Raw genomic sequence first — 1147305 nt, 5'->3', positions numbered from 1 at the left:
TTTTAAGGCCCCCAGCCCCCTCCCCAACCGGCTGACTGAATGGACCCCCTCATGGCCAAAGGAATATCCTAAAACTAAATCGCCTGCCAGGAGGAGAGAGGTCAGACCTGCCCCATCATGCGCCCCCTCCTTCTTGGAGACATCTTTTGTAACCCATTAACAGGCCTAAGGGTATGCAAGACAAACCTGCAGGTCCTCAGTTTACACAGCAAATCTATGTTTGGTGGTTTATCTCTGATAAACAGCTGCTTATGTTAAAACATTCCAAGCCTTTAGACAAAGCTGCAAGTCTTTAACCAATTACAAGCCAAAGAATCTTTAAACCCACCTATAACCTGTAAGCCCCGCCCCCCCCTTTGAGATGGCCCACCTTTTCGGGCCAAACCGATGTATGTCTCCCATGTATTGACCTATGACTTTACCTGTAACCCTGTCTCCCTGAAATCTATAAAACCAAACTAACCCAACCATTGTGAGTCCACTTGCTCAAGGCTTCTTGGGCGTGGCTCTGGGTCATGATCCTCAAATTTGGCTCAGAGTAAATCTCTTTAAAATTATTTTGCAGAGTTTGGCTTTTTTTTCCGTTAACAGAGCAGATATTTATTTGGAGCTTACATGATTCTAAGCACTGTACATGGAATAAAAACAATAATAGCAAACATAGTATGTGCCAAGCTCTTGACAATATGAACTCATTTAATCTTCATAGCAACCTTTTCAGTAGGTACAAGTGTAAAAATCACCGTTTTGCAGAAGAGGAAACTGAGGCACAGAGAAGTTAAGTAACTTGCCATAGGTCACAGATCTGATAAGGAGTAGAGATGAGATTCAAATCCATGCTGTCCCTATCCCCAACTAAGCACTATTTTAAAATTTTTTTAACATTACTCATTGTTGAGTATATGATCATGAGAAAAGGTACAGTGTAACAGAAGTAGACAGCTATTGCTACTAGTTTCCTTCCTTTCCTCTTTTTTTTTGGAATTTTTTATTTTAATATAATTCCATATTTATAGAAAAGTTGCAACAGTATTACCCCAAAATGCCTAAATGTCCTTTATACAGATTCACCAATTATTTACATGTTGGCCCATTTTCCATTCTTGGTAGTTATATTGGTTTATAACCCCTTTCTAGTCAAAATTTTACCCACTAGATGTAACATCCACTGATAATTATTTCTTGAGTCAATTATTACTATGATGGTTGCAGAATAGTGATTGTCTAATTCCATCGTTGTACTATTAGTTTGTATTCTGCTCTGAAAAGAGCTTCACCTTTTCCTCATTTTTTAATTTTTATTTACTTTTTTATTTTTATTTTTTATTTTTTTAGAGACTGGATCTCACTCTCACCCAAGCTGGAGTGCAGTGGTGTAGTCACAGCTCATTGCAGCCTTGAACTCCTAGGCTCAAGCTATCCTCGCATCAGCCTCCTGAGTAGCTGGGACTACAGGCAAGCTTCACCACACCTGGCTAACCCATTTCTTTATCTATTATTTTATTCACTTGTGTCAGTTTGGATTCGTGCATCCTTTTTTATTTGGCGGCAAACCTATGCTGTTTCCTATTACCTACACTCTGTTGCCTCTGGATATAGGTCATTTAGTCTTCACAGGAAGCCTACAAAGGGGGTCCTGCTGTTGTTCCCATTTTGCCAGAGAGGGAACTGGGCCACAGAGTTCCACATGGCATTTACATGATTCAAAGGTCATGTAACTTGCCGAGGTCATGCAGCTTGGGATCAGATTCCCCAAAGCTGGAATCTAACCACTTTTTTCCACCCTCTCCTCTTGACAGGAGTGGATTTGATGAGATTGTCTTAGCCAAAGATGGGATTAATTGAAGCTCATGAGACCATCTTGGCCAAAGATGAGATTAATGGGAGGATTAATCAGAGGTCACAAGATTGTCTTACCTAAAGATGGAATTAATCAGAACCTTTAAAAGCTCTGTATTTCTGCTCAGAAGCAAGACATTGGTACTTTGAGACAGGAGTCTGCCAACTTCCTCATTTGCTGGCAAATTAATAAACTCCTCTTTCCTTCTCCTCAAAAGATAAAAAAGAAATGGATTTGAGTTTCCACCTTGTTCATCATTACCCCTACTGGGTCTGCCATCTAGCCAGGATAGAGCAGAGACTCTTGTTAATATTTGAGAGTGAATATGTAAAATTGGTGGGAGCTTTGAATGCGTTGCCAGAAGGAGGAAGACCATGTATAGAATTGATCAAAGGCTGTTTATTCAGACATTACTATGCTAAGGGAGTCAGCTACTATCACTTTCCTTCCAAAAGAGACTAGAAAGAGTTTGGAAAAGGTATTTGTTTTATAGAGATAAAGGAGACACTCTTAAGAAAGTCTTTGATTGATAAGTCTTCTTTTAGGATGGGATTTTTGGAAGTGGAGTGGGGAGAAGCTTTCTAATTGTTGTTCAGGTACATCTGGCAATCTTTGGTTGGTTCACTATCTACTGGTGCATAACTTGGGATGGATAGTGCCATATGAGTTTTACTGTCTCAATTGAAAGACTATCTGGTCCTCGGGTTTGGGGCCCAAATCTTTCATCAGCAATTCTTCAATGTTTCTACCTACATTCTCTCATTCTGCCTTCTCTAAAGCAAGGGAGTAGGGGAGAAGGAGCAGAAGGAGGAAGGAAATAACCATTTATATGGTATCTCCAGTGCCAAGCACCGGGCCTGAATTAGAGGAAGTAGTCAATAAACACATGTGTAATGAGTTGTACTTATTGAGTTCTTCCTAAGACATCTCCCTATTTCCTGCCCTTCCCACCCACCCACCCCCTAAATAGCGTAACTGGATTCTACCAGAGTTCTGCATTGTGCTTTCCTGGGACAAGCACTAAGTTTTCAGTCAAACCGGATTAGATTCTAATCCCACCTCTACCCCCTCATAAACCTGTGACTTGGGGCAATACCTACTTCATAGTGTGCTAGCAAGTAGCCAATGATCAGATGTATGTAAAGACTTTGCACATAATGAGAGCTTAATAAATGATATTTTCTTCCTCTAGTGGGTTCTTAATAAATATTTGTTTGATAGCAAATGTGAAACACCTGAGACGATCTGAGATGTGGGTTAGAAGGTCCCTGATGCTTTGTAACTTATCTCTATAGCACTGGAGAATTATGGAGATGTAAATGCCAGGTAAAAGTATTAAAAGAGTCTAAAATGGTTGCTTCCTAGAAGAGGGTAGTGGTCAGGGAACCATTATATTTTGTTTTAGAGCTTCAAAAATTCAGATTCCTGGTCTCCACCCTATACCTATTGTATCAGAATCACTTAAGATGGGGTCCAGATCTGTATTTTAAATAATCTTTTCAAGGGGTTCTTTAGTTTGAGAACTAAAAAAGCAAACAAACCAAATCATAGTGGTGAACTCTTTCAAAAACGTTCCTGCTGAATCCAAAGACAGGGGCAAGTTACTCTGCTGTCCCCCACTGGGTTCCTAAATGTAAGACAAAAAGCTGATAAAGCATCGATGGAGGTGATGATTAAATTCTGCTTTCAGAGATCCTTGACACACAGGTACAGACCCACTTTCTGTCAGCCGTCTAAATCAGCTGCAGCATGTAGAAGCATTGGCTAAGGGTGAATGAACAGCTGTTATTCTATGCTTTTTTTTGGTCAAAATTGCAGTTGTGAACTGCTTGAACAGTAACTGTGGCCATAGATGATAACTTTCTGTACTCTGTTGTACCAGATTGGAGCACAGAGGTAGGCATCAGAAAAACAGTCTTGACTCTGCTATTTCAAAGCTCCATGACCTTGGGCCAGTTACTTAACAGTCTCAATTCCTTTATCTGTGAAAAGGGGATTATGATAGTACCTATTTTGCCAGTGAGATGCCTTGTCAAGTACTTGAGATTCCAGTGACTTGTTCTCTACCATGACATCATTATTTGACTAAGAAATATTTTTGTGTATTTTTTTCTTTAGTATCTACCTCTGTGAACATCAGTTTCCCCATTAGTAAAATGAACACTAAGTATGACATTATCTTAGTTGAGCCGGGAGTTGACAATGTAGCACCTCTCAAAAACTTTGCATATATCTGAAGAATTATTAAATAAGTTCTAAAACTCTGTGATCAAGCTTTGCATTTAGAGCACCTTGCCTACACTGTTTCTTATTCAGTTTATACTTGCAGAAAGCAAAATAAAAACATCAGTAGGCCCACACGCCTTCTCTTTCATCTTAGCAGTGCATGTTAACAGTGAAATAATGTGCTCATTTTCATATCCACAGTGATTACTCCAGGGGCCCTGATTTGCCAAAGAGGCATGTCAAGAAACTGTGTAAAGGGACAGTGCATCTAGCGGTTCCGATGGTTGTTTATCATTACCTTTTCATTTAAGTATAAAACCATTTGACAAATACAAACTCGTTATAACCAGCAGAGCTGAATAGAATTTTTTTTAAGAAACAAACCCTAATATTCATGAATTACATATTTGAATTCATGTGGCTGCATGTCAGAAATGGAAATCACCATTACAGTGATGAAATAAAGGGCGTTTGTGAGTTTCATTGGTTATTTCTTTTTTAATGGATGACAGATTTCTGGAATTTACGTGGGAAGAAGTTTTGGCCTTTCATTGTATGCATAGGTAATACTTCTATTGCCATTTGTGACAGCCGTTTTAACCAATGCTTCAGTTGCGTTGTTTGCCAGTGGCACAGAAAGAACTTCCATTGTGCTAATGTTATTTTTCCCTCTTCAATAATGCATTAAAATGATTAAGTTTGATGGCATTTCTCCGCAGCTTATTTAAATGACAGTTGGTCCTTCATCTATGTGGGTTCTACATCTGAGGATTCAACCAATCGCAAATCAAAAATATTTAGGAGATTGTGAGGGTGATCTGGCTGTGACATCTATCACCCCATTGATCACCAGGGTTGATTCAGCTGATCTGGATGGCTAGGCAGGTGCCCCCTTCCTCCCTCATCACTGCATATGCATCCCTCCCAAAGCTGCATGCTGGGTCAAAGAGGACAACCTTCCCTGATAGAGAAGGATTGTTCTTCGGTCAAGGATATACAAGTAGCTACACTCCTCTGCTAGAACTTCCAAAACAAGCTCTCAAAAATATCTGGGGGGAAAAAACAATAAAAAATAACAATACAACAATAAAAAATAATACAAATAAAAACAATAGAGTATAACTACTATTTACATAGCATTTACCTTGCATTTGGTATGAGTAATCTATAGATGACTTAAAGTATACAGTAGGATGTGCACAGGTTATATGCAGACACTATGCCATTTTCTTTCTTTCTTTTTTTTTTTTTTTAAACAAGTCTATGAAGTTGACACCATTTTATGTCAAGGACTTAAGCTTCCAAGAATTTTGGTATCCACGGGGGGGTCCTGGAACCAGTTCTTCTGCAGATACCTAGGAACAACCATACAAGGTGCCCAGAAGAAAAGGGGTCGTAAAGTGTCTAAAAGTGTCACCTTTGCCAAAATTGCAGTGGGTTCAAGAGAAATTCTCACTACAGCCTAGAGAAAATTCAGGGGAGGCAAGTGTAGAGCAGGGTGACAGGTCAAAGTCAGGATGAGAAAGGGGAGAGTAAAGAACATCATTAACCCAGGGAAGGCACAGCTGGAGACGAGGTCAGTAAAAAAGACTGAAATCAAAGAACAAGATATAGTGGTAGAAACAAGGGCAATGGCATTCTATCAGCAGGAAGTTTGGAGCTAGATGATGAAGATGGTAAAAGCTGAGTGAAGAACATTTACCCAAAAGACTATGGAGGCACATGGACTGAAAGAGAAAAATGGCACCAGATGCACCATGGGAAGGAAGTTCCCTTCACTAAACAGAACCTAAATTTCCATTGCAGTCAGAACCCGTGGAGTTCAGCACCTTCAATATTATTAAGACAGCCTGTTTTAAACATTGAGATAAAAATTAAAGGAATGTTCTATCTCAAATGTCCTGCTTCATTAGAAAGTAAGGAAACGCAGCAGTGGTTTTTAGGTGTGCCACAGAATCCCTTTGGGCCATCCTTGCGAGAGGCTCTGATTCAGTAGTCCTATCTTGGGGCCCAGGGATCAGCATTTTTATAAGTAACTTCCCCATCCCACTGTCCTTGTTGTAGGTAGTTCATGGTCCTTGGTTAGAGAAGCACCAACCCAGAAGGTGGGACTGCGGCATGGCTCAAGGGAAGTACAACCACCACCCAATTCCCCTCTTTTTCATTTTCTCTTCCCCTACTTCTGTCATCTTCCCCCAGCCCCTCTAAAATCTATATGAGAACACAGAGTATCCAATGAAGCTCCAAAAGATGTCTCTACACTGAAGCACCGTTCCCTGTTGTTCACCAGGCTGAGGCTCTCTGATCCCTTGAGCTTCAATCACCCCCCTTCAGGAAACTCCCTGAAAGCCAGCCTGGGGGGTTATCTCAGTGGCTGCCATAACCCAGTTCCTGCATTTACTTCTTGTCTACTTCTTTCATTAGGAATTTAAGATGTGCTATGATAGGGACTGTGTCTTCTTCACCATTATTATCATACTCTCAATGCAGTGCCTGGAAGACAGGAGGTACTCAACCAATATTGGCCAAATGGATAAATAAATGAAGATGAAGCCAGTGCAAAAATCACCCTAATAAGAAAATGCAAAGATTCATGAATCTGCCAATAACCCCCAACAAGAATGGAAGTTGAGGCCAATGAAAGGAAATAACCTGCCTAGTGTGACAAACTATGCTCATGGTTTTTATACACTGCTCCTCAGAATCCTTGGAAAACTTAGAGCTCTACCCTCCCCCCTCTTTCTTCCATACATTTACTGAACACTTATTATGTACTTTCTAAATGCTTTACAGAAATTATCTCACTTAATCCTAACCACAGCCCTATTTTACAAATGTAATGTGCAAACTAAGTCTCAAAGCAGAGAGTAAGTTGCCTGAGGTTTTCAATAAGAGGAGGCCAATCCTAACTGATCTAGACCAACACTCTCCAATAGAATTCTCTGCAACGATGGAAATATTCTGTAGCTGTGTTGTCTAATCCCATTGTGACTAGCCATATGTGACTATTTGACCCTTAAAATATGACTAGTGTGACCGAGAAAATGAATTTTTTAATCTAATTTATTTAATTTATGCTTAAGTTTGAAGAGTCACTCCTGGCTAGTGGCTACCATGCTGGTTAGGGGCTAACCACACTGGCCAGCGCAGGTCTAGGCTGTCTAACTCTGATGAGCAAACTCTGCACCATCACATCATTTTCTTAATTGGATTCCTCCCAAAGCAGTGCCCAAGACATGGATTTGGGTAGAAAGAGCCTATTTAAGACGTGATCCTAGGCAGCAGGAGAAGGAATGAGGAAGTGAGATAGGGAAGGTGAAAAAGTAATGAAGTCTACATTGGCAGACCATAAGCAGTTGGGAAACACTTGAGACACTTATAGAAAATACTTTGTTATTGTTCCATTGAGGGGTAACTAAGTGATCCTGTTTATCCAGCTCTCATGCATCATTGGTTGAAGAATGCTCCTAGGGGCACTCATACACTGCCCCAAGCCCACCTCCCCCCCTGGATTTCCAGCCTGCCTCACCTATGGCACAGTCGTGCCCCTGTGCCTAGGTAAAGCCTTAGGGCAGAGAGAGATGCATGCGCCTGAGGCTAGGTCTGTCCTCCCATGCTGCGTATAACTTCCAGGGTAGATCAGGGAGGTGTGCAGTCAGGGTAAACTATATTGATTCTCACTATATTTTATTGACTGATTGATTGATTGACTGGTTGAGACAAGGTCTTGCTCTGTTGGCTGGGCTAGAGTGCAGTGGAGTCATCATACTTCACTGCAACCTCAAACTCTTGGGCTCAGTGATCCTCCTGCCTCCACCTCCCAAGTAACTGGGACTACAGGAGCACACCACCATGCCAGCTAATTTTTTTAAATTTACTGTAGAGATGAGGTCTCATTACATTGTTCAGGCTGGTCTCAAACTCCTGGACTAAAGCAATCCTCCCACTTTGGCCTCCCAAAGTGTTGGGGTTACAAGCATGAACCACCACCGCCGGCCTGCCTCTCACTTAAACCAACCAGATTAGTTCATATTAATGTTTTATCTGGGATGAGAGGAAGAGCACTTGAGACTGTGTTAGAAAGAAAGGTTCTGTTATTTTTTTAAAAAAAGTTTTGAAACTGTAGCTCTAAACTGTTCCTACCTGTTTTCCTGACCACAACAGTTACTGAATTGTATCATGTTCTGTATCATTTCTAGTGCAGCATGGATGCTCTAAACATCCCTGTGGTCTGGGGCCCAAAATGCAGCCATAAAGTATCTGCCTTGGGACTTTCCCAGTGGAAATATGAGGAGACTCAGCATTCCAGAAAGTGTATGTTCGGGTTGGTTTTTGTTGATATATATAAAAAGATAAGAGGCAGCAACAGAAGAAAATCAGAGAGAATTTACACTTGGTTTTTTAAAAAATAAAAAATGGATTTTACCGGTGAAGTAGACAGAAGTGGTACAAATAATGATTTCTCCTCTTCTGATATCAAGCTTTGTTAAATTCCTGGAAAAGCGAACATGTAATTATGATAGAAGTAAATTGCCTGAAAGCCAAGTCACAGAGGCACATCAGCTGCTGAAGGAGGTGCACTCGTTTCTGCAAAGAAAGCAGGGTAGAGTCCTAGCCTCTTGACCTGGATAGGCCACTGATCCCTACAACCCTGGGCTGAAATAATGTGGAGAACTCTTGATACTGTGGGTGGAAAGAATGTTACCAGAGTTCCATCGGAGACAATGGCTGGCCATGAGCTAAGGAGAACTTAGCTACCACAAAGAAGAGCCAGCCTATAGAGAGATCTTCAAGCTACAAACCTCTGTACATTTCCTTTCAAAAATTCTATTTGAACAAAAAGTTGGAATAACCTCAGATCACAGTTAGGGCAAGAGTTTCCAGAAAAGTGAAGACCGTAATGCCACAAGAGAAAAAGTAGAGGAGGACTAGAGTAAAATTTTTTCATGGAAATATTAAGTACCTAGAAGCTCTTACATATTATGTATAAGTTCATTATATATAAGGCTGTCCAGAAAGTATCCAGCCATTTTTAATGTAACAAGAATTGTTACATTGCTGGATACCTTCCCGAAAGCCCTTACATGTCTATGATGAAACAAAGGACGAGAATAAACAATTCAGAAAAAAAGAATTAGAAGTGGCTAATAAACAAGAAAAAGAATAACCAGCTAAATAAAACAAAAGATAATATTGCCTATGGAAGTTTTACATGTTTTTAAATAAATAGATAAAAATGTCCAGTATAGGTACAATTGTGGGGACAATTAACACTCTTGTTGTTGGTAGAAGTATAAATTGTTACATTCTTCTAGATGACAATTTGGCAATATATATACAGAGCCCAGAAAAGTTTAAGTCCTCTAGTCCAATAATTTAATTTATTGGGATTATCCTAAACAAATACTTAAATTTGCAAAGATTTTTGTTTAATAATATTAATTGCTGCAATGTAGTTAATACTGACAATTTAGAAACCAAATATCTGGTGAATAGTTAAGGAAAACTACACTACAATGTTGAGCAACCTCAAAACACATATGATAAATTTTGAATTTACTTAAAGAAGATATGGATGCATGCTGTAAATTTTTTAAACTCTCTGAAGGTAATAACTACTGTTAATAGTTTCTTATGTAGCCTCCCAGAAATTCTCTATCTATATATTTTCTATTCATAATGTTCTCTTTATATATATCTATGTTTATATCTATATCTACATGTATATCTGACCTACTGCCTTTGTAAATAAAGTTCTATTGGAACTCAGCCACACCCATTTGTTTACATACTGTCTATGGCTGCTTTCCAGCTATAATGGTAGAGTTTATTGGTTGTGACAGAGACTGTACAAGTAATAAAACAGGTAATATATGGCCCTTTACAGAAAAAAGTTTGCCAACTTCTGCATCAGAATATAAACTCATTAGAATGTAAGCTCAGTGAGTGCAAATACTTTTGTCTGCTTTGTTTCCTATTGTATTCCCAATGCCTAGAACAGTGCCTGGCACTTAGTAGGTACTCAGTAAGTATTTGTGAAGTTAATGAATGGGATCAGTTGCTCCTATTAATGTACATTTATGTTGTTCTTACATTTAGTGGGTTTTTGGTTTTATGAAGAATGCTTCAATGAATATAGATCTTTGCTTCTGCAATTTTATCAGACACAATACTTTTGGAAAACATTTAATGACCTGGGAAAATACTATTGATATATCAAAATTTAAAAACAGGCTAATTTTTAAAAAATTTAAATTGACACATAATTATATATATGGGGTATGTAGTGATGTTTCAATACATATAATAATGTATAGTGATCATCGGATCAGAGTAATTAGCATATCCATCATCTCAAACATTTGTCATTTCTTTATGTTGGAAACATTTAATGTCCTCCTTCTAGCTATTTGAAATTGTATAATATATTATTGTTAACTATGGTTATCCTATCATGCTATAGAACACTAGAATTTATTCCTTCTATCTAGCTGTAATTTTGTATGTTTTTCTTTTTTTTTTTTTGAGACAGAGTCTCATTCTGTTGCCTGGGCTAGAGTGCTGTGGCATTAGCCTAGCTCACAGCAACCTCAAACTCCTGGGCTCAAGCAATCCTTCTGCCTCAGCCTCCCGAGTAGCTGGGACAACAGGCATGCACCACCATGCCCAGCTAATTTTTTCTATATATATTCTTAGCTGTCCAGCTAATTTCTTTCTATTTTTAGTAGAGATGGGGTCTCACTCTTGCTCATGCTGGTCTCAAACTCCTGAGCTCAAAGGATCCTCCTGCCTTGGCCTCCCAGAGTGCTAGAAGTACACGCGTGAGCCACCATACCCAGCCTAATTTCTTTCTATTTTTAGTAGAGATGGGATCTCACTTTCGCTCAGGCTAGTCTTGAACTCCTGAGCTCAAACTATCCTCCCACCTCGGCCTCCCAGAATGCTAGGATTACAGGTGTGAGCCACCGCGCCTGGCCTAATTTTGTATCCTTTAACAACTCTCTTCTTATCCCTCCCTTCCCTCTACCCTTCCCAGCGTCTAGTATCCTTTGTTCTACTTTTTACTTCTGTAAGATCAACTTTTTCTTAGCTTCAGACTAAAAATTGTATCGGTGACTCTCATTTTGTTTTTAAAAGTGTGTATGTATGTGCACGCATGTGTGTAACCATAAATAATTTGAAGGCTAAAATGTGGGTGGGGTGATTTTTATTTTCTTTATCATTTTCTGTGTTTTCTAAACTTTCTACAATTAATCTACATTAAGAGAAAGGAAAAACATAAAATCTATTTTTTAAAGGAATCAAGAGATCCTTTTCTTCTTGTTACCTCCATGTCTTATTTTTAAAAATTTAATACTTCCCATTACTATAAGTTAAATTCAAATTCTTCCCCTGATGCTTAAGGGTATGGAGCCTCTGGCTTAAATACTTGTTTCTGATGGTCTCTGCAATGTCTCTCCTGCACGATGGTTTGCTCACCCAGCCTGTGATGCTCTTTGTCCTCAGAAAAGTCCTTATAAATTCCACCGTGGACACTTGTTCACAGCTTTTGTCTTGTCCAGAATGCCACCCTTTCCTCCACCTTCCTGAGTGTGCTGCTGCAGAGCCACACTCTTTCCAGTAGCTTCCTGAGTCCTCACACTCACGTCTTCCACCTCTATCCTCCTATAGCATCTAAACCTGGTTGCTTTCGGGAGACAAAGCAAGAAAACCTAAATGAATAAAGTAAGCCAAACAAGGGAATAAGGAGTCAATGGGACCATGGTAACAAGTATGTTTCCTATCTAAAGGCAATCAAATAAAAAAAAATTATTTTTAAGGCAGACCAAACAAAGGCAAGGCTACTGACAAAATTTGCCCTACAAACCTCCAGTTTATACTGTCTGGTGTGGAACTTTTCCTTAAAGCTGGTGGGGTTCAGAGATGCAGAGAGGGCTGGGAGAAGGTGTTGACTGAAGTCCCAGAATAGGATAGGGGAGTTTGAGAATGAGGAAGGGGCAAAAGGTTCTGGGGTTAAAGAGAAAGGAGAGGCTAGGACTTAAGAATGGAGCAAGTATGTCTGTAGTAGAAGTTATGCAGTAATTCTTTAAGTGAAATTCTAATGTTTTATTTTTTAAGCTCTAATAAAATACCCAGAGTGTTAAAATGGCCAAATCAAAACAGCCCAGACAAAATATCTTGCTTCATCTTATATACCTGAGCCAAAGTTCTACTCCTAGTAATAAAAACAGTAAATGGCTAAGTTGTGTTGGGTCTATATTATGTACAAGCACTGTGCTAAGCACTTTTCTTAGAAGTGTTTACCTCATTCGGTTCTCAGAATAGCCCTATGAATTAAGTGCTATTGCTCTTTTATAAGATTAGAAGAAAAACATACAGAAAGGCAAAGTGGTTTGCTTTAGATCATATGGCTAGGAGGCATCAGAACTGACATTTTAACTCAGAGTTCAGTCCAGAGCTGGTGTCCTTAACTTCTGCAGGATACAGCTGTGAAGTGATTAAATAAAGGGAACATTTGGTAGTAAGGATTTCAAACCCTCAGCACTCTTGTCATTTTGGGCTGGATAATTGTTTGTTGTGGGGGCTGTCCTGTGCATTGTAGGTTGTGTAGCAGCATCCCTGGCCTCTGTCCACTATATGCAGTAGCAAACGCCTTCCCTTATAGTTTCAACAATCTGAAGAGTTTCCAAGGCTGGGCTTAGTGGCTCAGCCTATAACCTTAGCACTCTGGGAGGATCACTTGAGGTCAGAAGTTCAAGACCAGACTGAGCAAGACTGAGACCCTGTCTCTACTAAAAGTAGAAAAACTTAGCCGGGCATGGTGGCACATGTCTGTAGTCCCAACTACTTGGGAGGCTGAGGCAGGAGGATCACTTGAGTACAGAAGTTTGAGGTTGCTGTGTGCTAGGCTGATGCCATGGCACTCACTCTAGCCCCAGGCAACGGAGCGAAACTCTGTCTCAAAAAAAAAGGAATTAAGAAAAGTTTCCACATACTGTAATACCAACTGTCCCCTAAGGGGAGGGTGGGGAAGAGGAGTAAAATCGCCCGTGTTTGAGGACCACTGGTATAAATATTGATTCTTAGAGCAGAAATCTTTTAACACTTAGTATTATCAATCCCCCTTTTTTTGACTTTAATAATCCCAGATATATCTCCTCCTTCCATCAAAAAAACAACTAGAAACAGCAGAGATCATTGCATAAAATGTTGTATTTTTATATATCTCATCTTTTAGTGGGCTGATTTCTTTAAAAAATTATAGTAAGAGGGAAGTAAAAAGTTTTAAGCCATCAAGCAATCATTAAATGAATTAAAATAGTAATTCTCATGTCATTAGTTTGATTTTAGCCAAGCCAAGGAAGTACAATTCTAATATTCAGCACAAAATAGCAAATTTCAATTTGAAAATTCTCCAAGCAGTTAATGGTCCTGCTCTCCATCTGATTTAGTAAGGGTTCAGAGCATTTGTGAGCTAAACTTTCTCAGGAAGTCATTTCTATACTATCAGCATTAGCCTGTGCCATTAAGATCATTTTTTTCCTCGATAAAATGAGTTTTTATGTTATTGTCTGTGTCTCAGGGAAAAGTATAATTTTTAATGAAAGAAACGTGAGATTAGCTTCAGATTCTCTCCTCTGTGATTTCATATCATCAGTCTGTGCAATGGGAGAGTTTGATTTTCTAAAGAAAATCGGTTCAAATTATTGAGAACAACTGACTAGAAGTATGGAAAATATGTTTAAAATATTTGATTATAATTCAAAATACAAGTTGTATTTATTGGCCAACATGAACAAGCTCCAGAAGGAAAAAGAGTGCTGTTCTCAAAGGTAACTGGCATCAGGGACCCAGACATCATCAGGAGTTTCTAGAACTCTCTTCATCTTTGGTGAGTTTCTCTCAGTTTTGAGTCTTCTTTCGAAACAGTTTTTTCTCAAGATGAGGAACCTGGGTACTAGGAGCTTCAATGTTACATCTGTACTTCCCCTTGACTATAGAGAAAGGATAGCCCTCACCCTCTAACTCAAGTTCTAAAAATATCGAAAAGACCCTCATGGGGCCAGCTGGGGCCCGGTTTCATTACTGGACAAATCTCGGTGGCTGCCATGCTGTTTTAGGTCAGATTCAAGTACAAGTGGTTTTATTCAGGAAGTTCTCCCAGTAGAAAATGGTAAGGGAACAGAGGAAACAGGCCGAGGAGGGGAAAACAGCTGATCAAAGTCACAATTTCAGATGAAGTGCCAGCTTCAATCTGATCCCACACGGAGCTTGGAGCATAAATTGCATGTCAGAATTTGTTCCCATCTCACAGCCAGGGAGCTGGGCTTTTGTAACGCTGCATCAATCATTGGTTACAGTTTACCCTAGGAGAATACAATCTCCTAGGCACTTTCAGTTCTGGCTATCTATAGGCAAGGTAGCCCTAGTAGCCCAAGGACAATCCTCTGAGGAAGGTTGCAGGTGCCAGCCTTTTACAGCAAAGGGAAGACGTATTTGGGGGCTGGGCACACAGCACTGGTAGAGTGGATCTGAGAGGGCCACATGGTGTCTGTTGCACATTTCCTTCCCTGAGTGGCCAAAGTGTAAGGTCTTTGTGATTCGCACCCCAACAAGAACCACGTCTTTGAGCCAGGGAGGAGCAGTTTACCAAAAGATCCTGTTGCATGAAGAAGGTAGAAGTGATGGGCACATGGAATAATGAATGCCAATTCTGTACAGCTTCATTTGATTTGGACCCACCAAATTTGCCCCCAAGCATGTTGAATTACAGTCAGATAAACACACATTTAGAAACAGAAAATTGCATTTACTGAGACTATATATGTTGCACTGTTTTTGTTAACAACTTTATTGAGATGTATGATTAGCATACAACAAATGGCACCTTTTATTTAAAGTATAGAATTTGATAAATTTTGACATGTGCATACACCCATGAAGCCATCATCACAGTCAAGTTAGTGAACATCTCCATCACCTCAGAAGTTTCCTGTGCCTTCGGTAATCTATCCCTCCCACCCCTCCACCCCTCCTTATTCAGGCAGTCACTTAGGCAATCACTCATGTACCTTCTTTCACTAGATTATTTTGTGTTTTCTAGAATTTTACATAAATGGAATCCTATATTTTCTATAAATAGAATGTACTCTTTTTTTTGTCTGAGATAATCATTTTGAGATTAATCCATGTTGATTTGTGCATCAATTGTTCATTCCTTTTTATTGCTGAGTTGCATTCCATTGTAAAGATATGCTGCATTTTATCTGCTCACTTGTTGATGGCTTCTAGCACTTTTATGTTATATAACATTTATCTGTCATATTCTGCCCAGAATACTGTGATATAGGTCTTATTAAGCCCATTTTGGAGAAGATGCATTTAGACTCAGAGGGATTAATTAAGTTATCTAATTACTCAGCTAATAAGGGGCGGAGCTTAGATCTCTGGTTTTTCCCTCAATAAAGCCTATGTGTTTCCTAATCTTACCTCCTGTCTAAGCACAGATCTACAAACAAATTAGACACTCACTAATTGATTGTTATCTATTATAATTTGTACAATTTACATATTTAGAAAAGGTTTTCCAATTTTATACTCTTACCTTTAACTTTGATGCTTTACTCATGTCACAATTGGGAAATAACCCATTTCCTTCTTTCTTTTTTCTTGAAAATAATAAAACAGAATCATTCGATAGCATGTTTCCTATCAAGTATCCAATCTTTGGTCATTTTTACTCTACCGTACCAAATAATGTGTCCATTTTACTGTTTTACCATTGAACCAAACAGCTGACAGCTTAAGAAATCAATATGCCCTATTAAGACGCCTTGAATTTTCAGAGTAAAATGGCAAATGATACTAAATAAAAGCATTAAGAATTTAAGCAGATTTTGCAATGAGACAACCTCACATCTCACCTCTGAGAAAACTCCACTGCACTTACTTTAGCACCTTAAACTTCTAAATTGCATTTGACTTATATTTTTCACTTGTGTATGTCCAATCACCCCAAACCAATTGTAAACTCTTCGAGAGGGTCTACTAAGTGAACGCTGTACAAAATCTAGATGTTCAGGCTCAAAGTTCTAAATCCACCTAACCCAGACAGTATACATTCTAATCTTGTCAGCCTAAAGTTTCAGGTGGAAAGATGCCTAAGAATACTATTGGAGAGATGTTGCCTGTATTGTAAAGGCCTCTTAAAGTAGTGAGAGCCGAAGTGCCCACCAGCCAGGGAGAGGTTAAATAACATCTTGGTTGTGAAAATCCTGCCTATATCCCCTAAGTCCTGACCTCTGTAATTCTGCTTTCTAAAAAGCCTTGGATTCTCTCTGAGGAAAGTCATTTCTCTGCCTTTGGGATCAGGCTTGGCCAGCATGCAGGGCAGGCTGGAAGTGCAGGAGCAATCCTTAACCAATAACGGAGAGTTGGTGGATAAATACCCCAGCTCCTTTGCCTCTTGAGAGGGATAATTATGAAGTTATTCTTTGTCTCTGAGAGTTCCTCAGTGGGTTGAACCCTATTGTTGTTATCCACAGCAATCATCTGCTCAATAAATCACCGTTTATCGTCTTTTTCTCTTCTCTGTCTCACTTCCCAACTCTTCTATCCCTGAGAGTCATGTTCCCCCCAGGTCTGTGTTTTATACACAATCAGAACTCTCAGGCCAGCCCCCTTGGAGTTGTGGCATGCACAATTAGCACAGCCTGACCTGTTGGCTCTGAGAAGTGTCAACATATTTTTCTTATATCTTTGAAAGTGCCGAGAAAAGAACTGGGTACTTTGTACCTCCCAGTAAAACCTAGTTAAATTGCAAGGATTTTGTCTTTATTTGTTGTGACTCTTGTGAAACCTTGACAGGCAGTTTAGAATGAGTATTGGCTCTGCTAGCTGTGTCTGCAGAAGTAATATCAAAATGATATGCTATTCATGTTTCTGCAAGAGTAATGCCTACCATTCATTCTGGCCTCCCTGATGGTGTGCTGATAAAATTACTATAAGTGAACATTCTCATTCTGTGCCTCTCATTATTGAAGAAGGAAACTCAAGGAGTTCCAAATATATTTTATTTTTTTAATATGATAACACATACACACCATTTTCCTCATTCTTGAATATATGCAATTTATCTATCAGAGCAGGTTACATTTATTATGCACTTGCTTTTATTCCTTTCCCATCCATATGCCAGAGAGAAGGGATTTTAATCACTGAAGGAGCATTTGTATAATAAAAGTGATCTCTGCAATTCCTTCAGCGAAGAGCATGAATAAATGATCTGTACATTCTTAATGCATTGCTCCAAATATGAGTTTCAATTTGCACAGAAGTTTCAATAAATTGTTTTGTGTCCCTAAATACCTACAGATGCCTCATGGGATATATTGCAAAGGATTCCATTTAGAAAGAATTTTGTTTATGAGTAATGTCTTCTCTGTACTTTTCTCCCCTCTGTTAATGGCTAATGGCATTGAATAATGTAATTACGCTTTTTTTCCTCTTATGAGCAGTACACCATGAACTTCAGTCTAAAATTTTCTGAGTTTTTCAGAATTCATTGCCAACTTTTAATTCAAGGATTTGAAAGCACAACACGTAACGAAAATTGAGATCCAATTGTAGCTTAAACTTGTATGATAATCAATGTTGTATTTAATCAGTAATACATACTACACTGTTTTATTTATTTTATCTTTATAATATCCCTACGATGCAGGTACAATAACTATACCCATTTTAGTGATAAGCAAACTGAGGCTTGGAAAGGGTACTTTGCTGAGGGTCACATATTTATTACAGCATTTAAACACTATCTGCAAGTTTTGTTATTTTAAACCTTTTTAATCAGCACTATTTAGACTTGCCGTATAGACAGTGCCCTGCAGTTTAGCCTAAAGGTTAAACAACCTGTCTCTAAAATTTGGCACTTGTTCTAAAGGCATTAAGTAGTTTATTCTTGACATTATATGGTTGAAACCTTTTTTTTTTTTTTTTTTTTTTTTTTTTGAGACAGAGTCTCACTTTGTTGCCCGGGCTAGAGTGAGTGCCGTGGCATCAGCCTAGCTCACAGCAACCTCAGACTCCTGGGCTTAAGCGATCCTACTGCCTCAGCCTCCCGAGTAGCTGGGACTACAGGCATGAGCCACCATGCCCGGCTAATTTTTTTGTATATATATTTTTAGTTGGCCAGATAATTTCTTTCTATTTTTAGTAGAGACGGGGTCTCGCTCTTGCTCAGGCTGGTCTCGAACTCCTGACCTCGAGCAATCCACCCGCCTCGGCCTCCCAGAGCTAGGATTACAGGCGTGAGACACCGCGCCCGGCCTGGTTGAAACCTTTTTAATATGGCCAGGCATGATGGCTCACGCCTGTAATCCTAGCACTCTGGGAGGCCGAGGCGGGTGGATTGTTTGAGCTCAGGAGTTCGAGACCAGCCTGAGCAAGAGCGAGACCCCGTCTCTACTAAAAAAATAGAAAGAAATTAGGTGGACAACTAAAAAATATATAGAAAAAATTAGCCAGGCATGGTGGCACTTTCCTGTAGTCCCAGCTACTTGGGAGGCTGAGGCAGGAAGATCACTTGAGCCCAGGAGTTTGAGGTTGCTGTGAGCTAGACTGATGCCACATCACTCTAGTCCAGGCAACAGAGTGAGACTCTGTCTCAAAACAAAAAAGAAAGAAAGAAACCTTTTAATAATACTTCACTTGAATTAAAAGGAGTGACATTTAACATTTTTGTGATATCTCAATCAATATTAACCTTGAATTCAACCTAGACAATAATGCCAAAATGTTCAACATGTTTTTATTGTTTTGGTGGTTTAGAAGAGCGCAGAAACTCTTTACATACATATGCTAATGATTCATTTCTGGATTCATTGTGCTCTGATTGTATGGATGAAAGACTGTTTTAAACATTAATTATCATGGCCAGAATAACTATTCTTCCCCTTAAATTTTAATTTAAATTAATTTAAATTTTTTAGCTTAAGGATGTTCTGAAGCTTCAAGTCTGATACCTAGAAACCTCATACATTCTAACATCATGTATTATTTCTGTAATTGTTTATAGAATTTCACGTGAAAAAGGGGAGAGAAGAGAGCCAACTTTTTAAAAAACTTACTGGACCTTTAACCTGTGCCAGGGATGTTCCAAGGTGTTAGTTACTTTCGTTGCATTGTGGTGGAGCTTGAGAAGTAGGTACTGATAGTCAACACCCAGTTTACCAAGGCTCTGCAAGGTCAAGGACTTTGCCCAGGCTGAAGCCACTGAGAAGTGGCAGGGTGGGATTTTAATCATGGACTGTCTAACTTCACAGTGTAGGCTTTTTCTGTTCCAGTGTATCTTAAAACATGCATGACACAAAACAGTAATTTCAGTGATGATAATAGGTGCTGTGTCAAAATAAGGTTTTCAAATGTGCCAAATTAATTTGGGTAAGGATATGTGCAACAGAGTTAATCAAATTCCTTTACCATAGGATTTCTAAGAGCCCATAACGTGCTAATTCACAAACTGAATCTATACTGTGGCAGGCCTCACGGTTCCAGCTCCCAGTGTACATGTCCTGTGTAATATCCCCCACTTGAGTGAGGGTGGGGTCTGTGAAACTGATGGGATATCACTCCTGTGATTGGGCTACATTGTATGGCACAAGTGAAGAGCACTAAATCAGTTAACTTTGTCCTAGCAGGGCCTGACTTAATTAGGCAAAAGCCCTTACTGGAGGAACTGGGCTCTTCCCACTGACCTTGAACAACTAACAGCCAAGTCTCCCTTGTCTATGGAAAGAGCCCACTTCTAGTTGCTGAGGGCCTTAGTTCAGTCTCTACAAGGAGCTGAATTCTGCCAACCACCATATGAGCTTAGCAAAGGACCCCAAGTTCCAGGAAAGAGCACAGTTCAGCCAATACCACGATTGCACCCCTGCGAGACTCTGAGCAGAGGACCCAGCTAAACCGAGCTTGGACTCCTGACCCACGGAACCTGAGAGATAGCAAATGGGTGTTGTTTTAAGCTGCTAAGGTTGTGGTAATATAGTATGCAGCAGCATAAAAATCTCATACAGGGATATAACACTTAAATTGTCAGGAAACATTTTTTTCTCTAGAGTATCTTAGGGGACTAATGTTCCATAGAGTCAACCTTTGGAAATGCTGTTTTTTTTTTGTTGTTGTTTGTTTTTGTTTTTTAAGTGACATTCTTCTCTCCTTCAGAGAAAGAGTAATGGTTAGACACAGCATCTGCTGCCAGGAATGGCAGATCTTGTTGTGATTAAGAGGAGAGGGGATGTGTGCTCCTTTGATGGACCTACACTCAGTGTGCCATGAGGGCTGAAGCTGGTAAATCAGCAAGGCTAGGCTGGTAAAGAGGAAAATGGCAATGTTTTGTTAGTGTGATGGATACTTTATGTGTCAACCTGACTGGGCCATGGGGTGTGCAGGTATTTGGTGAAACATTATTTCTTGGTGTGTCTGTGAGGGTATTTCTGGATGAGATTGCCATTGGAACGGGTGGATGGAGTAAGGCAGATTGCCCTTGCCAGCATGGGCAGGACTCATCCAATCTGTTGAAGGCCTGAATAGAATAAAAGGCTGAGGAAGATAACATTCTCTTTCTCTGTGTGTTTTCTTCTTTTTTCCATTTATTTTTTATTGGTATATATATTCATGGGGTACAAGTGCAATTTTGCCACATTGATACATGGCATTCTGGTGAAGCCAGGGCCTTCAGTGCGTCCATCACTGACACAACACACCTTGTACCCACCAGGCAACCTCCATCATCCACCCCCTTCCGTCCCCCTACCCCTCTGAGTCTCCATTGTCCATCATCCCACACTCTGCTTCCATGTGTATAGATAATTTAGCTCCCATTCATAAATGAGAATACGTGGTATTTGTCTTTCTGTGTCTGAGTTGTTTCACTTAAGATAATGGCCTCCAGTTCCATCAGTGTTGCTGCAAAAGACATGATTTCTTTCTTTTTTATGACCAAATTGTATTCCATTGTGTATATATACCACATTTTCGTTATCTAATCCTCCATTGATGGACACTTAGGTTGATTCAATATCTTTGCTATTTCTGTCTGACTGTTTTCAAACTGGGACATCAGTCTTCTCTCGCCTTTCGACTTGGATTTGAACTGGAACTGTATCATTGGCTCTCCTGAGTCTACAACTTGCCAACTTGGACTTTTTAGTCTCCATAATCATGTGAGCCAATTTCTTGTAGTAAATCTATATCTGATCTGTATTGGTTCTATGTCTCTGGATAACCTAGACTAATACAGCTGGGTTCACAGTGACGGAGAGAGTGATAGGGACCTGAAGTCATGGGTGGGCTATTCAGACAGGTCATCACACAGTAGCATTTATCCTGGGGAATCATTACAGCCCAAGGCACTTCCCTTCTCAGCCTGACTGATTCTGAAATTCAAACTCAATGCCCTGGAGTTGGTGAATGATGCCTTCCAAAAACACTGAAGAAGGAAACCAAAATGCCAATAGTTCACAATGGCCAGCATAAGAATGGGATGTACCATCTTTTGAGTGGGTCTGATTGGGCCAGCTCCCTCAGATAAAAAAAAAGTCACACTTGTTATGTTTTAGATATGCAGAGTAAGAGAGAGGGGCATATTCCAGATGACTTCTAAGTTTCTGGTATGTTAACAGAATAGATTGTTTGCAGTGGCTATCACTAAAAAAGGATCTCGGGTTTAATGGGGAAAGATCATTTGTTAAGCTATGTTGAACTTGAAATGTCTTTGAAATATTCAAAAAGGAATTGTCAAAAAGGCAATTATGTATGTGGTTGATACTGGGCCGGGCATATACCTATGTGATCCACCTGCATAAAAGTCATAATTGAACCTCTGTTCATGAACGAGATTATCCAGGGAGGGGGATCAAAGGAGAAGGCCCAGGATTCTTGAGGAATTCCTATAGGTAATGGGCCAGTAGAAGAGGATGAACATGAAAAGATGACAAGACCCTTTTGTAGAAGGATAAGAAGATACAATTTGAGTTCCTACCTGAGGGATAATTAAGCTTCTGATTGTAGAAATCAGTAGGAAGGACATTCAAGGATGGAAGGAAGGTAATGAGCTAAATCATTCAGGGCAAAGTGAGTGAGGTGGATGAAGGCAAGGGTGAATTACATAGTTTGATTTTGAGGCTGAGAGGGAGAAAGAACTGAAAAAAGAGATAGTTGCCTTATTATTATTTTATTATTATTATTATTATTTTATTTCAAAATATTAAGGGGGTACAGATGTTTTTGTTACATGGATACCTTGTATAAGACTTAAGTTTGGCCTTTTAGTGTGTCCATCACCAGAATCGTGTTCATTGCAACCCAACTGGTAAGTTTTTACCCCTCACCTCCTCCCCCTCCCCTATTCTTATTTGCCAATGTCCTTTACATCTCTTTGTGTGATAGTTGCCTTACGAGGATGAGGGAGCTCATGAAATTTCACCCCAAAATATGACTCCTTGATATAGAGAGTATTTTGATTTAAAGGCTCTTAGAAATCAGCTGTTGGAAGGGGTTTTCCCTCTGCTTAAATCAGATGGACCCATCAAAAGAACGATTGACTTCCCTTTCCTTCCCTTCCCTTCGTTATTATTTCACTATATTGCAGGAAAGAAGATCAACAATGTTAACCAGACCTGGCCCAAATCATTTTAAGTATGTTATAATACCTGTCTCTCAGGTTAACTTAATTTGCAAAGAGAATCATTTACAAGTCAGTCTGTTTCCCCTATCCATTCATCCTCCCTAGCAACCATTTATTGCCCATAAACGGAATTGCCTATATTCCTCATCTGCCCCTTCCTTCTAAAAGGAGGGTATAAATATTTCTGGACCTCATTGGGATATTGGGTAATCACTCCATGATTCTCCCCGTGTGCAAGGTAAATAAACCTCTTTCTCTTCTTAATCTGCTTTAATTGTGAGTTGATCTTTCAGCCAACCTTTGGTGGAAGGGGTTTTCCCTCACTCCTACAATGAGCAGTCTACAATAGTATTGTACACATTTGTATTCATTCAGAGGACTTGTGGTTTTCAAACTTGGGAGGCTGGGTGTCAGGTCTCTGCGCCTCCTGCCTGCACATCACTGCGGCACCTTTGCGGTTATCTTTTCATGTGTGGCTAACATAGTATTTTCAGATACGAATCTGTTATCTCTAGAGTCACAGATAGGAATCTATCATATTTTTCCTCTTCATATTTCCTTCAACTCAAATGGGGGTTTGCTGTATGCTCATGGCCTGTTTTTTTTTCCCCCATAGTAGGGGCCAGATATGGGAAACTCTAATTACCTGGAAGGAAAGGATCAGGAGGTAATGTAAACAGGTTAAGTGGATTGAGTGCAGGAGAACCAGGGAATAATGGTCTCTTTGGTAAAAATGGAGGGAATTTTTCTCTTTTAAAAAATTCAAATTTAACTTAAAAAAAACAAAACACTGTGTAAGCCGCACAAAGCTTATCTATGAGCTGTAGGCAGCCCTAGGGCTTCCTGTTTATGACCCCTAGACTGTTTTGGAGGAATTGGGTGAGGAAGATAGCAGAAAAGTAAAAGGTATGAAACTTACAGGTATGTCAAAATGTGCTTAAAAAAAAAGCAAGGGGGAGATTACAATTTCCCCTGCCCATCCCCCAAGATTAGGGGGATTCCTCCAGATTGAGGAGGAGGAGAGGAGAGACCAAAGGAAGGGCTTAGAAGGTGCCTGAATCCTGCCATCAGGGTCACCTGGGAGGTAGTAAGGCCTCAGAACAGTCGCTGTCCCTGGGCAGACCTGGTATGGAGGCAGCAGAGAGCTTTGCACTGGCAGAGAAGGGGGACAGGATAGTGGTAATTCACCAGCCACTTCCTGGGTCCGATGCATGACGGAAGACCAGGAAATCTGCTCTATCCTTCAGCCTTTGGGCTCAGCTTAGGATCCCAGCACTGTGGCTCAACCCTGGAAATGTGCAGGAGGCCACAGATTAAACTGAATTTTTCTTTTCTCCTAGAAAAATGAGAGACAGTCAGAAATTAAGCTGTTGTCTTTAATAGAAATAAAGAGATGTGACAAATTTGGCCCACGAGAGTCTAAGTCCCAAGATTGACATCTGTTATGTACATTCTAGAGTTATGTGGTAGAATTCTCTGGAAATAAACTGGATTCACTGCTGCAGGTGACCTACCACCCTGGTTTGCCAGGGCTCTCCCAGATTTTCAACACTAAAATGCTAAAACTTGGGAAGTCCCAAGCAAAATGGGACAGATTGGTGACTCTATCACTTCCAATGGAGCAGTAACAAATTACTTCCCAGAACAAGGGTAGGTTTTAAGAGGCGAGTGTTTATGATCAGAGCTGTGTTTTGAGGCAATCCATCTATTTACAATGTGTAGAATGAGTGGGAAGAGAAAAGAGGCTCTGAGACCAGTTCAAGTTGTACAATGGCTCTGATGAGAAATGGGCCAGTAATTAGGAAAGAGGCTATTGGAACACAGAGAGGGGCAAGATTCAGATTATGTTGTAGTGATAGGTGGTTACATCATTAACTTGGGGCATATGGAGTCAGGTTTTGGTGACTAAAGAAAACCTTAACTGTGCCGGCTGATTTTTAGGCAATAACTCCACCAGGCCGTGCCAGTGGTTCTCAGCCAAGGATGGTTTTGCCGCCAAGGGGACATTTGGCAACGTCTGGATGTTGTTGGTTGTCACAACCTAGAAATGTTCCTGAAATCTTGTGGGTAGAGGCCAGAGATGTGACTAAATGTTTTGCAGTACATGGGATAGCCCCCCACAACCCAGAATTATCCAGCCCTATGTCAACTGTGCTGAGGCTGAGAAACCCTGAGCTATGTGATACAGTATGAGAAAAACATGATGATTATGGTATAGAACATATATTCTAAGTCTGTGTAATGGTGCATGCTCTTTCTTATAGAAAATATTTGTTACATCAGACAGTAAACTTTTTCAAAGTCAGATGTTTTTTACGTCTGAATTTCCAGAACCTAGCATATAATGAATGCTCAATAATTGTTCAATGAATGAGGAGCAGCAGCTATCATTTTTTGAACTTTTACTATGTGTCAGGCACTTCTTTGATGCCTCACTCAATGTTCATAAGGACCCTCAGAATTAGGTACTATTATATCTTCTCATTTTACATGTGAAAAATAGCATAAGAGAGATAAGTCACTTTCTAGTAAGAAAAGGAGCCAGTGCTGGAACCCTCGCTCATCCGACTTGGGTGTTCATCATGTTAACTGCAACACTGAGCATCTCTGTTTTAACACGGACTTGAACTGTGTTGGCTGTAATCAAATTTCCAATTACCCAAATGCTGGAATAAAGACCTTTATAAGCTTCATAAACTATTCTCTCCTTTTTTTTTTTTTTTTTGTTTATTGCCACTCTCTAAACTTGCTATTGCCATATGCACGTTGAATTTATAAATGTACCATATTAGTCAGGAACATTCTATTTTTTATAGCAAAAACATTTCCAGATATATTTCTGGGATTTATGCATTAATATCACCAGTTGGATGGTGTGTTTGATATTATTTCAATAGATAAGAAATCCTTGAAGGGACACTTGATGATAACAGCGAGCAAAGATTGCCACTCCTCTCCCCATTTAAAAAAAAATCTCATTCTATTATTCTGGGGTGGAATGTAACCTGGTGCATTTTCATTTTATTCACTGATTACATTGTTCTTGTGGTATATTTATTTAAGAGGGGAAAAAAAAGTTAACTGAGATGGGGAAAATTCAATAGCAACGTACAGTAGGCTTTAAAGAATGTATACTGTTGTTTACCACCATTTGGCTGTCTGATGGTTGATTGCTTTCTGAAAGCTCTAAAAACAAGAGATCAATGTGCTACAAAAGTCTGTTTTAGCATTGCGGGAATTTTTGCCACACTGTTGTGCTATCAGCAGGTGGCTAGAATACACTAATCCTGCAAATAATTCATAAAAACCCCTCCATATTTCGCACCATCTGGCCCCAACCTCATTTTTCTATCTTATCTTCTGTCCCTACCTACACTCCTGCCTCATAAGATCAAATATCATCCACTGAATGTGCCCCAACTATCCACTCACTTGGGCATTCAGGTCTTTTGGTTTCAAGTATTCTACTCTCCTAGGTAAAGACCAGTTAGTTCTTCAAAACCAAATTCAAATACCATGTCAACGCAAGGCCTTTCCGCACCTGGTTCTGTCTAAACAGCACTCGCTGGCTCGCTCACTAACTCAACAAATATTTATTGGGCCCATCTCAGGGGCAAGTAAGATGGATATGGTTCCAGCTCTCATGGAGCTTATGGCCCAGAGCAATCTAGAAAAATTAATCTCTGCCTTTCCTGAGGTCCCACACTGTTGCTTTTTGTCTCTATTTATATTCTATTATGTCTTTATTTTTTTCTTATGGACCTATCCCTGGGCATCGTGAGCAATCCAGTGACTGTTCATCTTAGCATGGCCCCAGTCCCACCCAGCGCCTCCCACATGGGAGACAAGCAGTAGACTTGTGCGTAGTAGGGTTGGATTTCTATGTGATACCTTGGAAGAAGCCAGTAAATAAAGTAATCCTATGGCTCTATTTTTATTTTCTAATACTGATCTCTTCTTTCTCTTTAACCATTGCTCTGGATTTATAGCAGAAAAATAAGCAAACAGACTTGTCTATTCAAGGTCACATGGTTTCTTCTGGTTTAAAACGCCCCGACATTTAAATTCAGTTTATTCCAGATCTGTGCTATCCAGTACATGTGGCTATCGAGTGCTTGAAACGTGGTTAGTCTGAATTGAAATGTGCTGCAAGTGAAATATACACTGGATTTCAAAGATACAACATATCTGATTAATCTTTTATATTGATTATGTATTGAAATAGTAACAAATTAATTATGTTGAGTTAAATAAACTATGTCATTATATTTAAATTTACCTGTTTATGTTTCCTTTATTTTTGTGGCCACTGGAAAATTTTTAACTGCATGTGTGGCTTGGATTGTGTTTCTATCAGACAGAGCTGTTCTGAATTCTTGCCTTTCCCCCTTCTCTGGCCCTTTTTCCCAGGGCAATTCCTTTGGGAGAACCCCTATAGCATTGTGGTATTTCAGGTGAAAGTTCTTAATGCTGGCTTTGCCTGCATCTAGCTTTTGTTTCATCTGGTAGCTCAGTGTCCAAAGGTGGTATCTACTAGACATGTGGGAAGACAAAAGGGTCTAGATTCTTGATCTTTTTTCTTTTTTCCTTGTCTCTCCCAAGAATCCTTCTTCCTGTAGGGCTTTCCTCTTGGAAAAATCTGGTTTTACTTCATTCTGTCTCTTTCCCTGGAGCAATTGTCCTCAGCCTCTTGGCCTAATCTTCATAGCAGAAGGGCTGCTAATGGGGGAACCCAACTTCTTCCCAAGAAGTAAAATGCAGTTTGTATTTCAAACTATCATTCCATATTTATTGATAGATTGAATAAAAAATTCAAAACATTGAGCCATAACTGGAGTTCATCTCATGGAAAAGAAAACTGAACTTTGTTTTCCTTTTCAGGACCCAACAACATGGAAGGAAACCTATTCTGTGGCTGTCTTGTTCACTTTCAAGACTAGAGGATTTTTCAGAGAGGATGTTGCAATAAGCCTCACAAGAACATAGGCTTTCTTGTAAACCACTCAGTGGGTAAATATTAGTTTTGCAGACCCAGAATAGCTCACTGAGTAAACCCAGCCATTTATAATTTTCCCAGGACTTAAAATCTCAAGCTGTGAGAATTTGGAGTTTTCACCTGTGAAAGGACAGAATGGAAGGATTCCCTCTAGTTACTGTTTCCACATTTATCATGCCACTCTGGGCTCCAGATTATATGCTAATTTAACAATTCAACATTCAAAATTTCCTTCTTTTAATATGCCACCCATTATTAGGTTGTAGTTTTGAATAGGCTAACATTATCAAAGCTTCTTGGTGAATCCCTTTGAAAATATTGCTAAGCAAAGTTTCCATTCTATTTAATAAAATGTCAAGTGATTGTCCATGGTTGCCTATTCTGCCCTTTTAATGACTAATCTGTATAATCTGAAATAATATCAGTGAGCTGTTCCCACCTCCTGTGCCCCATTGTTGTTTATCCCGTCCCCCACCCCCACAAATGTGTCTATTGTTTTGTTATTTTCTTCAAATGAGTTTAAAGTGCAAATTGCAGCAGTTCATCACAGCCAAATAAAACCTCTTTCTAATTGCAAATCTCAAATGTCCCCCCTCTAAATTAAAATAAAATGCACTAAATGCTCCCAACTGTTTTTCCAATGCTCCCAAAATGGAGTATATCCAAAATGCTGCTGATGGATTGAGCCACATTAAGACACATAAACATTTAAAATCACTTCCTACTTTTTTACTGTTTTGGGGCAATGCTAACATTTTAGTCATGGAGGTTTCCTGTGAGGTTGAATGTATGTCTGTTGCTTGCCATTTGTGTCCCTTTGAAGTCAAGAAAGAGTTTTGCCAGTTTTCAATAGCCTGCCACTGAGATTTCTGTCAGTTTGTGATCAGATATCAGGGGCTATGTTGCCTCTGAGAAAGGACAGAGCCATAGGGATGTCTGTCCATTTTAATAGCTGTTTAACCTTGGGCTTGTCCTTTAACTTCTGTGTACTTCCTCATCCTCATTTGCAAACTACGATGGCAATAAATGTCTTGCAGAATTGGGGGAATAATTATAAATAATCAATGTAAAGTGCTTGATTCGTACAGGCACTCAACAATTAAGCTATTAAGAGGATCCACAAAGTCACAGCATCCAAGTGTCACATAATAAGTCAGACTCCTAATCTTTTGGATTTCATGAACTAAAATAACTTCAAATATTTTTTTATGGAACTGATAGAAAGTTGACAAATTTTAGTTTTATTTTGTTAAGTGAAGACAACAAAGAAGAAAGCAAACCCAACTATCATTAGCTGTCATCATCCCTGCAAAAGAAAGGAATTTTAGGAACAGTAACAAAAAAGGAAGGACATATTCTGAGAGAATAACACAATCCTTTACATTAAATAAATGTAGCTTTGTGACAAGAGTTTTTCATTTCACTATTCATGGTGAAAAAAATTCATCCAAAGTTGGTATTGTTGAACTGATTGAATACCCAGGAAAGACTGGAACCCTTTTCTTTGTTGACGTGTTTGTCCAAAGGCATGTTTCTCTCCTTTGGCTGGATTCCTCTTGTTTTCTGAATGATCAACATATCAGAGCCATACCTTATTAGGGAAATGGGGTGATAGTGAGTCTTTTTTTGCCATTGAGGCTGAGTTTAAATTCTGTTCTTTCAAATGCACACTGCTAGGATGTGTTGCTTTCTGATCTATTTTCAGTAGCTGTTCATCTGACCCAAAAACATGCATGGGTACTTGTTCGCTGATGTTCCCATCTGCACAGATCTGCTCGTATTCTCAGATTTAGCAAGCCTTATTTTATCAACTTTCATTTTCGCTTCCCATTTGCAGAATATCACAAGTGAACTCCCTGAAAAATTTTATCATCTTTGGTTTTATTTACAATTTCTTTGGAAGTGATGGTACCCATGGATATTTATTTCTCTTCCATAGTTTTCAGTGATCCTTTTCTTAATTTTGAAGGTCGTAAATCCTGCACAGTTGGACATTTGGTTCAACATAAGTATCAACATCAGCAGCATGTATTCTGTAAACATGGAAAATACACAAGATTATCTGCATAAGAGTGGAAAACTTGGAGGAAGAATGTCATATTGTTATAGAATTAGAATGTTGAATTCAAAGATAGTTTTTGTGATAATATATAGACCAAGACCTTTAGTTTTAGATGCGAAAAATTAACGTCTGAAGAGGGGAAAAACCTTTCAATGGCCCCAGAGAGTTAGACCCTGGACAGATGATTATAAAACTATGTTGTAAAGGATATTGTATAAGCAACTTAGCTGTTAAAAAATGTTTCCTATTCTAGAATTACTTAACTAGTATTGTGCTTAGGGTTTTGGGTTATGACCCATCTATAAGGTAAATATGATTGTCCTGAAACTTAAAGATATTAATTGCTTTTAAACTGAAATCATAGTTATAGGCAGAGTCAAGAAGAGAAATAGCCAATCAGGTATGAATATTGCATTTGCACCTGGAGCCCAGTTTTCATTTAGTTATCAACTATATACTAGCTATTCCGTGCATAGGGAGGCAGTACCCAGAAATGGCTAAAGCTTTGAGCTTCAGTGACAAAATAAAAACAAAACTACTAAAGTTTGAGCCCTGGCTCCAAAAGTTATTTTTTTGTATGAACTTCAACAATTGTTTAACCTCTTGAAGTCTTAGTTTCTAATTTTTAAAATAGTAATATTAATCTCAGGATATTTTTTGGTCACAGCATCCAGTACTGTGATTATAATCAAGTAGAGTGTATTCATTATATCTTGAAAATCACTTCTCTAAACCATTTTTGCATAGTTAGGATATTAACAGAGTTTTTGAAGGTCAAAGTTAGGTACTGCTGCTCTTGTGATCAATACCTATGGGAAAATGAAATAAGTAGCAATGGTCAGAGGAGAATTTCCAGAGGGGCCTGAGCTGTGAGCTGTTGGTAGCAACCCGCTCAAGCAGCTGTGGGGATGAGCACTGCAGTCCTGGGAGGGGAGAGGGCAGATCTGGGAGGCAGACTACAGCATCCACTACAGACCTAAATAATTTTTTTTCTAATTTTTTCCCGTGAATATTTCTATCTGTATCCCTAAAAGACAAAGACATTTAAAAAACATATCCCTAATGCCATTGTCATATCTAAATTTAGTTATCAATAATTTGTTAGTATCCAATCTGTGTTTAGCATTCAAGTTTCCAATTGTCTGATAAATATAGCTATAATTAATTAACTAACTTATAGTTTACTTGATTTGGAGTTCAAGTAAGGTCCATAAATTATAATCAGTTAATATCTCCTAAGTCTTTTTTAATCTGTAAGTTTTTGTTTCATTTCTTTTTTTCCTTACAATTTATTGATTGGGGAAACCTGGTAGAGTTCTGTTCTATAGAGTTTCTTACAGTGAATCTTTAACAATTCTTTTATTATTATGAAAGTAATAAATGTACATTACAGATAATTTAGAAAATACAAAAAAGTATTTAAAAAGAACGTTTTTTTAAAATCCCTCAAAACCTCCCCAGAAGATTAGCACTAAAAATATGTTGGTGTATTTCTTTACGGTAGTGTTTTCCAAAGTCTGTTGAATGGGACTTTACTCCCATGATCTGTCCTGCTAAAACAGGGTCAGTTATTGTGTTAGTTTTCTACTGCTGCTATAACAAATGACCACTAACTTAGTGGGTTAGAACAACACCTATTTATTATCTCACAGGCCTGTAGGTTGAAGTCCAGTAGGCTTGGCTGGGTTCTCTGCTTAGGGTCTCACAAGGTTGAAATCAAGGTATTGGCTGGCTTGGGCTCTTGGCTGGAGGTTTTTAGGGGAGAATCTACTTCCATGCTCATTCAAGTTGTTGGCAGAATTCATTTCTGTGTAGCTGTAGGGCAGAGAAACCATTTCCCTGTTGGCTGTGAGCGAGGACTATTCTCAGCTTTTAGAGGCCACCTGAATTCCCTGGTTTGTGGCCTCCTTCTCTTCAAAGTCAGTAATCCTTTCAAAAAATATAAAAAATATCCTGAGAAGTGTCAAATTCTTCACAGGCTTTGAATCTCTCTGACTTCTCTTTCTGCCTCAGCCCTTCTACCTGCAGCTAGAGAATGTTCTCTGTCTTTAAGGGCTCCTGAGATTAGACTGGACTCATTCAGATTATCCCAGATAATCTCCCGGTTTTAAGGAAAGAAATAATTCAGGAATGAAGCCTTAATTATATCTGTAAAGTCCCTTTTGCCAGGTGAAGAAACTATATTCACATGTTCCAGGCATTAGAACATTGACAACTTTTGGGGGTCATTCTACATACCACAGTGATTAAGTTCGAAGGATGTATGTTTTCTACCTCTCTTTTGGAAACTAAAAAGTCACTACATTATGTGACACTTTGTATCATTATTCAGTAAATATTTACTCCCCTCCACCTCCCACCATGGGCCTTAATCTTCCACGCCCATTGGTGTTGGGTTTGGCTGTGCAATTTGCTTTGGCCAATAAAATGTCTGCAGATATGAAAAAAAGTCATTACAGTCATCCCTTGGTGTCCTTAGGGAATTGATTCCAATACCTCCACAGATACCAAAATCTGCAGATGCTCAAGTCCCTGATATAAATGGTGTGTATTTGCATATAACCTCTGCACATCCTCTCATAAATTTTAAATCATCTTTAGATTACTTATAATACCTAATACAATGTAAATACTATGTAAATCATTGTTATACTATATTTTTTATTTGTATTATGTTCATTGTTATATTGTTTTTTTCTTTCCCCAAATATTTATGATCTGTTTGGTTGAATGGAACCCACAGATATGGAGGGCTGACTGTAATGTTTTTTGCAACTCTGGAGTCAGGAAACATTTTTATAACTTTTTTAAACCAGAAATCTTCAAGCTTGTTTGATCATGGAATCTTTTTTTTTTTTTTTACACATAGCACTTTTAAACATTCTGCAGAATGAGAATTCCTGAAGAACACATTTGAGGAATAGAATTTTCCCTATATAAGGATTATTTTATATCTGAGTACGTTTTATACACTTTTGGTCAAGTCATCTATTTACTGTTGTAATCTACTTTTTTGATTTATCACAATGCCATTAAATATTTTCCTAAACTAGGAGTGAGCAAGCTTTTCCTGAAAGGCACTGCAGAGTAAGTATCTTAGTGAATTTGTGGGCCACGTGGTCTCTGTTGCGTCTCCCCAGCTCTGCCACTGTAGCAGGAAAGCCCCCAAAGACAACAATATGTTATGAACAGGCACGGCTGTGCTCAAAGCTGGCATTGAGCCAGATTGCTTACTTTTTTTTTTTTTTTTTTTGAGACAGAGTCTCATTCTGTTGTCCAGGCTAGAGTGCCGTGGCATCAGCCTAGCTCACAGCAACCTCAAACTCCTGGGCTCAAGCGATCCTCCTGCCTCAGCCTCCCGAGTAGCTGGGACTACAGGCATGTACCACCATGCCCGGCTAATTTCTTTTATATATATATATATATATATGTGTGTGTGTGTGTGTGTGTGTGTGTGTGTGTGTGTGTGTGTGTGTTTAGCTGTCCGTATAATTTCTTTTCTATTTTTAGTAGAGACGGGGTCTCGCTCTTGCTCAGGCTGGTCTCGAACTTCTGAACTCAAACAATCTGCCCGCCTCGGCCTCCCAGAGTGCTAGGATTACAGGCGTGAGCCACCTCGCCCGGCCCAGATTGCTTACTGACCTCTCTTTTTAACCATGATTTTTAAATGATTGCATAGTATTCCGTTATGTGGACATCTGTACCATTATTGCCTTTTTATACATTTTATTGTAGTATAATATACATACAGAAAAGTGTACTTAGTGTCCATTACAGCTTGATGAGTTTTCTCAACTGGATATAACCATGTGACCAGTACCTAGCGAGTAATTGCCTCTGCATGGACATCTGAATTGTTTCTATTATAATCTGGGGCTTTCACTAATGATACTGTTGTGAGCATAGTGCCTAATCTACTTTATTACTAAATTTGCACATTGGCTGTATTAGTTTTCTATTGTTTCTGTAACAAATTACCACCCACTTGGTAGCTTAAACAATACAAATTTATTATCTTACAGTTTTGCATGTCTGACACAGTTCTCATTGGGCTATCAAGTCAAGGTATCTTTTCTGGGGGTTCTAGGGGAGAATCTGTTTCCTTGCCTTTTCCAGCTTCTAGAGTCCACCCACATTCGATGACTCATGACCACTTCTTCCATCTTCAAAGCCAACAACCTTGCATATCTCTGATCACTCTTCCATGGTCACATCTCTCTGAACCACAGGAAATATTCTTTGATTTTTAGGACTCATGTGATTAGCCTGAACCCACTGGAGAATACAAGATTCGCTACCTTCCTCAAGATTCTTAATTTAATCACACCTGCCTTTTGTCATGTAACTTATTCACAGATTCCGAAGATTAAATTGTGAACATTTTTTGGAGGGAGGGAGGAAGGTCTGCCTAGCACACTGGTTCTGTGATTCAATTGGCAAGAAACTCACTCTGACAATAGCTCCTTTATGTCCTCTCGTTTCACTTGACAAGCTCTTTTGCGCTCATTGCCTTCTCAATCACACATCACTTTTCATCTGATTGTTGGAGGCTCATATACAGATGTTCTGTCTGGTCTCCAATGGGGCAAAAACACAGAGGACAGAAACAGATTATTTTCTACTCTGAGATCACAAGCCTGAAGAACATGATGACATTCCAGCCTGTTTGAACTTCTTCCCAAGGGATGGTGCAAAGGAAAAAAGGGCAGAGTTCCTTATGTCTAAGAACTAATTTTCAAAAAGCTCTTCAGGGTCTTTAGAGAGCTGTTGGTTAGAGATTCACTGTCCAACCAAGGTCACTCTAAAAGGAAAGAGAGTGAATGGAAGTGCATTCAGAGGACACAGCCTGACCTCCTGGGGTAGGTAGTAAGTGGCCTCGTGGGAGGGATGGGTGTAGGAGCTTTAGCTGTTCAGTCTAAGACAAAGAAAAACTGAGGATGGTGAGAGGAAGGGAATAGAAGAGCTGTCTTTAGACATCCAGTGGTGGTAACATGGAAGAGGGCTTATAGTAGTTTTGGAGAATGCTAAGATAGCAATTTTCAAACTTCAATGTTCATTAGTATCACTTAGGAAGAATCTGAGTGCAGATTCCTGGGCTCCACCCACTGGAGGTTCTGATTCCATAGGTGGGAATGGAACATAAAGCTAAACCAAATTTAAAACGAAGTGCCACTATTGATTCTGATACAAGTATTTCAAGAACTTTATTCATATATTTTTTCATTTATTCAGAGATTTATTAAGTATTTTCGATATGCCAGGCACTGTTGTAAGGGTGAGGATATAGCTCTGAATAAAACATGCCAGCTTCCTGTCCTCAAGGGGATTCTAGAAGGAGAAGACAGACAATGATCCCCCCTATTGGAGAAAATGCTCTCTCCATTAGGAATTCTCTTCATGTGTTAGATAGTGATAAATGATATAGAGAAAATAAAAAGCAGGAAAGGAGTTAGGGAGTATTGGGGAGGGGAATGAGGTTGACTTTTATTTGTTTACTTATTTATTTTATTTTTTATTTATTTATTTTTTGAGACAGAATCTCTCTCTGTTGCCCAGGCTAGAGTGCCGTGGTGTCAGTCTAGCTCACAGCAACCTCAAACTCCTGGGCTCAAGTGATCCTCCTGCCTCAGCCTCCTGAGTAGTTGGGACTACAGGCATGAGCCACCATGCCCAGCTAATTTTTTCTGTATATTTTTAGCTGTCCAGATCATTTCTTTCTATTTTTTAGTAGAGACGAGGTCTTGCTTTTGCTCAGGCTGGTCTTGAACTCCTGACCTCCAGCGATCCACCCACCTCGGCTTCCCAGAGTGCTAGGATACAGGCATGAGCCACCATGCCCGGCCAAGGTTGACTTTTAAATGGGTGTTACTAAAGCAAAGAACTGAATGAAGGAAGGGAGAACGTAAGTCATGTGGCTTCTGGAGGAAGGGTGTTCCATGCAGAGGGAACAGCAAGTGCAAAAGGATTTAGGTAGATATGTGCCCACATGCCTAGTATGCTCAAGGAGTAGTAAAATGCCAGTGTGACCTTACAAATTGAACTGGGAGGAGAATAACTGATAGCATCTGTGAAGTGAGATACTTTGTTTATGCAATTGGGCCAGGAGGGAGGGCAGACCCCTTTGGAAACGCAATGGATATATTTACTCCAAGAAAAACTTTGGGCCATCTTGGGAAGGTTGCTTTCCCAACCTTGGGAACATGCCTGTTATAGGAAAAATTCAAATATCTGATTGGTGGTTGAACGAAGCCATTGGTTTTTAAACATGGCTGTGCCTCAGAATTGCCTGGGGAGGTATAAGTGGACATCTGCTTTAACAGCACTTTGTTTTTTTGTCTTTGATCAATTACCACTGCATTATTTTTGGTTTTGATGGGACTGACAATGAAATTTCTGTTCTTCTCTGGCCAAGAAGTAGGGATAATAGCCAAGTTAGGTTAGTCACATTCTTTCTCATTGGAATTTAATCTTGAGTAGAGTGACACATGCATGGATAACAGTAGGGGCTGATTCTTTCTGACTTTGTATGGCCTGTGGAGAAGCCATCCTGTAAGTTTTGTTCCCCAGACTCCCATAATTGTCCTAGTTCTTGTTCTTTTCAGGGCCTGAGTTTTCAGGTACTGCTGATTCAGTTCAGGTCCTCCAAAAGGCAGGTTGGAAACCCTGGACTCAACAGTGCTACAGACCAACCCCTGCTGTGAACCGCTGTGCCTCCCAGCTGATCTGGAGAGGAGCTGTCCGACTTTGATGCTAGTTTAATTTCTCTTCTTTCCTCCGCTAGCGATTCTCTTTCCCCCAGCTTCATTAACTAGTGAAAACTCAAGCCAGGTGAACAAACGGTCCAAGTCCCTGTGTTAAAACCATGTGTAGACAAGAGCCAGGGGAAAGGAATGCTTGCAGTAGTCCACATTCTGCCAGGGTCTGGCTTTGTGAGGTTGGGTAACTCCTTTCTGCACTGTGTTTACTTGTAGGAAAAGCATATTGTGCCCCAGGAAGCAGTAAATTTTCTAAGACAGGTATGACGAGGCTATTATGATATGTGTGTACATGCTTATTTACTTATTTATTTTTGATTCATTCTATGCATCTTGCCTCTCAGTGTAAGCCCCATGAGGTCGGTATCTTGGTCCATTTTCTGTTGCTGTAACAGAATACTACAGACTGGGTAGATTATAAACAATAGATGTTTGTTCAGCTCACAGTTCTGGAGGCTGGGAAGTCCAAGAACACAGTGCTGGCATTTGATGAGCATCATCCCAGGGCATAAGGCAGAAGTGTTCACACGAGACAGAGAGAGGCACCAGGGGCTGGACTCCCTTTATAACAATTCACTCTCAAGATAACTAAGTAGCTCCCATGATGACAGTGCTAATCCACTCATGAGGGCTCTGCCCTCAGGATCCAATCTCCTCTTATTAGGCCCCGTCTCTCAACAGTGTTTGTTGCATTGGGGATTAAATTTTCATGTGCTTTTGGGAGACACATTCAAACTGTAGCAAGCAGGGATCTTTTCAGTTTTGTTTTGTTCTGTATGCTCAGTGTTTGGAACAGTCTCTGGCTTTTAGGAGGCTCTCAGAAAGTATGTTTAGAATGAATGAATTTTTAAAACATATTGGACCTTTACAGAGGCTTTACCAAACATTCTTTCATTAAATATCAGCTTGAAACCTCTCAACTATAGTAGTATCATCTAAACCCAATCTTACAGACAAGCTACATCAGAATTACCTGAGGACGTTAAAGCAGATTCCCAAGATTATTCCCAAAGGTGTTGATTCAGTTATCCTGGAAATTTTTATGGTGTATTTATGATTGTTATTACTATTACGGTTATTGCAGTGGTGACTATCTTGAATTTGCATGGTTTAAAAGCATTGACTCGATGACTGCTAAAGACCTCCACTCTGACATCTCACCAAGATGGTTTTGATGAGAAAAATGATGCTGAGATCCCACCTAAGCAGCCCTGAGATTGCTTCCTTTCAAAATTTGGCTCTTTTCACAAGGAGTTGCTAACTCACCTGAGACGATTTTTCTTCCTTGCTTTAGGGCTGGGGAAAAAAAAATCCCCTGAAGTAATTTCACTGCTTTGTGATTACAAAAAAAAAAAAAAATGGCCAGCAAAAGGAGGAACTGCACATCTCTCTTGGGGCTCTGGGATTTTTCTGGGGTAGTAGAAGTCTTTCTTTATTGAAATACCTTAGGTGTGCTCTTCCCCTGTGGCGGGCTGTATGGATTAGACAGTGCAGAAGGTAGACAGATTTTCTGCTCCACAGAGCTTTTAGTTTAGTGGAGGAGACAGATATTAGATAAACAATCACACAAATAAGAGTTTAAATTACTATCAGGACCAGTTCCTTAGTTGGGATTATGGCAATTAAAAGGGGAGAATTAAGTATTTATACTTAGTGATTCTTGTATGAACTATATTTTAGGGTACCCCAAGAGCCCAGGCTGATCAGGAAAAGTTTTTTCTTTTTTTTATGAAAAAATTCTCATTAATAAAGGGGAAAGGAGTGAGAGAATCCACAAATCACTATTTTATTTCCTTTAAATAAATAATTAATGCAGGCCACAGTGATCAGTGAATGGAACCATTAAAAGGAGAGCTCGAGGGGAACTCAGCAATGAAGGTATTAGGCTGTTACATTCTTTCCATTACCTAAAATTTATTGTCTCAGAGTTCTGGAGACAAGAAGTTCAAAATCTGACAGGGCTGTGGTCCCTTTGGGGACTTGGGGAGAATCCATTCCTTGCCTCTTCCAGCTCCTTGGTTGCTGCCCTGGCATTTCTTGGCTTGTGGCCGTATGACTCCAATCTCTGCCTCTACCTTCACATAGCCTCTTTGCATCTTGTTCCAGGCTTTCTCTGCCTCTCCCATATAAGGATACGTGTGATTGCATGTAGAGTCTACCGGGATAATCTAGGATAAATTCCTCTTCTTGATATCCTTACATTAGTCACATCTTTTGACATATGCAGTAGTGATCATGGATCTGGGGATTACAATGTGGACATATCTTTTTGGGGTCACCATTTACTGCACTACCTGTGCTTCTGACGGGATACACTGTGAAGCACGTGGAATCACTATGATCTTTTCTTGCCATAAAAGTGTATCTGAGTTTAATCAAACCCTTAGAGCTTGTAATCATTTACAGAAAATACTGGGGATAGAGAAATAAGTGATATAACTCTCTAACCAAATGTGGAACATTCTACAGGACAACTGACATTTTTCTTTTTTAATAAATCAATGGCATGAAAAAAGGTGAAAGTGGACTGTTCTAGATTACAAAAGATTTAAAGACATAACAATCAAGTGTAATTTATAAACCTTGTTTAGATACTGATTAGACCAAACCAGCCCTAAAAAGACATCTGAGGCAATGGGGGATTTGATTTTGAACTGGGAATGAGATGATACCTAGGAATCGTAATGAATTTGCTTAGTGGTGACAATGGCATTGCAGTTATGGCAGGTACCTTTTGTGTCCTGTATCACATTCTCTTAGTCCACCTTTTCACTCCAGCTCTTGCTACTATACCTAGACTGTGCAGGTGGAACCTGATAGCACCTCCCCTAAACTGCACCACAGAGCTTTCTTCTCTGGATGTCTCTGTTGCTCCCTGTGGGACACCTGTGGGGACCTTTCCAGCCATTGCGCCTCATTCTGAACATTCCATTGCAAACAGGTAGTGCAAGGGAGTTAACACCCCATGGGGCCTGATGGGGGGGTATGGAAACCACGGGGTAAACACTTCCCATTGTGTTCACTCAATTATGATCTAAATAGCATTCTAGAGGTCCTCTGAGGGTCCTCAGCAGAATCCAGCTCCAGGTGCCCACAGGGCTAATGCTCTCACAGGCATCCTTGGATTGGCTTCCTCTCCTTCCCTGGTCCTCTCTTTTCAGCTCCACACTCCTTGTGATCACTTCTCAAAATAACAACTTACGTGCAAGCCCTCATTTCAGGCTCTGCTTCTGGCGGGAACCCACGCTGAGACAGTGGTTATGAAAGAAACTAATCATTTTTAAGACATACATATTGAAGTATTTGGACATGAAATGAGATAATGCATGGGATTTGCTTGAGGTATTTCACTGACATCAAAGAAGAAAAAGAAGGAAAGGGCTAGATGAAGCACGTGGAAAAATTACAATGACTGTTGATTCTGAGTGTTGAATACATGGGAGAATATTGTTGAGGACTTAAAATTTGTTATCACAAAATACTTAAAAGGTTAAAATTATTAACAAGGTCTCCAAAGTAGAGGAACAGAGTGCTCTGAGAGTAGAGACCTAGTCTAGCTGGGGGATCAAAAAAGACTTTCCTGATGAAATGTCTTTTAAGCTGTGGCTTAAAGGACAAAATGGATTTTTCAGACCCTTTTACCCAAGGCAATTAAGGAGCCTTCATGAACCTGGCCACCGTTCCAGGATCACTTCTGCACTTCTGCTTGGAACACGGGGTCCTAAGCCTGCCACCCAGGGCCTTCGAGGGCTGCTGCTGCTTATTCTTCTTATTCTCCTTCTTTTTTTTTTTTTTTTAATAGCACTTACTGCTTTCACATGGCTCATTTCCTCAGTATTGAATATCTGCTGTGGGTGGCAAATCATTTTGTGTGAAATGTATTCATTCACTTGTAGACATTTACTGTATCTCCCAGCAACTCTTTGAAATCTCACTATTTCTATTTTCTTGTGAGTGGTAGAGAGGAAATAGGAATGCTATTTTAGGGTGGTCCAAAGTCGGATGAACTACCTGGTAAATTTTCAACATCAGAATGCTTACATCTATTTGATGCCAGCGGATTGGAGCCAGGTCCCCTGTGCTGCCGTTTTGTGCTGTGAATGGAGCCACTCACGGGAGAAGCATTTCCCTCTGTTAGAGCACATTCATCCTCTGTGTTCCACAGACAAAGGAGGATTTTATAGCTGTGTAGCTGTCTGGGTTAGGAGAATGCATTTTGCCTATAATTTCGATAAATAACCAGTCAAGTCATTCTCTTTAATTTGCTTTGCTTTGAAATGCCTTATTCGCAGCAGTTTCCTCCACTGATACTGACATTTACACCCCAAGGCTTGCTGATAGATACCATTGCTATTACATAGTATCACCTTGCACGTTTAACTTGCTTTATGTATCACAAAGTGCTTTCATAACCGTATCTCGTTTAATCCTCACAGCAACCTTGTGATGTTTTCTCTCTTCCTTTCCTTCCTTTCTTTTCCTTTATGTTCTTTTTTCCCCCTCTTCCCTTCCTCCAATTCTTCCTTCCTGCCCCTCCACTCTTTCCTCCTTCTCTTCCCTTCCCCTTTCTTTTTGTTTTCTTTTCATTCCATCATTCATTATTTCTTCTCTCTCTCTCCTTCTTTTGCTTCAGCTGTTGCTCTTGTACCTAGAGTGTATCTGTTACAAAAGCATTTGCAACAAATACTTTTTAAAGGTTGGCTTGCAAGTTTGATAGCTTGAGTTCAAATCCCAGTTCAGCCACTTCCTATCTGTGTGACCTCAGGTAAGTTACTTGAGCTTTAAGCCTAAATTGCCCACTCATAAAATGGGCATAATAATAATGCACTTTAGCAATGAGGGTAAGTGCCTGTTTGCTTACTGGGCTCAGTCTCTGGCAGGCAGAACGCAATCAAAACTGTTCTCTATTATTTTTATTCTCATTACTTACTATCCTGTTTAGACATAGCAGTGACTATGACCAATGTGATTAATGTACCCATGAAGTTTATCATGGGGCTGTTGAGAAAACTGAGACATACAGCTAATAAGTGACAGAGCCAAGGTTTCAATTTAGACCGGGTTGTTTTCAAGGTAAGAACCTTCTTCACTACTTTGCTTAATGCTTAATGTCTAAATATAAAATTACCAATAAGTCAGGATTCTTTTCTTTTTGTTGTTAGAAAGTTGTCTCAGAATTCCTCATAATTGCATGTTGTTATTGTAGCTATAGCTCTGTCTGTTTAAAAAGAATTCCCTAATTACTCAATATGCATAAGTTGTTACTACACAGATCAAATTCTCGCCCTCCAGGAGCTTGACTCCTAAGAAAGAATAATTGAATCAGTTATATTTTGGTAATTGAATATAATTTAACACTTACGTTAGCTACCTGCCTATTGTCTGGAAAAGATTGACTCAAAATAATGTTTTTCCAAGTTTTTGCTTATTTAATATAAGATAATATTGGAGAAATCCATAATTTCACATGATTGACACTGGGCTGAATGATAGATGAATGCCTTCAACAAGAAAAGTGGATGAGACGACTTGGAAATACAGAATATCCTGATGATTTCAGAAATAATGGCAACCATTTAGCGTGATTCTAGCCCAAACCTCCAGTTCAGTGACATTGCGTCCACTGGCAGCATCCCATCATAACCTGTGGGTTGCAGGGTGTGTGTCCCATTGCCATGTTGGCACTGTGGTCACCTGTACAAATGAATATTTATACATGCCAGTCACAATTTGCTTAAACTTTTTATGCACTCACCTAGTATAACATAACAGTTAAGAACTGAGGAGCTTAGAGTTGCCAAAACCTCTGCTTTGCCCTTTGCTAGTTGTGTGAATTTTCTGAGCTTTAGTTTCTCATCTGTAGAATTAACAATGGCAATGATTGCATGGCATTATTGCAAAGAATTAATGAGAAATACATGTAAAACATTTTGCATACAGTTTGGTATATAGAAAAAAGTTATTATTCATCTATTTGTTAAACATTTTTTGAATGTTTATGTTATGTTAAACATTTTGAATGAATATATACTGGACATTGGCCAAGTACTGGAGTTGCCAAAGTAAAATCCTGTTTAATTTATATTCAAAGAGTTCACAAAAGATGGTAAAAATATTTCCAGATAGCAAGGCAGGATTACAGAAAAAGAATGATTAGTGCTCAAAATTTCCTAGTTCACACAGTGGCAGTGATATATATCAATTATATAGTCTGACAAGGCATTTAATTTTGCCGTGTGTATTCCAGTAACTGATTTCAAATCTGACAGTTTCCTTTTGGGTTCAATATCCGATGCTTCCGTTAATTCCAAAGAATTATCTTTCAAACAATACTCTGCAAAAATTATATGTTAGAACATTATCAAGTCATCTAATACCATTAGAGCCAAACATTGCTTATGTGATCAATTTTAAAAACTCTAGCCTTTGAATATAACACAGAATAATTTACAGTTAAACTCCACTGGATTTTTCAAATTAGATTCCATGTTATTTTAGCTGAGTAGGAACTTACAGAGCCTCAAGGCACTCTAGCAACTGAAAAAAGAAAAAGAACATGGACTGACAGCATTACCAAAAAGCAATTAAGTTTGAAATTTAATGGAAACTGAGCAGTCACATACTGTTATGATACCACTTAATATCAAATCAATACTGACCATAAACTGGGTTTGTTAATTATTACAACCTCTTACTCCTGTGCAGAGGTCAAACAGAAGAAAATAAAAAGGTGGTCATAAACCAAAGACTCAAAGGGGTAAATACCAGCTTCACTCAAAAATATTTGCTGGCTTCATGGCAAAGAAATGAAAGCCCCCAGACTAACAGCATCTTTACCTCATCTGCAATGTAGTAGGAGTCACATGGTTTTAGTTTCTTTGTTTGCAAACAAGAGAATATTGGAATATTATGCTATATATTATTAATAGATTTAAAAATCAAAACCAAACAGTGTTGGCCAATCTAGGTTTGATGCCTCAGTTTCTTTTCAGTGAAAACATAGTTTAATGAAATACCACATGAGAAATTTGAAGTCAATTTATCAGATAAACCAAGTAATTTATAGAAATGATCCATAAAGATAATGTGGGATAAAGAACAGAAGCCAAATTCTGCTGGAAATATTCTGCTTTCAGGGATAAATAATCAGTGGATCTTTCCCCGGTGCTGGTTTGCTTAAGTCTCCTTGCTTCCTAACATTACCTTGGTTGCCCAAATCTTTTCCTCCATCTTCAATGAATTGATCTATCTTTACCTGCTGTCCAGCTAATCTGAGCAGTCTAGTGCCAAAGTACATTTCCAGACTAAGTTTCCAGCTAGTCCCATTCCCCTCATTCTTCTTTCTGGCTTTCTAGGAATTTTTTTTGCTTCCCCTGACCACGTATTACTGTGATCACATTTTGACATTTATTATTCCCTTTCTGTTTTGTTTGTTTTTGCTATATAATAAAGTCCTACTTATTCTCCTCCAAGACCCATTTCTAATGTTCCCTCCTCTGTGAGGTCCTGACTGCCTTCTACGGGTTACTCTTGCCTTCACTGTTCACGTTAACCAACGATTATCCATTTGGTTTGTGTCTGCCCAAGTGGATTCTGGACTTCATGAGGGACAGGACCTTATCTCATTCATTTTTATACCTCTGGGGCCCAGCACAGGCCTGGCACATAGTAGTTACTTCACAGATGTTTGCTGGATACAGAGCTCTGTCTCTGGTGGTTAGCATCCTGTACAAAGACATCTAGCCAAGGGGCAGGGCAGTAAAATCTATCTGTTGACCATGTATATCCTGGTGTAGGCCTATATCAGCCCTACAGAGGGGCACTTGTTTTGTTACTTGCCTACCCAGGAGGGCTTCTTTTTGCAGTTTCCACAGGGGCATAGTATGTGCTAATAGCAGACCTTGTTGAATGGATATAAAAACAAACAAGTGAATGAAGGTTCCCTAGAGCTCTAATCCCTTAGAGCTATTGCAAAACAAAAAAAGATGCAAAAAAAAAATTTTCCCTAGACTAAAAACCATCTGGTCCGCTTGTCAAAACTGATCGCGTTCAACAGGTAATTGCCCATCTCTTTATGCTATGCAACTTTTGTTTGGCTACCTCTGTGAGGAATAAATATTGACATCTGCATCTTAGATTGGATGATTCTATTGGCAGTCGCATCTGAATAGTATTATTTTGAATGCAAGCATTTTTTATGACTATGATTTTGTGTATGAGTACTGTCCATCTCTTTTTTGTCCCATAGATTAGTGGCATCACTTGGGCATACTGTAGGAATACTAAAATGTGTCTAGAAATGGTTCATGGTCTGTTATGTAAACATCTCTTTGCTCTGTTTTAAAAAAGGATAGTGCTAAGGTCTTAGTTATATGAGAGTCATTACCATTTAAAAACAATCAAAATTTCTAGGTAAAAGTCAAGCTGTTTAGTTGATTTAAAAATATTTTTACTAGAGTGTATATGTTCCAGATTATTGAAAATGCTAAATCCTATATCGTAACACCTCATTAGATATATCAGTGGACCAGAAGGGAATCTTGAATATGATCTCATTCATTCTTCCATTCATTCACTCACTTATTAAAAAATTATTTGCATTTCTCCAGTGCTTAATGTAACGCTTAGCATGTAGTATTCACTCAATGAATATGTATTGACTTGAATTTAATTCATATATGTATTCTTTCATTCTTTTATCAGTATTTACAGGGCTGCTACCTCAGGCCAGACAATATTAAGTTCTAGGAATATATTGGTAATCAATGCAGATATAGTCTCTGCCCTCATGGCACTTAAAATAATTGATATATTTTTGCAGTTTCCTCTCCAAATAATAGTACACCTGTTTTTTTTTTTTTTTTTTACAGATAGGGTTTCACTCTGTCACCCAGGCTGAGTGCAGTGGCACAATCATAGCTCACTGCAGCCTCCAACTCCTGGGCTCAAGCGATCCTTCTGCCTCAGCCTCCCAAGTAGCTAGGACTACAGGCACATGTCACCATCCCTGACTAAATTTTTAATTTTTTTGTAGAGACTGGGGACGGGGGGGGGGTCTCCCTATGATGCCCAGGCTGGTCTCGAACTACTGGCCTCAAGCCATCCTCCCTCCTTGGCTTCCCAAAGTGCTGGGATTATAGGCATGAATTCCCCATGCCTGGCCAGACCCTATTATTAAGCCTTCTAGTGAATGAGGCATTTAATGAGTGATTCATAGTTCTGGCCACACTTCAGAACCACCTGAGATGCCTCTTAAAAATACCCATGCCTGAGCCCTAACCCAGGCCAATTAAATCAAAATCAATGAAAGTGGGACCCAGACATAGCTACTTCTTAAAGCTCCCCAGGGTATTGTGAGAGGTATAGCCAAGATTGAGAATTACTAAGTGATTCCCTGCAATTTTAGTATATTACTGTTCTGGGTTGCATTGTGTCCCTCCCAAATTCATATGTTGAAGTCCTAATCCCCAGTACCTCAGAATGTGACCTGATTTGGAGATAGGATCCTTGTAGAGGTAATCAAGTTAAAATGAGGTTATTAGGAGGGTTTCTAATCTGACCCTTATAAAAAGGAAATTTGGACACTGAGCCACACACAGGGTGAACACCATGTGAACATGAAGATAGAGGTTGGGGCGATGCTTCCACAGGCCAAGTTATGGCAAAGTTTGCCAGCAAACCACCAGGAGCTAGGAGAGAAGGATGGAACAGATTCTTCTCTCACAGCACTCAGAAGGAAGCAACCCTGCTGGTACCTTGATCTTGGACTTGTAGCCTCCAATAAATTTCTGTGTTTTAAGCCACCCAATCTGTGGTTATTGTTACAACAGCCCTATCGAAAAAATACAATCATTGCCTTTCTAAATGCATTTTTAAGGCTAACTAAAGTTTTCAGTCACCTTTTGTCCCCTTTTCCTACTGAAAATGGAGCAGCTCCAACCTCTCAGCCTAGGTCGGATGCCATCTCTCTACCCCTTCCAAGGTAGTCTTTCTTATCTTCATCAAGAGTCAAAGTGTTGAAATGTAAATGACCAGCCCACCTGGAGCCAGAGCCTTCCAGCCTGACTCCATGATGAATAATCAATGTGCGATAATTCCACTTGCCAAGCAAAGCTCCGACTTGACGGTGGCTGCCTCTGGCAGATCGATAAAGTACTTGAAGACATTTGTTTCAGTGGCTCTTTAAATTCCGCATCATCATTTGATTTGCTTGGATAACATTCTAGTTTTGCCTCTTTAAGTTATTGTTTTAGCAAATTCAATTTACAATTACTTTCAATATGAAGAGCTTAAGAGATTCGGTTTAATGCCTTATTAGCTGTAAAATCAACCCGCTGTTTCAACTGCATGGTGTGCGCAGCAGCGAAGAGGCTTCCCGTGCTTGGTGAAGCTTTCCCTCTGAGTTTCTGACCAGGGACAGCTTCTTCAACTGCGGGGCTGTCCTCACAATACCTGCTTTCTAAGCTCCTCATCAGTGGGCCCAAATTCAAATTACATTTCCCGGCAGTGTCAGGGATTCCTGTGGTAAAAATAAGCTACTTTGAAGACAGAGTACTCCCCACAGTGAAGTTTTGCTCATCAAATGTGGATCCATGTAACAGACACCTTCCAAAGCTCATCATGATGCAGATTTTATTTTTAAACTGAGGGACAAAATGGCCATTATAGCAGTTGACCTTATTGGGGGATGTGTGTGTGTGTGTGTGTGTGTGTGTGTGTGTGTGTGTGTATGTGTGTGGAGAATTTATTGCTTGTGTTATTTTTTTATTTAAAAAATTTTTTCAGAGATAGGATCTTGCTCTGTTGCCCAAGGTGGAGTGTAGTGGCACCATCATGGCTCACAGCAGCCTCGAACTCCTGGGTTCAAGCAATCTTCCTGCCTCAGCCTCCTGAGTAGCTGGGACTACAGGTGTGCACCACCATACCTGGCTAAATTTTAAAAATTTTTTGTAGAGCTAGGGTCTCACTATATTGCCCAGGCTGGTCTTGAACTGCTGGGCTCAAGTGATCCTCCAGCCTTGGCCTCCTGAAGCTCTGAGATATTGCTGTATTGTTTGAATCATTTACAATAATGTATTTTGTGTGTCTCTGGATAACTAGATGCTAAAAGTAAAGAAAATCCTCACTACATGAACTCTGACAGACCTTGCCATGGTGCACAAGGCCCTAATAAGATCTTTCCAGCACCTGCTTCTTGGACCTCATCTTTAGTCACCCACCTCCAGTTCATTGTCTTCCTGCCCTGTCCTTGCTACCCCTCAAGAATGGAAGCCTGATTCCACATCCTGGCCTTTACCTCTCTTGATAGTGAAGGAGCTCAGGAAAGTTCACCCCAAAATATGACTCCTTGGTATAAAGAGTATTTTGAATTAAAGGCCCTTAGAGATCAACAGGCTCTGGAAGGGGCTTTCCCCCTATCTGCACAAACTATATTGGATCCATCAAAAGAACAATCAACTTCCTTTCTCTTCCCTGTTATCTCACTATATTGCAGGAAGGAAGATCAACAATGTTAACCAGACCTGGCCCAAATCATTTTAAATATAATACCTGTCTCTCAGGTTAATTTAATTTGCAAAGAGAATCATTTACAAGTCAATCTGTTTTCCCCATCCATTCATCCTCTCTAGCAACCACTTATTGCCCCTAAAAAGAATTGCCTATATTCCTCATCCTTCTAAAAGGAGGGTATAAAAGTTTCTGGACCTCACTGGGATATTAGATGGTCACTCTGTGATTCTCCCCATGCAGAAGGTAAATAAACCTCTTTGTATTATTAAACGGCCTTAATTGTGAGTTGATCTTTCAGTGAACTGTTCAGGGGAAAGGGAAGTTTCCTCTCATCCCCACAATAGAATGCTATTCCCTCACATTTTTGCCTGGCTCATCTCTTCTCAACATTCAGATTTCTGAGTAAATGTCATCAAATCAGAGAAGGCTTCTTTGATCATCTTCTCCCTCCTTGCCCACCTTGGTCACCTTTCTGTCTCTTTATCTTTTTTTTTTTTTTTCTTTCTTTCTTTAAACAGCAGAAATTTATTTCCTCACATTCTGGAAGCTGGAAGTCTGAAATCAAGGCGTTGAGGTGTTGTGGGGGTGGAGGGGGGTGGCTGCTTTGAGGCCTCTCTCCCTGGTGTGTGGGTGGCCATCTCCTCCCAGTGTCCTCACATGGTCTTCCCTCCTGTCCCTTTATCTGTGTTTTGTTTTCATCACTGGACTCACCTCTTAGTATGTGAAATTATCATTTATTTGCCTGTTTTCTAATTGCCAGTCTTGCCCCTCCCTACCTCCGAATGAGAGAGTGTAAACTTTATGGAAGAAGGAAACTTTGCCAACGTTCACCTCTGTTTTTCCAGTGCTAATTGATGGGCACAGAGTTGGCACTGAATAAATAGTTACTGGGGAATAGATGACAGAATCAGTGCTTTACTTATTGCTGGGTAACAAACTACCTCTAAACTAAGTAGCCAAAAACAGGAGCCATTTATTCTTTGTCTAGATTCCCTGGATGGTCAGGCAGTTCTTTTGTTTTTTGGCTTGGGTGGCCTTGGCTGGGACAGGTAGGGTGCCTGGCCTCTCTCTCCAGGTATTCTTTCATGCTAGGCTTCTTTGGGCAGGGTGGTCTCAGGGTTTCAGAGGGTGAGAGCAGAAGTTGCCAGCCTCTTAAGAAGGCCTAGGCTTTGGGATATGCACAAAGTCACTTTGGGTTAAAGAAAGTCTTAAGGCCAGCCCAGATTCAAACAAGTAGAGAAATACATTTGTCCTCTTGATAGGAGTAGTGGCAATGGAGCATGGGCCCAGGGGACAGGATTCATTAGGGGATATTATTATAATGATCTGCCCCAACCCCCAAGTGATAAAGTACTGTGCAAACACTCCCTCTGACCTATATGTGAGTGTCAGGTTTTGGAACATAGGATTCATATCTTGTGCATTCATATCTCAGACAGTTGAATTTCTGCTGCTTGTCATAATACCCTGGACACTATAATAGACTCTCAATAAATGCTTAGTTGTTTTTGGTGCCACTGCTGTACTTACATTGCTATATTTAGGATAAAATTTTATTTTTACATTCACATCAACAGATGTTCAGGGATTCTCCAAAGGCCTTAGGTACGTCATTTCAAGAAAATGGGAGTAGATTCTGGAATAAATTATATTGATTTTAATTCAGACATTTAAATTTGTTTTGTTTATTGTTTTTGCAATTGAAGAATTGATCTCAACAAGGCAGACAGAGCAAAACTGGATTGCTTTTATTGAATTCACAGTGACCTGATTAAAAAACATAGTTGTTATGAGAAAAATAATCTTACTTCCTATTTTATTACAGATTTTTTTCCTTAAAAAATTTATTGGTTTAATAAAGCAAGTAAAGAAGACAACGAATATTACTTAGCATTGTGCGGAATGGTTTGGGGGCAGTTAGAAAACACATTTCTTAGAATATTTCTTTCTTATTCAGATGATTGCAAAGCTTATTTTGATCAGGAAGGTACTTCTCACGTTTTGATGCTCTTATTTATGTTGAATGAGCAATAATCCGATGGTCAGTCAGACAATTCACACTGGTATTGATTTAGATCTTTATTTCTGGAAAAACATGTTGACGTGAGTCACTACTTAAATTCTTTTCTTAAAACAAAATGAAACACTCAAATTTGATTTAGAAAATTTCTAGAATACAGAAGGGAATAGAGAAGCAAGTAGTAATTACCTTATGTCCTGAAACTTCATCTTGAGTGTTTATACTCAAGAAATAACATCCAATACCTAATTAAATTTTGAATTTCCCTATTTGAACTCAGGAGATGAACAGATTTGATACATTTTCTGATAATTTCTTCACTATCCAAACTGCTGCTACTTACTATCTGAAATCAGGAACCAAATAGATTTTGGATAACATAGAATTCTTTGTTATCTGGACTTGCCGTATAAACCCTCAATAACTGAGAAGCTTTGGATAGCAAGAGGTACTTGTATATAAAGAAATTTGTATCCTACTGATCCCATCATCCATACTGTTTGTAAGTTACTTTTTTCACTTGAAAGTGTGTTGTGAATGGAAGATTGCAGCTGGGGAGCATGGTTTGTCAATCTCTCTAAATCTCCACATAAAAACAGAACAACTAGACAGCAAAACCAAAACCTTTGCACAATATTTAGCACAAAACCAAGTCATAAGGTCTCTTCACAAACTCCATATCCAGTCCATGGGGAGAAATGTGTGTAAACAAGTAATAAACATGGTGTGATAATTGCTCTGTTCTGAGCTCGACTGAGGTGAGGTCAGGGTACAGGAGGTTTCTTAACAACTTCATAGAGCATCAGAAAATATTTACAATGAAAAATGGCATATCGGCTACTTACAGAGCAACCTTTACATATAGAATTCTTAATTCAGTATTACCTACATGCTTCTTCTTTTTTTTTTTTTTTATTTCACAGGTGTACAAATGCTTTGGTTACATAAATCTCCTTTGCACCAGCCTGAGTCAGAGCTACAAGTGTGCCTATCCCCCAGACAGAATGCACTGCATCCTTTAGGTATGAGTTTACCCATCCCCTCCTCTCCCTGTCCCTCCTGCCCAACATCCTATGAATGTTACTTTCCATAATGCACATTAGTGTTGATCGATTAGTACCAATTTAATGGTGAATACATATGGTGTTTGTTTTTCCATTCTTGTGATACTTCACTTAGAAGAATGGGCTCCAGTTCCGTCTAGGATAATACAATAGGTAGTTCACCCTTTTCTTTTTATGGCTGAGAATTACTCCATGGTGTGTATGTATGTGTTCATATATATATATATATACACACACACACACATATATATATATACACACACACACACACACACACACACACACACACCACATTTTATTAATCCACTCATATATTGGTTGGCACATGCTTCTTATGTTTATGAGTTTAGTTTACTCATTCAAACATCTTTTCATTTGAGTGGTCAGCATAGTGCTAGCTGTGCATATCTGATATTATGAAGTTCTGAAGGTTATTTTCTAATTTTGTAAGATCAGTTATGGGTCTTTCAAGAAAAAGGTGATCGCAGCAACATCAAGGTGTGTAGTAAAGACTATTGAATCTAATCTTTAGAGTTGGAGTCATTCTTTGTCTACTCAACTCTGACTTTTTTTTTTTTTTGACAGTCTTGCTCTATTGTCCTGACTACATGTGCATGGAATTATCATAGCTCACAGCAACCTCAAACTCCTGGATTCAAGCAATCCTCCTGCCTCAGCCTCCCAAGTAGCTGGGAATACAGGTATGCACCACCACAGCCAGCTAATTTTTCCATTTTTTGTAGAGACGAGGTCTTGGTCTTGCTCTTGCTCAGGCTGGTCTTGAACTCCTGAGTTATAAGGGATCCTCCTGCCTTGGCCTCCCAGAGTGCTAGGATAGCTTTAGTTTTAAACACTGTTTGTCAAACAAGGGCACCATATGCACAAATAATTGCAAGTTTTAGATATTATTAGATACTTAGATGCAAATGTAGAAGACGATTAAATCCATTAATCTTATCCTTTGTCCCTTTATATGGTACATCCTATGTCAGGCAGAGTTTAAGAGACAACTGAACAGTTACTAAACCTTGTATTATTTCTTTATAATACAAGTTGTGCGTGTTAATTTCAAAAAAAAAAAAAATTATAAAATACATATTAGGAATGGGATAAAAGATTACCCATGCTTCCAATTTTTGGCAATGATTGCTGTTTAATGTATACATACTCTGTCAGAATTTTTATTTTTATTTTTATTTATTTATTTTTTAATTTTTATTTATTTTATTTTATTTTATTTTTTTGAGACAGAGTCTCACTTTGTTGCCCGGGCTAGAGTGAGTGCCGTGGCGTCAGCCTAGCTCACAGCAACCTCAAACTCCTGGGCTTAAGCGATCCTACTGCCTCAGCCTCCCGAGTAGCTGGGACTACAGGCATGAGCCACCATGCCCGGCTAATTTTTTTTGTATATATATTTTTAGTTGACCAGATAATTTCTTTCTATTTTTGGTAGAGACAGGGTCTCACTCTTGCTCAGGCTGGTCTCGAGCTCCCGACCTCGAGTGATCCACCCGCCTCGGCCTCCCAGAGCTAGGATTACAGGCGTGAGCCACCGCGCCCGGCCTCTGTCAGAATTTTTAAATGCAAATATATTGTTTTCCCCAAATGAGATCATGATTTATATTGTTTTGTAACCTGACTTTTTCTTTTAACAATTTCAGTAAATAGTGTTCTGCAGCTTTGTTTTAAATTGCTTCACAGTATTTTATTGTATGGGTGTGCTATCATAAATTCACTGATTATTATTGTTAGATATTTTGATTGTTTCCAATTTTTTACTTTCATAAAAGTGCTGTAATAAAAAGCTGCACATTTATTTCAGCTAGCTTGTCCAATTGCTTAATTAGGAGTAACTCATAGATGTGGAATTTATGGAAGAAAATATATGCATTTGAATGTTTTCAATCATATTACCAAATTGCCCTTCAAAATGTACCATTTTATACCTTGCTAGCAATGTATGATGGTGCCTTTTCATCTTTGCAAGTAATGAATTTTTTTCTTATTTTCATTTTCATTTGTTTGATTGTTAATAGGGTTGAACATTTTTGTTATTTTATATTTATTGCATACTAATAGACTGAAGGAGAAGTTAAGAGTAAATAAAAAGAGCTTAATTAAATTAGGCAGAAAAATTTATTGACTGGTCCCCAACCCAGTGATTTAGTATATTAATAGGGGACTTTTAAATAAACTTTGGTTTATCTATGTTGGAATAATATACCGCTTTGGAAAAGAATTCAGTAGCCCCCCTGCCTATGTATTGAAAGGTAAAATCTTTATGACACGTTGTTAAGTGTCTTAACACAATAAAAACAAAGTCGCAAGTACAAATTAAAAAGTACTTTAAAAATTAAAATTTGTTTATTTGAAAAGTTAAACTTATTATATGTTTTATTTACTTATTTAAATTAAAAAGGTGTAAAAGATTATCTGCGACGAGATTCCCTCTCACCTCTACCCCAGTCACATGATTATCTTCCTTGGAAGGTTTTTGGTTTGTTTTGTGGTGTTATTGTTGTTGCGGAATTCTTTTAGAGATATACATTTTTTATAAAAATGAATTCATATAATATGAAGTATTCTTGTCCTTCCTTTTTTCATTTGACAGTATAACTTTGAGACCTTGCTATATCTATCTATACATAAAGATTTCCTGACTTGTCTCTTATGGCCTCAGAGAATTCTATTATGTGGGTGTGCTGTTGACTAGTCTCCTAGAAGAGGATATTAAAATTTTCCCCAATCTTTTACTAGTACTAAAAATTGCTGCAGTGAACATACATATGTATATATGTGTGTATGTATATGTGTGTGTGTATATGTAGTGTGTGTGTATATATATGTATATATACACACGCACATACATATAAAATTTGAAAATGGGTTAAAAATGCCTGAAAGCTTTAGCAGGTAACAAGGACTACCTCTGTGGAGCGGAAGTGGGGAAAAGGGTGTGCCAGGTATGATTTTACTGTTTATTTCATGCACTGTTTTAATTGCCTAAATTTTTTTCCTAAGATTTTACAACTTTGAATTTTTAAAAATGAATTAAAAGATTATGAATTAGTACAGCTCTTATGGAAAACAGTATGGAGTTTCTTCAAAGAATTAAAAATAGAACTACCAGACGATCCAGTAATCCCACTACTGAGTATATACCCCAAAGAAATGAAATCAGTATGTCAAAGGGACATCTGCACTCTCATGTTTGTTGAGCACTATTCACAATAGCTAAGATATGGAATCAACTCAAGTGTCCATCAACAGATGAATGGATTAAGAAAATGTGGTATACATATGCCATGAAATACTATTCAGCCCAAAAAAGAAGGAAATTCTGTCATTTACAACAACATGGGTAAATCTGCATTATGTTAGTGAAATAAGGCACAGAAATGCAAATATCCCATGATCTCACTTTTATGTGGAATCTAAACAGTTGAACTCACAGAAGCAGAGACTAGAATGGTGGTTACCAGGGCCTTGCTGGGGAGGGGAAATGTTGGTCAAAGGACACAAAATTTCAGTTAGACAGAAGGAATAATTTAAAGAGATCTATTGTACAACATGGAGACTATAATTAATAACAATATATTGTATTCTTAAATCACTAAAAGAGTAGATTTTAAGTGTTCTCTCTACAGAGAAAGATAGATATGTGAGGTAATACATGTACTATTTAGCTCAATTTAGCCATTCCACAATCTATACACATTTCAAAATATCATATTGTACATGATAAATATATACAATTTTAATTTATCAACTATAAAAATAAAAAAATTGATTAAAAATTGGTGATTTAGATTCAGAATTATGATTTGGACAGATAAATACCTTTGGGAAGTTGGTACTGGACAGAAATTTTAATGGAAAGTTGCTCACTTTCTAAAACCAATTTTCTCTGCTCTGGGGCTAGTGGTGGTGGTGGTGGTGGGGTGGTTATGCAGATAAATATTAGCTCATAGAGAAAAGAAGAGTTTTTGTCTTGTAGATCTTCAGTTCTGGAAAGGAATAAAGCTTAGAACTTGATTCTGTTCTTTTGATTGTCAAATTCTTCAGCTGGAAGCCAGAATGACTGAAAGCTGGTGGGCAAGGATTTTTGTAGCTGAAGGAATTCTACAAATGTAGACATTTAATGTCTATGAAATGCACTATCTAGAGGCATGTTTGTAAATCAACAAGTGATCTTTTTCTGTGAAAATAATGATTAATATGTTTAAAATAATTTGTCTCATTACATGTTGACATCAGACTTTTTACTGGATCTTAATATTTCACATTGCAATGCTTGATCAGATTGAACATTGAACATTTCAGAGAGTAAGAACATTTATGAAAAATGACATAATTTATTTTGTGAAACCAATTCCAAATACACGAAAACATGGAGTTTGAATTAATTCATCAAGAATATCAATAAGCTGATAAAGCAGAGGCATTTTCATTTCAATCATAATCTTCAAGCTATATTCACAGAAAAATTACTTATTAAAGCAGCCATACGTGTGATTAATGGTTTGGTAGTGGTACTAATTACTCATTTGAATGCAAGGACTAGCATACCCTAGGACTTGAAAAAATATTGTGATTTTTTATTCAAAGGGTTGGCTGGGTCCCAAAGTCTCAATAGGTTTGTATTTTCAGCTGTAAGAACATGGTTTTGATCTAAAAATTAAAGGGAAATTATCTTAGGAAGATAACAATAATGTCTTGAAACCCTTCTTTTTCATATGCTTATTTAATCAAAAGTCCTCACTTTAAGATCAATAACCAGGTTCCCATTTGCTTACATACATTTAAAAAATTAAACTTTTGGAATATGTACTTTTCCCTCTTTTTAATGCTTATTCATCTACAGATAAACATTTCTCTATTTCCCATGGCTAATTGTATGGGTGCTATTTTACAATGGTGGCCTATGTTGCTGTTTAAATAATAACCAAAGGCCGGGCGCGGTGGCTCACGCCTGTAATCCTAGCTCTGGGAGGCCGAGGCGAGTGGATTGCTCGAGGTCAGGAGTTCGAGACCAGCCTGAGCAAGAGTGAGACCCCGTCTCTACTAAAAATAGAAAGAAATTATCTGGACAACTAAAAATATATATACAAAAAATTAGCCGGGCATGGTGGCTCATGCCTGTAGTCCCAGCTACTCGGGAGGCTGAGGCAGTAGGATCGCTTAAGCCCAGGAGTCTGAGGTTGCTGTGAGCCAGGCTGATGCCACGGCACTCACTCTAGCCCGGGCAACAGAGCGAGACTCTGTCTCAAAAAAAATAAAAAAAAAAAAAAAATAAATAATAACCAAATTTTAAAATTCATAAATTCAATTGAGCATCAGATTAGCAGCATTAATCATCATTAGAAGATAAATAGTGCATGTATGGATGACTTTCTTACATATTAAAAATATTTTCTCCATCATTACCACTGAACACTGCAGCTTGGAGTGAGGATAGAGAGTAGGTAGAATAAAACCTGCTGCTAAGTATAGATGAATATTCTGAACAAAATCTAAAAAATAAAAGATTCAAAGTAAGTCAGATTATTTTGTATTTTGGATATCACAATCATGTTAAAATTCTAAGTATCAAGTAATTTTTACATGAGTAGCACCATTAATTTTCATAAATTGAATAATGACAACAAAAAGTCCCACCCCATAAAATACTTTCATTTTCATTAATCACCTAAGAGATAAATGCTATGAATCACAGTGGAGTTTGCTTTTGACACTGGATACAGAAAAGAGAGCTTGATGCTTTATTTTTCACCAAGAAATAAAAAAGTCAATAAGGATTCTAAATATGTCAAGGAATAGCTCAAACACATCGAAGCGCCAGGGTAACATTTTGAGATGTGAGAGAATACTATCTTGTGAATGATGGATCTGGGGAAGTTTTTGTCTGTGTAGGAAAAAGAGTGATTAGCAATTCTACACCTTTCCTGTTCATGGGGATGGTGGAGAAGGGTGGCAGAAGCACTATCCCCAGTAAACAAGTAAGAAATAGCAGAATGATATGAAGAAAATACAGGCATTAATTTAGATGTTTTGCTGTCTATAAATCTAATTAAATGTATACTTTTAAGAAAGATGATTTAGTATAACAGCTGAATATGTAGCAAGACACAGTTCATTCTCCCAAATAGATTAATTATAACTTCCTTTACCTTTTTATTTTATTTTTATATCAGGGCAGTTTGACTAAAATAATGTATCATGCTATAGTGACAGTGGGTCAAGATTTCATTGGTAATAGAAAACTGAAACAATCCTTTGTACACTGGAGATTGCCAACTGTTGAGCCCTCAAAAAAAACCATAGAAAAATCTATTGGTCACACAAAGCTAAGTTTATTCAACCTACTGCAATAATGGAGAACACACCTTGCCAAAGTCTTAGTACTGTATGAAAATGAGAAATTAGCTGAGGACATTTGTAGGTTTTTAGAGTATGGGCTGGGCAACTGTAAGGTGACTTTCAAGAGAGGAAACTGGTTGTGACTGGACAGAGTCTATGACATAGTAGGTCTGGATTGGTGGACACTGGGGGTCAAGGTCTGAAAGGAGCCTCAATGAGCAAGATGTTAGTCTTGCAAAATAAACAGTTTTAGTTTATGCTCTTATCGTCCACATGCGAGCCTCTAAGTTACTTTTGTTTTTTTCTTAGTATTGTTTGTTGTAGGGAAAGTATACTCCATCCCATAATTGTTTTAACATGGCATCGAAAGGAACTCTGGGGCTCGCTATTGTTTAACATGGAGAGAAGGAGTTATGTTGTGTGCCAGGGAGCCTGTAAGATGGGCCCCAACAATCCCTGCCTGTTAGTATTCACACCCTTATGGAACCTGTCCCTCTGAGTGTGGGCCAGGCTTACTGGCTTCTCATGAATAGAACAGGAAAAAAAAAAAAAGATGGGTTGTCACTGCTGAGATCAGATTACAAAAAAAACTGTGAATTCCATTTTGCTGCTCCTTCTTACTCCCTCTTGCAGTTCTTCCTCTGGGGGAAACAAGCTGTGATCAGCCCCATGGGAAGACCCATGTGGCAAAGAACTGATGTTTCCAGCCAATGGACAAAAAGCCATCAGGCCTGCCAACAGCCATGCTATGAGGCAATTATAGCAAGGCAAAGGACACTGAGACAGAGGCACCCGCTGAGCTGTGCCTGGATTGTTGACCCTTAGAAACTATGAGATAATAGAGAGTTGTTATTTTAATTTACGATGTTTCTGGATAATTTGTTATGCAGTGAGAGATAGCTAACATGTTGGTATCAGTTTTCAGGTTGTACAAATTTACTTTCTACTGAAATTTCTACTTATTTTAGAAGCAGATTTATTGCCCCAAATATTGTTAATTTACTAATTCTGCAGTGGAAGTGATATTGAGACTTGAGAGATAAGCGTCATACATTATATTCCCTATGAACATATCTTCATTCTGCTCTATAAAAACTGGCCATATTTAAAGGCCATAGTGACTAGCCCATGGAGGGACAGCTGAAGGGACTGATGTGGGGTTAATGCAGGGTGGGGAACCTGCAGCCTTAAGGCCACGTGTGGCCTTCTATGTCCTTAAGTGTGGCCTTTTGATGAATCCAAATTTTGCAGAACATATAATTTTATTTTTATTAGTACATTTTTGTTCATCTTTTTAATTTTTATTTTATTTTTAAAATGAATGCATTTAAAATACCAAAGAATAAAATAAGTATCAACAAAATAACTACCACATTGACTGGCACAATTAGAACATTAGGAAGCCATAAAGCCTAAATGGATGGCTGCTATGCTCATGATCGTGTTCTAACTTTTCCCACCTGACTGGTGCCTCTATGACACAAGGCTGGTTGGCGAGAGTTTATGGGGGTTGAGTATGCCAGTCGGTTATCAGCTTTTGACAATGGTGCGCTGTGTTTCTGATTGAAGTAGAATTTGTGATTAGTTGCACAGCTGGACAGTATCTTTTAATTCTGTCTGCTTAACAGCCCATCATGTCAAAGAAGACCAAGAGAACGCTGAAGGACAAAAACAGATTTTTTAATGGAGATTGGGACTTGCAATATTATCTTGTTTCTGCTAAAGATAAGATGATTTGTGATACTGCAATATCTACATTAAAGAAATTTAATACTCATCAGCATTATAACACTCATAAGGACCACAAATATTTTAAATTAGAGGGAGAGGCATGAAATTAAAAGATGAAATTAAAAGATGAAAAACAGAAGCAAAGACAATTGTTTCAAGCAGCAATAAGACCTGGAAATAATGCCACCGAGGCAAGTTATAAAGTAGATTATATACTCAGTAAAAAAGGGAAGCCATTCAGTGATGTAGAAATTGTGAAAGAATGCATTGTCAAAGTTGTAGAGTGCTTAGACACCAATAATGTTTCAAAGGACAAACAACTGCCTCTTTCAAGGAAAAGCATAACTGATTGGTGGCATGAATTAACCTTCAACTTTACAGAACAACTTCATGCAATACTTCAAAAGGAAATACATATTATTCAGTCGCTTTGGATGAATCAACTGATACTACTGACTCGGCGCAGGTTTTGTACTTATTCAGGTCATTACAGAAGATTTCCTTTGCTACAAAGAGTTACTTGCGGGGATACCCTTGTGAACAGAACACGGGAATACATATCTTCAACTAGCTTCAAGATACATGTCACGAAGTTGGACTGAATTTGGTAAATTCAGTGAGTACATACGTACAGACGGTGCATCTTCCATGACAGGAAAACACAAAGGGTTTATTGCACAGATACAAAAAATATTAACAGGTCCAGATACTCTCATTTCTTTTCATTGTATCTTGCATCATCAAAATCTCTGTGCTAAAGCTACTGTTAATATTTTAAGTGACACTTTGCAACAAGTTATAATTATTGTTAACTATATTTGTGCAAATGCAACATAGCATCATCCATTTCCTAACATACTAAAGTTGAAGGATGAGCTATTAATATTAAGTGTGGATTTGCCATGTCATTCTAAAGTGCACTGGCTATTGCAGAGACAGGTGTTAGTCAAAATTTTGTCTCTGTGAGAATAGTTAAATTTTATGAAGAACAGAATCAGCAATGTGAATTATTGAAAGAAAATTTCTGTATTTCTGTAGGAATGCAGTATTTCTGTGTGATATCATGTCAAATCAAAACAACTTGAATATTTCTTTGTAAGGTAAAACTAAGTCTAAGTATTATATGTGGTAAAAAACCCAAGGATTTTGAAAAAAGCTTTTTTCAAAACATTTCTTCTTCAAAAGGAAATTTTGGATGAACATTTTCCTCACTTATCAAAGGTCATTGATGAGCAGGATGATATATGCAAATCTTCTGAAGAATATGCAGCTGTTACAGACTGATTAATTGGAGAATACAATGAAAGGTTCACTGACTTTGAGAATCGTGACATCACACTCAAATTAGCATTTCAGCCTCACCTAGTTCATATCACCAAGGCACCTAAAGAACTACTGATGGAATTGATTGAGCTCTCAGTAGACGACATTTTAAAGTCATTGTTTGATGCTAAAAAAGACTCAATTGAAATACGGGAAAATGCAGTAGAATACCCACGCTTTCAGCAACATGCCACAAAAATGCTTTCTTAGTTTTTAACTACTTATTGCTGCGAATCTGCATTCTCCTACCTAACCCAAATCAAGATGCCCTTAAGATCAGAAATGACTGATACCCATGTAGAGGATCAACCGTAACTGTGGACCTCCATGCTGCAACCAAATACTCAAATGCTTTCCAAAAAACATCAGACACAACAAAGTCATTAAAAGATTAGTTAACTTTAAAATTAATAAATAGTTTTCATCTTTTGAAATTATTAAGTACATTGTAATTAGATTTTTACAAAATCATGTACATTTTTAAGTATCTCTAATTGAGATTTTTTGAATGTGGCCTTATTCAATTACAGCTAAACTAATGCGCCTTCCAGCGTGAAAAGAAAGGTTCCCCACCCCTGAGTGCTTCCTGGAGGAGTTCACTGGGTTAGTACCTTGTAAAGAGCTGCCCTCTGACCTAAGGAGCATTTCTCTGCAGCTCTTTGGCATGTATTGGGCTTTACATCTGCTTGAGAACAGATATGCACCCAGTGCTTGTGTCGGATGCAGGGTTTCCCAGCCTTGGCCACAGAGGAGGCTTGCTGGACTGTATTGCCATGAGTGCTGACTCCTCCCACTGCCTGTGATTCACTGCTGCTTAAAGGGGACAGTTTTCTTCTCTCACCAATAGCCCAGGGAAATTCAGTTCTTCGGAAACAAACTCCATTTCAAGACGTTAGATTGTTTAAATTTAAAAGAAAAACATATCAAGCATGTTAAAAAGGGACAAACGGTCACTAACTGGGGCGAGGAAACCTGGAGTGCATGCTCAGACAAGGTATGGCTACCTTGATTGTAGGTTAATTGCAGAGAAACAGTTGCCACCATTGTTCTGGAAAATTTCAAGATATAAAGTTTCTCTGAGCCACTGTTAACAAGTTAATGAATTCAACTGTTTCTAGTGGGGATGACAAACAGACAAGAGCAATCAGAATACTTTTGCATTCTGCGTGTTTCACAGTTGACTTTGGTCTCAAATTTGGATTTGGATAGAGTGCCAGCTAAATTCCACTTCCCAACTTATTTTGGACCATACGCATGTACTTTGTTTGCTTTTTAGTTTGTGTATTTTATAAGTTCTCTTCCATCCCTATTTTTCTTTTCTTGTTTACTAAATTTTGTGCCCATTAGTTACTTCCCCCCAATTTTGTGACATCTGTGAACATGTTGGATGAGGAAAAAGAAATTTGGTGACTATCCATGAATAAATATGCATACAATAGGTACTATGCAAATAACTTTGCCATGCAGTAGTCCATCTGTCCTCACAGTAGCCACATCCTTTGGGATAGAATCATCTCAGCGTCACCCCTTATGAGCTGTGTGATCTCATTTTCCTTATCTGCAGTTTCTTCTGCCAACTGGAAGAGCTTAACTGATACACAGTTCATACTAAGAGCCTTTCTAGGTCTTTGCTAAGGTGTTTATTTGTGAAAGCCAGTGGTCCCTCCCATTTCTGTTTTCTAGTTTGTAATATTCTTTGCTTACAAATGGGTCTCCCATCTACTCCGGTGCACTGTTGCTAAGTCTCCTATGAAATTGGCTTTGAGCCCTCATTAGCTAAACCCTGGTGTGGATGAGTCTCCCAGGTAATCCAGAAATTCTAACCAGTTTCTTAGGAAGCCAGATTCAGGATGAGGAGATTCAAGGTGGGTAGTGTACTGAGAACCTTGGACATGGAATAGACAGAGCTTTGTGAATGAAAGCTGGTAATGGAAGACACCTGGGTAGCCCCAGTTTTACTCAAAAGTTAAGACAATAGTGCAATGGTTCCCAAATGGGCTGCCCATGGAAACCACCTGGGAATCTTTTAAAAAACACTGAAGCTGGCTTCCACTGCAGACATTCTGATTTAACTGCCTAGAGTATGACCTGGCATCAGGATGTCTGAAACATCCAGCAGTCAATTCTAACTTGCAATAAAATTTGGGAACTACTGGAGTAACGGTTAAAGGCATGAGATTTGAATCTACTTAGTTCAAATCCCAGCTTTACCACTAAACTGTATGACTTTGGGCAAGTTATTTGATCTCTTTGAGCTTCAGGTCTTTGGTAAATTGGAGATATTGTTATAGTAGTATAGTACCTGGCACTTAGGGTTATTATTATTGAATATATGCCTAGCACACAGTAATCACTCAGAAGATAATTCCACTACCAGCGTTTCAGTGTTAGAGGGGGCTTGATGATAGTTAAAGGGAGGTGTACATAGTAATCAAGATAGCATGGGGTGGAGAGAAACATGGCTTCTCACTATGCCTGCTGCCAGGAATCAGGCAGTGAGAACAACTGAGAAAGCTTCTGTGTGTGTTACTCCCCAGGGATTCTGCCTTGTAGGGTCTCATCAATCAACCCATTGGAATTATTACCATTATGTGTAATTTTGAGGTTTCTGTCAAAGGAACAGGTTTGTCATGGTTGTTCTAATTATGGGGAAATCTTGTGTAATATATATAACACATGTATTTTATGTCAGGTCATTTAGGAAACAGACTTAGCTTCTAATAATTTAACAAAGGAAGAAAAGGGGTGGTCCAAGATTTAATTAAAACCATTTTAAGTGCATGTTGGACTAAAGACATATGAATCTAGACATTGCAAATCTATGTTGAAACCAGCTGAGAATATATTCAGAACTATCAGGATTTAATTCACACACACACACACACACACATATATTTATTTTAGATTCACGGTGTCCTTTATTTCATTTTTAACAAGAGCTAAGCATACATTTTGCAGCTATTCCTATTGTTAGCAGATGGCTGCATTCACACTAATAAATGGCATTTTTGAGATAATCATGATTATCTCAAAATAGGGATTCACAGGCAGTTGTAAGACATATCATGTACCTTTTATCTAGTTCCCCCAACAGTAACATATTGTAAGACTATAGTAGTATATCACAACTAGGATATTAGATACTGATACAGTCAAAAGCAACATTTTCATCTCTTCAAGTTTCTTCATGTTGTCCTTTTATAGCTACACCAACCTCCCCCCACCCCCCTCCCCGTCCCCTCCTTAACCACTGACAAACACCAATTTTTATTTTCTATTTCTATATTTTGTCATTTCCAAAATGTTCTATAAATGGAATCATATAGTATGTCATCTTTTGGGGTTAATTTTTTCACTAAGCATAATTTGGTATCTGGGTAACACTAGCTTCATAAAATGAATTGGGAAATATTCCCTCCTCTTCTATTTTCTGGAAGAGATTTTGTATAGAATCAGTATTAACTCTTTTTAAAACATGTGGTAGAATTCTCCAACAAAATGATCTATAGGCCTAAAGATTGTTTTAGGGGGGGAGTTCTAAAATTACATATTCAATTTTCTTAATGCTTTTAGGGCTATTCAAATGATCTAATTCATATTGGGTGAGTAGTGGGAGTTTGTGTTTTTTTGAGGCACTGGTACTTTTCATATAAATAGTGAAATGTGTGTGTAGAGTTGTTCCTAGCATTTTCTTATTATGCTTTTAATGTCTGCGTGGTCTGTAGTGATAGCCTCTGTTTCATTCCTGATATTGGTAATTTGTGTCTTCTCTCTTTTTCTTTGTCAGTCTTCATTAAAGTTTATCAATCACAAGATCTTTTCAAAGAAGCAACTCTTTGTTTCATTGATTTTCTCTGTTTTTGGTCTGTTTTCAATTTTACTGATTGATGCTCTCATTTTTATTATTTCCCTCCTTCTGCTTGTTTTAAGTTTGTTTTGCTCTTCTTTTTCTTGGTTGGTGAGACAGAAGCTTAGATTCTGAATTTGAACATTTCCTCTTTTCTAATGTCTACATTCAATGCTTCAAACTTCCCACCCAGGGAGAAGGGGGAAGAGCAAAATGGCCAAATAGAAACCTCCATCTACTTAATCTGTTCCAAAAAATCGAGGAGGTGGGAATACTTCCAGGCTCATTCTATGAGGCCTGTATCACCCTGATCCCATAACCAGACAAAGACACCACAATAAAAGAAAACTATAGGCCAACATCTCTGATGGATATAGATGAAAAATATCCCCAGAAAAATACTAGCAAACTACATTCAACAATACATTCAAAAGATTATTCATCATGATCAAGTGGGATTCATCCTAGGGATGTAAGTATGGTTCAACATATGCAAATCAATCAGTATGATACATCATATCAACAGTACAAATGACAAAAACCATATGATCATTTCAATTGATGCTGAAAAAGCATTTGATAAAACCAACATCCCTTCATGATAAAAACTCTCAAAAAACTGTGTATAGAAGAAACTTACCTCAACATGATAAAAGCCATATATGACAGACCCACAGCTAGTATCATACTGAATGGAGAAAAACTGAAAGCCTTTTCTCTAAGATCTGGAACACTGACAAGAATGCCCACTTCCACTGCTGTTATTTGATGTAGTACTAGAAGTTCTAGCTAGAGCAAACAGACAAGAGAAATAAAGGGCATCCAAATTGGAAAGGAAGAAGTCAAATTATCCTTGCTTAAAGATGATATAATGTTATATCTAGAGACACCTAAAGACTATACATGTGCACACACACCACCCCCCTCCATTAGAACAGATAAATAAATTCAGCAAAGTTGCAGGATACAAAATCAACATACAAAAATCAGTAGCATTTCTATATGCCAACAGTAAACAATTTGAAAAAGAAACCAAGAAAGTAATCCCATTTATAATAGCTAAAATACCTAGGAATAAACTTAACCAGAGAGGTGAAAGATCTCTACAATGAAAACTATAAAACATTGATGAAAGAAATTGAAGAAGACACAAGAAATCCATGTTGATGGATTGGAAAAATCAATATTACTAAAATGTCCACACTACTCAAAGCAATCTATAGATTCAGTGCAATCCCTGTCAAAATATTAATGACATTCTTCACAGAAATAGAAAAAAATAATCCTAAAACTTATATGGAACCACAAAAGACCCAGAATAGCCAAAGCCATCCTAAGCAAAAAGAACAAAACTTGAGGAATCACATTACTTGACTTCAAATTATAGTACAGAGCTGTAGTATCCAAAACAGCATAATACTGGCATAAAAAGAGACATGTATTGAGGTTCATCAAAAAACTAAAAATAGAACTACCATTTGACCCAGCAATCCCACTGCTAGGTATATACCCAAAAGAAGGGAATTCAGTATATTGGAAAGATATCTGTACTCCCATATTTATTGCAGCCCTCACAATAGCCAAGATTTGGAATCAACCTAAGTGTCCATTAACAGATGAATGGATAAAGAAATTGTGGCACACATACATGATGGATTATTATATAGCTGTAAAAAGAATGAAATCCTGCCATTTGCAGCAACATTCAACTAGATGGAACTGGAGAACATTATATTAAGTGAAGTAAGAAGCCAAGCACAGAAAGACAAATCTCACATGTTCTCACTCATATGTGGGAGCTAAATATTAAAAACAATTGATTTCATGGAGACACGATGGTTACTAGAGGCTGGGAAGGGTAGCAGAGAGTGGGGATAAAGTGGGGATGGCTAATGGATGCAAAAATATAGTTAGTAAGAATGAACAGTATTTGATAGTACAACAAAGTGACTGTAATCAACAAGTTAGGGTATACTTTAAAATAACTAAAAGAGTGCAATTGGAATAAATGCCTGAGGTGATGGAGACCCCAATTACCCTGATTCGATTAATTCACACTGTATGCCTGTATCAAAACACCACATGTACCTTATAAATATATACAACTATTATGTACCCATAATAATTACAAATTAAGGAAGAAAACCAAACTTCCCATTCAGTATGTCTTTAGCTCTGTCCCACACATTTTGATATGTTGTATTTTCATTTCATTCAGTTCAAGGTATTTATTTATTTTTATTTCCCGGAGACTTCCTCTTGACCCATGGATTATTCAGAAGTGTGTTGTTTAGCTTCAACTGCTTAGGGATTTTCCTGTTATCTTTCTGTTATTGACTTCTAGTTTGATTCCCTTGTGGCTGGAAAACATTCTCTATGATTTCAATTCTTTTAAATTTGTTGAAGTTTGTTTTATGGCTGAGGATATGGTCCATTTTTGTATATGTTTTTTAGCAGACCTTGAAAAGAATATGTATTCTGCTGTTTGGTGTTCTGTAAATGTTGATTAGATTTTGTTCACTGATGGTATTGTTGAACTCTTCTATATCCTGGGTGATTTTCTACCTAGTTGTTCTATCAACTGTTAAAGAGGGACGTTGAAGTCTCCAACACTGATTGTGGATTTATCTGTTTTTCCTTTCATTTGTATCAGTTTTTGCTTCTCACATTTGGCATCTGTGTTTGGTGCATACCCATTTAGGATTGCTGTCATTTTGGTGGGTTAACACTTGTAACATTATATAAAGTCTTTCTGTGTCTCTGGTAATTTTCTTTGTGCTGAAGTCTGTGTTATCTAATATAATACAGCAGTTTTTGCATTTTTTAAAGACTTGAGATATAATTCATATACCATAAAACTCCCCCTTTTAAAGTGTACAATTCAATAGGTTTAGTATATTCACAAAGCTATGCAATGGTCACCATGATCTAATTCCATGACTTTTTCATCACTTCTCTAAGTTATTAGTCATATCCCATTCCTCCTTTCCCTTGGCTCCTAGCAACCACTAACATATTTTCTATCTGTATGGTTTTGCTTATAATAGATATTTCATATAGATGTAATTATATAATATATGTCCTTTTGTGTCTGGTTTCTTCCACTTAGCACAATGTTTTCAAGGTTCATTCATGTTTTAGCATGAATCATTACTTTATTTTTTTTATGGCTGAGTAATATTCCATTCAATTGATATACATATTTTGCTTATACGTTCATAAGTTAAGCATTTGAATTGTTTCTACTTTTTAGCTCATATAAATAATGTTATTATTATATGAACATTCATGTATGGACATATGTTTTCAGTTCTCTTGGATATATACCTAGGTGTGGAATTTCTGGCTAACTCTATGTTTAGCTGCTTGAGAAAGTGTTGAACTTCTTTCTAAAGTGGCTACACCACTTTAGATTTCCAACAGCAGTGTATGAGGATTCTAATTTCTTCACATCATGCCAATACTTTTTATTGTCTGTCTTTTTGATTATAGCCTTTCTGGTGGGTATGAAGTGGTACCTGATTGTGGTTTTGACTTGCATTTTCCTAATGACCAATAGTGTTGAGCATCTTTTTATATACTTATTGGCTATTTGTATACAAGGTGCAATTAGCAATTAAATGATAAGAGTTCAGGGCATTTCCACATCAGGGAAGATGAAGTAGACATAATTTTTGCTATTCCTCCTACTAAGTATGACTATGAACCCTGGGCATTATATACAAAACAAACATAAGGAAACTCTGCAAGACAGAGAAGGTGGCAGATTTCAAATTTATTCTAATGTGGATTTTGGCTGTTCTAGATGAGGCCTAGAACAAACACAGATTTTCTTTTCATTCATACATCACCTGAGCCAAGAGAGCACCCTAGGCCCTGTGTCAAACAGCCTGTGGCAAGAAAGTTAACATTGCCAGTCTCTCAAACCAAACATATTGATAAATATATTATACATACAATTCAGGGCTGACTTCATATTTCTGCATTTGAATCTATACATATGAAATAGTTTTATATCCTAAGTAGCTTGTTAACATACTACCAGCAGCCCATTCCATTTGGAATTAAAATCTTTCTGGGGACATTAAATAGCTGTGGAAAAAGTAGAAATCAGCGCTATAAAATTGGTTTATTTTATAGCCAAATTTCAATTAATTACTTCAAGGTTGAAAATCTTTGTTCATTTTAACCACGGTTATGTTCATTTTCAGAAGAATAAACAGCCCTCTGTCATAAAATGTGCCCCCCTCCTTGTTATAAAAAAATTGAGTGTTTCCTCTTCTGGCTTATTGTAATAGTCTTATAAATGACCAGATTATCAAGCATAGATGTCTTGGCTGTATTCATGAAAGTGAAGACTGCAGCTTTCAGTCAATGGACAGCTCCTTATGAATTTGTGAATGCCTGATAGAAAAGTCCCTCTCTGGGGCACCTTGAGTGGACTCACACAGGGAGTCAGTGGACTCCGTGTCTTCCCAACCACTGTGCCTTTCCCTGCACTGGGCTTGTGTCCAGGACATGCTCAGTTTTTCTGTCTTTCACTATTCTCAGCCCAGCTAACTTCACCTTGTGAAGTCCCACTCTTACTGGTATCCATGCCTTTATTTTAACCCTGGTCCTTTCCCTTCCAAATGCTTCAGAAATCCCAGAATCGTAAGTCGCTTCTTTTACAAATATGAGAGCAAAGATCTGGACAGATTAAAGTGGTTTTGCTAAAATATGTGTGTGAATAGTGGAAACAGAGAATAAGATCTCTGGTTCTCTAAGCAAAAAAATTCTTCCTATCTTTGTTACATTTCTATAACTCCCACTTTCTCTCTTTGTTATATTTCTACAATCTCCCTGAGGGCAGGAGAGGGAGGAATAAAACATCACTGGCAGTGGGTGATTAATGATAGAAATAGACCCAAGTCAAGAAAAAAAAAAAACCCATACATAAATAAGTGAAATTTGATAAATAACCAGTGACCTATAATTTGAATCCTTTTGATATCTCTGGAATCCAGCCTGTCTGGGTCAGAATCTGAGGAGGGGTTCGGTGGGTTCTCCCTGGTATTCTCATAGAAGTAGCCAAAAATATATACTATTAGTTGACATTTGTGGTAAAATAAATGAACTCTTTTGTTTGAAAGTGACAAAAAGACAACTAAAATGCCTGAAACATAAAGGAAAAAAATCTTTGGCTCATGTATTGAAAGAATAGGCTTGAGGCACAGGTGGATCTATGTGTTTAAAAGTTGAAGATCTTGCTACATCCCTTGGCTTCACCTTCTTTTGTTGGTTTAATTTCCAAGTGGGCTCGGCTTTATATATATATATATAGAATGAGGTTTGCACCTTACAATATTAGAAATTCCAGGGAAATTCAGGTCTTTTCCCCAATAGTCCCATTAAAAGTCATGCACATTGGCTCAGAATGGAACTGCAGGGTTATGTGCTCATCTCTGGACCACTCAATGACCAAGGCCTGGAATCCTCTGATTAACTAACCCAGGGCTAAATTCTTAACCTCTGAGATGGAGTAAGTTCTATTTAAACTTCATGAACTGAGAGTAGGGTAGGAATTTTTTCCCCAAGGGAAAATTGAGACGCTATCACCAAAAGAAGGGGCAAGGTAATGAATGTAACAAAATTGCACTTGTACACCATAAATTTATATAAATAATAAAATAAAGAAGTGGCAAGGGATGTGGCAGATCAAAATATATCTACTGCCAGGAGTGGTGGCTCATGCCTATACTTCCAGAGACTCGGGAGGCTGAGGCGGGAGGATAGCTTGAGGCCAGGAGTTGGAGGCTGCAGTGACCTATGATGGTGCCACTGCACTCCAGCCCAGGCAACAGAGCAAGACTCTGTCTCTAAAAAAACATATATATAACAACAGTGAGGCTATCATTGCTATTGTTGATTTAGGTATCTCTTCTGAGTTAGGGATAAGACCCTAAAGGTTCAGATATCTCCTAAAATGAGTTTTAGAATCTTTCTAAAAGTCTTTATCTATCTCGTCCCTTTTAATTAAAAAGCATAAGCTTTCAAGACACATTTAAAAAAAGAAACATTATTCAATATTATTTCTTCTATTTTGTTTAACCTTGACCATCAAGGCAATATGAACCCCATTTGTGAATATACTTTATTCTAGCAAAGTTATAGGCTACATAAGTTTGGAGACCAGACTGGAAACTTAACAACATTTTATGACTAGTTTTTAATGGAAAAATAAATTTCATGTTCCATGCAACTTACTTACAAATGAACCATTGGAATATAATTCATTCGCAAGCACATACTTCTAAGAAATCTAGCCGATGCATCAATGAACTTTAATTTCATGGAATCATTTTGATTAATTTAATCTTCCTCCTCTACTCAAGGAACCAGGTATCATCCTGGAGCAAAGTCATAGCACAAGTGATCATGTATACAGAAGTTCTGTCAAACATGTTTATTTATATAAGACAACAAAGAGATGACCATGCCATTAACAGAAGGTGAGTATAGGGGAAGTTAGAAAGGTGCTCTCACCATCAGTGAATTTATCAGGAAATCTTGTTTTTATAAAGACAGAAACATTTTACTGACTCTTCATATAGGCAAAATCTTTTAGCCAATGACTTTGGCGAAACCCATTAAAGAATATAATTCTCAAAATAGAACTTTCCACAGCTGCCGAAAAGTAGCATTTGTACTGGTTACACTTGTCTGCTGCCTTTGGTTTTGTGACCTGCAAGATGATGGCAGTGATATTAAAACACAGTTTAATTTTTGAGGGGAAAATTCATTCATTCTTCCATCCATTCATCTATCCATCCATCCACCAATCCATCCATCCATCCATCCATTTATTCCTTGAATAGGCACAGATATAGGACTCTGAAAGGTGAGGCCAGCCAAGCCTTTGGGCCCCAAGCCTCAGGCTTAAAGGAATCTTGAATATTGACATGCTACAGTGTTCATGGGTGTAGCATAAAACCTCATCACAAATGTTGAACCTACCTGAAAATCAAGGGCTCCAAGTACAGCTAAATAAGAGAATAAAAGGACATCCTCAACCTGAATCTAAAAGCTACATGATTCCAAGGGAGATCTCAGAGAGTGGTCTAGACTTTGTGGTGGGGGGAATATAGAAACAAGGAAAGATCTCAAGAATGTACTGTCTAATGTGGGAAGTTGATGTGTGAAAATTCAATATAACACAAGTCAGGGAAAAACAGTTGCTATGCTGGAAGTATAAGCTCTGGGCCAAGGAAGACCCATGAAACCTGCATTCTGGACCTTGTTTGTAAGCGTGACAACCTTTGGGATCCTACCACTTCTGCCATTACCTGTCTGGTGAATATATTGTTCTTTATAATTCCACATTGCCCAGAGATTCACAAACTTTCTTGGTTCATGGTACCTCTAGGCCAAAAGAAATACCTTATAGTTTTGTTTATTAAATAGTTAGGTTCAAACAATTTAAAATGTATAATGTATTTACATCCAAACCAGTTGGTAAGCATTTGAAAAAATACACAAAAATTGAATACAAAGTATATTTTATTCTTAAACAACCTCAGTATTTACTTATGACATATGTGCCTGTTGGACACTGAACAACTTCCAAAAGCTTGGCATTATATTGGATACCACCACCCTTATTTCCTGTTCCACATTGATTTTTGCATAGTACAGGCTTTTTATCACAGCATTGGCTGAAAATCCAGCTTTGCAAAGGTCTGATGTCATCAGAAGGAGCTGGAACTCATCTTGAAGCTGAGAACTACCTCACATTAGTAATTCATGCAGTGTCAACAGATCTTGAGTATTGCTGTGTTTCTCTTATTCATTGAAAATAATGCTGTGGCACCACTCTGTTTTCTGTAGCCCCCCAGTGCAGTCTGAGAATGCTGATCTTAGCCATGTTTTCTGTAGGCACTCTGGAACAAGAGCCCAACGCCTAGTGATATCCATGGGCTCAACCTCCACATCTTGAATTCGGGTTTGGCCAGGGACTAGAGCATTCTGCTGAGTCAAAAACATGGACTCAGAGAGGCCAATAACTAAATCAACATCAGTTTTGTTGAACTGAAACTGTACCCATGGAGAGAAACTATTAAAATAATACACTCACTACTTAAATCTATAGTCAATGCAGCTTGATGTATTTTTATTTTTCGTGATTCAAAAACCCTTCTGAGTTTTTGAGATCCTCATTAGGAGCATTTATTAACATAGTTTTAGTGAGTTCAGTGAGATCTAGTTTATAGATTTATGTTACCAGAATGCTGGTTTTATGTTAGCTGTGCTAGACTACATATTGTTTCTGTAATTCCAGTAATGTTGCATTTGTCTAGAGAGGCAGATGACTTTGGAATAACCATGTTTGCTGACACTGGTGAAAGAAAATGAAGCACAGATTTATGGAAACAGGAAATCCTGGTGAAAATGAAAACACAATGGATGTGCCAAAGTTTATTTTAAGGATAAGGTACATATAAAAGGGTTAATGTTTTTGAAATATAAGGTGGATCTATTTTTTGTTTAAGAAAATCATGTTGCTCTGTGGTTCCCCACTCATGAAATTCACAGTGTTAGCTATTAGTTGGCTTAGGAATGGACAGACACCATCCAGAGCAAAGAGGTCACTGCTAGGCTCTGAGCCTCAGAGAGAATATTCTAGAGTCCGTACAGCAATGGTTCTCCAACTTTAATAAGCATAAGAATCACCTAGAGGGTTTGTTAAGAGGCAGATTACTGGGTTCCCTCCGTAGAGCTGGGTCTGGGGTGGGGCCGAGAATTTGCATTTCTCACAAGTTTCCAGGTGATATTGATGCTCCTCATCTTTAAACCACATTGCAAGAACCACTACTCTGGAGAGATAATAGTGTTAAAAAGTCAAGTTTATTGGGAAAGGAGATTTATAAATTTCAGAGCTTCCATTTCCATATCAATAGCAAAGTCTGGAGTTCTAAAACTAGAGTTTTACCATAAATAGATGTAAGTAGGCATCACCAGACAGGACAAGAAGTTCCTTCTGCTGCTGGAGAGAGGTGACAAAGGGGTGGGTAAGCAGACCAAATGACAATGAGGAGGTACAGTGTTCTTACTTCCTTTCCCCTAACACCATCTTAGTCTAATTTAAATGGGTGGAAGTAACAATCCCCAGTTAATTTGCAGGAATCAAAGACTGGCCAAAGCTGGTGCCCATATTCTTGCCTTGGTTGGTTCAGGTCTCTCATGAAGGTCTGTGCCATCATGGGACAGGTGTGGAATCTGGCTGTGGTGGCATGGCATCCAGGGGCAGGAAGGGGGTCTGAGACACTGCCCTTGTTTTTCTGTATGGCCTGTGCATGATGTGGAATAAATCCAGACATTCCTATGAGACCCTGGGTGACTGGGTGGGAGCAATGCAGAAGGTAGCCAAGAACAGAGTCAGGAGGCATTCTAGGGAGCAGCTGCAGAGCACAGTGCAGATAGCTCCTGTAGAGCTCAGTGTGGGGGAGACTGTCCATGGGCAAGAGGCTTTGGCATTGCCCACCTTGCAAAAACAAACCCGCCACAGACACTTGAGGAGCAGGTGCTCAGAGGACGGCACCCAGTGGGCAAAGGCCAGGAGAAAGCAGCAGCAGTGCACTGGGAGGTCCCTGGGAGCTTACAGAGAGCATCACCACCAGAAGCAGACAGCTCTGCACTCCTTGGGCTCAGAGGCACTCAGCGAGAGTGAGGAACACACTGGCAGGACGGAGCACCTACCCCTAAAGCACTCAGTTTACCTGCATGTGCTTGTGGTGAGCTGGAGACCAGCCACTTTTCACTGGCAAGTAGAAGTGTGTTTCTTCACAACAGCCAGTCAGAATGGGAGCTCTAAAAACAAAGGAGGGCAGATAAAGAAAACAACCGTATTCAGTATTTTATTTATTTATTTATTTATTTATTTGAGGTGAGAGTGGGGCCGTGCTAGAGATTACATAACTGGTTACGTTATAACCCTGTCACACGTTATTTCCAGGACTGATATAACCCAGAGGCACCTCAACATGCTATAAATAATGTGATTTTCAAATGTTTATTTGAAATGCAACACTCTAGTAATCTGCACCTTTTATTTAGTACCAAGATTGCAACAAAGGATCCTGAAAAACTCTCTACTAATACTTAGGACTAAGATCGTGACAGACACTGGACTCTTAGGTGGCTTCCACCATAGCTGCGATGTCAGCGGGGGCCCAGGCACTGCCGGCCTTCAGGCCTTGGGCATTTCTGGTGAACTTGTGGGGGGGGATTGAGGGAAATCTGAGGGGCTGAGGCAGCTCCTGAGGGGCAGCGCATCTTATAGAAGGGAAGCAGTCGCTATGTCAATGTCCCTTAACAAAGCCATTGGAGGAGCAGGGACGGTGTAGTGACTGATATTCTCATTTGTTCCTAGTCTAACCCTTAGCTATATCTCTTTACTTTTGGGTAAAAATCTCAAAAACTGTTTAAACTCCATTGTATATTGGGGCCCAAGCAGCACTGCTCGAGGGCCTTTGGACAGAGCTGAGGGACAGGTGTTCTTGCTTTGCCACCGAGTGCCAGGACCTGTGCTGTGTTGATGGGTGCGGTGGCTGTGGGGAACGGTGGCTCGCAGAGGAGAAATTCAGTAGCATCTGATGTCCCAACTGGCAGGGCAGTACAGCATCAGGGCCTGGTAGATCAGACTTATTTGGGACAACATTTGAGATACCTTCTAAGGACATCCCAAAAAAATATGACAGGCACTTTGTAGAGTACAAATGTTCCTAAATGAATAGCTGAGGGTAAAAGGGTAATTTCAGTCACCAGCCCAAGACTCACTAATTCAAATATTTTAATTTAGAAATATTCTTTTTTTTTTTTAAGAAAAAGGATTTTAAAACTTTAAATGCTGGAAAACTGCCTATTTATTAATCAAGGCTTGCCTTGTGCAGCCCAGTGCAAAATGAAAACACAGGGTCCTTGTTCAGAAGCAAAGAATTTAAAGGCGGCAACAGCAGAGCATTAAGTGAGGTGCAAAACGTGCCTCTGAGTGCGGGTCCTGTATGACTGCACAGGCTGCATGCATGTGAAGTTGGCCTGGTGGTCACCTGCCACTCAGAACAGAAAGACAAAACTAAAATGTCCTTTATCCATCTCTCACCTTTTCTCCATCTTTCTCCTCATGTTCCAGCCAAATTAGTTAGAATTCTTTGACAGGTCTGGGGTTGGGGTCTCCGAAAGGTGTATTCATTTGCAGCTGATTTATTGAGGAAGGGCTCCCAGGGAGGCCAGGAAGAGCCTGGAAGAAGCAGGACAGGCAGGGGGGAAACTAAGCAAGGGTGCTGTCTTAAAAAAAAATTATTTGTTTTTATTTTTAAGAGACACAGTTGCTATGTTGCACGGGCTGGACACTAACTACTGGGCTCAAGCGGTCCTTCAGCCTCAACCTCCTGTGTAGTTGGGACTACAGGCACACACCACCATGCCAGTCCATGAGTGTCGTCTTGACCTCAGGTGAAAGTCCTAAAGAGAAGGCTTCAGCCTGAGTCCTTAAGGAAACTCTGGAGGGCAATTCCACCTGAGTCTTCCCAACCTAAGATGCGGGAGCTGGCCTATCCCATCCAGGAGATGACTAGCATTAGTTACTGTCTGCCCAGTGCCTCTTGCTCCATAGCCCCAGGGCAATCCCTGAAGACCAGCAGCAAGTTCTGGCCATTGAAAGGCAGGGAGACATACCTCTCATTTGTCTTTCTGGTCACCCTTCAGCCATTGCATCTCTGAGAAGCCTTTCTTCTCTGATGCCTGGATGTCCCCAGACAATGCACACATCTGGAAGAAAATGTCCTCGCCGCCTTCCTTTTTGCACTTCTGAAACCTAGGAGGCACCTAATGAGTGTTGAATGGATGAACAATGGAGGTGTCTCACTGAGTGCAAGAGCATCAGCCCAGTGACTTTTTATTCTCTTTCAAACCATTTTAGGCGTGTCAGGGAAACACAAGACTTAAACTTCTCTGCCAGGGTGGTTCAGTACCCCACCTTATTAGTATTAGATTTTTTTCCCTATATATGAGAAAATTAATCTTACTTCAGAACCCAGGATATAGCCACACGAACAGCTTCACATACATGAGCAGTCAGTTCACCTGTGTCTTAAAATAAGATATCCCCATACTGCCAGTGAATCAGCATTTTACAAACCATTAAATATCTCCCTTTTTGGTGTACAAAAGGTGCATCTAGGGCTTTTAATTGTTAAGAATTTTCTTTTGTTCATAGCTTCTGAGGACAAAAGCTGTATTCTTTTTGCAATGGGCACAACCCTGTAATGGCATTGTTTCCTATTTGGATATGACAGATACCCTCTCAGGAGCTAAACTCATTTCTGCACAATGTACTTGAGACTTGGAGAAGTAAACCACAATTTATCTCCTCTAAATCGCACTCCCTGGTTCATAGCAGGAGGCAGATAACCTCAATGTGAACTTTGCCTATGGATGTTTATCTACAGGCTCCAAGTAATATGGATTTATTCCGGTAATATACAGACCATTTTGCAGATAATGTTGAGAGCAAACATTTTATTACTGATTTCTTGTAAATTACACATGGCTGTGTTTTAATGGATTTTCCTTCCAAACCTCAGACTCACAACATGAGTAGTTATACAGATTTTTATTATGATCTTGAATATTGACTTTTAATTATGCACTGGTTAACAAAACAAATAAGGCTGTCATTGCCATCAAGGGAGCATTAAGGATGGAGGGTATCTTTTGACATCTCTCCTACCTTCCCATTCCAGTGCTACTTTCTTTAACATCACCCATGCGAAGCATAAAAATGGAAAAATCTCACATTACTTTAAGAAGACCCTGGAGCAGTTTTTAATTATGTTGATCACAAAGGATATATAGCTTACAGTAATGATAGTTGAAGGGCACCTTAACAACCATATTCAAGTGTAAGAAGGGCTGTTCAAAGAGGCACACGAGGCATTATTTCCATCCCAGTAGAAGACAGACTGGACAGGATACATTTATATTGAAACCAAAGAAGGTAGACAATTGAATGAGCTTCCTGACCACAAGAATGTCAGGGGAAACAAGTCATTAAAAAATCCAAGAACTAAACTCTGCTCTTTCTGGGACATTTCAGTTCTTAACGTGGCCTTATGGAAGGCTCAGCGTCTGACAGCAATGGCCCAAGAGTTTTGCAGATCTGAGGCCAGCATCCAGCATTGGTGACCCTCTAACACCACTCCCATTCTAAGACTCAATGATCTCATCCTTGTAGATAATCAGAGGTGGAGAGAAATTTCTATCTGACCTGTGTATTTTTAGATTCTGTTTTTAAGTATGAAGAGGGTTAAAGGCTTTTGAATTTCTTTCCTGGCCATTCAGGTAAGAAAATAGGTCAAGAGCTCAGTAAGACCAAGGAGATCAGTGATTTATTTCTGTATGGCCGTTAGCATTCTTTTTAACCCTTTGTCCCAAGAACATCCTGAAATATATCCCATGAGGAAGTGTTAGTGGTAAAGACAGATGTAGGATATTGAGGTCTTGATGAATGTTGGTTGTTTAATAAATCTTGATAGGAGATATGAATATGCACGAATGATCCAATGAATTTTTGACAATGATAAAGTTGGGATCAAATCAGGTTAATACTATTTAGAACTATAGAAAATTTGAACGAGAAAGGACCTCAGAAATAAAGTACATTCCATTATTATTCATTTAATTTTTGCTGATGGAGCAACTGAATCATTTGCTTCCTGGATAATAGCATCAGAACTGGGAATTGAATCCAGTGCAATGGTGTTTCCATTCCATTATACTGTCTAGGATGCCAGTTCTCTCTGCAACTTGTCTTATGGAAAAGACTTGAAATTTTTTTTGTTTGTTTATTTGTTTTAGCACTGCAGCAAAAAATTAAAAAGATAGCTTTTGAGCTCAATCTGTGAAAAATGGCAGCTACTTTAATGTCTCATATGGTATTAAAATTTTTTCATTAATTCTGGTACCACCATGCCAAATCTCTAAACCAAGAAGCAGTGAAAAAGTGATGCTAATTATTTTTTTTAAATCGTCACTACAGGAAACAATAATTCTGTCATTACCATAAAACAACATCTTTACAGACCCCAGCCAAACGAAAAGAAAATTGTTATCAGAAAACATCAACTATATGGAAAGTGAATGGGCTCCTTCATGTTTCATTAATCAATTTCCCTGACATGTTGGTTGAAATGGAATTAAATCCTGACCATACTGAGGAAAAATAGGGAATCCATGGAAAATGGTCACTTTGAATGGAGCTCGTATGTATTTTGGAAACAAACATTAAAATGGGGCATTTTTCTAACACAGAAGAGGTTTAAGGTTGTCTCAACACTTTTGGAGAAAGACACACTTTTCTGGTAGAATTTCAACCACTCTGGCCAAGTATCAGGAATTCTTTCTACCCTGATAATGGAATCAACTCTCAATAAGGAAAAAAAAGAACACAGGCACATTTCAACTTGAGGAAGCTATGTGTGTTTTAGAATTTCAAGGAACAATGTGTTGTTAAAATATAAAATGTGCAATAAACTTTAGGCACAAAGGACTTTGTTGGCGATAAAATTTTATTTTACTGCTCTCCTCCTATGGCTAGACACATTTGAGATCAGTAAAGTATTAAAATATTCAAGATGACAGAACATGAAGCTTAATTCCAGAAGTAGCAGTGAGAACCGACGACAAGGGGCAGATGCAGAATGCCTGTGCTATCACCGGCATGAAGTCTGTCATTTCGGTGTGTACTTAATTTAAAAAGATACGGGAGGCAAAGCAAGCATCCTTCATTGATCATCTCCATTACTCTCCACGTAGAGACACTGGTTGAAACAGAGAGTGACAACTTGGTGTCAGAATCTCTGTTTTGCGGTGAGTCTGAGGCAGGCACTCTCATCTTACTTAAACACACAGTCGGGATGTTGGAGAATTTTCTGGAGGCCCAAATTATTGTATTCATAAGTCTGTGGGAGCTCAGAAAAATACACACTGTTTGAATTTTTCTCAATGTGCAGGGAGGCAAAGATTTTCATTTTGAAATAGAAATTCTTCTGTATACTGTCTAAAGAAAGTCTTTGTTACTGAAATAAGTCTGCCTGTGGAAAATTATAGTTTCCAGGGGAGCGATTCCTACTAATCAGACTCAAGGTTGACTTGGACATTACAAAATTATATGATAGTCCCTCAGGGTAAAAATTACTAGATGAAGAGAAGCAAAATCCCCAAAATGAGAAGACAATAGTGTTTTCTAGTGAACCACTTGCAAAGTAGAATTAGAAAATTCTTGGGATATTCTGCCAGGCTTAAAGGCACGATTAGGATGGCATGGCCAAAATGGGCCAGATTTGTTGCTTTTGGAGAATCATTTGAACTGGGTTGTTCACCTTCTAGCTTTTTGGTATGAACACTTGGTTTATTATGGTTTTGTTGCTTTTGTTATTGCTCTGTGTGTATATGTGTGTGTGGGGGCATGTGTGTGTGTGTGTGTGTGTGTGTGTGTGTGTGTGGAGGGGGGGGTCTCATTATTGTATTCTTAGTTTCTGGCACAGTGCCTGGCATATATTAGGATTGCAATCACTATATCTTAAAGGAAAACGTTTTAGAACATTTACTTTACTGTTGTTCCCTATTTATAAAAGTGATACTTATTCATTATACAAAAATATAAAGGGTAATAGAAAAATAGAAAAGAAAATTAAATTCACCCATAATCCAGTAATACTGGTCATAATATTTTGGTGTGAGTCCAGTGATCTAATTTATATATGTATACATTCACACACACAAGCATATCTCGAAACATAGACACACACACACAAATACATATATACCAGCCACTCACAATTGGTTTCAAACCAAATATTCTGTTATATATTCTTTTTGCAATTTAACTTTAATAAATTTGAAAATATTCCATCAAATGGAAAATTGTTTATAGAGTTCAAAGTGCCCACTTACTAAAAAACTCCACAAGTTGGGACTGAAGAAAGCTCCTCTATGTTTCCTGTACTGGCTAGTAGTAACATTTATTGAGCACTTACTAAGTGCCAGAAACTCTGCTAAGCACTTACTTATAGTGTCCTGTTTTAATCTTCATAACTTCTTGAAGTAGGTGTTATTAGGGTCTTCTTTTTAAGAACTAGAGTATGAGTGATTTGCCCAAGTTCACACAGTGGCAGATGGCAGAGCTGGGTTTTGAACTTAGGTTTGCTGAATCCAGACCCCGAGCTCCAGACCTCTGGGCACATTGCTGCCTTCCACGACTATAGTACACATCTGGACACATCTTTGACCCACACCCTGGGATTGCTTGGTCCTGTTTATCCTATTTCCAATATTTCGCCTGTTCTCCAATCTGCCATCAATACCTTAGCTTAACTCATTGATTCTCAGCGAAGGTCAGTTTGCTGTCCTGGGGACATTTGGAAATGTCTGCAGGCATTTTTGTTTGTCACAATTTGAAGGCAGATCCTACTAATATCTGTTGGGTAGAGGCTAAGGATGTTGTTAAACATCCTGCAATGCACAGGACAGCCCCCACAGCAAAGAATTACACAGCCCAAAATGTCAATAGCACCAAGGTTGAGAACTCTGCCTTGGTCTGTTTCCCCAACCTCTCATCTGAACATAAATAGCCTCCTAATTAGTTTCACTATCTTTAGTTTTATCCTCATCCACACTGCTGCTGTGGCTACCTCTCTAAACACAGATAAAATTATGCCACTCTCTTGCTTTGTTTAGCTCTGTAGCTCTGGAGGGCTGTGTGGGTCCAAATCCTAATTCAAGCAGTTCTAGACTATATGACTTTGGGCAAGTGGATCTAACCTCTCCACGCCTCAGTTTCATTGCCTATAACATAAAGGAATAATCACAGCACCTGCCTCAACAAGGTTCTTGTGAGGATTTTAACATTTGATGGTTACACAAGTTAAGTCCTCAATAAATGTTATCCATCAATTAAAAAAAGTCTTTGAAGGCTTTCTACTACCTGCAGAGGAAAGCCCAAACTTCTCAATATGACATTCCAGACCCTTCTTCATGCAGTTCTGCTCAGCAGCCTCTTCTCTGAGCTGGTGTCCTGGACGTTCTGTCCTGCAGTACTACTTGTCACCCTCTAGGTGCATAGAGACGTGGGTGTCAGGTGTCTTTGCTTGTGCTCCCCTGCCAGCCTGGGAAGTCTCCAGCTCCTCCACCTGCATACATGTGACTTCCTCAGGCCTCAGATCAAATGTCACCTCTTCTAGTCGGATTTACTTACTCCTTCCCCTACATTGTCACAGCATTTTGGTCATGCCATCTCTCTATCCATCTGTCTGTCCATCCATCCATCCATTGGCTGTAATACATAGTAATTAAAAGGACAAGCTCTGGAACTTGGTTTTCTTATTTTAAAAATCAAGTTCCAAAAGAAAATTTATATGATCTTGAACAAGTCACTCAGCTTCATGAAGCCTTAATTTCCTTGCCCCTAAAATAAGTATAATCATATCATGCAACTAATAATGTGATCATGAAGGTGGAATGTATGTCAAGCATTTACCATATTGTCTGCTATGTATAAGCCCTGCAGAAATGTTAGCTCTCACCCAACCTGTATTTGTTGAGTACCTACTCTGTGATGGGTCCTCTTTACACTGTATTATAACTTTTCATTATAGTATTACGTATATTCATATGTCATAAGTGTACAAGTTGGATTATAATGAGTTGTGCATGTGACCAACTCTCTTATTAGGTGGCCTGCTTGTTGAGGAAAACCCCTCCCCACTTTAAAAAAAAATCTCCTGTCCATACTGGCACTTGAAATATAGGTGACAAAAATATCATTTCCATCAACATCTGGCCTGTATTTCATAAAGTCTCTGCTGGCCGTTATTTCTCTCTTAAGAGGCTATGATCACATGTACTAATGTGAGAAGCACGGCCAGTAAGAAGGAGTCTGCTCTTGTCCTGCATTGGTAGCCACCCCTCACCGGCCCCTCCATATCCAATCCACCTTTTAAGTTGCCTCTCTGGGAATCATACAATGAAAAGAAAGCTCTTCATGATTATAATAATGGCCTTCAGCCTTCTCTGTTACCCTGCAGCTGAAAAGATGATGTCAGTGACATATTCCTGTAGGAAGAACACAGTGACTGCTTAATTTTCCATGTGGATTTTGAGTATGTTGTTTTTTGTTAAAATCCAAATTACATTCTTTTCACTAGGCAAGTGGTCCAATCTGATTAATATAATGCATTCTCCTCTGTTGCCAAACATTGCCAAAGGCAAGGTATTACTTAAGGAACCACCCCTCCCCCCACCTTACACACATATAAATGAAAAATAAGTAGATCTGTACAATCATTATGGAGCTAAAATGGCACTTAGAAATGTTTTTTTTTATTGTGAAAAATGGCCAAATAAGAGTTGCTGACTGTTTGTAGCCCTGTAATGTAAGTCAGATAAATTGGTGCCCAGAAGTCTGACATTTCAAAAGCCTGAGAATATGTTGCATTTTTTCTGATATGCCATTTTTGTAATTCTCCCAGCTATTTTCCTTTAGCAAGAAGCAATTCTTCTGTGCCCAGGCAGTTCAATTAGAGCATTGTAAATGTTGTCAGAATGACTTCAACATAAGTGCCCATGAGCAATAGGTATAATTTTGGAGGGCAACAAGTTCTGCCTTTACCACCCTGGTGGGGACAATGGTGTTAACTAACTCACAGAAGGAATGCACCATCTATACTTTCTCGACTCAGTTAACCTGCCCAGAGAATTAGAAACATGCTGTTCCACCTCAGAGTGCTTTGTCTGTTTTGGTCTGTTTAGCATCTTTGAGCCTTGTTTAGCCGACAAAACTCTCCTTTTCCTCTCAGCGTGTATACATTAGGTGACTCTACCTCTGCAGTGGCTTAGAACATATCCACAAATTCTTCTTGTCTTGAGTATGAGCTGGCCTTAGTGACTTATTTTTAATAAATAGAATGTGGCAGAAATGGTACTGCCTGACATTTGAGAGGAGGTTAGAGGTCAGCAAACTTTTTCTGTAAAGGGCCATATTGTAAATATTTTTGGCTTTGTAGGTCACACCCATAAGCCCTCTGTCACGACTATGCAGCTCTGTCATTGTACCATGTAGCAATCATAGATAATACACAAACGGGCTTTGCCATTTTCAGATGAAGCTTTGTTTATAAAATTAGGTTAAAGAGTCAGATTTGATCTACAGGTTGTAGTTTGCCAAACCATGAGCTAGGCTGTAAAAGGTGACATGGCTTCTGCTTGGCTCTTGGAGCCCACATGTCTAGCTACCCTGAAGTTACCATGCTAGAGAGGTCATGAGGAAGACTACATAAAAGATAGAAGGAGATGCCCAGGGAGCCCCAGCTGTCCAAGCTGTCTTCTCTCACAGATACATGTAGGGGAAGTCTTCAAGATGAGTCCAGCCTAGCCACCAACTGAATACAACTGCATTGTAAGACCCCCGGTGAGAACAGCTTAGCAGAGTGCAGTCAACCAACAGAACTGAGAGAGATCATGATGATGACAATGAAGATGATGATGATGATGATATAATGGCTCTGGGATGGGTACATGACCTCACCTGTCAGTACATTTTGACACCCTGCCAATACTACTTTGTACAGGAATAGACATGTGTCTCAGTTTGATCCACTGAGACTCAATTCCTTGAACTCGAGGAAGAATTAAACAGCATGTGAGCCTGGGGCTGCTAGTGAACATTTTAACATCATACAGGAAGAGCCTGTCCAAGGCAGTAACCAGTGACGAAGAAAGCAGGGCAGAGAAGCAGAGAGAGCGATTACTGAAGGCATCATTTGGGTACCAGTATAGAGCTCTTTCTGAGAACAAACCCTGTGCATTTCAGTTTTAAGAGTCAATTATTCAACTTTTTATTATAGTATTACATATATTCATAAGTGTACAGGCTGATGATTTTAACAAACTGAACACAACCATGTAGCCAGCGCCCAGGTTAAGAAATCAAAGTTTACAGCTCTCCCATCCCACTGACTCTTGCTTCCTTTTAGCTTTTCCCTGAAGATAACCGCTATCTTGAATTTTGACAGCATATATTAGTTTTTCCTCTTTTTGTGCTTTGTACCAATGTAACCACACAATATGTACTGTATTGCATCTGACTTCTTTTTTTCTCCCTTTTATTTTTAGTTGACATAATAACTGTACATCTTGTGGGATGCAGAGTAATATTTTATGAGTGTATGCAATGTGTAATGATCAAATCAGGGTAGTCAGCATATCCATCACCTCAAACATTTATCATTTCTTTGTGTTGTGAACATTCAAAATCCTCTCTTTTAGCTTTGTGAAAATATACAATAAATTATTGTTAACCATATTTACCCTACAGTACTATAGAACACCAGAACTTATTCCTCCCATCTAGCTGTAGTTTTGTATCTGTTAACCAACCTTTTCCTATTCTCCCCTTCCCCCTCCGCATCCTGTCCTCTAATAACCACAATTCTACTCCCTACTTCTATGAGCTCAATTTTTTTTTTAGCTCCCACATCAGTGAGAACACGTGGTATTTATCTTTCTGTTCCTGACTTATTTCACTTAAGTTAATGGCCTCCAGGATCATCCATGTTGACATGACTGACAGGACTTCATTCTTTTTTATGTTAGAATAGTATTCCATTGTGTGTGTGTGTGTGTATGTGTGTGTGTGTGTGTGTGTATCACATTTTCTTTATCCATTAATCTGTTGAGAAACATTTAAGTTGATTTCATATCTTGGCTATTGTGAATAATGCTGCAACAAACATGGGGGTGCAGGTATCTCTCATATGAGTTCCCTTTTCTCCACATCCTTTCCAATATTTGTTATTTTTTGTCCTTTTGATAATAGCCACTCCAACTGGAGTGGAGATGATATCTCATTGTGGTTTTGATTTGCACTTCTCTGATGGCCAGTGATATTGAGCATTTTTTCATATACTTTTTGGCCATTTGTAGGTCTTCTTTTGAGAAATACCTATTCAGATCCTTTCCCCATGTTTAAATCAGATTATGTGTTTTTTCATAGTTGAGTTGTCTCAGTTCCTTGTATATTCTAGATATTAGTTCCTTGTCATATTAATAGTTTGCAAATATTTTCTTCAGTTCTAGTGATTGTTTTTTCATTCTGTTGATTATTTCCTTTGCTGTCCAGAAGCTTTTTAGTTTGATATAGTCCTATTTGTCTATTTTTATTTTTGTCACCTGTGGTTTTAAAGTCTTAGCCATAAAAGCTTTGCCTAGACCAATGTCCTGAAGTGTTTCCCTTATATTTTCTTCTAGTAGTTTTATAGTTTTGGGTCTTACATTTAAGTCTTTAATCCATTTTGAGTTAATTTTTGTGTAGGGTGAGAGATAGGGGTCTAGTTTCTTTCTTCTGCATATGGATATCCATATTTTCACCAGTATTTATTAAAAAAGGCATTAGAGAGAATTCCCTCCTCTTTTATTTTTTGGAATATTTTGAAAAGAATTGGTATTGCTTCTTCTTTAGAATTTTGATGGAATTCAACAGTAAAGCCATTTAGACCTGGACTTTTCTTTGTTGGGAGACTTTTTATTAATGATTTAATCTCATTTCTCATTATTGGTCTGTTCCAATTTTCTATTTCTTTCTGGTCCAATATTGCTAGGTTATATGTGTCCAGGAATTTATCCATTTTCTTCTAGGTTTTCCAATTTCTTGTCATATAGTTGTTCATAATAGTCTCTAATCATCTTTTGTATTTGTGTGTGCCAGTTGTAATGTCTCCTTTTTGATTTCTGATTTAATTTATTTCAGCCTTCTCTCTTTTTCTTAGTTAGTCTAGTTAATGGTTTGTCAATTTTGTTTATCTTTTCAAAAAATCAGCTTTTCAATTTGTTAATCTTTTATTTTTTTGGACTCTACTTCTTTTAGTTGTGCTCTGATCTCTATTATTTCTTTCCTTTTGCTAATTTTGGGTTTGGTTTGTTGTTATTTTTGTAGTTCCTTGAGGTGAATCTTTATGTTGTTTTTTTTGAAATCTTTCTATGTTTTTGATGTAGGCATTTATTGTTAAAAACTTTTTTCTTACTACTGCTTTTGCTGTATCCAATATGACTTGGCATGTTGTGTTTCTATTTTTAGTTGTTTCAAGAAATATTTTTATTTCTTTCTTAATTTCTTCATTGATCCAATGGTCATTTAGGAGCATATTGTTTAATTTTCATATACACTTCTGTAAATGTCTCTTAGGTCCATTTTGTCTATAATTTAGTTTAAGTCTGATGTTTCTTTGTTGATTTTCCATCTACCTGATCTATCCAATGCTAAAAGAGGGTTATTGAAGTCTCCAACCATTATGGTATTGGGGTCTTTATCTTTAGCTCTAATAATATTTGCTTTATATATTTGGGTGTTCTGATGTTAGGTTTACATATAATTGTTATATACTCTTGTTGCATTTATCCCTTTATCATTATGTAATTACCTTCTTTGTTTCTTGTTATGTTTTTTGACTTAAAGTCTATTTTGTCTGATGTAAGTATAGCTACTCTTTATGCTTTTGGTTTCTGTTTTTGTGGAAATCCTTTTCCATTCCTTCACTTTCAGTTTATGTGTGTCTTTATAGATTAAGTGAGTTTCTTATAGGCAGTATATAGTTGGGGTTTTTTGTTGTTGTTGTTAACCCATTTAGCCAGTCTATATCTTTTAATTGGGAAATTTAAATAATTTACATTCAAAGTTGTTATTTGAGCACTTACTCCTGTCATTTTGATAATTGTTTTCTGATTATTTTGTTGTCCATTGTTCCTTTCTTCTTTTCTTGTTATTTATCTTTGTGATTTGGTAGTTTTCTGTAGTAACAAAGTTATCCAGATGTCAAGATGGCAGGTTCACTTTGGAACCTCAGTTCTCGGATGGGTCCAAGAAAAGTCATTGATTCCTCAGTTTTTTCAGCTTTTTGTTATTGTTGTAAGGGCAGGAGCAGTTGGAATGTGACTACCCAGAACTTCCCATGTTAGAGCTGAAACTACAAGTTCATACATTACATTTTTAGAGCACTCACTTTTTATTCTTTTTGAAATCACTTTTGTATATTTTTGATACTAATGCACAAAGTTCTTGATCTTTAGTAAGGCTTAGTGACTCTGAAATGATAGTCAGGTCCCTTTCAACTCCATTATTCCAAAATTAAACCATTCACAATAAGTCTATAAAAACTTATAACAAATGAGAATTCTGAAGTTCAATAAGCTGAGTATCTCACCATCAGTCACACGACTAGCTAACCCCAGAGAAGAGACTAAAATTTCTCTGCTCCTCTGGACTCATTGCCCAGTGGTCTTGCCTCTGCATCCTTCCAAGGTCTGGTTTCACTCTATAATTTCCTTTCAAAACAGTATAAGATGGTAGAACTGTGAACCTAGTACACTCTCTGGTAATACTTTATCTTGTCAGAAAAAATTGTAAATCTACAGGATCCAATATCATACACATTTATTTGGTTTCTTTCTTTGTAAACTCTAGACTCTATCAATTTAGAATTCATTAGAAAATCACTTTAAGGTGTTAAAAATTGCTTTTTGCTAGAGTGAAAAAGGAAGTGAATTAGCAATATAAAATCCCCCTGTTTTGTTGAAAGATATTCCCTTTGAATACTGAAGAAGTCTGACTGTGTTCCATTGGCTTTTAAATGTCAGGTACTTTTGTAAAATCCAACTGAGTATTTATTTATTTATTTATTTAATCTGTCACTAAAGAAAATTGCTGACCTGGTAAGAGCTCATGATATATATAAGTGCCCAGCCTGGAAATGTGTGCAGTGTTTAGAAAGAACATCAAAACAAGGTATGTAAAAGAATGTGAATGAAGCCAGCAGTGTCTCTTTGAAAAGGAGTGTGTTGATTTGGGGCCTCTGATCTGTGTGGTCCTCCATTGCCCTACGGACAGTAAAGGCACCTAAAAGTCTGAACTATTAAGAAGCTATACTCCCAAATCAATGTTAGTTTTGTCTCCCATCCCTTCACAGAGAGTCTTTCTTTGAAATCAATTTCTCTTTGGGGCTAATTGTTTAAAACCCATGACTTCATTTTCAGGTTAAATATATGTCTGTAGCATTCTGAGAATTAAAAGAGAAAAACAAAAACAGAAAGAAAAGAAGATCAGTCTTTGAGTATTATGTTCAATTTACTAAAATATGTCTAGAATACTAAAGTTATTTCCAAAGGCAAATCTTTGGTGTAACAGATGCATAATAGCATCCAGAGGCTGAAGGGTCTTTCTTAGAAAAGCATCCTGTAGCTGCTTTAACAAGAGTACTGGGTGTCATTTATAATTCATGCAAGTATATTGAAGCTTTCTGCTGCCATCCAAGAAAGATGGTTTTCAAAGCTACAGAGTGCAATAATCCAATATTCCATGTAGAGAGTCCCATACATCTCATATAGATTTTACACTGGAGATCATTTCCATGCTGATGACCTCAAGAACACAATGTGATATTTTCAGAAAATACAGATTTATGCTATGTGTTATTCCTGCAGGCTTGGAGGACAGCCATTAGATCATCAAGTTGAGTGTATATTTCTAGTCTGCCTTCCTCAACACTGCAGTGGTCACTACAAAAAGAATGAGTGCCTAAATGCATCAAGAACTTCATTTTTTTGTGTTGAATATATTTTACAGTGGAAAATAAGTTTGATGAGCAGAGTGTACTCCTGGTAGAAGTCAAAATGACCTAAATAATAATTTAATCATTTCTTCTAATGTATAGGACTTCGAATATGAGATCTACTTTTTCTGAGTTATGTTGCAGCCCAAAAGAGATGAACTTCCTAATGTGACCTAATTACTTGCCACTATCAGAAAATGGTAATGTCACAGTCAACCAATAACAGGTAGTTATCACAAGCTCTGAGTAACACCACAGAGCCTTTGAAGACCACGTAGTCAAAAAAATAAAACAATCAAAACCATTTTCAATAGACCAATCTGTACAATATAATCCATAATCAGAATCTAACTATGAGAAATTCTCCACTCACAATAATCTTTGAGTAGCTACCTCCCCTTCAATATTTCTCTCCTTTCTTTTCTGGATTCCACCAAATGGTACCAGTCTACTGCACTGTGCTAGAATTTTGAACCACCCAATACAGTATACAACATCTTCTCAGGGGTATGCCAGCCACCAGATAGAGAAGACACCCATTATTGAGCTATGGAGTCCTTATGATATAGTGCTATACTGCTACAAAGTAGACACAGAAGAATATTTTTTGAATAATTAAAGCTATCAATGAATGAACAAGTAAACTAATGAACTGATGTATTGATTACTTAGTAAATAAATAACTTCTTTCTGATTTGCTTTTCCAAACTAAAAAAATATTTGAAACTTTTTGGTCCAACACTGTAGAGTTGTTTTTTTTTTTTTTTTTAAACAGGCATTTTAATTTTAGAATACATTTAAATTAACAGGAAAGTTGCAAAGATAATTGAAATTTGCCATATACCTTATAACCTTCCCCTATTATTAACATCTTACATTAGTATTGTACATTTGTCACAATTAATAAATTGGTGTTGATGATATGATATTATTGACTAAATTCCATACTTTATTTGGATTTCCTTGTTTGTTTGTTTTTTTTTTTTACCTAATATCCTTTTTCTGTTCTGGGATCCCATCCTGGTTACCACATTACATGGAGTTGTCATATCTCCCAGGGCTCCTCTTAGCTGGGACAGTTTCTCAGCCAATGACTTGGAGTGTTTTGAGGTATACTTCTCAGGTGTTTTGTAGGATATCTTTCTATTGGGCTTTGTCTGATGAACTTCTTGTGATTGAACTGGGACTGTGGGTTTTTGAAAGGAAGTTCATATGGGTTTTTGAAAGGAAGTTCATAGATGTGAAGAGCCATTCTCATCATGTCAAATCCAGGGTACGTGCCATGAACCTGACTTATTACTGGTGCTGTGACATTGATCACTTGACTGAGGTAGTGTTTGTCAGATTTCTCCTGAAAAGGGAGGGCCATCAACTGTGTAGACATGATCAGATATCATAGTTGATGGGTTTTGCAATCTGATCATCTTGTTTCCCATTCACCAAGCAAGGCACTCTGCCACGGCTGACAGACTACAGACAGTATCAGTATCACCACATGAATGATGTTGATCTTCACAGGATGTGTCAAACTTCAAAAACATTTTAAGAGATTTATGTAATTGCTTACTAGTCTTATTGTTGTGCAGTATGTAAGGAAGGGTTTCTATCTCTAAATCCTTTGAGCCTCACTTCCTTCAAGATGGCAGTCGTATTCGTTGCAAAACTCACTCTAATTGATCTTAAGACTTAATGGCAACATGTTGAGAAGGAGAATTAAACTAAGTTCCCATGCTTAATGTATTAAAAGTCACCACTCTCTCACTGATTTACTTTTATGAATGGCAAATTCAAACTCAGCTATTTATATGCACCAATAAATGTTTTTATTATTGGTATAAGAGTTATTTGCAAGTCAGCAAAATGCTTAATACAGTATTTCCTGTGCATTATCTGATCTCTTAGCTTTTCTTTTTCCAAAAGCAATGTCTAGTCTAGGCAAAAGAGATGAAAATGGTTATTCCGTCTTCATTTATAATGGCCCAATATTACTTTATCCCATGCATATAACAGCTCATATCATTGTGAAACTATAGCAACAAATAAATGAGAAGTCTTATCATTTCTGTATATCTGACTTATAAAAAGCCAAATATGTTACTAATCCTAGATGGATGTGGTCTTAAGTATTCATGAATGTTTATTTTAGATTTGTCATTTTAACTGATTTTTCAATTTCCATTTTTTCCCAGTCTCCTAGCTACATTTAAAAAAAATTGATAATGGAATCTTCTACCAGCACGAACTGTAAGGGTTAATTAATGTCAAGACTGTATGGAGACAGAAAGGCTCAAAGATACATATTTACATGTTTTACCTGGAGATGGGAGTAGATTTCAGAAGAGAGTGGAAAATACATTTTCCCCCCACTGACTATAGTTATTGTGTTTGGTTTACAGCTTTCTGATAATAACATAAAAAAAGGAAGAATTTGAGAGTATTTGAGAAGATTAGGCTATTCCCTAAAGAATCTGAGAACTAGAAGCCCCACTGCCTGCTTTTCCACCATTGAAATTAGTGATGCATTGGTTTCTTTGTATGGGCTTTTTAAAGATCATTAGGAACCAACCTGAGGATCATCAGAGATTCTGGTGCACACAGGAGCAATGAGTGACAGCACAGTGCATTCTAGTGCAAAGTACTTTAAATGGCAAATAGAGAAGATAGACAATATGGAGAATTCAACAATGCAGCCAATTTCAAATTAAATATCCCTTCCTCTCTAACTTCCCTGTTTTAGCAGAGAAGGGGACATGAGCTGCCACTCTATGCTCCTGCCTGACAAAGTTGTAGTTAATAACAAAGGTCTACATTGGAGAGTCGGGAGAATTCTTTTAATCATCATTCAACCAAGACATACTGTGTGGGCCTTCCCCTTGGTGGTACATTGAGTGGACTACTGTCCTGGTGTCTAAACTGAATGTTTCACAAAACTATATTTTTTAAAAAGCCATAGTTTTAAATGACGAAGTCCCAATTCAAACACAAATTTAAAAGTATATCAGCATACCTATATTCCCTCCCAAATGATACACATTTGGAACATATAAAGAACTCTTAAAAATCAATAGGAAAAAGAGAGTTAGGCCAATAGAAAAATGGGCAAAAGACTTAGATACCTCACAAAAGATAAATTGAAATGGTCAATGAACTTAAATCAAAGGTGCTCAATTTCATGAGTCATCTGGGAAATGGAAATTAAAACCATGATGCAATATTGTACCACCCCTACCAGAGTTTACAGACAAACTAGGAGAAGAGGCTGGAATGACCCACGCGGTAATAGATTAGAGTTGGAGACATCAGTGAAAACTCGTGTTTAATTTAATATAGATACAGATGGTCACACATGGAAATATTCAAAGATACGTATACACACAAATTAATTATGACAAAGGTCCCATACTAATGTAAGATGTGAATAATAGTTGTAACTGTGTGAAAAGACTGAATAGGAAGGGTACACTGGAACTCTCTGTACTATCTGCCTAATTTTTCTGTAAATCCAAAACTGTTTTTTAAAATAAAATCTATTAGTAAAAAATGTAATGTATTAACATTGAGGAAGTTTGATACATACAGCTATTAACTCATTTACAGCTTAGAAAAGTAATTTGTATTTTAGTTGTTATTTTATAAAATTATTAATGTTAGAGCTCCTTTAAAGATGAACTGCCCTACCTGGCACATCCACAATGTACAAATATTTTACTTGCAAATATATAATTCTATGTATTATAACTGTTGGGTTAATTGGGACATTCCTGAATGGAAATCATTGACATATACAAAATTTTTCAGGAGAATCCAGCCAAGGTTATTTTCTTGTGTGTGTGTGATGCTTTAGAAGACACAAAGTTCATTCAAAGTCTAAGCATCTCTCCCAACTTTTCATCCTTGTAGGTTATCGTCATCCATGACAATTACGTGTACACTGAATTTCACACAATGTTGCAATCATAAGATATCTTGGGTGAATTCTGTTATGAAACAAATTATTATAAAGTAATGATATAAGTTTAAATCCTGACCTGTTAATGTACTAAAAATGAATTATGCAAATTACCTAATGGGTATATAGTTTCTTATCTTGAAAGTGGATTTCTAAGAATACTAACTTCTGTTTTTCTTTTACTATAAATTAAATCAGCATAAAGCTCTCAGTACTAAACTTAGCATAGTTTAACATTAGCTGTTGATACTATTATCTTGTAGTGCCTACAACATGTAAGGGATTAAAAACAGCATAAGAAATTAATAATACTTTACATTTGCACAGAACCCTGGGGCTTTTTAAATACATGATGCATGTGAAAGCACTTTAAAAACCTCTAATGTTCCTTACAAATGTAAGAAATTATATTTTCTTGGGCTGTTTTGAGCTCCCTTCAACCTCTCGATGATTCTGTGAGGTCTTTGGGGAAAATATTGGACTTAATTTTATAGATGAGGGAATTGAAATTCAGAGTAAGTACAAGTGAGGTCCATCACTTCCACTGAATATGCCATCTTGGACAAATTATTTAACCCCTCTGAGTGTCAGTTTCTTAATTTATAAAGCAGGGATACCGCCATTTACTTCTGGGATGGTTATTGACTGAGCCAATGTACATTAGGCACTTAGTTTCATGCCTGATTTTCTAAAAATGCTATAATGGTTATTATTGTGTTCTAATATTATTGCCTGTTTTTGTACAGCCTCATTCAGCCACTCAGGGGTAGTCACAGAGTTGGTGGATAATAAAGGCAAGAATCACCATTTAATTTGCATCATTTGAGACTGAGTTTCAGTAGAGAATCATGGCTCCAGATCACAGGTTTTATTTATTTGCTTAAGCATTTATTGAACACCTCTGATAGCCATGCCTGGATGAGGTACAATGGCCTATGAAGAGATGAATGCAACCTAAACTTTGTTCTCAAGGAGATAATACAACCGTATAAATAACTTATGTATTAGTATTATGTAGGGAGAAGATGTAAAAAGGTTGCAGGAGCAGACTTTAAAGCTTTAAGATCACCTTAAGCTTGTAACAGTAAAGAAAGCACGCAGGAAAAAAAAAGTGACAATTGAACGGGCCCTGAAATAAGGAATAGGAATTAATGTGGCATATATTTATGTGCTGGAAACCCATATTTTTCAACTAGGCAACAGATTGTGTTTTATCCTTTCAATCATTATCAATGAAATTATTATTTTTGTAACAAAGGTAAATGAGCTACAGAGTCTGTTCTGTTATTACATGTGCTTCTGTAACACTAATTAGTTTCCATGCAGTTGTAAATCAGGCATGATGTCCCTTGAACATGAAAGTAATGTTGGAATCACATGTGCTTTGTCTTAGGCAAGGGAAGATGGAATGATGGGAGTAGAAGGAGAACCTTTAGCAGGAAAGAAAAAGACTAGTTTATCTGCTGTGTATGCAGGAGACTTTTCAACTCCATTTTTAAGAAAATTAAAAATAAATGCCTGCAACCAACTTCCTCCCCAAAGAGGTGCACTCTAACCTGCAGAGCTCTTGTCTCATGGCTGGTTGCATGCCCTCCTGTGCCCAACTTAATAGCAGCCCCACTGGCTCACAATTTTTTTCCATATGCATTGTCTTGGTGCCCACAAGACAGCATTTTCATTTTATTGTTTCATGTTCATTTCTAATGCCTCTCCAGCAGTCACCCTGAGCTGCCTTGTGGAGCTATTCAAGTTCTCTTCCAAAGTACTAATTTCTGTTCTTGTTTTTTTTTTTAAGTCGAATTGGTTATAAAGTTGAATAGGTTTAGAGTATCCTTAACAATATTTTTTTCTCATAAGTGCTGTTACTTTTAATGTGCTATTTTGCAGAAGACAAAAGTTTTTTTCAGAACCCATATATCATGTTATATAATATTTAAGCCTTTTGCAAGAGGGGTCCCTGGGCCCCTTGCTTTAGAGGACCCACCTTTGGTGCTCCTCAGAGTGAGGAGTACATAGGGCCAGGAGGATGTGTCTATGTGGAGCTTATGCACCCTTCCTCTAGTACATGCTTTTTATGTATCTAGACCTACAATTCTCTGCCTCAATGGTCCTGATTCCACTTACAGAGTCTGTGTGGGCTCTTCCCTGAGTCTCTCCTTCTAAGGACAACCTGTGCTGCCAATATGGCAACCCCTAGACCTGAAGATTATTAAAAGATCAGTCATTTGTAGTGAAATGGAGCTGTGTCTGTGAAGGAAAGATGAGCAAGCCAGGTTCGAGGCTGAAGGATGACTCTCCCCATGCTACCATTTTTCTGCTTCAGGATTCCACAGACTCTGGGAATTCTAAATTCAAACCTGAGCTTCCAGATCTTTGGGAGGATATATTTGTCAATATAGGGAGAGAAAATATATTTATTTCACAGTTAGTGTGCTATGTGAGAGTTAAGTATCTAGATAACGTGATCTGTGGGCCTCTATTTGTAATCTTACTGTGGACCCTGCCAATTTTAGGGGCAGTCCTGGTTAACAACAAAAAAATGCTAAGGTGAAATGAATTTGGGAATTATTTTTTTCTTTCTGTAAAAAATGCCATTGGGATTTTCATAGGGATTGCTTTGAATCTGTAGATGACTTTGAGTGGTATGGGCATTTTAACAATATTAAATCTTCTAATCCATGAACACAGGATATCCTTCTATTTATTTGTGTCTTCTTTAGTTTAGTTCATCAATGCTTTGTAATTTTTAGTGTATGAGTCTTTCACCTCCTTAGTTAAGTTTATTCCTAAGTATTTTATCCTTTTTGATGCTTGTAAACGGGATTGTTTTCTTAATTTCTTTTTTGGATAGTTTGTTGTTAGTGTATAGAAATACACATGATTTTTGTATGTTAATTTTTTTATCCTGCAACTTTATTGAATTAATTTATTAGTTCTAAGTTTTTTGGTGAAGTCTTTCTACATATAAGATCACGCCATCTGCAAACAGAAATAATTTACTTCTTCCTTTCTGACTGATACCTTTTCTTTTCTTTGTTTCCTCTGCCTACTTGCTCTGCATAGGCATACAAATGGCCAATATGCATAGGAAAAGGTGTTCAAAATCACTAATCATCATCAAAATGAAAATCAAAATCATAATGTGGTCTTAGGAGGTATCAAAAAACCCCAAAAGATCATAAGTGTTGGTAAGGCTGTAGAGGAATTGGAACTTGTGTATGCAGTTGGTGGGAATATAAAATGCTAAAGTTGCTATGGAAAACAGTATGGAGTTTACTCAAAAAAATTAAAAATAGAACTACCATATGATCCCACAATCCCACTTCTGGGTATATATACAAAGGACATGAAATCAGCATGTCAAAGAGATATCTGCATTCTTATGCTTATTGCAGCATTATTCACAATAGCAAAGATATGGGAACAACCTTAATGTCCATCAACAGATGAATAAATAAAGCAAATGTGGTATATGCTTACAGTGGAATATTATTCAGCCTTAAAAAGAAGGAAATCCTGTCCTATGTGACAACATGGATGAAGCTTGAAGATACTATGCTAAGTGAAATAAGCCAGTCACAGAGGGACAAATAGTGCCTGATTCCATTTATATGAGTGATCTGAAATAGTCAAAAGCATAGAAGCAGAGGGTAGAATGGTGGTTGCCAGGAGCTGGGGGCCAGGGAACATGGGGAGTTGCTATTCAACAGGTATAAAGTTTCATTTATGCAAGATTAATAATAAGTTCTAGATACCTGCTGTACAACACTGCACCTATAGTTAACAATACTGTATTATATACTTAAAATTTTGTTAAGAAGGTAGATCTCATTTTAAATGTTCTTACCACAATAATAATAATAATAATAATAATAACAACAACCCACGCTAAGAAATCGAGCATGAACTTTCCATCTGGTTTGAATAAGCCTTGAACCTGAATAGTAATATATAATGGATTTAAAAGAAATGGTTATGCAAATTAGAATAGTTATTTTCAATGATTTGCGAAGCACTGTAGAGGACATTATTATCATCGTTGCCATTATTATGCTTCTGATGAGTACCAGGTCCTTAACCATTCTGTGACCTTGGGCAATTTATTTCACCATTTGGGGAAGAAGTTCCTACATAACATGAAGAGACTGAAAGAAATGAGTTTTAGGGTTTTCCCTCCAGCACTTATTGTATTTTATTATCTTTTGCAAAAAATGTGGTTTGTTTTTTCCTGTCTGCCCCCTTTTTATATCAGTAGAGTCTCCTTTACGAACGTTTATTCCCTAAAGTTTTTTTTACTGCCTTAGTACTTTTCTTAAAACTCAGTGCTATACAAACCAAATTTGCAATATACAAAGTTATCTCTAAGGACTCTACATAAAACAATATTCGAGAGCTTTAAACTCAGAGTGACATATGAGGATAGAAACAGTCAGATAAATAGATAAGTTTCCGATTTGCTCTAAAATGAATTCTCTGAATCTGCATTTCTGAAGTGGCAAAAGCCCCACGGCCAGGAGAATTTAATCCAAACCTTTCCTTGTTTCTGTGAGCTGCAAAACATTTTCTCTTTCCCTGATGATGAACTTTCCCTTGAAACCTCTTTCATTCGTGACTTACATATTCATGGTGGCAGCCCTTACCTACCAGGTTAACTAAAGGCAAGAACGAGGTGACAGATTCTACCACTGGGGGATGTTGTTAGCGGGGTAGGTGGGGAAAGGTTATATTCAATCACTTCAGTGGGAAACCTTGAGCAGCCAGATTGACATTCAATTACATTTGAAAAAGAGATATAATCATCATAAGATTAAAATATATTATACGAAATACATCAAAGTGAGAACAATATAGGAGGGATCATGAAATCTAAGAATGGAAATGATAAACTGTGCGTAGTTGCTCAGCCAGTAACTGTGTAGGATTAAAAAGGGCTAAAATAGGGCCCTTACTCTTGAGCCTCCAGTTTAGTTGAGAAGACAAGCCACACAGAGTAATTAGAACAAAAAATGAAGTAGTGGGTGATATGGAGAAGTTTATGAATTTGGTGAAGGAGTTGTACATTGTGGAGATTGTGGAATTGTACATTGTGGAAAGGAACAGAACACAAGGAGTCTGTGGCTTAGACTTGAAGGAGGAGAATTTCATCAAAATTTGTAACCAATGTTTTCATTAGGTCATTAAATCTGAAATGTCCGATTTTGAATCAAAAGTTTAGTTTATTCAATCTCAAACAAGAAGCAGTACAATTAAACAAAGTATGCGCCCAAACTGTCAACACAGTTTTGCCACCTTAAGTGTAGCTTGTTTATGCCAGCAGTGAAGAAGCCTGGAGAGCAAGTGGCGACGAAATCACGAAAGGTGTTTTCCACAGCTTGTTGAGAATTGAATATTTTTCCTTGCAATAAGTGGTCCAAAGCCTGGGAGAAGTGATAGTCAGTTGGTGCAAGGTCTGGTGAATACAGTGGATGATAGAGTTTCCAAGTCCAGCCTCTGTAGTTTGAGCAGCGTTGTTCTTGTGACATGTGGTCGAGCATTGTCTTCCAAGAGGATTGGCCTGTCTCTAGTGACCAATCTCGGCTGCTTAATCACAAGCATCCTCATCATTTCATCCAGTTGGTTGCAGTAGGCATCCCCTGCCATCCATTGACCAGGTTTCATGAAGCTGTAGTGGATAATGCCCACACTGGACCACCAAACAGACACCATTAGCGTTTTTTGATGAATATTCAGTTTTGGACTGTGTTTTGGTACTTCATCTTTATCCAATCATTGTGCCAAACGCTTGTGATTGTCAAAAAGAATCTAGTTTTCATCACATGTAACAATACAGTGTGGAAATGGTTCACTTTTATGTCGTGACAGCAAAGAAAGGCAAGCTTCGAGACAATTTCTCTTCTGATGCTTGTTTAATTCATGTGGAACCCATCTATCCAGCTTCTTTACCTTGCCCATTTGTTTCAAATGGTCCAGTGTTGTTGGAATAGTAACGTTAAACCTTGCTGCTAATTCACGTGTAGGTTGAGATGGATTCGCTTCCACTGTGCGTTCATTAGCCACATCCTTCCCAAACTCTTCGTTGATATTTGGAGCTGTCTGCACTGCATTGGTTCCACGATGGAATTCATATTTGAAAATAACTCGAATTTTTGACTTATCCATGGTTTCACAAAAATTGCTCTAAAAAAAATCTGAAAAACAATCACAAGCCAAAGCATGCTATCGAAAGACTGAGGGTGTACCTTCACAATAAAAATAAAACAAGAAATGTCAAAGTGAAATGTCAGAGATACCAACTGTAAAACTTAGTACTTAAGGAAATTGGACATTTCGTACTTAATAACCTAAATATTATGGAACTGCCTTATCCATTCATCTCAATTATTTATTCATTTAGTTTCTTTTAGTAAATAGTTATGGAGTGCCTTCTATGTGTTAGGCAATATTCTTGGTGCTCATGAAAAAAAAATTTAATGGTGAGACTAAAAAATAAGATAAATAATATGTGGATAGTGTTAAGTTTTACAGAAAAAAAATGAGCAGGAAGAGGGACAGGGAGCTTGTGGAAAGGTGACCTTCAAGCTAACACCTACAGGTGGTGTGGGAGTTAGTCATGTGGCCAACTTATGGAAAGGCAGCCAAGGTAGAGGAAGCAGCCAGTGCAAAGGCCCTGAGGCAGGGATTTGATGGGCATATTTGAATAATCCCAAAAAGACCAGTGAGGCTGGGGCTGAAGGATAAAGGGAGGAGAGAGTAAAAGACACAAGGTCATACAAGGTGAAGGGGAGTCAGATCATGCAGGACTTGGGAAGTGCTGGCAAGAATTGTTACTTCTACCATAATTATGTTCGTGCTTGGAAGCCATCAAAGGTTTCTTAAGAAAAGAATGTCATGATCTGATTTAGGTTTTACTCTGGCTGTTGTGTTGAAAATATACTGTAGACCGCTGCAGTCCCCAACCTGGTTCGTTAGGGACTGGGCCACAGAGCTCTGCTCTCCTCCACCCTGCCCCTCCCTGTTCCCACCATCCTTGGAAAAATTGTCTTCTATGGAACTTAGGAAACAGGGTGGGGTGGGGGAGGGTGGTAGATAGGGGAGTTCAAAGCAAGAGGTGAGTAGCGGTGAGTGAGGGAAGCTTCATCTGTATTTATAGCCATTCCCCATTGCCCTCATCACAACCTGAGCTCTGCCTCTCCCACCATGCCTCCATCCCATCCGTGGAAAAATTGTCTTCTGGTCCCTGGTGCCAAAAAGGTTGGGGACTGCTGCGGAGGAACATGGAGACTGTAGAAACCATTTATGAGGGTATTAGAATAATCCAGGTAAGAAATTGTGGTAGCAGTGAAATTGATGGAAAAATGGTTGGATTTTCAATATATTTTGAAGGCAGAGATAATAGAGCTTGCTGACAGATTGGGCATGGGGTGTAAAAGAAAGAAGAAAAAGAGGACTTTAAGGTTTCTGGAGTGTTTGGACGTAATTTTGGAGAGCCAAAATGAGGACAATGGAATTAATACATTTACATACTTCTCCCAATATTCAGATGCTGGAGTTCATCTACTGATTTTCCTTTGGTGTGCAATTAGGAGCCAAGGCACACACCACTTCAGCTGACTTACACACATCCAGCAGTGACCTAGCCAGAGCTGGAATATGGGGGTTTTGGGTTTGCTTTGCTCTGTTTTGTTTTATATTAGTAAGTCCTCAGCCTTTTGTGACAGCGTAGAAGGGGAGGCACGCTTGTCCACTCTGCCTCCCTGTCTCTCTGTCTTTCATCGTGATTAAAATTTTCTTTTTAGATAATTATAGGTTGACATGTAATTTTAAGAAATGATATAGGAATGGCCTTTACTCAGTTTCTCCAAATCATAACATCTTGCAAAATTATACTACATCATTGCAACCAAGATACTGACATTGATACGTTCAAGCTATAAAACAAGTCCACAACCACAAAGATCTTTAGTTTTTGGTGTCCCTTAATAGCTGTACCTACTTCCTTTCCCCTACTTCCTGTCCTTAACCCTTGGCAACCATTGCCTCTCTATGCTATTTATATCACACTTAGAACACTACAAACAGTTTAAGAAAAAATTAGTAACATTGATGTGTTTCGAGAACAACTGTGTAGGATGGGGGAAAAACACAAAAGCATTACATATGAAGAAAAATAACCAAGAGTACAGTATTTACTGTAATCAAAATCAAGCTCAGTGCAAACAATGCAGCTCTTTTTAAGATTCTGAAGGGCTACCATATGTCTGAGGGCTTTGAATTTTTCTGTAGGACAAATGGATGCAGCTTCTTTAAAAGAGAATCCATTTCAATTTTAGGAAGAACTTTTCAGATTGAAGAAAACTGTTACTAATTTCCTCAGGAGGTAAATTCTGTCTTGGTTCAAATGAAGAGAGGTTAAGTAATCACTAGGTAATAATTCAAGAATTTATTGGGGGTTTGAAGTTTATAATTTTTTCAACATTGACATGTACTTGCTTTTTTTAACCTTTTTATTTTCTTTCTTTTATAATTTTTTATAATTTTTTTTCCCTTTCCTTTCTTTCTTTTTTTTTTTTTGAGACAGTCTTGCTTTGTTGCCCAGGCTAGAGTGAGTGCTGTGGCGTCAGCGTAGCTCACAGCAACCTCAAACTCCTGGGCTTCAGCGATCCTACTGCCTCAGCCTCCCAGGTAGCTGGGACTACAGGCATATGCCACCATGCGCAGCTAATTTTTTTCTATATATATTTTAGTTGGCCAGATAATTTCTTTCTATTTTTTTAGTAGAGACGAGGTCTCACTCTTGCTCAGGCTGGTCTCGAACTCCTGACCTTGAGCGATCCATTCGCCTCGGCCTCCCAGAGTGCTAGGATTACAGGTGTGAGCCACCGCGCCCAGCCTTTTTTTTTTTTTTTTTTTTTTGAGATAGAGTCTTGTTCTGTTGCCTAGGCTAGAGAACAGTGGCATCGTCATAGCTCACAGCAACCTCAAACTCCTGGGCTCAAGTGATCCTCCTGCCTCAGCCTCCTGAATAGCTGGGATAATAGGCATGCACCACCACGCCGGGCTAATTTTTTCTGTTTTTAGTAGAGATGGGGTTTTGCTCTTGCTCAGGCTGGTCTGGGACTCCTGAGCTCAGGTGATCCTCCTACCTCAGCCTCCCAGAGTGCTAGGATTACAGGTCTGAGGCACCGCACCCGGCCTAACCTTTTTATTTTCTTAATTGCTTCATTTAGTTTATTTTTTGATTGAAAAAAATTTTTATGTGATATTGTAGAGTAGGATGGAATTACAAGACATAATACAGAAAGATCCTATGTATATTTTTCCCAGTTTCTCCCAGTGGTAACACTTTGCAGAATTATAATAACTAGGATATTGACCATGATAAAATTCAGCAATCTTATTTGGATTTTCCAAGTTTTATTTATACTCATTTGTGTGTGTATTTGTGTGCATTAAAGTCTGCACAATTTTATTACATGTAAAGGTTTTTGTATCCACAGCCACAGTCAAGATACTGAATGGTTGTAACACCACAAGGATCCCTATTGTGCCTTTTTATAACCACACCCACCTCCTTCTTGCCACCATCCCCCTCCGAGCCCCCACGCCCAAATTCCTAAGCCCTGGCAACCACTAATCTGTCCTCCATTTAAAAAATTTTGTCATTCATTTCAAAATGTTACATAAATGAAATCAACAGTATGTACCCTTTTGGAATTAGCTTTTTTTCACTTAACATAATTCCCTGAAATTCATCTAAATTGTTGCTTGTATCAATAATTTGTTTCTTTTATTGCTGAGTAGTAGTTCATGGCATGTATATATATATCATGGTTTGTTTAATCATTCATCTGTTAAACATCTGGGCTGATTTCACTTTTTAGCTATTACAAATAAAGCTGCTATGAATATTTGTGTACAGGATTTATGTGTGTGTGTGTGTGTGTGTGTGTGTGTGAACATAAATTTGTATTTCTCTGGGAAGTTTCTCTAGGAGTACAACTGCTGGGTCATATGATGGCTGCATGTTTCGCTTTTTTAAGAAACTGCCAAACTGTTTTTCAGAGTGGCTGTACCATTTTAACATTCCCAGTCTTTTAAAAATATCATCGTTTATCTTCTGTTCACGGAATTCTAATTGGGCTAAGTGAACCACAATGTGGGAAGATTTTAGAAACCTTGCTGAGGCACAAAAGAATAAAGTATGTTCTGTGCTAATTTGAAGAAGAGAAAATCCTGTTTCACTAAACCTGTCTATATAATAAGGTCATAAAAAAGGCTACATAATAACACAGAGAGTATAGTTCTTTTGGATTTTCAGAGAAGCCTTTGTTAAAATTCCACATCACCCAGTGCTACTTAAAACCGAAGCCATGAGGATTAAAGAGGAAATATAAAGAATCAAAGATCTAATTCACAGTGAGTCAAACAGCCCCACTTCATGCCTGCATTCTTGTGTCCTTGCAGCTGCTTATAGAATACTCCACCTAGAGTTGCTAGAAGCTCTCTTCGAGATTGTCAGCTGTCCCAGACCTGCTTTGATTTCCTAGAACTACCAATGTGGACAAGATGCCCTGGGCTGCAAGGGGAGGGGAGGGTGCTCAGGAAGAAAAGTATCACACCTTCATTTTATTCTGCCAGAGGACTCTTTGCAATTAAAAATAAATTTTAATCATTGTTTTCATCCTGGGAACAATAAGCACATATATTAATTATAATAATTATAGCTACCATTTTTGAGTGTCAACTCTGTGCCAGGAGCTGTGCTTAGATAAATTATATATATTATATGCAATCCTGAAAATAAGCCTATAAAAGAAGTATTTTTTAATCTCTAATTTGTAAATGAAGGACCTTAGTTCATCAGAGGTTAACTACATGCATTTATTAGACTAGTCCATGCAATGGATTCAAAAGATACTAATTTGTGTGCTTTCATTACCTAAAGGGACCCTTTGGTTCCCATCTTCAGCTGATTTTAATGACTTCTCCATCCACTAGGATCACTACAGACTGTTGGAAGAAGGGGCAAAGAGTTGGGGGATGGATGGTGGAGGTAGAGTGGCTTAGGGTACATAAATGTAATAATCATAATTATTATGATATTTTTATTATGTTACCACTTACCGAGTTTCTGCCAGTTGCCAGATTCTCTGCTAAGTTTGACATGTAAGGTCTTAATTCTAAACAGCAACCTGATAGGATATATGCTATTCTTGTGGCTGTTAAAACAGCCATGTAAATAGATAAGAAAACAGGTATGGGGAGGAGAAGTGATTTTCCATAAGGTCACACACCTAGAGAGGGACCTTTACAAGATTCAATCAATGATCTACCTGATTCCAAAATCCTTGCTCTATCTGTCTGTCTGTCTGTCACTCCATATAACTATATCAGTGTGAAAACATACACACACACTCACACATAGATTTGTGTACATGTTTACAAATATTCAAGACATTAAAGACTCTTGGTTTTTAGTTGTTTTAATGTTTTTGAAATATGGCTCAGATGATTATGCAAGTCTAACAAGCATGGTTACAATAAAAATTAATATATATGTTGATGTAAAGATTAGACTATGAACCCTTTTTTAAAAAAGCACAGTATAAAAATTTAACTTTTCTTGATGGTGCTACTATTGCTATTCCTATAACAATAGTAATAAAGTGATTTTGAGAATTTTTATGACTCTTAAGCCTGAAGCAAAATGTTGGGTAGTTGTCTTCAACAGTTAATGGAATATAGAAAAATAGTACCAGTATGTAATAGTGTTATGATCATTGCCCTGATTTGTTCATACTCATCAATTACCTCACAAGTCTCAACCATTCCCCTTTCTCCTGATTTATTACAAAGTTTCTTTGTAACTGGTGGCTAAAAACTCATTTGCTTGTGGCTGGTGGTACATAATTCCCCATATCTATCATGTAGGGGCTCCATACTCCCTCTCACTTTCTCTTTTCTTCATAATAGACACTTAATAAATATTTGAATGATGAATGAATGAATGATTGGCCTCTTTCCCTTCCACACTATTGACCTTCTTGGTATCAATTGCTTTTTCATGTTTTCACCATCTCCAACAGCAACTCCCAAGAATATCTGATTAAAAAGGTGATTCCCTGTGTTTGTAATTGATCATTCTGTTTACTTCAGTTTAACAACATTTAGGGAGTTTAGCATCTAAGCCAGGAACTCTGATAGGTGCTCAGGGCAAGGAGATGACTAACACATAACCTGATATTAAGGACTCCCCCATCTGTTAGAGGACACTATGGAGAATGATAAGGGCAGCTAGAGATAAACCTGTGCAAGAAATGAAGAAAATTCATCAGACATAGCAAATTGTCAGGGGAGATGGGCAAAGATGGCTTCCCACAAGGGATGATATCGGAACTGGGTTTTGAAGGATGAATAAGAGTTTTCTTTTCAGATAAATGAGCAAGGGCTTTATATTTTAAATAGAAAGCATTTTTCCCCCACTGACTTAGTTCTGGAAATTGTTGGAAATGTAATATGGATTTTGAGGATGTGGGTTCATAATCAGAACCTGCGATTTGATATATTGGGATTGGGAGTTTCACTTCTGCAGTATGCCAGGGTGAGAACTGGTCTATGCAAGCAACTCCTTTTATAAACAATGCCTGCCCCATCTTCTAGTTCCTTGATGAACCTGGAAAACAGAATGAACATAATGGGGAGCTCTGTGGAATATACAAATAAAGCTGTCTTAAAAAAATTATTGGTAATCGTGAGGTTAAATCCAAATGTTCTCAACTCAAGGCACTAAGTTGTGTGTGTGTTTTCTTTCTCTTTCTTTCTTTCTTTTTTTTTGTTACTATGGGTGGAATGTACATCTGAGATGCACAAGTTTAAGGAGTTGAAAGACTCAGCTTATCAAAAAGTTTAAAATGCCCCCCATCAGCTCTAAAGATTTTTTTATATCCTTGATAGATATAGTTGCAGGTGCTCACACCGATCGTGGAAGGCATTCACAGAAGTGCTGTGCTGAGAAAGATTCTGAGGCAGTGTCAACATGGGCAAGAGCGCTGTGATCTATTATCCGTATATGTTTGCATGGGGGTGGTGAGCCATGCGTTGCATTTCTGCTCTCCCTCAGTCAGTAAAACAGTGGGCCCTCACAATAACTTGGGAAGCTAGATCACCTTATTTTTTAATAATTATTCCCTCCTCTCCCCCATACCCACAAGGGATCAACATCGTGTTTTCAGCAGATTAATGGGAGATGATTTTCCAGTGTCCTTCCTTGTCATACTATTAACATTTTCACAAGTTCAACCATAAAATCAGTTGACATTTATCTTAATTTACATAAAATAATGGTGTTGGTTGGAGAGTGATTACCTGTGATGCTTAACACGCATTTATATTTTCCCTGGCTCTCTATTACCCATTCTTTATATCAGGAAAACAATTTAATTTGGCAAGCTAGCCATGGAGATGACCACTGTAGCTTGCATCTATAGCCTGACAATGCCCTATAGGGACTTCTGTACAAAGGAGAAAGCAGTCAATAAATATATGTTAAATGAAAGAATAATTCCAAGTCATATGACAGGGGCAATAAGAAGGAGGCTGAAAATGGGAAAGAATTAAGATAAAATTCTTGGGTTGAATTTATGTGGCATAAGTGAAATATGGGATGGCGAAGGATTCTCCACTGTTTTATTGCCACTTCTTGGAGAAGGCCTGTGTAATTCATTTGACACTTCCCTTCTCATGACTTATGCTGTCATCCCAGATTCACAGTAATGTGAGTTTACAGCACTCCGTATCCACATATATTCTCTCTCCACTGTGCTTGCAATCCCTCTCCACTCCTGCTGCTTTCCCAAGGGAGAGGGTTAATCCCAAAAGACACCACATAGGGGAATGTTATAAGTGGCATTGTTCCAGATAAACAATGTCAGTAATGCAGTCACCCCGATGTGCAGTGCCCAGTGAATTTGTGCATGTCGAGACTCCTCACGGGCATTTGGCTGGTGGCCTCCAGGAAAATACAGTGTGCCTAAGACTGGAACTATATGGCTCAAAACTTTGCAAAATGAACTATATTTATTTTCATCAAAGTACCCTCCTTATGCCCTATTTTAATCAGAAAAATATTTTATTGATTATAGATAAAATTTAGCAAGTATTCATTGTCAGATACCATGTAACTTGATCGCATTTAATCCTTCCTAAATCCTACCAGGTAGCTACTATTATTGTCTCCACTTTTCATTTGGGGGAACTGAGTCTTAAAGAACATCATTAGTTAGTCTGAGATTGCATAGCTAATCAGTGTCAGGACCTAGTTTAAATCAAAGACTGTCTGACACTAATGTTCGTTTCTAATCACTGTAGAGCGTGGCCTTCTGTATAGAAACTGTGGTCGACAGCTTCCTATTTACCTGGCTGATTTAATAGTCATTCCGAGCAGCCGCTGCCTGGGGAGCTGTGTCAACCCTATAGAGCAAACATTGGGGATTTAGTTTATAACTGGAACAAAATCTCTACATGTTGGGGAGAGTGTCAGAGGAATAAGACACGAGTTTATTCCCCCTACCCCCCTCTTTTTCACAATCTTTTATTCTGGTCTTAAAACTGGTTGGTTGTAACTAATAAATGCTGCTGGGTGAATAAATGTTCACCCAAAATACTGTTTTTGACATAAATAATGTGATGTCCAAACAATGCAGAAACTGCCTTAAATGAAACATGTGAATGCTGAGTCTTCCTTGTAATAATTTGAAAAATATCAATAATGTTGTCAGTTTAATAACAGAACATGTTACCTGCCCTTTTCATCTCCCTGGCTATATTAGAAAAGGAAAAATACACCTCTTCATCACATAAAAAGTGTACTTCCCACTGCCATTGTCTTAAGAGTTGTTCTAGGAATTAATTTTAGAAATGAACAAATGCATACCGATGTCATGTTTCTGCAGCCTTAAAGAAGGATGTGTGGATTAGTGGATAAGGACGTTTTGTGGCTTTAGAACCAGATTACTTGAACTTGAATCTCAGCTGGGAGACTTTGGGCAACATACTTACCTTCTCTGAAGCTCTGGTTTTGTTTGTTTGTTTGTTTTGTTTTTATAAAGTGAACATAATTACACCTACCTCAGAAAGTTGCTATGAGAATTAAATGAGATAATGAGTGAGTATCAATTTATTAACCAACCTAAATCTCATGGAGGTACAATCAGGAAAGAGCTTTATTCTTTTTTTCTACTCAAACAAAATCTTTAATTCCTAGCTCCTTAAGGCTATCTAGTTGGAGCCCATGGCTTTAGGTAATCTTCAGTGATAAGAATAATTCTGACAATTGTCTTAGTTTGGGTTTTCCAAAAAAATGATCCTAAGATTATGAGTGTGGTTAGTCCATTGGGGAAGTGGTTCCAGGTAGGACAAGTGAAGAAAAGTGGGAGAAAGACAGGAAAGAAAGAAAAACCAATACAAGCTATGCTATGGGCAGGTCATGTTGATGAGTAACTGGGGTTCAATCTCTCTGAAACACCAAGAGGCAGGTACCTCAGAACATTGTCTTTAGAGGAAGGGGGTGCAGTGGTTGCTGTTGGTTGATTCCTGCGGTGCACTCACACATCACTTAGCTCCTCTGATCATTGCATGGCTCGCTGCTGCCCCCTGTCCATCCTCCTGAAAATTGTCCTTGGTTCAGCCCATTGTCTCACTCCAGTAGCCAAGAGCCAGAGAATGACTAAAGAAGAGAAACAAAAGGCCAGCGCTTTGCCTCAACAGGGGATGATTCTGCTGGGTAGTTTATGCTACAGAGCCCTCTTCCACCCATGGATCAGGCCCAGGCTAGACCAACTGTGACCACGCCCCAGCGTGGCTCTTTCCCCTCCCCCTTCTGTTTCATTCCCTTCTTTACAGGTTTCTCCAGAGTAACCTCCATCAGGAAAACTCTTGCGTCTGAATCCCTGTCTCCATCTCTGCTTGACCTAAGACAGGGTGATTATTCAGCCATGCTCATCTCCCGCTGCTGGAGGGTTTGGAGGCAGCTGACCAGCTGCTGCCTGTGTGGCCCCCACACTAGTTTATTTCTGGGGCTCCCTGCATCCTTGGGGAGTGATTTGGGTGTGGCCCCGCCCCAGGGTGGTTTTGGCCAGGTAACAAAGCTACTTGGTGCATGAGAAATTTGTCATACTGGGTGTGCAGACTGTTCCCACTGTTGTCTTCTCTCCCTGTCATTGGGGTTGGCTCCAGCCGATCTGCCATTTTCAGAAAACTTAAGGCAGGAGGTGAATAGCAGCTTCCTGTTTCACATAAGCTCCCAAAGTTAAGAAATACTTGTAAAGCCCCTTCAAGAATTCTGTTGATGAGTTCTGTGCTGGTGGGGTAGGGGATGGGGTGGGGAACCTGCCAGCAGTTTGCAGTAATGAGAGCTTAGTCTCCCCATCTGATATGCAGCCTCCAATCACTTCTGGGAAATGCCCCCACTTGGCTTGTGGAAAAGCCACTGGGCCAACAATTATCCTGATTCAGCCAATCCCTCTGAACTCTGGTCTTCTGCTTACATGGGCTGGATGAGATGATGGGTTGTGGGTCAAAGGACCAGTTTGTTCACCTTCTGTTTTAAATAAGGGGTTATTACCTCTAGCGTCTTGGGACGTTGGGACTTCAGTTGGTTTCCTGAAGCCACAGAAAACATTTTGTTTCATATCCTTTCATATATCTAATAATACTTAGACACTCACCAAATAGCAGCTGTTATTTTAATTATAAAGTTAGTTCCTGGCATCTCTGAAAAGTCACTGTGTCTTAGTGTCTAATGACGTGACTCAGTATGTTTAATGAGAAGACTGCAGGCCTGAGAATCAGGAGACTGGGTCATCGTCCTCTCAGCCCTGTGACCTTTTTCGAATCATTTCACCTTCCAAGACTTGGTCACAGCCACCACCTAGGACGACAAAAGCTGCTCTACCTATCCTACAGATTGTTATAAGTCTGAAATGAAGGAAGACATGCAAAACATATTTGAAAGTGTAAGGTAATGAAATGGAAAATACTAATGAATAATGTAACCCATTTTTAAGGGAACCTACCAAAAGGCAGTTTCTCCTTTTGGAGACAAGCTGCTGTGGCTGAGACCTGACTCATTTTTGGCAAACAGATGCCACTCTAAATGATGACAAAGTGATAAACATATGTAAATATTTCACACGGAAGTGAAGTCAATATGGACAAATGCAAAAGACACAGTTCCAAGACTGGGAAAGTCGGGCTATGCATAGTCATATCGGAAAACGATGCGGGTGTTGGAGTGGATCATAAGCTGAAAACAAGCCCCATGTTGTTATTTAAGAGCTTACCAGAAACTCTTAAAAGCCATGGGCTACGCATAATATTGCCGTTCTTCTCTAAATTCGTGATGTAGTATGCTGTCAATTGGGTGAGATGTAGATAGAGGAAAATGCCTGGCATTGGAATGCCTGCTCCTCCTGACCTTGGACTCACCATTTTCCTTTCCAGGTTCTTTAATGGTCAAGGTGGCATGGTTATATGTATCCCTGTCACAGAATGGTTATAGATGGCATGACATTGTGTATGTGGAAGTGTCTTGGAAAATATGGTTATGCTGTAGAGGTACAAGGTAATATTAAACAAGTGATAAAGGATGGACAATTCTGGAAGAAAGTGAGAAAACAGCCTGGAGGGAAGGAAGCCAAGTGTCCCATTTTATTACACAACTGTAAACTGCCCAAAAGGAGAACATGTCTCTAAATCTGAGAGAGACAGAGAGAGAGAGAGAGAGAGAAAGAGAGAGATATTGAGGGCGCTCAATGAGACATAAACAAAAAAATAAAAATCAGGGTCTCAGTGTTGGATTGGATGATGCTGGAGGGCTGCACAAGTTGCAGCTTTGAAGACACATTTTTGTTTTTGTTTTTTTTGAAGACACTTTTTTTTTCTTTTAAGAAAGATGTGTGTCTTAGTGTGGTGTGAGCATTCACTTGCCCAGTGCCAAGGAGTTTGAAAACATCTCACATGTGGAGCCCTTCCAGATAGCCCATGGTCAACACATGAAATCAGCCACTTAAATGAAAACCAACAAAAAGTTAAACCATTTCTGAAAAACAAAACAGTTCTTTATTATGGAAAATTTCAAATGTATACAAAGGAAACAGAATAGAATAATGAACTTCCATATACCCATCATTTAGATTCAATATTGTCATCATTCTAGAAAGACTATTCCTTTAAAAAATATATTCTTTTTGATTTAAAAATTTTTTTCTGGAAATAATTTCAAATAAGAATGGTATAGATGGAATAATACACAAAACTGTAACGCAAATAGAATAATTTCAAGAACAAGAATAGTGTGAAGGACACCCATAGACCCTTTATCCAGTTATCAATTGTTAATATTTTACTTTTTCCTTTATCATTGGCATATATTTTCTCTCCCTGTTTCTCATGCTCGCTAACATTTTCTGCATTATTTGAAGGTAATTTATACCCATCATGGCCATTTTAAATATTTTACTGTGCATTTCCTAAGAATAGGGATATGCTATTACATGACCATAGCACACTTATCAACTTCATAAATTTATATGGATACAATTTTATCATATTCCAGCTTTATTAGTTGACCCAAAGATGTCTTTTATAGCATTTTTCCTCCTCCTTTATAGGATCCAGTCTTGAGTCAGGTATTGTATTTGGCTGTCATGTCTCTTTGCTGTCTATAATGTAGAATAGTCTTTCTCTGTTTCTTTACAACATTGACAATCTGGAAAAAATGCAATCCTCCTCAATATCCATGTGTGTTAATGGGACACTCCTCATTTGGGCTTTATCTAATGTTTCCTCATGATTAGATTCAGGTGATGCATGCTTGGCCAGAATATTGTGTGGGTGATGACATGTCTCCATCTCAGGGTGTCAAATCTGGAGTGAGGCCACTTGTCTGGCCCTAATTGGTGGCATTAATTTTGATCACTTGGTCAAGATGTTGTCTGATTTCCCCATCATATAATAAATATTTTTCACCTGCAATCTTCAATCTGTGGGAAGATACAGAAAGAGCCTGCACATTTTCTTCTCCCCATCAGATTTTCTCCCTAGGTTTTAGCATCCATTCATAATTTTTGCCTGAGCCAATCTTTATTACAATGGTTGCAAATTGCTGATTTTCTGACCCAGTACTACTTCTACATTTATTAGTCAGCACATGGCATTCTGTTGTAAGCAAGAGCCCTCTTTTCTCCCCTAATTATTTCTTTATCTATCTATTACTAATATGAAATAATGAATTCTTTTTTTTCCCCAAAATGGTTTTTACTAGATTACTACAGTTAATTATTATGGTGTTGAAATTGTTCCATATATGGTTGGTGGGAGCACCTTTAAGCTGGCTTCTGTATCCTTGGGCATGTCCCCATCAATTCTTTGAGCACTTACTTTATAGTATAACAAGATGTCCCAGGCTTATATCTATGCATCCAAGCCCTGGAATCAGCCATTTCTCCAAGGAGCTGGTTCCTTTAGGTGGGGAATGGTATTGATATTAGATACCAAGCTCTAGGTAATAGGTGTGCTCATTGCTACAGGTGTGTCATTTTGGCCTTTCCCATGCATAGAGCTAGCAAATACACACATGTATACAAATACACATTTATTTATACACACTTGCATATGCATGCATATATGCTTAAATTTGTATACATATACATGCACATGCACATATATTTACATATTTTTGAAATCATAAATTTATGCCAATACCCCCAATTTCCAAATCATCCCTACAGATCACTCTTTCTTGTCTTTCTGCACTTCATATTGTTTGTACTATTTTTGTCATTGAGAACCCTGGCTCCCAAACTGGTTCATTTGCTCGATCCTATAATACATCTAAAATAATTTCACAACTCTGCCTATGAAATTACAGAAAACAAGCTTAATAAAAATAGTTCAGGATTTGTTTGTAATTCTTGCTCTCACCCCCCTCCCTACCCCTAGTTGAAGTGTATGATCAATTACTTGTATTTTTCTATTTTCTTTTCCTTTTTTCTTCCTTTTTCTTTCTTCTTTCCCCACTTCCTTCCTTTCTGCCTGCCTTCCTGCCTTCCTCTTTCTTTCTCTCTTTCTTTTCCTTCCTTCCTTCTTTCATTTTCTCTTTCTCTCTTTCTTTCTTTCCCACTTAAGGGTGGTTATGGCATTCCTTTGAAATATAATTGAATTCATGTGGCTAAGTTTGCTTTTGTTTTTAGTCCCCTTCTCTTTCAATTTTTCTTGATTTACTTTTCAATATGTAGAAAACTAAAGGCTTCAGAAGGTCAAAACTATGTACAGAAAGGAATATTCAGAAGTGTCACTTCCTTCTATCTCCTCTTCACTCCTTCCCCAGCTCAAAACAAGAATACACATGAACAAAAACACTCCCATGAAACACAGTGCTATGGCTGCCTATAGGGAAAGGAGAAGAAAATAAAATTAAAGGGGAACTTACAACCTACCAGCAATCAATTTGTCAAAAAAATGTTGTGCCCCGGGATCACTGATGATAAGGTACCATGAATCAAGGGACATGACTGACTGTACTCTCAAGTACTTAAGGTTAATTTTTTCCCCAAGACATTAAGACAGGCAACAGCATTTCCCAGTGTTTTGAATATCAGTCTCATGAGAAGAGTGAGGGAAAAATGTGTTTCTGGTTAAATAAGTATGGGTAACATTATATATTTGATCTTCCTCTTGGAAGTCTTTCTGTCAAGAGACTAATTGTATTCCCTTACCCGACATGGAATTCTTTGAACATCATTCAGAACTAGTCTTCAGAGGGACACATTTTAGAAAATTTAGGTCCATTCTTTGATTCAAAAAATATTTATTGGCTGGGCGCGGGGGGCTCACGCCTGTAATCCTAGCACTCTGGGAGGCCGAGGCAGGAGGATTGCTCGAAATCAGGAGTTCGAGACCAGCCTGAGCAAGAGCGAGACCCCATCTCTACTAAAAATAGAAAGAAATGATCTGGAGAGCTAAAATTATATATATACAAAAAAATTAGCCGGGCATGGTGGCACATGTCTGTAGTTCCAGCTATTTGGGAGGCTGAGGCAGAAGGATTGCATAAGCCCAGGAGTTTGAGGTTGCTGTGAGCTTGACGCCATGACACTCTAGCCCGGGCAACAGAGCAAGACTCTGTCTCAAAAAAAAAAAAAAAAAAAAAAACCCAAAAAACATTTATTGAGCACACACTTTGTGCCGGGTACTGTTTTTGGTGCTGTGGATGAGCAGCCAACAAAACAAATACAGTGCCTGTCCCTGTAGGACATTGGGGTTGTGTCGGGGGGGATGAGACAGACAGAAATATCATGTCAGTAGTGCCATATGGTGTCCAGTATTATATCCACTCAGGAAAGATGAATAAAGCCTGACAATTTCCTTTCCTCCTTTGGGAAGACTTTAAAATGTTGACCCAAAAAGAAAGAAGAGATGGAGGAATAAATGCTCCAACCAACCTGGATGCTAAGCACCAGGTCAAGAGGGAACACAGGGAGGGGCTTTATCCTCCTACTTCATCTGTACACATTTGAGCACAAACCAAAAATTAGGGGGTATAAAATTAAAAAGTAAGGGAAAAACTCTTGAGTTTTTAATCACATCCCCATGTTGATAAAATATTTATGAGCTCTCCTTCAATTAATTAAAATAAACTATGTAACACTGCAAGAAACAAATTGAAAATTTAATAAAGTAAGTTCACTTCCAATTTCTTTTGAAGAAAGAAGCTAATTATATTTAGTTCTGTAATTATAACTTTAATTAAAATATAATGCAGAATATTCCATAAAGTGAAAACAGTGCTGAGTAATAAAATGGAGCCTTTAAGACAATTTGCTTTACAGATGAAAATTTGTAATTTCAAATAAAGCCTTTAGTGTACCCTTTTCCCCAAATTTTATCCTTTCAGTATAAATTTAATTTATAACCTTCTTACAAAGCCTAATTGATGTTTATTTACTGTTTTAAACCTATTTCCTTTTGTTTGTTGTCTGCTAAAATCTCCTTTTCATTTGTTTTAGCCAGCTTCCTTTTAGAGTTTGTTTAAAGAGACACTTCTATTTCCCCCTTGCATGTTATAATTTACAGCACATCCCTTTTGAGTTAGAATATGGCTCGAAACTTTCAGTAACTGAAAACTTGAAAGCTCAGATGCTCTTAGAAGTATGTTCACATATCAGTCCCCTTCACCTGGCTGGCACGGAGATGATTTGATTGCTCCAGGCAAACATCCAGGTAGAAGGAAATTTAGATCCTCTAAAATGAAATTAGGAAAGTGATAAAATGACCTTCTGGTGATGTTTTTAATAATCATTTGCACTCTCAAATACTTCTCAGAGGAATAGAGTTGACTAATAGTTTGCCCAGATCTTAGACTTAAATTCCAAAGTCTACTGGAATGTGAGGCCATTTGCCATGATGAAAGTCACATCCATTTCTAAAGGCCTTTTAGGCTGTTCTTTAATTTGCAAGCTACTCTGCTTTTACCCAAATCACAGAGGTTTGTGGAAGGAAAATGGCAGGCTTGAAAAACTCCTCACACTTTTTCAACTCAACATCTCTTTATATTTCAGCATTTAAGGAAAAATTCACTTGCTTTTCATCTAAATCAATTCAAAATGGCTAAAAAAATATTTATTGGATGCATGTTGTATAGAAGATGCTATACTTTCTGTGCAAAATATCTCTCTGAGTAGTTGTTAAAAATCAGATTTCTACACCATCACTGGTTCCACTCCCATATTCAGGTCCAGTATATCTGGTCTGGATCCAACATCAGTTTTTATTCAATTAGTTTGAGAAACATTGTACTACTGGGTGTTTAAAGGGTTCCAGGTTGAGTAATGTAGTCCTAAATTCAAAGAACTTACAGCCCTAGTGGCTGATGTTATTAACTGGGTAAACAGTCAATTCTTTTTCACTTTCCATTGGGGGAGAACTCATCCTGCTCTTGCAAGAGTGGAGAAGACAGGGAGTGGTTAGCTTTTTGGGTGTGAGGAACAAAAATCCTGTTGCCTATGATTTGGGCCCAGTAACTGGCAGGGTGGAGGTAGAAGGTGATCAGAAGAGATGTTGATTGGGGACTGCTAGGATGCAGGGCACTGATGTCCCCAGAATTAGTTTAGGTCCCACAACCTCGGATGCCCATTTCTAGAACAGTCGACTACTTGCTTAGATTTCAGACCTTCTGATCTCTGCAGAAAGGATCGATGGCTTCGGTAGGGACTTCACGTGCTTCATCTCGGTCTCCTTCACTATGTCCAGCTTAAAGTCTGCATCTACTGGATGCTCTAGTATGTACTGCATATTTAATTGTAATCAATAAAAATACTTGAGGAAGTAAACTTTGCTCATTTGAATAAGTTAAACCACAGCAGAAACACATACAGGAAAGGCTCACTGTCTTTTGTACTGCCACTCCAGCCGCACAGGTTGGTGTGAATATTTTCATATTTTTTGCTGTTGGTAGGTTTTAATGTTTTTTAAACCATGTGGTATCATACTAAACACATTACTCTGCATCTTCTCTTTAGGTTTATGTAAAAGCATGCACTTCCCTGCAGGGCCTGTCTGCTGTTAGAGAGCATAGAAACCTAGAGAGGGTGTCTCAGGGGAGGCTAAATGTGTATAGCTCTAGCCCTGGAGCAGGAAGACTCCCAACTCAGTGGTTCCCATTGGGTGAGAGGGGTGGCGTTTTCCCTCCAGGGAACATTGAGTAATACCTGAGGCATTTTGTTGTCATACCTGTGGGCGTTGCTTCTGGCATTTAGCTAGTAGAGGCCAGGGATTCTGCTCAACATCTTACATGCACAGGGCAGCCACTGCCACCCATTCCTCTTCTGCGGGAAAAAGTGCTCTAGCAGTTGGAAAAGCAAATCCAAAGGAGGCGCATGCCTGCTTGCTTGAGGAAAGCTAGGAAGCCAACGTGAACAGAGTGACGGGTGGTGGAAGAGAAGTCCAGAGAGGAAACAGGGATCTAGATCATGTGGTACTTTGTGGTTTATGGTGAAAATATTGGTCTTTTCTTTGAATGAAGGGAATAACTCTGCCTACTGGTGGAAAATAGACTGTAGGGAGCAAGGTGAGATCAGGAACACCCATGAGGATGTAGAGCAATTATCCAAGTGAGACATGATGGTGGCTTGGACCAGAATGGTAGTAGTGGTGGTATTAAATAGTTGGGTTTGAGGTATGTTTTAAAGGTAAAGCCAAGAGAAATGATGTACTGGAAAATTGGATACTTGGGTAAAAAAGAAGAAAGAGTCAGGAATGATTCCAAGAATTGGGTCCAGAGCAGTTCAGAAGAGATGGAGTTGTCATTTATTGAGATGAGGAAGCAGGTTGCAGGGAGAGAATCAGAAATTCTATTATGGTCTTATTCAGTTTAAGATGCCTGTGAGACATCCACATGGAAAGTGGGAATGTGGAGTAGCATGTAGAGGGTATTTAAACTCATAAAACTAAACACAGTCACTGAGGAAATGACTGCAGATAGGTTAGGTAAGAGGCAGTCTAAGCTCTGGGGCATGGCAACGTGTGCAGGCAGAGCAGAGAAAGGGGGGCTAACAGAACAGATCCCTTAGTAAATAGGAGAAAGTCAAGGGAAGGGAGTGTTTCAAGAAGGAAGGGAGGTCAATTGTGTCAAATGCTATGAATAACTCAAGTAAGATGAAGACTGAAATCTTTTGGATTTAACAATGTGAGGTCATTGGTGACTTTGGCATGAGCAATTTTGATACAATAGTATAGATGTAAACCTGACTGGATTAGAATTAAGAGAGATTGTAAAAAAAGAATTAGACTCTGAGGATTTTGTTGTAAAGAGGAGCAAAGAAATGGGCAGTTAAGGGATGTGTATGGGAAAGAGGTGTCTAGTCAAAAGAGGGTAGACTGAAAGAGGGCAGAGTCATGAAAACTTCAAGGTACAACAGTATATTAGACTCACCTGGAGAGGGCTTGTTCATGCAAGTGAGATTGCTGGGCCCACTCAAACGTCAAGAGTGCATCCTAATCAACTGGTGGGAGGGGATGTTGCTTGTTAAAAACAGACAGCTGGGCCCATCTGTAGAGTTTCTACTTCAGTAGGTCAGGGATGGGGCTCAAGAATTTGCATTTCCATCCTGATCTCAGGTGATGCAGATGCTGCTGGTCCCGAGAACACACTTTGAGAATCACTGTGCACAGAGATGGATTCCTTTGCTGATCCTTCTATCCCGAGTAGCACCCCATCCTCCTGTCCCTTCTTTAACTCTCTCACTATGTGATTCTGCCTTATGTATCCTTCGTTATTTCAATCCCCATTGGTACAGTTTTTGTAGGCAAGGAGACCTACCAGTCTTGTTTACCATTGTTCCCTCTGTGGGTAGCACAGTACTTAGCATACAGTTGAAACTAAAAAAATTTCTTTGGGGAAATGAATTAACAAATGAAGAAATGGATATGAATGAATGAATGAAAAGTTCCAACAATGATAAGCATTGCTCCGTACAAGCTTTGAGATGCCTAATGTATCTTTGGGACTGTTTCTAAAGAAAAAAAAAGTCCTGTTTTGCCAAATGGCGAGTCAAAATAGTAAGAGTTACATCTCAACTTCTGAGACACCTTGAGGGAGTTGAGCTGGTTATTTACATTTCAAAATCCACTGGAACCAGCCCAGAGATCCGAAATGTGGTTATTATGTCGTGTTTTAAATATGATTATATAACTTTCGAAGAAGAAATGCTGCTTGGAAAGCTGTGGATTGTTTTGTCATTAACTATTTACATCTAGGTACGCAACTGTCACCATTTTAGAAACCTCCCTAGTTGAAGAAACAACAGAAACACCACGCTTTGGTCTTCAACGCACTAATTAGCCTACAAGCCAATCCATTTGTAGCAGGCTTAGTCTAACACATCAAGGTTTTTACTTGGGGGATATTTAAGGTCCAATCAGTTGGAAGAATTTACCTATCAATTCAAGTCTCTTAAAAAACAAAACAAAACAGGGCTGCCAGGTTCCTTTTCAAGTTTTTTTTTTCAAGAGTGTTAAATGAAAACATCTCTGCTTGATATTCATCATTTGGCAATGACTGTTTCTTCACTTAGACAACATGAATAAAAGATATTACTCTTAGTCATTAGCAACTCATTCAGGGAAGAGAAAAAAGTTGGACATTTAAGAACATTTTACTTTTCTGTCATTTCAAACTAAATGACACTCTTAAATGATGGCTGGTCAAACCTACAGAATCTATTAGTAACTTGAAAATAAGTGTGAAGGGATGTCCAAACCCAAAGGAATCTTAAACTTGCATTTATCAGGCTTGTCACATCATTGCTACTGGTAATAAAAGCATTTTTATTTTATGGTGCAATGTCTACAGAGAATAATATTTTTTTTTGCAACAGTAAAAAGTGATATTGCAAAATTCATCACATTTTTTGATATAAAATAGCCTAAAAAGGTTGAATTGACATTCATTATCTTTGAGCTAATTTAAAAGCCTGGTGCACTTATAGAAGTTCTCCTCATTGCTGTTTATAAAGTCCCAGTGTTCAATAGTCATTCAATTTTCAGAAGCATTTTTTTACATGGATTTCATGGATTTTGCTGGGCTCTCAGAAGTAAATGCTCTGCTTTTAATGATGGTGGTAGTACCTGACCAATTTATCAGTGCATTTACCTTGTTATAATTTTTCAGCTGCTGGTCCTATTGCATCTCAATGACTAAAGAAACAAAGACCTGTCATTTTTCAAGTTCTATAAGATTTAATCAGAACCCAAACTTTCATTCCCTTCTAGTTTTTCCCCTCAAGGTCTCTAAAGCACTGATCCAATGAAAGAAAACTCAATCTAGAAGGTGAAAGAGCAACCAAGACTCCAAGACATGGTTGAAATGAATCGCCACACTTATATGTACATTGATTTTTACATGACCGCATTCAGAAACAAAACACCATCCTCTGTGATCAATTCATGCAGAGTGTCCCTCTCAGATAAATTAGAAACAAAGTGAATCCAAAGCAGCAGCTGTCTCCTTCAGCTAGGGCTCTGAAACATCCCTGAAGAAGCAAATGTGTATGTGTACCTCCCTCATCGGATGGACGGCTGGGACAACAGTTGACTTCACTGACACTCCTGGGAATGTGCACAGTAAAGTAGGTGCAATTTCTCCTGAAAATTTACATGTAAGACAAACTGCTACACTAGAGAGGTAAGAGATTCTAATTCTACCACTGATTCAGCTTCTGAATGTTACAGCAGGAAAGAGGAGGTCTAACATAACTTAAATTTTTGAGGGTGCTTGGAATCTATGCTCCTGTCTCCATGACTGTGACGGTCACTCTGGCTAGTGCAGTGTCTCCCACAGCACAGCACCTGTATCTGCTGCAGTGCAAGTTGATTAAAGTTGTACATGAAGCAATGCACTTTCTTTAGTGGTTGGGAATTCAGCTCTCTATATGTTAAAATATTGCTGAGCCTCGACTCTTTGTTTCGTGGATTAAATTCTTAGGGCAAAGTGAGAAAGAGTTAATTTAAAACAAAGTTAAAGACATTTTTAGAGAAAATAATAGAATGGGCTATGTAAAATATGCATGAAGAAAGTGGAGTACTGAAGTATGAGAAATACTTCTAGGGCATAGTTGTTTTTCTTCCTCTAAGACATTGGTGAGCCTCTAACTTTTCTAAGGTATTTGGAGAAAAGGATGGAGAACAGAGAGGGAGGGAGAGAAATGGGCCTGGCCCATTACTGTAGTTATCAGAAGCTCATCAGTATAAAAAAAGAGACACATTAAAAATGATATTTTGAAAAAACAAATGGAAACATTTAGAGAATAATGAACACAAATGTAGCCATCACCCAGATTCAGCAATGATCAAGTTATGACCAATCTCATTTCATCTGTATCCCCATCCATTTCTCTTCAGATTATTCTGAAGCAAATCTCAGATATCATATCATCTATATCTATAAATATCTCAGCATGCATCTTTAAAAGAGAAGGATTTTTTAAAAAACAAAGTAGATTTTCAGTCTTCCGTCTGCCAGGTAAGAAGCTTAGGAGTTGCTACTTCCTCCTAACAATAAGTAAAAAACTGAACAAACTGAAAAATCAACAAATCTTAGATTTATCAGAGAAATGAGATCACAGGGTAAGCTGCTATCCCCTAAAATTAAACATAGAGGTGGACACAGAAAGTCATAACTTACAGAAGCAGAAATCCACAAGCAGAAAGGTCTGTGGGAGAAATTGCTGGGGTAGGAAAATCTGAACTGTAATTGACAAATTGCTGGAGGCTCAGTGTGGACAACTCCAAGAGTTAAGAGCTCCAGGGAGCCCCAGTCATAGGGGGAGCCCCTCACCTTGATGAATTTTACCTCCAGGAGTTCTACCAGGTTCTCACAGTGAATACTGGAGAAAAATACCCTTGTGTTTCCAGTGAGTGGAGAGGAAAAGGAGCAATTTTGAAATACACCAGAGCACACCATTCTCCTTAACAAGGCCTTTCCTCGAAAGAAACTATTTTGCCAAACTATTTTACTATTTATCCTGCTGGAGTTTTGTTTCCCTATCTAGGGAAGGGTAAACGTGCAACACCCTGCTCCCTCTAGCCATTCTGTTCCATCTAAGGTGGGAAGGAGACTGAGGAGCACTGGTGAAGTTCATGGCCCAAGGACAATGGCCCACCAGGAGACTGACACTATAGAAGTTTTTCCTTCCCCCACACCTTATCACTACATCACTGAAAGCCTATTTACCACACTCCCTTTTACTCAGTATATTATGTCTACTTTCCAACAAAAAATTACAAGGCATACTAAAAGGTAAAAAACACAGGTTGAACAGACTGACAAAGAATCAGAGTCAGATAGGGCAGGAATGTTGGCATTATCAAACCATGATTTTTTTTTAAAAAAAAAACTATGATTCATATGCTAAAGCCTTTAGTGGAAAAAGTAGAAAAGAACGTATGAAAGAACAGATGGACAATGTAAGAAAAAGGATGAAAATTCTAAGAAAAAATTAAAAACAAATGCTAAAGATCAAAAACACTGTAACAGGAATAAAGCCTTTTACGGGCTCATTAGTATATAGTACATTGTTGAGGGAAAAAACTCTGAGCTTGAGGGTATGTCAATAGAAACTTCCCAAACTGAAGAGCAAAAAGAACAAAGACTTAAAAAAAAAGAACCTCAGAATATCCAAGCGCTGTGGAACAACTAAAAAGGTGTAAATTAAACATAATGAAAATATCAGAAAGGGAAGATAGAGAGAAAAGAGCAGAAGCTATATTTGAAGCTATAATGACTATTTCCCTAAATTAATGTCAGACACCAAATCACAGATCCAGAAGCTTAGAGAACACCAAGCAGAATAAATGCCAAAAAAACCCTACATCTATGCATATCATATTCAAACTTCAAAAAAATCAAAGATAAAGTAAAAAGTATTGAAAGAATGCAGAGGGGAAAAAACCACTTTACCTATAGAGGAGCAAAGATAAGAACTGTATCCAACTTCTCTTCAGAAGCCACACAAACAAAAAGACAGTAGAGTTAAATATTTAAGATGTTGAGAGAAAAAAACCACCAACCTAGAGTTCTGTACTATGCAAAATCATCCTTCAGAAGTGAAGGAGAAATAAATGCTTTCCAAGAAAGACAAAAATTGAATTTATTGCCAGTAGACCTGCCTTGCAAGAAATGTTAGAAGAAGGTCTTCAGGGACAAGGAAAATAATATAGATCAGAAACTCCTATCTGTCTACTTATAAAGGGAAGAGCATTGGAAAATGAATAAGAGAGGGTAAAATAAAAAAAATTTATAAATCTTTATTGATCTAACAGATAACAGTTTGTTCAAATTAATAATAGAACTATGTGTTTGATTATACATATATGTTTATATATGCTTATATATAAGGGAAATGAATGACAGCAATGATACAAGAGATGGGAGGGAAGAATTAAGAATATTTTAAGGCTAGGTGCAGTGGCTCATGCCTGTAATCCTACCATTTTAAGAGGCCAAGGCAGGAGGATCACTTGAGGCCAGAAATTCAAGACCAGCCTGAGCAAGAGTGAGACCTCATCTCTCCTAAAAATAGAAAAAATTACCTGAGTATGGTGGCACATGTCTGTAGTCCCAGCTACTCGGGAGGCTGAGGCAGAAGGATCACTTGAACCCTGGAATTTGAGGTTGCAGTGAGCTGTGATGATGCCACGGCACTCTAGCCCAGGCAAGAGAGAGAGACCTTGTCTCAAAAAAAAAAAAAAAAAAAGAGAGTATTTTATTATTATAAGGTATTTGCAATACCTATAGTGTTATTTGAAAGTGGACTTGGATTAGTTGCAAATGTATACTGAAAACTCTAGAGCAATCATTAGAAAAGTTAAAAAAGGAGTATAACTGATATCCTAAAAAAGAGAGAAAAAGGAATCATATAAAATGTTCAATTAAACCACAAATGATAGAAAAAGAGAAGACAAAAATAAGAATAAAGAATGATGACAAAGAAAAAAAAGTAACAAATATGGCATATATTCATCTAACTATATCAATAATCACTTTAAATGCAAATAGTCTGAATACACCAATAAAAAGATATTGAAAAAAAAGACAAATATTGTCAGAGTGGATCAAAAAACAAGACTGAACTCTATGTTGTCTATGAGAAATCCACTTTAAATGTAAAGACAAATATTGATTAAAAATAAAGGGATGGAGAAAGATATACCATGCTAACAGTAATCGAGGGAAGTGGAAGTAGCTATACTAATTTTAGACCACCACTAGACTGTAGGAATTTGTGTGGTAGGGGTGAGAGTATGGCCAGCTTTTCAAGAGAAGCTGGTAATCTGAATTTTCATATGATGTTGCCTGACTTATAAAGGTTGTCAAATAATGCAAAATTTTAAACACAAACATGCAGGTCAAACAAAACACATCTGCAAATGTAACCAGCTTATGGTCTGCCAGCGCACTACTTCTGCTACAGGTATCAAATGCATTGCTATAATTTCTGTTGCCTTCTATCTTTTTCTTTTGGAACCTCAGGGGGCACATGCTCCTCTCCTTATGTCCTCGTCTCCTTCTCGGTCCTAGATTGTGGCCAATACATTAAGAAGAGTTGATCTGGCCCAAATGCTTCACTTTACTGATAGGATATTGGGGCTCAGGGAGGACAAGTATCTTGCATAAAATCCACTGGCCTTGTGGTTTACCTAAACCTTGAAACCACATCTGATGCCAGTGCAGTACACCTTCCACTGTGTACTGCAGCCTCTTCTTAGTAAAGCAATAGTGCAGCACCATCATGCTACTGAATGCCTCTCTGCTCTAGAAGCACATACTTTCCCAGGCTTTGCATCCCATGACCTGGCCTATTGCTTAAAAGCAGGGAACTAACATTGACCTAGAAACTGCAATGCACTATCCTAGATGCATTATATTTGTTGCCTTAATAACTAATGATCACACAAATCACCAAGATGCGGACACTATTATCTTTTTGCACTGATGAAAAAACTGAGGCTCAGAGATTTAAGTCAGTTTCCCTGGGCCACACAGGTATTAAGTAACAGACCCAGGTTTGTGTAACCCTCAATCCTGTATTCTTTCCATAACTCTGTAACTTCATACTGCGTCCCATCTCCAAGCTCCCAATAACACCCAATGTCATTTTCTTAATTTCCGCAACACCATAACCTAAGCCAGATGGCTTAGGGAGTAGTGCTGTTTTCCTAGAGGACAGCCAAGGACCACAGCAGTGTGTTGTCTTGCAGGTTTCTCTGCCATTACCACCACTGCTCTTTCTTCCGCTTCCAATTGCCTTTCTGGAACTCATTTACCAGCCAGGACCAATTCACTGCCTAAATTAGGGTCCAGGCAGGAAACAGATCAAACATTCAAGTGGGATAATTGAGTTGAGTTTTATGAGAGGAACATTACATAAGTATGGGCAGTGTTAAGAGAAACCTGCAAATGATGGTGTAGCACCCCATGGCTAGCAACAGCAGGGAGCACTTACTGCCATCCAATAGCAACTGTGGCCCTGGAAGAGGAATACAACCACTGCTGCCTTGTAGCCTGGCAAGGAAGAGGCTGGGGAATAAAACTGTGATGTCTCCCCAGGCTATCAAGAATAAAAAAGGACAAAGGTAGAGCATAGAGTTGGAAGGGCAAAGAAAGCATATCCTAATTATACCCCTGCTTATCTATAAGCTGCTGCCACCTAAGCAGACATGAACCCTATTCTGAAGGGCACCCCTGTTAGGAAAGATCAGATGCCTCCCTCTCATTCACAGCCTCACTGCTGTCTCCCTGGCTGGAATCCCAGTCAGCTTGCATCCAGACACACCTTCAGCTCCATACTGGCAGACGCGAGAGTCTTCACCATCTGGGTCAGGCAACCAGCATTTTCAAGTTCATACTATAGGATCCTGAGTAGAAAATGTCTTCTTTCCCAAGCACATCTGCACTCTTAACATCTGTACATTTCTGCTTTTCCCAGAGACCTAACCTGTGTTTTAACTTCACTTTCTTGCTCTTTCTGGCCCTGCTCTTTTTCATGAACCCCTAGGAATATTTCTCTCTTCATCCCCTCTGTTTCCAGGCCCAGAGTGCCAGCAAATCAAGTTATTTTAATTTTATGAATATGCATATACAAAACCCAAGATCTTTTCTGAGTGAAATTGCAAATTTGGTCTGCAGGAAAAGTGCTGCTATTTCTGCCAATGGGAAGAAGCTTTGCTGAAGTACCTCAAGAGCTAGCTCGTTCTGTGCTCTTGGAAAGTATTTAGTCATTTTGGGGAGACAGAACTCGTTTTTCAGTGTGCTGGTGTTGCTTGGACAAATTATCTGTCATTTTTTAAAACATATAGAAAAAGTTGGGGTTTTGCCCTCCTTCAAAATGCTCAGAGAAGATGATGCACAGCCCTTGTTCATATGATGCGTATCTTAAGTCCTTTGCTTCAGAAATCTATTTCTTAGTCAACTACATCAGAACGAGCATTGCCCTCCTCATGTTAGGGCATCTCTCATGCAACCAACAAAAACATTGCAATTGATACAGTACATCACACTTGATAATGATAATAAACAACTATGTTACTGATTTAGGTATTTACTATACTACATTTTTATCATTACTTTAGAACATACTTCTACTTATAGAAAAAAGTAACTGTAAAATAGCCTGAGGCAGGTCCTTCAGGAGGCATTTCAGAAGAAGGCATTTTTGTCATAGGAGACGACAACTCCATGTGTGTTATTGTTCCTGAAGAACTTGCAGTGGGACAGGATAGATGTGGAAGTGGAAGATAGTGATATTGATCATCCTGACCCTATGTAGGCCTAGACTGAAGTGTGTGTTTGAGTCTTAGTTTTTAAGAAAAATTTTAAAAAGTAAAAAATTAAAAAAAATTAAAAATAGAGTAAATATATAAAAAAGAAAATATTTTTATACAGCTGTACAATGTGTTTGTGTTTTAAGCTTAGTGTAATTACTAAAGGGTCAAAAAATTAAAAAAAATTAAAAAGTTTATAAAGTAAGAAAGTTACAGTAAGCTAAGTTTACTTTATTATTGAAGAAAGAAACTTCTAGTTCTGTAAGTTCCATCTGTGTTAAGTGCCCTATACAGATGTACTATTTTTTTTATCCTGTATAACATATTTTTGCTGTGCCTGTTATATGTTTAGATAGGTTTAGACACACAAATACTTACCATTGTGCACAGTTGCCTACACTATTCAGTCCAATAACATGGTGTACACATTTGTAGCTTAGAAGCAATAGGCTATACCATATAGCCTATGAGTGTAGGAGGCTATACCTTCTTGGCTTGTGTAAGTACACACTATGATGTTTGCACAATGATGAAATTGCCTAATGACATATTTCTCAAAATGTATCCCTGTCATTAAGTGACATATGCCTGTAATTTTCTAAATGTTTCCTCTATACATTTTAGAACTATATCAAACAGTGTTATAATGTTTGCTTCAATCAACAGGCATAATTTAGCAAATGTAACAGGATAAAGAAAACCTATTGTAATCACCCATATTTTTGCTTGCCATCTTCCTCTTGATACTCCAGGTTTCCCTTATTTATCATTTTCTTTCTTTACAGCTTCTTTTATCCATTCTTTAAGAGTAGGTATGCTGTTTCCAAGTTACCACAGTTTTCTTTCATTTGAGAATGTCTTGATTTCTCCTTCATTCCTGAAAGATATTTTCACTGTATTCTAGGTTGACAATCTTTTTCTTTCAGTGCTTGAAAATGTGCCAATTTCTCCTCGCTTCCATGGTTTCTGATGAGAAGTATGCTGTCAGTCTAGTAGTTTTCTCCAACAGATTATGTGCCATTTTTCTCTAGTTACTTTTAATATTTCTTTCTTTCTTTTAAAAAAATGTTTAATATATTTGATTATGATGTGTTCTGGCATGGATTTCCCCCCTTTTTTTTAGTTTATCCTATGTAGGGTTTACTCAGCTTCTTTAATCTATGGTTTTGGCTCTTGCTAAATTTGGCAAGTTTCAGCCTTTATTCCTCAGAGTGCTTATTTATTCTTATGCTTTTTTCACCTTTCCTTCCAAAAAAATGAATGTTGGATTTTTGTTATAATCCTAGCAGTCTTTGTTCTTTTTGTTTTAGTCTATTTTCTCTATTTTATTCAGATTGGGTAATTTATATTGTTTTGCCTTCTCTAACTGATTTTTCCTCTTCCCCCTCCATTCTGATGTTGAATAAAGCCCATGCATTGAGTTTTTTTCTTATTGTATTTTTGAGTTCTAAAGTTTTCCTTTAGTTTTTCTTATATCTTTGATTTGACTTTTTATTTATTTTCTTAGAGCTCTATTTTTTGTTTGTTTCAAGCATGTTTGTAATTACTCACTGAGACTTTCTATTTCTTTCCTGAGAGCTCCATTTTTTCATTTATTTCAAGCACATTTGTAATTGTTTGCTGAAGCATCTTTATGATGATTGCCTTAAAATCTTTGTTAGTCTAGAGATGCTGCTTGACCTGTCTGCTGTGTGGTTTGCTGGCTGCATGAGGTTAATAAAAATTTTCACTTCACTAAAAAAAAAAAAAAACAAAAAACCCAAAACAAACAAACAAAAAACTTTGTCAGATAATTCTAATATCTCTGTAATCTTGGTGTTAACATCCATTGCTAATCCTTTTAATTCAATTTCAGATCTTGGTTTTTAGATGGTGAGTGAAATTTTTTTTTGAAATCTATGCAGTTTTGTTTATTTTATGAGACTCTGCATCTTGTTGAAAGCTTCTATTTGAGCTTGCTTTCTCCGATACTACTCTGACAGGGGAAAGTGGGGGCTGCCAGGTAGAGATAGAAGTCAAGGTTTTCCATTCAGCCTCTATTGACACTTGTGGTGGGTGTCCCTTATTCTTAATGGGTAGGGATAGAAGTCTTGACTCCCCATGTAGTGTTCACTGATACTTTGGTGGGATGACCTCATCACTGCTGGGTGATAAGAACATCCTGACTTTCCACAAGCCCTTCTCGGCTACCACCCCAGTGGGAAAGTAGAGAGGCATCTCATTATTGCTGGGTGGAGATGATTGTACAAGCTCCCTATTTGTATGTATGTGTATGTATACCACCCTGCCAGAGTTGTTGTAGCACCTTTTTATAGTCTTGAAAGAGTGAAAGTCTAGGCTCTCCATTTGACCTTTTATAGTGTGAGTGGGGTTATAGCCATAAGATTTTTTCCTGTGGTGTTTTGCTATTGTGGTGATGAAGTTGTCCAAAAGCTTTCAACTTGTTAGGCTGCTCCTTTCCTGGTGCTTTAGTGAGAGACAGCAGCTTTTTGGATGGCTTTTTCTTTGTTTTTTTGCTTGCTTCCATTGGCATTTTGGGATTATTAGATTCTTCAGCTCCAATTCTGGTATATATGAGGCAAAAAGTATACCCAGGGAACTTATCACTGTGTCATTGTTCAGGTCCGAGGTCCCAACTAGTCAGTTTGTCTTCTTTTTGCTACTGTTCAGAGTGAATATATGTATTCATTCTGAAATTCTGTAAATTACAGAATTCTAAATTGTAAATATATATAAAATTCTGTAAATACATATATTCATTCTAGGGTTTTAGTTGTTAGTACAACTACATCTACTCCATTTTCCCAGAAGTAAAAGTAGCCTAGTTCTTTTAACAAAATATTTACAAATAATATTGCTGTAAACAATTTCTTATTGATAGACGAGGACTGACTTTTGTCATTTTGTTAATTGACTTCTGATTATTTTGCATATCCTTTGTTCCTGTCTTCCTCTTTTACTGTTTATCTTTGTGTTTTGGTGGTTTTTTGTAATAATAATAATGCTTGAGTTCTTTCATTTTCTCATTTGTATATCTGTTCTATGAGTGAGTTTCATAGTTCTATGCATTTTCATGATCATAGATATCACTCTTTTCCTTCCAGATGTAGGACAAGCTTAAGCATTTTTTTGTAGGTCTGCTCTAGTGATGATAACTTCTCTTAGTTTTTGCTTGTTTGGGAAAGACTTATTTCTCCTTCATTGCTGAAAGATAGCTTTGCTGGGTATAGCATTCTCAGCCGTTAGGCTTTTTCTTTCATCATTTTGAGTATATTATCTCATTCTCTCCTGGCCTGTAATACTTCTGCTAAAAAATATGCTGTTAGTTTGATGGGATTCCTTTGTTTATGACTTGATGCTTTTCTCTTGGTGATTTTTCGAATTCTCTCTTTGTCTTTGACTTTTGACAGTTTGACTATAGTATGCCTAGAATAGGACTTTTTGGGTTGAATCTATTTAGGGACGTTTTTACCTTTCTGTATTTGGCTGTCTATTTATGTCCCAAGACTTTGGAAATTTTTAGCTATTATTTTATTATCTAGGTTTTCTAGGCCTTTTCCCATTTCTTCTTCTTCTGAAAAAGAAAGACAAATGGCTAATAAACATATGAAAAAATGCTCATCACTAATCATCAGGAAAATGCAAATTAAAACCTCAATGGGATATCACACTTACCCCAGTTAGAATTGCTTTTATTAATAAATACAAAAACAATAGATGCTGGTGTGGATATAGAGAGAAAGGAATGCTTATCCACTGTTGGTGAGACTGCAAATTAGTACAACCTTTATAGAAAACACTATGGAGATTCTTCAAGAGCTAGAAGTAGACCTACCATGTGATCCAGTAATCCCACTACTGGGTGGGAAAAGAAGACTTTTCATCAAAAAGACACCTGTACTCAAATGTTTATTGAAGCACAATTCACAATTGCAAAGATGTGAAATCAACCCAAGTGCCCATCAATTCATGAATGGATTAACAAAATGTGGTATATGTATACCATGGAGTACTGCTCAGCCATCAAAAAAGATGAATTAATACCTTTTGCAACAATCTGGATGGAACTGGAGACTATTATCCTAAGTGAAGTATCTCAAGAATGAAAAAACAAACACCATATATACTCACTATTAAATTGGAACTAACTGATCAACACATATGTGCACAGAGGGAAGTAAAATTCAGTGGAAATCAAATGGGGTTGGGGGGACAAAGGGGTGGGCAAAACCCTACCTAATGGGTAAAATGGACACTATTTGGGTGATGGGCATACCTATAGCCAGGACTCAAGCATTACAAAACCCATCCATGTAACCTAAAACATTTGTGCCCCTTTAATATTTTGAAATAAAAAAATGAAATTACCAAAACGCGAATATTTGTTCACTTAATAGTGTACCATATATAACATAGGATTTGATCATTCTTTTTTATTCCTTTTTTGTCTGACTGGGTTATTTAAAAAAATCTGCCTTTGAGTTCAGAAATTCTTTGGCTTGATCTAGTCTACTGTTAAAGCTCTCAATTGTATTTTTTATTTCATTTACTGAATTGGCCAGTTTCAGAATTTCTGTTTGGTTCTTTTTTATGACAGCTATCTCTTGTTGAATTTCTCATTAAGATCTTGAATTGTTTTCCTGATTTCTTTGTATTATGTTATCTGTATTCTTTTGTATCTTACTACATTTCTGTAAGGTCATTATTTTGAATTTCTTTTTAGTCATTTTATAGGTTTCTTTTTGGGAGGTCTATTACTGTAGAGTTACTGTGTTCCTTAGGAGGTGCCATGTTTCCTTGATTTTTGATGTTTCTTTTGTCTCTATATTGATATCTGTGCATCTGGTATAACAGTTGCTTCTTTCAATTTTATGGAGTAGCTTTTGTAGGGTAAGACTTTTTTGTGTAGATGCACCTATGGTGTTGGTTGGGTAGGCTGTTGCTTGGATTTGGTTCCAGGTGGGCATAGCAGTGTAGTCTCTGTATAATTCCTTCAGCTTTAATCAGCATCAGTGGTGTCTGCAAATTCCTCAGTGGCTTAAGCTGCAATTGTTTGTGGCACAGCTTTGTTGGAAATGGGGATTCCAGTGGGCCAGTCCTTGAGCCCCTGAAGGGTGTGTTTGTGTGTGAGTGTGTGTGTGTGTGTGTGTGTGTGTGTAGATACTGGTGGTGGTAGCAATGGGCCCTATGTGGGCCAGTTTCTGGGCTCCTGGGTGGCTCACAAAGATGCATGACAGCCCTCCCACTGGAAGGGGTGGGGTTGCCAAAAGGTAGCAGTGGCAGGTCTTAGATGGGGTGGTCCTCAGGCCCCTGGGTGTGCACACAGGCACTGGTGGTGGTGGTAGCAGGCCCAGGGAAGGTCAGTCCTTAGTTCTCTGAGTAGTGTATGTGGACACTAGTGGTGGCAGTGGTGGTCCCTGAGGGAGCCAGACCTTGGGCCCCCGGATGGTGCTTATGGGCTCTGGTGGTAACATGGTAGGCCCTGGGTGAGCCTATAAACAATCTCTTGATATACATGTATGTAAACTTTTTTAGGTCTTTTCTGTCCAATACAGTAGCCACTAGCACATGTGAATCTTTAAATTAAAATTAAAATGAACTAAAATAAAATATGTTCTTTGTCACACTGGCCATATTTCAAGTGCTCAATAGCCACATGTGGCAAATGGTTAACATGTTGGACAAGGTAATTATAAATGTGTTCACACCATCATAAAAAGTCCATTGGGCAGCACTGGCCTAGAGTATATACCTAGGAGCAGAGTTACTGGGCTGAAGAGTATGAGCTTCATTACCTTTCTCAGGCAATGCTAAGATGTTTTCCAAAGTAGTTGTACCGATTTATGCTTCCATTAGCAGTGGATAAGAATTCTTATTGTTCCACATTTGTGTTAACACTGGGTAGTATCGGATCTTAAAAAATTTTGCAATATTAGTGGGTATGAAAATGAAGAGGTATCATTTTTTCATTTATTAGAGAGAATCAGTATCTTTTTATGTGTTTATTGACCATTATGAAAGAGGCTGTTCAAATCATTTGCCCATTTTTCATTTGAGATGTTTATCCTTTTCTTATTAATTCATAGGCATTTTAAAAGTATATTAGATACTAATCTTTCGTCTATTATATGTACTGCAAATGTTTTCTCCACTTTGTATTTGTCATTTTTTCTATGGTGTTTATTAGTCAGAGTAAGATAGGCTAAATAGGGGTAACAAAAGAACCTCAAATCTGAGTGGAATAACAAACTATAATGTCAGTAGCTGTACCTTGTAAAACAAGGTTGCTGTGATAAGGGAAGCAGAGCTAGAGGACTGCACAGGTTATTTTTAAGTGCTAGGTCTGACTTACATCACTACTGTCTAAATCACAACTGGTCATGAGGCCCCAGTCTATTGCAAGGGAGGTTGGGAAGTGTAGGGAAGTACATGGATGTTTGGGAGGACCAATAGTCTCTGTCACATACTGTCATTTAGTGAATAGATGCTCTAATTTTAATCTAATTGAACTTAACTCTATTTCTTTATTGTTTCTACTTCTATCTTATTTAAAAAATCCTTTACCACTCCAAGGTCAATTCCAGAAAAAAAAAAAAGGAGGATTCCTTAAATGGAATGGTGAAGAGATTTTTCTATATTGCATCTAAAGTTTCTGTACCTTTGCTGTTCGCATTTAGGTCTTTCATTCATTTGGAATTGTCTTTTAGTTAGGGGCTCAATTTTATTGTTTCAGTATCATTTATAGAAAAATCCATATTTCCTACTAATCTGTCAATCAAATTTCCATATGCATGTGGATATGTTTCTCTGTTCTAGTTACTGTTTCATCACTCTATTCATCTATCCCTGGGCCCAATCCACCATATCTTAAATATTAATTTTTTATAATAACTCTTGATACCTGGTGAGACAAATATCTTACCATGTACTTCCTGTTACGTGCTGTCTTGGCTACTCTTGGTCATTGCCCTGCTATTTAAATTGTATAATATTCTTGTTAAGTTCCAAAGTAAAACCAGCGGGGATTGAATATACAGATTGATTTGGGAAGAAGTGATGTCTTTACAACACAGAGACTTCCTATTGATGAACAGTGGTGTATCTCTACATTTATTTAGAGCTTATGTAATAAATTTCAATAAAGTTTCGAAGCTTTTTCTTATTGTTAAGGTCTTGTATATCTTTAATTTTATTGATTTGTTGGTGCTATTGCAAATGTTATTTTTAAAATAATTACATATTTCAACTGTTTTTCATATGGAAATTCAAGGGTTTTTTTTAATGTATTGTATGTTCTTTCCTTTTTAATTTTTAGGTATTTTCCCCTGACTTTTATCCAACAACAAGGTATAGATACCTAATTTTATTTTTACTCCTACGAGGTGAAGTTTTATTTCTATTTGTCTGTTGAGGGTATAAATTTATTGGCCCCAGGTATATGTGTAGAATTTCCTATTAGACTTACTACTCAGAAAGATTTTTCTCTTGTCTTCACTCACTGTGAGTCCATGAAAAATGAAGCCCAAAGTCATCTGGACTCAGAAGATGCCCTCAGGGTAAAAGTGACCTTTGATGTTCTGTTTACCATGTTGGACTCTTGTTTGCCCTGTAGGCCTCTGGATAATCCTTATCTTCTTGCCAATTTGTCAGTTCATTAAAATGGATATTTATATTTATTCTTATTTGGTTTTAGTCAAGAGGATCAATTAGGTTATTTAGTCTGTCATGCTGTCAGAAACTGAAATTGAGATACATGCATTTATATATGTAAATGCCTTCAAAACATAATATTTATAACAATTCCAAAAAGATACTTCCACAGTTATTTTTAAAGGCTGAATCTAAATGACTTGGTTCAATTGAATTACAAATCTCAGTAGCAATATTATTGTCGTTCAAGTTTCTTTACCTGATTATTTTTTTCCTCTGCATTTTTCTTTCCTGTTTGGCAGTTAAGTCAATAAAGCACTCTAAGGCTTGTGATCAACAAAGTTCGCAGTTAGCTTATCCTTCTTGTTAAACAGATTGACATTTTAAAATTTCACTTAGTCTCCTAACACTATGGCCTTTATATTGTACATTCTGAAACAGTGAGAGTTAATGCTAACCCCGCTACATCTTACAAAGTCAAGTTGTCTCTGATACAAACTCTCCTCTTGTTTGCCAATTAATCAACAAGTGACTATTGAGTTTCTACCAAAAATCTGTTACTGTGATAATGGAAAACTTGCTCTGCTAAACAAAGAGCATTAAGCCAGATTTTCCCCAGGGTGAAAATCTGACTAAGCTGATTTTCTATGATTACCCTAATCCTGTCCCTTCTTTCATAGATTCCCACTAGGAATTTCTCAGAGAGACTAAAAGGTATAGTTAATTGCTTTTTGCAATTTCTCCCCTGTAAATGGTGGAGCCAACACATAAAATATAGAGATAATAATTTAAGTTCTGGAGAAAGCTGTGTCAATTGAGTTATGGAAAATTCAAAATTAACAGTATATTTGGTATTTTACTATTATAACTAATATAAAAATAGTTAAAGTAATATCCCAACTCATTAACTTCTTTCTTGATACATGGAACATGGGACCACAAAATATCACATGTGGTATATAATCCCACCACTACAGAGTTGTCCCGAAATTTGTTCTATAGTTTCAAAAAATCTGTTAAATATTTCTTATGAAATTAGTATTTTCCTAAATCATTGAAACACTTCTCTTTGAAGTGATTGATCAAATTAATTGATATGTTTTCCTGTTATTAAAAAATATTTCTGTTTTTACTCAATTGATCCTTGTTTGCTGTTGAAAAAGAAGAAAATGGAGATAAGGAGATAGAAAAATATTTTATTACTAAGGAATAATCACTTATAACATTTTCAAAAATGTTTTATTGTAAAATAATATCAAATTTACAGAAACACTGCAAGAATAATACAGAGAACTCCTGTATACCCCTCACTCAGATTCTGTATGTATATATTCTATATGCATATTTGTCTATTCCTTTTATATATGCATATATACACATATATACATATATATGTTTGCTATTTTTTTCTGAATCATTTGAGTGAAAGTTACATCTATCATAACCCTTTGAAGTGCTTTGGGCTGTATTTCCTAAGAACAAGAACATTCCCTTACATAACCACTATTGAGTGATCAAATTTGGAAAACTAAGCATTGATACAATACTCTTGTTTAAAATACAGTCTATATTCAAATCTTATCAATTGTTTCAATAATGTTCTTTACAATAATTTCCCCCCAATCCTGGGTTCAACCATCAATCACGCATGAAATTTAGTTGTCATGTCTCTTTGGTCTTTTTAAATCTGGAACATTTCAGCTTTTCTTTATCTTTCATAACATTGACATTTTTTTTGAGAACAGGCCAGTTGATTTCTAAAATGCCTCTCAAATTGTCTAATATTTCTTAATTTTGTAAAGGCTTTGAAAGGTTGTATAAACTCTCTGCCAGCCCTGCCTCCCTATTCTCTTGAGATCCTAATCTACTCTGACTTTTGTCCCTATCATTCTTCCAAGATTGCTTTTATTCAGGCCACTAGTGACTTTCATCTCACAAAATTTAATGGTCCATCCTCAGTCCTCCTCTTACTCAACCTCTCGGCAGAATTCGATAGTTTCTCTCTTCTGCCTCCTTGAGAGTACCACACTGTATATGCATTCCCAGTTCTAGCCCATGATTATGTATCCAATTAGTTGCAAAACCATGGAGATTCTATCTCTACTGTGGATTACTGTCCATTCATTCTCTTCCATCTGTTGCTATTATTTCTTCCCCAGTTTTAGACATCAATGAATCCTGTTAGAATATTTACCATCTGGTCTCCCTGCCTCCAGCCACCAATTTTTCCTTTGCAATCTAGCCCCCATTCCTCTGCTGAAGTTACCTTCTAAAACCTCATTTCAAGCAATATAATGGAGTGATTAAGAGCATGGGCTCTGGTATGTAGACAGGCTTGAGTTGGAGTCTTGGTTCTGTAGACGGGAAGATACTGAATGAGAGTGATGATCTACATCCAGGGTTGACGAATCTAGTAGCTCATTGCCTGTTTGTGTAATAAAGTTTTATAGGAACACAGCCACACCCATTCAGTTACATATTGTCTATGATTGCTTTCCCCCTCCCACTGCAAAATTAAACACAGTCACGCATCACTCAACAACAGGGATACATTCTAATAAACAAATCCTAATCTGTTTGACTCAACACCACTGCCTTTGACCACTCTGCTCTCCTGCCTTCTGTGGTTTGTAGAATACTTTCCCTCTTTTCACCACTCTGCATTCTCTCTCACTCTTTCCTTTGATTTTGTTTTTCTTTTGGAGTAACATATGCAATAGTCCCTTGCTTTTCATTTACCTTTTTATTTTTTGTTTGTTTTTTGTTTTCTTAAGAAAATACATTTGCATGCCTCTCTGATCCCTTCCTCCACCAACCTGTCCTACACACTTATCTAATTAATCCACTTCAATATCATTTTATTAATTTCTTTGCCATATTTTAAAATCTGCTAATTCTTCCTATTTCCTACAGTGACATTTCCGAAAACTTGTTCCTTGAGATATTAGTAGACATTCTATTTAAATGAAAGCAAAGAAAGAAGGAAAAAGACAAATAAAGGAAGGAAGAAGGAAAGGGAGGGAGGGAGGGAAAGAAAAGGAAAAAAGGAAAGAAAAAAAAAATAAAGCAAAATGGACTCATACTCAAATAAGTTTGGAAAGTACTTTCATTACAGACAGATTTATCAGACCATTTATTATGTGAATATCCACATGGCACTAAGAAAGAAATCATGTATTGGAGGCAAATATAGAATATAGCTGAAAAACTTGCTTTCTCTAAATCAGGGGTTTGGGTTTAAGTCTTACCTTTCCCAATGTTCTATGTTCTTTGTCAAATGGCTTTACCTTTCTGACCTCAATTCCCTTATCTGTAAAACAAGATAATGATCATGGCCTCTGAAATGACCTCCAACTATTCACACCCTTTGTATTCTCTTCCCCCATGGCAAAGGACTGACCTGTATAACAAATAAGATATTCCAGAATTGTTTTCCAAGGCTGAGTCATGAAAGACATTGTGTCTCCTCATTGTTCTCTCTTGGATTATTTGCTCTGGAGGAAGCCAACCACCAAGTCCTGAGAACACTCAGAGAGACCTTTGGAAAGACCATGGGGAGAGGAACGGAAGCATTGAGCCAATAACCAGCACCAATATGCCAACCATGTGAATGAGTCACCTTGGAAGTGGATCCTCAGGACTTAAGCCTTCAGAGGGCTTCAGCTCAGGCTGTCAGCTTGACTGCAGCTTAATGAAAGACATTGAGGCTGACTTACCCAGTCATGATGTTGCCAAATTCCTGACCCATAGAAAATGTGGGAGATAATAAACGTTCATTGTGGTTTTAAGCCAATTTTAGAGTAATTTGTTACATAGCAACAAATAACTAATGTTATGATGATAGTGATATAATGTCTACCTACCACAAACAACACATGGTAATGCAGGTAATATACTTAGCCATGGCTTAGAGCAAGATTAAGAATTAAATAAAATTTGGATATTAATGGTAGAGGTAATAGTTATATGCAATGTATTTTAAAAATATGATTTTCCCCTTTTTTATGGAGCAGCTTAAGGGAATTGTGTTCTCTGACATACACTTTGGAGAAGCCTTCTCTAGATATTCTAGGTGTTTATATGAGGCTACCCCCACCCATCTCCCCAACTTGTGTTTTGCATATTCTACCCCTAAACTTGTTACTCCATTCAGCATTATAAAACTTGCTTGTCATATTCACTTTCTTCCTGTAAGACACATTTCAAATCCCACCCTGCTGAAATTCCACATACAGATGACTTCCCTAGAGCCTAAGGCTATGAGTGAGGTTCTCAAAGGTAGAAGAAAGTATAAATTATGCAAATCATCTTGGTTTAAAAAATTAGAGGATGTTAGACAATGGTCAAGAACAGCCTAGAAGTAGAGAAGTGCAGGATATACATCATAACTTCATATAGCCAGCCAAAAGAAAAAAAAACAAACAAAAAAACAAACACCCTACAACTTTTGAACTGAAAACAAAGCAAAACAACCAGCCATCATAAACTTTAAGAAGTTAATACTGTGAATAATGAAAAAACTAACAGTATAAATAATTCATGTGTAGATATGACAAAGGAGTTCAAACTGTATCCAAATGGTATTTCCTTTAAACATCTAAACACTCACACACATAAACATACACACACAAAATTCCTCAGCAACATAATGAAAATGAACTAGCTATGTTTTTATTTTTATTTTTATTTATTTATTTATTTTTGAGACAGCGTCTCACTCTGTTGCCCGGACTAGAGTGCCATAGCATCAGCCTAGCTCACAGCAACCTCAAATTCCTGGGCTCAAGCGATCCTCCTGCCTCAGCCTCCCAAGTAGCTGGGACTACAGGCATGTGCCACCATGCCCGGCTAATTTTTTCTATATATATTTTTAGCTGTCCATATAATTTGTTTGTATTTTTAGTAGAGATGGGGTCTTGCTCTTGCTCAGGCTGGTCTCAAACTCCTGAGCTCAAACAATACGCCCGCCTTGGCCTCCCAGAGTGCTAGGATTACAGGCATGAGCCACCGTGCCTGGCCCTGAACTAGCTATGTTAATGAAGATGCCAAATTCCTAGTTCAGTTGTAATACAGTGATGATGCATCAAGTTCTCAAAAACATAGATTTTAAAATCGATTTTTTGATCTTAATGTACATGCATTGGTACAATTGAATACACAATGCATTAATACCATTTTATAGGAAAATAGAATGTAAGAGGTAAAAAGTGTTAAAAACTTAACATTTTATACAGAAAACATACAAAATTTGCCCACTAAAGTATTATCTTAGTTTTATATCCTTGACTTTATAATGTCTTATTAGATTAGAAAGACAGAAAGAAACATGGGCAGTATTGCATTGATGAAAGGAATTGAAGAAGACACAAATAAATGCAAAGATATCCTGTGTTCATGGACTAGACGAACTATTATTAGAATTTCCATACTACCCAAAGTGATATACAGATTCAATGCAATCCCTACCAAAATTCCCATGACATTTTTCACAGAAATAAAAAAAAAATATTTCTAAAATTCATACGGAATCACAAAAGAACACCAATAACCAAAGCAATCCTGAGAAAGAAAAACAAAGTTGGAGGCATCACACTCTCTGATTTCAACTTATATTACAAGTTTATAATAATCAAAACAATATGAAACAGGCATATAGATCAATGGAACAGATTAGAGAGCCCAGAAATAAACCCATGCATATATGGTCAACTAATTTTCAACAAGGGTACCAAGAAGACACCACAGGGAAACGACAGTCTTTTCAATAAATAGTGTTGGGAAAACTGAATATCCACAGGTAAAAGAATAAAATTGGACCATTATCTTACACCATATACAAAAATCAACTCAAAATAGATTAAAGACTTAGCTATAAGACCGAAAAAGTAAGACTCTTAAAAGAAAACAGGGAGAAATCTGCTTGACATTGATCTTGGCAATGATTTTTTTTTTTGATATTGCACCAAAAGCACAATCAACAGAGGCAAAAATCAACAAGTGGGACTCCATGAACAAAATGAAAGTCAGCCTACAAATTGGGAGAAAATATTTGAAAACCATATATTTGCCAAGGGGTTAGTACTCTTAGAACCAAAAAAAAAAAAAAAAAGAATAACCCCATTAAGAAATAGGAAAAGGATCTGAATAGACATTTCTCTGAAGAAGACATACAAATGGTCAACAGATCCATGAAAAAACGATCAACATTATTTAGTTATCAGAGAAATGCAAATCAAATCCACAATGACATACCATCTCACACTATTAGGATGGCTATTATCAAAAAGACAAGAGATAAATGTTGGTGAGGATATAGAGAAAAGGAAACCCTTGTACACTGTTGGTGCGAAAGTGAATTAGCATAGCCATTATGGAAAACAGTATGAAGTTTCCTCAGAAAATCCCTCAATAAATAAATTACCATATGACCCAGCAATTTGTCTTCCGGGTATATCCCAAAAGTAAATGAAATCAGCACCTCATAGAGCTCTCTGCATTCCCATGTTCATTGCAGCATTATTCATAATAAGCAAGATGAAGAAAAAAACCTAAGTGTCTGTCAGTGGATAACTGGATAGAGAAATATATACAGCAGCTTTAAAAAAGGAGATCCTGCCACCAGAGACAACATGGATGAAACTGGAGGACGTTGTGTTAAGCGAAATAAGTGAAATACAGAAAGAAAAATACTACATGATCTCTTTTAATAGATCATGTAATATTTTTCTTAGATTGCATATATAGTTCCAGATTACATGTGGAATCAAAAAAACAAACTTCAAATACATTAAAAAAAGACAGAGAGACAGAACAGTTACCAGAGAGGGGATGGGGAATGAATGGGGAGTTGTAGGTCAAAAGATACAAAGTTGCACTTACGTAGGATGAATTAGTCTTGAAATCAAATGTATAGCATGATAACTATAGTTATTAATATTGTATTATATGCTGGAAATTTGCTAAGTAGATTTTGGGGGCTCTTACTACACACAGAAATGTCATTATGTGAGATGATGCATATGTGAATTGACTTGTCTGTAGTAATCATTTCAGTGCGTATATCAAAACATCATGTTGTACACCTTGAATACACACAATAAAAAAAGAAATATGGACTGTTTTGTAGTAGGAAAAAATATAAGGCACTAAGTGCTGAGCCCTCTGCCCAGTTTCTTCTTTTTTGATGCCCTGAAATCTACTTAGTATTTTAGTTTCTTGTTCTTGGGGGAGAAAGATAAAAAAGAAGAATTTGGATATTAAAAACCATTAAAATTTTATAAAGTGATTTTTAAAGAAGATACTTTTTGAAAAAAAAATAACTTCTTCTGAAGCCAACAGACATCTTTGCTTTTATGGCTGAAGTTTTGTGAGCAACACATCGAGAATTGATGCACTAAAAAGTTATTACATTTGTTATTTTAAATACCTAAGTAATTAAGAAGCCTAAGATGTTACAGAATTCGAGGTAGATGACAATGTAAACACTTCCTTGCAATGTCATAATTTGGTATCAAAGAGAAAACAGATTCTTCCATTATTATCTGAGTCAAAGTCAAAGTCAGTCACTGGGTAGGAATAAGCAGAGAAAATCCTGCAAAGAACAAGCTCATTGTTAACATACAGGCAGTGATGTTACTCACTAAAACCAATTTCAAATAGTATTAATCTGAACCATGTGCTGAAGATGACGGAGCCACAGTGTGGCAGGGCCAGCACTTACCTTCCCCTACACACTCTTTAGACTGAGTTGAGCAAGAAAAAAACGTCTGATTAAAAAACTACTGAGATTTGGAGGTTGTTGCAGCAACTAGTGTTATTTACCCTCACAGAAACTGAGGTCCAGAAATGTCAGTGCCTGTCCACTGCTCTTTAGTGAAGAAAAGAATGTGGAGATTTCACCCTTTTCTTTCTTTTATTTTTAAAAACCAATTTGTAAAACGTCCCTGTGTGCCAGTACTCATTTGTTTCTTCTCAGAGCTTGTCTCAGGTGAATATAAAACATTCACTAAATGACCATGACATTAAAACAAGTTATTATATCATAAAATTACCGTGGCAACTATTCAAAAAGCATTTAAAGCAGCTTTATAACATAGCACATCCAGATCAATGAAGTCACATTGCTTAAACTTTCTACTTCTCCCCAGAAATAGGTGAGGACAGCCTGACATGACAGTCAAAGGACTCCACAGCCTCCCCAGTGAGAACTATATGTACTTCAGATGACTCTCTCTCCTCCCCCACACCAATTGTTCTGCTCTATATTTAATTATATGGGAATTTCTTACTTTAACAATCTCACAATGTAGGGCATAGTGTCTTTAAACAAAGTCTTAAATAGAAACCCTAATAAATCATTGTGTTTTGGACAAGAGCCATGTCTACAGTATAAATTGGAATGGAAGATAAATGATTCTGTAGAGGGGCCTTCACCTAAATAGGTTTATCCTCGGTAAAAATGATAGTCCCCTACCTGGGTTGTAGGAATGTAATGGAATCTCCAGGGAAGTTGGAAAGTCAAGATGGCAGTAAAGTGAAATCAGGTCCTTCCTATTGAATAGCCATGTCTGGACTAATCCTGACCAAGAGTCAAGGATACCAAAGCAAAAGGCTAAGCACTGAAGACATTCCGAGGCATATATATATATTTTAGGTGAGAATAAGACCAGGATAGAAACATAGAAATTTGTATCTGGGGAGGGAAAATCAGGAAACAAAGGGCAAGAGCAGGGACATGAGGTGAGACTGAAAAGGGACAAGGGAAAGTGCAGACTCTAGGTCCCAAAGAGTGATCAGATCAGAGGAGAGAGAAAATGCCAAGGAGAGTAGAGGAGGGAGAATGTGGGACTTTAAAAAAAAACACCTGGATTCAAAAATCTAATTCTGCTATGATCATATGACTACTGGGAAGTTACCTTCTCATTCAAAGCCTATTTCTTCATTTGTATTATGGGAATACAGAAATGCATCTGATGGGAATTTATCTTATTCAGATTCAAATATAAGTGCTCAGCAAAGAGAGAGAAAGAAATAATTTAATTAGGGCAAGAGTTCTGCTAGCCATTAATGTCAACAGCTGTGTGTTCCAGAGGGCTGGATTGTAGTTCCTGCATCCCACGTGCCTCCCATGATGTAGACGAGACTGTAAGCCCCCTGCAGTCAAGAATTTAGTCTCTCTGGTTCATCACTGTATATCCAGTGTCTACAATAGTGCTTAACATGTATGAGGCCAAAAACTATTTGTGGAAGGAAGGTGGGAAGGGAGAAGAAGAAGAAGAAAAAAAGGAATGAAGAAATAGTGAGCATCTTGCTGTACTGAGTACATCTCTATTTTCTCAAACAGCACGACCCCAAGGAAAACTCATCCACTTCACCAGGTATGAGTGGGAGAAGCAGCAATGAATCCTAATACTCGCCAGAAAATTAGTGGTGCTGGACTTTTTGATCAGGGGTAATTTTGACTATACACAATTTTCTCCTTATGCACTTTAGAACCCAACTGCCAAGTAAGATGCAACTCTACTATACTAATAATTGTAACACTTCCTGCATAACCTAACACACTAGGCTTGTGTAAGAACCCACTAAGATTAAAATATAGTATGTCACTCTGTCTAATAGAGTTGTAGCCTGCAAATGGTGAGTGAAAATAATTTGTATGATTATCTGACTCTGTCTACTAGTACACCCTCTTGTATTGAATTCTGTTATGTAACACAACGATCGCATATAGTTTCTTCAGTTACCTGACAAAAGGAATTTTTGCAGTTGAACTACTAGAGATGGTGATGCCCAAAGGACAGGAAAATTAGCCAATAAAGGAAATATCTGCTACTCATTCCATCAACCAGCTAGTCTTATAGCACTATTGACATCCTCCTCTGGTCTCTGTGGGGTTTGTCAATAGGGATGCTCACAAACAATGAAAAGCCATTGCTACAATTGCTAGGCTGATAAGCAGGCGCTCGTTACTACTGTACTTTCTTCATTAGGTTTCCTTCTCATGGCTCTGTGCTTTCTCCTCCTTCCTCAGTGATCCCTCCTTGTAAGTAACCTTTACTCAACTTTCCTCATCTTCCAGACCCCTAATTGATGGAAAGCCACAAGGCTCAGTCTCAGACCCCTTTGCTTCCTGCATTTATTTTCAAAGTCATCTCCCCAGCCTAGAAAGTGTATTTAAATACTATTTATATGTCATCCTAAATCTATAATACAGCTTATACTTCACTTTGAACTCTAGATCACATATCAAATTATCTACGTGCCACTTGAGGTCTGATAGATCTCTTAAACTTACTATGTCCCTTTCCAAACTCTTTATTATTTTTCTAAAACCTGCCAGTCCTCTTTGTCTACTCAGAATAAAAACTAAAGTCTCCTATAGGGCATCACATAATGTGATTTCACACTAATTTTCCGAACCCATCTTCTACCACATCTCCTTTCATGTATTCTAGATCACCACACCCAGGACATTTGTACCGCAGGACCTTTGCACTTGCTGTTCTCTCTGCCGGGAATCCTCTTCCCCTAGGTAACTACGTGGCTTATTTTCTTACTTCATTCAGGTTTCTGGGAAAAAATAATCCTTCATCAGAGAGGTGTTTTCTGACCACTTTATTTAATATATAAATGTTCCTTACATTAGTCCTATCACTTTTTATTAAATTTTCCTGCTTTATTTCTCCTTGTTGCACTTATTATTGTTTTACATATAGCATTTTTCTATTCTCTGTACTAGAATGCTAGCTCCATGTTCATGGAGACTTTGCTTAGTTTAATCCTATATGTGCAGCTTTTAGAGTAGTTCCTGATTCATGGTCGGCATTCAGTAAATATTTGTGAGGTGAATTAATTAATATCTTTTCGTATCTTTTCTACACATAAAAATGTCTATTCAAAAAAATTTTCAGCTAATGCTATCTTTGTGGTTCTGGCAGTTGCTTTCTTACTTAGTAATATGCCCTGAACCTCTTTCTACATCACCAAATATCGATCTAAATCATTTCTAATAGTCTCAGAGTATTCCACTGTATGGAGGTGCTGTAATTGATTTATTCAAACTCAACTGATGGACAGTTGGATTGTTTTCGTTTTTTTTGTTTTTTTTTTTGCTATTTCAAACAATGCTGTAATAAATAACCTTATATTGAAGTCTTTTGTAATTCAATTCGTCAAGAAAGCATTGAGTATCTGCTATATGCAATTCACTGGTCTGGACAATGGGATGGTACAGCAGGGACATATGTGACATGGTTCCTGCATTCAGGGAGCTCATGACCTACTCAAGGAGACAGATAATGATGAATAAGGATGATATATTTTAGAGAATTATGAGTATTGCAAGAGCAGTGGAGAGGTAGAATGTACTGGGAGGGTTTGGGGATGGGTAGTACCGGAAAATACAGGAAGATTCAGAAAAGCTTTTTGGGAGGTCCACATGGCTGAACTGGGCTTTGGTAATGGTTTCAACTAGCAGAGGGTCTGGGGTGGACAGAGATTGCTGCATATTAAGGGGATTGTGGGAACCACTCCTGGATGAGTTAGTTCTCCAGTTTGACTGGAGCAGAAGGTGGGTGAGTGATAACGCCAGAAATGTACCTGGGGCAAGAGCACCTGGCAGGTCCAAATCATTGTCCAGCCAAAGGATCCCAGAACATAGAATGATGTAGGAATAGATCCGCCTGATTTACCCATCAGACTTAGCCCTTTTTCAGAAGAAAGTTTGTCTGGGCTATCCTGGCCTATGGGAAGGCAGACTCATTTTTTCCCAAATGTTCTGGTATTTGAGCAGAAGCTGAAAATTTGAATTTTCAAAACATGAAACCTCCTGACTTTTTAACTGTTGGCCATTGACTCTCATTTTTTCCAAAACCTGATTTTGTGAGACGTAAAACGACAACAATCACAAAAGCCCCAGTCTACCCACTCCTAATAGGCTATATGTAGCCTGTGAGCACCAGTTTGCAAATTCTGCCCTGAAGAGATGCTGTCCCCTAAGATGGCAAATTTAATTCATTTTGGAATTTGAACCACAGCAAAAAAATTCCATTTTACATCATAGTCTAATACGTACATACATAAGCATACATAAATGAAACAAAACGGTTAGAAAACGGTACTTAATCCTAACAATTTGCTTAACTGAAAGGAAAGCACTCTGCTCTAGTATAGTTCAGTCTATTCTATTCTTTCTATCCTAAAAAGAAATCTTTCTCTTAACTTACTCAATTAACTTCAGCACTCACAGTGGTTACAAAACTCATTAATGTCCTGACTCTAATGCTTCTTTTGCCATCTAAACCTGCATTATTTGGTAATATCTCTTAGGCATTTCCTTCTTGGGTGTCTAGGAATCAGGGAGCCAGCTAGAAAACAAATAGCTTCTGGGTAGGATCTGCTCCTTTCTCCAAGACCCACATCTCAGCAAATGTAGCAGGGATTCAACTGTTGGATGTTGGGACTCTGGCCTCTGAGTGCTTCCCCAAGTCAGGTTTCATATTCTGAGTTCTCACTGCCTTGGGTCTGTAACCTTTTTCCCCAGCTTAGCTGGAAGAGGTGGTCAGTGGATGTCAGTGAGAAACCCATTTGTGACTAGTTTGCCCAGCTCCCCTCCAAAAACGTGTCCCTGAACCTCAGCCTGAAATTGAGGTCCTCTTGATTTTTGAGGCCAAATTGGCTTGAGTCTCCACTCCTCCAGCTCCTACCTCAACCCCAGTCTGGTCCTGGTTGGTGGATTGATTGTGCAGGACAAGTCATAAAGATCCCACAATTTTAAGCTTTGTGTGATCCGAACGCCTTCTGATTACTAAGAAACACAAATGATTTTTAGTTACCTTGAAGCTAAATGTAGCCTAGAACATTCAATATTTGTCAGGTCATGTTGCAAATGAGCTACTGTATTCATAATGGATGTGTGTCACCATCATAAATATGACAAAAGGACATTTTCAAAAAGACGATTATCTACACTGATGGAGAGAAATACAAGCTCAAGAAATTAATATTCTCATCATTGCCTGGACTCTCTGCTTTGCATTATTTAGGGATCTCTGGTGACTTGACTGAAGTCCTCCTTGCCCCCTAAAACCCCTAGTGTGCTGGGATTTTTGGAATGTGCCCCACCTTGATATCAAAGGAAGGACCCCCATTGGAGAAGCTGACATTTCCCCTCTCATCTCTAGGTTAATGAAAAGACCTGTATTCAAAGGCACCTCTGTCTCAGTGGGAGCACCTTAGGACATCTTTGGTTTTGATTTATATTGGTTTCAGATACATGCTGGATCAAAGCAGATGGAAGTGGGAGAAAGAAGCCAAATGCCGAGTAGATCCAAGGGAAGCACTGAAATGTATAACATCTAACTTCTTTGTTTAGCTAAGCTGTGTAATAACTGGCCAATATGTACTGAGCACTCGCCATACACAAGACTAGTGGTCCCCAACCCTCCTGCTCGTTCAAATCTCCTGGGAAGCTTTTTTTTTTTTTAAAAAAAAAAAAAAACTATCAGTGTCCTGGTCTCACCCCTAAAGTCTCTGATTCAAATGGTCATGAGTAGGTCCCAGGCAATGGAATTTTTAAACAGCTTCCCTGGAGATTTGAATGTACAGCTAGGGTTGGGAACCACTGTGTTAGATACTATTCATGAACTTTAAAATTATTAGCTCATTTAACCCATAGGTCTATAAGGTTGCTTTTTATCATCTCCCTCAATTTTCATTTAATAAAATAGAGGTAAAGAGAAGTTAAGCATCATGCCTATGTTCATACGGGCTAGGGAAGGGTAGAATCCAAGTTTGAACCCAGGTAGTTGGATTCCAGAACTCAAAGCAAGTTTAATGCAAAGATCAAAGGAAAGAGGAACATTTCCTGTCAGGCATTTGGAGCACAAGTAGCAAAGGGATGATGACATAGGTGACATAAGTGATAGCAACAGAGTCCCCTTCTATGTATTTTATATATATATCCACAGTAAAGGAATATGGGAAGGAGGGGTGCAGTATCAGCAGGACTGGCTTTAGGGGTACACAATCTGTTCATGTGCTCGGAGGTGTCCCATACTTGATTTAAGGCTCTGCAGTTGCTGTCTTGAAATTCTTAGTAGGTTTGGAATAAGAAGTTCCATATTTTCATTTTGCACTGGGCCCTGCAAATTATGTGGGCATTGATAGTTAGGCCAGTTCTGAATATCAGACTCATGGAAATGGAATCCTAGCCGTTTTCTCTAGTTTGAATCTGTGTGCATGATGAGGCAGTGATTGCTTTCCTGCAGGGGTTTCCGTGGAGCAGTGAACCCTGTGGTCCCCTTCCGAGTGCACAGCTCCTAATGCTGGAAAAGCAAAGATTAGTGTGGCGGGGCGGGGTAGGCAGGGGAAGCCAAAATAAAAACAACAGTGTTCCAAAAGGTCTACCATGCAATGCTGTATTGAATGTTTACAACCCTATGAGATAAAAACAATCATTTTTATACCGTTTGTATTGATGAAGGAAATGAGATGCAGAGAGGTTAAGTAACTTATTTAAGGTCACAGAGCCATGGAAGAGGACAGACTGAGGCTTTAACCAGACCTGTGTTCTTCCCTGCACATTGTGCTGATCTCAGAACACAGTGGATCAGTTCCTTATGGGTTTGGGTTCACCTGGGCTTTGGGACATTGCGCTCTCTAGAGATTATCTTTACAGATCTCTTTCACAATCAATTCCTTCATGAAGAGGGAGTTAGGTATCATAGGAAACATTCAAAAAAGATTGGGATTAGGATAGCTGAGTTCTTGTCCAGTCCCACCCGTTGCTGTTTTTTCTAGTTAAACTAGTATACAAGCAAATGATTTTATTAACTTTAGTTTTACTCCATCATCGCCTGTTCAACAGTTATTCACGGGGAACCTTTAATATGCCAGGCGCTGTGCTCCTTTCTTGAATTTCAGTAGTAAATACGATCAGGTTTCTTGCCTCCTGGAGCATAATATGTCATCATAAAAAGGATCGTGAAGTACATAACTACCGGAATCTCAGTTTCCCTGTTTGTTAAAAAGAAGTCATATGTGAAGCGGGTTGGAGAAGGGGCCGAGGGGAGATAATAGCTACTTAAACGATAAATAGAAGGATTTAGCAAGATTATCCTGTGCAAATACGATGTTATTACCTGGAGTCTTCACCTACCCCAGTTTCTGCTGTTTACTGAGTTCCCAAGTGTGACTTGTGGTTACCTGGTCAGCTCTCTCCTCTCCTTTTTACCTTTCTGTATCCTACACTTCCTATAAGACTGAAATCAAATTTGCAAAACTGAATCATAGTGAGGATGGTGATTCTAAGAGTAGCCAACCTTTCTGGAGTCCTTACAACGTGCCAGATGCAGTGACAGCAATTATTTGCAACAGCTCACTTAATCCAACCCTTGCAACAGCCAGTGAGATAGGTGCATTTTACAAGTGCAGAGATTAAAGCTAGGGAAAGATTAATAAAGTTTTCAATATCACTCATATACCAATACCAGAGCAAGGATTCACAAACCCTGTTTTGCATGATGCTAATGAACAGCCTTTTAAACACGGCTGTATTGAACCACTTATTTAGTATTTCTATTATTATTTAAAGAGATTCTGTATACATATTTATATTACACATAACCATTAGTATTTAACTTATTACCGAATGTTGATATTCATGAGTGTTTTTATGTGCTCTGATATGGTATATATATTATATGTTAATTTCCAAGCTCCTAGAAGGGCTATATTTTAGATTTGATGTCTCATGTAGCATTTTTAATTGTGTCTTTCATGGTTTAGATACTAAAACATATTGACTGACCAAAATCCAATTGGAAAATATATAATACATAATCTTAGGTCAAGTGAAAAATCTATAAAATAGTTTATATGAGACCATAATTTCTGTTGGTTCGATACCATTTTTTCTTTGCCAAAATTTCTAGCATTTTGTTTAAAAAAACAAAATTAGTAATTTTAGCCCCAAGAAAAGGGCAGTTAATGTTATTAAGTATTTTTCCTTATTGCAGGTATTGTTCGAGTGTTCTACCTGTCTTAAGCTATTTAATCTTCACAAATACACTGGATGTAGTTTGTTTCCTACTCAGAAAACATTCACTCCTTCCTGCCTGATTTATCCTTAGGTATTTACATTCCCCCTTCCAGCAACAAATGCTTCTGGGGAAGGGAGCCTGTTAGCTTCAGGATGGGTCTGATTTGCTTCCTGTCTCCTTGATAGTAACTGTTGTAGGAACTCAGGCCGAAGTCAACCAACCATTCCTGCACAAAAGAATTGGCTCAGGAAAGAGCATGTGACTCAGTGCAGATCAAGGAGACAGGAGCGAAAGGTTGTAGGGAGCTTTGGGAAAGGCAAAAGCCATTGGAAAAGATGGCTTCTCTTGGCCAAGGACATTGTCATGGCACAGCTATGGCAGCCTTCTCAGTACCAGCTCAAGGATAAAGCTAACAGAGAGGGGAAGAGAGCCAGGAGAATCACAAAGAAACAGAGTCTAGTCTTGATTAGTCTGACCTGTCTCTAGGATTTTCAGATATGTGAGCCAATAAATTTCCTTATTTTTTTTTTTTTTTTTTGAGACAAGAGTCTCACTCTGTTGCTCTGCCTAGAGTGCCGTGGCGTCAGCCTAGCTCACAGCAACCTCAAACTCCTGGGCTCAAGCAATCCTCCTGCCTCAGCCTCCCGAGTAGCTGGGACTACAGGCATGTGCCACCATGCCCGGCTAATTTTTTTCTATATATATATTTTTAGCTGTCCATATAATTTCTTTCTATTTTTAGTAGAGACAAGGTCTCACTCTTGCTCAGGCTGGTCTCGAACTCCTGAGCTCAAATGATCCACCTACCTCGGCCTCCCAGAGTGCTAGGATTACAGGCATGAGCCACCGCACCTGGCCTGCTTATTGTTTAAGTTGGGTAGAGGTGGGTTTTCTATGCCTTGCCTCCAAAACCATCTAACTCTCAAATGAATACTAATCATAATGTTACATACCAGGATTAGATATAAGTTCATCAGCAATCAAAATATGACAATGATAAAATACTTACCTATGACATTTGTATATCACTGCGCAATATAATGGTTTCCAAAGCATTATGTGTAACCCGCTCCTGATGTCTTATTTTTAAGCCGTAGCTACTAAAAAAGAGAGAACGCCACTGCACCAAGATGGGCCAGCCCTGCCTTTGTGAATCAAAAAGCTACTGAGCCCTAAGCATGAAGAAAAGACATGGGGTATGACCATGAGTATAAATCTCCTGAACCAACTCCCTGTCCTGCCAGAATCTCAACATTGTGTCAAGTACAGGTTCATCCTCCCTACTTGAACTAGCCCTGATCTTGCACTGGATCAGGGACATACTTGGGTAACTGTTCCCTGTAAATCTGTAACAAACTTGTGCCGTTCGTATAAACACTCTTGCAGCTACAGATTGCTTGCAGGGCTAAAAGCAATTTTTGCACGTTTTTTGGATTAGTGCTATGCTTTTTATGGCCTATTGCCTATCTTTGAGAGATGGTATGAAGTCTGTAAATGGCTAAAATGCTCAAGTTTTTCCTGATCCCCTCATTGGAAACAAATCCTTTTTTCCCCAGTATCCAGCGTTTTGTACTTGCATTATGGCATTAGCCAGAGCTCATCCTAAATCAGAGCTATGTATGCACATGATTGTCTTCTTAACTAGACTTTGAGCAAGCTGAGAGCCAATGACAGCATCTCATTTGCCCTTCTAGTCTTTGAATTAGCACCAAATGTGTCTGCTGGTTGAATCTAACATCAGATTAGAAAGGCCCCAGAAATCTCAGGGGGACAAGGAAGCTAAGGGACTATGAAGGTTCATAAACAGATTTTGAGGACCATACAGTAGGGATAAAGATGATGTTTAAATTTTTACAACATATTTACATGCCAGAGAAATACAAAGCTAGGTGTGCTTCTTTCTGTTGATAAAGGAAATACTGAGAAGCAGATATTTGTCCATTTTTTACTGTATATATTTAAAAACATTTCTACTGCCTGGGGAATATAGGAAATAAAGATAGTACAGAGACAAAGCTGATATAATTACTGTCACTATAAAATATGAAAATGCCAGCACTCACTTATCCTGGCAAGGCTGTCTTGGAGTCAGGACAAGGGCTAATGATAGGCTCGGCAAGTCAGGAGCATCCTCTTGGACTTTGTATGGTGTCTTAGATGGGATCTCCCCCAAGCAGACCTTGAGACAAGCTCTTTGACTCATTTATTTGGGAAGTAAACCAGGAAGCTCAAGTGAAAGAATGGGAAAGGTGAGAGAGGGGATGGGGCAAAGCCCATTAAAGGGAATGTCAATGAGTGGGTTACCACTATAGACAGGTGAGTCTCAATCCTCCTGAAAACAATCTGAAGAATCTTCTGGAAGGCACGTTAGAAGTGCCTCAAGTGAGAAGGTGGACTATTTATCCACCAACTTCCATCTGTCATTGGTTGAGGTTTTTCCCAGTGCATGGGCTGGTTGAGTTCCTAGGGCATCAAAGAAAGTCTTCAGGCAGCCAAGTAGAAAGACAGGAGGAGGAGATGGCTGGCTTGCTGGGCATTGTCCACTGTGGTGGCAGGTCCACTCAGAGCTCAGCAGAGGGGACTTGGGTGGGCAGGGCACCAACAGCAGCTGCTCCATGCTGGGAGCTAGATGCAAAGAGAATGAAAAAGTGGGAGAATCTCCTGTGGTGGTGGAGCCTTGGTGGAAACACTAGGAGTCTTGAATCAGCGTTGGTTCATATTGGTTCCTTTAGAGTGCTGAAGGTGTCGGCAATACACCCCAAGGCTGTTTCATGTAATCCTGACAAGTCCTCCATGTTAGGTGAGGAGGAAAGGGAGCCTTAGGAAGGAAAAATGAACTTGTTCAAGATTAAACAACTACTATCGCAGTGAAGACAAACCCACAGCCAACATCGTACCCAATGGGGAAAAGTTGAAAGCATTCCCACTCAGAACCGGAACAAGACAAGAATGCTCCCTGTCACCACTTTTATTCAACATGGTGCTGTGAGTCCTAGCCAGAGCCATCAGGCAAGCAAAGGAAATTAAGGGTATACAAATAGGGAAGGAGGAGGTCAAACTGTTGCTCTTTGCTGATGATATGGTCTTATATCTAGAAAACCCCAAAGATTCTGCCAAGGGACTCCTGGATTGATAAATAAATTCAGCAATGTCTCAGGCTACAAAATCAATGTACACAAATCAGTAGCATTCCTACACACCAACAACAGCCAAGCTGATAATCAAATCAAAGACTCAGTACCTTTCACAATATCTACAAAGAAATGAAAAACCTAGGAATATTTTTAACAAAGGAGGTGAAAGATCTCTACAAAGAGAACTATGAATCACTGAGGAAGGAAACTACAGATGATGTAAACAATTGGAGAAACATATCATGCTCATGGATTGGCAGAATCAACATTGTTAAAATGTCCATACTACCCATAATGGTTTATAGATTCAATGCAATTCCCATCAAAATACCAATGTCATCTTTCAAAGATCTAGAAAAAATAATTTTATGTTTTGTTTGGAACCAGAAAAGAGCCTGAATAGCCAAAGCAACCTTAAGCAAAAGGAACAAATCTGGAGGCATCACTTTACCAGACTTTAAGGTATAATACAAGGCTATAGTAACCAAAATAGCCTGGTACTGGCACAAAAATAGAGACATAGACCAATGAAACAGAACAGAGAATCCAGATGTAAAACCATCCACATATTGCAATCTGATCTTTGACAAAGTAGACAGAAATGTACTGGGGAAAAGAATCCATGTTGAATAAATGGTGCTGGAAAAATTGGATAACCACATGTAGAAGATTGAAATAGGATCCATATTTCTCACCACTCACAAAAATAAATTAAAGATGGAAAAAAGACTTAAATCTAAGACATGAAACCATAAGAATTCTAGAATAAAATGTTGGGAAAATTTTTTCTAGATATAGGCCTAGGCAAAGAATTTATGATTGCTCAAGGGCAATCACAGAAAAACCAAAAATAAATAAATGGGACTTGATTAAATTAAAAGCTTCCGCACAGCCAAGGAAATAATCAACAGAGCAAATAGACAACCTATAGCATGGGAGAAAATATTTGCCGGCTATACATCCAATAAAGGGCTAATAACCAGAATCTACAAAGAACTCAAGCAAATAAGCAAGAAAAAAATCAAACAACCCCATTAAAAAGTGGGCAAAAGAAATGAACAGAAGCTTCTCAAAAGAAGGTAGACTAATGGCCAATAAACATATGAAAAAATGCTCAGTGTCACTAATCATCAGAGAAAGGCAAATCAAAACCACAATGAGATAGCACTTAACTCCAGTGAGAATGGCTTTTTTCAAAAAGTCTCAAAACAACAAATGCTGGCATGGATGTGGAGAGATAGGAACACTCATACACTGTTGACTGCAAACTATTACAACCACTATGGAAAGGAATGTGGAGATACCTCAAAGAACTAAAAGTAGATCAATCATTTGACCTAGCAATCCCACTACTGGGTATTTACCCAAAGGAAAGAAAAAGTCATTTTAGGCTGGGCGTGGTGGCTCACGCCTGTAATCCGAGCACTCTGGGAGGCCGAGGCAGGTGGATCGCTCAAGGTCAGGAGTTTGAGACCAGCCTGAGCAAGAGCAAGACCCCATCTCTACTAAAAAAATAGAAAGAAATTATCTGGCCAACTAAAATATATATAGCAAAAATTAGCTGGGCATGGTGGCACATGCCTGTAGTCCCAGCTACCCGGGAGGCTGAGGCAGTAGGATCGCTGAAGCCCAGGAGTTTGAGGTTGCTGTGAGCTAGGCTGACACCATGGCACTCACTCTAGCCCGGGCAACAAAGCAAGACTCTGTCTCAAAAAAAAAAAAAAAAGAAAAAGTCATTTTATCAAAAAGACATCTGCACTAGAATGTTTATAGAAGCACAATTCACAATTGCAAAAGTGTGAAATCAACTCAAATGCCCATCAGTTCACACGTGGATTAATAAAATATGGTATATGTACACCACGGAGTACTACTCAGCCATAAAAAATGAATTAATACTTTTTACAACAATCTGGATGGAACTGGAGACCATCCCCCTAAGTGACGTATGGCAAGAATGGAAAAACAAATACCACATGTACCCACTATTAAATTGGAACTAACCAATCAGCACTCATGCACACAGATGGAAGTAAAACTCAATGGAAATCATGCAGGTGGGAGGGGGGAGGAGGGGATGTGTGAAATCATACCTAACAAGTACAATGTACACTATTTGGGTTATGGGCACACTTATAACTTTGGCTCAAGTAGTACCAAAGCAATCCATGTAACCAAAAACATTTGCACCCCTGTAATATTCTGAAATTAAAAAAATAAATCAAGTAATAATTATTCATCTAAAAAATTAAAGAGCACAAAACAGATAATCAACAATGGTAGTTGTTCTTAATATGTAGAGGCAATTAAGATTATAATAATAGCAATAATATCATTATGATAGCTCTTTGTCTTTGTAGAGTTTGTGTCAATGTACTTTCCCAAACCTTTCATTTATCTGGCTTCATTCATGGGGAGACATTTCTTTCTTTTTTTTTTTTTTTTTGAGACAGAGTCTCTCTCTGTTGCCCGGGCTAGAGTGAGTGCCGTGGCATCAGCCTAGCTCACAGCAACCTCAAACTCCTGGGCTTAAGCGATCCTACTGCTTCAGCCTCCCGAGTAGCTGGGACTACAGGCATGTGCCACCATGCCCGGCTAATTTTTTGTATATATATTTTTAGTTGGCCAGATAATTTCTTTCTATTTTTAGTAGAGACGGGGTCTCACTCTTGCTCAGGCTGGTCTTGAACTCCTGACCTCGAGTGATCCACCCGCCTTGGCTTCCCAGAGTGCTAGGATTACAGGCGTGAGCCACCGCGCCCGGCCATGGGGAGACATTTCTATTCTCTTTGCAGATGAGAAAACTGGGCTTCCAACAGGCAATTACCTGCCCAGGAAACCATGGAATTAACTGCAGTCCAAGCACAATTCTCTTCCCAGTGTGCTTGCCTCCCTGTCTCCCCATAGGCAGCAGAAGACAAATGTGCTATGGAAACAGTACAATTCATTTCCCCTGTGGGTATATGTCTCTCTGTGTTCAATTCCCATGAAACATTTCATGAGGTTAAAATACCTGTTTTCAGAAGTTTTGGAAAGCCCCATTGTTGCAAAAGTAAACACACAGCCTTAATGCATATTCTAGTCTCCCTGGTTTAGCAAACAATTGATGTAACCACCTGCCATTCTCCGGAGAGAAGATTTAGAGGGGATGTGAAATTTAAAGGAATGGTTCCATAGAGAATTAAAACTCCTTTAAAAGAAGTCTCTGGCTGTTACAACTGGGTATCTATGAATTTTTATTCAGGGTTTAAAATAGAAAAAAATTAAATCTTATGAAAGATTTATGTAGCAGCAATTTGATCATTGATATAATTGGACTTCGTGTGCATTCTTGCATTTTGGAAAGACCAGTGGTAAAAGCGAATGGCATGAATGTGAAAATCAGAAATGTTGACTGTGCATAGCCGTCCCCCTCACCTATAGAAATGTGTACCTCTGCCGAGGTAATGTGAGGCTGGAGGATGGAATGCATCACTTTGCAGTCAGCACCTTTTATCATCAGCCCCCAAATGCACTGAGGCACATGCAGATTTAAACACACATGAGACAATCTGGTCAATTACATCATCTCCTTTGTACATTTGATCACTTTTTTTTTTTCTGGTGCTCTTACAATAAAAATGAACATGAGAAGTAATTAAATGTCAGGCCTAGATTATCAGATTGTCAGAGTCAGGATCAAAAAAGAAAATTTCCTCTTGGGCTTCTTCCTTGATAGGAAAATCAAATCAAAAAGGTAGGAAGAAAACAGTAAAATAAAACTATTAGTAACTAGTATCAAATAACATACATGTAATTGCTTATTTGGAATCAATATGTTTTATAAAGCACTAGGAAGTCATTGCTGGCTAGTTAGGGCTGTATTAAGATTGCGCAGCATGTACATGCTGAATAGCACTGGGCTATGCTCTAAGTTAGCTCTTCCAGTTATCTGCTGCTGCTTCATGAAATTAAGCCACACCAAACTCAGCAGCTTGAAACAATACTATTTTATTTATTTGCTCCCAAATCACATCAGCTGTGGTAGCTTATCAGAACCTGGAGGATTCATTTCCAAAACAGCCTCAGCCACATGGCAGGAAAGTTGGTGCTGGCTGTGGGTTGGGGGTGTGACTGGGGCTCCTGCTTGGGGTTCAGTTTTTTCCCACCCGTGCCTGTCCACATGACTAGGTTGGACTTGGCACAGCCCGGCAGTTTTAGGATCATCAGATCTTACATGGTAGTTGGGTTCCCCCAGAGTGTAGAAGCAGAGGATGCTACATTTCCCGGAGACAGGCAGAAAATGGGCACATCATCATTTCTGCTCATTCCGTTGGTTTCAGGGCTGGACTAGATTCAACAGGAGTGGGCCACAAATGGGTATGAATACATAGAGGTATTTTTAGTTAGGGGCCACTAAAGTAAATCTACTATACTAGCACTGGGTATTATAATTTAGGACCAATTTACACACTTGCCTTCGGGAATTTGAGTTGTGCAGGTTGCTAAGATGCAAAACGGATGCCCTGCGATGGTGGTCTGGGAAGGAAAGCGCACTCATCCTTGTACACTGGGGAAGGATGGGAAGTGGGGAGAGGATGTGGGATTGGACGTTTGTGAGATGCCGAGCTGGCACTGTCTGACAAACTATTCTTTGAAAAATACGTAGCATTACCTGTCTATATTCATAAAGTGCTGGAGAAAACATAAGGTCCATTAACTACTTGAAATTAATGTTTAGCATAAGTTATTTAAATAATGCCTCCATTATGCCTTTGAAGGGGCAAGCAATGAAGATTTTAAGTGATTTGATTTAAACAGAGAATAAATCCTCCATTTCTCCAGAAGAATTGTGAAAATGCGGTTAAAAATTTCAACATACCATTATCACTCAGCACGTACTCAGCCTCCTTTGTTCTGGGTGGGCAACAAACGCAACCTAGGAATGGAGGAAAATCTCTTTCATTAAAATTCAGACTAAGTATTCCTGAATATACCTCCATCAAACATAGTTATCCTCACCAGCATCATTAAAATTTGATAATTTGTTACAGTACTTAACTCTCTGGGAATGTATCAAAGTTAGGGTCCCTACCCTTGCTAATGGGACTTTTAAAAGAAGTCTTGTGAGTTCATATCCTAAAGCAATATTCCCTGTTGATCAAAGTCTCAGGCCCTACAAGTTTCATGATCATTCCCATAATTAAGTTTTCTGCCGGATGGTAATTTCCCTAGGGACTGCCCAACTTCTTGGAGGAGATATTTCCTAATTTATGATACCTTGTTAGTGAGGGCTTCCATAGCATCTAGGAAGGTTGCTAAGCAGGTAGCCATAGTCATGACAAAATATGTGGGTAGCTAACAATTATTGAGGGCTTTCTATCTGCCACACACTGAGTACAATTATTATCCTAAGTGCCATCTTTTCCAAAGAAAAAATTTAAACACAAAAGAACCACTTACATAAATTATTACTGGTCACTTATGAGCCAGTAAGTGGCAGAGCCAGGATTAAAACCTGAGCAGCTTTAATTGCAGGGTCCGTGTGTCACCTCCTGCAGGGCCATCTCTGATGGCAGCTGCTCCAGGTGGATGGTTCTCCAAGTGTGTTCACGGACCAGAAGCGCTAGCATCACCCGGGGACTTTCGAGCATCGCACAACCTCAGCCACACTCCAGATCTGCTGAATCAGAAATTGTGGGGTGAATTCTGATGATTCGGATACATTCTCAAATTTGAGAATCACTTTTTACAAATTTTCACCTCAAGAAAAATGCTACAAATCACAGGGCTCCCTGACGACAGCTATCACACCATCGGCTTTTCTAGACGTCTCAACTCAGCGAAGCCCAGCGTCCTTCCCAGAAGTGATCCACATTCAGCGAACACACCAGCTACAACTTGACTTCATCATCACGTCTCTCGCAATTGGCTCGGAATGCAAATTTGCTCTATTTCCCTACTCTGCAGTTGGTTCTCTGCTTCAGTTTCCTCATATTAAAATATAGATAATGATGCTTGCTCTCTTCTCTCACAGAAATAGTCTAAGAATTAATGAGCTGTATTAAACTCTCAGTTCCTGGAAGAAAGGCAGTATATAAACACTATATTAATATTTTAAACAGGTTAACTTTTTCTGTGTGGATAAAATTCTTCTTTTCTTTTGGTGATCAAACATGTTGCCTTTTCCGGAAAGAATTTTTTTATTTTCAAAAAGTTTCTTTTTTTAAAGACGCCAACCAGATTTCTTTTTCAGCGCCAAAGGGAAGAGTATCAAGATGAGAACGCACTTTTATGACAAGAGCTGAAGTTTTAAAATTCCTGGTTTTACCAGGAATAGGAGGCAGAGTGGTGTCGTAGCAAGAACACTGGGTCAGAGATCCAGTAATGCCAAGTTTAAGTACCCCCACGCTACTTTCTAGCTGCATAAATTAGGATGGCCTTTTCCCCTTTCTTGGCCTTGGTTTACCAACCTGTAAAAGGTGGCAATACAGCGCAGAGTTAACGAGTCTAGGCACTGGCTCAAAGACCTGGTTGTGAATGCTGGCTTGGCCATTCACTAGTTGTGTGACCTTAGGTGATTACCTTCTCTGATCTTCCATCTTCTCATATGTGTAAGGAGGATAGTGATAGGATCCAATAAGGAAATGAGACCAAAGTGCTCAGTTTCCTGCCTGGCGCACAACAATAAGTGTGGCTTTTATTACCATTAATAAAAACTCAGGCGTAGACTAGATCACTCCCAAAAGACCTGGTTGCTTTGGAATTTTAGGACACCTTCTGAAGTGTCTCCCAGAATCTCCAGTTGCTTTCTTCCCTAAGGATTTAACATTCATCATGTATTTATTGAGTACCTACTGTGTGCCAGGACCACTGAAGCAATCTCTGTAGTGAACATAGATAAAAATCCCTGCCCTCGAGGATCTTACATGCAAATGAGAGCAGGGTTTTCTTGAACACAGTCATCTAGATGCATAGAAATACTCAATACATCTTGGTTCAATTGAATGGACTTCCTTTGTGCACTGAAAAATCTTCCACCTAGATAAGAACTATTTTTCTCATTCAAAGAGATAAAGATTTCCCTTTGATGAGTGCTTGAGAAATCTGCTCTTCTTTTATTTTTTTAAATTTTATTTTTACAGCGAAGACTTACCTCTCAGTGAATGGGTAAAGAATTGTGGGAAGGGGGTGGTGTCCTTATTTCATCTCACCTGGATTGAGGGAAGACTTGACAAATTAGGGTAGGCTGGGAGGGAGAGCATGACAACTTGATTAACAGGAAGCAGAAGATATTTTGAAATCCATCTGTTTAGTTGCCAATGCCTGTTTGCAGGTTAAGAAGAAAGAGGTTTTGAAATTTGAAATTGTCTGTGTAGGGGAGTACTAATCTATCTGGAGGTTTTGGGAAATTTGAAATGATGTTGCTTCAACCTACCTGTTTAGAGGAGTCAGACAGAAAATCTCCCTCCCAGTGCTTTGTCTCCATGGTACAGGAAAAACAGTGCCAGATCTCAGCTGATATAAACATTTTAAGCAGGAAGGAGTGCACTTCTTTTATTTCTTACAGCATAAATTAAACATCACAGTAGACATCAGCTGGAAAAAGTCACAGAAATCTAAGGTACTTGTAGTAGTCTATTAATGCAGCCTGGCCAGAGGGTTCAGAGAGGCAGTGAGATCACCAGCAGGTTTGGCGCCCTGGGTGATTTCTAGCCAGCTCCATAGACAGGCTGGGACTCAGAAGGGCAGTCATTCTGGCTCTACATGCTGTACTGCATGCAGCCCACTTAGATCTAGAGATGGCAGCTGGAAATGCACGCACAGAGAGACTGGATGAAGGGACGTTATCAGCACCTTGCAGTAGCACTGAGCCATGGTCAGGACAAGCTGGGAAGCGTCAAGACCAGAGGCCAGGCTGGGCTGGTGATGGAAGTGGCCAAAGCAGCCCCCAGGCTGGAGTAGGGGCTGTGCCAGGGTGCTTGTCCACATGGAAAAGCCGTGTGCAGCGACAATAAGGCCTGCTGGCAGGGGGAGGTCAAGTCCAGATTGTTGGGCCAAGTTAGAGATCAGTTTGGTGTCCAAGGAGACATCAGGGCCTAGAGATGTATTTGTTTGCTAGGGCTACCCTTGCAAACTTGACGGCTTTCAACAGAAATTTAGTCTCTCACAGTCGTGGAGGCTAGAAGTCCAAAATCAAGATGTGCGCAAGGTTGGTTCCTTCTGGAGGGTCCAGGGACAAATCCATTCCGTGTCTCTCTGCCAGCTTCTGGTGGCTGCCAGGCTGTCCTTGGTGGTCCTTAGCCTGTAGATGCATCACTCCGATCTCTGTCTCCCTCTCTACATGGTCTCCTCCTCTGTGTGCCTCTTGTCTTTTCTTCTGATAAGGACACCTGTCACTGGAAGTAGGTCTCATGCTAAATTCAAAATTATCTCATCCTGAGATTCTTCACTTAATTACATCTCCAAAGACTCTTTTACCAAATCAGTTCACTGTCACAGATTCTGGGGGTTAGCACTTGGACATATCTTTTATGGATACCACTCTTCAACCCACTACAGTAGGTATAAAGGTAAATGTCAGAAAACTTGGGTTTTAATTCTGATAGTACAATGATAGCTATCCCTTAAGAAGTTTGTATCATTTGTCAGACACTTATTTGTGATCAAAAAATATTTATTGAATAACTACTATATGCTAGGTACTATTCTAGGTTCTAGGACTTAAGAAATAAACAAAACTGGTAGAAATCTTTGTTCTTGTACTCTCTATTGGGTGTAGGTGCAGACAGACAAATATTAATAAATAATAAACTGAAGTATATGGAGTGTTTGATGATGATGAGCACAATAGAGAAAGTAAATTAGGGAGGGGGATGGAGAGTACTAGGGTTGCAATTTTAAATTAGATGGTACTGGGAAGCCTCAGTAAAAGCTACCACTTGAGCAAAGTCTTCAAAGAAAGGAGGCAATGGGACTGGCAGATGCCTGGAGTAAAAGCCTTCAGATATAGGGAACAGCAAGTGCAAAGGCCCTGAGGCTGGAGCAGGCCTGGCCCATCTGAAAAGAAGTAAGTAATCTAGTAAAGCAGAAGAAGAGTGAAAAAGGGGAAGGCTTGAAGGAGATGATGTGGAAGAGATAACAGGAAACCAGATTATGCAGAGGGGCCTGGCTATCCCCTGTTAGGACATTTACTCTGAGTAGAATGGGGAACCATGGGAGACTTTGAGAAGAAGTGTGACACAACCTGATTCCATGACTGTAGCATCACTTCTGCAGCTGTATTGAAAATAGACTCATCTTGAGGGCAGACTCTGCAAGAGCAGAGCAGGGAGAGCTTGGGACAACTGCCCTAACAAAGGAGAGGGATGACAGGGGCTTGGACCAGGGGAGGACTGCGAGAAGTCTTGGGGATTGTCAAGTATTCTGAAACTGGACCTACTAGAATATGCTGATGATTGAATGTGAGAGATGAAGGAAAGTAGTCAAGGATGCCTGAAAGGTTTTGGGTCCCTAAGCTGGAAACATTTACTAGGATGAAATAATGCTAACGACTTCGCATATGTTAGACAACCCACTGCTCAGCCCTATAAGGTTGGTAATATTATTATACTCATTTTATAGAAGAAGAAACTGAGCCTTCAAAATTTAAATAAACTGTCTAAGATTATGTAACTAGTAAGTACCTGAAATATAATTTAAACCCAAGTCTCTTTTATTTATAATCCTGGACTCCTAACTGCCAAAGCTCCAGTTTTTTCTTCTGTAAAAAGAATCTCCTTATCTACACCCACAGGATTGTAAAGGTTATATGAGAATGAAAGTAAAAATGCTTTATAAACTGTAACATACTATCCAAGTCTGTATCAGCTAACTATTGCTATGTAACAAGATACCCCAAACTTAGTTATGTAAAATCACAAATATTTATTATTATCTCTCATGGTTCTGGAGGTTGACTAGAATCAACTTGGTAGTTATTTATTGGATCTCTCAGGTAGTTGCAGTCAGATAGTGCTGTGGCCAGAGTCATCTCAAAGTCTTCCTCACTCATGTATCTGATGGTGCTGGCTACTGGTTAAGACCTCAGCTGGGACTATAGGCTGGAATATTGACACATGGCTTCTCTATGTGGTCTGGACTTCCTCACAGCATGGCGGATGAGTTCCAAGAGCAAGCATCCCCAAAGAGAAAGAATTAGGCAGAAGCTGTATCATCCTTTATAATCTAGCCTGGAAGGTTATATAGAATCACTTCTGCCATACTCTATTGACAGGAGCAATCACAGAGTTCCACCAGGTTCAAGGGTAAGGGATATAGACAGCACCTCTTGGTGGGGGAGTGGCAAAGTCACATATTAAGAGCATGTGGGATGGGCTATTGTTATGGCCATCTTTGGAAAATACAATCTACAACAAAGTTAGAAGATATTGTTACCAGGGAAATTCATCAAGGCAAGAAGCCTTGACAAAATTAGATATATTGGGCTCTCGGTTTAAGCCAGGCACAAGTAAACAGAGAGAGAAATTTAGAGCAGGTAACTAGAAACAGTCTCCCAGGATTGTAGCAGAGTAAGCAGACAGCATTACACAGCCAGATGATGATGGATGTCTGGGCTCAGATCAGGAAAGTTCTGCCCATTGTTGCATTTTTTTCCCATCTTTTTTTTATGATTTGTTCCTAAACTTATAAAAAGAGCTCCAGGTAATACATGTTATAGGGGAAAAAAAAAAGCTATATAGAAAAAAAAAGCTATAGGGAAACATAACAAAAAAACAATTCCCCGTCATCCCACCACACAATCAGAATCAATGTTAACATGCTGGTGTTTGGTCGTGTCATCTTCGTGGGTGAAGGCCAGTGCAGTGAATAAGAGCTTTGGGACAGAAAATCCCAAAAACCTGGGTTTGAATCCAAGCTCTATCTCATTTGCCTGTTTGATCTTAGGTAAGTTACTGTAACTTTTCTTTGCCTCAACTTCCAATCGAAAAAAATTTAGTGAAAAAATAATTCTATAATGTGGCCCAGGGGCTGAAAAATAGTAAATTCTCAATGACCATCAGATTATAAAAATCATAATTAAATAAATATATGATTCTTTTTACAAAAATGGTACCATTTACAAAAATAGCATGCATGCCATTATGTACCTGTTTTTTTCATGTAATAAATTTATCTTGATCACTTTTCTATACAACTCTGGAAATAAACACCTGTATCATCCTGTTTATGAGATGCATATTTCTACATTACATATGCAAACTACAATTTATTTAGCGTCTGATTGTTGGATGTTTAGCTTTTTTAAAAATGTTTTACCCATTATATATAACAGTGCAATAATTGACTTAAATACTTGCCTAAATATTTTCTTATTGTTTGGCACCTTGTCTCATTCAATTTTTTAAATTTAGTTTTTATTATAAAAAATTTCAAACCAATAGAAAATTAGAAGGGATAGTATAATAAACACCAATATATAGCAAGCATGTCCATTGAGCCTGTTAACATTTTGCCATATGTGCTTGGTCTATGTTTTTCTTGAGTATTGAAAAATAAAACATACCCATCATGACGTCTCACCATATTACGTAGGATGTATCTCATAAAAATGAGGACATTTCTTACATAACCAGCATACCATTGTCATACATAAAAAAATTAAAGTATAATTTCCTAATATCTAATACATGGTTCATTTAAAAGTTTTTTCCCCCAATTGTCCAAAATGGCCTTTTCTGTTTTTATAGCATTTTTTTCAGATTAGGACCCAATCAAGGACCAGCTATTACATTTGATGGTTGTGTCTCTTAAGTGTCTTTCAATAGAGGAGTGCTGTTCCTATCATCTTTGTTCTCTCCTTTAACATTGACTTGTAGAAGAGACCTGGCTGTCAACCTTCTCCCCTTCTGAGCACTAAAAACTCCTCTGTTTTAAAGAAAACTCTCAGATGTGCAATTGTTGGACCAAAAGGCCCATCCTGGTGGTTGGCCAGCCTCTTAGTGTGAGCCCTTAGCCTGCAGGTATGGTTTGCTCCCAAGTGAAGCTCTCCTTGGCAGACAGATGCCCTTAATTGTGAAGACTGGCTCCGACAGGCTGCTCAGGAGGCCACATCTTTCCAACAAGGATTCAGGGGTCCATGGTTCCTTCTACTGCATCTTCAGACACAGGTGAGCCTCTCCTGGGTAGATTTGTATTCCTGCTAGTGGGGTAGATGAGAACTTCACAGTCATAGATATGTGCTAAAATCCTGGTTCTAGCTGTTACTAGGGTAACTTGTTTGCTACCTTATTTAAACTTCCATTTGATTCAGCACTCTGGTATGTGGAAGGGCCTGAATCCTTTCTGATGGACCTACCTGTCTTACACATTACTTAGCAGCAAAGATATTGCCCCTGAGAACATTCACGACAGGGCTTCTCAAACATTCACATACACAAGAATCACTTGGGTCGGGGGTGAGAAGGGCGTGTAATAATAAGAGATCCCCTAAGATTCTGATTCCATAGATGAGATCCAGGAATGTACTTTTATTAACAGGCACCCTAAGGGATTCTGGCATAGATGGTCCAGTGACCATACTTGAAAAAAATCTTATCTGGGAACCTCAATTTACCTGTCAGTAAGAGGCAATACTTCATAGCAATTACTGTGTAGCAGGCACCCTTCCAACTGAACACATCAACTCTCTCAATCTTCACAACTACTCCATGTGCTAGATAGTATTTGTACCCACGTATTATACATGATGAAATTGAGGCTCAGAGAGGCTAAGTAACATGCCCAAGGTTGACATTATTAGTAGGAAGCTGAACCAAAATGTGATAATATACATGGAATATGGTGCTACAAAACTCAAATGAAAAAGTACCTCTAATTGATTTGTAAATTCAAAAATTCTTAAAGTAAGAGGTTGTTACAGCTATTTGACGATGTGCAAGGACTATATGTCATTACAGTCAAAGTAGTGCGTGTGAAATACTCTTTGTCATTGTATTGAAATTGAGGTCACCTCTTTAGTGAGTAGATGAATGCTCAGCAAATAAAAAACACTCAACGCATGCTTGTTGAATGAAGAAATATGTTTTGCTATTTTCCAATATTTTGCCAACATTAATCCTTGAGCCCTTACACCGATGACACACTTCCGTGTGTTCATTCTTGGTTTTTCTTCTTGGTGCAGTTCTGCTATGTCCACATGATATCACCAACCGGAGGTCTAGTTGATCAATCACGTCAAATGTGGATTGCCAAGTGACCTTCCTGCCTTTGTTGTCTCAATCTATCTGCCATATTGATATAGTAGAAAAATCTTTGAACTGGAGTTCTTCAATGTAGAGCCCAAGTACTGATTGAGTTATTAGTCACTGTGAGACCTGAGCCTGGTTCCTCAGCCACTTAAAACTTCCAATTTTCTTATATAAATGATGGTGTTTAAAAGCAGAGACTTGGGTTCAAACATCAGCTCTGACATCAGGAAAATGGCTTACATTCTTTGATTGTGAATTTTCTCCTCTATCAAGTGAGTTGGTAATGAGTAGCAAGGGCATTAGAGATGTTTTGTCTGGGTTTGAATCTTAGCTCAATTATTTATAAGCTCTGAAAACCTTGGCAAAATAACTTACCTTATCTGTACAATGGCACAGATGATAATATCTACCTTGGAGGATTGCTATAAGGATAGAATGAGTAAGTACAGTAAAGTACTTTAGCACAGTATCTGCACATAGTATGATAAGTAATGCCTAACACTAGCCATGCTACTGGTATGAATATGAGATCATTGTACCTATTTTTTTTGGGTGGGGATTTTTGGAAAAAAATGTTTGTAAATTGTTCTGGATGTTTAGTAACTGCCCTGTACATAGTAATTGTTAAGAATACTATTACTGTAAGATCAGGTTAAACTCAGAGATTTACAACAACATTTCCAGTGCCAACACTCTGATTTTTTTAAAGAAATAACAAAGTAAATGACCTGCCATTTTAACTTTGAGAGGTATGGTGCCATTATAAGAAATAACCATGTGATGTTTCCGAGGCTGTTTGGGTGATGAGGGGCTCTGAACTCAGGGCTGCCTTCCAGAAAACAAGCTGTCAGCTTTAAGGGTGAGGATTGATATAGATGTTTCCAGTAAGAAATCTCAGTACCTGAAGATGAGACAAGATCATCAAGATTTGCTATTCTTTCAACTAATGGAAATGTCAGTCCTTTCGAGTGTTGTTACATTATTCAATTTCGGAATAAGAAACACACAATCCTAAAGGATGCTTTTAGAAACTGAAGTTGAGTTTTGACTGTCTTGTTCTGATATCATTCTGGAAAACCATTCCAGTTTCCTCCTGCATGCTGGGAGAGGCTATTGTGTAAGGTTGCCTGATAAAATACAGGATGCCCAGGCACATTTGAATTTCAGATAAACAATGAATATTTTTAGTACGAATATGTCTACTTATGTATGTATGGATGAGTATGTTCCAAATATTGTAAATATTAATATTTGCTAAATATGGCAACCCTAGACTGCAGGGCAATGGTTCTCAAACTTTACCATGCATAGAAGTCACCTGGGAATTTTGTTAAAATGCAGACTGATTCAGCGGTTGTGAAGTTGGGGTTGCTCTTCTAAAGATCACATCTGAATGGAAAGGGTGAGGGGAAGAGTTTCTTGAACTTGCAGGAGTAGAAGAATCACCTGTGGTGCCTACTGAAAAAGATATTTTGTCATAAGATAGTACCAGAGATTGGGTGGCTTAAGTAATAGAAATGTATTTTCTCACCATTCTGAAGGCTGGAAGTTCAAGATCAAGGTGCCAGCAGCGTTGGTTTCTTCTGAAGCCTCTCTCCTTGACTTGGAGATGGCTGCCCTCTTGCCGCCTCTTCCGCGGTTGTGCTCCTGTACCTGTGCGCCCTGGTGAGTTTCTCTGTGTGTCCTGATCACCTCTCCCAGCAACAACACTGCTCAGATTGACCTTAGGGCACACCCTGATGGCCTCAGTTTACCTTAATTACCTCGTTAAAGCTCCTATTTCCAAATAAGGTCGTATCCTGAGCTTCTGTGGGTTAGGACTTCAACACAGGAATTTTGAGGACACACAATTCAGTCTATAACACCATCTGAGACCTGCTGAGACAGAATTTCTGGGGGAGGGACTTTCAGAGCTTATCCATTTGACCAGCTAGAAGCGCTGGTTGAAGAAGAATATCCCAGGTGAGCCTTATCAGGCAAATTTAAGAAATCTGGTGTACAGCAATGTTCTTAAACTTGACTATGAACGAGAATCACCTGTGGAACTTGTTAAAACCCCCAAATCTCTGATTGAAGGGGTTGGGGTGGAGCTCCAGATTCTGCTTTCTTGACAAACAGATGCTCTTAAGAACTATGACCTCAAACGAATCCCTAAACCACTCTGAAAAGCAGGGACAGTAGTAGCATGCTCCTCATCTGTCTGTGGTGTGGACCTCCTGAGATTAGGAGGCAAAGCTCTTGGGGACTCTAGAGCCCTGTATTAGATGAAAGTGAGTTACGGTGACAGTGATGGTGACAAATTTTCCACAAGTTCTAGAACTTAGAAACCAAAGTCAGTGTATTTTCATGAATAGAAAAACATTATTTTGTTTTTTAAATTTTCCTCTTATTCTATCTTGAAAGAGTCACCTAACTGTATTTCATTCATTCTTGCCACTGTGGTGGTCTTTATTAAAGAGCACATTGCTAGATCCCATGAAGCCAGGTTTTCAGACATGATGCGGTTGAAGATAAAATCTACCTACTTTGGGGACGGAAAGAGTTGAAAGGACCCCAAACCTGCAATCTCCTGAAAAACCATTAATGCTTTTTTGTTACAACTAGGATTCCTGAGATGCAAGTTACTTTGATGTCGATCATGTTAATAAACATGTAAATAAAGTCTTGCAGAGGGAGAAATCAATAACTTTGCTTACAGATCTCTAAAGCACTTATGAGACTTTCTAGTGTATTAGCACTCTATCTAGAACTATTCTAATCCCGGTAAATACTGAAGTCTTAAGAAAATGTACCTTTCTCTATGCAGTAATTTTATATGAGCCCCCCATTCAAAACCGATACTCTCTCATTTTCTCTTTTCTGAAATGGGATGTGATTGACTTGTAAGCAATTTTAAAGGTCTTGTTTATATTTAATAATAATGGGTCCATAAGTTGAGCTTAGTCTTCCCTTCAGCATAATGGTTTTAAGAAGACTACCTGTTACAACTTCAGTGAGAATGAAACGTATGCAAAGCTGCTACTGTACACTTGGCGAAGTATAATAGCGTCATAAATGGCAGGCATTTTATTTACATGGTTACACATTTGAATATGTTGTCATTATTTGTTCTGCTCATTTTAACTTCATCATTTTCTTTTTTCTTTTTCTTCCTTTCTTTGCTATTCCTGGCTAATCAAGTATGAGGTCTGTTTTGAAATAGGGCACTTTGACCAGAAACATTGCGTAGTGGGCTTTTTGTTGGTTTGTTTTGTTTTGTCTTTTTAATCTTTAAGTGGTAAGGAAACTGAGGCCCAGAGTTTAAACAGCTTTACGAAGCTCAACCATCTTGTCAAGATAGAGCCGAATTGGCACACAGGATTTTGAGCCCAGCTGTAGTAGAGGTCTTCTATTTTATCCCTCAGATGTGCACTCAGGTTTTTTTTTTCCCCACCACATTCAATCATCTCAGAAAACCGAGCATTTGGAATGGCTTGAAGGAGTCTCTTGCTTTTTGGCTTCCTGTTGGGATCAGCCAATGGGGGGCTCTGGTAGGACATGGGAATGGGGAGAGGAAGGAAAGGGGGGCTGGGGTATTTTATTACCTTGGCTCCCTCCTTAAAGGTATCACCTTGGACTGGCTGTCACCTGAAACAAAACCACAGCTCCCTGGAAGGTGGCCCTGTTTGTATGTCTCTTTTTTTCCGAGTTCTGGTAACTGTTCGCTCTCCTCGCCCTCTTCCAGCTAAGGAGTTGGTTGCTTCCAGCTGGTTGCTCCTCCAACCAGCAGAGCTGTTGCCAACACCAGGGCACTGTTACAGCTTTTATGGTTTCCTTACACTCCTTGTAAACAGTTGCTTTATTAAAACTCTCCTCATTATTCTACTTGACGATGCCATTTTTTCCTGCTAAGACCCTGCCTCATAGACTCTGCTTAACCCACTTCCTCAACCTTTCATTGGACTTAGAGGATCTTTAAGGGATCTCCTATTTCCAACATTCTGACTCAGTGCACAGTCAGATAAGCATAGACACCCCTTGTTTTCCAGGGAAAATTCCACTGTGGTTGACCTGTCCAAGGTACAAAGAGAGAGCTGGAAAACCAGCCAGAGTTCTTGCCTTTTAACATCTACCTACTTTGTGTGAAATCTTTGAAGGAAGACTTGCCAATCCCAGATGGCAAAGAGGATGGTCCTAGGGATGAAAACTTAAGTGGACTTTGTCATTTTTATCCAAATGATACAATCTGATTAAAATATAAAGGAGTTTGTTCTCAAGGAGATATACTTAAGAGAGGCCTTAACTAGGTCTCTGTTGGGCAGCAGAATTTTATGACTCTCAATATTTGCATGGTCAATTAATCCCTTAAAGTGATGACTAGTAGGCAATTTATTTGGATAGTACAAAGGGCTAATTGGTAATTTTGTTACACAAAATCTTGTGGGCGAAAATTATGCCTGTCTTTTAAAAAAATGTGCCGTTGGCATTTGAAGGCAGAGCTCTGGTACCTTGGGCCTCAGAGGAATTCAGCCCGCTGATGTCAGAATTAATGAAGAATATGGAAACATAAGTGTAGGATGGATGGAGGGGAAAATGCATTAAAGATTAACGACATTAGACTAGTGAGAGAGGCACATTTTCTGGTGATCAAAGACTCTGAGGCTTTCATCTGCAAGTGCCTGGAAGAATGTTGAACATCTTGGAATTTGTCATATCGCCTTTGGTTAAATTCAGCCTGCTATTCCGCAAGGTGCTCCAAGGAAAATCCCCCACCCTCTGGCTCAGAGCTGTTCATTCATTCAATAAATATTTTTCGAGTTCCTACTGTGTGCCAGGCATTGATGAAAAAACTGAGGACAGTGATGAGCCAAAACATTCACATTCTCTTCTCTCACAGAGATTACGATGTAGCGAAATGGACACGTTTTCTTAAATAATAGAATAAGAATACATTTATATTCTTAAGTAATTATGGTTTTTTGGGGGGGATGTTATGTACCAGGATAACAAAGAGGATTTCTCCAGTTTCAGTATACCCTAAACTGGATGAAATATCATAAGGAACATTTCAAAAGTGGAGCTGAGCCCCTCCAAAAATCAGAGAGTCTTTAGAGGTCAGGAAAAATAAAAAAGAAAAACTGAAAACCAAAGAGGGGAGTGCAGGCCAAAGTTCAGGTTACCTTTTCTGTGGAGCAAGGGGGAGAAATTCTCACAGGTAAAGCAAAAAAGGGGACAGTTGACTGTATGTAAGAGTTAGCACACACAGTGGACAGTTGAATTTAAGTCCTCAAACTAAGGAAATGTTTCAAAGGAAAGCACGATTGTGCTCTGAGGGCATCAGGCCAAATAATCTGGCCTAAAGTGGGTCAGGCATTCGCTTTGGAATCTTCACTGAAGACACCATGCTTGGAGTGGACTCTGAGGACCTGTCGGACTGGTGTAGTGGGGCTGGGGGTGGGCAGTGCCAGCAGAAGGTAGGGTCTGGGCTGGAGGGGCCAGGGGATGTTAGGAGAACTGAACTGCTCCTATATATTGGGCAAAGATGGGGAGAGGGGAAGGGAGAAAGAAGGAGGGAGAAGGAAAGGGAGAGGGGATACCATGCAATGTGAGACTTGAAAGCTAAGGTAATAAAGGCCCAATTTCAGTGGGGGTTAGGAATTTCACCTATATCTGGAAAGCAATGGGCAACTGTTATTAAGGGTTTTAAGCAGTGTGGCAACATCTGAATTGCTATTTTAATATCTCTCACTTGCTATTTTTTGTAGTAGGGACCACAGCAGGGTGAGAGTGGAAGATGGTCCCGGTGAGAGAATGCTGTGAACAGAACATCATGGAAAGCAAAGGAGGTAGACAGCCCCTAGGGAAGGATGCAGGACTGTGTTCAGTTTTTCAGTTATATTTCTGGTGTTGAAAAGGAGTGGATAAAATACTCCAACATGAGCCAAAAATCTGCACTGTACACGTGCTTCGATTTTCTGGATGAAGTATTTAAAAATAAGATGTGAAATCCAGAACACAAAAACAAACCATCACCACCACCACCACCACCAAAAATTTGATTTTAAGGAATTAAGAAGAAAAATCCCATTGCACTAGATTGTAGAGAAGTGGATACAGAATGTGGCTGTAAATCTATTTCAGGGTTATTGCATGGCCAGCTTCCTTCACTTCCTCCACCCTGCCGTGCTCTCTCATCATTGCACCTGCATGTACCATTTTTCCTCTGGCTTGGTCTCTTCCTCTAATAAACCCCTTCCCCGCCTTCCCTCTGTGTCTTCATTTGGCTATTTTTATTTCCTTTGAATGTTTATAATAATACAAAACCCAACATCATTTATTAATAAAAACTAAACAAAGCACAGTCTTGTGGGTGTGCCAAGCAATTCCAGGTAGACATATTTTAGTTTTTACAACAAACCTGTGAGGTAGGTGCTCACATCCTCATTTGCAAATAAGAAAAACTGAGATTCAAGTAAGCTGAATACGTTGGGTCAAAAGTCACACAGTTAATAATGGTGAAGCCATGATTTAAACCCAGGCAGCACATTAAAAAAATCAAAAATTAGTTCTTGCTATGAACACCCATGGACCTATATACCTGTGCACTTTAAACTTTGGATATGTATATTACCTAGAGATTTTGTTAAAATGCAGATTTTGATTTTGTAGGCCTGGAATGGGACCCAATTTTGCATTTTTAACAAGCTCCTGTGTTGAAGTTGCTGGTCCGTGGACCTCCCTTTGAGAATTAGTAGTGTATGACAGGCATTCAGTGAATATTTACTGAACATAATAATTTGAGGAAAGAAATGCTAATATATGTGTGTTAGTGATTTCTTTCTTTGGAGATCTTATTGTTGCTTTGCACTTATGGTTGTCTGAGTAGTAAATTTTCAGTTAAATATTGATTGAGCGAAATTCAACCGTGGAAGGTGCAGAGGTGAATTAGATATGATCTCTTTTCTGGGCTGGAAGCCGGAGGTGGCATTGTCAGGGGGGCAAGGCCTGTGGCTCGGCAGTGGGCTGCTTGCCCAACCACTAGTCACCATGGCAGGATTTACCGGTGCCAGTCTCTGTGCTGAGTGTTTTACATGCACCGTGTCATTTGTTCCCTTTAGGATCCCTATTGTCTAGATACTACTGCTTCTCCCTCATTTACTCCTGAGGAAATTATGGCAGACAGCAGTTAACTAGCTTGCCCCGATACACAGCAAGGCCGACATTTGAGTCAAAGTGTTTCTAATTCCAGAGCCCCTTTTCTTAACCATTATGCTCTTTTGCCAATCTGGAACTGTGAAGTGGTTAATGATGAGAAGGTAGAAATCAGAAGTAGCAAGCACAGAGAGTTGCTTTGTTTGTTTTTAATTTTGAGAAATACAGAAAATATAAAACAGAAAATTATGTAACAAACAGTGGGTTATTCACATTGATAAAGACTGACTTTTTGTCCATCTTGTTTCATATTTTTAATGTAAAAGAAACAAAACAGGTAATATTGACATTCCCTTTATCCCTCTTCATTCACATTTTCTCTCCCTCCCTTTCCTGAGTTGTGGTTGTGTACTTCCAGGTCATGCTTTTCTTTTTCTGGAAAATATTTCTTCTATATTCCAGAAAATTTTTTTCTATTTCATTATATTATATATTATATGTGTGCAATACAACATATATATTGTGTTTGAATGTTAAAAGTGTTTAGAAATTATGTGCTATATGTAACATTCTACAACAGACATTTTTCTCTTGGCATTATGTTTTTGATGTCTGTCTATGTTGAATCACATAGGTATAGCTTTTCATTTTAAATTCTACTATATTCCATCTTAATTATCTGTTCTACTATGGTTGGATGTGTAGCTTGTTTATAATACAATTTCATAGATGCTAATGTAAACAGTCTTCTGGGATACAAGTGCAAGAATTTCCTCATAGTACATATGTAGAAATGGAATTGTTGAATTATAGATTGTTCTTTAAAAAATTATTGATACATTGCCAAACCGTTTTCAAAAGTGGTTACAGCAACTCACTTCCTTCCAGAAGCATATACTATACTGTTATCAACACTTTGTGAAGTCAGACATTTTCCCCTCCAATTGGGGAGTATGAAATGGTATCCCATTGTTAATTCAATTTGCAATACTTTCATTGCTAGTTGAAATTGAGCTTTTAGGGGTGGGGGGCACTATTGGGCTTCTACTTTGCCTTTTGTGTCTTTGGCTTATTTTTTTCTAACTCATTTGTAGCAATTCTTCTGTTCTTAATACTGTACTTAATACTTAATCCTATTTGTGGTGCATTACAAATAGCTATTTGTATTCCGTTGGCTGTTTATACTACCTCACATTATCCATAGGTTGATACTTAACACTTGGGAAAATTATGTTTTTTTCTTTTGTGAGTTGTACTTTTCATTTATGAAGGGCTTCTTTGGAGAGAGGCAGCATGGAAGAATAGTTGGGAGCCTTGTCTCTATAGCTAGGCTGCCTGAGATGGGAGCTGAGCTGCATCCTATCCTATCCTATCCTATCCTATCCTATCCTATCCTATCCTATCCCATCCCATCCCCTCCTATTCTTTCCCATCCTATGTGTCTTATCACATCACACTGAATTGATGAAGACCTTCAGTAAAATGTTGAACAGTAGAGGTGGTGAATCATTTTGAGGGAGTAGTCATACTATATGTGTGGATAGTAGACTTAGGTCAGAAATACTGAAAACTATTTTAGGTTCACCCCTAATTTGCTATTATATTTGATTTCACATGTATTTAACTTGTTATTTTATTTGCTGATGTCCCTCACTAGACTCATGAGGATGATGCCTGTGTCAGTATAATTGACCGATGTAGTTCCAAAAGTCTAAAATAGTATCTGACATATTATAGATAGATATTTATTGAATGATTGGATTAATGATCTCACTTTCCCTCTTTGTTCAATGATATCTGTAAAATGGGGTCAGTGGAATTTGCTCCATCCCCCTCAATGAGTTGGGAAGATTAAATCAGATGCTGTGTTTTGAAAAGCCACCCACAGCTTATAATGACCACAGGTCATAGTGGACAGCAGTAAGAGAGCACAAGTAGGTGGTTGCATTTGTCTGTCTCCTCTGCAACAGAATGTAAATTCCACAAGAATAGGGATTTTTCTCTGACTTGTTTGTGGTTGTGACCCAAGTGCCTGGAATATTGCCCAGAATGCAGGTATTTGTTAGGTAAATGAAATACAGTAGAAGTTATTCAAGGTCTTTCTTTGACTCAGAGAAATAAAAGGACAAATTGAAGTTGAATTCAAGGATCTGAGATGAGAGCATAAATATGAGTGAGGGTGCATATGAGAAGAGTGGAGAAAAAAACAGAAGAAAAAATGAAAAACTGTAAGTGAAAACAAAGGAGACATTGTCTAAGATTTAAAAAAAATCCTAGACTGAAAAGGTCAATTTGAGGTTTGGGGTTGTCTTTATACTGAATAGGATCGATTCAATGGCCAATCTGATTGTCTAAAATTGGTCATTAAGATGGTATAAGGGAACCGCAATTTAACTGTAAATGCTTGATTTGGTATTTGTAAGTCTATGAAGAGAGATGAGAGACAAGAGTCTGCAGACCTCTGCCCTTTTGCATTCTATGGAAGTACTTTAAGAGTTGGACAGTTGCCTGTGCTCTGAAAACAAAAATAATGTATCCTGGAGAATTTTGAATTTATACTTGGGTTTTGTCCATCCTAATAGTGTCTGTGTTCTCATAAAGGTAGTTTAATAGGCATCTGTTGTTTTTGCTTGTCCTGCATTTATTCCCCACCCCCTTTTTTTTGTGCTGACAGCTTCCCAATTTGTTTTGAGGAACAGCTTCCTAGTCTCATCCATTTGATTTGTGTGAGGATGGATTGCTCTTCCATTTCTAAGAGTGGCCATGTGACCCAGGCCAGGGTAATCATCATAGACCTTTTCCTTGGTCAAAATACTTGGCTCAAGGATGAGAACAAGGTCCAACATAGGCAAGGACACTCAATCTTTGGACCTTTGGTCTAACTGTTGTGAAAGAGAAGTCACCCTTCAACTAGAGTTGCTGCATTGACTATTACCAAAGAAGAGAGCCTGCCCAAGAGAAGCCAACCCAAAGGAAATGAAGCTAACAAGGAAAAACTGAGTCCTGATGATCATATTTGAGTACCTGACTCCTTTCTTGCTGAAAGTTCTTTTACCCTACCCATTTAATTGGGTCAGCCAGTAAATTCTCTATTCCATTTAATTTGAATGGAAGTTCACTTGTAATCTGAAAGAGTCATGATTAATATACTTTGATTTTTTTTTTTTAACTTTTCAATGAAATTCATTCTTGAGAGCAAAGTTCTTAGACCTAGGCTGATGAAAGTCAGAAGTATATGTCACGCACCTTGCCTCTATGTAATTAGTTACTGAAAAAACGTCTTTGGAACCTTAAACTCTCATTGGTGTTTGCACATCTGTAGCTAGAGGTGGTTGAATTAGATGATCTCCAGTTTACTTCCAGGTCAAACGTGTAAAATTTTGAGACAGCGTTTTTTTTTTGGAATGACCTCATGATCTTTCTCGTATTTCCTAGCAGCTCCTGATGAGGAGACTAAGTCTTGCTAAGTTTCAGAGTATATCCTGCCATTCGTCCCACTTTCTTATTTCTGTTTATGTTTCCTCATCCCCCAATAGCACAAGGAGGCACTGCAGCTGTGATAATAATGAGGAAAATAGCTACTATTTTGAATTCGCACAATACAAAGTACCTCACATAAGTCATTTTACTTAATCTTCCTAAGAACCCAATGAAGCAAGAATTAATATGCAATATGTAATCACTGATTCAACATGACAGTCTTGGGTTTATTTACTTTAACCTCATCTCACCTATGCCCAAGCACAGATAGGGAAACTTCATCATCACCCTAATTAGTGTCTAGAGTTTCATTATTATTTGAGGTGCTTACAGGTCCCCTGAGAAGTTGTGTATTCATGGGCCAATGAAATGAGATCTACCAAGTGTTTTTCCATAAATAGGCACTACTCCTGCAGGGTGTTTATAGGGGATATGCTGTTCTTTTGGCTTTCCAATGAAGATCAACTGGAAAGTTCTTCCTTTAGTGGTGGCTAGGCAGTTAGTAATAAGGGTGATTACTTGCCTCCCACATGACCCACTGGTATATGTGAACAGTGCCAGCACAAGGGGTCCTTCCATGAGTTTGCCATCTGGCTCTTCCTGGGTAGGTTGGTCTTTCATCTTTTAGTTGTCTCTAGTATCAGATTCTAATATCCCAGAGCTTTTTTTTAAAAAAAGTCATTCTTCCACTTTCCTTTGACCTCTCTGCCCCTCCCTTTCCTCCTCCTCCTTTTTGCAAATTCTTTCCTTCTTTTCATTTGCAGTTGACAGGAAGGATTCATTAAACCCATAGCTTAAATGATTAACAACCAAAAACACTAAACTTGAAACCATGCTAGGAAGTGAAGGGAAATTCTGAGAATTAATTTTAGGAATTCATAAAAAGAAAAAGGAGTTAATTCTCTTCATTAAAATATTTTAAACGTCAATATTCTAAAACCATTTCAATCCTCATTTTATAGGTTAGGAAACTGAGGCTCAGAGAATTTAAGTAATGAGTCAAAGGTCACAGAGTTAAGAAGCTATAGAGCTTTGAGTCAAATCCAGATGGGACAGAGTTTAAAACCTTGTTATTACCCATTGAGCCAAAAGGATGTGGGCAGGATCTGGCCCATGATGCATTCCTAGGAAAATGATCCTAGAAAAATGTCATAGATAATGGCTTTTAAGGGGAAAAAAGCATAAAGCATAAGATATGTCAGATTCTTTTTTCTAAAGGTTATTATGAGAATAAGCCAAAAAAATTTAGAAGTCCATGTGAATTTCTAAGCATATAACCTATAATAGTCCTTGACAGTGAACACTTTTTTCTGAAATTCATAGTTTGTAGAAAAACTTCCAGTCATTTGTTTTGCTTTAAGTTTAAAAAGAATTTTGACATATTCTATATGTAACTTTACCTATTAAATTTTCACAACCATACTTATTTATAAGCCATTCATAGCTTTCTTTCTCAGTATCTAGTGAGTTATGGTCAAATATTTTAAATAATTGTGGTCCTTATATAATAGCTATGAACATAGTACTTTGTTATCCTACAGAAAATGGAAACTATGTTTTTCATATAAAGTTATTGGCTTTTTACAGTTCACAGGAAAATTTTTGATGTATAAAAAGTTTCTTCTCACCAGTTTTGATAAATCCTCTTGCTTCATTTCTTGTGTACAGGAAATGAAAAGGTGAGTAGTTAGTATCATAAGAGAATATGGCCACATTCAAAGTATAACAGGTAATTCTACAAGTTAATTTGTATAGGAATGACTTACAAACGTGACAGTGAAATGTTTTTTTGAATAGCAATTTGAAGCTTCAGAAACTGAATATCACTTTGCACAAAAAGTCAGACTTTCAAAAAAGTGAATGCCTGAAGTCAACTTGTTGCCATATAACTGCAAGTCTTCGCTAACTGTAGTAAATTTTCACTTATAAGTTTCTCGTATTTCTTCTGTTGTACCTTTTTGTTCATGGCCTGAGAATTAAACTACTGGATATACAGAGAAACAAATGTGTAATACTGCAGGGTGATGTAGACAATATGTCAATTGTTCTACATTGGATAATGTTGGACACGGTATGTCAATTGCGGGACTCCAGGTAATGTTAAAAATCCTTCTCCATATTCTTTACATAGTGAAGAGGCTTTTTGTGTTTGAGTTTCCTTTGGCTTTTTATTTTTTGGCCCATAATGAAAGACTCTCTACCGTATTGTGGTGATATCAAAGTTGAAAAGGGGAGCTGATGAGTGAAAAACACCAAAATCAGAATGAAAATTCAACAGGATAAGCTAGAACAGTGGAGAATTTCCTTAAGATTAGTTCTAACAGCAATAAAAGTTCAGAGGGCTTAAAAAATCCAAGACTGATATCAGTATGATATAGATTTGAACCTACTTATGGAGTCTTTAGGTTTTTCTAGATACAAGATCATATCAACAGCAAACAGGGACTCCTAGAATTGATATAAGTTCATCAAAGTCTCAGGTTACAAAATCAATGTACACAAATCAATAGCATTTCTATATACTAATAACAGTCAAGCTGAGAGTCAAATCAAGGACTCAATATCATTTATAATAGCTATAAAGAAAATAAAATACCTAGGAATATACTTAACCAAGGAGGTAAAAGATCTCTACAAGGAGAACTACAAAACACCAATGAAAGAAATCACTGATGACACAAACAAATGGAAAAACATCCCATGCTCACGGATTGGTAGACTAAACATTGTTAAAATGTCCATACTGCCCAAAGTGATTTACAAATTCAATGCAATCCCCATCAAAATACCAACATCATATTTCACTGATCTAGAAAAAATAATTCTAAGCTTCATTTGGAACCAAAAAAAAGATCAAATAGCCAAAGCAATCTTAAGCAAAAAGGACAAATCTGGAGGTATCAGATTACCTGAATTCAAGTTATACTATAAGGCTATAGTAACCAAAACAGCATAGTACTGGTATAAAAGGAGAGACACAGACCAATGGAACGGAATAGAGAACCCAGAAATAAAACCACATAGCTACAACCAACTGATCTTCAACAATGCAGACAACATACACTGGGAACAGGAAGCCCTATTCAATAAATGGTAGTAGGACAGTTGGATAGCCACATGTAGAATTAAACAGGACCCCTATCTCTTATTGTACATAAAAATTAATTCAAGACAGATAAAAGATTTAAATGTAAGGCATGAAACCATAAAAATCCTAGAAGAAAACAGGAAAAACTCTTCTATACATCAGCCTACACAAAGACCATAAATTCTTCTAGGCAAAGAATTTATGACTAAGACCCCAAAGACAAATACAACAGCAACCAAAATAAATAAATGGGACTTGATTAAATTAAAAGGCCTCTGCACAGCAAAGGAAATAATAGAGTAAATAGACAAGCTACAGAATAGGAGAAAATACTCACAAACTATACATCCAACAAACAGCTAACACCCAGAATGTATAAATAACTCAAACAAATCAACAAGAAAAACAACCTCATCAAAAAGTGGTCAAAAGACATGAACAGAAGTTCGTCTAAAGAGGATAGAAAGATGGCAAAAAATGTATGAAAAAATGCTCAACATCACTAATCATCAGAGAAATGCAAATTAAAACCACAATGAGATATTACCTTACCCCTGTCAGAATGACCATGACTAAAAAGTAAAAAACAATAGATGTTAGTGTAGATGAAGAGAAAAAGAAATGCTTACACACTGTTGGTGGGACTGCAAATTAGTCCGACCTCTACGGAAAACAGTATGGAGATTCCTCAAAAGAAATAAAGGTAAACTTGTCATTCAATCCAGCAATCCCGCTACTGAGTATCTACTCAAAGGAAAATAAGTCAATTTATAAAAAAGACACGTGCACTTGAATGTTTATCACAGCACAATTCACATTTGCAAATATATGGAATCAACCTAAGTGCCCATTAATTCATGAGTGGATTAAAAAATGTGGTATATATATACATATATATATATATATACACACACACACCATGGAGTACTACTGAGCCATAAAAAGGAATAGAATAATGTCTTTTGCAACAACTTGGATGTAAATGGAAATCATTATCCTAAGTGAAGTATCTCAGGAATAGAAAAATAAACACCACATGTTCTCACTAGTAAGTGGTAGCTAAACAATGTGTACACATGGGCACAAAGAGAAAGCAAGTGTAAGGAAGGGTGGAAGGGGGGTGAGTGATAGAAACTTACCTATCGGGTACAATGAACATTATTCTGATGACAGGCACACTGAAAGCCCTGACTTCAGCATTATACAATGTATCCATGAAACAAAAACATTTGTACCCCCTTAATATTTTGAAATATAAAAAGGAAAAAAATACTTGTGAGGGGAAAAGAATAGAGGTCTTAGGTGACAACAAGCACTGCTTATATTAATATTATATAATGTAGCTGTTTAAATAGATGATGTGACCTTAGGTACAGACCTTGAGCCATTCCATATATTATCAAGTTGTATCTAGAATATGGACCCTTTTATGACAGGAGAAGTCTAAAATTCTGGGATGGGTTTTTTTAAGGAGGACTTAAAGATGTTGTTCAGAGATATGAAGACCAGGTTTTCTCTTCATATGGTCTATTGATACTTCAAAGTCAACATTTCATAAATTGAATCAAACATCATTCTCTCTCCTATTTGCTTCTTCTTTGCTATGCTCTCTTTTGATACAGGGAAGTACCACTGTTAGGAATAAAAGAGATAATTTGCCACTTAGCTATGAGCTTGGCCCATAGTTAGCTCTCCATAAATGGTGGCTTAGAGTTATAATGATTACTGTATATCACTTCATTTAATACTTCCAAGAACTTTATGAGGTATTACTTGCATTTTTAGAGGAGAAAACTGGGGGTGACAGAAGTTAGGTGGTTGAATCAGGGCAACAGTTTGTAGGCTGCAGAGTAGGAGGCAAGCTGAAGTCTGACCTCAGAGGAAGCTTAGACTGTTAACCAATGATCTCTACTGCCTCTCCAGAAGGTCAAATATGATTGGATAATGACAATGAAGTGGGGAGAAGAGGTTATAATTTCCACAACCCTTTGAACTTGTCCTGAAAGGCTTGCTACTTTACTTTGGGTCTTTAAAGCTTCCAGCACCATTCCTTTGTACTTTAAATGTGTTCCCAGCTGCAGAGAGAGGGAACTGCATTAGCTATTAAATTGGATACATAGCCATATACTATTTTCTAACTGAACTTTTTAATGCTTTAAAGAGTTGAAGTACAGTTTAATGGTGTTTTAGCTGTCACTGGAATTAAAAGTCGAGTGCCATTGTGTGCTGGGTTTTGTCCCCCCTTCAGCTGATATTTAGAGAAGTAATTATTCTACTTAAGTCTTGCAGGATGTGTGTACCATGAAACAAACAATAGAGAAAGACCTCTTGAGGTGTTCCATGGATTATTTATTTCCCCTTAATAGTCCTCACTGAGAACAACTCACTGCCTGCATTTTTGATCCACTATAACTTTGTCCTTAACAGAAAGGTAAAGGGACCTCAGATCTACCTCTTCCAAATTTATATCATCAGTAAATCACACAGTAAACAACAACAATAAAAAATCTTCTCGTTCTTACAGTTGCTAACACAAGGGAGCAAAAACAGAGGTAGCTGTTGCCAGGTACTGATTAAACGCACTCAAAGTGGTTGTTCTTCAAAGAGACCCATGTATGGGCTGAGCAGACTCACAGTTTCCTAGTGAGAAACTCACAACCTTCCACATCTCCTCCTTTGACCACACGAAGCTTTAGACATGTTCCCTCTGCTTAAGTTTTGCAAGCATTTATCGCTTGTATGTTACCAAGTGAGGTTTGCTGGTTGCTGGCTTCATCTCCCAGTTAGGGCAGCATGTCTGCTTGCTTTCTTCCCTTCTCCCCGACATGTTGAGGCATCATTATGTGCGGGTCCCATGCAGGGCCGTGGGGATGAATGAGGCAAGCACGGCTCCTGGCCTTGGGATACAGATTGGTAAGTTTTCCATCTTCTGTACGATTCTCCTGGTTTGAGGCACTCAGGAGATGCTTAATAGATACTTACTAAGTTGACATGCCTAAGAATGAGCCAAGAAGGTGATGAAGCCCTGATTTTGTCTCAGTAATAACCGTGGGACGCTTTCTGAATTGACCTCATCTGTTGCGTATGGAACAGGAGTAGCAGCAGTTGTCATTTACTGTAGGGCAGGAACCTTTGCTGTGTGCTGGGAGCCCTGAGACAGACAGGTAAGAAATGGGTGAAGTGACCTGATTTTTAAAATAGGAAGAAGTTGTAGTGTTTAGGGGTACTGGAAACAGCACACTGCATCAAAAGGTACCCAAATTCAAATGGCTGGAAACAAACAGACACACACAAAAGGGTAGGCTGCCAGTTGATGGGCTCTGATTATAGAAAAACTGAGGCAGGTTCAGAACATCAAGGATGTCAGGGGTTCAATCATATCTATGAGCAATAGTTGGTGCTGGATACTTTATCCTAGAGTAATAGAGAAGTCAAATGGAAGATAATTTCTTTAGGAATCTGAAGGACTGACCAGAGGGGAATAAAACTTATTCAGTGTCTGAGGCCAGTATTTGGCATTCAGAGAGAGAGAGAGAGAGAGAGAGAGAGATTGATTTTACTTGAATACATTTGATTGAGAGTTTTTGAATGAGTTCTGACGAATAATGAGTTCCTGTCATTGAAGCTGTTCAGGCTTAGTTTAAGGAGCTTACAGCTGGCATGTTGGAGAGGGGTTGGATTTAAGGATGTTGATGGTCTTTTACCAGTTTTGTTATTTCATGATTTCTTGAAGATCAAGGTGCAGAGAGACATTCTGGGTGCCTGGATACATATGAGCATCTTTTCCCAAACAGTTCCTTACAGGTGGGGTAGACAGGCTATTTGTCCACTATGCCAGTGTGCCCTAGAACTGGATATGCACTGGATGGAGGTAGATTCCTTCATTCTCAGGAATCTGTCAAACCCCAAACTTGAAACACATAGGCCATTGACATAATATTACAGGCTTCTTCACTAACAGGAATAGGCATTGATGGATATTTAGAACAATAAACATTCCTTCTATTAACAAATAAATAATCACTCTGCAGTCTAGAGAATAGAGACAGTTGGGTCACCTGTCCAGTGAATTAATTATCTATCATTGCATAATCAATTACCCCCAAATATAGGGGCTTAAAACAATAATAATCATTTATTATCCAATGGCTTCTATAGATCTAGATTCCAAGACTGGCTTAGCTGGGCAGTTGTGACTCAGAGTGTCTCACGAGGTCGTAATCGAGATGTCGGCTAGGGCTGCAGCCATCGGTAGGCCTAATGGGGCCTGGAGGATCTGTGTCCAAAGTGGCTCACTCATGTGACTGGCAAGATGGTGCTGGCTGTAGGTGAGGAGCCCCAGTTCCTCCCCACTTGGCCTTCTCCAGAGGACTACTTGAGGTCCTCATAGCATGGCTTTCCCCAGAGTGACTGATCCACGAGAGAGTCAGAAGCCACAATGTCTTTTTCTTGACTTCAGGAGTCATACTTCTTAATTTTTGCAATATTCTATTGGTTTCACAGGCCAGCCCTATTCATTGTTGGAAGGGACTACACAAGGGCATAAACACCTGGAAGCCAGATTCATCAAGCACTGTCTTGGATTTTGGCCACCACATCTGATCAGCCCTACCCTTGTGGATTTATTTCTCAAATATTCCTCCAACTGTGAAATATCCCAATCCAAGAGGGCTTTGGTATAGTTCTATATTTTAGTGGGTTTTTCCCTTTTGGAATTTCTTATTTTGAAGTCACTCTTTATACAAGTGGTTTTGAAGGACAGCTTGATAACATTTCATTCTGGATTTCTTAGAAGGCAATTCCTCACAAAACCTTTTGTATCTAACTACCAAAGGGCATGTGGATTGGAAAAAAACTGTAAGACCAGATCTTGTGCAATCTAATATTGTGAGTCCATTGATATTTCTAACTAAGGGTTAAAAATTTTCAGTTCTCATAATTTCTGGTATGTAATGAATCCACAATATAATGCATGGAAATTCATGTTGTCCTTCATTGGGTACTAGTATTTAATCTACTGCTCAACTGCTGACCGAGTCTACTATTTTCTCAGCAAAAGAGCCATAAAAAGGTTTTACTGAGTCCATTCCATCAGTGTTTTGATGGGTTTACTAAACCTATCAGAGAATTGTGGTGTCAGCATATATCACTTTAAAAAAAAAGGGCACTTGGATGAGGTATTTTTGTTTTCCTAGTTACATTTTGCAGCACTGTCAGTTGCTGATTTTTTTCCCCCTTTCTACCACAGATTGTTATAGTATTTAACGTTTATGTGTTCTCTCTCAGTACCAACTGGGGCCATGGCCAAAATTCTGATTGGGAGTGGGTGGCGGGGTTGGAAACTATATATATGATGGCTGAACAGCTGGGATAATTTATGTTTTTTGAGGCAATAATCATGAATAATGCAAATCTAGCTATTAAAATAGAATGAAGGGATGACATCTTACTGTGTGGGAATTTTAAGGTGAAGTTATAGCTTTAGAGTTATAATAACATTACCTATGTCTAGGTGTCAACATTATTACTCACTGTGCACTCAGTTTGAGGATAAAAACCTAACATCTTTAATTTAGCCTCTGAAGAACAGATGACAGGGAATTCCTCTGGTGCTGTTCTTCTTCTCTAAGGAGTCTTCCTCTCCCTGGCCCCTTGCACTAGGCCAGGTAGCCCCCTGAGTGCTTCTATAGCCCCTCTGTGTCTCCACTGGTGGCAATTATTATGACTCATTGATTCCTTAGTATCTCTCACAAGAGGGCTAACTCCATGTGGAAGCGACCACATTTTCCTTGGTCACTATTGAATTCCCAGCACTGAGCACCTTGTAGGTATGTTGGTCATCAGGCTTTCAGCAGCACACGAGGGAAATGCAACTCAAATAGGCTTAATCATGAAAGATAATTTATTGTTCAATATAACTGAAAAGTCTCTTATGGATGTTTCCAGGCATGACTAGATCTAAATACTCAAAAGTATATGTCATCTCCATCTCTTGAACCATTTTTCCTCAGTGCTGGAATTAATTTCAGAAAATTTCTTCCTTTTGAGTGTCAATATGGCCACGAGAAAGCTCTAGGCTTAGTGGGAGGCGAATTTATATTCCTCAAGTGGTTTCAACAAAAGTCCCAGGTACTAAGATATTTTGCTTTGATGAGACTGTCCAGGGTCACACATGCTCCTGAGCCATTCACTGTCACTGGGGGGATGGAAATACAGTAGTTGACATGAGCTGTCTTCAAAGGCTTTGCCAAGGATGTGTAACTTGAAAAGATTTGACTAATAGCTTGCCTTGCCTATGGGAGTGCCTCTTCCCCCAAACACATCCACTAATAGGTGAGAGGAGAGGTGGGGAAGGCATTCCGGCCAGGTCAGGCAAGGGAGCAAAGGAAAAGGATCATGGCATATGGAGAAGCTAAAGATGCAAGTAACTGGTAGAAAGAAACTTCGAACCCAGCTTTCTGAACGTGAATTAACACTTAACCTCCCATCATGCCACATTGCTCTCTTATCAACACTATCTTGTAAATGCTATTTTATGCTATTCTTTATACCTTTATATACTTAAGGCAACTTCAGACACTGAGTAGGGTGAGACATCTCCACGCCGTCTGGAGAAAGCAGAAGGAGTTGATGTTTTTAGCACTCCACATATTGGTTGAGCAGATTTTACCCACCTGGGTGATAAAGTTAGGTACAACTCTAAAGTGGCTAAAGCAACAAAAAGAAGGATGCCAAGTGAAGCAGTGTGATTTCTGAATATAGAAAGAAGATATATTAATCTACAAAGACAATGATTTTCCTGAAATATATCTCAAAGCAGAAATTAACTGAGGGCCCTTACACAAAGAATACTGAGACAAAGTGGTATGCTATTGCTTAATCCATCGTTGTTCAAAGATTCAAATGTTATCGCTTCATTGGCTATACATAGTGTCCACAATAGAATAAGTGTCAGACACTTCACACTTTGCTTTCATTAATTGTACACCTTGAAACCCCTCACCTCCATAGTTGCTGATGTCCTATCTCTCTTCCCCAAAACACACCCACATAATGTTCATGTATGTTCAAAAGCAGAACACTTGACATCTCAGACATATAAAATATTACATGATGCCAATGTGTTTACAAAGAGCACTTTGGTGTCTCTGCACTGAGGTCATCTCTGTTGGAATTTTCAATGCATGCACAATATCACTAAATAGTTCACAATATGATTTATTATTCTTATTGCCACTAAGGTTTGCACAGGAAGCCTTACTATGTGTTGGGCCCTGGTGCCAAGCACTTTATAAGTGTAATTGAATTTAACTGACCAGTATTTGTATAGATTAATAGTGGTCTGGGAAGAGTAGAGGCAATTTATTTAGCTTCTCCCTTGGAATGATTCACATTAGGAGCAAGGTTATTACTTCCTTATCTCCCTCTTGAATTAAAATAAGTGGCCAGGACATTGTGATGTGTTTCCTTCCCCAGACCCATATCATTCAAGGTCTGTCTGCAACTATGAGCAAGGTGGCTGTGGGTTTCTGTCCCAGCCAGATGTTTCAGGCCACACTCAGAGGCAGACAAATGTGTCCAGTGGAGCAGTCACCATTTGTACCAGTGACTTTGTCTCTGGCAGATCAAAATAGCCTCCCTGAGGAGGTAGGAAATGCCCAGGCTGTTCTCCTAGAGGGTAGGGGCCTTCTCTTAACACAATGGTTTAAAAAACCAACAAATACATTCTGTTCACATTTTAGTTGCAAGATGAAAAACCAAATACTCGAAGCCTCTAAACCATAAATATTTAGGAAATAAGTGGTAAGTGAATTCCCTAATGAGACTAAAACCTGGCCAAACTTGGGACGTTGGGTTTCCTCTTAGTGAATAATTTCTTGTGCTAAAACACAAGTTCCCATTTTCCAACTGCCTATGAGACCTCAGAGCCATAACCATCCCTAAATTGTGTCTTGGTGCGTTAACTGCAGCAAGGTACTACGGTAGGAGTTTTGTCTTAATATTGTCATTGTAGCAGCAATTGAAATAATTTTCATCGTTCTATTTGGTCAGACGTATTTCTGGTTATGCTCTGTAAATGCTAGACCTCTGTGTATAGAGAGACGGTGTGCTAATGTTCATCAAACAAAAGAAGTTAAATAAAGCCCCTAGAATTACCAATCTGGGATTCTCACCTAGAAACATAATGATCCACTTCTATGACTTGGCTTGCTCCACGGGAAGGGAAAATCACTTCTGGCCAGCTGTTGTTCCTGCGGCATCTTGGCTGTCTCTGTCAGTAGGAAATGCTTTTCCTTCCCTCAGGCAGAAAAGGATTTGGAATTTGGGCAAGCACTGAGGAAAAGGTCAAGTCTGACTGGAAAGGGCATATGAAATAACTGGTGATGCTACTTCTGCTCTTAGGCACTGCTGGCTATTTTATTCTAGAAAGCAACTATAAAAAAATCTCCAAAGTTTACATAGAAGTCTTGATCTTTATTATTCAAAAACTCAGAGTTTAAGCTGGGCCGTGGCAACCTCGCAGGTCTGATGTGACTAAAAAGGAAGTAGTCAACCTGTATTCATCATCTCGAGCATTTGTGATGATCTCATTGTGTATTTCCTTCTCAATGTCAGGACACAAATGTCATCTAATTTGTGTGCTTTAGTAGGTGATGGTCTCATTATGTCTTTCTTTCTCAACATCAGGACACAAATGTCATTTAATGGGTGTGCGTTAGTAGATAGTTTTATTGTAGTGCAAATATCAACATGGTTAATGGAATAATTGCCATTTAGATGGGACAAAAATTATTTAAAAAAATGACTTACTCTCCAGTGATTCTCATCTTCTAAACACTCACCAAACCTGACACTGGAATCTTCACCCAACCCTGACACTTGGTATTTTCTGGGAGTAAATTAAGGAAGAGGAAAAAAGAGGCAAAGAAAGAGAAGAGTCAGCACAGTGCAGGCTGTAAGCCAACCCTGCTTTGAGAGATGAAGAAAGGAGGACAGCGGTGACAGCATTGAAAATGATGATGTAAGGACCTCTAAAAGTTCTCTCCTCCGTAAAAGCAATGAGAAAACTGGCAAAAAGTGTCAGAACCAACTTTCTCAGAACTTTGTAAATTAACCACACGCTTGTAGCAATCTGGGGAGCATTTATTCAAGAAAAACAGGTGAATCTTCATAAGAAGAGTGAGCGTTGTTGCATTTTAACTTGCTCTATTTCCAGCTTTCTCTCTCTCCAGCTCCATAGCAGCATTTAAAACCAACACACCAAGGTCATGGTGAAAACCAGCAACGTGGTAGCCACTGGAGGGGGCAGAATGTGGTTGGAGCTTCTTCAAAGCCTCATTTCGAGAGAATTGTTATTAATATTATTTGATCTATTTGGTGGTTACTGGGAAGACTCCACTTGCAAAAACTGTCTTTATTTGACCTGACATACATCTTACCAAGTGAAGACATCCTTATTCCTAGGGATGTTTTTCAAAAATATTTAGAGGCTAATGTTCAATTTTGTGGCTGCCTGAGGCAATTGACAAGAGTTAGGGCAAATAATAGGCTAACCAAAAGACTTAAAAGGAAAAGCTGAAGAATGATAATTCACAAAGGCATCGAAAAACTCCAACGTGTTTCTGCAAATCTAGAAGGTCATGCACATGTGTAGGGCTATGCACATGCCCAGGGCTGTGCTCATGCTCTGGAAAGAACTGCAAATGTCCTAAGCTCTCACCTTTGGCAGATATTGAGACTCTGTGTTAGCAAGAAGTAAAGACTAATGTGAAGTTGTCAATTGGCTGGCTGAGCATTGAAGACATGCCCAAACATGCATACAGAGCCACGCAGCAAAGAACAGGGCACCTACTGGTTTCAGTTGTTTAAGGACATATCTGTTCAATCATTAGCAAACACTTAGCTAAAAGAGCAGATATTTTATTGACCAAACAAGACCAAGAATACAGATTTTACAGAATTAGTTCAGAAAAGTCACTAAACAAACAATAACAATAATCAGCAACAACAACAAACCTTATGAAGGGGAAATTTTGATTTTCAGAATGTCCACACATTATTTAAAATGTCCAGTTTTCAACAAAAATTATGAGACATGCAAAAGAAGCAAGAAAGTGTAGCCTATATGTAGAAAAAAACGAATTGCTAGAAACTGTCCCTGAGGAAGCCCAAACATTGGACTAAGTAGATAACAATGTTAAGTCAGCTATTTCAAATAGTTTCAAAATACCTAAAGGAAATATGTTTATAAGACTAAAGGGAAGTATGAAAACAATTTCTCACTAAATAGAGGCCACAAATAAAGTTATAAAAATTACATATATATAAAAGAACTAAATAGCAATCCTGGAGGTGAAAAGTATAATAACTGAAATTTAAAAATTCAGGGCTTATCAGCCCCTTTGAGCAGGTGAAAGAAAGAATCATTGAACTTGAAGACAGGTGAATGGAGATTATCCAGTCTGAGGAACAGAAAGAAAAATGAAAAAAGAAAAATGAACAGAGCCTTAGAGATTTGTGGGACCCTCAACTCCATCAACAAACACATGATGGGAACCCCGATGGAGAGAAGAAAGAAAAAGGGGTAGAAAGAATATTTGAAGAAATGAAGGCTGAAACTTCTCAAATTTGATGAAAAACATTTATCTACACATCTAAGAAGCTCAATGAGCTCCAAGTATAATACAGTCAAAGAGATTCAAACCTAGACAAACCAGAATCAAATTGAAAGCCAAAACAAAGAGAGAATCTTGAAAGTAAAAAGAGAGAAGCGACTCATCACTTACAAGGGCTACTCAAACATATTAAGAGATTTCTCATCAGACACCATGGGAGTCAGAGGCAGTAGGATGATATATTCAATGTATTCAAAGAAAAATCCAACCCATAAATCCATCAAAACTCACTGCAAAAATGAAAGAGAAATTAAGACCCTCCAAGATAAGCAAAAACCAAGAGAATGCCATCTATTAATACAAAAATTAACCAAAATGGATCAAGGACTCAAATGCAAGCACTAGAACTATAAAATGCTTAGAAGAAAGCATAGCAACCAAAGGAAAAAATAGACCAAAGGACACCATCAAGAAAGTAAAATGACAACCCCTAAAATGGAAGAAAATATTTGCACGTGTGCATGCATACACGGACACACACACACAGGCACTGGATAATATACCCTTGTCAGGCATACAATGAGTTAATTTTTATATATGGTGTGAGATAGGGTCCAGCTACATTCTTTTACATGTGGATATTCAATTTCTCAGGACCATTTGTTAAAGAGACCCCTTTTCCACAATTGAATTGTCTTGGCACCCTGGTTGAAAATCAATTAATTACACATGTATGGGTTCATTTCTGGAATCTTACTTCTATCTCATTGATTTATATGTATATCCTGTGCCATTACCACACAGTCTTGATTACTATAGCTTTATGGTAAGTTTTGAAATTGAGCTTAGGAGGCATTTAAGATGTGGATTTGGAGTTAACAATCATCAGTTTAGCAGGTGGCTGACATGAAGACATATTACAGTCTTCACGCTCAGTGCCCCAACTAGGGAAGTTCCTAAACTGCATGTTGCAAATTGGATCCATGTCAAACACACAGCCAGGAATGCTAGTTTCTTTGACAGGATGAACAAAGAAATAACACATGGGAATTTGATATTTCTGAAACTTGAATCACCCACATATCATTGTAGCATTTTTGCTGTAGGCACTTACCAATTCTTTTCTCAACTTTTTCTATTAGTTATTTCACTTTAAATATCTAATTATTTTAAATGTCAGCTTTTCATTGAGTACATCATAAGTATTATATGCAAAATCATGGGTTTAAACTGCTTGTAATAGTTTTTCTAACATACATTTAAATAAATATGTAATTATTAAAGATAAAGATTGTCCACTGAATACCTACATGTTTTTAGGAGTCCTAAGGCATATAAGTATCCTACTTGGGGAGACATTGCTGTTTGGAGAAAGCCTTCCTTCTGTAAGGAGTTATTTGACCAAAATTCTAGTTTCCGATACATTGGTTTTGTGATCCTTGGTGAACAAAGCAAATTCAGTGCCCTTATCTGTAAAATGTGAGCAAAATATGTTACTCATATTGGTTATCATTTACTGAGGGCTTTCTGGAAGCCATGATCTTGGGATGACTTACCAGACATTACCTGGTCAGGTTGTTCATTACTTACTGTTGTGGGCTGAATTGTGTCCCCATCCAAAACAGTATTTTGAAGTGCTAATCCTTGGTATTTGTGAATGTGACCTTATTTGGAAATAGAGTCTTTTCAGATGTAGTCACATTGATACTGAATTAGGGTGTGCCCTAAATCCAATGACTGGAGTCCTTATAAGATGAGGGAAATTTGGACACACAGACACACTGGGAGAATATCACTAACTATGGAGGCAGAGATTGAGTGATGTGTCTACAAGCCAAGGAATGCTTGGGATTGCTGCCAACCCACCTGGAGCTAGAAGAGGCAAGGAAGTGTCCTTCCCCAGAGTCTTTGGAGGCAGCATGGCCCTGTTGACACCTTGATTTCACAATTCTAGCCACAAGAAGATAAATTGCTTTTGTTTTAAGCCACCCAATTTGTAGTAATTCATTACGTAGCCCTAGGGAAATAATACATCTACATTTTATTGTCTATATCAGCTAGATGAGGCAGGGATCTCTTATTTTGTTCATTGCTGATTCCCAGATCCTGGAACAGTTTCTCACACACAGTAAATGCTTAATTCATATTTTTGTGAGTGAATGAATTAATAAGATCTCTTAACAATTCTGAGTTATATGTTTATCACATTATAAAGAAACCAAGCCTGGAAGAGTTTCTGAAATATGTTCAAGGTTACATAGCCCATAAGTACTGAGCCAGGATTTAATCCTAGATACATCTAATTCTAAAATCTCTGCCATTTTTTTTTAAACCATACTCTGCCTTCTGCAAAATAGAGAGCTAGAATGAAATGGTTTCTTAAGTCCCTTGCAGCTGAGAGCAATGGTTCTGTGATAATATACAAGCTTTGTGGAGATGGTATATTGAGTCATCACTTGTAAAAATATTTGTTGAGGTTTTAGCAAAATTGGGATGCTCCCCGAAGACAGCAAAGTAATAATAACTGGTTTTTATTTTTATTCAATAAATATTGACTGGGCACTTACTATGTACCAGGCCCCATAAGCATTTTGATTGATAGATCCTTTCATATACTTTTCACAGTAGTCTTACCCAGTTGAAATTATTATCATTTCCATTTTACACATGAAGAAACTGAAGCAAAGAGAAGTCACACAACTTGCTGAATGTCCCATCTAGGAAGAAGCCAAACCTAGAATCAATCCAGACCTTGAGAGTGGAAATCTCAATTACCTGAAATGCTTGTACCCTTCTCTTACATGTTCCACCCTTTCTTCAAGTGCTAGTTCAGCATCTTGTAGCCCAGGGAGCCCTCATTTGATGCTACACACCTTGTGGTTTATTTCTCATGTGTACCACCCACCTGCACTTTTTTCTTAGCTTGGTGGATACCTGGTTCACCTCCTGAGCTACACCCTTAGCCTCTGAAGCTTACACACAGCAGGTACATAATCTATGTGCCTTAAGTTGGTAATATAAATAGTGCTAAAGAAGGTGCTTTATGGATACTGGAGGCAAATTTTCCAGGATGATCACATTCTGAACTGGTTGAAACTATCATGTTGCCATTGACCTTCTTGAAGTTTTTAATCACTTGCATTATAATTTCTTGGGGGTGCTTTCCAAAAATACATTTTCCTGGGCTTCACTTCAAACTTATTGAATCAAAATATCTCAGAGTGGAATCTTTCCAACCTTTGCATACATGGTGTTCCCATGCAGTGTCTGCTACCAGTTCAATGACTTCATTGGAAAGATTTCCTATTGTGTTTCAGGTTTTAACTTAGATGTCCCAGCCTTTAAGAATATTCTTTTTACCCAAGACTAAAGGTGAGATGTTCCTTTGTGCTCCCATTAAGCACTTTGGTATTTAGCCCCCTTATAGCACTTTGCATACACTAACACATCTTTATGTGATGCATAAAGTAATGCATCCTTACTTATAAGTCCCCCTTTCACATGTCTATGAGTGAATTCTTTGTGGTCAGAGTCTTTCACTGTCATATCCCAAGTGCTTATCATAGTCCCTGGCAGGTAGCAAGTGGTCAGTAATAAAATACAGGAATGCACAAATAAAAAGAGGTAGTGGAATTGATGAGCAATTAGGAGCACTTAATTTCTACTCAAATTTCTGCCAAGAGCACACAGGGGCAGAGTATGTCCTTTTTATTTAGCATTAGCATGAAGATCACATCTTTCCCCTCACACCTGGCCATTTTCTCAGTTGCAGCATCCTAGTTAGAATTTATAGTCACAGAAAAGCAGAAGAAAACCACAAATGTGGATGGAATTGTTTGTCCTGCTCATCTAGTTTGAGAAGGATGCAAATACAGTATATTTAGATGTTAATGGACAATAGCCCTAGCTTTCTAAACAGTTCCTGGATGAGCTTGGCATGGCTTCTGTTAGAATACATGAAGAAACCAGGAATGACAACCACATAATTTTGCAAATCACAGTATTTCAAACAAAACACACCCTTTTGGCAATCTAGGATAACTACAAATTAAGGGAGCCAGTATATCTTTTTCTTAAAATCTAGGATGTTTTCATTTTCTGATAGCATCTCACAGGTTCTGCATTCAGAATGTAGGTACTTAATAAGTGCCTATGTATTGGACTAACCTAGCTAACGGCCTTCTTACCAATGCATGTGAGAAGGGGAAAAAAATGCCTTTGAAATTTCTTTCCTTTATGGTCCACATGTTTACACAAACCTGCCCTATGTTTACGCAAACAATGAACTAGTGGTTTGCAGAAAGATTCTTAGATTAGGATAGAAAAGATTCTTTGGTTTTGGTCTTGGATTCATCTGGAACTAGCCAGGTGGCCTTAGATAAGACACTTAACTTCTTTCCTTTTTTGATGTCCTTATTTGCCAGAGGAGGATAATTCTAGCCCCTTTGTTAGCTCCTATTTTTGTTCTGAGGATTCAATAAGACAATGTGCTAATGAGGGTTTATCTTGTATATAATACAGAGTTACTTAATAAATACCAACAATGAGCAAATAAATAAATAAATGAACGATGTGTACAAAAGAGCTTTGGAGATGTAAAATTAGCCCAAAATATGAAGCCTACCAAAAGTCCAGAAATTTTCAATGAAAATCGTTTCAGAAAGATGGAGTCTTTATATCTGGCCGGAATCAGTTAATCTGATCATCTGAGTGAGCCCTGGTCTATGTCAAAAGTATGTCCTACTGGAAAAGGGCCACGATATGGAGAAGTTTTGATAGAAGAAAAAACAGTAAGGACTTAATAAAGGAAAGAGTGCTTGGAGCCCAGGTGGAATGTAAAAGTGTCAAAGATTGCCACATCTTGGGATTTGAGGCAACTTGAAAAAGGTGGCGCAGGAGAGGAAGAGTAGCAGAACCTGAGCTGAAAAGCCAGCTTCTTCTATCACTGTTGAGAAGGTTTTCCTGATTTTATATACATGTGTATGTATATATTAACATATATATATAGTTCTGTGCATTAGGTGTTGGGGTCATAAGCAGTGGTGTACTAATGTTCTTCAGAACATCTGTTCTTCAGAAAAAAACAATGCCCTGGTTTGTAGCATTAGCTGATTCACATGGCCCAGTGAATCAGGAAGTCATCAACACCACCATGGCTGATCTCAAGCTGCCAATGGTTTAATAATAGGCTTGTAAAATTTCTGAAAACTTAACAATCAGCTCTGTGAGCCAGCACGAGCCAACTCCAACAAAACGCTGAATAAGTTAACTATAAAGTTATAAAAACTTACTGTGGCAGATTTCAGAGAGTAGAGAGAATTGTCTAACAGACCTCATGTTCCCATTTCCTAGCTTCAGTAATTATCAAGCTGTGCAAAATTCTTGTTTTATCCGTACCCTACCTGTTCCTTCCATCCCCAGCTGGATTATTCTGGAACTCGCACTTCAATATGTGTCTCTAAAAGATAAGAACTCTAAACATACAACCACAATACTATTGCTATGTAAAAAAATTAAAAACAATCCCTTAAACCCATTCAAATTAGCCTCAATGCATATATATATTTTAAATATATTATTATATTAGTATTATATATAATATATTATATATTTAATATATCATTATACATTATTATATATATACACATATACATATATATATAATGTAAAATTTCCTGGGGGGGTATACAGTTGTTTTATTCAAATCAGGATCCAGACAAGATCTATGCACTGCATTATTTGATATATCTCTTAATTTTTTTTTTAATCTATAGGTTCCCCCTTCCTTCCCCACCCCTTTTAATTTCTTTGCAATTTATTTATAGAGGAAGCCAGGTTACTTATTTTGTAGTTTTCCACTGTCTGAAAGTTGCTGATAGAACTTTAACGGTGTTAGTGTGTTCTCCTTTCCCCATTTTTTTTGGAAAGTGAAGCGATAATTCAATCTACAGCCTTGATCTGATTTAGGTTCTGTGTGCATGCGTGTGTTTGTGTGTGTGTGTGTGTGTGCATGCGCATGCATGCTCGTGTACCTCCATGAGCAAGAGCATTTCATGGGGAAGGGTAAAACTTTCCCATTGCCTCATATTAGCAGAAACATCGTGTCTGGTTGTTCCTCTTTCAGTGATATTAAGATTGATCAGTGGGTTCAGCCTGAAACAGATGACATTCACATTGCCAAAAAAAACACCCAAAATCTGAGATAAATATTTTCTTTCTCAGTCTCAAAGATGCCTTTTAACCACAAACACATAAATCAATATATGAGTATAAACAGTTACTAAATCAACCCATCTATTTTATTCATGATCACTTCACATTTGAAAGCTCTTGCTGTGTTTATTTTCTTTGAACTGAATTTGGGGCTTTGACTAGGAAGCCATAAATCCAGTTTTTGATGAAATACGACTTCACCACCATGCCAGATTGGAGAGAGTTCCCTGCTAATTTTTCTTCTTTGCATTGCTTTGGTAAGCGGTGAGCATTCAGATTCGCTCTTTTTCAGGGCTAGCACACCACCAATTTAGCTTCAACCTTCTGGAAACTTTTTTCTTTAATGTTTAATTTGTGATGGACAGAGTATTACCAGGAATGTTCAACTCTGCCAGGCTGTACGGGCAGGATTTGAAGTGTGTCTAAGGTGTGGGCAAATGAACAAGTGCCATCACCCGGAGTGTGGCTGGTCCCCTAACTTTCCCTGGCCACTAGTTAGGCCTTAATACACTTAGAAGGTTGCTCGTCTAATTTGAACTGTGTGAGACTTTGGCTGGAGGGTAGTTCTGTGTCCCAATGATAAAAGAACACATAAAACAGCCCAGTGCCTGATCATTCTCCCTGGCTGTCAGTGAATCATGTCTAATGGCATCTCCATGCAGCTTGCGCCAATTTGCTTGCAATGGCATCCTTTTCCGTGGGCTTGCTGCTCAGCAGGCCCTGAAGCAATCTATGAATAACTTCCCAACAGATGCTGTTTATGAATTGAAGCAAATGGCTTCCCTGTTTCTCTTTTTTCTCACTTCAATAATTTTCAGTTACATTACGATGAATATTTATAGTCCTGTAGCAGTGCATAAAAATGGAGAACAAGCAGACCTGGGCATTGTTTCATACGTGAATGCTGTTCTAATGGGTTTTGGCTGACTGGTTTTAATAATGTTCTGTTGATGGACCGAAAAGAGGATGCAAATTGTAGATCAGTCATTTCCATTCACTGTTTTAGCGGGATGGGCGTTGATGGAGTGCTGGCTGCACGGATCATATGCCTGTGACGCCTTCACTCGCCAGCTCCGCTCGTCCTGGAGCATGTCTGCCTTCTCTTCCTACTTTCTTTGAGTAATTTCAAATTCTTGACTTTCACAGAGACTGACACTAATGTAAGAGCTCATTAGGTTTATTTTACTCTCTACAGGTATTACCATTTGTGATTCAAACGGCTAACTGCATTAGAAGCTGCAGCCCAACTAACATGACATTCCTAGGAATTAAAATGCGAAATTGCAAGGAGTACATTGGTTTTGATTTGCCAGCTTCTTTTATAGATAGGTATTGGGCCACATTTTACTCTAAATGGCTTTTTCAAATGTTTCATATTTCCACGTTCTTTTAAATGTTACAAAAATGAGAGGACTTATATCTAAACACAGCTCCTAAATTTGATTCTAAGGGAACTACTCTATCTTAAGTGGCTTATGTTTCCAATCGCTGATATACCTTACTTGCATTTTCTACTTTACAATAATGAGTTAGTTAACTAGGCTATATTTTCCAAACCATTGACTGTGTTATATTGGCCCACGTACAAATAATTGCCTGTTTGGCTATTTGCTTATAAATAAGAGTGTTGAAAATTATATGTAAATATGTATATGCATGCACAGTGAAGATATGCTGAAGCCTCCCAAAATATTTAAATTGCCCCATTTTCTACTCTTGTATTATGAAATACTCACCAACTACTCAAATGGAACCGTATTTATTATGCATGCAAACCCACAATATCTTTACTGCCTATCATTTGTATGCCACACACAGAAGGTTGTGCTGTAACACAACAGTAAAAAATAAAAAAGGCAATTTAGAGAGAAGTATGTTTCTTGCTCTAAACTGCAGTAGATGCAAAGAGTGATTTTCCTTTGAAAAGGAGAAGTATAACCCACAATCCTGAAATAGTCTAAAAATTAACAAAAAGCCCAAGAATTGAATATCTGATATAGAAATGTTATTTTTAAAGAAACTAATATACAGCATAATGTCTCAAAGTAATTATCATGCCCCACAAATAACCAAAATAAGAAACCCTGGGAAGATTTTCAGGCCTGTAGCAAAAGGTCTAAGAATAGACTGTGGTTGGTATTTTTGCAGAACAATTCACATAGCACTTTTCTATTTGTTTTAAATAATAGTAACACATTTTAAAAGTAATAAATGTAATAAACAGCATAGGAAATTAATGTGAACATTGTTTCCCTCACTATGATAACTACAGGTTAATAGCACTTTGTGTATAATTTTTAGATGGTTATATGCGTATGTAACATTCACACTTTCCACAGTAATACTTTTCTTCATATGCAGTATTTTGTCTTTCACCATTGGTAATTTTTGAATCTTTGTTTCCTTTCTGCCCCTTGGTTGTGTAATCAACAACTTTTCTGATTTCTAGATAGACAAGCTTTTTATTCAGTTTGCTTTCTTCCACAGTTATTCCTTCCCCCTAGAGTTACTTGGAGATTCACTTAGCTTTGGGGAAAATTGTCTCTTGCTGATGGGTTTTTCTATAGAGGACACAATTTCAGGGAATGAGGTCACTTCCTGGTGCAGGGCTGCTACAAAAACATTATTTGGGTATGGAGAGTTGTGTGTGACATTTAGGCATCAGGAAGCAGTTGTATTATAATAAACAGGTGGGTAAATAAGAGAATGAAGAGGGCGTGGGATACAAATGCTAAGCATAAGTTGGGGGATAAGATAGTGCCTATTGGAGACTACCAGTGATAGTAAATCACAACCATGCTTCAGGGCAGGAGGCACAGAGATGTATACTCTGGTCTGTACCTCCCTACCCTGAAGGTAAAACTGCCTAAAAAGTTAAGGAAGATCAACTAAGGCTAGTTCATAAATCAAGACAATTATCTCAAATAAACTTCTTAAAAGCCCCTTTATTAATTTCATTTTACAAATCAGGAAACTGAGGCCTAGAGTTTCCAGGGTGATGCTGGTCCTGCTGGGCTTTGAACCTAGGTCTGTGTGACACCAAAGGCCATGTTCTGATGGGTGTGCTCCATCAGCCTGTCACAGGAACCCCCTGGAGGCTGCAGCTGGAGGAGCTCATTGACAGGGAGGCTATCCCACATCCAGATATCAAGGCTGTCCCTTATCAAGATGCTCCAGATTAATGAGGCATTGTCAATCAAGTAAGTTCTCCCCTTTTGCTGACTGGAAGAGCTGCAAATCTCCCCAAGTCAAGCAGAAATTAGGGCAGCAGGGATTGCAAAAGTCATTTGCATAGTGCTTCTATCTATGGGTGTCAAAAAGTCTAGAAACATAGGCAAATATATCACTATTATTACATGTCATCAAAGAAATCTTTAATATATAGAAATTAAAATATTGTCTATGTTTCCAGACATTATGGACATCCTGTAGAGATGACATGAAGAAATGGATAATTTTTTCTCTTTAAAAGAGTGCTTTGATACATGGTAGTATGAAATATATTATTCTTTGATTCCTGTATCCAAGGTGACTAAGTTACTCTGTTATGTTTTTCACATCCATCCTTTCTTATTGGTCCTGTCATATTCCCTCCATCATTCATTTGCCCATCCATCTCTTTATTTATTTGACAAATAATATTTGTTGAGCTATTACTGGCAGGCAGTGTAGTGAGCACTGGAGATTCCCTAGTAAATAAGATAGAGCTTGAACCCATCCTAAGAGAATACTACCTCTAATGGGGTTTCTAGAAAAGCACAAAGCTTATCAAGACACCGTGAGATACATGCTAGAATAAGTAAGGGTAGTAATAGTAAATGTGCCTGGGTAGGTTGGTTGGGGAGGGGGAGGATTGTACATAAACAGAGACCTGCAGAATAGGTAAGAATTGGCAGGTGAATGCTGAGTTGCGGTGGCATGGGCCTACAGTCCCAGCTACTCAGGTGGATGAGGTGGGAGGATTGCTTTAGCCCAGGAGTTCAAGGCTATAGATGATCAGGCCTTGTGAATAGCCACTGTACTTGAGCTTGGGCAACATAGCAAGACCCTGTCTCTAAAAAAAGATAAAACAAAAAAACAATCGGCAGGAGAATGCATGGGAATGATATAAAAATGTTCCATGCAGAGGGACCAGCATATGTAAAGGCCAAGTAGAGGGGAATATCATGGCCTTGGGAAGAAAGGGAGGCAGTTCTATGTGGCTCGTGTCAGAGGGTAATGAGCGAGTGGGAAGCCTGTTGGAGACAGAGACAGAGGAAAGATGTCATCAGAGGGGAAGATGGGAGAGGTGACAAGGGACACTCAGGCCTCATTTCATGCAGCCATGGAAGCCATGGTAAGCATCTTGGATTCCATCATTCTGGTGGTAATAGGAGGTGAAGATGAACTTCAAGCAGAATAATGATGTGAGATTTCCATTTTGAAAAGATTGCTGTGAACACAGCATGACAAGACTGAAGGAGACAGCCTGCTCAGAATGCTATCATGGTCCAGCTGGGAGGTGGTGGTGGCCTGAACTGAGGGTGTTGAGAGACATGCAGAGACCAGCATCCCTAGTCAGAAACCACTACCGTGCTTACCAGCATTCTCCTGAACCTGATATTCAAGATGCTTCCTGATATGGGGCTTGCTATATCAGTGAAACCTTAAATCCCCACAGAAACCCAACCTTTCTGTTCCTCCAGTCTCTTCATGTTGTTTTCATCTCCTTTATTTCTCTTATCTATATTCGATGCAAATCTTTCATGCACATTTGTATAAATTTACAAATTTTATGTAAATTTGGCAAAATCTCGAAGCCCTTGGTTAAGTGCATAGGCTGTGATGTTGGATTCACATGTGTTTAAGTCCTGGCTCTGCTATTAAAAATCTAAGTAACCTCAATTTCCTAACCTAAGTCTCAGTTTCCTTACTTTTAAGATGGGAGTAAAAACAACAACTGCAATTATAATATGTACCTTTCAGCATTAAAATCAACCACTAATCCACTGTAATAATCTTTACATGGTTTGATTCATGAAGACTGGAGAGGAATCTAGGATTTATAACAAGCACCTCTAGGAGATTCCAAACCCTATGTGGAGAAGTGGTGTGTTCCTCTATGTTTTTTTTTTAAATTTGGTATAAGTATAAATTCAAACATTTTGAGATAACATAAACAAAAATTCCGTTACTGGGAAAATTGGTTAGACTTTGTAAAACATTACTGTGAACTGGCAACTACAGGTCCTAAATTATTTTAGATTACATGTAAACCTTATATTATTTTATTCTACAACCCAATAACTAGAGGTTAGATGTAGTTAAAAACAATTGTTGCCCCCATCACCGTAACAGCATGCATTTTTAAAAAGTATATTTTAAACAGCACAGAAAGTAACTAATGGCAATTTCTCATGGAAATTACTTTTTTTGTCCCTGGACAAAGAGTTCAGAGCCAATCAAAAACCAATCAATATAAACTCTAATGTAAACCATAATTAAGGATGACAAATAGGTTTTTGTAAGATGTTAAATAATGCATTTATAAAAATAGCAATCCAAAGTAACACTTAAAAAACCAAACCACCAATGTCTAGAGGATGTATGCTGGTGACATTCTTGCCATTCACTACAAATTTTTATAGTTATCAGCAAGAGACTGTAAATGCCTTATGGTGTTACAAATGCTGGAAGTGTGAGCCCTGTGATAGTTTAAAAGTTATTTTATGTTTTAATGTGCAGATGATTCATTTTAGCCAACTCTTCATACTCAGGCACTGAATGCATAGGGTCACCTGGTTCTGAGACTTCCCTGTGGGCTGGGCAGGAAGACTCCTAATGTGTATGGCTCTTAGAACTCAGAGGGCTCACGGATATCTCTCATGTGTTATCAAAAGTGCTAGAGTCAGTATCTGTAAGAAGGGATGCAACACAAGAACGTAGATGCTGTCCATTTCAGAGCAAGGGTTTATAGGAAAAAAACCCCACGCACTAAAAGCTTGCAATAATTTTGGGTAACGTGTCGAACAGGAAGCCACCATTTGGGAAGCAAACAGGGCTGTCATGCTGTACACCTGTAGGGGACACCACTTCCACTGGGCTCCAACAAACATTGCACTGGAAACCAATTATTCTCATAGTATATAAAATAGAAAATGAAGGTAAAACACCAGTGTATTCACACTATATAGAGCTGTCAGAAAGATCAATTTGTTTGTAAAGGAGCTGAGCATTTGGAATTTGGAAGGAAGGTATACATTTATTACATCTGTGTATCAGGCCGTTTATATTTAAATAGGAACCATGTACTGGAAGTGAAACAACCCTTCTGAGCTTTTGGCATTCCTAACGGTTAATTTTGTATACCTTTAATGTGCTGTCCGATTACTAAAGTATGGATAAAAGGCACTGTACAAAGTTATAGCTGATATTATTAAACAACACAAATTCGATGACTATAGTTTGTGCTACTTAACTTTTTATTTCCACTCACCAGCTGTTTATTTTGTATTTCCCCATTTGGAGGTAATTTTCAAAGGCCTTTCCATATCTCATGGAGGCACACACACACAGATAATTATTTTTAAACTTCAGTCCATATCATGTCTGCGTGTCTGGCTCTGAATTTGCTCATATAAATGACTTTTGAGGGATGGGCTCTTTGTTTTCAGCAGGTGTATAAGGAGATTGAGGACATTTGTGAATCAGGCCTTCTCAATACGAAGCCTGACTGTACGGAAACCAAAACCACCTGTAATAAGATTGACCTTGTCAGGAATAAGGATATAAATACCTGCTCCTCTCTACCATGTGGAGAGTTAAGTGGGAGGATCATCTGAATCTAGTTCTTTGCAGTCAATCCTTAGGTTAAGATGGCTTTGTTCTTTGCGTTAGTTGGATTGGCAAAAAGGTATGGTTGGAACTTGTGATTTAAATAGTGGACAGACGTAGGTATACTGGTATGCTTTTTGTGGGCTAGATAGATATACCTGGAAAAACTGACCAAATGCTTCAACATCTAGGAATCTTTGGCTTTCCTTCTTTCTTTTACTGTATATCCAGAAATAACTTGATGTAACAAACTGGCTACCTGGGTTTTATTTTTTTTTTCCAGCTCTAATCAAGCTGATAATAAAGCCTTTTATGAAGCATCTTTGATGAGCAGAGTTCTGTGCCCCAGCAGTTTAAATATATCATCTCATTTATTTAATGCAAGACCTTTACAAGACACAACTAACATTTTCTTCCCCTTTTAGAGAGAAACAAATTGAGGCTAAGAATGATTAGATAGTTTGCTCAAGGCCAAAAATTCAATATTTAATCCAGGTATGTTGGATGTAACCTGTGACTCCTACCTGCCATTACATACAACAGGAAATTTCATTTCTGTGGGTGCACTTTTATCATCTATATAGTGAGACATTAACAGTAAATTACTTCTAGGGCTTCTTGCAAAAGTACAAAATCTTGATTCCATTAATTTAATACTTTTCTGTAGGATAGTTCAGTGTGATAAGCTCATTTTGGTCTTATCCTTATCCAAGATGTGTAGTTAATAAGTTACTAGGCATTTCATTAGGAGCTACTACAGAGGTATTTTTGCCTAGAGTTAAGCTTTCTCATGGGAAGAACGTGGGAACCAGCATTATCAAACATTTCTGATGTGCTATCTTCCTCTCCAGAGGTAAAACAAAAAAGTCCTTTCAGAAATGCAAACGATAGAGGCAGATTCATTAATTACAAAACTTTGAGTGCTTACATTTTATTGCAGAAATTGTCAGGGCAGAATTTTATTGTAAAGTTGGTTGCAGGGCCTAATTTACACTTAATTTTAAGAATCAGCTAAAAATTTATTTTTAAATGATACTTGTTGCATTTCTAGGGGCCTACCGTGGGAAGATAAAAAGCAGAGCCCTTTCTTAACTCAATTAAAAACACCACAAGTGATGACTGCATTTTCCTGTGTTTTCTCCCAGCATGAGATGACTCAGCCAGAAATAGCATGATAATATCGCAGATGTTCCTTTGCTCGGATAGCTGGTTATTGCTTATCTCAATGATATTTTAATACAAACACACAACTGTTCACCCTGTTTTATGGCTGTCAGAATTTTGCTTCATGTTTAACAAATGGAAGTTTATGAGCAGATGTATCATTGACTCAGATTTACGTTTCCCCTCATTATGTTGCATGGAAAAGCTAAATGCTGAAGAGGTATTAGACACATCTGCACTGATAGACTGTTGGATTCAGGTCATTCATCCAGGCTGTCAGTGCCCACCAAGTCCGTAGCCCTGTGATGTAAAAGATTGCTGAGAAGAAAAGATCAAAATTCCATTCTAGGATTCTAAGCAAAATTCCCCTGCGTTCTTGCCAAAGATATTCGTTTAAGATCACTACTTTCTCCTAGAAATACTTAAAAAGTTTTCTGAACCATCATCATCTTCAGATGACTCCCCCCCCCCCCCCCCCCCCCCCCGATCTGGCTTTGTGCCCTGAGCAAGGTTTTGGAGCCAGGTACACATGGCTTTGAGTTTTAACTCCCTGTGGATTTAGCCATATGGCCTTGGTGGATTCACTTACATTTTGATCGGGTCCCTTTGTGCCCTCCAGCCTTATCTTGAGCTACCATTTAATCTTACTTCAGTCACACTGACCTTTCAGCCTCTTTATTGAAACAACTTGCAGGATTTGTCTTCGAGTGGGCCTGAAGCCTCAGAGTCCTTGGAGGTTGATACCCCTGGGAAATTCACCTTGAGTGGCGCACGGCAAGGTGCCGGGTTGTTAGCAGTTACTTCCACCTGGTGCAAAGTCAGGCTCCAAAACCATTGAGATGAGGCAGAAGGTTATTAAAAAATAAATAAATAAATAATTGAGACTGTCAGAGTCCCTTCCAGATGACCCGCTGCAGTTCTCGCTCCAATTGCAGTATGATCAGCAGCTGGGAAACTTCATGAGGACAATGTAAGCCAAAAAAAATTTACAGCTCTGTTTGAATATTGAGGAGTCTGGTTCCAGGCCAAAAATCCTGTGTGTGATCTTTCAGATCCAACCCTAGGCAGTTACATGCAAGCCTTTGCCTAGCAGGCCTTACGGGAGAGGGTGCTCCCCTGTACCGTACTGGGTGCACAAGCAGAACGTTGCTGTTCCCCGGAGGGAATTGCAGGCAAGGACTCAGGCCACACTGGGCCAGCCATGCTCTTATCACATGGGCATTCCCTGCCTCAGCACCTCCATTCAGACGCCTCTTGATCAGGGGCCCTGGCTGAGGCCCTTTTCTCCACTTGGCCTCGGTGCTTTTTCTCTCCTACTCCCTCTTCCCTCTCTCTCCTCCTCCCCAGCCCATGGGCCCATGGAGAGGCAGAAGCATTTTGTCAGGGGTTCCTTGGTAGTGAGATGACTCCCTCCATCTGCAACGCATCCACCTGACCCTGGCCCAGCCCTGTCTGTGGGGAAATGGAGCAGTGGGGAGCCCACACCCCTCTTTTGCCCCTTCCTTGCAGGGTCAGAGCAAGTGCACAAAGGCTGCATTATTCCTGGCAGTTTGGCTCATTGTCCTAACTGACCACCTTGACACCCGATTGCTCAGCAGATAGGCCCCTGGGTTTCCTGGTCTGCATACTTTAATAACAAGAAGAAAAGCTAAAATTTACTGAACACTAACCATGTACTAGGCAGTGTTTTAAGTGCTTTGCAAAAATTAGCTCATTTAACAAAATTCTAAGGTAGGTACCACTTCTATTCCCATTTTGTAATGGAGATAACTGAGACAACAGGAGGTTGAATAACTTGCTTAATATTGTACACATAGTAAGTGGGAAAACTAGGATTTGAACCTAGACACCACCCAGCCTACACAACTTCTCTTTTAACTTCCCTTAAGAACTTGTTTCCTCTGCTGTGACTTCAGACATATTCTCATCAATCATGTGACTGTGCTGCTGTGAACTCAGAAATGCAGCATTTCCCTTCTCTGGTCTTTTGCGCATAAAATCCCCCCCTGTGTTTCTATGTCCTGCAATCTTTTATTCATCAGTCAAATTTCAGCTTCAAGATCATTTTCTCAAAGAAAGTTTTCTTGACCACTCTCTGCATTTATTCTCACAGCATCTTACACCTCTTCTTTAAGCATGTATCACAATTGCAATCAAATAATATATATTAAATAGTCTCTCCTGCTAATGTCAGATTTCACACAAGTAAAGATCATGACTCTTCTGGTCATAATTGTACCTCTAGTGCAGTACTCACCACTCAGCTTAATGCAAGAATTGTAGTTCAATACATCAAACTTTTCTGTGTATAAACTTCCTCATTTATAGAGAAGGAACAAAAGCCTCTACCTTACAGGGATTTTTGTGAAGATGAGACAAAATATGTCTAATAGCATGTAGCATAAAGCTTCACATACAGTAGTTGCTCAATAAATAAGAGTTATGATTAGATATGGTACCAATAGTATTATTCTTCAAAATGTTTTCTTCCTTCTCCCACCATCTCTTGGGATGATTATGCATTTCTGACCCTTTGATGTTAGGCTAGGGTCATATGACTTGATTTGGCAAGGAAAATGCAAATAAAAGTGACCTGTGTTATTCTCAAGTGGAAACCTTAGAAGTCACTGAGTGATTACTCACTTCTCCTTTTTCCTCTGCCATGAGGCCAACAAAGTCCCAGGTCTGAGCTGCTCCTTCAGAGATAAAGCATGCATGAAGTGACATGTAGCCCACCTTCAGTTGTATTGACATAGACCCAGAAATGCAACTTTATTGTTGCAAATCGATGAGATTTTGAGGTTGTTTTGCACAATAGTAAGAATTGGACTAAGCTAACTGATATATTAGCCCAATAGGTTAGTGTGTATAGTGATTGTTTTGAAGGAGTAATTTTTGTTTTATTTCCCTTTTTATTTTATCTTATTATTGTAAGAACATGAGAGTCATTTTTTGAGGTTGTGTTTTTCAATATCAAGTGCTGTCTTAAAAATTTGAGACACACACCTGAATGTATGCACAAAATAAAAATAATAGCTAACATTTATTAAGCACTTACTATATGTTAAGGACTTTTATAAGTGCTTTGCAAATATTAACACATTTAATCCTCAAGAACCTTGTAAAGTTGGTTCTACTATGATATCCTTCTCACAGATGAGGAAAAGGAGTCACAAAGCAGCTAAATTAATTGCTCCAAGGCATACAGTAAGCAAGTGACAGAGCCAGAATTTGAGTCCACGTGTTCTGAGTTCAGAGCCTACGATTAACACCATGCTCCATTACATCACGTATAAAGTTGCACAGATGTGTAGACACAAGTTTAAACACAAACACCCATACGGTGCTAAGAAGAAGGTATACATAAGTGCAGATGACCTTGAACAACACAGGTTTGAACTGCTTGGGTCCACTTATACACAGATTTTTTCAATAATTATATTGAAAAATTTTTTGGATATTTGCGGCAATTTGAAAAAACTCGCAGATGAAGTGAGTAGGCTAGAAATACCAAAACAATTAACAAAATGGTATGTCATGAGTACATAAAGTATTTGTAGATACTAGTCTATTTTATCATTTACTACCATAAAATACATAAACCTATTATAAAAAGTCAAAAGGTATCAAGACTTACGCGCACACATAGCACATGGTGCCATTCATAGTCCAGAGGAATGTAAACAAATGTCAAAATGCAGTATTAAATCATAACTGCATAAAATTAACTGTAGTCCATACTGTATTACTGTTACAATTTCGTAGCCACCTCCTGTTGCTACTGCAGTGAGCGCAAGTGTTGTGAGCATCCAGTTAAAATGCTGTGTGACCCTCCTCATCTCCATGTGAGGAGTTTGTCTCTCCAGTAAATTGCATATCACAGTAAAAAGTGATTTCTTGCAGTTCCTGCATATTTTTCATCATGTTTAGTGCAATACTGTAAACCTTGAATAAGACCATGGGACCTGTACAAAGTGTCAGTAGTGATGCTGGAGGTAATTCCAAGAAGCAGAGAAAAGTCATGACATTACAAGAAAATGGTGGATTGCTTGATACGTACCATAGATTGAGGTCTGCAGCTGCGATTGTCCACCATTCAGATGGATGATTTATCTTGCAAACAGATGATGTAAACTCATGGTATCCATAAATACAGTACAGTACTGTTAATGTATTTTCTTTTCCTTATGATTTTCTTTGTAAAATTTTTTTTTTCTAGCTTACTTTATTGTAAGAATACAGTATGTAATACATGTAAAATATGTGTTAATCAACTGTTTATGTTATCAGTAAGGCTTCCAGTCAATAGTAGGATATGAGTAGCTAAGTTCCGGGGGAGTTAAAAGTTACACTCAGATTTTTGACTGCACAGGAAGTCAGCACCCCTAACCCCTACATTGTTCAAGGGTCAATTTTATTTAGTATCATCATATAGAAAATGAAGGGATGGACTGCACTGATATTCTTCCCAGATCTCAAGTTCTGCCATTTAATTTTATTTTTGTTCTCCCACAGTGTGATTTAGCCAAGAAAAGGATCAGTCCTGCTCATTGGAGTCTCCCACTTGCTGCCATACAAAAGAATGTGGGTGGACCGATGGTTCAAATTCACAGATGCTTGGAAAGCATACCTTCATGAGGGTTGTTCTTAAAGGGATTAGTCAGCACTCCCCTTCACTTACTGATTTAACAAAGGCTCTACAGCGCCCACAGTAAATACCCAAACAACCACTCTGAAATGGGATAGATGGTCCAATCTTAAGGGTCAGACCCCTACTGAGATTTCTCAGTTCTCCATTTTAACTCCTAGAAAAATTTGTGCTTTCATTTGGATGAAAGCATAAAAAAGAAATGTAAACAGTTTAACTTAATTAGGAGGTGAGTGGAAAGTTGAGGAAAAGCCAGTATGTTAGAGTGGTTGTTGGAAATGATGAGTTTTGACTCAGTCAGACCTGGTTTCAAGCCCTAGCTCTGCCTCTGTGCCTAAAGCATATTGTTTATAATCTCTGAGTTTCAGGTTCCTTATCTATAAATTGAGGGTGATAATTTCCTAAGTCATAGGGTTATAATAAGCCTTTACCTGGCATATAATAAATGACCAATAAATTAATAAAGTAGCTATTATTTATAATTAATTATTAATTAAGGAATGTCTTAAGGAATAATTCTACATTGGAATATACTGGCTGGGTACTTATTAACCCATATATTTCCCCAAGGACTCTCTCATAGATTGATAACATTATGAATGTTACCACATAGAAACTGGCTTCCGTTTAAAACTGTTAGTACTATTTGGCACCCTAACTATGATTCAACAGTTTCTAAGCAGGGCGTAGATAAATGGATATCCCAAAGAAAAAACTGTTTTAACATAACAACACAACAGGTAAAGCAGAGGCAATAAAACAGAGCAAAACAAATAGATTGTATAAATATAAAGTGAAAACCAAACCACTGTGGCAATTACAGCTTTTCATATGATTTATGTCTTTAATTTGTCTAAATCAGTGACCCATGGAGTATTGGCATAAAAATTTCAAATTCAGCAAAAACCTAAATCACTGTAAAGAAACACTGAATTTTTATTAGTTATCCTTCTTTCATTGACTTCTCCAAAACAAAATGACTTCTTCCCTGAGTGAGGCAACATGAAGTATTATATTTTACTAAGATATTATTGATCCATGATTGTTGCTATCCAATACGTCCCAGGAATAGAACTTGCCTGTGAAACCAGCAGTGCAGAATGACCATTCAAAGGCCCTTTCCCCCTTTGCTTCTGTTTAACAGCACATACCTGTTAGGATTATTTGGTAGAAAGCAACAGAAATGGACTCTGGTTAATTTTTATAAAAAACAAAAACAAACAAAAAACCAAAAAATCTTTTGGAAAGATAAGATACAGCTCACAGAGTGAAGACAGGCTTCAGAAAGGACAGAAATCAGGGCAAAGCCAGGGATGTAGGAGGCATGACAAATGATCAGTCATTTCAGGTCCCCCCAGATGTGATGAAATAACTGCAATAGATTCCAATCTTGAATTATTCCCTTAAACATTTAAATACTAGGTGAAAATGCTCTGATTGGCCTTCATTGACAAGAGGAGGGCAAGGTGCCTTGCTACAGCATATGCAATGGGGAGAATGTGTTCCCTATATTGGGGTCCCCTTCAGTCTCCAGAAATGATTGCCAGCCTGCCAACTAAAATTTTGATTTTAGCCCTGTTAGTCCATTTGGATTCCTAACATATAGAGCTGTAAGGTAATAAATTTGTATTGTTTTAAGCTACCACATTTGTAGTGATTTTTTTATGGCAACAATAGAAAACTAATACAACAATTTTTTTTTAGTATAAATATATCTCACGTATTACATGTGACATACTTATATTTAAAAACGTATTAGATCCTGAGTACCCTCATATCTTAAAGTGAAGAACTAAATCACCAAAGCAGTACATGCTAAGAGTTGGCAAAGCGGGTTGGCCAGGTTTTGATACTACCCACCTCTGGCTTATGTAGGCAGTTAAGGTTGGAGGAGAATATGAAGAAAGGTGTTGGTGTGTGGTACAGCTTTTCGTTTTCACACCATCTGCCATGGGGGAGGAGAGGGCTGTGTGTCCCACCTAAACCCAACTGAATGTGTTGCAAGGAAAACACCAGCGGAGGTAGATGTCTGTCCCTTCTGGTTTAGGCCTGTGGCAGTAGCACAAAGAGCAAGAGGCTGTACAGATGCCTCTCAACTTACGATGGGGTTAAGTCTCGATAGGCCCATTGGAAGTTGAAAGTACATTTAATATATCTAATCTACCGAACATCATAGCTGAGGCTAGCCTACCTTACGTGCTCAGAACACTTACATTAACCTGCAGTTGGACAAAATCATCTAACACAAAGCCTATTTTATAATAAAGTGTTGGATATCTCATGTAATTTATTGAATATTGTACCAAAAGTGAAAAACAGAACAGTTGTATGGGTGCTCAAATCACCTTCACACCATCATAAAGTTGAAAATCATAAGTCGAATCATGGTAAGTTGGGGGTCATCTGTACTTACCTGCATGTTAGAGAAAGATGATGGTTTCAGAGAGGCAGTGTGAGAGACTCCACCCAACAGAACTTCTGGGTAGAGCCACATGACCCAGGAGAGGGTTGGAGAGTAGGAATTCCAGGGATAGGATGAAAGGTGGGACGTGGAAGAGGGGCATTACAAGTGTCATGGGATCTATGGTCAGAAGCCCCCCAGTGTCCTAGGAGTCAGTGAAGAGCCTTCAAGGGCAGAAATCCACCTTTGTGCTAGAGGGCTGACTACTAAACCACAACTTCCTGGGTTAGAGTCTTCAAGTCTCAGAAACTCAGCTGGCCAAGCAGCTGTAGAAGGGTGGCCAAAGGAAGAAGAGAAACGACCACACCTCCTGTACTCACTAAAGACTTCCCTGCTTAAAGTGGATCTGACCTGGGCAAGGAGAACAATTTAAAATTGAGAATCATAATAGACTCTAGCCTGGACTTTTTAGTTATTGAAATGAGACTGTTCTTAAGACTTGAAAGGGACTAGAGAAGCTCTGGGACTCGTTCCACTTTTCATGTAAGAACAAGAAAGGATTAGCACAGAGTGCAGGTTGGAAGAGACAGTGGGAGGAAGTGTATCAACTTTTTTCATGAGTGCGTCCTGTTGCGTCCAGCATTTCTCATATATTAGTTGCTAAAACAACAGAGTGATTTGTAGCCCTAAGGAAACAGATCAATAAGTAGAAACAGTAAGTAAGAGAATCAACATTGAAAATTTAATTATTGACACGGAGAGAACACTATACATAATCATAGTAAATCCAGATGGGATTAAAACAGTAAGAACGCTAATAGATAAATAAGACTAAAACAACCAGCATCAGTGATCTCTCTGAGGTGCATATTCCTCCAAAAGCAATAAATAAATAAATAAATAAATAAATAAATAAATAAATGCATTCAAAGATATTACACAAAAGAATTTCCCTGAAATGAGGAAAGAACCACATCTGCAGGTCAACGGCACATACTGATTCAGAAGCATTTCCCACCCTTCAGGTTTCCAGGCAGAAAAAGAAAATCATGTACGTGGAGGAAGAAATCCAACTGGCCTCAGGCTTTTCCATGGTGGCTTCCAATGCCAGAAGACAGAAAGCAGTGTCTGCAGTGTTTCCAGGGAGAGAGAGGACCACCCAAAGGCACGTTACCCAGCAAAGTTGGTTTTATTGCTAATGATTGCAAAGAGGCATTGTCGAACATGGACTGAATCAGGAAAGGTAGAGCCTGTGAGCCCTTGTTGGGGGGAAAATATCTTGAACACTAATGACAGCCAATTGAGAGACCTATCGATTCAGAAATGACAAAGCCAGGAGTGGTAAACGGGCTAGTGGGAGCACTGACTGTGTTTAAATATAAATACGATATTGTGGTGGATAGAGGAAAGTCAGTCAGTGGCCATCCTGCTCTCCATTTATAGTGCAAGGTTGTGAAAGCAAAACTTCATTTTCCAGCATCCCTTAATTTGGATCACACACCAGATGCTCTAGACAAAGGTTCCAAATGCACGAGTAAAGCACAGGCCAGGCGCATTTTCCTCACCGCTTTCTCTGCTGCAGGCACCCGAGGGGAAGCCTCGAGTTTTCTTTCTACATTCTCCAGTCAGTCATCACGAACTGTGGGGTCCAGTTATGGGGAAGGGCATTCCAATTTTCTTTCCTACCAACATGGATCTAAGAAGCAGGTTGTAGCTCTGAAATCAATAGTTGTGATGGTGGTGGTTTTCTGGTACCTGTGTCAGTCCCCGGAGTGGACCATTCCATCGTAACTTCCCAAAGCCACATGTTCCTGATGGTGGCAGAGGTAGTAACTCTCATTTGGATCCATTCTTTCATATTCTAAAGCGGTGTCAAACAACCTCAGCATTGTTGACATTTTGGGTCAAATAATTCTGTCGTGGGGGCTGTCCTGTACATTGTAGGATATTGCATGCCTACTGGTGAGATGCTTGCAGCACCCGCCCTCTCCCTCCCCAGCTGTGACAACCAAAAAACATCTGGTCTTAAATCATAGAGTCATGTGACAACCCTTCCAATTCTCTTGTTTGGTTTTGCGTTGTGTAAGATTTGAATAAAGGGAAAAGGTTTAAAAGAGTTCCACAAAGCAAGAATTTGGAACAAGGATCAAAATGTGGCTTTCTGTCCTTGGAACTACCTAGTTCTGTTTAGGGAGACTGAATGACTTTCTGTCTGGGTAGTAGCATGAGCAGAGGCTGGGCATTTGTTGTCCCAAATCTTCATTCTGGGATTCTTTGAGGAGTCTCTTCCATCCCCACTGATACCGTACTGCAAGTCTTGGGATATTAGTAAACCCTATAGCAGAAGTATATTCAAGGCAGAGAATTTATTTTACCTCATCCTGATGTCCAGTACATTATTTTGATGTTGATGATGATGATGATGAGTAGCTTAGTCTTCCTTACCTATGGGAGACACATTTCCAAGATGCCCAGTGGATGCCTGAAACAGTGAATAGTACCGAACCCTATATATACTCTGTTTTGTTCTATAAATACATACCTATGATAAAGTTTAATTTATAAATTAAGCACAGTATGAGATTAAGAACAATAACTAATAATAAAATAGAACAATTATAACAATATGCTGTAATAAAAGTTATGTGAATGTGGTCTCTCTCTCTCTCTCAAAGTATCTTATTGCATTTTACTCACCTATTTTTGGACTGCAGTTGACCTTGGGTAATTGAAGCTACAGAAAATGAAACCACAGCTAAGGGGGGACTACTGTAGTTTTACTCTAATCTGTACAATCTTTACCCTGTATTTTGATAAATCATAAAACGACTATTTCTTATTCTACCTCCCTCTCCTCTTTCCTCTGTTCAATTTTGGGTGGACTTTTCAGCATCACTTTTTGAATTATAAATGACGATATGTATTCATTTAGAAAATCTGAAAAATACAAAGAATACAACAAAAATGACCTATAATCCCACCAGGCACAAATATCTATGATTTGCATTTTGCTGCATGTACTTGAAATGCTTTCCTTTACATATCTCTATACATGTGCATGTGTATATTTGTAATTATAGGCTTTCGAAAACAAAGCTGCCATGTTAGTATGCATATGGTTTCCATCCCGCTTATTCACGTGGATGTATGTCATGTAATGTTCCACATAACATTCTAATGGAAAAAATACAAATTTTCTTCCCGCTATTCCAAATTTGTGCTTTGTGTAGCCAACTTTTTCCACTTTGCCTTGTGCCATTCATTTTTCAGCAGCTATTTACTGAGTCCTTTCAATACGGAAGATTCTGGCTTAGACGCTGAGGATACAAAGCTAAGCAAGAAATTGTTCCTGCCCTTGAGGAGCCCTTTCAATTCAAGACACATGAGGAAACAAATCATTTCAATGCCATTTTCTTTTCTGCCACTGCTACCAGCAGCTTTTTGGTCATTATTTACAAATAGAAATTAAGCTCTTGATTGCACAAAGGACTGGCGCAGGCAGGAAGCGAGAAATCTCAGGCAGACGTGCCAATGCAGATGCACATCTCCAAGTCAGTGAGCTGTTCACGTCAATCGGAGGTTAAAGACAAGTGCATTTTGGCAGAAAGAGGCAAGGGTCAGTACCTAATTGGGAGGGGAGCTGGAAAAGTGATCACAGGCACAGCACAGTCAGTTATCGCCCAGCCAGGCCCTAGAGAGACTTGTTAGCAAAAAAAAAAAAAAAAGTTGTAACAGACAAGGACTGACTAGTGGCACCAGCTGGCAGAACATATTTTGTGCAGAATGCTACCTGTTGCTTTAGATTTCAATATCTGCAACATTTCTTAAAAATAGAAGAGTAGCAGAAGTCATTTGCATCCATCCCCTGCTTCCAAGCAGCCGTGCCTCTCTCTCAGCCACCACGAACAGAAATGCTTGACTTGGACTCATCGGATTTGCAGACGGAGTTCCGAGGGTCCCAAACCCTGAAAGTCAAGGAGACTGTTGAAATCTTACTGCCATTCTCCCTATCCAGGGTTTAAATTGGCTAAACAATAATGCATCTGGCCCTTGTTGCTTGCCATATGGTCATGACATTTTGTTGTTCAAAGATACCTTGCAAAATATCCTTGACCCATCTTCTGTCTCTGAGGAAGAACCATGTATTCTTTACATGGATCCATGCTAGGAGATTAGATCTGGTTATGTGCCACCTCTGCCTGCACTCTTTCCCTTTGGGCCTCAGTTGCTTACCCAGCTTCCTGTCTAAACGGGCCCAGGAGAGATCCTGTTCTTATGGTTCTAAAGCCATCATGGACATCCCTTTCCTGAGGACTAAAGGCTGGACTTTGTTGTTCTCACTGTGGCGCGAGCCACGGCAGTTCCTGCCTCTGGGTCCAGACTCACAAGGCTCTGACCTACCCCACAGCTGCCCAGAGGGGCCTCACTCCACGACCTGAAAGCGTGGGGAAAATGAGAGCCCACAGGGAGAACTTTGGCCAGGAAGTGACAGGAGAGGAGAAGGAGCGAGCAGATGAAGTGTTGCTACTGTTCGCCTTGATGGACTGTTCTTAGACATAACTGTCCCATGTGAGCCACCAAGTGACAGTGCTGTGCTCTGTGGGAGGCTGAGGCCAGCTTGGTAACACAGCACCCTGCCTTTGGTTTCCTTTCCTTCCCTGATTCGCTCCCCCCCTTTCCCTTACTCTTGCTTTCCTGGGATTAAACACGCCTTAATAAAGTGTGAAACCATTTTATCCAAGTGTGGCCTACCAATCAGGGTTGAATACTTACAGACAACTATTAATTTTGAATTTGAATTAATTTCAAAAACATAAATAAGACCTTTATAGGTCTTGGTCAGTTTGGGCTGTTATAACAAATTACTATAGACTGGGTGGCTTATAAACAAGGGAAATATATTGCTCCCAGTTCTGGAGGCTGGAAGTCCAAGGTCAGGGTGCCAGCATGGCCAGGTTCTAGCGAGGGCCCTCTGGGTTCTGTCCTCACCTGATCTTCCTTGGTGGGCATATGCAGAGAGAGAGATCTTGTGTTTCTTCTCCTTTTTATAAAGACATTGATCCCATTGTGGGGCTTCACCCTCAGGACCTCATCTTGACCCAATTAGCTTCCAAAGACCCCTCCTCCAAATGCCATGACATTGAGGACTGGGCTTCAACATATGACTTTGGAGTGGGGTGGGGAGGGCACAAACATTCAGTCCATAACAGGAACCATCTACTAGGACATTTTTGCAAAATCAACAGGTTTCATCTTAAACTAATAGAGATATTTTAACTAACAGAATGGTCAGTGACAACAATTTGTCTACAAGGTTGTAGTGCCAGTTTGGGGCCAGGGAAGACTGGAATTAAAAACGATGCATCTATGGTTGGAGTCCCTTAGACAACTGTGCTATAGGCTGCTAGCTTTAGGTCAGTGGGCATCAATGCGGGGGGGGGGGGGGGGGGGCGGGGAGGGGGCGGAACATAAATGTTTGTAATGAGAGAGCTCACTACACCAAAACATAAGTTCTCTGATGGAAGTGGGCTTTGTGTGTTCCCAATCCTTAACACATGTCCCTGCAAAATATGTCATTGAAAGAAATAAAAAGACCAATGCATCATACTGGAGCATTCCAAACTGTCAACTGGGTATTTCTATCAAGGTACAACATGTATCTGTTCGACAACATTTTCCAAAATGGGAATGGCACCAAGAGGGGAAACTCCTCAGGCATAAACTCATCATACGTGCTCAGTACTCCATGGGATGTTTTCAAATTAAAATAAGGCCCCTAAAGCAGAAACTAACATTCTACCAGATGAAGTAAATTGAGGATCTGGGCTGCTGAGAAATTTTCAAAGGACTTTCTGAGGTATGTAATATCGGTATAACCACATTGCCAGTTTTCGTTTCTGTTGAATAACTTAAAATGCCTTTCAGGAGCAGTAAGTTAAATCCTTAATTCTCATCCCCTGTGAATTTAGGAGCAAATCAGAGCTTTTACATCTAGTCCACTGCTCTATCTGTTGGGGGCAGGGTTTTCAGCACTAATAAAATATTTTCTTATTCGCTGATTTAGTCCTAAGCCCCAAGATTACTTTGCTGTAACTTTTCTTTGGCATCTCATTTCCTTCGAGGAGTTGTTTGTTATAAAAACCAATGGGAAATGAATAATATATAAATTTTAAAAAATACCCCTTTTCAACTCCCTCATTATGGCCCACTGTGTTTTTAGGAGCATATGTATTAGCAGAGTGTTTGCAGTATTCATGACTTGAACTTTTAATTTATGAGCTCTTAAAGGTACACTAATCATCAGCATGCTAATTATTAATATTGTACTCTGAGGAGTTCTCTCTCCAGCTCTTATTCCAGGGAAAAAGGATGCTCTTAAAAGTAATATTTCATGACTTCTAAGATAAGCATGTCCGGGTCAGGCTGGAACATGGGCCACTGGTATTGATGTGTGGATGGTAGTATCATAAGAAATTATTTACTACATGAAATGCCAACCTCGCCAATTTTTAAATGTTAATGGCCTTATGGTGAGGATGAAAGGTTTATGCTCTTCACCTAGAGATTTCAGAATTTTGTAATCTTGGCATGGGAATAGCTTGATTATCTCATAAGTAACTTTTAGTTCTCTTTTAATTATAGGTACTTATAAACTTTTATAAATTAAAAATCAAAACTTTCTGGAATATTATGTGATAATTGAGTCTAAATGACTGAGTTTAATGTGCAGGATTTACTGATTTTGGGGGAGGACAGTTTTCCTGTTGGTCCTGAGGGGAAAAAAAATGAACCAAAATAAATTTTAAATAGATTATATGGATTTGTCTAAGCCAATCCAGAATGTTCAGCTGCATTTATAGGAAATCCTAACTGACTCAATTATTTGAAAGTATCATCTTTGGCAAATTAGAGAGAGTTGCCCAGGGCCCAGCTTATCCTTAGAGACTTTGTCTAAATGTCCATACAAGTTTTAGTTCGTTAGTTTTTATTTATTGTATGTGAAACTTCTTTTTAAACTGTTCAACTCAAAATATACCCTCATATTCAGATAATATTCCTTTGGTGTATTTTCCATTAATTTATTGCATACTAATTTTAATATTTTAGGAGGCTAGCCTTAACATCCTCATTTTGGGATATGACCATAAGACTATAAAACTTGCTCAAATTATTCATGGGATGTTACTATAGTTAATAATATTTTATGTGCATGTTATTTATATGGATGATAACACCAAATCTAGTAGGAATCATTACCTAAACACTTGTTTAATATAAAAAAGCTATATGCTCTCCTTATTTGAAGTTACTTGTGATTTCAGGAGGTTTAGGGAAATGTATTACCTTATCAAATGTATTCCCTTATCAGGGAATCTATAAAAATTCCTGTGAGAAACATATTTTTAGCAATGATTAAGTTGTAACCTAATAAAAATGCTAAAATAATTTAGTAATTATAGAAGATAACTTTCTAAACAGCCACTAATACAAAGAAATGGAAAACAGACAAAAGTCACTTATGTTACCATTATTAAGGATAATCATAGTATCTTTTGGCATATTTATCTCTCGTCTTTTATCTGCATGTAGCAATATTCAAATATATCATGAAATTCCATTTTACATTATAATTATTCTACAAATATTTTTCTGTGTAATTTCAAAATCTTTTTTTACATAATAAAAATGACTATAGAAAGTTACAAGAGTGAGACATACAGTAATGGTGAGATGAAGTTGTCAGGCAATTCCTCTTGCAGAAACAGTTTAAAAAGACTCATATCTAGAATTTTCCACCATGTATCTTCTACAGTGAAATATCCCTCAATGTCTCTTGCCTATTTTATCATTGATTGTTAAGGTTGTTTTGAGAGTCCTTCATATATTCTAGATATGAGTCCACTAGGGTGATACAAATTAAAACCACAATGAGATATCACCTCATACCTATCAGAATGGCCAAAATAAAGAATAATAACAATGTCAAATGCTAGTGAGGAGTTGAAGAAATGATCACTCATGCTGGTGACAAAGAAATAGTATAGTATTTTGGAAAAAAGTTTGGTAGTTTCTTTTAAAACTAAACATACAATTACCATATGTTCATAGCAGCTTGATTCATAATAGCTAAAAACTGGAAGCATCTCAAATGTCCTTCAACAGCTGAATGGCTCAACAAACCGTGGTGTATTTATTCCATGATAGCATTCAACAATAAGAAGGAAATAACTATTGATAGATTCACAACTAGGATGAATCTCTGAAGAATTATGCTAAGTGAAAAAGTCAATCCCAGAAGGATATGAAACACACAGTTCCATTCATACAACATTTTGAAATGACAAAATTTGAGAAATGGAATACAGATTAGTGGTTGCCAGGGGTTAAGGAAGAATGGGAGTGGGAGGGCTGTAGATGAGGTCAGAAAAGGACAACAAAAGGGACCCTTGTGGTGAAGGAACTGTTGACTTTGGTGGTGGATACATGAATCTGCAAACATGACAGAATTTTATAGAACTAAATGCACACACAAACACACACACAAATACATGTAAATGGGGAAATGTGAGTAAGATCAGTGGATCAGTGTCAGTATTCTGGTACTACAGTACTATATTGTACTATAGTTTTCCAAAATGTCACCTTTGTGGGAAACTAAGTAAAGTCTATATGGAATCTCTCTTTATTATTCCTTACAACTTCATATAAGTTTACAATTATCTTAATAAAATTTTTTTAAAGATTAGACTACTGTGTTTGGTATGACTGGCAAAAACTGTATCTTTATGGCTTTTGTACATTATGGTTTCCCCAGTGAACTACCCCAACCTTCCTTCCCAGTTTAAAGGAGTAGATAACAGCATCAAGGAGCAGATGATAGCATGAAGCCCTTTAAAGAGAAAATTTTGGAAGTGAGAGAGCTACGGAAGTACTGAAGTCCAAAATCTGAGTATAAACTCCCCACAAATCCCTGGCTGACCAAAGGATTACACATGCTTGGAATAAGGGGCACCAGAAAAAAAAGAAGTAGAAACTAGAAAGTCAGATATCCTTAAAATTCAGAGCTCCAGCTGGTAAGGTTTGGGAGTTTGCTGCATTTTTGACTGTGTTCTCCAAATTAGACACAACTTAAGTGGCAAACCTTCCTGACTTGAAGTATCAGAGGTATGAAGTTGGGGACTGGAAAATAAATTGGCTATTTAGAGGAAGTTACCCAGAAACAAAAGAACCATAGAGAGAGTGGATCCTCTAATATAAAGTCTTCGCAAATCTTTGATTGACAGCTAAACTATGCAGGCACAGGGAGGTGCCTAGCAGGGGTCAGAAGCCAAACAAGCAGCATCTAGAAGCCAAAAGAATGTTGATCAAATATCAGTTGCTGCTCATAGTAGGGGAGACTATTTTTACAGTTTGATTCTAGACAAATTCAGTACAGACACAAATAAACTCTAGGTAAAAGGGTGAAGAATGATACATACTATTCAAATAGTAAGCTTAAGAAGAGGCACTAGAAGGAAGGATGTGGTGAGAGAACAGATTGGAAAGTGCAGGCATGTGGAAGAGTCTTCTGTCCATGAGGCGTAGTCCAAAGACAGAACCACTTGTGCCCAGCAGTCTTTGATCTCAGGATGCTTCTGGGGTAAGCCTGAGTCCTGCTAACATTTCTACTGTGTTCAAGCCTTGAGGGTCAAGAACACTCTTACACCCCCAACAGCATCCTCAGAGATCCTGCCGGACTTGCTGATGCAGAACGAGCAGAACCTGATCCTGAATGTATTGTGGATGTCAGCACCATCTTGCACGTCAAGCCTGAGCACCTGATGCTGTTTTATAAGGGTGGTACGCTGTTTTGCTGCTGCTTCATAGGGAACAAAGAAAGCTTTTTTATTTTTTATTCTCCAAGCTCAGGTCTATGACTCAGGGAAATATAAATGTACTGTGGTTCTGAACAACGAGGAGAAAACCACTGCAGAGTTCCAGGAGTTGGGGAAAGGAGTGCCCAGTCCCGGTGTGATGCTGGACAAGAAGGAGGTGATAGAAGGAGGGGTCAGGATGGTCAATTGTTCTGTAGTGGAGGAAAAGTCCCCAACACATTTCACAATTGGGAAATTTGAACTAGAAACAAAGAGTCAAGCAAAAAAGAGAGAAGACTTCTCAGGACCAGTATTTTGTGATATAGGAAATCCTCAATTGAGGAATAGGACCACATTTTAATATTTCAGTGTTAAACTGTGATCATTGCTGGGATCTGGGTGGAGACCTTGGAATCCACCACCGAGTGAACTGGTCACTGTGAGGGGTCGGAGTCCTGCTCTCTTTTTCATCATTCTTTGTGGTTTGATTTGCTGTTTTGTATGGGGAGAGAGAGCCCAGAATTGGAAAGGGGCTGGGGCTTTCTTCCTGGACTACTGTTCTCAGGACTTAAGACCTGTTCTTGATCAGTTTTACATTCTATGTCAGTATTTTTCAAACTTTGGACTATGACACAGTGAAAAAAATATATGTACCTACATATATGTATACCTCAAACAAAAGTTTTACAAACAATTCTTGCTCTTAATATATATGATGCATTTTGATATTTTCTATTCTCTTCTATTGCAGACTTTTAAAACACTGGCCACAACACAGTAAATCGATTCATTGTGTGACCTGCAGTTCGGAAATCACTGCTTTAAGCCAAGGAGGGTCGGACTCCAGGAAATAGGGTCTGCAGGGGATTGTGAGCAAAGGCAGGCAGGTCCTCAGCCTTTGCATCCTACATTTGGTGAGGATCTCTCCATTCTTCTACCTCCTTCCACCCCATTCTCCATGCATTTGGACAAATAAGAACCAAAGGAAGTGACCTGAGAAATGCTCTCAGGAGAGAAAGAGGTGACAGCAGAGGGAAGCCTGGAATGAGTGTCCGGGACAAACAAGGCTGGACAGGTAACCAGCAGCTCCCAGTGACCAGTGGGGGTGGGGTGGAACTGGTGAAGCCAGAAAGTGTTAGAGGAAGACACACTCGATCATAGCCTCAAATATTTTCAAAGCAGGGGCCCTAATTCATCATAAATGACCTCCTTTTTATGACACCTCTCTTTACCCCTGCCTGTTTATATATATATAAAATATATACTCTATTTTATTGATTATATGACATGTTCTGGGTGAAATTTTGAGAAAATGTGCTATGATAGAAAGCATAAAGTGACACTCAGTCATGTTAATAGTACCAGACATTTGCATACACAGTGTTTTTCTTTTCCTTTATTTTTACAAAAAATGGGTACATATTAAACATACTATTTTGTGACTTTTGAAAAAACTAAACAATATATTTTGGACTTTTGTCCATATCAAGAAATATGGATCTATATCATTTTAATTGCAGCTAGGAATTCTATTCAAGTGATGTGCTGTAATTGATTTACTTCATTGTCTTTTGATGGATATTTAGGTATTTTCCAAGTTTTTGCTATTAAAACAATCCTGCAATGCATATACCTGCACTTGTATCTTACATACTTTTTCAAGTGTTTTACTATTATTTACGGGGCTAATTCCTAGCAGTCAAGTTGTTGATTCAAATGTTTTGTGTGTTTTCAATATTGGTTGACATTGCTAAAGTGCTCTTCCAAATGGTTGAATACTTCCACGAAAAGTGATGAGTGTTTCTTTTCCCAAATCTTTACCAATACGGAGTATTATCAATATTTTATTACTTTTTCCAATCTAATTGAGGCACAATGATATATCATTCTTGTTGTTATTTGTTATTTTTTAGGTTTTAGTGAGGTTAAGTATATTCCTTATGGTTATTGATCTATTAAATTTTTCTCATAAACTCCCTGTTCACATACATTGCCCATTTTTACTATTTCAGTTGATTTGTTTGAGCCTTTTGTAAATTAAAGGAGTTAGCTCTTTGTTAGAGGTACTATGGGGAAAAAAATAAAGAAAAATAAAAAAGGAAACTGGATTTATTAATATATAAATTACACTTAAAGATAAGAAGTATTATTGGAAACATCTAATATACAACATGAAGACCGTAGTTAATAACAGTGTATTGTATTCAAGACTTTGGCTAAATGAGAAGATTAGAACTGCTCTTGCCACAGAGAGGAAAATGGGTAAGTAGTGAATAATGGATGTGTTAATGTTCCACTGTCGTAACCATTTTACTGTAATTATAACATCATGTTGGATACCTTAAATATATACAATAAAATTTATTTTAAAAACTATTATTTCTTTCAATTCATGAATAAAAAAGATAAGGAGTATTAGTAGAGACAAGAGGGACATTTGATCCAAAAAAAGATCAGTACAATAGGAAGATAAAACAATTATAGAAGTCTGTGTATCTAATAACAGAGCTCTGCAATGCATGAAGCAAAAACCATCAGAACTGAAAAGATAATAGATAATTTAACAATTATTGCAAGCATAGTTTGAAGTTTTAAAACTCCTCTCTCAGTATTTGATAGGACAAATAGGTAGAAAAACAGTAAGGATATAAAAAATTTGAACAACAATGTGAACCAACTTGACCAAACTGGCATTAGGTATGGCCACCCCCATACCTAAACAGCAGAATATATATTCTTTTCATGAACACATGGGACCTTCACCAAGACATGCAGAGTGCAGGGCCATAAAACAAGTGTCAAAAAATATGGAGATATTTAAATTATACAGAGTGTATTTTCGATAGCAGAATTAAATTAGAAATGAATAACTGAAAGATATCTGGAAAATCACCCAAATATCTGGAAAATAAACAATACATTTATAAATAATACAGAGTTTAAAAAGAAATTACCGATTTCACTTCTGGGTATATTCCCAAAAGAATTGAAAGCAAGGACTTGAAAAGATATTTGTACACCCATGTTCATAGCAGTATTATTCATGACAGCTAAATGGTAAATGCCCAAAGATGGATGAATGGATAAACAAAATGTGCTATGTACACACAATGAAACATTCAGGCTGAAATATGAGAGAAATTCTAACACTTGTTACAACGTGGATAAACCCTGAAGATATTATGCTAACTGAAATAACCCAGACAGAAAAGGACAAATACTGTATGATTCCATTTATGTAAGGTGCCTAGAGTAGTCAAATTTATAGAGATAGAAAGTAGAGTGGTGGTTGCCAGGGCCTGGTGGGAGGAGGGAATGGGGGGTTGTTGTTTAATGAGTGGAGTTTCAGTTTGGGAAAATGGAAAAGTTCTGGAGATGGATGGTAGTGATGATTGCACGACAGTGTGAATGCACTTAATGCTACTGAACCATACACTTAAAAATGCTTAATATGGTAAATTTTATGTTATGTATACTTTACCACAGTAAAAACAAAATCACAAGAAAAAATAGAAAATATTTTAATGGCATAAAAATGAAAATAGAACATATTAAATTCTGTGGATTGCAGCTAACACAGTGCTCAGCAGCACTTTACAGATTTAAACGCTTGTATTTAAAAGATGAAACATCTCAAATCAAGATCTAATCTTGCACCACAGGAAGCTAACAAGAAAAAGCAAACCAAACTTAGTAAGTAGAAGAAATGAAATAATAAAAAGAAGAGCAGAAATCAATGAAAGGGAATATTGTGAACAATTTTATGCCAATAAATTTGACAATTTAGATAAAATGGACACGTATCTTGAAAAACACAATTTACCGAAATAGCCTCAAAAAGAAATAGTGAACTCAACCCTATGTTGATTAAAGACATTGAATTTGTTATTTTAAAATGTTTCAAGGAAGAAAACTGTAGGACCATGTGGCTTCAGTAGTGAAGTCTGTCAAACCTTTAATAAAGAAAGTATACTAGTCTTACAAAAACTCTCAGAAAATAGAGGAAGATTTACTTCCCAATACGTTTCATGGGGCAAGTATTACACTGATACTAAAATCAGAGTAAGATATTCCAAGAACAGAAAACTGGAGACCAATATCTCTCATAAATATAGATGTAAAAATCCTCAACATAATATTAGCAAATCAAATTTAACATTCTATGAAAAGAATAGTGCATCACAAATGAAAAGGGTTTAATCCCAAGAATTCCAGATCTGCTTAATATTCAAATATTACTCAATGTGACTTGTCATATTAATAGAATAAAGGAGAAAAACTCTTTGGTCATCTCAAAAACAGGAGAAAAAAAGTTTTAAATTAACACCTGTTAATGATAAAAACTTCAGGAAATCAGCATTAGAAAAATACTTTCTCAGTTTGATAAAGGGTATCTGAAAAAAATTCACAATAAACATAATACTTCGCAAAAGACTAAATACGTTTTGCCTAAAATCTGAAATAAGTCAAGGATGTCTGCTTTCACCACTTCAATTCTGTGTTGGTCTGGAGGTCTAAGTGCAAGAAGGAAAGAAAAAGAAATAAGATGCGTCCAGATTGAAAAAGGAGGAGGAAAACTGTCTTTATTTGCAGATGACATTGTCACGCATATAGAACATCCTAAAGAATATATTTAAAAAGCTATTAGAAAAAGTGACTTTAGTAACTTCACAGGGCATGAGATCAATATACAAAAAAGAACTGTATTTCAAAGACCCCAGTAATGAACAATTAGAAAATGAAATTAAAAGTACAGGTACATTGATGGTGGCACCCAAAATAAGTAGAGCCCTTAGAAATAAATTTAACAAAGATGTGCAAGACCTGTATACTGATTATTACAAAACATTGTTGAGATAAATTAAAGAACAACTAAATAAATAAAGGGAAATACCACGTTCACAGATCTGAAGACTCAATATTGTTAACATGTCTATTCCTCAATTGATATACAGATTCAATGCAATTCCCATAAAAATCCCATCAGGATTTTTGTAGAAAATGAAAAATTAGTTTTAAAATTTATATGCAAATACAAAGGACTTAGAATTGCCAAAATAATTTTGAAAAAGGACAAAGTTGAAGGACTTACACTACCTGATTTCAAGATTTAGTATTAATCTACAGTTACCAAAACAGTTACAGTTACCAAAACAGTGTGGTCTTATTTAAAAGACAGACAAATAGATCAGAGGTACTGAATAGACTCTAGAAACAGATCTACATATACATGGTCTACTAATTTTCAACAAAGGTGCCAAATTAGTGCAATGGGAAAAGGAGAGTCTTTGTAACATACAGTCCTGGTACAGCTGATGTGGTGGGCAAAATAATGTCCCCACTCCTACCCCAAAGCAGTCCACATTTTAATCCCCAGAACCTGTGAATATGTTTGGTTATACAGCAAAGAGGAACTAAGGTTGCAGATGGAAGTAAGTTTGCTCATCAGCTGATTTTAATAAAGATGATATACTGGGTTATCCAGGTGGGCCCAATGTAATCACAAGCGTTAACAGGGGAAGAGGAAGGCAGAAGAGAATCAGAGATGGCGGAGTGAGAAAAACTGGGCTTAGCGTTGCTGGCTTTAAAGGAGGATGAAAGAGCCATGAGCCATGAAATGTGGGCAGCCCCTGGAAACTGGAAAGGGCAAGAAAATGGGTTCTCCCCGAGACGCCCCCACCAAAAAGAGATGCAGCCCTCCTGAGAGCTTGGACTTCTAACCTACAGAACAGTAAGGTAATACATTTGTGCCGTTTTAAAACAGTAAGTTTGTGTTAATTTGCTGTAGCAGTCATAGAAACGTAATATAACTGAATATCTGTATGGGGTAAAATACAGAAAAAATCTCAACACTTATTTTGTACCATTTATAAATTGAAATGAATCATAAGCCTAAATTTAAAACCTAAAACCATAAAACATCTGGACAAAACCGGGAGAAAACCTTTATGTTCTTGCTTTAATGAAAGATTTCTTAAGTATGATACAAAATATGTGAACCAGAAAAGAAAAAAAATTGGACTTTATTGAAATTTAAAAACAATTTATATTTGAAAGACTGTTAAGAAAAAGATAATTGACAGATTGGTAGAAAATATCTGCAAAATCATATATCTGACTAAGGATATCAAGAATTTTTTTTAAAAAAACTTACAATTTAATAAGAAAACATGCAACAATTAAGATTGGGCAAAAATTTTATTCTATGTAAATTATACTTCAATGAATATCTTAATAAAATGTAAAGTCTTACTAGTATTTGTCATATTTATGCTATGATGTAATTAACACTAATAATGACTAATATTTACTGAGTTACTACTAGTGGACTTGTATTTCCTGAGTTTACCTTTTTAAGTTATGAGATTCCGTGAACATCAGTTGCTATATGGGATTGGTTCTTTAAAATACATCAACTAGTACGGCATGGGAACGAATCAATTGAAAACAGCCTTTATAGAGTCCTGGTGTAACTAGCTGGAATAGGTGAATTGCATATCATTTCTGGAAATAACAACAATACTGTCTACCTCAATGTTGTCATAAGAATTAAATGAAATGAGGCACGTGAAATGCTTAGCACAGTGCTTGATGTATAATTAACACTTAGTACAAGGCAGTTGTTACCATGGATGAAAATCTGAGCTTTTTCCCTGGAAGAATGTGCATCAGGATAGTAGTAGTCAAGCGTTGTTTCTTCAGGTAACAAAACATTTTATTTTTCTTTTGGGTAACTGCCCTTTTCCTGGTCAATGAGGACCTGGTGGGCAGTTAGTCCCACACAGTCCCTTGGGTAGGGCCCCTCAGGATTTTGATCTCTAGGCTGCAGTGACTAGGTGAGGAAGGAGTCCTTGATCCCAGCTAGGCCAATTTAGAAACTTATCTGAGATTTAGAAGCTCAGTGATGATGGTGCACATTGGGGGTTACTGGTTGCTGTTTTCTGTGCCTTGAGGAAAGCCAGCTGGGAACAAAGCCTGCACACCAGGAGAAGAGGAATTAAAAGCTGAGCAGCAGAGCCCTAGGGACATTGTTTGTGTTGTGAAGGCAGCTGAACCTGTGACTTTCTGGTTTTGTGAGTGAATAAAATATCTCCTTCATACTCCCTTTACCTAAACTAGTTTGATTTGGATTTTGGCCATTTTAACCAAAAGAATTCAGTGTTTTAAACATTTCTTTTAGCAAGAAACTTCTTTTCACGCACACAATTGGTTTCATCTTTTATGGTTTATATTTTTTTATTTATTTGAAATGTGAACTTTCATGATTCATTAGTGATTGTAAATTTGAATATTACATGATGAAACCAGACTTAAAATATTATTAGGCCATTGTTTACGAGGCTATCTGGTATTTCTGACATTCAGGCCCATTGAGGCAGTTTGCATTTGAACTGGTGATATGCAATGCTTACACCCTTGGCCAGTCCCTTGGAACAAACCATGACAATTTTCGGAGAGTTCTAAATGTTTATTTAAACTTAGCCACACCATGTTGATAGTTCTAAGTCTAGAGTAACTGAGACTCATGACATAACATTTCGTTATGGATTCTTTAAAAATCCTTATCCATGAGCATGCTGATAATCCTCCTGCTTCCTCTAGGAAATTTTGGCTTTCGAATGCTGGTGTTACTACTTCCTAGATGTGAGACACTAAGCAAGTTTCCCAATCTGTCTTGGGTTCCTTATCTCTAAAACAAGGGTGATATTTTCCCTAGTTTGCAAAACATTGTAAGATGAAACTTAGCTAGTGCTAGAGAAGGGTTGCTGCTGTTGTCACAATCCATTTTCCTTGTGGAAGCTGTGTTTTGATAGGGTGTGGAGGAGTATGTAAGATATAGGTATAAAATATTTCTAAGAGCCATTGGCATTAATGATTGGATCAATGAATTAATTACATTGAATAGATTAGAAATTTAATATGTGTAATAAGGTTATTCATTCCAAATGCATCTTCCTTAGTAAGTGTCTTGGCTGGAGTAGGGGCTCGATATTGGTTGAATGAAATTGATTCCCAATAGTTCATAATCAAAGCACACATAGTAACCTTGTTTCCCTTTGACATTGGCCAGTTCATGTCCTCATAGATGACTTGCTTGGCTAATTATAGTTATCTCTACTGTGCGCAAAACCTTAATAACGATAGCAAAAAAAAAAACCTTAACCATAAAATGAAAGTCTTTCTACAGTGAATTATAGTGTTTTCTGCCATATTAAATGGTATTTTGAACAGAATGTCATGTCCTGTGTAAGATACCCAGGATTACCTTTTTTCCTGTTATTGAACCATGTGGACAACAAAGGTATCTTGAGGTGCCTTTACTGATCCCAGAGAGCTGTACTTTCTGAATACTTGTATCAGATGCTGTATCATTTTCTGTCCTTTGCTGAAATATTAGATACCACTTCCTGTGGAAAATGTGCCTTAACAACTTTCTTTCCATTTGCAATTCGTTTTTGTTTTTTTTGTTTTTTTTGAGACAGAGTCTCACTCTGTTGCCCGGGCTAGAGTGAGTGCCGTGATGTCAGTCTAGCTCACAGCAACCTCAAACTCCTGGGCTTAAGCGATCCTACTGCCTCAGCCTCCCGAGTAGCTGGGACTACAGGCATGCGCCACCATGCCCGGCTAATTTTTTCTATATATATTTTTAGTTGTCCAGATAATTTCTTTCTATTTTTAGTAGAGACGGGGTCTTGCTCAGGCTGGTCTCGAACTCCTGACCTCGAGTGATCCACCCGCCTCGGCCTCCCAGAGGGCTAGGATTACAGGTGTGAGCCACCGCGCCTGGCCTGCAATTCGTTTTTTTATAATAACTTATGTACAGGGAAATAAAATAACTAAGATTGTCAAAAGTATGTCTAAAATAAAAGTAAATAAGTCATTAGTGAGGACATTGTACTAAGAATAAAATACATAGGTGAACTTCATACATCAGTGTCTCAAGATTCTGTTTGGGGTCTTATTTAATGGAATCCTCACTCCAGTTGAATTCCAAATATGGATTTGCTTGAGAAAAGTTCTTCACCTGAATTAACTATTGTCATAGTGCTCTGACAATTTCATGAGTTCAACTGGTGGGTTGTATTTAATGTTAGTTTTTCTAACAGGTGATATAGGTAATATGACTTTTCTTTGATTATATAGAATATTAGCAGGAAAACATTAGGATTTAAGTGTAAAAAATTTTAAATAATACCTACCATATACTGCTTGGATATGCAGTAGATTTTTCAATAGTATACAAATTAAGTTTTTGATCAGAATTGTCTAAGTGTTATGTTCCTTGCCAAATATCTGATAGATGCCCAAATTTGGATTTACATATTATAAGGCCAAGTCAGAATTTGGAGTAAAAGTTTTACTAGGTGCTTCTATAAGCAGCAATAAGAGATAATGAGGGGAAAAAATGAATCTGTCACTTGCGGTCAACTAAAAAATGACAAACTGAATCTTTCTTACTGTGAAATACAACATGACATTATTTAAAGAGTAAGTTCAGTGACACTAAAAACTACAGACTTGGTACAGAGCTTCTATTTATTTTACTTTTTGTCACTATTTGGATTCTAGGCAACAGCTGTAGAGGTTACAATGGCATTTCCATAAATGCTGGTATGATTTCAGAGTAGACTTCTACAATACGAAGTCACACCTTTCACCATTAGTTTAAACTAAGGCGTCTGATCTTGCCTCCTCTAAGTCACATAATTCTCATTTTATGTTAATAGAAGTTATTCTAATTATCCAGGGGAGAGTAGATTTCTAAATTACAGTCTCTTCTTGAAGAGTTATGAGTGTAACCTCCGTTAACACTGGGGTGTGTTAAAAAGGCATCTCTTTGAATGTTGAGATAAAAATATGTCCCTCTAGTGGAGGGTTATATTTTACCCGCAACTGAGTAATTTTGACTCAAGTGACCTATATTGAGAAATAGATTTAATAGGCAAAGGCTGTGGATTGATGGATCCCTGCCAGGCAGAAACAGAAAGTTCAGAGCATTTGCAGTAGCTGGAGGAATATAGGACATGATGTTATTCCCAAAATTATCAGGAAGAGAAACTATAATAGAGGGGAAAAAATAGCATGAACTGTTTTCCACTCCCACCTCCCCGGATGTTCGAGCTAACATTTCCTTAGATGGAGTATTTACATCAGATTTCTCTTTTGAAAAAGTTCAGTCTTTTGCAGTCTCTCTCCCAGTGAGAAATAAACCAAAAGCTTTTGTTTATTTTTGTAGCAATCGTGTCCTCGCTCTGTAATTCTCTGAAGCCCACTTGTTGGTATTCTAAGAAAATTTGCTGCCTCATATGTGATAAAACCAGCATACACAGTAATCATCCAATTTAAAGTTCAGATAAGAATGTCTTTTAGTCCTCTAGCAAGCTGAGCATCTCTAATAGCATTACTTCTCCATGGAAACACTACTTTTGAGAGTAGGCTATCTCAGTTCTCTTCCTTTCCCCCTTCCTCCTTTTCCCTCTCTCCTTTCTGCTTCCTTCCTTCACTTCTTCCTTCTTCTCTTCATTTTCTTCCTTCTCCCCCTCCCCTTCTTCCTCCCACATTAGTTCCTGTAACATTGCTGAAAAAATCTGTCCCAGATTTTAAGCACTTTGAATTCTTAAGATAGGAAATGTACCCTGAATTTAATCTGATTATTAAAAAACCCTACAGATTCAATTTCTTATAATAACTGGCTACTATTTTATTGACTTTATCTTTGGGACTTAGGTAAAGTCACCTGAAGTAGGTGGTAAAATGAAAAAACAAAACAACAACAAAAAAACTCCAAAACCAAACCTAAGCTATATTTCTTCAATATATAATACAGAGTAGAAACTGTTTTCAGAAATTAGAAATTATATCACTGATTTCTTTTGGTTTTTTTTTGTACTGGGTGCTAAAAGGAATTTAGATGTGTTTATGGTACATTCCTCTATATTTAAGGGTGATTTTGAGAAGAGCAATTGTCAAGCCACAAATGTTCCTCTGAAAGATGCAGAACCCTTAGTTGAATAAACTTGGGTTCTGAGTAAGTATGGCCTTGATCTTTGAACATAAGACTGGCATCTACACGATCACCTCCTGTGTGATATGATTATTTCCAGGCTTTGGGTCTATAAATCAGACAGTCTCACACTTGGTAGCATAGCTGCTTTTCTTAGCATCTGATTTCTTTTAAGGATATAGATTTATCCCCCACATGAGACAACATTTTTAAAAAATATAAGACTTCTTATTAAATCATGGCTAATATTGTTAAGATAATAAAATACTTCCTTAAACAAATAATTAAACCCTTAAAAGACTTGGATCCAAACTGAAGGCCAATTCACTCTATTCTTTCAAGTTTGTGGGCTAATTTTTAAATTTAAATCAGTGATGACTGCAGGGCAAAGCACAAAGTATAGGTTCATCAAATGTTGGTTGAAAGAGAGGAGAGAAATAGTCTCTAATGATCCCCAACTTCCTGGCAATCACACCCTGTCTCTTTTTCTCTTCAGTGAAAGAAATAAAAAAATTTTTAAGTTGAAGTCTGAAGCTGTTAGCAGTCTTCTAGACACTGGAGGACTTGTCATCACAGTCACTCAAGAGCATTATCCTGTATACCTTGACTTGGGCTTGTCTCATTTCAGGTCTCTGCCTTAAAATCCATACATACTGATACAACATCATTTCCAAGATAAACTGTAAAATGCGAAGGAGGGGAGTAAGTATACATGCAAATACACCTAAATATGTGATATAAACATATACTAAATAGATGCAGTATCTCTAGAAGCATACGTAACGAACTGGCAATGACACTGCCTTTAGAATGGAACGGGGAAAGAATGTGATTTTAACTTTTTACTATATATTCATTTTTACCCATTTAAATTTAAAAAGAAGATTAAAAGTAGCTCCTCCTATGTAACTCTTCACAATTTTAAGCTGGTGTTTAAAGGTGATCTCTTCAACTGTCTCCCAATTATGTGACACATTTGAAAGAAGGTGGTTATCCATGAGCTTGGCCAGAATCTCTGATAAATGTGTTGGTTAGATAATTTATCTATAATGTTACAGATAGGAAATGAACAGATTACACTGGTATTTAGAGTCTAAGTATTGGCTTTGTTACTGCAGGTTCATAGGAGCTCTGCTATGAAAGAGATGTAGAAGGTTCTGATGTGAGTCAATGAGAGGCATTTTTAGGCAACCAACTATAGGTTTGTGCGTATCTGTGTCTCATTGGAATATTATAGAATATCTGAACATGTTAAATAACATATAGGAATACTACCATGTATGTGAACCTCAAATTGCAACTAATGCTCTGGAGTTACAAGAATATTTTGAATCGATGAGAAAATATACAGTCTCTATCAAGTAGGTACGGTTGAGTGAAAAAAACCACCCAAAATGTAATGACTTAAAACTAACAAGCATATGTTTGGCTCATGATTCTGCTGGGCAGTTCCAGTGTGGGCTAATCTTCCTCATGTGTCCATGGTCAGTTGTGAGTGACCACAGTAGAGCTATCAGTTGGCTCTGCTGATCAGTGTGGGGCTGGCACATATCTAAGACCTCAACTGGCACAATTGGGCTGACTGGCCTCTGGTCCATATTGTCTCTCTTCTTCCTGCAGGCTAGCCTGAGGATATTCTCATGACTGAGGCAGTTACCAGAGACAAAGTGAGTGCTCACATGGCCTCTAGAGGCCCAAGTCTGGAGTGGACACTCTGCCCACTTTGCTGCCTTCTGGTGTCCAAGCATGCCACAGCCAGGGCAGATCCAAAGGTCTGAGAAATAGACTCTACCTCTTGTGGGAGGGCTGTCAAAGCCATATTGCCAGAGAAATGGGTCCTGGAAAGGGAACCATTGTGGCCACCTGGTCTTGAGCTTTGGGAAAAGGACCCTGAGTAAGGTGAAATGTGTGTATTTTAAAATTTTATTTTTCCACACAGTTTGAACAAGAGTAATTAGTTTTAAACTATGTTTTGGGGATGTGTCATAATTTTACCTTTTATTTATTTTTATATTGTCCTACTATAACAGTAGCTGTTATTTACTGGGCACTCATAATATGACAGATACTCTACCACCCATGAGGTATTTTATATACATTTATTTCTCAGTTTAAAAATAATGGTGCAAGATAGGTATCATTCCCATTTTTGAGAAGAATAAACAAAATTTTTGTGAATTCAGTTATGGGTGCACCACACTGGGGTTGGGAAAGAATGAAAGAGAAAATAATTTAAATAATATGGGCAACCCATCCAGCCACGTATATGTCCCACAGGAACTCTGAGTTGAACACTGTGACTTTGCTGTTACCACAGTCAGTTACAGCTCCCAGGTGCTTCTGAATCTGATGTGATTCTGATATTTTTGTTTCTTTTTAATAATATAGCTCTAAATGCAAGCCAGCTCCTTTATTTCATGTTCAATCAGAGAAAAAGTGATCAAATTAGTATTAAATGGAAAACCATCTATCTTATATGGACTGTAAATTATAACGCAATCTCTTGTGTGCCATATTATTGGGAAAGTTTCAAGGATAATTTTGGCTCTGTATACTTTTTATTTTAAGAGCAAAATTCTGACCCTAAACATTAGTAGGATGCAACTTTAGTTAACTGTGTTGTATTATCTGGAGGAGTGGATTTTAATGTTTGGGTATAAAATGCCTTTCTAAGGTGGGGTATAAAATGTCTACTCTGCAATATTCAGGTATATTAATCAAGTTAAATCCATCGTAAAAACAAGTGACATTACTATGATAATACCTATTGCAATACCATTTTGCAGAAGAACCAGATTTTGCATTGTGTTTTATGAATGAATCACTAGTTAATTAATAAAAAATATTCTGCAAGGAAGCTGATAGTTTTTTATTAAGTACACTTAGCTGTTGATTACCATAAAGTTAATGTGAAAACAGTATATAAATTGAAGTGAGCAAATAAAATGATCACAGTCTGTTTTTATTTTTTACTGTTTAATTTTTATTTAAATATAATTTACATGGAGAAACATTCATGTGAAAGTGTACAGCTAAATATATTTTCAAAAACTGAACACAACTGTGTGAACAGCACTCATAAACACTTTAGAAGCCCCCTCATTCTTCTTTCTGAGCACAAATCCCCTTCTTTCCCAGAGTAACCATAATTTGGACTTTTGCTGTTATAGATTAATTTTGCCCACATTATATTTCATGTAATGGAATTCTATAATATGTACTTTTTTGTTTGTCTGATGTCTTTTATTCAGCATTAAGTTTGAAAGATTAATCCATGAACTGCATGTCATTGCAGATGGTTCATCCTCATTGCCAATGAGTGAATATACTACCATTAATCCATTCTACTGGGATGAGCATTTGGGTAGTTCCCAGTTTGGGGCTATCAAAAATAAAGCTCCTATGAGTACTCTAATACATCTTTTTTATGAACATATGTTACATTTCTGTTGTGAATGTATCTAGGAATGGAGTTTTGGGGTCGTGGGTTGTGCCTGTTTACATCTTTGGTAAAAAATGTCAGTTTTCAAAACTAGTTGCCAGTTCACTCCCATCAGTAGTATATGAAAGCTCTTAGTATTTGGTATTTTCCCTCTTTTTCATTTTAGCTAGTGTAGTTCCCCCTTACTAAAAACATTGTAATAATTAAAGTTTCCTGCAATAAATATATTAATATATAATCACAAGTTTCCAGGTTAACAACTCCAAGAAGATAACTATTAAAAGAAACCTGATAAGAGGGAAGATATTGTTCTTCTCAACGGCATTGCACTAAACTCACCTTTATATAAATAGAACATGAAATAATTAAAATTTAAATTAAAGGTGATGATAGCTGGCTTGTGTTTATTCTTTGGTCTTCTTCCTTACCTTTTTAAACCATTAGGAATTACTAATCCATGGTATACGTTCCTTTAAAAATATTTTTAACTCAAAGCAATCTTTTTTTCCCATTGTGTCCAGTGACTTTGGTTTTCTTTCCTAAATGTGACCAAGATCTCACATTAGAAAACAGTCCTTTCAAAGCAGTCTTGTCCATTATAATCCTCTGATACAATACTATGTAGAAGAAATACCTATGGTTTTATTATCTTAGCATATGCCTCAAAGAAGCCCATCTGTATGCAAGTTCCCCTTTTGCATCTGAAAAGATAAAGTATCTCTCAAAATATTAATAGTAAATCTCTAGAGAGCATGTGATTTTTGAAGAAATGAAGTTTTCATCAGTATTTGGTGTGGGAGCTGTGACTTATAAAGTCAGTAATAGCATTCTTGTGCATTGTTCAACTAAATTATGAATAGATAAGAAAAAGTTAAAGTAACAAATTATAGGAAGACAGTAACACTCTATAAAGTCAATGGTGGTAGGACTTTAAAGGTGTTTTTCAGCTGTAAGTATTGTGTTGCAATACAAAAGACTTTATCCATCAGGGATATGGTCATTTTCAGATAATTATTTTGACTTGATTATATGAGTTTGGGACCTTAATGGAAAGATCATAAAAAGTATTGGGCCATGTACAGTTTATTAATTATTTTAATTATTCATTTAAAATAAGCTATATGAAAAGACTTCATATTCATACACAGGTCATGACTCTTCTGAACAGTGTATTCTAATCTTATGGGTGACTAGCAACTAGTGTGAATAGAGCATCTTTTATTTTTTTTTATTTTTTTATTTTTTGAGACAGAGTCTCACTTTGTTACCCGGGCTAGAGTGAGTGCCGTGGCATCAGCCTAGCTCACAGCAACCTCAAACTCCTGGGCTTAAGCGATCCTACTGCCTCAGCCTCCCGAGTAGCTGGGACTACAGGCATGAGCCACCATGCCCGGCTAATTTTTTTGTATATATATTTTTAGTTGGCCAGATAATTTCTTTCTATTTTTAGTAGAGACGAGGTCTCACTCTTGCTCAGGCTGGTCTCGAACTCCTGACCTCGAGCGATCCACTCGCCTCGGCCTCCCAGAGCTAGGATTACAGGCGTGAGCCACCGCGCCCGGCCAAGAGCATCTTTTAAACATATAAGCCATCTCCAAGGGAAATAAAAAAACCACATTCATCAAACAATATGGAAACCTCTAACATCCAAAAAGAAAAGGAAAATTAATTGTAACTTTTACTACGCATTTACCATGTTAACATATTTAGCATCAAATCTGGCACATAATAAGTAATCAGTGAATGATAACCAAAGGAAAAAATAATGTTAAGTGTTGTAATTAGCTCTATTTTACAAATAAAGATGTGGAGACTCAAAGGGATTAGAATAAGTAATTTGTCCAAATCACACAACTAAGTTTCAGAGGTAGGCTTCAAACTTTTTAAACAATAGAAATACCATTTTTAACCTATCTAAATGATAAAGATTTAAAAACATTTTAATACAGTTAATCCTGTTTTGTATGGTACTGACATGTACAAATTTCAGTTAAATAACATCAGTTCTCCATAATACGGTTCAAATTTCAGTTGCCACAGAATATTATCTGTAATTGTATGAAGTCCAATCTTCTCTACTAGTTCTTCAATCTGTTAGGTAGATAAGATCTCCAGCTCTTCTTGGGACACGGGTTCCAATTGCTATTTGGAGCAATTGCTCCACCTGAGAAGAAGGATAAGGGCAGGCACTCCATTTTGGTGTTGTCCCGCCCTTAATCCTCTCCTGAGCAACTGCTACACCTGGGGAAGGAGGGAATGTTTCATCAATTTGAGAATTCCCCAGCCCAGGAATGATAGGATTTAGAAAGTGACCTAGAGTAACCTAAGGGTAATTATTATGCCATTAGCTTGAATCTGCATTGTGGTTCACCCCCCTTTTTCAGAGAGGGAGCTTGTATACACAGATAGAATTTTGAGGACAGCTGTTGATCATTTTATAACATCCCACACCTCCTGAGAGCCCTCCCCCAGACTGGGCTAATAAAAGGAAACAATCCAAGAATTTAGTGAGAGAGTGGGTCCATGAGTCAGTGAGTGAGTTGGTCTGTCTTTCTCCACTTGTGGAGATGGACCGTTTTTGTTCTACAATAAAGAGCTGCTCTTGTGAAACTGTTTCCTGCCTGAGGTTACTTTGTTGCATGGCCCTGCTGGTGATTTTTCCAAGAAAGGAGTCAGAGGACTGGGTTAATAGTCTGGACTTGACACTTTGGTATGTCTGGTCATTCTTCGGCCAAAAGCCCACAGGGAACCAAGGGCAGACTGCCACCCTGACAAGTCCACAAATCACTGCAAAAATAACAGATGCACATCATGATCAGTGGTCAACCATATCACTTCTTTCAAAGCCTGTTGGTGATTGGTCTTTGTGTACCTGTTATTCAGATTATGCACAGACAGCAATGCACATAGTTGTGTTGCCTCTTGTCTCCCACTGATAGAGCTAGGTGACATTTTATAAAGATGGATAACTGAAAGAAGAAATTGGCCAAGAAAGAGGAAGGTAGAGGCAGGAAGCCAAAAATGATAACACTGCAAGCAAAATTCAAAATGAATGTAAATGAATTTAGGTAAGAAAGAGCTGACTATGGGAGTGTTGACACTGTCACCGTTTGAGAGATTCTAGATGTGCAGCCAGGGGAACTTAGTGAAGATAAACTGCTCAGTGAGGACTGTGATTGAGATGAAAGAATGAAGATGTCCCAGAGAAAGTGATATCAGTAAAAGACTGAACATTGAAGGAACTCTTGGAGATATTTGATGACATTGAAATCTAAAAGAACAAAATGTTAGAAGTTGATTCAAATTTAGAAAGGAGTATGACAATTTGCCAAGGCATAGAAAAGATTTGGCTCAATATCATGAGTTCTGTGATAAGACGAGGAAAGCAATATTGTTTAGACTACTCTTGATCAATTTTTGTTTGTTTGTTTTCATTTTAACAAAGAATAAAATGCCTCATTTTAGATCAGGATGCCATAACAAAATACCATAGATTGGAAGGTTTAAACAGCAGAAATTTATGTCTCATAGTTCTGGAGCCTGTGAAGTCTAAGAAAAAGGTGCTGGTTAGGTAGGTTTCATTCTAAGACCTCTTCTCTTGACTTGTAGGGGCTGCTGTCTCACTGTGTTAACACGTATAAATGCCCCTTCTTAGAAAGCCACCAATTCTATTGGATAGGACCACCTATAATGACCTCATTTAAATTTAATTACCTCCTAAAATCCCTCATACAGTCACATTGGGGACTAGAGCTTCAACATATGATTTTTGTTTGGGGGCATGGGGTGGGGACACAATTCAGTCCATAGCATACCTTAATTTTCAATGTTTCTAATGTTTTACATTATATAGTGTTCTACTAAATATGTTAGTTTTACTAGTTCTTTCAATTCCCTGTACACATATAACTGATAGTATTTCAGTTTTTAATGATTGGGCAAAAAGTTTGAAAGGTCCGAGAATAATCATAAATTTTTCTATTGATTTTTTAAAGATCACAACGTATGATTTCAGCTTGTGTGGTCATTTTTACAGCTTCACATTACCTTGCAAAGCAAGGACTGCCTGTGCTGAGTGCTGGTGGTTCTGCAGCAAGGTGAGCATTCTCAAATGTGGCTAGCAAGAATGGAAGTTTGTAAATCAAACTCTTCATTTTGAACAATTTGACTGAATGTTACAAGGAACCTAAAAATGTTACCATCTCTGGCCTTGTAATTTTACTGCTTGGGTTGCTTCACCTGGAAACAGACATAGTCAGAGATTTATCTACCAGGACATTCATTTTTAACATCCAAGATTGCTAAAGGGGTAATATGGCTTCAGATAAAAACTAACAAAAGATATGTAATGGAATTTTCTTACATGCAAAACAAAGATTGCAAATTCAGAAAAAGTTCAAATTGTTCCTGATTATATAATTAAAAAAAATTGAACACCCATAGTTTCCAAGATCTGACTCTTGGAACTGCCTAACAGGTTTCTTGACCCTGTGGAAATCAAATAAGAATAAAACCCAAATTCTGTACTGTGGCTAATAAGGCCTTCTGTGAGTGGGTCCTGTTTCTTTAACCTCCTTTCCTACTGCACTGATTTTCTTCTGTTTCTTTTCACATCAGAGGTTTGTTACTTGTTCATTTGCTTAGAAGACTCAACACCCACATCCTCATAGGGGTGACTCCTTATATATTTCTGGGTTTCAGCTATTTTCTTTCTAATATTTTTCTGTCTTAGCCTAGATTAATCAAAAATAAGAGTATAAATCAGATATTTGAGTGTGGGAAGCTTGTTGGAGAAATGATCTGGGGAACCATAGAAATGGATAGGCTAAGTGGACAAGGAATAAAAGAAAAGTCAATATAAGGATGAATTATAGCGTTAACTACTGCTAAGGGACATTGGTGCTAGAGCCTTTGAAATACATTGCCGAGATATCCATATTAAGGATGGGGACACATTTATCCATCATTCCCAGCCCACATGGTCAGAAGTAGCCCCATGGGCCTTTCTAGGAATTTAGCAGCTTCTTGCAGGTACCCCATGCCTTTGTGTCTTAGATAGTTTTGGGCCAGGAAGCAAGATGTACATGCAGTGGGGCAAAATTTCACATTAAAGGAAGTCTTGAATATATTTCAGGACATAGAATGTGCAAAGTATAGAATGTTAGAAACTGATCCCAGCCGTAGAAAGGAATGAGTCACTATGAGATTGCACCAGCACAAAGCTGGTCAAAGCTTGGAAGAAACTGTCATTATCTTCATGGCTAGCATGAGAGATGGCACAAAGAAGTTATATAAAGTAGAAGAGGCATCTGATACACTAGCAGAGATTATGTATGTATATGCTTGAATACTGTCTATCTCTAGATTTCATGAGCCATGACTACCAAGGGTGATTTGATGAGCAGAACCTCAGATTCCTATATTAAGCATGTGGTTCCTAAACGGTCTAAATAAAGGTGTTCTAGTTCTAATAGTATCCCCTGGCTCTCAGCAAAAGCAAAAGCGAATCCTCCATGGTAGAGAGTATCCCCAGTGTAACACCCCAGGTTCTCCAATTCATTGAGGTCAACCAACACGAGCTCACAAACTACCACAGGTGAGAGTCAGCAAAAGCAAACAAACAAACAATTAGATCTAGATACCTAATTATTTGATACAGAAATATCACAGACAGAATATAAGGATTACTTTATGAAATATTTAAATAAAAGATGGAATAAAAATGAGCCATAAGGAAATTATTAAAAATAACCAGATATTTAACAAAAGTATTTTGGTAGCCAGTATGGCCAGCTCTTTGGTGCTAGAACTGTGCTAGAAAACACAAATGAATAACTTATGCATATAAATGTATACAGAAAAAATTAATGAATTAAAATTATTAGGGATAAAAAAATCCTTAACTAAAAGTAAGTCTCATCTTACCAGGAGGACATAATTCTAAACATATATGCACTTCACAAAATAGTATCAAAACATATAAAGCAAAGATTGCTAGAACTGCATAAACAAATCTAACATCATAGTAGGAGATTTATACATCTTAATCATTTATTGAAAGGGCTGGCAGGTATCCATCTCATTAGAAATTGTGCATTAATCTTTTTAATATTGCTGATTCTTTGAAAGGGGCTGAGTTTTGCTTTTTGATTTAGAGCATGGTAAAATTTTATAAAAGTTCCATGTTGGTTTAAGAAGAATGTGGCCCATCTAGTTATTAGGTACAAGGTTTAGTATGTATCTTCTACAGATTGGGCTTATTCATTATATCATTAAGCCTTATATAATTTTACTTTATAAATTTTTTTCTTCACACCAAGAAAGCACCCATCTCAGATGGCTTTATAGGAAATTGTACAAAACAAATCATTCCAATTTCATGAAAATTCTTTCACAGAATACAATAAGGGAATCTACTACACAATCCATTCTATGATCCAAAATCAGAACAAGAGGCAATTTCCTCATAAATATAAATGCAACTATATTAATCAAAATGTTAGAAAATGAAATTCAACAATCTATACAAAAAGTAGTGCATCAAAACTAAGTTGATTTTATTTTAGGAATTCAGAAGTGAGTTCATATTATTAAAAGAGTATTCATACAATTGTCCACGTTAATTAAAAATTGAAACAATATTTCAACAGATGTCAAATAAGCACTTAAGAAATACCACATTTATTTGTGATAAAAACTTTTAACAAACTATGAATAAAAGGGAATTCTACTGAAACTCTTTATTAAAGTGTGTCAAAATATCCTATAGCAAACATAATTCTTAATAGTAAAACATTAAAAGCATTACCTTTAAAGCTATAAACAAGACAAGGATGCCCATTTTTATTACTACTATACAACATTATACTGGAGGTCCCAGCAAGTGCAGCAAGGAAAGAGAGAAAAAAAATGTAACAAATGAAAAGGAAGAAGCCAAGCTCTCATCATTTTTTGGTATGTGATTGTCCATATAGAAAACTGAAAGGTTATCTATCTATCTATATAAAAGTCAAAGTAATAATAGAACTTAGAAAGGTGTGTGGTTGTAACATCACCAATCAAAATTTGCATTTATATACACCAACCAAAGTTTTATAAAACATCATTTTGAAAAGGTAATATTACATTTGCAACAAAGTGTATATATGGTACTTAGGAATAAATTCAACAGTAAATGTGTTAAGATTTATATAGAGAAGATGATAGCACTTTATTACTTTATTTAAAAATATAAAAAACCTAAATAAAAATAATGATTTTTATGACTACAAAGGCTTAATATTGTAAAAAATGTTAATTCTTCCATGTTGATCTATAGATTAAATGAAATTCCAATAAAAATCCCAACAGATATTTAAGAGGCAATTTATGAGCTGATTTTAAATTTTAATGGGCAAGTAAATATCCAAGAATAACCAAGAGACTCCTGAAGAGAAAAAACAAAAAGGAGGAAGAAGGTGAAAGGTCTAGCTTTACTGGATAAGAAGAGTTATAATAAAGTTAAAATAATTAGCTAATTAGCACAGAATAGTGTGATAGGCTAATTGACCATTGGAACAATCTGAGGACCCCAAAAAAGAAACCCACATTTATATGGTACTTTGATAAATGGTGGAAACTTTAAAAATTAATGAAGGCAAAATGGATGTTTCAATAAATGGTTTTGGAACAACTTATTATCCAAATAGGAAAAAAAAACACAAAACAATAAAAATGAGATCCCTACCTCACACTCATAAACAGTGTTTGCTGAATTAAAAACTTAAATATGAAGGCAAAAACTGAAAACTTTAGAAGGCAATATACGGAGTATCTTCATAGCTTTAATATTTATAAAATTTATGTAACACAAAAATTGTTAACCAGTGTATTAGTTTTGGCTGCTGTAAGAAATGACCACAAACTGGGTGGCTTACAACATAGGCATTTCTTCTCTCACAGTTCGGGAGCTAGAAGTCTGAGGTTACGGTGTCGGTAGATCCATGCTTCCTCTGAATTCTCTAGGCAAGAATCCTTCCTTGCCTCTTCCAACTTCTGGTGTTTGCTGGAAATCCTTAGCATTCCTTGGTTTGCCGCTGCACAATTTTTATGTCTGCTTTCTCTGTCACGTGGACTTCTGGTCTTTTCTGTTTCTGTGTCCTAATTTCCCCCTTTTTGTAAGAACAACAGTGATTAGCTTTGGGGTCCACCCTAATCCATTGTGACCTTAGCTTAACTTGATTATATCTACATAGACCCTATTTCCAAATAAGGTAACACTCACAGGTTCTGGGTGGATATGATTTTTTGAGGAACAGTATTAAAACTAGTATAACTATTAGGAAAAAGATGAACAAATCCTTTCACTATTTACCATAAAGAGAACAGAAAGAGAAAACCATAAACTGAGAGGAGATATTAATAATATATATAATGGACAATGTTTATGTAAATATACTACATAAATATATACATAACTGATATAAATCGATAAGGAAGATAAATGACCCAATAGGAAAATAGGCAAGAGTCATGAATAAGCAGTTCACAGAAGGGAAGACGTATATGATGAATTACCTTATGAAAATGTGCTAAGCCTTTGTAATAATCAGTGAAATGCAAATTAAGGTCACCATAAAAATATTCTTTTACTCCCCTTAAATTATGGACTCTGACAATACTAAGTGTGGCCAAGGATTTAGCATAAGAGGGCCTCTCATATGTTACTAGTGAGATTATTTATAGAAGCATTATTTATGATAGCAAAACATTAGAAGCAATCTAACAATCATTGGTAAAATAATTGATATATTGTAATTTGTTCACTTAATGCACTATTATACATCAATAACAAGTATATTAACTATAGATACATGTGACAGCACAGCTGAGGGTTCAACCAAGCAAAACTTTTTGATGTAGACATATATGATCAATCTATATTTAAAATAAGAGAATGATAAATATAAATGCAGGATAGGAGGCAGGAAGTTGAGCCAGAGAAGGATCATAAAAAGATATTGGTAATAGTCTAGTAGATTCATCTGTGTTTACTTTATTAGGCATCATAAGGTAGATAGGTGTACATTATGAACACTTGTGGATAGCAAATATTCCATAATATAAATAAAAAAATTTATATATATTTTAAATGTCATGATACGGGAGCCCAGATATATTCAACAGTCTGAAACTAACCCCATTTTAATTGCAGTGTTGATGGACTAGGATTTAACTAGTCAATAGAAACTGGCAAACCTTGTAGTCCATGGAGTACTACTACCTATGCTGAAATCCTGACTCGGTTGTTTACTAGTGGCAGGATGCTGGGAAAGTTTCTTAACTTCTCCTTGCCTTAGGTTTCTCATCTATAAAATGAGGATAAAAACAGGTCTTGCTTCATAGGGTTGTTGTAAAAATTGTATAAAAGAAAGGAGGTAAAGCCCTTGGTACACAGTTGCTTGAACACATGGTAAGCACCTAGTGAATGTGATTTAGGTAGATTAGATCAGAGGCCTGAAATGTACTTACACAAATGCTTTCTTGCACTTCCATCATTGCTTTGAAAGGCCTTGCCCCCAGGTAGCTGCTGCCCCTTTTGCCTGGGTTCCAGAATGAATGCATGAGCCCAGCCCACAAGGAGGATCCAAGTGCAAAAGGAGGATCCAAGCCCAAGAGGGCCTGCAGTTTGAAGCAGAGCTGTCTGTCTGAGCCCAGCCTCAAGTGACCAATCCACAGCTGACATGCTGTTGGAGAATTGAGAATAAATAATTGTTTTAAGCCTGTGAGTGTTAGACCATTTTTTTCACAAAAGTAGTTGACTAATACATGAGCTGCTTTTATTGTTATAATAATTATTATTTTCTAATATTAAAGACTGTAAAGATAGTTGCTCTTGAGTCTGCAAAATTTATCTCACACCCACTAGTTGTAACTAGACTGGTTATCTGATGCCTTAAGACATGGAGTGTTTTTATCTTGAGCATCTTACACGAGCATAAACACCTTACTCACGTTGGTCTTGTCCCTCTTTTATCTCCACATCATACTGGCTCAAATCAGATCTGCTTCGGTACGTACTGCCATTGTCAGAAGTCCTGAAAATAGTGAAGAGACACACCATCCCTAGTTCAGTAAAGAGTCAGTTTTGAAACTGGCTATTTGACATGGATACAAATGTCTGTTTTGTTTTTAGAACCTTTTACAGTCCATAAACCATTCATGCACATATTGTCTTATTGATGTGCACTACAACCTTCCTGGTAGGCAGGGTCAGGATTATGTTGCCTCTTGTGTAACAAAGAACCCTAACCTTAGAGCAGTGACAGTGACTTGCCCAAGGCCACAAAGCTTGTACAGTATAACAGGACTCAAATCTGCAACTTCTGATGCCAAGTCCTGGTTTTCTTTCGCTGCTTCGTGGAGACCTTTTCATACCACTAATTTTCTTGCTCAAAAATAGACACTTTTCAACAGACTGGGTCAATCTTTTATGTCACCCTGGTGCCATGGGAAGTGTGCTACCATGTACATAGCAGCATTGTGCCATCCCTATGTCAGAACCGGGAACTCAGACAAATACACAGATTCTGAAATACCGTCTGTGGCTCCTGGATCTCTAGTTCTTTTCTTTCTCACACTGTGTTGGGTTAGGAGATCTGGAGGTGCGGGTGTGGATGGGGTAGGTGCAAATCTTTACCTGAGGTACACTGGGAATATCTGAACCCCTTATCATTGTACTATGTGTTAATAAAAGATTACAGAATCAACACACCAAGTCCTCTTTTTATATACTCATTTGGAAATTCAGGTATCATATGGAATAAGTTGACAGATTACTGTGTTATCTTTTAACACTTCTGCACAAACAGTGAGAATGTAATGGAAGCTTTCCAAGGAATTGCTTCTGTTTAGAACATTATCAAACATTATTGTTTATAAAATTCTTTTAAACAATGTTGCATAATTTTAAATCATACAACTTCTTTTTATCAAACAAAACTTTGGGTTACTTAAAAAGTTCCTTATTGGAAGAGAATTGGATTCAGTGATTTAGTGTCAGGGGTGAAGACCTGGCCATGTGACTGCCTTAATTACAATCTCAGTTCCGCCACGTACTGGTCGTGTGACTTTGAATGAGATACTTATGATATCTAAACCTCAGATTTCTCATCTGTAGAATGCAACAACTAATAACACTTTCTCATAGGTTTTTATGAAGATTAAACTGGGCCATTTATATACAGTTCTTAGAAAAACAACTGGTACAACTAGTTGCTCAAATGCTAGTGACTTATTAAAGTGGTTCCCTCAAATTGTTAGGAATTAGCTGGGTATGACCTTTGGCAAGTGATTTCATCTTTGCCCTTGGGTCATCTGAGCAGTATAGTTATTGCTTAATGTGAGCATTATGTGGTGGTTAAGAAGCTGCACTTGAGTCAGTTCACTTGAGTTTCAGATTCCATGGGCAGGAAACATCTCTAGGTTCCAGTGCTCTATTTTTTTAAAAAATGCTGAAATTAAGAGAATCTACCTCATAGGATTGTTCAGAAGATTAAATGAGAAAATGGGTAGAAAGCACTTAGAAGGATGCCTTGCACATGCCAATTCTTAATAAATGGTAGCAATAAAACAATGAGAGCATTGGAATAAAGACCTTAAAGTCTATTATCCTTGTCTCCATTGGTCTGAAGGTGTTGATTCTGTCGACGTCTAATGAGAACATTTAGAAGTCAAGCCACTGACATCTTTGTGCCGTTAATTGCCAGTTCCTGGCTTGTCAGTCTCTGGCTCCTGTTGGGTAGCTTGTCCTGCCCTTGGCTTTGGGCCCTTTCTCCCTTTAGGGACATGTTTGGGGCTGAGCCAGAGTTCATACACACAGTGGGTACCACAACTCACACAGCTGCTGCCAATATGTCACCTAGAACACACTCTCCTTGAGAGAGCTCCTCTGAGCTGTCATCCCAGCAGTGATTGGAGTGGAAGATGTCCCTCAAAAGTCCCTTCTTCCAGCATTAGACTCTACATTTCTGACAATTGTGAAATCCATTTCTATATATTTCTTGTCTCAGCCCAGCCAGGATCCCTTATCTACACTGGAATACTTCTTTCACCCCAGGCTGTAAAAATCCAGGCCTATCCACATTTAAAGGTTTAGTTCGAAGCATTTCTTAGCTTACAGCTAATCAGAAATTCTTTCCCTCATCAAAACTTCTCATCACACTTAAAAATGAATAACTCCAAGCTCTCTATCATGGTCTAAAAGGCTTTTTCTGCCTCTCTGATCCCATTTCCTATTTTATTTGTGTGCTTCAGACACACAAATATTTGGTGTGTTCTTTGGGAGCTCCAAATTCATTATCAGCCTTAGCATTTGCTACTCTCTCTGCCTGGAAACCTTCTTCCAAAACCATTGCCTGGTTGGATTTTTTTTTTTTCCATTTTTATCAACAAATCCTTCCCTGACCATCAAACAGCAACATCCACAACAGCACAACTCATGTTCCAGTCACTCTTGCACAATGGTTCTCAACTGAAGGTGATTTTACTGCCCAAAGGGGACATTTGGCAATCTTTGGAGATAATCTTTAATTGTCAGAACTTCTGTTCAACATAGTACTGCAAGTACTATCAAGAGCAATTAGACAAGAAAAAGAAAAGGTATCCGCATTTGAAAGGCAGATGTCAAATTATCTCTATTTGGAGATGACATAATCCCATACGTAGAAAACCCCAAAGACTCAACCAAAAAACTGTTCTATCTAATAAATGAATTCAGCAAAGTTGCAGGATATAAAATCTAAATACAGAAATCTGTGGCATTTGTACACACAAATAATGACCTATCTGAAAAAGAAATCAAGAAACAACCCCATTTATGATAGCGTCAAAAAAATGCTTCAAAATAGTTTTAAGCAAGGAGATGAAAGACCTATATACTGAAAACTATAAAACATTGATGGTGGTGGTATTTGATATCAAGAGTATATATTCTCTGTTTTACCTTGACTACTAAATATAAGATTTTGAAAAAAAACTTTTTAAAAGTTAATTTAGATTTTCTCTCATGAATCTATGTCTGACATTTCTTTCACCAAAAATGAAAGCTAACTACAACTTATTTCTTTAACTGCATGCTTTTCCTAAAATTAGGTACTTGTTAGCATGTTTAACATAAAATTACATACTCTTACTTGGAAGGACACTTGATATTTGTGATAAACCTGTCTAAAATAAATGAATTTTTATCAATACAACTAATGACAGTAATTCTAATAATTCATCTATTTCTTCTTAAAATGTCTTGCTTTCTGATAATTTTCTAGTTTACCTGTTTATTGACACAAAATGTTGACATAATGACTTATTATGATAATATAGCCAAAATGACTTTTCCCTTGTCTGTAATATATTTCTATTTCATATAACTATTGGAAATGTAAATCAATGTTCTCCATGCTTACCTCCTTTATCTCTTGATAATTTTTTTTGAACTAAAGATCTGATTTTTGTGACTGAGTGAGATAAAGAGAAATTATTAAGCAAATTCAATAATTATGTAACTAATGGTGCTTCTACTTTTAATAACTTTATAACAATGGTTTAAGTAAAGCCATATTTTTCAGAAATATTTTCCTAGGAAGGGATTTTTATTTAGATTTTAGTTTAAGAAGAACAGCAATGCTGACAACATTTTCATCACCAACATAAACTCAACAATAATCACAGTTACCGCTCCTTATTTCACATTCTTCTCTAGAAGTTCATTTAAATTATTTCATTTAATCCTCAAAGCAATGCTGGGGAGTAGATAGAACAACTTGAAGATGAGGAGAATGAACTATATGCATTTTAAGTGACTTACCCAAACTAAGACTTGATTCTAGGCCTTCTGTCTCTGCCTAGTGTTCTTTACCTTCTTTGTGAAACCTCAATATTTGTAAAATCCAAACCTATCACCTGTAACAAGCAGCGATTCTATGAAAACTAGAGATACCTCATTAAAATGATTTTTGAATCTCAAAATAGAAGTACATGACTTTTATAGATTAACCGTGGTTGTGCCTTGGACATTACTCATAGTTTTGCTCTACCTGGACCTGTTATCCAACTTGATAGTCCCTAGTTACATGCAGCTGTTGAGCACTTGAAATGTAAGTAGTCTGAATTGAGATGTGCCATAAGTTTCAAACACATACTGGATTTCAAAAACTTAGTATAATAAGGAGAATGTACTGAAAAGCTTCTTCACAGCAAAGGAAACAATCAACAAGAGTGAAGTAACAACCCACAGAGTAAGAGAATATGTTTGTAAACTATACATATGATAACAGGCTAATTTCCAAAATACATAAGGAGCTCAAACAACTCAATAGCAAGAAATCAAATAACCTGATAAAAAAAATGGGCAAAGGACCTGAATAGACATTTCTCAAAAAGAGACAAACAAATGTCCAACAGGTATATGAAAAAATGCTCAACATCACTTAATCATCAGGGAAATGCACATTAAAACTACACTGAGATATCACCTCATAACTGTTAGGATGGCTGTTATCAAAAAGACAGGCAATGACAAGTGTTGGTAAGGATGTGGAGAAAAGGGAACACTTGTACACTATTATGGGAATGTAAATTAATACAGCCATTATGGAAAATAGTATGAAAGATACTAAGAAAATTAAAAATAGAACTACTATGGGATCCAGCAATCCCACTACTGGGTATATATCCAAAGAAGTGTATCAGTATGTCGAAGAGACACCTGTATTCCCATGTTCACTACAGCATTATTCACAATAGCCAACATATGGAATCAACATTAAGTATCTATTGATAAATGAATGGATAAAGAAAATGTGGTGTACATACATACACAATAAAATACTATTCAGCCATACAAAAGAAGGAAATCCTGTCATTTGTGATGACATAGATGAACCTAGAGTATATTTTGTTTAGTGAAATAACCCAGCACAGAAAGACAAATGTTACATGATCTCACTTATATGTGGAATTGAAAAAAGTTGAACTCATAGAAGCAGAGAGTAGAATGGTGGTTACCAGGGAATGGGGGCTGAAGGGTGAGATTGGGAGACGTTGGTTAAAGAATAAAAAATTTCAGTTAAATATGAGGAATAAGTTCAAGAAATATATTATACAGCATGACTATAGTTAATAACAATGTATTGTAATTTTAAAAATCACTAAGAGAGTATGTTTTAAGTGTTCTCACCACAAAAAATGCTAAGTATGTGAGGTAATACATGTTAATTAGGTCAATTTAGCTATTCTGCAATATACACATTTCAAAACATGTACATGATAAATATACACAACTTATTAAATATAAATCAGTTAATTTTAAAAAGAAAAATGTACAATATCTCAATAGTTTTTAATATTGATTATACTTTGAAATGAAAATATCTGTTTTTAAAAATTCTTTTAATGTGGTTATTAGAAAATATAAAATATATGTGGCTCACATGGAGGCCTCATATTTTTAGTAGACAGCTCTGCTCTAGAGTTTTCATCTTTCTTGGGCATAATTCCTGATTTTGCTCTTTTTAAATATGTTTTCCCTTTTAAAATGACTGAAACTTTTCTGCCAGTACTAAAGCCTCATTATATCATGTCATCTGTTTATCCCCTGTATTTGGCATTTGACAGTTTAGACCCTGTTATGCTAAACACATAACCTAAATGAATTTATGAACCCTTCTTAGATATTTAACATTATTTTCAAATTAGAATTTCAGTTGTGTTCTAATAAAAGAAAAGATATATAAAGGTCAAGAGAGAGGGTAGTGTCAGTTTTATCCTGCAAGGACAGAACTTGATGACAAAGTAAAATTTTATTGCATAATTACACTGGGAAGTTCTGCCTGAGTTTCCTCATCTGTGTGTGTGTGTGTGTGTATGTGTGTGTGTGTGTGTATTAGGGTCTTTCAAGGATAAGATGAGTTAATATACATAAAACACTTAGAACAATGCTTGCCATAGAATAAACAACAAATATTGGCTTTTATTTTATTAAATTTTGATTGAAGGTACCTCACTGGTCAATATATTCCTAAATGGTCTGTGGCACTGGCCCCCAACCTTTCTGGCACCAGGGACCAGTTTCATAGAACACAATTTCTCCATGGACTTGGGGGTTGGAGAGGATGGTTTCAGGATGATTCAAGCGCATTGCATTTATTGTGCACTTTATTTCTATTATGATTACATTGTAATATATAATGAAATAATTATACAACTCACCATAATGCAGAAACAATGGGATCCTTGAGCTTGTTTTTCTGCAACCAGATGGTCCCATATAGGGGTGATGGGAGACAGTGACTGATCTGACAGGAATGGAGCTTATGTGGTGATGCAAGCAATGGAGGGCGGCTGTAAATACAGATGAAGCTTTGCTTACTTGCCCGCTGCCCACCTCCTGCTGTCCAGCCTGGTTCCTAACAGGCCACGGACTGGTACCAGAGCCTGGGGTCTGTGGCACAATGGAACTTCATAGCTAATGATTATTGAAAAATAGTTATAACAGAAAACTGATATATACTTGAGGTGATGGATACCCTAAATACCCTGACTTGATCATTGCACATTCTATGCTTGTAACAAAATATCACCTATACCCTATAAATATGTACAAATATTATATGTCAGTAAAAAATAAAATAAAAATAAAACAATATTCTCTCCATCCCATCAATCACTCTTCCCTACCTTCTTTATCCATTTCCACAGCACTTACCACCACTTGATATATTTCCATACATTTGTTTCTTGTTGGTCCATCAGAATGTAAGCTCCCTGAGGGCAGGATCTTTGTTTTGTTTCCTGCTGAATCTCCTGGGCCTGGAATAACTCCTGATAGAGAGTAGGGATTCCATAGAGGCCTGTTAAATAAAGGAACTGTGGATAAATAAATGAACGAATGAGTGAGGGTTGTAGAAACATATCTCAGTGCAGTTCTGTCTTTCCATATTCTTTACCTAACTATCCCTTCACTTTTGCAACTCTGCACTTTTTATTTCTGTTCTTTTTGGAATTATAGACTTTCACCACTAAAGAGGAAATGATAGATTATTATCTGGTCAAACTCCCTTACTTAACAGATGAAGAAGATGCCAGTCAAGGAAGTTAAGTAACAGGTTTTGTACTGAAATAGTTACTTAAGAGATGAAAGAGTGATAGTAGCATTTTATTGAGCAACTGGTACCAACCAAGACTATGTAAAAGCTTTGAAGACAGTATTTCACTTAGTCCTTATAACAAGTGACTAAAATAAATACTGCTTCTTCTCACATGACATGGGTGAGAAAATGGGATCTGGAAGAGACTGAGTTAGTTGTCTAAGGTAGCACGTTGGATAGATTGAGAGCTGGGGTGCAGACTAGAGTTTGATCCAAAGCCATGGACTCCACACTGTAGTTTACTGCTTTCCTTATCAGTTTTGTTTTGTTTTTAATGCAAAGTGATAAGATAAGGGAATTGCAAACTAACCCTTTGGAGTCTCTTTTGATTAGTCTTGGATGAAGGTGAATTTTAAGGTGCTTGTCAGATCTACACTCTCATTGGTGGCAAATGCCAACAAGCAAAGGAGGCAGCCCAAGTTCATGGTTATGAAGCCCTGGGCAGAGACCCCAGGGAGGCCTTTGATGTATTCAGTCTCAGAGGAGTTAACTGGGTTACGATGGACAAAATATATAGACACACTTCCTTGAGGGACATATAAATTGATTTAAGGAGCAAACAGGGCCAGTATGTGAAATGAACTGTGAAAATGGCTCTGTTTCTTCTCTGTCTAGAGATGCCACAGCTTAACTTTTATTTCCCAACAGAATACTCAAATTATCAAACAAATCTCAGGGTCTTTATTCTCACAGACCCAGTGTTCATAAATTAAAATAACTTTAAAATAGGGTAAAGGAAAATTGAAATTATTTAATTGCTTGCTAATTAAATAGAAAAGCCCAACTTCTTTATTATCAAACTGTTTTAAAATTTGTCTTAAGTAATTTATCTAAAGTAGTATGATGTCTACTGGGCTTAATGATTTGAACAGCCAAATTTGATCTGGAGATGACATGAATTCTCTGGATCCTTCTAGCTGGGGAGGGGGGTGGAAACACCCACAAATATGTAAATCACTCAACCCTAAGTTGAGGAGATGGGTGGTAGAATGGAAGATGAATAAAGTTTATTCAAACCAAAAATGGTTTTAATTTATTGGATAAGATAGTTCTAGAAAATTCACATGAAAAGAGGCTACTCCTGGTAAAAGTGGGTATATTGGTTTCCTATTGCTATTGTAACAAATTACCACAAATTTAGTGGCTTTAAACAAAGATTTGTTCTCTGACAGTTTTGTACATAAGCAGTCTCACTGGGCTAAAAGCGAAGGGGTTATCGGGGCTGCAGTGCCTCTGGCAGCTTTGGAGGAGAACCCATTTCCTGTCTTTGCCATCTTCTAGGGTCTGCCCACATTCCATGGCTTGTGGCTCTGCTCCTCTGTTCTATCTTGCAGGCCAGCAGCATGGCATCTTCACCTCTCTCTCTTAACTTTCACACTCTCTTCTGCCTCCCTTCTCCACTTATCAGAACCTGACACAGCCCGCCTTCACCATGAAGACATAATCCCCTTGTGCTACCTCTGTCTTCTCTGTGTTCAACCTCTCCCCATCCTCTCTTCCTGCTTCCTCGGTCATCCAGTCTTGGTAACCCCAGGTCATGCTTTAGATTAGTGTTGTTCTTATTTATATAACTCACCATTTTATCGTACTTGATTATCACCCAAGAGGCATTATCCACCAGGGAATGCATTTATCAGAGATAAAGTAAGTTTGGTCACCTGTCCTCTTGAGACTTTGGCTACTTTATAATTGTGCATCAAGGCTGCTGGTCCCCTTCTTCCGCATGATGTCTGTCATCACTGGTAGTGTCCATGCCATCCTCTCCATGCAATGGCTCTTATTCAGTTACCTGACTTAATCCTACTTCTCCATTGCCATGGGTACAGATGCTCATAATAATACAAGGATATGTATATAGATACACATAAAACTATCTGTAATTTATTGGCATGAGTATTTGTCAAAAACACACTCAAGAAAAGAATAGTATCCAGTGCTTGTGCTATATATTTGGAAAGTTTTGAAGATGAATTATATGAAACCAGTTACGATGGAATTATGTAGATAGTTTTCTGAAAGACATTGGTGGATAGAGGACCATTCTCTCCATATAAATACCAACCTTGGCCTCTGGGACCCAGGCAAGTCTCACTGACAGAAGGTAAATCTTATCACAAAATCCTGAGAATGTTTAATCACCAGTGAGTCAGCCCACAGAACCACTGCAGTCTTACATTAAAATGAATCACTACTGGTGAATTAATGGTAGACACTAGATGTTATTTTACCTTGTATTTTATCACTTAATATAAACTGCATTGTGAAATAAATAAACCTATAAGCGTTATATTCAGACTCAATAAATGGTAATTTTTCCTGTTGAAGTTTGGTAAATAATTTAATAAATCTCCTACTAGAATCCCCTGGAATTTCAAATAAATCAGTAGATTTTCAGTTTGGCTGTTTAGTACTCGTAATGAATCCTTAATGTCTAACAGCATCTACTGTTTACATTTGCCTGGGGTCTCTAAAACATTATGAGATGAAATGATTTTTCTGTTCCGTGGTGTATGGCTGTCATAGAATTAAAGTGTTTCATGAATTTCATATTTGAGTGAATGACTTCCATCATTCAGTCTCTTGTGGGCAAGGAGAAATAGGTGGAGCTGCATTTAATGCTATACTGTCTTACCCAGATTGAATTTGTTATGAATTGCATGGTTCTCAATTGTACTCTCATGCATCCTTAAAACAAACCACAAATTCTATGGGACACATATTTTGTCCTTTGCGAACACTGAGAGTGTATAAATGATGATTTAAGGGCTATGAAACTGGAGTTGGTATAAGGCAACAAACAGTATGTTAATTTTCTTTAGAAATATAAAAGAAAGCTTGTTTTGAATATCCTTAAAAGTTTAATAAGAGTTCCTTTCAAGGCACTATAGAAAAGCAGCTCTACAGAAAAATAAATATGTCCCCATTAGCCTTTGCTAAAATGTACCCAGATTTCCAATTACAAAATTCTTGTAAAGCCAATGATTTCCTCCTCTTAGACTCACTTTAAACAAGTGGTAAGAATTATATTGTTATTTAAATAGGGACCATTCATGTATACAGAATGGATTTCTGTCTAAACTTATGAGATTGCAAAACTTAAACATGATTTTATTTGAACACTTTGGAAAATTTGTCAGGAGGAATCAAAACAGCACAGAGGCAGGAATTAATGTGGTGGGCTTTGCTGATCAATTGATCGCTAACCTTTTCTGTGAACTCAGATTACTAAATTCATTCAGCAAATCTCTACTGAGGTTCTATTTGGACTAGACTTTGTTCTAAGCACTAAAGATCCAATACTGGACACGTGAGATAATGTCACCACTCTGGTAGTGTTTACTTTCTGTTGGAATAAAAGACAAAATTCGTAAATAAATTGATCTGTCATATACTGTCAAGTAGTTAGCATTGAATGCTCCCAGGAAAAATAAAGCAAAATTGGGGTTGAAAATGATAGGAGTGTGACCTAATTGCCATCGGTTTAATTTCCCTCACATGGAGTTTTACTTCATGATTTCAATAGGCATGGGAATTTGAAGCAGCTTATAAAAATGCACGAGGCACAGAATAATAACATAAATATTTGAGGGAGTTGGGTATAGGTTAGAAAACATATCATATTCCAGGGTTAAATTAGATCACAGAAATATAGACTTTATAGCCTAGTACAGTTGCTAGATACAGGCCATAGACTTGGCAGTAAACGTCTTATTGGCCAAAGCAGAAAGGAATATCCAAGTATAAGACCGGCTATGTCTAAAACATGGATACTGACCAAGTGTTTATGAGAAGAACATTTTCTTAAATAGAGACCTAGAAGGATTTTCCTATATGGAGCAGATAACATGCAATAGGGTGGATGACTCTTTCATGCCCCTCAGTCACATGAAACCAGATCAACAAAAGCGAGTAAAGATCAAACTGTCTCTGCAGAATTGTTTATTTTCTCTTGGTGGATCTTACTTTTTTGTGTGTGCCATGGAGAGATGTCCCAGACTCCTTTGAGAATTTGATGAAAGCTATGGACCCCATTCCCAGAAAAATGCACTTATATACATCCACCCATAATTTGGCATGCAGTGTCAGGGGTACCAAGGAGGTTCTGAAGACCAAGCAAAAATCCTAAAATGTCCATTTCCCCCTTACTATACTGTCCTGAAAAATGGAGAAACATCTTGTTTCTCACATAATCCTCCATAAATATTCATGCAACTATCTTCAAGTATTGAGCAGCAAAGACTTCACTGTTATAGGCTGTGATTTAAAGAAAAAAAATTCATGTGTAAATATTCTTTGGCCAGTTATTAACAGTAACATATTCTTTGAAAATTAAAATGGTCTAAGAAAAATTGAGAAACCAAGAGAGACACTTGCATCTCTGACAGTATGTTAGCAGGTTGGACAAGCCAACTGTCATATCATACCTAAGTCCATTGCCACTTATGTCTACAATTTTTAGGTGTATACTTTTCTTTTCTATTTTTCTCACTTTTATATTTTTAAGCAACATAGAAAAGATTTCTGTGACAGTGTGTGTATCTGCTTCTCAGTATGATTTCATATCACAGAAAATTGAATTAGTTAGCTAACTAATAGAGTGGGATTGAAAACAGTTTAACAGAATCTCTCTAGTGCCATAACTGAAACTCCAATCACAGAGACATCTATCAAGAACATCGAAGAAAATAACACCAGGTGGATCAATGTCTTAATTTCCAGGTATCTGTTCTTTACAGTTTAGTTTGACATCATTAAGAGGATTTCAAGTTATTTCACCTAAAAGGACTCCTTTGACCACACCTGCAACATTCACCCACTCGACCTGACTAAACAAAATGAAATGAATTAGAATAAAATGGCTCATTGTGACGTGAGCATTTGCCCATTTAATCATTGACCCATTATTTTTCTAGCAGTTCCTTTTTCATTCTCTACTTGTTTTTCCACTCTCTTTACCTTAATATTCAAAACCTTTATTGGAAGCCAGGAGAGCAGAGGGTGGGGAGATTTATCAGTTAGCAAGAAAGAGAAGTAAGGTCTCTGCATGTGGCCTACTCATCTTTGGTACTCAAGTGGTGGTTCCAAGGTCATGAATTGCAAACACATGCTTCTGTTTTAGAGCCCCCCCCCCTCCCCCCACTCTCCACCACCACAATGGTGATACCCAGCAGGAGAGAAAAATTATTTTTTAGAAAACAGTTCCCTCTACTGTGATTTACCTTCAGGTACATGTGAATAAACACTTGTTTTTTATGAGCGGATCTTGTGATATACAGAAGGTAATGTTTCTTGAAAGTTCAATATCTGTGAGACATTTCTAACTTGAGTTCTGTTTACTCAGAGAATTTAATTAGATTTTCAGAACTTTTTATTTATGACTTGCTGGTGTACTCATCGTTGCTTAAGAGAATCATGCAGCCAATATATTGTGAAAGACTTATCTATGTATATGTTTAATATAAAATATTTCTGAAAAGTATAGTGTTATATCCAAATAGTTCTTTAGTTGGCAGCACTAAATGAGATAACCATATAGGTATTTCAGCTGAAAAAGCAAATTTTTTGTTCTTAACCTCTAGAATCCTGAAATAGTACACTTGTTTTTTCTCTTACTATCTTGCTACCTTGTGCTCCCTTTTTGTTGGAATTATGTTCTAAATAAATGAATGATAGAATTGGGAGGAAGAGGGCAGAGAGAATCATAAACCATAATTAAGTAAATATATCCTGTGACTACCGGTTCAGGAATATTCTCTAGGGTTGCCCACATGTGAAGCAGCTTATGGCAAATCAATGCCTGAGATTCAAGGTGTCTTGCCTATGACTTTTGCTTTGGACATGTATTTGAGACATAGCTGGTGTTTGTTCCCTTGATAGAGTAAAGTGTTGTGACTTAATCTCTGAAATCATTAGGTTGCATATCATAAGGTGTGATTAAAAATAGTAACTGTGGCATTGATTTGTGATAGGGAAGAATGAATGGATCCATGCAAAACACACGGGACAGTGTACACAATTGGCACCCAATGGTGCTGGCAGTCAGGATATAATGAAGATAGCTTTTCTCTCTCAATTGGCAATGCATAGATTTCTCTTTCCATATCAGTTCTAGCTACTCTGAGGAATGGCATCCTTTCACTTCGATGGGCTCCAATTTTGTATACATAATTTATCAGGTTTTTGTATGTTTTTTTTGGGAGGGTAATCTACCAAGATTGTAGCTGCTGATGTGGAGGACGGTTCCCATGGTACTGACACCATCCCACCTCAAATGCCCCCAGCATCTCTCTGCTCTTCTGCCTCAAGACTTCTTCCAAAGCCAAGAGCAGTTTTTATATGCAAGGACGTTTATACCCATGGCACATCTCAAGCGTTAGAGAATACAAGTCCGTGGATAAAGGTCTCAGCATCTCTGGCTTTTGGAGGAATTATTCTGAAACATTCTGCGTGGTTCTCAAGCATTCCCCAGTGGGAATGAGCCTAGTTGCTTACAGTCATCACCAGTTCGATAATGCAGCTCTATTGGCTTTTTTTCCTCCCATGCTTTCTGCCTCTCAGGAGCATCCCTCAAATAAATTACGCAAGACTTTCTCTCTGGATCTTTTGTGGAGGAATCCAACTTGAGATGCAGAACATAACCTGTTTTCACTCCGACCATCACAACTATACTCTTCAAAATTGGTAAAAATTCATCCAGATTTTTTTTTGTGTATGTGAGGTAGTAACAAGGAGATAAACTGACAGAAGTTAATTTTATTTATATAGAAAATCCATAAACCTCAGAAGCTTTTCTTGAAAATTTTTATGGGTCTCTATGTATATTCAATAAATTATTAGTTAAAAAAAACCACTTAGATATCCTAACAGTGCTTACTACTTAATCCTTTTAATTTTTTTTATGAAAGAATAAAATCATATTTATGGTGTTAATTATGTCCTCACTTGTCTAATTTCTAGCTTTGGGCATTGGGACAATTCTTATAATTTATGACCACTGCTGTTCACCATTTGGCCAATGGTACCAACCAGAAATGAAGAATATCTTGATTTAGGCCTGGACAGATCAGATCACAGTTGTTTAAGGCTTCTCAGGAAAACCACTTTGTGTTTTTCCATTAGCATTTTGACAGTATCCTGTGCCTGTTTTGCTGTTTATCTTGGTCTATTGTGAATGCCTTACTTAATTTCTTCCTTATAGGGACATGTGGGAGGTTAGTAGTTGTTTTTTAGAGAGAAAATTAATTAATATATAGACTTATGCAACCTGATCCTCCCCTTACGGAAACTTAGAGTGCAAACAATAAGCCCCAAGGGGGTAAATTTTAACCAATATGGCTTTTTATTGTACAAACTAATAGCTTGTAGGTTGGATTCTGCCTGAAGACATGTTGGTTTGGTCCGAACAGTAATAATAATGTTTTTAATTTGAATAACTTGTTATTTAAAGATCAAAGTGTTATAATCAGAAATGAGCATTTTGAGCTCCTGAAGTGTTGGACACTATAACAAACCTGGGTCTCTGTTTCTACATTGCACACATAGAATAATAGCCTGGATCTGCTTATAGCAGCACAATTCACAATTTCAGAGACACGCAATCAACCCAAGTGCCCACCAATTCATGAGTGGATTAACAAAATGTGGTATATGTATACCATGGAGTACTACTCAGCCATAAAAAAGAGTGAAATAATGCCTTTCGCAACAATTTGGACAGAACTGAAGACCATTATCCCAAGTGAAGTATCTAAAGAATGGAAAAACAAACACCACATGTACTTGCTATTAAATTGGAACTAACTAATGAGCACACATGTGCTTAGATGGAAGTAAAACTCAGTGGAAATCAAGCAGGGGCGAAGGCGGAGGAGGGGATGGGCGAAAACCTACCTAACAGGTACAATGAACACTATTTGGGTGACAGGCTCATTTACAGCCATAACTCAGGCATAACAAAAGCAACCCATGTAACTAAAAACATTTGTACCCCTTTAATATTTTGAAATTTAAAAAGTTAAAAAAAAAATAAGAATAGCCTGGATCTGGGTATCAGAGGCCTTCCAGTCGTAGGTTGACACTCCCCTCTCCTAGCTTGCCCCTGCTTGGTCCTTGGCTTCGTTCTCCTCATTCCTTACCTGCTTTGCTCATTTGAGCTACCAGCCTAGCTCCTACAGAGATTTGAATTTTGATCTCAGTTTTAATATTATAGAGGACACAAATTAATAAAATTTCCATCTCTTAAAGCCAAAATAAATGCAGGACATAATGGTATAATTTAAATCAGCTAATTCTAGAGCTTACTGGGGCCTTCATTACTTGATCCAAACTCGTTATATTCACCAATCTGGAAAACAAGGAACAAAGAAGTTATTTTTTTAAATTGATGCATAATATTTGTACCTATTTATGGGGTACATGTGGTATTTTGTTACATGCATAGAATGTATAATGATCAAGTCAGGATATTCAGGGTACTCAGCACTTCAAACATTTATCATTTCAAGTCCTCTCTTCCAGCTATTTTGAAACATACAATATATTGTTGTTAACTATAGTCACCCTACTCTGCTATCAAACATGGTGACTTATTCCTCCTAACTAACTGTATGTTTGTACCCATTAACCAAGCTCTCTTCATCACTCTCCTCCACCCCCCATCCCCTCCCCAGCCTCTGGCACCTGTTATTCCACCACTCTCTACCTCCGTGAGATTAACTTAGAGAAGTTAACATTTGCTTATAGTCACATGGCTAATAACACAGTATATCAGCACTTAAGTGGTCTAAATAAAATTTGGAAGATGCTTTACTCTTTTTGTTGGAGTAGAAAGGTCACAAGCTATGTTTTTCAGAAAGATTTTGGTTATTAAACAAAATACCCTTGTTTTTAAAACCAAGGTATTTGTATAACCCGAAGTATAAAATTCAGAATGGCTTTCAAACAGCCAAGACATAAAACCATTACGCTTTTGAAGTGATCTGGGTAGATGTCATGCACGTAATGTCAAGATGACAGATCCATGGGAAGGTGAGAGCACACCCAGAGTTAGAAAGGGAGTGCGGTAACAGAAATCAGAGGCTTTAAAAGGTTGAACTTGTTATTCTCTTCCAAAGATTATGCTTTCCATCGTTATTAATCCTAGTATTTTCCTTTGTTCTTCATATTTGGAAATTTCTTCCACTGCCAAATCTGGGATTTATGTAAAAAGATAATATATATATTCTATTTTAGGGCTTTTCTAAAAGTCACCCTGTGGAATGATTTGAGAACTTAACCAGGATGTGTTCACTACAGTCCTCATTAGCTACTCAAACAAAAGCTCTTAAAATTCACAGGATTCTGAGTTGGTGTGAGGGTGGAATGAAAGGACCCTTTTCTCCTTCAAAAGGCATCCAGAGAATCAACTCCATGGGATGCCTACAGGACCCATTAAAATTGTCAAGATGTGACATGCGCTTGATTGCTGAATTGGCTACAGTGGAGGTGAGTGGAGGGTGCCCCTTGAAAGCAACATAACTCCTATTAGATAAATGTTGTTCTGTAATAATGCCAAGCTTTCAAGGCCCCCGATCACTTAAATCTCTTATTTATAGACTTGTTTTCTGTGAATGAACCCAACTTCCCCAAAAATACTCTGGGCCATGTGCAATGCACACTAGCTCATGTCTACTTTTAAACAGATGCTTCATATAAGGCACTTTTTATTACAATCATCTCACAACTGGCCTCTCTGCTTCCACTCTTCACTCCTGACAGTCTGTTCTCAACCCAGTGTCCTGCCAAAACTGAAGTCCCATTGTGTTGCTCCTCTGCTCTATCCCTTAAAAAGATTTTAGCCAACTCAGAACAAAGGCCTAAGTCATTACGATGCCCTGCAGCCGTGGTCCTCCAAGGGTGATTCCTGGGTCAGCAACATCAGCACCGCCTGGGAACATGTTAGACACGCAGCTTCTCAGGCCCTGCCCCAGATCTACTGAATCAGGAACGCCGAGGGTGAGCCCACTTGTATTTTAACAAGTGCTCTGGGTAATTATGACACCTAGCTTAAGTTTGAGCACCACTGTGCTACGAGCCAGCAGAGCTCTGCTTCCTGTGATACTCTAGGTAGGATCCTTCCTTGCCTCCCTTCCTAGCTTCTGGTGGTGGCCAGGAATTGTTGGTGTCCCTTGGCTTGTCACTGTACCCCTCCAGTCTCTGCCTCTGCCATCACCTGCTGTCTTCATCTCCCTGTGTCTTCATCCTATCTCCTTAGGATACCAGTCAAATTGGGTGAAGAGCCCACTCCAATCCAGTATAACCTCATCTTAACTCATTGTATTTGCAACAACTCTGTTTCCAAATGAGATCCCATCTGATATACTGGGGAGGAGCAATTCAAGATAGTTTTTTTTTTTTGGTGGGGACACAATTCAAGCCCTAACACCCACCCTGTTTAAAATTGCATCTTGCCCTCCTCATGGGTTGTCCCACTTCTGTGCTTTGTTTTTCTTCTTGCAGGTTTTGATCTCCTAACACAACCTATATTTTACTTATCTATTTGGTTTACCATCTGGCTTCCTCCACTGGAATTTAGGTCCCATAAGGGCAAGGATTCTTGGCCTTTTGGTTTTCATCCCCCATAATATCCACAGCTTTTAGAACATACCTGGCACACAGTAGGGGCTCAAAATATATTTGTTGAATGAATGAAAATGATAGACCTTTAATAACATCATTTAGTTGTTAAGAAGTCTGATTACTTATTTTCAATTTAAAGCACAAAAATCAATCTCTATTTTAATTTTTATTCCCTGGAGGCTAAGTACAGGGAGAGTGGTATAAAAGTTCCACCTGAGAAAGGTTGAGTTCATTCTGAAACTAATGGTAAGCTTCTGGGATGACAGGGCTTTCTATCAGGGAAAGGCCCAGGGAAGCTTTGGAGCTGAGGATATTATTGGATTAATAACTAGACTGGCAGCCAGGAACCAGCAATGGACTGGTATCAGAAGCACAGCTGGTCAAAGCAAGATACAGAGTAAAAGGCATCCACACTGAGGTGTCTTGTCCCTGCATCATGACGTCTCTGTTCCTTCACTCATTCATTTGTTCATTCATTCACTCCACAAATACTTGAATATCTAAGTGTTGAGCTCTGGGCTACAAGCTGGGGATACCAGACTAGGTCTCTGAACTTTTGGAATTTGCACTATAGAAAGGGGTTAAATGTGAGTGAGTACATAGTTGCCCCAAAGCTACCCTTTTCATGCAGCTAGCCTTGCTTGAACTATCTTTGTGTCTACCCCAAAGAAAATCAACTACTTTTCACACAGTCCACGCAAAAAATAATACAGGTATTTAGTGGCCAAGTGGAAATTCACCAAAACAGAAGCCTGGATTGGAATTTCAAAGGATTTCAAAAGTAAGGCTGCTATTGATCAGACTTTGTTACTAATGTCAGTGCTCGAGTATTCCCCTGAGTAATGGAATTGAATAAAGGAGCTGTGAGGTGGGTTAGAATGTGGGGTTTAACCTGACACCCCAAGTTTGCATTTCTGCTCTGCCATTTATGAGCTGTGTGACATTGGAGAAGATACCCAACGTATCTGAGACTCTGTTTTCTCCTCTATAAAATGGCATTGATCTTTCAGTATTATGACAATAACACAGAGAAATAATATAAGTGTTTGGCACCATGGGAGGTCCACAATAAGCACTCAAAGAACTTATTAAAGGAAAATGCAAATCCAGATGTGGCATACTTAAGAGCTTGGTGGAACTTTGCTTCTTCATGGGACAAAAAAGATGGAGTCATGAAAACAATATGACCCAGAGTTCTGAAAATGGGAACACCTCCATAAATCAAGAGGCGGACAATTGTGTCAGGAATGCACAGAAAAATTATATGCTTCTCATGTATTTATTTTTAGGGAGTTTGTCTAAGTTTTATCAGTTTTTATCAGTTTTATCAGTCATGACTCTCAGATGGCAAATTTAAGGCAAGTTTCATAAAACACTGGAGGAAAGTGAACCATAATATCCAAGCATGAGGTTTAATCCCAGTATTGTTAAAATGAGGCAGAATGGCTTCGGAGAGGCCGTTCTCTTTAGCAGCTCGCTTAACCATGTTGCTTATAAAAGACAGCAGTGAATTGAAACAGAACAGCAAACTGTGCTCTCACCATCTGTCTGGAAAGAAGTATGATATAGGAGTGGCTGTCATTCAAGCTGTTTGGAAAGGCAAACCATTTATAAGTTTTTCCAGCCCTGGGTTGAGCACTCTGTACAGAGTTGGACCCAAACTATTCAAAATGCCTCCTAAGGTTATTTCCAGGGCTTACATTTCAATAGAAATGCCTCATCAATCCAGTTTAAGCTGCCCATTGATAAATTACTTAATGAGTCTGGATTAATTAAAACGTTGAAGATAAACTGTCCCCCTTCCATCTCCCTGTCCCATTTCTCCTGTTTCTCCTCCCCCTCTCCCACAGGGATCATCGAAATTTGGATAGCATGTTGGGAACTACACAAATAGTTGGTAAATAACAACCATGATCTTTGTTTTGCTAACCTGGTAGCCTTTAAAAAGCTGCAGATTTTACACTCTGAGAATAATTGCACATGTTTAAAAATTCGAGGCCTGAGACAAAGAGACCAAGTATCATTTTTTAGAGCAAAGATGTCACTGTGTTTTAGAGACTAAGGCAGGGAAGGAATGAAGTCCACATACCTGCCATCTCCCTTTGCTAGATTCTTTAGCACTCTGTCAAGGTAGTGGTGTGCTGGCCCACTTCCGACTAAACATAAAGATCTTTTCTTGTAGGTAAAGTATTTGATATACATTTTTCCACTCTGGAAACATGAGCAGTGGCCTTTTTAGGTCAGATATGTAGGTCTACATTGTGGATGGCACGCAGTCCCTGCTTTTATAAACTGATTGCTGGTCTGTCCTCGCTTACCCTGGAGCAGAGAAGGTGTTCGATACAAGCAGGCGTCTTTCTGCTAAATGACCTTTGCTTAGCATCACTCTTGGAACTTCACAATGTGTCTACAGAGCTGGATAAACTTGCGATTAGCAGCTAGTCAGTAACTCCTTGAACAGTGGATTTTTTAATTTAAAGCAATACAGAAGAACTCTGCTTTGTGGTCAGTATTAGGGGGACTGTTTTACAAGGAGACACAAATTGACTTAGACTGTTTCCATCTTCTTATAACAATGTGCTATATTTTAATAGAGTTCCCATATATTATGCACAGGGAATGTTTTATGGGTTTGCTGCAGACAGCAGTTGGAAGGGACTATTGGACAATCTCTCCATACTGCCCTCTTCTTAAAAATGATGAGCTTGGTTGGCTTACCTGTGATCCCTAAGTTCAGGAGCTGAAGCCGTAACATTAAGAAAGACTTTTAAAGAGTTACACGGGGTGGAAGAATAGAGCATTCTTTTTTTTTTTTTTTGAGACAGAGTCTCGCTCTGTTGCCCAGGCTAGAGTGCCGTGGCGTCAGCCTAGCTCACAGCAACCTCAAACTCCTGGGCTCAAGCAATCCTTCTGCCTCAGCCTCCCAAGTAGCTGGGACTACAGGCATGTACCACCATGCCCGGCTAATTTTTTTTTCTATATATATTTTTAGCTGTCCAAATCATTTCTTTCTATTTTTAGTAGAGATGGGGTCTTGCTCTTGCTCAGGCTGGTCTCGAACTCCTGACCTGGAGTGATCCTCCTGCCTCAGCCTCCCAGAGTGCTAGGATTACAGGCATGAGCCACCACGTGGCTGGAAGAATAGAGCATTCTTTAAAGAAGGACTAGGAGAAAATGTCTTCCAGTGTGGTACCTGACGGAGAACTTCAAGCCTCCATGAATAAGTATGATCATTATTACTTTTACTATATGTTAGGCCTGCTGCTGGATGGTACGTGGGAGAAGAGAAAGACAGATATATTTGAGAGCTTCGAGGGCTGTTTCTTTCCGATGGAATTGAGTACTCTTCTTTAGCAAAATTCTAGGTTGAATTTTCTCCTCCTGGTCTTCTCTTTTATGTCCTCTCTGACCAATTTTGGAGCACCCCCCACCTCCACCCCAAACCTCATGCTGCCTGGAACCCATTTTCTGCTCCAGGCGCCATTTACATCTCCCGGTGCCAGCAGCTCATGGCCATCTGACCTCTAGTTCTTGAAAGCAGAGCCTTTCCCCATTTGTATTTATCACTCCTGTTTCTAAATCTGGCCACCATTACATCTCCACATGGTTTATCTTATTTGTTGAATGAGCCATCCTTTGTTTTAGTGAACACAGTTTGACTGAAAGAATTCCAGATAAGCTGGTTCACTAGAAATGGGGCTTGTTGATAGGACACAGAGAAATTTCACAGAAATCAAAGCTAGGAAATACTGTAATGCCAGGGTCTCATGGGAGATCGAACTAGAAAGTGAGTGTGGATTTAAACAGCTCTGGAAGCCTCAGTGGGCATGAAGTCCACAGACTTCATTCGAATGCTCTGTCATCATGATGTTTTGGAGGCTTTTTTGTGCCCTTAATTTTTGGCCCTGCTACCAACCCATCCAATGTGTCATACTCCCCAATCTAAATTCCTTGGAGGCAAGACTGCTGGCCTGCCTCACCCTTTCCATGTTTCCCAGGTCATTGGAGCCTATGCTTGATCCTTCTGGTGTTTACTTCTGGTCCAATTGCATACAGTTGGATTGAGGTGGTTGAGAAGAGAATATGGAGGAAAAGTCACACGAGGTATCTGAGGCTGTGGCCAGTGACAGGCAGTTTGAGGAAAGAGTGTGGTGTATCCTCTAAGATAAGGTAGTCACATTTGTCCGCAGGGACCTTTACGGAATAGCTAGTGTGGTGTTTCAGCAAAGGCAGTTTTTGGAAGAGGCTAAGGCTAGGCAAGGTGGTTTTCACTTACACTCAAATCATATCGGATACACATTTCCTAGTTTGCCCAGGGCCCTGACAGCAGTTGCAAAGTAGAAGACTTAAGGCTCATGATCTGTGTGTGTGTGTGTGTGTGTGTGTGTGTGCAAAAGAGAGCATATGGATGTATACACGCACATGCAGTGGGAACAGGAGAGGCAATAGCATAAACTTTCAGTGCTAGAGGAGACTTTAGAGACCCACCGGCCCAATCCACACATTTCACATATGAGGACATCCAGATGCATAAAATTTACATGGCTGACTTAAGGGCAGACAGCTATTAAGTGGCAGAACAGAGACTCACGTCTCAGGCAGAAGGAAACTCAGATCCCCAATCCAGTGAGCTTTAGAACATAGCTCTATTATATTTTTGTCTCCAGAAAGGAAGTCTATATTAATTGAAACAGACCCAAATATCCACCATGCTTTGTCATTGCATGGTTAGCTCATTACCTTCCAGGTCCTGGCTCAAAAATCAGCACCCTAAAGGGCTCCTTAACCACTGCTTTAAGTCAGCCTCACTCCTTGTACCCCAGGTTTGCTATTACCTCTTTATTTTCATATTTTTTATCTCACATACCCCAATCTTTACTCACATGGTGCATGTTTCCTTATTTTGATGTTCTACTAAAACCTGAGGCTCCATGGAGGTAAAGATTGTTTCCCTTCTTCATGTGCTCATCCCCAGCTCCTGTAATCATGCCCAGCATATAGCACGGGCACATAAATACTTAGCCATGCCTATGTGCATTTGGTAAGTATGAATATTAAAAATATTAAAAATAAATATTGAGAGGAGCACACAAACTCTTTTTGGCCACATATACTTTCTAATTATTGAGGTTATACAAAGTTTAATATCTCTATGGTGTTACATTTCTCTAAAGATCCCTGCACATTTTTGTATACCGTGTCATAATTTCAAGCTAAAACTAAACCTGGGATTCATAGCAAAGGGAACCAGCAACATCTGATTCAGATGTGACTTTACCTGTGTGGGTGTATTCCACATAAACTGTGAGTGTGCTCATCACGGAGAGTAACTTGGCTTAGAGATGCTGCATCCCAAATATTCTCTTTGTTTGTGAATGTTCCTGTGACTCTCTGACGGTAAGAATTGTTCATTCTTATTTCTGGCTCTTGGCAGCCTACAGATGCTTCCTGTTAGTGCTCCTGGCAGGTTACTGATGGGGCCTGTTGTTTATTGCCCTATCTATCAAGTCCTATTTATTTTTAAAATAAACTTTAAGTATACTGTAAACTCCCTTCACAAACAGATTTTTCCTCCTTTTTTACACTTGACAAGCCCCTAAAAGGAATAGTAACTCTGTCTCATAAATATTTGAACCTGAACCTTTTAGAAAAGAATTATACTTAAGGTACTCAAGAACAGGAAAGGTCTCTGTCTAAAACCTCCTTCCCAACTACGCATTTCTCTCTCTCTCTTTCCCTCTCTCTTCCTTTCTCCTTCCCTCCTTTCTTTTCATTATCTCATTCTAACTATTATACTGTTCCCCCATCCCCCACCCCAAGCCCAATTCTGCCATCATGACTTTCTCAAGTACTGCTTATATAATGTAACTGTATTAATTAAAAAAGGTTAAAAGGCTTGCTATTTCCTAGCTCATCAGATCTCTTGCTTGGTCCTCCATCATGTAAACTTTCTATTCTATCCAACCATCCAACACAAAGCTGATGAGAAAAGACATGGACATGGTACAACCAAAAAGAGTTTGGGATTTAGATTCATACTGCCTTGAGTTCAAATCAAACACTACTACTTATTAGCTGATAGCCTTGAGGAAGTCTCCTAATTCCTCTTACTGTATTTTCTCATTGGAAGATGAAGATGAATAATACTTATTTGGGTAAACAGTCATGGTTGTGATGGTTAATTTTAGGTGTCAACATGACTAGATTAAAGAATACCTAGGGTATTGGTAAAGCATTACTTCTAGGTGTGTCTGATGTTCCAGAGGAACATCTGAATCAGTGGACTGAGTGGGGAAGATTTGCCCTTATTGTGGGCAGGCGACATCCAATTGGGTGGGGGCCCAGTTAGAATGAAAAAGGAGAGAAAAGAATTTCCTTTCTCTCTTTCCTGGAGCTGAGATTCTCTCTTCCTTCTTCCCTTGGACATCCTAACTTCAGGTTCGCTGACCTTTGGAGTCTAGGACTTATACCAGCACCCTACTGGGTTCTCAGGCCTTTGGACTTGGCCTGAAAATTATACCATCAGCTTCCCTGGTCCTAAGGCTTTTGGACTTGGATTGAGCCATGCCACTGTCATCCTGTGGTCTCCAGCTTGCAGACAGCTGGTCATGGGACTTCTCAGCTTCCATAATTATGTGAGTCAATTCCCCCAATAAATCCTCTGTCATATATTTCTATATCTATATATATCTGTATCTATATCCTATTGGATCTGTCTCTCTGGAGAATCCTGACTAATATTATACAATGGTATTCTCTAGATATTTCCAGCTCTTCTTCTAAGCACATGACAGTATTATAATATATTCCACCAGCACTTTTCAGTTTAGGCACAATTATATGACCTGTTTTGGCTAATGAAATGTGAGTGGAAGTGATGTGTTTCACATGTGGATACACATTTCTAGAGACAGAGACAGTGTGTGATTTGCCAAAGTCCTTTCCCCCAGTGAAGCATATGTGGAAATGTGTTGAGAAAAAGCCTCCATCACTCTGGGATCTTGGCTATGTATCAGAAGCAGAGCCTCCCACTGATCCACTCTGGATTTGTAGCAGAGAGATGGGGGTTGCTTGTTACTACAGCAAAACTTATCTTATCCTGACTGTAACATTTATTTTTTGGAGGATGAATGACAATATATCTACAGTGGCAACACAGCATCACTATCTGATCAATAAATTATAGCTGCCATCATCAGGAACATTATTATCATTATTGTTAGCATTGTTATTTTATTAGATTTGTATGTTCTTTCTGTTCTGCATTTTGTCTTTATTCCCATTCTCTTATTGTGCTACAAATATATATTTACATTTATGGCCCTTGACTAAATTATAAGATCTCTGAGAACAAGATACATCATGTGCCCTTATTCAGGCATACCCAATTAGGGATGGCATCTGTTCCAACCATTCTACCATTATAGCATGAAAGCAGTTATAGATAATACATGAACAAATGGGTATATTTGTGTTCCAATAAAACTTAATTTATAAAAACAGGAGGCAGACCATCTTTGCAACCCTGATTTAGTCTCTATTCTTACCCGTCTCCTTCTTCTCCCTCTCCATCTTTCAGCCCTAGTTTTTCTCTTTCTCCTGTGTGTGTGACTCTCTTCTCTGATGCCACAGGTAGACATTTTCCTCATAGATAGAAATAGCCACCAGTAACCCTAAGTCTATGTTACACTGGAAGTAAATCCCTTTCTCCCTAGTGTTCTTCCTTGGGTAATGTGCCCACACATGGACCAATCTCTGCTGACAGACATGGGAACTCCTGGTTGGTCAGGCCTGGGTCATGTGACTACCCCTGTGATCAGAGAAGGCATTGAGGCACTGTGATTGATGAGACTTTCAGAACCACCAGGGGTGTGGATGGGAAAAGTAGGATGTTTAGTAGACACGACAGGATGCTTATTACAAGCCTCCTTTCTCCTATACGTGCAGAGAAATATGGAAGAACCCAGTTCAGAGGACCATCCCTAGCAAACCCTCATTGAGTAGTGGGTTTGATGTATCATAGTCAGTGTCCCTGAACATTTCTCAGAGAACTCCTATGGGGTCTGGAAACAAAGCATTGGCTGGGATTTCTGATGGATTTGTTGTGAGAGGTGGGAAATGAAGCAACCAAGGAAGACTCTTCAGTTTCCGGCCTAAGCCCTTAAGTGAGTAAAAAGTACCATAGATTTAGATGATTAAAATTCATCTCCCAAACTGAGGGGAAAGAGGCAATATGGATAATCCCAAGTTGGCTTGTAAGTATTTTCCCAATGATCTGGGAAAACTCACGAAAGTTTACAAAAGCTAATAACCAAAGCAATATAATGCTATATGAGTCAGGACTCTGGAAATTATCCAAAAGCTTCTTGGTAATATGGGGAACACCTGAAAATTCCTAATATCAAATGTTAGAATAAAGGAAAAAATTCATTCTTGCTAGTCCTGGCCATATAAGGTCTGCCTAAAGGGCATTACTGGCTACCATGGATATGTATTGGGCACTCAAAAAGTCAATTTAATATACCAGTACTTCCTCTATTTTTACTTGGCTCAGAAAATTTGATGAAATTATACAAATCCCTGAAATCTAATATTTTTATGTGATAAGATTGTGTAAGAGAAGGGGGTGGAAGAGAAGTTTGGAAAATGTGGTAACAGATGGCAAGTGGGCTCAGGCACATAGCGTTCCTATATATAGGGGAGGGGACAATCTGGTTAATCAAGAGGGGGGAGCATTTTTAAATTTAGATTCAAGTATTTTATATATTCAGCAACATCATTTACTGAAGCAGCCTAGCTGGGTAGAATTTTTAATTTTTTTTCTTGGTTGGGGGTGCATTGTGTGATGTATATTTTCAACAGTTTTACATATTCTTTTATGATATCCACATTTAACAATCAAATGGTATCTATAGGTTTGGGGTATGTCTTTTGAGGGAGGGATGAGAATATCTGTTTCTAGAGAGAGTTCCTTCCAAGGAAATTTAATGACATTTCAAAAGTTAGGGTCATTACAACTAATTTAGCAACAGTGGAAAGTTAAAGTGAATGTTTACTATGAAGATGACGTTATAGTATGGTAGAAAGAGCAATGGGCTGGCAATGAGGACACTTGAGATCAAGGCCCAGCTGTAGGTAATACAGGTCCAGGTAGACTGTGTTAATTTGCATAAGACACTTCAGCTCTTTGGGTCTTAATTTTTTTAATGTATTTTTAAATTGAGAGATTGGATTAAATAATCTTTAGGATGTTCTTAGTTTTATATTTCCATTGTCATAGGCTGTCTCTTAATGCTCTGTTAATTAGGATGCTTTTGGTTGCAAGTAACAGAAAGCCCAACTCAAACTGTCTGAACCTATAATGGAAAAAGTCTAGTGTTGACTGGACTTTAGGGTTGGTTTGATTTAACCAAGGAACATTTCCCCAACTTGGTTACTCAGCTTTCCATGGTATCACCCTCATCCTAAGGTTGGTGCCTCTTCAGGATCTCACAACATTTATTAATGACTCCTAGTTAATGACATGCTCTCTTGTTCAACTCTGGATGAAAAGAGAAAATTAATTCCTGACATCTTAGACAAGTGAGGAAATTGTCTTTCCAAGATATCCCTGCAAACCTGTCCTTGTGTATCATTGGCCCAAATTGACTTTTGTTCTCCTATCTGATCATGGCCAGGGGATAGGGCTACCATGAACCACAGAAGAGACTCCTAGAACCGACAGTTAGCTCAGCAAGGGGATTGTGGGTATATAATTGAAAATCAAGAAGAAGGAATGTATGTAAGGGAGGCAACCATGAAATCTACTAAATGTTGTTTGGAACACTTAAATTTGATGTAACCTATACAGTTAAATATGAACTAGAAAAAAAAACCTCAAATTAATGAAATGGAGGTTTCATATGTTGCTGTTATCATACTAAGCACATAGTAGGCATTCAATAAAGATGCCTACATTGTGCTAACCTTAAATCTGTTAAACACAGAAAACATGCCTTTTAGTTGGTAACTAATTAACAAGAAGCTGCAGGTATTTCTGGGGTTGCCATAGTGACCAGAGGCCTACGCTGTAAGTTTTTGTTTTTGTACAGTGGTTTTCAAACTTGGCTGCAAATTGGAACCACCTAGTGAGCTTTAAAAAATACTATTGCCTGGGTCCCACCTCCAGAGATCCTGGTTTGATTGATCTCAAGTGGGATCCTAGGCATTTAGAGTTTTAAAAACTGCCCAGGTTATTGTAATTCACTGCCAAGATGGAGGTCGTCTGGTTTAGGGAATGTAAAATATGAGCACACTGAGGTGTGTTCTCTTCCCCTCTTGCACTCCCTTTTATCATTCTCTTTTCCTCTACTCCAAACTAGTAACTGCTAGATTCTTCTCACTTAGCTGGGACTCCTAGAGCTACCTCATGCTCTCCATCACAGTAGGAAAAAACTCGAGTGTGAGGGCGGAAACCCAGAGTGGGGAAGGCCTACTACCAATATGGCGCATTAGAAGAAAGGGACACAACGGTGGAGAAAACAAGAATCAATGCAAAAAGCATTTCTCCCTGGCACTGGGATGTGGTTGGAAATGCCTATTTAGGCACTCTCAGATTCCCACACAAACACCCATACACACACAGACACATCATCTGAAATCCTTCCCAGCCTCCGCCCTGCTCAGCCCACTGCCAACCACTTTGCAGCAGAATCTGGCTGCAAATTCATAAAACACCCAAATCATGAATAAGTGAGAAGTGACTATGCTTGTTAGTTCATTCACACATTCACTTATTCATAGGTTCTATAAATATTGATTGAGCACCTACTACGTGCCAGGTACCTTGCCAGATGATGAGCGAACAGCTGTGAATAAAACAAGAGCTTATAGCACATATAAAAACCCTGAGTACGGAAAGCTTTCGGAGTGTGTGAAACAGGGCAGCGGTTATCTTCTTCTCCATTTGTTGAGTTCTAGTCTCCGAACCTTGTTTGATTAATGAATATTTGCTGAATAAGTGAATACCCAAATGAATTAGTGCGAGGAGATCAGAGTGACTGGAGCAGGATGCATGTATGAGTGGGTGGGGAAAAGCAGAATGATAATAGGTTGGAAATATGAGTGGATGTCAGTTCATGCTGGGCCTTAGGGGTCTATTTTTTTTTTTTTTAAAGAAGTCAGACATTATATTCCGTGCATTGGGAAACCATTGCATGTTTTCATGCAGGGAATGATAAGGTCAGGAAAAGTCTCTCTGAATTCAGAGGGATAAAAAAGAGCCATTTGGGCAAAGAATAGGATGGAAGAATGTTTTAGAAAGAGAGAACAGAATGTGTAAAAGCTTTGGGTTAAGAAGGGTATAATATGTTCGAGGAACTGAAAGGGACTATGCTTTGTGTGAGAATATGGATATAAAAGATAATCTAATGGAGAGACGATAGATAAATAAGGCAAGAGCAGTAGGTGGTATAGCAAAGGCAGTGGGCACTGAATCTTATGGGAGTAGAGAGAAGGGGTTTCTAACCTAGACATAGGAGGCCAAGAGAAAGTCCATAGGGAATGACATAAAGGCACCAAATCTATAATAGTGAGTTGAGTTAGGAAAGGGAGGGAACTGGGAATGGTAGGTGGAAATAGAAGAGGAAGCAAAGATGTTTAAATAGAAAGAGTTGAATTTGCAAAAGCATGGAGAGGTGAGAGAGCACCTTAAAATTCTGAGCAAAATCTTAAATATATCATACAAATCAAATTTAATTTAAAAACTTTATAGAGATTTATGGTATTCCAGACACCCCAATTTGCATCTAACATTGATCCCTTGAATTAAGTATCAGTGAAAAAACTTAGGTGAAGTTACTTGCATAGAGTCCAACAGTTAGTAGGAGGTGGAGCTGACACAGAGAACCAAGTAGTCTGACTCCAGAATTCATTATCTCATCACTGTTATTATATTGCCTCACTGACCACATCAAAAAAATGAAGGAAAAAAAAAGAAGAAGGTTCAAGGAGGTATGGATTAAAATATATATTTTTCTATTTTTCTACTCCTTCTGGAAATTGCTTATTTCCCATAATTAGAAATTCAAACCAGATAAAAGGGAACAGCTAATCAAACACATTAATAATAAGACAAAGACCAGAAATTTACTTGAGGGCAAATCAGGTACAAACCTAGGGAGTCAGGCAAAGTTAATAGGATTTAAGCCCACACCAGGAAAAGGAGATTTATGGGGTTTTTGTTGTTGTAGTTAACCACTGATACTATGTAAGATCCTATAGAACAAGAAAAATGCTCTTGTTAATTTTTTATCTTGCATAGTAACAAATTTACTGCCAAGAAAGTAAGATGAACCACAATTTATAAGCAACAAAATGAATGTGGAATATTTAGAGAAACAAAAGTACAGTACTTTAGATTGGTGAAATGGATTCAGGGCACCATTAGATGAATAGTTACTGACATAAAAAGTGTGATATTTTGAGAAAAGAATCATAAAACATACCTTAAAGTACAATTTTTTAAAGCAACAGAACCAAATAGGTATGTTTGGAAAAGAGTTAGGAGTATGTATGTACACTTAAATATGAATATTGGTAACTTTTGTGTGATAGATTACAGAAGACTTTTGAAATGTTCAGTTTAGATCTTGAATTTCTACCTTTTAAAAATATGGATATATTGTTTTATAGGTAGGAAAAAATTATAGAAAGTATCAAGTACTTGAGTCATAAAAGTACATATGGAAACATTACTAGCTTTAGTCAACATTATGATTACGTCTTCAATATTTGTTCCCCTGTTCTCATTGTCATCCTAATTCTCCCTTACCACACCTCTCTCTTTTAGGGGGAGCTAGTTTCTCTCTTGATTTAGGGACAGGACATGCACTGAAGCTCTCAGCCTAGCAATGTGCTCTTTCCCCTGGTCAAGGTAATCGGCCCAAGGAGGGGCAAGTGACCCAAACCAAGCTAATGAGACATGACAAGTGGTTTCCTGGGGGAACTAGAAAAGAATAATCCATGCGCATGTGAGAGAGCTTCTTAAATAATCCATTCTCTTGTCATTATGTGGATGAGGAAGAACACAGCCCAGACAGCTATTGGCAGCCATATTTCATCCATGATGAGGAGCTTGCGTTAGAGTGAATAGACAACTGGAAGGCAGAGACAGAGTTGAAAATGAGCTAGGTCCTTGAAGGCTTAGTGGAATTGCTGAATCAAACCCACCTGGAAGTGAGCTCCACCTGTGAGCTGTCAACCTGTAAGAAACGATACATCTTCTTTTTCTTATTAAGTAAGCCTCTTCCCCTTTCTTAGGTCTTCTTATTTCCTCTAAAAGTAAGAGGCTAGCCTAGTAGACTTGAAGGATCTCTTCCAGGTTCAATATAATGAAATTCTAAGTGCCTTCTTTTCATTTTTAACATTTGTAGACTTTTTCATTCTTTAGGGCTCAGCTGTGAGCTCTCCCATCAGATCATATTTGGTATCAAATACTGAGAACCAAGGCTGAAAATTCAGGGCAGTTTCATTTTTTTTCTAGCAAAAAAAAATTCCAACACAAATTTATAGGCAGGTAGGCCAGATTTTAAACAATGTATGGACCAATTTCCTTTACTTAGTGTCATAGCAATAGGGTAACACAGGACAAGGCAGTCACCCTGAATACGTGTCACCACTTCATAAGTGAATGTATTGTCTACCAAAAGAACTACAAAGGCTATGGGGAAGGGTCACAAAATCTGTTTATTTCTATAAAAACAGTTCATTTTGTATGCTATTTTGATGGTGAATTAGTATTTTATTTTTGATTTATTCATTATTATTCATTTATTCATTCAAGTATTTCAGTGTCTATTATATGCCAGGCAGTATGTTTGATTCTGAAAATGCAGCAGGGAAGAAGATGCTTGTTCTCCTTGCTCTCATGGTGATTCTAGTAAGCAGATAGAGCAGATATTAAACAAATAATCCCAGAAATAGCTACTTACAATGCTAACAAAGATTCTAGAGGTGATATCCTAAGGGCTATAAGAGCACATAGCTCAGTGACCTCTTCTTGTCTGGAACACCAGAGAAGCCTTCCGAGGGAAAGTTTCCCTGTCCTGTCCTATTCAAGGACCCTTGAATAGAATGTAGTAGAAGCCAAGAGTGAGAGTGTTTGTAAGAGACAAGGCTAAAGAATGAGACAGGGGCCAGCTCACACACAGCCTTGTCAACCATGCTCATGAATGTGGATTTTACTTTAAGCTCAATGGGAAACCACTCAAAGGTTTTTAAATAACAGGAGTGACATGACCATTATGTGTCTAAACACGTTCTCTCAGGTTGCAGAGTTGGGGAGACATGGGTGAGATGTGCACACTCAAAGGCAGGTGGACTTGCCATGGTTCAGGTAAAAAATAATGGTAGCCTGGGATCAGGATGTTTGAATGGAGAGGGAGAGAATGGATTTGAGGCATAGATAATAGGTAGAATTAATAGGAAGTTGTGACTGATTGGATGTGGGAGTTCGTGGACAGAGAGGAAGCAGAATCTTCATTTCTGGCCCAAAGCATTGAGTAAGTGAAAGGTCATTTTTTTAGATTAGAGTAGATTTGGGGAATCTATCTCAGATCAGCTATGGATCTGAGAGTTTTATAAACTGAGGGAATCATGTTTTTGTTTTTATTGTTACCAAAGAAATCATTTTTTATGACCTTTATGTGCTTATAATATATTGTCATATCCTTATAATAAAGAGATCATTTGGTCTGTAATGTAACAGTATATTCATTAATTTGGCTAGACAGAAGAAGGTGAAGCTGTTGGGATTTCAACTTTCTGTCTTAAAAGGAGAATAAAGAAATGGGAAGTAGAAGAACAAAAGAAATGACCTTATTCCTTCTTTTTCTTCTGTCTGGAAGACAGACAAGATAAACAATGAGAAATTAGAGTTGATAAAGTAATTGTAGAGATAGTTACTGGAGGTAAAAAAACTGAGATTCCTACAGGAAGGTTATCTTTTCTTCAAGCCTGAGAAAAATCTTGTCTCCCATTTTCTTTTTCTTTTTTTTTAATAGTTACTGAAATTTCTGCTTTATGTGTCCAGATCCAAATTATAGCATTGAATATCACCAGTTTTACAGAAAATGATTTAGCCTCTTTCTCCAACTCTGCTCATTCTGTTACTATCAATGAATTTTATTCTTTCTTGAGCAGTAGTTGGTTTTTAGTTTTTCTCATTGTTGGTTTTTTTTTTGTTTGTTTTTACCTTGTGAATGCTCTGGATTTTTAAGAGATAATTGTTTCCCTTTTCACTATTACTACTAGGAAGCTTAGCATCAAAATAGTGCTTTCTCTGTATTGATGTTTACATTTCATGTTCTAATTTCATATCCATTCATCTTCACTAACTTGGACTTTTGTCTTATATTTATGATTTAAAATTTATTGTGTCTGGCTGATATTGTTTGCCTAAAATTTGGTGCTTAGAGCTTAGGCTTTGGGAATCAAAGATGACTCTGAATTGTCATTCTTCAACCTTACTAGAGGTATGCCATTGATTCAATTGCTCAATTTTTGAAATTTGTCTTTTCACCCATAAAGCAGAGAACATTGTAATATGGATCTATTAGCACTTTTGTGAATGTTAAATGAGACACTTGATATAAAGGCTCAGCCCAGTTCTTGGGACATAGAAAGACTCCTTTATCACCCAAGTAGGTGTTAATATCATAGCATCATCATCATTGTTATTACCAGCTCACATTCTTTTGCTATGCTTCATTTGCTTTCTTTTCAACATCCTTTTCCTCTTCTTAACTTAATGTACTTAATGTAAAATACTTAATGTATTTTAAAACAAGATGGAGTACAGAACAAAGAAGTAAATAAGCAAGCATATACATTTTATTTAGGTTCCAATCTAGGGATATAGCTTTATATCTGGTATGGGGCACATGCTAGGACTCCATAGTAGATAGGTCAACTTTAGGTGAGTGCTAGAAAAAAAAATGATATAACACAAATGAGTTAGGAAATTGGGCTGTAGGAGCAAGATAGGGTAACATTATTACTTAGCCAAGGGAAAAAGTCTATTGCCTTCACATGATTAGGGATTTAAAATAGACATTGTCAACTGACTGATATGTAGCCCCAGTGACTATAGAAAAGAGAAATTGGGCTTCAGTGCTGCAGGAGGCATATAGAGTAGAGATAAGGTGCCATGCCAATGATCCTTTTATCTATGTCTCTATTTTCATTAGCCAATTTGAAATGGAATAAGAAAAAATATCAGGGCTGTGAAATCACAACCAAAATGTGTTATTTCAAAAAATACTTAGAACTGATTTAAATGGTGTACATCTAAGCCACTTTAATTTGCATTAGACTGAAACTTGGCATATTTCTCAGTCCAGATGTAATTTATTTAAATTTCTTTAGTTGTTTTTCAATTTAGAAATATGCATAGACATAAAATTTTGCATGTCTCACATTTTTTTCTGCACATTTGTGAATTAAAATTAGCCAAATTATTAAGTGGCTTGTTCTTAAACTGAACTAAGGACAGCTTTCATTTCGAACGACAAGAAATAAACAGTGTGGTAATCAGGGGAACGAGGGATTTTCCATCCCTGAGGAAGTGCACAGTGGTGCTTGTGGCCTCGTGGCAGGATTCAGCCCCTTCAACGGATTTCCCAAGTAATTTGATCACATCCAGTATGTATGTGTGTGTGTGTGTGTGTGTGTGTGTGTGTGTGTGTGTGTGTGTGTGTAAGACTTTTATAATGATTTGGAGAGATGGAGTCATACTGCACAATTACAGGTGTTGTTTTCCACTAAAAAATCCACATTGGACGTTTCTGTTCTCCTTGGTCCTTCTCTTCCTCAGCCTCCAGTGTGTTTCTCTCTCTCTCTTTCTGCTCCACCATTGTTTTGTTCCTTCCAGGTTTCCACCCTATTACATCCTCTATCCTCCATTCCCCCCTTATGCCCTCCCCCCACCCTTGTATTATGCAGAGCAGTTTGCTGGAATAGTCTTGGTTATTTAAGCATTCTGAGTCTTTCAACTTTTACCTGCAGTTACCTTCAGGAGGCCTTTCTTCTGAATAAGTGTGGGTTTCTTCACGGGAGGAATTCTGGTGAATAGGATTTTCTCTCTTTTGTTACATACACAAATGTGCATATACATATGTGAGGTGTTTCCAGAAAGTATCCAGCCATTGTTAATATAACAAGAATGGTTACATGGCTGGATACTTTCTGGACAGACCTCATATACTGTATTTGAAATGTGCATCTTTAGGAGTTTGGCCTGGAGCATGATTTGAACACCCAAATGCTTGGGGCACCTTGAATTCATGATACTGGATGGGCTAAAACAATGATGCCATAGTCCTTTGCCTTTCAGGTACTGTGCTTGGCATGTCATAATGGCTGAATGGAGCACAACCATGGGCCACATGAGTGATCGGCTTATGACTCCTGGCTTATAAGAACCCTAAGACGCTCCAGCTATAATAATCAATGCTTTAGATTTATCACTGCCCTGATCAAAAGTCTTCAAGGAATTTCCATTTCAGTGTGCTCTGTGAAGGCATGAACTTTGTCTGATGTGCATGATGCAGTCTCCTCGTGGCTTAGGGAAGTGCATGGAACTTAAAAATGTGATTAATAAATGAATAATACAGGTTAAAATCTTCGTCAGTCAGGATAGACTAGGTTATGCTGCAATAACAACTCCCAAGACTCAGTTGCTTAAATAACAAACTATTTCTTATTCAGTATGTACATCCAGCAACGGTTGGCAGTGGAAGGGGAGGGCCTCTGCTCATTGTAGTCACGGAAGGATCGAGGCTCATAGTGCAGCTCATCCAGTTCTAAAGGCAAAGAGATTTGGAAGGTGTTAATTCAACAATTTAATGTTCTAGCTTATCGTTTTGAAGTGATACCATCAGTTTTATTGATATGTCATTGGCTAGATCCACCCAACCCTAAAGGGATCAGAAAGTGGAATCCTACCATGGTCTGAAGGTGGAAAGCCTCACCTTCTCTGAAAGGTATGACAGTATGGCTTTAAGATCAATATCTGTTGATTCTTACATTATTATTAATAGGACAAATGATCATTGGCTATAGTACAAAGAATTGCAAGGTATTTGGAAGGAAAAATGGAATTATGTTTATATTCTTGTTTCATTGCATACATACAGGATGTCATTTAAGGCAAGTCTTTCTTCATATATATATATACATATATATATATATGCGTATATATATATATATATATACACACACACACATATATATGTTTTAAATTTTCAACAATGCCCATCTGAGTGCCTTGAACATAATCCATTAGTTGGTGGATTAAATTGAATTAAATTGTAGAAGTAATTATCTTGACACTTCATTTCCCTAAAAATGAAAAACATAATGGTTATAGGTGTTCAAAATGGTAGCCTTTATTAGCAAATGAGAACTTCCTTTTAATTTTAATTCATTAGCACAGCGAAAACACAAATAAAAATAATCCAGGGGCAAAGACTATTTTACACACTTCTTTATTTCAAATGCCTGGCAAAATATATGCCTTTAGAATGAATGAGTAATAATTTTTAGAGACTATCTTAATATTAAACAAATAAGCAAACATAGTGGTTATTTCTTTAAAATTTTTTTTCATGAAAGTATTTTATCCAAGTGTTTAAGAAATGGGCTCTTGAGCCAGATCATTTAGGTTTGAAACCTGCTATATCATTTAGTAGCTATACAATGTTGTGCAAGTTCTTTAACCTTTCCATCTTTCCTCACATTCCCCATCTGTGAAATGGAGTAATAATATTGTAATACTACCTATTTGATAGAGTAAAAAGAATTAAATTATACTCTACAAGACATAGTATAGAATAGTGCTAGCACATGGCGAAGGTTTACTAAACATTAGCTGCTGTTATTATTTTTGTCTTGATACTGCACCGTCTGTATAAGCTTCCTGTGCACACTCACTAATACAACAATAAAAAAGCACAGAAGTGAAATATTTAATACCAACTGCAAAGAACTGTGGCATTCTGAATTTATTTTTATCTGTACAATTATTTATTATTATTTTGAAATTTGTTTAGTGGTAAGGTTTAATAAACATTTGTTATGCTGCACATATGCTATTATGTGTATTTTGTGCAATGCGGAAGACCAATGGGGAAGACTGATCAGTCCGAAGCATCCCTCATTCTCTCACTGTGTGTAACATGAGAAAACAGAATCACTTTCAAAGATGCACTGCAGCACTGAAACTTCTTTATAATGCCTCCAAAAGGCAAGAGAGTATTCTGAGGAATTTCAAAAGGTTTTCGAGGAAAGAGAATTATGAGAACTACCTCAGTTTTTGAAAAGAATATAAAATTCTAGACAGTATGATTGATGACAGTGGGGATCTCATCAGTCATGTTTTCTGCTTTGTCTCCAAGCACCCAACACACAGTAGGTGCTTTATAAGTGATTTGTAAAATAACTGAATGGGTATTTCAGAGAATTATTACTAGTGCAATCTATAAGTGAAAACTAGGTCACTTTACATGCATCACTGAAGTTTAGGTGCAATCATACTATATTTCTGAAGAAGAAAGGGTTCAAACCATATTACTACAAACAAGATGTTGAACTTCTGAGTGTTTTCCCTCCCCATTGCAGCCTGTTACTTGATGGAGAACAAATTTCTTTTTGGAAAAAAGAGCCTTGAACATATTTCTTCATCAAAACCCAGTCTTTGGTGCTGAAAATGACATATTTCTATTCACTAACCATGTTCCAAAAACTCAGAAGGTTTTTATTGTGCTCATGCATATAAACATCTATGCTCTATTCCAGACATAGAATATTCTGAGATTTAACTGCTGAAACAACCAACAGACTTAAATTGGTATGAATCTGACAATATTTTTGGTTAACTCACTGGTTAAAAGAACATTAAGAGGTAAGAAATGGCTTATATTTCATTTTCCCATTCACTGTTGAAAGTCTAACTTCCATTAACACTAACAAAATTTTGCAGAACGTTTTTGTTCTTTTGTTTCTCTTTCCCTCTTTACTCTTTTGGCAAATGGATGCTCTCAGTAAAGCCTCTAACACTATATATCAGGCAACAGAGTGTTAAAGCGCTGCTTGAGTTGTTGAAGAGTTAGTGGGCAGATATTACAATTCACTGTAGCTGTAATAGAGGGTAATGTCACTTTAAGACATGTGATACTTTAGAGAGGAGGGATGTATTGAAACAGACTACTGCTACTTACAGCACCGTACAGCAGCCCTGCTCCTACATTTTGCTGCCTTACTCTGCCCCAAATGCACCGGAATGGGAACGGTCCCTCGGCAACTATAAATTGATTCTCCTCAGGAAACTGCACGTTGTCTCCCCATCACTTCAAAGGTCTCGTCAGGCAGAGGTGACGCCAGGAGATGATTTAAAGGTGAAAATGACAAGGTTTCCACCCCTCAAACCTTGGCTCCTTTTCTGACACTACAATCTGAATGAACCCGTTGTCTTTACTGTGGAAATAGGATCGGAAGAGGAAAACATATTTTTTAAATCTTGATAAAGAAGATTGTTGGGAAGCTCTTTTTTTAAAAAAAAAAATCTCAAATTGTGGCACAGATGGATTTTAGAAAGTGTTAGATCTTTCCAATGAACACTAATAGAGTACTCTGCTCTTGGCTGGATTTTTCAGGTAAGACACCTCTTTAAGGATTTTAGATTGTGAAAGCAGATCTGGAACATATTCAGTCATATCTAAAGAACTATGCAGGCTGGATGCCTTTTTTGGGGAAACACTTATTAACATTGAGACAACCTCTCGGTAAAGGAGCAAGCAGTGAGAGCGATATGCAGGAGGCTTGGAAGTAATGCTGAGAATTTAAAAAAGTTTAAATAAAAATATATATATTGCAAATGTCAAGTTGCAGTGATCTTTTTGAGTGCTAAGATTTATATAGGTGAAGAAATGAGCAAGAGAAAGCAGTCACAGAAATACTGTTAAGTTTTGATTTGGGTAGGATTTTTTTCAAGTTTAGATTAATTCCTAGTGGATTTTAACTGCAACTCATAGCACAGTGAATTGACAAAACACAATCACCTCTGTTTTGTCTTTCTATAATTTAAAGGGTATTCTGAAAAAGTCCAAAAATGCATTCATTTTAGGATTTGCAGTAGGGGTATTGCTACTTATCTCCACTGAAGAGAATGCATCTATGTTATCCTGACAATTCTGAAACAATAAGACAAGGTATGTTGTGTACAAAAGTAGATAGTGGGCAGCGAGAAAGTATTAGAAAGTGAGTGTTCCGTCTGAATCACAGACTCGGGCATGAATAGCATCACGCTGTTGAAAATAATGTTTTCCTACTTTGCAGTTAATTATAGTTGTCACCATTTGTCTATTATAGTCCTAAAACTCTCTTCGAAGGGTACCTCTCTCTCTTAAAACACACAAATTATCCTGTATTATGTGCATATATGATGTATAATTTTGTTTTCTGAACATCACAGTTTTTAAAAAGAGTACCAATTTCCATGAATAAAGAAGCCATGCTGGGAGGTCACTAGCAGGTTTTCAATGTACAGTTAAAATTCTTCAAGGGTATGATTTGACAGTGGAAAGGAAAAGAAAGCAAGCAATCTTGCTTCCAAAGCCCTGTTAGCTGAGAGAAAAGCATATAGTTAACTGGATTCTTGTATAGAATATGCTTCCCTATCACTGGGTGAGTAAGGGTGATGTTTCAAGTTTGATTAATTTGGCAATATGAAATGCAGCATAAGGTGTTGTTTGAGAAATTGGACAATATGTAGCGCAGTTGAGCCTTTGTAGCTCCAAAGATCCTCGTAGGTGCAGATAAGACTGTCAAAGTTTCCGTGCCTGAGAAAAGGTATATGTTCATCCATAAATACATATACCACCTGTATATGCATATTCATCAACACTATACAACAAATGCCACAGTGGAATCTTAGGAGCAAGATTGTAAATGATGGCTTGCTCTAGGACAGATGCATGCATCTTGCATTTGAAACTTATTCTGGCTGAAGACAATTCCTTCTGATTTTAAGTCCAGCCAAAAAGATCAGTTCTATCAGGAGATTACAACATGCCTCTGAGAAATGATTACTTAGTTTAGAAGACAGCATTGCAATTAAAAATTCATGAGTATAGAATTAAAAAAAAAGAACCCACTCTTTCCTTCCAGGCTTATGTCAGACTTGCAATGAAGTTAGAATGAACAGGAGTCTGCAGCTTTTCAATAGCTGGGATAACTATAGTTTAAAGACCATTGTGTAAAATAGGATTTTAGTCAGCATACATCATTTCAAACTACCTAACTGGTAGTCAAAGTCTTTATTTTGTATTTTGGCAATCTTTGGAATTTTGTTTTGCAGAATTAAAAAAAAAGATGAATGTATGATCTTCTGGAAAGTGCTTCCCCTCAATCCTACTTTATGGCATGACCTCTGCTGGGTCATTAATTCTGGCCAGAGAAGTAGCAATGGAACATGACGTCTGAGACCTCCCTCCGCTCATGAGGGGCTGACTGAGCTAGGGGCTTGAAGCTGGGGGTAACCTTTCCTGTCGAATGTTCTCTTTAGAGAATGGCAATGGTCTCTGCGATGTCCTGGGTGCTGTATTTGTGGATAAGTGCTTGTGCAATGCTACTCTGCCATGGATCCCTTCAGCACACCTTCCAGCAGCACCACCTGCACAGACCAGGTAAGTTGGAGCTGGCTCTACTGCAGCCTCCTCCGGTCTCACCGCGGTCTCCTTAACAGATGGTTGAAGGCAAGTGACAGAAAGTGCTATAGTGTGGGCAGCTTGCCTTTGAATCTCAAGACTTAGCGTTGGCTGGATGCTTCCGGGGGGGGGAAGGGGAGTGTACCAAAATGTTTCTGAGGTATTTCTACTAATTTCTCAGAAAACGGGGGTTCCTCTCAATGTCATCCCACCCACTTCCACACACCTTGAAAAGTAGAAGGCATTTGCTTTTGGATGCTTTGGCCAATAGCAAGATATTCTGCAAAAGGTGGGATAACTTTCAAAACTTGAGGATTTTTTAGGGAGGCAAAATATCATCTTTGTGTGTCTATTCCTGGGATGCATTTTTACCTAGTATAAATACTGTAATTTTGGTGTGTATGTGGCTAAAGAGTGTGTGTGTGGGGGGGGGAGGAGGGGGTAGTCCCCAAACTAACTTTGAAAGTTAAGTTGTCAAGGAAAAAGAAATTAAAAAGTAACTTACTATTTCTTGTCTGATTTAATTTGCCTCCTTTCCTTTCTCCCTTCCTTCACTTTCTGTTCTTCCAGTGTGTTCTGTGGCTTTTTTTCCCTTTCTTTTGGCAGTTTCAGGGACACGTTCCCTCTCGTCTGATTACCCCCATATTGAATATTTAGTTCCGGACGCATTTCGCTTTCTTCGTCTTTCTGTTCAAAGTGTATTTCTCGCCCTTCCATGGCCTCAGTCTTCAGTCTGGATTTTTCTCTTCTTTTCCTCTCTCACCAGCTTCCTCATTGCCGTCTCGGCCCAGGCTCGATTGTCCTTACCTTCCCTTGTTCTCGAAAAGGTTTCCTCCCGTTTTCCGTTTAGCTTCAGCCTTTGCATCCTGTTACTACCTGCGCCTTCACCCCACCCTCCCCCCACCCTATCCTCGCCCTGCCCCGCCCCCACAACGGTCAAGTTCAGGCCCTGGGGACCAGTTGCGCATCCAAGTTTCCGATCCTCAGTTCGGAAGTGCTCCCAGCCCTCCATCCCCGCTCCAAATCCCTTCCATGGCCTCCTCCCATCCGCGGAGCTTCCTCCTGCTGCGCAGTCCGGCGTCTACGCCCTTGCCCTTCCCCGGCTCCGCAGCAGCCGGCCTGGACGCGGATCTTCGGTACAGTCCTCGGCAACACCTCGCGGGGCGCCGCTGGCTGCCTCCTGGGGCGCTGCTGCCGGGCTGGGGCAGGCTCGGCAGAGCGCGGGCGCAGCCCAGGGCCCCAGGGTCCTCCCGCGCACCCGCACGAGCCCGCTGGGTGCTGCAGCCCTGGCCACCCCGGGGGGAGGCGGAGGGGGCGGCCTGTGCTTGGAGCTGGAGCAAGGGACTGTCCCCGGGCCTCAGCCATCCTTCTTCCCCACGCCCTGGGTCAGGGAGGGAAGGCGAGGGGGCGCTGGTGCCCCTGCAGGTGGGCATGGAAACCGCTCTGCCTCTGCTGCGCGCGGGCACCGCTACACACGCGTGGATTGGGGGATCTACACCGTGACCTCCCATCACTTAATCACCAATCTGTTCTGGCCAAAAATGTCTTTGACTTGTTGCACAGTCATACAAATACTGTGGAAAATCTGCATTTGTAATACTCAAAAATAAGAATTTATCATTTAAAAAAACCCCAACTATTAATTTGTGATGTTTTAGGCACGACTCCCAGAGTGAATTCTCATTGTTTGGTATAATCCTTATGCAAGTGGGTGTCATTTCCCCTCTTTTGTCCAGGGAATGGAAGTTCCGAGGAGTTGGGGGACTTGTCTGAAGCCACACAGCGAAAAGCTGCCATTGGAAGTCAGGTCGGTTTGATTCTGCCACCAGAGCAGGTGTCCCCCAGCAGGGGGAAATGCCTCGGGGTGCACAGAGTGACCTGCCAGGTAGCTTCTTTGAGGAGGTTTGAGCCCTTTCAGATAATCTGTGAAAATTTTCATCATGTCCATTCATGGGCTCATCTGAATGCAAACCCATTCTGAGAGGTGGCCAGGGCAGAGCTGGTGAGTGGCTCCTGGTGAGGGGGAAAGCAGGGCTCAGGGCTGGCCACCATCTCTGTCTGTCACTTAAGATTAGTGACACCACCTTGGGAAAGTGACTTTTCTTGTCTGAGCCTGATTTCCCATCTGGGGATATGGTAGGGGGTGTAATGAAAATAAAAATAACTTCTGAGTTAAGTCTTTTTGTAAGTTGTAAAGTTCTTCATAAATATCAGGAATATTTCTGACATCCCCTCTTAATAGACTATGAGCCTGCAAATCAGGGACGTTGCATGAGTGAAGTTTTGCTGTTCATACAGCTAAGAATTCACATAGAGAGAATGAAAACTGTTTTTTCTCTTGCTGATTTTTTTTTAATTTTTTTTTATTGTGGTGGTACATGGCTAGAATATACCACCAAGTGCTGTGCGTCTTATTTTACTTTCTATGCATATAATTATGATACATACACAGTGCAATTTGCAATGAGCTTCCACATAGGTTGTCTCTATATGTAGATTTTTTTGGTGGGGGATTAAGTGTAATAAGTAAACTCATGTTTTTGTAGGGTTTCTTATTAAAACATAATATCTTAAACAGAGAAGCACATTATTAAGTTCTGACTGAAATTAAACTCAATATTTGTTTTCTCCATTGTCTTCCTTAGAATTTGCTTATTATCAACCAATGCGTGGTTGATCTGTACGTCAAGTACCCCGAGAAACTGCAGCACTGAAACCAATTTCAACCCCAAGTGCTTATACATTTGAGACCCATTCAGTTTCATTGTTGAAATGAAGAAACTATAAATACCCCTTTCTAAATGCAGAGAGATTAAAATGATATTAAACTTAAAGTCCAATGGTTCTATGTAATACGTTTATTCAACTTTCTTGGTTTTTCGACAATAGCTGCGAAGATTAAAGTGATAGATCTTGGCCATGGCAATATTCTAGATTATTCTAGTCAGACTTTTTAATACAATCTTCTATTTTGATTTTAAGAGTACAAATATGCTTTTTTCGATGAGAGTTGTGACATTTTCCTTTGTGGGTCTTAAATCTTCAGGGACACTAATGAAATGTGTATGAAAACAAGAGAGAAATCAGGGCCAGTTATCTGTGACAATCCACTCCTAAATGAGCAAATAAATAAATAAATAGCTGGATAAATGAGCAAAAAGGAAAAAACATAATCTCATTTTCTCCAATCGGTTAAAACAAGTGACATGATGAGAAAAAATGAGACACCAGCAGACCCTGAGCTTTGCCACATTTGCCTAAGCTTGAAAAATCACCTCTTTCATAAAGCAAGAGCAGGCAGACTCTGCGTGCATACCAAGTATACCAGGGCAATGTGGAAAATGACAAATCTTTCACTCAGAGCCTTGAGTGGAGGAAGAGTGAAGCCTTTCCGGCTACCTCCTCACCTGCTTAGGAATGGCTGCGCCCAGCCCTCCCCCCCCGCCCCCCGCCCCCCGCCCCGCAGCCCCTATCCTCTTATAGGCAACTTGGCTGTCCCTGCACAGTAAGATTGATGGTGTTCAGATTGCAAGCAGCCAATTTCAGTCTCTCAAGAAATAATCCACTACACTGACAGATTAGTGGAATTTGACGTGATGTTCCCCTCGTTCGGGCTGCCACACCTGGTTGGCACCAGCCCGCCAGGGTCCTGTAGGGGAAATAGTTAGAGATTTGGGCCAATTTCTGCTGTCATAACATGAAACGGAGACCATGTTTTTGTGAGACCGTGAATTTGTGATCTGTCTTCTCAATGCAGTGCGTTTGTACACAAACAGAATGAGAATATGTTAACTAGAAAACTGACTGATTTTAATGTATTCGCCTGCAGTCCCGGAGTCCTTCCTATTTTTCATATTTATAGTGTTAGGAATGCGCCATTTATTTTCAGTTACTCACTAGTTAAGGAAGATTAAAACAGTCAATCAAAGGCAAGTGAATTTTAAAATTACACAAGTAAAAATGTGCTATAGATTAACAGGTTTGTAATTTCAATAATTTAATATTTGGCTAGATCAAGTTTTTATTTTGGGAACTATGTCAGAAATTACCATAACAACTTGAAGAATACTGGTGTCTCTTTTTAATTTTTCACAGTAAAGCTATAGGGAGGGCATTTAATTTAAAAAAGACAGACTAAACAATGAAAATTCAAAAGTGTGGTGTTCAGTTGTTTCAGGTAATTAAAATAGACAGCTTCAACTCTTTATAATCTCCAGGGTTTTGTGTAACAGGTAAGAAAGGATGAATGGTTTTTGCTAAATGTAACTTTCTAATTTAAGTTTTTTTCCCCTTATGGATATATGAAGTATGACAGTAATTTTGATGGTTGCTTAATTTTGAGTGTGTGGGTGTTTGTGTCTGTGTGTGAGAGAGGGATGTCCTTGAAACTTAATAAAATATGGATCATCTCGAAATTCTTTAGCAAGAAAAGATCCTTGGACTTCTTTAGTAATTTAAAATTATGTAGACAAATTACGTGAGACAAGAAGTTTTAAGTGCCTAATGAATCATTTATTCTTGAGTCACTTCTATTTTATTGACAGGGTGTACAGAAATGATATAGAAAAAGATTACTGAACAGAATTGTCTATGTAATTTATACTTGACCTGATTTAAAGCTATATTAAGCAAACTATGTATGTTAGAGGTATTCATTTATGACTTGATTATTACATACTGAACATCGCCATCCATTTTAAATTGTGGTATTTTTGTTAAAATATTAAAAAGCATTCTTGTGTGCCTTGCACTGATTTTTACCTTAACATTCAATATTACTTTATTGAAAGCTGCTTAAAGAATATGCACTGGAATACCAAGGAACATTACAATAAAGAGTTGTTTTATAGCGGTAATATAGAAGAAATAGTGTGAACAACCATGGTTGCATATTGGCTTTTTAAGAATGCATACCAGTGCTAGGTTGCTAAGTGTAGTGAATTGGCCTAAGGATTGGAGCAGACAGGTTGTTATTTGGTGTAAGCTGGTGCTGGTGATAATCCATTGATCATCTGATTGATGGTATTGACCTCATCTTAGAGCCAGAGTACAGCTATAGACATTTGATAAGGCCCCATGATATCAAAACCAAGTAGAGATGCAAATAAATATTCCTGCTAACCCCATGAACTTATAAGAGAATTATTATAATGCTAAAAAATTGTTACTTATATGAGCTCAAGCCTATGGCTTCAATTCATAGCTAAGGAAAATAAATGTTATATCCTATTGCAAACAAAAATATTTAGAAATGGTATAGTGAACATTAACCTTTAATTATTAATGTTTTAAAGTTCATTTAAGATGACAATTTTAACTCTCTTTAGAACACTTTCAATTTTAAAGTCTGTAAAAATCTCTTAACTGTAGGGTATACCATTTTTGATAACAATTTGGCAATATCTCCCAAAATATAAAATTTGCAAGTCCTGACACAATAATTCCATTTCTAGGCATTTACGCTAAGAAAATTATTGGAAAAATCTGAAAAGATGCATGTTAAGGTATAGTTATCACAACGATGGTTTTAATAGCAAAAAAATTAGAGAGTAGTTTCATCTCCATCAAAAGGGGATTAGTAAAATAAATCATAGTACGTCCCCACAATGGGATTTAATGTAGCCATTACAAAGGAGGACATGTATGTACATACACTCATGTGGAAAAATGCCCATGAGACATTGCTGAGTGAAGAAAACATGAAAAGAATACTTCAAAAATAATTTTAGGGAAAAAAATTAGATTTGCATATGGATAAAAATGTCAAAAAGGATATAAACAATCTTTCTACAGTGAGAGCTAAATCTGGTGAAAGAACTGGAATGACTTAATCTATTTACTTCCTATAATTATGTATGTTTTGGATTTACTTTTGGTATGAGCATATATTGGTTTTTAATAAAAAGCATAAACTACTAGCTATAGAGAGTTTTAATGGTAAAATTAGAAATACATCAAACAATGTCTCAGTTGAAGAAAAAAGAAGGGAGAATAAGTAGGAAAATATCATGAGGCCCTTTTTCGTCTAAGGACCTTAATCTAGTAAAATGTCTAGAGCAGCATTTCTCAAATTATACTTAAAAAAGAAACACTATCCCTTCAAGATGCTTCTTGGAGAAAACCCATTGATGATGGCCTTTTTGGGAAGCGCTCAGTGTTTGCACTGTTTGGTATGTTCTCCTCTCAGAGATCTGCAGTTCATGTAAGTGTATGAAAATTCTGGAAAGAATTGCAAGTAAGAAATCTGATTTTGTTTAACTAAAAATTTTCAAACCCTTTTTTTTATTTGGGCAACATCTATAGTGCCTATTCATATCACATGTGCTGAGAAGGGTGAGCCAAGGTAATTCTGAAATACTGGCTATTCATCTTTCTATCTCTCACTTCTACTAATGTACTTGACAAATAGTAGGTGCTCAGAAAATACTTGTTAAATTATGAAGGAAAGACTGAATAAAGATTCTAGTGGAATCTTAAACTCTGTCTTAGTTGTTACTACTTGTGTATGAGTGTTTGTATATAAATATGGAGGCATATGCATTTGTGTGTTTTTATAATTTGGAGATATCTGAAAATGGAGAGTTCTATAAACATTAAATTGTTGGGATAACATATATGTGTGTGTATGTGTATATCTTTGTGTAGATATTTGACTCTATTCAATTTTTGACAGCTATTCCAGTAATGACAATAATTCAAAGAATATATTTACAAATGTAGTAAAAAATTAAATCCCTAAGGTTTTCAGTCACAGCATAAGGAGTTTTTTGTTGTGGTGGTGGTTTTGTTGTTTTTCCTGTAGGTTTAGAAAATATCATAGAAGTGGTCTTGAGGGACTAAAGAGGAAGCGTCACTTAGCAAATAAGAAAAGGAATTTTACTTTCCAATTCTTTTGATATCAGGAGAAAAAAGTCACTTCATCTTTGTAGCAGAGAGAAAATAATACCAGACAAGCAATTTTTCCTTTCTTTGGGGTAAAGGAAAGATGAATTATTTTGTTAACAATTTGTATAGACTAATTGAATTCCCCAAAGATAATGTTCCTAAAGCACTTAGGGAACTCTCTTGGCCACTATTTCTTTTTCTCCTTCTCTGAATTTATATAATAAAGGTCCAGAAAAAGAAAATGATATTATCACAGAGATTTTCTCTCAGAAGATGGATGGAAATGCTGGGTAATCTGCCTGCTCGTTAAGTGGATCCTTCCTCCATGCAGGGCGAGGGTCAAACCAAGTCTCCCTCTGAGTTGGATTAAAGACCTCCTACATCCTCAGATGTGCCCATTGTCCTCCTGATGCAATTACCTGCCTTTACCTTTACTACACCCTTTCTAGACCTTTTCTAGACATTTTTTCATGTCACTCAAGAATAAATCCAAGCTGAGTCTGCATACATCCAAAGGATTTTCTTATTTACCACTTTTGTGGATGAAAAATGGGCCAATCGAGTCATATACTTTAAAGTGTCAGCTCCCAGATTTAGATGAGCTGTCACACAGTGGGGGTGGAGAAGAAGAACTTCGATGCTCCTGAAATTAACAACAGGAAGCAGGCCAGCAGGTCATGCTTCCCATTGAATAAATATTGGGTAGGTATTCAATAAATATTTACTGATCAACTGGGCTTTTTAGCCAAGCAATAACTTTATATTCTTTAAAATTCAAATACTGATGGGAAAGGACCACATTAAGTCTTTTTTATATTGGGTTATGATGAGAAAAAAGCACCAGGGCAGGAGTCAGAGGCTGGGAGCTTTCAGGATTTCCCTTAAGTTGTCAAATTGCAAGGCTCCAGAGGAGAGGGCTGGAAGGAATCAACAATTTCCATATTGCGTCTTGTAGCTCCAAGGGGGTGATCCATGTGTTTCATAAACAATGAAGTATATTCTGCCAAATAATGAAGTTTTAAACTGCCTAAGGAACTGATTTATTAATTTTATCTATCTTATCTGATATGGCAAGACTCAGTACAAAATTACTTTTGTAGACGTGAAAAAGCATTCTGCTAAAACTATTTGAAAACTTTGTGGATGATTTCACAGGTAAGCAAGACAAATACCTCCATGGACCAGGCAGGTAACGGAAATTATACGCCAGACATCAGGAAATGCTGAAGGCTGTGGGAACCCAAGAGCATATGCACATCTAGAAGGCACAACCCATCCTTAGCTTCACCTGAGAGACAGGTCCTTTGTAAGACTGTCCGATCTTTCAAGGCAAGCTAGAAACCTAGAATTTTATGTGTAATTTCTTTACCTTTTAAATATCAGGTGGGCCAAACAAAACTTGACCTGAGGGTTATATCCTACCTGCAGTCTGTCAGTGTGTAACCTCAGACAAGACTATGCTATGCTCTAATATCTCATGATTGTTAATGAATTTATCCAATGTATTTATGCAGATAGGCGGGGGAGAGGTAAGAGGAGTAGGGCCAAAAGGAGATGTTCTGTGCACATGTGTCTTGGCCTGCTTGAAAACTATGCCCGTGGCTTAGCCCTTCCCTACTTATACCCAACAGGCTGAAACACTGGGTCTCTAAGCCTCTTGTCTGCAGCTAAATGATATCACTGGGGCTCTGGTCAACAGAAAGCCTCTGTACAATGCAGCCAATGGTCTAATCAGAAGTCTCACTCAAATCTTAGCTAAAAATCAATTAATTTTCTTGTAGATTCAGATTGGAAGAAATGATAACCAGTAAATGTAATAAAACAGAGGGAGGCAGCAGGCAGCATAATGATGCCTATATAAAACTCTTAATCTAATACTTTATTAAAGTTCTCAAAATGTAGTCTGCAGTCCAATAGTAAGTTATAAGTTTATCTTGAAATCCAAGGTTTGTCCTTTTTCTTTTTGTTCTTTTGAACAAACAATTTACATTTTCATGTGCATCATTTTGTGTATGAATAAAGGCAACTTTTTAGTAAGCCAACTGAGTTATCATTCTACTGGAAGTGACATGTAACTAAGGTTTACTGAGCTTCCTTAATTCAGTATTCTACTAAGAAAACTGGCTGCCAACTCTTGGAAACATTGCAAAGTTTCCGCATGTAAAGTATTAGAATTCATGCAATTTTGGGAAGGATAATTTGTTATCAGTGTATGATGATGAGTGTTGTCTTGAGTTGTTATCGATTTTCAATTGCTGTGGTCTTTGCTTTTTAATTATAAATTAGTGTTGGTTTAGTTTCATCATTACCAATTAAATTTGCTGTGGGCTGTTTGGTTAACCCTATAGTCCATAATGATGCATATTTGCATATTTTGGGTTTCAAATTTGCTGAAGATGACACTTTAAGACATTTCTGGATTGTGGTTCAGAAAAGATTTATCTATATTCTTATTGCTAAAACATGTATCGCCATGCATTGCATAATGATGTTTCAGTCAGCAACAAACTTCATATTCCACAGTGTTGCCATAAGATTACAATACTGTATTTTTACTATACCTTTTCTATGTTTTGATACACAAATACTTACTGTGGTGTTACAATTGCCTACAGTATTCAGGAAAGTAGCATGCAATACAGGTTTGAAGCCTAGGAGCAAGAGGCTATACCATTATAGCCTAGACGTGTAGTAGGCAAGACCATCTAGGTTTGTGTAAGTACCCTCTGTGTTGTTTTCATAACGATGAAATCACCTAACGATGCATTTCTCAAAACAGCCCTGTCCTTAAGTGATGCATGATGGTATATGTAATCACCCTAAAGTTTGCTTGTATGGTGACATATAGTGACATTGTTTAAACACTGCCTGTGAACCTCTGCAACATATTCTCATGACACATAACTTTTTTTTTCTTTTTCTTTTTTATTTTTGTCTAAGGACATTGCTTTATAAGAACATGATAATAAGTTCCTCTTATAAAAATAGTGATTCATAAAGTTTATTTCCAAGTATTTATCACTTGAGTCTTTTTCACTGGGAAGAGGAAATAGGTAGGAATTGAATGTTTTACCTCCTCTGGATGCTGTGATCAGCAAAGTTTGAGCACCACTGCTCTGCAAAAAAATTGTAACTGGAGACCAGCCCTTCATAAAACTGTGAATTTGAAAATAAAAGGCATAGCAAAAAATAAAAATAAATAAAGCCCTTATTCTGAAATAAACTGATAAGATATAAGACTTGAGAATGTGCCATTTGGAAGCTTCCCAGATGAGGTCTTTTTTTTTTTTTTTTTTTTGAGACAGAGTCTCGCTCTGTTGCCTGGGCTAGAGTGAGTGCCATGGCATCAGCCTAGCTCACAGCAACCTCAAACTCCTGGGCTCAAGCGATCCTCCTGCCTCAGCCTCCCGAGTAGCTGGGACTACAGGCATGCGCCACCATGCCTGGCTAATTTTTTCTATATATACATATATATTTTTTAGTTGGCCATATAATTTGTTTCTATTTTTAGTAGAGACGAGGTCTCGCTCAGGCTGGTCTCGAACTCCTGACCTCGAGCAATCCACCCGCCTTGGCCTCCCAGAGTGCTAGGATTTACAGGCATGAGCCACTGCGCCCGGCCTACAGATGAGGTCTTATTAAAATGAATTGGCTTTGTAGCTTCCTACATCTCTTGATCTGATGAAAATGCAAGATGCCAGGTACTGGACAGGTGCTGGAGAATCTAGGTCACTGGGTGAACATTTGTAGGGCAACATTTTTGACAGCTGCTCCTAGGATTGCTTAGAAGCAAGAGCAAATTTATGGTGTGCATGTTGCCAATCTGCATCCTTCAATCTATCACAGGCCTAGGTGAATCAATCACAGTGATTGTTCCCACAGAGCCTAGATGTGATTATGGAATCTTTCTCAATCCTCCTCCAGGCACTACCTGTCAATTGATTGCCACTGGCATGCAAAGTGAGAGTCTTTGACCATCCCTGATGTGGGTTAATTGGCTGTCTTCGGAACCTCTCTTCTATCCAAAAAAATGTGTGTCATGAGATTCTTTTCATTAAAAAAGAAAAAAAAACAAATTTTAATCAAATTTAAAGAGCCACATGGGTCCAGTAGCTACTGTTTAAAATAGTACAGCTTTAGACAACTCTGTCAAATTCTGAGAGTTGTGGAACTGTCTTTATATTACCTCCAGAAATTTTTGATTCCTAACTCTATGTCTAAGATGCAAAGCTGCTTGTATTCTGGGCTCTAACTGAACAGGGTGCTACATAATCACAAAGCCGGAAGCAATCCATTCTGAGCAGAGAAGATTTGGGAAGCCCTCGTGAAATGGGTATTTTGTATTGGGCTTTGAAGGTTGGGTAGGAAGTTAGCTGGTAGGAATAGGTCAAGGGTGTTCTATTCAACTCAAGGGAACAGAATGAGTAAAGACTTAGAGGCTGGCAAGGGTGATATTGTAAGTCAGTAAATCTGGATGGCTGGAGGCTCTGCATTAGTTAGAGAAACTTTTGTATTCATTCCAAGTAAAGCAAAAGCAAGACTTTTTTTCATAGTCACTGTTTCGCAATCTAAAGGCTGCCTTATCAGTGCACACTGGTGATCACAGATGGAGAGCTAGAGGTAAGATGGATAGAAAGATCCCTAGCATTACAGTGAGAGTCTCTGTGGAAAGCAAGTCAGCTAATTATCAATGACACAGCAACCGTATTCTGGCCAGCCTTTCTGGGCCCCACGAGGCCTTTCACATCTTTGAATTATTACCTTTGTGCAATAAAAGATAAAATATGTCATGACCATTGATTTTAAGTCTGGTTATTAAAGGAAGCTGCATATCTCTATCCATCTCAAAGCCTAAGGATGTTAATTTTTATTTTTAACATATAACACATTTAATATATGATATTCAACAAATGTCTATTGACCACCTACTAGGTGTGGAGAACTACACTTTCCTAGTAGTAACAGAAATGACACTGTATGATAATCACTGGTTGAACACTGATTTTCCCACCACATCGCGAGCTTGGTAAGGGTAAGGATCCCAGGGGTCTAGTAATGCCTGAAACAGTATCTGGTACATGGTGAGGGCCAAATAAATATTAATACTTGCCGAATGAGTGAAGGAATGAATGATCTTAAGCATTTGATATTTCAGTTACTCCTCACAATAACCTTGTGAGGGAGACCATCTTTCCATTTTACCAATAAATAAAATGTGAAAGAATAAGTTAATTGATTTGTTCAAGGTCATCTAACTGGGGAGTGCAGGCTGGGACTTCTGCCGGCCTCTGAATAATGGCTTGGTTTGCTGAGTGCCTGCTGTGTGCAGGCCCTAATATGGGATGTTTCTTGTGACAGGACATTTGGTCTGCACCACAATCCTATGTGGTCGGCACTGTTACTGCCCATTGTATAAAATACTGCAAAATGTGGGTAATCATCATAAAGGTAAGAGGAAAACTTAGGTTGTGCACTGACTCCGTTTCCATTACAACCTAGTACTGCTTTCAGGAATATCAGCAAGTTAGTCAATTGAAATTACAAAATAAATTTCTATGTTGAGGAGCATTGTGTTGCATTAGCCAGGCATATGTTCCTTGGGCTTGTAGCTTGGTCTATATCATGCAATACTTTTGAGTGCTGGGGCTGAATAATGTTTGAGTCTTAATTTCACTGCAAAAACAGGCCTGGCTGAAAGCATGCTTTCTTTCCTTTTTGAATTAACAGCACCTCATTTTCAAGTGTTGTTTACAGGGCTATTGTTTCCCAGTAAATTCTTTTAGACCCCTTTGTGCTCCAGGCAGAGAAGCAACAGCATAGGATAAATCTACATTTATTAGACTCGGTCTTAGTGTAGATTTTTTTGGTTTACTTAAAATGAAGTTATAAATCATTCACACTGGAAAAGAATTCTCTCCAACTGCAATTTGACTTTTTCATATGATTTCGTGGCATTTATCATGTTGATCCTTTATGAATTATCTAGAATATTGTAAAATGGGTTGACCTTTCTGGTAAGTGATTTGATCATTTTCAAGCAGCATCTTTTAGCTAAAATACAGAACTTGCTGTCTTTCAAATAAAACTTGCCAGGCCCATAGCCTGATAACATGTTAGGTAGTAATTGCTTATACAATCAGACCTGAAACTTCCCCTTCCAATTCCTTTAATTATCGAACAAACACATTCCTCTGTTTCAAAAGTATCCTCATGGCCAGTGTTGCCAAATTTCTGGCACACAGCCCATTCTTCCTATGATGACATCATTACAGACATTGCTAATCAATTGTGGCACACTTTATATTTGAACACAGATTCAACCTCTGCATCCTTCCAAGCACAGTGTTCTAGTCATTGAGTTAATAAATGAGGTAGGAATGATTTCAAAAACAGCCACATAAGCCCTCCTCAGAACAGTCATCCTCCAGCACCTACTATATGCCACATACTGTGCTGAGTGCCTTATGTGGACTTAGCTATTTAGTTTTGAGATGAAACACGTTGTCTACCCTGGTTTAGGCTATTCTTTTATGTAATTTAGTTGTTCTGTCAAGATGGGGTCATGTTATTCATTTGAAAATAATGATTTAAATGATTAAACAATTTAATACATGTAAAGTACTTAGAATGATTCCTGGAACAGGGTAAATAACCTATTAAGTATGGCATCTACCTACATCTTTGGGAATTGGACACAGAGCTGATTTGCTCACAGGTCTTCTACCTGACCTCATCCTCTTTGCCATCAGTGACTCTTGACCTGAGGAGTCTGTAGGGATAGGGCAGCTTGGTATACCGGCCAGACCAGGAGTTTACACCTTCACTCTATAATTATTATACTTGCTTGCTCTAAGTGTGGGCAAGTCATTGTGACTCTCCCTGCCTTACCCATAGAGTGTGGATTCCTGGGCATAAGATCCCTACCTTTTAGGCTTCAGTAAGAAATAGAGGTGATGTGTATTCTACACCTGCCATACAGTAGTTGTCCAGGAGATGAAATACTGTTATTATAATATATTGTTATGTAAATATATGAATGTCAGAGCAAAGATGGGATAAATAAACTGCTTGTTACTAACGCATACATTCATGGTATGTGTTATTGTATAAAAAAAGATTCACATAGAAATTTTACAACTTGGACTTATTCACTTATGATCACATCTGAGTCTTCTGATAACAAAATCCATATACTTAGTACAGGCAAAAGACAGGGATTTTATGGTTAATCTCTATAGTAGAATACATAATAGTTAGCCATGAGTTCTAAGTCAATATGAACAGGTCAATACTTACAGTATCCTTCCTTCCGAAAGCACATTGTATATGTAGTTACCGATGAAGGTGCTCTAATCAAGAAGTTTGGTGGTGTCTGTGTGATACCGACTAATAGGGAATTTTACTTAATTAATTTGAACATGTGACCAATAACTAATTAAAGAGAAACCATCCGAACGTTAACATGTGTGTTTTGTGACTCTCAGACTGGATTAAAACCCTATTGGAATGCTACTAAAAGAGCTCCGAGTCAGCTGAAATCTTATACCATTTATCCATACTTCTTGAGATTTTTTTTTTATTAATTATGTTGTCCTTACAATAATCCATCACCTTCTTATCATAGGACTCAATCACAAAAGGAAGAAATTCAGGTATATACTGACAAACACAGTGGTACCTAAATTTTTATTCCAGAGTACTATTTGTGTTTTTCAGCTATGCTGTTCTGTATACCCTATATTTTCTACTCTGAATAAAAAATAATATCTTTGTAGTAAGAATTCCTAAGTAACATGGTATTTAATATTTTAAGCCCTAGCAAGAAAAAAAAAAAGAAGAAAATAAAGAAGTGCCAATAGTCAGTTTTTTATGTTTTAAGATTCTAGGGAATTTGAGCTAGCTTGAGAGAATAGCCTATGTAGTTAAAACCCTGGATTAAAGATATTATCAGATAATGATAAATTTGCAATTAGTGTTTCAGGGTCTCCTAAGAACTGTACCCAACAGGCACTAGCTCTCCACTGAAGAGGTCAAAAACCTTCTAAAATGCCTTGCCAAGTTCTTTGATAAAACTTTATTATCTCTTTTTTAATGTCTTCATTAACATACTTCAAAAACGCTGTATTTCTGGCAAGCAGAGTATCAGATAATTTTACAATAGTGTAAAGGATTTATTAATTATAATCTTTTCATGAGTCTATTTATATTCAATTGTGACATTAATAGGTTGCCAAAACAAACTAGAGTTAATTGTATTTAATTAAATTGTTGAGAACCAGTGAGGGTAGTTTATTATTATTATAAGCAGAAAGCCCTATTGATGCACTTGTTTGTGTGAATAAAATCTGGTGTAAAGATCTTTCTACTGGCTATGGTATTATTCATCAACAGAAAGCAATATAAAAATGCTAATTCAAGAAAGTTGTCATCATAATAGAACATTTGGAGGTGGAAGCTTCAAATAGTATTTGTTACCTTATATCCAGTGTTAGGTAAATAAAGTGAGGTTCTTGACAGGACAGACATCCCTGTCTTCCAACTAAGGCCTCTGGGAAGTGCCAACATCATCTGTCTATCCTCTTTCCTTCCTTGAAGGGGTTATTGGTAGGGGGAAGGGTCCCAAATCTGAGTCAAGGTTTCCTTGAAAAACAATGCTTCAAATAAGACCTGAAGAACTAGGAACAGGCTATAGCAAAGGTAAGGGATACAGTTAATGTAGCAAAGAATTCTAGACAAAGATAATAGCATTATCTTTGGTCAAGAGTTGGAATGCAAGTTACATTAGAAAAATCAGGGATAAGGCACTGCTTTGTCATGGATTAATGCTTGCAAATGCTTTGAAGATAGCAGGAGGCAGAATGGAAGCTGACTTTGAAAGAAAAAATTTAGCAGTCTCCCTCAATTGTGTCTAAGTTTACATGTACATTAAATTGAGGTTTTTATTAAGTACTTACTCTGTGCCTGTCACTGTGCTAAGAATTTCATATTATTTCATTAATTCTTACACTTCCCACTGTAAAGTATAGTAGAGGCAGCTACTCTTATTCTCTTCTTTCTACCAATGAGGGAAATAAGGCTCAGAGAGGTTAAATAACTTGCCCAAACTGCACAGATAGTAAGTGGTGAAACCAGGATTTGAACTAGGGTAATCTAGTTTCAGATCTCATACTCTTAGTGACTCCAATACAGAAACTCCGTCCCTCTTAGTGCCTTTAGCATTAGTTATGACAGACAGTGTTAAGACAGAGGTAAATGTATATCAGGATAGGCTAGGTGATGCTGTGGTAACAATCACCCCCAAATATCTATGGTCTAACACAACAAAAGCTTATTTCTTGCTCATGTCACTGTCCACTGAGCTTGGCCAGGGGCTCTGCTCCACATTATCTTCAATCCAGAATTCAGAGCAGCATCTATTTGAAATAGTTCTGTTCACTATGGCAGAAAAAAAGAGTTTGGGGGTGTGTGTCTAATATCAAATAAATGTTTCAGCTTAGAAGGGATGCAAGTTGCTTCTGCTCACAATGCATTGGCCAGACCTGTTCATATGGCTCAACCCAATGGCAAGTGGCCATGAAGTGCAATTCTACCATGTTCCCAGAGGGCAGAGAAGGAGAGACGGTGCCCATGAAATGCCTTAATGGTTAATAAATGACACGTTCTTTGCTATAGTACTCTCATATTCTTACTTGTGCAACCTTAGATACCAGCTTATTTTAATATTTGGATAAGGCTCCAGAAACTTCAGTTGCTCAGTCTATAAAGAAGGCAAAAGTATAGATTAAAGAAAGGAATAATCCAGTTAGCGAATCTGATAAAGAAAAAAGGGTAACATAAGCTTGTTTGTTTTGTTTTCATGTAGTTGATTTTTGAATGAATGGGTGTCACACGGCCCAACTCTTCCTCACTTAAGTGAAAGTGAAGCAAACCTTTGAGGCTATGGGAATTCCTGTCCTTTTTTTCATTGTCTTTTCACCATAGTAAAACCTAATGATCTCTCACTTGGTCACTCTCTCTCCTTCCCTCCTTCCATGCTCTCATTTGTATGTGTCTGATCTGTGAACTTATTCCCAGTTTTAAGAAAAATTGCCACCTGGGAATTAAAGGTCAAAGCATTCAACACTACACTATCAGAGATGCTGCTGTTTGCTTCAGATGAAACTTTTATAGGGCATATTCAGTGTGTAGATGATATTTTTATATTATCCTAAGTATTTCTTATTTTTATTTCCAGAACTGTATCTGTCTTTAGTCGGCAGGCAAATAAATCAGTTAGGGATCAAATGTACCCATTTGTCATGGATTAATGCCTATAAATGCTTTGATGACTGTAGGAGACAAAATCTTATAAGGGTGGATGCTGACTTTGGAAGAAAAAAATTAATGAAGCTCAGAAAACAGTGATAGCAGAGAACATTGTAATTTTAGGTGCTAAATGACTTATTTTCAAACCCTAGGAGTATGGTAATATTATCCCTCTCCTCCTTCCTTTAATTAAGTATTCTCATAGTGACCTCCGCAGAAGAAAAGTTGTTTTAGGGAGAGTTAGGCTTCCTGAGAGCTGTTATTTAATGAACAGGGTTTTTCCTTATTAGCTAAAAAAAAAAAAAAATCTGTGTTGATGAGCAGAGTAGGAAAAGCTGTAATTCACCATGGTGAAACTTAAAGGAAGAGGAATAAAAATTGGAAGACTGGCTTTGTTCGCCAATACTTCTACGTGTCACAAATGCTATTACCAAGAGCTGTTTTCCCCTGGATGATTCAGGAAGACAACATTTACATATCAAATTTAGTTTTGTGAAACATGGGTTTAATATCCGACCTCCCATCTCTTAGGGGTGGAATAAAGCTGATTATTTAGCAAGATTTTAAAGGACTCTCTGGACTATCTCCTTGCTATACGCACACACCCACACACACACACACACACACACACACATATTATACCATACATTGTTAAGGTATTTTAAAATCATATTTCAGTAATAAAGAGTTGGAAATTACTTTAGCAATCATCTAGACTAAGCTTTCACAGACTACTTCAATTGCCTCAACACATCCCCTGCCTGCCAAGTGGTGGTTGATTCACTGGTTGGACTCTCTGCCATATTATTTTGGGCCATGCTAAAATTTGGGATGACTCCTTTCTCTGGCCTCGGCATAATATTTTCAGACATGAAACTGATCTTCCCCTGCCATCAAACCCCTTCCATCCAGTTTTCTTCATCATGGTGAATGGAAACTCCATCTTTCCCATTCCTCCCGTCAAAAACCTTGGAATCATCCTTAACTACCCTATCTATGACATTTCACATTAAATCTATCAGCAAAGCTATTTTTCCCCAACTTCACAATATATCCAGACTCTGACCACTTCTTACTACCTCCCCTGCTGTTGCCCTGGACAGAGCCCCTACTTTCTCTGAGGTGCCTTGTGATGGAAGCCTATGGCTTTTCCCTTCGCTACCTACAGTCTATTCTCCATGCAACAGGCAGAGGGTGAGGTTAAAATGTTAGATCTTGTCATTCACTTATCCAAAATGCTTGATGGTTTCCTATTTCTCTCAGCGTAGGAATCAAAGTCCTTACAATGGGCCCTACACAATGTGCCCCCAACTGTTACCCCCATTATCTCTGTGACATTTTCTCCTGCCACTGTCTTCTTCACTCACCCTCCTCTATCTGCACTGGCCTCCTTGCTGTGCCTTCAAAGACAGACACACCTCTGTGTTCATTGGCTCTTGCTCCGCCTGGAACACTCTTCCCTGTATACATCAACATGGTACACATTCTGCCCCCCTCCAGGTCCCTGCTCAGATATCATCCCTTCTCTGAGGTCTCCCCTGACCCGTTTATTTGTTTCAATTTCACCCTCCTCCCAGAACTCCACCCAGCCCCCCGCCCCCGCCATCCTGCTCTACTTTTTGCAGTAGCACGTGCTGCTTTTAAACTCACTATAATTCATTTACTTATTAAATCTGTTGTTTGTGTCCACCCATTAGAAAGTAAGTTCCACAAGGGCAGAAAATTTCATCAGTTTTGATCCCACATATATAAAAGGGCAAAGAGAAAGCTCTTAATAAATATTTGCTGGCTAAATGAGTGAAAAAATAAAAAATTTTAGGATCTCATGAGATAAAGATCATTCCCTCTGTTTCCTATCAAATGTGATCTAAGTTTTCACATATTCCCCCATAGCCTTCAGCTCTTTGCTGAAACGGAATTCCTTGCTAGCTTCAGTGGCCCTGGTCTCCTAAGCTGTCATGACTTTACTGGTCATGGCAGTGAGTGTAGGGGGTGGCCCACGGCCAAATCATCGGGAGGATGAGGTGACTGGTCTAGCACGTGGGAATGGGAGACCTTCTGCACGCAAAGCAGATATTATGGCCAATGGTGATGTTAAATTGTATCCCCACCCAGAGGGTCCACTTTCTCCCAGTTTTCTAACAGAAATCCAAATGGAAATTTACTGTGATTTTTACACAGGAATTTTAAAAAGAGAATTTTCAGACTTAAATGTACTTTCTTCTTAAATGTACACAATGTAATAATAATATTAAAAACTTATAGAGCCTTTATTATGTACTGGGCCTTACTTTAAGCTGTACACACACATACATGCACACACACACATACATGCACACGCGCACATCTATAAATACTATTTAAGCCTGAAAATAACCTGGGGAGGTAGGAACTTTCATTACCCCTATTTTCCAGATGAAGAAATAGAAGCTCAAAATAATTTTTCCAGCATCACACAACTGGTAAATGACAGAGCCGGGATTCAAACCCAGGCATTCTGAATCTAGGCCATGCTCCTGATCGCTGTCTTATATGTTCACTTCTGTGTCCCTTGTTTCTGAAAAGGGGTGCACAGTTATCTTGGGATGTCATTCATAAGGAAAGTAAAGAATATTCTCAGATCTCATGGTGGGCACTTTTCTAAGAGTCTCCTTTAAGACATGGGAAGTTTATTACCTTTTGGGGTAGACCGTTTCAGTACAGAAGAGCTGAAATTAGACTTTTTTCCCCCTTGACACTTAGCAGAATTTTGAGGAAATTGGGGCTAGGGGAGAAGAACATCTGGGTTGTTTTTAACTTTGTGGCAGGTTTCAAAGCCAGCTGTCTACCGTTGAAGAGCCATTCAGATGTAAAGACAGCCGCTGTGTTACTCCTGGATCATCCTTTTCCAGGCTAATTGATTGTCACATAAAATGGTTCAGCTGTGGACGAGGACAGGACTATCGCTTGTGGAACCCCGATTTTGATTTAAACAGCCCGAGGTCACAATAGCTATTCTGGCAGCTGTATCACCCTGCCAAGTCAAATCGCGTCTACCGTCAGTGAAAACCCTCGGGTCTCTTTCACACGTGCCACCGTGAAGTCACCTCCTCAAGTCTGTTTTCACAGCTGCCGATTTGGCCCCAAGTGTGGACTTTAAATTTCTCCCTATTACTTTCTATCTCATTAGATTTCAACCTTCATTTCCTCTTATCGGAAGCTTTAAAAATTTCAATTCTAATGTAATAATTAGAGTTCTTAGCTTAATATTTTTGTATGAAAAAAGAAACCTACAAATTAAAAAATTAATAAATTAATTCCTAAACATGAATGGAGCACTTCCATGTCCTGGGAATGGTGATAGCATGCTAACAATTTATTATTTTGTAAATTTATTTATTCATTTATTTTGAGAAAGAGTCTCACTCTGTTGCCCAGCTAGAGTCCTGTGGCGTCAGCCTAGCTCACAGCGATTCAAACTCCTGGGCTCAAGCGATCCTCCTGCCTCAGCCTCCCCAGTAGCTGGGACTACAGGCATGCACCACCATGCCCGGCCAATATTTTGTTTCTATTTTTAGTTGCCTGGCTAATTTTTTCCACTGTTAGTAGAGATGGGGTCTTGCTCTTGCTCAGGCTGGTCTGGAACTCCTGACTTCAAGTGATCCTCCTGCCTTAGCCTCCCAGAGTGCTAGGATTACAGGTGTGAGCCACCGTGCCCAGCCTGCATTTTGTAAATTTAAAACGTGGTTTTAAGCTTCTTTTTTATTTGGAAAGGCAGACAATCTCTGAGAGTTTGTTCTAGAGCAGTGTAGTGCAATAGAAATATAATGTAACCCACATATGTAATTTAAAATCTTCTTTTTTTTAATTTCAGCTTATTATGGGGGTACAAAAGCTCAGGTTATATATATTTCCCATGTCCCGCCCATCTCCCTGAGTCAGAGCCTCAAGCATGTCCATTCCCCAGACAGTGCGCCTGGCACTCACCATGTAGTCATACCTCCATCCCCTCCCCGCCCCCCCACCTCCCCGAGTCAGCACCTTCAAACATGGCCATTCCCCAGACAGTGCGCAACACACTCATCATGTAGGCATACACCCATCCCCTCCCCCCACCCCCCGCCTCAGTCTGATATCCAGTTGGTATCATTCCCCAATGTGCATTTAGGTGATGATCAGGGAAACCAATTTTCTGGTGAGTACATGTGATGCTTGTTTTTTCGTTCTTGGGATACTTCACTTAGTATAATGGGTTCCAACTCTCTCCAGGAGAATCAAAAACATATCGTATCACCATTATTTCTTATAGCTGAGTAATAGTCCATTGTATACATATACCACAATTTACTAATCCATTCATGAATTGACGGGCATTTGGGTTGTTTTCACATCTTTGCAATTGTGAATTGTGCTGCTATAAACATTCGGGTGCAGGTGTCTTTTCTATAGAATGACTTTTGTTCTTCTGGGTAGATGCTCAATAATGGGATTGCTGGATCGAATGATAGGTCTACTTTAATCTGTTTAAGGTATCTCCATATTGTTTTACATAGGGGTTGCACTAGTTTACAGTCCCACCAGCAGTGTATGAGTGTTCCTGTCTCTCCACATCCACACCAACATGTATTTTTTTGGGACTTTTTGATAAAGGCCATTCTCACTGGGATTAAGTGGTGTCTCATTGTGGTTTTGATTTGCATTTCCCTGATGATTAGAGATGTTGAACATTTTTTCATATGTTTGTTAGCCATTTTTATATCTTCTTTTGAAAAATTTCTATTCATGTCCTTTGCCCACTTTTTGATAGGGTTGTTTGATTTTCTCTTACTGATTTTCCTGAGTTCTAAATATATTCTTGTTATCAGTCCTTTATCTAATGTGTAGTATGTGAAAATTTTTTCCCATTCTGTAGGTTGTCTGTTTACTCTCATGACTGTTTCTTTGGCTGTGCAGAAGCTTTTTCATTTGATCAGGTCCCATTTATTTATTTTTGTTGTTGCTGTGATTGCCTCAGGGGTCTTCTTCATAAATTCTTTGCCTAGGCCAATGTCTGTAAGAGTCTTTCCTACATTTTCTTCTAGGATTCTAATAGTTTCCCACCTAAGGTTTAAGTCTGTTATCCACCATGATTTGATTTTTGTGAGAGGTGAAAGTTGTGGCTCCTGTTTTAGTCTTCTACATGTGGCTATGCAGTTTTCCCACCACCATTTGTTAAATAAGGAATCTTTTCCCCAGAGTATGTTTTTGTCTGCTTTGTCAAAGATTAGATGGCTATATGAGAATGGTTTTATATTTGGATTTTCTGTTCTGTTCCACTGGTCTGTGTCCCTGCACTTGTGCCAATACCAAGCAGTTTTAATAATCACAGCTTTGTAGTATAGTTTGAAGTCTGGCAAATTAATACTTCCCATTTTGTTTTTGTTGCTTAAAATTGCTTTTGCTAAACAGGGTCTTCTCTGGTTCCATACAAAGCGTAAAATTATTCTTTCTGTATCTGTGAAAAATGATGTTGGTAATTTAATAGGGATTGCATTGAATCTGTAGATAACTTTGGGCAGTATAGACATTTTAACAATGTTGATTGTTCTGATCCATGAGCATGGTATGGTTTTCCACCTATTTACGTGTTCTGTGATTTCCTTCCTCAGTGTTTCATAGTTCTCCCTATAGAGGTCCTTTACCTCCTTAGTTAAATATATTCCTAGGTATTTTATTTTCTTTGTTGTTATTTTGAAGGGTATTGAGGCCTTAATTTTGTTCTCCGTTTGATTGTTATTGGCATGTATGAATGCCTCTGATTTGTGTGTATTGATTTTGTATCCCGAGACTTTACTGAATTCATTGATCAATTCCAGGAGTCTCTTGGTTGGATCCTTGGGGTTTTCTAGATATGACACCATAGCATCAGCAAATAGTGAGAGTTTGATCTCTTCTTTCCCTATTTGGACTCCCTTGATTCTGCTCTCTTGCCTGATAGCACTCGCAAGGACTTCCAATACTATGTTGAAAAGTAATGGGGACAGTGGGCAGCCTTGTCTGGTTCCAGTTCGAAGTGGGAATGCTTTCAATTTTTCCCCATTCAGTATGATGTTGGCTGTGGGTTTGTCATATATGGCTTGTATCATTTTTAGATAGGCCCTGTCTATGCCTAATTTTGTTAAGTGTTCTTATCATAAAAGGGTGTTGAATTTTATCAAATGCTTTTTCTGCATCTATAGAGAGGATCATATGATCTTTATTTTTGCTTCTATTTATGTGGTGAATTACATTTATAGATTGCAAATGTTAAACCATCCCTGCATCTCTGGGATGAAGCCCACTTGGTCGTGATGGATTATTTTTTTGATAAGCACTTGGATTCGATTTGCTAGGATTTTATTGAGAATTTTTGCATCTATATTCATAAGGGATATTGGTCTGTAGTTTTCTTTTTTTGTTGCATCCTTTCCTGGTTTTGGTATCAAAATTATGTTGGCTTGGTAAAATGTGTCGGGGAGAATTCCATCCTTCTCGATATTGGAGAATAGTTTAAGTAGGATGGGCACCAGTTCTTCTTTGTAGGTATGGTAAAATTCAGATGTGAACCCATCTGGTCCAGGGCTCTTCTTTTTGGGAAGGTTTTCTATTGCTGTTTCGATTTCAGATCTAGATATTGGTCTATTCAGGAATTCTATTTCTTCCTGTTTGAGCCTGGGAAGGCTGTGTGTTTCTAAAAATTTGTCCATTTCCTCCACATTTTCCAATTTGTGTGCATAAAGATTTTTGTAGAATTCATAGATGATATCATGTATCTCTGTGGCATCGGTCGTGATTTCTCCTTTCATGTTCCTGATAGAGGTTATTCGAGTTTTTTCTTTTCTGTGCTTGGTTAGTCTAGCCAGAGGTGTGTCTATTTTGTTTATTTTTTCAAAGAACCAACTTTTTGTTTTATTAATCTCCCTTATGGTTTGTTTGTTGTCCTTTTCATTTAGTTCTGATTTGATCTTAATAATTTCTCTCCTTTTGCTGGATTTGGGGTCGGTCTGTTCTTCCTTCTCCAGCTCTTTGAGTCTATTCATTAGATTGTTTATTTGTATGTTTTCTGTCTTTTTGATATAGGCATTTATGGAAATAAATTTTCCTCTCAGGACTGCTTTAGCTGTGTCCCACAGATTTTGATAAGTTGTGTCTCCTTTGTCGTTTAATTCAAAGAATCTTTTGATTTCCATCTTGATTTCTTCATTTATAAAATAATCGTTCAAGAGAAGGTTGTTTAGCTTCCATGACTTTGAGTAGGAATGAGAATTTCTGTTAGGATTCATTATTACTTTTATTCTTCTGTGATCTGAGAAGATGCATGGTATAATTTCTATTTTTTTAAATTTTTTAAGACATGCTTTGTGTCCTAGGATATGGTCAATCTTGGAGAATGTCCCATGAGCTGATGAGAAGAAAGTATATTCAGTGGATTTTGGGTAGAATGTCCTGTAGATGTCAGTCAGGCCCATTTGTTCTAGCATTCTATTTAAGTCCATTATTTACTTGTTTATTTTTTGTTTGGAGGATCTGTCCTGTACTGTCAGTGGTTTGTTAAAGTCTCCGACTATTAAAGTGCTGTTGTCTATCATTTTGTTCAAATCAAGTAGGGTTTGCTTTATGAATCTGGGTGCACCTAAGTTGGGTACATATATATTAAGTATAGTTATGTCTTCTTGTTGAATTATACCCTTCACCAGTATATAGTAACCATCTTGGTCTTTCATTACTTTTGTTGATTTAAAAACTAAGTTATCGGAGGTTAAAACCTCCACGTCAGCTTTCTTTTGGCTTCCATTTGCTTGAAATATCGATTTCCATCCTTTTATTTTCAGTCTAAATGCATCTTTGTAGGTTAGATGAGTTTCCTGAAGACAGCAGATACTTGGCTTGTATTTTTTTAACCATTGGGCCAGTCTATGTCTCTTGAGTGGGGAATTCAATCCATTCACATTTAATGAGAGAATTGATAAGTGAGACTGATTTCTGTTTCTCATATTGGGTTGAATTTCATTATTCTGTTTTCTCACTTGAGCCATCGTGATAAGTGGGTTTTTATCTTCTCTTGAGTAGTTTTATATTCGTGGGTCTTTCTTGTGCTGGTTCGTGTGTAGCTCTGTTTTGAGTACTTCTTGGAGAGCTGGTCTTGTCTTGGTGAATTCTCTGAGTTTTTGTTTATCTGAGAATGTCTTAATTTCACCTTCATATATAAAACTGAGCTTAGCTGGGTATAAGATTCTAGGCTGGGCATTATTCTGTTTCAGAAGAGTGAGAATGGGGCCCCAGTCTCTTCTTGCTTGTAAGGTTTCAGTTGAGAAATCTGGCATAATTCGGATGGATTTTCCTTTGTATGTTACTTGTTTCTTTCTCCTTACAGCTCGAAGAAGGGCCTCTTTAGTGGATATTTTGGTCAGTCTGATATCTGCATGACGTGGTGTCTTCCTATTTGGTATGAATCTCCCAGGGGTTCTTTGAGCTTCTTGAACCTGTATATCTAGAGTTTTGGCAAGGCCTGGGGAATTTTCCTCAATTATGTCTTCAAATAGCTTATCCAACCCTTGCTTATTGTCTTCTTCACCCTCAGGAATGCCAATAACTCTCATGTTAGGCTTCTTCACATAATCCCACATTTCTTGTAGACTCTGGTCTTTTCTCTTGTTTCTTTGCTCCATCTCTGTGACTGACTTATTTAATTGGAAATTGTTATCTTCAATCTCTGAGATTCTTTCTTCTGTTTGATCTACCCTGCTTTTGAGACTTTCCACTGTGTTTTGTAGCTCCCTGAATAAATTCTTCATTTCCAGGAGTTCAGTTTGATTTTTCTTCAATATTTTGATTTCTTTAGTGAATTTTTCTTCCAAGTCCTGGATCTTTTTTGTGGTTTCTTTGTGTTAGTTATCCTTTTTTTCTTGCATAATATTCAGTTTATTTATGATTCATGTTTGAAATTCTTCCTGTGACATGTTGCTATTTTGAATCTGGTTTGTGTCAATTGGTAGAGAACTAGTAATCCTCTTTGAGGGCAAGGTTTCAGCTTGATTCTTTATACTCCCAGAGTTCTTTCGCTGAGCCCTTCCCATCTGTATCAATCGTTAGGTCCCTTCTTTCAGCTTTAGCCTGGATAGAGGGGCGCCATGCGCGCTGATCTTGGGCTGTGCAGCAGCCCAGGTAAGCTGCCTCCTCTGTCACTAGGGGGAGCCCTTCTCGTGTTGTTCAGGATTTTGCTACCTCAGCTGGGGGGCTGCTGCTGTTGGGTCCAGCCCCAGAGAATTAATTTGACCCAAACTGGTTTGAGAGTCCCGTCACTGGGCTGATCTAATTGCAGACAGAAAGTGCCTTTTTCCTTGCCTCTTCCTCTCCCGAGGTGGTTTCTGCCTCTCTCTGTGCGAAAGCCAGTGGCTGGGGGGAGGGGGGGTGCCCGCATTCGCCCAGCGCCCCGGATGCTGCAGCTCCTGGGGCAATGGTCTGCCCGCCCCAATGTCTGCAAGGTGCACGCTCTGCTCCCTCGTGACTGGGGAAGCCCTCAGTGTTCACACAAAGGTGGAGCTCCTAGTGGGGGGCCGCGGACCAGGGGAGGGATCTGCCCAGGGAGCCGCCCGTTTCCCAATCGCTCCGCAGCAGCTAGGCTGGGGACCCCGACAATGGCAGCTGCCCGCACGCCGGTCGCTGGTGCTGGGGGCGAATGTTCAGGGTCCGGCAGGGGCCGGAGGAGCCGGGATTGCGGGAGCCCAGCTGCCCGCGTAAAGGAGACAGTTCGGCGTCCCCCAGGTGTCTTTCGCTGCAGCCCAGCGTGAACTTTCTCCCGCCGGTTGCAGTCTGCCCACAGAGCTCCAGAGTCCAAAATGGCCCCCGCTATTGTCACCTCTCCACAGAGCCCCGTGTCTCCTTCGGTGATTCCGCACCGGCTTCAGGCAGATCCCTAATTGAGTGGGAGTGGAGGTCAGTGGGGAGACAGGCCGCTTTCCTGTGGGGCTGACCCCCCTCACTCGCTGGTGAGGCGGGTACAGCTGTCCCACGCTCCCCTCTCTATTGTCCCTCCCGCACTCTCCAGATTTTCACGATCTGATTCCCGTTCACCTCAGTCTTTTCTTGCTTTCTGTGTCCCACGTTGATTCTCTGTGGATTCACACCGCTGCTCTTGTGGGAAAGCGATCCTCTAGCGTTGTGGCAGACTGAGATCCATGCCTTCCTCTCCAGGTGCACGAATCCAGGAGGTCACCACCACTCCACCATCTTTCAGCCCCTCCCCCTAAATCTTCTAGTAGCCACATTTTACAATGTTTTAAAAAAGGCAAAATTAATTAAAATATTATTTTAGGTGAACCTATCCAAAAATATTATTTTATTAATTTTCTGTGGCTGCTGTCACAAGTTACCACAAACTGGGTGGCTTAAAACAACAGAAATTAGTTTCTCACAGTTCTGGAGAACAGAAGTCCCAACACCAAGGTGTGAGCAGGGCTGCACTCCCACTGGAGTCTCTGGGGGTGTTTCCCTCCTTTGCCAATTCCAACTTCTTGTGGCCTCTGGTCTCACATCCCCAGTCTCTGCCTCTGTGGCCACATGGCCAGTTCCTCTTCTGTCAAATCTCCCTTGGCCTCCTGCTTAAAAGGACACTTGTCATTGGCTTTAAGGTCACCTGGATAATCCTGGATAAGCTCCTTTTCTCAAGATTCTTAATCACATTTTTTTTTTTACCATGTAAAGTAATATTCACTCGTTTATCTTATTTATAAGGTAATATTCATGGGTTCTGGGGATTAGGACATGGGCATACCTTTCTTGGGGTCATCAGCTGATTCTAATTATGTCTACATGTAATCAATATAAAAAATTATTAATGAGCTATTTTTCTTTCTTTTTGAAGTCTTTGAGATCTGGTGTGTGTTTTGCACTGACGCTACATCTCAATTCAGACGCTCGATTTTCATCACAAATGCTTGATCTGCATTTAGGTTTTATAAAACTTGCAGTTGAAAAAATTGATTCCCATGCTTGAGTTGTTCCAACCCCAGTTAAAAGTTTTCTAGTAGGTAAATCAAACATCAATTTTAAAATTTAAATTGAATAGGTTAGTAAAAGTTAAAACGTCACTTTCTTGATCTCATTAGCCATAGTCAAGTGATTGACAGGCGCATGTGGCTAGTGGCTATTGTGTTCTACAGTATTGTAATGCAGCCCTAGCACTTACTCCAGTTATAAAATATTAATTATAAGGCATAATAGCTCGTGTACTATGTCATATAATGATGACTTAACTTTAAGCAGCATTAAGTTTGGTAATTTACTCCAAAAAATATTTTCAGTGCCAACAGTGTGCCAAGACCTGGAAATACTATAATAAATAAGATAGACATGGTTCCTTCCTCAAGGAATTGTATGTCTGAATGTACCTTAGTTTTCTTACCTTGCCTGTACCCCAGTTGTCAGAAGTTGGTAAGGAATGACATAGAAGGAAACCAGTGGACAAATACATATGCAAGTGTTTGCTGAGATCTATAATCACAACCTCAGTTCAACCTGGTCTTGTGCTTTCTATCAAGAAGGAGCTGAATGCCCTTCTAAGTCCCTCTTTTCTTCAGAATGTTAGCTTGATGTTTAATAAGGTGAAGAAATAAGGGAATATAGTTAAAATGTCAAGAGAATGAATATAAATAGAAATAAAATGAATAGCTTTATTAATAATGGCAAACAGGAATGTCACATTGGTAAAACAAGTTATAAAGATACAGCAAGTTCATGTTTTGTTTTGTTTTGTTTTGTTTTTTTATCTTTTCCTTTCTGACCAGAACACACTTAAAGGGGTTTTAAGCCATCTGTCTTTTATACAGTGCATTTTGCCTGAGAGGTCTCCCAAGTAAGATGTTAATTGTTTGCTCCTCCTAGCAATGTACCCTTCTTAGGAAGAGAAAGGATGTCCCCTTTTTTGTGGTTTTAGAGAAACCACAACTCAGCTCACATGTTACAAGAGTTTATATTCAGTACCAGAAAGAATTGTACCACCAACAAAATACTGTGGCTTTTGAGAGAGTCAAGCTTCTAAAATATGTTGCTACTCTTTGGCTGTTATACATCAATTCCCTACTTTGGGATTGTTACCTATGTCAACCTGGACATTCTTATGCAGAATCAATTCCCAGAACATTTTTAGGAAAAAAAAAATTTTTTTTAAATCAGAAACCTGGGATTATTTTAATATAATCATTATTGAAGAAGGATAAACATTCAGTATGGATTGGGGCCTAGAATTATGTGTACTGAGAGACTGATGTTGAAGTAATTTCCTTGTGGGATATCTGGTGGCCAGTGCTATGTCCCATTGGAGTCTCATTTCATCCCACGAAGATTCCTATGGGATGCTGTGTGAACACTGAGAGGTGCCAAAGGACAGGGTGAATCAAAGGGGAATTTATCACCAAGGCACTATGAAATAGGGGGTAATGCTTAAAAATGAAAAAATAATATAAGGCAAAGAGAAGTAAGTACTGAATAAAGGTGTGAGGAAGAGAAAAGAATAATGACTCTAACTGAGAAAAATTAGGCAAGACCTCATTTGTGGAAGAGATGGTGGAAGAACGGGCCTGGAAGAAAGATGAAAAGGGTCATTTTCATTTGTTGAGTTGTTCCTGTGTGGCAGGCTTGCCATAGATTCCGAGCATCGCATGTTGAGTAAATGAAACAAGCAATTTTAAAAGTTTTATTTAAAAATATTTTGGGCTTCATTGGATAAACATCCATCCCAAATAACCAAGAGCTGTACTATTGAAGTCAGAAGGTTAGATGGGATGACTTGGCTCTTCTATTATCTTTCCCGCGGCTTCTATTTTCTGTTCTAATCTAAGTACTGCTCGAGTCATATCCCAGTGTGATGAACCAAGCCAGAATCGAGGGGACGTGGTTTTTACACCTAATCTCTAAAGTACACCTATTTGAATCTTCTTATAGATTTTCCTTCTCTAAGCTATAGGGTTTATTTACTTATTGAACACACTGAAATCTGCACCTTGATATTTTTCTTTTCTCTGAGATCTCTTTGTGTTTTTAATCTTAAGCCTCGTGCGGGTATCTTCATGTCTTTTCAGGCTATTTTGCGTTTGGGCAAGCTCATCTTTGCAGAACAAGCCAGGAGCTTATCTGGTCTGTATGAGGTTCATTAGCAAAGTTCTCAGAATACTTTTTTTTTTTTAATGTGCCCTAAAATGTAGGCAACTATTCTCTCTTGCTGAGCAAATGCACTAGAATACAGAAAGGAAACATGCAAGAAGATGTGATAAGATTAACAAATACCAGCATATTTAGTCTACCCTTGTTTTGATCTCTTATTATTTCTCTCCCCTTTCCCTCTGTCTCTCATCCCATACAAATTCTAGGCGTCTAGCTCCTGCCCAAAAGCCCATTTCAACCCTCTAACACATCAAAAGAACCACCAATCCGATGGCAAAAATAATTTTACAAGAAAAGTAAGCTTTTGTCGACAGACCTGTGTAGAGGTAGCACAAAGGGAAGTGCACCTTGTAACGCCGAATGAGAATTCGCTAAAACCCTCCTGTCCATGGCTCAGCCTCAGTCCTCCTGGCAGCTGCCTGTGTCACCATCCTTGTCCTTCCAGACCCTAAACCACTCCTTTCCCTTTGCCTGGCTCCCCTTTCCTCCCTACGCCTCCTCCTCTAGAGCTCTGCTTCTTCCCTTCTAGCCTCCCCTGTTTCCTTCCATGAAACCTCAAGCCATTTCCTATGTACAGAAATCTCCTCATCTTGAACTTCACCCCCATTCCATCTTGCTCAATAAAACAAAAGGATCTTCCTTGGGACTCACAGACCCAAGAACTTGGGGTAATGTTAAAACTTACAAATTAATTATTTGTTCTTGTTGGCCTTCTTTCTCCTCCTCAACATTGTTCCTTCTCTCGTCCCCTCCCAAGTCTTCATTCCCTTCCTTTTCCTTCCTACGTATACTATCCTTCCATTCCTCTCAATATTAAGTCTGAGGAAAGAACATTTATATATAAATGGTTGATGGAAAATATATATACTCAACAGTCACTTAGGAAGGAAATGCCTAGTTGTGAAACACTTTTACAATAATGAAAAAGTGGTCAAATTGCCTTCAATTTTCAGCAAAAATAGGTGACATCTCTTGTAATTTTCCACATTTTTCCATTGACCTAGTTGCTATTTCGTTGTACAAAAGTGGGGACTCACATTTTTCTGTGTCTGAGCTTTCATACTCCCTTCCTTTTTTTCCAACTCTCTCAGCTGTTCCAATGCTCACCTTTTCTCTGTCCTCACAGTTGGGGACTACACTTTGACTTTCAACACCTGTCATATCTGGAACAATCTACCTCAAAGTCATTCATCTTTACATCTTCCTTTTAGGAGCGCTGGATTACTAGGGTTGTACTTTTTAGTTTTATTTTTTGCATTTTTTAAAGGCATTCACCGTGCAAGTATTTAGCTTCTGACATTGGTATTTAGTTAGCATTATATATTAGACATTTCTCTTTTAAACAAGAACATTCCCCACCCAATTTCAATACCCCTTCTGAAAGCATTGTACTTTTATATGCATGTAAGCCAACATTGACATATGATGAATATTGATTTATGATTTGCTGAATTAAATCTATACTGGATACTTCCTCATTAAGGAATGAATAGAAGGGAAAAATTAGCATATAAAGTATTCTTTTAAAGTAAGCAGTATTTAATTTTTTCTGTAGAACATGGAACTGGAATACGTGTGTTTCCTGCCAAAAAAATCTTTATTAGAGGATGTCTTTATCAGCTTATAAATGCTGGAAATACAGTTTACAACCTCCCTTAGGTTAAACACAATGAACAAACAGACATTATTCTTGGGTTTCCTATGTCACCTTTCAGTTTGGAGTTTGGTGTACTTTTCAGATCAGTCCATTTGGAAGAAGTATGGACAGGTGACAGTATCACAGGAAAATAAATGAGAACATGATCATACCAAAGAGGAGCAAAGCGATTAGTCAGGAGCAAAGATATTCATTGTGAAATAACTCTTCACTTTTGACCTACAAACTAGAGACAGTGGTGTCTTCTGTAGCTACAGGGTTGCCTACTTGCAAGCCCATAACTACCTCTAGTAGCCATGACCCGATTTAGATTGAGCCAAATAAATAGTATCTTGGGCTTATGAAAAAAATCAAGCCATGTGACTTTAGTGTGAACGAAAACCTAGATCCCACTGAATACCTCCTTCACTAGATGTATTATCATGTCAATTATTAATATAATGATAATAGCAAACTTAAACATAATAACAGCTAATGTGAAACACACATGTTTCAGGGACTCCTCTAATCTCCTTGCCTGGAGGAAATCATTTAATACTCACCATAAACATACGAAGGGCTACTATTACTGACCAATTTTACTCAAGAGGAAGCTGCAGCATAGTTCTTCATAACTTTCCCAGTAATGTCACACAACTTAGCAAGTAGGGGAGTGGAGTCTATTCCCCAGCAGTCTGATTCTAGACTCCATGTGCTTAAACATTACCTTATATGGACTCTGCTCCTACCAAGCCTATTGAAGGAAAGTCTGAAGTTCCACACTCCAAAGCAGGTGTGTTATCTAGTCATTATTGTTTACACAACCCTTCTGACAGTGATGCCCAGGTTGGAGGCATCCTAGGGCTTGCTCACAAATTCTTTTATTGCTGCCTGAAGATCATGCCTCTGAATCACTCATCCAACATTTGCATATCACGCTGCTGATGCAGTGGACTTTTACATTCCCCCTCTTTTACCACGACACTAGTATGGCTTTTGAAAAAAGTTATTAATTGTATTCCCTTTCCCAGATCTTGCCTCATCTCAGGTAAATTTATAAGAAACCAAGCATCCCTCTGATCTGTGGTCTATAATTAGACCTTTCTTCCCAGTGATTTGTGGCCCGGTTCAGCCTGTGGTCTGTCAGCCCAATGACCATTATTTCCTATATGCAATGTTGAGGCATTTCTCACTTAGCACCAGCCTTCTATTTCACCAATAACTATAACTCTGTCTTCTTAAACTCAAGACTGTATATATTCCCCCATACTTCTCCTTCTATTGATTACATATTTAATATATTTGGTGAAAAGAACACTCTCCATTTTTAGTATATCATTAATACTAACTTATTTTATCATATTATACATAGTTCTTATCTGCTTAAAATCCCTTCCTATACTTCCAAGTGTCTCATCTAAAAAAAAAAAATCCTCTGACTAGAGTGACAAAAATCCAAAAAATCCTGATAATACCAAGTGCAGGTGAGGATGTGAAGCAACTCTATGGGAAAAAAATGACACAATCCCTTAGGAAAACAGTTTTGCAATTTCTTATCCAACTGAACATATACTTACTATACAACTCAGCAATCCCACGTCTAGGTATTTGTCCAAGAGAAATAAATCTTGTCTTCACACAAAAACCATGTGTGAACATTTATAGAAGATCTCTGCACAATCGCTAAGAACTAAAAATGCTTCAGATGGCCTTTAATGGGTGAGTAGATAAATAAACTGTGGTACATCCACACTGTGGAATAGTGATAAAACAGAACAAACTACTGAAACATGCAGCAACATGGCTGAATGTCACCTGCATTATGCTGAGTGAAAGAAGCTAGACCCAAAGCTATATCCTGCATGATTCCATTTATATGACATTCTGGAAAAAGCAAAATTAAGGGACAGACAACTCATCAGTGGTGTCCAGGCACTAGGGTTGGGGGTAGAGGTTGACTACAAAGAGCAGCATAAGGATATATTGGGGGTTGATAGAAATACTCCATACATTGTGCTAGCGGTGGTGGTTACATGACTCTATGAATTTGCTGAAACTCAGAGACAGTTCATCAAAAAGAATGAATTTTACTGTAAGTAAATTTAAAAATAGTGAATAAAATATAAAACAAAATGATCCCCTGATATCATTTGTAAGTTGATTGCATGTTTTGCCTAAAGTCATGGAGGCGGCCACCTCTTTATTTTGACCTATCTTTTGAGTTGGGTAAAATTCTCCATGAGTGTACCAATTCCTGAGTGTGTCATCTTTGGCTATAGGTGACCTTCAGATAGGGCTTAGGAATCCCTTTGAGGTCAGGCTACTTGCACAATTACTGGTGAAGGTGGACCCCTCAATTCTCTTTTCCTCCTCATCTGTCTACCCTGCCCCCAAATCTTGCCCACTTCCTCTGTAGTAAATGTTAGAACATGAAGGCTGCTCTGTGGATCTCCAAAGAGATATTGACTTCAAGGGCAATTCCTTCCATTTTTTTTTTTTTTGCCATTCTGGTTGCCAGGAGCCCAGAAGATTTTATAAAGAAGCTTTTCTTTCAAATAAGGAGAACCTGGTCTGTGGCCATTCCAAGATCAACAAGATTTTGAATACTTTCTTAACCACATTGGTGTGTGTTTGTTTTTTTCATTTGTCCAGTCATTCATTTATTTGAACACTTATCTGACACCTACTCAGTAACATGTCCTGAGCCAGGAGCTAATGAATTAGAACTAAGTCCTGCCCTCTGAAGTTCATGATCTAGAGGAGTAGACAGATATGTGATGGTTAGATGCAGTGTGATAATTGCAGCAATTAAATAAAACTGTGGAGAGACAGTGATTAACTTTTTCCTGGGAGAGGTCAAGGAAGAATTAATAAAAATGATGGTAGCTGTGCTAAGTCTTGAAGAATGAGTATGTTTTTTTCTAGGCAGAGAAGGGTGGGAGAAGGGCATTGCAGACAGAAGCAAGACCAAGTAGAAAGGCACTGGGCATGAACAAGCTGTGTGTTCAGAGAAATTTGAAGAGTGTAGAATTGCTTGTGGGTGACATACAAAAGGGCTTGTGTCTGGCAATGATGCCAAAAAGTTGAGGACCAGATATGCAGGGCCTTGTGTATCATGCTGAGGAATTTGTACTTTTATCTTGTAAGCCTGTGATGAGGAACCCACAAGCCACAGGTCCTACGTGCCTCTCCCTGAGCCCACGCTCTCACTTCAGATTGAAAGATTAGAAAGCTACCCTCTTGTTGCTGCTTTCCAAAAATGTCTAGGTATTAATATTTTATACCTAAACTACAGTTTCAATTTTTCCCAATGACATTCTTTTACTCAGTAAAATAGGTAATCCATTTTGGAAGAAATACAGTATAGTGAAACTATTTTCAGGTTTAGTGGAAAAGAATTCAGCCCGTAAATATTTTAATCTTTTCCTTTAGTATGTGGAAGGGGTCCTTTTAAATGGTTTTCAGTAGGGAAGAGACACAGTAAGATTTGCATTTTAGAAAGATCACTCCAGAGGCGATGTGGAGAGAGAAGGTCTCTGGCAAGATGTATTATTGTACTGCCCTGGACGCTCAATTTAAGCAAATCCTTTTAAAGCATTTTTTGGCCAGACAGGACGAAAGAGGAAGAAGACTTATTTCCACTGTATGCCATTTTATGCAAGTGGGAATGCAATCCGATGAAAATTGTGTGGTTTCTTTCCCTCTCTCTGAGACAGAGAAATGACGAAAAGAAAGACAAAAAAACCACAAAACACCTTTCCATGTAATTACATAAAAGCCTGATGTTATTTGAATTATATTATACGTGATTCTCAGCTGACTGTACCATTAAAAGACCTCAGATAGAAGCATTAGGAAATTCCAGAGCAATGCTGAGTTCTGTCTACAGTGTATTCAGCCTAATGTACTCTTGTTTTGCCTTGTAGAATATTCATAATTTTACCATAATTTAATGAGCGTCATCGTCATATTTAAGAACAATAGATCACTGAGTCTGAAAAATATTCCTTTGTATTTATTGTTTAAGTTTATTTTTAAATTTCAGAATATTATGGGAATAAAAACATTTTGATTACATATATTGCCTTTGCACTGCCCAAGCCAAAGCTCAAGCATGCCCATCCCCCAGACAGTTTGCTCCGCACCCATTAGTTATAAATTTACCCATCCTCTCCACCCTTCTCCCATCTGCCTGGCACCTGATGAATGTTATTTCCATGTGTGCACATAAATGTTGGTCAGTAGTACCAATCTGATGGTGAGTACTTGTGGTGCTTGTTTTTCCATTCTTGTGATATTTCACTTGGAAGAATGGGCTCTAGCTCCATCCAGGATAGTACAAGAGGTATTAATTCACCATTGTTTTTTATGGCTGAGTAGTACTCCATGGTATACATATACCACATTTTATTAATCCACTCAAAACAATAAGAAAAAATCAAACAAAGTGGGCAAAGGACACGAACAGAAACTTTTCAAAAGAAGACAGACTGATGGCCAACAAACATATAAAAAATTGCTCAACATCTCTAATCATAGGGAAATGCAAAGCAAAACCACAATGAGATATCACTTAACTCCAGTGAGAATGGCATTTATCAAAAAGTCCCAAAACAACAAATGTTGGTGTGGATGCAGAGAGAAAGGAGCACTCTTATACTATTGGTGGGACTGCAAATTAGTACAACCTCTATCGGAAGTAATATGGAGATACCTCAAAGAACTAAAAGTAGAACTACCATTTGATCCAGGAATCCCACTACTGGGCGTATACCCAAAGGAAAAGAAGTCATTCTATAATAAAGACATCTGCACTCGAATGTTTATAACAGCACAGTTCACAATTGCAAAGATGTGGAAAATTCTTCCTTATGCTTTTTTAGTGAATCACTTTGGGAAGGTGATGAACAAAAAGAAATTTGGAAAAATTAAGACAAATCATCAAATTCTTTTGAAAGTCAAGGCTTTGTGTCACAGGAATCTTTAGTCAATGTTGGTGGGAAGCTCTAATTTCAGTGTAACTGACAGGGAATTCTATATTGAAGTCAGTGTAATTATTTGTCCCATGCTTTGCATAATCTGTCTTCTTTCCTGGAGTGTAAGCTCTCTGAGGCTGGGAGCCATGTCTCTCTTTGCTCACAGCTGAAACCCCAGCATGTGGCAAGAGCCGGGACTAGTAGGCTCTCAGTAAATGTCCATTGAATAAATGACACCTGGATGGCTTCAGTATAGCTCTGCAGTTGAGGGTAGTCACATTTTCTGAACTGCAAGTGGTTTAATATAGAGGCTATATTAAAAAACAATAACAACTCCAAAAACTTTAAAAACTACACAGAGGCCAATACTTGTAGGAAAAAAAAGTTACATTAAAAGTAGAAAAATAACCAATAGCCTTGGTTCCTAGGAGATGTTTAACCAAGATGCTTTTGAATAAATCTCACTACCAAGAGATCATTACTGTTGCCATCTCATTATACAATCTCTCATCTTCTTTACAGTGCATAAATATATGTATGCATTTATTTTCATAAAGATAGGATGCTATTGTACCTTCTCTTCATAGCCTCTTTTTCCTACTGAGCTATCACAGATATCTGTATTTTGACTTATATATATATAAGCTGCACTGCACATGATTCTGCTTCCAGTAGAAGTGTCTTCCTTCTCCAGTAGACCATAAACTCCAGGTGAGCAGGGGCTGTGTCTCTCTTGTCCTATGTCCTGTATCCAGGCCCTGCCATTTGTCAGTTCATACAGAAACATTGGTCGATTGATGGCTACTGTTTTATTTGTATTAATTGCATGTTTTCATATTCTCTGAATACAGCATAATTCATTTGCTTAATCTTCTATTCTTAGAATCTTAGAATTAAAAAATGTTCTTCACAGAAGTATCTATGAATCATTTCACTCATAGCAATATTAGGAATTCTATATACTTTAAATTATTTTAGTAATTACTAATTATAGAATGGTACATGAATATATTTACCATATAAAAGTGGAAACCTTTCAGGTAAAGGACAAGTAATCTTTACCAACCACTCTTCCTTGCAGGAAGGGTCATAATTATCAGTTTGATTTCAATCTTCAAGGGTTATTTTCTAGGCTTCTATGTAATATATATGCACTTAGGCAGGTATATACTATTGTATGTGTGTGTTTTACATAACTGACATGATGTCATCCTTACTCTGCAAATTTCTCCCCACTAAATTATTGTGTAGCATTTCATCTTATAGGTATATTATGAATTCAATTTTTTCCTTACTCTGTTAAACAATGCTTCAATGAACAGCTGAATTACCCCAGAAGCAGACCTTGAAATAAGGATTTGAGTGCAGGTAGTTACTTAGAGGTGATTTTTGATCTCAGGAGATGTAAGTGGGGAGATCGGACAGGAAAGGGGAGGCAGCCAATCTGTGTTGCTTCCATAAGCAGGTTTCTGATGCAGACAACTGGGATTCGGTCCCACTGGGGCCTTCTGGAGGACTGTGCAGAACACAGAGAAGTCCCATTTGAGGGATGAATAAAGCAGGGTATTAATCCACCACCTGCAGCTTGTCACTGGCTCTGGGCTGCTCGCAGGGGTATTAACATCACACACTTCTCACCTGCCCTGTGAGTGGGCCATGCACGTCCCTGCCTTCATGTTCATAGAAAGTCCTCAAGCAGTCACAGATGCTCACAGCAGGAAGCCACTGCTGTGCGGGAGGGATGACTTCTGAGGGAATGTGGACAGGACGCTGAGAACATCTGCTACAATACCCTTGTGTGTTTGTGGCCATATTTTAATAAGTACTTTTTGGATAATATTCAAATTATTCTTTTAACATTTGTAACTGGACCCTATCTTGGCTCAGTGTGTTTCTTGTGAAAAATGCCTTATTGCAAGGCAGTCTCCCCTACTCCCTTGCTCAGCTCCACTCGGAACTGCTCCTCTTCCTTTTCAGCCTACCTGCCTGCCCAGTCAGCCGATCACCCTCGGTGTCACGCAACACTCCCTGGCTCTCCCCATACACAGTCCAAGTCTGTCATGCTGTAACCTTCTCCCAGGGGAGGATCACTGGTCCTATAGGTGGGTTTCAACTAAGCAGAGTCAAGCAATGCAGTCACTAATTTAATGACTCTGACCCTGCAATGCAAACTGTGTATCCAGAAAGCATCTTCTTTGATGCTTAGCAGGATGTAATTTTTACTGGTGCTCTGACAGTGGATTAATGATGTACCTATAGCCACCAGAGCCTTATTTTGACAAAGGTGTTATGATTTCTTCTAGTCTAGTGGCTCACAAAACGTGGTCATCATGCTAGCTGTATCAGTGTCACCTAGATTATGTTAGAGGTGTGCATTCTTGGTCCCAGCCTCCCTGTCCCCTCCCCGCCCCCCTTACCTACCAAGTCAGATTCTCTGGCAGTGAGACCCATAAATCTGTTTTACAATAATAAGCCCTCCAGGAGATTTTCATGAGCACTAATGTTTGGGAATCACTGTTTTCTAGTTATTTACAATTTACATTTATCCCAGTTTTTTTGGTTCAATCTTTATAAAATAATTTTTTTGAGCAAAATAGCAAATTCCTTCCCATTTTGAAAACTTTTTTTCTTTACTAATGCACATAACACCAATGAAGATTCCAGTGCCCACAATCCCTGCACATTTATGAGTTATGCAACTCTGGGATAAAGGAACATTATTTTGAAAATCACATTAAGACAGTGCCTCTCTTCTGCCAATACATCAACAATTATTGCAACAGTATACATAAGTTATCTCATGAAATTGTTTTTATAGAATGACATGATAATATTTGCAAGTATTATGGCTAATAATTAGAAAGGTATGTGCTTCACTATAAAGAAATTTATAATCCAAAACCAAATCCCATTTGTTACAGTTGCTCTTTCTCCACCCTTTGTAATTGTTCACATTCCCAAAGGACTCTCTGTTGAGATTCTTTTACATAAAACATATCCTTCTTGTATGTAAAATGATTTGATTAAAAAATGATGGAACCAACTGATTTGGTTTACCAAAATTTAGTTTCTGAACTCTCCAAGAGTTTATGCCTGGATTAAAATGAGAGAACACACATATATGCTTTGGAATTGCCTGGAGACGTTCTTATTGAGAACACTATGCCGCTCAGATTATTTCATGCATCTTTGCTCCATCCCTGTGAAGGCTAGATTGTTTTTCTCCCATTTTCCTTATAGCAATAACTCAAAAGTGGAGAGGTTCAGAAAATGAACCTGGGTTGAAAAGATCTGTAGCCTAACTTTGCTCATTACACTTTTTAGTCATTAAAAAAAACAGATGGAGTGTCTACTATGTTAGCCGTTGTGCTAGGTGCTGGAGCTGTGTGGACAGCATACCAGAACTTCCACTCCAAAATGGACAAAACCCACATTCCCTAGTACATTTCCCACTACAAACCAGTGTTTTCCCTGCTTCTTATAACAGTGGAACCCTTTGATTAAAATGTATCTTATCTAGAAGTTCAATATATACAGGATAAAATTTGTGTTACTCTGGTGAAAGAAGGCCATAGAGGACCCAAGAGGGTATGGCTCGTTGAGCATGATTCCTTATCTCCTGTCCTAGCTCTTGGTCATTAACATAGCATAATTTGAAATCCATTGACAGAGATGGGAGATTGCAAACGTATAAAGAGCTTTTGCTGGATATCATCAGTGTTGTTCTCAAATTGTTGAAAATTTTTAAATTATTGCCAATATTTTAAAAATTTAATAAAATCCAGATTTTTGACTTTTCTAGAAAAATTGGCAGATCTGCCCACAATGAGTCTTTGTTTTCCTATGACTGGCCTCGATTCACAATAGATGCTGCCCCACACCAAGTTTTATAACATCTCTTTTCCTACCCTAATTTACATCACCTGCCTTGAGCCTGTACAGTACTGTGTTTATAGCCTTTACTTCATATTTGGGAAACTAAGCAATACACAATATCCCCAGTTATTTGAGACCATAATAATTCTTTATATTTGTCTAGTGATTACATTCCTGTGAATTATACATAGCAGATATTGTTTTCAACTTTGATTAATGAGAACATTGAACTTTATATATATTAATACTTAAATGGATTATAGCTGTGCATAGCCTATGAATGTATATACTCTCATGCTCATGACACATCTCTTAGAATGGTAGTATTTTCTGTTGCTGTTATGTGGATATATTGCATAGTGGTGAAGTTTGGGGTTTTTGTGTAAGCATCATTCAGTTAGTGGATGTAGTACCCATTAAGTAATTTCTTGTCCCACTCCCTCCTGTCACCCTCCTGAGTCTCTGATGTCTATTATTCCACTTTCTGTGTAGAATGGTTCTATTTTTGCTACTCTTTTACAGTTGAGAGGTGCAGAGGCTGGTGACTGGTTCAATTCCCCAAACTTTCAAGTGTCTATAAATTTTCATTTTAATCACCATTTATATTGTGCTGTTATGAATTTATATGTTAACAGGAGGAACGTATAGTATTTTATGTAAAAAACTAGCAGGCTCTGTCTTTTGCTTCACCCTTTGCTGTGTGACTCTGGTACTACTTAAAGTGGGAGGTGGTGATATTGGAGGAAGAAAAGGTAAAAATGGTCTTCATCTTTCTATGAAAAAGACATCTATACTCAAATGTTCATAGAAGCACAATTCATAATTGCAAAGATGTGGAAACAACTCAAGTGCCCATCAATATGTGAGTGGATTAATCAAATGTGGTATAACATGGAGTACTACTCAGCCATAAAAAAATGGGGAACTAATACCTCACGTATTATCCTGGATGGAGCTGGAGCCCATTCTTCTAAGTGAAGTATCACAAGAATGGAAAAACAAACACAGCATGTACTCACCATTAAATTGCTACTAATGTGCACATATGGGAAGTAATATTCACAGGGTGTCGGACAGGTGGGAGTGGGGAGGAGGGGATGGGTAAATCCACACCTAACAGATACAGTGCCTGCTATGTGGGGCACAGGCATGCTTGTAGCTCCTACTCGTATGGTGCAAAGGCAATTTATGTAATCAAAGCATTTGTACCCCTGTAATACTCTGAAATAAATAAATAATAATAATAAAAAATTATCTTTGCAACAATTTGTCATTTTTGTTCTTCTTAAATCCACCTAGGTCTCTTGAGACTGTTTGAGTTCTATTTGGGGTGGGAGAACAATTGTTTTTAAAAATTAACCGAAAGATTATCTTACCTAGAGAATTCCCTTCAAAAGTAAAGAACTATTTAAATAGAATAAGTGACAACCATTCAGTTTCAAAGAAATTACATACAAAATTTTATTTTGGGTAAAATATATGTATATTTATTTTAATGTGTGTTTTCAAGAAAGATGATTAAAAGATTAGCCAAACAAAAACTCACACACATTTAGTGTATTTTCAAAATTAAATTAATTTCCCTCAATAGGTATCAGAATTCTTCAAAGTAGGCTGATTTTGCTTTTGCTACTGAAGAAAAAGCTGAAGCCACATGAAAAATAAAAAAAGTGAGTTCATTATTCATAGAATTTTCTATGTGTTCTTTTTCTCTGGCATCTAAAAGTGAAGCTGGACTTCTGCCTTCTTTTTTCCTCTGAATTCTAAAAGCGGCTAAGGCTGCTTGTAGGATTTAAGCATTTTTTTTCTCTCCTAGATTTATTTCTTCCTAGGTCATTTCGTAGGCTCTTGGATGGTGCCTGCCCGAGTCAAAGCCTGCCTACATTATAGCCGATGGCATTTATTTTGAAGTAGGCTGTTTCTAAGGGGTGCATGCGGGATTCTTCAAGAAAAACTCATTCCTGTTTTCTGAGCTAGGACTCCCTCCCATTATCCCAGCCAACCTTTTCCACTCAGATATAAAGGCTAGAAAATTCACAGCTCTCAATTTTAGAATTCTACTCTTGGAAGACCCAAGTTTGGTACCATGTTTGGCAAACATATTGTGTACCCTTAGGTTTGGATGAGAATCTTTCCTATCACTTCATTCATTTGTTTGTTCATTCATTCAACTTCTTTCCTAGTTCAAGCTCTCAAAAGAATGATATACTTCTCCCTCCTGGTACTTACCATAATTTTCACCTTTAGTTTTGATTTTTCAATTAATACCTTGCTCGTATCCCCTGCATTTTCAAGTCAATCGCGGTAGAGAATTTTGTTCTTTTATGGCTCATTCATGGTAGCCCTAGTGTCGTACCACGTGCTTATTAAATACGTCTTGGATGAAAACATGGTGCACAGCTTCTGTGTTGCCCATTTCACGGTCTTCCATTTTGCTCAGAGAAAAATCTGAACTTTCTACTCTGACATAAGAGGCCCTGGATAATCCAGCCCTGGTCACTTCCCTGACTTCATCTCCTGCTCCTCCCCATTTTCAACACTTTGCTCCAGCCTTGACCTGGGTTCTCTCATGGTTGTTTTACACTGATATATTGATGTTGACAAATAGTCAATAAAAAGGGAGAGAGGAAAAACATGTGGTATTAAAGAAAGAACATGGAATTTTAGAGTTGGACCAGAGTTCAAATCACGGACCAGCCACTTACTAGGTGTTAGACCTTGGTTAAGTTTTAAAAATTTTCTGAGTTTCATCTCCTAGTCTTTAAAATGGGAATAAAAATACTGTTGTTCCTAAAGTTTGTGAGGATTAGACATAAAATGGCAAAATGCCTGGCATATAGAAGTTACTTGACAGCAATTATCAATCACCATGTTTATCATATTTATACCTGTTTTGGGAAAAGCCTGGGATGGTATAGGAAAAACACCCCCCAAACTGAGATGGTGCCAAGGGACCAAAGAATGCCTCAGAAAAATCCAGCTTGGCAAGATAGATGAGTTTATTAGAGGTTACTTACACAGGGCACTTACTCCTGGGTGTCACAGGAATTTTCCAGAGAGTAAAATCCACACTGCCTGCCAGTTGTGGTGCCTTAAATTGTTCCCTAGCAAATGATGTGGAGTCTTTCCCAACGTTATTGTATGAGTACCGGCTAAACATATTAAACATGCCCAGTACCATCATCATGTGCTGTCATACAACCCATGTTGTGCTAATGATATTGTAATTCTCCCTTAGGTGAGGATTTTAGTATTACAGTTAACTAAAGGGTACTTACAGGACAGCAAAAGCGGTTACAGGCAGTCTAAACTGGCTTAGGTTTATGGGCGCCTTCAAGGCCTTGCAGTTTTTCTCAGTGTTTCCTGTGTTTATCTTAAGCCACTGCTTTCTATTAACCATTAGGTGTCACTTTCCCAAGTGGGGAATGTTTCTCTTTTTCCTCAGTATCAATCAGTTACTGCTGTGTAAAAAATACCCACACAATCTCAGGGCATAGAAACTTAGCATGTTTTTTTTTCCTGCAGGCCTCTGTGGGTTGACTGGGGGCACCCTGGCTGATCTCAGCTGGCTCACTTATGCAACTGGGAATTGGGTGATCTTGGCTGGGAGGCTCTGCTCTGAGTTGTGGGACCAGTCAGCTCTCATCTGCTCCTTGTGACTCATTCTCTGGTCCAGGTTGAAGAGCATTAGCTGCCTGAAGGAGGCTCTTCTCATGGCAATAGCAGAGGAGCAAAAGGGCAACAAATAATACGAGAGACCTCTTAAGACCTAGGCTTGGAAGTGGTACCATGTCCCGTATGCCCACAATCCATTGGCCAAAAAAAGTCATATGCAAGACTCCAGTTGGAGCATTACACTCCTTTTGTTAGATAAACTACAAAGTTATCTGGCAAAAGATAAGAATACAGGAAGGGATGAAGAACTGGGGCCAAAAATTTAATCAACCACAGTGAGTATTATAGAAAATAATATAGTCAGGAAATCTGGGTTCTTGTCCTACCTTTAGCATAAATTGTGTGGTCTTGGGAAAATCCTTCTCCCTTTCCAGTCCTTAGTTTCAACATCTGTACAATGATGAGGTTCTGCTACTAGCCATACGGCCATTGGTTTGGCCTTGAGATTTGAGTCCTAGTGGGGATTAATTGGTAGTGGTCACCTTGCGTTCCTTAAGGAGAAGGACGGTGCTGTGCTCAATCGATTCGGTCTAGCGTGGGCACTGGGGAAAGTGGTGTTGGCACAGATGATGTCTACTTATTATTCTGCTACTAGATGATCTCTTAAGTCCTTTTCAGCTCTTTAATCATTCATTTCATTATTTTTCCAAGTTTTATTCCATTTGGAAAATGAAGTGCCAAAATTAACAGAGGGGACGATTTTTAGTGTGAGAACCCTTGCACTCTAGAAAAGATTTTATTCCTAAGTGACTATGAGCTATAAACAATCTGAAGTATAATAGCTTTCTAGTGATATTATCATAAACTAATTACTGAAGTTTGGGGAATTAGTTTTGTGATATGTTTTAATTAATTTGCCCCAATGGCAGCATCTTCCCCCTAATAGGTTTATAGATTTACAGTAATCCCTTCATTTTTCTTTTGTCTCCATTATTTATGTAAGCTATATTCCCATTGAGGGCACTGACTTTTGCAACCAAGGTGTTGGATGGAATATAGAGATTTTTGGCAGTGTTTTTTCAGAATTTGGAACAAATCCATATCTTTATTTAGTTTCTGTACTACATGAAAAATTGGAACACAGGTCTAGATCATTTTTTTCAATATTGTTGCCTATAATGATGAGGTTATATTTAGGTGACTCCAACTGTAGGAATACAAAATAATTCATCCTCAAAACAAAGACATGGCTAACAAGACTCTTGAAAGTATCATGGTTTCATTAATCTCAGAAAACACTTCATTTCTACTTTATTTTTTAAAAATTCCCATTATTACAACACTCTCTCATAACTGTACTCTTAAATTTGCAATGATACATTTGCAACTTTTCAAGCAAATGGTTGATTATGAATAAGAATCCTAGAAATAAAAGCGAAATCATCCAAGTCAGGGTTTAATGGTCCTCCTGTTAATGATTAACTGTCAGTAAGTTGATTCTTTGATGATAATAAATATTGATTGAGTGCTTACTGTGTTCAAGCACCATGATAAGGGTGGTCCATGGATTATCTCATATAACACTCTATATGGTAAGTACACCACTTTTAAGTAGATCAAGATGTGTAGAGGTTAATAACTTAATTGGCTAAGTCAACAAGTCAACAAGTGACAGAGCTAGAACTTGAGTATGGCCTCCGGTCACCTCTGGAGACTTGACTCTCAGATCCTGAGCTGTACTATACATGCTGTTGCACTATGTCTATAGTAAGGTTAAAGCTGATGATGATACAAATTTATCCTTCGTGAGTAGTATCCCCTAGGGTGTATTGATTTAAAATAAATGAAATATGTACCACTTACATAGGAAGTTGTTAGAAATATTATGCTAGTATTATACTTAACAAAGATTTGAATACTATTTCTGCTTCATTAGTTATCCTAGTGTAATATCTATGAAAAACTATTTTAATATTCAAAATAGTTCATTTTGTCTCCTCAATGGGCAAGCTATGGGCTGTATCACACATTGTCTACAGTGAGAGCAGTTTTCCTCTCCTTCAGACAAGTCTAGGACATGATATAAATCTTTCACATAGAAACTCTTGTGCAGATTCCAAATGTCCTTCTTCAGATGTTGACGTAGACCCACATACCTGAACTCAGGTATGAAATGATTCAGAAATGATCTTCTAGTGGAAATAAAACTCATAGAAAATATGATAAAAATAAATAAATATAAGAAGAGACTCAGGACAAATGGATGGCATAGCAGCCAACTGACTTTTCGTAGGATGTCTCAAGGGAAAGTTTATTTCATATGGGTAGCAGCCACTGTTAATGAAGATGGAAAGCTCTTATCTCTGAAATGAACCAGAGTTAATGAATTCTATTTTTTCTTTTGGGGTATCATGTAATTTCACTAGATTCAACTGTCAGGGGAGAAATATCCCTCTCTGATAACAGCCACGTGGGTTGGCTATGCTATTTGGTTACAAGGAATAGAGACTCACTTAAGATATTGTGAGTAATGGGGGACAGGGAGATATTGGAAAGATTTACACGTATGGAAGCCAGGAACACAACAACCAGACTCAAGGAAGACACCAACCATTGGGTGATTATAGATACAATAGCCATAGAGACTTCAGAACTTTTGGATTCTATCACTCTACTCCAAGAGAGGGGAACTCCATCACTGAAAGGGCCTTTCAGATGTGTGAATGGATGAAGTTGGACATGTGTATGAGGGATGATGCTTAGAGCTGCAGTAGCATCTTCTGACCAATAGGAGGAAGCCAAGGTAATTGTAGAAAAATCAACCCAGAGCCCAGACATCATGGAATCACTCAGGTAACAAAACCAAGAACTGTTTCCTTTCTTCCTTTATGAATTATAACTGTTATTAGTTGAGTGCTCTGTTTCTGCCAAGTGGAAGCATTCTGATACTCTCTCTGAAAATCATTAATACTAAATAATATAATATCCATGACTATAAGAATGTATTGAGCAAGACAGATACATATGGGGTTCATGAACATTGAGGATGGGCTTAAGGTAGGGCTACCATGTACAGCTGAGTGAGTTTTATACCGTACAATCCTAAGGGTCACAATCACATAGTTTACAATGTACAAATATGTGGAGTGGCTCCAGCTTAATTCCTCACTTTCTCTTTCCAAGACTGCTGGTGTTCTTAAAAATTTCCTTTTTACAATTCATAGGCTATTAAAAGAAAATAAACTCCAAATCTTTGCCTCCAAGTGCCCTGGGTAGGGGCGAGTCAGAGGTGTCTATTGAAAAAGGACTTTTCCCCTTGGGGAGCAGCTCTTGCTCAGCCACCAGGCAGGATGTCTGCGTGACAGGCAGAATGGTTTCAATGCCTCTCATTATATGAAGATTGTGGGCTGCAGATGAGGAATTATGGCAGCAGTATATCAATCAAATATGTGGGTTTTTTAAATCCCTAAAGAAAAGAGAGTGATAGTCTGTTTGTTTTCCCACACTGAAGAGGAATAGAAATGTGATTTGTGTTGGTGGCATGAATGCATGGATTCTGCATCTCGGTAATGGAATCTGGGCAGAGTTGTCATTTCTATTATTAGGCCTGGGGAAATGGCAACCCTGATGGTTTACTTGGAGTTCAAGGGAATAGTCCAGGTGGAGGCTGGTAGTGGAGCACAAACAAAGGGAGTGTAGAGATGTTAATTTCTAAGCCTAGAGAGAGGAAAGTTTCCTTCCTCCCTGTCTCTTTGCTGGTGGTAACAGAAGCTCTGTCTTTCCTAGGTGGGGAGGAGGAGGAGCAGGGAGAGGGCATTTTCCGGGTGTATTTTTTCCTCCTAAAATGACTCTCATCCCTCCCTGAATAAACTCTCAAAGATAATGTTCATGGTTGTCTGTTTTCCCTGCTCAGTAGGGAAAGGGGAACAGGAGTACTCACTTGCGCCCATATATGGCTATTCCATGGGAATAGTTTGGTTAAGAGTATGGAATGTGGAGCTAGATGTTCTGGTTCAAATCTTGACACCACTAATTATCAGCTGTGTGACTCCGGGCCATCACATAACCTCTCTGGGCCTTAGTTTTTTTGCCTGTAAAAATGACATATCTTAGTTTTCATTCCCTGAGAAACAGACTCTGATGCAAGAATTCAAGTGCAGGTGGTTTATTTGGGAGATGAATCCAGGAAACATAGATTGGGAAGTGGGAAGTGGGGAAGTGAAGCAGGGAGGGGAGAAAGCCAATAAAAGATGCACATGAGGAACTGGAAACTTGGACAGAGAGTGGAGAAGAGACCTCAGGTTTATCCCAGTCCAAGGGTAGACTCTGAGGGATTTATCACTAACTCTTTGAAGGCTGCATATGGGTCAGTTACTCTCTGGCACTTCCTGCTTGCCCTGCACTTGGGTCAAATGTGCTCCCAAGGCCAGGGAAGAAAAGCCCTCAGTGTGTAGCAGAGAACGCTGAGTGGATTCAGGCTGAGCACTAATGTTGTCTGCTATGGCATGTGATGATACCTTGTTGGGTTATTGGGAGCATAAAATGTGTTTACATATATGAACGTGTAGCAGAGTGCCTGACATATAGGAAGCTCTAGCTCTGCAGAGCCCTGTGGGTAAGAGCCGGGTGCAGAATGGGCTGGATTCAAGTTCTAGCTCTAACTCTTACCATTTCAGGGGCCAGTTTTTCAGCCTCTTAAGCAGGTGCCAGCATTGACCAGCTTTTTCCGTAAATGGCCAGCTTAGTGACTATTTTCATCTTTGCAAGCCTTGCAGTCTCTGTTGCGACTACTCAACTTGCCTTCTTGGTGTGAAAGCAATCAAAGATAATATGTGAATGAATGGATGTGGCTGTGTTCCAGTAAAACTTTATTCACTAAAACAGGCTGGATTTGACTCACTGGCCATTGTTTGGCCCATGAGCCAATGTATCTTTTTCCACAGTTGTATAATGTGAGATAAAAGCAGTGTTTACTTCTCAGGAGACAGTAGAGCATAGATATTAAAAGTACAGCCTGTGTCAGCCTGCTTGGTGTTGAATCTCAGCTTGAAGACTTTCTACTTTGGTGACTACACAAAACATTTATTCTGGCTAAACATCAGTTTTCTCATCCGCCAAATGGAGACGATAAGTACACCTGCCTCATGGGATTGTCATGAAGGATTGGATGGGTTAGTCCATGTTCTAGGCTTAGCATAGTGTCTGCCACCTAAGAATAAATGTTTCTATTACATTCATTTTGATTTCTACTACTGCTATGCTTTTTTTTTATTGGTGGAATGCACTGTTATTCTGTTGGAAAAAAAGAAAAAAACAGGATAATTCTTGAGATTCTTGCTAAGATTCAGGTCTGACACAGATATTTACTAGTTAAATTTGAATAACCTTTTAGAACTGCATGACTTTGGATCAGTGGTTCTTAACCAGGAGTGATTCTGCCCTCAGGGGACATTTGACAATGTCTGGAGATTTTTTTGGTTGTCCTAACTAGGGGAGATGGGACTACTGGCATGTCATGGGTAGAAGCCAGGGATGCTGTTAAATATCCTACAATGCACAGGACAGCTCCATACAACAAAGACTTATCTGACCCAAAATGGCACTAGCGTGGAGGCTGAGAAACCCTGGTTTAGATTGTCACTTGTGAACTTTTACCCCCTAACATTTGGCACAGTGTATGTCTCAATATTTCACGATTTGTAAGCTATCATCATGATTTCTCTAGTTCACAAGCTTTGAAAAGAGGTGTGGAAATATTTTGTCACGATAAATAGATTTAGGTGTGGAATGTTATTTTTTTGAATGACACTATCATTTTTTAAAAAAATACACCAGGTGCCTAGTTGACAAAAAACACATATTTTATTTTCTTCAAAAATAATTTTAAATGTTGAACAATCTTTTTAACAATACAAATGATATTCTTTTCATTCTATATCTTTCTGTCAATCTAGGACAATTTGAGATGATAGAGGACAGCCTCCCAAATTCCTCAGCTTTGTTGTGATTTAAGGAAGTCTTTTCTCCATAAATTGCTGAGCTGTCTGGCAATGAAGAGTGTGCAAGGCTATTATTTATACCTGTTTAACTCTCAATATTATGACAGCATGATTTTGAAATGGAATATCCCCATTCAAATGCTTTCTGTACTGAATTTTTCCACACTAGAGTGATTGTTAATAGCTCTTCGCTGTCAAGAAATCTCCATGACCTCCTCTTTTTCTCTTATTTCCTAAGTATTGAGATCTTCTCTCAACTTGACAGATGAATTTGCTAGGGAATTTTTATTTAAAAATGGCTCTACATAGACCATCTCTATCAAAACATCTCTTTTCAATGACACCCTTTTTGTTTTGATACTCAACCTAAATATCCCCAGATTCCCATGACTACTATGAGTCCTCCAATGTCCTTACTCCAATGTCCTCCTGTAGCCCATATGGAACTTTGGGCTAATTAAAGAAGAAAATTCTCTGAAATGATACAAGTCATAAACCAGAACACAGAGCTTTGATTGGGAGCTCTTGATCAGTGCACAACCTGTACACTCTTACAAGACGTTCCTGGAAGTTATACTCTAGCTAGGTTTGTCCCCTGACTTTACTTCCTGTTTGGCCATCTCCGTTCAGTTTATTTGTTCATTTATTCATTCACTCAACAAATATTTATTGAGTTTCCACTATGTGCCTGGCACAATATTGAACAAGACAAAATCTCTTAACTGGTTCACTTTTGAATCTTGTGTCTAAGTGTTAAAGCATAATTTTCAAAAAGATAAAACCGTGACTCATACAAATACAAAATGAACACATGTCAAAGATTTTACTTGACTCATTAATGAGGGGAGCAGTAATATTTTACAAGTGGTTTGAATGAGAATTGGATTTACAAAGATTTATAATCTCTACTGGACAATATTCATTGCCACAAGCACGAATCATTTGCCTTGTTTTGGACAGGAAACATTTACTTCACCAGCACCATCCACAGTTTAACTTCTTTCTCCTGAAATACAATCAAAGGTGTATGTATAACCTCTGAAATCAGATTATCCCTGGAGTATCCATTAAACACCATCCACCACTCTACAGCAGTCATCTCTGGTCCATTTCAAAGTCTTCACAACTTTCCCTAACACTAGCACAGACAATTTTCAAATACGCAGACATTTCAGATATGAGGAGTGCACTGACAGAAGGAAAGCAGTGTTTTGTGAAAAAGGGTGGTAGGTGGGATGTGAACTTCTTTAGATGGGGGAGCCAAGGAGAGCCCCGCTGATGATTGTTTAAAATATCACTCCCCACAATTGCCTATTTAAATTGTAACAGACGTGATAAAGACCTTAATCAACATGTGTGAGAAATGTTGACATTTAATGCATAAGCAGAGGCTACTTCTAGAGTCCCCCGGTACTTTTTCTAGTAGGGATAAAAAGAAAACCAGATTTACATACTAGACCATTCTATCTCTTTGCATTTCTCCTCCCAAACCCCAGAGCCCATATTTTAATGTGCATATTTATTTACTTTATTTACTTTTATACAGGCTATGGAATCTGTGTCTGCTCTTTGTTTAGTAACATTTTATTTCAGTGTAATTTGTGTGGTGTAGAATCACCCAAATAGCAAATTAAGTTTCTACTCAGTCTCTGAGCAAGGAGAGGATGCTATACTCAAATAATGGAGTGTAGGTAATTTTGAAATCCCAGAAGGTTAAGGAGAATCTGAGAGTTCAAAAGTCTAGAGTGCATTTACCAGATTTCCCTGTCCCATATCTCAGGGTCCCCATCTCTTTATCAGTGCCTTGACTTAGAAGGTTTGTTGGGCTGTTACTTAAACATTCTCGACAGTTCTTCTTTCACATCAGGTCCTAGTCCTGATTTTCAGCCTGATCTTCTTTCAGCCTGTGGAAGATGAGAGTCTCCTTAAATGTTGTCAGAGAGGCCTTCTGGCTTTCCCACTGTGCCCTGGGCTGATGTTTGGTTCACTTTAAGCCTGCCATTTTCTTCTTTTAGCTCATTGATGGTATTATACTTGGCACAACTATCCGATTCCACAATCTTTCCAATGGCCACTGCCACCATCTCTCTCAAGTGCTAGAGAGAATGCATGAGCTAGTGCATCCCTTCCAGCTGTGCCCCATCCCAATTCAATCTCAGGTAGGTGTCTTAGCAGTTATGATGTCATAGTGTACCACTCCACTTGTTACCAGTAATGGTGACTTTGTTGCCATTTTGCTAGTTTCTAGCTGCAAAGACCAATTCTCAAGATCTGATTCCTAAGACTACTTTGAGTTCCAGCTAGGGTGGCTGGTTTACCCAGGACCTTCCCAGGTTTTAGTACTGAAAATTCCCACATCCCTAAAAGCCCTCAGTACCAGGTAAACTGGGGATGGTTTTCCTAGGATAGCCTTGGTTTTAAAATTGAAAGTCCCATGTCCCAGGAACTCCCTCAATTCTGAAGCAAACCAGATGTTTGGTCACCCAAATTCCACCGTCTTACTGTTCCAGAAGTAGAACCCGAGGTATATCCAGGCTTATTTTGGATGTGCAAAAAACTTTAATATGATACAATGAAGATAAGACAGCCAATTAAGGAAATAATATTAAGCCAGATATCACATTGAGCATGCAGGGCTTAATTCCATGAGAAACTCTGGGAAATAGGGCAAAACACATGCTTCAGAAGTTTCCCAGTAGAGAAGCAAGGGTGCTGGGGGATTACATACCAATTCCTGTGAGTCATTGGCTAAACGCTACTCCTGAAGGGGGTTAAATTCCAGGCACTTCCATCCTGCTGGCTGTAAACAAGGTGGCTTGATCACAATTCATGGGAAAAAAAGGATCTTCTGGCCCAAGTATGTGGGCAATAGCAGCTGGAATTCGGTGATAGACGCTGACAAGTCTGGAGGATACGAGTTAGGCAAGACAGCATTTGTTACTACTCACCCCTTGCAGTGCTCAGACCCACTTGTGACCCATGTTAAGTTGACTTCATCATGGTAAGGGAGGGGACTACTGGTCAGAACTTATAACTGGAGGTTTTATGAGAAAAGCTACAATCCTGGCCATCATCTCTCTTCTGTCACACCCATTTTATGTTCCTCTTACCCTTGGCCAGCAATTTTGTTCCCCCAGTGAGGGCAGAGCATCATTTCCAGGATCAGCGTGGATATATATCCCACTCTCTTGAATTGGGAATCAGGGATGGAAATTTACAGTTTGTAGATTTGCCACTATGATAACTCAGATGCTGTTTAATGGCTCATAGCTAGAGATATTTCAGTTATCTGTGTTATGGGACCAAATCCCATCCCTTGAAACAGACCTCCTATATCCACCCAAAACCTGCCTCCTCTCATCAGTGTTGGAAAGAAGTGACGGTGTGTATCTTTCTCACCTCTCTGTTGCAGACCACATAGAACATTTTACCAAATTGGTGAGACAACATCAACTTCAATGCCTCGTTTAAACATGGATCTTTGTCTCAGAAAATATTGCAGTATGGAAGCAATCTACTTCCTGTTCATTTTTATATATTAGAAACAATTCTTTAATTGTAATTATATAACTTGGTTATCGCAGTGTGTGATAGGGAAAACAGTGGCTCTCCCTAAAGATGTCAACTTCCTAATCTCCCGAACCTGTGTATTATATTATGTGACAAGAGAACTTGCAGAGGTGATTAAATCAAGGACCCTGATATAAGGAGATTATCCTGGATTAGCTGGGTGGGCTCGATATAATCACAAGGGTCCTTAGAGTGAAGGATATAGGTGCCAATCAGAGTCAGAAAGAGAAGGAAGTGTTTTGCCACAAGCAGTGGTTGGAGTGATGTGGTTGTTGGGTTTGAAGACGGGGGAAGGGTCATGAACCAATGTGGGCGGCTCTAGAAGCTGGTGAAGCAAGGACTGCATTCTCCCCTAGAACCTTCAGAAGGAATGCAGCCCCTCTGACACCTTGATTTCAGCCCCCTAAGACTCATTTCAGACTTCTGATCTCTAGAACAGCAAGATAATTCATTAATGTTGCTTTAGACCACTAAGTCTGTGGTAGTTTGTTACAGCAGCACTAGAAAACTAACACACAGGTGTAACAGATGACAATCATCTTTGGAGTTAAAATGGAGGCAGTGATGTCTCTATTTCTGGTGGAACGATAGTGTAGATGCTAAAAATCTAGTTACTAAAATCAAGCTCCATGGCTCTATCACTTATTTGCTATGTGACCTTCAGAAAGTTAGGCAACACCTTTGAGCCTTGGTTTCCCCATCTGTAAAATGGGGACAATAATAGTAGGTGTCTTATATTGTTGTCAAGAGCATTGAGCAAGGTAATCTATACAATGCATTTAAGAGAGTTCCTGGCACATACTAAGAACTCAAAAACATTGGCTATTATTACAACATAACAATAATGATCTTTATGATTGTGATGATCTCAGTAGGCAAGGTGTTCTCACATATATTAGTTTAGACTTAAATCAGTCCTTTGGGATTGTTTTCCCTGTCTTCTCTCCCTTGTCATTTCCCAGAGAGACATGTGGAGTCCTGGTGAGAGGATGGATGTTCACAAGGTCTCTGAGTTATTAATAGGTACAGCTGAAATTGGCCTCCCACTCTTTTTCACTCTTGAGTTGATGCTGAAAATATGAAATAAGTCCTAAATTTCAGAGGTAAAGAAAAAAATATTCTTAAACAATGGGACATGCAAAGCCGCACACATTTAGTAATGTCTCAGAATACAACTGGCTTCTCTTTGTTGAACAGAGTTGTATACTGATACCTGTTTTCAGGCTTTTAAAAAAATTGCAGTTTGATTATTTTTAAGTGAATAGGCCATAGAAAAAGGCTTATATAATGTTCTCTATGGCTGTTCCATCTTTCGGTTCCGTCAACAACTACTTACAGGGATGAGCTCTGGTGGCAGAAAAATATCATAAATCGAGAGATTTCAGGATCAGAAGCCACTCAGTGATTGCTGAAGATGGGACCAAACTGTGGAGATGTTTGCTATGATATATAACATTCCCACATGCTAAGTGAGTAATAATTTACTGTTTCTATCCCTTTCATGGTATAAATGAATATCTAAGTGCCTCCTTTCCCACGTCCTCATATTTTCTCCAGGAGCTGAGAAGAAGTATTGGAGAAATTCATGCTAATGGCCTGAAGAAGACAACCACATGCTAGGAGGACTATGGCAATAGATGCTATTTATAATAGCACCAGCTACTGCTTATTGAGTGCTTCAAAAGCGCTAGGCACTTCTTTAATCACTTTATGTAAAAATACATTTGTTCCTTACAACAACCCTGTGCAGTGGACACTATTATTTGTCTGAATTTATAGATGAGGAAACAGAGTCAGGGAGGCTCAATAACTTTCTGAAGATCACAGAGTTAGTAAGTGTCAGCGGTGGGATTTGAACCCAGGCTGGCTGGTCCCAGAGCCTATATTCCTATCACTAGTATGTTACCTTGGAAGGTAGAGCACAGATTTCTGAGAGAGCTGAACACCAAACAGGTGAGTTTTAAGTGCAAGAGAGAATGCTACGTAGAGAGTGTAGCAAGGCAAGGCAGCATCCCAACCTCTGTGGTAAGAAAGGGGCACTCAGTGTCTGCACAATGACACCAGGGGCCTGGGGTGGAGAAAGCCAATAATGAAGAGTCTTTATTTAGTCCACACTTTAGCCAAGGGCCAGCCCTAACTAAATGAATTAAAGATTCAGAGGAAGTAAGTTCTTTTGTAAAAGTATACTTGTTTGATTTACTGACTCAGTTGGGAATTGTTAACCCGAGTGCCATGGCGGAGTGAGCGTAATTGTTTTTAGTGAGGAGAGCACCTGCGCCTAAATCGCTGGGTGCAAATAAATCTATTCCCGTGGGGCGGCGGGGGCTCCACGGGCCTCCGCAGGGGGGCGCCGGGGAACCGGCTGTTCACGTCTCAGTCATGAAGATGGAGTGAGAATCCACTCCTGGAAGCTAAAGGGGGCTTGCTCCCTTGATAAGCTTTGGCGGAGCAAAACTGAGAAGGGAGAGAAGTTTCTCTTTGATGCCTCCATGTTGTTTTTTGACTTAACATGCGTCACTGCCTCAAGAGTGCACCATTGCAACCGTGTTTGTGTGTGTATGTGTGTGTGTGTGTGTGTGTGTGTGTGTGTGTGTGCACGTGCACAAAATCCTTCAGAATCTCTGTCTCCCCTTGGAGGTGTCACGTGTCTACACTGCCAATGCCCTCATGATTACTTACAGTCCCTGCGTTCCTCAGCCTTCTACTGTGGCACCACATGTGTTCAGCAGCCCCGATTACCTGTCCTCCGGTCTCCGCGGCTCTTACATGCCAGCTGTTTCCCATGGACAGAACGGACATGCGCAGACACTGCCCGTACGAATGACTAATGCAACTTCAAGTTGTTACCCCAGGGCGGATATTTTCATTGTAAAGGACATCGTTTGAGGTCATGACACCTTACCTTGAAGGAGTGAAACTGGAATGGTAGAATTTCAGGCAGAGACAGCTGGGGGGAATATTCTAGACCAGCAAGTGAGACTGGGAGGCCTTCACCAAAAATCCCTGCGTTGTGTTTTTACAGTGAACTTCTTGTTTGCTTGTGAGTAACATAACGCCAGCCTCTGGGAACGTGGAGCAACTGGCCTCCACTGTGTCTTGGGTCAGTTCTCTGTCGGGCTGCGAGTCTTTGCCATGGATGTCAGGTACATATGCCTTAGAGGAAAGATAAAAGAGTTGGAGGGGCGGGCTGGAGAGAGGCCATATAATTTTATTGAGCAATATTTCTTCTTTAAATGGGCTCATGGATAATTCAATTAGCTGGCTTTTGATTGCTCTTCTTAGCAGGCAGGCTCTATATAATGAAAATGCGGATTCTTCAAGTCCCACCGTCACAAACCATCTTGTCAGGATGGATGATTCAACTTGATCCCATAGTGGATTTGACATGGGTTCGAATGTGTGCTGACTACATTTTCCTCTTTAGCATGTTCCCTCTCTCTCTCTCTCTCGGGATCTGTTTCTCAGCTTTGTTTGGAAATGGAGCTAACAGTTGTAGAAAGTAAATATCTGCTTAAACTGAGTGGACAGCAGCCAGCGAGAATACTGTGAAACCCTTCCCAGTGGAAAGCTCCATGACATGGCATATGTGAGTCTGTCTCTCTCATTGGTGCTGTGTGCAGATGGTATACATCAGCTAGCAGACTTTGAGAGGGACGTTTATTAAGTCTCAGGCTGAGAGTTGGGTTTTGCATCTTGATTATGAAAATGACATAAATATAATTTTTTCCCATTTATTTTTATTTGTATATATTCGTGGGGGTACAAGTGCAATTCAGTTACATTGATATATTACATTGTGCTTGATAAATGTCTCTGTGTATACAGACCTTCCATACCAAGAAGTCTATGTCAACTTCAGTCTGTGTGCCTCAAGGAGGGTGGGGAATGCAGAAGCCTTGGGAAAGCGGACTTCTCAGAGAAAGTGGTTTCTCAGTGAGAACATGTAAAAGGCACAGTGGGCATCAGTGCCGGGATATGAGGTCTGAGTAGCAGTCGTGTAGACAGACACAAAATGGGAAGGGTACAGGCATGATGAACGTGAACTTGTTTATCACATCACTAAAAACTGGGGGGATTTTGCTGAAAGCTTGAAAGAGGCGATTTAAGACCAGAATAATGGATGCATTTTGCGTGGGTCATAAGCACTATTGATCATGTGCAGTGTCTTGAAAGAGAAATAGATTCCAAAAAAGAGCAGATAAATAAGTGAAGAGTAAAACTGTAGTTGACAATTAAAAGTGCATTAAGAACATTCAGGAAATATCTCTATTTTTGAGGATGAGGTCATCTCTCTCCACAAAACACCCTTCAGGGAAGGAGGGGAAAGTTGAACCACTGGTTACAGCATACTTTCTTTTTATGTTCCCTGAATATATCACATTTATCCTTCATCAAAGAGAGATTTTCTTCTTTATTGGCAAATGTAGAAATGAGACCTCAAACAATATAGTCTCTGTTTCCAAATTCTTGGTAGGGGTTCTGATGCTTCCAGCAAGCATTAGTAGTCACAAATAAGTAGTATTTTATTTTAGAAGCTGTCAATTTATCTTTTGCTATTACATTTCTAGCAGTCAAAACCTCTTGGTGATGATCACTTTTTTTTTCTTTAATAATCTTATTTTTGTGTAGACTAGGTTGTCTCAAACCAAGATGCTTCTGCAGGGGTGGGGGAGGCAGGTAATATGGACTATCAAGGTGGATCAGGGGTACTACTGTAGGGAATGGTGAGGACTACAGCAAAGTGGAACTCCTATACTTTTTTGTTAAGGGAAATTTCTACTACTTAGTTTCAGTCACTGGTTGCCATATGGGGCTTTAGGCCCAGTGTTGTGATCCTGTACAAATATTTTCAAGAGATTCCAAAAATATGGTCAAATAAACATATTTTTTTGTCATTTAAAATAATTTACAGGCCCTGAAAGACTAGTTTGTGACTTCTGGAAAATAATCTATTCTTGGGGCAAGTAACACCAAACAAATAAACAGCAACCACAAAGCATCAACAAAACAAAAAGTAGGTTCTTGACCAAACCAATTCAAATAAAATCAACAAAGAATATAATGACTTTCTACATATGCAGGACACTAGGGTCTGTCCACTGGAAAATCTAAACCACAAGCGAAATCCCTATTCTCTGTTAGCTACACATCAAGAGTAGAGGCAAATTTTTTCATGTGGAGTAGTAGGGGAGGATTCACAAAGGAGATAATATTTGAATTGAGATTTGAAATATGGATATGACCTGGTTAATAGACAAACATAATGAAGAAGTAGTCCTAATGAGTTGAATGAATTGAAGAAAAGTCTCATGGTAGGAAAAGTCACCAGTTCATTTCCTGGGACAACGGTAACAGCGAGAGCTCACAAAAGCAATTAGTAGAAAGTGCTAGTTTTTGACTAGTCTGAAGTGATAGGCTAAGGAGTAAAAACTTTTATCATCTAGCAGGTGGTTGCCAACTCAAATGCACACAGAGGCCTGCAGGTAACCTAAAAAGAAAAATGAGTTTGGAGACTGGGACCCTATATCCAGATAAGAACCAGGCTCAGCTCCAATAGATAGAACCTTGCCATGTAGAAGTGCAGTGCCAGTGTTGCCTACGAGAAGTTTGAAATCTGGGTTTTTATTTGCAAGTTAGGATTTTTTAAATGTTGGCAGCAAATTCACATTAAAAAAGAAAAGTGTGAATCAAAGCTTATTTGGAAGCCCATATGTAAAATAAACTTGGATCTGCTCGGCAGTGGGGGCTGGGGTTACCCATGCCAGCGTCAGTGAGCTACATTCTTCCCTTTCTTGAGCTGATAGTGGGTCTCCCATCTTACAGCATGTTTTAGATATTACTGCTCCTCGTAATAGGAAACTATTAAAGATATGATAAATTTGGCACATAGTATAATTACAAATATGTAAACAAAGTGTGTACATGGACAAGTATGAAATGAAAACAGTTTTTGAGGGTGAACAGATTTTTTAAAATGTTATACTTCGTGATGATAAAGAAAAGTTTTCAGTTAGGAAAACATTAATTAAAAATATCTTTTTAGAGTTCTATGACTTTGTCACCAATAGAAATCCTGGGTATTTTCATACTGTCAAAAAGCAGATGGCTTAAAATATCAATTAGGGTGAATACTATAGGTACTTTGAAATTACAGCAGTTAGCTGACCTGCTGTTGGATTATGTCCTTTAATGCATTAATAAAGAAACACATATATTATTATATCATATAGTAAAAACAGTATTTCACTATAATTAATTCCCTTTTGAATCCTGTATTAGAAAGGTTAAACATTACTCTGAGAAGGGATCCATTGGCTTCACCAGACCACTGAAGGGGTCCAGGGCATGAGAAAGATTAAGAAGCCTGCTCTGAACCAGTGTAGCAGTAAATAAAAAGATCACTCACCCTGGAGATACTAGAATTGCTTTTCTTTCTGAAGATTTCCTACCTGGGATAAGGACTTTCTACCTTTCCAATGTGAGTTTCCGGTGGCTTGTGGGAATTCAGCCGGAATCCTACATTGCTCTGAATCAGAACAAAGATTAAACTTAAAAAGTTGAAGATTTTTTTTAAAAAATTAAATTTGAATATGTAAAAACAGAATAGGGAAGAACTGGCAGAATGTTGCTATGTGGTTGAGTCAACTGAACTGGAGAGGTAAAAACACGATGAGGTGGGACGGAAGGATGGCCAAACTGATCATGTAAAAACCAGCCAGGGGCACATTTTCTCCAAAAAAAGAAGTGGAGAGGCTTGGTGGGGAGCCAGGAGGACTCTCTCAGCTCTTTTAGAAAAAAATACCTTCTAAAGCATTTTTTTTTTTTTTTTTTTTTACCTGAGTGGTGATGAAAGGGCAAAGTATCCATCTCCTAGGGAAATACACTGGCTGTGACCAAATTAGTTCTGAATTTATTATTATTTAAATGCAGTTTCTTGTATTTATTAAAATGAAGTGACTGTCATATTAAAATTGAAAACTAGCAGTTGCACATGCAAATTATTTCTAAAGTTCAACTGCTGCTAAATGAGACGCAGTGCTCCTAAACTTAGAAATGCTTAACATAAATTATGACCCAATTAACATTTGCATGGTAATCCGGACTTCCTACAGCTTATTCTGCTAATTAACACATGACAAATGAGCAAGTATTAATATTTTATTGTAACATAACTTGTCCAAGAAAGCTTCTTAACTCCTCAGAAAACATTTCGTGTTTTGTGTAATTTTTTCTTTTTGCCATTTTCCATCTGAGAAGTATCCTAGTGTGGTGTATGCCATTATATAATTTTAATGGTAAAATTGTCTCATATTGTAAATTTAATAAGAAAGACAAAGATGCAAGTTCTAGGAGTCTCTTTTTTCTTCATTTATACTCTTTTCCTTATTCTTTTTGGGAAATCTCTGTATTTTTTCAGGAAAAAAAATGCCTTGATATGTACATTTTAGCTAATTAACGCTTTTTCCGTTGGGCGCGGTGGCTCATGCCTGTAATCCTAGCACTCTGGGAGGCCAAGGCGGGCGGATTGTTTGAGCTGAGGAGTTTGAGATCAGCCTGACCAAGAGCAAGACCCTGTCTATACTAAAAATAGAAAGAAATTATATGGACAGCTAAAAATATATAGAAAAAATTAGCCGGGCATGGTGACGCATGCCTGTAGTCTCAGCTACTTGGGAGGCTGAGGCAGAAGGTTCGCTTGAGCCCAGGAGTTTGAGGTTGCTGTGAGCTAGGCTGACGCCACAGCACTCTAGCCCGGGCAACAGAGTGAGACTCTGTCTCAAAAAACAAACAAAACAACAACAACAAAAAAAAACCACTTTTCATGGTGGTTTGTCTCTCAGAGCTATGGGTTCTTGAGTAAATCCATACACGCAGAGGAGTGAAAAATCATGTATCAGGCTATGGATTTGTTCTTTGCAAGTGGTTTCCTCTTGACTGTATATTCAAGTAGTTTATGTCATCTCTTATCCAAATTACAGTGGCCCTCAAATTAGGGAGATCAGAATATTTCTGCCTCTGCCAGGGACAGAGAACAACTATGAAGGTCCACTGTAACTTTGATTTTTATGGAGTTGTGGTTTTTCAGATTTGATTTGTTTTCTTGGTATACTGTAGGGTTTTTTGTTGTTTTTTACTTGAAACTTTTCAAGCCTGATTGCAGAATGGATTTTTACCTGATTGCATAAATCTGAGTCTATGATCTTCGAACCCTCGGAGATTTTCTCAACTAGAATGAGAGCAATTTGCTGGGATGGGCAATTATTGAGAGGGCACCTACTGAGTGATTGAAAGGGTCCTAGTATCTTGCCCTCTGTGTTTAAAGAGACCATTGAGGTTATTGAACAAACTTTCCTGTCTAATGCTTGAATCTTATTCACAGCCTTATTATTGTCAACTCTCTTTTACTTAGAACCCAGAAGGGAGCCAGTGAAAGCGCTGGAGAGTACAAATTGTGAGTGGAGACATACGTGAATTTGTATGTGTGTGTGTGTGTGTGTGTATATATGTATAGATAGATATAGACATGATATGTACATATGTATATATAAATGTACATATGTTTATATGCATATACCTCTATCTATTTATCTACCTCTTTATTTGTACTTGCCCCAAGCTGGAAACAACCCAAATGCCCATCAACAGGTAGATAGAGAAATAAATTGTGTTATATTCATGCAAAGGGATACTTGGCAATACAAGGAAGGAACTATTGATACATGCAGCAACATGGATGAATCTCAAAATAATTATGTCAGACAAAAATGTGTACATACTGCATACATTCATTTATACAAACTTTTAAAAAATACAAGCAGAAGCGACAGAAAGCAGATCGGTGGTTACTTGGAAGACTGTTGGGCAGAGGGAGTTTAAGCAGCAGGAGGAAATTATCTTGATTGTAGTGATGGTTTCACAGGTGTATACATATATCAAAACTTATCAAATTATGCACTAAATATTTGCATTTTATTACATGTCAGTAAATCTGTATATGCATGTGCACATTGCGTGTGTGTGTACTCCCCTTTTTACCAGCAAAGAATATTAGTTCCATGAGAGTAGATAATTTTATCTTTGTCAACTGCTATATTTCCAGCTTCTAGAATGGTGCTCCACACTGCCATAGTCCCAATAAATATTTGCTTAAGGAATAAATAAATGCAATAAATAATTGCAAAAAATGGATATACACTTCTCTGTAGATATAAATAAGCACTCTGTTTCTTCTTTCAAAAGCACATCTGTCTGATAATTATCACCATCTTTTTCTCTCTCAGTAAAGCAGGAATGGTGTGTAAGCTAGATGGTTCCGGAAAATGTAAGAAATAAACTCAGGTTGCAAAGAACTGAGCAGTGCCCTGGTCATACAGAATGACCAGGTAGAAGGAGACTGTAGGTTGTGTTGAAAGACAGCAGATTAGCCAGATATTTCATGGGGGGAGCTGACCACACAGACTTAATTCCTAGGAGATAAAACCTCCATGTTTTTCTGGGAATAATAGGAAGATTATAAAAAGATATTAAGAGGTCATAGTAAACTGAGGCAGGATAGCCTGTGACTAAGATCTGATGAATTCAGGACAGAGAGGAAGATAAAGTCCCAGGGGACGAGCTGGAGGAGGAGGACTCAGGTATTTACAAGCTGATGCCTCTGGATCTCTGTCAGGGTAGAATAGTGACAGATTTCCTTGAGGCACAGAGATTTTGAGGGACACTTAAATAAAAACAGTCAATGCTACATAGTCTTTGACATGGTACCATGCAAGATGGCCAACTCTACATGGAATAACTTCCATAAGTAGACTTTCTGGTTTGGATTTGATTTGGGGTGACTGGCATGGAGCCACATAGTAGAATCTAACTGTCTTTATAATACTGGCCAGGATTCAAGTATGAAGCTCAACAGTCAGATTATGTTTCCTCAAATTAACCCCAAGTCTACTTCCTTGTGACATCTACATTTTGGCCCTTGTTTTGCATTTTTTAGCCATCCTAAATATATCTAATATAAGGATGTGCTGCTTTAATTGTCCCAAATTATGATCTTCCTAATTTTCTGTAGGTTAAATATCCCCATCCCTTTGTCCTTTTTTCATAACAGATATTCATATTCTCTTACCAGCTTTTCTGTTACTCCATCATTGAGTACTCCCCCATTTGCCATGAGAAATTGACTTCCAGTTAAACATTTAATGTCATTCTCCCTCTGAGATTGGAAGCTTCAAGAGAGTAAGGAATGTGGTTATTGTATATATTTCGTATATAACTTTAGAGGTAATAGAAGCACTTAGTTTTAGGAACTAGCACAGTGTTGGGCACATGGTAGGTATTTACCATTTATTTATGGAGGGAATGATTTTACAAAAATTTTTTTATTGTGTTGTTATTGCAAGTTTGGAATTTGCATCAATTTTATTTTATTTATTTATTTATTTATTTTGAGACCGAGTCTCACTCTGTTGCCCAGGCTAGAGTGCCGTGGCGTCAGCCTAGCTGACAGCAACCTCAAACTCCTGGACTCAAGCGATCCTCCTGCCTGAGCCTCCCGAGTAGCTGGGACTACAGGCATGTGCCACCATGCCCGGCTAATTTTTTCTCTATATATTTTTAGCTGTCCATATAATTTCTTTCTATTTTTAGTATAGACAGGGTCTCGCTCTTGCTCAGGCTAGTCTCAAATTCCTGAGCTCAAACAATCCACCCGCCTCAGGTTCCCAGAATGCTAGGATTACAGGCGTGAGCAACCTCGCCTGGCCTGGAATTTGCATCAATTTTAAATGTAAATTGCTAAACATTGTGACCATCCATTAACCAACATTCCTTCCTCCCTCCCTCCCTGCCTCCCTCCTTCCTTCCTTCCTCCCTTCTTCCGTTCCTTCTTTTCTCCCTTTTCATTCAACAAGCATTTACTGATTGTTCTTTGCTATATCTGATGACACAAAGTTGAATGAGACCCTGTCCTTGTTGTCCCAGAGTGGCAGAAAGACAGAAGCATAAAAAATTATAATATAATTAGGAACAATTGTTCTTCTAATAAAGGAACTATGAAATACTTAAAGAAAACTGTGCAGTAGGCATGGTTACTCTTTTGTGACCTCCGCTACACTTCTTGCTGTTTCCTTTGACATTTGCTGTCATTGCAGTTGTTCATGTGGCAGTAATGCCCTCAGTAACTGAAGAAACTAAGTCATTGCACATCCCCTGACTCTGGGCATCAGCGCCTGGAGAGTAGGAACTAATGTGCACTAGGCAAAAACTTTCAGCTTAAAAAAAAAGTTCCAAGTTGACTATCAGATGACTGATAAGTTAAGTAACTGGTTTCGATAAGTGGTGCATATAAAATAAGAAATACAAGATGGAGCTAGATTTTGATGTTATAGAATACTATGTTTGAGATGTCATTTTGTCTACCAAGGACGGTAATGCACCCCTCATGGGGTTAACTGTATTGTAGAGCTTTTCTTCCAGAATCAGATACTTATTTCTCGCTCAGACAGAGTCCTCTCTTGTTTATATTAGCTGGCTATTTCTGCTGTTCCGAGGCTTGAGACTTCATAGTATGACAATGCTGATGACTCTAAGCTTTTAAATCTTTAATCACCCTAATTCCTGTACTTGGGGTCATGTTACTTAAGTAGGCGCCACTATTCTCAGGAATAGAGCTGCTAAAATAAAAACATATCTGTGTCTTTTCTTCCCCTGTGGTTTACCTAAAACAAACCCCAAAGAACATAGAACTGGAAACCACAAACTTTTTATTTCCTCCAAAATTACTCTTTGTCTGATCAAAAAAGACCTCATGTGTTATGGTTCTGGTAGCATGGTTTGCTACCTCTTTTTTTTCTTACCCTTTTTCTTGGTAAATAAGAAATGTGTTAAATTTTCTTATTTACTCTCTTCTCCTTATATCAAACAATAATAAGGAACACCATAAAAATAATAGGGGCTAATATTTTTGAGCACTTACTGCATGAGAAGCCATGGCACAAGTGCTGTATATGTGTTATCTGATCTAATCCCCCATATTATTGTACCTGCATAGAATCTACTACAGAGGTTGTCAGTAATGCAGATTCCTGTGCTCTGCCCATGAAGATTTTAATTCAATAGGACTGCGGTCAGGTGCAGAACTCTGTATTTTTTGGGTGGTTTTAAGAAAGAAAATAACTTGAACTCTGCAGTTTTTAACATATATGCTGGAACATTCTTAATGAAGGTATTGCTAGGACTGCATTCTGGGAAATGGTGTGTATGTACCATAACAGATGAATCACTGGGATGGAAATCAAGAGGTCTGGGTCTGCCAGTAATTACGTCTCACCAGTAGAGAGAGTGGGGTGATGAGGGGAAACCAGGGAGGGCTCACTGGAGGAGGTGTGATGCGGTGGTTTAGGGCAGAACTCTGGAGCCAGGAAACCCAAGTTCCCATGCCAGCTCTGCCGCTTGCTAGTTGTGTCATTTAGCCTTTCTGTGCCTCTGTTTCCCATCTGTGGAATGGGAATAGCAATAGTACTTTACTTATACAGCCATTGTAAGAATTAAATACACTAATAACTGCAAGTTGCTTAGAACACTACCTGGACCATTATAAGCACTGTTTAATATTTGCTCTTTTTACATTTTTGTTATTGGAAGATGTAATCCTTGAACTGAGGCTTAAAGGATGAGGAGGACTCAGAAAGGTGAATGACCAGATGTGGTCCTAGCAGGTGGCCTCTGAGGCAGAGCAGACGTGACGAGCAAAGGCACAGACATGAGAAACAGCCTCGTGTGGTTTGAGCATAGACTGCGGGATGTGAGGCTGGAGAGGCAGGGAGAGGCCAGGTCGTCAAGGTCCCGGAGTTTTACGTTGTGAATTTTAAAGTGAGGGAGCAGCACTCACAGGAATAACAGAGGGGGGTGGTCTAGCTGTGGCTGTGGTGGAGACGGAGAACGCGGATTTGGGAAAAATAAGGCCAGAGGCAGGTGACTAGTAAGGCAGACCTGCAGGGGTCCAGGTGACAGATGGTGCAGGGACAGACCAAGGATGGAAAGAACGATAGTTAAGAAATGATCAGGAGATAAAGTAGACACGTCCTGATTTTATAGGGAGAGGTTAGGAAGAAGAGAGGGACGAAGAGCCGGGTTTCTATCTCGGAATTAGGTGAATGGCGACATCACACAGATAAAGCAAAAGGGACTTTTTACAAATTTAGTGAGTTCAGTTTTGGGCTGTGGCATTTGTGGCACCCAGAGGGTGTCCCCAGAGACATGTCCACAGGCAGTTGGACATTATGGCTGTAAAGTTTAGCGATTGGTTTGGGCTGATGTTTGGAACTCAGGACCTAATCTATACAAAAGCTCTAGTAAACTGACAAGAGCACTGCAAATAAAATAGAAGGCATTCAGAGCAGTGTTATTATTCTGCTCTTGCAGTTTTCAGCATTAATTAGTTTGTGTTAGAATATAAAGTACCCCAGTGAAATTTTCCTTAAAAAAAAAAAGTACTCTTCCCCTGGCTCATTAGGAAGGTTTCTGAAGAGAAAATACTGTGTACCATGACATGCACCTAAATTCCAGGCTTCCAAAGGAAATTTTCAGACAGGCCATCCTTGTTCTTGGTTAATTAGAAAATAAGTAGATAAAGCAGCAGAGGAGAGCTTGTTTGGGTAGGGCTTCTATTTCTTCTGGGCTTTTTGGAGGATTTTTTACACCTATGGCTTTCTTAGAGGGAGAAGACATTTTCATAGATTTACAGAATGTTAGAGTTAGAAGTTACGTGATCTCATATGTGAGAAAGAAGAAGTCCGCTGAGGCTGGGTGAGTTACTCCTGGTTTCATGTCGGAAGTGTGGCAGGTCCATGGCACTGGGGCAGTGGGCTCCTCCCGTGCTCCGTGCCGACTCTCATTTTCAATATTGAAAATATATCCTCCACCCCTTAATCATTTTTCTTGCCTTTTTTACCTTACAGCTAAAGAGAACATTAAAACATGAATACAAATGCACTACAAGTGTGGCCATGTTGTCTTGGAAAGCTCTCCTCAGCAAGACTGAGTGTATAATTTTAAATTAGTCTGATTAGGTTTGGTTAGAAAATTCTGTTGGGATCAAGATGTTTCCATATTTTAAAAAAAACGTGTCACCTTCCTAGGTATAATCATTTTTTTTCTCAAATGTGTATTAGTTCTACTTGTGATGATAGTAGCACGGCAGTGGTGGGAGTAGCTACAGTAGAAAGGTAGGGCTGGAAGTAATGGCAATGATGGTGGGGATGATGATGACAATACGTATTTAGCAGGTGCCTTCTCTGTGCCAGGCATTCTGCATACATTAGAGGCTGCACAGAAGCTGGGGCAAAAACTTTGTTTCTCAAGTTCAAATTCCTGGGATTGTATTCCAGTGCAACTATTGCCTACTGTATGACCTTGGGCAAATATTTACATTCTTGAAATCTCAATGTCCTCATCAGTAAAAATAAGGGAAATAAAAGTGCCTACATCAAAGGAATATGCTGAGACTAAAAGGAAAAAAAAAAGGGCGTATAAAGCTTGTCAGCCTGACTGTGAGGGAGACTTTGTTATACCCTCATTTTACATATTAGGAAACCGAGACTCAGGGAGGTGAAATAATCTACTGTTTTACTGTAGAGCTGAAACTCATGTCAGGTCTGTCTGACTCCTGAGCGTGTCTTACGACCACCAGGTACATTTTCTTTGGATAAATTACTTCAATCTTGAGTCTTGAAAAATCACTTCTTGAATCATGAAAAGCATCTTATTTAGGTATCTTTGTATTTGCCATCCCAGGGAAGTTTTCACATACAGAATGTTCCTTTTCTGAATAACCTGGAATTGTTGCAAGAAGATGCCTCTGTTGTAAACATTAGCCCCTTGGATCATGGGTGATTGGCCTTTTTCAGGAAAATGATAGCTGACGAAAAGTGTCCATTTGGTAGACAAGACTGAAGAACAGACAAAGTAGAGTCAGGGCCAAAACATGCTGTTACTGGAACAGTATTTAGAACTATGACTCTGCCTGTTTCTTTTGTACACAATAGTGCACCGAGACTGGCCACAGTTGGGTCTTGCTTTATACGGGCTGCACAATTACTGCCTGCCCCTCTGTATGGGCAACTAATTGGCACCAGGGATAAAATCAGCTGCTTTTTGCCTCTCCATTGGCGTCTGGGCCGTATGTGATTCTGACTCTTACTCCTAGGCTAATAGACTATTAGTCACCTTCAATGAGTTTCCTTCCTCTTTGGTCCTTTTCTATAAGCTGATTCAGGAACCAACTTGTAGTTTGTGATAAGAATATTGAAAACCTTACTAGGATATTACATTCAACTCCACAAAGAAAGTCTACTTCGGTGGAATTATAATGAATCGCTTTCATTTTACACCACTTCAGTTCCAAGGACTTTAACAAGGGGGCTGTTAAAAGTAAATGCTATTTTATTACACATCGTGAAGAAGCAGCAATTAAGATGTTGTCTAAGTAAGTCAATCTCTAACCCCTAGACATCTCCCAGGTGTTTCAAGTAGATAGAAAAATAAAGACAATGTCAACACTACTGCTGATGGACAAAGAACCACTATCTTTGACAGAAAAAAAATCCATCCCAATAATATAAGAAAAATGTCCAACAGCAGAATTAGAGGAGTATCGTAGAAATGTTGTGAGATTTTTGTTGTGTTGTTCTATTGCTATTTAGGCATTCTTGGTGAAAGATGAATGGAAAAGCAAGGACCTGACCCCAGGTGTTTTAACACTTGGTCTAGTGGTTTTTGGAGATGAGTTTGGTAAAAGAGAACTGTAAAGTAGCCATACAAAAGCCTATAAGCCATAAGAGATCTTTCCATTATTCCTATTTCCTAATTAATTTATTCCTTATTTTTGTTCCTGAACAGCTTATATAAACCTTAAATACAGGAGGCTCAACACAGTGGCGATGAGTTTGAACTTTGCTCTCTGATGAACCTGGGTTCACATCCTAAGTATGACATTTTCTAGCTTTGTGACATCAAAAGAATTACTAATCTCTCAAAGTCTTGTTTTCACATCTGTAAAATGGAGCAACACATAGTACCTAAACCATTTTGGTTATCTGAGCACCGAAAGATAGAATTCAAGTTAGTACCAAAGCACACAATATTGTTGGTGATGATGATTTAATTTTTATGTTGTGCTGTAATAATTTGTTTATGTCTCACTATAGTGCCTGTCTCACTATACAGTGAGTGCCTCGAAGGGAGGGACAAATTGTATTCGTGTTGTGCCCTCAGAGACTGACACTGTTTCACCATTTTGGAGGCATCTGCCAAATGCAGGACTGCGTGGAAGGAATTGGAGCTGCAGAGCTATCAAGGCCTAGCTTGTCATTACAAACTATGTTGCTGTTTGGCCTTGAGGACGTCACTGCCCTTCGTGGTTTATCCACTTTTCCATACACAAGGAGGAGGCATCCTACCTGCCCTTCAGGGATGCTATAAGAAATGCACTTAACATTTAACGGCAAATTGTACCTTAATTTGTGATTAATATTTAATATTAATGAAGTTCACAGCCTTCCATTTCACTCCTTTCTTTGTAGTTGCAAAGTGCTCAACAGCACAAAGGAGCCCAGATGAAAGAGTGTGAAGGCCAGGCCTTATGGCCTGCACATACCAAATGAGAGAGCACCTCTAAAATCAGAGCAGGCCTCTATCTGGAAATAAAATGCATTCAGGGCAGTAAGGAAATTAATTGTGGCACTCAGCTGCACCAAACCTCTAACCCCGACCTATTAATTTCTAAGTAGTTAAATATTTTCGGTAATAATCACTTTTGCCTTTGCTTGAATTATCTGGATTTTAACTGCCTGTTTTCTATAGATTTTATGTGAAAATCATTTGTAATAAAATTACACATCAAAAAGACTGGAGAACAGCACCACAAAATGATTATTATGTGTGAACAGTGAGATTATAGATGATCTCCTTGTTCTTTCTTATTCTCAACTTGCTTTAATTTAGCTTATTAAGTGGCATGGAACGGAGTCATTTGAATTGGCACAAATTCGTGGGTGTTTATGGCCACCAGGCCAGTGGGTTCCCTTGAGAACCTGTGAACAGGCATGAGGGCATCACTGAGGCCCAGGGGCAGTGCAGGTGAATAGGAAGCAGCCCCGCAGATCTTAGCAACGGAAGTTCCTTGTACATTCTGGCAATTGCACACTTTAACTCCTTTCTTGGTCTTGGCTTCTTTTGGCACATTTTCTTGCTTCTGGTGCATTAGCAATGAGCCAACTTTCAGCTTTGATATTTTTTCCTCTCCCTTAGTTTGTTTCCGTGTGGTCTCGGCTTCTTCATAAATTCAGCTCATTTGCCGATGTATCTTGTTGGTATCTCTCCCAACCCCTTCACTACCTCAAGAGGCTCTCTTTTCCTTGTATACTTTCAAATCCAGCCATCACTGCAAAGTCTCTTCTTTCCATATTTCCCTATTTAAATTTCAGAGAGTGAGAATCTTAAGGGCCCAGCTCATTTGTATGTAGGCAGTGCTATCCATGCTAGCACAGCATGTCGGCTCCTGGCCAGCTAATTGTCTGGCTACTTTCAGTCCTGGAGGTGAACAAACATGTGGCTTGGTGGATATACTGTGTGGCTGCCAACCCTAAGCAGGGACTACAGGTGGGGAATTTCCCCTAATTGAGGAAGGGAAGGTGGCTATGGCAATCACATGTCTAGTAGAGTTACTATGTTATCTTTTACACATTTAAAATATATATATTTAGCATTGGAAATAGATTATTAGAAAAATTTTGTTCACATTCCAGCTTAGAAAAGATAATTTCTCTTTGGATATGACTTTGTTATATCAATAGCTCTTTTCTGCCACATTTAAATGTTGTCATGCCTTTGCTTATATTAATATTATACCCTGTACTTAGAAGACCTGTCTATAAAAATTTCTCTGCCAAGATGCCTCCAGAATTCATGTTCCACCTCTAACCCTTAATCTTGTCTCGTTTGAAAAATTATTCCCTATACTTCAGTGGGAATTGGCTGCCTTCTTTCTTATACTCTCTAGTTCCTTCCTTGTACTTTTGTTATGGCACCTGGAAATATCCACCCTATGTTAGAGCCACTGCTGCATGTATTTGCCTCCCCAATGTAATGCAAACTCCCGATCATAAAAATTTTATCTTGTTATCCATACATCGTTAGCACGCTGCCTAGTGCATCACAAGTCTTACAAACATGTACGAGGTCTGACCAGAAAGTATCCAGCCATGTAATAGGAAAAATAGAGACATTTATTGAGGATGATACAGGAAACAAGAAACATTGGACATAGGACAATGACACCTCAGTCCTCTTCAAAGTAGGCATCTTGGGATCTTACCCAGGTCTCCCAGAGTCTCTTAACCTAACCCACATGCATTCAACATCCTCAGGTGTTCTGCTTATTGCAGGTCTTCTAGAACGTGGCTCATTTTCATCAGATTCTCGACCATCTTTGAAGCATTTGTGCCATGCTTTTCTTTGTGCTGCACTCATTGCATCGTCCCCGAAAGCCTTCTGAATCATCCGAATAGTTTCCACAAAATTTGATGCAGATTCATCGCTCTACTCGCTCAGTCATTTTGAATATGACAGGCACACAGCACACTTGCTCACTTAACGGTGTCTAGCACCCCACTGACTAGTACAGTGCCATCATCATTGTTCACACGTGTGCATCCCAGTCCACTCTCCTTGGCTGCCAGGTTACATAGATGTCATGCAAATCATTCTCGTTAGAGTAACAATGGCTGGATACTTTCCGGACAGACCTTCGATGTTTAAATGAAACACTTGGGGGCAACACTGCAGGAATGATAAAATGGGCTTACCTTAGGATTTCTCACCTACTGTGCGTCAAGGGCTTTGTCACTTAACCCTTTTTATACCTCTTGAGAGTTGTGCATTGCTATCTTTATCTTATAAATGAGGGATAAGAAGTCTAAAATTAATAACTACCAAAGGGATTCTGTGGTTAAATAAATTTGGGGATATTTAATTAGAGAACGTTAACAGCTTTCTCTCCAACAAAACTTATCAAGGCCTTAATTATGAGGCACCCATTAGAAGCCTCTGAGAAGGATGCATAGTATGCAATATTTCCTAACTTACTTGATTATGAGTGCATTTTTTGAGGAGTAACTTGTAAAGTAAATGCACAGAGGATCACATTTTGAGCAGCACCAAGGTAAATGATAGTGCCTAACTTGAGCATTTCAGCAATTCTCGTTGCGATTAAGTGTGACTGTGATATTAAACACAACAGTTTCTTAGTAAGTTGTCAAATACAGCTTTTAATGGTTATCATCACTCCTGATCGTCATAAGAGACTGAAGATCAAGATGCCGTGTTCTGCAGAGCATTGAAGTGACTTGTATTTGTTTCCAACTTTTATCCACTCCAAAGACTATATCTACTACCTATTCCAATAATCCAAGTTCCTGTCAGATATTTAGGATTCACTAGAATTACCTAGCCATTCAGAGAGTCAGGGAAAGGAGATTATGTAGTTTAGGGGTTTTTCAATAAACTCCCCCAAAGTGACAATGTTGGTATTCTTCTGAAGCAGTCCCCCAAATCTCTTTCCATACTTGAGGCAGTGAAACTGCAGCACAACCTACAAGTGTGCCTGAACAGGTGTGCCCAGCGTGGAAACTTCTGGCCGTGGTCGTAATCTTTATCACAGAAGCTGAGCAATAATTCTGGTATTTGAGAAAATTGCCATGTGACACTTGATGGAATCCTCCATTTTCCCTCCTGCCCTGAAGGGATTTTCTCTGCTCACAGGAGGTACAGCCCATTTCCAAGTACTAAGATGGCCAACCATCAGCCAAGACATCTGGAAGTGGAGGATTACCTGATGTTCTGCTTTGACTAGTGGTCTAGAATGGAAACCACCTAACTAAGGTCACTTCCTTTCCTTTCCCAAAGTGTTGTAGGGTCACAGACACTTCCAGAATGTTCTCCAATTTATTGAGGACATTGGTCATTGGGTTTATCCAGGAGAGGATCTAATCAGTTTCAGGAGTCAGTAACTGTGTAGGGTCCAGGGTATGTTTGGAGCTTCTTGGAGATGTAAGTGATTTTCTGGGTGGTCCCTCACTAGCTGTAGAGCTTGTCACCTCTCTTTCTGCCTTCTGATTTCAGCAGCATGGGCTGCTGAGTGTTTTACATGTCTCAATTACCTGATTGTTGGAAGTGTCTCTGATTGTTGCATGTTAAAACGGCATTCTTGTTTTTCATTTTCACTTGTTCGTAAATCATAAGATTAACCGACTGTATAAAAATTGTATTCTGACAATAATTTCCCCTTCTGATTTCAAAAATTCATATTTGAATTGTTGAGTTATTTAAAAAAATGTTTTTCTGTAATGAGAATGAGGGGAAAGGGAGATGAGATACCAATACTTATTTTACTGTAGTCTAAACAGCAATGACAGCTTTTAACAATAATAATAATTTTCAAGTTGTCAGACTTGTGGCCACACATCCTATTGTGATATAAGCCCATTTTCCCAGACAGTGGCCTGATGGAGAGGCATTCTTTGATGCGAACAGATAACAAAAGGCTTTAGGTAGTGTTCTCTTAAATTATTTACAGAAGGAATCTTTCCCCTTGATCAGGACTATTGAGGTTAACATGGGATGTTAGGACATTATTCTCCTTGCAAGATCATCGTTTTATCAAAATGAAAAGGGTCTTCAACAAGACACCCCGCAAATCCCAAGACAATAATTACATTCTTGGAACTGGAAATCTTGCATGTTTGCAGACATTTTAGAGTTTGGCATTTGTGGCTTTCGCACACTATGAAATATTTATGCATTGTTCAAATAACCCTGCTTAGTTACCATTGGATACCTACTGTTGTACGGGAATTGCATTTAGAAAGGAATTGAATTTGATTTGCAAAATCCATAAGCTCTCATACCCAGATACTTCAGTAGAAATCCTTTCAAGACAATAGTTGAAAATGCTGGGAAATAGGTGTTCATTTGGTTTGGAAGGTTTTTGTGGATGGTGGGGGTGAAAGAAAACAATTTCTTCAGTATTTTGAATCTCATTTAGAGGACATGAGTTTGCGAGTTAAATTTGACTATCTGTGCTAGACATTTTTAAAAATAATAATTAATGTTAATATAAGTAATTATTTACATAAAATATAAAAAATAGTTTATTATCACTTATAGAAAACATTTTAGAAAATATCCTACTCGACTTCATTTTTATGTCTTTCTTCCCTTCCTTCCTTCTTCCCATCCTTCCTCCCTTCTTTCCATCTTTTTGTTTGTCCATATATCTGTTCATCTGTGTATTTAAAACATAGCATTATATTAAACAAACTTTTTATAATCTGCTTCTCTAATGAAGCAGCATACTTTGAGTGGTTTCCATGCCAGTAAATATACCTCTATCTCACAGGAATTTTATTTCATTGTATAAATGTCCCCAAAATTATATATCCAATCTCTTACTATTGAACATTTATATTGTTTGTATTTTTCTATTATAAACATTTCTGTACAAACATCATTCATTCATCTAATACATATTTATTGAGCTGATACTATGTACCAGGTTCTGGGGTTACAACAATGCTAGACACTGTTCATGCTTCTGTCTTCCGTGATTCCATGATAAACAAATAAAACAAGATCATTTAAATTGAGTTTGAAGTAATAACATTTATTTTTGCTGAGACAGTCTTTATCAGTGAGTAACTTAATATGCTGGTTATTATTTTGCAAAGCCATTAAAAGATCATATATAAATAACACTGTAATGCAGATTTGGAGATAATAATATCTACTCACAGAGCATCCATGGCCTATATTAATTTAACTGAAAAATAATATAGCAATTGTTTTATCTGACTGCCTCCACAGCCACAGTGAACTGGTGATATCAGACAAATGCAGAGGATTTATCTTTCCATAGATTTTGGTTTTATTGATCATTTGTGGTTTTGACACATATAGAGGTTTCCGCTCATAGCAACCAGGTAGGTGGAAAACAGTGTGACATCATGCATAAAACACTGGCCAGGGGCCAGGAATCCTCAGCATGAAACTGAGTTCAACTAATTATTAGCTACTTGGCCTTTGGAGGTCATCAAATATTCCTGAGCTTTAGTTTTCTGTGCTGTAAAATGAGAGCACATTGCTAGATACTTTTTCAGTTTCGATCTAGCAGTCTAGCAGTTTTGAACCTGTGGGTTTTTCATTGTTTCTACTGGAAGTTAACACTGCAATTGTCAGGGACCCTATTATGAATATCGATTCCATCTAGTAAATCTAAACTGGGTGACAGGGATGACAAAACAATAAATACAAAGAGAGCTTTGCGCCAAGGAGTGATATGATATACACAATTTGTAAAGATTGTTCTCACTGTGTGTGTTTGAATACATTACGGAGAGTCAAATGTGGAAGAGGAAAGCCTGGTTGGAAGGCTGTCACAGCTGACAAGGTGAGAGAGTGTGGTGGTGTCACTGGAGATGGTGAGAAATACTCCTATTCTGCCTTTATCTGAAGATACAGCTGATTGGACATGCTGACAGCTACGATGTAGGGTGAGAGGGAAAGAGACATTCATGATGATTCTACAGTTTTTGGCCTGAACAGCTGGGTAGAAGGTGATCGCCATTCATTGAGTGGAGGTTCCTGAGGTTTTCATGTGGATGGGTGGGGAAGGGTGATCAACATTTTGGTTTTGCATGTGCTAAGTTTGAGGTTCCTATTGGGCGTACAACTGGAAATGATTGAATGTGGAGTTGGATTTAGTAGTCTGCAACTCAAGAAAAAAGGTCAGAGCTGGCAATTTACATTTGAGAATTATTGGCCTTGGCTAAGTGATCTTAAGACAATTAATTTTGCTATGCCTTGATTTACTCATTTGTAAAATGGAGCTGATTCTTTTCATGAAGATTAAATGAGATAATATGAATTTTATAAAATTTTCAGTATGCTGCCTGTTATATAGTAAGTAGATAAAAATATTAGCTCTTCCTCTTCATTATAACAATGGATAAATTGATGGATGAACTGGTGATGAGTTAATTAATCAACATGAACACTCTAAAACCCAATTCAGGGGATTGGCCAAACTTGGAGAAGATAGAGAAATGTGTTTATCTGGCACCAGTATAGGGTATGGAAAGTACAAGAGAAAAGATGGATCTTAAATATTTATTTATAATAGAAGTTAGATAAATGTAGGTTATTAATTACACCTTTCAGGGAAACCTGAGCCATCAATTTCAGGGTCTATATTATCGTGGTTTACTGTGCCAACTACAATCTTTGTGGTTGAAGTGTGGTCCTAACTCCCCTTGCCTAGATGGAATTGTTAACTAGAAAAGCCTGGGTAGATCTTGAGGCACACAGAGAGAATCCTTTTAATAATTTAGCCAACTGTATTTAGATGTTCCCTTGATGTCTGGGCTAGGCCTTGTTAGGAATAAAGGATAAAATATTATTAATAAAAAGAGAAATGTAAACAATCCTGGCTCAGATTGCAATTTCTAGTTAAGAAACATGTCCATGGCTCACAAAAGCTATTGTATGTGTGATCTCTGAAAGGGAAATTGGCTGGCTGACCCGTCAAGATCCCCTCTTAAACACTAAGTGAGTATTTCACTATAATGATTGAGACTTTGCAGTTGAGGATAGCAGCTTGAGCCCTTCTACTCACTAAGAATTCCTCATTCATTCAATCACCAAAGCTGTGAAGAGCAACTAATATGAGCCAGACGTCCTAAGAGCTGAGAATTTCAGGGTTTTTAGAGATGTAATGGCTGAGTCGTCATTGGTTGATAACCCAAGAGGCTTCTCTCCAACACATAAAACAAACAAATCCCTGCAAGACTTGTTTCAGTTTTTAAAAATCAAACATAGATTTGGAGATACTTGCAGATTTGCATTCATTTGTAAGAAATCACACAGAGAGATCCCGTGTACCCTTTACCTAGTTTCCTCCAATGGTAACATCTTGCAAAACTATAGCATAATATCACAACCAGAATATCAACAATTCATTTTTACAGTAAGACTTGGTATCGTTAGAATTGCAAATGTAAGAGTGGAAACCACAACTTTGAAACCATGCAAAGACATCTTTGCTAATATGATTTTTTCCCTGTTTTATACCCCATGCTGTTCCCCTCCACCTGTGACATACGGGTCTGGATAGGCCTTCTGTGTGCACTCTGGTAGCGCTGCACACCTCTCCTTAGTAACACTCAGCTCACCAGTAATTCCTTGTTCAGTGTTGGCTTTCCTCTGTGACTATAACCCCAGAGGGCAAAAATTATATCTGCTATTGACTACTGTTTCTATGGCATCTGGCAAAGTATTTGGCACTCAGAGAAGCTCGATGACTTTTACTTGGGTGAGAAAATCAATTAATCTGCCCAGCTAAGTGCATTTCTAAGAGAGAGATTAGAGAAAACCAGGACGTTCGTGGTGATGCTACTGAAAATAAACGTCAGTAAGGCCTTTGCTTCTCTGAACCCAAATATGTCCTCTTTAGAAAGATTTCCATCCACCAAAGCAACCAAAATACATATGTGTTCAGACTCATGGGAAAAAATATTCTTCAAAACAGTCCAACCTGAATTAAGTATCCGTCAACCACTGAAACGTCTTGAAATCACGTCTGAAAAAATAATCTATTCCAGAATAGCTTTCTTGATGAAGAACGCTTTTTTTGTTCCCTTATGTTGTTCTAATTAGCTGGACAATCTTAATGGAATGATTTCCCCTGTAAAATGACAATATAAGTTCATGCTTCCCTAGACCTTTCTTTTGGTCACCTAGGATACCCACAGACTTCTCTCTAGGGATAATGGAGCATTGGTAATTGGGCGTTTTAAATAGCTTGGCAGGTTATCTGAAACAAATAGCCTAATAAAAAAGTTTACCCTTCTGGCTAGCTCTGAGAACATATGGTATATCTTAAAAAACAGTATGTGTTATTTTTTTTTTTTTCATTGACAATTTTTTCTTTTTGGAGTCTGAAATAGCTGGCTGACTTTCTATCCATTTTCACTTCTCCAGTGCTTTAAGCCGTGAGATTTAACTTAATTATCAGTGTGTGATTCGAGACCTTCCAAGATTCCTTAGTCTGCCAGGTGCTTTGTTCCTCTGGCACTGGGCAGTTACTTGGGAGAAAATGATAAGCAAACCACACAGGGTATCTTATTTTCTAATATAAGGAACAGATAAAATATCAAGTAAGCAAACCAGTGAATTATATACTTATCAATTTTGATAAGCCACTACAAGTGAACAAATGAATGGACACACTGAGAATGAAAACAGCAGCCCTGAGAGGCAGGAGCCAGCCTCACACACACAGCAGGCCTTGGTGTTCTGCTGACCCTGAACAGTCTCACAGAACACCAACGTCAGATGAAGCAGTCTGTGATTCTAGGATCTTGACAATGACTCTGTAATCATTTCTGAATACAAACAAAAGCACAAACATTGCCCAAACCACAAAAAAATAACCACATATTCTCCTATAATAGTTAATATACATGACTGTGGCTTTTTTTTTTTTAACCAGTTTTAGCCTTGTACTGTGTTCTCATCTCCTAGGTAAGAATTTTTTCGATGCCCAATCGTAAAATTATTCTGTCTTTCTGATAGTGTTCCATTCAGAGCAAAATTCCATTTCCTTGATTCATCTTTCGAATCACCTAACGCTTGCCCAGATTCTATAATAAGCCCTTGCTAACAGCCCACTGCCACCCCAACTTCCCTCAGTTTCCAGGGCACGAGCTCTTCTCTGTTGCAATAAGTCAATAAACCCAACATTGTTCAACTCAAGATGTGTTCCTACTACTGGTCTTTGGCTTAAAGGCATTGATGAATGAAACACAGAGATTTTTATGATGCCTAAAGATTTTATCACTGATTGAATTGCTGATTCAAGATTTGGCATACAACCTGTTAAAATGTAAATACACTTGAGGAAAATAGCTTAGTCAACAATAACGTATTACAAAGAAAAGTCAGAAAGGCAGAAAGGTCTAGAGGCCTGAGTGGTGCTCAGCAGGATTCTGAGAAGATGGTGATCTGCACATGCTTTGGGAAAAGGATGACTTCTTGGGAAGAAGCTGGGAAGAATGGAGACCAGCATGCAGAGAAATTTCAACTTTTTCAAAGAAGAGTTTGAGACAAGTGAGAGATCTCTTGTGACAAATGGGCATGAAAAGAGGAAGGAAATCGAGCTATCTTCTTCCAGTAAATTCTTTCCATCTCAGGTAAATCTTTCATGGGGCTTATTAAGCAGTTTTCCTCAAAGAGTTTATAGGTACATTAACAGGCACAAGAACAGTTCTTCCTTCCAACAAACAGCTCTCAGAAGTCATAAACAAAAACTCTTAATATCTGGACACCTACCAGAAGAGCAATTGCACTCCCCAAGTCTGCTGAAAGAAAATCAGCTGGCTCCGTGTGCACACCGAACAAGGCAGGGTAAATCACAATGGGTGAGTCATTGGCCACGTAACCCAAGGGGTCAAGATTGACACACTGCGACTCAGTTAGCTTTATATTGTCTCTGTTATATTGTCTCTGCTGAACAAGGCTGGCTGGGAAAAAACTGAATTTGGGGGATTGTATTCCTTGCAAGTTTTAAACAGTTTCTTTCAGATGAGCTCAGTCTCTTTGGGATAAATATTCAGTCAAATTAATGGTTGAAATTCACTTTTGTATATGTTTATTTCCTCTCAAAAGTTTCCCTGTCCTTTCTCAAAATACAAGATGGCACTAGGTATAGGGAAAAGACTTTTGCGTACTCATGGTGATGGAGGAAGCTGGAGTGAGTGGCTGGCTGGACCTTTACCTGGGCTCTTGTTGGCCTTCTTTGAGATTATTCTTGTCCAGCCTGATCACTGAGAATCTTTCTGTATATGTCTCTCAAATTGCCAGCTGATGAACCTGTTCTTTCCACAGTGGATTTCCTTTCCACTTGTCCTTTCCCACCCTATAACTTGGTCTCATCTGGCTACTGCTGGCTCAAGATATCCTTTCTGGTCTCAGCCATCATGATGTTCAGCTGATGTCTGGCCCCCTATTTTAGCTTATTTTCAGCTATAAGAAAGACCTTGAACATTATCCTGTCAGATAGGATAATCCAAAGCAAGCCCCTCTTAGTTCTTAAATTACAACTACCATTTGTTGTGCCCAAGAAATACCAGAAACGTTGGATCTCTCCCACATGATGAGCAATCTGTGAAGCACCATGGTGGGATCTGGGGAGGTAGGTCAGTCTGATGGAGTTATCTTCTAATTACGCCATGTGGCCATTTATATTCTTCTGCAGCTGCCCCTTGTCATCAGAAGGTTGTACACCGCCAGTAGCATTCTCTCAGACTTATAGGTGGAAAGCTGCATATGGCATCTCACATTAATATATCTTGTGTTTTTATTACTCCCCTTGAGAATTGGTCCCCAAAGGTGGATAGGGGTTAATGAAAAACAAGAACCCAAGTTTCTGACCTCCCTTGAAGCACTTTATATTTCCTCCTTACATGGGAACTTATATTATATTCCATCCTGAGTTTTTTCTACCCATGGCATTCAGAAAAGCCTGGATACAGTGACCAGGACTGTCTCTTGATATGCAAAGGCAGTTTTTGGAATTTCTATATATTTTTCCTCTTTTGACAATGCCTGACTGTCAGAACTATTATCATGTTATAGACTCAAAATAAATCTAATTTGACAGTCAACATGAAGCAAGGATTCAGTTATTCTAGATGATGCTTACTCTTTCTCTGAGGCACTGAAACCCATTAGGGTGGGGTGGGGGGCAGAGAATCATGATTTAAGATGAATGAAAAATACATCAGTTTAATATTTTCAAAAATGTTATACCTATCAAATCTCTAATTTCATCAATTCATGATTTTTAACTTTGGTGGGGTTGTGGGTGTGTAAGTTATTTATCTCCTTGGAGCCAATGAATCTTTCTCTGGCATCCTAAGTGATTTGATTATTTGTTAAGTTCATTACTTACTGTCTCACTTCCTTATATCCTTGTGGATATAAGGTCCACAAGGGCAAGACTCTTAGTCTGTTTTTTTCTTTTTCTTTTTTTTTTGAGACCAAGTCTTGCTCTGTTGCCCAGGCTAGAGTGAGTGCCATGGTGTCAGTCTAGCTCACAGCAACCTCAAACTCCTGGGCTTAAGCGATCCTACTGCCTCAACCTCCCCAGTAGCTGGGACTACAGGCATGTGCCACCATGCCTGGCTAATTTTTTCTATATATATTTTTAGTTGGCCAGATAATTTTTTTCTATTTTTAGTAGAGACGGGGTCTCCCTCTTGCTCAGGCTGGTCTTAGTCTATTTTATTCACTGATGTATCTCTGGTGCCTGGGACACAGTAGGGATGTTGAATGAATGAGTGAAAAAAAGAGATTCTTCTATACCCATTTTGTAAAAAAAGATTAAAAAGAAATTCATATCTTGTGTATAGGTGAGAACGTAGGTTGTCTTAATATTCATTGAAGAACACTTAGAAAGTGTCTGGTGCTGAAGCTGCGACAGGGAACAGACATGTGCCGGTTCTCATGGAAGGAAAGAAGGAGAGAGATTAATTCTTTTAATTCTGGCTCTGCTAGTTGCAAGCTATGTGGTATTGGGCAAGTTACTTAACTGTTGTGAGCCACAGTATTCTCATCTATAAATATAGATATGGTCAGCTACCCTACAGTGTTGTGCCTCACACATCACAAGTACTCAGTGAATGTTAGAGTTCTTCCTGTTTCACTTCCCCAGGTGTCAACCTCTAGGGTAATGTGAAAAGTCAGAGAAGAGAAGGAGAAAAAAGAAATTGAACATGGACTTGGTCCTCAATCATAATTTGAAGTTGTCTTAGCTCCCATTGCTCATTGTCCTCTGGTTAACAAGGAGTCAATTGTGGATTAACTTTTGGTGGTACCAGAGAAGTACTCTTACAGCAGAGTTTATAAGACCAGGCATCGTGGAAATGGGCTGTGATTCTCTCACAGGCCCGTAGGTGTCTTGGTCTCAGGCAAGTGGCATTCTGGTCCTTTGTCTTCAAGCCAGAGAGATCTGATTGACTATTTCCCAAAGTGCATTTACAGCACTCTGGACACTGCTGTTCTACCCACATTTGATAGGGCTCCTATGTTCCAACCTCTGCCACTTACAAGTTCTCTCATTTCTCACATCCATGAGATAGAATTCCTCCATCTTGAGATCAGCTCAAATGGAAATATGCCTGAGTTTTCTTTCAAGTGGTCTTGTCATTTTTAAAAGAGTTTTTTTTTTTTAAATTCAAAGAGTATCTTACAATGACATACCTCATTCGTGCTACTCAAGCCTGTGGGCACTCAGACTTGAAAGCTTTATCTGTTAGTCCTGGAACATTAGCTTTTCATAGTATGGGTTTAATGACTTATTATTTAAATTCAGGACCCTCTTTCCATGGTGGCTTGTCTTTATTCTGTAGAGATTTCATCCAAAAATTCTCATGATAGCCACCCACAAATATTAAGGAAAATTTAGTTCCCCAAGATCTGGGATGACATAAAAAGGAATGAAATCATGTCTTTTGCAGCATCATGGATGGAATGGGAGGCCATTATCTTCAGTGAAATTAATCAGAAACAGAAAGTCAAATACCGCAGGTTCTCCCTTACATGTGGTAGTTCAGTCATGTGTACACATGAACATAGAGAGTGGAATAATAGACACTGGAGACTTGGAAAGGTGAGAGAGTGGGAGCGTAGGAGGAGGGTGATGGAGGAAAAATTACTAAATGGGTACAATGTACACTATTCAGGTGATGGTTATATTAAAAGCCCAGACTTCCCCACTACACACTACATCCATGTAACAAAACTACACTTGTACCCTCTCAATCTATAAAAATAAAAAAAAATAAAAACTTTTAAAAACAGATTTAGGCTAAGGAAATATTTGTAAGGCATGTCCCCTGCTCTAGAGCAGATTATCTGGTAATGATAATGATGGTGATGATGATGATGATAGTTACAGTTACAATGGTACTAATAGATAATATTTATCAAGCGCTTACTATGTCTCAGACAGTATGTTAAGCACTTTCCATGCATTAATTAATTAATTTTAAAAGAAGCATGCTTAGATTTATTTATTTTATTGATACATAATGTTTGTATATATTTATGGGGTATATGTGATATTTTGTTACATGCATAGAATGTGTAATGATCATGTCAAGGTAATAGGATATCCATCACCCCAAGCATTTACATTTATATGTGTTGAGAACATTTCAAATCTTCTCTTCTAGCTATTTTGAAATATATAATACATCATTGTTAACTATAGTCACATCAATCTGCTATTGAACATTAGAACTTATTCCTTCTGTCTATGTTTAGACCCACTAACCAATTTTTTTCTTCATACCCTCCTCCCCCCACACACACACTGCTCACCCTCTGATAATCATCATTCTTCTCTCTCTCTCTCTGAAATTAGCTTTCTTAGCTCCCACATATGAGTGAGAACATGCAGTATTTGTCTTTCTGTGCCTGGGTTATTTCACTTAATGTAATGACCTCTGCTTCCATCCATGTTGCTGCAAATAACAGGATTTCATTCTTTTTTGTGGCCAAATAGTATTCCACTGTGTATATATGCCACATTTTCTTTATCCATTCATCCGTAGATGGATGCTTAGGTTGATTCCATATCTTTGGTATCCATGCACTAATCAATTTAATCCTGTCAAGATTGAGGATTAGGTACTGTTAGTGTCCCCATTTTACAGATCTGTAAAGTGGGCTTAGAGAAGCTAGATGACTTGTCCAGATAGTAAAGCTGACTTCAGAAATCTCCTTTACTAAAACTACTTTGGATACATTACCTTATTTTGTTTTTTCAACTGTTCTGTAAGGAGCACTGGCTACATTTTCCAGCTGAGGAAAGTAAGACTCAGAGAGATTAGGTAACTTCTCCAAGGTCAGACAGCAAAGCTGGGATTTCGAACAATAATACCTCTGCTAAATTAACTGCTGTTATATTGGCTTGATGTCTAACAAAAAGGCACTATAATTAACGTAGAAATGTCTAGATCATATGCAAAAGCACACACACCCCAAGCCTACACCTTAAGAGAGAGTTGGAATCACAAAACATTTTTGTATAGCCTAGCAAGGAGAGTTTAAGAAAGTTATTCTTAGAGGTAATGGCAGAGAGCAATCAGATGGATTGGAAGGTTTTTGAAAACATCTAATTACCATCCAGCAGGTGTATTCCCCTAGGCACCCTCAGCAGGTGAAATGGTTTCTGGGGGCCTGAGTGAATACTTCTTTCTCCAAATGTTCCTTTCTGTCTACACTGTGCTTCTGTGAACTGAGGGATTTAATAACAGGTACTCTGGGATTGTTCTTATTAAAGCAAAAGAATTGTGTCTTTTGTCGCCATGGAGGCATTTCCCAGCCTTGTGCTCACCATGAGCGTATCGTAAGAGAAATGATGGCCTGACACTCAAGCAATGGGAAAGGTAACCTGGAACTGGGGTTTTCGTGATTAGAATCACAAAAATCTCAGCTTCATTAACACAGGTTTTTACACACAACACTTCTCTCCCATAATAACCCTTATTGGAAATGAACACCTTTCAGCCTCAAGGCCACAACAATCATGTTCAGGTTTAAGAGCAATTAGTTTCTACTTACGTTAGAGTAAACAAAATAAATCACTGTCTCTGTTTTCCTCTCCCATCTGCGTTTGGTTGCGTGTTCACTGCATGGCACACCAATGCTAAACATTTCTCATTTGTCCCAAAATGAGCATCACATGAAATGTCTCCTTATGTACAGTTTGGGCTTATACTCTGTTGTCTCCAAGCAGTTACTCAGCACTTTGAGTCCATGAAGACTTCATTATCTCATTCATTCAGTAGTGATATGAGAGGGCAGAAGGCAAACATGTCCCCTGCCTGGATGTAGCTTACAGTCTGGCAGAGGGACAGGGCGGGATATTTTGTCTCTCCTGTTCACTGCTGTGCCTAGTGCCTGGCACTAAGTGTTCAATAAATACTTGTTGAATGAGTGTATCCACAATAAAGCAGGGTAAGGGCTAAGGTCTAGTGATTACTAGGGCGCCATGGAGATGTGTGATACTGGCCCAATTTCCCCTGGGGAAGGGAATAAAGAAGCGAGGCGGAAGCTCTCAGAAAGAGAATCCCCACAACACAGCCGTCTAAAACACGGCCTCCGTTGTCAGGTAAATACAGATCCAAATCCCACTTCCACACTTGCTAGGCATGAAAGTGTTGGCAGCTTATCCCTCCCAAACCTCAGTTTTCTGCTGTAAAATGGGACATCATCGTGTTATCCCAACGTGATACTCTTAGTGACCAGCACATGCACGGACTAAGACAGTCAGTATCTGTAATTGCCATTGACCGCATAGGACCTGTTGGGTTCTCACTGCATGGAATTACGCTCTTCCTTTCAAAGGAAACTTTGCAGTGGAGTCAGTGTTTTAACAGAGTGGTGTTGGAAGCCAATAATTAAATGCATAAATTAAAAAAAGCGCGACCTCTCAACTTAAGTCATTTTAAAATGTGACCATTTATTTAAACCTTTCTATTATAGGTATCTACGTGACTAGTGTCTTCTTAAGAAAAGCAGAACTTTCTATTATTCTGTGCTGATTCCTAGCTTGTGATTTGGGGGAAGCCACTGGACCTCCATGAGCTTCAGTTTCCAAAGCTATAAAATGGAAAGGATGAAAATAAATATATAATGGCATTAACTTATACATTTCAGAGTTTTTACTAGGCTTATGTCTGCCTAGGGTCTTCCTTATTGGTTCATCTATTCACCGGGTATTTATTGGCCCCTGGTTATATGCAATGCCTGGTACCAGTCATTTGATGCGATATCCACCTTGGAGGAGCACGTGGTAGGTTGGTGGGGAGAGACAAACACGTGTGCAGATTGTTGCAAGAGAGGGTAGTAAGTGCTGTGGTAGAGGGAGATGCCCAGGGCTACAGACATGTAGAAAGAGGGTCTTGGCTTAGCATGAGACTGTCAGGGCCACCAGATGGATCTTTTGCTTTCTGAATCCCAATCCCAATCCCAAATTTAGTGTAATACTGCTTGTCAATTGGTCTTTCATGCATGTTTAGACTGCTCCCAGTTCAATTCAATTTTAAGCATTGGTTCTTGGTTCATTGTTCATTATTCCAGCTATCTATTGACTCAACATCAATCTATTAATCAATAAAGGATTATTTTCTGCTATCCCTTTCTATTAATGAATAAGGGGATATTTCCTGAGTATGTATTGTGTTTCAGATACTCTGCTCTGAAATCTCCTTAAGAAACCTTCAATCTAGGAAACAATGTAGGAAAAATACAGATCAGTAGAGCCTGAGTCAGAATATGGCAAAACTATGAGCAGAAACAAAAGACTGGGAAATGATGTATACTTGTGTTTCATACCTAGCCAGCACCCTGCATTTAGTTACCTGCTCAACCACTCTAGGCACCGGAGGTCTAGACCCCTGTTTTGGCTACGGGAAAGAGGAGAAGTCAGAGCCAAGCCAGGTGTGATCTCAAAGGCCTTGAATGCCAAGTCAAAGAGGTTATTCAGTATTCAGTAGGAACAGCCTTCTGTGTTTTTGAAGAAGAGGGAGGAGAACACAAGCAGAACTAAAAAGCAGCACTTCCTAGGTCTTGTGAGAAGCCTGAGGCTGAAAAATGCAACTGAAAAGTGGGGTCGCTTCAAGTTCTATTGGGGATAGTTTCTCTTGGGGAGATTTGAGGCATTTCAGAGTAGAGTCATGTCATAGAGCCCTCTCCAAAGACTCTGGCAACTTCCACCTACATCCAAGCAGAAGTTTCCTTAGCTTTGGACAATTCCTGAGGCTTATGTGGCCAGTAACTTCTGAGCATATTTCTGGAAACCCAAGTTAAGACAGATCTCAAAGTGAATGGTTCTAGATAAACTTGAAAGACGAGTGCTAAGTAGGCCTAGATTCTTCAAGGTAGGGTAGAGTTAGACCCATATTTTAGTCAAGTGTCTTGTCAAAGACAAAAATACATGACAGACTTTGTTTTACTTTTTACAAGAATAAAGATAGAGGTGTTAGAGTAGAGGTAGCTTTTTGACATTCTGACTTTGGAAATTATCCTGCCTTTAGATTCAGTGGAAATGCTTCCTTTCCTCCTGTGCTAATTCATTTTAGGAAGAAACATCAGGGTTGGCCTATGATGTGAGGAGGCTGATGGTATCTCTTAAGGTTTAGAAGTCTGTAAACACTCCTGCAATGAAAGTTCTAAAGCCACTTTCCAATGCTTTAAATACCCTATGCTTAGGACTTACAAAGCTGCTGTTTTGCCACCATTTAATTATCTGCTTTGCAGGTGACTGTGATATTACAGTTTTGCAACATCCTGTAGCTCTCTGTCCAGCCATTCAATTACGTGTATAGCGGAGTTTTTACATGACCCTAATTAATAGGGGAACCAGGTAGAGGCATCAATGTCAGTTAACTAGTAATATGCATAGAAAGCTGGCTCTCATCATTTTTCCCCATGCTGAATTGCTGGAGCTTTAGATGGGGCTGAGTCTCAGATCAGTACTTCTATTAAAAAGACCAGTCAAATTGCCATTATGTATTAAGATTAATCATAAGTTTATTGATCAATTTCTGGATAGACAGGAAAAAGATGCCTGAACGTGCAGGTGATCTCAGCTTGTAACTGACCTTTACTACCTGCCAGAAGGGAAGGCACATAACCTCTCTGATCCTTAGATTTCTGTTCAATCATTTGTAGTCTGCACAACCCTTAGGCCCGGGCCAACTAGCCCCTAGTCCAAGGTTTTGGGCTCAAGGATTCAGCTCTGGTGCTCTTCCCTATGGGCAGGGAATCCTCAGGCCAAGGGCTGTGTCCATCTAGTACCCCTGTCTTCCCAAACACCATGCTCTGGATACTGAGACCCTAGGATTCTTAGCACAAGTGGCCCTGAACCTGTTTTCAGGTTCTCTCTTCCCTGAGTTCACCTTCTCAAGGTCAGAGAAGGATGCTGGGAGTGTGCATACATGGAGTGACCAAGGGTAACCGATTTTTTTTTTAGCATACATCACCGAAGGGTGGAGATGAAGGGCTCTGGTGTCCAAAATCATGTGCTCAGCTCCCCACAATGCAAACTGGAGCCAGGGGTGAGGAGTGAGGGAGGAGAGGTGGGCTGGGAGGAGTCTCTATTTGTATTCTTTTTTTTAAATTTTTTTATTGATACATAATAATTATATACATGGAGTACATGTTACATCTTGATACAAGCACACAACATACAATGATCAAATCAGGGTAACTGGGACATGATTCACCTGAAACATTCATCATTGCTTTATGTTGGGAGCATTTAAAAACTTCTAGCTATTCTGAAATACAATAAACTATTGTCAACTATAGTTGCCCCTTTGTACCACTGAACATCAGAACTTCTTCCTTCTATTTAACAGAATTACCCCTTCACCAACATCTTTTCATTAACCCTTCCCACCACCCTTACCAATCTCTAGCAGCCACCATTCTATTCACTACTGCCTTGAGATCAATTTTTTTTTTTAGGTCCCATATATGAGTGTGAAAATGAAATATTTGTCTTTCTGTGCCTGGTTTCTTTCACTTAAAATAATGTCCTCCAGATCTATCCATATTTCTTCAAATGACAAAATTTCCTTCTTATTCATGGCTTGCATCAGGCCCTGCAAGGGTTGGGGAAGCCTTGGTTAGTCCTGTTAATGTCCACCTTTAAGGAGGAATTTCAGGGGAATTAGCTGTGGGAAGGGTTAGCCTAACATATTTTAGGAATAAGCATTATGTAGTAAGTGTATTTAGAAGTTCCCTTGTTTTCAAATATGTTCCTTACCTACATGCCACAGTGATGTCAGCCTTAGCTATTCATTCCTAAGTTTAGATGCTGAATTTTTGTTAAAATGTGAATAACTCTTGGGGGCTGCTAATGAATCTATATTATTTACCAGTAGCAATCAACATCTTTGTATGCATTCATTCCATTAGCCAGTCACCTAGTGAGGGTTAGAGGAAAAGCCACAAGATTAGTAAAATTCATTGGTAGTAAATCAGTAAATGTCTGGAAGATATTAGAATTCCCTGAATCTGCTAAGCTATAAGCTTCAGCACTTTAATCATCTTCATCATCATCAAAATAATTAAATACCAGCAGCTAATATTCATTAAGTATTTGCTATGTGCCAGGCTCTGTTCTAAGCACCTTACAAGGATCATATAATTGAATCCTCATAGGACCTATGAAGTAGGTACTTTCATTACCCTTATCATACAGATGCTAGAAACTGAGGCAGAGAGTGAAAACGATTTTCCCACATCCCAGAATGGCAGGGTCAGGATTTGAATGCAGGTCTTCAGATAGTTTCTTCCCATCAGCTTAAGGTTCCCACTCTATTTTATTTATTTATTTATTTATTTATTTATTTATTTATTTATTTATTTATAGACAGAGTCTTGCTCTGTCACCCAAGCTAGAGTGCTATGGCATCAGCCTAGCTCACAGCAACCTCAAATTCCTGGGCTCAAGTGATCCTCCTGCCTCAGCCTCCTGAGTAGCTGGGACTACAGGTGCGTGCCACCACACCTGGCTAATTTTTTCTATTTTTGACAGAAACGGGGTCTCACTCTTGCTCAGGCTGGTCTCCAACTCCTGAGCTCAAGCAATCCTCCTGCCTCGGCCTCCTGGAGTGCCAGGATTACAGGCGTGAGCCACTGCGCCGGCTGGTTCCTGCTTTATTTGCATGTGTCTTTTGTCAACCTGATTTACTGCTTTATCCTTTATGTGTCTCCAGTGCACCACTGGAGTTTAAAGTCTAATGTTAGACCATCTTGTGTATAATAATTAATCTTTATTGCCCATATTATTATAATTGTCACATGCTATACTCAGTGGCCTCTTTATACCAATCTCTGACTCTGGTCATTAAGAGGCTTAGGAGACTGCCCAAATTCAGATTAATGTGGGTCTATTGTATTTATTTAGCTAACCATTGAAGTGATAAACTTAGATCAAATAATTCCAAGGACAATTCTCTAAGAATTCTAACATCATTCAATTAAGTCTTTATTATCTTTTCAAATACACGGTAAAATATAGAATTTTCAAATCAGAAAAATATATGTATATTTGTAAAGTATATTAACAGAAAAATTCATTACTTTTATATTGTTAAAAATATCACATTCCTAAATATTTAAATCAAATATATTACCTGTAAATTTTATTTCTTTTTACACAAATTGCATTTAAATGAATTTTCTCTTATTTGAGGGAGTGAGAATGGAGGAGCTATAAATCTAAACCAGGGGTCAACAAACTACAGCCTGAACCTGGAGGTCAAATATGGCCCACAGCCTGTTTTTATAAATAAAGTTTTATTGGAAGATGACCATGCTCGTTTGTTAACATATTGTTTATGGCTGCTTTTGTGCTATAATAGCAGAATTGAATAGTTGTGATAGAGACCATATGGCATGCAAAGACTAAAATATTTACTATCTATCCTTTATTTAAAAAAATTTGACCACTGTGCTGAATAGTTTATCCAAACTGAAATGTTAGTTGGTATGCATTCCAATAATACTTGTTAGTCCCCAATATTTGAGACTTTCCAAATAGACGGAAATACAGTTGTGTCAAATGATTTTTAGACTCTAAAATGTTCAGCCAGTTAAAGAAACATTTTATTTTATTGCTCCCTCGATTAATTTGAAAAAGATCACAACATCAAGGTGAGGTTATCTCAATCCTATAATTACTCTTCAAGCAAAAAATATGTTCATCAAAATGTATTAAATGAAGAAAAAGAGATGGGAAGCTACAAAAACCATGGAAAGTTTTGTGATAAAATGCAGAATTAAGTATTTACTGTATGCTCTAAAGGAGCATTACAATGGGAAAAGGTAAACACCAAAGTTCATATGAGAAATATATTTTTCTACTAAGCAAACTTACTTAAAGTAAAATACATACACACACACACAGTCGCACTTTTTCTCCACTAACAGAGGTCCATTTGCAGAGGTGTCTCTATTAATGGGATAGAGTGATGTTTTCTTACCTTGATTATTAGATTATTCAATAGTTTCTTTGCAAGAGGTTGATTTCCCTTGCATTTCAGCTGCCTCCCTATGTAAACCAGGCCTAATTTACCTGTTACTCACAGATTAATCTCTGAAGGCCTAGTAGACACGATATGTCAGAAACAGGTGTTGACTTGAGAGACAAGTACAGAGGTAATGCAGTTGTCTCTTGGTAAATTTGATGGATCTAATTCAACTACAGCTTTGGTATCTCACATTTATTTCCAAGTATGCCTTTTGAAAGAAATTTAAAAATGCCAAAGGAAAGCCATTGCAGCTAACTTTCACACACAAAAATTACATGGTGATAAAAACAAAAGTAGATTTCAAAAATGTTGCTGGAACAATTTGGAATCCATATGCAAAAACAAACAAACAAATACTCTACCCCTACCTCACATGATATACAAATATTAACTTGAAATAAATTAAAACTGTAATCATTCAGCAGAAGGTTGTTTAATTTCCATGACTTTGGGTAGGTTTGAGTGTTTCTCTTGTGATTGAATTCTAGTTATATTCCACCGTGGTCTGAGAAGATACATGGTACATTTTTGATTTTTTTTAATTTGTAGAGACCTGTTTTGTGGCCTAAGATATGACCAATCTTGGAGAACGTCCTATGTGCTCCTGAGAAGAAATTATATTCAGTAGTTTTGGGGTAAAATTCTGTAAGTGTCTGTTAGGTCCATTTGATTTAGAGTCTGGTTTAAGTCCATTGTTTCTTTATTTATTTTCTGCTTTGATGATTTACCTAGCTCTAACAGTGGGGTGTTGAGTTCCCCAGCAATTACAATGGTGCTATTTATTTATTTGCTTCGCTGTAGTAAAATTTGTTTTATGTATCTGGGAGCTCCTGTGTTAGGCGCATATATATTTAGGATTGTTATGTCTTCTTGTTGAATTGCTTCCTTTACTGTTATATAATGACCCTCTTTGTCTTTCTTTACTTTCGTTGGCTTAAAGTCAATTTTATCTGATATGAGAGTGGCTACACCTGTTCTCTTTTGATTTCCATTTGTGTGGAATATTTTTTTCCATCCTTTCATGTTGAGTCTGTGTGCATCCTTGTGGTTTAGATGTGTTTTCTGGAGATTGCAGATAGTTGGGGTTTTTTTTTTTTCCATCCATTCAGCTAGCCTATATCTTTTGAGGGGAGCATTCAGACTGTTAATGTTAAGTGGTAGAACTGATATGTGGGATGTTGTTGGGTATTATCTTATTGCTTTGTTTGTCCTCTTGTGCTATTATTTTATAAGAGTTTTAGAGTTTTTTGGGGGTGATTTCACAATGATGGGTATCTGTTGTGCTGATTCATGTTATGAGTATTTCCTGCAGGGCAGCTCTGGTTATGGCAAATTCCATCAATGTTTGCTTGTCTGTAAAAGACTTAATTTCTCCATCAGTTGTGAAATTTAATTTCGCAGGATACAAAATTCTGGGCTGGCAGTTGTTCTGTTTAAGAAGACTAAAGATGGGGCCCCGATCCTTTCTGGCTTACAAGGTTTCCACTGAGAAGTCTGCAGTTAGCCTGATGGGTTTTTCTTTGTAGGTTATTTGTTGCTTTTGTCTTGCTGCTTGCAGAATTTTCTCCTTCATTTTGACTTTGGCCAGCTTGATTATTATGTGCCCTGGAGATGACCTATTTGCCATGAATCTTCTCCATGTTCAATGACCATCTGGTATCTGTATATCTGAGTCTCTGGTGATACCAGGGAAGTTTTCCTCAATGATTCCCTCAAATAGGTTTTCCGTGCTTTTAGCTTTTTCTTCTTCTCCCTCAGGGATACCTATAATTAGAATGTTAGTTTGCTTCACTTAGTCCCATATCTCTCTCAGTGATCACTCAGACTTTTTTATTGTCTTTTCTGTTTCTTTGAATGGGTTATCTCAAGAGCCTTGTCTTCAAGCTCTCAGATTCTTTCTTCTCCTTGGCTTAGTCTGCTGTTGAAGCTTTCTGCTGTGTTTTGAAATTCCCTAAATGACTCTTTCATTTCTTTAAGTTCTTTTATATCCTTTCTTATGTTGTCTAGCTCTTTAGTGACTTTTTTCATTGATTTCCTGAAACATTCTTTTGGCTCCTTTTTTTGGTTTTCAACTTTCTCTTCAATTCCATTCATCTTATTTGCCATCCATATTCTGAATTCCATTTCTGACATTCTGGCAATTTCTTTGTGGGTGGAATCCACTATTGTAGCTCCACTGTGATCCCTTGTGTTGTCAAACTATTTTGTTTTTTCACGTTGCTAGGGTTCTTTTGCTTGTTTCTTCTTATCTGGCTCCTCTTCTCTCAGCTCTGGGCTAATAGGATTGCAGGGCACCTGTTCTCTTTTGCTGGGAACTCTCCTGTTTAGTTAAAGAAGGGAAGGACCCTACATGCAGCTTTTGTGTCCTACTCTGGAATGTTGACCTGTTAGGAGAGGGGTGTGTGCACTGAGAGCCTGTAGAACAGCTGTGTGCCCTGTGATTGCCACACTTTGGGCCAAGGCTGGATGATCTTTGTGTGGGGTTGAGGGATATTCCCCACCTCATTGTGGGAAGTTCGAGTTAGGGGCTGGATGCGACCCTCTCCAGGGAAACAAAACAAAAGCTATAAAACTTCTAGAAAAGCGCTGTCCAAATGGAACACTGAACAATGCTGGAAGTGTTCAATGGCTGCTATGTCCAAGACAATAGCTACTAACCAGTCAGGCTATTGAGCACTTTAAATGTGGTTAGTGTGACTGAAGAAATGAAGTTTTAATTTTATTTGATTTTAATTAATTTAAATTTAAGTCACCACATGTGACTTGTGGTTATGATGCTGGATATCTGAGTTTTAGAAGAAATTACGGGAATGAATATTTGTAATTTGGGTTAGGGAAAGATTTCTTAGGTAGTATAAAAAAGCACAAACAATAAAAGAAAAAAGATAAATAGGACTTTATCAATACTAAAAACTTATGCTTCATAAAAGATGCTGTTAAGAAAACAACAACAACAACAACAACCACAAAAAACAGGTGACTGGCTGGGCTGAAAGGAAATACTTACAACCAAATACCTGATAAACGGCTTGTATCCAGAATACATATAAAAAAAAATCTCAAAATGCAATACTGAGAAAACAAAATGAACAAATGATTTGAACAGACACTTCAAAAGAAACATAGAAAAAGCAAATAAGCATAAGCAGAGGTGTCCAACATCATTAGTCATTAGGGAAACTCAAATTGAAACCACAATATAACATCACATACCTAACAGAATAGCTAAAATAAAGGGACAAAAACCCTGAACAAGGATGTGGAACAACTGGAGCTCTCGTACATTGCTGGTGGGAATGTAAAATCTCAAAGCCCCCTTGAAAAACAGTTTGGCAGTTTCTTATAAAGTAAAATATACATTTTTTCTACACCCACCATTGTGTTGCAGCCGGCCCACCAGCTTAGGAGAGCCAATTGTCTGTGTCTATTTCTAACTCCACATTCAGTGATGCCACACTGGAAGCTTGAAATAGGTTAGGGTGGGAGTATTTACACCATAGGAATTGGCAAATGCTATAAATCAGGTACTTCGGTGGGGGAGGGGGATAGTTAATTATTGAATGTTTACCAGTAAAGCACTGCATATGGCCCAGCAATTCTAGTCCTAGCAAAATGAAAACATACGTCCATCCAGATACATGTACATTAATGTTTATAGTAGTTCTATTCAGACTTGCCCCAAACTGGAAACAAACAAAATGTCTATCAGCTGGTGAATGGATAAACAAATTGTGATACATTTATAAATGTAATACTCTTCAGCAACAAATAGAAATGAACTACTGATATATGCAACAACATGCTCTCTCCTTCATTCAAAAATAAAACTACAAACATGAATTATGCTAAATATGTTCTTTGGGATCTGAATCTACAATATTTTTTTCTAACATGATCTAAATTACCAGAGTTCTTTGAGCATGAAAGGTACTTTTGAATTACCAGGCAAGCTATAGTTGTTTTTAATCCATCAAATGGATTTCAGAGTCATGCCACAACTTTCACGACACTGAAGAGTTCAGGATTCTCCCTCTCAATCAAGTTTCTAGAAGCAGCTGAATTTCATATGGTTTCTTATACTCTGACATAGCACCAATTAACAGAGTCTAGTTTTAAATCCAAATTCAAAGGGCAAATGTCTTTTAGCACATAATTTAATGTCTATTCCAATTTACCACTTGTGTTTTTATCGATTTTACAGGGGCCTTTGGATGGTTCTGCCCTAGTCATTAGGGTACTAATTCTGTTAAATACTTGTTAAGAACTAAATTACTTTCTCATGCCAAACCTTAGTCATTCAAAGCTGTAATGTATGGATGAGAACATGCAGAGACTAACAGGCTGGCCAGATTTTTTGTTTTCCTAATCATATTATGTTCTAATATTTCTGACCTAGTTTTTTAAGGATTTTGCATTCGTAAATGTAAAATCACCTTTTGTAGATAATTATTTTATAACAGATGTGTCAAATAGTGTACAATAGTTTTATTATTTCTGTCTTCTGAAGTATTGATTTCATGTCAAAAAATGTAGAAACTTGTTTAAGATCTCACATGGGCTATGAGAGCTGCTCTTGAAAGCAGCAAACCAGTTGAACTGAATTGTATTAAGTAATGTTTTTCTAATGCATCAAGAGGCTCCAAGAAAAAAAAAAGAAAAAAAAAAAAGAGACCAAAAATGTTCAAACAAAGTAATTTTTCTCTCTGGAATGTCAAATGTAGTAAAGCCAAGGTAAGGTAGTGGGAAAGATGTTTATTTGACGATTGTGTGTGTGTGTGTGTGTGTGTGTGTGTGTGTGTGTGTGTGAAATAAAGAGTTAAGCATCATGATATGTTCTAGTCATTGGCCACCATACCTACTGTACTAGGCTTGGGATTCCACAACATTTGTTGGTTAGTGCCCTTGGGTTAAGGTTCCTGGAAATGCTTGCCAAACCAGAAATAAAGTGAGAAGAACAAATTAATCTAGACAGCATAAAGTTTTACAAGCACATTAGCAAGTTTTGACACCTTGAGAATATTGTCATTGCTGATTAGGTGAAGATATAAAAATTCACCTAAATGAAATGATCAAAATTTAATAGGATATGATTTCTAAAATTTCTAAGTAGCTTAATTGGTCTTCTGTTATTATAAAAACATAATATGTAAAATAAAATACTAAAACAAAACAGAGGTATAGAAATAGAAAGTAATAGTCTTTGTCCAGTCCCAAATTCATTGTGTTAGGGTAACATGTATTTATGCATACATATAGAGATATATTTTTAAAATAAAGGCTATGTCATATTGTATATCCACTTCTACAATTTTTTTCACCTGATAATTTATCATTAACTTCTTTTACTAAAATACCTACAGATCTTCCTCAAGGCTATATATAATTAGCTCTAAGATATAATGTACTTAGCCAAACCCCTGTTAATGAATATTTAGGTTTTCTACTGTTTCCCTATTACAGTGCACATTTGTGATCCAATTATTTGCTTGCTTCTACAGATGTTGCTTTGGATAGGTTATTAGAAACAGATTTTGGGGTTGAAAAGAAAAAAATGTTTTCTTGAGAAGGAAATTAAACGATGTCAAATTGGAGATTTGGAGAGCAGGACAAAAGGGAAGAATATCAGGTTGCTGTATGAAGGATGAATTTATAATACCATGACTGGATTAATGATTTATTTGTGATATCCAGAGCTTTGTGTTCGCAGTTTCAGCAAATATATTTAAAATATCTCCTGTGTGCCAGCATTGTGCCACATACTTTTACGTGTTATCTCTTCCTTTTTATTGACTTGATTTTGTAGCTGACTTGATTTTGTAATCAAGTAAGACATTTTCGGGCACTCTTTTCTCTATCAGGAAAAAAGAGATCTTTTTGATTATCTTTGACTGAGGTTTTTTGCATGGAATAAAAAAATATCAGAGTTGTAAATGCAATGAATAAAATTAAATGGAGTAATGCACAATAGAGTTGTTGAGGGAGGAGGACTTTAGCTGGGATGTTGATTGAGGGTGTGTTGGAGGAGGTAACTAACGTTCAAGTAGGAACTGTATGAATGACCAAGAGGAGCCAGCCATAAGATATACTAAATTAGAAACAGGTTTGTCAGACAAAGCAAACTATGAGTACAAAGAAACTAAAGCAGGAACAAGTTTGGATTATTCATAGAACAAACATTATTCTGGTATGTCTGGAGAGAAAGACAGGAGGCAAATAATAGGATGCCTTGAGAGCCAGTGTAAGAAGTTTGAATGTGAGAAAAACAAGATACTTCAAGTTCATTGGGAAGCTACTGGAGACTTTTAAACTGCAGAGCATCATAATGTGATTTATGTCATTGTGTAGCTGACTTTAAATGTTTGGTGAATGGACTAAGAAAAGCAAGGGTGGAAACGAGGAGGCAAGGTGGATGATCTGCAAAGGATGGTCTGCAAGGTCACGCATTGCAGGTGGATAGGCGTCATGGATTAAGGATCTGTTCTGGAGGCAGAACCAACAGGACTTACTGATGAATTGAATGTGAAATGTGTTAGAGATAAATTGTGACCATCTTTCAAACTAGAAGAAGAGGTTCTCTGTCGGAGAAGTAATTTTGGCAACTTACAGTGCTGGGGAAATGAAAAACATTGAAGTCCAGAGCCCACTAGGGGTGGGTTCTATTGAAAACCCTTTCTGCTTTGGTCTGGGATCCTAAAGGGTGGCACCCTGGAAGTAAGGATGAACCAAAAGTAAACCAGATGTCACACAGATGGCATCACTTTCAGAGTTGTTTGAATGATCCCCCACATTCTAATTCCTAACACTAGAATTAACAGGATCCTGAATTGCTGGGGCCTAGATGCTAAGCTGAGACAAGGCAATCATCTTTTCATCTTTTCTGTAGAAATACAGAATATTTCTAGGGCTCGAATTATTTCTGCAAACAATGTTTAAAATAAAATGCCCAGAACATGATCAAAAATAACCAGGCACATAAGAAGGCATAATCTGCTGCTATTTCCTAGACCACATTTTGGGTAGGATCTACTACTAGCAGACTTCTCAATAGAAATAATGGAAGCCAGAATAATAATGAAAAAATGTTTTCAATGTGCTAAAAGAAAGAAAGCTGCCAATAATGAATTCCATGTCCAGTAAAAATAGCCTTCAAAAAAAAAAGAAAGAAAGAAAGACAAAACAGAGGTATTTATACACAAAGAGTGAGTGATTTTGTCACTAATACCCAAACTAAAAACTAAAGGAAGTTCTACAGACAGAAGAAACATGTTCCCAGAGAGAAAGTTGGAGAATTAAGATGGAATTAAGAGTAAACTGATAAATATATTGTGAATATAAACTATGTAGAGAGAATGAAAATATATAATAACTATTATATATAGTTCAGGTGGGGATTAATTGTGCTAAAATATTCTAAATTTCTTAAATTGCTGGGGAAAAGGCAAAAAAATAAAAATACCCATCAGCATTAGATTATGATAGGTTAAGAAAACATGTTTTAATCTCTAGAGTAACTACACTAAAATAATTGCAAAGGATATGTTATAATTTTGTAAAAGAATAGTATAAATAAAAATTTCATGACAGAAAAAGAGAGAGGGAGAGAGAGATAAAGACAAAGGACAGGACAAATTTAAGATATGTAAAAAGATAGCAGATTAAACAAATACATTAATAATTACATTAGATGCCCCAACTAAAAAGCAATTATTTTTCAGATGCTTATTTCACTAAGGAATAGGAAAAGATGCTTTATAAAAGTAGTGACTGTCAAGCAAATAGCATCTATTGTCTGTTTTCAGGAGCATTAGTTTGAGTACTTCTGTCCACTACATCTTGGTGTCAGAGTTACCAAGGAAAACACAATGCTGTCAAACACTGGATGGAGCAATGCTTTACTCACATCAGGAAGAGATGGAGCAGGATCAATTTAAGTTGTAGGTATCTGTGCTCCTTGGTTAGCAGGCCCCTCCCAGCAAAACCCAAAAAAGGGAATTACAGGAAAGGAAAATTCATGAGTATAGATGCAGAAATTCTTAACAAATATTAGCAAATTGAATCCAGCTATCCATCATGCCTAATAGGGCTTGCTCAGGAATTCAAATTTGCTTAACATTGATTGATTTTTAATAGTGTAATATACCACATTAACAGAATAAAAGAAGAAAAAAATAATTTCAACTAATGCCAAAAAAGTGTTTGATACAATTGTTATTTCGTAATTTAAAAATCCTTAGGAAACAACAAAAAGAATTTATTTAATTTAACACATTATATTGCTCAAAAACATAAGTAGATATCATACTTAATGATTAAATGTTGACTCCCACCTCACCCCCTTTGAGTTTGGGACCAATACAAAGATGCCCACTATAAACATTATTTTTCAACACTGTATCATTGGCTCTAAACAGTTCAATAATGTAAGAAAAAATACAAGGATTGGCAATGAAGAAATGATGCATTCATGGAATATTAAAATAATAGGTGATATTAGCAAGGTGATGAATAAGTAAATACAAAAATCAACTGAATTCCTATATGACAGAAATAAGCAAAAAAATTTTTAAATATCATTTATGATACCATCAAAGTAATCAAATAAGAATACATTTATAATAGATATGAAGTGTTTCTATCAATAAAATGCTACAACATTATTCAGAGAAATTAAAAAGACCTAAATAGAAAAACTTACCATATTCATAGATTGGAAGATTCAGTCTTGGAGGTATCAATTATCCTCAAATTAATTTATTTAGATTAATTTTTATACTCAATATTGGGTGTCAGTATCTTGACAGGTTATTTATTGGAAATTGGTGAGCTGATTTTAAAATTTATATGGAAATGCAAAGGACAATTAATAATCAAGACACTCTTGAAGATTAACAACAAGCTAGCAGTGATTTTTCCTACTAGATCCCAAGATATATTTTAACATTACAGTAATTAAGACAGTGTTATGTTATTGCAAGGATGGAAAGATAGAACTATTGATTAGAATTGATTTCTGCAGCAAATATTTACATCTAAGGACACTTGGCTCCTGAGAAAGGTGACATTGCAGAGGAATAGGAAATGATGGTATTTTCCATAAATGGTACTGGGAAAATTGGGAATCCATGTGGAAAATCCAGCTGCACACCTACTTCACACCATACACAAAAATCAAATCCAGGTGAATTGTACACTTAAGTATGAAAGTTAATACAATAATTTTTTTAAAGTAATGTATAAGAGAATATCTTTATAAGCTTGGATAGAAGGTTTCTTAAAACAGCACTCAATAATGCTATACATAACTACAAAGACTAATACATTTGGCTACATTAAAATTAAGAACTTTTGTTAATTAAAAGACTTTGTAAAGAAAATCAAAAGGTTCTGACAGTGAGGGAGAAGGTATATGAAACACAAAAAACCAACAGAAGACTTGTATAAAGAGTTTATTAAAAAAATTCCTATGAAGTAATAAGAAAACAGAATTTCAATGGAAAAATAGTTTGTAGATCAATTGCAGTAATGGCCCCAACCACTCATTTCCTCATTTATTCACATCTTTTGTGACTTTGCAGCAACTTTCATCAAAATGGAGAGTCTACTGTGACTTGCTTTGGCCGGTAAAATGCAGTAGAGGTCACAGTGCGACAGTTTGGAGTTCGGCCCTTAAGAGGCCTTGTGTCTCAGATCTCAGTTCGCTTGGATCTTTTGGATTCCAGATAGCCTACTGGAAGATGAGAAAAATATGGCCTAGTCTTTCCCAAAGCCCCAACTTAAGCTGGTCAACTGTCAGACATGTGAGTGGGACTACCCTAGACCAGTCAGCCCAGGCAACCTGCATACTCGCCAGAGACCAATGAGCAAGCCAGTCACAATCGGCTGAACATAGTCTGGAGCAGAACCACCTAGGAGCCTCACAGTCTGTGAGCTAAATAAATACTTATTGTTTTAAATTGCCAAGTTGTGGAATAGTTTGTCACTCAGCAACAGCTAACTAATAAAAATAGGCAAGAGACTTTTAACAAAAGGTACTTTACAAAAGAGCATGTATAAATAGCCAAGGAGCATACAAGAAGATGCTCAATCTCATTAATCATTAAGGAAATATAAATCTTCAATGAGATTCCCACCAGAATAGCTAAAATTAAAGACTGACAATGTCAAGTGCTGAAAAGGATATGATCAACTCTGATTTTTATGTGATGCTAGTAGGAGTGTAAATTTATATGACACGCTTTGGCAAACAGATTAGCATTAGCTAACACAATTGAAAAGACAAATACTTTATGGATCAGCTATTTTATTTTTAGGTATATATTTAAAAGCAACATGTGCTTTTGTATATTAAGAAACATATAAAAGAATGTTTATAGCAGCATTATTTATAATAGCCCTAAACTGAAAACTACCCAAATGTCCATCATTTGTAAAATGGGTAAGTAGTGATATATTTGTACAATGGAATAGTTTGCAACAATGAGAAGGAAAATAATTACAGTTAAAAGCAGCAACATGGTGACTCTCACATGGCGAATATTGGGCAAAAGAAGTTAGCTATAAGGAATGCATACTATATTATTTCAATTATATAAAGTTCAAAAAGAGGCAAAACTAAACTATATTGTAGTTTATAGTTCATAGGAGAATAAATGTATGAAGAAAAGTAAGGAAGTGTTAACTATAAAGGTCAGAACAGTGGTTACATATAGCAGGGAAGGGGGAGGTTATAACCGGGAAGAGGCAGCCAGGAGACTTCTGGAACACTGGCAAAGTTTTATTTGTTGACCTGAGTGGTAGTTATATAAAGGCTTGCTATATGGCAATTTATTAATTAGTACAGTTATATTTTATACACTTACTATTAGTGTGTTATATTCCGTAATGAAAATGTTAAAGAGACAGAGAGATATCATGGGAGCTCAAGAGTGGCGAGTTGTGACTCTGTTGCTGAAAACCCAATCAGCCTGTTACTGCTCCCCTGCTGCCTGCTGTTACCACTTCTGTTTCATCTATGAAGCAAAAAAAAAAAAAAAAAAAAATTGCTTGACCAGATAGCTGTAAGTCCTTCAGCATTTTGGGCTATGTGTTAAAGTAGAACATTGGTACAGTAGTTTCGATGCAGAGCCTGTATAGTGAACCCTAGAACTAGTGAGAAATGATATCTGATGGACCAGGCTGAGGTTTTGATGTGATCTGAGTAGCAAACCACATTGTCTAAGGCATCCCTTACAGCGCTTTGCTGCCTGCTCCCTGAGCAATTTCAGTCATGCTGAAGGTGTGTCCCTGTCTCTGAGTTTTACACACTTGTCAGCAGAAAACACAGCAGGATGCTAATCAGGAGTCCCTACCCTTATCAGTTTATTCCCAGGTTCTGCTCCTCTAGCCCATTTTTTGTGACAAGAAAATTGTTTATCTAATTCAAAGCCTGCTCTATGTATCTAGGGATGATTTAGAATCATTTGTAATCCTTGTGTGACACATGTCATATTGTCATCATAAAACATTCCTGGTAAAAACAAAATTTGGGGATGAACCACCCTCTAGTAATATTTATTAGACTACCCTCTAATAAAAATATATCAGTCTGAGAAATCCTTAATACCTACCATGGAATTTATATTATACACATAATGCAAATTTAGTTTGTTTTCTTATGTAAGTGAAGTATAAGTATCTCAATCAACCATGCTATTTATAATGCACATGTGTTGGCCTTTGTATGTTGAGGAAGCTAATTCATTAGTAGATCATTGATTCAATGTTGCTATTTCTCTGTTTTTCTGTCAATGAAATTAACAGTAACAATCTGATTATTCTCTGTCATACTTACAGGAATAAAGGTTGTTTGAACAGAACCAGAGGTCTCACCTGGGGAACTTTTTATAAAGTAATGCTTTTCAAGCTTCATCCTAGACCCTCAGAATCAAATTTTTTCCCAAATGAAGCTCTGTAAACAGAATTTTCGACAAATCCCTCTAAAAACCTGCCAGATTTGAAAGCCATTAGTTTGGAAGATGCTGGAATAGTCTCTCTATAGAAGGAGGTATCTTTGTGTGAAATCACAGGCATTGTTTTGTTTATTTATTTGTTTTTGTCTGCTTCCCCTTCTCCTTTCTGCTAGAATACAAACTTCATGTAAACAAGGACCTCTGGGCCTGGTTCACCACTCCCTTCCAGCACACAGAACAGAGGTTGACAGCTGTGGCCTGTGGGCCAACTCCAGCCCACCTGATTGGTTTTATATTAATAAATAAAGTTGTATCGGAGCACAGCATTGCCCACTGATTTACACATTATCTGTCGCTGCTTTCATGCTACAGTGGCAGAGATGAGTAGTTGGTGACAGAGACCATCTGGCCTGAAAAGCCTGAAATATTTACCACCTTCCCCTTTACAGAAACCATGTGCTGATCCCTGATCTAGAAGAATGGCTAGCATAGAGTAGGTTCTTTACAATCGTTGAATGAATGAAATAATCATTTATTAGCGTCTCTAAGCAACTCTCTTTTGCTCAAATAAGTTTCTTTTTACATGTTACACTTAATTAATTGTTTTATTATACTGTGGTCTCTCCTTGGAAACTTATTCCCCTCATTGCGTTATTAAGTGTCCTTCATTTTCCCTGGGAGCCAATCTGGGGTTTTGGTTATGCTAAAGTACATCGAGATATGGGAGTATATGAATCAATTTACGCACAACTTCTTAGGAGCACATTAATTACATAGTGTGAGATTATTTTTGAGCTCCCTTTGATTCTCAGAGGAGTGGCAATAGTGTATCAGATTACGAGTTAAATGGAAAGCCAAGTTAATAAGGATGGAATGCGGTGTATTAAAGTGGTGGGTATGATTTGCTATAATCCCCAGTTGGATTTAATGATAGGTTATCAGCATTCAGAGATGAAGTACACTATCTTTTCATAGACAGCAGAAAGCACAGTGAACTGGCTTCTAGGTTTGTAATCTCATTAACTATCTACTTAACCTTGGGCATCAAGCCACTTCTTCAAGTGAATGTTTCTCAGTTTCTTCTTTAGTAACTAGAAAAATCTAGGTTAGTTGATGTTTATAGTTCCTTATATTGCTTTATAAATAGGAAGCTTGATAACAAATAGCCAGGAAATACAGTGGAATCACAGTTTAGTATAAGGGTTAGGTTTTAAAAGTTTTTAATACTTCATAATGAAAGTTTTCATATAGTCAAATTTACCTTTAATTTTTTTTTTTATTCAAGTGGCCCATACAGTTTTTTTTTTAATTGTGGTAAAATACACATAACATAAAATTTACCAGTTTACCCATCTTTAATGTATGGTTCAGTAGCATTAAGTATATTCACACTGTTGTGCAACCAATCTCCAGAAGGTTTTCATCTTGCAAAACTGAAACTCTTCTCTGCGCCATTCAACAACAACTCTTCACTTCCCCTGCTTCCCCAGACCCTGGCAGCCACCATCCTACTTTCTGTCTCCATGAATTTGACTACTCTAGGTACCTTAGATATACCTAGAATTACACAGTATTTGTGTTTTTGTGACTGGCTTATTTCAATGTCCTCAAGGTTCATCCCGGTTGTCATGTATGACAGGATTTCCTTCCTTTTTAATGCTGAATAATATCCCATTGTATGTATATACTGCATTTAATTTATCCATTCACCCATCAATGAACACTTGGGTTGCTTCCACCTTTTCACTATTGTGATTAATGCTGCTATGAACATGAGTATACATATATCTCTTTGAGACCCTGCTTTACTTCTTTTGAGTATATATCCAGAAGTAAGATTGCTGGATCATATGGTAATTCTATTTCTAATTTTTTGAGGAACCACATACTATTTTCCATAGAGGCTGCATCATTTTGTACTCCCACCAACAGTGCATGAGGGTTCCAATTGCTCCATATCCTCACCAACACTTGTTATTTTCTGTTTTGTTTTTGTTTTTTAATAGTAGCCATCCTAATGGACATAAGGTCTCATTGTGACGTTGATTTGCATTTCCTTAATGATCAGTGATGTTAAGAATCTTTTCATGTACTTGTTGGCCATTTGTGTATCTTCTTTAGAGAAATGTCTATTCAAGTCTTTGCCCATTTTTTAAATCAAGTTGTTTGGTTTTGTCGTTTCTGTTGTTGTTGGGTAGTAGGAGTTCTTTATATATTCTGGTTGTTAAGCCCTTATCAGATCAGATATATGATTTGCAATATTCTCTCCTATTCCATAGGTTGTCTTTTCAATCTGTTGATTGTGTCCTTTGGTGCACAGAGGTTTTTAATTTTGATGTAGTCCAGTTTATCTAATTTTACTTTAGTTGCCTGTGCTTTTGGTGTCATATCAAAGAAATCATTGCTAAATCCAATGTCAAAAAGCTTCTCTTCTATGTTTTCTTCTAGGCTCCTAAGTTTAGGTCTTCAGTCCATTTTTAATTAATTTTTTGTATGTGGTAGAAAGTTAAGGGCCCATCCTCATTCTTTTACATATGAATATCCAGTTTTCCCAACACCATTTGTTGAAAAGATCATCCTTTTCACATCAAATGGTCTTGGTACCCTTGTCAAAAACCATACGTCCAATATGTGCCGGTTTATTTCTGGTCGCTCTATTTATTCCATTGGTCTATAAGTCTGTCTTCATGCCAATACCACACTGCTTTTATTACTGTAGCTTTGTAGTAAGTTTGAAAAGAGGAAATGTGAAACCTCCAACTCTGTTCTTATTTTTCAAGATTGTTTTGGCTATTTCAGTTCACCCATACAGTTTTGTATGCCTAGTGACTTATAACTCTATGAAGTAAATTTTGGTTATACTAAAGTTTGAGAACTATTGACCTCAGTTAAAAGAAGGGAAAAAAGAAACGTCCATATGAAAATGTCTGCTAGGAAATTTCAATCCATTCTTCCTTTAAAAGAACACCATCAATGTACTCACCATCAAATTGGTATTAACTGATCAACACTTATGTGCACATATATTACTAACATTCATCGGGTGTTGGGCAGGTGGGAGGGGGGAGGAGGGGATGGGTATGTTCATACCTAATGGGTGCGGTGCACACTGTCTGGGGGATGGACACGCTTGAAGCTCTGACTTGGGCAGGACAAAGCCAATAGATATAACTTAAGCATTTGTACCCCAATAATATGCTGAAATAAAAAAAGAAGAAAAAAACCCAGAACTATGAAATTCTTAACACTTGAGGTGGGGTGGAGTGGGGGAATGGTAGAGAATGCTCAAGTGGCCCTGCTTACCTGCAAGATTGCATTCAGTTTCCATAGCAAGCCTCCACATTTATGTCTATATTTGTTTATCTTAGTGAGGGTTACAGAGATAATACAGCCTCATCTTACTTGAGGTGAGGTTCATAACCTTGGGGAAAAGGGCCATTTGAAAAGATGCCAGTGGCCATCTTCATGCTTCTAGGCAACACATATTTATTGTGTATCTACTCTTTTATGAAAATTCATGGAAGAAGGTTATTTTTTTCATGAGCCTTTGGGAATCATTATTCCAAACCTATAGCAAAGGATCTTCTCAGGGGACTTTGTTCTCCTAAGAAAATAATGAGGACTATCTGAAGTAGTAAAAGCATTAATCCATTTTTCCCAGGTACCTGTCACCTTTAGAAATGTGATGGTCTGGTTCCAGTTTTTATGGACTTATACCTGAAAGATTAATTAAAGACCATTTAAGAGTTTTATACACAACTTGGATTAAGGGCTAAATTGCAAATTCAAATCCTGCATGAGTCAGTAGTCTCTTCTTTCTTACAGTAGCTTTATATTTTGTCTCAGCTAATGTCTACTGCTGAGTCTTTAGTTTTGGGATGAAAAGCCAGGATATAGATTTTTCCAAGCATTAATAAAGGAAAAGTATATTTAATTCTTTTTGCTAATAATGTTTCAATGTAGGCTAAAAAATGTTTCTATAATACATTCTGTTCTAATTATTCATAGGACACATTTTAATTTAGACTTTTGAAATGTTGTTCATGAGTGTGTGTGCACGTGTGCGTGTATGTGTGTGCTATGTATATATCCCTCATCAGAGCTGAGACCACCTAACAGTGAACTCAAGTCATTCTGGCTCAATAATTATTAAATGTTAGAAAAATAATAAGACTATTTCCCCATGTTTTTGAAAGCCCTGGCAGAACTCATTATTCTGTATCAGTGGATATTTCACATATGCAGGCTTATTTTTGGTGTTCCAAGAAATCTGAAGTTTAATGACAAGGTTTTTGAAGAACACTCTTGAACTGAATGTACGGGTTGTAAGAACAGTATGTGTTTGGAGTGCAAATGAACCAGCTGGGATGCTAAGTTCTCTGTGATGTCCCAAATTTTATAATCATGGGTTTTGTAATTCTTCTAAAATGAGGTAGTGTTCATGGTTGAATATAAAAACACTGACATACATGCACATAATTTACTATTTTTTTCATTATCCTATCTTTGTCATTTAGATCAAGATAGAGCATACATTGCAATTTCTAACAACAATTGACAATGAATTCAAAAGGGAGTGTCCCTCCCTTCAGAAGTTTAAGTATGATTCTTAGAAATTAGCCCTGTTATGTTGCAGGGAGTCATGCTGGAATCATGAAGGGAGGATTAATTGCAGGATGTTTTTAGCTATATTGAGGCCCTCTGTATGTATTAATAAGACCATCCAATGGTCATAGAGCATTCGATATACTCTATAAACCAAGCACTCTGCAAGCCCTTAAGTATATTGTTCTTTTATATTCACAACTATCTCATAAGGTAGGTACTCTTTTTATCTTTATTTTACAGAAAAGGAATTAGAGGTCTGTTAGAAAGTCATGAATCTGGGATTCTAACCTCATTCCATCCAACTCAAGAGTAAAATTTCCATGATGTTCTTACGCTGTCTCGGTCTCTGATATAAATGTTCTTTATGTTATTTAGTTCTGAGGCTTTCTGTGTAATCTAACATTCCTAATGATTTTGAAGACTTCCCATTCCAGTATGCAGCCAGTATTTCTTGTCCCCATTGGCAATGACATCAATACTAGGAGGAGTGTTCCCTGTAATATATAGATTTCATAATGTTTATAAACATACTTGGCCAGAGGGGTTTGTGTCTTCTGTGTAATGTCAGTTATAAAAAATGAAATAATCACATATGTTCAAGAAGAAGTACAAATTGGAAAAGAATCATAAATGAGATGAAGATAATAGAATGAAAAGATTATATGGAGCTAAATATAATGTATAATTTAAACAATCCATATAGCAGGAACACTAATTCCTGTTTGGAGAGAGAAAATCAGTTAAATGTGAATTTAGGACCATGTTCTAATGAAATCCAATGTCAAGATAGTTTGCCATTGACATATCTTAAGTGTTTTTCATAAAAGGCAAAGCCTGGAAAAAAACAACTTGCTTATAGTTCCATGAACAGAACTTAAAATCTTTAAGAAATTTATTATTTTTATATTAAGATTTCAGTTCTTACTCATCATAACCTGCTTCGTGTCATTCATGTCTATATGTGCATGTAAGTATATACACCAAATTTTTATATTTTCATATGTTCATGTATAAAATATTGCACATATAGGTACATATTTTTATATATTTTACACATATATATACACACATACACACACTCCAAATTTTCATGACTCCTTGGGGAGAGGGGACTAACCCATTGGAAATAACAGTAAAGAAAATAACAAGGTTTAGAACCTTATCTTTCAAAAGTATTCCTGTAGATTCCCTCCTCCCTTCCTTCCTCCCTCCCTCTCTCCTTCCCTTCCTTCCTTCCTTTATTCCTTCAATTCTTCCTTCCTTCTCTCCCCACCCCAGTCAGTTCTTGCACACAACTTTCCTCTTGCCTTAGGAAAATGTGTAATTTCTCCCCCTTGATGACCCTCCGTCAAGCTTCTTCTCAATTTCACCTCCCTAGATGCTAAGATGCATTTTAGTGCAGAAGAGTGGAGGAGGGAGGAGGTACTCATCAGGGAGTACCTCCATTCAACACAAAACAGAGAGAGTGGCTGCTGCCTTTCAGATATAATTTAAGGGCTTGCCAAAGGCTCCATCTGCTTAGTTTACATATTTCCCAGAGTTCCCGGAGATGGGATGCTGTCTATTAGCAAGAGATGGATGGACACTGACGATGAACATGGGGAGAATGGATAACAGTCATTCCCTCTTGTACACCTTTGTCCAGGCCTAGAGGGGTCCTGCCTGAGACAATATAGAACTTTCCCTATTGTATTGCCCAAGGCCATGTGGTGGAGAGACATGTTTGCAGTGATCTCCAATCTGGTAAGATTTCTTCACTTGTCTGAAATGACAATCTATACTGGATAGTTTCCATTAAATGGTGGAATCTATTAATATTTCATTAAGCATGATTTTATCTCTTCCCAATTAACACAGTGGCTTGGTCTGAAGTTGCCTTTAATAACCAACTGGTTTAATGTTGTGTCCACTAGAAGTATTTTGAAATCCATTTGGTTGTACACCTGAAATGTGGCTGTAGATTTAATAATATGGGGTGATGATTTGTCCTGCTGCCATGGGACACCTTTACTTTCTTAACCAGCTACTCTATGAGGATATCTACATTGCCTTTACACTCTGATAAAGAACAATGTTTTTTTCCAAAAAGTGTTTTCTAGTGATTCACTAGAAACTTTAACTATCACTGTCCTTGAGCAATCTTGGGTTTTATAAAAATTTCCTTAAGTCAGATCATTGGACTATGTTAATTATGAGGGTCTGGAGTACTTTTAATGTTGAAATCCTTGAAATATTTGCTGACTTGCTGATCTATGTTAATCTTCATGTATAAAGGGTTTGGAGGTTGTTTTGTTTTATTTTTTAAATAAGTTAATGTTGCCTTCAGCTTAATTAATTAGAATTTTAATTGTGCTGGCTGTGAGCCTTGCCACTCAATGATAACAGGGGTTTTATAATTAGCAAGGGCTAAAAAAAAATGAGAGATGCTTCTTCTTTTTTCTGTCTTTGTGTTCTCACTGTTCTTAGCAGTTGATGCAGCCTCTGGTCGCTCAATACTATCTGAAAAACTTCCTTCCTGTGAACTGGCTAATACAGGGGCTATCAGAAAACTCCATAGGGTCTGCCTAGAGATATCTCCATGTAGCCCACAGGGAGGCTGAGTGGGTTGTGATGTCTCCGAGACTGTGTATAAAAGTGTGTGCATGTGGGCATTTGTAAGAGAAGCCTCCTCACAGCACTGTGAATTTTTAGATGGAGCCATGGACCTCTAAATTAAGAGTTTGAGTTGCTCCCATGTGGGTGTGTGGCAGTGGGGGAAAATAATAATAGCCAGTGCTGTGCATGTTTAAGACACTGTACTCTGGAATTGCAAACATTATCTAACACTTTAGGCACTATTATGATGCCCAGGTTGCAAAGAAGGAAACTAATGCTTGGAGAACTTACCTGAGTCAGGATTTGAACCTCGTAAGTCTGAGACCAGATCTTGGGATCCTAGACCCTTGACTGAACATTTACTACCCACCTATGACATGTCACTATCAAAAAGAGCAGAATTTTTGCTGTCTCAGAGCTGCTATAAGTACAGGCAAGGGGTAAGAATAAAGGGTGAGGGTCAGGGTGGGAATCTCATTGGCTGAGCTCTGTATTTTCTTTCAGTTTTGGAATAGTAGCAAACCAAGTCTGCCTGCACTAGGCATGACTGAGGCTCTTGTGATGCCTGACCTTGATTGTGACCTGGAAATAGACATGAAAAGGATGCAGATGATTGGAATTGGGGGGTGGGAAGATGCCCAGGTTTTCCTTTAGGCTTGGAGAGGTAGGATGTGGTGAGCATAGAATCTGGACTCTGACTGGACTCAGGGTATGGGTTTCAATCCATATCCTGCATCTCACCAGCTGTAAATCTCAGTACTGTACTTCTGTGTGCCTTAGTTGCCTCACCTGGGAAATTGGGCTGATAAAATGTTACTTATGGCATTGAGTTATTATGAGGATTAAAAGAGCCAATTTATATAAAGCACTTAGAACAGAGCCTGGTACATAGAGAGAGCTACCTGTGTTGGTATTGTTATTTTTGCGATTATTATTACTAGTGCTGCCGCTGTTGTTGTTTTGAAAATGAGCATTTAAAACTCTTTGGAAAGTGAAAGTGAAGCTCCACAGCAGACCTGTTTATTTGGTTTGTGGCTGTGAGCTAAAGGATGCTCTAAATGTGCTACAGAGACATGGCCCTGCCTGGAGATGTATAGAATCTGAGGATGTGGAAGCACTTTTTCTGTTTAAGCTCCCATGCAGAATCTTAGCACGGGGCCAGTCACTGGAAGGAGGCTTCGATGCTTGTTAAAAGAATGACTGTCACTCTGTCTCTGGTGTCCCACATCACATCCTCTCTGCTTGTCCCTCATTTTAGCACAGCTGTGGGGGGCAGTGCCATGGGGGCTTGGACTCACCTTGCACAGGCGGCACCTGCCTCAGGTGTGCTTAGGTTGTCTTTCTGTGTCAAAACCTTTTCCAAAACCGAGGGGCCCCACTCAGCCTGTGTATGAGGGCAGCCATAAAGCAACCTTTAACCCATGGGGATGAAGGCTGGTCAGTAAATACTGCAGCCTCCCATCCTCCAGGTGGATGAATCTAGAAAGTTCTCTGCATGCTTCTCAGAGGCCCCTGCTGTCTATAACAGAGACCTTCAAAACACATCCTTTAATTAAGTTTGCTCCTTCATTATATCACTCTCCCTGCTCTCTTGCTCCTGCCTCCCGGAATTACCTTCCAAATTAGCTACCTGCACCTACATCCCTGTCTCAGGCTCTGATTTCTGGGACCCAAACTGAGACATAAGCTGCTCTAAAACCCTACTGCGAAAGTCAGTGTCTTTGTGCAAATCTGCTGCAAACTCCATTTGTCCTGTTCAATGCTGACCCCATCCCCCAGTGCCTGGCACAGCATTTGACCATCCACAGGCATGGGCAAATGCTAGCTGAATGACTGAGTCTATGAGTGAATGAATAAACTTGCTTCTTATAACTTGACAATGAGTAGGTCAGCTGGGTACTGCTCAATTTCACTTACTAGATGCTATAACAGAAGCATGGCAAAAGGATGTCATGCCCTTTGAGGGCTCTTGCCTGGTTACTTTCATCTTTATTTAGTTCCAGCAAGCATTCAGTTTTCTCTGAAATCTTGAAAGAAAAATAAATTGGTGAATTTGATGGTTTTCTAACTTTTCAAATGTATATATAAGGATATAAATGTTTTACACACCAGTTATGCTCACTGATCCCCTTTTACGGGCCCTGTCCCAGATTTGGATAATAGATAAAGGTGAACTATTTTATGCACACCTTGCAAGAGGGAGCCTACAGACCAGATGCATAGTCAAGATGACATCATGGCAATATTTGGACACTGTGAGGGAAGCTATTATCGGAGGCACCTCATGTTATGTGGAGGTTCAATTGACCACATACTTTGCTTGCTATTGTAATAACATAACAGGCCTCACAGGCCGACTTGAGACTGCGGATGCTCTTTCAATGTGTTGTTCAATGTAATGTTCCTGCTTCATTACACAAGGGCAGTTTGCATGAAGTTTTCAATACAATGGGTTCATAATTTCAGCATTTCTAAAGGGGGCAAGATCTGAGGTTTACAGCGTTTAATCTGAAGATTCTGATGAATTCTTTTCAGATATTGATTTAAAACAATTGATACTACTACATAGCTGGAAAAAATAAAATGTGTACAACAGGGCTTTGCTACAAGAACAATTACTAGAAACTGAAAACTCATGAATGAGCTTTTATTACCTGCCTTTGTGACTCAATCAGACCATGAGCAAAATTCACAAATCAGAATTTTAGAGTTCCTGAGCAGAATTTTAGAGTTCTTAGGTCACTAACAAAAAGGAGGAGGTCTTTATAGCTAAATTTAGAAAAGAGAATGAGCCACAAAAAATTTATAGGTAAATTTTAAAAAGAGAATGACTAATACTAAAATGTTAAGGCCATTGACAATGTATGAGAGATAGAAAATGGATGAAGGGAAGAACATTTGAATTAAGCTGCCTAAGAAAGACCAAAGTGAGAGAGGTATTAATGACCTAACATCGCTGCCAGGAAGGCTTTTGTCTTCAAAGCTGTCTTGCTAGCTTTCAACCTGTTTTTAGTTATAATATTGCTAAACATGAGCACAGGTGAAATGGACTTGGGAGAAAAGAAAAAATGTACAGATTAAAGAACAGAAAGAGACATTGAGTGGGTCTTAAAGATTTGGGTTAATGGGTTTGGGTGGAGCCTGGCACTTCTGCTGGTGCTGCTGACAAAAGTGGTGGTGGTGATGAAGGTGGTGGTGGTGATGGGGAAGGTGGTGGTGGTGATGATGAAGGTGGTGGTGGTGATGAAGGTGGTGGTGGTGATGAAGGTGGTGGTGGTGATGAGGAAGGTGGTGGTGATGAGGAAGGTGGTGGTGATGAAGGTGGTGGTGATGAGGAAGGTGGTGGTGATGAAGGTGGTGGTGATGAGGAAGGTGGTGGTGATGATGAAGGTGATGGTGGTGATGAGGAAGGTGGTGGTGATGAAGGTAGTGGTGGTGATGAAGGTGGTGGTGATGAGGAAGGTGGTGGTGATGAAGGTAGTGGTGGTGATGAAGGTGGTGGTGATGAGGAAGGTGGTGGTGATGAAGGTGGTGGTGATGAGGAAGGTGGTGGTGATGAAGGTGGTGGTGATGAGGAAGGTGGTGGTGGTGATGAAGGTGGTGGTGGTGATGAAGGTGGTGGTGATGAGGAAGGTGGTGGTGATGAAGGTGGTGGTGATGAGGAAGGTGGTGGTGATGAAGATGGTGGTGATGAGGAAGGTGGTGGTGATGATGAAGGTGATGGTGGTGATGAGGAAGGTGGTGGTGATGGTAATAAAAATAATGGCTAGTGTTTATTATGGCTCAGGAGCTCTACTTTTCCTTTAGTCCTCATAACTTCTCACTGTGGTAGGGCAGGTATCAATATTATTATGATTACTATTTAGGTTTTAAAGCTGGAGAAACAGGCTTGGAGAGGTTGCACAATTAACACAATTAACAATCGGCAGAGCCAAAGCCTCAGACTCCGGCAGGCTGTCTCCAGAGGTCACACACTGAATGCCGCAGTAGTCTTTGCAGTAACCTAACATTTTGTGTTCCATTTGAAACTCACCAAGATCAGAGACCATCCCAATTCGGTTCCAAGCAGGACCCTACCTCCCACTGCTAAGGGACTTCAGGGTGTAATGAACAGAAAACTGTGCACAGATCCTGAGGTTAATGGCCAAGGGGCAGGACTCCAACCACAACTTTAGTAGCCAGGCAGCAATTTTATTAAGTAGACAAGCAACTCGCAAAGGGACTATGAACATGCTGATGTTGTGTTTTAAAGGTCAAAAACTGGTTTCCTGGAGACTTAACTAAGGCAAAAATAAGGTGTGATTTGAAATGAGGAGCTTTATTCATAGTCAGAGCAGACTTTCTACGCACACGTGCACATATGTCATTCCTGATTGCCTACCGAGTTCTCATGACTTGTCCTCCCTGCTCTACTCCCCACCTGATGCAATGTGGATGTGCTCCACGGCAAGGAAATCCGTGGTGCTTACAGCAGGACCTCAGGAACCATTTAGCCATCAGCAAGTGAGTCCTTATCTCTCACTAGGATTCCAATTTTCCTTGTATTATTCAGGCTCAGTGAGTTAACTCCAAACTGAGTGCTTCCAGAAAAAAAAAAAAGAGAGAGAGAGAGAGAAAGTATAAAAGGAAGCCTTTACTCAAAGCTGATTTCTAGAACAAGGTAATTTTCCTAGATTAAATGAAAATGTACAGCTTTTGTCCTCTCCTCTGTCACTTAAATCTGGACAAGACATAGTGTACATGATGCTAATCAAAACTCTGGAAGGGGCAAACCATTTTCTCATCTCTTGCTACTCCACATCCCCTCAGGAGATCGTCTCCCTCAAGAAAATCCCAACTTCTATAAATAATATTGTACAAAATGATAAGTCAGTTTAAACATTTAATAGGGGCTCCCGGTGTGTCAGGAGCTGGGGTAAGTTCTTGACTGGTGTCTCATTTAATCCTCATGATAAACCTAAGGGTAGGCAGGAGGCACCAGTGCAGAGAAGTTAGCCAGGTTCAGAGAGGTTAAGCACTTTGCCTAGCAACACACAGTTGGTAAGTGGTAACGCCAGGATTCAAATCCTTTGACTGCTGCTGCTTGCAGTTAGCATTCAAAGAGAAGCCATGCTAGTTGAAGGACTACTACATCCACCCTCACCATTTAAAAAGAATCATAGAGTATAATGGTTAGAAGTACACATGTTGGTGAACTTGCAAGTTACTTGATCTCTTCAAGCTCCAGTTTTCTCATCTGTTAAATGGGGACCATAGTGACTACCTTACAGGGTCTTAGGTGATTAAGGGAGACATCATTTCCAAGGTGTCTTATCTATATTTCCTTTTCTGTTTTATTCTGTGACCAGGATGCCAGCTCCCTAACATAATTATTCTTCTTCAAAGCACTGACAATTACTAGTTTGTAATACATTTTCCCTGATGGGAGATTTTGAATTTTAACATCCAAAGACCTTCTAAAATATCTCCTGGTATCTCAGTAATAGTCATTTACATCTCTGTAATACAGTGTCTACAGTGGAAATTGTAATCACATGGTCCGAAAAAAAAGTTCCTTCACGAAGTAAGTTTGAGAAGTACAGCATACTTTTGGAGACTCCTATATACATTAACTCATTAAAGGATCTGATAAGTCCTGCAACAGAGAAGCCTACACATATATTTGACCATGAAACACTTATTTTCACATTTCTTTGAGCGATAGTTTATAGGCATGTTTCAGTTTAGAAAATTATGGTATAACACCTTAAAGTATTTTATTTTATTTATTCTTTACTAATTAATTTCTCATTATAACCCTGCCAGGTAGTCAGGCCAGGCATTACCATGAGGTGGCAAGCCTGCAGAGCCTCAGTAAGGTTAAAGAGTTAGCCAACAGCAATTCAGCCACTCATTTAGGCAGCTGAAGCTGGAAGAAAACTGTTTAAAATCCCTTCTTGAATTAGTTTTGAACATAACCCATTAAGTTTTTAATGATTTAATTCCAGGAATTTCAGGCACTGGAGCAGTGTGCTGCTGCCATCTCGGGCAGTGAAACCGTTGGGTAAAAGGCAAGTGTGATTCTTTCTCCAAGATGCAGCTCAGACCCTTTCATTTATTTCCATTTCTGCTGTTAGCACACTCATCCAAACCTCCGAGGCCACAGCAGCCTCCTAATTAGTTTCCCTGCTGCTGGTCTTATTCCATTGAATCCCCTTTCTCCACCCGGTAATCAAGTTAATCTCCACAGCACAGCGTGGTGCTCTCTCCCTTACCACCCTCTGAAAGCTTCTCTTAGAATAAAACCCCAAGTTTATAGCAGAGCCTGCAAAGCCCTTCCTATCTGGCTCCTGTCCACTTCCACAACCTCCTGTCATCTCAGTGTCCCTGTGTTACTTCATTTCAGCCACATTTCTCTTCCTAAAGCACATGGAGCTACCTTCTACCTCAGGGCCTTTGCACCTCTGGATCCGTTTGCCTGAGAGGCTGTCTTCTCACCAGCAGCTTGTAGGGATGGCTCCTTCCCATCCCCTGCATCTCAGCTCAGATACTACCTCCCCATCGAATACCTCCCCGTCCCCCTTCACATTTTCTAGCTCATTACACTGTCTGTTTCCTTTATATTATAGTTATTTTCTTGTTCATCCATTGGTTTGCTTGTTTGTGGTCTCCTTCTTCCATATGCAAGGCAAGTTCCGTGAAGGCAGGGCCTTTTTCTGACTGTTTACCATTTTATCTTTAGTAGCTGCATAATTCGCGGTACAGAGTGGGCCCTTATGAAATATTTTAGAAAATAAATACAGATGGAATGAGTGAATTGGTGAGTTATGGTGTCCCAACGGGATTGCATGCACCATCTATGACTGGTCACATATGGGATCTTTGAAACCGTGACTAAGCCGTGGTTATTTTTCTTATTTACCAGTAATTCTATTATAGTTTCTCTCCGGAGAGCCCATGTTCTCCCGCACTCTGGGTGATGTGTAATACCGTCTCTCCATAACCTTCCCTGCACACACACACACACACACATACACACACACACAGGAGAGTCCTGGCTCTAAGGTGCTGTCAGAGCCGATTAAGCCGGCCAATTAGTTGACTTCTGTTCTCCCCGAGAAAGGAAGAGTGCAGGTTAATTACCTTCAAGTCTCACCCTGCCTGCATTCTTATTTTTATTTTTAGACTTCCCACCGCCATGCTGCTGTCCTTATTAGCGCTACTCCTGGGTAGATTAAGCAAACTTTTAAGCTATTGCTGTGAGCTCTTAAATCCACAAAGAATAAATCCGGGGCCTAAGCTGCTGAACAGGCTGAGCCAGATGCTATGTGAGCCCTGTTGCGGGGACTGGCCTGCGCACACCTTCAGCACGCAAGGCTCGTGCCTTAGGACCACTGCAGCATCATGGCTGGAGTTCAGCTTTGAGAGCCCAAGAGGCTGGTTGGGAATTGCTGGCTCTGCCACTTCCCAGGTGTGGACTGCGCTGTGCTACTTAGTTTCTGTGTCTCAGGTTTTTCACCTGTGAAACAGGAATGATTATAGAACCTTCCCATCTGTTGAGAGGCAGCACATGCAAAACCTTTAACCCAGTATCTGGCACCTACAAACCACTCCAAATATGACTTGGGAAACAGTAAACACTGATATTTCTTTGGATCATCTATGTTCCTGCTTCTTACAGAAGCTGCCTCGTCCCCAGTTTCAAAGAAAGTAAGATCCCAAAGCAAACAATCCAATTCCCGTCGTTTAACAAAAGCTCACTGGATATGAGGCAGCTGATGGGGATGAAAGAGGCAGAGGACAGTCTTTACTCTCACAAAACACGAAAGCTTGTCAAGGGGACATGATATCCAGATGAGAAAAGGATAGTTCTGTGTAGAGATACAATTAATTGGACAGAGAACTAAAGAAAGAAGGACTCACAAAAGGTGGTGACATTTCTGAGGTCAGAGTGGTCAGGACTGGCCTCCTGGAGAGTGTGGGAGTTGGGCTGGACCTCAGAACAGGGATGGGATTTAGTTGAAATGACAAGTGTGATGATTAATAGAAGGGAAACCAATGATTGATTGATTGATTGGAGTAAAGGGAGAGCTAACTGGGTGACCCTGTGGAATTGACTTTTGATTGAGTCATGCAATCATGGCCACCAATATTTGCTGATGGAATACATTTCATGCGGCAGATGCCACCAAGTATATTAATTCATGACCTAATCTCCCCCCCCAAACTAGTGGTGGTTGTTTCTCTTGGTGTCCCAAGTACCAGGGGGCAGACCGTGGCTGTAGAGAAAAACCTTCTAGAAGGGCGTGCGCACAGGGAAGAGTGAGCACCTAACCTGGGTGCTAGGGTGGAGGGGAGATTGGAGATTTCAACAGCAAATGGATCTGACAGTCTGAAGGGGAAGAAGAACACCGTGAGTTCTGGAAAGAAATGGAGGTAAATCAGGAGACCAACACTCAGGTTGCATTCAGATTCTTAATGGGATGAGTTTCTGAAAAGATATATACACGAGGGCTGTTCAGAAAGTATCCAGCCATTGTTCATAGAACGAGAACATAGTACATGGCTGAATACTTTCTGGACAGCCCTTGTATATACACACACACATATTATATATATTATATGTATATGTGTACACATGTAATACACATATGCACATACACATATACATATTATGTACATATACATATGTACATGTTGTATACATATACATATTATATATAATATGTATGTTATATATATTTGGTTGTTTCTTTGCCAACTGTAATTATTTGAAGATCCATATAGCTCCTTTGTTAGCCCCTGACATTTAGAGAGACAAATTTAATTCTGGGTTGTTGTTTCTTCAGGTTGAAGAACAGCGGTTCTTGCTGTCAATCAGGGTCAGTGGCCTTATGGAATCTGTCCAGAATACATTTTCTTGCAGTTAAAGTATTTAAATTGGGTTTAGCTATTTTTTTTTAAAGCTGACATCCAGAAAGTTAGACTTTCCTCAGTGCTTCTAAAATATCTATTAGTTGAAGTCAACAAGTAAGTATAGACTCCATGCTGTTTATCTGGAAAAGTTCCAGGTGTTATAAGAGGTAGGGGTCCCTAACTTCCAAGAGGTTACCATTTCTGGGAAGACAAGGATGTGAATCTTGACTTCTTTTTCTTTCTTATTCTTGCAACAGATACATTTCCACTGGGCCAGATTTGGCTTTGTATGACACAAACCTTAAGTAATAGTGGCTTAAATAAGGTAGAAGTAATTTTTTTCTTTTCTATAACATGATGCTTGATCTTGACAAGGCATTGTCTTTAGGCATGTGAAATGGCTTAGTATGTGGTTTCTATTATATCTTCTGAGTTGCTTCGTGACTGTGACTTGTGGAAGCTGATGCTTCAAGGATCAAACCATTTTGGCTTGCTGAATAGCAGAGTATTTGAACAAGTATTATTATTGAATGACAGTCGATGTTTCTTTATTCCTTTCAATCTATCAAAACTTTCCATCTCCTCTTACCCTTAAACCGAGGTATGATGGTAGACATATGTTTCACACATTTTTGTGGTATGTGTATGTGTGTGTGTGTGTGTGTGTGTGTATGTTTCTTATGTGCATATAAATGTATTTCTTTTCTTTAAAACCTGGGCAGTTTTGCTAAAGTCTAAATAATGAACCTAAATTTACTTACATATTCTTAAATAATTGTCAGCCAGCAGAGAAAACAGATTGGACTTCAGAAAGATAGATTTGCACATGTTCCTCTGATTTTGACTGATGCCTCTTTTCAAGAATGGGAGAAGATGTAACTAAGGAAACACATCCTGGACCTTTGTTTCCATCAAGCTGGGAGAGGTCGGGAGTTACAGTTCTATAAATCTATCCCTCTATAAATAAACCTAATACGTAGAAACTCTATACAGGAGGGGAAAAGGCTTTACACAAAGGATTGCCTTTAGGGTGCTGTTAAATGTGGCACCATGTACCAAGCATGTGGAACGTATTTTGACTTAAATCCAAATAGTCAGGATGCAGGTCTTCTGTAAAACAAGGCACACCCACAAGAGGACAGAGGGTTTTCGGAGACCAACAGAGTCATGGTTGTATTTAAATTAGTGGGGACAGAAATCATGACTGCTCTGGAGTCGCTGCAGCACTTCTGCTGACGAGTTGCTAGTTGCATGCCACTTCTCTGTAGTGACTGTTCTTTACCTGGAATGGCTTCTCCATGGCAACCCCTTCACAGGGTGCATGCGTTGCTTTTCTCTTTTTAAAGTGAACACATTGGGAAGGAAGTGGAATATGTATGTTTGAGTTCCTAAATGGAAAAAGGGAGGGAGCAACAGACACAGGGAAAGGATTTATTTATTTTTTTTCTTTTTCTTAATTTGCCTCCTTCTTAGAGGGATGCGGGTCAAAAAGAAATGATTAAAATACACTTTGTACATTGGATTCTTCTTCCATCAGCGAGCATCCTGGAAAGACACGGTTTAGATCAATTAATCCGTGTCACAGTTGATACTAAGTTTGAGCTCAGTGGTTTGCTGAAATGTCAAAGGCTACGTCAGTCTCCTTTCTACCTGTTCATTCAGGATTGTCATCGGCCCCCTCAGGCCTGGAGGACTTGGCTCAGGGAAAAATCTCAGAATAAAGGATATGAGTTTTAAAGAGGGAGAACTGAGAGCACTGGAATGATTTTCCTATTATGTGCAAGGGATATTGTTTTATAAATTCCTTTCTCAAGGTCTAGACACAGGACTACTTTGTGGGGAAAAAAATATATCTTCTGTTCTCATGGAATAAGTTACACCACTCCTCCAAACAGAAAAATAAAGCAAAACAAACAAAAACCCTCAAGCATTCGCTCAAGTCACTTGAAACTATTTCTTATAAATGTCCTGCTTTTCTTATCCCCTTCCCAAATCATCTATTTTTCTCACTGTTCTTTCAGTTTTATAATTAAATGAAAGAGCAAGCCTTGACTAGGTGTTGACCTCCTTCAGTGTTTTGGCTTTCTTGAATAATGTATCCATCAGATTATATATATACGGTAAAAGAGAGTTTGATCTTCAACCAAGAAAGTATGTTCCAAATTACAGGATATCTGTGAATGACAGCAGCAGTAGGAAGTGGAACTGTGCAATACTGCATGACAGAAAGTTCTAGAAACTTGATGGTTTCTCAGACTATACAAAAAGCAAGGGAAACTATGATCAGTAAATCTATGAATGCAGAGGTTTCCCTACTCTGAAATCTTGCCTCTAGGCTTAAGTGAAGGAGAAAAAGATAAAGGGAAAGGATGCCTGTCACACACATCGTTGGCCTTGGTAGGCAAGTCCTTTGAACCTGCAGCGTGTTGGGCAGCTGTGATCAGAAAGTGAAGGCAGAAACAGTAAATCACCGGAGGAAGGTAAGGAAAGGTCCAAAGAGGTCATCTTTCACATCTGGCTGGTGCTTAAACTTGGTATTTTCCCGTAAAACTGTTGAGACAAAATAGGAGCTCTGTTATTTAGAAAAAAATGGCAATATTATGCTGGGAGCATTAAGGACTAAAAAGTCCAAACCCCTATCTTGCTACTCCACAGTTATCTTTACAAAAAGGTATTTTCTTGCAGCCAAATATCCTAATTGCTAACACACATGACTAATCTTAGCTACTATACAGGGTGAAAAAAAATGTGGATTCAATGAACAGATATTTACCTCCTAAAAGTTAGGGCAAAGAACTTGAAAATGCCTAACGAAATAGATTTGCCAATACCCAGGGTGTGGAATAGCCCAATAGATATGCTGCTACTTGGGGGTCCTAAAGAGTTACATGGTAGAGACATTTGTTGTTCACTGAATATCCATGTGTTGCCCCGTATTCTCCAACCTCCTTGCAGTTGCGCAGAGCCATGTGACACGAGGTGGCCTAAGAGTAGAATTGCTGTGTTATTTGTGGGATGAGGCATTTAAGAGCCAGTGCAAGATCCCCCCAGGTTTAGGTACCTCATCACAGGAAGCATGTTGGCTGGTGAGAGCTGCAATGCAAGAGTTGCCAGGAGCACTGCATAGAATATAAAGGTCTAGGAAAGTTGCTTATCTTGCATCATATTTTGTGGCATATGTTAAGTGAAATATTCTGGGATTGTCCACCACAACAACACAGCTTCTTCTATCCTGACTAATAAACATGAAATGTTTATTCCCAAGGTTGCTTTCTTCAGCTATTATGTTTAGTTCATAAGCGAGGTGGTAGAGCAATTATTAAAACTGTAGGCTTTGGAATTAGGCAGAGCTGGATTGGAATCTTACTTAACTCCACCACTTATGAGCTGATGGAACATGAGCAGTTATTTGATATCTTGGTGCCTCTGTTTCTTCATGTGTAAGTCAGAAACTCCTCTTACGTGAGCAGTTCATATACAATAACAAAAGCATTTTGCATTCTACTGAATAACACAGGGTATGAATTCAATAATGTTGATAGTTGTACTTGTTTGCTCCTATTGGTAGTTGGTTTTTATAATATTGAGGTTGCATTTAGTAGGGAACTAAATCCTTACAAGTCTTTTCAGGGTGAAGTTAGGCTATATGTTTGACATTGCTGGAAGCTGCCAGAACTGATGAAACTAGGGCTCTAAAGGCCAGTGTCAAAGAGAGAAACTGTGAATGAACCAACATGTTGACAGTCCGTCTGCTTGGTTAATTACTGCCTTTGGGTGTGGCCATGTAGATACAGGCAGATTGTCTTTGTCCTATGTTTTAGATTTACACTGTTGTACCTTTAGAATTCTGGAAACTACCAATACATTTTTAATTATTTAGGAATTCCACTGTGAAATGAATTTCTACTGCATTGTTATATCCATCATTATATGTAATATTTATTTATGTTAGCACATGCAAACATTGACATACCAAATATCAGGTCAATTAATCTTAGAAATTAATTGTATATTCAAATAGCAGTAAGAGGAGAAATATACACCGTTGGAAGTGAGAGTTGGGAATATGTTTTGTTAAGTGAACACTGTTTCAATAATATGTGGAAATGAATAATTCTCTACCTACCACTGAAGTAATAATGTACTGTAAGTATTGTTTTGCTTCATATAATCTGCCAGGAATTCAGTAGGAAACAGGGAACACTATGGTGAAATATTGATTTGCCGTGGGCACAGTGAATCTTGTTATGATAAAGACAGAGTCTGTGGTCATTTCATTTCTCGTTCTCTTCTTTAAAGAAAAACTAAATATATGGAATTGCTTATTGAAACTGGGATATTTAGATTGCTTCCTTTTATAGAATAAACTAGAAGATTTCTTGGGCCTCAGTAAGTTTTTCATGACCTGGACACCCTAAGGTCATGAAAAAGTTGAGATTATGCAAGAATGACAGCTTTGCTTTTTCCATTTTGATTAAGCCTGGAGTCTGGTCTGGGAATCCCACCCAATCGATATCAAGTCTCAATTACTTATCTGTACTCCTGCTATATCTCACCCCATGGCAATATGGGAAACTGAGAATATTGTGGTCAGGAGTACAAGTTCTTTATTATTGGCTCGCTCTACTGCTTACTAGCTATATGTGACCTTGGGCCATGTCCCTCAAAGAACCTCAGTTTTCTTATCTGCGAAATGGAGATAATTATGGTACTTACCCCATGAATGGTTGTCAGGACTAAATGAAATAATGCATGTGAAATTCTAAATAAGTAAATAAATCCTAGGCATCACCCAAGTTGGCTTTCCTGTGGTTCGCTGGGTTCAATTTCATGCCTGCATCTCAAACCGCAGAGAATAATACATAATAGAGGAAGTAAACTGGTGTTATGTTCCAGCCTGTTATATCATCTGTCTATTCACAGCCTAGGTGGAAGGGTCATTTGGTGACAACAGCACTTGACATTGGTTATCAGAATTGATTTAGAAAATACAGCTGGCTTTGGGGCCAGTGCCCTTCTTCACTCCTTGCATATAAAGGTGACCTGCTCCTAAAACTGAAGGAAGAAGCCTGGGTCTTTTTCAGAAATAGCTGAGTATGATTCTTTCATATTAGAATATGAAAATGAGCCTCCTTTTCCAGAAAGCCCTTCCAGATTAAACTAGTGCATTTCCCAATTGAGAATCATCTCCCTTCCTCCTCAGTCATCTTGAATGACAGCCATTATTTTTGGATCATACGTTTCTTAATGAAGGAAGTGTGCATATTACCAACTCTTCCCCTTCTGCAAACATTTTTGGAGAGCCTATTCTGCATGAGTCCCTGTGTTGAATACTTTCCTACCACTCACTTGAGGTGCAACTCCTGGGTTTAGTTCTTGGAATCTCTTGTGCCACCATCTGTAAAATGTAGGTAATAATGGTATCTACCTCATGGAGTTGGATGTGAGAATTTAGTGCATTAAAGTACATAAAGCACCAAGACTAGGGCACATTGAAAGTGTTCTGTGGACAGTAGTCAGTATTACCCTTACATCTAATTTATAGAAGAGCAAATGGTCTCAGGGCAAACAATTTGCCCAGGATTTTAGACCTCATTCTGCCTACCTTCAAAATCTTAGCATTTTGATGCCCTGCTTCCTAGCATCCGCCCTACACAACTATGAATCTGATGCTCTTTCCTCGTTAAAAACCACTTATATAGTTGGTTGAAGTAAGCCCAATGAGCTTAAGAAGAAACTTACCAAACCTGTATTGGAGAAAGACATGGCAGAAATGTCCTAGAACGAATTTAAATTTCTGCTTGCCAATGAGGTTTTCAGACTGGATTTATACTTAGGATCTTGTACCCAAGCTAATTTCCTCTACTTGCTTTGGGAGCCTTCACTTTTTGGAGTCCAGGAATAATTAAGGGGTGCCAAATGTCAATGACAGCAGCAACTTGTGAGAATCTACTCTTCTCATGCAGCCAAACTGCAACATGAGAGAGAGAGAGGCAACATGGCACCTATTTCTAAGGTAGACATGTTTTTAATGAGACTTGAATAGCTCACAAGAAACTGCTTCCAGGCCAGCTTTACAAAATGTACTCTCATTTTCAGCCCTTGCTCAGCTGAATTCCATAACCACCCACATCCTATGACAGGAGGGAAGGAGGTAGGTATGTCCTTTATCAGCAGAGAGGACTCAGGTGGTCACCAAGTACAGCGGATGCTTCTATTTTTGCCTAACTAGCTTCTATCTCACCTTTCCTGGTTATTCCTCTGGCCTCTTGGTCTAACTGGTTCAGGTGGGGTGCCAAGTGCAGGAGTAGACGCATGACCCACGCCTGAGCAAAACAGACTAAATCCCAACACTTACACCAGAGTTATTGGGGAAGATAAGTTTTGGTCCGTTGGCCTTGGCAGTGCAAGAATGTAGTCTTGGAGCTCCCCAGAGTCACTGCTGCACAGGGTGTTGCCAAGAGTGAGGCCAACACAAAAGAAAGCCAAGCCAAGAGATGGGAGGAGACACATTCCTGATCACTTCTTTTGATCAACTGAGTACCATTTAACCTGAAGCTTTCCGCTGGGCTTTTCATCTATGATGAGAGTTTGTAGATGTTTTCCTATTTATTCCTGAAGGCAATTTTAGTTGACTTTCAACCATCCGTCACTGAAAGGTACCAGTTCAGCAACTTTTATCTCTATTCTAAGATGTTTTCCCTCTCAGGTCACTTTTACCTTCTTTTGAGCACTTGGCATGATGTGAGACTTCATCAGTCATCTCTGAAGAATCTGGGGTTACCAAGCTTCTAGACTCCTGGGTTCTGCCCTTCCACTTCTAGGTTAGCAGAATTACCTACATTGTGTGTGTCATATGGGGAAAGATGTTTTCATCGTTTGTCTTGTGAGATAAAAAGAATAGAGATCATCTCCAGGGTAGTTCTGTTTCATACATGAGGAAATACTAACAATTAGTAGAAAATTGCTTCTAATCTTGTTCAAGCTCCTCCACATCTCAAAAGGCAAGTGTTAATATCAATCTCTGTTGCCCGTGGGGAAAAGTGGAACTTGGAGAAGTTCAGTATGTTACCAGAGATCACACAGTTAGTAGCTGACATATCTGAGATTCAAAACCATGTAGTCTTATTTGCATGTGACAGAAAGGCCTGCTGGGAACCTGCAGCCTTCTTCATGTAGGGGCACCTTTAATCCAGACCCCTTGTGCTTTGGTGTGGATCCCAGTTCTTCCCTCACTTCTGTTTCCATGGTGCACCAGGCATATATAGTCCTTGAATGTTCTCGCATTTGCTGGGGGTGGGAAACCTTTCTCCAGACCTCAGCTTCAGATGCTGCCCACCCAACCATCTGTGGCAACAGATTTGTGTGTTATCAATTAAGTCTAAAGGAAGTTGGCAAAACCTCCTACTCTAGCAGGGTGGGCTAAAGAAGTTCCTGTTAAAACAGAAATGGGTTGTGTCTATGATAGTGGTGGTTGGTAACTTTCCAAGAGCACTTTAAATACAGCCCATGCCATGAATTGCTCAGCTCTGATTCTCTTTAAGACATGCCTCTCAGAGGTGGCTGGTTTCCATAGAGTGGATCAGTGCATAACTAAATAGGGTTGCCCTTGTGGAAAGCAAAGTAACATCTACCATTTAGAGAATCTGTTCTTATGATTTTCACTTGGGAACCACTATTTTTTAGTTGAGAAAATCTTCATATACGTATATATATATATATATATATATATATATATATATATATATATATATATATATATATATATATATATATAATAGCCTCTGGAAGACTATCCATCTCTTTTGAGATACCTCCCCTAGGGAACCCCAAAATATCAAGTATACAAAATGGCCAGTAACTTTAAATTAGACATATGCCCCTATTTTATAAAAATCCATCTTACTGTTTTTACATAACTAGATGAATTAAATTTTTATAGAGAAATTTTTAAAAATATTTTGAACATCTACTATATGCTATTCCCTGTGGTAGGCTCTGGGAGAATAAAAATTAATCTTAAACACATGGTTTCTATCCTTGTGGAACTTACTGTCTAATAGCTAAATAGAGAGTTATATCAGTCTGGATACAAAAAAATGGGTTCTACATTGGCTTATGAAGAAATGTATTTCTGAATCACAAGAAATTCAGTGCCATTATAGGTAGGACTTTGTTTCACAAACATTACATTATCTATCTTCTACCTATATTACTCTGACAGCCATATACAAAGAGTGATGACCTCCTTTTCTCTGTTCTATAACATTTATCAACCTTGGCATGTTCACTTTGGGGCCAGAAAATTCCTTGTTGTGGGGACTGGCCTGTGCATTGTAGGGTTTTTAGCATCATCCTGGGCCTCAGCCTACTGGATGCTGGTAGTAACCTCCCCTCCCCAGCTGTGACAACCAAAAAAGTCTGCAGATATTGTCAAATGTCCCTAGGGTGGGCGTTGGGGTGGGAAAAGTCACCCCTGGTTGAGAACCACTGAGCTATTAATAAATCGAAACCAAGAGCAGTGAAATTTGAGAGGTGTTTCCTGCTGTTGGTCCACAGCAAAACCTACATCTCAGGATTCTCTAAAACAGAATCAATTTTCTTCTATAATGGTCCAGACTCACAGAGGAAAACAAGTAATTCCTGGAGACAGAGGAATGGACAAAATGACACCTTAAGAGTCCTACAGATCATAGAATTCTGGGACACGTTTTACCCACAACCTCGTCTGGCTCCTCTCTGTCCCTGTCCCCATGGGCTGGGACTAATGACTGTGCCTGACAGACAGCCTCATCAGCCAGCCTGCCCTTTATGTCGGCAGGAAGCCTGGAGGAATCTTTTTTTTTTTTTCTTCTTAAAGTTCTTTTTGTTTTTGAGAAGATTTGGCAGAAACATTCTTTTTGAAAGAGGGGAAAAAAAACAAATTTAAGGGCTGTGGAAAAATAACTTTCTGTGCTCTTAGGTACCAGAATAGACCATTTGTTAGAACCAAGCGTCTGCTAAAGTGTGAAAAATTCTTGGAAGGCATTTTCTAAATTTTGTTATTGTTGTTTTATCAACTTATTTCCATGAGCCTTTTCATTTGCTGTCTGTCGGCTGCCCATGCCGGGCTGGCTAACTGAGGTGTGTACTGTCTTTTATTCTTAAGGTCCTAATATTTATCTGAAGGCTGTGCTGAAGTAGAAAGAGCTCAGGATTTGAAAGTTTGAAGACCTGGTTTTCAATTTTATGGCCATAATTTTCTGACTTTGAGATCTCAGGGAAAGTTCTTAAATTTCTATGCTTTAACTTGTCGTTAAAAATGTGGATGGTGAAACTCTCCACTGACTGTTATGAGAATAAAACAAGATGGTAGTATTTGTAGATTTCAAAATTACTGTGCAATTAATTATATGTTAATATGATTAGACATTGTAATCATGTAGCAAATGTGTGTTTCCCCCATTGTCTACTCATGCAGGGTTCTTTTTTGTCTAATTGGGCAAAACCAAGAACATGTCCCCTAAGAACACATTCTGGCCACACTTTTTAAATATATTAATCTCTCTCTTAGAATATGATCCCTGTACTTCCCTTTAATTTCCCACCTCATTAGTCTATCCTACAATTTTTTTAGCATAATTTTTCTGTAGTAAGAGCATAGTTTCTAGAGTTAGATTTAAGGTCAAATCCCAACTTCTGCTACTTTCACCTTCATGCTCTTTGACCTTGAACTTGAGCATAATGTCTTTCATAAACCCATAGGAAACTCCATTTCCTCATCAAAACATGAGAATAAGAGCACATCATATCTTAGAGTTGTCATGATGATAGTATGAAAGAATGACTTCATAGACCCTATGAAGTTGCTCAGAAAGTGTTAACTATTACTGATAAACTTGAATTCATTAATGCTTTTTGACAAAAATTGATATAAAAAGGCTTTATCTTACACATGGTGTAGTGTCAATGTTGAAAATATTTCTTTGGCTGATACACCTTACAGGACATTGTCCACTTTATGTTCTATGTCACTGGTACCGCTGAAGTTGTGCAGCCACAGCCCTGGTTTTTACTTTTTTTCATTGGAAGGAGGAAGATTTTCTGTAGAAGGACCTACTGTTGATGCATTGGTAAAGATGTGCTCAAAGTCAGAATGATGAAACCCTGGGAAAGCTTAGGAAAAAATGGTGAATTTGAGCACTGCTTCTTAAACTTTAATGTGCATACGACTCTCCTGGGAATCTTGTCAAAATGCAGCTTGTGGTTGAGCAGGTCTGAGATGAGACCTGAGATTCTGCATTTCTAACAAGCTCCCCAGGATGCTGATGAGGCTGGTATAGGGATCACACTTTGTGTAACGAAGCTGTAGACTAGGAAAATTATCTTCATAAAAATCTTTCTATAGATGCAGTCCTTCTTCTTAGGAGGTATTTTTGACTCTTAATGAAGCTTAGATCCCACCAAAACATCACTCCTCCTCTCCCAGAATTCAGAGGTTAGTGTGAACAAGAATTCCAGGAGATGTTCAACACCCAAAGGACCGTTTGCCCAATACTATAAACCATAGGTCCTCATCTTGGGGACCCACAGGATGCATGGATGTATTAAGGACTCTGAGAAGTCCTGCTTTTAAAAAAATCCCATGTTTCACATGGTTTAATCTAGGATTCCCCTTACATAGTTTACAAGTGTCTTTAGACTAGATCAGAATCTCGGGGGGTAAGACCCAGACATCACTAGTGTTTTAACTCTTCCTCTGGTGATTCCAATACATACTAAGGTTGAAGCCGACTGGAGACGGGGTAGGAAATTCTAACAGAACACACCTGGGGAAGATCTGGTAGTTGAAATAGCTCCTCTAATAACACATTGTTGATTGGATGCTGAAGGTGATAATTCCTGTAGTGGTAAGCCTATGTTTGCACAATAGACTTCTGGTTTGAAAAGACTTAAATGGCTCAAATCAAGTTGGAAATTTGAGAACACTAAAACTAATGGATTGAGTGGAAAGGGAACATAAGGGCCTTTAAACACCCTTGTATATACTTAAAATTTTTTTAATATATATTATGATGTTTTGACATCTTAAAAATAACAAAATTTCTAGCTAGGGAGAGATTACCCCTCCCCTGGCTAACCAATTCTTAGAGGGCTCAGCTAGGAGCAGACCTTTGGTATGGAAGCTAACCAATCCAGGGCCTTAACTCCCTTATCTGGCCCATACACCCAGGGAATAATATTCTACTGCTTTAACCATCTCAAGTCCAGGTACTAGGCAACTAGGGACCACCCCCATAGTTTAGAGCCCACCTGAGATGATTCAAACTAGCCAATCCTACACAGTTCACACTGCCCTGCCTTTCCCAAGCAAACCTCAATAAAGGCCATGGAGTACCTCCCCCAACCTCCCGCTCCTGTCTTCTGCCTCCTGGCCACTTTGGTGTCTTTCCCGTGTGAACTCTGTGTGATGTGCCACACTGCCTGCCTCTAGGACCTGTGAGTATAAGTTTTGCTTTCCTGAGCTTCTTCTCTGTCCCCTCTTGTGGCCACACCTGACTGACCATCACCTGAAAGAATACAAAACACCCCTCAAAACCACCCGTGCTATTGAATGCATGGCTTTATGTGTCTGCTATAGTCCCTGGCCAGAGACAGTTCCCTTGCAACACTTGAAATATTTGAAAGCAAAACATTTTTCAGAGTTATATTGGACATGAGTTCCACTTCTGGCTCTTTCACCCACTTAATGATAGACTTTGAACAAGGACATTTAACCTCTCTAGGTGTCCTGTTCCTTGTGTACAAAATGGGGCTTACACCTGCCCAGCTGACTTCTTGGACCTATTGTGAATATTAAATGTGGCCCTGTGCAGAGAAAACACTACACTTGGTAAAATGATGTGCCAAACACACGTAAAATATTGCAAAATATTTTTATTGTCATGAAAGAAAAATGTCTCCATTTCAGAGGATTAAGTAAATTGTTTGGCATCTTTGATTATATGCTGCAGAATTTGAGAAAAAGCAGACGCTGCTTCTGCCCCTGTATTTGTCTTTGACCTCTGCTCCGAGTCTGGGTGCTAATTGGCTCTGTGTGGGAGAGGCAGGAGAAACTTTGTTACCTGGTTTGCTTAATTAATAGCTACAGATCAATTTGCTTGTCGTTTGCTTCTCTTATAGATTACTTTTTTTTTTTTTTTGACTAATGGGTTGTATCCAAAGATCGCTACATATTGCGCCACAAATTTATGCTGCCATTTATAAAAATGGGATGACCATTTTGATGACCTTTTGATGACCATTGGAGTAACACGGCAGCCTCTACCTTGCAAGAAGCCTTATGTATTTAACCTCCCTCTCTCCTGTCATTTTGAACAAACATATTCTACCAGCGGGGATCCTTTATTAATGCGCATAAACTCTGACATGGATTCAGATCGATTTGTCTCAGAAATTTTGCTTTAACATTACTATGTATTTGCATTGTCCGATCTTCTGAAATTTCAGGGATGGCATCGAAAGAGTTAACATCAGACCCTTGACTTCTCATCTGTGCAGTGATGGGCACTTGAGAAAGTTGGTTCTGAGGAATGCCTTAGAGATTTTGGAAAAGCATTTGCCCTGTGTCCCTGTAGCTTTGCAGCTCTGTCTCTGTCACATCCCCTGCTGTGTTCAGCTTTCCTCCCAACTCTAGCAACTTCCTAAAGCAGCCTGCTGACGACCTCGTCAAGCAGCAGGGTCCAGGGGCAGCTCTGCTCAGCCCTCCTCCGGGAGGTGGAGATAGGGGTCTCTCTGCGACACACAGGGCACCCCTTTATACGAGGGATTTTTATCAAATTTATTCAAGTCCATGATGCCTTGTAAAAATCCAGTCCCCCATAGTGTCTGCATCACTCTGGAATGGAATATGTAACACCCAAATGAAAAAAATGCTTCCAAGTAAGTGATAAGCCCAAGACTTGGGATTCATATGCAAAAGAAGCTTTTTAAAAATTAGCAATATGAATTTATTCTGTCTATTTGTGGTACAGCTGCTGCTATTACTATACCTACTACTGTCTATAATACTGGGTGTTCCTGGGTACCTGGAAGTAAGCTAAGTACTCTGCATGCACTAACTCATTTCATCTTCCTGACCAGAAGTCATAAGTGACGTTTTTACCCCTAGTTTACAGGTAAGGAAACTGAGGCTTGGAGATATTTATAGTTAATTATTCACTAAGTATTTACTTCGTACCAGCCATTACTCTAGGCACTTTCCAGGTATTAAGTCAATTAATCTTAATTAACTAAATTAAAGTTAACCCTGTGAGTTAGGAACTATTGTTATCCCATTTAAAAGGTGAAGAAATGATGGCACAGTGTCTTGAGAAACTTACCTTGGGTTTCTAGATTTAGATAGCAAGGTCAAAAGCAGACCCAGCTTGTGTGATTCTAAAGCTTGCGTGTAAGCTCATTCCTCTATTGACAAGGGTCTAGAAGCTGGAAGCAGGGGAGATGGAGCTGTGGCCTGGATTGTTTGCAATACATTGGTTCTTTATCTTAAGGTCCAACTCTACCTGAAAAGCTCTGTTTATTTCATTTAAGATGCTGCATAGGCAACAAAGCACGGTCTCTAATGCTGAGAGGCAAATTCTGTAATCATTTGCATGACTTGATTCTTTATTTCAGTAATATGAAAATTGTCAATTACGGATGAATTATGGATGCCACAGATACCTGTAATTTGCTGATACAGTTTTGTAAACACATGCAGCTGCCTTTAATTTTGTTTTACCAGTCATGTAATTCATTAACACACACCTGCAGTTCTCTAGGATACCTAAACCAATGAAGCTGGTTTTCGGTTTTCACTCTATGTTCCCTATACCTCTCTGTTTAATTACCACACTCAGAGGTTGAGCAATTCGTTAAAAATAGATGCATTTCAAGTAGGAGCCCAGTGATTATCTTTTAAGAACATATTCAAATTCCCACCTCAGCCATTGACTTAAATCATAGCTTTATCAACCAAAACCCAAGGCAGTTTGGAAAGGAAGAAAATGGTAGAATTGATTTTCCTGCAACTGTTATGGAAGCAAAGGCAAATCTTTAAAACATGGATTTTGGAGATAGCTGTTGGTGACTCTAACATCAGAGCCATGGTTGGTGTTGGTGGATTCTTGCTGCTCCACCCCTGTCCCAGGGCAAATGTTAACCAAGGCCTCACCCAGGAAATGAGCTGTTAGAAGACCGGACTGGCAGGAAGTACTTGTTTGAACCCTCCATTTTCTTCTTTCTTTCCCACCTATTGAAATGGGTGAGTTAAGATTGTTCCTAATTATTTCCTCTCCTCACTGTCACATCTGTCAAAATATGAAATTATTTGTATATTTTTTCCTGCAAACATTTATCCTCATCTTGGTCAGCTCTTTTAAAAACAAGATCTCCAGTAAAACCATAATAATAATAATAATAGTAATGGGCCGGGCGCGGTGGCTCACGCCTGTAATCCTAGCACTCTGGGAGGCCGAGGCGGGCGGATCGCTGGAGCTCAGGAGTTCGAGACCAGTCTGAGCAAGAGTGAAACCCCCGTCTCTACTAAAAAAAATAGAAAGAAATTATCTGGCCAACTAAAAATATATATAGAAAAAATTAGCCGGGCATGGTGGCGCATGCCTGTAGTCCCAGCTACTCGGGAGGCTGAGGCAGTAGGATCGCTTAAGCCCAGGAGTTTGAGGTTGCTGTGAGCTAGACTGATGCCACAGCACTCACTCTAGCCTGGGCAACAGAGTGAGACTCTGTCTCAAAAAAAAAAAAAATAATAATAATAATAATGGCTACTTTTTTGAGCGTTGACCATATGTCTAGAATGCAATGAAATCTGTTGCATCAGTCATTTCATTGAGTCCTCAATACAACCTAACAAGATGGGTTTCCTTGTCTTCAGTATATACATGAAAAACTAGAAGCTAAAGAAGGTAAATGACTCACTGGCATGATAGATCATCTAGTACATGGGGCCTCTGTGATTTAAACCCAGGATGGCCGTCCTTAGAAGCCTGCCTTCTGTATCACAATGCTGCACAGACTTACACCTTGTACAAATACCCTCTTTGTTCCCTCTACACCTTCACTATCAATGTCCTCCTTTGTACAGCCATACTGTCATACAAGCTGCACAACAGTTTGTGATACTGAGCCAGTTCCATTGCCTTGTTTCTGTATTTAGGCCATGTTATTTAATGTACGAAGGTTTTCAGTGTGAAAGCTAAAATTATATTGACAAACTTAATGTCCTAAGTGGCTTTAAGCAGGAAAATAAGCTAAGGTAGGCAGTTTTCCTTGGTGTTTCCCTGTCCTTTGTACACCAGAACATTTATCAGGCTGAGTGTCTTCATCTGTCTGCTTTGTGTTGCTATAACAAAATACCACAGCCTAGTAATTAATAATGAAAAGATATTTCTCATGGTTCTGGAGGCTGGGAAGTCCAACATTAAAGTTCTGGCATCTGATGAGGACCTTTGTGTTCCGCCATCCCATGGGAAGGGCAAGAAAGCATGAACCCCAGAGGGATGGAGACCAGGCTCAGCCTTTTATCAGGAACCCACCCTGGGGATAACTAACCTATTCTCACAACAACAGCATTAGTCCATCCATGAGGGTAGAACTCCTGGCCTAATCTCTTAAAGGTCCCACTTCTCAATACTGTTGTATTGAGGATTAAGTTTCCAACATGTGAACTTTGGGGGACACATTCAAACCATAGCACTGAGGAATAGATCCTGCTTCCCCTGTTCCACATCAAGTCTTACATGTCCTATGTCTTATTGCTACCAGGTCTTATATGCTACTAGATTCTAATGAGTAATAATAGTTTCTCAGAGAAATTCATCCATGTAAACGAATTACCAGTAGATACCATTTATTGGAGCCTTGCTGTATGATAGGCACTGTGCTAAATTCTTTACAAACATTGCAAAGTCCTCTATGATGGCATTATTTTCATTTATAAATTAGAAAGCTGAGGCACACACACATTAAGTAATTTGTCCACAGTATAGTTTTATAGGCAGTAGAAGCAAGATTTGAAATTCACTTCTAGATGACTTAAATCCCTGAGTTCTCACCTTTTTGCTGCAGGACTGTTTCTGAAAGTGTGGGCTACCTGTTTCAGAATCATCTAGGCTGCTTGTTGAGACTGCTGGTTTGCAGAAGGTTCAAAAGACCTTTTCAATCACAGTCTTTGAGTGTTGGGCTTAGGAATATGCTTTTTTTTTTTTTTTTTTTTTTTTTTTTTGTAATTTTCCCAATCCTCCCAGACATCCATATAATTTTTACTCAGGTAAAAAGCTTATGACTTTTTGGAAAGTCCCTTAAGAAGTAAATACAATGGTAACGATCTTAAACAGTGGTGCAAGCCAGTGAGCAAGATGATTTTGGACACCTAAAAGCAAATGATGACTGAATAAGAATATCTGACCCTGATGCTATCAGTTAAATTCAGTCCCATGATCGGAGACTTGATGCTTTTAGAGAACTCAATTCAAACTGGCTGAAGCATAAAAGGCAACTTACTTGCTCATTTACAATGCAGTGAGACCCAGGTGTTCCAACACAATCACCATGAATACCTTTGTCTTCTCTCATGCTTTGGGTCACCTCTCCTCTGTGTTGGCTTCATTCTTACATAGCCACTTGCAAAGTGATGATGAGGTGGCCCCACCAGCTCCAAGCTTATATTCTGCCTGGTTAGAATTCTTAATGAGAAAAGTACATCTTTCCACATAATTCTTTCAAAAGTCCTAGGGACTTGGACTCAGATGACTACCTTGCTAAAGAGAAACCAGAGAGGTGGCATGCTCTGGACAAACTTGATCCTGTCCACAGTCCTGAAACTGGAGGGAGGAGGGACTAGAAGGTGCAGTCAGCTTCTTAACAAACCACATGGACTTAGTAAGGGAGGCTTGGTTCCCAGAGGAAAGTTGGGTTTTACAAGTAGGTGGAGTGGATTTTGGGCAGGCAAATCAGTGGGTGTCCTTCTCACTCATGAATAGATAAAGCTGTCATTTCCCCCCAGGTGACTAGATGTAGCATAATTTTCTTAGCAAATATTTTCCAATGGTACCAAATCTAACATGATCCAGTGCTCTGCCAGGTGTGCCTCTGTGTAGATCAATAGCGAACTACTCACATCAGACCCAATTAGTGTTCTAATAAATTTTATTTCCCAGGTGCTTCAAATCACTGAAATGAATAAAGTGGTTTATGACAGGTCACAGGAAACTTTCAAAGACCAGTTAAAAACTGCTGCTGTTTGGAGATAGGGAGGTCATGATTAGAAGTTTAGAAAGTGGTAACATAAAGGAATGGAGAGGATAGGAGTTTTGTTCGGAAAACTGAAAGATGTGGATGGAGATGAGGGTGTTTCTGAGATGTGGTTTGAAAAGCTCTCCTGTAGTTTTGGAATGGAGGCCTTGGAATGAAGCTCTCAAAGACTATTTTATTTTTTTATGTTTTATTTATTTAAAACCTTCAGGTATTACCATCACTTGTATTTGCAGAGCACTCTGGGTGGCCGAGGTGGGAGGATTGCTTGAAGTCAGGAGTTTGAGACCTGCCTGAGTAAGAGCAAGACCCTGTCTCTACTAAAAATAGAAAAATTAGCCAGACGTGGTGCACACATGTAGTCCCAGCTACTTGCTAAGCTGAGGCAGGAGGATCGCTTGAGCCCAGGAGTTTGAGGTTGCAGTGAGCTATGATGACGCCACTATACTCTAGCCCCAGGCAACAGAGCAAGACTCTGACTCAAAAAAAAAAAAGGGCAAATGGAAAGGGGTGGACATGAAGATGCTATGTGAGGATTGAGTATGATCCAATCCTGAAGCAAATACTTACAGAAACCTTATTCATAGCTATTTGCCTTCATTTGCTGCAAACCTCCATTCTATCCCAGTTTCATGAAGTAATTTCAGGGCATTACACTTGAACAGCTTAAAGTTATATAATTAATTGCATTCAGCTTCAGTTACAATTACTAATTGATCCAAGCCTGCCAGCGTAGCACCTGGCAGCAGTCAGGAGCACAACAGCGATGGCAGGCAGGTGGTTGCAATAATTAGGTTATTACTTCTTTTTCCCCTTCAAGTACCAGGTGGTCCAAACCCCAGGGTCAGGCAGGCTGTATTTGGCCCAAGGGTATCAGCTCTGACACGAGAATTCTTTGGAAGAAACTAAGAGCAGTGGCAGAATGGGTTAGTAGATAACAGGGTGAAAAACACAAGCAGCAAACTGGGATTTCAGAGGCAGACTGGAGGAGGAGGATGCGGCATCCTGAGATAATGTCTGGAGGAAAGGAGAGACTCTTTTCCAGAGGTCATTCTATCTCTGAGCGCTTGACTTTCATGCTATCCCATCTAACCACGGGCTCTGGGAAGCAAGGAAGGCTGAAGACACCCAAGCAGGCACGCAATCTGCAGGTATAGCCAATGTTGTCTAGTTTTTCTGTTTGTTTGTTTGCTTGGTTGGTTGTTTTATTTTCCCCTGGATCTGCTTCGTATCAAGTGTGACACCTTAGGCAAATTATGTGACTTTGCTAGGCCTCAGTTTCTTCATCTGCAAAACAGAAACAGATAATCTGCCTGTTGTGCCCACTAAATGAGAAAATGCACAAATATCACTTTACACAATGTTTGTTGTATAGCAAACAGATCCATTAATGTTAACCTGTTTTACCTGCGTCATATCCGAAAGAGGAAATGCTTCAGTGACCTACGTTTTGAGCTAGGATGGTTGACAATGAAAATAACTTTGAAATGATAAACATTTTCATCATCTTCATCCTTATAATAACAGCCACAATTTACTATGTGTTTTGCACCAGGGAAAACACTAAGTCCTGTACTAGCTTTAATTCACATCATCCTTAACTTTAGGGTTATTTAACATCTCCATTTTATAGATGAAAAACCGAGACACACAGAGGTTACGTTACTTCTCTGAGATTTTCATTTATTTTTAGCTAGTAAACGAGAGAGATGAGTCCGAACTCAGATATCTAATTCCACTGCCCTTAACTACTATGCTTTACTGCCTTTATAAACCCTGGCGGAAATGTTCTCAGGTGCTATCTGGCAATATTAACAAACTTTTATGTTTGGGTGCCAGGTTACCCTAGCCAGCCTTTGTCTTTTAATTCAGATTTGACTTCAGAAGCAATCAGTGTGGTGTGGAAAACATGCATTGGGAGCGTATTTAGAAGAAATCTGGGAAAATTATTATTATTGTTTACATTTATTTTTTATCTATTCGCTTTACTCTGTTCTTGTTTGCTGCCTTTGTGCTTCAAAAATATTCCCGTGAGTACCCTGTAGGAATTCATGCTGTGGTCAGTGTTAAGTGGTAAGTTGGAAACTTTTATAGGTCCATGATCTGAAATCAGAAAGCAGAACATTGCACAGAGGTATTAAAAATAATTACAGTAAAGATGATCACAGCTCTATCAAGAACATCTGATAAATACGCTTGTCCTTTACTGGAAACTAATTTCTCCCAATTGCTGTAGAGAGGAGGGGGAAAAAAACCTTACTTGAAAGGCACACAAGCAAATGGGGGAAAAAATACAGTTTGTTTATTTTTAAATAGTTTCAAATCTTTTTGGAGCTGTTTTCTGATCAATAGAAATGACTAAGAAATCCTATGGTCTCATCTCCCAGGTTTTATGTTTCCCATTTATTTAACCAAGATAATAAAAAATCATATGTGGTCTCTTTAGTCATTTCCAAATAGGGCTGGCATCTTTAGTTTATCTCCTCATAGCTCTGGCTGCAAATTTCGTTTTAGAACTGTCTTTAGCAAAATCAACTGCTAGGTGGATAGGCAGATAACAACTTTGGTTTTCTTATTAGCGAAAATAATGCTACTTGATTTGAAGGACTTGGGTTATGATGCTGAAAAATTGTATCTTGCTTTTTGGCCCATAGGGAATAGCTGTGCAGCCTGGGCAGATTTCACATTTTGAGTACCTCCACACTCTATCCAGCCCCGCAATCTTAGATTTAACAAGTTCCAGAGATCAATAGCTTTCTGTTAGAATCAGCAGAAATTAAAATCTGGGGTGAGGCTTTGCCCAACCCTTTTACAAAATCTGACTCCTGAAAAGCAGCCCAAAGACTGGGGCCCAGTCAAATGGCTTTGCTGGAACTTTATTCTCCTGGCAGTCCTAGATTGATAGGAAATGGGTTTCAGATTTAAGCAAATTTTTTACTGGCATTGGTATGGCTGAAGTTTCCCAGCAACACGGCCGATTCAGAGGTGCCTTCCCACTCTGGTGTGGTCAGGAGGCTAGAGTCCCAGTAGCCTTTGGAAGTTCCTACTTCTTATTCAGAACTGCAAACCACGAGTGTGTGGAGCATACAGCAGAGTGGCATGGCGTCCTAGGCAGGGGTTGATTTCAAATTCAACTTGTTTTAAGGTGTAAACTGTAGGAATTGCTCATAAAGCTGATGTAATTTTCTCTTTATTGAATCTTGATAACATAGGTACTAGATACATTGGGGCCGTATCTGTGCCAATTTGGAGATAAGCATGAGGTCTCATTAATCAGAGAATCCTACCCAGCTGGGTTTTTCAGGGTTAGGAAACTTCACTCTTTCTTCAGTTGAATATAAGGTGAAGCCATTGGCTTGAATAGAAGACCATTAAATGCTAGAGTTGTCCTTTGAGATGAGATGGCCTCAATTTGCAAAGACCTCAGGAATTTGCAACCAAATTAAATTATATTTGGCTTCTTTTCTTTTCTGTTTGCATATTCCTTCTTTCTCTTTTACAAAGTAAGTGCACTTAATTTCACATAATTTAACTTAAATAAATGTATACTATGGCATCATCTATGTATTTTGTATCAGGAGTGTGTGGTGGAGGGGCCCCATTCTGAGATCAGGAAAGCTGATCACTTGACTGATGGGGGATCTTAACCAAAGTGCCTCAATTTCTTCGGATCTTAACCAAAGTGCCTCAATTTCTTCATCTCAAAAACGAGGCAGCTGGACCATGAGCCTATAGAATTTCCTAAATTGTGCTCCTTGGAAAACTAGTTTTCATGGTGTTAACTGAAGACTTTCAAAGGCAAAATGCACCAGAACTTCTGTGATCAAATAATTTAAGGAATTATTAGTGACTCTTTCCTCTAATAGACACGGTGCACGTATGGGTAGTAGAAGTGGAAAGCTCTTACACCCCTGCTCTGTCAGTGGTTGGGACCCTTATCCATAGTGAAGGAAACTGGGGCTGGAACAAATGAAGTAACTTGCCAATGGCCAGGGCAGCTAACTGTGCGGCCTCCTGGAGCAGAGGTCAGCAAACTTTTTCTGTGAAGGGACCAATAGCAAATATTAAAGGCTTTGTGGGCTGCACACTCTTTGTTGCAACTACTCAACTCTGCCATGTAGTATGAAAGCAGCCCTAGAAAATATGTAAATGAATGAATGTGGCTGTGTTCCAATAAAACTTTATTTACAAAATCAAACAACCAGAGGGCCATAGTTCATCAATTATTATAATAGAGCATTATGGCTAGATCTTTGGAGCCAAATCATCTGGGTTCATATATCCAGATATGTCTCTTTCTGGCTGTGTGAAGTATGGAAGATGTTTAACCTCCCCATTCCTCAGTTTTCAGCTCTATAGTGTGGACGTAATAGTATCCACCTCAGAGTTGTTGTGAAAATTAAATGTAATGATATCTGAAAAATGATTAGAATAGCACCTAGCACCTAATGAGATCATTTTTGGTTGTACTCAGATTAAGCAATTTCCCTACCATCACAGTCATTAAAACGTGGGGACAGGATTTCCATTCAGAGGACCAGGTTCTGGAGCTTGTGCTTTTACCCCAACTCCACCTTCCATGTCTTCTCAGGGCTGGGGGAGAAAGGGTTTGGGTCGGGTCTGGCTGACCCCAGAGCTCATGCTGCCTCACCAAAACCGGGCTTTCTGGTCACCCACTCATGCTGTGTAGATTTCATATGGGTCAGAATGCAAATGCCCGGGTATGAAGTGTGTGTGTCACTATCTGTTGAACTCTACATGTTAAAAAATAATCAGAACCATGCCTTTAAATGCTTTTGTTTGATTCTCTGTGTAACTGTATACACTTTATAGTTACTCTGATGCCAATACAATCTCAATATATTTCTCTGGATCTGTTGGGAAGCTAGCTATAAAACAATGTTATCTTTATCACAGGGACATAAATTCTCCCATAAAAGGTATAATGCCATGATATGCTAAACCAAAAAACTATATACTTGCAATTAGGGATGCTCATTTTATGTAAATATGTACTTAATCCTAAATTTTCTGGTTTGGAATTCAATCTGTGTACTTCACTTCCTGTTTTACCACTGGATTTATGCTTTAGTTTAATAGAGAATAGCAGGGATTCTCAAAGACTAGTCTCTAGACTAGCAGTATCAGCATTTTCTGAAAATTACCAGAAAAGCAAGGTTTGGGGCCCCACCTGAATTAGAAACTTTAGGGTCCAGAATTAGGTGGTGGAACCCAGTAATCTGTGAGTTTATGGAAATCATTTCATAGTATTCCTGTCACTTGTATAGCACTTTATAGTTTTCCAATATACTTAAAAAATACACTACCTCATTTTCAGCTTCAAAATAATCTTATAAGGTAGGTGGGGTAGTGGGGTGGAAACATTTGTTTGCTTGTTTATGTCATTTTACTAGTGAGTAAACTAGACAAGAGTAAAGCTTGTTGCAAAGCTAAGACTTTAGACTTCAAAGCCCACTTTGAGATTATTTTGAGTTCATATTTATCTTCTTTAAGTTGCCTTGCTTACTTATAGTTAGTCCTACTGGCAAGAAGACTTGGTCATTCCTCCTTGGATTGAGGAGTGTACCCTGGTACCTTTTGGTTTCTATCTTTAGATTCATGATTTTTAATCCTAGTCTAGAGTATGGGTCTATTACAGCCCTGTGGACCAAACCTGACCCACCACCAGGTTTTGTAAATAAAGTTTTATTGGAGCACAGCCACACTCATTTTGTTTTAATTGGCTATGAGTGGCTGATTTTACATTACAAAAGTAGAATAGAATAGTTGCAACAGAGATTGCACAGGCCACAGTGCAGAAATTCTTTACTATTTGGCCGTTTATAGAAAATGTTTGCCAATCGCTGGCCTAGAGCCAACAGATTTCTCACATCAATCTTGATTGCTAAAATAGCAGGAGAAAGGGTCATTAACTTCAGCTTCCTAACTTTCACTCCAGTACCAAAGTTTCCTCAGCCCTTCTGTGCATATGTTTCTCAGTGGTCTAGACCACTTAGCTCATTAGAATGATAATTTTTTCCACTAGAATCAGTAAAACTAAGTTTATTCTCTCCTTCCCCTATGACTCAACAGTGTGAACTCTATCAGTATTTTCACTGTTAAATTATCTCAATTAGGCATTTTCTGGGAGTCCCAGTAATGGTTGTGTGTACCAGTCTGACATAATGAAATTCTGAATATACTCCAAGAGGAATATTTTGAGCCCAGGCAACAAGCAAAAAAAGAAATACAATATACTCTTGCCGCTCTGATTATGTTATCTGAAAAACCTAAAGTGCTTTATGGTGCACTCTATGTCCAGACTCAGAATGAGGAATGACAAAATTTTTAGATAAATTGGTTTGTGAAATATTTATGTGCACTTTAGTGGCACAGACAGGAGGTAATCTGTTTTGTATTGAATCAGCTTGGGACAGAAAAAAAAGCACAACGTTAATGAGATTTTTTAAAGCCACTTTTAAATTCATGTTGGCAAAAGACAAATAGTCAAGACTTTTAATTTCTATAAACTTAACGGCTAGAGAACAAATAAAGCTTTATTAACTTAAATAAAAGTAGCTTTTCTTTCAAGGGCATAGCAATTTGTTTTTCTTTCTGTGTAATCTCCTGAAGGACTGCTCTTCTCTGTGTATTGATCAGTGTTTTCCAGTGTGTTAGCTGGATTTTAACTAAGTACTGATGATTGGGAAAAATCATAGGATGACTCCAGTTTAATACACTGGAAAAGCCTGTGGTCTAGGAGTTAGTCAACATTATTTTTATATAAGCAATGCAATAGCCTTGCCCTATATAACCTTGGGCCAATACTCGTTCTCTCCCTTTGCATCAGCTGGTTCTGCCCATATATAGACATTAAACTGATTTTAGTGTCTGATGCAGTTGCTGCTGCACTTTGAAGTGTTAATCATTCTAGAAAAGTATGCTAAAGGTTGAGTCAACCCCTTAGCGAAGGTTTAAACATTTTATTTCACTGAACTCCCCAAACCAGGATCAGACATCTCTTCTGTTTCCCTAGTCCTCTCTCCACACTTATTTCTGTCATTGCATAATTCACTCTGGCCTGAAATTACTAGCTGTTTTGGCTATAGCCCCTTGTATACTATGACATTCTTGAGGGTAGAAGCTGGATCTTGATCATGAGGGTATCTCAGGTTCTTGGTAGACCATGGATAGCTAATAAACTGGAAGATCTGCTAGGAGGATGAGAAGGCCCATATAAGCAGAATGTATAACCATACAAAATCTTCCAGGAAGCTTGCTAAAGAACACACTTCTGGAAGAAGTTGGGAAAAAAGAGACTGAAGCCCTTCTACACTTTCACAGTTCAAGCTCTTAGGTCTATAAATTGTGCAATCCCTTTAAAGTCACCTGATCATGTCTCTCAACCTTCCCATTTATGCAAAAATCCCCTTTCTGCTGACCACTGGCAAAATGCTTTAGTTTAGATTGCTGAATGTCCTTATTTTTTATTTTTTAACAGATATGCTAATTTTAGGAATGATGCATTTCAGCTCTAGCATCATTAAAATGATATCCCATTGCCATTCTGCAATTCATTGCTGAGTCAGCACCTTTATTACAATCTCTCTTTTCCAGGGTTTCTAATTTGACCATAAAAATTCACTCAGGGTAGAAACTTGATATAGGTCTTGCCTCTCAATAGTATTTTTCAAACAGAATCTCAAAGCAAAGTGTTAAATGCACGTGAACATTGTGGAATTTACAAATATTCTAGTAGAATTCCGAAAAGGGCCTTTAAGGCATTGTAATTTACGGTATCACCTGGAATTTGGACACTTCATCATGGAGGTGTCACCAGGCAAGTTTTGAATAGGTCCTTTTTACCCCCTTGGGTAATTTGTCCTGGGCGTGTTATGTAGTATACTCCCAGTTTTTGTAAACTCGATACATTCTCATTTTTTCAGAATCTTTTTTTTTTTTTTCATTACATTCTCTTTCCCTTTTTCATCTGCCTTTGCTCTTACCTGGCTTTTTTCTCATGATCCCATCTACCATGTTTATTCTCTTTGCAACACACATGTATGTGTGTATAAAAGGTGGCTACTCGAGGAAATTAATATCTAATGCTTAGGGTCCGGTCTCAAACTTTCACATGATTATCCACTTTGTGGATTATCTTTGATGTATTTTCCTGCCATTCTACTTTCCCTGTCCATCTGGAATATAACCAAATTGACTCCTTTCCCTCACTCTAGAACACATTTAGTGACTATGTAAACACCTTTGTATATCCTCCGAGGCATATCATTTTAGGAATGTATTTTCCCCCCCAAAACACCACAAAATATGTTTAAAGCCAATTATTTAAATGCTTCTATGTATATGCCAGTACTTTGTAGTGCCTGGGTCCTCTTCCTTCCATATTGTGAATAAACAAAAACTGACTGTATGTACATGAACTCTTTGCACAATTGTTCAAGAAGGATAAAGTTCAGGCCAAGGTGTGACAACTCAAAAGAGAATTTGAAAATGTCTATTCTGTTTTGTGCATGGAGAACCATCAACTGTTGGAATTTCAGAATCTCACCTTCTCCATACTAACACCTCTAACAATAAAAAATATTGGTAAATTTGTGGCAGTCTATATGGCAAAAGGTGGGAACCCCCATAGCTCTTTCTTTCACCAGCAAAACTGCCTACTCAGCAGTGATGAATGATCATGCACACAGATTTCTGTCCCCTCTCAATTCTGTCTTAAGCTCTGTATTTAGACTATGCAGAAAGACTTCCTAGGGTAACACTTCAATCTTACATTTTCTCAGGACAAATAATTATCTAACTTGACCACCCAGTTTCTGAATATAAAGCACATAGGAATAGTTAAAGTGATAAGCTTGGTTTTACTCATTCAAGAGTATTTGCTCCATACTGGTACTTTGTCGTACAGATGCAAAAGGGGAAGAAGATATGGCCTCTACCCTCAAATTGCCTGAAACAATTTCAAAACATAACTAAATAGCATCCCATAGTAAAATTTAGTGTTAAGATAAAGGCTTATTTATTCAAGAAATATTTATTCATTAAGTGCTTTCTATGTGCCAGGTACTGTTCTAGGCCGTGAGGATACAGTCATGCACTAAACAAACAAGACCCCGTCCTCTCTCCTGGGAAAGACAGAAAGTAGATGAGTAGTTAAGCGGCTTCGCTTTGCTCACTGCTGTATCCCCACCTCTACTGCAGTGTCTGGCACATAGGGTGTGCTCAATAAATATTTGGTAACTTGAATTAAATTGAGTACAACAAATGCTACAAAAGTAGAAATATTTACATGGTGTAAGTGGTCATGGAGAACTGAGAAGGAACTAGTTCATTCTGACTTCAGGGGCTGGAGAAGTCTGGCCCAACCTTAAACTGTCTACAGGAAATTGAAAAGCAGGGTGCATGGAAGTAGCCATGCCAGATGGAAGAAGGAAAATTCTGAGCAAAGGTGTGAAGGTATGATTAACTAGGGCACATCCCAGATACTGAAATTCAACATGGCCAGAGCGTAGACTGGACAGGTGGGCTGGAACTTGAGTGTGAAGGCCCCCCGTTTGCTAGGAAGAAGGTTTTTCTACCCTATGGACATTGGGGACACCTAAAATTTGTAAGCATAGTGGGTCTTGAACCCAGCTGCATTTTCGGTTCCTCCTTTCTGGAGCCACTTTTCCCACCAGAGTTGTTGGTGGTTTTTCCAGTCTGTCATCCAATTATACTGTCTTTCATCCGTTTGAGGCCTTTTCAGACGAGTCGCTTACAATAAGCAAAGTCCTGTGTCCCTTTTATTTAGACAATAACTAAACAATCTGCCATCTTGAGACCCCTTTACCTTGCTAGGGGTAGCGGGTGCCAGGCCAGCAGCGCACACCGTACCGTAAAGGAAGCCAGCAGAGTCTGACTTCCCGCATTAAAAATTAACAGTGCGAAGTATACAGCAAAGCCTGCTGCGGCTTCTCCTTTGCAAGGCACATAATGGGAGAAGCGCTCCTCCCCAGAGGGTGGGAAGGGAACATTTTCATACAGAGGTGCCAATGTAATCATCAGAAGAAAGTTCTGCGAATCCAATGAAGGGCAGAACACTCAGGAAGAGGCTGGAGGTTTAATTGCCCATTTGTGAGCCCTGAAATCCCCTTATAGGCTTGTATTAGGGCCAGGGGAAGTACATCCGCCATGAAGCCTTACCGAGTAGACACGCAGTAAATATCCTCTGAATGATAAATAAGAGCAAGGATGTAAACTGGCCACCTCTGGCAGATGCCTCAGCACTAAGAATATTCTTAATATTGTTTGTTGGAGGCTTTAAGGTTTATAAAGGCTTTTGCAAATGCTGCCTTTTTTCATCCTTAGCGCTATTCAGCACAAACCAGAATTTTTTTATCATCATTCCGAGGAGTCTTAGGAAGGTTAAATGATTCTACCAAGGTCATATGGCTGGTTATTGCTGTGGTTAGGACATGAACTCAGGTCTCCTGCATCAAAATGCAGGATGTTCCTTTATGCTGAGAAAGTATAACTTTCATGTAGTAACACTCCAGTAATCAAAGTGTTGTCAGGTGATGGCTTCAAAATCACTTCATAGAAGTAAAAATACAGATTTGGGGGCCTCCATCAGTCAACCACTCTGTAAGTAGGATCACAGGAATCTGCATTTTTAATAAAGGCAATAGGGAATCCTTACCACACAAAAGTTTGAGAAGCACTGCACCAAAGAACAGCTAACATAGACTAAAATATTTTAATGAAAGTTACAGAAGTCTAAATCATTCCCAGGGTAAAGCTTAAAAACACGGAAAACCCGTGTAAGTATTTCTTTAAAAAACTGTGAAGCCAAACTCAAAGATAAGTTTAAAGGATACTATCAATGTCATTGGCTTGTGATAGTGTCCTTTATTTGTTCAATTTTTGATTGCATTTTTTAAAATTTTTAGGGGCCAGTGATTATTATCATGAATTTAAACTTTTTTTTGGTCTATTTATTGGTCCTAATAAGCTTCTTTTCAGATACAGAAGAAAATAGGCTTGATCTGTTTTGTTCAACAGAAAATTATAGGAACCACTCTCTTGTGTTGGGTTCTATTCATTTTAGCCCAGTGGCATTTGCTGTAATTACAGCAAAATTTGAATAAACATGGCCATGAATTTCAAAATTTGAATAAATGTGTGCCTATGAATCAAGTTCAACAGACTTAGCACTGATGGAGCAAATCATTCACTGCAATTTCAGAATGTTTGAGCAGCTAATTTAGTAACCACACGTTAATTCTCCATTGTGTATTCATACATCTGCCATCTTTCAAAGCAAGGAGTTTAGAGTAGTACAACTTTACATTTTTGGAAATAGTCATAAAATTTAGATGTTGATTGGTTATAAATAATATCTGCTTAATCTCCATTTCAGTCTAGGAAGGCGGAAAATTAGAAATGACCGATTTTTCTTTAGATTCTGGTAGCAGATTATAATTATGATCAATACATTCTGGCATCCATGGTTTAGTGAAAGTTTATTCCTGATGATTTTGGAGTTGTCTTGCCCACCATGAGGTTGCAAGTCTATTTACAAATCTTCTGTTCAAGGGGTCTAAATCTGCTTTTGACCTTAGCCATTCAAATAAGCATATTTTCCTTTCTATATGAAAAGGAAATTGTTGGGACTGAAAAATAGACAGTTGTTTTCTGATCTCTCTCCTATAGCCAAGTGTCCCTCTCAATCCATATTTCCTGTTCTGGAAGTTGGATGCAATCCCTACCTTCCCTGAACTTTCAGAGTATGTCATTTTTCTTTCTTTTATGACACATCAGTTATCTGTAGTAATAGTATTGTTATTGAAACACATGCCTTTTCCTCTGCAAATAAAATTGCATTTCTTTAAGGGATGGTCAAATTTGTAGATTTTTATATCCTGCAGAAGGTCTCAGGCAAAATAGATACTATAGTAGTTAGCTTTCAAGATGTCCCCAAGTGATTTATATCTCCATGTACTTGTGCCCTTCTCACATTGAATCAGGACTGGCCTTGTATGATGGATACAATATGGCAGATGTGATGACGTACAACTTTCAAAGTTAGGTCATAAAATGCACTGGAGCTGCTTCTTTATTCTCTCAGACCACTTTCTCTGGAGGATACCAGCTACCATGTCATGATGACACTCAACACTCTGGTGATACCCGTGTAGAGAGGAACTGAGGTCTGTAGAAAAAATCTGGCACCAAGCTGCTAGCCCTGTAACTGAGTCACCTTGGAAGGGGATCTTTCAGACCCCAGTCTACATCTGACTACAATATGAGGAAACCTGAGCTGGAATCTCCTAACCAAACTGCTCCAATTTCCTTTCCCACAGAAACCAGGCTTGATCACATAGGCTTGAAAATCTGTCTAGTAGATAGAACTTTATGGCTAATAATTGATAAGCATTGCTTTAAGCCAATAAGTTTTGGGACATTTTGTTACTCAACAATAAATAACAATTACAGAATTTTATGGTCCAAGGCAAGATTATGACAAATGAAAGTTCAAATTACTTGATCCATGCCAAACTCCATGATTATCATGAGTCTGTATCTCACTCTGTTGGGGATTTAAAGATTTTTAATGTAGACATCTTAACAATGTTGATTCTGCCGACCCACTTGTTTACATATTCTTTTTCCTCCCTCCATGTTTCCTATTTCTCCCTGTAGATGTCTTTTACCTCCTTAGTTATATATATTCCTAGGCATTTTATTTTCTTTGTTGCTATTGTGAAGGGTATTGAGTCTTTGATTTGGTTCTCAGTTTGACTGTTGTTGGCTATAGGAATGCTACTGATTTCTGTACATTGATTTTGTAACCTGTGACTTTGCTGAATTTATCAATTCCAGTAGTCTCCTGGCAGAATCTTTGGGGTTTTCTAGATATAAGATCATATCGTCAGCAAAGAGAGATAGTTTGATGTCTTCTTCCCCCATTTGGATGTCCTCGATTTGCTTCTCTTATCTGATTGCCCTGGCTAGGATTTCCAGCACTAAGTTGAATAGAAGCAGTGATAGAGGACAACGTTGTCTGGCTCCAGTTCTAAGTGGGAATGCTTTCAATTTTTCCCCATTAAGTATGATGTTGGCTGTGGGTTTGTCATAAATGGCTTGTATCATTTTTAGGTAAGTCCCATCTATGCCTATTTTGTTAAGCATTCTTATCATAAAAGGGTATTGAATTTTGTGGAGTGCTTTTTCTGAGTCTATTGAGAGGATCATGTGGTCTTTGTTTTTGCTTCTATTTATGTGGTGAATTACATTTATAGATTTTTAGAGAAAAGTTAGTTTTTAACTAGGTTTTACAAGAATAGATTGTGGTGGTGAGGTGGAGAAAGGCAACTTATGTTATATTATATTATGGCAACTGTTTGAAAGACTGAAGGCTGGCCACCTTCAGTGGTTGGCTAGAAGGTTTGACGTCCTTATAATAACCATTATGTTAGTTGCAGAAAGGGCCAAGAGACATTGAAAGTTAAGAAAGACCTTTCAAAAAATTCTTCCAGAATGGTAGAGTAAGGATTTCCCTAAATCTGTTTCTCCATAAAAGCAATAAGAACACTTGCAAAAATTCTCAAAATTAACTTTCACAGAATTCTGGAAATTAACTGAATATTTATAACAATCCAAAGATCATTTATTCAGGAAGAATACCTTATTATCAGTAGCAAGAGCAAGATTTATGGCATTTTAACATGTCTTATTCACATTACCCTGTTCCCATATCTGCAGTATCCTTAAAAACCAATAACCTCACAACCGTGGGACTTAAAAAAAAAAAAAAAAAAAAAAAGAACAACAGAGCCACTGGAGGGGAAAAACGGTTTGAGGATTCTGCAAAAGCTCCATTCCCAGAAAATTTTTACTGTTTTACTTATCCAGTAGCTCCCTATAAATGCCTGATTTTCTGAACTTGTTTTTATATGCTGTAACTCAGATTTCTCTTTTCAAAAACCCTGTCTCCAGGGTGTTTGTCAAAATCAATCAGTTGCAGTTGTTTAACATTGCAGTTTTCTGAGGCAGATGTGAATCCTACCTTATCAGTAATTACATTACTGACTGACTGAAAATGAACTAAACAAATCAGTTAAAAGGCAGAGATTGCAGAATGGGCAAGAAAACATGATTTAATTATATTATATCTATAAAAGACACACTTTAGATTCAAAGCTACAAATAGATTGAAAAAAAAAACATATGAAAAAAGATATACCATGGAAAAGTAAACAAAAGAGAGCTAGAGCTGGTATATTGTTATAAAACAAAATAGGCCTTAAATAAAAATTGTTACTAAAGGTAAAGAAGTACATTTTGTAATCATAAAAGTGTCAATCCATTAGGAAGATAGAATAATTATAAATATATATACACCAAACAACAGAATCTCAAACTACATGAAGCAAAAACTAACAAAATTGAAAGGAGAAATAACCAATTCAATAATAATACTTGGAAACTTCATTACCCTCTTAATAATAGAACAACAAAGAAATAGAATACTTGAAAAGTATTATAAACTATCTAGACTTAACAGACTTCTATAAAACACTTCACCTAACAACAGAATTCACGCTCTGCTTCAAAGTATATATGGAACATTTTCCAGGATAGACCATACGGTAGACCGTAAAACAAACCTTGATAAATTAAAAAAAATTGAAATCATACAAAGTATGTTCTTCAGTATACTTTGGAGAACAAAATTAGAAACCAATAGCAAGAGGAAATTTTGGAAAATCACAAATATGTGGAAATTTAGCAGCACAATACCAAGTAGTCAGTGGGTCATAGAAGAAATCACTAGCAAAGTTAGAAAATATTGAGATAAATATAAATATAATATACCAAAACTTAGAGGGAAATTAATATCTATAGAAGGCTATATGTAAAAAGAATAAAGATTTTAAATCCACAACCTAACCTTCAACTTTAGGAAACAAGAAAAGAAGAACAAACTAAACCTAAAATAAGCAGAAGAAAAGATATAGTAAGATTAGAATAAATAATTTTAAAATAAATGAAGTAGAAAATAGAAAAAAATAGAGAAAATCAACAAAACCAAAAGTTGCTCTTTGAGGATCAACAAAATTGACAAATCTTTAGCAAGATTGACCAAGGGAAAGAAAGAAGACTCAACTTACCACAATCAGGAGTCAAAGGGGAGAGTCACCACCCATCTTATAGAATAGAAAAAGATAATAAAAATATAAATAATTGTGTGAAAACAAATTGGATAACCTAGATGAAATGAACAAATTCCTAGAAAGACAGAAACTACTGAAACTAACTCAAGAGAAAATAGAAAATGTAAATATATCTATAACAAATAAACGTTAAATTAGTAATAAAAAAATTTCCCACAAAGAAGAACTCAGGCTTAGATAGTTGCACTGGTAAATCATACCAAACCACTAAAAAAAAAAAGAACACTAATTCTTTACAAAGTATTCCCAAAAAACCAGAATAGAATATAATGCTTTCAAACTTATTTATGAGGCCTAGTATTAGAAATAATATTTACCTTATCCTAATACCAAAACTAAATAAAGACCAGCATCTCTTATGAACATAGACATAAAGATAATCAACAAAATTCTAGTAACCAGAAATATATAAAAAAGATTATACTTACAACAAAGAGGGATTTAGCCCTGGAATGCAAGGTTGGTTTAACATGTGAAAAATCAGTATAGCACATCATATTAATAGAATAAAGGACAAAAATCACATGGTTGTTTCAATAGATACAGAAAATGCATTTGACAAAAGCCAATACATAACACTCAACAAACTAGGAATCGAAAGGAACTCTCTCAAGCTAATAAAGTACATTGGTAAAAGCCCTGCAGCCAACTGCATACTTAATGGCCAAAGACTGAATACTTTCCCTTCTAAGATCAGGAACAGGATGAGGATGTTTCTCCTACCACTTCTATTAAACATTGTATTGAAGGTTCTAGCCAGAGAATTTTGGCAAAAAAAGGAAGTAAAATGCATCTAGATTGAAAAAGAAAAAGTAAAACTATTTCTATTTGCAGGTAACAATATCTTATATATAGAAAATCCAAAGGAATTCACTAAAAACCTACTGAAACCAATAAATGAGTTTGGCATAGTTTCAGTACACAAGGTGAATATAAAAATCAATTGTATTTTTATATACTAGTGATGAAGAATCCCAAAATGTAATTAAGAAAACAATTCCATTTGCAATAGCATCAAAAGAATAAAACACTTAAAATAAAGTTAATAAAAGAAGTGTGACACTGAAAATTTCAAACATTATTGAAAGAAATTAAATATCTCAATAAATTGAAAAGCATTATGTGTTCATAATTGAAAGAAGGCAATAATCTCCAAATTGATCTACAGATTCAGTGTAATTTCTGTCAAAATTCCAGCTACCTTTTTTTTTTTTAGAGAATTTGACAAACTGATCCTAAAATTCATATGGACATGCAAGGGAACCAAAATAGCCAAAACAATCTTGAAAAAGAAGAATAAAGTTGGAGGATTAACATTTCCCAATTTTAAAATTAACCTCCAAGCTACACTTACCAAGACAGTGTGTTTTTGGCAGACAGGTATATATTAATATATACAGATACAATAGAAATATGAGCAATTAATTTTCAACAGATATACTAACTCAGTTCAATGTGGAAAAGATAATCTGTTCAAGGACTGGGTAGCTTTATGTAAAAGAATGAAGTTGGATACCTACCTCACACCATATAAAAAATTAACTCATAATGGATTATAGACCAAATTGTAAGAGCTAAGACCATAAAAGTGTTAGGAAAAAGCATAAGAGTAAATCTGTACAACCTTGTATTAGGCAATAATTCTTTAGTTATGACATGAAAAATGCAACCAAAGAAAAAATAGATGAACTGTACTTTATCAATATTTAAAACTTTCATGTTTCAAGGGACACCATAGATAAAGTAAAAATACAACTCCAGAATGGGTGTGAATATTTTCAAATCATATACCTGATAAGACTCTAGTATCCAGATTGTATAAAGAGCTCTTACAACTCAACAAAAAGACAACTCAATTTTTAAAATAGGTAAAGGATTTAAATAGACATTTCTTCAACAAAGATATACAAATGGACAATAGCATATGAAAAGATCCTCAATATCAGTAATCATTAGGGAAAGACAAATCAAAACCACAATGCAATACCAGTTCACACCCACTAAGATCACTAAAATAAAAAAAAAATGACAAGTTTTGCCAAAGATATAGAGAAACTGGAACACTCACACGCTTATACATTGCTTCTAGGATTACAAAATGGTGCAAAGATTTTCGAAAACAGGTAGCTTCTCAAAATGTTAAACATAGAGTTACCATGTGACCCAGCAATTTCACTCCTGACAAAAGCAACCCTAATGTCTATCAGCTCCTGAATGAATAAAGAAAATGTAGTTTGTACATATGAAATATTATTTGGCTATAAAAAAGGATGACATAATAACACAAGCTACAACATGGATAAACCTTGGAAACATTATGTTGGATAAATGAAGACAGTCATAAAAGGCCACATAACACATGATCCTATTTATTCCAAATGTCCCAAATAGGCAAATGTATAGAGACAGAAAATAGATCACTGGGTTCTAGGGTCTGAGAGTAGGGAGGAATAGAGAGTGACTACTATGCTAATTGATATGGGGTTTTGTTTTACAGTGATGAAATGTTCTAAAATTAGTTTTCATGGTTGCACAACTCTGTAAATACACTAGAAACCACTACTCTTTTGCAACATGAGACTATTTCTTATTTTTAAGGAAAGTCTGAAAAATTTTTTACATAATAATGGAGGGTTAGCTCAAGAGCTGTAGCCCTTGAGCTCAATATGAAAAAGTATCACATAGGAGATGTTAGGCCATATTCTGTGACTACCGATTCCAATTTCTATTCTGATAAAAAATCAATGAGCAAACAAAAACAATAAACACAAAACAGCACTATTAAGCTTGGTGAATTTGCTTGAAATATGTACCTTTATTCAAATGCACTGAAATTAAAAAATCAACTGCCAGAGAAACATGAAGAGGCCACCTAAGTGCACTATAGAAATGAATATAGCTCCTGTCATATTTATTGGATGAATTACATCTCCAGCTTGTCAGAAAACACATATATTTCTGAGTGTGAACTGCCACTCAAGTATTTGTAAAGTGGCTTTTGAATGACTTGTGTGATTCACAAATTTGACATTCTATCAGATGAAATGTCAGAGATACAGCAATACTACACTAATTGGAATTCTGGATTTTAAATATATAAGGGTCCATAGAGTTATACAAAGGGTCTCTTTTGAAAATCTCAAACACTTAAGAGACTTGCAAGATTCAAGACTCATTTTCCTATGGGAGTAATTTAAAGAATGGGGAATGGGACATGCCAGCATTTTCCTCCCATGCTGCTTTTTGTCTTTTCAGCATTAACTCTGATATTTCTCAGAATCTTTCTCTTAAATTAGCAATGTGGTGTGTTATACTGTTTTTTTTGCCTTTCTCTATAGTGTTTTTAAAACTATTCCATTCATTTCAGAAGTCATTGATTTTCAGAAGTTTTTCGTTTTTAAAACAGTAGACTCTCTTAAAGAAGATTTAGATAATAAGGTTATAGGATATTTAATTTTTTAAAAAGCATATCTCTAACTTCCAAGAAGACAAATATTTCTGGGGGGGAGGGGGTGTAAATGTGTCACCAAAAATATTTTCAAAGTAGTTTTTAAATATTATAAAGCAGTGCAATGGTAACTAAAATCTCTTGTAGAAATTCCATTCAAAATAAACAATAAGATGGACCAGCAGCTTGTAAGAAATGTAGAAAAGGACCCATTCTAGACTTACAGTATCAAAATCTGAATTTTAACTGGGTTGCCCTTCATAAGCATATTATATTTTGAGAAGCATTGATTTGCATGGAACTGAAAAATGGTGGTTAGTATTTTGGTTTGAAAGTCAAATTCTTGTCCGTAGCAATAGAGGAAATAATGTAAACATAAATACAGTTTACAGATAAATCATTTAGTTTCTCTTTTAATCTTGACAAATTTTATTGAATTGGGAGGATTTGCATTATTTCAAGTATTTTCTAAAATGGCAAATGCTAATACCATTTTGATATCATACTCATTAAAATTTGCATAATTCATATTTGCATAAGCACACACATACATATTTACTACTTCTCTGTTCCCACTAAACCCTGACCAATGTGTTTGTACATTTAGACAATGCTCCTTCTGGGATACTCAGGCCACATAAAATGGCAAAGAGTTCATTAGAACCATGTCACCAGCATAGCTATAATTAAGGCTACATCAGCAATTTCAGGGTTTATAACTCTGCTGTAAAGTTGTACTCTGTGATGAAACTCAGCACAAAAGCTCAACCTGGGAGTAGATTGTTTACCAGATCTGGGAGGAGTGTGGGGGAAAATTGATTTGGTTGTTTATGATTCGCTATACTGCACATCTGATTCTTGGTGGCATTTGAATTAAGATGTTTTATAGACTGGTGATCATCAAGAACTGGCATTTTCACCGAAGTCTTTGTACAGCTTACTCAAACTGTAAATATTACAGTAACTCAGGTGGTGTCACTGTTTATATTATGTGAATGGAGACAAATATGCATAAGGATGCAATTAAAAGGGAAAAGGAGCAATTCTAATTAGGCAGAAATGGTAACATATTTCATCAAAGTGGGAAGCAGTGAATTCCTCCGTTGACCATATATTTCTGCCAAGTAGACACTGAAGCATACTCCCTTGAACTGCTCTGTGATATTTAATTGGTAAATCGACATTAATGCTCAGAAAAGTTTAGATCCAGCTCTTTTAGAAAAGTTTGATTCACATTCGACTTCGCTTACATGTAGCTACAGAGCTAGAGGCCAAAGGGGAAAACCTCACTTAACTAAAAAGTCCAGGGATTCTATGCAGCTTCAGCTCCTTAACTATCACTTTGCTCTGTTGAAGAGAGAACCTTGCCATTCTGAGACTCCTAGCTGTAGTAATCAAGAATGTAATAGGAGGGAACTCCTATTAGAGTCAATTTGTGATCAGATACATTGTCATCTTGGGTGCAAGATTCAATGTGGTTTTAGGCAGTTATCTAAAATTTAGTCCTAATCTAAATAATTAGAAACTCCTGATTTTCAACAAGGGATTCACTATTAATGGTGTGTGTCGTAGTTACAAGCTGGAATTCTGGACTAAGACCGAACGAGGTTCAAACACTCTTTCCGCTCCCTTTACTGTCTGTCTGGGCTTTGGGCAAATGACTTAATGCCCTGGAGCTTCGGTTTCTCTTTCTATAATATGATGGTGATAATAGTAACTGCTTCAGAGGATTGTTATAAAATTTAGAAAGATAACCCTGCAAAGCACAGAACCTGGTATGTGGTAGCTATTATGTTAAGTTGTACAGTGGCCTTACCAAAATGACTTTTCAATTTGTCGTTCATTCATTTATTTACTCACTCATATGACACATACATCTCAATTGCTTCCACTGTACCAGAAACTCTGTTTAGATGCTGTGTATAATGGTGGTCAGAGTTGGCATAGTCCCTTTCTCATCTAGCTAATATTCTAGTGGAAGAAGCAGACAAAAAAGTTATCAGAGAAATAAAATAATCATGACTTTTGATAGGCCTTAGGAAGGAAGCCAGCAAGGGGTTTCAGTGGGAATTAACCACGGGGAGATGGATATGAGAGTTCATTCAGAGTGTTCACGGAAGGCTTCCAGGAAGAGGTACCTAGAAAGCTGATACCTAACTGATAAAGAGTGGCTGGAAGACCAGCTCCGGAGAAGTGTTTCAGGCCAGAGGATCAGCAGGTAGGTATATATGCCCTGAGGCAGAAAGAACTTGGTATGCACAAGAATCCAAAAGACAGTCAGTTGTCTGGACCATAGGAAAGTGAAGTATCATGATGAGATTAACTAGGAGAAGGGAAAATGGGCAGAGTAGCACAGGGCTTTGTTATCCATGTAAGGAGTTTAGATTCAATTTAGAGTGTGGTGAGAGCCCTAGAAGAGATGATATAATGAGGTGTGCAGTTTAAGGAGGTACTTCAAGCTGGTCTATGGAGAATGGCCTGAAGGAAGTCAATAGTGTCTGTCGGGCCTTCCTTACTGATCAAAGAGGAAACCCCCAAACATCCATGTTGGGGGCTATTTTGTACCCATTGCATTCTATGATAAACTCTGAGACGTTAGATGTTTGCATTATTAACATATCAAAGTGGAGGGGAGGGGTGGTGCTCAGAAGGCATTTATTTGGTGAGTAAGAGCAGCTTTTTATAGCTGAACCACTCAAGATTGCATTATTGCTATTTTGAAACTCACATCATCAATCATAACTTCATTAGGTCATAACTTCCAGGATAACTATATTTTATATCTCCTCATTTTCCCTGCACAAAAACACTACTTTGGGTATTTTTTTAATTTAAAATTCTAGGACATGTAGCAGATCAGCATATTTCTTTGATTTTTCTCCTCTCACGGTAGAAAATATTTTTTAGGCCTGTGACAACCCTGTGTTGCTAAATGACATTCAGAACTTAATTTGAGTGCATCAGTATGACAGGGTGAACGTGGGGTTCAAACCCTCATTAGGAGTTTGTGGTTTGCATCATACTGTTTCTACTAATTTTGTTCATCTTTCCTTTGTTCTTCATTTCACGCTGGCTTGCTGTTTTAGAGAAATGGAGGTTGTAAAAATTGAACTGGGGGTTTTCTTTTTTGTATACCATGTGTTTCTGAATTATTAAATAATAATGTAATAACAAGCACTTACCTAGTGCTTTATTCAAAAACTTATTTGCAACTCTGCCCCTGGAGAACACTGAAAATGTTTTCTCTGTAAAGCTGCCAAAGTAACACCAGCTAATTTGCCTCTTCTTGATGTACCCCTACAATGTTAGAATTTTCCATTTGTTAATTATCAAGTAAATGAGTTGGATGATACACATATGAGAAGTAGCAAACAGCCTCTCTTGGATTGGGTTTGAAGTCAAATAAAGCAACTTGGCTTGAATGTGCGCTCTTGAAATTTGGGAGGACAGCCTTCCCACACCTGTTCTTCATCTCTCTGACCCAGTTTATACATTTTATGTTTGTGTGAATGCAAATAAATCATTACTCATGGCTAAACGCTGTAAGCATGTCAACTAGGGTATACCAAGTTTTGACACTTGCATAAGATCTGTGCCTGCTTATGAAGCATAATATTTTATTAATAATTATATATGTCAAACTCACGTTGAGCTGGGTTTTCAGATTGTGCCCTGAAATGGCAGAGGAGCTAGGTAACTGGTACTAGAGAAGAGGTCAAGGATCCAGAACAAGGATTGTGCCACACCTGTAGGCAGGTTTTGTTTGGTCAGCCCATACTGTTTGGTTTACCCAGCACGGGGAGTTCAGATGATTTAACACAGATCCTGGGATTTACAGTTCCTTTTGAGAACTCAGTTGGTTGGAAAAAATCAGTAGGAACCGAGTAGTGTCTGCCCTTTTTAGAGGAGGTACATGCCTCCCTAGTTTGCCACAGTCCCTGTCACCTTTTATTTATTTTTTTAGCATCTGACATGCTTCAGTCATTTGCAATACTTGGCTGGCCTCTGTATCCTATTAAGTGTGTGATCACCAGAACAGTATCTCGTGGTAGGAAGTTTCTAACAGGGTCCTCAATGATCCTCTTCTAGTCTTCATGTCCTGGTGTATCCCGGCCCCTTGTGTACTCATGTGGCTGGGCTTCTGAGATGAGGTTATTAAAGGCTGTGACTGTAACCTGCTGGCATTCTCTGTCTTGCCTTCTCTAGGCCTGCTTGCTTTCACAAAACAAACGGCCATGAGGGAGAGGCACACAGAGTAAGGACCCAAGAGCAATCTCTGGTCAGCAGCCAGCAAAGAACTAAGGCCCTCAGTCCAACAACCTATAAAGACCTGAATCCTGCTCGCATCCACGTAAGGGAGCAGACCCTTTCCCAGTGGAGCTTTGAGATGAGACCACAGCCAGAGCTGACATCCTGACTGCGGTCTGGCAAGAGTCCCCAAAGCAGAGGACCCAGCTAACTTGTGCCCAGACTCCTGATCCACAGTAACTGTGCATTGTTTGAAGCTGCTAAATTTTAGAGGAATCTGTTATGCAGTGGTACATTAATAATATACCTTACTCCAGAGAAAGATGGTGCATTGACTGGAACATACCAAAAACTTGCCTTGGGATCATATAAGTCAAGGCAGTGAAGTTTTCAGTTCCCATGAGTGTAGTTTCAGTACTACAGGTGATATTGGAGGTTATATTTCAATAACTATGAAATGAATTAAGGGTGAACACTGGTGAGTTAACTGCTTTAAGAGACAGTTATACTGATATATTGCTTATATGGTAATTATTACTTTTTAATCAGTGTTTGAGTTTATCTTTTTTTTAAGTCTCTTTAGATATGCTTCCAAATATTCTGGTTATCCAAAGTATATCAAATACAAAAATATTGGAAACTATTGACAAAGACAAGTTCATAGAATATCAGACTCCCAAAGGAGACTGCTAGAAATGGTGCAGACACCTGGGATGGGCTCTTCTAGCATGCATTAGGGGAAGAAGTCTGGGGATTGCCACTCCTTCATCTGTAAAATAACATGAAATCTGTGTTATGAAAGAATCAGAGCATGGCCAAGACATGGTCTTCGAAGATCTGGATGTGACACCTTACCGATGTAAACCTGTGTTACCTTTATGGATTACTCAGTATCCCTTTCTCAGTTGGAAAATAGGGTACTATTCATCTCTTCATTCAGCAAGCTTTGTAAAAGCCCATGTTGTACCAGGTGTTGTGCTCAGGATGCAGATAAGGAAGAATGAGACGTAGACTATGATGCGTGATATTGTTAGCTTTTGAGGTTGTTACATTTAAGTTTAAAAGCAGGAGTATTCTATTCAAAACTACTTTGACAGTTTAACATATTTGAATATCAGAAATGGGAATTAGGAATTATTAGCGCTAGGTTTTTGCTTCAACTGATACTTTTGTTATGACTTAATTTCCCTGATCTTATAGAATATTGAATTTTTCACATTAACCTGAGCAACATCCATCACCCTTTTAAAATGCTTAATGATGTTCACATACACATATTTTCATGTGTGTTTTAACATAATATCTTACAGCCCTTAAGCAATTTCTTTATATAAACCTTGTATTCTTGTAAACCTTCTGTAAAACATATTGCTTTATGCACTGTACACATTTATTAGAAATTTTGGCCAATTCAGTTTCTTATTTAGTAATAATGTCATGTTTTATGGATGTTGTTTATATTTTATGCATATGGTGGTGATAAGTATGGGCTGGATTGAATTGAAGATAAAAGGAAATATAATTTGTGTCTATCTAGGTTCAGGAGGTTCATAGATAAAATGCTGAAACAATAAATCATCAAAGTCATGTTTTTTTGTTATCAGTGAGTTCAACCAACCCTCCTAAATATTATCCTACCATATAATCCTTGCGTTATGGAATACATTTGACTTGAGTGGTGTGCATGTGGTTTTATCATCAATTAATAGCATCACCTGCCCCATTGCTTCAGGTGCAAATGGTGGTTTGAGAGGGCTTTACTTCTTCAAAAGAAAATCCATTGGCTAATCTTGTCCAAGTTCACCTTTTAAAGTTTTCCCAGGACCACTCATTGTGCATCAAGTATGAAAAGTAGATCAAAGGTTAATGATTCTTAATTGGACTTCATTAAGTGATAATATAAGATCTCAAGCTTCTCATTATACCCCAGGATTGGACAGCAATGTCATAACACCAGGAAATAATGAACTAGAAGTCATGCATTATCATGCATAGGAACACTCCAGCAACTTATTATGTTTCAGATGTATCATCTCTAGTGAGGTATAAAGTAAGGTGCATATTAATAGCTTGGTCAAGTTCCCATTTTGAGAACTATATTTCTGATATAATAAAGACTTTCTGATTGGAACTATTATGATTCAGAAGACTCTATTGGACCCTGTTTACCTTTTATTATTATTTATTAGCTGCCCTCAACCACAAGAGACAAGGTTATTTGATCATTCCACAGCTGTACAGTCTACTTGAAATATAGCATTTTGTTCATGCATCGCTTTTGAACCCAGGGACTTTTGTTTCTTCATTTCCTGCGTGGTGATTTCCAACCCACTTCGGCAATACAAGGGATTAAGATAGCATATTTGCTTCTAAGCACATTCTATTTAGATCACAGTCAGTTCTATAGTTTTCATTTTACTCTGAGAATGGGAATCCATGCATACAAAACAGTAGTCACTGTACTTAACATGTCAGGGAAAATGAATGCACAAATGGGTAGTATAATGCCATGTGCTTCAGAGATAACCACAATGAGGGGAAAAGTGCTAACCTTGGTCTTCTGTAATGCAGAGCTACTATACTCAAAAAGATATTGCCTTTTATCACAATTTAATGTAATTGCTCCTAATATGTAACCTGAACAGTAAACTCAAACATCTTATCCAAACACTAGCACTAAGCTGCTTTTCTCCTGGATAGCAAGATGACATTTCACATTCATATGCCTCAGAAAGGAACTGGACATCAAAAAGTAGCTTGTATGCTGTATTCTCCCTGAAATTTTCTGTGAATTTCTGTGAATAAGGAATCAGATGATTGAGTTGACACTAACATTTACAATAATTCAGATGATTGACAGAGGATGGATATGGTCATGAAATAGATCACCTCTACAAGTTACATGACAGCAGTCGCAAAGCAGCCTAAATCTTACATGAAAGAAAATATCAGATTTGATAAACCTTGCAGGGCTGGAGGCTTAGAAAGTTACTAGAGTCTGTACTGTGGGAACACGGTGGCTAAAAGGTATACTAACATGTTTTTCACATTTAAGATGATAAGCTGTGTGTGTGTGTGTGTGTGTGTGTGTGTGTGTGTGTGTGTGTGTGTAAGAAAAGCAAAGTAAAGAGAGTTGATTTTATCCTTTGTCAGGATAAAAATGAATTCTCTTTTACTCTCCACAAAAAGTTTAAAATACTACATGGGTATTTTTTGGAATGTCCTTCTATCCCTAAAATAGGACTATTGATTAGCTCCAATATATACTGGGAACATAGAAACTCCCATTTGCTACAAGGCAGGTGTTGAATAAATACTAGATTTGATTAAATGAGCAATGGTTATCTACTACTCATGTGGAATTTCTCTAGAAAAAGAAAGGAATCAGGCCCCAAGGATGTTGAATGTGATATGTATAGACTAAATGTTTCCCAAAGTGTCCTGTGGGCCACCATTTTACTTATTAAAAGTCTTTACTCTTGAAACCAATGTAGTGAAGCAGATTCTTAAGGGCTGAAACATGGGAAAGTGTGCTCTACACAAACACATGGGACACTATTCCCCGTCCTTCACTCAAACAACCATTTGTATAAATTCTTTTTCCTCTTTGAAATGCTGTTTTCTCTCATTCAATTTTTTTTTTTTTTAATTTTATATAGAGACGGGGTCTTGCTCTTGCTCAGGCTGGTCTTAAACTCCTGAGCTCAAGCAATCCTCCCGCCTCGGCCTCCTGGAGTGCTAGGATTGCAGGTGTGAGCCACCCACACCCTGGCCACTCTCATTCAATTTAAATCAATAAATATTTAACATTGTTATATGGCAAGAACTCTGCCTGGACATGAAGTTCCCAGGCTTTCAGGGAAGACAGACACCTGAGCAAGCACTACATGATGGCATGTATCCAGAGGAACAAGTCCATGTGGGGAACAGCAAGAAAGGCATCCATGAACAAGTGACATTTGAAGGGACACTTGAAAGCTGACTAGGAGCCGGTCAAGGGAGAGCAAGAAGGGGAAGAGAAGAGAGAAGGGGAAAGGGCATTTCCAAATAGAGTAAGTCACATTTGTGGGGCTAGATTTGAAAAAGCAGAGTGGATTTGAAATATGGAAAGCCTTAATTGCTGGAAAATAGAGTAGATGTTTGTGTCATGGAAGAGGCTGGAAGGGGCTGGAACCTAGAGGATGTTATAAACCTGTGTTTTCTAGTCTTTGGTATTTTCATAAGGTTTTCATGGTTTTCCCCACCCAAGTACCGCTTGTACTAGTAGTTTCTTAGTATGTTGCCTTAAATCGATTCACTTATTTTCTTAAATGAATTTCCTTCAAAAGAAAACTTTATTTCACTATGTAAATACAACACCAACATTATGTCACATAAATAGAAGGTCATTTTTATTTATTTATTTTTATTTTTATTTATTTATTTATTTTTGAGACAGAGTCTCGCTTTATTGCCCTGGCTAGAGTGAGTGCCATGGCGTCAGTCTAGCTCACAGCAACCTCACACTCCTGGGCTCAAGCAATTCTCCTGCCTCATCTTCCCGAGTAGCTGGGACTACAGGCATGTGCCACCATGCCCGGCTAATTTTTCTATATATATTTTTAGCTGTCCATATAATTTCTTTCTATTTTTAGTAGAGATGGGGTTTCACTCTTGCTCAGGCTGGTCTCGAACTCCTGAGCTCAAACGATCCGCCCGCCTCGGCTTCCCAGAGTGCTAGGATTACAGGCGTGAGCCACCGCGCCGAGCCAGAAGGTCACTGTTAAAATGAACTAACCTAAAGCAAAATAAAGTGGTTAAATTCTAACTCAGTGTTGTTGCCATCAGACCATGCTGGGCATGAAGCCTGAGTTTTGTCAAAAAGGGAGTTGAGCAAGTGTCAGTAAGGTAAAGCCATCCTACTACCAACATGAGACTTTCCCCTTGGAAAGAAAGCTGGAAAAAAAAAAAAACCCCAACTTTCTTATCATGCAATTTATAATTGTTTAGTGCCTTAGTGACCCCTTTGGTGTATGATCTAATATCATCTGGAGGGTCTCTTATAATACACTTCCACTATTTGGGAATAATTGTTATAAATCATAAGGATTTTGAATTTTGTTGTAAGGGCAATTAGACACCGGTGGAGAATTTTTAAACGGTTCCTGGTGTGCTTCCCTAACTCTTCCGTAAGTACCCAGAGTAGCCTGAAGCCAAAGCAGTAAGTTGAAAATGTCTCTGAGTTCTCATGCTCTATTTTAAACATTCAAGTGTGATTGTTGGGCTCCAAAGCATAATGTAACTCCCTCTCATTATAATAATAATAGACCATTGACTAAACCTATGTTTTACTAAGATGTGAGAGCTGAGATTAAGCTTTTTAATTTTTGCTTCCCCCCCACTAACCCTTTCTGTCACTGTTATACCCTTCATCTCTTGCACAGAGACAGGCATGCAGTAGGCATACAATATATACACTTTAATAAGTGGACAAATTAATTGTGTCTTGTAGTGTGGATTTTAGCAGCCTCTATCATGCATCTTCAGGTTTGAAAATCATAAATTTAATGCATTTAATTCTCACACTGAAGGGAAATATGTTTTTGAATTTTCAATAAATTCATCTTTCTATATTTTAAAAATATGCTTCTTAGAAATCTTTGGCGGCATCAATTACTAAGGAAAGAGAATTCCAAGTTCTTGCTACTTGGTTTAATCAAAAGCAATACAGCTTTTGTCTGTTTGAAATATTAGACTCCGGGTTAGATTTCCATTGTTAAGAATTCTTACCCCATCCCCATCTGGAGCTGCGAATCACTGATGATTCTTCTGTAGGTATCTCCATCTGTCTACTCACTGTCCTTTTTTATCCAGGCACCTAACCTCCCTGGGCTATTTTTTTTCCCCTCTTTTCTTCCTCCCTGCTTCCCTCTCATTCATTCATTCAACAAATATTAGTGTGTGCCAGACTCCTTAGTAAGTACTCAGGATGTATTGGATTGCTTCAGACTGCCAAGGAAGCTCCAGCTTTTGGGATGGCATATTAATTTCTCACCTTGCTAGGAACTGGCCCCTTCAAAATGCACCATGGCCCTCACTCACAAATGATGCTCCTGAAAATCATCTGTCCTTCTTTCCTCTGTGGGTAATTAACAGTTTCTTGAAAATGTGTGAAGCTTGTGAAAAAAATGAGTCAGGCCAATTTGCTTTTTCTAGATATCCGTCCTATCTTTGAGTCTATACTCTTTGTTTCAGGCCAGACTTTCATGGAAATTAGAAGGAGTATCTTGGCAATAATGAAGCCCTGAGTTCCAAGTAAATTCATTTTACCTGTTATTATTTGGTGTGGATAAAGAATAAAATATGGGGATGGTCTTTTTGCCTACTCCCCACATAATTTGACATCACTATCTGTTTACAAGCAGCCCCAGATATCTTTTAAATTTGTGTGTATAGAAGAATAGCACATAAAAGGAGACGTGGACAAACATAAATGTATTGCTTGATGGATTAATCCAAAATGAATACAAAGAGATCAAGAAATAAAACATGATTGATGATTCAGATGCATTTCTCATGCCCTTTGTAATCACCTCCACTCCTGGCCAATGCTATTATCATAACTTCTAACCCTACAGATTAGCTTTGTCTATTTTTGAACTTTACATGGAGGGTTGATACACTGTGGCTTCATTTGTTCAATAGTATATCTGTGAAATTGATTATGTTGGATGATATAGTTCAACACTACATGGTATAATTACATGACAATTTTTAGAAATGCTCTGTAGTATTGGTTTTCAGTTTGGGGACACTACAAATAACAATGCCATGAACTTTTTTGTATATGTTTTGGAAGCACGTGTCATGTATTCCTGCTGAGTACATAGCTGGGAGTGGGATTTTGGGTTGCTATATGCAAAGCCTTGTTTAGCTCTAGTAGGGAATGTCAAGCAGTTTTCCATTATGAGATGCAAGTTTACCCTTATGCCAGAGGCGATGTATGATAATCCTCTTGGGTTTACATTCTTGCCAGCACTTGGTTCTGTCAATCTTTTTAATTTTTGCCATTGTAGTGAGTATTATGGGCCATTTTGGCTTTAATATCCATTTTATTAATTACTAATGAAATTGAGCAGTTGTTCATGTAATTGTTTACCATTGGATATTCTGTTTTGTGAAGTTGCTATTTAAATTTCTTGCCCATTTTTCTACTGGGTTGTCTGGCTTTGTCTTATCAATTTGTAGAAATTCTTTCATATTCTGAATAGAAGAGCTTTGTCAACTGCGATCCATATTCTATTCTGTAGATTGCCTCTTCATTCTCTTAAGGGTGTTTATTTGCTTCCTTGCTTTTATTAATAAAATGAACAGAAGTTATTAACTTTAATGTAGTCAAATTTCTAAGTGCTTTTTGCATCCTGTTTAGGAAATCCTAAAATAGGGAACATTAAATTCCACAATGTCTAACTGCCTTGGACATTGGTAGGAATAAGTTTCCACCACATCACTTTCTAGGTTAAATATTTTAAACAGTCATTTGACTTTAATACAGAATTTTAAAATGGATTATTTCTTCTTTACACCTATTCTGCATGTTTTAAAGGTTTTTTTCCCTGTCTCTAAGCACTCTCTCTAAATGTTTTTCTGTACAAACATTTGAAACTAATATCTAATTTTTAAAGTATATATATGTATATGTATACACACACACACACACAAAATCATTGGAAGCTAGCATCTCTCTAATTTTATTTTTTATGTATATATAGCCATTTGAAACTAGTATCTCTTATATCTGTGTTATCTTTATATAAGCAACCCTGGCTCTTGCAATGCAGTCTTTGTGTTTCCATTAAGCATTAATGGCTTAGAGAGAAAGGAGTGTAGGTGATCTTAACTCTGAATTTCATGCTTTTTTGCATTAAGGACAAAACCATGGGTTGGTAGGGGAAGATGGCTTTTAAACATCGTATTATGTGATGCTTCTTTTGATTAATTTTTATCACTCAGAGTAATTTGGTCAAGTATGGTCTGCCGTTCCTATTTCCTTAGTGATCATGGGGCCAGGTGTATGCTGTGAGTGGGGAAGGCTTGTGATCATGCTCAAGACTTCGTAAGTCCAGGCTCTGGTCAGCAGTTTTAGACACTCAGACTTTCAAATTGCGTATACACTAATGACTATATTCTCAGGGGCTGATTTATACCAGATAAAATCCTTGGGGCATGATGTATATAATCTTAGAATGCAAAATCATAGAATGGAAGTTCTACAAAGGTGAAGACTTGTTCTTACCATATTCACAATGGCTAGGCACGTGGCAGGTGCTCAATAAATGTTGGCTCAATGAAAGAATGATTTGCTGGACACAGTAACTAGCACTTTCTGTCCCATCCTTGGCTCTTTGAATTCAGCATACACTCTCACATGCCACTATTTTCTGGCACAAGAAATCTAGCCCCAGAGAGCAAATTTTCTTTTGAATATTGCTTCAAACTGATCTTTATACTCAACCCTGTATTTGTTCTTACTATCTCCATTTTGTAAATTCCTGGCTCTGTACTCCCAGTTTAAGTATCAGATTTGGGGTTGGCAACCCATTTCAGTTATCCTTTTGCACATGTCAAATGTGGCTGCCCACTCAGAGCCCTGCCCATCACCCTGGCTCCGTGGCCTCAGTGGGAAATTTCCCGTTCCAGCACTGGCCCTTTAGAAGTTCACAGACTGAGCCAACAGCTGGTGCTTTATCAGGGAAAGGGGAGCAAGATGAGAATAGTAGGTAAGTTCTAGATTTAGGTAGAAATGGCCTGAATTGAAGCTTACCTATTTAGTTACTATATGACCTTCATCCCAATTATTTAATCTCTCTGAGCCTCAGTTTCATCATCTCTAAAATGAGGGCAGTAATTATACCTTCCTCACAGGATGCTCTGAATATAAAATGAAATAATGTAAGATAGGATCTGGCAGTATGCCTGGCACAAAAGGAGCTGCCGTTAGTATTGCTGTTGTCACTGCTGGAATTCTTATCATTACCATTGGTATTATTAGTCATTGATGTGGGGGAATTTCTCCTGGTGTGTGAATGAACTTGGAAGACCCAGTTATAGAGAATAAGTTTGCTTGATGAGGATGATTCAGAACAAAGGAAGCTGGTGAGCTTCATAGATATTTATATCAAGCTACTAGGGACTGAATGAATTGTCTTTCTCCACTTGCGGGAAATTCTGTCAAAAGAACCACTATTAGTCATGTGGAATCAGCCTCATCTCTTCCTTGATCGGTGTCAGAAAGAGATACTAATGAATTCTAACATTTTGTCATTCTTTTTTTTCCCCTCCAGTATTCATTGTCAGTCACCAGAGCTGCTTTTATGTCTACATAACCCCGTAGTGAAAGAAATGATTAATTAGATCACAGCTTATGTCGCTTTCACTACATTGCACCTGGCAGTCTTTCTGATCCTGGGACGCTGGCTATACTTCTGCATATGTTTTAGACGATAGCCACATGGGACATGGGACAAGACTAGGAAGACATTTCCAAGTCTTTCCTGAAGACGGTTCCATTCATCCATTTGAACTTGATTTTCATGAGCTTTGTTTTTTGAAGACAAAATATTGAAGTAGGGAAAGTACCTAGGGTCTATCACGCCATTGCTCTGTGTTTCTCAAAATGTGTTCTTCAGGGCAGTTGCCTCAGGCTTATTTGGGATATGGGTAACACATACAAATCCCAGGCAGTGCCTCAGTCTTCCTGTTTTTTCACTCTGCATCAGGGGAACATCTGCATTTTTAGCAGATGCCCATGTAGTTCTTCTGCACTTTAAATTTGAGAGCCACAGCCTAATTTCTTATTGGTAAATAGATGTTCGTGTGCTGTGAGGAATTTGTGAGAGCAGAATAGGAAATTCACCTCATGGGCTGTTAATTTTTTTTTCTTAATATGCCTCTGTGAACCAGAGAAAGATAAATTTTCCTTTACTTCTAATTAAATATGTATCTAGGGCTTCCCCAAGCAAAGAAATGTGAACTTCCAAGGAGACTAGAGTATGAATTAAATAAATAATCTATCCCAATACACAATGTTAACAAATACCTCTCACCTCACATTGACATCTTAGTTTTAAATACTGTGTTGCAATACTCATGTTTTAGGGACCCTAAAAACTCATCTGTATCACTGGTTGAACCCAGATGTTCAGATTCAGCTGGTCTGAGGTTTGGATGTCAAACAAACCCTGTAGGAAATCCCTCTGTGAAGAGGAGGGAGAAGTGAATGTTGTTTTATGGTGAGTCTACTGTGTGTCCATCTTGTTTTTTGTTTTGTCTTGTTCTGTCTTTCCATTTCAAAATTCAGTGGTGAACACATTATGATACATTTTGTTTTCTGTGTGTTACTCTTTGTTTTTTAGTATCCTCAGCAAGGCAGAAGCAGAGTGCATACTCAGGGTAGTACGTATCATTAATTTAGAGTTTAAAAGTATTCCCGCAAGACATATAGGACTGTCATCATGGATACATTTATTAAGCCTGTTCAAGCAGTGGAAAATCATGACTCTAGTCAGAATAAAGCTAATCTCCTTCACAGGTAAATTGAAGCTGATACTTGCGGTACACTAAAGAGGCTAAGCTAAAAGTTACATCCAATTATTTTTGTTTCTCTTTATGTCTCTGTTGGTTTAACTTTAGTATAGTTACCTGTAGAACTGATGGAGTGAAGTATTTGAGGAAATGCCTGTCATTAGGTCAAGCTGGACTTTGCTCATCAGCTCATCCTGATTCTATAGTTGCCACAAATTTTTTTTTTTATTCTAGCAAAGTCAGTAGAAATAAGGAAGGGAAGAGAAGATTTTTTAAAAATAGGGCCACTGCTTGGCTTAAGGTCACACACAACATGACAGGTAAACTTTGTTTCACGTAGGTCTGGTACAAATACCTAGAGGCCCATGAGCCCGTGATAATGGGCACCTGATTTCCACTGTGGGAAACTTAGGAAGCCTGAGTGATGTCTTCATTATACAGGAAATGATTTGATGGTGTTTTAGTAATTGCCTCAGTGTCACAATAGCTGTTGAATGAATTGCTCTGTTTGTCTGCTTCAGCCATTCTTAGGTGAATTCTCAAGGTAGGACCTCCCTCTGTATTCTTGGTTTTTCTGCTTTTGCTTTGCTTCCCCTTTTCTTTACAAAGTCCTGCCCACATGTACCATTAGCTTTAGTTCCTAAGTACTTCTTGTCTTTTGAATCGTAAGAGCTCTGTTCACTCTAGCCCAACAACTCTTTATAGGGTGACTACGATGTACCAGACTCAGGGGCTATAAGGGAACATGTAAGATAACTCTTGCTCTCATGGAGATCACCACAATTAAATGTAAATAAATGTGATTAAAATTATGATGAATGAGGTCTTCTCCCCTCTCCTGTCCTGAAATTCTCTCCAAAATGGTGCATTTGGCAAAAGTTGAAGACCAGGTAACTCCAGGATAAAGTTCTACCTCCTTGACCCTCTGGCCTCCAGGTCTCCATCACATGGTCATGGCCGCTGCCAGTGTGCCACAAATGAAAACTGACGGGAAACTGCATTTGTCTGATGGGAATTTAGCAAGTTGCCCTTTGAGCCCCCCCATTAGGATGTGCCTTAGTTGTCCCACTGAATGGAATCTGAATTTGACAGCAGCATCTCTAGTGAGCTGTGCAGTTTATAACCAAAATCTCAAAAGTGAAGAGAAATAAATTGCAATTCTTCTTCCACTGTCCTTATTTTGTGCATCAGTATTCTTTCTGCTGAACAATAAGCATTTATCAATTGATCTTGAAATATTTCTAGTCTTGTGAGTTGTCTCTATATTCAATCATTAGCATTAAAAATAAGATAAAATTATGAGGAATGATGTAGTAGGAAAGTAAAAGGGGCTCTGAAAGCATATAGCAAGGGGCTTTGTCTAAACTAAGGAAGTAAAACAAGTGGTCCCAGAGGGCTTGATGGGTCATCTGAGACCTGAATCTTGACTAGAAATTGCCTCAGGGATGGAGGAACCTATGATGCAGTGTAGAAGAGGGAACAGAGTATGGAAATGTGTCCAGAGAGGTTCAGGAAGGCTTCAAAGTAGATAGTACAAAGTAAAGTTGAGAGTATTTTGATTTGAGCCTGGAGGGTGGGCAGGGGTAGATCATGGTGGTCTCCTTAAACCTTAATAAGATGCTGAACTTCATCCTATGGGGATGAGAGACCACTGAAGTGTTTTAGGTATGAGGAATTAGTCACAATGTCTACCTCTTCCTCTTGAATAAAAAATAAACTCCAGCATTACTCAGGATAACAGAAGATTTGGAAAAATCTTAATTCTGCATACAATGCTGCTAACTATGGCATTTGGAGGATGGGATCTGGTAGGAGAAAGGTCTTATTTGTTTTTTTTAGGTACTTCTCTATCATTCAAACATATATTATTTTTGTAATCAAAAATGTTCTTTAATGTCAAGTTTAAGAGATAACAAAGCATTGTCCTCTAGTGTCAACATTTTTACCAAAAAATGTCAAGAAAGGGACCAAGTTAAATAGAATTCAAAGAAACAAAGCTTATTCAAAACAGTTATCTTTGAAACTTAAAGCAACAAGAAAACAAAAAAGTCAGACTGTGTCTCCTTATAATCTCTCCCCTTTTCATGCATTGATACTCAGCAGTTGCTTGGGTTCTCAAGGACAGGGATTTCAGCAGAGTTTTGTTTAAGTCTGCTGCATTCCTGAGAGTGTGACTGTCATTATCATTTTGAAGACAACATTTTTCTCCAGGCACAAATGTCTCTGGAATTATTATGTGAATCAATAGGAAAATATTATTTTATTCAGAGAAATTCTGTTTGCCCCAAGTTTCTCAGGTTACCTAAGCTTTAAAGCTGGGTTGCAAAACGTAAACCAGTCTCTTCTGTATCTATCATAATATGGTGGTTGTGTTAGTCAGGTTTTTGCTGCCCTAATGCTGTGTAACAAGCAACCCCCAAACTCCAGTTTCTTACAATTGCAAAAATTTACTTTTAGGCTTGTGGATTTGCAGTTCAGTTGTGGTTCAGTTGATCATGACTGAATTTTCCTGAGCTAGGCCATATTTTAGGTTTTGTGTCCGGTTCAAATCTACTTTAATTGGTTTTGTTCTGAGACTCGGACTCAAAGATTAATGCCCATCTGGGGCATGCTTTTCCCACAGCAAAGGGCAGAAGCTGAAGAGAACCTCTTCCAACCATGGCTTAGAACTGAAACATTTTCATTTCTGCCCACTTGTGAAAGCAAGTAAAACGGCCAAGCTTAAAGTCCATGGGGTCGGGATACATACTCTGCCTCCAGTGTGAAGAGTCACTACTAAGTCACATGACAAAGGGCATGTACAATTCTATAGGAGGGAGAAAACCAGGCATTGGGAGCAATAAGCTAATCTACCTTCAAGGCTAAAGTATCATTAAATGGAAGCCTCCATTGTTTTCCCCTGGTAGATTTCCCCAAAGTGCAAGATTGGAATTCTATAGCCACCATGAGCAAATTAAAAGGATTAGACTAACCAGAGAATTTTCTTTGCAGATATACCAAGGGGAAATCTGATAACAATTGATTAAACGTCAAATGCTGTGCAATCATGATGGAAGATATATTACACTCAAAAAATTTAACTAAATCACATGATCAAACAATAAGGTTTGGGTTTTTGTGTGGGGAGGGGGAGGGAGACATAATATCCATATAAGAAAGAATGTATTTTTAGACATCTTGCCTCTAGAATTGTGAAAGAATAAGTTTCTGTTGTTGTAAGCCACCCAATTTGTGGTACTTTGTCATGGCAGCCCTAGGACACTAATGCACTAGCTGTGCAACTTGGGGCAAAGGACTTCAATGTATAAAGCCTCAGTTTCCTTGTGTTTAAAATGGCAATGACTTCAGTAGTCGTTTCATAGGGCTGGTGTGAGGTTTCATACGTAAAATGCCCAACATAGTCACTGGCATATAGAAAATGTTCATTTATAGGTAAGAGTTTGTCATTATTGTCATTATCAGTACTAACTAGTAGTAGTTGTCTTCTCCTAGACTTCTCTGTAATGGTCAGTTTTTAAGTATGGCTATTTAATTTCCCATAATCCTGTTTAAAGTGGATATGTCCCTTGTATGGCTGATCTATGTTTGGGTCCCCATGTGCTTCTTCCATGTTCTCTTCATACCAGAGGAGGATGACTGCACATTGTGACTACAGCCTTAAATAACCCAGAGCATTTGGAAATGTTCTTTCAAGCCTTATCCTAATTTGGGGTTTACCCTGTAATATATGCACATTTGTTTAAATATAAAATGGATGTTTTAAACTACTACTTAAATTGCTTAATTTCTTTCTTTTTTTTTTTATTTCAGCTCATCATGGGGGTACATAAGTTCAGGTTATATACATTGTCCATGTCCCGCCCATCCCCCTGAGTCAGAGCCTCAAGCATGTTCATTCTCCAGACAGTGCGCCTGGCACTCACAATGTAGTCATACCTCCATCTCCTCCCCCCACCCCCCACCTAATTTTTTTCTAAATCCTTAAAGGGCAAGTCCATGCCCCAGGAAGATACAATATAAGACTTCTTGTGCCTTCATACTACCTTTATCCCAGGTTGACTGCTACAAACTTCCAGCATTATCAACAGTCTAGTTTAATAATTAGAGTTTGAGAACTTCTTGCATATAGGTACTTATGACCATGTGTTAGCTGGAATTCCAGATTATGGCCATTTCATTTGTAAACATCAGTACCTCTAGACCACTGGTTCTTAACCAGGGTGACTGATCCCCCAGAGAACATTTGATAATGTCTGGAGGCATTTTTGGTTATTACAACTTGGGGTGCTACTGGCATCTAGTGGGTAGGGTTCAAGGATGCTATGCGATATATGGCAATGCACAGGACAGACCCCCCACAGCAGAAAGTTACCCAGCCCAACGTATCAATAGTGCCGAGCTGATCAAGCAGTGTTTTACTGTACCAGGCCACAGAGATTTCTACTTTTAATCAGAATCATCACCATATTTAATTTTTTTCTTTTTTATTCTGTCTCTTCCCCCCAGAACCATATTGTATATGCTTTGTGTTCCCTTTAGCTCCTAGCACCCATCCTGGAAAATAGTAGGTGCTCAGTAAATGTTTATGGATGTAATCTGTTATAAAAATGTCCTGGACCCATGACACTTGTCACTCATAAATCTAAAAATATTTTCTCTCTTCTTCTGGTGTCAATAGCATCAGAAATACATAAAGTTTCAGAGATAGCTGGGCTCTTAAAGATGGGTCCAGGTCACAGAGCTTAGGTTTTTGTGAAAATGATGCTCATCCAAAGACAGGTATGTAATGAGTGGAAGGTGGCCGAGAATCAGGGACCTGGTCCTACCCTTCCCATCTGTGTATAAGTGGCTCCCATCAGGCCCTGACATTCCTCTGTTCGTATAGCTTATAACTTTCTCCCAAGCCCTCAAAAGTGGTAAAATGGTAATACTATGTTCATACCAATGGGCAGCTTGTGTTTAGTCTCTTGTTCTGTGTCTTCCTGGAAGCATTCCCTGATTGCCTCAGCCTCCAAGAATGCTGTCATCAGACACTGAATCCTCAAGGTATTCTGCACACTGCAATAGTCACTCATCATGTTATGTTATAATAGCTTTCTGTTATGTCTACCTTTCCCTCTACATATTGAATTCCTCAAGGGATTGTGTCTTCTTTGTCTTTATTTCCCCAAGTGCCTGGAACATGGTAGGTGCTCAATGTGTGTTTGTATGGATGCATGAATCTAGCAATCAATCAATCTATAAACCAGCCAGTTTTGATGATACTTATGTGGCATCTGTATTTGTTCTGACTTATGTATTTTCCAATGTGTATTTAGCTTTCCTTTAGCTGAGGAAATGTAGTTCAAATTAGTGTAAGGAAAAAATAAAGAGAGGCTTATTGCCTCAAATATTTTTTCAAAGTCCAATAATGTAGTTGCATATGGGGAGAAAAATGGTGCAATATTTCTGTCTCTCATTCCTCTTCCTGTTCTCTTTTTCTGTGTTATATTTCATTTGTTATTGAAACCAGAGGCTCAGACTGCTGTTGTTAGTACTCCTTGTCTCTGTCCATGGGCTGGCTCTCTCAACATGTGGCTAGATGGCCACCATCAGTCCCTGCTGACTGACCATTCCCATAACTCCTTCAAAATAATCCTAGGAAGAACTTTTTAATTGGTCCAGTTTGAGTCATTTACTGACAACTAAACCAATCTCTTTGGCCCAGGAGATTAGATCATTTGATCAGAGCCAACCTCAGGACGATCCCTCTGGCTGGGGGAGGTGAAGAGAATCTTAGCCAACTGCATGGAACGAATTTCAGAGAAGAAAGAGGTACTTTGTTACCAGGAGAATATGCAGAAAGAAATCCTGGACAAGAAAGTATAGTGGATGTCCAGTATATTAGCTATCATATCACAGCTTCAATGTGTGTTACCTTCTTCCACAAGGACTAAAATCATGCTTTATTCCCAGTGACTAGTGAAAAAATATGTATATATATATATAGCCACCGACTGAAGTACTCATGTAATAGTTTACTGTGTTAGGTATTAACAACACAATGGTTTATTTAGAATGATTTGCTGGCACAGTGCATGAAAAATTTCCTAGTCTATAAATAGAACATTTATGCTTTGCTAAAATATATGTTCCCTGAGAATATTGAATTGCTTTTCTTAACAAAGTGGTAAAATTTAAGAGAAATGTGTGGGTTTGGTATGGAGTATTTGTCTTTATCAGATAGGTGTATCTTTAGGTTTTATGACAGTTCAATCAGAAGGACAATCTCTTCTGGGGTTTGCGAAATGCAGTGAGCATTCCACCAGGCAACAATTGAAGTTTAGGACCATGGTGTCTTCGTTCTCCATATCAGTGGCAATGTCTAATTATAAAGAAGGAAATGTCAATGCTTTTTTTAAAAAAATTTCTGGCAGGTGGTTGTATTAAATCTAAATTTGGTTGACAGAGACTCCTATCAACTACAGAAATGTGCAGTCAGATAAGGTATGAATATATTTATCAAAATAGCAAGCAGGAGCCCTTGTTTAAAAACTTAATAAACACTGTACCTTCAGGTTCTCATGATAAACGGTTCCAAATTCACTGATGAGTAAAAGCATTTGGAAAGCTGAGATTTGTAAAGTATAAAGTGTTATTTTTCAACGTGGGTTTAATTGTTCCTGAATGTAGGTGGGTTGAAGGTTTCTGAGACTTGAATTATATATAGCTAAATATAACGTAGCTCTGGTTCTACTACATCAGAGTTTTATAGTTTTACTCATATAGATATTGTATATATTTTGTTAGATTTATATAAAGTTTTGCATTTTGGGGGATGCTAATGTAAATCATATTGTTTTTAATTTCAACTTGCACCTGTTCATTGCTGATATAGAGGAAAGTGATTGGCTTTTGTATATTTGTATCCTACAACCTTGCTATAATCACTTATTAGTTCCAGGAGGGTTTTTTCCAGTTATTTTGGATTTTCTACATAGACAATCACTGCATCTGAGTACAAAGAGAATTTTGTTTCTCCTTCTCAAGAGTATACCTTTTATGTCCTTTTCTTATCTTATTCCATTAGCTAGCACTTCCAGCACAAATATTAAAAAGGAGTGATGACAAGGGACATCCTTGCATTATTCTTGATCTTAGTGGGGAAACTTCTAGTTTCTTATAATTAGGTATAATGTTAGCTGAAGGTTTTTTGTAGATATTTTTTTATCAAGTTGAAGAGGGTCCCGTCTGTTCCTAATTTCCTGACAGTTTTTATCGGTAATGAGTGTTGGCTTTTGTTAAATGCTTTATCTGCATCTATTGTTATAATCATGTGATTTTTCTTCTTGAACCTGTGGATGTGATAGATTGCATTAATTGATTTTCAAATGTTGAATCACCATTGTATACCTTGTGTAAATCCTACTTGGCCATGATGCATAATTCTTTTTATACACTGGATTGGATTTGCTGATTTTTTTTGTTAATGATTTTTGCATCTATATATTCATGAGAGATATTGGTCTGTAGTTTTCTATTTTTTTTTTTTTTTGTAATTCTTCATCTGGTTTTGGTATTAGGGTGTGTAGGTGGCCTAATAGAATGAGTTAGAAAGTATTCCCTCTGGTTCTAGCTTCTGAAAAAGGTTGTAAAGAATTGGTATAATTTATTCCTTAAATGTTTTGTAGAATTCACCAGTGAACACATCTGGGCCTGGTGCTTTCCGTTTTAGGAGGTTATTAATTACTGATTCAATTTCTTTAATAGATATAGGCCTATTCAGATTGTCTGTATCTTCATGTGTGAGTTTTACAGAGTGTGTCTTTCAAGGAATTGGTCCATTTCTTCTCAGTTATTAAATTTGTGGGCATAGAATTGTTCGTAGTATTCCTTTATTATCCCTTTAATGTACATGAGATTTGTAGCAATATCCTATCTTTCATTTCTGATATTAGTAATTTGTGTCCCCTCTCTCTCTTGTTTAATTAGCCTAGCTAGAGGCTTATCAAGTTTAATTATCTTTCCAAACAATCAGCTTTTGGTTGCATTGATTTTCTTTATTGATTTACTGTCTTCAATTTCATTGATTTTTGCTTTAATATTTATTATTTCTTTTCTTATGCTCACTTTGGATTTAATTTGCTCTTCTTTTTCTCATTTCCTAAGGCGGAAGCTTAGATAATTGAGTTTAGATCTTCTTTTCTAATGTATGCATTCAAATGCTATAAATTTCCCTCTTATCACTGCTTTTGCTGTCTTCCACCAAATTTAATAAGTTGTGTTTTCATTTTCATTCACTTTATTTAGTTCAAAATCTTTAAAAATTTATATTAAGATTTTTTTGACTATTGTGTTATTTAGAAATGTGTTGTTTAATCTCCATGTATTTTGGGATTTTCCAGTTATCTTTCTGTTATGTATTTCTAATTTAATTCCACTGTGACCTGAGAACAGATGTTATGATTTCCATTTTTTTAAAATTTGTTAAAGTGTGTTTTCTGTCCCAGCACATCCTATATCTCGGCAAATGTCTCATGTGAGCTTGAGAAGGATATGTATTATGCTGTTGTTGGATGAAGTGTTCTATAGATGTGAATTTTATGTAGTTCATTGATGATGGTGTTGAGTTCAACCATGTTCTTACTTATTTCCTGACTGTTAGATGTATCCATTTATGATAAAAGGGTGCTGAAGTCTCTAACTATAATAATGCATTTATCTATTTCTCTTTGCAGTTTTATCAACATTTTCCTAGCATATTTCAATACCCCTTTGTTAGGCACATGCATGATAAGGATTATTATGTCCTCTTGGAGAATTGATCCTTTTATTATTATGTAATCCTCCTCTTTAACATCCTTTGCTTTTGAAGTCTGCTCTGTCTGAAATAATATAGCTACTGTTTTAGTTTTCTTAGTCTTGCTGTAACAGAATACTCACATGAGGTTGGGTCATGTATAATGAAAAGAGGTTTATTTAGTTCATGGTTTTGCAGGCTAGGAAGTACAAGTGGGGTGCCAGTATCAGCTCAACTTTTAGTGAGGCTTTTTGTACTACATCATAACATGGCCAAGAAGGCCAAGTGAAAGTAGACATGTGCAAAGAGACAAAACCTGAGAGCATCCAGGCTTTATAACAACCCACTCTCATGAGACCTAATCCATTCTTTGAGAATTAATCCCCAGTCCCATCAGAATGAGAACTCACCACCACTAGAATGGCACCAAGTCTTCTATGAAGGTAGAGCCTCATGACTGAAACACCTCCCATTAGGCCCCACCATGCCCTGCTAATTTTTCTATATTTTTTATAGAGACAAGGTCTTGCTCTTGCTCAGGCTGGTCTCCAACTCCCGGCCTCAAGCAATCCTCCTGCCTCTGCCTCACAAAGTCCCATTATTTTTATTAGTGTTAGCATGGTATACCTTTCTCCATTTATTTTTAATCTATATCTTTCTTTATATTTAAAGTGGATTTCTTATAGACAACATATAGTTGGGTTTTGTTTTTTATCCACTCAGACAATCTCTGTCTTTTAATTTGTACATTTAGACTACTGTTGTTCCAAGTGAATATTGATACAGTTGTATTAATATCTACCATAATTGTTACTGTTTTCTCTTTGTTTTCTCTGTTCTTCGTTTCTCTTTTTGTCTCCCATTCTTTTTCTGCCTTTCATGGTTTTAATTGAGCATATTTTATTGTTTCCCCTTTCTTTAGCATATCAGTTATACTTTTTTTTCCACTTTTTTTTGGTGGTTGTCCTAAAGTTTGCAATATACGTTAACTATTAATCAAGCCCAATTTCAAATACCAGTATACTGTTTCATGGTGATGTGAGTACCTTATAAAAACAAAATAACCCTAATTCCTCCCTCTCATCCCTTATATTAGTTCTGTAATTCATTTTGCTTAAATACAAGCATATATAAGTATTATATGTGATAATATAAGCATAAATAATTGAATAAATTGTTGCTATCTTTATTTTAAACAAATTCTTATCTGTTAGAGCAATTAAAAATAAGAAAAGTAAAAGTGTTTATTTTACCCTCACTTATTTTTTTCTCCAATGCTCTTACTTTCTTCTAGACCTGTATTTATAGGGTTTCTGACTTATATTATACTTCTTCACTGTAAAGAAATTTTTTTAACATTTCTTGCAAGGCAAGTCTATTGGCAAATTCTCTCAATTTATGTTTTAGAAAGTCTTTATTTCTCCCCTACATTTTAAGGATAATTTTGCAGGGAACAGAAATCTAGATTGTTTTTTTTTTTCTTTCAACATTTCAGATATTTCACTTTTCTCTTCTCTTGCATAGTTTTTGAGGAGAAGTTGGATAGGAAGGTGTTTTTGTCCTTTGTCTTCTTTCAGGAGTTTATCTTTGATTTTCTGTAATTTGAAAATGATGTGCCTAGGTGTAGGGTTTATTATATTTTGTTAAAATCTTGTTTGGTGTTTTCTGAGCTCCCCCTGCATATGTGGTTTGGTTTTGGACATTAATTTGGGTGAAATTCACAGTCATTATTCTTTCAAATATTTCATCTTTTTTTCTTTTTCCTTTTTTCTCCTCCTCATATTCCTACTGTATGCATGTTACAAATGTTGTAGTTGTACCACAGTTCTTGGATACAGTTGAACCTTGTACAACACAGGTTTGAACTGCACGGGTCCACTTATATTAAGATCTTTTTCAACAAGTGTGGATCAAAAATACAGTATTTGTGGAATGCAAACCCATATATATGAAGGGCCAGTGTTTCCCATACACGAGTTCTACAGGGCCAACTGCAGGACTTGAGTATGCACAGATTTTGGTGTCTCAAGGAGTCCTGGAATGAATCCCCTAAGTATATGCCAAGGTATGACTGTGTTCTGTTCTGTTTTTGTTGTTGTTCTTTTCTTCTTGCTTTTCAGTTCTGGTGGTCTCTATTGAGATATCCTCAAGCTCTGAGTTTCTTTCCTCACTCATGTCTAGTCTCCTAATAAGCCCAGCAAAGGCATTCGCCATTTCTTTTTTTCATCTCTAGCGTTTCTCTTTGGTTCTTCCTTAAAATTTTCATGTTTCCACTTAACATTTTCCATCTGTTTTTGCATGCTGTCTACTTTATCCATTAGAGACCTTAACATATTAATCATAGTTCTTTTAAATTTCCTATCTGATAATTCTAGCAGCTCTTCTGTGTCTATTTCTGATGCTTGCTCTGACTTTTCAAACTATGTTTTTTGCCTTTTAGTATGCCTTGTAATTTTTTCTTGATATTCAGACATGATGTACTGGATAAAAGGAACTGCTATAGATAGTCCTTAGTAATGTAGCGGTAAGGTATGGGAGAGGGGAAGTGTTCTATAGTCCTATAATTAGGTCCCGGGATTTTAGTGAGCCCCTGTCTCTGTACTGTGAACTTCACAAGTGGTTTTTAAGTTTTCTTCTTCCCCCTTAGGTGATTAGAGTCAGCTGGAGTTGGCATTTCCCTTCTCTAGAATGAAATTGCATATTTCTCTTCTCCCAGGTCAGTTAGGCTCTGATAAAACCCCAGCAAGTTAGGCTCTAGTTAATGAGCTTCTCCGGAGGACAGACTTTGGTAAGAACAGAGTACTCTGACATATTTCAAAATGGTTGCTTTTTTCCTGTCTCCCTGCTGGAAGCACCAGGTGATTGTTCTGCAGGATTCACTGTGAAAACCTGGCCAAGCTCCTGGAGGTAAAATGCACAGAAGCGTGGAGGCTCCCCCATGACTGGATCCCTTGGAGTTTTTACTCTCAGACTTGTCCACACCAAGCCTCCAGCAATTCCTTGATTACAGTTAAGATTTTCCTACCGCAGCTCTGGTTCCTGGGGAGGTTTTTTGCTCTGGTATGTTGTGATTCTCTGTATCTACTTGTCTGTCTTTCCAATTTGGGGGCAGCTGTTTTTCCTATGACTTCACTTCTCTTAAGAACCTAAGATTAAGTTTTTATTTTTCTATTTGTCCAGTTTTCTTGTTGTTAGGATGGGGTGGTGACTTCTACTCTTCTTATGTGCAGAACATGAAACCAGAAGTCTCCTTCCATTTTTCATCTCTGCTTTCATTTGGGCCAGCTTAATTCTTAGACAGGAGTTTTCCACTTCATGGCAAAGATGATCATGGAAAGGCCCAGACTTACATTGGCTCTTCAGTTACTAATCCCAGAAAAATTAGTTCAATCCTCCATCCCCTTGGTCCATTAGAATTTCCAAAATTGACCCTGATTGGCCTTCTTTGATTATGTGTTCAACTCTGGACCAAAAACTGTGTCTGGAGGGAGGGAGGGAGGGAAGGAAGGGACATTTTTGTAGATTAGTCTGAATCATGTGCCTTTACCAGGGACAGAAATACATAACTGGGATTGGCTGCCCCTGGGACTCACATGGAATGGAAAAGAGATCCCAAAATAGAGGACAGATTAAAAGCAACAGCCACAGGTGTTCAGATATCCACTATATTCCCTCTAACAAGCTGCCTTTATAGAGCTCTAATTGATTTTGATGGTGAAGTTTTCCAACTCCCTTTCGAAGAAACTGAAATTCTCCAGGCTGAAGTGATTTGCTCAAGGTCATCCAGCAAGTTAATGACTAATCTATGAGATAACCCAGAGCTACAGTTTCCTAGTCCACGGCCTGTTCCCACTGTATCATTTGGCCTCCCAGATGCCCTATAAACCTGCTTCCTTTTTTTCCCCTTTCACTTCAAGCATAACTATTCCCATTTAGTAAGTCATGTCCTATTACAGAATTATAGAGGAGATTGTCCAGTTGCTGTTCCACATACTGTATCAATCTGACCTTGTATGTAATGTGGTGGAATTCCGTAACCCAGGTAAGCCCAAGAAAATGAACCATGACTTCATAACTCTGCAGTGCGAGGATTATGTGAGGGAAGATTTCTTCTAACTTATTCTGTAAGATACAGATGATTTTTAGGCATCACGCTGCTCCAGAGACGATTTAAATCAATTCAATAACAGGAGTTTGTGATTTATGGGCTGAAACCCTTTGTAGATAAACCCGATGGAAATCATTGCGAGGAATGAAGCCTCCAGCTAATGTTCCTTTCACAGTCCCTCTTAACAGGGTCTCTTATCCAGCTGGTGTACACTGTGATATTCTAGACCTTGTCCTCAAAGCTTATGAAGAGGTAGATGACTGTAAGAGATATGGGGAATGAAAAAGAACACAGGGCCATGTCCATCAGGACTCTGTGACTCTAGGCAAGGGACACCTGAGTCTCACTTTCTGCTTCTGTGAAATGTGGATATTTAGAGCTCGAATGCTGGGCAGTTCCATCAGTATTTGGTAGCTATGTTACTACAGCGGGACAGAGGTGGACTTAGCATGACTTTAGACCCAAAGAGACTATAAAATGTCCCAAGATGATATTTTCTTTAAACTGCTACATTTGTTTGTTTGCAATTGGTGTGAATATCCACAGGAACAAACCAATAATATAGTATAAATGACTACAAACTCTATTCCAGAAAACCAAAATTATCATTCACCTAAAGATGGATGAATGAAAAAGAAAAGTTAGATTAGCTGGGCATGGTGGCACATGCCTGTAGTCCCAGCTACTCGGGAGGCTGAGGCAGGAGGATTGCTTGAGCCCAGGAGTTTGAGGTTGCTGTGAGCTAGGCTGTCGCCACGGCACTCTAGCCTGGGCAACAGAGTGAGACTCTGTCTCAAAAAAACAAAAACAAAAAACAAAAAGAGCAGTTAGTTACAGAATTGGTCCTTCTCATGCTACTAAGAAAATACATTAGGTAGCAAAATATTAACATGGAAAATGGGGGAAAAAAGTGATGTACAGATTTTCTCTTCAGTTAATGGAGCTTTCAGGAAACATGAAAAATTCTGTGGTTATAACGCATTGTATGACACTCAGATAAAGCAATATGGACCAAAAAAGGAAAAGAAAAAAAAAAGTAACCATTTTTCCTTCATATCAAAACCTCTGTGAATTGTAACTCAGCATTCTGGGTTACTGTCATGCAAAGGACACTGATTATTTGGCTTCCAAAAATACTGTTAGTAGTGATACTGCTACAGGTTGTTTTAATAGCCTATTGGTGAACGCTGGTGAGGGGGGGTTATTGGTGTAAACATTTATTGCTTTTTTAAAAAATACAAAAGAAGTCTATACTCACTGAAGAAAATTTTCTAAGTACAGAGCAGTACATTAAAGACAATGTACAATGAAAAAAAAGGAATTTATTTCAGTAAAAATGAAAGTGAAAATAGTCACTCTGACAGTCACCCTGATTAAAGACATGGCATAAAATTCCTTTATCAATCCATGTGTCATGTGAAGATTGAAATGATTTTAAGTGTTTTCATTTTTTTTGTATGTTTTATTTTAAAATCACAGATTTACCCATAAACAGTCACCAGTCCTTAGTGAATACTAAAAAATTTTGGGATAGGTTTTAACTCTATGTCTAATATTATGATAGTAGGAAAGAGATATACTATGTGTTTATCAAGGGGATAGGATAATGGCTGATTTGAATTTACTTCTTTCTGTATCAATGTAGACAATATGATACTTTGTCAGGAAAAAGAGTATGTAGAATGACAACCAATGGCAAACAGATAATAGCATGTTGACAGCCTTAAGGTAGATTTTAAGTGCTTTTTTTCTCTTTAATATGTCTCTGAATTGTCATGAAGTACTCTAAAATATTGTCAACTATGTGTTGTGACATTAAGTTACTCATGTTTTACAAAAAATGTAATTTCCAAATGATATTATTGAGGGCACTTTCAGTTACAGATAGAAAAATCAATTTAAACTGGCTTAAGTAAATTTAAGAGGATTTACTAATATCTATATGTGAATAAAAATAATCATATCATGGCTTCAGGCATATGGTTGGATTCATTTGTTCAATGTCACCATTAATTACACTCCAACTCTGGGCTCTGAGCTCATTTGGGTTGGTCATATCTGGCAAAATTGTTCTATGTGGAAACAAGGGAACTAACCGCAGCTCCTGGTTTACATTCTGTCATCTTAATTACCTTAAGCCCTAGATAACTTTTTTCTAAGTAGTTCGAAGCAAGATTGGACTTGGGTCTCACTGGACTAACTTGGGCTATATTTCCATACCTGAACCAGCTACTGTAGCTGAGTGAATGCAATATGCTAATTGGCCAGATCTAGGTCACATGACCTCCACAGCCACTGGGAGCTGGGGTCAGCCACACCCATACTGCGATGAGGAAGAGGGAAACCACTTGACTCCTTAGACTGATAGGGTGCTTTTACCAAAGAGGGGGCGGGGGTAGTTCAACAGCAACAAAATCCAAAAATTTTATATGTGTAGTAAACTAAAAGTTGGAGGTCAGGGTTAATAATACCAACTTCCCTACTAAGGACTACCCTGAAATGTTACCAAATTGAATGAGGAATGGCTTTTAGAAAACATATTTTTCAGCACCAAATTAGCAGAAAATGAGGATACTGCTTTCTATCAACTAATAGGGAGTGACCTCTCAGTAACCAAGATCCATAAATTTACTGTTTTCTGAAAATTTCCTATCCATGAAGCAGGGCCTCAATATCCTACACATTATGCTTCCTATGTTTTCCAAATTAAATGATATTAAAATGTCATGGATAATTAAAATTGGTTACTATTTCTATAGACCATCAGAAAAATTCATAAAAGTGAAAAATACGACCACGTTACCTGTGTCATAGAATTTCATATAACCATTTAGATTGACCACCTTTTTATTCCCTCAGTAAAGTGACAAACTTCAGAGTAGTAGACAGTGATCATGAGCATGTCATGCTAATTCTCAGGGTCCCACCCAAGACTTACTCAATCTACAACTCTGCAGGTGGGTCCCAACAGTCTGTGTTTAACCACGTCCACTGGGTGATTCTGATGCATACTGATATTTAAGAACTACCAGTTGGACTTCAACACACAGTTTGTTGTCAACAATTTTATAGCAATAAAAATTCCATTAAAATTTTTATTCTGGTAGTAATGGCAGTCGTGGTAATAGTAGTAGTAATAGTAACTACTGACATTTACTAATCCCTTACTGTGTGTCAGGTACTGTGCATATCTCATTTGATGACCACAACTCTAGAAGTTAGATATTCTTATTATTCCCATCTTACAGAAGAGAAAATTGAGGACAAAAATGAAGTGCTTAGTCAAAATCACACAAGTAGTAAATAAAAACACTTCCTTTTTTTACTCATCCCACTCTGTAATTTTGGCACTTGGAAAGATACCCTTCCCAGGTAGCAATGGAGTAACAACAGACGCAGAGACTATTAGAAACAGGAAGAGCCTTCACTGTTTTGCTTTCTATTCACTTGAATGTAAACCTTATTTCTTTATATTTTTAGTTGTATGGAAAAAGAGAAGATTGTGTTATTTTTTTTTAAATTTTACAATATTTTCCTTGGTAAGATGCAATATGCCAATCACTGCTGTATTAAGGAAATTTGGGAGCTATCCCTTCCTTCTGTCTGTGATCCATGCACCAGTACAAACCTGGTCATTTTGTTTCAATAACACAGCAACAGCAGAGTCCATCATTTGTAACATTAGAGCTCACCATGTTGATTGGATCAATGGTTTAGCCAAGTTCCCATGTCTTTCAGCCAAGTGGTTATAGCAAGCTGAGTTGCAACATGTCTGGACACAGCTATTCCTTTGGCCCTGAGTAACCTCTGGGGAGTGTTTTCTGTGTACACAGGGTCCTACCAGGTTTCAGGAAAGACCCCACTCCTTTCTGCACCACTGCACTTTTGTATTCTAGCTTATATTGCCAATCAGGACAAAGCTGCTCAATGTGGTTTCTTCTACTGGGGGATTGGCTCTGACACGGGTCCCTGCTGGTTCTTGAACCACACTCAGATCCAGCAAGGCCCCATTCTCATTTTGGTGAGGAAGTAGTGCCAGTTGGCCCAAACAGGATTTTAGCCTCTATGTTTTCAGGATCCAAGGCAACTCATCTCCCCACAGGAACAAAAGGACCAAGCCAGGTCTTCTGGTTGTATGTATGTGCCTGTAGCTCATGCTGCCCTTTTGTGCAAAATTCCCTTTAAATTGTATTTCCGTATATGTCTAAGTTCTACTAAGTTGGCCCTCAAGGTTCCCACTCCCTGATATGGTCTGAATAAATCCGTTGCCTCTTATTGAACATGTGTGGGCCTGGCCTGATCAGGTGAGCCCTTTAAAAAGCAAGTCTCATGGTCAGAGACAAAAAGTCTGAGAAATTCAAAGCTTCAGACATGTCTTCCTGTGTGCTTTGAAGGAACAACTGCCATTTCATGGATTAGGCCACACGGCAAGGGCCAGAGGCTAACCTCTGGGTGCTTGGAGAGGTCCCTAACCAACGGCTAGCAAAAGGAATGAGAACTTGAGCCACACAACTGCAAGGAAATAAATTCTGCCAGAAAACTTAGGGAGTTTGGAAGCAGATCTTTGCCTAGTCAAGCCTGTGCATGGGGACACAGCCTCCTGGCACCTTGATTTCAGCCCTATAAGACCCTGAGCAGAGGACCCCGCTGAAACAAACCAGACTCCTGATACACAGAAACTGGGAGGTGACACATTTGTGTTGTTTTGAACTGTTAGATTTGTGGTGACGAGTTATGCAGCAATAGAAAACTAACACAGCCTAGAACATGCCTCGCCTTCCACGCAGAGTACTACATTACGCATCAGCAATTTCCATGACTATCATAAAAAAAAAATGGATAATGTGGCTTCCTAACAAATGGAAAGCAACACAGAAATGTTGTGATTCTCGTAGACAATTAAGTTAAGAGTGTGGCATATCATATTATCCTTGTCCCTTCTTGCTGCTTAACTGGTTTATTTGCTATCTCCCACACGCGTTATTACATTATTTGTCTGTTCTCTGCAGTTTTGGTCCGTGATTTTCTGTCTTCCAATGTGTTTACACATTGATTCAAAATTGTAGTAGTATGTTTTGATTTTCTTTAAATTATAGACACACTACTATTCTATCAATAAATGCAGCAACATTCCTAAGAATTTTTTTTCTTTATGTTGTCCATGTTTGCTGTGTTAGAGAACTTAATTTTTTCTTACTTTATGAGAAGTATAAAAACCAACACAATTTATATATAATGTATTGTCTCAGATTGAAAATCAAAAATACATAGTCCAAATCAATAGAAGTAGCTAATAGATATAATAGATATAACTTATAGTAGCTGAGATTGTGGGCTTTGAAATTCATCAACATCGCTTTTAATTTTTTTCCTGAATATGGTTAACACATGGTTTGAAAGGCCCAAATTCCACCACAAATCTTTTTTTTTTTTTTTTTTCCTTTTTGGTGCCCTGGATTTGTAATGTGCTTGTGTTTGAAAGAAAGAGAAGGAGAAAATAATTGGAACTGTCCCTCCTATTACCACCAATTCCTATTTTTGAAGATTTTTCTCTATTATTTAATGCCTTCCATTTGTTTTACCTTAGAAGTGTGATTCAGTTATCAGAACCTGAAGAAATTGAAATCTAACTTAGAAGTCTTCATCACAAATATCTCTCTTGACTCAAGTCAAAAAAACCAAGTGGTTTTAAGGCCTATTTCTTAGGGTCTTTTCTCTACAATGAAAGTTGGCCATACAGCCTCCTCTGGCGGCCATCCTGAAAGACCACCCATCATCACCATGATTATTAGCATCAATGCTTTAAATCAAGCATTCTTGTGATCAGGGAGGGGCTTTGCAGGCTGCTCACCTGCAAAATCTGATGGGTATAGACTTGGGACCTGTTCCCCAAGTGGTCATATCCTCAGGGATTATCCAAATAACAGAGACTGAGCCATCTCAAAGTTCCAAAGTTTACCCTTTGGCCTGGCATAATTAAGGGAATCAGTCTTGATGTCCAACATACAGAGTCTCAACTTCTCAGAGCTAGGAAGGACTATAAATATTCAACAGTCCTTTGCCTCACACAGGTACGCACTCTTCCCCAGCCCCACTCAGGTGGCCACTCTACTGTCACTGCTACTAATGATGCAGACTGCTAGTGACCATTTTTGTAATATTTACTAGGTTCCAGACACTAGGAGGTAGTTATATTAGTTGCCTATTGCTGTGTAACACATCACCTTCAAAACATAGCAGCTAAAACAACAAAATGTATCATCTCACACAGTTTCTGGTACTGGCTTAGCCGGGTGGTTCCAGCTCAGGGTATCATGTCATGAAGTTGTAGTTAAAATAGCATCTGTAGCAGCAGTCATCTGGAGGCTTTATGGGGGCTGGAAGACGCAGTCCTAAGATAACCCGCACACATGACTGGCAAGTTGATGCTGGCTATTTAAAGGAGACCTTCGCCCCTTACCTGTTGGACTTCTCCGTGTAGAGTTTCTTTACAACTCGGCAATTAGCTTCCCTCAAGCAAGGGATCCCAGGGAGAGCAATCAGCCCTGGCTGTATATTTTATGACCTAGCCTCAGAACTCACATACCATCATTTCTGCTGTATCTCATTGGCTTTGCAGGTTAGCTCTACTCATTGTGGGTGAAGGCAACACAAAGACGTGAATACCAGGTGGTGAGAGTTACTGGGGCCATCTTGAAGGAGGCTACCAGATGTAGGTGTAACAGATAATTTGTGCTTATAAAGTATATTTTCTATATGCTATTTTCAACTATTAGATCATTTTCCTTGTGTGAAGGGTGTATTTAAGAGAGAAGATTCTGAACCTACTAATTGATGCCTTCACTTTCATGATGCTTCCATCTGAGTCCACCTCAATCTGGATATTTGAAAATATTGAGATTCTGTCATTGTCAATCACCCTCTGGCCACCAAGGATACTCTGGTGATTGAGGCTGACAGAACGCCAGCCCTCGGGGGGCATAAAGTCTAGAGGGAGAGACTCTAAACAAGTGGATAGACATTGCTATGAGTATCACAATTAAAATGTCAGTACTGAGATGGAAAATCAGCAGGAAGAGGAGGTTATGTAGGACTGAGTGGCTACAGTGGGATGTCCTGAAGACATGGCTTTTGACCTGAGACCAAAACATGAATACAAACATGGGAAGTGAACATGGAGACCTGCTTGGGGTGAGGGGAATCAGAGCAAGGGTTGGGGCACTCAGGGAACAGCTTGGTCTATTCAAGAGCTGAAAAATGATCAGCATGGCTGGAGAGCAGAGTGAGTAGGGAGGGGACAGGAAAGAGATGAGATTGGAGAGAGAGAAAAGACCAGATCCCATAGCATTCTGTGGGTCACTTCCAAATGCAATGGGAGCCATTGAGAAGTTTTTAGTAGAGAAGCAACATGATATTCTTTATGCTGTGGGCTGATCGGTCTTGCTACTAGGTAGAAAATAGATGGTCAGTTTTGGTTGCTATTATCTTCATTCTTCTTTTTGTCTTCTTATAGGTCCAGATGTCTTGGGCTTTCGAGCAAGACATCTTTCCCTTGCGATGAGCTGACACTCTTCTTTCTTCCCACTAGTAGAACAGTATTAAAACCATGAATCACTCACACAATATGATTAATGTGTATCCATCCACCCATTATATGTACATTTTCTCAGCCTTTTACCCCCTTTCAGAATTGTGCTTTCCCTGTAATTCCTTTTCTTGCTGTTGTCTATATGATGTCAATCACTTTTTTAAAAGTATGTCTAGATGAGGCCAGCTGAAGTGAGAAGTTGAGGCACTGGTGGGTGGCGTTGGAAGAAGGGAACGATCACTGTGGAGTTATCCATCTCTTGCCCCTGCGAGTGTCTTTGCTTGGCTCTGCTCTGGCACATGCAGCCATGTGGTTGAATCACATGCTCAGCTGCCAGGTGGGATTGCAGCACACCACCCCAGCCAGAGGAGGAAATGTTATCTTTAGAAACTCTCGAGATATTCCACATTCTCTCTCATTAGCCCTCCTCCTGGGCTTAGCAGCCTTAACTGGCAAATGGAGGTATTTATAAAAATCATTTTAGGGAGAGACAGAACACAACCCATACCTAGTGAGGCCATTAGCTCCTCTGCACTTCAGCAGAAGTTGGTACCTGATTCTGTTAGGCGATGTGATCAGTTATAACACATTGTTGCCAGTGAAAAAGAAAGGAACTCTAGCTAATAGAAGTAGAAAATGAATTTATTGGATGACTACCCCAAGACTTGGGAAATTGAAGGGAGTGTTGGAAAAACAACTCTCAGGGAGAAAAATCAGCACATGTTCATAATTTAACACACAGCATTTCATTCACCGTCTCTTCAAGTTGTCGCTTCTGGAATGAATGAACACCATCATTATTTTCTTATTGGTTTTTCCTTTTTGCATTTTTCTGCTTAATATTAAAAATTTCAAGGCAGAGCTCATTATCTTGCCTGGCGCTGTGTACATAGGAGACGTAATATTCCAGAAGGAAATCAGGGTGCTGTTACCAAAAGTAATACCTTTACTTTCACGTCTTCCACCCTCAAAGTCCCTACAGGGTCCAGGGGAAGGTGGGGTGTATGAAAGATATTAAATCTTAGGGGAAATGTCATCAAACCTGTGGGTTATATCAGTCTCACCTAGCCAGGAAGATGCCCAATTTACATGTTCAGGGTAATTTGATCAGTAAGTTATAAGTCACATGTCACATCTGTCTGCATAGAACCTCCAGTTTAGAAATTACACCTACAGTAAATGTTTGAGACCAGAGGGTGTGCCCAGCCTAAATCTTCTTACCACTGGAGCCAGCAGGAAACTTCTGTTTAAAGTCAGTGGAGACTTTAGCACATACTTCCAGTACTAAATCGATTTGACTCTGATTTTCATAAAAAATTGTTTGGATTTTGCCTGTCTTAACTTCAGATAGGTATTATTATACAAAAAAAAAATACTATATAAAGAAGAGTTAACTTCAAATTAGGTAACATTGTTCCCAATATCAGCTGTGTATATGTGTGTCTACTGTAACATGCCATTGGTTGCATTGAAGCTGTTCCTTGGTTGATTCTGCGTGTCCCAGTCAAATACATCACTATTGGTTTCTTGGCTTAGCTTGTTAGAAGGCATAGATGGCTAGGCTATTGGTCTTTTCCTTGACATTCATCAACAGCTGGATACTCAACATGGTCCGAATGCTTTTTTCTATCTTTCTCATGCTTTCTAGTTATAGGATACAGGCATTTCCTTAATCTGCCAAGCACACTTGTAATAATATTACTTGCTTAGTAAGCCCATCAGGATTGAGCTCTGTGATGCTTTGAAGCCGTGATGCTTTTTTGCTTTCCTGGCCACATGGTATAAGTAAAACTTTTTAGTTTAGTCTTCTAAAACTCTCCCATCCAATTTCTTAGGTATTATTAGGTCTTTCCCTTTGCAAGAAACTTGGCGTGATGAAGTTCTGGCCACCCTAACTGCATCATGTCCACGGGGTGGAGGACCACAGTGCTTGAGAGGGCAGGCTCTGGGTTTGGAGAGACCACGCTTCAAATCCTCCTGCCATTTTTTTCTCACTGTGTGTCCTTGAACAAGTTACTTAATTTTTCTGGGCCTCTATTTCCTGGCTTTCAAGTAAATATAATAACTGAAGTTAAGTAAGATAATATGTGCTAAGTCCTTGATACTATGTGTAGCAGACAGTAAGAACTCAAAAATGTCAGAAGTTGTCATTAGCAACTGCAGTGCCCTAACCACACACTTCAGAGGATGTTCCACACCCCCTGTTATATAACGCTGTCTTTGGTTCTTTGTTGTATTCATGAGAGAATCCATTATCCTTGCATTTTAAATAATAGATGCCAAATGTTTTCTTTTGAAAGTGGCAAGGAAAGGGAGACCCCAGGGAGTGGGTGGGGACTTCTCTACAATCTTAGTCCAAGTGTCTTAATAAGAAAGTAAGTTATGGGTTTGCTTAGAGGTTGTATACACTGTTGCTGATATGTGAAATGAAGGACACTCAGATTTCTGCATTATTTAATCCTATCAATATAAAGCTCCATAAAACTACTTTAAATTCAGTGAAGCACCATTAGTCCAGCATGCCAAGAAGGTTTCACTATGAATTTGTGAGGTTATAACTGAAATCAAAACCTGAGATAATATATACACCTGAGAAGAAGAGTAATAACAAAATAATAATACATAAATCATACTCAAAATACCCCAAGCACTTTACATGCATTATCTCATTTAATCCTCCCAGTAAGCAGCAAGGTGTTTAAGAGGCATCAACACATGGTACCAGTGCAGGGTTTGGAGGTCAGACAGTCTGGGTTGGACTTCAGGCTGTGTGAACTTGGCTCAGCAACTCTTCACTTCCCAATTTTACCATCTGAAAAATAAAGCATATAATTCCTGAAAAATGTAGGGTTGGAGAAAATCTAAGTGACCTTACTTGGATTTGGTGATAAGTCTTTAGCTATAAACATCAAAAGTATGACCCATGAAAGAAAATATTGATAAATTAGACTTCATTAAAATTAAAAACTTCCTCTCTGTGAAAGGCCTTGTTAAGAGAATGAAAAGATAAGCCACGAACTGCAAGAAAATATGTGCAAAACACAGAGCTGGTAAAGGACAATGAGCCATTAGAATGGCTGTAATCTAAAAACTGACAATACCAAGTGCTGACAGGAATGTGGAGCAACAGGCCCTCTGTTTATTGCTGGTGGGAATACAGAATGGTACAGCCACTTTGGAAGACAGTTGCTTACAAAGTGAAACATAATCTTACCCTAGGATCCAATAATCACACTAGTACGTAGTTACCTGACTGCTTTGAAACCCTGTGTCTACACAACAATTTATACACACATTTATAGCAGCTGTGTTCATAATCATCCCAAACTGGAAACAACCAAGATGTTTTTCAATAGGTGAAGGGGTAAACAAACTGTGATCCATCTGTCTAGTGAAATATCATTCAGCCTTAAAGGTAAATGAAAAACTAGCCAGGTGTGGTGGTGCACACCTATAGCCACAACTACTTGGGAAATTGAGGGAGGGAGGATCATTTGAGCCTAGGAGTTACACTGAGCTATGATTGTGCCACTGCATTCCAGCCTGGGCAACAGAGTGAGACTCTGTCTCTAAACAAAAAAAAAAAAAAAAAAAAAAGGAAAAAAGAAAAGAAAAGATAAACGAGCCATCAAACCATAAAAAGACATGGAGGAGACTTAAATGCATATTACTAAGTGAAAGGAACAAGTCTGAAAAGACTATATACTATTTTAACCATAAAACATTCTGGAAAAAGCAAAACTTTAGAGAAAGTAAAAAAAATTAGTGGTTGTCAGAATTTCCGCAGAAGGCAGGGTTAAATAGGTGAAGCACAGATCTTTTTTTAATGGTGAAATTATTCCATATGATACTGTAATTGTGGGTATATGACAATATACATTAGTCAAAACCCATTGAACTTTACTGCACATAGAGTGAAACCTGAATGTATGCAAATTTTAAAAAATCATTTCAGAGAATAAGCAAATCCCAGATGAATATAGAATGTAACGAAAAATCCCAACTGTATTAAAATATATGCAACAACTTCCCTAAAGTGGGTGGGAGAAAACAATGCTGACTTAAGTACTTTTGGAAATAAGTATAGTCTGTAAAACTAAAGGAAAAAGAGACTGTGCATATGGACTGTAATTGAGTTGATAAAGCCGTATCCCACAGGAGTATGGGTGCAATGTGCACATATGGGCTATGCACACACATATTTCCTTGAAGTAACATCAGGCATGCCTGGTGCCCAAGTCTTGGTTTCTAGTACTATTCTTCAGTAAAAGAGACAAGGGATCCTTGGACAAATGGAATCCTAGGAATGGGGCAATAAATATACAAGATGAGCTTGAAGCATCTTGTGATATCAGAAAGTAATAAGTCCTCAAAAAAGGCAACATCCCACAACTGTGCAGTCACAGGGACACGGGGCCAACTGAAAGAGCTCCCGATAGCCAGCACTGCGACAACAAGCAACAAAATGATTAAAGTGGTTTTGGGTTATACCCCAAAGTATAAAGTAAATATCCATGAGTTCATACTAATGGAAATAAGTGATTGAATGAATAAATGGAGGAGAGTAGGCAAATATGCCCTGCAGAAGAATTGCAAGGAGGTGGAGCACAACTCTCCACTTTTTAAGTGTGGACTCTGCATAGTGACTTTCTTCCAAAGTGTGCTGTATGGAAAAGAGGGGTGGAGAAACCTGACAGATATGACCTCAGCCAGAGGACTAAGGTTAACAAACAGTGATCAGTCATGTTGATGGCATGATATGAGATAACAATGATGTTTTACCTCTGTGGTTCTTTTCCCCAAAGCCTATAATTCCAGTCCCCTCACACACAAAAAAAAATTAGGCAAATATAAATTGAGCAACAGTCTACAAATTATCTAACCACTAGTCCTCAAAATTGCCAAGGTCATCAAAAACAAGGAAAATCTGAGAAACCATCACAGCCAAAAAGAGTAAGAAGACAGATGACTAAATGTAATGTCATATCCTGGATGGATCCTGAGACAGATAAAGGACAATAGGTAAAAAACTAAAGTAGTCTGAGCAAAGTATGGGTTTTAGTTAACAATAATATATCAATATTGAATCAGTAATTGTAACAACTGTATACACGAATATAAGATATTAGTAGTAAAGGAAACTACTTGTGGGATATATGAGACCTTTATACCAGCTTCACAATTTTTTTGTCAATCTAATACTGTTCTAAATTTTTTTAATTGGAGGATTGATATGATAATTAAGATGATGTGTTTTTCAAACACTTTGCATGTATTGATTTGCTCCATTTTTACAATAACTATCTGAACTATTGATCTCATTTAATTTTTACAGTAACACTTTTTATTGCCTATCATGATAGCTTTTTATTATCGTTGTCATAACTATTTTTGAAGGGTATTTAGATTTGAAGAAAACGAATGCCCTTCAAGGGGATGTTTGAACCTCTGAACTCGTATACCAAATGCTATGTACCGTGTGCCTTGCTGGGAAGAGCATCCCAAGACCCTCATTGGGTCTTCAGATCTTATGCAAATGGATCTGTACATAATATAATATGTTCCCTGGAGATTTAATCAGCATCCCATGTAATTTGGTGTTTCAATTTTCCAGTATTAATTCAATGTAAAAAATTCCAGCCTCTCAGGTCATAGTTACAGAAACTCACTGAAAAGTCCCAAGATATCTATTCTATGTATTGAAATAGATGTAGATTTCAGATGATCTTCTTAACGTTGACTGACAAATAGTTTTAAGATTTAAGTGATGTTCTAAAGTTTCAGTTTGTAGCATGTTTTGATGTAATAATGTTCTTGGGAGGATTAGATATGACGTCTTGTTAAGGTTCTTATATAGGTTAAACAATTACAGCTTTTCAAAAAGAGCATTTTTATTATTCTTGATGATGCAGATTTCTAGCTTGTCCAGATTGATTCCCAAATCACCCCGTGTAGGAATGAGTAGATGGGTGTGGGTCTCACAGTTTGCCACAGTGAACACCACTCTACTGTCTTGTTGTAGCTTTACATCTTGTTATGTTTATGTCTCTGTGTTTCATGGCTGGCCCTAGAGGGATCCAGTCTACAGAATTTAATAATAGTAACCACTACCTTCAAATCTTGAAAGCACATCCAGACAGAAAAAAGATGGAACTTCTCTGGAATGCCAGAAAGCAAAAGTTCTATGAAAGGCTAATATTTACATGGAGTTAAATTTCTGCTGAATTAACCTGAGGAATACCTTCACTTGTGAGGTGCTGAGATCATTGCCTGCTATTGCCAGTGTACAGTCGAGTCTAGACCTGGGCTGACTGAATTTCCGTCAAGCTCTGAAAGTCTACAGTTTTGTTTCTCTGATAACTTCAGTGTCTGGCTGCCCGTGACCATCACAGATGTAATGTCATTTCAACTCTTCAACTCTGAATGTAGAAATCCTTCTGAGCGTCCTTGATATTACTGAAGGATTTCTAAATAGTACTACTCAATTCCTAAGCATTCTTTTTTTTTTGAAATTATTTTAAACCGAGATGTTCTCTAAAAGGATTTATAACTTACCATTAGAAATCCTCTTCATTGCTTTTTAGCCCTTTAGGATTTTGTAGGGATTACTAAGGGGATTTCTTTTTATCACTAGGGAAATATGGCTGTAGCTATTATATCTTAAAAAAAAATAAATCTTAGGAATAGCCTGACAGTGAGAAATGCATTTATATTCCCCTCTGGAACAGGTTTCCTTATAACCCAAAGATGGTTTTAAAAAGTATTTTAATTTGACAAGAACTATAGTAAAATAAAACCCAGAGGAGTTAAACCCACCTGTGTATTTAGTTTACTAATATGGACATTATTGAATATCAAAATATAGTTTAGAAAGCACGGTGCTTAGGAAGTAGTGATGTTGTAGCACTCTATTACTCTTATCTTTTCAGCTTTGACAACAGCCATTGTAAATGCAGATGTTTTTATAAACTCTTATTCTAGTCTGGCCTCTATACTTAGGTCCATTCAAGCAGCTTCCTCGCTGGCTGTTAGCCAGGGTCATGCTTACCTCCTAGAGGCAGCCCTCAGGAGGCTCCCTTTGCTCACATGTGGCTTAGCTTTGTTTCAGGTCTTCCAGAGAGCATGTTTCTGAGCCTTTTAAATGGTTCACCTGATTAGGTCAGGTTCATCCAGGATAATCTCTCTTTTCATTAACTCCAAGTCAGCTGATTAGGAACCTAATCAAGAAAACAATATTCCATCATAATCACTGCTCCTACCCACACTCAAGGGGAAGAGATTTTACAAGGTGTGTACACCGCGGTTCAGAAACCTTGGGGGCCTTCATAAATTCTGCCTATCCCAGATGGGTACCACGTTTGGCTCCGCACTGGTTATGTGTTTGGAGATTATAGTTTGTTACCAGAAAAAAATAGGAGACCTTTTACCTAGTAGGCAAATAAAAATGATAGTTATAACTGTTACCAGTGCATAAGAAGGTTGAGTCCTCAATCCTTTGAGGTTTTAATATGATAAATTGGTTTACAAGCTTTATAGTTCCCCCAATTAATTGTGCAAGTCATAATATGAACTGTAGGAGAGCGTGGATTAGACCTTTGAAACAAAACATTCTTAATTAGAATGCCACTTAGCTTCTAAGTTCAGTTAGTTCATTAACTCAAGTCACGGATTTTATATGATCACTGGGATAGGTGCCTTCAAAGAGTTTTATAATTTTGCGACAGTGGCATATAAATATCGTCTGCAAAACAAGGCTGAACAAAGTCAGTTGTAAAGTAAAGTGAGGTCTTAAGGATCTTAGATGAGGAAGTGATTAGCTCAAACTGAATAAACTCTCATAGACAAGGGAGCATTTGTGCTGGGGCTTGGAACAAAACAGGGTCACAAATTCAGTACTCACAACAACTTGTACATGCAGTTCTTTAATTTGTTTACAATTAGTGTGGTCTTTTTTCTCCCCAAGTCCTTTAGACTCACTTATTAGTGAAGAGAAAAACAAAATAACTAAGGTAGATATCCAATCAGATTTACAGCTCTGTCCAATCTGTTAGTTCAAATAGTCTGTTTAGGCAGAGTTTAGTCTCTTATGTGAAAATGATCAGTATCTCCAGGGGAAAAAAAAATCATTAGCCTTTCAGATTTCCACCACCACATCCAAGATATTCTAAAATGGCACCCAGATGTGTGGGTGAAAGGACATGGCTCTCTCAATCTTGTTGTGGAGAAGCTGGGTTGTGGTCCTTGGGTCATGGTGTTCTCTAGTTCCTCTGGCTACTAAGTAATGTCCCTTCTTCCTCTTTTTCTTGCTCATACTGCCGACTTTGGGGGTAACTGGCATTATTCTTGACTAAGTCTCTTCCAGCTTCCTGGGAGCGCATGGTACACCCTGGCTGGTCCAGCCTTAGATGCCTCCACTGGTGCCATAGATGTGTCTGAGGACTAGCTGTGATCTCCATCGACATCCTGGAGGTGCTTTATACTCCTAGGAGTCTTAGCCCTGTTACAGCTCCCCTGTGGAAGCCCCAGTCACGTCCTTAGCAGCTGCTAGTCCTGTGGACCACACAAGTGTAACTCCACAACATGCAGCCTCAGGACTCTCCTCTGCCTGCCCCAGTGCTGCACAAGGCCTCCTACTGGTGCGGGAAATGGCCCAAAGACCAGTCCAGTAACAGATGCCACTTTGTTGTTATCAGTATTGCTCGTCTAATTAACTTCACTCATTGAACTTTGGCCTAGAATGAAGGAAGTTCATTATTTTTCCTTCCCTTCCTTTTCCTCCTTCCCATTATTTTGTAGCCCCCCCCCCCTGCAAAAAAAAGAGTGGGTTTCCTCCTTTCTTCATCTTATCTGGATCTTTCTCTCATAAAACCCTGTGACAAAAGAGGCTAAGTTGTCTCTTAATGTATCAAATGAGAAACAAAATAGATTATATTTTCTTAAGAAATTAGCCTGGCTTGTAACGTGATTGTTTTGCAACAACATCATTTTTTTAATTATCATGGGCACATAATAATTGCATATATTTATATGGTACATGTGATGTTTTGATATAGGCATATGATCAAATCAGGGTAATTGGGGTATCCATCACATTATCACTTCTTTGTGTTAGGAACATTCTAATTCTCCTGTGTTATTTTAAAGTATACCGTAATGTATTGTTGATTATAGTCACTTCCTTTTGCTATCAAATGTTGTTCATTCTATCTAACTATATTTTTGCACCCATTAACCATCCCCACCACACATGCTAAGCTTCCCAGCCTCTGGTAAACATCGTTCTACTCTCTGTGTCCATGAGATCAATTGTTTTAAAAAGTTACCTTTCTCCCTGTATTGTTTCTGTTTCTACACACCTAATACCCTTCCTCTTCCACCCCAAACACATGGATACACTAGAACAACTGGGGTAAAAGTACAAAAAGTCAGAAAGTGAAAAGAGGCAAAGCACATCGATGTTTTTGAAAATCATTTCAAGGAAGGTTAAATAGCATTTCAACTAGCAGGGTACCTAGGTAGAGGAAATAGAATGAGCAAAGTGCAATGGGAGATTCTCAATGAATATAATCTACAATAAATATGTTGTGATTGTGCTGTTTTGATTCTTTTAATCCCTTCAGATACATCACTAAAAACCATAATATTTTGCAATATAATTTGACTCTTATTTGTGTAATAGAATGAAAATTCCTGTGTATTTGTTGAACAATGGAATACAACAGGGTATGACACCTGCAAGGTGCTTTGGGGACATCTGTGGAGAGCTTTTTCCCACACAAGGGTCTTGAGTAAAACAAAAATCCTCTAACTGTTTCATTTTACTTTCATGATTCTATTGAGGATAAGAGCAGTGGAAGGGAAAACCTGACTTATTTAAGTTTGTAGTTCTGCTTTACAAGTTAGAAGTCAACACGTGCAATGCCATGCATTTCTTAAAAAATGACAAAAAAAGCTTAGGAAATAGCTAATGTAGTTTGTCTTGCCCTTTAGAGCAAACTCTATCTGATGTCATTGAGAAGGAAATCTGCCTTTAGGTAATTGTTCTTTTCACAAGATGAATTTTATGCCAGATAGGAAAGCACATATTGTCCTTCCTATTTCCTCTTCTGCTAGGTCTTTCTTTGCAGAGTTAAAAGTAAAGCAACAGGATTGGTATCTTACGGGGTTGTCTCCTTCCTTGACATTTTTTGAGTTTTATGAAGAGTGGGGCCAGTTTCCACCATATTTCCATCTCCTCATGCCCCCATGGTTTCTAGCTTAGTTTTTGTCCACCTGGCAGATATCCAATATCTATTTGATCAATTAATTTGGCTGAATTAACTTTCTAGAGTTTATTTGTACAGGATACTTGTTCTCTCTCAATGTGGCAGATTAAACATTCATTCTGTGGACTATCATTGCTCGAAAGCATACCTTAATAGTTCCATGTTTTGGGGTGGAGAGTATTGTTTTTTAAAATATGAGTCACTTTCCACTGAACATCCTTGATCATGGCATGTTTTCATAAATGCCACAACACTTTAGGGCTTGATTTCCCTTTTGGAAGCAAGCAAGTCTTTCAGAGCCAAGTTTGGTGACTAAGGTAAGTGCTTGGGATGGGTGAACCTCTTTCCTGCCAAAATATTTTCCTTGAGGGCCTATGCAATGATTGTTTAGGCTTGTCCAAAGTATTTAAGGTTGAGATAGCATACCAGGCCTTTTGATATTTCCACGTATACTTTAGAGAAAATCTCTGCCAGAAATTAGGCTGGAATTCCTGCTCAAAATGGTCTTTCAATAAGAGAGCACTTACTAGGTCCTAATACTATGTTAAGTACTTTATCTACGTTGTGTTATTCAATAGTATCATCAAATATTTACAACGAAGGTAACCAAATCATAGAAACAAAGCAAACATAAAACAATTTCTGACTTTTTAGAAAGGAGTACACGTATATGTATGTATGTGCGTGTGTACACATATATGCATGTAAGTCTGTTAGGCCTTTTCTTATCATCACCGTGTTCTAATAAAACTTTAACCCTTCCCAGAATTTTACATACAAAGAGATGGAGAACACATGATTCTTGAGAAACCTCCTAAACTTTTTAAGTGCCATCCCAAACATCCTTAGACACCAAGGGATTTTTCCCCCAGGCTTATTGATGGTATGAGGAAGCTTAGACAAATGACAGGGTCTTATCAATTATGGTTATTTATCCAGGGCCATGATGGATGCTGATGAGGGCAAACGTAATTCATGGTACACCTGAAGTTGTTAGAAATCTTGGGCTGAAATCTGTGACTGATCAATGCCTTCTGGGCATCACCATGCTTTATGTTAACTTCTGCATTTAAAATGGAATGCAAGGCCATACGGCCATTTTTATGTGAATGCCTCAACATCAAATATATTAATTTGACTAAACCTTAATCCACTATTTTCTTTGGCCAGAATGCAGTTAATGAGAACAAAATTTATTGAGCACAGATTTTATACCCGTCAACCATACAAGTATTGGGAAACTGCTAGTATTTTGGGGTGTTTTATATCTCCCTCCCTGACCAATGTTTTCTGGTTTGCTGCTTGCTCACAGTCAACATAAAATCTGAAATATTTTAAAAAGGTTTAAAGGCATGTATGAATTACCTTTGGGAAATAAAGGTAGATGTAGGCAAATTTAAGACTTGCTTATAAGGAAGAAGTAAGACTAACAGTGACGTGCCCTTCAAGTGGGGTTCCTTCCCTCCTGGTGTTCTGACCACCTGCCCACACCCCTGCTGATTTAGCTCTTCTTCACGGATAAGAGGTCACGCTGCTTTATCTACTCTACAGGGCCCAGCCTCTGACAGAGGAAATCACTGAAAATTAAACAAATTTTAATCCTCTGCTTTTAAAAATTTTGCAACCTAAGCTGAAGGGCTACTAATTTAATCTTAATTTCCATGGCAAACTCTTTGGCCTTCTAGAAATCCAGTTAATAGAAGGATATTAACTTGGAGATACATGTTTGTTTTCTGAAAACATTCTGGCCTGTGGTCTTCAATAGGAGGAACAGTGCCTAGTTGGATAAAAAATTTAAAGAAATAATAAAAAATTGTAAAAAGGTAATGGATGGAGAGATTGGTGACCAGGATCACCCTCCTGAGGGCTGAGGTTTACAGGTTTTCATTGTTGGCAATTCCCTCATTGCTTTGGGCCTCAGTTTCTCCATCTTTGCAATTAGGCATTTACCCTAAACACCTTCCAAAAGACTTTTAACTCGTATTAATAGACTCGATAATAGACACAGGGGTGGAAGGCAGGGGGTGGAAGGCAGAGGGTGGGTGGGCCCGTGACTGCACTCCTTGGCATTGTACATTTTTTAAACCTCTAGATGGTTGCACTTCATTCCTTTCAGTGTTAATTTCCCTGGGTTTAAACCTAGCCTCATGTTCAAGAGGAGAAATGAATGGGAAATTTTCAGCAACCTATAATGTCTATTCGGGATGCTGTGTCCGTATATTCATAGCAACTTATACAGGGTCACCTATTTAAAATAAAGTCACCCACACCAAAGGAATCCATCGAGAGTAACAATCAAAATAGATTGCCTAACAGCATCTTCCTGTGGTGGCAATATGGTGCCACCGAAGGAGGACCAGCTGGCAACCTTGGAGAGGTCGTATTTCCTGTAATCATGTTTTCCTTCTCTAGATCAGGGTATAGATACTGATGGGGACAGGAAATATGTGTTTTCTGAGCACTTACTATGTGCCAGGCCCTGTCCCTGGCATCCAACATGCAGGGTAGACAGCAGAGTGCTGAGAGAGAAGGGAGTAGAGTGAGACTCTCCAGTTCAAGTCCGATCTCTAGTATTTACCGTGAGACCTCAGGCAATTTATTTAATTTCTCTAAGCATACATTTCTACATTTTAAATTCTTCTCTGTCTTTATTCTCACTTGTAAACTTGTACAATCTTGAGCAAGTTTCCTAATGTCCCTGAGCCTCAGATAACCCATCTGTTAAAAGGAAGCAATAACAAGATCTCCATCTCAGAGTTGCTGTGAGCATCAAATAAATATTATCCACATGGAACTACTTTGAAAACCATCAAATGGAGAGATAAGATATGGTTATGTATAAATTTATAGCCCATATAGTTCAGACATGATTGAAAAAAGTCATGTTTCCCAAAAAGGAGTGTTTATATCAAAATGCTCCTTTAGCATGCAGCCATTAGCAGAATTGAAATTCAGGCCCCATTTTCAAAGTTCAGTTTCCTTATATTCATAGAAAGACTGGCTGATTGACGGGAGTAGGTTGTGATTTTCTCCAGCTCAAGGGTCTACCTTTCCCCACTGTCCCTTAGGGATTCATGATCGGACAATTAACAAAGGGTCAGGTTATAGCTGAAAATGAAATGACTTTCTTCGCTCCTAGGCAGGCTGATGTGCTCCAAATAATCTGACAAGCTTTCATGCCCACTAACAAACAGAGAGGAGCAACCCATAGGATCACAACCGTAGGTTTTCCGTCAGGCTGTTTCATGAATGAAACAGTAATGAATGGATGACTGTCATGCTTCTTAGGAAAATCATTTCATATGCATGTGTGAATGAGCATTTCCAAATATTTACTTGCCCTTCTCCCACTCTACTCCCACGTACTCCTATGCCTGCCATGTCTTGCCATGAAGTTCCAATAGAGGAGACCAAAGGGGTTAACAAAAATAAAACTTGAAGTATATTATCCTTGACCTCCAGGAGCTTATGGCCTGAAAGGGGAGAGGAGGCCCCATCATTGCTGCTCCTCCCCCTGGCCTCCCTCTTCTTCATATTCACTCCCATTGCACAGCATATCTTACAAGGGTGCTTTCCTGTAGGTTGTAGTACTTAAGACTCTCAACTGCCCTGAGATGTGGGCAGAGCATGAATCATTAGCTTTCTTTTGAAGTCAGGCACAGCAAAGCTCGGAAGTGATTTGGTCCAAGTCACAGAGCCAATAATTTTTGGAGCCTGGTCACTTCCCAGCTCAGCCTTCTTCCTGGCGCAGGTGTTTCCTGTATCCTGCCATATGTGCCAAGCACATACTTGGGAAAAACAAATCTTAGAAAGGCAGCAACTGCCAATGAGTGCCACCAGGAAGCTGACCGGAAGTTCAGGGGAGTAAAAGGTACCCAGCCTTGACCTAGGGCTTTCAGGGCACATAAGAGAAGATGACTTGGCCTCTGTTGTTTAGAGAACATTCACGATGATGGGGCAGCCCAGATGCACACATATGCAACAACGAGCTGCTGGAAGCCTGGAGTTAAGCAGTCATTGTTACTGAAGCAGATTGATAGATTGATTCATTTTTGAACAGGAGGCAGGCACATTTCTAGTATATACAAATATTCATATAGAAATATGTATACATTTTAATGTGGATTAGTTTGTATCCTAGCAATCTCTGTTTAGATTTCATCTAACAGGAGGAGAACTATAAATAAATCATATGTCATTAGATAATCTCAGAGTACATCCATTAATTTCCCTTCCTACTGAAAAGCAATGAAATTATGGTTTGAGCTGTGTTAAGAACATAACATGAAAAATGAGGAGAAGGAATAAAGACAGATTAGAACATAATTATGGGGGCTGGAATTCAGCCAGGCCCTTCTAAGCCTTTCCAAGTTGGAGACAGCCTATTTCTGTCCTCCAGGTGAACCTAGAGGATGGGTACTTCAAACTCAAAATGCTACTTCCTACATAGCAAGGCTGCTTTACGGGTATATTGGGGAAATATTGAATTATAAAAGACCACCAAGTATAAAGGGAGAAATGAAGCGAAAAGCTGAATGGAAGATGTAAAATATAATGCTGATCACTTTTGTATTATAGAATAGAGTGTTGTCTTTTTCCCTCAACTTTGGTCAGAGATATTAACTTTAGACAGATCTAGATTGAATCCTTGGTGAATTTCCAAACAGGGTGTGAATTTATCACTCAATATTGGGAGCATCTGGGATTTTTCATTTTATTAAAACGATTTTTTTTTTCCCACCACAGATGCTCCATGGAGCAAGGTCTGTACATTATAAGTAAAAAGTGATTCCCCAGAAGGAAATGTTTTATCACTGGCTGTAACTTGGAGTTGAGCACGTGCTTTATTTTGGAGGCTGCCTTGTAGAGAACACAGCCAAGAGTTGAGCCCAGAGACAGGTCGAAAAGTACATAAGCATCCAGCTTGCAGCTGAGCCTCTAGGATGGAAAGATAGAACACAGCCTATTTTAGCAGATGCATTGGAGGTTTGCTCATCTGCAAAAATGAGAAGAATAAAAGTAGTTACTCATTTGTTTATTGTGAAGCGAACACAAGATAATGCATGGAAAGCATCATTACATCACCTGGCATATTGTAAGTCCTCAATAAATATTAACTAGTAAGTTAGGCCTGATAATCAGACTCAAAAATACGCCTGAAGGAAATACATTATGACAGTGTATTTTCTGTTCTAGCAGTACCACATGGCTCCGTACTTGTTTCATTTGCTCTTGCTCAACTGCTTAGCAATTAATTTTCTTACCTGTCCGTCTTTCCTACTATACTGTGATTGTCTCAAGAACTAGTTTATTCTTTGTTGTCTCTATAGTTCTAGTGCCTAAAGAGCTCAGAATTCACTAGTTCTCAGTGTACACAAGTTTAATGAACTTGAAAGCAATAATTCTTTGCTTCTTAGTGAAACCTGCTTTGGGAAATATATTAAGACTGGAATAAAACCATCTCATCTGATGTTGAGCTTGCAAGGGAATCAGAGCAGATGGCACTCTTCCTGCACCTAAGTTAAGCTCTTGTTCAAAGACCTAAGGTAAAGTGACGGTTGAAGGAGGAAAACTAGGAGAAAGCAAAAAAAAAAAAAAAAAAAGACATTGGGGGGCAGTAAAAGATTGCTTCTTGAGAATGCATTTTACCCAAGATGATTTCCCACTCATTTCTCCTCTTCTGACCCCATGGCCACCGCCCCCCTCCAAATATGTCATCTGGCTCAACTTGTGAAAAACAGGTGGCTTCATTTTCATCAAATTCAAGAAATCTTGGCTATGGTCTCGAGATTCTTGAACCAAATAGACACAATAGTCTTAGCAACATTTTGTGCTGGAGTAGATTTGGAAGTCACAGTGAATGTTTCCTCACTAGTTTTCTTCATTGGCAGTCTAAGCAGATAACTAAAATTTCCTATTGCTCTTTTTCATGTTTTTTCAGTGTTCAAAAACAACAGTTTTAGCTCTGTGAAATAAACATATATAAAAATTCCTTCTATGCTAGGTGAAAAAATGCAAATTCTTGGTAGGATATCTTATTCTAAAAGAGATGAAATAATGGCTGCTGTACTGTCTAAAATGTCATCTCTTAACCATTCTCATGGGTTTGTGGCTGAGATGGACTAAAATGTCCCATGGTAACTAAAGTGGTAGCACAAAACACCTTTTGAAAAACTTTTTTCACAGTGTGGCTGAGCTTTTTGTAACTTAAGTCAGTTAAGAGTTTTTTGTTTTTCACGCTATTAATCATTTTTTTGGTGGGTGGGGGAAGAAAGGGTTAGACTAATAAAATTGTGATCCTTGTCCTATGAACAAGCTAAAATTGTGATCCTTGTCCTATGCACAGCTCCCAATGTGCATTCATTTGACCAGAGTATAGTTGTTAGTTATTTTATTTCAGACCTGTTTCAGATTCTAACTCCTCCACTTATGTGTGCAATTTAATCCCTTTAAAACTCATTTTCTTCATCTACGTAATGGAGATATGTATAATGCCTGCCTCAAATAGCTGTTTACAACAATTATGTGATAAAGTACATAAAATCCTTGGAGTAGCCCGGGACACAGGTGATTTTTTAATAAGTAACTATTCAATTATCATTCATTCACCATTTGCTGAGTGCCATCTCTAAGCACAAGAGTCTTTCCATATGTAGTGTACTTTTCTCAAAGACCGTAAACATTGTTTGTTTATATTTTTTATTTAAATATGTATGTTTGTGGGGGGGGGTGAGTGGGTGTGGGTGTGTGTATTTATGGAGTATGCAAAGTGAAATATCCCATCCTTTCCACCAAGCCTATATCTATCTGTCCCTCAACACATTTTTGCTAACAGCTTTATTGAGATACAATTTATATCCTACAAAATCTACTGTTTTAGAGGTAAACGTTAAAGATTTTTAGCAAGTTTGCAGAGGATGCAACCATCGCCACATTCAATTTTAGAATATTTCCATCACCCTAGAAAGGTTCCTCATGCCCATCTGTATTTAGCCTCTTCCAGGCAACTACTAATCTGCTTTCTGTCTCTGTAGATTGGAAAAGCAATAAGGTTTTTTATTTTACTTTATTTTTAGTTGACATGCAATAATTGTACATATTTATAGGATACAGAGTGATGTTTCAGTGCATGTATACAATGGATAGTGATCAAATCAGGGTAATCAGCATATCTGTCACCTCAAACATTTATCATTTCTTTATGTTGGGAACATTCAAAACCCTCTCTTCTAGCTATTTTGAAAATACACAATAAGTTATCCTTAACTATAGTCACTCTACAGTGCTATAGAACACTTGAACCTATTCCTCCCATCTAGTTGAAATTTTGTATCTATTAACCACCCTCTCCCTGTCTTCTTCTCACCCCCATCCACCCTTCTCAGCCACTAATAGACACAATTCCACTCTACTTCTATACCCTCAAGTTTTGTGTTCATAGCTCCCACATATTAGTTGAGAATATGGGGTATTTATCTTTCTGCACCTGGCTTTTTTTCACTTAACCTAATTTCCTCCTGGTTCAACCATGTTGTGGCAAATGACAGGATTTTATTATTTTTTTATGGCTGGATAGTATTCTATTGTGTATATAGAGTACACTACTTTTTCTTTATCCATTCATCCATTTATGGACACAGGTTGATTCTATACCATGGGTATTGTGAATAGCAGTAAAAATGGGGGTGCAGATATCTTTTCCGATTTCCTTTCCTTTAAATACCCAGTGGTGGGATTGCTGGATTATATAGTAGTTCTATTTTTAAGCTTTCTGAGGAACTTCCACACTGCTTTCCATAATGGCTGTACTTATTTCCTTTCCCCCCAACAGTGTTTAAGAGTTCCCTTTTCTCACATCCTTCTAGCATTTGTGGGTTTCTTTTTTTTTCTTTTTGATAATGGCTATTCTAACTGGCTGGGTGAGACGATATTGTGGTTTTGATTTGCTTTTTCCTGATGATTTGTGATGGGCATTGTTCCATATACTTATCAGCCATTTGTGTATCTTCTCTTGAGAAATGTCTATTAAGATCCTTTGCCCATTTTTTAACTGGATAATTTGTGGGTTTTTGCTGTTGAGTTGTTTGAGTTCCTTATGTTTTATGGGTATTAGCCCCTTGTCAGATGAATACTTTGCAAATATTTTATCCCATTCTACAGGTTGTCTCTTCACTCGGCTGTTTCCTTTGCTGTGAAGAAGCTTTTTAGTTGAATATAGTCACAATTGTCTATGTTTGTTTTTGTTGCCTGTGCTTTTGAAGTCTTACGTGTAAAATCTTTGCCCAGACCAATGTCCTGAAGCATTTCCCCTATGTTTTTTTCTTAACAGTTTTATAGTTTTCAGCCTTATATTTAAGTCTTTAATTGATTTTCAGTAGATTTTTGTGTATGGTGAGAGAGTAGGGTATAGTTTCATTCTTCCACACATGGATATGTAGTTTGCCCAGAACCATTTATTGGAGAGGCTGTCCTTTCCCTGATGTGTGTTCTTGGTGCCTTTGTTGAATATCAGTTGGCTTTAAATACATGAATTTATTTCTGGGTTCTCTATTCTATTGCATTGTTCTACGTGTCTGTTCTTGTACCAATACCATGCTTTACTGGTTACTATATTTTTTGCAGTATATTTTTAAGTTAGGTGATGTGATGCCTCCAGCTTTGTTCTTTTTGCTTAAGATCATTTTGCCCATTCAGGGTCTTCTGTGGTTCCATACAAATTTTAGAATTTTTAAAAATTTTTGTGAGGAGTGTCATTGGCATTTTGATAGGGATTACACTGAATCTATAGATTGAAAAATTCTTAAGTTTTAACCAGTATAACAAGAATTCACAGGATACTCCTAAACTAGGACTACCAGGATTATGAAGGTTTTGAAGAAACTATCCAGACCAGAGGGAACTTACATTTTGTGTGTGGGAGAGAGGTTATATGGCACAGAAATATTTCCCTATAATGTTTTTGTCATTATGCTCACTCACTCCTTACATCTAGAGCACTAAATCATTTTCATTTTACTAAGAAAAAATAAGGCAAGAAAGAAGAGTAAATGGCAGAAAAGCAACGATAGTGGTGGAATTCAAGCCAGGAGGTCCCTGCTGTACATCACTGCTTACTGCTCTGAGGCTGGCTTTGCTGAATATCACTGTACCTCCATGGAACATCACTGCATGGAGCAATGCATACAGATTATCCAGCAGCCGATATTCTGTGGGTTATGGGCCGGGGTGGTTATTGCTTGAACAGATTCCCCACTATGGCATTTGAGAGTGAAATCAAAGAACAGCAGTGGCAGGTGTTTGGAAACTGCATTTGGAATTGGCCTCCTATAGAAAGAAGCTAGATACTGACTTCGTGGGTGACGAGAGAAGTCGACAGCATTCTCAGAGGGAAGTTGCTTCTGTGGCAGGTTTCCAAGCAAACAGATTTAGGTTTCTTTCACATTAAATCCCCTAAAGATATATATGAGGGGTGGTGAGGGAGGAGCAACAGGAATGCCACCTTCATATGTTGAATATCTTCTCTTTTGGAGATAAAATTGTCAATGCTAAGCCAAAAGAGAGTATTTAGCATTCATCAACTCAGGGTGTGATTAAAGTATAAAAAAGCACCAGTTCTTCCAACATGCTGTGCACCCACAGTTCCCATTTTTCTATTTCCAAAAAGATTGGCTTCTGACTCATTCCCAAGTGACACTATTCTGGGTTCCCTTTTCACGACTTTTCACCTGGCTCACCAAAGCTCTGCTCAGCCTTTTAAAATGGAGTCATCCCTGCCCACATTTTTACTAACTAGTTTCTCCCACATTTTATTCTCAGCCTGGGGAAGCTAAAAATCCAACTAGCAAAAAAACCCCCAACATCGTTGGTGTTTGCTGTAAATATACTTAGATTTCCTCTGATTAGTCAGTCCCTCAAAATCACATGGTTAAAGACAAAGTGGCAGCATAGGTGACTTGTAATTGAAGCAATATAGCTCAAATGTCTTTTTGATGCAACTTTCTGTAAATCCCTGAGAGTGTCCATGTTCTGTAAAGACCCTTGAATGAGTGAGTGAGGAGCAAAGACTAACTCCGTTGTCTTCTATAAACACTTTGAAGCATTCCTGACCCTGTTCCCCACCTCGTGTGCACATACACATACACACATACTCACTGGAGTTCTGAAGGTCTTGTTCTTAGAGGCCAATATGTATTTTCATCTCAGTTCAAGGTGAAGGAGCCATTTGCTGCTCTATAGGGTCATAACTATTGCCTCAAACATGGGAACTTCATGAAGAGATTTTGCATTCAGCTAGTTAGGTAGGAACCTTATTTTATTCCAATCAATAAGTTAAACACCGCTTCTTCCCATATCTCACCACCTTAGTTATGAAAAATAGCTTAGAGATCATGCCGTTATGGACTGGGACTCTTCGGGAGGAATAACTTTGTCCCTCTTACATTGATAGCAGCTCTAAGACCTACCAGTTCTAAAATTCTGGGCATGATTTTTAACTTTTTTGAGCACCAACCCTCTCATACATAAATCACATAGAATGATTCTAAGAAACAGATGCTATTGTGAGGATTAAATATTGTAGTATATATTAGTACTTAGCTAAAAGAAATAGCAACTGATGAGAATGGAGAACTTGTGTCTGCCCAATGTCTATTTCCATTTTTCCCGTAGAGTAGCTCAGTTTTTGTCTGGGGAGTCATTACAATCTGGTTGGTGCTGATCCTGTCCCATGCTTTGTAGATCTATCATGCCTGGCCAATCAAAGCTTTCTGTAACCCAGAGTAGCCCAGTGAGACTCGGACCTGGACCCTTCGTACACATATGGGTAAGGGGAAATGGTCTTTTACCTAGACTGAAAGCTGGGCAGGTGTAAACCTGAAGCTTCCAAGAACCGTTACACATGTGGACACTTCTTGAGGGTGAAGATACAGCAGAGAAGAACAGAGCTGAAATAGGGGAAAGAGAGAGTCCTCTTCACAAGGGTTGGGTGTCTTAGAGCCATCCCTGAGTCTAGAACCATTCCAGTTCTTTTCCATTAAGAGGTGCCCTACATTTTCCTAATTTGTTTAAGCTAGTTTGAGTTGGGCTTTTGGCGTCTGCAACTGGGAGTCTCAATTAACATATTGCTGTAATTATTAAGTGTAAAATCGCCACCGCATTACCCTCCTGTGCCAGTCTACTGTATAGTTCAAGGTTGATGCATAATAAAGGCTACACACCTGAAAGCTCATAGGTAGCGTGGAACGAAGGGCAAGGGCCAGTGTATAAGAAAGGTGGGCATTCTGGAGCTACCTGATTATTCACACCTCTAATTCTTTAGGGATTACTGGGTAAGAGTCTATGCTTTTTGTTTAAAACACAACATTTGTTTTGGTTATAGCTTGATTTCTATAATTTACACTTTAAAAACATATTTGCACAAACCTCCTTCAGAATGAATTCATAAATTACTGTCATTATTGAAATTAGGAAATGGAATTCTCACATATACCAAAATACTGGGCTAAGACCACTTAACCTCACTCCCTTTCATTATTTTATAATGTGCTCTGTGACAGAGTTACCCTAACAACACATGCTGAAAGCAGGTATTAATCCGCCCAGCCTACTCAGCAGATGGATGTTAGCTAACCAAACACATGATGGGAAAAAATGATAGGGTAAAGTTGAAAACATCTCTTTTGCCCCAAATATTTCAATTGCAGTTTTTCATACTCAGAGTGAGTTAATATTATTCGTGGGAAAACATACATCTTAAAGTGAGTTTTAATTGTTCCTGAAACTATGTGTCCATTAGACTGTTCGTGTCCAGCCACATAAACACCGCTTCATAGAAGGATGTCATCCCTGGAACTACTTCCTTGCGCCTGTCTGCTGAGTTACGTTGGGAGAAGTAGCCTCCTTCTCATGAGATCATGATCATGGAATCCTTTGGGGAGGGTTATCGACAGCACATCAATAAGAACTCATAAAACATGTGCTGGAATTAACGTGGCCTTAACAAGAATCTCAAACCGGAATTAGCTGTTCTAATCAAAATTAGATTGTGCTCACCAAACAATAAAACACTGAACAATGCCACAAGCAAATGTTAACATTATAAGACAGGATACATAATTATCTTAATCTGTATGTGTTACTATAGCAAAATGACATAAACTGGGTGGCTTATAAACTACAGGAATGTATTTCATACAGTTTTGGAGACTGGGAAATCCATGATCAAGGCATTGGCAGATTGTCTGATGAGTTCCCGCTTTCTAGTTCAGAGATGGCACCTTCTTACTGTGACTTCACACAGTAGAAGGGACAAAGCAGCTGCCTGGGGCCTCCTTCATAAGCCGCACTAGTGCCAGTCAGGACTCCACCCTCATAATCTAATCACTCCCAAAGGCTCCACCTCTTAATATCATCACCTTGGAAGTTAGATTTTCAACATGTGAATCTGGTGGGGACACAGACATTTAGACCATAGCAATAACTTAGACTTCTAATCCTCAAGTAGATAATAGTCCCTCAGTTGGCTCGTTTTACATGCTACTCACACATCAGGTGCAGATGGATAACTAGGCAAGTATGCATGAATTTATGCTTTCATGAATGTCACTCCGAACATCCAGGGGTGTGACACATCTCAGAGGCAGATTATTTCAAAATAATCAACATATAATTGGGTTCTGAAATTTTTTTAGGTATACAATTTTTGCTTTAAAACTTTGTTGGCTTTTGTTCAATTACAAATATATTCCTTAATTATTATAAAAAAATAAAAGTATAGCCAAAGATGTTGAATTAGGGTCTAATCAGAAAAGAAACCCCACATATTAATTGAAACAGGAAGTTAAATATAAAGAATTATGAACTGTAACAGGAGATTGGAGTATCAAGGATTGCCTGCTGAGAAATAAAGAGAACCTTACATAATATTAGAGTAGCAGACATACGGATCACCCCTACCTCTAGGGCCGAGATAGGGCACCCTAGGAAGGACTTTCCTCCCTCAGACTAAGATCCAGACAGACCTTGTTGGATTTCATGGACCTTCTTTATTTTAATAGTTAATTTTCCTTATTGGTCACATCTACTGGATAAAGAAATAAAGGGTTTTCTCTGAAGAGGAATTAGTAATATAATGCCAGATCTGAGGTCTGGTGGAAGGAGTCTACTGCCAATTAACAGGTTTCCTTCAGGTGAATCATGTAGGAATGAAGCTTTAATTTTGCATGCCTAGTACATTATGTGACCTGTTAATTCAAGTAATTTTTGAATCTTTTATTTTTCTGATGATGACAATTTGGTAGGGGGTTAAATGAGACTGTTAAAAGCTGGCAGAAAGTGACTAAATACCAAAGGAAAAAGCAGAATTATTTTGTTAATCCTTTCCTTTGCCAAATTGATGGCTGATGACTAAATATTTTATAATATCTTAACAGAAACATGGACATTTCAAACAATTGTAATATTAACCTTATTTTTTTTGCCTAATTCTCTGCTCTCCATAGCTCCAATCAATACATACTTAATTTATAAGAGAAAATTTACACTGAATGAAAATGTTATCTTATTAGTGAGTATTTAAATGCATAGTTTAAGCTTAGTTTGTTTTAGATCAATATTTAAGTTTGAAACGTGGAAGTTAATGATCTGTGGAGTTCTTTGGGGGTAAAAATTTTAAAATGTATCTCACTTTTTCCTTGTTTATTGATTTATTTAGGCTAATCTCTAAAGTTTTCCCAGATGGAAATACTTTAGCTAAATATTGCCTTTTGCATATTAAATTTTTACTGGAGAGTAATTTTGTGAGGCACAGATTTGAATCATGGTAGAGATATGTGTTTATACTTTTTGGACCAAAATTAACTTCTATGAATACCTCAATCAAATAGACCATAAGGAATCTTCTTAGTATTTTCTCTTTCTCTCTTTTATCTTTCTCATTTGTCAAGAATTTAGTATTAGTAAATGTAACAAGCAAGATAATAAGAACCAAAAAGTATTACAGCAATAAGTTATTAGAACTCAGGAGTGCTGAATCTAAATGCAGACACTTATTTACAAGTAAGGTGACTTACCTGAGTTTCTATTTCTGCGTTAGTTGTGTTGAACTCTCAATTTATGGTAAAACAGGATACCATTATTTCTTCCTTAATGTTTGGTAAAAGGATATTTTTTTCCAGTCTTTTACCCTTTACCCAGGAAAGTTATCTAAAATTCTGTGTGAACTACACTCTCTACCTTGACCCAGCCCCAAACAAAAACAGTAACCATGATGATGATATTACTAGCATTTGAAGATGGGTCCATGCCTCTTGGATAGCTCTCAAGTCACACATAGATGATTTCAAGTAGTGCTTAGTTTAACTTCTAATCTCTCAAAAGCTTAGTTGCCAAAACAATTAGCAGGTTTAGTCAGGGGAAGGAAGCAGTCCATCTGCTTCTTTTGTGCCACGTAGAGCAAAACAGCCTACCGATTGCCTGAATCCCTCAGACAATTAGTCAGAACAATTTGCAGCCCCCATGTCCCTGTAACAACCTCATTGACACATTTATAGATAAGAAGACAGATGGTTTCATTGGAAAGGAACTTGCCTTTTAAATATATAATAGCACCTTATAAATAAATAGTGTTTTACCACTAAAAGGCTCTCTTACGCATGCTGAAATCTGATGCTCACAGCAGCTCTTTTGTAAAATGGGCAATTTTACAAATGAGGCAAGAGAGTATGATGGAGGTGAAGTTTTTGTATGAGCCCAAGTTTGTGTGTGAGCTGGGATTAGAACCTCCAGTCTTTTGACTGCCAGTCCGGCGTTCTTTTTACTACACTTTTTGAAATGATGAAGGAAATGGGTGCTCTTAGATATTTTACGCCAAAGGATCTAGGAATACTCATATCTTCCCACCTATCCCACCCTACTCTCTGGTGTCCCCTTGGGAGATGAGTGAACAAGGGAAGTTGTTTAAGAAAGCACAATAGCCCTGCACGTGGTTGGGTAAGCATGTGCAAAGTAGCAAGTCATAACTCTTGTAAATTAGGGATAAAGAGTATCATCTAGTAAATGAGACACTTTTCCACCTCTTTTGAACACAAAGGCAACTCTCAAGCTGTTGTCATTGGTCAATTATACAGGAGCACAAGAGAGGGAAGAGAAGAGAGTAGAAGATGCCTGATCCAGAACATAGCATGACCCTACCTTTCTTATTCCAGCTGTGCAGAGAAAAAGGAGCACCATGCTTATATTTGTGCCACACTTATATGACCTTTGACTACACAGTGATCCTGCCCACTAGTAAAGAGGGACCGTTCTTTGATACAGAATGCCCAAGAATCTGAGCCATTACATCTGCATCACTCACCTTTGGAAAGGAAGAAGGTGGACAGGGAGGAAAGAGAGAAAAATTCTTGCTTCCCTCCTCTCGTTTGGAAGTCAACATGCCTTCTGAAGCTGCTAGAAATCTCACAAAGACCCTTTTTCAAAGACCTCATGTATATTTCTTTATTGATTTGTACTGCCAGGGGGAAAAATCAGATGTTATGTCCATTTATCACCCTAGGGTTCTTTGCATGGAGACAGGAAGCAACATAGCCATGGATACAGAATGGTAAGAAGCGTTAAGTAATTCTGAGTTTTACCCACACTTATTTCTGCCAAAGAAAGCTTTGAGGCTATAAAACCAACTCTGGTGTGGATGTGCTCATATTTTTCTTTGATTAAGATGGGGAGAAAAACACCTCCACAGATATAAACCATCACAAAATATTTTGGGTTTGCTTACTGAAAACTAAAGTAGGAAGATTTTATGTCTTCACAGTGGTTAGGTCAGATATCTGATGGTGTAAGAAAAAAGTTAGAGTTGCAAAATAATACTTACATTTTTTATAAAATTGCAAATAAGAATAATTATTCCACACAAAAAGTTTTGGTATAGAGTCCTACTGGAAAGAGTACAAAATAAGTGAAGTCTTTCTTTATTGCAGATTTAAATAGAAGAGAAAGAATTCCAGCAGTTGTTTGTAATGTTCTGCATACCTTGAGATTAGCACAGTTACCTTGTGGGGATGCTTATGGAATAACAGCACTATTTCCATGGGAGACCCAACACATAATGGGAGAAATTGTTGAGAAGTTCAACTCTTTGCAACTTTTAAAGAATTTTGTTTTCTGCTTACAAATGAATTAGTATGGCGAGAAATAGCACTTTAGAGTGAAACACAGAACAAAACCCTGAACTCCAAGTAAGTGTGCTTTTCCCAGGATGTAATAAATAGCTTCCCATCGTGCTTTGGGTATGACATTGTTGCCTCTTAATTTCCTGCAAACTGATCATTATCCTTCTTTATGATTCTTTTTAGACCAGTGATCCAACTTTTCCTCCTCTTTGCAAGGCAATGGATAGGTGACTCTGTGAATGGAAGGAGGGAAGAGTGTGGCAGGCACACAGGCATCCCACTTAATTTAAGGCTTGATGCAAAGGTTTTATTTTTCATCCCCAGCAGAACCAAAAGCCTAAAAAGTCCACTTAATTTTGGAGCCAAAGCCAAGAGCAGGACCAATACGGAAGCACAGGGTACAAGAAAGATTGATTAAACAAACAAATAAACAAATAAATCTGTAATTGGAAAACCCTGCAGCTTTGCAAATTATCTAAATAATAACATTATAAAAATTTGACTCCAGAGATTTTGTTTTGCCCTTTTGTCATGTTAATTTTGTTTTTTAAACCTATAAGCCCTGGGCTTTGGCCTCGACCAATCCCATGCCCTGCCTGAGTCTGCAGTAATACAGCCTAAAACCGGGTTAGTATACTACCAAGTTATCAATACTTCTTGTGGTTTTAGATGGGACCTGGTAAGGGCTTCTTTGGAAATGAATGAGCTTAGGGGAATCTTCTGTTAAGGTTTAGTTTCTGCTTCTGCACTGCTTGTGGTATTATCCTAAGTTCTCCTATGACTCAATGGATAGATAAAAATGGTTTCTAATGAACCCTTCCATTTTTGCACATATGCAAGAACTTCTAAAGTACTCACTGATACACTAAAAAGTTGGCTGGATGTGGTGGCTCACACCTGTAATCCCAGTAGTTCAAGACCAGCCTGGCTAACATAGTGAGACACCACCACCCTCCACACCCTCATCCCAAACCCCAATCTTTACCAAAAAAAAAAAAAATTAGCCGGGCATGGTGGCACGCATCTGTAGTCTCAGCCACTCAGAAGGCTGAGGTGGGAGGATCCCTTGAGCCCAGGAGTTCCAGGCTGCAGCAATGATCATACCACCATACTCCAGCTTGGGCAACAAAGTGAGCCCTGTCTCTGGAAATAAAAAAAAAAAAAAAAAAAAACATTTGCTCTGTTTAAGTGATATTCTTCTTAGACTCTTCTTTGCACAATTTGTTTAGATAGTAAATCCTTCTTTTTTAAAACCTTAAAACAAATGATTTATAAAACAACCATCCTAAGTGGTTGTAAGTTCCAAATTAGTGGTGTCTAAATTAATGAGGTTTTACAGTATGTTAAAGTATAATACATCTCTGGCACTTGTGCCTGATGAATTTTTGCTCCATAATTAGGTGTTATTTAATTATAGTTAGAATCTTTAATGTCACCTAGTTTAATTGCCATATTAAAAAGTATTTTGAGAGTTGAAGTGATTTGCCTAACATCACAAATTTAGTGTTGGAACTGAAAATGTCGTTTTTATTTTTCTACTTAAGTGTTATTGGTGAGAATTAAGTGCAGGCATATATTGTTATATAAACTGTCATTTTGATGTAGACTACATAGCATAGCTCTCACTGTATGTGTTATATGTAACACTTAGCATATGGTGACTCTTAAGTAATGATGTGAGATGTGCGTGTGTGTGCATTAGAAGGAATGTGATGAAATATACTACATTTTCTGTCTCCTATTTCCTAGGAAGCATTTTAAGTTGATATTTATTCTCCTGAAAAGAGAGCAGAGAAAAGATCAACTTATCCCTGATGGATTATATGATTTTGTGATTTTTAGTTTTCCCTAGATTTTGGCTGCAAACTAGATCTGTGGGTGGTGTGTGGTGCTAGATCATATATCTTAATTACAGCAGTGAGTTTCAACTTTCTTTAATGATTTCTTTAACTTGTTATTTTTGAAGAATTACAGATTCACAGGAAGTTGCAAAGAAATGTACCAAGATGTCCCATGTACCCTTCACACAGCCTCACCAATGTTCCTATCGTGCATAATTAAAATACAGTATCAAGGAATACCAGGAAATTGACATTGGTATGCTCTACAGAGCTTATTCAGATTTCACTAGTTACACTTACACTCATTTGTGTGTGTGTGCATGTTATGTGTGTGTGTAGATCTATGCTCACATGTGCAGCTTCATTAACCAACCACTCACCACAATGAAGATCCTTAATATACCAGTGCCATAAGGCTGCCTTATGCTACCCCTTTATGGCCACACCCACACCTCCCTCCAGCCCCCTCTCAACCACTAGTGTCTTTTCTAACTCTATAATTATGTTATTCCATAAATACTGTGTAAATGAAATCATACAGTATGGAACCTTTCGAGACTGGCTTCTTTCATGCAGCATAGTTTCCTTGAGGTTCATCTAACTTGTGTGTATGAGTAGTTCATTCCTTTTTATTGCTGAGTAATATTCCATAATTACCTTTAGCTCACAATTTGTTTAGCCATTCACCCATTGAAGGACACTTGGGTAGTTTCCAATTATTGGCTATCATAATATATCTATGAATAAAGATACCATGAACAGTCTGAGGAAAATAAGTTTTAATTCCTTTGGGAGGAATGCCTAAGTGTATAATTTCTTATTATAAGAAATATGATGAGTCCATTTTTAGTTTACTAAAGGAACTGCCAAACTATTTTCCAGAGTGGCTGTACCATGTTATAATACATTGCCAGCAGTTATATATGAGTGATTCAAGTTTTCTGAATCTTTGTTAGCATTTGGTGTGATCACTATTTTTCAGTTTGGTCATTCTGATAGATGTGTAGTGAATTCTCATTGTGGTTTTAATTTTAATTTTCCTAATGTCTAATGATATTAAACACCTTTTCATGTGCGTATTTGCCATAGGAATATCCTCTTCGGTGAAATGTGTATTCATGTCTTTTGCCCATTTTATAATCAGGTTGTTTGTTTTATAGTGCTGAGTTTTGAGAGATCTTTATTCTAGATACAAGTTCATTGTCACATATGTGATTTGCAAATATTTTATTCCAATCTCTAGTTTGCCTTTTCATGCTCTTCAGGGGGTCTGTTGCAGAGCAAAAGGTTTTAATTTTGATGAGGTCCAATTTATCAATTTTTTCTTTCATTAATTGTTCTGTTGGCATCAAGTCTAAGCATTCTTTGCCTCCTCCAAGGTTTAGGACTAGGTCTCAGAAGATTTTCTTCCATTTTTTTCTTAGAGATTTTAGTATTTTCCATTTCAGATTTAAGTCTATGATTCATTTTTAGTTAATTTATGTATAACATGTGAGGTTTATGTTTAGGCTTATTTCTCTTGCCTGTGGATGTCCAATTGCTCCAGCACAATTTGTTGAAAAGATCATTCCTCCTCCACTGAATGACAGCATGGTTTTTAAAAGATATGTAGTCCTTAAATAGATCATGTGCCCTACATGATAATAACTAGAAATATTTAAGTGCCTACTCTGTGCAAGACATATTTTTAAGCAGTTTCCCTGCATTATTAACCATTTGCTATTAGCAGAAAAAACTCATATAGGACAGTATTATTATCCTTATTTTAGAAACATGGAAATTAATTTTGGAAAAGGTAAGTGATTTGCCCAAGATCATAAAGGTAGTGTGACACAAGGATGGAATTAGAATCCATGTCCATCTGACTTGAAAGCCCATGGCATGCTTAATGCTGAAGTGTTGTCTCACCCAAGAAAGTTTAGAATCAAGGCTTTTCATCCATCAAGTCCTTATTATGTTGTATAGTCAGGACTGATGACCTTTTTGGCAGACTGTTAAAAATATGTCTCAAGAACTCAGCTGCAAGTTGGGAGACTGGTTATAAAATTTGACCACGCATTTGCCAGATTACCTCTGCCCACTTTAGAAAATGAAATGGTAGTCTTCATCCAGAATCGGTTTGGACAATACCCTTTGCCATGCCAATAGTTACAGCCAGAGCATCTAGCACATTTTTGCTTCTTTTTGCTAGGTTTGTATTGAACAGAACTTGTTCGAGAGCTATGTTGATTTTTAACAAAGGTCATCCAGCCAAGGATAACTTTCCTTATTTATTGAGTCTCTAATTCCTTTTAAAGATCTTGATAGGCTATTTTCCCGGACATTAACCTGTAGTAATGATTTCTTTGTGATTTACATGTTACACCCTCGATTTACGTATATTTCTAGTGTGCTACTTTTCCTTTTTCATGGAGGCTTGCTTAGAAATTGCATATTAAAACAAACTGAACAAGAGGGTCACCCAGTACCATATGTTGCTTAGAAAGGGATTGATAGCAGGGTTTTATCATAGTTCTACTTTCTTTCACAAACATTTGATACTTGGTCACCTTTTGCAAATAGAAAATCTCGTGGACGGAGCAAAAATAAGAAGATGGATTGCTTTGCTTCCTCTACTGATTACCTGCTGAATGACCTTGAACAGCCTCCAATTCTAAAGCTGCCCATCTTGCAAGTGCAGATCGCAAACAAAATAAATGCTTTGTTCTTAAGGGTTAGCTTTTATTGTTTTTCTTGTTTTGTGAAATGTATGAGCTGGTCTTTTGGAAGCAAGAGGAAGTATGTTGGTCTTTTACAAGATCCAGACCAGAGGACCTGTCTAGGGCAGCCAGCAAAACATAGGCATGGGTAATAGTGAAGTGACACAAAACAGTCTCTGATAATGTAAGCTCACTGAGGACAGGGAATCTGTGTTTTGTTCCCTGCTCTATCTTTAGATTCAACAACTATGTGTAGTACTCTCCTCTGTCTGCTATTTCAACAACCTGTTTCCACACCTCCACGTGGAGCTTGTAAAGTAGTGAAATAGGACAAGTGAGCCTTGGGCCATCCTAAGGCAGTGCCCCCACACCCTGGACATTTGTTGCCTTCATTGTGCCCAGACAAACCTCCCCAGTGGTTCTAACCATCCTGGGGAAACATGATTGAACCAAAAGTATAGAATCTTGGATTATCTGACTCAATCTGCTTGCCCTTCTTTGGCCTCAATGTTCTTTCTATAAATTGAGGAAATAACTGCAGACCTCACTGGTCTATTGTTAATACAAAATGAGATGATATGGTGAAAGGACTTTCTCAATGACAAAGCACTATCCCCAATCTAAGTAGTGTCATTTCCATTGCGTTTTAGTGAAGTGGTACCACAGCCGTGTGTCTGCTTTGTCTGACTGGTTCTAATCTTGGATAAAATGCCAGGATTAAAACACTTTGAAAATGGGCAAAGTCTCCTTTTTGCCATATGTAGAATGGGGTAAGATTGGGGAAATCTGAGGATTCAGAAGGATGATAAAGGTTAGGACATGGAATTAAGCTGCATGGGCTTATACTACTATATGTAGCTCATGCTATTTATAGAGCTTCTTGGTGCCTCAGTTTCTCTGTCACTTAGTGCCATATCATGATGACTCTGAACTCATGGGATTGATGTAAGAAAGACATGAAATTACATGAAATGATCATCAATATGCCTGGCCCATAGTAAATGTCAATAAATGTAAATTAATATATTACCAATATTCATACCTCCACTTACCCTGTATATTGATTTGCCATCCTCCCTTCTCCCTTATCTGGATCCCAAAAGATGATCATGATTAGAAACACAGAAAATTTTGATGTGTTGAAGAAAGTCTACCTGGAATATTCTCTCGATACTAAGTAAATCCCTTTCTTTCGTATGCATTCTTTGGAAGAAATACTTTATTTTTGCTAGGAATTTTCTAATTCCTTCTCCTCTTGCATTAAAGAAAAAAAAATACACATGCAAAAATTATTTTTTTCTTGTCCCAAAATGTCACCAGAGCTAACACCTGTCCTAGTTCCAGCTCTGGTGAATTCCAGCAGACCTCTTGGAATGGACAGCATTAGGAACCTTGTCAGTTTCGCAGTGCTTTTTGCCTGAAGTCACCTCAGCTCCCTCACGCTACAGGTAAGCTGCGGGACCTGGAGGTGACAGGCTATTTCGCATCCATGCACACTAGGGCCCATGGGGCAGCAGGGCTGTAAGGGTGGTCATGTTTCTCTCCCTCCCTTGACCCTCTCCCCACTTCACTTTTATTTTTACTTTCTAGATTCTTTCCGTTTTTGAAAGTTCCTTTTAGCCACGATCTGAATGCAGTGCAGCCCTGTATCAGAGAAAGGAATATCATGTATGATACTTTTTAAAGCAGCAACACAACTCATGATGCTCAATGGGATGATTAGATCAAGTTCTAGTGGGCATCTGGGGCTCTGGGCTCTCCTGAAGTGTTCAGCACCATTGGCCTGATCACCCTTTCTCTTTATTTGTGTGGAAATGAGTATAAATTCCATCTTTATTAATAATGTAGTGTAACTTTTGAAAAGTGACTTAAATTTCTATGCCACAGTCTATATTCCTCATAAAGTAAAGATAATTTAAATATTAAACCACTGTGGCCTAAAGGGCAGAATTAGGGACTGTCCCCCATCTGGAGTACTTAGTTGCAGAACTGTTGGGGGAAAAACATCTCATTTTAAGATCCTTTTAAGGCTTGAACTTTGAGAATAGGGTGAATATGAGCCTTCAGTACATAACTGACTTTCAATACATGCTCATTAAAAACAAAAAAGTGAAAATGACTGTTAAACACTAAAAATATTCATCATGTTAATTTCTTATAACCCTTATGCTGTGGCAATATTACATAAAGATTTATTCATCAAGTGTGAGATGAGAGCTATTTATTTTATAAATCTAAGAAATTCCCAGTTTGGTTAATACAAAACCATAATAAGAACCACTAAGTAAAATCAGTTGATCAAGCTATGTAATCGCAGATCATTAGTGGAGAGCAGACTTCAATTTGCCTTAGGCTTGACATTTCTAGAAATAAAATTATTGAGAAAAGATTAAGGATGAGATAAATCATTCGGAGAGAAAAAAGTTCATAAAATGACTAAAACAAGACCTCAAAGTAAACATCTTACTGCAGTTGGCATGCCTAGTCAGAAGCCTCCTGACTTCAGAAACCCAATTCAAATTGGTTTAAGCACCAAAAGAAATGGATGAGCTCAAGTAACTAAAATAATCCCCAAAATAACTGGACCCAGAAACTCAGATGATATCATCAGGGCTCGATTTCTCCTGCCTTCCTCATACAGGTCTCACAATAGGGCTGCCCCATCGTACCGCGTCAAGTTAGCTTTGGGAATTCAGGCTTCAACCTGGAATTAGCCTAGGAATTCCACTTAGGAGAAAATGTCTTTCCCAGGCATTGCAGCCACAGTTCTGAGGCTCAGTCTCATTCCTTGGTTTGGGTCATCAGGCCACCACTGAGAAAATCACAGTTGTCAGGGCTTGAGATCTGCTATTTGTCCCTTGTATCAAATGGCATAAGCATAGAAGAGGGGTGTTTCCCCAAAGGAAATTGAGATTCTGTTATCAGAAACCGGGGAATGGCTGCTTGGGAGACAAGAACAACTGGGGTAGCCTCCACCATCCATCTACCAAGCCTGGATTTGAAAGGTACAAGATAGCTGAAAGACAGAACTCTGGGCAAGTAGGACTTGAAACAACAAGAAAACTGAAGAAGGGAAACGAGAAAGCCCCCCTGGGGTCCATATTTCCTACTCAAACATAAAAGAGCAAATTAAATTAAGGTTGCTAAAAGTAGAGAAGGCACGCAATTGACCCAACGTGAAGCCCTGACGAGGAGATTTGTTGCGTATTGTGTGAGTCCCCTCCAGAGCCAAATGTGGAGCATCTGCTCCCGGGTAGACCACGTTAGTAGGACGCATGCGTTTATATCGCACAGCCTCCAAAAGCCACATATCTGGAATAACCCCAAACAACGAAAAATGGCTCTCAAAACATTTATTGTTTTCTCAGCTTTCTCTGTCTCCCAAATGTATGTTGAGACTATTTTATTAATGTTAAGTCATACAATAAATTCATTCTGGGGAAAAAGTATTTCCAGTGAATAACCATACCCTCTCAGAATCTATAGCCATGTCCCACCTTATTGTCCAGGGTAATGATTTGAATCCAAACTTCTCTACTTACTAACTGTGGAACCCTCAGCAAAACTGGCTCACAGTTTGCTTGTCTGTCCCTGCAGAGGTTCATTTTCACAGTACCTGACAGAGGGTAAGCACATGGCTATAGTCATGGTTTGGGCTTTTTGGCTTCATTTGGAAATGGTGTCAGAACTAATCTTACAGTAGAACATTATAGTATAATCTTATCATATAAGACGTACCTGCTTATAGTATTCCAAAAAGATGTAATACACCAATGCTCAATATTAGGAGCTTAGGAACTGAACTTGGAATGATATTACTCCTGGCTCCTTGAATTACCCTGCTCCATATTTTGTCCCTATAGTTGCCCCACTTCGGCTAGGCTTCTTGGGAATAACTCATGATATTTTCCATTGCCAAGAGACTAGCTCTGTGCCCAAAACATTGATGTCATCAGTCAGCCTTAAGTTATCTTGCACACTTTAAAATTCCCACCTATTATTTTTCAGGTGACCAGCCCCTAAAGCAAAATAAAAATTGCATGAGTTGGTATTTAAGCAGAGATTCACAGAAGAAAAAAAAAAATGTTCTAGACAAATTGGGTAAGCCTAAGTGATCCTTTAGTCATTTTTCTAGTAATTTCCTTCTTCCCTGGAGCCTGACCCTGCAGGACAAAGATCTATTTTCTAGTCAATTACTATTCATACAGGGCATAATTACATACAAAAATCAGAAAAGGAACCCTATTTCTCTTATTATGGTAATGGAATGGTAATTTTTGAAATAACTACAATACATACGATAGAAATGGCATTTGCTTTCCTTCAACTTCTCATTGCTTTCAGTTTCATACCATACCATTCCCAAATCTTTCATTTATTAGCAAAGCAGCAAGAAATGGCAGCTTGTAGGTTATCTTTAAGCAAGAAAACAGAAAAAATTATTAGTCTATAACACACTATTGTGGCTAATCAACTTCTCACTGAATAACATTCAAAATTTTCCCCAAGAATCAATACAGTAGACTCTCAAAAGTTTGGTGACAGTGGACACAGACTGAGCTGCCCGGGGGCCTGTTCACCATCTAAGACTCTAAGCTCCAGGGCTCACCTTCAGTTCCTTGCCCAATTTTGACATTTCCTATCTTTTTAAACTGCTTTTTTAAAAAATGTCTGCTATGGCTATATGTTAAGTGCTAAGACACGTTTTTTCATTTAATCTAACCTACTTCTTTATTAGGAGTTCTATTATTCCCTTCGTCATTTTTATTTCAGTCATTCATCCAATGCTCACTCTAAGCCAGGCAATATCCTAGGTGCTATGGATATAGTGATGAGGAAGACAAAGGCCTGGATTTTAGCGCAGGAGAAAGATAATAAGCGAAAGGAGAAAGTAGAGGAGGAGGAGAGGAGATCAGGGAGATGATATTTCAGCAGAGACCTAAATGAAGGGATGTTGTGAGCTCAGCAGAAAAGGGTTTCAGGCAGAGGAACCAGCATGTGCAACAGTCCTGAGGTAGAAACAGTGTTTGTGAAGAACAGAGCACAGTCTCTGTGAACAGAGTGTGCTGAAAGGTGGCCAAGGCTTTGTAAGTCAGGTAAACAATCTGGATTTTTTTTCTGAGGATAAGAGAAGCCACATATGGATGACAGCAGAGGAATAACATGATTTACATGTGAGGAAGCTAAAGCTAAAAGGATGCTACGTAACTTGTTGATGTCATGCGTGTGGGAAGCCCCATACCCGGGGACTCTAAACTGAGGCCTATGCAGCTCTAGAGCCTTAATCATTTATATCCCAGTACAGCTTCTCAGTCACACAATAAATATTTCCTTGTGTATGTACTCTGCTATTCTCTTTATAAATAAGCTCAACCCTCAAAACTAACTTCTTTCTCTGGAGATCTGCTCACTCAGAAATCTCAGCTGGCTTATTTCTCATCTTCTTCTTTGATCTAACTGTCCACAAATCTCCTCCTCTAGTCACAGATCCAGTTAATTATCCCTTATAAAATTTACCAGATATATTCCTTCTTTTCCATTGTCCCATTGCTCCTGCTACTATTCAAGCTTCAAGCCCTGTCTACTACCTCATCCCAGGATTTCTGAACCCATGACAATCTAATACCAGCTTTCCTTGTCAATCTCATCCCTCCTTATTCTCTGATGTTTCATATTAGTCACTTACAGGCTATATTTTTACCATATGCTCTTCTTTACAAAAAGATTTTATATAACATTAGATTTCTGGCATCTCTTTAAAAAAATTAGATCTGATAGCACTAGGCCTCTTTTCTCACAAGGCTGAAGCTGAGAAGTGGCTGCTTGCTTTGGATGGGGCATGAGCTCTCCAGTTCTCCACAATCTCCACCACTCCCTACAGTCAGACACCCACAGGTCTCACACACAACCTGTTGCAGGCATGTACATAGTTAAGCATGGTGGCTGTAAGTACTTTCTGGAGCCAAACTGCCCAGGTTCAAATTCTGGTTCTACCACTTACTAATCTTATGTTATTAAACAGTTACTTAAAATCTCTATGGCTGCCCCATAAAATATGGTAATAATGATAACTATCTCCTATCTCTGGTGTGATGATTAAATGAACTAATATATGCAAAATCATTTAGAACAATGGTTGGACCATTAAGCATCCAATAAAAGTTACCCTTTGAGGTTGTTGTTCATAATTCTTACTGTATACTAGGCAAGTTGGTGTACTTGTCAAATTGAATATGGCTTTTATAATCCCATTACCCTGACCTTAATCCTCCTTCGCAAATGGCCTATCCAGTCTTCCATGATCATGGAATCCTATCCATCTCTTAAATAAAGCCTCCTTCAAATCTCACCCATCTGTGAAACCATCATTGGCCACCACGTTTAGACATCATTTTTCACTCCTCTGCATTCATCTAGCTCTGATTCTGTGCACTCCTTACAGCACACTCATCTACTCCCCTGCATTGCTGTTTAACTATCTGGTGCTGATATTTTCTCTCTCCAACCAGATTGAAGAATCCTAATGACGATGCATGGCAGCTAATGATTGGGTTATGTTTCAACTTTCTGGCAGATAGTTGGCACCAATGCTCTACAGCACAATACTTATTTTCTGAAATCTTATGGGATAAATTTATCATGACACTTTCGTTGGCCAACAATACTAAATTAGAAGGTCGGGTATCTGTCTAATCAGTGGAATGGTGAAACAGGTAGTTATCAACAACAAGGCTCTGAAGTAGAAACAGGTTTTTTTGGGGGGGGGGCGTTGTTATTTTTTTCACCCTTTTTAACACAGGTTGATGCAGATTGAGGGTCATTATTCTGTGACATTAGTTTCAGATTGATGGTCATTATCATGGGGCAACTGTGTTTTGATTTACTTGTTTCCTACCTCATAGAAGATGCAAACCTAATTGGCAAATCTGTAAAAAAAAAAAAAAAAAAAAAAACAAAACCTGAAAATCAGTTTCTTCTGGGGTTCTAAAAGTTATGCAAGAATTTTTTTTTTAATTGATAAATGAGTATGGTTTATCCTGGGCATTGGTCTTCAACATGGATAAAAGACAAAACATGACAATTCAATGTATATTAGATTATGGGATGAAGACAATGAAAATAGTTGCTAGGAAAGTTTGAAAATCAATTGCATCAAGATTGAACCACCTAAATGTGTTTTTTCATTAATGTCTGCTAATGTCTGCCTAAAATTTAGTAAAATCTCAGAAGATTTTCTTAAACCTAGGAAAATACTTATGCTACCATTTGCATAAATCTCTGAAAGAAAACACTTTTCCATAAGCCTTCATGGTGGAGAGGGGGCTGTAATTACTGAAGCCATTTTCTAAATAATACGGCTGGAATCCATCCATATGGCAACCAAAGAGAGTCTGTGATAGATAGTTATTACCTCTGTGGAGGAAAGCTAATGCTATATAGGAGTATTACAAATAACCCTAGGTTTTAGCGGTAGGTCTGCCACAATTAAGTCCTAGTTTTCTGAAAGTGACCTTCTAGGATGTTCATGTCTGACTCTACTCTACCAAGGGCTGTGCTGTCATGCAGGCAGAAGAGAGTAATGAGATTGTTTGATTGATCAGAGAATGCCAAATTAATCCTGCCGGCTGTAAGCCAAACCCACAGTGCCAGCCTACACAGTATAATAAATAAAAAAGGTAATTTGATACTCTGGCTAAAATGATCCCTGGAAATGGCAGCCACTTGGCCTCATTTAAAAGGTGGGGAGGAAATGAATTTTGTAATGAATTACTTGTCACTCAAAAGATATCTGGTTTACAACGGGAAATCAAAACCATTCCAAAGAGTAGCCATTTTGCCAAAAGGAAAGCAATGAATCAAATAAGTGCTAGTGAAACAGATGAGTATTTATTCGTCTTTAGGTCATGTACAGCCCCGAACAATTAGATTAAAGTGGAATGATCCAATCAGAGGTATGTGAATGGATAGAGACAGAATAATATGTACCCTTTAGTTCTCAAATGACCTTCTATTAAACACTATTTTTTTTTCTTTTATGAGGTTTGGCTTATAAACCTATATTTTGTAAATCTGGTTTGTGTCCAATTTAGAAAAACATAATCCATTTACATTTATTGGTTTGGTTCTAATTGCAGCAGCACTCATTAAATTTGGGTAATGAAAAACATTCACCACAACTCTTCAGTGTACCAAGGAAGAAGTGAGAATTGAGAACTTTTTAAAGGTCTTGGTGCACAATGAGTAATCACCATTATTTTTTCTTAAATGTGACATTTATTGGGAAGGGACCTACATGTCCCCCTTTATTTCTGGTATTTGGAGCTAAATATTGTCTATATGGCTATTCAGGGGATACCAGGGTCAATGGCCACAGCACAGGGCTCACTAAGAGAAAACTAAAGCCCATTCTCGAGAGTTTTACAGGTTTTTTTGTTCACTTGCCTGTTTGTTTTGTGAGGAATAGTGATTTATTTTTTTAAGGGACCCTAAGCTTCTTGGGATTTGCTCTGTTCTTGAAGATATTGACTAAAGTGTCAAAAGAGGGGATGGTTGGAGATGGGCTGGTGAAAAGTGAAAGAGCAGACTATTTTCTCTGGCTGATAGGCAGTTAAATCTGTAATAAACAGATTTCAGTTTTAACTAACATATTTTTAATTTAACATGAGAGACATTAATGAATCCATTTACTAATAACTTACAAATGAATTAATTTGTTAATGAATCTATTTGCTAATAATTGTTCCCTTTTGGAATACTGACTCTAAATGCTACAGTACATACTATTTATCAAAGCCAGAAAATGGCATTAAAACATTTTCAAAATGTTAGATTCTAACATCAGACCTGATGACTACTTCAGGTGCCTTTAAATTGAGGCGTTATAACAATCCTTTCAGGTATGAGTAGAACAGAGAAATTTTTATTCTCGTGTGGTCTTGGATCACTCTAGCAGGAGGGCCTAGAGTGGCTGAAGAGTTTCCGCATCTTTCTAAATATGCCTTCTCACCTCCAAAAGTCATCTTTTAGCCACAGGGGAAGTACTGCTTTCTCATTGCCCAGGGTTCTCTCAAACCAAAACTCCCTTATCTCTGTGGTATAACATAGTGGTCAGAGCAAATACACTAGCTGAGAGACCAAGACCTTGATTAAGCTAACATGTTTGTGCCTCAGTTACCACATTTGTAATGTGAGAGTAATAATACTACCTGTCTCTCCTTGTGTTGTAGTAAGTGTCACATTTTAACAGTGCTTTACCCATGGTGTTATCTGCTAGTACTGTCTTTTTGAAAGAATAGTTCATGTATTCAAATAATCAGTATCACTCTTTGTTAAAAGTCTCAGGTGTCTATCTTAAGAGATAAAGGTGTCATTAAAAGCATTCTATTTGCAAAATTATTTTTTAATTATCTTAATGTATTCATACATAGCCTTGTGCATAGTTTAACATATATGGCCTTAGCATTGTGTACACTGTTATTTGGACACTGTGGAACAGGAGAACAGCAAATCTGATTCTAGGGTTATAAGACTGGTGGGTTAATTATAATGTAAATCAGACTAGGGAATATAGAAGATTAGAGGAAATTTGATGAGTGTTCATATGTTTACCAAATGAATACATCTACCTTTCTGTCCCCAAAACCTTTGCAGTAGCCACAATACTCACATGCCTTGAATATCTCTGTGCCTCCCTCCAGTCTGTTTCCCACACAGCAGCCCATGTGACTTCTTAACGATTCTTCACTACCTCATGTCACTCCTGTGCTTAGCATCACTCTGTACTTGACCTTGGATAATAGAAAGCAGCAAGCTCCTGCCTCCCTCTCCAGCTTCATCTCACATCTCCCCTCACTCATAAAGCTTTGCGTATGCCAGCCTTCTCCCTGGCCCTGAAATACATGGAGTTCTTCCCAGCCTCAGGACATTTGCACATGCTGTTCTTCTGTGTGTGACATCTTCCATTCACATTTTCTCTCACTCCTGCTCATCCTTAAGATCTCAGCTAAACATAACTGCTTATACAACACTCTTTTAAAGCTCAGACACCTCACCCCAGAATTTAAATTAGCTTTCCCCTAACACTAATCTAATTTCCAACATGACATACTGACCCTTTTCTTAATATAACCTATTATAATTTGTAGTGTTATGTTTTCTATGTGTTTGTTTAACCTCTGTCTTTCCCAGTAGACAGTTAATTCCATAAAGACAAGGACTATGTATGGTATGGTTTTTTTTTTAACACCGTACCCTTACTCCTAGTATAAGGCCTCAGACATGGTTGGTGCTCAATCAATAATTGTTGAATCAATGAATATGTCAACAAATGAGCACTTACTATGTGACGATCACAGGGCTAAATGCATAATACTCATGATTTTATTTAATCCTCACAATAACCTTTTGAGTTAATCACCATTAGAGTCAGCCACCCTTTTACAAATGAGGAAATAATCTTTCTTCATGCAGTTGGCTGTTATATCCCTACAAAAAGTGGTTAACCTTCTCCTAGAGTATGAGCTGTAGTTAGTGACTTGCTGCCAAAGAATAGAGTGTGGAAATAGAGAAAATGGTAAAAATAGTACCTTTACAGTGGATAAACTTGGAAGATACCACCTTAAGCAAGTAATCAATGTTAATATAACCAAGGATAAGTTGTTGATATCATGTACCTCTGATATGATGTGATCAGAAAGGTGTTTCACTTATGTGGTTATATTTCCCCAAACTCATAATCCCAGCCTAATTATGAGGAAACATCAGACAAACCCAATTTCAAGGGTATTTAATAAAATACCTCTTCTAAATTCTCAAGATCATGACACACAAGGAAAGACTGAGAAACTCTCACAGATCAGAGGAGACTAAGAGGCCTGGGTGCTAAATGCAACGTATGATCCTGGAACAGAAAAAGAACAAAAGTGAAAAAAACTGATAAAATCCAAATAAAGTTTAGTTAATAGTAATGTACCAGCATGAATTTCTTAGTTCTGACAAATGTATTGTGGTTACATAGGATGTTCATATAACATAGGATGCATGGTAAAAGGTATACAAGAACTCTGTGTAGTATTTGCGCTTTCTGTAAATCTAAAATAATCCAAAATAAAAAGTTGTGTGGTTTTTTTTCAGTGGCTAAATGGGTTTGGAAACCAGGGCTGACCTTTGTCAGATACACTAGCTGTTTATGGCTGACATGATTCAAATTGATGCAATGTGTTGGCTCCAATTGGTCAGGACTCAAGCATAGCATGTTGGTGAATATTTTGAGAATTACCTCTATGCTTTCTTTCAAAAAAAATTATAATCAAATTTTGATTCACTCTAAAGCATTCTTTTCATAATTCTTTTTTCAGAAGAATAAGAAACCATTTTATGACTGTAGTCATTCTATTTAACTGAGTTGTTGCCATGGCGAATCTAACTGTTCAGAGACTATTTCCAAATCAAAACTTCAGAAAATGTAAATGCCACAGCACAGGAAAAGACCAGCTGCCAATGATGTGGCTTCTCAGAGTCATATAACAAATATATCAATGTATGCATAATATTGGAAGCCTTCTAGTCCAACCTCACCTGGAACCTCTTGGAGTATCAGTAAGAGGTTGAATATGTTTTTCCAGATTTTTCCAGGCTTACTTTCTTTCCTTGAGTAGTCAACTGAACTGTATCAGAAATATGCTGGGGCATGTTTTATTCTCTCCGCATCTCCTGGCAGGAGAAGCCAACAAATGCCATTTTCAAGTCACTATAGATATCATCTCTGTACCATTGGAAATCTCAGGCTCTGGCAGATTGTGTTCAACAGTGCTCACACAGTGACTTCGAATCTGGCCGGGGTGGCAGGACTGACGTCCATCTCTTCCCCAAAAGCATGCTGGAGCTGGGATCCTCAAATTATCTGGGGTTATTGATAAACTGCAGATGCTGACTCAGTGAGTGTGGGGTGGGCCCTGAGGCTCTTAATTTCTACAAAGCTCCCAGGTGCTGCTGCAGGTCTCTGGTGCATTTTGAATGGAAAGGTGCTAGGATATCTTTGATGATATCCTAAGCAAAACTATTCCACTAGGAATTTAACTGCATATTCTAGGGTTTTATTTTCCTTTTCAACTTAATCTCTTCAGTTCAGTAACTTTTGTATTTGTGGAACTCCCCAAGTTGGGATGCAAAATAAAAAAAAAAAAAAAAGCATTTAGTTTTAGTTGAGAGATCCCTTCACAAGAAATTGATAAAGAAAAAAAGAATTTTTATCACCTACCTGCTCAAAGTCTGACTTCTATAGGATGATTTTTTTCTTTATAAAGAATCATTTGTGATCTGTGTTGACCGAATCTGAGAAACTCTCTCTGTTCAATCTGCAAGTGAACTAAGGCCTTTGTCAATTTGACCCAAACACAATCTATTTGAGGGACTGTGTTCCGTTTGCTAGTTAATTCTCTCAGCATTTATATTCTTGCTTTTTCCTGTCATAATGACTTGCTAACCAGTGACCACCCAAACCCTAAGTCCTGCATTCAGGTATTCAACCAACACATTTAGGAATGCAATCAGGCCAGATGTCACAACTTAGAGAATGTTTTGTGCATTTTAAATCTTCAAACCCTATGAAGTTTTAATAACTTCTGCAGTTTTATGGAACACATTTACTTTGCTTATTTGAATCGCAGCTTGTTGTAATAAATTCATCCAGAAAGACAGTCACCTGATAGAACATAGCATTTCCTGTTAGTGTAATACGTGAGTTCCAATTTATGGTGTTGGAAGTTTGATCTTGTTCAGAGATTCTAATGTCCCTTACACAGAGTTTTCACCCTCTGAAAATTGGTAAAGACATATTTCTATTGTATAAACCAGCATATCACACAATGGAATTTCATTGTAACTTGCTAATACCTGACACAAGATGCTGTTTAATCTCTTGGATGTTACCATCCTTATATTCTGTCATATTTATTCATGGACCATATACAAAAATTATCTCATTTAAAATTTGACTGTAATTCTGCTTAGTAGGTAGAATAGATGCTTTAAAAGAAAAAAAAAAAAACCAACCACAACAACCCGTTTTCTATGGGGACGCTAAGGCCAGGGACTTGCTCATAGTGTTAATAATAAAGTAACTGGCGATTGGGTCTGGAAGGGATGATAGGGATTTAGTCCCATGACCTACCTTGTTTTACAGAACAAAAGACTGAAGCTGAGCGAGTTGGGTCACCTGGTCAAAGTGTCACAACAAGTGATGGGGAATTGGGACCCCAAGTCACCTGTCCTGCCTCTCAGTCCACTACCCTGTTCCATGTCATGCTCTGTCCCAGGCCCAGCACTAGGCAACGAGCCTCCTCAGTCCTCATTCCAGGTCTTTACCGCACTGTGGACCTGTGCTTTATGAAGTGAAGTGCACAAGGTGATTGTAGGAATACCATGTGTAGACAAAAACTTATTTTGAAATTAGTCATTTACTTTAATGTATGTTAATATCTGCATATCTTCTACTTACAAATGAGAATGACTTCCCAAATAACATAACTTTCTAAATCTTTTTTTCTTTTTTGAGACAGGGTCTTGTTCTGTCATCCAGGCTGGAGTGCAGTGGCACGATCATAGGTCACTACAACCTTAGACTCTTGTCTCAAGCAATTCTTCTGCCTCAGCTAGGACTACAGGCATGTGCCACCACATCCAGCTCATTTTTTTTTACTTTTTGTAGAGATGAGGTCTCGCTATGTTGCCCAGGCTGGTCTCAAACTCCTGGTCTCAAGCAATCCTCCTGCCTCGGCCCTGCAAAGTTCTGGGATTACAGGTGTGAGCCATCACACCTGGCCTTAAACCTTTCTTTTAATAAAGTTAATTATTAAGGGTAAAATAAAGAAGATTTTAAAAAATAAGCAATAGTCCAGGTTCTTTGTGGACATGGCAAATATTGTGCACATTGATTTTTGAAGTTTGGAAGCTGGCAATATACATCCCTAATATATTCTACCTTTCCATCACCCATTTTTATGTGTCCCTAAGATTCACATGGCTGTGGTTTCATACAGTCACTTCAGCCAAAGAAATGGAACCAACCGTGCTAAAACTACACCAGTAAACTTATAACAGATAGGTAGTGACTGCTAGGACATAATACATTCTTAAAAACTTTTCAGTGTGATCCTCTTTAAATAAATCTTAGAATTCCTATTAGCATAGCAGTAAACTAGCATAACCTATATTGAGCTTAACACAGTCCATAAAATTGTTTATAGAAATTATATCACAGAGAAAAACTTTTGACAAAATCTGCTTGAATTGTTTAAAACCTGTATTAATGATAGACAATGGATTGTAGTTATTTCAAGACCTTCATAATTTGACCAGTTGAGTGTTTGTATCTGAGAAGACAAAGATGGCCAGCTTTTATAACAAAATATATGCATAAATAAGACATGTTAAGATTTTACTCATAGCAGGTTTGCTATAATAACATATGTCTCTCCATATAGAATTGACATATTTATGTGAAAATGTATGCTAAATTGGGGCATTGTTCTATAATATTAAATTTAGAAACTCATATACCACTTTGCTGGCAAAGCAAGATACTTGTTCAATTTAGTATAATTCCCATAATCCCAATTTTTATTTTCACCTCATCATGATTCTGTTAAACTTGGAAGCTCTTTTTAAAAGAGCTTCATACAAAACCCTTTCTGAGGCTCTGATTACTTAGATCTTGATTTCCTACTTAATTTTCCTCAGCCATTATTAACACGTGTTGATTTCATTTTCTTTGTCTTAATCATTTCCTGCTAGGGAGTCTAACCACAGCATTCTTGCCGTATATTCCAAAGGGGTCCTGGCACTGCTACTTTCCATATCAACCTGATTTGACAGGTCCCTTTCATGTGAAAATAACTCCCCATCATCAAGGGCAACTCATTCATTAATTAAAGATGATTTAGCTCACTCACCCAGCGTCCTACCAAGACCAGCTTTTTGACTCTTGGCAAGGTTTGGTTACGTCACCCTTGATGTTCCCAGTGGGAACTTCTATGAATTCTGAAGCCTCAGAAAGATATTTTGATCTGTCCCACTAGGTGGTGGAACTTTTTCAGGGCACAGATGCAATATGAAGCCTGAACTAACCGGGTTCATTCATCTTCAGGGCTGAGAAAGGTGACATTTACCAGAAAAGCACAGCCTTGCAGCTGGTTGGAGGGAGCATCTCTCTCTCAGGCTCATTACAGAACTGGCCCAAGACACTCCAGTCCGTTCCTTCCCGTGGTCTGTGAACTGTCGGGTACTGAAGGAGCTAAGTCAGCTTTCTGCATCTGGGCTGCAGAAGTAGCCCAGACGTGGCTAATTAAAATGCCAGCCCTTAGTGGTTTTGGGCTGTTTCTCCGGGACACTTCACAGCTCTTGCATGTCATCTTACAGGGTTTATACCTGGAAGTAAAAGTTCTGAATATTAAGAAGAAAAAAATTATATAGTCAGTGGAATGCTAACGTCTTGAGTTTCTAAATTGAACAGTGCTATTAGATTAGGCTTTGCAACACAGTCAGCAAGTTCTTGCTCTCCTTGCCAGTGTCTGGCAGCTGCACATTAGGACATAAAACGTTTCTTCCATAGGCAAAAGAAAGCACCCGTGATAGGATAAGGATGCCATTAAAGAAAAGTGGCCAGTGTTGAGGCTGGATTGAGACAAGGGTGAAAAAGAGTCATCTTTTTCATGTCGTGCAATTTAATTTACTGCCAGGATGGTCATTTAAGCTCTTACACACTGTTAATAAAGGTGTCCCAGCGGTTGATAGAAAGTGAAGTTTGATCTTTGGCTTCAAAGAGTGAGATTGAGATATAAAATATCCCTAATTGAAGAGATCTGTATCACGTGCTGTGAAGTCGAAGGTTTTATAAGAAACATAACTCCTGTCTTTATCCAAAAGAGTAGGTGTAAACAGGATGGTCCTAAGTAAATCTCTGATGCCCCTTCAATATCATCCCTAAGGATACTGATATTTGGGTTTTTTTTTATTGTTTCTAAGAGTTTTCACAAACAAACTCATTTGGTCTTTATTCCTCTCTGGGGTACATAATATCGTTATTCTCCCTTTACCGAGACTTGTTGCAGATTTGAAATTCCGCAGTTCTAGAACGTAGGGCTGCAAACTATTTGATGTGCATTGGGAGCGTGGGGCACTCCAGGAGACAGGTAGTAAAGGGTCCGTGGCAAGATCAGAGAGAGGCACAGTTCCCAGATACCTGCAGACGCAGAGAGGGTGGGGAAGGGAATGCCAACAAATCTCACTGCTACCCTGGCCCAGCAGTTAACCTGTTTTCTGTGATCCACCTCTCTGGAGGATGCTGACCAACTCTCAGGAGTAAGTGTGTGCTTTTAATTGGCTTGTTACCATAATTTGAAGATACGTGTCCTGCCTGACTGGTCTTTAATGAGGCACATCCACTCTTGGGCTCAGTCAAGCAAAAGAGGCTTCTGTGGATTAATAGACTCCAGTTTCTCCTATGAATATTGCCAAAGGTGCAGGGGGCTTTGGGTGCCAATAAAAACAGATCTCCCATTGATTGTCTTCCTGCATGCAAATGATCCTCCGCCCAGGGGAAACATTAATGAGAGAACGCTGAGTTTTTCCTCACCAGCAGCCAAGTTTATCCCCACTCATTTGTGTAGACTGGGCCATAGGAACACACAGATAAGACTTGTGTTAATTAGCCTGATTTAATCATTCCACATTGTCAATCTGTGTCAAAACATCCCATGGAACCCCATAAATATATACAATTATTATTTGTCCATTTTAAAGCATTGCTTTTAAAAACTCACTGTCATATATAGAAAATCAAGTGTGAAGCCAAAATTTGGGTTGCAGCTATAGGATCCCAGGCATGTGGTCCCAAAAGGTATCCCATTGTATAGATGGAAAAGCTTTCTGTTTGTGTCCTGACTTAAGTGAATTTGTGTAGGGAATTTGGGGGTGGGGGGTACTTCATGAAAAGATTGTTGATTATGTTAAGATTTCTCTATCGACTTTTGGAAATTTTGTTCTCTTCTGCCCAGGTTGTTTGAAGGATTTCTTTTTTTTTTTTTTTTTAATATTTAAGGGGAGGAAAAGATACAAACCTTATATGATTCTTTATATATATATTGTAATTTTTCAGTTCTACCTTCTCTTTTCCTCTGAGTGCATTTTCTGTGACTCCTTTTATTTCTTTAAATAAGTAGTCCTCAGTGGCCCTCATTTGTATAGTGGTGAAAAGAAAAAAAAGAGTATAAATAGTCCCCAGTGGGAAGACTACTAGCACATGATAAATCTCTGCTAGACAATTGTCAGATAATATTAAGGCTGCTAGATGCTACTATAAATATGTACTGGCAAAGATAACTTAGTTCTGGAGTTTTTCTTAGTCATGAACTCATTAGAAGAGCTGTAGTCTTTTGCCATCGGCAGCTGAGAGAATGCATTTTGCTTGTTCTTTGCGTTGAAAATTTCTGACTCTGTTTCAAAGAGGTATTAAGAGGCGAGGCATGTTTTCAGAATCATACTGTCACTTGCTTTTATAATACCAGCTCCAAAAATAAAGTTCTAAGGTATTTGACTTCCATTATGGATCCTCCTTATTCTGAGAAGATGACCGAAATTTTGGCAATGAGAGATAATATTCCAAAAAGGGACAGCCACTTCAGGATATAGGAAAATAAGAGGGGAGAGTGCTCCTGTTCAGTTTAAAGGAGGAAAGACATATTTTAAGATAGTGCCTAAACTTTGACATTTTGAGGTTTAGCAGATCCAAACCAGAGACCAAAAATGCCTGGCCCCCATGACTCAACTCATTGTGGGTGTAGAGCAGCGGAGGGGGGTGGGCGGGCAGTTCAATTGTCAGCTAAATATTAGAGTCCTTGAGATACTTTCTTCCTGTGATATTTGACCTCTCTTTGATGGGTATTATCATCACTTTTCCCCCCACTGAGAGAAAATATGGTGAAGGAAATGAAAGGTGAAAGGAATAGAAAGGAAAAGAATGGATGAACAGTAGGGAGAGGTCAGATACCCTGACACTGGGGAGAAGAGGGTCAAACAAAGCTCTTTGGTTTCCTTCCAGGAACCTAAAAATATCCACCTCTTGCCTGATTGACATTTCCACTCTGCTTTCCTTATGCATGTGCTGTAGGGGCTGCTAATGTTGCTTAACTCACATGCTCCCTGCACTTTCCGGCTGCCAGAAAGAAACCAGTCAGTTGGGCAATCATGATAATTAAAAAAGATGTAAACTTTCAGAGTGGCTGACACTAACTCATTACCCTAAGCTGTCTTGCCTGACTGAGCTAACATTAATTCCAATACCCCATTACATCTGGCATGTAAGAATTTCCAGTAGTGGCCGGGTGCGGTGGCTCACGCCTGTAATCTTAGCACTCTGGGAGGCCCAGCCGGGCGGATTGGTCGAGGTCAGGAGTTCGAGACCAGCCTGAGCAAGAGCGAGACCCCATCTCTACTAAAAAAAAAAATAGAAAGAAATTATCTGGCCAACTAAAAATATATAGAGAAAAAATTAGCCGGGCAGGGTGGCGCATGCCTGTAGTCCCAGCTACTCGGGAGGCTGAGGCAGGAGGATCACTTAAGCCCGGGAGTTTGAGGTTGCTGTGAGCTAGGCTGATGCCACGGCACTCACTCTAGCCCGGGCAACAGAGTGAGACTCTGTCTCAAAAAAAAAAAAAAAAAAAAAAGAATTTCCAGTAGTGTGGCTATTTCTTCCCCTTCCCCTCCTTTCTTTACCCATCCCTTCTCCCCCTCCCTTCCTTTCTTCTTTTCCTCCTTCCTTCCTTTCTTCCTTCCACATCTCTAACATACTCCCATTGATGCTAATGCTGTCTTTCAAAGAACACACTTCCATAGCACTGTTCCAGATAAGTCTGTCCCAAATTTTAACGTGCATATAAATCACTTGGGAGTCTTACTAAAGATACAAATTCTGACTCAGTAGGTCTAGGGTGGGACCTGAGATTTTGCCTTTCTGCCAGTGTTCCATGGGATGATAATGATGTTGACCCTGGGATAACACTTTGAAAATTTCAAGATAACAGTCCACATATTTCTAGTGCTATTAACACAGCCAAAGACTGTGCTGGAACCTGTTGTTCACAATTGCACTGGGTGAAATAATTCCCATGCCTGCCTTGGAAATTCCATTCTCCTTGTCCCACACTGAAAGGCAGGCTGCAGGAAATAACATCCAAGTGCGTTCTTCCCTTTCCCTGTGCCACTGAGTCTGCGGGGCTTAGGTCTCTAGATTCTGGTGGAAGTGAACTGCAATCTCTGCTCCATCACTTTTGTAGGGGAGTTACTCAACCTCTCTGAGCCCCTGTTTAGAATGAGGATGAAAGTAGCAGTTACCCAGTGGAATTGTGGAGGGTCCTCAATGACAGGGTTAGCATGTGTCAGACACAAGGTTTTATAAATGTTAGCCACTGGTATTTTGGGATGACTCCTGTCACACTTGGTGTGTATGTGTCCAGTAAGAAGATGAAAAAACATTCCAAAACCTCTCACACTGCCTCTTGAAGTTAGAAAATACTTAGTTGCACGTGGACCAAAAGCCAAACCATGCTCAGTGCATGTAAGTCTCTTGATGTGTTTATGCAGCACTGATTCGCCTGTCTGTGCAATCATCTGGAATTTGCTTACTGTGATGTACAGGATTTATCAAGAGGACTATGTTTTCTGTGGACCAAGTATGAAAGTATAACCTGGCACTAGCAAAAGGCTTTTCCAACCACAAGTATCCTTCCTCTAGGCCTGGAGCTTCCATCATTAGAGCTGATCCTTTGGATGAAGGGTCAAGAGAGAAACTGAAAAGTAATTTCATTTCTGGGGAGTGTGGCAGACTAACTCATCAGCAGCTATGGGACGTATTATGGATTAAACAGTAGGGAAAAATCAACCCTCAATTTAAAATTTATTAGGAAAACACCTGGGGGCCATTTAGCACATACAAACTTTTTCAGAAAGTTATTTCACAAAATGATGAAGAGATAACTGAATTTATTGTTTCTATTGAAAACTTCTTAAAAACATTGATTTTTCAATCTATATTAATGAAGAGTCTTTGTCAAAAATGACAGAAACCCAAACAAAACTGCTTAAGCCAAAAAAAAAAAAAAAGGCGGAATTTGTTGGGTTAACTAACTAAAGTTTGCAAGGTTGTATTAGGTCATTAAATATGAAATGTCCAATTTTGAATCAAAAGTTTAGTTTGTTGTATCTCAAACAAGAAGCAGTGCAATTAATCAAAGTATGCACCTAAACTATCGACACAGTTTTACCGTCTTAACAGAAGCTTGTTTATGCCAGCAGTGAAGAAGCCTGGAGAGCGAGTGGCCATAAAATTGCGAAAGGCCTTTTCCACAGTTTGTTGAGAATCAAATATTTTTCCTTACAAGAAGTGATGCAAAGCCTGGAAGAAGGGGCAGTCAGTTGGTGCAAGGTCTTGGTGAATACAGGAATGACAGAGAGTTTCCAAGTTCAACTTCTGTAGTTTGAGCAGCATGGTTTGTGTGACGTATGGTTGAGCATTGTCTTGCAAGAGGATTGGCCTGTCTTTATTGATCAGTCTCGGCTGCTTAATCACAAGCATCCTCATCATTTCATCCAATGAAGTAGACATCTGTTGTAATCAATTGACCAGGTTTCATAAAGCTGTGGTGGACCACCAAACAGACACCATTAGCTTTCCTTTTATGAATATTTGGTTTTGTACTGTGTTTTGGCACTTCATCTTTGTCCAACCATTGGGCTGAATGCTTGTGATTGTCAAAAAGAATCCATTTTTAATCACAGAAAAAGGGATAGAAAGGGTTTGCCTTTATGTAGTGACAGCAAAGAAAGACAAGCTTCTAGATGATTTCTCTTCTGATGCTCATTTAATTCATGGAGTATCCATCTATCCAGCTTCTTTACCTTGCTGATTTGTTTCAAATGGTCCAATATTGTTGGAATAGTAATGTCAAACCTTGCTGCTAATTCATGCGTAGGTTGAGATGGATTCACTTCCACTACAGCTTTCAGCTCATCATTATCCACCTTGGTCTCAGGTCGCCCACATGGCTCATTTTCAAGGTTAAAATCACCAGAACAGAATTTCTCAAACCATTGACATATCATGCGTTCATTAGCCACATCCTTCCCAAACCTTTTAGTTGACATTTTGAGCTGTCTGGGCTGCATTGGTTCCACAATGGAAATCATATTCAAAAATAACACAAATTTTTGAATTACCCATGGTTTTGCAAAAATTGATCTAAAAAATGAAAGATAATCACAAGCCAAAACAGGTGTTTGAAAGACTGAGAATGTACCTTCAAAATAAAAGTAAAACAGGAAGTGTCAAAGTGAAATGTCAGAAATATCAGTTGTCAAACTTAGTACTTAAGGAAATTGGACATTTCATACTTAATAACCTAACAGCTGGTTTGGGACATGGCAGGACACAAGGGATCAAATAGTGTCAAATCCCACCCCAAACTACACCTCTTCATCTCTGGGTGCTGCTTTCCTCTGGATTGGTTTTAATTTCAGGAAAGAAAAAAATCTCTCCTTGAGGTGGCAAGTATAATCATTAGCCACTATTCTGGGTCAGTTTTCCACCAGGTCATAAATTCCAATGAAACACAGAAGTCCTGCTTCCCAGCTGAACCCACAGAAGTCCTGGGATCACTTTTCATGAGCCTGGCTTTGTTGTACTGACAGCCAGTAACTCATTGTGTGGTCCAGAGATGGAATGGCCTACTTCAAATTGGCTGGGCCTGGGCCACATCAACCCCACCCAACCCAAATAACCAAGGAGGCAACGAGGATGATTTCCCTAGTAAAACTAGGATATTATTCTAGGAAGAAGAAAGGATGAATGACGGGTAAAAAAAAAAAAACAAAAAAAAAAAAACAGTATCTAAGAACCTTAAAAAAGGTGATATATTTCTTTAAAAAACTTGGACAAGAGACCAAGAGTCCAAGGCTTTGCTACAAAGTTATGTTGAGCACCATCCCCTGATGTCTGTCACAAACAAGTTGTTTTTGCCAAATACCTTACAGTTTCCAAAGAGTTAATAGTTCAGAGGATGGGGGTGGGGGAGACATTTGGATAACAGCTAGCTACCTGAACTTTGTCTGCCATTTTCCATATTAGATTTCTCTCTCTCTCCCCCCAACCCCCACCCCCACAAACACACACATTTAAATATATACAATAAGCTTATTCACCTCAGAAACAGGGCTGTGATGCCAGCCAGAGGCTTTCACTAGCATGATTGAAATGTGGTTAAGTGATTTTCAAGTACACAGCGAATCGCACTGTGTGACTATAAATAGATGCTCAGGGGGGAATCTCTTTCCCCAGTCCTATTGACTTATGGAGATGTATGTGGAGATCCAAGCTCTGAGCAGAGTAAAATATGACTTTGTATTGCAGTTGCTTTTTGCCAAAGATAAAAATCACTTTACATAAAAAGAGCCTGTTCCCACCGGTGAAAAGCTGCTCTTTTGTAATAAAACACAATACTTGGGAAAACCACGTTAGCTTCTGTGCACCACTGGAGCTCAGTTTAGAGAGGGAGGGTGGTAGCAAGTTTAAAACCTGGGCATGTAGCTGCCCAGAGTTGTTCTCCTGCTTGGCCTTTTCTTAGCTGGGTGACCGTACCTGCTTAGCTTGTGAAAATTTAGTTTTCTCATCTCTTCAGTGACTACGATAAAGTTACCTAAAGCATAGGGAGTTATGAGAACAAAATAAGATAAAACTCATAAAATGTGTAACATGAGGTCCCAACAAATAATTGGTGATGGGTAAGCATGTGGTTATTGAGTATATGGGAATGTAGTAAACAAGATAATGATTCAGTGTAAGTTAAGCAAAACAGTAAATTTTTAAAATTTCAGGACATTACAGGGGTACAAACGTTTTGATTACATGATTTGCTTTTGTGCAGTTTGAGTCAAAGTTGTATGTGTGTCCATCACCAGGATAGCATGCATTGTACCCATTAGGTGTGAATTTATCCCCCTCCCACCTACTTGGTTTCCATTGAGTTTTACTACTATATGTGCACAGATTGAGTATACCATGGTACTGGGCACAAAAACAAAGACATAGACCTACGGATCAGAACAGAGAACCCAGATATAAAACCATCCTTATATTGCCATCTGATCTTTGACAAGTAGACAAAAACATACACTGAAGGAGAGAATCTCTAGTCAATAAATGGTGCTGGGAAAATTGGATAGCCACATGTAGATGACTGAAACAGGATCCCAACTCTCACCACTCACAAAAATTAATTCACGATGGATAACACACTTAAACCTAAGACATGAAACTATAAGACTTCTAGAAGAAAATATTAGGAAAACTCTTCTAGATATAGGTCTACGCAAAGAATTTATGAAGAAGACCCCAAAGGCAATCACAGCAACAACAAAAATTAACAAATGGGACTTGATTAAATTAAAAAGCTTGTGTATAGCCAATGAAACAATCATTAGAGTGAATAGGCAACCTAAAGAATGGAGAAAATATTTGCATGCTGTACATCCAGTAAAGGGCTGATAACCAGAAGCTATAAACAACTCAAACAAATCATCAAGAAAAAATCAAACCACCCCACAACAAAGTGGGCAAAAGACATGAACAGAAGCTTTTCAAAAGGAGATAGACTAATAGACAAAAAACATATGAAAAAATGTTCAACATCTCTAATCATCAGGGAAATGCAAATCAAAAGCACAATGAGATATCACCTAACTCCGGTGAGAATAGCTTTTATCAAAAAGTCCCAAAACACAGATGCTGGTGTGGATGTGGAGAGAAGGGAAAACTTATATGCTGCTGGTAGGACGGAAAACTAGTACAATGTCTATGGAAAATAGTATGAAGATACCTCAGAGAACTAAAAGTAGACCTACTATTTGATCCAGAACCCGAATATTGGGTATTTACTCAAAGGAAAAAAAATCATTTTATCAAAAAAACATGTGCACTCAAATGTTTACTGCAGCACAATTCACAGTCACAAAGATGTGCAATCAACCCAAGTGCCCATCAATATATGAGTAGATTAATAAAATATGGTGTATGTACACCAAAGAGTACTACTCAGCCATAAAAAATGGTGAACTAATACCATTTGTAAAAATATTTTTACTCTATTTTTGAGAAACTGGATTTTTTTTTAAAAGGGTGTTAGGTTAAGAGAGCAAGACTTTCTGTCTTTTCTTTTTCTTTTTCTTTTTTTTTTGAGACAGAGTCTCACTCTGTTGCCCTGGCTAGAGCGCTGTGGCATCAGCCTCGTTCACAGCAACCTCAAACTCCTGGGCTCAAGCAATCCTCCTGCCTCAGCCTCCCGAGTAGCTGGGACTACAGGCATGCGCCACAATGCCCAGCTAATTTACATATATATATATTTAGCTGTCCATATAATTTCTTTCTATTTTTAGTAGAGACAGGGTCTTGCTCTTGCTCAGGCTGGTCTTGAACTCCTGAGCTCAAACAATCTGCCCGTCTCGTCCTCCCAGAGTGCTAGGATTATAGGTGTGAGCCACCACACCTGACCTACAGTTTCTTTATGAAATAAAAGATTGAAATAGGATATAGGGTTCCCACTAAAACATTTCAGTGGATTTAGTTTTTGTGCATTATAAGGTCATGCTGAATGTTTTCAAGCCAAAGCTAACCTTGAAGTCAGGCCAAGCAATGATGGCTAACAGTGCTAAAATATTAAAATTGCATTTCTTTTAATACCTTCATCTTCCTACAGTTGGGTATGCATTGGGTTGGACAGTCATACTCAATGCATATCCCATTCATTCTTTTATTCTATAAGAAAAAACCAAGGGTCTGGCCTCCTTTGTCCCTAGCTTGATGCTAGGCACAGGGGTTACATTTTAATTGGTGTAGAGGAATAAAAATATGTAACACAAAAATAAATGATTACAAATTATGCTGCATGCTATAGATGAAAGAAAGAAAGTGAAGCAAATATTTCTAGTGAGGCAGCCTCACTTTCCCATAGAATGGCATCTAAAAAGAAGTGATAAGCTAGGTTTTAGAACAAAAAGCATCCAGTTATGCAAAGGGGAAAAAGAAAAGTATCCCAAGTAGAAGGGAAAATAAGTAATAAGGCCCTGGGGTAAGATCTGGATATACTTGAAGAACTGAATGACAAGGATGGCTGAAGTCTGGTGAGTGAGGGAGACAAAGTGATGTGGGATGTGGTTGGAGAAAGGAAGGGGCCAGATCATACATGGCCTTTAAAGTGCTTGCATTGTATTCTTCGTGCATTGAGACACTATCACATGGGATTACAGCGATGTAAATTATGATTTAAAACCATTCTTGCTACTGTAGAGAAACAAATTGGAAAGTATAAGAATGAAACCAGAGCCAGACGCAGTGGTTCATACCTGTAATCCCAGCACTTTTGGAGGCCAAGGCAGGATAATTGTTTGAGGTTGGGAGTTTGAGGCCAGCCTGGGCAACATAGCAAGACCACTTCTCAAAAAAATAAAAATAAATAACAAAACTAGGTAGGTATGGTGGCTCAAGTCTGTAGTCCCAGCTACTCGAGAGCCTGAGGCAGGAAGACAGCCTTGAGTCCAGGAATTGGAGGTTGCAGTGAGCTATGATGACACCACTATGATGACACCACCCTAGGGCCTGGGGACAGAATGAGACCCTATCTCAAAAAAAAAAAAAAATACAAAAAACAGACAGAAAAGGAAAAAGCATGAAAGCAGGGAATACAGGAAGCTGTTAGAGAAATCCCGAGAAGAGTCAATGTGATCTAATCTATTTATCTAGGTGATAACAGTACAATGCACAGGAAGAAATATTTCAGCCTTATCCCTGGCTGTGCAACTTGCTAAAATTTCTTTTTAAATCCCTGGGACTCAGTTTCACTGTAACATGAACAAGTAGAGTACGATCTCTAAGGACTGTGGTATGTCAGTATTGTATTCTAGTTTATAAATAGCCATAAGCTAAACCAACTCTTTCATCAAGTTCATATGGCTTTGGTGGGATGCACTCATTTGCTCTGACCAGCTTTCTAGCCAGACCCTAAGGTGGATATGTAAGAAGATTACCCACCAAGAAATAAGAAATTACTGCAAGTCTTACTGAGAACGGTGGGAGTTGGCTGGTCTTGAAATGGCATTATCTTTATTTTACACTTGGGGTAGCTTTAGAACAGCCCATTCAGTTGGATACACAGATGTATTTCCAGTTCCAAATTCACACTACAAATTTCATAAATCCAGACTATGAATATTAAGTCTCACTTCGTGGTGTTTAGGATGATGGTTTTCATGAAGTACAAAAGATTAAAAAGAATAATAACGAAAGTCATATTAAATGAAGGATTAGGAAGAGAAAACTCTCCAAACCTCCTCCAACATTTTTCTTTCTGGTGTTCAGAGAAAAATGGTAAATTAATAGAAGAACTAAACAGTGTGGGATGCCAATACATTCAAGAAAAAGCCGAAGTTCATTTCTGCCTACAGATTCAAATGCCGCTGGCAGATCAATGTGAACTTCACAGTGTGGTTTGCAAAAATCGTTCTGCAGCTAACATCTTCAAGGACAAAACACAGCCTGCTTCGGCTACTCTAAGAGTTTACCTGAATTGCTGTGGGAAGCGATATTTTCCACTGGGAGGACTTTGGGAGCCTATATGGTTTCAGCACCCATAAATCAAATCATCCAGATCTCACAAAAGTAGTGAGGGTTTTTGGTGTTTGCATTTTTTTCACAGATAACTCTGTATGTGTGTGTGGAGTGGGGTATATGTGTATCACTAGCCTTAGAAGTTCAATTTGTGCTTCTGTTTTAAGTTAATGAGATATTATGACTTCTCCCTCTCTTTTTCTATTTCTCTCTTGTTTAGCTGTTTTCCCTAGAAATGATTCCATTAGGAAGGGACCTTGTTTTCATCATTTGATTGTTGCTGTCACAAAATTAACGTAAATCACATATCATTTGCAGAAACAGAAGCACAGTCTGGGTGGGTCTATAGAGTTAATATTTCTTGAAGAAAGCAGGCAAAAATAAATGATAAAGGTGGTGTTAAATGTTTATTAAATTTTATTTAAAAAAAATAAATTTCAAGTCTGCAGGATGGAGTAAGTTAATGAATACATGTTTGTGGAGCACTTGCAAGGAAGAAACTGTGGCAGGCACTGGGGCGATAGCAGTGAACTGGCAGACAAGGGTCCTGCCTCTGTAGGGCTTATGGCCAAGAGAGAAGGCAAGGGAAAAGCAGCAAAGAATGAAAACGTGACAAGTAACGTTGGGGAGAAACGTGGAGGGCCATCTTTATGGCTAGTGGAAGAAGTCACATTTAAAGATAACTGTTGAAAGGCAGGAAGTGATGAGAGATGTCCAAAGGCTCAGAGACAGTGTGTTCTGTTGAAGGAGCAGAGCAAAACCAGCGTGGCTGGAAACAAAAAAGAAGGAAAAAGGGATTCGGGCAAGACCGTCCGCATCCTCGGAAGTCAGACCATCAAAGACCTTGTAAGATTAGGGGACGTTTTTGCAAAAGTCATAAAAAAAACCTACTGTTAGGGAGACAAATACTAAACAAGCAAGCAAGATAATTTCACAGAGAGAATGTGAAACAGAACAATGGGACAGACAGTTTAAAGGAGATAATAGCCAGGATGGTCACGAATGTCCTCTCTAAGGAGGTGACATTTGAGCAGAGACCTGAATGACACAAAAGAGCTAGCAGAGAAGAAATTTTAAGAAAGAGCATTTCTTTTTTATTTTATTTTATTATTATTATTTTTTTTTTTGTAGCTTTAGCAAGTACATGTGCAGATTTGGCGCATGGATATATTACGTAGTGGTAAAGTCTGGGCTTTTTGTATGACCCTCGCCTAATTAGTGTACACAATCCCCATTAGTTAATTTCCCATCCCACTGTCCTCCTCTACCATCCTCCCCTTCCAAGTCTCCTATGCCTGCTGAAGAAAGTATTTCAAGCAGAAGAGTAAATAGTACAAAGCCCAGGAAGCAGGACTGTGCTGTTTGTTTAATAAATGGAAAGAAGGGAATAGTTAACTGGAATTGGGTCCTGGGCCTTGGGTCCAAATTCGCTGCCCCTGCAGGCAACCACCTAACTGGGCATGCTGCTTGTTGAGGATCAGGGGCTTTTGCTGTTTCACTGTGGCAAGTACTGGAGCCTAGCGACCATGCTCATACTGTAAACTCAGTGCCTGAGGCACTGTCTAGAACCTGTCCAAGGGTCCCCAACCTGTCGTGAGTTGTATAATTATTTCATTATATACTACAATGTGATAATAAAAGAAATAAAGTACACAATAAATATAATGTGCTTGAATCATCCCAAAACCATTTTCCCCCCTACCCACACCCCACCCCACCCTCCTGGCCTGTGGAAAAAAAAAATGTCTTCCATGAAACTGGTCCCTGGTGTCAAAAAGATTGGGGAACACTGTTAGACTCCCAGTAAAAGAATGAAGGCATCTCTCAGATAAAGTGGCCATATAGCTACTGTTAAAATTCTAAGACTCAAAAAAAAAAAACAATTTAAATGTTGACATTCAATCAGCCAATTTGTAATTTAATAACCCAATAAGAAACCCAGAAGTCAAAGCAGTCAAACCATTTGTAAAGATAGCTACAGTCTAAATAACAAGACAGGGGAAAAAATAGGCTAAAGCAAGTTTTCTTAACCTCAGTACTATTAACATTTCGGGCTGAAGACCTCGGTCATGGGAGCTGTCCCAGCAATGTCCGGCAGCATCCCTAGCCCCTACCCACTAGTTACTGGTAGCATCGCCCCCAGTTATGACAACACAAATTGTCTCCAGACATTGCCAAATGGCCCACTTGAGATCCCTGGTATAAAAGTATTAATGCCATGCCATTTTTTAAAGTGTTGCAGAAGTTGTTGTTGTGACACCCAGAGGGTTTTCAGTTGATTTGTGTGCAAAGTTTTCCTGAGAGGTATGATAAATATGTCCCCTGAATTGAAATACTGTACATCATCCATGCATTCTTAGCAGGAAACAAAAGATGCTTAATTCTTTATTGTTTCTTAAGGTTTGTGTTCCAACATCCATCAATGTAAAAGAAACGAGTTTCCAAGTTTTCTTTATAAATATGTAACATAATTATAGAGTAAACCTCCTTTATCATCCTGATGGGGGGTCAGACTAATATCATCTTGTATATTGAGTTTTATCAGGATTTTATTCTATTTTTCAAATAGTTTGGGGAGGGACGGGAAAGGGGAAAAAAGGTTTGATTTGCAATGTGCTGAAATTTGTGGAATAACACAGTTCCACTTCATCAAGCTGCACCACACTGCTTTCCTATACACTTTTAATAATTTTAAAAAAATAGCTTTATTGTTTTTTTCTCATGTTAAATATTCAGAGAATATAAGAAAGTATAAAAAGGAAATTAAAATCATCTATAATCCCACAATTTAGAGATAACTGTATACATTACTCTTTCATAGAATCATATACTTCTTCATGCAATCACATGCCAGGCACTGTGCTCAGGCTGGGAATACATGAGAACAAGATGTACACAGCCCTGTTTGGGTGAAACCTATTTGCATACATATTAATGTGTAGGTCCTACTTCTGTTCATACCAGAGTTACCTGGACACCTAGACAGTTGAGTATTAAATAATGGTTTAGCTGGCAATTGTTTGATAGTGAGTGACAGAAACCTGAAAAACACTAATTTAAAGGTTAAAGGCATTATCTTATTTGTATAATAAATTTGAAAGAGAATCACCCAGGGCTGACGCAGTGAGTTTATCCTTCCATGGGAAACCCAAGCTCCTCCTGGCTTCCCATTGTGCCATTTCAAAGCATGGAACTGTTGGCTCTAAGCTTGCAAAACAGCTTCTCCTTCTTCAGCTACTTATCCGGGTTCTAGGTTGGAAAAGTGAAGAAGAGCAGGAAAAAAAAAAAAAAAGCAGGAACCACCTGAATCTGAGCCATAAACCAGTTTTCTCAGAACTTAAAAGAGTTTTCCCGGCAACATCTATTTATATCTCATTGGCTAGAACTATTTCACATGGACCCCATGATGCAAAAGGTGGAAAAAATAGTACAAACTTGTATTAAGTTAAAAGTGATGGAAAACCTCCCCAAAGTAGACATAACTCCTTCTCCCCTTGTTTAACGTAACCACTAACTGTTTAGTATTAGATTTCATGATTCTTGTCTGTGTATATACACAGAGATACATAAGCATTATGGTCATTTTTTACTTCTCATTAAAAGGGGATGATAGACATTTTCCCCTTCTCAACAATGTATCATTGACGGCTTTTTCAGGTCAATACATTTAGCTATAAGTCATTTAGAAATAATTGTACAACAGCCCTTAATATGAGCAAATCACTATTTCTAAACTGTCCCATCTTAGTAGACACATAGATTCTCTCCAAATTGTTGTTATTACAAATAAAGCCACAGTATACATCTTTGTACCATATCCTTACACAAATGAGTGACTTTTTCTATAGATAAGCCTTCTAGAAATAGAATTGCTGGGTCAATATGTTTCACACATATTTGGTCTAATAACTACCATCAAATTGCCACCAAAAAGGTCATAACCATTTATACCCCCACCAATAGTATATGAAAGTTTTCTTTTCTCCTCATTCTCAACAACAGTGGATATTATCAGTCTTTTAGTGTTTCCTAACTTCTCAGGCAATAATGTGTCTCTGGATGGATTTATTTTTCAACTTTTTATACAAAGAATTTCACATATTCTCAAAAGTAGAAGGAATAGTATAATGAATCTCATTACCCCCTACTCAGCTTTAGTAATGACCAATATATTGCCACACCTGTTTTATCTGCATGGGATTTAATCCTTTTCTTACTTTTGCTACCATCTCCGTTTTCAAGTTGTTCATCTTTTACTTCTCATTCTAGTACCAATTTTGATTTCTTCAAAAGTTCTATGTGTTTGGTCTTAGCTGTGACTCCAGTTTTCTGTCTAGAGCAGAAATACTAAATACACATCAGGTGGGCCATTACTTCTCCCTTCTGCACCTAGGAAGGATTACCTTAGCAACACACGTTTTTGCAGTAAGCCCAGGTGTACCCTTGCAACTCATCTGAGCTTTAGACCTGTGGTTCTCAAACTTTAGCATATCTAAGCATCACCTGCAGAGCTTGTTAAAACACACATTCCCGGGCTCCACTCCTACAGATTCTCATTCAGTAGGCCTAGGGTGGGAACCTAAGACTCTGTATTTCTAACAAGTTGCCAGGTAATACAGATGTTGCCTGTCCATGCATCATACTTTGTTAGCATTGTTCTGGAACAGTGCTTCCAAATTTTCAGGTACATGTGAATCACTGGAGATTGTGTTCAAATGCAGATTTTGATTCATAGGCCTGCTGCCTGCCCTGAGATTTAGCTTTTCAAACGACCTTCCAGGTGATAACCACTGGTTCATAAACCAAATTTGAGTATTTGCTGTCATTAAAATTCGAAAAGAAGCACTTGAGAAAACAGAATGATGTCATGGAGAAGAAAAAGAGCTGTAATCAAGTATAAAGGGACTTTTAAAAGGGGGAACTGAGACATCTTTCAGCAGTGACCTTAATAACACTGATACTGGACTAGGACTATAATTGTCCATCACTCTTTTCAATGGTCAATACTCCGCTCGCCACAACTCATTCTTTCAATACCATTGATCCCTTTAACAACCCTGGCTGGCAATCGCTCTTTGTAAGTTACAAAGTTAGTGGCATTCCTTCTGCCCTGCTTTTGTGGTTCATTGTTAGACAGTCTCAAGTGTTCTGTGTCTTGATGAGTGTAGCCTGGCAAGTGAATTAGGAAAATTTTCAGGTGTTAAAGAGTGATTTTTAAGGCAGATTAGCATAATGATTCAAGAGAAACATGGTATAAGCCAGCAGCCTCACATCATTATGAAACAATCCTACCTCCACTTTTAAAGGAGTTGACCATGCATTGAGTGGACCCTTGATTTTTTTCCCCTTTCACAGAGTGAGATTGTTAGAAATATTTTGATGTCAAGGAGACCCCAAATTATATCACTCTCCTGGATCTAAAATCTGGGTCACAGGACTTCAGGGATTGGAGGGAATTACAAAGACAGAGATGCAGTTTGTTTAAGTCATGTCAGAAATAGGCATGAAATGACAATAATATAACTGTATTCACTTTCAAGATGATACTTTCTTCAGATAAGTTCAGATCTTGTCTCTTATCAGTTTTGTGTTCTTGGGTGATTAGCTTATTCTCTCTGACCCCTAATCTCCTTCTACTTTCTACTTAATGGTTATAACAACAGTATCTATTTTATAATGTGATCTGGAGAATTAAATGAGATAATATTTGATAAACAGTAATTATGATTATGTTGATCAATGGATGATGGTGTGCAACTTATTTTTTATTCTCATAAAATATTTTATAGAATAAGAAAGTCAGACCATTTCTAGTAAAATTTTTTACAAGATGTTAGCATTTTAAATTTCTGTATACAGTGTCCCCTTTGATTCTTATGACAGCCCTATATGATAAGCATGATAAATATATTAATTGAGGTTTTATAGATAAGTAAATTGAGGCTCAGGGACAGAATGGATATAAACTTGCAGCTTTATACATTACAAAACCCCTTATAATTGCACAAAAAGAAATTATGGTATAGGGCTAGAATTCTCATTTTCTGATTCAATGCTTTTTCCTCTATACCATGTTGCCCTTGAGATTATCTTTATACCAAGGTAAGAATTTATTTTTAGTCTTTGTAAAATCAAGAATGCCAAAAACATGCTGTGACATCAAGTTCTAGAAGCAGTTATTTAAGGTATTTTTATTTTGCTGGGCACTGATTTCCACATTAACCATTCTAATGACGCATGTGGCTACTGTTGTGAAAGGCGGGCCGGGAGAATGCAACTATGATATTTAATTCTATTTATTTATAGCACCATGGTCATACAGGTGAATTGCAATCAACATAGAGTTCATATTCAGATTCTTCAGTGGTCTGGGCCATAGTTTACACAGAATCTGTCAACAGTTTTAGAATTTGATAAGGTCATAGGGATCTTTTAGTTGATACGATGGCTCTGCTGGAGTAGGTGAATTTGTATGTTATCTTTCATGGAAAGTTTTTATATCGCTTGGGCTACTCAAAACAGTGAGTACATTTGTGGTGTCACTATCCTACTTCTTTTATTTACCTTGGAATAAAGGATCAATATTATTTCTGATCCACAGAAGAGAGTGGAACCACTGTGCTCTCTGTCCCAGTAATCATGGACAACAGGTATTGAGCACTTGCTGTGGATCAGGCATTGTTCTGAGTACTTTGTGCACCTGTGTCCACAGTCCTCTCATCTACTCTGTGGAGTAGTCAGTATTCCTGTTGTAGAGATGAGGAAACTAACAATTAGGAGTGGATTCATGACTTGCCCAATGTTGCCCAGCAGCTAAATGGTAGAAGCTGGGTTCACGCCCTAGTTCTCCAGCTCCAGCTCCTGTTCTCTTAGAGACAAGGTCGCATTGCCTCTCCTGACATTATATAAAAGAAAGCTGTGGGCATCTCCCAGTACTGGAATCTCTTCTGACCCTGGTATCTCGTGAGAACTTATGTTACAGTTTAGATATTTGACCCTCCAAACCTCAGGTTGAAATTTGATTCCCAGTGTTGGAGATGGGCCTAGTAGGAGGTGTTTGGGTCACAGGGTTGGAGCCCTCATGAATAGATTAATGTCCTCCCTGGTTTGGGGGGTGAGTGGGTTCTCCCTCTACTAGTTCCTGGGAGAGCCGGTTGTTAAAGAGCCTGGTACCTCCCTCGCCTCTCTCTTTTGCTTCCCACCATGTGATCTCTGCACGCACTGGTTCTCCTTTGCCTTCTCCCATGAGTAAAACAGCCTGAGGCCCTCACCAGGTGCAGACCCCAGCACCATGCTTCTGTACAGCCTGCAGATCTGTGAGCCAAATCAACCTCTTTTGTTTACAAATTATCCAGCCTCAGGTATTTCTTTATAGCAACAAGAAATGGACTGATACACCTATACTACTTGATTTTCTTCTCATCCAAATTATTCTAACCATCCTGTTGTGCATCAGGATAATAAAAACCATCTCAGGAGCCTTTCAATGCGTAGGCTGCCTCTGCCATGCTGAAGGTAGCTGTTTCTTAATGACATAAGATGACATGTTTACCCATCTCTCTTCCTTACTTCCCTTATTGTTTACGCCGATCCTCCCTTTTCTTACTCAGCACCTTTCACACTTACTGTGCGCTATGCATTCTGTGTATGGTCCATATGTTTCATTCAGTCTTCACCACCACCTTAAGAAATAGGCATGACTGTCACCCTCATTTTACAGGCGAGGAAACTGAGGCTTAGAAAGTTTAAGTCAGTCATCCAAGATCTAACAGGTAGTCCAACACAGAGCTAGGATGTAAACATAAGAAGCCTGACTTTGATTCTCTGCTCTCTAGCTTATCCTCAAAGTTTTCATACTTGCCCATTTAAAGTCAATGTGGGGGTATCATTGTCAAAGGAACAGGTGCCACATTATAAAGCTAGAGGTTCTCCATGTCCAGGAAGTTGTGATGTGTCACAAAAAATTATCTCTAATAAAAGTTAAAAGACAGCCATTTGTGGATGACTTACTTCTTAATACAAAATTAAGAAATTTCAGGGTTCCCCAGGTAATGTCACTTAAACCACCTTGTGTTCTGTTGTGTTCTCTTGAGTATAAGAGGAGGAGACATAGAGCAAACTCATGGACTCCACAAGCTGGGTACTCACGGTGTGCTCTGCTCCCTGGAAAGCACTGTCCATTGTGAGTATCACAGCAGAATCGAGGCTGGGGATGCCTGAAGCATCTTGTCAGTGAAGAGGAGAATTGCTGGCTTTACTTTTCTAGTAAGTCAAGCATTTGCCTGATGTACATAATGATTTTATGGATAAGCTCCCCCGCCTTTTATTTCAATGAGTCAATCTGAAATCCATCAAATTCCAGGTTAATTGATTCTAGATCTACTCTGACTAAGCTATTGATCAGCTGATTCCAGAAAAGGGCCTCTGGCTTTGAGCTTGCAGTTAGAGGAACTGGGTTCACTTTCTTGTCCTGGCATATATAGGATTTGGGGCCCATATCTTAAATCTCTCTGAAACTCAAGTTTTATTCATAATACAATGGGAATCCAAAGGAATCCTATTGTAAACATATTTAACTTTATGGCTGACTTTGAAAGATAACCTTCATTGAAGCTATGATTCTACTATATTGCGAAATTCTCAGAACAGTAAAAAGATGTAACGTGTTTTATGATAATAGAGGACTAATGCTTAAATGAGTAAATCCTATACACAAGCAGGAATGCTTGAGACTTTTTTGCTATACTTGTTCACCCTAGAGATTTGATAACTATATTAAAATGCAAAGAGGGAAAGAGCCCTGAATATGCACTTTTTTTTAATTCTTTCTTATAGTCTAATTTAGTGATTCTCAAGCTCCAATATGCACATGTACAACCCTTTAGGATTATATACACCAAGCCAGTTATGTCTTACTTTGTGGGCAATTAAAAGGCTTTTTAGAGTAATTTATGCATAATTTTCATATTGTCTCTAAATCTATATATTCTTCATCCTTCCTGTAAGATAAAACTCCATGGCATTACTGCATTCCTGGGTGCATACTAGCCCTGGGCACTTACAGTGAAAGCTCCTAAATCCTCTGAGCATCAGTGTCCTTCTCAGTAAAATGGAATAATAAAACCACTGTGAAGTATTTTAGTGAGGACCTAATTAGATTCAACATTATATCTGCACAAAAGGTCTTAGCATAATGCCTGGCATATTGCAAGTACTTAGCAAATGTTACTTCCCTTCCCAGCTCATCTTTCCCACGCCTATCCCACAGCACAAAAGAGGAATGGGTAATCATTCCTGGCTTTAAGAGCATGCGGCTGTTTTTATCAGCCCTCAACTTCCTTTTATACATTGCATGGGCTGCATAACTTGCAAAATACTCATTGATTAGTTGAATCCTCCTGGACAAATGGTTGTGCAGTTTAGCACATCCTGTCAAGTTAGGTCAACTTTAACCAGGAGCCAAGACCTGAAATTTCCTGCTAGGGAGAATACCTGTTGCTCCATGTGATGTTATCTGTAGTGACCAGGTTGTCATTAGCCTTTTGATAATGAATCTGCTCAGATGCCCACTTCAGCCAAAGCATTTTGAAAGAGGGAGGAATTAGATGAGATTTGAGTTTTTCTCTTTCTGTGTTTTTCAGCCTCACCATCCTTAATTGAACTTTTATTGCTTTCAGAACATATCACTCTAAAAAGTGGGTTTCTACTAAACTCTGAACACTTCTGAAAGTCATTGGGTTATTCTTAATTTTTTCCATATATTTGGGAATTATAAATAAATGCTAGCACTACAAATCGATCAGAATGGTCCAAGATTAAAAGAATGATAATATTAAGTGAGATAATATTGGTGACAATGTGGAACAACTGACGCTCACACATTTTGCTGGCAACAATGTCAGGTGCCACAACTTTAGAAAACTGCCAATTTCTAATAAATTTCTAATAAAATATATGTCTCTCCTGTGACCCAGAAATTCGACTACTAAACATAAGTCTTCGAAAAGATTATACAAGCCCATTTTTAGCAGCTTTATTCACAGTAGCCAAAATTGGAAACTACCTAAGTGTTCATCCACCAGAGAATGGGTAAAAATGAATTGTGATATGTTCATACAAGTGAAAGCTACACAGCAATAAAAACAAACACATTAGAAATGCATTCAACAACATGGATGAAACTCAAAACATTATGTTGAATGAAATAAGCAATGTACAAAAGAGTTATATTATATAATCCATTAACATAAATTATAAGAATAGACAAAGCCAATCTATGCTCATAGAAGTCAAAATACTCTATCTCTGAGAGTAGCTGATGAATGGTAGGGGCACAAAGAAACTTTCTGGGGGGATGAAAATGTTCAAAATATTGATCTAGATCATGCTTATCTATTCATACATAAAAATTCACGCAGATGTGCTTTTAAGATTTTTGGATTTTACTGTATATACATTGTAGCTAAAAAAATTTTTAATCTATAGTACTAGATGAGATTTAGTGATATGAAGTAAGATGGATCACAGGACATTAGTGACTTTATATAAAAAACCCTGCATATTCAGCTACAATAAATATTTGGCATGAAAAATGAGGGTAAGAATAACTCTTATAGGTTAAAAATGATTTAAGAGATGTATCAATAAAATGCAATTTATGTGGATTTTTTTTAAAGTCCTGATTTAAAAGAAAAAAACGTGAAAAGATATTTTTTAGTATGATAATGGTATTGTGACGCTGGGTGAAATGTTAGACTGTCTGAGATTTGCATTAAATATTTCAACCAACAAAGAGCAAAGAGATGAAACAAGAATAGCCAAATGTCGAATCTTGGGAAGGAAGCCCAGATTTATGAGCTAGGTAACTGAAATATGTAGGACAAAAAAAAATAGACCAATATTAGGTAGGATGAAGGGTGAGTTAATGAGGCTATTTTGGGAAACAGAGCTTGAGCTCCAGTGGGCCATCCAAGAGGAAACTGTTGGCTGTGTGAGCCAGGAAGGAGCTCCTCACTGAGGTCTGGATTGGAAAGAAAGAAGTGAAGCTCTCCAGTTCTTGAAGCTGCAGCTCTGAGCTTGGAAAAGATCAGATAAGGCAAATATTTGGAGTGAGCAAAATAACTAACAGAAGCTGAAGACCTTCAGCACTTAGAGATTAGACAAAGGAAATAAAGAGACTTTAAAGGATGCTAAGAAAGATTAATGAGGAAAAACTGGGAGGAAAAAAACACCCAAGAAAGTTAGGAATTGCAAAAAGTATCTTTTGAATTTCATTCAGCAAATATTTTCCGAGCACTTACTATCTTGGCATTGGAATTAGGCTATTGAGAAGTCATTGCTGACACCTTCCTCGGGCTGTCCCAGAGGAAGGTTGGTGTGCAAGCACAAGGTTGCAGTAATACAGAATTATCAAGATGCTAAGCATGAACTGTAACTAGAAGGGTAAGAGAGAAAACCTGTAAGGGAAATCTGAGGGGAGAGCTGTGTTCTGTGGGCTGGTGTAACACAGGAGACCACCTCAACTGGGGAGCAGGGCCCCTTGGCATCAGGGTTTTCACGGGGCCACCATGGGAGCTGTACAGCTGCAATAGAGAGGCTCATTGCATTTCAAGCAGGGGGACTCACCAGTCGCAGGGCCCTGCAGTCAACCACAGTGCAAAGAAAAATGCCAAAGAACAGTCAGTTCTCAGTGCTAGAATTAAGTGACCCGCTTTCATATTTCCTTGGGCTCTACGTGCCCAAGTATAGACCCTATTTGCCAAGTCTCAGTCCACAGTTAATTTACTTTCCTTTTATTTTTCCTCACTCCCGAATTGAATTATGACCTTCCTGAAAAGCCCTGTGTATAATGGAAAAGCTGACACAAGCCAAAGTGGAGTGTAGCAGCCCAAATGAGGCTCCTATTATCACCCTATTACTGGAGGAACAGGCTGGTCTTTGCCCTTCATTCATCTCCTGCTAACTATGAAAACCTAATGGAGCTGCTTTGTTTTAATGGCAGCTGTTCTGCCCTGACCTCCTCTGCTCCCCCACCCTGCTCCTTGAGAGAACAGATGAGTTCCATCTGGGGTTGAAGTTTATGTGTATGAAAATCACAGTAAGGGACAACAAGATTTTTTCTTTGTTGTCACAGGACAGGGAGTATAAAGCACTGGTCTCTCTCTGTCCCTTGAAGTCCAGGACAGTGGATCTGGCCAACGGGGCACCCTGTGAGAACCATCTTACCATACTCTTCAGTCCTGTGGCCTTCAGTTTTGCATAATCCCTCCTCCCCATGGCTTTAAAGGTACCTCCTGATGTTTCCATATGCATCATAAAGTGTTTTCAAATTACATTCAAGGGAATTACTTTAATAGTGAGTGTTTCCTGGTCTGCATTGCACATTATATAAATTTCTAATTAGGACTATTTTTCTGTCCCTCCACTGTGCCCTGAAGCAAGGCCCATTTGTGAAATCTACTTATATCTGCTTATTTGCCTGGAATGAAGAATAATTGTTCTTAGATCTTTCTTTTTTTATTATTTCAAAGTATTACAGGGGTAATAATATTTTTGGTTACATGGATCACTTTTGTAATGCTTGAGTCAGGATTATAAGTGTGCCCATCACCCAGGTAGTGTTCATTGTACCCGTTAGGTAGGTTTTCACCCATCCCCTCCCCCCTGCTTGATTTCTGTCAAGTTTTACTTCCCTCTATGCACATGTGTGCTCATCAGTTAGTTCCAGTTTAATAGTGAGTACATGTGGTGTTTGTTTTTCCATTCTTTAGATATTTCACTGAGGGTAATGATCTCCAGTTCCATCCAAATTGTTGTAAAAGGCATTAAGTCATCCTTTTCCATGGCTGAGTAGTACCCCATGGTATACATGTACCTTATGTTGTTAATCCACTCATGATTGGAATCACTGGGGTTGATTCCACATCTTTGCAATTGTGAATTGTAGTGCAATAAACATTCAAGTACAGGTATGTTTTTGATAAAATTACTTCTTTTCCTTTGGGTAAATACCTAGTAGTCGTATTGCTGGATCAAATGGTAAGTCTACTTTTAGTTCTTTAAGGACTCTCCATGCTGTTTTCTATAGAGGTTGTACTAATTTGCAGTCCCACTAACAGTGTAGAAGCATTCCTTTCTCTCTGCACCCACACCAGCCTCTATTATTTTTGGACTTTTTAAATAAAAGCCATTCTAACAGGGGTAAGTTGATACCTCATTGTGGTTTTAATTTGCATTCCCCTGATGATTAGTGATGTTGAGCATTTTTCCATGTGTTTTTTGGCCATTTGTCTATCTTCTTTTGAGAAGGTTCTGTTTAATGTCTTTTGCCTACTGTTTGATGGGGTTGTTTGAATTTTTCTTGCTGATTTGCTTGAGTACCTTGTAGATTCTAGTTATTTGCCCTTTATCAGTTGTATAGCTTACAAATATTTTCTCTCATTCTGTAGGTTGTCAAATTGCTCTGCTGATTTTTCCTTGGCTGTGCAGAAGCTTTTTAATTGAACAGGCCTACTTTTTGTGTCTGGAGAAGGATTTTTGTTGTAGTGGTAGGGTTTTTTTTTTGTTTTTGTTTCGGGAGTATTTTTTATTTTTCTGAGCACTCTAAATGATTGGAACCTATTTGTAAATTTATTTATTTATTTTAAATACTGATTTTCACAGGCCACTGTTCAGAAGCCAGTGAAGATTCTTAGATTCCTGTTAGTGAAGCTCTTTCCTTGGGTTCTGAAGCCTCCTTTGCTCAAAATTCCCATTACTTTGCTCTCTGGTCATGGATGATCTCCCCTCTTTTGCACAGCTGATAGTTCACCGCTGTTTCTAATCCAACATTAGCAGAAATAGAAAAATCCGCTTCTGTGGTAATAACTCTCTCACTTATGCTGCTGCTCACTCCACAGCGCAAAATGAAACATGGTTCTAGGCCCACGTGTAACCTGAGATATTGCCATAGGCACAAAAAGAACATTTATTTTTTAAGCAGCTTTGCTGAGGTAAAGCTGTCCTTGGGCTCGTATTTGTATTGAATCCAAAGGAGTCAGTGAAAGCAGAAATGAGGCAAATAAAATGCAGATTGACTCTGGGAAACTTCCATTTCATTGGCTCAGCTTACTGGAGAATTGGCCCATGGAAGATTATGTCGCCATTTGCACCGAGTTAGTGCGGCTGTTTGTCAAGCGAGACTAGAATTCCGTTTTATTTGTATTCTCACCTAGCCCACATTTTGAATGATGTCTGTTCTCCATTTCTCATCCAGACATTTTTGCCTATCTGTTTTCAAAGCTAATGTCTCCCTGTCCTGTTTTCAAATTAAATATCATACTTAAAATATTAATACTCCTTGCTCTTTGATTCTTTGTTTATTCATCTTATGCAAAACACAACAGCGAGACCTCCAACTGTAATAAATGTTACTGTATGGGCAGATTCCATGACTTATTAATGACTGTTTCACGATATGGGAGAGCTAGGGCTTTGTATAATCATGTAATTCTCATTCAAAAATGCTCTGCTAGTACTACCCCATAGGGAAAAAAATGAAATGTGCCTATCTTTTCAAAGAAAAAATGACTAGCTTTGTGAAGATCATTGGAGAAATAACTAAGTATTGAAACTAGGCCACATTACTTTAGTCTCCAAGGAGGCTAGCTCATGTCTAGAAGTATTTGGGTACGTAAATTTTTGTAACATTTATTGAAATGGAAACTACATACCATAAATGTGCAAATCAATGACTTATCACGCAGTGTGTTACCACTGCCATGGTGAAGAAATAGTACATTTTTAAGGTGTCTATCCATGTCTACATCTATATTCTCTTGGATTGTTTCTGCTTTTTCTTCTATTGATGGATAGGTGTTGGTTACATACATTCTTTATATGTGCTGCATATGAATTTTCTGCTCATTATTTTTGTTAATAAAATCTGCATAGGTTGCATTTTCACTCTTTTTCTGGTGTCTTGATGAATAGAAGTTCTTCATTTTAATGTGGTCCAAGTTATGAATCTTTCTTCTATGGTTAGTGGTTTTTTTGTGCATCCTATTTTAAAACTCTCCTTCTACCCCAAGGTCATGAAGATGATAGTCTCCACTATTACTTTATAGAAACTTTACTGCACTTCTTTCACAATTAGATCTACATTTGCTCAGGAACTTACTTCGATGTTAGCGTGACAGTCCCAGGAAGCCACTGGAATATTCTTAGGAGAGGCTTGATGTGGGTTAGTTTCCATTTTATGAAGATCCTTCTGGATACTCTGTGGACAAGATTTGAAGCAGGGAGAACATTTAAAATGTTCTGCTGCAGTAGTTCAGGTGAGTAATGATAAGGCTAGGAGGTGGGTGGTAGCAGTGAAATGGATTTGAGATATGTTTCAGAAGTTGAGCCTTCATGTTTTACAGATGGATAGAATGTAATGGATGAGGGAAGAAGAGAAATTAAGGGTGTCTGCTTGGTTCTTGATTTGAGCAACTGGGTGAGTGTGATAATGGTATTATCACACAGAGTGGTACTATTAATTAAAATTGAGAAAAGAAGAGATTTGTGGAGAAAACTAAAAATTCTGCTTTACTCAGTTTAAGTTTGAAATGACTCCTCTGAGTGGAAATCAATAAATGAATGATTGAGTGAACCAATGGACTAGTAAATCAATGATAAATAAGCAAGTAAGTGGTAGAACTAGATCACCCATGTGTCTTGACTCTAAGCTTAGGATTTTTACCTATTATACCAATGTAACCAGAGTCTTAGGATTTTTACCTATTATACCAATGTAACCAGAGAATAGTCCATTGAACTCTAGTTTCAAAATATATGGAAAAGCAAAATCAAGATCCTTCAGTCAAATAATTTTTCATATTTCATAAAACAACTCTTTTGATTATTTATACATTACTTATGTCTCTGGAAAATTCTGCAGGAAAAAATACTTCTTTAGGTTTTATCTAACCCAATACTTCTCAAATTAACAGTGTTCATAGAGGAAGACCTATTAACATCCCACAACACTAGTATTAGTTTTCTGTGGAATAATCTTTAGGTAAAGCTGTTCTTCAGTCTGCTATCATGTTACCATGTAAATATGCACATATGTGCACATATTGTGCACTGGAGACTCTATATACTGTCTTACTAAAACACTAAAAATACATAACAGTAAGCATTGTCCTTATTCAAATCTGTCTATTTCTATAATTTCTATAATTTTATATGAGTAGTAAATGTCTTTTAACTGCCCTTTCTTAAGGGCAGTTCCCTTGTGTCATAATAATGAAAAATTAAGAAGTTACAGAGTCATAATTAAATTGTCCCCTTTGAACTTTTGTTGACTGAAGCTGCATATTAAGCACATCCCATTCAGACCAGGAATTGCAAGAAATATTCTGAGCACCAACTGCTACAAGATAACATAACAAGCTTTGACAGGTTCCTAATTACCTGACTATCCAGTAGTTAAAAACCCTTTAATTGGTAGCAATGCTATTCTTTGCAATAAGTCAAAAGGTATATCTAATTTGCTGTTTAATTGATCTCTATATTGCTGCTTTAAAAAGAATGCCCCCCAGTATGTTTAACTGTTAATTTGTAACCTTTGATCTGAATGTGGGAAATAATTTTAAAAAGAAATGATTCATATTATCAACCACAAATAGATAAATCTGAAAATTGCAACCTGAAATGGATTTAAACCTTTTTTGAAAAAACAAACTCACCATTTTCCTCAAGACCTAATTCACTTTCCGTTTAATAGCTATAAATTCTTGCATGTTTTATTTCACCCTGCTAAGCTTTTTTTTCATCTAGAATAGAAATGGAATGGAAAAAATAACTGTCATTGTGAACATCAAATAAAAATTGTACATATAAAAGGATTAGAATAGGATCCAGCCCATAGAAAATATTTTTTAAATGTTAGTTCTATCCATCTCTATTATAAAGATTTTTGGATCTGGCAGCAATATGGGCTCAATATATAGATGTTGAATTGAAATAACTCTAGCTCACTTGAAGTTTCCCCTATTGCATTAGTAGAATAAGAGAGATTTAGAACTAGAGTCATGGATCATAAGATGTTGTCAAGCTTTAGACACAACTGGCAATGTAACCATGAAGAATTGATGGATCTAAGGAGGCACTTTTAAAAATAACACGATAGCTTCCATGTATAAAGTACTTTTTACATACCTAGTGCTTGCTAAGCCCTGCACAAGCATGATCTTAGTTAATCCCCACACCACCACTATGAGGTGTGCAGTATTGTAGATCCTATTTTATAACAACAACAAAATTGGCCTAGAAATTTGCCCAAGATCAAAGACATAGTAAGTGGTGGAGGTAGATTTTGATCTATGTCTGTCTGTCTCTGGAACTCATACTCTTAGCTCCTTGAAATACTACTGTTGAAAGAATCTTGTGAAAATAAGCCATTGTATAAAAGAGAAATTAGAGACAGAGAAGGAGATACATATTAAGGTAGTACAGATTCAGTATAAAATAGAATGTCCATTTCCCACCAAAAGAGTCTGGATCTTGTTAAAATAATTTTTAAAATATTATGAACCAAAATGATGTTTATTTCCCTAAAACACAAATCCCACTAGATTGAATATTCCCTTCCAAATAAATACGTGTTTGTTTAGAGAATCCTGGATCAGCTACCATACAGGGAATAACAGATTACCTTTAGAAAGCTAATAGCATAGTGGGGAGATAATACAGTGCCAGGAATATAATATTTTGTCCATGAAGATATAGGAGCTGGCTGTGTGAATGAGAGAACTTTAGACCAATGCAGAAAAAAATATATAATCACAGGGTAAAATGTGAGGTAACAAAAACCATTCTTGAGGGAGGTGAAGAAGGAAGAATTTGGGCATTTGTAGGTGTTTTAGAACACCTTCTTCGTCTGGATGGGATTAGAATAGACAAGCTGGCTGGACAGTTCAGCTACATTTGTATGCAAGAGGATGGGTTTGGTATGTCTGAGAGAACTCAAGGAAGTCAGCCTGCCTGGAGGTAGATCCAGCAGGAAAATGGGAGAAAAAGTGAGATCCCCACACTAGGTAGGGAGTTAATGGGAAAAAACTCTTCAAGATTCTTAAACAAAGAAGTTATATGATCATCTTGCCTTGTAACTCTGTAAGGATTCTAACAATGATTTCAGCAATTTCAGTTTACCCTTCAAGATCTTTAGAACGTTATTTCTGTATTCATGCAAACATGGTTTCAATTTTCATTCATGTCATGTATTCTCATCACCATCTTCTCTCCCTGCCAAAATCAACCCGTTATGTTTTTCCCTTCACAATTCCATCAAATGTTATATACTATAAATATCCAATTAAGCATATTTAGACCACATTTAGTTTACCTATGTATATCTATTATATATATACACATCTATATTACATATATATCTAATATATAATTCTTGGTAGCTATGTTTCTTACTTACCTGGAAACTTAAAGAAGGACCAGACACCTGTCCTCATTTCCCAGACATCTTCTCTGTGGCTTTTCCTCTCAGTCTTCTTTTGCTCATTTGCCATGTATCTTCCCAGAAATGTTTCTAAACATTTGAGATTCTCATGTACACGTGCTTTAGGGTTCATGTGTTTTCATAATCTTTTGCCTTCCTTTTTGATCTTGTGAAAACTACTAGGAAAAAAACAATCTCTTCCTCATTCTTATCCACAGGTTAGATTAAGAGGCGTTTCATTGATTGCTTCCCCTCTATTCTCTCATGAATTCCCAAAAGCCACATATTCAATCTGGTACCTTCTTTAAACTGTTAGTATAAAAGAATGACTTTCTGCTTTTAAAATGCCTTAGGTTTGTGCTAACAACTACAACGTGACAGCTAAAAAAGTTCTCTGGCAGATTACCTTCTCTGTAAACCAAAAGTGCTTAACCCTTCATAGTTGATAAGGTGCTTTAATAGTGGAATGGAAGTTATAGATCCTCTCCCCAGGGAAAAATAATCACATGCTGACAGCATGTTGCAGTAACATCAGGATCTTCATATAATTTCTAACATTCATCCAAAGACCTCAGATTAAGAACCCCTGTTGTAGATCAACCCTCTCAGTTATCTCGGGGACTGATTAGACTGTAATAGTTATTAATAATTAAGAGTGTGTACTCAGGATCAGATAGACAAGGGCTCAGACCTGCCCGTACTTCTTCCTAAGATAACGTGATCATAGGCAAATTGTGTAACTCTGGCCAGTCCCGTGATGGATACTAGCATCTACATCCTTGGGTCTCTGTAAGGATTGAATGAGATATTGCATAGGTTAGGATTCAGCATGGTGCCTGGCACACGTGCTTAACCAATGTGAGCTATTGTTCTCTTCTTAAAGCATTTGTATTTAATATCTCAGGCATTTCAGCAGGAAGAGAAGTCAGGGCAAAGAAGCTGGTCTTTGGAGACCTTTGGGGGAAACTGAGGAGCAATTTTCAGGTCGAGAACTGTGGTGAGAAAGGCCCTTTTCATTTCATTTCAACCCTAGGGACTGCTCCTTCGAACCCTCTTATGAACGAGGTCAGGGAGAAAAGCGAACCTTGTCAAAAAACACAAAGAAGCAGAACTTGATCAAAGCACGGAGAATCTCTCTGCAAAGCTATTGATTAAGATTTAGGATTTTTGTTCATTTGCAGTGAAATGAACTCAGGAACATTATTAAAATATAACCTCAGTAGTTAAGAAAATTGCCTCTGATTTGATGCTTTTTTGGGTCCACCTTTATTTTAGGAAATACTTTAGATGTTCCTAATTGTTAAATTATTTTATAAACAACAAAAATTCAAATTCTAATATTATATGCACAATTATCTCACTAGTCAGGAAATAGACAGGACAGTATAATTCAGAGAAATATTGCCCAATATAAGTAAAATATAAGCTGCATACATAATTTAAAATTTTCATGTAGCTACATTTTAAATTTAAAAAAGTAAAATTACTTGTAATACTATATTTTATTTAACCCAATAGATCCCAAATATCATTTCAACAGGTAATTGTTGTAAACATTCATTAAAGGGATATTTTGCATTCTTATTTTTATACCAACTCTTCACAATCCAGTGCGTCTATGACACTTTCAATGTGTCTGTATTCTGACAGTAAATTTTCAACAGCAAAATAAAATGTAGTTCTGCCAAAACAATTAAGTTCATTTTTAGAGAAAAAATATTTTATACTATTTCCATTTCTCAGTTTACACTTAAGTAAGATTTAAAATTCAGATCCTGAGTCACATAACCATATTTCATTTGCACCATAGCCACATATGACTAGTGATTATTGTATTAGCACAGATTTATAGGAAAGAATCTGAATTTAGGGTGAAAAACTCTAAGTTTGAACTTGTGTCTCCCATTTACTTACTGTGTGTCTTTGCACAACCCACTCACCTTCTCTGAACCTCAATTTTGTCTCCTTTACCCAGCCCCCTAAGCCCATAAATTTGCTGTGATGATTGAATGAGATAATGTAAAATGAAAACACCCAGTGAACTGTAAAATAAAATGTAAACATAAGGTATTTTAAATTTAGTAATATGGAGAGAGTTAATTATTTAGAGATTTTGAATCACATTCCATGACATTTGCGGAAGCAGAGGGAAATCATCTTCTTTAACTGTTGCCAATGATGATTATAAATCCTAAAGTTAGGATGCAGGGGGTTGGTAGCTTTTTAAAGCAATTCTTTTTCATCCCTCCTGTTAGGAAAATATGCTTTTATCTTGCTTATAAGTTCTAAGATGTATTTCTTAAATTAAAAATAAACACTTTTTAAAATTTTTATTTTGATAGATTTAGGGGTACAAATGGATTTTTGTTACATGAATGAAATGCATAGGGTAATGCCTGGGTTTTTAGCGTACCCGTCACCAAATAGTGTACATTGCACCCAATAGGTAGTTTTTCTTCCCCCTCCCTGCTCCTGCCCTTTTCCCTTCTGAGTCTCCAATGTCCATTGTATCACTCTGTGTGCCCCTGTGTCCCTGCAGGTTAGCTCCTGCTTATAAGTGAGAACATGCAGTATTTGGTCTTCCATTCTTGAATTACTTCACTTGGGATAATGGCCTATAGTCCTATCCAAGTTACTACAAAATACAAAATTTCATTCTAAAAAAAGAATTTCAAGTCTTTTAAAAAAGTTAAGGTGACAACATAGTCATAATAATGTGTATGTGAGTGTGTGTATGTTTGGAAAAGATACACATAAAATTGTCAAGACTGTTTAACCCCAGAGACAGGAATGAAAAGGAGAAAGACTTCATAGACTTTTCCAGTGCTTCAATTGTTAACAGAGAATACATGTAGTATTTTTCAATAAAAATTAGTATAGATGAAAAAAATCATCTTATACAAGGTAAAGGGCTTGTTTTCATGCTAAGCAGCCACAGAAAGGTAGGATCAACTTAATGTATTCTACATCAATAAAAGATCAATTTAATCCTTCCTGGCTGAACGAGCCCCATTATTGCTCATGGGAATTAATATGGAGAAACCAATAAATCATAGCTATTCCTCGTCAGGGAATCAAGCTCTAGAGAGTCACTTGTGTGAGCTCCAACTAGACCAGCATCTGGGTCACCTACCCTTGTGACTGTTTAAGTTCATATATGACATCCTGTTTGTTGTTCCTATCTACAGCTATGTGACATGTCCCTACATGTGTGTATCCTGTTGAATTATAGTTTTAGCATCTCTGGAGAATTACTACCTATTTCATATTTGGTTAAATTGTTTCCAAGAGCCCCTAAATTAATTTCTGTCACATATGCCTTGAAATCTCTATTTAGACCCACATAATCCCAAACATACCCTTGGAATATGATAAAAATTCATCTACGTTGTTTTCATTCTAAGCAGCCACAGGAAGATGGAATCAACTTAATGCATTCAGATTATCCTTAAAAAGAATACAAGGACTCAAGTGATTTTTAAGGGCTCAAAAAGACATTTAATCAAAAATGTCTTGTGCATTGTCTTTAAACCAACTGGCTTTTAGGTCTCTGTTGAACTGACTTGTCTAGATGGATGCACTTCCTATTTCAACATACAAGGTGTCCACCTGTGTGGCTTTATATTGACATACCTAATAATTATTGAATGCCTACTGTGTGCAGACACTGTGCTAGGTACTTGGAATGCAATGGTGAACAGACAGACGTGGCTGTTGCCCTTCAGGAGTTTGTCATCCCTGGAGAAGCCTGTGCATCTTATAACTCAATGGGAAAACTTAACAGTAGTAAGTAGCACATAAAGGTCAGGAAAGTAGTGCTATTGTATGGTTTAGGGAGGAAATGACCTAATTGAAGTAATCACAAAGACTTCCGTGATTGCCCTGAGACCCAAAATATGAAAAAACTGTTAACTAGGACATAGGTGAGAAGGAGGTTGGACCTTCCAGGTACACAAAATAGCAAGTGCTGAAGCTCTGAGGTGGAAGGTAGCATAGGACGTTCAAAGAGGTCAAAGCAAGCCACGTAGCTGGAGCTTAGAGAGTGAGCAGGAGCACAACACAGGGAGACGTAAGGGCCAGACCCCACAGGACCTGGTAGACTCTGTCATCAATGGTGATCTGTATTCCCGGTGAAAACAAAGTAAATCACCTGTCCCAACAGGGCATTCTTCTTCATTGACTAAGGTTGTTGAGACTATTTAAACAGCCACTAGCCTATCTTTAATCTTGTAAGCAAGCCAGAAATTAGCAGTGAGCCTTCTTCTTAAGGCTCCAGAACTATCATTCTCAATTTTAGATCTTCATCCTGAGCCTCTGGGAAGATTTACAACAAATTCGATGATGGAGACACCTCCTCCCATTGAGGGTGGGCCATAGTCGTCTTTATCTTTTAAACATTCTATTAGCGATTCTGATGGGCAATAAAGTCTGGGAATTATTTCATTAGAAATTCAGTTTTGTATATTTACTTTTTAGTTATAGATATTTTCAACCTTGATGATGTAGATAATCCTACCAGTTACTTTTGGAAATTATATAATGAGGACGAATGTTTACAGGAAGACCTTTCTTTCCTGATATGAATGGGATTTCTGATATTCTGTTTTTTGAAGATTTTGGAGTCTTCTGTATAAAGAATATTTCTATATATTCATATCCCTTCTTTTGCTTTTCTCCTTGTGAAATTTTGATTCTTTATAAGTTGGTTTTTCTATCTATTTTGAAACTTAATTAGATCAATTATTACAACAAGCTCAATAGGACTAGCATTTTCAAATTGTGCTATTTTTATCCTGTTTGTTCAAGAAGAACTTTTTATAATTCTACTGCTTTCTTGCAATCAATATAATTTATACTGTCTGAGCACTTCAGAAGTAAGGTACAAATGTTTTCCTCTCAGACTAAATGAGTTCATTGGACTGAGAGGCATTCTCCTTTTCTGTTAGTCCTTTTCCATCTGTTAGGCAGACAGAGGAGGTGTCTCCTCTTCCTTTAGTCTTCCCCGCAGAGCCTGTGCCCTCAGTCTCTGATGAATAGTGAATAAACCAATGACACTCTCATCTTTGCAGCAGCCAGAAGTGAACACCACTTCTAGTGGAGCCACTTAGGTATTTCTTGCAGGAATTTGAACTAGGAGTCCAGCACATCGAATTAGTTGATTCAGACTACCAGAAGTGAGAGGCCATGGAGGGGCTGGAGAGGCTATAAATAATTGGAAATGAGAGGATGTGTGTATTATATGCTGAGAAGCTGCTGGGGAAGTCAAAGAGGTGGAATGAAATGTAAGGAAGAGAGAAAGGAGCACTTCAAGGGGACTGCAGCAGTGATAGAAAACATCATGTCACTGAGGGAGTGGAATGAATAGAAAGAAGGAAAGAAAACAGAAAGAGAAGGAAACAAAGAAAAAGGGAGATGTAAAGAAAAAAGGAAAGAGGGAGAAAGAGAATGGGGTAGAGAGTCACAGGGAGAGAGAAATAATGATGCAAAGAGAGAAGAAGGAAAGAGATAGGGAGATAGTCAGAAATATCTAGAAAGGGGCTAGAGAGGGATAGCAGATGCTTTTACTCTGAAGAGCTTTAGCCCGTGTGAATCCTGTTTAGCTTTCTTTCCTGCCCCTGAATTCTCTATTGGATTGATAGTTAGATTCTCCTTTTTCTTCTAAATATTATTTTTTATCATTTTTCCTTATCAGTTTCATTAGAAGTTATATATTTTATTTCTCTTTTCAATGATGCTGATTCCTTAAAATTCCAAACTAAGTCTGTAACATCTGGCTTTTTAATTTTTTATTCTAAAATAATTTTAGACTCAGACAGAAATTGCCCAAATAGTACAGAGAGGTCCCATCTACCCTTCACCCTGCTTTCCCCAGTGATAACATCTTACAGAACCATAGTACAATTCTCAAAACCAGGAAGTTGACATTGATACGATACTAACAACCAAACTACAGACCTTATTCAGTTGTCACCAGTTTTTTGTTTGTTTTGGTGTATAGGTCTGTGGAATTATGTCACATGTATAGAATCATGTAATCACCACCAAAATCTATAGCATCTTTTTTAAAGGTAATATATTCACATGGTTAAAAAAACAAAATAATATTAAAAGATGTTCAATGAAACATTTCAATCTTAACACTGCCCCCATTCATCCTGTTTCCTGTCCCATAGTCGCTTTTACTCTTTTCTTATGTTTTTCTTCCATTAATTCTTCTTGAAAACATAAGCAAAATTAAGATGTATTTTTATTTTCAACCTACTTATGTAAAAGTTATCTTGCTGTATAAATTGTTTGGCATCTTACTGTCTTTGCTTATCTTGTTGGAGCTCATTTCATATTCTTACACAAGAGCTTCTTCATTCTTTCATAGGTGCATAGTATACTGTTGTATAAACCCTGCATCTTTAATTTACTCGAGCAATCCTTAAGTGGTTTTCTGTGTGACATAGCTGAGATGTAACATAGCTCACAAAACAAGAGTCTTAGTAAAGTTCAGGAGAAGGTGTCCAAATGTGAACAGTAAACACAGACAAGTTTACAAGATGGTCAGGAACAAAAGTAGCGCCTTGGCTGGAACTTAGAAAAGTAAAGCAGAGTTAAAAACAGGGAGTACATCTCTGCACTGAAAAGATAGATTGTTTTTTTTAAATCAAAGAAAACATCATCTGAACTATGTAAGATAATCAGGTCATACATACCTGAGTTAAAAACTAGCATTGAAGACTCAGCCAACACTCAGAAATCTGTCAGATGATTGACAGTTGGTGCTCATGTGGGAACACAAGAAAGAACATCACCTAACTGTCTAGACCAAGTTGAAAGACTGTGTTTCAGAGTGATAGCATTGATTTAGACATATTTTAGACAGAAATTTTTTTGGTAAGTTTATTCAGTTATATATTCTTAGTTTATTTATATTAGCATTCTCAGTTCATTGGCAGGTTTATTTGGCTTAGTAGACTTTGTTCATTTTATCCTAGTTCATTTTTTTGTTAATTACTCATTTTTGTTTCATTTTATTTTGCCTTTTGTGATAAACCAGATGTATTCAAAATTTATTTCATGATTTCTCTTGAACTTACATACTTGTTTAACATAAACTTACACCTGTTTAAGATATATGCAATGATCACTACCAAAGATCAGATTTTTTTTTACCCTAATTTAAGGGAAGAGAGAAATAATTGTTGTTGGAATTTGAAAGACTAAAGTAATAATTACATTAAATCTAAACTCGTTTATAAAAGTAGTAGAGATAGAGAAATGTTTATTTCCAGGTCATCTCTGTTTTAGAGTCCAAGAATTCCCTAGAAAGGTCATTAAATTCATTGACTATTCACCGAACATCTCTTATGTGTCAAAGACTACACACGTGTCCAAGATGGCACTTCCCACTCAAAGAATCCTCTGGTCTCTCCCATCCAAATTTACTATGACCTCTTTGTATGGAGCATTTCCAGATGACAATTACTACTCTGAAAAATGAACAGAGTTCATGTGCTAATGGCTGATAATAGCAATGAGCTCTTTCATCTATTTATGCAACAAACTTTTTAATTTTCTTCTTAGCCTTTCTTTTCTTTTTTGTAAATCCTTATGTTCTTATTCATTTGTTTACTTATGGTTTACCCTCACGCATGAAAATGAAAGTTCTAGGAGGACAGAATCCTTGTTTGTGTTTTTCTTTGTTGCATCCCCAGCATCTAGGATGATGGCTGGAGTGTAAGAGGTGCATGGTCAATACTTTTGGATGAATGGGACAGAGGAGTCAGTCTACCCTACAGGAAAGAGTGCCTCACCAGAAGCCTGGGGAACAAGAATTCTCATCCCCACTTGGACATTTGCTAACTATGTAAGCTAGCAAGCAAAATAATCTTCTCTAAGCCTCAATTTCTGTATTTGTAAAATGAGACTGATGATACTGGCTCAAATAAGGGTTCTAGAGCCAGATCCCCAAAGTTCTATCCCCGCTCTACTACTTATTGGCTGTGTGTGATCTTGGCCAAGCTACTTAAACCTCTGTACCTCAGTTTTTTCATTTTTAAAATGGGGAAATATTGGTAATCTACCACATAGGATTATTACAATGACTACATATTCCCTTCAAAGTAGCATATGGCTAGGAGCTTGGTATATAGTAAATGCTCAATAAATATTAGCCACTTCTATTACCAGTATTATTATGAGAACCCAATGAGATGTAGTGAATGAAAATACTTTCACTGTATAAAAAGCTACACGGATAAATATTTCCAGATTACCATGTTACCCCATCAAGGACAAACATTTTCCTTCTAGCAGGAGACTTCTAGAACCATATTGCTTTTAATCAAATTCATAGATATAATAAAGACCATTCCAAATGATGGTATACTGATGAAGAGAAATTTTGGTAAGGGGCACTTTTGTTTGGCCCCAACATGACAGTTCAAAATTAGCCATTTACCTTGTCTAAAGAGGGGACAAAGAAAATATTTTTTGGTCTAATTCTCCTTGTTATGAAAATTCTTAAAAATTATAAGTTGTCACATGGAGACAAAGTTCTTACAGGAATCCACTGGTTTTCTGACATGTATTTGAAAAGCAGTTAGAAAACCACAACCCTTCCCCTTCTCAAAAAAATTTTTAAGAGAAAAATAAAAGTTTTTTGTGTCCTTGTGTTACACTGGAAATATACTCACTAGAATTTCAAATATTAGGACTGTACCTACAATATAGTGCCTGCTTAGCAAAGGTAGACATTACGTTAGTGGAAAATTGAAGTGCAAGGTAATAGTTTTACCCACAAAGAGTAAGGCAGAGCTATTTCAAAATGATAGAAATCTGAAATTGGATATTTAAATATGGTAAAATGAAGGTGTCTAAAAGCATGTGGAAGCATTCTAACCATATTTTCATCCTGTCGTGTGTTAAAGTAGAAAATATTCAATAACTGTGTAATTTAAATGATATATGCCTGATATGAGCATATGTAAAGAAGGTTGCATTTATAATAAACCATCCAAAATTCAAATGCTATAGGGTTTTATTTGCTTAAGCCCAAGTCAATACAAGCAAATTTCTAACCACAGTGAGAAACCCTCTTCTAGAAGTTTTCTTTGTTTTTGCACTGAGCCAAAAGGTCTTTATGGCTATCATTTTATCTTTCTACTATGGCTAATTTTTTCAGCATGTTAAGTTTTTTCTAAAAAATAATCTGAATTAGGGGTGCGATATTGATCTGTAGTATATCCTATACCCCCTTTGAGATATTGAGATGTCCATAAAGTTTGCATATATCTTATTCCCAGGATTGGTACTAATAAGGGAATGATAATGATAACTATGGTACCCAAGAAGATAAACCCTTTATAACATTGTTCCAGATTATTATTTTCAAACAGCCACTGAAATATAATTTTGAAAATACTTAATTACTTAGGGTAGTTAAAGAAATACTTGGCAAGGTCAGAATTTTAAAATGGAGAAACAAGCAAATAAAATTCCTTTATTTATTTGCAAGAATTTTATTTGCTTGCAAATTATTTGGTTAGTTGGTAAGAAGAAGCAAAAGTGAAGTTACCAGGGGAAATATTTGCTAAGGAAGGCTTATTTGGTCATATGGTTGAGTGTTTTCATTTGTTTTGTGTGGTTTGACTGGAAAGGCAAAAAGTCACTTGAGGAGAGTACATAGCAGATATTCCTATCATGATTTCTCCATTTTACCTCTTCCCATGCAAGCTGCAGTAAGAATAGAATGTGGAAGACTCTATTAGTTCCCTAGGATGCCCAAAAGAAAGTAACACAAATTGGGTGGCTTAACACAACAGAAATTTATTCTCCTCAAGTTCTAGAGGGTAGAAGTCTGAAATCAATGTGTCTGCAGTGCCATGTTCCCTCTGAGACTCTAGATAGATTCTTCCCTTGTCTCTTTCTAGCTTCTGGTGGTGGCCATGAATCCTCAGTCTTCCTTGGTGTACAGCTGCATGACTCCATTCTCTGACTCCATATCACATGGCATTTTTCCTGTGTGTCTGTTTTTTCTGGCATTTTCTTCTCTTAATAAGGATACCAGTCATATTGGATTAGAGCCCACTCTAATGACCTCATCTTAACTTGATTACAACTTCAAAGACCTTGTTTGCAAGTAAAGTCATATTTATAGGTACCAGGAATTAGGACTTCAACATATCTTTTGGAAGGACACAATTCAAGCTGTAACAAAAAGTTAGGGAAAAGGAAAGTTCCTTGAAAAAAATAATTTTCTAGAAGCAAGGAGTAGGCACTTTAGGTCCCTGGGAATTGTAAGAATGCAATAATAAATTTCCTAGATAGAGTAAATAAGTGCAGTGATTCTTGAGTGGGGGTGAGGGGATGGAAAGAAGGTGCCTTAGCTCTAATGAGTTTGCAAGGATCACCAAGAGAAGAGCATATCGAGTATGAGTATTGAAAGGCGTCAATGAAGTAGGTAAGGACACAAACTCAAGAGCTAAACAGCTGATTCACACCCTGCTCCACCACTTACTAGCTGTAGGAACTGGGGCACATTATGATTATGTGGTGGCTCTATATTTCAGTTTGTTCATGTAAAATAAGGAATAATAATAGTACAAGGCAGTTGTAAGTATTTCGTGAGTAAATGCAGCACCTCAGATAATACTTTGTGTGGTGAGGCATGATGTAAAATGTTTGAAAACAATGAATTGGGGTAACTTACTAATTAAAGCCCTTTGATGACTGAAAAGGAGAGAGGAGAAAAGAAAAAAATGTGTGATTTCATATAAGGACTACATGTTTTGAAATTGTTCTTGTAGATAATATTCAAACTAGGGAACTTCAGATTCCAGAAGGAGCTCCAGCTATTGGGATAACACTAGAGTTAGTAAAATGCTACCTGTAATTCCTATTGAGAGATGTTCATATTCTCTACCTAAGTAGTTGTATTTCTTTAAAGTTTTATTACATTATAGCTTTGTACCTCCTCCTTAGTGGGTGAGGTTTTTTTTCCAGTGGGTTTAGTGCCTAAGGGGAAATAACAAAGTCTCTCTTTGGGTTTGACCTTGCAAAAATTTAATTAAATGACAGTAATTATCAGGCTGCTATTAACTTTGAAATATCCAAGCTTATATGCCACCCTAGAGAGTTTGCCTGAGTTTAGTTTTCACACATACAGAAACACTCTTTTTTTTTTAATTGAAACATCTAGTTGTGTTTTTGTGTATGTATATATGCATGTGTATATGTTTAAATTTATATGCTGCCAAAAATATATTTTGACTGAAGAGTTTAAATTTGGTCTTATACAAATTAATTGATTCCCCCTACTGAATGGAAACAGATCTCAGAGGAGTTAAAACTGGTCTCTGGAACTATATTATGTGTAAATCTATGCTAACCACAGTCATGGGTTTCCTGGTCTTTGAACAAGCTGCAGTCTCCCATGCAACAGGCCGGCCACCTGGGTTGCTGTCCTTGGTGCTGAATCTTCACTACATAGGGGCAGGGGTGGGGGTAGGATGGATCTTTCTCTAGAGTGTCCATGTTGCAGTATCAGCCTCAACCCATGCTTCCCCTGACCACAATTATGGCTTAATTATCATATTTTTAACTATTTTCTGCCAAATATTCACGTGTCTTTTTCTGTAAACTTTTCATGGCATTTCAAGACATAGTGGTATGAACAACATCTTTGGATCCAGCAAGGACCGGTCAAATACTATTAAATAGGTTCACCATATGACTTTGGAAAGCCACTTATCTTCTATGGGGATCTGTTTCTTCATTTGTAAAATGTTAATAACAAGAGTATAACTGGGATAATGTATATTAGTGAACAGTTTAATACATTGCCCAGCACACAGCAATGTGCCTAATCAACATCACTGACTTTAGCTATTATTTCTTATTCCATATTTGCTAAGACCAAAGTCAGTTTTCTAATACAATGATGAAAAAAGTCATAATACTTATTTGTACCTCATTATTTGGAAGTTAGGAATTATTTGGGTTAGCTTCAATAAGAAACATTTGCCTAATCTTGGAATTCAAAATGAGAAAGAAGATAGACAGGTTGAATATATTTTTTCTAGTATCTCATTGCCATTTTAGAGTCCTCTTGTAGGTATGCTAATCTCCAGGTATATAGATACAGATTAGCTACAGATTCCACAGTTCTAGTAATTGATATTTGGATCAGTAACATCTACTATATTCAGCAGTAACATTCAGTTACACATATGAATAATAAGACATGTTAGTTTCCTCAAAATTACTGGATGTATTGCTTTTTTCAGTTCTCATTGGTGGTTTTTATTAGAAATTTGCCTCTACTTTCCCCTGAAACAATATTTGTATTTTATCTCTATTTATGATTGTTACTTTTTTTAGCTGCACAGAGCAAAGCACTTGAAAAGACTAGAGACTTGATATACCCCAGATTCCTTTCTTGATTTAGCATATTAGTTTTATCTGGAGAGTTTAAGCATTCATGAGATGGTGGCTTCCAAGAACTAGAAAGGGATAATGAGGGGTGAACTCCATGTGAGAAGGTGAGCCTGAGGTCAGGGTTGATAATATGTAAAGATGCATAAGAAATGGCTAATCAGTGCTCCAGAGACTCATAATTGCCCTTGTCACTGGGCATTGGTTTCTAATGTGACTATCTTGGCCTTCTTAAATGTTCCAAAATAATTACATAGTTTAAAGAAAAAGTACTCAGTTTTGCTATTGCTAAGTGTTGAATAAATATGTGTAATCATTCCCCAAAATACCAAGCAGAATATTGAATCAGGTGATATCAGTAGAAATTTTACTTCCTAATTTGAAAATGAGCCTCAAAATGATGGTGAAACATCTAGGTACTGAAGCTCTGTGACTTATAAACCCATAATACTGTGTGAATTCACAGGCCTCAGGAAGGCTTCATACCTAAGGTAATTGTCTCACATACATTTCTTGACCTCCAAAATTCCAATTTATCTGGTACATTCTGACCTCATTAAAGTGCTGCCATCCTGATGTGGTCATACTCTAAGTTATTGCTCTTTTATTTTAGTTTTTAAAAAAGAGGTACTTATATTCATTTTGTAAGAAATTAGAAATACTTTTTCTACTATTATTGTTTCCCTATATTCCCTCCTACCTTTCCCAGTGAATTTGCTATCTCCTGCACAGACCTGTTACCCAGAATGATAGCACAGTAAGTGGATACCATTCTAACAAACAATCTCATTCGCCAGTTTGTTCACATAAAAGTACACGATACACTTTACATTCAACAATGGTGGAGTTGTTTCCATCTTCTCCGCCCACCCACACTGGCATGAGAAATTTGTCATTTTCATCAAATGATTTCATCAAGAAGATAATGCTCATTTATTTTGAGCATATGCTTGTCAGTGACACAGAATAAAAGTGCTATTAAAAAGTAGTAAGTAGCTTGTCCCATTTCATATACACACACACATACACACACACACACACACACACACCTTAAAGTAGCAGGTGGTTGGAAAGCATTGGTTGTACCAGAATAATACCCTAATTTAACACTCTAGCCCACATGGCTTTAATGATCTCCTTCCTGCCTACTGCTGCAGTCTTTATCACCTTGCTTCCATATCAGTCTCTTCTTATCTCTAGAATTCCAAACCAGTTCCTGCTTCAGAGCCCTTAATCTTGATCTGGAATGCTCTCATCACAGATCTGCATATAGTTAATTCTTTCTTATCACTTATATCTAAGCACAAAACCTTCCCAATTTAAGGTTCCTCTTACCCCTGACACTCTGAATCCCACAACCTTGTTCTATAGTCTTCAGAGGACTTATCAATATTTGAAGGCTTATTGTTCATTTGTTATTCATTTTTACACATTCTAAGATAAGGTCTGTGAAAGGAAAGAACTTGTCTGTCCTATTCACCACTGGATCCTCAGTCCAGAACATACAAAGCATACAGTTGGTATTCAGAGAATAATTTGTTGAATGTGATAACTAATATAAAATTCAAAAGTAACATAAGCATTTAATCATAGTATTCCTAAAGTTGTCTAGTATTTTGAAGGGGAAAGGAAGAAATACGCTATAATAATCATCATTTACTGGACATCTACTAAAACTAAGGTATTATGCCTAAATTATCTCATTTAATTCTCACATGGACTCTGCACCACAACACTAATAAATGGCCCAGGGGAAATTGAGCCCATGTCCATCCTATGACAAAACCGTGTCATTAACCATTATGCACAAATATGGAAAGAATCCCAGAATATTTACAATGGGAAACCCAAAGGCAGATTTACCTACCTAGTAGTTTCCCTCTGGCCACTGGAAATGGTTATTTGTGAGTGAATACTCTCTTAGGATTTGTATCATTTAACATTCTTTTGTTGGCAGTGCCAGAAATTGCCACCTAAACTTGCTTGAGCAAAAATATAAAATAAGTAAATGTACTGTCCCACAAAATTGAACAGATTGGAGGGATGGCTTCAGGAGAGGCTCAATCCAGTCCTCAAATCATGTCGCCAGGAGCCAGTTTTTCTCTGGATTTTCATACTGCACTTCCTTGGTGTTAACACGGCAGGGTGGCAGTTCTAGCAGCTCCAGGCATTACGTGTTCTCTTTTATGTCAGTGGGAAGGAGGAAATTTGCATTCCCAGTAGTCAGGGCTGCTGCCAGCCCATATGGTACATGTGTACGAATGGGGAAAAGGTACCTTTTTCTCAAGGATATTTCCAAAGTTAGTATGTGATTAATTTATCAGTAATGACTATGGAAACATACATAAGGCATACTTACTTGTACAAGCTTACTTGTACCAACAATCAAAACACAGACTTCACCATCTTTCTGATGAGAGTAGTCAACTACCTTCTGAAGTAGTTTTCACTTTAATTTTGAGAAGCCAAGGTCTTGACTAGTGACCAGCATGGACTAAGTTAAATATATCCTAACTATTTTAAAATAAAGTATTTGGAAATTTTTTTGTAGTGAATTGTTAGTATTATTATTATTAAATTATTGAATATTTCAGTACTTCAATGAGAGACATTCTAAATGTTAGAAAACTTTGTATGTCTTAGTTCTTCATGTGCTGATCATGTCCCCTAATTATCACATTTTACTATGTTCCTTGATAAATTTCAAGTTTATCATTTATATCATTGAAATAGTACATGTTCATTGCAATTTTTCAAATTACATTTAATCTAAACAGTATCATAAAGTTGCATCTTAAATGTGGTATATATTAATGTCAAATATAGTGAAGGAAGAAATGCATTTTAAAATTTAGTTCTGGAACATAGAAGGTGTGGTCATCATATTTATATTTGAAATGAGTGATATTTTCTATTCTGCAGAAGTCAATATTAATGCTACAAGATTCTGAAATTTATTTAGGTTCAATTGGATATTTTTTAGAACATCCTTCATTTTTCTTCAAAGAATTTCTTTTAGTCGTTTCAAATACATTAGATATGCTGAATTTTGATTGCTTATAATGTTGCTTATAACATTAATGTTGCTTAAAACATCATATGAAATTAGTACTAAACAAGTACATTTGAAAGAAAATAGCTTGGACAGTATAATATTGTCTTGCATTCCAGAATCTGTCTACTTATTAAGCTCCTTACTTAGAATCACACATTAGTTTTTATTATGCTAGATAGGTGCAGTCTCTTAATTCTTAAACTTGTCTATCCTTCATAAGTCCAACCATAATGATCTACATGTACCTCCTAAAACAACAGCTTTACTCTTATCTGTTCAAAAGTATCTGTCCTAATATGCTGATTTTCTTAGAACAAAATATCTTAGCACCATCTGCCCCCAAAATTTTCAAATAAATATATAAATTACCTATGCTGGTATTAGCAAGCTTATGATAAAATAAGAAAATAATGTCAAAAATAATGAAGATGTATCAATATGAATGGTACCCCCTCAGATGCAATTTCCTTCTACAGTGCACGACCTGGACAACTAGATGCAACTCTCCAGAAAAGAGTGCCCCAAAAGCCCTAATCTTCACTCTACTTGACACAAGTCCCCTAACTGGATAGACTTGAGTCATTTACCTAAATCAATCACTGTGACTGGACCATGGATTTTCCTAATGGGCCTTGTCTCTACTCTCAGGCCTTGGAGATAAGATCAGTTTCCATAGAAGTTCATGGGCTAGAAGTGGACAAATGGTTTTATTTCAGAAGGGGGTATGAATATTAGCCTGCAGAAATAACAAATGTTCCTCACATGTTTGATTACAAAAAATAAATAAAACAGGAAGGAGGAATCTTTTATTTCAACATTAAGCCAAACCACAATTTTCACTCCATTATCCTGCCTGAAGGTAAATGTCTGAGCACCCTTGCATTGGATTAAGATGACTTCCACCCTTCTTGTTTAAGTGCCTAGGCTTTAGGATTATGTTCAGTTTGGTGTTTGATTGTTGTATTCCTATGATAGCCTATGAAAGATCTATAGAAGGAAACTACCTTCTGTATTGAACACCTGGTCAAATTAGATAACAATAGTTGACATGTGGATGAGTAGACAAGTGTACCTTTTTTATATAAAATTCAAATGAGAACACCTGTTCTTGTCCATAGAGGAGTTGATCATATGTTCAAAGCTGAGCTTTATTTGGATACTTATTCATAAAGAGAATTAATATCTACCTTTTTGCAGCAGAGTTACAGCAAAGTCATGCCACCAACACATAATCATTCCTGTCACTTCCTCAGTCCCCTATGGTCTGTTTCTCCTGCTATTAATGCTCCATAAATTATTGTCAATCATACATCATTGGATAAGATAAAAATGGTTGAAATTTTTTTCTTTTGATGGGACTGGTTTCTGAAAGAGAAAGCATCACTCTACAGGACTTTGTTTGTGTCTGCATATACACAAACAAGATCGCTATCATGACTGCTAGTCAATGAATGAGAGCTGCTTTTTCACTGAGACTAGCACTTCATTTGTAAATGCATTTAATAAGTGCTTTTATATTCAGAATTGTACAATTCTTTTTAAATATATGACTTATAATGAGAGAAGCTTAGCCTGGCCCCTTCATCTTAATGAAAGAGAAGAAGCTTCAGCACTAAAAAGATCACCATTAATATTCAAAGGAATACTCAGGTCCATACTTTTACAAAGTTGGCTGAAGCTTGACTCACTTTATTCTTTTGTCTTATATTAGCTATACAGATATTGATTGTAATATACATATGTAAATATATATAAAATATATGTCTCAACATTGAATAAGAGAAAAAGAGAATAAAACATATTAAAAAAATCATCGGACAGAAAAAAAGGCTTTCTTCTCTGTTAAAGAGGACTTCAGTAAGTAAGAAATCATGGAATATTCTTCCCTGAAAATCATGAAAACAACAGGTTCCAACCATTCTTCTGAGAATGCTTAGCTCTGCTCTTTCAGGAGAGAAGACCAATCCATATGCCCTTAGATTTTTATGCTTTCTGGCTGAAAAGTGATAGATTAGGAGAGCTGTAGAATTATTAAATATCAAATTAAATCATTTCCACAGAGAAATTGTCAGAGAAAAGTTTAAATAGCTACCAGGGACATGCTTGATTCTGTTGTGTTCAGTTGTTGGTATGGAAAACTATCATGTCTTCTCACCTCGCATTGTGAACGGTACCAACAGCCATTCTATTCCCACCGACTTGCATGTGGAAAGGGTTAAGGGCTTTGCCGGGACCAGGAAAATTGGTTTGGAACTGAGCTAATAATGAATTCCCACACCTTCCAACCCTAATAATTTCTCCTAATGATACACTGCTCGATTCATTCTGTTCTTACAGCATATGTGTACAGCTCTAAAAATCAAAAATTTTACTAAACTTCCTTAAATAGTTCTATAGATCAACTTTCAACTATCCTAGAATCTGACACATCAAATTACTTTAATGAAGCACAGCAAACAGCTCATGTTGAAACAGCTGTAAGCACAATATGCAAATCATGTTTACTGGTAGCTTATGCTCTGGAGAAATAATCTTTATATGACTGCTTTATTATTTACAGTAGTTTCAAAATTTAATTTTTGTCAACATTGACAGATGCCATCCATGTTAGTACTAGGACTGCTATATATGGAAAAGGCTAAACATGTGCAGAGATCTCGTGTTTGTGAGCTGATAATGTGGTTGACAAATGGGTTTAACAATATCCAGTCATTTCTGAGCGGTTGAGGAAATTCACCTGAGGTCTATGATAACAAGGAAGAGGAAGGTCAGAGGAATATGAATGAAGAGAGAAGAAAGCAGTGGCTCTGGAGAGCACTGCGTATAATGAAAGCATGACAGAGGATGATTAATTATATTTCAGAGCCAGATAATTCCTAGAGAATATGTGCGCACGATAAAAAGTTTCTAACCTTTCCGGTTGTAATTAAATGAGAGATTCACTAGCCTAAGCTGAGTAAAGACTATTTTGTTCCATGACTGTACTAATGTACATAATGAAATGGTTTATTTCAAATATGCATTTTACCATATGAGTTGTAAAGCTGACAAAACTGGACCATACCCAGGGGTGAGGTGAGGAGGAGGTTCACCCCACCAAGAAGAACTCCCTCCCTTAGAAATGAACAAAATAGTTAAATAAAATCACAGTGGCATGGAAAATTCACCTGCCCTAAAATATCTCAGGATCCACCCTCAGGTGAAAGATAAACAGAACTAATTCTTAACCAATACTGTTTCATGTAGCTTCAGATTTAAATTTTCTGCTGAATAATGTGTTGGTAATGTTGTTTGGGTTTTTCATAATGTTCTGCCTTTAGGTGCTAACTTGCAATAGTTTGGACTTTTTCTCCCTCCTCTTTTCTTGCTTTTCTTGGCATTTCCTTCCAGACAAGAAAAAGTATTGTGTCTAGAAAAACATATTGAAAAACTTACAGTTTTTATGAGGTGGTTTGAGTGCATATTAAATTCATTAGATTTCCATCTTTACAACAGATACTTATTGCCCCTCTGTACATGCCTGATGCTGTCCTAGGTACTGGGGGATTCAATGCCTACAACAGTGTCTGGCACACAGTAGGTACGGAATGAGTCAACGAAGTAGAGCTACGTGTCAATATTTGAATTTAGTGACTTTGGTCACTTCTTGTTCTGCTTTTCTAAGATACAGAAAAAAGTAGAGCATAGTTAATGTATAAATGTTTTTAAAGTGTTTTGAATAATGGAAAAATAGCTTCATACCTCCATCATTTCCAATTACATTTTTTCATTGCAATGTGACAGTGTTATGTGAGTGATCCAGAACTGAATTAATATTTAAAATAGTTGGTACCAGATAACACAGAAAATAAATCAAGCTAAATATAAATTAATTGAAGAGCGGAATGGCTATGAAGATGATTGATGGGAAATTGAATATTAGGGAAAAGGGCTCCAATGCCTCATTTAAAAGATTGTTGTTTTCTAGATATAGTAACTAATGTTATATGTTTATAGGTCCTATCTTTCATGCCGAATCTCTGGGGATCTTACAGAGAAATGTCATCAGTTGGTGGATTAGTAAGGATAGATCAGAGTATGTTGCATTAACAACTCCTGTCTTAGTCACCTGCCACAACCAGGTGCCACAACCATCTCTCTTAGGCTACATGTCAGCTATAGCTTTGTTCAATGATGCCTTCCCTGCTGGGACCCAGGCTAAAGGGCCAGCTTTTATGTAAAACATCTCCAGTCACTGCAGCAGAGGGAAAAAGAGACAAAGTGAACTATGTGCCGACTCTTAAAGCCCCCATCCAAAGTGACACACAACCCTTCTGGCCACATTGCACTGGTCAAAGCAAGTCACATGGCCACTCCTGAGTTTACCAGAGAGAGGATATATATTCCTGCCATTGGGGGGATATATATCCAAGGATGGAAACCAGAATATTTGATAAGCTAGTAATTCAAACTAACATAATTGATCTTGCTAACTTCTCATCAATGCCTTTATAAAGAATCTTGGTAGAATCTCAGGAGGGACAAAGGCAGGGCACTAGTGATGAAGTCATTGAAAACTCCCTGAGGGCTGAAGTGTGCTTTGTCTTGCTCACTGGCAGATCCCCTGTACCTAGCATGGTGCCTGGAACATGCCAGATGTGCAATAATTGTCAATGACAGGGCCACCTACATTATTCATGGAGCTCAGTGCAAAATGAAAATGAGGGACCTATTCAAAAAAATAGCTGCTAGAGTCACTAAAATATTAAACGTCATCCTTAGTTCTGCAGCCTCTCTTTCTCTCTCTCTAGATCTGTCATGGTGTTATTTATTTGCTATTTTTATTTACTACATGATGTCACACTTGTCCAGGTATAGGGATGCTTTCTGATGAGCTCAGACCCAAATAGGTGCCTGGGAACAAGTCAATCCCCCTTGGGCCTGCAGCCCAAGGAGTTGCAATGTGCTTGGTACCACAAGCACCTTGACTACAAGGGGTAGCAAAGCCGTCTGCCAAACTCACTGTAGCATTGCCAGCTCAGGAGAGGGATGACACTGGCCATGTCCCTCTGCAAAACAATGTGGGTGCTCACTCCCCAACAGGACAGCAGCAGTCACTGAGCAGCACTAGGGAAGAAGAGACCAAAGTGGCAGCAGGGAGTGAGGGGTGGTACCAGCTGCTGGGTGAGGTAGAGATGGGGAGGCTGGAAGGGGTCCAGGGCACCATGCGTGTGGGAGCAGATGGCTAGGGACCTACCCGTTCAAGGCATCACAGACGGTGGGGAGTTTGTAAGAAACTGCAGGAGACATGAGACAGGACCATATGTGCACCAAGGCTCCATGCCCCTGGCACGTGCTTGATCGTCCTATCAGACTTCACTTATACAAACAGAAACTAAGATAAGACTCTTAAGAATTTCAAAATGATGACTGTAGAGCATTAAACACTAAGCCTGGGCTCCTTTCAAACTGCACTGATCACATGCCCCTGAAGCCACCTCTAGTTGAGAATAGGGACAGATGAAATATTCATTCTAACAGAAGAACTCTAATGTTCTATTAGCTGTACAGTACATGCTGCCAACCAATTTGTCAGTGAGATGGAAATTTACACACACACACACACACACACACACATACAAACGTACACAAATTGATTTCATTTAGCACTTTTTGGTGATGAGACCTCCAATACAAGGCAGATTGTGCCCCTCTAATGGTGGTACACTTCTGCTCAGGGGATAGGATATACCATATGTTTCTCCCTCTCCTGGTTATCCAGGATAGCCTCTTTGATAACTGAGTTTTATGGAAAGTATCTGAATATCCTTGAAATCATTACATGTAGAAATAGGAAGATTCTAAATTGAAATGAGGATAATGCATTGGATAGATATTTATTCATATTAGACCATTAAGGTATGATCTTTAAAGTCACCAGGTTTGATTGTCTTACTGCTGAGGAACTGAAACCCATAGAAATGAAACCTAGTTCTTTCCTTTTGATTACTTAAAAGATTTTTAAAGGTAATCTAGTCTAAGAAGGCTTGTTTACTTGAGAATTAATTGAATTTAGACCCTTTGTATAATGTCCTCTTCAATAAAGATGTACCGTGTAACTGCTGATAAAAGGAAATGGTTCTCAATATTTAAATTCACAACTAGAAACAGAATTCGTAACACTAATAAGTGTCCATTTTTAAAAGAATGACCCTAATACAGGTATCTCAGAAGACAGCATTTTATTTAGAGATTATTCTTTCTCCTCCTCCTCTTCCCTTCCCCCTCTAGTATTCTCAGCAAATATATCTCTTTCACAATGTCCTTGAGGTATCTTGGGTCCTATTAGGCATATTGAAACTATAATTTGGTTCACCTTAAGGACATAAAAGAGGTAGTTATCAAAATATTTAATCCCACAAAGAGATTTAATCCTTGGATATTACTTGTACACTAGTAGAACCCAGTTCAGTGTGTGTGGTTTTTAAAGCTAAAATTTGAACTAATTCAACAAAAGTGGTAAATAGTCACAACCAGGGATAATATAAGTGAGATAACCATAAATCTCTAGAGCAGCAATTCTCATCCAGGGGTTATTTTGCCTTTTTTTCCCCCCCAGCCTGGACCGCACAGACATTTGGCAATGTCTAGATACATGGTTGCCATGACTGAGGCCAGCTGGGGAGAGGGTGGGAGGTTCAGCTGGTAGAAACCAGGGATGCATCCTACAATACCCAGGACAATCTCCATCCCCCAAAATAATTATGGGGTCCAAAATGTCAATACTGTGAGTTTAAGAAACTCTGTCCTAGAGGCTCCATTCAAACTCTGCCCTAGTGACATATTGCTCAAGTTTCGTTCGATATTGTCACATGGGTATGCATCGCTGTTGTGTACCATTGTTACCACCTAGGACTTTGACTAAGTTGAAATTCATTCTGGGCTTTGTCCCTTAAGTAAAAGTCATTTTTTCACATCCCCATCCCCAGATTAATTAATCATCCTCAAAATAGAATATTTTTTTTCTTTAAAGCTCAAAAGACATGTTTCCATATTAGAAGGATTAAAATCTTTACTCCACTTTAGTATTCCAAAGATGGGAGAAACTAGCTAAGCCATGGTTTGAATCTAATTTATCCTACTGAGCTATTTAAAGTCTTCATTATCATAAAAATAATTAGTTATTTTCATAGTAGCACTAGAATGCTTGTTAGCTTTGAAAAAAGCAAGTAATGAGAATACTACTAAAACAGTGTTTCTTCTAAAATGATGATTTTACTTGAATAGTTTATGGGTAATTTGAATGAATCATAGACAGTACATATATACATCTATATGGAGAGATGTATATATGAAATAGAGCAGAACAAATCCTTCAATGCTTACAATTTAACCATAAGTTTTGCCATTTGGGCTGGGGGTAGAGTATAGTAATTAATCAAGCCCTTTTTCTTCCCCTAATAAATCAAGTCAATTGAGAGATGGTGTAAGTTATGCAAGTGAAGATTAAAGTATTTTAGTTTTCATGCTGGTAAAGCAATGTGAGAACAAGGCTTCCATATGTGGCCACAGTCTGGCTTTTTATATCCCCTTGCAAGTTGAATGAATGCAAGGTGTGAGTCCTGAGTCTTCATCCCATCAGATCTATGCATCAGCCCTGCCTTGCTCTGCTCTGGCCAGGGAGAGGTTGTCCCCTTCAGATTGTACTTCCCAGGCTCATGTACCAGCAAGGTTCAGCCAATAGGGTGTACTGATAGGAGGTGGGAAGGTGCTGAGAAAGGAGAAGTTGGAGTATTTCTTCCCTCTCCAACTCTGCAGTATTGTCTGCAGTGGCTCTATCTCCTCCTTGGTTCCAAATCCTACTGGAAAGGCCTGCCATGATTCCTCCTTCTACTGCTGGACTCTGGAACTTAGGCATCAGTGGAATCACCTCCTCTGGCATCTCCTCCTGACCCAGGGCCAGAGGTGGCTTCCAGCTACTGCTAATCCCTATTTCCTTTTTGGCTTCAAAGCTCTTCTATCACCTTTGTAACCAGTTTTCAGATGAAGGCCATGTTCTAAAGACTCTTCCTACACTCACCCTAGAACCCCAGGTTGCTCTACAGGGCAGTAACTTAGGAAATGAGGGCATGCACCCTGAGAATGGGCTCTTCCTCAGAGGGAGCCAAAGAATTTCTCCTGCTCATTTCCTTCTCCCAGGGTCTGTGAGCAGGTAAGACCCCCTCTCCCCAAGGGGACAAAGAGAGAAGGTGCTAGGTAGGAACTGGCAAAGGTCTAGCCCTATATCTTCTCCCACAGAACAGAGTAGAAGTTCCCACTTTTCTTCCACACTAGGGGCAATACAGACAATAGTTACCAGAATGGGCTCCAAAGCCAGACTGTCAGAGTTCAAATCTCCGATCTACCTCTTGCTAGGTGAGTTATGTCACGTTGACTAACCTCTCTTTACTTGGGTCTTTTTTTCTATCAAATAGGGGATAAATATGACCTAATTCATAGAATTATTTTTTTTCTTATTTAATTTTATTTAATTTTATTTCAGAATATTACGGGGCAACAAATGTTTTGGTTACATGGATTGCTTTTGTACTGCTTGAGTCAAAGTTATAAGTATGTCTATCACTCAGATAGTGTAAATTGTATCTATTAGGTATGATTTCACCCATCCCCTCCTCCCCCCTGCCACCTGCATGATTTCCATCGAGTTTTACTTCCATCTGTGCACATGAGGGCTGATCGGTTAGTTCCAATTTAATAGCGAGTATATGTGTTGTTTGTTTTTCTATTCTTGTGATATTTCACTTAGGAAAATGGTCTCCCATTCCATCCAGATTGTTGCAAAATGTATTAATTCATTTTTTATAGCTGAGTAGTACTCCATGGTGTACATATACTAAATTTTATTAATCCACTTATGAATTGATGGGCACTTGGGGTTGACATCGAATAAAGAGCTAATAACCAGAGTCTACAAAGAACTCAAGCACAACAGCAAGAGAAATCAAACAAGCACATTAAAAAGTGGACAAAAGACATGAACAGAAGCTTTTCAAAAGAAGATACACTAATGGCCAATAAACATGTGAAAAAATGCTCAACATCACTAATCATTAGAGAAATGCAAATCAAAATCACAATGAGATATCACCTAACCCCAGTGAGAATGGTTTTTATCAAAAAGTCTCAAAACAGCATATGCTGGCATGGATGTGGAGAGAAAGGAACATTGTTCATGGGACTCCAAACTAGTGCAACTTCTGTGGAAAATATTAACAGTATGGAGATTCCTCAAAGAACTAAAAGTAGACCTATAATTTGATCCAGCAATCCCATTACTGGGTATTTACTGAAAGGGAAAAAAGTCATTTTATCAAAAAGACACTTGCACTAGAATTTTTATTACAGCACATTTCATAGGATTATTACGAGGTATATGTAGTCTAATATACAAAAGCAATTACGTCATTGCCTGGCACATGGGAAACCCTCTATAACATTACTGCTATTATTATTATCCTTCTTGGTCATGCCCATAAACTGGGGATAATAATAGCCCCTAATTCATAGCTTAGTTGTAAGATTTAATGAACATATGCCTGGCACATAATAAGTGCTTAATAACTTAATTATTAGTATTGCACTTTTGGTGGGGGATGTCTTTAATCACTATTTCTCTTGGTGGAGAAAGAAAAAGAGGGAAGTAAAAGTATGTTAATAAATAAGTGAATAAATTTTTTAAATATATAAGAAACAAATACTCAACACCTTTCACCTCTGGTTTGTCTAAGAATCATTGGGTAAAAAATGGCACATAATAATAAAACAAGACTGAAATAAAAAATGATAATGCTTTTCAAGAAGCTGCATGCTGCATGCCTTCTAAGTATTTGGCTAACGGGAAGCTATTGTTGGTATCCTATACTCTTTTCCTGACCGAGTCCCTCCTCTCTACCTTCATCCCTCCCTATCACCTCCTCCCACCTTGCCTTCTAAGTTGTATTACCTCTGTCAGCCCACTTTAGTCTCCACCTGGATTTTGAGGCCATGAAAACCACAAAAGGACAATAGTCCACCATTTTAAAGGAAAGAGCCAACTGCAATCTCCAAGGTTTTCTGGAAGGCCCTAAATATGAATAATCACTTTCTTCTCTCTTCAGTTAATATCATTCATAAAAGATATATTTCTATCTTAAAGTAAGTTCCCATGCATTTCAGCTATACTCATTCCCAAAGACAGAGAGATCTTTTTCCACAGCCAAGTGTACACAAAGATTGTTCCAAAACCTCACAGAGCACTTTATAAATATAAAAGAATTTTACACACTCAAATTTTATACCAAACTATGCCTAATGGCAGAGGAGGCTAATGTTCCATTAATAACTTCCTGGGCCTGGGGCCATAGGATAAAATTACCTACACGAGTACAAATTTTCTGTGATTTTATTTTATAAATACCTTTATGGAAAGCATACACATTTTGCTTCAAACTCCATAATAATTATTTTAATATAAAACATACTTATTAAATTACTTGAAGCTCAATCCTGTAAAATTAATGCTTCAGTAAAATTTTCTGGGCTTGTGCCCATGTCTTATGCCTCTTAAAACCATCACATCCCCTTAGAATGGCACATACTTCACTCAAGAAATCTGGAGGGTCATTATGGCAGTTCTCACAATCCTAAGATGTCAGTGCAGCTGTCCCCACTTTATTAGGAATCCCAGTTTTGGAAAAATCATGTGTCTTGCCCAATCAAGTTCTTGTAGTTGGAGACAACGTTTGGACAAGAGTTACAAGTCTGTCTCTAAGTACCTGGTCCCTCCCATCACAGCACATAGCCTCACTGCCCCCAGGAAAATCAGGACCAGGTGTGGTCTGTAATCATAATCATAATTGCTGGGAAGAGGTGCCATTGCTTATCTTAAAAGATGTTTTGTGGAACTGGAGACCATTATCCTAAATGAGGTATCCTGGGAATGGAAAACCAAACACCATATGTTCCCAGGGATATGTGGGAGCTAATAGATGGGTACACATGGGCACAAAGTCATATTAAGGACATAAGAAACCAAAAAGGGGAGAAGGAAGGAGTGTGGGTATGGGATAAAAACTTACCTATTGGGTACAATGAATACTATTTTGCTGACGGGCACACCAAAGGCCCTGACTTAAGCATTATACAAGATATCCATGTAACAAAAACATTTGTACTCCCTTAATATTTTTCATTAAAAAAATTAATAATAAAATTTAGTTTTTCTAATTAGTCAAAAGCCTAATAAAGACAACACAGGGATTATCTTGAAAAAGGTTTAAAAAATAAATAAAATATGTTTTGAAAAATAAACCTCACATAAGATCCAAGTGTAACTTTGCTAAGTATCATCCCACCTTAAATATTGGGTTTAGGATGACCAGGGCTGTCTGCCCTAGACCCAGGTGAACTAAGCATATTCCAGGGAGAAACACTATCTCCTCCAGATGAAATGAATCAGGATTTATGCAGCCTCCCGTGCAATACATTAGCTGCCACCTGCAGACCCACCCAGCTGTGTAAAATTCACTGAAATGAATAGATTCAAGTGGCCAGAACCGGGGAACAGATTGAGGAGTCAGGAAATAGCAGCCAACGCAAATGCAAAGAAAAACTGAAGGGGAGTTAGAAACCACACCAAACAAAATAAAACGTTGAATTTTATGAAGAGAGGAAGCAAGAGCGTCCGAGTTAACCACAGGTCAGTGATCAACAATTCTCTGGCCAAATGTATTGAATCGACTGTCCTTGCTGTGTAACTAGGTAATTTCGGCCATTACAAGTTATGATTTTTCAAGGCTGAAATACACACAGTTGTCTTAAGCTGAAAGGAAAGGAAGGAGAATAGCCACCAGTTAGTGAAGTGAACCGAATAATACAAATATTTGCTTATTCCTTTAACCTGTGAGGTTAGTTGAAATTCAGTTCTGGAAAAATAATTCTCAGAAGCAGCATGACACAGGCAATGTTACCAAATGCCAGCACTTGCTGGATTTGCTATGGATCAAATGAAACTTTGGCCTTGAAGCCCTCCCCTTGCATTGGGCTCCTAGCTTGCGTTCTGGGTGGGGAGGGGGAGGCAGATTGCAATCAGAAATAATTTCTATCTAAGCATTTCTGATAAAGTACCTAAAGAGATAACAGAAAAAGGGCACCTGTGTCTCCAAGACTCCAGGAATGACTGCATCTCTTTTCTTGTTCTCAATAAACATCAACTTTCCCATTTTATTTTGCGTTTTTCTTAAAGAGCCTCCCCTATCCCCAAACAGTATAACCTTTAGGCTTCCCAAATCCCAGATCTCTTCCTGGCAGTGCTAGTCCATAGCAAAGGTTTTGCTAAACCAAAATGAACTGACAAAAATAAGAACAACACAGAGATTTGTTTTTTTTTCATGAAGCCAAATTATATTAACCACAGTGTTGTGGTATTTGTTTTGTTTTTGAGATACATTTGTTGATAAATGCACTTTCTTTTAGGAATGATGGCCCTAGATAGTAGATGGTAATTAAAGATAATGTATCTTCACATAATAAAAACTATATTTGAAAAATCTATGTGAGTACAGCCAAAAAGCACCAAAGAATCCTAGAAACATGCTTGTAGTCCATAAAAGTACGGTTCTTGGTTTGTAATAGAGAGAAGTCAGAACATCTCAGGGAAGTGTAGGGAGACGCAGAAAGAGGGTGTTAGGAGGGCTTGTCATACAATTTGGCATGTGATGTAATTTGGGGGAGGTTTCATGGTTTTGCTTTGAATTGGATGCCATCAGAAAGTAGGAGCAATTCTAGATTGGCTATCTTAATTTTTAGAAATAGGAGAAACAAAGCAAAGCTAAAGTAGTAATTAGCAAAGAAATAAGTCACTCATGTGCCAGGAAAAGGGGAGGTTTGGTCACTATTGTGATTTGGACTATGTCCTTCTTATTGTCAGTGCACAGACATGATTAGTGAATGGTCTCTTTTTGTCACTCATTATGGTCACAGAGTAGCCTTGTCTAATGTTGGTTGGCGTTCTGCAAAATTGTTTATATTTGGGAGAAGAATATTATAGTTCAGCTGTTAGGGCTGGATCTGCTCCCAGCTGACACCAATCAGGGATCTCTCTCCCTCTCTCCCTCCCTCCCTCTCTCCCTCCCTCCCTCCCTCCCTTTCTCCCTCCCTCTCTCCCTCCCTCCCTTTCTCCCTCCCTCTCTCCCTCCCTCTCTCCCTCCCTCTCTCCCTACCTCTCTCGCTCCCTCCCTCCCTTTCTCCCTCCCTTTCTCCCTCCCTCTCTCCCTCTCTCTCAATTACTCATAAAATCCCAAAAGTGTGGGAATCACTGCAACAGAAGATACAGTGGTCTGCTCTAGAGTCCTTGTTTGTCCCTCACTAGATGTATGACTATAGGAAAATCATTTAATGGCATTAGACATCATCAATTATAGAAGGAGGCTGAGTTAAACACAGGTCTTTCCTGTAAAGCACTGTGGCTAGGAGCATGGAATAAGAGCCCCATGGTCTGGGTTTGATTCTTAGCCCTCCTGATACTAATTATGTGACCTTTGAGCTAGTTATTCAACCTTTCTCATCTGTAAACTGTGGATAATGATGATAATATCTGTTTCTCAAGGTTGTTGTGATGATTCAATTTGGCAATATATGTAAAGATTTTAGAGCAGTGCCTGGCACCAAATAAACTATACTCAATGCATGTTTGCATCTGCTATTGATGATAGTAATTATGGAGATCACTCCCACTGTTAATTGTGCATCTATTTTGTTCCAAATTCTGGCTGTTTTACATAGGCATATTAATTAACCTCTTTTTACTTGGGTCTCATTTTCCATAAATTCAGGGATAAACCCAGGGGCAACCTAGAGAATTCTCCTGTAGGAACTGCTATGGCAAGTGGGCTTTGAGATGAACCAGTTGAGATTTTAAGATCCAAAGTTGTGTTAATCATAATAGCTGGCATGTATTTGGCTATTCATCAGTTTGTTCAGTTCTCATAACTCTATGAGGATCCCAGAGGCTCTTCTAAGTCCTCCTTCTTAAGTGAGGAAGCTGGGACTTGAGAAAGGTTAAACAGTCTGCCCAATGACACATACCTTGCTAGTGATTGGGAAGCTGTTGCACAAAGGGCTCACTGCAAGGCAGCAGATGTAAATACTTTTTGGTCTCTTAATTATTTAAAAAGGCAATTCGAAATACAATAAATAAGAATGTCTGAGAATCCAGGCAAATAGCCATTCAGCAAAATAAATAAATAAAAGACTTAGTGGCATTTACAGTGCTCCTAAATCCCAAATGCTGTTTTCCTAAAGTTATTTATTTTCTTATTTTCATGTGACAATCAAAATTTCCAGACTGATAGAAGATACTGGGTTTCCTTTTTGCTGATGCTATTGTTAAGCAAAACCAAGTTTAGAAGTGTCCCTTGTATCGTATGTTTTGAACTTAAGAGTGTCTGCAGTTGCTTCTTTTTTTATTAGTAGTAGTAGCTTAATTTTGGAGAGACAGGGTCTTCCTATGTAACCCGGGCTGGTCTCAAATTCCTGGCCTTTAAGGGATCCTCCTGCCTCGGCTTCCCAAGGTAGTGGGTTTACAGGCGGGAGCCACCATGCCCAGGCAAGCAGTTGCTTTAAATGAGCTTTGTTTACTGCAGCCTTTGGTTTGTGTCATTGACAATTATCTTTGGAAATTAAGCCTAAAAAAGGGAAGAATTGTAACAGAACAGAAAGACTAAGAACCACTGGGAAATTGTTGCGTTCGCTGGTCATATCTGTGTCTTACTGGTGTTTCCCATGCAAATGTTCTGTGTATTCACATCAGTCTTGGGCATGTTTACCTGAGAGTTTAATTTCATTACACTTTTCTGTTTCCCTACATAATCCTGCTTGGTCCATGCTGCTTATTAACTATTGCTTTATCAGAACCTATATGGTTATTGCATTATAAAAATCTGATATTTGAAAGGCTATGTAAATTTTTCACCATGAAATGTGAAAAGAGTAATTATGAAATTAAAAGAGTGATCATGGCAGAAGGAAAGAAAACCAGAGTTTAAAGAGCCCTTTTCAGGTAGACACAATACCAGAGACATCTCTGAACACTATCTCATTTAATCCTCACAGTTCTGGAAAGTAGGAATTACCATCTCCTTTAAAAAGATAATGACATAGGGGCCGAGGGAATGTTATGTGACAAACTCAAAACCTTAAAACAAAATTTGGACTTCTTACTCCTAACATAGAGTTCCAAGTTCTAGACTACAGATTACATTGCCAAAACTCTCTCTCCCAGGTATATTTGGATATTAACAGGGAGACTATTTTGGGAATTTTAGGCCTATCATTTATAGTTTTAGGAAGAAATAAATTTTACAAAAGCTTGAAACTAACTAGAATTGATATATAACTGAGGAAAGACAATGTGAGTTAAGTATAGGCTTTGATGTTAGATTAATCTGGGTTCAAGCACTTGATCACCACTTATTCACAGAATAAAACTGCGGTCAAATAGAAAACATTTCTAAGTTTTAATTTTCTTATCAGTAAAATGGAAATAGCAATACTGACTTCATAGGCTTGTTGAGAAGATTGGATGAGTTAATTCATATAAATTCTTATCACAGTGCTACGCACAAAATAAGTACTCAACAAAGGGTACTAATTGCAGTATTACTGTCCCATGCATAGTTCAACATCATTTGTTCCTAATTAACTGAAATGCATGCAAATCTCCAACCTCATATGAATGGTAGGACTTTTTCTTGAAGAAGGCTTGTCAAATGGATCCTATCATTTAAAGCAAGACGGAGACATAAATGGACCCAGGTAATCTGCAAACTAGACACTCTCCAAATTCTTGAGAATTATTATTAATACTATAGCATTTTATAATATGAGGAAAGTTTTAAATGGAAACATCTGGGTATTGAGACAACTAATTGGTTACAGTGGTGTTAACTTTAATAGGGTATCTTCAAGGGCATATTTACTGCTCATCTTGGTTAACTTTCACCCGTGAATCTGTAGGTATAAAGAGATGTTACATTTTGACACTGTCTCGGATCTCATATTTCTGATTTTGCTCAACTGGAAAGCTAGCTCAACTTTTATATTTTCTACATGCCTAGTTTTCATGAATCAGCTGGTTGGTGATCAACTGGGATTTTGTGCTGCTCTCACAAACACATTCCCTGGTGCCTGGCTTGGGCTGTGTGGAGTGTTGAAATTACCAATTTCATAAAATTGCTTTTGATGTTGGGTAAGATGCTATTTTTATTGAACATAGCAATTGGTGCCCCAGTTCCAGGAGGACAGTCTCTTCTTCCTGAGGATCGTATTTAGCCTCAGATTTGTGTTTGGGGAAAGTAGTTATTACACAGTTTTGAAGCCCCTTCAGCTGAAATTGCTGGGAGAAGCGTCTGCTGGGCTGAGAAGCTAGTCTAAGCATTTCAGCTGTTTTCTGAGAGGTGTTAACAAACATTTCAACCTTGCTGGATTATTACAAATTGCTTGACATTTTCCAGGGGCTTGCATAGACCAGCAAGCTAGCATGAGGCATAGGCGCATTATCTATTCATAACTTTAGACTAGTTCAGTTTAGGATGCATGCCCTTTCCCAACGCCATCGCTATGCCCAGGTGACAGGGTCCTGTGTTGACCAAGCTGGTTCAGGTGCCCATTCCTGTGACTGGAGAGTGTGGCCTGCCTCACCAATACACATAAAATGGAGTTACCTACTGAGTAGAGGGTTTCAATAATCAACCAAGGAAGGAGTCCCTGCTCTGGAGAGAGAGTGTGATGCCAAGTCTCCTCCATATGTTATTACTTTGCCTTGATGAAGCTCCATTTTGTTTTTGAAATACACATAGTAGTCATGACCACTTATTGTGTTCTCACAATGCTTTACACATATTATCACGTTACATACCCTTGGATAGCAGGGTATGTTATCATTCTCAAGTTACAAGGGAGGAAGTTAAATCTTATAGAAATTAAGTTGTCTAGGGTCGCACAACTAGTGGGTGGTAGAACTGAGATTAGAGCCAGGTATGACTAACTACTAAGCCTCCTATCTTTGGTTTATAGAATCCTGGAAATTTTTAGCTTTGAGATATTTAACTGAAAGTCTATCTTAATGGTCTCAGTCTATGTGGCTCTGACATTTTCTATTTTCAATAAATATTTTTTTTACTCTTACTAGAGTTAAATACCTCAAAGAGAATTTCGTCTGTGTTTTTCTCACAATTTAAAAATGGTTCCATACCCCAAATAATTGAAAACAGTGTTCAAATAAACATTTGTATAGAATGTTCACAGCAGCACAGTAGCCAAAAGGTACTTTAGCCAAATGTCCATCAACTGATGAGTGAATAAACAGAATGTGGTATATCCATACAATGAAATATTATTCAGTACTAGAAGAAAAATTAAATATTGATACATCCTATAACATTCATGAACCTAGAAAACATTATGCTAACTAAAAGAAGCTAAACGCAAAGGCCATGTATTGTATGATTTCATTTATATGAAATATCCAGAACAGGCAAATCCATAGAGACAGTTGCTAGGGCTATGGGGAAGGAGGAATGGACAGTGACTGCTTGGCAGGTACAGGGTTTCCTTTTGGGGTTGTGAAATGTTGTCAAACTAGCCAGTGGCAATGGTTGCACAACCTTGTGAATGTACAAAATGCTGCTGAATTTTACTTTAAAATGATGAGTTCTATGTTATGTGAACTTTTTGCAGTAAAATAAATACTCCAGGCAGATAGTAGATACTTGAAAATATTTAATAAACAATTAAATGCTAGTGAGATAACAGACTTTTTAAAAATTATGGGTGAAGTTGGTCACTAGGACTCTAATGACCTCTGTTACAGAGAAATATGTTCATTGTGATAACATGAAGCCAAAATCACTCATCTCCTAGGAGATCGTTAAGAAATTTGTGTGATTCCTATACAAGTGCAAAAGACTCAGAATAGCTAAAACAATGTTGAATAAGAAGAACAAAGAGAGAGATATCACACTTCCTGGTTTCAAATTATATTACAAGCTATAGGCATAAAATGGATAGATAGACCAATGGAACAGAATAGAAAGCCCAGAAACAAACTCATGCATATATAGTCAACTAATCTTTGGTAAGGACACCAAGAATACACAATGGAGAAATGATAGTCTCTTCTATAAATGATATTGGGAACTGGATATCCACATGCAAAAAAAGAAATTGGATCTTTATCTTACACCATACACAAAAATCAATTCAAAATAGATTAAAAATCTAAACATCAGACCAGAAACCATAAAACTCCTAAGAAAATAACCTAGGGGGAAAGCTTCATGACATTTATCTTGGCCATAATTTTTTGGATATGACACCAAATGCACAAGCAAGAAAAGCAAAAATAAATAAGTGGTCTAGATCAAACTAAAAAGTTACAGCACAGCAAAAAAAACATTCAACAAAATGAAAAGGCAACCTATAGAATGGGAGAAAATATTTGCAAACCATATATGTGATAATTAATATCCAAAATATAAGGAACTCATACAACTCAACAGAAAAAGTTAATTAATTAAAAAGTAGGCAAAGGACCTGAATAGACATTTTTCCAAGGAAGATATGCAAATGGCTAACAGGTATATGAAAAAGTGTTCAGCATCCCTAATAATCCCAGATATGCAAAACAAAACCACAACGAGATAGCAACTCACAACCTGTTAGAATGGCTATCATCAAAAAGTCAGAAGATAAGTGTTGGCGAGGCTGTAGAGAAAAGGAAACTCCTGTACACTATTGGTGGGAATGTAAATTGGTACAGCCATTATGGAAAACAATATGGAATTACCTCAAGAAATTAAAAATAGAATATGTGGATCCAGCGATCCCACTTCTGGATATATATCCAAAGGATATGAAATCACTATGTTGAAGAAATATCTGCATTCTCATATTCACTACCTTGGACTTCGTTTTTCTGAGTTTGCTCAACTGGAAAGCTGGCCTCAACTTTTGTATTTTCTATAATAGCCAAGATATGGAAGCAACCCAAGTGTTCATTGACGGATGAATGAATTTTTAAAATGTGATTATACACACAATGGAGTATTATTCAGCCATACGAAAGAAGATAATCCTGCCACCTGCTACAATATGCATCCATGTTGGAAGACATTATTATAATGAAATAAGCTAGCCACAGAAAGACAAATACTGTACGATCTCACATGCAGAATTGAAAAAAAGTAGAACTCATAGAAACAAGGTAGAATTGTGGTTACCAGGATTTCAGGAGGTGGGGGAAATAGGGAGATGCTGGAATAAGGGTACAAATTTTCAGTTGTAAGATGAGTAAGTTCTGGAGGCCCAACATGTAATGTGGGAATTATATTTAACAACTGTGTATTTGAAATTTGGTAAGAGAGTAGATCTTAGGTATTCTCACCACAAAAGAAAAAATGCTAACTGTGAGGTGATGTAGATATTAACTAGTTAGATTATGGTAATCATTTCACTATATATATGTTCATTTAAAAAAGAAGAGTTTGGTACAGTGGCTAACACCTGTAATCTCAGAACTTTGGGAGGCTCAGGTGGGAAGACTGCTTGAGGCCACAAGTTTAAGACCAGCCTGGGCAATGTATCAAGACCCTGTCTCTACAAAAAATAGAAAAATTAGCCGGTCATGGTGGCACATGCCGGTAGTTCCAGCTTCTCGGGAGGCTGAGGCAGGAGGATCACTTGAGTCCAGGAGTTTGCAGTTGAAGTGAGCTATAATGATGCCACTGCACTCTTGCCTGGGCAACAGAGTGAGACCCAGTCTCAAAAAAAAAAAAAAAATTGTATGGGTAGGGCCATTTGTGTGTTTCCTTTCTTAATTCTTCAAGGTAGGAACAGAGAACATTCATACTATTAGGTGTAGTTTGATGCAATGCTGATATTCCATATTTCAATTATTTTCATTTTCATGTGTCAGATTTGCAAAACAGCTTTTGAACGTGTTGAAGATGATCCTTAAATAAAGAATTTTATGATTAAGGAAATCTAGATCTTTCAAATGTATCTACATTGGACGAGGCTACTTAGGCACTGTATAAATCAGAATAGACTCTCAGTGCTTCTCAAACTTTGTGTATACATACAAATCATGTGATCTTACTATGCAGCCTCTGACTTAGTAGTTCTAGGGCAGGGCCTAAGATTCTGCATTTTTAACTATCTCCTAAGTAATATAGATGCTGCTAGATCATGCACCACACTTTGATTTTTGCTGTGGTAGGAAATTAAACCTAAAATGCCAGTGTTTTGACGCTCATGCTGTATGTCTCACTCATCTGTCTGATGTGGGTCAGGGAGATGCTCAGCTATCCAGGGTCACTCAGGGACCCATGTCAGTGGAGGAGCTACCATCTTGCTGTTGTGTCTTCCGAGGGATAGAAAATGAGAAGCTTGAAAAAATCAGGCCCAGCAATTAAGTATTTTGACATCAAGCTGTCACATGTCACTTCTAGAAGTAGTCTCAAGTATATGCCTAACTTTGAGGGAACAAAGAAATGTAATTATATATTCAGAAGCAGAGCAGAACCATGTATCAGTGAGCCTTAGTAACTTATCAAGGTGAGGAATTAATTGTGTATGGGGCCTTGTCATGTGACCATGTTGGTTATTCACAAGTTTCACAAGCATTGCATTAAGGCTTTAGTTACACACCTTCTATTTATAAGGGAGTTTGGTATGATTTTTCTTTCTCTTCATAGGATAAGCCAATAATTCTTATAGACTGATAGAGGTTTGGAGCTGAAAGGAATTGTAAAAGCTATTACCAACCCTTTTATTTAATAAATGGAGAATCAAAGACATACAAAATGATAAGCACTTTGCTTTCCAGGAACAGGAATATCAAGTATAGAATTTGATTATTTGGGCTTCCACCTTCTGAAATTTTCCATGGCACCACTACTCACTTTTAACTCTGCAAAATGGCAGTGAATGGGTTATCCACGCAGAGACCAAATTTTCCATACCTATGATTATATATATGATCATAAAAAGAGTTTTGTGCTGCTCTAAATTTTAAAACAGTTGAATTACAATGAAATTTAGATGCTGAATAACTTGAAATTTCCAGGCCATTCCAGTAGTTTATGGGCACAATGGGACCAATTTTTCTTTAATTGGAAGATACTGTACAAAATTTAAGACATTTTTATACACACACAATGGCATCGAAGACTCTTGATTGTATTCCAAATTTGGCAGGTGACTGAGTCCACTTAGAAAAATTGTCATTAATTCTAAAAATTACTAGATAAATAGATGGCATCAATAGCTGGAATGAACATCAAGTTATCTTGAATTATTTGCTCAAACAAAAATGACCTTAGAAAAGAAGAAAGTTCCATGATATTGCTGGTGACATAGAAGATTTACCTATGAAAAATAGTCCTTAATTGTTTTGTCAAGTTTTGATTTGCAAACTTTCTTTGCAATTCCTAAATCCCAGCCCACTGCTTTCAACATTTGTTCTGCACTTCTCTTCTTCCCTAATAAACTGATTTGGAAAACTGGTGGATCATTAAGAAAGGGGGGAGCCTCAGAACCAGGCAAACCTGGGCTTGAAGCCCAGCACCACCTTTTGCCAGCTGTGTGGCCTTAGGTAAAACACTTAATCTCTCTGATCACCGGCTTTCTAATTTTACAATAAAGAACGTAATATCTACTTGGCTAGGTTATTGTAAGGATTAGAAGCAATATGTTTAAAGCACCTAGCAGAGAGCCCAGTTCACTGCATGCATTCCTTAAATGCTGGCTATGATTATTATAATGTCATGTGAACTGGGCTTCTGTATCCTGAAAATCTTAACTCTGACATCTTGCCCTCAGTATCTCTGGTCTCTCGCTGTCATGCTTTCTGGATCCTCCTAACTGACTTTCCTGCCACTACTCACCTCTAAGGCACTTTTATCCTGCAGAAGCCTGGTCAAGAATTATCTTATCTTCTTATTGTTTTAAGAAAATCCAGACACCTGAATATCTATGTGAAATTTCCTTTTTTCCACCACCAAATAAATCTGTGAGGAAACATATCCTTGGCTGTGGAGCAAAGCTTGTGACTTCCTAGTAAGTTTAGTTCAGTGTTGCTCAAAATATGATCCTCAAACTACCTGCTTCATAATCACCTGGTAGGTTTAAAGGGAAAAAGGAAAATCCCAGTCATGACTCCAGACTACTGCATCAGAAGACCTGGGGTCTGGGCAGGGTATGCATTTTAAACAAGATTTCCAGGTGCTTCTATGCCCTCTAATTCTTGACAATTTAGTTGAAGTACTGCCTTTGTTCTCCAGCTTTATGAGGTATAATTGATATACAAAAAACTGCATTGGTATACAAAAAGGGCATATGAGTTTGGACATAGGTATATACTCCTGTTATCACCCAAATCCAGCTAAAGAACGTATCCATTGCCTCCAGAAAATTACCTGTGTCCCTTTGTTATTGTTTTTTTCGAGTGTATGGTAGGAAGACTTAACATAAGATCAATTCTTAACACCTGTTTAAATGCTGCCTTTTTGAAAATAATCATAAGATGGTATCTGGAAGCCACAGGGATGGGGCACATTGTGGCTTCCAAGGGCAATTGTCACTATGTGAAGTGAGGTACACACCTACCTAAGCTTTACATTCTTTTCTATTTGCCTATCTTCTCTCTCCCATCTGAATAAAAGAACAGTATAGCATGTCTGAGACATTGAGTCCCCAACCAATTTCATTAATTCACTGAAGACCACATGGTTGAGTTTTCTAATCATTTAGTGGGTTTTTGTCAGATTAGATTAGTCTGTGTTCAGGTACAAAGCTTAAGGTTCTTCGGCTTGGAGTTCCTTTAACGATGTGGGTATTTGTTTTTGAAGTACAAGCTTACGTTGAAAACTCTTCTCCCTGGTGAGCTCTGGGCTACCTCTTATGGGTCTTTAGTGCCTGTTGTTAACAACACTTGGATGAAGCCATGCCTTAATTTTTACTTGTATAATGGAACTCATCCATCAAAATTTTACAGAGCCTTTTTGATATGGTCAGGACTTATGGGTGTTCAAAAAATAAATCCCTGTTCCAAACCTGTGTTTAATTCCAAAGCAATTGCCTTTGGCTATGTTCTATGGTCAATATTGAACATGTCATCTTGCAGGTGGTTTTGTTTTATTAGTGATTTCTGACTCTAAACTAACAATATGCTTTGTTGTTTCTCTGCTAGATTTCAGTTAGTATTATTAGTGCTTCCGTTAAATAGTAAGTGTTCAATAAATGCTATTTAATAAAAATAATACTTATAGCTATCAGTTTTTGAGCTTTTATTATGTGCCATAGTCCGTGCCAAGCCCTTTATACTGGAGTATTTTATGTTGAGAATTCTCAGATCATTCTCACCAGAAACTTGTGAAATAAGTATTATTGTCCTCTTTTTACAAGTGGCAAAACTAAAACTAGAGAAATTTTAAACAATTAAGCCAAGTTTCAAAATTTTGCTTTCTGATTCCAAAACCAGCACAAGGCTGATTTAAATAAACTGTCATGAAGAAAATTTCAAATAATTTCCACTTCTGCCTAATGTCTGGTAAATGTGTTAGTCAGCTTTTCTACCCTACTGCTATCTAACAAATGATCCCAAAACTCACTGACTTAAGCACTTTTTGTTCACTGTTGGGTTGGTGAGTTGTCTGGAGTCTGTTTGATCTCAGCCTTGTCTGAGCTTGCATCCAGGCTGTAGGTTGGAGTCAAGTCTAGGCCCTGTTTCTCATTCTGGGGCTCGGGTTAAAGGGCAGCAGCTTCCTAGGGCATAGTCTTCTCATGGTCAATAGCAGGAACACAAGAGTGACATACAGTGCCTCTTGAGAACTTGGACTAGAGCAAGCATACTGTCAATTTCACTGACATTCCATTGACTAAAGCAAGTCACATGGCTAAGACCAACATCAGTGTGATGAAGAATATGGAATAAGTGTGAATACTGGGAGAGGGTGGGCACATAAAGGACCAAAGCAGTGATTAAATCTAGCAGTCACCCTTCCTTCTTGCTGTCACAGAAATGTCATTGGATTTGGAGCATAGCATTAAAAGAACTATATTTGTCTACAGATTATAAAAATATTTTATTTTATGACTCTTAGTAAACTTATTCTATCATTTTATAACATTTTTGTCGCAGAACTCTTAATTATAAAGATATATAGAGACTTGGATTATTAGAGACATGGCTCAGTATACACTATGATTACTGTTTAAAAATGATTATGAAGGGTACTGAGTCTCAGTTTGCCTACTGTTGGTGCATAGGAAGGCTACTGATTTCTGTACATTGATTTTGTAACCTGAGACTGCTGAATTTGTTTATCAATTCCAGTAGTCTCATGGCAGAATCTTTGGAGTTTTCTAGATACAAGATCATATCATCAGCAAAGAGAGATAATTTGACCTCTTCTGCCCCCATTTGGATGCTCTCGATTTTCTTCTCTTGTCTGATTGCTCTGGCTAGGACTTCCAGCACTATGTTGAATAGAAGTGGTGATAGAGGGCAACCTAACCGATCACACTTAAGTGCACATATAGTAATAACATTCACCAGGTGTTGGCCAGATGGAAGGGGGAGGAGGGGATGGATATATACCCACCTAATAGGTGTGGTGCACACCGTCTGGAGGATGAACATGCTTGAAGCTCTGACATGGGTGGGGTAAAGGCAACCTATGTAACCTAAACGTATGTACTCTTGTAATATGCTGAAATAAAAAGATTAAAAAAATTTTAAAAAATGATTATGACAATATGGGTAGTAATGGCCAACCAAATTTGACAAAGACAAAGATTTATTCAGTCTTTGGAGATATCATATATACTACATAAGAAACACTTAAAATTATATATTGAGAATGGTCTTTTATTAAAAGCTATTTTTGTTACCAAACCAAACCAGAGTCCACTCACCTGGTATAGTAAAGCCAGACTCTGGAGGCAAGAGCTGCAGCAGGAGAAGCAGGCACTTTTACTGCAGGGCACCAGGCAAGGAGAACAGGCAGCTAACACTTAAAACCCAAACTCCTCAATGGCTTATGAGCTGGGGGTTTTTGAGGCAGGGGTACGTTTCACATAGGCAAAATTGCAAATTAGTACATGGAGGTTATACATTGGTCTGGCCCAAAAAGGCGGGAAATCCTGAAGTGGAGGGGCAGGGCATAGGTGGTTTCAGAGATTCTTGGATTAAGGGAAAGAAATGTTAAAATGGGAAGGACATTTCCCCCCACTCAAGGGGAAATTTAGAACAAAAATGGCAGAACATATGTTAAGTTGCCATCTTTTAAGGCCAGGCATGATGGCTCACACCTGTAATCCTAGTGCTCTGGGAGGCTGAGGCAAGAGTATTGTTTGAGCTCAGGAGTTCGAGACCAGCCTGAGCAAGAGTGAGACCCCGTCTCTAACTGGGTATTGTGGTGCGCACCTATAGTCCCAGCTACTCAGGAGGCTGAGGCAACAGGATCGCTTGAGCCCAAGAGTTTGAGGTTGCTGTGAGCTATGATGACCCCACCCAGGGTGACAGAGTGACACTGTCTCAAAAAAAAAAAAAAAAAAAAAGCCATCTTTTAGTTTCTGTAGGGAATCAAAACACCTCAGTGACACCGGCTCATTTGGGGGACCATTGTTCTCATCAGGTTGCCCACTCACCTTTCAAGGCTAGCCAGGAACCCAGAACATCTGAAGGGACTCAAGGTTTTTCTTTATTTCCATGCTTGGGGGACCCAGCAGGCCCCTAAGAGGGGTCCCAACTCTGTCTCATTGTGGTACTTTATTTGGTAGAACTATGACTTATAATCCTCTTGTTCTAAACAGAACCACACTTTTGCAATGTGTTCAACTCTACTTGAACATTGGCAGCATTTTTAAATATGCAGTCACCACTTTTGTTCTTAAAGTAGATTTTTGAGGAAAGAAAACATCATAAAAAATATTGCAATCTACTTTTCCCCCTCTTTTTGCAAACTGTGATTACTCTAGCCTCTTATCTGTGGTGTACTGGTAAACCAGCTCTAAAAAAAAAAAATATTTGTAGTGTTTACCAATTTTTATAGCATAAATATTTCCACTATGGTTGCTTTCAGTTTACCAATGGCTTAACAATCAGCTCACAAAATGCTGCCATGAGGCAGCCCCCACAACCCTCTCCTAATGTAAATACTATTTGTTCCACTAAAGAGTTTCATATTTCTATTCTCTTCTAATTGTTCTATGGTACTGCCTGAATTTATATAGCATCAAAACAATGAATCAGGCTTAAGTGATTTTCAAAAACCAGTATGAAAACATGGTGCTTAATGCTTTGAAAACAAGTACATGCAGATTACACATTGTACAATAGAAGATAGGGTAGAATCATACTTCAGCTCATCTGTTACATGTCCCTCATGGTATAAGGAAGGAAACTAAGGTTCTTTTTGAATTTAAATAGACAAGGTGTCAGTGGACCAAAAGAGGGGCCTCTCACTCTCTACCTTATGATCCCATCTGAGACGAGCTATATAAAATCCAGGTAACTAATCCTGCTAGTTGCATTGGAGACTATACTTAACAGGATATGTGTCAATGCCTTTTTTTTTTTTTAAAACATATGACTGGAATGGCTTTGAATGGAGAGAAATAGTCCCCTTTGCCACGTGTTAAAAGAATTTGAGACAAAGTTTACCTTTAAACAGCCTCACTGTTCTGCTCTCCTTCCATAACTTACCCTTGACCTCAGAGTTGAGTGATGGCCACATATTCTGCATATTTCTCTTCTCCCATTCTCTTCCTCTGAATATTTCCTTGCACAGAAACGGGAGTGCTCAGTCATTTCTCCCTGAGGCACATTAGAGTTTGAGGAATTTCTAGGGGTCAGTGCACATCTATTATTTTCTCTTATTCATTAATTCAACTACTATTCATTGATAGTGTGCTATGTGCCCTATCTGACATGTTGGGAAGGATGCAAAAGTAAATTTGGTCTTTTAAAAAGTTAGAATCTAATGAAGAAGACAGAAATATGACCTATACCCACATTTCCATAATATCAGGAGGAAAGAGAAGGGTACATTGGGATCAGTGCTGTGGGTCCAGACAGAAGGAAACAGACTTTAGTAGTGGAGGCATTGAGAGTCAGGGAAGCCTTCCTGGAAGAAGTAGCATTAAATAATGGCTGACATACTGTACTGACATACAGAAGTTAGGATGGAGTGAGCTAGTCTTCAGGAATAAGAGGAGTCACAGAATTAAAAGTCCAGAGATAGGGGGCCAGAGAGTAAACATTAAGAAATCCTAGTTATTCAGCTTGGCTGGTGCTTAAAAGGGAAAAATCCAATTGAGATATGGAATGAAAGTTCAGCCTGAAAAGGCCTTGAGCACTAAGGTGGTTTTGGAACTAGTAGTACTGTGAGTTTATAGCTGAGTGAAGGCACATTTTAGAAAGGGGACCCTGCCAAAGAAATGACATCACCCAATGGCTAACATCTTCCTCTAAAGTTACACTTACGGAATAGCTGAACTATGGATGGATGGAATGTTCCTACTCTTTCGATCAATTCTTCTGAAAGCCGGGTGTCCTCCATAAGAAATGACCACTGGCCCTGGCAAAAATAAGATAAAGGGAATAAACCCACAAAAGAAGTGCCACCCATGTCCTCCAAGGCCTCCATAATTTATCAGCAGAATTTAAGATTGAAACCTGTTTGGAATTGAGTCTAAGAAGGTGCTAGGAAACCTAAGATTTGCCACCTTGATGCAGAACAACAAAGTGGTTGCCCAGTTGGCTTTGTTTTGTTTCTTGTGTTTTGTTTCTCTCGTCTGATCCTGCTTAGAACTGCAAGAGCTTTAGCAGGATATTTTAATCAGCTCCGAAAGGCTATGAACTTGTTTATTCCTGTATCAGTGTGGCAAGATGGAGTTAGTTAAATTTAGCTTAAACATTAAGTACCATTCAAATATTTTTTTCTCTTAACTGTACAAATCCCGCAGAAAACAACATTTTCATGTCTTAATTGTGATATCCAAAGTGTCTTTTATTCTCAGCATGCTTGAGATAGCAAAGTAATTTTCGAGCTGAATGTGATTGTCTCAGACAGCCATGATTCAAATATTTAATCTAAAGGGAAAATTCCCAGGGTGTTTCTCTCATCATTTCTCAGTTCTATGGAGAATAAAAGCCTCAACTTTATGTAATCTGATATTATTTCCATCATTGGTATTATGCCGTAGGCAAATATCCTTCAAGAGGCAAAGTCTACTTCCCTTGTGCTCAGCAAGTTAGGCCTCACAAAAGCCCGACCTGGCCTTTACAATGCGAGCTGCTGCTACCCTGTAATCTTTGGAGAATTTAATAACAATAATTTTGCTTTATACAGTGCAGCCTTTAAGATTTAATAGTAGATTCTCCACACACACACAGTATCTTTTTTCCTTTCAAGGTCTTTTTTAATTCTAAGATCAAATTTCCTATCGGTGAGTTGCTTTAACAAAATGCTGTCAGGTGGCCTGTGTCGGGGTGGGTGAGAATCTATAGATCGATTACCCAGGGCATTGAATCAAAGAAACTTACTTAGCAACCCACTGGAGTCAGTTCAAGTTTTCTCATGACCCATTAAGAAGCAAATGTCATAAGTGAACTCTATTTTCTAAATTGCTGGCATTTTCCTGTATCCCAAATAAATAAATGTTGTATCTCAAGCAGTTTTTCTACAAGTTTAGTCTTCAAACCCCCTGTGTATAAATCTCCTGGTGAGATTAAAAATGCAGTTTCCTGGGGCACTGCCCAATCCAACTGAGTCAGAATTTCTGAGGATGGGAACTTGGTCATTTACATTTGAGAAAAAAAGAATAACTTGATTCTTATGTACACTAAAGGTTGAGACTTGCTGGTCTTGGTACTTTCGAGTTTCATTATTTAGTTTTATCCTTACAAATGTTACATATGATAATGACCTCCCCAGATCTGTAGGTAAGGATAATAAGGTTGAGATTGGCTTAAGTTCCTGGTTCTCAAGCTGTGTGCTGAGGCACCCCAGGTACTACAGTGACTTCAAGGAGCTTTATAGTATATTTTAAAGATATAATGAAACCCAACATCTCTTGGACTAGTTCAAAGTAGTTCAGTTTGAAGCTACATATCTTTTGTACTTTTTACTACATATATTTTTGATGATGTCACATGTTTGTATAGCTGGGTTTGCAGCAGTTGCTACAAACAAAAGCTTGTACCATGCAAAAATCAATGTGGAACAGGAAAAAAGTGCTGATGTCCAGTCTGATTCTGACATTTAAGAAGTTGTGTGGCAACATTGTTTTATAGTATTTTATTGCATTTTTATAATTAATATATTTATACATTATGTAATTGAAATTTTACAATATCTTTCAAATTACATATATTATTTTTTCAAATGGCTGCTACATCATTAGGATATAAAGAACTATTAAGGTGTTTGAACTACTTCATAAATGGATATGTTAAGTATTTGGGGGGCCTAATATGCATAGTGAAAATATACTGGGACACTAAGGTGCCACATGACCTTAAAAAGCTTGGGGAATCTCTGGTTTTAAGTCATGAATTTGTGGAAATAAATTATGAACCTAAGTCTACCTGGATCTAAATGCTATGTCTGTTTGACAGTGCCTCTTAAACTCATAATCTCATCAAGGAATTCCAGAGTACGGGTGCGTACATGGACTGGCTTGGGAGTGAAACGCTTTTCAGGACTGAGTTCATTAGTCTCACCCCACTACAATGGTCAGATTGAACTGGCTATCAAGTAACCCTGACTTTGCCCCTAAATGTGTGATTTGGGCTACGCCACTTCTCTGTTTTTACAGAAGGTTTTAGCTGAGCTTTGCCCACCTAATAACAGAGATAAAGAAAAGGGTAGTTATGAATTTCTATAGAGTCTTTAGTTGCCAAATACTCTGCTAAGTGTTTTGTGTCATTATTTTTATGTAATCCTCAAATGTCCTAGAGTTAGTCTTTTATTATTATTCTTCCTATTTCATAGATGTAGAAACTAAGAAATAGAAATATGAAGGTAGCATAGATTGTCTAACACCAGAACTTATGCCCTTAACACCCACAAGAGTGATAAATAAGTTTATTTAAGTTCCTTTACAGCCTTCAAAATAAAAAAGTAATACCTAGTGCCTCATTCATATCTAGATCTTAGGAAATTGGGATCACATGAGGTCTAATAAAATGTCAACCTTCACTAACGGTCTACGTTCAGAGCCCAGAAGAGATCACCACTGTGGACCAGACCAACTGGTAATCTCTGGAGACAACCCGCTTCCCGCTAAATCTCTGTAGATCTGTCATCAAGGCAGGAGGCCACAGGGGATTGGATAGAGAGGGCACCCAGGGACAGATATAATCTCTACCAAGTCCAGGCAAGGAGGCCTAGAAGAAGAAATCTGAATCAAGTACCAGTCGATCTCTGCTGTGTGTGTCTCACCTGCCTGTTGTTCTCATCACTGCCGCTCTCCCTTCTGTACTGGGACGAAGTTTCTAAAGAAAACCAATGAATATAGAAATAGAGATGCTCTTTTACACAGGAAAATCCTCTGACTTGAGGAAAATAGAAAAGGGGATTAAGAGCATTCAGGGTGTAAGAAGTCAGGGGAAAACGTGAGAAATCAGCAATCCATTGATATGAACAGTAGAGTGACATTTAAGCTCGACAAGAAGACCCAGGAGATGATGTTCAAGCATTTCTTTAAGGCAGAGAGATACCATCTCACTCAAGGTTTGGCTCTTGCCTGGAAAATACTCTTCTAGCTAAAAAATGCAAAACAGGCCTTCACAAAATGTGTTGTATTTACAACGTATAGTGTTGGAATTTATTAAATGAAGATTTTGGACAACCAAATGTATCCCATTGGGAATTTATGCTAATTTTATTTTATTTTATTTTATTTTATTTTTTGAGGTGGGGATAGGAAAGGGTAGATCAAAAGATATACAGAGGATACTTCATAATGATATGGACATTCTCTCTCTTAGGGACAAAGATAGGAAAAAATTGGCCAGAGAGAACAGCTTGTTAAGTTACATGCCTGGTTCTATCAGCCAACTAAGAGTCTGCTTAGAGTTTTTCCAGAGGGAATGGCCGGCTGCTTAGCAGCTGTTCTTAGCAGTTTCATTAGGATCTCACTAGCTGTAACATGGATCGGATTTGTCTAATTGAGAAACTAAAATATTTAGCAGTATTAGAGGAATGGGCAGCCTACCCAGATGGAATTAAATTTTGTATTAATATTCAACAGAGGATGCTGTTTATCTGGAATTTTCCTTCTCTAAGCCCCCAAATCTTGACCAGCACAGTCACAAAGGGAGCTGCCAGCTCAAACATCTCAAAGCAGCAGTACTTGGAAGTGTTCTTCAACTCATGATCTTTCTGACAACAACAGAAGAGTTGGTTGAGAATGATTGTTAACATTTTCTGAACCTCTGTTGCCTGACCATTGCTGTACACAGAGCTTGCTATATATACGTTAACTCATTTAAATGCCAAAGCAGCTTTCAGAGGCTTCAAGCCACAAAGTAACTCACACGTTTAAATTTTCTGACGTGTCATTCCACAGTCTTAAATAATAAGCTGTACTAGTGCTTCTCAACTTCTTTCTCTGACATGAGACACAGGGGAAAAAAAAATGTATAGTATGTTGGGGTAAAGGCATGCAACTGAGAAAGGTTGGAGGGCTGATCAAATCAGTATCATGTCAAAAGATCTGAGAGATGCAATTTCTTAAGCTTCTCACATCTTTCCATGGGATGATCAGTTCTATCCCTTACCTCAGGAAGGGTGTTTGCATTGGTCCAGTCTGTTTTCTCCACTGGATTGTGGGATCTTGCTCTTATCTTAAGCCACTTGCACTGGAATGTCTAGTTCTTGAGATATAGCCATTATTATACATCATATTCATTTGGAAAGTTCTTATTGCCTACAGTTTTGCAGAAAATACAATTTTCACTGCTGAGTTTTGCAAAAGATTTTGTTTCCTTTTAACATACTCTGCAAAATAGTAGTTGTGTTGTTTTTTTACTAATTAACAAGGATGCCTTGAATGATGTCACAATTCCTGGGTACATCCTTTCTCTTGCTTTCTCACCCTGGACCTACCAAGACTGAGTATTCCCCAGGTCTCCAGGGCTAAGGCAAGAGTTTTAAATTCTGTTTTAGTTTGCAGGAAACCTTATTTCCTACTTCAGGTCCAACCTGAAAATGGTTCCCCCATGGTACAGTACCATAACACTTCCTGTATGACATAGTTAGCATTTCTTTAGGACATGGCAACCTCATTCTGTAATGGATCAGACAGTAAATATTGTAGGTTTGGTAGGTCATATGGTCTCTGTTTCAACTATACAAATCTGTCACTGCAGTGTGAAAGCAGCCATAGACAGTATGTAAATGAATGAGCATGGTTGTGTTCCAATAAAACTTTACTTACAGCAACAGGTGTTAGGCTACATTTGGCCCAGGAGGATGGATGTGGCCCATGGGGCCACTCCAGTTTTCACTCCGAACTCACTAGCTTTGCCATTACTTTTTTAAGGGTGGAGACAAGAGATTATTTTTTAATTATATCATATGTTGTAGCAATAGTTCATCTTGATCTGCCTGTTGAAAGGGTACATTTTGGGGTCATCACTTTTATCATTCTCTGTAACTTGTTCTTAAGGTCTCTGAGTAGCTTTTCCTGTTGGCATTCCCTCTCTGTACCTCTCTCCATTTGGAATAACTGGGTACAAGGATTTTAGGTGGAGAATGGTGTAGCATTATGGAAAGGCAACCAAAATCAAGAGACCTGATGCTACCATTTACTAACTAATTCCTTGACTCCTCAGATCATCCACATAGCTTATCTATAAAGCAGACACACTTCACAGGGTTACTGGCCAGGAAAAAGTTAGTACTTCTGATTCTAGCCTCTACCTCTCACTATTATGTTGGTGCAAAAGTAAGTACGGTTTTGGACCATGAAATTTTAAATCATTATAACTAGGCTCAAACACATCTTTATTAATCAAAATAGGAACCATTACAATCAACACATTTTTCCCAATGAGAAATAAGTTTGTTTATTCCTATAGCATAAAAATCTGTGCTTCAGGATTCGAAGAACTCTTGGAAAGCATTTTGTGCATCCTGCTGGTTGTGAACGCATTTTCCCTGCAAAAAGTTGTGGAGATGCTTGAAGAAGTGGCAGTCGGTTGGTGAGAGTTCAGGTGAATATGGCAGATGAGGCAAAACTTCATAGCCCAATTCATTCAACTTTGGAAGCCTTGGTTGTGCACCCTGAAGTTGGGAGTTGTCCTGGAGAACAACTGGGCCCTTTCTGTTGACCCATGCTGGCTGCAGGTATTGCAGTTTTCAGTGCATGTCATCGATTTGTTGAGCAGACTTCTCAGATGTCATGGTTACGCCAGGATTCAGAAAGCTGTAGTGGATCAGACTGGCAGCAGACCACCAAATGGTGATCATGACTTTTTTTGTTGGTGCAAGTTGGCTTTGGCAAGTGCTTTGTTTGGAGCTGCTTCTTGGTCCAGCCACTGAGCTGGTTACTGCCAGTTGTCATATAAACTCCACTCTTTGTCATGCTTCACAATCTGATTCAGAAATGGTTCATTGTTGCATACAATAGGAGAAGATGACACTTCAAAATGACGATTTTTTTTTATTTTTAGTCAGTTCATGAGGCACCCACTTACTGAGCTTTTTCACCTTTCCAATTTGCTTCAAATGCCGAACAACCATAGAATGGTCGACGTTGAGTTCTTCAGCAACTTCTCGTGTAGCTGTAAGAGGATCAGCCTTGATGATTGCTCTCAATTGGTCGTTGTCAACTTCCCATGGCCGGCCACTATGCTCCTCATCTTCAAGGCTCTTGTCTCCTTTACAAAACTTCTTGAACCACCACTGCACTGTATGTTTGTTAGCAGTTCCTGGGCCAAATGCGTTGTTGATGTTGTGAGTTGTCTCCAATACTTTATGATCCATTTTGAACTCGAATAAGAAAATTGCTTGAATTTGCTTTCTAACATCATTTCCATTGTCTAAAATAAATACAAAATAAACAGCAAGTAGTAAGTCATTAGCAAAAAAATAAAGTGAGAAATGTACATTAAAATGATGTATAACATAACCACATTTATTTAAGAATGTATTCCAATATCAAATGGCAAATTTCAACAATGCTAAAATTGCAATTATTTTTTTCACCAACCTAATAGATGCATTATCTAGAACAAGTTAATCACTCTAGACCTCAGTCATTGTCTGGAAGATAGAGTGAGACCATATAAAAATTAAGTGAGATGATATATGTAAAGTGCTCACTGCAGAGGTTTGTACATAATAAGTCTATATTAACTAGTATTATTTTTTTATTATTATGATAATGGAATGCTTCATAAATTCCAAGCCAGAGTACACATTCAGACACAAAGTCTAAATCACCTTATTTTGTACCATCAAATATATTTGGCTACTTAAATAACAGAGCTGATTTCATCTTATGCATATGCTTTCTCGAGCTAGAAATTTGGAAGCTATAACAGCATAGCAAACTACCTGAGAATTATTTTCCCCATTTTATTCCTGTAGGTACATTTGAAAGGTTAGAGGAAGGGGCATTTAGACTGTAAGGCTGAACTCAGACCTTTTTTTTCTGAACTATTAAATTTAAATTTGACTCCTGAACACTAACAAATTATAAAGGGTTTCCATCTTGCTATAGTTCTGGAATATTTCAACCCAAGCTTCTTTATCATCCTTGTTTTCTTCCTTCTCTCCTCCACCCCAAAATCCTCAGAGAGCAATTTTTAAAACTCAACATGCAATGTAAAAATGAATTATTGTAATCTCTCAACAGCCACAGGGCTCACGTTCCTTCATGAAAAGTAGCATGATTGGAAAACTGCAGTAGAAAGATCCAAGACTCGCATAAAATAGAGGGTTGGGAAAAAGTAAAAGGAACAGCTTTTTAATAATTTAAAACATGGTTGATAAAAGTTTTAGAAGATTTTGCTTCTAAAGCAAACTGGATTTCTTATGCTAAAACCTTATTAGAAGGCTCATCACAATTTGCTTCTTGTTTCTTTGTAGGGAGCTAATATTTTTTTCTTTCTAGAAATTTCTGAATCATTCACTGTGTATTTGGGAAATTTTGCTAATTTTCCAAGGGCATGACAAAATTTGAGGTAAAATCTCCTATTGGCTCTCTTATCTAGACCATACCTCTTCTTTCAGGGTTTTGGGTTTTGGGGTTTTTTTTGAAGTTTTTAAATCAGCATTTACTATCTTCTAATTCAAAGTCATTTGTGCCTGATTTTTTTGTTTGTTTGTTTCACAAGCAAAGTGCTTTCTATTGCTAAAAATTTTTCTGAAATATCACAGTGCATGAGTGTCCATTTCTCTGGACATGATATTCTCATATGAAAAGGTATTAGGAAAATAAATATCCTATCTCTACTATACCCTATAAAGTTCCACTCCACTCATAACAGTAACAATTATTTAGTACTTCAGTACAGGTGTTTTATTTGGACATCCAGTGTTTTTAAATTTTGTGCTGGCATTTTAAAATTTCACAAGAAGAAAAAATCTAGATTAGGGAGCAGCAAATTGTATCCGTAAAGGGCCAGATAGTAAATATTTTAGTCTTTGAGGACCATAGGTCTCTGTCACAAATACTTAAGTCTTCTATTATGGTGAGAAAGCAGCCATAGCAATATGTAAATAAAGGGGTGTGGCTGTGTTTCAATAAAACTTTATTTGCAAAAGTAGGTGGGGGTTGGATTTGGCCCTCCGGGTCTTAGATGATACAGCCCTGATTTAGGTTATCACATTCTCTAGTGGAGGTAGGGGCTGGGAAGGGGAGCTCAGAAGATCAGAAGTATCTCTGGGTACGTATTCCCACATTACCATTATAGCCTTGAGCCAGTTAACTATTCTTTTTAGACACACATAGCTATATAGTTTGCCACAATCCTCACTACTCCTTATGAACTCCCAATATAGTCTACTTGATTCATTAGCAATAGTTATGTGGCCTCTGGAGGATTTAGACTCTATAACTCTGATATAAAGGATGTAAACTGAACCATTCATATACATAATTATTGTTGTATAAATAGCAAACATTTTCTTAAAAACTCTGGCGGGCCCAAGTCTGGATGGCAAGATTGCAGTTAGAAAGAAATTTATATGTACTCAGTGTTTCAGTTGGCAGTGTTTGATGGAGCACTGCTTTAGAAGCTGAGGATATACTTCCTGTTCTAGGAGAGAGCCTAATGAGTTTAATGTTCTGCACCAATTCAGAAAAACAAAGTGTAGAATATGTATTACCTATGATGGGAGCTAGATGCTGTTCTTATTTAAATATCGTACACCAGTGTTCGGGATCAAATGACAGGGCAGAGCTTTTCAAAGTCTGGTCCCTGGACGATTTGCATCAAAATTACGAGGGGCAGAAGAGACACATGTTTATGATTAGATTAGAACTGCAGATGCCTAGGACTGCCACAGATACCCTGAATTAGCCTTCTAGGTTCTGCATTTTTAAGAGGTCCCAAGGTATTGTAACATTTGCAAAACTGCTCCTATAAAACAGGCATAGGTATTGTACTTCTGGTTTTTTATTGGATGTAATTTAAATTCCTTTTTAACAGAAAAGCAGCAGGCTACATCTTCAATACAGAGTCAATTACGTGTAAGAACATTTATTTCAGACACAATTAAGCACTGATGAAGAGGTTGTTTACCTGTGGCAGAGCGAGCTCAGTGCTGAGTCCAATAAGTAGCTCTGTGACTTTGGGCTAAACACCTACCCTCTCTGGTGTTAGTATTCTAATCTGAGGGAAGAAATAAGGGCATTGCTAAAAGATCACCAAGGTGTCTTATAGCTGGAACATTGACTTTGAAATTCTATGAAAGAATTCCTATGCTGGAGTATATGGTGCTCTTGTATTTGTTTTGTTAGTGAGGTGGAAGGAAATGATTCCCTCTTAACAGGTAACTCACCTGTATTCCAGTAGAGCAGGGCTTCCTACCTGTGGCTGCACATTGATATCATTCAGGGAGCTTTTTAATTCCTAATGTCCATATCAATTAAATCCAAATCTCTGGAGGTGGAACCCAGGCATCAGTGTTGTTAAAGACCCCCAAGTGTTTCTAATGTTCAGCAAAGGTAAGAACAGCTACACTGGAGCAATGGTAGCAAAAGTTACTTAAAAGAGTCACCTGGGCTACTTGTTAAAAGAGCAAGGTCTCAGTCCCTATCCTAAACATTCTAATTCATTGAGCCTAGGATGGGTCCTGGGAATCTGTGCCTTTATTGCGATCGGATAAATTTGGGAAAACACTGCACCAAAGAATTGTTCAGTGTATCAAGCAGATTCAGTCTGGAATAGGGGTTTTTCTTCAACTTTCATAGGTTTGTAATTGGAACAGATCCCTATTACAAAAGACACATTAACAAGAGACAAACAAAAGTTTATTAACAAGTCTGTTTCATATATACATGGGAGACACCCAGAGAATGAGTGGTTCTCTAAGAGTGACTTTGAATTCCAGCTTATATAACATGTTTTGACAAAGAAGAGCACATTTTTTAGAGAAGTGATGAGACAAAGGAAAAGGACTTTGAGTCTATATGGGCAACATCTTGGGGGAAACGGTAAAAAAATAAAAGGCAGAAAAGCTTGTTAATGTAGATTCCTCTGGTATCTCTAGGTAGAAGAGGGTCTAAAGCTGTTTTCAGTGGTTGATCTTTGTTTTCCCTGACAGGGGAGCGGGAGACCTTTTGTCTTTGTAAACCTATGTCCCGCTTTTAGGCAACTAGAGGGAGGGCAGAGTGTTCTCCAGCTGCTGATGCTTCTTACCAATCTTCATCTCAGCAGTCCTTCACAGAATCCTTCTGCTCTTCCACACTGGGAAGCAGGACTACTAAGAGCATTAAGGAATAAGGGATGTATAACAGGAATAAGAATTGTGGGAGAAACTGGGAAAGTGAGGATTTGAAGGAGTTGAAAGATTTGAGAAAAGTCACTACCCACCCTCCCGAGCTCTTGTAGGCAGACAAGTAGGAGCTCGCATTGGAATATGGTGTCATGGAGGAAATATAATTTCTCCTCAACACTCATAAATTTGTGTTACAGTTGGAACAGATCCCTGTAACAAAATACATATTTTCTTTTTTATTTTGAGTCAGAGTCTCGCTCTGTCACCCTAGCTAGACTGCAGCGGTGTCATCATAGCTCACTGCAACCTCAAACTCACGGGCTCAAGCAATCCTCCTGCCTCAGCCTCCCAAGTAGTTGGGACTACAGGTGCACACCACTATGCTGGCTAGTTTTTTCTATTTTTTAATAGAGATGGGTCTTGCTTTTGCTCAGGCTGGTCTTGAACTCCTAAGCTCAAGCGAAGCTCAAGCGATCCTCCTGCCTCGGCTTCCCAGAGTGCTAGGATTACAGGCATGAGCCACCACACCTGGCCAAGACAGACCAGTGAAAAAGCAACAAGCTTATGAACACATGCAGTGCACGTTAAGCAGGTAAAACTTCAATGAAAGGTAAGGTAACTCAAGGCAGTGGCTCAGAACTCTGCCTTATTTGGCATCTTCAGCAAAGAACAACAAATTGTAGAGAAATGACAAAACAAAGGAAAGCAGTTCTTGGCTTCTAGAGGTGGAAAAGTGGGAAGGTAAATATATGGAAGTAAACTACTGGAATAAGATTTCTTTGTAGATTCTTCTGGATCCATATCTGAGCTGATAAGAGTTGTCTCTAGTAATGGAGAGTTTAAGTTTCATCTTTAGGCAGAAAAGGGGAAGGACAAAAAGAGCTCTTCCTCTGATTGCTGCTTCTTAATAGCCTTTAGCTCAAAATATTTATGGCAAAGAAGCATCTTTTGGTGTCACATGCCTGGTTTCCTTCAAAGGGAAGGCAGGTGCCACTGCCACAGTGGGATGGCAAAGGAAAATTGGCAGAGAAGTCCAGGGAAGGCTGTTGTCCCAGAGTCGGTAGCAGGCCTGGGGTCACTAGTCAGCAGCAAGGTTGGCAATTGGGAAGAAGAGTTGGAAGCAAGCAGCGGAGAGTGCAATGACCTTGGGCCCACGTCTGTCTTTTACCACCTCTAATGAGGGTGACCTTCAGAGGGTACACGGCTGCCTTCAGAATCTCATTCAAACTTCTCTTCTGACCAAATTGAACTCAGAATCAAAACGCAGAGGAGCCAAATGGGCCCAGTAGTAAACCACCACACTTGGAAAATGTGGTTTTTGTTCCCTTAAAATTGTGCCTTTTAACAAATGAGATTACACCCTGATCTGTCCTTGAATTGTGCCCAGTGGAGGACAAAAAAAGCACATGTCACAGATTTGTTGCTCTCCTCTGCTGGAATTCAGTCGTTTTATCTGCAGCTCCAATTTTTCACTCAATTATCTGCCACCTGCTTTATGCAACTCATCCAAACATTAGTTGTCTTTGGCCCGTCTCTGGACAAAGGCGAAGTCTGTAGCTCTTCTTTCTTTGACCTTCTCTGTTCCTAGGAGTCACATTGTGAAGATGGACCTGTCTCTTTTTGTTTCTTAAGACTGATGTATTCTGTTAGTCACCTACTGGTGATCCTCACCTTATGGTTTTATGCTCGGTAGCACAAAGTACATCATGTGACTATTGTGGCGTGAGCATTCTAGCAATAATTTTTATTTGGTGGCTTGAAAAGTTTTTGATGCTTTAATGGACCAGGTGTTTCTGAACTAGGTTTATGGAGATAAGTACATTGTTTTGTATTCATAGCCACTATTTGCTGCATAATCTGGCTTTTCATGCAACAATGGCTACAGGGAAGTAGGGAACAATAGAAGGAAAACTCTGAATATTCAGAAAAAGGCAGTAAAGAGAAAAATTGAGCCTGAGGCAGAAAGCAGGGGAGAAAGGCCAATGGGGAAGGAAGAGGAAGCATCTTCCTCAATACCAAGGTGACACGACATTTCAGTCTCCTAACGCCTGTGATGAGCTACATAGTGAAATCCATACAGTTTGTTGTATCTTTAGTATGGACTAAAAAAGAGAATGTCCTATCACAATTCTAGAATTAATCAGCCTGAGCAGTACAAAATGGAGTTTTTAGACAAAACGCTGTAACTAATTCATAAGACTTTGAACAAAGTGTTTTTGATCTCTGGGCCTCTGCTTTCTAATCATTAAATGTGAACTTTGGGTCACAGATTACATATTAGCAGTCTGTGGGCTACATATGTACTAACTGACCCTCACATCTTGGCCACAGGGCCTTTTTCTTTGTTTGTTTTAACTTTTTTAAAACAACCCTGAACTCCACACTTTATTTGAATTTCGTGTATTTTTCTAATGCTTTTTCTACTCCAAGATCCAGTCTAGGACACCATAATGCTTTTAGTACAGGCTGATTTTTGAAATGGAATACTCATTATTTAAAAAGTGAAATATTGTACATAAAATATGTAGATTTCACACAGCTCTTAAAAGCTCAGGTAATCTGGTGGCAAGAGCCCTGTGTTCCCACATACGATAAGTTAGAGCTGAGTTGCTACTGTCCTTTTGGATATGTCATGTGCCTCCATTTTCCCCCAGTCTCCACTACTCTTTATTGCCTCCCAGACAGTGAGGCCAGGTGACAGTAGCCATTACCATCACTTGCCACCTCCTCCTGTAATATAGTCAAGAGACTATAGACCATTTACTGTACTTATACCTCTGTGAAATGTGAGAAGTCAAAAGGCAGCCTGAAAAGACATCATGTTTCTAGAAAAATGAGAAAGAACAAATTTAAAGAAATAAAAATACATTTTAATAACTGTCTTAGCCCATTTGTGCTGCTATAAAAATACCTTAGACTGGGTAATTTATAAAGAAAAGAAACGTATTTCTCACAGCATTGGAGGCTGGAAGTCCAAGGCACCAGTAGAGTCAGCATCTACTGAGGGCTGCTCTCTGCTTCTAAGATGGTGTCATGTTGGTTCATCTTCCAGAGGGGACTAGTGCTATGTTTTCACATGATAGAGGGCCCACAAGCCCTTTTATAAGGCACTAATCACTAATCTATTCATGGGGGTGGAACCTTCATGGCCTAATTATTAACACCTGCTGAAGGTCCCACATCTTAATACTGTTATATTGGGAATTAAGTTTCAAAATGAAGTTTGGAGGAAGCACAAACATTCAAACCATTATAATCAATCCACTTCACTCATTTACATGTCCTTCCTGGCCTATGTAGGAATTTTGGGTTGAAATCCCTAGGCAAGAGCATCTTCTCCAGTAATAGTGTTTGGCAGCAAATCCAAAGTTCCATGGGAAATATGAGGGTCCTGCAGACTGGATCCTTTTAAACTCTCTTTTACTGAGTGTAGGAGTCCTGAGCCCAGGGCCCTAAATCAATATAGTCCTATCTTTGTGCTCCTTTAGTTCCTTTAACTCTGGTTTTGGGAAGTCAGAGCGTACCATGATTAAGAATATGGGCTTTGAATTCCAACTACCCAATTTCAAATTGTGGGTTCACCACTTCTGAGGGATATGACTTTCGTCCACTTAATCTCTTTCTGTCTGAGTTCCCTTTTCATCAAATTAGGCCAATAAGTAGGACCTAGCCTATATGGTTATTATGACAGATGAATGAACTAGCATATGTAAAGGACTTAGAACAATACATGTCACGTAGTAAGTGCTTAGCACACAGGAATGACTATCATCACCACCATTGTACCATCACCCCAGTGTGTTGAATCCCCATAGTAGACTTATAAAAATCCCCTGAGCCCAGAATGCTTCATAATTGTGAACCTGGTAAAGAGTAGTAGGGTATACAATTCTGTGGAATTGATTAAGCATGCTTTATATAGCTCTAGGGAAAAATTCAGACCAAGTAAGTAAACATTAGGGGAAAGCAGATGTTGAGTCAACATAATGAAGACTTTTCTTATGTTCAGAAATAGAAAGCAATGAAACGGACTGCTTGTTAAGGTGACGAGCAACTGTCACTAGTGGTGGTCCAGCATAGACTGGATGATTGTGCCTGGGGATGTTATAGGGCTGCTGTCCAAACTGGTAGTCACAAGCAACATGTGACTATTTAAATTTACTATTTAAAATTAGGAAATTAGGTTCAAATCCTAGCTATAAGAAATATTTAAAAAATAAATTAAAATAAAAATTCAACTGCTCAATTGTACTAGCGACATTTCAAGTGCTAACAGCAATAGGCACAAGTAGCTAGTGGCTCATCTATTAGATAGTACAAACATAGAACATTTCCATCATCCCAGGAAGTTCTCCTGAACAGCGTCATTGTAGAGGGATGTCCTGTGCTGGATTTCTGAATCTGGCACTTGGGATCCCAGGAAGCATGGAACAGGAATAAAGAAGAAACTGAGATACTGAGTGGTATAGCACTTACCCACAGACTCCTGGATTTCAGACTTATTCACAGCTTCAGGCAAAGCACTGTTTATGAGCCTCGGTTTCCCCATGTGTATAATTAAAACTTGCCCCCAAAGGGTAGTTATGAGTATAAATGGATAAAATTCAAGCTCAATGTGTGGTACAAGGCAGGGCACATGGATGCTTGGGTTCTTTCCTTCTGCTGGAAGGAAAGACATGTGTAAAGCCAGTAATCTCAAGTAGAGCAGAGCAGCCTCTTTGTGTCAGCTCCCAAGGAGCAGGACGTTTCCAAAATCAATAGCTACCCTCAGTGGTTACTTGTCCATGCACCAGGCACTGAGCTAAACTCCTTACATACATTGTCTCATTTCATTCCCACCAATACCCTGTGAGGCGGCTGCTCTTACCAAATATGCTTAGAGAGATTATATGATTTGTCCAAGGTTGTAAAGGGGTACATCTAGAATTTAAATGTTGCTTCTTTTGACTCAAGATTGTTAACTCAGAAACAAACAAACAAACAAAAATACTCTGTAAAATAATTTAAAGAGGTTTATTATGAGATGAATGTGTGTGACTATGGCCCAGGAGACACACCTAAGAAGTTTTGAGCAATTGGTCCCAGGGTAGTTGGGAGACAGGAATTGCAGATAAAGTCATAAATCAACACATGGAAGGTATATGTTGGTTTGGCCCAAAAAGAAGGGATATCTCACAGTGGAGGGCTTATAAGTTGTAGGTGGGTTTAAAAATTCTTTGATTTGTAATTGGTTAAAGAAATAAAGCTTTGCCTAAATAAAGCTTGGAATGTTTTAGTTAATGAAGTCTGTTAACCAGAGACAAGTCACAATATATTGACTCAAGTGATCTGTTAAACAAATTGATGGCCTGCAGGTGATTTAAACTTTGTCCTACATGGCTTTGGGTCCTGTTAATAATTTAGTATCTTATTGTCATAAAGAGTCTGTTTTGCCAGCCTCATGATCTCTTTTAACATTAATGCTGGTCAATTATTGCATCTGAACTCCAAAAGGGAGGGGGCATAATGATGTGTGTCCAATCTCCCTCCCTTTCATGGCTAGGGACCCGCTTGTAAGGTTGAGATCTCCTTGGCCAAGAAGGGGGCCATTCAGTCAGCACAGGGACTTAGAATTTTATTTTAATTCACAGGAAGATTGCAATTTATAAAAGTTAATATATATGGAATATTACATATTCATAGATACAGATACTGTGCTAAGCACATTAATGTATCATCTCATCTAATCCTTATAGCTACTTCATAGGTAAAGAATTTTTGAAGATTTAAATGCCTTGTTTAACAATTCATGCTCAGGAAGTGACACAGCTAGCATTTGGACCCAAGTCTCTCTAGCACTGCTACAGCTCAACTGGGTACCTTGCCCATTGCACAGATAGAGGCCAATATACTGAGACAGCAGGAGTTGCAGTGGGGAAAGAGCTTAATATCACAAGGCGTGAAGTGAGCAGATGGGAGAAATTTCTCAAATCCACCTCTGCAAGCACTTTTGGGCTAAGATTTTTAAAGGTGGTTTGGAAAACAGAAGGTTAGGGGATTAGGTGTGCTGATTGGCTGGGGATGAATTCATAGGGCTGGGAAGTAGAAACTGTCTTCCTGGCTGAAACAGTTAGTTACTGGGTAGAGGGTTGCAGGACTTGTTGGATTATTTCCCACATGTGGCTACTGGTCCAGTTGACATCAGTTGGTTCCCCCAAATGTAGAGTCTGGAAGATATCTCAAAGACCACTGTTAGGTTTTACAACAGTGGTGTTATCCATAGAAGCACTTGGGGAAGTCACAAATCTTGCTCCTGTTGGGGATACATGACACTCAAGCAGTAAACAGTTACAGCAGTAGGCAAGTTAGAGAATGATGGCTGGTTAACTTTCATCTATGTCTGTATTTCTGTAGAAATAAGACTTTTATCACGTTCTCATACTATGGCCTTATATTATTTTAATATAGATGGTTTCAGTACCAGGTGTTTTACAGCTGTCCTCCCAGCCTAGCATCCTTGGTTTGTTTGTTTTTTTTGTTGTTGTAGTGATTTTTTTTTTTAAGAGATGGAGCCTTACTCTGTTGCCCAGGCTGGATGACAGTGGCATGATCATCACTCATTACAGTCTTGAATTCCTGGGCTCAAGGGATCCTCCTGCCTCAGCATCCTGAGTAGTTGGGACTATGCCTGGCTAATAAAAAAAAAAAATCTTTTTTAGAGATAGGGTCTCATCCAGACTGATTTCAAACTCCTGGCCTCAAGTGATGCTCCCACCTCAGACTCCCAAGTAGCTAGCTAGCATCCTTGTTCATAAGACAGGTGAACAAAATATTTAAGGGTTGACATCATTCTGGTCTTTTTCATACAGAGATAAAAATGTCACATACATATCTCCTGTTGACAATAATACTGTAAGCTCTTATACAAATTGTATCTACAAAATTTTCTATAACATCTGTTTCTTTTATGTTTCTCAGAACTGTACAGAACACACAAGGATTCAATAACTATTTGCCTAATTGAATGGAGGTAAATCTTCTAAAAGGACAGATTGACAAGAAATGTTTCTTATTCAGCAATTTACTTGAGTGAAACCTTGTCCATCTTCATGAAGGAAAGCAAGAGTTCATTATGTATATATTTATCACTTTAATTATAGACAGATGCCTGCAATTAAGGTGGAAGTGTCTTTTTCTTTTCAGAAAAATAACTAGAATTAATACCAAGGCAAAAAGCACTTGGCTGATGTAGGAACCTTCAGTAGTTTTTTGGTTTTATTTTGTTGTCCTTTAATTCCTTAAAAAGCTACAGTAACAGTTATTTACTTTTAAGCAATTTCTACCCCTTCTATTTTGAAGCTAGATCTCCCTGCACTAGTCAATATGCAGTTTGTCTGCTAAGCTAGCCAAGTAGAAAACTGCAATCAGCTAAACAATTGGTTAGCTAAGGAAGTGTTACTGAGACTAAATACAGGGGGAGAAAATGGCTCTTGGCAATTGCATTGCTTCTAAGTCTCTGATTCTCTGTTGTGCAAAAGGCAGCCTGAGAGTAAACTGACCAGGCATTTTTATGTCCCTTCTAGAGATGTAAATGTTCTTGAGTTTGTGGCTCCCCGAATATATTTATTCAGGTTCCCAAGGAGGAAGATGATCCATTTGATTTTAGGTTTTGGATCTTGGCAATTGGAGAGAGAGTTTTTCTTTAAAAGATGATAGAATGATATCAGACTATGAAAGGTTTCAAATGTTATGCAAAATGTTTAAATATACTTTACATGTTGGTTCATGTGCTTTGTTGATGTTTTTACAAAATTATTATGTATTTGTTAAATAAATTGTCTTATTAGGTTGTTTTGGTGGTATTTTCAAGGAGTCAGCATTCAACAAAGCTGTTTATTCTTGTCATAGTAATAAAACTAAAAGTCAAATCTTACTCCTAGAATTGTTAACAATTCAGTGTGTGTATTTTCAGATATTTTTCTATATTTATATACACTTTCTGTATACATAATTTTGAATTGTTTTTAACCAAAAGTAATCATTCCAGTTCTATGTCTTAATCTTCCTTACTTTTATACCCTGGAGATCTTTCATGTCTTCTTATTGAGCTAATAATATTTATAATTACAGTACCAAAAACAGCAGTAATTGTTGAGGGCATACCATATATCAGACTGTCTACTAAGATATTTGCATCAATTATCTCATTAACATTTCAATAAATCCGAGGTATTCTCCCAGCTCTATCATTATCTTCATCTTACGGGGAAACTGAAGCCTCACCAGTCAAGCAACTTGCCCGAGATAAAGTAGTACCTGGTGGGCTCTCTCAAACACTATATAACATGGCTTTACTTTCTAAATGGTTGTATATTATTCCATCCTATGCATGTCTGATTATCCTACACCTTCCCCTCCAGATTGTTCCCAGTTTTGTCCTGATTGCCCTCACGGCTTTCCCCCGAAATCTATGGTCTACTCTTCCTCATCATCACTGCAGCCACTCACAGCCCTCAGCTGGAGTTATTGCTAGTGAATAAATGCTGCCCTTCTTTTAAAATAAACCTTATAGCCTTCAGAATTACAGAGTCTGTGGCATGTATTAGTGATACTGTCATGGTTCTTAGATATAGATGTAAACAACTCACAGTAGCATTATGGAGAAGATAATCCTTCTATCACGGTGGCACCCACTGAGTGGTCTGAATTGATTTTCTGCTTCCAGACCTCAGTCCACCTAAGGAATTTCATCTTGCCTAAGGCAGAAATCAGCCAACATGTAGAATTCATCAGGTATCATCTTTTCTTAGGATTATGGCTAATCTATGACCAAAATATACCTGGGTCTCATCATTATAACAAAATGTCTTTTCCTTGCATGACTCTGTTTGACATCACAAAATTTATGCCCAATGCACCATTGCCTACTCTTGGCCCAGATACCATGGTAATTATGGGACTCTTCTGCATGGAGAGATGACCTGTTTTATTGTTCACACACATTCCAAGTATGTGAAATTCTTCCCATATGTTTTATGGCAAAAGACAAATATCCTTTAAATCATGTTAACCAGAAATTGTAGAACAGATTTCAGTAATGTTTGGGTTGGCCACTGGAGTAGGCAGAATAGTGGCCTGCAAAAGATGTCCTGCTCCTGATTCCCAAAACCTGTGAATATGTAACTATTATGACAAAGGGGAATTAAGTTTGCAGATAGAATTAAAAAATCAGTTGACTTTAAAATCGAGGGATTAGCCTGGATTATCTATGTTGGCCCAATATAATCACAAGAGTGGTTAAAAATGTAAAAGGAAAGCAGAAGAGAAGATTGGAGTGATATGATATGAGAAGAACTCAGGCTGTCATCACTACCTTTGAAGACCAAGGAAGGGAGGCCAGGAACCAAGGAATGGGGCAGCTCTGGAAGCCAGAAAAGGCAGGTCATATTCTCTGCTAGAGCCTCCAGGAAGGAACACAGCTCTGCTAACACCTCTAGTGTGGCCCAGTGAGACCCACGTTAAACTTCTGAGCTACAGAGCTGTACCATAATGAATTTGTGTTGTTTCAAGCTACCAAGTTTGTGGTAATTTGTTACAACAGCAATAGAAAACTAAGACAGCCACCAAATAGCCCTTCATAGAATACTAAATCATGACCAGAACTAAACTTTATTTCAATTTCAAAGCAGGGGACTTTTTCCGTCAAAGGAACCACCTTTTTATTTTCATAAAGAGGCATTTTGCAGAATCTATTAGTGGGGACCTTAATGTGAGACATTCTTTTAAAAAGTGGATAAATTGAAGATGAAAATACAAGTTATTGCTCTCTGGTAAGATCTCATAGTAAGTGGACTCGTGGGTTCACCATTCTGGTTCTAGTTTTTTATTTTTATTATTTTTATTTTTTTTATTTCAGAATATTACAGGGGTATAAACATTTTAGTTACATAATTGCTTTTGTACAGTTTTTAGACCCAATTTATGTTTGTCAGGATCAATCTGTGCTGCTCCATTATTTGCAACTATGACTGCAGTATTGGTGCAGGTTTCCCTGTTGAACAATAAGAGTAAATCACAGACTTCAATGACTCTTCAATTCCATGCCTCCTAATGCTAAATGTCGTAGTGATTTGGCATAGGATATTTATTCTACAGATCCTCATAGAGGCCCATGACATCTGGAGAACCTTGACTGCACCACTAATAACAGCCCTTTTGAGCAACCACTTGAACAAATGCAAGGCTTTTATAATTAACAGCTTAAATGATTAGTAGAACATAGGTGCTTATCCCCTCTACGAGGCAGTCTGCCTAGTTATGGCCATAATACAACACGATGTACATCGTGGCATCCCAGTGGCATCCCAGGACTTTTGTTGGCATAACCAATTCAAGTTTCTTCACAGAGCAGGATGTCAAGTTCAGTTGTCACCCAACATTTACAGACAAAGGAACCACATGAGTAGAAGGAAAAGGGCCAAAAATTACTGGATAAGCTACTCAGTGGTGGTATCATTTAATGTAGTTTTTTTTTTTTTTTAAATCACAAATGCTCACTCAGCAGATTGGAACTTTCAAATTGGTACCACTAATATTGTCATAGTTAGTCATTTGAAATACTGCCTGCACACGTAAGTATGACACATGCTACTACTAAAACGCACAGCTTGGCCTCATCTGAAGACACAACAATGCTAAAAGTACTGATTCTTGTGGAAATGCTGACATTTTATGCAGGAAAAAAAATCACTGTACTCTTCATTAACATATTGACAACATATGCAACCATGAAAAAAGTTTATGGCACTCTAATGAAAACTAAAATTTATTAATATCAGTTATTTCTCATCAATATTAGAACTGGTGAGAGGCTTTAAAATCACTAAGTTTAATTTTCACAAGAAATGTTATGTTTTCAGTCTTTTATTATGATGAATAAAAGTGTGGTATAATTTTATGCTAAAGTAATAAGGCAAAATAGAGTTTTGCTGAAAATTAAATTAATTACTATACTCTAAGGAATGATCTCACAATAGTCTTTAAGTACGTAAATAATTATTATATAGGTGGGAAGTCAGCATCCATTGGCTGCTTCAACTAAGTTCTGAGCAAGAAAAAACATGGTTACAAAAGAGAATGAAATCATGTCATTTGCAGCAACATGGATGGAACTGGAGGTTATTATAATACACTAAGTGAAACAAGTCAGGCATAGAAAGGCAGATGCTATAAAAAAAATTGATCATGGAGATAGAGAATAGAATGATAGATACCAGAGCCTGGGAAGGGTGTGTGTGGTTGGGAGGGGGGTTAAAGACACCTTGGTTAGTGGGCACAAACACATAGTAAGACAGAAGAAATAAGCCCCAACATTCAGTAGCAGAGTAGGATAACTATAGTCAGTAATGAGGCATCATGTATTTCAAAGTAGCTGGAAGAGAAGACTGGAAATGTTTCCAGCACATAGAAATGATAAATACTCAAGGTGATGGATACTCCAAACACCTGATTTGATCATTACACATTCTATGCATGCAACAAATAACATCTACCCCATAAATATGTAAAATCTTTTATATCAATAAAAAAGAAAAAAAAGATTAAATTATAGCCCAACAGACTTGGGTTGGGTAAAACATAAGAAAGAGAGCAAAAGGGAGAAGCAAGGTTACATGAGTGTGAACCTTTGTAACCTGTTGTGTTAGGTGATTTTGAATATTAATTTATGTGTGACTCAAAAATCTGTGAGATATGACTTATTCCCATTTACAGGTGACACTGAGTCTCTGAGAGGGCAGTGAATGGACTTGAGTTCACAGAGCTACTTGAGTTGCAGCATTGTCTAAATCCAAAATCAATGCACTTTTTATTAACATGGTGTACCTTATCTATTAACCAGTCTGACCAGTGCCCAACTTAGCACTAAGTGATTTTAAATACTAGAATGCTATCTAATAGAGGGGGTAAATTTTCTTTTACATCTTTCTTTAAATGGAGAATCAAACTATGTTGTTGGATTAGATTTTGTTGCTATGCAGTTTATGGAATTAATTTAACGTGTATCTGTTGGGTCACTTTTTTGATGTGTAAACTTCTGTGCTGGTTTCTGAGAAGGATGGAAATGTGGTTTCTGCCTATGGTGTTCACAGGCTAGAGGAACTGCAAGTTGGGCTGGGCACAGTCGTAATTGGAATCCATCCCCAATGCTGCAAGAATCAAGAGGGGAGAGCTTTATTAACTGCTGTTAGAGACTTGGACAATATTAGTTGTGGCTGGGCCTTATGAGAAGAATTCTCACAGACTGAAGAGGGAGGAATGGCATTGTAGGCTTAGGGAACAGTGTATGCAAAAACCACAGAATTTGGTTTGTTTGTGAAAAAGACCCAGGATTTAGGTTCCTTATAGAAAATGGAGGGGAAATGTGGAAATGCAGTTAGATCATTTTTGTAGGGAATGCAAAGCCATAAGGAGTTTCTAAGGAAAGCTTCCGTAATAGCAAGCTAAGTCTGAGGGTTTTGATATAAGACAACACGACCAAAACTGTGGGAGGCAAATGGTTGGTGCATGATTACAATCATCAGGTAGGAGATGGGACAGGTTGGAAGTAGGGTCTACAAATGTGTGTAGTTCTGAGCACATTTTACTTTGAAATCAAATGTGGAGCACATGTCTTAGTAAACAATGAGGAACAAAATGAGAGCATAAACAGTTTTAAGGCCCCTTAACCCCAATTCATTTTCTTTTCCACTTAATGATATAAAACTTGCTGTACATGCACTTTATAATATAGTTCAACTGTTCTGGCTCTAAAATCAGTTAAACCCAATTGTCTCTATTGTGGACAATATTGCTAATTAGCTAACAGAGAATTTGGATGATACTCTTTCCACTAGTGTATAATTTCCACTCAATCCCTTGCTCATGTTATTACAAAGCCTGAGAACCAGTACTAGAGTGCATGCCTGGCACATAGTAGGTGCCGAACACTTGGTAATTGGAGAAGAGTTAGAAGGAAGAAGTATTTGAGCTGAGCCTCAGTGGATAAATGAGATTTGTACATATGGAAATGAGAAGGAAGTGTCTTCAAGGTAGAAAACATGAGGACATGGTACAACCATGTCTTCATTCTGTCCTCTGTGCCAGGACCTGTGCTAACTGGTTTGTGTAAGTTATTTCATTTAGTCTTTGGAGCAAATTTTATGAGGTAGATAACATTGTTCCCACTTGATAGTTGAGGAAACCAATCCTCAGAGAATCTGAGTGACTTTTCTAAGACTTCATAGCTAGTACATGGAAAAATGGGACTTCAAAGTCCAAAAAATGTACTTTTGATCTTTAAGCTATTGCCCTACCCAGAACAAGTCCAAGATATTCTTAACACTTATAACGATTTCCTGAGAAAATGCAATTTGAAAGAAACACAAATAAGAAAAACTTTTAAAATTTTTGAAATGTCTTCTGCCGGATTTTCTTTAGAACAGTGGTCCCCAACCTTTTTGGGTTTGTTTCATGGAAGGGACCAGTTTCATGGAAGACAGTTTTTCCACAGAGTGGGAGAGGCAATAGTTTAGGGATGATTCAAGTGCATTACATTTATTGTGCATTTTGTTTCTATTATTACATTGTCACTTGCCGCTCACTGATAGGGTTTTGATATGAGTCTGCAAGCAATTGATGTATTATGGTCTCTGTGCGGTCAAATCTCTCTGCTAATGATAATCTGTATTTGCAGCTGCTCCCCAGTGCTAGCATCACCACCTCAGCTCCACCACAGATCCTCAGGCATTAGATTCTCTCAGGGAGCACACAACCTAGATCTCTCGCATGCGCAGTTTACAGTAAAGTTCGCACTCCTATGAGAATCTAATGCCGCCGCTGATCTGACGGGAAGCAGAGCTCAGGGAGTGATGGGGAGAGGCTGTAAATACAGATGAAGCTTTGCTCACTTGCTCACCCACTGCTCACCCCTGCTGTGTAGCCCAGTTCCTAATGGGCCCCAGACCGTTACCAGTCCATGGCATAGAGGTTGGGAACCATAGCTTTAGAAAATCCATCTTGGTTCTTTTTAAAGAAGTAAATCATTATGCATTGGTACATTTGGGGGGGCGGGGCTAGAATAACCAATGAAATCCCCTAATACACCCAAACAGAAAGGCAAATTATAGCTCTTTCCTTTATGCATGCTGAAACTAAGATACAAGCAGCCTCGCTGAATTTCTCAAGGTTACAACAATGCCAACATCAGGTTTTACCCATTTCCCTACTCTGCAAAGTCTCAAGGGTCACATTGCCTCTGTCTTGTTCAACATGCCATGAAAAACTGTTTCCAGCTGATGGATTTGGGTGGCTGGAAAGCATGAGCTACTCGAGGTTAGGAATCTAGGAAATGAAGATTGCTCAGTGTGTTTGAGAGTAATTGCTCACAGGAAAAAGCTGAGAAATTTACCCTCTGGGGCTGGGAGGAGTGACAACAGAAAGTAAAATCAGAATTAACTGTAACTGGAGGCCTTGTTGCTATCTCCCACTTCAGCTTTAAGTCAGCGGTTAGGACAGAAGGATCCAGCTATAAGAATATCCTGTAGTATTTGTTTAAAATGCACATCCCTGGGCTTCAATCCAGACTTGCTGAGTTAGGGTTTCCCAGGGAGAGGCCAGCTAACTGGGTACTTAACAAGCACTTTCGGTGAGTCCTAGCAGGGAACTTTAGGAAACAATGATCCATGGCAATTGTTATTTACGCTCCATAGCCTAGATACCATGTTTAATTCAGGAGGCACATCTCTAGAATTCCAGAAAAGAAGTTAGAAGATGACAAGAAGAGCACCTTACAGAGGGATTTGATGCAAAGATTTAATCAAAGAGGATAAGGATAATAAAGAGAAGGAAGTAAAAATACTTACCTTATAAATTTATAGATATATAACTTTATAATGTATAAACATAAGTTTCTAGGGAAACTTAGATACATATATCTAAGACTATCATAGACTTTTTATTCTTCAATTCTATATTGTCACTGTCAATGTGGGGTGAAATTAACTGAAACAATAACAAGCATAGCTAACACTGAAATACTAATGTGTACCAGGTAAAGTACTAAGGACTTCTCATATGTTTATTATTAATTTTTGAGTCCATACAACAACTCTATGATGTGGATATTATTTTTGTCCTCATTTCATAAATGAAGAAACTGAGGCATAGAAAAGCTAATGTAGCTTAGCAGAGGTCACACAGTAAGAAAGTGGCAAGGCAGGGATTTGAAGTCAAACATCTGTTCATGGAGTCTCTGCTACATAGATCCTTTATTTTGGGGTGACAATCAGCTTGTCTATAAAGGACTTTATGCCTTTGACCTTGATCATAAAGCTGAAAGACCTTTTTTTGGGGTGGGGGCAGATTGTAACAATAATAGTAGTTTTCACTGTAGCAGCTTGTGTACATTAAGCAAGCAATGTGCTTATCACTTCCTATGTGTTATCTCATGAATTACCCAGTAAGTATACTGAGGTTCTTTCCTAAGATCCTCAGTAAATTTCATAAGATTACACCAATAGTAAATGGTAGATTTAGGTTTTGAATGTAGGTCTGTCTGAATTTAGAGCCCTGGCCATTCTTCCTGTTGTTGCTTGGAGAATCAATGCTGGTACTCAGAGGACTTGGGATCCAAGGGCTATATGAGACGCCTAATGCAAGGACCATGGCCACTGAGTCTAAAGGTATTTGTGGAACTTCCAAATTACAGAAAAAGGCAAGAAATGCACTTTGGCTATTTCAACAGTGGAATGTACATACATTTTGACCATGAGAGGGGTGAGGGCTTAGCGAGGGAGAAGGGACATTGACCCAAAAAAAATCAAGGAAAATGAGTTACTGCACAGGATGCTTCCAATAAAGATGGGTGCGTGTCCTTTCCAGTTTCCCTCATGCAGTGGTAGCTGAGCCTGACAGAGAATTGTCACAGGGATGAGTATGATTGAAAATGGGTTCAAATCCTGACTTTCAGAACGGGCAGAGAACACAAGGATGCTTGTGTAAAACCGCGATTCACAGTCTTCCTTTAACATCCTCACGCCAAGTCACGCTTTTCAAACCATTACATGATACAGTGTTGATTCTTCTTAAGCAGAAATGTCAGAAATGGAGACAGGAACTCCACTGGGTGGGAACGTAAAGAGCCATGAAGTAGTGTAGTGTAGTGGCTACAGACGTAAGTAATCCTCCCCTGGGAATGAGGCAGTAGGTGACACGGCTTCAGGGCCAGCCTGTTCAAAGCCGTCTTTGGATAGGGAGCAGGTTATTTAAGTTCTCTAAGCCTAAATGTTTCTCTTCTGTAAATCAGAAAGAATACTTGTACTTATCTAAGATTTGTGACTATTAAATGAATGAATATAAAATGTTCAGTAAAGTGCCCAATGAATAGTATGTGCCCAATAAAGAGGCCACATTGTTTTTATTAGAAGCAAGATTTAGAATGAAAAAAAAAAACCCAGGAATTATTTCTGCCTCTCAAGAGCCTGATCATGTTCAAAGATGTTTATATTTTGACCTCTCTGTCAGTTATGACACTCTGGATATTGACCATGACTCGGTCAAAGCTTGCAGAACTCGTCCACATATCTTCTAGTTCTTCTAAGTTAGCCTTAGTTTCCTCACCTCTTAAGCAGGAATAATTATCATATTCAAGATCATTGTAAGGTATCACACTACCTTACAGGGGTGGTTGTGAGGATTTGGTGAATTACTGTATGTAAAGCACTTTGGACAGTGCCAGCACATATATGAAGACATTGCCTATTTTTAAGTCCCACCTGAAGGCTTAAGCGAGGTATTTCTGGCACCCTCAGAGTGTTATGCATTTTAGTTCCACCCTTGGAAATCAGACTTCTTGTGAATGACCAGTGCCACTCTCAAGTAATCTCATTCCATTTAGCACCCCTGTGCTTAACCTGTTACAAATGTCTTATAAAGTGTGCAAGATTTCTTTAAGCTTTAATAATGTTGCAGTAGTGAGATTAAAATGGGGCAAAAGGAAACAAAAATTAGATTAAACAAACTTCCAACCCTCTGGTCTAGTAATAGCTTTCAATGTCCATCAAAGGACATATGCCATGATTTTTCTCCATTAGGAGGCAAAGGATAAACACACCAAAGGCAACACAAGTCACCCGTAAGCAAGGAGACGGGGCTAGAAGAGTTGTGTTCATCAAGATGGTGTTCCTAAAACCCGATGAAACTCATGTTGTGATTCAGTGGTACACCACCTCAGACACACGTTAGAATCACCTGAGAAGATTTTAAAAATCTTCTAGTCCAGCTGTATCCCAGACAAAATAAAAGGCTCTCTGTGGTAGGACCCATACACCTGCTTGCTTTGTTTGTGTGTTTGTTTATTTTAAAGCCCCCCAGGTGATTCTAAGGTTAAGAAATGAGAGTTAGTCACAAAAAACAATGGTGATCTAGCACCTCCTGTATTATCCTGGATGGAGCTGGAGCCCATTCTACTAAGTGAAGGATCCCAAGAATGGAAAAAGAAGCACCACATGTACTCACCATCAAATTGGTATTAACTGATCAACACTTTTGTGCACGTACAGTAATAACATTCATCAGGTGTCCGGCAGGTGAGGAGGGGAAGAGGGGATGGGTATATTCACACCCAACAGGTGCAGTGCAGATTGTCTGGGGGATGGACAAGCTTGCAGCTCTGACTCCAGCAGGGCAAAGGCAATACATTGAACCTAAATATTTGTACCCCCATAATATGCTGAAATAAATAAATAAATAATAAAAGGAAAAAAGAAATGAGATAAAAGTTTTAATAAGTCAGATTCTAGGATGGAGACAGAAAAATAAAAGACAACTATTTGGATGGAGAAAGTGATTCTGTTATCTGTAAAACTAATGTTCAACATTAATGGCTCACTTAGCTGCTGCCTATATCTAGTGGTGAAACAAATTAACTCAAATGCAAACAGTTTATTTATATGTACACATTCCCATACATTTATTTGAATCCCCAGTGATACTCTCAAAGCTAATTACAATGAAAAATAAGCCACTCTGTGGGTAAATATCCATGCAATTCTGCCTGTTAATTGCCTGGAATTTTCATTTTGTCCACATGCCCAGGCAAAAAAACTAGGGATTTTTCTCCCCAGGTAACAAACAACTTGTGTAGTCTTTGAAAATGTGCTCAACCTCATTATTGTTTCATTATCTCTTAAACTAAATTTATGGGATGAAATAAACCTAATAAATTAATATTAGATTAATATAGGTTTTCTCTTGTCACCCATCATTCTTAAGGTTTGTAAACAAGGCAGGGGCTGAGCAGTGTAGAATTTGGCCCAGTAAAGAGAATAGACATTTCTCCATTCCCAGTGAGAGGTCTTCTTGCGGTCACAAGTACAATTACCTCATCACTAGATCACAGAATCGTTTCTGATGGGCCTTAAACCCCTTATGTCACTGTGGCCCATAGAGATGATGTAGTCTAAAGAAAAAGAAACCCTGTTACACAGAACATGATAAGGACAGCTGGTGGCATGTCAGGCTATCCACTAACCAGAGACCATCTTGAGATTTTTAGTGTTTTTTGTAATGGGAAATAAAAAACCACACTCATACATGGTGATTCTAGATTATCTTCCCCACTCCCTCCTTCAATTCCTCAGCATCATTTTTTTTATTTATAATTTGCACAGGTAAAAGCAGGAATGGGAACACAAAAATCTATTCTACCTGCACCACCACCATCTCCCCGAACTCACCCTCCCCTAGACATAAGGGAAATTGGGGACAACAAATTCATGGAGTTAGTTACTATTTAGAAGCAAGACAGCATCATACAAGAATGTATCCTGAATTCATTGCTTATACCTGTACTTCTTTCCTGCTATTTTCTCTGTGAATAACTTCATGTTAGATCCAGGACCAGTGTGTGTGGTGGGAGAGTTCTGAAATCACTTAGGAAAAGCACCTGGTGAACATAAGATTTATTATGTAGGATATATCAAAAATATATACAAATAGCTATTTTATTGTTTGATATGGCCTTCCAATATTGTCAGAATATATAACCTGTGTTTTGCTATGGCAGATACTTCATTTCTCTAAAATAGGTTTTTCAGCTCCAATCCCTCATGACTACTCAGGAGAGAGATGTTCTGGAACATTCATGTAGCACACACTTGTGCCAGTACATACACACATACACACACACCCCAAAAATAAAACTAAGGAGTCTATAAATTGTTTTGTAATGAAAGGCTGACAAAGGCCACCAACCATTGTAATAGTTGAGATGAGCTTTTATCTCAGCTTGAGTCAAAATATCTTTTACAGGGTAAATGAAGAAAAAGGTGATGCATTGGCTTGTATTACATGTGAATCCATTAACGCTAAAGTTCAAAAAAATTATTAAAAAACCCTGAATTTTTTATTCTTTGCAAATAAATCATGCCAACAATGAGGGCATATGTATTTAAACAAATGATTAAATTGGTAAAATATATTTGAGAGCCAAATTTTAAAATTGGTGCTATCAGCCCTGTCATCTCATTGGTTATTAGCCAACAGTAGTCACAGTTCAAAGATGACACAGTCCTGTCTGGTTTCTGAATGATCTTTCTCCCTTGGCCAAGTCTATTTCTATAGTTCTTGTTCCATTTAATTCCTTGATTTCTCAGGTATTTGCGATCACTCATACATTGTTTTCAATTTCAGTATAAAATGTGGCTCCTATATTGCTCTTAGGTTGTTCCTCCAAATGCTCTTCTTAAACATGAGGTCCTATTTTTAGAACTGTGTGCATATTTTCACATTCTTATTAGGAATAAACCCAGGTTCCTTCTCAAAAGATTTGTAAGTGCCACACCTTTAAAAGACAAGATAAATCCTCCATAATATTGTAGGAAAGAAAATAAGACCATCCATATGCTTTTAAAACACTCAAAAGACTTGATGGCTGAATAAATATTTGTTTTAAAATAGAGCATTCATAATTTTTAAAAATGTTTGCAGCTCGAATTTCACCAAGGTGAAAGAAATAGCTAAACTTTTATCGCAAAAAATTGAAATGAGTTGTTGACTGCTTAAGGAAAGACATATTACAAGTAGGATGGTGGAATTTCTTTTTAAGCACGTGAGAGAGGGAAAGTGATATTGAAAACCTTGCAAGAATTAAAAGTTACCTTCGTGAAACCACATATAAGACAATTACTCCTAGACAATTGAGGAGTGGCTGTTCTCTTGGTTAAATCTCCTTGGGTGTTTTGTGCTTTGCCATTGTTTTTTAATTGTCTGAACTCCATAATCCCTAAATAAATTGACAAGTGCTAGGCAGAAGCATGAAGGTTGTGTAGGACTGATGCTTACCACCAAGCATACCATTCTCCTTCTATAGTACAAAGACAGTCAGTTCTGATTTCTAGTCAATGAGGGAACAAACAGGGTAGCCGAGTCCAGTAGAGGGGGAAAAAAAAAATCTATCACCTTAATTAACTGCCATCTGTGGTTGAATCTAGTTGAATCTAGTGTGAGAAGATATTTTGGCATATAATGTTCCAGTATATTGATTTGCCTTTTTCTACCTTAAGATATTTTTGGTTAGGTATTTTTCTCTATCAATAAAACTAAACCAGTGTTAATAGAATAATCTAGAAATCAGCAAAGAAAATTCAACAGGCCAAGGCAGGTCAGAAACACTTTATTTTTCTTATTGACTGTGTTGTTAAGAAAGGATGGTGATTTTTTTGCCCCTCTTCCTATTGATGTAATATAAATAAGCATGGGTGCACTCTGATTATAAACAAAACCTCTCTGAGCCTTCGTTTCTTTACTGCAGATTATTTCTCAGGGTTTTTATGAAGTTAAAATGTTTGAAATTGTAAGCCAGATTTCAAAACTTGAATGCATACAGGATGCAGAAAATTTTAAAATAACTAAAGTGTTCAATCTGGAGACAGAAGGGAGTGGTGGGGACAGTGGTAAACTGGTGAGCACATGCTATGTTTAACTAGGAATGGAGCTACTAGTTAGTGTCAGCACCAGCTAATTTTCCTGGGGGCATGGTGACCCAGTATTGCCAAACCTGGTATTTTTCAGAGAAACTAGAAATCTAGATTCTTATATGAAACTAGATTGTGACTTATTTACACTTCTGAAAACCTCGAAGCAGGCCAATATTTTGTAGGCAGTCTGAGATCTGCAGTCAAATACATACAAAGTATTTGATAAAAGTGCCTCCGTATTTCCCACTTTTGTCTAAATGGTAAGATAAATATTAAGTTATTTAAGATTTGTCCACAAGTTGAAAATTAGTGAATGGAAAATCACAGTACTTAGTTGTTACTCATTTGTTTTTGAAATGCAACAAGGACAATGATTACTATTTTTGTGGTCAGGCCAGCACCCTGGGAATCTCTAAAGAACATAACCTTGCGCTAAGTGGCACTTCTCTGGACCCTGGTGTCAGTATGACGGTTTAGTGACAACTGAAAATGTACATGCAAGTAAAGACAAGGCTGTCGTGGATGTTGATCTAGACTCTGCTGAAGAATAATCGAACCAGACGCTGACAGCATTGAAGCCCAAACTCTGAGTTAATGAGCACTTTGATGAAGAGAGCCAGGTGGGTTTGGAGATGGACTACCAATCTTTGGTATTTCTCTTGGCATGTGTTCAAAATGCCATTTTTACTAATTGCTAATCACATGACAGATAGCCTCGTAAGAAACAGGCAGGTGATATGAAATTGCAGGGTGAAGAAATTTCAGAGCATAATTCAGCATACCTCTGTCATCACACAGAGGCCAATAAAAGCTGAGCTGGAAAAGCACAATTTGGGGAATGAACTGCAAAGACCTGCATGCAACAAAGGTTGAATTAATAAAATGAAATAGCACAACCAATCAGATGGAAAAAGATAAAATCAACACTAAAGAAATCAGAAATCATGGGGGGGCGGGGGGGGGGAGTGAAAGACACAAAGGAATAGCCCCAACAAGAAGCTACACCCAGGAATCTGTTGGAAAATACAAAACATATTTGAAAAACTGTTGAGGTTTATAAAGGAAGCTGATGTGTGAAGCCCCCAATCTGTCCTCAGGCAAACCTCCCACTGGAGATGGAAATGGATTTGTTTGGCTTCAATCTCAGTGGGAAAAAAAAATTGGTCTCTCAATATGGAAAGTTTACAGTTAATACATATTTCCAGCTTTAAATTGCAAGTTTTCACTACCATTTGTTCAGTAGCAGGATGCTGCCTACAAAGAAGATACAGATCATATCCCAGCAAATTGTGGCAAGTAGAAAATTACCCAAATGATTGAACCCTTGTACAGATGGTTAAAGAACGAGCATGAGAAAGAAAAGATGTTTATGAACATTGTATTTACAATGATAGCAAACAGAGAGGCCACAGGACCTTCAATGATGACTCTACCTTAACAGAGTCTTCAAAGACCAGGAAGTCTGACCCTCCATTACATTTGTTTAGTGTCTCTAAATGCCCACTGAATTCTAAGCACCCTGAAGACGTAGATATCGCTTTTTTTTTTAACTGATGCAATTCCAGCCCCTAACACAGTGCCTGGCATATATTAGGCACAGAAAAAACATTTGTGGAATGAATGAATACATAAATAAGTGAATTAAATGTAACTTAATTTGGCCTAATAATGGTAACTATTGTGTAATGAATGCTATGTGCCCAGCTCTTATGAAATTTCTTATAATCCTGTAAGGGAAGAAGAGAGTGTAATTTCTATTTTACAGAGGAAGAAACTGAGGCTCAGAAAGCTTGAGTTAAAGTCACATGACTAGCATGTGGCAACAGTGAAGAGTTGAACCTGTAGCTAGTTAACTCTAAAAGTACACCCTTCTCTTTATACCATTCTGTTTAGCTTCATCAAAATAAGCTCAAGGACAGCTCAAGCTATTCAGAGAAACAGAAGATGTAAATCCAGCTTAGCGTCTCTACCTCTTCCGCCCTTTCTATCATACCCCAGTCCTTATATCTGCTTTGATTTCCTCATTGAAGCCCTTGGTAAACACTACCTTTTGAGCATGTTTTACACAGCAGATACTAGTACACTCTGACTGTGTAATAAATGTTGATGTCAGAGCTACCATAAGAGACAGAAGTCATTTCATTTTACATCAAGACACGAGTCACCATCTGGAAGATGAGATATGCCAATCTTAATTTGAGACCAGATTTTCAAACCTAACTCCAGTGTGAGGGAAGTGCTTATCAGTATTCAAACTGAAAACTTGGGTCACTCTGCCTGGCAAACATTCATTTTGTTAGGACTTTCTTTCATGAGTGGAAGTGGATGGATTCTGCAAACAGCTAAAGCCCATTTCTGTATTCAGACTCTTGTTTGACAGGAAGAGACACCCACTTGGGCAAGAATAAACACAAGGAGGAAATTTATTACGAGGAAATACAGTGTCTCCTGGAACTTGAGGGCAGAAATGCATCTGAGACTCAAAAATAGACTAAAGATGGTGTCGCTCTCCTCTCTGCCTCTCTCAACCCTACGAACTAGCGTTCTCTGCTTCTCATCCCACATGGTGAACATAGCCGTCCACAACACTAGCGATGACATCCTGTTATTCAAGAGACCAACCAGATTTGGGATTATGAAAATTCTAAATCCCCTTTGATCCAGCTTGGGTCAATTTCCCAGCCCTGTCCAATCCACTGAGGAGAGGGAGGCATGGGTCATATTTTATAGACATGAATGCTTACATAGTAACTGCATGCATGGAGCAAGGCTGTGAAGGGCTTGTCTCTGTAAAGAAGAGGGCAGTGAGAGAGAATAGGTTCTGAGCAAGTCAACCACTCTTCAGTTGCCCTCGGTACTGTTACGCATATGCACTGATAAAAAGAAAAATAGCCCCACTGTGTACAATCAAATACAAACATGGAATTAGAGGTGAGAGTTTACTGATTGTAAAGGTTTTAACATAGTGACATTTATTATAATAAATTGGCTCTTTGGATACTCCAGAATTCAGTATGCCATGATACGTAAAATGACTTTTAAAAGTCCATAACCATCCTGCATTCTATAACCGCCCCCCATGTATTTCTAAAAATTGTCACACTATGCCAGCATCACCTTAAGCATTCAAGTAATGATTTTGTGTTGATGAAAGTCGCTTACTTCCAGGTATCCTTACTTGTTAAGTCACTTATTATGCTTGCTTGTGAGATAAATGTCCCCATCCTTGCTAAGAACTCCAGCTCAGCCTTTCCAATATTATCTTGGTGATCTCAGGCACTCTGTCTCTCTCCATTCTTTTTCCGATTGCATTACTTTCAACACCTCTTATCTCCCTGCTTGCAAAATCTTCCTCCAGGATAAAGGTAAAAGAGAAGCATTATCTCTAACCACCTTTCTCTCTCTGAGATGACATCCTCAACTCTCCACAGGCCAATCACGTTTCAGAATAATTGTATTTGGGGATACATTTATCTGGTGCTGATCTTATCAAAGCCAGATCTTTGTATAAGATCATCTTTTGACATGATTCTACCAGATTGTGTGTGTGTGTGTGTGTGTGTGTTTTCTCACCCTGAACTCTAACCCTCCCAAGCATAAACAGCTGCCTTGCCTGTTTTTCACTCTGCTTTGGGATCAGCTGTTGTCATAGAAGGCAAGAGCTTGCTTTTGTTCCAAACCAGACTGGTTTCTATTGTGTATCCTGCTCCAGACAGGGATGTTATCACATGACAGTATTTATCAGGACTTTCGATTACCTTGAAACTAAGTTGTAAGCCTATTTAGATTAAAATATAGTTGATTAAAATCATAAGTGCTGGCTTACCTGCATAAAGCACATTTGGAGTCCATTCAAAAAGTACGTATTGGCATACTTCACACAAGTCACTGAACAGAAAAGAATGGAGATGAATCAGATGTTGTCCCTGACCTTAAGGAAGTCACGATCTATACATTCCGTGTATAAATAAGCCAAATCAACTCTCATGTCTGGGGAAAGTCAATATCAGATTAACTTTATAGATGATTTCCAAGGACCACTATGAATCATTTTTCCTTGTTCAACTCAATTCATTAAATGGATATGAAGTCTCCTTTTTCATTCTTAACACTCGTAATTAACAATAATAACTAACACTTTCTGAATGTTCTCTGTGTATCAGGTTCTGTGCTAAGTACTTGATATACGCAAGTGATGAAAATGTGTGGCCAAATTTGAGACCATTGGTGTAGCCCATTTTTTGTATATGCAGATACAAACATCCCACAGAGGATTCTAATGTACAATCGAGGCAGAAACCTCTGCTTTTAGCACCAGCCCAGTGATAAATGAATGTGAGTCTTAGGAGAAGCAGCTGAGACATGTGTATTTTTAAAACCTCCCAAAAGCATTGCTAGTGAGTGTTTGAGAACTACTATCTCAATTAAATGATGTTTTTCATTGACCTTCCTCTCTGTTTCAAGCTTTATCTTTTGTTTGTCTTCTGGTCTTTGTGCTAGTACTTGCAGTATCAGCCCCTCTCCAAGGGTCTGCAAAAGATCAGGACGTGGACTTTTGTGCCCCAAGTCCTCAATCTGTACCAATTATATGACATTCCTGAGCTGAAAAGGGACATTTCTGTGTAGAGCTTAAGTGCCTCAATGTTTAAACCTTGGAATCTAATATGTTGGGATTCTATCCTAGTTGCATAATTAGTAACTGTGTGATCTTTAACAAGATGTTAACCTCTCTGAACTTCAAGTTCCTCATCTGTTAAATGGAGATAATATTAACTATATAGCCTACCTTTCTGGACTTCCCCCTGAGGATTAAATGAGGTAATGAAAGCATCTAGGCTCTTATGAGGAATGGGGAAAAGAACTATTTCCACATCATTTCCCATAGATGGGATAATCATTTTTTTTATTATTTTGAAATCTTTTCCAGTGACCATGTAAACACAGTAGTATTTTCCTAGCATAAATTCTAGTCCAAGTCTAAAGTATTTTGTAAACCAAGTTATTAGTAGGTAATAGTCAGTGGCAGAGTAAGTGGCTAAAAGGACAGACTTCAAAGCCCAAGGACCTGAATTTGAATACTGACTTTTCAGCTTTTTAGCTGTGGGATCTGGGCCTGTTTTATCTTGTCAAAATTGAGATAGGATTAGTTGTTATGAAGACAATGAATGAATCTATGTGAAGCACTTAGTGCAGTATGTGGCACATTGTAAGCAATTTCAAATATTCAATATGACTAGATTTATTCATAATATTAGCAAGCATGTCTATGAACCATTGCAAACTACAACCTGTGAGGCAAATCCAGCTTGCCTTCTGTTTCTATAAATAAAGTTCTATTAGAACACAGTCACACTCATTCATTTATAAATTATGGCTGCTTTTAACAATTTTTTAATTGACATATAATATACATATTTATGGGGTACATAGTGATGTTTCAATACATATAATGTACAGTGATCAGATCAGGGTAATTAGCATATACGTCATCTCAAACATTTGTGATTTCTTTGTGTTGGGAACATTCAATATCCTCCTCCTAGCTATTTCAAACTGTATAATATTGTTAATGACAGTCATCCTACAGTTCTATAATGTGGCTGTTTTTGTGCTACAAGGGCAGCTTAAGTAGTTGTGACAGAGTTTACACGGCCCCCAAAGCATAAATCTTCTACTCTCTGGCCCTTTGCAGAAAAAGTTTGCCAATGTTGGCTATAAAAGAGGCAGGGCGCTAAATTTAATCTCCACACTGTGAAGCATATTCTCTGTCAGTAGCACTAGGTGGCTACTATTGTCATCCCTACTTTGCATGTGAGGAAGCAAAGATCAGGATTACTATGTAAAATGCCCAAAGTCACACAACTAACAAATGACAAAGCTGGAACTTGAGCCACTTTTGTATGACACACAAAATCCACAGTCCTAATCATACTGTTAAGATCAGGGTGGGCCTTTCTTTGATTATGTATATTGACTGAGGTGATTACTAGTTTCTGTTTTACTTGGTCTCTAACGTCATATGTAGATGAGTCAAAGAGCACATATTTGCAAAGTCCACCTTTGAGCCAATGAGTTCCATTTCACCTGGGTTGAGAGTTCCTTTAGGGTGCTATGCAAGTGATCTAGCCTGGCTGCAGATGATGTGTCTACCACCATCTTTGTTGACAACCATCCTCCGCTTCCCTGGAGGGAACTGTTTGCCTTCACCAACAGCATTGCCTCCAGAACACCAGCCCAGCTGTGTAGCTGATGAATTCGTTCTGTAGACTGTGCCTTTATTTTCTGTTGGCCTCTTGGATGTCTGCTCTGTAACTAGTAGATGTGGAGTCTGTAGAAATGTGTGTCTGAAGCTTTGCCTGCCGGAAGCTCATTTCGTTTGAGACAGGACCATTTCCCTTTGATTAATTTTTGAAATATATTATATGCATAAGAATTAGGTCCTAGGAAACATTTCCCATGAGATCAATTTGCAAGACCCTTTAGTTTAGAAAGAAAGATCATTCTCTTGTGTGTATTTGGTTTGATATGTAAATACATACACTTGCCCTACATCTAGATTACTAGTGTGCTCAGAATTTTCTTTGTAAAGTTCAACATTAAATCCATACACTCTGTGCCTAACGTTTCTTTTTTGGTGTCTGCATATAGACACTTTCTTAAGGATGAAGCCCTTAAGCACAAGAAGAGTGTGATGGATTGAATCTCAAATCTACAACTTCAAAAAGCTATCTTTGTTGTCGGCTGAAAGCAGGACTAAAAATTCTAGTGACTATAAATCCAGACATTGTAGTTTCAGTGATAATTAGGTTTCTCACAGATCTGACATTCTCTATGCTATACTCAAAATGGCAGTCTAGTTTGGTTTGCAAAAGGGGACTATTTCAAGACACTAAGAAAGACATTATTGAACTGTAGAATTATATTTGAAATTCTCCAGTTACACAAAAGCATCTCCTTTGGGTCATTGGCTGAATATAACATTTGTAGAGCCTAATTTGTATTTATTTATGCTTTTTTATATTACATAGTGCTATCCGGGCAACTTTTGTACATAGTATTTTGTGCCAGCGTACCATGGAAAATTTTTGTCTCAACAGAGTGTCTTGGTATGACTTTTCCCTGTGTTCCAAGCTTCAACAAATATTTACTGAGAAATAACTCTATGCCAGGCATTATGATGGGTGCTGGGGAAATAAAAGCATAAGAATATGTTAGGTTGATCTATTTTCTCAGATTCTATTTCCTTTAGTGAGTCTTCTTTCTCTTCTCACTCAGGATATCATTTGAGAGGCTCTAGTCAAGCATTCTCATATGGGGTCCTCAGTAGCACATACACTTTCTGACAATGACACATTTTGGTTTTTTTTTTTTTTTTTTTTGGTGAAGGAACTCAGTGTCACTTTCTGAGACCACAGCTTTAAAAGTTTATCTGTAATATGTAGTCCATTCAGCTTGAGGTTTTCATGCAAAACAATTATCACTATGTTCAATAACATGTCTAAATCATTTCTGACTATATCATTAAAACTAATTACTGAAATTCAAGGTGAAATTTCCCCATTTCACCAAAGGAACTCATATATTATTTGACAAAGGAATGTTAAGCATTAATCCCACAATAAACATATTCCATATAGTTTGAAAGGACGTACTCAGTATTTCAATATATCATTATTTTTAGACAGCAAGGTAAATGTTCTCTTGTTCTAATTCACATTACAAAACATTAAGGTCAAAATAGTCTTGTCTGGAAGAGATATGCAGAAAAATAATTTTTATCAGATTTGAAGGGACATGGCAATGAATGAATGTATATGAGAATCACTAGATTTGAACTTTATACAAAGGTAGTGTGAATTTAAAGGAAGAAAATGATTGTACTCATTAAACATCATTTGCTTTAGGTATAAACTTTTATGAATAAAGCTCAAAAGCACATTAGCAATTTTAGTAACCACATCACACTGAGGACTCATTCTGAATTCACTGCCTCTCTGTTTTTGTAAACCATCGTTGCTCTAAGCCTCTTCTCCATCTATACTTATGCACTTTTCCTCTAATATATCATATTTAACATTTGTCTCTATTATCTCCTGTTTTGCTGTATTCAGCTCATTATGCTGCCTATGAATTTCTTTTTGGATCTTACCATCAGCATCCTATTTATTTGCTATTCCCAATAAATCCCCATGATCTGCAGATTTAGGTAGCATGCCAACGGAGTCTTCATTGTGCCATGTCCCTTCAGGTCCCTTTGAGCCTGTATTCCAAGACTCTGAAACTGACAACTCCACTGGACCAAACCATTCTGAATAAAGACATTCTTTTTAAAGAGTTTATGGCCATCTGATTTCAACATAAGCTTCAGGGACAAAAGGGGCCTTTTGAATGGTCCTTTTAAATGTTAATAATTAGCTAACAATTCTATCATAATGGAGTAGAGATCTCCAAGTGATTAGCCACTAATACATTAGTTTTGCTTCAAAAATCTGTTTCTTACAAGATTAAGTTGTAATTTTTTTTGCATTGTTCAAGCGATGTTTATCTGGGAAACTGGCCCAAGAGGCTCATTGTACGTAGGTGGTTTGAGAGAGAGTTTTCTTTAGTGAAGGTTAATGAACCGTGATCTGTTACTTTATTATTAATACTTTTAAGTGAACTTTTTCTACAATGAAAATAAGAAAACTGTCTCGCACCATGAGTTACAGGTCAAATAACTTTTAAATTAAAATACAATTTTTAATTAAAAATAAAATTAAAACATGCCATTTACTACATCATCCATATTTGTCAGGACAATTCTGTATTTTCAGAGTTTATACATGCAGGTTGATATCCTGGAAAACATGCCTGGACAATCTGCTGTGCATCAAGAAGACTTTGTATCTGTCTGTAAGGCCATGGTGTGTTTTGCCTTGATTTGCAAATTCTCCCATCTAAGCTTAACATAGTGGGTGTTTGACAGGGCTTTCTGAGCTCACATTTTTTTACCAGAGTAAACACTGGCCACACATAATAAGTTTTGATCACCTGCCCTCTTTGTGACCAAAAATATGTTTTATATCATCTTTGATAGCTATCCCATTTTTCTATCTATTATGAATAAAGCTGTACTGAATATCTTAGTACATATAGCTTTGTAAATTTTTGCAAGGATATCAGTAGAATAGACTTTTAGAATTGATATTACTGGGTTTAAGGCTATGTCCATTGAAACACTGGTAAATACTGCCAAATTATATTATTTTTTTTTAAAAAAGTCTCTTAACGTTCTCCCCAATTGTGTTTGAGAGTGTCTGTTCCTGCATATCTTCACCAGCTTTGGATTTTATCTTTATCGTTTTTGCCAAACTGGGGAAAAAAATATCTCTAGATTCATTTTATATTTTTTTGTTACAAGAGAAGTCTTTTGGTTTTGTTCATTTATTCCCTTGTTTATTTTAGAGGAAAAACCCTGTTTCCATGGGGGTCTTATAAGGTAGAAGTTGTAGTGTTTGCTTCATTTTTTAAATAAATTTTTAAAGTGAAATATAATATACACAGAGAAAATCAGACAAGTTTGGAATGAACAGCTCAGTGAGGTTCCATTAACTGAACCTACCCACAACAGCACAACTCACATCCTGAACTAGAACTTTACCAGCAGTCCAGAAAAGTCCCTGGTGACCCCTCCTGTCACTCTCACCTCTCCCAAGGTAACTATTGTCCTAACTTCCAATGCTATGGATTAGTCAGTCCTGTCTTTAAAAAAAAAAACTAAAAAATAAAAAAAAACAACTTTTATTTAAATGGATTTATATACTTTGGTGTCTGGCTAATTTCGTTGAGTTTGTTGCACATGGCAGTAGATGGTTCATTCTCATTGTTGTTGAGTACCCTACTGTATAAACACACCACAACTTAGTTCTGCTCATAAACATCTCAGTTAGCTCCAGTTTGAAACTACAATTAATAAAACTGCTATGAACATTTTTATATGTTTCTTGGGTGAATGCACTTATTATTCTTGGGTATATGCCTAGGAAAAGGATAACAATTTTCCATAAAAGTTTAAACAATCCTATTAAAGTGCTACTTTGATCATGTTATTGCACCTGTTCAAATCTTAAAAGCTACTCAGTGTCCTTTGAATAAACTAAGAAGATTTTAAAATGGAATTCAAGGTACATTATGAATTTACAATAAATTGTCTTTTACCCTCTCCCTTCTTATCATAAGCAGAAATGTCCTGCATTTTGACCCAAGCACCGTAATCTCCAGCCATACTGAATTGCTTGCCCTTTTGTTTGGGAAAAACCTCTCCATTTACCAACAAAGACTTAAAAAAAGAAAAAAACCATGGAAGAAAAAAGGAGAAAGATATTTTTCTCTCTAAAACGTTCTCATGAAGACCTGGCATTTTCACAAATGCTGACTGGAGCTAGCTTCCTTCCAAATGTCTTTCATACAATACTGACTGCAGTGAAGTTTGATACGAGGTGGCTGGGCCTCCCCAATAGCTTGAATTCCCATGTTGATACCATTAATCTGAAAATAATTTGCTGGGAAGAAGAAAACTTTAGCCTTAGGTTGAAATTTATGTGGTTTTTTTGGCCAGCCTTTTTCCCTAATGTTATTTCATTATGAGCATTAACTTACAGGAATGTTTCTTCAGGGAACTCAGAACTTCAGTAACCATATTCTGCTCTTCAGAGTCTCACTCAAAAAATGTTTGCTGACCAACTGACATCTAAACAAAGAAGAATGGTCATATTCTTACAGACTTCTCACTGCAGAGTTACTCATTCTTTATTTATAACTCATCAGAAAGAGTAAGTTTAATATTTAAAAATTACATTCTTTTAGATTAAGTAGAAAAATTTCTCTCTCATTGAGTCTAAACAATTTAACTTCCAAATTAGTCTATTTGTACATGTTGCCTCTACATGGCTCACATGACAGTTAATCAATATTTTTTGGCCATAAAATTGTTAAGGTCCAATTTACATCACTGTAGAGCGACTAGTTTATTCATGACAGTCAGTATAATTAAAACATCAAAAGCGATGATGACTACGCGGTTTTACAGTCTAAGCTATGCTGTCCTGAGCAGTTCATATTTATTATCCCATTTATTCTTCACAATTATGAAGAAGGTGTTCTTATAACCCCATTTTACAAAGCTTAGAGAGTTTAAGAAGTATAACCATATTACATGACTTATGAGCATTAGAATTGGGATATGAACCCATTTTTAGCAGATTACTGAGCCTAGGAGATTTCACTAGAATATTTTGCCAGTCATTTCATTTCTCTGCTATTTGGAATTTTGTAACAAAAACAGAAGCTCAACCATACAGTTGACTGAGAGTCAGTTCAAATGATTGTTTAACTATCAATTGCTGGGAATCGATACGGTGAGTTATTTGGATCTTGCCTGCAGTAGAAGTCTCAGAAAATCAGTATCTCATTGATTCTGTCTCCCAATTGTTCTCAGTAAATTTAGAGATATTCAAAAATTCTTGCAGGACCATAATGAATATTAACATAATAAAATTCTAGCCATTTCATAATAATCGATGTAATAATAATAGTTACGGAAATGACTACCCACTTGGAGTACTTACTATGTTCTAGGCACTGTGATCAATGTTTTGTGTGCATTTTCTTAAAGCAGTTCTCATAACTACTCAATGAAGTACCTTGTTAGAACACTAAAACTTAATTCTAAATGAATTAAGCAAATGAAAGGAGAAATATACATTGTCATGCCGGAATAACAGTTTCAGAGGTAGAGCCGGCAGTGTCGAACCTAGTGGGAGAGTTGGGTCTGTCTCCATCACTTCCCTGCACTGTTCACTGTGTCAGCTCAATCTCACCTCACATAGGATCTCTCCAAAGGTCAGCTCACATCTTCAAGTTCAACAGAAATAAAGCTTCTTTTTTATCCAATATTTCCACACAGCCCTCAGGTTTAGTCTGACTGAACCAACTTGTATCACAAACCCATCCTTGAACCATTCACTGTGGCTAGGAAAAGACCATGGTGGTTAGCGAGGTCCAGTCACAATCCCACCCTTGGAGCTTGTGTTCACTGACACTGCATTGACTAAAAACACGGCAGGGACGGGCTCTCACCAAAAGGAACTGGATATGCTGGTACCAGAAGAGAGAATGAGACATAGACAAGCAAGAACAGTGGATTTCAACTACAGGTAGTGATAGCCAACATTATTCCCATTTCCCAGACAAGTAAATTAAGGTTCAGGAAGGTTGACTTGTTGAAATTTGCCAGTTATAAAACATTGACAGCATTCTAGCCAAAGACCCTCAGGATAATCACCAAACCACAGTGCATCCCTAGCTACTAAGCTCCTACATACAAGATTTTCAACAGAGCTTTTTTGCTTCCACTGCTCCTTCTAACCCTGATAAGGAACCAACAGCACTTGAACCCCAGTAATCCTCACAACCATAAAGAGAACAAGGCGTTATATTTAGGCTAAGTAAAGTAGACATTGCTAAATTCTATGACTCCCTGAGTGATCAGATTCTTAAAGAGCAAAATCTATGTTTTTATATTTGTATAAATGGTATAAATACTATTGATTCTTAGACGATGTCCTAGTAACTAGACTCAAATACCAAACCTGATGGACAGCCATACGTGGAAGTCACCTAACTAATCCCTAACTAAACAGTCGGTGGAAAATGCGCTGGGTGGAAATGAGGTGATAGACACAAGGAGCAGTAGCTATGTCAGGAATGCAAAGTCTTCCTAGATGGGCCTCGGCACACTTTCATATTTAGCCCATTGACAAAAGCTGTGTCATGTGTTCATAGCCATGAGTGAGGCAGAAAAATATTTTTCAGCATGTGGGCAAATTACCGTTCTAGCCATATGGAAAAAGAAGAGAACAAGTATCGTGTTGGCAATAGCAATTTCTACAGTCAGATATTGTGTTGGGCACTTGGGATAACATGACCAATAAAAACAGACATGACCAGTCCCTCATGGAGCTTTTTCCTTCTTAGAAGAAGCAGATAAAAAGTACTTCACAAACACAAATGAAATTGCAATTATGAATATGCTGAAGTAGAGAAGGTCATGATACTCTGAGAGTCTAGAATGAGAAGGAGGGGGAAACTGACATAATCAGGAAGTTAAGGAAGACTTCCCAGAGGAGGTGGCACTTGAGATAGGGTGGTGTCTCAGGGCTGCTGGCATCTACCATAGGGTCCTGCATGTAACAAATCTGTAGCACAAAGAGATAATAAGAAAAGAGACTCTTCCTGATACATTTAGTATAATTGTACTTCTTAGCTCTTTGTATTTTGAGTGACAGAAAAATCTCATTCAAACTCAATCAAGAAAAATAGACATGTACTGGCTAAAGTTCAGCTTCCAGCTTTAGGCACAGCTGCATCAAGCAGTATTAACTATGATGTCAGAAAGTGCTCCAACCTCTCTACTCAGCTTCCCTCTGTGTTGACTTCATTCATTTGCAGAGTTTTCCATCATGGTGCTAAGACAGTGGCAAGCTCCAGACTTATATACTTTCATCATTAACACTGCAGAAAAGCATTATACTTTCCCACAAATAAATGTTCTACAAGTGGATCTCATGGTGCATAGCTTGAGCCAGGTACCAGCCCTTGTATCAATCAAGTGGTCACTAGAAATGACATGATCCCTATAATCAGTCTTGAGTCTCATGCCCTCTATTGGAGCATGCAATAAAACCAGCACCTCCTAAACTCCATGACCTGGAAATGTGGAAGATAGGCTACCGACTTTCCTAAGAAAACCAAGATGCCATCACCAGTAGAAGTAAGACTATTTGCCGAGCAGGCAGAAAAAGCAGCAACAGGCTACAGAGTAGAAATGACTAATGGCATTAATGACTGCCACAACCAGCAATAGCAATAATAGTAGCGATACTAATAACAGACACTTACTTTAAAAGGGTTTCTTATTATACTTCCCCAGGAAAACTCATTCTACATTCTTGGCATGTTCAGAATTTAACCAGCCTGCTTTGTAATAGCTACCCAACCCAGAAGACAAAACTAGCTCTGCAGTTTTAAATTGGCAAGCATAAAATTTCCAGAGAGCAGGATTTCCACTGTAAATGACTCCCTTCCCTCTGGCCCCAAGCCCACCCTGAATGCCCCAGTGCTCATGGGCTCATGCAAACATGCTTTGGTTAGTGCTGACCTGCTCAGAGAGGGTCCATTAACGGAAGCTCATTTCAAGCACAGATGGTCCTGGGTAGCTTAGCCTCTGCCTGGTGGCCAGACTAAGTGAATTCAGATGGCCTTAGACTTCTGATCACATCCAGGCAGCCAGGGAGGAAATGAAACCTTGTTTATCATCTTGATAAACAGTCCCTTTCAATGCCTCCAGATGCTGTATGTAACTCGGTAGAGTCAAATACTATTAAATTGTCATCACTGTCAAAAAGAGAAGTAATAAGTTTTTCTACCTGAGTCATAGTTAATGACTTCCACAATGTATAACACAAATCAGAGTTTCTGTTTGCCTTCTTTTCTCCTAAATGTGTGTTTTCTGATCTCTCTGGCTATGGATGTGAGACACAATCTCACAATATAAACATATACCTTTATTATTACCTCTCAGCTCAGCCAATAAAACATCAGGATGACAAGGGCCGTACTCTTGGCTTGGATGAGGTGTGTGTGCAGAGGCAGAAGCTAAGCAGAGGTATCTCCTCCTAGTTCTGCAGGGAAGGCACAGATTTAAAAGGCTGTATTTTACAGCATGAAAGCTTTGGTGATGACTCCACCCAATAGTTGTCATTAAACATATTTGTAGAATTAAGCACTATCAAGGGTGTAATGTGTCTCTTTTACTTGTATCATCTTAAATAATAATATCCACATGACATTTTAGTCAATGTTGCATCCATAGATTATAATAACACACAATACTATATTTTTACTGTACCTTTTCTATGTCTATGTATGTTTAGATACAAATACCTACAACTGTGTTACAACTGCCTACAGTGTTCAGTACTGTACCTGCTGTACAGGTTTGTAATCTAGGAGCAATAGGCTACACCATATAGCCTAGGTGTATGGTAGGCTGTACCATTTAGGACTGTGTAAATACAGTCTGTGATTTTTGCACAATGACAGAATCGCCCAATAATGCATTTCTCAGAACATATCCCTTTGCATCAGTGATGCATGACTGTATAGTAGGTAGATTAGGCTGTGCTAAGCTGCAGCAACCAACAACCTCCAGATCTCATTGGCTTAAAACAGCAAAGGTTTATATTCCTTGACCACACAACATGCCCATTGTGATTCACCAGTGGGGCTTTGTTTGTAGTAGTTACTCAAGAACTTTTGGAGGAGCCACCCTCTAAAATAGAGGTCAGCAAACTGTGGGCTGTAGGCCAATCTGGCTCACCATCTGATGTGTGTGGCCCACAAGCTAAGAATGCCTGGAAAAAGTCAAAAGGGGACTATTTTGTGACACATAAAAATTACATGAAACTCAAGTTTCAGTTTCTGTAAACAAAATGTTATTGGCAAACAGCCACACTCACTTGTTTACATATTGTTTATAGTGGCTTTTGTGATACAACAGCAAAGTTTGATAGCTGCCCCAGAGACCAGATGGCCTACAAAGCTGAAAATATTTACAGTCTGGACCTTTATAGGATAAGTTTGCTGATCCCTCATCTAAAGTATTTGCTGGCTGCTACGCCAGCAGGAAAAGAGCCCTGGAGGGTCTTGCACAGGCAATTCAAAGCTGAGCATGGTAGTGATATGTCAATTCCATTAATACCCAGTTGTCCAGAAACACTCAATGGCCTCTTCTCCCATAAGGGAGTCAGCAAGGACCATAAGCCCAGGAGGAGGAGACAGTCATTGGCAGCGCTAATGGTTGCGGCAGTTAACAATAGCAACAGTATCAATAGCAAACACATTGGTCCTGCACTTTCTGCACTGTTCTAAGTGCTTTGCCCATGTTCATTCATTCATCCTCATGACAACCTCATGATGAAAGTATTATTTTCCCCATTTTACAGGTAAGGAAACTGAGAATAGAAAACTTAAATGATTTTTCTGAGGCAAATACAGCTAATAAAGGGTGGAAGCAGTATTGAAAGCCCAGTCAGTATGACTTCCAAATCTGATTGCAAACATACACTCTCCTTTTAAGCATCCTACCGTACGTGGACTCTCCGAGACTAAAAAAAAAAAAAAAAAAAATGCATCCATTGATACTATTGATACTATGGAGATCACTTCCTCACAAAACCCATAATTATAGAATTGAGTAGACATAAGCAAAATACTAATGTTAGTGTTTGTATCATAGGTATCCAAAATGTTTAATAGTTTATTTAGGAGGTTGCTAGTATTTAGTCCATAGTTGGAAATAAAATCTAATGTCTATGGATTTGTGTGTGATTCTCCTATAGGGACCAAAAAAAAAAAGGACTTGAAATTTAAGACCAGTTTGTGACTCAGTAAGAGGGCCCACTGATGGGCATCTGGCCCTAAAGAGACAGTGCCACTTCCAGGGGACAGTATTTTTTTTTTTTAATTTTGGAATGTTATGGGGGTAGTACAAACACTTCGGTCACATAAATTGACTTTGCACCACGCAAGTCAAAGCTACAAGCGTCCCCATCTCCCAGACGGCATGCGCCACACCCATTAAGTGTAAATTTACCCACCCCCTCCTCTCAGGGGACAGTATTTTACAGCCACTTCTCCCCTAATTATCTTAAATTTTGTCTTAATCTTCTCATCTTTGCTTCTAAACCGACTCAGAAATGTTGTTCTATGGGCATGTTTTTCATTTAACTGGAGGAAAAAATGTCATAAAATAGTTATGGTTTAGAAGTGGTGGAGTCAGAGTCACCGTGTTACCTGCTTTATTGTGTTGGCTGTACTTTCATGTTTTCATAACGGGGTTTGTGTATGATCACCGCCCATGTTCCTTTTCACATCCATTACACTTACTCATGAAGGACAATGGAAGCACTTCATTTTAAGAGAATTTAAAAAAAGCTCATGATTATTGTCGGGCTTCCTTCTCAGCATGTATTCCTGCGTGTATGCCATTAAATAAATGTCATGAAGAAGCAGAGAACAAAAATGAATAAAGAGATGAGAGTAGACAAAGTAAGAGTGCAGCATAAAGAGCACCCAAGGCCATCCACCATTGCACAGACAGTTCAGACACTGGGGGCTTTGACAGCAGGGTCCTGGAGCTTGAAAGGTAAATACCCCCATTCTCTAGCCTTTTGGAATTCTCTCCTTCCATCAAAACTCATGTCAGGTGTCATTTCCTTCAGTGTTGTCTTTAAAATTGGGTTTCAGTTTTCATATTAATAATAACAAAAAGGATGGTGGCTCTTATAGTACACCTACTATGTACTGCTCAGTGTACTAATTACCTTTCACATATGATCTCTAATGCTCACAACATCCCTTAAACTTAGACATTTTACTTACGAGGTATCAGGGCTTCAAGGTTACAACTTCTCCAAATCACCCAGCTGATAACTCAAGTGATGTTGATTATTTGAAGTATCACTTAAATATTAATATAGGCAACCTTCCTTGTCAGTATTTCACATAATTTTAGAAAAATTAATATAGCCAGAGGAGTTATTAACATAAAATAGGGTTACCTATGTCTTTTATAGAAATTGTTTCCATGTCATTCCCAGGCTTGAAGGGTAGCGGTGGAGAAGGAAACCTGATAAGCTATTGCTTGGCTGGACCAGTGGTCTTGGTTTAAACATAGGGTTGAGGGAGATCCAAGGGGGATTTAGGTTAAGACTTTGCGACTTAGAGTGGAACAGAGCTTTTTTTTTAAGCCTTATTTCATTTTAATTCTTACCTTAATCACACTAGTGGAATACAACTTATTTATTTTAGATCTTAGCCCAGGGAAGCTGAAGTGCACTGGTGCTGTGATTCAGTTTCCAGAGACATACGTCAACATCCAGGGTGAATCTCCCACTTTGAGGTAGAACCTCCTCCTCTTCAATTGTTTCAGCAGCCACCAGTCTTTGAGTGGCTTTCCTGCTGGGCAGTAAGTCATTTCTAATATTGTGTTAATTTGCAATGTGTTGAAGGCTAGTGCAGTGAAGCAAACAAATTTTGGGGCAGAGGATAGAAGGATGAAGATATTATGTTCTCAGCCTTATTTTAACAAAGATTCTCAGGCAGATCTGAGAATAGCCCAAAGGCAGTCAGATGTCCAAGCCATTACATGGGCCCCATCCCTAATGCTATCTGAGGCATCCTTGGAAAGAGTAAAAGTTAGATAGTATATAAAGAGTAGTAAGGAATCAAGAATGTTCTTGTAACCTTATTAGTGCATCTTTGGATATAATTCATTTCCATGTGTGTAGAGAAGTTATTAAAAATAATTTCTGCAGTACAATTTCAACACATCCAATACATAAGCCATTTTCTTCTTTTTAAAAATAAAGCAGAAATCCAGGGGGTGGATGTTGAGTTGACTGTGGTATTACATTACTTTCAGCAATCTTATTTAAGGAGGATATTGAAGTCTAAAGGTAGTTTCCCAGTCATTAGCCTGGGATGAGAGTAGGAAGATGGGTGTCGGGAATAGTCCATGTTGGTGAAAGGAGGAAAAAACTGAGAAGAGTCACATTTTTAATACCAATACTCCTGATCTAGTCAAAGATGATAGATAATATCAGTAGTATTAGTAACATCAGAATATTTAGTGCCTACTCTGAACCGGGTATTAGTATAATCACTTTGCCTGTACTTATTTAATTCTCATGCCCATTTATTCCTCAAAACAACCCTGGAAAGTTGATAATACCATCCACGTTTTACAGATGAGAAACCTGAAATGTAGAATGGAAACTTCTAGGAAGCAGCAGATCCGGGACTTGAATCTTCGCAGCCTGGCTGCAGAATCTGTGATGTTATCCGTTATATTTTATTGCCTCAAATCTGGCTGTCCTGCCCAGAATTGTTCCCTTTTCCTACCTTTGTCTGTCCTCCGCATACCCCAGAGCCCTGGGAGAGAGAGGGTGGTAATGTGTTTAATCTCAAGCATAAACAAATCAAGCAGCCATTTTGCCCTCCTCCACCAAAACATGCTTAAAGATCCATTAGTGTCTCTCTCATCAGTGATTTACAGACAGAGACCCTTGGAGCTTCCTTCTAGTCCATTGGGTCAATAAAGCATTTTTAACACAGTCTTAAATATGCATTTCTGACATCCGCTACAATAGATTCTAAGAGAGCTATTTATAAGATCTTGATCAAGAAGGCCTATAAAAGTGAATCTCAAAAAATCTGTGCTTTGCTTACATATTGCAGCTTTTAAAGAAAGGAATCATTTGAAATAAAGCGAAAATGGAAGGATTTGTATGATCACGTCGTTCTGAACATTCCTTCATCACAGTTTATTCATTTCTTCCAAAGTCCCTTTGAGGGTAAGAATATATCTTAGCCTAACTACTAGTGAGGGCTGAAGTTTCCTTATAGGTACTCTTAATTGCTTTTTCATTTTAAAGTTTTTCACTTAGAATAATAACTTTTCCTTTGTTCATTTTGACTCCATCCCAAACCAAAGTTCCAAGTTGATTTTTCTAGAAGGTATATTGGAAGGCCTTTCTTTGCAAAAGCTCCATTTATCATTTCAAGTTCATCCTAGGGAAAGACCACATAATGGATATTCACGAAAAGTTCCTCCAAGAAAATTAATTTATATTCAGTCTTTCTTCTATTTTTGTTTACCTTTTTTTTTTCTTTCCCTTCACCCTCCATCATTTCCTTCCTCCCTCCTCTGCTTCTCGCCTTCCCTCCTTCCATCATTCAGTCATTTAGCAAATACATGAGTGACTACAATTATGCCCAGGACTAGGGATAAAGAAGTGCAATTAAGGTCCCTGACATCATGGAGTGTCCAGCCAAATAGGGTAGACAGACAATGAGCCAACAAGTCCAATTAGGAGTCCTGCTGCAAAAGAAGAGTTCAGCTTGCTAAGAGAGCATGCCATAGTATCTCTAAAGTTAGTCTTGGAGGATGCAAAATAAGGAATAAGTTCTAGCATTCTGTAGCATTGTAGGAAGACTATGGTTAACAAAAATATATGGTTTCAAATAGCTAGAAGGAAGACACTGAATGTTCCCAACACAAAGAAATGGTAAATGTTTGAGATGATGGATACTCTAATTACCCTGATCTGATCACTATACGTTGTATATATCAGAACATCACTATGTATCCCATAAATATGTGCAATTATTATGTGTCACTTTTTTAAAACTTTTTAAAAAGTCTTTGAGGAAGAGATTCGTTCAACAGATATTCACAAACCAAACAAGTGCCAGATTCCAAGCTTAGTACTGGGGATAGTGCTGAAACAGAAAAATTGCTGCCCTTACTCTTTGTAGAAAAAGCGAGACATTATTTTTGTAAAAATCAAAATCGTGTATTATGGATGCTATTGTAGAAGAATTATATAAGATGTAGGTTCACATAGCAGGAGAATGTAACTTGTAGTGTGGTTCAGGAAAACCACCACAGTGATACACACTCATACACACACACACAGTACAGAGTTCAAATGTATGTTCCCTTTCTTTTCATTTTTAAGGAAATTTTCTCTATTCCAACTTATAGTCCCTCCTAGCATCTTTACTTCTTTCCCAGAAAACCTGCTGTTGAGATACTTTTGAATTGTTTGGGTGTGTCTGGTCTTGGACATGAAGCCATCAACACCAAAAAATACTACTGAATGTCCAGTTCCTTGGCAGATGAAAAGGATTAGACATTTGCAATGTCCCCCAGGTGCCCATTCTAAATGGTTGAACCAGTTTGTAGCCCAGAGTAATCCAATTGGCTGATGAGCTATTTCTATTAGCTGTCTAGTCTGGGGGAAAACCCTGGTTTATGATGCCAACCTTTAAGCTTTTAGCCACCTGCCTGCTAGTCACTCCTAAACTCATCTTCCCTTTCCATCATGACACGTAATTGTCATCAGTGGAGACTCTTTCTAAAAAACATTACACTTAGCAATTTAGCTTCCTTGTATTTCCTCACTTGTACAGGGCCACACAGTGATGCATTGAGCTGGGAAGGAAGGATCATTGCTGGGACCATATTGAGCTTGCCATTTTTTTTTTTTTTTTAACTTCTCCAGGTCAGAGAGAGTTGCTGCTGCCAGAAATAATCTTGAAATGCTATCTTTTTCTTTTTTTTCCTTTTTGGATATTAGAAACTTTCTTTTCCTCTTAAAAATAAGTTTGACAATATACTCAGAGCTCTGACAAACCCTAGAGAAAAGAGCAGATAGAGTATTAGAGAGATGCCCGGTGGAGCTTCCTTGTGGGGGACCCTCCCCTTACCACCGGGGTCAACATGGACAGAGGGAATAAAAGGGAAGACCACTCTTTTGAAGATCTGTGGCGGAAGAAATACTGGGAAGCCAATGTGCATTTAACACAGCTAACTTTTTCAGATTGGCATGCACCAGCCAGATAATTACTAAATTTACCTCCTAATTGAAAAGAACACTGGGATCCCTTACAAAGCTAACTTTAGGGTATGAGGCTAATGTCTTATAGATATTTTATTGTAGGTGTGTCTTCAACAGACAACATAAATTGATAACAGGAACAGTAATCTGGAAAACCTAAATACTACAGACAACCTCCCCGCTGACTTGTTTTCTATTCTACATCCTCTGCCATTACTTAATAGGTTACCTCACCTGTCTTTTTTTCTGGATCTATAGATGCTGGGTAAAATCCAGAAAAGAGGTCATTTTCCAGATAATACATAAGCAAAAAAAGGGAAGCTCAGTTTTCTGAGCACTTAAATGGCTTTTCTTTGAGAAACCATAGATGATCTTGAGATGATCATCTTGAGATCCAGTTTGAACTGGATTGAGATAAAATTTAGGAATGGATTGGTGTTGGCACCAAAGACAAGTCTGAAAGGCATTTATATGACAAGTGTTATCATTATGATTTCAAAATAACCTTGGCAGTTAGGTTTGAAAGGACGGTTCACAAGGTAATCCTTAAAATGCAAATAAATTAAAAGGCACAGATTTCTCATTTCCAGAAAGGGTTATGACAAACCTAACTCTTCCCTTTCATTGGGGGCAAGTCTGGGGACCATTTTGGTTTCTTGTTTCCTTTTCAAAGCAGCCATCTGATGAGGAAAATAGTTAAATAAGACCTTAGAGTCAGTTCTGGGGGTCTTGGAAAATTCTATCTCTTTGTTTATAGCAGGAATTTTATTTCTTTCCACGGAATTTGATCAGCTTCTCAGTGTATCTTGGGGCAGGACAAAGTAAAGGTAGTTCCCTGATATAGCTAAGAAATAAAAAACACATAGAAATAGAGGAGGGAGGTGTATTTTACAAGCTCACTATACTACACCAAAAGCATCCATCCTTCTCGGTTATGTTCCATATTAATTGATCATGCAAAAATCCATGACAGGTTTGTTACTCGTTTTCATTTTGTTCCATCAGCCATCCGTCTAAATGTAATGTGGTATCCTTGATGGGATTCTGGAACAGAAAAGCACATTAGGTAAAAGCTCAAGAAATCTGAATAAAGCCTAGACTGTAGTTAATAATGTATCACTCAAATACTTAACATTTAATGCTACTTTTACAAAGCTGATAATCAACTAAGTATAATTGTTTTCACTTTTTCCTTAGCAGAGTAATCCCTTTGAAGAACAGATAATTATACCAAATGTAAAAATAAAATAATGAGAGTAGCAGTCTCCTTTTCTCCAGTGGAGGTAACTGAGCCCCCTCAGATAATCCATAGAGCCCCCCCCCAAAGCATAACTGGAGAGGAACAGACTGCAGGTAGAAGGGAGCCTTTTCCTGTCAAAGATCTAATATTTTTATTTTGTCCACATAAGCCAGTGAACCAGGGTTCCGTGGTCAGGATAGACTGAAAGATTAGATTGCTCTGACGGACTGTGGCTAGGTCAGTCACAAACGTAAACCTCAGAAATCAGACTTGGGTATGATGGGCCAGTCAGACCTTCTAAACGTTTGGGGTCCTTTGAGCCTTCCCTGTCTCCACCAAGACTTAGTCCTGGGCTCTGCACCAGCCATACCTGAGCAGAATGTGTCATTGCAGCCATAGTTCAACTTGTCAAGACCAGATGAGCCTGTTATTTACAGCAGCACCTCCCTGGCCTCCTGTGTGCAAATCCATCATCTGTGGAGCCCCAGGAAAATATGGCCCGGGGTCATCGACTCCCAAAACAAAGCTTGAATGTAAATGGAGCATTTGTCACTTCCCAGGTACCAAGCTCTCCTCCCCTTTCAGAGCAACGGCTGCGTGTGTGCCAGGATGGGACTGGGGAAAAGAGCACTGTGTATGGGGTCAGAGTCTGGGTTCTGGTCCCGATTGCCCTGGTTCCTTGCTAGGTAAGGTGTAGGCAAGTTTTCAAACTGCTCTTGGTCTCAGTTGCCTCTTCTGTAAAATGAGGGTAATCAGAACCTCATGGGGCTTTTGTGAGTGTAAAATGAGTTCAAAGTTTGTGCTGTACCTACCGTGGTGTCAAGCACAGAGGAAAAAATAAATGATAAGCTCTTTTAACACTGTTCTTATTACTATTACTTACTGGTTATATTGTTTGCTCTAAGTCTGCGTCCTTGCTAGAAAAATGGGGATAATAAGAGTCTTATTTCTACCTTTGAACTACTTTGAAGATTAAAAAAAATATGTATTAAAATCACTTTTTAAACTTTGAGAATAATATGCAAGACATTGTTTAATATAGAAAACAATAGGAATCTCTGTCCTCAAGGAGTTTACATTTCAATGGGGGACACACAGATGATAACATAATAAATAAGTAAATTATGTACTATTATATTTGAAAGTTACAGGTGTTGAGGTGGGAGGCGAGGGGCCATAAATCAGGGTATGGGAGCTCATGAGTGCCAGCTAAGGGAATTATGATTTATTTTAAATAGAGAAGGCAAGTGAGCCTCTGAAAAAATGACATTTGAGCAAAGATGAAGAGGTGAGAGAGTGAGCCAGAGATTTGTTGGGAGTGTGTCCCAGGTGATGCAAAGACCCTGGTGACGGGGGATGGAATTGTGCCTGCCATGCGCAGGCAAATAACCAGCAAGGTGACCAGTGTCCCTGGAGGAAAGGGAAGGACAGCCAGAGTAGTAACAAATAAGGTCAGAGACACAGCTCAGGGAGGAGGGGCGGGTTAGACACTTAACCTTGATGATCATTCTAAGCCAAGTGTCACACTTCCTTTTGGAAGCTTTTTGTCCACAAGGAATGACTATTTGTGAAAAGATGCAAAAAGCATGAGTTTTGGAGTCTAACAGACCGGGGTCACACTTGTGTGATTCTGGACAAGTTATTCGGCCCCTATGAGCCTCAGCTTCTCACCTGTAAAGTGGAGGCAACACCCTGTGAAGTTGCTGGGATGTTTATAATTAATGTAGGTAAAGTGCCAAAAATAGCATCCAGCACCAACATCAGAGCTCAGTAAATGGCAGTGAGCTCAGAGAATAGCACGGAATGAGTCCTTTGGCTCATCGACAGCAGTGTTGCAAGGGACTGGCTTTGGGTCCCCAGTGGCCCCCTTGTTGTCATGTTATTTAACTCAGTGCGGTAGCTCAGGTGATCTCGCATGTCTGTCATTTGTCTGCTGACTTGACTGTAAATCAAATGAAATTCAAGATACATCCTGGGAGCTTTCATACGCCTTGTGCTATTTTCAATCATAAATATTGCTCCATTCTTATAGTAAAGCCAAGTGGTGAGTTTAAAATTAGTGGCATTTTCATGAAGTACAGAACTAGCTATTACTGACTTGACTGAGGGTATTTGTAGCTGACAATTATAAGCTAAAGCAACTTGATTGCAGGTGTCTGGTTAGAGAGTGTAATGTGTGATTAGCCCATTCCATTAACTCTAATCTCAGTGTTGTGTGTATGGACATAGGGAGGCATTCTTCCATGATCCAAGTTCCAGCATTCACACTTCCTGCTCAATATTTGGCAGTAGCCATTTGTTTCTTCTGCTCTGCTACCTTGTACTTCCCCAGCACCCCTTCCCACAGCTGCCAGGGTGGTTACCCTACAGCAATACCTGGATCACAGCCGTCCTTTGCTCCAAAAATTCCCACCCATGGCTCATTGCAACACTGAGGGCTCCCCTGGAGAGAGAAGACCTCTCCAATCTAATCCTATCTCACATGTGCAAGAAACCTCAGTTCCATCTACTCTAGTGTATTTTATTTAAAAGCTCTAAACTGTTTCTTAGAAAAATAGCCGATTCTAGGATTGGGGCACGAAATATATTAATGTAAGATAAGCCTAGAGCATTTTTGTAGGGCTAGAAAGTAAGGAAGTGCTTAAAAAAAAAACCCACAATAATTAGGGTCTGTCAAAGGGATATAGAAACCAACTGAAAGCTCACAGTAGCCAAAGCTAGAACATTTTAAGCAACAAATAAGATAGTATTGGATTCTAATGCAAAGGATAAAATAAATTTCAATGTATCTATACTGATATAAATAAATGACTGAAGAAGTGAATAAATGGGGGAAAAGAGACAAATCTCTCATGCAGGAGAATTCTAAAGAATTTTAATAGATACTGCAGTCTCAAGGAGGTAGAGCATTATTCCCCGCTCCTTACGTGTGGGCTGCATATAGTGACTTCCTTCCAAAGAGTACAGTATGAAAAGGAGGAGGGAAAAAAAAATAACTTTGCAGTAGAGAAACCTAACAAGCACTACCTCAGCCAAGAGAACAAGGTCAACATCTGCGGTGATAAATCATGTGGATAGTACGAATCCTTGAGATGATGTGATGAGAATGGCACTTTGCCTCTGTGATCTTCCTCCAAAAAAACATAACCTCAGTCTAAGCATGAGAAAAAAAGCAGACAAATCCCAATTGAGGGGCATTCTGAAAAATACCTGATCGGCACTCCTTAAAACTGTCATGGTCATCAAAATACAAAGAATATTGAGAAACTGTCACGGCCAAGAGGAGCCTAAGGAGATAAGACAACTGAATATAATACGGTGTCCCTGAAGAGACCCTGGAACAGGAAAGAACATTGAGTAAAAGCTAAGGAAATCTGAACAAAGCCTAGACTTTAGCTAGTAACAATGTATCACTATTGACTCATTAATTATAACAAATGTACCATACTAATGTAAGATAAGAGGGGGATAGAAATAGGGAATAATAGGGTGTGGTGTATTTAGGCACTCAGTACTATCTTTGCGACTTTTCTAAACATCTAAAACTATCCTAAAATAAAAGGATTGCTTTTAAAAATGCCTTAGACTCTCATATTAGTGAAATACTTCCCCTTCATCAGCACCTGTTGACGCCATGTCTTTCAACTTGCAACTTAAGAAGACTTCCTATTTTTCAAAGAGGAATGGGTCACCCATTCCATCTATGTCCACAAAACAAGGTACTTACCTTATGGTATCAATTTTAGGTAATTCACTGATTCATTCATTCATTCAACTAACAATTATGGAGCACCTTTACCAGCTGTCCATGATGGGGCTGTGGGACTAGGCAATGACCCTGACCCCAACCAAGCTTATGGTTTGGCTGGAGCACAGACACAAGCAACTACAAAGAATGGACAGTGATGGAAGTCGGGGGGAATTCTCTAAGGAATTGACCTTTGAGTTGAGCTCTAAGGAGAGTTACCTGGGCAGGTGCATTTGTGTTAGAGTGAGGAGGTTGGAGGGATGGGAGATAAGAGAGAGTATTCCAGGAGAAACTATATTTGCAAAGTTTATGAGGCAGAAAAGAGATTGGCATCAATGAGAAAAGAAATGATATCTAGTCCCACTGGATATTTTTATCATAGGCAGCAATATGGATTCTTTACTATGTGGCAGTCTCAGTGCTAACCTCTGTGCACATATTGTCTTGGTTTGTACTCACACAGCCCATGTTACAGATGTTATTATTATTTCAGTTTACAGATGAGAAAACTGGGGTGCTCAGTGACAAAGATGAGATTCAAACTATTAATAAAAATCAGGCCAGTTTGAAATCCTGAACTCTTCCCTCCCACTGAGGGAAGCAGAATTAGTGTACCAAAAATCAGAGACTCTTAGGAGTGTTTCTTTCATACCAGAGCAGCGTTTCTCAACACCTTGGCACTGTGAGTCTTTGGGGTCAGATCATTCTTTGCCTTTGGGGGCGTCCTGGATATTATGCTATTTCTGGGATGTTTAACAGTATCCCTGCTCTCTGCCTGCAAGCTGCCAATAGCACCCCACCCCCACCAGTGATGACAATCAAAAATGTCTCCAAATTTGCCAAATATTGTTGGGGACAGGGAGCAAAATCATACCCCACTGCCCACTGTATTCCCCAAGTTCTCAAAGGACAGGATGAAGCTATATCTTAAGTCTTCCTCTCCCTCTCTTCTTCTTCCCCTCCCCCATTTCCTTTTTTCCAACGTCTCCTAAGTGCCCATATGTATCTTCTATGTACATGTGATATATACACACATCCCATACAGTTTATAACACAGTGATTTGTACATAGCGGTTGAAATGCATTCTAAATGCCAGGGATCCTAAATGCTGGGGACCTACTCTGGTCAAATGATAAACATTCTTCCTGAATTCAAACATTGATGTTTGGAAAGTTATTAATAGTTCCTGATTTCTGGTCATGTTGGGTATCTTTTGTGTTCCAGGAGATTTGGCTTAGCTAATTTCCTACAGGCTGGAAAGACCCACCTGAATCCTCATCAACCTCTAGACAGACTTGGCAATTCACCTGCTAAGAACCTAGCAGAGGGTGACATACATTAGGTCCCCAATAAATGATGAATGCCTGGATGAGCTGTAACAATTAAGTCAAGCCATATGCCAGGTCTTCAATTTGAGAAGCCACTTAAAGCACATACCCAGTTTCTCCAGCAATTCTTTCTTTCATTTGTGGATGAGATCTGGATTTGGGAAATGACTCCCGATTAGGTTTTCTATTCAGCCTCCTTGAGAGCGGGCGGGCCGCAGGAGGGAGAGCTAATTGCTGGGAAGTTTTCCTGCCACTATGGGTTCTATGTCACTGGAGTGTCAGTTGCTTGTCTTTAGTGGGAGCTCGGAGAATCTTAAATGCAGCGATAACACAGGAGAAAGATCCCCAAATGTAATGCATTTATGTCAGATAGCATCTCTGTTTGGTGTGTTAGTTTCTAGGCAGGCATTGCTTTACTGCCTCTCGATACATACAGCCCAGAATTGTCACATCTTGAGGGCTATTATTGGTACTCTTAGTTGCTTTGGAAGTACAGCACTGTCTTCTCCAAGATTGCACATGGCGAAAGGGAGCCCCTTAGCAATTATACTTCATGGAAACTGTCTCTGTGATTTCTATCACTTTCCCCAGCCCCTCCACACGTAGACTCACAGGTCTGAATGGCCACTGAGTTGTTTTTGATCAGTGTCCCCGTTCTTTCTCTCTTGCCAGAAGGAGGGACGTGTGAAGTGATTGCAGCACACAGATGTTGTAACAAGAATCGCATTGAGGAGCGGTCACAAACAGTAAAATGTTCCTGTCTACCTGGGAAAGTGGCTGGAACAACAAGAAACCGACCTTCCTGTGTCGACGGTAAGTAGCTGGCTTTATTGCCCTCTCTAGGAGTTCGTGTAGGTGTTCACTATCCATGATATATTTTCTTATTTCATTTAAATATGATTTAGGTTAATAAACAAGGTGCATCCAAAGTGCTAAAAAGTTAAACAAATACCAGCCCTCAGCAAAGACTTTAAATTCTTGTTTCTCTGATGCTACAGTTTGAAGGACTTCTCCTCCAAAACTGATGCTGCAATTTGGTGGCCCTCGTGGGCAGTGCTGGGAGGTGGGACCTTAGAGAGGTGATCGGACCATGAAGGCTCCACCCTCATGGGTGGAATTCATGCCATTATGGAAGGGAAAGTTTATATCCCTATTGCACCTTTGCCCTTCTGCCTTCCATCATGTTATGATGCAGCCAGAAGGCCCTCACCAGGTACAGGCACCTTGATCTTGTACAGCCTCCAGAACCGTGAGCCAGTATGTTTCTGTTCGTTGTAAGTTATACAGTCTCAAGTATTCTGTTGTAGCAACATAAAATGGACTAAGATTTCTGGCTTTGGGGTTTTGAAATAACTCTATTTTGAAATTTTTTAGAGCAGATTAAGGTAAAAGAATTTTTTCAGGTCAAGAAACTTGAGCGTCTAGCTCATTTGGGAAATGATTTTGGATTGAGGCTATATAGAATAATGATGGTTATGATAGTAATGATAACATACATTCAACAAATATTTAATAAGCACATACTATATGCCAGGTTACCACTCTGGATGCTTCAGAAAAAATTCATGAACAAATACAATTGCTCTGAGTGCTCACTATGTGCCAAGCACTGTGCTAAACACTTCTTATGCATTATTTTATTTCACCCTCCCAACAGTCTTATAAAGCAGTATGTTAGTTATCTATAGTTGTGTGGCCAGTTACCCCAAAACTTAACAGCTTACAACAGCAAACATTATCTTACAGTCTGTATGGGTTAAGAACTCAGTTTAGCTGGAAAGTTCTGGCTCAGGGTCTCTCATGTGGTTGCAGTCAAAATCATCCTCACGACATGGTGTCTGGCACCCCTCATGGCAAATAATCCAAGAAAATGATACAGAAGCCACAGTGTATTTTATGCCTAGCCTCAGAAGTTATACTTTATTATTTCCAACATATCCAATTGGTTACCACCGTGCAGCCCTATTGAGTGCAGGAATGGACCACAAGAGCTTAAAGACCAGCATGCAGAGTTTACTGGGAGTCACCTTGGAGGCTGGTTTCCACAGGGAGATACACTTTCTCTCCCACTTTCAGCACGTGGCAACCGAGGCTTAGTGGGGTAAATAGTGTTCCATTGTTCCCATGGATGATAGTCCTAGCGTGGCTGACTTGAGCCCAGGATAACGGACTTTAATACGAAGTCTAGACCACCACCTTTAAGGCAATTTTATATGTTACTGTCAAATAATGAGTCTAAGGTTTCAGGGGACTACAAATCACTCTCCCCATCTTTATCTTTCACAATTTAGAGCTAGGTGTGAGCTGATTTTCAAATTCTTCAGTTAGGAAATCAGGACTCAAAGAAATGAGTCACTTCCTTAAAGTCACAGAACAGGACTTTGAACCCAAATCTCTTGGCTTAGGATTCATTGTTCTTCCTCTAGATATATGTGGGGAAGGACACAGAGATGGGCTCATGTTATGTATTTTCATAATGAATCAGCAGGTGGTTAGAAAGAGAAACACAGTCAAGACAGGACAAATAAAAGAGAAGTTATTTTAAGAAAATAGAGGAATCTCAGCCAAGCTGTTACAGGAAATTCAACCAGACTTCATGGGATTTGTAAATTCTTCAGGAAGCTGCTATCTCATTTTCTTCGTTCATGGGACACACTATTTCTGATCTCTGCTTACCTCATTCTTCTCTGTGTGGATTGTTCTCTCTTCAAAGATTTTCATTTTACTTTCCCGTAAATTGGAGACTGGTGTAAGGCTTTTATTTCCATGGTACCAAGTCTGATCTCACTTGGCATGACAGTATAGCTTAAGAGCCCAAATATATTTGACTAAGTTCCTCTGTATTAGTACAATTGCTGAGAAGGTAGAATATGATTGACCCAGCTTGAGTCAATGTGTCAATTTTTGCCCAATCAGCCACAGCCAGAGGGGCAAGCTTATGTGGCATGCACAGCCCCCCATTTGGTACCATGGGAAGGCCAAGCTATTTTTAAAAGGATGTGAGAAGGTCCAAGTTTGGGAATGTACTGGAATCAGTGGTTCCCAATTGGGGCAGTTTCTTCCAAAGGTAATTTGGTAATGTGGAGACATTTGGGGTCTAGAATTTGTCACAACTAGTGGGGTGCTACTTGTATCCAGTGGGTAGAGGCCAGGGATGATACTGAGCATCCTGCCATGTACAGGACACCCTGTACTGCAAGAAAGAATTATCCAGCTCAAAATGTCAATGGTGCAGAGGCTTGGAAACTTGCACTGGGATTATTTACTTCTACATCACAGGCAACACAGTGAGACACCTCAATGCCGGCAAGGCAGGCAGCTAGACCAGAAAGGCTATTTCACCCTCTTACAGGAAGAAACTCTTGGTCCTAACAGCCAAGAAGCATTATAAAACAAAACCATGGTGGTTTCTCATGTTCTTTGCCAAAAGGAAACATCAAAGCTGTTAACTATTAAATCGCCTAGAGCACAATGGTGATGAAATTGTGAAAAGCATTTTCCACAGCTTATTGAGAATTGAATATTTTTCCTTGCAAGAAGTGGTCCAAAGTCTGGAAGAAGTCATAGTCAGTTGGTGCAAGGTGTGGTGAATAAGGTGGATGACAGGGAATTTCCAAGTCCAGCTGCTGTAATTTGAGCAGCATTGTTTGTGTGACATGTGATTGAGCATTGTCTTGTAAGAGGATGGACCTGTTTCTGTTGCTGCTTAATCACAAGCATCCTCATCATTTCATCCAGCTGGTTGCAGTGACATCTGCTGTAATCGACTGACCAAGTTTCATGAAGCTTTAGTAGATAATACCAGAGCTCGATCACCATTAGCTTTTTTGGATGAATATTTGGTTTTGGACTGTGTTTTGGCACTTCATCTTTATCCAACTATTGTGTCAAATGTTTGCAATTGTCAAAAGTAATCCATTTTTCATCACATGTAGCAATACAGTGTAGAAATGCTTCACCTTTATGTTGTGGTAGCAAAGAAATGACAGCTTCGAGATGATTTCTCTTGTGATGCTCGTTTAATTCATGCTGAACCCATCTATCGAACTTCTTTACCTTGCCCATTTGTTTCAAATGGTCTACTGTTGTTGGAGTAGTAACGTCAAACCTTGCTGCTAATTCACACATAGGCTGAAATTGATTAGCTTCCACTACAGCTTTCAGTTCATTATCCACCTTGGTCTCAGGTCACTCACATGGATCATTTTCATGATTAAAATCACCAGAACAGAACTTCTCCAACCATTGACATACTATGCATTCATTAGCCACATCCTTCCCAAACACTTCATTGATATTTCCAGCTGTGTGTCCTACATTGGTTCCATGACGGAACTTATATTAAAAAATAACACGAAATTTTCACTTATCCATGGTTTCACAAAAATTGTTCTAAAAAATTTTGAAAGGTAATCACAAGCCAAAATGTATGTTTGCAAGACTGAGGGTGTACCTTCACAATAAACATAAAACAAGAAGTGTCAAAGTGAAATGTCAGAGGTATCAACGGTCAAACTTAGTACTTAAGGAAACAGGACATTTCATACTTGATAACCTAGTAGAACTCTCTATTTTGCTTCCACTTCATCTTTATCTCTAATGATCTAGAAATAGAACTGCCTTCAGGATTTGGATGCAAAACACAAGGCACAATGCATTAGCTATGCTGGCAGAGGAGTTAATGGCATATGGCCCTAAGTTTCTGTGAGAAATTAAGCCATGTAACCATGATATTTTTATATCAGAACAAGTTTGTTTGACTTTGATGTGGTTGGTTCAAACAACCACACTCTGTATCTTCCAAACAAAAGTCAATGAAGTATAGAGTATTCATTCTTTTCATGCTGATTATATATGTTTTTGATACCATTGTATTCCTCCAAAACCCTTAAACCCATTGGAATGTATGGGCAAGTCTACATGTTACTATGATAAAAATTGTTTTTGTGGCTTGGATCTTTTCATAAAAATTAAATATGAAGTGTGGTTATAAATTAGTAAGTCCAACATAGTTATCAACATCATAGACTGAGAAATTAGATATACATGAGCTCATGAGTAGAATCTCAGCTGTACCTATTACTAATAGAGTGACCTTGGGAAAGTCACATTTGTTTCCTAACCTCAGTTCCCTCACCTTTAAAATACTAATAATAATCATTTCTACTTTATATGGTTGCAGTGAGGATTATGGAAACCATGTGTATAATGTTTTTACATAATGTCTGGCTCCAATCAAGTGCTCACTAAATGACAGTATGTATTTTCTCTCTAATAAATGTGGATAAAGCTCATGGAAACAGAGAGAAACATTGTTTTATAAAGTTTTACTTCATATTAATTGAATATAGTGGGATCTTTGCCATGATCTTTTCTTGGGTCTGCTTCTAGCTAATTATCCTGGATATCACAAATGGTGTTAAGTCATCTTAAGAATACATTTTACTACAGGAATTTTGAAAATACAGAAATACATCCATATGTTAAAATTGCAGTTGACATCATTGCCCAGAGATTATCTTTGCTTTGTATGATAACATGTTAGTATATATCCGTCTAGTCTTAGCCCAACACTGAAGAGCACATTCATATTGTAGCTATTTTACTGAGCTAAAATGCTAAAACACTGTTTTATCGTGGCTTGTTTCACTTATTATATGATGAACATTTCCCAAGTTAATACATATTTTTCAAAAACTTATTAATAGGTACATAAAATTTTTAGGTGTAGATACACCATTTATTGAATAGTCCTCTCCACTTTGGCACATTTGTAGTGTTTCTTGCATTCCCCCGGGTCAGTTCCCTAAGGATAGGTAAGCATCAGCTCCTTTCCATGGCAGTAGTTGAAAATCCATAGACTATGTTTGACCTAAACAGATTCTGTTTTATATAGTGAATTTCCCATGGTAAGTGTTTCAATTGCTGTTATTTGCTTTCCTCTGAAATCGCCAGTCAGTTGCCTTCTACAATGTTTTCAAAAACAGAGGAACAACATCTACGATTGTAAAAAAGGCAAATATTGGATTGTTTTAAGACTCAAAATTGGAAGTTAGATCTTTTAATATGGGACAGAAATGTTGGGGTAAAATCTTAGCAACTTTTTCAAAAGTATAATATACACTTGGACAAATTTTTAAGTGGCGGTCTTTTATGTTAATAATATTCTGTTATCTAATAACTGAAAACACCAAAATACACACTTACCAACTTAAATTATTGGGTAGTCATTTATAAATACTTATAAAAGCATTATACCCTTGGACCTATGCCTGGCACTATCCTATAGGAATATGAATTGTTGTACTCTAATTATTAATTATTCTATCAGTATAAGCCAGAATGGAGGGAGGAGCACCCTACTCAATATCTTTTTGAGAACAACTAAAAACATAATGTATAGCCTTTCAGTAATCTTCGATTATTTTTCATGGACTAAAAGTTAAAATCAAATAAATATTCACAAACAAGAGGATCATGACTCAAAACATACCTATTTATTTAAGGAAAGAGTTTTTCCAAGCAAATGATATAAAACAAAAATAAATTTTTAGAGGGCTTGTGAGGTTATATTCCATGATTCTAATTAGTCTATAATGGCATAAAATAGTATTAATCTTAAAGTTTTAAAAATAATTAAATATAGGTAAGAATAATACTAATAAAAATAATGGTTAACATTTTTAAGGTTTACCACGTGCCACTCTTTCAAGTACTGTAAGTCTATGTATTCATTTCATTCTAACCCCATCCCTATCAGGTGTATATTACTATGATTTCCAGTTTACTCATCAGGGAACTGAGGCACAGAGAGATGCAGTGACTGGCTCAAAACTCTTGCAGCCAGTCATGGTGGAGCCAGAACGTCACCCTGGGCTGTTGGATTCCAGGGGCCCCCATTCATGAAGCACAGACACACCAGTATCTAACATAAATGCACGTTATATTCCAAAGGCTTTCATACAAGATGCAAAATATGTGGGTGAGAAGGAGAAGAAAGGCTAACCATGTGGCTACTGACAGAAACATCTGGTACTTTGGGCAGTACCTGCCCCTTTCCTTTCTGTGTCATAAAGATGATTGATTGCAATTGCACTTTCTTAGGTCGCTGTCGTGGAGTATTTAGAAGCATCTTTATAAACAATGCCTTCAGTTTTACAGAATGATTGAAGGTTCATTGTTTAAGGCATGGTAGGGGTAAAATGTGTGTTTTATGGTAAATTTTTCAAGCAGTTTTCTCTGTTTAAGATTTTCTTGTCATGGAATTTACATCTGTTTCTAACTTGGATGAATATATGGGGGGGAAATTCAACTACTGGTTAATAGGGGAGGTCTTTTAATGCATTGTGGATTTTTGCATCACTCTACAGAAGAAAAAAATCTCCATAATAAGTTCATAGGTCTGTCTTCTCATTCAGTGTAAATTATGACTATTTTAATGACTCTGTTTAGTAGCAACCTTTACTTGATGTTCTTGTCTTGTTACATTGGATCAGCAGCCAGAGAGAGCAGTGGGAAGAGGCCAGCTTACATCAGAGAACTTTCTAACTTTCACAGCAATGAAAACCCCAGTCTTTTAAAAACTTGTTTGTTAATGCAATGACAAAGTCATCACATTCCTGGCTACTATATGAGATTTCAGAACCAGAACCTCTGCAAAAATCGCTTGTGGAGATTGATCCTTTGGAAAAGATATAACAAAATTTTCTTGACTACATATCATCATATTCTCCAGAGACTGCCATGGTAGAGAAAAAGATCTGAGAATTGAAGGAAATTTAAAACGCAGCAATAGTTTTCTAAAGAATAACATGAAATATATATGAGAAAAATTACATATAATAGCCTCTTCCTAGCCTTCCAAAACATGATAGCATATTAAAGGCTCTCAGAAGTTCTGCAGACAAGTAACTTATTAAACTGTAATACAGTATTTCCCAGGCTTTTTAAACCATAGAAACTTTTTCTTTCTAGCACTTATTCATATCCTGCAGCCTTCAATGTTCCATGAAATAGACTTTGGGCCATGATGTTGTAGACTATGGACTGTGGTTGTTTTTTTTTTTTTTTTTTTTTTTTTTCAGGAATGGCTTTTGGGTTTTCTGAGTTCAACTGATAGTTCCTATGCCCATAGGTCAGTGTTTTTCCTAAGACTAGTTGACCAAACAGTACACAACTGATCCTGCTAGCAATATAATTTATAATATCTCACTGACATGTCAGACTCATTTGCAATTTGGAAATCATCTGGAGATCTTCCAGAGCAAACATAGTATGAAGGAACTTAAGCCCTTATTTTTATTCACAAATTAAATGTTTCAGGGGGTAGAGAAGATGACCTGTTTTGGTTCTTCCATTTGTTACTTGTCCACACAATGAAATAGAAAGATAATGAACAGTTGTGGTGGATCAGTGATACACACCTCGGCAGCTCTCTGTGGTCTCTTTATTACTGTCTCTGTTTGAAACTTTCCTTATTCTTTCAAAACAGACTCCAGCTTGTTTAATAGGATACTGGCTTTATCAGTAGGCATTTCCAAAAAGACAGTCTGTTGTTCTTAGTAGAAGAGGGTCTTCCATAGCATCATTAGTAAAATGATGACATTTTGAGGCATAATTTCTGAATCATATGTAAGTTCTCTTTTGAAACAGCATTTGGTCCCCAACTTGGCACCTAAACCTGCCCAGGTATATGAGGGATCCAAGTGTACATTTGCAAGAAAAAAAGGAGGAAGGACGTATAAGAACTGACAAAGCTTTTTACACTGTCTAATGAAAGACCTGTCTCTATACTTGTTCCTTTGCAAGAGAACAGGAGTTCAGTCATCATATATACATTTTCCTTCTAAGAGTAGATGTCTTTTTTATTTCCTCCAGTTTAGAGCAGCAGTTGCCAATTGATAGCCCACTGGCAAAATCCATCCTCAGACCCATTAGATCAGCAGAGTATTAGAAATTGGCTCCGCATGCCTTTGGATGGGACGCTCCAGTTTCCCACCGGCCTCACTATCTCTTCTTCTTATACTAGGTCAGGCACACTGATGTTACCTGCCTGATCCCAAAAGACAGTGAAATGTGTAGCACCTTGCTCACAGTCATTTCCCTGCTATTCTCAAGTTAATAAGCAAATCAATTTTTGGAAAAAAAAATGTGCTCTTTAGTAAAAATAACATACATAGCCTGGTATACAATGTAAATATAGATCAAAACATTACATTGTATCCCATAACATATACAATTATTGTTAAAAATTTAAAATGAATAAATGCATATATTATAAATCCAGCAAGGAAAGGATAAAAATAAAAGTAATTCTCCCTTTTTTCCTCTTTCCTATCCACCCTCTCACATCTTAATTGCCAGGAGAGATTATTGTTGTCAGATTCCTGTGAATCCTTACAGAAAATACTTAGGCACATTCAGGCCTATAGATGGACACACTTAAAACTTTATAAATCAAAGTGGCATCATATTGTACAGAATGATCTGAAACTATATTTTTTAGCATAAGGAAATATCTTAAATAGTTCACTGAAAAAGGAATAAAAATGGCTGGTAAACATGGAAAAACTGCTTAACATCACTCAATTGAAGAAATGTAAATTAAACACTGAGACGCAGTGTTTCATCAATCACAGAGGCAGAGATGAAAAGTTTGGTAATACCTAGTCTTAAGGAGAGGAGAGAGAAAAATTACATTTAAATCATACTCAGTGATAAATGGCTTACAAACTCAATTAGCTCGCCACTCTTCTCCAGCCATCTTCACTGAAAAGGAAGATGATAGATAGGAAATGCTGTAATGAGACTGGATGTTTGGGGAACATAATACAAATCATATGCATTATAACTGCTTGCAGTACCTTTATTTAGTAATGGTTCTTGGGTGTTTAATTCTCTGTATTTTATCAGCAGGATCAGCTTCATGAATTTGGGTATCATCGAAAATATCTTCTAAGAATTTTGATGTCATTTTAATGAGAAAACTATATATGCAATTATATTTAGTGCATACTTGAATCTAAATACAGCAAGTTTCATTGTAAACCCATCTGTGTAGCCACTTGGAAGATGCACAATTCTCTGCACAAATGTCTGCTCTGGTGTGTGTGTGAGTGTGTGAGAGAGAGAGACAGACAGACAGACAGACACATATTATGGTATGACATACCCCAAATTATTGTCAGTTATCTAGCTAGCGTAAACTTGGTTACACGTTAACACTAAATTCGTAAACAAAAAAATTCCCCTAAAATAGCCCCAAAGTCATTGGTTTCCACTTATCTCCAGAGAGCTCAGGTGTTTTCAAAGTTCTGGTCTTCTCTGATATGAGAGCACTTTTAATCAATTCTTATTTTTTTCCAGAAAAGGGTAGAAATGTTTTAAACCTAAAGAGTCAGCTCCTGATCCCCCTAGCTGGGCTCCAGCCTAGATAAGGCAAGATTCCAGGATACTGTGATATTAATGTGCTGTCCATGTGAATAACGAGCAAGTCTTGTGAATTATGTCACAGTTCTTGGGAAATCTATAGCCCTGTCCTTCTTCAACAGCACTGGAAGCTGCTGAGGATATTGGTACATTTCCATGTGGAAGATTCTGATAGCTTCATCTAAGGAAGTAATAAAACTTGTGTTCCCTTCTGGGACCTGTGTATAAATGTATGCAGATGAATAATATTGTGAAAAAGTAATGATGTGTTCCTCTGTCTTCTCAAGCTCCTTGAATTTCTAAGGGCCTACCTCCAGCCCAAACAATGAAGCATGAATTACCCACTAACCAGAGAACAGACACCCATATATTTGGTATTTAAGCTTAAAAGCTATTCAGAGACTTAGATATAAAGTTGATGAATAAGTATTTTCCTGCTTCTCAGACCTCTGTGCGCTAAGGGAGGGAAGGAGGGAAGGACCACATGGGTGGTAGAAATGTGGTCCATTGGAGCAAAGGCCATCTGTCACTAGTACCTGAGAAGGGCATCTTCACCTATAGACTCACCTCTCCAACCAGCAGCCAAGAGAGCACTGTACATGACAGCTCAACACACTCTGTTCTTGCCCTTTTGGTTGCCTTCTCATGAAGACCATCTATTAACAGTTAGCATGCTATACATTGATCCTCCAACAGGAATCATAACCACCAGTGTCCTCAGACCTCCTTAGCCTTCCACCCTGCATAAGTGATCTCCAGGGAATTAAAGAAGGAATCTGGGCTCCTAAATGGGTGGAGTAGTCATAGAAAGGAAATCTCACATACCGACTACCTGAGACCAGATGGGTTTGAAATCTCCGATTAACCTAGAACAATAGTGGAACACTCTCACCTTCCCCAACTTGCCTTTTTCACTTATAAATTGGAGAATAAGTGCAATAACATCTGATATTATTTGGTATTTTAATTATTGCATAATTTTAAAAATTAAGGATAAAATTCAATGGATTATCAACTACTATTACTTAGGCTAATAAAATGATTGGGTAGTTAATTAGCCACTCTTTCAAAAGAAGGTCACATTCCTTTAAATTTGGAATGCCTTGCATGTGCTAACTTAGAAGTTGTCATTTATTATCTTCTTTGGTGCCTAGACACTGATTTTGCATTATGCTGGTGCCTCTTGTCATCAATGCTGCCTGGGGTACAAGAAACCTAAACCCTCTCAATGGTGGCTGCAGTAAAAGGGGAAGTTATTGTAAGAATATACTGGGGTCATGGAATTCAAAGGCAGAGACTGCTCTACAGCACGCCTCAAGGCAACTAAAACTGACAGGCAATCAGGAGCCAGGCCGTTTGTGTTCACCATAACTCTATCTCACGGGTGACATAGGCTTTCATCTTGGGCTCTTTCTGGATAAGCTCTTTCCAGGGAAGCTAAGTCTGTTCATGTCAGCCGGCAATGGTTTCCTCAACTACTTAGAAGACTACCTATAGTACTAGGTTAAAACTGGTAGTTTTACCAGTTTATAATTATTGAGTTCTTACCATGTGCCAGACCCTACGTACTAAATATATCACTTTTTATAATCCTCACAAGGGCCTTATAAAATAGATACTATTATTATCCCCATGTTACAGAAGAGGAACCTGATGCCTTAGAGAAGTTCAATCATTTGTTCCAGGATAGAGTAGGGCTAGATCTGTAACCCCAAATGGGAACTGCTGGAGATAACAGGCAGCAGATAGCGTCAGAAGCAGGGGCAGAAAGATTCGAGGTACCTGCTCACTCCTTGTGTTCACCCTCTAGGAGAATGACGACACCGTTCAGGCTCACTAGGCTCTTGCACCTTCTCCAAGTATACACACCGTCATCATTCACATTCCATACATCTCAAATCCATCAATTTCTCCTCATTCCCTAATTTCAAGACTGCCATAACCTAGACTCATACCTTGACCCTAATTACTAATTAATCCTTGTGATTACAACATCTTAGCATCCCTTTCTCACTCCATCTGACTCTTCCTTCATTACCCAACTTTTATCTTCAGTTCCTGAGGTCTCCCTCAAGCCTCTATGCCCAAGGCTAATAATGTCCTCCTCTCAGTGCTTGGAGCATCCTCGATAACATTTATCATTTACTTACTGGGTGATGGACTGTGATCTTTGTAGACTGGTGATCTCTCACAAGAGAGTCCCTCTGCTAGAGAGACTCACTCACTCATTTGTTTAACAATTATTTTTGGAGCATTGACCGTGTGCAGGAATTACGCCAAAGACTCGGTCACATAATCATAAACAAAGACATCCCCTTGCTCTCATGGAACCTAAAGTCCAGCAGGAGAGACAGACTTTAATCTCATCATACCTAAAAATATACAAGTAGAAATTCCACGTTCAAAAGGAAAAGAATTCAGTCCTTGAAGAGGATAAAATAACAAGGAATCTGAAGGAAGCTGGGAATCTGAGACTTTTGTGAAGAAGTGACAAGTCTGAGATGTGAGGTACAGCTCATGCTAGGTGGGTGAGGAGCATTTCTGACAAAGAAGACAGCATGGACAAAAGGCTTGGGTTTTGATCAAGAACTTGATCGAAAACCGTAGTGGCTAAAACCCAAAGAACAATGGGATTACATGTGAGAGGAGGCTGAAAAGATAAGTGGGGCCAAACAAGAAAGAGTGCAGTAATTGAGCTGTGTTGTCTCCAGTTCCTAATATTGTTCTTAAAACCCAGTCATGCTAATCAAGCACTTAGAGAAGGCAGTGAGGGGAAATTGGAGAGTGTGTCAACTTGGAATTTTGTAGCAAGTCAGCACTGAGAGCCTTCTACCGAGACAAAAATCTCCTATGAAGTGTCTGACAACAGATTTCAAAACCTCTATCCTAACACTTCAGACAGTGCCAAAGCAAAGCCAGCCAAATTGTCTTTCTGATATCACCAGCTTCCACACACGCTGTTTCCCACACGGTCGCTGCCACCTGAATGTCTCACTCACTCTCTACTCCCGTCCACACACACAGCTAGAAAGAATCTTTGCAACCACCTCCAAATTAAACAGACAAAACCTTCAGATGGAAATTTTAAATCACTACTTTTCAATTCTGTCTACCAACTTTAGACGATATTTTAACTGGAAAGTTCTTTATACAGGAAGGGCCTCAGAGTAAAGGGCTTCTCACTTGGTTGGTGTACATTTAAACATGGTAGGTAACTACAGGCTCGTGTCAGTTATTTCCTCCTGATTAACATTTATCTTCTTCGACTCTAATTTGTTTCTTTATGGATTGGCAATACTATGTTCTATGTAGCCCCCTCTACCCCCCTCCAAAAAAAAAAAAACCCTCTATAACACCTATACCAAAAGATGCCTGACCAACCCACTCCTAAAATCTGGGGTCATGTTGTAAAAATCAAATAGTTATTTAGATGTTATGTGAGCCTATTTTGAGAAGGAGCTGATGGAGAAATGGTTGTTTCTCACATTGCCAAGTCCTTCTCCTTTCAAAATCTTCAAGCACGTGAGTTTGGGAAATGATCTAATAAAGCCACATGTACGCTATAGGAATTCTCTATTGTCCTTAGCAACCCTTATGAAAAAATTGTAGCAGTAGCTACAGGAACTGAGAGTTGTTAAGCACTCGCTGTATGCTGGGCACCCCTCTGAAAATGTTACCAAAGTTTACAACATCTGATCTTCGTAACCACACGTGAGATGGGTACTATCTTTATTATCCCCATCTTACTGATGAGGAAACTGGGCTCAGAATGAAAATGGGCTTGCCCAAGGTCACACAGCCACCAGGGTGGAGAGCCAGGATTCACGCTCAGCAATCTGTAGTATTTTCCATGGAAGATGTTAAGATTGCGTTCATTCTCAGCCAAATGAAAAGTTTCTATGGCAACACAGAATCAATGCAGTTTGAGCATAAAATGGCCTGGATTTCAACCCTAGTCCTGCCACTAATAAGTCATATGTTCTTCAGCACATTATTCTCCTGGAACCTCAGTCTCTTTATCTGTAAAAAGGAAATGAAAAGACTATGGCAACAAAGAACTGATGATAACATTAAATGAGATAATTCTTATAAACCAGAAATTTGTTATCCAATCTTCATGCTATAGTGGGCCCGCAATTATATTACATTAATATACTCATTATTTCAGGAAAAAATATTAAATTTCTATTTTCATTAATGAGTACATTTCTGGATTTTCTGATAAGAACGCATGAGTCTGAACTGCAGTTTTGACTGCAATGCCAGTACTTGCGTACATTTTCCTCATTTGATTACTTGCAACCATAAAACAAGGCTTTCAAGCCTACAAAATGTGTGCAAGGAAACAAAAAGAGGCCAGGTCACGATATAGAAGCCTGTCTCCTGTTAGAACAGTTGCATGTGGTGTGTTGTGCTTCCATTCAGAAGTGAAGACATTGAGGACTTTTGTGTCTCATCCCAGTCCAAGTAAAAGGGGACACTCGTTTTCCAAGCTCCTGTTGGTATGACACAAGAATCTCTGAGAGTGGAGGATCTCATATACATGATGGAATTCAAAAAGGAACTAGGAATGTGCATTTCGCTGAAGATGGGGCACGTTAGGTGCAGATTGACTTACCCCTGACTTTGGTCCTCTCTCAGCCCTCACACAAGGGCTGTTCACTTCTCACTATAGATGCTTTCTATGTTACTTCATTCATTGTCATGGCTTCAGAGACCCAAACTGCTCCCAAGTCTATGCATCTAGCCTCATCCATTCTTCCAAACTCCAGGCTTATACACACACACACACACACACACACACACACACACACACACACACACACAGAGTCCTGCTTCATTGCCCCAGGTAGAGTGCAATGGTGTCATCATAGCTCATTGCAACCTCAAACTCCTGGGCTCAAGTGATCCTCCTGCCTCAGCCTCCCGAGTAGCTGGGACTATATGTGTGCACCACATCACCCAGCTAATTTTTCTGTTTTTAGCAGAGACAGAGTCTCATTCTAGCTCAGGCTGGTCTCAAGCTCGTGAGCTCAAGGGATCCTCCCACCTCAGCCTCCCAGAGCACTAGGATTACAGGCATGATCCACCATGCCCAGCCCCCAGGCTTTTTCATTCAGGCAATTATTAGACATCTATTTGGATTTCACCAAGACATCTCAAATTCAATATGCTCAGAATGGAGCACACATTTCCACTAACCTGGCACCTGATCATTGTCTCCACAGCAGTGAATGGCACCTGTATCTACTTCTTATTCAAGCTAGCCTCTTTGGGAAACAGCTTTGCCTTTTCTCACTTCCTCATGGCTCATATCCATTCTGTCATCAGACCTCCTTGATTCTACTGCCAAAACACCTCTCTGATCTTTTCCATTTTTTCCATCCCCACTTCCAATAACCAAGCTCAAGCCATTGTCATCCCTTGCCTTGATTACTGAAGGATCTTCCTTCTTACTGCCTAAAGTCTTTATCATAAATAGCCTCCAGAAACTATTCTAAGTCCTCCTGATGTAGGCCACCAAGCATTTTGTTCTTCCCTTTTTGGAACACAACTCCCACTTGAAATTACATTTCAGTGATATCTTCTCCACTGTACAACAGATGCTACATGAAGGCAAAGCTCATGATGGTCTTATTCATGCAGAATGCCAGCGAGCAGCACAATGTGTGGTATGGATGCTCAAACAATTCACACCTTTTCTGCCTAGGTAGTAGAATCAGACAGATTTACATGTTCCAATCCTAGCTCTGCTGTGATCTTCAGCCTCAGTTCCCAAATCTGGGAACAGGAATTATAAAAACTTAACTTCACAGGTAATCATGAAGATTATTGGAGGAAATGCATGTAGAGCACTTAGCACAGAATTAGTTCTTAATAAATAATAGTTCTAACAATTGAGAGAATTAGTCTGAGAGAAAGATTTGGTGGACCATCTCTGGGACTCTCGACCGCTACGTGGAGAAATGCAGACAGTACAGGAACAATCCCCAGACTTGCACCTGAGTGTTCTGTATGTATAACAGGGCATTCTTTTGGCCTGAGTGTTCTGCAGACTCAACTGAACTAGCTATACTTTAATTTTTCTGTATAAGAATATCAGAGGAAAAATGAAGTCCTTGTACTAGATGGGAAAAATCAAAAGTCAGGTTTTTTTTAACTTCATAGAGCCTATAATAATCTCTATCAACAAAACTAAATTGGCAATTAACTCTTTTCAGCATTATATAATCCAAAATCAATAAACTTAAGTTCTTATGTTGTGTTACTTTTGAGTTGCTGGTGTGGCAGTGGTGCGGTAACTTGGAGTTGGTGTGGACTAAGTTTTTGCAACACTAAGGACTGTTCTGAGGAAAGTTCATCTGTTGCCTCTGTTCTTATCTAAATACAGCCTCTTCTAGCTATGAACGTGTTACAAGCAATAGAAGATAATGTAAATATTCTCTTGGCTTCTACTTCCAAGAAATTGAATATCAACAAATTCAACCATGGAAACTCATCAGATCCCACACTTAAAATGTCTGTTTTAAAGCACGTTGAAGGGCTTGACATTGCTTACCCCCTTCCTTGTGTTCATATACTGAGCATTTTTTCCTCTATTTTGATGGAAACAAAAAAAGAAGCACTTGAGCAGGCATTTGTTCTATCTCTGATTATTTCTAATTTTCCAGGTGGACAAAACACATCAGGATGAATCTACATACAACTTTTGATCAAAGGTAGAATTACTCAGTGTACTCAATCATTATTCAGTTGGAAAAACTCAACAAATGGCTTTGCCAGCCTGCTGACTGACTGACAGAATTTTGATACACATTTCAGAGTTAACACCATTTGTCTAAAATTTGTCATTTTTGAGGATTTCATCTTGCAGCATATGTGGAATTCAAGAGAAACATGTCTAATGCTACCTCCTGTCTAAACCAAAAATGATACATTAAAAGACCCAAGAAAATGTCCAAATCAAAAGATTAATTCCACAAATATTTACTCATCCTCCTTGATGCTGAGCATCAGAGACAGAGTGACCATTAGGGCATGGTTTCTGCTTTAATGATTCTGAAGTCCCAAGGAGATGGCAGGTAAATGGGTGATTACAAAATTGCGTGACATGTGCTGGGATGAGGATGGGCCCAGAGTGCTCTGAGAGCAAAGGTGAAGTACTAAATCATAGGAGGAGAGGTGGGTTCTAGATGGCTTCCCAGCGGAATTAACATCTCCAGACTGAGTCTCCAAGTGACCGGGTAAGAGGATAGTATAGAATATTCAAGGCAGAAGGAACAGTATATGTGAAAGTCCAGCATCAACAAGAAAGAGCGTTATGAAAGAATTCAATGTGCCCAAGTAGAGAAGAGTGTGGGATGAGTTGGGAAAGAGGTAAGAACAGTGTGGTCATTGGAGTGAGTTCATGCAGCAGGCTGGTAGCTGGGTGAGGCATTGAAATTCTGTCCAAGAGCAATGGAAGCAGGCACTAAAGGGGTTTGTGCAGATAAATGACATGCTTGAATTTGTGTTTGGATGTATCACTCCATAGCACAAGAATTAAAGTGCTTCTAATATAACTGCTATTCATTGCCCTTGGGGCCCATATGTCTAATACAGAGAATAAACTTAAGATATGTCAGAAAGGATGCAGGTCCATTGTGATATTTAGCTCGATAAAGTTATATTGCCGTTTTCCTGGGAAAAACTAAGTGAAGATTATGGAAGACGTGCCTCCGGTGGGAAATACTAGCATCTTATTCGTCACATGACTGTGAAACTCTGCATGGTACATATTCAGAAGGTCTAGGACAAGATTCCAAGGTTCTTGAAGAAATCTTTTGGTGTCGCATCAGGGATCACCATGGCAAGGGGAGAGTTGATTCTACTTATGGAGAAAATGTGAAAAGGTCTGGGATTAAGATGTCTCAACCATGGGAAGAGGAGGTATTAATACTTCATGCTAGAATTGAAGAGTACAGTGAATCTACACGTAGGCTGCACATTAGAGTCACCTGGGGAGATTCTTAAAAATATCAGTGTCTTGGCCACACCCCTGGATATTTTTATTTAACTGGACTGGAATACTAAGGTATAACCAGAGAAGAGAACCAAAGGTATAGTGGCTAAGAGTATGGGCTGGGGAATAAGGCAGAGTGGGTTGAAATTCCAGCATTTCTGAAAACAGAATTATTTCTGTTCTTTTAATTTTTCACTTGTAAATGTTCCATAAAGCATTAAAGGTAACGTGTATGAATATTTCCAACACAGTCATAAAGGGTAATACGCACATGAAAGAAACGCAACTCTTACCCTTCTGTCTTCAGTTTCTTCATTTGTAAAATGGGAATAATAATAGTCCGTACCTTATATGATCAGTGCAAAGATTGAATAAGTTAATAAGTAAAGCAGTTTACAAGTACCTGGCATGTAAGTGTTTGATAAATGTAAGCTGCTGTTCTCAGCTCAGGGGAAGTTCATAGGAGAAACAGGACAGAGGGCACGGAAATCACAAGGCATGTTTCAAAGACACCAATTAGTTTTGCTGGGGCCTCAGGGAGTAATATGGAAAAAAATGTAGAGTCAAGTTGAGGCCAAATTGCTTTCCTGAGCTCCAGGCTAATGTCTAAATTCGAGCAAGTGCTCATTAATTGGTCATCTAAAAACATAGTCCTTAAGCAGGTGAGGCAAGCAGGTATATATTGTACAAAGTAGAATAGATTTAAGGATTGCTCAGAATCCATTCCAAAACTTGCGCTCTGATTCGAATTTATCCCGAATTGCGGAACCAGCAGAAGTCTCTGTGAAAAGGTGGAATTAAGTCAGCATAGAGCTTCACAAATGAACAAGGAGTCAGTGGGTAGGAATAACCCCTGGCACTCGGGGAAGCAGATGCCTGTCCTGGTGACACCATGGCACTCATTAGCAGATACAGCCAACTCTGCTTTTGTTATCCAGATTTTTCCCATTTTATTAGAAAACTTTAAATGGTGCTGAAAACTGTTTCTGTTCTGTTCTTTTTTCATTTATAAATACTTCAAAAAAGATTAAAGGTAACTTACATGGATCCATCCCACACAGCAAGGTAAAGATAAATGTAATATAGACACAAAAGAAGTCAAAATGCAGGGGAAATGTAGGTAGGAGGCTTAAGAGGAAGGCTGGAGGGAAGCAAGCTTGGCAAGGGAAGGCTGCAGAGGCCTGTTAATATGCCGGCAGTGCACCGCAAATTTGGCTGTAAGCCTTCTAACGGGCAATGCAAAGAGGGAAACAAGATTGGTTACAAGATTTGGAATGTTCCCAGCCTAATCCAGGCAGTTGCTTAGGAGGGACACAGCTATTTTTGGCACAATGCTAAAGAGAAATATCTCCAGATTTGAATAGGATATTGTGTAAAAATAGTCGTGTTAGTTCATTTTCTGTTGCTTGTAACAAAATACCTGAAACTCGGTAATTTATAAAGAAAAGAAATTTATTTGTTATAGTTATGAAGGCTGAGAAGTCCAAGGTCAAGGGTCCAAGTCTGCTGAGAGCCTTCTTGCTGGTGGGGACTCTGCAGGGTCCCTTGGCAATGCAGGGCATCACACGTTGAGGGGAGTTTTGTCCTACCTCATGTATCCCTTTTCTTCTAAAGCTACCAGTTTCCCTCCCATGATAACCCATTAATCCATTAATCCATGAGTGGATTAATTCATTCACGGGGGCAGAGCCCTCATGGCCCAATCACCTCTTCTAGGCCCCGCCTCTCAACACTGCCACACTGGGGGGAAGATTCAACGTGAGTTTTGGAGAAATGCCAATATGCCACCTCTGGTTCCACAAAACTCATGTCTTTCTCACATACAAACACATTCATCCCCACCCCATAGCCCCAAAGTCTTAACTTGTTCAAAAGTCCAAAGTCCAAAATCTTATCCATGAGCCTGTGAAGTCAAAACAAGGTATCTACTTCAAAGACACGATGGTGGGACGAGCACAGGGGACACATTCCCATTCCAAAAGGGAGAGACAGGCAAGAAGAAAGGGGTAACAGGCCCCAAGCAAGTCCAAAACCTGAGAGCAAGCATTAGGTATTAAGACTCCAGAATAATCTCCCTTGACTCCACATCTGGGATCCTCTGAACACTAGTTGAGATTGGGCTCCCAGGGCCTTGGCCAGCCTCACCCTTTGGCTTGGCCAGGCTCCATCTGCCCAGCTCTTGTGCTGTTAGCTCTACAGTTCTGGGGTCTCCATGGTGGTCCCACTCCCATGGCCCCTTTAGGCATCGCCCTAGTGGGGACTCCCCCATGATCCCACTCAGTATTGCTGTAGTGGGGGCTCTCTGCCATGGCTCCACCCCTGCACCGAGTCTCTGGCTAGGCCACCTGGCTGTCTAATAAATCCTTTGAAGTCTAAGTGGAGGCCACCAAGCCTCCACAGCTTTGCTGTCTGCAAACTTGCAGAATTAGGATCACTTCGATGCCACCAAGGGCTGTGGCTTATATCTTCCGGAGTGTAGTTTGAGCCACAACTGGGGTGGCTGCAGGGTGTGTGCCAGGGTGCTGAGAGTAGAGTCTCAAGGCAGCTCTGAGCAGCGAGCTGCAGTGCAGCACCCCAGGCTTGTCCCCTGACACCATTCTGCCTTCCTAGCCCTCTGGGCCTGTGACGGGAGCAGCCACCTTGAAAATTTCTGAAATGCGTTTTGGGTCTTTTCTTCCATTGTCCTAAGGAATGACACCTGGCTCCCTTCTATTGGAGCCGATCTTTAGCAAAACCTTGGGCTACACCCTTGGTTTTCTCTCCTGAACTTGCTTTTTCACTCTTTACTGGCCAGGCTGAGAGTTTTCCAAATCTTTCTGCTCTGCTTCCCTTTTAATTATAAATTCTGCCTTTAAATTATTTCTTTGCTCCTAAATCTCAGCATAAGTGGCCAAAAGTACCAATGCAGTTGCTTCTATATTTTGTTTAGAAATTTCTTGTGCCAGATGCCCTAGTTCATCACTCTCAAGTTTAGCCTTCCACGGAGCCTGTGGGCATGGACACAGTTCAGCCAAGATCTTCGCCAGTTCTTAACAAGCATGGCCTTGACTCTACTTTCTAATACCTTGTTCCTAGTTCCATCTGAAACCTCATCACAATGGCCTTTACCTTTTATATTTCTACCAGCATTCTGGTCACGACCACTTACCCCATCTCTAAGAAGTTCCAAACTTTCCATAGTCTTCCTGTCTTCTAAGCCCCCATTAGGATCTAGGCTTTTTCTAGATTCTTCCAGTCTCTGCTCATTACCTAGTTCCAAAGCTGCTTCCATCCATGTTCTCCGGTATTATCAGCAATACCCCATTCTAGGTACCAATTTTCTTTATTAGTCCATTTTCTGTGGCTTATAATATAATACCTGAAACTGGATAATTTATAAAGAAGAAGAATTCATTTCTAATAATTGTGGAGGCTGAGAAGTCCAAGGTCAGGGGGCCACATGTGGTGAGGGCCTTTTTGCTGGTGGGATCTCTCTGCAGAGTCCCAAGGTGGCACAGGGCATCACATGGCAGGAGTTAAGCGTGCTAATACGAGTGCTCAGTTCTCTCTTCTTCTCATAGAGCCACCAGTTGTCCTCCCCTGATAATCCATTCATTCATTAATCCATTCACGAGGGCAAAGCCCTCATGACCTAATCACCTCTTAATGGCCCCACCCCTCAATACTGCAATATTGAAGATTAAGTTTCAACATGAGTTTTGGAGGAGACAGTCAAACCACAGCAATAGAAATATTCTTATCACATCCTAACATCTTGGTAGAGTGCGTGACACACAGCGGCTGCTAATGTATATTTAGTGAGTGAACGTAGGAAGAAAGAAAGAAAAGAAACTGAGAGGGAGGGAAGGCAGAGGAATGCACACAATTCATGGGGTGTTCTGCTGACATCCCTCATTGTGGGCTGATGGCCTCCCAAAATTCAATAAAAGTAATTCTAGAGGTGTGTAAAGAAAATGACCCAGGGTGTAGGCATCAGCACTTAGCTAGCCCAACTGAAACCAGAAATAGATCTTAGTGCCTAGAGAAAGGAATAGATTCATATCTCAGAGGAAATCTTTCCTGTAAACTGTTTCTCTCTATCAGACATCTGATAAGGATTTCATGTTATACTCCTCCATAACCCCAGCTGCTTGATTCAGACGCTTAAGAGGATAGACATTCACTTCTCATTCACGTAAAAACTGATTCAGGGGTACCTGGATGGCAGGTGGCTTTCCTCCACGTGGTGATTCCGGAAGCCTCAGTCGCTCCATATGGTGACTCTGTCATGCGTGACTATAAGGGCATCCACATGCAGGGGCAGAGAGTGCAGAAGGCCGAGCTGCTTCTTAACTGCCTACACCCAGAAATGGCTCACATCACTTACATGCAAATTCCACTGGTGAGGAGTTTCCCTTTATTGCATGAGGCCTGGAAAATACAGTCCCTAGCAAGACAGCCTCTTCCTGGCAGCATCCTTCCTCTGTGAAATATGAGCACGGAGCCCTGGAAGGGAGCTAGCTGTTTCTTCCACAATGCTTAATTCTGTTCACCCGATATCTTACCAAAAAGAAACAGCCCAAAGTCCTACCCTTCAAGCATCCAGCTCACAGTCTAGGATCTCCAGGTGATACATGGTTTCTCCACCAGGTCTAGGTGGGAAACCTCCTCAGAGTCCCTATAAACCACACCATGAGTTATAAGAAAACTTCCTTTCAGAGCAGGGAAGAAAGGAGAAGAACAAGGTCACTGTTTCCTAACAATGAAACCCTGCAGGCAGTCATTGTAGGATCCCTGCCCTGGGTGCCTGGGAGGAGCTCCCCAGAGCATTTTCCATCGTGGCCCTGGCTCTGCCCTCTGGCGGGTTTTCCTCGTCCATCGTCCTGCATGGCCTTATTTGAAGGCAGTGTCAGGCAGTGTGCCCACCTTGGGGCTCCGTGGCTCTCACAACCTACTTCTTCATACAAAGTTGGGGGTCCAAGGATTTTTATAGGCTCAAACAGGGAAATGCTTTTTGATTTTTAAGTATGATGTTGTTTGGGCAACACGGTTCCCTCAAATACTCAGAGGTTAGCAGGTCTGTCTCTCTCCCATGACTTCTACCCACCAGTGATCACATCCAGTGCTAGTCCCTAGAAATAATTCTCAAGTCTGCTTTCTTTGCTCTGTCACCCTCATGTGACACGTATTATTTTTTCATGTGGCCAAGTCACTTGGCCCTGTCTGACGGAAGGGAGCCTGGGGAATGTAGCCCTTGGCTGGGCTGTCTTGGTAACAGCGCTACACCATGGAAGGGAAACAAATCTTTGGTGGTACCATAACTGCCTAAGAATATTTGCAGGAATATTGATATCCCATGTGCGCGTAATATAAAATGTCGCTGCTAGCTCTTCTTTTAAATACAATATGTCTGGGTTTAAATCCCACCTTCACCACTTACAACCTCTGTAATCTCAAGCATGATGCTACTCTTTCTGAATATCACATTTTGTTATCTACAAAAATATTGATAGCAGCACCTACTTCATGGGGTTATTTTATGAAATTATAGACTTATCTAACCTACCAATAATGGTCCAGTAATTTAAAGGGAGTGTGAAAAGTTATCTTGATAATTATAGCCCATGTCTGTGTTCAGTTTTTGTCATAACCCAAAGGTAATTAGACAAAACTTGGACAGGCTGGATATTGACATCTTTAAGATTTCATACTTTATAAACTTTGCATTTTGAGCATTTTATTTCCTCTGCTGCAAAACTAGCTGGTTTACTATGACATCTGCTTAGCAGATTATGTATAGCACATTTTCTATTTCTGCAATTTTTATTTTTGCATTTTGGGAAAGTGATATTCAACCACTCCAATTTAGTTAGAAGAAAGTCTTCTGATCGTGCACTGTTTGATCCAAAATTGTGTGGTGGTAGGACGTGCCCCTTTGTAGAATTTAGCACTAAAGGATCATCTGCTTTGTAAGATTATTGTTTTAATCAGTCAACAAATGAATAAGTGATCTATGCAATGAAATTTGGAAAAACTAATTTTCTCTAAAGGAAGTTATCTCCGTAGATAATATATATTGAACAAATGTATAGATACTGTTGCAGTTTCAGACATTGAAATGAACATTCAGCATGAAAATGCTTTGAAATGAGTTCTAGCTATACACTGAGTAGAGGGAATTCTTCTTTTTGGATCAGATGTGTGGCCCCTTGGCCCAAATTGGTGGCACTTATTAGCATGCATCACAATCACCTAGGACTGTGGTCCCCAACCCATGGACTGTGGACTGGCCACAGATCTCCCAGATCCATGGAAAAATTGTCTTCCATGAAACTTAGGAAGGGGAGTGTTGGGTGGGAGGAGTAGGGGCCACACAGCAGGAGGTGAGCAGGTGAGCAGCACTCCCGATCACTGGCATCACCGCCTGAGGTCAGCACACACACACCCCTGACCCCTGCCCCTGTGGAAAAAATTGTCTTCCATGAAACTGGTCCCTGGTGCCAAAAAAGTTGGGGACCACTGATCTAGAAGGCTTCTTAAAACACAGATCGTTGGGTCTTATCTTCAAGGTTTCTGATTCAATAGTTCTAGGGCAGGGACCAAAAATTTGCATTTCTAAATACTCTCCAAATGCTGCGGCTGCCACTCTTGAGAACCACTAGCATAAAGCAGAAGTTGGGGAACTACAACTCGTAGTTCCAATCTGGCCCACCATTTATTTTTATAAATAAAGTTGTATTGGAATACAGCCATGCGCATTTATTTGGCATTATCTGTGGCTGCTTTCACGCTATAGTGGCAGAGACGGATAGTCATAATAGAGACCATATGACCTGCAAAGCCGAAAATGTTTAATATCTGTTCCTTTACAGAAAAATTTTGCTGATCCTGGCTAAAGAATAGAGAGGACAGCATGGAAGAAGACAGCAAGAGTCCTGCCCCCCTCTTCCATCTGAACCGCACATAAATTCCCTTCATTACCTTGAGTTAGGGATTAGTTATGAGCTCACCAGCAGCATATTCAATTATAAAGACAAATCATTTCTATATGCCTGTCATTAAAGAATGAAAATTAAAGGGAATTGAATTACCCATTTCAGTACCCAATTTCTACTAGATGGATAGCAGACTTAAGGTCCAAAAAAATCACAAAGTCAGCTTTCATCTCAAACCTATAGCTGTTAGAAAAGGCATAGCGGTTAACTTTCCCGTTTGAGGTGACAAACGGACTCCATCAACATGATGAATGGTTCACTGCCGTGTCCAGTTAATTAGACACACACACTCATCTGCATCGGAAGCACAAGGAGAGACACAAAATGTCCATGGCACAAAACCAAATAATTTGCATATAATCACTACTTAATGAGGTCATCATCAGTGGTGTGGAGTAGTCAAGAGGGAAAGGTCTGTATCAATCTGGTGACTTCTTGGCTTTGATCACTACGCTTTACCTTAGGGGCATCAATTATCTGTCCATTTGCATTTCTGAGTTTGTCCAACAGTGAAGGTTGAGGAATCAGATTCTCTTTGGCAGTGTTGGGTTGTTTGCTGTCACCATTTGAAAAAGAAATTTAAAGGGATGTGTATATATTGGAATAATGCCCCATATTTAAAACATGAGTAAAGAAAAGGGAGCTGGTGTTTGTCGAATATCCATAAATGTGCCATGTACCATTGTAGGTATTTTTGTCTGTCAGCTCTAACACACACAATGGCAGCCTCGTGAGATTAGTGCTAAGATTATTCTATTCTATTGAGATGGAAACTGAAATGTAGAAAGCTAAAAGAACATGCTCAAGTTCACCTGACCAGTGATTGCAAGAGCCGGCATTGAACCATACACTAAGAACAAAACTGTTGGCTACTCCACTCTGCCCACTAGAAATTCCCTCCCCTAAATTTTGTAGATGTGATAACTAGATTCATCCACATGCATCACTTGCTTAGGGTCCACTTGTTCCCTCAATGAGCCTCTTGTCTACTGTACAGAAAATACTTTTATTCCAAGTCCCTGTGACCCTTGCTCCTGAACTCTCTAGTTTCTGGTCTGATCGTTAACAAGCCAGAAGTTAAGTCCAAAGATCTAGGCAGTAAGTAGTATGTGGATGGGAGTTGCAAATAAAAGTATATTCATTTGCATAGAGTAGTGTAACTCAAAAGCATAGAGAAGGATACCCAAGCTCATAAACCAAATAATGCCACACCTGGCAAATCATTTCCACCTCTGATCTATTACATCACAGCTGCAAGGCTGTGATGAGAGGTATTCTGAACTATGTTCTGCCTTAGAAGGAAAGAATGCTATAAATGGTAAACCAGAGAATCAGCACAGGCAGCATGACTTGCCAGTTATGGATCTAAACACTTTACTAACTTGGTTAATCCTGTAATAATCCTATAAGATAGGTACAAAGGAGGGAACTAAATCATCAAGGTTAAATAATGCATCCACTCCACATATTCAGTAGTTATTAAGTACAGAGCTGAGACGTGAGCCCGGGAAGACTGCTGTAATCTGTGGAATGTGTGAGCAGTTCTGCCAGAGAGAAGAGTGGGGTGTACAAGAGATATTTGCATCCTTGGGGCCATCTCCTGGTGAAGGGACGAAACAAGGAGGAAGTCTCAGGGCTCCTTAACCTGTCTTATGCCATGGAGCCCTTAACAGAGTTACAAGGCTCCCAGTCCCCTTCTCAGGATAATGTTTTTAAATGCATAAAACAAATTACATTGGGCAATTATATTGAAATCCAGTTTTCAAAATATTTTTCGATGTGAATTTGTGATGCTTTATTAATACAATAAATAACAAGATCCATAAGTTAGATACAGCAACCAGATTATTGAAATGATGAAGAAAATAAACAATATTTCAATGATTCTATAACAATTGTACTGTTAGGTGAATATCTGTGATTTTTATTTGTGACAAAGTCACTGGTACTACTGATTCGAGTGTGGTTTGCTGCCTTCTTGCATAATTGAAGGAAATGCTAAATTGCAGTTAAAGGTTAATGAAAGGAAAGATATAATTTTTTTCCCACTTAAGGTCACAGACCCTCCGAATTCTATCCACTGAAGCTCTGACCTGTATTGAGAGTAGTTCTAATGTTGTAAACGAAAAACTAGACATGAAAGGCCGAAGAAGGAAATTTAATAACTCCTCTGTAATTGTGTAACCTGAATAAGTCACCTAACATCTCCGAGTTTTCATTTTCTCACTGTAAAATGAGAATAAACCTCTCTTATACAACTGATGTAGAGGAGAAAAAAATAATCTAGTTGGAATGACTTTGTGAGCTGTAAAACCCTTTATTAATTTTAAGAGATCTTTATTATCAGAGAAGCAGCCACAAGGTAGTATAAAAATCTGAGCCACCTATTACTCAGGTTTATGGTGTTTAAAAACACAACTCTATTGGCTGCCCACTGTGTGTCCACACCAGGTTACGTTCCATGCTAAGGTACAAATATAAATGAAATAGGCCCCTACTTTCAAGGAGGTTGGAGTCTACTGTGGGAAAAACAGACACAGCTCCACAAAATAGTGAAGGAAGCCCAGAAGAAGAGAAATGCGCAGAAAGGAGGCAAGGAAGGCTTCCTGCAGGAGGTGATGCACCAAGCCTTAAGAATTGAATACAAGTTACGCAAAGAAAGAGGTATTGATGTTACAGTTGGAGGAAGCAGCATAATAAATAGTGCAGAAGTAAGATATGGGTTTATGCATATAGGAAATGAGGCTCATTCCATCATTGTCAGAACATGAAGTGCTAGAGAAGGGAGACATGTTTTGAGAGAGGAGAGAGGAGAAGTAGAAGCCAGAATATGGAATATCTTACCTGCTGTGTTAAGAGCCTTGGAAAGTATTTTACAGAGGCTGGGAGACCCTAATATCTTCTGAGTAGATGATTTATATGATCAGATTTATGTCTCAGAAAGAAATTACAAATTGGTGACCTTCTGGAAAAATCTATGTAGTTGGCCAATATATTGAATTGTTAATATTCTTCCTATATTTAAAAATCAGGAGACTACCCTTCCTCCAACACTGAAAGATCCAACATCTCTAAGTCCATATTATACATGGCATCCGAGTAGTGGTGTCCCTAGCCTGGACATGGTCTCTCCAATGGTCATGGTCTCACCACTCCCTGTTTCCTTGCTGGTGCTACACCCAAGTGAGCATGGCCATTTATTATCAGGCTTAAAGCACATTTTTCTTACAGAAAAGAAACATTTCTTTGTACTCATGTCAATGCCAAAAGTGGGAAAGTGAGAGAACAAAAGGTTCACAGTCTTCAAGGAAAATGGGAGAGATGATATTTCCTTTCTTATCCTAGCCTGCTTCACTCACTCACAATACCTGCCTGGGGCTTGACATTTGACTTTGCAGCCCCTCTTGCCAGGCACGGCACCGCTGTCAGACTCAGGGAAGATGGATTTTACATGGCAAAACTGGAGGTAGGAAGAACAGTTGGATTGTTGCCATGATCTAGACTAAAAAAAGATGATAAGAGTAGGAGTTAAAACTGTGTAGTCCTGAGGATGTAAAGGAGAGGTCGATTCAAACGATGTGTAGGAGATGGAACCACAGGATTCGTGATTCATTAGCTTTGAGGGTGAGAGAGGAAAAGGATAACTTCCCTGATTTCTAGTTTGTACTCAGAAGCTGGTAGTAGTTCAATCAACTAGGGGATAAGAAAGGAACAGCAGATTTAGGGTAAAGAAGATGGGGTCAGTTTTGGACACGTTGAGTTGGGGGTAAAGTTGGGACACACAGTAGCAATGTTGAACAGAAGTTGGGTACGTGAGCCTGAAAGCAGAGAGGTCTGGGTTAAAGGCTTGGATTTAACTAGTCAGCCGCAGATCATTGGCAGGTGAAGCTGTGAGAGTGAATCTTACCACTCAGGGAGAGCTTGAGACAAGATGGCTTGTGGGCAGATACCCTGAGAACGGCACATTTAAGAAGCAGAGCTCACAAAATGGACCCAAGAAAAACAAAAACAAAAACAAACAACCAGGCAAGAGTGAGAAGAATCCAGAGATGAAGGTGTTAGGGAAGCCAGGGAGGTATATTTTGAAGACAAGAAGTTCCGATCATTTTGGAAATTTGAAATTCATTGTTGCTCTGAGTGAATTTTGGTAGAATTATAAGGACGATATCAGATAATAATTATATGACACTTACTACATGGCAGGCAGAGCCCTAAGTGTTTTATATGTTAACTCATTTAACACAACAATCTTATGAGATAGGTACCTTGGTTATTCCATTTTACAGTGAGGAAGCTGACGGACGGAGAAACTACATAACTTTCCTAAGGAAACACAGTAAGTTAAGTGACAGAACTAAAGTTTCAAACTCACGCAGTCTAGCTCCAGAGACTTCATTACTATTAAACTAGCTTTTCAGATTGCCGCAGGTAACAGATAGGATAACCCAGTTGATGCCTGTTGTCCCAACATCCGGTCGAAGGAGCAGTCCCTTTCCAGATTTAGATGAAAAGTTCTATCTGGCCACCCCACTCATGCAGTAAATAGGCAACAGGGAGGTAAATACTGTGAGCCAAGTCTATTCTTTGTATCATAGCATCTCACAATTCTTAAGCCCTCGATAAATGTTTGTTAAATGAATGCATCAGAAATGTTGGTTATGAGGGGAGAAGAAAAGCTGATACCTACAGGGTAAACACTAGAAGACTAGAACATATTAATAAAACTGAAGGGAAGTTGCCAGTAGAGGAGAAACTTTAAAGGAATATAGGGAAAAGTAAATAACTGAGTCAGTAATGTCTCAAAAGAAGGAGAAAGTGATGGTGTTGAAGACATTCCTGCATCACAAGGAAAATACAAGCTTTTAGGGCTCTATCCTTAAATTCATATTCCTGTCATTTTTCTCTTTCTATCTGTATATTCAACAAATGTGCTAAGCACAAAGGGGTTGGCTTTCAAAAAATAAAGTAAAACAGTAAAAACAAAAGTGAGGATGTATATGGGTATAACAACATGTAAAGACACTAGATGGAAAATTGACAAAGACCACACTGACAGATTAGACTCTTTTCCAGAGCCTTCTGCTAAGAGTGAGAGAGTTGTGCGGGCTGGAGGAGACAGAGGTGGTTATTTGGAATAGACAATGACCGTTCCAAAATGAGCCCCAGGGAGTTGGCTAATATTTAACAAATAAAAGGATTAAAGGGCAGTTCTGATGGCTAGAGGTTGGAGACCACATATTTTATGGCAAAAAGATGAGTTTAGTGCTGCTCTGCATGGAGGTTTTCCTGGACACAGTGATGGTAGGATGAACAGTGAAGGCATCCAGATGGCTACTGAGGGAGCTGTTCAGATTGTCACTCAGGAAAGAAGGAGAGGAAAAGACGGGGAAAGATGTGCTGGGAGAAAATAAAGGAACCAAGGGCCTGAATGCCACTCTGATGGTGGATAGTAGGGATGGGGAGAAGGATGGCCTGCGAAGGCTTCCAGGACACGAGGCTGTGGTCTGAGAAGGGAATTTAACTGTAAGGAGTCAAGCCGCCTTCTCTCACGCTCTGCTGTTAATGGAACGTGTCTACTACCATCCTTGCTCAGCCACGGGAGGCATGTTCAACATCAAACTTTTACTCAGCCCCAAATATCTTCCCTCCCAGATAATGTTCCTCGTTCCGTGTTAAGCAGCCATGTGAGTTTAACTACTGTACCAAAATGAAGACTTGCGATTGCTGTGCCCCAGGCAAAGGGGACATTTTTGTCTTCCGTCAGGGAGACATTCCCAGGCATGTGTGAAATTGATTGTAAATCACTCGTGTTGTTTTCTAGATATTGAACATGCCCATTTAACATATTTAATGTGTTTCTGACATTTACAAAGTGTCTAGCAAGCTTTGGACAATCATTATTTGAAGCATTTTACTGAAAGTACCCCTGAGCAGTTCCTAAACACTGCATTCTTTTTCAATCGATTCTGAATATCCCTGAAGAGGGAATTGTAAATGTTGAAAACTGTAGTTGTCAATCATGGGCTCATCTACTCGCCTCTTTGAATGATAATATAAATTCATTTGAAACACTACATGTAGCTAGATATTTGGGATTTTTTTTTCCTCACTGCTATAGCAATGCTTTATTTCAGTAAGATTGAAAAAAAATGAATTAATCTCTAGAGACATAAATGCTTGCTAACCTTGAGAGTTCCCCGACTCAAGATTTTTGAATTCTTTTTAAGAATGATGGGGTTTGAATGGGTCAGAGGTACTGTCCCAAACCCTCTGCCTTGACAAGAGAGCCATTGCAGACGCCATTCACCCTTGTGTCATTTTTGCTGGGGAGTGACAGATCCTAAATTAGGATGTGGAAATGTCTGCAATCAGAAAATACAGCATGTTTCCAAAATGACAGAAATGGTGCACGTTCTAAATGCAATTCTTCTTCAAGCCACTTTGCACTCCTGTTCTGATCAAAGTGCAAGCTGTAATCCTCCACTCAGCAACACTGGAGCATTCTGGAGGCCCCAAATGAGGAGGAAGGCATATAAATGGGCTTGAACCAGCAGGTGAACAGAGGTGTGGAGTGGCATTGTAGGTGGAGAATGAAAATACGAATCTCTTTGTCCTTAGTTATATTTGATACATTCTATGCATAGGATGTCAGTTCTATCTAATGAGAAAATGTATAGCTCGGCCATTTGGCAATGGGCAGCAGACTTTGTGTAAACATCTGGCCTAGGAATAATTTGACAAACAGCAATATGCCAAAATTGTGTTAGATAATTTTTAAGGAACTATTTGTCAGGCTGAATTCTCATTCTTGGGACGTTATTCATCAACCCCATGATTTAAATGACAGTTAGCTACAAGGTTTACATTGCAGTCTGCAGTCAAGGTGGTCACGTTCCCGTAATCCTCTGCGTGTGTCTTCTTTATTAATAAAGACGCAGTAACTTCTGTGGCCTCTCACCTTGACACTCTGCTGGAAATCTGAACTTCATTCTCTGGTGCGTTTGAGTAAATAAAGGCATAAGGAGAAGGACTGAAATGAGGAATTAATTCTTTGCACATCCTGCAGAAGTCGAAGCAGGTTAACAGATGTTCTGTACCAGTGGGGCACCTATAGCAACTTGTAAATTCATAGTGGCGACTGCAATTGTGTTGTTAACTGAACATTCTGCAACTTCAAAATATGAGACCCACTGTCGTCAGCCCAGGAATTAACAAAAGAATAGTGGCAGCTTTTCCAGACTCTGGCATTATCTTTATAAGAAATAGGATCGTATGTACTGAGTCTCTTAAATGCTCTTCCATGTCTTTAAACTCTTGCCTCTTTCATCACATCTACTCAGTCACTTCTACTGAACTTGATTTCACTATGACCATGAACCCCTTGGCCCCTCCCTGTCTCCCCAGTCTGTCAGATCCCAACTGGCATCCAAGTCTTTCCTCCCCAGGCTCAGATCTCAGGGGCAGCTATTTCAAACAGCCTTGCACCAGAACTGGGAACGTGGAAGCCCATACCTGTATTCCTCCCCTGCATTCTGTCTGATACAGCCCCAGCTCTGGATTAATAGAGGAACCCATTACCTCCAAGCCCATTTCTGAGCTTCTAAGAAGGGCTGAAATCTTGAGCTGTTTGGATACTGTGTAAAAACCAACATACAACATGTTGTTTAGAAAAATGTATATATATGGAATGGCTAAATTGAGCTAACTCTTCGCATACTTATTTTTTGGGGTGAGAACACTTAAAATCTATTCTCTTAGCCCTTTTCAAAAATACAATATATTGTTATTAACTATAGTCACCATTTTGTACAGTAGATCTCTTGAATTGCCAACCAAAATTTTGTATCCTTTGACCAGCATCTAAACTCCTACCTCTCCAAGCTCCTGGTAACCACCATTCTATTTTCTACTTCTATGCATTCAACTTTTTTAGATTCCACATAAGTGAGATCCAAGAATCTGCATTTTAACAAACACCCTGGGTGACTCTTATGACATTGTCCCGTGGATCATGCTTTGAAATAGTTTACTCTTGGGTAAGGAGATGAATCTATGAAATATTTTAATCATCTGGTCTTATTGTACTGCAGCAGCATATTTTATGAGTTAGTACATGGATACTTGATAAGCCAAAGTTACAGCATGTTTTTAACAAGGACTACTTATCTGTTCACTGTTTTGTAATTTGTAAGAAGGCTCAGGTATGTTAAGTGATCTATCCAAAGTCATCAGCTCAGAATCCAATGTTATGATACAGGATTCTGATTCTTTTTTTTTTTTTTTTTTTTTTTTTTGAGACAGAGTCTCACTCTGTTGCCAGGGCTACAGTGCCGTGGCATCAGCCTAGCTCACAGCAACCTCAAACTCCTGGGCTCAAGCAATCCTACTGCCTCAGCCTCCCAAGTAGCTGGGACTACAGGCATGAGCCACCATGCCTGGTTAATTTTATATATATATATTTTTTTAGTTGCCCACCTAATTTCTTTCTATTTTTTTAGTAGAGACGGGGTCTTGCTCTTGCTCAGGCTGGTCTCAAACTCCTGAGCTCAAACGATCTACCCACCTCGGCCTCCCAGAGTGCTAGGATTATAGGCGTGAGCCACCGCACCTGGCCAGGATTCTAAGTTTCTCATTCACCCCACTCTTCCCAAAGTGGCTCTATAGATTCACAACAGGGAGTAAATAACATGGTGGCAACTACCATTATGACATTTCCAGATATCTTATGTACAAACACTCCACATGTAGGGCACTTTGAACTGCTTGGTGACCGTCTTATTACGGTTAGAGTAGAGACATTTTTGAACAGTGCTTCCCACTTTTTTAAAAAACTATATTACTACTCTGGTAGGGAAGGGTAAACCTGAGAGTAAATTAGGTTATGTTTAATAATATCTGGGGCAGGGTCTGGGGAAACAGACTCTAAGGTTTGCTTACAGGAGGTATATTGAGTAATGTTCTCCAGATCAACATCTGTGGGAGAGATGGGGTGAGGATGCAGAGAGGGGCACAAAAAGGAGTTGAGTAGTGGTACAGCTATGACAGAACCTCAGGCTATCTCATAGCGATAGCCCTTCAGAGTTGTTCTCCCCCAGGCAAAGAACCAGAGCATTCTATCCGCCATGACTGCATGCTCCTGGGAGAGCATATGACTTTGGGCCAGGAAGCTCTCTTCAACTGCAAGTAATTCCCCGTGAACCATCAGCCATAGCAGAAGCTGGGAGAATGAGTGTCTTATCCTGAGCGGGGAGCAGGGAGGATCCAGGTGGCACACCACAGCATCCACTATAAGGAATAAAGTCCTTAACCTATAGGACAACAAGCAATAATGCTATTTAAAAAAAAAAAAAAAAAGTAGGCAAATTTTAGAATATTAAAAGCACTTGAAGTTATTGAAAATTTCTTCTCGTACTCTGATCTTGAGTCCAAAATCTATATCTTAGACATAAACAAACATTTTTGAGCAGCGACTAATTTCAAAGACGTGATCTTTTTGTTCTCATTATCTTTCAATGCCCTAGGAGAAGTAAGCAATGATTCAGACTTAAGTGTTCATTTTTGCAAAATACAAGTTCTGAGAATTGAATAAATATAACTAAATCCTGATTCTGAGGACAAAATAAATGAAACTAATACTAGTTTTATGGGAGCTGAATGAAAGTGTTTGCAGTTGATAGAAAGTATTATCTTGTCTTTGAAATGAGTGATAAGATCAATACAAAGAAATCTCATTGCTGCTTTTTCCCTAATTCCCTATTTGCCCGTATAAAATTTTCATTTTAAGACGCCCAGTCAAATGCTCATGAAGTAATGTCATCCCCAGTGAAATCAAAGAAACTGATAAAGATAAACTTCTCATGTGTAATCGGAGGTGCCTGAAACTCTGGAAAACATAATGAAGATGTTCTCATTATCCTTAAACTTGGGTTGTACTTTCAATATTAGTTAGTTTGTTCAGATTCACACAGTAATTAACTGCTGCTTTGTTATTTAGGTAGCCCTCGAGGGAAACATATTCAAGGCCCTTTATTGAGATTTGAGATTGAACCATTGCACCGTCATCTCTGAAAGAATCACTTTGGGATTTTCCCCCAGTCGCCCAGTGGGGCTAAGAAATAGCTGTTTGGGGTCTCAGAACGAGAGGAGGAATGAGATTTTTTTTTTATGCCTCCTTTTCCTATAGCATAAATTTAGCTGATAGGTGGTTGGGGGTGGCATTAGTGAAGTTCAAAAAGGGACAGAACTATATGTGCCTTTATAAATCTCAAAATTCCAGATTTGGAAGGAAACTTGAGAGCATCCTGCCCTGTCTCAGACTATCTGATGCGTCCAGGTCCTCCCTTCTTTACCGCATAGAAGATGTCCACACCAGGACAGCAGGAGATTTTATTTTTCCCCTTGGTACCCACTACTTTGGGTTTGGTTCCTCACAAATAACGGATTTTAATTTTTATTTTTTATACTGTCACTCAGGTTCAGGGAAGAGGCAGACTTTTAGCACAATAAGGTAGCAGGTAGATGCCAGCAGGAACTATCCTAATAGAAGCAGTTGAACTACATTTTTAGATATTGCATTCAGAAGCAAGATTTCTGTGAGCACATCTTCTCCTCTTTAAGTTCCAGATTTAGAGCATCCCTGCTCCTTCCCAAGAGTGAAGCCCAGAGAAACAGAGAGTGGATATTCATCCACACAGATGCCAAGGACAAGAGGTGGTAGGATTGGAGGGGCTCGTTAATACACAGGTTGCTGCCCTCCCCCCACCCCACAACCCCCGGAGTTTCTGATTCCATAGACCTGGGCTGAGGTCTAAGAATTTCAACAAGTTCCCAGGTGATGCTGATGCTGCTGGCCTGGAGACCACACATTGAGAACAACTGTACTAGAAATGTCCCCCCCTAAATTAGAATATATTTAAAAAGAGGGTTGTATCTTTTTTTTATTTCAGCATATTATAGGGGTAGAAATGTTTAGGTTATGTATATTGTCCTTGTCCACCCACCCCCCTCCCCCCAAGTCAGAGCTTCAAGCCTGTCCATCCCCCAGACGGTGCACATCACACTCATTATGTACGTATACACCCATCCCCTCCCCCCAACATCTGCCCAATGCCTGATTAATGTTATTCCTATATGTGCACTTAGTTGTTGGTCAGTTAAAACCAATTTGATGGTGAGTACATGTGGTGCTTATTTTTCCATTCTTGGGATACTTCACTTAGGAGAATGGGTTCCAGCTCTATCCAGGAAAATACAAGAGGTGCTATATCACTATTTCTTATAGCGGAGTAGTACTCCATGGTATACATGTACCACATTTTATTAATCCACTCATGTATTGATGGGCACTTGAGTTCTTCCCAAAACAACAAATGTTGGTGTGGATGCAGAGAGATAGGAACACTCATACACTGCTGGTGGGACTGCAAACTAGTGCAACCTCTGTGGAAAGCAATATGGAGATACCTCAAAGAGATACAAGTAGATCTACCATTTGATCCAGCAATCCCATTACTGGGCATCTACCCAAAAGAACAAAAGGCATTCTATAAAAAGGAAAAAAGAGGGATGTATCTTAAAATGAAATCTTTCTCCAAAAGCATATATAGAAGAGCTGCTCTCAGAGCCCAAGATAGAGAAGATAAAGAGTCCAGATAACCTGGCCAGGATATCCTCAAGGAACCCAGAGCACTTATGCTGCACATATGTGCACATCCCATCTAAGATTCTTAGCTAGTTGGGCCTGGCAAGGTGAGCTAGTTTTTTCCCCCAACCAGCACCCAATCTGCTCTCAGCTGCTGTGGCTATTCTCACCGAATCACTTTATCTTAGTAGGGGTGGCAGCTCGAAGAGGAATTGAAGCCTTGATCAGTGTACAGCCCTCACCGTATGTCTATACCCCTTTCGTAACAACAGGCTCTATGGTTTTTGTGGAAGGTCTAGCGCTAGGTAGAGCACAGCCCTGCCACAACACATCATCAGGATGTCAGCAAGGATGAAAACCTGTCTCAGTTGTTATGTTCATCTCTTCTCAAGCCAGACATGGTTGCCTGCCTTCCTCTGGGTAATTCCAGCTGCTCTGTCCTGTGACTCAGGATAGCACAGCAGATGTGTCCATGTCTGCCGGTTTTCTGGGATTCTATGACTCACACCCAGTTTTCTAGGGGCATTTTTGGCTGTTAGTGTGTAATGGGTTAATACCTTTGGCGAAGAGAAATAACCGTTCCTAGAGCTGTTGTCTGGATTGCAACAAAGATGTTCATGGCAGCAAAAGAGGGGGTTGGGGGGGGAATCAAACTGTGCAGTGGTAATGCAGTTAGTGATTGTGAGTCATTGACAAAACAGAATATATTTTAACTATTAAAAGTCACTTTTGAAGACTAGAAAATTCTTAATACGATGGCAGATAAAAAAGAGGGAAACCTTAGGAGACTAGATTTTTTGGTTTTTTCTTTGTATTTTGCTGTATTCTCAAGAATATATATATACACACACACACACACATATATATACACACACTTAATTTTTCACAAAATACAGTCAAAAAGAAATGAGTTAGCTAAATCTAATAGATAACATGTTCCAGATAAATTCTGTAGAAAGTAAGATATTCTAATTCCTTATAGTTGCTATGTATTTAATTATCATTAGCTCTGTTTTAAATCACACCATGAGAAAAGCTCCTTGCCATAGAGTAAGCTGAGCCTTAGGTTTACTATGTTAAATGAAATAATTTCCTTTGAGAGTAACCTGGTATTTTCCACATTAAATTATGACATATATCTGAAACTTCTCTTTAATGCCTGACAAGCAAAACAAAATGTGATGGCATATATATGTTTTAGCTCTCATTGGTAGGGAAAATTTACCTTTCATTATGAGTGTGATGTTTATACCATCTAGCGAATCTCAAAATTAGCAAGTCTTATAGTAAGGTAAACAAAACAACTCTCAAAGTTTTTTATTTTCAATTTAACTGGCCTCTTTAAAAAAAAATGTAGATTAGGTAACAGCTGTAGGCAACTGTAGTCAGTTTCTCAACTCTGTGTGTGGTACCTGCTTCTTAGTTCTTTGGTTGCTTGTGAGTATTATAATTTTAGCTGAAAGGGCATCATAGAGTTTTCTAGCACATGGGGGGCATAGATTTCTTTCCAGGGGGACACATTGATCGAATAAGCCAGTAAATTAACAGCAACAGAACACCATTAAATTTTAAACTTAATTGCCTTCTCCTCCTAATTTCTATAGATAGGATCAATAGATGCCAGAGAAAAGTTTAAGGAGTTATTTAGCAAGCATCCGTTTCCTGGAACATAGTGGGAAAACCACTGTTTCATCTCAGAGTTGATGCAAACCACTTGCAACTCAAATGCTGTCCCTTGTAAAGTTTTTATCAAAAGGCTCCATTTTTATTCAGTTTTTTTACCTAGCCCTGTTTTTGACAAGCAAATGGGAATTTTAGTTGTATAATAAGTTTGATTTTCTATCTAGATATGCCCCAGCTATCTTTACCTGTTGAATTATGTTTCTTCTTTACTCCATCTGTCACTTGTAACCTCACTTTCCATCTCCACGGTGAATCTTCAATCCATATCCTGTGTTCCAGACTTTTATAGAAAAGAATAGTTTGATATAAAATACTGAGCATGTCCACATACCCAAGAACAAGCTCTGCCAGTTGATGTTCAGTGTCATATTGGGTGAAGTCAAAATCTGATGACAGGTGTATTTTTTTTTAATTTGGGCAGGTGATTGGCATTTGGTTTATTCTTCTTGCTCCGTATCTGCTGAATTATGGTCCACAGCTTAACAGGCAATTTCATAGCCTCTCGAACAACCATCTTGAATAAGATGGATACTGTTACCAAAAAAAAAAAAAAAAAAGAACATAGAGTTTAAGACAAATTCATTGAGCTATGTGGATTAAAACAGTACTATTTATTGAGTGGATAGGCTTATGTTTTTCACTTTATTTTAAAAGTAGCTGTTTTACATAACACTTTATAGATTTCAGTCAGCACACTCTTGATGAGATAGGATGCTATTTCATGTTTATAGGCAAAGGAAAATTGATTTCATGCCATTTTCTTTAGCTAAGCAGGGACGAGCCAAGAATACCACCACCATCACCCCGATTTTTGTTCATTTGTTGAGCATCTACCCTGTACCAGGTGCTGGTCTATTTGCTGGAGCTATGTAGATAAAGAAAGTGGACAAAACCCTGGCTCTCATCCAGGCTAATGGGGGTAGAAGGGTAAATAGGAATGAAAAAATGAAATAAATGCATTCATAAGATATTTTCAGGTAGTGAAATCACCATGAGGAAAACAAAACCAGGTAAAGGGCTGGAGCATTGATTGGGGTGGAGGGAGCTTCTTTAGACTGGCCAGAGAAGGTCTTTCGGAGAAGATACATTTGAATGGACAAGAAGGAGGCAGGCTGGTAAAGTTTTCTGAAGAGCAGTGAGAGCAGGTTCAGAATCTTCAAAGTGGGAATTAGTCCATATGTTTTTGAGAATAGTCAGAAGCCCCTTCTGGTTGGAGCACAGTGAAACAAGGAGGGAGTGGCCTGAGATGTGGGATGGAGGGAAGCCAGGGTCACATAGTGGTGCAGGGCCTTGGAGAACACAGTCAGAGGTGTGGATGTTTCCATCTGTGCGATGGGTGATTTTTAGAGATTTTTAAGCAAGAACAATATTATATGATTTTTTTTATAAAAAAGCAATGTAGCCAATGCCTACTATTTAAAAATAAGTTGAAGGTAGGAGAATGGTTTCAAGGCAGAGTAGTAATGAGGTATCCTTTTTTTCTACGCTCTCATGTAGTTCTATGTATTTATAATAAACATGGAACTGCACGACTTGCTAAGTGTAAAAGGAGAGGAGAAATCAAAGAGATACTTTAACTCCTGACACTCTTTCCCCCTCCTTCCTTGCTCTACAGAATCCTGAATTTATTTGGGCAGCACTATGCTTAGGGAAGGGCAGCCCCATTTTCCAGCCCCAGAGATGAATCATGATGTCCTAAGTCATACCTAGTAAATCCCATCCCCTTTGCTAGTGATTGATTTAGGGTGGGCATGTGACTTTATTCTAGATACTGAAGGAGAAGATTCCTTGTTGGCAGTGGGAGGAGAGAGGAGCAGAGAGCAGTGATAAACTTCGGTCAAGGTTATAGCTTCCTGATAAAAACAGAGATAACAGGAGCCCTCCCTCCTCTTTATGCCTTGAATCCTACTGGGGACAGCTAGCATAGCAGCAGCCACCTGGTAATCACACAGTGACCAAACTCAACATGCTGAAGATCACAGATTAGAAAGGTAGAGTCCGACTTCATTGAACATCACAACTCAGCTGAGCATGGTGGCTCACCCTTGCAGTCCCAGCACGTTAGGAGGCCTGAGGCAGGAAGATCACTCTGCCTAGGAGTCTGAGGTTACAGTGAGCTATGATCACACCACTGCACTCCAGCCTGGGCAACAGAGTGAGACCCCATCTCTTAAAAAAAAAAAAAAAAACACCAACTGTGTAACCATTCATGTCTAGACACTCCTCGGTGTCTTTATTGCTTAAGTCATTATTGATTTGGATGCTCTATTACTTGCAGCAAAATGCATTCTAATTGATACAACTGTGTAAATATGCTAAGCCCTGTCTAGTTCTTGATAATCAAAAATGAAAGGAGCAGGGAAATCTAAAATAGAAGTGATTTAAATAACCTAGAAATTTATTTCTCAAGTTAAAGTCTAGATGTAGATATTTCAGGATTAGAATAGTGGGTCTTCTATCTTGTTCTACCACCACTGATGAACTCTATTCTATTCCAAAAGTCACCTCGTGGGACGAGGTGGCTGCTGCAGCTCCAGCCACCATGCCCATATTCCAACCAGTAGAAAAGAGGAAAGACAGAGAAGGATATGGCCTTTCCTTTTAAGGAAAACATTTATTTCCATTTATATTCCATCTACCCTTAGTCACATGAATACTCTTAGCTAGAAAACATTGTCTTTTTGCTAGGAAATTTTGTACACAGCTAAAACTTACGGATTCAATTACTAAAAGAAAAAACAAGATAATATCCTGGGCAGGGGGTGGGGGGGAATAACAGGCAGTCTCTGCCATAGATGGTGTATCAAAAGACCAGCAATTATCAGTCTGTTGAGAACTGATTGTGTTATATAATTACTGTGGTAGTAGCTACCATTTGTTGAGCGTGTCAGCCTCTGTACTTGAACTGGCTGCCAAATATTCCACTTCTCCCTCTACTTCTGGGCACATGGTAGGTTTATGCCTTTCCTGGCACTCTTGAGGTTGGGCAAGGTATGAGCAAAGTGGTATGCTTCACTTCTTGGCAAAGCATTATTTATTAATGTGACACCATGCAGAAAGTTTCTCTTATAGCTGACAATGTTCCAGGTAGTAGCTGCTTTGTTGCTCTAATACCCAGAGTATAAAGAACAATGAGATGGAGCAGAAACCCCAGGCAATCTATGGCAGGCAAGTAAATAGAAATAAATCTTTGTTTCAAGCCACTGAGATTTGAAGATTGTTTGTTCTCATGGTATAACCCAGCCTATCTTGACTAATACAATACATGTATTTTCTCCTAAATTATAGCAACCCTAAAATGTAAACATTGCCATCCCCACTTTTCAGATGTTTATAGAAAGTAGATGACCTGTCAAAGACCACATCCCTTGAAACACTGGGCTCTGAATGAACATCCCTTGAAACATTGGGCCCCAATATAAAACCTTCAGCCTTTCCAGTTATCCACACTCCAATCCTAACGTTGAATTGCTTACTTATCCTAACGATAAATGCTTTTGGCCAAACTATATTTTTAAAGTCCTCCTGGATGCTCACAACCCTGGATTTCAATATTTTTGTTTTAACACTAGCTCATTAACCAAGGAGCAATCATACTAAGACCATACTTATAAGTAGATGATTTTAAAGAAAAAATTATTCAATGACAGTTGTCAAAAATGATAAGGAAGACTTTATTCAAGGTGAGGGGTGGGAATTGAGACCACTGCAATGGGGTCTTCAGTAGGGGAAAGAGATTGGCTCAACTCCAAATACTGAGTGGGCAGGTGGGAATTTACAGCCAAGGAGCCGGGTATAGCGGTGAGTGGGTAGAAAATTACTAAGAGGAAACATCAGGAAAGATTCTAGCTAACCCAACCAAATAGGATTCTTGCTGAAGGCAGGCCAGGGTGATCAGACTTCACCTGGAGGATGGTAGAGGATGAGGCACCCAATTAGATATTGAGGGTGAGCAGATTTTAAGGGTAGGAGGTTCTGGCTAAACTGACTTAGCAGGATTCTTGCTAAAATTGGACAATGCAAAGACAAACATGGAAATCTAAAAGTCAGGCCAAATTGAAAAAGAGTTCAGGGGAGCCTGAGTAGAATTTGGCCAATGACAGACTCTTTGTCAATGAATGTTCCAGAAACTGGAAAGAGTCAAAAACCTTATATACATTATAGTAAAGATTTAATAGGTCCCCTGTGTCTTTTGAAAAGTAAAGGTAACTATGGACCTTACTGTGATGTCAAGGTACTATTATCCCGTCCTCCTTAAATTCTCTTAAAGTTTCATCCAGTGACACAAATCACTTCCACTTTGAGAGGACCCTATACATTAAAAAATAAAACCAGGAGATACTGAAAGTAGGCTTTAAAATTCTTGCATGTTTTAAAGATTTACATTTAACAAATTTATGCTTCTGATTCAAAACAAAAGTAACACAGTATAATTATGTTATTCACACCATAATAATAGGAAGTAAAAAATATTAATGTATGATATCTAGACTAGGAGGGTAGGGACCTAGAAATGGCATAGAAGTTGAAATATGTATGAAGAACATATTTTTCTTTCAATCCTATAGTGTGCCTCTGAGACTATGTGTATAAAACTTTATCTGAAGGTATCATCAAAAGACTAAATTGAGGTTCTTTGTATTTCTGAGATATGAATTAAATGACTCTCCTGGTGCAACAGGCTCTGCTTCCTGCCTTTAGCCTTTCCCAGGCACAGCACCTCCACTGCTAGGTTGGGCCAAGACAGGCAGGAGCAGAGGAAACTCAAATCGGTCACGTTGACCACTTCTTATCCATTCCCATCAAGAGTTTAGCCCAAGAGGGTACTGAAACGATTGGATAAAACAAGTTTTTAGATTATCAGTGGATTTCAATTACAGTATTTGTGCTCTCCTAGACCCCTATTACTACCAATAGTTGAGAGTTGGCAATATCGTGGAGATTTATGGGACTGATTCACCGGTTAGCTACAGCCAACCTGGAGCCCACGTTATCAGCACTTTTCTATTATCTTCAAATCTGGTTTCTAAGAAAGACATATGTTTGCTGCCTGCATGACTTTAAAAACTGCCAAGTCATCAATAGCTACATCATTTTTAGTAAGAAATAAATTCCACAAGGTGTCAAATTATTCTTTGTTAAAGCGTTTGGTTCATTGGAAAGTCACAGAAGAGGGAACAGAGAAGAATTGAGTAATGCACCACAGTGGTTCACACTAAAGTTCCTTTTCAAACAGTTGTTAAGATCAGAGTTGGCAAAGGCTTAAAAGATCAGAGAGAATGCACTTGGAGTATTTTTAAGTTTTATTTTTATAGTATTAAAATATTAATACTAATAAAATAATTTTATAAATATGAATGTTTATAAAATAATACTTAGTAAAATGTTAAAATTGTAGTATCCTAGCATTATAGGATGCTGAAAGAAGAAATTTGATAAGGAACTCTCAGAAGACTTAATTGCTGTCCAATGGAAAGGAGCCATGTTAACCATGGAAAAGCATAATTCGTCTATTATTTTTTGCTCAGTTTCAAGATTGGCTCTCCTGTTTTCTCTTTTGAAGAGTCAGAGAGGTATTCAGGGAGACATTGGGAGCTTTGGTGGCTGTCTACAGTAGCCCTGTTCTCCTAGTGGGCCAGGCCACTGGCTTTGATGTCAGATAGTTTGTATTCAAATTCTCATTCTGATAACTACATAGCCTTGTATCAGCGACTTATGCCGTCTGTTTTCATATCTGGAAAATGGAGATGTTAATAGCACCTGTAGGGACACTATAAGGATTGAACTTCAAAAGTACATATAGAATCCTTGAGTGATAGAACTAACTGTTCAGTATCTTGACAGTGGTGGTCCTACAACATGTGACAACATTGTTTAGAACTAAATACACACAAATACAAGTAAAACTGGGGAAATTTGAACAAGATCAGTAGATTGTATTAATATCAATATCCTAGTTGTAATATTGTATTGTAGTTTGGCAAAATGTTACTATGGAAAGAAACTAGGTAAAGGATACATTTATTTCTCTATTATTTCTTACAATTGCATGTAAATACACAATTCTCTCAATTAAAAAAATAAAAGCAGGTAGCTCGATGCCTGGAACATCATAACTCCCTAATAAGTGATAGTTACTTTTCAGAACAGTGCTGGCTTGTCTAATAAATTACTTAGACTAGGGAAGAATAAGGAATGAAAGTCAGTCAAGCTTTGAACAGAAAAACAGAAGCCACTCTAGATATTTTGATTAGCTAGACATTTAATCCAGGAATGACAGGTTTATACAAAAGACACGAGGGCTGAGGTGGGGAGAGAGGAAATGCCTAAGAAACTGCTTTCAAGAAATGTTGAAGTAATTGCAAATAAGTGGGAGCCAATGATCCCAGCTGCTTTCAAGATCAAAGTGATTGATTTTTCAGGGCAACCCAGAAATAATAAAGCAAAGCACTGCCCACGTGCTCAGCTGTAGCTCAGAAAAACTGTTGATCTGAACCACCTGCTTGAAAACTTCCCCAGAGAATAATGGCCTCTACTTCTCTTCCACCTTTGAAACTTCCCTCGAATGCCTCTCATCAACTGTATCTAACCAGGAAACCTATGGGGAATGGGATTCTAGGAGACATAGTCATAAGCTTCTTCCCAGTGACAAAGAGTAAATGTAGAAGGGTAAGATGATTGATCATAATGATGACTATGATGTGAGTTAATGTCAGACAATCCAGGACAGATAGAAAATGAAGAATTTTTCTGTTGTGGTTCTAGTTGTGTAACTTGCTAAATGGATTTTTTTTCCTTAACTTCCCTATCTATTATTTTATTATTATTTTGCTTTTTACAGCACAACTTCCCTATCTATTTTTATGTTTAGGATTTATTACCAGACACTAAAGATCCAGTGATCATGTTCATGGGTAGCACTGTTTCCATAATGAAACTTGCCACTAGACATCAATAACCTTGTTTGGTTTGCCTCCTCAACTGGAATTGGTCAAACGTAGAATGATCACCTGAGATAACTCAGTTCTCTGCAGTCTGTCTGACATCATAGGCCCAGTGGAAGCAAGCAGCCCCACGCAAAGAAAATGTTATTCCAAGTCTTAACCACTTGGCCTTCCAGTTTGCTACGTGCTCAGAAAAGATGCCAGAGAGACCTTCCCTACTTAACTTAGCATAGCCATTGCCATCCCTAGTTATTTTATCAAATAGCTTTGTTGGCATTGTTTGTTTTCTTTCTTGAGCTTATCACAATCCATGATGGTTTCACTTATTTATTTGTATACTTGTTTACTCTTTGTCTCCTCTCGGCTAGCATATAATCTCCAAGAGGAGTATGACCTTTCCCAACTTGTTCTACACTATATCCTCAGGGCTTCAGAGTGCCTGAAACATGGAAGGTGCTGGATAAATATTTGTTGAATGAAGAAAGTCTTTAAGGAGAAAAAGGTCACCATGAGCAAAATGAATTAGCTCAGAGGCTAGTAGTAAATGGTACATTTGTAAGAAAATGTATCACCCTAAATAAATAAAATGCCAAGCTATCCTGAGTCTTGACTACAATTTAAGTGTCAAATCATTTCCTGAGCACTTTACAGAGCTGTTTTCTAGTACCATAATACTAGTATGTAGTTCTTATTGATCCCATTTATGGACAGCACAACAAAGGCTAGAGACATTAAGTGAGTAAACCAAGGTTACTAAAACTACATGGGATATAAATCTGTGTGTTTCCAGAACCTTTATTTCCACCACTATACCAGGCTGCTTCACCTCCCTGAAGGGGCTAGGAGCAGGGGTTGCAATAGGAATAATGCACTTGTCCACTCATCCATTTGAGAATCTGAGGCTTTGCCTGAGGGTTGATTTCCACACCTGTGCCCCATTACTGAAAATGATGACAAGCTGGCTGTACCACCCATCGGGAGTAAGCCAGAGGTATCCAGCTGTCAGAACTTGATCCACATTCAAAAGCTTCGGAAGTTGTCTGGTAGAAATCAGCAGAGTCAAGCTCAGTAAGATATGGACTCAGTGTGCAACTTGGTCTCTAGCAACCTGAAATAGTTAATTGCAGCCTCCAGAGAGCAGTGGTCGCCAAAAGGACCAAGTCTCCATGAGAGTATTGCAGGCTCTACATCTTGGTTTCATAAATCCCTGAAAATTACCTCTCTAGACTCCCAACTCTTTCTATTACTTCTCCATGAAAAGCAAATTTAGACAGGGGTCAGGCATGGAAAGACATATGAGAGATTAAGACAAAGTGAGGCAAATAAATCATCACTAAGATATGGTCTCTGGCAGAGAGGAAAAATAGCACAAGACAGAGAAACAATGAAAGTGGCAAAGATAACTTTTGACTCCCAGGACGAAGTTCTGTTTATTATATTAGTGTGGCTGTGTTTTTCCTATTGAATACTAGAAATGTGGAGAGAGCTCCTTGCAGCTGAGATCTTCTGAACCGATTAGCCAATGTCCTACTTCTTATCAAAGAGGCTCTGGTTCTTTGAGTTCACCGTTGATGTTGGAATTGAAAATCTCTCTTGCTCAGGGTCAGATGTGAAAAGATTCTGGTCCCATCCTCCGGAGTCGCTTTTTAAATGCTGGCTTCTCATTTTAAAGGGCCTGACCTTACGCTGTTAAGTCTGAGATAGCCACAGTCTTCAGAAACCTGCAGCCTTTCAACACAGTGAGAAAAGCGCTTGGAACCTGTCCTCTTTGCCACAAAGATTGTGAAAAGGGAAGCATGGAACTCAGCTAGTCTTTAAAAATGCAGACACCAGGCACTAGATGATTTAAGGTGGTATACAAAGTTGTGAAGAATTCAAGTGTAGCCACCTTAATTCTACATCCATTTCTACATATCCAAAAGTATAGAGTAATAACAAGTAGTTTCATTTGATAAAAGAAGTCCAGGCTGGGAATGGTAGCTCATGCCTGTTGTCTCAGCACTTTGGGAGGCCAAGGTGGGAGGATCCCTTGAGATCAGAGGTTTAAGACCAGCCTAGGCGACAGAGTGAGACCCCATTTTGACCAAAAATAATTTTTAAAAATTTAGCCAGACATTATGGCCTGTGCCTGAATTCCCAGTTACTAGGGAAGCTGAGACAGAAGGATCACTTGAGCCCAGGAGTTCAAAGCTATAGTGAGCTACGAACATGCCACTGTACTCTAGTCTGGGCAACAAAGTGAGACTCTATCTCTACAACAACAAAAAGTGTCCAATAAATGTCATTTTTTGGATAGGCTTAAGATGGCTTTATAGTCAGATATCTGTTGCTTATTCAACAGTTGAGGCTAAAATAATATGGGATAGCCTGGGATCTCACCTAAATTAACCCTGAGTGGATTATGTCCTAATAACTATCCTTTCAAATTCATAGGACTTGTTGCCAGGATCCACTTTTCTAAAAAAAGACAAAATCCATTTGTAACCTGAAATATGCTACACCAATATTAGTTATAATTTTTAGTCTTTTTAATAGTAGTAATAAGATGAAATGAATAAATTTTATCACAACAGCTGTTATTTTTTATTATTTTTATGAATGTACAATATACATACTAAAAAGCTGCTGGAATTTACACAGAGTGAACACACCATGTATCCAGCACCCAGATGACAAAAACAGACATCCTCAGCATCCCAGAGGCCCACTTGTATCTCCTTTCAACTTCTGTTTTCCCCCAAAATATCTACTACCCTGATTTCTAACATAATTAATATATTAGTTTTAGTTCTCTTTGGACTATAAATTAAACTGTACAATTCTACAGTATATACTCTTTTATGTATTTTTAAACTTAATTTGTTTGTGAGATTCGTCCACACTGTTGTATACAATAGATGTTTCTGCTCATCCTCATTGTATAGTATGTAGCTGTATAGTATTCCACAGAATGAATGTACTGCATTTTTAAATTCATTCTACTCTTGATGAGTATTTGAGTAACTTCCAGTTTGGGACTATTATAAGTAATGCTTTTATAGACATTTTTATACATGTCTTTTGGCAAGCATATATAAATATTTCTATTGGATATAGAACTGAGAGTGGAATTACTGGGTCAAAGAATATACATATTTTCAGCTTTAGAAGTTGTGGTCAGTTTTCCAAAGAGGTTCTACCAATACTTGGTATTATCAGGTTTAGGGTTTTTTAGAAAATCATATTTTTGGATGTACAAAGGTATCTCATCATCATTTTAATTTGAGTTTTAGAATTTGAGTTTAGAATGAGGTACATGGGCCATGGAAACAGTTCTACTGATGGCTTGGAAATAATTCCTCTATTCATGAGCAATTTAGATCTTATGCTTTATCCACCAGAAAAGGGGGACATTTTTCAAATCATGGGATGAAATTCCATGAGCAAAGAGGACTGTCAGAGATCAAGAGTGAAGCTGGTCCTTGGCGGTAAGAGCAGACATAATTCCTGTGATCCTTGAATTCTCATAGGTGACAGCGGCAGCATTTGCTGTCTCATTAGGCATTCCCAACTTTGCCACTCTCTTTGTTTAACAAATTGGAACATGGTATGGCAAGTTGACAGAAGAGTTGAGGAGAATTCTCAGAGATGCTTATGATGTGCTCAAGACACCTGTGCATATTTATTTGGTCTGCTCTTGCTCCTCAGCAAGAAAGTCAGCAGGCCCTTCCTAAATGAGAGATCTGGAAGAATTTCCACAATCTGTTTGAGATAAAACATCCAGTAACTTCTATGACATATAGGGGAAGTAAGAAAAAAACAAGTGAAAATTATTTTCAGAACAGCTTAGCATCTGCAAAACATGGAACTCTTTTCCAATGAATATTTATTCCCCCTCCATAACATGCTAAAAGCTGAAATAATCACTCTTCCCTCAAATTCTGGAATCATTTCTGTTCCATGGTGGTTTATAAGCTATGAGATATGATGAATAAATATGGGTTTATGTATTATAGATTGAACCTATCAACTCTAAGATATTATTATAAGTGGTCCTCAACTTCTATTCTACTTTAAAACAACCAGCACTTTTTAAAATTAACATAAGAACAACTTGAACTATTATATAACATGTAAGTGTATAAGTAATCAAAAAAATTATTAAATGAATAAATGACTTCCTGAAAAATGTATGTGTCATATATGCAAACACTTAATTCTATACTTCTATATTATAAAAGAGATTCCAAAAAGAAAATTGATTGTTTAAAATATTTAAATACACATTACCTTTTAGTAATCACATATACATATACACTTATATGTTTTGTATATGTGTGCATGTGTGTGTGTATATACATATAAAAAATGTATACATATTGCTATACCCTACAAATGGTAGCTCCATACACACATATACACTTAATATGTTGGGTGTATATATTAATATATGTGAATACACATATTTCTACTCTATATAAGTGGCAGATCTAGACATTGTTTATATCTCGCATTTTCTCACTTCTTAGATCTTGGAGCTCTTTCAGTGTTCTAAATGAAAGCTCTGCAAGACTTCCAGGAACAAATGTCAGTACATCTCTCATTTTTTGAAATCATTGTGTGAGATTTCCTTATAGATGTCTACCATAATTCAGTTGAACTGTCTTTTCTGGATGAAGCTATTGGTTCTTTGCTATTTTTTTCCTATAACAATGCTGTAATAAGCATACATACTTGATATCTTTATATAACATGAGACTATATTTGTAGGATAGATTCTGGAAAATGTACCTAATCAATCAGAGGGATTATGTCCATTTGGAAGGTACATCCAGGTTTTTTCCCCACCTTCTTGTCTCTGTAGATGTGCATGACATCAACTTCATTTAAATCATAGGTACTGAGAAGATGGGAGGCATTGTTATAACCAGAACAAGGAGTAATGGATGCTTAGTAGGCCAAAAAAAAAAACAACACATATATATATATATATATACACCTGTGCACATACACACTCATTTTCAGGTATGATATTAACTAACATGGTTTGAGACAAGTCTTTCACTTCTCTGGGCTTGGATTATCTCATTCACAAAATGAGATACTTGGCCTAAATCAGTGGCTCTCACAATGTTGTTCCCATACAAATAGCATCAGCTGACTTGGATACTTGTTGGAAATGTTCATTCTTGGGGTCCATTCAGGACCAACTGAATCAGAAAGTCTGAGAGTGGGGCCCAGTAACCTGTGTTTCAACAATGTCTTCCAGGTTATCTGAAGCTCATTAAAGTTTGAGAACCACTGGCCTAAATGATCTGTAATATCCCTTCTAGTATTTTATGAACCTCTAAAATCCCCAAGACTTTCTTTCCTGACTTTTAGATTGTAAGCTTTTTGAGAGCAAAAAGGAGGTCAGAAATCCAATCAATTGTCAGTAGCTATTGCTTCACATAGCAAATAAAGACAGCATAAGGGTTATAAGAATCCCTGTGAGATTGGCCACCTTATAAACCATCATGTTTTTAACCTACATGATTGATTTTCAGTACCTCTTTGCTGGATCTGAAACTTGATCCTGTGACAGCAAAGCCATGACCTCTATATTCAACTCTTCACCATTCTCTGAATTCTGACTTTACCCGACTCCATCAGGGAGATCTACTGAGATCATACTCTGAGGATAGACTTTGGGGAGTCTATAAATAGTGAGTATTTTAAAGTATTAAGTGTCTGAAGAGTATTACCACAAACAAATGATGCCTTGCTCAGATTGCTAACACTAATACAGACCCTCAATCTCAAGTCGCTCATCTTGAGATCCAAAAGAGTTCTAGAAGAATTGGGTAACATGACATACCTCTTTTGGGTTTAAAACTATACACCTTTCAAAGGCAGATTTTCATTCAGATGTAGATTCTACTCTAATCACCTCATAACCTTGAACTTCTTGCTAAACATTACTGAAACTCTTTCCTTATTTCTGAAATTAGACCATTACCTACCTCCAGGGGTATGGAGAGACTCTAATTTGTTAATTTATGTAAAGCAGATAACACAGTGTCTAGCACATAGGCATATTAATAAATGGTAGCTTTTTTAGTTGATCTAAGTTTTTAGATCAATAATTTATAAATTTGACTCTAAGTCATTAATACAGAGAATTTCTGGACATCAAATTCCTTCATCTTTTCTCCTACTGCCATGGCCCAGCTCTTTGTCTCATCTTTCTCCATTCTACCCCAGAGCACAGTGATGATCTGCTAGCTGCAATATTTCCAGATTTACCCTACAATCAGCTACCAGATTAATTCACCTAAAATACAACTTTAATACGGTATCCCTTACTCAAGAAAAGAGTAAGATCCAGCACATGTTTGCAAACATTCATTCAGAATTTATTGGGGTCCTCCCATATACCAGGCAGTGTGTTTGGATATTGTGGGCACCAAGAAGAAAGGCAGAGTGTCCCTTCAAGAAGCTGGGAGCCTCCGCAGGAGAGAGGCAAGTTAACCAATTACTACCACATGGTGTCGGCAGTGCTGACATGGAGGAAAACCAGGGAGACCAGACTGGATGCAGAAATAAGCTAGAACAGTGGCAAAGGGGTCAGTAAAAATTTACAAAAGAAGGCAGCATTTCCACTAAGTCTCAAAGGATGATGTAGGAGACATCCATTGGTTTTGCCATACAGCTTTCAATTCCTGCTTCTCCTGATTTTCGTCAGGAAGATCACCTCCCCTACTCCCTGCCTTTTGGTAAGTCTGCAGGCCTATCTCAGCAGGCTGACACTTAACCTAGTCCTGAGCCAATTAAAATAACACATTCTTCTGGCCAGGGTGATGGGTTAAGGGCTTTGGGAGGTTATGGAAGCCTTCTTGCAACCACAAGTGGAAAATTTGCCTGAGATTTGAGCTAACACAAGGGAAGAACAGAGCAACGGAGAGAATGAAATTAAATCCTGTTGACACAGTTTAAGCCCCTGGCCCTGGCAGTGCCTAAAGGTAGGCTCCCAGTGCAGTACATGGAGCCACTGAATTCAATTTCTTTCTTAAGCCAGTCGGGGTCAATTCTATTGTCTCTTACAACCAACATAGGTTTTAACCAGACATAGGGAAGACAGGTATTCCCAGCCAAGGACTCAACAAGTAGGAAGTTATGCCCTGGAAGAAACAGGGGCATCCAAGCCTCAGCAAGTGGTCTGGATTAGCTACAGCGTAGGATGGGAGTGGGAAGTAACTTAGAAGAAAGCCACCAGAGAGAGAGAGAGACAATGCCCAACTCCTAAAGGATCTTGTATAACTTTTAAAAATAGATGTGTATATCAGAGGTCAGCAAACAATTTCTGGCTATATATGGTCTTTTTAAAAACTACTCAACTCTGCCCTTGTAGCAGGAAATCAATCATGTACAATATGTTCCTTGATCTATATAATGCTTTGTGGGCTACAAAGCCCATGTACATCTCGTTCATTAATCCACTCAGCAGATGTTTGCTGAGCAGTTACTATGTGCTCAGCTGTAGCCTCTGATTGTGAAGCTGTTTAGGTTACCCACTGCTCTGCTCTAGGGGAATTTTTGTTCCAGTTGGGGTGGGTGGAATGGGAGGAGAAGACAGAAAACTAATGAGAAGCAAGATAACTTCAGAGAATGCTGATGGTTACGAAGAAGGGTGAACAAGGTGATGTGGTTGGAAGAGCTAGAGTTTGCTCTCGCTGGGATGGTTTGAAAAATCTCTCTGAAACAGATTCTGTGTGGCTGATACAGGTCTATGTCTGGAATAGAAGCCTTCAGAGCAGAGGGAAGAGCAAAATCTAAGACTTTAAGAGAATAATACCTTTCATGTGTTTAAAAAACAGGCAAAGGGCCAGTGTCACTGGAGCCTAGAGTTTATAGATGGACACAGTAGGAGGTCAGGGGCCAAGCCACTTAGGGCTCTACTGGCTGAGGTATGAAGCCTGATTTTATGCCTTGGGAAGCCACCCAAGGATGGTAAGGTGGAAAAGAACATGACCTGATACATACATTTTGTAATAACACTGTCCAATGGAAGTGTAATGGAAGTTACACATGTGACTTTGAATTGTCTAATAGCCACATTAAAAAGTAAAAAGATCCAGATGAAGTCAATTTCGATAATGTGTTTTCTTTACTCCAAATGCATCTAAAATATTGCCATTTCAACAGGTAATCAATATAAAACATTTTAACGAGATACTTTACATTCTTTCTTCTTCATACTAAATCCTTAAAATCCAGTGTGTATTTTAGACTCATGGCACATGTCAATCGAAACTAGTCACCTTTGCAGGGCTCAGAAGGCACATATGTCTAATGTCTACTGTGTTGAACGGCATAGTTTTAGAAAGATCACTGAGGGTACTGAGCAGGCAATGAAATCTCTAGAATAAGAGCAGAAGCAAGGGGACAGTTAGGAGGCTGTTGCAGTGGCCCAGGTGAAAGGGGATGGTTGAGGGGAAGAGCAGCAGACAGGGATTGGTTTGGGACGTGTTGTAGAGATTGGTTCAGTGAATTGGATTTAGGAGAGGGCGAGGTAAGAGAGGAATTAAAAACGATTTCTAGGGGTTGGCATAAGAAACTAGGTTGTGGGTTCCATTTTCTGAATGAGCAAAGCCTAGGAGAGAAAGAAGCTGGGCAGAAGGAGAATGAGAAGCGTGGGTTTAAATCTATTAAGTTCCAGATGCCTATTAGGCAACCAGGAAAGCAGTTAAACAGAGTGGTTCTGTCCCAAGGATCCATCATTAATCTTACAGGCAGAGGTAGTTTCTCATACTTCAAAATCTTTGGAAAAAAAGTGTTTTAATCTTTATACACTTGGCCCACATTCTCCCCTTCCAACTTCTCCTCCCTCCTATTTCTAAAGAGATTGATTTCACTTTGCATGAGATGCTACAGTATTTTCAATTTAAATAGAAACCTCAGACAAATTGGATTTAAAATCTTCTCAGGGAAAAAGGAAACAATTTGCTTGCTGGGGTTTAATTTCAAGGCAAGAATCATAACCGGGGCTATTTTAACCCATCCCTTGATTACCTTCCATGGCAGCACACGCTCTTGCAAAGGTAGGGGGATTAATGGAATTTCAAGGATGTGTCCGTGGCCATATCTAGACACACAAAGTAGCCATGAAAGGGCCCATTGGTTGCAGTCCCCAGCCTCTGGGGCCTTTAATTCACCCAGAACAAATAACAATTTCCAGAGCTACAGGCTACGGAATCTCTCTTGGTAGTCAATTCTAATACCTTATCACACACAAGCCAGCTGTGGGGAGAAGGGTAGATGTTGTCAACTTGCCAGATGTTTAACTGATTCCAGCCAGTTGTTTTCAAAATAACCACTAGTTTGTATTAAGTTGCTCAACCTCAACCCACACTACATATGCTAACAGTGGCCTAAATATATCAGAATGTTTTTCCTACTTTGCCACTGGCTTCCTTAGACAATTAGGAAAAGTTTGCCAATCCATTTTTTGCCTCTGCTGACAAAGGCAGGACTTAGACCCAATGGGATTTTACTGAACCACTCTTCCACCAACACTGCAACCCAGTCTGTACTTAACCTTATTTACCAGGAAACATCGAAGATATTGTAACTCTTCTCTTTCTCTTGACACTCCGATACATGTAAGCAGTTTACAGTTACTGTAAAAGGCTTTGCATATACCTGACAAAGAATTCTATATGAAGTCAATGAAATTCAAATAACCAGTTATTCATACCAGTAGGGGATTCAGACCCCTTCATTGGCTACTTGCCTGATGGTTTATATCAGGGCATTTGCACAACTGAACTATCCATTTCTCATCTACTGCTTGGCATTTTCTTATTATAAGCAGTGCTTTCCACAGCATTTCAGAGAGAGTTTGGTATCACCCTATGTGATATTGGTATGCTTATTTGTGAAACCATTTAAAACTAAATGAGTTTATTGTGATGTTTTATTTCCAGTAAGTTTGACAATACAGCAAGCACAAGATAAGATAAAATACCATAAATTACAGACCCTTTGATATCCAATTAACCCAAGCAAGGTCATTCTCAAACGTATGAAAAAATGGAAATGTTATGATAGGTCAGAGAGTGTTTGAAAACTTCAAAATTTAATTGCAAGTAAGAGAGAATGTCAGTTGCCTAGAAATGTGACCTAAATCTAAAATATTACAATGTCAGGAAAGGTTTGGGGAAACTTGATAGTGGTCTATAGCAAAGTTCAGGTGGTTCTAATTATAGCCAGAAACCAGTATGATCTCTCTTTTTTTAACAGACTGTGAATTTATTTTATTTTTTAAAACCTCTAAATTTGACAAAAGAAAAAACACCATGGTCTTTTAATTTTTCACAGCCAGTTAATTATACTTCGTTATATGATTCACAAGTCGTGGCACATTTGCAAAGATGGAAGTGTGTGTTTATTTCTGTAACTGTTGAAACTTCTGTCAGTGATAAACTATGCTATCAAAAGAGGTGAAGTGATAAGTTATAAATTAATTTTATTGAAACAGCATGCTGTGGATGTTTCTCCTTGCTCTTTTTATTGGCATGTGTTGGAAGGTTTCCATGGAAAGAAGTATCTATGTGATTTGGTACCCACAGGCCTGCAGTAAGTAGCACAGTTCTCTTGTTTACAGATTCCTGCACTTATCAGTAATCAATGTGCCGTAGAGAAGGCTATGACCACACTTCAGCACCTACCAGTATGTGCATGTGGAAAGCAGTACTCAGGGCTGTTAAGGACAAAAACTCTGGAGCTCTGTCTCGGTTCAAATCCAGGCTCTATGGTTGATCTTGAGCAAATTCCTTAAATTCCCTGGTTCTTGATTTTTTCCATCTGTATCATGGCAATAAAATATGTCCATCACAGAGTTTTATAAAGATTCAATGAGATTATGAGTAAAAGGTGATTAGTACAGGGCCTGCAATATGGTGAGTGTTGAACACATGCCATGTTCATCTCATTGTTAATAGTGGTGGTATTAAAGCTGTTGTTGTTTATTGATGTGTGATTTGGAGAAAGTTGTTTAATCTTTTCCTCTTCTCTAAAATGGGATCACATACCTCATAGGGTTGCTATGAGGATTAAGTGAACATGTGGCTCTGTTGTAATTGGCATTGCCAACAGAACTAACTTTATTATGAACTTATAGATTTGACGGTCTCTGAGCTAAATACTTTCATAATCTCATTTAATCCTCCAAATTTTCATATTATTATCCCCATTTGGAACATAAGAAAACTAAGAATAAGAAAGATTAAGCTAACTTCACAAGTCACATGGCTAACAGGCAGAATAGTTGGGATTTTTAACTCATGCATATTCAACTCAAAGGCTTTGCTTTTTATCATTTTATTGTAATACCAGGATATGCAGACTCAAATGCTTAGTACCTAGAAAGGAAAATGTAATGAATGAAATAAAGCAGGTGGGAACTATGGTAACTGAGGAGTCTGCCTCATGTAAAGGGGTAGCCAATACTCATTATTGCCACGAAGGAATGAGGAGCCAATGCTATTGGGTCCTAGGATCTACCAAGAAAAGTCTAGAACCTAGATTTTGATATGCAATTTCCTGGTTATTAAATGTTTACACCTAATTTGATTTTTAAACACTGAGATGGCTGAAGAAAATCTGCAGACCAAATTCCATTTGCAATTCAATTGTCAATGTCTCTCTAGAACAGCAGTTCCCAAAGTGTGGTCTGTAGACCCCTGCTGGTCCTCTAAGACTCTTAAAGAGTCTGCACATTCACAATTATTTTCACAAAATAATAAAGCATTCCTTTTTTTCGTTGTATGACATTTGCACTGATGGTGCAAAAGCAATGAAGGGTAGAATTGCTGTTGCCTTAGCATGAATCGAGACAGTGGCACCAAAATATACTGGTAGCCATTGTTTTATTCCCAGCCACGTGCTCACAGTAAAATAAACCAATGACTGTTTTCTTAAGAATGTCATCACTCAAGCAGTGAAAAATTATTAATTTTATTTTTAATCTAGACCCTTGAGCACGCATAATGTTCCATGTGACAAAGGGGGAAGTGCACATATTGTAATTGATCAAATGGCAAGCTGGCCTAGCCCCCCTTTTTTATGGAACATTGTTTTTACTTAAGTGAAAAATTAACAAACCATGGTTGTTCAGATTTGGTATTTGGCAGACTTTTTCTCAAAAAGTGAGACTGTCACTTTCAAGGAAAATAACTGATAGTATTTGCTGCCAGTGATAAAGCTCAAGCTTTCAAGTGAAAAATTAAAATTTTTGGAAACTTTAGCTTGACACATTCCCAATACTTACAGCCTTTTCTGATGTGATTGGTAGCAATGTTAAAAATCACTATTTTTTTTTACATGGTGCAGTGAAATAATGTCAACATTTCAAAAATATGCTTAACTCAGTGAACCAATATTTTTCAGTGACTAATTCATAATATTACAAAATCTTGCATGGATATAAGATCATTTCAAGTGCAACATAGACCAATGGATTTCAGGTAACTGAGTGTGGAAAGTTCATTGATAAGGCTTCGGAGCTATAATGAAGTTAAGCTTTAAGAACCACTACATTTTGAGTTTTAAATACCAAAGAGGAATATCCACAAGTATCAGAAAAGGCTATTATAATACTATATTATCATATAATACTCTCACCTTTTCCTACTGCATATCTATGTAAGAACAGATTTTCTTCATATACTTCAAGCAAAAGAACATATCACAACAGATTGAATGCACAAACATATATGCAACTTCAACTTTCTTCGATTAAGCCAGACATTAAAGAGATTTAAAAATTGTAAAACAAGACACTCTTCTTGCTAATTTTTTTTTGTTTTGGAAAATAGTTATTTTTCTTTAAAATATGCTATTTGTGTTAACATGTAGAGTGTCTTATTACATTTAAATGAATTTAAAATATATTTTTATTTCTCACTTTTAATTTGTGATTCAATAAATATCAACAAATATCAACAGATAAACAAACTTATTTCGAATTCTTCATAATTTTTAAAAGTATGAAAAGAGACCATGAGGCCAAAATCATATGATAACCACTTCTTTGGAATAGTGCTACTCAAAGTGGTGTTTATGGATGAGAGATGTCAATAGCACCCGGGAAATGGTTAAAAATACAATTTCTCAGGCACTACTCTAGTCCTACCAGATCAGAATCTCTGCGTGTGCGTCCTTAAAATCTGTCCTTTATTAATAACAAGACTTCCAGATGATTCTGAAGCTCACTAAAGGTAGAGAAGCTCTGTTCTGCACCAACCTGTGTCGATCACCTATATTATTAGTAAAAAGACATTTGAGAACATACCCTCAATTTAGGTATATTTATTTAGTCTATATGCAAGCAATTCTGTACTAATATGTTATGAGCAGTATACAAAAAATTAAAACATGCACCAAAAAAATAGAAATTAGGGAATGAGAGATTTGCTTTTCTGTACAATGTACCTCTACATAGCGACTCTTCCATGTGGATCCCCAATTATAATTGCTCCGTAAAAAGACTAAAAGCTTTGTAAAACTCCCTTCCTTTCCTACTGTGATTGAGCGTTGCTAAATTAAGAAACATTGCTTTCTTATGGCCCCATTCTATTCCAACCAGTGGCTTTTTTCTTCTTTTCTTCCATCAAGCCCTTTCCAAAACACTCAGAGGAGGCTTCTGTGTCACTGAGACTTTCTTTTATAAAAGTTAAGGCAGCAAAGTCCAGTGAAGCCAGACTACAGACAGAATTTCTGAGTGAGCTGCTTCTCTGATAGTCTACATTTCCTCATTTCTCCCTGAATTCATCTGATCTCCATGAATGAAAGAAGAAACCAATGAATGAATCAGAAAGGAGTGTTTGCACAGGTTCTCTGTTCTTTTATTGTAGTCTTTTATTCTTAACTTTATTTATGGTTTTTAATGCTGGAATTTCAAGATAAGTAACTTTGGAGTTTGAATGACAGTTTGCTGTGATTTTCCATATTTATTTTGTGGAGAAGATCAGCATAAGCAAGATTTTGTAGCGTTTTTTTAATTTTTTTTTTCCTTTTTGTTGGAAGGAAAAACTTAAAAAAAAAAAAAAACTGTTTTGGGAAGATATTTTTACCTTCCAGATCTCTGTGAACTCAATATTAAAGGGAAAGCATTTGATTAAACCATGTAAAAGGTAGATTTCCCATATTAGCCTGATCATAAGAATGAGCTGAGGCAGTTTTTGAATATACAGATTTCTTGGCTCCACCCTAGATCTATTAAATATAATCTCCAGGGAAAAGAATTAGAAATCTGCTTTTTTTCTTATTGCTTGTAATTGTTATAAAATACACATATCATAAAATTTGCCATCTTTACCATTTTTAAGCAGGCAATTCCATAGTGTTAAGAGCATTCATATTGTGGTACAATCTCCAAAGCTCTTCTCATTTTGCAAAACTAAAGCTCCATGCTCATTAAACAATTCCCTTTTCTCCCTCTTCCTCCCCTTAGCAACCACAGTTCTACTTTCTGTCTCTATGAATTTGACTCCTTTATGTAGTCAAATATAAATGGATTCATACTGCATTATCTTTGTGTGTCTGGCGAATTTCACTTAGTACAATGTCCTTAAGGTTCATCAATGTTATAGTCAGAATTTCCTTCCTTTTTAAGGCTAAATAATATTCCACTGTGTATATAACCACATTTTGTTTATCTGTTCATTGTTGATGGACACTGGGTTGCTTTTACCTTTTAGCTATTGTAAGTCATGCTGCTATGAACATGGGTATACAAATATCTTTTCAAGTTCCTGCTTTAAATTCTTTTGGGTATGTTGCCAGAAGTGGGATTGCTGGATCATATAGTAATTTTAATTTTTTGAGGAGCCACCATGCTGTTTTCCATGGCAGCTGTATTATTTTATATTCCCACCAACAGTGCATGAGAGTTCCAATGTCTACACATCCTCACCAATGCTTGTTGGTTTTTTGATAGTAACCATCCTAATGGGTGTGAGGGGAAATTTGGTGTTTTAAAAAATTAACTTAGGTGATTTTTATGATCAGACCAATTTGGGACTCTGAGTGATTAGAAAATTTAAAAACAGATTTAAGGATGGTGACACATTGCTTTTGTAAGTGTGTGAAATTTTCCTGCCCTGAACACCATTCCCTGGGGGCTTTGTGTACAGAGGGGCGAGGCAGCATTTGTGTTGACTCTTTCCCAAAAGCACCCAATGAAGCCAGTATGGCGTGTTGATTTGGGGGCCCCACCTTGGAGTCTGCTAAACCAGTATTCCATTTCAGTTTCTGATCTTCTTTGCTGTGTGATCATGGGCTTAACCTCTCTAAGCTTGAGATACTACCAGCTCTGAAAATTAGAGGTGATAATACCAATTTCCCAGGCTTGGTTGTAAGGGTTAAATATAGCACTGTACCCAGTATAAGTTTCAGACCTGTCACTTACTACCTTGGAGATCAAGATCTTAACCTTGGTAAGCCTCAGTTCCTTCCTCTATAAAAACAGAAATAGTAACAACCACTATTTGGGTCCTAGACTGCTAGTTGGTGGCCAATTTGTTCTCTTCTTCCTCCTCAGTAGGAAAACATAGATGTTATGCTGAATATAAAATTGCACAGCTGCAGAATATATACCTCAATCTCCCTCACAGAGAGGTGTGGCCTATAAGTTCTAGATCTTAGCGAAGTCTCCCAGAGGACTTTCCTCCCTTGTGTCATTTGTTGCCAGAAAACAGATGTGCAGATGACAGTCGTTATCTTGGATCACGCAGTAATCTTGAAAATGGAAATCACACACAACGAATGAATTCCTAATGACACCTCACAAACCCTAGGCTGATAACTCTCTGTCATTTTCCTCACAAGAAAACTAAACTCTTTTTCAAGCCCTGTTATTCCCACACTAGGAGCTTAATGTAATTCCTAATTGACATCCTACCTCATAATGTTGTTATACGGGTAAGATTAGATAAAGCATATTGTGCACTTATAACCATGCCTGGCACATAGAGCATGTTATAAAAATGATCATTTTTGTTTAAATTGGGCTTGGATTCCAAATAGGACTTTACGAAAAAACTCACGCTGAAAGCCTGGCTTCTTCTCTGGCTATGAACAACATGATTTTCCATGAGATTGGCAGACTGAAAAACAAAAGATGACAACACAAGCTCTTTTAACTGACCTCTAACCAACACACCAGGTCAACTGATGATCTCTGTTCCCTCTCTAAAAATCCCAATGGAGACCCACCACGCAGGCTTCTGTCCAGTAGATCACTTTCTAGTTCATCTGAATACTTCTATTCTTACCAATTGAGTTGTAAACTTAACAAGAATCAGTGTTTCCAAACCCGTTTATGCCTGTGACACTTGCTATTAAAGTATGTAATTTAATTATACATTACATAAACTGATGAAATATGAGTTGAAGAAGGAAAAGAGTTCAATACCCTAAGAAGGTTAGATGAAAGGGAAACATTGCCATTTTGCAGGTGGGCAAAAATGTTAAAAAAAACTATTGGAGTATTCTGTGTTCTGCCTCAAGTTCTCATTTTACTTTAAGGAAAACAAAACTGAGCATCAAAGATGATACATAATAAATATGGTTTATGCAAGAATAACTACTTGGAACTTCAATCTAAGGACTCTTAATTCAAGAAAAATCCTTGGCCTTACATTTAACAGGTGACAAAGAAATGTACATTTAAGTTGTTTTTTGTTATACTGAAATGTATATGAGGTGTGTGCATCAACTTGACATTTATTGCTTTCACTGAATTTTTCAACAAACTTACCACCTACCATTCTCAATCATTTTGGATTGGGTGGGGCACATTTTAAATCTCATCCAGAGCCAGCACTGCTGCAGGCATAGCCTGAGGACAGGTATCTAAAGCAACTCAGGTTTGATCGTGAGGGTGCAGAAAGACACGGGGCTCCCCTGGTGTGGATCAAGAGAGAAAGAAAACCAAGAAAGGAATTTACATAAAAGCAAGTTAGGCAATGTGAAACAAACTTCCTTCACAAGCTTAAAGGGAAACGGGATCTCTGTGGGTAGTGATTTAAGAGGCATCTTTTGAGGTGTTCCTGTTTATTCTGCAGGATTTTCCCACTTGCCTCTTGAAATACAATGATAGTCAACCTTCTTTCCCTCAAGCAAGAAAAGACAAACAACAGACCTTCTCAAATTAAATATCATTGTGTCTGCGGTTTGTCTAAAGGATACCTGAAGTTGTTCCCAATGAGACCCGTGAAGAGGGTAGTAAAGCCTATCTCCTTACCCAGCAAGATCAGCATTAAAGAAAATCAGTACCAAGTGTGAATAAATTAGGAAAAGAGGATACTGAGACAGTTACCAAGATGGCCTTTATCAATGCCTTCCCTCCATGTGTATGGATGCTGTTTCACATGCTGAATGGTTGTTTCACTCCTCTCCCCTTCAGCCTGGGCTGTCCTGAGTACGTACTTGACCAAAGAAATGAGAGGGAAGTCAAATTCTGAACTTCCAAGACTAGGTCATATGAAATACTGCACTTCTTCTAGTATCTTGGAATGCTTCTATGGGATGTTGAAACCCAGCCTCAATGCTATGAGAAACCCAAGGCAACTGGAGAGGTCATGTGTAGGTACTGCAGTTGACAGCCACAGTGGGCTCCCAGCCAACGTCAGCATCAGGTGCCAGTCCTACAAGTACACCATCATGTACGTCCCGCCCAGATGAACATTAAATGACTAAAGGCCCCAACTGACATCTCACTACAGTCTCATGAGAGAGCTCAAGCAATAACCACTAGCTGAGTCCAGTCAACCCACAAAATTTAGACATCATGTTGTTTTGAGCCACTAAATTTTGAGCAAAAAATAGATGTTGTCAAGCAAAGCGTTTAAGAGTGTGTGCCCTGAATGTCAAGACTGGGTCAATGTGAGTCCTGGCTCTGCCCTTATTACCCATGTAAATTTAGGCAGGTACTTAAGCCTTCTATGTCAATTTCATCTCTCTGGTGGTGATAATAACATTACGTATATCATAGGGTGGTCCTTAGAACCACAAATGATTATACTGTATATAAAGAATATATGATACAGTAACATTCCATCACCAACACATCAGCATCATCATCACTACATTACTACTACTGTAGATGATGTTATTTCTTGCCAGCTTTTAGGAGACAAAGAGAAATACCTCTGACTTGGCCTTCATGAAAAAGCCAATGGAAAAACAAAAGTAGAAATGGCCACTTGGTACAGTGCTTAGACCAGTACTTTGTACATAATAAGTGCTTAGCATATATCAGCTATTATCATAATACCACCTTTTGCTGATCATCAATGTCCTTGTGTAAACTATTCCAGCGTTCTACCAACTAATCAAACTTTAAAACTGTATTCTATACCCTTTATCCTCTCTAAGATAATGGTTCCAAGAAGTAACGCTGTTTCAATTCTATAACACATGTCCATTCATTCATTCAACAACTGTTTGTGAGTGTCAGCAATATGGCAGACTGTATGATAGATACCAGTGACATGGCAAAGAAGGTAGGAAGATATTAAACAAGTAATTTAAGGGTAAGGAGAGTTTAAAAGAGAGAATAGCAAGACATAACTATGGTTACACATTATTAGAAGAAGAATCTAATGTGATCTGGATCGGGAGGTATCAAGAAAATCCTTTCTGGCCAAGCTGAGACCTAAAGGAAGGTTGAGTAGAAATGTGTCAGCAAAGTGACTTGTTGTGTAGGTGAGAGGGCAGTAGTGTGCCTGGCAGAAGAGTCAGCCTGAGCAAGTGTCCTAAGTTAGGAAAGAGCATGGTCCTTCCAGGACATGAAAGTAGACAGAGCATGCTGGATGGGAAATGAGCTGTCAAGGATCCTGCAAAGGCAAGCAGGGCCACCCACAAAGGACCGTCCACACTCAGAGGAGGATTTTGACTTTATCTTAAGGGTACTTAGAGTATAATAAAGCCTTTTAAGTAAAGGAATGACACAGTCAAATGGCTTTTTGTTTGTTTGTTTGATTATTTGTTTTTTAAGATGGCTCTGACTGCTGTGTATAGAAGTACCAGTAGCCCAGGAGGAAGAGGGTGACAGCTTGCCCTGGGGAATGGAGACAAGGAAGGAGAAGAATGCTCAGGAGTCACTGCTATTAAATAATTATCCCTGACTGGTAGCCAACTACTTGAATTTTTCCAAAGGATCCACTTGGATCTGATGCTACTCTAAAAAGAATAAGTGGCTTTGATTACCAATCCCTTGCTTGGCAGTAAACACACTCTTCACTAACAGTGGCTTGTGGTTCAGTACTCAGTTTTGTAAAGTAGTTAAGAGACTCTAGATCAGAGTTTAATCCTGGCTCAGCAATCACTGGTTTGTTGTATGACCTTGGAAAAATCACCTCTCTGTGCCTCTGTTTCCTCATCTGTACAATGGGCATAGGGATAGTATCTACCTCATGGGGTTGCAGTGAGGATCAAAAGTATGAAACAACCCAAGTGTCCATCAATGCATGAGTGGATTAATAAAATGTGGTATATGTATACCATGGAATACTACTTAGCCATAAAAAAATGGTGAACTAATACCTCTTTGTATTAACCTGGATGGAACTGGAGACAATTCTTCTAAGTAAAAGTAATAAAAGAATGGAAAAACAAACACCACATGTACTCACCATTAAATTAGAACTAATCGATCAACACTTATGTGCACATATGGAAGTAACATTCATAGGGGGTGCAACAGGTGGGAGGGAGGAGGAGGGGATGGGTAAATTCACACCTAACAGTGCAGTACACCCTGTCTGAGGGATGGACACACTTGTAGCTTTGACTTGGGTGGTGCAAACACAATTTATGTGACCAAAGCATTTGTACCCCTGTAATATTCTGAAATTTAAAAAGATAAAAGTATGAAAAGTATTTGTAATAAAACCTGGAATGGAAAGAGTCCTCAATAATAATTATTATATCATAATCATTTAATCCACATATATGTATTGAGCCAGACACTGGGGGTGCGAAGATGAATTAATGTCCCCACTCAAAGATACATCTAGAAGTGCTAGGTTATAAATGACAGGAATTAAATAGGTGCTAGGGGCTGAGAACAATGCTTCAGCCATGCAAAATAGGAATATCAAATTAGAAAAGCATATATAAGTGGGGTAGCTACATCACTCTAAAGCAGAGAAGTTTATTATTTTAAGAAAAAAAGGCCAAGTCTAACCTTGGCTGAAGTTACAAGGCCCAAGATGTCACTGGAAATGCAAGACAGCTTGAGGACACAAAGATAGTTTTCCTTCGAAGGCTGGTTTAAGTGGAGGATTAGAAAAAAGCCTATTTTGGATCATGAAAATTCCTCCAAAAGTTTTTTAGTGCCTTTTTTTTTTTTTTTTTTTTTGAAAGAGAGAGAAAGAGAAAACTATTTTAGTGGCCACCATGTAGAGGGAAGCATTTGAAGTAATGTGTGTATAGAAGGTTGGCTGCAAGGGTGATTGACTGAAACAGTCTTCTGGGACTTTTGTGAATACAGGAGATATTTTTTAACAATTACTGGGAAATGGGGCCTCGAAAGGGTGTCTCCAGCAAAGGGAATTTTTGACATGTGTTGACTGGTGCCTAGAAGTAAATTTTCTCTCTCCTACTTTTGCAACAATCTTGTCTCTTTATCCTGGTAGAAACTGAAGTGTCATTAAAATGAAACTGTAGAAATCATGAAGAGATACATTTTCTCCTAACTCTTATAAAGCAGCCTGGATATTGAAATATCTTTTCAGATCTGTGTAGAGTTTTCATTTATGTTAAACAACTCATTTTGTTTGTCAGGGAAGAACTGCTATGAATAACAAATATCTGGGTAAGAATTTTCCATGGAAACTCTGTTTATGTTAATTTAAAAGGAAGAAAACTACCATTTATTGATGCATTCAAATCATTCTTAATGTATTTTAGCAGTAGCTTGACTTAACAGAATCTCGAATTCTTAGTAGAGAGGGTATTTTTGTTTTTGTTTATTGTTTGGAGCTAGCCTGTTTGCATTCTTTCCTTCCTTTCTTCCTTCTTACTTTTTTGAGAATACACACTACAAAGTAACATTTCTGAATTCACATTTTAAATGTAGAACCTAAATACCTTCAATTTCACCATTAAAATGTAAGTAAAAATACATTTTAAGGTTCTAAGAGAACTAAGGTATTATTTGATAATACCCTGTTATTTTTATAGTAGGGGAAATAAATATATGAATTACGAGGCGTTTCCCAGTATCTCACAGGTGGTTAATGGGAGTAAAAAGCAAGAAAATGTACATCTGTCAGGATTCTCTTGGTTACAAGTGACAGAAAACCCAATTCAAGCTGGCTTTTTTTTTTTTTTTTTTTTTTTAAGAAGCAGGAGGGAATTGTTGGCTTATATATAAGTAACGAGCAGGGGTAAAACTTATTAGCTGGGGAAACAGACCACAAGTAAGCAATAACAAGTAAACTGTAGGGTTTATTAAGGTATAATCTCAAATGATGTAACCTGTGCTCAACTTGTAGTCCATCTCTTGTTTTTTTAATACCTTCCCAGATGTTGGCTTCCTTGCTAGGCTCTTTGGGGTGGCCCCAGACAGCTCCAGGCTCTTCTGGGTTTAAGTGCCAACAGGGGAAAATGTGTCTCTTTAGATAAGTCAGAGGATCAGCTTGGTTTGGGCTGATGGGCTTGGCTCAAGTCATGCTGTGTTCTAAACCAGTGCTTTTCAACTCTCTACCATGAAGGACATTTTTATGATTTGAAAAAAAAAAAAGTCCCATCTGTCATGGACCAATGCTTTCATAAAATACAATAAAAATGAGTTAGCATGAAAATTTAGGCTTACAAAACACAAGCCCAAATTTTTTATTAGACTTCAAAGACATAAAATTACTCTATCAAATTGCTATAAAATATTAGGAACACTCTTGGTTTCTGTACTTATCTTATTGCTGACTGGTAGCAAGCAAGCACACTTGGAGAAGCAGTGCTCCAAGCCAGGAGTCAGCAAACAACAACCCACAGACTGAGTCTCGTTCACCATCAGTTTCTAATAAAGTTTTATTGGAACATAGCCACATGCATTTGTCTACCTATTGTCTATGATGCTTTTGTGGTACAGTGACAGAGTTAAGTAGTTATGACAGTGTGCGGCCTACAGGCCAAAATATTTACTGTCTGGACCTTTATGGAAAAAAAGTTTGCCAATTTCTACTCAACGCAATCACTGTGACCCAGAGATCATGATTTATGATTGGCCAAGACAAAGGTGCATGCCCACTTCAGAAGCACATGGATAGAAAGTAGTAATAGGGTGATTCACCAAAGGAATTTGATATTCAGCCATCAAAAGAAGGGGGGAAATGATTCTAGAAGCCAAAAATCTACAAATATCTATTAATAGTTCAGAATTTAGATATTTTTATTCTTGATTTCCTCATCTTTTACTGACTCTACTTAAAATTGAATTGCTATATGAAATGAATATTGCAAAGTCAAAACATGCCTTAAGTGAATTTGGACCCTAAGCAATACTTGGTAGAATTTGTCATCTCAAATATTTTGAGGGATGAAGAGGGATAAAACATGCAAATAAGTAAAATAATTTGAAAATGTTATTAAAATAAGAGAATTGATACTACCTATCATGATACTGTATAAAATAATCATACTCATGAAATACTTATTTAACTCTATTTTCCAGGAATGAAAGTAGAAACTATTTAGAAATTATATTTACTTAGCAAATATCTAAGATATATACACACACCATGACTATCTAAACACTGTGCTAAATAATGGATGGACAAGTCCCTTCCAGAGAGTTGGAAAAACAGAAAAAACTGTAGTCAGGGAGTAATTAAATAAGATAACTGCAGGTTATAAATAGGTTATAATCTGACCGTAGCAAAAAGGAGTAGAAATAAAAATGAACAATGGAGGATCTCCTTTAGCAAGGAAGGTATGTATGAGAAGGTGGTCTGAAGGCAAAGTTCCACAAGGGAGCAGCCAACCAAGAGAAGTGTAGTGTAGACATGCAGAGGAAAGCAGGTGCCACGTCCCTGTGGCAGGGAAATCTTGACCTGTTGTAAAAAAAGAAAGCCAAAGGAAGCTAGAAGAAAACTAGTATAAAAATATTTGGGAGGTTAGAAGTCAAATCATTCAGGCAGGGCCTTAGTCCATGCAAATTCTTTACTGATGCAGCAAAGTGAAAAGACCTTGAAGGGGCTTTAAGCAAGTGGAGAGCACAGTTTGGTTTTACTTTTTTAAATATCAATTTTTCTGTTGTATATTGAATTAGTAATAATAATGATGTAATAGTTGCTTCATATTAAGGGCAATGTTCTAAGCAATTTAAATATATTAAGTTACTTCCTCCTCACAGCAACCCTGTTATTAATTCCATTTTACAGATAAGGATTATAATTACTCTTTTTATTGTCTGCTAGGAAAAATAAATTTGAGCCTTCTTCTTGTGCCTCAGAATACACAGAAGGAAGCAAACACTGTCACCAAACACAAAATAGTCATTTATGGGGCCTGGGCTACCCAAATATCCTGATTTGGGTGTTAATATCCTAATAATTTCAACCATTCTAAACATTGAGTAACTCAGTAGAAACTGATCGTATTTTTGGAAACACAAATGAATGCAGGCAGTCATAGTAATCACAGGCAAGTAGACATAATCTCAAACACTGCCAATATAGCAGATAATGAGAAATTAGACTTAGAGAGGACCCAGACTTTTTCCTAGCATGCTTCTCCTTCCCTGACTCCCCTGCCCCCCATGTGCTTTTATCTGCCATATTCACCTTCACCCTCCTCAAACAGCTCCTTCTTGACACTTAGAAATGTAATATGCAAAAAGCTATGGTCTTGTCAAAAACTATCTTGACCAGCTCTAATGTTTTCCCCAACAAAAGACACAAAAGCAAACCTTAAAATCACTTCAACACCCAGAAGAATTGAAGACATGTACTCACACCAACACTGTTGTGCTAATGTCATTACAGTATCATTCATAATAATGAAATGGTAAAAGCAACCCAAATGTCTATCAATGAGTGACTAGATAAATAAAATGTGATATATCCATGCAATGGACTATTATTTATCCATGAAAAGGAATGAAGTGCAGGTTGAGGATCCCTAATCACAAAATTCAAAATGTTCCAACGTCCAAAACATTTTGAGCATTGACATGACATCACAAGTGGACAGTGCCACACCTAACCTCATATGCTGCGTCACAGTCAAAACGCAAGCGCAAAATACACCCTTTATTCAGCATCCCCAAGAGAAAAATAAAATTACTTTCAGGCTATGTGTATAAGGTACATATGATACACACATGAATCTCATGTTTAGACCTGGGGTTCATCCCCAAGTTATCTCATTATGTATATGTAAATATTCCAAAATCCAAAAAAATCCAAAATACTTTTGGTCCCAAAGCATTTTGGATAAGGGCTACTCAACCTGTGCTGACATAGATGAACCTGGAAAACCTGCTGTATGTAAGATGCCAGATGCAAAAGGCCGCATATTTTTTAATCCCATTTATATGAAATATCCAGAATAGGTAAATCCACAGAGACAGAAAGGTAACTAGGAGTTGCCAGAGGCAGTGGAGAGAGGGACATGGTGATGCTTAAGAGATACATGGTTTCCTCTTGGGATGCTGAAAATGTTTTGGAACTAGATTTTGGTGATGGTTGTACATTGTGAAATTACTGAAAGCCACTGAATTATACACTTTAATACGATTAAAGTGATAAGTTGTAGTTACATGATTTTACCCCAGTAGTTTAAAAAAAAAAAAAAAACATTCCAAGAATCATTCATGGTAGGGAGGCCTTTCCAATGAAAATCTAAAGTGTTTCCATTTCCCCAGAAAGGGGCATCATTTTCTAATAGTGCATATTTTGGAAAAAGAGCGAGTGGAACAGCATTCATAGATTTGTTTTAATATTTGAACTAAATGCTCAGTGCTGAGAATGATTAAGTAAAATGATAATGATGACGATGACCTTAATCATCATCATCATTATATCATCATCACAAAATTTGGATAAACATGATAACCACAGAAAAAATTAATCCAATGTACACAAACTGAATTTTAGTGCATACTTAACTGCTTTATTTGAGGATTATAAATTCAAAGCATAATTTTGTAGTGAAGGGGCAAAGAAATGATTAATAACCACGTTTTAGTGCCATTTATGTACAATCAGAAAAAAGCAAAGGGTAAATCTTTCTCTCCATGGAGTTTGTATATCCCCCTAGTCTGCTATAGGCATTAGTCCATAAAGATCTTCTCTATAAAATCAAGTTTCCCTTGCCCAGCTCACCAGGTTGAGCCAGAGAGAAACTGCTTGCTAGGGCTTTGTTTTGAAAACCAGCAGGGCTCCTTAGCTTCCGTCCCGACATGAATTGCTCCAAGCACAAATCGTTCGCAGAGCAGGCAGTATGCATTTGCCTGCCACGGTACTGAGGGACCTCCCTAGACTCTGGCACAAATTCCTGAAGCATCTTAGCTAGGGGTTGTAACCGGGACTGAAGCATGACAGCCTCATTGTTCCTGCAGTGTCTGCCACTGGGACATTGGTTGATTTGATTAGTTTCACCTGGTCCACACAGAGGAACAATCATGAGACCTGCAGCTGTCCATGTCATGTCACCATGTATCATGTGTCCCCACATCTGACTCAGCCCCTTAAAATGGGAAAGGAAAAATCCTTTACTAATTCTAAATAGTACTTAACCTTTTCTTATCCCTTCACTACAGTTAAGCTAATGGCTTTAAAATTTACCCCATCTGCATCAACAAAAATATCAATGATCAGTAAATGTCTCTCAAAGAGTAGTAAGGCCAAGGGATAGTGGTTTCAACCTGTGCTATCCCTTCACAGGGATCAAAGCATGATCAAGGAATGCAAATTATTCCTGCTAAAAGTAATGAGGATATCTGCTCAAAAACAAAGGTTACAAGAAAAAAATGTCAGATTATAAAATTTATGGGGCATGTGGAACGGTTAGAGTGGAGTGCATCTTGCTGCAAGTAAGAGGTGAGAAGTGTGGCAATCTATTAAGCAGGCAAGGAAGACCAAAGTGTGTCTGCTGAAACATGTGAGAGCCACCTCCTGAGTATATAAAACTGCAGTCAGGACAGTGAATGGCTCTACTCCAACAGCTGGCAAGGTTTTGGAAGATGCCCAAGTGGATAATGTGTTAACTGCAGAGACGGAAACCATTTAATCCTTTCGTGTGTTCAACCAAAATAGCTAGTGTTTAAAAGTGTTTGGTGACCACCAAAAGCTAAGAACTACTTTCCAGGGGGAGAGTGATGTATCATGCAAGCCGTATTCTTCCAAAGTTTTGTGCTTTTCTCTTTTAACAGGTTCTCTCATACTTATTAACACTTTGAGCATGGTTCTGAACTTAGAATCACATTATTCAAGTTCAAGGGTCATAGCTAAAATTCGTCTCTGTCACCTTATATTACTTTTCTATTTCTGCATACCAAATGACACAAATCTAGCAACTTAACACAGATTTATTAACCCAAAATTTCTGTGTGTCAGAAGTTCAGACATGGCCCCAGCTGGTTTCTCTTCTCAATGTCTTGCCAGGCTGCAATCAAAGTACGAGCTTGGCTGTGTTCTCATCTGGAGGCTTGACTAGGGAAGACTCCATTCCCAAGCTCCTCCAGGTTGTTGGCAGCAGTTATTTCCTTGCAGATGTATAACCGAGGGTCTAGCTCATTGCCAGCTGCCAGATGGAGGCTGTGCTCAGGTCCTAGAAGCTGCTTGCATTCCCTGCCAGGCGGGCCCTGCACAGCCAGGTTACAACTTGGTGGCTTGCTTCTTCAAGGCCAGCAAGAGAGTCTCTCTCTTCCGTCTGCCGAGAAGGAGTCTTATATAATGAAACACCATCGTGGGAGTGGCATCCCCATCACCTGTGCCACCTAGTTCTTTAAACCAACTCAAGGTCCTGCCATGTTCAAGCAGAGATTACACAGGGACGTGAATCATTAGGGGTCCTCTTAGGGTGTGTCCACCACACACATGCATCTAGCAAACATGCTTTATCAATTGCTACCCCATGGTTGTTAACAGATATGAAAGCTGGTATAAACATTGTGTGGGCATAATCAGGGCAGTGCTCCGCTCCACTGGTATGTATTTGGTTGTGGTCTGATTGGTTCAGACATTAGTCACGGATGCCTTATAACTCAGGGTGAAAAAGTTGCCCTTGCACTAAGAAAATGTAAAACATACTTTAATATTCTTCACAAAAGTTAATTTTTCACATTGCTCTTCGTACCTAAAAACAACCCATTGCAGCAAATTTGCCAGATGAAATGTTCTAAAAAATGTCCATCCTTTCAGAATGACTGAAATATACAACTCCATTTTATTTGGAGTATTCTCAAAGGCAGCCACCGTGTAGATGAATCAGAAACATGTATTCTCTGGCAATAAAATATTCTACTTTATTTTTCTGACCTGTAAGAGTGTTTATTTTGGCCCCATACAAGGACTGTGGTGGGGAAGAGTCTTAGATATTTGAAGTTCTAGGCCACGCATAGCAATTTCATGGCTCTCCTGCTGCCATTCTGCCCTTTTCACCTGCAGACATGGATAATGCATCACAGTACTCCCTCTCCTCAAATCTAGATGCAGCTTTGGAATCTTAAGCACTGTGCCTCAGGCAGCCACTAACAATGACTAGCTTAGAACCTGAGTTAAAACCTGTTGGCCAGCTTTTGCCTGGATAGCTGATTAACTTACCATAGCACCACCTGTGGGCCCCAGAACTGAACTAAAGATGAAGCAATCTGCTCAAAAGCAAACAGAAAACACAGGCAGATAGAGAACCATGTCGGGATGGGGTGAGGAAAGAGATTCCTGCTACTGAGATAAAATAGAAAAAGTCTGTGTTGAAGCATCTTATTTAAAATTATATGACATGATTGGCAGACAGTCATATCAGGGAAAACAAATTTGATCAAAACCAGTAGTTAGAATTCTTCATCCCTTCTCCCTTTCAGTATAACATCTAACCACTCAGCTAAGCTGTGTCTGGAATGAGAAACTGGTATTGTCCTACTAAAAGTTTATGGGGCTCACAAGAGTTTTAGATTCTACAATTGTCACATTTTTAGTAAGAGTAGACTTGGACTTGAGAAGCGTTGTGCTGTGATGAAGGCATCTTTGGCCCAGATGCCCAGATTCATGGCATATCTCACTGTGTGACCTTATGTGTACCCCTTAACCAACCTGAACCCACTTCTCCACATGCAAAATGGCAGTGAAGATTTTTTAAAATGCATGATTCTTATAGTGCATGGGAAGATGGTGAAGGTGTATAATCTAAGTCAGGAGAAAGTGCTCTGACCTCACAAGAAACATGATGTGGTATTATTGCAAAGTAGTATTTATTTAGATGTTAGCTCTCCTTTGCAAGATATACCAAAAAAAAAAAAATCTAAACATGTGTATTTATCAGCTCATGTTGTCATAACAAAATACCATAGTTTGGGCAGTTTAAACAACAGAAATTTATTTTGTCACAGTTCTAGAGGCCAGAAGTCCAAGATCAAGGTCCTGTCTCATTCAGTTTCTGATAAAAAGCTCTCTTCCTGGCCTGCAGATGACCAACTTCTTGCTGTGGTTTTGTATGGCCTTTCCTTGGCGTGTACAGAGGGGTAGGGAGTGGGGGTCTCTGATGTCTCTTCTTATAAGGACACTAATCCTATCAGATCAGGTCCCCACCCAAATGACCTTATTTAACCTTAATTACTTTCTTACTTCGAATACCACCACACTGGTGCTTAGGGCTTCAACATATGAATTTGGGGGGCACATCGACACGCAGTCCATAAATATATGGAAAAATCTCAGTTGTGCTGAAAGACATCTTGGGTTTGCCTTTACAAATTTTGTTACAGTCACCAAGTTTTTATTGGGTAGCAAACTCTTCATTATTTCATTTAATCTTCACAGCAACTCTATATAGTGGATAGTGTTATTATTCCTACTTTCTAGATGTTTAGATCAAACATCTTGTCCAATGATCAAATGACTTATGAAGTAACCATTCATGCATTCAACAAATATTTTGGGACTCCTGTTTTATGCCAGAAACAATCTTAGATATCTGAGATACATAATACATGGATAAAAGAGAGAAAGACCTCTGCCCTTGAAAAGCTTCCATTCTGATGGGGAGAATTGGACAAAAATAAAACCAATACAGATAATATATACAAAATTGTGAAATCATAAGTGCATGAAAAAGACAGTAGGTAAGGTAGATCCAGAGCACAGTGGAGATGAGAGACAAGTAACAATATTAAAGTGGTACAGATAGAGCTCATGTAGCAAGTGGCAGTTGAGCAAATAATAGGAGGACAGGAGAGCATCAGCCAAGTAAATGTGTGTGGGGAGAGAACAGAAGCAGCAGAAAGAAAAAGAACAGAGGCCCAAAGAGAGAAACATGGTGGGCATGTTTGGGAAACAGCAAAGAAGCCAAGAATCAAATTCTAGTCTGTCTAACTCAAGTGTCCAAACTAGTAATCACTGTCATGTATGCCTCCAGGTGTCGATGGTTGATGCACTGTTGACAATCTCTATGTGTAAAGGAGGAGTATTGATATTTATTGAGCACCTGCTATGTGCCAGGCACAGTGCTAGGTATTTTATAGATGCTATTGTGTTTAATTATCATGAACAATTACCAAAGGAGCCCGGGGAAAGTCTGCCTTTTTCAGTCCCATGGGAAAAGAAAGAATATGCCAAGTTAATCAATGAAATGTCATTGGCACATGTGATCTTGCTAGAGTTCATTTTATGTTCATTCTACACTGCACAAAGGTAGAGGGAAAAGCAGTTGTGGATTCACTGAAGGACAGTGGCCAGCCTTCCCTCATGGTCCTATCTTGGTGTATTTCCCTCGTAGGGAAATCCCACATTCCACTTTTCCTCAAGGTTAGGCCATTATCAAGACAAAATGAATTCATTCCTAATTCTATGTGAACAAAAAAAAAAAAAGATTTAAAATCTCAATTTAAATCATGAATAAAAAAGATATGCTTATGGGCAAGGACTAGAAAAGACCATGAAAAAATGGGAGATTAAAAAAAAATCACTGTATAATCCTAATTGTATTTAAAACCCAAAGCCCCTTGAAAAGGTGGCATATCTTGTCATTATCATCCATTGCTATGTGGAAGTAATTTATTAGTTTGATCCTTTTCAGAGATCAAAACTGTTTTGAGAGAATTACACAAGGAAGAGCAAAGGAAGGTCCCCAGAATGTGGATACTCCCTGGGGTGGGGGCAGAGAATGGGAAAGGTACCATAGAATAGGTTCCTAAATGCTGAGGCACCTGGCTCCTAAGGCTATTATAACTAATCTGTCCCCTCTTGGGACTCAAGCTGGGAAAGACTCACATTGCACATAACTTTCTGACTTCCAGTCCCTGTTGTCTCAGGATAAAGTCCAGTGCCATTATCATGGCTTATCAGGTCCCTGATGCTCTGTCCCCATCTCCTCGCTCTATGCATCCTCTCAGGGGCAGGCATTTGCAAAGGCTGTTCCCTCTACTTGCAGTGTTCCTTCCTGTCCCGCTTTGCATCACTACCCACTAACATAAATCTCCCCTGATCATTCTCCTGGGTGGAGTCTAGTGCCCCTCACCTGTGCTGCTTTAGTATCCTTTGCTCTCTCTGCACTGGAACAGATTACACTAAAATGTAATCACCTGTTGACCTGGCCATCTCCCCCACTAGATTGAGCAGCTCAAGGAAAAAGAGCTGACAGTGATTTGGCCATCACTACACCTGCAGTGCTTAGAGTGCAGAAAGTAGAAAATTCAGAGATGAGAATTCAGGCCCGGTGATACTGTCTTCAGCTATAGGAAGCACAATGTAACTCTCCTGTCTCCTGAAGGGAAGCTCACGTCCCTGCTAAACCAGGGGCCACCCATGGTTGACTGGGTGCAGCATCACATTTCCCAGTTGTGTGTCTCAGGGTAAAAGCTCAGCTATCTATGGTCCCAATTATCCACACAGTATTACTAAATGTTATATTGCATCTAAAATTTAAGAATTTACACACTTTTTAGGATAAAGATACTGAGACTCAAAAAAATTGAGTAAGTCAAACAAGGTGACACAACAGAGTGCAGATTTCCACCAGGAAATTTTGACTCCCAATTCAATGCTCTTCCCGCTGTATCATTTTGCATAGTAAAGGAGAAAAAAATGAAAAAAACAAATAAAAATGCAAGAAGATGACAGATTTATTGGGCTTTACAAAAGAGTAACTAAAAGAAATAGGCAAGTTATTATTCATCTTTGGCTACCAGCTAAATGTGAATTAGAAAATTGCCCTCTGATATAAACCAGTTCACTACAATCCTAAAGATTTTATACCTTTTGATTTTAGTTTGTACCTTTTTATTCAGAAGTACAAGAAGAAGGTCAAGTATCTATTGTATTGATTTTCCAGAGTGTGTATTAAGAAGACTCAAATGCAAATGCACCTCTTTACTATGCTAGCTAGTTTCTTGTCCCTGAAAGGGGAAAAAACTCATTAGATCTTTTGCAATCGTATTTCATTTACTTTGCCCATTCAAGATTACACCCATTGCTGTTTTTTAAATAAACATGTAGCATAAATATCTGGATAGCAATAAATATGGAAATAAGGCTTAGCCTCTTGCTATGATGAATTTAAACAAGTAATAGGTATGAAAACAAATGTGGAAATAATACTGTTAGCAGATGCAGTTGCCATAATGTTATTAACTTAATTATTTTCATAGCTTCAGTAGGTTTCTAATCATGTATTTCTACTAGCAGACAAGTTGAAATAACTGATTTCCTCTAGACCTTGGTTAGAAATATACTGGAAAAGGTAACCATTTTTCTTATATCGAAATAATAAAAACCTGAATTTAATTGAATAGAGAAAATCAGGTGTGAGCTAGATAAATTCCATGAGGTTTTTGTGTTGTAAAATGATTCTAAGAACTCTTGCTCTAAATAAATAAAGTGATTTGGTAAAAAAAAAAAAAAAAAAAGATAATTTAAAATTTTAAAAAGTTATTAAGTAAAGATAGAGTAATATTCACCAGACTTATTACTTTGAACATTCTCCTGGTAGTTTCAGTTACCATAGATAAACTTAATTTACTGATATCGCTTGTCTGTCTTTATTACAATTCTCAACATCATTTACTTATTCAAATTAAAACTGAATATATTATTTTGGAATTATAGTAGATAATGTTGTAATATACAATATTTAATTGAGCATTTGTTATACTGGGAATTGTTCTTTGTAATATAAGTGATGATAATGGCCATAATTATGATCATTGATAACATACATAGCACTTATATATGACAGGTCCTCTTCTAAGGTCTTTCTGTATCAACTTGTTTCATGTATAATCATCTCAACAACCCTGTGAGATAGGAGCATTATGATTATCCCTATTTGGTAAAAGAGGACACCAAGGTTTACAGAAGTTGAGTAACTTGATTAAGGTCCCTTAAACCTCGGCCTCACCGACTCTACAGTTGAAGTTCTTAACCCCATCACTTACTTAACCACTTCACATGACGCACACGGGAACACCAATAACTAGGTATTTCATTCCTTTACAAATTTCATTCTGTTTCTTTCAGCATTTAGTGGGATTAGATTTGTTTCCCACAGTATAGAACTGGGATGCTTTCAGAAAAACTTACTTTTTATTTATTTATTTTTAAAAATTTTTTTTTATTTTTATTTTTTTGAGACAGAGTCTCACTCTGTTGCCTGGGCTAGAGTGCCGTGGTGTCAGCCTAGCTCACAGCAACCTCAAACTCCTGGGCTCAAGCGATCCTCTTGCCTCAGCCTCCCGAGTAGCTGGAATTACAGGCATGCATCACTGCACCCAGCTAAGTTTTACTGTTTTTGGTAGAGATGGGGTCTCACTCTTACCCAGGCTGGTCTTGAACTCCAGAGCTCAAGTGATCCTCCGTCTTGGCTTCCCAGAGTGCTAGGATTGCAGGCGTGAGCCATCACACCCGGTCAAAACTTAATTTTTAGAAAACATTATTCATTAACTTTGAAAAGTAGTGACTATTTTACTAACACAAAGAATAAAGAACAGCTAGCCTAAGAAAATGTACTTTTTTAAAAAATTAGATGCTGATATCATTAGCTCTCTGCAATTTTCTCTACCCACCGTGAAAAGTACAGATGTGCTCCCGTAACTACCTTTCATGTGTACTGATAGAAGTCTACGCAATGGCTCGAAGGACATTCAGGGCCATGAGAGTTAGCTAATAATTTTTAGTCCATTCTGTGTTCCAGATAAAATGTTAGAAACATGTTATCTTATTTAATAGTCACAACATTGCTGTTAGGTGAATCTCTTTCCTTCATTTTATGAAGAAAGTGGAGTGAAAAGAGCTTAAAAATGAGTCCAAGATCTTACAACTAGTAAGTGACCAAAAGTGGGATTTAAGTAAATAAATAAAAAGTGTTTGGTCTGGTGTCAGAGCTCATGATCTTGATTATGTTGCGACATTAACTATACAATTAAATCTTGAGAAATTCCTCTTGAAAAAAAAAAAGGTCACCTTTTGAGAAGCTTGTCAAGCTTGACTTTGTACATTTTTTCAAAGCACGGATGTTCTCTCAGGCAGTTTCAACAGCTGCATGAAGTGGGAGGTGGACCCACCTTACGAATGAGAATCTGAGGCTCAGTAACATGACATGGTTATCTAGAGTCTTTGCCAACATCCATGGCGGACATGGTGTCAGAACCCGGGTCTCTTAATGATTCCATCAAACTTGTCACCCACAGACACTTCCAGAGCAGTGAACACAACACATGAAAGGCATGTAAAGATCAGACCTGCGAACTCCTTGGGAGTGGTTGGGGAGAAGGAGTAGGTGGTTTGTGCCAGGTGGTGGCTAATAGAAGCCAGGCAGAAGGAATGTCAGGTACCCTAGCTCACTGTTGTCCAGTAGTACTTTCTACAGTGATGGAAATGTTCCATTCTGCACTGTCCAGTATGGTAGCCAGTAGCCATATGTGACTGTTTTGCATGTAAAATGTAGCTAATATGACTGAGGAGGAATTTTAATTGTATTTAATTTCAATTACTTTAAATAACCACATGTGGCTAGTAGCTATCTTATTTGACAGTAATAGCATTAGTCTTATTTTAGCATCAATTTCAGGAGTCACATCTGTTGTATCTTTTCTGCTGACACAGATCAATGCCTCTTTCATAAAGCCTGATGCAGTGAAATAAGTCCCCCAAAATGTGAACCCTAACATGGCTTTACTTGCCTGTTTCCAATTGTCTCCAAAAACACTAACTCGTTTAAAAAAAAAAAAAAAGCCAGGTATGGTGGATCACACCCAAAATTCTAGCACTTTGGGAGGCCAAGACAGGGGAATTGCTGAGGACAGGAGTTTGAGACCAGCCTGAGCAAGAGTGAGACCCCATCTCTACTAAAAATAGAAAAATTAGCCAGGTGTGGTGGCGCGAGCCTGTAGTCCCAGCCACTCACGAGGCTGAGGCAGGAGAATCACTTGAGCCCAGGAGTTTGAGGTTGCTGTGAGCTATGATGACACCACTATACTCTTGCCAGGGTGACAGAGACCCTGTCACCAAAAAAATAAAAATAAAAATAAAAAATAAAATAAAATAAAATTCTATGAAGGAAACAGAACAGGCATTATTCCCATTTTGCAAATAAGGAAAGTAAAACTCAGGCCATAAATGTAACTTGCCCACTAAAACACAAGCTGATAGTTTTGGCCATCATATTATTCCGCTTAGTATTTTCTCCCCAACAGCTTTTGGTCAAACTATATATCCATATATTTTTTTTCTGTTTAGAAGTTGTCTTAGTCCATTTAGGCTGCTATAACAAAATACCAAACTGGATGGCTTATAAACAACAAAATTTATTTCCCTAGTTCTAGAGGCTGGAAAGTTTAAGATCAAAATACAGGCAGATTTGGTGCCTGGTGAGGGCCACTTCCTCACATCAACTTTCTTCTCTAACAGAAGGGGTGAGGGATCTCTCTGGGGTCTCTTTTATAAGGATATTAATCCCACTCATGAGGGCTCTATCCTCACGACCTGATCACCTCTCAAAGTCCCCACTTCCTAATACCATCACCTTGCGGGTCAGGATTTTAACATATGAATTTTGGGGAGACATAAATATTGAGTCCATGGTGGAAGTGTATTTGGAAAGATCAAAATGGCCTTTGCGCTGAGAGCCCTTCTATATAGGTATGATAAAATTATTTAGATGTGTCATTAAGTTTGTCCTTTTCATTTTATATGATTCCATCTTTGAAACAATACCTTTGTTACTAATTTTAAATAAGCACATGTGTACAGATATATGTATCTTGAGAGGCTTTATTTCATTGTTTGCAAAATTTTCCTTCTCATTTTACCTTTCTCCCTGTAGCATAGCTTTTCTTGGTTGCAACTCCTTCAATAGCAAGAAACAAAATTCTGCTGATTTAAACAAAAAGCTTTTTGGCCATGAAACAAAAGGCCAAGGCAATGGCTGACTTCAGGCATCACACTTCTCTCTCCGTCTTTCTGTTCTCTTTTCTTCTATAGTATATGGGCTTCTATCTCAAACAAGTTGTGTCCCAGTAGTAATAAAAATGCTACCAGGAGGCCCAGTTTTGTATCTTAACAGGTCACCACCCATCAAGGAAAAGAAAGCATCTCTTTCTCAATAGCATTAGCAAAAATCCTAGAATGGAAAATCATTGGTTGGCTCAGGTCACAAGCCAATCTCTGAGTCAGTCACTGTGGCCAAGGAGATGGTTTCAGTTTTTAATTGCTACATGATGGCCCCAAAACTTCATGGCTTAAAACAATAACCATTGCATTACATCTCATGATTTTATTAGTAAGTAATTTGGATAAGCTTTGGAAAGGTGATTCTTCTGCTCTACACGGCATTGACAGAGGTTACTCCATGGTATTCGTTTACCTCGGGAAGACCACAACGGCTCATTTACCTTGGCTGGAAGGCTGGGCTTGGCTGGGCTTATGAACTTTGACATCCACACGTACCCTTTCCAGTGTGGTAGTCTCAGGGTTGTTGGACTTCTTACAGAATGCCTCAGGACACCCAGACATGAGTGGAAGCTGCAAGACATTTTAGGATCTACCTTAAGAAATCCCAGAATGTCACTTTGGTTACATTCTATTGTTCAAGCAAGTCACCAGGGCCAGCCCAGGTTCAGCAGGAGAGGATTGATGCTTTACTTATCAGTGGAAGGGTAGCTAGTTTTTTGCAACAATGTTTAATCTATAAAGAGATGGAATGATCTGATTGGACACGCTTTGTCATGTGGTCACTTCTGTTTCCAGGGAGTGAGGTAGGTCAGCTCCACCTGAAGCATCTAAGGTTGTGCATGGAGTAGTTCCCCAAACAAAAAGTAGAGTATTGCTGCCAGAAGACAAGGTTGTGGATGCTAGCTATGTAGAAATAAAAGCTACGTTACAAATTACTGTTGATATCACCAAACCTTGTGATTCTAACTGGCATTATGGAATAAAAAAGATATTATAATTTGGAGTTTATAAAAGCATGAACCTTAAACTCTGCCATTCACTAGCTTGGGCTAATTATTCAAAATCTGAACCTTCCTTTCCTTATCAGTAAAATGCAGATAATAATGACTTTTTTAGGGCTGTTGCAAGCATGAGATGAGGCACTGTACACTTAGGGTTCACTCAACTGTTTCCCCTTTCTTTCCTGATAAAACCTCTTGAAATTGGCACCCCCTTTGAGAGCAACACAAAATGGAGTAGCCTAAAGAGTTTCAAATGCGTAGAAACCAAGCATTGTTTGCAGGCTGCACTAGTCCTTAACTTCCCAAATACAATTCACATTTTCACTTTGATCAGTAAAAGTAGACATAGTTTGGTCTCTGTTCACATGTGAGAGTGCCTCTATACATCTTTGCAGTGACATACTCTTTCCTATTTCATCTTTGAAATTCATTTCTCTCAGAATCCAAAGCATTCAAGGCCATCGGTCCTTTAAGAATATTGGAGGTTGTTCAACCCATCTTGATAATGAAACCTAAGGCTGAATTTAGCTTTTCTCTTTTATTGGTCATCGCTGATAAAACTTGATTGCTTAATATTTTTTCTTGGACATCCAGGTACTAGAGGCTGTCTTCCAAACAGAGTGATTAAATGTGTCTTAAGATACTAGACTGATGACTTCTCAGTCTGGTGTTTTTCATCATGGACATGCTGATGAAACTGAGCTGTCCTTTGAGAAACGTTAGCCTAGGTTTATACATTTTTGTAAAGTGAACACCTTAAGCTGCATATGTTGCAGCTCTTTCATATTTTATGGTTTTGTTTGCATATCTTTTCAATTGCTATGACTGGTTCTTGAATTTGATCTAAATAAAAGTGATCTGAGATTGAAAGCCATCAAGATATTGTGTGGCATCTGAGGACTGGTTCTTTCTTCTGCTACAAGAAGAAGCAATAAAAGATAACAAGAGAAGGAGGTCAGGTTTCATTGTGTTCAGTGTGTCGGGGTCCTAGCCCTGATGATAAATGAGATCATTGAGGTAATAATAGAGGTGGCACTAAATAACAATTGAAGTACAGAGAAAATAAATCATTCCTTTTTCCATTTTTCTCAATCCTTTTGATATCTTTAAGGAGAAAATCTCAGTTCGGTACTATCATGTCTTTTAACACCTCTCTAAAATGTGTTCCTCTCCAGCTTTTTAAAACAACTAAGGACTTCACTTAGGGGGATGACAGTATCTAAGTAGAATCAGTAACCTTTTTGTTATTGCTGTACTTGTTTTTATATTGACCTTAGAGCATATGATACCAGAGTTCCATTTATGGCAAGGAATTAACATTTCCTTCTTATATAAATTCACTGGATAAAAGAAGCAATTCCTGAAAGTGACTCTCTTGCTTCTAAAACTCAGGCGGAGCTCTTGGCTCTGGTCATGGCCATATGTAATTTTTGTTTTGTTTTGTTTTGTGTTTTGCCCTGGTTCTTTGTTCATAAACGAAGAATCCCCAGTTTGATTTGTGACCTGGGCACAGGGAAGCTATGCAAGCGTGCAGTCAAGCGGCCTGTAGTAAGACGAGTGAAACGAAAGCTGAACAAGCGTCCTCCAGACAGCATCTGATGAAGATCTGGACTGAAGGAAATACTCGATGAGGACAGACCGCTTGCTCCTGTCAAATGAATTAATTTTTCCCCAGCGCCATCTACAAAATTGCTGTTTGCAAATGCAGAACCATGGCCCAGGAGGGGAAATTCGTCTGACAGAATAGCACTGCCTGAACTGAGAGAGAGCTTGCTCTGGATCAAAAGTGGTCATTTCTATTATTTTCCTGGCATCTTTGATTTGCCACAGCAATTGCATTTGTGTAATGTTAGTTAGTTAAGAAGACTGTGGACTGCGATCAAATCCCACAGTGCTCCAAATGCACCCATCCTCGTCTGTCCTATTCACTCACAGATACGTACACGCTTTTGCTCCAGAAATGCTGAACCATGATAGTGTGAGGGTACAACAGTCTAGCTCACATCTCTGGATTGTGCACAAGCTTTACTTCCACTGAGATCACCCATCTCTACTTTGCTGACTTTGAAAGTCCCTGTTCATCTCTTTTCTAACCTCTAATCAGCTCTGGAGGCAGTTTGCTTTGGTTGATTTCCAGTTCTACACCTTACTAGCTATGTGAGCATAGCTTTTGTTTCTTCCTCTCTAAAATGGGATAATAGTAGTGTCCACATCCCAGGACTACTATGAGGATTAAATTATAGAATCAATATAATTCATTTAGCTTGGTGCCTGGCCCACTGTTAGTGCCCCATAAATGTTATGATTTAAGAATATTATCCATTTTATCATTGCCCTGACCACATTGATTGCAATTAAATTACATCTTTCATTAAATTGAGAGCTCCTTACTGGCATGCCCTGAAATTTATTCTGGTTGTCCTCAGCCCCAACATAGTATCAGAAATTCAATACATTTGTGTTTAAGTGAACTGTGTTGAGTTGCATCTGGATGAGGGCAGCTGATGATTATTGATTACTGATTACTTAGGGTTACTTGTGCAATAATAATAACAACTAGGTTATTGAGCACTCGCTTTGTACCAGGCATTCACCTGGAGCTATATGTATATTAATCTCTTCATTCCTATGGGGATAAGAAAGATCCTTATCACCATCCTAGAGATAAGAAAATTGAGGCAGAAAGAAGTTAATGCTTTGCCCAAGATTGTACATTAGAAGCAGGATTTTAAGCCAGGGAGTCTGACACCAGAGATTTCACGCTCAACAACTATGCTTTAATGATTTGCTACTCAAGAAATTCAGACTATAGGTATATGTCTATGTGAGTATGTGTACTAGATTGTTTTCAATTTATTTCAGATGATAAGCCTTTTAATAAAGCTCACAATGATGCCACTCTTTGCATCAAAACCATGTGTAGTAATCATATTAATTTGGATTCTTTCCATTGTTGGTTACAGAGGCACCAGTTAAACTCACTTATATAAAACAAGAACTTCAGCGGCTTCCACCTGAAAAGTTCAAATGTCAAATTAGCTTCAGGTACAGCTGGACTCAGACAGTCCACCAGAGTTCAAAACTTCATCTCTTGGTCACAGTCTCTTGGCTGTGATTGCCTGTGTGTTGTCTTTGCTTTCAAACAGGACCACTCTATGTGGGGCCCCTGGATGCTCAGGCTTATGACTTACTTTAGCAACCTCATGGAAAATAGAGCTGCTTTTTTCCCAAAGAGCCAATCAAAGTCCCCAAACTGACTCACTGGCTGTTTCAGTCACATCTGCACCAATCACTGAGATAAGGGGAAGGAATATACAAAGAGGCTGAGACTAAGTCACATGACCATGTGGATTGAGATAGTGAGGGAAGGTGGTTTCCCCAATTGGAAATCGAAGTACCACTGTCGGAGGAAAAAAGTGAAATTATTGCTGGGTAGCCAAAATGACAAATGAATACAATGTTGGTTTCAGATTAATTTTTGTCTTTCCATAACACCTGCCTGTTGCATCTTTACATGACAATAACTTTAGCAGTTAATATAAATGACAAGATTGAAATTCATCTTAAATATCAGTGATCCTTCTACTCCCAAATAATATGAGTTGATACATGGGTCTATATGTATCAAGATGTTGAGCTTTTCTGTCTAAAATACAATCTAGAAAGGGCTGATTGGAAGATTGTTACTATGGTCTGAACATTTGTGTCACCCTACAAATTCATACCTAATCACCAAAGTGATGGTATTAGGAGATGGGGCCCTTTGGGAAGTGATTAGATCACGAGGGTGAAACTGTCATGAATGGAATGAGTGCCCTATAAAAGAGGCCCCAGAGAGCTACCTTGTCTCTTTCTGCAATGTGAGGATGCAAGAAGACATCATCTGTGAACCAGGAAGTTGGCCCTCACAAAACACAGAATCTGCCAGTGCCTTGATCTTAGACTTCTCAGCCTTCAGAACTCTGAGAAATAAATTTCTGCTCTTTGTAAGCTACCTAGTTTATGGTATTTTGTTATAGAAGCCTGAACAGACTGAGACAATTGCTGATGATTTGCCTTATAGTTTTGTGTCAACTACCTTGTGTACTATAATGCATTTCAGAAATGAATCAATACGTATGTGCTATGAGCTACATTAGCTAGTTTTGGCTGCTTTAACAAAGGTGGCCTGCATGCTCAGGTTCCGGTGAGGATCTTCCTCTGGGCTGCAGACTGCCAACTTCTAATTGTATCCTCACAGGGCAGAAAACAGAGAGAGCTCTCTGAGGATCCATTTTATAAGGGCACTAGTTCCATCCAAGAGGGCTCCACTCTCATGACCTAATTACCTCCTCCAGGCTCTACCTGCCAATGCCATGACATTGCAGGTTAGGATTTTAACATATGAATTTTGGGGGAACATAAACATTTATTTCATAACATGGACTTACATATTGTATATGACTTCCCTTTCTGAATTGAGGGAAACATTTTCAAGAAGAGTTGTATAATAAGGTTCATAATTGAAAGAAAGTAATTTGGAATATGCCCTCTTGTAGAAAGAAGATCTTATGACCAACAAAATCCTACAATACAAAGCAGTTTGCCTTTACTCGGGATTTCCCATCAAGTCATGTTGCACTGTTGATTGTTTTTTTATCTGGGAAAAGTTGTCATCTCAGAAAGTAAAATGAAAATGGTTTTTGAGGTTGGCACTTGGGCTAGAGCCAACTTGAAAATTCAGAGCATAAGAAAAAAAAATTTCCTTTAGCCCTGTCTTTTCCACAAATTGTATTCCCAAAGATTTTCAGACTCTGTCCCTGTGGTTCAGACTCAGATAGAGATAGGTTTCAGCCTGCCACAAGTAGGACAGAAAATGACTTTAAATGAACCATAAATAAATATTAGAAGACTTTTCTTTAGTTGCTATTTTTTCCCTTTTTCTTTCTATGGCTGATGTTCAGTCTTCTCCCAATTTCTTTCTTGTGCTACAGCAAGGCTCAGAAAATACTTCACCATGAGAGCAATTTCTATATGTTCTCCTCTCCTTGCTGAAATCATACCAGAGACATCCAAATGAATCTTAGTGGTTGGAAAAAATTGAATTTGGTTTCTCTCTTACTCCATGGTAAGCAGATCTGGATTGTGTGGAAGAAAACCCAACATTACCACTGACACAGAAGTGCTCGAGGAAAATGCCTAATTTACATACAGCTATCTTAGTTCTGTACCGTCTGCATCTGGTATGTTGTGAAGGATGGTATGATTGTGCCTGCAAAGCGAAGAGACACATAATGAGAACGGAAAGACAGTCTCAGGATTGGCTATAGGTCAACTGAATTTCTGAATTTTAATACAAAAAAAAAATCATTCTTCAGTTGTTATGAATATTCAGCACTAAATGGCTAGAAAATGGCAGTGATCTGGCCTTGGTACAGTCGAACACCTGGATTCAGTTGATCAGTTAATCCACAAATGTTTTCTGAGTACCTCCATTGTCACATAGGATTGGGTTTGGTAGGAAGTAACAGAATGCCCAGCTGGAGTGGCTTGGGCAATAGAAATTGACTTTCCTTGTATAACAAGAAATTTAGAGGTATTGTTTGTTGACATTGGTTCAATGACATACATAACAGCATTGCAGCAATTTCCTCAAATTTTCTTTTATCATGACTACAATGGTTGCAGCTGTCGTATGTGCATTCAAGACTAGAAGTAGGAGAATTAAGGACCAGCCCAGCAGTGACTTTGTCTTTTTAATAGGAAAACCTTTTCCAGAACACCCTCCCCAGCACACTTTTGCTTTCTTTCATAGGCCAGAATTGGATCATATGCCCAACCTTAGCTACCAGGAAAGCTAGTATAGCAATTATTTTTGTGTTCAGCCACTGGAGTGGGAGATATCAAGGGAGAAGAGGTTGGGAAATGGCTTTTTCTGTAGCCAATTTACAGGCTGGCCACAATTTCTATGTGTCAGGTACTCTGCTTGCTGCATTAAACACACAACTGGAAATGTATAATCCCCAGCCTCAAGAAGTATACAGCTTAGTGGGGAGATAGACAGGCAAAGAAACATTTAAAATGTGTGAAAAAATAGGAACATAATACAATAGAAGCCTAAAAGAAGGAGGACTTACATTTGGTCCAATGTGGAAGTGGTCAAGAAATTTATAGCATCAAAGAATACCTCACCTGGGAGACATTTAGTTATTTGGCATGCTGTTATTTCTCATGCAAATTGTTTCCTTGTGTTTGAGGGAGTCAGTGGTAGACTGAGTCTACACTGACAAACAAAGATACAAACAGGACTCCTGAGGGTTAGGGGAAGAATAAAAACCTGTAGACAGTTTGGGAACAGTGAAATTTGTTTGCTCATTTTGGGGGGCAAACAGAGAAGTGAGTTCAGACTTTCTGTCTTTGTAAGTCAACTAGAAATATCAAAAACCTTTCAGTTATTTACAGATTTTACTAGAGAGCCTTGAGAATATAGCTGTGATGTACACATGATGGGCTGATTTCGTGTAATGTCTGCCAGTCTCCTGGCATCTAACTTGGTTAGATCAGGTGTGAATCACTTCCCTTACCACACATGCTCAGTGAGAACAAGCATTTGGGTTGAGATTGTAAGATGACAAGAGTCTGTATTAGTTTGGGCAGTGGAAGGAGAATGGTCCCAGAGGTGGGAGCAACGTGTATAAAGGTGCAGAGAAATGAAAGAGAAAGATCCAGGGAACTAGATGCCATTCTGATTGCTGACACAGAAAAACGAAGACTTCCAGGTCTTTCTCTAGTCAATTGGAATAGGGTTTCAGAGGCAGCACCTGAGCCAGGATTTGGGCCTGTAAAATACACTTGAAAGAAGAATGTGTGTGTCTATGGGATGAGTGAATTCCAGAGACAATAGGGAGAGGCAGACTGTGGCAAACTGGAGAACGTGAACCCCATCCAAAGGAGAAAAAGCTACTCAGTTGTTATGAGCATGCAGCCCCAGTGTTGCTAGTTTTTCCATTTTTTCCCAGAACCTGAAATCTGATTTTTAATGTAAAATCTCATTTGTAAATATTGGCAATTAATTTCAATGACTAAAAATCACAAGGTAGCAGGGGAAAAAAGAATCCACAGGTCAGTTTCAGCACACAAGTTGCCAATTTTTGAACTTTGTGTTAAATGAATTAGTTTTGTAATTTCTTAGTATCACTGTGACTGAAGAAAAGGGTCCCTTCTTTAATTATTTCATAGTGAGTAGCCAATGATCAAGATGCCATAAAAAAAATTCCCTGCCCTCAATTGCTTAACTCTTACCTCAGTGCTTTTAGAAGCAAAAATTCATATGATACTCAAGTTTGATTGAAATGAAATGTCCCCCCAAAATATAAATACTAAAATAACACTCTTCATAAATGATCTGGTATACTATTTTCATCTTTGCAGTGCTTTGCTATTATGAATAGAAACGTTCAGATTTTGTTTTATTTTCCTTTTCAAATGCCTGAGTTTTCTTTGCATAGACTCCTCATCACGTTATGATTCCTGCTCCCCTTTAAATGCAAGGAGATAATACATATATAGATTGGAGCCCCTTGTCTTGGATTAATGTAAAGAATACCCTACATTTTTATATCCATTTTTTCCAAACTAGGGTCACTCTCAGACCATCTTTATATTTTTTGCTATATCAGTGCAATGTCTTCATAACTTGCTTGATGTTTTTCTTTATATTTACTTAAAAGTATTCACTTTAAAAGGATATTTTCTCACCACTTTCCTTTTCCCTTTGGCTGTATAACAAATCTCCATACACTGAATGACTTAAAGCAATACAAATGTATCATTTCTCATGATTCTGTGTGTGGCTGGGTGGATTCTTCTGGTCTGGGCTGGCTCATTTGGAGCCAGAGTCTAGGAGGGCCTCCGTCACATGGCTGATGGTTCGTAGGCTAATCGGTCCAGGAGGACCTCAGCTAGGATAGCATTTCTCTCTTCTTTGTGGTCAGAACAGGGTTCCAAAGAGCAACAAGCCCAAGTACAAGCACTTTCAAGCTGCTTCTTGTGTCTTGTTTGCTAATCTTATTGACCAAACAACTCACATAGCCAAACCCAGATAGAAGGGCTAGGGAAATTGATTCCACTTCTTAATGGAAGGAGAAGCAAAGTCACAGTGCACAGGATAGGCCAGAAAGAGAGGAAGAATTTTTAGCCCTTTTACAATCATAAAATGAAAAAGTATTGCTACCTGACATAAAGAGATGATAAATACATATAATAAAATAAAAAAGAATTAGCATTACCAAATCACTATTGCAGAGTAACTTTTCAAACTACAACAACCCTCCCTACCTCCCAGGGGTCCTGAGCCCTTAGATTGGAAAGTACTGTTCTGGGTTTTTAGATGTCACTGGAACTTTGTTGAACTTTGACAATGCATCACATCCTGCTTCCAGTATAGCTAAACATACAGCCATGAAATCCAGCCAGAAGAGTAGGAGATACATGGCTCGAGGCAGTAGATCTACGATGCTGAGCTTTTTGCATCTGAAACATTGCTGCATTTATATTCCTGGTCATCTTTGATTTTTTTAGCGTTCTTGATGCCGTCATGGACACGAACAACGTAAGTTTCAAAGTGGTAATCTTGTAAGTTTTATTTTCCCACATGTGTTGGCAGTTTCTAAAGGCTCATTCTGACTGTTTACAGTATTTGATATCACTGAAATTAAGTATTTAAAAACAAGAACTTTATATCATCTCTCATTTCCTCATCTCCTTTAAAACTCATAGGTGAAAGCTCTGGAATGCTTTTATATAGCTCAGACTGCCTATATTAGGTAGTGCTAAGCATAGAGTAGATGATCTATAAATATTTTCCGATATGTAAAGCTAACTTCTTCCAAACTGTCTAGACAATTCCACAAAAATAACCATGCTACTTGTCTGGCATTGTGTAGGAAAAAAAAAAAAAAAAAAGCAATTGTTATTTTCCACTTCTCAAGAGATTGGTGTGCAAAGGTATATATTCCAAAAAAATATTGGATAGTTCTTGCCAAATTACAGAGGTAACTAATTATCAAATTATTTTGCCATTTCAAACACACACAAATCAAATTAGTTCTAAGAGCACTCTGTGATCAAGGTTTCCACATTTCATCTTCATTATGAAAGTCATTATGGTTTTTGAAGTTAAATTAATTACAACAAACCTGAAGGCATCAGTCTCCCCCAGAGACTTCATGAGTACAATAGTATTATATCATGTTGTTCTCTTATTTTATCAAACATCTGCATTAATACATTCACGTGTGTCTGTGAGACAGACATATAAAGTGCTGGGAGCCACAGGATTTTCATCCAGACCTCAGTCCTCCTAAGATATCCATGTTCTTAGCTGTAATTCACTCAGCCACCCGTGACATCCTAATAAAATAAGAGAAACAATGTGTCTCATTCAATTCCCTGGGATTCGGCTTCTAAGGCAATAGGTGAGTTCAGGGTTAGAGACACTTCTCTCCTAGTTGGCATCAATTTTTATAGATCTGAAGTGGCCTAAGAGGTTTTACATGCCCTGTTCTTTCTCCCTTGTCTAAAGGCTCCATCAGCGCCAAGAGCATCTCACTGGGAGTTTGAACTTCCCTTTAATCTAATCCATTTAGAAAATGACTCACAATTCATTGAATAAAGTAGAGAAAATTGATACCTTTTCATTAGGCTGACAAAGTCTTTTTCACTGCTGGCATCTGAAATGTGTTTTCTATTTAAATTTTATTTATATCAATCTTCTCTAGTGGGAGTGAGATTAAAACGAAAGACCTTACAATCAGTGTACAACTTTCTCATTACTGCCAAAATCGTGAGCACTAGTTTTGCAAATGAACTCAATACCAGGAATTTTCTGGGTATAATTTAATATTTGGGATCAGTTGCAAAGTGGAATCAACCAAAAGTGATATTTTAATACATCAATAACTATAAAAATGATTATGTATGAAAAGAGGAAAGGGTACTTAACAGACATTATTTGATTATGGTAAATCTGTAGTAATTCTAACATAAACTATATGATAAAATCTAATAATTCCTTCATAAAGTACTTTTTAAAATTGGGAAAATACATGTATACAAATGTATTCTTCCAAGGAGCCATTTCTGGAGCTGTAAGAAAGCATATTCAAATGTAACCGTATGCCTCTGCCAAATAGCATCACGTGTGATGTTTCTGTTCCTTTTGGTAACTATTTGTATGCTTTGAATGTTAGAAAAAAATACGTATAACTTTCATAATTAGAGAGTGTAGGGACCAAGGCCTTTGGCCCCCTAAGGTTTAATGAAAAATTACTTACATGAGGCAGATTGATTAATAGGGGAGAAGGCATACAAATATATTTCTCATATATGTACAGAATGAAGACCCAAAGATACAGAGGAAATTGTTCATTTTTATACTTAGGTTCAATAAAGTATAAACAGCCATGTAGAAATATGGTTGAACAAAAAGTAAATAATCTAATGCTAATAGGCTGAATGGGGAAAGGCCTGCCTGTCTACATTCTTCTTGGCCTCTTTGAGCATACATTCCTCCCTTCTGGGTGTGGGGCAGGGCCCTCTCTGGAATGGGGGTCTTATGACCTACAGTCAAACACTGTAGGTCAAATAATTTTTGACCAGTTTTTACATAGAATAATTCTATGTTTTATGGCTGACTTTTGGAAAAAGGGGTTCTGGTTTCTATGACCAGCCTTGCGGAAGAGGGATTCTAGTTTCTGTGGCTAGCTAGCTTCGGGGGACAATGGGACTGGGAGACAGGAAGACAGGAGAAGGTCAGAGAAAAACTTTTGCTTCTGAGGCTGCTTCTGGGACCTTTATTTTGGGGTATTGTTTTCTTAGTTCCAACAAGAGAAAAAACATAACAGTTTCTGTGGTTGGTTGGCAAAATAACGTCAAAGACATTTATGCTTCAACACAATTGTAAATTACCCTGTACTATAAACTCTTAAATACTTTAAAGGTAGAAATTGAAGTTGAAGACATGAGGGATACAGTAGGAAATTTGTTTAGTTAAGTATAATTCCTTGTGTTCCTTCTTAACTATTTGTTAAAAATTATGTACACAAATGCAAAATCACATGTCACTGAATTTAATTCTAAACTGTCTACTAAGACTGCTTAGGAAACAGCTCATGACAAATAAGAGATTTCTTGCTGTTTTGTGGTTGATCTTAAAATTTGCATGAAGTTAGCCTTTTGCCTCATAATACTTATTTTAATACAAAAACAATTTTATAAATTACTTAACGGTTAAATTACTTCATCAATCGGACTCCTCTTATAGTTGCCATCCTGATAATCTAAATTAGATCCACTTTTTATTTTCTCTAACAGCACGTTGTACCCTCTTATGCATCATAATTTGTCAATATATATTGTCTAGACTTTACATGCAGTGTATAATTCCTGCAAGACACTGTATGCTGCTTTAGGGTGGGGTCGACGTAGAAGGAAGAGGCTGAGGCACAAAATATAAAGAGTTTATTTGAACCAATGTGGGGCCAGCTGCCCAGAAGACTCAAGATTTAAGAACGCCTGGATATGAGGTTCCTGCAGCCTTTGTTTTAAAGGCAGCCTGGTTTTAAAGGCAGAAAAGGGGAACAGGGAATGGCTTGATATAAAACTGTTCATCAGGAATTCTCATTGTTTTATAGAAATAACATTGGTTAGTAATTGGCTATACATTGTTAAGCTATAGGGTGTGGTTTATAGTATCCAGTGGGACATTATTAGGTTAATTTATAGCTACCTGCGGCAATAGCATGCAGTTTCAGGAGTAGAATACATTGCTGAAGGAGGGGTAGGACCTGATTGCTGTCTCATTTTAATGTCTCTCCGGGCCTGATAATTTAAAAGGACTTGCATTCCTCAGATAAAAGTTCTTTTCTTTTCTCACTGGGGAGCTGTGTCTCTTATTTTATGTCTAGCATAGCAGTTAAGGAACAGCTTTTGAATGACTAAAAGATAACTTTTGTCTCCACATACCTTCAAGGAAAACTACCCCTCAAAGGAATTATTACCACACTTAACTTTTGGCTTTAAATCCAACCCATACCTTCACCTTCCCCCTAACCAAGATAAAATTGGCTCAGTTTAAAAAGCCCTCATAGGATAGAATTTGTAGAGGATATGCAATGCTAATCAGTTATATCATCAGCTATTAATTCCCTGTATGTCTTTGAGATATATTGAGGATCCTCTAAATAAGTACAATCTAATCTGTAAAGAATAAATAAATGTAGACATCTCAGAATTAGTATAAACGAATTAAAGGTAAGACGTTAACTCTGTATGAAGGAAATCATACATAGCTGAATAATGGGCACATGGATAAATAATAGTAATAACTGCCATGTATTGAATATAAAGTTTATTAGGCATTATGCCAAGTGCCTTATCTCATCTAAAATTCACAATAACCAGGTGTGATTTTTAACTCCATTTATAACTCAGGAACCTGAGTCTTGAACCCTAAGCAAAGCCATAGTACTAGCAAGTGGTGGAGTTAAGATTCAAACTCTCTATCATATATGCAAGAGCTTAGGATCATAACCAATACATAATGCCTCCAAATTGGATCCTACCCTTAAATTTGTGCTCATAGGAAAGAGGAAGTTTGGAATGACTGCAGGGAAGGGTATTCAGTGCCTTTAATTTCCTGTTTGCTTTGATAAAGACAATAACACACAGTGAGTCACTGCAGGTCTTTTGAAGAAAAGAGTTGTAACAGCTGTTCTAACAACCTGTGCAAAAAGGGAGGCTGGAGAGCTGTCCCATCCCTCTAATGGAGTTCTAGCCATTGCTTGAAATTGCGTGACAGGGTGCACAAGAATGAGGCTGGAAATTTGTTTTGATTGATGTACTTATAATCTACTTCTGGGAACATGAATGCAATCATATGCTCAACCATTTAATTTATGCTCAAACTCTCATAAGTTATGGGAGCAAGCGGAGAGTTTGGCATAATATCGAAGAATAATGCTTTACTCTCTAACTTTGTGAAGAATTGCCTTTTTGATTTGGTGTGATTTTATTCTTTAGAGTAATAAAAATGATGACGCCAATGAAGATGATGATAGATAATATTTATTGAACATTTACTGACTACCAGACATTTTGCTAAGAGCTTTGAATATATTTTGTCATGGAATCCTCACAACCATTTGATATGGGTACTATTTTTTTCTTTCACTTTTAATGTCATTTTTTAATTAATTCATTCATAAATTGGAAACTTGTCTTGAGCTACTCCATGCCATTCAAACATGAGTGCAGTGTGATGCCTACCCTTAAGGAGTTTGCTGCCTAGTACGAATAGGGCTGCAGTGTTTCACCAATTGTTCATAACATTGCTTTCAGCTCTGCCCTTTTTCACAGTTCTAGCATAGGCAGCTAAAATTAAGACCTTGTCCCTTCTCTCTTTGAACACAATGGCACTTAACTGGCATTTCTGCAGCTTCCTACTTCCTTCTTGCACACCACTGCCAATTCAACTTCCCCAACCACCCCATTTAATCACGTTTTCTTTCCTTTTCCTTATAGAATCTAGATTTACTATGCCCTTTAACAAAAATAGCCTAAGCGCCTTGTGTTCAAGAGCTTCCATGATTGTATTAAGGTTTTGTCTTAGTCTGTTTGTGTTGCTATGAGCTAATAGAGAACTCACTCACCACCACCCCAGGGAGGGCATTAATCTATTCATAACCCAAACACTTTCCATTAGGCCCCACCTCCAACACTGGGGATCAAACTTCAACATGAGATTTGGAGGAGACAAACATGCAAACTATAGCAGGTTTTCTCTTCCTATTGCACAACATGAGCCTGCTCTTTTATCACAATAATATATTTACTACTGGAGAAGCGCTTTGCTTATCTATACATCCTTACTGGAATTTATGCCAAAATCTTGGTAGCACGCCTATTGAGAAATCCTGAGACAAACTGTGAGCTTTGATGTCAGGACTATGTCATGTTCTTTATTTTATCACTCTCAGTAAATCAAGTAGTACTTTGATAAATGTTTGCTGAATTAAAAGTCAAACATTGTACATTGAAATGTGATAAAAAGGGACTGCAATTATTAGTCAATATAATGTTATTTTCTATATTTATTAAGCCTGCTGCTTATTAGTGTCTTGTTATATTTCCATGGGAAAATACCTCATCAGTGAACAACAATAACAGAAAAGGATTTCTGTTCTATTTAGGATTTATACTGAGAAATGGATTGACTCTCCTTTGACAGTCTCTCTTTTGCTCTATAGCAATATGACCTGGTATAAGGGAGAAATAAAGACTCACGATTAAAGTGGCTTTAGTGGTTTTAAGAATCTCTCAAAGAAAGATGAACATTCTGGAAGGAGTTGAAGATCAGATAGTTTCCTGAGCATGGCAAATTCATAGAGTGAATCCCAGAACCTTAGGGTTAAAAAGGACCTTAAAGATCTTCCTTCATAATCACTACAGATAAGAGAAATTGGTTTTTGTAGCTGATATTTAATTAACTCAGTTCTTCTAGAGGATAAAAAGTCCTTGTAGCAGTTATACATCTACCTCACGAGTTTCTTATGGCTTCAGAAATTGTTCACTTGTGGGAATTTCTATTAAAATGCTATAACTAATGAAATCAAGCAATGTGTGGCTCAGACCAGGAAAAAACAAGTGTAATAAACTGGCTCTTGCCCAAATTATTAATTCAATTTGATGAGAAATTATTAAACGTTTTTATTTTCCTCAAGTGTTTGACATGGAATTTATTTTCAATAGAAATTCAGCAGAGAGAATTCATTCACATAGCAGTCAATATTTTTTTTTAATTCTGTGAATGCTGAACACAAAAGTAGAATGAGTTAGCCCTGTAACGATGAAAAACATGGATTTCATGGTTAAATAGGCCTGGATTCTAGTGTTAATTCCTATCCTTCCTACCTGTATAAGCTTGGGAAAGTTACTTAACTTCTTAAAGCTTCAATTTTCTCATCTATAAAATGGGTTCATCATACCTACTTTATACGGTTGTTACTGCCCAACCAGGTTCTATTGCCCCCTTCACGGAAGGAAGCCAATACACTGAGACAGCAGGTATTGCAGTTTAATTATCATAGGGTGGCTGAGCAAGGACATGGGAGAAATTTTTCAAAGTCATCTCCCCAAGAGTTTGAAGACTAGGGTTTTTAAGGATGGTCTGGTGAGTAGAGGGCTAGGGAATCAGTACCACTGATTGGCTGGGTTGGGGGTGAAATCATAGGGGTATAGAAATGGTCTTCTAGTGCTGAGTCAGTTCCTGGGTAAAGTCAGGAAACCAGGTGAGTCAGTTCTTTGGTAGGGGCCACTGGTCTGGTTGGGTCACCCTGGAATGCAGGGTCTGAAAAATATCTCAAATATGAGCCTTAGTTTTAACAAGGGTGATGTTATCTATGGGAGCAATTAAGAGAGCTACAAATCTTCTGACTCACTCCTGAGCAGTAAGCAATTATAGGAAAGCAAGCTAGGGAACAATGCCTGGTTATTTTTTAACTATGCCTATACCTTTGCAGAGTTCAGGCCCCTACTACAGTTCCCACCTTGTGGCCCTACATTAATTTTATAAAGGGCGGTTTCAGGGTTACTGTGAAGACTGAGATAATACATTTAAAGTCCCTAACGCAGAAACATATAAGGGGCATTCAGTATGTGTTAGTTATTTTTATTCTTACATTGGTTATCATAATTCAAGATATTTAAGAATTAGTTATATTTACATTTTTCTTACATAAGAGCAAGGAGAATTTCCTTCTCTCTCTGAAGGTTCAAATCTAAGTCTGTTAAAATTAATTGATGATAGATCCACAGGACAAAAAATATACAAACTTATTTACATGGACATGAGAGTCCCAAAAAGAGCCACATTATTGTCACCCAACCCAGGTTCATTTGCCCACTGCCAAGAGGAAGCCAATACATTGAGACAAAAAGTGTCAGACTTTCAGGCTCTTTGGGGGGTGCCTCAGAGAAATCCTGTTTGCATCTGCTATTTACTTCACTAATGCAGATTTCCTTTCTAAATGCACCTCTCCCCAACAAGAGACAGCTTTTCAGAGCTATTTCTGTGATTGCAGCCCCTCTGGATTGCCTTATCAAAATGTGCCAAAGAAGTATATTTTGGGCTGGCATATCTTGGTTTCCATCACTTACCATAAGTATCTCCATAAGACAAAATTATAAAAACGCTTAAATAGCATTGATATTAGCTCACTTTATGAGATCTAATGGCTCATTCCTCTTACAGTAATCTGAAAGTTTTAGATAGCTTCCAGTTCGGGAGAAGAGGAGGCAATTTTGAAGTTCTCACTTTGTAATTTTTTTAAAAAAGATATATATCATAGGAAACATGAATTCCTGAGAAAATTAGGATAAGAGACAGTAGCTTGACCTGGACATAAAGTGATATATATTACAATGACCATGTAATATGCAAATCAGAAACAAAATTGGTTTAATAGCATCTTTGATAAAGCAACATTGCGAAGGAAACTAAAATATTTTACCCCCAAAATGTACTTCTTTGACATATTTTGAGATGGCTGTTCAGAGGGCCTGTAGACAGAAGTAGCCATGCAAAGCTACTTTTTGCGGGAAGATTTGCATCTGTAGGGGAAAAAAGTGAGGTAAACAGCAGATGCAAACAGGCTTTCTGTGAAGCTTCCCTTGTCTGGATCTGGGAAAGATTAACTGAGAGTTTGACACCCACTTATTCTCTCTGGGGGCTGCCATCTGTGAGGGTTCATCTGCCTAACATGACTGCCTTTGCTAGCAAGGTTTCTCCTCTTTGTCTCCTCCCCTGACCTGTTTAGCCACCATAACCTGTTTTGCCACAATCCAAGCCCTGATTCCTTCTGTAAGCTGAAGGTGGTATAAAAGAATCAACCGCCTTGCCTTTGAGTTTTTATATTTTGCATGACTCCCATGCACACGTGTGCACATAATAAAATTTGTATGCCTTTTTTTTCCCTGTTAATCTATTATCAGTTTGTTTTATAGACTCAACTTATCAAACCTTCAGGGGAAAAATTTAAACTTCCCTACAGCTGGAAGAATGAACCAGGTTCTACTATGCCAAAGGGTAGTGCCAGATTGTCAAACTCTATTTAGGAGAGGCAACTGAAATGTGAATTTTTAGATATTGTAAGCAGGTTTCAGGACATTTTTATTCTTAGAAAGACTTTTCTTTTTCCCTATGAGCCAGTGGATCCATACAACCTTGAATTAAAGGTGATACATGGGTTTCAAGATATATATATTTTTTCTAATGTCTACATTTTCATTCAGGAGACGTTAATGCTTAAGAGAAAGGAAAATTGCTTTGTTAGCGTGTAACGAAGTAGGTCAGCTCGAAGAGGGCAGAGAGGAGGGGGAAAGGAGGGGAAACAGGGCTATTTACTATTTAGAAGGAGGCAAAAAGTGCTAAAGGCTGTCCCCACTGCCAGTTGCCCCTTATTTGCATGCCTCCATGAAAAAAGTGACAAAGTACCAAACTGAAGGACTGTTGGGAAAGGTTCTTTCGCTCAGAGTTAAGCATCATAAATGGTAGTAAATATGACCAGACTGGCTCTGATTAAGCACGAGCCAAAAGGGAGCTTCAGATTATAGATTTTCAATAAACACTGGCCAACCTTGATTTTTATCTTATGTTACCAGAAGTTTTACAATTTGTTTTTGGTCCCTTTTAACACTATGCATTTTTTCTTCCTACCAATAAATTTTCTTCTCTTATTTAATATTGTCAGCTATTCATTGACAGAAATAAGTTCTTTTACCCATGACAAGACTCTTCCCCTACTCCATGCCTGGATAGAGAGCACTTCCATCAAATAGAAAAAAAAAAAAAATTTAAACTCTCTTAATCATTTTGTACACTGTGGAAGATTTGTGTCTTGTATTTCTCTGTGTTTTATCAAAATATCATGTTGTCTTACATATAGATGGTGCTGCTTACAAGATTTTACCTCCTGTGCTTGCTTGCCCTGTCCAACGGATTTATATTTTATGTACTTTGGTCTGGTCCACATCAAGTATGGCAAAATTACACTTGAGATATTTTTTACATTGACAGTATAATAGAGTAGACATGACTTTGCCTACATAATCATGTATAGTAATTATATTCAAAGTAAAGACTGAGGAAAACTGAATTCTGAAAGTGGGGAAGAGGAGGTAGGAGGCAAGATGGTTGACTAGAGATGTCAGTCACCAGATCATCTCGGAAAGAAGGAAAAGTTTTAGATTAAAAAAAACAAAAAACATAGCCCAGGTGTAATTCTGAGGGAATAGTGTCAGAATGGAGGACAACTGGCACTTCAGTCCTCTTTGTCCCTAGAGGCCCTCCTTGGGAACTTCTTGAGAACACAGAACTGGGCGTCCAGCCCCCTAGGGTTGCTCCCCTCTCCACAGGCCCAAGGCAAGGAAGCAGGCACCATATTGCTTTTCTACCCATTGTGTGCCTTTGTCTTGCCCAGGGAACGTCAGCCCTTCAGCTTTTCTTGTCACTTGTCCCTACGCAAATATTTCCCAACACCTTCCCAGACTATAGTGGCCATAGGGAACCAGTGGGTCCTAGGGGAACCATGTGAACCCAGAGGTTGGACATCAGGCAGAGAAGAGTACAGCAAGCCAAGGAGGGCCCTTTGGGACAAAGAGGACCAGAGTGCCAGCTCTCCTCCATTCAGACTCTCCTCCTCCCCTCCCTGCCCACAGTTGCTGACACAGCCATGACAGTTCCCACATGAATTGGCATGTGTGTCCCAAGGGATGACTAAGCTAGGGATCTCTGGAGTGGCTACTTTCCCTCTGTTGGTGCCACCACCACACTCAGGCTTCCAAAGAGAGCAGGGTTCATGCCTTTCCTCTTAAAGACCTGCAGCAGACCAAGAAGTGCTTGGACTATGAGTTCCCTGCCCACTAGCCCTCCCCAGTACTGCCTGCCTGGTTGTTCCAGGAAAGCAGGGCATTGCCCGAAGGAGAGAAGCATTAAGCTTGCATGAGCACTCCACAGGCAAGTAAGGACCAGCATGCTTTTCCCTGACATGGTCAGGGATTGAACTTGGGAGATCAGAGTACAGGCCCACAGGCAGGATCCTATACCCCACAAGACTTAATTGTGTTGCTCGCAGACACAGAGGGGAGATTTGTGAACTAATCTTGGGAAGCAAGGGAGCCCCTGCCAGCAGAACCACAAGGAAAGTGGTGTGTGGGTCTGAGCCCATGAAAGAGAAAAGATTTCAAAGCCCCCCATCTCCCCTTGTTGACAAAAGACAGAGAATCTGTCCACACACATAGAACACCACTGCTATAATCTACAAATAACTAGCAAGTGAGAAGACCACAACACTAAGGATAGCTATAACCAAGGTATCCATCCAGAACCTAGACCCTCATCAAAGTACCCACAAGCAAAGCCAAAGGTCTTTACCCAACATATGCTACAGGCATACCCTTAAGTAAGAGTCTAGTGTGAAAACAGCCAACCAGAAAGTATCATGAAACCAACCATGGCTGATAGTTTGAAGATTTTGAATAGGAAAAGCCCAGGTGGATTTGTGAAGAACTAACACCTCGAGGATGTACAGAAATGACTGATGCTATGTAAAAATAATTTTTCAAACAGGGCATTAAGGAAGATGTGGAGTTTCTTGATATGTATTGAGTGAATTAAGTCATTGGTTTTATAAAATCTTATTATCAAAAACATGTGCTATAAATACATACACTAAATTCACTGCCAACTTTCTAGTATCATAATCCTTGATCTCACCCTGAAAATTAGGGCTGTTTTATGAGAGGCCCAACTTGTGATATTTTTACCCAAATCATATCAAACAATTTTTGAATAAAATGAAACCACAACCCATATCAACTAAACTTTCAACTGTAAAGAAATTTTTTCATTTATTACTACTCTTGATTTTTATTTTGCAACTTTTCTTTTGTACTTTCAGTCAATTCATTTTTTTCTTTTGGTAGGCCTTTGAAGAAAGACCCTAGGCTAGGGGATAAACCTTAATGCTGGGTGGATAAATTATGTTTCTATAAAGAATGCCTCAGTCATTCTGAAGAGTGTTTAGGTATTTTGTCCCCTTCGTTGAATAGAAATAGTACAAGGTCTATGATCTACAAAAACTAACAGCACAAAAGTTCCTCAGGACCCAAAATGTTAAGTGTAGGGACCAAGGGAAAACTTCCCCTTTGCCCTCTGAAGGTTTTTTCAGGGCTATTTCTGTCTGCAGGCCCCTCTGAACAGCCATCTCAAAATATGTCGAGGAAGTATATTTTGGGTGAAATATTGATTTCCTTCCTAAGTCTTCCCATTCCGTATGTTTTCATCATACAAGGAGATTTTGGAGAAGATGCTGCTTGATGAAACCAGACAACATAATTATATTTGCATTATGAGACATATAAATTAAAATCTCATTTTTCTTAATAGAGATTTCATAGCTAGTCATGGAAGATTAAAGGGGACTTAGTGTGCTTCAAAGAACATGAGAATCTGCAGAGGGACACAGCATCAGCACTCAGGTTGTTGGGGTGAATTGCAAACATAATTGTTTCCTGGTTTTTGCACAGCCTCCATAGTGATTGGGAAATGGTGGTGTGAGATGGAGCCTTGCCTAGAGGGAGAAGAATGTAAGACGCTCCCTGACAATTCCGGATGGATGTGCGCTACAGGCAACAAAATTAAGACCACAAGAGTAAGTTCACTAATTTCATATGTCTTGTACATGTTATAAACTATAATGTTTGTGTTATACAAACAGCATCCAGAGAAGCTTTGAACAGGAGAGAATGACTCTTCCCTTACAGATAACATTCTTAACTATGCACATCAGTGTCCATCCATGAGTAAGAAGTTAGAGATTGAACTTGACTTTCCTATACTCTCTCTTACTGAGTCATAAATTAAATGGGGTTGCCATAGCCAGAGGAGAAGAGGAGTAGTGAGATGGTTATTCGGATAGTTCTTCCAACATCTATGGTACTCAGAATGATAATCAAATAATGGTCTTTCCCAATGCACCCAGTTGGTTTGCTGAAAAGTTCTGCATTTATGTACAGGCATTTTCTAAGGATTCTTTAAAGGAATCCTTTGATGATCTTTTAGAGAACTAAAAAGGTTTTTGTGAAGTGAATAATCATTCCTTGATTTCTCTGGTTGAAGATGGAGTGCTGTGCTGTGTATCAGCCAACTGAGAATTCTCAAGTCTGTCTTTAGAGAAGAAAAAAGAGGGCACTGGGAAAAAAGCTATACTTTTTAAACCTTGAGAGGACTCAAACTCTGCTGCTGATATATATTTTTTCTCCCCCAAGCTTCCCAGGAAATTCACAATGAAATAACCACTTTTAAACACAAAAGGCACCAATTAAGACTAGATGATATGTATAGGAACTATGCATTCTGTGTAAATGGCATGCAAACACCAGTCCTTAGACCATATGCTTTGAAAATAGGATTTGTATTAATTTTTCTTGTATGCCTTATGTATTTTTCCCTATCAAAGCACAAATATGCCTATACACTTCAAATATGGACTCTACCCATTTTACTTTTAAAATACTTTTAAATTTAATTTTAATTTACGGATATACTTTAATTATTATGAGTCACATGTTTTCATTGTTCTTATCAGAGGTAAGAAAAATAAAGAGAGGCACCTCTTTTGTTTTCTTTTTTTGTAAGATTAATTCAAAAAGAGTACTCTCAAAAAAAAAAAAGAGAGAGAGGAAAAAAGCCGAAGAAACACACCCAGATTGTTAATGGCAACTGAGAGCTCCCTTCATACTATTATTTAAAAAGTAACTCCAATATAAAGATAATAGCAGGAAAGCTTCCTGGGACTTCATTCTCCTTCTCTTTAAAAGATTTTTCCAAACCTTCCTACTCTGTAGGTTACTTCTAAAATAATCATCCCAAGACAAAATTCTCAGAAGTCTTTGAAATGTAGATAAACAAATGATGCTTCAAAGTATGATCTAATTTAAAATTTTATGGTGTTCATTTTTTAAGGAGGACAAAGAGTAGAAATTCAGTGTTTCATCTAAACTGCCAGACACCCCAGAACATGGACCGCCCTGGCTAACAGGCCACAGTCTAAAGGAAAACTTGGGGACATTGGATCTGCATGACAATATAACCCACAGAAACGAGAAAAGGCAGGTAGAATTAGGCAAATCCTTTCCTTTCAGGAGATTTGGAAGAATAAATCTTGGGAAGAGAGGAAGACTCCTGGATGCCACACTATAGAAAGGAAATAGTTACCCTTGGGAGATTTCCCAAGACCCTGCCTGGAGCAGAAATAAAGCTGGTAGCACACACCCTCCTGGGAAGAAGCTTAATACATCAGGGTGATGTTTCATGGCCAAATTTTAACCCTGTTTCTGCTTCATCATTCCTTAAATTGTTTCATTTGTTGGTAGCTAACAGCAAGACTAACCACTCTAATTATTGACCAGAGATCTTTTCCTGTGGTTTTAGAGAACTATTAATTAATTGTTTTTCATTAAACTAATATATCAAACGCATATGTTTGAATGTTGTGGAGGTTATATCCCATGCATTCAGGAACACAACTATACCTTTTGTATTCAGGAACAATGGCTTAATTTGGAAAGACAGAGTTCCCCTTAGAGGAAATAAGTTATTTGACAATGCTGTAATACTTCCAGCTAAAAACTGAACATCAATTGTTTGAGAACAGGAAGAGAAACACAATGAAAGGAGGAGAAAAACCAAAGTCACTTGAAAAGAAAAATTAACAAGTTAAAACAGCAGAACATAATCTGGTGTAATACCCCAGGAAGTATCAAACAACTCTGGATTTGCTCCATTCCAGTACGTGAATGTCACTCAAACTAGTGAGAAAATCAACAGTTAGTGCAAAATGGAAAGTCGAGTTTCAATCCCTAAAAGGGAGAGTTAGCAGACCTCAGATTGCACAACTAACCACAGTAGCCATCTTGTCAAATCTGTGTTTTATGTGACTGGCCCAACACATATCCACCAGTCAGTTGTCCACACTCTCCAGGTTCCCTCCTCCTAATGACAACTCTGGTTTCGCATATCTCTACCCGTTCTAATCACCTAGATGTTTGTATATTACTGGAAGGGCAAAGTACTAGCTTCAACATAATCCAGGTGTTCAAAATTTTACCAGGTCTGAGAGCCTGTGATGTTACAATCCTGACCCGCAGTCCATTTTGCATGACATACTTTTTAAAGACAGAATAAGAGAGAGAGAGATCCAAAGAAATAATAACAATAGCTGTTCAGAAGGATAAAGAATTGGAAAATAAGGAAAAGACATTGAAAGACATGGAAAATATTGAGAAATTTAGAGATTGCAGGAAGGAAGAACAAACAAATAATCCAATTTACTCTGTCACAATTGTCCCTGGGTCCAAGAGAACTCAATCATTTCTTTAGCTAATAAATATATTTAAGCCTCTACTAACTAAATGTAGTGTATTAAGGTCTTGGGGATGTATGTGATGGTGGACATGACAGAACCCTTGGTCTTCTCTACAGGATAGGGCTTAAGGTTAGGGAAGAAGGAACACAGGTAAAAGAAAGGCAGTTTCAATTTAGTTTTGTGAAAGTCACTTTGTCCCTTCTTTTGGTGGGAAAGAAAACAGTGTAAACAAAAGGTGATAAAGGTCACTGGAATGCAGGAAACCAAGGTTTGGAAGAAGAATGTATTATTTGTAAGACGAGGATAAGAAAATAAATGTGTGAAGATTTCTCATACATTCTACCCCTGGCCCAATCAAATTTTCAATGCAGACTTTTGTTATTGTTCCTGCATAACTCTGAAAACTTTAAATGGACTCAGAACACTCAATTTCTAAAACTGTAAACAATTAAGAGATAATAAAAAAATGCCTTATTTCCTCAAACTCTAGAGTCTTCAAGTTTATTAGAATTGTTATTTTTGCTCTTAGTGATTCTCTGTGCCTGAGTTTTTTAAAAATAACTGACTCTTTGATACCATATTCAAATGGATTAAAATATATCTACAGTTATAGGAGTATACTTGATTGCCCTTGAACACTGTGCCATTGAGTGGAACAGTTTCTCACCTTGCAAAGGTCTCCTATGCTCCTACATAGATGTGGTCTAACCTTGGCAACAACTTCGCCTCATGCCAGCCCTTAACAACAGGCCAGCTGAAGAAGGCTGTGGAATGACTGACCTACTCAGTTCAAATTCTCATCAGAGGACTGCAAATTACAGAATTTGCAAAGCCTAGTATAAAATGAGAATATAGGGCCCTTGTTCAAAAATTATTAATAATTTCAAGATGACGACAGTAGGGCATTAAATCAAGCGTGGGGCCCTTTCCAAGACAGAGCCTTGTGCAACCCATGAAGCCAGTCCCTGATAGACATTGCTCCAAGAGTCTGTCTTCTCAGTTGTGACAAGAATTAATTTAATGAATTGATGAAAATATGGCTGCCTGTCAATATACTTTGATCACCATTTGAGCAAACTACTGCTCTAAACTTTAACATTTTTGAGTTCAAAATCCTGAAAATCCAAGATGTCCTCATTTTTTGCATAATCACATTTCTTTTGTGCTCTTCTACCTGAAATGTCTTTCTTTCTTTGGTTTCAGATTCACCCGAGAACCTAACAGAAGCATTTGTTTGTGGTAGTAAAGGAAAACCAACCGTGTGGAAAATACAGTTTGAGAATTTAAAACATCTTACACATTTACAAGCCAAATGGATTTCTTATTTGCACTTTGACTGCTTACCAGATAATCACAGTGTGTTTACTGTGTGTATCGAAATATCCTATAGTGAGAAGACTCGGAGTTTTGGGCAACACCATGGAAAGTGGGTTTTAAAAAAAGGGTTTTCTCAGTGAAATTTTTTGGGATCATGAAGAACGATCAACTCTCTTCTAATTTGAATCTATAGTTACTTTGTACCATTTGAAATATATGTATATATATAATATTTTGAAATATTATATATTCTCTTCAAGAAATGAACAGTACCACAGTTTGAGATGGCTAATGTACCCCTTTGAGTTTTGGATGTTTGGTCTGTTTTGCTTTGTTTCGTTTATCATTTCTTTTTCTATCGACAAGGAAGATATGTGCCCTTTTGAGAATTCAAGATGGCGCTGACACTGGAAGGCCAGCTACAGGTGGACTCCTGCAATATGAGGCCTCATAACGATACGGAGTCAAGAGCTTTCTCTGCTTCTGCTGGATGGCCCAAGGAAGCGCATCGTCCTGTTTTATTGCTTTCTACCCTGTGCAATATTAGCATGCAAGCTTGACTTACATAACCATACTTTATATTCAATTGATATATAATAACCGTTCTAACCTCTTCCAGGAAAATATTTTTAGAACTACTAGCTTTTCCACGTACACGAAAATGAGAATTCTTGAGGGAGCCGCTCTACCATGCTATTAAGACTCTGGCAGAGTTATGTTAGGATATGGATCCCTGTATTAATAAGTCCTGTAAATACAATGTCTTAAGGCTTTGTATAGCTGTCCTAGACTGCAGAAATGTCCTCCAATTAAATCCAAAGTCTGGCATCATTAACTACATAGTGCTGTAGCTACAATCTTATCATGGCTCCTCTTTCTACGTTTGATTTGCTTTTTCCAAGAGTATTCAGATATCCTCTGGTGAGACAGGAAGGCTATGAAAGCAATTAGGTTGCAGAATGATCTATGTGACCAAATGTTGGACAGCCCTATTAAAGCGGTAAATAACTTCTTTCTAAACCTACTTGTCCTCTTTATTTGCCATTTATTTTTACTGAATTACCTTTAACCAAATCCAGAGAATACCCTGCCCAGGGACTCACAGTCAGCTAGAACTTCTTCCACAAGACCTTTGCTTCCATCGTGGCTATTATTACCAAGCCCAATATTTTGAAGACCAGAAACTCATTACTATAACTGCAGGGCCCTCAGTCAGCAAGATGAAACGTCAAATCGCATCACTGGGCTTCCAGAGTGGTCACAGGGATGATACGGGCCTCATCCTCCCAAAAAGAAATTTTTCACCATCTTCTCTTTTGAGAGTTAGCTGATGCTTATAAGAAGAAAATATCTACTTAAATTTTAGTTTTCTTAGAGCTAGCATAATAGCACTTTGCATTCCAGTCACTTATCCTAACATGCAAGTCTGTCTGTTTTTTTCTATAAAACCTATTCTCTGGAATGCATATTGTTAGGGCGCTTATTAGATCAGTAGCATATTAGGTCCTGTAGTCTGGACTTTTTAATTTAAAACTCAGACAAAATCCAGAGGCTCCTTCATCTCTACTAAGATAGCCTGAAGTCTGATTCAACGTGTAAACACTCGAACCAGATAAATTGATTCTGCATCTTGAAGGCCTATAAAAGCATCTAGAGATAGAATCCTGACTATGAAATCGAGGCTTCCCAAAAACTTTCACAGATATTTGCCAGAAGGTAGCATAAAATTCACACCAGTAAATCGGAATTTATTAAATTTATGGTCCAAATCCATATACCAAATAATATGATAGAAATTGCCTTTCATCTGTAAACTTTGGAGTAAAAACTGAAATCATAAACCCAAAGAATTATCTAGAACAGAACATCCTGAAATGTGGAGGAAAAAACTTCTATAATCAAATATATTTGGGAAAATTTTTTATACAGAATAAAGTAGAAATCTTTACTGAGGGAATTGTCAGAGGCTTTAACACACCAGAGGACACTGTGTATCTTCCAGAAAGAGTAGAACAAGGAAGGTTGTGTAAAAAGCTTCCAAAATCCATGCATGTTGAGTGATCACTTGGCTAATGGGAGCACGTGCCTTGTGTAATGGGAAGCTATAAGAAATTATTTTTATGTGAGGATATAATCACTGCATTGTCATATCTTCACTTTTTCAAAAGAATCAGAAATTTAGGTGTTTTTTTTTTTACATAAAAGTTCCTAACATTCCTAAAGTGAGGTGAACTAACTCCATTTTTAAAATGCTGCAAGCATTAACATTGCCCCATGTTCTCTGAACATGTGGACTTTACTATGAGATTGATGTTCCCTGGGATACTCTTTTAAAAGCACAGATCCTACATGAAAACCCAATGGGAGAAAAGAAGGCTACTCTCTTTCATAAGGCCTCACACATATAGACACTTTTCATAACTCACAATATGTGATGCTCATAGCTTTTCCTATTCTGTAACCCCAGCCTCTAAGTCAATGCAAGAGCTACTCTGGAGATCCACATCTGTTACTTAATTTCCCATTGGTCAATTCATGCAATAGCCTCCCTTAGAAAGACCTGGACAAAGAAACAGAGGGAAAAAAGACCACATCAGAATCAGACAACCATCCAATAAGCCAGTGCAAATATTTGTAAATGTCGTCAAATTCAATTTGGATTTATCCGAGTCCCTTACACAAATGTGTGAACCATCAAACTGTGTTTAAATATAACTTGCTCCAGTTTGGGGAATTCAGTAGCTACCATCTGCCTATTGAATCTGAACATTTATGGTGTAAAAACTTATATCAAGTATTTCTGGTAATAAAGATCTCGGTGTGGTATGACTAATATTGATTTTGAGCTTGTGCATCCAATATAATGAATAACATTATAACATAATTAGGGTAAACGCAAAGAGTTTCATACAGAGCCCTTCTTTTGGTAAAAGGAGAAATGTGGCTTATTGTATAAGATGAAGATTTTCAAGTAGGGTAAAGCTTATTTGTGGACATTTTGGGGTGATTAGATTTATCTACTAATGGACTTGGCAAGCACATTGAGAAGTTTACAGGCTTAGATTTTTTTCTATTATAGAATGATGAAGAATGTTTTCACCAACACACAATTCAACATCTTTTTTTCTATCAAATAGAGTATAACTTTCACAAAGCAATATAATGGTTTTATAGTGCAGTATATTATGCCACCTTGCCATTGTCACTGATACAGTAAGTTATAGAGGGTGTAAAAATTGTTTATGTGACGAGATCCACCACATTCCTCACCTGCATGGGGTACACACTGCTTCCTGGAAGGTTAAATGTCATGTAATAATATGACTCTTTCTTTTAATTAAGATTGACAGCCCCCATTTCAAAAGCTATTAGGGTTTGTTTGACAAAGAACTGTGTCATGTCTGTTTTTGTGAGTTGTCTACCTTTCAAATAAAAGATTCAATGTAGTGAATTGTAGGACTCAAGCCATCTTCATCTAGTTTATAAATACAAGAAAACATGAGAAAAGGCACTAAGAAATGCGAGGACTCGGAACCAGTAGCAGCAGGGATAGAATCTAATTTCCTGGTACCCATGGGCATAATAGGAACGTGATGAAACAGAATCATGTTCAAAGTACATTAAAGAGGAGGCCATTAATTGCATATACACCCCCACCCCCAATAAGTCCACTATTAAAGATTTAGAGATTTTAAGTTGAAGAGGCTAGGATTTTTTCCTTCCTTATAAAAGAGCTCAGGGGCATATCATTCAGTGTTATGACATGCTCACATCATTGGAAGGTGAGTGGTTCTGATTTATTTATTTAGGTAGTTTCATTTTTGAAAAATATTGGGCTCTCATTTAATCAGGTAGCTAGTTGCATTATTTAAAAAATGATAACCGATCACTGATTGTGAAAGCCAGGACCCCAGCTCTGATATTTACAGACTGGGTAATGTTTATCCAGCTGATTCCCACATGCTTAGACAAGCTACAACCCAAGAGTAGACTCATATGCACACCATGACAAAAACCTGAAGCCAGATTACGCATAAGACAGTGTTTCACAACCATCAGGCCATGGCACGTGATATGTGGCCATACATCATGGAGCAGGTAGGAAGTGGCTTCTTACTATTAACAATCTGCAAATAAATTTGTAAAGTAATGGGGTCAAGGGTAGTTCTCAAACAGGGTATAAAAGGCACAGATGCCTACAGGAGCCAGCCAGGTAACACAAGTCAGTTAACCAGGGCCACCGGTAGTGCCTCAGCATACCATGATGAAGGTGGAGACCCTGGCACACTTCAGGACACCGGTAGCCAGAATTAGGTCCCATGTAGCATTAAGAAGCCAATGTGGCCAGATTCTTCTGATTTTTTTAGGAACATCCAGAAAGTCACATATTGATATGTGAGTATGGCAAAAACAGATTCAAAGTTTTTCTTCTGCTCTTACACCATGCAACAATCAACACAGAAGACTTCTGTGACCAAATGGGAAGGGAGATTCCCTCACACACCAAGCAAGCAATCAGTTCTACAGAAGATACCAGCTGGGTGTCCTCTAATTCAACTCAATTTTGACACTCTCTACCTGGAGATATCATCAGATCCCACATGGCTCAGTCCCCACAAGGTTGTCCCCTACTTCCAATGCCAATAGCAAGTCCCAGGTTACTTTACCTGTGCTTCTGACCAGCCAGCTATAAATCAAGGTTTCCAGGATACCCTCCCTGGGTTCAAATAATTTTCTGGAGTGGCTCATGGATTTTAGGAAAACACTTACCAGTTTATTAGAAAGGATATTACAGAAGATTCAAAGGAAGTGATGCATAGAGCAAGGTATGGGAAGGAACACGGAGATTCCATGCCCTCCCAGGTGCACCAACTCCCAGGAACCTCTACTTGTTCAGCTATCCAGGAGCTCTCCGAACCCTGTCCTTTTTGGGTATTTATGGAGACTTCATTATATAGGCATAATTGATTAAACCATTGGCCATTGACCAATCAACTTCTTCTTCAGCCCCTCTCCCCTCCCAGGATATTGGGAGTGGGGGAGCTGGAAGTCCCAACCCTCTGATCCTGCCTTGGTCTTTCCAGTGACCAGCCCCATCCTGAAGCTACCTAGGGGCCCCCAGCCATCAGTTGACTCACGGCAAAGGCATCACTTTGGAGATTCTGTGAATTTTAGGAGTTACATGCCAGGAAATGGGGTTGAAGATCAAAAACATGTTTCACAATATCACAATATAAAGTGTCCAAATTTCACATATTTATAACCCATTGAAATTTTGTTGAAAAGATTATATTCTGTGTGTGACACTAGTTTGCAAATCTGACCTAAAATTACACTGTTCTCCTGCATTTGCATTCTCATGTGCATCCTCTGATGGTAGAAAAAGTGACAGAGGCAGAGCTAGTTTGTGGGCACTAACCTGCAGCCCATCTTACCTGTGCCACTGAGGGTGTTATGGGCACAACAAGGGACCTCAGTTGTCCTCTATCGGGTGTACATCAAGTTCACAAAAAGGGGCCAATCACTCTACAAGGATGGAGTAAATGGGTTCAGTTTCCATAAGCTCCAACTTTGAGGACAAAATTTGGGGACCAAAAGGAAGCAGTATAAGGTTGGCAGATCTTACCAGCTGCAAAAGGCCTGAGAAGCTTGTGTATTTGCTCAAGAGAGTGCTAGGAGCTGGATGCCCAATAAAAATGGCCTCCCCCTGCTTCTGTGTTCTACGTACAACCTCTCACACATGATGTCATTTTGTGACTCCTTCCCTCTACCGACAGGCTGCTGTCGGCATTCACATCTGCACCCTACGGGAGTTCTTGGTTTATTTGGTCCCTGATCTGGATCCTCCCAAGATGGCCAGACTGAGAAGCTCTCAAGGTTCCTGAGCCCTCTCACCCCCACCACTCACCTCACCACCATCACATTTCCTCTTCACTTCTCTTCTTCACAGCTCAGGTGTGAAAGGCATTGTGGGCAATGAAAGGAGCCCCTCAATGGTTCGAGTCCTTGCTCTCCACTTAACCCAGAAAAGCTTGCAACCTCTCTCCCTGAATTTTCATGTTGGTAAAATGGAGATCATTATACAAAATTTAAAGGTTATATGGCCAGGCATGGTGGCTCACGCCTGTAATCTTAGCACTCTGGGAAGCCTAGGCCAGAGGAGCGCTCAAGGTCAGGAGTTCGAGACCAGCCTGAGCAAGAGCGAGGCCCGTCTCTACTAAAATAAATAGAAAGAAATTAGCTGAACAACTAAAAATATACACATAAAAAGTTAACCAGGCATGGTGGCACATGCCTGTAGTCCCAGCTACTCAGGAGGCTGAGGCAGTAGGATTGTTTGAGCCCAAGAGTTTGAGGTTGCTGTGAGCTAGGCTGATGTCACGGCACTCTAGCCTGGGCAACAGAGTGAGACTCTGTCTCACATAAATAAATAAACAAATAAAGGTTATGGGAAGACCCATAAAGTGGGAATGTTTTACAAATATAAAGCAGTATATAAGCAATTATTATTATAATTATTCTCAGATTATCATTATTATGTTGTCACCTAGAAGCTCCCTGTGTCAGTGCTAGCCCCACTCAGGGCAAACAAACTTAGAAAAAACAACCAAAATGTTATTTCACATTCTTTTCTAGAAGGTTTGAAGACTAGACAGACTCTTGCTCAACTTTGTATTTAATAGAATTCCTCCACCTGCTGGCACCACTGCCAGTGTTTTTAAGCCACTGCAAAGTGCCAATATAACCTATACTTGAACAACACCATTGACACAAGCAAGTTGCATTTTGGAGAAGACACCCTGTTGGTGTCCAGAACGTTTATCCAGAACTTGAATTGCTAATGACCTGAGTGAACCATCTGGTGTGTGAGAGCATGATCAGGAACTACACACAGTATCGTGGAGAGGCCACTCTTTCCCACACTGAGTCCTTTTGTCATCTGGGCTAATTGTCCAGCCAGAGTCACATGTAACCCAGCATTACTACAGAGGTGTGACCTTTCATGCACTCTCTTACACACACCTCACTGGTAAAGACTGCTTTGATTCATTCATTCACTCATTCATTTAATAAAATTAAATATCTGTTGTTACTATGTGTCAGGCACAGTAGTAGATGCTGGGGATGACTTCAGACCTTACATTGTTCCTAGGGAAACAGACAAAAACAAAAGTGAACAAATAATCACAGATCATGATAAAAGAAATTCAAAAGGAGACAAGAAAGTAAATAATGGGAGGGAAATGCTAACTTTGGGTAGGATGGACAGGGAACATCTCCAGGGGAGGTGGCATTTAGATTGAGCACTAGAGGATAGCAGGAAACAACTATGCAGAAAGCCGTGGGGGAGTGGGAGTGAGATGGCTGCGGTGTTGCAGATAGATTAATATGCAAGGAGGCCCTAGCCAAGGAAGACCTCAATGTGTTTGAAGACTTAGAGAAAGTCTCTTTCAGTTTCATGCCAAAGCAGAGTCATTGAGAGCAAAGTGTCATGAGATTGAGGAAGTAATCTTGAAGTCAGATTATAGGGCCACGTAGGGTTAAAGAGTTTGGGGTTTATCTGAATTGTAGCAGGAAGCCATGAAAAAGGGTTTTTAAGCAGAGAGTGATATCATCTGATTTATACTTACAGCAGATACCACTGATGTTGATCCATATCCTCTTCTTCTTCCCTTGTACATGCAGGGCAAACCAGACGTGCCAGGAAATTAGGAGAGCAACCATCAACCACTGACAGGTGGATTGGTGTATAAATTCCCCAGCTTCCTTGCTCCCAGGTGGGCAACTCTGAGCTATGTTTACACCAGGGCTACCCAGGAGAACTTTCTGTAATATGAAAACATTCTATATCTGAGCTGTCCAATATGGTAGCCAGTCAGCAGGTGAGGCTATGTTGCACTTGAAATGTGGCAACTGTGATGTAGGAACAAATTTTTACTTTAATTTTTAATTTTTAGTTAAATGTAGAAAGCCACTTATGGCCAGTGGCTAATCATATCAGCATAGTTTTTTTTCAGCCTTCAAGACATCCCAAGTAGGACTGAGCCCTGGTTGTCCAAAGCCATAGCCTGCTCATAAATGCACACCTTATTGGTTTCCCTTCATTTCCTATCTGATTTCTTCACTTCCTTACCAGTGCTTCCTGGCTTCCTCTCTCAGATAAATTCCTTGCATTGACATCTTTATGTCAAGGTCTTCCTATGGGGAAACACACCTAAGGCAATGTTTTAAGACCACTCTGTTTCCAAGATAGAGAAGAGACTGAAGGGCACACAAATGAAACTGAGGAGACCAGAAAGGAAATTTTTATAGTGTTTTGTGGCACACATTGAACACCTACCTAGTCAGAGCCAGAGAACAGAACAACGAATAATCCTGTTTCTTTCATGGAGGAGCTGATGACTTGGATTCAGGTCTCAGCGCCATCTGTCCATTGCCATTTAGTGGAGCTGATTATCCAAGGCCATCACGATAGAACAAGCACAGGACTGTGATGAGTCTCTTAGAGCTAAGTCAGAGAGAAAGCTTGAGTTTCATCTGGTTCTTTCTGCTCCAATAAGCCCTAGCCTCAGTGTCAGTGAATACAGTTCAAATTAAATTTTTTTTGTCTTTTTATTATTATTATTATTTCAGCATATTGTTGGGTTACAAAAGTTTAGTTTACGTATATTCCCCTCTCCCCCAGTCAGAGCTTCAAACGTGTCCATCCCCTAGACAGTGCACACCGCACTCATTATGTATGTATACACCCAATCCCCTCCCACCCACATCTGCCTGACACCCAATCAATGTTATTCCTAAATGTGCTCTTAGGTGATCAGTGAAACCAATTTGATGGTGAGCAAATTAAATTATTAATGAGAAGTTTTCAAATTCGTCACATAATCCTAGTATCTTCTTTTACCAAATGGTGAAGCTATCATGGCAGCCTAGTATATGCATTGGGTTAAAGAAAATGATTTTTAGTCCTAACTTAGGGAATCACTTAAACTTCTCGAATCAGTTCTCTGAGTTGAGACCTGTGCTGGCAGTGGCAAATGATAACAACGGGGGCATATGGTGTGCTGAAAGAACAAGTTTGGAATTTTAAAAGACACAGGCAAAAGATCGAGCAAAAGCAAACCATACTATGGTGCTCACACGGTAGTAATTCTTCAGGGATTTAGGGGGCTTGTGAGGGGGGGTGTAAACTCACAACTAATGGACGCGGTGAGCATTGTAGAGGGGGAAACCTCTAATCCTCACTTGGGTGAGCTAAAGTCATAAAATGTAACCAAAATGTACCCTCATAATATCCTGAAATAAAAATTTAAAAAAAAAGATAAAAAAAAAAAAAAAAGAAAGAAAGACTGTATGTAAGAGCAGCAGAAACCTCTAAAAATATAGCTAAGAAGGTTAAATTCTCCCAGTGACTTGTGGCTTTCCAGAAACGCTAAGGGCAAACCTAAAATCCTTTTTGTAGCTATGTTCACAGCAAGAACAACAAGGAAAGGGCAAACCTACTGCCCGAATCCAATAATGCGTAGGTGATAGAGAATTCAGATTTTTCTCAAGCAACAGTGTTGTTTCTGTTTTCTGTGTCAGTAAAAATTATCTTCAGGCTAAAATACCTGGAAGGAACATTGTTAAGAGAGATAAACCCAAGATAAGGGAAGAGAGTCGTAAGGCAGCATCTGGGTCTCCGCGGTGATGGAACTACCCAAGGCGCAGTGAGGGAGGGAAGGGGGAAAGCCCTGGTTTGTACCATTTATTGATTTCTGGGGTGTGAATCCTCTCACTATAGCTGATTTCAGGATACCAGTGTGGAATTGGGGAAGGGGTGCACGGAACTGGTTCTCACAAGCCAGCGGGAGCCCCGGCTCCAGCACATCACCACCTGCATGAGAAAAATTACATTCCCAGGGGCGGGTGGAACCGATCAAAACATTGCCACGCCAGTGCCAGGGAATTTTGAGGGATCTGGGAGAAGTGCCAGAAGTTAAAATTGGTTAAGTATAGTTACAATTATTAAAAAAGAGGAAGCAGATTCTGAAAACTGTAGACCAGTGACCCTGAGGTCAACCCAGGGCCAGATTCTAGAGTATATCATGAAGGGAATTTTTGTGACTGATTAGGGAAACAGTAATACCGAAGGCTAACTTAGATTCACTGAGAAAAAAATCGTGCCAGACACTTTTTTCATTGGCTTCATTGTTTAACTGGTTTGAAAGATTTAAAAAAAAAAATGGACATAATATGTCTAAAATTTAGCAAAGTAGGAAGCTAGACCAGGGATTGGCAAACTAGCTCTTATACTGAATCTGGCCCACTGCCTGTTTTTCAAAATAAAGTTTTTTCTTAACACAGTCATTTGTTTATACACTGGCTATGGCTCGTTTTGTACTACAATAGCAGCTGAATAGCTGCAAGAGAACTTAAGACTCTGAAAGCCTAAAATATTTACTATCTGACCCATTACAAAGAAAGCTAACTGACATCTGGCCTATTATGGGGAAGGCTGAATAACAGTAAAAACGTGTGTGGGCTCATAACCGTAGTAAATAGTCATATTCAAAATGTTTCTAATTAGTGCACTAATTATATCCAGAAGAAATATTTCTAGCAGAATCCCGGGTTGTGTCCTGACTGTGTCTTGTGCAAAATTTTATTACCAACCAGGTGAAAGAGGGCACTAATGTGGCATACAGACCAATTTTTGCAAATGATGGACAATCAAAGTGGTCATTGACTACCTTGCACAGTTGAAGCAAGTTGAAGTAAATTAGACAAGCAGACAAAAGCAGTTGTGATGATCAGAAACACTTTAAGGACACGATCTTTAGATTCATGGAAAAAGAATAAATAGGTCACGAGTGAGAGCTGCATTTAAATATTTAAAGATCTGTCTTTCAGAAGAGGAATTAGTTTCTAAAGAGTGCATGGAATTTATAGGTAAACATATTTCAGTTTAATATTAATATAAGAACAAACTACCTGACAGATTTTCTTCATTAGGTAGTGAGTTTCTTGTTATTAATGGTGTTCAAACATAGAGCAGAAGAATTGCTAAGAATGCCATAGGATTCATGATTAAGCCGTCTTTCCCTTTTCAGAATTTGTGATTCTCTGAGCCTGTTTTTTAATCTATAAAATGAAAATGAAATTACAGGTACTCTCTAATGCCAGATTCTTATGACACAACCAATTCTTAAATTCAGATGAAGAACTCAAACTGCCTATAGCTAGGTTGCTTGGTTCAGACATACAGATGTCCCTTAACTGCCCTGAAAGCATTGCTCATCAGCAAAAACAAGTCCCTTTTGTACCAATTTCAGTGGTATCTGGTTCTTGAAAGTGAGTAGGCCACACCTGAGGCAAGACAGCTTTATCTCTAATTGGTCAATTACATCAATAATGGGGTGATAATGGGAATGACTTGGAGTCCAATGGCCTTTTGTTATGGACACTGGTAAAAGACTTCAGAGGTGTTCAGATATAACTATAACTGCAAGGATGAACCAGCCAAAATGAAAATTTGATGACAGGGAAGCAGACCAAAAACAAATAGGTCAAAAATCAATTGGCCAAAATGATGAAATGGTTGAAGGCATGAATTAGTTCAAAAATGTACAATTAAGCAAATGACTAAATATTTTAGCCACAGATGTCTCTACTACTTTCACAATGTCTTATCAGATTATAGACGTGGTCAAATTGTATACTAGATTTTAAAAAGTAGGGCCGGGTATGGTGACTCCCCCCTGTAATCCCAGCACTCTGGGAGGCTGAGGAGGCAGGATCACTTGAGCCCAGGAATTTGATATCAGGCCTGGGTAACATAGCAAGAACATGTCTCTACAAAAAATTTAAAAATTTCGCAAGGAGCCAGGGTGCAAACCTGTAGTCCTAACTAGTTAGGAGGCTGAGGTGGGAGGATCACTTGAACCCAGGAATTCAAGGCTGCAGTGATCGTGCTACTGCACTCCAGCCTGCGTGATAGAGCGAGCCCCTGTCTCTAAAAATAAATAAGCAAACAAACAAATAAACAAAAAGCAATAACATATTTAAGTTATGGGTTATTCCATTAATGAAAATTCATCTAAACTAAAATCTCTCAACTCCATTTTGCCTTCCAGTTTTAACATGCTACGTACAATCTTAACCATGTTTTCAGGAATGTCTAAAAAGAAGACCATCGGATATTCTTTTGCCTCATTGCAAGTTTTGTTTTTATTATGTTGGGTTGGGGAAAATTATTAAGTAGGAATAGTCACCACCAGCTCAAAGGTGCAAGGGCCATTGTTAATTAATTTGTCATCGTGGAAAATGGACCCAGAGTCCAACAGCAATATGTAGATCACTTGTCCCAAATACCCTAAGGAGCTGAATAATGCCTGTGTTCACACAAACACCACTCAAGAAATGTGTGGGCTGTGTCAGAGGGACAGCTCTCTGCAAAATGATCTCACCACAGACTTGCCCTAAAACAGTGATTGTCAACACTACAAGATCTAATACTCCCTTTTGATAACAAATACTTTCTGACAGTGCCTTACTCTCCTGAAATGAAATTCATAGATAGTATAGCATCCCTACATATGTAATTCAGAAAAATCAATATAATGCTCAAATGTAATATAAAGGAGAAATACAATCTGTTTTAAAAACTGTTTAATTTGTAAATACTCTGGCATATAATGCCAGAAGACATAATAAAACAAAGGTGTGCACAGACTTGTAATGAATAAGTTTTAGATTCAAGAGAAGTAAAATTTATCCAGATACTGTTGGCACGTCATATTTTATATTTTAAAATACAGACTAAGTAAAAATGTGTGTGTGCATGGGTATAGTTGTGTATATATAAAGCCAAGAATATAATATTATAAATACAAACAATCAGGTTTATTGATGATTCAAATTCACAAGCCATGCTGCTCTTGATAATGTGATTTTTCTAAAATGATGACTAATTCTTACTAAAATTCAGAACAAAACTGTACTGTCGTTCCCCCACTTATGTGGTAATTGCACTCCTGAGTAATTTTAATATATATCAAAATTATTCCAATATAAATGTCCATCAATTGATGATAAGACACAATATGGCATGTTCATACAATGAAATATCACTCAACCATAAAAAGGAATGAATTACTGATACCTGTTACAACATGGATGAACCTTGAAAACTTTAAGCTAAGTGAAAGAAACCAGGCACAAAAGGTCACATATTATATGATTCCATTTACACAAAATGCCCAGAATAGGCAAATCCATAGAGATAGAAAGTAAACTAGAAAGAAGAGGGGAAGGGGAGTGACTGCTAATGGGTTGTTTGGGGAGATAAAAATGTTCTGGAATTTGATAGTGGTAATGGTTGTACAATTTTGCGAATATACTGAAAACCACTGAGTTATATACCATTTTTAAAAAGTCAATTTTATGGTATGTTAATTATATCTCAACTTTTAAAGATTCCTTTTTGTAAACTGAGTTCATTTCTGGGCTTATATCATTATGAACAGGTTTTTCTCTTACATTAATGTTCAATGGAACATTAATAATTCAGTGAGACAACAACAATTTTTTTTAGCAGAAATATGTACTTCAGGGCATATAGGATTTCTCCCTGTCTACCACATAGTAGTAGTACCCAACAACCAAGAAATCACTGCATGAATTTTCATATGGCCCTCAAAGTTTAAATATTATGCTTGTTGAGAACTACAACCTTAACAACATGCAAAAATAACTGAAATGTATAAATATTTGGCAACGCAACTCTCTAGGCTTCCAAATTGACAAATAGCCACCACTTACTATCATTTAGAGACCATTGTAGGTAGGACTATTCTAGCTGTGTCATTTGGTCCCTTCCCCTGCCCCTCTGTCACATCCCATCCCTCTTTTAAGACAGCAGTGCAGAATTTGTTTCGTACAGTGATCTATGAAATATTTGCAGAATTCTGGGATTCTTTTTCCTAATATGATTGAGATGTGCAATATGTCTCAAAATTTGCAGCATCCCTTAAGGTTCAATAATGTGTTTCTGAAGAAGGAAGAGTTCAGCAATGGTCCTTCAAGGTAGAGGAGAAAAAAACTGGAAAAGCTTTGAAGCTGTTTGGGAAGGAGTTATCAGGGCCAGATATTTTTGTTTCTCAAAGATTGATTGATTGATTGATTGATTGTCATGTGAAACAGCAGCTAAGAAGTACTCAAGGCATGGGAAGGCCTTCCAGTGCAAAACCAGGTAGCCAAGTGCTTGCAGAGGTATAGAAGCATCATGGGCTGCTGGTGTCACCAAAATCTTTTCAGGTTTTTTTTTTCCCCTCATTAATTGGCCCTTTCCAAGTGCTAAAGGCTTAAAACCAGGATCTAAGTCAATGATTCCTAAACTGAGTTTGGGCACATACAGGGAAGTCTCTAATGGTTTCAAAGAGAGTCTAAAATTCTCAACATAATTCATTTTCATTAGTGTTCTTTTTCAAAATAAAATATGCCCCCAGAGTACCTTAGAAGAGATGAGCAATGCAGCCCACTCTTTTACAAAGGTAATATCCCAACCTGCTGGCCATTAGCAGATATGACTGCAAGAATGTCTTCTATAGCCTCCTGGGAACCATTCCTACTCGTGGGATAGGGTTTTGATGAAACGAATAAACATTGACCGGTTAGTCCCAAAGAAAATGGAAAAGAAGGTATTTTATTCAAAAATATCATTCTCTTTCCAAATACCATAGAAGATTTTTAAATCTCATAGTAGATTTAGAGACATGTCTTGAATTTTTTGATGATAATTCCATTTGACCTCCTAATAGAAGCACTGTGAATTCTACAACTGGAAATAAAAACTCCTTTCATTGAATATGTTAATCTGAACATACAGTTAATTATCTCTTTGAATAAAGTGAATTCTAGTTTTCAATTTGATCACTCAGCTCTTCACATTTGTTTAAGATTATATCTAAAAAGAATAACAGATTTGGGTCAGATCAAGCACACTGTTGAAGACAGGCTAAAAGTCTATTTTGGGGATAGTCTTTCAATTTGGAAGAAAATGGTGGCCATTATGTTGGGTTTTTATAACTTGTAAGATTTTTAACAGATTTCAATGACATTTGAAGTGTGTGTGCGTGACATATGAATTTTCCTGAGGGTACTTTAAAGTTCTATGGATTTCAGAGTTGACTGATCACAACCCAATTTAAGCTTTTGGTAGACAAGTGACTCATTTAGGCCTTTACTCAGCCCTGTCTGCTGTTAGAACTACCAGCTCTAAAGCCTTGAACATGCGGGAGGATTCCTAGGTCCATTACTTGTTCCATGCTGGAGCTCTTTTTCTTCTTTTTTATATTTTAAACTTTTAATTCTGGAAAATTTCAAACATAAAAAAAGTAGACAATTGTTTAACAAACTCTTGTATATTCATCACCCAGCTTCAACAAGTACTAGTACACGGCCCGTTTTATTTCATCCATACCCCAGATTATTTTAAAGCAAATCATACCTATAAATACATCAGACTGTACCTATAAAAAATAAGGCATCTTTTTATAAACATAAGCACAATACAACTATCAAAACAAATAAACAAAAATAAGTCATTAATATCATCAACTATCAAGTCAGTGATATTGCCAATGTTCTGATTGTCTTACAATTTTTCAGTAAATTGCTGGAGTCAGGATCCAAATAAGTTCCATACATTATAATTAATTGATATGTCTCTTGAGTCTATTTAAATTTATACATTTCCCTTCTGTCTCTCTTTTGTTTTCTTTGAAAAAAAATTTTTTAAGAAGTGGGTTGTCTCTGCTCTGTATGGTTTTCCCGAAGTCTGCATTTTGTAGATTACATCTCCATGGTGTTATTTAAAATGTTTCTCTGTCTCTTGAATTTCCTGTAAATTTGTTTACTAGCTGAATACTTCTCTAAAGAGAAATTCTCCCACACTGTTATCCAGAGGACAGATTTTATAAGAAGGCATGATAAATGCTTGATTCTCTTGGTTTATCAGCTTTCAAAATATTGAGGTGTTTCACCAGCAACCTTCAAAGAATTTTTTAGTGTCATTATGACTTTATGGAAGTAAACGTATTTGATGTGTTTCCCTCCTTTGCACATATTGTCCCTACTGCTCAAATTGCCCCATCTTCTGCTGATTGAAACTTACTGAGGTCTTGCCAGGGACTTTTAAAAGCAAACTACCAAAAGAATTCCAGTGGGAATTCCAAGGCCTTTCTGAGCAGCAGATTAAAAACCCCCTCCCTTTTAGAAGACTTGACAGCTTACGAATGCTCTTTCACCTCATTTGGTTTTCTCCAAAGTAATAACAACATTGCAGATTGGCTCTCAGACAGTAGATGGTGTTGTCCACATTGTACGGAAGAGGATGCACAGCCCATAATAAGTGAAGCCACTCTGCCAGGGTCACCAGGACTCCTTGATGATAAAGCTTTGATGAGATATCAGGTCTTCTGATTTCAGGGCCCTTAATACTGTATCTTAATAAAGCTAAGCCACATTTTCCTCCTTCTTTATATTATTCCCTTATAATTATTCTTATTATGGAGAATAATCTTAAGCACTTTCTAAGTATTTGACAAAACAAATATGGGATTGCAAGAACACTGACATCCCATTCTGTAGAACATTTTCAGGGTATGGGATATCATGGTGAATTATATAGTACGTTATATTTTCTCTTGATAAGGACCACAGTACGTAAAGTTTAAAAAAAAAAGTCCATTTTCCAGGATGAAGGGAGTTGGAGAAGGTGTTGCTGAGAAAGCACTTTATAGAGAGAAAATCTTATTTTAACAAGCTTTAGTTGGTTGAACAGAGGTAAGGAGAAGATGGAGCAAAAGAGAAGAGTTTTAGAATACATTTTTTTCTAGACAAATTCTCTTTTCCTGGGAGAGGATTAAGCCCTTTGATAGGTATCTTACCACTGTCAAATGTTGTGCTCTAACCCAATAAACTGGATCTTTTTCCTACTGGCTGGAGGCACAAAATGAGCATAATATCTTAAGCGTATTTCAAGTCAATTAACTGCAATTGTAATGTTTAAAATGGTCCAATTCTCTGCAACCATTAGCTGTTTTCCTCCACTGCAATTCCTATTACACTGTAGGGTTCAGTGAGGCTGGGAGTAAGTGGGAATTTGCTGAAAAGTCAAGCAATGATTTCGTTCTCCAAGCAAGGTAAATACATTTACATAATAAGATGAAATAAATGTTTCTCTTATTGACTCTTTAAAGAAACAATTGACTACAAAAATAATAACCATGATTCAAATTAACATGAAGACAAAGGTATTTCAACAAAAGAATAACAGATGCCAAGAACATCTTTCCCCATGTGTTCCCTCTTATTGCAGCTCCTCTCTCCTAACAGCCCCAGAAACCTCCGGGTTTCTCTGGCTATGAGAAAGTAAGTGGACATCACATGTCTAAATGTACAAATTTCTTACACTAAATGTCTGGATCATAGGTTAGTAAACGTTTTCTGTAAAGGACCAGATAGCAATAATTATAGACTTTGCAGGTAACTACTGAACTCTGCCGTCAAAGAGTAAGCAATACATAAACAAATGGACAGGGTTGTATTCCGATACAATTTATGTACAATATTATTTACAGAAGCAAGCAACAAGCTAGTTTTGGTGTGTGAGCCATAGCTTGCAAGCCTCTGATATGGATAATAGAATAGCTTGCTTTCATCTGAAAATCTGGCACTTAGTTGCAGGTATAAGATGAAAGATGCAGATTATAAAACATTTTTCTAAACAAGTGGCTCAGGTAGAGGGCTACAGCTCAAATGAAGAATTTCAGGGTAAAGAATTTCAGTGATGGCCGGGCACAGTGGCTCACGCCTGTAATCCTAGCACTCTGGGAGGCCGAGGCAGGAGGATCGCTCAAGTTCAGGAGTTTGAGACTAGCCTGAGCAAGAGCAAAACCCCGTCTCTACTAAAAAAAATAGAAATTAACCAGACAACTAAAAAAATATATAGAAAAAATTAGCCGGGCATGGTGGCGCATGCCTGTAGTCCCAGCTACACAGGAGGTTGAGGCAGGAAGATTGCTTGAGCCCAGGAGTTTGAGGTTGCTGTGAGCTAGGCTGATGCCAAGGCACTCTAGCCCGGGCAACAGAGTGAGACTCAAAAAAAAAAAAAGAGAATTTCAGTTACATGAGAAACATAGGTGTGTATAAGATATTTGGAAGTGGTGACACTGTAGCTAAGTGTGAGGCCCAGGCATTGATGTTTCCTTTTACAATACCCCATGTTATTCTAAAGTACAGCCAGGATGGAGAACCACTGTTCTAAGCATTAAGGATTCACATGGTATTAGGATGATATTTGGATTTAGAAAGAGTAGATAATACAGAATTGCTTCAGACTGCCATTCACTGACATCACCGGTAAGGGAAATATTGAATTGAATCATCAACGAAGTTCAACAGTCAACAAAATGGCACGCCCTAATACTTCCCCGAAGTGTCACCTGACCCATGTCTTAGATCAGGGATTGGCAAACTACAGCCCACTGCCTGCTTTTATATGGCCTGTAAGCCAAGATGATTTTACATTTTTAAATGATTAGAAAAAAAATATCTAGGAATACTATTAGTGCATTTCAAAATTATATAAAATTTGAATTTCCGTATCTATAAATGAAATTTGACTGGAACACAGACAAGCCCATTCATTTACATATCTCCATGGTTGCTTTCATACTACAATAGCAGAGTTCTACAACTGCAACAGGGACTGTGAGACCCACAAAGCCCCAAATATTTACTCTCTGGTCCTTTACAGAAAAGGTTTGCCAATTCATGTTTTAGAGCGTATAGATCTTTTTATTTGGGAAGACTAGCACATATAACAAGCAACTTAAAGTCCCAGTGGATAAACCCAGCAAATGTTTATTTCTCCCCCGTGTAACACTGACATAGGCTCCTTCCATCTGGCACTGAGGTTTCTTAAACTCTTTGTGCCATGGACATTTTGGGCAATCTGATAAAGTCCGTCAACCCTTTTTTAGGATGATAGTTTTAAAATGCATAAGATAAAATACATAGGATTTATAGAAAATTATATTAAAACTCAGTAATCAAACTATTAAAAATTTTGAGATATATTAAATACATGGTTCATTATTAAATCATCAAATAACAAAATCTAGCAGCAGGTTTAATAACTATCATAATTTTTAAGCAGTCTTGAGTGTAAAAATGTTTTGAAATATCTGAAACAACTATAACGTGATATTGTTGGTGCCCAACCAAGAGGAAGTCTGCTGCCCAAGAGGAAGCCAATATGCTGAGTCAGTAGGATTTATGGTGGAGGAGTTTGGGAGACAGGGTTTTTAAAGGCAGTTCAGCATAAGCAATTGAATCTGCTAATTGGCTGGGTTCAGGGTGGAACCAGAGGGTTGTAGAAATTGTCTTCTTTGCTGACCAGGTTCTTGGGTGAGGGTCACAAGACCAGTTGAGTCAGTTCCTTGGTATTGGCCATTGGTCAGGGTGGGTCAGGTGTTCCACTGTGTCAACAAAAAGAAGCCAAACTCTGTAAAATAATTTAAAGAGGTTTATTCTGAGTCAAATTTGAGGACCATGACCCGGAGCCACCCCTAAGAAGCCTTGAGCAGTGGACTCACTGTGGTTGGGTTACAGTTTGGTTTTATACATTTCAGGGAGACAAGGATTACAGGTAAAGTCATAAATCAATACAAGGAAGGCATACGTTGGTTTGGCCCAAAAAGGTGGACCATCTCAAAGGGGGAGGGGCAGGCTTACAGATTATAGGTTGTTTAAATACCCTTTGACTTATAATTGGTTAAAGACATGAAGCTTTTGTCTAAAGGCTTGGAATATTTTAACATAAGAAAGTCTGTTAATCAGAAACAAGCTACCAGACATATTTGTTGTGTAAATTGAGGACCTGCAGGTTTGTCTTGCATAGCCTTAGGCCTGTTAATGAGTTACAAAGGGTATCTCCAAGAAGGCAGGGGGCTTGATGGGGCATGTCTGACCTCCCTCCTCATGGCAGGCAATTTAGTTTTAGGATATCCCCTTGGCCAGGAGGGGGTCCATTCAGTCAGTCAGTTGAGGGGAAGCCTTAAGATTTTATTTTGGTTCACAAGTGGAATGCAAGACCTGGAAGATATCTCAGAAACTACCCCCAGATTTCAAAAGTTGATATTATCTATGGAGAAAGCTTAGAATCTTTATGACCACCAGCTGTGTGGCTTCAGCATCACAATTATAGAGAAGCAAACAGGAGCACAGTGGCTAATTATTATCATTATTTTTACCTTGGCCCTTACCACAGTTCTCACTTTGCACCCCTATTTTATTAATTTGTAAGAGTGGTTTCAATATGAAATATCTGTAATTTCTCTAGGTGACAAAGTCATAAGTACTGCTAATATCATGGTGGTGACTTTTCTACATTCATAATGGAAGGAAATGCTAAATTTAAGTTAGAATTTCCTAAAAATACAGAGGTAATGTTTTTCTATCTAAGCCCACGGACTCCTTGAATTTTATCCATAGACCAAGTAGTCCATGGGCTCCAGGCTGAAAGTACCTAAGAGGCTCTGCCATTTCTGGGCTCATGGAACCTTCCGTGGAGCTCTGCTTCCCACTAGCAAGGAAAGAAGAGAGAGCAAGTTCAGACGCCCATTCCAGAGGTGTTAAGGGACAGGCCTGGAAGTGGTGTGAAATACAACTACCAATGCTTCATTAAGCAGAACTCTGGCTTATAGCCACAGATAACTACAAGGAAGGCTGGCAAGAGTCCAGTTGTGTGCCCAGGAAGGAAAAGAGACAGCTTGCTAAATACCCCTCCTGCACCCACCACAACCTCCCCTCTAGGGTACTACACAGAAGGCTGTTGGAAGCTGCATTAGTCAGAGCCTGGGTAGCTTAAACAACCAAAATTTATTTTCTCACAGTCCTGGAGGCTGGGAAGTTCAAGATCAAGGTGCTGGCCAATTTGTTTCCTTGCAAGGGCTCTCTCTTCCTGTCTGGTGGATGGTGAAGGATCTCAAGAAATTTCACCCCAAAATATGACTCATTGATATAAAGAATATTTTGAATTAAAGGCCATTCAAGATCAAAATGCCCTGGAAAGGGCTTTCTTTCTATCTGCATAAACCAGATTGACCCGATCAAAAGATCAGAGTGGGCAATTGACTTCCCTTCCTCTCCCTCTTATCTCAACATATTGTAGGAAAGATCAAGAATGCAACGTGACCTGGCCCAAGTCATTTAAAACACAAGACCTGTCTCTCAGTTTAATTTACAAGTCAATCTGAATCCCCCCATCCATTCATCCTCCCTAGCAATTGTTTATCACCCCTAAACAGAATTACTAGTGCTCCTCATTTCCCCCCTCCCCTCTAAAAGGCATGTGTAAAAATATCGGAACTTCATTGGGATATTGGGTAACAACGCTGTGATTTTTCCCCCATGAATCTCTCCCTTATTAATCTGGCTTAATTGTGAGTTGATCTTTCAGCAAACTTTCAGGGGAAAGGGCAAGTTTCCGCTCAGCCCTCAATGGCTACCCTCTCACTGTGTCCTCACCATAACAGAGAGAGAGAGAAGGATTGGGGAGGGAGGGGGTGTGCACAGTTGCAGTGGGGTTAGGGTTTCAACAGATGAATTTGGGGGGAATATAATTCAGTCCACAGCAGAAGCCATGTCAGGTTCTTCTTTAATATTTAGAGAAGAGAGGATGTTTTGTTCAGTCTTCTTAGTTGCTTGATCCCAATATGGTAAACAGCTCCACATTTTTCCATTTTCATGTTTTATCCCGAAGCAACAGAGCATTACATTAATTGACTTGTCTTATTAATTCAATAAGCTGCTTCAAGGATGAAATGCTTAGCTATGCTTGCTTGTTTTGGGCCCTTTTTTGGTTATTGGGAGAAAGCTTCAAGGCTCAAACTGCACTGATGTTTTTTACAATCACTGAAAAATTTTATGCACTAGTGAAGATTTGCCACATTTGGAATGACTTCAAACTGCTAGTTTCTCATTATATTATAATTTAATTCACACTTTTTAGTATGATAAGAAAATATTGAGTAGTTTACATATTGTAGTAGGATATTTGCTCATAGTTACTTACTGCTGTATTTTAGCATTTCTTGTAAATGGCATTCAATGCAGTTAAATAGGACAATCTCAATTAAGGCCAAAAGAAACACCCATGTGACAATAACTGTAACCTAAAACAGTGAAGTGTGGACTTTAGTTTTTTTCAGATTTATTTTTTAATTGACACAAAATTATACATATATTTATCATGTACAATATGATTTATTAAAGTATATGTACATGGTGGAATGGGTGAAACTTGATAATTAGCAAATGCATTACTTCACATAGTTATTTTTGTAATGAGAACACTTAATATCCACTTTTCAAAAATAAAGTGTATAGTTTTTCAAAAACGTATCATCGTTAACTATAGTCACAATGCTATACAATGAATCTCTTGAACTTATTCATCCTATCTAGCCGTAAAGACATATCAACATATCACAAACTCCCTTTCCCCCTAACCACCTCTGACTCTGGTAACCACCATTCTACTCTCTACTTCTATGAGAGCAACTTTTTTAGATTCCACATGTGAGTGAGATGGTGAAGTATTTGTCTTTCTGTTCCTGCCTCATTTCACTTAACATAATGTCCTCCAGGTCCATCCGCTTTGTCACAAACAAATCCTGCTCTCATATCATGCACATGAGAAAAACCGCACTTAGGGAGCCTCAAGCTGTTTGTGTGTGTGTGTGTGTGTATGTGTGTGTGTGTGTGTGTGTGTGTGCGCCATCATGCTTCCTCTCTGCCTTGGCTCCCCCAGCGGCAGGTGGGAAGGCCTCCATCCCTGCTTCCTGGGTCTGATTTCATTCTTCCTCATATGGATATCCAGTTTTCCCAGCACAATTTATTTGTCTTTTCCCAGTGGTGTGTTCTTGGCACCTTTGTCAAATATCAGTTGGCTGTAAATATGTGAATTTATTTCTGGGCTCCCTATTCTGTTCCATTGGTCTATGTATCTGTTTTTATGCCAGTACCATGATAGCCAGTACCAAGCTATACTACTATAGCTTTGTAGTACATTTTGATGCCTACAGCTTTGTTCTTTCTGCTCTGGATTGCTTTGGCTATTCAGGGTCTTTTGTGTTTCCACATAAATTTTAGGATTATTTTCCTATTTATTTGAAGAATGTCATTGGATATGGATGGCGTTAAATCAGTACATCATTTTGGATAGCATGACATTTTAACAATGTTAATTCATGCAATCCATAAACACAGAATATCTTTCCATTTGTGTCTTTTCAGTTTCTTCATTAATTTTTTATAATTATCACTGTAGAGATATTTTACCTCCTTGGTTCAATTTATTCCTAAGTATTTTATTTTTTGTAGCTATTATAAATGGGATTCATTTCTTGATTTCTTTTTTAGATAGTTCACTATTAATGTATAGAAATGCTCCTGATTTTTGTATGTTGATTTTGTATCCTTCAGCTTTACTGTATGTGTTTTTTAGTTCTAATAGTTGTTTGGTGGAATCTTTAAGGTTTTCTATGCATAAGATCATGTCGTCCAGGACTTGCCCAGGACTTGCAATACTACATTAAATAAAAGTAGTGAACATGAGGCATCCTTGTCTTCCTCTAGATCTTAGAGGACATGTTTTCAACTTCTCCCTATTTGGTATGACATCACCTGTGGTTGTGACATATATGGCCTTTATTATGTTGAGCTACATTCCTTCTATACCTAGCTTGTTAAGAGCTTTTATCATGAAGGATGTTGAATTTTATCAAATGCCCTTTCTGCATCTATTGAAATAATCATATTTTGTCTTTCATTCTGTTAATGTGATATATCACATTTATTGATTTGCATGTGCTGAGCCATCTTTGCATTCCTGTAATGAATCTCACTTGACCATGGCGAGTGATCTTTTTAATGTGCTGCTGGATTCAGTTTACTATTAATAGTATTTTGTTAAGGATTTTTGCATCTATGTTCTTCAGGGATATTGGGATGTAGTTTTATATTTTGTCATGTTTTGTCTAGTTTTGATATCAGGGTAATGCTGTCCTTGTAAGTTTGGAAGTATTCCCTCCTCTTCAGTTTCTTTGAGGAGTTTGAGAATAATTGGGATTGGTTCTTCTTTAAATGTTTGGTAGGATTCAGCTATGAAGCCATCAGATCCTGGGCTTTTCTTTGATAGGACACTTTTTATTGCTGATTCAATGTCCTTACTCATTGGTTGGTTCAGATTTTCTATTTTTTTATAATTTAATCTTGGTAGGTTGTATGTGTCCAGGAACTTATCCATCTTATCTAAGTTATATGATTTTTGGTATATAATTGTTCATAATATTCTTTTATGATCCTTTGTATTTCTGTCATATCAGTTTTGATGCTTTCTATTTCATCTCTGATTTTATTTATTTGAATCTTATCTCTTTTTTTCTTAGTCTAGCAGCTAGACTCTAGCTAAAGGGTTATCAATTTTGTTTTTCTTTTCATAAAGCTAACTCTTTGTTTCATCAATATTTTCTATGGTTTTTCTGGTCTCTATTTTATTTATTTCTTCTCTGATCTTTATTATTTTTTTCTTCTAATTTTGAGTTTGGTTTTTGTTTTTCTTATTCCTTAAGGTGCAACTTCAGGTTGTTTACCTAAGATCTTTCTTCTTTTTTGATGTAGGCATTTATTGTTGTAAACTCTCTCAAAACTCTTTTTACTGTATCCCATAGGTTTTAGTATGATGTGTTTCCATTTTCATTTGTCTCAAGAAATTTTTAAATTTATTCATTGACTTATCTGTTGTTCAGGAACATGTTGTTTAATTTCCATATATTTGTAAATTTTTTAAATTCCTTCCTTTATTGATTTCTAATTTTATAACATTGTGGTCAAAAAACACACTTGATATGATTTCATTCTTTTTAAGTTTGTTAAGACTTATTTTGTGGCCTAATTTATGATCTATCCTGGAGAATGTTTAGTGTGCAGTTGAGAAGAATGTATATTTTGCTGCTATATGTCTATTAGGTCCATTTTGTCTAGAGTATTTAGTGTATTTAATGTCTCCTTGTTGATTTTCTGCCTGCATGATTTGTTCTTTGCTGAAAATGAGATGTTGAAATGCCCTAATATTATTTTATTATAGTATATATCTCCCTTAATATTTATTAATATTTGCTTTATTTGTTTCAGTGCTCTAATGTTGGGTGTATATGTATTTACAACTGTTATGTACTCTTACCTAATTGACCCCTTTATCATTATGTAATGACCTTATTTTTCTCCTTTTACAGTTTCTGACTTAAAGTCCATTTTATCTGATATAAAGCATAGCTTCTCCTCCTCTTTTTTGTTTCCATGTGCATGAAATATCTTTCTCCATTCCTTTACCTTTAGTCTATGTGTGTCTTTACTGGTGAAATGAGTCTCTTGTAGGCAACATATAGTCTTGTTTTTTTTAATCCATTCAGTTATGCTATGTCTTTTAATTGGAGAATTTAATCTATTTATATTCAAGGTAATTATCAATAGGTAAGGACTTACTATTGCTTCTTAAAAATTATTTTCTAGTTGTTTGGTAGATATTTTCTTCCTTTCTTCTTCTCTTACTATCTGTCTTTTTAGCTAAGTGATTTTCTCTAGTAGCATGGTTTGATTCCTTGCTTTTTATTTTTTGTGTATTTATTATAGGTTTTTGTTTTGTGGTTATCATGAAGCTTACAAAAATATCTTATAGTTATAATAGGTTGTTTTAAGCTAAAAAATCATCTTAACTTTGATTGCAAAAAATCTACATTTTTACTTCACTCCCCCATATTTTGAAGTTTTTATATCACAATTTACATATTTTCATACTGTATATATGTTAATAAATGATGGTAGTTATTTTTAATAGTTCTGTCTTTTAACCTTCCAGCTAAAGGTAAAAGTGAATCACACACCACCATTATAGTATTATTCTAAATTTGACTGTGTGCTTACTTTTACCAGTAAGTTTTATACTTTCAGATATTTTTATGTTTCTCATTAGTGTTCTTGTCTTTCAGCTTGAAGAACTCCCTTTAGCATTTCTTGTAAGACAGGTATGGTGGTGATGAACTTCCTCAGCTTTTGTTTGTCTTAGAAATTCTTTATCTCCCCTTCATTTCTGAAGGACAGCTTTGCTGGGTATAGTATTTTTAATTGGCAGGTTCTTATATCCTTCAGCATTTTGAATATATCATCCCACTCCATCCTGGCCCATAAGATAAATGCTAAAAAGTCTGCTGCTGGGCATTAGATGTCCTTTAATATGTTATTTGCTTCTTTTCTCTTGCTGCTTTCAGAATCCTCTTTTTTGTATTTGAGCTTTGATTGATTATAATATGTCTTGAAGTAGTCTTATTTGGACTGAATCTGATTGATCACTTTGACCTTCCTATACCTGGATATTTATTTTTCTCTAGTTTTTGAAAGCTTTCTGCTATTATTTCTTTAAATAAGCTTTCTACCCTCTTTGTCTTTCTCCACTCCCTTTTTAACTTCAATGACAAACATTTGCTCTTTTGATGCTATCCTATAAATGTTGTAAGTGTACTTTATTCCTTTTTCTTTTTCCTCCTTTGATAATATGTGTTCAATTACCTGTCTATGAGTTCACAGGTATTTTCTTCTACTTGATTAATTCTGCTGTTGATGCTCTCTACTGCATTTTTTGTTTTTTTCATTGTACTTTTAAGCTCTAGGATTTCTGTTTGATTTTTTTATTATTATTTCAATCTCTCTGTTAAATTTCTCATTCTGGTCACTTATGGTTTCCCTCATTTTGCTGAATTGTTTCTCTGGATTTTATTGACATTCACTGAGCTTCATTAAAACAGTATTTTTAATTACTTATCAGGCAGTTCATATATCTCCATTTTTTTGCAGTTGGTAATTGGCACTTTATTTTGTCCATTTTGTTTTTTCATGTTTCCCTGAATGTTCTTGATCCTTGTGGTTGTGTAGGTGTCTACACGTTGAAGAAGTGGGTGTTTTATTCCAGTCTTCACAGTCTGGCTTTGCCTGGGAATGTCCTTCACAATCTACCTTCCAGAGATTCTGAGTAGGCCTCTGGCATGGTCAATAAGTCTGTGACTACTGCAACTGTTACAGCACTAAGGGGTGCCCTAAGCCAAGGACTGCTGCAGTTAACACAGAACTGAGTTGGCATCCTGTGGCTGCCAAGGCTGGCACAGTGCTGGGCACACCAAACATCTACAACCACTGAGGCTAATGCAGCACTGGGGTGTACCCAAAGCCTATGACCACAGCTGCTAAGGCCTGTCTGCTGCTGAGGTTTGTCAGAGAGCCAAGCTTTCTCTAGTCAGCCAGTGGTGATGCAGGCCAGAGATTGAATCCATCTCACAGGGACTGTGAGTTCCTCCCTGGCACAGGGGCAGGGCAGGAGGCCTAGTCCACAAGTACCAATCTGTACTCAAGGACCATGGGGGTCTTCCTGGTGCTGGATTTTACTATGATGGGCTCAGTGTTGGGGACCAAGGCAAAGTCCTACACTCACGTCCCTCTATTTCCCCCAAGGGAATGGTATCTCTCTGCACTGTGCTGCCTGGGGTCAGAGAAGAGGTGACAGAGATAATATAAAACTGTCCTTTCTACCCTCTTCAATGTGTCTTGTGCTTCAGTGTGTCAATGCTATAATCACATACTGTGATCTCTCATCTGGTTTTCTTAGCTCTTGTAAAGGAATTTTTATGTGTGGATAGTTGTTCAAATGGATGTTTCTGTGGAGTGATGATTACTGGAGAGTCTTGCTCTATGCTCTCTCTCAAACACTTTTTGGAAAATCAAATTAGGTAATCAATTGATTAGAAAATGAAGCTTCTATATACCTGGGGTGGGGTGAGGTCAAATCTAGACATTTAAGTCAATAAAATCTACAGAGTATTAAAATAAATCTCAATAGTGGCTTTTAAAGAACTTCTGAGACTTATATTGTTGGATTTTGTCCACCAAAATCATTTAGTATAGCACCAGAACAGAACATACAGACAGGTGTCTAATACGTGTTTTTAATGAGATTTATATTGATGTTGATAAATACGCTATTTTGTGAAAACACATGGGATAAGTACTAAAGTATGTCAGGGAAGTGTTTTAAACAATTATTAGCAATTTAGACAGTAACCTCAAGGACAATTTAAAATTTAAATTATTACTATATAAATAGCATTTTAAAGCAAAAAGGAAAACAGTCTCATCTCTCCACAAGGACACAGGTGTGCATGTGTTTTGTTTTGCTTCTTTGCAAAGAGGTCATTGAACAATAGGTTTTTGAAAAATCCAAAAAGGTTTAAAATGCTTATTCTACAAATAGTTTGGCATTTTGAGCCTACAAAACAGCTCATACCCAGACAAGTGGGTTTAATATTAATAAATATATTTGTGGCCCAATGCCCACTTAAGCTTGGAACAAAATGTGGAAGTAACTAAATACTATTTTAAGCTTTCCTGTATTATATTACACTAAAACCTGATGCAAAGGAATTGATTTTTTAATAGGTTTTCCAGTACTAATATTATGAGAATTAATAACAGCAAAAAAATATAAACTCAGTACCTTGAACTGTGAATCTTATAGGACCTTCCTTCAGGCCTATTCTTTTAGCCCTAGGACTTCACAAACTTCCTTGTGTCCCCACAAAACATAGCAAAAGGACTGGAAACATGTTAATCCATGCATGCATTCATTCATTTGAACATTTAGTTATGTATTAATTTAAAATCCATTCATTTATTCAACAAACATTTCTTGAATACCTACTATATACCAATTTTTTTCAATTCATTTACCTTCCCCCCCTCCTTTTTTTACCCTGAAATTACATTTCAGGAATATATTCCCTGAAAAAATAATTCAAAACGATATAGAGCATCTGAAAGAAAAAACTAGTCTCCCTTCTCTCTTCCCATGCCATTGCCTTTGCCATAACTAACCAAACCCTGGATCAGGAGTCAATAACCCATAGGCCCACAGGCTGGATTTTGGTTTTGTACATTCTGTGAGCTAAGCATGTTTTTTTTTTTTTACATTTAAAAGTGTTATTTCAATAAAGAAGAAGAAAAATAAGAATATGCAACACAGACTATTATGTGGTCTACAAAGCCTAAAATATTTATAGTCTGGCCCTTTACAGAAAAAAAATTTTTGACCAATGGCATAAACTTCTAGGCCTTTTTCTAGATATGTATCTGTGTGTGTGCATATGTGTGTGTGTGTGTGTGTGTGTATAAACACATAAATACACACGCAGAAATCTATAGTTTTTGTTTTTGATTCATTTATAGAAGTAAGATTTTATTTGTTCATTGCTCTGTAACATGTTTTGTGTACTTAATAGTATATTTGTATGAATAGATTGTTCCATGTCTGTATGTTTATCTCAACTGCTTATTTTTTAACTCCTAAGTATAATTTCATACATATTTTATGTTCCCTGCCTCTATAAAGCCATTTCCCCTCCCAAATTTAGAGCAGTATCTTTCTCTAAAAAAATCTTTCACACGTTTTCAGTTTAGCTCTTGACTATGTGTCCCTGTCTTCCATTTTAAACATTCATCCATTTATTTATTCAGTCTACAAATATTTATCGGCACACATTGTGTCTCAGGTATTGTTCCAGACCCTGAGAATTCAATACCAAACAAGGAAGAAAGGAAGGAAGGAAGGAAGGAAGGAAGGAAGGAGGGAGGGAGGGAGGGAGGGAGGAAGGAAGGAAGGAAGGAAGGAAGGAAGGAAGGAAGGAAGGAAGGAAGGAAGGAAGGAAGGAAGGAAGGAAGGAAGGAAGGAAGGAAGGAGAAAGACAGGCCAAAATCAGATGGTTATACATAGCCTCAATGAGAAAGTGATAGCTGAGACGAGATCCTGAGGAAATGGGGGTGCTACCCATGAGAATATTTGAAGGAAGAACGTTTCTAGACAAGGCCCTGCGGTCAGTGAATGCCTGGTGAATCTGGAGAAGATAAAAGACAGCCACAAAATCGGTATGGCAGAAGCAGAGTGAGCGAGGAGAGGAGCAGTGGGAGGGGAGGTTTAAAAGAGAACAAGGACCTGTAGTATGTGGGGCCTATGGGTTACATTGAGGACTTTGGTTTTTACTCTGAGTGAGATGGGAGCCATGGGAGGATATTGAGCAGAAGAGTGATGTGATCTGATTTTCTTTTAACAAAATCACTCTGGCCACTTTGTTGAAAATAGATCATAGGGGCAGAAGTACAAGGGTAGAAGCAATTAGGAAGCTGTGATTACAATCCAAACGAGACATGATGGTGGCCCAGAACAGAGCAGTAAATGTGGTGATAGTTAAGCAATGGATGCTACAAAATCTCAGAAGAAAGGAAAAGCACTTTTGAGACTCTAGCACACTGATCAATAGGTAACTCCCTCTCATTTCAAAATGGATGAAAATGCATTACAAGTAGAATCTTCAAATCTCAGGAAAAGGCCAAGGGCAGCCTAGAAAATAAACTTCAGTGTCTCAGATCACATCTTATATGGAACAAACACCATTAAGGTAAGGGTTTATTAGTTATTTAAGATCAAGCCCAAGCTCTCATGAAGTACCATCTTAGAAGGTTAGTTGTAGGTCCTGTTGTAAAACAAGTCAAGCTGGGAAAATAAAATAACATTTCTCTTTCCAACTGCTCCAAGAAAAAGTCCAATTGTGTACATTTTTTAACAGAAAAATAAAGAATATGAGTCTAGGCCAAAGAACAAGGAAGTTTGCAGGGAGCAGGAATTTTGGGCAGCAGGCACAGGTAAGTGAGGGTGACCCTAAGGAAACAGCCAGCTGTGCTCATGCCAGGTTCTTGGCCAGCCCCTTGAGGGTCAGTTTTCAGCAGGCTGGGACAGCTATGTTGTCCTTCAGGAGGCTTCTTGAGTTCCTTAAGCTCTCAGTGGGAGACACATACCAGCATCTCTCTGCTTCTCAAACAGAGGAGGCATTGCATTTCTTTTCCTCCCTACAAATCCCAGAAAGTTGGAGTGAGTTCTACTGAGTGGAAATGCCTTCTCCAAGGCATAGTGCCAGGGATAAGTTCTAAGTCAAGAGTCTCACATGAAAAAATGCTTATCATCTCTAATCATCCAGGAAATACAAGTCAAAACCGCAATGAGATATCACCTAACTACAGTGAAAATGATTCTTATCAAAAAGTCCCAAAACAACAGATGCTGGCATGGATGCGGAGAGAAAGGTACACTTATACACTGTTGGTGGGACTGCAAACTAGGACAACCTCTATGGAAAGTAGTATGGAGATACCTCAAAGAACTAAAAGTAGAACTACCATTTGATCCAGCAATCCCACTACTAGGTATTTACCCAAAGGAAAAAAGACATTTTATAAAAAAGATACTTGTGCTCAAATTTTTATATCGGCACAATTCACAATTGCAAAGATGTGGAACAACCCAAGTACCCATCAATACATGAATGGATTAATAAAATGTGGCATATGTATACTATGGAGTACTACTCAGCCATAAAAAAACAAACGGTGATCTTTTGTAACAACCTAGATGGAACTGGAGACCATTGTTCTAAGTGAAGTATTGTAAGGATGGAAAAACAAACACCACATGTACTCAATACTAAATTGAAACTAATCGATCAACATTTATGTGCACATATGGAAGTGAAACTCAACAGAAATCAAGTAGGCAGGAGGAGGGAGGAGGGGATGGGTAAATTCATGCCTAATGGGTACAGTGTACACTATCTGGGGGATGGGCACACTTATAACTTTTTCTCAAACTGCACAAAGGCAAATTATTTAACCAAACATGTGTACCCCCACTAATATTCTGAAATTTAAAAAAAAAAAAATGAGTCTCAGGGACATTGGAGGGGAGGGGGAGGGAAGGAGAGGAGGGAATCTGAAACCCAGAAGGTTCTGTGACCTTGTTAGGGCTTTACCTACCTTTGAACCATAACCACACTGGATATGCAAACTGGGCTTAGTATATGCAAAGGCATAGAGGATCATTTTCCATTGAGAGGCACAATACGGTTGGAAATAGCAGGACAATAATTATTTACTTCCTGGCTCCAAGGAAAGGGAGAAGCTCCAGATATGTTTCAACCTTTAGGAGAAAAAAATTATAATACTAATATCATTATATTGATTACATACTCTTGGTGACAAATGGCAGAAAAATGAATCAAACTAACTCAAAAATTCTCAGAATGAGAATGTATTGGCTCATCTAGCTGTGAAGTCCAAGAATGGACACAGGCATAGACAACATTTGCACGTTGGGCATAGCAGATTCCAGAGGCTCAGATGATATGGGTTGCCCTTCTTTCTCCTTATCTCAGTTCTGCTTCCAATTTGCACTGGATTCACTTTCATTCTCCTGCCATGTAATTAGACTTAGCTTCTTGGTAGCATCTGCCCACACCCCTGTAGTCCCCACTTATCTGCAGTTTCACTTTCCATGGTCCAAAAATATTAAATGGAAAATTCCTGAAATAAACAACTCATAAGGTTTCAATTGGATGCCATATTGAGTAGCATGATAAAATCTCACACAATCCTATTCCATCCTGCTTGGGACATGAATCATCCCTTTGTCCAGCATCTTCATGCTGTATATACTACCCACACATTGATCTTCAATGTCACCTGCTCCTGACATCCAACAATTGACATGGTCATGGCTCAGTGATCCAGGATCACCCAAAGAAGATGATTGTCCTTTAGATGTATCGTCAGGTCAGTAGTAGCCTAATGCTATGTCATGATGCCTACGTCATTCACCTCGCATCTTCTCATCACACAGGCATCGTATCACCTCACATCATCACAAGAAGAAGGGTGAGTACAGTACAATAAGATAATTTGAGAGAGGGAGAAAGAGAGAGGCACCACATTCACATGATCCTTGTACCATTTTATTATTAGTCATTGTTAATCTGTTAGAGTGCCTAGTTAATAAATTAAACTTTATCATAGGTGTGTATATATAGGGAAAAAACATAGTGTATATAGAATTCAGTACTATCCATGATTTCAGGCATCACTGGGGCTGGTGAAATGTATCCCCCACAGGTTCCAGACATCTACTGTACACAGATCCATAGACAGCTTCACCCAGCCCTTTCACTATAGCTGAGGACTCAGGAGCACTTTCTACTTCTTAGCCTAGAGATTAATTCCCGCTTTCCCAGTGCTGTGGATATCTCAGTTTTGCCACCCTGTCTCTACTCACCACCCTGTCTCTGCATCCAGACTGAACTGTATGTATGACATCAGCAGGTTTCCTCATTTTCTGCCTGTCATTTGGGTTTGGCCAATGGAGAGCATGGTGTAGACAGAAGGAAGGATAAAAATGAGATCAGGATATTAATCCTCCAGATCCCTCATGAGATCAGGATATTAATCCTCCAGATCCCTCCTGGAGGGCAGCCATGAGGTATAATGGACCAAATGCCACCTGTTAGCTAACTCTTGACTAGAGGAGCTAATACTTCCCAGCTCTCAAAGTCCATAATTCCATATTTCTCTTCTTTCATCTTATCCTACCTATTTCAGTTTTAGGAACTACAAGTGTCCTCCCTTGTCTTTGAAGTCACTCTTCAATTTCTTTTGGCCTTAAGTTTTCAACCTTGGATTCCAGAATGTCTTTTCTTGTTCTGATATCTGGGGTTTGGATACATTTAATGTTTAAGGGTATATAACTGAAGGTGGGAAAGTTCTCTTTGATTAATCCTAATAAAAGACATCTCATACGATGATTCTTGCAACTCAAGTGTCTTCCCACAATCTCCTATCTCACCCATTCCACATAAGGAAAGATTCCAAAGTCACTATCACAACACCTTCTGTACCTAGAAAGGCATATATTATCTCTGATGCACTTTTAGAAAGCAAAAACTGGTCATATTTATTTCCAATTCCAAGATAAACAATAGTTCCTGACACCAGCAACAGTTATGATAGGGTTCATTTCTACCCAACGAATTTAATTGGCTGTATTGCTAGAGTGCCAACATCAGCAGTGCTTCACTGGTTCATCAATGGCTGTTATTTCATCTGCCAAACGAAGAGGAGGGCATAAATTCACAGCAATAAAGATGTTTAGTGGTTAAATAGTCTCTAGCATACATGACTGCTATATTGAATGAGCTGGCAGAGAAACTATTATGCTGGAAACTTGCTCTGTGCAGTTCAAGAAAAAATAGAATTGAATTGATAAAGTGAGGGTCCTTCATGGAGCCCTGATTTAGTTTTTAAGGATCCAAAGACTTCATCAAAAGATGACTTATGAGATTGCTCTGCAGAGACAGAAGTGGAAAATTACATAGTAGGTAAAACAATAACCGTTGGCATCAGAAAGACTTGGACTTGAATCCTCTCTCTGCTCCATGCTGGTTGGGTGACCTTGGGCTAGTCACTTAACCTTTTTAAGTACAATGTTCCCTTCTGTCTATTGGGGTTAATGATATGCCAAGGTATAAGGTTGGTGGGATCATTAAATCAGATAACCTTTGAAAAGCAATTAGCACAGTGCCAGACACAAAGTAAGCTCTCAAGAGATATGGGACTCTTTACTAACAAGAGAGCTATGTCTCTAAATACCCAAGTTCATCATGGCTGTCACTCTCTTAAAGATCACTCTTGGTTTCCTTGGCAACAGAATAAGGTTGAAACTTTTTAAGATGCCACACAAGGCATTCACAACCTATTCTTGTCTCACCCCTTCAGCCTCATATCGGGCTTTGTCCAATCCTGCATGTCTTTCTGCAGCCATAGTAAAGTTTTCACTGCATCCCATGTGGTCATGCTGTTTTGCCTTGCATATACTCTTCCCCTTGCCTAGAATGATCCTATGGAGCCCTCAAGTCTCACCTTATCACTCATATTCATTAAGTGCACGTTGCATGCCCAGCACCATGATCAACAACGCTATGATGTGGTGCTATTCTTGAACATTAGAAGGAATCTAAGCCTTGGCAAAGTGGACACACACCCAAGGTACATGTCCAGACAGTAGCAGAGTGGGAATTCAAATCAGGGCACTCTGACTCTGAAGTGGCTGATTCGTTTCCTCGCTACTGTGATGAATTACCACAAATATTGTGGCTTACAACAACACAAACTTATTATCTTACAGTCTGGAAATCAGACATCCAAATGAATTTTACTGGGCTCTAATCAGGATGTTGACAGGCTGCATTCTTTCTGCAGTTCTAGGGAAGAATATTTCCTTGACTTTTCCAGCTTCTAGAGACCGACTGCATTCCTCGGCTCATGGCCCTTTCCTCTACCTTCTAGGCAAGCAGCATTGCATCTCAGATATTTCTCTCTTCCTCTTCCTGTTTTTCTTCTACCTCTCTCCCCTTCCTCTCCCTGACTCCACTTCCATCATCACGTCTCCTCCACTGACTTTGACCTTCTTGCCTCCCCCTTGTAAGAACACTTGTTATTACATTGAGCCCACCTGAATGATCCAGGATTAATCTCAAGACTCTTAATTTATTCACATCTGCAAAATCCCTTCTGCCACGTAAGGGAACATATTCACAAATGCCAGGGATTAGGACACAGACGTCTTTGATGAGCCGACTACAGTAGTTCACTTAACCCCTATATTATTTTGTCGACTTTCTCTGGGAAAATTGCCTTCTCCAACTTTTCCATGAACATTTCCACAGACAAGTAACTACTCCTCTACTCCTCTTCTTTGGTTCCTCCCATAGCCCTTTATTCGTACATCTCCTTTTATACTTACCATACTGCAATGACATCAGTTCTTTACATTTCTAGTTCCCTGTCCCCCAATGAAATGAGAGCTTCTCTGGGGCAAGGGGCTTCAGTACCCAGCCCAGAACCATGTATATAGGGGGCATTCATTGATAGTTGGGTCCATGGGTGGGTGGATGGAAGGATGAGATGTTTGAAAATCACTGACATTCCTATTCTAAGATAATGGCCTTCACAACCATTTTAAACAAATACATTCATGTAGCTACAATGATGTTTCCAAAGGTACACATATCAAGAGTAAATACTGTTCTGCAAGATACGAGGGTGCCTCTTCCTATTGATGCTTGATTTCTTCAGTAATGCAAGACTTAACATGCTATCTGCCTACTAAACGCCAGTCCCCTGGGGCATAAAGATAAATTACATTCTTCCCACTGAGGAACTGGGAGTTTTAAGGGCAGATATATATATGTGAACCCAACAATTCAGCAATAGTAATAGATGCTGCTCTCACATCTGGTTTGAGAGAGCCATCTGCCTGGTCTTGTTGGAAGCCCCAAAGACTGCAAAACCATGCCTCTGTAAAAAGAGAAAAGCCCTGGATTGTTAGTGTTTCTGAGGAGGCAGTGTCACATCTTGATTAAAGACACTCATTAGAAAGTGAGAGACTTGAGATTAAGCCCCATCTCTGCGACAAGGAGGTCATATGGTCTTGTTTAAATGACCTAACTTAGTCTTCTCAAACTCCTCCCCCCTAAAAATGAAAATTATAAGCATATCTATCCTATTGTCCTAAAGGGATTTGTGAGAATTAGGTGAGAAAATGTTTATGAAGAGCTTAGCATAAAGTCTAGCATATTCTTTGCACCCAAGAAATGCTAAATATTAACTATCATTTAGGACAATCCTTCACCTTTTCTGGATGTCAGCAGTAACTCATTACTCAATGTGACAGAAGAATATTTTAGATTATTATCTGAAGTATTATTTGTTACTTCCCAGTACAGCTGCTAATGTCAATCTTTGGCAGCCAAATGGATGAACACCTGTTGCAGAAGAAACGGTCCACTGCTGACAACAAAGTTGGCATCCTTAGCCTCCAAGTGGTGGAGTGAGCAGGAAAAGATGCTTTCTTCCTGCCCCCAGATTCTATAAAAGATCTTGTAAGCTGCAGATGGAGAAAAGAATTCGGATGAGAAGGGAGAAGAAACAATGTAGGGGCCATTTCCTCTGTCTCCCCTCTGGGAATAAATCCTGGTGATGGAGAGGGAAGACTGCCTCACAATAGATTTAATCTTCACACAGAGGACTGGTACCCTTTCTATTTCATTTCATGCCCTGGTTATTAGTAGTCTGATAGAGCTTGGAGTAAGATGTTAGGGAAAAGAGTAAGTTTGCTTCTGCTGTGGTCCTTCAAAAGATAAAGGACAGTAATCTGCTGTGTAGGAAAGACCCAGAAGGACTGAGGTTGGGCTGAAAAATTTGAATTTGGTGACAGGGACATGGAGGACAGAGAACAACCTGAGGACCTGATGATCAGAGCTAGGGCAAAATCTGGAACATCTCAGAGGACAGAGAAGCTAGAAGCCAAGGACCATCAGCAAGGGAGGTCAGGTGCCACTGTAGACAGGGTAGCGCATCCCAGACTCGGGCAAGACAAATCACACATCAAAAAACTAGCAAAGGACCAAGATCTGGACTTGGCTCCTCAGTGTCATCTTGCAGAAATTGTCTAAGCCCCAGGGCATTTAAAATCAGGACTGAATTAGAGGGAAGAATAGAACCTTAAGATGGCTGTATGGGATCTTCTAAATGGTACTGAATTTTAACCCAGAAGTAGCTTTAAATAAAAATCTCTGGATCGTATTGAGAAAATCCCTAAAAGGTCTAGATTAAACTTTTCTCTCTGGGGGACTGATGAGTCAGAAAATCAAAGAATTTTATAGAAATAGAGTTAATCTGTGTGCACCTGAGGTTGTCACTTTAGGTTCATAGCCCATCAGCATTTGCCTTTCAGTAACTCAATCTCTCTAGCGGAATATAGGTAATTTCACTGAATTAATCATACTCGTGACAACTATGTTTAGAAGAGCTTGAGTTGCATTTTGCATTGTGTATTCCATTAGCAGTACCATGGGTACCGAGCTACTGAAAAGATTAGCTGGAGGGTTGTGTGATTTAATACATAGCTCTTGCCTAAGGAATTATGACAAGTTGCATCTGCTAAATTAATCACCATTTGCTCAGGTGCTACTCCTTAGATGGAGGTAGCTATGAAAGAACAGAAAAGGAGAATGAAGAGCTTGAGAATAACAATTCTTCATGTGCTTAGAACCTGGGAGACAACTTCTTGAAATCAAAATGGTTACTTTCAAACTCAAGTGTTGGCAAAGTTTGTCTGTAAAGGGACAGATAGTAAATATTTTGGGCTTTGCGAGTCATAAAGACTCTATTGCAACCACTCAACTTCAGTGTCACAGCATGAAAACAGCGAAAGACAACGCATAATCAAAGGAGCACAGCCAGCTTCCAATAAAACTATGGCCCATGGACCATAGTTTCCCAACCTCTGGTCTAGCTCATCTGCACTAAAGAAAGTCTCTTTGGCCATTAGACATAACACCTGGTGCCCAAAAGTGGACGTGCAACTATACTTACCTCATGGTGATATGGCAGAAATAAGTAACAGTGGACATTGTTGCTTTCATTTTCTGGGCTACTTAGGATCTATTTCCCTTGCTGTCCTTTGGAAACCACAATCACCCCCCCTCCACCCTTGGTCCACATGCTTTTACTTTGGGTGGACTCTTGGCCCTGTAGGGAGAGACTGTGATTCAAATCTAACCAATGATCATACAGATCCTCCCAGCCACAGTAACTGATGCAGAGCTAAAGAAATGGTCCCAACTTGTCCCAACAGAATAAGATTTATGATACATTTCACTAGGAAGAATCTCCTGGAAGTAGACCCTGTAACAATGTTTTGAGTATAAATGGTTTATGTGAGAAGTGATCCCAGGAAATACTGGTACAGAAGGGAGAAGAGAGAAAGGGCAACCAGTGAGGCTGTATTATCAAGCAAGTTGCAACAAAGGGGAATGGAATTGGAGGTAACTCCTGCTGGAGAACTCTGGGAGCCAGTGTAGAACAGAAGTCTCAGAGATAACCCACAGGGGAGTATAAGCCAGCTCTCATCAGTCATCGGGAGAGAGTTGCTCCTGGGGGTGTTAGTTTCCTGGTACTTCTGGCCTGCCCTGAGCACTAGCAGAGCAGATGTTTTAGCTACCAAGGGATGAATGCAAGCAAAGAGATACAGATGCTAGGATTTTTGAAGCCGGGGTCCACCACACTGAAATGAGACCAAAGGGGGACGTGGGTGGGATACCTATAGCATTTGCTACATAGAATTTGGTTAGTCACGCTTTAGGATTCTGAAGAAACTGGTGGCTTATTTGACTCAGGCTGAGCGTTGGAATCACACTGTGTTTGAAGTCATCCCTTAGACATTTTAGTTATGTGAGCCAACAACTTTCCTTTTTTGCTTAAACTAGTTTGAGTCAAGTTTTTTATCAGACATATCAACAAGGACAAAATAAAGCACATAGGAAGCTGGAATTTATTTTCTACTGGTATTGATTTATCATACAATCTGATAAATATTTTGGAATACATAAAAGTCCTATATATATAGGAATTATATATATAATATATATTTGATCTATATCTCACATATAGATCGTCTATACCTATGTCTACACCTATATCTATATATAGGTATGAGGTACTGCATTCAAGAGACAGGTACAAGAATATGTTGGTTCTTAATAGTGCACAGGTGGTTAAATAGAAATATAATGAAGGATCTCAGAGAAAGGTCATCAGATACCCACAATCCTTCCATTCACCCACAACATGCAACCCCACGAATCTCTGCTTCAGCAAAGAGAAGCAGTTGTGCAAATTTGCCCAGCAGACTCTGACAAGCTGCTTAATAAAAGAGACAAATGTCTATTCGTCATGAGAACTTATTTTTGTCCACAACCTCTGTGTGTGAGGTTTATCTCTCTTTCATTCTTTCCACTCCCGTTTGCTAAATGGAATTAAAGGATTAGAATTCCAATGGCCTGGACAAATGGAAGGAGATCAGAGGATAATAAGACCAGCAAAACCAAATGTAGTCATTTCAGGGAAAGTCAGAGAGTCAAGGGAGCAAGCAGAGGACGGCACATGCTTATGAGAACAGGAGAATCGTCAAGAAAACATTAAAAGAAAATCTCGCAATGCCTAAATCCTGTAGTCCCTGTTTTTGTGTTCTGTGAGGGAATGGAATATATTTCTATTATATTTTTGTTCAGACTGCTATTTCATTCAATGCCATTCTGTGCCGATACACACATGAAACCCTTGTGAATCTGAGATGCCTGTATTTCAGTCTATGGTATCTTATTCAAGAGGCACAGTTCCACAGCCTAGAAAGAGAGGGAGACAAATTCCTCTTATTCATTCAACATTTCTATTGACCATCTTCTATGCCACCCACTATTCTAGCACTAGTGATTCAACAATGAACAAATTAAACAAAAAGCACAGCCTCACAGAGTTTACATTGAGTGAGGAAAGACAGATGATAAACAAAATAAATGAAATGCATAATAAATGAGATTGTGATAAGCAATATGGAGACAAACAGCAAGAAAGAGAACTCAGGAGTACTGAGAGGAGGGGGCTTCTTAGAGACAGTGACTTTTGACCAAACACCTGAAGGAGGGGAGGGAGTGAGTCATGTAGATATCTGGGGGAAGAACACATCAGGGACAGGGGACAGTAAGAGCAAAAGCCCTGAGGCAGGAGGTGCTAGACTCAGAGGATGCTCAAAACTGCAAGGAGGCCAGGATGAGTCTCGAGCTGGGGTCAGCAAACTTCTTCTGTGAAGGACCAGATAGCAAAAGTTCTTCAGCTTTGAGGGCCATATGGTCTCCATCACAACCATTCCACTCTACCATTGTGGTTGTCAAAGCAGCATGGACAACACATAAATGAGTGGGTGAAGCTGTGTTCCAAGCAAACGTTATTTACAAAATCAGGCTGTGTGCCTACAGGCCATAGTTTGCTAACCCCTGGACTGAAGGAATGAGCAGGTAGTAATAAGGCCTGAAGATGCAGGGCCTTATACATCACTGTAATGACCTTAGGTTTTACTTTGTGTATTAGGGTTCTCTAGCAAAATGGAAGCAGTAGTTGTGTGTGTGTGTGTGTATAAAATAAGGAGCTGGCTCACATGATTAATGAGGTTGACAAGGCCCAAGATCTACAGTCGGCAAACTACAGAGCCAGGAGAGCTCAGGGTGTAATTCCGATCTGAATCCAAAGGCTTGAGAACCACCAGCGCCAGTGGGGTAATCCCAGCCCAAAAGCCAAAACCCAAGAAGAGCTGATGTTTCAGTTCAAGTCCTAAGCCAGGAAAAAACAAGTGTCTCAGATCTAAGGCAGTCAGGCAGGATGAATTCTCTCTCATTTCTGGGAGGCTCAGCCTTTTTGGCCTATGTAGACCTTCAGATAGGATGAGGCCCACTTACATTAGGGAGGGCAATCTGCCTCACTTAGTCTGCTGATTGAAATGTTAAACCTATTGAAAAGTACTCTCACAGACACGTCCAGAATAATGTTTGACTGAATATCTGGGTACCCCATGACCCAGTCAAGATGACATACAATTTTTTAAATCAATAAGTAAAAATTGTATGTATTTGTGGTATACAGCATACATTTTGATATATATATACATTGTGAACTGGCTGAATCAAGCTATTTCACATATACATTACCTCACATATTTTTTTGTGGTGAGAACACATAACAACTACTCTTTTAGCAATTTTCAAGTATGTTGTACATTGTTATTAACTATAGTCACCATGTACAACAGATCTCTTGAACTTATTCCTCCTAAATGTAATTTTGCACCCTTTGACCAATATCTCCCCAATTTTCCCAACTCCTGGCCTCTGATAACCACCATTGTACTCTCTGTTTCTACAAGTTTGACTTTTTTAGATTTCACGTATAAGTGAGATCATGACAGGTTTGTCTTTTTGTGCCTGGCTTATTTCACTTGCCATCATATCTGCCAGGTTCATCCATGTTGTTGCAAATGACAAGATTTCATTCTTTTTGAAGGCTGAATAGTATTTCATTGTGTGTGTATATTACATTTTCTTTATTCATTTCTCTGTTGATGAACATTTACATTGATTGCATATCTTGGCTATTGTGAATAATGCTGCAATGAACATGGGAGTGCAGACATCTCTTTGACATACTGATTTCATATTCTTTGGATATATTCCCAGTAATGGTATTGCTGGATCATATCATAGTTCTATTTTTAATTTTTTGAGGAACCTCTGTACTGTTTCTTATAATGGCTGTACTAATTTACATTCCCACCAACAGTGTACAAGGGTTCCCTTTTCTCCTCACCCTCATCAACACTTGCTATCTTTCATCTTTTTGATAATAGTCATTCTTACTAGGGTGAGGTGATGTCTCATCATGGTTTTGATTTGAATTTCCCTGATGGTTACTGACATTGAGCATTTTTTCATATACTCATTGGCCATTTATATATCTTCTTTTGAGAAATGTCTACTCAGGTTCTTTGCCCATCTTTTGATTGAGTTGCTTGTTTTCTTACTACTGAGTTGGTTGAGTTCCTTATATATTTTGGATATTAACCACTTACCAAATGTATGTTTTACAAATATATTTTCCCAATCCATAGGTTGTCTCTGTTCTCTGTTGACTGTTTTCTTTGCTGAGCAGAAGCTTTTTAGTCCGACATAATCCCATTTGTCTATCTTAACATGTAAAATTACCTATCATACTTTGCATGGGGAGCTTTTGAAGGGTTTTGAGCAGTGAAATGACATCATCTGATTTACCTGACAGAAATGAGGAAACCAGCTAAGAGCTATTCCAATAGTTCAGGCAAGAGATAATGGTTATTTCAACAAGCAATGGGAGTGATGAGAAATAATCAGATTCTTCTTGGTTTTTTGACACTAGCAACTGACTGAATTTTCTGATTACGTGGTTATGAGTGTGGGGAAAAAATTTCAGTAAAGTGAACTCTCACACTTTGTCCTAAGCAACTTAAGAGATCAAGTTGCCCCCAAATGAGACAGGAAAGTTGTTGAGGAAAGCTGGTTTGGGGGAAAGGTTAGGAATTCGGTCTTGGGTTGTGTTAAAATGCTTATCAGATGTCCAAGTGGCAAGAAGTTCAAGGGAAGTGGTCCATCCTTTACCAAAATTGATAAGATAATTCAAGAGATCTAACTCAGAACTTTCCACATTTATTCCCATTCCTCTTCTCTCCACATGACCAAAACTCTCTGGGGCTCTCACCTGCCACTGCCCAGCCCCTCCCCCACTACACGTACAGCTTCCCTCTCCTCCCTGGCTTCACTGTGGAGATGAATGGAACCTTCTGCCACGTCCCACTTCTCCACCTGTGCCCCCGGGTCTGCTCTCCTTTGGCCTTTGCCAGATCTGCATCCCCCAGTCTCTGGGCTGGAGGAGGGCAAGAAGTCAATGACAACAAGGCGGATGAGGAGAGAATTTGGGCTGGAAATTGTGCATTCTCTTTGGGGGCCAATGAGGCTGGGTAAAATCTGTGGACTTCCTTGAGGTAAATAATGGCAGTAATAATAATGTAGATATGTATGTTTATCAGTCAGAGGAGGCTAAAGTTCTTATTTTAATGCATATTTAAAAGAATCATAGAATTTTAGGATTTTAACAACTCTGAAAGTTTAAAGATCACCTTGTCCCACACTATCACTTATAAATGAAAAAAACCAAGATCAGTAGCAGTGAACTAACTTGTCTGAGCTTCACTTCTTCTCAGAAATGTGTTTCTCTATTACTCACCATATCAGTGTAATTGTATAGAGAGAGATATGTCTAATCAGCATAATTTATGGGACGTCTATATGTAGCACTATGAGAAGTGCTTTATATGCACCATTTCATTGAATCCTCACAACTCTATGAGGCAGCTAAAAGTGGCCTACTTTTGTGAATCAATGTCCAAGGGGCTCAGAGAGATTAAGTGACTGGCCCTGGGTCACACAGCTAAGCAATGAATGAGCCACTAGTAAAGCTTATCTAAGTCCAATGCCTTTCTCAGCACGTGGCTGCCACTCACTAATGAGTTGTTAGGTGTGTTGGAGTGAGGGTTGGGGGTAGGGAGGTTCTACCTTAGGTGGTAATTCATTCTCTCTGAATCTGTTTTGTTCTGCTAAGGATATTCTTGGATATCCCAGAAATTCAACCGGCATCCTTCATAAGCACTGACTTTTCCCTGAATAACCTGGATTTGTCTTCACTCATAGGCTGGTTCTTTTATTCTCTTGTACATAAGAATCTGTATGTTCTAGAGTCCCAAGTGGGATGAGTGGTGGAAGTAAGATGGATAAAATGCTCATCCTATTCCAAAAAGACAGAGAAAAAGTGCACATAGGAGAGAACATGCAAGCTCTATTAGCCAAAGGTATTAAAACATGAAAATCAATTACAAACAGGAATTTGACATGAACAAGTGTCAGGAACTTGTGACAACCAAACCAGGCAGCAACTGCTGCCCAGTCTTCATCAGAAGGCACAAGCAAACCACTGATCTGCTCCTCTTACCACGTACTGTGTTATATTTTTCAGGCATATGATTTTTTCAGGATAAATTCTAAAATATCCTTCTACAGAGGATTAGAAAGGAGTTTTACCTCTTATTACCAAGGAGAATTTTCTAAAAGGAAAAGAGGGCCCAGTAATGGAGCTACCCAGAGATACAAACTCTTATTTTTAATTTAGCAGATGCTAAATTCATGTGTTCACTCCTTGCTGCTTCTATCTTATGCTCTCTGCTTTAAAAACCCTTCCTCCTGTTGTCACATATACTTCCTTCTTCAAGGCAAGCAGAAAAGCAAGTAAAATTCATGCAAATAAAACAGAATATTTGAATCCATTAGCCTGAGGTTTTCACTTTGGTTGAAACATTGTGTGACGTCCATGGATTGTGCGTCCACCTTTCCTACATTTTTACTTAGAAACTTTGTATAAAGACTGAGCAATAATTGTCAAGATGACACATTTTAACTTCTGATAATAGAGCAGGGTTTCTCAACCTTGGCCTTGTTGACATTTTCAATGGAATAATTCTTTTTTGCGAGGCTGCCCTGTGCATTGCAAGACGTTTAGAAGCAGCTCTAGTCTCTACCCACCACATGCCAGTAGCACCCTCTCCCCAGCCGTAACAATCCAGGATGTTTTCAAGGAAATAGCTGATATTGTGGCTGGGGAAGGAATATGCAAGATGAGCCTAGCGCATCTAGTGGTGTTGGAAAGGAAGGAGGTTATCAAAACACATGCATACATACACAACCAATGGTAGGGGTATGTCAAAGAGACACAGGAGCCAACTGAAAGAGCTCCTGATGGCCCAACTTGGAACAATCTGAGCAATAAAATTAGTAAAATATATTGGATTATAACCCAAAATATAAAATAAATATTCATGACTCCATACTGACATGAATAAACGATTGAGTAATTAAATACATGGGGGGGGTAATAGACAAGTCTCCCATACAGAAAAATTCCAAATAATTTATGTAGCTACTCAGCCTTCAAGGAGGTGGTGTCTAATTCTCTACTCCTTGAGTGTGGCTTATGCATAGTGACTTCCGTCCAAAGAGTACAGTATGGAAAGAAGACATCAAAGGAGTAGCTTTACAGTGAAGAAGCCTGTCAAGCACTATCTCAGTCAGATGATCAAGGTCAACATCAATAGGGACAGGTCGTGTTTGACAACATGCACCCTTGATGTGACGGATGAGAATGGCACTTTCTGTGGTTTTTTTCTCCAAAACCCATAATCCCGGTCTAATCATGAGAAAAACATCAGAAAAATCCATTCTACAGAATATCTCACCAGCACTCCTCAAAATTGTCAAGGTCATCAAAAAACAATGAAAGTCTGAGAAACTCTCATGGCCAAGAGGAGCCTAAGGAGACAGATGAATGTCATGTGTGTCCTGCATGGGATCCTGGAAAACGGAGGATCAGATAGGAGCTAAAGAAATCTGAATAAAGTAGACAATGCATTTATTAATAGTGTATTGATATCAGTTCATTGCTACAAACATATCATACTAATTACTTACATGGGAGATGTTAATGATAGGGCAAACTGGGTATTAGATAAATGGGACTCTCTGTAATATCTTCACAACTTCTCTGTAAATATAAAACCATTCTAAAATAAAAAGATAATTAAAAAAATGTCTCCAGACATTGCCAAATGTTTCCTGCAAAATTGCCCCCAGTTGAGAACCACTTCCCTGGAGTATGGGGGTTCAAGTTCCACCTGTACCACTTTCTGTGTGGCCTTAGTCAAAGTCCTTAATATCTCTGAGCCTCTGGGAAATGGAAATAATAGTAATACCTACCTCGGAGGATGGGTGTGAGGATTGAGTGAGGTAACAGAAAGTGCAGCACTTGATAAATGTCAGCGGTGATAACACTGTCCGTGGTAATTATGATTATTAATTCACTTTGTATGAGTGACACGCAGCTGACACACTCCTATTTACTCCTAACCTGTCAGGCTCCAGACAGAATTATTTTGAGGGTACTTTGGGTTTAGACAAATGTCCCTTCTTGCCTTGAAGAACAGAATGTGCCTTTTAGAAAACGACAGATTCTCCCCAGAACCTGCAGCCTTTCTCGGGAAAAGCCCAAACAGTGATCGACGGTGGCATTTCCTGAACTGAGATGAGACGGTCAAGCCAGCCTGCGTCAGATTTACTTTCATCAGGCTCATTTATTGGATCCCGTGGCGTGGAAGGCAGTGCGATGGCAGAAGTGGGAGATGAAGCCATCCGTCTGGGCGCGGAACAAGGATCGGGCAAGTGACAAGACTGGGCTCTCTGTTCCATAAGCAGCCAGCCCCTGATGCCAAATCAGTTTGGGGTAAACCATGCCTGGGGAAAGTTCCCAAATCACCCTTTGATTGTTCAATATGGGGGCATCTTAGTCATCCCGTCCCCTGCTTTATAGCAGCCTGGCCTCACAGCTGGCCAGATATAAAGACCTCTGCTGTTAGGGAGTTAGGGCTAAAGGCAAATGCAGAATGCTGCCATGCAATTTTATATTTCTAATTAACAGATAGATAATATTGTATGTTTTTATTGTGTACAACATGATGTTTTCAGGTATGTATGCAAGGTGGCTATAGCTAATGACCAATATATTGTATTCTCGAGAAACAGAAAGACTGCATGTTATGTGCTGTCACCACAAAAATGACAACTCTGTGAATGCAGGCACTTGTTAATCAGCTAGAGTTAACCATTCCACAGTTATACACTTTACAGGACACAGAAGGAAGCAGGCTGAAGACCACCGCTCTAGCTCCTTGTTATAACTGGGGCTAAAATATAAAAAGCAGCTTTGGGCAGCTGTGCGGTTTTTCATTTACAAGTCACTGTAGAAAAGTCTGATCCTTGAAATTAGATAGACCTCAATTCCAATTCTTCCAGCTGCGTCACTATGGACCAGGCTCTCCTACCTCTCTGAGTCTCCATTTCTTCATCTATAAAATGGGAGTAAGTGTGAGGAATAAATGAGAGAATTTGTATAAAAGTAAACCAAAAGGACCTAGAATGGTGACGATGGCCAGAGAAGATGATGATTCTGGGGAATGACACCTTCCTGAACTTCAGGGACATGAAAAGAACACGCTGTATCTCCTAAGGGGTTCTTAGTTCTCTCCAACCAGAGACCAACCAGATGCCTTACACCCTTGGAACTGGGGTTGGGAGAAGCACAGAATCTGTTCTATTGCAACCCTGCCTTCAGTTACTGAAGAATAATTTGAAAGGCCAAGTGATGAGAACAGTTCAGTCCAAGCAGTCTTTGTGGAGAGGGGGTGCTGGAGAGCAGGCTAGTCCAAGCGAGGGTTTGGGGTGGGGTGTAAGTCCCCCAGCCCCAAAACAGGCAAGTTTATCAGGCTTCAGGGGATCAGCTATGTGCTGTTGTATTAATTCATCATCAGCTTCTTAGACCTTGACCTGTGAAATCCTGACTTAAGTCCATTTTCCTTGGCTTCATTCATTCATTCATTCAAGAAATAATTATTAAGTGCCTACTGTGTGTCTAGGCACTAGGGATACAGTGGTGAAAATGAGCAGGTGCCAGCTGGCCTTCTAAAGGTAGGAAACAAACAATACACACAGACAGACAGACAAGTGAATAAACAAAATAGCCTCAATGAAGACCTCTATAAAGAAAATCGATCAGAGTCAGGGGAAAAAAAATAACTAGATGTGAGGTCAACTTTAGATGTGGGGGGACAGGGAGGAAAGCATCTCTGAGGAAATGGCAGAGAAGGAGCCAAACATGCAAGGATTTATAGAAAGAATTATCCAGACCGTGAAGACAGATTGTTGATTGCATCCTTCTTGCTATTGGCTTTTATGTGCCTTTCTTAGATCTGCTCGTTTTCATTTTCCTAAGTGGAAAGTCCTTATGCAGACCCTTTATTTATCTGTTCATTCATTCATTCCCAGGCACTAGGAATAAAATAGTGTATAAAACAGACATGAGTCTCATCTTCTTGGAACTTGGAGACTACAGAGATGACCCTCAAAGCATCCTAGCACCTGACGCACCAGGGGTAGTATCTCGGAAGGATGCTCCAGAGCCCCTGCCTCAGACAGCTTAGTCCATTACTGAAGGATGGAACCCCCAAACTCTGTTGCAGGTGCATACTGGGAAACAGCTGGGACTTCAGGGTAAGAAAGAACTTGGCTTCAAATCCTACTGCTGCCACTGACCAGCTGGGGGACCTTGTCAAAGTCACTTAGCCTCTGTGAGCCTCAGTCTTCTCATCTCTAAAATCCCTTATTTTATGAGACTTGGCTGTAATATCCAGCACAGGGCCCAGCACATAGCAGGCTCCCCAGGAATGATTAAGGTGATGTTTCGTCCCATTTTTGTTGTTGTTTTTTTTTTTTTTAGTTGTTTCCCTAAGAGAGTAAAACTCTATAAACTACATCAAGAAGAAATAGAGGTTTTATAGTTAATCTAGTTTAATCTGATTTGTACAAACAGAATATCATATACCTTAAAATCCAAATGGGATATTTTACCCAAAGTTATCCCTTCCACTTTCTATATTAATATATCCATTCTCAACAGACTTTATATAAGCAGACCCTTTCCTAAGCCCTGGATTCTCCAGTTGCTTCTGCAATAATGTTAGTTAAATAATTATCTAATATTTACCTGGGTGGGGTGGGGAAGAAAAGCTATTCTTCCTGCACTTTGGATGGGGAATGCAATGGACTGCTGAAGTATAATAGAATCCACGCAACTATCCTAAAAAAAGAAATGCTATTTCTCATTCTTTGGCAGTAAGCAGCTCATCTAGGAATATGGAATTGATCAGTGTGAATCATGTCTTACTCACTGTGCTCTACAAAATGTGGAAACCAGAAACTACTGCATGATGTTACCCCACAGCATTAAACCTCTACTCAAGGCACGTTAGCTCTAATTATGAAAGGAAACTGATGTTGCCAGTTGCCATCTCTCACGATTTCTACATCTGTCAAGGTCCTCCATGCACCAGAGCAGGGAGACCCTTGAGGGAGAATTGGCTGTTGGGTTTCTCAATCACCTTTTGGAATTAGGACCAGTGGTAGAAATTGAGAAGTATTGTACGAGGGTCAATTTCCAGCTATGTCAGGCACCAGCCCTTAACTGGCAGCAGGGAGCAACACTACTGGTTTGTACCAAGGCCCCTGGAGTTACTCAGCTGTATTAAACTATTAGGAGGAAGAATGAAAATCGAAATAGATCGCATCCATTTGAGGTGGGCTGCTGAAAATGCGTTCACTGGGAGTGCTAAATTCAATATAGATGACAAGGTCGGGTGAGATCCACTGCCTTATTCCAAGCAGATTAACGTTCAGGTGCTCACCACGGGATATTACTGCACACTTCATTAGATTATGCTTCTAACCTGAAACAATAACTGCTAAATTTCAAACTACACCTCAGTCTTGGAGATCGTCCCTCAGAGATACCTTAACCTTGGGACAGGTAGCTGAATGGGAATTGAGTTGTCATCTTCTAAAGCTTGCCAGAACTAAGATTTCACACATTGACACTCACGCAGCATATTCTGAATTCTATGGTGGTTTAAACTTAGCTAGAGACTTATATAGTTCTGTGTGGGGCCAAAATTGTTGCAGCCCTTTAAAATATTACATTGGAATCACAATCGCAAATAAGATACTGCCCTCACTGCGAAAGGTTGTTTGTATTAAAATTATGTCTGCCTTGTGACCCTGTGGCCAAATCTGTCATCAGCTAACATTGGCCAAAATTCATTTTTAGCTGCACCATTTTGAGGTCATGACATTTAACCCGACCAGGGAAAATATGACCACAAATTTTCAACTCTTTCAACTCAGTGTTTCACCTTCATCTTTTTGCTGCCTTGTTCATACAAGCTGGAGGGTTTTGTTCCTTGATCAATCTTGTGCTTTCATAAAGCAACAACATTTTACCCAGACATTATTTTTCACCTCCGTACCCTTCAAGGTATCATCTGTCTTACAGACAAAAGAAATGTTTCCATGATGACAAGTAGCACTTTAGTCTTCGCTTCAAAGGATGAATTTGTTCATTCATTTAATAAATACCAGTTGAGTGCCTGCTATATGTCAGGTATTGTTTTAGGGATTGGGACTACTGTGATCATCTTGAGGAAATCTTTAGGTGAGAAATGATAAACAAGTAAACAAAACCACGTGATTTCATAGAATCAGTGAGGCCATAAAGAAAGGAAATAGTGCATGCAGTTAGACAAAGTAATTACTGAATGTCTTTCTAAGAGGGGAATTTGTACAGAGATCTGAAAAGATTTAGGGGAAGAATATTCCAGACAGACGGAACAGCAAATGCAAACCTCTGAGGGCAGGAAAAAACTTCGTTGTTTAGAAAAACAGAAAGAGTCCAATACGGAAGGATGCGGACCCAGGGTGGTCAGGGGCAAGATCTTGGGGAGCATTCTCAGCCCCTGTTAGGAGTTTGAATTTTATTCTCTGGGTGATGGGAAATTTTCACAGAGCTTTAGTAGGAGAAAAGCATGACCTGGTTTAACCTTCTTAAAGGATATATTATGGCCAATCTGCAATAAATAGATCTATAACTTTTTGTCTAAACTATAATAGCTTGAGAGAATTGAGCTTTGGTGATTAGATCGTTCTGGGTTCAAATCCCAGCTCTACCACTTAAATAGCTCACTTTGGGCGAATTATCTCATTTCTAGCTTTGAAATTTAGAATGGCAAAATGGGCATAATAATACCTGCCTCCTTAAATGAGATCATACACATGTGTGACACATAGTAAAGCCACAATATATGGCCAAAGTTATTTATTCATTGGCTCATTCATTTATTTATTTGTTTGTCTATTCAATACATATGTATTCAACCCCTGGTATTCTGCCCCTTCAAAGTTAAGCATGAAGAAATTTTTTGTTAGTTGTATATTATTCTTCATTATTTTTTTCAGCATTCAATCTCCTGTCATCACTCCCCTCCTGCCAATATTTAATAGGAGGAGGTTCCCAATGTGTCATCTCTCAAATATTTTTGTGCTTCGCCCTCCTTGGGAACCTGGAGTGAGCACACAGATCCTACACTCCCATTCGCTCAGTAAATACTGATGACTACTGACCTTCCCTCCCCACAGCATGTGAAGGGTAAGGTTTTGTGATGCTAAATTAGTATTTCAACCTTTAAGATACCAGAAATTTTGACCATACATTAAAGCAATTAAGAGATTGAAACCAACAAATAATAAGCAAGTCAGTGATAATTACACAGTGCAATTCTATCACAATAGAATAATGGATAGGATAATGCTTCACAGTCTACCAAAATAACCATAGTTTTAGACATTTTCTTGATTGTCCTTCAACCTGATAACAGACTATTTTAGAAGAATAGTTTACTTCCCTAACTAAGCTCTCTAATATAACCACAAGTTCTTGAGTATTCCACAAAACCCAAGCTTTTTTCTTGATGCTTACTTGATATCCTGATTAGCCTCTTCTTGATGTCAGCAGGTTTTCTCTACTCTACAGGGTTTTGTAAGCTCATTCAGCACAAGCTCTTATCCGACAGAAATCATTATAATAATATGTACCCTCAGTTGTAACAAAAATTAATCATACACATTGATCAAAACCTAGAGGCAAACACGAAGGATTCATGGCACACCAGTAATATTGTGATGTCCCTTTTGAGAACCACTAAAAGAAGGAGTGTCCCTGGACTCCTCATTTTTATTTCAAGCATAATAATTGCTCCTGGGATAGTACCACATAGACTGTGATATTGTCACTGCATAAAACTTCCAGCCTAGCATTTGATCAAAAGTTTGCAAAGTCAAAAAACACTCTGATATTTCCTGAGAGCTGTCTATGTCCCAAGTCATTGTGTCCAGACAGGTTTGTGACTTAAAAAAGATTCCCCAGGATGATACTTCTTACAATTTCAAACTAATGAACACATTCTGCAGTTTAGAGCACGGAAAATGAAGTAGGAAGTGGAAAGGTCCTACAAATGGTGCTTGCAGATGCCCCTCTGTTCTTCCAGTGAAATCCCTGACAGTATGTTCGGCAAATGTTCCCTAAAGTGCCCATGAGAACAACATGTAAAATGACAATGCAGTGCAGAAATGCTGAGCTTCAGCAGCTACATTGAACTGAGCCCCTGCATTTTGATATCCATTTTTGCTCTATTCTTAGACAATATCACTTAAAAGCACCATTCAAATATCCTTCCTTATTCAGGATTCTTGAGGAGGCTCTGATATGGCACACTCAGGGGCATCTTCCTTTGTTCATCTATTGGAGATATTAGATTATTAAGGATAAAATGTCCGATTTCCTTAAGTACTAACTTTGGCGGTTGATATCTCTGACATTTCACTTTCACACTTCTTATTTTATTTTTATTGTGAAGGTACATCCTCAGTCTTTCAAATGCATGTTTTGGCTTGTGATTATCTTTCAAATTTTTTTTAGAGCAATTTTTATGAAACCATGGATAAGTCAAAAATTCGTGTTATTTTCAAATATGAGTTCTGTAGTGGAAACATGCAGCATAGACAGCTCGAAATATCAACAAAGTGTTTGGGAAGAATGTGGTTAATGAACGCAGAGAACATCAATGGTTTCAGAAGTTCCGTGCTGACGATTTTAACCTTGAAAATGAGCCATGTGGGCAACCTGAGACCAAGGTAGATAATGATGAGCTGAAAGCTGTAGTAGAAGTGAGTCCATCTCAACCTACACACGAATTAGCAGCAAGGTTTGATGTTACTATTCCAACAATATTGGGCTATTTTAAATAAATCAGCAAGGTAAAGAAGTTGGATGTATGGATTCAGCATAAATTAAACGAGCGTCAGAAGAGAAATCGTCTGGAAGTTTGCCTTTCTTTGCTGTTCACGACATAAAGGCAAACGATTTCTACACTGTATTGTTACATGTGATGACAAATAGATTCTTTTTGACAATCGCAAGTGTTCCACACAATTATTGGACAAAGACGAAGTGCCAAAACACAGTCCAAAACCAAATATTCATCAAAAAAAGCTAACGGTGTTTGCCTGTTGCTCCAGCGCTGCTATTATCCACTACAGCTTCATGAAACCTGGTCAATCCATTACGGTGGATGTCTACTGCAACCAATTGGATGAAATGATGAGGATGCTTGTGATTAAGCAGCTGACATTGGTCGATGGAGACAAACCAATCCTCTTGCAAGACAACGCTCGACCACATGTCATACAAACAACGCTGCTCAAACTACAGAGTCTGGACTTGGAAATTCTCTGTCATCCACCATATTCACCAGACCTTTCACCAACTGACTACCACTTCTTCCAGGCTTTGGATCACTTCTTGCAAAGAAAAGTATTCAATTCTCAACAAGCTGTGGAAAACGCCCTTAGCAATTTCATCACAACTCACTCTTCGGCTTTTTCGCTGCTGGCATAAACAAGCTACCGTTAAGATGGCAAAACTGCGTCAATAGTTTTAGCGCACGTTTTGATTAATTGTACTGCTTCTTGGACTACACTTTTGATTTGAAATCAGACATTTCATATTTAACGACCTAATACTTTCCAAGAGTTTTTCTAGTATTAGTAGCAAGAAAAGCATTTATTGAGAAATTATTGTAGCCAGTGCTTCACTTGTATTATCTTCTTATTTCTTCTAAAAAATCTTATGAGGTAGATACCATTATTAGACCTCTGTTTTAAAGACAGAAACTGAGGCACAGAGAGGTTAAGTAACTTGCTTCAAGTTATCAGTGCTCTGTTTTGGATCTAGGAATTAGGTCTCAAAACTTAAGGAGGATTAGGTTTTCTACATTTTTGATGGTGAACCTTTATTCCACATTTACCTATGTGCCATGTGTTGGCTCTAGGGAAATCAATCATAGCCACCAGAGCCCAGATCTGATAACAAAAATAAAACTTAGAAAAAAAACCAAGTCGCTGTCTTGGGAAAGGGTGCTTATTTAGCAGCCTGGAGAACTTACCAAATATGGTTTTGTCCTTTTATCCCCCAAAACTTTCCCATGATGAATCTGGACTTCCTTCCTAAGGTAGCATAAATTTTGATCCCAATTTCTTTAGCCCTCTGTTGTAGCATTATATGTCCACACCTCTGCCATGGCCTTGTGGTCGCTAGAATGCATTTGCAAGCCCTTGATTTTGTGTTTGGATGTACAACCTGTTTTAACAATGGGCAGTTCGTGAACATGACACAAGCATAAACTGGAATTGCGCTTTCACAGTTGGGCTTGCCCTCTTGCATGAAAACAGTATTCTCCAGGTAGCTCTTGCCCTTTCAACTTGAACCACAGAACAATCTGAGCCCAACCCAAAGCTTAGAGCCAACCTAGCTGACCCCAAGATGGAAGCAGAGCTGCCCAGATGACCACAGCCTATGTCAGCTGAGCCACTGACCCAAGTGCATGAGAAAAGTGGTTGTTACTTTAAGTCACTGAGCTTGGGGTGTAATTTGTTATATAGCATTCTTGTGGCTATAGCTGACTAACGCACTACCATAAACACAAACTAGAAGTTCTTTCAGTTTCTGTGCAAATTCTTAGACTGTGTCTCTGTAGTCTCCTCCTGAACTCACTGGGTCCCCTAAGCACAGTGTCAGCAGTTCCTCTACCTACCAGTAAAGTTCCAAGTGTGATGCCATTTAGCCCAATGATTCTTAGTCCAGATCCATCGTTTGGTTGGAGGGGAAAAGGTAGGTATTAAAGTCAGTGTGTAAGGTAGAAATTATGACTGATCAAAAAGACCTGTAAAGAACTTGCAAATTATCCCAAAGTTCAGGTTCATGATTTCATGAACCTCTGTAATTATATGCCCATTAAAGTTTGAAAAACCCTAAAGGAAGAAACAAGTCTATATACAGACACCTGGACATTCAAATTCTGCTGCATTTAACATCATTAGAAAATCCCTCTAAGTGAGTGAAAAATATGTGGAAAAAAAAACTCTAAAATTTCCCTACTTGCTCAGAGTTTGTGCCATTTTGCCATTAAGACTCTCTAACCTTAACCTGTTTGCGGAGTGCAGGGGCCAGGGCTGGGGAAAGGTTAGGTCTCAATTCAGCTTATAGATTAAATGCCTGTATGCCCCATTTCCATCATAATTCCTATTTTACGTGCTAAACCCAGAAAAACTTCAAACAATAAATAAAATAATTCTCTTTCCTATTCTCTGTACCTCCACGTTGTCCTCAGTGCCCTATCTCAGATACTCTGCCAGGGGCTGCAGATATAGACATGTTAAAAAGACACTGAGAGTCTTAAACTTTTCCTAGACCTACAGAATATCAACACCTACAAATCATATCCTCCAGCCTATGGAAGGACAACTAAAATAACTTAGTTAATAAGCAAAATTACTTGCTCCCAGTAAGCATCTGCGGGAAGTTTAAAATCAAGCCCCACGTGATTTTAGGTCATTACAGTTTGATGCTTTCACCTTCTGCAGCAGACTGACTATATGGTGAATTTCTCATAAAGCCACACTTATTCCACTTAAAGGACTGAACTTTTTACTGAGGTTATATCCTTACCTCTTTTTTGGTGTCCTAACTTTTTTTCTTTAATGAAAGACTGGGGAAGGCAGATGGTAGTATGTATAGTGTGTGTGTGTGTGTGTGTGTGTGTGTGTGTGTGTGTGTGTGTGTGTGTGTGTAGTGTGTATCTATGTGTGCTTCGTGTGCAAGTGTGATGGATTTTTTATGACCTACTTTGACATGTAGAAAGTTGAACATCCAAAATTTATCTTGATCATTTACTTGTTTGAGAAACTCAGACACCTTGAAAGATTTGACTTAGTTAAATGGCCTAGGGGAAGTCATGTAGGCAATAGAACCTGAAGGAACTTTTCAGTGGAAACCCCTGTCCCCAGAAATGCCCAGAATGGACCGGGGGAGACAAAGCTTCCAAAGGGAATGATAATTCCTCACACTTTCAACTCTCTCATCTGCTTTATCGCGTTTGAACCTTTCCACAAGCTGGGAGCAAGGTAGAGTTTATTACAGGTTTACAGTTGAAGGACTTAAGTCTCAGAGTGGTTAAGTCCCACCTCGGTGCCAGGATTAGAATTAGAAACCAGGCCATCTACTCCAAGGCTCCTTCTACTGGCGAGTGATGGTATCCGATCTAGCAAACTGCTGAGGCCAACGTTTTATGTTGGCTAAGGAGATGCTTCACTTATTGATGCAAGTTTCTCCTACCCTAAAATTGCTTTGTAGTCTAGGATGCAACTAATTAGAATTCCACTGTTAGATTTTTTAGAATGCAATCATCTCTGCCTTCCAGAATTCTGCCTTTCAAGCACAGATCAAAAGCCACCTCCCCCACGAAGCTTTTTCTGAGTCTATCCCTTCCACCCACCCAGATGTAATTTCTCTCTGCTCTGGATGCACCATTGGGCTTGGTGTTTCCTCTTTGGGCATGTATGCACCTGGTCTCTATTCACCTGCTACTAGATTGCAAACATCACCAGGACGCTCTCTACCTTTACTACCATTCCTTTTTCATTTTGCCAGAACATTACAATTCAGATTACTTTTGGCTTTAAACAAGAAAAAAAATCCAAACTCTCTCACTCAGTAACAAGGGGTCACTCAGTGAGAGCCCTGAGCCAACTCCATCTTCCCTCATATAAGCCCTGGAAACAAGGGGAGACCAAAAAAAAAAAAAAAAAAACAAGGCCACCATGAAAAGATCCTTCAGACCCTTCTCGATATCCATAGCATGGTGAAATGGAAAGGCTGCCGACTGAGATGGATCAGGGCTTGAATCCCAGTTCTGTATCATTCCAGTTAAGTAACTCTGGGCAGATCACTGAACCTCTCTTTAACCTCCATTTCCTCACCTGTGAAAATGAGTCCATGTATAGGACGGACCTTGCATACCTGACACATAGTAGGTACCCAATTAAATAGTAGGTGCTTTTTGTTATGGGTGTTGCTGCCACATTTGCTGCCACTCTTACCATTAATAACAAGATATCTGGCCCCTACTAGCCCTGGGGAAACATGAGTCCTTGTCTACCATGCCCTCTGTTCTCACAGCCATCTTTCTCTCCTCTGCTTTCCAGCCCACTCCATGGGGCCCCGCCAGCAGGTTTCCTGGTGCAATATATAAATAGTGAATATTGGAACCAGTGTTAATTTAGTCTGGCCTTTGTTCCAGCCTTCCCACTGGCCTGCCTTCTAGATGGATGAACTGGAGCAGAAATAAGGAGGCAATGTTCTTTCTTCATATCACACACCTAAGGGAATTTTTTTTTAGTCTTCTGAGAACATTAAACATTACCTCAAGCTCAAAGCAATTCTCAGTGAGAGAAATCATTCCTGGGAAACATGGGAAGTCTACTGAACTTCAAAGCCAAACTGAACCACAGCTTGTCCCCCTGCAACTCTCTCAAGAATGGGAAAACAGCAGTTGAAGAACTAGAATGGAGGGATAGGGGATAGGGATGAGGGTCAGCATCCACTCTGGCATTTAAATGACCTTGACAAGTTGAAATCAAACCATCATTTCAAGAAAATTCCAACCTAAGATGAACACTCTGCGGTAGAGGCAACTTTTCATACTTTAAACTACTCGTCATTCTCATATGAAATCCGCAAGTCCGTATTAAGAGACTGTTGCCCAGAAATTGGGAGTGTTAAAGATAATGAATAAAGTTACCTTACAGGGGAGTCTGAATCAAAGCTGGCTCTTTTTTCTCTTGGTTAGTGTATCTTATAGGCGTGTTAAGAATGGATTGCTGGCTCCTAAATGTAGCTGATTATTTGGCTGGTTATGTAGCAGTTGCTATTTTGAACTCCCCCTGAGTTTCTGGCTTTCCGACGGGAAGTTTAATAGCTCATTAAACGGCATACCCTCTCATTCTGTTTCCCAGTCTCCCTTTCTGCTGTTTTAATGTGTGCTGAGGAATTTGGAGATGTACCCTCATTTGAACAAATAATGCTGGATAAAGAGCCATCTCAGCCCAGAGCACGGGAAAGTTGTTTTTTTTTTTTAATGTCAGTTGAGTTCATAATAAGTATATGAACTATTATTGAAATAGAGCTATATAGTTTCCGAATTTCTTTCTCATGCCTGATCTCATTTAATCTGCACAGGGTAGAAAAGTACTTATTCATTACAAAATAGCTTTTTTCTTCATAGTAAGTGCCAGGCATTGTGTTCAGTGTTGGGTCTGCAATTCTAGATAGTATTGTTTTCAGATGAGGAACTTGGTTTCGGCAAGATCAAGTGACTTGGCCAAGGTCACAGGCACTGGCAGAAATACCAGTTCCTCTGATTCCAAATCCCATGTCCATTTCCACAAAATAAACTGAGTGGGGCTTTAAAGATTATATAACTTAATGTTTTTACTTTATACATGAGAAAAATAAGCATTCTGCCCAAGTTTAAATTTACACGTAGTGAAATGGGACAGGAACTCATGTCCTCCAACACGTTGTGTATTGCTCTTACCCAAAAAGATAACTTAAGATTAACTTATTGTATATTTTTAGGTTCTCTGTAAAACCTACTTTCTTCTCTGAAGTATGTGCTTTAAAATTCCTTCTCCCACTATATCCCCTTAGGGCACCTGATCTCAGAATAGAGAGGAAAACAAGGCAATTGCTGATTATTAATAAGAATGATAAACATTTATAGGAGGCATCATCTCATGATAGCCCAATGTAGGTGTTAATAATTATTAATGGATTGGATCCACCCAAGGGCATATTTATTTAAAGGACCCCCATGCAAAGAAACATTCACCAGCTCCTCACAGGGTGCCTGGAACACAAGAGCCACTTAACATTGTAGGAAGGGAGGGAAGGAAGGAAGCAGAGAAGGGGGAAAGAAGTGAAGGAATTTTTGTTTGTTTTAATCACTTCTGTATCCCCAGCGCCCAGCACATATCAGATACATAGTAAATAATTGTCAAATGAATAAATGAAATATTCTGACCAGATTTGTCTCCAAGTTGACCTCAGGTACTTTAGTCCATGTTGAAACTTCTTGATGAACATAGTGAACATGACCGGGCTGACAACACCTATTGGTCCTTCAGCTAAGACTTTGGCCTCTCTTCCATCTGCAGTCATAGTCAACTTCTCAAAATGCAAATTGGATTAGGGGTTTCCTACTACATTTAGAAGAAAATGCAGAATCTATGGAAAGTGCTGTGCGGTGCTTCAACGTGAGCTTTCTTGCCTGTTTGCCCAGCCTCATCTTGTCCATCTCTCTCTCTCCTTCATGGACATAAGGCCACGCTAGCCTGCTTTTAGTTCTGGAACTTACCAAGTTCTTTCCCACTTCACAGCCTTAGCACACACTATGCTTTCTCCTGGACTGGTCTTCCCATTCTCCAGAGTCTCAGGAGACATGTCCCTTCCTTAGAGACATGCTCTCTGATCCCATCCTCACCCAGGTCTCTCTTTTTGCTCACTTACACCCATCTACCCTTCCTGACACTTATGTAACTTTGTCATGACATAATTATTTGTATAACTGGCTATTTAATACGTTCCATGGAAAGAGGGATGATGACTGTTATTTTCACCACTTCACATGGCATGTGGTAGTGGCTTAATAACTGTTTATTGGTTGCATACATTAATGGCCTCTAGCAAATCCTTTAAAATCTAGTTTTTAATGTGTTAATTCTGGCCTGCATGTAGATCTCTGGATAGCAGCCACTTGTCTTATTTATCTTTGGTATTCCCACAATACATCATGCTATCCCTAACACACAGCAAATGTTCAGTAGTGTTTCTAGAGGAACCATCCCATGAAGGGATACAATTTAGTATTATCACTGATACCCAGGAACAGATAATCGGCAGAGGCTGCTAGCATCCTCAATACAACGAGAATAATGCTCTATCTCCCTGCCTGCCCGCCTCGTTAAACAGGCTAATGCACCCCTGCAGCTGAGTTTCCATTTGTGTTTAAAGCTGTGTTGGTGAATGTTATTTTAATTCAGGTGTCACTGGTTTGAAAAAGTTTTCACTAGGCTCTGCATAACAGTCTCCAAAAATATCAGCAGCCTAACTGATGATAGCTTCCATGGAGAATGGATGTCTTAAGACATTTAAATCAAACAGAAATCAAGAAAGAAGAATAAAAATGACAGTGACACCCTGCTGGCCACACCAGCCATCATCTTCTAAAGGATAAGTACTTCACTTACTTCACTAGTGCAGGTTTACATTTGGAAATTTGAATAGGAGTGTTAGTAGGAATAATGATACTATCCCAAAGGAATCAGTGTAGTATTTGCACCAGGAGACCCTACCTGCCTTCCCAATCACCCTTCCACAAAAAGAGCTTGAGGGAGTTGCACATTCAAGGGATAGAAGCTGAAGAAAGCAAAATACCAATGGACTGTTAGGTGGACTTGTGCCTGCCACCCTCCCAAGGGACTGCACTCTCTGGCAAACTGAACTGAAGTCTTGTTGACGTAGGACTGCCACGTGTGGTCCACAGACCAGCAACATCTGCATCACCTGAGAGCTTGTTAGAAATGCAGAATCTCTGGCCTCCAAACTTACTGAGTTGGAATCTATATTTTGACAAGAATACTTCAGCGATTGTATGCATACTTCTCTTGGAAGCAAGATAAAGACGAGAGATGAGCAGAGAGAGCTAGAGCCATCTGTTATGTGTAGTGAATCACTTACAACGCCCTCCCCCCTCTAGTCAATGCCCCTAAGGAAGAGACCATCCGGTTGGCAGAATTTTAGGGGATTTTATCTTCCTATGTGGTATATAGCCCATGCCATGAAAGTTAAGCAAAGTCCCAGCCCCAGGCTGACTCAGAGAAAGAGAAAGGTTTTCACAAGGATTTTATGAACTCCAAAATGATAACAAGTCACAAACTCACTCCCAGTCTTCAGCCAAAGACTGTAAATGCCCACGTCTCTATGACAGAACGGGGAGAGGTGGAGAACCAAGAAAGCCCAGCATTTCATCTTTTGAAGATCTAAGAATAAACTCTTTGGCACCCAATAATACAACTTCAAAAATATCAATTCCTAGACAAGAAAAAAAATATATTTTCATCCACATTTCACACTTACAGCCTGGCTTACAGTGGGCTGTAACTGGGTCTCAGAGCTGAAGGTATGAATAAAGGAGAAAATCAAACTCAGTTATCTGGGAGGGAAGGAAAAACAAGAAAATTCACTATGCCATTGTCTGACTATTAAAAGGGATCTAGTTTTGCAGACCTGGATTAATATTAGGGAAAGAATTGTAGATTTCAAATCTGCTTTAGTTTGTTCAAAGTCTATTTTAAAGATGAACTTTAAGGGTTTTGATGCTATACCTCAATACCATATGTATAACTTATAATTTGCAGTGACCTCTGCCACTGGTAAATTTGCCCTAAAAGTATTCCAGAGTCTGACTGATAAATTTAGTATTCCCTTTTCTTGGGAAGAGCAACCAAAAAGGTGATAAAGAGAGGTGATAATTTCTGTATGAAATTCAGGGCTATCCTCATGCAGGCAAGCCTCAAAGAAAAAATGAGCTGAGTCCCAAAAAGCATTGCAGAGGGGCGAGTGTGTATGGAAAGGAAGAATTACGCATGAAACTGAGGGTGCAGGGGAGTATCAGTTTATTTCAGACCTCTGAGAAATCCTTCAGAGTGCTCAGAACAGCTCTAACTCTGTTCCCCAAGCAGAGGGGAAAACAGTGCCTTTTAAATATATTTCATAGCATAGCAAACCTTTATAACCTTTTTAATGTATTTTTTCCACTCCCACTAGAGTGAGAAGCTGCCCAAGGAAGAATCTTCCCCTGCTCCACACACACAAAGGATCCTTCCACTTAGATACATAAATTCCCATTATCCTAATTTGCATAGTTTCATCTTTGATTAAGGTTTTGGAGACAGGTTCTTAAATGCTCACTTGGAACCCTGAGGAGCAGTAACAAAATTGAACATGGATTTGTTTTTCCTTTCAATTTACCTATGGGAATATTTAAATCCTATGAAAAGAAAAAAAAAAAAGAACTTTTATGATTTTAATCTCATGGTATTGCCAGCACATGGGTAACTTCAGAAACAAGACAATGACTTATTTAAAAGAAATCCGATTTTCAATGGACTCAAATATCTTCTGCCCACAGAATCCCAGCTGTCTGATGGGTCAGTTGGTCAGTCCCTGCTAGGGTCCGTGGGATTAAGATTACTTAACAAAAGCTATGAGTTTTTGTTACTTAGAAAAAAATTTTTAACTATTCTTATACAGTGGTTAGACATATATGTTCTTAAATATGATTGTCAAAATTATACTCCAAAGTAGGAAGAGAAAATAAAATTGATTATTTTTTACAGATTAAGAAATTGAGTCTTAGTGAGATTAAGTGACTTGCCCAGAGTAGTATATTTGGGACTATAATCCCAGTCTCCTGGTTCTTATGCCTGTTATTCCCTTCTACAAGTTTTCCTCATGTGCTTCTCAGAAAAGAGCATTTCTCTGCCTTCCATATCATATGTTGGTGTCCCATTATCCTAATGAATAGCCTCTAGCTTCCTTCTATCTACACTAATCTCCTTATTTTACTGTAAGCAGTTAAAAGTAGCCATACAGCAGACTGAATGCTTTGCTGCTTGGATGTTTCTTCCACCAGATGTTCTTGTTCATCACTCTTAAATCCTGCCTTCCATAAAGACCTAGGGCATGGACGCGGTGCAGCCAAGTTCTTTACAACTGTCTAACAAGGATGGCCTTTATTCAAGTTTCTAATACCTTGTTCCTCATTTCTATCTGAGACCTCATCAGAATGGCCTTTCCTGTCCATATTTCTATCAACATTCTGTTCACACAAATTAATCTCTAAGAAATTCCAGACTTTCCCTAGTCTTTTCTTCTTCTGAGCCCTAATCAGAATCACCCTTGACACTCCGTTTATAGCAATACGGGCCTTTTCTAGCCCACTCCTCCAAATTATTCCAGCCTCTACTAATTACCCAGTTCCCAAGCCACTTACACATTTCCATGCATCTGTTATAGAAACAACCCCACTTCTTGGTAACAATTTTCTATCTTAGTCCCCTTCTATTGCTATAACAGAATACCTAAGAATGGGTGATTTATAATAAGCAGAAATTTATTTGGCTCATAGTTCTAGAGATTGGGAAGTCCAAGAGCATGGCACCAACATCTGGCAAGGCCCTTCTTGCTACCTCCATAACGTGTAAAAAGAAAATCAGTCTCAAGGCCACCCCCTACCAACTCCTTATGCAAAAGAAAAGGTAAAAGCCTCCAGAACCTGTGAAGAACTGGTCCCACAGATCATTCATTAAGGAAATTTCTTGCTAACCTCCCATAAGCAAGGACACACAAATCACACTTATGTCTACCGCCTAAAACTAAAGCCTGTTTGATTCCACACTAATAATTACAAGTTTATCTTACAAGTAACAGAACTGGTGACAAGACAGAATCAGACATTCTTCCACCCATCCAGGGACATCTACATAAATGATGCTTCCTTCACTCCTTTATTTTATGTAAAATGTAGATTTCTTGGGGCTCACAAGAATGTAACTACTACCTGATCATTTCCTCTTCCCCCTGTCTTTTTCCTTCTCTCTGTATACCTTTAAAATGCTGAAAGTTCCAACTTCCCCTTTGGAAAAACAGCCACAGCTTGTCAGCAGTTTGTGTTTTTCCCAGGTGTGTCCTCACAATCTTGACTTAATAAACCTCCATTGACTGAGATTCTGCCTCAGTCATTTATTTGGGTTGACATATGGCAGAGGGCATTACATGATGAGAGGGCAAGAGCATGCATGTCCACTCAGGTCTGTCTTCATCTACTTATAAAGCCACCAGTCTCATAATGGGGCCCCCACCATGATGACCTTATCAAATCCTCATTTCTTCCCAAAGGCCCCACCTCTGATCAACATATGAATTTGGGGATTAAGTTTTCAACACATGAAATTTGGGTAACACATTTAAACCATAGCACCCTCAATTGGTTTATTTCAAAATTATTTGATTTATAGTGTATCTGAGTTCTCTTTAGCCCACTTATTTGATTTACCAGATTTAAGCATTCTTTAATCCCAGTAGTCAAGAAGCCCCATTCAAGGGATGTATGGATGTGTGTATAAAGGAAAAAGATAAAGATGAAATCATTATCCCAGCCCCCTCCTCTCCTCTCCTGTCTTTGACCCGAAGATAGAACTTACTTAAGACAGACAAGGCTCTGGGGCTCCTTCCCCTAGAGATTGGTTTAACTTAGGAAAATGCTATGTTAATGGCACTTTCTGAACCATAGACTTGGGCCCCTATATTTTTATCCTGGAGAAAGCCAAAGGGGTAGCATTAGTTCTTAGGGCCTCACGCTAATGGCTGCTTATAATGGCAAAGATGCAGCTACAGTCTGTTCCGGAGCTCAGAATTTTAGGGTATCTCTCCCACCTTCTCTCCCTCAGAAAAGAACTAGCTTTTCATAAGTCCCTCCCCCAAGACAGTTCATCTGAGGGACTTATCTCGCACTGGATTTTTTTCCTCATTGGACTCAGGAAGCAGATAGGGAAATACTAATGCATCAGCTCTTTCATCTTAATTAGGATGACACATTTAATAAATCACAACACTCATCTGGCTATTTCCTATTGACCAGGACAAAGCTGTAGACTGATTTGTAATATTGAGCTAAAAAACACTTGCTACCGCCACACTGCACATTAGCACCATGTTGGTTTATTATTCCAGCTGTCCAGATTAGATAATCACAAATAATTTGAAGAATTATATCCTACACATCTTCCACCTGTCACAAGACTAGCCAAGGTGAGTTTTGCAGAGACAGTCTTGGTTCTAAGCTGTGGCTACAGCTTGCATTACCACGGTACACTTCTTCGTTCATGGAATCACTCAATGCATGGTACAAACTGCTGCTTTTTCACTCATTTAACAAATATTTACTGTGTGATTACTCTGTGCCAGGCACTATTTTAAGATATGGCAATAAACAAACAGATATAAAAATCTCTTCCTTTGGAGGAGTCTACAGCCTAGCTAGAGTGAGAGAGAGAGAGATAAATATATCAGTAACCATTGTTAAAATAGTATAAGAACCAAGAAAATAAATAAGTAAATAAAGCAGTGAGTGGAAGCAGGAAGTGTTGGGGAGTGAGGCTGGGAGTTGCAATTTTATATATCATGGTCACAGAAGGCTAAACGGAGAGGGGAATCATTTGAGCAAAGACCTGAAGGGCATGGGGAGGTGAGCCATGCAGATATCTAGGGGAAGAGCAATACAGGCAGAGGAGTTTGGGAAAGGCAAAGATCCTGAGGCTAGAGCATGCTTGGTGAGTTTGAGAAACAAGGGGACTGTGGGGTTGGGGAAGAATGAGTGAGTCATAGAACAAAAGTGGATAAACAAGGTTGGAGTGGGAGCACAGGGTCAGACCCTGTAAAGCTTAGAAAGGCATCAAAAGGACTTTGAGTGAGATGTGAACCACTAAAAGATTTCAAGCAGAGGAATGACATGATTTGTCTTACTTTTCAAGAGAATCACTCTGGCTCCCATGTGTCCATGTAACAAACACCCATTGAGCATATACTTAGCATCAGGCTCGATGCCAGGTGTTGGGGACACAAAGATGAATGAAAACTTGTTCCCTCATTCAGTTTACAGACTCTGCTGCAGCTATTTATACAGGTTGCTGTGAATATGCATAAATGTCTTCTTTAATTCAGTACATGACAAGGACCATGGGTTGGGAGTAAGTGAAGCTGCAATTTTATTCCACTGCTGAGTGCCTCCACCGTTCCCATATATCGCCTTCTGTTTGCTTGGTGGCAAACTCATTTTTCACAGGCTCATCCATTACCTTTCCTAATCTGACTAATAACTCCTTTCTTATGGCTGAACCAAGGCTGGCATAATATTCAGCTAAAAGTGTTCCATATCAAAATGCATTTCATCAGATTTCAAAAAACCAAGTTCTCTCTATAAAGAAAAATGCAAATTATCCAAAGGAGTCTTATCACTATTTGCAACTGTGGGTTGCTTTATTGAGGAGCATGCAAGTAAGGAACACTAAAATCACTTCTTCGGCCCCTCCCTACCCTCTCCAAATTGGCAGTTAAATCATTATATGTGAGTCCTGTAGCAAAATGAATGTTCTCAGGCCAATTTGGGGGTAAATTGTCTGGTACAAGAACCCAAACTCAGCCTCCCTAATAACTTCCATAAGACAAAATCACTTCTTACCATAGCTGTGTCTATAACATAATTTATAAAATTCTCTTTTGTCAGGAGGGGAATAAGTGGGTATGGTCTTCAAACCTGGTGTATTAATCAGCTTTTGCTATACATCAAGCTAACACAGAGTCTCACTGGCACATAGTAATCAGCAATTATCTCTGTTAAAGTTTGACAGATGGGCTGGTATGTTCTGCTTCAGGCTATGGATTGAGTTCAAGTCTACTGAGGGTCAGACTGAAGAACTGGAGCGTGTTCCTCTCACTGCAGAAGTCAGAAGTTCCCAGAGTGTAGTGAGTTGAATGCTGACCTCACAAAATGATATGTCTGTGTCCTAACACCTTCAACCTGTGAATTTGATTCCATTTGGAAAAAGGGGTCTGCTATGGACTGAATGTTTGTTTCCCAACAAAATTCATGTGTTGAAGCCCTAACTCTCAATGTGATGGTATTTTGAGGTAGGGCTTTTGAAACATCGTTAGGTTGAAATGAGGGTGGAGTTTCCATGATGCTATTGGTGCCCTTATAAGAAGAAGGAGAAACCGGAACTTTCTGTCTCTTCACTATGTAAGAACACAGCAAGATGGTGCCATCTGCAAACCAGGAAGAGAGCCCTTACTGAACATGGGACCTGCCAGCACCTTGATCTTGGACTTGCCAGCCTCCAGAATTGTGAGAAACAAATATCTGTTGTTCAAGCTACTCAGTCTATGGTGCTTTGTTATAGTGGCTCAAGCTAACACAGGGTCTTTGCAGATGTAATTAATTCCAGGATCTCAAGATGAGATTATCATTTGTAATCTAAGTGGCCACGAAATCCAATGACCAAGTGTCCTTATGAGATACAGAAGAGAAGATGGCACAGAGGAGAGGGCCATGTGAAAATGGAGACAGAGATTGAAACAGGTAACCACAAGCCAAAGAACACCTGGAGCCACAAGAAGCTGGAATAGACGAGGAGACATTGCAAGGAGAACAGCCCTGCTGACACCTTGATTTTGGACTTCTGGCCTCCAGAACAGTGAAGGAATTTCCATTGTTTTAGACCATCAACTTTTCAGTCATTTGTTACAGCTACCACAAAAAAACTAATCCACATAGGGATGAGTAGAAACATACAAAGATCTTACAGCATAAGCTTAAAATTTTCACACTGTCCCCTCTGCCCACCTTCCATTAGCAAAAGTATGTCACCAGGCCAAGCCCAGTATCCACGAGCCTGGAACATACACTACTCCTATGGAGATCAGGGAAGAGTGAAAGCAAGTGACTTTTTGCTGAATAATAATCTACCCCATTTTGTTTTGTTTCTTTGGTAGCATTTTCACACTAGGTCTGCCTTCCAAATCCAGGATTCAGGAGAGAACAACTCAGAACTTACCTGGGAATTTCTGGACAGAGCAAAAGATGTTCCAGGATAAAAGGACTATGGATGGGTCATAGAAAATTCAGTAGATATGAGCTGAGACCCCAAGGAGGAAATGGTAAGGCTCTCTGAGCCTCCGGCGGACTCCCATCAATGCACAGGTCTCCAACCTTTTAGATACAAAAGATATTGAACGCAAATGCATCTCTGCTAGAGAGCTGGCCCTGCAAGCTATGCTCTTTGGCCCTGGTGAACTGGGCTGAAACTTGCTGAGAGGCCTGTTTTTTGACCTCTTTCCTTTCAAGCTATCTTTTCCAGAGTGGGCCTTGGACCACCTGTATCAGAATTCCTTAGGGTGCTTGTTACAAATGCAGATTCTTCAGTCCCATTGCTCACCCACTGAATCAGAATCTCTGGACATTTTAACACCCATCACAGAATTTTGATGCACACTAAAATTTAAGCACCACTCCCACTTCTTAGACTTTTATACTAATTTGTACCCATCACCACTATCCATTTGCGGACAAGAATCCCCCGCGGATATGGGATCATCATCCTAAACCTCCATAGTAGGAAATTTCCTTGAACTCTAATGTTTTCTGTCCAAAGTTCATGGATATTTAGCCTTCTATTCCATAATATTTGAAGACAAATAGTTTCCCCCTGCTCTTTTAGTTGAGGATCACCTGCTTTGCTGAGCCAGCCCCTCTCTGGTGGTAAGAAGGGGATACAATAGGGGAGGAGCTGATCAGACTCTTTCTCAGAAAAACTTAGATATGCTCATGACAAAAGTATTTGGCACTTAATTTCAGGGGATTCACAGTCCCTGTGAAGCTTTTGTGGGCTCCCAGGTGAAGAAGCCCTAGTTTAAGGTTTATAGCAGTGCAGCTACATGATTTATTTCTACAATGAAAACAATAAAAGTGACAACAACTAACCTTTACTGAGCACTTACCACATGCCAGGCACTGGGCTTAACTCCTTGCCTGCTTTATCTCATCTCTTCCTTGTACTGCCCTAAGGATTGGGCAGTGCTAGTATCTTCATTTTGCAGCTGAGAAATGCGGGCCTTTGGGAGGTTATATAGCCAGCCCCAGTTCAATAACCTCAGGCTTCCTTCTCCCACATGCTGATTCTTCTCAGGCCTCCCAGAGTTCCCATTGCTGAAGATCAAAACAAAATCACCGCCCCCCCCCTCATCTTCTCAAACCTTGCAGATCACCTCAATTTCCCCCCTTGCGGGAGGAGACTCTGAAGAAATAACAAATAAGCCTTGAATAATCTTGGGCTTGGCCCTTGGGTATCCCATGGCTGTATCTTGCCTGTGCATTGCTTATGTGTTCATTTTCCTGTGCACTATTTACCTGCTCGTTATTTTGACCCAAATTTGAGTCCCTGGTGTCCAGCAGGGGAAACCAACAGTATATAATATGATAGTGACAATAAGAACAATGAAGAAAATTAGTCAAACTGAGGAGAGAAAAGGATGGTGGAGTTGAGAGTGCCATTTTAAATAAGATGAGGAAGATCCCTTTCACAAAGTGTCATTTGAGCAGAGACCTGAAGGAAGTCAGGAGGGAGCTATGAGGATAACCAGGGACAAGGTTTCCAGCCAGAGCAAAGAACAAGTGTAAAGTTGTCCAGTCTGGTCTTGACCTCCTGGGATCAAGTGATCCCCCACCTCAGCCTTCCAAATAGCTGGGACTACAGGTGCGCACCACTGCAGCTGGCTTGATATAGCTAATCTTTAGCAAGAATCACTGAGATTGTTGCCTGGAGAATACACCGCAGAGAGCACAGGTGAAAGCAGAGAAACAGGCAAAAACAAGAGTTTAAACTTTTTGTGTCCCTTTGGCATCAGACCCATTCTTAGGAAAATGTTTTCGAGTGTACAAAATATACATCAGATTGCAAAGGAAACAGTTATACAAAATTTAGTTAGTAAAATATTTTTTAAAAACATCCATTTAGGAATTATATGTCTCTTTATGAAGTCATTAAATAACACAATCTAATGGTGACTCTATCATAATTTCAAAGATGTGATGAGCATATATATTATTTCAAGATACTTTCAACATCTGTAATATATTAAATAAATTTTCTATGATTTTTATTGCTAAGAAGTCACATATTCTACCTATAGCATTGTGGTTTACCACATAAAGGTATAATTGAAGGAAATGCTCAATTTCAGTCAGAGGCTAGTGAAAATGAAGATTTTTTTCATCCAAGTTCAAGGTCCCCTGAATTCAAGGCACGGGCCCAGGTTAAGAACCGTTGAGTTAGGATACTATTGCAGTGTGTCAGGTAGGAGATGTTGATGGCCTAAATTATGATAGGCTTAGTGGGATTTAGGGAGCAGTGAGGGAAATCCAATTCATTTTAACGTACACTGGCTACTTTTTTAAAAATCTAATTCCCAAATACGGTCTGTTTGTACAAATCTTATTTATTCCTATGATTTATTGAGCATCTTTGGTTTTCCTGAAGTAGGTCCTTTGCTCTACAAGAGATAGGAGTTCAAAATATACATATATATATATATATATATATATATACACATATATATATATTTTTTTAGTGGTAGCCTAGGGAGCTAATTGAGGACTGGGATAATATCTTGTTCTTCTCCCTTTATCCCCACAGTGCCTAGAACAGTTGTTAAACTGATTTGAAGTAGGCTTTAGACCCTGATTCCAGTCCTGGGTATGTAACTTTTGAAAACTTGCTTGCCTTTCCTATAAAATGGGGATGGTGAAATGCATTATCTGAGAATACCAGTGCATAGACAAATAAGAAAACTTAAGTATGGTTCAGCCAAGCCAGGTTCGGCAGCAAAGAGTACGGTAATAGCGCTGCAGTTGATTAGTGATGTCTGTCACGGCCACATGCACCACGTATTTCCCATCCTCATGCTGGGCAGTTTAGGGTGTTCAGATTGGGGATATTAGGAAATGCTGCCTTGAGATAATTTAGGGTGTAGGTCTGGTTCTGACAGAGGACAATTATTCCCATAAAGGATAATGTGAGAGTAAGCTGATAAAGCCACTAGTTTGCCTAGAACTTTACTCATATAGTCATCTTACCTTAAATCATACATAAAAACATACTGTATCATTCTCCTTGATAATAAACCATCTTGTTTTTATTTGGAGAAAATGTATGCTTATTCCAATTCCCTTACCTCCAAATTCTATATCTCTGGGGATTTAAATGTGACTGGGGAAAGGGTAATTTTCTTTGCTGTCTACTAAGCCATTGGTAATTTTTGCTGTAAAAGGTCATTCTTGCCACCAAGTTTCTACTTGTAACAGTTTAAAATGGGCAAGTGATCCAGGCTGAGGGAGGACAAAGGCCAGGATCTATCGGAAAGCCTGAGAGACCCTTAACAATAGCATCGCTACAAGACATTTGTACTGTAGTTCGTAAATAATTCGTTGATCACATGGCTTTGAATAGTTCTGTCAGACTCTACTAGAAGAGGTGGCAAATTATTCTTCAACAGTCATTTGTGGTGTTGAAAAATAGGATGCATTAATGCCAAGGCAAATAAGATTTGAGACTCCAGTCAGGCAGTCTGTTAGAAGAGTTCTGTAGATCAAAACCTCTGCCATACTTTGTGCAATTGCCTATCTTGTGCCACCACTTCATGGAGTCACTGTCCCTGTTAATTTTATTAGTTTGTAGGTTTGGCAGTTTCAGAAGAAATTCTGCATCAGGATCAATGAAATGTTTTAGTGAAAGCTTGACAAAAATGTAGTTAAATCAGACTGTATAGAAAGTCAGCTGTGTGAGAGTTATTTTATTATGCTTGGTTCGGTATATAAATATGTCTTCTCATGTGGTAATTACAGAAATAAAAATAGAATTACAGATATAGACATATAGATGATTGATATTGGATGGAGAAGTGAATCTTAAAGAGAGAAAATATTCTATGTATCTTTGAATAACTAGCATTCAGATGCAGCGTGCAAAATATCTCCAAATATGTCTTGATTACTCTGCTGGTGTCACTTTCCAAACAAGGGTGATAAGTAAAGTTAGAGAAAAGTTCTGGAAGATGAAAAGAGAAAATGAGATTTCCTCCTGAGTCTTACCCAAACATCCACACAGTTGGACACTAAATCAACAGGGCTCTTTGTATAGGCTAAAGGTTGCCAACTTAGCACAATGGGAATGAATTAAAAGAAGCTGAAAAGTAACTGGAACTAAACATTCACTAGTCTCTATGGTGTTTGCCTGTACATAACTCTATGACAATTTCAAGCCAGTTTCCTTTGAGTCAAAAGCCAGTGTGAATGATGAGTCCCTTATCTGCTAGATTTCTAATCATGTTGGAGGCAATATCATATTGCACCTGGACCATGAGACTTAGATGAGAAGGGTCCAGGCTATGATCCTGGGTCAGCTATTGTGTAACCTTAAATGAGTCACTCTACCTCTATGGGTATCCATTTTGTGTCCTGAAAATAAGGCAGTTGGATCAGATAATCTACTGGGGGCATTTTAGCTCTGAGAATGGGCTGATATGCAAAGAGGTTAAGGGCGTGGATTTTCACCAAGCCCTCCACTTAAATAGTGTTGTCTAGGAAGTTTCTTAGCTTCTTTAAGCCTCCGTTTTCTTATCTGGAAAATGGAGTTAATCATAGAGTCCACCTCACAAGGAGATTTAGGTAAAGCATGTAATACATAGCCAATAAATAATAGCTGATGCTGTTGGTGTTGTTATTGTTGTTTTGTAATAATGACTGTTGGGTTTTTTTTAAGTTTTAAGCCAAAAAATGTTATGGGGAGAATTTAAGTAGGAGGCAAGTTATGGAGAAAAAAGACTATGTGGTGGTGACCTGAAGTCATGCCTTGCGGTGGTCCATGTAAGCTCGGGCCACCTTTGAGATTATAGAATATAGGTAGACTATATTGCCTATCCCTCTTGGAGATGCTACTCTTTAAGTTTTTAGTAATAGCAAGCAGAGTGAAGTTGGGGAAAGGGCAGGCATTAAACATAAAAAAGCAGGATTATTTCTACTGGCAGAAAGCTTAAAAAAGTAAAGAGTTGCTTAAAAGTTTTTCATTTGTTGAACTTTTTAAAAATAAAACTTACTAATCAGGAACATGTTCTACTCTACATACTTATTTCTCAAATCTATATCCATCCATTTCTGAGGTCTTGACAAATTGTGAGGTGGCAGAATGAGGGGGCAGAAATATCCAAAAATTCCACTGGAACAAGAATGCACTATGTGTGGGCTTCAGAGATCTGTGGTAAAGGCAAAAGTACCCCAGGCAATCTCATTGTTATTTCTTGATTCCAGAAGACAACCTGAATGTCCTGGATGAGGAAACTGACCCCAGAAGAGAGAAGGACAGGCCCACTTTTCTAAAAATGGGTTATAAAATATGAAATAGGTTTCTTGAGCTCATGTTTTATGCAATACTAAAGTTTTTGTCTTGAATTAAAGCTCACTTTTTCCACGAGTTGTTTTCAAGAGGAGCTTTACATGGTAAATGAAACAGAGGTGAGACAGAGAATGCAGGATTTTCTCAAGATGTGTCGGTTTTAAGAAAAGTGGTTTTGTTATTTGGGCCTATGAGGAATTGACTTCAGAGTAAGGTTTGCTTCAACCACTAGGACAGATCTATCTATCTGGTTTTTACATAGCCTTAAATAACATACGTGCCTGAATAGGAGGTAAGGTATTTCCCCCAAAACTCACCATTCCGAAAATAGGGAATCATCTCACATACAAGTCTTTACAAAGTTCTTCAATTACTTAATTTTGAAAAACTAAGTATAATTTAGGGAAAACTTAGCCTAAAAGACCTTCAGTCAATTCTAGTTTAAGATACTTGTAGAGGCCCCTGTACAGAATCGATTTCTTGCATTTATTTTCTGCTTGTCTTCATACACAGATTGAGTATTTATTTATGGAGACCCTCACAATTACAAAAATTCAGTGTTATAAATGGGTCTTTTAAATATGTCTTTGAAATAAAATAGAGTAGGCAGTGGCATTGGAGAAATTACAAATGTAATCATTATAGAATGAATGGAGGAAAATGTCCTCATGTTATACAATGGATACTTGTTTGTAGCTTGGGATAAAATATCCAAAATTAGCAAAACACCTGGATTCACAAAGGGCTGCATGTTAAACTAAAACACAAAGGCAACGTGCTCTAGAAAATTGTTAGGTGACCCAAAGTGGTTCTAGTGATGACAAAGATACTGAGAGATACAGCCTCCAACTTTCAGTGCCCTTGTGGTCGGCCTCAGCTGCAGAGAGCTGCCTCATCCAAGAGGGTTTTCCCAGGGAAGCTCACATTTAATGAGTGACAAAATGGGAGTGCAAAGGCCTCGCCATTTGGGCTCAACCTAGGACCAGTTTAATGGCTCATATGCACTCTAGAGTTCTTTATGGGGGAGGCCAGGACTGTATTGGGCCTGCCTTTCTTTTATTTTTTTTTATTTCAGCTCATTATGGGGGTACAAAAGTTCAGGTTATATATATTGCCCATGCCCCCCCAATCCCCCCTGAGTCTGAGCTTCAAGCATGTCCATTCCCTAGACAGTGCTCATCGCACTCATCACGTAGGTATGCACCCCTCCCCTCCCCCCCACCCCCATCCCCCCAGTCAGAACATCAAGTGTGTCCATTCCCCAGACAGCGTGCATCGCACTCATCAAGTAGGTATACCCCCATCCCTTCCCCCCAGCCCCCACCTCTGTCCGATACCCAATTGGTGTTATTCCCAAATGTGCACTTAGGTGATGATCAGGGAAACCAGTTTGCTGATGAGTACATGTGGTGCTTATTTTTCCATTTTTGGGATACTTCACATAATAGAATGGGTTCCAACTCTCTCCAGGAGAACCAAAGAGATGCCATATCACCATTATTTCTTATACCTGAGTAATACTCCATGGTATACATATACCACATTTTGCTAATCCATTCATGAATTGATGAGCATTTGGGTTGTTTCCACATCTTTGAAATTGTGAATTGTGCTGCTATAAACATTCGGGTGCAGGTGTCTTTGTTATACAATGACTTTTGTTCTTCTGGGTAGATGCCTAATAATGGGATTGCTGGATCGAATGGTAGGTCTACTTGAATCTGTTTAAGGTATCTCCATATTGTTTTCCATAGGGGTTGCACTAGTTTACAGTCCCACCAGCAGTGTATGAGTATTCCTGTCTCTCCACATCCACGCCAACATGTATTGTTTTGGGACTTTTTGATAAAGGCCATTCTCACTGGAGTTAAGTGACATCTCATTGTGGTTTTGATTTGCATTTCCCTGATTATTAGAGATGTTGAACATTTTTTCATATGTTTGTTAGCCATTTTTATATCTTCTTTTGAAAAATTTCTATTCATGTCCTTTGCCCACTTTTTGATAGGGTTGTTCAATTTTTTCTTACTGATTTTCCTGAGTTCTAAATAGATTCTTGTTATCAGTCCTTTATCTGATGTGTAGTATGTGAAAATTTTTTTCCCATTCTGTAGGTTGTCTGTTTACTCTCATGACTGTTTCTTTGGCTGTGCAGAAGCTTTTTCATTTGATCAGGTCCCATTTACTTATTTTTGTTGTTGCTGTGATTGCCTTAGGGGTCTTCTTCATAAATTCTTTGTCTAGGCCAATGTCTGTAAGAGTCTTTCCTACATTTTCTTCTAGAATTCTAATAGTTTCCCACCTAAGGTTTAAGTCTGTTATCCACCGTGATTTGATTTTCGTGAGAGGTGAAAGCTGTGGGTCCTGTTTTAGTCTTCTACATGTGGCTATGTAGTTTTCCCAGCACCATTTATTAAATAAGGAATCTTTTCCCCAGAGTATGTTTTTGTCTGCCTTGTCAAAGATGAGATGGCTATATGAGGGTGGTTTTATATTTGGATTTTCTGTTCTGATCCACTGGTCTGTGTCCCTGCACTTGTGCCTATACCAAGCAGTTTTAATAAGCACAGCCTTGTAGTATAGTTTGAAGTCTGGCAAATTAATACCTCCCATTTTGTTTTTGTTGCTTAAAATTGCTTTTGCTAAACGAAGTCTTCTCTGGTTCCATACAAAGCGTAAAATTATTCTTTCTATATCCATGAAAAATGATGTTGGTAATTTAATAGGGATTGCATTGAATCTGTAGATAACTTTGGGTAGTATAGATATTTTAACAATGTTGATTCTTCCGATCCACGAGCATGGTATGGTTTTTCACCTATTTATATGCTCTGCGATTTCCTTCCTCAGTGTTTCATAGTTCTCCCTATAGAGGTCCTTTACCTCCTTAGTTAAATATATTCCTAGGTATTTTATTTTCTTTGTTGTTATTTTGAAGGGTATTGATTCCTTAATTTGGTTCTCCGTTTGACTGTTATTGGCATATATGAATGCCTCTGATTTGTGTGTGTTGATTTTGTATCCCGAGACTTTACTGAATTCATTGATTAATTCCAGGAGTCTCTTGGTTGAATCCTTGGGGTTTTCTAGATATAACATCATATCATCAGCAAAGAGTGAGAGTTTAATCTCTTCTTTCCCTATGTGGACTCCCTTGATTCTGCTCTCTTGCCTGATAGCTCTCGCAAGGACTTCCAATACTATGTTGAAAAGTAATGGGGACAATGGGCAGCCTTGTCTCGTTCCAGTTCGAAGTGGGAATGCTTTCAGTTTTTCCCCATTCAGTATGATGGTGGCTGTGGGTTTGTCATATATGGCTTGTATCATTTCTAGATAGGCCCCGTCTATGCCTATTTTGTTAAGTGTTCTTATCATAAAAGGGTGTTGAATTTTGTCAAATGCTTTTTCTGCATCTATTGAGAGGATCATATGATCTTTATTTTTGCTTCTATTTATGTGGTGAATTACATTTATAGATTTGCATATGTTAAACCATCCCTGCATCTCTGGGATGAAGCCCACTTGGTCATGATGGATTATTTTTTTGATAAGCACTTGGATTCGATTTGCTAGGATTTTATTGAGAATTTTTGCATCTATATTCATAAGGGATATTGGTCTGCAGTTTTCTTTCTTTGTTGCATCCTTTCCTGGTTTTGGTATTAAAATTATGTTGGCTTGGTAAAATGTGTTGGGGAGAATTCCATCCTTCTCGATATTGGAGAATAGTTTATGTAGGACGGGCACCAGTTCCTCTTTATAGGTATGGTAAAATTCAGGTGTGAAACCATCTGGTCCAGGGTTCTTCTTTTTGGGAAGGTTTTTTATTGCTGTTTCGATTTCAGATCTAGATATTGGTCTATTCAAGAATTCTATTTCTTCCTGGTTGAGCCTGGGAAGGCTGTGTGTTTCTAAAAATTTGTCCATTTCCTCCACATTTTCCAATTTGTGTGCATAAAGATTTTTATAGAATTCATAGATGATATCATGTATCTCTGTGACATCGGTCGTGATTTCTCCTTTCATGTTCCTGATGGAGGTTATTAGAGTTTTTTCCTTTGTGCTCTTGGTTAGTCTAGCCAGGGGTGTGTGAATCTTGTTTATTTTTTCAAAGAACCAACTTTTTGTTTTATTAATCTCCTTTATAGTTTGTTTGTTGTCCTTTTCATTTAGTTCTGATTTGATCTTAATAATTTCTCTCCTTCTGCTGGGTTTGGGGTCGGTCTGTTCTTCCTTCTCCAGCTCTTTGAGTCTATTCATTAGATTGTCTATTTGTAAGTTTTCTGTATTTTTGCTATAGGCATTTATGGAAATAAATTTTCCTCTCAGGACTGCTTTAGCTGTGTCCCACAGATTTTGATAAGTTGTGTCTCCTTTGTCATTTAATTCAAAGAATCTTTTGATTGCTGTCTTGATTTCTTCATTTATAAAATAATCATTCAGGAGAAGGATGTTTAGCTTCCATGACTTTGAGTAGGAATGAGAATTTCTGTTAGGGTTCATTATTACTTTTATTCTGCTGTGATCTGAGAAGATGCATGGTGTAATTTCTATTTTTTTTAATTTTTTAAGACATGCTTTATGTCCTAGGATATGGTCAGTCTTGGAGAATGTCCCATGAGCTGATGAGAAGAAAGTATATTCAGTGGATTTGGGGTAGAATGTTCTGTAGATGTCAGTCAGGCCCATTTGTTCTAGCATTCTATTTAAGTCCATTATTTCTTTGTTTATTTTTTGTTTGGGGGATCTGTCCTGTACTGTCAGCTGTGTGTTAAAGTCTCCGACTATTAAAGTGTTGTTATCTATTGTTTGGTTCAGATCAAGTAGGGTTTGCTTTATGAATCTGGGTGCACCTAAGTTTGGTGCATATATATTAAGTATAGTTATGTCTTCTTGTTGAATTGTACCCTTCATCAGTATATAGTAACCATCTTTGTCTTTCATTACTTTTGTTGATTTAAAAACTAAGTTATCGGAGATTAAAACCGTCACGCCGCTTTCCTTTGGTTCCATTTGCTTGAAATATCGATTTTCACCCTTTTATTTTCAGTCTAAATGCATCTTTGCAGTTTAGATGAATTTCCTGAAGACAGCAGATACGTGGCTTATATTTTTTTAACCATTGGGCCAGTCTATGTCTCTTGAGTGGGGAATTCAATCCATTCACATTTAATGAGAGAATTGATAAGTGAGACTGATTTCTGTTCCTCATGTTGGGTTGAATTTCATTGTTCTGTTTTCTCTCTTGAGCCATTGTGATAACTGGGTTTTGATCTTTATCTCTTGAGTAGTTTTACATTCCTGGGTCTTTCTTGTGCTGGTCTGTGTGTAACTCTGTTTTGAGTACTTCTTGGAGAGCTGGTCTTGTCTTGGTGAATTCTCTGAGTTTTTGTTTATTTGAGAATGTCTTAATTTCACCTTCCTATATAAAACTGAGCTTAGCCAGGTATAAGATTCTAGGCTGGGCATTATTCTATTTCAGAAGAGTGAGAATGGGGCCCCAATCTCTTCTTGCTTGTAAGGTTTCAGTTGAGAAATCTGGCATAATTCAGATGGACTTTCCTTTGTATGTTACTTGTTTCTTTCTCCTTACAGGTCAAAGAAGGGCCTCTTTAGTGGATATTTTGGGCAGTCTGATATCTGGATGACGTGGTGTCTTCCTATTTGGTATGAATCTCCCAGGGGTTCTTTGAGCTTCTTGAACCTGTATATCTAGAGTTTTGGCAAGGACTGGGAAATTTTCCTCAATTATGTCTTCAAGTAGCTTATCCAACCCTTGCTTATTGTCTTCTTCACCCTCAGGAATGCTGATAACTCTCACATTAGGCTTCTTCACATAATCCCACATTTCTTGTAGACTCTGGTCTTTTCTCTTGTTTCTTTGCTCCATCTCTGTGACTGGCTTATTTAATTGGAAATTATTATCTTCAATCTCTGAGATTCTTTCTTCTGTTTGATCTACCCTGCTCTTGAGACTTTCCACTGTGTTTTGTAGCTCCCTGAATAAATTCTTCATTTCCAGGAGTTCAGTTTGATTTTTCTTCAATATTTTGATTTCTTTAGTGAATTTTTCTTCCAAGTCCTGGATCTTTTTTGTGGTTTCTTTGTGTTGGTTATCCATTTTTTTCTTGCATAATATTCAGCTTATTTATGATCCATGTTTGAAATTCTTCCTGTGACATGTTGCTATTTTGAATCTGGTTTGTGTCAATTGGTAGAGAACTAATAATCCTCTTTGAAGGCGAGGTTTCAGCTTGATTCTTTGTACTCCCAGAGATCTTTCGCTGAGCCCTTCCCATCTGGATCAATCATTAGGTCCCTTCTTTCAGCTTTAGCCTGGATAGAGGCACACCATGCATGCTGATCTTGGGCTGTGCAGCAGCCCAGGTAAGCTGCCTCCTCTGTCACTAGGGGGAGCCCTTCACGTGTTGTTCAGGATTTTGCTATCTCAGCTGGGGGGCTGCTCCTGTTGGGTCCAGCCCCAGAGAATTAATTTGACCTAAAACCGGTTTGAGAGTCCTGTCATTGGGCTGATCTAATTGCAGACGGAAATCGACTTTTTCCTTGCCTCTTCCTCTCCCGAGGTGGTTTCTGCCTCTCTCTGCGTGAAGGACAGCGGCTGGGGGGAGAGGGGTGCCCGCGTCCACCCAGCACCCTGGCTGCTGCGGCTCCCGGGGGCGACGGTCCGCCTGCCCCAATGTCCGCAAGGTCCCCGCTCCGCTCCCTCGCAACCAGGGAAGCCCTCAGTGCTCACGCAAAGGCGGGGCTCCTAGTGGGGGACCGCAGACCAGGGGATAGAGCCACCCAGTTCCCAGTCGCTCCGCAGTGGCTAGGCTGGGGACCCTGACAATGGCGGATGCCCGCGCGCCGGTCGCTGGCGCAGGGTCCCGCAGGGGCTAGGGGAGCCGGGATTGCGGGAGCCCAGCCGCCCGCGTAAACGAGACAGCTCGGCATCCCCCAGGTGTCTTTCGCTGCAGCCCAGCACGACCCCTCTCCCGTGGGTTGCAATCTGCCCACAGGGCTCCAGGGTCCAAAATGCCCCCCGCTATTGTCCCCTCTCCACAGAGCCCCGCGTCTCTCGCGGTGATTCCACACCGGCTTCAGGCAGATCCCTAATTGAGAGGGTGTGGAGGTCAGTGGGGAAACAGGCCGCTTTCCTGTGGGGCTGAACCCCCCTCACTCGCTGGTGAGGCGGGTACAGCTGACCCACGCTCCCCTCTCTATTGTCCGTCCCGCACTCTCCAGATTGTCATGATCTGATTTCCCGTTCACCTCAGTCTTTTCTTGATCTCTGTGTCCCACGCTGATTCTCCGTGGGTTCACACCGCTGTTCTGGTGGGGGAGCGATCCTCTAGCATTGTGGCAGACTGAGATCCATGCCTTCCTCTCCAGAAGCACGAATCCAGGAGGTCACCACCACTCCTCCATCTTTCTCCACTGGGGCCTGCTTTTCAATAAAACTTCTCCCTCCTCTCAATCCTGCCCCTCACCCCTTCTCTACCTGCCCATATATAGCTGTCGACCCCTAATATTTAATGAATACTCTGCACACCAAACTCCAACTCAACATCTACTTCCAGAGAACCCAAACTGCATGAGCACATATGGGGGCAGCAAGGTAAGAAAATTAAGAGATCTGTTTTAGACAGGGTATGTGCAAGGTGTCTATAAGACAATTAAAGGGAGATTTCAAGGAAGCAATTCTATATATGAGCTGAATGCTCAGGGGAAACCTCAGGACTGGAGATAAAAATTTAGGAGACCACAACTTAGAGATGGTATTTAAAGCCATGGGACTGGATGAGATCTCTTAGGAAGCAGCTATAGATAGATAATAAAAGAGTTTCAAGGCCTGAGCCCAAACACTTAGAGGTCAGAAAGAAGAGAATCCAACAAAGAAGATTCAAAAGCAGCCAGGGAAGTAGAAGAAAACCCAGGTGAGTTTGGTGTCCTGGAGACCAAGTAAAGAAAGAGTTTCAAAGAAGAAGTGACTGATCATGCCAGTGTGCTGAGAGGTCAAGTAAGATGAGGACAGAAAGGTAATCATTAGATTTGGCAAGACAGAGTCCTTGCCAACTTGACAAGAATGATCTGGTGGAACGGTCTGGATAAAAGGCTGATTGGAGTTTTTTCAAGATAGATGAGAGGTAAAGAAGTGGAAACGGAGTATGAAGGATTCTTTCGTTTTGCTCCAAAGGGGGAAGCGAGAAATCATGTTGCAGTTTGAGGGAAAGTACTTTAAGGAGGGAAATAATTTTAGCATAGTTATAAACTGATTGGTAGGACCCTGTAGAGAGTGAAAAATTAATGACACAAAAGGGCAAGAGGAAGATGACAGGAGGAAAGTCCTTGAGCGAGTGAGAGGAAAGACCCTCCAGTACCCAGGTGCCCAGAGATGGGAAGGAGCAGTTTATTCCAGGTTCCAGAAGGGAAGGAATATAAATGCGTACAGATGCAAGTGGGTGGTAGATTTGGTGGTGGACATGTGAGGGAATTGTGTTCTGGTTGCTCCTCTATTCTCAACGAAACAGGAAGCAAGATCATCCTCTGAGCGTGGGAAAATAGCTCTTGACCTTCTAACACCAAAACCACTACCTTTTCCTCCTCTGCCGCCATCCACCCACTCCATTCTCTAAACGCCTGGATTTCAAAATGCCTGTGACTGGCTCTTCCCACATTCCTCTCCTTTTCCAATACTTGTATCCCTTTGATTCCATGTCAAGGTCCCCTGGATTCCTTCTGTGCTATTCATTTTTTTAAACACTCTCATGCTCTTGGCAACATGGCATGACTCAGAACTACACATTGCTTCACACCCGCGTCAGCTTTCCTCCAATTCTCACAGCCCATTGATTTAGCTCCTTTTTCCATTTGCTGGGGCAGATTTTTTTCCTTGGACCTTTGTCAGGCTGTATTTGTCACTAACCAAGGTGTGCTTCCCTGTTCAAATCCCAAGTCCTGCAAGAGTGGGTAGGGAGAAAGTAATTCCAAGTGAGAATAATTAGTTAGAAAAATAATTTGTTCAGCTGTGTGACGATGTCTGCCACCACTGGAGGCCATTGGTAATTGCTTCAGTTTGTTTTCCCAGGGATCCTAGACTGCTTGAATCCTGAAATATTTTCAGCAGTAGAATGTGTGTCCAATAACAGGTCAGCAGTCATTTTCCATTGAACGTTCATCCTATGACTCCTCTGCACATGATCCTGTCATCACCATGAGAGCCTTTGGAGACCCCCGGGCCCCTTCCCTGCCAGGATCACCCAGGCTCTGGGTTCAGCTCTCCAGCTTAGAATCTTGGCTTCACTACACCCCACTTATTATGCAAGTGATTTAATCATTCTGTGACTCAGTCTTATAATAGTCCCCAATTTCATAGAGGTGTTGTGACAATCAAATGAGTTAATGTGCCTAATATCTTCAACATGTCTTCTGGGAAGAAGATGTTTGGTTAAGAGTAGCCGCTAATTTTATGTCAAAAGCCCTGAGAAAGTTTTCTAGAGTTAAAATCTTTAACTTTCTCCTTGTCAAACTTATTTGCCAAAGAAACTTTTCATTACCTAATACATATTAGCCCTTAGAATTGCTGTTCCACAGAATTCACTGCTGGTGTACGTATTAGTTTCCTAGGGCTGCCATGACAAAGTACCACAAACTAACAGAACAACAGAAATTTATCCTGTCATAGTTCTGGAAGCTAGAAGTTTAAAATCAAGGTGTCAGCCAGGCTGGCTCTCTCTGGAGGCTCTAGAAGAGGAGGATCCTTCCTTGCGTCTTCCTACCTTCTGGTAGTTGCTGGCAATCCTTAGTGTTCTTGGGGTTGCAGCTGCATCATTCCAATCTCAATGGCCTTCTTCCCTGTGTTTCTTGTGGTCTTCACATCTGTCTCACCTTATAAGGACACCAGTGATTGGATTTAGGGTCCACCCTAATCCAGTATGGTCGTATGTCAACTTCATTGCATCTGCAAAGACCCTATTTCTGAGTAAGGTCTTGTTCATAGGTACCAGGGATTAGGACTTGAACATAGCTTTTGGGGGGGTCACAGTTCAGCCCACAAAACTGTATGTGAAATAAACACCTCCAACCATACTTTATTTGGCTCCTATCCATTAATTGTAATCTAGTTTAGAATTACTCAATTTGTTAATACCTTTTGTGAGATGTCTAAACAGGTCTAGGTTGGGATAAGTGCAAAAATGGAGAGGAAGTTTTTAGAAACTTCCATAGCAATTTGACAGCACCATGACATTCAAACATGCATGCCATAGACTTTTCTTGTTTTAAAACGAATAGACTGGTTTGGATGTTGGCTAACTCCTCTGGTTAGTTACATGTGGCATGAGCTGTCCATTGGTCATACCAGGGGTTGGAAAATGTTTAAAACTTGGCTCACCCCAGGTCATTTGAGATGCGCTCACATGGCTGACTGGCTGTCAATGGTTGCAAATGAAGAAAAAGTTTGCCATCTCCCACTTTCCCATAGTTATTTACATAAATCCCATTCACTGGCACAATCCTTGGGTTCCAAACAAAGCATTGTTATTATTTATGCTAACCAATTGTTCTAGCTAATTAAAAAATCCTCCTTTTTCTTTTTGAAGAACACAGTCTCAACTGGCAGTGAAACATTTCAGAGAATAGAATGTGTTCATTGTTTGCAAACAACTTTCTGCTTCTGTAGTCACAGGCTGCTTTGTGTTAAGACACAAACCATATCAATTAGGAGCATTATAAATGTCTTTGGTGACATACAAGAAGTTGTTCTTCTAAATGTGAAATATGGAGTTCATTATGTTTCTTTGTTATTTCTGCCTACTCAAGACGTTTGCTCTTGATGACACTGTATTTTCCCACGCTTCTAACATCCAAATTTTTATGCATTACAGAAAAGATACTAACTCTTCAAGAAAACTATTGTTTTGGAAAATTTATTTTAAATAGGAAAAAAAATACTGTTTAACTCATAGTGAGTTATTCGTCTGAAGAAAAAAAGAAACAATATCAAATTCTAATATTTGCTTGCTTTTTAAAGAATGGTTGTATGTTGGATGCAAGTTTGGATAGCAAATGATTTTTGTATGTTTGTTTGTTTTGTCATTTTGTTTTGGTTTTAGTTTTGGTTATGTTTGGCTTTTTAGCAAAAGTAATGTTTGACTAAACATTGGCTAAAAATAAATATATACAACAAACTATTCAAAATGATCGTAAAAGACACTGCCCTTCTGCCCCACAGCTCTAGTGCTCTAACTCTCCCTGCAGAGGAGGGAGTTATCTCTGTTATCAGCCTGTTAGGAATCCTTTCAGAAAGAGTCTCTGGGCACATATGTGTGTACATGTGCACAGGCATGTATACATATCCGCACAACCAAAACAATCAAAAGCATACTGTGCCTGCCATTTTTTGCCTTGATAGGAGTTTATCTTAAAGGTAGTTTTATACCATCAGCCATCTGGATGACCTCTTTCTGGTATTCATGCCCCTATGAAGTCCCCTCCTACATTGATAGGGCCAATTGACATATCAATGAAATACTGCAGTGTGATTTCCAAGACTAGGTCATAAAAGGCCTTGTGGCTTCCTCCCTGTCTCTCAGATCACTCACTCTGAAAGAAGCCAACTGCCATATTGTGAGGACACTCAAGTAGCCCTATGGAAAAGCAAGGAGCTGAGGTCTCCTGTTAATAACCATGTGAGTTAGCCATTTTGGAAATTCATGTTTCAGCCCCAATAAGGCTTTCAGACAGCTGCAGCCTCAACCAGCATCTTATCTATAACCTTGAAAGACTTTGAGCCAGAACCACCCCGCTAAGCTGCTCCTATTTCCTGACCCACAAAAACTGAGATAATAAATGTTAATTGTTTTAAGCCAGTGAGTTTTGGGATAATTTTAGGTAACTGATATATATACCATCATATGTCATTTGTATTTGTTATTGAAAAGGGTAAAATGTTGTAACAAAGAAACAATAACCCTAAAATACACTGACTTAAATAAGAAGATTGTTTCTCTCCCATAAAACAGTTTAGAGATGCGAGGTCCAGGCTGGTAGGGAAGTTCCACCCCATACAGTCTTGCAGGAACCCAGTTTCCTCCCATCTTGCTGTTGGCCATTCCCCAGGGTACTGTTGTCATCTGTAAGGTCAGAGCCAGGCTGCTATCCTGTCCGTAGCCCAGACCACAGAAAGGGGAAAGCAAGGAAGTCCAAGGCAACCAACTTCCTTGCAAAGAAAGTAAACTGAAAGTGTATCCATCCCACTTGGGAAAACATGGCCACTCCTGACTGCAGGAAAAGCTGGGAAGCTATTTATCCAACTGGCCCGACATATACCCAATAAAAAGTGGAAAACAGATTTTAGAAGGACCACCATTCCTCCCCATAGCTTTGTAGTCTTCCTTTGTTTCTATGTATGTACATTTATTTAGCCAATCATTGAATCATGGCCACCAGATATAGGGCTCCTTAGGCCATTGTAGCAAATTACTCTGAGAATGAGGAAGTGGGGAAGAAAAGTCAACATCCACACCATATCTGTGAGAAATCTACATGAAGTGCTCAAGTAGTGCACAGTTTGAATGCTCATGGTCTTGGGGGTGAGAGAGAAAATGATCCGTATCTGGGCACAAAGTTTGGATCCTATGACAGGATTGTAAAATGTAAAAGTCAAAGTAACATGTGCCACAATTTCTCAATGAAAATTCTTTGTGCCACAAATTTGTTAAGAGTGTAAACTCCAGAGCCTGTCAATCTAAGGTCGTGGTTCTCTAAGTGTGGCCCCCAAACCAACATCATCAGCGTCACCTAGGAACTTGCAAATACTAATTCCTAAGCCCCATCCCAGACCTACAAGAGCAGAGACTCTGGGGATGGGACTTAGCATCCACATTTTAACAAATGCTCCAGGGGAATTTGTTGCTTGCTATTAGTAAAATCTGGGAACCACTAATCTAAAAACTAAAAGCAGCGTATGCTATTTACTAGCTATGAGACCTTGGGCAAGTAACCTCACCTCTTTTCCTTAATTTTTCCATCTGGGAAATACAGAAAGTAATAGCACTTATTGTCAGATGAGCATTGAAGGTGCTAAAGTGTATGAAGCACTTTTCAAAGTGCATAGCATATGGTGAGCATTCAAAAAAAAAACAATCCTAGATATTATTGTTGCTCTTGTTGTTATCTGTATTTTCCTGACATGTGGTTTTACCAGTTTGTGGTCCAGAATGAGGCCATGACTTCTGATACGCAAACAGATTCCTCTGAGATATGGTGGCTCCTACTGAGAGAATGTATTCCTTCCCTCCTGGGGTTGTTCCCCCCATAATCACTCTAAGGCCCCAAGAATGCTTCCTAAGGTCCAGTGATCAATGACCCCAGCAAGCAGCCAAACGGATGGATGAACATCTTACGTATCAAATTGTATGACTAATCAGCTCGCAAAAGTATGAACCAGAAACCCAAGTCCAAGCCAAAATGGCCAAATTTTCCAAGTCATTTTTTATTTTGGGCTGTCGCTTGTATCAAGCAGTATGCCAGATGCTGGGAAATCAGGTCTGTAACAAGAATCCCAGCACCAGCCAGGGTCAGCCTCGATAACGGCAGGCGACTGGGGGAGCTGGGGACAGAAGTGCTCTGACCCTCTGTTAGAGGGCACCAGGCCTGGCTGGCAAAGCTTCCAGCACCCAGCACCAAAGTACATATATAACATATCTACTCTCACATCACCTCTTTCATTTATTTGCTCCCCTTTCACCCACACACATGGTGTTGAGTCTCAGCTATTTGTTTTCCGACCCTAAGGCCTCTCACAACAAAACCCTTGTCACCTGTTTAACTCAGGTGTCCCCTAAATGAAGCAACAATCAGCCCTTGCTGGCTTGAGCCGTTCCCACCAGGGCTGCCTCCCTGAGGGGCTGACCTCAGGTGCAATGAATATAGAAAGCCGACTGTAACCCTTCCCTTTACCCAAAGCCCTGTGTAGGGGGAAGCATTTTTCCTCCTTGCTCTGACCATGGATTAAAGGTTTGTGGACCCTCCTGTGCTGCGTGGTAAGGATGCCTGTTGCCTAAATAATTATTTGGAATTGAGTAATGGGTTCCCCTTCTATTGGCACCACTAGGGCTGTGGCTACTGCTTTAAGTCTCTGAGATTTTTGCAAACTTAGAGATTGGTCTTATGGCTGTCTTTTTGTAAGGTCTTTTTCTTTCACAGTGCTATGAAGCGATGTAACCAAGAAGAGATAAAATTTATCTTGAGCACATGATGTTCACTTAATAAGTGAGAAAAATGGAGCAGAACTGCACTGGAGCACAGCTAGCATTCTGAGAGGAGCCAGACATGTCTCCTAACAGAACTCCTATTCCAGAATAACTGGTAAGGCAAGGGCTAGCTCTGGCCTCCACACTGGCTTTATCAAGGGCTCTCCTCGTGTTATAAAATTATAGGAATATGTTGTTTACCTCTCTGGTATGTCTCCACTTAATCCCACCAAAAATCAGATTCCTGATTTCTCTTTGGGAAACTCATCCTGCGTCCCTTCTCAGCCATGTATTTCAAGTGAGGTTAACCTCACCTCCTTATTTCCAGTCAGAGTCTCTGATTGGCGTAAGCCATTCTCCCCCGGGGATTGACTCAAGGACAAGCACTGACCAGACCAGATCCAGTAAGTTTTCAGAAACATTTTGGCAGAAAAGTGGTGTTCCCAGGAAAAGATGCTTTCTCATCTCCTAAAAATTGTAACGTGAGGAAATGGAATGGAGTGCTGCCACAGAAGTCCTGTTGCCATTACAGAGAGCAAGGCATTGTTAAACTCAAATGCAGAGCCCAAAGTTGAAGTACACTCTACAGATGGCAGACCAAAGAGATGCAGAGCAATTTAGACATTGGTGCCATTGGTGCCCTCACATCAAGCCTCGCCTGAAATATACTACAATCTCTGGACCAGTGTTTCCAGTGTGTGGTCTCTGGAAGGGCAGAGTCAGCATTTCCTGGGAACTCATTAGAAATTCAAATTTTGGGGTCCCCACTCCAGACCCCAAATGTAGATCTGCGTGGGGTGATCTGCATTTTAACAAGCCCCTGGGTGATTCTGGTGCACACTGAAGTTTGAGAACCACTGGTGTTGACTGATACAACAAGTTGATAGAAAAATCAGCTGTTTTAAGTGAAGTACTATTATTCTAGAGTTTTCAGTACTACAAGTCCATCCATACTACTTTTATTAAGGCTGGTCTGAATCTGGTTTTTATATTCCTCATAATATCGTCAATCTTCTTGTTATATTAGTTGGTGGCAAATTAGATGATTGCCTTAATTATAATCCTTCCTTACATGGTGCTGGCTAACACAATGATATCTGTTCCTCGACATATTGCTGGAAGAACAAAGAGACTAAGCAGCGATGCTCTGTGCACAAGCTCCTCACTGTGGAGATGAGAAAACCAAAGTGCCTTCCTTATATCTCTGGGCTGGCTAAAATCCTTCTGGGCTGGTTCTTTCCTCATACTTGGCTGCCTGTGAGGCTGAGTAATTAGACCAGCAGGGGACAGAGGTGGGCAGCCATGGGGTTGAATCCTGACTACATTCTACATTCTGTCTGTAAGACGTGGGGCATGTCATCCAAGCTCTTGTGCCTCAGTTTCCTCATCTGTAAAACGGTGAAACAGTACTACTTCCTTTAGGTGACTGGTGTGAGGATTTACACCATACTCAGTGATCCATCTCACATCTCAGTGAAAACAAGTAAGGAAAGGACCAAGTGCTTAGTAAATGCTCAATAAATTGTATCCATTAATAATAGTATCAGAACTGTCACATCATTGCTCCTGCACTCCTGCCTGTAAAACGCAGTGGCTACACCTACGGCAGATGCATTCAGCCAAGGAGTGTTACTTAGGAGCAGCAGTATCTCAGGTGTGCACTGAGTAATCCGGCCTGCTGATTTCCAGGGACCCTCTGATTTCTCTTGGCCTCTCACCTTAATGCACCCTCAGTCAGCGTTGTAACATAATCTCACATTTTGGCTTCCTAGGAGAAGCTGTGTTCCTTAGCCACCTCTTCCACCTTACAGCTTTCTTTCTTCTTAAAGGAGTGAGGCTGCTGCTGATGAGAAGTTGTTTCAATCACTATCAGAACAATTACAAAGCTTAGTCATCCTTACTGAAAAACAGATCTGCTAGAATCAGTGGGTGTGTCATTCATTTCCAGTCATGCTTAATTCATGGCTGTTCCCGCTTGGGGAGCCATTTTACTAACAATTTGACTTCCTACCTTCTCTGAGGCATCCAGGTGGTTGCTGCCTTCAAAGGAGAGGGACCATATGAAGCCCAGTAATACTTTTATTATCTCATTTATCTGGCCTTGCTCTGGATAATTTAACTGGCCTTTCAGCATGCCCATGACTTGAATGACAGACCAATGGCATTTTTGTGATAGATCTTAGATGGAGAAGAGTCTTGTAGCCAAATGATACAAAATGGCTCTTGGTTTAATAATTGCCTGTGTTCAAATCCCAGCTTTGTCGCTTCGTACCTATGTGATTTGAACAAGATCTTTAGCCATTTAGTACTTTGGTTTATCCATCTATAAAATGGGGATAATAAAATTGACACATAGGGTTATTATAATGACCAAACGAGTAAAAAGTTTATAAAACCCTTAGATAAATTAATATGAATAATAATAATGAATAAGAGTTGTGATTTACTAGGAACTTACTTTGTGCCAGACTCTATGTTAAGTGCTTTACATTTAACAGCGAAATTTATCCCAACCATAAATCAATGAAGTACAGTAGCCTGGAAATAATAAATAATGTTGATAATATTAATGATGGCAATCATCATCATAATAATTATGCACTAGGCACTATGCTAGGTATTATGTTAAATCTCACAGCACCCTTTTTAGAGAGGTTCTATTGTGATCCCCATTTTGCTGATGGGTTGGCCAAAACACAAAAAGTTAAGTATCCTGCCCAAAGCCACACGGCAAGTTAAGGGACAGATCTAGGATTTAAATTCTGTCCTTCCTCGTGCCATATCCCAAGCTCTCTCACTTGCAGGCCAACACAAAACCACAGAAATACTGCATCCTAAAATGAAGATGTCAATCTTCAAATTTTCTAGAAGCATAGGATGGATCAAAAATGTTGACACCATTTTTTTTTTCTCTCAGAGAAATGGTTCCAAATGGGAGCTATGTGAGTGAAGTGGAGAATTTTGAAAACTCCCAGTTGGCTGTGTGGACAGCCCTGTGTGCTCCATGAAAATGAGGGATTATGTCTAAAATGAAAAATGACTCCGTTAGTAATAGGTTCAAAAACCTGTTGAGTCAGCACCTTGCAGAAGATACTCAGTTGGGTAATAAAAAAAAAAAAAGTGGAGGCTTCTATAACATCCAATTATATGACAAGTGAGTTACACTTTAAAGGCATTGAAAAAAAATATGAACCGAGGATTGCGATCAACTGTAACTGGTCCTCATATTAAGCTCTTTCCAAGCCCATAGGGAAGCGAAGACGCCATGAAGGATGAGCATGCACCCTGACTGAAACTTGGTATATCATGTGGAAGCAGCATGTCCTGGAATCAGGGCACCAGGGAAGGATGATGATTACAGCCACCACTCAGCATTCACCCAGTGAATGCTGTGTAAAGCTCCTGTGTAAAGCTCTTGTATGTTTTTCTGGTTCTTAATAAAGTGATTTAGTTGAACCCTTATTAATCCCGTTTTACAAATGAGGAAAATGAACATAGGGGATAGCAAGTGGCTTGCCAAGGTTCCTACTGCCTTGGAAAGGGCTAAACTGGGACTCACCTTGAGGTTTGGGTGCCAGAAAGCCAATGTGCTTGTCACCATGCCATGCTACCTCTCCGGAATGAGACCAAATGAAAAGTATGGCTCAATGACAAGAGAAATGACTTTTGATTTTTTTTGTACAATGTCACACGTAGGTAGTATGTAAATTTTTAGAGGTGGGGACAAATTAAAGCTTTGCTATTATGGAAATACCAATAAAAAGACAGATTATGGCACATCTCTCCTGGGTACTCAGTCCAAAAGAAGTGTTTGTGTATTTATCTTTGTATCCTAGAGTTTTAGGACAAGCTGGTGAGAGTACATGTTCCATAGATGTTCACTTAATTATCTTGAGTTCTATTCTTCCAGTTCCCACACCCCTTAAGTGAAACCAAATGCATTTTAATTTCTTGGAACTCTGGGAGAGTGTCTGGTATTTCTTCAGTACCTACTTTTTCCCTCTGAAGCACAATGATAACAATGTAGGTGCTCAAAGAATACAATAAATACAGAGCTTCAAGTTCTGTGAGCTTCAAGTTCTGTATCTGCATTTTGGGGGACCATGAAGAGTTGCGTTGGACATTGACCAGGATCTAAATTAAAACAGTAGTTGTATTCCTAGAAATTTTGACTAAGCACAGTTGAAAGAATAAAGATTATAGATTCAAATTTTTAAAAATAAGACCCTATCTAGTTTTAATCTGTATACAAAAAGAAGAAATAGTGGAAGCCCAAAAAAATAGCTCAATTCTATAGAGTTCTTGGAATCTTGAAATTATAATCATTGTTGTATTTACCTTTATGTGGAATTGGCTTGGCAGCTTGGGCAAATGACCGTGAGTTTCTTTACGAGAATTGTCTGTCTTTGAGGTTGAGGATGTTGTTTTGTTTTGTTTTGTTTTGTTTTGTTTTGTTTTTCTAAAACTAGTTTTTATTTTTCTTTGGTCACAGGATTCTAGTAATGCAGGGGCGTTTGGGGACAAAGTGTCTCAGCAAACAGGTACACTATAGACTCTTCTAACAGAAAAAGGAGACTGTGGTAGGCAGAATAACGGACCCCCAAAGATGTCCATGTCCTAATCCCTGAAACCTGTGCAAACCTGTGACTAAGTTACCTTTATATGGCAAAAGGGATTTTGCAGATGTGGTTCAGTTAAGGGTCTTGAAATGGGAAACTCATCCTGGATTATCTGTGTGGGCCCAATGAAATCACACATATCCTTCATAAAACAGAGGCAGGAGTGTTATAGGGAATTGGAGAGAAAAAAATGATTAAAGCAGAGAAGAGTGACGAGATTGCTCATCTTGAAAAGGGCAGAAAGCCACAAGCCAATGAATGCAGGCAACTTCTAGAAGCTGAGAAAGGTGAGGATCAGATTCTCCCCTGGAGCCTAGAGAAGGGATGTAGTGAGGCTTCTTGCCACCAGGAGTATAAGATAATAAATTTATATTGTTTAAGGCACCACCTAGTTTGTGGTAGTTTGTTATAGCAGCAATAGGAAACTAATACAAGGCAGCCTCTGCCAAAGGGAGGAACATTTCCTGGTGTGAGTCCAAGGAAACATTCTACCTGACCGGAAGCCTAAGCATTGTCTTTGTCTACTTATGATTTACCTTAGGCTTTTCTACCTTAGGCTTTTCAGCCTCAGCACTACTAACATTTTGGACCAGATAATTCCTTGTTGTGCAGGCTGTACTGCATGTTGTAGGTGGTTCGGCAGCTTCCCTGTCCTCTCCCAGAAGCTAGATGCCCATAGCTTCTCCTCTGCAGTTGTGATAATTCAAAATGTCTCCAGACATTGCCAAATGTCCCCTGTGGGGAGGAGGGGCAGGAGGAAATCTGCTCCCAGGCTGAGAACCCCTGCTCTAGCTTGATCATATTCTTCTTAATTATAAAAATCCTAATGACAGTGAGCAAGCCATCTTTCTCTCATGATCCTAATTCATAAATTGGCCAAACCCTGAGACGCACAAAATATGCTTTAGTCAGAGTCATTTTGCTGCTCAATTACAAGGCAAAAAATCCTTGCCTCCAGACTAGATGGAATAATCTCATGGCTGGTACCAAGAGATCAGACAGGATTTATTTCTGGATGAAACTCAGCTGATAACTCAAGGCAAGTTATTAATCTGCTGAGCCCAGCCGGCTAGCACCTTCTGCCTGTTACTCTCAGTACTTGCCAAATATAGCATCATACCAAATGGAGTGTGGTAGCTTTGTGTCCGCTTCCTTATTTGGAGAAGTTAATTGGGGGTTCTACTCATAACTATTACTGGATCAGAAATCCCAAGTTGTATTAGGATGCAATGTGGTAAAGCCTGGATAAAGGGGAGGATGATCTCTGTGCCTTCCACTGCCTCCAAGATATGGGTGTTGTTGGACACAGGAGGAAAAGCAGCCTCCACAAGCCAAGTTCTTTCTACCCTGGGCTAACATGCCTGCCAAAGGATGCCTGAATTAAAAAAAAAAGAGAATTCTCCAGCTCATTTTCCAAAAGAATCTTCTCTTATGGCATGGATAGGTTTGGCAAAGAGAGATAAGAGAGACAGGCAGACAGAACTGGGGAAAGGATAAGAGAATAAATGACTAAGTGTGGAGATTATTGAGGATGGAAGTGTAGGATGATATTATGCACTGAATGTTTGTGTGCCTTGCAAATGCATATCTTGATACCCTAACCTCCCAATGTGTTGGTATTGAGAGATGGAGCCTTTGGGAGGTAATTAAGTTTAGATGAGGTCATAAGGGTGGGGCCCTTGTAATAGGATTAGTATACATACAGAGCAGAGCTCACTCATTCTCTGCCATTCAAGGACACAGTAAGAAGATGGCCATCTGCAAAGCAGGAAGAGAGCCCTCACCAAGAACCCAAAAATGCTGGCACCTTGAGCTTGGACTTAGCCTCCAGAACCATGAGCCATAATGTCTGTGGTTTAAGGCACCCAGTTTGTGGTGCCTTTCATATAGCAGCCTGAGCAGACTAAGACAGATGAGTAACCAAACTGCAAAAATTATATCAAGAGATAGAAAGATACCAACACATCTGAGTGTCAGAGAGTGACCTACACCATTACCACCACAAACACGAGACCTCTAGCTTCCTAATTAGTTTTCTGAGTTACATAAATGTGACAATAATGTGCTAGGTTGAAGACAAGAGTTAGATTCTCACTAGCTGTGTGACCATGGACAGGTCTCTTTGTTGCTTTATTTTTTGGGTTTCTGTATTAAAGTGGGAATAATAACATGTGGCTTGAAAGAGCACCATAAGAAGAGAATGAATCATATATCTGAACGTGATTGATAGGTGCTAAGTACTCAGTAAAGGCAAGTCAACTCTCCTCCTATCTCTAAGTCCCCTCCCATCTAGCCTCATCCTAGTCAATTTAAAATAGGTCAAACATGCCATGCTTTAAAAAGGGCTTATTAGGAAAAACAAATAAACAAATAAATATGTCAAACATGATTGAGCCAGATTTAACTAGCCTGTGAGTGTGAATGAAGATGCAAGAACATTTATGCCTTATCTGGATAATCACCAGCCCTCGGGTACCCAAGTCTGAAGGCCAGTCCTTGCAGGAGTCTCCTTGTGGTAAATATTTGCAAACACTGGTTTTGTAAAGCCACCTTCCAGCCCCCATTCTTCTGGTAAGAGCACGTTTGTTCTCTTTTGAGAAGTTGCCCCTTTTCCATTCTCAGTCTATGGGTTCCAATGGGAGCCAATGGCACTCCATCCATAAACACACACACACACACACACACACACACACACACACACACACACACACACGTGTAACTGACTCCAGGAAAGAATACTTCTAAGGTCTGGCCAGTGGGTTTATTAGCCATTGCCTAAACAAAACCAGCGCAAATCACTCTCAGAAATCTCAGAAATAGTTAGAACTGTTGGGAAGAGAGAAGCCATCTTTTGCTAGGATTGGTGGTTGTATGTGTGTTGTAAGTCTGGGGCTGTCAGGAGAAGGCCTGTGTGAAAGTGAAAGTCACTATGGAAGAAAGCAGAGCTAGGAGTTGGAGAGAATCCCCTGGATTCAGCTGTTCCTGAAGCTTGTTGGTCCCTTGACTTTCTAGGGATTTGAGCCATAAATTCCCTTTAAGTTTAAGCCAAAATGAATTAGGTGTCTCTCACTCCCTGCAGAAAGACTCAGGATAAATGCACCCTCCCATAAATATTTCTGAAAATTGCCTTGGGGTGAAATTACCTGTGTTCGTGAATTATATTTCTCAGCCAGAGATTCTGTAGCTCTTATTCAAATGCCATTAGAACCATCCCAGGACTAATTTGTTAGGTAGGTTGACTGATGGCTAAGCTGCCACCACCATTTGCATGTGTCTAAGAGGCTAACCACAGACATTGTCTCAGTGTTAGTTGTAAAGCTGTTTCACTGGCAGCCAAACAATGCCTCATCCTCCCAAAACTATGAGACTAAGCCATCCTTTTCTAGTAGACAAGAGATATCCTCCCCTCCTTCTGTGTGACGCTGGGTAAGGGATACAGAGACAAACTAATTTTTTCAAGCCACAAAGGTTTCAACTGTTACTTGCTGCCTGAAGTTCTCCAAACAGGAAACATTGGGGGCTCTCTCCCTCTCTCTTTCTTCTGCCCCAACTATGTTCTCTTCCAGAAGGCCCAGCCAGCACTTTTACTAAAATAGCATTTGCAAAGTTTTTCTAATCAGGGATGTAAAAGAGATAACAGTAGGTAAGTAAAGAAAGCAAAGGAAATGGAAGGGTAAATGTAGGGTCCAAATGATCTGCTGTCATGATTTGTGGCAACGTGTCATTTAGAAAAGAGTGTCATGGCCAAGCGCAGCGGCTCATGCCTGTAATCTTAGCACTCTGGGAGGCCAAGGCAGGAGGATCGCTTGAGGTCAGGAGTTTGAGGTTGCAGTGAACTATGATGCTGCTACTGTACTCTAGCCAGGGCAACAAAGGGAGACTCTGTCTCAAAAAAAAGAAAAAGAAAAGAGTGTCACTAATGAGAGGTTTCATTTCATTCCCAAATTTTTTCCTGATGTGAAAAAACTATAACTTTCTCTTGCTACTTAACTGCACGATAAACTTTGAAAAATGTGTCCATAGGAATAGGGAATCACTTGGATACTGACTTAAGATCAAGATGAGTACAGATATATAGGAACTAGTAATATCTGGGTGTATGATTCACACACCAAGCTGGCCTTTTTGTATTGGTATTTGCAGTCAATGTCTACTTTTCTATGAGAAGATATCCTTTTCTTTGAATTATATAAGGTAAAACCTACTGTGCCCTTTTGGCAATATTTCTTACTTGGGTACATCTTGTGTTAACTTCTCTGCCTTTCAATGAAAAAATATATTTCGTGGTGGCTCAGGCCTGTAGTCCCAGCTACTTAGGAGGCTGAAGCAAGAGGACTGCTTGAGCCCAAGCTGTAGTGTGCTGTGATCACACTTGTGAATAGCCACTGTTCTTGAGCCTGGGCAACATAGTGAGACCCCATTTCTTTAAAAAAAAATTCATGAGCGAGAAACTATTATTTGAAAAGGTCTAGACTGAAAAGGAAAAGAATTTAAAGATGGGTAAGACCAAAACACCTGTGATATTGTGAAATATATATTCAGTCTTCATCCCCATCTCCTGGCACATAACTCCTAAAATCATTGGACTCTTCAAAGTGAGAAGTACCTTTTTGTATGCTAAAGAGTTGACTGGTGGCTGGCCACCCCAAGGTGGCTTCAGAATGGGAGCTGGTCACCAAAAAGACCAAGTCATAAATAGAGGGACTTTCAGCCCCACCCCGACAACCTCTGGGGAGGAGAGAGGGGCCCAATGTTAAGTTGATCACCAAGGGCCAATGATTTAATCAATCATGCCTATGTAATGAAGCATCTATAAAAACCCCAAAGGACAGGGTTCGTATAGTTTCCAGACAGCTGAAAACTTGGAGGTTCCTGGAGGGCGACACACCTCCCCCTGTGCATCTCTTCATCTATATCCTTTGTAATATCCTTTATGATAAACCAGTAAACATAGTGTTTCCCTGAGTTCTGTGAGCCGTTCTAGAAAACCCAAGGACAGGCTTAGGGGAACCCTGATTTATAGCCAGTCGGCCAGAAGCACAGCTAAAATAACCTAGGGCTTGAGATTCGTATCAGAAGTGAGGGGGGACAGTCTTGTGGGACTGAGCCCTCAACCTATGGGATCTGATGCTACCTCCAAGTAGACAGTGTCAGAACTGAACTGAATTAGAGGACTCCCAGCCGGGATGTCCGCTGCAGAAATGATTGCTTGCTCGCTGTATGGGGAGAAAAATTCACATACCTGGTCATAGAAGTCTTCTGTGTTGATTGTTGAATGAAAGAATAGGAAAAGCAGTTTAGTTTGGCTTTTATTCCTATATTCTCAATGCCTTCATAATTCTCTGCTTAAGTAATTACAGCAACATTATTAATCTGTTCCTATTAAACCAGTAGGAACACAAGGAAAAGAATTTGGAATGAAAAGTTTGGAATGAAAAGGAAAAGTTTTTGAAATGAAAATATAAAGTGTATTAGATAATTAGCTATTATCCCTTAGCACTGCCTAGTCTTGAAATCACTAACCTGCTAAGGAATCTGCAGGTATCTGGAAACCACACGCTTCATGGGATCCTTCTCTCTGGATCCCTTGCTGATATTGTAGGGCTACTTCCAAGGGATTCAAAGCTAACTCTGTTCCTTCCTCCAACCTAAACAAAAATGGACTGCGGCCTCCCTCAGCCCACATCTCTTGAAATGCACAGGTTCCCAAGTTCAAGAAAAAACAACCAACAACCACCACAAACCCAGCAGGGTACCTCTCTGTCCCATTTCCAAATCGCAACAGACTGTGTTGGCCAATGCTGGGCCAGGTGTCCGCTTCTGGTCTAATCACCTCTGCCAGAGTGACACCATGCATGACAAATGTTGTCACTAATAACCACTGGATTATTTTGGAGGTAGGTAACTCAGAATCACAAGTGGTAGCTTGTGCAAAACCATATCTGCAATTCTAGATTCAAACCAAAGTCCCCTCCTCTCTCTGACAGGCCCCACTGCCATCATTAGTTAATTCCAGCTGTGGAGCCCGCCCCTCGGAATCCTTGCCCGGAGAAAGCCTGCTTCCCTTTAAACAGAGCTCAGTGTCCAAAGCAAATTTCACACAAACAGACCCTGAAACTTAAAAGGAATCTTCAAACCCCATTAAATAACGCAGTTGCTTAGCAGGAATTCCTCTTGGGAAGGGATGTCTTCTCTTCAAATGCCATGTTATGACAAGCATGGCAGTCTTGATGAGGATCTGCTCTGACTCATGACATCGCTGAAATTAGGTTAGGTGGAATGTGTGCGAGCACTCTAAGGAAAGCTCCAGGAGGCCCATCCCTATTATTTTTATTAAAAGTTTTGAATTACGACTGTCTTCTCCTAGGAACGATAAACCCTGTTTCCACACCGGGCGCATCACGGAAGGTATAATATGGGCTACATGATTCCTTACCAGGAAAGCCAATTGGCCTGCGCACGTTAAAAACAAGTTTACAGCTGTATCTCTTCCTCTCTCTCTCTTCCTCCACCAGGCCAGAGTTGACTGGCCTCACCACCAGAACTTCCCTTTGTCCAAAGTGTTTGAAGGCCCCTCCTGTCTCCAGTTTAACCTTCACCAAAGGAAAGAGCGCTGGGATGAATTCTGATCCCCACTGTACTCTTCCACTTGCTTCCCAGTCAACATTTCTTTGGGGGCAAAGGTTCCACTGGCATGTGATCGTCATTACTGGTGATTATCAGAGATGTAAAAAGTTGGCTCTTCAATACCATTTAGTGCATCCTACAAATTCTTAGCCGTAAGGCAAATCTACCTCCTTATTTTACATTCGAGGAAATTTGAGGCAGGACTTGGTGGGAAGTTAAAAAAATAAAATAAAACAACTCAAGCAAATAAATTTGTTGACTTCTGTGAATGAAAAGTCCATCTCCTCTCTCCCACCTGCCCACATGCAAAGCTAGATCTCGGGGTTGGAACAAAATCATCAGGACTCAATTTCTTTCTGTTTCTTGGTTCTGCTTTGCTCAGTGTTGCCTTCACTCTCAGGCAGCCTCGTGAAGATGTCTGGCAGCTGCAGGATCACATTCTCCCAGCTTCCAGCCAGCAGAAAGCAATGTATGTCCTCTTCCCCCACACCTCCAGTAGAATCCCATTGTTTCTACTGCCTTAGCGTCAGTCACTGCGGCAAGGGAACAAGGCGCTCTGATTGGCCACGCCTAGGTCACAGGTCTGCCCTTAGAACAAGATGGTGAGGTCAACCCTACCTGAACTACAGGGAGTGGTGCAGGAGTTAAGGTGTTTCTCCAAAGAAAGAGCAAGACATCGTTGTGAGAGTAAAGGGGAGTGAATGCTGAGCAGCATGAACAGCAAGTCCCACTTGCTATCTGGGCTGGTCTGCCCGGCTGCTGTAACCAAATACCACACACTGCATGGCTTAAGCAACAGAAATTTATTTTCCCACAGCCCAAGGCTGGAAGTCCAAGATCAAGGTGACAGCAAGGTTGGTTTCTGGGAAGGCCCCTCCTGCTGTCTTGCAGATGGCCACCTTCTCACGGTATCCTCACGTGGCCTCTCTGTGTATGCACACATTCCCCAGGTCTCTTCCTCTTATAAGGACAACAGTCCTATCAGGGCCCCACCCTTCTGACCTCATTTAACCTTAATTACCTCCTTCAAGGCCCTATCTCCAAGTACAGTCACAGTGGAGACAACATATGCATTTTGGGGGACACAATTCAGTTCCTAACAGTCCAAATAGAATGAATAAGTGATATAACCAAGGGCATAGAATTAAAAGCAAGCCTGAGCCTGGAAGTCAGCGTAATTACTCCTAAAGCAACGTTCTCTTTGCCTTGTTTCCTTTTGGTCTCCCTCTGTAAATCTTTGCCAAGCTTCTTGTTTGGAGCCAGGGATCAGAAGCTGTCCAAATGAAGGGCCCAGGACATGAAACTAGCCTAGTCCAAGGTTTTTCAACCTCACCACTATTGACATTTTCGGATAGATAATTCTTTATTATTGGAGCTGTCCTATGCATTATAGGGTGTTTAGCAGTATCACTGGCCTCTACCACCAGCTGCCAGTAGCACACCCTTTCCACTTCCACCCCCCCCCCACCAAGCTTGGACAACCAAAAATGTCTCTGGACATTACCAAATGTTACCTGGAAGGCAATATTGACCCTGTTTCAAAACCATTAGCCTAGTGAATTATTTGAGAGGCTTACTTCTTGCTGGCTTACTACCAAATAACCATTCCATATTCTGTAGCCCTGGTTCCTTAACCTTCTTAGAACCACCACTCCAAGGAATCATTGTGCATAAGAATCAGCTAGATTTTCAGGGCCCACCTCCAGAGACTGTAATTAACTAGTCATGTGTGAAGCCAAAGACTCTGCATTTTTTATAAGTCTTTTGAGACCAAGTTCCATAGAGTACTATTGGTCATTTTGCCACTAGTTCCTTTATTCAAGATGTATTTATTCAGTGAGTACTATGCCAGGAATTGTTCTAAAAGCTGGTACACAAAAATCACTTCCTTCAAGGAACTTTCATACTAGAGGAGGAGACAGACAATAAACGTAATAAATAAGTGTGTGTATGTATTCATGTACATAAAACATAATGAAATTCGATAAGAGATATGTGAAAAAAATCAAACCTCATTATGGGGAGGGATGTGCCAAAGGTAGGGATTTTATAAACAGAGTAGGCAGGGTTAACCTCAATGAGGAAGTCACATCTGAGCAGGTACTTGGAGGTTTTGAGGAAGTGTGCTGTGCACATAACTGGTAGAAGAGTGTGTCAGAGAGAGAGAAAGGGAGAGCAGCCCAGTGCAAAGGCCCTGAGGTAGGTATGCACCCAACTTATTCAAGGAGTAGCAAAAAGATGACAAGGCTGAGCAAGGGGATGAGTAGGATGGGATGAGTGCCGAAAGTAATGGGGGCCATATCATGTAGAATCTTATATAAAGCTATAAAGACTTCATATGGTGAGGAAAGGGTTTTGAGCAGAGACATGACATGATTTGATTGACGTCTGGTTGCTGTATTTAGAGTACTGTATGGGAGGCGAGGATGGGAAAAGAGAGACTAGTTAAGAGGCTATTTGGAATTGGCAACAAGGAATTCATTGGTGACTGCTGAGAGTAGTTTCAGGGGAGTGGTTTGGATGAAAGCCTGGAAAAACTGGTTGAATAAGTTCATGGAAAAAGCACAGACCATTAGCATAGACAACTCTTAGAGGAGATTTGCTCAAAGAGAGCAGAAAAATGAAGCTCTAGCTGGAGGGAGCAATGGAAGCAAGGAAGACTGTTTTAAGGTGGCAGAGACACAGTGCTTTTGCACAGCTGGAGGCAATCTATCTGAGACCGTGGAACTGATGATGTAGGGGGAGGGGTGAATATAAGGGGCGGTGTTTGGAGCAAGAGAGAGAGAGAGAGAGGGTGGGCTTTTGTGCACAATGTACAATGGAAGGTGTTGCCTTTGGAGAGGAAAGTGGCCAGTTCACCTCCTGGGACGAGAAGGAAGAGAGTTTATGGTCACAGATGCTGAAAGGTAAGTGAATGTGGAGAAGGGGGTTTGTGGAAGTTCCCTGGTTATTGCTTTAACTCAGAGAAGGAAACAGCACCGTCGCCAGCTAAGAGTGCTGAGCAGAAAGAGACGCTGACATTTTAAGAAGGGAGGAGGTGTCAGGAGGCATCTGGGAGAGTGAACTGGCGGGTTAATAATGCCAAGCACCTCGGCTGAATACCAAAAGATGAGTCAAAGACTGGGAAAAGGATGAAAGCATTTTCTTCTGGGTGTGTTGGAAGGGAGGCTAGCAGGTTGAAGTCTCCAGCACGGGACATTGTTTGGAGGGATGTGTTCCGGACAAGACCAGGAAAGGGTCCTGAATTCGCTGAGTTTTGGCAGCCTAAGAGAATGCTGGGGAGGACAAACTCAGGCTGGGAGAATTGAGAGACACCAGAGGAAAATGTCAGGCTCTACTGTCTGACCTAAGTCTGATACTAACCTCGGGCTAGTTCTCACTCCTCTGGTGAACAGGTCTTTTCCTTCTCACCTTTGCACCAGGATTTTTGAGAGTTGCGGGGGTGGTGCCTGGGAAAGGGGGGTGGCTGTAAGAAGGTATTTGAAAGCCACTGAACCTCTTTGGAGAACAGCTACTGTAAGTTGCCAGGTAGGATTGGAGAAACGTGTGTTTTGCCAGCAGAATTGGAGAAATGTGTGTTTTAAAGTGGGGATGCTTGGAATCTAGTGATCAACTTGTGTTGATTAATGTATAGGTGAATATTTCTTCAGCAAATAAAATCAGATGGAAATGCATTTTTCCAAAGCCATCATTTTCAGAAGAGGACTGAGCCATCAGCTCCTCACCATCCTTGCATAAATGAGGGCCCAACAGGATCAATTAAGCTCATTTGTTGACTCATCCCATTAAACTGCTTTCAGGCCTCTAGGGAAGAAAAAAAAAAATGAGCCTGGAATGCATTGTGCTCAAAGAGAAAAGTGATGGAGGAAAATAGATCCACAAACCTAATTGGGTCTGAGAGGCAAGACTAGAGACTGAAGGAAAGTCACCTGAAAATCATATAAAACTTATGCTAAAAGGGGGGGGTGGTGACTGTATCTTTCTGTGTGTTTACTTATGTGCTTTTTTAAAAAGTGCTTTTCTTATCCCACACCTTAGAATGTATATATCCAAATAAGCATTATGTCCTTCAAAGTACTTGTCTTTGAATTTCGGCACTTACTCTGGCGATGTTCAAACGAGCTGCTGTCAGAATTTACGGGCGTCCTTTTGCACCTGTCAGTTATTAGCCCATCTCCTTCTGGGAGGACGTGACTTTAACAAGAAGCCACCAGTTGCTCAGAATCAAAGCTAAAGAATAACGTGGCTGATCAGCTAGGAGGTTTGGTGCTTTAGGAAGAAGAGGCCTGATTTTCTAATGTAGCATGTAAATTATAGATGATTTGCAAAATTGAGATGAGAAGAAAATGATTTCAAAGAAGGGCCACACCACTGGAATTTACTTGTAACCCCCTACATCTAGATTTTTCCCCTAATTAGAAATAGCTTTATATTGCTTTTCTGCTTATTATTTAAGATTTATACAGACAAAAGAAAAATTGAGTGTAATCCCACTGCCAAGAAGTACCTACAATTTACATATTTGTGTATATCTTTTTAAAACTTTCCTGGTACATAGTATGAAATGTTGATGATTTTTTTTTTGAAATGGGATTATGCTATATAACAATTTATGTTGTCATTTGCTATAAAATTGGTATCATTCTGTGTCGAATATAGAATGACACATCATTTTTAATGATGATTTTTAATGCATAGTATCAGATTGGAGAAAGGTTTCATAATTTATTTAACCAGTCCCCTCCTGCTGGGCATGTAAGTGGCATTCAATTTATTGCTAGTACAAACAACACTACTATACACATTGTTGCCATTCACAGTTCTGTTATTTACACACAGGCCTGAACTTGTTCTTCCTGCTTCCTAACCCTCCCTCCTTCTTTTTATCTTGAATTAACATGCTTTTGAAGGATGTCTAACTTACGGGGTTTCCATAGTCATCATTTTTTGAACCTCAAAGAAAGGCAAAGTTCAAATAAAAATGTTCTACTTCATGGCCAGCCTTGGTGTGGACACTGGGGATCTTGTTCTCAGTGTTGTCCTGTTGGCCAGAAGAGGACAAATTCTATTATCATCTGTTGGCTGTAGCCAGCCGTCCCCGTGAGAATCCAGAGGATACATCTGAACATTCATTTATATGTCACTGTGTGATGCCACATTGCTCTGAATTCACATAATACAGTGATGTAGTCAGTCTGAGAGGGAACAGAGGGACCTGCTTATACACCATCCAGGCCATCCTCTGCATTCTATAAACATGGTGGCCAAGTTCCGGAAGGTGAAGTTGCCTGCCCAAAGGTTGTACGGCCACACGGGAGACAGTGAAGAGCAGCATGTCATTGAACTGGACATCCAGAGTCACACCTTGAGTGGACTCCCTGGCACCCGAATACGGCATTCAGTGAGCACGTTACTCAAAGTCGAAGCCTCAGTTTTGAAAAAGGGGGTTATAATACCTGCCTCAGAGGATTGTTGTGAAGGCTGTGAAATATAGTAAGTTCTCAATGCCGTTATTTTCCAGAAATAGTGGAAGAGTAGCAGCGGGAATAGTAGTGGAGTTATTATTGAGGCTGTTGTGGCTGTGCAGTAGCAATGTAGTTGTGATTGTGCAGTAATAGCAGTTGTAGGGAAGTGTGTAGTGGTAGTAATCGTTCTTGTAGTAGAAACAAGTGTCATTTGTGGTGGTGTAGCAGCTGTTGATGTCACCTTCGTCATTGCTGTTGCCTTTGCCGTTGCTATCACAGCGATAGCGGCTGATGTGGTAGAATTTAGGCAGAATGCAGGCAAGATTCCCTATTGAGTATTTCTTCCATTGTACCTATCTTACCAAAGTTCCCAATTCATTATGTTGAACCCCAAGTAAAAGGTAGAATTCAGTCTGAGAGGACACGTATCCGTGTGTGCTTCTATGAGGATGCTAATCCTAACTGTTTCCTGTGATGCAGGACAGCACAAAGTCACCTACTCCTAGTTTGCACTACAGCCTCAGTTGCCCCAGACCCCAGAAAAACTCAATTGTTCGGTTAAAGCCATAGGAGTGGCCATGTGTTTAAGCAACGAAGTGGAGAGGATGTTTGCGACAATAACCTTTATTTCTTTTTTCCATTTGCTTTCTTGACAAAGTGAGTTCCTTGACAAAGGAACTTTTTTTGCTAAGCGTGTATGGCTTTAAACTTCTCATGATGAGGAAGAAGAGAAATGTATCCATATACAAGCCATGATTCTAATTCTCAGGAATATAACGGGTGGATCATATCCAAGGTTACATTTCCAAGTCTTGTGTATGGATTTATTCATTGACTCCCCACCGACTTAATGGGAATCAGACTGATAAATTATAACACATAAATTTATTTAAATTAAGGGCCAGACGTAACCATTCTGAAGAAGAAAATAATTATCTAACCTTACAAGGAGGCCTACAGAACCATCAAATAACCCTTTCTGTTGGAAGGCTCTATCTAGTCTGAGATTCCTCCAGTTCATCTGAAGGTCATTTGTAAAAGTCAACATCCAAAATGGTTTTAAACAATGCCTGTGCTTTAAGTGGTGATACAAATATTTATTTAATGCTTGTTCCATGCCCCACACCGTGCTAGGAGTCTACCCTTATGCTGCTGCACTCATCTATGACAGTGGTTCAAATTGGAGATGGCTTGGCTCTCAGGGGACATTTGGTAATCTCTGGTGACATTTTTGGTTATCACAAGTAGAAGAGGGGCTTCTGGCATCTAGTAGGTGGAGATCAAGGATGATCCTAAACATCCTACCATGCTCAGGGGCAACTCCCACAGCAAAGAATCATTTGCCCAACATGTCAAAAGTACTCAGGTTGAAAATCACTGACATAGGATTAGTCTTCCTTTTCATTCAACTGTGCATGTCTTATTCATTCATTACATGTTTACTGAGCACCTATAATGTGTCATGCTCTGTACTAGCTGCTAAGGATATATAGAATAGTTCTCTTTATGATAAGAAACTCGGAGTGTATGCATTGTTTTTCAAAAGGTAGCTCAAGCATCATCTGTGTTACAATTACCAGGAGTGCTTCCAAAATGCAGATTCCTGAGGCCCAACTCAGGAATTTTGGCCTTCCTGAACCCAAAATCTCTCTAGATAAGGCCCAAGAAATTGCACTCATTTTTTTTTTCATTTTAAAATTTAAAAAAGAAATTTTTAACTACTAAAAATGCAATGGATGTATTACATGCCATATAAAACATTTTCATAAGACAATGAGTATAAACAATGAAATGGAATATTTGAAAATTTTAAGATAAACTAAGTACACAAAATTAACTGACTTTCATTCTACCAAGTTTCATAGGCGTTAGATAATTTAATATGTATGACAACCCTTTTGAGTAAATGTTGCTCATATTAATACCAATTGCAGACAAGTAGCACTGAGATCCAATCAGCTCAAGAGCTGACATCCAGAGGTACTAAGGGACTTGGGCAGGTTCACGAGGCTGGGACGTGACAGCATCAGGACTCAAACCCCACAGAGACTGTGGTATCCCCCTTCCCAACTTAAGCTGGCCCCGCCAAATTCTCCTAGTCTTGTCCCAGCTGTTCATGGTTATCCCATCTCCTCTTGTCCTCAGTAGCAACCAGTCCAGAGAGCTGTCCCCAACCTCATATGCTAGCTGCCAGAGACAGCCAACCCTGAATCAGGATCTTTTTCTGAATCCTGGTTAGATTTGCAATCCATTTGTTGTAAGTAGAGATAAATGAATATTTCTAAATGTCCATAAGAGGAAAAACTGTTCTATTTACAAACTATACCTATTCTCTAAAGAAGATATGACCCAAGGAAAGGCTCAGACCTCAGTTCTAAAAGTGAGAAGGCACATGTGTGACTCTCTCGAAAGCACCCCAAACTGTACTTCTAATACATTTCCCAGATAATTCTAATGCTCACAAACTTTGAGGCTCACTTTTCCAGGAGGTAAGAGAAGCATGTAATCACATAAATTACAGTGTAACCAGCCAAATATTAAAATAGATAGATAGATTAAATGCCTAGTCAAATTCTACTTGGTTATAAAGCTTAATCCTTCCACCATGGGAAATTTTTTTGGCTGCCACAGAATGCAATCATCTCCGGGATTTTTCCTTTTCCATCTAGATGTAATCCCTTGGAGGATCATGGCTTTGTATTTCCTGGGGTGACGTTGGGGTCCACCAAAGGCTCAGTCAGCCAAGAATTGTAGCCTGGTTATTGAACAGTGGGGGGCAGAGGGAGGGAAGAGAAAGCAAAATAGATTCTATGAAACAAACAAATAAAAATTCTTATTTTCTAAACATCAAGATAAATAGTGGGTTGATATCTATCTAAAACATGAGTCCACCTGGCCTAATTCTCTTAAAGCAATTAGTCCAATTCTAGCATTTAAGAAGTCCTTTTACTAGGGTGGATTTTTTAGCCTCTTCTGAGGGTTTGTCAAAGAAAAATAGCAGAACCGATCAGCTGTTTCCTCAGTGATGGGAGATTATTACCAACATATGAATCCCATTCTCATCCACCATGGTGAAGATCCCAGCTGCTCAGAACGCCCCCTCTGACACAATTCTCGGTCACAATCACCTGTGGTCCAACAGTGAACCTTCCTGGACTATGCGAGAAGCAGAGGACACTGCTCTGTAGGGGACATGCGGATTTTGTGTCTGTCCTGGGTAACTCCAGTCAGTTTTTTTGTGGGGGTCGGTTTTGGAGAATTGGCTCTGGTGCTCAAAATGGCTCCTGAACCACAGAAAATAAATACCAAGAGGACATGTAAGAGATTATTTTAGAATAATTCAAATGCTGCTACCTTCCCCAGACCCTGTCCAAAGGGCTAGTCTGGGAGCTGGCAATGCAGTCTTTTCATCAGTCACATTTAAGCGTGCAGGGTGCTAGTAAAATTAACTAGAAGGGGAGCTTTAGAGATTGCTCACAGTTAAGGTTGGCTGCAGCCCTTGCAAACTTTGCTGATATGGCACCTCCCTAGTTTTTATATGCATTGTCGTGAGTTTGAGATCCAGGATCAAGGAAGATATAGAGGAACCACACCCATGTCCTGAGATCCCATCCACAATCTCTTGGGATGTATCTGAGGTGTTGTACTGGCTACAGGCCTACTTACTAGCCTACAAGTTGGTGTGAACACTCCCTTCTGGGCCTTTAGGACAGCTAATACCAAAGCTTGTGATTGGATATATGTGTGTTTATTGTTTTAAGTAAGCCTTGGCAGCAGTCTGCAAAGCCTCTCTCACATGGGAGATAGTGCACGTGTCAAGGTGATTGTCTACCATCCTACAGAAAAATCTTTGCCAAGCAAAGGAAATACCTTATGTTAAGAAATAGTTGTGCAGGTCCTTGTGGCCTCTACCTGTTTCATTAGAGTTCTGACACATGAGAAAAAAAATTAATCATTTGGAGTTGCCACCATGACTTGCACAGATCAGCTTCCTCATGATAGGTCGAGATTTTTCCCCACACAAATATTTCAAATAGGTGATTAGATAGTGATTCTTCTATCCAATTCATACAGGGAGATAAATCACTCAATGCAGCCCTAGGATAAATTTTGAAAGACAGAATATAAATACCAATGATACCAGAAGAAGGTACGTAAGATGTTATTTTAGAATAATTTAATATTTTGCAGTGTTTTAGATTTCTACCTATGTATACAAGCAACCCCAAATTGGCTTTCACCCCATTTTAAAACAACTCCTTCCACTACCACCAGCCAAGCTCTCCCAGCCCCACCCAGTACACCATGTAGAAGACGTGAGTGTGAAGTATGCAAATGAAATGCAAATCAAACAATTGTGGGTGTGTTACACATGCCAATAAGGAATCCAACAACTCACCAATTTCCATTTAGGAACTGCCTGCAGCTACAGTTCTCAGAACTGATGAAATGTTCAGACACTAACACACTTTTTGTCATAGTAATGAGGTAAAAATGGGAAGTGATACAAAAGGCAACCTTTTATTACAAATTCCTTTCTGGCAGTTTGGTCAGATTTAGAAATGTTTCATTAAAGGACATGCAGCCAGAGTCCATGATTTGGAAAAGGGTGAATAATTTTCCAAAGCAAACATAGGCTCTTTGCCTGTCCACTGTGGCACCCAAATACCAACACTTTGCCTGTATGTGGCTGGGGAATCCAACGGAATGACAAAGTGAGAAAATTATTCCATTCAACGTTTTGTTATGATATTGATCCGTGGAACCAAATGCATGAGTGGTATTAGGAGTGATTCTTTAGATGGCTAAAATAAATGTTAACTCAGGGTAAACGAGTTAGGAGAGAACATGATGCATGGCACAATCAGAGAAAGTCACAAGAGAGAAATCGACGAGGCTCTTGTTTAGGCCTCTAGACGTGGTCCCAAGGTAGAGGTTTTGCTAGCAATGGGATAATACTAAAAAATGTACTGCTTTAGGGCAAACTTTGGGCTTTGTCAACAAATGTTTATTTCAGTTACAAGCACTGCCCAGATGCCTGTGCTGCTATATTGGGTAAAACCTTGCTTAAAACTATCAGGCAGACATATATGTCTTCTTGAGGTCCCTTCCAGACCAGTGAGAGCTGCAGCTGACACGACCAAGCGACAGAAAAAGGACTGAGGAGTGGCTCCTGGTCTTTCAGTGCAGCAAGGACAATTGAACTAATGACTTCTCTCAGGCCCATAAAGAAAAATTCCCTCACTTCATCTTTGACCTCTTGATATTTCTCATTTTTACCCTATCTCCCTATTTACTGTTTATACTCATGAGATTCCGAGCAATCGCTGAATAGCTGTCAAAAGAGAGGAGCTGAAACCCTGGAAATTACCATCTAGGAGCTAAAACATAAGAATGGTATTTCTGAACAAAATGTGCGAAACTCACATACAGATGGAATATTACTTTTTATGAATCAAGACATCAGGCAAACCAGGATCAAGTGAAAGGAAATGTCTTTGAAATAACCATGTTTGTGATTTATTCTCATCTCTTATATTTCAAGCTAATTATCTTTGTTTGAGGTGAAAAACTAAAAAGACTTTTAATCTGTTTTTGAAGTTCATCCCCATCAAATTAGGCAGAAAATATATATGTAGCTTCTTGCTGATGGGACTAGGATCCAGCAATTATTTAAAAATTAATAGCAACTGCCTTTGTAATATTTTACTTTTTGACAAACCTCACCATTTGCTGATTCCTGAGAGGCTTATAATTGTTCTAATTCTCTAAGGAATCAGACTTATGTGCCACCAAACTAGTCACATCAATTTAAGATGAGAAAGGAAAATTGAGGCTTTATCTTAACAGGGTCATTTTTCGGTAAAACATGTAATGTATGCAAAACGTCTTACCTGTATGGATAATTATTAAGGCATTAAGTGGTAGTGATTAAAAGTTGAGCTCTGGAATAAGTTACACATATAATAGAAGTTCTGTGCTTCTATTGTCTATTCGAGCAAGTTTCTTACCCCTTCCAACCACCATTTTCTGATTGGTAATAGGGGAATGATAACACCTATCTCATGGAGTTGTAGGTAATAAATAAGTACCTGGCATACAAATAAGCCAGCTTTTATTACTATAATTCTTTTATTTCAAAAATATTTTCCTTCTCATAAAGAAGTAAAAGGAGACTAAATTACTGAGCACCCAAGTATTGGACTACATAATATGTAATATGTTTCTACTTATTCCATTCATACCTGGAAAATTAGTACGGCCCTCTCTGCAGAAGAGAACAATGAAAAGGAGAGAGACAGGTGTATGCCCATGGTCTCCCAGCTACTCTGCTGTTGAATCAGGATCTGAACTTGACTCGCTTAGACACCACACCCCAGGGCTCCTATCTACTAGAGAGCACTGCTGTGTGCTCTGTGGCTCTCTGTGGGGCGTCTGAAAAGTGGACAGTGGGTGGGGAATGAGGTAACCAGGGTCCCCTGAGAGGCCATGTAACTTTCACAGGACCCCACCCGGTGACAACACTGAGACTGAGTCCAGCCTTCTGCCTCCCATTAGGACCTGATTCCTGTGTTTTCAAAGCAGGCAAAGGCAGGTCAAGTCCGTCTTGTGCCTCAAATCTCCTGCCTCTTCTTCCAGGGTATGGTTAAACCAGATAATTTTTCCCCCCCAAAGATGGCTATTCTAAATTTGAAACACCAAATCTAGTTTATACTAAATTATCAAATACGTGGCTCTTCTAAATTATTTATTCTCTTTCACTAGGACTGTTTTACTTACTTGCCACATAGCAGGTTCAATTTGTTATAGACTTGAATAAACTAATAATTCCAGTAATACTAACATGATGCTATTTAGTGATTCACATTTTACTGTAGATTCACACAACAAATATGGGGTCTACATGATCTCTTCCTGTTATCACCTCTGGGACATCATTTCTTACTGTTTGCCCCTTCACATGCTCATTCCACTCCAGCCAGACTGACCCCTCACTCCTACCTGTCTTCGTTATTCTAATTCTTATCATATCTTAGAGCCTTTGCACTAGCTTCTACCTGGGATGTTTCTTTGCCAGATATCCTCATGGTTCCCTCCATCACCTCCTCCAGGCTTTTGCTTATATGTCCCCTCTTCAGTAAGGGTACACCTAACCCCCTATTTAAAATTGCAATCCAACGTTCTCCTTGACTACTCTCCTAAACTTTTGATTTCCCTTCCTTTGCTTTATTCTCTGCCTTGTATGATATGTAATTAGGCTTATTGTTTATAGCCTATCTTGCCTGACCCAAATATAATCTCCACAAGGGCAGGAATCTTTGCCACTTTATTTTCTAATGAATCCAAGCCCCTAGAAGAGTGACTAGACTCATTACTTGTTGAAAGAATGATTTTTGTAGTTCAAATTCATGCTTTTCTGATTTTATTTGAGACTAAGAATTCATTCAGTGGAGCCACTCTTTCATCCAGGAAAACTAGATAGATTTCCCTTGATTCACGGCTTCTTTGTATTCTTCTGCAAAATTTAATATATATATATTTTTTTATGCATCCCCCTTGAAAGATGTAGCCAACTCCCACCCCTAACAGTGGCTCACAATGGCTATATTTTTCTTCAGCAGGGCCCATCACTGGGCATGATATGTCAGTGTTTGGGAGTCTTTTAATTTCAATTTTGATAAAGGAGAACACAGTTGATTTCCTGTATATTTATCTTTTATCTAACTGTACAATTCAAATCTGTGTCCTAATAACTTTTCAGTTGATTTTCTTGCATTTTAGGATAGAAAAAGACCTATTGCATAAAAGTTATTTTTTTCTACTAGAGTATTTGTCTCATTTATTTTTTGTCTTGTTGCATTGACTAAGACACCCAGTGTAACATTGAATAATAGTGATAATACCAGGCATCAGTAACTTTTCTCCAGACTTTAATGGCTGCAGTTCTCATGTTTCCCTGTAAAAGATGACTCTACTTATGTTCATGAAATTGATTTTATTCATTGTTTTACTGAGATTTTTATTTACGGTATTGTATGTTCAGTTTTATCAAATCCCTTTTTAGCCTCCAGATAGATGAAATTTTCTTATTTTTCTTCCTTGCTCAGAGGTTGGCAAAACACACTCTTGTTTGCATAAAGTGGTATTGAAATAGCCCCACCCACTCATTTCCATATCATCTAACCCTGCTTTGGGGCTACAATGACAGAGTTGAGTACTTGCAACAGAGACTGCTTTTTCCCATAAAGCCTAACATGTTTACTGGCCTTTTAACCAAAAAAAGTTTTTCGACCCCCATTTTAGCCTATTCATATACATATATTAGATTAATAAAATTACCAATGTTCAACCATTCTTATACTACTTTAATATAATCACTGCAATGTCACGTTGTTAATTCTTTGAATACTTTGCTGAATTCATTTGGTCATTTTTCTTTCAGATTTTTAAACTTTAAGGAGATTGGTCTATACGTTTGTGGTACTACCTGTCAGATTTTGGAATTACTATTACATTACTTCCATAAAAATAAATTGGGAAGGTTTCCATCTGTATTGGTCAGCTCAGGTTGCCATAACAAAATACCACAGACAGAGTGGCTTCAATAACTACTTTCTCATAGTTCTGTAGGCTGAGAAGTCCAAGGTCTAGGTGCAGGCTGAGTCAGTTTCTGGTAAAGGCTCTGTTCCTGGCTTGTGGACGGCTGCCTCCTCGCTGCATTCTCACATGGCAGAGAGACAGAGCTCTCGGATGTCTCTTATTATAAAGTCACCAGTCCCACCAGAGTAGGACCCCACCCTTATGATTTCATTTAACCTTAATTACTTCCCAAAAGTCCCATCTCCAAATAGTCACATTGGGGATTATGGCTTCAACATATGAAGTGGGAGAGGGACACAATTAAGTCCATAGCACCTTCTTTATATGTGCTCTGAAACACATTAAGTCATTTCATAGACTCCCCAACATAATATTTTTGTACCCTTTTCAACTTGTGAGTATGCTGACCTTGATTCAATTTGATTAAGAATTCCTTTGAATAAACATTCATTTAACCTAGACTTTCAAGTACACACAAACATTAAACAGCATTTTTTATAATTTAAAAATCTCTTCCATATGTTATTATAAGCTCTTTCTCATTCCACAGTTGTCTTGCCTTTTTTTTAATTCAAAGTAGTAAAAATCTATTTTATTGGTCCTTTTACGTATATATCTAGCTCTTTCTGTTTCCTCTCAAGTCTTTTTTAGCTTTTTAATTGACTAATTTCTGTTCTACTCGTAATTCTTTCAAACTTTTGTCAGTTATTTTATTGTTCTTTGTATATTATTGAACTGAACGTGTATTTACTGTTGTTTTTTGCTTCTCAGTGGAACCACTGAAGACCAGGATTATTTTTTCCTTTGAAGTTTTTTATTCCTGCATCCTATATACTTTAATAAGTACAAGTCTCATTGACAATACTTTCCGAAGATCTGTAATCTCACTGTTGAAATGGCAGCACTTCACATGTTTCACTGTAAATGATGACTCTTTGACTTAAGAGTCATTAGATTTAGTTTCCAGCAGGTTAACCTTTTGCTATGTTGCACTTAGATGTGCCTTGTACTGCTTCTGCTGCAGGGACTTTTTGAGATTTTGTATTGACTTTTTGATTCTAGTACCTCTCTTTTTCTCTGTGCAGACTCAAGGAGCAGCTCTCTATAGATCACCAAGACAATAAGGGTTCCCATCACCCAGTCCAAGTGCCTTCTTGCAGTAATGGCTATTCATAGAATGGTAATGGAATGGCTTTATAGCTACTTAAATTTTTGTCTCTGTTGTGACTGAACCACTGGGAGAAACAAGAACGCGAGATATTCAGAAATACTCAGGCACACAGTCTTAATAGAACCTATCTATAAACTCAAGTTCTTTACATGCACCCCAACTTATCCCAAGATGTGGCGTTACATGGGTTACTCAACCTCTAATTACTGGCAATAAGAATCTGATTCATGCCAGTTTTGATTTCTTTTCTACATAACTTACCTGTGAATTTTCTTATTATGTTATCATTATCATAAAGCCTGGGCCATTTCAAGGGCAACTGAGAAAGGAATATGCAGTTTAGTCTGTGGTGAAACTCACTCTCTACTTGGTCAGATTCCAACTGTGCTCTTGGCTTCTGCCTGTTTCCCATCATTGAAAATATTTGCCAGTTCTTTTGGCTTTATCTCCCTATTTTCTCCTCCATAGATGTTGTCTTTTTTGAAAAAGAAACTGACCACTTATTTTAGAATGTTTTTATTTTTCTTTTTGCCACATTTATTGATGTAAAATTGACAAATAGAAATTTTATACATTGTAAGGTTTGTAATATGATATTTTGATAGATGCATATACTGTGAAATGATTACTACAATCAAGCTAATCAATATATCTATCATTTCACATAGTCATCTTTTTTCTTTCTTTTATTTTTTACAGCAGTGAGAATACTTAAAATCTATTCTGTTAGCAAATTACAATAATTTCATACATTATTATTAACTATGGTCACCACACTGTACATCAGGTCTCCAGAAATTATTTCTAGCTTTATTGCCCTGGGTACAACCTCTAGTACAATGTTTAATAAAATGGTGAGAGGAGACATCTTTCACTGACCATTCAATCTTTCACCTTTAAATATGATGTTTGTGCTAGGGTTTTTTTTAATTTCTTTTTTATTATGATAAAATACATATTTAATATAAAATTTACCATTTTAACTGTGAAATTCAGTGGCATTAAATATATTCACAATGTTGTATAATATATATTCAAAACTTTTTCATCATCCCAAACAGAAATTCTGTGTCCATCAAAAAATAACTCCCCATTTCTCCCTCCCCTCATAATCTCTGTTCTATTTTCTGTCTTTGTGCCTATCCTAAGTGTGTCATGTAAGTGGAATCATACAATATTTGTCCTTTTGTGTCTAGTTTATTTCACTTAGCATGATAGTGACAAGGTTCATCCATGTTGTAGCATATATCAGAATTTCTTTCCTTTTTATGACTGCATAATATTCTATTGTGTGGATATACCACATTTTGTTTATATGTTCATTTGTCAATGGACATTTGAGTTATTTTCACCTTTTGGCTATTATGAAAAATCCTCCTATGAATATTCATGTACAAATATCTGTTCGAGTACCTGCTTTCAATTCTTTTGAGTATATACCTAGAGTAGACTTGTTGGACATATGATAATTCCGTGGTAATAGAATGATAATTCTGTATGTAAGTTTTTATGGAACTGCCAAACTATTTTCCACAGCAGCTGCACCATTTTACATTCCCACCAGCAGTGCATAAGGGTTCCAATTTCTCTACATTCTCATCAGGACTTAGTTTCCAATTTTTTTTATAATAGCCATCCTAATGGGTATGAAGTCATATCTTGTGGTTTTTATTGTAAATTCCCTAATGATCAGTGATGTTGAGTATATTGTTATGGGCTTATTGGTCATTTGGATATCTTCTTTGGAGCTATATCTATTGAAGTCTTTGCCTACCTTTTAATTGGGTTGTTGTTGACTTGTAGGAATTCTTTATATATTCTGGGTATTAATCCATTATCAGATAATATTTGCAAGTATTTTCTCCCATTCCTTGGATTGCCTTTTCACCCTCTTGTTAGTTTTCTTTGATGCACAGAGGTATTTACTTTTGATGGAGTCTTATTTATCTGTTTGGGATTTTTTGATGCTATTTGTTTATCTATTTGTGCTTTTGGTGTCATATCCAAAGAATCGGTGCCAAATTCAATGTCACGAAGATTTTCTCCTATGTATTCTTGTAAGAGTTTTATAGATTAAGCTATTATATTTGATCAATTTTGACTTAATTTTTGTATATGATGTAAGGTTCCAACTTCATTCTTTTGCATATGGATATCCAATTTTCCCAGCACCATTTGTTGAAAAAACTGTTCTTCTTTCCCCATTGAATGGTTGTGTCATTCCTGTCAAAAATCAATGGGCCATACTTATGAGGGTTTATTCCTGAGCTCCCTATTCTTTTCTTTTCTTTTCTTTTCTTTTCTTTTAGTCTATGTGCCTATCCTTACACAAGTACCACACTGTTTGATTTTTATAGCTTTGTAATAGTTTAAGATCAAGGAGGGATGCCTCTAGCTTTGTTCTTTTTCAAGATTGGTTTGGCCGTTTGGAGTTCCTGGAGATTCCAAATGAATTTTAGGATCAAAATTCTGTTTTGATTTTGATAAGACTTGCATTGCATTGGTAGATTGCTTTGGGTAATATTATCATCTTAACAATATTATATAAGCCTTCCAAACCATAAACATGGGATGTCTATTCATTTACTTATGTCTTCTTTAATTACTTTCAGCAGTGTTTTCTAGTTTTTGGTGTATAAGTCTTCTGTCTCTACAGTAAATTTCTTCCTAAGTATTTTATTCTTTTTGATGCTAGTATATTAATAAAAGAATTATTTTCTTAATTTCCTATTTGGGTTATTCATTGCTAGTGTAGAGAAGTATAACTGATTGTGTTGATTTTGTATCCTGCAACTTTGTTGAATTCACCTATTGGGTCTAATAAGTTTTTGTGGAATCTTTTGGGTTTTCTAGGTATAAAATCATGTCATCTAAAGCAGAGATAATTTCACTATTTCTTTACCAATATGTATGTCTTTTTTTTCTTGCCTAATTGCTATGGCTAAACTTCCTGTAATATTTTGAATGGAAGTAGGAAAAGCTTCCATCTTATCTTCCTCCTGATCTTAGAGAAGAGCTTTCAGTCTTTCATCATTGAGTATGATGTTGTTAGCTGTGCATTTTTCATATATGGTCTTCATCAGGTTGAGGAAGCTTCCTTCTATTTCTAGTTTATTGAGAGTTTTTTTTTTATCATGAAAGACTGTTGAATTTTGCCAAATGCTTTTTCTGCATTAATTGAGATGATCATGTGTCTTTTTTTTCCTTTATTCTTCTAATGTGATATATTACATTTATCATTTTTTGTATGTTAAACTATTCTTGTATTCCAGAAATGAATCCCACCCTTGATATGCTGCTGAATTCAGTTTGCTAGTATTTTGTTGAGGATTTTGGCATTAATATTTATAAGGGATATTCATCTGTAGGGTTTTTTTTCCTTGTAGTGTCTTTGTCTGGCATTAATATCAGGGTATTTCTGGCCTCATAGAGTTAGTTTGAAAGTGGTCCCTCCTCTTCAATTTTTCTGGAAGAGTTTGAGAAAGATTGGTTTTAAATATTGTTGGCAGAATTCAAAGTAATGCCTTCTGGTCCTGGGTTTTTCTTTGCTGGGGGCGGGGGGCGGGGGGGGGAGGGCGGTGTTGATTCAATCTCCTTAAAAGTTCTGTATCTATTCAGATATTCTATTTCTTCATCAGTCAGGTTTGGTGGCTTATGTCTTTCTAGGAATTTGTTCATTTCATCTAGGTCATCCAATTTGTTGGTGTGCAATTGTTTGTAGCATTCTTTTACAATCCTTTTAATTTCTGTAAAAATCGGTAGTAATACCCTCACTTTTATTTCTGATTTTTAGTAATCTAGTCTTTTCTCTTTTTTTTTTCTTAGTCTAGTTAAAGATTTTTCCATTTTATTGATCTTTTCAAAGAGCCAACTTTTGGTTTCATTGATTTTTCTCTAATGGTTTTCGGTTCTCTATTTTATTTATCTCTGCTCATTTTTTTATTTCCTTCTAATAAAAATAATCTTTTTATTTCTTTCCTCTTGCTAGCTTCAGGTTTACTCTGCTATTCTTTTTCTAGTTCTTTAAGGTGTACAGTTAGGTTATTGATTTGAGATCTTTTATGCATTTACAGCTATAAATTCCCTCATAGCATTGTTTTTGCTGCTTCCTATTAGTTTGTTTCATTTTTATTCATCTCTAAGCATTTTCTAACTTCCTTTGTGATTTCTTCTTTGACCTATTGGCTGTTTAAGTGCTAGTTGTTTTTTTTTTTTTACCTGATTCCCTTTATCAGGTTGAAGGAATTCTCAATAGCTAGCTTGCTAAGAGTTTTTATAATGAATGAACATTGAATTTTATCCAGAATATTTCTGCATGTGTTGAGATGACCATTTGTATTTTCTCCTTTTTTCTATTAGTATGGTGAGTTACACTGGTTGATTTTCAAATGTTAAACCAATTTTGAATTTCTGGGATTAAGGTCACTTGATCAAAATGCACAGTTCTTTTTATGTTTGGCTGGACTTGATTTAGTAATATTTTGTTGAATATTTTTGTGTCTTTTGTCTTAAGGAGTATTCAACTCTAGTTTTCTTTTGATGTCTTTCTTCAGTTTTGATGTTAGGATAATACTGGACTCAATAACATGGGAAGTGTTTGCTGTTCCTTTATTTTCTGATGGAGTCTATGTAGAGTTGGTATTATTGCATTGTTTGATAACACTAGATAATAAAACTATCTGGTCCTTTCCTCATTCCTCCACTTTTTTCTTCCTTCTTTCCTTCTTGCATTTATTTACCAAATATTGTTGAGGGCCCTGATAGGTGGTGTAATGTAATGAATAAGAGTAATTGGCTCTGGCCAGACTGCCTGGGTTCAAATCCTTGCTCCTTCACTTAGCAGCTGTATTACCTTAGGCAGGTTACTTAACCTCTCAGTTGTCAGGTTTCTCAACGATAAGATAAAGATTATAGTTGTAGTTACCTCATATAACATTGTAAGTAATAAATGGGATATCATTAACTTTATCAATACATTTTGAACAGTGCCTAGTACACTTTAAGTACCATGCAAGTATAAATTGTTATTATCAATGTCTGCCACTTACTAACAGTCTAGCAGGGAAGACAGGCAGTAGACAAGTTACTATAAATATGCTAAGTATTATAAAAGGACAATCTCAGAGATACCAGTGACTTAAGATGTGTTCACTGCCTTCAAGTAGTTCACATTGCATTAGAGAAGATATAAAAGACACAAAAATAAATAATCCTAATACAACGAGCTAACTGCTAACAGGAGTTGTGTTCAAAACACTGTAGCACAGAGGACGGAGGGACTTATGGCCCATGGTGGTTTATGGAGAATGTATTCTCTGGGCTGAGTAACTCCAGTCATTGGGTTGTGTGTGTGGATTCATGGGAGACATTAATGTCAGTTAGAAAAATAAAATACCTAACATTTTCATAAGTATGTTAATGTTTGTTTTGCAACCAGCTGGCTACATTTTGGACAGAGACAGACTCCATCAATATTTTCATATGCTGATTCTTGGAATGGAGGCATAACAGATAGTTAACAAATGAAAGATTCTCTTTCACAATAGAAGTGTAAACAAGAGTAAAAATTTAATGCAGGGATGATTTCCTTCTACTGCAGATGCCTAAGTATCAAGCAAAATACCAAGTAAAAGAGGCCACAATTTTATCAAATGATGTAGAAAGGCTTTCTTTTACAATGAAAAAGTTTTAAAGACGTAAACTATGAGCACAAGAGAGCTGTTGAGAATTTGAGAATAAATTTATGTCGGATGGAAAATGCCCTCGCCTTTAGAATGGGGGAAAAAAAAATGCAGTGACTGAATTTGATAAAATTACTGCTTAGTGAAATTATCCAGTTGAAGTGTAATATTGAGGCAACTTTATGTGTTTCTAACTCTTTTTTCTAGTGATAAGAACTACACTTAATCTTTATTTAAGCCTTGGCTCTGACAAATTAATAGTCAATTTACACCGCCAAAACAATTTGACTAAATGCTTGTCTTTGTACTAAAAACAATATATTAGTGAATTGGAAAGCTTCCTTAAAGTTATTTGTCAATCTTTTCGTCTCTTCACACCATGTCCATATAATAAGTAGTAGCCAACTCTTAAACCAATAAAAGAACTGAATGCTTATAAATGGACAGTAATGAATAGTATAAAGATTTTGATTAAAAGCTTGTGATGTGATTTATCTTTAACATTGCTTTGTCATTCAAATAATGCTGATGAGGTTTTATTTGTTTTTCTTCACCTTTTCATTGGGAAGTCAAGATGTTTGTAAATACAGATTAATGATGACAGCAGTGAACTACACCTGCTCATAAATCTATTTGTGTTAGTGTATTTTGACAGGTAAAATGGATTGTATATCTAACTCTCTCTCTATGTATTTCTTTTGGCCCCCCAATTTATAGCAATCCCAGAAAGAATACAGTAAGAGACATACTTATTCTATCATATGTTTTTCTATTTGTATTTATTTTGTAGACTCATTTCCAATTTAATTATACTACTAGCTTTGCTATGATTTGTGGTTATAATTTGTGTTTGGATCTACATTTCTACCTGCATAAAAATACTCTGATTAATGTGGGCTGATATGTTTCAAAATTAAGACTCTTTGTTCTTTGAAAATATTTAATACACCAAAACTTTTAACACAATTGCTGCTTGGGACAGATATAAATTTCTCTTAAGGCAGTGCTGAGTAATAAAAAAAAAAGGTACATGTGTATAATTTGTGAAACTACATCACCAAGAAATCCTATGTTGATTGATATCGCTCTCAATTTCATGTACGCAAAAGGGAAAGGTCTGGTCCAGTAATTCTCGATAAGGGGTGATTTTGCCCCCAGGGAACATTCAGCAATGTCTGGAGACACTTTGGGTGTCACAACTAGGAGTGGGTGCTGCTGGCTTTTAGTGGGTAGAGGCCAGGGATGCTGCTGAACATCCCACAGTGCTCAGCACACAGCCCCCTATTCTAACAAAGAATTATCCAGCCCGAAATGTCAATAGTGCCAAGACTGAGAAACTTGGTCTAATCTGATGAACATAAAACCCTTTCATGTTCTTTAGAATGGACATGCATATTCCTCCAGCTATATTAACCCTTGTCAGAGCTACCCAAGCAATATCTCAGCTACTTATCTGATAAGTGAATACTGCAGTATCTCTCTGGCTTGATCTAAATTAGCAACAGTCCTAAGAAACTGAGCTGACTGAGCTGATCCCATGTGTATCTTCACAGGCACACTTGCGCACACACATGCATGCACTCACTTTGTGTACCCCAACATGCAGCCCGGCTCTCTCACCTACATTCAGGCAGCCCTAAAGTTGCTGTACTTATTCTGACTTGCTGACAGCATGCCCTGCCATGTTGTTGGTTCTTTATGGCTTTTTTTTTTAATAAACCCAGTGAGAGAAGCAATGGGGCACAGGGAAGTTCAGTGGCACCACTGTGAGTAGTCACTTCCTTTCCAAGGTAGCTTTTTGCCAAGTCTGAGCTCTCACGTGCCCTGGCTTTGAACACCCGTTTCAATGTAGTTCCTGTGGAGATGAGTGGATGTGTGTCCCTTTTCCGGAGGTCTGCTGTCTCTGGACTGCCATTTCCAATGGTTTGTGCGACAAAGAAAATGATACTGAACTATACAAAGGTACATGTGCATAATTTGTGAAACTGTATCACCAAGAAATCATGTGTTGAGTCTCTGGGACACAAAATTCAATAATTCAATAATTTTGTGTTCCAGAGACTAATTCTGCAGACTGCTCTAGGTACATCTTCTTTTACATGTATGAGAAATGTGTATCTTCCTTTGAAAAGCAGCAAGGGAGCTGGGGAGGTTTTACATTCTGGGTGTTGAGAGAGCAAAATTTCAAGAGGAAAGGAAGAGATGTCATGGGGCCTGCCTCTATCCACTCAAACACCTTAATTTCTGCTGCTCAATGTCAATCACTCCATGTAGAACTGCCAAGTATTTACACCATGCAAAGCATTCGTGTGGAACTGTTAATAGAAGGAAAAACAAAAACCTCTTGTGCTCTGAATTCCTCAAAAAGTTTGAGGGATAGGTGAATAGACTTTGTACAAAAGTGAACTCAAGGCAGGATGAAATTCCTAAACAACTAAGGCATGCAAACCTCTACTTCCCACTCCCATGCTTGAGGCAGACATAACATGAGTTACTCTTTCCTGCTGAACCCACACATGGACTTGGAAATCTTTTTACCAAACAATGCAAGTGCCAATAATCAGTCCAGGGAAGATAGTATCTGAGATGAACTCTGTTTGCAATCCCAGGGCTGTGGACTCTAAAGTCACAGTGGTTTAAAGAGTATAGACTAAAGGGTTCATGGGAGATTAATAACAGGAAGGATTTTTCTAGCCCAGCAATGAGACAGTTAAATCATAGTAATAGGAAAGTGTTTGAAGACAATTAAAAAAGCATGTGAGCCGGAATCTGCGGTCTCTTTAAGTAGAACTGGCAGAGAAGCTGCTAGTTTGGGAGGAAAAGATAAGAATGTAGTTTTAGAATCATGTACCTCACCTCTTTTTTCTTACTCCCTACATTCTGAAATTCCCCTCCACTTCATCTTCTCACTCTTTCACTTTTTCCACGTCTGTTCCTCTCATTTTTCTTACCCTCTCTTTCTTACATCCCTAAGACTGTTGAAAAGAGGAGTAAAGAAGAAGGCCTCTCCTTGTCTTCCTAAAAGGGTTTGATCTGCCCTCATGTTTTTTATAACTTATTACCAATTTCAGCATTCTGCAAACGCGATTTTTAATTAGCTTGAGTGATTTCAGGTCTTGGTTCATTGATAATAATTACAAGGATGGTAAATATTCATAGCTCACATTTAGTGGGCGCACCCCATGTGCTGGGCATACGTGCTTAACTTCGTTTCATCTTCACAGCAACTCTGAGGAGAGATACAATTAGCATCTCCTTTTGCAGAAGAGACTTAGTTATGGAACTTGCCCAAGCTCGCTCAGCTAGGAAGTCATGGAGCTGCCCACCTCTGAAGTCCACGCTGTTAATAATGATGCTGTTCACCCTAGTAGAGAAAGATGATTTGAATAAGTGGTTTACTGGGATGAGAAATACAGACGTATTTAAAGAACAGTGAGAAATTAAAGTCTCCTGTGGGAGGAGGCAGTGAAAATGTGTGCAGGAGTGTGTGTTTTCCTAATCACGTCCTCCTTAGAGTTCTGAGGGGGGAAAGCTATAAATCTGCAGAATGAAGGAAACACTCAGCTGTCCCTGTCTGGATCAGTGTGGGAAGACCCGACTGATGATTAGGAGATGAACAAACAATTGGGGGCAAGCAGGCTTGTTTAGCCACAGAGTCTGTTATTTGTTTGGGTGCATCATTGTTCCTGAATAACTTTGTTCCAGATGTCGTACACTTGCCGTGAGTACGTGGCCACCCACCCTTTTTCTTCCAAAAGCTTTGAAAAATATATTTGTCTGTTTCTACACCTTGCTTGTGGTTCATTAAATACTCCTACAGGAGACATATATATACTTTTATTCCCCTCTACCAAGAAGGAACGTGCAGAAAAAGTAAAGTCATTTGACACCTTCCCCTATAATCAAGGAGTTGTTACAAGATATTGCCTGTCAGGGTTTTCTTAGTCCCTGCGAACGCACACATCATCATGGTTTGAATTACTCTGTGAACCCTTCTGATGTCTAGAAGTCAGCCACTCTTACCGTTAGGAGAGTTTGCTCTGTCAACAGGACAGCTACATTACCAAGTCTAATTACACATTAAAAAAAAAATGTCCACATATCAAGTTGGAAATAGAAGTCAGGTCTAACAGAAGAGAGAGGCTTTTAATTAAATATGTCAGTTACCTTTTGGCGTCAGCTCATAGTTTAATTCAAGCATTCTCGTTGTGAGAACACGGGGTCAGGGATCCGTCCTCTGCGGTGTGGGGGAGCACAATCATTCTTGTCCAGCTCCAGCCAGATGCTGTTTGGAGGCCATTCCCATTGCTTTAATTAGGAGAAAAAATTTAATGCTGTAAATTCATAGCATGTCACTCTTAATTTCTGTACAATCCATCACATTCTGAGCCTGTGTGTGGCAGCTCTTTTTAATAAAGGATTTTGCAGAGCACCTGCTGTGGCTAAAATACTTTATCATCTTTGCTAGCTCCAGGAGTTCTAGCATTATGTCATGTTTGACTCCAAAAAAATATTATTAGAAACCCTGGAATTAGAAACCCAACAATGAGACTAGCTGATTTCAATTGCCTGTGAAGCTATCATAGTTTGAGGAAAGAAGCCTTGGTAAGTTTTCATTTTAATCAAAAACTATAACAGGACCAGAGCTGCTTGTCTGAAACGAATAATTTCCACATTTCTGGATGCTATCAGATAGTGGCTCTCTCATCCGTGAGTTAATTATAAAACTAGAAATACTCAAAGACTATCAAGTTGAATTCACCATACTTTCTTTTAATGATGACTTTGTTTCACCAACTTGGAGCTTAAAGGAGGGAGTTAAAGAGCATTCAAGAACCCATTTGTTAAAACATCTCACAAGCTGTGATACCTGGGAAGGCCAGCGAGGTCTTGCTATGTTCTGACCATCCTCCTGGGGTACTGGCTCATTGAGGAGCCCCGAGCTATTGGAATATAAACAAGAAAAGCTTTTTCCCAACACTGGCCTTCAAGGAGCATATATCAAACCTCTCCCACTGCTTCCCAGCAGAGTAACAGCCCCCTTTGTATTCCATAGGTTGCAGGTATTTTCTGCTTATTCCAAGGGTCTCTTTTGGGCTTTGAGATTCAGTCCTGTTTACTTTTTGATGTCTTCTTTCTCCCCTTCTGCCATGTTAGTGTCTAGTCCTGAATCTCATCACCACGGAGAGAATCAATCTCCTGTCCCCTATCTGGCAAGTGCACCAGCTTTAGAAGTGAGCCTCCTAGAGGACTGTCTGTAGGTTCCAAGGAGAGGGGAATGCCTCACACCATACGCCCCTGGGGAGAAGCAGAGGTAACAGCTCTTCTTGTGTAATTCTCTTGTTACTAAGGTAGCAAGGCTAAGCCAGGAGGCGGAACTACTAGTTCTGCAATGGTGCCCTTCCGTCTTCACTGTGACTAGTACGTAGTGTACGTGCAGTTTCTTCCTCAGCTGTGGGCCTTAGCCACAATTCTGGGACAACCAGGACAGCCTCCTGGGTACAGAGGTCCAGGTTATTTATATATGCTTGCCTTAGCACGTTGATAATGCTCTGACATAAACTTATTATTCCCATTTGACAGATGTACTGTTTGAGGAGGTAGCATATCATAGCAGTTAAGTGGGCAAAGCAGTGTCAGACACAGGTTCAAGTTGGGAGCTCTGCAAATCGTAACTGCTCAAGCGATCTAGGAGTCAGATGTGGGTTAGGTCTACCACTGACCCACCCCTCGTCTGCTGTGCACCAATTCTAAGGCCGCATTTCTCTCCTTCTCTCCAGGCCTCTCCAAGCCCACACCTAAGGCTTCCTCACACAAAACCTACTACCCCCAGAGGCCCTGTTAATTTCCCAGATCCAACCCTTTGCTTGTGTTGTTCACCTCCCTTAAAAGCTCTTTCCTCCCTTTTTTTATCCAAAGCCCTACTATGAAATTCAATCATGAAGTTATTTAGCAATTATTTAATAACCATGTGTAGTCTGAATGGGCTGGATTTTGCTGCAGTAATAAACCTGAAATACAAGTAGCTGATACAGATTTTCACACTTCTATAACATGTCTATTAGAGTCAGCTGGTGACTCTCTTCCATGTCTTCCTTACTCAGAAACACAACCTCCAGCATCTACAGCTGCTCTGGCCAATAGATCTTTCTGGGATGAAGGAAACGGTGAATATTTGCACTGTCCAAAATGGTACCCACTAGTCACAGGTGGCAATTGAGTACTTGAAATGTGGCTAGTGTGTCTGAGGAACTAAATTTTTACTTTTGTTTAATTGTAATTAACTTAGATTTCAATAATCAAAATTTGGCCAGTGGCTACTGTACAGAACAGTGCAGATTCATCACATCACATGTTGCTGTGGCAGGAAGAGAAAGGCCTGGACATTCACATACAGGTCCTTAAAAGCTTCTACCCAGAATTAATAACCATCATGCCCTCTCTCATTCAGTGTGCCAAAGTGAGTCATGTGTCCACATCTAGCTTCCAGGGGTCAGGTAGAGCAGTCCTATCTTGACCTCATAGGAGGAGGAGAAAATGTCTCAGTGAGTAGCATTAATGAATGACATACCACCACTGTTAGGGGTTCTGGGTATTCAGTGTGAAATAAAATAGACATGCACCTTGCTCAAATGGAGTTTAGAGTCTCATGAAGAATAGGGGGTAAAGATGATCATCAAAATCACACACAAATATAAGACTACACATCTTTAAAGCAGAACAACTAGCTTGTAAATCAAGGATTGTAGTTTAGGTAGCACTGGGTAAATATGTTTCAGATCAAGGAACAGTATGTGTGAAGACCTTGGGTTTGGAAAGCACTTGGTGGTGTTTCCTAGGATGTAAAGGAAGGCCCTGGAGGTTGGCGTGTAGGCCGAGGGAGAAGGATGGCACAGTGAATGCAGATAGAACAAGGCCCACATCATACACAGCCTTGTAAGCTCTGGTGGGAGTTGGAGTTGACTCTAGTCAAAAAGAAGCCATTAGAAAGTTTGATACAGGGAGAGACACGATCTCATATACAGCGTTGAAAGAGCACCCCTACTGCCACTTGGGCGATGGGTTTAGAGAGGTACAAGAGAGAAGAAGCATTAGTTATCTTTTGCTCCTTAACAAATTACCACAAACTTTAGTGGCTTAAAACAATGCCCATTTATGACCTCGCAGTTTCCATGGGTCAGGAGTCCTAGCACAACATAGCTGCATCATCTGCTCAGGGTCTTACCAGGTTGCAATCCAGGGTGGGCCAAGCTACACTCTCTGCTGGATCTCAGGGTCCTCCAAGCTCATGTGGTTGTTGGCAGGATGGCTGTTCCTCGTGGTTGTAGGATTGAGGGCTCCATTTTTTAATAGGTGACAGGTGGGGGGGTCAGTCTCAGTGCCCACCGTTCTTTGCTATGTGGCTTTCTCACAACATGGCAGTTTACCTCAAGGCCAGCAAGAAAAATCAGTCTCTTCTGAATGAGTTAGTCTCCTGTTTTTATTTGTATAAATTTAAGGGGCACACATGTACTTCTGTTCCCACAGATATATTGTGTAGTGGTAAAGTCTGGGCTTTCAGCGTAACCGTCACCTCAATAACATACATTGTACCCAATAAGTGATTTCTCATCCCTCTTTCCCCTCCCACCCTTCTGAGTCTCCAGTGTCTATTATTCCACACTCTGTGTTCATTTGTGCACATTATTTAGCTCCCACTTAGAAATGAGAACATGTGGTATTTGACTCTCTGAGTTTTCCCTCAAGATAATGGCCTCTAGTTCCATCCACATTCCTACAAAACACATGATTTCATTTTTATGTCTGTATAATATTCTTTTATGTGTGTATGTGTCTGTGTACATATATATATGAGTTGGTTTCCTTTTAAGGACTTTCACCTGATTAACTCAGAACCACCCAGGGTAATCTCCCTTTTTTTAATTTTTTTATTTCAGCATATTATGGGGGTACAAAAGTTTACGTTGTGTATATTGCCCATGCCCCCCACCCCCCTGAGTCAGAGCATCAAGCGTGTCCATTCCCCAGACAGTGCGCATCACACTCATTATGTAGCTATACACCCTTTTGATTAACTCAAAATGAACTGCATTGAGTCATCAATCACATCTGCAAAATTCCTTCACCGCTGCTGCATAACCTAATCATGGGAGTCAGGTTCTGCTCATACGCAAGCAGAGAGGATACAAGGCATGTGCACCAGAAGACAGGATTCTCAGGGGGCTCTTAGAATTGTGCTCACACAGCATTTAGCCTCCTGGAACCTCCCACAGCAGTTATTGTCTGTACTCGAGGGAAGAACCAGACAGCTGTGATCCTCAAGAACCAGTTCATTCATGGGAGCTACTCTACCAGTTTTTGGTAATTTAATCTGGTCACCTATTCATCTCTGAGAGCCCAATTTAGGCTGCCCAGATTCACAAGAGACTGGTCAGTAACCCAGAAGGACATCACTATTTTGGAGCACAAACTACAGCTGCCAAGCAGACCAGAATGGTTATGTTGGCTGAGGAAACTGCAAGAAGTATTTAAAGAGAATTTTGGAATCAGAGAGAGGGGGAGGGGTCAGTGTGGTCAGGTCCCTTACCTGCTCATAGCCTCAGTTTCTTCATCTTTAAAATGGGGATCATTTTAATCACCTGCACAGCATTGTGAGGAGTAAATGAGATAACATATGTTAAAACCTTAGCAGAAGGCCTGGTACCTGATAAAGCTTGCAACAACCCGTAACTGCTATTTTTCCCTCTCACCAGGCACAGCCAAAGCCAGATAAATACTTGTTGCTATAACACAGCTGAAGGCAGGCAGTTTGGGAAACTGGCCAGGTTTTGTCCCACGAGGGGCTCCAGAGCTGAAGCAAACAAGCTCACCAGTGTGTCACTAAGCCTCTCTGGGCCATCACTTCTGAGTCTGTTAAACTGAGATAACCTTTCCCTCACTGAGGAAGTTTGTGGCAGCAATTCAAGCTCTTAGAAGAAACGTGGCATGGGATAATACTATAGTGACAAATACCTTGCATCCATGGCGCTCATTTCCTCCCAGAGCATAAAGGTGTTCTCGCGCCCCACTAACATGTCTTGGTAATAGAACCTTCCTAAGCAATCTATCATTCCATTACTTTATAGCTGGGATTTGATTATTTATTCATTTAGACTCTGCTGCAGACTGCTTCATACAGCTGAGCAGCTAGTAATCAATTAGCGCTCAATTTTCCTGTTGTCACACCTGTATGTTGGAATGGCCACAATGTCCCTGACCTCTACCTCTGAAATCTCAAGAGTATTGTTGGAATCTTGAATGCTCGATACTTGCCAAATACTTTCTAACAGATAGTGTCATGTATTCTCAGCCAACTAGGATACATTTTAGGATGCTCTTTTATAATTGATTTGCAGGGATTTAACACATATGTGACCCATTTGAATCTATGCATCAGGCTGTTTTGATTGGGATGAGAATATTACACTGTCTTGGATTCATTATACATCTAATGTCAATATTCAAGGGTCTAGTAACATAGACATGACTGGTAAAGAAAATGGGAAGGTATTTTCATATCTGTGTTTCAGAACTGAAGACATTAAAAAAGGAAAAATTATTTCTTGAAAATTCATCGTGAGTTGGTAGATTAGAATCTCTGTAGTAAGAGTAAACTTCATGTTAAATTACTGCTTAAATTATGCAGAAAAAATAGCCCAAGCGAGCACAGAGAAAACTATTGATGAAAGAACTCTGTTAATAAATCATACTGCCAAAAAACATTCATGTAAACCAGAGGTTGGCCTAAAATATTTGTTATTTGGCCTTTCACCAGTTAAGTTTTCTGGCCCCTGATCCTAAAACAGTAGTTATTAGATTATTTACTACTGGGTATCTACACAGAGGAAAAGAAGTCATTAAAAAAAAAAAGACACCTGCACTCAGATGTTTATTGCAGTACAATTTACAATTGCAAAGATGTAGAATCAACCCCAGTGCCCATCAATTCATGAGTGGATTAACAAAACGTGAAATGTATATGCCATAAAGTACTATTCAGCCATTATAAAGGATGAATTAAGGCCTTTTGCAACAATTTGAAGGGAACTGGAGACCATTATCCTAAGTGAAGCATCTCCTGGCAGGGGTGGGGAAACTTCTGATTTCAAGATTGTTCTTTTTTAGGCACAAAAGGAGGCAAGAAAAGCTTCATCTTCCTCTGCTGCATCCCTTTTAATAAAAGGATTTGTTCAGTAAAATTTGGATTCGGTCAGAAGGCTGCACTTAAGGACCTAGAAGGCCACATGTGGCCTTAAGGTCACAGGTTCCCCACCCCTGCATGTGCACAAAGGGAAAGTAAAACTCAGTGGAAATCAAACAGGGGAGGAAGGAGGAGACGACAGGCAAAAACCTCCCTAATGGGTACAATGAACACTACTTCAGTGATGGCCATGTTCATAGCCATGACTCAAGCATTACAAAAGTAATCCATGTAATCAAAAAAAAAATGTATTTCCATATACTAGCATTGAGCACATGGAAAATGAAATTAAAAACAAAATACCATTTACAATTACCCCAAAACCATGAAGTATTTAGGTGTAAATCTATCCAAATCTTGATAGGACTTGTATGCTGAAAACTATACATTGCTGATGAAAGAAATAAAAAATCTAAATAAATGGAGAGGTATTCCATGTTCATGGATCAGAAGACTCAATTTAGTAAAAATTGATTATCCTAAAATTATCCTAGGATTGATTAACCTAAATAAGCTTTAATGCAATTTCTATCAAATTCCTAACAATATTTTTTACAGATGTAGGCAAGACCATTCTAAACTTTATTTGGAGAGGCAAAGGAACTAGAATAGTGAAATATTTCTAAAAAATAGGAGGAAGAATCACTACTAATTTCAAGATTTATTATGTAGTAATCAAAACTGCATGTTTGGTGGAGGGATAGACACATAGGTAAATGGAATAGAAGAGAGAACCAGAAGGAGCCTGATATAAGTATGGCAAACTGATTTTTGACAATGGTATAAAAGCAACTCAGTGAAGGATGGGTAGTCTTTTCAACAGATGGTACTGGAGCAATTGGACATTCATAGGTAAAAAAATGAACCTCTATCTTTATACAATATACAGACTTAAATGTAAAATGCGAAACTATGAAAGTTATAGAAGATAACAGAGGAGAAAATCTTCAGGACCTAGGTCTTAATGAAGAGTTGTTAGACATGACACAAAAAGCATGATCTATCAAAGAAAAAATAGATAAATTGGACCTCACCAAAATTTAAAACTTTTGCTCTGTGAAAGGTCTAGTTATTAAAAGACAAGGTAAAGTCTGGGAGAAAAATTTTGTAAGCCATATGTCTGACAAAGGATTCATATCTAGAATATGTAAAGAACTCTCAAAACTTAACATTAAAAACAAACACTGGTAAAGGACTTGTGAGGATGTGGAGACATCAGATCACACATACTTTGGCAGTGGAATGTAAAATGGTCTGGCTACTCCCCCCCCCAAAAAAAAAAACCTGGCAGTTTCTTGGGGTGGAGGAAATGACAAATTGAAAATAACACTTATCATATGACACAATAATTGTATTCCTGGGCATTTGTCTCAGAAATGAAAGCTATGTTTGCACAAAACCTGTATACAATTGTTCATAGCAACTTCATTTGCAGTAGCCAAAAACTGGAAACACTCAAAATGTGTCTCAACATGTGAATGACTAAACAAACTCTATGGTACATCCATACCATGGAATGCTACTCGGCAATCAAAAGGAACGAACTATTGACTGATACAACTTGGGTGGATCTCAGGGGCGTTTTCCTGAGTTTTTAAGAGAGATGGAAAATAGAGTAGTTGTTATCCAGGGTTAGCAATGGTGTGTGGCAGAGGTGATGGTGTGACTATAAAGGGATAGCATGAGGGGAGATCTTTGTAATAAGGCAATAGTTCTATAGCTAAAACTATTGTACCAAGGTCAAATTCCTGGTTTTGATACTATGCTACAATTACTAGCGATATAACCAGTGAATGATAAAAGGTACAAGGGATCTATGTCCCTGTACTGTCTTTGCAACTTCTTATAATTATTTCAAATAAAAAGTTAAAACAAATCCAAAAGAAAACCATTCATCCTGTTGAGGATAGATTTTAAACATGCTATTAACAACTCTCACTATTATTTAGAGTCAAGTTTCCTGAGAATGATCTGCCTACCCTTCAAAACACCTCAAATTCTAATGGACAAATTACATGTTTCCTTCAGTAGCTTGAGGCTGTCTAGGCAACTACATTTCAGATACAATTGGAGGATGAAAACAGAAAAATTGAAGCTGATGCATGGCAGTATCTTAACCTCCCCTTAGATGAGCACAGAATTATTCTAAAGGATTGAATCAGCAGTGTACCTGTTGAATTACATCTGTTTTATAAAGGCATCTCTAGCAATTGATCTGTACCAAATCACAGGTATTTCAAAGATCAGAAGAAAACAAAAGCAAAGGAAAAATGGAAACGTTTTCATTTCCTGACCCTTCCTATTTTTAATGTGAACCAAACAGTTGATATTGCTTTCACATGCTCATTGAAAGACTAAAACAGAGCTCAGACATTGCACATGATCAAATGTCTAATTATACCATTAGGCACTTTTACCAATAAAGGCTTTACTTTGATTCAGTAAATCAACATCCACTAGGGTTTCCCCAAGAGGTTGCCATAAAATGAGCTTGGTTTTATAATTTGTCCTTTTAATATCTATATTTTATTCAAAACACAGTCATTAGAACTGATTTGATGTTGCTCATGGTAATGCAATACTTACTATCTTTCTGACAAGGAGATCTTTTCAGATAGAAACTTAAAGGGAATTCTCCTTTGTGGAGAAAGAGCGTACGAAAATAGAATGAAGATATTTATAGAAAAATACATATGGCTTCAAGTCTCCTTTAGCGATCAAATGGAAAATATGCCTTCTATTTTCTCACAGGCCTTGATTTTGTCGTTGCTTCTCAGGACCATTGCGTGGAGTGTAGTGGTCCAGTTTTAAGGGATGCTTTCCTCTAACCCAGCGAAACTTTGGCCTGACCAAGGAAATCCTGTGTTTAAAAGTCAGATCAGAAAACAGTTGGTCATTACAGGTATAGCTGCAAAACTAGAAGAAATATCCCCCACCCCCACCTCCTGCAGGCCTTGCCTGCTCTTCCTTTTAACCATGAAAAGCAACCTCCTCCTGTCTAATAGCATCCTGTGGGCTCCTATTTTCTGCTGAGACAGTGCCTTGGCAATTGGGATGATGTTCCATTAAATTACAAGACAAGTACTTCCTCATTTTAGCAGTCTTGCCGATGTAGTTTACATAATGTCTTATTGCTTAACATCAATTAGTATTTTATCAAATTTCTAGTTAAGTAATTCTCATTTAAACTATTTACTTTCTAAGAACTCATATTCCCAGTTCTGGACAGTCTTATGTAATTACAAATTTTATTACAGCATTAGGCTCTAAATCTCCTTTTGACTTCCCCTATCACTAGCCCGATAAGGCTTTATTTTTATAGTGTCTTCTTTGGGGGGGGGGGTTGCTCATGCTTTCAGGCCTTTGAGAAGAGCTTGTGGTTGCTGACATTACTGTTTACTAACATTTACTCTCAAATTGCAAATCTCTGAGAGACAAAGTAGGAACATGACAAGTGGTATGAATCCCAGCTCTGACTCTTAACTATCTGTGAGTCTTCAGGATAGCTTTTCAGTTTTTCTAAGCCTCATCTCTCTCATCTGGAAAATGCTGGTTAAATATTATATTGTACCTTATATATGGCGGGTGCTCAATAAATGTTAGTTGCCTTTCTCTCTCTAGTTATTTCTGCACAGTGAAGTCAAAGATGTCTCGGGCGTGCATTGAAACCTGGAATGTGGGAGAGCAGAGGAAACTATAATAGATGAATTCTGAGGTCTGCACAAATCTCTTTCCAAACATTCTGATACCTGAAATCTCCAGATTGGCAAGACTTGTGTATGAGAGATCAAGTTGAAATAATGATAATCTCAGAGAGTTTTGACAGTCAAACAGAATGTCATTTCTAAGTATCTGGGTTGTTCTCCCTGCTCAAGAGTAATACCTCCGTCTAAGTTAGGATGACTGGGTAGACTAAAGGGAGTCCAGTGGGAGATTAAATATACTGGTGAACCATTCTCAAAGAATGACAGTTTAAAGAAGGAAGTTAAACCTGTTTCATTTGTGCTGGAGGGATTGTGATTTATGGAGGTGCCTGAGTGATGACACAAAGAGGTCAATGCCACTGGAAGAAGAACTTATTACTGACATTTCCTGAGAAAAGAGAGCAGTCCATGCAGGGCCACAGGGGGAGTTCCAAGTTTTGGTCTTGGAGGTAGAAGCAGGAATGAGGAAAAATTTAGACCAGAACATTTATTGGGATTTCTGTGGGAGCGAAAGAGGGCAGGGTAAATAGTTTAGGATTGGCTAGTTTGAATAATAAGCAACAGTAATAAAAAGCAGACTCATGAGCAAAAAAATGTTAGATAAGCTTTGTTCAGGCATGAATTATAGTGCTGTTGGCCATGAGTTCAATGTGCATGGATCAATGATAATGTATTAAATAAGGTGCTTTTAAACACAAACAGACATAAAACAAGGTTATGTATTGATTGGATGATGAAAATATTGTGACCAGAGGCTGGAAGGAAACTCACCCTGTATTTCCCCTAGAAACTTTGATTCAATATTCATTAATTCCATGTTTGTGGCAACATTATAAAACATAACTACCACGAATAACAAGAATTAATTGTACAATTCTGGTAAGGATGCAGAGTAACTAGATCTCTCACACTTTGTAGGTTGGAATATAGACTGGCACAGCAACTCTGGAAAAGTCTGTCAACTTTTCTTATAAAGTAAAACATGTTTACCATATAACCCAGTGATTGTACTCCAGGGAATTTATCCCAGAGAAACAAAAACTTACATTCATGCATGTTCTCTTAAAATAGGTTTATATCTTTTGCTAAATTTGGGAAGTTTTCAGCCATTTTTTGCAAGGTTTTTTTTAGCTTCATATTTTATTTCCTGCCCTTGTTAGACTCAAAGGACATGAATGTTAGATATTTTGTTATTGTCTCACAAGTCCCTGAGGCTCCATTCATTTTATTTCCATCTATTTTCTCTCTTTGTTCAGATTGGATAATCTCTATTGGTCTATTTCCAAGTGTACTGATTCATTCCTATTTCATCTCATTTCTGCTATTAAAATTATCCAGGGAGGTTTTTAAAAATTTTTCAGTTATCATATTTTTCATTCTAAAATTTTAATTTGGTTCTTCTTCATACTTTTGTTGCCATTTTAGTCTATTTTTAAATTTATTTCAAGAGTGTTTGCAATTGCTTGTTAGAGTATTTTTATGAAAGCTGCTTTAAAATTGTTACCAAAACCCCCAACGTCTGTGTCATGTCAGTGCTGGCATCTGTTAATCATACTTTCTCATTTGAGTTGATATTGCCCTGTTTCTTAATATAATGAGTAATTTTGGACTGTATTCTGGACATTTTGAATATCATGTTATCAAATTCTGGTTCCTATGTAAATTTATTTTGACAACTAATCAACTTGTTCAGGTTCGAATGCATGTCCAGCCCACTCTTGTGGGTCATGATTCAAATGTCAATTCAGTTTGTAATGCCTCTGAAGTGCTATTCTGGTCTACCCCTCTTATGTGTTAACCTAGATGACAGGAGTCACTCTGCAGTGTCCTCAGTAATGGCTAGAGTGGGGAGGGGGGCAATCACTCATTATTACGGGCTAGGGACAGAAGACAGATTTTATGCACTGACACAGCTGGGCAATGGAGTTGCAGAGGGAATGTAGTCACAATTTTGCCCACCCAGAGAGTAGGGGTTGGGGGTGCTCCCTCATGACTCTATAGTGGTGGTAGAGGGAATGTGAAAGAGTGTGGTGGAAGTCAGAGATCATCCACATGATCACAGGGGAAGGACATCACTTCAACACTGTGGGGCAAGGAGCTGGAAGAAAGAAAGGGCTCCACTTACAGACTCTACTGCTGCCCTACCTGTTGTGGTGGAGGGTAGATGCAGATTTTTTCATGGTGTTTACCTCAAGAACAGGCAGGCAGATATTCATTAAAGGTTTCTGTGCTAATGAGTTGTACTTTTTCCAGTTCTTTGGACAAGAGAATGCAGGTTTTTCTTGGGCTTATTTTTTTGTCTGCATATATTGATACTGCTGAGTTGTAGGCTCCTCCAGCCCTCAAGCTAGTGTACACAGGAGACAAGGAAAAAAAAAAAAAACTAAACCCAAGGCTTCACTCATAGACTCTTCTGTAAGTCCCAATATCCCAGCCAGTCTGCCTTTCCTCTGCCTTTCAGAGTCCTCTGCTAGGTAACTTCTGTATTTTGTCCAGGGATTTTTTGTTGTGATAAGCAGGAGCAAAATAGAATGCACCTTACCCAGAACCAGAAGTGCAACCAATCCCCTTGGGATGGCTATTTTGGATTTCTGATTTTTCTGTCTTATGAATGATACTATGATTCATATTCTTGCTCATGCTGTTTGGCCTCTTAATTCCTTAAGACAAATTCTAATTAGAAATCTTAATGTCAAGAGGTGATATATTAGGGCTTTAGATACACAAAATGTACAGTATAACACTATACCCCTGTAATTCTTCTTAAATATTATCTTTCTTTTTAATGTTGGCCAAACTGATACATGAAAGACTGTTCAGTCTCAACTACTCATCAAAAACTGCAAACGTTTAGCCTTTTTGTATTTCTTTTGTGAATTATTAATATCTTCTGTTCACTTTTCAACTGAGGTGTTCACCTTTTGCTTACCGGTTTGACAAGGCTTCATATATATGAATATCAGTGGGTTTTTTCGTCTGCCCTTTAGACTATAAATAGCATTCCCAGTTTGACTTTGGTTTGGTTTATATAGTTTTGCCATGTCCATGGTTTTGTTTTTCATGTAGTAGATCTATCCATTTTAATGAGTGTTTTCCTATTAGGTAGATTTGCCTTCCAGGCCCTATTTCTAGGCTGAAGAGTCCCCCTCCCTCTTCTGACTCCTTTTTGCATTTGAGATGTCAGGGGGGAAGAAAAAAAACAGTATAGCTCTCTTTAAATCAAAGGAAAAAAAATGGAGTAACAAATAGGGAAGATCTCTAGATTAGTCTTTTTTCTGATCCTTTTTCTAAAATAAGAGCCCTCCAAAAACTTAGATCGCTTTCTACTTCATTCTCTTTGACCTCAGCCCAAATGCCTACATCGCCAAATCAGAGCCATCTGCACTGACTTTCCTCAGGCAAAGTCCCTTTCCCTTGGGAATGTCAGACACTGCATCTTTTAAAGATCCCCTCCCTGTTCCCACTCCTTGTCTGTGCTCCAGTAGTGAATCAGGAAAGACAGTGATTGAAATAGCATATGGCTGCATCAAATACCAATTTTTCTGACTTTGACAGTTTCAAGAGTTGTCACTAACTTTTTCTCCAGCTGAGGCTTCACTGTTTTACTCTGGTTTCTTTACTGTGGCATTAAGAATCAGTTTCAGTCCTCTGTCAGACATAGAGCACTCATAAATATTTAAATATTCCAAGGTATTGTCCTGATTCCTATTTCAACCCATGCACCCACTGAGCTGACCTAAGCATTCCACTCTATTGATTTGTGTGAGAGAGAAAGTGTGGAGTATTATTTTTCTTTTTAGTTGTTGCAATGCTAAAATAACAAAAGCATTATTTTATTTTCTATGATGTCTGTGAATGGTCCGTAAGACGTTGAGTGTTGAACTTAATAGATGTAACAAAGCAATGGTGAAGATGAAATTCAAAAAGAAGGCAGAGAAGTTCAGAGACCCAGACTGAACTGCCGAGAGCAGTATTTCAGGTTTGGAAGTAGAAGACCAAAGTTCATTTGCTCGCTTCCATTTTTCTTGATCATTAATTGGAGTTATTCAATTAATAATTCAGTGTCCTGAACTATTTTGATAACTCCTCATTAAGAGAATCAAAGCTGATAATTAAAGGATGAGATAGAGACCCTATACACCGAGAGCAAAAGCCCAAATGAACAACATAAAAGATGCATCATTCTACATTCCTAACATGTAAGTGGGCTATGAATATTGATAGTGCCTAATAGGAGAGAAAGGGACGAAAGTATGAGCTTGCAGAGCCCTGCTTTGTTCACAGCCCCAAATCAATACTAAGAGGACTGCTCAACATGCTTCAGTAACTGTTCATCAATTATTTATAGGGCTCTTTTGTTCCAAGTTTCTGTTTACAAGATTACTTTGTAACTTGAAATGATTGTTTCCTTCCCCATGGCTGCCGGATAGGGGTTGAGTGTTTTACAGGATGAACTTGAAAGCACCGTGTTGGTATCTGTCTTCCATCTGTCGCTCCGGGTTTCAGACTTAAGTCAGGGTAACCTGTGTTCTGCATCTTCCTTGCCAGTGGTGCTTTGACTTCCACCAGATGGGTATTGCAGGCTGAGGCATTGACTATAAAGAAGGCACAGGGTCTTCCACACTCTGCCACAGTGACAGCTAAGGGCAATAGGAAGCAGTGCTCCTTGAGTCTGTTCTATTTGTCCTTCCTTCATTTTCTCAAAGTTCTGACTTGGAATCAAGGAGAAAACACTTTAAGGTCTAGTCTTATCTGTTCCCAATTCTCTGTCGGCAGCATCCACTTAAACCTTAAGCCCAGTTTGGAGGCTAGGCTGTTTTGTTGTCTTTCTGCTTGAAATGACTACTTGAATGACAAGTTACTCATAAAAGATGTCCAACTTTATTAAGAACTCATTGCAATTGTCCCTCCATATCTGCTGGTTCCACATCTGTGGATTCAACCAACTGCAGATTGAAAATATTCAGAAAAAAATTGAATAGCTGTTTGTATGCAACATGTAGACTTTTTTTCCTTGTCATTATTCCCTAAATAAGACAGTGTAACAACCATTTACATAGCATTTACCTTGTACTAGGTATTATATGTAATCTGGAGATGACCAGAGGTCATGCACGAGAGGAGAATGTGCATAGGTTGCATCTAAATACTAAGTCATTTTATATCAGGGATTTGAGCATCTGCAAACTTTGATATTTGATATCCAATGGTGTTCCTAGAACCAATTCCCCACAGGTACTGAGGGACAAGTATATTTCTTAACCACCATGCTAAGATTTTTATGATACAAAAAATTCTTACAAAAACTCCTATGAGGTGTCTATATTAGCCCCATTTTACAGGTAGAAAAACTGAAATTTATAGAATATAAAGCTTTGGAAGTAGCAGAGCCAGGAACAAACTCAGGTTTGTTCACCTCCAGTACCTGAGCTCTCTGCTACTATCTGATAGTATCCAATGGACTGATTTTAAGAGTCATGTTTTCCCATTGACTAGAACAGGGATCAGCAAACTGTTTCTTTAAAAGGCCAAAGAGTAAATATCTTAGGTTTTGTGGGCCCTATGGTCTCTGATAAAACTAATCTACCCTGCTGTTATAGTGGGAAAGTAGCCAGAGACGATATATAATGAAGGGTAAGGCTGTGTTCCAATACATTTTTATTTACGAAAAATAGGCAGGCTGGTTTTGACATATGGGCTGCGGTTTGCCAACCCCTAGAGTAAAAGAATCTACATGCTTTAGCTACGACTCTTAAAAATGCTTTGCCTCCTTCGCAAAGACCCTAAATGGTGAAGTTAGTCATCAGACGGGCATTGGACTGACTCATCCTTGGACAGTGGGTCCCTAATAGGCCACAAAAAAATTTGTGCAGAAGCATTTTCCAATCTTAATCCTTTAATCTATGCTATAGGCATTTCTGGTCCAGTTGTTTTCATTGCCGCTTTCAGGAATCAATTCCCCACTTGGACACCAACAAGTTCTTTCAAAAAAAATCTAAAAGTATGGGCAAAAATTCAAATGAGAGGAGCTGGCCAAGCAGTGGTGATGGTGGTGGACTGGGGAGTATGAGCTCATCAAAGGGGCCAGTTCTCCTCTCCATCTGATATCGTTGATAGGAGAGAACATGGGCTCAATGTTGCTGCATCTTATTCAAAGAAACCTTGGAAAACCACATAACATGTGGGATTGTATATACCCTTGCACAGCTTCTGACACGAGAAAGGCTGGTGACCTGCCCGTGAGCACAGTGGTATAGACAACCTTCGGGCAGCCTGTGGTCCAAGACCAACTACCGAGCATGTCAATATATTTAATATTATCCCTGGCCAACAGTTTCCTTTAAATAAGTAAAAATAACACAGCTGTTCTTTTAAACTCAAGTACAAATTCAGTTATGATTATTTTACCCATTTAAAAAAAGCAGCATGATGTCGATCAGTTTATTGACTGACACATTATGAGATAATAGCAAAGAGGACAGGTCTGTAGGATAAAGCAGGGTCAGATACTAGCCAGATTCTCCCTGACACTTGGAAATACAGAAGAGCATGTGTTATTTTAAAAGTACTTGAAGAAAAATCTATGATTTCCTGTGTTTTATCATGACCCCCTCATTGTATAATTTTAAATAATAACTTGCTGTGTGAGTTTGGGTCTTAAATTTTACTGGGTCTTAAATTCTCCTCTATGAAATAGGAATATTCATAAACGGTTTCCCAAATTGAGTAGAAAAATAGATTGGTTTGGATAGGGACAGAGAATTTTGCCAGTAACTCAGGGCAGTTTGGGGAGGCTCATTAAGCGTTTGTTGAATTTGATGTATGAACTGAGTTCCGCTTTTCAAGGGCAGGCGATGAAAAGGTGTATGCGGTTTGGAGCAGCCCATCCGGACATGAGGGAGAGATATACAATCTCGGCAGTTACTTGTTTCTTTAGAGAGACCTTGGCTGTATCCATACAGATACAAGAAGCAAAGCTTTCTCAGGTGTTGAGGCCACATGTGCCAGTCACAGGACCTAATGCTGACATGAACTCCCTTGGTAGTGTTGTTTTAAATACTGTAAAAATGCAAAAAAGTCCCTTACCTACATCCCTAAGGGAAAGGAATAGGAAGGACAACATTAAAATGCTTCTCCAAGAAAGCCCCATTTCAGGGCTTACTTTTGAACGAGGTAAAAAGTATACTTTGAAAGAGTAACGGATGAAATGGCAGCTTCGAGGCCAGCCATGTCCCCAAATGGACCACTGATTCCCTGGAAGTGGTTTGCTCCCCAGAAATGTACCTCAGCATGAAGCAGTGTTGTTAGTACTTGATCTTATTCGGGGTACAAGATCAGATGTGTGGGCTAAGAAACTAAGTCATTGTTTTATATACCATAAAATCTCTTTTTTTTTTTTTTAACTTTCTCTTCTTACAATGGGAGGCCTTATACTGAAGGCAGCAGAGCATATATAAAACATCATGAATATGCCTAAACGTAACAGAACCACCCTAGATTTTAAATTCTCCCTAATGCTACCTAGGTTTGGGATAAGAAAAAAATGTAGCCATCCAAATATATGCACCAACTTTGACATATAGTTCACATTTACATTTAAAGTTGTTTTTCACATTTACATTTAAAATTTGCAAGCCTAGGATGTTAACACAAAGTCTTAAGGCATAAAATAATCACAAAAACTTATACACCAATCAGCAGAATGAATTTTTTACTTATGATCATCATAAATTTGGTAAGCATCTAGTCAAATTCAAACAAAATTTAGCAAACAAACGGATTATCACCTATTTCCATTCCTTCTGTAAGAATAAAGTAATTGTTACCTCTATAAACAACATTATAGCATTGATTTTTTCCCCCCATAATTGTGAAAGGACAGGTATAATTAACTTGGTGCAGAAACTGTTTTCGGCATTTCTTAATATTTAAAATCCATCTCATATTATTACAGTAGTATGTGTTTTAATAATAGTCTGCATTTGAAATCTGGGTCAGTCGTTCTTCATCTGTTTCGTATGTTTCTGCATGACAGCATCTGAGAATGCATGGAGACATGCCTGCTGCAAAACCATTAAACCAAGAAAAAAGACTTGGATTTTACTAACATTTGTTAGCCAACTCATTTCTTTAAATAAGTAGGGAAAGAGCTAAGTTAAGAAAAAATCATTTATAGTCTAAAAATTCAGCATCGAAAGTCTCCTGTCTAGCAGTTAACAAAATATTTTCATGTAATTGGCATAAATTGGATCTGAGAAATCACCCTTGATCTAAACCAAGACTGTTTTATATTTTAAATGATTTACCTATTTGACTACACATAAGCCATAAAAATCTCAACGAGTTTTATTTCTTTTGTAAATATGTGATGATAGAGCTTTGGTTATAAAATATTGGAATTGATATGCATCCTTAGCACTAAGTAAAATGGTGCACTGAAGTGAAAATGCTCCCATTTTCTCTCTGCTAACCCAACAATGGGATGTACAATGCAAAAAGTTTAGATTATCAAAAGTAAAAACACAAATGCACACACAATAACCCTGCTAAGTCCTCCTGTGTTTCAAGGTTCATAAGATAAATTTTCTTCACCAGTTAATCTACATCTGCAAGTACATTTGCCAAAATCTTTTTTTATTTAGACCTCTTTTAAACCACTTTAATACAAGGGCTGAAGGAAAAGTTCAAAGGAGGAACAGAATGAGGACTCTTGTAAAGGCAGAAAGAAATTGAAGACCAAACGTTCCTTAGTAGTGATCCATTTTGAAGTCTCTGATTTGTTCCTCCAAGATTTCTTGGAGGTATAACCCTTTGGAATCCAGATAGGATGTCCAATGTGTGGCATCTTGTGGTTATAATTCAATGCAATAAAATCATGAAGCTGAGAGGGCTGGGCCAGTTAAGTGAATTCCACTTCTCACAGCACACCTACAAATGTGAAGTTGCTGAAATCCAAGACAATTTCCCGCAAAGTGGCCAGGACGGTAATCCAAGCAAGAGAGCTCCAGGATTGAAGCACACCTCTCTCTTTGCTACCGTGTTACCTAAAAATTCAAGGAAAAAAAAAATCAGTGAGCATTCAACATCTCACACCCACCAAATATAACCATTCCTACAACCAGGACCAATAAGTCCCTATCTGCATATAGTTTATCAGTTTGTACCTTGACTTGTAAGCCACCTCACTAAATCAACTGTTCAAATTCTACATTTCTTGCTTTTAGGGTGCAAGGAAAACATACACAAAGGCTTCCACCACAAGATATTATGCACCCCGTGTATTTCTTGAGGTTATAAAAATCCCATCTGATTAGGTACACTCATTGCCCATCAATTCATGCTTGCTGAGCATGCTTTGTTAATGGTACTAAAAAATTTTCAAATGACTGCTGATTAAAATCAGTGTTTGTCAAGATCAAGATGATGTTGCCTTTGTTTTTTTTTACAGTGAAAGTTAATGGCATTAAAATAGGTCATTTTTTACTGGAAAACATATCCATTAAGAAGGTGGTGGTTGCATTTTTTCATTTTTAAATATCCAGGCTCATTGCATATGGTCTAAGAAAATTAGAATAGCAGTTTCTATAATTTGATTGGTCATGAGAAATTCCACAGATTAGCCAGTCAATATACCAGCTCTAGTAGAAAAGAAAGCGTAAGCCTTTAACATGTCTACATCGTGAAAATATTTCCAAGGTAAATTATTTGATAGTATAGTCATCATGCCTGGTCTTTAGACACGATCAGATATTTAATCAAGCCTCAGCTTTGCTATTAACTGACATAAGGCCTTTAATTCATGTATTCAGTAATGTTAATAATTGCTCTTTTGTTTGCGCTGGGTATACTATAGCAAACAAAACAAATACCCCACCCTCGTACAGCTTATGTTCTAGAGCAGGGACTGGAAAACCTTTATTCTCAAGGACTAAATATGGTAAATATACATTCAGCTTTGCAGTCATTGTAGCAGCTACTCAACTCTGCCTTTATTTTACTCACGAAAGCAGCCTTAGACCATAGATGAACTAAGAGTTGTTGCTTTGTTCCGTTCCAATATGACATTATTTATAGACACTGAAATTTGAATTTTGTATGACTTTCATATGTTAGGAAATATTCTTTTGGTTTTTTCCAGCCATTTAAAAATGTAAAACCCATTCATAGCTCACAGGCCATGCATACAAAAACAGGCCAAAGGCTGGATTTGGCTAACTCCTATTCCAGAGAAAGAGGTTGGACAAACAAGCAAATAAATAATATGTCAAAAGGTAATATGGACCATGGAGAACAGTAATGTGGTATAATGTCGGGGGCAGGACTCCTATTCTATATAGGACTGTCAGAGGAGACATTTGAAGGAAGTGAAGGAGGCCTGACTATCTGGAGAACTTTCCAGGTAGAGGGAGAGACAAATGCAAGATGGCCTCAGGCCAATGCAGGGACTTTGCAGTACAAGGATGAGATGAGGAACACCTGGCCAGACTGTCAACTGAAAGGGATCACTTTGGCCACAGTGAGGAAAGGTGAAGCCAGCAGGGCTTGTGACAAAGAGGAATCAAGGACAACTCCAGGGTCTTTGGGTTGAGTAACTGAATGGTGGAGTTGGTCATGTTCTGTGATGGGGTAGACTGGCTCTCTCTGCCTTAGTTTCTACATCTGCAAAATGGAGATAACAGGAACTGCCCCCTGCGGTTGTAGTGAAGCGGGAATAAAATACAGGAATTGAACTGCACAGCCCAGTGGCTGTCACATGGGTAGCGGTCAGGAAACGGTGATGATTGCCACATTTGCTCCTTCTGGATCTATCATGCATCTATATGTAACCTAAAAGTGTTTTTTTATGGTAACTCATTCCCCATGCCCAGCTCATACTAGACAACAAGGAAAGTTCGCTAAGATACTCTCAGATTTACTTTCCTTCAAAATTATTGTACTGCTTATATATGGAAGATTCATTGTTGCTTTTGAATTTTGATGACACAGGGCTAGTAAAATTCCAATAGTGGAACTCCCATGCCTCAGGGTCCCCTGAGCATTTCAAGCTCTGACTACAGGGAACAGGGTGGACAAGACCTCAGGGAGAAGGAATCCTCTGAGCTTGACCTTGAAAGACAAGTAGAATTTTAGAAGGGGACATAGGGAAAGCAGGTGGCACTGGTGTGGGTAAGCACATGGCCTATGTGGTGATTGGCAGTGAAGGCGCATTCAAGAGGCTTACACTCTGTATTTTGTATCAGTTTCCAACTGGGGATCCATCGATGATCTCAACAGGGAGGAACCTGGGCAGGCAGTTTCCCAGGTGGCAGAGAAAGCAGGGTATGAGCCAATTAAAGGTGAGAATAGGGAGGGAACTCGGTTAGACTAGTGGTCCCCTCATACTGCCTGTTCATCATGATCACCCTAAGAACAACTTTTTTAAGTATAGTTTTCTAAGCCCCATCCCAGACTTACTATACCAAAATATCCTAGAGGTAGGGTTAAAAGGCTGTGTCTTGATCAAGTTCCCATAATGATTTTTCTGTAGCTGTGATACCATTAAATTATTATGACACTGACGATGAGCCATGGTGGCAGCCCAAGAGACAGACAGAAGGGTCTCAATTAGAGAACCATTTGAGGAAGATACTGGACAGGACTTGGTCATCTCAGATGGTGATGGTGAGGGAGGTGCTCAAGAGAAAACGGCTGCTTCAATTCTTAACTCTTACCTCTAGGAGTTTCCCAATGTGAAATAGTGGAAATATTTCAATGCAATAGAAACTGTGAAGAACAAAATGAAGTAAAAGAACCAGGTGGGAAGCCTGCGCAGAGCTACTGAAAGATAGTATCTATTTCTAAAGCAGCTTTTTGACCTTGGCATTCTTGACCTTTGGGGCCAAATAATTCTTTGTTGTAGGGGACCGTCCTGTGCTTTATAGGATGTTCAGCAGCATCCCTGGCGTCTACCCACAAGATACCAGTAGCCCCTCCAATGTGTGAGGATGAGAAGCATCCTCAGACATTGCCAAATGTCCACTTGAGAGGAAAACTGCCCCTGGTTGGGACTATTGCTCCAAAGACATAGCTTTTCACCCTTAGTAGAGGTTTTAAAAATAAGAACATTGAAAAAAATCTAATATTGCTTGAGATTCAATGTGATGTGCTTCTATTCACAAACAACAAAAGAGCCCTGGCAAATGCTTGGCTTTGGTGCTAAAAAGGCATCGTAGAAGTGTCAGTGTTAGAAGCCTTAACACTGGGAATTCCAAATAGGGAAGAACTATTTAGAACAGAGAATGCCGCATAAACCTAGACTTAAATTAAGAACAGGAAATTTGAGGCAGGATGACAGAGGGAGCTATATTTTCCCACAAGGAGTAGTAGCTGCATCCTCTCTAGAGACACTGAAAACCATGTAGGCAGAATAAACTCAATGCCAATATTTTATACCTGAGAAAGATGACCAATTAGGGACTTGTCTCCTCATTTTCATGTCTTCATCTAAGGCTATTAATATTTCAAATTGATTTTTTTCGGATTTGCAGTTAAATGGAAAATAGAATTCTGACATATAGGTGGCTTACTGCAGACCATCCTACTATTGCAGCCAGTCTGTGTGTTGATGCTACTGCGCATGAACTGTTTATTTTGTTATATAGTTAATACCTCCTCTAGGGACAAAACTGCTCTGCCTTTATAGGATCGCGGTCTCACCTGTGTGGTGTAAGGTCAGTACTGATTTTAAGAAAAAATAGCTTCTGGGGGCACCACGTTTGCCATGGAAGCCAGTCACAGCTCCAAATGAATTTACACTATGTGCATAAGATCCATAAAAGACATAAAATGTTTTATGCAGTTCAAGTCAACGTGACTTGGATTAATAAAGGAAACAAAGTTTTATGACTTCAAGATTATTCTCAAGTGACATATCACTAAAAAAAAAAAAAAAAGCAGCCCAAGTATCATGATGGCTTGGGGAACTGTATTATCTTTCTACAACTTTTTGAGGCGCTAAATGAAATGTCACTACCGCTGAGGATTTAGCTAGAGCAAACTTATATTCCCAGCACACAGAGCCGAAATGCCCCTAAAGGTTCGCTTCCTGCAAATGCCTTTTGTAACTGCACATAAATAGAGAGCTGCTCTACCAAGAGACCTACTTAAACACATTCTTTTCCAAAATGCAGGTGGCTTCTGCTCAGTCTTATTTTATATCTATATATAAAAATCAATACAAATATAATCTTCCAAAATGTTATTCCTTAGTCTACAAGAAATACAATAAAAGAAAATTTTTATCACTGATGGATGTAAGACCCTAACTCATAGGTGACTCTAAGATTTTGGGGAAAAATGGCTGAAAAGGGGCCAAGGAGAGGAGAGTGGAATTATCTTAAGGCAGAGTTTGCTTAGCAAACACAATGGGTCTGTATAGGCTGGAAGTTTCTGAGGAGTGGACTTCCACTGCCCTGGATAGAAAAGCATGTCAAGTCATTAGCCTAGTCACCTCAATATCACTAAGAAGGACAAGCTGGTTGATAACTGCAATTAATGTTGAAAATGGTCATGATTTTAACTAGATAACAAACTAATCAGCCGACAAGCACTGTATTGACGATTTGGGGTATGATAATATCAGCTACAGTTTTCATTTAATTTAAAATTTATTATAAAATCACATTGTATAATTTGGTTTAGATTGAATACCTCTATTAATAGAATAATATTTAAATGTCTATTTGATAAAATCTTGTTTGTTGTAATATCTCATGTTCATGCTTAGGAGAAACTGGCCTGCTTTTGACCTCAAGTGGTTGAAGATGAACGAGAACTCTAAGTGTTTAAGTAATTCAAAATATTCATAAAGGGGAAAATGTAAAGGAGGCAAGAAGCCATTTACTCTCTATCACTTCCTAAGAGGTCAAAGCTCAACAGCAACCAGAACCAAAGAGTACATCCAATTCTCATAATCTCAATGACATTGATGCTATCAATTTTCATTCAAGAAACAGGGCCAGGTTTGGTGGCTCACACCTGGAATCCCAGTACTTTAAGAGGTCAAGGTAGGAGTACCACTTGAGGCCAGGAGTTTAAGACCAACCTGGGCAACATAGTGTGACCCCATCTCTACAAAAAATAAAAAAATTAGCCAGGCATGGTGGCACACAGCTACAGTCCCAGCTACTCAGGAAGACCACTTGAGCCTTGGAGTTTGAGGCTACAATGAGTTTATAATCACACCACTGCATTCCAGCCTAGGTGATAGAGCGTAGACCTTATCTCTAAAAAAATGTGTATATATATTATATGTATCTGTATATAGTCACCAAGGCATTCAGCTGGCTCTGAGACTAGCAGGGTAAGCAAAAACAGACCCAGGGCCTGAGTTCATAGCTCTCACACCAGGCAGAAAGCTCTAGGTATTAAGCAAGTAAGTATGGCAATCTGTGTAAAGTATAACCATAATAAATGCTCAGAAATACAGGGGACCTGAATTCAGTCAGGGAAGGATTTCCTGAAGAAACAATGGTTAACTAGAAAATAAGGGAGGGAAACACATTCCATGAAGAGGGAGCAGCCACTGCAAAGGCACCATGGTAAGAGGACTAGCAGAAGTCAGGATGTTTGGGGCAGAAAGAATGAAGGGGAGGTGGTGTGCCAGGTTATTTGTTAAGGCCTATCCAGGCAGAGGTCCATAGTGGACTAAGTAGCCAGAGGAAGCCATTGAAAGAGTTCAGTGTGGACTACCTTAGAAGATGTGCATTTTACAAAGAGTACTGTAGTCATTGTATGGAGACCAGCATGGAAGGTAGCAACTGCGTAGTCCAGATGAGATGGTAGATTACACAGGAGCTGTAAGTACAGTGTTGCAAAGTCATGGCAAGACTGGGTAGTAAAAATCCTCATGACAAGGTAATCAACTGGCCATGGGGAGATAAGGACGAGGTTAGGTTTCTGGATGAAGAACGGGGTAGACAATGGCACTCTTCAGAGGAAGGAAGAACTAGAAAGAGGGCCATCTGGGAAGAAAACTGTTGACTTACAAGACTTGAATAAGAGTCTTAAGTCTCCTTCAAGGCAGTAGGTGTTTCTACTTCAGCAAATCATCTGAATGTGAATTCTTCCCATGGTGTTTTGACACACTGGCCTGTCAACTCTGAAACTTTTATATTAAATCAGGCTCATGAAGAAGCTGAAATGAATTTAGTGGCCCTGCCTAAAATAACAAGTTCACCTAACAAAGCGCTGCTTTATAAAATCTGACACAAAGGATGAGGCTAGGAAATGGGTTTGTCTCAAAGCCCAAAGCCACAGGGTGGCACTGCCCATGCAAGTTTGTCAACATAATGTTCTGTTGATGGCAACATAAAATCCGGGGAGTGGGGACCCCATAGTTAACAAGTTGTAAATTGTAGTCGTGTTTCATGCATACTTGCCTTTGTAGTTTTGACTTTATTGCCACTGCTACAGGACCAACCTGAGTAATCTGGCAGCACTTTACAATCCTCTCCTTCCAAACAAGGATTCATGTGACACCACCACTTCTGAATCACAATGGAGGCTGGAAAACAAAGGCCAAATAATATTTGTGATGCTATTTCTTCCACCAAATATGGAGAAAATAAAGCTCAATACAGAGCAGCACATTGACTTCAAAGATTGCTAAAATGAACTAAAGATCACCATAAGTAAATTTAAGGAGTCCAATCAGCCATATACTCTACAAAACAAAGTATTTCATTTTTGCAGTTGGCTACCTGAGTGTAATATAGCTAGAGAGAGCTTGGGCTTTGTGGTGGGTCTGTCTGCGTTTAAACCTAGCTGTGCTACTTTCTAGATTTTTGAATGACTTTGGACTAGTTGCCTACCTTCTCTTAGCCTCAGTCTCTTGATTTGGAAAATAGAGATACAAATAGATCCTTCCTGCTGGATGTCAAGAGGATAAAACTAGTCCGTGTGAAAGTCTTCGTTGACTTTGAACCAGTCATGATGTTCACAGAAACTGTTAGCTATTATTATGGTCATCATACTATAGTGGGTGTTGACACTGCCATGTTCTTACGTCTGGTGTGCTTTGTTAACAGTGAAGATTAAAAGCAGTAAAAGTTTCCATCACACATTTTACTCCTCTCTCCCTGCCATTCCAGTGAGGGGTGAGCAACCCCTTGAAGTTAATCCCTTATGTTCCTACATATGAATATTCTAGACTGGTTTGCTCCCCTGCGAATTCACTTTTCTCCTTTCCTCGCCATCCCTGCAGCAGTCTGCCAATAAAATAATTTGTGTTTTAAGCCCATGAAATAGAAAACAGCACCCCGGTTCTCTAGGTTTAGACACATAGCAGAAGTGGAGGAAACCCCATCACCTTGGCTGGTTATTCCCACAGATTCAGAGGGCAAAAAGGATAGTGATTGATTTTGAAAGATGAATTCAGCCAATGGGCGGGTATGAGACAGAGCCCTAGGGTTTGGGAATTGCAGTGGGAGAAAGGATTAGTCGTATTTTCTTGTTCAAACAGCAACACTTATATAGAAAACATCTCCCGGTGGATATTTTGTTTTTTCCTTTGAATAACAAAGAATTTTATTATTTCTCAACTAGAAAGATATGTAGCCCACAGATTCCCTTTTTTATTTTAAAATATTTACTTGACAAAGATTGCATATAGTAAAGCTCTAAAACATGATGATTTGATATACATTGTGTAATGATTACCATAATTAGTAGATCCATCACCATCATCTAATCTATATATTAGATCCCTAGAACTTGTTCCCCTTATAGCTGAAAGTTTGACCCTTGCACCAGCATCTCCCTCGGCCCCTGGTAGCCACCATTCTACTCTCTGCTTCCATGCATTTGACTTTTTTAGATTCCACATATGAATGAGATCATACAGTATCTGTCTTTCTATGCCTGGCTTATTTCACTTAGCACAACCTCCTCCAGATTCATCTAGGTTATCACAACTGGTAAGAATTCCCTCTTTATAAAGGCTGAATAGTATTCCATCATTGTTTATATACCACATTTTCTTTATCTATACATCTGTCAGTTGACACTTAGGTTGTTTCCTGATTCTTGGCTATTGTGAATAATGCTGCAATGAACATGGGAGTGCAAGATACCTTGAAGATACTGATTTCATATCCTCTGATTATATACCCAAAAGTAGGATTCTGTGATTGTACGATAGTTCTATTTTTTTGTTGTTTGTTTTTTTGAGGAACCTCTGTACTGTTTTCCATGATAGTTGTACTAATTTACATTCCCACCAACAATGTACCAGGGTTCCTTTATCACCCTGGCCAACACTTGTTATTTTTTCTCTTTTTGATTATAGCCATCCTAACAAATGTGAGGTGATATCTCATTGTGGTTTGATTTCCATTTCCCTGAGGATTAATGATGTTTACCACCTTTTCATATATCTATTAGTCATTTGTATGTCTTCCTTAGAAAAATGTCTCTTCAGATGCTTTGCCTTCTTGTTAATCAGATTATTTATTTTTTTGCAATTTAGTTGTGTGAGTTCCTTTTATATTTTGTAAATAAGGATATTAACTTATTAGATGGTCTGCAAATATTTTCTCCCATTCTATAGGTTACATTTTCATTTTGTTGATTGTTTGCTATGAAGTTTTTTAGTTTGATGTAGTCCCAATGGTTTATTTTTGCTTTTGTTGCTTGTGCTTTGGGTGTCATATCCAAAAATTCAGGGCAAGACCAATGTCAAGGACCCTTTCTCCCTTATAATTTCAAGTCTTACATTTATATCTCTAATCCATTTCAGGTTAATTTTTGTGTATGATGTAAGACAGGGGCCTAATTTCATTCATTTGCATGTGAATATCCAATTTTTCCAGCACTATTTACTAGAAAGTCTATTCTTTCATTTGTATATTCTTGGCACCCTTGTCAAATATTAGTTAACTATTTATGTATAGGTTTATTAGTTTTCTATTCTGTTTCATCATGTGCCCATTTTTATTCCAGGACCATACTGTTTGATTACTATAGCTTCATAATGTAATTTGAATCAGGGTCTGATGCCTCGAGCTTTGTTCTTTTTTCTCAAAATTGCTTTGGCTATTTGGGGTCTTCGGTGGTTCCACACAAATTTCAGTACTATTTTTCTATTTATTTATGTGAAAAATGCCATTGGAATTTTGATAGGCATTCCATCTATAGATGGCTTTGGGTACTGTTGACATTTTTTTCCAGCATATTATGGGGGTATAAAAGTTTAGGTTACATATATTGCCCTTGCCCAGCCCCCTCCGAATCAGAGCTTCAAGTGTGTCCATCCCCTAAACGGTGCCCATCGCACTCATTATGTAGGTATACACCCATCCCCTCCCCACCCCAACATCTGCTCAACATCCGATTAATATTATTCCTAAATGTGCTCTTAGGTGATGATTAGTGAAACCAATTTGATGGTGAGTACATGTGGTGCTTATTTTTCTAGTCTTGGGATACTTCACTTAGTAGTAGAATGGGTTCCAGCTCTATCCAGGAAAATACAAGAGGTGCTATATCACCATTGTTTCTTATAGCTGAGTAGTACTCCATGGTATACGTATACCACATTTTATTAATCCACTCATGTATTCATGGGCACTTGGGTTGTTTCCACATCTTTGCAATTGTGAATTACACTGCTCTGGACATTCGAGTGCAGATGTCTTTTTTATAGAATGTCTTTTGTTCTTTTGGGTAAATGCCCAATAATGGGATTGCTGGCTCAAATGGTAGGTCTACTTGTATCTGTTTAAGGTATCTTCATATTGCTTTCCACAGGGGTTGCACTAGTTTGCAGTCCCACCAGCAGTGTATGAGTGTTCCTGACTCTCCGCATCCACGCCAATATGTATCGTTTTGGGACTTTTTGATAAAGTCCATTCTCACTGGAGATAAGTGCTATCTCATTGTAGTTTTGATTTGCATTTCTCTGATGATTAGGGATGTTGAGCATTTTTTCATATGTTTGTTGGCCATACTTCTGTCTTCTTTTGAAAAATTTCTATTCATGTCCTTTGCCCACTTTTTGATAGGAAAAATCAGGAAGAAAAAAATCAAACAACCCTAAGTTCTAAATAAATTCTAGTTATCAGCCCTTTATCAGATGTGTAGCATGCGAAACTTTTTTCCCATTCTGTAGGTTGTCTGTTTGCTCTCGTGACAGTTTCTTTGGCTGTGCAGAAGCTTTTTAATTTAATCAGGTCCCATTTATTTATTAATTTTTGTTGTTGCTGTGATTGCCTTTGGGGTCTTCTTCATAAATTCTTTGCGTAGGCCAATGTCTATAAGAGTTTTTCCCACATTTTCTTCTAGAATTCTAATAGTTTCACACCCTTAGGTTTAAGTCTTGACATCTTAACAATATTAGTTCTTCAAATCCAGGGCCACAGGATATCTTTCCATTGATTTGGGTCTTCCACAGTTTCTTTCATGGATAGTTTGTTGTTATGGAAATGCAGCTAATTTTAGATGTTGACTTTGCAGCCTGCACCTTTACTGAATGTATTAGTACCAAACTTTTAAAGAGGAATTACTGCTTATCCTTCTCAAAATTGAAGAGGAGGGAATACGTCTAGATTTTACAAAGACAGCATTCCCTTTATACCAAAGCCAGGTAAAGATACTACAAGAAAAGAAAATTATAGGCCAATAATTTTGACGAACATAGATCTAAAAGTCGTCAACAAAATAACAGCAATCCAAACTGAATAATAATACATTTTAAAAAATGATCCACCAAAATCAAGTGGGATTTATCCCTGGGCTCTAAGAATGTCTCAGCATATACCATCAAATGATACTCCAACATTAACAGAATGAAGGATAAAAATCATAGGATCATCTCAAAGCATTTGACAAAATTCAACATCATCTCATGATAAAAACTCTCAACTAAGTAGGTATAGAAGTAAATGACAAGCCCACATCTAACATCTTGAACCGTAAAAAGCTGAAAGCTTTTCCGGTAGGATCAGGAACAAGATAAGATGGTCACTCTCACTACTTCTATTCAACCTACCACCAAAAGTCCTAGCTTGCACAAGTAGGCAAGTAAAAGGCATCCGAATTGGAAAGGAAGAAGTTAAATTGTCTGTTTGCAGAGAACACGATCTTATGTAGAGAAAACCCTGCTGCCTGCCCTGATAGATTTGACTCAAACTACCCCAGAAACTCAAGTTCAAGCAAAGCTTTGCAAATCCTAATAGCTACTTTTTATCAAGGGCCAGGCACCCCGCTAATTGCCTTCCTGCATTTTCTAATTTAAATCTCACTGCAATCCTGAGGTTAAAAGTTATTTTCCTGCACTTCATAGAAATGAAAAAACTGAGGTCTAGAAGCATTAAGTGACTGGGGCATGGTCAAACCAGCATCTGGAGGGAGGCCGTCGAACGCTAGAGCCCAAGTGCTGATGCTTAAATACACACGTCCTCCCTTATGCCAGAGACGTCTAGTAGAAACACATCCTTGTATAGAAGAAAGCAGAGCATTCAAACACTTCCCCAGTCGGGCAGATGCTATGTGGCAGGATGAGAGAGCACAGGACAGGTGCATTATCACCTGAAGGGGCCAGACGTGATGTCCTATCCACATGCAGCCACCACTGTTCATGATTCTGGCCAAACACCGAGCTACTATCTGATGATACACATCAAAAGTACCTGAGTCAGGCAGATTTGTGACGTAGGGGTAACTGTCTGCTATTTAAATCAGGACGTGTGCCAACACTGAGCAAGGAATGGAGCCAGATAGGCTACTTATGTCGTCAGAGACTGCCACTGAACTGGAGTGGATGGACACGCGGCAGTGAAGCCTGCAAAAGTTACGTTCTTTTCAGTCCCAAATATTGTAACAGTCTCTCAAGCACTTGTAACTTACTGTTCCTCTTTTGATTGTCCCAGCAACCTTCATTCAGCAGCAGGAAGGGGAGGTGGGTGGCACCAGAAATAAAAGCCAGAGCTTTCTGCAAAGTTAGTAAAGTTGAGGGAGGAAGAACTAGAAGCTACAGTTTCCTGCTCTCTGTCCAGCCATCTTTCTACTGTAGCACAGTTTACAATAATGTTTTAGGTTACTAAGTGCTGCCTAGTGTCACTGTACTCACGGTGCTGAGCGGTCATTCGTTATTGTCTGACACCTTAGGTCAGTCCCAGGTGGACATAAAGGTAAGTAAGAAATGGTTCCCAACCCTCAATTTAAAATACCATCTGCAGGATTAGAAAAGTTACATAAAGGTTGATAGAGCTTAGTTACATTTACCCAGAATTAGAGCTGAATTTAAAATACTTCTTTTGTCTTTAAAACTCTTAGACAAACTTTTTTCCATTCAGGAGTGAGAACCCACGTACTGGGGAGAGGGATCAGTTTCGTGGGAGATTCAAAAGCAGCCTTGGCAGGTGGCCAGTGGGCTGGGACAGGGAGGGGCGCACCTGGAAGCCTGCAGACCCACGTGGGTGACATGAGAGATTGTCAGGGAAGCCCTGGACGCCCAGCCCAGCTAAGGAGGGTGTCCGGAGAGGAACCTTCAGGGGCTCTCCAGGACAATGCAAGATTAGACTTGGTTCTCTAAGCAGCAGAGAGCCACGGAAGGTGTCTGAGTGAGACAGTACAATAACAGAGAAAACGGTGTGCTGCCGAGAATAGCTTGGCAGGGAATGACAATAGAATGTGGTACAGAAAGAACTCTAAAAGAGAAGAGCAATTGACTTGTGAGTGGAGTGAGAAATTGGGAAACAAATTCCCTGCAGAGAGACGCCAGCACTCACTTGCTGAACCCAGGAGGACACAAGATATTTCTGATACCAAAACCTAGAACAGGAGATAAAGCGAAAACAAAAATGGACTCAGTTGTACATGGCAGAAATATATGCCACTTCTTAATAACTACAGGAGAAAAGAAGTATTTGCCTAATATTTTGTTTAAGAATTGAAATAAACCTAAATTTTAAAAAAGGAAGCATGCAAGCCAGACCAAGCTCTTATGAGCTTATTTACCAGTTTTTCTTCATTAAGTTGGAAAATACGAAGTGATGCCTTCTTCTAAAAACAGATTTGCATCACACTCCTCAAAATGGCAAGCTGCCCTGAAATTTAAAATAGTTCTATTTGCAAAAAAACGATAAGTATTTTCCTACCTTATAGAAGAATACATTGAGTGAGGTGCCCCTATCAGACAAAGTTTCTTTGTGAGAGACTTAACTAGCGAATGTTCTTTCAGAAAAGAGACATAAAAGGAACCATCATAGTAACCAAAATCCAAGTTTCAAATTCCTTTGAGAGTTAAGGATCGACTAAGGAACTCACAGCAAAGGTGAGACCTCACTGAGGGTTTGACCTGACAGTGAATGAAGTGATTAAACAGCCCAGAACTGGAAGCTTTGAGTGCAGCCTGAGCCCAGTTAGGAGCTGAGACAAAAGACCCAGAAGGAGGATTCTATTCAAATAGCTGTTGAGAACATTTACCGAGCCTTGTCTCCCCAGGAGAATGAGTTTGTAGGAGGCATATATTTTTTTCCCGTTACAAAAGATCATAGTATACTTGAAATGAGAAAGTATCTTGTCACTTCCATTTTTAAAATAAAATTCTTTAAAAAGGTCCATGGCCTTCCTGACTTATGAAAACACATAAAATCCCTATCTTCAAGCTGCCAACCTGTAATGAATTTCCAGTTTTATGCAGAAAGCAAGAAAAAAAATAAAAGGACAGTGTAAAGCCCTTCCTGGTTTTGTGATAGTGACTAGTACATTCTATAATGGTGTAATCTAGGTGAAAATGTAAGGTGATAATTAGCTGTTTTGCTTCTGATGCATTTCCCTTACTCCCTGTTATATAAAATGAGTTTGTTTTATTTAACCAGGTGATACTTATTTGGGACAAGAGATATAAAACACGATTGTGTACTTATATATGTATATTATAGATATAAATAACCCCACCTTCAAATTAGACTAACAGAACAGGCTCAATTTTCAAGAGTTGGTCTCTCATTTGTTGATTTAGTCTAGTTGTATTTACACAGAGTTAAGGTTTTTCTAAAAATAGTGTGTTTTAACACCGCAACTATGGACAGAAAGATTAAGAAAATATCTTACCAGAATATGTATCTTCTAGAATATGCTCCAAAGTTTTAATGGACTGTAACTTCAGTTATTTTGCTCTTGTAGCTATTATTTCAAGACACTGTGTTCTTTAAAAATTAAGCCATTTATTAACTTTTATATTTCTCATTAGTCCCAGAAAAGAAGCCATACCAACCTGACCCAGCTAATACACTTAAGAGCAGTAGTTACAGCACTAACGATTTTTTTCAAGGACTCTTACTTGTCTTCACACATTCTTCAAATAATACGACACTATTATTCCGCAAAGTACACAGAGCACTGAGTATGTATTGAATGTACTTTTGTGATCTGGGTTTGTCCTCTCTGCCAAATTCAGACTCTCACAATAGATCCATGTATTTTAGGGACCTTTAAGTCAGGATTTCTCAACCTCAGCACTATTTACATTTGGGGCCAATTAATTCTTTATTTGGGGGTTGGGGGGTGAATACTGTGCATTGGAAAATGTGTAGCAGCATTTCTGGCCACTACACACTAGAGGCCAGTAGCACCCTCTCTCATGGGTCTCCAGACAATGACAAATGGCCCCAAGGCAAAAAATCATCCCTGGTTAAGAAACATTGATACATAGTTTATAGACATACTCCGCTCAAGATGAGAGGCTGTGCTAGTTGATCAGACCTGCTCAAAGCTTTATTTTACAAAAATCATCCTAATCTGCCACCTCTATTTTATGTCTTCCTTCCTGCCCCTATCATGGCAACTCCATGAGTCTAAAGCTTGTGCACACCCACTTGTGCGTTCTCTCACACATACACACACAGACGTAAAAATCCCGGCTGATCATGAGCTCCCCATGAAACAGATGCTGACAAGATGACCTGTCATTCAGGGATCACATTTTGCCTTCTCAGAAATCCTAGGGTGCTTTATATAAGCACCTTTGTCCACAGCACTTTATACCCTTTCTTATTGGCACACTCTGCTTCGTCTACTCTCCTAAAATGCAAATTCACAGAAGGCAGGAATTAAATCCTAAAATTTTATTTATTCTAAGACCTCTAACATCAAGGGCTCTGTTTACCTCCCCGGTCTTGTCTTCCATCATTTCCAAGCCAGACCAAGCTACTTGCGGTTTCCACTCTCCTATGCTGTGTGGGGCCCAGTTCCCTAATTCCTTCCACCCCCATATTCCCCTACCTACTATAATTGTTTCTCGTGGGTCACCACCCCTGACCCCCTCTGTTCTCCCACGGAGTCCCTCATTTGTGAGAATTTTTCTCTCTCCTAGTAAACTCGAAAGCAGGACCTGAGTCTCCTTAACATCCCATCCCTGAGTATCTAGGACAGCCACAAAGGTGCTAAATTAAAACTTGATGAATGAACCAACTTACATAACTTACATGTCCCTCCAACTCCCTGAGGGTTTTTGTAAAACCCTGTCATTCACCTGACCACACTGAAAAAAAAAAAAAAAATCTTTTAAGTAGCAAGGAGAACATAGCCAATAAAATCACCCAATGAAAACACATCATAAAAGAAGACCCTGTGTCTCGTCACACAGTCCATAAAGCCATGAAAGTTGTCTGCAGTCCAAACAGTAACTCTCCTCCTTAACTGAATGAATTCTGACATCTCATAAAACTGGAAGAAATTGGGGCATCATCCAAAAAAAAAAAAAAAAGCTTTGAAAAGTGACTGCCTTCCATTCATAAGCTTTTGTCTTATTAATCTCTTTTAAATCCAATGTTTAGAGAGCATTCATTTTGACAAAATAAATTAAGCTTCCTTATCATATACATTTATCTCATTTTATCATAAAACCATTCAGCATTATCTCTATAGAGCTGTTTTTTGATAAATGCGTAGAATATAGTTTCTACCACCAAACAGCCTCGTCTATGCCCATTGAAGATTCAAAAGGAAGAATGCTTACCCGCTGAATAGTTGTCTGTTTTAGGACCCCAGTAACGAAAGCCTCAATCAAATAATTCCCTATCCTTTCTCCTAAATCCCCAACATGTATCAAAGACACATTTCAATAATTCAGGGGGGTTTCATAAGTTAATTATAACAAAAAAGTTTGGTGGGGGGCAACAGCTAATTATTCTCCCTGTTTAACTAATATAAGCTATGGTTTTATGGAAAAGCAATGAAAACACTAGATAAGTATATGTGATGTGGATTAACAAAAATGCAAAAGGATATTCTGGTTTCTATGTCAACATTAATTAGTGCCCTACTCCAACATCTTCTTGCCTTTGTTTTAATTTAAATGTAAATTCTAGTGAATTTTATATTTTAGATCCTCTCTATTCTTATTGACAAATAAGATAAGAGGAACATATCAGCAGAGAATAGGTCTTCCCACATGCCAATTAACAGCATGATACTGCATAATTATTATGGAATAAAGATTAAGCAGGTAAAGCTTAAAAAGCCCTAATGGAAACATATTCAGATAAGGCATAGAAGATCCAGGGGGATATGAAAACAGACACACATCCTAACTAAAGCCTAAACTTCCTACGCTTGTCAGTGACTTTGATCCAATAAACATTTATTGAACACTGCCTGGCTAGGTACAGAGGACACAAGTAGTAAGACACAACTGGACTTCCACCTTTCAGGGTGTTTGTATGCTCTGGCCATAAATGCTACCCTCAAATTACATGTTTACAAAAAGTTAATTCTCCACTGTCCAATATGAAGCTTCCAGCCACAAGCACCCATTAGATTCACACTAGCCACCTTTCAAATGCTCTATAGCACTCATGGATAGGGGCTGTTGACCATACTAGACAAATGCATCATCGCATACAGACAAATATATATAGTGAGAGAGCATCTGCATCATCTTAGAAGGTTCTACCAGACAGTGCTGCATAGACTCTGCTCAGATGCTAAATGACGGATCTCCGTCACTTACAGATCTTATGACACTAGGGAAACCATTTAGCCTGTGAATCCTTTTGCTTTGCCATAGACACAACAAAAGTGCCCATCGATAGAGGAATGGCTACATAAATCAGGACCTAGCCATACAAGGGAATGCTATGGAGCAGTTGCAAAAGCCAAGTTAGAACAATACATGCCAGTACACAGAAATTTCTTGACTCTAACACTGCTGAGAATAAAGCAAGTTAAGAAACAGCCAATGTGATACTGTTTGTGTAAAACACACATTCATATTGAAATTTGCCACTGTTTTCTCCAGACCTATCTCCAAATATATAAATATAAAAATATATCAACCAAAAAGATGAATGCAGTTACTACCAGGGTAGTGGCCAAAAAGGGATTTTGCTCATATATAAAATTTTTAAAAAGCTAGTTTAGAATAAGGCATTTATATTTTCTTTACTAAGATAAAGATGCTAATGATAATCACTACCCTATCAGTACTTTTGAGATACTGATAAAAGGGCTTTGAATATTGTAAAACATTATTTAAGGCTTTTTATGTCCAAAGATTCCAAGCTAGACCAAGTATAAAAATAGTTATGTTATGAATCACAAGTTCCTTAAAGCCTACAAATCAAGCAAACAGAGTTGTTACCTTTAGAGAGTAATCTGTGATTAGCAAAGATGAGTCATTTCTCCCTCGTGCTAAAACTTGTTCATGGGCTGGCCAATAGGGGGAAAAGAAAATAAGAGACCCAATCCCTACCCTCAAGTTGCTTATATACTAACCAGAAGACATATATTCAATAGTTTTTTGTTGCTGTTGTTTTTGGCTTGGGTTTTTTGGGTTTTTTTTTGGGGGGGGGGGGCGGGAGTTCTTCTGTGTTTTTTTTTTTTCTTTTTTCTTTTTTGAGACAAGGTCTTGCTCTGTCCCCTAGGCTGGAGTGCAGTGGTGTGATCACAGTTCACTGTAACCTTGAACTCCTGGCCTCAAGCGATCTTCCTGCCTCAGCCTCGCAAGTAGCCAGGACTACAGGCACATGCCACCATGCCTGGCTAATTCTTAAAATTTTTGTAGAGGCAGGGTTTTCTATGTTGCCCAGGCTGATCTTGAACTCTCGGCCTCAAGCGCTCCTCCTGCCTCGGCCTCCCAAACTGCTGGGATTTCAGCTGTGAGCCACTGCACCCAGCCATTAAACAAGTTTTCCAGACAAAATGGGATGAATGTCATGAACTGGAAGTCCAGGATGATACAAGACCATAGAGGAGAACTAAAAGGAGAGCATAAATTAAGTAGACCAAGTGGGGAGGAGGGCAATGACTCAGGCAAAGGATTGTGCAGAGATAAGAGGTTGTGGAAAGAACTCTGGTCTGCCTGTACTAGAGCAGTTGAAAGAGAGACCTGAGAGAGCCAGATCCTGCAGGTCTTTGTAAGATATGGTAACAAAAAAAAAAAAATTGGAATATATCTTAATGACAGTGGGAAGTCACTGAAGTGTGGTTTTCAGTAGGAGAGTCACATGACCAGTGAGTTCTGTTTTTCTGTAGAAGGATCTTTCTGGCTACAGGGTGAATATGGAAGACTAGAGGTAGTGAGTGCGGCAAGACGTCATGTTGGCTCCTACACTGTGGAGGTGGCAGTGGGGATGGAGAAAAGCAGCCGATATGAGAGACAGCAAGTGACAGACTGCGTATGATCTGGATTCAATTAATGGAGCAGATAAATATACTATACTGGGGGTACTGAAACTTTGCACATTTCTTTTAAATGCCACTATTTTTAATGATAAAGATCTTCATCATTTCTTATAGGTCCACAATCCTTCATCAATACCCAAATCCAAAAAGCTCTAGAAATGGAAAGGTTTTCTGTAAGATGACAGCAAAATCTGACTTGAATTAACATGACGTTCTTTACGTCGCCTTATCCCATTCTGCGTCAATATTCATATATTTCATTGCAGAAATATTAGCACCTATGATCATGGATACAAGTGGAGAACACATTAGGTTTGTTAGGTAATAGATGGTAGGTGCCTATGCTACCCACATAAAACATGAATGAAATCTGAATTCAGTAACACATTTCGCCCCAGGGTTTCTGAGAAGGAAGTGTAGAGGGGAAATTTTCCCCTTGTACCTTCCTGCTTTCAAGGTGGCTGAGATGGTACTAGCACAGCCCACTGTGACCACACAGCCCATATCTGTGAATGTCTGTGTGTGCGTTTGGTAGTAAAAAGGTGGGATGCGGGTATCAGCTACTATTGTTGATTGTACAGTCAGATCTAGAGTTAAGAATGTGTGGGTGTGTTTGTGTTTTAACTGCTGACCTTCAGACACGCATCAGATGAGACAGGAAACATTCATTTTCAGCAAAGTTTCTCGCTACTGCAGAGCAACGGCTACAGGGCTAGCCCCATGTATCTGTTCCCCTGGGGACTGATACTTGTTTCTAACAAGGTGTCTGCTGGAAAAAGCCAGGGGCATCAAAAGGAATCAATCCCAGGCCTCCACCTACGACCATCAACATTCATTCACATATATTTTTTAACCACTGGCACAGGACTCTGCTAGGGGATTTAGAGACTACAAATGAATGATACATGATCTCAAACTATTCCCAGGGAAGTTGCTCTGAAGAAATGTTCTATAAATGTTTGTTAAAATGATAAACTAGAAATTAAACAAAAGAGATATCAGCCTATAACACTGAGCATGAGGCGAGAAAGCCACACTGCTAATTTTGAGTACAGGGAACAAGAGAGGGGAGGAGAGAGCATCTGGGGAAACAGACAGGTAAGATTTGGAGACACGCAAAAAGGAACTGAAGCACATATTCCCGACTGTCCTATAATGTAACTCCCCCATTGGCACCCCTTGACATTATTAAAGACTTCTTAACCTTACTCATCAAGAAATTTATATTCACTTTTGGAATGACACAGATCTCGAAGCAACCTAGGTTTCTTTAGGTTGCAAAAACAGTAAAGTAGGGAGGTTCTTGGTAGTTTGAGGCCCCTTTGAAATACCGGAGAAACTGATCAGATAGGTCTTACCTTCAACACAAGACGGCTGGGCCCGAGTTGTGCCAGCAACCTGCCCCGGGAAGCAAGAACACTTGACCGTTTGTGACCGCTCTTCTATGCGGTTCTTATTGCAGCACCTGTGCACGGCGACCACCTCACAGGTCCCTTGCTTGATTTGGTGGTGGCCTGGGAGGTAATGAGGGAGAGAAACAGACCCAGTGCTGTTAGGAGGAAATGAAACCACCAAAATCATCAACAGTGCTACGATGCCATCTTCCAACTGCCTGTGCAATGAATGCATATGAATCTTTGTAACATTTTATTCTGGCGTCATTTCAGATTTCTGTTAAAGGAGGTGAGAAAGTGCAGTGCAGAAAACTCCTGTGACCCGTGGTAGGCAGAAATGAGGGCCCCAGGCTCCTCGACCCCTGGAGTCACACCCATGGTTATGTGACATTAATTACATGGCAAAAGAGATTTTGCAGATGTGATTGAGATTAACTGGCTCATTTTAATAGAGGAAACATGGCCTAGATTATCCAAGTGTGGCCAGTGTGATCACACAAGCCCTGAGAGAGTCAAAGCTGGGCGCGAGGAGAGCTCTAGGTGCCGTTGCTGGCTTGAAGATGGAGGGGCCACAAGTCAAGGAAACGGAAACCTCGGTCCTACAACAGCAAGGAACTGAATTCTGCCGACAACCTGAGTGAGCCTGGAAGCTGATTCTTCCCCAGAGCTTCTAGAAAGGAATGCAGCCTGCTCATATCTTGATTTTAACCCAGTGCTGAGACCCTGGGCAGAGAATCTAGCCATACTGTGCCAGCCTTCTGACCTGCAGAAACAAGCTGTTCGAGGGTGGTGTTTGTTGCAGCAGCAATAGCAAACTAATATGAGACTTTTCACCCAGGTTCCTGGATTGTTACTATGCGGCCCCATCTGCTTTGCCATTCACTCTCTTTCCTATGCTTTTCTGAGTCATTGGAAATTCTACTGTAGACATGATGCCCATTTACCCCTAAATACGTCAGTGTGTGTTTCCTAAAAACAAAGACACTGTTACACGATTAAAATCAGAAAATTTGATGATAGAATACTATTATGCAACGTACAAACTATATTCAAATTTTGCCAACATGCCAATAATGCCCTTTATAGCTACCTTTCCCCTGCTCAGGATCCAGCCAAGGTGCATGCACCGCATACAGCTGTCACGTTTCATCAGCCTCCTTTAATCAGAAACTATTCCTCAGCCTTCATCTTTCTTAACCTTGACATTTCTGAAGAGTACATGCCAGTTATTTTGTAGAATGTCCCTCAATTTGGTTTTGTGCGATTCTTCCTCTTGATTAAAGTAATGCATTTTTAGCAGAGTACCCGAGAAGTGATTCTATATTTGTAGTGTATCGTATCAGGAAACATATGATGCCCTTTTGTCCCATTATCAGTGCTATTACCTTTAATCACATAGTTAAGATGAAATCTACCAGGCTTTTCCATTGTAAAGATACTATTTTTCTCTGTATAATAAGCATTTTGAGGGGAGATGTATCAAGATTATATATATATATATCCCATTCTCATTCAACTTTTATCTACTAGTTTTAGCACCCATTGATGATTTTCCCCTGAATCAATTATCAGTATGATGGTTGTAAGACTGATTCTCTGTTAATGTTGAAATTGCCCCAGATCTGGGCAGGAGGAGACCAAACTGACAGCTGTGTCATTTTGATGTATCCCCATCATTCTTTGAGAACTTACTAACTTTCTGACCCTGAAGATGTTCCAGGCTTACATAGTATCTTCCCTGTCCCCATCATTTCTCCAAGGAGCCGTGACTACTTTTAGTGGCGCATCGGATTTAGGAACCAAAATCTCAACGTGTATGTTTACTCATTGCTACTTGGGAGTGACTCAGGGTCCTCTAAGCAAATAGGTTGAGGAAGTGTGTGTATATCACAGCATGAATTCACACTGATGTCTCCAAGTCCAATCTAACACCACAGGTTCTTGCTACTTTCTCCACAATTCTTTACTAGTATCTCCCATTGCCAACCATGGGAAACCTGACTCCTATAGTCCTAAGATAAACAGAAAGTAGTGTCCATATTTCACATACACTGAAGTGTAATTTACACTAGAATCCATTTTATCAGTTAGTGTTTTGTTATAACAACAGAAATTGATCTGTGCTAACTGAATGCAAAGAGAATTTATTGGAAAATTGTCAGGAGTTACAGAACCAAGAGAGAACACAGCTTGACAATAAGGAGAACCATTCTCATGGATCAACCTGAAGGATTCTACTTTGTGTCTGTCATTCTGCTCAAAGTATCAGTTCCAAGAAGGCAGCGCCTGACTGGTCTGGCTTAGGTCATGTGTCAATGGTGACAGCCACCTTCTAAGATGCTTCCCAGTCATCCCCACCTCCTAGTATTCAGCTTCTAAGATTTGGGGTCATCTGTTACATAGCAATAGATAACTAATACACCAACTCCGGCTGGAGAGACTTATCTTTGCTCTGATAAAAAAATAATGTAAAGAAGATTGCAGAGGTAATGTTCACAAGTTATTAATGAAAGACAAGTACCCTTGTGCATGCTCACAGTTTTCAGATACAACCATTTACATATAAATTGTTATGTGAATTGTAAGTAATTTCATCTACTCATAAAAGCAGGTTTCCCCAAGGATTCCCACTGCTTCATGCTTTACTTGGTTTCTGTTGATGCGTGTGCTTCAAAGCAAAACTTGTTTAAGAGTATTTCATAATTCAGAATTTTTATCCATAAAGATAGGCTTTCCAAGAAATAACCTCTATATTATTTTGAATTTTTTTCGGAAACTTCCCTGTCATACTATCTTAACTGTTGACAGAAGCAGAAGCAATGAGTGGTGAGAACAAAATACTCAGGCAACGTTTCACTTGTAAAACACCTAGAGGCAGAACCAGTGCCCAGAGTCTCAAACTACTAGCAAGAGAGAAAATTTCTAATCCACTACCGAAGAAAGCATGAATATGGAGAAGTGATTAAAACTATAAACCTAATTGAATGTTCCTAACAAGAGTGTCTATTTCCCATAGGTTATTGTACATAATTGTAAAAATAAATAGTACTTATAATGTCAGTAAAGTAGCATGAGACTTTAGCACTGAGTAAGCAGAGAAGTGAGGACTGGGAAGGGCTGGTGGGGAAATCTCGTCTTCGGGTTTCCCATTGCAGATAAGCACCTTCAGGTCAAACATTCCCTGACAGCTAATCACCAGCCATGAGCAGGGACCAGAATGAATTCATCCATGGTTCTCTCTCAGAGACTGCCCTCCCCATTGGTCATTGTCTCAGTCTGCTTGGGCTGCCATCACAAAATATCACAGACTGAGTGGCTTTTAAAAAAGACATTTATTCCTCATAGTTCTGGAGACTGGAAGTCCAAAATCAAGATGTCAGCCAATTTGATTTTTGGTGAGGGCTCTCTTCCTGGCTTGCAAACAGCCACCTTCTTGCTGTGTCCTCACATGGAGAAGAGAGATAGCGCTGGTATCTCCTCCTTTTATAAGGGTACCAGCCCTGTCAGATTAAGGCCCCACCCTGATGACCTCATTTAACCTTTATCACCTCCTAACATGCCCTATTTCCAAATATAGTCACATTGGGGGTTTTAGTATTTCAACATGAATTTGAGGAGGACACAAACATACAGTCTGTAACAACTATCATGGCTTAATTAGATTATTAAATGACCCCAGAGAGTCCATAATGAAGGCAGCTTTAAACCTCATTAAGAAAATGAAAAAAAAAAGGTTTAGTAACTTCTTGGACTAGTCAAGAAGCGATGTGGACATTCAGTAATACTATGGTTTGCTTAGATTTTGTTGCTGTTTAGATAAATGCAAATGGATTTTTTCCTATTCAAGTGTAGGACTAGTCCACACTGCCCTGAATAATCAGCTTGCTTCATCCAGGATTTTACTGATTTACACAGCACCAACCATTGTACTTCATTGATTTTAAGATACATTTTTTCATCTTTTAACATCAAGAGGTGACACACCCAAATAGCACCTTACAATAATAAAAAACCTGGCACTGCTTTTCGTTCTTAGGAATACACATAATAGTGGTATATTTCTGAATTAACAGCATCTTAGATTTGACAAAATATGGCAGGTTTTAGGCACTGTTCTAAATTCTTTACAAATATTTTCCTGTGCAATCTTATAAAAATGCTGTGAGGTAGGTACTATTTTTGCTCCTATGTTCCATTTAACAAAATGTACAAAAAGTGACTAAGTTGCCCAAGGTCGCATAACTAGACATTGATAAAAGGTAAGATTCAAACCCAAGCAGTGTACAGGCACTCACAGGATGGACAAAAGGTCCCCCCCTTTGGCTTTAATAGCTTAGATTTCATTAATAGCAAGTGGAGCCAGAACGGCATCTCTGCCTTAGCAAGTCACAGGACATGGCCAGTTTCCCATTGAAAACATCTTTTGCTACTTGATAAGAGTGTTTGTGTGGTTGCACATAGACAATCATTCTAGAAATTTGCGTACTGATGACGCTGGACTATGATTTTTGAGTAAGGATATCTAACTTTGTTTCTTTGTAATCCCCTGGCACAGCAGGCAGGTACTCAGAAACAGGTACTTAAAGTTGCTCAACGCTTGATGGCAGAAGGTAAGGATCCAGTATGGGCTACACGCAGAAATCGCTGATTCTAGTTGTCTGAGCAGCCCGTGTTTTAACAGTGTCTTAGTCAAGGTTCTCCAGAGAAACAGGACCAACAAGATGTATATAGAAAGATGTGTATTATAAGCAATTGGCTCATGCAATTATGGAGATGGGCAAGTCCCCAAATCTGCAGTCAGCAAGCTGAAGACTCAGGAGAGTCATTCGTGTATTTCCAGTCCAAACCCAAAGGCCTGAGAACCAGAAGAGCCAGTGATGTAAGTCCCATGTGAATGTCGGCAGGCTGGAGACCCAGCAAGAGCCGATGTTTCAGTTGGGGTATGAAGGCAGGAAGAGACCAATGTCCCCACTCAAAGGTGGTCAGGTAGGAATTCTCTCTTACTCAAAGGAGAATCAGACTTCTTGTTCTACTCAGGTCTTCAGTAGATTAGATGAGGCCCATTCACGTTAAAAAGGCCCATCTGGGCTGGGCACTGTGGCTCACGCCTGTTATCCCAGCACTCTGGGAGGCTGAGCTAGGAGGATTGTTTGAGCTCAGGCATTCGAGACCAGCCTGAGCAAGAGTGAGACCCCATCTTAAAAAAATAAAAAGGGCCATCTGTTTTATTCAGTCTCCTGATTCAAATGTTAATCCCATCCTAAAACATCCTCACAGACGCACTGAGAATAACATTTGACCAAATATCTGGCCATCCCATGGGCCAGTCAAATGGACACATAAAATTAACCATCACAAATATCATAAAACTATGTATGACACATAGTATTGTAGGATGGGGGGGTGGGAATTAAAGCTAAAACAGACTAGTTAGTAGCTTTTGTGATGACCCTAATTCTCTAAAAAGGTCCAGAAGAAATGTCTTATCCAATCAGCCTGGTACCAGACAGTGGCCACTTCAAGGAAATTCACCTAAAACAAGGATGAATGTTCCCTCTTTAACAGCAGGGGAACATTATGGTGTGGGGGTCCATCTCGAAAACTGAAGCTAAATATTGAGAACATAACATGAGGCCCACGCGGTAAGTGAGAGGTTGCAGATGAAACTTCTCATATGGAGTTTACGTTAAAGGTTTGAAGTGTGAACTGGGGTAGGCAAGACAGAGTTATCCAGAAATGAGGCCGCTCTCTGGAGAGAAACTGGACAAAGAAAAAACAAAACACCGTCCCCTCTACACTGTCTGTTAATGCTTGTCAGTTGCTAGGCCTTTCCCTTCTGGTTTTGTCTGGGTGGGCAGATGGGTGGGTAGATGGGTAGGTATCCATTTCTATTTATTTTACCAGCTCTTAGATACAGCATACTATGTGCCAAACAGTGTTCCTGGTGCTCTTTGAGACATATTTTTTAAGTGGGGAAACTTGAAACTGTTACTCGATTCCTTTGCACACTTGCAGTTGGGTTGCAAATTTTCTTTTCAAAAAAGAAGACTTAAAGTATTGGCAGGGCTGTAAAATGTAAGATTGTAAGATGCACGTTTCCTCGCTCACCGGGATAGTTAATGTAGACGCTATTAAAGTCGTTATGATAATCCCTACAACAAAAATGGATTGCTTCAGGACTGCTATGGAGGACGGATTAACTTTATCTAAAGAGTAAATAGCTTTAAGTATGTATCTTTTTTCCTTATTAAATATACTTGTAAGAAAAGTTTCAAACAATAGAGAAAATGCCCATTTGTCCCAGTGCAGGCAGAGGCCCTTCTATTGTAAAAGGAATAAAAACACAAAACCGCATCTGCAATAGAAGCTCTTCAGTTGAAACTACTTGAAAGCTAATAGAGACACAGAAGGCATCAGATTAGGGAGACTTTCTTCACGCTATTATTTCCCTTGTATCCTTTCCCTTTTGTTCAAATCCTTTTTCCCCTTCCTCCTCCTGCCCAGCACTAGAAAATACACCCTCAAAGAGAAGTCTCACTCTCTAGTGATCTTAGAAGGCATTTATTTGAGTGTGGATTTCTCTATGGAATTTTTAGCCTTTCTCTCCATGGGGACAGAACAGAGAAAAAGAGAAGGCTAAATGCAAGATTTTATAAAATAAAAGCAGAGAATGAGGCTGTGGCTAATCACTGCCTTTGGCAATCATGCCCAGTGTTCCTAGTTGTGGTTCCCTTATAATTCTCAACTTTCTTCTCTTATCCCTACCCCACCTTGGCTTTTAGTAAAAAAGGTGTCACAGTATACAAGTTAAGACGATAGTAACCATTCAGTTGTGAGGACAAACATCTACTGTGACCCTGCTATGTGCCAGGTCTTCTGCTAGGTGTTGCAGATAAGGCAATAAAGAAGAGAGACACCTCTAGTCTCAACAAGTAGAGAAACCAAATGGAAATATCTGACAGTTCTATGATGGAAAAGTTCTTATCTTTACCTGCTGGTAACGCAAAAGAGAGCATTGAACTTGGAGTCAGAAGAACTAAACCAAAAAGCCAGCTTCTAGATTAGGTAATTTGACTGAAACTCTCAATCTCATATTTCTCCTAAGTAATATCTAATAATTATAAAGGTAAAATTAAATGCTTGGTGAACATAGTGAGCTACATCAAACACTATATATAGATGATGAATAAATAACATTTGGTTTTTGATTATATATTTACTTGATAAATATTTGCTGAAAATTCACTCTTTGCCAGGGACATGGAAATATAACAACACTGAACAAAACAGGCCAAAAAAAAAATCATCTTCCTGGAAGATCTTTCATATTTTAGTGATGGAAGAAACACAAAGCAAGAAAGATGCAATTTACAACAGGGAGGGCCTAGGAAACTAACATTTGAGTGTTGAGTGAGAAATTAAAACAGATGAGAAAACAAGCCTTGTGGTGTCTGAAAGAAGGCGGCCCTTGTGGCTGGAGCTGTATGAGGTAAGGGATAATGAAGAGATGATGCCAGAAAGTAATGACTGGGCAGATTACAAGGGGCCTCATGAGAGGCTTGGAATTTTACTTCAAAGAAAAATGAGGAGCCACTGGCAATTTTGACCTTAGAATGACCTAATGGGCTATATTTTAAAAGGATCTCCTGTGATCAGAGCAGATTAAAAAGGGTCGAGGATGAAAGCAGAGATGCCAACTCCTGTCACAATAGAGGTATTAGTGGCTTGGACCAATGTGGTAGTAGTGGAGGTGGGAAGAAGAGGTTGGATTCTGGATGCATTTAGAAGGTAGCGGACAGGATTTATTGATGGATTGGATTTTAGATGTGAGAGGAAGAGAAGAATCAGTGCTGATTCCAAACATTTTGGTTTGAACAACTAGTAAGAGTGGGGGTGTCCCCTAAATAAACCATGGAAAACTAGGAGCTTGGTTGTTAAATTTCAGATGTTGATACCTGAGGAAAGTCAAATAAGCAGCTGCACATTTAAGTCTGAAGTTCAGGAGCGAAGTCTGGCTTTAAGATGGACATTTGCTCATCATTGGCATATGTGGGTGACATTTAAAGTCATGAGACCAGATAAAAATCCCAGAAAGAAAAATTGTAGCTTTAAGATTTTTTAAAAAGATCAATTCCATGTTATGAGGTTGGGAGAAGAGAAGGAACAGCCAGTGGCCCAAAAAGAGAAACCAGAATGAACGTGTGGTGTTCTGGAAGCCCAGTGAACACAGGTACCAAGGGTGAGGGAGTGACATACTGAATATTGCTGTGAATCAAAGTAAGATGAAGACCACTGGCTGTCACAATCTGAAGATAATTGGTAGCCTTAACAAGAAAAGTGGCTGTCAAAGACTGCAGGTAAATCTTGATCAGAATGGGTTTGAGAGAGAGCAGAAAGTGGCAAGTTGTAGACAATAACTCTGGTGACTCCTTGAGAGGTTCTGTTATCAGGGAAAGCAGAGAGATGAGAATGCAATCGATAAAGGATACAGATGGTAGCAATTTTTTTAAGATGTGAGAAATTACAGCATATGTGTATGCAGATGGGGTAAATCTTGTAGAGCTGTCTCAGAGGAGGAAATGGGTGGGACATCAAAGGACAGGCAGGCTTTTGACAGGAGCACAACATTTTAGTTAGTCTTTCTCTCTCCCATTTGCTGTCAATTACCCTTGTAAAGGATGGCCTCTATGGAAGCTATGGCTCTTGGTATTAAATAGATATTTATTAAAAACATCAAAATAAAAAAATGCCTCGCCCGCATGCAACTAGTCCCTACGCAACACCAGGCGCCATCCTGTCAAGTCTGTCTGTCCGTCTCTCAGTGACCGTCCAAAACATCCTGTTATGCAAATATTATAAAAGATGAATTTCATAAAAGTCAATAAAAGTGATGTTGGAGAGCTGCTTGAATACCACTCACAGTTATTAACTGAGAATTTGGCAGATTTAGGTCAACAATTGAAGAGAAGAAAGTCAACTGGAATATTCAAAAGAGAGTCATTTAAGTGGCAAAGGGCTAAAAAGAGAAGCCCTTGGGAAAATTGGTGAAGCTCTTGAATGCTTTTGTGAACATCTACAATCATAGCAAAATCCTAAAAATTATATCCCAGCTCTCTTTTCCTTTTCCCCTCAGTGCCTTCCTCCTGTGTCCAAATATTACAATGTATTTCCCAACTTTATTCAAGGAAAATTTCCCATCTGCCTGGAACACCCTGTCTTTGTGAGAAGAATTACTGTGGTTCTATTCTAATAGATATTACCAGCAAAATTTTTCAATAACTGGTCAAAAATCAAAACAAAACAATAATCTATTCTAACCAACAGACCTCAGTCTCTTAGATTTTAAAGAATCTAAAAACTTCCCATGCTCACCACTTCCAGTAAGTCCTGATGTTTTTTCCCCTCACTACTCAAAACACTACCTTTTCTAAGGACTTTCTCTTATCATTTTTCTTAATCAAAAGTCTACTGCTTACTATTCTTTTCCAAAAATACCATCAGTTAAAAGATTCATAATATCTCAAGATGCTAAGCACCATGGAATAAACTCCCTGAGAGGATCTCCTCATTAGGTGAACCTTGGTCTTCAGAATGCATGACATGGATGATCATGTATACACATATACATATAACACATACGCATATATTTATGAACCAGAAATATCTCCCACTTTAATAAACAACATATACTTTGAAATGTTACACTGAGATATACCTTATTTTTCACTGAACCTAATCTTCCTATATTTCATAAGAATTTTACCAAATTGTTATAGACTGACCTGCATCCCCCCCCAAATTCATATGTTGAAACTCTAACCCGCAATGTGACTGTATTTGGAGACAGGGCCTTCGGGAGGTAAGTAAGGTTAAGTGAGGGCATGTGGGTGGGGTCCTAATCTGACAGCACTGATGTGCTTATAAGAAGAGGAAGAGACACCAGAGAGCTCACACTCTCTCCGTACTGGCAAAGAGAAAAAGGGTCATGTGAAAACACAGCCACAAGACAGCCATCCACAGGCCAGGAAGAGAGCCCTCACCAGAAACTGAGTTCTTGCTAGAATTCAGGAAGTCCTTCATCTTGGACTTTTAGCCTCCAGAACCGTGATAATACATTTCTGTTGTCTAAGTCACCCAGCCTGTGGTATTTTGTTACGGCAGTCCCTGCTGACGAATACACTGTCATTTAGTGATTATAATTTCATAGGCTGAACAAAAGGTGAAATTCTTAATATTAAGGGGTATCACACTAGAAACATAATCGGGCAAAACACATCTATTGGGATCAGTCATGTTTTTGAAATGTCTCTCTGTGAGCATGTGTACAGTAAAATGGCTTTGAAGCCCAATTCATTACAGCACTGGGAAATATCAATTATAAGATATAATCTTTGTCCCCAACTGTAGGTAGTTTAAATCAAGTCTGCCTCAGTTTATATCAACAAAGATTATAACAATGCCAAATTGTATTAAAGAATGGTCTTGGGAAATAGATGTGGTTTGTCACTTTCAAACAATTCAGAAAAAGAATAGTTAGAGAGACAGATACTTATTTACCTGGTAGTTCTGATATAGTAGAATGTGAACAGGTGGCAAATCTATTAATAGTAAGGAATATAAATATGCTCACTGTACTTTTAACATTTCTTTAGATTTGAAAAATTTCCAAATAAGGAGTTGGGGGAGAAAGGCTAACATTACAAGAAGACTAGGAGTCATTTTAGAGGCAATGCCCCGGGTTCCTCTGCTTAAAGAGCTACCGTGCCACCTCTCTACTTCTGTAAACCACTTTCAACAAGTGGCTTCACTTCACCTTGGTTTCCATGCTGCAAAATAATGAACCTTCGGAAATTTGATGTGAGGATAAATGGTAATATAGCTAAAATGCTGACAGTGGTGCCTGGCATGTAGTAAGTGCTCAATAAGTAGTAGAACTAGTAATAAATATGATCATAGCTATTATTACTGTTATTAATATAAGCTATTTAAACAACTATAATATTAAACTAGGAAGATCTTAAATACAAAAATTGAATTCAATTTCATTATTTTTTTTAACTATAGTTCTCAGAGTAAGAAAAAATGAATGCCTTTTAGGAGCAAAAATCAACATTACAATGGCACCATATCCAACTGGTATAAACTCAATTTGAGATAGGCAGCAATCTTTAATTTTTTCCCACCTGGCACATAACTTCCTTTACTACCCCCTGCCCCAAGTATTCATACAACAAATACCTCCTTAAACCCTCAGGTCTCTCATCATTAGCCAACCCACACCAAATTTAGGGTATCTCCAACAATACAAGTCATGCTTCCATCCCTGTTGCACTGGACTATACTAGGTGTACCAGTTCCTGTTTGGCTTCTGGTTTTACTATTGCCTTGTACTTTCAAAGCTTTCAAACTCAGCAGGGCTACTGGGAGAGAGGAAGTCAAATGAAGTGGCTCGCTATGCATAGTCGATCACACTGAGCACTTTGCTACTGAAAGAACATAACTGCAGAGACAGAAGAGACTGCAAAAGCCTCTCCATTTAGAGGCAAAAGACAAAGCAGAGCACTGGTGTTACCCTTCACTGGCGCCTCCCTCTGCATCTTAGTCACCCCACTCTCCTCCCACTCCCACAAAAGCAGGGGAACAGCTAAGTGTAAGGTTTATCAAAAGACAGAGAAGCCAGAAGGAGAAGTGAAACTGCTTGTGTTCAGTTTCAGAGGACCTATTACAAAACTATATATATTATATTTAGAATAAGGCCAAATGAAGAATTAAGGTAAAACTAAACAAGACAAAGTTTAGTAAGTCCCTTTCAATATATGCATTTGTTATTTCAACAACATTTCATCCACAGTTGATAGATTTCTTATTTGTTCTTCTAATAAATTTGTACGCAGAACCATCTCAGTGGACAAAAATAAATAAATCTGTGTACATATAATGTAGAAATTGGTGCTAAGTTTCTACTTATACATTTAAAATATAAAAGGTATATTTGTATTTTTTAACATTTTCCCATAGGAAATTTTGTTCTATTTTACTTCCAAGTAAAACAGACTCCAGCAATAAGCTGCATAATGTTTTCTGTTACGACCTAAACAATATTTTAGGTGTTATTTAAACTCTCTCTTATAAATGCTATTTTTGTTGACACACTATACAAGTCATTAAATATCTAAGCCCAGAATTGTAAAGTTAGAATGCTACTCTGACATGGCACCGTGGACCTCTCCTTAATATTATAGCACTTAGTAGAATCAGGTTTCAGTAGATGGTTTAATTCTTTTAATTTCTGTTAAAGATGGTAGAGTGACCACCTATGTTCATCTTCTCTCTTTCCTAAGATCCCAGGAAAAACAAAAGATACAAACCCACAAGAGCAAAGAACAGAAGTGGAGGCATCAACAGTTGAGAGACATTCAACAGTCTTTTGGAAGATGGAAAGCATGTGGATGAGGAGTGACTTATTGAGACAGACAGAAGTGGACACTGAGGAGGAGACACTGATTCACTTCCAAGGACCTCAAGGTGCTTCAAGGCATGGGGCTGAAAGCAGGAGGCCTGCCTGACCGTGAGTGTGCTCAAAACTAAGTCCACAGTCACCAAGTCTCATCCGTATTCAAAGATCCCACACTTCCATACTGGGGGAAAGTCTCCAATATGAAAGAGACCTAAATAAACAAACAGAAAAAATAAAAACTAGAGGACAGAGAATTAATGCAAGGAATATACAAGGACCTAAAAGTAGTACCACTCAAAAAGAAGAGGAGGAGGAGGAAGAGATAATAATTAGCAGATATCTAAAGTTACACATTACCTCCTCATCAGTTTTATTTATTATGTGAAATCTCATAGTTACAAAATGAATACACACACATGTGCACACACTTACACAATCTCATTAAATCTTTGACTATAGGGAAGGGAACAAGACAAAGTTTCACAAGGTCATTCATCAAATATCAAAAAAAAAAAAAAAAAACACTAAAACCCCACGTATCAAATCCAGGTAATAAAGACTCTCAAACAATGCCATTAATCTTTCTGCTATGATACTTCCCAGAGAGAGAAGCATGTGAAGATGCTACAAAATGCTATGATAAAAAAAATCAATCAGACAATATAAAAGCATTCATGAGAATTTTTAATAGCTAAAATTCATTTTTCCCAAGAAAATATCTCAGGAAATTCAAAAGGCAAACATAAAGAGATGGAAATTATGTAAATAAATGGAAAATACTTAAAGAAACAATGCAGATAGCCCAAAATCCTACATTAGAGATAAAGAGCAACAACTACAAGAAGCATAGTAAGGATAACACCAAAAAAATATTAATACATGTACCAGATAAGAAGGACTTGAACCCAGTTAGTGCCCAGCAGCATAGGATGAAGAGCAGACTTACACCAAGGGACAACATCCCCATGGAATTCAAACTTCTTTGAGATATCATGGACAAAAACAAAAAGAAAATTGTGAAAGATTGGAGAAGCCAAGGGAAAAAAATATTAACATGTGGGAAAAAAACAATTTTAGTATACTGCTCAAAAGCAACACTGTATGCTAGAAACCAATGGAATCATGCTTTTAAAACTCTCAGAAAGATTTTGACACCCAACAAAACTATCAATGGAGTGTGAGACAGAAAATATCTCAGACACTTCTTCAAAAACTTTTATTTACATTTAACACAATTGTTTAAGAATTTATTACAGGATATGCTGTAGCAAAATAAAGGAGTTAGAAGGAGAGAGACATGGAACCCAGAACATGAGGAATCCAATGCAAAAGAGTGAGGAAATGAAGCCCCATGGTTATTATTTCAACTAGCCAGAATAGGACAGGAAGCTGGAATGCAGAAGATCTCTGGAATGAAATGGAATTTGATAAAATGCATAAGCTAAAAACATTTACACATGGGGGACAGGATCAAGATGGTTGACTAGACACAGGTAGTATGTGCCTCCTCCCTGGAGAGGAATCAGATGGTAAGCAGAGTCTCACATTTTGAATAGATCGTCTAAGAGAGAATGCTAGGATTCACCAGGAAAATGATGAGAAGTCACCAAAACTGAGTAAGTGGAGGGTTCAAGGCCACTTGCCCAGCCAGGCACTGGCTGGCAGCCAAGAGAAATATGGGGAGACAGTATGAGAGAAGCCCCCAGGGTTCTACTCTCCAAGGTGAGCTTTTATGATCTTGACTACAAGAGAACTCCCCCCCCCAAGCCATGCAAGTCTCAGTCCTAACATAGTGAGCTGCTTGGAGATTGTACATAGACACTGTTCCACAAAGGGAACCCACGCAGACTCCCATAGGTATCAGAGCCTACAGCAGCCTGAGCCAGCTGCTGTTCTGAGAGCCTAGATATTGGGGAACTGTAGGGGCACCTGTAACCACCACATGGCTCTGAGAAGGGATAGAGAAGCCTAAGTGCACCCACACACCTCTGGGAAGGGACCCCACCACCCTGATGTGAGCTGCAGGCAAGACTGAGACATGTACAGACATTTTCCACAGTTTCTCACCCATGCTGCCTGCCTGGGTGGGGCCCCAGCCTTTCTGGTCGCAGGTGCATGGCACCATTTCTGAGTTTGACACTGGACAGTGCCCCCACCCTTGGGCTGGGTTTGGACTCGACATGGCTGCAGCCCCCACCTGGCTGGGGAAGGGCAGGGAAACCAGGCTTTCCAGCACACATCTGGGACAGTGCCTACCATCCTGCAGCCAGCTGCTGTGGGACCGAGTCTCAAGCGAACTCCACTCCCCCCAGTCTCCTGCCAGCACAGCCAGCCTGAGAAGGGCCTCACCCTCTCTGGTCATAGGCCCAGGGTGCCATTTTGGGAGTTTGAATCCAGGGAATGTCCCACCCTCAGGCTGTTACCGCTTTGCCCAGCTGAGGAGGGACGGGGCACCCAAGCTCTCCTACACACACCTAGGACAATTCCCACCACCCTGCTACAGACTGAAGTGAGACTGAGATGCAAGTGGATGGTACTCCCTTCAGCATCTTGCCCACAGTGTGTGCCTGGAAGAGGCCCCACCCTCTCTGGTCATAGGCCCAAGGTGCCAGTTTGGGAGTTTAAAGCTGGGAAGCCTGGGAAGGAATGTGGAGATAGGGACCTTCCCTCCTCTGACCACCCAATGCTGTGGACATAGGCACTTCTCCCAAGCATGAGCTTTTGGTGCAGATGACTAGTGAGATAAGCAGTTCTAGGCTTTTGGGGGGTGGGGTACACCTCTAATAGTACTCTGTTCACCATGCCCAGGTTCTGCACTGAGCGTGCAATCATTCCCCTCCTCTCACAGACAGGCAGTGTTTCTGCAGCTGTCCCCAAAGTGGGGATCTCAGCTTCTGGGCCTCTACATCACTGAATCCACAACCAATGCTCCCTAGCGCCCACCTGGACAGCAGCAGCCTACGGGGACCAGTGGGTCCCTGGGAAGCTATGGGTCTCAGAGAGCTTAGGTATTCAGGGTGGACCACTTCTAACTGAGAGGAGGGTGCAGCACACCAGAGGGCCTCTTAAGACAAAGCAGACCAGGGTACCAGTTCCTCACCATTCAGGGCCCACTCTTCCTCCCCTTATCCACCCACTGCTGCTGAGGCAGCCACGGCTGTTTCCACTTGGGACCAGCGAGGGTTCCACAAGGGAAGATTAAAACAAGGCCCTTGGGAGTGGCTGCCCTGCCTCTAACAGAGAACCTATCACACCTGGGAGTCCACGGAGCTTGGGGTGCGCTCCCTTCCTTCCAAAAAGCCACAGCAAGTGTGCTTTCATGTTTCCCAAGGACTAAAGCTACCACCTATGCTGATGAAGGGTGGTGGTAGCTGAGATGCCTGTCTCTTCTGGGAAGAGCCCACCCTCCCTGGAGGCAAGTCCCTGGCACAACCACACCTCCCCCACCGGAGCATCTTAGCCATAGCCCACAGCCAGTCTGGTAGCCCTGCATGCAGGAGGCTGAGCTGCCCCCACCACCTGTGCTGCAGCTGGGTCAAGGTGGGAGCTGAGAATCTGGGCACTTTTGTGCCCACAAAGGACAGAGACCACTGTCACTGCTGAGAGAAGGAGGTGTGAGTAGCATGTATGTCTGACAGCTGCCTGCCTCTGCTAATCTTGTCAAGAGGGGCTTGCCCCTCCTGTTGCAGGCTCACAGTGCTTCCACCCCTCGCCTGCCTAAATATTCTTCTGGGAGCAGGAGAGTACCCCACCCCTCACTATCACAGCCAGCACCTGAACTCAGGTAGGCTTCAGGGAAAGTTTGCCAGCCCAGTCTCATTCTGGTCCCCGCATCTAGGGGCCTGAGAACTGGGGATTACCAAACCTAGTCCACCACCACTGGCACCTGAACACTCTCTCAGGGGTCTGAGGTCCAACTGACCCAAACTGCCAAGCAACACCACAGTGAGAACCTACCTGTATGAGCTGAAAGTCAGCATACCTCCCCCCCTCTCTACACTGAGCAGCAGAGTTCCCAGCAAAGGAGAATAAGTGAACCACAAAGCTATCTATCCTGATATGAGGAAAGAGGTCCCAGATAAAAATGAATGATTGAGTAAAAAAAAGAATTGAAAACCACAATAAATAAACCAAAAAAATTCAAGACATGAATGAAAAATTCACTAAAGAGATAAATAATTTTAAAAAATAACAACTTCAGGAAATAAAATAGTCATTTAAGGAATTTGAAAATACACTGGGAAGTCTTAACAATAGACTAAACCAAGCAAAAGAAGGAATTTCAGGACTTCAAGACAAGGCCTTAAATTAAACTATTCCATAAGTTCTAGAAGAAAGGAATTCTCCCTAACTCATTCTACAAAGACAGTATCACCCTGATATCAAAGCCAGGAAAGGACACACATAAAAAGAAAACTACACACCAATATCCCTCATGAACACAGATGCAAAAATCCTCAACAAAATACTAGTAAACTGAATCCAATAGCACATCAAAAAAATAATTCACCATGATCAAGTGGGTTTCATCCCAGGGATGCACGGATGGTTCAACATACGCAAAGCAATAAATGTGATTCACCACATAAACAGAATTAAAAACAAAAACCATATGATCATCCTAATAGATGTAGCAAAAGCATTCGATCAAATCTAGCATCCCTTCATGAAAACCCTTAGCAAAGTAGGCCTAGAAGGAACATACCACAAAATTATAAAAGCCATATATGACAAACCCACAGTCAACATCATACTGAAGGGGTAAAGTTGCAAGCATTCCCCCTAAGAACTGGGACAAGAAAAAGATGCCTACTTGTCACCACTTCTATTCAACATAGTACTGTAATTCCTAGCCAGAGCAATCAGGGAAGAGAAAGAAATAAAGGGCACCCCAATCATAAAAGAGTAAGTCAAATCTATCTATGTTTGCCAATGATATGATCTTATACAAAGAAAACCCTAAAGACTCCTCCCAAAAGTCTCTTAGAATTGATAAATGAATTCAGTAGAGCCTCAAGTTACAAACTCAACGTACACAAATTGGTAGCATTTCTATACACTAATAACAACCAAGCTGAGAATCAAATCAAGAACTCAATCCCATTTACCCATTTATAATAGCTGCAAAAAAAAAATTCTTAGAATATATTTAACCAAGGAGGTGAAAGATCTCTACAAGGAGAACTATAAAACACTGATGAAAGAAATCATAGATGACATAAACAAATGAAAAAGCATTCCATGCTCATGGATTGGAAGAATGAATATTGATGAATATTGTTAAAATGTCCATGCTGCCCAAAGTAATCTACAGATTCAGTGCAATTCCTATCAAAATATCAAAGTCATTTTTTCACAGAATTAGGGAAAAAACCCTAAAATTCATATGAAACCAACAAAAGAGCACAATAGCCAAAGCAATACTAAAAAAAAGAACAAATCTAGAGGCATTACATTACCGAACTTCAAGTTAGTCTGCAAGGCAACAGTAACCAAAACAGCATAGTACTGGTATAAAAGTAGACACATGACCAATGGAACAGAATAGAGACAGAACTAAAGCCAAATACCTACAATCAACTGATCCTCAACAAAGCAGACAAAAGCATACACTGGAGAAAGGACACCCTATTCAATAAATGGTGCTGGGAACATTGGATAGCCTCTTGCAGAAGAATGAAGCTGGATCCCTATCTTTTACCATATATAAAAATTAACTCAATATGGATTAACGACTTAAATATAAGACCTGAAACCATAAAAATATTCAAAGAAAACCTAGTAAAACTATCCTTGACATTAGTCTAGGTAAAGAACTTATGACTAAGATCTCAAAAGCAAATGTAACAAAAACAAAAATGAATAAATGGGACTTAATTAAACTAAAAAGCCTCTGCACAGCAAAAGACAGAATCAAACAGACAACCTATGGAATGGGAGAAAATATTTGCAAGCTATACATCTTTCACAGCCCTAATATTAAGAATATATAAGGAAATCAAATCACAAGAAAAAAACAACCCCATTAAAAAGTGGGCAAAAGATATAAACAGATATTCAAAAGAAGAGAAACAAATGGCTAACAAACATATGAAAAAATGCTCAACATCACTAATCATTAGGGAAACACAAGTTAAAACCATAATGAGATACTACCTTACCCCGTCAGAATGGCCATTATCAAAAAGTCAAAAAATGATAGATGCTGGTGCGAATGCAGTTAAAAAGGAACACTTATACACTGTTGGCGGGAATGTTAATTAGTAAAACCTCTACAGAAAACAGCATGGAGATTTCTGAAAAAACTAAAAGTAGATCTACCATCCAATACAGCAACCCCACTACTGGAGATCTACTCAAAGGAAAAGAAGTCATTTTATAAAAAAGACACTTGTACCCATATGTTTATCACAGTACAATTCACACAAAGTTATAAAACCAACCTAAATGCCCACTGATGAGCGGATAAAGAAAATGTGGGGTGGGTGTGTGTGTGTGTGTGTGTGTGTGTACTACTCAGCCCTCAAAAAGAATGAAGTAATGTCTTTTGCAGCAACTTGGATGGAGCTGTAGACCATTATTCTAAGTGAAGTAACCCAGGAACAAGAAACCAAATACTACACATTCTCACCCATAAGTGGGAGCTTAGCAATGTGTATGTATGGTCATACAGAGTGACTTAATGAATATAGGGGACTCAGACGAGGGTGAGAGGGGTTGTGGGGTGAAAAATTATCTATTGCGTACAATGTACACTAGTCAAGTGATGGGTATGTTAAAATCTTAGACTTTTCCACTGAAAAAAAAAAAAAAACCAAATAAAACTTACACGTGAAAATAAAGAAGTTAGAAACAGGAAAACCGTCCAAAAAAGGAAACACTGCATTAACAGGAGTTTAATACATAAGATCTAAAACTGATGTATCAGCAAATCAGAGTATATTCATATTGTTTAGAAATTCAATGTTAACAGAAAATAGAAAAAAAGAAAACAATAGTTTCTGCTGGAAAATGGGATGAGGGGTACAGAAAGATGAGGCAGTTTATTTCTTAGGTACATACCAGTATTACTTTGATAAACTTGATTTTACATTTTGAAATCCAACCAGACAGATGATTTCCCAAACCACAGTATCTTACATTCATAGCTAAGTCCTTATATATACACATATAAATATCCATATATCCATGTATCATACATATGTGTGAACACACACACATATGCATACAAACACAAGAATTGACTCCTTTGCATTTGATAACTCTTTCTAAAAACCTGTAAATTTTCTATTTTTAGTAAATTTTTTCCTATAATGCTAAGATTTTCTGGTAAAAAAAAAATACTATATCTTTATGTGCTACACTTCTCAAATTTACTTAAGCAGACACACACCCACATGTACACACAACTCCATACAAGAATACTAACAATTGTTAAAATCTCCAACACATAAGACCCCCAAAAGCACAGGCAACAAAAGCAAAATTAGACAAATGGGATTACATCAAACTAAAAACCTTCTGTGCAGCAAAGGAAACAACCAACAGAGTGAAGAGACAGCCAACAGAATGGGAGATGATACTTGGCCAACCACACATCTACTAAGGGGTTAATATCCAGAATATATGATGAACTCAACTCGATAGCAAAAAATAATTAACAAGTGGGCAAAAAACATGAACAGACATTTCTCAAAAGAAGACATACAAATGGTCAACAGGTAAGTGAAAAAATGTTCAACATCACTAATCATCAGGGAAATGCAAATCAAAACCACAATGAGACACCACCTCACCCCAGTTAGAACGGCTGTTATCAAATATCAATAGTTTGATAACAAATGCTGGCATGGATGTGGAGAAAGGGGAAATCATGAACACTGTCAGTAAGAATGCAAATTAGTGAGCCATTATGTAAAAAAAATGTGTAGGATCCTCAAAAAAATTAAAAGAACTACCATATGATCTAGCAATCCCCACTACTGGGTATATAGCCAGAGGAAATGAAATCAGTATGTCAAAGAGATATCTGCACTTCGATGTTTATTGCAGCACTAGTCACAATAGCCAAAATATGACATCAACCTAAGTGTCCATCAATGGATGAATGGATAAACAAATACAGTATATATCCACAATGGAATCCTATTTAGCCACAGAAAAGAATGAAATCCTGTCACTGGTGGCAACATGGATAAATCCGAAGGACATTAAATTAAATGAAGTAAGCCAGGCAAAGAAAGAACAAATACTGCATGATCTTACTCATGTGGAATCTAAAGAAGTTGATCTCACAGAAGTAGAGAGTAGAACAGTGGTTACTATAGGCCAAGGACGAAAAGGGGGAGAGATTGGTCAACAGGTACAAAGTAACAGGAGGAGTAAGGTCTGGTGTATATAGGGTGACTATAGTTAACAATATTGTATTGTATATTTCAAAATAGCAAGAAGAGAAGATTTTGAGTGTTCTTACCACAGGGAAATAATAAATGTATGAGGTGGTAGATACGCTAAATACCCTGATTTGATATTTATACAATGTATACGTGTATTGAAATATCACACTATACTCCATAAATATATATAATTATTATGTGTTCATAAAATAATCCTCCAAGACAAAAGTGAAAATCCCACTAAGTAATATTTAATAGATACTAATAATCTTTTCCCGCATATCATCTCTCAGGCTACAAACTCCACGAGGGCAGGAAACACACCTCCTTTATTCATGGACGGATCCCAATAGTAAACAGTCAGTAAATTCTTTTTAAATTAATAAGTTAATCCTTTTAATCCTCTTTTTCATATATGGCTTACACTAATACAAGAAAACAACTGTCACGTAAAAGCCGTATCAATGTCCTACAAGCCTGCCAGGAGCACCTTCCTATCATAAACACCCAGGAAAGATGTCCCTGCATGACACTGTGCCCACCCTCTAGGATAGTCAGGGAATCAGATTCATTAAAACAACAACAAAAAAAAAATCCAATAAAATCCTGTTTAAATAGTAAACTTGTTATATTCTGAATTTGTTAGTCCATTTTTTTTTTGGTTTTTGTTTGTTTTTAATACATCTCTTAGGAAAAATACTTAGTCAAAAATGCCTTATTCCTAAAAATATGACGATTTTAGGAATGATGCCCTAAGAAGGTAAAAATTGGGCTACTTGTAGGGGTATGCATTTTAAATGCTGTAAAGGTAGAAAACTTTGTGATGGCCCAGGACAGGTTGGTGAGAGCATGTTTTTGAAATGCCCAGAAAAAATCTAGTAGGAACTACCACTTCTGATAATAGTGATTATCTTTGAGGAATGCAAGTGAGGAAGAGAATTTTTGAAATAAGTAAGGACTAATTTTAAAATTAAAGAAAATGAGGCCACGCATGGTGGCTCACGCCCATAATCCTAGCACTCCAGGAGGCCAATGCAAGAGGATTGCTTGAGGCCAGGAGTTTAAGAGTAACCTGAGCAAAAGCAAGACCCCGTCTCTACAAAAAATAGAAAAATCAGCTGCACGTGGTGGCTCATGACTGTAGTCCCAGCTACTTGGGAGGCTGAGGCAGGAGGATCACTTGAGCCCAGGAGTTTGAGGTTGCAGTGAGCTATAATGCACCACTGCACTCTAGCCCAGGCAACAGAGCAAGACTGCATGTATGTATGTATGTATGTATGAAGAAAATGAAAATCAGTATAAGAATCAAAGTAAACAGAGCAGAAGCTCTCTTAACCAATGTTCTAAAACAGCAGTTTTCAAACTAGGGCATGTGAACCCCTGCTTTGAAATTTCCAGTGGGTATAGCCACAAGACAGCTTTAGGGGTGTCAATTTCCAGATTATCCTCCATATACTTTTGTTGAATTGTGCCAGTGATGGAGACATATGCCTGCTCTCAAGACCCACCTTGCCCTCTCCCATTTTATAAACAAAAGAATAATTTTTGTGCAACCCGTATCTTACTATGGTACTAGAAGTAAACATTTCTGGATTAACACACAATAAAAAGAGTTTAAAATTGTGGTGTCATCAAAAGCTCCCCCAAAAGTCATTTCATTAAAAGATGAAATTCCAATAAAGTTTTACTAATAAGAAAGAAATTGATATGTCAACTTACAAAGGGACTCGGAGATGCAAAGACCACTACGCTACCCCATGCCTTCCTAGGCGACTGTCATGGATTGCTAGAGCACAACGCATGGTATCACACAGGGAGAGCAAGAGCTGAGCTTCATATTCACTAAACTGAGTGTTACCAAACCTACTTATACCCTTTCTAGCATACATGGAATTACATGACCTAATTTAATATTATGTAAACCAAGAGAGTTGCTTTTCCAAAAAGGAATCCAAATGCTTGGAAAGACCCAAAATCAAATTATGGAAAATGCAATCAACTGAGGCGTAGGCAAAACAAGCACAAAAGAGAGGGACAAAGTTTTTTTTGTTTTTTTGGTTTTTTTTAATTCTATAAGGCTTCACAAGGGTCTAAGATCCACACTTCATTTTAACAAAAAACTGGGAATTCAGGGACGACAAAGAATAAGTGAGCTTTATGGAAGCAAGACCATATGAAACGGAGATATTAGATCCATGCTTAAAGCAAAGACCTTGATCTTACATCAAACCATTGGTAAATGCATGTACATTTATGGGTGTTAAGTTCAAATAAAATATTTAAGGCATGTATGCTGGTTAATTTTAAGAGTCAATTTGAATGGATTAAGGAATACCTAGAAAGCTGCTAACGTATTGCTTCTAGATCTGTCTGTGAGGATATTTCAAGAGGACATTGGCAGATGAGTCAGCAGACTAAGCAGGGAAGATCTGCCTCAATGTGGGCAGACACATCCAATCAGCTGGGGACCTGGATGGAACAAAAATGCAAAGGAAGGGTGAATTCTCTCCCTATCCTTCCTGGAGTCAAACACCCTTTTTTTCCTGCCCATGGACATCAGAACTCCAGACTCTCTGGTTTTGGACTCTGGGGACTTACACCAGTGGCCCCTGAGTGCTCAGGCCTTCAGCCTTGAACTGAGAGTTACACCATGGGCTTCCCTGGTCCCATGGCCTTTGGACTTGGACTGAGCCATGCTACTGGCATCCCAGAGTCTCCAGTTTGCAGACAGTCTGACTTCTCAGCCTCCATAATTGCAGGAGCCAATTCCCCTAATAAATCCCCTCTAATCTATCCTATTGGTTCTGTGTCTCTGGAGAACCCTAATATTGCATGTTCAATTTTTTTTAATAATACCTTCTCTAAATGACTTCTTCTGTTAACCAGACAACTATTGGTTTCAATTACCTAGATAAGAGAGCATCTATTAAAATAAAAAGTCATGGTTAACTTCAGCTCAGTCATTCTCAAAAGGGACTGTTTTCTACCCTAATTGGGGTGTTACTGCAATACAATTCTGACACTATCTAGAGTTACTACAGATACCACAGATAAAGGGCAAAATCCTCCACATGAATGACTCCACTTCAGATGCCACCTGCACTTCTGACCAATTTGGCTAAAAATTCAAGGGTTCCCACAGCCCCTCACACCTTTGACAATTCGCTAGAACGACACACAACTCAGCAAAGCTCTATACTTATGGTTGCAGTTTTATTATAAATGACTCACAGAGGGCACGGTCTGGAAGAGTCCTAGATGTGGAAGTTTCACACCCTCTCCCCCTTGGATTCAGGGTGTGACACCCTCCTGGAACATCAACCAGGAAGCTCCACCAAGCTTTGGTATCCAAAGTTTTTATCAGGATTTCATTACTTAGGTGTGACTGACTAAATCACCAGCCATGTGACTGAGCTCAATCTTTGGCTCCCTTCCTCTCCCTGGACACTCCAACCCTCTAATCCCATGCTGCGTCTTTCTGGTGATCTGCTCCCACCTGACCTGAAGCTACATAAGGACCCACTGTGATGTACCTTAGTAGTATAACAAAGACCCTCCTACCACTCAGCAAATTCTAAGGGCTTTAAAAATTCTATCCCAGGAACCAAGGATGAAGAAGGCCAGATACATTCTTTTTTTTTTTTTTTTTTTTTTTTTTTTTTTTTGAGACAGAGTCTCACTTTGTTGCCCGGGCTAGAGTGAGTGCCGTGGCATCAGCCTAGCTCACAGCAACCTCAAACTCCTGGGCTTAAGCGATCCTACTGCCTCAGCCTCCCGAGTAGCTGGGACTACAGGCATGAGCCACCATGCCCGGCTAATTTTTTTTTGTATATATATATTTTAGTTGGCCATATAATTTCTTTCTATTTTTAGTAGAGACGGGGTCTCACTCTTGCTCAGGCTGGTCTCGAACTCCTGACCTCGAGCGATCCACCCGCCTTGGCCTCCCAGAGCTAGGATTACAGGCGTGAGCCACCGCGCCCGGCCCCAGATACATTCTTTATTATACCACACGAGGTAAATTAAAATGGTGGAATGGGGACAATTTAGTTAAACTTTTTATGACATTTTGGATTAAGAGAAGACGACTAAGAGTAGAGAAGCTTAAGAAGAGGTAGGAAGGGCAGGAAAACAAGGAAGAATATGAACAGCGATAGCAAGTGAGAGGTTTACTCAAGGAGTGAATTACAGCCTAACATCAGAAGATCAGAAACATGTTGTCAACATGTTTGTCAAAAAAAATGGTTTTATCTAGAAACAAAGTGCCTGGAGGGAGAGCCCAAACTAAAATGGATCATGTTCTTTCATCCAAAAGATAAGCTATAATAGTCACATTAGGCCCCAGGGTAGAGGTTGTAGAGGCAACAATAAAAATAGGAATTCCCACCCTCACCCCCTCACAAGCTCCAGTCTTGGAAAGGAGGCAATACTTGGAAAGAAAGCCACTAGAAGGAGAAGTTTACTTCTAGAAATATGTACTAAGATCAATCAGAGGAAAAAAAAAAAAAAAAAAAACCTGGCAATCACAAACTAGGCCAAATAGTAATATTTACAGTATAATGTTAGTACTACAGAATTCCTTCATTCCGTTACAAGGATTAGGTAGGCGATAATTACCCCATACTTCTGTAGGAGACTATGCTTTATTGAGAGTTTAATATACATTACTGCATTTGAAATGGCTCTTGAACTGGAGGGAAAGAAAGAAAGACCATGAACACAGAGGCATTGCTTATGGAAGGCTCTCTCCACACTCTATACTCTCACACGGCAACATCAGAAAGTAAACCAAGGCAATACAGTATGAAATACCAGTAATGGGTAGGCATGCAACCTGAATCCTGCCTTTTACCCCTTACTTCCGCGTATGTGACAAGCAGCAGAGCAAAGCTGAATTACTCAACAAATGGTATTGAGTCAACTAGATAGCCCCTTGAAATAAATAAATCTGAATTAATATACAATGCTATATGTCATCATATGCTCCAGGTGAATGAAAAATTTTAATGTAAAATAATAAAATGTAAATGCACTATGAGAAAGCATGAGAAAGTCTCTCTTTTTTTCATTTTATAGTAGGAAAGCCCTTTCTATTCAAAACATAAAATCAGAGGCATAAGGGAGGAAAATTATATTTGACTCTGTCAAAAGGAAATAATGTGGCTAAAACATGCAAAAATAAACATAAAAAAAAGTCAAAACACAGGAGGGGGCTCTGCACCTGTGCTCAGGATGGAGAGGGCAGGAGAACAGAGAGACTCCCAGAGCGGTGCTGGTTGAGACTGGGGATTAGCTGTCAGTGGGGAACAGACACAAAACACACTGTCAGGGGAAGGGAAGGGACAGAAAACCCTGTCCTTTCCCTTCCCCTCTACAGATACAAAGGATACAAAGGAAAGTTCAGCTGCCAAGGAAAGAGCAGCAGGAGCATTGGGAAAGCCCCACCCTTGGAAGTGGAAGAGCCAAGAAGCACCCTGCTCCCAACTCAAGACCTGCACTTAGTAACAAGCAACTCCGGTCTACACCTGGGGAGCGGGCAGGGAGACCAAGCCCTCCTCCATGCTGCAGGTGTACAGGGTCTGCTCGAAGCTGCAGGGGAAGCAGGAACTCTGAAAAAAATGCGCTTGTAATACAGGGCCCACACCAACCACAAGGCAGCAACAGTCCACTGCTGAAGGGAAGGGCAGGCTTGGGGAACTGGGGCAAGGATGGCAACAACCAAAAGCAAACCCAGCTTAACTACAGACTAGATTGGCTTAATTCCTGGCCTGATAGGAGAAGAGACAAGTCTGTTTCTGGTCATAAATAATATGTATCTCAGTCTCCTGTTCTGCACACACTGTCCAGCATTCAGTAAAGAATGATGAGAGATTTACACGAGACAGCAAGAAAAAATGACCCAGAAAGACAATGGAGCAACACCTTTGAAGTACTGAAGAGAAGGGAAAAAAAAAAAAAAAAATCTGTCAACCCAGAATTTTACATTCAAAAATGAAGGCAAAACACAGCAGGAAAATTAAAGTAGAATTGCAAATGTATTCAAAAACGGTAGAGAGACAGAAGAATGGAAGGACAGAAAAAGAGAAGCAGCAAGCAGAAAACAAAAACTGGTAGACTCAAACCCAAGCATATTAATAATATAGTAAATGGTAATTGGCATAGAATTCACTTAAAAGGTAGAGATTGTCAGAATAGACAAAATAAAAACAAGACCCAAATAAATATATGCTATCTATAAGACACGTACTTTAAGAAACAGGAAGGTTGAAAGTAAAATAGATGAAAAAAGGTAAATCATGCAAAAAGTAAACATAAAGATTGGAATCACTATATTAGTAGTAGATAGAATACATTTCAAGACAAACTGCATTACCAGGGATAAGGAGAAACATTTCATTATAACAGAAGAGTCAGTTTAACAGAAAGATAAAGAAACCGTGAAATTGTATACTATAGAGCTTTAAAACACATGAAGCAAAAGTGATGGAATTAAAGGGAAAAAGGGACAATTCTATATCCATAGTTGGAGATTTTTACCCCCTTCTCTCAGCAACCAATAGAACAACTACACAAAATTAATAAAGACACAGTAATTCAAAACAACACTATCAACCAGCTGGACTTAATTCCTTTTTATAGAGCATTATGCCCAACTACATCAGAATACACATTATTTTGGGCACATGTGGTAAGTTTATCAGAATAGAGCATATTGTGGACCATAAGTCTCTGTAAATTTGAAACCATTAAAATCATAAAGAACATGCTATCTGAGCATAATTTAATTAAATTAAAAACCAATAAAAAATTCAGAATAACTCTGTAAATTTAGCAATATAGTACTGAATAATCACTGAGTCAAAGAAGAACTCACAAAAGAAATTAGAATATATTTCAACCTGTATGATAACTAAAAAACAAGGCAAAATAAAAACATTCTTAGACAAACAAAAGCTAAGAGAAACTATTGCCAGCAGATCAACACAACAAAAATTAATAAAGGAATTTCTTCAGGCAAAGTGGAAGGAATATGACACTACATAAAAATTTGGATCTGTACAACAAAATAAACAGTGCTGGACATTGTAGAATGTGTATAAATATGAAAGATAATTTTTCTTATTTTTAATATTTTTATATTATAACTGTCTTCAGCAAAAACTGTAATGAACTAAAGGGATTTTTAAAGCATAACACAGAGGACAGAACATGAAGTGGAAGCACACTACTGTAAGGCACTTTCACTACACATAAGGTGGGATATTATTTGAAGGCAGACTCTGGGACAAAGTGACAAATGGTAAACTCCAGAGCAGCACTGCCCAGGAAAATATTCTGTGATGATGGAAATGGTTCATATCTGTACCACCCAATATGGCAGCCACTAGTCACACGTGGATACTGCATACTGGAAATGTGGTTAACTCACCTAAGGATAAGAAATTTTAAGTATTTAACTGTAATTAACTAAAAATTCAAATTTGAATAGCTACATGTGGATAGTGCCTACTATATTGGATAGTGCCTACCATATTGGATAGGGCAGCCCAAAAATAACCACTAAAAAAACAAAAGTAAAAAATAAAGAGATATAATTAGTAATGGGGAAAAACAGAATCATTAAAAATAATCATTAAAAATACCCAATTAATTCAAAAGAAGGCAGAAAAACAAAAAATAAATTAAAAATATATAAGAGAACTAGAAAACAAATAGTAATATGATATAGCCATGTGGCACACAATGTTTTAGTCAATGATAGGCCACATATACAACAGTGAACCCATAAGATTAAAATGCCATATTTTTACTGTACCTTTTCTATTTTAGATATGTTTAGATACACATATACTTCCCATTGTGTTACAATTGCCTGCAGTATTCAATACAGTAACATGCTGTACAGGTTTATAGCTTAGGAGCAATAAGCTATATCATATAATCTAGGTGCATAGCAGACTATACCATTTAGGTTTGTGTAAGTATACTCTATGATGTTTGCACAGTGAGGAAATCACCTAATAACACATTTCTCATAAAGTATTCCAGTCGTTAAGTGATGAATAACTGTAGATTTAAACCCAACCAAATCAATAATTATGTCAAATGTAAATCATCTACACACACTAATTAAAAGGCAGAGATTATTAGACTGGTTACACAACAAAACCCAACTATACACTGCCTACAAGAAACCCATTTTAAATATAAAGGTAGAGATTGATTAAAAGGAAAAGAATAAAAAAATATATAATGCAAACATTAATGAAAGGAAACCTGGAGTAGCTATATTAGTATTAAATTACAAAGTAAACTTTTGAAAAAGGATTATTACGATAAGCAAAAAGAAAGGGGGCGATACATATCAAGAGAACACAGTAATCCTAATTGTGTATGCATCCAACAACAGACTTTCAAATTACACAAAGCAAAAACTCATGGAACCAGAAGAAGTAATAGGCTGGACACCTCAAAACTCAACTCTCAGAAATTGATAAAACAAGTAAATAAATAATCAGTAACTGGTTATTTATTGAACAAGTATGCTTAACATCATCAGAATATACAATTTTTTAGTACAACATGGAATATTCACAATAGATAATATTCTAGGCCATAAAAAAAATTTCAAAAACCCAAAAGAACAGAATTCATACTAAGTAGGTTCTCTAGCCACAAAGGAATTAAACTAGAAGTAAATGACAGAAAAGCATTTGGAAAAATCCCAACTATCAAAAATTAAACTATACATTTCTAACTAACCCATGAGTCAAAGAAGAAATCTCAAGAGTAATTAAAAAATATTTTTATGAAATAAAACACATCATAGCAAAATTTGTGGGACACAGCTACAGCAGTGATACAGGGAAATTTATAAAAATAGGTGCTTATAATCAAATTAGAGAAGGTCTCAATTTAAAAACTTAAGATCCATGCTAAGAAATTATAAAAACAAGAGCAAAGTCAACTCAGAGCAAGAGGAAGAAAATAACAGGAGCATGAAGTAATGAAAGAAAAAACAGAAAAACAATGAAGACCAAACAAATGAAACAAGTTTGCTCTTTGAGAATGCCAATGAAATTGAGAAATTTCCCAAGACTGATAAAGAACAAAAGAAAAATATGTATTATCAATATTAATAACAAAAGAGAGAACATCACTACAGATAACAGTGATAATAAGAGGATAAGGGCATGTTGTGAACAACTTTATGCCAGTAAGTTTGATAACTTACTGGAAAAATTCCTTGAAAAACAACCTACCAAAGCTCATTCCAAAAAATATTGACAACCTGAGTATCCCTAAATCATATAGATTGAATTCGTAGTTTAAAGCCTTTCCACAAAGAAAACCACACATCTAGAGGCTTCACTGTTGAATTTTTCCAAACATGTAGAGAAAAATTTTCAATAATACCAAGACTATACAAACTCTTCCAGGAAACAGAAGAGGAGGGAACATTTGTTACCTCATTTTATATGGCCAGGATTACCCTAATACCAAAAGCAAAGACATTAAAAATAGAGAAAATTACAAATGAATATCTCTCATAAAATAGATGCAAAAATCCTTTTAGACACAGCAAATCGGTAAGAACTAAAACTAAAAAACTCTTAGGAGAAAAAAAGTATAGGAGTAAATCCTCATAACCGTGGATTTGGCAATGGATTCTTAGATGTGAACCAAAAACACAAGCAATGAAACAACAACAAAGTAAATTGGACTTCATTGAAATTTAAAACTTTAGGCATCGAAGGACCCTGTCACAAGAGTGAAAGACAGCTCACATAATGGGAGAAATTATCTGCAACTTCTGTATCTGATAAGGGTCTATTATCTAGAATACGTCAATAACTCTTACAACTCAACAATAAAAGGACAATCAACCCAATTTATAAACGGACGAAGGCCTTGAATGGACATTTCTCTAAAGAAGATATACAAATGGCCAAAAAGCATATAAATGGATGCTCAACATCATTAGTCTTTAGGGAAATTCAAATCAAAACCACAATGAGATACCACTTCACATCCATTAGGATGGCTATAAGCAAAAAAATATAATGAGTGTTGGCAAGGCTGCGGAGAAACTGGAACCTTCGTACACCGCTCGTGAGAATGTAACATGATGAAAAGCAGGTTTTCAGTTGAAAACTTGTATACAAATGTTCATAGGCACATTATTCACAATACTCAAAATGTGAAAACGTCCCAAATGTGTATCAACTGATGAATGGATAAATAAAATATGATATATCCACAAACTATTACTCAGCCATAAAAAGGAATGAGGTACAAATACATGCTACAACATGACTGCACCTTAAAAACATGATGCTACGTGAAAGAAGCCAGACAGAAAGGGTCACACACTGTATGATTTCAATTATATGAAATAGCCACAACAGACAAACCCATAGAGACCAAAAGCAAATTAGTAGATTGCCAGGGCTGGAGGGAGGGAGGATTGGGAAGTAACTGTTTAATGGGTATAGGATTTCCTTTTGGGGTGATGAAAATATACTGGAACTAGACAGCCATGATGCTTGTGCAACACTGTGAATATACTAAGTGCCCCTGAATTGTACACCTTAAAATGGTAAAATGTGCATTTTACAACAACAAAAAATAAGCAAATCAATTCTAGCAGTATACAAAAATAATAGTACATCTTAACCAAGTGAGATCTATCCAAGGAATGCACGGTTGGTTCAATATTTAAAACGATCAATATAATGCACCAATATGACTATCTCAATAGATGCAGAAAAAATACTTGACAAAATTCAACATCCATTTATAATAAATAAAACACTCAGCAAACTAGAAATAGAAGGATATCTCAACTTGATAAAAGGCACACACAGAAAACTTATAGCAAACATACATAATTGTGTAAGGCCAAATGCATTCCCCCCAAGACTGGGAACAAAACAAGAATATTTATTTGCTCTCACAGCTTCTATTTGACATTGTACTACAGGTCCCAGCTAGTGAAATTAAGCAAGAAAAATAAAACAATCTCTGTTTGCAGATGACATGATCATTCATGTAGAAAATCCAAAACAAAGGCAAATAGTCTCAGAACCAGACGGACAAGCAAGGACAAAGGAGCTCTGTCCACCTCGGGAGCTCTGCACTGTGACCAAGGACCAAACAGAGATAGGAGAGAGGCCCAACTCCCAGCCCAGCCCCTCTCTTGGGAGAGGCCTCCCAAGAATAAACTTAGAAAAACAAGAAAAAGATATTGTAAACACTGAGGAATTTTCTTCTAAAATAAAGAAAGGGGGCAGTGATCAAAAAAGAAATGGATCTGTCTATTTCAGAGTTTCTCACTTAGTTTTTTGATTCTCCAGAGGGCTCCAGAATGTGCAAGATAAAATAAATTTGGGGGGAAAAAATCACAGACACACACACACAAACAGAAAAAAGAGATGGACTGAACATATACCAAAAGAACAGAGGAGGTTGTCACTAAGGATTGTGGAGACTTTAGTTTCCTTCTTTTTGTTTTTCAGATTTTCCCAGGTTTACTCTTGTAATGACCTTGTTTACTCTTGCAATAAAAATTTGTTTTTAAATGGAAGGAAAATTCAAAACACAAATGACAAATTGGAAAGAAGATTTGCAATAAACAGATGGAGCTATGTTCTTTAATACATAAAGAGTTTTTAGAATCAATTAAGAAAAGACTAAATGAAAATCCAAAGAGTCATGCATAAACAGAAAACTGGAAATGAAATACAAATTACTTACAACCATATGAAAAGATGTTCAACCTCACTAAAAATTAAAGAAATGCAAATTAAAACAACTCAGACTGGCAATAACAAAACCTTTATGATTCAAGACATTAAGAGAGGTTGAGAGGGGAAGGTATAATCATTCATGTAAATTGTATAAGTACTGTGACAGTTTTAGAAATATGCATCAATATATTAAATGTACATACCCTTTAACTCAGTGATTCTACTTCTAGGAATTTGCTCTAAGGGCATATTTGCAATACATACACAAAGATCATGTATGGGCTGTTCAGAGCAATACTCTTTCAAATACCAAAAAATGGAAACAAGCTCACTGTCCATCAATCAGGAAACGGTTAAATAAACTATATTAAGTCTCTAGAATGCAGGAGGTAAATTTGTATAGCCTGATATCATTATGTTTAATCTCTACCCTACAAAATTAAATAAAGTTACAAAATGGTATAGACAGCATTCTATTCTTTGTGTTTTTTTTTTTAAAGTAGATATAAGTTTGAATGTGCATAGGAAAGTACTAGAAGAAACACTAGAAATTAGTTAACTATGAGGTTGGGCGTGTGCCTGTAGTCCCCGCTACTCAGGAGGTTGAAGTGGGAGGATCACTTGAGGCCAGTTGCTTGAAGCTACAGTGTGCTATGATTGCACCTGTGAATAGCCACTACACTCCAGCCTGAGCAACATACCTAGACCTCATCTCTTCAGAAAGAAAGAAAAGAAAAGAGGAGAAAGGAGAAAAGAAAAAGAAAAGAAAAGAGTTAACTGTGGTTATCTTTAGGTAGGGAAACTTTTGTATACACCTTATACTGTTTCAAATCTTATCACGGACATGTATTAGCTTTTATAACCACTTAACTTTGATTAATACTGTATCTTGGTTTTCTACTTTGTAAAATGGTAATAATAATTGTCCAGCTCATCTCAGAAGGTAATTGCGAATACCAAACAAGAAAATACAGACACATGAAAGTGATTTGTAAGCTTTATATGGTGATCCATAAACTGCATAAAAGTTAGGTATTATTGCTAATCAGGATATTTTTTTTTTCAGCTACAGGAAACCATTTTATGACTTAGGATTTACAATGAATACATCTAAGTGAATTTTAATTTAGGGGAAAAGATAAATGAGAAATAAGGGCTAAGAACATTTTTGCTGCAAAATGTATTAGTGGAAAAAAGCTTTTGTCTTGTTTTCCCTTTAAGGCCAGAGAAGAAAAAATAAAAAGTGTCAAGAAAAATATACAAAAGCTCGTGCAAAATGTTATTTCTGTGCTAAATAAAAACTGAGCCCTATATAACATTTTTGAGGCCCTTAAAAATGAAGACATAAAATTTCACGTGAAGTTCCACAGGAGCCTCATAATTAAAGAACAGTCAATTGAGGCCAAGGTGATCCAGAGAGAAATATGTCCCCTCCTTGCTGAGTGAATTTTAAACAGGTGTTTGCAGGTATCAATAAAGCTAATGTTAAGGGGAAACAGGAAAACAACGAGACCTCAGAGTATTCAACGGAGACTGAAATTGCAACAAACTAACCCCCTACACTCACTATTAAAAGCTCATTAACTCCCAGCTGTTCATCCATTAGGCTGAGAAGCAGAAAAAGCTCATGGCCTTGCTGTCACATATTTATACCAGAGGTTTTCATCTCATAAACGGGAGAGAGAGGGGAGATAAGGAGAAGATAACAATCATAATTGTATCACCAGGCTGTACAGAAAGCTGTGCTAAGTATAATAAACCTCTCAGGCAGTAAAGTCAGATGAATGTCCAAAGTCTGCCACCTAAAGAGGGAAGAAGAGAGGAGGGTGGATGCCCGTCGGCATCACGGGACTTGTCCTTGAGCCACTTACAAGCCAGCATCCCATGACTCGCCTCACCAGGTCATGTCTAATCTACACTACAAGCAGCAGCATTTGCAAATAAAACATTTTCATGCAGTCGTTCGCTATCGTGCACGGTCCCTGACTACATCAAATTAAACAAAAGAAGGCGTAAAGACTACAAATCAGATTTAAAGCCATCTGGGCACAAACCATTGTTTTCCTTGAAGAGAGACAGAATGAATGGAGCTGCTTGCTGTATAATAAAGCTTCTAGATCAGCGTAACTTGTAAACTGGATTCCAGACCATAGGTGTTTCACATTTGGCTCAGGGGGCCTGAAATTTTTTTAACTGTTTAGCTGTCAATATTTAAAAAGCAAGAGATGCAACGTGATGATCTCTCTCCAGCCTGACTGGCAACACTGGAAGATTACAATGCTAGGTCCACATTTGCATATTTCTGTAAGAGACAAGACTAGTCCCTCCCTTTTAGGTATTTGAGTTTTTCGACAAATTATAACCCCAGAAGAGTAAAACTGTAAAATAAAATCCAGCTTTACCTACGTAAATCTCATATGGTGCCTACTCTTTCTTACCTCTTTCACGGCATCATCTACCTCCACAGCCCCAGCCCCAGCCCCAGCCCAACCCATCTGGCAGATGCCCTGTCACCTCGCCCTCCCCCTCAAATGTGCCGTCTCCTCTGCCTGAGAACATCTGCACTCACCGTGCCCTCACCTGGAACGTTCTTTGCCCCAGATACCCTCAAGGCTGGCTTCTTGATCTCTTTCAAGTCTCTACGCCAACATTCTTTTCTCAGAAAATCATCCTTGATAATTTTATTTAAAAGCACCTGTCTTTGCTGTACAGAAACCTTTCAGTTTGATGTGGTCCCAACTTGGTTCCTTTTGCTTTTGTTGCTAGTGTTTTGGTGTCGTATCAAAAAAATTATTGCCAAGACCAATGTCATGGAGCTTCTCCCCTATGTTTTCCTCTAGGAGTTTTACAGTTTCGACCCTTAGGCTTAAGGCTAATCCATTTTGAGTTGGTTTTTGTGTATGGTGTAAAATAAGGATCCAATTTCTCTTCTTGTTTTTTTTTTTTTTTTTTTTTGCATGTGGATATCCAGTTTTCCCAACATCATTTATTGATTGAAGCAACTGTCCTTTCCCCATTGTGTATTCTTGGTGCCTTTGTCAAACATTAGTTGACCATATATGTGTGGATTTATTTCCAGGCTTTCTATTCTATCCCCTTGGTCTATGTGCTTGGTTTTATGCTGGTATCATACTGTTTTGATGATTTAAAGTTTGTTAAGAAGGTAGATCTTAAGTATTCTCACCACACACACACACACAAAAGGTAACTATGTGAGGTGAGGGATATATAAATTAGCCTGATTGTGGTAATCATTTCACAATGTATATCAAAATATCACATTGTACACCTTAAATATACATAATTTTTATTTGTCAATACCTTAATAAAGCTGGGGGGCACACCTTTGACCTCCTGCTTTAATTTTCTGCATAGAATTCATGATATCTGACATATTATGTCTTATTTGCTTATTTACTGTCTATCCCCCCAACACACACACACACAATATTAGGCTCAAGATTTCTCTTGAACGAAGTGTCTGATTTGTACACGGTTGCATCCTCAGTTGCCTCGAATAGTGCCTGACCCACAGTAGGCACTGATGAAATACCCACTAGACAAATTAACTTTGTTTCTCATCAGAAAATAAGAGCAAAGCATGCACTTAACACATACCCACACACAGCAATGAAACCATGGTGACCTCACCCCTCTAAAATGAGAGTACAATTCACTGGCAATAGACTTGCCCTACAAGAAATGCTAAAGGACATTCTTCAGGCTGAGGGGAAACTACATCAGAGGGAAACTTAAAGGAAAGCATCAATAAAATAAGAGCAACAGAAATGGTTAATATCTGGGTAAATATAGTCTATTTTTGTCTTAAGTTATTAAAAATATGTGTGACTGTTGAAAGCAAAAATTGTAACATTTTCTAGTGGAGTTTTCAATGTACACAGGTGCAATATATGAGACAATTATATAAAGGGAGGGGGATAAAGGGACCTATATTCTTCTGAGGCTTCCACATTTTGCTCAGTATCAAAATATGAACTCTAAAGTAGACTGTGAAATATTAGATATGTACATTTTAAGCCCTAGATCCACCACCAAAAAAACACAAAGAGATATAGCAAAAAACCCAATAGGTAAACTGAATGAAATACTAAAAATTATTCAAATAAACTAAAAGGAGGCAGGAAATTGGAACAAAACAACAATAAGCAGAGTTGACAAACAGAAAAAAAAATAACATGGTAAACCTAAGTCCAAATATATTGATAATTATATTAAATGTAAATGATCTAAACACACTCAGTAAAAGACAAGAGATTAACAGATTTAATAAAATGAGAATACTTATAATTTAACAAAATAAGAACACTTTGTTTTTGAAAAAACTCACCATGTTGAGCACACTCAAGTGACTGATGGTATACAGTAAATTCTGGGGTGAAAGGTCAGTGTCACATTCATATGGAGGTGGGAATCCTCTGCATTAATAGTGCAAATGACCCCAAATCAGACATTTGTCCAGAGGTATTCCCAAACAACAAAGTCTTCCGATGGCATGGTAATGAAGCAAAATGGGCAGAGTGGGGCAGCAATACCCAGAAGCAGTGGGGAATTGAAAGGCCCTCTCTCACCTTTGGTACCACCTCAACCCTAATGGGGAAAAAAAGAAAAAAAAAAAGCAAGTCTCAGGACTTTTACTTTGGTAATTTTGGGCTCTCTGTCATCTATGCCCATTTCCTAAGCAAATTCATTTCCTTTTGAAGTATTATGGCAACCCCCAATGTGTGTAGTAGCTTAGTGGAAGGATAAGGCAGACATGTATAGATGGAAACTGTTACAGAGACATGCGACCAAACAGGAAGGGACATAGTAAAAAACTAAAACAAGGCCACTGTAGCTAGAATCATCTCCCTCCTGTGGATTGATCTCATGCCTCCTGGTCCACAGAAGGTCACTTACCCTAACTAACTACCTGACCATACATGGCCCTGAGGGACTGGTCACACTGCTCATGCTCTCTGCTCAACACAAGTGTTGTGGGTTGAATTGTGGCACACCAAAAGATATGTCTAAGTCCTGACCCCTGTGAATGTGACCTTGTTTGAAACTAAGGTCTTTCCAGGTATAATCAAGTTAAAACGAGGTCTAATCTACCATAACGGGTGTCCTTATAAGAGGAGGAACATGCCAGGTGAAGACAGAGGCACAAAGAGTGTGATAATGAAGGTGAAGATTGAAGTGCTGCACCTGCAAACCAAGGATGCGAGAGCTACCAGAAGCTGAAAGAGGCAAGGAAGGATCCTCCCCTAGAAGCCTCAGAGGAAGCCTGGCCTTGCTGACACCTTGATCTTGGACTTCCAGCCTCTGGAACTGTGAGAGAACAAATTTGTCGTTTTGAGCCACCTAGTTTGTGGTACTTTGTTGTGGTAGCCTTAGGAAACTAATACAGCAAAGGACTATATTTCCCTCAGGAACATGCTATCATTTAAAGGAAAAGAACTAAAAAAAAAAAAATAACTGGCTTTGTTTCCATCAGGAAGACCAAGAAATAAGTCATACATACCGTGCCTCATTCTCTCATCATGAACCAGAGCTCTCCAGTTTCAAAGACTACAAGGAAAATGAGAAAAGCAGCCAGCTAACCTAGTGGGACACAGAAGCAACTGGGAGCCCTGTCTACGAAGAGCAGCAGCGTCTCAGCTCTAGATATGCTACACTTGTTAGGAACTAGAAATTAGGACCTTGATATGGTACTTCCAGACACTGAAACAACACATGGGGCCAAACACGACCCTCAGGCCTCCAGCTGATAATCCTGTTGTCAAGCACACTCCTGTACCCCAAGGCAGACATTCAGATTCTAACAAAACCCTGTGACTGTCAGAAAAATTACAGGAGTTTCAATATTTAATAGCTCACCAGTGGATTTCACCAGTTTTCTAGATTTTCTCAAGTTGTTATTATCTGATTGTTCTCTCAGAAACATGCCATCAACATCCATCCTTGCAAGCTCATTTCATTCATTCTCAAATGAAATGCTAGACTGATACCACATTATTAAATAGTACTGATCAAGGAAAAGAGGTTAGTGGACTAAAAACCCCTTCGTTAGTAGAGAGAAATTATCAATTATTAATCTTATTTCTATTTTTTGGTTGAGAACATTAGCCATGATTACACATATTGACTCACCTATTGACAATCATTTTCTCCCAGAATAAGTTAAGGAAGGTTTTTGGAAGAAATAGAGTTGAAATCTCAAACTTGGCGGTATATATCATAATACCATGGTTTGGCATATGGCCCAAGCATCAGGATTTTTCAAACCTTCCCCAGAATCCTAGCATGCAGTGCAGTTTGCAAACCTCTACAGTACACAATAAAGAACTTTTTCTAACACTAGGATAACATTCTTTCTGTATTTCAGATTCAAAATATGATGCACTCAGACTCCAAAGACAATCCCTCCAAGGCTTTCAAAGTTTCAGAACAGATTGGTTTATGCTGTCTCTTGCCCTGAATTGGGTTGAGAAAAATCTTTTGGGCTCCTAAATTGGTCTAAAGTTGCTCGTGTCATTTTGTAATTATTGTTCTTCATGCAGCAATAATTTTCATCTGAGATGTTTTCAAATTAACTAGATTAAAAGAATGCTACTTATTATGAAAATACATTCTGAAGACAGAAACAACTTTGCTTCCATTTCTAATGAAACTCAGATCTTTCATCTTAAATTCAAGCAGACTCTCAAGCACTAAAACGAAATGAGTTTCATACTTTCATATCTCTATTAAATTGATGGCCATCTACACAAAGGTAAAAAGCCTCCTCATTCTCTTCATTATCCTTGTACAGCTGTGCTACTGCTTCCATGAGATCAAGGAGTTATATTGTCTCTTAATGGTGGGATTACATTTCTCCTATATTTCTGCTTTTATTATTCTTGACCTCACAAAGTATTTCAACTTTGGCAGGCAAATATAGGAAATGATTTGCTCTCTGGTTTCAGGACATGGAAACCGGCATTCCAAATCCCACCCTGGGAGATAGATCTTTGAGTGAGATTGTCAGATTCCATTCAGAAAAAAAGATGATGATCCACTGGCATGACCCCAACATTTACTAAACAGAAAAGGAGAACAGAATATTGTTTTTAAATTCCACCAAGCAGACTGTATAATTAAGAGGATATATGGCCAATAACTGCACTCAGATGGCCATTGCTCTATTGAAAATACCCTCTGTTTTAATTGCTTGCTTGTAATTCGTTTCAGGGTTTGGTTTTGTAGCAAAGTGTTTCAGATAAGCAATCCTATTTGGTGGTTCATAGCTAGACAGCCCAATTTGGAAATCCAATTGCCACTTATGCAATAATTAGTCATAAAGCTAAATGGCAAAAATGGCATATTAACTTTGAGCTTACATTTGAGCAAGAGAACATTAAAAACATTTAGTATGAACCAGTGCTAGCTCCTGTAACAGTTAGCTGAACTTCATGGAGAGTAACAATTACGATCTTTCGTGAAAGGAATGAGTGAGATTTTGAGTCGGTTGTTTAAAAAGAGGAGCTGCCATTTTTATTGCTGTGCTTGAGTTACAGATTTTAAAAACTGCATTGTGCGTGCAACTTTAATTCACCCTGTAACAATGAATCAAATGTAGGTGCGGAAAGAGGGATTCCAAATCAGGTAAGTGAAATTTGGAAAATGCTATCTCTTTACTTGCTGGTCTATACAATAACTCAAAATGCAGCTTGCTGTGTTTAATGGCATAATCAAAAAATGTGTCAAGACACTGGAATTGCAAAGCTGCTCCACTTTATGCCCTGTCCCAGATGACTCATTTAAAAGTGGGCAAGTTGTCGGAATCAATGGGACATAAACACCTTCTATTCCCTGAGGAGCTCTGAGGAGCCTGACCGGTGCAACTCCTTATTTTTTTCAAATTCCTCTCTTTAGATTAAAAGGTGCTCTCAAAAATTCAAGTGTCTTTTTGCCAGGCTTTGGTAGGTACATGAGGATTCATTTTGCCATTGACGAGAACATGGAATTCATGTATTAAAGCGTCACTGTCCACGAACACAAACTAAGGAGAGATGAAATCACATAACTTGTGTCATTTTTTTCCCCCTCTACTTACCTTACCCTTCCTGGCGAATTAATCATTAACATGGGAAGGTTTGTTTTCTACTCTGGCTGTTTTTATTTATCCCCTCGTAATTTTAAAAGCCATAGGGTATATAAAGACCATTGTTATTTCACTCATTGTTAAATATATGCCGCATTATTACAAAGTAATCTCACACCTGGCTTTAAAGTTCCTTATTTGCAAATAAATAAAAATAACAGGACAGCAGCTCCAGCCTTCGGACACCTTTCTCTCCTCCAGAACACCCGGTTCACTGCTGCTCGGCTCTCCCACCCCCTTAGCATTTCCATATTACTTCTGCTTTCTATGGCTCCCCCTTCTCAGCATATTTCTTTCAAAATTCCACACTACGCCCTGATCTCACCAGTGAACAGCTCAGGCCACCTGCAGATACCCGGCTCGCCTCTCTGCCAGCAACACAACAGCCAAGACATCTGTGTCAATTACTTGGGGTGGGAGTAAAATAAATACACTCAGAAATATATACCTCAGAAAGCATGACGGAACCCCATCCTTTAACATGACCCAACAATTGTTTCTCTTTATTTTTAACAACCATCCAATAACACCACTAATGCAGAGAGAGATGTCATAGGAATTGGCCCCGTTAAAAAGACAGAAAAAAAAAACCAGCTGTTGTGGAACCAAGTGTAGATACAGATGAGAAAACATACTTTGCCAGGTGTTATAAAGCCTAAACTAAGCCTTTGCTTTTGAATGGCGTTGGTGCCTCAATATACATACACACATACATCCATACACAGACATGCATTATGTCTTCTTGTGATCAGCACTCAGTGTCTAAGAGATAAATAATACTCCAGATGTTTGTTAAAATAATGGACAGATTCCATAGTTATTAAGATAAATTAGAGATTATTTTGTACTGGCAGTTCAGTAGGAAAGACTCAAAGAGGTAAATAAGCTAGATATTAAAGAACAGATTCAGATACTATTAACAGAGAGGGCATAATACATTCTAGGTGGAGACAGCTCTGACAATTATTAGTTTGGGGCCATCTCGTGTCCATTACCTTCAATGCAGTAACAGCCCCCAATTCTCTTGAGTTAAAGGCTCTTCCCCCATTCTCAAGCTGGTAGTTCCAGTAGGGTCCCACCTTCCAGTTTGAGCTATAATTCTATGCAACAGACCTGAGATGGCCAATGCCTCACATTTGCCCCTGGCCACAACAACTGGTTTAGTGATGAGTTCATGACTCAAGCTTACCCAAACAGGCCCAATTATTCTGAACTCGTGGTCTTGCGCCCAACTGACTAGAGTTTATTGCTCTACCCCACCAAACTGAAATTCAAAAGGATGTAAGGCTTGGGCTGCTTGCCACCACATGGAACCTAAAAATAAAATTAACAACCACAGGAAAGGAGAGGCAAAAGATAGAGAAAAAAATGAATCCTGGAGCTACTGTTTGAAGCTCAAGCTATAAGTAGAGTTAGCTCTGCCTTCATAAGAAGCATCATATTATCCTTTTGCTTAAAACAAATTAGATGAGTTTCTGTCAGTTAGAAAGAGATCTAAGTAAAATAAAGAGCTATATGAACAAATGTGTAAAAACCCTGGGTAATTTCTGTAGGCCCTAAATAAACCACATGCTGTTGCAGTAGAGTATATATGTTGGTGATAAGGAGATGAAGCTGAAAATGAAAAATTGGCAACAAACTGTATAGGAACAAATGTCCAATTATAGGGTTCAGATTTAAAGAAATTATGTATTACTGTAATATGTGTAATTCCAAAATATACTATAGATATATTGGAATTATCTGTTCCAAAAAGAATGCAGCAGGATTGCTACTCAATATTTTCAAACTCTATATATGTAACTCAAAATGGATTAAAAACCTAAATATAAGATCTAAAACTATAAAACTCTTTAAAAAATAGAGAAAAACTTTATGACATTGGATTTAGCAATGATTTCTTGGATATGACGCCAAAAGCACAGGTTTTAACAAAAAGAAAAAAAATTCAACTATGTCAAAATTTAAACCTTCCATGCATCAAAAGGCACAATCAACAGATTGAAAAGGTAGGTCACGGAATGAGAGAAAATACTTGCCAATCATATCTACAGTATGAGGTTAATATCCAGAATACATGAAGAACTCCTATAACTCAACAATTTAAAAAAATCAACCTGATTTAAAAATGGGCAAAGGACTCAAATAGATCATTCTCCAAATATACACATGAAAAGATCCTCAGCATCACTCATCAAAAAGGAAATGTCAGTCAACACCACAATGAAATTCCAGCTCACATTCATCATGATGGCTCAAAAAAAAAACAGAAAATAACAAGTGTTGTCATGGATGTGGAGAAACCGGAACCCTTGTGCACAGCTGGTGGGAATGTAAAATGGCGCAACTGGAAATGGCGTCTGGAAAACAATATGGCATCTCCTCAAAAAATTAAAAATAGAATTACCTTATGATCTAGAAATTCCACTTCTGAATAGATATCCAAAAGAATTGAAGGCAGGGACTTTAAAAAATAATTGTACACCCATATTCATAGCAGCATTATTCCATTAGCCAAAAGACGGAAGCAACCCAAGTATCCCCCAACTGATGAATGAATAAACAAAATGCTGTATATGCATATAACGGAATGTTATTCAGGCTTAAAAAAGCAGCAAATTCTGACACATGCTACAACATGGGTGAACCATGAGGACATTAAGTGAAATAAATCAGTCACAAAAAGAAAAATGCTATGTGATTCCACTTATATGAGATATATAGAAGTCAAATTCATAAAGCCACAAGGCAGAATGGTGGTTGCCAGAGGCTAGGGGAGAGGAGAATGGGAGTTACTTTTTATTGGGTGCAGAGTTTCAGCTTTGGAAGAAGAAAAGAGTTTCCTGGATGGATTGATGGTGATGGTAGTACAACAATGTGAATATATGTAATGCCACGTAACTGTACACTTAAAAATGGTTACGATGGTAAAGTTTACATGCATTTCACTACAATTAAAAAATTTAATAAAAAGTAAAAGAACTGATGAATGAACATATTTCTTAAGACAAAAAGGAAATATGGTACTTTCATCCAGTTAAATCATTGGACAGCAAGGATTTCATCACGTAATATTTTGCGAGAAAAATGTAGACCATCCTCTGTTTTGTTAAAAAGTGATGACAACATTCTTTCATCTTTTACAATGTCTGTGTAGTAAAATTTACTTGATACAATCAGTAAGTGGAGATATGTTGAAGGCAGGTTTACGTACAAAGGTGAGTGGAGGGAAACAGATGATGCCGAAATGAAAATAATTCACACGATTCAGCATGCTAATTGGTGTTTATAAATCTAAAAATGAAAATGTTTTGTAATTATGGAGCAAAGAAAATTGCTTCTTCTCTTCAACAAAATTATGAGCCATCAAATTTTTCAAAAGTATGGTGTTTTGGCAGTGAAAGTGCAAACAAAATTAAAATAATCAGAAGTAATAAGTAGATCCTATTAGAGAGAGATTTGGAATTCAGAATTAGCAGTTACGAGACGATTATGTTCCAGCTTCATGCATGGCAGTCGTTGAACATTTAGATGCATTCAAGAAATGCTGCTCATTTAGGGTACACATACCTTCGAGAGTACAAATATATAAAATTGTTTTCTATGTTTGGATTCATATGTATGTGTGAATGACAGCTTGGGATTTCATTTATATGCCATCCAATTAAATGAAAGTGCACAAATCATCAGTTTATGATATATTCACAGAGTTGTGCTATGTTTGAATCCTTGTTAAAACTTATAAAATTGCTTTTCACTAAAAAAAATACTACATGCAAAACAAAATCAAACTATTCCAGAGAAGCAAAACTAGTAAAATCAAGTCATACAAAATTTAAATGACAACATTTAAAAGGAGGAAAGAACAGCATAAAATATGCAAATTTAAATTCAGCACGGTCATTGCAATTAAGTTTAAATATGTCCCTGAGTTTTCTGGTAATCAGGGTGAAAAGGAAACAGCAATCTGTTTTATTATAGTCCTCATTTGTTCTATTTTAAAAGAAAGACATATCTTAAGAAATGTTTTACTTTCTAGGCAACAGGGAACCATCAAAGAGTTTTTGAGTAGAGAAGTGTTAGAAATACGAGTATGAGGTAGAATAACATTCCATCCCCGCGAGATGTCCATGTCCTAATTCCCACAGCCTGTGAATATGCTACCTTACATGGTATCTGAGTCCTTTCGGCTGCTATGACAAAATAGCAGCTTGGAAACAACAAACATTTATTTCTCACAGTTCTGGAGGCTGGAAAGTCCAAGATCAAGGTGTCCACAGATTTGGTGTCTGGTGAGGGTCTGATTCTTGGTTCTAGAATGAAGCCTCCTCTCTCTGTCCTGCACGCTGGAAGAGGCTGACTAGCTCTCTGCATCTTTTTTATAAGGATACTGACCCCACTGATGAGGGCTCTGTCCTCATGATCTAATCACCTCCCAAAAGCTCCACCTCTTACTATCATCACCTTGTGGGTCAGGCTTTCAACATTTGAATTTTGAGGGGACACCAACATTCAGACCAAAGCACCTGGTAAAAGGGACTTTGCAGGTGTGATTAAATTAAGGATCCTGAAATGAGGAAACTCTCCTAAGATCACCTGGGTGGTCCCAATTTAATCACATGGATCCTTATAGGAGGGGGCAGGAGGATGAGAATCACAGAGAAAGCAATGCGACAAAAGCAGCAGAAGGAAAAAAGGCAAAGGGACAGAGGGGCCACATGCTAAGGAACGAAAACAGCCTCTAGAAGCTGGAAAGGGCAAAGAAATGGTTTCTCCCCTAGAGCAGAAGGAACCAGCCCCGCCAACACCTTGATCTTAGGACTTCTCACCTCCAAAACTACAAGATGATAAATTTGTGTTGTTTTAAGCAACTCAGTGTGTGGTCATTTGTTACAGCAGCAGCAGATTAATATGGAACAACAGTGCTATTCCTGAACACCAGTGAGCAAAACAATCTGAGTATAAAATAAATTTTCAGCTGGGTGCAGTGCCTCATGCCTATAATGATCCCAGCACTTTGGGAGGCCGAGGTGGGAGGATCACACGAGGCCAGGAGTTCAAGACTAGCCTGGGCAATATAGCAAGACTCCTGTCTGTACAAAAAATTTAAAAACTTGGTGGGGCGTGGCAGTACACTCCTGTAGTCCTAGCTACTTGGGGGGCTCAGGCAGGAGGATCACTTGAGCCTAAGAGTTCGAGGTTGCAGTGAGTAACAATCTCGCCACTGTACTCCAGTCTTGGTGACAAAGCAAGACCTTGTCTCAAAGAAAAAAGAGAAAAATTGTCTTACAGGCATTCTATCCTAGTCACTTACAGAATTAAACTTTTCAAAAAAGATGGAAACATGGAGTGACCTTATCCAGCCCCTCAATTTTGCTTATGGGAGAAAGTGAGCCACAGAGTGGTCACAGAGTGTGAGTTCTCTCCTCCCTGTCCACACTCACCTCCCTAGCTGATCTGTTCCACACCTGCTTCTCAGCGCCCCAGGGACTGGCACCAGACTGAGGAGGCCACTCTTGAAGAATTTTATTAAGGCGTGTTTGAAAGCTTGTCAAAACTTAAGAAAAAGAAAAGCAAGTTCCTCTGCCAGGCGTACATTTCACAAATTTAATGAGAACCAAAGCACGTGAAGAAATGAGTTGGAATCATCATTAACAAGACGTGGTATTGGAAATGAGGCTACAGGAAAGGCAAAGCTATGAGAACAAAATGATGGGACATCAGCTTTGTCACCAAAGCCACGGGCAAGAGGCAAGAATCCAAGGGGAAGGGAGCAGACACCATCCCTTCAACAGCCGCAGAGCTAATTGGGCTTTCAAGTGTGGAATGGCCAACAGTTGCCTGGTACAAAAGGGCCCACCATTAACTTGCACGACCACTCCCTCAAGACCCCAGAGTTTCACAGCCAGACTTCTGGATTGAAGTCCCAAGAAAGTTCACCCACCATGCCAGGGCCAATAGTTTTATTTTTACAGAGATAGGATATTTAATAAATATTGTTTTTCTAATAGTCAGTGACATGTAGGTTTCCAAATGAAACCCAAACCCATGTCTCCCTTGACCAAAATATTAGGAGGAGTTTTTTTTTTTTTCCTGATGCATCCCTGTTTTATTCAGTCTGCCTAACTGACCATCAATTCATAGCTTTGAATTAGCTCTAGAATCCCTGTGCATTTCGCTGTAGACTTTGGGGGGAATATACAGGCCCAGGTTAAAAAACACCTAACTCTCTTTTTCCACCGATGGCTCTTCAGTGGCTTTTAAGAAAAGCTGGGATTAAGAAGCCTCTTAAAGTTATTAAAACACCTCCACTGACAGCACAAATTGTGCTGGTGCTTTTCTTACTACAGATTATTTGTTGATACAATATGAACCTGGCCCAGAAAGGCATGTTTACCTACCACATATCTATTGTGGCAATTCAGTTAGGCAAAGCTTATCACCATAATCGAGCTCAAGGGTTGGCAAACTTTTTCTTAAAAAGACCAAACGGTAAATATTTTAGTCTTTGCAGGTCAAGCCACAAAATCAAGGCTGTTATATCAGTGCTTAAATCATCATAATGCGACCACTTAAAAATGTCAAGATTATTCTCCACTCATGGGCCCTACAAAAAGATTCAGTGGGCCAGACTTGACCCAAGGGCTACAGTTTGCCAACCCCTGACCTAGATCATTAAGAAAGTCTATACTTAGGTGGGAGGAAAAAGCTGCATAATGAATTTTAAACGTGTCCCCTAATCATTCAGTTCCTTTATACAAAATTCCATGTATTTTTTTTTAAAGTCCAGAAATCTATAGCATGGTATAAGACACAAGCCAGCCACTAGTATCTTCAGGGTTTTTTTGCAGGTAAATGCAGTGAAGGAATATTGACACACATCAAACTTCACTAGCTTTTTCAACTAACAGAATGGAGATTACATTATATTTTTACTCCGTTACAAAAAGATAATGGTGGTACCAAGCAATAGAGAAAACTATTCTAACTGATATCACTAGTTAGGTAACTTTTATATGCGGTTGTGCCTTCTCTAATTGACATTTTATAAATGGTATCTGCTTCTAAGTGTTCCATTTTGATTCATACCAATCTGTTGGCATTACACATGGACTGGAAAAAAATATGGAGCATTCTGCTTCAAGTATCCTAATTTACATGCTAAATCAGAAGGTCAAAACAAATCTTTGTCATGTTTAGAGCCCTGAACATTGGCCCTAAAATAAAAGGCAGCATGTTGATTTTTGTGTTTTTTCTGGTGGTGGGAAGGATAATCCTTAAATAAAAAAAAAAATACCAAAATAATTCCATTTGAGTTTAGAAAAACAAAATTTAGTGTATTGGAAGATAAATACTTTGGGAAGTGCTTTGGTGTGATGAATATGGCTTTGTTGAAGTTGCAAATTGTTCTTCATTCTCTGATAGTAGTTGGGAAGCAGATGGCCTGAAGTTATCATAAATATGTAAGCCCTAGAAGTACTATGCATTGAAGAGCAGCCAAAACACAATAGTGTTGAACAACACAGAGTGCAGAGAGAACTGTCTGACACATATAGAGAAATGAGAATCCTTCTACCGCACAGTAAGATTTATAAGCATAGTAGAACATCTTAGACATCACCTAGCTTTTCCATGCAGCATTAACACATACAGCAATCCCATTTTTTTAAAGGTTACATGGCAAGGAAGTTAGTCTTTCAATTAAATTACCACATTTTCACAAGATAGAACTTGAAATGGAGCTTCAAGTGCTTTCTTCTTTGGCAACTTGCTGTCAAAATCCAAGCTCAGTATTTGGATGCAGAGCTGTATAATACAAGAGAGAACTCTAATAAGGTGGTTTTTTTAGCTTAAGCATAACTTTCCATTCTTCTCTAGGTAATGTGACCTTTCTCCTTGCTCCCTTCTTCCTGAGTACCCGAAATGCCATCCAAAAAGTTTTTATTGAAAAATGTCCTTCATTGCTAAATTACAAAAGTAGCTCCTTTTGTATCTACTGCAGCCACAGTTGCAATATTTTGTATCACCAGGCTTCAATAAATAAATACACGTGAGATCTATCCATCTACTTGCTAATGCCTATTATGTTCTGTGCTAGATAACTAGAAACAAACAGATGAATAATTTAGAGAGAACAGTCCTCCTCTGTGTTTCTATGGAATTGGTTTGAATCTGTTGTCTGCTACCACTCACTCCTCCAAATGGGATGAGAGGGACTTGACTTGACGGGTGAAATGATGAGAGTCTAACATCCACTAGTCCATAACTCTGCGCTGGGTAAGGCTGATTGAGTCCCAGTTGCTGTGTTTATGTGGCCTTCCTTCATTCAAGAGGCATGATGAAAGCCACACCGGCCATGATCACTCACGTGGGGCTGTTTTGCTATGTGCAAAACTCAGGGTGGGAAGAATCAAGTAATCAACTAGGATGGAAAGTTGAGCCTCATTCTCTAATCCATCCTTACCAGTGGTAAAACTGATGTTTTGGTTCCTCTCTGACTCCTGTGTTTGATTTTCAATAGGCTCAGGAAGTGGAGACAAAGGATGTGACTCACTCATCAAATAAGATTAGATTCCCGCCCTCAAGAAGCTCAGGGCCTTCAAGGATCTTAAGTCTCTGGTTATTTTTTAAGCGTTATGTATATGATTAAAACCATGAGTTGAAAACAAGGTAGCCCATCGCTCCAAGAAACATCATGAATTCAATTCAGCCCTTTAAGGAAAACTAAAAGGAAACCAGCAATCCATACTTTAAAAGCATCTAATACTATGGTCTCAGAATAAATCATTATATAAAAGGTATCAGTTACATATTCAACATTATATAATTATAAGAAAGTAACTCAAGACAACACATTGAGTACACAATTTGGGTCTTGAATTTGGGTGATTATGAGCACCTAACATTTTGAACACTGTAAAAAGCAATATGCCAGTGACATGGGCAGTATTTCATTTTAGAGTTTATCCCCTAGTAATCAGGAGGCAGAAAAAAAAAACCCACTTCCCCTGAACTCTGTGACATGGTATTTTCTTGTTAAGTGAGGAGAAAAATTGTTTTCCTCAAATTTACTAGTGGGCAGAAGACACTCTTCTACCAGTTTCCACACATTATAATTGTCTGCTTTAAAAAACTGTCAAAAGCAGCAAGTAAGAAAAATGTTTTAATTCAAGTGACACTTCTAAGGAAGTACAACTAGGCCCTAGCCATGTAGTTTACCATTCTATGTTATATATCTATGTCATATATGATATTCTCTGTTGTTAAGCTTTTTATAATAAAATTTTCTCTGTTACTATTTGATATACAGGACTTGGCCATGAGTACATAAAACACCAATGATATACAAACATCACCTGTATTTATTCAAGGGTTGTTTATTATTATGCATTAAGTGTTTATGTCCCCCCAAAATTCATATGTTGAAACTCTACCCCCTCATACGATGGTATTAGAAGGTAGGACCTTTGGAAAGTGATCAGAATTAGATGTGGTCATGAGGGTGGATCCCCCAGGAATGGGATTAGTGCTCTTACAGGAGAATGAGAGAGCTTGCTTCCCCTCCCTACTCTCCACCATGAGCGGCTGCAGCAAGCAGTCAGCAATTGCAACCCAGAAGAGGGCCCTCACCAGAACCTGACCATGGGGACTTCCAGACTCCAGAACTGTGAGAAATAAATGTCTGTTGTTTATGTCACCCAGTCTATGGTATTCTGTTATAGCAGCCTGAAATGACTAAGACATTTACTAAGTGCTAACATGTACCAGAAACTATTCTAGGAGCTGGAAAGAAAAGAAACAAATTAAGTCCTGCATTCAATGCACTTCCACTTTAGTGATGACTCTGAGGAGCTGAGCATTTCCGACATGTCCGTCATCGGCCGACTTGCTCCCTCTGCAACCGTGCCCCTCATTTGCTACAGCGGACTGGTGCAGGGCAGCTAGTCCAAGACTGAGTGACTTAGACCTGGGGCCTAGAATGTAAAAAAACAAAAACAAGGCAAAAAACTCAGCAACTTGAGTTTATCTTCTTCTAGTTCTTGGAATTGGAACTAGGGACTACGAAGAGACAAAGGCAATCGGCAATGCAAGCTGAAGCTGATGGGTCATGTCCGTCTGTCTCTAGGGAGGACAGGAGGCCTTGTTAAGGTATGTGTAAGCTGACGCTATCGCACAGCAGAATCTGTGAGCAAGCAGAAGCAATGATTAAGAACAATAATTCCCAAATATGGGCCAGACTGACCACAAGTAGACATTGTAGAAATATATGGCGAATTTGAGGTTGTCACAAGAATGGACCATGATGCTTGATATCTTACAATGTTCCTGGAGTCCTGCACAATGATCATCCTGAGGTCCACATGATTCTTAATGCCCTGCAGGACATTCATATAGGCAAAAATCCATTGTAATTATCAGAGCTTAGAGCCTGACTCTCCTTTGCACTTAAACACAAAGTATGTTTATATGGTTTTAGGAATCACTATCTATTAAAAGTAGAACAATTACCATGTGAATCCAGAGAGGGTTGAGTTCAGAGCTTTACCAAGAGATGCTCCCCATTTCATATAGCCCTATCACCTACACAAGATTTCTTTGTATTAAACTCACCACCCTAACACACTTCTGCTGTTCTGCATCTAAAGCTATGACATTCATAAAGATTTGACATATCTGATAACACCATTATGTCCTCTAGTGTTGTCACGCCTGAGCATTTACATACTGAACTACAAATTATTTTATTACTTCCTTTTTGTGTCTCCTTTCTAATACAGTAGAGCATTATATTGGAAGGATGTGTAAATTATATGTATAAATACATTATATCATGTGCGAATTTTAGCTGAAATTCTGCAAAATATTTATTTGAAAAAAATGGGGTTGAAAATCAGTGAGATAGAAAAGAAAGGGGTTAAGGAATCAAAGACAATAGAGAAGAAAGAACATAAAGAAAAAGCAGAGTGTCACAGGACAGAATTGTTCACACACATGAGCAGGACCCTACAAATGGCCCTTCCGTTGACAGCTTCCAGCTGGTCCTGGGTCCTCGATCCTCCCAACTGGGTCAAGCCATTGAATAGCATTCCTTGTCCCCTGTCTTGTCACTCCTCTAATCCATTCTTCTGCCATAACAATTATCCTAAAATGGGCATTACTAATGACCTCATCTTATTCAAAAGCTTTCCAAATTTCCAAGCTGCCTTCAAGTATTCACAATCTAGACCCAATCTACGGCACCAAAATAATTTACTGTCTACCCAAAGCCCTCTGAATGAGCCACCTTGCCTTCTCTCCCTAAACAGGTCAGGAGCAAGCCCAGATTCCATCTTCACAGCTTTGACTTCCCTGATTTTCCTATGACAAAGCCCATTCTCACTTCCAATACTAAATTCCACACTTTCCCTTATTGTTCAATTTAATTCCCATGTGAACATGTCCTCTGTGATCACCTCTTCCTCTAGAAACCTAGGGACAGCAATTAAGTGTGGCACAGCAGTCAGAGATGTTAGAAAGAATAAATTCAAGGATCTGTTTTACATCATGGTGACTATGGTTAATAACAATATATTGTAGACTTGAAAATTCCTAAGAGAGTAGATGTTAATTGTTCTCACCACAAAAAATATGTGAGGCTATACATGTTAAGTAGCTTGATTTTAGCCATTCCACAATGTGTCTGTATATATATCAAATCATGTTGTACACCATAAATATATACAAATTTTACTTGTCAAATAAATCAATAAAATATTATAGTGTCACATCATGCACAAAATTGGAAACAATGTAAATCCTCCATAATTTAAAAAAAAAAAAGTGAAGAAATTCATTTCAAAATTGGTGATCCAAGGGGAATTATAAACTTTTTAGGCTATACTACACAATGTTATCAATTTCAGTACATACAAATACCCACAGACTTTGTTAGTATTATGGAAACTGATTCTGCAATAATTTTACTTATTATGGTGCTGTTGTTTTTACAGTCAATACTTACAAGTTAAAGTCTTACAAATTCTATAACAACGTTACCCATACATTCACTGATGCTGAAAAACACGACCAAAAATCAATAACTTTTGAACCACTGCCAAAATATACCATTCTGTTAATTTAGATGCAAACTCAGAGCTATCAGAGATAATGCTGAGGACATAAACACAGCATTGAAGCAACAATAAGATATGACAGCTGTAGATTTATGAACCATGGAGACAACCCCCCCACCACTTTTTTTTTTTCGCCAGGAGAAAACAAGTCCCGAATGATGTGTTTTAAGAATTATGCGAGTTCTTCCAGGCACCATCCTGGCAATAAACACCACTGCCACCCTGAATTTTCAACCTTATCACAAAAGAATGAAGCCATGAAGGGCATGTTCCCAATAACTACACTTCCTTCAGGTGTTTTCCCTGCATGTTACTTTTTATTCAAAAGAAAAATGAGAAAATATTGACATGTTTAAACCATGGTAAGTAACTAACAGCTCTCTGTCTCCTATTTAAAGACTGTGCTGTCAAATCCATCACTTAAAAAGATATTTGTGAATGCTTCTCCAATAATTCCGCGATGGAAACCGCCTGTAGAGGATCTCTACTGGTATTCATTTTGCAATCCTATTGAGCTTCGCGTTAACAAAATAAAAATGTATTATGCTTGCTTTTTTTATAAGGCAGGTGTGGACAGCTTTGAAAAGCTACTTGTTTACTTGTGGCTGCCATAGCTGTCTTTCTAAATTACCCAGCGAAAACAAATATTGACTTTTTAAAAAATGTAATCACAACAGTGAATAGGACATAAAACATTACTAAGTCAAAATAATTTAACAAACATTTAGGTGCCTACTATGTGCAATGCCACATGTCAGATTTAAGCCTGAAATTCTCACTAAGTGAGCTACTGGACGTGCTATCCAATAAGCTACTCTATAATGAACTCTGATTAGAGCTCAGTTGTGTGTCCTGTTGAGTGACAACAGTCAGTACAGTTTATTGGACCTTTTTGTGCACTCTTGATCAAGAAAATTTTCCTAACCACTCTTATTTGTCAAAAATTACCTCTAAGAGACAACTTCGCTCTAATTCTTACAACACTATTCCTTTCGTTGTGTTTTAATGCTTTGCAAATATGGAATTAATTTTACTCTCATCACCCTATCCTACCCTAAAATTGTTTATTTGCTAGTTCCTCTCTTCTGCTAAGTTAGCTTTACAAATAACATTCCAAACCATGGAATAAACTCAGTTGGGTTTACAACAATGGCTTTGTCCTTTCCCAAATGAATCAGAGCAATAATTTCCTCTTCCTAAAAGACCAATCACCCCTCAACTCCTAAGGAGCTACAAGAATACAAACACTAACTCTTGAGATAAGCATTAAGATCTTGAGGTTTCACTGTGCTTCCTTGTGGTCTTTTCATAATTCCCCTTGTGGGGCCCCCAGGAGGGTCCATGGACAAAATTCAGGGGAAAGGGATGCTGAACTTGGATGGGATAAAAAGTTACATCTTTATTCCATTAATCACTAACGAAAATATAACCTTTCCTTCAATGATGAATACGGGCAAAGAAATGCAATAGTATTAGCAGTATACTTGCAACTTTGTCACCCAAAGAAATCAGATATTCTCATCTCACATTTCAGTTGTTGCAGATGTGTTGAAATGTCATTGATGCTCATCACTACTTCAAAATGATGACAGTTATTAGGCCTGCCACATGATCGTTTTTAATGTGTTAATAAAGAATAAATATTACTCTACCACACACTTGTTTTTTAATATCTGATAACTGTATTTCATTATAATTGGTTTCTTTTTGATTTTTAAAAACATAATCATGAGAAGGGTCCACAGGGCTCTACTGCCCTACCAAAGGGATCCATGACTCAGAACAAAGACCTCGGTGGAGTGGTGCAGTGATCACACCCAAGTACCAGTAGGAAGCTGAAGCCTAGAGAGGCTAAGTGACTGCTCTAAGTTATTCAAAAAATAACAATATAGATCATTTTTGAATACTTACCATATTTGTTTCCTAATAGTGCTGTAACACATTACCACAAATCTGGTAGCTGAAAACAACACAAACTAACCATCTTATAGTTCTGCATGTCTGAAGTCCAAAATGGGTTTAACTGGGCGAAAATCAAGGTGTCTAGAGGGTGCATTCCTTCTGAGACCCTAAGGGAGAATCGTTGCCTTGCCTTTGACAGGCTGCCCACATCTTCAAAGCACATCACTCCGGCCTCTGCTTCCACCATCACATCTCTGATCTCACTCTCCTGCCTCCTCCTTTCACTGACAAGGACTGTGGTGACGTCAGTGGGCCCACCTGAACAAGCCAGGATCATTTCCCCGTCTCAAGATCCTTCATGGCATCTGCAAAGTCCCTTTCACCACGTAATGTGACATGTTCACAGGTGCCAGGGATTCGGATGTGGACCTCTTTGGGGGACCACTATTCTGCCTGCCACACGAAGTGCCAGAAACCATGCTGCATGTGACAGAACAATGCAATGAGTCTGAATATGTCATCTTCAGGTCCACAGATGAAAATGTTGAGGCTCTGGGTTCAGAGTTCAAGGTCACCCAGCGAGGAGCAGAAACAGGATTCAGTCCTCTTAGCCATCAGACTGGAACAGCAGCTACTTTTTGGCGCCTACTGTGAATGAGGCACTTTCCGTGCACAGTATTTTCTTATGTCTTAGTCTCTAAACTTGCTGTCCTACGCTCTCTCAACCGATTCGCACTTCCTGGGTACAAAGTTAAATGTTTTCTTTCATGGCTTTCTGGGGCCTGGTGCCTTCACAGGAGTGTCCACAGTCAGACACTGAATTTTATTTTTATTTATTTAGTATCAACTTTACCTTAATGAACATACTTCAGGATGTGGGGAAGCAAAGAGGAGAGGGCCAAAAAAAAAAAATATATATATATATATATATATATATATATATATATATATATATGCACATACACGTGTATGTGAGTATGTGAGTGTGTGTGTGTATATATATAAACCAGGTCCACAACATAACTCATAAGAATAAAAATGCAGCCTTTGAAGGGAGAGCCTTTTCTTATCTATCTGTGAGGCCCTCCAAAGGGTATCTTGAGTCAATTCAATGACAATTCTGCCCCTCTGTGCAAGGCTTTACCTTGGATTCTATCGGAGACACAGACTAGTGTTTACCTCTGCTCCCTAACAGTTTACAACCTAGAGTACGTGAGAGGGAATAAGCAAACATTCATCCACGCAAACACAGCTCTTCGAGAGCAACACTGTCAGAGCCCAGGCTAGAGATCAACGTCACAAAGCGCTTTTCGTGAGGGAAGAAATCAGACCCTCAGAACAGGCAAGGATGCTGCAGACAGTTCCATAGCATGAAATGGGTTTTCAAGGGTGAGGGAGGTCTGCTGGACACAGCCAGGACATAGAGGCTGGAAGTCACAGCACAGCACAGGGAAGTTTTATCTGTGCTAAAGGGAGGAGGCGCAAGGAGAAGAAAAAGCAGCGCAGGTTTCAAGGGGCCAGCTCTGCCGCTGCCTGAGCAACCATGAATATTGATCACACCCTGTTTTCTTAATATCATAAAAAGGGATAATAAGAAGGCTAATTCAGAAGGATGTTATGCAAAATAAGTAAAATAATGTTAGGTGAGTGTGCATAAATGTTCATCTGAATTTGAGGGTGGAATAGCAGTAGGGGAGCATGACCTGGGAAGGAAGGGGAAGAGAAGGCATAATACAGTATTGCGCATAGCGTAAGGAGGCTCAAGAACAAGGAAAACCCACATTCTTTCAGAAGACTTAATACTTTTCTACTCCAACCTCTTTCTTACTCGGTAATATCATGAGAACAAATAACAGGCCCTGTATAATTCTATATAATTTCAAAAGATTTCAATTTTAAAGGAAATTACCTACTCCTCAAAACACCAAATAATGCACAGATACAGTATATGTTCACAGAGACAGAGTCTAGAATTTTCCATGCGTGAAATCTGAGTTTACATAAAATATAGCATGCAAATGTATGGCAGCATGTGTGCAAAGCTCCAATAAAAGGGCCAATGTAAAGATTATTTGGCCTATGTAAAGCATTCAGGCACTTGTAAATAAGTTTTTCTAAAAATAAATCCAATAAGAATGAATAGTCAATAGTCTTTTGTTTATTTAAAGAGCATGTTAACTATTTAATTTGATTAGAATTGTTTCATAACCTTAGATAAAAGTTTCCCTTAACTGATATCCATTCTTAGCATCCCATCAACAACACTTTTGTCTCTATGGTTCAAAAAAATGAATAAAATGATCACCCCTTTCACAGTTCATTGCTCTATAAAACAGCAGAACATGAGGCTAGTGTCAAATGTATACTGTGTTCTTCCTACTCCAAGCTATAATACAAGATCTTAGATAAATTGGCATCTTTGAACTTCAGTTGCCTCAACTGTAAAAGGTTGACTCAAATGTGAAGATTGAAGGAAACAATCAGTGTACCGCATCTAACACTCAGTTAGATGGGTGGGGCAGACATGTATTCCCAACTCTCCATACTCCACTAGCCAGAGCTAACGCTCACCCTGGTTCCTCTCCCCAAATCTCAGGAACCCCTCTTTAGAGTAGGAGGAATGACTTACCTAACCAGCTGATTGGCAAGTTTTGAGAGAAGGAACTTGGGCATCTGAAGCTCAGTCTGTAGTAGGCTCTCTTTTAGGATCTGCCTGCTGAGCAGAAACAACATTCTGATCTCCTCAGTTCCATTTGACAAGAGACCCATCCCTGCTGGGACAGCCTGAAAACATCTGCCTTTGCCATGCCTGGCAGGTAGCCCACCTGACTGCAGAGCAAAGTATGAGCAAGTCTACTTTGCCACAGACCCAAAGCCATGTTCTCTATTCCTGCTGTTATTAACAGTAAAGCTGAAATTTAAAATCTCTATCTGGGCCGGGCGCGATGGCTCACACCTGTAATCCTAGCACTCTGGGAGGCCGAGGCGGGTGGATTGTTTGAGCTCAGGAGTTCCAGACCAGCCTGAGCAAGAGCAAGACCCCGTCTCTACTAAAAATAGAATGAAATTATATGGACAGCTAAAAAAAAAAATATATATATATATATATATATATATATATATATATATATATAAAAATTAGCCAGGCATGGTGGCGCATGGCTGTAGTCCCAGCTACTCGGAAGGCTGAGGCAGAAGGATTGCTTGAGTCCAGGAGTTTGAGGTTGCTGTGAGCTAGGCTGATGCCACGGCACTCTAGCCCGGGCAACAAAGTGAGACTCTGTTTCAAAAAAATAAATAAATAAAATAAAATCTCTATCTGTATGACTTGTGTTAATGTATCATTTGCTTCTAAACTCAGATATAAAAAATAATATGATTTATCGTGTTTATATGACCCAAACAATAGGCATACAACTCTGTTATTGCTATCATCATCATCATCATCTTCCATACCCTCCCTACCTGATCTTCACCACCACATACCCTTCCTGACATCTCTTTTTGGTAGATAATTGGCATCTCAACTCAGCATATCCCAAATCAAACTCCTAATTTCCACTTTCACCTCAAACATACCTATTCTTCCATATACTCCTCATCTCAGAGATAACAACCCCTTCTTTCTGGTTGCTTAAGTCAAAAAGATTGGCATCCTCCTCAATCCGTCTTGCTCTTACAATCTACATTCCATCTGTCAGCAAAATGGTATTGGGTCCATTTCACAGCATTTGCAGAGGCTACTCAGTTCTTTCTTACTATCATACCTCAACTACCTTTCACCAAGCCACACTCATTTCTTCCAAGATTATTTCAAAAGCCTCCTAAGTGGCTTCTGCCCTTGCCTTCCTATGTATCAACATAGCAACCAGGGTGATTCTTTTAAAATGTAAGTCAGTTAATGTCGCCCATGATCAAAACCCTCCAATATATCGCATCTCACTCAAGGTAGAAGCCAAAATCTTCACAGTGGCCTACACTTCTGGCGGTGGGAAGTGCAGTATTCACTTAACACTCTGGCCTTCTCATCTGCTCCTGCCCCTCCGCCCTCATGGCCTGTGCACTTGCTGTGGCCCCCACCTGGCACACCTGCCCCCAGGTATCCTCAGTCTCTATCCAAAGAGCACCTGCTCAGTAAGTCCTTCCCTGATGACCCTATTTGAAACAGCGACCTTCCCCACACCCACCCTGCTCCCCCAATTCCTTGACTCTATGTTATTTTCTTCCTTAAACTCATCACTACCTGACATTTACTTTTTTCTGTTTGTTCATTGTCTGCCTCCACTCCCGAGCATTAAATGCTCCTTGAGGGGGCAAAGACTGCTTCCCCAGAATGAGAACAGCAGGTCCCTGATACACAGTCGGTATTTAAATATTTGTTGAATGAATGAATGAGGCAGAGGTATGTAACAGCAAAAAATGCATTTCTTCCTCACCAGCTGGCTTCTAAAAGGCATGACAAACACCATGAATAAATAAACCTCCAAATTGTAAAGTTATGATTTCTCCAGCTAATATAAACTAGTCAGGTTAGCTGCTCAGATGGAGCTGAGAAAGAAATCTCCGTGAGAAATTTCACTAAAGTCCAGGTGCTGTGTGGCAGTCTTGCGTAGGTATAAAGTTGTGCAGCTTGCAGGTGACATAATTAGGTCACTGGGGGCAAGAATGCTTAGAAATGATAAAAAAAAAAAAAAAAATCTATACGAATTCTCAAATTAGTCCTTTTGTAGCTGCAGCAGCTGTGCTTCCCCTCGCACTTCGAAAGCATCAAAGCCAGACTCAGCCCTTCCGCAGTGCCTCTACTTTAGGAAATTTCATCTCAGGGCTGCCATTTTACTTGTCATCTTCACATATCCCTCTTTAAAATTATTTGTGACGCTTTAAACACACCTAGCAAATTGCCCTGTGACTTTGTGTCAGACCTACGTGCAAATTACAGTGCATTTTCTCATAATATGCAATGTTCTTACCAAGAAACCCACCCCAGCAAGGTCTGTGGATTTCAGTTTTTAAATCTCAGGAAGTATTCTAAAATAGGAAGCTACAGAGAAGAAAGCAGGAGGGGGCATAATTCTCCCCTCCCCCGTCAAGCCCCTTCATGCATCAGGGGAGTGGTGTGAGAATTAACTCCTGATTCTGTTTTGGAGGAAGTCCTCCTCACAAGACAGAGCTTTTGTCTGGGATCTCTTGTGACAGGAATCATTCTTGATTCCTCCAGTCATCTGGACGGTTTGCCAATCCACAGCTTTATTCCCAATGCTCAGAAATAAGAGTGCACGCTCAAAATTAAGAGGGGTAATATCTGTTTGAAACCACAAGGTAACATTTAGGTCCCTGCAAATGGTGCTTATAAAACAGGTCAGTGAACTGCTGAGTATGAAGGAGCCTGTCTATAGAAAAGTCTCGGGTCTCGGACTTACTCTAACGTTCACTAACTGGAACATTGGTTGCACTACTTTACCTCTGAAATCTTTCTCTATAAAAAATACTAATATTAGAAGTAAGAAATCATAAAATAACTATTCGTATTTATTAAGTACCTATTATGTTCAAGGCACTCTTTTAGGCAGCAGAAATACAGAGAGAGCTAAACATAAAAAGCCCTGCCCTCATGAGAGTTACATTCTAGCAGTCCTTCAAAAGAGAAATTATTTGCAAAGATTTATTAGTAATGTGGAACCCACTCTGCACAGTAGAAAAAACATTCAGATCAGAGTCCAGTGGTCAGGTTTCAAGTCCTGACTCTGCCACTTGTTAGCTGTGCATCCTTGAGACCTTTAGTTGTGCATAGCATCCTAGAATGCAAATGAATGAAAGAAAGTACCTAGAAAATTCCCTGTCACATGGGAAGTGCTCCAAATTCTGAGAATAGTGATAAGAATCGGTATGGGTCTCTAACCCAGGGATTGGCAAATTATGGCCTGCAGGCCAAATCCAACCAGCCATTTGTTGTGTAAATAAAGTTTTATTGGGACACCCATTCATTTATGTACTGCTTCTGCACTACAACGGCAGAGTTGATTAGTTGCAACAGAGGCAGTGTGGCCTGCAAAGCCTTTTACTATCTGACTCCTTATATAAAAGATTGAGCAACTCCTGTTTTAATACCTTGTTATGCTAAATGAACGAACAGGCAACATCAGCTCTGGCAGCCTGCTAGAATTGTGGAATCTGAGGCCCCACTCCAGACCTGAATCAGAATCGACATTTTAACACAAATCCCCAGTTGTCATTCGTGTGACACAGAAGCTGAGAAACACTGCCATGGAGTGTGTCCACAACGGTGTCAGCGTTCTTGCTGTACAGTGACATGGTAAATTTCAACCTTCCTGTTCCTACCCCTTCCATCCGCTCCAGCCAATGGCTAAATTCAGAACAAATATTTTCCAGCTTAGTGAACAACAGAATCACACATGGAGCTTCTTTTTTTTTTTTCCAAGGTTTTTTTTTTTAATTATTATTTCAGCATATTGTGGGGGTACAAAAGTCTAGGTTACGTATATTGCCCTTGCCCCCCAATCCCCCCAAGTCAGAGCTTCAAACGTGTCCATCCCCTAGACAGTGCGCATCGCACTCATTATGTATGTATACACCCATCCCCTCCCCCACCCACATCTGCCCAACACCTGATCAATGTTATTCCTAAATGTGCTCTTAGGTGATGATCAGTGAAACCAATTTGATGGTGAGTACATGTGGTGCTTATTTTTCCATTCTTGGGATACTTCACTTAAGTAGAATGGGCTACACATCCGATAAAGGACTGATAACTAGAATCTATTTAGAACTCAGGAAAATCAGCAAGAAAAAAATCAAACAACCCTATCAAAAAGTAGGCAAAGGACATGAACAGAAATTTTTCAAAAGAAGACAAAAGAATGGCCAACAAACATATGGAGCTTCTTACAAATTCTAGGACCACCCTCCTGTAACCCTGATTCAGTGAATCTGAGGTGGGGGTCAAAGAATTCACATTTTTAAAAACAAATACCCTAAGGAAATGCAAACACAAGTGAAGACATCACTTCAGAAACTTTTTTTTTTTTTTTTTTTGAGACAGAGTCTCGCTGTGTTGCCCGGGCTAGAGTGAGTGCCGTGGCATCAGCCTAGCTCACAGCAACCTCAAACTCCTGGGCTTAAGTGATCCTACTGCCTCAGCCTCCCGAGTAGCTGGGACTACAGGCATGCGCCACCATGCCTGGCTAATTTTTTCTATATATATATTTTAGCTGGCCAGATAATTTCTTTCTATTTTTTTAGTAGAGACAGGGTCTCGCTCTTGCTGAGGCTGGTCTCGAACTCCTGACCTCAAGCAATCCACCCGCCTCGGCCTCCCAGAGTGCTAGGATTACAGGCATGAGCCACCGCGCCCAGCCCAGAAACATTATTTTTAAAGTACATACACTTTTATAGACTGTAGAGTTGGGACAAAAATCAAGAAGCATTCTTCATGTTCATCACGATTAATGTTTTTCTTTTGGATGCTTAAAATACCACCAGGAGATTTGTCAGCAATAGTTTATAGTGATGACTTTTTGCTTTGGTTTGGTATTTTTGGGGATTCAAGATCTGTTTTACTTCATTATTTTTTTAATTAACAAATACAAATGGTATATATGATATACAATGTGATGTTCTGAAATATGTACACATTGTAGAATGGCTAAGTCAAGATAATTAACATATGCATTATCTCACATGCTTATTTTTTTGTGGTAAGAACACTTAAGATGCATTTTATGTTTTCATTTCCGTATTCAAAAACTGTTATTGAACACCAAATGTTTGTGAGGCATCATTCTAGGTAGAGCAAGGATCTAAAAAATGAAAAATAACCCTCGTAGAATCCAAAATTGAGTGATCCAAATATTTGGGGAGGACCTACTCAGCAGCCAGCTACTGTTCTAGGTTGGGGTTGGCAGGCATTTTCTATAAAGAGCCAGACAATAAATATTTTAGGATTTGTAGGTCACACATAGTCTTTGTCACATATTATTCTTTCAAGTTCTGCCGCTACACACACACCTTTTTTTAAGGTCTCACTCTGTTGCCCAAGTGGAGTGCAGTGGTGTCATCATAGCTCACTGCAACCTCAAACTCCTGGGTTCAAGCAATCCTCCTGCCTCAGCCACCCAAGTAGCTGGGACAACAGGTGCACACTACCATGTGCAGCTAATTTTTCTATTTTTTTGTAGAGACGGGGTCTTACTAGGTTGCTTAGGAAGGTCTCGAACTCCTGGCCTCAAACAATTCTCCCACCTCAGCCTTCCAAAGTGCTAGGATTATAGGCATGAGCCACTGCATCTGACCTACTCCTTTTTTAACATTTTAAAAGTGTAAAAATTATTCTTCATTCTCAAGTAGTAGAAAAACAACCCACAGGCCAGATTAAGACTGCGGGTCATAGTTAGCTGATGCCTATTCTAGGTGACAAGGATACAGCAGTGAACAGAAAACAGTTCCTGGCCTTGTGGAGATTCTATTCTAGCAAAGGGACACATATATAATAAGCAAATAAATTCAATAAATTGGAGACGTCAATTAAGTCCTATAAAGAACAGTAATAAGGGTATAAAGAATAACAGGACAGGAGGATTTTTTTAAAAGGGTGGCCAAGGCAACATTTAAGCAGAGACCTGAATGAAATGAAATGAGCACCCCTCTTTCATATAAGGCAAGACTAGCTCAGGTTAAATTATCATCCTAGGGAATAATGTTAACACCATCTGAGAACACTGGAAATAATGTCCAGAAAAAAAAAAACCAACAACAAACCAAAGTAATTCACAAAGAAATGGCCTGCAGGCCCTCAAATACTGTCGTTAAGGCAGGTGGCAACAGTTTCACTACCTGATGTAAATGGGAACACTTCCAACAGGTCCTGGAAAAGTCAGCACCTTCACAAGCTTCACTAACACCTAGATGTGATTCACAACCTTTCCACATTGAGAAACGTTCCCTTGTCTCTTCAAAAATCATCCCAGTTCCTCCTTTCCCTGACACACAGCCCGCAGCTCTGCTTTCCAGCCCCTCCTTCGTCCATTAGAAGAGTTACCAGTGAGATCAGTTAGATCCTCACAACGGAAGTTTGTTGCAAACGAGGTGCTGGGTCTCTAAGAGCACAGTTAAAGCAAAAAATGTAAAGAGAGCTAGAAGTTTCGGAGGCTGGACAGAACAGCAACCACAGTAGTAACTGAGGGCTGACCTGGGAGGACAATGGGAGAGACCCTTGTTGCATCCATCGTGAAAAATGAAGCACTGGCCACAGACAGATTTGATATATAGGCGGAAAGCTCTAGAGAGAAACACAGTTGTCTTAGACTCTTCTTCTAACCTCCCTTGGGTTCCAGGGAGAAGCTGTGCTATGCCAGCGTCTTTTCTCCAAAGTCATGGCTTTTGTTCCCTCAAGCCAAGGTCTCAAGAAAAGAGATGGTGAGACAGAAGGACCCCCTGGCAAACATGGGCTGTGTCAGTGGACCTTCCCTGGCCAGAAATCAAGGTCTTGCCCCTTCCTGGTTTTAGAAAAACCCTTTCTAAGGCCAGGTCAGTAGTCTCTCTAAGAAACACTCAAGAGAGACAACACATATGCCTTTAAAAAATTAATAAATAAAAACTCTTATCTCATTTCCTTCAATACTCAGAGACAGAAGCTGGCTTATGACATTCACACATATCCAATATGGCAACAAGGAAGGGACAGTAAAGCCCTAGCCCCTCACCGTGCCTGCCGAAGACCACACGGGGAAACTGCACCCCCACCATGGCCAGACATCAGTAGCCGTCAGTAGTCAGTAGCAACTGCTACTCTTGCTTCAGCTACGATTATTTCCTCAAACACTGAGCTAAATGGAGTTTCTTTCTAACCCTGGACTTGTCCTGTCCTACGTGCCCCATTTCTGCTATCAACACAACAGCACAGTAATCCATGCAAAAGTCCGACACCATCCAAAGGCTTCCACCTCTCCTTATGAGTGTAAACAGAAGGTGATCTTAAAGAATAAAACAAATACACATGCACGCACCCCCCCCCCCCCCCCCCCGCAAAACTTTTAATTTGTATGAAGTCCCTACGGTTTCACAATTGTCTGGCTGCTCTGGCATTGTTCTTACCTTCTTCCCTGACAGCACAAGGCCACCTGCCCCAGAGCTAAATCACACCGTGTGACTATCACCCTGCACAATTCATGCACTGTCACCTCCAATTGATTTACTGAGCTTCTCTAGGGCCACCAGTTCCAAATTAGTGTATTTGAGCACAGTAAGGTGCGAAATCACTTGGTCATAAAATCCACGTTAATTTCCCAGGTGTAGAGCATGTTTTAGAAACATTTACCACCTTTATGGACAGTACCTGCTTTGAACATGCCCTCCAAAGGTTAAGTGAAATCCACGCAGAATTCATTCATCAAACATTTTTAAGTTCCTACTTTGTGTCAAGAGCTAATGCTGGGAATAGCCATAAATATTACTGCTAATAGCTATTACTTGTATAGCACTTCATATGTCCACTTTATATATAGTAATGCATTTAGTCCTCTTAACTCTACTAAAAGGTGGATGCTATCATCATCTCCATTTTATGGTTAAGGATGTTCCACAGAACCAAGATTTGAACACAAGGTGTCTGGCTCCAGTGCCTGTGACATTGACCTCCACACTATACTGTCTGGCAGTATCTGTGGGAATCTGTCTTCTCCAGTAGAACATACCCAAAATTAACCTGTCCAGCATTTCCTGGGCTCCCACACATGGCTCTTAGGCTAGGCATGGGATGAGAGACAATGAATCAACAGTGCCCTCTCTCTGCTCCCAGCCAGCCCTGTATCAGCAAATAAAAAATGACGGTCTTGCTCTTATTTTTCAGTCCTTCAGCCAGGAGTTTCCTGTGACCTACATGCCTTTTCCCCCAGGAAAGAGGTGTCTTAAATCAATAAGGTAGAAACTTTCAGCAGCCTTTTCATCCTACTTTTCAGCCTTTCCATGAACCATGATAGGGTCAACTCCCCTTGGTAGCAATGGTACTATGAACTTGAAATAAAGGCAAAACAGACAGGCATGTTTAATTTCATCACCCCTCCCAAGAGTCCCCATTTGCTGGTTTCACTTATCATGGTACCACAAAACTGCCTCTCTGGGAAACACCCAGAACCTATGCCTTCCTCATCACATTCCATCTGAACCACCCAGGGCTCTGAAACCTTCAAATAAATACAACTCATTTATACTAAACACTTAGGGGTGGGTTCTGTTCAATAATAATGTTGTCTAAGATAAAAAACTGAGGTCTCCAGACAGTGTTTCAGTTGTTCATCTCTTTTCATTCATTCAACAGGAACTACTGGGCATCCACACTGCATCCATCACTGCTCTCAGGACCAGGGATACAGTGGTAAATAAAACACAGTCCCTAACATTATGGAGTATATGTCTTAGTGAGGGACTAGACAGACAACAAGTAAAATAAAAGTAAGCATGATAAATCCAAATTATGTTAAGTACCATAAAGGACAGAGCACAGTGATCACAGAAAGTACGCAGGAGGAGGGAGGTACTTTAGCCAAGAAAGTCCTCCCTAAAGAAAACAAAGCTTTTATATACTTGCTAGGCAAATGTTATCATCTCAAGTCTATGGATATGTAAACTCTCCCAGCCGCCCTTTGTAGAACCTGCCAATACCTGGTAGCTAATAGGATTAGAAAGGAGGTTATCTGATTTCAAAACTCACTGACATGGTTACAGTAGGTGGGAAAGATCAAAGGAAGGCAAGACCAGAGGGGGAGATAAATTGGGAGATGGATAAATGGGGCCGTACCCTGGCACGGTAGCAGCAGAAATGGTGGGAAACAGATTCCAGAGTAGTGAGGTCAGATCTATAGGACAGGGTGAGTAAATGTCAGCGTGCCTCGGACAATCAGGAGAACTTCTGGAAATGCAGCTTCCTGGGCTCACAGCAAAAGACCCTGATTCCATATGTCTGGGTGAGCGCCCAGGAATGTGTTTTAACAGCTCTCCAGTGATTCTGACGCAAGTGGCCACAGACCACTCTTTGGGAATCCCTACTGGAGGTCTTAACAGTGGATGGGTGAGGAAGATGAGAAGAAATAGAGAATCTGCACTGACTCTTCAGTCTCGAGACCAAATGAGGCCAATATAGAAAGGAGGAGACCAGAACAGCCGATTTGGAGGGAGATGACCCTTCTGTGCCAGATAATATGAGGAGGGACAATGCACGTGAAGAGGAGTGACTAATGTAATGAGGGAGTTTAGAGGATAAACTGAGCCCCGCCCCTTCTCTCTGTTGGGGGTCGCATTCCCACAGCACTCTCATATTTGGTCACTTTTGAGCCAAGTGGGAGCTGCTTCTGGGTGGAGGCCTGTGGTTGTCTAGCTGTGCCAGTGGCAGGGTACAAAAGTCCATGCAACTCCAGAGAGAAGCATTAGCAAGCCTCTTTGGCTACAGACCTAAAGGAATACTCTCCAGCCTGTTTCAACAGTGCCCACGGTGATACACTCACCTGCACCTGCAGAACTCCATGGCTCTCTCCCAACCAGTTCAGGGAGTGGGGAACCTAGGCTGCGGGAATGATTATCTAGGCCTCCCAAAACCCCAGTTAAAAGTTTTGAATTGAAGTGGCTAAGCTTCAGCTTCAGCATAAAAGTCAGTACACACCTGCCATACCCACAATCACTTTTTCAGATTTACTGGCCCTACAACCTTAGTCACTGAAATTCACTAACAAAGTTCCCAAACATTATTATGTTACCTTTACCTTAGCACTGTCACCTACTAAAAAGAAAGCAAACCAGTGAGACTGAGGCCCCAGGTTCTTGGGAGTACTGGAAAAAAAGGAATAGAAAGATCTACCTCGTCTAATATTCAAGATCAGATTAGTTAATCCTCTTGGATCTGAAAATCCTATGTGTTTCCCAATAGTGTTCTGAAATAATTCCTCCTTAATAAACTCTTCTCCCTCCTCAGGAAAACTGAGAGTTCTTAAACAAGAAATGCAAAGGTTCCATTGTGATTCACTTGACTCATTTGCAAGAACACGGTTAATAAAGTATGAAGCAATATGATTCTGAATAAGTAAATTATACTTTAATTTGTGATGTCAAACAGATATAAAGCTGGTGTCACAATGTTTATATCTCTGTTAGTCTTAATTATTATTATTATCTACTATACCATTAAGGGGAAAAAAGTGTTTTTCCCTCTGCTAGCATTCCAAAAATAAATCTTCAAGTGTTAATAGATATGAATCAGTTGTGTTTTCAATACAGGAAAGTGGGACTCTATAATATCCATCTTCTTTCCCTTATCTTCAAAAGTCTCTTTTAAGTTATATATATATATATTTTTTTTTTTTTTTTTGAGACAGAGTCTCACTCTGTTGCCTGGACTAGAGTGCCATGGCATCAGCCTAGCTCACAGCAACCTCAAACTCCTGGGCTCAAGCAATCCTCCTGCCTCAGCCTCCCGAGTAGCTGGTAACTACAGGCATGTGCCACCATCCCCGGCTAATTTTTTCTACATATTTTTGCTTGTCCAGCTAATTTTTTTCTATTTTTAGTAGAGACGGGGTCTCGCTCTTGCTCAGGCTGGTCTCGAACTCCTGAGCTCAAACGATCCACCCTCCTCAGCCTCCCAGAGTGCTAGGATTACAGGCATGAGCCACTGCACTCAGCCTCTTTTAAGTAATATTTTAAATGCATGATTTGTCGTTTAGTATTAATTTTCCCTGGGATGCCTACCTTTCCCCCTCTCTGCCTACTGGAAGAGACTTGTTCTTAAAACCCAGGTAAGTCCCATATCGCTCCTTTGAGTGGGGGGCTGGGAGGAGGGGATAGGCCTCTCCCTTTCCTGGATCACTCTCTTTGCTAATTGCTAACCTAATTCTCATGCATACAACACCATTAGCACCCCTCTGCATCTTCCTCCAGTCTCTTACCATCTGTTTTCCATGATATGACCCTTTATTAATTATTCATGTCAATGCAATAGAGGCACTGACTGCCTACTAGAGGCAAAGACGGTACAACAAGGTGGTTAAAGGCATGGAAGAATGCCCCAAGGCTGGGGCACTCTGGATCCTCTACTTGCTATCTGCATGAATTGGGGCTAGCTGCTCAAATGCTATGTCAAATGCTTTGCTCAGCTTCCTCATCTGTATGCATGGAGATGATAGCAGGACCCATCTCAAAGGCTTTTAAATAAATTAACACTAGGCAAGCGCTTGGAACAGGGTCTGAAGTGCAGTAAGTCTCAATCAACGTCAGCTGTTCTTATTATTACTATTGCTAAGGATATTCCTGGGCTCGGGGCACACAGAAATAAATAGGGCACGAGGCCTGTCTCCTATTTCAGAACTCATTCACTGATTTAACAAGTATTTACTAAGCACCTACTATGTGCCTGGCACCATTTAGGGGGAAATTCTTGCTGTCAATGAGAAACAAACAGTAGAAAAAAAAATAAAATTACAACAGGATGTCATATAAGTTCTGTAAATAATTATATAGCAAAGTTAGGGGAGTGAGAGTGATGTGACAGGAGAGGAAGATGACGTTTACATTTAGGCCAAGTCCTCAATGAAATGGGAGAGTGACCAGGAAAGAAGGTTCCAGGCAGAGGGAACACAGGCCTGAGATGAGAATATTCTCTGAAAAGCAGCAAGGAGGACAGTGTGGCCAGAACAAAGTGAACAAAAAGAGGATGGCAGGAGATGGTATTAGGGATGTAGCCAGGGCCCAGGTCAAACAGGGCCTTGGTTGAGGTTTAAGATAGATGGGAGGGAGGAAATCAATCAATCAATCAATCAGGGCCTTGGAGGTCATGGGAATGACTATAGGCTTTATTCTGTGGACCACGGGAAGTCACTAGAGGGTTATGAGCAGGGAGAGGTGACGTGATCTGCTATGCGGGGAATATACTAGATTCATGCACATTTTCACTAATTGTCAAAAATGCTTTATGTTCCCTAGTTGCTCTTGTGAGTTCACTGAGCTCCTTGTGGGCAGGCACCACATCTTAGGATTCTTGGAATCTCATACAGTTCATATGAAGTAAAGAAGAAATATGTGATCAAAGCCTAATTGGTTGAATGACTCAGTTTTTTTAAAAAAATCAGCAAGTATCCTCTAATATGTTCTTCTCTCTGATTCCATTTTTTTTAGGGTTTTTTGACTGCTTATTTCTTTTCCTAACCAATTTCCTAAGAAAAGTGAACAACAATTCCACCTTCACAGAAGTCCACTTTCTAACAACCTTAAGCCTTTGGAACAGACTCCTGAAAAACAATCAGAACTTCCCGACACAAAATTTCTACATTTTAGTTGTACCTGTCTGGACACACACCAGTTTGCTCTTAGTTAACATACAATTCTAACACCCTTGGTCCCAAATGTACAGCAGAATAAAAATCATAACAGGGAAAAGTGGAATTCTTAGGGGCCAGAACACTGACAATGATAAATAACAAATGACTCTATAAAAGCTAGATAAGAAATAAAAAAAAACTAAGTCACAACAGAATTATTCTGACTGCTACTACAAAACTCAAAACTAAATGTTTCTAGAATAGCTGATGCTAAAGAGCTTAATTATGTTCCATAACTTCTAATTTACAAGAAAATGGAGACAGTATAACACAATCTAGATTGACTTCTATGCAAAATGGTTAAAAATTAACAAAGTTGTGGTATGCAATAAGGACAACTTGATTTATCCTTGTACTTTATACATAATGGGAAGAAAATGTGATTTTTATAATGAAGTCCAATAAATTGCTAATGAAGAACATATAATGTCTCTGAAAGTCAACTTTTCACTTAGTTACACAACTGCTATAAAAATCCAAACATTCTGTATAATAGTAAAAATTTAGCACAACCTAAATGCCCATCAAGATAAGAAAGGTTAAAGTCACTAAGTGGCACACATACTATGGAATAACATGTAGCAGCTAAGAAGACCAGCTAAGAAGAATAAAACTGATAAACATACACTGACATAGAACATGATCCCCAAAACAATTGATGAGTAGGGGAAAATAAGTTGCAGAACAATATCTACAGTAGATGTCTTTTATGTCAAAAGGCAGAGAGATTTCTATGTGTACATATAGATGGATGTAAATTCACTGGAAAAGATTAAGCAGATAAACAGACACAGGTAACTGCCAACCCAACATCCCTCCTGCCTCTCTTCCTATTAGAAACATGATTTGTCCCGAAGTGGTCACGTGACCCTGTTCTGACCAATGAATGTAAGCGCATGTCACCAGGCATGGCTTCCAGAAAGCTATTGCTTCCCTGACAAAAAGGGCCAGACTCACCCGCTGTGAACCTGTTTCCCTTTACCCTTTCCTGTCTTTCTTGCCTGAAACACAGACATGATATTTAGAACTACAGCAGCCATCTTCCCACAGCTAGAACAAAAGTGCCAAACTAAGACTGCGGAGAGCGAGATGGAGTGTGGCTCTTTGAATAGTTGTACCAGCTCTGGACTATCCACCCCTCGGACTCCTTGTCATGAGGAAAACAATATGCTGATTTGCTTAAGCTACTCTGCTGAGATGAACACAGTTCTAACTGTTTAACTTACCAAACTGAGAGCAGTGGTCACCCCTGAGGACAACACTGGGTGGGAACAGGTGGGAGAGGAAGAGTGGGAGGTCTAAGGCAGCTTTATCTGCTTCTCTAAATGTTTTAGAAAAAGAATGCTGTATTATTTGTGTCGTGTTTTCATTAATAAAAAAGTAGGGTCACTGTGAGCTTCCACGTCTAATACGGCACAAAAGAATAAGACAGCCACTGTGCTTGCCTTACACAACATCACTCCCCAAAGGTTATGTTCCCAAACACCTATTCCCTCTTAGAAAAGACTTCCACAGTCTTACAGAAACTTCTCTTGACCTATAATTGACCTATATTTTCTTAACCTGTATTTTCAAGACATTAAGCAGCCTCTTAGGATAACTTTAGTAAGCTCTACATCTAGCGATAACCTTTGCATGATCTTTAAATTAACCCCACAAGAGTGGTATTTAGGCATGAACCCCCCAGCTGGAAAACAAACATCAGAGGTTCCACTTTCACTTCTGGCACTAATGATTACATGGAAAGTCATTCAACCCAACTTATCATTTCCACACTCATGTGGACGAAGTAATAACAATAATTACACCTCACTCATGCTCAGGGAGATGCAGGTAGGAGCCCCAACACAGAGACAAAACATATCACTGATGAAGCACTGTGGAGGAAGGATATGAGCTCTAGAAGAGAACTGGTGAAACTGGACCCTCAGCTCCACCACCTGCTATCTGAGTGACCAGGGGGAGTCACAGAAAGGGTCTGAGCCTCAGCACAACCCCGAGAAGAATACAGAACAGAGCTCCAGGGTGGAGGATGAAGTCAAATAGGATAACACACAGGGTAAAAGATTTGGTCCAGTGCCTGCCTGTTAATAATGTTATAATGGTAATTACTAATAATTAAATCATCATGTCAGTAACATTCTTTTTGAATTAAATTTCCTGAGCATTCTTGTCATCGTTATATGTTCAAAATGTGGCAATCAGATTTCCTTTCACAATGGCAATGAATGATTTCTCCCAATTTGTACAAACTGTCAAAATGTTGTCACATAGCCGTTTCTGAAAACGTGAAGCTATGTGGGTAGCACAAATGTTAAATAGTTCAGCACATCTAAAGAACGATAGTTCCTCTTAACAAAAGAATACCATGTCGGGGGGATGGGCAGGACATGGACAATGTATATAACCTGAACTTAAGTACCCCCATGATGAGCTGAAAGAAAAAAAAAAGAAAAAAAAAAAAAAGAGTACCATGGCCTGTCGATTTGCTAAACACATTAAGCATGTATGGAGAATCGCAAACACAGAAAAACAATGCCTGTACCCTAAAGTGTGAAGATAATTTGAAAAGAAGATAAACAGGAAATCATGTTAGATGTTAGGTAATGAGGACCCGTAGTCGGCAACATTTAATCACCCAGAAATGGTCTCAATTACCATCAAAATGATTTCAAATCATTGAAATTAAAATCAGTTCTAAAAACTATGATTGCTTTACTAATTTATCACGACCTAAAAGTAAATGCTATAGAAATACATTGTGAAATGTAAATACATATACATCTACCACAGTTAAACGTTAAGAGTTTTCTGTCAGGGTTACAGCTCCTACGATGAAGACCACTCAGAAATAGCACTTCACTGTATTGCTAAACAGCTCTAGACACCAACATCATTAGAAAGAAAAGAAAAAAAGGGGGGGAAGAGTCATATTAGCTGAAGAAACACAATATATTAAGCTCTGATTCTAGTTAAGAGAGGAGGAAATGACCAGAGCAGGCCAGCTAATCTCCATCTCATCCCATCAGCCAGTAATTTAAATCTGATTTCTGATTCTCCATCTGCTTATCAAACGGCACCATGAAATGCCGTCTCTAAGAGTGACCCAGCTCTTCCTCCCCTCTGTGGGCTGTCGGATCCCACTCTCTTTAGTAATATAAGCAAGGCAGTAGCACCATCTCCCCGGGTGGAGCACAGACACCATCTGATTCGTGTGTAAGAAACAAGGCTCACTTGTGAGAAAAACGCTTCGTGGAAATGCTTGGCCTCCCTTATACATGCACCATCCCCTCAAATCTCACTGCTTTGGAAGATATCAAGAACAGGATGGTATCCATTAGCTTTCACAACTTCTTTTTTGTAGTTATTAATGCTACAATGGGGATTAATAACACTGTCAGCCCATTGTACCTGCTATTTTAATGAACATCTGTGTGAAACAAAATGTTACTTCTTGCCTTTCTCAGCTGATAAGAAAGAGAAATTAGGCCTGGCGCGGTGGCTCACGCCTGTAATCCTAGCCCTCTGGGAGGCCGAGGCGGGTGGATCGCTGGAGGTCAGGAGTTCGAGACCAGCCTGAGCGAGACCCTGTCTCTACTAAAAAACTAGAAATAAATTATCTGGACAACTAAAATATATATAGGAAAAATTAGCCAGGCATGGTGTCGCATGCCTGTAGTCCCAGCTACTCAGGAGGTTGAGGCAGGAGGATCGCTTAAGCCCAGGAGTTTGAGGTTGCTGTGAGCTAGGCTGACGCCACGGCACTCACTCTAGCCCAGGCAACAAAGTGAGACTCTGTCTCAAAAAAAAAAAAAAAAAAAGAAAGAAAGAGAAATTATCCTTTTAGTTACCTATTAAAGTTTCCTTTTTTGACCAACTGAAAATTCTTTTTCAACCAAATATAAAAATATTTGACGGGTTAGCATGTCCTAGGTACTACTCTAAGTGGCGTACGTGTTCATATACGTTAGTGTTTAATGGATACACATCCACATAGACACAAATGGAATTCTCACAGCTACCATATAAGGTAGATACAACTGTTGTCCCCATTCAACTGAAGAAATCGGTGTTAAGAGAGGTTAAGTCATCTGCCTAAGGTCACACAGCAAGTCAGAGCAGAACCAGCACTTGATCCCAGGGCCCAAACTCTTAACGACTGTGACAAAGACACTTGAAACTTGAAATAAAATCTTCTAGTTATTTCCATCTTCATTGTGGAATATGTGAGTCAAAGCTCTCAAGCTCACTTGCCTATACTGCAGGGTCAAGAGGGTCAACATAGAAAAGAGAGGCAGGTCTGGTGGTGACACGGAGAATGAATAATGCCCCATCTGCGGGGGGCAGCCAGCAGCATTGTTGCAGAACAGAAATAAAAATCCAGTATTGCCCTAAATCTGGATTTTTATGTGAACTCCTATGATTTTCAAACAATGCAGCCAATTCAAAAACAGCTCCTAAACATGTCTGTGGGCCTAGATCACCTGTGGGCCACCACTTTGAGACCTCTGCTTCAAACCAGACCTTAAACAAATTTTTGGTGGAGAAAAACATATCCCCGGCAATAAATAATTGGTAATACTCACATTTCATTGCAAATATCTGCTTGAGCAGCTCTAAAAAAACGCGAATCCCCTCCTCCCCCTGAGACATTTAACCTGTTTCTTAATTCATGTCTTCTTGCTGCAAAGTTTTCCTTTGGTCAGGTAGAAAATGACCTTGCTAGTTCTATTTATTATTTAACAGAACTCAGTCTCAAAATCCCTGTCATAATCCATAATAAAACAGAGAGAGCAAAACTTAATCGGCTGTAAATGTACAGTAGTTAGCATTCACCGCAAAATGCTAATACTATTTCCAGAATGCCATTTCTCTTCCTGGCCTTTTGACCAAGTTGGTTAATGGACTGAGACTTGGGAAATAATGGAAATAATTTAGGCCGAGAACTTCCCAGCCATGCATCAACCTTGAATGCCGTGCAGTGAAGGCAGCACCAGGACTGTGGCCCATCAAACAGGTTGGGCAAGGAGAGTTCACCAGTTGGAGCGGACATGTGGAACTCGAACTAAAGAAGAACATAATTATTTCAAACACAAGCAGTAAAGAGCCACCACTGACGTCCCTAGCATCAGGTTTTCTTAGAATACTACAAAATTAAAATTTCATGACTAACATGCACGTAGGAGGCTTGAATCCTACGGTTTTAAAGAATTTTCCAAAAGACAGTTCAAGTTCATGAGTACTGATTTAGCACATAGGTCCCTGACCCGATATGCTAATCACATATGCTAATTTTAGGCTGCGATCCTAAAACTAAGTGAAGCACAGAAATCATTTTCTACGATATTTGCCTTTAAATTCCTTCCTTTCAAAGAAGAAATCCAACGCACAGCTTCTGGGACCGTACAGCAGAATGGCCGCTGCGGTGGGCCATCTGTTAGCATTTTGTGACATTAAATGCGCACCCTCCCCCGGACTCTGCTATCCCTCCCATCTGTACATCCCAGGGAAATTCCTGAGCAGGTTCATAAAGGGACATTTACAGGAACGATCACCAATACTTTTTTGTGGTTGTTGATTTATTTTTGTCTTGGAGTGGTGGAGAGCTGAAGCAACCTAAGTGTCCATTACCAAGGGAATGAAAAAGTTCGCTGTGGTGAATGTTCACCATGGAATATTCTGCAGCAACTGGAATCTTAGTGCGTCATTTACTAGCAGGGACTAACTTGGGAAAACCTTCCCACGTGTATGCTGAAAAGCTGATGACAGGCTATAGGCAAACCTACTTTAAGAGAAAGAACATCCTATTAGATTCAATATTGCTCAGTTGTTTTTTGTTTTTAATCTTCTTTAGCCAAGCGTTCCTTGTGACACAAAAGTAAGACTCCTGTTCCTACACTTTAGAAACTCTTGCCCTGGAAGGGAGACAGACACAAATGATTTTCACAGATCACGATAAAGGCCACAAAAGTAAAAGCGTGCAAGGTGCTGGCTCTGCCAGAGGATGTAAGAGAAGGGGACACACTGCTTGAACTCGCCCCAGAGGGGAGTGAGCGTCCCCTGGCACAGAGGAGTGAGCCAACATCCCCTGGCCCAACTCAGCACCTCAGAAAATACCTCCACCCTGCGGGTTTTCAAACCCTCACTTCCTTCTGGCTCCACAAATGGGGAGGCAAGGGCATTAGGAGCCAGCACAGCACTCAAGCTGCCTGCGACCTGACACCAGCTTGGCATCTTCTAGAGATGCAGACTGAGAAGATGAATGTGGGAAATGGAGAGTCACCTTGCCAGACACGGAGTGGGGGAGGGGATGCTGCCACAAATGCTTCACTAACGTATCCCAAATCACTCACCCGCAAGCTCCAAGTCCCCATATCACAATATTATATGCAATTGGCTCCACATCTGCCTGTCGCTGACAAACTTTTCCTCTTCTCCCTTTTCCCAGCCCCCGGGGTGAGCTGAGAAACTTGAGGTCATGACAGGACAGCTTCCTTAGTGACCACCACATCCGTTTCCTATGAAAAACAGTTCTCTGATGATACCACTAGATACTTGGGCAGTACTCACCAATCTAGGAGACTTGCTAAGGGCAGGTAAGCTCAGATGTAGCTGCAAACACTCAAAGAAATTTTTCATTTTTTAATGCCATAGTGAAATCTATGAACTTCTTTTCAGAACACATATTGTCAATGCATAAAATAGTATTCTAGGATTGCAAAGGAAATCAGTTACATTAAACTACTCCAAGTTAAGAAATCAATTTGTAAATGCCACTTGGGGGGGGTAGGGGATGTGCACATATCAATGTGTAGATGTGTTGCTGTTAGTGCAAACAGGCATTTAGCAGCATATAGACAACATGATGGTCCTTGCAGATATATTTCTTTTTACCCTAAATAACTTGCTTTTTAATGTGTACCTGAGGGTTTCCAGGTTAGCACATGACATAGGATAGTCACAGATAGAGATTCCAGCTCTATGCCTTCAGGAAGACCTGAGCTACAGATATATTTCCAAGAGTAAGGTACACCATTCTATCTACCACCCATGCCACCTCTGGGCCATCAGCAGCCTGATAGAGCAGGGTGAGGGCCACTGTCAAGGCCCTGGGAGCACAGTCGGATCATGAAGCCCTCCTGGGCTGGAGCCATCTGAGCAAACTTGCATCTTAGTGCTACTGAAACTACCATTAGCCACAACTGCTGAACAATTTGTTACATCAAGGCCTTATGAAATCTCAAAGCTTAGAAGAACCTTAGGAGAACATCATCGAGCTGAGGCTTCCCCAGCTAAAATGAATAAGAATACATTTCACCGGTAAGATTAAGTTTACAGTCTATTTCCAATCAGACAGCAGTTGCATTGTTATGCTCTTTATTTACAAAAAATGCATATATGACATAGCATTAATAGGAAGCCAAGAGTTCTTCTTTTAGGTCAATTTGTATTTTTTCCATCTAAATGCCATCAACACATGCTAGAAGAATGAGATACATACAGATGAGGGATATTTTATCCAATCTAGTCAATTATTTATACCAACATGGATATGAGGACTCCTAAAAATCTGCCCCACCCCTAGTGGCCCAAGGTCTACATGTTGTGAACTTAAAAACTCATCTATAACTTCTATCTTACAGTGGTACAAACTGAGGCCAAGAGAGTATACAATTTGTCACAGCAATTTGGCCTAATCTACTCAACTAGCCTGGAAGAAAAGCCAGTCTCGTAGCTTTGAGGCTGACACACTTACCATTGTTCAGAGCTTCACAGGCATGAGCCGTTTAAAGTATTCTTATGTGAAAAGCTGTATAGCTTAAATGGTTGCACGCTTTATTCTAATTCACTAATTCATGTGGGAATACCAGTCTGACTTATTAAAATGCCCAAGGCATTTTAAAATGTCTATTATTTTATTATTTTCAAGTATTCTCAGCAACTTCACCTAGGTAACAAGAGAAGAATTTATAATGAGCAATTTTTTATCTACTAAAAAAACGCATTAAGTGTATTAGATACAAAAATTAAATCAAAATGGATCACAGATATAAATGTAAAGCCTAAAACTGAAAAACGTGTCAAAGAAAACACAGACAACAATCTGTGTATTCTTGGGTTAGGGGCAACTATTTCTAGAACACCAAAAGCACAATACATAAAAGACTGGTAAATTGGACATCATAAAAAAAAAAAACTGCTCTTTAAAAGACATTAAGAGAATGAAAAGATAAGCCATAAACTGAGAGGAAATATTTATAATTTAATTATCTAAGAAAGAAATATCAAGAATATATAAAGAATTCTCACAACTCAATATTTACAAAACAAACAACTGGACTTAAAAAAAATGGGCAAATAATTTGAACAGACACTACTCCAAAGAAGATAGACAGATGGCAAATAAGCAAATTAAAAGATGTGCCACATTACTAGTCATTAGGTAGATGAAATTAAATCTGCAATGTGGTATCACTACATAGGTTTTAAAATGGCTACAATTAAAGACACAGGCCAGGTGCAGTGGCTCACGCCTTTAATCCTAGTACTCTGGGAGCCCGAGGCAGGAGGATCACTCAAGGTCAGGAGTTCGAGACCAGCCTGAGCAAAAGCAAGACCCCCCCCATCTCTACCAAAAATAGAAAGAAATTAGCTGGACAACTAAAAATATATATAGGAAAAAAAAATTAGTTGGGCATGGTGGTGCATGCTTGTAGTCCCAGCTACTCGGGAGGCTGAGGCAGAAGGATTGCATAAGCCCAGGAGTCTGAGGCTGCTGTGAGCTAGGCTGATACCATGACACTCTAGCCTGGGCAACAGAGCAAGACTCTGTCTCTAGAAAAAAAAAAAAAAAAAGACACAGACCATACCCAGAAAGAATGAAAGAATGTGGAGGAACTAGAACTCTCATACACTGTAGGTGGGCATGTGTTGGTATAACCACTTTAGAAAACACTTTGATGGTTTCTTAAAAAAATCACATACACCTACCATATGAAGCAGTCATTCTCCTGCCAAGGTAGTTACCCAAGAGAAATGAAACCTTCTGTTTGTATAAACACTTGTACAAAATATTCAAAGCAGCATTATTTGTAATAGTCAAAATTGAAAAAGTCAAAATGTCTATCAACAAGTGAATGAATAAATAATGTGGGGCATTAATGAAATACTACTAAGTAATAAAAAGAAATAAGCTTATTTGTTGATTAAAAATATGTGTTAATTAAAAAGCCAAAAAAAGGGAAATGACTTGTAAATACGTACAGCAACCCAGATAAAGCATAAAACAATTTTGCAGATATAAACCAGATAAAAAAAGAGCACATATTGTATGATTCTGTTTAAACAAAATTCTAGAAAATTCAAATTCATCAATAGTAACAAAAAGATCTATGGTGGCCTAGGGATGGTAGGGGAGGGACAAAAGGGATGTATTACAAAAGAACATGAGGAAATCTTTGGGGGTGGTAGGTGTACTTACTATTTTGATTACAGAGGTGGTTTCAAGGGTATAAAGATATTTTAAAACTTATCAAACTGTACACTTTTTAAAATGTGCAGTTTATTGTATGTTATACCCTAATAAAGCTGTTAAAAAAAATATTTAAGTAAATGTATTGACCAAAACGGCAGAGTAGAAACAATCTGGCTTCACTCAACTTCACAGAAAACCAGAAACAAATAACCAATGCCAAGATTACCACCAGCAATATCCCAAAACTTAAAATTTTTGTTCTTTAAAATAATTTTTTTTTAAGAGACAGGGTTTTACCATGTTGCAGTGGCTATTCACAGGGGGGATCATAGTGCACCACAGCCTCGAGCTCAGGCCTCAAGCTATCTCCCCACTTCAGCCTCCCGAGTAGCTGGGGCTATAGGCACATGCCACTGTGCCCAGCTATAAAACTCAAATTTGAGACTGAGACAATCCATGGGGCCACAGAGAGCTGAAAAACTCCAAGCAGATGGTAAGAGAAATGGACTTCTCTATCTGCAATGCCCCTCCCCCAATCCACCAAGCACTGTGTGCAGAAAATTCTCCCCAGACTCTTGGTTTCTATGCTAGAAAAAGTGAGATTAAGGCAGACAGCCAGCCTCCACACCATCTCGGGTTCCCTTGCAGGAAAACTACTCCTGTCCCAACCCACAGGTAGCACTGTGAGTGGCTGTAGTGAGAAAAATACCTGAAGGCTGCTAGAGACAAAGAAAGGACACAGGACTAGCCACCTTGGCCCACAAAATGCTACTCTTTATCTCAGCCAAAGGAGACACCAAATCAGGGTGGCTATGCAGCAAGACTGCATTGTAGGAAGCACACTTCTCAGGTCTTCTGAGCATGAACCCCTAGCCAGACTTCTCACACAGCCAAAGGATCCCCTGTGGGACCCCGGCATTGGTGATAGGCAGTGCTTTGAACATTAATTAGTGAAAGTCGAGGCAAACCTGGGCTTAAGGCACCAATCTAGTGCCAAAAAGGAGGCAGTGATCTGAGATTAAGGGGATTCAACATGCAACTGCAAAGAACCTCTAAGCAAACATACTTCAGAAAGACCAAAACAATCCAGACAGCAAAAACTGGAATATATACCTAATCCTTCAAATGCAAAGCCATAGACATACATCCACAAGAAACAACAGCAAACAGGGAACCATGAGCTGCTCAGACAAGCAAGAGGTCAGTGATGGACCCAACAAAATGGCAATGTGTGAGCTCTCAGATCAAGAATTCCAAACAGCAGTTCTAAAGCAATGCAGCAAATTCCAAAATAACACAGAAAACCAATTAGAAAATTTATCAGAGAAATTTAATAAAGAGATTGAAGGAATAAAAATAAATCAAACAGAAATCCTAGAACTAAGTAAAACATTTGCTGAACTGAAAAATGCATTAGAGGCTCTCAACAGCAGAATGGATCAAGTAGAAGAAAAAAATCAGTAAGCTAGCAGACAAGCTATTTGAAAATATACAGTCAGAGGAGGAAAAAAAATGAAAAGGAATGAAGAACACCTGCAGAATATAAAGAATCACCTCAAAAGAGCAAATCTAAGAATCACAGGTGTCCAAGAGGGAGTTGAGAAAGACTAATGGGTAGAAAGCTTATTCAAAGAAATAACAACAGAAAACTTTCTAAACCTAGAGAAAGATATAAATATTCAGGTACAGGAAGGTCAGATCATCAAACAGATTCAAGACAAATAAGACTACCAAAAAGTTCATAATAATCAAACCATAACAATCAAAGGTCAAGGAAAGAGAAAGGATCCTAAAAGCAGCAGGAGAAAAGAAGCAAATAACATATTAATGAACTTTTATTTATCTGGCAACAGACTTCTCAGTGGAAACCACACAGGCCAGAAGGGATGGGACAACATATTCAAAACCCTGAAGGAAAAAAAAACTGCCAGTTGAAAATACTGTACTCAGAACTCTTTCCTTCAAACATGAAGGAGAGATAAAGTCTTTTCCAGATAAACAAAAGATGAGGGAATTCATCACCACTAGACCCATCTTAGAAGAAATGCTAAAGGGACTTCTTCAAACTGGAAGAAACTGACACTAATGTGAAAACAAAAATCGAGGTATAGAAGTACATACAGAGATAAATTCACAATACTCTAATACTGTCACTGTGCTGTGTAATCCACTCATATCTCTAAAATGAAGACTAAAAGCCAAATCTAGCAACCTGTTAAGAGACAGGCAATATAAAAAGATGTAAATTGAGATAACAAAAAGTTAAAATGTGGGAGGGAGAAAATTAAAGTGTAGAATTTTGTTTTTCCTTTGTTTCTTTTCTTTGTGATTGGTTATTATATGTCTAAAATAACTTGTTATATCTATAAGATGTTTTCTGTAAGCCTCGTAGTAACCACAAAGCAAAAACCTATAATCAATACACTAAAAATAAAAAGCAACAAAGTAAAATATACTGCCAGAAAAAAATCACTTAACCACAAAGGAAGACAGTAAGAAAAGAACAAAGGAAAAGAAGAATTACAAAACAAGTAACAAAATGGCAGTTGTAAGTCCTTACCTGTCAATAATAATACTGAATGTAAATGGCCTAAATTTTCCAATTAAAAGATATAGAACTGATGAATAGATAAAAAAAAAAGAACAAGACCCAACTCTATGCTGCCTATAACAAACTCACTTCACCTATAAAGACACACATAGACTGAGAGTGAAGGAATGAAAAAAAAATTCCATGCAAATGAAAACCAAAAAAGAAAAGTAGGAGTAGTTATATTTATATAAGATAAAATAAATTTTAAGTCAATTCAGCAACAGGATATAAATATAAATATAGATGCACGCAACACCAGAGCACCCAAATATATAAAGCAAATATTAATAGATTTAAAGGGAGAGATAAACTGCAATACAATAATAGTAGGGGACTTCATACCCCACTTAGTAACAAACAGATCATCCAGACAGAATATCAAGAAAGAAATATCAGAGTTAAACTAAACTCTAGACCAAATGGAACTGACATTTAGAGAACATTTCATCCAACTATCACAGAATACACATTCTTCTCATCAGTACATGGAACATTCTCTAGGATAGACTATACATTAGGCCACAAAACAAGTCTTAACAAATTCAAAAAAGCAGAAACATATTAAGTATCTTTTCTGGCCACAGTGGACTAAAACTAGAAATGAACAGTAAGAGGAACTTTGGAAACCATACAAACACATGGAAATTAGACAACATGCTCCTGAACCATCAATGGGAAACTAAAGAAATTAAGAAGTAGATTTTTAAAATTCTTGATGAATAAAAATGTAAACGAAACATACCAAAATCTACAAAAGTAGTCCTAAGAGGGAATTTTATAGCAATAAACACTTACATCAGAAAAGTAGAAAGATTTCAAATAAACAACCTGAGGGAACTAGAAAAGAACAAACCAAACTCAAAATTAGTATAACAAAAGAAATTATAAAGGATCAGAGAATAAATGTAATTTAGACTAAAAATAATACAAAAGATCAACAAAAGGTTGGTTATTTGAAAAGATAAAATTGATAAACCTCTAACTAGGCTAACTAAGAAGAGAGAAGACCCAAACAAATAAAATCAGAAATGAAAAAGGAGATATAACAACTGATACCACAGAAATAAATAGGATCATTAGAGACTACTATGAACAACTGTATGTTAACAAATTGGAACACCTAGAAGAAATGAATAAATTCCTGGAAATGTACAACCTACTAAGATTAAACCATAAAGAAACAGAAAACCTGAACAGACTATAATGAGTAACAAGATCAAAGCAATAATAAAATGTCTCCCATCAAAGAAAATCCCAGAACCTGATGGCTTCACTGCTGAACTCTACCAAACATTTAAGAAGAACTAACACCAATTCTACTCAAACTATTCCAAAAAAATAGTTAAAGTGGAGGGAATACTTCCAAACTCATTCTACAAGGAGAGTATTACCCTGATACCAAAACCACACAAGGACACGATAAAAGAAAACTTTGAGCCATTATCCCTGATGAACATAAATGTAAAAGTCCTCAACAAAATACTAGCAAACTAAATACAACAACATATTAAAAGATCATTCCCCATGATCAAGTAAGATTCATTCCAGGGATGCAAGATGATTCAACATATGGACATCAATAAACATGATACATCACAGTAACAGAATAAAGGACAAAAAACATATGATCATTTTAGCAGACATTAAAAAAGCATTGAACAAAATTCAGTAACCCTTTATGATAAAAACTCTCAACAAACTAAGTATAGAAGGAACGTATCTCAAAACAATAAAGGCCACAGTAAACGTCGTACTGAATGGTGAGAAACTGAAAGCCTTTCCTCTAAGATGTGGAACAAGACAAGGATGCCCACTTTCACCACTTTTATTCAACACAGTACTGGAAGGCCTAGACAGAACAATTAGGCAAGAGAAAGAAATAAAAGTCTTCAAAACTATAAAGGAATAAATCAAATTATTCTTATTTGCAGATGACATCATCTTATATTTGGAAAAACCTAAAGACTCCACCAAAGAACTGTTAGAACTAATAAATGAATCCAGTAAATTTTCAGGATACAAAATCCATATACAAGTATCAGTACCATTTATATACACCAACAGCAAACGATCTAAAAAACAAATGAAGACAGCTGCATTAGCTACAAAGAATATAATATAACTAGGAATAAATTTAACCAAAGATGTGAAAGATCTCTATAAGGGAAACTACAAAACACTGATGAAAGAAATTGAAGAGGGCACAAAAAAAAACTGGAAAGATATCCCATGCTCACAAATTAGAATAATTAATATTGTTAAAATGTCAATACTACCCAAAGTGACCTACAGATTCAATGCAATCTCTATCAAAATACCAATGACATTCTTCCCAGAATGGAAAAAACAATCCTAAAACTTATATGGAACCACAAAAGACCCCAAATAGCCAAAGCAACCCTGAGCAAAACAAAGCTGGAGGCATCACACTACCAGACTTCAAAATATACTACAAAGCCATAGTAAGCAAAACAGCATGGTACTGGCATAAAAACAGACACATAGACCATGGAACAGAATAGAGAACTCAGGAAAAAATCCACGCATTTACAGACAACTCATTTTCAACAAAGGTGCTAAGAACATTTATTGGTGTAAGGGCAGTCTCTTCAATAAATGGTGCTGGGAAAACCAAATAACAAAATGCAGAAGAATGAAGCTAGATTCCTATCTGTTACCACATGCAAAAATCAAATCAAAATGGGGATTAAAAACTTAAATCTAAGACCAGAAACTATAAAATTACCAGAAGAAAACATTGGGGCAACACTTCAGGACACTGGACTGGGCAAAAATTTTTTGAATAAGACCTCTACAGTGCAGGCCACAAAAACAAAAACAGACAAAAAGGATCACATCAAGCTAGAAAGCGCTGCACTGAGAAGGAAGCAATCAACAAAGTAATGAAACAACCAATGGAATGGGAGAACATATTTGCAAACTATGCATCTGGACAAGGCATTAATCAACCAGACTACACAGGGAATTCAAATCGACGTTAACAAAAATAATCCAGTTTAAAAATGGGCAAAAGATCTGAATAAACATTTCTCAAAAGAAGACATATAAATGTCCAATAGGTATATGAAAGCAAGTTCAACATCACTAATTATCAGAGAAATGCAAATCAAAACCACAATGAGATATCATCTCACCCCAGTCAAAATAGCTTTTATTGAAAAGACAAAAATAACGGATGCTGCCAAGGATAAGGAGAAATGGGAACCCTCATACACTGTTGGTGGGAATGTAAATTAGTACAGCCACTATGGAAAACAGTGTGGAAGTTCCACAAAAACTGAAAATAGAACTACCATAGGATTCAGCAATGCCACTGCTGGGTATATATCCAAAAGAAAGTCAGTATATCGAAGAGATATCTGCATGCACATGTTTACTGCAGCACTATTCACAATAGCCAAGATACGGAGGAATCAACCTATGTGCCTATGAATGAATGAATGGATCAAGAAAATGTTGTGTACATATACGCAATGGAGTATTGTTCACCAATAAGAAATGATGAAATCCTATCATTTGCAGCAACATGGATGGAACTGGAAGTCATTATATTAAGTGGAATAAGCCAAGCACAGAAAGATAAATACCACATGTTCTCACTCATATTTGGGAGCTAAAAAAGTGGATCTTGTGGTGGTAGAGAGCTCATTGGTGGTTACCAGAGCCTGGAAGGATAGGAGAGAGGGGAGACGAAGAGAGGTTAAAGTACAAAAATTTAGTTAGATAGAAGGAATATGATCTGGTGTTCGATAGTATACTAGGTAAGTATAGTTAGCCATAATTTGTTGTATAGTTCAAAATAGCTGGAGAAAAGGAATTAAAATGTTCCCAACATAAAGAAGGGGTAAATGTTTGGGGTAATGGATGTCCCAGTTGCCTTGGTTTGATCATTACACCTTGTATGAATGTATCAAAATATCACATCTACCCCTAAAATATGTACTAGTATGTATTAATATTAGCAATAAAAAATAAATAAATAAATGCATTAAGTTCCAGGCGTAACACCAAATCCTTTACGTGAATTATCTCATTTAACCCCACAAAAATACTTCAAGGAAAAGGAAACTGAGGCTCAGAGAGATGAAGTAACTGTGCCCAGGTGCACACAGCAAGGGATTCACAGAGCAAAGGCACAAGCATTTGGATTTCATGTTAAATACATGCTTCCCAAAGCACTTGCCAATTTTTCAAAATAACTTAAACAGCTCCCAGGTAAATATATTTACACTATTTGCTTAGCAGATCTCTTTTCATGGAGAGCACATGGGTGAATATCAGCCCTATCATTCCAGGATCATCACCAATTCTAAAATTAACAGGGTTCAAACTCAGGTTTCAGTGACTTACAGAAACCATCCAGGTTCTGTTGTGTCACTCCCCTGAGAGGCATGGATGTGGCTCATTAGAAAACAAATTCAAGATCAGTGCAACATCAAGTAGGAGAGAGAGGCTAATAACCTCGCTCCCACCTGGAGAGATCAAACAATGTCATATTTGTTTTTCCAGGAAAAGACAGACAGAGACACACACCCTGGGCAAGCAAAATGTTGATCTAGCCATTCTGTGGATGTTTCAAGTTTCTAGATGGCATCCTAAAAGCACACTAACTAGAAAAGTAATAAATGCTGATTGTTGCTCTCTGCCTTTAAACATGGGCATTATTCCCTATGGGATATGTTTAGCTGGCAATAGCTCAAACACATAGAATACCCCTAGGTAGAAAGCACTGTCCTCTACCGGGCAATGCTTACTTGAAAGCCTGTAAAATGACCGCAGGACACCTGGAGGGAGGGCAGAAATTAGCAACATGTTCACAAGTTCACTTCTTCTAGCTCAAAGCTAGACAGGCTTTGAAAGCTCCTCTTAAAAGACATGCCTTCCCCCATCTCTTACCAACGCTCTCCAAATAACAAATAAGACCTTCCAAAGCAAATAAGACTTTCCGAAGCCTGTAACTGTGTTTGATTTTGGGGAAGAAGACACACATCTTGACTTTGTACTCCTTCATGCTCAACCTCGTTCAAATTGTTCAGATCTCCCACACCCCTGAATTGCTGGTATTTATTTCCAGTAGCTACGCAACGTCAGCGATGAGCCACAGAAAAATTACCTGCTGCTAACAACACGGCGGGTATTCATTTATTTCATTTCGGGGCCCCTATTGTATTTTTCCTGAAACAAATTTCTCTATTGTTTCCCTTCTCTGGGATCCCGTTCCTCTCTCTAGAACAGGTAATAAACAGGAAAACAGGGCCCAGGTGAGACAACCCACCATCTTCAGGCCCTGTTGGACTCCATAGTTTGTATCTGATTTCAAACATTCCCTAAAACGTAAGCACTGATGGCACACGGCATTAAGCGTTCAGTTGTTTTTAACTATACCAAGCATAGTTGTCTCACAATAAATTAATCCTTTTTAATGGATTTTTAAATGTCCCTTCAATATGATTATTTCCAGCGTGCTATTCTGAGACCACCATCTGGGCCAAAATATTTAAAGCATCCAAGCAACACCTAGCAAAACATAACACCTCATTTTTCTTCCTGCTCCATCTACACCCCTCCTGTTTCATTTGACAAATGATTTTATTTGCCTTATATGGAACAAAAGATTCTGATTTCCTTGTATAGCACTGACATACGGATGAGATATTGACCCGTGGCTTTTTACACCCCAAACTGTAGGCTTCGTTTAGATAAGCCTAAGTGCACGGCTGGAAAGAAGAAAAAGGAACTTTGTTCTCAAGGGTAAGGAGAATCTTTTTCCTAACTACCCGGAGAACTCTTCAAAGACTGTTTGCCTGTTCTGCCTCAAAGACTGAAAAAGGGGAGGGCAAAAAAGCTTGCTCTGCCAGGCGGGATGGCTCACAAGCTCATTTAAGGAGCTGAAATTCTTCACTCCCGTCAGTGAGACAACCCTTTCTTCCCACCGAAAAGGATGCAAAGCACACTCATTTGTCAGATGTTTCGCAAAGCTGACCTTGCCGATGGCATTGGGACTTAAACTTGCAGCCAAGGAGATGAAAAGAAGCAGAAAATTAATACCTCATATAATCTGCTCCTTTCCCTTCTTATTAAATACTGAGATTATGATGAGCCCATGAAGATGGCACTGGAGAAAAATAATGTGGGGTACAGAGCAGGTCAATAGAATCCCTCACGATAGAGGCTTTTAGCATCCAGGCATGGCCGCACCGGAGCAAAAGGAGTATTTGCACAGCGTTTCTCAGGAGGTGGGGACAGAGGTCACCTTTACGGTAGGGGGGGGGGGGAATATACCTCTCCTCAGCCGAACCATGGCTCTGTCACACTGAAATGGAGACGCCTCACCACTCGGATCAAACTGCACCTGGACAAGAGCTAGAGTCAAACTTCCAATTTTCTTTCTTCTAAAGCAGTGGCTCTGTTCTTTGGCTGCAGGTCTGAATAATCACCAGGACAGCTGTTAAACAGCACAGGTGCCTGGGCTCCACCTCGTGAGATTCAGATGAAATATAGCTCTGCGGGGCCTCGTGTTTTTTTTAGCATAAAAGCTCCCCCAGAGAGAGAATGAAGTGAACACCATTGCAAGGATGTCCCTTCTCCATCACTACCAAAACACAGGCTCTTCAGGCCACTCCGTAATCCTTTCTTTTGCTTGTTCATAAAATAAGAGCATGTCATTATAGAGCTGCCCACACAGCAATACACCTATGCATTGAATGAAGCAACCATTCATTGGGAGTGGGGCAGGAGGAAGGCAGGCAGGGAAAATTATGGGAGAAACTTTCGTTGCGTTTCACTCCGGTGGGAAAATGCCCACCATTGGTGAAAATAAGCTCTCTAAGTGGGCGACTTTAAGACTTAATGACAACACCATCACACACACACATTCAATTTCAAATTATTTTTGCCACTTCCCTCTCCCGAGAAATATGCTCTTGAAGAGAATGCTCACATAGGCAGTTCATCGGGAAATGGAACTGTCTGTCCATTCTTTATGACTTGAGGTTACAAACCCCACCTACCTGGCACTTTTTATAAACTTGGAGGAGGAGGAGGAGGAGGTGGAGGAGGAGGAGGAAGAAAACAAAACACGAAAGAAATTAAGTCAAATAAAGAGAACTGAAAACAGTGTGCCCTATAACTGACCCATGAAAATACAAATAACTCATAATTCTAATCTGTAAGGAAGCAACATCCTATTTATTACAGTAGGATCTGCCCACATGTGGCTACTGAGCACTTAAAATATGCCTAGGCCACATATTGAAATGATAATACTTTGAATATATTGGGTTAAATAAACCATATTAGGGAAATTAATTTCAGCTGTTTCTTTTTACCTTTTTAATGTGGCTATTAGAGCATTCAAAATTATTATTGCATGGCTCTATTTAGCTATTCTAAGCCTTGCCTGCCCCCTAGTGTCAAAATTTAGGCAATGCAGGCAAACCATTTTTCAAAACCATCTGTGTCAGTACAATTCATTTCAGCCTTCGAAGTACAAAATAGCAGCTTGTACATGCAGCTTTATCATCTTCACAAACAATACATCACATTTAAGCCTCACAAAGAAATTCCCACAGTAGAGTTTATGTTACCCACTCAATTGTTATTTTTGAAAGAAATAGAGGTTTCTGATAGAAAATTAAGGCTAAAATAGTCAATCCAGAGTATCTGCAGGGTTCCTACAAATTTCAGCCATTATAGCAGACAGAAACACGGGCCCAAACTTGGAGGCAATGCTTACTCTTCAAAGAATTTATCCAAAGTTAAAAATAACATAAGGCATCAAAACGCACAATCACAGCATGCCTATTTTACATTATCATTTATAACAGAGAAAACAGAAAACCTAAACTTCCATAAATTTAAACAGTACGGAACCTCTATGAAATGCAAAACATTCAAAAGGAAAAGGAAGTGTTCATAAAGATGACTAGAATTTATTGAGCACGTAACCGCTAGGCAAACACAGTTCTTGGCATTTTCCAGACAGTAACAAATTGAATCCTTATTGCAACTCTATGAGGGTTATTTCTATTATCCCCATTCTATGTAAGAAGAGACTGAGTCCCAAAGAGGCTTTACAGTTCACCCAAGTATGAAAGGAGGACCGAAACAAACCTGAAGCTCAAGCTGCTTACTGCACTGAGTAATAAAATCCTTTGTCCTGACCCAAGCATCTCATATCTTCTGCCACCATCCATGGAACTATGGCTGGCTAACCTGCTGGTTTGCAAGTAGGGTGAAATCCTAGGCCCTTCACAATTCTTTTTTTTTTTTTTTTTTTTTTTTTATAATATATATTTTTTTATTTCAGCTCATCATGGGGGTACATAAGTTCAGATCATATACATTGTCCCTGTCCCGCCCATCCCCCCGAGTCAGAGTCCCAAGCGCGTCCGCTCCCACTCTCCAGACAGTGCGCCTGGCACTCGCCATGTATTCATACCTCGATCCCCTCCCCCCCCACCTCCCCGGGTCTGCACCCTCAAGCATGACCATTCCCCAGAGGGTGCGCAATGCACTCGTCATGTAGGCATACACCCATCCCCTCCCCCCACCCCCCCATCCCAGTCTGATATCCAATTGGTATCCTTCCCTGATGTACATTTAGGTGATGATCAGGGAAACCAGTTTTCTGGTGAGTACATGTGATGCTTGTTTTTCCATTCTTTGGATACTTCACTTAGTATAATGGGTTCCAGCTCTCTCCAGGAGAACCAAAGAGATGTCGTATCATCGTTATTTCTTATAGCTGAGTAGTACTCCATGGTATACATATACCACAGTTTACTAATCCATTCGTGGATCAATGGGCACTTGGGTTGTTTCCACATCTTTGCGATTGCCCTTCACAATTCTTGACACCTACCCAGCTCCCAATCAGTGAGCCATTCTCTCTACAGCAGATTTAGCTTAAGGCCAGCAAGTAAAAGGGCTCTTAACACCCCCCGGGGTCACTCTGTCACCCAGATTGCTGAAGTTTTTATCTCCTCCTGAAGGGTGAGCTAAAACCTTCCTCTTCATAAAAAACACTCTTCATTCTAGTCAGCTTTTTAGAACAATGAAAGACTTCTCTTCAAACCCTGAAGGCATTGATCTTGTCTTCCTATGTATGCGCACAGCCTTCCGCCATTCCTTGAATGTGAACCTTTCCAGACTCCCCCATCTGGATGCATCCAAATACAAAAATAGCTACCGTTGACCGATTGTTTATTATATGCTAATCCCTTTGCCTACTTTTTCTTATTTAGTCAAGCCAAGAACCCCGCATAAGGCAGGCACATGCATCATTCCATTTTTAACAAACGATGAAATGGGTTCTGAGAGGGTAAGTGGCATGATGCACGAGGTCACACAGTCGGGATGTGGCAGAGCCGGGATTATGTTTGACTCCAGCCCCTCAACACTTGATTTGCTCTGCTGCCTCGTTTCCACGTGTGCCCCAGGTTTTCGGGGCCTTTACACCCAAACAGATATTAAATAATCACCAGGCACCACGGCATTTGGTGAAATTGAAACACCACAGGCCAGGCGAGGTGGCTCACGCCTATAATCCTAGCACTCAGGGAGGCCAAGGCGGGAGGATCGCTCGAGACCAGGAGTTTCAGACCAGCCTGGGCAACAGAGGCAGACCCCATCTCAACCAAAAAAAATTTAAAAATATTAATTAGCCAGGTGTGGTGGCCGGTTGGTAGCCCCAGCTACTTGGGAGGCTGAAGCAGGAGGATCGCTTGAACCCAGGAGTTCGAGGCTGCAGTGAACTAGGATCGTGTCACTGCATTCCAGTCTGGGTGACAGAGAGAAACCCTTTCTCTAATTGATTAATTATTTTTTTAAAGTAGCTATGATTCTATAGTTAAAGGGGAAAATTTATATTTTTAAAATGTCCAAATATTCCCAAGGATAAATCTTAAGAATGTAGGTGCTTTGTGTCCCAATCCCATCATGTATACATCAGATGAAACTTCCAAAAAGATCCCTGAAAGATTAATTCCACACGAATCTCGAGTTTCTGAAACTGCCTTTCAGCCAACATCTTTCCACTGCGCTACATTTGCTGCCCTCTTGTGGGGAAATGATGCTATTACTACTTACAGGAAAAAAAAGAAAAAAGAAAAAAAAAAGGAACAAAAGAACAAATTGCCAGTTGAAGAAATAACAGAATAAACCCTGGCTTTCTTTTAAAAGAAACGAACCTGCCAATTGGCCCCTTCGCCTTTTCTATGGCTTAAAGCTACACAAGTCCCATATGTGATCTCCTGCTCAATCATTATGGCAAACAGAATTTTAAAAACAACAAAAGCGGTCTTTTGTGTTTTATAATTTCTTAAAAATACTACCTCTGGACTCTCGTGGCATTTCATCCATGTGCCTTCAAGAAAGATTCCTACTACCTATCCTGTGAAAATTAGATGGGATTTTTTTTTTAATGATTGAACTAAAATTGAATCTTCAATCTACAGCTAACACCCAACTCCCCAAATTGTGGGTAGGCTCCCAGCTTCTTGCCCTCTGTGTCTACCTTAGACAGATGGGTGGAAATGAGGCTGTAAAATACCTCCTTGTTTATAGACAACAAGCCACTCTCCTGATCTAAGCCATGAAAAGCATGCAACAAACTTCTAACTAGGGTTTCCTAGTGCTACAGTTCCTTTAATTGGCCAGCACTCGCCACAATGCCTTTGGGACAGCGTCAGGAGCCTTTCTGGCCACTCAGACACCGGCTTCTGTGGTTAGCTCTCTGCAATACACGCCTGCCGTGGGCTTCCTGTGATACCCCATAGTGGGGTAAGGATCTGACCCGAGTTGCTCAGCATCTCAGCGCACAGCCCCCGACTGGTTCTGATCATTGAGTTCTTCATCGGCTGAGCACCAAACTGGGAAGAAAATGCCACAAGGCCACTGCAAAGCTCATGGACTTTGTTCTCCTGAAGGTCATTAGAGAAAATTTATAGCATGGAATGGGAGTATTCAATGGCCCCACTGAAATGCTTTGCCCCGTAAACCAACCTGACTCTTGACCCCAAACAAGAAAAGAGATGTATATTAAATAGATAAGATTAATGACCTCAAACACTCTATCCTCATGAACAAACTCATCAAAAGATGCACAGCACAAGAACCAACTAGCTGTGGGCACTTCACAGCAGCCAAATGCTATTGATTTTATGCTGATTTGCTAAAACTTCAATCATTATTTTTCTCATCTTCTTTGAACTATCGCTTGAGGAGGGAAAATTGAGTTGTGAAGAGATTTTAAAAATTATCCTGAGCCTAAATTTACAGCCAACCTTAAGATAGCAGAATAATGGAGTAGAAAGCATGACATGTTATATATCTGGGGTGAGGATATCTCATGAACTTCCATAGACAAGACATTTTGGAGGGAAACTTTGTAATTCTGACACATACATGATTTAGGGTTCAAGCTTCATTCTTTCCCCAAGAAGTCAAAACATTTCTAGCACCTCCGTACCTCAAATTATCACAGCTGAGACAGTAAATTAATTATTTTGTGACAAGTCCACTGATAAATATAAATTATTCAGGAAAACACCATTCACTAGGGAGTTTCCAAGTCTGTGTCGCTTTAAATGTATTCATAATAAAGAAAGGGGGCTAGAAATACAAACACACACAGACATACAAATAAACTGCTTCTTAGTTGATGGTTTTAATCTTGCCTTTAAAGATCAGCAATGCATACACATGAGTTTCACTAGAAATTACCAGAATGACTGCCTCTAAAACTTTAGACACATTTCCATTTTCGGTACCATGAAAAAGGTACCACAGCTTTTTTTCTCTTTTCTTTCTTTCTTCTTTGTTAAAATCATTCAGCATCTTTTCTGCACAAATCTCAAGAGTCTTATATTATCTGAAATTCCCTTTGACTACATCCCTATATGTGTTAACAGAAGATTATTAATAAAGATGTTCTACCTTCTAAGGAAGAGTGAATAGACAGATATACACATACACACACACAAGAGCTGCTGGTTATCTGGGATTCTTTTAGAAAAAGCACTATAAAAATAGAAATGTACTCAGGAAAGGAAAAGTTTTTAAAAGCCTGGAAAATATCTTTAAAAGATGTCCAGGGTAACACCCCTTAAGCACCAAACCATCGAACTACATTACTCTGCCGTATTTCGTGTTTCCTCTGGTCATTTACACACCACCAAAAGCTCTTGTCAATTACCTGCGTCTAAAATGCAAACTCTGCAGTTTGGAAGGTTTTATTAATTGATCTCAGCAGCACGTAATGAGCTGAAAGGGCTTACCTGCATGTCCCCGGAGGTGCTGGCTTGAGGCGGACATCAGCTTGCAGCACACCATTAACACATAGGCCAGGAAGAGCCAGTGCGAGGGCAGCAGGGACTTAGCGCAGACTCGCATCCTGGGGAGAAAAGCAGCCGGCATCAGTGAGGGCTGAGCAAGGCCAGGCTCCCCGGCCAGTGCCAACCTGGCAAGGCAGGAGAAAGCAGGGGCAGATCCTCAGCACTGGACTTCCTCCCTCCCTCCCCCCAAGACAACAGAAGGCCAATCACACCTTATCTGCACCAAGCATTTTCAATAAACACCTTTTATAATTAAGAGTTTTCCAAGTTAGCACCAATGAGAAGTCTATTTCTGAGTCCCCAAGGGGTAGCTCAAGTTGCCCTGATAGAGCGTAGGCGGTTTATTCTATTCCATATCATGAAATGTAAAAGCAACACACTTAGAGCTGGATTCAAATAAAATATACGTGGTTTCCACATCTGAATCCATGGAGATTTTGCACAGGGGGCCAGGGAACTTTCTCTTGGTTTTTCTGACTCTATATGAAGTCCCTGGGGTCTACAAGACTGGACTCATAGTTTATTAAACCAATCTCAAAGTTTGGTGAGGAGTATGGACAAGTAAGGGGGAATATAAAATAAATTTCACTTCATAAGATACACAGTATCAAAACAGTTGCTCAAAGGTAATTCAGTTCACAATACGGTTGTATGGTCTATTCTAAAACAAAAAGTATAGGCCAGGCACTGTGGCTCACACCTCTAACCCCAGTGCTTTGGGAGGCTGAGGCAGGAAGTTACCTTGAGACTAGGAGTTCAAGACCAGCCTGGGCAACATCTTGAGACCCTGTCTCTACAAAAGATTAAGTTCAATTAAAAATTAGGCAGGCATGATGGGACATGCCTGTAGTCTCAGCTACTTGGGAGGCTGAGGCAGGAGGATCACTTGAGCCAGAAGTTCAAAGTTGCAGTGAGCCATGATCATGCCACTGCACTCCTGCCTGGGTGACAGAGCGAGACCCCATCTCTGTGGGGGGTGGGGGGAGGGGAAGTAAATAAAAAAGGAAAGTATCAATAACATTATTCCCAGCCCTCTCATTTTCTGCTCTTTTTAACATTATAAGGGAATTAAATAGAACTTGATTAACTGTTTTTGTTTGCTCTCTTTTTTTTTAATTAACTTTTCAAGCAAAGTCAGAGCATTTGGCATTTGGAATTCCAGTGATATTAGGTTCTGCCTTGCACATGGCTCACAGGTATCTACTGTCACCACAATGGATAAAAGGAACCCCTTTTTATAGATGCCAAATGTCCAAGCACTCACGGGCAGATGATAAAAACATGGCACATGAGGCTGATGCTCGCATGGGTGACGCTACAGGGAGGCTCCTGAGAAGTCCTCTCAGGAAGCATCTGCAGCTGGCAGAGACCTGCAGTGCCTCTAGGACAGCCCCAATTCCCTGCTCAAGGGAAAGGACATCGCAGCCTCAGGGGACCTGCAGGCCCACAGCGCACTCCCAGGCACGGCCACTGCTGCCAGCTCGCTCTCTCTCCGCAGCCTCTCACAACTTAGTCAAACAGATCTTGTTAAAAAGATGTATTGTTCATTGATCTGAGACTCAGTCTGCTTTGGAAGCAGCCAGGCCACGACGAGATTCTAAGACCATCTTTGAAGAACTCGGTGGCAAAGGTTAACACAAAGCATTGGCTTCTTTTTGCTCTTTTAAACAGTTTTAAAACAGTTTTAAAGTGCTAGGTTTGGCCATTTGTTACGCAGCAATAGAAAACTAATATTCCATTTATCTGATCCCTGATGATCTTTTTTCGGGCCACTAATTACTACAAACCGAAACCACGGTGCCTGATGCAGCCTGCAAATATGTTTTGTTTGCTCTGCACCGTGTTTTTAAAACAAAGTGAATAGTTGCCAAATTATAAAATGTGCCGACTGCATATCAGCATCCAGCTTCTCTTGAAAAACTACTCCTGACATCCCTGGGCTTACATTTCAGTACAGGAGTAACAGGCTGGGTAGTAGCAGCTGCCCCAGGATGGGTCTCCACATCCCCCTGCCCTGGGCCCAGCCAGCCCTGCTCATTCACTCACAGCCATTTGTTTTTTTGTTTTTTGTTTTTTTTTTCTCATTAAACTTTGTTTTAATGGGTCTCAAAATTCTGTGACAGATTTTTGGTCAAGTTGTTTCCATTAAAAAGTACTGATTTTAAAAACTAATAACTTAAAACTGCCACACAAAAAGAAACAAAAGTGGTCCACAAAACATTTTCTTTTCCTCCTGAAGGTTTTACGATGCATTGTTATTAACAACCAGTCTTTTACTATTAAACTTAAATGGCCAATTGAAACAAACAGTTCTGAAACTGTTCTTCCACCGTTTAAAAGTGGGGTGGCAGGTATTAGGGATAATATTCATTTAGCCTTCTGAGCTTTCTGGGCAGATTTGGTGACCTTGCCAGCTCCAGCAGCCTTCTTGTCCACTGCTTTGATGACACCCACAGCAACTGTCTGTCTCATATCACGAACAGCAAAACGACCCAGAGGAGGATAGTCTGAGAAGCTCTCGACACACATGGGCTTGCCAGGAACCATATCGACGATGGCAGCATCACCAGATTTCAAGAATTTAGGGCCATCCTCCAGCTTCTTTCCAGAGCGGCGGTCAATCTTTTCTTTCAGCTCAGCAAACTTGCAGGCAATATGAGCTGTGTGACAATCCAGTACAGGAGCATACCCAGCACTAATTTGGCCTGGATGGTTCAGGATAATCACCTGAGCAGTGAAGCCAGCAGCTTCCATTGGTGGGTCGTTTTTGCTGTCACCAGCAACGTTGCCTTGACGAACATCTTTGACAGACACATTCTTGACGTTGAAGCCCACATTGTCCCCACTCACAGCCATTTGAATTTTTGATCCTTGGGTACCAGGATTACGCCTTTGCAACAATCACATTAATAACTGATCTTGGGGTTAACAACTGGGATTATTAAAACATTATGTGTGAGACAGACTACCCCACTAAAAAAAAATTCATTAAATATGGAAACCTCTGTGCTTCCCCAAAATTATATAATTGATAAGGTCATCTCAAAATCCTGTAAGGCCCACATATTATTTCTCTGCCACCTTTTGAGCTGCGTCTAAAGTTTCTGTCCCCTTCGTGTGTGTACGCTGAGGTGGGGGAGATGGAAGACACGCTTTGAGAAATTAAAACACACACAAGCCCTTCAAGACAGAGAAGTCCAATGTTGCTGTGTAAGTTCAGAATGCTTGGAATTTCTAAGGCAAATTACCACACTTAGAAGTTTAAAACAACATAAATATAGTATCTCACAGTTGTTGTCAGTCAGGAATCCAGCATGTTCTAGCTGAGTCCTCTGCTCAGGGACTCACAAGGCTGAAATCACGGTTGTCAGTGGGGTGTGTTCTCATCCAGAGGCTCGGCTGGGGAAAGGTCACTTCCAAGCCCCCTCAGGTTGTCAGCAAAAGCCATTTCCTTGGGACTCTCTGACTGAGGTCACAGTGTTCTCGCTCACGGATCCTACAAGCTACATTCATACCTCTGCCACGTGGCCCCCGGCATGCTCCTTCTCAGTTTAAATCTCTTCTTCCAGCAAAAGCCCACTCCCTTTTTAGGGCTCACCTGATGAGTCAGTCCCCCCACGATAATCTCCCTTTTGATTAACCCAAAGTCAATTTATTTGGGGCCTTAATTATATCTGCATAGTCCCCTCAATTTTGCCACACAGCCGTGACTTAAAGGCGTGAACCCCATCGTAACCACAATCCCACCCACACTCACAGGGAGGAGATTAAACAGGGTGTATGCACAAGAGGGTGCAAATCTGGGGTGCTGATCTAGAATGCCGTCTACCGCAATGGACGAACAATCCATTTGTAAAAGTTCATCCATGGACAAAGGTCCAACCACGTATTCAAGCCATCTATTTGGTCTGTGATTACAGACGGGTTAATCTCAAGAATTACATCACTGAAAACAGACCACGGAAGAATACATCACCAAAAGGCAAAAGCACTGTCCCCTGCTGCCCTGTCCTCCATTCCCTCTCACCGGCATCTCCCTGCTCAGTCCAAGTACCCACCGTCTACCCTCTGAAACATGAGCACCCTTCTGAGAAGCTCAAGTATAAGTTCTTCCTTCTCCTTGTTAAAACCATCCGATTCAACCTAGTTCTGAAATTCACCTTCTTGTTCTTAATCCAACTTCTAGATGCCCAGGTCTCCTACTTGCTTCTTAACTCTCCGGCCCTCAGCTGGGTGTCAGTGAACCATGTTCTCTGCTTAATGGTTTGGCTTCCCTATCTCTATGTACAATGGCCCCCTAATCTACAGACCCCAAAGTCAGACTGTCTTTCAAGTGAGCTACAATCTCTCTCATCTAACCTACAAATGAAATTCAGTTTCTTATTTTTTTTTTTTTTTAAGAGACAGGGTCTCGCTCTGTCACTCAGGCTGGAGTGTAGTGGCATCATCATGGTTCACTGTAACCTCGAACTCCTGGGCTCAAGCAATCCTGTTGCCTCTGCCTCCTGAGTAGCTAGGACTACAGGCGTGTGCCACCATGCCCAGCTAGTATTTTTATTTTTCTAGAGACAGGGTCTTGCTATGTTTCCATCTTTTTATCAGTTCCCTGTATCACCTAAACTCATCTGAATGGATTTCACTAAATTTGGAGAGTATATTTAGGATGCTCTGAGTCACAAAAAGCAGCTTGCCTGGGAAGCTAACTCTGAGATGGAAATTGGCAAGCAGGAGATCTACTAAAGAGTGCTCTTGGGATCATCGCCTGTAGGGGGTGAGCGCAGGGGAAGGGAAGAAGGCAGGACAAAAGGAGGAATAGGCCTCAGGTAACCCTGTGGACAGTTCCAAAGCTGGAATGCCCCTTCCTCGTGGTCCCAAGTTGGGGTTAGGGGCCAGGCCTTTATACTTCCATATTGATCATTCATTGGATATGAGGTGCCCCCAAAAGGAGGGGTTGTTTGGGCAAGGTAGGTCTTTCAGTTGACAGAAATTCTCAGAGTGGGCTGACAGCTGGCAGGACCCCAAGAGTTGAGGGAATAAACCCTCTGTTCCTGAAGGGGGAATCTCGATAGGGCATCATAGCATCCACTGCTGTCCACCTTCAAAAAGAAGATTCCATGGCATATACATAACTGACTTTGTGGGGCAGTGACAGTCATCCTTAAAAGCAGACCCATCCTCTGAGGTATAACAAGCCCTTTCCATGTTCATTAAAATGCGATGGAAAGAGGTTTCAGATATGAACTCTTTCCAACAACCCAGCGCCCCCAACCCCATTCCTATGCCCCCCACCCACAGAAGGCTCCAGGGAGTACTTTGAAAACCACTGGAATAATCCATCCTCTCAGAAATGACCTGAAATGCCACTATACAATAGACTCCTTTTTTAAATTTTATACTCCAATTATTTTTCTATTTTTGTGCCAATCTCCTGCTTTAACCTAAGGAACCTAGCAGCTTTATAATATAACAAAACAAGAAACTGAAATGTCTAATATGCAAAATAAGTAACAATAAGGAAACTTTTTGGCCTGTAAAATTAACACAAATCTTTAAAATAATGTCCGCTATTGGCAATAATTGAATGAAATATCTCTAATACAACAGAGAAAGGGTTTAACTTGGTACAATTATACACTGGTAGATAATGTGATATGTGTCAAATGTTTACAATGTTCGTATCCTTTAATCCAGCAAGTTATTTATAGGATTTAACCCTAAAGAAATACCCAGAAATACACTGGAAAAATTTGCTACTGTTTGTACTATTGAAAATGGTAGTATTGAAAATGATCCAAATGTCTAACACTATGGGACTGGTTAAATGAATCATGACATAGCCATGAGATGCAATGTGCTTCAGCTGTTAAAGTGATACTGTAAAAAGAAAAAGAAACAAATTTGGGGTTTTTTTAGAGACAGAGTCTCACACTGTCACCACAGCTGGAATACAGTGGCTCAATCATAGCTCACTGAAACCTCCAACTCCTAGACTCAAGCGATCCTCCCACACCAGCCTCCTGAATAGTTAGGCCTACAGGTTCACACCACCATACCCAACTAGTTTTTCTTATTTTCTATAGAGATGTGGTCTCTCTATGTTACCCAGGCGAATCTTGAACTCCTGGCCTCAAGCAATCCTCCTGCCTTGGCCTCCCAAAGTGCTGGGATTACTGGTATGAGCTACCATGCCCAGCCTAAATTTTTTTAAAAATTCATAAACTCTACTCTATTCTAGCTTGGGCCTGTTTTGCTTTCAGATCCACTCATTCCCCTTCCCTGTACTGAGGGCTGAGGGGACCTAGGCTGCATTTCCCAGGCTCCCACATCAGCTAGCTGGGCTCAGCCAACAGGAGGCAACAGCTAGAGCAGGGAGGGTAGGAGAAAGGAAAAAGCCAGGCTACTCCCTGCCTTCTCTGTCTTGGACAGAATCTATGCAGTGGCCATTACTCCTCCATGGCTCTGGCTCCTGCCAGGAAGGCCCAACTATGGTTCCAGCCTCCACTCAAGGTCCCTTCCTGTAGGCACTGCCAAATCCTACTTCCTTAGTCCCACTGGCCCAGAGACGGTAGTGGCTTTATGCAGTTGCTACTTCTGGGCTGCCCCCATAACTTCTGGTTGTCTTCTCTGACTCTCCTATTGTATCTATAGCCAGTTCCCTAAATTCATTTCCCTCTCTTCCGTATTAACAGAATGGTTTATGTTTTCCTGGATGGATCTCAACCACCAGCCCCTTAAATCAAAAGTCTCAAGGGCAGACATTCCAAATCCCAGGCCATGATCCCCAATCCATCTTCTTCTTACATGGACAGCTCTATGTACGAGGTTCCTGGGTGAGTAACAGCAAGTTCCCAGTCCCTCAAACAAGTATTTACTTAACAATAGCTATGATCTCCCAGAGAAACGCCAGGGCAGAGTGGTGGGAGAGTGGCTGGAAAGTTATTCATCGATAATTCTATATTTACTCATCTTTTTCCCTACTGAAAGCCAGAGCACTGCTTTGCAAACTGAAATAATTTCATTTCAAAGATGAAAGCTAAATTTAAAAAAATAATGATTCCCCAAATTCAAAAAAAAAAAATCTATGTAAAAGCAAGCTTTTAAAAAGGATCAGCAACTCTAGAACACTCCACTTTGCTTAATTCTCAATACTCTGTAAAGATATCATCTCTAGGTATCTGTTAAAATGATATTACCTTGGAGACTTCGTAAGATTTGGTTCCAGTCAAACACAATTATTCCAGGATGTATTTCAGAGTGACTCCAAATTCCCATTTGTAGCTAGAACCAATCATTTTTGCAGTTCCAAAAAGTTATCTTAGTTTGAAGGACCTATGTTTAAAAGGTAAAAAAATAAAACAGGAATCAATTAGCATTTTAACGTTGCAATGAAACAGATTTCCAGTAGCAAAATAGTGGGTTTTACCATGTTGCCTGTAGTTTCAGGCAAATGGTAGATGGCCAAAAATATCCATATTTGTAAAGTGTCCTAATACTGAAGGGAGGAAATACATAGAATTCTACAGCCATTAACTAGCCACGTATTAGCTAACAAAATATAGTTTTAAAGAAGTTCCCTCGGCAGCAAAGGCATTCAAAATTTGATAGAGGGTCCCAAACCATTCAAGATGCATAATTTCACCCTCCCATTACATTGACCATTGGACAAAAACAAAAATTGGAGATAATCTATTCCTAAGATGCACAATTTGCCCAAGCTCATAGAGCAGTGGAAAAGCCAGCATGAAGATCCAAATTCCTAGATTTATGTGATAAAAACCTGAAGATGATGCTAGACAACCAAACAAGGTTGCTTTCTGAAAAATGTTCATGGGACAGAAAGTCTTTCCAATATAATCCACTGTATCAAAATATAAAGAACATTTGTGACTACCATAGTTGACAGTGAAGACCCTTCCTCAACACACAGACCTAAGACTTTTCTACTCAGTGAACACATTTTTAAAAGAAGGGCTCATGATTCTAAAGCAAAGACATTTTAAGAAAAAATGGAACATGAAACTACACCATTTTTAATGTTGCTAGTTAAATACATCTGTCCCAATGGTGGAGATTAGAGAAAAATAATGATATGTATTAGTAAATATTAAAGTTGCAAATCTAAAAATGATTTTTGAAATGCTGTATCATTACTTTAGAATCCTGTAGAACTCATTGCAAATCCACCAACAAGCACAACTGAGATTTTTCTTTCCGTTAAAGAACCTGAAGAATCCACAAGTTTGATTAAAGAACACTTTAGGTGATAAACTTGAAGACCCATCCCTCTGGGGCTACAGAAGAGAGAGTAGGCTTTGAGTAATTAGTTCAACAAGAGGGAAATGGCTTTTAATAACTGTATAAATATGAGTTGCTCAGAAAAAACAACTTGAAAATGTTCAGCTCCCAGATCCTCCAACTTTATTAAGTATGTTTGTCCTTCTGTCCACCCAAGGGCACGATGTGACCTTCTGCTATCAGAAAGAACTACACAGCATAATTTATCAGAACCCATCGTAATGAACTCCCCACATATTGGAAACCAAAATGACCTTTCCTGGCTAATATTTATCCTGTTTTCTTCACACAAAAGGAACCACTGGGTATTCTTTTCTTCAATTCATTAAAAAACAGATCCATCAGTGAAAAGAAATATGATCTAATAGTTCATTTTACAGACAAGGAGCCAAGAGTTTAATTCTAGGCTGAGCAGTTGCTCATTCAGTCAGATTTTCCCACAGTGTAACTCAGGCACTTGCTTAAAAGGATTAACTCTTTCTTGACATATCTTAGTCCATTTTCTACTGCTACAACAGAACATGTGAAATTGGGTAATGTATAAAGAAATCTGTTTCTCAAAGATCTGGAGGCTGGGGAGTCCAATATCAAGGGGTTGACGTCTACTGAGGACCTTCTTGCTGCATCATCCCAAGGTGGAAGGCAAAAGGGGAAGAGAGCACAAGAGAAGGCCAAACTCGCTGTTATAACAACCTGTTTTCACTGTAAAGAACCCACTCCCTCAATAATGACATTAATCCATTCATGACGGCAGAGCCCTCCTGGCCTAATCACCTCTTAGCAGTCTCACCTCCTAATACCATCACATTGGCAATTACATTTCAGCATGAGTTTTACAGAAGAACATTCAAACCATAACATTAAACCCCTTCCTCCCCTCAAAAAACTCCTGTCCTCCTCACATACAAAATATATTCATTCCATCCCAAGGGCCCCAAAAGCTATAACTTGTTCCAGCATCAACTCAAACATCCAAACTCTCATCGGAATCAGATATGGATGAGACTCAAGGAAGAACTCATCCTGAGGCAAATTCCTCTCCAGCTGTGAGCCTGTGAAATTAACAAGTTATGTGCTTCCCAAATGCAATGGTGAGACAAGCATAGGGTAGACATTGCCACGCTACCCTATGGGAAAAACGGGCAAGAAGAAAGAGGTAACTGGTCCCGAATAAGTCCAAAACCCAACATGGAAAAAACATTGTCTTAAAGCCAGAGAATAATCCTCTCTGACTCTATGTTCTGTATGCGGGGCACAGTGGGGCAGGGGTTGGGCCCCCAGGGTTTCAGGCAGCCCTGCCCCTACGGCTTTGCTGGGCTCAGTCCACCCAGCAGCCCTCATGGCTTCAAGTCTTGTGTCTGCAGCTCTTCCAAGCCAGAGTTGTGCACAGGTAGTTCTGCAGTTCTGGGGTCTCTGCGGTGACCCGCTATCCACTAGGCATTGTCTTAGTGGGGGCTCTCTGCGACGTGTTTCTGCTGGGGCCCCCAGGCTGTGCAATACAAACTTTGAAATCTGAATGGAGGTCACAGTGGCCCCACAACTCATGCACTCTGTGCATCTGAAGACCACGACCACCAGGACGCCACCGAGGCTTACCACCTGTGCCCTCCAGAGCGGCACACAAACCACCTAAACCCATCTGAGCCACAGCTGGGGCCACTGGGCTGGAACTCAGGGAGCTGAGCCACAGGGCAGTGAATGCTGAGTGACCACCTCTCTGAAAACCTTGCCCTCAAGATCCTAGCTTGACTCAAAGATCCTGAAATGCCTGTAGGGTCATTCTCCCATCGTCTTCAGAGCAACACCTGGCTCCCTTCTCTCTGCATTAATCCCTTTAGCAAACTGACTCCTGACCGCACACCCTTAGTATTCTCTCCCAATCCCCATGTTTTATTCTTTACATGGTCAGGTTAAGAGTTTTCCAAATCTTTCCATTCTGCTTTCCTTTTAATTATAAATTCCACTTTTAAATAATTTCTTTCACTTATTTTAACGTAAGCAGCCAAATACAGCCATGCAGCAACTTGAATGCTTTGCTGCACAGATATTTCCCCAGATATCCCAGTTCATTGCTCTTTTTTTTTTTTTTCCACCCTCGCCTCTCCCCTCATTGCTCTTAAATTCCGCTTTCTATAAAGCCCTTGGGCATGGACACAATTCAGCCAAGCTCTCTGCCACTTTAAAACAAGGATGGCCTTTCCTCCAGTTTCCAATACCTTGCTCCTCATTTCTATTTGAGACGTCCTCAGAACCACTTTTCCTGTCCACATTTCTACCAACATTCGGATCACAACTAAAGTCATCTCCAAGAAATCTCAGACTTTACCTACGGCTATTCTCGTCCTCTGAGCCCTCACCAGAATTGCCCTGAATGGTCCACTCACAGAAACACAGGCTGTCTCCCTATTCACTTCTAAACTGCTCCAGCATCTCCCCATCACCCGGTTCCAAAGCTGCTTCCACATGTTTCAGGTTTGTTATAGCAACAACCCTACTGTCTGTGCCAACTTTTTGTCTTATTTTCTGCTACTATAACAGAATACCTGAAATTTGATAGCTTATGCAAAATAAAGAAAAAAGAAATGTATTTATCACAGTTCTGGAGGCCAGGAAGTACAATATCAAGGTGCTGGTATCCAGTGAGGGCCTTCTTGCTACATCATCCCATGGCGGAAGGCAGCGGGGAAGAGAGTGCCAGAGAGGACCAAACTTGCCTTTGCAACAACCGGCTCTCATAATAACGAACCCACCCCTGAGATAATAACATTAATTCCTTTATGAGGGTGGAGCCCTCATGACCTAATCACCTTTTAATGGTCCCCTCTCTTAATACCATGGCAATGGCAATTAAATTTCAACATGAGTTTTGGAGAGGACATTCAAACCAGAGCATGTCACTTCTAAACTTCAGTACCTTCAAGATCAATAATTTTGTGCCTGGCACCAAAGCATTTACTTGTAGTCATTTCATTTCTCTCTCTGTTGGTCCCAACTACAACACAGTCCTTTCTACCAGTCTGCTTCAAAAGTCATTTGTTTTTAAAGAGTCTCGGTGTTCTCAATGCTCAAAGGCATTGCCTGTATCCAGATTAAAAAAACTTCTTTAGAACGTGTACGGTCATTCTCAGAATGAACTCAAAAGACTCAGCGTTTGGATGCTGGGCTATATTTTTCATCTTTCGCCCGATGTGTTGGTATCATGCGGAGACAGTCACTCTTCTACTACAAAAGAGCAGAACGCCTATTTATGTTTCCTGGTACCAAGAAACTTTGAGGTTCCCGGGCAGAAGAGACTATTCTTCAGATGTTTAATTTATTTCCATGTTATACAAGAAAGAACTCTGCCTGCACTTGATTTCTTATCAAGGAAAATAGTGAGGCTGTACCCATTTTCTTTCTCGATCTACTTGCCTACACTATTAGTGGGGTGAATTATTCTTTCAGAATACGCTCATTCACTTGTAGGTAAGCACCCTCAGAACACCTCCTGTGGCATTTCTCCTGCCACACTCACCTCCTTCCACATGGGACCCAGCATCACGTGTCCCCCCTAATCTTCTCATTCCAAAAATCAACAATGATAAAATATCAGCTCCTCTGAAAATCAGAAGACACAGTGACCTTAAACCTGGATCTAATCATGAGGAAAAACAAATTCGAATTTGAGAAACAACCTGCAATGTAATTTCTCTGTATTCTTAAGAAGGGTTAAGGTCATGAAAGACCAAAAAAATAAAATAAAATAAAAGCCAGAGGAACTGTTCCAAAGAAAGGAGAGAAACATGGCACTAAATGCATCTGTGATCCAACGTTGGCTCTTTAAACAGGAAAAATACACATACACTATTCTCAGAATAAACCACGCGCATACACACACACACACACACACACACACACACACACACACACAGCCATAGAGGACATCACTGGGACAATTAACAGTATCTTGTATCAACACTAAAATTCCCGATTTTGATCATCATACTGTGGTTAAGAAAGAAAAAGTCCTTGTTACTAAAAAATATACCCTGAAATATTTAAGAATAAACAGGCAAATATCTCCAAATTATTTTCAAATGATTTTGAGGAAAAAAAAATGGGAAGGGAAGACTAAAGAAAGAAAGAGAGGGCAGGAGGGATGGAAGGGAAGAAGGGAAGAGAGAATGAATGAAGGCAAAAACAAATGGACAAAATACAAGTAACTGGTGAATCCGAATAAAGGGTATACAGGAATTCTTTGTACTATTCTTTGAACTTTTCATTAAGTTGGAAATTATATCAAAATAAGACATTGACTATGTACTTAAAAGGCTTCCACTTATAAAATATACTAAAATGATTGAGAATTTACTACCAATTCTAAGCTATGAAGAGAGCTGACGGTATGAATGTTCTGCTTAATTCAACTCTCTGAGCACTTACCCAAGCCTCCAGAGGAGGTTTCTCTGCTTTTATTTTAAAAACACTTACACAGTGTTTTTAAGGACCAAGCACTGTGTTAATCATTTTAAAATATTAACTCACTTAAAAAGTAGGATTTATTTATGTCCCGATGCGGTATAAAGAGGAAGAGTGGCTGCCCAAGCTCACCCCACTAGTAAGCGGCTGAGCAGAGATTTCCAATTCGGGCTATCTGGCAACAAGGTACCTACTATGATATTTCAGTTCTAGTAAAAGTATTTCCAAAAAGTGTCAGTCCCTTTCCACGCTTTAGTAAATAGGCTGAAAATAAATCCATCTTTCTTCAGGACTTGAAGACATTGGTCGTCAACCTGAAGTTAAAAATTCTGTCTATGGCTGAATTTGTAATAGACAATTGGACTAAATTTGTTAGCAGACCCCGTGCGTGGATTGAGCCTTCCATGGTTTATATTAATCCATAAATAAATTTTGCCTCATCTCTGAAAAGCTATTGAAAAACAGTGGCCCAGGTTCAGATGTGATACAGATTTATTAAAGGCTAACCTATGTCATTTCCCAAATTAAGAACGAACATGCGAGAATCATAAAGACCTTAAGTGTCTTAGCCACCATTTTTCAAACAGGTGGAAAACAACTGCAGTTCAGAAGAGAACTCTCAAAAACGTATCAGTGAAAATATACCAGAGCCAGATCATCACACACGAAGACTGAATTACTTCTGTTGATTTCTATAAAGGAATTCACCACCAAAACCAAACAAAAAAATAGATTTTTGTCTGTGCATCCACTTGAACACATTTCCTGACACACTCCAATTCAGAAACATTTTTATAACAAGACACAGCAAGGCAGAATATTCTTAATAACAAACAGACAGTCCAAGTGCTACAAAACCATACTGCCCTTCCCTGCCAGCCCACCCGCCAGGGACATCTCCAAGTGCATCTTGCATCATCTCCAGAGTGGAGAGGCTTGGATAATTAGCTATTTCCAGACTCGCCAGCAGTTCATCTCTGACCTCCCAGGCTGGGATCTTCTGGGATGGCCTGGTGACTTCTGTAGTCAGCCCCGTGGGTATCAGGGCACAAGCAGGAATAATTTTTGCAGCTAATGATCTAAGAGGTGACACCCTAAAGAGTTTAGACATTGTGTTAAATCATCTTGCCACACAAATTTCCACCCCAGACATAAGACGATGGAAGTGGGAGATGTTTCATAATTTAGCAACCTGAGTTTGGGGAGTGAAAAAAGGGTTTTATGAGTGGAAGAAGGGGTGAAAAGACAGTCCCACTAAGTGATGTCTCATTCTTTCAAAACGGAACTTGCCTACATAAAACAATTCATCATTCCTCCAGACAGAAATGAGCAAAGATGTTTCCATTTCCAGTTGCTTAAATGACACAACCACATTGAATTGTCTTTGGAAATTTGCAAAAAGCTTTTTCCAACAAAGTATGCACAGCCAAATATAACCTCTTGACAAACTTATTCGAGTAAGCTGATTAAAGTAAATGTACTTAATAGGTTACAACGTTTCTGTCAATGTATCTCAGGCGCTGATGTCACGGCTGATGCTTCCACTGAGCTATCATTTATAATTATCACAGGATATGTGGAATTACTTTCTAATTTAGAGAATGTCCACCATCCTATGTTAAAGCAGGCACGTTCTGCCAACACGTGGTATATACATGTCATAAATGGCTTTTTTATTGCTTGCTTAAAAACATCAATGAAGAATTTACTGCTGAACTATTTTACAACATGCTAAAGCATGTTGTAAATGAGCCATTAAAGACAATAACGGTGTCTATTAAATATTAAAGAATTTTATAAATGGCATTTTAATTTCAAGTGTTAACAATACCATCTCATCTCAATTAGGTGGTAGAGAGTTCTTTTAAAAGGCTCTTCTAGTCAGAGCTGATTTAAATAAATTAAACAGACATGCTATGTTTATATAAGGCTCACACTCTGTCATTTTAAGAACTGAGAAATTCCTTAAAATCACACAGCATCTTTATGTAAGTGCAGTGACACATTCCCTTCTAATGGATATATGGTCAAACGGTGCATTTTGTTAGTGAAGAAAAACTCTAGCCTTCAAGTGACCATGAAAAGTACAAAAGCAATCACTGCTAAATGATCGCGGTTAATTGAGAGCCAGTATACATAGAACAGAGAAAATGAACTGAACTGGTGAAAGTTACATAAAATAAAATGTGCTCACCGAATCCAGCAACACCCAGCATGGCTCCACAGCTTGTTGTCCAAGCGAGACTGCCCGGGTCTGGCGCTGAACAAATGTGAACGGTAATGACAATTTAGCCATAAATCTCTCAAGGCCCAATTATCCTTACTGCAGAGGGTGTATTTCTTTTAATTAGACCAGTTTTTAATTGGAAATTTTCCTCTCATTTCTCATTTTTCAAATAATCAAAACCGAGTGTCTAAGGATTTTATTTAACAGGATAAGTAGCCAACATAATATTTTGGATGCTGGCCACAAGTTGCCAAGCACTTGAACTTTTATGCAAAAAGTTTTCACGTGATAGGCTCTAACTTCTACATTAAAAATATTCACAAAAATAAACAGCACCCCTAATACTTTAATCATTACTATGGGTAGGGAGGGGTCCATTCACTTATAACCAGAACATAAACCTCTTGAGAGGAGGGATAATGTCTTATTTCTATTCTACCCCGACCTCTAGTATAATACCTGGAGTATCATGGAAGTTAAATATGTTAATAAATGAATACATGTAAACCTCTAGTTTCACTTCCATGTGAGTAGTCATTTAACCTCTATGCTTCCCAAATTCCTTATCTGTAAATTAATATAGTTCAACTAGATGACCTCCAAGTGCCTTCCGACTACAACAATGACTCACAGAGCATTTTAGGAAAAACACAATGTGATTCAGCTATTGATTGACAGCTCATGGGCATATATACACAGTAAATTAAGCCAGGGCAGGATTCCATAGCAAGACAAAGCCCATCACAGATAATAATGGCCATTCTAACCTATTAGTGGAATAAATTCTTAAAAGCTTAATCTAAACCTTCATTAAATTTCAACCTTAAAATCATCTTTTGTTGGACAATGGTGCCCTCTTGTGGGTGAAAAAGGAAGTCTTTTAACCATGCTAACATTAACCAATATACAATACGTACATGTTTTTATTAATGACATGTTTTAATTTTTAATAAAGCCATATTTATAAACAGAATGCACACTATTCTTAAAGAAACGTAAGATATAATTTAAATAACACTATCCCACTAAATAACATTATCCAAAAAAGAAAACAGTTAAAATATACTAAAAGCTTCAAAATGAAATGGTAATTATTTCTATGGAATACTACACATAATAAATGCAGGCTTAATGGGATTCAGTATTTGTTGCTTCTCTCTGTTACTTCCATAACACAAGTCTATGCTACAAGCTATCAAAGCTTCCAGGCAATTTAAAAATTCCCAAAACATTCAGTCTATATGTAGTGGAAGCAGGTTCAGTACTGGCACTACCCCGGGACACATGGGAGGAAATTAAAAATAAGAACAATCTGTGTCAATTCAGAGGTGACAATCTAACTGGAAAAGACAAACATACCTGGAGTAACCAAGAAAGTAGTGATTAAATATAATAGTTGGCTATGTCTTTTAGAATAATGAAAATAGACTAACAATGTAGAGAACAGTAAGATGAGTAGGGACTGCTGTCATCCAGGAAAACTTCCTGGAGGAGGCAACAGCACAGAAGACTCAAAGAAAAGATGGCAAAGAGGAAAGAGGTGTTTGGGGGTGATTTTGTTTATTTGTTGCTATTCTTTTGGGGGCGCAGGGGGGTCTATATATGTGTGTGGGTTTATTTTGATTTGATTTGGTGGGGGAAGCAGAAGAGCCACTAAAGGAAACTACAAGATTCACGTGGAGAAAGGTGGAGGGGAGAGAAGGCAGGTAAGGGGGTGCCTGGCTGCACAGGGGAGCACACGGGAGAGCTGAGCACAGCCGTCCACATTCCATCTCCATGGTCAACGGGTCACTTCTGCATGATTCATCCAACAGGCGTTTACTGATCAACCCTTCTGCGCCAGACCCTGCGTTGGGTGCTGGGCACGCAGGCTGGACAAGGTCCCCAGTGTCCTGGAGCTTGCATTCTAGCATGGCGGGACAAACAGGTAAGCAAGCATGAATAAGATAACTGTGGACTGAGAGAGGCTTTACAGAGCAAACAAAAGTGAATAGCGTTATGGAGACTAGCTTGGTTTGGAGCCAGACAGGGGTGGGGAACCTGCGGCCTTGGGGCCACATTGGCCTTCAGGATCCTTGAGTGCAGCTTTCTGACTGAATCCAAACTTCACAGAACAAATCCCTTTGAAAGGATTTGCATTCGAGGGGCTGCACTTGGGGATCTGGCGAGCCACATGTGGCCTTGAGGCTGCAGGTTCCCCACCCATGTCAGAGACAGCCTGGCCCCTCTGAGAAGGTGACCCTGATGTCACAGTGAATGATATACTGTGACCTACCAGAGGGAACGTTTTCCAGGTAGGGAAACAGCACAGACAAAGGGCCTGAAGCCAAAGGAAGCTCACACACTCAGGAGCGCAGAGGCAGCCAAGCCAACAGAAGGGGGGTGAGCAAGGCCAAGAGAGGCAGGCGGGGATGGCAGAGAGGTCCTGGGGGCAGGCCATGCGGGAGCTGGAGCTTGTAGGCCACTGTGTGGAGCTGGGATTTGATTCCAGATTCGATGTGAGAGTTTTAAGCAGGAGAGAAATGCAGGACAGTTTAGGTGTTCACAAGAGCCCTCTGACGACCTCAGGGTAGGGGTGGGATCAGAACCTGGGAGACTACTGCAGGTCCAAGCAGGAGATGGTGATGGCTTGGAGCAGGATGGTGACAACAGAGCCCAAGAAAAGCTGATGTTCCAAGGCCAAAAATAGCACCTAGCATACAACAGGTTCTCAATAATTGTCTGTGAATGAATGTGCCAGTGCTTAAGTGTGTGAGTGAGCAAACCATCATGACCAGTTTTGCAATCTCCCGCTGGTTTCTCCATTAACTCTCTCTAGAGCTGGTGTCTGTCTTCCCAGGAAGTACAACAGATACCGACTTATCTATGGCCTCAAGAGAACAGTGGCAAAACACTTCATTGACTGCTTGTTGGCACGGACTAAGGTTTCAATGAGAAGCACAAAGAATGAATTTGGCCAGCTGTCTGCAGAGTCAGGTAGCAATGAACCTGGGCCTCATGGATGGTGTCCTCTCACATGCCCTGTTGGGTACCTGTGACACTACGTGGCAGCAAACTAATGAGCTAACTACAAAGTTCAAGTCTCAGATCCTGGCACCAGGAATACCAGTTTTTAGTCTCATGGACATTGAACAGCTCTTCTCTTTATTCTTCATTTTGGCTGCTAGGAAGCTCAGAGCCAAATTTTAAATTCAGTTAAGTGAATAAGACCTTTCATCAAGCATTTTATATGCTAATCTTATACTTAATCATCCTTATTTTTCCCTCTATCTCTCATTTCACCAAATATTTTTAAAGGTTTCTCTCAAATCTGTTTTGATGGAGACAGATATAAATATATGAATCTATCATCATGACACCAAAGGCTTTAACAGGTCCAACGTTCAACTGTTTAGTACTAATTGTCTCTTCTCTCTACTCATCCCACTTGCCATCAAAACTCAAAATTTCTACCTCTACACAGTGACTTCAGGTTAAAGCATTATTTCCAAATGATAAAATGAAACTGTTACCCAGACTATACAACATAGGAAGTAACAGGCCGTGGATCACACTGGGATGGACTGATTGATTTCCTGGTAGATGACAAGGCTGGGAGGGAGTGGGACCACGGACTGGCCAGGTCTGGTTTCATATGGCACAGGGAGGGGAGCGCAGTCAGGGGCGCTAGAGGAGGGCGAGGTGAAAAGTGGGGGAGACAGGCAGGGGCCCCAAGGACCCATATTTCACCGCTTTGGCAAAGATCACCCTTGGTCAGTAGTGATTCATGACCAATCATGTCATGAAATTGTCATGAGTGATCAACAGGTTATGTGTGATCCAAGAATCCATAAAAATGTTCATGAGCCCTAGAAAATACTGAAAAGCCACACCTGATTGCTTTGCATCCGAAGTCAAGAGACGAGAATCAGAGAATCTGATATCATGAAAATAATTTAGCAGATGTGCACTCTGTGTCAAACACTGGACCAACCAAGCACTTTACCTCTCATCGCATTTAATTCTCAGAAATAACCCTATGAGGCAGTTATTAGGTTTTTTTCGTCTTTGTTTAACAGGGGAGAAAATAAGTAATTCCACTATCTGACCCACGGGCACAACACAAATAAGTGGTGGACTCAAGATTCCAAACTAGGCTGAGAGATGCCACCATCTGGGAAGAAAAGGCATGTAAGATAGAAAAAAAATCCTGGGGTGACCAGAGAAGGGGACTGAGGTGGGGTAGTGAGTGGTCAGCCAAGACTGTTTGAGCAACAAGACTGAACTGAAGCTTTGGACAATATACAAAGTCCAGCTCATAACATCTCTCAGTTCAAGAAAGAAGTTATTTTAAAAGATGGCATCCTCCCAACACCTGGCCACCATTGAGGATGAAATACATCACATAAATTTCAGCCATGTATCTAGCTTTTCATCTGTAAAATTTATAAAATAAATGAAATACCTACCAAATATTTCCAAGGAAAATTTAGCAACCAAACTGAGACACTAAGTGTAAAATGCACACCAGATCTTAAAGATTTAGTACAAAAAAAGAACTACCTCCTTAGTTAATTTTTACTATTAATTACATGTAGAAACATTATTTTAGACATAGTAGGTTAAGTAAAATGTATTATGAAAAATAAAAGTCAGGCACATCGGTATAACCAAAAGTGCTTATCCACAGACAATAATACACCCTGGATTTTTTTCTTCGTTTGGAAAAAAACTTCTGGCATTCACAGCAGTTGTCTTAAACTCCTCCTACGGTTTGACATCATTGACTCAGATAAAAACCTGTGGCCACTTCTCTTAGGCATAAGCTAAAAGAGAAACAGCTCACATTTATAATGCATTACAACCAGAACCTGAGTGCTAAGACATTTCTGTGTCAAGTGCACATTTTTAAACACAAATTCACTAATCACAGCTTCCTTTGGGCATCAGGGAAACGTCCTGGCAGCAAGCATGCCTTTATAAGGAAATATTAGGGCATCATCCCACAACTCCAACACACAGAAGATGCACCACACACTTTAGGAGACTTTTAAAGCAGCAAAACACAGGAGGCTGGGAAAACAGGACTTCTCTATAAGAATGCATTTATGCCCTCAATGTAATAAATGTACTATTCATCCCCCAAAGGAAGAAATGCATGTAAAAACTAAAGATTATCATAATACGCTGTATAACATAAAAATTAATACATAAAATGCAAGTTTATCTTTGTGACCTACAGGACTTTTAAGCTTTAATTAAAATAATAGAGTCACCTGAAAACCATCAAGTTCCAAGTAACTTTGGCACCTGGGACCAGAAGACTATGAAATTCCAATATTATCCAGTTTTTCTTCCAATCCTTTATACCTGTCCTGCCACAGGGCCTTTGCACATGCCATTCCTTCTGTTTGCAGCCAGACACCTTCTCTCCTTCTCTACTTAGTTAACTCTTACTCTTCATATCTCAGGGCAAACCTCACCTCTGTAGGAAAGCACTCACTAACTAAAATCCCAAAGTTTATTTTTTTCTTTTGGTACTCCTCTGAACCGCATTTTGACACTCATGTGGGTCTTCGCTCTAAGACTTAAGTTCTATGAGGTCAAGGATCAGGCCCCTTCTCTCAGCACTGCCTCTCATCTCTAGCCGTTAATAGAGTATCCAGCACAGTACCTGGCAAGTGAAAAACATTCAACAAATATTTGTTGAGTCAATGAATGAATTTGAAAACCTAAACTTAACCAGGATGTCCAATCTCCTTTACCTAATAAATCTGATCTTTCAATCACAGCTTCTACCTTATGGCAAAATTTTTAACCACAGACACTTTCTTAGACGTTGATCCAATTCATAACTACTACAGTCACTGAGGAACATCCCCAGCCCCCACCAAACCTCAGAAGAGGGGGCAGGGCAGCGTGGCTTGCTACGTAGTTCAGCCACCCATGACTCATCCAAGCAAGCCAAGTGAAATGAAGTTTGTTCTTCCTGGAACTTCGAATTGAGATTAAGAAACAGCTAATCATTCGAGAATACACTGTCGAAGGAGAGATACATAAATTTAGGAGGCATGGGGTGGCCATATTTCCTTCATCACATGCAGAAAAAACAAAGACAGACTTCACAGAGGTGGAGGGTGGAGGGAGGAGGGAGGGGATGGGTGTATACCTACATGATGAGTACAATGTGCACTATCTGGGGAATGGACACGCTTGAAGCTCAGACTCGGGGGGATGGGGGCCATGGGCAATATATATAACCTGAACTTTTGTACCCCCATAATAAGCTGAAATTAAAAAAAAAGAAAAAAGAAAAAAAAAAGAGTGACACAGATGCACAAAAAAACAGAAATGAGACAGAAGAGCACGATCCAGGTCCCTGAAGGTCATTCTATTTTCAGGGCTAACACTTCCCTTGGCCTGCCTGCATGCCTTCCCTTGGATTCCACATGAAATCCTATAAATTTTTTCAAATAATTCTCATATTTGTTTGGCCTTGCTGGAGTTTTTAAGTGACTATAAATAGAATTAGCCCATTTCATAGATAGGAAAACTGAGCCCCCAGAAATTACCCTCCCAAGGTTACAAAGCTAACTGGCAGTAAAGCTGGGCTTTATACCCAAGCCTCTGATACAAGAGCAACTCTGCCTACAATATCCACTTGGCAGCTACTAGCCATGTTTGGCCATTTAAACTTAACTTTAAGTAAAATTTAAAGTCAAGTTCATCAGTCACAGCAGCCACGTTTTAAGTGCTCAATAGCTCCTTGTGTTGAATACCATCATATTGGATAGCACAGTATAGAACATCTCTACCACTGCAGAAAGTTCCATGGGATAGTGCTGGATCCTTGAAGGATCAGCCCTCTTCATTTGTAAAATCTGAAAAAACTGCCCAACACAGTGAAACACACTAGAAGGAGGGCGGGTCTCGCCCTCCCAAGGCTTGGGTTCTTGTCCTCACTCTACATCCTTTCAATGGGCAAAGCACTAGACCTCTCTGAACCTCAAGTTCTTCACCTGGAAATAAATTTAGAAATAGCTACTTGGGTCACTGTGATGTTCAAGTGAGGCATGGCACACGGGGAAGGGCTCTGTAAATTGCACCTGTACTCACAACAGTTGTTCAAATCAACAATAGCAGCAGCGAACGTCACTTCCAGAGGCCATATAGATGCCTGGCTCTGTTCTAAGAGCTTTCTATGCATTAGCTCCCTGAATGCTCCCTACCATACTTTGAGGCAGACGCTATCATTATCCCCATTTTACAAAGGAGGAAATTTGGAGGATAGGAGGTGATGTGACTTGCCCGAAGTCAGCTACCATGTGGCAGAGCCGGGAGATGAACCCAGGTTCCAGAGTCCACCCTCTTGAGCACTGGGCAACACTACCTGTCTAAGACCTAGAAATGGACACTCCACAATTAATGCATTCACCCCCCCTTGTACCCCCACCACCATTTTCTTTCAGCCAATACCTATAACACTTGCTTTCTTATATGCACACTCTAGTTATAATCTTGTCTTCTGGCCTTTCTTTTCTAATATATTTTCCCTTCTATGTATATATTTTTGTATATGAGTATGAGAACCAACCAGAACCCTACTGGACAAGAAGCCACTTGCCATCGAAACCAGACGCAGGCTTGTTCATCCTACGACATTATGCTAAGCAGTAATCAGCAAACAGATCCTGCTTGAGAAAACCTGACAAATCAAGTTAGTAAAATCACTTTCCAAAGTATTCTCAATCTAATAAGTAATTTCAGACATCATTGGTTCTCCCAATCAATGGCTGTTTCTATAATAGATGAAGGGAACAAAAAAAACAAAAACAAAAAAGGGACAGCGATTCTGAGAGGGACCCACCCGGCACCCTCACTGCTGTTAGCATTTATCTGCCCTGTAACAGTGGCAGGCACAGTGCTAGGCGCTGCGTTCACTCAACCAACATTTCCCCAGTGTCTGACGCTGGAGCGAAGGGTCACTCGCCTACCTTGCAGATAAATAGGAGCTTCAGCACAGGCTTTAAAGCCACTGCCAGTCTCGAGAATGGGGACTCTGAATCTCGGGTCCTTGGATAAAATTCAGGGGTTCATGAACTGAGAAAAAAATGGTATCTATTTTCACTAACCTCTATTTGAAATTCATCAGTTCCTTCAACTGTGAATGTCAGCAACAAACCACATGGGTATTTAGCAGTCCCTATGACTTGGTCACAAATAGAATATCATAGGTATTTTCAAATCTCACTACAGTTTATTGCAAATACCTCAAAATATGTATCCATCAACAACCCCCAAAATATATAGTCAATGGACTTGCTTTTGGATTGTGTTGTTTAATGCATTCATACAGAAGCACACATATTCTATATCACAAAATGTTTTAATGTTTTGATCGCTACATTTCCATATAATAGCTTCCTTTTGAATCCAATGAGTTTTGTTTTATGTGTTTTAAAATATTATTCTGAGACAGGATCCATTGGTTTCACCAAAGCTCCAAAGGGACCCACGGCACAGAAAAGGTTAAAGAATCTCCATTCCAGGAGTTGGCAAAACTATACCTTTCAGGTGCAAGATCACAGCTGTCTTCTTTCCTCCCTTCCACTCCAAGTAAGTCGAACTTATCATCCACCCATCGATTCTGCAGGAAGTTTGAAAGAAAACTGACAGATGATGCAATGACTTCTGTGTAAGGCATAACAGCCACAAAAGCACCAGGAAACAGTTGCAGAATGGTTTTTGGAAGGTTAAAAAAAAAAAAAAAACAATTTGCCCTGTATAGAAAGCTCCATCATTTCAAGTGCCTCTTGCAACCACTATCCTATAATGTATTCCAACTTGCAAGTGTAGAAATGGCCTCATTATCCCCACAGAGGTCCTTCAGAAAGTCTATTTGAAAGCAAGCACCTCTGAAAGTTAGCCCACAATCTAAAAACCCATCCTATAAATACGCATGGCCTGGGAAAGCAAGAGCGAGCTTGATTCCACGATTGTGTCTTTAAGAAGGAAACTGGGAGAGCCATAGGCCAGAGCCAATTGCTCAGTGAACAGCTGCAAGAAAAGGGAGATGAAGTTTCTGAGACATTTAGGATGTCAGGTGTCAGAAATCCAAGGACAAGGACACCCTTGTCATTTTGAAAGAGATAAAATACATAATCAGGCAGACAATAGTAAAGAGGTTCATAAAATGTTTCCCAATTTATACTGCAAGTGTCTATGCGGGACAGGCAACAATGAGGTGAACTTGTCGGTATGAATGGGGTCTCAGGGTAGGTTCTCCCGAAAGCAGGGTCTGAAATAAGGACTTCACACAATAACGCGTGATTAAGGTTGCAGGTGTCGGCAACAGTAGCTGCATTTCACAGGATCTCCCAAGAAGCATAGAGAACAGCTCCCAGAATCATCCACCGAAGGATAGGAGGTGAGCTCATTTACTCACCAGCTCCTCACCCCCACTGGCTCATGGTCATTAACTTCCGGGTCAAGGAAAGTTAATTTCAGCGCTGGTACACCACCACCTTGGAGAAGGCCCCGTGAAGAAGGTAAAAAGGTGCTTGGTGAATGCAAAGGATGGGAAATGAACTGCTCGAGGGGAATCTGACCTTGCTCAGAAGTGGGCTTTGCAGCTGTGACCTAATTCATTGGGAGGCTAAAGGATGTGACCAGGTACCAGAGGTGGCTGTTACATGTGGCCAAATGTGGAACGTAAGGTTTGTTTCTTCTACAGTAACTCCCTGTCATTGGACTTTAAAATTCATTCACTTCCCAAATATTTCAGTCCCAAATACACACTAGGCACTGCCTCCAGGCACTGGGACACCAGAATGAACAAGCCAGGTAAGGTCTCTGCCTCATACATCTTATATTCATGAAAAATTAGTATTTCAGATATTGAAAAATAGATACAAGAAAGAGTGATGAGGAAAGGGGAGTGGCTGGAGAGGATAATTTAGCGAGGGTAGTCAGGGATTCTCATTTTGAGTTGGAACCTGAATGACAAGACGGAGACAGCCCTGGGACGTGTGGGAGAAGAACATTTAAACACAGAGAACAGCATGTTCAAAGGCCCTGAGGTGCAAAGATCACTAGTCAGTGCAATCTCCCACAAGGGGGTAGAAGAGAACAGGGATTATAATCAGGAGTTCTCCTCGGTCAGGGAGTGACGTATTGTGGAAATGCATTTTCAAATGGGGATTAGATCTGTACAAGATACAGGATCCTTTCTCTGAGCAGCCTTCCAAACAAGCCAAAGTTTTCCTTTCTTTGTTTGTTTCTTGTTAATTAACATCCAGGGATCACTGACCTTAGAGTTTCACAGTGTTAGCTGGGCCTAAAACAAAGCAAAAATCCCAAACGGCTTGCAGTCCCAGGGCATTTTACAAAGGAAAAAGCAAAACTAAGCCATAATTTCACATCTGAAGAAGAGAGGAACAAGTGGGAATACGTGGGCATGAAGTGAAGTGATGTTTTATGCACACAGCAGGCCAGGTGTGGAAGCGGGATTTGGACTAGCAGCTCCTCAAAGGAATGAGTGTCCTTCCTCGAAATGGCAAAGCCAGCTCTACCTCTCCTTTCCTCTCTCACATCCTGGACGATGGCACATGGACTGGCGGAACAGAAAATCAGGTATTGATTTCACGTGGCTCTCCCTGGGCATTAGCATTGAAGACCTTGCCAGCTGAATGCTCTTTCATTTCAATTATTTGGGGTCTTTTAACCTTGAGGGACTCAGTATGCAAATAATAATTGCTGCTCTTAGACAGCTTTTATTTAGCATTAACTATGTGCCCAATACTATGCTGAAAACCTGTGGTTTACATTAACTCCTTTGAATCTTGCCTTCTGAGACAAGGAGTGCCTTAGAGGAAATTCAGACACAGAGAGGTTAATAATTTGGGGAAGGTCACAAAGCTGATAAGTAGGGAAGCTGGGGTTTAAACCTGTGAGGGTCCGACTCCAAAGTCCTTTTCTTAACTGCAGCTGTAGGGCTTTGTTAAATCAGCATCAACCAGAGAGCTGACTTTCCATGGTGACTGCGTTTCAAAGGTGCTAGGAGCCTGCCTGTATGCAGAGAAGACCTTGTGTCTAGTACGGAACTCAGTGCCCTCTAAAAACCAGTTTGCACAGTAGATTCCACCCCTGATGGAAAGGTTTCCATAAAGTGATTTTAGCCAAGGGGGAGGGAGGAAAAAAGCACGGGAGAGAAGTGTTTAGAGAAATTGATCCTCCACAAGTAGCCAAAGAAATTAATGCTGCTTGTCCGAAGAAGAGGTGGAGGCCAAGATATGCACCAACTGTCATTCTCAATAGAATATCTATCCATCTAGCTGGCTCCTTTAAAGCCATCTGCTTTGGAAAATGCCTCGATCCTCAGATGAAAATTCTTCCAGCTTCTGATACGGGTGTCAGGAAGGCAAAAGGCTGGAATGAGCCGAGCCCAGCAGAAAACTCGAAGAACTACAAAAGGGCTATTTTTATTAGGCTCAGGGCAAGGAGAACAACAAGATGACACAGGTCTCCTGCCTAGAGAGAGTGGTGTGATGCTAACGGTGACAGCAAGTGCAATTACTCAACCTCCAGCAGGTGTCTGTGTTCCCTCAAGAAGCGGGAGATGCTTTCCATAAAGAATAGAGGGGGCACCAGTGATGGGGAATTGAGGTCCAAAACAGGTGCCACGATTGTCGGAGTGCCTGCCCTCTCTAAATAAGTCCGACGCTGCTGGCCCTGATGAATTAAAGCCCAGGCTACCAATGGCATGAAGTCTGAAGCGGCCAGAACATGGGGGCAAACTCTGAAGAATCCTGGAGTAGAGGAGAGAGCCCAGCAAATGAAAAGGAATAAAAATAGAGGTTCTACCAATCATAAATCAGTAGGCATCATGCCAATCCCAGACAAAATTCTGTAATGCATAATTAACAAGGGGGCAGGGTGAACAGTCAGTGCAGCGATGATTACTTGGAATCAGCATGGATTCACTAAGAATAATTCATACCAGGCAATGCTCATTCCCTTTTTTCAGTCACTGAAGTTGGTGATCAAGAGACTGCTATAAAATATGTGAATTCAGCAAGGCATTTTTTTAATTTTTTTTTTTTTTTTTTTTTTTTTTGAGACAGAGTCTTACTCTGTTGCCTGGGCTAGAGTGAGTGCTGTGGCACCAGCCTAGCTCACAGCAACCTCAAACTCCTGGGCTCAAGCGATCCTTCTGCCTCAGCCTCCCGAATAGCTGGAACTATAGGCATGCACCACCATGCCCGGCTAATTTCTTTTTCCATATATATTTTTAGCTGTCCATATAATTTCTTTCTATTTTTAGTAGAGACAGGGTCTCACTCTTGCTCAGGCTGGTCTCAAACTCCTGACCTTGAGCGACCCTCCTGCCTCGGCCTCCCAGAGTGCTAGGATTACAGGCGTGAGCCACCATGCCCGGCCCAGCAAGGCATTTTGACTAAGTTTTTCATACAACTCCAATGCAAAAATATAAAGACTTGTAGGCTGGACATAATAAAAATAAGTAAACTAGATAACCCCCTAACAATTTTCTTCTCAGTGTACTGATTAATTATGTCTAGGTCAACTTAGAATATAGTCTCTAAGTGGTATGCCACTGGGCTCTATCCAGAGCCCTGTCCTGTTCATCTTATCAATAACTTGGATGTTGCTCTTGCCATCATTCCACTCTAATTTGAGGATGACCTGAAGCTAGGAAGGGAAACAGCCATCCTGAAAAGTCAGAAGCAAAAACTGAAAAAAAAAAATCCAACGAAGTGACCAATTTGCTGAAAGTTATAGCAAGATGAAAAATACTGTAGAGGTAAATGGAAAGTATTAAGTGTGGGTCTAAAAACATAAGTGGACAAGAACAGGAGGGAAGAAACACTGCTCTCCACGTGGAGAAAGACGGCACATGCATGTCTTGATGGCAAATTCAGGAGGAGTAACACAATAGGGCTGTTAAAAGCATCACTTTGATCTTATATTTCATAAATAAAAGTACACTACTCAAAACTAGAGGAGGGATAGTTTTGTTATGCTCTGAATTGGCTAGACCAGAATCAAAGATAGTCTGTTATTCCGTTCCACCTAAGAAGGACACTGACAAACCAGGGCTCGTTCAGCATCCGTGGCCAGGACGGTGAAGGGGCTCTAGACCAGCCCCGTCGGATGGCACCTGCTGCCAGGAGGAAACGTTCTTTATTTCCAGTGCCGGAGTCACCACCTCCACGTGGCTACTGGGTTCTTGATATGTAGCTAGTGCAGCTGAGGAATTCAGTTTTTTATTTTATTTAATTCTGATTGATTTAAATTTATGCAGCTGTATGCGGCTCAGGGCTACAGAATCGGGCTGCATGGCTCCAGACTACACCATATGCCAAATGGTGGAAGTAACTGGGAGGACAATAAACCTGAGGGAAAAGGACTCAGGGACAAAACGACAACAGTGTTTAATGTCTAAAGTGCTGTCTTGTGGAAGAGGCATCAGAAATATTGTTTGGAGCCCCTCGGTCAGAGTTAGGACTTAGAGAAATTACAGTAAGATAATTTCCATGGCCCTGTAGAAGTAACTGCTTAATAATTACAATAACGTCAGTTGTGTGAGGGCTGGACCTGTGACCACTGTACTCACCACCCAGCACCTAGCATGGAGCGAGCCCTCAGTAAATACGCCTACCGAATGAGTGAATCAATCAGCCCATGAAACAGAAATTTGTCCAAGAGGAATAGAAATGCCTCAAAGGCAACGAATCCCCCCAATCTGGAGAAGTCCCACGGGAGCTGGCCAACCACTTGCTAGGGGTACCGTGGAAGGAAGATCCAGGCATCTCCCAAAAGGCAGCTGGGCTAAATGGCCTTTGAGGGCCCTCCAGACCTGCCAAGAGCTTCGTCTCCACCATCAGAAGGGACTGGGTTCCAATCTTGACACTACTTGTGGGACTGTATTACTTACCTATTGCTGCATAACCAATTATAAATATTTAGCAACTTCAAACGATACACATTTGTTATCTCAGTTTCTTTGGGTTAGAAGTCTGGGCGTGGCTTAGCTGGATGCTTTGCTTAGGGTCTCAAGAGGCTGCAATCAAGGCACAGCCCAGGGCTGGGTTCTGTATGGAGGCTCAGCTGAGTTTAGACTCCCCCTGCCCACATGGTCTGGCAACTCAGTCCTTCATCCTGCACAGCTGTGAGACTGAGAGCTTCAGGGCTTTTTGCTGACCCTGAGCCAGAGGTAGAGCGTTCTTAGGGAGCAGCTGCAGTCCCTTGCCACACAGGCTTCCCCAACACACCCACTCACTTCTTCAAGCCATGCAAGACAGTCCCTGGAGCTGTGGTCCCAAACCCCCAGTACTGGTCCTCGGCCTGTTAGGAACGGGGCTGCTCAGCAGGAGGTGAGTGGTGGGCAGGTGAGCAAGCGAAGCTTCACCTGCATTTATAGCCACTCCCCATCGCATGCATCACCACCTGAGTTCCACCTTCTGTCAGATCAGCAGCGGCATTAGATTCTGCATTATTGTGAGTTGTATAATTATTTCATTATATATTACAATGTAACCATAATAGAAATAAAGTGCACAATAAATATAATGCACCTGAATCATCCAAAACCATCCCCACCCCCACCCCATCTGTGGAAAAATTGTCTTCCGTGAAACCAGTCCCTGGTGCCAAAAAGGTTGGAGACCACTGCCCTAGAGCAACTCAGCTAGCAAGGCAGAGTTTTATGTGATGTAACATAATCACAGAAGTGACATCCCATCACCTTTGCTGTATTCTACTGGTGAGAGGCAAGTCAGGTTCCACATCCTCAAGAGGAAGAGATTATACAAAGGCGTCAACACCAGGATGTGGGGATCATGGTAACCACCTAGTATCTGTGACAGTGATCTTAGCAAGTCACTTAGCACACTCCAGCTTCTCGTCTATAAAAAGGTGGCCACTAATAGCAGAGTGGAATCATTATAGGCACACTTAATATGCAAACTCACTTTAGGATGTAACCAGGGTCAGGTTTGTCTCCACAATAGCACTGAAACCTCACAACAACAAATCTAGTAAGATAGATTTAGGTTAAAGAGGCTTAAGATTAAAAGAGAAGCAAGCCAAAATGCTTTAAGCTAGAGAAATACTTAAGAATCCTCAAGCCATCACCCACTCTGTAGAACTTTGATAGTTAGAAGAATTCATTCAACATTCATTTATTCAACGAATTTGAATGCCCAGAATTCTGCATACAGATATTCCTTTTGTTCCTTCCTATGGACTAGCTCGGCAATTCTCAAACTTTAGGGCTAAGAATTCTACTACAGGGTTGTACACAAAAATATTTTATGAGATTTGGGGGGGGGGGGAGTATTTCTGACTATGTACAAATTTTTTTACACAACTCAGCACCAAATCCCACGTGCAATCAGATTGCATTGTACCAACCTCATAGGTTCGTTCTAATAAAACATCAATAAAAGGTTGACACAATGCTTGGCACTTAATTGTTTGATAACTATCAACTCTTACCTCCTATTAAACTACTAAGCATGTAAAAAAGACATGATGATAGATTTTGCCTGAAATCTTACTTCATTCTAATTTTGCATTCCCCAAAAGAGGGTCAAGCTCCGTATAGTTCTCTTCTGCTGGATTTACATTTCAATAACTGTAGCCCCACAACATGTTAAGGGCACTGTTCTCATTCTGAACAGCTCTGCTGCTGGAAGCAAAGACACTGCTGACGTTGGAGAGGAGAGCAATTATGCCAAGCCAATCGATAAAATGAACTGTAAAGACTAACCCTCCATAATCCATTTTTTTCCTATAAAAGACCGCATGTGGCAATTTCTTAACAGCTTTCCCCCATGTCTCCATCATCATCTCATGAGACAAAGACAAAACACCAGCCATAAAAAGGTGCTGTCCAATCACAATCAAAAGTTCTTTTCTGAGAGATCACATTCTCTGTGTGTTTTGATTCAGAGGGGAAAGCAACACTGACAAAGACATTATGTGTCAAGCATCATGCTGGACCCGGTCCCGAGCTGGCTCAGGTGATGGGCGATGGGTATGATCAACTTCGTGTTGCAGATGCAGGAACAGAAGCTGTAAGGGAGGTTTAAACGGTTTGCTCAAGGCCACCCCAAGCCAGAACTGGAAGCTACATCCTCAGAGGGGGAAATCTCCTAGTACACAGCGTGTCTCCAGCATTGCAGAATCTCCCAACCAATCATTTGTTCAACAGATATTTGAAAGTCTTCCATGTACCGGACACCACCTGCCACTGCATGGCTTAGAAATAAACCAGAGAACCAACAAACAGGGGAGACACAAAAATACAAGTTCATCTGTAACCGTGGGTTAGCAGGGAGAGGATGGGGAGGGAAGATGGCTTAATTTAAGTCAGTATGTCAGAAAAGGTGAAACAGAAAGATAAAATGCCACAAACCTTCCTGGTGGGGGTTGGCTGGGGACGTCAGCAGGTGGGCTGCCTCGGCTCAGAGCCCTTATTAGTAGTAATACGTTTCTTACCCACGCAGAGGGTTCTAGCGCCCAAGCGCTGGGAAATCATTTCAATTCTCCGCAGCTCACCTCCGAGGCATCGCTCCCCTTCTGTAAGCCCCCTTGGATCAATGTTTCATCCGCTACATTCGAGCGAATCACTGATCCTTCCCCTTCATTGTTTGGGTCCAGGCTCACAGACTATTTCCCGCACCTTCATTCCATTTTTCACCTGACACCGTCCCCCACTCACTAGAGAAGTCATTCTGCTATTTCCCCCACTGTCTGTTCCCCACTTTCCAGGACATTAAAGAAGAGCCCACTCCTAGAGGGGACAGAAGCCAATTTTGCTTTTCAACACCTGCCAGGGCCCCTTCAATCACGAAACCACAGGAAAGATTTTAAAACGAAAATCCCCCTTCCACTTTTACCAGTTTCATCTAATTTGGATTTTTTTTTTTTATTTGCTTGGAAAATAGTACATCAGAAGAAGGGGGGGTAGCCATGATTAAAAGACTGATGCAGCTCAAGGACACAACCAAAATGTTAGATGCTTCACTTCTGGCCACTAATTAAATGCAAAACAGGAGCATTAATGCAAAATGGGCTGAGCAACTCTATATTGGGTTTTTATTTCTTTCTGCAAAAGGAACCCCCCCTGGTTCCCCCACACACACCATCCTGCTGCGTTTTCATAGTGTTTGGGACCAGATGAGCCGGCAAGCAGCACGCCGTTAATCAACTCTTACTCATCTGCGTGTGCCGCTGCATTCAAAGAGAATTAATAATGGGCTTAAATGAAAAGCGGGAGGACTAAGGTGTTGCTGGCTCCCGTTCAAGTGCTCCGGGAATCGTGGCTGTTCTTTTAAGCCCCAAGAGATCAAACTCAGTTTTCCTTCTGTGATAGCCTGAAAATTGGAAAGCCCTAAGAATACCCTCTCTGGGGTTTCAGAACATCACTGGAGAGCAACAAAGTCGAAGGAAAAAAAACTCTGAGTTCTCTGATATTTTCCTCTGGGTGGATGTTAATAAAAAGTAAGACATAGGTCTGACTCTAGGGTTCAAGGTGTTTACCCAGGTTCCCGATGCCGGGTGGCTGCTGGGAGAGGTGTAAGATTGAAGGCACCAAACATTTCCCCAGCCAGGTACCACTATCAGAGAGCAACTCTTTGGGGCTGTTTATAAAGTGCCAGCCCTAGAGGAATTAACATGGGAAGACTTTCAGCTGCTCATTCATTTAAACCACCCTCATTCCACGTATACGAAATAACCACCAAAATAAATAATAATAAACACAACGGCTGCTTCTAGCTAATGAAAACTTCCTGTGCCAAACACTGTGCTATGTGCTGTACACGCATTTTCCATCTAATTCCTGCCTTGATATTTTCTACCTTTTACAGATGAAGATACTAAAAGAGCTAACATCATGTGCCCAGGGTTGCACAGATAGTTGGGACTGGGCTAAGATTGAAATCCAGGAGAGTGACTCCAGAGCCAATTTTCTAAAGGCCACCTGGGTTGGCCTCCTTTTTACACCTGGTGGCTGGGTGGAGCTGCAAAATAAAGCTGGCCATCAGGGAACAGAAAGGAGGGCAGAACGGGTGCAGCACCGCCAGCTGGGGCAGCACCAGGCCAAGAACAGGGGGGACGATGTGCTGGAGGGGGCAGGGGAAGGCCCACAAAGACAGAGCGAGTTTCATTTAGCAGAGTGGTTAGGAGCGGAGCCTTTGAGGCTGGACCACCTGGGTTCAATCGGCAGCTCAAATCATGAACTGCTGGTGTTCGATTCACAGCACAGTTTGTTCCTCACCTGCCCTCTCTGCAGCACACGGTCCTACAGAATGGTAACCTTTGGAGAAATTATTCGTTACCTATCTGATCAATGTTTGCACGACAGTGGCAATTAGAGAGACAGAAAGAGAAACGGAAAAAAATTCAACCTCTGAAACCTACTACCTGGCAAGATACTTCATCACTCTGTTCCGCAGTTTCCTCCGCTATAAAATGAAGATAATAATTCTATGCCACCTCATTCAATATGTTAATATATTTAAGGATTTGGAATAGTCCTTAGCACATGGTAAGTGTTATATAAGTGGTAGCTATGTTTGCTTTTTATTATGATTTATCAATTCTGGCAAGAAGTAGTCCTAGCTCAGTCAGTCGGGGGGGGGGGGGGGGAGAACAATGATATGCAACAGAAACGAGCATGTACATCTGCCAAAAACATGTAGGAGAATGTTCATAGCAGCTTTATGTATAGTAGCCAAAACCTATAAAAAACCCAAAAATTCAACACTAGAATGGATAAGAGTAGCTTGTTCATACAATGGAATACTACACAGCAATGAAAAAGAACTACTATTGCAGGCAACAGCAGACAGTACCAAGCTAAAAACTCAAGGAAGAATACATACATACCATATACTTCCATTTATATGAAGCCGTAGAAGAGGAAAAACCAGCTCTTCTGGTAGTGGTCGGTATGACTAGGAGGGGCTAAAAAGGGTGCTGGAAATTCTGCACCCTATCTGAGTCACGGTTTCATGGGTGTGTACATACATGAAAATTCACTAAGCTCTAATGTTTCAGATTTGGGTATTTTATTGCAAATTACACCTCAATTTTTAAAAAATTAATAAAAGGTACTAAGTCAGTATAATGTGATGTGACTTCAGGTGCAAAGTTAAATTTTTTTCCCATGTCAGTCATTAACAGTTTTAAAGGTTAAACACGGATGCATTGAATAGTGACACACTTCGTCAATTAATCCAGAACATCAAACCCATTATTTTATTACTAAGATGGGACCAAATATAAGTCTATTTCAATAAAAATATGTAATAAATAAGGCAGTAAAGAAAAATATGAAGTCAGCGTGCAAACCAGTGAAGTCTGGACTTCACTAGGCTATGGAGAAGCACACCCAGTTGTGGAAGGGAGGAAAACAGCCCTTTATTCCAGACTGGGGTGAACAAACTATGCCCCTGGACCAAATCGAGCCTGCTGCATACTTCATACAACCTATAAACTAAGAATAGCTTTTACATTTTCAAATGGTTGGGGAAAAATATGAAAATAATATTTCTTGATACATGAAAATTATAAAATTCAAATTTCAGTGTCCATAAATGTTATTGGAATGTGGTCATGTGCATTTACATACTGTCCCTGACTCTTTTCCCAGCACTACGGCAGAGTTGAATAGCTATAACAGAGACCATGAGGCCCACAAAGTCTAAAATATTTAATATGTATTAAAATATTTAATATATAGCCATTTCAGAAAAAGTGTGCCAACCCCGGCTCTAGTAGATCCCTTCTACCATTGCCACTGATGCAGCCCCATAGAGACATCTCCCTGTTCTAATCCCTTCTCATTAAAACGTTATTCTCAAACAGCCATCATGATTAACTCCTTGGTTCCAAATTCTGACTTTATAAAACCCATAGCAGGTGTCTAAGCTTCGAGTTCTCAGGACAAGTTCTGGCCCCATGGCAACCGGAACACCATCGCAAGACCCTTGCCACAACAGACAATACAATTGCAAACTACCACAAGCAAATATTATGAGTTAGTTTCTTGCATCACATTGAAAAATTGTCCCTTTTTTCCCTAAAATTTTTACTATGTCCTAAAGTTAGTTCTTGCTTAAAAACCAACCAACTATAGAGTCCTATTCTATGTTTTCAACATCTTGAAAGTAGAAACATTTAGGGCCATTGTTGGAAATGCACTGATAGAAAATAGTTGAGGTACTAACTGGCTGCTAAGAAAGTTTAACTCTCAAAATGGTGATGGAAGATGAACTTCTCCACCTCTCAACTTTCAATAGGCTTTTTTCCTTCCTCCTATCTCCATGCTAGCTACATCTCCCTTACTAGACTGAAAGCTCACAGAACATGAAATCCACATTAGAATTAAGAATCATATCCAGCTCACCACCTTGTGCAAAACAGGCACTTAATATATATATGAAGAAAAGAAAAATTTATAAGAGAAATTTCTATTCCCAGTCAATAAATATTGAATTGACCAAAATATGCTGAATTTATGCGCTCATCCTTAGACTGTAAGTGACTATTCTTCTATCTGCAAAAGCAATAACTATTTTTGACAGACAAGTTCAAAACCTACCAGGGTGAATGTGTACTTTTGGAAATAGGGTAAATACTTTGCAATTGGGAGAAATTCTTTCTCATGGAATGCTGTTTAAGAAAAGGTGTGAGGTTCCTACTGACTCCATCTAATGTTAATCATTTATGAAATACTGTGGTTCAGAGCTCAGCAATTGGAGTCATTTCAGGCAGTAAATATACATTTCCTGTCAAAACATATCAAATGGATAAGACTTCAATTTATTTGAGAATAAATTGTAACTCACTTCAATATTGGCAATTTGGAGAATTCTCTGATGGCTTCTAATAGTCTGGGCAGTTTCCTTCACTTCTTGCCCCAAAACCACTGAGTATCTCCATGTGGCCCTTCCCAGCAATCACTCTCAGTATCTATCTGAGTAGTACCCGGCCCTCCAACTCCGAATCTGTGTGTAGCTTCCTTTCCCGTCACTCAGATTTTGCAGAACTAAAGTTAGCTCTACACATAACTCAAAAGTATTCTGGATTTACAGATTACTGCCTTATTACCTCATTAAGGGTAAGCTCCTAACGTCATTTATCACTGCATTCTGCCTGTATCATTTCATCCCACTGCATGTAACAATGCCCTAGAGAATGAAGGCTTCAACATAATATAGCTTGTTCTTTTACAAAAGTCAAGTGCAGGTAGGCAGGCCAAAGCAGGTACTTCAGCACCACACAATCACAAGTTCTATCTTTCTGTCCTGTGTTCTTCCCATCTGCCTTTCATCCTCAAGGTCATTTCACAGTCCAAAAAGGCTGTTGGAGAACCAACTATTACATCATATCCCAGGACTCAGAAAGGAGGAAGGTCCAGAAAGTACTCTCCCCAACACTTCCACATATATCTCACATAGCTACTCTAGTACAAGAGAGGCTGTAAAACACAATCCTGATTCTGTGTAGCATGTGCCTGACTAGAAATCAAAGTTCCAATTACTAAAGAAGGGGGAAGGATGGATATGATGTAGGCAACTAGCAACTCTTCCATATCCTGTATTGTCTATATCTACATTGTTATCGATGCACCATCAACAATTAAATAATTGAAAGAAATGTAGATTCTTCAACATGTTCCCTTTTACCCCCTCAGAGAACCTTCCAGAAAATGTTACTCCAATATCCCAGAAGGCAACATTCACCACTAGATATATTTCTTCTTAGACTGGACGTGGGGGTGTCAGTATTTCATACTTCCTCATCAGGTTAACACAATAAAAGATCTCAGATGTAAATAGTACTTACTACGAGACTGCAGTAGTTCTATGGTTTGAGTTTTCAGGGTTGTTGTTTTTATTTTTAAATCTCATAGGTGTTTTTATTCCATCCAAACCTAAGGGCAGAATCAGAGCCCTCTGCCCCTCTGTGTCAGTGTGGAAAAGACTGAATGATCCCAGGGATAATGGTATTTACCTTGGATCAGATGGGAAGGTAGGAGCCCAAGCTCTGAATTCAACACTTCCGAGTTTCCACCCTGACATCCAGCCTTATGGAAGATGGCAACATGGCTTCTGGCAGATCCTCAGGAATAACAACAATGTGCATGTACACACTGAGCTGTGGTGTTCAAAACATTTTCACATAGTCATCAACTGGAGACTCCCACCAGTACTTTACAGAAAGCCATATCACCGTTGAAGTAGGTAAGGGACGTATTCTCAAGGTTTCATCTCACAAGGTAACATCTGAGACTTAAAGGATGAGGAGACAGCCACCACAAAAAAAAAGGGTGGGAGGGGGACAAAGGACACACATTCTGCATTCCAGGGAAAGGACTGTCAAGTGCAGAGCCCCGCTGAAGCAGCAATCTATCTGACACATCACGGGAAATGAGACGTGGTCAGCACAGTTACAGTAGAGGAAGAGGGAGAGGTCCCAGATGACACTGGGGAGAAAAATCAGGCACTGGCAATCGTCATCTCCTGACCCTACATTTTTTTTTAATTTCAGAATATTACGGGGGTACAAACGTTTTGGTTACATGAATTGCTTTTATGCAGTTTGAATCAAAGTTATAAGCATGTCCATCACCCACACAGTGTGCACTGTATTGTACCTGTTAGGTGTGAATTTACCCTACTTCTAATACGACTTCTGCTTTTCCTACCACCAAACAGATTTTGAACATGGGAATCTCATGCATCATCTGTCTCTGTCATCCCCATTCAATCTCGTTCTAAAAATGTCTTTCAAGAAACCTATTGTTTTCATTGTAAACTACGCCTCCTTTTAAAATATATACAAAATTCCAGAATTCCAAAACTCCATTTGCTTTAAAACCAGGTTTTCCACAAATTTCCTTTAACCAGTGCTTTCAAATTACAACTCACTTGGTGTGTTTTAAAAATAACACGGACATATACATATACAGAGACCTATATCCTATATACCAAGAGTAAATCTTCAAAATACCCCTCTGCAAGAATGGAATGCTAAACCCTTGCCAGAGGACTCATACCTAATAGGCCCTCAATTCCATGGGCTTCTTTGGCCTGTGACTTCCCAGGTCCACTGCTTCAACCAGTCAAAGGGAAAAAAAACAATTTTTTTTTTTTTTTTAAATATGTTGGCATCCATCAACTAGCATTTTCAAGGGCAAGAACTCTGCAGTGCCCAAGGAGCTGTCTGAGGTGCTTAAGGTTAATGGCTGTATTTACATACCCATCAATTCACTTTACAAAGAACTGCCCCAGTAGGACCCTGCAGCACTGTCAGGCAGCCCCAGCTAGGGCACAGCAGACGGGAGTCTCTAAACAGGGGGGAGACATTCCTGATAAATCTTAGTGACATCGTCTTGTTTCCATTCGCTTATTTATCTCCCTATTTTCAGCTCAAGTTCACTTATTTATCTCCCTATTTTCAGCTCAAGAGCCTTGGGCCCCTTCCTGAACAAAACAGACCACACTTCTATCTCTGCATGAGTCACTTGCTAAAACTTTTGGGGACTATAATGAAATATAATGGCTGTACCTTCTATGATGGTGCATACCTTAGTCCAGCACTATCCAATAAAGCAGCCACTACACACACGGGCTATTTAAATTTAAAGCTAAATGAAAATTAAATAAAATTTAAAATTCACTTCCTCACTCACAATAGCAACATTCCAAGTGCTCAATAGTAGCACGTGGCTTAGTGGCTGTCGTAGTGGACAGCATGGAGTTTAGAACATTGCCATTGTTGCAGGAAGTTCTATTTGAGCTCATAGGAACCCGTAAGATTGTACTTACAGATTTTATCTATAATGTTTAGGGCCTGACCTGTTCTGGAGTTTCCGTATCTTAATTCCAACAGAACATAATGATAGAAGAGACCTTCTGCAGTCCCCACGTTTCCCAGATGCATCCTCAAGCAACTTAATGTTCTACCCTTGGACCTGGCAATTCCACTTCTACCCCAGGAAAATACTAGCACATGGATACAAAGAAACATGTCATCATGAGAGTACACACTGCATCTCAATTAATGTCATATATGACTTTGTTTAAGAATGGTCTCATCGTACTCTCTAATAAGAAAAAAATGGGGAAAATCTGAATGCCCATCAGCAAAGGAATAGCTAAACAAAATGTGGTGCGTTGGTAGGGAACGTTATATGGCAGTTAAAGAAACGAGCTACACAATGGTAACTGAAAACCACGAATTGTAGAATCAGATGTACAGAATGATACTATTTAGGTGAAACAATTCACACGTAAGACTATATTTAGTACACATATATAATTTGAATATAAATAAAAAGGTTTAATATATTTTGGTATTTTCACATTATACTTTTTAAATAAAGCTAAATGCCAAATATACTTCCTATTTCTGATTAGTTAGCATCGACAAATCACCTCCAAATGATGAGAGAGAACCCACCAGGTCTTCATCAGTCCATTCTTCCTCCACATGGTTGAATGTCTTTGTGCCATAGTGTATATTAAGTATTTTAAATACATACAAAAAGGTATAAGCCAAGCTCTTCAGAGTATTTGGGGGGAAAGAGATAGAAATGGGCTGTAGAGATAGTTAAAGGTGACCGCTATGTTTATTTTTACTTTTTTACAACTTGTGTGTTACCAGCAGGGGTTCTACAAAGTCACTGTGACCCTGTACTACAACTGGTGGCATCACTGTTTGCGTGATGCAACCCAAGTGGCTGTAATGACACTGACCAGCCATTCCCAGCCAGCAGAGAACACTACCCACATGCAATATGCTCTACAGTAAAACAAAGGCCAGATTTTTTTAAGTAGATATTTGTTCTTTTTTAAAAAAAAAAAAAAAAAGTAGGACAATTTTGTTGTTGGGATGCTTCTGCTGTTTAGTCTTCCATGGAAGTGATCTTCAGCCATGCCCCCGTCTGCCACTCAACTTAGAAGCCTCATCTTCTAAGCATCTGGGGTTCAGTGCTGTGGGGGGACACAGGCCAAAAGGGCAGGCAGCCAGGGAGGAGAACTGTAGCATCCTGACAGTTGGGCAGAAATGACCAAAGTGAAAATCTGCCGAAGGGACAACAGTGACTGATGGGTCCTAAGGAAACGTTAGTACAAACCTAGTCACACGCGACACTCCGCTGCCTGAGAGAGAGGACCACAGTTCCACGAACCAGCTGTGTAATTAAAACACAGCTCTGGAGACAGAGGAGGTTAAATGACTCTGACCCAACCACTCTGCTTGGTGGTTGCCAATTCTAACCTTCCTGCCAATACCCACACATTTCTATAACTCAGACTACCTCTAAATATCTCACAAATCCCCAATTTTTAAAAATGAGTAAGGATTTTTTTTTTAAACAGGCAAGCTCTTTACATTTGTTTTCTCATTCAGGAGAGACTTTGGTTTGCAAACTTCTAATTTTTTTTAAATAGTGCAAGACAAAGTAAAATCCACTGAAAGCTTTTCATTTAAGCAAACGCAAAAGATAATTTATTCCTCCAAGTGGCAGGAGAAAGCAATAAGCCAGGCATCTGTGCAAAAACTTTCCATACCCCCTCAAGTCCTATAACTCTGTCTACAACTCCATCTTCTGGTCCTAACTAAATCTTCAATTATTCCCAGAACGGATGAAATCTTAAATCCACATCAGCTTTTAACATCTGCTGAGTCTTAACTATACGGGAACAAAAACGAAATTCCTGTATGTCACCTGCCAACAGGATTACAATTTAAATCAGACTCAAAAGTATATGGAAATAGAAGCCACATTTTTTCCTGGTCAATACAGACATCAGCAAGGTGACAGACGTCGGCACTGGGCTGCTTACGAGCTACGTACAGAAAACCTGGCTCGACATTCATTTATGCAACTACTGTTCTTATTTTAAAAGTCTTCAACTACAGAAAACACATCTTATTCTCTAAAAGACACTTAGAGACATTAGCAAAATCAGTTTCTCATACATAACACTGATCCAACTAATTTGTACTTTTGGTTCAGTAATTTAAATCAATCTTCCCAATCATACTATTTAGAGAAGCTTATCAGCATATTAGGAAATGAGAAATTCAGACTAATCAAAACCTTATTTTTATAAAAATCTTCACATTAAAATTTTTAAACTCTGAAAAATGTACTAAGAAAGTGTTATGCAAACTGCAGTCCAAAGCTTGGCAACATCAGCACCCTGTGGGAACCTTCTGGAAATGCAAATTCACAGGCTCTATCCCAGACTTAACTGAATCAGAAACTCTGGAGGTGAGACCAGGGAAACTGTTTTAACAAGCCCTCCAAGTGATTATTCTCTGCTGGTCTAAGTGATAATATTAGGAATGGCAGTAATACTGGAATTTTGGGACACATATACCAAATAAGACTGATAATATAATATAGATTTTAAAAATTCAACAAAGTCCAGCATTTGCAGAGGACAAAAAACACTGCAATCAGCACAAACCCTATATTTATCTCCCCTCCTTCCTTACTTCTAAGTAAATGAGGCCTGTGAAACTCATATATGGATGTTGTCAATTGCTTGTAAGTTCATGTCTATTTATGCTATGGTTCAGAAATATTTGCACATCAAACCAGAATCTGAGTTTACACTTGGGATCCTGAGTCTTTTGTAAATGTGCAAAGAGTAAATTTGGAATCAAAATGTCTTGAAGAAACAGTTTTCTAGGAATCTTGCCAGTCCTTTTTCTCAGGGTGACCTTAACTTTCAGACTTGAGGAATACTTTCCTTTCCTGATTAATACTTCGTAGGATGATTAGTGTAGTCTGTTCATGGATACATTAGGACAGGCTGGCTCATGGCTTTCCCCCTGCCACTGAGAATACCAGAGCTTGGTACTCCATTGGAAAAGGGTTAACTCACATGTTAAACTAGTATCAACGGCAGAGCTTTCTGGTACTCTCTGCTCCCCTGACTCACCCACCAGGACCATGGGCTGACATGTTCTAAACATTGTCATTTTCCTTTTAAATAACAAAGAAACCTTGCAAATGAACTAAACACATCTGACTCGGGATTCTAGAAGAACCACCCCCCCAACCCCCCAGATAAAGGCTTATTTCTGGGTCTTTAGAATCAAATTAGAACACACCCTGTCAGACACCTATCTGTGCAAACATGAATTTCTTCTTTTTTTCCCCTCCTCCCCCTCCACAAACGTTAATTTCAAGTGTATTTAAATATCTTCGCGTCTTGCTTTTGCTCATCACATCAGGCAAAGCCGCTTCCACTGTGTAATCACAATGATGAATAAACATGGGGTGCTTATAAAGGACTCAGGCACCACAAAACTGATCAATTGTTAATTCTATAAAGTGACTAAACGTGCCTTCCTTTGCAATAACTCCATCAGGCTGTGTTTTTGGTGGGAAAGATGCCCAGGTCCTCTGCCCACTGTCTCTGCAAGGCAAAAATGCAATCATCAGTCAGATCCTGCTTACAGCTAATCTTGATCTTGATTATTTCCTTGTACTGTCTCAATCCACCGCTCCCTCCTAACCCCGACAAGAAGCAAAAATTGTCATGGTGTTTACAAAACTCTGTGCTGCACGATTGTTAATTGCCAGAGGATTGGAGGCACCACTAATGTTAACAACCTAAATAGCCACAGTGTATATTTATTGGCCTCTTATTAGTTAGATAGAATACCAATTTCCAAATGAGCATTTGACCCACACACAGGAACTTCAACTCTCAATCAAATTCCTCCACGTGGCAGGAAGAGGGCTTTTAGAGTTTCTCCTTGAGGTAAACACATTTGTTATTTATCTCTTCTCCCCAGCCATGCAACCATGGGCCGTACACATGAGGGGTTTGGTCAACCTTTCTTGAATTGAAAGAATGAATGATCTACTAAGAGCTCTGCCTCTAGACCACACTGACTGGGTTCAAATCATGCCTCTGCTATGAAATACCAGTGTGGCTTCCTCCCTGTGTGCCTCATTTTGCTCATGCACAAAAGGGAGATGATGATGCTATCTTCCTTATAGGACTTTAGGTAGGATTAAATGAGACAGTGCATACATATGCTTAATGCAGTAAAATGGTACAGCTACTATGGAAAATAGTACAGCAGTCCCTCCAAAAACTAAACACAGAATTACTATATAATACAGCAACTCCACTTCTGGGTGTAGACCCAAAAGGACTGAAAGCAGGGGCTCCAACAGATGTTTGTATACCCAGGTTCATACCGGCATCGTTTGCAACAGCCAAATTGTGGAAACAACTCATGTGTCCATCAACAGACAAATGACAAACAAGATGTGGCCATTACATACAATGGAATAATTTTCAGCCATAAAAAGGAAGGAAATTCTGACACATGCTATAACATGGATGAACCTTGAAGACATGGTGCTAAGTAAAATAAAACACTCACAAAAGGACAAATATTGTATGACTCTGGTTACATGAGGTACCTGAAGTAGTGAAATTCAGAGATCAGAAAGTAGAATGCTGGCTGCCAGGAACTATGAGAAGGGAAGAAGGGGGAATTAGTATTTAATGGGTACTGAGTTTCAGTTTTATACGATGAAAAGAGTTCTGTGGATGGACTGGGGTGATAGTAACCCAAAAATGTGAATGTGCTTTATGCCACAGAAATGTACACTTAAAAATAGTAACATGATAAATTTTATGTTATTTGTATTTTGGCAAAACAAAAGAAATAATGCCTAGCACAATACCAACCAAGATTCTCAATAAATGATAGCTGTTGTTGCTATTATAATTTTTAAAAGCTCAACAATATTGTTAAATATTGTAAATATTTAACAAACAAAACCTAACATAAAAATGGCCAGTGCTAGCAGAAAACTCTCATGAGACACTTACTATGTAAGGTCCAATTCCATTTAAATGTCTCCTTACCTACCCCTCCACTTCCCCCACCCTCTGTTGGTCAGTACTCCTTGGCCGTATCAGGGATGTTTAAATGTTAACCAAGGAGTTTCCTAAATCTCTTCAATTGCACATCAGCTCTTAAGCTTTTTCTTTGGGGGAGGTGGGTGCCGGGTGGGGTGGAATTCAGCACACAAGGAGGATGAGATTGGTACCAAGGGACAGACTCACCGCCATCCTCCAGCTTGCTTAATGGAATTCCATGCTCCTTTGCAGAACCGACAGTCTGCAAAGAGCAGGACAGAGTGCAAAGAAGATGTGAGCTTTTTATCCTGGGAGGACTGGGCCCATGGTAACCAATTTTATGGCTCTTTTGATTTCTGTCCGTGGATATTTGTGTCTGTGCATGTGTGTGAGTGTGTTGAGAAGGAATTAATCCAAAAATATAGATGAAGAAAGCTGTGTCTCGGATGTGAAGCCGGGTTGCATAATCAGTTCTGAAAGCAGAGAAAAGGTAACAGATGTTTACATTACAATCTGGCTGCTACTGGAAGAGCTGCCAAATGATTTAAATAGTAACAAAGATTACTATTCCAGTGATTTGTTGCCCCCACCGATACATGCAGGGAATTCACCCCAATAATTTTTTCTTTGGATAGCCTTAATTAAACACCCTATTGTATGAAATATTTATGGCCTTCCAGCTACATAAAGTCTTAAACTAGATACCAATTTTAAAAAGTAGAATTGAAGGACTCATTCCAATATGACATATGAAACTTGATGCCTTTGGTAAACAGGAATGTATTACAAAGAAACTCAAAATCCCTTTCAACTTTTGGGTGTTTCATGAATTAAGATGCATTTTTAAATAGAATAGCATACAGCCATGAAAAGGAATGGCATAAAGCTCTCTTCACTGATTTGTCATCCTTCCGGGAATGGATCCAGAGCACATCTGAGTTGCATGTGAATGCACATAACATGGTCACCACTGCATCAGAGGTCTCCAGAGTCAAGGGAGTGTTGACTTCCTTCCCTAGCCATGGGTCCACCAAAGGCCCTCCAATGGGCCTTTGCTGAGTAAACAAAGCAGGACACAGAGTATATAAGATCCCATTTATCTAAAATTATTGGGTCTAAATAATAGCAGAAGAAGGGAATTAGAAACAGATTTACCAAAATAGGAAAAGGAATTGCCTCTGAGTAGCAAAATTGGGTGGTTTTTATTCACTTTCTTTTTCATATTCTTCTAAATGTTTGAATTTCATACCCCAAGCATGTATTATCTTTATAAGTTAAGAAAAGAAAAAGAAAAGAAAATTTCAAAACAGAAGCCTAGGGTGATGAAAAGAATCTTGGCCTATGCATTAAGATATGCGGGTTCTCTTCCAGAAATAAAAAGCTGGGGACATTAAATATGCTATTTCACTACTCTAGGCCTAAAATTTGCACTAGGGCAGGGCTTCTCAACCACAGCATTCACGACATTTTTGTGGGTGCTGTTCTGTGCATCACAGGATGTTTAGCAAGACCCCTGGCCTCCACCTGCTAGAGACTGCTCTCCCATCCCCAGCCAGCCCCAAGTTGTAACAACCAACAAAAAATGTCTCCAGACATTGCCAAAAGTCCTCTGGGGTGCAAAATTGCCCCCATTTGAGAACCACTGCATTAGATGGTCTCTAAGTTTCTTCCTTGCTGGAAACCTTTGATTACTTTTAGATTCTCTATTTAAAGTCTGAGGTTTTAGATCCAATGATTCACAGATAAGTAACTATGGTATACCAAGGACTCAGCAATATTTTCACGATTCATTAGACAAAGGAGGGTATGAAAATGAACAAATAGAACCATGCATTTTCAGAGAAAACTGTACAACATATGGCACAGATGTGAAACTAAGAGTATCCAAGCAGACACAGTGGTCATTAAAAAACTACTAATAATAACCGTAGCTTTTGACAGTTCCACCTTTAGCTAAGACAATTGAAATGCTGCAAAAATGTGCAACTGCTTTCCAGTTTGAAATGAACTTTTAGCACTAACAAAACCAACAGAGTATTATATACATTGCCCTATTCTTACTTTAAAAAAAAAGGCCCAGTGTTTTGATAAAAATACAAAGAGGTCTTCATATTTTTCAAACAAAAATATTTTACTTTTCAGTACTAATAATACTACAGTCTCAGGAAAGGATTATAAATCCACATCTTTATTATCTTTCTAAATAGAGTGCCTTCTTATTTGTCATTTTATTAACAAGAACTCCCTAATATTTGACACTACCATACTGCTGAATAAAAATTATTTATGCTTGCGTTAATGACTTGATACTGTAAGATCCTGACATCTTTTGAATTAAAAAGAGTGACTAAAAAAGATTCAGTGTTGTTTTAGATTGATGACTCTAAAAATCTGTAGTTCATCCGTATAGAGAAAGCCATCTACTAACCAGAATGTTTAACATCAACACCCTATACCTGGCACATACTAAGAGTTCAACAAACACAGGATATCATTATCATTATTTGCAATTATGTCAGCAAAAAGTTTTGTTGTAAATTATTAGTATTGGTTTTTACAGCAACTAAAAGGCACATAGCATAAGAGAGTATCACACAATAGATTTATGTTCTGAGTTCTCTTTCACAAGCAAACCTTAAATTATTACCTAAAACTGCTTCACCGTCATTTTAACATCCATGTCTTTCCATGTGTTCAGATGGGTCCAGCTTGAGTCATCCTGCTCAATCCCCACCCTGCCTCCCACCTGCTCCCTTTTAAACCTCTCCTTTGTAACTGTGGGTCCTGTGGCAGCTACTAGGAAGGCAGCTTAGGTGCACACAGCTGTCAAATCTTTGAGTGGGGTTCAACTAGTGTGAGGATCTAACAAACTGAGCCTTGACAGTGCAAGAAGTCAATGTGACCCTCCTCTGCAGAGACAGCCGAGAGGAGAGGTCCCACCACAACACAGGAGCCTTTCATTGGAAAGGACACTAAGCTAGGAGTTAGGACTCCAGGATTCTAATCCCAGTTCTTTTTATAACATAGTAGATTCGAGTCACAACACCTCCTACCCCCAATCTTCTGGAAAGCTGCACTCTGAGGTACTTTACCGATTTAAAATTCCTTAAGCCTTTGAGTCTTCCCTTAAACCAGATTGTGCAATTACGTTTAAGTTTAAAGAAAAAAAAAAGAGCCCTTTTAACTGACTTTATGGAGGAAAATGGATTGAACTTGAATAGCAATTGTAAAACAAGAATTTATTTTTTTTCAATAAATATCAAATAGATGGGAAGCCAAGGTTAATTTTATCTCGTGAGAGGTGGGGTGCAGGAGATCACAAGCTGAGTGGGCTATTACAAAGTGCAACTCGATATAACGGCTTAAGTCTTTAAGTCAGGACTGCCTAGGGTTCTGACATGGGCTTCTTAAAATAACATTTTCAAAACAGATAATTGTAAAGTGATTAATGTGGCCAAGATCACTTCACCAATCCCTCTGTGGACATTTTTGTTTCCTATTGCCTGTCCCCCATCCTCAATCCTGAATCTTAACAAATTAGGATAAAAACACTGTATGGTCTCCCAATCATTTATGATTGGCTGCAGGGCTTGAAGTCATTTTTGTTTCCTATTGCCTGTCCCCCATCCTCAATCCTGAATCTTAACAAATTAGGATAAAAACACTGTATGGTCTCCCAATCATTTATGATTGGCTGCAGGGCTTGAAGTCATCTTGTTAATCCTGGCTGATTTATAGCCAACACCTGATGAAACAAACGCACGTACCCAAATAAATTAGCCCATCACCTACAGGTTCCATCTATCTCTAGGACCAAAAAAAAAAAAGCAAAAGGCTAGTATATTTACTATGCTGTCTCAACACATTTATAAAGAAATACATAGAGCCAGAAGGCAGGGTGAAAAACTCCCAAAGAGGAAGAAAGCTTAAGGTGGAAAATCTACTTATACAAATTCTAAAGAGATCTATAAAACTGCAATCTGAGAATTTTATTATTAAGCTAAGCTTCTTAGTATTGAAATACCCAAAACTCTCCAACTGGGCAGCTAATTGAGAGTTAGGAAGCACCAAAAAGACTTCTCTCCTTCCTTCATTCGTCACAGGCAATACAGAATCCCTTGCTCAATATGATAATGTGACTTTTGTCAATGCATGTTCAAATCAGATAGAGGATTGGCTGGTGATGATGTCATTCCCATGGGTTAATCCCCAGTGAATGCAGTTTTAATATCATATGCATCAACACACCATTTACATAACGAAGTATTAAGTGTAACAAAAACGAGTGGTGCAGATAAAAGCAGCTATTAGGAAAAGGATATGTACCACTGAAAAGGAGGTGGGGGGACAAAGCAGATTTTTACTTTTTTCTTTTTTCTTTTTTTTTAACTAAATGGAACTAGGTCATCAAACAATACACATCTCTAAAAAGATCAGAAAACAAATAGTGAAACTCAAGTGACCTAGAACATTCTAGTACCAGAAATATGAAAAAGCTTGCCTTCAGTGAAAAACATTCAATAATCAAGCAGAGATATTTGTAGGTGTCTTTTTGTGTTGGGGCAGAAGTAATAAAATTAAAGTCATTCCAAAACAGGTAAAGTAGCAGCCACTGCTTTTCCGGGAAGGACAACTTTCTTATCTTTAACAGAGAAAACTGGCCAAGTCTAACTGTGGCGTAAAGCCTTATGATAAATTTTGCAGTGTCAAAGGGCAATTAAGACGGTACTGAAGGAAGAGAGCAAAGTCACACAAAGCAGAACAATGAGACAGAAAAACTTAAGAAGGAAACCTTGAAATACAGCTTTCAGCTCTAGAATACTGATCAAGAAACGTCCACACATATGCAGAAAGCTTTTGCACAAATGAGCCATGCCAACTCAAGAGGTCATTTGGGGAGGACGTAAGTCATCATTAGTCATAATGATTCTGAAAACTGCTCTCACACTGCCTTTTTAAGGCCTGTATTTCCAATCCAAAGGAAGTGCTGGGTTTACACACTGATTTATGACAATAAACTTAGCAGATACGCTTCTCACTCTAAAACCCACAGCGAGCTGTTGAAGAATTCTTCAAGCCATACATTCGTTCTCAAATGACTGAGTGGAAAAAACTAACTATATTGCAAAATGGCTGGTCCTAAATTATTTTAGCCTTTAAAAAAAAAAATTCAGGCCCTGCCTAAACTGGGCTCAGACGCACAAATTGCCCCCACCTTGTCCTACCTCAGCGAGTGTTCTAGAGGAGTCCAAGCTGGGATGCGTGTGATCAGAAAGCTAAGCCATGATCAACGTGAGCAACTTTGCGCAGCTGAGTCTGCAGGTGGGAGCGTCGGGTTGTTTCGGGCAGAAAGAACCAGACCAAGGCTTAGAACGCGCCCGTCCCCACACACACGGATCGCCTGTCACTTCACATCAACCTTGCTACTCTCAGAGGGAAGGCCATTGAAAAGTTAAAAGGGAAAAGAGTTCACGGATAAGGACGCTTCACCTCGCGGGGGGGGGGGGGGCGGTACTCTTAAATCCCCGTGGGGGATGGGCACATGGCTAGATCTCAGCGAGTCCATGAACCTGGACATACGTGTGGATGAGGAGCTGGTTCATAGCTCGGCTAAGGCTCTCAGAGGGGGTCGTGGAGCGCACACCGTCCCCCCGCCCCAAACGTTAAATGATACCGATTTAGGAAGAAAACGCACCAGCGTCGCGGTGTCTGGCTTGGGTTGCCTGCCCAGGTGCAGAATATCAAGTTTTCGATTTCCAAACCACCCCAAGGATACGCTCCTTGCTTAGGGTTAAGATGCCCTCCCTTCCAGGAGCGGACTGACAGGGCAAATGAGGCAAGAAAAGGGTAAGAAAGCAATGTAAAGACGCCACCTTGGTGGGCAAATCCGAGACGCCTCACGCGGAAAAAAACCGGAACTTGCAGACCCGCTCCAGGTCTCCACTTGCGCGGGAAGCTTTGCGCTCCCGACGGGAAGACGTGCCCCAAGCGCTCGCGGCGCCCTTCCAGCAAAAGCCACGCAAGCAGGGGCCCAGGTGGGGGGGCTGACCTGCTCCCACCAGCTGGCTCCTATAAGGATCCTGGCTCAGGCCCAAGGTTTGCCCAGACCAGAGCTCTCGGCGAGTTCGCTCTCTCCCTCCGTATACCAATTTATCAAGTGGCCTCCCCCAGCACCCGCTGGGCACCCCCAGGGGCTCTGAAGGGCAGACATGAACCCCGAAATTGGAAGCGGTCGCTGCGGCGCATCCTTACTTCGGAACGCCGCTTCCCACTTTGGGGTGCACGGCGACCGACCGCAGCCAGGCGATAAGCCCGGCACCCCGGGGCGCCGGATGAGGGGGCTGCCCCAGCTAAGCCGGTACCAGCCCACGAGACAGCACCTAAGCACGGGGTGCAAACCCGCCCCGACCCCGTCTTCCCGCCCCTCCTTTTCCCTTCCAACCCTTCTTACTCGACCAGAGCCGGCGCGTCCAGGACGAGGCACCGATCGCCGCACCGGAGACTGAGGACGCTCACCGCGCCGCCTCCCCGCCGGCGCCCCGGTAGTGGCCCATCACCTGCGCAGCCTCGCCAAGAGAAAGTTCCACGTCTCTCCAAAGAGAAGCCCGGAGCCGCCGCGGAGGAAGCAGCGTCCGCGGAGAGGCGGCTGCTACGGGACTCCCGGGGGTCCGCCGGCAGCCGCGCGCCCCGTCGGTGCGCTCGGTCCGGGGCGGCGCGCGGCGAGGAGTGCGGAGCGCAGCCCCGCGGTATAGCCGGCCGGGAGGGGCCGGGCCCGCCGCGGGCCGCGCTGATTGGCCGGGCGGGCCAGCGGCTCCTGCCCCCGCCGGGCCCCGCGGTCCACGTGGGCCGGCCCTGTCCCCGCCCCGCACCCCTGCTCCGCCCGCGCGCCCCGGCTCCCGGGCTCCCGCTGCCTCTCCCGAGCGCCTCGCTGTGGCCGCCACTCCGCAGGTGCTGGGGAAAAGGTATTTCTGAATACCTGGAGCCGCGTGGAGCCCTGCATGAGAGAGGGGACTTTAAGGTTCGACTCCCAGTGGAAAACCATTCCCCACCAGGACCCAAAGCCGTTTGCAAGCAGGGTTTCTTAGTCCCCCTGTACGTAGCACATGCATAAACTAATCCAGATTCGTGTGTAATTTGCTTGCATGGGAGAGGAGAAAACTCGGCACACATGTCAATACCTAAACACATTTCTTATTTTAAAAATTATAAAAACACAAGCAACACTTCTCGGACTCCCTCCCAACCCCCCACTCCCCCAGCCATGCCCCCTTCTGTGAGTAAAGTAACACTGATGATCAATGACACTTAAACGGCATTCATTTACAGAGATTACCTTATCTGATCTCCATTTTACAGATAAGAAAACTGAGGCACAGAGGAGTTAAATAACTTACTGAAGATTACACACTTAATTTAATTAATGGTAAAGCTTATATCTGAACCCAGGAAATCTGATTGTAGAATCCATGCGCTCTGCTATTCAATGCATGGTCCCACAAAGGCATCCCCTGAGACCACGTTAGAATTTCAGACTTTCAGGCTCCACCCTAGCACCAGAATCTTCATTTCAACAAGATCCCCAAGTGATTAGCATATGCATATAGTTTGAAAAGCATAGGCCCGGCGCGTTGGCTCACACCTGTAATCGTAGCACTCTGGGAGGCCGAGGCGGGTGGATCACTCGAGGTCAGGAGTTCGAGACCAGCCTCAGCAAGAGCGAGACCCCGTCTCTACTAAAAAAAAATAGAAATTATCTGGCCAACTAAAATATATATAGAAAAAATTAGCCGAGCATGGTGGCACATGCCTGTAGTCCCAGCTACTCGGGAGGCTGAGGCAGTAGGATCGCTTAAGCCCAGGAGTTTGAGGTTGCTGTGAGCTAGGCTGACACCACGGCACTCGCTCTAGCCAGGGCAACAAAGCGACACTCTGTCTCAAAAAAAAAAAAAAGAAAGAAAGAAAAGCATTGCTCTATACCACTGTGCTGTTCACTGTCATTGTTTTGGCTTAAAATCTTCTGGTCCTTTTACTTCTGGTCTTTTATTGTTATAAAATATGTACATCCTGCCCCAGTTGCACTCCAAAGTATATTTGCTCAGCCTACCACTTGAACTAACCTATGGCAGGCCTCCCGCTTGTGTTTCCCATACACAGACATGCCATACCACATTGTTTCATTTGTTGTTAAAACATTTTCAATCCCTTACTCTTTTATTATCAAAATTGGGGCTCTGCAGTCAAAGGCAATTATGTTATAAAGTTGTACCAGTTTAAGGGGGAATCTAAGCATTGGAGACAGTGGCTTGATCTTTGAGGTGTCCCTCTAAGACTGAGTGCTGAAATTCTGTGAAAGACAAGGGGAAATCCAAGTAAAACCTGAAACAACATGCCAGGAGGTTCCAGAGTTCTCTCTTGACACCATTTATTCATTTACTCAATGAAATTGAGGGCCTACTCTGTGTCAGGCACTCTGTGTCAGGCACAGAAGTAAACATAACAGTGAGTTCTTGCATTCCTGGAGTTTACCTTCTAGTGAGAGGAGACAGGCAATTAATATGGCAAATGAGCGAATTATAGTTTATGGTAGAAGGTAGTCCATGTTACAGAGAGAAGGAAAGTAGAGAAAAAATGATGAATACTGGGGAGGTTGTGATTTTAAGTATAGTCATCAGGCTAGTTCTCACTGAGAAGGTGACATTTGAACCAAGACTTGGAAAAGGTGAGGGGGCAAGACATTTAGAAGAACAAGTCCACATTCATTCATTCACCAAATACGTGTTGATTCTGCACTGTGCATCGAGCATGGTTCTGGCATGAGTCTGTGTGTTTACTTAACTTCTGTTTGTTTTTCATATCTCCAAGTTTTCCTGAACTGAGAGTTTCTTGTCCTGGTGAGGAAAAGCAAAAAAGTAAGCAATTGTGTGTCTCAACCTAACTAGCATATTCTCCCATCCTGGATGTTTAGTATTGTTAGGGGTTTCATGGTGTCTCCCTAAAATTCATATTTTGAAGTCCTAACCCCCGGTACTACAGAATCTGACCTTATCTGGAAATAAAGTCTTTACAGAAGTAATCAAATTAAAATGAGCTCGTTATGGTAGGCCCTAATCCAATAGAACTGTGTCCTTATAAAAAGGGGAAATTTGGAGACAGACATGCACACAGGGAGAATGCCATGTGGACATCAAGGTAGAGATGGGGTGCTATTTCCACAAGTCAAGGAATGCCAAAGATTGCCAGCAAACCACCTGAGGAGGAGGGAGGTATAGAACAGATTCTTTCTCAGAGGGAACTAACCCTGCCAAAACCTTGATCTTGGACTTCTAGCCTCCAGAACTGTGAGACAAGAAATGTCTGTTGTTTAAGCCAACAGTCTGTGGTACTTACATGGCAGCCCTAGCAAACTCATACAAGTATGTTTGTTTCTAAAGTAAGATGGCACAGTTAAGAGACATACCTATAAGTTTCCAATGACTTAATGTCTTTTGTGCAGTAGCAAGAAGCCAGAATGATCTGATGAATTGACATTTACTAACCAAATCACCACAAAGAAAAAAAATAGCCAAATGAGCCCCAATTATTCCATTATTTCTTGATTCAACTATTTATTGCATGCCTGCTGTGTGTCACACTCTGGGACATGATGACAAACAAAGCAGATGTGACTTACATGTATTGTTATGGAGAAGTTGGACATTGAACAATTCAACAAATATATGACCATGGTAATTTCAGAGCAGAATAAATTTTTAAAAGAAAAGTAAGGCTAGAGCATTAGAAGAATAAGGGATTGGTTTAATTTAGAGTGGCTGCCTAGAGAAGCTCCCTACAAGGTAGTGACATTTGAGCCAAGACCTAAATGACAAAAAGCCATCTGAGCAAATATCTGGGCAAAAATTGTTCCAGGCAGAGATAACAATTCCTCTTATAAGAAAATATCCCTGTCATTCACTCCATAACACCCTTCCTTTCTCTCTTGGCTATCTATTTTGCATCCTTTGAGATTGTATGAAATCAATGCATGTCTGTTTCATAAAAATGGGATCCAATTATTTATCTTCTTATGTAAGAACCCGTGAAGGTCGCATCAACGGGGTTTCACAGGCACACACACACATTCACTAAACACCCCTTGACGTGCCTCTGTGTTTGTAGGTAGTGACACCACGTGACTTGGACATTGTATTTATTTTCCTCATTTGTATAACATCCAGAACACTACTGTGCATGTCCTGGTGCCTAATCAATACACTGATGACTGACTATGCCTGAAAGGAACATTCTGGCTCTCCTAGGCCTATTTATAAAATCCTCTTATTTTCAAGTGAAGCTTCAGTTTCAAAATTTTGCAATACTCATGTACTTTGAGTACAATTTTTCTTAGGAGACCAATAAGAATAATAGCTAACATTAATTGGAGCTCACAATGCTAAGTGATTTATGTGGATTATCATCCTCATAACCCTACAAGGTAAATTCTCTTATTATAACCTCCATGTTACAGATGAGAAAACTGGGGCTCAGAAGAGGTTTGCTAATAGTCCACTGGTCGAAACCACTGTTAAACAGCCAACTCATGCCTTGAGCCAGTCTCTTTTACTGCAGACCCTGTGCTAAGGTGGGTGAGCAGAAACGAATGAAGAAAGAACAGAGAGACAACATAAAGCACTTGTCCATTCCTTTGCATTTGCCTTTGAAATTTTCAAAGCGCTGTTTTCTAACTTTTTTTATTTACCCCAGCCCTCTAGCTTTCAAGTTCACTTTTCTATCCAGATATTTGCTTTGCTTTCTCTTGCTTCAAACTGGGAACTGCGAGGACTTTGATAAATGAAACAACTGGTATATTTTTTGTTTTCAACCTGTCTGTTCGTCAGCATCCTCTAAGGAAATGTGCGTCAGGCTTCTTGGAGCTCAGCCTACTTTGACATACATCCGTAGCTCAGACATTGACAGCTCCCCAACACAAAGGGGTCCCTCCCCTCACTCAAATAGTAGGGAACACCACACCCGTCGCCGGACCAAATGCCACGCCACTGCGCAAGGCCTGCTCCGGCTCACTTTACACAGATACCAACAGATCCTCCTGCCTGAGAGTGAACATCTAAAAATGGCTTCAGCTGGTCTTTGTGGATAACTTTCTATCCTTGCAGCTTCCCCACAGTCCTAGTGAGGAGAACACCCAGGGAACTTGCAAGAGTAAAAAGATGTGAGGCCTCCCTGGTTGGATCTTGGATTCCCCCAGCTTATTCAGGAAGCGGGCAGCCGTTTTAGCTGTTAAATGACTTCCTGCCTTGGATGGCTTGGTCAGGCTTGTTTTATACTTCTGGAACTCTGACAATGTGTCTGGCTATTTGCTTTGGAAGGCTCAGGTGGGTTTCACTATCTTTCCCTTTGCTGACCACAACTGCGTCAATAATTTATGCCCTGGAAAAGAACAGCACTTCAGGGCAAATTAGCATAAGAAGGATTTATGAAACCACAGAGGGAGGACATTTTTAGAGATCACACAAGAGCTGTTGCACCAAGCAATGCGAGCGAGAGGTTCCAAGCAGGGCCAGCCTCAGATAGAATCATCAAACAAATTATGCTTCTTTCATATCCTTACTTCTTCTTTCCGGCCTACCACTCCGATATCTGCCAATGTGGTCTGATAGCCCTCCGCTTGGCAGAAGACTGGTGTTGTCATTCATTAGCTCATTCTTTCATTGATTCTTTTATTAATTCATGTAAAAATTTTGTTTATCAAAGAGATATTGGAACACCCATGTTTGTAGCAGCATTACTAAAATAGTGAACAATAGAGGCAACCTAAGTATGCATGGACGGCTGAATGGAGAAACAAAATGTGGTCTACCCATACAGTGGAATATCATTCAGCCTTTAAAAGGAGGGAAATTCTGACACATGCTACAACATGGATGAACCTCAAAGACATTATGCTAAGTGAAATAAGCCTGTTACAAAAAGACAAATATCATATGATTCCACTTATGGGAGGTACTAGAGTAGCCAAATTTATAGAGATGGAAAGTAGAATGGTGATTTCCAGGGGCTAGAGGAAGGGGAGAATGGGAAGTTAGTGTTTAATGGGTATAGAGTTTCATATTTGCAAGATGAAGGGTCCAGGAGACGGATGGTGCTGATGGTTGCACAACAGTGTGAATGTACTTAATGCCACTGAACTGTACACTTAAAAATGGTTAAGATGGTAAATTTTATATTATGTGTATTTTACCACAATTAAAAATAACTTTCAAAAAGCCAGTGGCAGTACTTGTAAGTCAATCTAAAATGGGACATTTTTAAAGCTTAAAATGTGAGATGTGATTCAATTTGTATCAAAAATTACCAGACTTAGACTAAAAATATTTTGGTTAAAATTTTTTTTTTCATTTTTGTTTGTGTGTGCTAGACATTGTATGAGGCACTTGAGATAAAGTTGTATAATAAAAAAGAAATTACTGTTTCTCTACCCCTCTACTCCATCAAAATTTACTCATTCTTCGGCTGGGCATGGTGGCTCACGCCTGTAATCCTAGCCCTCTGGGAGGCCGAGGCTGGTGGATCGCTCAAGGTCAGGAGTTTGAGACCAGCCTGAGCGAGACTCCATCGCTACTAAAAATAGAAATAAATTATCTGGACAACTAAAAATATATAGAGAAAAAATTAGCCAGGCATGGTGACACATGCCTGTAGTCCCAGCTACTTGGGAGGCTGAGGCAGTAGGATCGCTTAAGCCCAGGAGTTTGAGGTTGCTGTGAGCTAGGCTGACACCAGGGCATTCACTCTAGCCTGGGCAACAAAGCAAGACTCTGTCTCAAAAAAAAAAAGAAAAAAAAATTTACTCGTTCTCCATACTTTCACCTTCTCAACTCTAACAGGTGACCTTATCAAATCTGCTCATGATTCCCAGATATAAAGCTTCTAACTCCCACATTTATAACATATTTGTGTGGTAACACAAGCAACAATATATTAATATTAACCCAGTATTATCATAAATGTGGTTTTTATCCCACAGATGGGTTACAAAATAATTTTGCCTGAAACACAGAGAAATTTTTCTTAATAGTTGTAATTCATTTTAATGGACATTAAGAAAAAAGTTAAATGAGAACATCCTGTGATTCATGGATACGGCTATTTAGAATGAGCTTCAATTAAAAGTTGATTCCAATTAAAGAAAAACATTAGGATGATGATTTAAGCATATGGCAAATTTGGAAAGGTGGGGAACAACACAATTGGGAAGGGGACTGAGATTTGTGAAAATATTAATAGTAAGGATGGTGGCCAAGATGGGCTGATAGCTGAATATCTTTAGAACTTGGGTTCTGAGCAGGATGAGTGTGTACCTTGCAAGCTGATACTGTGGCAGAGTAAAGGTGCAAAGAGAAACCACGCTTCCAGTCCTTACCTGTCCTATTTACTCTTTCAGACTTCTACTACAAAGTTTTGGAGAAAGCAGAAAAATAAATGTTGAATTTTCTTCCAGTTTTTTTCCATCTACCCTATTCTAACACATGCAACAAAAACCACACACCATTTGACTTTTATTTTTGGACTTGAATTTTTTGCCTCTACCTTGGAACAACATTATTTAGCAAAAGGTCATTAATGTTAAAGTAGGACTTAAGAGGCTTCACTTGGACATCTGACATTTGACATGCTCTCAATGAGGGGCTTACTCGCCAGGGAAGTTAAATCTCTCAGTAGACCTCAAATCCCATGGATTTCAATCTAGATGCAAGAGACATTTTCCTGCCTGCCAAACATTCCCTTCTGAGAGAGCATACTGGCCAAAACCCTTGATTGCAAGTGATAGAAACTCAACACAAACTGACATAGGCAAAAAGGGACAGCTATCTGTTCACATAACTGAGAAGTTCCAGAAGTGTAATTGGATACTCAAGGGAGAATATGTATGTCTTCCCCATCTCTTGGCTTTGTTTTTTTTTTTTTTTTTTGGCTAGATTGGCCTTATTCTCTCTTACCAAGAAAAGGCTTCTTCCAAAAATACAGGGAAAATGTTCTTCAATAATCCTAAGCCATGTCCTTCCAGCTTTGTAACCCTAAATGCAACAAGAATTCTCTTCTGGCTTCAAATAGTAAAAATCTGGCCCAGCTAATTTCACAAATAAGTCCATCGCCATGCCTAGGTCGGGCAGAGAGGGTGACTGGTTAGCCCTATCAGAATTATACAGTTATGAATTCCTGGAAAAGAAGGAATACTGGACAATGATAAATGTCCACTGCAGGAGTCTGCTCCACCCACTGCCCTGGTTGACCAGCTAGCCATGTTCTATTACCCCACCCACCCACATGGTGACAGCTAATTAGATTAGGTCTGAGCTCTGAAACCAAGTACTATCCATCCATCCAATATTCCTGAGTTGCGTGGTTTGGCTGGAAAAGTGGCATGGGCCAACAAGACTTTTCCTCCTGGAACTGGAAAATCAGAGCCCAAGAGACTGAGCCATTTGGGTCAGTTGAACTAAATGTTATAAACCAGAAGCCATGATAGACAACTACAGGTCATGTGCAACTGAAGATAGGAAGAAGCCAATCTGCAGAGACTGGAGATCAGAGCGAAGAGAAAAATTGATTCTGAGACCACAAAACCTCTGAAAGAGAGATTCAGCGAGGAGCTGACTCAATTTACCGGGAGATCCAGTGCTTGGAAATTTTGTGATGTGAGTAGAACATCCACGCAAGAAAAGGCTGATACATTTAGTGCTTTGACCCACATGGTCTCATTTCTTCTTTGTAGTAACTCCATTAGAAGGTTTTGTTTTCTCGATTTTACAGAGGAATAAACTGAGAACCTACTTGATGTTTTTTAACGTGATTTACGTGATTTTTTTTTTCAAGCTAGAAAGTCTCTCAGCAGAGAATGCTTTTCTTTTCCTCTCCTCCAAGTTGCCTCAGAACCTTCAGCAGCAGAGAAGATCTATCTGAACTGGAGACGTGGATTTGGAAATCGTCTGCTTCTTAGGCTCTGAGAGGTACTTACTGGAGCCCCAGAAGGGAAGGAGGCTGTCGAGTGAAGGAGCACAGCTAGGGAATGACCGTGATAGCCCTCAGCTGTTGGACACTCGCTCTGTGCAAGACTCTGCATATTATGTACTAGTGATGGTTAGTTTTATGTTGTCAACTTAACTGGGCCTTGATATCTAGTTAAAGATTATTTCTGGGTGTGTCTGTGAGGGTACGTCTGAAAGAGATTAGTATTTGAATAGGTGAACTAAGTAAAGAAAAAAAAAAAAAAACACGCCCTCCCCAATGTGAGTGGGCATCACCCAATCCGCTGAGGACTTAAATACAACAGGAAGGCAGAGGACATTTGAATTCACCCTCTGCCTGATTGTTTGAGCTGGGACTCAGATAGTCTCCTGCGTTTTAGCATCCTGGTTCTCAGGCCTTCAGACTCTGATTGGAATCCACATCCCTGGCTCTCAGGCTCTCAGGCTTTTGAGCTACATCCCTGGCTTTAGTGAGCCTCCAGCTTGCAGACGGCAGATCATGGGACTTCTCAGCCTCCATAGTCACGTGGGCCAATACCTTATAATAAATCTCATGTTTGTTATATATGTGATTTTTATTTATTTAGATATGTACAGTGTGTGTGTGTATACTATTGCTTCTGTTTCTGTGAGGAACCCCGAATAATATAGTACTCTCTCAGCAAAAGAGAGATTGAGGTAGAATCCGTGGAAATTGCAGTGACCATGCTCCTAGGGCCATGAGATGGAAGGAGCTTCAAGTAGTTTGTTCTCTACGGTTGGCTTATTTTCCTGCCATGCTCACATTTCATCACTCTCACCCTCGTGCCTTAAAAATTCAAGAGACTCTTCCTTTGACCTTTGAATCTCTAAACAAGCCTTGCAGATTAGCCCCAGCCTAAAGGGCCAGGCTGAAGAGAATGAGGCAGGACCTGGAGAATATCAAAAAGTGGGTGTCAGGCTGAATCTGGTGACCCCTAAGGTGACACTGCCACCTAGTCTTGATAAACAAGGTTCCAAATCGAGTTAATTTTGCCCCTGGCAAATTCCGAACATTCTAACATTTTACTAAAATTCTTAACAACAACAACAAAAAAAGTAAAGTGCGATTCATCATGTCAGCATTTTATTTTTTAAGGTTATTAGCACACACTGACATACATTTTAAATAATAAATAAATGTGCTGAGACGATTTTTTAAATATTCCCTTGTACTTCCTTTTACTCCACGACCCTTCTCTGCTTCACGCCCTCAACAAATTTGAGCAGCTAGACAGCATGCTTACAGCCCTAGGGAAAAAATACCAAAGCAAAATTCAGAGAACAAAGAGACAAAGCCATGGCTTATGAGTTTCAAAATAGGCTGCTGAAACCCATGCCGGAGATAATAGTTTTGAAAGGGTTTCTGAGCCCCAGAAGCCATGCTTTTGAATATCAAAAAGCCACTGCATACCCTGAACAATAGATTGGGGAAAATAGCCTTCCCCCAGCTCTCAGACGAGGCACCGTGGGCTGGGTGGAAGAGGAGACAATTGCAAGAGAAGAGAGTAAGACAGGGTGGGCATTGCCCGGAGAGACCACTGTGGTCTCTTAGCCCTTCAGCTGCTGGTTGTGGGACTAACAGAGATCTGATCTGGGGTAAATGTTCCAAGTGTCTCAGCCTCAGTGCTGTTGACATTTTGGCCGGATCATTCTTTTTTTTTTTTTTTTTTTCCTCGTGACAGGGTATCACTCTGTCACCCCAGGCTGGAGCAGTGGTGCAATCATAGCTCACTGCAACCTCAAAGTCCTGGGCTCAAGTGACCCTCCTGCCTCAGCCTCCTGAGTAGCTGAGACTACAGGTGCATACCACCATTGCAGGCTAATTAAAAAAAATTTTTTTTTCGAGACAGGGTCTTGCTATGTTGCCCAGGCTGGTCTTGAACTCCTAGCCTCAAACGATCCTCCCACCTCAACCTCCCAAAGTGCTGGGATTACAGGTGCAAGCCACCATGCCCCACCAGGATAATTTTTTATTATGGAAGGCTGCTCTGTGCATTGCAGGGTGTTTAGCTGCATCCCTGGTCTCTATCCACTAGACACTAGTAGCACCTCCCAATTGTGACAATCAAAAATAACTCCAGACAATGCCAAACATCCATGGGGGTGGACATGGGTGCACAAAATTACCCCCAGTTGAGAATCAATGAGATATAGGTAGATATAGAGATATAGGTAGATATTACATACACATATATATCTTTGTAATAAAAAATTTATATGTACATTATACAGAAAACTTCAAAAATACAGAAAATCACCACCAAAATAAAAACTAATCAATACTTCACTCACTCAGAAATCATAATTAATGTTTTATGTAATCCAGTTTTTCCTATACATGCACTTTATTTTCACAAAACCAAAAATTGGGGTTATATGGTAAAATACTATTTTGCAATCTGTAATTTTTTGCTTAGCAACATGTCATGAATTTTCATAGAGGTACGATTTTCCTTAATATAGCCATAACATAACCTAATTAGCCAATCCCCTATTGTTGGATATTTAGGTTACTCCCAATATTTTACCATCACTGGTAATGCTTTGAGGAAGAGCTTCATATACTCCTTTGTTTTATTAGGAAAAATTTCTAATAAATATTCTTAACTGAGAAAATGTAGCTGGTATTTTGGGATTTGGATCTATCATATTTACTATCTCGATGGTTTAAGTCATAGTTTTCGGACTTAACATATACCTTCTATTTCTCTAGTGCTTTTAACTTTCCACAATACTTTCCACTTTGCCAAGCATGCAGGGCAGCTACCAATTGTCCCATCTTACTGATGAGAAAACTGGTATTCACAGAAGTTAGATGACTTACCTATGGCAACACAATTATTTGGCAAGAGAATTGAAACTCATGTCACCTGAGTCCTAGGCTGCTCGCTATTAGTGCTCACTTTGGCAGCATCTATACTGCCAAAACCGAAATAATCCAGACAAGATTAGTACGCTCCCTGCTCACCAAATGGCATGCAAATTTGTGAGCACTAGGGTACTACGAAAATTCTTAGTTATGAGCCTATTTCTAAGTACAACTTTGTATAAACTCCCGGGGTCCCAAAATGTAATCAAAGCTACGGACCTTGGATGGGCGAACCTACTGCTTCCCATGCACGATTTCACAACCAATCTTGTCTCCAAATACTGACGTGGAGGGTTAATATCTACAGTGCTAATTCCAACATCTGTTTCTTTCTTATCCCTGAAGCCAAATTAAGTTGGTACAGTCTGTTTTTACTTCCAGCTTCCCTCTAACACAGATTTATTACCAGTTAATTTCTTATCAAGGAAAAACAACCCCATCATAAGTATTTTAGATAATGACGTCTAAGTATTTTATATTGCTTCAAGTCTGAACAGTTAGAATAGAGAGTGCATCCAATGTTCATTACCTCTTAATGCTTGTATTCTTTTTCATGTTTTGATTCACCAAAAAAAAAAAGAAAGAAAATGCTATCCACTGCTTAGACATTTTTTAGGCTTAATGAGATTAAATAAATTCTGGGGAGGAGGGAGAAGAGTATGGCTTAATAATGTTTTAAATGGTTTGTAGAAATATTCCTTCTACCACAGGCACAATTTAAACCAAAGCCAACTTCTGTAGTGCTATGAAGGCTAATGAATGCCTTAATAACGTGCAGAGGAAAATGGGATGAGTTGATTAGATACAGAAATATCCTAGACCTCTGAAATACAGTTAGAAAAAACAACTCAATTGTACTTAGAGACAGAACTCATGGCAAAGAATGATCCTAACATCCCAGTGATCCATTTCACTACCCATTAATAATAAGTGATCTTCTTGGCAGCATATGTCGAGGTAATTGACACTCACTGATTTGAGGGTAGACTTTCAAGCTCCAGATAAACATTGAACCAATTCCTCTCTGTTCTAATAATACCTAGAAAATGAGCAAAATTTAAAACTTCATATAACTTTTCTATATCTTAGAACCTGGGGGTTGTCAGTCCTTCCTCGAGTTAATTAAAATTCTTTTGCAGGTATGTACTTTTAAAAAATGAAATATTCAACAGACTCTTCTAGAAATTTTCTTTTTCTTTTCCTGATTGCCTATTCTAGTTTTTGGAACTATTCTGCATGTGCATGTCTCTCTCCATGTGAAAGATTGTTACCTTCAAATAGACTTGTTTTCTAATAGACGTCCAATTATGTTAAGTGTACATTATATAACCTGAAATAAACAACATTTCTTAGAGTCTGGCAAATCCAAGATGGTTGTTACTCGATCCTTGGAGTCCTGAGCAATGGGAAACATGAGATGTCACACTGCTTGGAGAAGAAAGGCCAATATCAAATAACAGGGACCATCTGGACACCTACATTGTTCGGGAGTTCTCAAAGAATGTGAAGAACAAATAGAAAAAACAGGCAGAGCAACAAGAAAAAGGAATACAGAACTCATGCCCGCGACAACACGGATGAACCTTGAAAACACTTTGCTAAATGAAATAAGCCAACCACAAAAGACTACATATTATATGATTCCATATATAGGAAATGTCTAGAATAGGCAAATCTATAGAGGGAGAAAAAAAGACTAATAATCAGGGATTGGGGGAAGGAGAAATGGAGAGTAACTGCTGAATGCGTACAGTGTTTCTTTTGGAGGTGAAGAAAATGTTCTGAAATTAAGTAGTGATGACGGCTGCACAACTCTGTTGATATATTGAAACCACTGAACTATACGCTTTAATGGCATGCGAATTATGTCTCAATAAAGCTTTTTTTTTAAGAAAATGAAAAAAAAAAAAAAAAACTGGACAGAGCCAGAAAGAAAGAGTCAGAAGAAAAGAAACAAGAGCCTAAAAGGGTCAGGAGATTCCGTCGCTGAGAGAAGCTTTTCCCTCACTGGCCTAAGTTGACTGATGAGGTCTCCAGACAACGTTATGTAACTAATTGGAAATTTTTTAAAAAGCAAGATCAAATCAACATTGGGCCTATGCTCAGCTCAACAAACTAGATTCAGCAAACATCGCCCAATCACGCACTATGCACCAGCCACCTAACATATAACGAGATCATGGCCTTTTTGGAGTCACGAGCTTTTAACTAAAAAGTAAAATTTTTTTTAAAAGGAAGAAAGGGAGAACACATGTTAAGAATGAGTCTTTTCCAGTGATGGAATTAGGAATATTTTCTTTTTTCCAGTAGCCTAGAATATGATGACTTTTTATATCATAAAGAAGGAGGGAAATAAATTTTTTAAAGGAAAAAGTGTTTGAGTAAGATATAATAAATGCTCTGTTAAAGTCATGGGCACATAGGAAGTAGTGAGGAGCTGGGCCTGAGGAAGGAAGGTCGGAGAAGTTTGACTGGCAATTGTTTGGTATTAGCCCCAAGAGGTGGGACTCATGGGCTGAGGATGTTCCTCCCTCCTGCAGGCCCCCACTCCTGGGAGAACCAAAGGGGTGTGCGGTCAGGTCCAGGGAAATGCCATCTGCCCTACCTCTCCTCTCTGTGGCCTCCACCCATCACCAGGGCGAGCTTTTTGCTACAACAAGGACAGGAAGACTGTTAACAGATAAAAGTCGTTAGGAAAGAATTAGCCTCTGGATTTGGGCCAGTGGGTACTACTTCAGACTTTTATTGTTGCCAAAGCATGTAATATGGCGAGACAATTGCTCTATCGCTGCAGAAGTTAATGTGGAGAGCTTTACTATTAATATTAATGCCCACAGAAGCGTGTGGCAACAGGTGGAGAAAAACCTCTACCTGTTCAGTTATTCTGCAGGAGAGATGGATACCTTTTTAAAGCTGATGTGCAGAGTTCATTTTTTATTGTGAGCTGTGTTTGTCGTCACAGTTCTGATCCCATCACCCCTTGCTGTTCTTGCAATTATCCCAGCCCTCACTGATGGAATGAAAGAAGATGGTAAAAACCACACTGGCTCAAGCCCATGGTCCATCCATCCCTACACTCCGGGGAGGAAGACTACCGTGATCAAAGAGCTCAGGCTCTGGAGTCAGGCAGTGGGGTTCAAATCCTGGCTCAATTAACTCATCAGCTAATTGACTTTGGGAAAGTTATTCTAGCTCACTGGTGCTTCCTATCCTCTATAAAGTGAGAGTAGTGTTAATACTTTCCTCATGGGGTGGTTTTGATGACTATTTGAAATAAGATATACACAATCACCTGGCACCATAGGTATTAAACAAATTTGAGGTCATTTTTTTATTAGTTTTCTTAATGAGAGACTCCAAAAGACTCCAAAAGTTTAAAGATCTATGAATTCTATCATTTTTCTTCCTTAATTTATTTAACTAATAAACATATATTTATATATGTAATATACATAGATGTGTGCATATGTATACACATATCACTATCTATATATTATCTACTTTATTAAGACTATCTTGGTTGCAAATGACAGAAATTCAATTTGACCGGCTTAGGACATCTTCAAAAAATGAGAGGATATTTATTGATTCACATATATGAAAAATCCAGTGGCAGTTTACTTTTAGGCACAGCTAGATCCTGATATCCAAATGATGTCATCACAAATTTGTCTCCCTTTGTTTTAATCTTTGCTTTTCTCTGTGTGCTTAAAATGAGTTAACATACACAAAGCAGAGTAGTGTTTAGCTCATAATAAGCAGTACATAAATATTTTCTGCTATTATTTCATCCAATCCTCCTCACCACCCTATGAAGCACGTACTATTATTTTTTTTAAATATAAAGAAACTGAGGCACAAGGAGATCACACAGCTATTTGATAACAGAACTGGGCCAGGAAGTTGGATTCAAGTCTTTTCTTGACCACTTCTCCAAACTATCCCCTCACTGGGCTCAAAAGGAAGGGTGAGCCCTGATTGTGAAGAGCTAGACACAAACCCTAAAAGACGGATGCTTTCAAAATAAAGCAAATGAGCAAGAAAGACTGGGTCACTTGTTACTTGAGGGGGTATCATCCTCTCAAATCTGTTTTTTCTTTTCAAGCAAAAAATAAGTTCGTACTTCTATAATTAATGCATGAATCCTATTAATCCTTCACAAAGGCACAGTTTCACCCACTTAAAAATTCTAGAGTCAGGGAGTAATTGGAATACGGGTCCTTGTACTGGTTATTCTCTGTTGACAACTCCATCTCCCAGCCCCAATCTATTTTCTGCTCTTGCCCGCCCTGCCCTGTGCCCTGTGCAGCTGACCTGCATGGGCTGACCCTCTGGCTCCCACCACCCCTGCTTCTGGTTGGGTTTGGCCCAAGGGGCACCCTCCTGTGTGGACTCAGGCCCACAGGTGGTGACAGCTTCCCATGGCTGCCAGCCCTGGGCGCTTCACCACCCCTTCCTGGTTTTCTTCCCTCAAACTACACCTTTGCAAAGAGCCCCTTCACATCAATTCTCTTCAGTTAAAATCTTTTGAGTTTGCATCCGTTTCCAGGCCTCCATCATGGCTTTTGCAGACCCTTGGCACTTCTACCTACAAGAGCTCCCTCCTCCACATTAACAAAAAAAAATACTAAAAATATTTTATGTATTTTATGACTGTGTTGCTACAAAGACAAATATAATCCAGACTGGATTATATTAATTTTTTTCTCCCAATCTCAAAAGAAATGTAAACTGTGGCTACTGTGCCTGATGGGGAAGTTGGCCCCCTTGTTTCCTGCCAGCCAGCACTCCGACAGAGGCAGTCTCTTCGGCCTGTGCCTGCTAACAGCAAATGCACAGAAGCTCCCAGGAAGGTGGGCTATTATCAAGTTAAAATCATGATCCTTGGATCAAATTTCCCAAACAGCCTGTTTCCATTACAGTGAGCCCGACATCCTTGTCTCTAAACAGATCCTATTTCCAAGTCACAGCTATGATGACAAGATAATAACAGGGAAAAAATGGTGTATCTACTGTTGAGTGAATGCCTAATTCATTTACTACTCACCGCATTCCAGTGACTAAAGGCACAACAATCACATAGTTCATTAATACTTCTCTGTGTCCTCAATGTAAACATATCACCCTACACCTGAGAAGGAGGGGACATTTTTTTCCATCTGTTTTCTTCTCAGAAAGATCAAATTTTTTGCTCCCAGTATTGAAAAGCAAGGCTGGAATTTGTTTTGTTTTGTTTTAAACCAGACCCGAGACGTTTTTGATGATGAATGCTGCCTTTAATTGGCAATTTGTTAAGTATTGATGATATTGAAGGTTCTATTTAGGATTCTATTTGTTCACCCGGCTCTCAGTCTGTGGCCATGTCACAGACCAATGGAAAATGTGAAAATAAGCTGGGAACACGCTAAAGCCAGGCAGCAGAAGTATTTTTAAAGCTAAAACAAGCAGTTATTGATTTTCTGTTGGAGGTAAACACCTCATACCCCACCCGAACGTGGGACCGATGCAACCTCAAATTCTTTCTTAGCCTTTTTTTTTTAATGTTCAGTCCTAATTGCAAGTTAATGCCAGATTTAAATCTCTAAGCCTCTGGATCTTTCTGCACCACTTCTCGGTGGGTCCTGTGACAGACTGAAGGAACGAGGAGGTCCCGAAAAGGACAGGGAAGCTGAGACTTTGCCCCTCAGCACCCTGAATATCAACCATAAAACTAATGAACTGTGGCAACTGAATTGTCTAAGTTCATTCCAAATTATGTCTCGGTAAAGTTCACCTTTGTTTTCAATTATCATCCTGGAATCATAAATGTCGAGTCCAGGGTACAGCTTCTCAGCTCTCTGAATCTTAGTTGCATCCTTCTTACTGTTAAGCCCACGTAGTAAGTATGTGGGCGCCTACTCTACCAGATACCAGGGCAACGGGGGCCGGGGAGTCCGCTCCTTAAAAAAAGAAAGAAGGAAAGAACCTTTTTTAAAAGGCATAAATCTGCAAGGGGCTCTCAAGAAATTGCCCTGATCAATGACTCTGCATTTCTGACAGGTTGCTAAGGATCGCGTGTTTAGGTATATTCTCCTTAACTATTCATCACCCAGTTATAAATTCATGTCTATTTTATATCTTTTTTGTCTTCATTCGCTTATGACTATAGAACATTTACCCTGACAAATTTATAAAGAATATTGAGGTTGATGCTGACTGGTCTTAGTAGAAATTAATCAAAATCCATCTGTTCCCTTCTCAGCCTGGACAATTTCATTACAACTAAACCAGGGATTATGGGATTCTTACATCTTCTTTTTTTTCCTACCCAGTTCGGTTGATTTAGAAACAATGATTAAAGCTGCTTACTTTAAGGAAGATTGTTTCCAATCTTCCCTTCTTGCAAGGCAGAGAAAGATGAAAGCGTCTTGATCCTGAAATATTTATATCTAAGACTGGAAATCTGTATCGGAGGCATGATGAACGATTGCAACCAAAGGCTTTTTATTTTAAAGTCATATTTCTTATCCTTACACTTTCACTGTCCTCACAAGTTTGAGGAAATAAACAATAAATACATTCATTGCTCCCCACCCCAAGAAGATTTTCTACCTTTATTTAATTGTAAATCCAGCATGACATAATAAAGAGACTTTCAGAGAAAGATTACCTTTCTGACACTATTTATAGGGATAAATATCAGTTATCCTTATGCGGCCTTAGAACAACTGCTTTCAAAGGAATGCAGAACACAAATTAGGGGGAATGAATGTAAGCTTCCCACAAGGGGGTACCTTGATCTGGGATTGAAGAAATCTAAGGAATTAGAAATGATTACTAGAGAGTAAGTCTGGGTTTACCTGGCCTCAGACAGGTGCTATAATTAACTATTCTCACTCTTCTTTTTTTTTTTTTCCTTTTTGGTACCTAGTTTCCATACTTTTTCCCCTCTAATGCCCTATTAACTGAAGTAAAGTGCTCAGATCTTAAGTATACAGTTGGATGAGCTTTGTCAAATGTCTGCATTCATAGAACCACCACCCTAATCAATTTCTGGAACATTCCATACTCTTGGTTGGTTTTTTTTTTTTTCTTTTTGTTATTTTCAAAAATGAGAATTATTACAGCTCTCTGCTACTAGGAATGAACTCCCTGCTAAATTCAAAAAAAATAAAATAAAATAAAACCAAAGGTCTGTGAGTTGGTCCCCCGTGGAGCCAAATGCCGTTTGAAACCAGTCTGTGTCCAGGGCCTTTTTAACAACGTAACAAAAAGAGGAACTGATCTTGACCGGCGGGCGCAGGGGACGGCGTCCCGGCCCAAACATCAGACTGGAAGCACAATGATTCCCAGGGACTAGACGCTAAATCCTGGCAGACGACACATCCTTTCATCTTCTGAAATGGGTAAATTGAATGAAGCAAGGCCAATTCTGGGCCAAGCGGTTGGATGAGGTTTTTTTTTTTTTAAAGTTCCAAACTGTTCTACATCGACATTAAAACGTCAATTACAGCACCCCTAGAAATTGTTCTTCTGTCCTTGACATTTCCTCCTTCCTCACTAGTTCCCTTGCAGCAGGAAGCCGGCTACCCGCCTCCAGTTCCCAGGCCTGGCTTCGCTGCACCTCAGGGGTTCTTCCTTGTACGGCAGGAATCCCCCCGGATAAAAGCAGAATTATAAACACTCATCCTTAGACATTTTGAAGGGAATATATATACAGCGTGAGGAGTGCAAAATGCCCTGCACTTCATTCAGTAATCGCTGCTCGGGGACTCTAAGTACAAAAATAAAGATGAACCGATGTAACAGGAGCTGAATTATGGGGAGTTGTTTTCGCTGGTTTTTCTTTTTTTTAAAACTAAGAGTTCTGTACTGGCAAATTTTGCTGTCACCATATTATGATACCACAGTGGAGTTAAGGGTCTCTGAAGCCAGGCTTTTGGGTCCCAATCCCGATTCTGGGAAAGCAGCCACAGAGGGTAGGTAAGCCAATGGGTGTGGCTGGGTCCCAGTAAGACTTCATTATGGACGCTGATATTTTTGAATCTCGTATAGTTTTCACCTGTCAAGAAATAGTCTTCTTCTTTGGAACTTTTCTCCAATCACTTAAAAATGTAAACAACATTCTGAGCTCACAGGCTACACAAAAACAGGCAGTAGCCACATTTGGCTCTCAGGCCATACATAGGTTGCCAACTCCTAACTTAGTTCCCAAGTTTTGTTTGAGTTTTAACCCAGGTAAAGCTCTTAGCCCAGTGCCCGGCACATCATAAGCACACTTCCGTGTTATTATTATTATCTAGTGGAATGTGATGAATGCTACATTCTCCAGGGATCTGGCATCAGTATTATTTCCCAGAAAGTTGACCTTACAGGCTTCTCGTTTTGAGAAAAAGAGAGAGAGGTCCTAAGAGAGAAAATGATCTTAGTGTCTTCCTCCAATATCTAAGAAAGATATAGTGAACACTCTCTCCAGATATGGATCCAACATACAGAGTGAGCCATTGTATAGATCTCATCATTTGGGGAATGATTTTTCAAAGCCATTGCTGTCCATTTTTGCACATTAAATCCCACAAAGAGATTTATTTACAACATTAAATCATTTCTTTGTGCTGCCTGGCTACATTTTTAACTATTGAAATATTCATCACACACTCTAAGAACCTAATGCCAAGTGTTTTATGACCTTTTAAAGGATGGCTTCTTTAAAAAATCACCTTCAAATGTGGATGTGAGTTTCCAAGTAAGGCTAAGGAAGAGCAGTTCATTGTCAAATAGCAAGGGGATAAACAAGAGACCATTGCCCTGAAAAATACCACCAGAGATGGGCTGATTAAACAGAACTCTATATAATGTGCAAAGCTGCGGGTTAGGGAAGTAGGGATGGGAAGTGAGGAGGAGTTGGGAGCAAAATGTATTTGCTTCTTAGAATGAGAAACAGACCCTATTGTCTATAACAATGGTTCTCAACAGAGGGCAATTTTGGCCCCAAGAAGATATTTGGCAATGTCTGCAGATATTTTTGGTTGTCACAACTGGGTGAGGGAGAGGTGGGAGTTGCTATTGGTATCTAGTGGGTAAAGATCAGAGATGCTATTAAACATCCCACAATGCACAGCACAGGCCCCCACAAGAGAGAATGATCTGCCCCCAAGTGGGCAATAGTGCCGAAGTAGAGAAATCCTATAGACACAGGAGCCATCCCGACCCACCTGCCTCACAATGCACTTTGCTTTTACTTTGAATTGGCTATTACAGGCATGTGTCAAACAACTGAAGATAAACCCTAGAAAGCACCCCTCCTGATGTTCTTATTAAGGATCACAATTTAATTTGAACTCTTCATCCACCCACTTTTTCAAAGGCATCGTGATGGAAAAGTTGCAAGATTGGTGTTCCTTTAAATGACACAAATTAATTCAATTACCCTGAAGAAAACTGGTACCAGATCACCAGATTGCTGAGCAACTGATGCTAATTTCATAATTCAATTTACTAACGAGGTAATGTGACAAATGTTTAAAAGCTAGTCAGCTGTAGCTAGAACCAAGCCATCCACAGAAGTCATACCTGCTCTGTATCAATTTGGATACAAATCTGCTTGTTCTCCACCAAAATAAATCTGCTCAATTTCCTTAAGTAAATAAGGCCTTTTGGATCAACACAAGGTGAAAGAAAAGGCGAAAAGGAACTTCCATCCTTTTGCAAAGAATCAAAATACTAAATAAGCAGGAATAACTGATAAGAAAGCTTCCAGATCAACTTGGGGAGAGTTAAAATAATTCTGATTCATCTTAATGTAACTTGAAGTTATAAGAACACTAATTAACATTGTATATTTAACACTGTTTTAAAATGTTATGTCAGTTTAAGACTTTCATTTTACAATAAAATTCTATTTAAATTGAACTGTATTTGTAAAGTGCTTTACAATTCTATTTAAATTCACCTATATTTGTAGTGTGCTTTATAATTTATGAAGTGCATTCACATATATTATCTCACTTGGGCCCTAAAATAATTCTGAGAAAAAGGGATGGCAGGTATTATTATCCTTGATTTACAGATGAAAACACAGGTTTTAATCCATCATGTCGGTCCTTTAGGTTTAACAGAGAGCTCAAGTGATGACACAATAGTTTTACAAAATTGGATTAGGAGAGAGTGGGTACGAACAACTATTTCAGTTCTCCATCACAGAATAAACAACCCAACACTCAGTGACTTTAAGCAACAAACATGTTATAGTATCTCACAATTTAGTAGGACAGACATTCAGGCAGAGCTCACCTGAGCAATTCTTCTGCTTTGTTGACTGAGATCATAGCAACTGCTCTACGGTGTTCAGTTGGTGGCTGGTGAAGGGTCAAGATGGCTTTCCTCACACATCTGGTGCCTTGGTGAGACAGCTGGAAGGCCAGGCTCTGCTGGGTCCCTCTCTATGCTGTCTCGGGGCTCTTTGCATGGTCTCTCCAACAGGGTGGTCACATTTCTCAATGGCAGCTCAGGCACCAGAAGCAAATACCCCGCCAAACAGGAATGGGAAGCTGCCAGTCTTTCCATGCCTGGCCCACTTCTGCCATATTGGTCTTGTGAAAGCAGTCACAGAGCCCCCCCAGATTTAAGAGGTGAGAGGGGGAGAAATACACTCCACCTCAAGGTGGAAAGAATATCAAAGAATTCATGGGCATCTTTAATCTGCCATGTATTCTTGAGAATCTCTTCCAACTTAAACGTTGAATGATAGCCCTAGGACACTGACTCCTAGCCTGCCCTTAGGAGCGATGCTCCCCAAAGAAACTAATTATAGCAGCAGAAATTGCAAACCAGAGCGGGCTGATATACATAGTGCTCAGCACCTACATGTTCACCTGTATTCTTTGTTGATTTACAGCTGTCTTTGATCCCTGTGGCTTCAACTACCATTTCTATGCCTGTGGCATCTCTTTGCCCAAGCTCCAAAACCAAGAGTCCACCAGGGATCTCCACGTGGGTACCTCAGAGGCATATCAATTCAATGCATCTAAAATGGAACTCACCCTATTTCCTTCAAAACCTTCCTTTCTCCCTGCCGTTGCTGTCTCAGCAAGCGATACAGACATCCACCCCATTTTCCAGATCTGCATCCTGAGTATCATCCTTAACTTCTCCTTCACCCTCACTCTCTGCAGTAAATTGTCAATCAGGGCCTGTGGATTCTAAGTGCTAATAGTCACCCACCTCAATCCATCCTCACTGCCACTATCCTACTTCATGGGCTTCTATGCTCTTCTTACTATTTCCCCTACAATACAGACTGGCCTTTCTAAAATCCAAATATGATTATGTCACTTCCCATTTTAGGTAGAAGGCACACTGTTGAAGACAAAATCTAAACCGCTTAACGTGATTTATAAATTTTGTTCTTGTGTGATTTGATTTAAAGATACCAAATGCCCTCCTGCCCCACACACTTCTCTCTCTGGCATTGCCAATAAAAAGTCTACATAACCCATTCTTTCCAGTTCAGTCACTGAAGTCCTTGTTAACTGCAAATGGTATCTAAGAGGAGTTGTCCCATTAACACCTTAGCAGCCATTAACTGTTTTATGTCATTTGTGAAAGTATCTCTGTGGTTATTCGAGCCTTTGGAGATGGGTCACAGCATAGATAAGTTTTGGAAAAATGGAGAGGCTATCTAGGTTAGTCCTGGAGCCATTTCTAATGCATGATAATCAAAATAATCTGCTGGTTAACATAAAATATGCAAGCATCTGGAGAGAGTCTGTCTTGTGAAAGTATCCTGTATGTCCTGTTTTGGATAAAGAAGTTAGTAATTGACATCCATCAAAAAACAAAGGAGGTGTCCAGTGAAGGGGACAGTGTAAATAGCCACTTTAGATCCAAAATTTCAAAATCTAACCATCTTCATTTGATGAGATTAGCATAGCTAAAGAACCAATCAAATCCGCCAACAAGTAAATCTCAAGGGATGATTTAAATGTAGGGGTCACATGTAAATTTTCAATATCAATCATTTCTGGAACTGAGGGATCCATCAGGCAAGACTTAAAAATTGTTTCCATATATAACTCAACTCCTCCATTGTAATAGTATTTATTACTGTGATAGGATTTGACCTTTAACAGAATTTAACATTTTGGAAACTTACGTTCTCCCTCTCCTCCTTGTCGATCTTCTACTGGTGTTTTGCTTGCCCAAATTGCTGTCTTGTTGCCTAGAAGTAGAGTACCAACATGTGGCCACCACTCTCAGACACTCACACCCTTCCCCTCCCCCATGCCTGGGCTAATGGCTGTTTCTGCTGACGTTCCTTCATCATTTATACCTTGCTTTACTCATCTTTTTCTAACACATCTGCCACGTTTTCCAGCTTCTTCTTTCCCAGTAGCTTCTTAAGCCCCCTACTCGCTCAGGTTTTCAATGCTCCCATTTGTCATTTACCTGTAAAGTCTGAATTCCAGGGATGATCATGGCCATGATGATTATTAACGTTTTTTATCACTTCGATGTTATGTTATCTTGAACTCCTTCCCTGCCCTTAGGAGCGATGCTCCCCAAAGAAACCAATTATAATAGCAGAAATTGCAAACCAGAGCGGGCTGATATACATAGTGCTCAGCACCTACATGTTCACCCATATTCTTTGTTGATTTACAGCTGTCTTTGGTCCCTGTGGCTCCAACTACCATTTCTATGCCAGTGGCATCTCTTTGCCCAAGCTCCAAAACCAAGAGTCCACCAGGTTTCTCCACGTGGAGATTCCCTATAATCCTCATAACACCACCAAGATATCTAAATATCTCTTTTAAAGAACAGGAAACTGAGGCTTAGAGAAGTCAAGTAATTTTGCTGAGGTCCTACAATGTATCAATATTTTACAAAGATATTCTGATACTGCTGGATCAGAAAATTAAATTGATTGGGTTCAATTAGTCAAAAATCATCTTTTTATACACTGAAGTATTTATGAGTAAAATGATATGAAGTTGAGGATTTGGTTCAAAATACCCCAGTGCAGGAGGAGGTGGGATGAAGACTAGAGTGGCCATGTATCGATGATTGTCATAAATGAGTGATGATGTCCATCGTACTATTCACTCTCCTTTTGTGTATATTTGAAACTTACCATATTAAAAGGATTTTTAAATATCATCTTTTTTACACAATTCCAAACAATCCACGTCTACTGACCAGTATTGTTATTAAATGTTTGTAGATAATTTTGAAAATGTTTCATTATGTGTCCAGGTTTTAAAATACCTAATATGGGTGGGAAGAGCACTCTAGCTTTAAATACAAAGGCTTCGTTTTTGCCACACAAGTTTATTTTTTTCTAGACCTCTGTAATATGCATTGCATACTTATCTCAGTCCGAGAAACAATTACCCAGGCACTGTGTCCAACTGCATTGTGTTATCTTTTAATTAACCCGTGTAGCCTTTTTTACTTAACCTAGTTTGAGAAGTGACAGCCACTGGGCTGTCTAAATAATGTATGCCACTGCTCTTTTATTGGATCTATTCAATCAAAAACAATAGTTCCTGGTGTGTGGTCCAGCTCTCCAGGGCTAGTTACACTTTCTATTCAGTCATGATCCTTGCCATGAACACTGGGGTTGCAACTTGCCTTGCTAACCAGAGTGCTTAGAATTGTTTCAATGTATGAAACACAGATTGATCTGATGTGTCTTTTGCTTACAACGTTTCTGTGTAAAATCTATTCTGCAACTCTACTTTAAAACCCTTGCATCAACTTAGAATATCCAGCCTTGTGAACGTGGGTGGTAGTTGGATGCTCACATATCTACTCGTTACCGAAAACTCAGCACTTGTCCATGAGGCTGAATCAGAAGAATGAGGACAAATGGTTTGGGAAGGAGGAAAGATAATTTTTATTACTTTGCTGGCAGAGGAGGCAAAATGGTAGACCTTCTCATCTCAAAATCCAAATTTCCTGCACATAGGCAGAAATACAGAGCTTTTAAAGGGAGGGCCCCTCAGTTCTAGGCTATCATGGTTATTCTAATCATCCCACATTTGCCAAAGACAAAGCCTGTGAACTCCACCAGGCACCCATTTGGGGGGGGCTGGTGCTGCCTCAGATAAGAGCAAAAGGCCTTCTTCCTGCTCCTCCCTACCACTGGCCTGAGGCAGGGATGCATGTTTTAGTCCTCAAATGAGTGGGAGAAATTTCAAAGAGACAGAAAATATTTTTGCCTTTTTTTTTTCCAGGCCATTCCCTGTTATATACTGAAGGGTCAGATAAAATGTGCCACATTTCTGGATGGAAACTTCTTGATATGTAATCAAATCTCTAAAAGTGTGCATACCCTGGGACCCAGCAGTGCCATATTTAGGGATTTATCCTAAGGAAGTAACTGGACAGATGCACAAAGCTGTATAAGCAAGGATATTCAAGGCAGTGGGTTTTTTAAAAAAATAATATTGAGTAGTTAGAATGAATCCAACTGTCCAAAAATATGAGATTAATTCAATGAAATTGTAGAAATTTAAAATGTTGATGTAAATAATTTTATGGTAATGGGGAAGTATTCATTAAATCCTGTTAGCAAACAGCAAGTTACCCAGACTCATAATATGCATATTATGAACATATATCATATATTCATACAAATATATATAGCCTGGCTTGAAAAAAGTTATCTCTATATAGGTGTATGTGTGTATGTGTTTCAGGGGTGTTTGGGGGGGTGGTGCAAGGCTTAGGTCTGGATTGATAAATATTATGGTTTCTTTTAAGTGATTTTTTTCCTATGTGCATTTTTATATATTTCTACAAGGAAATATTACTACATGTAGTAGCTACATAAGAAATAAAAAGGAACAAAAATAACAGATAAAACCTATTCTGTCTAAATGTGTTTCCAGTGTTCAGATAAAAGGAAAGTGAAATAACCTAGAGAAGATGTAAAAAACCTTTTGGGAGCATTGCTTCAATAAAGAAAAGCCTTTCTGTATTAATTATTGAGTAGAAATGATGGAAAAGATAATGGGGAGAGAAGCAGACAGGAGAGTGAAGAGTCATCCTGCAATTGGCCATAATATCCCAACTTGAGCCTGGGGGTTATGAGTAAGATGTAGCCTCCCAAATCAGGGAAATATTGTAGCACATTTATCTCTGTGTAGTTTTTTTTTTTTTAAGTGCTGGAGATTTTTGGCGTTCTTATAATGTACCGGGTATCATTTGCTGATCCTTACAGTAAACTCTTCAAGGTATGTCTTCCTAAATTGTGGCCCTGGGCAGTTCAGTGTCTTGTCCAAGGTCATATAGCAGCCAACCTGTGAGCTGAGACTCACTTCACTACTACGATCCAGGGTGTCTCCTTTACAAAGATTAGAGAGACCCAGGAAAGCTCACTGTCACAGTGACTAAGACAAGACCGTAGTAGTGTCTGGGTAGAATTCTCTGAAGAATGGGGTCAAGCTGAGCTGTGCAGGCAGCAACTGGGAGGCCTTTTTTAGGAACCAGAAGTGAGGCTTTGTGATTGTAAATTATTCAGGCTAGATGTTTACAATGAGCAATTCAGCTTCAGGCCAATATTAGCTTCCATTCCTATTACTATCAGATTAATTGCATTTTGTTGCTTTTTCTAAACACACTTCAAATCAGGAAACCTATAATTCAGCAGTTAGTCATTAAAGTAGCAGTGGATCTGCAGCTCATGTTATCTGAAGCTCATCTACAAAATAAAATAAAAATCCAGGGCTTTTTTTTTTCATATAGTAAACAGAGCATTAATAGTAAGCAACTAGGATATTGTTCCTAAGGTGAAAAATGTCTAAACTGAAAAATTCTTCAGATAATAAAAGAAATCAGGACAAATAGGCAAACAATGATTGAAAGAACTTGGATAAATTTGCATCTTAAATAACACATCTATAGAATCATAGTAAGTACAGTCGCAAATTCTATCATTTCAAGATCATGCAAACCATTATATATATATAATATATATATATTATATATATATATAGTATGTTAGTGTGTGCATATACAAAGATAATTTGGACTTAAAGGGGAGTTAGTACTATCTGACAAATTTCAAATATTAAAGTACTAAAAAGTCATATTTCCTATGTACTGCAGAAACTATATATAAATGTGTGTGTATATCTATCTACACCTGTTCTTCATTTTTCATTGTTCTCCATGATCTCATGCCTTTACATGCAGCTAATATCAAATACGGTTTCACAGCTAATCAATAAAACACAGTTTACATCAAATGACCAGAGAGTTGTCAATTTTTTAAAATCCCAGCCTCTCTTGTGGATTGCTGACTTCAAAGACATGCATTAAGATTATTAAGCAAGTAATGATTGATTTATTACATAACATTAAGAAATGTTTTCTTTGAAGCACAAATTAAAAGGTCACAGATGCCCAGATTTTTCTTCAGGTTGATAGTTAAAAATGCAGACTAGACGATATTGCTGGCCATGAAGGACACATGAAGGGGATTTGCAGTAACTCTCCTTTCTGGGCAATATTTTAATGAAATGCTTAATATTCTGCAGTGAATTAATGAGGCAGTTCTCTATTTCCAAACAATGGGTGAACAATTAAGACCCAATCCTGAGAACAAATTGGTGTCGCTGTTATTTTGTGATGGTATTTAAAATGACCACTGCTGTAGCAATGAGGCATTATTTAACAGGAATGAAAATAACCATTTACATCAAGCAATTCAACAGAGCTATTCAGGAAAAAAAAAAAAACTTGGCAGCTGCTGTTCCTAGAAATAAAGCCGACATTTTAGGATGAAAGCAATTTGACCAGCTGAAACCTAAACATGCTTTGTGCCATGTTCAGAAGTCACCCAAAATGCATGCCAATGTGCTAAATGCTCCCCATAAAGCCAGCAAACTGTGCAATTTTTCACCCTCATCTCAAAACACTCCGGGGAGAAGAGATGGGTGCAGATCTTTGAAGAGGTCAGATTTGAGAATGAATGGAATTAATTAGCCACAGGAGAGTAAGAAAAACCATACATCAAGTGTGGGAAAAGTTATTTACATATGGAGATTAACTGGGAGAAAATCGATCCTACAACCAAACTCAAAGTCCATTCCAAGACTGCCCTACACACCTGCATGTCCTAAATAATCAGGAACTATATTGCTCAGCAAGCTTGCATAACAATGTCAACAGAATAATTAATTGTCTCATCCTTTTCCAGCGCATTGTTACGGAAAATGAGGATGACAATTCTACAGGTGGTCAATAAGAATAAACTATTTTTCATGCCCAAGAGTCATATAAAAATCAGGGAACTTTTCTCATACTTTTGTGAATTTTAATTTTAGGTTTACCTCAATATTTTCCCTGAGGAGCATTGTTTCTAATTCTGCTTCTCATAGTTCTAGTCTTTCCTTCCCAGGTTGCAAAGTTATTTTGCTTGCTATTTGAGATCACTTCTATAACCTAGTTCCTCCCTCCCTCCCAAAAGAAAAGTCTACATGGCCAAATTGATGGGACAAAATGATAGGTTTAAAGAATAATTCATTATACTATCAAGATCTTGGCATGCCAATTGCTGAAAAGACTATTTTGAGCTGTCAGTTCCAAAGCACATATTTTTTCATTGACTGACATGCCAAGTGCTTGATGGAATAATGAATTGTTGCCATTGACATCACCATTGCACACAACCCTTGGGCTCCATGCAGCATTTTTCGGGGGTGATGAATAACATTGCTGCTCTTTCTACAGTGTGCAAAGCTAGGAGGATGAGGTCAGGCTCAGGGGTTGCTGAAGAAGAGGATGGCAGTTTGGGGATGGAGAGAAGAATGGGGTGATGGTCAGAGATATAATTAGTCAGTAGTGACTGTGGTGCATGTGATAACAATCCCTCATAATTAAAAATACACGATTCCACTTCTCGGCGTGATTGCAACAAAACAGCACCATCCAAGTGTTCTGCGTTCTTGCTTGGAGAGGGTTTGGGGTTTGGTTTTTCTGACTTAGAAGCTATTTGCTGTTACTGCATTCAACTCAGAAGCCCAGCTCCTCCCGCTCAGAGACAAGAAAGACAAAAAAGAAGGCACACAAACAAAAGCCATGGGGGCACTGCCCTCAGTATGGGTCATATGCATATACCCAAGTTATACTCTGCTCCTAAAGCATCATCCCCCCCCCCCTGTATCTCCATGGCAGGCCAAATCTAAACCATTCTAGCCAAGGGCAAGCCTTCCGAAGGCTGTAAGACCCACCAAGGGAACTTGTCAGGAGCCCTTGGTAACATTAAGGGCTTGATCTACAAAATTCTTAGTACTAACAAAAGTCGCAATCCACAGAAATAGGCATTAATGTATTAGGCACTTACCATTTGTGTAAAGAACTCCTTTTTTGTGCATTTAAAAGGCAGTCTTGGACTTTCATTGAGACAAATCTCTAGTTTCCAGGTTAGCGGCCCTCTCTACCCCATGCATCTGAGTAATGAGTATTATAGTAGTAACACCTGCTTCAAGAGTTCCCTTCCCCCCTCCACCAAAGAGCAATTGATTTCCTTAATTTTCATTTTGCAAAAACAAACAAAAAAAATGCTTTGGTTTCCCCTTTCTTTGTAGTCATTTTCCTACCTATAACTGAAAGCTTTGGGTTATGCCAGGATTTCTTTATGTCTCAGCCCATCTCTAAATACTTCAGCAGATGGACGATTCCCCTACTGCCCGCAGGATTAAGGACACATGCATTTTGTATGAAGACTGTAGGCTAAAGCCCAGAAGAACCACTCTCCCATCAGAGCCACCAAGTGGCTGTCTTACATAACTGAACTATGGCTTTACATGTGTGCATATATTTGCATATATTCACATACAACTTCCCATTTAATCATACACCCAATGAGCAGAAGTCTGGCCTAAATAACTATAGCTTAGACATCAGGTCCAAACTCCTCGCTTAAAAGCTGAGAATGCTGAGGTCAGGAGAAGGAAGGTTGGCGAACAGGGCCTTTTTAGTTAGTGAGGTTCTCATATGATGTTGATAAAACCACTGGAAGAAAAAAATTCCAGTCCCAAGGCCTGGAACCTCTGCTAGTTTTTTCCAGGGGTGCATCATTTGCCTTTGGGTCTCATACTGGCCTTCTCACTGAGGGCTCCTGCCCTTAGACTGTCAGCCCATGCCTGGACCAACCGTTCTGGGGTGTGCAGACCTCACTGGCCACTGTGATCATGGCATTTCAGACTAAAGTTTGTTACCTGCACAAAGGTTTCTCTGGTGCACATGGGCACACAGCCTTGGCTTCCTATATGTCTGCATCTTCTTCCTCTTCCTCCTCCTCCTCCTCTTCCCTCTGCTCCTCTCACTGTCTACTAAGGCCTCGCCAGGTGCCACACATGAAGGGTGTTATCTCACATTCCCCTGGGAAGGACCTTCCCTGACTGCTCTACCTGCCCGCAACCTTATGAGTTTGGTTCCTTTAACAGCCTTCCTTTACAGATGAGGAAACTGAGGCTCAGTGAGTGTGAGTGGTTTGCCCTAGGTACTAAGGTAAAAGGTAGCAGCACAGGACCTGTCTGAGGCCAGCACACTGCCGCTCCTCGTGATGCCGCAAAGCTCCTCCAATTTCTCCTGAGATTTCGTGTGTGTGCACTGGCCAAATGCCATTACCCTACAGAAGACCCTCGGTGGGTGTCAAGAAGACCCGGTGGGGCTGGGTGCGGTGGCTCACACCTGGAATCCTAGCACTCTGGGAGGCCGAGGCGGGTGGATCGCTTGAGGTCAGGAGTTCGAGACCAGCCTGAGCAAGAGTGAGACCCCGTCTCTACTAAAAATAGAAAGAAATTAGCTGGACAATTAAAATATATATATAGAAAAAATTAGCTGGTCATGGTGGCGCATGCCTATAGTCCCAGCTACTGGGGAGGCTGAGGCAGTAGGATCGCTTAAGCCCAGGAGTTTGAGGTTGCTGTGAGCTAGGCTGACGCCATGGCACTCACTCTAGCCTGGGCAACACAGCAAGACTCTGTCTCAAAAAAAAAAAAAAAAAAGATTGAAAAATAGAAAGAAATTAGCTGGACAACTAAAAACATATAGAAAAAATTAGCCGGGCATGGTGGCACATGCCTGTAGTCCCAGCTACTCAGGAGGCTGAGGCAGAAGGATTGCCTGAGCCTAGGAGTTGGAGGTTGCTGTGAGCTAGGCTGACGCCACAGCACTCTAGCCTGGGCAACAGAGTGAGACTCTGTCTCCAAAAAAAAAAAAAGAAGAAGAAGAAAGAAGGCCCAGTGGGTGAAGCAGGTGTTATTAACAAACTAATCTGGGTTCTCTTCCAAGGGCCAGGCACAGACCCCAACAGAGCAAGTCCAAAATCTGCTACAGTGTCTTACCACAAGGGCCTTCATATCTGCACAGAATGCTGTTACCTAAGAACTAACTAGTCAAGACCCTTCTGCAAGATTCCTGGGCCAATGGGTGCAAATTACATTTCACCAAGAAAGCAGAATTTTACACCACAGACTTTTAAGTGCTAATATTGGAATCCAAAAGAAAAAGGAAGAGGAGGAGAGGAGGAGGAAGAAGAAAGACAAAGAGCAGCAGAACGTAATGTCTTTCCCAGCTCTCAGTCCTTTTCACTAGTTTAAAAGCAAAACCATAAAGGAATGGGCACCTTTTTCCGGGTATTACTTTTCTCCCCTTGTCCTCCAGATTTATTGCTTGCACCAAGTAGCATCCACCATAAAACTCTTTTTTTCAATAGGCTGCTATTCGAATTGCAAAAGCAAGAACATACAATCTAGTAAAAAGCATATATGATAGAATTATAAAGTGATTTCTGAAGGGGATTATTCGAATAGAGATGCCTGACAGGCCAAACCCAAATTCCATCTCAGAATGTGGTGATGGTTCCACGAGATGCTCCATCACCGCATCTTACTTCTAATTTTACAGAAAAGCAGATGTAGCAACATCCTCATAAACTGGAGGAGGAAAAACTCCCTGTCCCATTTCCACAAGGCGAAGCATAAACATTTCTTTTATAAAAGCATCTTGTGGAAATTCTCTCCCTGAATGTTGCCGAATATCACCTGCATTTTTAAAAAATGATATGTAGATAAAGGTGGTTTTCTACAGGATTTACATTTTTCTATCAACGCAGAATTGCTCTTACTATGAATCAGCGCTTGCTTGCTTTTCGCTCCTTTTTCCGCAGCATAATGTGTATTTGTTTCCCTAGTTTTTCCATTATCCTGCTCATCCCGCCTCCTTTTTAGTCGGCCTTTCATATGTTAATCCTGGCCTTTCCCTGCCTTGCCTTAGGTCCCTTCAATATGTCCCTAGTACCTCTCTCATTTCACTCAGTCACTTGCTTTATTTACATGTCTATACCACTTTAACGTGGGGTTTTGTTCTGGGACTCACAGCGTTCACCTTTAACTTTATCTCCTACTTGCTGATTCCGCATCCAATTGCCTCATATCAGACTGGCCTGATTTTGTTGGCACCTTTATTTAACACCGTGCCCAGCTTAGATTGCCACCCAAGACAGTAGTTCACTTCAACTGAGTTGTGTCCTTGCAATTCATTTTCCAGATTTCTTTGGAAACTGCAATCACAATTACCTCCTCTTGTGCTGCTGACTGAATGATCTCAACGTGAGAGGCAACAATGTATCGATGTAGCTGGATGGCATTAAACTTGGACTTAGACCACCTAGGTCCAATCCCTCAACCTCAGTCAGCTTCCATCTCTGTGGCATAGTAGGAGGAGAATAACACCTGCAGTGCTGGCATTGCTGTGTTTGCGAGGTTCTTTCAGATTGTAAGGAAGAAATAATCCAATTCATAACCTGAATGTACAAGTGGCCTCATGGATAATTGAAAAGTGGTTCATGATTATAACCCACTACAAAGGGAGCCCAGGAACTCAACTCTGGCGTCTTTGTGCCAAGAACTTTGGCATTCTCTTTGCCTCTTACATTCAAATGTCCCCAGCAGAAGGGACCTGGAAGGTCATTTATTTACCTTTTATCTTGCAGTCTCCTGATTGGATAGACTTTGACTCAGCCATTAGTCCCTGGTCCAATCAAGTGTGACCAGGTAGCACAGTTGATTTAACTCAACAGACAAGATGCAACCGACCAGACCAACTGCATGATGAAGGCACTGCCTGGTACCCCTTGCCCCAGAAGGGGGCTGTGGCCATGGCAAATGCTTACCGCAGCCTGCCTGAGATGCATTCTTGCACCATCAATTCTCATGCCTCTGGAGGAAAAGATTCCATGGTCAAATAAATTTGGACACAGTGCATATTACATCTTCCTGTTCAGAAATTCACAAGGCACACTAGTATATATCAAAGGTGCTGAGAAGCCCTGCAATAAACAATTCTCTTTAACTGGACTTGAGGCAGCATCTCTCAATAACCCATTTTTTATGTAACATCTGATTGACACCCAGTAGAAGAGACTTTGGCAAATGCTGACTTGGACCTCATGGGCTGTCTACTGCCACCAGCATCATCAGTGTCTCCTAGACCAGCAGTTCCCAACCACTGGACATCAGAACCGTCTGGGGACACTGAATAAAATGTAGTCAGCCAGACGTGTGCCCCTAGAAGATTCTGAGAAGAGATCTGGAAATCAGAATTTAAATGCTCCCTTGGTCCTAGAACTTTGAATAATTCTATATGTCATAGTATAATAATTGCATTTACTGAACATATGCTATGTGCCAGGCACTAAGAAACTGTGGGTTTATTTTCTTATTTTATCTTTACATCAACCCTGCCTAATATATATTACCACCACTTTACAAGTAAAAATCCTGCAGCTTCATGAGGCGAGGCAACAAGTCCACAGTCACACAGACTATGTGAGAGAAGTTAGGACCTCTGACTTCTATATGCATGTTCTTTGGTCTATGCATGTTCTTTGGTCTTTGTTTTTCCCAGGGACCCTCCTCTCTTGATCTGAAACTGATTGCTACTGGTAGGCAGCCAACAAACCATTGTTGAAGGAATAAATGCCAGGAAGGACCACCACGGCCCCTTTCAGAAAAAAAAAAAAAAAAAAAATCCCCAAATTCTGTAACTCAAGGTTGTGAAGAATAAATAACACAAAACCCTTTAAGAACTGCACTAGGTCATGCCGGTGTAAAGATGCAATATTAACACTCTTTTATTCATTTTGAACAGCACTTCTTAATGATTTGTAATTCTTGGGCTTCTAGCCTTCAATAAACTCCTCTGCCTATAATTTGCTTCTACTCAAACCAAATGATAACAGCAATTATGTATGTGATAACCTATAAGCCCAACATAAGAAAGAAATTAGCTCCTAAGAGGAATTGAAGAGTTAACGTGCTAGCTACAGATCCTAGATAGGGCTGAGTCCCAACCAAATGCCCCGGCAAGTCAATGAGAATGCATTCCTCTAAGCAGCTCCTGTCACGAGAAATCATCTTCCCGGGGCCACGAGCTCATCCTGCAAGATGATCAGGAGATATTATACGGGATCCGGCTATTGGCTACAGCTCAGAAATTCCACATTTAAAGCCGAAAACTGTCCGTGATAATTTTTCCACATTCTCTCAAATCAGGAATGAAAAAATCCATCAAACGCAGAAGCAAGGCCTTACTCCTGGCGCTCAGGTGCCTGGAATCTACAATGAGCTGCTTACACCGGGCTTCAGGCCCCAAGAGGCCATTTGGAAGGGCTTGACTGCCACCTGGTGGTCACACGGGCACTACTGGCCAAAGCGAGGGCTCATAAGAAACAAACCGAGCAAACGGCTGTAGCCCACTTCCTTTTTGACAAGAATGGTTACATCTTTCGACATGCCCCAATAAACTAAAAGAGAAGAAAGGTATTAAAGTGTTCTGTCAATAGCCCTTGGTTGGGCGTAGGTTATTTTGAACAATTGGTTTCTCCAGGGCAATTATACATACCTGAGCTGATTTGCTTACATGCTCATAGTTAAAAAGCAAGTGTTTTCCAAATTATCTGTTGACTAGGTTTCAAAGAAAACTAGTTTGTACCTGCAAAGCCTAGTTCCACGACTGTTTTCTCCAGTCGCTATATCTACCTCCCTCCTTTCCCTCCCCACCCCCCCCTTTGTTTCCTCCCTCCCTACTTTCTCTTCTTCCTCCCTTCCATCCTTCCTTTCCCTCCCTCCCCTTCCCTTCTCCCTTTGTTTCTTCTTTCCTTCATTACCTATAAAATTCCCTATTTAAATCCCTTCACAAAGAAAGCCCTTTGTCCAATCCATCTGCTACTTACTGTGACTTTGAGCAAGTTCCTTAACCTCTCTGTTCTCCGTTTAAAACATCTAGAATAGCTTTTACATTTTTAAAAGATTGCAGAGGAGGGGGAACAACAAAAAATAATATGCAACAGAGAACACATATAGCCCACCCAGCCTGCAATATTAACTCTGGCCCTTTGCAGAGAGAGTGTGCTGACCCTTCGCTTCCCCTGCTGCAATCTGAAGCTAACAGTATCATCTATAAGTATTCTTGTTTTTTAAAAAATTAAATCTGAATCTAAAGGAGACTTCAGATCTAACTTCTAGTTGACAGGAAGCAGAAGGGAGAGTGGAACAAGCGAAACGCCACCATGCTCGCCGGTAGCGGATACTGCCATGTGCCCCGAGCCCTCCCCTGAGATGAGGCACTGGGAATCCGTCTTGCTGAGAATGTTGGCGGCTGGTGGATCACAGCTGAGCTTCTCTCTAGACTTGCCCTCAGCTGAAGGGCGTTGCCTTGCTCAAGGTTCCCCGCCTCTCTGGGATGGAACTTATTTGATGACTTGTTGATGTTAATACAAGCATCTCTTGCCTCATTTGGGGGCCTCACTGAAGGACCACCCCAGCTCCACAGCGCCCCACTGAGGCCTCGCCAGCTACTGCGCTCCCTCTCAGTACCTCCCTTTGCCCAAGCCTGGCCCCTTCCTCGCAGGTGTTGATCATGAAAACCTTTCCCAAAAAACCACCCCCATACGGATCTCCATCCCAGGGTCTGTTTTCCAACGCATTTGATCTAAGACATCCCTGTCCCTCTACAGTCTATTCCCAGCATAACAGCGTGAGTTACCCTGTTCAAAAGTCAGTCAGGGCTCTATTCCTTTGTTCTGATCCCTTCAATGGCTCCCATCTCATGAGAATCAAAGACCAAGAGCCTTGCCACCTGCATCCCTGTCCTATTATCTCCGTGACCGCGCTTCCTACTTCCCTGGCCTTTGATCACACCACCTGCACTGGTTTCCTTGCTGTTCCTCAGACACACCAGGCACGCTCCTGCCTCAGGGCCTTTGCACAAGCTCTTCTGGCTTCCTGGAATGCTTTTTGCCCAGTTATCTGCATAGCTTCCTCCCTCACCTCCTTCCAGTCTTGACTCAGTGAGAACTTCCCTGACTCACTTAAGTGTGCAGCACTCCACCTCATCCCAGACTCTACACCCCTGTTCCTACTTTAGTTTTCTCCATAGCATGTGTGCATCTGGCACACTATATTTTATTTATTTATGTTATTCAGTGTCTGCTCCTTCACTACAGTGTAAGCTCCACGAAGGCACAGACTTTTGGCTATTCTTTTTGTTGCTGCATTCCCAGGACTTAGAATAGGAACTGGTACATAGTCCTTACTCACTATTTATTGAATTAGCAAGTGAATGAATGAATGGGAAAATAGGAACGTGGAATCAGAAGGCCTGTGATTTTTAGGGAGGTCCATTAAACAGCATCTGAGTCACATGAAAAACAGGAACCATATTCTTATGTCATTTTGGTAAGGATTATACAATGCAGTATTTGTGAAAGTATCACAGAATAAACTGCTAATAATTAAATATAAGCTATACTTTTTGCTTAAACTGAATTCTTCATCAGGAAGCTACTTAGTTTTTATAATCTCAGACCTACCAGATGGCCCAAAAAAGCAAGCATATAACATTCAGACACAGAAAACATTTAAAATGGCTCTATATTCAAATAAAATATAAAAAGATTTATTCCAAAGCCATAACCAAAATGTACAATGAAATACATCTCTTTCAAAGACTTAATAAACAGAGCAGTCTTTACATGTTAAATTTTATAACAATTTGAAGACCTTCTTTTATTCACACAAAAAGTCTGATAAAAGTTAATTCCATAATTAAAATGTCAAATGTACTTTCTTGTTTATATAAAATGTATTCTCTCTTTAAATGCAAAATATTCAAATATAATAGTTTTATTATGAGTTGTTCTCAAATTTCTGAAATTCTCACTAGTCTGTAGAATCACATTTCCACACACTTCTTAAAATGAGGTAAGAAGATAAATGTTGAAACTTTTTTTTCAGACAATTTTCTCAGATGTTTATACTTGGCTGACTCAAAGTGCAACACAGCCTTTATAATTCCTTTCACAACATTTTCCCAGCGGTTACTCAGCATTTTGCGAAAAGAACAGTAAGAATACCTGTCATTTAAAAATTCATAATATGTTGTAATTCTTTTTATACAATTTTAAGATCCAAATCAAAGCTATTGCCACAGTGACTTTTCTTTACAGATATTTGAATAAATATTCCTAAATTCTAGAAGACTGTTCATAATCCTTTAAAGCAGAGGTCAGAAAACTTTTCCTGTAAAAGTCCAGATATAAACATTTTGTTTTGCATGTCACTTCCCCATTGTATATTCTTTTTTTTTTACAACTCTAAAATGTAAAAGAAAAAAAAAAGATTCTTTAGCTCTGCTGTAATTTGATAACCCCTTACTTTAAACAAATAGAAGTTAACTAGTCTCTAAATTAGACTACTCAACACCCCTCTCCAGGGAAGACCTGTGAACCTGAGCCCAAGGGCAGAAAAAAAAAGAAAAAAAAATTAGACTACTCAAGTGTTAATAAAATGTAAATTTCACATTTTGCAGTAAAATAAATCCATGGTTTCTGACTGCTAAATTGAAAGTTCATAAACAGTAAGAAATGACTCCCAATCAAAGAGTGGGACTACATGCCAGATATTTTTTTTAATCACTGGCATCTTTTTCATAAGGCTTTTTAAAATTTTGATTGGATAATTCATGTCTTTATTTATTTTTGCCTTACTGTTTTACAGGGAAAAATTCTCTTCATGAGGCTAATTTGAAGTTTGTGAAATCACAAACTGGAATGCTTTCATGCTCATAGAGGTAGACGCATACCCACAAGTACATGCAGTTACAACTAGTTACATAATGGAAACCACTATTTCATATATAAATTCAACATAAATGCTCTCCATGACTAAGAAGGAATCAGTGCAAACCAGCAAGAGGTATGCAAAACAGAACTTTCTAATTTGTTTTTATCACATGTAGTTGTTACCATTTTGGGGAAACATGATTTGAATATGAAATATATGAATGTAAATTAACCCAGTGGCATGATTTATTCAGCTTCCTGATGCCCATAACCTGGAGCTGACTAAACTCTGATCTATAACACGGTCCTAGACTTGGTACTGAGAATCACAATTGTATGTATGCTGTGCATGTTTTCCTTTCCTACTGTACAAAGTGTTATAAACAGATTATGGCAAATAAAAGAGCCATTGTAAAAATTTACCCAAATATATCATAAACAAGGTGAATTGTTTGGAATTACTCTGGAATTACAATCACATGATATTTTACAGAAACATTTACAAATTCTAAAGCTGAGAAAGTTGAAAACTTTGGTAGCCCTAAGAAGAAAGCTTAACGACACCAGTTAGCCCATGCCTGATTTTTGAACTATAAAAAGTAAAGCTTTCAGTGCAAATTTATTATTGCTACCGATAAATAGCAATATTACAAAAAAACCACTTAACACTTAAATACTATAAAACACGTAACAATACCCTGAAGGTGTGTTTTGGTATAGAAAAGGTGATTTGGGACTAGGAAAATAACAGGTTGTTTACTGACTTAATCATGAGTCTGGGTGTTGGGATGTTTGAACACTCTCTTTTTGCAAACAGACTCAACACATTTACAACTCATCACGTTTCTTCTTAAATGGCCACTTTGGGTGTTGCAACACGTGGTCTGCAGCCTGAAGGACAAGGTACATAAATTCTTCTACATCGAAAGAGTAGTTGGTGAACTTCGGGTGTTCCCCCAGAGTTGGATGGTGGCCCTGAACACACAAACCAAAACACAAATCCATAACTCACTGAGGATATGGTTTTCTCTGTAGGAAGAAAGTTATTTTCTTTGGCTAAGGCAACTAATTTATGCTCTACATAAGAGGTCAGCAAACTTTTTCTGTTAAGGGTGAAATAATAAATATTTTCAGCTCTGCTGACTCTAAGGTCTTGGTCACAGTTACTCAACTCTGTCACTGAAGGGCACAAGCTGCCACAAACAATGCATAGACAGATAAGCAGGACTGTCCTTTGTTTACAAAGCAGGTGGTAGGCCGGATTTGCCCCACGGGGCTATAGTTTGTTGATCCCTGTTATATATAATCTAATAGATCTTTCTAGGCCCAAATTTCACAAAGGTGTCTTAACAACATGAAAGACATACAGTGCTTAATTTCCCTTTTTCTGCAGTTTGCAAATATAAAATACAACTCACTATTCCAGAAAAGAGCAGTTTATCTTTGAAGTTCAATGATTGTTTTTCATATTAATAATTAGACACTTCAAACACATTAAAAATGAAACAAGGTGAGTTTTGTGATTGAAATTTACCTTATCCTGAGGAAAGACTTTGTTCTGCCTTTGCCAAGTGATGTAGTGGATGCCTCTCAGCCTGGCCAAGTCTAGGTAACAGCGTTCGTCTTCACAGTTGTACCTACAGACACAAGCGTGTCGCAACGTGAGGCTTTTGTCCGGGCTTTCTGCCCCATCAACAATTCTCTGGGGGAAAAGGCACCTCCCAAATGTGTCCTCGCAAAAGGTTGTATACACAGTAAACAAGACGGAGAAAGAGAATTTAAAAATATTCTCTGAACTAAATGACCTTAGCTTTGTTTTTTTGAGACAAACTCTCGCTCTGTTGCCCAGGGCTAGAGTGCCGTGGTGTCAGCCTAGCTCACAGCAGCCTCAAACTCCTGGGATCAAGCGATCCTTCTGCCTCAGCCTCCCGAGTAGCTGGGACTACAGGCATGCACCACCATGCCTGGCTAATTTTTTCTATATATTTTTAGCTGTCCGTATAATTTCTTTCTATTTTTAGTAGAGACGGGGTCTTGCTCTTGCTCAGGCTGGTCTCAAACTCCTGAGCTCGAACAATCCACCCGCCTCAGCCTCCCAGAGTGCTCGGATTACAGGCATGAACCACCGCGCCCGGCTGACCTTAGCTTTTTAACAACAGAACAGGATCAAGGAATGAAGGGGATTGACTTTATTCAATAGGGTCTACTTGCTATGAACTTGATATTACCTCATAACACCTTGTCTTCACACGTATGTTAATGGACTGGGGGCAGGTAATACTGCCAAGGTCATATACCTAGTTGGCGAAGGAAATAAAATTGAACCCAGGTCTATTGGACTCCGAGGCCTGGGCTTTCTCAGTTATAGTACTCTCCCTTCCTCCCTCTTTCCTTCCATTCTTCCTCCACCCCTCTCTCCAGGAGAAATGAATGGAGACAGAATCCCACACTTATCTGGATATTTCTCTAACATATACTGTATGTATTTTTTAAGTGTCTCCAGAGAGTTGGAAATTCATGACAACTTTTATCCTAAATAGCCTCCTATTTAAATACTGAGTCAAGTTATTTTTTAAAATGAAACCATAGAATCCAGATACTTAGACACAAGGGAAAAATCAGGTAATTGCTATTAGTATGTCAAGAACTAAAGTGGGAGGCCAGGCATGGTGGCTCACACCGGTAATCCTAGCACTTTGGGAGGTCGAGGCAGGAAGATTATTGAGGCTACAAGTTTGAGACCAGCCTGGGGAGCAGAGCGAGACTCTGTCTCTCCAAAAACAGAAAAATTAGGCAGGCATGGTGGTGCATGCCTATAGTCCCAGCTACTTGGGAGGCTGAGGCAGGAGGATCACTTAAGCCCAGGAGTTTGAGGCTGCAGTGAGCTATGATGACACCATTGCACTCTAGCTGGAGTGATAGAACAAGACCCTGTCTCAAAAATACAAACAAACAAAAACCACTAAGATGGGGCATGGTGTCAAGAGTAAAATTATTAAGGGAGGGAAGGCCACGTCTTCATAACCAGCCACTAAGTTAGAAGCGTGCCCTGGGCAGATCATTTACATGCATGGACCTCAGTTTCCCTGTGTATGGCATCAGTGAGCACTAGGTGAAGTGGTTGGCTTGTGTTTTAGAGCTATGTTGTACACAATATATATAGGTTCTCTTTAAACACAATAATTATACTGATTGCAGGGAGATGCTCACAGTTTGAAAGGCACTTGAGAACGAACTCAGAGTAGAGAGAAGCAAAGATTCATATCTTCCCTATCGTGCTGGGGATGGTAAGAGGAAGAGGTAGTTTGCTTACTAAGTGCAAAGGCAGGCTGCAGACTTTACATTTTTAGCTCTAGGTCTTTTTTCTTTCCAAATGCCTATGTGATATGACTTCTCTCTAATGATTAAATATTAAGCCTTTTGATGCTCGGAATGAAAGTCTTGGCATGCATAAAAAGCATTAGTAGCTGCCTCAGTGTAAAACTTGGCCCCCAACACTTACAGTTCGAATACAGCAGCCCAGTCTGGAAGGAAAAGTAAATGGGTAAGACCAGCTCCGTGCATTCCAATAAATATGTCTGTGTTGTGTGTGATCCTCAGTTGATCTAAAAAGCCAAGTTCTCTGTGATCACATAGAACAACACAAGAGAGACGGGAGAAGAAATAAGTATTAGGTTGAGTTAGCTCATGATTCAAGGTAACAATATTTATACAAGTGTATTTCCTGTTTTATGCTTTTTGCCAATTTCAAGCACACTGTAGTAATTAATAACTTATTTTCTTAATAATGTAACATGTTTTTCTACGAAAGCTCATCTGCCATTTTAGGCTAAAGTACATCTATTTTTAAAGGAAACTTTAATAGCTGCCTTAAATCTAAAACTAGTAACACACGTTATCAACCAAACTGTAAAAATAGATATAATCAAACTACAAAGTATCCAAATCTAGGTAGATACTGCAAGACAATGTTCTGAGCCTGAGCCCTGCTCTCTCTTCATGAAAAAGGGTAATTAGCAAGTGTTAAAGAGATGTTGTGACATGGTGGCACCAAACTAAAACCTACTTCCTAAACATAATAGAAGGATTTTTTTGAAAAAGAAAATAAATTTCTCCTTGTGCGATTTCAATTATTCAATGCTACCTGAGTACACCTACAATGATCTGAGATACCACCAGGACATTATTCTACCTTTGCAACAGAATAATCCACACTTGTATGCATGTTCGGATGGCACAAATGTTCTTTAAATCTGAGACACTGACAGATGTGCAAACTCTGAACCAAAAATCAGTCCCAAAACAGTTCACTGAAGTGCGGCTAGGAAGAAACGCTGGCATAAGGGTGACACTCTCAATAAATGGAATGGAATGAGATCTCCCAGCCCTACTTTACTCAAAGTAAAGAAAAATAAGTGATCAAGATCATGTTGGATCTAAGAAGGAAAGGTGAATTCCCTCTTCTATCAGCTAACAACAAAAACCCCTCATAGGAAAAGGAAGACAACAGCTCTGTGTGTGTGTGTGTGTGTGTGTGTGTGTGTGTGTGGCACCAGGAACATGTGCCTTAGTTTCCCCAGGAATGTGAAGTGATGCAGAGTGAACCAGATGGCCATTCGCCCAGGTGAACACACGCCCAGAGTTGCCATTTGTGCGATCTGCCTGCGTAGTATATTAGACTCACAAATCCCCCATGCTAACATGTTACTAACACGCCCTTAGATTGACAAGGCACGAATTTACGTCATTCTTGCTTCATCTGGAAACTCCTACATATCCTTAAAAGCCAGTCAGTGACACGGCCTCCGGGGTGCCCGTCCCGGTTCTTTCAGGCTGATGTCGGGCCCCACTTTGGCTCCCACTTTTCCTGTGACAATGAGGGTAGTCAGCACAGCAAGGTATAACACGTAAAATGGGAATAGCTTTGCCAACCTCAGAGGACTGTTGAAAGCAGGCGATGAGATAAGGCAAGTAAAGCACAATCGTAAGTCTCAAATGGCAGCTGTCCTAACGATCACTGTTTACCTGCATTCAGAGTCTGGGGTCCTCAAGACAAGAGCCCCATCATCCTCCACAATTGGATTGCCACTGCCAAGCCTGGTGACCAGCTCACGGTTACGTCCCCAATAAATAAAGAGTCCTCGTATAAATGAACTAATGTCTGATGAATGAGGTGCAAAGCTCCCAAGCTTATATTCTCTGCAGTAAGTGCGTCTATATTAGATACTCATGTGCTAGGATATGTATACTCTAAAAAAGAAAAAGAAACTATGCATAATGGTAAATTTGGAAAACAGGACTGTGATTGTGGGTGGGTGAGGGTGGAGAACAATGTTTTCACTTTTCCTTTTGATCCTTTCTATACTGCTTGACTTTTTAAACAAGGAACATGTACTACTTTTACCAGGAACACGTAATTCCAGGAACAGGAATTAGCTAGATAGTGACTAATAGACATGTTCTGCTTTTCTAAGCCTTTTAGTTGTATCAGAATTTTAAAAGAAATGTAAATATTTGATAAGACTTCTAAAAAAATCTCATGTTATTCTATGACCCTCAAATTATTCCTATAGAAATAATTTTAGGTCAGAAGTTGAAACCTGGCAGCTAGCAGGGCAAATTAGGCCAGTAACATTTTTTAAAATTTAAAACTCGTTGCCAACTTTTAAGAACATCAGAAATTTCAAAGGAAAATCTGGATTCAACACTTCTCTTGAAAAATAAGATAGTTTCACAACCTCAGGTCCCAGAAAACTGAATAGCAACTACCCCCTGTGCGTGGGGCCCACACCTGCACACTTCAGTCATTGATGCTGTCTGCTTGTCCCTTCTGGGTCTACAGGCGCCACTGGCTCCCACTGGAAAAATGCTTTCTGTCCTCCATAAACTCATCCAAGCAAAAGTCAACAGTGTCTGCCCAAGAATCATTACTTACTTGTACTTGTAATCAACAATCTGGACTTCAAACATAGATACTGTTTTCAGTGCGTTTACAAGCTGGGAAAAAAAAGAGAAACATTTAGAATTTCTTTTCCTTCCTTCTCTTCTGTTTTAACTTTCCTTTATGAGTCCTAAAATTTCTTCCCTTTTGCATATAATATTTTTCAGCCATTAATACCCTTCAGGTCAATTGTTTTGAACCCTAATTGGGTTCAAATCCAGGCTCCAGCCCTGAATGCATCACTTCCCTAAAATTCCAAGGCACTGGGTTGTTATGAGGCTGAAAGGAGAAAATTCGTGGGAGCAAAGTGCTCAGCACAGAAACACACTGGGTTAACTGTTACGATCACCACTGGCTGGTTATTCTTTCAACTTTTATCATACAGTTTTGGGCACCTGCCATGTTCTAGCCATTATGCTAAGAGTTTTCTTCCCATCCATTATCTCACTGCAGACAAATCACTAGCACTTTGGACCCCATCCTCTGAAAATACTAAAGACTTGGCAGAAAAACATTTGCAATATTTCTACCTAGAAAAACAATTATTCTATAAGCAAACAGAAAATAACAAAGCATGATCAATCTATTATCAAAAACATAGTCATGGCTCTTTATGTCCCTGACAATGAGGCACCATGGATCACCATCCAGAAATTTCGGTATTTGTTATCATGCTGCCCTGTGGCATACACTACACCCCAACGGCAACCTCGATGCTTACAAGTATCCTTGACTGGGCATTTAAATTGTGCTGGCATTTCTAAGCACTTTAGGTTTACTTCACTTAATCCTCATAAAAGTTACAGTGAGTAAGTATTAGTATTATGCTCGTTTTATAAATGAGACAACAAAGACTTAGAGAAGTTAGGTCACTTTCTCAGGATCTCCCGGCTCGCAAATGCAGAACCAAAATTAAATCTAGGTCTTCTGACCCCCAAACCTGTGTTTTTAACTATTGTGCTCTATTGTCTTGTTATAGAAAGCAACAGACAGTGACCAAGCTCTAATCCCCAGCCCTGTTACACACACACACACACACACACACACACACACACACAGTCATAAAATGGAAATTTCTTTCTCTAGACAGCCCCTGAACACACATGAATATACTGCATATATCAAAGAGATGAAGGAGGGGGGAGAAAACATTAGAATTCTGTTTTCCAGGAGAGAATTAATCAGACGGCATAAGCCTGGTCTTTAATGAGATGTGCCCACATAAAAGGAATCGCCTGCTCTGAGGGTCCCAGGGCAAGTGCGCCCTTTTTCGCAATTTCTAGTGGCACCAGAGAGGTGGCCATAACCCTTCTGACACGACAGTTCGAACCCTGAAGTTGGGCGGGATTCCATAAACCATCACTTAATGAGGCCATTTGGGTTGCATTATCTATTCACTAATCAAAGTATAGTCCAAGGTGCTCTCTTCCCTGCCGGGAGCTGCCTTTTCAGTGACGTCCAGTCCTCGGGAGAAAGGCAGCCAGTTGGGTGCTCTCTGGCTTGAAGTTGGGAGCTGAATTACCAAGTCTCACCTTGGGGCAATGTCATCTGGACAGCCCGCACCGTAGCACACCCCGGCGCTCCGCCTTTCCACTGGACTTCTCTCCAGCGGCTTGATGCTGTCCCTTAGCCCGCCCCTTCCTGATAGGCTGAGATCACAGGTAGATTCAGCCTCCTCTGAGAGCTGTTTGCTGTCCACACAGTTAGGAAAGTCATCTCAAACCCGGAATACCTGGACTTAACACCTCCCGTTACTCTACTCACTAGCTGGGTGAATGTAGGCATGTTTTTTAAACTCTGAGCTCAGTGTTCTTGTCTAGATCAGAGGATAATGACACAATACCTACCTCGTGGGTTTGCTGAGAGGGTTGGGGGACAAAAATGCCCGGGAAGCACATAGGAATATGCTTGGTACACAATCAGCACTCAAGATGTGTGGCCCATACCAATATCCACCATTGATCCGTGGCTATGAGGCTTCCTGTCTACTTACCTAACATCGCATTATTTGATACATTTTTATTTCTAGGTCTTTAAACACACACACACACACATATACACACTCTGCTCATTTCTTCCATCCACAGAGATTACAATCAACATCTTATTATGCCATACATTCACATCCTCCATAATCCATATGGGTCTCGGGAAGAGATGCTAATTACATAATTTTGATCAGCCTGTTGGGCATCCAAATTAATCTGTACAAAATATTTTATCCATCAAAACCTGTCCCCGCCTCTTTCCTCTTACTAAGTTTTTTTCCATTTCAATTCCACTTAACTGCCTGAGCTAAAAAGCCTGGAGTCAGACTTAATCCTTGATAACTTTCCTGGTCTTACCCTACACAAATGTGCTTTTACATTCCAAAACTTAAGTATCATTGTCCCTATCTCCAAAACATATCTCAAATCTATCTATTTTGTCATCTCTACTGTCATCACCGTCATCCAAACCCTCTCCCCTGGGCCACAGGAATGGCTCCTAATCAACCTCCCTGCTCCCCCTACTCTTGCAGGCAGAATGACTTAAAAATAAATAATAAATCAGGTCACATCTCTCCCTGTGTATTTATGTTCTATTTGCTGCTGTAACAAATTACCACCAACGTAGCATGTTAACACAATTTATTCTTTTGCAGTTCTCCAGGATTAAAGTCCGACATGGGTCTCACTGGGCTAACATGGAGGTGTCGGCAGCACTGCATTCCTCCTGGGGGTGCTAGTCTAGGGGAACCTACTCTTGCCTTCTCCTGCTCCTAGAAGCCGTCCACACCCCGTGGCTTGCGGCCCCCTCCCTCTATCTTCAAAGCCAGCATCTCTCTGGCCCCGATTCCCTCATCACATCTCCTTCTCCGACTCTCTTTCCTGCCTCCTTCTGCCACTTTTAAGGAAATGATGAATTGAGAGCTGAACAGTGAGAAGAATTTAGCTAAGAAAAGAGCTTTGCAGGCAGAGGCAGAAGTCCTCTGGTGGATGGAGCTTAAGACCTGTTTGTAATTACACTGGGCTCACGTGGGTAACCCGGGAAAATCTTATTTTAAGGCAGCTGACTGGTGACCTTAATTCCATCTGCAACCTTAATTTTGCTCTGCCTTGCAGCCTATAACCTATTCACAGGTTCCAGGGATTCGGACATGGGCATCTTTTGAGAGGAGGAGAAGATGTTATTCTGCCTACAACACCCTGCTTAAAACCTCACAGTGGCTTCCCCTTCAGACTGGAATAAAATCCGTGTCCTCACCAAGGTCTAGGAGGCCGATATGATCTGGGCCTCCCTGCACTGTGCCCAACGTCTCTGAGCAGTTACGGTATCACCCACCTCTCTCATGATGCTACCGCCATACTGGTGTTCCCTCCATTCCTGCAACTCTTACAGCTCAATCCACCAGCGGATATTTGCCTCTGCCTTGGAGCTTCTTTCCCTGGCTCGAGTCATCTCTGATTAGGTCGCAGTCCAAGCAGCGCCTCTTCAGACGCCCTGCCTCCGTGCCTCCCTCTTCCATCTGTGGCCCCAGACTGTATCATGTCACCCTGGTTCCTTTCCTTCAGGGCACTCATCGCTGCCTGGAATCACTGTACTTACTGACTTGTTCACTTATTTCTTATCTGCCTCTCCCCTCTAGAATGGAAGCTCCATAAGGGCAGGGACCTTCCCTGTCTTTCTTTTATCTCCAGGGCCTAGAATATGGCCCGGCACATAGCAGACGCTCAATTTACTTTAGTGGAATAAATTTTCCTATTGTGAGGCTATCTTGAAGGCATGATGTTGTAGGCAGGGGCCTTGCATGGTGATCTCATTGCAGTTAAATATATTTATGGGTTGGTACAGGTAAAATGAGTTGGGATGCCTAAGATGTGAACAGTGTCTAAAACACAGAGACATGAAAAAGGATGGAGGGGCCGGGCGCGGTGGCTCACGCCTATGATCCCTAGCACTCTGACCTCAGGAGTTCGAAACCAGCCTGAGCAAGAGCAAGACCCCATCTCTACTAAAAAATAGAAAAAAATTAGCTGGACAACTAAAAATATATAGAAAAAATTAGCCAGGCATGGTGGTGCATGCCTGTAGTCCCAGCTACTTGGGACGCTGAGGCAGAAGGATTGCTTGAGCCCAGGAGTTTGAGGTTGCTGTGAGCTAGGCTGATGCCACAGCACTCTAGCAGGGTGACAGAGCAGGACTCTGCCTCAAAAAAAAAAAAAAAGAAAAGAAAGAAAGAAAAGAAAGAAAAGAAAGAAAGAAAGAAAGAAAGAAAGAAAGAAAGAAAGAAAGAAAGAAAGAAAAAGAAAAGAGAGAGAGAGAGAGAGAGAGAGAGAGAAAGAAAGAAAGAAAGAAAGAAAGAAAGAAAGAAAGAAAGAAAGAAAGAAAGAAAGAAAAGAAAAGAAAGAAAGAAAGAAAGAAAGAAAGAAAGAAAGAAAGAAAGAAAGAAAGAAAGAAAGAAAGAAAGAAAGATGGAGACTCTTCCAGCTTAATTGGCTACCAGAACCACAGGACTGCCCCATGCCATCAACCATCTCCCAAAAGACACTCTCGCATTTCTCTTGCTCGTTTGTTAGAAGGGCAAATATTTAACAATCTATTGCAGTAAGGGCAGGACCTCAGCTTATGTCTCTGTTTTCGAGTTGGTGCAGATGAATGTTTACAGTAAGGCAAAGCTAGTTTGGGCAATGATGGGTAGTTTGGTGACTTCCGCTAGAAATTCAAGTCCAATAAATGAACTGGTCATAGGCCATTAAACTTCCCTTAAAACTAACAGTTTCAGATCAAGGCTTTTAGTACAATGTGAAAAAAATAAACCATAGTAGCTATGGGAAGGTAAATTCAATATGAAGATATTAAAAGTGTATACCAAAAACTAACCTCATTTTGGTTTAGGATTTTCCGGTATTCGGTGCTCCGGGCAAGAATGGTGACTCGAATTTTTCCATCCTGTAATCAAAATGAAAAGGCAAAATAACTCCGTATGTGCCTGGACAGGGGAATGAGCATCTCAACCTAAAATGTGATTTTCACAGATAAAAGATAAACTATGGGATATTGCAAGAATGTGCTTTTTTCCTTCTCGTCCTTTCCATCTTCTTTGACATCTCTCCACCCTCTCCGAAATCCCCATCTAACCCACACACCCCTGCCAAAAAATCCACCCACCCACCCAACAAAATAGAACAGCGTAATGAACTGGTTTTTGTCTTCTGTGGCTAACGTGGACACATTTTTATTCCCTGAGAGAAGAATGACGGAATTAGGCTAAAAAATAATAGTGGCATTGATGTGTCCTTCCTGGGTTTCATCATCACACAGGGCTCCACCTTTCACACGTCTCGGGTGACGGGTACACTAAAAAGCCCTGACTTCACCACTGTACAATTCATCCACGTAACAAAAAAATCAGTTGTACCCCCTAAATCTATTGTAATAATAAGAAAAAAAGAAACAGAAAAGATTCTCCTGATTATTTTTTTCTGAAAAGATGGTATTGACTTCTATTAAAGATGAAACCTCAAACCCACCTCAGAACCCACAGTGTATCCATTACCTTGGGTCCCTCTTGGGTGATGTTTAGTCTGTGTAGTACATGCTGGGAAAATGCCCTGAATAAGCCAGTATTTTGACAGCCAGATATCTAAAATAAAGACATCAATTCATATGACAAAGAATACTTCTGTACTGTAGTTTAAGATGCTTTCAAGTTATGCATAAATGCTATCTTAAAACCTAAAGTCTACGAATATGAATGTTACCAGTGGCCAACATGCTTACCAGAGGAGTGTTGTAGAACAGCCCGTACCTCATGCGGGGGAGTAATGAAAAAACAGCTTCTTTAAAACATACCTAAGAATGAAGACACATTAAAAGATAAAAGAATATAATTTGCACCCTTCGCACCAAAATAGCACTTATGATTTTGGAAAATAGATTTTAATTATTCTCCATTTTCCATTAAAATAGTTTGAATAGCAAACTATTTCATTCAGACAGACTAAAATTCAAATTTTTGGAAAAGTTATGCAAAAACCTTTTTAAAAGCTACATGATTAATAACAATGAGAATCTGAGTTACAATAAAAGAAACTAAGAAGTCAAATCAATGGTAATAGTTAATAGAAACTCATATTAAATATCGATTTTATGAGTGAATCATCTGCACACGAGAGTTATTTACAGATATTTCAGTAAAATTTCCAGTACCCTTTTGGAATCGTACGTTTTCAAATGTATAACATCATAATCAGTAAATGCTTTCCATGTGTCGGAGAACAGGTCACCATATCCATAAGAACTCTGAAGGTAGAAACAAAATAAGTTAGGGCAATAAAAGGATACAGGAAATCTTTCAAAAGATTTCCTTTGAAAGGAAATTTTAATAATAATACATCGTAATCCTGACTGATCCCTTCTCTGGGAAACTATGTATTATTCAATAATAACCACCTTCTTTTCCTTGTTCCCCAAATTCAAATTATCTACCACAGGGGAAGGAGGGGCTGCTTCTTACTCTCATGTTGAAAAATCAAAATTTGGATATTCTTCAAGACAACATATAATTTTCTCCCATGTCTCAAATTTAAACATGCACAGAACCCATGACTTAGAAATTCTACTAATAGGCATCTGCCCTACAGAAACGCTAGGATGAGTGTGTGAAGATATAGGTATATGGAAAGGATGTTTACTGTAGCATTTTGGTAAATTAGCAAAGAACTGGAAACAAACTAAATGTGATTGGGGCAGGGACAATGAACTCATGCACTGGTGAACTTCCAAAATAGCCATCAAATAGGATGCCATGTAACTGTGAACAAAAGGATAACCCTAACCGTACTGACTTGGAAAGTTGTCCATGAGATAATATTAAGGTAGCAGTATGAAAGAGAGAATACATTTTCTATAAGGATATAAACATATCCTTATACAAATTTTATATATATACACATGTGTCCTCATACAAATCCTTATGTGTAAATTTTATGTAAGGATATATTTGCATTTATTAAAATAAAACAGTCTTGCAAGGGACTCACACACATGTTGACTGCAGTTACCCTTGGGGGAAATGGAATTGGAGAAGAGAAACAAGGAGACTTTTTTTAAACTTCACATACTTCTGTGTTGTTTGAACTTATTATAATCAAGTATTAGTTTCATAATTAAAAATATAATAATAAAGCTACAACTTCGCAGCATAAGACAATGTGGAAAGCCCACAGCAATCTCCCCTTTTTTTCATTCCATTTAATAAGAGCAACCCTGCCATGCCCAGACAGGCATCTAAGCAGGGTCCCTCTGTGCATCTTTGGAGGTGGGAGGCCCTGCCCACCCCACTGAGGAAGCTGCGTGCTAAAGGCAGGAGCCAAACTGCTGAGCTTGGCAAGGAGGAGAGGGAAGACCTCACAGGCCTTTTAGTGGGGACAGTTTGTAAAATGTCACCAAGACCTGAACTGCAGTCACAGCTACCTCCCTGCCTTTCCCCTGGGCAAACTGCTCACCTGGGGCCATCAGGACTGGCTGTGGGGCCACCATCCACTGCGGGGGATTTGTATCGCAGTCAGCCTGCAGGCCACAGTGTCACTTAATCTAAGGCCTTACCAACAGAAACAGCGAGCACACAACCCCTCACTTAGCACCATCCGTGCAACCTGCAGTCTTCTTGGGCCTGAGTCCTCGAGCAACCTGGCAGCACTGCCTGTCCTGAGAGCCTGACTGAGTAATTAGCAGGGGCCACTCTGACTAAGAATGCAGGTGAAAATGGATGCACAGGGAGCAGCAAAGGAGGGAGGGAACATCAGGGCAGCCAAGCGGCTCAGCCACATCCAAGCTGCTTGTCCATGCCAGAGTCGAGGCCAGACTGTCCTAACATCACATGCCAGGGTAACCAAGTAGCCCGGGATCGTCACAGTGGCCGTGCATCCCGTTCCAACCCAGCAGGCACAGAGAAGGGAGGGCTGTAGAGCCTGTCTCGATTTAACTCAGTCTAATTGAGGAAGATGCAGAAAAGCATACAAGGTACACGGAAACTTCTGGAATGTGAGACACTTTCTGGTAACAGGTTCTCTGGAGGACTTTAGAAGGGCCAGCGTTGTGGTTTCCGAGCACAGGTCTGGGGTCAGGCTGCCTGGACCGGAATCCCTGGCTCCACCTCTCCCGGCTGTGTTATTTTAGAACACTCACCTGCTGCTGGGGCCTCAGCTTCCTGTTTGTAAAATAAGCTAATTTAAACTTCAAGTCCATGGGGGGCAGGGGAGGGTTGTGAGCATTAAATGAGATAACATCAGGTGTCATTTTTTATTAGGTGTCATTTGTTTAAAAAAGGGCAAAACAACCCTGAGTTAATCATTCAGGGTTTGTGATAGTTGGTGGTTACGTCCTGAAATCACTTCTACAAACAGAATAAAAGAAAGGAACTGTTGTTCCTTTTGCTCCCAGAAACGTTTCCAAGAAATGAAACTGCAGTGGCAGCAAAAGTGGAACGCAAGAGGGAAATGTACATGCAAGCAAAGAGGGAAACTAAAAGAAAGCAGTAACATGCCAAGGATTACAGAACCAATCAAACTGTTCAAATCAAACTAAGGGTCTAGGCAGCAGTGATCACGAAGACCTTTCTGTGCAGCTCTGCTACAAGCCTCATATCTGCGAAAAATGGGTCAGCAAGACTCTTCCCCCTTCTTCGGGAGAATCTGACCTTCATTCCCTGGCTAGCTCTGCTCTCTGGAAATGAAGACGGCACATGTCAACCCTGTTTCCAGGCAACATTGCTTCTGATCAAAAAAGACGCTTGGTGGGTAAATTGCATCTCGACTGGGAAAGTCATGTTTAGGCTTCCCTGAGTATAATGACTCTTGCAACTGGGCGTGTCTCTTTCAAGGATCCTGGGGGCTTCACCAATGCAGTTGAGACAGGAGATGCTGCCCCACCGTGGGGCAGGAGGCTCTTAGCCAAGGCAGCTCCTGTGCCCGCCCCATGTGGATCTTGTCTCCTTGCACGTGTGCTGTGCTGTGTGAGCTGCTCGCGTCGCCCCTGGAAGAAATGCTGGATGCAGCTCTGCCAGCAAGCGCTGATCCCCTGCAATGTCATCCTGAGCAGACTCATGCCAAGAGCAGGGCATATAAGTGTCTTGTGAGTCAGAACGTTTAGTGGAACCTGAGATGACCCCTTGGCGAGTGTTCCAACTTCCTCCAACTTCCCAGTTTAGGCAACCTCTCTCGTGTACGCTGCAAACTACTTGCTCTCCTTGTCATTGTCATTGCCATAGTTAATATTCAGAGCACATGTACTGTGGGCCAGGCATTGTGATTCTTCACACTCTATATGGTTCATCCTCAAAATGACACCATGCTAAGTACTCTAATTATCTCACTTCATGGGTAAGGATACTGGGGCACATCTTGGGGTTACCTTGGCAGGTGGAGGGGCCAGATAGGGGAAGAAATGTGGAAAAGGCAGGCAAAAAAATAAAAGAAGGAAAAAAGACTGCACCAAAAACAATAAATAGCAGGTGTAATTCAACACATGTATTTATGTGCATGCCTAGGACCCACAGCTCATGGTGCTGTGTGCACAATGAGCTGAAACACACAGGGCAATTTGGCATGAAGCAAGTAGTAACAGGGAAGATTGATTAAGCAAAGGCAGACAGTAAATGCAAGAGGCTAAACAGAAAGTAAAGAGAGGCAAGCTCTTCCAATGTGGGTTATAGAGACTGAGCGAATGACAGTCTTCATATGTTTGTCTCTAGGGAACACTGAGCCAAAGTCACTGCACCTCTGATCTTTGGAACTTCCTCTACTCAAAAGGGAAAAGAAATCTTCCACTGCCTCATTCTAAAATTCAAAGAACAAAGAACATAATTCAAAGAACAAACACATACATCTATCTGCCTATATATATATATATATATATATATATATATATATGTACATGTCAATGCACATACGCAGACACATTCAACCCATCTACATACACGCAAATATGTGTACGGGTGTGTATGTTTAAACATGCGTGTCTTAGAAAATTCTGTTTCACAAGATCCAGGTCCCACACTGACGGAGCAAGGCAAGGACAGCACTGAAGCAGAGAGAACATTCTTACTTACGGTGTCCCACATCACGATGTGCACATCTGTACTGAATGAGTTATTGACATGCTGAGTGATATAAAGATTGATAAAATCACAGAAGTGGTGATACATGTTAACACCTAGTGTTGGAAAAGAAATTCTATGTTAATTAACTTCAAAGAATACATGAGTAAACAATTTTTATTCTACCCCGTCTACATATAGTTTAATGGACTTTTGGTTGAAATAAACGGGGAAAAAAAATAAGAGTTTTTTTCTAAACATGAAACGATCTATGCACATTGAGGTAGTCCTCAATTTATAGATTGATGGGGCTCAAAATTTCACTTTAAAATTGGTTATTTAGAAATTGGGAATTCATTTTCCATATATGCCAAGTAACAAATGATTATGAAGTTTCCAGAAAAAAAAAAAAAAAACAATGTAGATCTATCTAACTTAAAACTGGGTAGAACTACAGGATCATGAAGACTAATCATCATTTCTTCTGATAATTTATTTTTTTAAATCAATTAAACAATACCAATGATGCCTACTAACATTTTGGTAAGTTTCATTCGTGTCTCTTTTTTCCCCTGTCTAATCACTACTTATAATCTTCTTCTTGGGCAAACATTAACCAACTATCACTGAAAAGGGGTGAATGTCTCATGTTCTAATTGAAAGAGCACGAACTCTGGAGTCAGAAGAACTGGGCTGAATTCCAGCGCAGCCCTTCGGGCGTGACATTCTTAAATGAGTTCATAAAGTCCCTAAGCTTTAGCTTCTCCACTAGAAATGGGACACAGTTATACCTAAGTGCCAGTTTTGTCATGAGAAATCCAAAGATAATGTGTCTTAAAGTACCCATCCCAGTGCCTGGCACATACTAAGACCCTAATGAAAACTAGCTGGACACCTCCAGGTCAGATAGAGTAGAAAAGGCTGTGGCCACCATTATTTGTAAATTCATATGTAGTCATAAAAAAAAACAACAAAAAACAGACCACGCACCCTCTCCACTTAGGCAGGTAGGACCCGAGTATACAAATGTACAAGTCTAAATGGGATGAAATCCCAAGAAGTGACCTTTAAAACATGTATTTTAAAGAAGGGAAAATACTGAGTAAGAGAAAAACAGTGACTCTCAAAAGCAGAAATCACAATATATTCTGACTTCATTTTGTGCCAGAAAATGAGAGTAAAAAAATATTCAGTTCTTCTCAGCCTGGCATCTTAGATGATTGGACTAATTTTTTTTTTCACCTAGAAAAATCTTGGCAAAGAGCATATTTTCAAATTAGCAAGAAAAATAAAGTTCTCTGAAAACCCATCTACTTTTCCCAGGTTAGCCATATGGCTCACATGAGCTCTCTCACGTAACATTTAGCGAGTTCGGAGCATTTATTGAGGAATGCAGCAGGCACAAAATAGTGCTTGGTGCTACAAGGACTTATAAACAAGGGAGAAAACATAGGCTCCGTCCTCAAGAAATAGGCCCCTTAGTGAGTCTTGTTCTATAGAACACTCATTCTCCCAAGGTAAGAGTTAACATGAAAGGGAAAACAGGATGAAAGCAGAAGTTAGGGAAAAAAAGATAGAGTTATGAATATAAAAAAGAAATGGCACATGTCTACCTTAGCCTATTATTCCTACTTTACATACTGTATTGCATAAGTATCCGCATAAATTCAACAGCTCACGCATACTCACCTCTTTTACAAGCAGATCACAGTGTTTTCTTTGCCCTTTTTTAATTTCCATATTTTAAAAATGAGTCTGAACCTCAAACGTAGCATTTTTACTTGCTCTTATTTCAGAAACCTAAACTTGTCTGATTTCTGAATTTAATACTTTGTAATATAAGAATTATGACTTCAGAAGGCAGAGCACATTAAAACTATGATCAATAAATTATAGTAATTCTGAAATATTTGTGACAGAGGACTCTCTATATTTCACTGTAAGCCCAACCTCTCATGAATTTTGATAGGATATAGCACAGTAATCTCTGTCTCTCATAATGAGAGAGATAATATAGTGCAATCTGTGTTTCTCCTCTCAGGGCAACTAGTTCGCAAAGTTAGAGCTACGCTTGCAAGTTGGAAGTCAGAAGCTATAGGAATATATGGGAAAATCATTTTAATTTTTTGTTCAAGAATATATCCCAGGAGCAACTTCCAGAAGAATTTTAAGTTCATTTTAGTCATGAAAACGATATTAGAAAGTCTACCAGGAGAGGTCAGGGACATTTCTTTCCCACTCATACTATATACTAAATTTTGAAAAAAAATTAATGAAACACCATCTAAATCAAGTGATTAGAGAAACCAGATGGGGTAAATTTAGTTACAAAAGCTATACATATGCCTTCTTCTCTCTTCTTTTGATTTTGATTAAGTCCTTTGATATAAATGTGAAGATTTTTTCGAAAACACCAAAGGCATAAAATAATGAGAAGTTCAAATTCATTCACCTACTTCTTCAAAGAAGAAAGCAAAAAGAAAATCCACTGCTTGTCCTACTGCTTCCAAAAACTTCATAGAAAATTACTATACACATATATGCAAAAAAGTAAAGCCTCATTAACAAATATATAAATAATAGACAACTTCTCACCTGCATCTAATTTCATGAAATACGTTGGTTTTTCAATAACAATGTCACATTTAGCATCTTCTATAGGTCTGAAATTGAGCTGAGTATAGCTCTGCAGCTCAGCAAACCTGGAATTATGAATTGGGATATGATTTCAAAGTCATTCTCCCAAGCTTCCTATTGCAACATTGTAACTTAAGATCTGTTCATTAGGCAAATTTTACTTCTAGTTTGCAGAGGCACTCCTGTGGAGACCCTGCAACTTCTGAAACATACTGACATTTATATAATTTGATATCAATTTTAATGTTGAGATTGGGAACAAACATAATTATTATAAAATTCAGTCTAATGTGTAAGATAGTTACATTGGGAACCTACCAAGCAAAGAGGAAATTACACACTGGATGCACTAAATAATCTACCAGTAAAGTGGGAAGATTCACAGAGTTTCCTCATGAGACTTAGAGAAACTCTCATGGTAGACTTCTTGGATTCTAAGAAGGATGGCCTTCTAAGAATTATCCAGTGCCTCAGAAAGACAGCAGACAGCCAGGCTTCCCAGAAGAAAGGAAATTTCTTTCTTGGAAAATCCATCTTTAGAAGCCACATGGCACAACTGTCTTCCAAACAAAAGATAATCACAACAATTGTGAGATGTGCAGAGTGAACATAAAGATCGTCTGTAACAATGACATGATCATCCTTGAGATTATAGCTCATGTAAAACAAATATCAAATGGCTTCTTTTAAAACACAATGCCAGAATATCATGGTGGTTTCAAAAATATGTCCACAAACTCTTTAATACTTTTCCTTTCAAGAGATGGAAGTTAATTCCCTCCCTTTGAGGGTGCGTTGGACTTAGTGACTCACTTCTAATGAACAGAATACAGCAGAAGTGACGGGATGTCACTTCTGAGATTAGGTTACACAAATGCTGTGACTTTCCTCTTGGGGCACATGCTCTTAGACCACGTGCTCCTGGGAGAGCTGGCTGTCGTGCTGTGAGCAGCACTAAGAAGAGGCCCAGGCCGGGCGCGGTGGCTCACGCCTATAATCCTAGTACTCTGGGAGGCCGAGGCGGGAGGATTGCTCGAGGTCAGGAGTTCGAGACCAGCCTGAGCAAGAGCGAGACCCCGTCTCTACTAAAAAAGTAGAAAGAAATTATCTGGCCAACTAAAAATATATATAGAAAAAAAATTAGCCGGGCATGGTGGCACATGCCTGTAGTCCCAGCTACTCGGGAGGCTGAGGCAGGAGGATTGCTTGAGCCCAGGAGTTTGAGGTTGTTGTGAGCTAGGCTGACGCCATGGCACTCTAGCCCGGGCAACAGAGTGAGACTCTGTCAAAAAAAAATAAAAAAGGAGGGGGCCCATGTGGTAAAAACTGAAGCCTCTAGGCAGAGAGGAACTGAGGCTTACAACAACCTGAGCGAGCTTAGCAGCAGATTCTCCAAGCCCAGCTGAGCCTAGAGATGACTATAGCCCTGGCCAACAGCTTTACTGCAACCTCGTGAGAGAACCAGCTGAGCTACTCCCAAATCCTGACCATCAGAAGTGGCGTGAGATGATAAATGTTTGACGTTTTAAGCCACTTAAAATTTTAGAGTCATTTGTTATACCACAATAGATAATGAATACAAAGATACCCTAGGATGTACCTGGGAAAACATGTTCCCCAGCGATAAATAACTGGTACAATTACACCCTAGGTAACTACCCTGTGGAATCAGATATCAAAAAGGTACTAGGAATCCAAAAGCCCACTAGAACATAGGAAGTAACTACTAGAAAAAGTCTGTTAAGTCAGGTGAGGCTGAGGCAGGAGGATCGCTTGAGCCCAGGAGTTTGAGGTTGCTGTGAGCTAGGCTGATGCCACGGCACTCACTCTAGCCCAGGAAACAGAGTGAGACTCTGTCTCAAAAAAAAAAAAAAAAAGGTTATTATATAACAGTTAACCTATGTGACCATACAGGAGTAGCATTAAAGCATTTCTTTGGGATGAAGAAACAATTCTGTACCCTAATTGTGGTCGTGGTTACATGCACCTGGACATGTGATAACATTTTATATGAGTGCATGTAATCATGGTGAAATCCACAAGTGTTTAGTTCATAATACTGTATCCATGTCAATTTCCTGGTTTTGATCATTGCACTATGGTTACATGAGATAATATCATCAGGGGAAGCTGGGACAGCTGGGACAATGGGAACTCCCTGTACTATTTTTAAATTTTTATGAGTATAAAATTATTTTAAAGTAAAAAGTTTTAACGTTCAAAAAGCTGACCACATTGGTGTTAAAAGCCAGGATAGCATTTACCTTTGGAGAGGAGGATGGGGGTTAGGCCCGGGAGGGAGCCTGGGGTGCTAACGATGTTCTTTTTTGTGACCTGGGCAAGGGTTATATGGGTGGGTTCACTTTTTCATAATCCAAACTATACATTTTTCTGCTTGTTATATATTTCAATATATGTGTATTTTGTAAAAAGTGTTCCCTGAAATACTTGCAGCAATTATGAATTAATAAAAATTCACTTTTTTTTTTTTTTTGAGACAGGGTCTCACTCTGTCACCCAGGCTGGAGTGCAGTGGCACGATCATAGCTCACTGCAGCCTCAAACTCCTAGGCTCAAGAGATCCTCCTCCCTCAGCCTCCTGAATAGTGGGGACTACACATGCACACCACCATGTCTGGCTAATTTGTTTTATTTTTTGTAGGGACAGGGTCTCGTTATGTTGCCCAGACTGGTCTCAAACTCCTGGCCTCAGGTGATCCTCCCGCCTTGGACCCCCAAAGTGCTGGGATTACAGGTATGAGCCACTGCACCTGGCCTCAATTTTGAATTTTTTCTTTCATTTGCAAACAGTAAGTACTATATCATACTTCCTAAGATTTTATAAACATATATTTAATTCAGATACAACCAAGGAATTCACTCCGTTGCTGTCATTCCCCAGAAACTCATGCCAAATTATCTATAAATGAAGTAACATTTTCCATTTGAGAGTCCCTGTAAAAATCCACAAGTGCCAAAAATAAAGGCAAACATTTCAGAAACAGATGTTTAAAAAAATCTTACCATGACTGCAGAGGGCTTTTGCGTTGACCTTCAGACATCAACGTATGAACGTCAAGTCTACAGTGCCCTCCAATTTCACCACTCTGGAAAAAATCTTCCTTAAATCTAGAAGGTAACAAAAAATTAAGTTGAGTTCAGAAAATTTTTTCATGACTCAAGCACATGGGTTGTAATTAAGGTAGATTACCAATCTGTAAAATCAGTTTTTTATTAGAATTTAAGTATTTATAATAGAAAATTTCAAATGCATACAAAAGTAGCAGGATCACATAAGGAACCTGATATACCCACAACCGAGCTATGTCATCAACTCGTGGCCAGTTTGGGTCATCCAGCCCCCACCCACTCCTCAACCCCTCCCTCATATTATCATGAAATAAATCCAAGCCATATCCATGGGTCTGAAAATATTTCTAAATTCCTCTTAGATTTTATTAAAAACATCAACCACTGAAGTACCTGTCATGATTTCTCTTGATATTTCTTAAATCAAGGTAGAGATTGCTTGCTCTGCAGTACTGAAGGTAACGAGAACACACCAGGCTTGAGTCAGTCTGAAGTAAGGTTGAGAAAAATGAAAAAAAAAAACTTTAAGTATTAACACTTCGAGGACTCACTCCAATTTACTAGACGTGTCCACAGAATGTGTACTCTCAAGTTCAAACTACACAATGGGATGAGGAAGGCTTCCCAAGGATTGTGTCTACAGAAGGATTTTTTTCTCCTTCCCAGATGACCTTGGCCAAGCATACTTTTGCCAGTTTCCACATGTTTAGGTTACTATGAAGAACTCCCAAATGTTCTATTTGTATCACCTCAAATTTTAAAGCCAACAGCTGTATAGGTGGTTCAGTTCAGTCCTCTTAAAAAAAGAGTCCTCACTCAGAACCAATACTGCCACCCAGCTATATGAAAAAACATTTTTCAAAGACCAGCCAAATGAAACAAGGAGGAAGGCACACATAAGAGACATTAAAGGCAGGGGGTGCAGTTTGCCAGTGTTAATGAGAGGTGCTTTCTGCAAACTGCAACACTTGTGGGAGCCTCTGTCTCAACATCACCACGAGGGCAATATTTTCTAAATAACTGCATAAAGGAACTTACACGTCAACTACCAGAGCCTGATTCTGTTTCAACCAATCTGGTTTGTGCTGAAAGCAAGAAAGCTTCAAAAACTTTTATCTGCTCTGGATTTTATTTATAGACTTAAGTGCCATTTTATTTTATTATTTTCCCTAAAACTTCCAATGAACATGAATGAGGCCTTAATCTTAACCTGCGTGGCATTTTGGAGTCTGCAGCTGGTAAAAGATTACAATGGACTGAATGTTTGTGTCCATGCAAAATTCCTATGTTGAAACCGTAACCCCCAACGTGATGGCATTAGGAGTTGGGGCTCTGGGGAGGTGATTAGGTCAGGAGGGGGAGCTCTCATGAGTGAGATCAGGGCCTTTCTAAAAGGCACCCCTGAGAGCCCTCCCCAATGAGAAGTGAGCAGTCTGCAACCTGGAAGACAGCCTTCCCCGGAACCCGACAGTGCTGGCCTCCTCATCTCAGACTTCCAGCCTCCATATGAGAAATAAATTTTTGTTGTTTATAAGCCACCCAGTCTACAGCAGCCTCAACAACTAAGACAGGGATCATATTCTGATAACACAAAATATATCAAGATAATCTTAGCCAAAAAAGCATCTTACAAGCCACCTTGAAAGAGGTGTGCAAGGTGGGGTTGTGGCTCTTTCCTTGCCTTTTCCACATGAACAGCCAGACTCCAGCCAAAGGGCACAAGGTAAAACAAACATCCGTTAAAGGCACCCTGCAGCAGCGCAGGTCAACGCTGGGCAACGCTGTGCCTCCCGTCCTCGGGCTTTGTTCACTTTGCTGGAATGCTCAGAGCTCTATCAAGTGACACCTTCCGATAGCACTATTAAGCAAATATTTAGTTTTTTAATGCAGGTAAATTAAAAGTTTTTTTTTTAGTTTCTCAGATTGCCTGGAGATAACAGAGACCCCTGAGATGGCAGAGATTCAGGGTTCAGGATTACTGGCTTAAAGAATACTGTGCCTTAATCATAGGTGCTTACAATTCCATCAACCTTTATAAAATAACACTAAGCCCTTTGCTGGGAGTCAGGCCCGGCACTGAGCATTTTTATATGCAGAACCTCATTTCATCCTTACCAAAATGCTACAAAATGGGCACGACTTCAAGGCAGAGGAAATTGAAACACGGAGTGGTTGAGTACCTTCTCCAAGAGTCAGGATTTGAACACCATAGTTGAGAGCCTACTCTTGTACTTCTTACCCAAAACTGCCTCTTTGCAACGTGTTTATCTGACCCACTGAGGTGCAACTTGGGATGGCTGAAAGCACACTGTAAAAAGATCTGCGTCTTCATTCTAGATGTGTAATTCTACAGGGTAGCTGTGTGGTCCTGGAGAAGTTGCTTAACTTCTCTGAAGACCCTGTTTTCACCTCTGGTAAAGTGGCATCAGTGGTATCTGCTCTGCCTATCTGCCATAATGCTTGTGAGTATCAAACTAGATAACATATAGAAAAGCTTCTGCAAACTGTAAAGTGCAGAGCACACACAGAGCAGTATGGTGGGGGTATATCCTCTGCCCCGAACTACCTCAGAAGGAATTTGTAAAAATGCAATTTATCAGTTTCCCTCCTTTAGCATATGTTGGCATGAGGGAGGGACAGATTCTAAACCTAAAAATATTTTAACTGTCTAAAAATATGTCTATGTGATATACGTGTGATAAAGAGGGCAGGGCTTCCAAAGGAAACAGAACAACCTAGTGGGGGAAGTTAAATAAAATTTGAAACGAATAAATGAGAGGGAGGGATTCCTTTCATGGGGCCATCTGTCTTGTTTTTATGTTATAATCTAAACAGTAAGTGATAAAAATTAATCATCAATAATAAGTAATAAAAATAAACATGGAACTAAACACCCACCATTTCCTCGGGCTGACAGAGCACATGCATCTCCTCCAGCCGCTCTCTGGCATATCCAAAGTCAGCTTGTTTCCAGAATATGTCCTCAGCTGACTCAAGAGTGTCTGTCCTATATTCAAAGAAAAAGATTCTATGATTTTTTTTTGCTTTTTGCTTTTTCTGGACCTTGAACATTCTTTCCAAAGGTTAAATTGCTAGACGTCTGTTATTATTTTAATTTTTGCAAAGTATACTATCATAGTTTTCCCAAAAGTATCCCTGGCGACATGAAGTTACCAAAAATAAGTTATTCACAGACTTACTTTCTTATCATAAAAATAGACAACAGAAATGTATGAAGTTAGGATCATCTGGAACTGCAGACAATGATGCATCATTAATTATTGTATTTTCTTTACCGCATTAACCTTGCATGTATTGGAAGTACTAATTACACTTAACCTCTCCCCAGCAGAAGAGGAAACCGTCCATTTGTCTTCTTAGCATACTCTTGGGGGGGACATATTTTCTATGGTCCAAACTGTTTCTCCCTCTGGCAGAGAAAATGACAGATATTCCTATCCCAGTGTGAGAGAGTCAAATTGAATTCATGTCTCTACAAGCAAATTAATATCTAAAGGAATTACTATCTAAAACCAAAAGAGTCTGGTTGGGAATTAGGACATCAACAAACACTGCAGAGAAAGAAGACTTAAAGAAGAAGAGGGTATTCCATAGGGAAACTTACCATCCCATGTCGACATAGCTGCAAACAGGGTAACCAAACCTGAACTCTGGTTTGCAGAATTTCTCATAACCCCAGCAGTACTTCAGATTTTCTAAGTGTTTCTAGAACATAAAATGTGTACATTTAGGCTGCTTTCCCTTCCTCTGACATTTAGAGAAGACTCAGATTTTTTCCATTAAGGAAACAAAATTTTTATACAACTTTCATGTTTACATTTAACAATACATATTCTTGTAATAAAATAACTAGAGTAAATTCTAAGAAGTGTGGGCTCAAAGTTCTTAACAATTATACCTACTCGCCACCCAACCATGTCTGTCCCCTATCCAAAAATCTAGGCTTCACCTAGACTACCAAAGAGCACTTGAATTAGAATTTCTTGCAGTAGCTTAAGAAACTGCCTGTCTTAGCAAGAAACTGATTTTAAAAATCAGTGCCTAAAAAGGCATATATTAATAAATTGGAATTTCTGTTACCCCAAAAGAATCACAGCTAAATTGAATGCAATGTTACCCATAAATCAAGATCAGCCAGGACCACACAAGACAAGACAACTTCACCACCCTTGGGAAACGCACAGCTGCTGCCGGCCAGGGAGCTGAGAATGCCCTTCTACAAAGCCCCAGGGGCAAAGCCGGGCTGCTTCCCAGGTCTGCTTTTCCATATGCTTCCTGTGCCAGAAGCATGGGAAAGGAAGTGTCTCACAATGCCCAGCTTTGATCTCTAAGGCCGTGGGAGACGCCTTAATGGGCTCCTATTTGAGGCCTTTCCAACTCCTCAAAGACACAGGGAAGGCCACAGCAACAGTCTTAATTATGTGGAAACAGAGGCTGAGGTGTTACTACTGAAATTAAGTGCTAAGTGACCCTCTAATGCGCAGTTTAAGAAAGAAGAGGTGTGAAATTCTTTACTTTTAACCAGGATGTTCTTTTCTGCATAAGATCTCCTTTGCTTCGTAAGTAGTACTGGCTGCCTACTTATTTTAGAAGTGATTTAGATTTGAAATCTCACTCTTGTGAATGGAATATAATTTTAGGCAAAGTGTAGTCACTTAGAAGCATTAGATGAAACTGAAACAATGACTCACAGGGACAACCAGAAGTTAGAATTCTACCTTGAGTTTTAGGTTATAATGCAGAACCAGTAAGCCAGCCTAAATTGTATCCTTTTAAAAATAAATAAGAAGTAAGACCTACCTTATAAGGACACTGTGAGTCTTTCTTACAGATGGTGGCAATATGCCTATTATTGTGCAAAAAGAAGGGAATGTGCTCCTCTGGCAAGCGGATGCCAGCATAGTTATACAGAGGTTCTCCAGTCTCAGGAGGAGTCTCATCTTGGCCACTCAGTGGGACTTCATACAGCAATACTCCAAAGACAAGCAGCATTAACATAGCAACCACCAGACCTAGAGATCAAATTGAAAACATCTTCGTTAAGAAATTTCCTTTATAGTACTCTGGGAGGCCGAGGCGGGAGGATCACTCAAGGTCAGGAGTTCGAGACCAGCCTGAGCAAGAGCGAGACCCCGTCTCTACTAAAAATAGAAAGAAATTATCTGGCCAACTAAAATATATATGTAGAAAAAATTAGCCGGGCATGGTGGCGCATGCCTGTAGTCCCAGCTACTCGGGAGGCTGAGGCAGTTGGATTGCTTGAGCCCAGGAGTTTGAGGTTGCTGTGAGCTAGGCTGACGCCACAGCACTCACTCTAGCCTGGGCAACAAAGCGAGACTCTGTCTCAAAAAAAAAAAAAAAAGAAAGAAATTTCCTTTAAAAGTCTAAGAAAACAGACAAGAGCTAAGCTTAATTACAAAGCACTTTGCTACATCACTGAGTCATGTTCCTTTATTAAACAAATATTTATTGAGCACCTGCTATGTACCATGCACTGTGTTAGGAGCCAGGTATACAGAGCTGAATAAAATAAGAAAAGCCTTGCTCTCACAGAGCTTATAACCTAGTATGAGAATCACATATAAACAATCAAATAAATAAACACCTTCAGATGTTGGCAAGGGCTGTGAATCAAAAAAACCAAGGGCTAGCACTTTTTCTGTAAAGGAGAGATAGTAAATATCTCTGTGGCAACTACTGAACAATGCCTTTGTCCAGAAAGCAGCCATAGTCTATTGTAAAGGAATGGATGAGGCTATGTTCCAATAAAACTTTATTTACAAAAATGGGGAAGGGCCTTGATATAATCCAATTTTCTGATGCCTGAAATAAAATAAAGTAATATGATAAACAACATAGCATGGCAATTAAGAACCCAAACTTTAAAAGCTCAACCACCTGGGTTTGAATCCCTGTGTGCAGCTTCTTAGCTGCATGACCTTGAGCAAGTTACTTAACTTTTCTGCATCTCAGCTTTCCCACCTGTAAAATGGAAATAATAATAAACCTTTCTCATAGGGCTGCTGTGAGTGAAATGAGTTAATTATTGGTAAAGTGTTTAGAAATGTAGCCAACACACACTAAGTGCTATGTAAGTGTTTACTAAAAAACTGTTTGCAGCCATGTGGGGCAGAGAGGGGGCCTCATTCACATTTCAGCTGAGACTTGAATGATGAGGAGTGAGGAAGTTGTGCCAGCAAGAGAGAAAAGGAGACAGACTGACTCTGAGCATGTGTATTCCTGCTGAATAAAAAATAATAATCACAATCAACATGTGAGTACACACCGTGAGCCGGGATGCAGCAATGAAGGGGCAGTGGTGGACTAAACTCCCTGCCCTTGTGAAGCTTACACTCCAGTAGGCATAATAATCACCTATGATAATAACTAAGAAACTCTAGGAGTGAAATCATGCAATCTACTTCAAAGATTGTGCCCCTAAACTCTCCCTTGTCCTAACTTAACATTGCAAAAAAACTGATAATGATCATGAACCTTACTGCATTCCTAACTCACTCAATAAGGGTTCAATCTCTGGGACCAGACTTCTCCTATATATGCCAGACAATAATCACAGTCATTCTCAGTTCACTTTAGTGGTATCTTTGCTCTTTTTTTTTTTTAAGTCCTCTTTCCACTGGATGCCAAGCCGAGCCGGAATACACATTGGGTGTTCCTCAGCAAGGCCTGCTGTTTACTGGGTCATAGTGGCAAGCCAGCTTTCCAAATCAGTCTTCACCAACTATGGGCTATGATGAGGGGACCTTTAGAAACAAACTGCTATATTCAACCAAACTCAAGTTCCCAGGTCACAGGATCATAACTGAACAGTGGGGACACCACGAAGAAACCTTTCCCCTCTGGAGTAGTAAATACAGTGATTTTTTTTTCATTTAGGTGGCTCTGAAGAGTATGTTGTTACCTGCCATGAATCTGATATGAATTAATATTTTTTGCTGGGACTTTTTATCTAAGAGTTAGTTGATAGCCATTTTATAAAATTTAAAAATACATATTAATAGCAACAATGACTCTACTTATAATTAAAATATTTACCTCTTTAATCCTCAAAACCACCCAGAAGCTTTTGTGATGTTTCAGGTCTCTAAAACATGTCAGAAATGAATCATATTACCTTAAAAGGATGCTACAGTAGAATTTATCCTTCAGGTGGTATTTTGAATTAAAGGCAATCTTAAGAGAGAAAATAACAAGATAACCCGTAATCGGCAGGCCTTGCTCATGATGCTCTTTCTTTTCCTTAATGACTGCCATATTGCTAAAAGCAAAGTCACAGGCATGACCCCCAACACAGTCACCTAACAGACCAGATTCCAAGGGTGAGCAGGAAGGAGGCCGCCCAGTTAATCGGGCATCCACAGGATGCCCAGCGGATCAAACACTCCCAAGAGCAAACAATGTTTCAGGTTCTCCCTGCAGTAATTCTGCTCCCTGAAGCTAGAGTGCTAGACTAGTGAGCCTTAAGGTTCACAGCCAGGCCATCCTATCCTTTGACTTTTCCTTCCCCTTGACTTTTCCTTCCCTTGTAATAAAGTCATTGTTATGACCAAGTCCTGACCTTTGGTTATTCAAGTCCATTGTCCTCCACTGAGCTCTGGCCATAAACTCACCTATGCCTGGAGAAGTAACGCTTAGGCGATGGGAAAACTCTACAGACACATCAGAAACCTGGCTTCCGCTCCGGGCACGTACCCACTTGCACAAGGTGGATGAGGGTGGCTGCTGGTGCATGAAAGCACAACCCCCGGGGCCTGGCAGGCAGCTTCCCGGGGTTGGATCCTCCTGCAAGGCCCGCCGGGATGGGTGGATGCACTTCTCCAGCACACGGAAGGCTTTGTGGCTACGCCGCTACTTTCCCCTTCAGCACAAAGCGGCTGGGCTCACTCCACTCCTGTATCCTTGATTAGATTTCCACAGGCCCTAGAAGGTGGGGGTGAGGGAGAAAAAAAGGGAAAATTCTGAAAGATGATGAAATGCACATTACTCCGGTTATAGACACACTAAAAGCCCTGACTTCACCACTATGCAGTAAATCACTGTAACAAAATTACAGTTGTACCCCAGAAATTTATACAAACATAAATAAATAAATACGTTTAAAAAAGAGTTGATGAGAGGTGAAGCTTGGGGTTGACGGGGACACAGTGGACAAGATGGGACAGCGCTCTGCGACAGAGCTTGGAGAAGTCTGAAGAAGGCAGTGAACAAATGAAAAGTTCAACGCATCTGAGACTTAGAATGACTCCTAAACGGCTGGCCGCCACTTGTGCCACAAAGTCTCCCGGCGGGTACAAAGCAGGGCTCCGCTGCCGGAGACGTCTAGGGGGAGCCCCCAGCCGTCTGCCGTAACTGCAGTCCCCGCACCAGGCGGCGCGGTCAGCGGCAAGCGCCCGGCTGCAGCTCAGACGCCGCGCTCGGGTTCGCGACCCCAGGCGCCGCCCGGGACCGCCTCGGGGGCGCAGAGATCCCCGGGAGCCCCCGCCACCCGGGACCGCGGCGCGCCCGGGAGGGGCCTGGGGAGCGGCTCTGGCCCGGCCTCAGCAACCGGGTCAACGCGGCGCGGGCCGCACCGGGAAGGGGCCGAGCGCCCGGGGCCCGGGAGAGCCGGGCCGGGTCCCGACGCCCGCCCCCCCCCGGCCCGCAGCGGGTGGGAAGGCGCGGGCGGAGGCGGGGGAGAGACTGCAGCCCCCCGGGAAGCCGCGGCGGCAGGCGCACAACCGGCCCCGCGCGCCGGGGCGGGAGCGGCGCAGAGCGCGGCCGCGGCGGGAAGGGGAGCGGGCGGAGGCTCCGCGGATCGCGGGCGAGTCCCACCTGGAGCCGGGGAACCGGGGCCACGGAGGAGGAGGAGGAGACGGCGGCTGCTCGGGAGGAGGGAGTCGTCATAACCGGCTGTTGCCGCTCACCGGAAACCTCGGGCGCCGGAGCCGGGCCAGGGGGCGCCAAGGAGCAGCCGGGACACCTCGGCCCGCCGGCGCGGGGCGGACCGGGCCCCGTGGGGGCAGGACCCAGGGGCGACACCGGGAGGGCGCAGGGCGCGGCCCAGAGCCCGCGGGGGTGGCGAGGAGGGGGTTGGGAGGGCACCAACCTGCTTGTCCTCACGGTCTCCAGCGAAGGGTGGTGTGGCGGCCTCCGACCCGGCTTCCCAGCCAGAGCCAACACGCCCGGCGGCGTGGGGAAGCGGACCCCCGTCCCGATCTCAGCAACTCTCCTCGGGAGCACGCGTCAGGGCGGACGTTAGCACCGGGTGGGCGAAACTCCTGACTCGGTTGCTCTCTTCGGCTTTGCACAGACGCTAATTTCTACTGTTTACATTCTTCGGGCAGAGGTGGCTGCCGTAACTGTCACGTTTGAGGACTGAACGTAATTGACAGAAGACACTTTCCAGGGGTGAGGATACGTTGGAGTCCACACACATTTTTAAAGTAGTGTACTTTTACCTATCTGTAAACTCACCACGTTCAAATGCTACTCTGTGGAGTTTAACTTTTATGGTTTTGTTATTTTATAATTATTTGAATTATAATTGCTTGTTTAGATTATCATAATTAACTGAACGCTTCTCGCCCACTGTCTTCAATTCTTGGCACCCTCAGTTCTATTAATAGTATTATGTCTAGAGCGCGGCAGAGTCGATCATTAAATACCGACTCAACTCGAACTGGTTAAAGGAACAGTGACACCGTCAAAATAAATACCGTCCTGCTCAGACACGTGACGTCACCAGAATTAAGTAATGTGGATCATAAGGAAACAACACTTTGTTCCAAAGGCTTGCATGATTTTTAAATAATTTTTTAGATGCTATTAAAAGAATTGTTACAAGTTCCATTAGTGACATGTTAAATTGGGAATATTAAATGAAATTTTGTTTCAAATAGTAACAGCAAAAACATATGGTATTTAACATGTGCCAAGCATAATTCTAAAGCACTTTACAGCATTAATTCATTTATTCTTTATGTAAATAAGACCTTGCTTTCAAGGAAACTACTACTCTTATTATTTTATACTTTGTTCACCCCATACCAGTAAGAGCAGTAAATTTTTTTTTTCCTTTTTTTTTGGAGGCTCTGTCACCCTGGCTAGAAGTGCCATGGCATCAGCCTAGCTCACAGCAACCTCACACTCCTGGGCTCAAGCGATCCTCCTGCTTCAGCCTCCCGAGTAGCTGGGACTACAGGCATGTGCCACCATGCCCAGCTAAATTTTTATGTATATTTTTACTTGTCCAGCTAATTTCTTTCTATTTTTCAGTTAGAGACAGGGTCTCTCTCTTGCTCAAGCAGGTATCAGACTCCTGAGCTCAAAGGATTGGCGGGCCTTGGCCTCCCAGAGTGCTAGGATTACAGGCGTGAGCCTCCGTGCCCGGCCAAGAACAGTAAATTTTAAAAATGCTTTCTCTGGCTGGGCACAGTGGCTCATTCCTATAATCCCAGCACTTTGGGAGGCTGAGGTGGAAGGATCCCAGGCGGGGGCATTAGTTGAGGACAGGAGTTCCAGACCAGCCTGGGCAAAATAGCAAGACCTCCTCTCTACAAAAATAAAAGAATAATAATAATAATGCTTTCTCAGCCTACATGCCACCAGCCTTTGTCATGCACAAGAAATGTAGCTTTCCTGTTAGGTAATTAAAAGTGAATTGTAGTCATTTAAAATAAATTTTTAAACAAACTGATTTTGTATCAAAGTGATGTGTAATTAAAAACAAATATATGCTATATAAACACATACATACATAATAAATGTAATACAAGACAGGTTTCTAAAAATAGGTTAGTCTAATTGCAAGGATATACAAACCACCCAAATTGGTATGACATCTACATGGTGCTATTTTAAATGGCTATATACTAAGTGGTCATTCAGACTTATAGGAAACAAGATATGATTTTAAGAACATTAGATTGAGTTCTGCCTTACTGCAATAGCCATTCTCATCATAGAATTTCTCCCTAAAATATCAATGTTAAAATTTACTTTCTGCCAATTGACTCAAATGTCTCACCCAATAGGAGACTAATTGATTAAACTATGGTTTATCCATACAATGTAAAACTATGCAGGTGTAAAAAAGAATTGAGAAATATCTATATATACTGCAGGATGTATTATTGAGTTGCTATCATTTGTCTAAGAAAGAGGAGCACATATACACACACACATATATTTACTTATTATTTTACAAATAGAACAACATTTAAAATGACTTCCTATAGGGGAAAGGAGGGAATATGGGTATAGGGGACAAAGAAGATAACTTCTCAGAATATACCCTTATAAAGATGTGACTTTGGAACCATGCAAATATATTACATTATAAAACAAAATTTTTTTAAAAAAACAATCCTTCAAAATTTAAATAAAATGAAACTAAATGAATGTTATGCATTTGTGGCCTATCACCCAGAGAAACTATCCCAAGTAACTTTGAAACATAACCTGTACATCCTAATGGGATGTATCCTCAGGACTAAAGTAGTTGTAAGAAAAACTACAGACTGTTTTCAGTAACCAAATTGTTGGTGGCACTGCTGGTATTATGGGATAAACCAAATAGGAGTAACGAAGATGGTATTAATATCTTTGAAGCTGAAATTTTTGACATGTCATAGATGAAAGCCTGATCAGGTTATATAAACATATTGTAGTTCTGAATTTCAATTGGAGGTCTCAATATGAATTAATAATATATTTTATCTTTAGAAACAAATCTCTCCTACATGCTCCATTGAAAAGGGATAGAGGGAGTGTATATTCATGGCAACTTGAATCTATCCTCCTGGGTTGCAATCTTCAAGCCTGGCCCAAATAAATTCTCTAATACTAATTTCGCCTCAGTTTCTTCCTTTTAGGTTAACATTTCTCTTCCTTATTTTTAAAAATGAAGGCCTTCTATTAATCTTTTGTTCTCTTCCAAGATGCTGCTAGTAATCTCCCTAGGCCTGTGTGATTTTTAGTCTGAATACTTTTCTCTGTTCTCTTTCTCTGTTTTCCTTGTTCTCATAACCTTCTATTCTTCCTTCATATTTTGAAACTTTTTTTTTTTTTTTTTTTTTGCCCTTCTGCAACAAACAAACTCACTCAGGTAACATCCTGGTTTTGTCTGGGCACTTGCTATTTCTTACAGAATATGCATTTCCTGGATTTCCAATTAAGTGCAGCGGAAGAATCCCTGCCCAGAAGTCAGGAGACCTGCAGAATCCCAGCTCAGTCACTAGATTATGAGACGTGGACAAGACATTTACTGTGGCTTTTGTTTCCTTCTTTGTAACATTACATATTGGAATTTAAAAAATCATTCTCCTAGGCCGGGCGCGGTGGCTCACGCCTGTAATCCTAGCTCTGGGAGGCCGAGGCGGGTGGATCGCTCGAGGTCAGGAGTTCGAGACCAGCCTGAGCAAGAGTGAGACCCCGTCTCTACTAAAAATAGAAAGAAAATTATCTGGCCAACTAAAAATATATATATACAAAAAAAATTAGCCGGGCATGGTGGCTCATGCCTGTAGTCCCAGCTACTCGGGAGGCTGAGGCAGTAGGATCGCTTAAGCCCAGGAGTCTGAGGTTGCTGTGAGCTAGGCTGATGCCACGGCACTCACTCTAGCCCGGGCAACAAAGTGAGACTCTGTCTCAAAAAAAAAAAAAAAAAAAAAAAAAAAAAAAAAAAAAATCATTCTCCTCCTTATAGTTCTAAAATTTTAAAGGAATTTAGAATTATAAATTATTATATATATTTAATATAAGATTTATATAGATTTAATATTCTATAAATTCTAAAAAGAATTAAAAGGAGTTGCCAGGCTTCCCTTTGGGATACTCAATTTTAAATTTTATTTTTGTAACAATTACTTTTTTGTTTTTAGAGATAAGGTCTCACTCTGTTACCCAGGATAGAGTGTAGTGGCATGATCATAGCTCACTGTAACCTGGGCTCAAGAGATCCTCCTGCCTCAATCTCTCAGTAGCTGGGACTACAAGCACATGCCACCTCACTTGGCTAATTTTTTATTTTTTGTAGCAACAGGGTCTTGGTATATTGCCCAGGCTGGTCTTGAACTCCTGGCCTCAAGTGATCCTCCCGCCTGTGCCTACCAAGGTGCTGGGATTACAGGTGTGAACCACCATGCTCAGCCCAATAATTACTTTTTAAAATTTCAAAATTTCATTACACAAATATTTTTAAATAAATGCACAAAGGTAATCATATTCTATCAGGATTTTTTTGTGTGTGTACACTTTTTCCCTTGTTTGATCTTCTTCTCACTCTCTTCCCCCTTCTACACTTACATCTGTTAACTAAAGGAAATGATAAGTTTCATAAAAAAAGAAAGGAAGAAAGAAAGAAAGGAAAGGCCTAGAAACAACGTACCTGTAGCAAGAAGCATCCTTGTGCCCAGATGTGATCTCTACAAACCGTTTCCCATTAAAAGAAACATAAATTCTGTAGAAAAATGGATGATCTGGGGTCTGGGTGCAATGTACAAGATAAGCTTGAAACATCTTACATCAGAAAACAGGGAAGCAATCAAAGGTTATTAGGGTCATATCAAAAGGACTCAGACATTTCCACCTAATGAAGTATTTTTGCCAAAAAATAATTGCCTTTAGATCTAAATATAGGAGGCAGAACACACTAAACAACCACATGTATGCAATCAACAACATCCAGATGGCAGGAAACTCTACAGGACAAATGATCCAGTTTCTTCTACAAACAAGAAACTTTGTAGAAATTGTAAAAATTAAGAAAAAGACGCTTTGGGAGGATCGCTTCAGGGCAGGAGTTTGAGACCAGCCTGAGCAAGAGCAAAACCCTATCGCTACAAAAAATAGAAAAGTCAGCAGGGCATGGTGGCACACACCTGTAGGCCCAGTTACTTGGAAGGCTGAGGCAGGAAGATCGCTTGAGCCCAGGAGTTTGAGGTTGCAGTGAGCCATCATGACACCACCGTACTCTAGCCCAGGAGGCAGACAGAGCAAGACCCTGTCTAAAAAAATTAAAAAATAAAACAATTAAGAAAAAGAGAAAGATGGAAGAGGAACCCAGAGATAAAAAGAGATTTAAGAGACAAATCAATTACAATGAGTAAATCTTATTTGGATCTTTTAAAGCTCATTCAAACAAATGAACTTTAAAAACTAATTTAAGACAACTGGGGAAATATTAATGTTGACTGGATATCCAATGATATTAGGAATTTTTTTAGGTGTGATAATGCCATTTAGATTTTCTAAAACCTTAAATATTAAAGATACATACATAAATGTGATGAGTCCAATTATGTCTGAAGTTTGCTTCAAAATAATCAGTTCAGGGTTAAAAGGGAAGCACAAAAGTGAGGTATAAATGAAATAAAATGGGCTGTAACTATTGAACACTGTTAAAGATGGTTAATGGGTATATGTGCATACGTAAGTGTTCTACTTTTGTTATGTTTGAAATGTTGTATATTCAGAATTTTTACAATGCATTCAAGTTTGCTAAATGTGTTACAAGTTTGCTGCTCACATATTGACATTTTGGATAGCTTATATAAGAGTGCTAGCAAACTGCTGACCCATCAGCAGAATATAGTTTACTGGTTCTCTGATATATCCAACTGTTTCCATAATTAAAAGGTATTGAAGTTTTAAGTGAATAAAATTAGGCTAAAGTTGATCTTATGCTATAGTTGATCTACGCTTATGATTTTACAGAAAAGTAGTACCGTATGGTTAATGGTTCAAAGCATGGACTCTGGAACCAAACTGCACAAATCTGAATCCCAGCTTTGCCACTCACTTGCCAAATGACCTTGAGCAAGTTACTTAACCTGTCTTCATGTTAAAAATGAGGGTGATAATGGTATCAACTTTAAAAGGCTGACTTGAAGATAAAGTGCAGGTAAACAACTCCACAAGCCCCCAAATTCTTGGGACTGTATGTGCAGAATAGGTATGCATACCATTTATTACTTTATACCCCCTTTGAGCCCTGGATGGGGCTCAATAATCTCACTCCATAATCTCACACAATAGTTCTGCAGCAAAATGTAGGAGTATTCATACCAAGTGAGATAAAGACCATAAATAGCCCCATGTTGGCGT

At 38.9% G+C, this 1147305-nt stretch overlaps 4 protein-coding genes and 1 non-coding gene across 8 annotated transcripts; 1 reads left to right on the top strand and 4 right to left on the bottom strand.

The window, feature by feature from the left end:
* Positions 1-91035: 91035 nt before the first annotated feature.
* LOC123623693 lies at positions 91036-91166 on the bottom strand. Its single transcript, XR_006729981.1, has one exon. It is a non-coding gene; the product is annotated as a small nucleolar RNA SNORA20 (small nucleolar RNA).
* A 179358-nt stretch (positions 91167-270524) lies between these two features.
* TAFA1 (TAFA chemokine like family member 1) lies at positions 270525-765030 on the top strand. The gene is made up of 5 exons (XM_045530433.1): positions 270525-270785; positions 286751-286871; positions 657595-657735; positions 759854-759978; positions 763897-765030. The coding sequence occupies exons 1-5, from the start codon at positions 270759-270761 to the stop codon at positions 763912-763914; spliced, it is 432 nt and encodes a 143-aa protein (XP_045386389.1). The 5' UTR covers positions 270525-270758; the 3' UTR covers positions 763915-765030.
* A 141501-nt stretch (positions 765031-906531) lies between these two features.
* On the bottom strand, positions 906532-1072097 carry TAFA4 (TAFA chemokine like family member 4). The gene is made up of 6 exons (XM_045529665.1): positions 1071851-1072097; positions 1028694-1028829; positions 1021444-1021559; positions 926903-927058; positions 913298-913422; positions 906532-906922 (listed from the first exon to the last, which is right to left on the bottom strand). The coding sequence occupies exons 3-6, from the start codon at positions 1021556-1021558 to the stop codon at positions 906911-906913; spliced, it is 408 nt and encodes a 135-aa protein (XP_045385621.1). The 5' UTR covers position 1021559; positions 1028694-1028829; positions 1071851-1072097; the 3' UTR covers positions 906532-906910.
* Positions 1023710-1024384, bottom strand: LOC123623018 (elongation factor 1-alpha 1-like). The gene has a single exon (XM_045529664.1). It carries the CDS (start codon positions 1024354-1024356, stop codon positions 1023868-1023870), a length of 489 nt encoding a protein of 162 aa, XP_045385620.1. The 5' UTR covers positions 1024357-1024384; the 3' UTR covers positions 1023710-1023867.
* Positions 1072098-1109243: 37146 nt separating the features above from the next.
* EOGT (EGF domain specific O-linked N-acetylglucosamine transferase) lies at positions 1109244-1141561 on the bottom strand. Of its 4 annotated transcripts, none has more exons than XM_045529661.1 (17): positions 1141307-1141561; positions 1139914-1140141; positions 1137001-1137212; positions 1135805-1135905; positions 1135078-1135186; positions 1132573-1132667; positions 1132114-1132218; positions 1129048-1129154; positions 1126465-1126568; positions 1122564-1122656; positions 1122135-1122206; positions 1121911-1121997; positions 1121235-1121303; positions 1116366-1116427; positions 1113933-1114052; positions 1111965-1112067; positions 1109244-1111405 (listed from the first exon to the last, which is right to left on the bottom strand). In XM_045529661.1, the coding sequence occupies exons 3-17, from the start codon at positions 1137196-1137198 to the stop codon at positions 1111259-1111261; spliced, it is 1572 nt and encodes a 523-aa protein (XP_045385617.1). In that variant the 5' UTR covers positions 1137199-1137212; positions 1139914-1140141; positions 1141307-1141561; the 3' UTR covers positions 1109244-1111258. The 4 variants fall into 4 exon arrangements, with proteins under 4 accessions (XP_045385617.1, XP_045385616.1, XP_045385618.1 ...); XM_045529660.1 differs by lacking the exon at positions 1141307-1141561 and adding an exon at positions 1141033-1141119; XM_045529662.1 differs by lacking the exon at positions 1141307-1141561 and having other exon boundaries at positions 1139914-1140586.
* Between the last annotated feature and the right edge of the window lie 5744 nt (positions 1141562-1147305).

The sequence above is a fragment of the Lemur catta genome, chromosome 18, assembly GCF_020740605.2.
Source record: "Lemur catta isolate mLemCat1 chromosome 18, mLemCat1.pri, whole genome shotgun sequence".
NCBI classification, from domain to species: Eukaryota; Metazoa; Chordata; class Mammalia; order Primates; family Lemuridae; genus Lemur; species Lemur catta.
The sequence above is the reverse complement of the archived record's forward strand: the minus strand, read 5'-3'. Positions and strand labels throughout refer to the sequence as shown.

Bases quoted from the DNA above. Each gene is read 5' to 3' on its own strand.
- TAFA1 (XM_045530433.1), top strand. From the start codon at position 270,759: ATGGGACTTCTCAGCTTCCATAATTAT. The intron at 270,786-286,750 runs GTGAGTCAATTC...TGTTCTCTTTAG, and splicing joins TTCTCAGCTTCCATAATTAT to AGAATGGCAATGGTCTCTGC. The intron at 657,736-759,853 runs GTAAGTAGCTGG...GTTTTTGCACAG, and splicing joins CCGACCTTCCTGTGTCGACG to CCTCCATAGTGATTGGGAAA.
- TAFA4 (XM_045529665.1), bottom strand. From the start codon at position 1,021,558: ATGCGAGTCTGCGCTAAGTCCCTGCTGCCCTCGCACTGGCTCTTCCTG. The intron at 927,059-1,021,443 runs GTAAGCCCTTTC...ATTACCTCCCAG, and splicing joins GCACCTCCGGGGACATGCAG to GCCACCACCAAATCAAGCAA. The intron at 913,423-926,902 runs GTAAGACCTATC...TTTGTTTTCCAG, and splicing joins CCAGCCGTCTTGTGTTGAAG to CCTCCATTGTGATTCAGAAG.
- LOC123623018 (XM_045529664.1), bottom strand. From the start codon at position 1,024,356: ATGGCTGTGAGTGGGGACAATGTGGGCTTCAACGTCAAGAATGTGTCT.
- EOGT (XM_045529661.1), bottom strand. From the start codon at position 1,137,198: ATGTTAATGCTGCTTGTCTTTGGAGTATTGCTGTATGAAGTCCCACTG. The intron at 1,122,657-1,126,464 runs GTAAGTAAGAAT...TTCTACCTTCAG, and splicing joins ACATCGTGATGTGGGACACC to AGTTCTTATGGATATGGTGA. The intron at 1,122,207-1,122,563 runs GTACTGGAAATT...CTTCATTCTTAG, and splicing joins AAACGTACGATTCCAAAAGG to GTATGTTTTAAAGAAGCTGT.